A 1,153,433-nucleotide genomic window follows, 5' to 3' on the forward strand; every position below is an offset into this window, starting at 1 on the left:
GGTAGATGCAGAAAAAAATATATTCAGTTTGCAACCTGATGGAGGTCAGTATAGATGGACTAATACAACAAGTCCCACACACAGCTAGAAGCCCAATATTTTTTCAGAGGTAGATGCAGAAAAAAATATATTCAGTTTGCAACCTGATGGAGGTCTGTATAGATGGATTAATAGAACAAGTCCCACACACAGCTAGAAGCCCAATATTTTTTCAGAGGTAGATGCAGAAAAAAATATATTCAGTTTGCAACCTGATGGAGGTCTGTATAGATGGATTAATAGAACAAGTCCCACACACAGCTAGAAGCCCAATATTTTTTCAGAGGTAGATGAAGAAAAAAATATATGCAGTTTGCAACCTGATGGAGGTCAGTATAGATGGACTAATACAACAAGTCCCACACACAGCTAGAAGCCCAATATTTTTTCAGAGCTAGATGCATAAAAAAATTATATTCAATTTGCAACCTGATGGAGGTCAGTATAGATGGACTAATAGAATGATGCTATGCCCAAAAGATTTTACTTCACTAGGTGCAGTAAAAAAATTGGTATTCTATACACAGGTGGTATATCTTGCAACACAGATAGGCTACTCCACTGACTAACACACTCTGCAATAGGCCAAAAAGGATTAGCTTTGCTAGATTCAGCCAAATGCTGTGAAAAAAACTTGCACAGCACTGGCACAGACCTGCCTGGCAAAAACTGATAGGAACTGATGTAACCTAGTCCTGAAAAGGACTCCAATTACAATTAGTCTTTACTCCCACAATCTATCTATTTAAGAGCACAGACCTGCCTGATAAAAGTCGTAGGAAATGCTGTAACCTAGTCCTTAAAAGGACTGCAATCACAACTATTCCCTACTCCCAAGCTATCTGTAGATTTGTGCGAAAATTGGCTTGAAATTAACAAGGTATAGCGCACACAGCAACAGCGGTGCCGTCTAACACGCAGCTGCAGCAGTGAGAAAATGGTGGCGACGGGGAAAATGGCTTGGTCTTATAGGGCAAGGACATGTGACATACACTGCCAATGACACATGCCCTTGCTTGTGTGAAAAAAAGCACTTCGCTCCGTGTGTGTGCTGCTGATAGGCTGACAGATTGCACCTCCCCAATGCGGGAAAGAGAAAAAAAAAATGGAGATCTTCATTGTTCCTGCAGAGATCCATCCCCTGCCCCTCCCCCCACCCCGCTGTACACTCAAACTGCGTATTAACATTAATTTTCATCATTACTGAGAAAAAATCCAGTTATGATTTTGGTGCACGAACAGTTATCGAACATAACCTCGAACAGCCGAATTTTTCTCAAATTGTTCGTGTTCGCCGAACGGCTCGAACACCGCCCAAAACAGCTCGAATTTGAGATTGGCGAACAGTTCGAGTAGAACAACGCTCATCTCTAGTGTTGATTCTTCTTCTGTCTTGTTTTTTTATCGTCCAGGTTTCGCATCCATAAGTTACCACAGAAAAGACCAAACTATGTACGAGCCATGTCTTTGTCGCCAGTGAAATGTTCCTTGATTTGACCTTGTCCAGTGACTTCATTGTTGATTTGCTCATAGCTATTCTCCTATTGACTTCCGGCGTCGTCGCTGCATCTTGAGTTATCATCGACCCGAGTAGGTTAAAGTCCTTTACTACTTCCAGTTCGTCGCCATCCATCTTAAATGTGTCTCAGTCTTAACTGGCAGTAGTCAATATCTTTGTCTCCTTTATGTTGAGTATCTTGTGTTATCATCTTGTGTTTTTGTGTTGTCATCTTGATACTCCGTAATAAGTCTTTCATTCCAATAACACTTGTTTCTATCAATGTTGTATTGTCTGCTTATCTAAGATAATTGATAATTCGTCCAGCAATTTTTATTCCTTCTTCTTTTTTGGCAAGTCCAGCCTTCCTGAAAATAATTTCTGCATATAAATTGAAGAGAAATGGTGACAGGATCCAGCCTTGTCTGACGCCTCACTCTACTTTAAACCATGCCGCGTCACCGCGTTTCGTTCGGACTGTTGCTTCTGGGTCGATGTAAAGGTTCCTAATGAGGCTGATCAGATGGTTCAGCACACCCATATCCTTCATGGTATTCCAAAGTTTCTGGTGATCAACACAGTCGATGGATTTGCTGTAGTCAATGAAGCAAAAATAATGTTGGATTCTTTGGCCTTTTCCATTATCCATCTAATATTAGCAATCATATCTCTTGTTCCTCTGTCTTTTCTGAATCCTGCTAGTTCCCCTGGCAAATCTTTGTCTTAGTAAGGCTGTAACTTTCTTTGAAGGATCTTCAGTAGTATTTTGCTGGCATGAGGTATGAGCGCAATAGTCCGATTGTGGAAACTATCGGTAGCATCTCTCTTCTTCGGAATAGGAATAAACGTGGATCATGTCCAGGCCTGGGCCATTTACCAGTTCTCCATATCTATTGACACAGGCGTGTGATGACATTAACCACTGCTTCAGAAGACTTTATTATCTCTATTGGAATATTGTCACATCTAGGCGCTTTGTTGTTTGACAGAAGCGTTATTGCAGCAACGACTTTGTCTTTCAGGATGTTCAGTTCTATCATTTCCAGTCTCAGTTTCTTTCCGGGTCACTGAGTAACATAGTAACGTAGGGTGAATAAAGACCTACAGTGGTGGCCAAAAGTATTGGCACCCCTGCAATTCTGTCAGATAATACTCAGTTTCTTCCTGAAAATGATTGCAATCACAAATTCTTTGGTATTATTATCTTCATTTAATTTGCTTGCAAGGAAAAAACACCAAGAGTATGAAGCAAAAATCAAATCATTGATCATTTCACACAAAACTCCAAAAATGGGCCAGACAAAAGTATTGGCACCCTCAGCCTAATACTTGGTTGCACAACCTTTAGCCAAAATAACTGCGAACAACCGCTTCCGGTAACCATCAATGAGTTTCTTACAATGCTCTGCTGGAATTGTAGACCATTCTTCTTTGGCAAACTGCTCCAGGTCCCTGATATTTGAAGGGTGCCTTCTCCAAACTGCCATTTTGAGATCTCTCCACAGGTGTTCTATGGCAGGGTTCCCCAACTCCAGTCCTCAAGGCCCACCAACAGGTCATGTTTTCAGGATTTCCTTAGTATTACACAGGTGATAATTGCATCACCTGCACAGGCAATAATTCCATCACCTGTGCAATACTAAGGAAATCCTGAAAACATGACCTGTTGGTGGGCCTTGAGGACTGGAGTTGGGGAACCCTGTTCTATGGGATTCAGGTCTGGACTCATTGCTGGCCACCTTAGAAGTCTCCAGTGCTTTCTCTCAAACCATTTTATAGTGCTTTTGGAAGTGTGTTTTGGGTCATTGTCCTGCTGGAAGACCCATGACCTCTGAGGGAGACCCAGCTTTCTCACACAGGGCCCTACATTATGCTGCAAAATTTGTTGGTAGTCTTCAGACTTCATAATGCCATGCACACGGTCAAGCAGTCCAGTGCCAGAGGCAGCAAAGAAACCCCAAAACATCAGGGAACCTCCGCCATGTTTGACTGTAGGGACCGTGTTCTTTTCTTTGAATGCCTCTTTTTTTTTCCTGTACACTCTATGTTGATGCTTTTTCCCAAAAAGCTCTACTTTTGTCTCATCTGACCAGAGAACATTCTTCCAAAACGTTTTAGGCTTTCTCAGGTAAGTTTTGGCAAACTCCAGCCTGGCTTTTTTATGTCTCGGGATAAGAAGTGGGGTCTTCCTGGGTATTCTACCATACAGTCCCTTTTCATTCAGACGCCGACGGATAGTACGGGTTGACACTGTTGTACCCTCGGACTGCAGGGCAGCTTGAACTTGTTTGGATGTTAGTCGAGGTTCTTTATCCACCATCCGCACAATCTTGCGTTGAAATCTCTCGTCAATTTTTCTTTTCCGTCCACATCTAGGGAGGTTAGCCACAGTGCCATGGGCTTTAAACTTCTTGACGACACTGCGCATGGAAGACACAGGAACATTCAGGTCTTTGGAGATGGACTTGTAGCCTTGAGATTGCTCATGCTTCCTCACAATTTGGTTTCTCAAGTCCTCAGACAGTTCTTTGGTCTTCTTTCTTTTCTCCATGCTCAATGTGGTACACACAAGGACACAGGACAGAGGTTGAGTCAACTTTAATCCATGTTAACTGGCTGCAAGTGTGATTTAGTTATTGCCAACACCTGTTAGGTGCCGCAAGTAAGTTACAGGTGCTGTTAATTACACGAATTAGAGAAGCATCACATGATTTTTCAAACAGTGCCAATACTTTTGTCCACCCCCTTTTTTAGGTTTGGTGTGGAATTATATCCAATTTGGCTTTAGGACAATTCTTTTTGTGTTTTTTCATTGAAGACAAATTAAATGAAGATAATAATACCAAAGAATTTGTGATTGCAATCATTTTCAGGAAGTAACTGAGTATTATCTGACAGAATTGCAGGGGTGCCAATACTTTTGGCCACCACTGTAGGTCCATCCAGTTCAATCTTTGTCCCCTAATTGTACTCCCTACACTAACTTACTAACTCACTGGGACTAGGCCTCACAAATATATTATTACAATTTTTATTATTGCTGCACTATTACAATTAAAAATGAACCAGTTTATATTTTTTTATTAATTTTATATTTTGTATTACTCTTATGATTCTAATAATGGTATTACTAAAATCCCTATGCCTAAATCTGGTGATTCAGAAGAAGGCAAAAACCCCATGACACATTCAGCCAATTTGCATCACGGGGATATTGACCCTTGTAACGGGTCTGGGAGGCGGAACCTCTGAGCAACTTATACAAGGGGCAGTCCTTGTAAGGAAGCGGGTGGCGACCAGGGAAGACAGGCAGGCGGTCACAGCAGGTGACCGGGACAGTCTCTGGGCAAACGGGCAGGAGGTCACGGCAAGTGACCGGGACAGTCTCTGGGTAAACGGGCAGGAGGTCACAGCAAGTGACCGGGACAGTCTCTGGGTAAACGGGCAGGAGGTCACAGCAAGTGACCGGGACAGTCTCTGGGTAAACGGGCAGGAGGTCACGGCAAGTGACCGGGGCAGTCTCTGGGTAAACGGGCAGGAGGTCACGGCAAGTGACCGGGGCAGTCTCTGGGTAAACGGGCAGGTACGACCTGTGACGGCTGAGCCTCCAGGTAGGCTAACAGGCAGGTAGCAGATGAGCGCTCCCAGGTGAGCGGGCAAGAGTCTCTGGACTGGCAGGTGGTCACAGCACGTGACGGCGGAGCCTCTAGGTAGGCTAACAGGCAGGTAGCAGATGAGCGCTCCCAGGTGAGCGGGCAAGAGTCTCTGGACTAGCAGGTAGTCACAGCACGTGACGGCGGAGCCTCTAGGTAGGCTAACAGGCAGGTAGCAGATGAGCGCTCCCAGGTGAGCGGGCAAGAGTCTCTGGACTGGCAGGTGGTCACAGCACGTGACGGCGGAGCCTCCAGGTAGGCTATCAGGCAGGTAGCAGGTGAGCGCTCCCAGGTGAGCGGGCAAGCTGGTCCATAGACAGACTGACAGGTGTCGGAAGGCAGAACGTCAGACCTCAGGCTAGCAAGCAGGAAAGCGGATGACAGGCAGGAATCATAGAATCATAGAATGGTAGAGTTGGAAGGGACCTCCTGGGTCATCTGGTCCAACCCCCTGCTCAAAGCAGGATTCACTAGATCATCTCAGACAGATGTCTGTCCAGCCTCTGTTTGAAGACGTCCATTGAAGGGGAACTCACCACCTCTCGTGGCAGCCTGTTCCACTCATTAATCACCCTAACTGTCAAAAAGTTTTTTCTAATATCTAATCTGTGTCTCCTCCCATTTAGTTTCATCCCATTGCTTCTAGTCTTTCCTTGTGCAAATGAGAATAAAGATGATCCTTCTACAATGTGACAGCCCTTGACATATTTGTAGACAGCTATTAAGTCTCCTCTCAGTCTTCTTTTTTGCAAGCTAAACATTCCCAAATCCTGCAACCGTTCCTCATAGGACATGGTTTGCAGACCAGTCACCATTCTGGTCGCTCTTCTCTGAACTTGCTCCAGTTTGTCTATGTCTTTTTTAAAATGTGGTGCCCAAAACTGTACACAGTATTCCAGATGAGGTCTGACCAAAGAGGAGTAAAGACCGATAATGACTTCACGTGATCTAGACTGTATGCTTCTGTTAATACATCCCAGAATTGTATTTACCTTTTTTGCTGCTGCATCACACTGTTGACTCATGTTCAGTCTATGATCTATTAGTATACCTAAGTCTTTTTCACATGTACTGTTGCTTAGCTCTATTCCTCCCATTCTGTATATGCTATTTTCATTTTTATTGCCCAGATGTAGCACTTTGCATTTTTCCCTGTTAAAAACCATTCTGTTGGTTGCTGCCCACTGCTCCAGTTTATTTAGGTCTTTTTGAATCCTCTCTCTCTCTTCTCTAGTATTAGCTATCCCTCCTAGCTTTGTGTCATCAGCAAATTTAATCAGTTTACCCTCAATTCCTCCATCTAAATCATTGATAAAGATGTTGAACAATACAGGTCCCAGGACGGAGCCCTGTGGTACCCCACTTGAGACATTCATCCAGCTGGATGTGAAGCCATTTACAACCACCCTTTGAGTCCGATCACTAAGCCAGTTATGAATCCACCTAACAGTTGCCTGGTCCATTGCATACTTGGTCATTTTTTCAATAAGGATGGTGTGAGATACTTTGTCAAATGCTTTGCTGAAGTCAAGATATACTATATCTACAGCATTTCCCTGATCCACCCAGTCAGTGATTCTGTCATAGAAGGAAATTAAGTTAGTCTGACATGACTTGTTAGTTACAAACCCATGCTGACTCTGGTTAATCACTTCATTCTTATCCATGTACTTACATACATGCTGTTTAATAATTTGTTCAAAGATCTTTCCTGGTATAGAAGTCAGACTCACCGGCCTATAGTTCCCTGGGTCCACCTTCTTCCCCTTTTTGAAGATAGGAACAACATTTGCTCTTCTCCAGTCTTCTGGGACTTCTCCTGTTCTCCAAGAATTTTCAAAGATTATGGAGAGTGGTTCTAAAATTTCTTCTACGATCTCCTTCAGTACTCTGGGGTGTAATTCATCTGGACCTGGAGACTTGAACTCATTTATGTTAGCTAAATATTCCCTCACAATCTTTCTGTTTACAGATAACTTGGATTCCTCTATTCCTTTAAAAGGACAGTGAAGATCAGTTGATGTTACATTTTCTTTCTGAGAGAAAACAGATGCAAAATAGGAATTAAAAAGTTCGGCCTTCTCAACATCCTCTCTTACCATTTCTCCATTTTCATCCTGTAAAAATCCTATAGCATCTTTGACTTTTCTTTTACTTTTGACATACCCCCAAAATCCTTTTTTATTGCTTTTGACATCTTTTGCAAGCCTTAATTCATTGTCAGCTTTAGCTAACCTGATACGTGCCCTACAGGATCTGCAGACTGCATTATAATCTTCTTCAGATATGCCTCCCTCTTTCCATTTAATAAACATTTCTTTCTTTCTTTTTAGCATGTGTTTAAGTTCTGTGTTCATCCATCCTGGTTTCCTTAAATGCTTCCCATTCTTCCTACTTTTCGGGATTGTTAACGATTGTGCTTTGAGAATCTCATTTTTAAAAATTTCCCATCCTTCCTGGACATTTTTGTCCTTAAGGACATCCAGCCATTGGATCCCTCCTATTCTCTTTCTGAGTCTCTTAAAATCTGCCTTTCTAAAATCTAACCTTGAAGTTTGAGTCTTCACATGTCTTCCTCCTCTAGTTATCCAAAATTCTATAATAGCATGATCGCTGCCTCCTAGGGTCCCAGCCACCTTTACCTCCTCAACCATTTCCTCCCTGTTTATAAGGATTAGATCCAAAGTAGCAGATCCCCTTGTTTTCTCCCCTACCTTTTGGAAGATAAAGTTGTCAGCAAGAGAGGATAAGAATTTGCTTGACCTGTTAGTTTTACTTGAGAGAGATTCCCAACAAATGTCTGGATAGTTGAAATCTCCCATGACCACTACGTCATATTTTTTGGAGAACTTGGTCATTTGATACATAAAGAGTTCATCCATATCTTCAGCTTGCCCAGGTGGCCTGTAGTAAATGCCTACAATGGTGTCCTTTCCGTTGTTCTCTCCTTGTATTCTTACCCAAACAGTTTCCACAGAACTCCCAGTCTCTGAAGCTTCAATCTCTGTGCAGATATACGCTTTTCTAACATACAATGCAACACCTCCTCCTCGTTTATCAAGTCTGTTTCTTGCAAATAAGTTGTATCCTTTTAGCCTTTTATTCCAATCATGTGTATCGTCCCACCAAGTTTCAGTGATTCCAATGACATCATATTCCTTTTCCTGCATTAGTAGTTCCAATTCTCCTTGTTTGTTGCCCATGCTTTGTGCATTTGTATAAAAACATTTTAGTTTGTGATTGGTTTCTCTTCCTCCCATATTTTTATTATTTAGATTTTTTTGTCTTTGTTCTTCTTTTCCACTTCCAGTAGCAGAGATCTCAATAGTATTTGTCAGCTGTATGGCTTTTTCTGGCCTTTTGCTTCCCTTCCCACATTGTTCTAGTTTAAAGCTCTTCTGATGAGTGTAGCAAGGCGACTTCCAAATACATGTTTTCCAGTCTTCGTAAGGTGCACCCCATCTCTAGCAAGTAGTCCATCGTATAGGTAATTCATTCCGTGATCCAGAAATCCAAATCCTTGTTGACGGCACCATCGATGTAGCCAGTTGTTCACCTGTAGAATCTTATTCCACCTCATTGTTCCATGGCCATCCACTGGGAGGATGGATGAGAAGACCACCTGCGCTCCCAATTCTTTCACTTTCTTGCCTAAGTCTTCAAAGTCACTGCAGATGGTTTCCAGGTCCTTTCTTGCGGTGTCATTTGTCCCCACATGTATTAGCAGGAATGGGTAGTGATCTGTAGGTCTGAAGAGTCTTGATATCCTGTCAGACACATCTTTAATTTTTGCTCCTGGAAGACAGCACATTTCTCTTGAGGTTATGTCTGGTCTGCAGATAGCGGCCTCTGTTCCTCTTAACAGGGAATCCCCCATGACCACCACTCTCCGTTTTTTCTTCACAACATTCTTCTTTCTCCATACAGGAGGATTCTGAGGGCTTACAAGGTTATTCATTGCTGGCAAAGTCTTATTTTGCTGTATTTCTTCATGGTTCTCCTGCGTGAGAGCCCGGTACTGGTTCCTGAGCAGTATGGGTGCTGACTGCCTCTCGATCCTCCTGCTTCTGTGGGTCACATGCTTCCATTCCTCTGTTTCGTCAGGTGCAGTTCGAATTTCTTCTCTTTCTGAATCATGAAGAGATAATTCTGCTCTGTCTAAGAACTCTTCACCTTCCTTAATGATTTTCAAGGTAGTTAACCTCTCTTCTAGATTTCGCAACTTTTCCTCGCGGAGACTCTTCACTTACCCCAAAATGCAGTGGGAATATGCAAATTATCTCCTCAGGACTCCTCCCCTGGCAGCAAACTGGCAGGAGACTGGCAGGTAACTGGCAGGTAACTGGCAGGTAACTGGCAACGGGACCTGAGGGCTGAAGCAGAGTAGTGAACAGTGCAACAACATTGCTCGGGCACCTCCATTTTGGAGGAGGTGCCTTATATATGGAGGGATCCTCCGGCCATTGGCCGGGGACTCCTTAGGGCGACGCGCGCGGCCCCTTTAAGAGAGGGGGAGCGCGCGCGCGCCCTAAGCACAGTGACCGGGGGAGAGCGGGCGCTGCAGGCAGAGCGGGAGGAAGCCGCCGGGCACGGAGCAGAGAGGTGAGGGGAACAGCGTCCCTGCCTAGCAGGAGGCAGGGAGGCTGACGCTACAGTACCTCCCCCTTTAGGCCCCCCCTTTTTTAGGCCAGACAGAAATTTAGCAAGGATGAGAGGGGCATGGATGTTCTCCCGGGGCTCCCATGTTCTCTACTCAGGACCAAACCCCTTCCAATCCACTAGAAAAAAGGTCTTTCCTCTTACCCTTTTGGTGGCCAGAATGTTCTCTACCTCAAACTCGTCTTCAGCAGAAACCGGAGCAGGAGGCGTACCTGTAGACTTAGAAAAGGAGTTAAGTACCACGGGTTTGAGAAGAGATACATGGAAGGAGTTAGGGATCCGTAAGTTGGCCCGGGAGTTTCAATTTATAGGCCACCGGGTTGATCTGTTTGATAACCTCCAGTGGGCCGATGAACCGAGGCCCTAACTTATAGGAAGGAATCTTGAGCCGGACGTATTTGGATGAGAGCCAGACTTTATCTCCGGGACGAAATTGTGGGGAATCCAGGCGTTTTTTGTCGGCGTGTCTCTTCATCCGCTCGGATGACTGAAGGAGTGCGGATCGGGTGCTCTCCCAAATGGAGGAAAATTTGCTAACGAGAGATTCCGCGGCCGGGTTGTCCACAGAGGTGGAGACAGGAAAAGGGATCCGAGGATGCTGACCGAAGACTACAAAAAATGGGGATTTAGAAGAAGATTCGCTCTCGTGATTGTTGTAAGAGAACTCGGCCCATGGTAGGAGATCCACCCAGTCTGAATGGTGGGCATTAACGAAGTGCCGGAGGTAACTGGTCAAATTCTGATTGATCCGCTCCACTTGACCATTGGACTGTGGGTGGTAAGCGGAGGAGAAGTCCAGGGTGATGTCGAGCAGTTTACATGTGGCTCTCCAGAAGCGTTAGGTGAACTGAACCCCACGATCCGACACGATGTGGAGAGGCAGACCATGGAGACGGAAGATGTGGCGGATAAAGTCCTTAGCTAGCTCGGGAGCAGACGGGAGGCCTGGCAGGGGAATAAAATGAGCCATTTTGGAAAAGCGGTCAGCGACCACCCAAATGACCGTACAACCGGCAGAGACGGGGAGATCTGTTATGAAGTCCATAGCTATATGTCGCCACGGGGCAGCAGGCACAGGCAGAGGAAGAAGGCGGCCGGCAGGCAGGTGTCTCGGAACTTTGTTGCGGGCGCAGGATACACAGGCAGAAACAAAGTCAATTACATCCTTGTGCAGGGTAGGCCACCAGTAGTGCCGGGTAATAAGCTGGAGGGTCTTTTTCTGACCGGCGTGCCCAGCTAGCTTAGACGAGTGACCCCAGTGTAGAATCTTCTCCCGATCGGACTCCGTTACGAACGTCTTACCGGGAGGGAGACGATTTAGGCCCACGGGGGCTACCTGCATTACTCTGGCGGGATCGATGATGTGTTTAGGCTCCTCCTCAAGATCAGACACCAGAAAGGATCGGGACAGGGCGTCAGCTTTGATGTTTTTGTCAGCCGGACGAAAATGAAGAATGAAATCAAAGCGGGCAAAAAACAAAGACCACCGGGCTTGGCGCGGGTTAAGTCTCTGGGCGCTCTGGAGATATGCCAAGTTCTTGTGGTCAGTGTAAATTATTACCGGGTGGAGAGCCCCCTCGAGCAGGTAACGCCACTCCTCCAGTGCCATCTTAATGGCCAACAATTCTCGGTCTCCTATAGAATAATTGCGCTCAGAAGAGGAGAAAAGTTTGGAGAAAAAGCCGCAGGTTACCTTTCTTCCGGAAGAAGATTTTTGGGTAAGTACCGCCCCAGCTCCGGAGGAGGATGCGTCAACTTCTAGGAAGAATTGTTTGTTGCCGTCCGGACGATGCAGCACCGAGGCGGAGAGGAAGGCCTGTTTTAAGGAAAGAAATTCCTCCTCTGCTTCGGGCGGCCATTCTCTGGGGTTCGTACCTTTACGGGTGAGAGCAGAGATAGGGGCGGTCCCGGAAAAGAAGTGCGGTATGAACAGGCGGTAATAGTTGGCGAAGCCCAGGAACCGCTGAATAGCCTTCAACCCCTCTGGTCGGGGCCACTTCTGGATGGCAGACAGTTTCTCAGGATCCATTTGTAGACCAGTCTGAGAGATTATGTAGCCCAGAAATGGAAGAGAGGTCTGTTCAAAGATGCACTTCTCATATTTAGCGTAGAGGTGGTTCTGCCTGAGCCTGAGCAGGACCTGACGAACGTCCCTCCGGTGAGTAGGAAGATCCGGAGAGAAGACCAAGATATCGTCCAGGTACACCACCACGCAGGAGTAGAGAAGATCACGGAAGATGTCATTGACCAACTCTTGAAAGACGGCAGGAGCGTTACAGAGACCGAAGGGCATCACAAGGTACTCATAGTGGCCGTCCCGGGTATTGAATGCCGTCTTCCACTCATCCCCCTGACGGATACGGACCAGGTTATATGCCCCACGGAGATCCAGTTTGGTGAAGATTCTAGCGCCCCTCAGACGGTCAAATAATTCAGGAATAAGCGGAAGGGGGTATTTATTCTTCACAGTAATCTGGTTTAGGCCTCTATAGTCTATACATGGACGGAGTGAGCCGTCCTTCTTTTTGACAAAGAAGAAGCCTGCTCCCGCCGGGGAGGTAGGTTTCCGGATAAATCCCCGGGCCAGGTTCTCCTCAATATATTCAGACATGGACCGGGTTTCAGCAGCGGACAAAGGGTAGATTCGCCCACGGGGAGGAGTAGAGCCGGGCATCAGGTCGATTGGGCAGTCGTATGGTCTATGAGGAGGTAAAGTCTCTGCCTCTTTTTTATCGAAGACATCCGCATAAGACCAATAGGGAACCGGAAGACCGGGCAGATTGGCTGGGGTAGGAGAAGGACGGGCAGGATGAACGGGAACTAGACAAGTCTTATGGCAGTCCTGTCCCCAGCGAAGGACCTCTCCGGTCTGCCAGTCAAGCACGGGTGCATGTCTCTGGAGCCAAGGCAGGCCAAGCAATAGTGCGTGAGAGAGTCCAGGCAGAACATAAAAGGAGATGCTCTCGGAATGCAGCATTCCCACCTGTAGAGTCAGAGATTCGGTGATGAGTTGGATGTGATGTGGTAAGAGGCCCCCATCCACGGCGGCGACAGATATAGGTACGGCCAGAGGTTTGGTGGGAATGTGGTATTTTTCTACCAGGGATTGAGAGATGAGATTTCCAGCAGCTCCAGAGTCAAGTTGAGCCAGTTCAAAATAGCGGTTCTCTCCGCAGAGGATAGAAACAGACAGCATCAGGGATGGAGAGGGTTTACTTTTGTCTAGGGCGACCTCTCTGAGCGATCCTAGACACAGGCATTTCCCGACCTCTCAGGGCAGTAACGGATCCGGTGCTCCTTACTGCCACAGTAGAAACAGCTCCCCTCGGCACGACGTAAGTCTTGACGGGTCTTGAGCATCTTGGTCTGGTCGACCTGCATAGGCTCAGGTGAGTGTGCCTGGGGAGTATCAGGGGGAGTGACGGGTCTCTGGAAGGTAGGGACTAGACGTGGAATCCTCCTCTCACGGGTGACCTCCCTAGCGCGCTCCTGGAACCGGATGTCAATCCGGGTGGCAAGTGTAATCAAATCGTCGAGAGTGGTAGGAATGTCCCGACCGGCGAGTTCATCTTTAATACGGCCGGACAGAGCCTCCCAGAAGACGGACACCAGGGTGTCGTTATCCCAGGCCAGCTCCGAAGCTAGGGTACGGAACCGTATGGCATATTGGCCCACGGTGAGACTCCCTTGACGGAGGCGTAGCAGAGATGAGGCGGATGAGGTCTTCCGTCCGGGTTCGTCGAAGACCTTCCGGAAAGCCGTGAGAAAGGCTGGCAGGTCGGACACCAAAGGGTCTCCTCTCTCCCATAGAGGATTTAGCCAAGCCAGTGCCTCTCCCGTGAGATGGGACATGATGAAGGCTACTTTGGCCAGGTCGGAATTAAACTGGTGGGACTGGTGTTCAAAGTGCAGGGTGCACTGGTTAATGAAGCCCCGAGCTTGAGCGGAGTCGCCTCCGAAGCGAGGAGGTGCAGAAAGCCGGATTCCAGAGCAGGAAACTATGGTATTGGTGGGCAGCGGAGCAGCCGGGCTGCGAGTCATGACACTAGCGGTGGTTGCTGGTGGGGCAGTCAAAGTGTCCAGGCGAGTATTGACATTCCGCAGGTGACCCAGGATGGACTCCTGTTGGGACCTCTGTCGGGACAGTTCATGACAAAGGTCCGAGAGCGAGGGAGCTTGGGTGCCACCGGGTTCCATGGCCCGAGCAAACTGTAACGGGTCTGGGAGGCGGAACCTCTGAGCAACTTATACAAGGGGGCAGTCCTTGTAAGGAAGCGGGTGGCGACCAGGGAAGACAGGCAGGCGGTCACAGCAGGTGACCGGGACAGTCTCTGGGCAAACGGGCAGGAGGTCACGGCAAGTGACCGGGACAGTCTCTGGGTAAACGGGCAGGAGGTCACAGCAAGTGACCAGGACAGTCTCTGGGTAAACGGGCAGGAGGTCACAGCAAGTGACCGGGACAGTCTCTGGGTAAACGGGCAGGAGGTCACAGCAAGTGACCAGGACAGTCTCTGGGTAAACGGGCAGGAGGTCACAGCAAGTGACCGGGACAGTCTCTGGGTAAACGGGCAGGAGGTCACAGCAAGTGACCAGGACAGTCTCTGGGTAAACGGGCAGGAGGTCACAGCAAGTGACCGGGACAGTCTCTGGGTAAACGGGCAGGAGGTCACGGCAAGTGACCGGGGCAGTCTCTGGGTAAACGGGCAGGAGGTCACGGCAAGTGACCGGGGCAGTCTCTGGGTAAACGGGCAGGTACGACCTGTGACGGCTGAGCCTCCAGGTAGGCTAACAGGCAGGTAGCAGATGAGCGCTCCCAGGTGAGCGGGCAAGAGTCTCTGGACTGGCAGGTGGTCACAGCACGTGACGGCGGAGCCTCTAGGTAGGCTAACAGGCAGGTAGCAGATGAGCGCTCCCAGGTGAGCGGGCAAGAGTCTCTGGACTGGCAGGTGGTCACAGCACGTGACGGCGGAGCCTCTAGGTAGGCTAACAGGCAGGTAGCAGATGAGCGCTCCCAGGTGAGCGGGCAAGAGTCTCTGGACTGGCAGGTGGTCACAGCACGTGACGGCGGAGCCTCTAGGTAGGCTAACAGGCAGGTAGCAGATTAGCGCTCCCAGGTGAGCGGGCAAGAGTCTCTGGACTGGCAGGTGGTCACAGCACGTGACGGCGGAGCCTCCAGGTAGGCTATCAGGCAGGTAGCAGGTGAGCGCTCCCAGGTGAGAGGGCAAGCTGGTCCATAGACAGACTGGCAGGTGTCGGAAGGCAGACCGTCGGACCTCAGGCTAGCAAGCAGGAAAGCGGATGACAGGCAGGAATCAGGCAGCAAACTGGCAGGAGACTGGCAGGTAACTGGCAGGTAACTGGCAGGTAACTGGTAACGGGACCTGAGGGCTGAAGCAGAGTAGTGAACAGTGCAACAACATTGCTCGGGCACCTCCATTTTGGAGGAGGTGCCTTATATATGGAGGGATCCTCCGGCCATTGGCCGGGGACTCCTTAGGTCGACGCGCGCGGCCCTTTTAAGAGAGGGGGAGCGTGCGCGCGCGCGCCCTAAGCACAGTGACCGGGGGAGAGCGGGCGCTGCAGGCAGAGCGGGAGGAAGCCGCCGGGCACGGAGCAGAGAGGTGAGGGGAACAGCGTCCCTGCCTAGCAGGAGGCAGGGACGCCGACGCTACAACCCTGAGAAAAGGCGATCAGTCCAAGAACCCTGGATCAAACCTAATTATGATACTAGTTATGTAATTACTATTATCGTATTAAATGTACTACTATAGGTGTAATTTAACTGTAACCCACAATATTATGTGTATTGAGGAAATTGACCAGCACTTTTTTGAAAGCTGTTATAGTGTCTTCCATCACTACCTCTTGTGGTCGGCATTCCACAGTCCAACTGCTCTGACTGTAAAGAACCCTTTCCTGTTTAGGTGCCGGAATCACCTTTCTTCCACCCGTAATGAGTGCCCCCTGGTCCATAGTATAGTCTTTGGAAGGAATAAGTCATTCTTGTAGAAATGCTTAGTGTACTTTTCCGATCTTTCCTTGATCTGTTCTGGCTCAGTTAGTTTTTTCCCATTTGCGTCTTTCAACATTCCCACTCTTGGTTGAAACTTTTGTAGTATCTCTTTGATCTTTAGGTATGCCTTTCCAATCTTGCACCTCAGATGTTCTCTTTTTATCTCTGTACATATCTCTGATAATAAAGTTCTTTGTCTGCTCCAATGGCTCTCTTTAGTCTTTTATTGATGTTGTTTGCGTTTTGATTGTTACCTTTTGCCATTCATGATCTTTAGGGTCTCTATTGTTAACTATGGCTGCGAGGGTCTCTTCTGCCTCTTGTTTATTATTTTACTGGCTTCTTCAGTAATAATAGTCTTTATATGTGTCCATAATTCCTCTGGCTTTCTTTCATCCGTGTCCAGTGACGTAAAGCGGCTGTGCAGGCGTTCCAAAAAACTTCAGGTATGTTGGTCAAATCGAAGTTGGAAACGGCCTGTTGTCTAGTCCGTTTGGGCAGCTTGACTCTAATCTTTTCTGTCAGAAGTTCATGATCAGGTCACAGTCAGCTCCTGGCCTTGTTTTCACGGTAATGATTGACGACCTCCATCTTTGGTGAACCTATATGAGTCAATCTGATTCTTATAGGCTCCTTTTGGTGATGTCCATGTGTAGAGTCTCCGTTTGTGATTTTAGAAGAAGGTGTTCATGATGGACAGTTGATTTGTGGTACATAAAACCAATGAATCTTCCACCAGCCTCGTTTCATTCACGAAGTCCAAAGTTTCCAACAACGGTTCCATGTTTGCCATGGCCTACTTTGGCATTTGAGTCTTCCATGATAATGAGTAAGTCCTGTTTTGGCATCTGGTCGATTCCCTCTTGAACTTATTTGTAGAATAGTTCAACGTTCTCCTCCTCGGCATATGCTGTTAAATTACTTGGGGCAGGGAACTTTGATTAGTAGCACCACTTTTAGACTACATTCAAGAGAAATGGATCAATTTTCTCTCATGTGTCACCTTTATTGCCTCTGTGTTGCATTCATTTTTTCTCATCCGTTTTTTTTTTTTACTGCAGCAGGTAGACTGTCTGATCCTTTATTTATCCATTGATCTTAACAGTAGATCCATGAAAAACAGAAGTATAACTTGTTTTCCGTGTTTCCTCTATTTTATTCGGATCCCCATAGACTTAATGGCCGAGTCTGATCCGCAGAACTTATGAGACAGGACATGGACACACGGATCCGTTTTTAAGACTGATGTATGTATGTATGGATCAGTGATACTTTGCGGGTCCGTATGTTATCTGAGAAAAAAAACAACAGCTCATGGACGTGTCACCAGGATGTGTAAATCTAGCCTAAGAAATAGAGATGTTTGCTATAGAAAAAAATACTCTAAGAAGGACACTAGGTGGCAGGGTTCCAGCATAAAGCCTAAGTGTTAGTATAGCTGCAGCTAATCGATTCTTGTGTATATGACATTCATACAAGGTCAAGGACAAGGTATATGTGTGCATAGGGACATGCACTGGAGACATGAAATTCTGTTTTAACCAGGGCGAAACTACAGGGCTTGCTGGTCCAGAAAATAAGCCCTAAAGGAAGCTCAAGGCTATGTTCCCACATGCAAAAATGCTGCAGCTTTTCCACACCAAAATACAAAATAGAAAACTGCTCTGTTTATTGTGTTTTTGTTGTGGATTTTTTTATGCATTTTTCTCTTTTTCAATGTGGTTTTCATGCACATGCAGATTTGACTTAATAGTTTATTTTACTGCACAGTTTCAAAGCATCTTAAAATGCACAGCAGATATGAGTTTGCCTGAAATTATATCCACTTTGCTTGAACTGTTAAATGCAACAGATTTTCTGACCCCAAAAATAATGCAGCAGAAAAATTTCAATGCTTACATTGTGTTGGAAAACGGCTTTAAGCTGCAGCTCTGCTGTAGGTAAAAACTGCACCAGTATACAGTATTACAGAATATTAAAGGGGTCATTCATCCTTTGAGAACAACTTTTTTTATTTTACCTAAATTCAGGTATTTGGGCCAAAAAATCATTTTGGCTTTTACCAGCTATTTGTTTCCCTTCATATTCAACTTTGATGTGGTCTGTGAGTCAGCTAAGTGGAGCACAGAAAAATGCAGATAAAAGAGTCAAAAACTCTCCAGTCAGAACAAGCTCACTGAGAGATTATCAGTTCTTGAGCCAGAAATAGACAGCATTTAAAGGGAAATGTTACATGTACACCGCTAAGTTTAGATGGGGACGAGACAAATTTCATGAATTCTTGGAATCCTGGGGGAACTATTACTCAGTGCACAAACCAGCAGTCCCTGTCCACAGTGCCACATATACCTTCTTGCAGTGAGGTACCGGGGGGAATGTGGGGTAGAAGAGATGGATGAGTCCAGACTTTAGAAATAGTGTTCAATCCTTTTCTTCTGCTTAAAAACAGTGAACTCCCTCTTCAACTTCCTTACAGTGTAGTTACTCCTAGCAACTAGCAGGCAGTGGCAGTTAGAGAAGTTCAGGACCCTCAGCAGCCTGGTGAAGACATCTGCATCCTTTCAGGTTGCTCTCCAGCTCAGCACTGACTCTACCCAGTCCAACTGGGGCAGGCCTGAGCACTCCCCTAAACTGCACCCTATTAACCCCTTTAGTTGCTGGATGCTTAGAAACATCTATACAGTATCTACCCATCACACTCTTCCCTCCTAAAATAATGTCGTCCTCGACACTGGCATTCTACCTGGTTAACCTTAACCAGCCCCTTGGAGTTGTTCTTCCCTAAGTATCAATGACAGTGTTCCCCCAATGCTGCCCTTTAAATAAAGGTAAGGCGGTAGCGGGACACTGTGGATACTTTGTTACCCATAATAAATAATATCACAATTATTCTATCTCACTTCTGTTGGTCGGTCTCCTGTAAAAAATAAACAATAATTTAAACCTACAGCCAGTTTTCAGCCGGAGCTTTTCGTTCATCTTCAACCGGCTCTCCCTAACTATCTCTAAACATTTTATCAAATTCAAATGTAAAATATTTAAATACTGTAACAGTTTTTACAAAATATTTGGAAGTCAAACAATACATGCAATCCACACAGTCCATATTCTTGATAGAAAGTTTGTGCAAACTGAAGAACATAGTCCTCTGTTTCCTAAGGCACGGGGTCCTCGGTCCTTCTAGGTAAGGGCCCTGGAACAGGCAAAGGGACAGTCCTTAAATGGGCAGAAACAATGTCCGTTTCTTGTAAACAATAAAGGCACAGTCCATTAAAGTGCAAATTGGGAGACGGTTACTGGACAGGATACAGCACAGTCCATATATTGAGAGTGAAAACTCCTCAACTTTGCTTGAGGTGCCCCCATATTCAACAGAAAAGGGCACAACAGGTGCAAATAAAAATAAGGAATAAAAGAAAAAGTAGCTTGTCCAGACAATTAAGTCAGTTTTTTTTCAAACAAAGGCCTATCCAGTCTTAACACATAACAGGTTAGCAACAACAGTCCTTTCACTGTAGCACAGTCACTGGTGGCTTTACCAGCCTTTAAAGTGGACATCTAAAAGTCACTTGAGGAACTGTGAACTGTCCCTAAACTTTTCAATGCAACAAGCAGAACGTTGGTGACTTCTTTGGTAAAACATTACAGTCCTAATCAAGTTTCTACTTCTTTTGGCCCCCAGTAGGCCCGGACGGCACCCCACCAGATACATAGACTTGACTGTTAGTTGTGTTAATGGTGGGTATCTGTACTGTTGTTGAGGTAGACTGCGCTCTTCCCGATGCTGTTGAGGCAGCCGCCTCTTGAGATGTCGCCTGTGGGGCCCTTTCCCGGGCAGGCCGGGTCCCAAACTGGTGTCCGATAGGGGTGTGGAAGAGCTCCTTTACCTGATCTATTGCCCTCGGGTCCTTCACATCCGACTAGTCCTCGGGGTGGTACTCCTCCATGTCTACAATCCTGGAAACCGAGATGGCGTACCAACCCTGTGGTCCCCACATCTTAAGATACTGGACCTTTTCCCCTGGCCAGAGACTCCGTGTCAGTTGCATATCATAGTTTCTCTCTACAGATATTCTATTCACAAAGATATCTAGGCTATTTCCCGGTTCCAGGATGAACCCGTAGCCTTTATGCTGATCAAAGTTTATTACGACTCCCTTGATTAGTCGGTCCTCTAGCCTGTCTCGCCCTGGATTTGCCATCCAGTCCCTAGCACACTCCTCCACACACCATTTTTCTCTGATAATTTGGGTTTTCCAATGTGCGAATCGTTGCTCAAATTGATACTCCTCCTGCTGCTCTGGTAAGGTGCATGGGACATTAGCAGCCTGGCCAGACTGACTTAATTCGAACACAGTGGGACCCACCATTGCGAGTGGGTCCCACTCATCCACCAGGGGGAGTATGTTGCTTGTCGCTACATCAAGACGCTGGGGCCACTCCTGACTTTTCCCCACTAGAGGTAGCCTGAAAACTTCTGCCTCTCTCCAGAGGAACATACGCTCGCTGGACCAAGCTATCCAGTCTTAATCACAGATTTCCCGTATCCACCCCCTAGCACCTCCATACATAGGATTAGTAAAGTACTTACTAGGTGGTGGGAAGAGTCTTCCGAACGGTAGCACTATCGTCCCCCACATCTCAGGGAACGGTACTTCCGGTACTGGCAATGGGCGGCCTGGCCTTAGGACTCTTTGAACCCTTCGTGTCCCCTGGCCAGGCGGTGACAGCAGTTGGGTGTGAAGGGGCTGGTACCTGCAACTTCCGGTCTGTGCTGGGTGCCACCATCTTGACCGCGCAGTGCTCACTTGGTTTGGCTGGAAGCCGCGCCCCTCTCGCGATAGCGGATGCTGGACCATATGTTCAGCAGCGGCGGTTACTTTGGGCCTGGACAGGTCCCTGCTCCGGTGAGTGGTCCAGGCAGGAGCTGTTATGGCGGTGCAGTGGGCGGTGTTCCCCCGGTCAGGGTGCTCACGGACACCTGCAGCTCCTCCGGTATGTACGGCGGTGGGAGGAGCAAGGCTGTGGTGGGCGATGTTGGGACAGCTGGGACTCCAGTGCTTAGGGACGGCTCCTCCGAACCGTGGTGGAAGGTGGGTAGCTGCGGCTACGGCACCTGCGGGTTCAGCTTCCTGAGGCCTGAAGGCTCCCAGATGCTGGCAGCTGGCTCCGGCGCTGTAGTAGCCCCTTCCTCTCTGCTGGGGGAACACGCACCAGCGTCCTCCAGTGTAGCAGCCATCAGCTGATGCTCAGGCTCCACAGTGGAAGCCACTAAGTCCGCCATTGATAGAGTCACTGACAAGCGCGATCCTCCTCCTTCCACTCTCCTGACAGAAATGGAGTTCTTTCCACACAGAGACTTCAATGCTCCTCTACAGGGGCTTTGGCTCTGCTTCGCGCGCTTTTAGCACACATCCTACAAGATGGGATGTCATTCTCCTTCCCCACTGTGATGTAACAAATGCAATCGCCATTTTAACTTTACATGTGCCAAATCTTGCATCTTGCTGGCGCCTGGTTCTGTACTTGACTTCCTAGTTATTCCTTTGCCCTTTTCGCTAGTGTAGCAGGGTTGAATTGAGATGCTGTGCTCCTGGGTTTTACAGTCACTTTTCCTCCTCTCCCTCTACACGCTAATTCCCGCTCAGGATTCCCCGTACGGGCCACCAATGTTACGTGTACGCCGCTAAGTTGAGACAGGGATGAGACAGGTTTCATAAATTCTTAGAATCTGGGGGGAACTGTTATTCAGGGCGACCATAAATTGCAGATTTCTCAGTCATAAGGTGGTATTGACTCCCTGGCACAGACACACTTGGCAGAGTACTTAGAAACAGTTCACAGTAGTATTTATTGTAGATACACGGCCAGTACAAAACATCAGTTCTTCAAGCAACATGCTTTGCAAACAACAGCAACAGTCTCTAAAGTAGCATAGCTCAGTGCACCCACGACAACAGTCTTTTTTGCAACACAATCTAGTGCACCCACGAGCAGTCCATGTCCACAGTGCCACATTTACCTTCTTGCAGTGAGGTGCGGGGGGAGTAGAACAGAAGGAGGAGTCCAGTCCTTAGACGTGGTGTTCAATCATTTTCTTCTGCTTAAAAACAGTGAATTTCCTCTTCAATTTCCTAACGGTGTAGTTACTCCTAGCAACTAGCAGGCAGTCGCAGTTAGAGAAGTTCAGGACCCTCATCAGCCTGAACTCATCTGCATCCTTCCAGGTTGCTCTGCAGCTCAGCACTGACTCTACCCAGTACAACTTGGGCAGGCCTGACTGCTCCCCTAAGCTGCACTCTGTTAACCCCTTTAGATGCTGGATGCTTAGAAACATCTATACAGTATCTACCCATCCAGAGGCGTATGTAAGGGGGGCAGGCGGGGCATGTGCCCTGGGTTCAGCCAGCAGGGGGGCGCAGTCGGGTCACCTAATGCGGCGGTTCGATGTGTCTTCCCTGGTGGCTGCATTCTGCCGCCCCCTGGACTGAGAGTCAGCAGTTCTCTGAGCTGGCTGTCAAACTGACAGCCGGCTCTGAGAAACTGCAGTGCTCTGGCTCCCGGTGATTGTACTCGCATCTCTCAGACGTGAGTACAATTGAAGCTCTGATCTCCGGGTCAGAGCGACGCTAGCCACGTGATCAGGTCACATGATCATGCTGCTGACATCACTCATTGGAGCTCAGCGCGAAGAACAGGTGGAAAATGCTCCAGACTGGAGCTGAAGACACCGAAGAATAGATGTAACGGAAGGCTGGGGAATATTTAATGTTGGGGGGATTTACTGTGTTTGTGGGATATTTATGCTGGGTGGGGGTAAATACACTGTGCGGGGGGAATATTTACTTTGTGGGGGGTATTTACTGTGTATGTGGGGGGGTATTTATGGTGTGGGTAGAGAGGTATTTACTGTGTGTGTGGGAGGAGGGTATTTACTGTATGTATGGGGGTATTTACTGTCTGTGTGGGAGGAGGGTATTTACTGTGTGTGTGGGAGGGGGGTATTTACTGTGTGTGTGTGTGTGGGAGGGGGTATTTACTGTGGGAGGGGGTATTTACTGTGTGTGTGTGGGAAGGGAGATTTACTGTGTGTTGGGGGTATATTTACTGTGTGTGGGGGGTATATTTACTGTGTGTGTGTGGGAGAGGGGTTTTTACTGTGTGTGAAGGAGATTTAGTGTAATGAGGTGGGGGAGATTTACTGTGTGGGGGAGATTTAGTGTAACGGGGTGGGGGAGATTTAGTGTAACGGGGTGGGGGAGATTTGAGGACACAAGGGAGCAAGGGAGGGATCGGTGCAGACACAATATGAGAAGCACGGAGTGAGATTTGGGGCATGTATGGGGAGTCGGGGGGATGTGTGAGGAGGCAGTACTGAAAGTGGGAGGGGGAAAAGTGTGAGGAGACTATTGAGGGTAATAGTATGAGGAGACAGTATGGGGGGAGAAAAGTATGAGTGGGCACAAAATAAAGACTGAGTAGTATGTGTGTGCGGGAGTAGCATGGGGGGAGAGTGTAAGGGCACAGCCAGGAAGGGATAGTATGCCAAGGATGGGGGGTGTAATGAGGGGCCACAATATAGAGAATGGCCCTATAGGGGGGACAGTGTGAGATCACAGTGTGAGGAGGAGGCCCAGTATGGAAAGGAGAGGGCAGTGTTGAAGACATGTACCATAAGAGGGACAATGTGGGGGGTCATATTTTGTGCAGGGAATATAGTGAGGAGCAATCAGTTATTCAGGGGCTCAGTGTAGGGCAGATATTTTTATTCAGACCCCCTTGTAAAGACTATAGAAATTAACTAAACAAAAAGGCCCATATCTCTGAAACCTTATGGCGGATTTAAATTCGAAAAACAGTGGAATACTTAGGGGAATAAAATAAAAAAAACAAACACTGGCCCCTGTAGTGACAGTTCTGCTGCATTGCCCCACTCCTGCCGCCGCCACCAGCTTCCTGCCTCAGTGACCCTGCCTCCTGTGACCCTGCCTCCCGTGACCTCGCTCCACTGCCGCCGACCCCCCAGTAAACTACGGTAAAATTGGACTATAAGACGCACCACCATTTTATTAAAAAAGGATTTTTTTTCCATTTTCCTCTCCAAAAATTAACGGTGCGTCTTATGGTCCGATGCGTCTTATAGTCCGCAAAATACAGTAATACACAAAGTAGATACACTGCAGTAATACATGGTCGAAAAATTCAAAATACACTCTTTGACCTAACTCCAAATGAATCACAAAAGAAAAAAATCTAATAAGATTATATTAAAGAAAAAATAAAAAGGTAAGGTTTTTGAGGGCAATATAAGAGATGAGCTGCAAAAATATATTGCAGAAAAACAATATAATAACTGCAGAAATAATTTAGTGACACTTTTTTTGCATTAAAAAGGGTTAAGTAGAAAAAAGTATGGAAACATATATAAATGTGGTATTGCTGTAATCATACTGACCCACAGAGTAAAGTTTACAATTAAAAAAATACATTCTATCTACTATAAAATGGTGTTACTGAAATATCACAAAAGAAAAAAATCTAATAAGATTATATTAAAGAAAAAATAAAAAGGTAAGGTTTTTGAGGGCATTATAAGAGATGACCTGCAAAAATATATTGCAGAAAAACAATATAATAACTGCAGAAATAATAATATAATATCTCGAGAAAGCCAAGAGCGAAACATACGTCAGAGTCTTAGGGTCCTATATTTTATCCTGTCCTATTACTAATACATTTAATGCATACGTTTGTCGTGAACTTTCTTATATTCCTTCTGTGTATTCCTCCCCACAATTTTACATATTTTAAATTGTATGTACTAATAAAATGTATACCTTTTTAATATAGGGAAAATATATATTCTTGTACCGTGTTAGCCAGTAGATAGAAAAATATTTAGATTTGAGAGTCCTCAGTGGTTGATACCTTTTAATGGCTAACTGAAAAGATGGTAACAAATTGCAAGCTTTCGAGACTACTCAGGTCTCTTCATCAGGCATAGTATAACACAAAATCAGAAGAGTCATATATTTATACACAATAAGACACACAAAAAATGCAATAGGTAAGACAGGTGATGAAAAGCAGAGTTATTATGGAAGAGATAAACAGTTCTGGCTATAAATATTTTAGCAGTTAATAGATAAGAAGTGTGAAGGTTTTATTGTCCTGTGACCAGGTCCAGTGTTGTGATGGCCTCACAGTTCTGAGAGTCTGAGAAGCACATTCCTTAGTTGATGTAGAATGACATAAATCCATTCGACACATTCATTCCTGCTCTGAAAGTGTTAAAGGTCACCATCAGTTTATATTCTGAGATTCTTCTTTATCTTTGAGATTTGAAGTTACCTTTTAATACCGGTAATTTCATGTCTTTTATGCTGTGATCAGGGGAACAAAAATGCTTGGCTACAGGCAGATCTATTCTTTTTTCTTTTATTGTGTGGTGATGATGATTCATCCTTGTTCTAAGTTTTTGCCCTGTTTCCCCTACATAAAGACCCCCAGCTGGACATTTGGTACATATAATTAAGTACACTACATTAGATGTGATACAGCTGAACGTACCTGGGATCTTATAGTCCTGATGTGAATTGGGGATCTTTATCTTGTCTGTGGTCGTTATAAACGGACAGGTTTTACATTTTTTCTGGTTGCAGGTAAAAGTACCTGTAGCTGGTGAAGATGACAGGGAGCTTCTGACAATGATGCTTCTTAGATTTGGGGGCTGCCTGAAACACAGAACTGGGGGGTCTGGAAATATGGATTGTAATCAGGCATCTTTTTGTAGTAAGGGTTGTAGTTTCCGTGCAGCTCTTCTTAGCGCCTCCAGATTTGGATTGTAGGTGACTACTAGAGGCACCCGGTTGTTTTCTTGTTTGGTTTTGTAATGTAGGAGGTGATTCCTTGATATTCTGGTGGCTCTTGTAATCTGGTTCTCAATTGTTCTTGGATGGTAGCCATGTTTCAAAAAGGTCTTTCTGAGGCCATCAAGGTGTTTGTCTCTATCCATATGGTTGGAACATATCCAATTGTATCTGATGGCTTGGCTGTAAACAATAGAGTTTTTATGTGTTTTGGATGGAAACTGTCCCATTTAAGGTACTGTACAGACCAAAAGTTTGGACACACCTTCTCATTTAAAGATTTTTCTGTATTTTCATGACTATGAAAATTGTACATTCACACTGAAGGCATCAAAGCTATGAATTAACACATGTGGAATTATATACTTAACAAAAAAGTGTGAAACAACTGAAAATATATCTTATATTCTAGGTTCTTCAAAGTAGCCACCTTTTGCTTTGATGACTGCTTTGCACACTCTTGGCATTCTCTTGATGAGCTTCAAGAGGTAGTCACTGGAAATGGTTTTCACTTCACAGGTGTGCCCTGTCAGGTTTAATAAGTGGGATTTCTTCCCTTATAAATGGGGTTGGGACCATCAGTTGTGTTGTGCAGAAGTCAGGTGGATACACAGCTGATAGTCCTACTGAATAGACTGTTAGAATTTGTATTATGGCAAGAAAAAAGCAGCTAAGTAAAGAAAAACGAGTGGCCATCATTACTTTAAGAAATGAAGGTCAGTCAGTCTGAAAAATTGGACTAACTTTGAAAGTGTCCCCAAGTGCAGTTGCAAAAACCATCAAGCGCTACAAAGAAACTGGCTCACATGAGGACCGCCCTAGGAAAGGAAGACCAAGAGTCACCTCTGCTTCTGAGGATAAGTTTATCCGAGTCACCAGCCTCAGAAATCGCAGGTTAACAGCAGCTCAGATTAGAGACCAGGTCAATGCCACACAGAGTTCTAGCAGCAGACACATCTCTACAACAACTGCTAAGAGGAGACTTTGTGCAGCAGGCCTTCATGGTAAAATAGCTGCTAGGAAACCACTGCTAAGGACAGGCAACAAGCAGAAGAGACTTGTTTGGGCTAAAGAACACAAGGAATGGACATTAGACCAGTGGAAATCTGTGCTTTTGTGGCGCCCCGAAGGGTTCGACCGCCACAGGGATGCTGCACTTCTCCAATGGAGTGTAGTGTTCCTCCTCTGAGGTAAGAACAGTGTGATGATCAGTACCCTACCTCCACATTCAACACCACATTTCTCCCACCAGAGGGGGCTAGAATGCACTAGGTGCTGCTCTCCTGGTTACCGGGAGACTGGGAACACAAAAGTGATAGGAACCAGTTAGTGGGTGAGGGTGGAGGACTCACATGTTAGTGACACCTTAAATTTCATATTTAATACCCTGCCATCTTGGCTCTGAGTTCTCGGCTGTTCTCTGACAGTTCTCGGCTGTTCTCTGACAGTTCTCGGCTGTACTATGACTGTACTCTGACTGGTGTCAGATCGTGATCTCCCTCCCTGAGCGTGGATCCTGTGTGGACCTGCAGAGGATGGAGACACAGCCCTCGTTCCCTGGCCTTGGGACGATTGGCAGGCGGGAGATAAGGAATATCTCAGCCCGGTTGAGGACCATGAGCAAGAAGGCCCGGAGCTCTAGAGTGTGGCTCCATCGCAAATGGGTCCCGGGGAGGATGCAGACGGAGCGGTGTACGCCACCTGTCCTCGCCTACCTGATCTATTCAGAGGGATTCTGGCTGCAAGAGGGGACCGGCCCCCGACACCTGACCCTGCAACTCTACGTCCTGGTCAGGGAAGCCCGGTAGGCCCTGAGGATCCCACCGGAAACGGGAAGAATGGCGCTGCCACCCGTACCCTTGTTCTGAGAGAAGTTCAGAGGGAGACCCGGCCTATTCACACCTACACGGACAGGAAAGGACTAGGTCCATTGTCTAGGAACACTCTGGTGCAGGGTCCTGATGTAACACTGGACTTACTCAGAGGTTGTTGGACCCCCGCGTCTCTGGTGACCGCAGAACTCCGCAGGAGCAGGGAGTCGTCTTCCTACTGCCTTTTACATTGTAAGTAAAGCCTTGGAAGTTCACCCCTATGGCCTCCGGACTCGTTATTCTGCACCACACCGTTCTACGTAGCATCAGACCTCCTGGACATTTACCCCGTCCTTCCTGCCCCGCTGCCCTTGCTCCGCCTGTGGGGAGTAGTAAGAACTATGGCCGCCATAACACCATGCCTCGGTGGACTGCAGCGGCGCTGGTGGCTTGTCACCAGGTGCCACAAGTGGCGTAGTCGCAATCAGCCACTCAACTCGGATAAGCCCATAACATCATTTTCAATGTGATGGCCCTGGGCATGGAGCGGGGCCGGGCCACGGCTGCACCCCATCTCTACAACATCTGGACCCGTCTCCGAGTCCCCATCCTCCCAGGGCGAGGGCTTTGAGGCGTCACACTTTGGTCTGATGAGTCCAAAGTTGAGATCTTTGGTTCCAATCACCATGTTTTTGTGCGACGCAGAAAAGATGAACGGATGGACTCTACATGCCTGGTTCCCACCGTGAAGCATGGAGGAGGAGGTGTGATGGTGTGGGGGTGCTTTCATCCGGTTTGCGTTTAGTTGGACCAGCATTTATTTTTCAACAGGACAATGACCCCAAACACTCCTCCAGGCTGTGTAAGGGCTATTTGACCAAGAAGGAGAGTGATGGGGTGCTACGCCAGATGACCTGGCCTCCACAGTCACCAGACCTGAATCCAATCGAGATGGTTTGGGGTGAGCTGGACCGCAGAGTGAAGGCAAAAGGGCCAACAAGTGCTAAGCATCTCTGGGAACTCCTTCAAGATTGTTGGAAGACCATTTCCGGTGACTACCTCTTGAAGCTCATCAAGAGAATGCCAAGAGTTTGCAAAGCAGTCATCAAAGCAAAAGGTGGCTACTTTGAAGAACCTAGAATATAAGACATATTTTCAGTTGTTTCACACTTTTTTGTTAAGTATATAATTCCACATGTGTTAATTCATAGCTTTGATGCCTTCAGTGTGAATGTACAATTTTCATAGTCATGAAAATACAGAAAAATCTTTAAATGAGAAGGTGTGTCCAAACTTTTGGTCTGTACTGTATGTAGGACGGTCGATTGGTTTCCAGTACACGGATGTCTCTATTTCATTGTTCTGTAGCTTGATAATGGTGTCCAAAAAGTTAATTTCAGTACAGGAGTAGTTGAGTGTTAGGTTGATGGTGGGATGAAATCGATTAAAGTGTTCATGGAACGTCTTCAGCTGTTGCTCAGACCCCGTCCAGATGATTAAAATATCGTCAATGAAACGATAGTAGACCAGAGGCCTGATGGGATATAAGGACAAAAAGTCACTTTCAAGCTTGGGCATGAAAAGATTTGCGTACTTTGGAGCCATTTTACTTCCCATCGCTGTACCAGTTTCCTGTAGATATATGTTGTTATCAAATTCAAAGTAATTGTGGGTGAGGATGAATTCTGTAAGTCTGACCACAGAATCAGCAACAATTCCTGTATTTTCTATGAAGATTTTGCAGGAATTTAATCCATCCTTGTGTGGGATATTAGAATACAAAGATTCCACATCCATGGTGGCCAGGATGGTTCCTTCTGGTAGAGGACCTACTGCTGCTAGTTTATTCGGTAGGTCTGTCGTGTCCTGAATGTAGCTGGGTGTACTCTTTACCAGTGGTTTAAGAACACACTCTACCCATCCAGAAACTTGCTCAGTAAGGGTGCCCACACATGAAATAATTGGTCTTCCTGGATTTCCAGATTTGTGGATTTTGGGGAGCATATAGAATGTCCCCACTGGTGTGCTGGAACCTTTTCCCTATGTTTAATTACTGAAGCTAACAACCACAGTGCTACAAATCTCCCCTCCAGTACTTTGTCACAGCGGCCACTCGCAGCATGCTGCCATTTTTTCTCAGTCCAATCCGAGCTGAGAAAAAAATCACTGAATCATTTGTTTTAAACGCAGATAAGTATGAACCCTTATAGAAACAAACAACAGAACTGAGTTTAGAATTTATAGGTCTGATATTACAGATTGCAGTACACTTTTTATTATTTATGATTTGGTTTCATTCAAAATCTCATCCCCAAATATAAGAAGAAAGGTTGTGTCACGGGTGTGTCAGAAGTGACAGACAGTCGCCCTGAAGTTGGCTGCAGGAGATCTCTACGTTTGGGCTTACAGATACCTTCTTAGAGGCTGTCTCTAGGACCCAGCAGCTACCTTCCTCTGGCTAATTAACACCCTGGCCTGAGTGTAAATACCTGCTGTGTTCCAGAGGGAGGTGCCGGCGATATTCATTACTCCTTGTGAAGGCTTGAGCAAGAGCAGTACTTCTTCCTCTCTGGTATTGAGGACATGTGCGCAGTTGTCTGGAGTCGTCTAAAGCTAAGCAATTTCCCTTTGTTTGTCCCCCCTTGTTGGCTTTAGTGTCAGTGGGGATCGATTAGTGCTCATCTCCTCCCTTCCCTAGCCTTAGCCAAACGCCAGGGAAAGACAGGGCGAGGAACGCATGCGGCGATTGGTGAGGACCCAATATAGGGACGTTAGGGGACACAGAATGATAATCTATCAGCCAGGAGGTCTCCACTTCCCCCTTTCCATAGAGTGTGGGCTTCCTTTCCCTCTTCCCTTTGTGTTGCACTAAGTCTTTCCCACACCTGGCGTGACAGGTTGTAAAGATGTGATCTGTATTTTTAAGATATTAGGAAAGCATGGCAGATAGTTACATGGTGAGAAGATACGATCATCTCCATGAGCCCTAAAGGGGAGCTAGAGAAGGCTGGTGGGTCATGTACTATGGGGGTACCAACAACTCTCTAGGTCATACATGTCAAACTCTGGCCCGTGGGTGATTATATTTGGCCCACGACACTAGAACCACCACCCTTATATGAGGCCATTATTCTGTAAAGAGGACTTTGTGTTGCCCATTATACTGTACAGAAGACATTATGGGGCCCATAATACTATAAGGATGACTATGTGGGGTCCATTATGCCATTATGGATGACTATTTAGAGCCCATTATTCTGTATGGAGGACTATGTGGGGCCCATTATTCTGTATGAAGGACTATGTGGGACCCATTATTCTGTATGGAGGACTATGTGGGGCCATTATTCTGTATGGAGGATTATGTGGGGACCATTATAACGTATAGTGGTTGCTCCCCGACTTTGTCCAAGTTTAGACCCTCTGTGTGTTTGAGTTTGATATCCCTGCTCTAGGTACTGGATTAGGGCACCAAATGTAATCTTTACTCTGGGGGAACCTATCTATCTATCTACTGTATATATCCCTTTTTCATTGTATCCATCCATAGATGAGATCACCGTATTCGCTGTACTTTTTGCAAAAACATAATAAAATATAACTTTTAATAAATAGTTATTAAAATACAATGAACAAAAGAGCTAAACACCCAAATGATAACCAACACGTGACGGACTTAATACTGTCGCTAAAAAAAATTAACACTCGCTCCTGCCTGTATGCAGAGGTTGGCACCCTAGAAACCTGAGCCAGTGGCGCCCTGCGTCCCTTCTTGCCCTATTTGGCCCTACTGATATATAAGGACAGATATAAAGTGCTTAGTGCTGTAAACTCTAAGTGCAAGAAGTGCAGGCACACATCTGCTGTCTCAGCATTATTGGCAGGTCGGTAGACAATAGATAACAGACTATAACAATTTAGCTCAGATATGTATGTGTCACTACATAACCCATATGGGAGAGCGTTGAAGAATAAAAGTGTGGATAAAATAGTTAACCAAACATCCACAGGGACTATCAATGTATTACATGAGTTACTCCTAGGTGGTCATATCCCTGTTATCACACCTGATATGTCCCTACCTATCAGTGGAGGTTGGCACCCTAATTCCTGTGCAAATGGCACCCCACTCCTTGGCGGCTAACCCTTCTGACCCAGTCAATCCCTGACAGGAAAGGGAGCCTCCCCAAATACTAATATCAAAATGATGTGTCACAAAAAAAAACAAATCACACTTGTAACTTTAATTAAAGGGATCAATCAGCATAGTTGGTGTGACACCTAGTGAGAGAAACAAAATCACATAAAAATATGGTAATTCTCATGCTCCCTCTCAGCCAAAAGCTCAGAAAACCTGAAATCAACTCAATCCAATCCCCATAGGTTTGTGTGACACATGTGACTCATAGTAAATACAAAAAGACATGTGCTCACTGTGATGGACCATCTCAGTGAGCACTGTCTCCTTGCCATGCGTGGAGCCTTATTCAAGGACCTCTGATCTATGACCTGTTTTATTACTCCTGATGAACCTCATAGAGCGAAGAAACGCGTTGAGTTGCTTACAGGTGTTTAGCTCCTGCACTATAAAGGAGCGTGAATGTTATCTGTGTGTATCAATGACAAGCTCAAACATTGAAGCTCCAGAATGGCAGGTGACTCCATGTTACCATCGAGCATTAGCCTAAGGCCAAGTTCACATGTGGCAGTTTTATAGTAGCACAGCAAATTCAGCCACAGAATTGCAGCAAACTCTACAGCACAAAATAACATCTGAATAAAGCATAGAGCTCCGAGCCCGGTTTATATAAAATCATTGTGTTGTGTCTTCTGTGTTAGGCTACATTGACACAACCGTGTATCACTGTGCAAGTATGGACCTCCATGCACAGAACGTCTGAGGGTCTCCTGACCAGAGCACAACAGCCTCATTATATATTCACACAGGTGTGAGACTGTAGCCTCATCCAAATTGGATTAGAAATTCAGTTAAAAGGGAAAATTCATCTTACATTCTCCTAGTTTTCTGCCATAGAAAACGTGTGCATTTTAATGTAACATAAAGTTCCTAATACAGTTTTGCAACTTTTGGCTTTTTTTACGCCAGCCATGACACTTTTTAAAAACATGGGTAAGGTCTAGTTGAGATGCGGGGTCACGCGATATCCAACAGAATAGTTATAATTTGCAACAAAAAGCGACTTAAAAGTGGCAAACTCCACTCAAAAGTGAATGTTTGGGGGCCTGTTTGTAGGGCTTGCTATACCGGTTTGTGGAGACATTACTGGATTAAATGTCCCAATTTTAGCTACTGTAATACTGATACGCAGGGCCGCCATCAGGACATTACTGCCCTTACTACTGAATGGGGCCCGGTGAACAGAAGGAAAAAGGGAGGGCCCGGCCAGCCCAGCCGGCGGGCCTGCGGGCAGCCAGCCCGGGCCCTCCCTCTTTCTGCTTCTACTCACCGGGCCCCCAGCCTCAGGTAAGCACGGTTCTAATCATCAACATACATGCACCCCCCGCACCCAGCGGTTAGAAATATGTGCTATACCTTTAAACCGCCGCCGGGTGCATCATTGTCCTGATGCAGTGACGCCGCCGGTCACGTGTTATGTACGCACGCTGCGCACTCACTATCATTTCGAAGCAGGGCAGCGTGCATGCAACACGTGCACGGACGTCGGACCGCAATGCATCTGGTGGACTGGGGCCCGGGGACCAGGAGGCGGGACAGCTGGCGGCATCAGCAGTGGCAGCAGGCAGCATGTGTATTGAGGGGGCTGCCTGGCCCTGCGAGGGGGCTGCGAGGCCCTGCGAGGGGGCTGCCGCGGCCTGTGGACAAGCACAGTAGACGATTGCGTATCAAGAAGTTGCCAACCAGAAGGTAGGAACATGAATTGTTGACAAATAGGGTGTCCCCCCCCCTTTTTTTTTTGACTCTTGACTGCTATATTTTTTGTTACATTATCACAGTTTGAGTTATGTTTTGGGGTGTATTTATATTCTAGAATTTATTGATTTTTATCCCCTTCATGACCGGAGCATTTTGCGTTTTCGTTTTTTTGTTCTCCTTCTTCAGAGAGCTATAACTTTATTTTTCAGTCAATATGGCCATGTGAGGGCTTATGTTTTGCTGGAAAAGTAGTAGTTTTGAATGACACCATTGTTTTTACCATATCGTGTACTGGAAAACTGGAAAAAAAATCCAAGTGCAATAAAATTGCAAAAAAAGTGCAATTTCACAGTTGTGTCTTTGTTTGTTTGTGTTTTTTTACCACGTTCACTAAATGCTAAAGCTGAGCTGCCATTATTATTCTCCAGGTCATTATGAGTTCGGAAATGCCAATCATGTATCCATTTTTTTTTTTTATGTAAGTGGTGAAAAAAAATCCAAAGTTTGGTTAAAAAAAAACAAAAAAAAAACACCATTTTCCGAGACCTGTGGCGTCTCCATTTTTTGTGATCTGGGGCCGGGTGAGGGCTTATTTTGACTGTGGAAGGTTTGAGGGGTTGAGGCGGAGCTGGGGTGGAGGTGGAGCTTGGGTGGAGGCTGGGCGGAGTCTCAAGGGGGCCCCAAAATTTTAGCAGTATGGGGCCCCAAAATTCCTAGTGGCAGCCCTGTTGATACGTATGGTCTAAGTTGGGGTCTCCATTTTTATAACTACTGTCTATATCTGATTGACCATTGGTGATCTTCTGTTATCAGCTATGGAGCAGATGCAATCAATACTCATTGTCTGCCTTACTCTTTAATAGGGATGAAGGTAGCAAAGGAGGAGGAGGAGGAAAATCCGGATGAGAAGTATGTATCTGATATAACTGGGATTATTGATCCTCCCATATTCTGTAGAGATGTCTACACTGGTTATAGTATAATTTATCTTCTTACCATTTTGGTAAATGTGTAATATTATTCATTGCTTTTTTCTTGGCTTTTTCTTTAATAGATGTATAAAGAGAGTAAGGAAAGCGAAGCGGAGATTCCGGTATTTATCTTATACATCTTCCTACTGTGACGCCTCTACTCGAAAAGCCCTTTTCTTTACCCTGGGAGATGGGGGACTCGGAGTCAGGTCCTGTGATGGAGAAATGGGGTGCAGCCGTGGCCCGGACCCGACCCGTGCTCAGGACCGTCACATTAAAAGGATGGTGTGGGCTTATCCGGGTTGAGTGGCTGATTAATGACTACGCCACCTGTGGCACCTGGTGAAGGCAACCAGCCCCGCTGCAGTCTGCTGAGGCATGGTGTTATGGCGGCCAAAGTTATTACTACTCCCCACAGGCGGAGCAAGGCCTCAGGGCAGAGGGACAGGATGGAGGGGGTAGTAGTAGAGGAGAACGGATGCTGCGTCGCGCGGTGTGGCGCAGAATAAACAGTCCGGAGGCCATAGGGGTGAACTTCCAAGGCTTTATTCACTTTTGAGTTGGCAGAAGGAAGGCGACTCCCTGCTCCCCGCGGAGTCCTGCGGTCACCAGAGACGGGGGTCCAACAACCTCCAAGTAAGTCCAGCGTTCAGTCGGGACCCTACACCAGAGTGTTCCTGAACTACAGACCGAATCCTTTCCTGTCCGTGTGTGTGTGAATAGGCCGGGTCTCCCTCTGAGCTCCTCTCAGAACAAGGGCACGGGTGGCAGCTCTGCTCCATCCGATACCCGGTGGGATCCTCTGGGCCTACCGGGCTTTCCCGACCAGGACGTGGAGTAGCAAGGTCGGGTGTCGGTACCCCTCTTGCAGCCGGACTCCCTCTGAATATATCAGGTTGGCGAGGACAGGTGGCGTACACCGCTCCGTCTGCATCCTCCCCGGGATCCATTTGCTATGGAGCCACACTCTTAAGCTCCGGGCCTTCTTGGTCCTGGTCCTTGACCGGGTCGAGACATTCCTTGTCTACAACCTACCCCTCGTCCCAAGGCCGGGGCATGAGGGCTGTGTCTCCATCCGGTGCGGGCCCACACAGGATCCGCGTTAGGGTGGGAGATCACAGTACCCTCCGCAATTGACAGCATAAAGACAGTCAAAGAGCGATCCAAGAGCAGTCAAAGAACCAAAACCCAAGATGGCTTTTTATTAAATATGAAATTTACAGTGTCACTAAATTGTGAGTCCTCCACCCTCACCCACTAACTGGTTCCCCTAACTCTTGGCTCCCCAGTCTCCCTGTAACCAGGGGAGCAGCACCTAGTGCATGCTAGCCCCCTCTGGTGGAGAAATGTGGTGTTGGATGCAAAGGTTGGGTCACGACTATCACACTGTTCTTACCTCAGAGGAGGAACACCACACTCCATTAGAGAAGTGCAGCATCCCTGTGGCGGCAGAACCCTCAGGGGCGCCACATTCCCCCCTGGTAAAACACAGCACGTCCGCGGGCTGCAAAAGAAGTAACACCCAGGAAATTTTCTTTTAAATATAAACATGAACTATCTTCCCTTTATGGGAGGCACATCTTCTTAAACGTTGCAAAACAGGTTATACAGTGCAAAAATACAAAAGTATAAAATTATAAAAGTGCTAGCTTTTTCCAGAGACATTATGTGCAGACAGACGGGTTAAGGTGCAAAGACGCAGAGTCAGTTCAGAAGTGCGAGGGACCTGTCCCAAACCCTCAGCATGGGCCCTGGGGTGGCTGCAGGGCATGAAGATCCCGAGTTGGACCTCCCAGAGAGCCACCCTGACAGGTTTTCCTTCTGAGGTCTTGAGGTAGAAATATCCGCGGTTTTTGTATAAAACCAATATGGAGGACTTCTGGATCCGGCCCTGGCTAAGGAGGATTGAAGACTGAGAGCTCTGCAAAGCCCCGGTGATTACCACCCCCTCAGGCACATAAAAACATACAGAGACGCTGGGCAGAGGATCCTGAAGATAGTGTGAAAGTACCTGGCTGCACATGGACCGGTAGTCCTCAGAAGTGGCTGTAAAATCCCTTTAGCAGGCAAGAAGTGTGGAGAGCAAAGAGGAGATAAGATGGCTGATGCTGATAAAGGCAAGCATACTGAGCGCTCACAGCAAATGGAGAGGGGGAGCGAGGCAGTTTCAGGGGAGGAGATGCAAGCTGATGCTGGTGTCAGAGAGGTAGATCATTGCCAAATGTACAGAAAAGCAGATCAGTGTGAGAAGCTTTCACTGGTGGCTGGTGCAATAAACTCTGACAGCATGAACTATAAGGCTGTGTGCCCACGTAGCATTTTTCAAGCGTATATGCTGCGGAATTTCCGCAGCGTAAACGCTTGAAAAACGCATGTATATCCGCACCCCATGGTCCCCAATGGGATTCCGCAAGTTCTATGCACATGTTGCGGATTTTTCCGCAGCGTTTATGCCGCGTTCAAAAATCCGCAGCATGTCATTTAATTTTGCGTTTCCGCAAGCGGAATTGCCTTAGTCCAATGCATAAAAAACGCAAGGCAATTCCGCATGTGGAAAACGCGTGATAAACGCGCGAAAAATGTGCGATAAACGCGTGCGGAATTCCGCATGCGTTTTTCCGGGAGAGGACTTGCATTTATGCAGCAGAAATTTTCTGCTTCATAAATGCAACGTGGGCACATAGCCTAAGGATTTGGCACAAGAAGTAGCAAAACACATTGTCCCAGAGATCACTGCCTCTCTAGCCAGCACAGTACAGCAGTCACTGGCAGCCCTTAAAGAGGACATTACACAGCATGGGCAGAGACTGGATGAAGCTGAGGACAGAACAAGGAAAGTGGAGGATAAAACTGAGCACATAGAAAAGGATGTTAACCTACTGCAGAAACAAGTGTACATTATGGCTGACCGCATTGAGGACCTAGAGAACCGGTCACGCAGAAACAATGTACGCGTAGTGGGCCTGCCTGAAGCGATAAAGCCTGGACAACTTCAGAGGCTATTTGAGGAGGATCTGCCATCAGCTCTGGGTTTAGCGCCAAAAATGAGAGTGGAAAGAGCGCACAGAATAGGGCTGCTTAGGCCAAGTACTGTCGCAGAACCAGAAACGAATCAGAGACCCAGACAAGCCATCGCCAAATACCTAGACTTTAATGATAAAGAGGCTATTTTACGTGCCTTCAGAAGGCGTAAAGAACCGCTAAACTTCCAAGGCCACAAAATTATTATCTTCAATGATTACTCCGCAGAGGTCACTAAAAGGAGGAGGATGTTCAGCAACTGCTGCTCAAAGCTATTCCATGGCCGAATCCAATTTCAGCTTGGACGGATTGGTAAAGAGCTTTCAGAACCCGGCGGAGGCAGAGGAGTATGTTTCCAGGATGGTTGAAAAAGATGGACCAAAAGAAAAGGAGAAGAGGGCTTCGCCACCACAGGAGAGAAGAACGGAACAGGACGCAGAGGCAGATGAAGAATCTGTGGGACCGAAGTCAGCAGCGCAAACCCAAAGACAAAGATCGCCCCAAAATCATACGGGATCCCCGGCTGCGGACTCTGGTTAAGATAAGTGGACCATATGGGAGGGTATAACACTTTAAGAGAGAGAGATCTCAAAAAATCTGGCAACCCATGGACTCTCTTGATTTTACTCACTTGAGGGGGTGATCATTTAAAGAACAGAAACATGATTTAGTAATAACAAAATGCCGGGGAGGAGCATATGGGGAGAAGCTGCCAGAAAAAAGGAGGTCACAAAGATGAAGACGTCATTGTTTGTTTATATGTTGTTATATGTTAATGTTAAGGGAAGGTTTATGAAAGGGAAAGACATACAGAATGCTGCTCAAGTACCGGAAGGAACAAAAGTATTAAGGAGTGTCAGTTCAATCTATAATCCAGAAGTGATAAAACACATAGTATGCGGATAGTCTCGTGGAACGTAAAGGGGCTCAGAGCCCCAACCAAGAGAATGATGGTTCTAAGACACTTAAAAAAGTTAAAAACAGACATAGCACTGTTCCAGGAAACCCATCTGAGGAAGGAAGACTTGTTTAGAATGAAAAAACTGTGGGTGGGGGAGGCTTATGGATCGGAAGGAGAAGGGAGGAAGGCGGGGGTGTTAATATTGCTGCACAAAAACCTTACATACAAAGTGACACAGGTAGAACACGACGCAGAGAGAAGGTATATAATGCTACAGCTTGAAGGGAATGAGGGGGAGCTGAGTATAATTAATGTTTATGTACCAAACGCAAACCAGAAACCATTCTTCGAACATCTGCGCACTAGTTTACTGCAAAATACAACAAAGAAAATAGTAATGGGAGGTGACTTTAACAATACTCACCGTGAGGAGGAGGACAGACAAAGTTTAGGGGGTGCAAAACTTAGACCGAATGGGAAATCAACTCTGCTAGCTGACTTGATAGCCGACACAAATTTATCAGACGTGTGGCGCATGGAATTCCCCATTGAGCGAGAATTCACACACTTTTCCCACCCGCATCAGACTTGGTCCAGGATTGACTATCTTCTTGTCAGTAGAGAATTGCTAGATAGGTGCAAGGAGACTAAAATAGAGGAACTGGTTATTTCGGACCATGCGCCAACCTCGATAAACCTCCTAGAAAATTACCCAAAAGGGACAGACTATATATGGAAATTCCCTGCCTTTCTTCTTAGAGAGCAACATTTTATCATTACACTACAGCAATGGTGGGAGGAATACACTTTCCACAATTCATCAGACGAATTAAAGACACAAACATTCTGGGAAGCAGGGAAAGCTGTTTTGAGAGGGAGACTGATGGTATATGTCCATACACTGAAGAAAAAAACGAACACAAAATACGAAGAGGTTAGCGGTGATCTGAGGAGAAAGTACGTACTCTTCCAACAATTAAAAACGGAAAGGGCAAGGGAAGATTGGAAGGAGGCCAAAAAAAACTTTGATGAATGGGCGGAGAAGAAAGAAGGATTTAGGAAGTCACAAATGGAAATTGAACTAAGGAGGTTTGGGGATATAGCGGGACGGCTACTGGCAAACTTAGCAAAAGGAAGACAGGGGAGGAAAGGCATACTGAAACTTAAGAACGAGAAGGGGATAGCTGTAGATAATCCCAAAGAGATAAGCCGTGTCTTAAGGGAATTCTATGCGGCTTTATACTCAGAAGATGTCTGCGAGGAGGATATGGGAATGACCTTCCTCAGCAAAATTAAAATGCCTGCCATAACTGAGTCACAACTGAACGTGTTAAATGCGCCGGTAACAGAGGAAGAAGTGAAAATCACTATTGGAGGTCTACCGGGTAGTAAAGCCACTGGGCCTGATGGGTTCACAGGCGATTCTTTTAAGGTCATGTCCCATCAAGTAGCTCCTATTTTGACTAAATGGTATAACGAGTTGTTACAGGGTGGTGAATTGTTGGGGAGAACCAACATGGCCTATATAAGTTTGATACCAAAAGAAGGGAAGGATGGGGAGGATCCAGCGGCCTACAGACCTATATCCCTGATAAATCAGGATATTAAAATTATATCCAAACTGATGGCGAACAGGCTAGCAGAAATACTCCCGACACTAGTGTCACCAGCACAAGTGGGCTTTGTAAAGGGCAGGAGCGCAGTCACAAACATCAGGCGTACATTACTGGCATTAGACTCAGTAAGGAATGGAGATAATAAGAGTAAAGACCCGGCCTTAGTCACATTAGATGCAGAGAAGGCATTTGACAAGGTGAAATGGTCCTGGTTAAAACAAGTCCTGGACAAAATGGGGGTGATGGGCAAATTTAGAAACCTTATAAAAGCCCTATACAATAATCCCATGGCGAAAATTCAAACCCCTGGGCACCTTTCCGCTAGCTTCCTCTTGGAAAAAGGAACACGCCAGCGCTGCCCTTTGTCACCACTTATAATTAATTTAGCGCTTGAACCTTTGTCATGCTATCTGCAGCAGTATGAAGTATTTGAAGGGCTGAAAATAGGAGACGAGAAGATTAAGGCCTCGTACTTTGCGGACGACATAATACTTTATATGGCAGAGGTAGAAAGAGATTTACCAGGAGTGTTGAAACTTCTGGAGGCTTTTGGGAAATGCTCAGGGTTTACGCTAAACAAAAATAAGTGTGAACTACTGGAATTAAAAGAAAAAGGAAGAGGGCACACAGTGAGAAAAGAGCTGCATGATATACCGATAGCAGGAGCATACATAACCTATCTGGGCATCAAACTGGGTAGGAGACCAGAGTCAGTGTATAGCTTAAACTTTCCCCCAATTATATCTAAAATACAGCAAGAACTAGAAAGATGGCAAAACTTGCCCCTGAGCCTATTAGGTAGGATACACCTAATAAAAATGATAAGCACTGCAAAACTCATGTACCCGCTGCAAACTATACCAACTCTTTTAAAACATGTAGATGTTAAAAGGATAAATTCTTCTATTAGGAAATTCATATGAAAGGTTCGGAGACCTCGGATAAAACTGAAAACATTGATGGCAACAAGGAATGAGGGAGGTGCCAATCTACCAGACATAAGAGGGTACAATCTGGCATGCATATCTAGACACATAATAGACTTGTTGAAAGGTACTAGTAAATATTCTGGCACGAACCTGGAAAAACATTATGCAGGGCCCTGGAACTTAGTCGCCCTGCTACATTCACCTTTAAATCTACTACCTAGCAAAATTAAGAATTCAATAATATACCGGGACACGATAGCAACATGGAAGGAAATTAGAAAGCGCCGAAAATTATCATGGAGAATATCTAGGGACTTGCCTCTGTGGGATAATCCAGCACTAAGACAAATAGGGGAAAACAAGCTTTTCCAAGAGTGGAAAATAAAGGGGATACATAAGGTTGCTAACCTACTACATGAGAAGGAAAACAGGTGGCTATCTGAAGAGGAGACCATCTCAAAATTTAATCTTAAAAAGCAACAATACCTACAATTTGAACAGATAAGAAAGACAGTGATGGTTCACTTGATAAATGTCAGGGAAGAAACAAAAAGGAATGCAATGGATACCCTGCTGCTAAACCGGGCAAGTTCGCATCACAGTGTTTCTGCAATATATAAAGGTATTAAAGAAATCCTTGTGAGGGCGGATGTGAAACAAATATTTGGATCTTGGGAAAGTCAAATAGAAGGGGTAGAAATTGGGGAAAAAATTCTATTAGGTTGGCAGGCGGTGCGTAAAAACATATTGAGTGAGACCTGGAGAGACACGCAATTCAGAATTATGCATAGAGCAATTATAGCCTTTAATATACCAGTTTCCAAAAATATGATAGACCGCTTGACACACTGCCCAAAGTGCAAGCTCAAAAGTTCTAACCTACTGCACGGTCTGTGGAGCTGCCCCAAAGTGCAAAAATTTTGGATGGATATAAAAAATATACTAGAGAACTTAGGCGTCCACAATATAGATCTACATCCGCTACCGTTTCTTTTTCATTTTTGGGGTACTGAAGAAAATGCACAACAGAAGGGTGGGAATGTTTTGGCCCCAATGTTCCATACAGTGTGTTTAATAGCTAAAAGAAGTTTATTAAAACATTGGTTGTCTGACTCTATTCCAAGTCCGAACGAAATCATAGCCCAATTGAAAGCCCTGTTTCGCTCGGAAAAGCTGGAAGCCGAGCGTGATAGGGAAAAAAATGTAAAAGCACTCATGATAAAGTGGAGGGGTTTTCTATTGAAGTATTACACAAATGAGGAAATTCAAGGAGCTGTGAAGCCATTTCTGTGTACTAGCTGGTATATAGTAGAAGACATGAGTGGAGCATTGGGTAGGTTAAAAATTGCTGATCCAAATGTGGAAGGGAAAGAAGCTATAGAACGTGTCGCATAGGTGAGAGGAGCTATAAGACACTGAAATAAATAAAGACAGAACTAACAAGGTCGCTGTACATAGGTATTCCTGTATGTCTGGGATGAGGGAGGGCAGTTGGGGATTATTCTGTTAAAATGTTTTCTGTTTTTTTGTTTTTTTTGTTGTTTGTTTTTTTTTCTTTTCTCACTGAACATGATATTCAAAAATCCGGAATAATACTATTGATCAACGATGTTACCTTTGCGAGAGATGTACCTTAATGTATCCAGAGTCCAATACTTGGAATACAGTTGTATAAAGTGAAAATTTCAATAAAAAGTATTGTTAAAAAAAAAACAATATGGAGCACCTAAACAGATGCAAACTATATACAAGGGAAAAGAGTCTGTCTGCTGCCAGTCCGCAGGGACACATGTCTCTAGAAACCGGGATTATAAAATAAGCAAAATAGAAATGTCAACACACATTAATTTGTAAACAAACTGCAACAGCCGGGGCTGCTTTAAACCTCGGGCTCCCTCCTGGGAAAAGGCTCGTTCCTCCCGACAGAGGCTGACCGGTCCCCTGAGGCCGAGCGCGAGGGGGCATCGCTCCCGGACACTTTGTGTACATCCAGGGCGTACCACCCCCGCACCCCCTGGTGGCGAGAAAAAGTCACTGTATTGCCCGGGAAGAGGTTCCGGCAGGGTGTCCCTTCTTCAGACGCGGCTCGACGTCCCGCCGGCTGACAAACACGTCGTCCTGGTACTGGGGACTTCTAATGAACCCCCACCCCGCCTCATGGTGGAAGCGGACGACTTGCCCTTCCACTCGGGGACTGGGACGAGTGGCCTCTTCCTGACGAGCCCAGGATTTGGCAGCTTTGGCCCGTACCTCTAGGCGTTCACAGCGGAGCTCCCGTTGACGTTGCTCCTGAGCGAGCTGGAAGATTTGGTCGCTGCACCACTGGCTCCTCCTCCGCGCTTCAGCCCGGGTCTCCCGGGGGAAGCCCATTAAGTCCCCCCCCCTGGTTGTCCCAGGCCCACTCCTCAGCCTCGGGCCAGGTTACTGCTGGTGCGGGTAGCGGGGTCATCACGGGTTGCTGCGGGTCCTGTACAGGCGCGGACCAGTCCGGGTTGGAGCCGGTGGATTCCTCTGCAGCTTCAGGCACTTCGGGTTCCGGGTTAGGGCGGCATCGCAGGTCCCCACTCATAGCTGCTGCTTGCAGCTCCGGAGCCAAGGCTTGCTCCCAGGTGGCCGCGTGGGGTATTAGATATTCCGTCATGAGGTCCAGGATCGTTACGGTAGGCTCTGCAGCTGGGGCAGGGGTTGCACACTCACCCGCCGCTGGACCGCTCTCGACCTCTGTCACCGCGTCTCCTTGTCCTGGGACCTCAACTCCTTGGCGGCGGGCCCGGATACGTAGCATCATCTCTTCCCGCCACGCAGCCGTCGCCGCCTCCTGGGCCTCTCTCTGTCTCCGCAAGAGACCCGGGGCTTCCTGCCGGAGAAATTCAAAATCTCCCGATGTGAGAACACTGCTGCCTCGCTCTCTGCCGGGTGAAGGGCCTGAACCGGGTTTAGAAGGTGCGTTGGTTTGCTCTCCAGAAGCGTCCATATCTGCCTCTGACGAATGCCAAGCTCCGACTGCAATGGCCACACCTTGTTGCTTTTCTTCTTCCTCCTCTTTCGGGGGGGGGGTTCCTGGGCGGAATGCTGACAGGCCCGCCTTCGTTCAGCCCATCCGGTTTGACGGGCATTACCCCGCGGACAGTCTCTGATGGAAGGGGCAGTCCACATTTTTGGCGCCAAGCGGGAGCCCAGCCCACGATGGGAGGTGTTCAAAGACAGTCTTTTCACAGCATTATGGCGCCTGTTCTTCTTGGGCGGGCGCCATTTTAAGTGTAAAACGACAGTTCAAGGTGTAAGGCACACAGTACCCGGTAGCAATGGGTACTTCCTCCCTTTGCTGCGGGCACGCGATCCTGCCGACTACGCCAGATTGTGACGCCTCTACTCGAAAAGCCCTTTTCTTTACCCTGGGAGATGGGGGACTCGGAGTCGGGTCCTGTGATGGAGAGATGGGGTGCAGCCGTGACCCGGACCCGACCCGTGCTCAGGGCCGTCACATTAAAAGGATGGTGTGGGCTTATCCGGGTTGAGTGGCTGATTAACGACTACGCCACCTGTGGCATCTGGTGAAGGCCACCAGCGCCGCTGCAGTCCGCTGAGGCATGGTGTTATGGCAGCCAAAGCTATTACTACTCCCCACAGGCGGAGCAAGGCCTCAGGGCAGAGGGACAGGATGGAGGGGGTAGTAGTAGAGGAGAACGGATGCCGTGTCACGCGGTGTGGCGCAGAATAAACAGTCCAGAGGACATAGGGGTGAACTTCCAAGGCTTTACTCACTTTTGAGTTGGCAGAAGGAAGGCGACTCCCTGCTCCCCGCGGATTCCTGTGGTCACCAGAGACGGGGGTCCGACAACCTCCGAGTAAGTCCAGCGTTCAGTCGGGACCCTACACCAGAGTGTTCCTGAACTACAGACCGAATCCTTTCTTGTCCGTGTGTGTGTGAATAGGCCGGGTCTCCCTCTGAGCTCCTCTCAGAACAAGGGCACGGGTGGCAGCTCCGCTCCGTCCGATACCCGGTGGGATCCTCTGGGCCTACCGGGCTTTCCCGACCAGGATGTGGAGTAGCAAGGTCGGGTGATGGGGGCCGGTACCCCTCTTGCAGCCGGACTCCCTCTGAATATATCAGGTTGGCGAGGACAGGTGGCGTACACCGCTCCGTCTGCATCCTCCCCGGGATCCATTTGCTATGGAGCCACACTCTTAAGCTCCGGGCCTTCTTGGTCCTGGTCCTTGACCGGGTCGAGACATTCCTTGTCTACAACGTACCCCTCGTCCCAAGGCCAGGGCACGAGGGCTGTGTCTCCATCCGGTACGGGCCCACACAGGATCCGTGGGAGATCACAGCACCCTCCGCAATTGACAGCATAAAGACAGTCAAAGAGCGATCCAAGAGCAGTCAAAGAACGAAAACCCAAGATGGCTTTTTATTAAATATGAAATTTACAGTGTCACTAAATTGTGAGTCCTCCACCCTTACCCACTAACTGGTTCCCCTAACTCTTGGTTCCCCAGTCTCCCTGTAACCAGGGGAGCAGCACCTAGTGCATACTAGCCCCCTCTGGTGGAGAAATGTGGTGTTGGATGCAAAGGTTGGGTCACGACTATCACACTGTTCTTACCACAGAGAAGGAACATCACACTCCATTAGAGAAGTGCAGCATCCCTGTGGCGGTCGAACCCTCAGGGGCGCCACACTACCACATTCATATAGGAGTAGTATGTGTACCAATGATGGGAGGACTCCATAATGATGGTATCACGGCATTACCGCTTTCACAAATGGATTGTTTCCATATGAAGGATAAGATTCTTTTCAATAATATAGAATCTAGACCCCGCTGAATTCTTCATACTGTTGCTCATCCGTTTCCTTCATAGGATAACAATGAGGTCATGAGCGAATTATGGTAATGTCGCAAATTTACCCTGACTCCTGAGTGACCAAAAATTGGAGCCCTAAATTAATGGATAATCATACTGTGCAGTACAATCTGTGAACGTAGAGCTATATAGATTCTGGAGGTGATGTCCATGCTATTATCTGACAGACAGGTTATATAGATAATATTTCTATAAGCTTCATATTAGTCAAAGTGTTGATAATTCTAATAAGAGATGTACAGTATGTTCTATTACAGGCTTAATAAATTTGGAGAAGTGTCCCGCTTCCCTTTTCTGGAGAGAATTGAGTAAGTTGGTGTAATAAGCAGGGTAATATAATAGTAGGAAATTCATCAGGATTTCACATCCGCACAATGCCACGGCACCACCATCAAGAATTGCCAGGGGTGATGCAAATATCCTGCACTGCTGGATAAATGACAGGCTGCACTAGTCCAGTAGCAGCAGGGTGTATCTGCTTTGACACACCCTGCTGCAACTGGACTGGTGCAGCCTGTCATTTATTCAGCAACGCAGGATACTTTCATTGCCCGTGGCAATTCTCATATACAACTGTCTAGAAGCTACATCAGCTGGAATTTACACATTGCATTGTGGCAAGACGACTCACTCGGCTGCTTTCGGAAGTAGGCTCAGGAACGGTTTCGTCTGCAGGTTTATTATAATGGCATAAAGCACTGCAGGTTCAGCGAAATAAACTCAGCCTTGCTGGCATAACGGCAAAACAAAAGACAAATGATAGCACAGTCCATATGTGTGTGGGATTTGCCCGCACAAGTTGCAGCACACTTCAGCTCCACCTGAGCTGAAGTTCCACAATCTGGAGACTTGCCTCTCCAAACTCACAACAGAAAAAAAACCTGACTGCTGGAGATTTACCTTTTCCAGCCACACCCTTGAGGTGGAGATATGGTGAGTAGGCATCCCACCCATCTCACACCTACTCACAAAGGACCCATCCCAAAATGGTTCATTAACCTCTTCAGCACCTAACATGCTGAAGAAACTTTTAGATTCAGTTCACTGAGGCTAGTAGCCACAGTGAAACATATCTCCCCTCACATATATCACCAGTGACTCTGTCACATATTTCCCCCCTCTGCCCAAAGCCGGAGTTTGGGCACCTTCAGACACCAGACAGGGAATTCTGGAGAGGGCATCAGCATTACAGTATAACTTCCCAGGTCTATGCTCCACGTGAAAATTAAAATCCTGGAGACCTAAGAACCACCTAGTCACCTGGGCATTCTTACCCTTTCTTTCCCTCAACCATCACAAGTTTAATCTTCCGGCCTAGTAGGTAATATCTTAGCGTATCAATAGCCCATTTTAAGGCTACGCACTCTTTCTCTACTATAGTGTAATTTTTCTCGCAGGAAAAGTGCTTCCGGCTCAGATACAGGATGGGATGCTCATCACCATTTATCTCTTGGGAGAGCACGGCTACTAGGCCAACTTCTGAAGCGTCTGTCTGGACCACAAATTCTTTATTAAAGTTTGGTGCAACCAGGACCAGCTGCTTACAAGGTGTCAGCTTCAGCTGTTGGAACGCCATCTCCGTTTCAACCGTCCATTTCGCCATCATTGATTTGGTACCTTTGAGAAGATCCGTAAGTGGCGCAGCCATCATGGCAAAATTTGGGATAAACCGTCGGTAATATCCCATGATTCCAATAAACGCTCCCACCTGCTTCTTGGAGAGCGGTTGCGACCAGTTCTGGATTGCCTCGACTTTATTGACTTGGGACTTAATTTCGCCTCTCCCGACGACATAGCCTAAGTACTTGGCCTCCTCCTTTCCAATAGCACATTTTTTTCAGATTTATAGTAAATCCCACCTTCCTCAGAGGATCCAGAATTGCCTGTACCTTTTGTAGATGACTAGCCCAGTTTGGGCTAAAGACGACAATGTCATCAAGGTAGGCTGCGGCATACTTCTTATGTGGGCCGAGGATCTGATCCATGGCCCTCTGGAAGGTGGCTGGGGCCCCCTGCAGTCCGAAAGGCATTCGGTGTATTGGAAACACCTATCAGGTGTTGAGAAAGCCGTCTTCTCCTTGGCCCTCTGGGACATGGGAATCTGCCAGTAGCCCTTTGTCAGGTTGAGGCTGGTAATATATTTCGCAGGTCCAAGCCTCTCGATGAGTTCATCGACGCATGGATTCGGGTATGCGTTACACTTGGATACCTCATTCAGCCGGCTGTAGTCATTGCAAAACCTCAACTCCCCATCGAGCTTTGGCACGATGGGACTCAACCATCCACTCTTTGATTCCTCTATCACACCGAGATCCAGCATCCTCTTCACCTCGGCTGAGATTACCTCACGGCGGGCTTCGGGAATCCTATAGGGCTTAAGATTTACCCTAACATGCGCTTCCCTCAGCACGTCATGTTCGACCACCTGCGTACGCCCCGACAACTCCGAGAAGAGGTCACGGTTCCGTTGAAGCATCTCTCTACACTGTTGCTTTTGGGCCGGCGATAGAGTCTCTGCTATCATGACGTCATCCACTTTGGCTTTGGGACTGGCTCCAAAACAAGGAGCCCCCACCATTTCCCGAGTTCGCTATGGCTTGAGCAAGTTCACATGGTACACTTGATGCGGCTTTCTTCGGCCAGGCTGGTGGATTTTGTAATTCACTTCTCTGAGTTTCTCCACCACCTCATACGGGCTTTGCCCCAGGAATTTGCTCTCGACGGTGGGAATAAGTACCAGAATGCGATCCTCAGGCTGGAACTGTCTCAGCCTCGCTGACCAGTTATACACTCTCGCTTGGGTTTCCTGCACCTGGAGAAGATGTTCCTTCTCAATGGGAATCACTTTCGCCATTCTCTCCTGCAACTGGGTGACATGTTCAATGATGCTCCGGTGTGGCGTGACTTCAGCCTCCCAGGTTTCCTTGGCGATGTCTAGGAGTCCTCTTGGATGCCAACCATGAAGGAGCTCGAACGGAGAGAAGCCAGTGGAGGTCTGAGGAACTTCTCTGATGGACACAAGCAGAAATGGAAGCAGGCAGGCCCAGTCTCACCCATCCTTCTCAACGACCTTCCTGAGCATCGCCTTTAAGGTCTTGTTAAAGTGCTCCACTAGGTCGTCCGTCTGTGGATGGTAAACTGAGGTCCGTAGCTGGCCAATCTGAAGGACCTTACTTAGCTCCTTCATCACTTTGCTCATGAAGTGGGTTCTCTGTTCTGTCAAGATCTCCTTTGGCAGACCTGTTCTGGTAAAAATATGGACCAGTTCCCGTGCTATACTCTTACTAGACGAGTTCCTTAGGGGTACCATTTAGGGGGAACCGGGTCGCATAGTCCATGACCACCAGGATGTATTGGTGGCCCCATGAGTTTTCTCGTCCCCAGGTCTCCCCCCAGAACATGTGAATGGGCCATATCTAATACCCTCCATCGGTATTGCCCTGGAACTAACAGCTGTTCCACTATGTCTTCACCTCTTAGTTTGGTCACCCACTATAATAACTCCTCCTGAACTGCAAAGTGTGGGTACCTGATGTCTGCCCCCGGCTCTTGAGCAACCCCATTACAACCAGTAACATTGTCCCAGGCCCCCTTTAAGGTCAAGGCCCGAACTTGAGCAGACCCAAAGTTCTCTCCGGACAAATCTAACTCAAGTAGTTCGGCCTCCTTGGTCACACTCGTCCTCATTGCCGGCAAGGACACACAATGATAACTCATCCATTTGAAATTTCGACAGGTTTTTTTTCCTAGGTACCTGGCTTTTGTCCACACGACTCAGTCCGGTTCCCTACCCCCACAAGTCCCCAAAAAAAAAAAAAATTGCGCCCCAATATGATGGGATGTATCAGGTCCTTGACCACCCTGACCTTGTGGGACTGCGCACCACAGTCTGTTCCCACTGTCACTCTGGCCACAGGGTATTCCGCGGCATCCCCATGTATGCAGCGAATGCCCACAATTTTGGCAGGGATCAGCTGGTGGGGATAGGTGGCACTGATTAGTGTCACCAGACTCCCCAAGTCCAACAGTCCAAGCACCAGCACCCCATTAATGTACACGGCCCACGTCCGAGGCTCCTCACCAGGTTGACCGTCCACGCTATAGGCCGGAACAACACTAGCCTAGGCTGCAGTCTTTTGGTTCAGGGGACAAATGGCCCTGGGCAGCTATGTTTCCAGGATTATGACAATGCCAACAAACCACGCCTTTGACAACAGTCTTTTTCAGCCGGTTTCCCGAGGGATTTATCGACCACTTGGTACCTCTCTACTAGGCCCACGAGGTCGTCCGCATTCCGAGGGTCGCCCTAGGCAACCTAGGAATGCACTGGCTGGGAAGGGAATGGATTAACCTGTCCATCACCACACGCTCGACCATCTGGGCAGGAGTGGAAGACTTTGGCTGCAGTCAAACATCTCCGAGCAAGGAGGTTTGTCACCAGCATACGCCCAGTGGTGGACCCTTTGTGCTCTGACAGACATAGTCACTCCTGAGCGTCCAAATATCTCTATCTTTAATTTGGCATACTCCTGTGCATCCTGTAGGCCTTTTGAGGTTCACCCGTTAAATAGGGGGGCAGCACCTCTGCCCACTGCTCCGGCGGCTGCTTTTCCCGCTCTGCTACCCTTTCGAACACAGTCAGAAATGCCGCAACATCATCACCTAGGGTCATCTTTTGCATAGCTCGCTTTACTGCCTTCCGAACGTATGAGACATCACCTGGACTTGGGGAAGGGACAGTTTCTCTGATACGGATCTCCCCTGCTAGGAGTTCCATCTGCCGTTGCTGCTGTTGAATCTGCTGCATCAGGAGTTTATTTGTCTCCTGCTGAACCTGTTGGTTCTGCTGCTCCTGCTCTCGTTGCTGCTGTAGCAGCTCCCGATACTGCTGCTCCATGTGCTGCTGGCTCTGCAGGTGCTGCTGGTGCTGCTGTTGTTGGCCTTGGGGCAGGTGCTTTAGGAGCTCCTCCATACTGCCTGACTTCTCTGGCTCGCTGGCGGCCTTTATTCATGACATCCACTGATCTCTGTGTTAGGTACACGTGTTCCTGGAATCTTGACCGCACTCTCACACCAACTGTGGCAAGACGACACACTGAGCTGATTTCGGAAGTAGACTCAGGAACGGTGTTGTCTGCAGATTTATTATAACGGAATAAAGCACTGCAGGTTCAGCAAAATAACCTCAGCCTTGCTGGCATAACAGCAAAGCAAAAGACAAACGATAGCACAGTCCATATGTGTGTGGGATTCGCCTGCACAAGTTGCAGCGCACCTCAGCTCAGGGGCGTACATAAGAATCATGGGGCCCCATAGCAGAAGTTCTAATTGGACCCCCCCCCAAAAAAAATGTAAACAATTGTCGGGGGTCACAGAAGAGCAGATTTCACAACTTTCCAGCCTTTACATAGTAATTGTCCTCCGGCTGAAGTTTTAGATCCCTCTTTCATTGCCCTATAAAGTATGATGCCAACAAAAGTGCCCCCCAGACACAGTATGATACCCCCATGGTGAATTCCTCCACATGCGCAGTATAATGACCCTACTTTACCCCACCTCAACTACCAAAGCAAAGGATGGTGACCCCAACACAGTATGATCCCCAAACTGTGACCCCCACACAGCTCTCCATGCAGTATAAAGGTCGTATATAAAGTATAATGGCCCCACACCTCTCCACACTACACAGAGTATAATGCACTCGCCATGGTCCTCCACACAGTATAATGCACTTGCCATGGTCCGCCACACAATGTAAAACACTCTCCATGGTCCTTCACATGGCTCCTTCAAAGAGGTCAGCATAGAATGAATTATGACTATTTAAAGGGAGGTAGGCGTGGCACCAACCAACATCAGCTGACCATCCTCAAAATGCTGCCAGCAAGATACTAACATTAACCCTTGCTGGACCAAAAGGAAAAAACTACATTAAATTACAGCATACCCAGAGCTGTCACGAATCCCCAAATTATTTGTGACAATTATGCAATTATTGCCCCACGCCCTGTACTTGTCTGTCATGGAAGCGTACTCAAGGGGTCACTATACGTCAGTTGTCCTTCTCTTGATGGACATAAAAGAGATAATAAATGGAAAATCGCTACTGAATTCAATGTCTCCTAAGTGCCCGGTTGCCCTTCAGTATCATTATGTTCAGTGCCAATTTCCAATTTAATTGGTTCTATAGCACCCAAATGGCACATAAGAGCACTGAAAATGAACAAAGAGTGGCAAGAGGGCACTAAGGAGGCATTGAGCTTGTACCATTTTGCCATTTATTCCATCTTTATGTAGAGAGATGGAGAAGAGAGACTAAGTAACTGTAAGAAAACACCACCCTCTGCTGGAACAAACTGAAAATGAAAGTAAACAAAGAATTGTGCTAGCAGGAATTAAATGTTGCTGACAGATGGGCAGAGGGAGAGAATTTGTGGCTGGACCTGATCATGTGGCCCAGAGAGTTTCCTGGGCATAAAGGCCCCGTGTGCCAGATTGTAGGGGCTTTCTGGCGCCAAGAGAGCACAGGGTGCGGATGTGCACCGCAGGAGACGCTGCAGCCAGAAAGTTTTGGCGCCAAGCTGCAGAGTGGAGCAGACATGCTCCAGAGGGAGAGAAGAGCCCAGCGCGATAGGCCTCAGCAGGAGGGCTGCGCTGCACCAGAGTTGAACATCGCCTGAGAGGCTCCGCACTCCTCACACAAGCACCCTGAGCCCTGCAAATGTTGGTCAGAGTCAGGACCTGCGCCCAACACTGAGTAAATTCCCGGGATCCAACGCCGCCTGTCAAGAGCCGAGATCAGGACCCCTTCCCCCAAGCGTGAGAGACTACCGTCAACGATCAAGCCGAGAAGAGCTGAGAGAGGACCACCACAGGAAAAACGCGCCAGCAGCAGCGGAGGAACCGCGCAAGTGAACAGAGCCGTCACTTACAACTCTCATCTATGGTACAGGGGACAGTTGGGATTAGGATTTCAGGCTGGGAGGGGGCCGTTTGGTGCGTGGGAGTCTAAACGGGATCTGATAGACTTTATGCGGAAGAGACTTGCGGCCTAGCGGGAATAACCGGTGACCCCCGCTAGGGCCATATACGGAGTTAAAGAACTCACGTGGTGTCTCCCACAACTGGGTGCATCACACTGTTGCAAAGGACTGTACTGTTATTCACTGAAATATTTCTCATTGCTATTCCAAGTTGCTGTTTATTACCCTTGCTACTAACCGCCTTTGTAGAATAGTTGTTATTCATATAAAGTGGTTATATCAATTCCTGACTGTTCTTGTCTTGTGTCTCTGTGCGTTGCATTCCGGCACCTGTGTTACATTTAAATATGCCATTTATTTGTAATTAGTGCCAAAGTGTCCCCATTTAAAGGGTGTATCCGGGTTTTTTTTTTTAACTACGGGCCTAAAAACTAACAGGCAGGTAGATGCCACTTACCTGCCTGTTGTGCCCGACCCCAATCTCTTGCGACAAAGAGCAATCACAGAGCGTTGACAGAGCAGCGGCTTCTTTTCTGTTCTGCTCTGTTGACGGGGCTTGACTGCCGATGTCATGTTGATTGACAGCCGGTTCCCTAACTGCGGGAAGCTGGCTATCAATCAGCCTGACGTCAGCAGTCACACCCCATGAACAGTGCAGCCCAGAAGAGGAAGAGATGCTATGTTGACATGAAGCTGCTGAATCACTGGATGGAGCGGTCTGTGACTGCTCTGTGCCGGTTGTTAGCAACTACCTCCTGGTTAGTTTTTAAGCACATAATAAAGAGAAAAAAAGAACCAGAAAATCTTGGACTAACCCTTCAATCACCAGGCTCACAATGACTGACGTAGGCTTTGTATTTGTGCAGCCTCTGCCCCTGTGCCTAGGAAGGAGAAGGCTATTGCTGTTATGATCTGCAACATGTACTAAGTAAAGAAAGGGGAAAGCTGTCCCTACAGTAAGACTAAGTTGAATCCCTATGATGTAGCGGGCTGCCTGTTCCTAGCGAACAGACCCGCCTTAGTCCTCGGCTAGTCTGAACGAAGACCTATAGCATAAGGGGAGGGGTCCCTAAAAGAACTAAGGACTGGGACAAAAATGGGACACCTCCTAAACAGAGAAGTTGTTGCAGAACACAAAAAGACAAACAGACAAAAAGGTACTAGAGGTCCCAGAAGGACCAAGCAAACTGACAGAGATAGGCACCGAAGCACCTGGCTAGAAAAACAGTCAAACACTGAAGTCCAGCACAGCCAAAAGGGCGGAGCTGGAATATAAAGGCAGGTGGTCACGTGACCGCAAAACACAAGATGGAAAAAACAAACAGGAGGGTTCTAACAATTGCAGTGCTATTATGGCATGACTCCTGATTGCGGATACAGACCGGCAAGATGTCATCATTGACAATATTAATGCCTAGAAAATCCCTAGAAAATATTAATACCCTGTGCAGATGCCCTAGAAAAGTGTCCACATTTTGACCCTAGAAAATAATAATGCCCCCATGTGCACCTTTAACAGTCACAATACCGAGTGCCCCTACAATAATAATGCTTAACCCTCAACTAGTGAGGTGGGGTTTTTGTCACACAACTGGTGATGTGAGGTTTCCTATACCCCAGTGTTTAGAAATCTCTTATTTTTACAGAAAATGCAAAGATCATGTTTGTTTTAATAGTTTTCTTATTGGCGATTGATTACACATGAGTATAACAAATTTTTGACACCCACAAATGGATGGAAGCTAGTGAGACACGTATCCTCATACCAGCATTTTTCAATGAATGGCAGCCGAACAAAAATTCCCTGGGGTGTGGCAAACCCCACCTGACCAGTTGAGGGTTAAGTCCCCACTTAACAGTTAATAATGTCCCCTGAGTCCCCCCATGTACAGCTCCCATATACATAGTATGATAGGCACACAGCTACCCTATACACAATATAATGCCCCCACAGCTCTCCTATACACAGTAAATGGTCCCATAGCTTCGCTATACATAGTATGATGGGCCACATCTCCCCTATACACAGTATGATGGGCCCACAGCTCCCCTATAGACAGTATAATAGCACCACAGCTCCCCTATACATAGTATGATGGGACCACAGCTCCCCTATACACAGTATGATGGGCCCACAGCTCATCTATACATTTTATATTGAGTCCACAGCTCCCCTATACATAGTATGATGTCCTCACTACTCCCCCAAAACACAGCATAATGACCCCCACTGTAGCCTCCAAACTTTATAATGGCCCTCACATTAGCTCCAACACTGTTTAATGGCCCCCACACTGTATGATTGCCCTCTCAGTAGTCCCAACACTTTATGAGGGCCCCCACAGCAGTCCCCACACTGTATGATGTCCTCCACATTAGCCCCCATACTGTATGATGACCCCCACATTAGCTACCATACTGTATGACGGCCCCCATATTAGCCCCCTTACTGTATGATTGCCCCGACATTAGCCCCCGCACTGTATGATGGCCCGCACATTAGACTCCATACTGTATGATGGCTCCCAAATTAGCCCCAATATTGAATGATGGCCCCCCAAATTAGCACCCATGCTGTATAATAACCACCACACTCTGAGGGTCCCCCACGGTAACCCCTACAAGTATGAGGGCCCCCTCCCCACTGTATAATGCCCCCACAGTCACTCCAAAAGTTTTAAGCAAAATAAAAACCATCATATACTCACCAAATCCGAGATCCTGATGTGTCAACCAGGCAGACTAAAATGTTGTATCTCATCACGCCGGTGCATGCACAGGATGTTAGAGTCCCCTCAGTTGCTGCATCATCCCTGCTGTTCTGTAGACCGCAGGCTTAAAGATACATGAAAGATCATGTCTCCCTGCTCTACCACAGAGCTTAACTGTACAGGTGTGCTGCACGTGCCGATACAGTTAAGAGTAGCTCCAGGTAGGCCCCTCTGATTGGGGGACCTGGGGCAACCGCCCCCCTCTGTCCCACCGGTAGCTACGCTACTGAGTATTGAGGAAGAGAAAGGAGAAACGAACACCAATAATAAAGTGATAGAAATAAGAGAGGAAGATGTCAATGAGGAGAACATCGGACCGTAAGTAGAGAGATAGTGAGATACACAGATATTATTGGCTGTATATGAATGTAGATATTTATTAGCAACTGATGAATGACTTGTTATGGGTACATTCTGAAGAAGATTCAGACTGGGCTTTGTATCACACATGGAAGACAGCTTCCCAGTAGACTCCTAGTTGCAAGGGCATCCAATCAGCAATTCACAGTCGCTCTGCGTAGGGGGCCGTTAGCCATATAAAGTGACAGCTGCGTGTTAAAACCCCTTTTTATGCTGCTGTCATGCTTCACAGCAGCATTTGAAGGGTTAAACTAATGTGATCAGGGCTAGCCCCAACTGCACCAGTTACTGTTGGTGTCACGGGTGTGTCAGAAGTGACAGACAGTCGCCCTGCAGTTGGTTGCAGGAGATCTCTTTGTTTGGCATTACAGACACCTTCTTAGAAGCTGTCTCTCTAGGACTCAGCGGCTACCTTCCTCTTGCTAATTAACACCCTGGCCTGGGTGTATAAATACCTGCTGTTTGCTAGAGGGAGGTGTCAGCGATACTCACATGACCCATTGTGAAGGCTTGGAGCAAGTGCATTACTTCTTCCTCTCTTCTTCTGGTGTTAAGATGACGTGTGTTCATCTCTCTGAAGTCGACTAAAGCTAAGCTATCTTCCCTTGTTTGTTCCCCCTTGTTGTCTTTAGTTGTCAGTGGGGATCGACTAGCTCTCATCCCCTCCCTTCCCTAGCCAGGGCCAAACGGTAGGGAAAGACAGGGCGAGGTTCCTGTGCGGCGATTGGTGCGGAACCAATATAGGGATGTTAGGGGAGACAGGGTGATATAAGGTCAGCCTAGGAGGTCTCCACTACCCCCTTTCCCTAGGGTCTGGACCCCCTTTTCCCCCTTCCCTTAGTGTTACACTTAGTCTTTCCTACACCTTGCGTGACAGTTGGTTGCCGGCTATGTAATGTTACGGGTCCGGGTGGTGGAACCTCTGTGCCGAGGTGCAAGGAGGGACCCAGAGGGGCGTGACTAAGTATCCACCCGAACCGACCCTGGTCGTACGGCAGCTAACGACTCCGTGACCAGGGAGGATCCGGGCTGAGGGACCAGGTGCTACTCTGGGGACGACCTTGTAAGAGAGCAGGTGGCTCCCACGGGTCAGATGGCTGGGACTGACCGGTATGGTGGATGGACACGGCAAGCAGGCGGAAGTCTCTGGTAGCTGACAGGTGGTCACAGTTCGAGAAAGCAGGGCAAGTAGCAGTCTTTAGGTTTACCAGGAAGGTGGTCACGGCAAGTGATGGCAGGGTCTCCAGGCAGGCTGGCAGGAAACAGGCAGGTGCTCCCAGGTGAGCAGACAGACAGACGAGACAGGTAACAGGCAGGTAACTGGTGGACGCTCCCAGGTGAGCGGGCTGACGGACACAGCAGGTAACAGGCAGGTAACTGGTGGACGCTCCCAGGTAAGCAGGCAGACAGACGAGGCAGGTAACAGGCAGGTAACTGGTGGACGCTCCCAGGTGAGCGGTCTGACAGACGAGGCAGGTAACAGGCAGGTAACTGGTGGACGCTCCCAGGTGAGCGGTCTGACAGACAGGGCAGGCGGATGCTCCCAGGTGAGCGGACAGATAGCCAAGGCAGGTAACAGGTGAGCGCTCCAGGAGAGCAGGCTCGGCAGGTAACGGACAGATAACAGGCTGGCAGGCAGGACGAGAAGTCAGGCTAGCAGCGGGACCTGAGGGCTGAAGCACAGATCAGACACAGTGCAAACAACTTTGCTCGGGCACCTCCATTTTGGAGGAGGTGCCTTATATATGGGAGGTCCTCCGGCAATTGGCCGGGGACTCGTTAGGACGGCGCGCACAGTCCCTTTAAGAGAGGGGGAGCGCGTGCGCCCTAAGCACACTGCCGGGGAAGGAGCGCGTGCTGGAAGCAGCGGGGAGAGAAGTGCTGGAGGACGCCGCGCCAGGAGCGGGGAGGTGAGAGGGACGGCGTCTCTGCCTAGCAAGGGGCAGAGACGCCGATGCTGCATGTAACACAGCCATCAACAACGCTTTGCGGAGTAGACTCAACTCTTGTGCCCGCTCCATACAGAAATGGTGCATCCTCATTAAGGGGTTAACGGGGACCCTTCATTCAACACATACTTTCCCAGTCTTCATATAACCCTGTGTCCTCTGGATGTAAAAGTAGATTATATATGATTTATATGACTTATTTTATGTGCCAATAGTGTGGAAGACTGGAGTAAGGATCAACAAGAGGAAAAAGCTGCGGAGTGTGATAATTGTAGTGTGAGTAGGTAAGTGGAAAGTGCGAGACCACATATACAATGGGTGATTATATACATACAATATAGATAATACATTATATACAATACTTAAAATGATGGCACTTTGAATCACTTGGAATAAAACATGGCTGCATATATATAATGGTAACTGATTGAGGAGCCAAAAACAAAAGACCAGTGAGGTCAGATCCTTTATTCATGAGTAGTTCAATACCATCTATAAAGTTGTGACCCATTTCTATCCCTCTATTCTATCAAATTCCTTACAGGCAAGTGACATCTGGGAGGTTCCTAGAGCTAATTGGGACCTTTGCAGGTCTCCTCCAGCTTCCTGCATTGTTCAGTGTTGAGCAGCAGAGGGAGATTTGTGCAGCTCTCTCCTCAATACTTCTCTCTCTCCCTGCCCCATCTCAGGCTAACTTGCTTTCCCTGGTCCTGTTGCAGTCCCTATGGCTGACACAGCTGTAGTTCTGCCCTGGTAAAAGAGTCAATTGGTGAGAAAGGGGATAATGAACAAACGGTCACAAAGGAAGCAATAAATGATTTACTATTGAAGATGGATGTAAATACTTTAATACCCAAATGAATTAATTTGTAATCCTGCCTGAAGAAGGAGCCTCTGTGCTCTGAGAGCTTGCATATATATATATATATATATATATATATATATATATATATATATATATATATTTAGTTTTAGTTTTTTTTCTGGCTAGCCAATAAAGGTATCTCTCCGAGAATAATTTTGTCATTTTTAAGCATAAAAGTAGTTACATCGATTTTTCCGGCTAACACGGTACCACAATATAATTTTTTATTGTACAGTCATGGCCAAAAGTTTTGAGAATGACACCAAAATTATATTTTCACATGATCTGCTGGCCTCTGGTTTTTATTAGTGTTTGTCTGATGTTTATATCACATACAGAAATATAATTGCAATCATATTATGAGTACCAATAGGTTATATTGACAGTTAGAATGAGTTAATGCAGCAAGTCAATATTTGCAGTGTTGCCCCTTCTTCTTCAAGACCTCTGTAATTCTCCCTGGCATGCTCTCAATCAACTTTTGGACCAAATCCTGACTGATAGCAGTCCATTCTTGCATAATCAATGCTTGCATTTTGCCAGAATTTGTTGGTTTTTGTTTGTCCACCCGTCTCTTGATGATTGACCACAAGTTCTCAATGGGATTAAGATCTGGGGAGTTTCCAGGCCATGGACCCAAAATCTCTATGTTTTGTTCCATGAGCCATTTAGTTATCACCTTTTCTTTATGGCAAGGTGCTCCATCATGCTGGAAAAGGCATTGTTGGGCGCCAAACTGCTCTTGGACGGTTGGGAGAAGTTGCTCTTGGAGGACATTCTGGTACCATTCTTTATTCATGGCTGTGTTTTTAGGCAAGACTGTGAGTGAGCCGATTCCCTTGGCTGAGAAGCAACCCCACACATGAATGGTTTCAGGATGCTTTACAGTTGGCATGAGACAAGACTGGTGGTAGCGCTCACCTCTTCTTCTCCGAATAAGCTGTTTTCCAGATGTCCCAAACAATCGAAAGGGGATTCATCAGAGAAAATGATTTTGCCCCAGTCCTCAGCAGTCCACTCCCTGTACCTTTTGCAGAATATCAGTCGGTCCCTGATGTTTTTTCTGGAGAGAAGTGGCTTCTTTGCTGCCCTTCTTGAAACCAGCCCTTGCTCAAAGAGTCTCCGCCTCACAGTGCGTGCAGAAGCACTCACACCAGCCTGCTGCCATTCCTGAGCAAGCTCGGCACTGCTGGTAGTCAGATCCCGCAGCTGAAACAGTTTTAAGATACGGTCCTGGCGCTTGCTGGTCTTTCTTGGGCGCCCTGGAGCCTTTTTGACAACAATGGAAGCTCTCTCCTTGAAGTTCTTGATGATGCGATAGATTGTTGATTGAGGTGCAATCTTTGTAGCTGCGATACTCTTCCCTGTTAGGCCATTTTTGTGCAGTGCAATGATGGCTGCACGTGTTTCTTTAGAGATAACCATGGTTAACTGAAGAGAAACAATGATACCAAGAACCAGCCTCCTTTTAAAGTGTCCAGTGATGTCATTCTTACTTAATCATGACTGATTGATCGCTAGCCCTGTCCTCATCAACACCCACACCTGTGTTAATGGATCAATCACTAAAACGATGTTAGCTGCTCCTTTTAAGACAGGACTGCAATGATGTTGAAATGTGTTTTGGGGGTTAAAGTTCATTTTCTGGGCAAATATTGACTTTGCAAGTACAGTAATTGCTGTTAAGCTGATCACTCTTTGACATTCAGGAGTATATGCAAATTGCCATTACAAAAAATGAAGCAGTAAACTTTGGAAAAATTACTATTTGTCTCATTCTCAATACTTTTGGCCATGACTGTACATCACTATTGAAGATGCAATGTTTTGGGGATGGGTGGGTTTCCTCTGGGTATTCTGATTTCCTACCACACGCAAATACATACTCATAAGGAATTTAGATTGTGAGCCCCAATGGGGGACAGTGATGATGATGTCTGTAAAGCGCTGTAGAATTAATGGCGAAATATAAGCAAATAAAATTAATACATTTGTATCGTCAGACAAGCGTCTACACAGCTGTACCACTACTTCCATATGTAAAAACATGCTGCCAGGTTTCCTTTAAAAAGCATCGGTCACCATTCCTGACGTGTTTTAGTAAATACTTGTGTATCTCAATAAATATATATTCCGGAATATTTTTTCATTATTATTATTTTTATTTTTAGAGGACCATTGATTCCATGGTGCTGTACATGAGAGAGGGTTACATACAAAACACAAATAGAAATTACAATGAACAAACTAACAATGACAGACTGGTACAGAGGGGAGAGGACCCTGCCCTTCCGGGCTTACAGTGTGCAGAATGATGGGGAAGGAGACAGTAGGTTTGAGGGTTGCAGCCAGGGGTGGATTAAGAGTAGCAAGGGCCCCGGGCAGTTTAGAAGGCGCGGGCCCCACCCCACACACACACCTGATGTATCACGTGACATGTCACATGATCCCCTGTGATAGATCATGTGATAGGTCACGTGAAATTAATTTGGCACAATATTAATTATAATAATTTTTTTTAGGCTGTGTGCCCACTACGCGTTTTTTAAGCGTTTCCGAAGCGGCAATTCGGCTGCGGAAACGCTTAAAAAACGCTTGGTAGAAAGTCTGCCATGTTCCCCAATGATAATCCGCATGTGCTGTGCACATGCTGCGGAAATTTCCACTGTGCATTATCATTGCGGAAAAATCCGCAGCACTAACAATTATTTTGCGGAAGCGCGGCGCTTTCGCCGCCATTGACTTGCATTGGAACGCATGGAATCCACATCACTGCATCTGTACATGCAGAATCCATGCGTTTCAATGTGCGGATGGTACCCGGGTTTGGAGAAGAGGAGACTCTCCTCCGGACCCGGGTACCATAGAACCTGTAAAAAAAAGAATAAAATAAAAAATAAATATTATACTTACCTTCTGATGGCCCCCGGTGTCTTTATCCGATGCGTCCTGGCTTGCCGGCAGCTCGCGATGGTCTGAAAAGGACCTGCCGTGACGTCATTTAGTCATGTGACGGGTCACGCGACCACTGACGTCGGCAGGCCATCAGAAGGTAAGTATATATTTATTTTTTACCATTCTTTTACGGTCACACTATATAAATCCATGCCGGTTGCATGGATTTATATAGTGTGACCAAGTTGTCAAGCACTTTCCAAGTGATGCTAAAATCGCTTGGAAAGCGCTTGATAACCCGCATGCGGAAATGCATGCGAAGAACGCTTCACTTCCGCATGTCCCTGACAGGAAAAACGCATGTACAATCCGCATGTACAATCCGCATGCGTTTTTTCTGCCAGGGAGATGCAGAAACGCTCAAAAAAAATCCTGAGCATTTCTGCATCGCGGGCACATAGCCTTACATTAATTGTATGCCTAATATTGAGCACACGTAGCCATCTATACACAGCAGGAGGCCGCACGGAGCCATCTATACACGGCAGGAGGCCACACGGAGCCATCTATACACGGCAGGAGGCCGCATAGGAGCCATCTATACACAGGGGGAGGCCGCACGGAGTCATCTATACACAGCGGGAGGCCTTACGGAGCCATCTATACAAAGCGGGAGGCCGCACGGCGCCATCTATACACAGAGGGAGGCCGCACGTAGCCATCTATACACAGCGGGTGGCCGCACGACGCCATCTATACACAGCGGGAGGCCACACGTAGCCATCTGTACACAGCGGGAGGCCGCACGGAGCCATCTATACACAGCGGGAGGCCGCACGGAGCCATCTATACACAGCGGGAGGCCGCACGGAGCCATCTATACACAGCGGGAGGCCGCACGTAGCCATCTATACACAGCAGGAGGTCGCACGGAGCCATCTATACACGGCAGGAGGCCACACGGAGCCATCTATACACAGCAGGAGGCCGCACGGAGCCATCTATACACAGCAGGGAGCCACACGGTGCCATCTATACACAGCGGGAGGCCGCACGGCCCCCCCTCCAGAGACAGCAGGAGGCCGCATGGTGCCATCTATACTCAGCAGGAGGCCGCACGCAGTCACGCACGCAGTCACGCACACAAACATATACAGACATATACATACACGCATAAACACATTTGAAACACAAAAATACATATAAACAGACATCACACAATGATATCTGCCTGCACACACATACATACATACATACACACAAACACTCACTCTCACACATACACACTCTCTCACACACACACACTCACCATCCCCCGGCTCGACTCCAGTCCTCCTGGCTCCTGTTCCTCTCCGGTGGTAAGTAGCAGTGCAGGCCGGGCGCGCACTGCGTGACGTCACAGATAGGAGACACGGCCGCACACAGGGCCGTGTCTCCTAGCAGTGACCCGGCCGGGCCAGCACACAAGGAAATTAACTGCTGCAGTGCTGGTCCGGCCGAAGAAGAAGCAGCGGTCGTGCACCGCTGCTGGGGGAGTGGTCCGGGGGCCCCCCCCGCCACTGTTCGCAGGTATGTGCCGCGGGGCCGCACATATAATGAGGGCAATCCGGCCATAGCCCCCCCGGAGCCCCGGGCCCCCTGGAGACCCGAGGCCCCGGGCGGTAGCCCGGATTGCCCTCATTATAATCCGCCTATGGTTGCAGCAGCTCTGGTGTTGGTGGGGCGACAGCTCCGGTGATGGTGAGGCAGCATCTCTGGTGGTGGTGAACTGGCAGCAGGGTCATTGCAGGTTGTAAGCTTTCTTGAAGAGACTTGTTTTCAAGTTCTGCTTGAAAGTTCCGAGTGTAGTAGATAATCGGACGTGTTGGGGCACAGAATTCCCAGAGGATGGGGAATACTCGGGAGAAGTCTTGCAGGTGATTGGGCGAGGAACGTACGAGTGTGGAGTAGAGAAGGAGGTCTTGAGAGGACCGGAGATAATGTGGTGGAACTCATTGAACTCTACCTTGTAACACTAGAGATGAGCAGTTCGATCCGCAGAGGATCGAGTTTGAGTCGAATTTCCCAAAATTCACAGTTCCACTTTAGATCACAAAAATAAAGTGCCCGCAAATGGTAAAAAATCCCAAATTACACAACTCCCCTCACCACTCAGCTATCCGGCCGCCCTTCTGCCTGCCATCTGGTTCTAAGGGCTTCCTTTTTCAGCCATCGCATGCCTCATATGCTTGTTCTTCACTATAGGCCATGAGTTACCAATTAACCCTTTAAATACTGCACCCCTCCAAGTATGCTCTTCAGCAGGGGTCTCAAACTCGGCTGGGTATATGGGCCGCACATAGAAAAAATTTGCACCCAAATGGCACAGAAGGGCAATAAAAAAGCAAGAATTATTGGCAAGTTGGGCACTGAGGAGCCAACAATTTTTGTGCCAGTTTGGCATTTATAGTCCCTTTAGTTATGCCATTTATTTCTATACAGTGCCCGAACGTCCCCATTTAATCACCTGAAGCTCACGATGACTGACTTAGGCTTCGTACTTGTGCAGCCCTCTTTGGCCAGAGAAGTTGGAGTTGGGGCAACTCCTACTGCCTGCAGACACAGACCGGCGTGATATCATCATTGCGCTGACCTGTATCGCTATTTACTACACAACATGCAGTGCTCTTAAGCTTAAAAGCGCCACCTGCTGGAGCTGTGCAGTACTGTACGCTGTCCTGTAACATTTGGAATTTGTCAGAAAATTCTAACACCTATTCATGAACGCTGGATTTATCCTCACTACGGTGGGTTCATGCAATGAGATCACACAGCAATTTTTTGTCAAGTTGTTCCAAAATGAAGCACTTTTACATTAGTTTTGAAAAAGAAAACACTATAGAAAACCCAGCATAATTGTATTGTATGAACCCATTCTAAAACTTCCTATAAAAGATCGGTGACAAGAATGGTAATTTATGAGAGAGTTACTGCATATAGTCTATATTGTGTGTACAGTAGTGAAGAAGAAGAGCAAGAAGTGATCAGGGATGACAAAATACTAGACATAAGAGAGGAAGACCACAGCACAGAGAACATTAACCAGTAAGTAGAGAGATTTATTTATTAGTAACTGATGATGGACTTGTTATCACTGGGTAGAGACTGAGGAGGATATAAAACATGTATATACCTGGCTATCAGAGACCTATTGGGGGTTATTGACTTGGGGGTCCCCAACACCAGGGTTGTTGTAAAGACAAGTTTCTGAGCCCCTGGTCCTGTCTTACCGCTCCAATGTGGCCATGGGGCACTGAGAATAGGGTGGCATTGCCAGTGTGAGACATGTAATGACTGACAGTCTGCTCTCCTGCTCTACATGTCTCACACTGGTAACGCCCCCTTATATTTAAAACAATCACTGAAGGCAGATTCTCTGGGAGACCTATGTCCGGCCCATAGATTTTAACAATAACTAATTATAACTACATTAAGAAAAATGTGGATTCCTCGGGAATAAGACTGCATTGCAGATATCAAGGAATCATTTTATTCAGGTTCCTATGACCTACATGCCCGAATAGACGACTTAGGAGGGTTGATCCTACAGACAGATTCAGTTTAAGTCATTGCATTTATTTAAGAGACAAACTCTATAGATGATATTTTTTAAGTATCTCAGCATGGGCCAACACAGAGTCAATTCAGTAAGTAATATGAGCAATCAAGGCGGCATTTACGCTAATGGAACCTTGGACTTTTGAAAGTTGACATCATACAGTGACACAAGCGCCGGACATTACAAAGAACAATATCGATGTATACAGGTATATCCTCATACACTGATAATTATAATATTATGAAATGTCTGTAACTTAATTTGTTTGTTTGGAATTTTTTTAAGACATAAATGTTAATAGTGGATACCGAAGTGCTTCAAAAGAACAAGCAGGAGCAAAATCAGAAACATGTAGGTGCTTTAACCTCTTCCCACAAATAGACGTGCCCTTATGTGCTAACTGATGTCTTTTAGATGCAAAAATGTATACCATATTTTTCAGACTATAAGATACACCGGGCCATAAGACACACCGGACGCACTCCAAATTTTGGGAAGGAAAACAGGAAAAAAAAGATTTTTAATAAAATGGGTAGTCCGTCTTAGAGTTCAAATTTAAAGTATCTTACCTGCGGTGGTGGAGCGGGACCACAAGAGGCATGGTCCCTTCCTCAGGAAACCAGCGGCGGCAGAAGTGGGGCAATGGTACGGGCCCTGGATGGGAGAAGGGAGTGCCCCAGCAGTGTGAGGCTGGGAGCCCAGTGTCGGCGGTGAGGCAGAGTGCATTGCTTTCCCAGCAGCCATTTTCCTGAAGCCGTGGGCGACCAGAGGCGGCGCATGCGCAGACTAGGATCTCAGCCCAGCCGAGATCTAAATCCGCACCGGGAAAATGGCCACTGGGAAAGCAGTGCACTCCACTCTGCCCCACCGCCAACACCTGACCCGCAGCATCGCACCACTTCTGCCGCCACCGGCTTCTTGAGGAGGGGACTCTGCCTCCTGTGACCCCGCTCCACCACCGCCGCAAATTCTCGGTAAGCTACATTCGGACTATAAGATTCCCCCGCCATTTTCCTCCCAAATTTGGAGGGGAAAAGGTGCGTCTTATAGTCCAAAAAATATGGTAATGTTCCGTGCTGGTAGTTTCAAAGACAGAAGATCAGTCCCCATGCAAATGCATGTGAAAGTGATATTTATACAATGAGCTAATAATTATCAATGACATCAATCTATATATCATGTAGTGATGTATATGAGACAGGTCATACATTATATTTATTGTCTGTGTCCCTATGGGACTAGGATTTGTTACTGATTATTATTATATTACATGGTATTTATTTGTGATCATTTCTTCTATTTCTCAACAGTAGAAGTGACAGCGAAGAAAAAGTGCAACGTTCACCAAAGTAAGGAAAAGCTTCCTCCATTGTTGTATGTGACATGTTGTTACACTGAGGCTCATGATATCAGGGGTAGATAGATATACGTTGATGGAAGAAACCAATATGTAAATATCTATCTATAAGTCCCATAGTGAGAGAGAAGCATTTCCCTTATCAATTCCCGACTTTTAAACTCACTAACGCTCCCGTCCTTTCTTCTCCATTCTAAACACTATTATGATTTTTTGTCTTCCTCTTAGGCTCCTCACAGCACTTTTATGGTGCTTCACCACCACAACGACAGACTAAAGAAAAAAATGGAAGTATTTTTTTTTTTATTGAAAGATTTTAAATTTTACAAAATCTAATCAGTATCATCTAAAGTGTTGATTGATTATCATATAAACAGTCAGGTGGTAACAAATGAGTTAAAAAGCATGCAATTACAACCCCTGGCAAAAATTATGGAATCACCGGGCTCGGAGGATGTTCATTCAGTTGTTTAATGTTGTTGAAAAAAAGCAGATCACAGATATGGCACAAAACTAAAGTCATTTCAAATGGCAACTTTAGGGCTTTAAGAAACACTAAAAGAAATCAAGATTAAAAATGTGGTACTCAGTAAGAATAATTTTTTTCAGACCAAGCAGAGGGAAAAAATTATGGAATCACTCAATTCTGAGGAAAAAATTATGGAATCATGAAAAACAAACACACAAAAGAACACTCCAATGCATCACTAGTATTTTGTTGCACCACCTCTGGCTTTAATAACAGCTTGCAGTCTCTGAGGCATGGACTTAATGAGTGACAAACAGTACTCTTCATCAATCTGGCTCCAACTTTCTCTGATTGCTGTTGCCAGATCAGCTTTGCAGGTTGAAGCCTTGTCATGCACCACTTTCTTCAACTTCCACCAAAGACTTTCAATTGAATTTAGATTCAGACTATTTGCAGGCCATGACATTGACCTTATGTGTCTTCTTTCAAGGAATGTTTTCACCGTTTTTGCTCTATGGCAGGATGCATTATCATCTTGAAAAATGATGTCATCATCCCCAAACATCCTTTCAATTGATGGGATAAGAAAACTGTCCAAAATATCAATGTAAACTTGGGCATTTATTGAAGATGTAATGACAGCCATCTCCCCATATCCTCAATGACTGTGGAAATTTGCATGTTCTCTTCATGCAGTCATCTTTATAAATCTCATTGGAACGGTTCCAAGCAAAAGTTCCAGCATCATCACCTTGCCCAATGCAGATTCGCGATTCATCACTGATTATGACTTTCATCCAGTCATCCACAGTCCACGATTGCTTTTCCTTAGCCCACTGTAACCTTGTTTTTTTCTGTTTAGGTGTTAATGATGGCTTATGTTTAGCTTTTCTGTATGTAAATCCCATTTCCTTTAGGCGGTTTCTTACAGTTCGGTCACAGACATTGACTCCAGTTTCCTCCCATTCGTTCCTCATTTGTTTTGTTGTCCATTTCCTGTTTTGGAGACATATTGCTTTAAGTTTCCGGTCTTGACGCTTTGATGTTTTCCTTGGTCTACCAGTATGTTTGCATTTAACAACCTTCCCATGTTGTTTGTGTTTGGTCCAGATTTTAGACACAGCTGACTGTGAACAACCAACATCTTTTGCAACATTGCGTGATGATTTACCTTCTTTTAAGAGTTTGATAATCCTCTTCTTTGTTTCAATTGACATGTCTCATGTTGGAGCCATGATTCATGTCAGTCCACTTGGTGCAACAGGTCTCCAAGGTGTGATCACTCCTTTTTAGATGCAGACTAATGAGCAGATCTAATTTGATGCAAGTGTTAGTTTTGGAAATGAAAATTTACAGGGTGATTCCATAATTTTTTCCCTCTGCTTGGTCTGAAAAAAATTACCCTTACTGAGTAGTACATTTTTTATCTTGATTTCTTTTAGTGTTTCTTAAAGGCCTAAAGTTGCCATTTGAAATGACTTTAGTTTTGTGCCATGTCTGTGATCTGCTTTTTTTCAACAACATTAAACAACTGAATGAACATCCTCCGAGCCCGGTGATTCCATAATTATTGCCAGGGGTTGTATACGCTCCCGATCCGAAACGCTAACTATAGAATGAGCCAATCAAGTCTGGCTTTTTATTTATGCAGGTAGTTTTCCTGCTCATTCTCTTAGCCAGAGTGGTGTTTAATAGGGACTTCCTGTGCCACCCCCAGATGAAGTCTTTAGGCGGAACATATAATGTGTATTTAGAGTTGTTCAACTAACTATTACTCCATGGTATTTCCATCATACTTTATGTCCACTTTCTTGTCTATTATGACTCAAGTCTTTTAATATGCACTTGTAACATGTTTCAGGTGATATTTTCGTGTACTTTTGAGCTGTTGAAATACAGAGTTATCTTTATAGTCTGGACCATATACCACCTTTTATGTAATGTGTTGCTTCCTGCTGTGTATGTCGCCATCTACTGCATGAGTCACTTTTCAATTTGTCCTTTTTTTAACTTTAATGATCTACTAAATTACATTTTTTTTACTTTTTTACATTTTGGCTCTGTGTGCACTTTGCCTTTTTGTAAGGTTTGTAGTTGTTTTTTCACAATGAGCCACATTCACCTCTCATGTTTGGTAGATTACTGACACGAATACACATATTGCAGTGCTACATATCTTTCTTTATTGTTTAAAGCAGGGGTCTCAAACTCGGCTGGGAATATGGGCCACACATAAAAAATTTGAAATTGAGGGGACGCATTCTTTGCAGGACAAAGTGACATTTTTAGTGATACCATTTTTTTATGTTTATATATACATTTTGATCATTTTTTTGAACATTTTTGACATATTTATTTTATTTTTTTAAATGGCATTCATTGTATGGTACAGTTTTATAGCTTGGGTCGTAATGAATGTGGCAATAACAAACGTGTACTTTTTGTTTACTTTGGTTTATTTATTAAAACAGCATTTTTAGTGGCAAAATATTTTTTCATGCTTTATTTTGAATTTTCATTTTTACAATTTTGTTTCTCCCAATTGGCCACATACAGTACTATTGTCTTACAATTAGCACCATATACTAATTCTGGCAAACATCTTGCAGTAATGTGCCCCACCTCCGTTCCTTTCTTGTAGAAGTGCTCCATTCTGGTCCTAATCTTGTAGTAATGCTCCATCCTGGTCTTCATCTTGTAGTAATGCTCCATGCTGGTCCTCGTCTTGGAGTAATGTCCACATCCTGGTCCCCTTCTTCTAGTAATGTCCCCATCCTGGTGCTCATCTTGTAGTAATACCCCATCCTATTCCTTATCTTGGAGTAATGTCCATATCCTGGTCCTCATCTTGTAGTAATGCCCCATTCTGGTGCCCTTCTTATAGTAACGCCCCATCCTGGTCCCCTTCTTATAGTAATGCCCCATCCTGGTCCTCATCTTATAGTAATTCCCCATTCTGGTCCCCTTCTTATACTAATGCCCCTTACTGGTCCCCATCTTGTAGCAATGCCCCATCCTGGTCCCCTTCCTATAGTAATGCACCATCCTGGTCCCCATTTTATAGCAATGCCCCATCCTGGTCCTCATCTTATAATAATGCCCCATTCTGGTCCCCTTCTTGTAGTAATGCCCTATCCTGGTCCCCTTCTTATAGTAATGACCCATCCTGGTCCTCATCTTATAGTAATGCCCCATTCTGGTCCCCTTCTTATAGTAATGCCCCTTCCTGGTCCCCATCTTATAGTAATGCCCCATCCTGGTCCCCATCTTGTAGTAATGCCCCACCCTGGTCCCCTTCTTGTAGTAATGCCCCATCCTGGTCCCCATCTTGTAGTAATGCCCCATCCTGGTCCCCTTCTTGTAGTAACACCTCATCCTGGTCCACTTCTTGTAGTAATGTCCCCATATTATAGTAAGGTCCCCATCTTGTAGTAATGCCCACATCCCTGTCCCCTTCTTGTAGTAATGTCCTCATTCAGGTTCCAATATTGTAGTAAGGTCCCTGGCTCACCCCCTCTGACACAGCCTCTCCAGCTGCACGTTCGTAGGCTGGATTCCATCTTACTCACACCACCCACCCCAGCGGCAAGCATGACATAGGAGATGGTTTTCTCCTTTTGGATAACTGCTTCTTCACCCCAATTGCACTGCCGCCCTCCGTTACCCTCCCTTCTTTTGAGGTGCACTGTGTGTGCATCTACTCCCCCTCCAACCTCCAACTGGTTGTCATTTACCGCCCCCCGGGCCAGCCACCACCTTCTTTGACCATTTCACCACCTGGATACTTCACTTCCTTTCTGCTGACATCCCCACAATCATCACGGGCGACTTCAACATCTCCATTGACACTTCCCTCTCAGCTGCCTTTAAGCTTCTATCTCTCACTTCCTCCTTCGGCCTCGCTCAATGGTCTTCCGCCGCCACTCACAAAGATGGCGACACACTGGACCTCATCTTCACCCACCTCTGTTCTCTATCTAACCTCTCTAACTCACCTCTCCCTCTTTGTAACCAGAACCTATTTACCTATTCTCCTCCCTCTCCTCTTCAGGTCCACAACCCCCAGTCCACAAACCTGCACACTCTCGCAGAAATCTTAAACACCTTGATCTACACTCACTCTCTGAATCCCTTCTCCCTCTTACAGACATAAGTTCCTTTCATGATGTTGCTTCAGCTTTATATAACACCACAATAGCTGCAGCTCTTGAATCGGTCACCCCTCTCACACATACCAAAGCTCACAAAATCAACAGGCAACCCTAACAAACCAGCCTGACTAAACAACTGAGGCAGGCTTCCAGGGTTGCTGAGTGGAGATGGAAAAGATCCCACTCCAACGAGTACTTCATCGCATTCAAACAGTCCCTCACTACATTCAAGTCCACACTCACTACAGCAAAACAAACATACTTCTCATCTCTCATTTCCTCCCTGTCTCACAACCCTAAAAAACTATTCAACACTTTCAATTCTCCCGCCATCCCCCAGCACCTCTTCCCTCTCCACTCATCTCAGCTGAAGACTTTGCCTCATTCTTCAAGCAGAAGATTGATAACATCAGAGAAAGCTTTAGCCTACAACTCCCACAACTACTCAGCCCTCCTCCTCTAACAACAGCTTCTCCACCATTACGGAAGATCATCTTTCCGCTCTACTCTCCCGATCACATTTCACCACCTGTGCACTCGGCCCAAATCCCATCCCACCTCATCCCAAATCTCACCACAACCTTTACCCCCACACTAACCCATATCTTCAACCTATCTCTAACAACTGGTGTCTTCCCGTCATGCTTCAAAAATGCCTCAATCACACCCATCTTCAAAAAGCCCTCCCTTGACCCATCCTCTGTGTCTAGATATCGCCCCATATCACTTCTCCCCTATGCTTCAAAACTAATGGAACAACACGTCCATCTTGAACTGTCCTCCCGCCTCTCCTCCTGCTCCCTCTTCAACCGCTTACAATCTGGCTTCCACTTCACTGAAACTGGCATAACTAAAGTCACCAATGACCTACTAACCACCAAATCCATGTGACACTACTCTGTCCTCCTCCTCCTAGACCTGTCCTCTGCTTTTGACACAGTGGACCATTCCATACTACTACAGATTCTCTCTTCTCTTAGCATCACAGACTTGGCTCTATCTTGGATCTCTTCATACCTAACAGACCGGACATTCTGCGTCTCCCACTCACACTCCACCTCCTCACCTTGCCCCCTATCTGTCGGTCTCCCCCAAGGTTCAGTCCTAGGGGGAGACCTTCTCCATTTACACCTTCGGCCAGGACGGCCCATAGAGTCCATGGCTTCCACAGCTTCCAATATTATGCTGATGACACACAGATCTACCTCTCTGGACCCGATATCACCTCCCTACTAACCAGAATCCCACAATGTCTGTCCGCTATTTGATCCTTCATCTCTGCTAGATTTCTAAAACTTAACATGGACAAAACAGAATTCATCATCTCACTCAACTCCTCCAACAGACCTATCAATTAAAGTAAATGGCTGCTCACTCTCCCCAGTCCCGCAAGCTCGCTGCCTCGGGGTAATCCTGGACTCTGATCTCTCCTTCAAACCATGTATCCAAGCCCTTTCCACTTCCTGCTGACTCCAACTCAAAAATATTTCCCGGATCCATACATTCCTTGCTCAAGAATCTGCAAAAACCCTAGTCCATGCCCTCATCATCTCCCACCTCAACTACTGCAACCTCCTGCTCTGTGGACTCCCTTCTAACACTCTCGCACCCCTCCAATCTATCCTAAACTGTGCTGCCCGTCTAATCCACTTGTCCCCCCCGCTATTCGCCGGCCTCTACCCTCTGTCAGTCCCTTCACTGGCTCCCCATTATCCAGAGACTCCAGTTCAAAACCTTAACAATGGCATACAAAGCCATCCACAACCTGTCTCCTCCACACATCTGTGACCTAGTCTCCCTTTACTTACCTGCACACAATCTCCGGTCCTCACAAGATCTCCTTCTCTACTCCCCTCTTATCTCCTTTTCCCACAATCGCATACAAGATTTCTCCCGTGCATCTCCCCTACTCTGGAACTCTCTACCCCAACTTATCAGACTCTCTCCTACCGTGGAAACCTTCAAAAGGAACCTGAAGACCTACCTGTTCTGACAAGCCTACAACCTACAGTAACCACTGCTCCACTGCTGCACCACCACCACTACCCTCACCTACTGTATCCTCACTCATCGCTTGTAGATTGTGAACCCTCAGCAGGGTCCTCTATCCTCCTGTACCAGTCAATGACTTCTATTGTCTAAGATTATTATAATTGTTTTATCATGTACAGTATACCCCTTTTCAGATGTAAAGTGCCATGGAATAAATGGCACTATAATAATAAATACGAGTTCTAGTGCCCACTCAGGTCTGGAGATCCTGCATGGTGTATCCTGGGGGACTGCTAAGGTACAAGGGGTGTCCAGTCCCCACATCTTCAGGACAGTCAGCAGTTTCTTCTTCTTCTTCACCAGATCTGCTAGTCACTGACTCGCTGTGCGCTGAAGTTTCCGAAGGAAGAGAAGCGGAGGCGATGTCCCCACACAGTCTCGACGATTGTACCAATGATCTGGCTTCAGGTACCGTCCCGCCTTACAGACATGTCATCTCTGAAACCAGTCTGAAGATGGTCCTAAAGCAAGGACCCAACATCTCTAATAAATCTGGTCCTACGTCCATCAAGGCGGTGTTTACCCCGGAGTCTCTGCACCCCTCCAACCAGGCGGAGGACCTCCAGTTGTCTCCTGAATCCTCCGGGGTGCTAACTGATAACAAAGGGAGAAAGACTTTACTACACCCTGTACCTGGTACTTTGCCCACTTCATCCAGTAAGCTTGGCAAAGTGTCTCTGCACCTCTCCAACCAGGCGGAGGACCTCCAGTTGTCTCCTGAATCCTCCGGGGTGCTAACTGATAACAAAGGGAGAAAGACTTTACTACACCCTGTACCTGGTACTTTGCCCACTTCATCCAGTAAGCTTGGCAAAGTGTCTCTGCACCTCTCCAACCAGGCGGAGGACCTCCAGTTGTCTCCTGAATTCCCCGGGGTGCTACCTGTTAAACGGAGAGAGACTTTCCTACATCCGGTACCTGGTACGCCGCCCACTTCATCCAGTAAGCTTGGCAAAATGTACTTCGAAGCAGTGATTACCCCCGAGTCTCTGCACCCCTCCAACTAGGCGGAGGACCTCCAGTTGTCTCCTGAATTTCCCGGGGTGCTACCTGATAAACGGAGAGAGACTTTCCTACACCCGGTACCTGGTACGCCGCCCACTTCATCCAGTAAGCTTGGCAAAGTGTACGTCAAGGCGGTGGTTTCCCCCGAGTCTCTGCAAAGTGTCTCTGCACCCCTCCAACCAGGCGGAAGACCTCCAGTTGTCTCCTGAATCCACCAGGGTGCTTCCTGATAACAAATGGAGACTTTCCTGTGTGCTGTTCCTGGTACTTCACCCACTTCATCTGTTGCTGAGGATGGCTTGATAGGAGGAAGCATCCTAGTCACCAAGATGATGAGATCAGTTTTGTTTACTCTAATGGACAGAAGAGGTAATCCTCTTGAAGAGAAGGATTGGCCTCCAAATTCTCTGCAGAAGACCCTTGCAGGCTTGAAGAAGAGGGGGCGTAAAGGGGGGGGGGGTACTGTAACATCCCTGGTGGCGTGCTTGCATAGTGCACCACCTCCCACTATGCAAGACAGCAATCTTACCTGTCAGTCCAGCCTGCAAACCTTGCTCCAATTCATGCTATGTGCATGTTTCTTGACTGACTGCTTAGGGCGGCAGCCCGGTTACTTCCTGATTCTTATAGCTGCTGTGGGTGCACCCCTAATGCGTCTCCAGCCTATTGCTGTGAGTCACTGGATATTTAAACCCCCTCCACCCAGAATGAGGTGCCTGAGCAACACCTTCACTCAGTTAGTCTTTGCTACTGAATTGCCAGGTCCTGTCCTGTTTCTAGTCTGTTTCTGCCACTCTGGGGGGCTGTATACCCACGCCTGTTACCTGTGACTTCTAGTCTGTTTCCGCCACTCTGGGGGCTGTATACCCAGGCCTGTTACCTGTGACTTCTAGTCTGTTTCCGCCACTCTGAGGGCTGTATACCCAGGCTCGTTCTTGTATATCATTGCAGTAGCAGTTCCTGTCTGAACTGTATCCTAGCCTGTTACCTGTTTGTCTCTATGTCCGTACCTTCCCTTTTCCTGCAGTATCTGAACCTGCACCCAGGGGCGGAACTACCGCCCGTGCAGCCGGTTCATTGAACGGGGGCCCCGAGGGAGAGGGGGCCCCTTCAGCCTCCAGCAGGGCCGCCATCAGGGCATGACTGCCCTGACTCCAGTATGGGGCCCAGCCGGTAGGGGCCCCCTTGGGGGCCCCCCTCTTGTGCGTCTCTCTCCTCATGGGGCCCCCGGCCCCATGCTAAGCGCCGGGGCCGGAACATCTCAGCGCTGCGCTGCTGCGGCAGCGCTTTCATGATTCCCCTGACTTCCGGTCATGTGACGGCACCGTCACATGACCGGAAGTCAGGAGAACCTGGTGTCATCGATTTGGACGAGCGCCAGGATTCTGCAGGGATCGCATGGGGGTAAGTATAACAAGTTTTTTTTTTTTTTTAAATACAATTTACTAGGAGTGGGGGGAATGGGAGGTGCACATGTGGGGGAGGGGAATGAGAGAGGTGCACATGTGGGGGAGGGGGATGAGAGAGGTGCACATGTGGGGGAGGGGGATGAGAGAGGTGCACATGTGGGGGAGGGGGATGAGAGAGGTGCACATGTGGGGGAGGGGGATGAGAGATGTGCACATGTGGGGGAGGGGGATGAGAGATGTGCACATGGGGGGATGAGAGAGGGGCACATGTGGGGGAGGGGAATGAGAGAGGTGCACATGTGGGGGAGGGGAATGAGAGAGGTGCACATGTGGGGGAGGGGGATGAGAGAGGTGCACATGTGGGGGAGGGGGATGAGAGAGGTGCACATGTGGGGGAGGGGAATGAGAGAGGTGCACATGTGGGGGAGGGGAATGAGAGAGGTGCACATGTGGGGGAGGGGAATGAGAGAGGTGCACATGTGGGGGAGGGGAATGAGAGAGGTGCACATGTGGGGGAGGGGGATGAGAGAGGTGCACATGTGGGGGAGGGGGATGAGAGAGGTGCACATGTGGGGGAGGGGGATGAGAGAGGTGCACATGTGGGGGAGGGGGATGAGAGAGGTGCACATGTGGGGGAGGGGGATGAGAGAGGTGCACATGTGGGGGAGGGGGATGAGAGAGGTGCACATGTGGGGGAGGGGAATGAGAGAGGTGCACATGTGGGGGAGGGGAATGAGAGAGGTGCACATGTGGGGGAGGGGGATGAGAGAGGTGCACATGTGGGGGAGGGGGATGAGAGAGGTGCACATGTGGGGGAGGGGGATGAGAGAGGTGCACATGTGGGGGAGGGGGATGAGAGAGGGGCACATGTGGGGGAGGGGGATGAGAGAGGGGCACATGGGGGGGTGAGAGCTGCACATGGGGGAATTGGGAGAAAATGAGCTGCACATGGGGGAATTGGGAGTAGGGGGATAATGAGCTGCACATAATGAATGTGGGGTGGGGGACAGTAAATGATAAATGATGATGGGGTGGGGAGAGCAGGACATGATATAATGAATTGGGGCAGGGGGTGCATGTAAATAATGAATGCGGGGAGCAGGAAGTATAGAGTAGGGGGCGTTGCGGATGCAGGAGTGTAACTGGTAACAAATTGGCGGAAAGAGTAGAGGTTCTAATTAAATTATATATTAAGTGCCTATTTACAGTTAATGGGGGCACCGTGGTGGATTACAATTTATATTTGGAATGGTAGGTTGTATAATAACTAACCATATATTGATGGTGGATACACGTCTGTATTCAGCTGCGTAATGTAGAAGTTGGGGAATGTGCTCTAGATAACTGTGTTATTTTATGCAGAGACGAGTCCTGGCTGGAAGACGTAATGGCGGTCTGTGCTGGATGAAGGAGAAAAGCGTAGCTGAAGGACTTCACCTAGAGACGTCACCAGTGAGTCAGTGTATTACATGTACACTTACACTATATACTATGTACCGGGCTCCTGTGTATAATGTCACTGGTGATCACTGTATTACCTGTACACTGACACTATATACAGAGCTCCTGTGTATAATGTCACTGGTGATCACTAGATTACCTGGACACTTACATTATACATACCATGTATAGAGCTCCCGTGCATAATGACACTTATGGTAATATTAGTAATGTGGTGGTAATATTAGTAATGTGGTGGTAATATGTGGTCTGGTCATGGTGTGGCAGTTTTTCCCCCTTCTGTGTGGTATTATTCGGTCACTATGTTGTGGTAATATGTGGTCTGGTCATGGTGTGGCGGTATTCCCTGTATGTGGTATTATTGGTCATTTTAAAAAAAAATGTATATGACACATTCCCTTAAAGAAAACTAAATAAAAATATATCTAAAAAGAGTATTGGATATTTTAAGAAAATTTTAATAGGTTAGAGTAGGGCCCTGCCAGAAGAGTCTACCTTATCGTGGTGGCGGCTTTAAAAATCTTTTGGCCAAAACAAAAGCTGATGGCTATGCATGTGGCACCGTCTGGTGGCAGCGACGTGGACGAGCGCCAGGATTCTGCAGGGATCGCATGGGGGTAAGTATAACAAGTTTTATTTGTTTTAAATACAAGTAGTTAACTAGGAGTGGGGGGGATGAGAGATGCACATGGGGGGGGATGAGAGATGCACATGGGGGGGATGAGAGATGCACATGGGGGGGGTTGAGAGATGCACATGGGGGGGGATGAGAGCTGCACATGGGGGGGATGAGAGCTGCACATGGGGGGGATGAGAGCTGCACATGGGGGGGATGAGAGCTGCACATGGGGGGGATGAGAGCTGCACATGGGGGGGCGAGAGATGCACATGGGGGGGGTTATGTTTAGATAACTTTGTTGCCTTATGAAGCGCAGGGGGGGGGGGCCCAAAAAATTTCTTGCACAGGGGCCCACTACAGTCTGTGTCCGCCCCTGCCTGCACCTAACTCCAACTCGTTGTCTCTGTACTTCTGTTTGTGAGTTTTGTGTCCACTCGCTACTTCATAGTAAGTACCTTGTATGTATCTGGTTCTGCTTGTCCCTTTTCCCTTCCTCTGTATCTTCTTCCTGTGTTCTAGCCATCTTCCTGTATTTTCCAGTCTGTTCCATGTGAACAGAGCCCTGTCCTCTCTGCCTGCACCTTCAGACCTGTTTGGCTCTGCTTGCTCACCGCGCCAGCGGTTTCTCTCTGCTCTGCCTTGCCCACCGCACCTGCGGTTTTCGCTCCGCTCTGCTTGCTCACCGCACCAGCAGTTACTCTCTGCTCTGCCTTGTCCTCGCTTTACTCTGCTTGTCTACCGCATCTGCGGCTCTGTACCTGTCTCCCAGTCTGTACTGGACCCTATCCAGCCTGCGCACAAACCTACTAGTACCTCCCTGTCTCCACTCCAGCCGTGCTTGCCAGTATCTCCCTATCTGCATACCAGCCGTGCTTGCCAGTGCCCACCTGTCTGCATACCAGCCGTGCTTGCCAGTGCCCACCTGTCTCCATACCAGCCGTACTTGCCAGTACCCACCTATCTGTATACCAGCCGTACTTGCCAATACCCACCTGCCTGTATGCCAGTCTAACCAGCCTGTTCCTGCATTCCCCGGAGTGGGTCAACAACTGTGACTGGGGTCTGACCTGGAGTCGTACCTGGTCCCTCTGCTCGGTCCCTCCTTGGTCCACGGAGTGGACTAAGCCGCCGTGCGACCTTGTTCGGATCGGGTTGATACTTAGTTACGCCCCTCCTCGGTTCATGGTACAGTGGGATCACTAATCACGCTCACGCCAGTCAGTCCGGGCGCGAGCGTAACACTGCTCTTGCTAAAGCCTCACAAGTAGTAATGAATATCACTGGCTCCTCCCTCTCAGACACACCAGGTATTTATACACCCAGGCCAGGGAGCTAATTAGCCAGAGGGAGGTAGCCGCTGGGTCCTAGAGACAGCCAGCCTCTAAGAAGATGTCTGTAATGCCAAACGTAGAGCTCTCCTGCAACCAACTGCAGGGCGACTGTCTGTCACCTCTGACACACCCGTGACTGTACCCCTTTCCTCTACAAGTGGCCTCCGGACACTCAGGACCGGGTTTCTCAGGAAAAGAGATGTGAAATGAGTGAACCAGTCTGGAAGCATTCACCTCTGACGCTGAAACCCACAACCTCTCCTCTGAACCATCGCCATTCCAGTGCACCAAGTATTGTAGAAAATGACGTTGGAGACGAGAATCTACAATCCTCGAAATCTGGAACTCCAGATTACCATCAACCATTACTGGGGGCAGTGGTAGTGGCGAGGGCTCAAGAGGTTCCACATATTTTTTAAGTAAGGACCTATGGAACACGTTGTGGACTTTAAGGGCCTGAGGATATTCAAGATGAAATGCTGCTGGGTTAATGACAGCAGTTATTTTATAGGGACTAATGAACCTAGGTCCCAGCTTCCAAGAAGGAACTTTCAATCTTATATTCCTGGTAGACAACCACACAAAATCATTCACATACAGGTCCGGACCTGGCAAGTGTTTTCTGTCAGCCAAACGTTTATACCTGTCTCCCATGATCTTTAAATTACTCAGCACACCCTGCCATACCGAGGAGAGCGACGAAGCAAACCGTTCCTCCTCAGGAACTCCTGAAGGTCCTCCTCCACTAAAGGTGCCAAACTGTGGGGGCTGGCCGGATGCACCGAAGAACGTTGACCTGCCAGTGGATTCTTGACGATGATTATTAATGGCAAATTCTGCCAGCGGTAGGTAAGATTCCCAATCCTGATTTTCAGAAACGAAACACGTGAGGTAGGTCTCCAAACTCTGATTGACACGCTCTGTTCACTCGACTGAGGGTGGAAGGCCAAGGAAAAGGACAGCTGCACCGTCAGTCGAAAACAGTGTTATGATCTGCAACAAGTACTAAGGAAAGATTAGGGAAAACTGTCCCTACAGTAAGACTAAGCTGAATCCCTACGATGTAGCGGGCTGCCTGTTCCTAGCGAACATTTGTAATATAATCGCTGCACTCCCGTTCTGTGGTGCTCAAGAAGGGACCGTGCCCTAAATCTAGTAGGAATAACCTTGGCACTCAAGAGTATGTTCCAGTAATGAAAATTTATTGCAGTCCATTATAAACAATGACAAAACGTTTCGGTCACTTAGGACCTTCTTCAGTTGACTGCAGAGAACGCAAAATACTGTGAGTAAATAATATCAAAAAACTTTTTCACAATAATGTATAAATCTAACATAATGTCAATATACATACATGTATCAATAATTGATGGGGATTCAGGAACAAGGGAAGAGGAAAAGGACCTGAGGAATTCCTACATGTGAATAAAGCTATCTCTATCCATTCGTGGTTATATGGAGAAAAATATATGGAGAAAATTACCTACCAGTATATAGACTGTGGTAGGATTAATGGACAAAAGCAAGTATCTTAAGAGGGTCCATAAAGGACTGCCTGGGAGTGAAAAAATAGAAAAATGAATTTATAAGTGAAGGCAAAAAGGTACCTTGTAAAGGTAGAAGGCACAATTACCTGGTTCAGGTAGGATGGACAGTGTTCTAGTGGCACCGCGGTATCCACCGCTGGTTATGCTGACCATCTGACTATGGGGGGGAAACCTTAAATAGGGGAGGGGATAGCAGGATAAACCAATCACTGCTGCAGTATTGAGGATGCGGTTTGCGCGAAACCGGAAGTGATGTCCTCACTATACCGGAAGTGACGTTTCAAGATCACGTGTGCGGTCCAAGGGAGGTGCGCTTGCGTTCCAATGTGCAGGAAGTGTCTGCGCTGGATCTGTGACTGAGAGTAACGGTACAAGGAGGTGCTCAGTGGCTCTGGGACCCCATTGGAGGATAAGGAGAAAGACTCTAGGGATAGGCAACATCTGTGAATAAAAAAGAAACAGGAGGAGGCAAAACATTTTGAAGCATCACAATCAATATTATCGGTATTTTATTCGGTATGATGCTGTTTAAATTCCATATATAATATAAAGAGCCGGTGTAACATGAGCCTCCCTATACAGGATAGGAAAATATTAAACAAAAGACAGAAGGTCATAATCCCTATTCAATCCCTTGGGGGCAAGAGCATCCATCTCGTGGATCCAAAAGGCCTCCCTCTGTTTTAGGAGGCGAATGCGGTCACCTCCGCGTCGTGGTGGTGGGACTTGTTCCAAGACCTGGTACCTCAATTGAGAGATGTTATGTCCCATGGTGACAAAGTGGTGGGGGATGGGCAGAAGCAGATTCTTGCACCTTATCGTGGATTTATGCTTTGATATTCTATCCCGTATGGGCTGTGTAGTCTCTCCTATATATATCAGTCCACAGGGGCATTTAATAAGGTATATTACAAATGCGCTTTCACAGGTATAGTAACCTTTGATATTGTATTTCTTGCCTGTCTGTGGGTGGTACACTATATTGCCTTTAAGGACATTGTTACATTGTCTACATTGTAGACATGGAAAGGTACCCGTCTTGGGATTCTGGAGAAAACGTTGTGTGGGTCCCGGTTTACTGGTGCCGATGTCGGCTCGAATCAGGGAGTCCTTAAGGTTAGGGGCTCGCTTGAAACAGGGCATGAACGGTTTTTGAAAGCTGGTAATGGATGGGTAACCGGTGCATAAGATATTCCAATGTTTGCGAATAGTTTTATGGAGTATATAAGCGAAGGGGTGACAAGTATGGACGAATGGAATCCGATCCTAGCGAACAGACCCGCCTTAGTCCTCGGCTAGTCTGAACGAAGACCTATAGCATAAGGGGAGGGGTCCCTAAAAGAACTAATGACTGGAACAAAAATGGGACACCTCCTAAACAGAGAAGTTGTTGCAGAACACAAAAAGACAAACAGACAAAAAAGTACTAGAGGTCCCAGAAGGACCAAGCGAACTGACAGAGAAAGGCACAGAAGCACCTGGCTAGAGAAACAGTCAAACACTGAAGTCCAGCACAGCCAAAAGGGCGGAGCTGGAATATAAAGGCAGGTGGTCACATGACCGCAAAACACAAGAAGGAAAAACAAACAAACAGGAGGGTTCTAACAGTACCCCCTCTTTTATGAGGATCCTCCGGATTCTCCAGGCCCAGGCCTATTCGGAAACCTCCTGTGGAAAGCTCTAAGAAACCTAGGAGCAGAGACATCATCCGCCCTTACCCAGGAGTTATCTTCGGGACAGAAACCCTTCCAGGAGACAAGATACTGTAATCTCCCTCTATGCCATCTAGAATTCAAGATACGAGAAATTACATATTCGCCGTCTTCCACCACAGGAGGAACTGTGACAGTGGAATCCCTATCTGATACATCAGCCTTTTTCAACAAGGAAACATGAAACTCAGGATTAATCTTCCAGGAAGTAGGGACATCCAACCTAACCGCAGACGGGTTAACAACCTGAAGCACTTTAAATGGACCCACAAACTTAGGACCCAGTTTTTTAGAGGGAATCCTCAACCGCCGGTTCTTTGAGGACAACCAAACCATGTCACCCACCGTAAACAAAACCTCCTTACCTTTCCTGTCAAAATACTTCTTGGACTTCTTGTTAGCCTCTTGAAGGTTGCAACGTACATTAGTCCAAACTCTCTCCAAATCACCGGAAAAATTCTCCTCCTCCAGCACTGCCGACCCCAATTTGGAGAACGAACCAAAAGACGGATGTCTCCCAGTACAACAAAAAAAAGGAGAACACCCAGCAGAGGAGGATGTATGATTGTTAAGAGAAAATTCTGCGAGAGGCAGAAACTCAGACCACACCTCATGATTGTCCGCCACAAAACAACGCAAAAACTGTTCAACATCCTGGTTCTTTCTTTCAGTCTGTCCATTAGACTCAGGATGATAACCAGACGAAAATGACAAATGGACTCCCAACCTGTCACAAAAAGCACGCCAAAAGCAAGCCACAAACTGAGGTCCTCTATCAGAAACAATATCCGTGGGAACGCCATGAAGCTTGACAATCTCCTTAACAAACGCCTTAGCGAGTGTCTTGGCGCAGGGCAACTTAATGAATGGAACCAAATGACACATCTTACTAAAACGGTCCACGACCACCCAGATAACAGTAAAACCCTAGGGACACAGGAAGATCAGTAATAAAATCCATTGTGAGATGAGTTCAAGGCGCACTAGGAACCTCAAGAGGGCAAAGCAACCCCGCAGCAGGAGTATTTGAAGCCTTTGACCTAGCACACACAGTACATTGACGCACCCACTTGATGACTTCCTTCTGCCATCCAGGCCACCAAAAACTGCAACTGATAAGTCTCTTAGTCTCCGAAATTCCTGGATGACCTGCCAACCGAGACTCATGACACTCCACAAACAAATCTCTCCTAAAGGCTCTAGGCACGAACAACCTCCCATGGGGAGTGTTAGATGGAGCATCATCTTGAGCTTTCAGAATCCCATTCTCCAAAACGGAGTCCATTGCCGCCACCACAACTCCTTTCTGTAAAATGCTCTCCTCCTCCTCGGCACCGACCGTAGGAGCGAAGCTGCGAGATAAAGCATCGGCTTTAACATTCTTAGTACCAGGGATATAGGTAACAGAAAAATGAAACCGAGAAAAAAAAAGTGCCCACCTAGCTTGACGGGCATTCAAGCGCTTGGCAGCATCCAGATAGATCAAATTCTTATGATCTGTGAACACCTGAATAGGAAATCTAGCGCCTTCCCAAAAATGACGCCAATGTTCAAACGCGAGTTTAATAGCCAGCAACTCCCGATTACCAACATCATAATTCAGTTCGGTTTCTGAAATTTTTTTCGAAAAGAAGGCACAAGGATGTACTCCATCCTTGTTCTCCTGAGACAAAACTGCTCCGATCCCCACCGATGAAGCATCAACCTCGACCAAAAAAGGCTTGGTCTCATCACTTTGCATAAGGATATGGGCAGAATTGAACCTCTCTTTGAGATACTCAAACGCTTCAATGGCCTCAGTAGTCCACTTGACCGTATTCGCACCTTTCCTGGTGAGATCGGTCAGAGGCTTAACAATTACAGAAAAATTCTTAATGAATTTTCTGTAATAATTGGCAAAACCCAAAAATCTCTATATAGATTTCAAGCCAATAGGCCTAGGCCATTCCTGCACAGCCTGAACCTTCACCGGGTCCATCTCAAAGCCCTCGCTGGAGACAATGTAGCCCAAAAAACTAATTTTCTGCACAGCGAAATCACATTTCTCCAGCTTAGCAAAGAGTGAATTATCACTCAATAACTGCAAAACTTCACGTACACTCTGCCAATGGGTCTCTAGATCTGGTGAATAAATCAAAATGTCATCCAAATACACAACCACATTCTTACCAATCAAAGGTCTCAGGATGTCATTAATAAGGTTCTGAAAAAATGCAGGTGCATTGGTAAGAGCAAAAGGCATCACCAGATTCTCAAAATGATCTACCGGAGTTTTAAATGCAGTTTTCCATTCATCACCCTCCTTCACTCGTAACAAATTGTATGCCCCCCGGAGATCAATTTTAGAGAACCACTTGGCCCCCACCAACTGATTAAACAAGTCAGGAATTAACGGCAATGGGTAGGAATTGCGTACGGTAATCTTATTAATTTGACGAAAATCCAGACATGGACGTAAACCCCCGTCCTTTTTTTTAACAAAGAAAATTCCAACTGCCACAGGCGACTTAGAAGGTCTAATGTGACCATCAGCCAGGCTAGTCTGTATGTACTCCTCCAAGGCCTTTCTTTCAGGGATAGTCAGATTAAACAAGCGACTCTTGGGAAGAGTAGCTGCAGGAACAAACTCAATGGCGCAATCATAATCCCTATGAGGAGGTAAAACTTGCGACTCCTCCTCTGAAAAAAACTCCAAAAATCTTGAATAGGTACAGGTAAGTCCCCTTTTTCCACAGCCGCAATGCGACCATTACAACATTTATCATAGCACTTCGGACTCCAAGACTTAATCACATTAGTAGACCAGTCCAGCAAAGGATTGTGCAGTTTTAAACAAGGCAAACCTAAAACGACCTGAGAGGGTAAATTATCTAATACAACCAAGTCCAAAATTTCTTGGTGAACTCCATTGATAGTGAGGGGAAATGCAGCAACCTTGTGAGTAATACATTTCAAGGGAGTGTTATCAATTGCAATCACAGAAATAGGTGATGACAAAGGTTTGGATTTCAATTTAAGGTTTTCCAAAAACCCTTTATCAATCACATTAAGTGTTGAACCACAATCCACAAATACCTGAAATTCAATCAAATTTTCCTGCAAAGTAGTACTCCCAGAAAAAAATACTCCTGCAGAGCGTAAACAAGCTATACGGGCGTAACTGACCTTTTTTTTTTTCTTTACTTAAATGAATCTCACAATACTTAATCAAATGGTCAGCTTTACCACAATAAAGACACAATCCCTCGGCGAACCTCCGGTCTGTTTCCTGAGAGGGGAGCAACTTCGCCCCAACCTCCATCGGTTCTCCGCCGTCAGAGCATATTTTCTGGGGACTAGGACCTGGCACTACAGGAGTCTTTACCTCATTCTGTCTAAATCTCAGTCTCCTATCCACAGGAACAGCTAATTGCATGGCATCCTGCAGAGTCTCAGGTGCGGGGAATGCAATTAGCAAATCCTTAACTCTTTCACTCAGACCAGCAAGAAATAGACATTTCAGAGCAGGATCATTCCATTTAACTTCTGAGGCCCATCTTCTGAAGTGTGTGCAATAATTTTCAACATCAAACGCCTGAGTTCTGCCTCAGCTGATGATATTCGATCAGGATCGTCATATAATAGCCCCATAGCAGAAAAAAATTCTTCTACAGACCTTAAACATGGATCATTAGGTTGGAGAGGAAAGTCCCACCCCTGTGGTTCTTTGCGCAAAAGTGACATAATAAAACCAATGCGCTGTGATTCATTCCCAGTGGACCTTGGTCTCAAACGAAAATATAACAAACAAGCATTTTTAAAGGAAAAAAAAAATCTTGCTGTTTACCATAAAAAACATCAGGCAGTCCTACCTTGGGTTCCACAAAATGCGCTTTAGAACAGCTACTCACGTGTTGCTGGAACTTGGCTACCTCCAGAGACAATCCCTGCAGGCGTTGAGCCAAATCCTGGACAGAAACCATACTGATCCCCGAATTTCCTTCCTTTTAGTTTTTTTGGGCTAGACTTACTGTTATGATCTGCAACAAGTACTAAGGAAAGATAAGGGAAAACTGTCCCTACAGTAAGACTAAGCTGAATTCCTACGATGTAGCGGGCTGCCTGTTCCTAGCGAACAGACCCGCCTTAGTCCTCGGCTAGTCTGAACGAAGACCTATAGCATAAGGGGAGGGGTCCCTAAAAGAACTAAGGACTGGAACAAAAATGGGACACCTCCTAAACAGAGAAGTTGTTGCAGAACACAAAAAGACAGACAAAAAGGTACTAGAGGTCCCAGAAGGACCAAGCGAACTGACAGAGAAAGGCACAGAAGCACCTGGCTAGAGAAACAGTCAAACACTGAAGTCCAGCACAGCCAAAAGGGCGGAGCTGGAATATAAAGGCAGGTGGTCACATGACCGCAAAACACAAGAAGGGAAAAAAAACAAACAGGAGGGTTCTAACAAACAGAATGCCTTCCTGAACTTGGAAACAACCTGGGTCCCTCGATCTGACACCACATCGGAGTGAACCCCGTGAAGCTTCACAATCTCATTTATGAACACCTGAGCAAATGTCTGGGCATTTGGAAGTGCAGGTAATGTGACAAAGTGAACCATTTTACTGAACCTATCTACTACCACCAAAACCACCGTTTTGCCTGCAGAAACCGGTAGGTCAGTAATAAAATCCATGGACATGTGTGTCCATGGCCTACTAGGAATAGGTAGCGGAAGAAGAGTACCAGATGGACGGATATGCAAAATCTTAGGACGCAAATACTATAAGCAGCTACGTGCTCAATAACATCCCGATGAAACCCCGGCCACCAAAAATGACGAGAGAGGAGGTCTGCGGTTGCCTTACCACCTGGATGCCCAGCAAGCACAGAGTTATGATGTTCCTTAATTACTTTGCAGCACAGATTAGATGGTACAAATAACTTTCCTGAAGGGCAGGAGGCAGGGGCGTCCTCCTGTGCCTCCAACACCTCACCCTCCAGTTCAGGATACAGGATACATATTTCCAGTCAGCTAGATTTCTCAACCCTAGGCAAGCCAGATGGTCCCTGTGTTTTACTAGGTTCAATTTTGTTGTTACTTTTCGTCCAGGGGTCAAAAGTGTCAAGGCTGATGCTTTGTCCCGGAGCTTCCCTGGTGGTGGTGACCATGAGAACCCTGCCCCAATATTACAGAAAGGGGTAGTCATTTCGGCACTGTACCCAAGGACCCACATTCAACTGAAATAAAGCACTGACATCAGCTGCCCCTGGACTGGGCCAAAATCGTCGAGGTGTTTACAGTGCCTGCATGCTGCATGAAGCAGCCTCAGGGTCATGGACCATGTGTTTGAGACCCCTGATTTAAAGGGAATCTGTCACCACATTTGAGCGATCTAACCTATTAATATGGACATACAGGTTATAGAATACTGGAAAAAGTTCTACCTGTACGCCTCATGGATGATGCTTGTTGTGGATGTATCATCTTTTATCAGTTTATAAATATACTAGATAGCGGCCCGATTCTAACGTATCGGGTATTCTAGAATATGTATGCGGCCGACCGGGCGCAATCAGCAGAGCGGTGTTTAAATTTGGCGCCAATATCGCTGATTGTAGAAAGAAAGGAAGTGGAGAGAAAACAGGCACCAAGCGTAATGAATAATCAAGTATAGAGGCAGTGTATTGAAAACATAGTGTAAATTTTATTATAGTCAGGACACACAACACCACTTGTTAAAAAACATAGTTAAAAGCACATATAAAACCGAAAAACAAACATCTGGACAAAGATGACCCCTTAAAAAGGTTTTAGCATATATTCAAAAAGTACTGAATACACCTAAATTCATATATTAAAAAAATGCACCACCGATATGGTATAAGAATAAATAATTCTAATAATGTAGACATATGGCTAAAATATATTCCCCAAATAAATTCTACATTATAAAGATATAGAATAAATAAATAATTTGAACAGGAGGAAAGAAAATATGTCTATGTTCTCCCTAAAGCGGACAATACCCAATAGGTCATAGTGGGAAGGGGAGAATAGGTAAATAGATAAAGTATACCAACCATGTAAGGTCACAGTGGAGAAAAAGGGGGATGTCAACAGTGCATAACCCTACGCGTTACGCCATTAGGTTCTGGCTTCCTCAGGGGTATCATACCCCTGAGATCCAAGGTACTGGGACGGGACCAGCTATAAGGACGTCTTCACAACACTTCATATTGAGATTTTCTTTGGAGAAGATTTATGGAGTTTAATTTGACCTGTACCCCCGAGGAAGCCAGAACCTAATGGCGTAACGCGTAGGGTTATGCACTGTTGACTTCCCCCTTTTTCTCCACTGTGACCTTACCTTACTAACTATTTTCTATATTGTCCTGACCACACCTAGTCCTGTGGTCCAATTGTCCATAAATTTAACAAATATATATATCTAGGATTATTTAACGGTTACAACTATGTATAACATACACTTTAGTTCCTCCAGCGGGCAGGGAGCTGACCTTTTGTACTCCGGGTTGATCTACGTAGTACATTTGTTGACCTACCCTGGTCCCTAGTGTCTACCCCTGGTATGGTGGGTTCAGTGTGAACTACACTACTGATAGTCTGAGGTAACACCGGTATGCTGGGTAATCTCCTACGAATTCTTTGACTCACCCTGGGTACGACACCCTGCTGATGAAGCATCTGTCTCTGGGGCTGACTGGTCTTCCAGATGTTCTGGAACCTCTGCAGCTTCCGGTGAGGCCGCTTGGAGAAAGGTCAGGACAGGTACCACAATTGCGCTGTTGACCTGCGTCCAAGACCGGGGAAATGCTCCAAGGACTGTCTGGACCGTTTCCTCCACTTTTTTTTACTGTGGGCTGAGGGCTGTCTTAGTCTTCTTCTTTGTGCTTCAACTGTTCAGGGCATATCTTCAGATGGTCTCTTGAGACTGCCGCTGAAGTTTGCCCTCCATCTTTACTGATGAGGCTCACTTTGGTGTTATCGTAATTCGAGGGTAGGATGGTGTATGGCTCAACCTCCCACTGGTCATCTAATTTATGGACTCGTCTCTTCCTCTTAAGTACCTGTTCTCCAGGTGATAAGGGAACTGCAGGTGCGTGCTGATTGTAAGTTTTCTCCTGCTTCTGTCTCGCCTGGGACAAACTTCTCTCCACACATTCTTGCACCTTGCGGTATTGTTGCTGCCACTCTGTATCCCAATCTACATCTGGTGATGTCGTCTCTGGTGTTAAGACTCCCATGTCTAAGTCAATGGGTAACTTGCCAGGTCTTACTCTCATCAGGTAAGCGGGTGTACAGTTGGTGGAGTTCACCGGGATGTAGTTATATTGGTCCACCAGGTGATTTCTCTGGCCACAGGCTACGATCTTCAAGGGACAACGTCTTCAACAGGTCTATTACCACCTGGTTCATCTTCTCACACAACCCGTTGGTCTGGGGATGATACGGCATCTTCCTTATTTTCTTGCAGGCGTACAAGTTACAGAATTCCTGGAACACCTCTGCTTGAAAGGCTGGACCTTGGTCGGTAAGCACTCATTCAGGGTAACCATGCGGGCGACAAAAGTGTTGTTGAAACTCTTTGGCTGCCGTCTGAGCCGTCTGATCTTTCACTGGCACTACTACCAGAAATCGGGAGTAGTGGTCTACTATGGTGAGAGCGTAGACATAGCCTGACCGGCTTGGGGCTAGCTTCACGTGGTCCAAGGCTACCAGATCAAGTGGTTGTTTGGTGATTATGGGCTGCAGGGGAGCCCTCTGGCTATCACGGTCTTTCTGTCTCAGGGCGGTCAATAAAAGAGGTTTTAAAGAAAAGGGAATAGAGTTTCTATATATAATGTTCGTGACGCCACCTGTGGTATGCGGCTATATGGTTGCCTGTCACGCAGGCTGAAAGGTGCCAGCCTTCCCCTTTGCATCAGACTGGTGGGGGGAGATTGTCGCCTCCCCCTGCAGAGGGCTGTGTGATCCGATCCATCCAGCTGCTGCAGCTCTGTCTGTGAGATCTCATCCATCCCATCCGACGATCCCAGCTGCTGCAGCTCTGTGAGTACAATACAAGTGTGAGAAGCTCTGCAGCAGGAGTGCACCTGTACAGTGACCAGCAGCGCAGTCACGGTGACCGGCTGTGCAAGGAGCGACAACATAAGCATCCGGAGCGGTGAGTCCTACCCGGGCAAGGGTGAATAGGGAGGGGAGAAAGATGCCCAACTTAGGCGAAGCTCCCACAGAGGGTGTTGCCGCAGCCCCCATAATGCCACTGTCTATGCCGTACATCCCAGGAGCGGCCTGGTTACCACAATACTCAGGGGAGTCGCATACCCTTAGCGATTTCAAAGAGAGACTGCCTAGCCTGCTTGACGTTTACCCCTTGGCCGAAGGGCAGAAGGTCAGCATTCTAATCGGTCAGCTAACTGGCGCCGCGCAGAGGGAAGTCAAGTCCTGGCCGGACACTGATAAACGGACAGTCAAGCACATCTTATCAAAGCTACAAGACACTTTTGATACCCGCAGCAGAAATAAAAATGTGGTTCTATGGCTGCAAACAAAGGGTGCAGGACAGTGTGAGAGACTATGCCCTCAACCTACAGGAGGCGCTGCGAGCCATTAAGCAGATTGATCCTGACAGCATGCAGGAGGAGGACAGGCTACTAACAGAGCAATTTATAGAAGGACTGCTGTCTACCATGCATAAGACCCAATTGCGTATAATGTCCTTACAAAACCCTGACATGAAATTTGCTCAATTTAAGGACAGGGCAATCCGTGTGCTACGAGAGACGACCCCTGGCGAGACTGCGCCCACTAAACGCCCATCAATACTCAACCACCAGGAGGCAGTGTCTTTGCCCCAGAAACTTGTTGAGGCTGATGCCTTGACACTGAGTAACGAACCCTCTGCAGACTAACGCCTACAGGTACAAGAACTAACCAGAAGTATGGCTGTGTTGGCAAGAACAGTGCAGTCTCTGCAAGTGTCTTCCCCTACAGAGAAGTTCCAGCTGGCCTCGAGTCCGGATGACCTGCCGTGGCGACGACAGAAGAGGATCACATCCACCCGCACCAAAGGAAGAGACACCGACTGCTACGACCCGACCGGGCGGCCCATCTGCCGACGCTGTGACAAGGTGGGTCACATCGCAAGGTGGTGTCCGTTAAACGAACGACCCCTGGGGCAGAGGGCCAACCCCCAGGAGTAAAGCAACCTAGTCCACACAACTGGAGGGACAAGTACGTGGGGGGACGGCCGATCCTGCCCGTCGTGATTGATGGCATTCCATTGAACGCTCTCTTGGACACTGAGTCCCAAGTGACCACGATGCCTCATGTCCTTTACAAATGCTATTGGGCAGACACTGACCTTACCCATCACCCTGATGATGACTTGACTATAGTAGCAAGTAATGGTCAGCCCTTGCCTCAGGTGGGGTATAAAGAGGTGACCATTAAGCTGGGGAGGGTGGAACTTGAATCACAGGGTATGATAATTGTGGATATTGATAAACGTGAATTTCATCCCATGATCACCCTAGGTACAAACATTATTGAAAACTGTCTTGGTGAGATAATTGTGTTGTTACAGCAGGTAGCTGAAACCGCCAACTCGGGACAACAGCAAGCTCTGCACAAAGATTAGAGCACTCATGCAAAGACAACAGGTAGAGTTGTCCGGTGGAGAGATTGGCAGCGTAAGGGTGAGTGACCCATATCTCATTTGTGCTACCCCCCAAGAGTGAAATGATATGGTGTAGGGCAGCCATGGGTATCAGAGGCCAAGACTACTAGGCCTTAGTAGAGCCTGTTTACTCTGACAGCAGACCCACTATCCTGACAGCTCGAGAGGTGGTGGATGTCAGAAAGGGGAGGGTACCCATACGAGTATTAAATTGTGGAGAAAAAGAGGCCAACTTACCCTGGTACGCTACCGTAGCCAAGCTCTTTACTGTTAGTAATAATGCAATCCAGGCAGTAGAACCCGTGGCTCTGAAGCCAAGGAGGACAACGGCTCCTCGGGACAGTTGGAGGACTGGTGTCAGAAACTGCACATTGGTACTGATTCCACCCCTTCACATCAGAAAGATGGGGTCTACCGGGTAGTCCAGGAATACGAAAGGGTATTCAGTAAGAACCCCCTGGATTTTGGGTGAGTAAAAGGGATTCAACACCATATCCCTACGGGAGACCACCCCCCCTATTAAAGAGAGATACCATCCTGTTCCTCTGGCTCACTACCAGTGTGCCAAGAGCATGTTGCGAGAAATGAAAGAGGCAGGAGTAATAAGGGATAGTTGTAGCCCCTGGGCAGCCCCCTTGGTACTAGTCAAAAAGAAGGATGGTACCATGCGTATGTGCGTCGACTATAGGCAGATCAATCGCATCACCCATAAAGACGCCTATCCCTTGCCGCGTATTGAGGAGTCGCTAGCTGCCCTAAAATCAGCTAAATACTTCTCAACCCTAGATCTCACCAGTGGGTACTGGCAGGTTCCCGTTGCAGAGGCAGACAAGGAGAAGACTGCATTCACTACACCCATGGGCTTATGCGAGTTCAACTCTATGCCATTCGGGCTGTGCAACGCCCCTGGAACGTTCCAGAGGTTAATGGAGTGTTGCCTTGGGCATAAGAACTTTGAAACGGTACTGTTATACCTGGATGATGTCATTGTCTATTCCAGAACCTATGAAGACCATTTGAAACACCTGGCTGAGGTATTTGAAGCCCTATCCTACTTTGGTCTCAAGGTGAAGCCGCCCAAATGTCATCTCCTGAAACCCAAGGTACAATACCTAGGCCATGTGGTGAGCGCAGAAGGCGTGGCACCAGACCCGGATAAGGTCACCGTCATCAAGGACTGGCAGAAGCCAACTACCATTCGTGAGGTACAACAATTTCTAGGGTTGGTTGGCTATTACAGACGATTTATCAAGGGCTTTACCAAGATAGCCGCTCCCCTTCAGGACCTCTTGGTGGGCCACTCCAAAAAGGCGAAGACCAAGAGCCCTCCGATTGAGTGGGACGACAGAGTGGAAGAATCCTTCAATCGCTTGAAGCTAGCTCTCACGGGAGATGAAATCCTGGCTTACCCCGACTACAGTCAGCCGTTTATCCTGTACACAGATGCAAGCAACGTTGGGTTGGGAGCCGTGTTGTCTCAAATGCAGAAAGGCAAAGAGAGGGTCATCGCCTATGCCAGTGGGAAGCTTTACCCTACTGAAAGGAACCCCACCAACTACACTTCCTTCAAGTTGGAGTTCCTGGCCATAGTCTGGGCAGTGACTGAGAGGTTCAAACACTACCTCGCCTCCTGCAGATTTACAGTCTTCACGGATAACAACCCGCTGACGCACCTGGAGACTGCGAAGCTTGGTGCCCTAGAGCAACGATGGATGGCTTGGCAGTCTAACTATGAGTTTGTGATCAAATATCGGGCGGGAAGCAAGAACGCCAATGCCGATGCTTTGTCCCGCATGCCGAACTTACCAGACATGGGAGAAAATTTGGAAGACCTCGAAGAAATTGAGATGCCTGCCTTCCACCGCCAGGGTGCTTCCCAATGCTCCCATTGTGTGAAAAACAAGCAGTCGGCCGTTCAAGGAGTCTCTTTCAACTCATTGCCCCACCATGAATGGGCAGAAGCACAGGATAGTGATATCTAGGCCATGTGGTGAGCGCAGAAGGCGTGGCACCAGACCCGGATAAGGTCACCGTCATCAAGGACTGGCAGAAGCCAACTACCATTCGTGAGGTACAACAATTTCTAGGGTTGGTTGGCTATTACAGACGATTTATCAAGGGCTTTACCAAGATAGCCGCTCCCATTCAGGACCTCTTGGTGGGCCACTCCAAAAAGGCGAAGACCAAGAGCCCTCCGATTGAGTGGGACGACAGAGTGGAAGAATCCTTCAGTCGCTTGAAGCTAGCTCTCACGGGAGACGAAATCCTGGCTTACCCCGACTACAGTCAGCCGTTTATCCTTTACACAGATGCAAGCAACGTTGGGTTGGGAGCCGTGTTGTCTCAAATGCAGAAAGGCAAAGAGAGGGTCATCGCCTATGCCAGTAGGAAGCTTTACCCTACTGAAAGGAACCCCACCAACTACACTTCCTTCAAGTTGGAGTTCCTGGCCATAGTCTGGGCAGTGACTGAGAGGTTCAAACACTACCTCGCCTCCTGCAGATTTACAGTCTTCACGGATAACAACCCGCTGACGCACCTGGAGACTGCGAAGCTTGGTGCCCTAGAGCAACGATGGATGGCTTGGCAGTCTAACTATGAGTTTGTGATCAAATATCGGGCGGGAAGCAAGAACGCCAATGCCGATGCTTTGTCCCGCATGCCGAACTTACCAGACATGGGAGAAAATTTGGAAGACCTCGAAGAAATTGAGATGCCTGCCTTCCACCGCCAGGGTGCTTCCCAATGCTCCCATTGTGTGAAAAACAAGCAGTCGGCCATTCAAGGAGTCTCTTTCAACCCATTGCCCCACCATGAATGGGCAGAAGCACAGGATAGTGACACGGCCGTCCGCATGGTGAAAGAACTGCTGAGTCAAGCCAATTCGTCCCCAGGCCCAGATGCACCACCAGAAGCCTTGCAGCTGTGGAAGGAGAGAGCCAATTTGTTCTTTTATGAAGGTAAATTGTGCAGAAGAACCGTCAACTCCCGCACGCACGAGCTGGTATGGCAGATAGTGGTTCCAAAGAAGGATGCGCCAATGGTCCTGGAAGCTTACCACAACGGAGCAGGACACTTCAGGTGGACGAAGTTGGAGATCCTGATCCGTGAGCGTTTCTTCTGGATGGGCATGAGAAGTTCCATTGAGAGGTGGTGTCGAGAGTGTGGCCCATGTAATCTAAGACGAAGAGATCGTGGTAGCCAGAGAGCCCCTTTACAACCCATCATCACAAGACAACTCCTTGAAATCGTGGCCCTGGACCATGTCAAGCTGTCTCTGAGTTAGTCGCGATACACCTACGCCTTAACGATTGTGGACCACTACTCCCGTTTTCTAGTGGTTGTACCAGTCAAGGACCATACGGCGAGGACAGCTGCTAAAGCCTTTCAAGAGCACTTCTTTCGACCTCATGGCTATCCTGAGCAAGTCCTAACAGACCAAGGCCCAACTTTTGAAGCGGAGATATTTCAAGAATTCTGCAACCTTTATGGCTGTAAGAAAATTCGGACAACACCTTATCACCGGCAACCAACGGTCTGTGCGAAAAGATGAACCAGGTGGTGATTGACTTGTTGAAAACCGTACCTCTGGAAGAGCGCAACCAGTGGCCCGAGAAGTTACCAGACTTGGTGGACCTGTACAATCACATTCCGGTGAATTCGACCAACTGTACCCCAGCCTACCTGATACGGACAAGATCGGGTAAACATCCCATCGACCAGGACTTGGGTGTCCTAATACCAGCAGCTGTACAGCCTGACACAGACTGGGACACTGAAAGACAGCTACAGTACTGTAAAGTCCAACAATGTGTGGAAGAGAGTCTATTGCAAGCCAGACAGAAACAAGAGAAAGATTACAATCAGCAAGCCCCTGCCGCTCCCTTGTCACCAGGAGAACAGGTGCTGAAAAGAAAGCGAAGAACTCAGAAGCTGGATGACCAGTGGGAGGCTGAGCCGTATACCATCTTGCTCTCGCACTTTGATAATACTAAGGCTTGCCTCATTACTAAAGATGGAGGGAGAACTTCTGCGACTGTATCTAGAGACCACCTGAAGGTGTGCCCGGATCAACTGTGTGACAGAGGTAAAGGTCAAGACACTCCTCAACAGATAGAAGAGGTTGAAGGGAAGGTCCGCACCTTATTAGGAGAATTTCCTCAGTCTTGGACTCAGGTAAACCAGGCAGTGGTAGTACCAGTCTTGACATTTCCACCGATGACTACACGAGAAACAACAGACACCTTGGGTCCTCGTGAAGACCAGTCGGCTTCAGAAACAGATGCCTCATCAGCAGCGGATCAGGAGAATCTACCCCCTGCTAGTGGCGAATCTGACGTGCCCATGGTGAGTCAAAGAGGTCATAGAAGACTACCAAGCCTACCTGTGCTAAGTCATACTAACCGTAGTGTAGCCCAAAGTGAGCCTACCACACCAGCAGTAGACACTTCAGATCAAGAAAGCTCAAAAGAACCACCAGTGTTACGTAGATCGCAGAGTAGTACACTAGATCAGACCCCAGTTCACTACAAGCATGGTTTATAGAGCATTATAAGAGTTAGCAGATGTACATATTAAGTTAAAATGTTGAAAAACCTTGTGCCCACCCGGACTAAGTAGTGTGAGACTCAGTAATCACTAATCATAAACTACCTACAGAAACTACTGTATGAACTTCTAAGTTAAATTGAGTAAGTGAACATACTAACCTGTTAATGGACAATTGGGCCATAGGACTAGGTGTGGCCAGGAAAATGGAAAAAGAAAAAAAAAAAGAAAAAACAAAAGGGTGGTTCGCATCCAACCCTGACCTAAAAAAAACCCGTCAGCATGGCCGAAGAACCAGGTCAAACCATGGTCTGTGTGCCTTGTACCCACGCCCAGGGACGAAGTTTGGGGTGGTTCCCACCATGCTGCACTACAAACCTGTGAGGTGACGCTCCGGATAAGCGTTATCACGGGCACCTTGTTAAATGGTTTATATTTTGCATTTTTCTGATGTTTTTGTACTGTTTGTATTGTTTTGATAATAATGTATCGTTTAAGAAATGTGCCTCCCCAAAAGGGAAGAAACTGTTCATGTTAACTTGTACCTTATGTCTTTACAGTCCGGGACGTACTGTGCTTCACTGGGGGGAATGTGGCGCCCCATGGGCCGGTTGCCAGAGTAGTGTTGCCTCCTTCACTGGAGGTGATATTACGCTTGGAAGCAGGAGGAGCTCCCCACGTCAGGTAAACCCCACATGCACACACAAGTTCTGATCCCTTACCTGAAGAGGGAGCTCTACACCCTTTTTTGGGGAGCTGCCTTTTCTGGTTGGGGGGAGGAGTTAGTCAGTGAGTGTGAGAGGGAAGGGAGAGGGGGAAAAAGCAGCAGAGAGGGAGAGAAGGAGAAAGTTCTAGGGAGCTGAGCACGTGAAGAACTAACCCCAGGCAGTGGAGCAGAGGACGCCAGAGTCCTGGGTTGTACAGGGATTGCACATCCCAGCAACCGAATCTGGGGGACAGGAGACTGCAAGTTTTCTGGCCACAAGCAGAAGCCCGGCAGCACAGCGGCATAACTAGAGCCTGGAGTTGCACCCAAGACAGCAGTACCCATTATAGGTTCGCACCGCCTGCTAGTATGGAGCTTAGAGCAGGAGTGAAGAAGAGGGACCGCAGAATAGCTCACAGGCAGCAGGGCCCGCAACGGAGAAGTGTAGCAGGCTGGCCTCCAAACCCACCTGACGGGGTGGACTCCAACTGCTTCCAAGCTGACCGGACCCTCCTGGACCTAGTGACCAGTGCCCCGGACTGCACAGCTTTCTCTGCAGTAAAGGTAACCGGACTGCATTCCTCGTGTCTGTCTCCTTCTTCTGCACATCCCCGCAGCTGTGCTACCACCGTGACTATCATCACTGCTGCCATCCTGCTCTCTGCACCCTGTTTCCCCTGCCGCCATCCTTCATATCAGCTCCCTCAGTCCCTGGGGGCCCGCTTCGCCTGTGGGAAGTGTTTAATCTCAGCTGCTATACCATCTATCCCCCAGGGTCCACACAGCAGCGCTGGTCACCCCTGACCAGGCACTACAGGTGGCGTCACATAAAGACTACAAATCCCCTGTAAATACTTCCTTCATCTGCTCAGCCAGGGCCACGGAGCTGGGGCACTGCCACTGTGACCTCCCTGGAAGACTGCTGGCCCGGCTACCGAGTACCCCAGGCCCTAACGGCCGCTGCACTTACAAGTCCACAAAGACTAAGGAAAGTTTTTTCCAAAACGCGTCTGTTTCTGGGCTTTCTCCTAGTGTGGCAATTACATGTCTCTTGGAAATATCTTTTAAAATATTTTTCTAATAAAACATCACATTTTGGAAGTCTATTACGCTGTATTTTATTGTTTTTTTCTCTTTTATGAGATATAGGGCGGCGCAGAACTGTGGAGAGCTTTGTGGGTGAGAGAGATGAGTTTGTATTGTATTCTGTGGTGAATGGGTAACCAGTGCAATGACTGGCACAGGGTAGAGGCGTCAGTGAAGTGGCCTGATAGAAATATGACCCTGGCTGCTGCATTCAGAATGGATTAGAGAAGAGAGAATTTGTTTAGAGGGAGACCGATTAGAAGAGAATTGCAGTAGTCCAGACGAGAGTGAATGAGAGCAACAGTGAGAGTTTTTGCAGTATCAAAGGTGAGAAAAGGTCGGATTCTGGAGATGTTTTTAAGGTGCAGGTGGCAAGAGCGAGTGAGTGATTGAATATGGGGAATAAAGGAAAGTTGTGTGTCAAATATGACTCCAAGACAGCGAGCTTCCAGCTTGGGAGTTATGGTGGCGCTACCCAAGGAAATTGAAAAGTTAGGTATAGGTAGGTTAGTAGAGGGAGTAAAAATAAGGAGTTCAGTTTTGGAGAGATTCAATTTCAGATAGAGGGAGGACATGATGTTAGAGACAGATGACAGACAATCACTGGTATTTTGTATTAGAGTGGGGGTGATGTCAGGTAAAGAGGTGTATAGTTGGGTGTCATCAGCATAGAGATGATACTGGAAACCAAATCTGCTGATGATTTGTCCAATAGGGGCAGTATTCAAAGAGAAGAGGAGGGGATCTAGGACTGATCCTTGTGGAACCCCGATAGTAAGGGGAAGATTAGAGGAAGAAGAGCCGGCAAAAGATACCGTGAAGGAGCAGTTAGAGATAGGAGGAGAACCAGGAGAGAGTGGTGTCCTTGAGGCCTATAGAGTGGAGCATAGTGAGGTGGAGCTGGTGATCCACAGTATCAAAAGTGGCAGAGAGATCCAGGAGAAACAGCAGGGAGTAGTGACCATTAGATTTAGCTGTTAGTAGATCATTAGAGACTTTAGCGAGGGCCGTTTCAGTAGAGTTTGAGGAGCGGAAACCAGATTGTAAAGAGTCGAGAAGAGAGTTATCTGAGAGATAGCGGATTAGATGGAAGTGGACCAAGCGTTCCAGGAGTTTAGAGATGAAGGGAAGATTAGAGACTGGTCTGTAGTTAGCAGTGCAGTTCTGGTCCAGGGATGGCTTTTTAAGTAAAGGGGTTATGATGGCATGTTTGAATGAAGAGGGAAAGGTACCCGAAGAAAAAGAGAGGTTAAATATTTTAGCAAGGTGGGTAGTGACAGCTGGGGAAAGGGACTGAAAGAGATGTGAGGGAATAGGGTCACTGTTGCAGGTTGTAGGACGAGAAGAAGCAAGGAGTCTGGTCATTTCTTCTTCTGTGACTGGCTCGAAGATGGAAAGTGAACATGAGGTGCGGGAGGGAAGGGGATCCAGACTCTGAGGGGATTGTGCAAGAATGTCTTGACGGATATGATTGATTTTTTTGTAGGAAATAAGTGGCCAGATCGTCAGCACTTAGGTTGGTAACGGGGGTCTGTACTTTAGTGCTCAGGAGGGAGTTTTCTGCCCTTCTGTGGACATTGTCTTCACGTAGCTTCTGCGCTGGTACTGCCGCTCACAATGATCTACGACAAGCAGAAAAGGTGTTCTCTCAGAAGTACAGATGACTCGTTGGCACCTGCGCAGAAGCTACGTGAAGCCAATGCCCATAGAAGGGCGGAACACTGAAGAGGAATAACGGCAGTTGGAAAATACTATAAGTATCCCAGTGTCCAATAGGTATATCCCTGGACTTTCCATAAGGACAATGTCTATTTGGTAATAGAGCTATACTTACATCTACTGTAGTGATGAGCGAGCACTAAAACGCTCGGGTACTCGTTGCTCGGGTCGAGCACATTGGAATACTCGGGTGCTGGACCCGAGCAACGAGCCCAATGTAAGTCTATGGGAAACTCGAGCATTTTTCAGGCGGCTCCCCCCGGCGGTCTGCAGAGGGCCTAAAAATTGCCCAATCGATGGAACAGTGCTCAAATGACATGGGAACAGCATGGGGAAGACCCCTGGAAGTATTTCTGACTCCCAGGTCACTTCTGTCAACAACGTTGTCAGAGGTATTACGCCACTTTTACGGACTCACAATAAAACATACAAAAACGAAACCAAAATGGATTTTCCTGGGAAATATGTTAAGGAATATCCTTTACAGGATAGTGACTTGTATATAAAGCAAAATAAATAACCAAAAACAAAAATGCTCCTCCACACCTTGGGCTATGTTCACATGTAGCATTTTTCATGCGTTTTTTCACTTTTGCATTTCTTTCAACCGTGACAAATGCATTCACCAGGAAATGTCATTTTAACATTTTACAACCTTATTGTAACGGGTCTGGGAGGCGGAACCTCTGAGCAACTATACAAGGGGGCGGTCCTTGTAAGGAAGCGGGTGGCTCCCAGGGAAGACGGGCAGGTAGTCACGGCAAGTGACAGGGACAGTCTCTGGGTAGAAGGGCAGGTAGTTGCGGCAAGTGACAGGGACAGTCTCTGGGTAGAAGGGCAGGTAGTCACGGCAAGTGACAGGGACAGTATCTGGGTAGAAGGACGGGTACTCACGGCAAGTGACAGGGACAGTCTCTGGGTAGAAGGGCAGGTAGTCACGGCAAGTGACAGGGACAGTCTCTGGGTAGAAGGACAGCAGGCAGGTGGCTGGTGAGCGCTCCCAGGTGAGCGGGCGAGAGTCTTTGGACAGACAGGTGGTCACGGCAAGTGACAGCAGAGCCTCCAGGTAGGCTAGCAGGCAGGTAGCAGGTGAGTGCGCCCAGGTGAGCAGGCAAGAGTCTCTGGACAGGCAGGTGGTCACGGCAAGTGACGGCGGAGCCTCCAGGTAGGCTAGCAGGCAGGTAGCAGGTGAGTGCTCCCAGGTGAGCAGGCAAGAGTCTCTGGACAGGCAGGTGGTCACGGCAAGTGACGGCGGAGCCTCCAGGTAGGCTAGCAGGCAGGTAGCAGGTGAGCGCTCCCAGGTGAGCAGGCAAGAGTCTCTGGACAGGCAGGTGGTCACGGCAAGTGACGGCGGAGCCTCCAGGTAGGCTAGCAGGCAGGTAGCAGGTGAGTGCTCCCAGGTGAGCAGGCAAGAGTCTCTGGACAGGCAGGTGGTCACGGCAAGTGACGGCGGAGCCTCCAGGTAGGCTAGAAGGCAGGTAGCAGATGAGCGCTCCCAGGTGAGCGGGCAGGCTGGTCCATAGACAGACTGACAGGTGTCAGAAGGCAGACCGTCGGACCGCAGGCTTACAAGCAGGTAAACAGATATCAGGCAGGTATCAAGCAGGAATCTGACAGGTGACTGGCAGGTAACTGGTAACGGGACCTGAGGGCTGAAGCAGAGTGAAGGCTTTGCAACAACATTGCTCGGGCACCTCCATTTTGGAGGAGGTGCCTTATATATGGTGAGGTCCTCCGGCCATTGGCCGGGGACTCCTTAGGACGGCGCGCGCGGCCCCTTTAAGAGAGGGGGAGCGCGCGCGCGCCCTAAGCACAGTGGCCGGGAAGCAGCGCGCGCTGCCAGCAGAGCGGGAGGAGGACGCCGGGCACGGAGTGGAGAGGTGAGGGGAACAGCGTCCCTGCCTAGCAGGAGGCAGGGACGCCGACGCTACACTTATCTGGCCATGTAGTGTGTGAGATATCATCAGACACATCGTGTTTCATTTATGAAGGAGGGACTTTGAAAGTCACAAAGCCTATTTTTATAGGGCCATCACGCGGCCTTTACTATTCTTAAAGGGCCAGCAGTCGGCCCTTACTATTCTTAGAGAGCTATCAGCCGGCAATGTTTTATTGTTCCCATTACTAAAGAGTGGGTCTCCTATACTGTTATTGCGTATGCAGTGAGTGCCAGGGCTGCCCAAAATTTGGACGCACCCCAATACCACTTTTGAAAATTTGGATGCACCCCAATACCCCTTTGAAGAGACTTAGAGGAGGGCCTCCTGAAAACAATGTTCCCATTATTAGGAAGTGGGTCTCCCATTGTGTTTGCCTATGCAGTGAATGCAAGGGTTGACAAAATTTGGAGGCACTTCAATGCCCCTTGGAAGAGACATGGAGGTCAGAGGGCCTCCTCAAAACAATGTTCCCATTATTAGAAAGTGGGTCTCCCATAGTGCTGGCCTATGCAGTGAATGCAAGGGTTGCCAAAAATTTGGAGGCACACCAATGCCCCTTGGAAGAGACGTAGAGGGCCTCATGAAAAAATGTTCCCAGTATTAGGAGGTGTGTCTCCCATAGTGTTGACTTATGCAGTGAATGCAAGGGTTGCCAAAAATTTGGAGGCACTTCAATGTCCCTTGGAAGAGACATGGAGGTCAGAGGGCCTCCTCAAAACAATGTTCCCATTATTAGGAAAAGGGTCTCCCATTGTGTTTGCCTATGCAGTGAAAGCAATGGTTGCCAACAATTTGGAGGCACTCCAATGCCCCTTGGAAGAGACGTGGAGGAGGGCCTCATAAAAAAATGTTCCCATTAGAAAGGAGCGGGCCTCCTATACTTGTAATGCCCATGCACTAAGTGTAAGGGCTGGCAAACATTTACCCCTGGGGGGTATACATGAACATACTGTATAAAAAATTTTTTTTACTGGCATCATAAACACCCTTTAAAAAAATTATGTGGGTGTTGCATCACGGACCACGGTCACCCTGGTGATATAGTGGTGGAGGATGAGGAGAAGGAGGAGGGCAAGAGCAAATACCCAAAATCAGGAAGCATATACACATGTCTGGGTGTGAAAAGGTGCATGGGAATACACCTCCCAAGAAATGACACTGGATTTGAGTTTATGTTACGCTGCTATCATTCGGTGGTGTTGAGAAGTGTGGCCCAATCCAGCCCTTGTTCATTTTTATAAGAGTCAACCTGTCAGCATTTTCAGTTGACAGGCGGATGCGCTTATCAGTTAGAATTCCACCAGCGGCACTAAAAACCCGCTCTGATAAAACGCTGGTGGCTGGGCAGGCCAGGACCTCCAAGGCATAGAGAGACAGTTCATTCCACGTATCCAGCTTGGATACCCAATAATTATAAGGCACCGAGGAATCACGGAGGACATTGGTACGGTCGGCAAGGTACTCCCTCAGCATCTTCCCAAACTTTGCACTCCTTGTGAGAGTACCCCGCTCCTCAGGGCTTGTGCGATGGGAGGGGCTGAGAAAATTATCCTAGAACTTTGACAGTGTTCCCCTGCCTCTGCTGGATTGAAGTTGTGTCTCTCTCGCCTGTACTCCTTGGTTGTCCAACGAAGTGTGCCCTCTGCCGCCAGCGTTTTCAGATGGGAATTTTTTTAATAGTTCCGCAACAAGGGCCTTCTGGTACAGCCCCATTTTTGTAGACCTGTCCGCCTCAGGAGTAAGAGATATAAAGTTCTCCTTGTAGCGTGGGTCTAGAAGTGTCACCAACCAATAATGACTGTCACCCAAAATTTTGAGACTGCGAGGGTCATGGGAAAGGCAGCGTAACATAAACTCAGCCATGCGTGCCAGACTGCTAACAGGCAAGACTTCCGTGTCCTCACCAAGAGGATAACTGACCATGCTCTCCTCCTCCTCCTCTCTGTCTTCTGGCCATCCACACTGAACAGACGGTATGACAGCTGTGCAGTTAGTACCATCTATAGCACATGAAACTAGCCCTGTTCTTCCTCCTCCTCCTCTTCCTCATTGTCACCCAATCCACGTTGGGATGAGATGAGGCTGGGCTGTGTGTAATCACCCTGTATGGTTCCTTGCTCCATCTCATCGTGCTCCGCCTGCAATGCATCCTCTTTGATTGTGAGCAGAGAGCATTTCAGAAGACAGAGAAGCGGGATGGTGATGCTAATTATGGGGTCATCGCTGCTCACCATCTTGGTGGAGTACTCAAAGTTTTGGAGGATGGTACATATGTCTGACATCCATGTCCACTCCTGAGGTCTTATGTGTGGAGTCTGAACTGAATACCGACGGCCTTGTTGATGCTGGTACTCAACAACTAATAATAATTATAATAATAATAATAATAATTTCTATTTTTATAGCGCCAACATATTCCGCAGCACTTTACAAATTTTAGGGGGGACTTATACAGACAATACAGAATAAGCATATCTCATATCGAAAGGAGTGAGGGCCCTGCTCGCAAGCTTACAGTCTATGAGAGTGCCCTCTTCTGCTCACAAATCCTTCCCAACATCTGCAGTGTAGAGTTCCAATGCGTGGGGACATCACTCACCAGTCTGTGAGCCGGAAGCTGCAAACGCTGCTGAAACACGGCAAGGGCGGCGGAAGCTGTAGGTGACTTTTTAAAATGGGCACACAGGAGGCGTACTTTAACAAGCAGATCCGGCAGCTCCGGGTAGGATTTGAGAAACCGCTGAACCACGAGATTAAGCACATGGGCCAGGCGTGGTACGTGTGTGAGCTCGTCTCGCCTCAGAGCCGCCACCAGGTTCCGGCCATTATCACACACGACCATGCCTGGCTGTAGGTTCAGCGGTGTGAGCCACAGATCTGCCTGCTCTTTCAGACCTGTCCACAACTCTTCAGAATTGTGAGGTTTGTCACCTAAGCATATTAGCTTCAGCACAGCCTGTTGCCACTTGGCCGAGGCAGTGCTGCAGTGCTTCCAGCTTGTGACTGATGTGGTCATTTCGGAGATGGAGGCTGAAGAGGAGGAGGAGGCTGAGGAGGATGAGGTGCAGGAGCTGTAGACCGTGGGGGCAACCCTGAATAATCTAGGGCCCGCAATCTTTGGCGTCGGGAGGACGTGTTCCGTCCCAAGGTCCGACTGGGATCCGGCTTCCACTATCTTAACCCAATGTGCCGTCAACGAGATGTACCATCCCTGCCACAAGCACATGTCCGTGGTTAGGTGGACTTCCCGGTAACAGAGTTGTTGAGGGCACGGATAATGTTTTGGGACACGTGCTTGTGTAATGCGGGGACAGCACACCGGGAGAAATAGTGGCAGCTGGGGACTGAGTACCGAGGGACGGCCGCCGCCATCAGGTTTCGGAATGCTTCCGTCTCCATGAGCCTAAAAGGCAACATTTTGAGCGCAAGCAGTTGTGAAATGTGAGAATTTAGTAGTGTGGCGTGTGTAGCGTTGGCTGCGTATTTACGCTTGCGTTCCAAGGACTGGGGTATGGACAGCTGAACGTTGCGCTTTGACAAGGACGTGGACGTGCTTCCTGATGCTGCTACTTGAGGGTTTGTAACGACAGGTGCAGGGCAGGAGGCATCTTCGCATGCACCATGGACAGGGGATTGGCTTGCATGCACAACAGCGGAAGAAGCAATGGTGCAACCCACAGACACTATTCCTGGACACGGGGGTTCGGCCCACAAAGTCGGGTGCTTAGCTGCCATGTGCCTGATCATGCTGGTGGTGGTCAGGCTGGTCGTTTTGCCACACCTGCTGATGCTGGCCTGGCAGGTGGTGCAAATGGCCTTTTTGGGGTTATTGGCAGAGTCTTTAAAAAACAACCAGTTGTACTGGCAACTTCCTTTGTGTTGGTGTTATGGGGAACAGTTGCCTGCCTTCTGTCTGCGGCCACCACAATGCTTCTTTCTGCCTGTTGGGGTGCTCTGCCTCCCTCCCCCTGTGTGCTGCTGTCCTCGCTCTGCATGTCCTCCTGCCAGGTTGGGTCAGTTACTATATCATCCACCACCTCGTCTTCCACTTCCACACCCTGGTCCTCCTCCTGACTTTCTGGCAATTGTGTCTCATCATCATCCACTTCTTGTGACACTTTCCCACTGTCACCTTCGTGTGACCGTGGCTGCTGAAATATTTGGGCATCGCTACATGTGATCCCCTCTTGCCCCGCTTCAAGTGGACCGGGCGAAAGGCCCTAATGTATAAATGGAAAAGTGAACAGCTCTTCAGAGTGTCCAAGTGTGGAATCAGTTGTCTCCGGGCACTTGGCATGGTGGGAGGAAGGAGGATCAGGGTGAGGAATATGCGGTCCAAACTCACGGCTACTGAGACTTGACCGTGTGGAAGACAGGGTGGTGGTGGTGGCTAAATGACTGGAAGCATTATCCGCTATCCAACCAACAACTTTTTGACACTGCCCTGGGTTCAATAGTGGTGTGCTGCGGTCCCCTAGGAATTGGGACAGGAAGGTCGGGCGAGAAGATGTGGGTGTTTGTTGTGGCACAATTTCAGCTTTCCCACTGCCTTGTCCTCTGCCTCTGCATGCACATCACCATCACGTCCAGTTCCCCGTCCCTTGCCTCGTGCCTTGCCCATTTGAAATGGAGGACAATATCTTCCACGCTCACTACAAATGACTGAATTTGGAGCAAACTTATATGTGATCCATGTGACGGAGAAACCACAGTTTTAAATACCTGGCCTGTAGGTAACTATTTTGAACAGCAAACTGCTGTCAATTGCTTCACTGACTCACTGAAACAAATTTTTAATGGAGGCCAGAAATGGCAGTATTTTCTGAAAACGTATATGTGATCCGTGTGACGGAGAAAACACAGTTTTAAATACCTGACCTGTAGGTAACTATTTTGAACAGCAAACTGCTGTCAATTGCTTCACTGACACACTGAAACAAATTTTTAATGGAGGCCAGAAATGGCAGTATTTTCTGAAAACGTATATGTGATCTGTGTGACCGAGAAAACACGGTTTTAAATAGCTGGATTTTTAGCGCTGTAATATGGAAAGGACCTGGCTGTATTCTGCAGTGCCAACAAGCAAATGGCGCAGAAAAACGGTGTTCTCTGGATTGCATTTTAAGCAAATAATGAGGATTAAGATCCAAAAAAAAGTATTCCTGGCCCCTGAGACCTGGGCCTTTATCTAGAAATATCTAACAGCAGCAGAAGGCAGAATTGGAATGGAGCCTCTTGTGCTATGTGCACTGCAGTCTGCTATATACACTGCCTGCCTATACACCCTGCCTGCCTGATATCTCTGCAGATGGATTAGTCCTCAGAAGGACTGTTCATTAAGATGGATATGTGTAATGTACGGTTTTTCTCCCTACACTACCTAATATGCAAGCAGATCTCTCCCTAGCTCAGCAGCACCTCGCCCTACTCTGCCTGATTCTGGAGTGACTGTGATGAGCATGGCGGTGCCAGGTCTGATATAGATCTGATGATGCTGTGCGGCCAGCCAATCACTGTAATGCCACAACCACCATGGCTTCGGCATTACAATGAGTGGCAGGCAATCCCTGCATGTTAATTGGCGCTCTAAAGAGCGCCAAACATGCAGGGAGGGGACCCGAGCATCCGCCCGAGCATCTCGCAAGTACTTGGCGAGCTCCGAGCATCTTGAGTACTGAGATGCTCGGGCGAGTACCGAGTACTTGCGAGTATGTTCGCTCATCACTACCTACATCAAGTGATGCAACGAACGGGATATGTGTAATGTGAACAGAAGAGCCCCAACGCGTGTAGCTTCATGAGGGGTAGTAAAGGAAGGACTTTTTTCAGCAGTCTATAACCTGTATTATTAGTTTAGATAGCTCAAATGTGGTAACAGATTCCCTTTAATGTGTCATTACTGTATGCACTATCTGACTATTAATTGGTTTCGCTGTGTAATTTTCACAGATGTTCAGGCTACAGCTAGTGACGCGCCCCTGGGCCTGTGTCGCGCTGCGGTGCGCACGCGGGAGCTTACCCGGAGCCGGATCCGTGGAGGGTTGTAATCTCGTGGCGGTGACCCGGTCCGTGCCCAGGGAGTCAAACTAGACGGCAGTCTATTAGTAGTAAATAGTTGATGACTACGCCACCCGTTGAGTGCAGCCAGGAAGCTGCTGCTGCAGGGCAGACCGCTGAGGCCGGTGGTAGGATTGTGCAGCGTGATAGTATAACCCCCAACGGGAGGGGTATGGCCTCAGGGCAGCCGACGTAGATGATGGGGGTAGCAGGAACTACTCAGAGACGGTACGGTGTAGTTCAGGGTCTTTACTGGTAACAACGACAGACCCTCCCGGAGTACTGGCTAGCAAACGGGGCCTGGTCAGTCTTTGAGCAGATGGGATCTCCCCTGGCCAGGCGTAGTTGTAAGCCTCCCAAACTGACTGTACTCTTCTGGCTACCTTGCTAGAAGCTAATGTAAGTAGCCCACGTCCCTGAGTGTTCCGTGTGGTGCTCACCCGTATGGCCGGTGACTCGGGGCCTTCTAATGGCTTCCGCTCCACGATGGCGGTGCTGGTCCCACGCGTGTGACCGTGCCTTCGGGCTTCTGGGCCAGAGGACCTGAAATCCCCTGCCCGACGGATTCTGCTGCTGGGTAGGAGTTAGTCCCCACAGCCTCGGACTCCGGGTCCGGTAAAGAATCTTCTTAGTCAGGGCGAGCTCTGTAGCTGCCAGCCCCTGACTCCTTGTAACTCTGCTGTTTCCTATGCTGCTTCTCTTCTCCACTCTCCTTGTCTGACTCACCCTGCCTCAGCCCCGGGTTTATACAGGGGAAGTTCTTCCCCTCCCCAGACTGGGCAGGAGGTGTGGCATGCACAGGATCCCTGACCAAAGGACCTCCCACCTGCTCTCAGACATAATATCTCTATCACTGTGGCAACCAGACCCCTGGGGTGTCACATTAGCATGGACTATAATACTAGAAAACAATTGGGGCATTCCAAACCAGGAAACAGGCACCTAGTCCTTACTAGAGACCACTCAATATTGAAGGCTCATTTAATGGTGCCTTACCCATATCATTTCCACCGCCGTGAAAAATTATAAAATCTGGATCAGGGAAGACCACATATTTCAAGAAGGGAGGCAAGCGCATTCTCCCAACGAAGTTCTTTAAAGACATTCCAAAGACCAGGAAAGTCTATCACCGTGTGATATTTTGCACGCTTTTGTCAGTGCCCAGTACATAAACGAATGGCCAATAAGACACCTGTAAAAACTAGAAAAGAAAGCATTTAACAAACATAAAGCTCAGGTCTGATATAAAGCTTATTCCGCTTGGAAGACCATCCATCATCTACCCACTGTTTTTACAACAGAAGAATTCCAACCCGACCCAGCTGCAGCAATCGCAGCTCCTACGAATATGAACAAAATCTTTTATCATCCAACCCGAAGCTCTGCATATATTTTATAAGAACCATTCTAAATAGAAACTGTATCAGGGGGCACAAATCACCATGAATAAATAAGTGATACCTACCCGGCAGCCTGGTACCCAGGAACTTAGAAAGTTTATGTACCAAGCTAACTTCACTGTTAACATCTAGTTCTACAAGGAGCCAAGAGTCCCTACCTTCTTGAACACATTTAAAAATGGAAATTAAAAAAAACATCATTAGGGTGAACATGTACATTATGTACAGACATCCCAGCATGGGACAATTTACTCCGAGTCCGAGGCAAAAGCTCACCTATTATGTTGACATAAACGCAAAAACAAAGAAGACAAGATCGGACCTCTCTCATCAGGGATATTATTCCCCTTCTTATACTCTTTTATTTGTTTAGTGCTTGGGCCTGTGGCTGGGAATGTCCGCTTGCGTTCCAAGGACTGAGGTATTGACAGCTGAACGCTGCACTGGGACAAAGAATTGGACGTAGTTGCTGATGGTGCTTGCAAATGTGCGACAGGTGCAGGGCGGAAGGCATCCGCACCAGCGTCCTGGACAGGGGATTGGCAAGCACGTACCACAGGGGAAGAGGCAGTGGTGTCACCCTCAGACACTAATTGTGGACCCAGTGTCATCGGTGTGTCAGGGTTGACAGACAGCCATACAGTGTCTGCGTTTGGCGTTACAAACATCTCCCTGAGTTTTAAAATTGGCGCTAATATCAATATCAGATTTTAAAAACATTCTTCAAGCTGTTGTTATAAAGTATTCTAATTTACTGAGATAATGACTTTTGTGTTTTCATTGGCTGTAAGCCATAATCATCAACATTAACAGAAATAAACACTTGAAATAGATCACTCTGTTTGTAATGACTCTATATAATAGATGAGTTTCACTTTTTGTACTGAAGATCTGAAATAAATTAACTTTTTGATGATATTCTAATTTAGTGAGATGCACCTGTATGTATACTCCCCAGGGGTGAATGTCTAGGAGTCCTACTATATAACAATTTTAATAGAATGTGCATTATTTGATGGATAAGTGTATCAGCCAATCAGTATGACGGTTGCAGGGGGGCGGGACTATGTGTTCTCCGTTACTCCAGAGGGCGTGCCTTAGAAAAGGCGCGTGACGTCGTGACGGATCAGTGGGCGGGGCCGACGTGTTCCTGACTTTCTAGTGGAACGTGCGGCCGGAAATCCGCTCCGTCTAGCTGACGCCGCTTGTGCTTTGTGCAGACGTTAGATTAGCAGGCTCTGTGCAGCTCACGGTGACGAGGATCAGCCGGAGCAGCGCTGCAGGCAGGTGGTGTCGTGTAATGTGCTGCGGATCGCCAGATGGTGGGACGCAGTGGTTCGGAGTTCTGATTGGCTGAGAGATGTTGTGGGCGGGGTTAGTGGGCGGTGCTCGGGTTTTGCTGGGTCTTGGCAGTGGCGGCGCAAGACTGCGGGCAGTTCTGCGGCAGGACGTGAGGAGCGCGGTGTGCGGCAGGTGAGCAGAGGGCAGTGCATCATGGGACGGGGCGGCAGCGCGCACGGACGTGTACTGATCCGGCAGACGGTGCAGCACGGTCCGTACATGTCCGTATATGGGAAGTGTCAGCCATGTGGTGTCTAAGAATGGATCTGTCACACCTGGGAGGGGATCTAGTGATGGCAGCCAATCACAGCGCTGCTGACATCTCTCAGCTGCTGCAGAACAGCATTAGCAGGGTTTGCTCTGCAGCCGCCCCTTTAATATCTGCATCCTCACTTTCTATAAATGTCCATGTGAGCGCGGTCATCAGGCGGCACCAATCTGTGACACTGCAGACACCGGGCGCAGCACACGACGCCATTCACACCTGGGCTGCGTCCGTGGAGAGGATCCGCTCCAAAATCCTTCCCAGAAACACTTGGATTGTTTCTATGGGAAATTCTCTTTGCTGCTCATGACAAGTGTTTTGAGTGTTTCCTAAATAGATTAAAAAAAAAAACTAAAGAAAAAGTGCAAGTGATTTTTTTTTTGCAGCTTCTCCTGATGGAAAATGCTCTAAACCAGGCTCTGTCCAATCAGAAGGCGGCGAAAAAACCTCTTCATAACCACTGCAGGAAAAGAAAGTCTCTCCTGAAACACTTTCCCCTTGAATAACTTTGTGAAGTTGTTCAAAGACTGTGAACTGAGCCTTAGGCCGGGGTCACCTGAGCATATGTTCTCTCATGCCAGAAAATGGGGGGCGACTATGCAAATGACAGTCTCATCTGAGTGTTGGGGCATGGGGGAGTCGTATCATGTGTGGAGGAGACGGGGAAACTAATTCCTCCATTGTCCGCAGTAATCGCACTGCACTTGGATGTCATCAGAGTGCAGTCCGATGTTTCTCACGCACCCATAGACTTGTATGGGTGCACTCAATTCCAATATTGGAGCTACATGCAGCAGTTGTTTTTTTCGTGCCAAATCCGCATGAGAGAACCAATCACACATCTGCACTGCCCCATAGAATAACATTGGACCGAGTGCTATCCAATAGAACATTACATATCACTCAGTCGTGTTATACTCCAGTGTGAATGAGCCCTTAGTCTTCCAGGGTCGTGACATCAGTTCTCAGATGAGTTTATACATCCCAAGAGTTGTGCAATTTGTCATGAACTTGCTGATTTCTGCTTGGCTCATATGACGGTGTGAGGCTCGCAGTGTGCTGTCACCACTAATGGCCGCAGGTGTCACCTGTCAGAGGGGCTTGTTGTTTCCTTGGTTGTGTATACTGCAGTTACCCATCTAATTGTGCGTCCTCTGTCCTATCGCTGCTGTGTATAAATACCATACTGGTATATTGTTCCCATTACCGTGAATAGGGGCTGTGTACAGAGTGGATCCGCAGCGGTGGCCGATGGGGCCATAGACTTTAATGACGCTCACAGTGACTCCATCTGCTTAATCACAGTTAATGGTCCCGTCCGTCGGTTGATCCACCTGAATCCCGCTTTTCAGAACTTCAGATTGCGCCCCAATCAAGCCCGTGAAGTGAAGAAAACCTAATGTGTCTGGACTTCTGCTGCTGATAGGAGGCATCTGTGTCCCATTTAGAGGGATCAATGTGTGTGACCCCCAATCCTGAGTTTAGGGTCTCTTTAAGTTTCACCCATTAGAGTACCGACCGCTATGTTTGGACCAGCCGGAGCTGAACTCTACAGACTCATAAGTATATGTGAGGCTGAGGGGTTTGGGTCAGGACACCTGCGGCCGGACTGGACATAGCTGTCTGCACTTTGACCATGAAAGCCGGCCTTAAGGGTACTTTCAGTTATGCCGATTATTTTAGATTTAGCAGTGATTGTTCTGTCCTTTTGTGCTTCTTGCTAAACATGACTCTGCTGTTTCAGCAGCAGGACATACAGAGCAGCCATGCCTGAGGTGGACACTGACGCTCTGGATGAGAAGCAGGTGCAGTTGCTCTCGGAGATGTGCATTCTGATCGATGAGAACGACAAGAAGATTGGAGCGGACACCAAGAAGAACTGTCACCTTAACGAAAATATCAGCAAAGGTAAAGCGAGTGCTGGGAAGGTTACATATAAAGTAGGGTCAGCAGCACCTGAATGCTGTGTGTCCTCATTGTGCTCTGCCTAACACAAGAAAGACCTTTTATTACATCCACCTATGGGGTGGTCCACTCTAGTGGGCTTCTGTGGTCTTGCTCCGGAGCCTCCTCTTGCGATCTCCGTCCTCATCTCTTGCTTCATGTGGATGAGGCGTAAAAAAAAAAAAAAAGGACCATTGGATAGCACCATGGTAGCGGGTATTTATTTTATCATCAGTTCCTCTTAGCTTTTTTTTTTCAGTTGCAGAAAACACTCTTAAAGGGGTTGTCCAGCCTTAGGGTACAAGTCTGCTGTCAGGTGAGACTGCAGACTTGTGAATCCTCACACCGCACGCACTGTGAGGATTCTCTGGGAGCAGCAGGCACATGCCCGCACGGAAGTGATTTGCATACATACTGTCACGTGCCAACTAGACGTGCGCGGCCTCGCTCAATGCAAGAGTACTGAGTGAGGCTATGTATGTCTAGTTTGAATGTGGCCATGAGTATGCAAATCCAATTCTTGTGGTCATATGACCGACTGCTCCCAGAGATGGCGTGCAGTGTGCGCGATGTGATGATTCACAAGTCTACAGTCAAATAGTGACTGTAGACTTGTAGCTCAAGGCCGAACAACCCCTTTAGGGCAAATTTCCCATGAGTATTTGGTGCATTCTTAGCACTATGTATTTTTGAAAATGTACGGATTTACAGGTCCAGCAGAACGAATGGAATTTATATACATCACATGTCTTGTTAGGCTCCCATTATCAAAGGCATTACCTATGTGCCTCATATTCTGCAGACAGCGGCTTCGCTAGGTAAAGATCTTTATGATTAGGTAACTAAACATTTGCAATAGGAACGTGACTGGTTCCCATGTGTACTTTCCATTATTTGGGAGCAGACTGTTCCCCATGGTTCTTGTGCTTTAGGACTTTAGATGCATAGTCATGTGTTTTTGTATCTGATATATTATTATTTGCAATTTTTTCAGATATTCTTTATTTCCCCCAGGTTTGCTGCACAGGGCCTTCAGCGTCTTCTTGTTTAACACCGAAAATAAACTCTTGTTACAGCAAAGATCGGAGGCCAAGATCACCTTCCCGGGTTTGTATTTCTATATAAAGACCAGAAAGCCAGAGATAAAACCATTTATTTTTATTTCCTTTTAGAAAAGGGTAATAACTTACTGATCCTGAGACATCAGGTTGTTTTTATAGAGCATACATGGGAGAGACCTGTCAATCATTTGGGGCTGGGCTTTTCAAACTATGTATTCATTAAAAGGCTGCACCTTTTAAGAGTTCAAAACGTTTCAGAGTTCAAAACATATACAGTGGCAATAACACAGCCAGGCTCTGATTCAGGCAGTCTGTGGTATAGGATTAAGATTTTAGACTGCCACAAGCTTCTTGCCTATAAACTACATGACAAATACATGTTGAATTCTCCAATTGGTGGTTTTGGGTCCCATTTAGCGGATACCCTTATATCAAAGTACTTGGCTAATGGGGTTGGTCACGAAGAATGATCATAATTGATCTGAAACTCCTTGCATATCTTCACTCTGTCTTGTTAATATTTTTGTGGATTATTCAGTAAAGCCATCTATTTTATTTGGATCATGGGAGCTGGATGTTTCTCCGTTTTCCTTAGTTAATGGGATTGTCCAACACTTTTTTTGAATAATAATAAAAAAAAATACTTCCCCTATCGTTATGGCACCGCTGCTACTTAATCAGTACTGTATCCTCCAATTATCTACTGGCCTCAAGCTCTGACGGAACTTCAGCCATTCACCATATACTGATCGTCTGCAGCCTTCATATTACATCCGAGCAGACCAGCATCGGCTGATTAGCTGCAGCAGTCACAGGATTTACCCCAGTAGCTTTTATTCCCCGAGAAAATTTGCAGTGGATACAGCACCGAGTGCAAATGGGCAGCAGTGGAAGCCCATTTTTATTTTTTTCACACCCTAGACTCATTGTTTTTAAAGGGCTTGTCTACCACTATTTTCACAATGTATTGTAGTATTGGGTATTACAGGTAACACCTGTATTCAGTGAATACTTATTGTGGAGATCTTCTATATTAATTCCTTTATTGTGGCCCAGGCTGTTATACCAACACCTGCTGCAGTCACCCACTCAATACCCCCACGGAAATTGAGGAAGAACATTCAGTAGGGGTGCGACGAGCTGCCCAGAGACGGCTGAAGGCTGAATTAGGAATTCCAATGGAGCAGGTACGGAGAAGGTGCTGTGATGTACATTGTGTCATTGTGAACGTTGTTGGAGAATTGTCACCGATGGGCTCTATATCACAATAAATTGTTGTGCACGCTTATGTAATGCTAGAACACGACTGTTTGGAAGTCGAGACGGTCATATTTTTATAGTTTTTATTTTCCATCTTTTTGAGCTTCTTTTAACGTCTTTGAAAACCGTAAAGCGGCTAAAAGAATTGACTGCTCTACTCTTCTCGTATCTTCGTCTTAGAAGCCACTCATTAGTTTGTATATATATATTAAAAAAAAAATAAAAATTCTGCAAAAATGAACAAATTAGGCGCCAAAGAAGATTCTTCAGGAAAATAACCATTGGGTATACCAGCGTCGAACAGACATCATATGCACGAACCCTTAGGCACCGTTCCTCTGATTTGCCAGTAAAATATTTAAGGTTGACCACGTTCTGGCCATTTTTCTGTGTTGTGTACATACATGAGTGATCTCCTACACCGGCGCTTGCCCCTTCCTTCCCAAAGATCAGCCATGTAACGACTGCTGCCGATCAGTTTTTACATTTATGGCACTCAACGTGGTTTTCCCTGTGTAGATACTGGAGATTCTGTTGAGTTTATTTGCACTAGCACTGATTTCTTACAGCGCCATGGTAGAACGGGATGAAGACGTTATGAGTGATTAGGGTTGCACAAAAAGATTAGCAACCGTAGTACTCAAGATGGCAGCAGTAGAGTTGAGGAAGAAGGTTTGCAGGACCTTGGTCTTGGTAGTCCGTGACAGCTGGAGCAGAGTACTGAGAACTTTCTAGCTGAGGTATCCCCAGCAATTCTAATAAATATTAGACCCCTGCAAAGTCATGCGTGAGTCTGCAACATAAGAAGAGAAGTCGGAGATGGCACAGGCAGAAGGAAGTCAACCAGTGGCCATGCAGGTAGTCACCGGACGAGAGCACTGTGGACTTCCTTCTACCTGTGCCATCTCCGACGTCTTCTTATGCTGCAGACCTACGCATGACTTTGCAAGGGTCTAACATTTATAAGAATTGCTGGGGATACCTCCTCTAGCAAATTCTCAGTGTTCTGCTCCAGTGGCCACGAACTACCAAGACCAAGGTCCTGCAAACCTTCTTCCTCAACTCCACTGCTGCCATCTTGGGTACTATGTAAGCTGTGACGGCTGCGTAGGGATTACACCACTGATCGATTGACTGCAGGAAATGCAGCGATGGCGGCCAGTGGAGGGATTCTTGACCACTGATGTCTGTGGACAACCTTTTTAGCTCTGTAGACACTGTATTTTCCAGTGCACTTGATGGTTGGCTGCACATTGATAGCGATTTATCACATCTACTTCCAGGTAAAGCCTGATGAACTTCGGTATCTAACCAGGATTCACTACAAAGCTCAGTCAGATGGCATCTGGGGAGAACATGAGATCGATTACATCCTGTTTGTACAGAAGGAAGTCGAGGTCGATCCTGATCCCAATGAAATCCAGAGCCATTGCTACGTGTCAAAAGAAGAGCTGACACAGTTATTAGAGAGGGCCAAGCGAGGCGAGGTGAAGATCACCCCTTGGTTCCAGCTCATCGCAGACACTTTTCTATACAAATGGTGGGACAACCTGGAGAATTTAAAATCGTTTGAGGATCATGATAAAATCCATCGAATGTGAATGGCACAAGTAGACTAAGTCTGTGTGACGGTACATGTTATGGGTGCGGTGCTGACACTGCTGTGGCGTATTATACATATGAAGGAAACAGTTAGGTGAATACTGAAATTCAGTGCAAAATAGAAAAGAAAAAATTAACTTCAGAATTGCTGTCCATCTAGATAAGTGGAAAAAAAACACTAACTGCAGCAAAATAACTTTAATTTTCTGGAATTGAACCATTGTTTTAGAAAAGGATTTCATAATAAATTTAAAACAAAATATGAAGTCTTCAAGACATGGAAATGTCTACTTTTACTGACTTTGGAAATGTTCACGCATTCAGTATTTGGTCAGTATTTGTAAGCCAAAATCAGGAGTGGAACAATCAGAGGAAAAGTATAATAGAAACACATCACCACTTCTGGATTTATCACCCACTCCTGTCTTTTGCATAAAAATACTGAACGTGGCCAAAGGGCTCCTATACACTATATTGGACTAGGTTCACACTTGAGTTCAGAGTTCCATTTTTTTTTTTTTTTTTTTTTTTATTTCCTTAATTTTGTTACAAGAACATAAAAACAGAACACTCTCATCTCAACCTGGCCAAGAATGGCGCTGGCTAGACCCTATTGAGTATAGTAGAGGGCAGGTATTTTGGGAGGTAAATATGATGGTACTTATATCAAAGCCGCTTAAAGTCATGAATCTAGTCTTAGAATAAAGTCAACCGAGACGTGGGACTGGATAATGACCTGATGTGTATAGGGAGTCTCTCGACTGTCGGGGAAGAGAAGGCTTCAGGCCTTTTCTTTTGTTCTCAGGGATAAGTTTGTGCGTCCTGCTTCCCTCAGCCCAGAATGATTCGACTGCTTTCAAACCGCATATAAGCTCCTAGAGTAAGGGTTGTCAATCCCTACGTGGGTGGGAAAAGTGTGCCTCGCCCATTGGATGGTCTGAGGAAAGGCTGTTACAGGTAAGGACAAGAAGTAAATTTTTATTTGTGCCATTGTGGAACAGAGGACATTTCAAAGCTGTTCCTAGGGTTGGAGCAATAATGGAGAAAGCTGCTTATGTCCTAAGGAAGCACCAGCAGAGGAAGGCATAGAGATACCTTGTAAAACTTGTCAAATGTGTGAAGCAGCACCTCAATGTCCAGCTTTACAGTCTTGAATAAAGGAGGCCTCATATTGAAAAACCCATGATCACTGATCAGATCCGATGGGCAATAGTGGTTTTGGTACTTGTCCCAGCATAGAATCCTAACTTCTCCAACATAGCAGCAAAGCTCCTGGTGCTTTCCTGGAAATTCAAGAAGATGACCATTGTCACATGTTCATCTGTACTCTGATGCTGGGTACCTTGATTAGGGCTGTGTCCAGTGATTCAGGTAATCTGGATGGTAAGTAGTTCCAGCATGTTGATTGGGAGCGCAGATTCTTCAGGGGATTGAATTCCTTGGATTGTTTCATCTTTAACATTCTCTGCCCAACCATGGAGACTGTCACCTGTCACGATGACTTACTATTAAAGCAGGAAGGACAATCCAAGAGAGGGGAGTGATGAAGTCACCACTGAAGGAATGGACAATCTCTTAATGAAGTATTTTCTGATCCATAGATTCCTTAGATTTGTTCCACTTTGTTAGCATGGCTCACTGGAGAGGGTGAGTATGAAATTCATCCATGGAAGCGAGAATCTCTTCCATGGATGAAATCATGAGACCTAAGACTGATGTGCAATACCAGATTGATATCTGCCTGTATCCCTGAAGTGATGGCACTTAGTGTCTGAAATTGTTCTTGGAACAATTTGTATTTTTTTCTGAGGCAGGTGGGACCTCTTTCTGTTTGTTTCTTCTGAGATGACTTTAGTTGTTTACTACAGGTTTGGTAAAGGGCAGAGCCACATTTTTGTCACATGGTGTTGCCGATGACCACAGATACAGTAGAGAACTGGGAGAGAACCCTAGTTGCATCAAGGTTTGCGTTGGAGATACATATGCCTGCTTGGGAGATTTGATGAGCAATGTCTGCTAACGCTTCAGGAGAAACACCAAATAGAATGCAATGCCAAAATTGTTTAGCCCAAATGGTGGTGGCCTTGCTAACCCAGAAATGTGTCAAACATTGGCCTCCGGGCCAAAATTAAGATTCAAAAGAGAATTTTGCAAATGACTCAATATTCCCCTCCCACTATTCCTGATACAATGCTGCATCTGGCATGTGTAATGTTGTGTTTTGCCACACAGGAAACTGGAGGGGTCTGCTACTGGTGAAGATGACCATCTTTCAATTAAGTCTTGTGTAAACAGACACGCAACATCTAAATGCATGGGTTTGGATTAACTCCTACCGAGGTAGTTACATTTCTTGGAAACACCAGAAGGAAATGGAGGCATGACAGGGGTAAAGCAGCGACCTAATGTCATTGACCTTCAAGGTCTACTTTATAGCTGTTATAAGGCTGTCAAACATAGATTACATCTTGGAAACCTCTTCAGAGTCTGATAGAAATCTCCTTCAGTGAAATCTCTCTACCGATGAAGAATCCCAGCTTTGTGTGTCAAGGTGCGGGGGGGAGGCAATGTTTCCGGTTTCCACAGTCCCAAGCATGCCACTTCACCCATAGCCCTCAAACCAACAGCAATTCTCATTGATACATAAAAAAAAATCTTCTTCCAAAGATGTGGAAACTATCCATGAAGATCTACCCATCCTAGCCACACCTCAATGAAATTCAGAGCAGTTAAAGCTACATCTGCATGAAGAGGCACCCCTTACAAATTTCTGTATCTTCCAGGATATCTGACTGCACTGGGCAGAATTACTTGATCAGACGTATCATCTGCTCTGACAAGATTTCGCTTCAGCACAGCCCCTTCTATAGAGTCCATCCTCACCTTCACTTCATATTTTAAGCGACCCGTTCATTAAACTCATACAATAAAACTTGATTGAGCCATTTCCTTCTCAATAACAATCTCTTTTCTAACCAGTGTATTGTTCACAAAAAAAAAAGATTAGCTGCCCCATTCTGGACCTAAAAAGTGCAACAATTATATCCAACTTTGCCACTTTTGGATGGACTCTTCACGCAGTCATAGAAATTTCTTAATTTATGGGGTGCATGTTTTTTGCATCCATGGATGCAACTGTTGAATGAGACTTTTTTTCCTATCTTAAAAGCACAGCTTTAGGAGGGCCCATGGTTCCTGTGTCCCAACCCCACAATGAAGCTACTAAGAAAATGGATTTTACAGAAAGTATATATATTAAAAAAAAAAAAAATCTGCTTTTTGTTGAGGTACACACACATACAACGCTCAGTTTTTTTTTTGTTTGGATGGACTTGCAGTAGTATTAGTGCAGTTGCATTTTTAGGGGGATTTTTGTGTTGTGTTCTACTGTTGCTTGTCACAAAGTGTTTAGCCGAGTACCAGGGGTCAGGTATGGCACTCATGACTCAAGTAGTATTTTCTTAATATTTAGTGGGTAAAGTACAAAAAAAAAAGACGTTTTTGCACCCATAGGAACAAGCGGCGGATACAGTGTTCCAACCGCCAGGAATCCCATCCTTCTTCCTCCACATTAAGCTACCACACACCTATGGGACACCTGTCCTCCACATACCTACAGGTCACATTATACTCTACACCGATGAAGGTCAGCAGTGACTGAAACGTCTGTTTTGTTTTTTGTACTTTTCCCATTAAATATTAAGAAAATATTACTGGAGTCATATGAGGGCCAAGTTTTTCTCGTGTAAGTCTCTGGGTTTGGACCCTGCTTCAGCACCTTCTTATCCCAGGAGTGCTGTAGTATTTTTTACATAATTCATACGAGTGCTGATTTTTTTTTCTCTTTAAAGTCAGCCTCCTCATAGCCATTGGTCCTGTGTCCTTCAAAGACAACTACAAGAATGAGATTATACATGAAGTATAAATTAAAAAAAACACAATGCTGGCTCCATACCAAACCTCAAAATTATAGGAACAGAAGTGTAATCAGATGTCCTTGTATTCTGTAATGTAAACTTTATCCATCACCGGAAAGGTGGCTTTGATATGTAGTGTTCTTGTAACAGCCATCGCTTTGCCACGGCAGTGAAATCTTATGCATCACTCCAGGAAGACAGTCTCCTGGCAGGAAAAGCACAGCGCCATAAACATGCGTTTTTTACTAGCGGTTTTGGTGCAGATTTTTCCCCATGGATGAAATCTGCAGCAAAAACGCTGAAAGAATTGACATGCTGGAGCTTAAAATCTGCAAGTCACAAATAAGCAACGTGTGCATGAGACTTCAGGATTCTCATTCCCTTTGTTGGCATCAGGAATCCCTTTAGGTTTTTTTGTCAAATTTCACTTAACCACAGCAAAACTGCAACGTGTGCACACAGCCTTACTCTGCTGTACAGCTAGTCTTTTCTATGCCTTTGGTTGTATTACTAATGGAAATCCTAGTTTGACCATTGGTGTAATGATCCGAGCTAAGGGCATCAGAGACAATTAAAATTAGTGTTCGTTCATGTCATGCCATAATATGGGAGCAAAAGTAAAGCACCTACTATACTCCAGTAAGAGTTGCTTTATACCTCACCTGCTATGGCGGCACTTAAAGCATAAGGGTGACATATATTGGTTACAAAAGATTGTGATCAATCCGAACAGAGTAAAGCATTAATCTCCATTGACAAAGATTTAACAACTTTTCTCTGAACTCCTCTTTTCTTTGATTATACCTTTCAATGAGCCCTATAATAATGCTGACAAACGTATAAGAAGCCCACAAGCTGGCACAATAAAGTTCTTTTATTTCACTGTCTGAGCAAATGGAGACGACGCTGGAATATCTCTACTTATGGAAAATAAGGCTGCAAATGGCGATTTCCTGATACCGATTAGTTGGTTTCTTCCAGAGTTATTTTTAATGAATAAATATCAGATGTTGCAGGTTTAATTTTTTTACATCTGAAGACATCAAACTAAAGAAATACAAGACCAAATCTGAAGGGTGGTGAAGTCCAGAACAGACTGATCCATGAAGACAATCTGCTGATGGTCTCTGGGCAGACACACTGTGGTACGAGGTTTATAAGGATGGTGACTGCTCCCTGTACAACGGTCCTTTCCGCAGCAGACCATGAAGAAGGCTGTTGGATGTGAACACTTATCTCCGGTCCGTGGGACCAGATTTCCTCTTGCCAACCAGTAAGTGTTTGGGCTTCAGATCATACACGTGTCTGTCAGATTCTCCTTTCTTGCCCATTCTATTCATTTTCCTCTGTGATTTCTTCATGATCTTATTTGCTTTCTTGGCCATCTAAGGAACAAAAATGAAAAATACAAAATGTATCATGTCATCTCAAGATGTGAAAAGAACATGGCTCCAAGTACACGAGGCACCCGGCATAAAAAGTCACATAATGTCACCAGGAGGCCAACCATCATCTGTACTAGGCACTACAATTAAAAACGAGGTGCTCCTGGACCCAAATGGTTACTTTTCTATCAGCCACTGATGGCTGGAGCAGGAATCGCCATCTCTGCTCTGGCTATGGAGTTTCCAAAACTTCCATTAACTTAAGGGAGTTACAAGGACCAGCGAGGTCCAGCGCAGACAGCAGTTTCCAAAGTCCTGTCCTCGATGGCCAGCGGAGAGAGAGGTTGCAATGTTAGCTGTGAAGGACAGAGATAGAGGAATAACCCTTTAAACAGTAATGTTCTGCCCATGCTATAAGGCCGAGCACTTCTGTTGCGAAGGCCATATTGTCATATAAACCCCTTCAGGACATGCTTTTCCCTACACGACTGCAGCTCCACCCACAGCTGTTGACCTGTGAAATCCCACTCTGTCAGAAAGAAGGGGAAGGGGAGAGGGGGTAGGAAAAAGCAGAAAGTGGCCATGTAATGAAGGGGTTAAAACCACTCCTAAGGCCAAGGCAAAACTTAAAGGGGTATTACTTCCTGAATCATTTATGGCTTATCAAACCTAGAAGCCCTAAATGTTATGATAGGTGCACGTCAGTCTTCCACGTCTCGTGTCTGCAGTGCCAAATGGGTGAAACTATCTAATTTTACAGATATATGGTGGACCCAGAGACTGCTGAATAGTGCACCATCGAAACGCAATGCAGGCTACGTATGGTCCCTGGGCAATAGGTTTTGCACACCTTGTTATAGACAATCACGTCTAACCAGTGGGGTCAGACCTTTTTAACTCCGCAGTGTGCAGCGTCCCGTCCATCGTTTACATGGTAACAAAAACTTGTCTGTAAGGGCCACTGTGCCTGGCATATTAGCTGCTCACTGTGCTAATTGTCAGGGGTCTTGTTTAACCACATTTAAAGAGGACCCATCACTTTCTATAAATATAGAATCTGTTTTGCTAATGTAAATGCCGCCCTTCTCCTGGACCTGGAATGGTCTTTCTTCTGTTCCTTTAATATGCCCCCCTCTTCCTTCTATGTAAATCTACTCTTGGTATCCAAATGGGTGTGATCCTTAAGAAGATGCCAACAGAAGACATTAGGATCATGCTCCCTTGGCTAAGGGTGCTTTCAGGTTGCGATCTGTGTCCCCGTTGGGGAATACGTCCTAAAATATCCTGCAAAACGGGGTCTGGACGTATGCAGTGACGGGGGCCATTGACCACAATGGTGACGGCAGAGTGACTGTGCGCTCTGCCGTGCACATTTTTTGGGAGTGTACCGCCCACAAGAGGCGGACACTCGGACACACCTACGTCTGAGAGTCCGCCTCCTGTGGGTGTGCGCTCCCAAAAAAAGTGCACGGCAGAGAGCACATTCGCTCTGCCGTCACCCCATACGTCCAGACCCCGTTTTGCGGGAAAATTTTAGGATGTATGCCCCAACGGGGACACAGATCGCAATGTGAAAGCACGCTAATAAGACAAGGAGCAAAAAAAAAAAAAGAAAAAGACGAGACTGAGGAGAACAGCAGGAAGTACTTAATATTTTTTTGGCAAATGAGAGATCCTCTCTAAATCAATATACAGCAGTGACACTTGGATGGTGTGGTGGTAACTTGACCATTGGGCAATTTGTATCAGTAATCAGTGGTAATAAAAAGGGGAACACCCACCTTTGCATCACGAACCCCAGACTGATCTCGTGGGGGCTTGGAGTTGCTTCTGCTGCGGGTGACCGATGCGGGCGGTTCCGACTCGTCACGCTTTCGTTTCCTTTGCACACTCCTGGATCTTGCTTGTGTTGCATAATGGGTCTGAAAGTAACAAGTAATACCATAAATAATCCCATCAATGGTAAGAGGATATATAGAGATTTTTATCTCTACAGCTTTTCTATAACATTTATAATATTTGCAGCACAAGTTGCTTTGAATGAATGTATCACCACTGTATCAACCTAGCATGTTTCTACTATCCCAAAGCTACAAAGGGAGAGAAAACCATAGCAGTCCTATGTCTCCAATTTATGTTTCTCCATTTATATACCGTCCTATAATCCCCAGTGACACAGGACAAGCTATCAGGTATCTGATCCAAATCAGCACTAAAAGTATCCCCGGCCAGAAGCGTTCAAGCCGCAAGATGTCACGGTGATCTTGTGACCCCGTTATCAGCATTATTCCTAGTCAGAGCGGAGAGAGCTCATGGCGTTAGGTCCAAGAATGATAAAATTCCGCAACATTCAAGTCTTGATACTGGGATTCACTGGGTTTTCTTACCTCATCTTTCTCAGTCATATCGAGCCCAAGATCACTCATCTCCTTCTCTAATGTCTTGCGTTGCACCTGTTCAAAAAAAAAAAAAAAATTAATTAAAATAACCTTTTTTTTTAGCATAAATGCCATAATTCAGATTTCTGCAGCAGATTCTAGTTTTTCTGGCCTGTATTTATTGCGTGTAAATTAATCTTTATGGTCAGGAATGTTTTCGGTTTTGCTCACTTACAGAAAACCTGGCGCCAGTGCAGCTGTAGCTCTATATAATATATACATCATTTACGTTCTCTCTCACTTTCTCGCCAGTTTAAGAGCCGATAATCGGTGAATAAAACATCCGGAGGCCAAGAACCTGCAGATGATTTCATCCTTATAATGACTGGGCAAACCTCCATGCGGGAGAAACTTACCCTTTTCGCAGTTCTTGGGAGTCGCGGCCCGTGAATATCTTTTTCTTTTGACTCGAGAACTTTTAGTTTTTTCTTGGTACGAATTTGCTTGGCAAGCTGGCGAATTTCTGCCATTTCTTCATCCTCGCTTTCAATGTCACTGTCATATTCACCAGCTCTTTCCTTCAGCTCTTCCTCTTTTTCCAACTCTTCTAATTTCTGACAACAAAAAAAACATATGGATATGGGACAATTATTTGACGACCCAACCACCAATCATCATCATCACTTGCTTACCTCTTATGCCGGTTCTAAGAAGAGTCCCAAACCCAATCATGAACATTTAATATATCCGCTTTTAGTAAAGAGGTTAACAGATCCCTAACAATTCTCATCATATTCAGGAACCATATACTGCTTCATTCCATTGCAGCTTTTTCCTATTGCAGTTAATGGACGTGAACTGGAGAAAGCCCATGGGAAGTAGTAGGTCAATCCCCACGTTTTGTGGCTGTTGAACAGCTGCAAAACATGCAGCCGTGGGGACTCAAACATGTCACTCGAGCACCCGCTATACTCTGTGCATACCCGAGCACCATTGGCAAACTCGAGTAATGAGCACTTGTGCTCATCACTAGTGATCATTCGTGTTGGTGCAAATCAATTCCGAGGAACGGCCAAGCAGTCAGGTCAGTAATCTGAGCCTGTCGGGACAGGAGCCTTGAGAACGGCTTCTTACCTTCTGAAATACAAGGCTTTTCTTTTGATTAGCCAATCTGGCGCAAAGTCACTGTTTTAGCATGATGCACTGATGCATATGTGAAGTCACGCCAGGCCAGGTAATCAACTAAAGAGCCGCAGATGCTGTCAGGTAGGGGGTGTTTCTCACGGCTCGTGTCACACATTCCTGACCCGGCTACTGTACAGGGTCCTGCGAAACCATTTGCACCAAACTAGTGATCATTATGGGTGCCACCACTGAGATCCCAATCTCCAGCACACGAGACTTGTGTCCAATTGCTCCCCTGGCCAACACTGTTCAGCCAGAGACAGCGTAGGGGCAGTTTAACTCATTAACATATTGAGAATGCTGATATATCGCTTTAATCTCCACCAATGTGGTTCCTTCTGGCCTGAATGACAGCTTTATCCTCCAATCATTTAAATGGTAGGTAACATTATAATGATATGATCTTCATGATTGGAAATAAGGGAGTCTATTCTATTGGCACATGGCTACAACAATACACATTGGCTTACAGTCCAAACAGAGGTGATAAAAGCTACCTGGCGGACATTTTGGGTGTCATTTAGCCTCTATCCCCTGATGACGCCGGTTAGGCGAAACATGTCGGGGAGGCTATAATTTTAGTTTACAATAGGACAGGTAGGGAATAGTGCAATAAGTGGTCCGCGGCCACAAGCATATGATAATGGAAATAGATAGGATGGCTATTGGATACACAGTTATGCCAATTGAATAATCCTGATAGTCCTCACTACCTGCGCCTATATTGGAATTTTAATATAAATTACTACTATAATAAGGATTTAATTATTAAAAGTTAAGTTTTATAGAGCTTTAGTTGGGGGTTCTATTTGCCAACAGGCAATATGTCAATTGCTCCCCTGGACACAAGGCTGCAGCCTGGAGGCGTTGAACGGAGCAAAAGTTTCCGCATAAGCCCTGCAGCTCCATTCAAGTCTATGGCTCCAACATAGATAGCTCAGCAAAGCGGCAGACAATATGAATGGAGTGGTTGGGGCCACAGGGAGGACGTGTGAAATACTGATCAGTTCAGCTCTTCTTGGTTGCAGATCTTTTTTCTAGCAACCAGTAGGGGTCCCAGCAGTGGTCCTCAACAGTTATCACTTATCCAGTGAACATGTGATAACCTGCGTAGCCCACAATACTCCTTTAGGTAGAGTAAAAGGTTTCTACTACCAATTGGTAACTCAAAAAGTCAATAGCAGCCTAAACTATTTTGACGATTTACCTAAACTTACCTTCATAATTTCAGGATCTATGTAATCAGCAATGTTATGTCCTTGCCACACTTCTGGGATCCTGTCGTATTTCTCAGATGGGTTCATTAGATCCCAGTATTCTTGAAAGTGAAGCACAATTAAATGTTAAAACCATTTTTAATTTGCGAATATGCAGAACTAAAAACATCCAATAAATCCACAAACTTATGTATAGGAACTATATGACCTCTGCCCTGATACTTACTCTGGAGATCCAGGATATAGTCATCGCCCAACTCCATTTCAAGGTCTTTCTCCTAAAAGTCACAAAAAAAAAAACACGTCAGGAAACCTTTTCAGTATTCTGACAGGTTTTAGGGGCAGATCCAGCAAAGTCCTGACAGACTACAGACATTCTGCAGCTAATGAACGTAAATGGAATACTTTATACCAAATTACAAAAAATGGAAATGGCATGGATTGTAAAAGTCATACTGAGTACTGTGCAGATTCACGTCATAAAACCACGTATACTCTACTGAATTAAAGGGAACCTGTCACTTTAGAAAACCCTATTTACCTGCAGGTTAATCTGCATGTACGTAGTGTTACAATGCTGCCTGTCCATCTTACTGAAAGTGCAGGTACTGGGAGAAAATGAATCAAGTTTCCTCCCAGGAGCCACCAACTTATAATCATGGGGGAACATGGAAGTAGCAGGTAGTCACACCTCGCTATACAGTTAGTGGCGGCAATATACACGCCCCAGCACTGACCACAGACCTGGCTGTCCGTGCTGGGGTGTGTATACAGCTACTACGAACTATATAGCGAGGGGTAACACTGTATAGCGAGGGGTGACAATAGCTGCTCTGTGCACACCTGTACGATTCAAAGCCAGCGAGTCCCGTAAGGAAATAATTTCATTTTCCCATAGTAGCTGCACCTCCCGTAATGCGGCCGAGCAGCTTTGTAATGCCATTTACCTCCAGTAAACCCTATATATCTGCAGATAAACAGAGTTTTCAGAGGGGACAGGATTCCTTTATAGTGGGGTAAACTCTGCAGGCGCATATGTTGATTTTTATGTTCTCAAATCTGTCTAAAAACACATCAAATATTGGATGTGACTATGGCAAAATCCCTGAGGTGTGAAAACGGCCTTTGGATGCTCCACCAACAATGACTGCGGAGAACGGAAACACCACTAACCAATTTCTTCTTTGGAGCTTCAATATCCATATGTTTCTTTCTTAATGCAGCTCCCTCTGGTATAAAAGGCGGCCTTTCCTGAAACAAAATTAGTCATATATTAAATGAGGGTAGTGCTCCTTAGTAGAACATTCTTCCCAAGGTCCCAGCGGTGGGACATCCACCGATCAGCAGAATGGGAAACTTTGGACCCAATTAGAAAATGGTGCAAGAGGTCAGATGCCTGACCACCGCTCCAATCTTTCCCTATGGATTTGCCAGGAAAAAGCAGAGTGAAGAACTTGGCAGCTCTATAAGGAACGAATTGAGCCCAATTCCCACTGCCACTCCATTCTAATGAAGATAAAAGCTCGGTGTTCTGCGGAGCGGGTCCGAGTGGTCAGACCCCACCAATCGGTAAGTGTCCTGTGGGGATAGGAGATAACTTGTTTTCACCGGAGAACCCCTTTAATATAAATGACCCATCTGATTACATCCAGTTGGCACGGATGACTGCTTTTATAGGACATTTACTATCTCACCTTCTCATCCCGCTTATTTGGTACCGCCAGGTGCAGCCTGTTCAGGACATCATTTACTTTGTTCCCCTTCATCTTGGTTTCCACTCTATAAGCCAGCAGTCTGTCACACGCCTGAGATCAGAAGAGAATAGAGCGGCATTATATTCCTTGGCCCTGAGAAGACGACTCGTAGCCACAATTACAAGGTCAGCGAACCTCAGTCTTCACTTGGATGACTCCTTCCTCCGTGAGGGTGCTGGTCTCGATGATCGGCAGGCCTTCATTCTCAAAGTCCTTAAAGATTTTCTGCAAAAAAACACCAACTTGTTACTTTCCATAAAGTTCAGGCGATGGTCTATACATAAGCACAGACCTTGTTATTGCTTATTAAGATTCATTCACGTACAACCTGTCCAAAACTGCAGAAATTCTGCCGCTTCATTGCAGGAATTTCAAGAATTGAGACAAGCGTGGCGCTGTGCGATTCAGTCCTTACACTGAATGGCGCGCGATTGGAGACCCGAGTAAGCACACAAGACATCTAGAAATGCCACGTGTGGTGCCACTCCTGTGCCAGGCATGGGCACAGGACTAACAGGTCTGAAACGTACAGATAGGTAATATGTAAAAACACCCCAGCTCACTGATGGACTCACAGGTAACTCATTCTGCAGCAATAGACAGCGCAACAAGGATGTTTATAGAAGACAAATGGTGCAACATTTTAATCAAACCGAATTACATGCATTTGGGTTAAAAAAAAAAATTGACCCTAAAAATGGATTAGTTCTTTAAAGTCTGCCTAAACAATCAGATCAAACCGCAAATGAACCTTTGCTCAGGGAATACGTTTAGACAGACCAGATCTCCCGACAGCTTGTTGCAAAATGTTTTCAGATTTGATAAGGACGCGATTTGCTAGTGATATCATTTCTTTATGATCCACCTGATGCATTTTCATTCCGGACCACCATGGATAGCTATGACTTCGGTAGTCCGATTTGCTGCACCATTTATTGCAATACATTACATTTTGGAGACGTCACGCATTGTTACCTGTTGTTCCTCGTCGAGCTCAGAGACGCGCTTCACGTCACACTTATTCAGAACGATAATGAGAGGCTGCAAGGAAAAAGTAGAGATAAGTTTTTCTTTACCGTGTTACCGTCAGTCTCCAGCGTTTGACGACAAAACTCACTTTATTGGAGAACAGAGGACGGATGTTGCTGAAGAGCTCCAGCTGCTGCTCTATTGTGTGTCCACACTGCTCCGAGACGTCCATGACGTACAGGACGGCGGCCCGGAGGTGAGCCAGGGCCGTGATCGCCTGCATCTCTATGGTGTTCCTGTCCTCCAGGGGATGGTCCAGAATCCCAGGGGTGTCCACTACCTGCAACGTGCCCCATGAGAAGAAGTGTCAGTCATTTAACCGTAACATGACATTTTCCAAAAAGCAGCATGGTTCAGGGTTGCCGTACAGGGCAGGAGCCCGCTTTGCTGTACTAGCCCATTTATACGGTGCGCTCTTTAACACGGACATTTAAAGGGAACCTGTCATGTTGAAAACCTCATCTGTTCTGCAAGCATGTTAACTCCTTCAAGACATAAGACAAACTAATATATGTCGTGTCCCTGCCTTAGATGCACATGATGGCTGATTAAAATCGGCCATCATGTGCAGGGAACCAGCATCAACAGCAGCGGGTGGAGAGGAGCTGGATACAGCCAGTTCCAGGCCCCCCGTACTCCTCCAATGCTGCAAAGGTAAAGCCTCTGTCAGTGGCAACATCAGGGTGCACAGATCAAGCCAGCGGCTCAATCATACCGCTGGTCTGACCTGTCAATCATGATCGCACCGCTCCCAGCCAGCCATCAAGGGGTTAAAGCTGCTCTTTGTTACTCTCTGCTCCATGACTGTTGTTGTACCACAACTCCCAGCAGCAGGATGGAGACCTCCACTATATAGTCTCCACTATGGAAACATTGATCGGCCACTTTAATTAAAATGATCAATTTACTCCAAAGATAATGGAAAGTGGAGCTGGTAAGTGGAAACATTACATTGTGATCACACAGCCGTTCTTTACCTGCCAGCGGAGGTACTTGTAATCCATGTGCCCCACAAACAAGGACTTGGTTGTAAAGGCGTACGGCTGGACCTCTACATCTGCCCTCGTCACCTGAAAAACATATAAATCAATCACAGACGTTTTCTCTCAATAGTCACTTGTGTGTAGCCAGGATTGTACTCCCATATCTGAGGGTATCATAAAGTAGTGACATATGACAAATCCAGAGCTGGGATACGAGTGAACAACCGGGGCTCAGCTCCATGGAATATGATGACTGGCCTTTACGAGCCTGTTTACACAAGCCGACCGCACTAACAAGTGCGCAGAAAAATCGCCAGGACCATGATTCTGTGCACATGGAATATTGTTCTCGGCAGCAAGATGTCCTGTTTACTCAGGACAATGTGCTGCCGAGAATCAATAATTTTAAGCCGCTTTGTGTGTTAATGAAAAGCGAGTTACTCGATGCTAAACAATCGATCCGGACCTCCTCTCCTACTCTTCTGGTGTAGATGATGTTGAAACCACAGATTATCTACACTGACATTGCTGGAAGAGTAGGAGAGGAGACCTGTGGATTGGGGGGAACCCGGTCTGTAGGATTATGGAGACATGGGCAAGTATCTGCTACTTAATATTTTTACAGTACACTTGGCCCGCATGTGAAATACAAGAAATGCTGTAAAATCTCTAACTGTGGCATGCTATATGACAGTCGCATTGTCTTGTAGAATAATGGACCTCAATGAGGCTCTATATAGCTTTGCATTATGTAAGAGCAAAACAGGCAGGAAAATCACTACTTAGCACATAAGCATTTTTACCAGCTTCATAATCAAATAATCCCTAAATTTAAAAAAAAAAATTATGAGAGATTATTACAACCTTATTGATGAAGCTGGATTTCCCGACATTTGGGTAGCCGCAGAGAAGCAGGGTACGAGTGTTGGGGTCAATGCTTGGCAAACGGGAGAGATGTTGACGCACTGCGAAGAGAGTAAAAAAAAAAGTTGACGAGTCCAAATGTACGGAAGAGACTGAAACATTGGAATAATCATCTGGTGTCTCCAGAAAGATCTTCATGGTGGAGTTACCTTGCTCCAGGTATTCCAAGCTCTGCTTCTGCCTCTTGATGATTGTGCACATGCGCCCCAGGGCCGCCCGCTTCAGCTGTTTACAGCGGTACAAGGAGTCTCCATATTTCATCAGCCTCACGTAATCCTTGGCCACACTAAGACACAACAGAAGAAAGTCACAAGAGCTCAAGGAATACAACACAGGATGGAAGTGTCCACGTGAGTGAGAAGCCTTACTTGTCCACTAGGTTCTTGGCGATGTTTATCTGCCCCAGTGCCAGCTTGTAGTGGTCTTTGTCGTAAAGGACGTTCATTAAATCTGCATAGAACGGATGTACGTCCTAGGGAGAAAGAGACAGCAATGCATTCAGGACATCGGCAAGCACCACCCTCCTAATTCCCTTCAGGAACAACAGAGGGGTGTCCTCACATGCTGCAGCAATCTGGTTGCTGCCTATAGTCTCCTTCCTAACGAGAACACGTGTACGCTCAACAGAACCGAGCATGCCTGTGTATGGAAGATGGGGGCATAATAATAAGCAGCTTATTTAAAGATATCCATGCAGACCCCCAGATCTGGCTTCATCGACTTTCTCAGCTTAGGAGCATCCCTTTAGTTAAAGTCCCGGTGATTAGATGACCTCCCATTATGGGGACCCTCAGCAAATAACTACAAATTATGGGGGGGAATAAACTAATCAAGTGTTCACCTCTTCTGCAGCCCCAACACAGGGGACATTAGAAGAGTTATCTCCTGAGCCCCATTGATTTTAATAGGTTCAGCGTGCCAAGCATGGCCGTCCACCATTCCATTAACCCCTTCCCAAAAAGGTCAATTTTGATTTGGGCGCTTCAGATTTACTTCCAAGAGTCATAATGTTTATACTCTAACACCACTATGAGGGCTTGTTTCTTGTGGATCAAGTTGTTGCTTTGAATGGCAAAATTAATTTTTTTTAAGTACTGGAAAAAAAATGAAATTTGTGGTGCTAAAAAAACAAAATGCAATTCTATCAGTTCTTTTTTGGGTTTGGTTTTCACAATGTTCATTGAATGGTGAAAATAAGCTGGCAACAGGATTCTTCTGGTCAGAAAGATTATGGTTATATCGAACTTAAGTTTATTATTTTAGTGATTTGGAGGAACAAAAAAAAAAAAAAAGAAGATCTGTGGTAGGAGGAGGGAGGAAGCAAAATGATCGAAAAACGCCAATAAAGATATTTTGTTTTATTATCTCCTTACAGCATTTATCATATGGGTTAAAACATTTTATATTTTCAGAAATTGGACTTATATGAATGCATTAATGCCTAATATATTTAATTTATTTTAATTTCTAGAACATAAATGTACTTCCTATGTAGAAAAAGGGCTAAAACAGGGGGAATGGGACCACAGCTCTTTCAATCCCTGGGGGTCCCGCAGGAGGAAATGCCAGTTATCAGACACTTATTTCCCAACCACTTAGGACCTTTAGAATAAAAGACGTCTTTTTCAGCCGCTCTGGCTAATAGATGCGCCACGACAGCCATCATAAAAAGGGTCATGATTTGTGGAAATACCATAGAAAATGTATGTGGAAACTTCTAAGGCGCTAACAATCATATCATACCCTGCACACATCAGCCGGAGATGGTGCGCGAAAAACTTGATCACATGACCCCCCCATCCAATCATAGAGAAGGACCCTAGAGAAGGACCCTAGATGCTCGCTCACATACCAACAGATGGAAAACACCAAAAACATTGACTTACATCCAATTTTGGGAAGTCTGTGAGAATCTGGGAGAGGCGGTCGTGGTAATTTTGCTGGGTGAACTTCACTTTTCTCATATAAAAATGCCGGATCCGGTTGATCTGATAATGTTTGTGGACGACCGTCGGCGTCTTTCTTTGGGTCTTGGACAACGTGAGGTCTATGAAGTCCTGCAAGACACGGGCACAAAGGGTTAATCGTATGACATTAACTCCCGGCTCACATCATACACACACCTCAGACAGACGCAAACAAAAAAAATCATGTAAAAATGGCCGCTCATGGCAGATTTCCTGTCATATTACCATGGCGACCAGGATACAATCACCAGATAAAGCCCTCATTTATCAAATATGGCGGAATAAGCGCCGAATCCTTAGCGGTCCCTGCTCCAACGTGGCACAAATCACACCAACGTACCTGTGTAAGTAAGATAATAACACGGCCCTGACGTTACACAGTCACTGCATTGGGCACAAGTTGGGACTCTTCGTTGGACACTTCAGAAGTCCGAGGTGACAAATGTCACACGTTAATGGGGAATTTTGTACAAATTGTGACTTTCTATTCGTATTAAAAATGGTTGTGACAAGTTGTTTTGCTCCAAAACAAAGATGGCCGGTGCGGAACGTGTGAACTTTTTGCTATTTGTACAAATGCAGTCAGAAATGTGGCGCGTCTCGCCAAAACGGTTTCCAACGCCCCCTTTCTCAGCACTTCAGTCCTGATTCATTAAGACGGGCGGTCCTCGCGGTGAGGGGGCAGAGTGTGAGGGTCCTGAGGAGCACTAGTACTGAATAGGGGGTCGTCTGAGCCTCGTCACAAACCGTACAGGCCCCGCTGGGGTGAGCTGTGTGGCGGGGTGAATGCCGCCGCTCCTTAGGAATATGGAGCTGGGAGATAATGGTGCGAGAGCGGCAGAAGGGGTTATATACTATAGTGCAGGCGCACCAGAGTTTATAGACTTTTCAAAGCTTTTTGTAAGAGCTTTGATGAGCGGCCAGAGGAAGACAATGATATTCATCCCCGGAGTGCCAGGACCAGACACCATGTCGGTGGTGGCAGCAGGAGATGACTGAAGGTTTATATAGAGGGGCATCATGCAACTGGCTGCTACAGAGGAGATTTGGGGGGAGACAAGCCAGCAACAGGGGGTGCACTGATTGGCATCACCAAAGGGGAGAAAAGGGACATGTCTGCTGCCACCACCATGAGGGTGAAGCTGGCAGGGAGGGCAGCAGTGTGTGCACTGTGGGGTAAGGGCACAGGTGGGCTCCCCCGGGGGTGTACAGGAGCAGAGCTGCTGTGCCTATCCCCGTGCTGACAGCATTATCGGAGCGGTTCCCCCCATGTCACATGGTACATCCTGATTCCCAGCACACTATGAACCAGACCACACATCCTGCACGGCCAGGACAGAGCACCATGCGGCCTCCCCTCCACGTGTCTCTCCTGCGGGGCACCTTCCACCAGTCGGGCAGCAGTCCCCTCACATGGAGCCGGCTGTACACACCGCCGACCTCTCGGTCTCAGCTGACGTACCTTGGCGGTCGGCACCACAGTGATCTTCTTGAAGTTATACAGCGCCATGTCTGCGGCCCGTCCTGTCCCGGTCCGGACAGAGTGGAAGAGGCAGGAAGCGAACGCGTGTAAAGGGACGGAAGCGGAAACCCTGGGCCGCCATCATGGATGAGGGCAACTCTGCCCATAGTCGATGTGGAGTGACGTTCTGGGAAGCGGGGAGCACGTGCTTCTGGGTCAGCGGCAGCGAGCAGTGTGCGCCCTGGTGTCAGATCCAGACACGCGGATCCGTCCATTAGCCCCTCAGGGGGAGATCACATTTGGTGCTTTGTTGTTTTTTTGGAGCAGAAACTCTTACATCACATTCAAAATTCCTCTTTTTTGGAGCGTTTCTGTACCAAAAACTCAGTGTGAACACACCCTTAAAGGGCTGCAATTTTTGTAAAAAATAAACAAAACCACTTTACTCCCCAGGTTCAGTGCTGTTTCCTCTGCTGCTCTCAGTATTGTCTGCAGTGCTGACATCATGTGGACAGCGCTGCAGTCAATCTCAGCTCAGCTGCATTGCCATAGTAGACTTCACAAGTTGCTCAGAGCAGCTGAACTGACTGATTGACTGCAGCGCTGTCCACATGATGTCAGCACTGCAGACTGTTTTTTCTAAACTGCATGGGGGTGGGGGACAGGGATTTTATGTAACCAGAATACGCCTTTTGGAACAGACATTTTAAGAGTTTTTCACCTTCATTTTTTTCTCCCTTTATTCCAAGAGCCATAACTTTTGCATTTCTCCATCTACACAGCCGTGTGACGGCTTCTATTTTGTGGGATGAATTGCCGTTTTGAATGACACCATTCATTTTATCTTACAATGTACTAGAAAAAACAATCCCAAGTGCGGTGAAAATGTAAATAAAATAGAATTCCGCCATCGTATTTTGGGTTCTGTTTTTACAGTGTTCACTGTGTGGTAAAATTGAGCTGCCAGTACAGTCCTCCAGGCCAGGACGTTATGGCCATGACTTTTCTTCGGACCATTTTGAAGCACATACTGGGTTTTGATTGCTTTTTATTGCATTTTTGAAGGAAAGAATGAAAAATGACAAATCTTGGTTTCTTATTTATTTTATAAAACTAATTTTATATTTGATAGATCAGACTTCTAATGAAGCAACAACACCAAAATGTGCTACTTTTTTCTTAATTTTTCAATTGGGAAGGGGGGTTAATTGACTTGTTATATTTTTATTAATTTAATACAATTATTTGTACTTACATAGCGCAATTAATTTGCAAAAAGCTTTACAATAATCAGCATCATTGTCCCCATTGGGGCTCACAATCTTAGTTCCCTATCATTATGTCTCTGGAGTGTGGGAGGAAACCGGAGAATCCAGAGGAACCCTACGCAACCACAGAGAGAACATACAAAGATCTTGCAGATGTTGCCATTGGTGGGATTTTTCTTTTTTTACAGTTTTTAAAAATATTTATTTTCACGTTATTTTTTTTATGGACTTGAAACTGCGATCATTTGATCGCTCGTACTTTTTGATGCAATATTAAAGTATTGCACTATGAAAGAAAATCAACATTCTGCTATGAAGCCCAACCATAGGCTGAGCTTCATGTCAGTACAACGATGGCAGTGACGAACGTCTTCAGTAGACCGATTGCATGAATTTAAAGGGGTAATCTTGGACTTCTAGTAATTTTTTTTTATTATTAAAGAAGTTGGCCACAACTTTTTATTATACCCTCAATGTATCCCCCAGGGCCCATAAGTGTCTTTGTAATTACCTTCTGTTGCAGTTTCTGCCTGTGAGCGGCGCTATCGGTGGCCGCTCACGGGCATCACGTGACCCCCCGCTGACGTCACGTCAAGTGAGGCGTGACATCAGTGACGCGGTCCTCGCGGTGGATGCAGGGCTGTGGGCGGGGTGGAACGCAGAACACAGAGACTCCTGGCTGCATCCGGAATCATGACGTGACATCAGCGGATGTCAGAGCCGGCTGCAGCCGGGGGGCACGTGATGCCTGTGAGCGGCCACTGATAGCGCTGCTCACAGGCAGTAACTGCAACAGAAGGTAATTACAAAGACACTTATGGACCCCTGGGGGATACATTGTGGGGGGAATAATAAGTAGTGGACAACCCCTTTAACTACCTGACTGTTCTGCTGGCTCAGAGGCGACACCGACCGCTCTTGCTGGCGATTCTGCAGCTTCCGGTGATGTCACATCTTCCGTTCTGCTCTGTCGACTAGGCGTCACTGCCGATGTCATACTGACTAACAGCCAGTTTCCCAATATCTAACTGCAGGAACCGGCTGTCAATCAGCATGATGTCTGCAGTGCCTCACCATCAACAAAACAGAGTGGAAGACAAGGTGCTGCTCTGTTGACGAGAAGTGAAATAAAGCCGGAGAATCTCCTGCTCAGTTGCCAGAGATCGTCCCTGTGCAGAACAGAAAGATGGTTGGCAACGACTAGCCTGTTAGTTCTTAACTAGTGATGAGCGAGTATATTCTGTTAACCCTGTTAACCCTTTTGGCGAGCATGCTCGGGTGCTCGCCGAGTATTTACATCGTGCTCAGTGTTATGTTTGAATCGCTCCCGTGTGCATGATTTGCGACTGTTTGACAGCTTTATTACATGTGAGGAATGCATAAGAAACATAACACCGAACACGCTGTAAATACTCGGAAAATACCCGAGCATGCTTGTAAATCTCGAGTAACAAGCATGGACGCTCATCACTATTCTTAACCCCATACACAAAAATAACAGTTTAAACCTGTCAGAGATTGATAGCAGCATCTAAATAGTTAAACAGCAGTGATTGGAGCAATCTCCAATTGCTGCTTTCAAGACAAGTTTATACATTGAGTATTTAAAAAATATATATATATATATATATATATATATATATATATATATATATATATATATATATATATATATATATATATATATATATATATATATACAGGGTGGTCCAAAAGTAGATGGCCAGAAAATAATAACATTTATTTTGATTTATATATAAAATTATATTTACTAACACAAGCATAACATTGACAATTACATTTTATTCTGAACAATAGTACAAAAGCCCTTCAATTTTATCAACGCAGGTGCTCAAACTGTTTTCCATTACAATTTGCACAGCTTTGAAGTCGCCTCTTACGCTTCGACAAACTTTTTTGCACAAGTCTCTTTGGGTATTAATTTCTTGAAATGCATCTCTTATGTAATTTTTCAAATCACTGACACTTTTTGGTTTTCGACTGTAAACTTTGTCCTTGAGTACTCCCCAAAAGAAAAAATCCATTGGGGTCAAGTCTTGTGAACGTGCAGGCCAATCAAGTGGGCCTCTTCGGCCAATCCATTTATTAGGAAATGTTTCATCAAGATACTTGCGGACTACTCAAGAATAATGTAGAGGGGCCCCATCTTGTTGGAAACAAAGGTCATTTGAATTAGGCTGTTGCTGTAACTGGGGACAACTTGATTCATTAGAATTTCGAGATACTTATCTCCTGCCACTGTTCCATCAAAAAATATTGGTCCTAAAACACCAAAACTTGAAATACCACCCCAAACATTGACACCAGGCTCATTTAGTTGTTGCTCTAATGTTAAATGCATGTTCTCATTATACCAGTAAATACAATTATGTCTGTTAATATGGCCGGAGAATGGGAAAGAAGCTTCATCACTCCACATAATGTTATCTAAAATTACTGGATTTTCTTCAATTTCGTTAAGCATAATCTCACTAAATTGCAGCCGCCTGTCTGGATCATCCTCCAATAAACCATGAATTAGACGTGGACGATAAGCTTTCCACCCAATAGATTTCAGGATTCGCATGATAGAAGCTCGTGAAATTCCCAATTCCAGAGAGGCTCTTCTGGTGACTTTTTTGGACTCTGAACAAATGTTTCAGCAACAAGTTGTTTATTATCTTCTGTACAGACTGTTTTGGGTCGACCAGTTTTTGGAGCATTAAGGATTGAGCCAGTGGCATTGAATTTGTCACGAATGCGGTAAATGGTTTGTCTCTTTGGGGCTTGAGTACCAAATGTTTCAACCCAATTTGCTCTAACGGTTCCAGCATTTTGAGATTTCCAATACTCTGTTAAAATCCATTTTCTTTGATTTGTATTTAAATTATTTGCCATTATGTGTTATCTGAATTATCTGAAAAGAAAACAGATTTGGGGGAGATCTATCTGTGAAAACTAGATCTGTGAAACTGGCTCAGTTGCCCTTAGGAACCAATCAGATTCCACCTTTCATTTTCCAAAGAGTCTGTGAGGAATGAAAAGTGGAATCTGATTGGTTGCAAAGGGCAACTGAGCCAGTTTCACTTTACACCTTGTTTGATAAATCTCCCCCTTTATAACCTTATTACACTTTCTGTCCACCTACTTTTGGACAACCCTGTATATATATATATATATATATATATATATATATATATATATATATATATATACATATATACATATATATATTGTGACAGAGTCACTGGTATTATATGCAAGGGGAGGTATGTGTCATTCAGGATGCTCTCCTGTGTGAACTAAGACCTACTGAATTTTTGCCAGCATGTAATATGCTGGAGGTTAACTCTTTTAAAGGGTGTGGTTTTATGGGAATGATGTAGAGATGGGAGGGAAGTCATTCCCCATACCTCCACCTCAGGGTGTGACTGAACGGGGTTTAAATGTTCAGTCAGTTTGTTTTCCTCGGTGGAGTGTCTGGTCTGGAGATTGAAGTCTCCAGGCTGTGTGTGGCTGACTCCAGAGAGCAACACCGCAGGACTGATGTTGCTGAAACTTCACAGGACTATCTGCATCCGGCAAAGGCCTTGCTGGCTAGAGGACTGTGTTATATTTCATCTTTTGTTTTCCCGTTAACCCCGAGAGGGACTGTTTATTTTTATGGGACGCTGCTGAAGTTTATGCCGCACAAAAAGCCTGCAGGAAGTTTACCCAACCCGTGTGTCCTATGTCTGCCTCCGGAGAGCCGAGCAAGTCACTTTACCACAGTTGGCGGAGAATACGGGCAAGATTCCAAGAACCCGTGTCTACCTGCCACAGAGATGGGTGGATGTCCTGGGTGAAGGCCCCAGCCAGCCAGAGAAGTCCGGCAGCATGGAGGTGCTCATTAAGCACCTTGTGCAGAGCCAACAACAGATGCACCAGCAGCGCTTGCAAAGCCAGCAGCGGCACCAGGAGACGACCAAACTGTTGCTTCAACAGATCCAGTTGCAGCAAAAGGCGCAGGAGCAGCAACAGCAGATACAGCTTCTGGCGGACGCCATCCGGGAAGGGCAACCGCCCCACCCCCAGGAGCGACTGATGACTCCCACGTCAGGAAGGTGGTAAGACAGGCCATGCAGAAGATGACCCCCGGGTATGATGTAGAAGCATTTCTGACTGTCTTTGAGAGGGTGACTGATTGGAATAGACTTCCACCAGAACAGTGGGCAGAAGTTCTGGCACCATATTTGTCTGGTGAACACCAAAAGGCATATTATGACTTGGCACTGCAGGATGCCAAGGAATACACCAAGCTAAAGACAGAGATCTTAGCATGCCTGGGAGTGAATATGGCGGTGAGAGCCCAACAAGTCCACCACTGGGCGTATGCCAGCGACAAACCCCCTCGCTCGCAGATGTTTGACCTACTGCATCTCGTTCAGAAGTGGTTGCAGCCAGAGTCCTCCACTCCAGCCCAGATGGTCGAGCGGGTGGTGATTGATAGGTTCGTGCACTCTCTTCCCAAGCCAGTACAGACTTGGTTGCCCAGGGCGATCCCCAGAACGCAGATGACTTCATCGGCCTGGTAGAGAGGTATCAGGTGGTTGAGAAATCCCTCTGGAAACCGTATATAGTCACTTCTCCATAGTGGGATACCCAAAAGGGTGCGCTGTTCACCACAGAAGGGGTCTAGAGCCACCATTGGGGGGCGTCCCACTCCCACTGAAGGTGCCACAAAGACTGTTGCTAAAGATATAGCCTGTTGGCGGTGCCACAACCCTGGACACGTAGCCGCCAGGTGTCACATGTCCCCCGAGTCCATGGACTGCAGCCTAGGCAAATGGGTTATGCTTAGCCAGCCTGCAATGTGGACTGTCGACCCGGCGAGGGGCCGCAAGCGTGTGCCATGTCCGTTAATGGGGTAAAGGTGCTTGGACTTTTGGACTCTGGTGACTTTAATCAGAGCTACCCTTCCCCACCAGTTGATCCCTTCCAAATCTGTGGGCGTTCGGTGCATCCATGGGGACGCCAAGGACTATTCCGTGGCCACAGTGACAGTGGGAACAGACTGTGGTGCCCAATCCCACAAAGGTTAAGGACCTGATGCATCCCATCATACTGGGCCGTGATTTTTCTTCGTTTTGGGACTTGTGGGGGAAGGGAACCGGACTAAGTAGCGTGGGCAAAAGCCAGGTCCCTGGAGAAGAACTCCCGATGAAGTCTCAGGTGAAAGAGTTCCCACTGTTCGTCCTTGACGGTGACTGAGGATGCCGACTTCCCTGAGTTAGATATGTCCGGAGAAAACTTTGGGACTTCTCAAGTTTTAGAGCTGACCTTTAATGGGGGCGTTTGACCAGGTTGCTGTATGTAATGGGGTTGTCCAAGAGTCAGGGGCCGACACCAAGTTCCCCCACTTTGCAGTGCAGGGGGAGTTGCTATATCAGGTGGCCAAACTAAGGGGTGGTGAGATAGTGGAACAGCTGTTAGTGCCGGGGCCATACAGATGGAGAGTACTAGATATGGCCCATTCACATGTTCTTGGGGGACACCTAGGGGTCGAAAAGACTTAGGAGAGGATACTGAGAAGGTTTTATTGGCGAGGGTGTTACCGAGAAATTCAGAACTATTGTAGGTCCTGCCCCACCTGCCAAATAACCGCTCCCTCTTCCCACTTCCGTAGTCCATTAGTTCCACTACCGGTGATAGAGGTCCCCTTGAGAGGATTTCTATGGACCTAGTAGAGCCCTTAGTCAAATCAGTCCGAGGCCACCAATATATCCTGGTGATCATGGACTATGCGACCCGGTATCCAGAAGCAGTGCCGCTTAGGAACTCGTCGAGTAAATGCATAGCCAGGGAGCTCGTCCATATATTTGCCAGGACAGGTCTGCCGAAGGAAATCCTAATGGCCCAAGGGACCCCGTTCTTGAGTAAGGTAACGAAGGAGCTGTGCAAGGTCCTCCAGATTACCCAGCTGCAAACCTCTGTTTACTATCCGCAGACAGACGGCTTAGTAGAGCGCTTTAACAAGACCCTGAAAGCGATGCTCAAGAAAGTCATAGAGAAGGATGGACGGGACTGGGACTACCTGCTGCCCTTCCTGCTCGTCTCGGTAAGGGAGGTTCCACAAGCCTGTAACGTTTTTTCTCCTTTTGAGCTCATGTACGGACGACATCCGCAAGGGCTCCTGGACATCGCTAAAGAAACCTGGGAAACCGAGGTTACGCCACACCGGAGCATCATTGAACATGTCGCCCAGATGCAGGAAAGAATAGCGAAAGTGATGCCGATCATGAAAATGCATCTCCTCCAGGTGCAGGAAGCTCAGGCAAGGGTCTATAAGCGATCGGCAAAGCTGAGGCAGTTCCAGCCTGGGGACCTTGTTTTCGTGCTAATCCCTACCGTCGAGAGCAAGTTCCTGGCCAAATGGCAAGGTCCGTACGAGGTGGTGGAGAAAGTCAGTGAAGTTAATTATAAAGTCCACCAGCCTGGCCAAAGAAAGCCACACCAAATATACCATGTGAACTTGCTCAAGCCATGTGGAAACTCCTTGCCTTGGAGCCGCACCCGAAGGCAAGGTGGAGGAGGTCACTATAGCAGAGACTCTATCGCCGGCCCAAAAGCAACAATGTAGAGAGCTGTTGCAACGGAACCGTGACCTGTTCTCGGAGTTGCCGGGGCGTACGCAGGTGATTGAGCATGACGTGCTGACGGAAGCGCATGTTAGGGTAAACCTCAAACCCTATAGGATTCCTGAAGCCCGCTGTGAGGTAATCTCAGCCGAGGTGAAGAGGATGCTGGACCTCGGTGTGATAGAGGAATCGAAGAGCGGATGGTCGAGTCCCATCGTTCTCGTGCCAAAGCCCGACGGGGAGTGGAGATTTTGTAACTACTACCGCAGGCTGAATGAGGTTTCCAGGTGTGACGCACACCCGATGCCGTTCGTCGAGGAACTCATCGAGGAACTTGGACCTGCGAGATATATTACCACCCTTGACTTGACGAAGGGCTACTGGCAGATCCCCATGTCCCAGAGGGCCAAGGAGAAAATGACTTTCTCAACACCTGATGGGTGCTTCCAGTACACCCGAATGGCTTTCGGACTGCAGGGGGCACCAGCCACTTTCCAGAGGGCCATGGATCGGATACTCGGCACACATAAGAAGTATACCGCAGCCTACCTTGATGACATTGTCGTCTTTAGCCAAGACTGGGCTAGTCAGCTGCCCAAGGTACATACGATTCTGGATGCTCTAAGGGAGGCAGGATTTACGATAAATCAAAAAAAATGTGCCATTGGGAAGGATGAGGCCAAGTACTTAGGCTACGTCATCAGGAGAGGCGAAATTAAGCCACAGGTCAATAAGATCAAGGCAATTCAGAACTGGCCGCAACCGCTCTCCAAGAAGCAGATGAGAGCGTTTCTTGGAATCGTGGGATATTACCAGCGGTTTATCCCAAATTTTGCCATGACTGTTGCACCACTGATGAACCTCCTGAAAGGCACAAAAACAACAATGGCGAAATGGACGGTTGAAACTGAGATGGCGTTCCAACAGCTGAAGATGGCACTCTGTTAGCAGCCGGTCCTGGTCGCACCAGACTTTAATAAAGAGTTTGTGCTCCAGACAGATGCCTCAGAAGGTGGCCTAGGAGCTGTGCTGTCACAGGAGATAAATGGGGAAGAGCATCCCATCCTGTATATGAGCCGAAAGCTCTCGTCCTGTGAGAAAAATTATGCCATTGTGGAAAAAGAATGCTTAGCCATATATATATATATATATATATATATATATATATATATATATATATATATATACATATACATATATATATATAAATATGTTTATATATAATAGAAAAAAATGGAACAGCACTGTTAGAGAAATTGTGGGTGTAAGCCTCCCAAACAAATATCTGATTTGTAAAGTAATAATAATAATTTTTATTTATATAGCACCAACATATTCCTCAGCACTTTACAATTAAACAGTTACATTAGAAGTGAGGTCCCTACTTGCAAGCTTACAATCTACAAGTAGGTAAAAATAACAAAATCAGGCAGCACTCCAAATAGTGAAAAAAGTGGCCTTTATTAGCCCATATGGTGTGGCAACATTTCGGCTGTTACCAGCCTTTATCAAGCAGTGACTAGATACAAATGAGATGTGTATATAGCAACATTACATCATATTGCAATTATAATTAATTAGTGAAAAAATATATAAAACCTGTACTTCAAGTATAGTGGCATGTGTTTACAATACAATTCATAGTGCATAATTGTTATAAAATAGATATATATATTGCAAATATACAATACTAGTAAGTACAGACATAAAAAGTGAGTGAAAATAGATATATATATTGCAAATATACAATACTAGTAAGTACAGACATAAAAAGTGAGTGTGATAGTGCATTAGTTATATGTTAATAACCACACGTGGATCATTGAAAAGAAGCATGACTCGCCCACATTCATTATAATCATTGTATACATTAGACGCCAAAATCAGCGTCCGGAAAGATGCTACTGCGCATGTCCATTTGCGTCATAGTCGATCAGCCAATCAGTGCATCCCGGGCTCCAAGATGGTTTTGCGCATGCGCGATAGGCATATCCAAAGTGCGATCGCCAGTTTTGTTCAGGGAAAGCTTTCCCACATATATTACGGCAATATTTTTTGGATAAAAAAGAACAACATGGACAATACTTGAGGGAAAAGCACTCCCGTAAATCACAATGAACATGAGTGTTTCAAAGGGACTATTACAGGGGTCTCAAACTCGGCTAAGTATATGGGCCGCACATAGAAAAAATGTGAATTTGAAGGGCCGCATTCTTTGCAGGATGATATGACATTTTTAATGATACCATATTGTTTTTTCTATACACCTTTTGATTATTTTTTGACCATTGTTGGCTTTTTCTATTTTATTCTTTTAAATGGCATTCATTTTATCGGCTATGGTACAGTTTTATAGTTTTTACAAGTTTACAGTTTTTACAATTTTTATTTACTTTTTCTGCCCCCTATTTGGCCACATACAGTGATTTTTTTTTTCTTACAATTAGCACCATATAGTAATTCTGACCAATTTCTTATAGTAATGTACCCATCCTCGTCCCTAACTTGTAGTAATGTACCCATCCTCGTCCCTAACTTGTAGTAATGGCCCATCCTGGTCCTAATCTTGTAGTAATGTGCCCATTCTGGTCCCCATCTTGTAGTAATGTGCCCATTCTGGTCCCCATCTTGTAGTAATGTGCCCATTCTGGTCCCTATCTTGTAGTAATGTGCCCATTCTGGACCTCTTCTTGTAGTAATGTGCCCATCCTGGTCCTCATCTTGTAGTAATGTGCCCATCCTGGTCCTCATCTTGTAGTAATGTGTCCATTCTGGTCCCCATCTTATAGTAATGTGCCCATTCTGGTCCTCTTCTTGTAGTAATGGCCCATCCTGGTCCTCATCTTGTAGTAATGTACCCATCCTGTTCCTCATCTTGTAGTAATGTGCCCATTCTGGTCCCCATCTTGTAGTAATATGCCCATCTTGGTCCTCATCTTGTAGTAATGTGCCCGTTTCGGTCCCTATCTTGTAGTAATGTCCCCATCCTTGTCCGCATCTTGTAGTAATGTCCCCATCCTGATCCCCATCTTGTAGTAATGTGCCCATCCTGGTCCTCATCTTGTAGCAATGTGCCCATCCTGATCCTCATTTTGTAGTAATGTCCCCCATCTTGGTCCTCATCTTGTAGTAATGTGTCTATCCTGGTCCTCATTTTGTAGTAATGGCCCATCCTGGTCCTCATCTTGTACTAATGTGCCTATCCTGGTCCTCATCTTGTAGTAATGTGCCCACCCTGGTCCCCATCTTGTAGTAATATGCCCATGCTGGTCCTCATCTTGTAGTAATGGCCCATCCTGGTCCTCATCTTGTAGTAATGGCTCATCTCATCCTGGTCAACTTGTAGTAATTCTCCCAATCCTGGTCCTCATCTTGTAGTAATGTGCCCATCTTGGTCCCCATCTTGTAGTAATGGCCCATCTTGGTCCTTATCTTGTAGTAATATGCCCATGCTGGTCCTCATCTTGTAGTAATGGCCCATCCTGGTCCTCATCTTGTAGTAATGGCTCATCCTGGTCATCTTGTAGTAATTCTCCCCATCCTGGTCCTCATCTTGTAGTAATGTGCCCATCTTGGTCCTCATCTTGTAGTAATGTGCCCATCCTGGTCCTCATCTTGTAGTAATGTGCCCATTCTGGTCCTCTTCTTGTATTGACAGCAGTGATTGGAGCAATCTCCAATTGCTGCTTTCAAGACAAGTTTATACATTGAGTATTTAAAAAAAAAAATATATATATATATATATATATATATATATATATATACAGGGTGGTCCAAAAGTAGATGGCCAGAAAATAATAACATTTATTTTGATTTATATATAAAATTATATTTACTAACACAAGCATAACATTGACAATTACATTTTATTCTGAACAATAGTACAAAAGCCCTTCAATTTTATCAACGCAGGTGCTCAAACTGTTTTCCATTACAATTTGCACAGCTTTGAAGTCGCCTCTTACGCTTCGACAAACTTTTTTGCACAAGTCTCTTTGGGTATTAATTTCTTGAAATGCATCTCTTATGTAATTTTTCAAATCACTGACACTTTTTGGTTTTCGACTGTAAACTTTGTCCTTGAGTACTCCCCAAAAGAAAAAATCCATTGGGGTCAAGTCTTGTGAACGTGCAGGCCAATCAAGTGGGCCTCTTCGGCCAATCCATTTATTAGGAAATGTTTCATCAAGATACTCGTGGACTACTCAAGAATAATGTAGAGGGGCCCCATCTTGTTGGAAACAAAGGTCATTTGAATTAGGCTGTTGCTGTAACTGGGGACAACTTGATTCATTAGAATTTCGAGATACTTATCTCCTGCCACTGTTCCATCAAAAAATATTGGTCCTAAAACACCAAAACTTGAAATACCACCCCAAACATTGACACCAGGCTCATTTAGTTGTTGCTCTAATGTTAAATGCATGTTCTCATTATACCAGTAAATACAATTATGTCTGTTAATATGGCCGGAGAATGGGAAAGAAGCTTCATCACTCCACATAATGTTATCTAAAATTACTGGATTTTCTTCAATTTCGTTAAGCATAATCTCACTAAATTGCAGCCGCCTGTCTGGATCATCCTCCAATAAACCATGAATTAGACGTGGACGATAAGCTTTCCACCCAATAGATTTCAGGATTCGCATGATAGAAGCTCGTGAAATTCCCAATTCCAGAGAGGCTCTTCTGGTGACTTTTTTGGACTCTGAACAAATGTTTCAGCAACAAGTTGTTTATTATCTTCTGTACAGACTGTTTTGGGTCGACCAGTTTTTGGAGCATTAAGGATTGAGCCAGTGGCATTGAATTTGTCACGAATGCGGTAAATGGTTTGTCTCTTTGGGGCTTGAGTACCAAATGTTTCAACCCAATTTGCTCTAACGGTTCCAGCATTTTGAGATTTCCAATACTCTGTTAAAATCCATTTTCTTTGATTTGTATTTAAATTATTTGCCATTATGTGTTATCTGAATTATCTGAAAAGAAAACAGATTTGGGGGAGATCTATCTGTGAAAACTAGATCTGTGAAACTGGCTCAGTTGCCCTTAGGAACCAATCAGATTCCACCTTTCATTTTCCAAAGAGTCTGTGAGGAATGAAAAGTGGAATCTGATTGGTTGCAAAGGGCAACTGAGCCAGTTTCACTTTACACCTTGTTTGATAAATCTCCCCCTTTATAACCTTATTACACTTTCTGTCCACCTACTTTTGGACAACCCTGTATATATATATATATATATATATATATATATATATATATATATATATACATATATACATATATATATTGTGACAGAGTCACTGGTATTATATGCAAGGGGAGGTATGTGTCATTCAGGATGCTCTCCTGTGTGAACTAAGACCTACTGAATTTTTGCCAGCATGTAATATGCTGGAGGTTAACTCTTTTAAAGGGTGTGGTTTTATGGGAATGATGTAGAGATGGGAGGGAAGTCATTCCCCATACCTCCACCTCAGGGTGTGACTGAACGGGGTTTAAATGTTCAATCAGTTTGTTTTCCTCGGTGGAGTGTCTGGTCTGGAGATTGAAGTCTCCAGGCTGTGTGTGGCTGACTCCAGAGAGCAACACCGCAGGACTGATGTTGCTGAAACTTCACAGGACTATCTGCATCCGGCAAAGGCCTTGCTGGCTAGAGGACTGTGTTATATTTCATCTTTTGTTTTCCCGTTAACCCCGAGAGGGACTGTTTATTTTTATGGGACGCTGCTGAAGTTTATGCCGCACAAAAAGCCTGCAGGAAGTTTACCCAACCCGTGTGTCCTATGTCTGCCTCCGGAGAGCCGAGCAAGTCACTTTACCACAGTTGGCGGAGAATACGGGCAAGATTCCAAGAACCCGTGTCTACCTGCCACAGAGATGGGTGGATGTCCTGGGTGAAGGCCCCAGCCAGCCAGAGAAGTCCGGCAGCATGGAGGTGCTCATTAAGCACCTTGTGCAGAGCCAACAACAGATGCACCAGCAGCGCTTGCAAAGCCAGCAGCGGCACCAGGAGACGACCAAACTGTTGCTTCAACAGATCCAGTTGCAGCAAAAGGCGCAGGAGCAGCAACAGCAGATACAGCTTCTGGCGGACGCCATCCGGGAAGGGCAACCGCCCCACCCCCAGGAGCGACTGATGACTCCCACGTCAGGAAGGTGGTAAGACAGGCCATGCAGAAGATGACCCCCGGGTATGATGTAGAAGCATTTCTGACTGTCTTTGAGAGGGTGACTGATTGGAATAGACTTCCACCAGAACAGTGGGCAGAAGTTCTGGCACCATATTTGTCTGGTGAACACCAAAAGGCATATTATGACTTGGCACTGCAGGATGCCAAGGAATACACCAAGCTAAAGACAGAGATCTTAGCATGCCTGGGAGTGAATATGGCGGTGAGAGCCCAACAAGTCCACCACTGGGCGTATGCCAGCGACAAACCCCCTCGCTCGCAGATGTTTGACCTACTGCATCTCGTTCAGAAGTGGTTGCAGCCAGAGTCCTCCACTCCAGCCCAGATGGTCGAGCGGGTGGTGATTGATAGGTTCGTGCACTCTCTTCCCAAGCCAGTACAGACTTGGTTGCCCAGGGCGATCCCCAGAACGCAGATGACTTCATCGGCCTGGTAGAGAGGTATCAGGTGGTTGAGAAATCCCTCTGGAAACCGTATATAGTCACTTCTCCATAGTGGGATACCCAAAAGGGTGCGCTGTTCACCACAGAAGGGGTCTAGAGCCACCATTGGGGGGCGTCCCACTCCCACTGAAGGTGCCACAAAGACTGTTGCTAAAGATATAGCCTGTTGGCGGTGCCACAACCCTGGACACGTAGCCGCCAGGTGTCACATGTCCCCCGAGTCCATGGACTGCAGCCTAGGCAAATGGGTTATGCTTAGCCAGCCTGCAATGTGGACTGTCGACCCGGCGAGGGGCCGCAAGCGTGTGCCATGTCCGTTAATGGGGTAAAGGTGCTTGGACTTTTGGACTCTGGTGACTTTAATCAGAGCTACCCTTCCCCACCAGTTGATCCCTTCCAAATCTGTGGGCGTTCGGTGCATCCATGGGGACGCCAAGGACTATTCCGTGGCCACAGTGACAGTGGGAACAGACTGTGGTGCCCAATCCCACAAAGGTTAAGGATCTGATGCATCCCATCATACTGGGCCGTGATTTTTCTTCGTTTTGGGACTTGTGGGGGAAGGGAACCGGACTAAGTAGCGTGGGCAAAAGCCAGGTCCCTGGAGAAGAACTCCCGATGAAGTCTCAGGTGAAAGAGTTCCCACTGTTCGTCCTTGACGGTGACTGAGGATGCCGACTTCCCTGAGTTAGATATGTCCGGAGAAAGCTTTGGGACTTCTCAAGTTTTAGAGCTGACCTTTAATGGGGGCGTTTGACCAGGTTGCTGTATGTAATGGGGTTGTCCAAGAGTCAGGGGCCGACACCAAGTTCCCCCACTTTGCAGTGCAGGGGGAGTTGCTATATCAGGTGGCCAAACTAAGGGGTGGTGAGATAGTGGAACAGCTGTTAGTGCCGGGGCCATACAGATGGAGAGTACTAGATATGGCCCATTCACATGTTCTTGGGGGACACCTAGGGGTCGAAAAGACTTAGGAGAGGATACTGAGAAGGTTTTATTGGCGAGGGTGTTACCGAGAAATTCAGAACTATTGTAGGTCCTGCCCCACCTGCCAAATAACCGCTCCCTCTTCCCACTTCCGTAGTCCATTAGTTCCACTACCGGTGATAGAGGTCCCCTTGAGAGGATTTCTATGGACCTAGTAGAGCCCTTAGTCAAATCAGTCCGAGGCCACCAATATATCCTGGTGATCATGGACTATGCGACCCGGTATCCAGAAGCAGTGCCGCTTAGGAACTCGTCGAGTAAATGCATAGCCAGGGAGCTCGTCCATATATTTGCCAGGACAGGTCTGCCGAAGGAAATCCTAATGGCCCAAGGGACCCCGTTCTTGAGTAAGGTAACGAAGGAGCTGTGCAAGGTCCTCCAGATTACCCAGCTGCAAACCTCTGTTTACTATCCGCAGACAGACGGCTTAGTAGAGCGCTTTAACAAGACCCTGAAAGCGATGCTCAAGAAAGTCATAGAGAAGGATGGACGGGACTGGGACTACCTGCTGCCCTTCCTGCTCGTCTCGGTAAGGGAGGTTCCACAAGCCTGTAACGTTTTTTCTCCTTTTGAGCTCATGTACGGACGACATCCGCAAGGGCTCCTGGACATCGCTAAAGAAACCTGGGAAACCGAGGTTACGCCACACCGGAGCATCATTGAACATGTCGCCCAGATGCAGGAAAGAATAGCGAAAGTGATGCCGATCATGAAAATGCATCTCCTCCAGGTGCAGGAAGCTCAGGCAAGGGTCTATAAGCGATCGGCAAAGCTGAGGCAGTTCCAGCCTGGGGACCGTGTTTTCGTGCTAATCCCTACCGTCGAGAGCAAGTTCCTGGCCAAATGGCAAGGTCCGTACGAGGTGGTGGAGAAAGTCAGTGAAGTTAATTATAAAGTCCACCAGCCTGGCCAAAGAAAGCCACACCAAATATACCATGTGAACTTGCTCAAGCCATGTGGAAACTCCTTGCCTTGGAGCCGCACCCGAAGGCAAGGTGGAGGAGGTCACTATAGCAGAGACTCTATCGCCGGCCCAAAAGCAACAATGTAGAGAGCTGTTGCAACGGAACCGTGACCTGTTCTCGGAGTTGCCGGGGCGTACGCAGGTGATTGAGCATGACGTGCTGACGGAAGCGCATGTTAGGGTAAACCTCAAACCCTATAGGATTCCTGAAGCCCGCTGTGAGGTAATCTCAGCCGAGGTGAAGAGGATGCTGGACCTCGGTGTGATAGAGGAATCGAAGAGCGGATGGTCGAGTCCCATCGTTCTCGTGCCAAAGCCCGACGGGGAGTGGAGATTTTGTAACTACTACCGCAGGCTGAATGAGGTTTCCAGGTGTGACGCACACCCGATGCCGTTCGTCGAGGAACTCATCGAGGAACTTGGACCTGCGAGATATATTACCACCCTTGACTTGACGAAGGGCTACTGGCAGATCCCCATGTCCCAGAGGGCCAAGGAGAAAATGACTTTCTCAACACCTGATGGGTGCTTCCAGTACACCCGAATGGCTTTCGGACTGCAGGGGGCACCAGCCACTTTCCAGAGGGCCATGGATCGGATACTCGGCACACATAAGAAGTATACCGCAGCCTACCTTGATGACATTGTCGTCTTTAGCCAAGACTGGGCTAGTCAGCTGCCCAAGGTACATACGATTCTGGATGCTCTAAGGGAGGCAGGATTTACGATAAATCAAAAAAAATGTGCCATTGGGAAGGATGAGGCCAAGTACTTAGGCTACGTCATCAGGAGAGGCGAAATTAAGCCACAGGTCAATAAGATCAAGGCAATTCAGAACTGGCCGCAACCGCTCTCCAAGAAGCAGATGAGAGCGTTTCTTGGAATCGTGGGATATTACCAGCGGTTTATCCCAAATTTTGCCATGACTGTTGCACCACTGATGAACCTCCTGAAAGGCACAAAAACAACAATGGCGAAATGGACGGTTGAAACTGAAATGGCGTTCCAACAGCTGAAGATGGCACTCTGTTAGCAGCCGGTCCTGGTCGCACCAGACTTTAATAAAGAGTTTGTGCTCCAGACAGATGCCTCAGAAGGTGGCCTAGGAGCTGTGCTGTCACAGGAGATAAATGGGGAAGAGCATCCCATCCTGTATATGAGCCGAAAGCTCTCGTCCTGTGAGAAAAATTATGCCATTGTGGAAAAAGAATGCTTAGCCATATATATATATATATATATATATATATATATATATATATATATATATATATATACATATACATATATATATATAAATATGTTTATATATAATAGAAAAAAATGGAACAGCACTGTTAGAGAAATTGTGGGTGTAAGCCTCCCAAACAAATATCTGATTTGTAAAGTAATAATAATAATTTTTATTTATATAGCACCAACATATTCCTCAGCACTTTACAATTAAACAGTTACATTAGAAGTGAGGTCCCTACTTGCAAGCTTACAATCTACAAGTAGGTAAAAATAACAAAATCAGGCAGCACTCCAAATAGTGAAAAAAGTGGCCTTTATTAGCCCATATGGTGTGGCAACATTTCGGCTGTTACCAGCCTTTATCAAGCAGTGACTAGATACAAATGAGATGTGTATATAGCAACATTACATCATATTGCAATTATAATTAATTAGTGAAAAAATATATAAAACCTGTACTTCAAGTATAGTGGCATGTGTTTACAATACAATTCATAGTGCATAATTGTTATAAAATAGATATATATATTGCAAATATACAATACTAGTAAGTACAGACATAAAAAGTGAGTGAAAATAGATATATATATTGCAAATATACAATACTAGTAAGTACAGACATAAAAAGTGAGTGTGATAGTGCATTAGTTATATGTTAATAACCACACGTGGATCATTGAAAAGAAGCATGACTCGCCCACATTCATTATAATCATTGTATACATTAGACGCCAAAATCAGCGTCCGGAAAGATGCTACTGCGCATGTCCATTTGCGTCATAGTCGATCAGCCAATCAGTGCATCCCGGGCTCCAAGATGGTTTTGCGCATGCGCGATAGGCATATCCAAAGTGCGATCGCCAGTTTTGTTCAGGGAAAGCTTTCCCACATATATTACGGCAATATTTTTTGGATAAAAAAGAACAACATGGACAATACTTGAGGGAAAAGCACTCCCGTAAACCAGGTCCTCATCTTGTAGTAATGTGCCCATTCTGGTCCTCTTCTTGTAGTAATGGCCCATCTTGGTCCTCATCTTGTAGTAATGTGCCCATCCTGGTCCTCATCTTGAAGTAATGTGCCCATCTTGGTCCTCATCTTGTAGTAATGTGCCGTCCTGGTCCTCATCTTGTAGTAATGTGCCCATCCTGGTCCCCATCTTATAGTAATGTGCCCATTCTGGTCCCCATCTTGTAGTAATATGCCCATCTTGGTTCTCATCTTGTAGTAATGTGCCCGTCCCGGTCCCCATCTTGTAGTAATGTCCCCATCCTTGTCCGCATCTTGTAGTAATGGCCCATCCTGATCCTCATTTTGTAGTAATGTCCCCCATCTTGGTCCTCATCTTGTAGTAATGGCCCATCCTGGTCCTTATCTTGTAGTAATGGCTCATCCTGGTCATCTTGTAGTAATTCTCCCCATCCTGGTCCTCATCTTGTAGTAATGTGCCCATCTTGGTCCTCATCTTGTAGTAATGTGCCCATCCTGGTGCTCATCTTGTAGTAATGTGCCCATCTTGGTCCTCATCTTGTGGTAATGTGCCCATCCTGGTGCTCATCTTGTAGTAATGGCCCATCCTGGTCCCCATCTTGTAGTAATGTGCCCATCTTGGTCCCCATCTTGTAGTAATATGCCCATCTTGGTCCTCATCTTCTAGTAATGTGCCCATGCTGGTCCTCATCTTGTAGTAATGGCCCATCCTGGTCCTCATCTTGTAGTAATGGCTCATCCTGGTCATCTTGTAGTAATTCTCCCCATCCTGGTCCTCATTTTGTAGTTATATGCCCATCTTGGTCCTCATCTTGTAGTAATGGGCCCATCCTGGTCCCCATCTTGTAGTAATGGCCCATCCTGGTCCTCATCTTGTAGTAAGGTGCCCATCTTGGTCCTCATCTTGTAGTAATGTGCCCATCCTGGTCCTCATCTTGTAGTAATGTGCCCATCCTGGTCCCCATCTTATAGTAATGTGCCCATTCTGGTCCCCATCTTGTAGTAATATGCCCATCTTGGTCCTCATCTTGTAGTAATGTGCCCGTCCCGGTCTCCATCTTGTAGTAATGTCCCCATCCTTGTCCGCATCTTGTAGTAATGGCTCATCCTGATCCCCATCTTGTAGTAATGTGCCCATCCTGGTCCTCATCTTGTAGCAATGTGCCCATCCTGATCCTCATTTTGTAGTAATTGTAGCGTCGGCGTCCCTGCCTCCTGCTAGGCAGGGACGCTGTTCCCCTCACCTCTCCACTCCGTGCCCGGCGTCCTCCTCCCACTCTGCTGGCAGCGCGCGCTGCTTCCCGGCAACTGTGATTAGGGCGCGCGCGCGCGCTCCCCCTCTCTTAAAGGGGCCGCGCGCGCCGTCCTAAGGAGTCCCCGGCCAATGGCCGGAGGACCTCACCATATATAAGGCACCTCCTCCAAAATGGAGGTGCCCGAGCAATGTTGTTGCAAAGCCTTCACTCTGCTTCAGCCCTCAGGTCCCGTTGCCAGTTACCTGCCAGTCACCTGCCAGATTCCTGCCTGTTACCTGCCAGTCACCTGCCAGATTCCTGCCTGTTACCTGCCAGTCACCTGCCAGATTCCTGCTTGATACCTGCCTGATATCCGTTTACCTGCTTGCAATCCTGCGGTCCGACGGTCTGCCTTCCGACACCTTTTAGTCTGTCTATGGACCAGCCTGCCCGCTCACCTGGGAGCGCTCATCTGCTACCTGCCTGCTAGCCTACCTGGAGACTCCGCCGTCACTTGCCGTGACCACCTGCCTGTCCAGAGACTCTTGCCTGCTCACCTGGGAGCGCTCACCTGCTACCTGTCTGCTAGCCTACCTGGAGGCTCTGCCGTCACTTGCCGTGACCACCTGCCCGTCCAGAGACTCTTGCCCGCTCACCTGGGAGCGCTCACCTGCTACCTGCCTGCTAGCCTACCTGGAGGCTTTGCCGTCACTTGCCGTGACCACCTGCCTGTCCAAAGATTCTCGCCCGCTCACCTGGGAGCGCTCACCAGCCACCTGCCTGCTGCCCTTCTACCCAGAGACTGTCCCTGTCACTTGCCGTGAGTACCCGTCCTTCTACTCAGAGACTGTCCCTGTCACTTGCCGTGACTACCTGCCCCTCTACCCAGAGACTGTCCCTGTCACTTGCCGTGACTACCTGCCCGTCTTCCCTGGGAGCCACCCGCTTCCTTACAAGGACCGCCCCCTTGTATAGTTGCTCAGAGGTTCCGACTCCCAGACCCGTTACAGTAATGTCCCCCATCTTGGTCCTCATCTTGTAGTAATGGCCCATCCTGGTCCTCATCTTGTAGTAATGGCTCATCCTGGTCATCTTGTAGTAATTCTCCCCATCCTGGTCCTCATCTTGTAGTAATGTGCCCATCTTGGTCCTCATCTTGTAGTAATGTGCCCATCCTGGTGCTCATCTTGTAGTAATGTGCCCATCTTGGTCCTCATCTTGTGGTAATGTGCCCATCCTGGTGCTCATCTTGTAGTAATGGCCCATCCTGGTCCCCATCTTGTAGTAATGTGCCCATCTTGGTCCCCATCTTGTAGTAATATGCCCATCTTGGTCCTCATCTTCTAGTAATGTGCCCATGCTGGTCCTCATCTTGTAGTAATGGCCCATCCTGGTCCTCATCTTGTTGTAATGGCTCATCCTGGTCATCTTGTAGTAATTCTCCCCATCCTGGTCCTCATTTTTTAGTTATATGCCCATCTTGGTCCTCATCTTGTAGTAATGGGCCCATCCTGGTCCCCATCTTGTAGTAATGTGCCCATCCTGGTCCTCATCTTGTAGTAATGTACGCTAAATATGAGAAGTGCCTCTTTGAGCAGACCTCGCTTCCGTTTTTGGGCTACATAATTTCTCAGACCGGCCTACAAATGGATCCTGAGAAACTGTCTGCCATCGAGAAGTGGCCTCGACCAGAGGGGTTGAAGGCTATTCAGCGGTTCCTGGGCTTCGCCAACTACGACCGCCTCTTCATACCGCACTTCTCTTCCCGGACTGCCCCAATCTCTGCGCTCACCCGTAAGGGCACTAATCCCAGAGAATGGCCACCCGAAGCTGAGGAAGCCTTTCTTTCCTTAAAACAGGCTTTCTCTTCCTCCCCGGTGCTGCATCGCCCGGACGGCAACAAGCAATTCTTCCTGGAAGTTGACGCCTCCTCCTCTGGAGCCGGAGCGGTACTTACCCAAAAATCGTCTTCCGGGAGAATGGTAACTTGCGGCTTCTTCTCCAAACTCTTCTCCTCTTCCGAGCGCAACTATTCTATAGGAGACCGAGAATTATTGGCCATTAAGCTGGCATTGGAGGAGTGGCGTTACCTGCTCGAGGGGGCTCTTCACCCGGTAATAATTTACACGGACCAAAAGAACTTGGCTTACCTCCAGAGTGCCCAGAAACTTAACCCGCGCCAAGCCCGGTGGTCCTTGTTTTTTGCTCGCTTTGATTTTGTTCTTCATTTTCGCCCGGCTGACAAAAACATCAAAGCTGACGCCTTGTCCCGATCCTTCCTGGTGTCTGATCTTGAGGAGGAACCTAAACACATCATCGATCCCGCCAGAGTAATGCAGGTGGCCCCCGTGAGTCTAAATCGTCTCCCTCCCGGTAAGACGTTCGTAACGGTACCTGATCGGGAGAAGATCCTACACTGGGGTCACTCGTCTAAGCTTGCTGGCCATGCCGGTCAGAAAAAGACCCTCCAGCTTATCTCCCGGCACTACTGGTGGCCTACCCTGCACAAGGACGTAATAGACTTTGTCTCTGCCTGTGTGTCCTGCGCCCGCAACAAGGTTCCGAGACACCTGCCAGCCAGTCACCTCCTTCCTCTTCCAGTACCTGCTGCCCCCTGGCAGCATATAGCTATGGACTTCATAACAGATCTCCCTGTCTCTGCCGGTTGTACGGTCATTTGGGTGGTCGCTGACCGCTTTTCCAAAATGGCTCATTTCATTCCCCTGCCAGGCCTCCCGTCTGCACCCGAGCTGGCTAAAGACTTTATCCGCCACATCTTCCGTCTCCATGGCCTGCCCCTCCACATCGTGTCGGATCGTGGGGTTCAGTTCACCTCACGCTTCTGGAGAGCCACATGTAAGCTGATAGACGTCACCCTGGACTTCTCCTCCGCATACCACCCACAGTCCAATGGTCAAGTGGAGCGGATCAATCAGATCCTGACCAGTTACCTCCGGCACTTCGTTAATGCCCACCATTCAGACTGGGTGGATCTCCTGCCATGGGCCGAATTCTCTTACAATAATCACGAGAGCGAATCTTCCTCCAGATCCCCGTTTTTTGTAGTCTTCGGTCAGCATCCTCGGATCCCATTTCCCGTCTCCACCTCGGTGGACAATCCGGCTGCGGAATCTCTCGTTAGCAAATTTTCCTCCATTTGGGAGAGTACCCGATCCGCACTCCTTCAGTCGTCCGAGCGGATGAAAAAACACGCTGACAAAAAATGCCTGGATCCTCCACAATTCCGTCCTGGAGATAAAGTCTGGCTCTCGTCCAAGTATGTCCGGCTCAAGATTCCTTCCTACAAGTTAGAGCCTCGGTTCATCGGCCCACTAGAATTTATCAAACAAATCAACCCAGTGGCCTATAAATTGAAACTCCCGGCCAACTTGCGGATCCCTAACTCCTTCCATGTATCTCTCCTCAAACTCGTGGTACTTAACTCTTTTTCCAAGTCTACAGGTACGCCTCCTGCTCCGGTTTCCGCTGAAAACAAGTTTGAGGTAGAGAACATTCTGGCCACCAAAAGGGTAAGAGGAAAAACCTTTTTTCTGGTAGATTGGAAGGGGTTTGGTCCTGAGGAGAGAACGTGGGAGCCCCGGGAGAACATCCATGCCCCTCTCATCCTTGATAAATTTCTGTCTGGCCTAAAAAAGGGGGGGCCTAAAGGGGGGGGTACTGTAGCGTCGGCGTCCCTGCCTCCTGCTAGGCAGGGACGCTGTTCCCCTCACCTCTCCACTCCGTGCCCGGCGTCCTCCTCCCGCTCTGCTGGCAGCGCGCGCTGCTTCCCGGCCATTGTGCTTAGGGCGCGCGCGCTCCCCCTCTCTTAAAGGGGCCGCGCGCGCCATCCTAAGGAGTCCCCGGCCAATGGCCGGAGGACCTCACCATATATAAGGCACCTCCTCCAAAATGGAGGTGCCCGAGCAATGTTGTTGCAAAGCCTTCACTCTGCTTCGGCCCTCAGGTCCCGTTGCCAGTTACCTGCCAGTCACCTGCCAGATTCCTGCCTGTTACCTGCCAGTCACCTGCCAGATTCCTGCCTGTTACCTGCCAGTCACCTGCCAGATTCCTGCTTGATACCTGCCTGATATCCGTTTACCTGCTTGCAATCCTGCGGTCCGACGGTCTGCCTTCCGACACCTTTTAGTCTGTCTATGGACCAGCCTGCCCACTCACCTAGGAGCGCTCATCTGCTACCTGCCTGCTAGCCTACCTGGAGACTCCGCCGTCACTTGCCGTGACCACCTGCCTGTCCAGAGACTCTTGCCTGCTCACCTGGGAGCGCTCACCTGCTACCTGTTTGCTAGCCTACCTGGAGGCTCTGCCGTCACTTGCCGTGACCACCTGCCCGTCCAGAGACTCTTGCCCGCTCACCTGGGAGCGCTCACCTGCTACCTGCCTGCTAGCCTACCTGGAGGCTTTGCCGTCACTTGCCGTGACCACCTGCCTGTCCAAAGACTCTCGCCCGCTCACCTGGGAGCGCTCACCAGCCACCTGCCTGCTGCCCTTCTACCCAGAGACTGTCCCTGTCACTTGCCGTGAGTACCCGTCCTTCTACTCAGAGACTGTCCCTGTCACTTGCCGTGACTACCTGCCCCTCTACCCAGAGACTGTCCCTGTCACTTGCCGTGACTACCTGCCCGTCTTCCCTGGGAGCCACCCGCTTCCTTACAAGGACCGCCCCCTTGTATAGTTGCTCAGAGGTTCCGACTCCCAGACCCGTTACAGTAATGTCCCCCATCTTGGTCCTCATCTTGTAGTAATGGCCCATCCTGGTCCTCATCTTGTAGTAATTGCTCATCCTGGTCATCTTGTAGTAATTCTCCCCATCCTGGTCCTCATCTTGTAGTAATGTGCCCATCTTGGTCCTCATCTTGTAGTAATGTGCCCATCCTGGTGCTCATCTTGTAGTAATGTGCCCATCTTGGTCCTCATCTTGTGGTAATGTGCCCATCCTGGTGCTCATCTTGTAGTAATGGCCCATCCTGGTCCCCATCTTGTAGTAATGTGCCCATTTTGGTCCCCATCTTGTAGTAATATGCCCATCTTGGTCCTCATCTTCTAGTAATGTGCCCATGCTGGTCCTCATCTTGTAGTAATGGCCCATCCTGGTCCTCATCTTGTTGTAATGGCTCATCCTGGTCATCTTGTAGTAATTCTCCCCATCCTGGTCCTCATTTTTTAGTTATATGCCCATCTTGGTCCTCATCTTGTAGTAATGGGCCCATCCTGGTCCCCATCTTGTAGTAATGTGCCCATCCTGGTCCTCATCTTGTAGTAATGTGCCCATCCTGGTCCTCATCTTGTAGTAATGTGCCCATCTTGGTCCTCATCTTGTAGTAATGTGCCCATCTTGGTCCTCATCTTGTAGTAATGTGCCCATCCTGGTCCCCATCTTGTAGTAATGTGCCCATCCTGGTCCTCATCTTGTAGTAATGTGCCCATCCTGGTCCTCATCTTGTAGTAATGTGCCCATCTTGGTCCTCATCTTGTAGTAATGTGCCCATCCTGGTCCCCATCTTATAGTAATGTGCCCATTCTGGTCCCCATCTTGTAGTAATATGCCCATCTTGGTCCTCATCTTGTAGTAATGTGCCCGTCCCGGTCCCCATCTTGTAGTAATGTCCCCATCCTTGTCCGCATCTTGTAGTAATGGCTCATCCTGATCCCCATCTTGTAGTAATGTGCCCATCCTGGTCCTCATCTTGTAGCAATGTGCCCATCCTGATCCTCATTTTGTAGCAATGTCCCCCATCTTGGTCCTCATCTTGTAGTAATGGTCCATCCTGGTCCTCATCTTGTAGTAATGGCTCATCCTGGTCATCTTGTAGTAATTCTCCCCATCCTGGTCCTCATCTTGTAGTAATGTGCCCATCTTGGTCCTCATCTTGTAGTAATGTGCCCATCCTGGTGCTCATCTTGTAGTAATGTGCCCATCCTGGTCCCCATCTTGTATTAATATGCCCATCTTGGTCCTCATCTTGTGGTAATGTGCCCATCCTGGTGCTCATCTTGTAGTAATGGCCCATCCTGGTCACCATCTTGTAGTAATGTGCCCATCTTGGTCCCCATCTTGTAGTAATATGCCCATCTTGGTCCTCATCTTCTAGTAATGTGCCCATGCTGTTCCTCATCTTGTAGTAATGGCCCATCCTGGTCCTCATCTTTTAGTAATGTGCCCATCCTGGTCCTCATCTTGTAGTAAGTGCCCATGCTGGTCCCTAACTTGTAGAACATTCAACTGAAAAGAATCACTGACTTAAACGGCCCTCAGGACTAGGCCACAATCATTACGGGGGCTCCGGTGCCTGGGGGCCGCATTGTTTGAGACCCCTGGACTATTACACTCTCGTATGTCCCACCTAACAAACCAAGGGCTCATCCTGGTCATCTTGTAGTAATTCTCCCCATCCTGGTCCTCATTTTGTAGTTATATGCCCATCTTGGTCCTCATCTTGTAGTAATGCGCCCATCCTGGTCCTCATCTTGTAGTAATGGGCCCATCCTGGTCCTCATCTTGTAGTAATGGCCCATCCTGGTCCTCATCTTGTAGTAATGTGCCCATCCTGGTCCCCATCTTGTATTAATATGCCCATCTTGGTCCTCATCTTGTGGTAATGTGCCCATCCTGGTGCTCATCTTGTAGTAATGGCCCATCCTGGTCACCATCTTGTAGTAATGTGCCCATCTTGGTCCCCATCTTGTAGTAATATGCCCATCTTGGTCCTCATCTTCTAGTAATGTGCCCATGCTGTTCCTCATCTTGTAGTAATGGCCCATCCTGGTCCTCATCTTTTAGTAATGTGCCCATCCTGGTCCTCATCTTGTAGTAAGTGCCCATGCTGGTCCCTAACTTGTAGAACATTCAACTGAAAAGAATCACTGACTTAAGCGGCCCTCAGGACTAGGCCACAATCATTACGGGGGCTCCGGTGCCTGGGGGCCGCATTGTTTGAGACCCCTGGACTATTACACTCTCGTATGTCCCACCTAACAAACCAAGGGCTCATCCTGGTCATCTTGTAGTAATTCTCCCCATCCTGGTCCTCATTTTGTAGTTATATGCCCATCTTGGTCCTCATCTTGTAGTAATGCGCCCATCCTGGTCCTCATCTTGTAGTAATGGGCCCATCCTGGTCCTCATCTTGTAGTAATGGCCCATCCTGGTCCTCATCTTGTAGTAATGTGCCCATCCTGGTCCCCATCTTGTATTAATATGCCCATCTTGGTCCTCATCTTGTGGTAATGTGCCCATCCTGGTGCTCATCTTGTAGTAATGGCCCATCCTGGTCACCATCTTGTAGTAATGTGCCCATCTTGGTCCCCATCTTGTAGTAATATGCCCATCTTGGTCCTCATCTTCTAGTAATGTGCCCATGCTGTTCCTCATCTTGTAGTAATGGCCCATCCTGGTCCTCATCTTTTAGTAATGTGCCCATCCTGGTCCTCATCTTGTAGTAAGTGCCCATGCTGGTCCCTAACTTGTAGAACATTCAACTGAAAAGAATCACTGACTTAAGCGGCCCTCAGGACTAGGCCACAATCATTACGGGGGCTCCGGTGCCTGGGGGCCGCATTGTTTGAGACCCCTGGACTATTACACTCTCGTATGTCCCACCTAACAAACCAAGGGCTCATCCTGGTCATCTTGTAGTAATTCTCCCCATCCTGGTCCTCATTTTGTAGTTATATGCCCATCTTGGTCCTCATCTTGTAGTAATGCGCCCATCCTGGTCCTCATCTTGTAGTAATGGGCCCATCCTGGTCCTCATCTTGTAGTAATGGCCCATCCTGGTCCTCATCTTGTAGTAATGTGCCCATCCTGGTCCCCATCTTTTAGTAATGTGTCCATCCTGGTCCTCATCTTGTAGTAAGTGCCCATGCTGGTCCCTAACTTGTAGAACATTCAACTGAAAAGAATCACTGACTTAAGTGGCCCTCAGGACTAGGCCACAATCACTACGGGGGCTCCGGTGCCTGGGGGCCGCATTGTTTGAGACCCCTGGACTATTACACTCTCGTATGTCCCACCTAACAAACCAAGGGCTCTGTGACTGTCACTCCCGCAGGGGAACAGTCATGTCGCAAGAGGCATCAGGCAGAAGTTGAGCCCCATTAGAAGCAAGACCTCCACCCATTGAAAGGAATAAGTCATGTGCTAGTCCTTTGTACTGACAACATGTTACGGGTTCGGGTGGTGGAACCTCTGTGCTGCGGTGCAAGGAGGGACCAGAGGGGCGTAACTAGGTATCAACTCGGATCGACCAAGATCGTACCGCGGCTCAATCGACTCCTTGACCAGGGAAGGACCGAGCAGAGGGACAAGGTTCTACTCTGGGGACCGACATTGTATGAGAGCAAGTGACTCCCATGGGTCAGAAGGCAGGGACTGACCGGTACAGCAGATGAGCACGGCAGGCAGGCTGACGGGTGATCCAGGCAGACGGACAGGCAGGCACGGCAGGTAACAAGCAGGAGCCTCCATGTAGGCTGACAGGTAGGCACGGCAGGTAACAAGCAGGAGCCTCCAGGTAGGCTGGCTGGTAGGCACGGCAGGTAACAAGCAGGAGCCTCCAGGTAGGCTGGCTAGTAGGCATGGCAGGTAACAGGCAGGTGCTTCCAGGTAAGCAGGTGGGTTGGGCCCAAAGACAGACTGGCGAACTGGACCATAGGCAGACTGTCGGGCTGGAGAGTAGACAAGCTGGCGGACAGTACTGGTAGTCAGGCTGGTGGGCAGGACTGGTAGTCAGGCTGGCGGGCAGGACTGGTAGTCAGGCTGCCAGGCAGGCAGGACTTGTAGTCAGGTTTAGCAGCGGGACCTGAGGGCTGAAGCAGAGTTTAACACACAAAGCTACAACCTTGCACGGGCACCTCCATATTGGAGGAGGTGCCTTTAATAGGAGAAGTCCTCCGGCCATTGGCCGGGAACTTTTTAGGACGGCGCGCGCGGCCCCTTTAAGAGGGAGGGAGCACGCGCGCGCCTTAAGCACAGAGCCGGGGAAGCTGCGTGCACCAGCAGCAGCTGCAGGGAGGCCGTGAAACTCCTATATTATATAGAGTCATTACAAACAGAGTGATCTATTTCAAGTGTTTATTTCTGTTAAGCGTGACATGGAGGCGATCCGCCTGTGGCACTGCTGAGGTGTTATGGAAGCCCAGGTTGCTTTGATAGCAGCCTTCAGCATTGTTGGGTCTGGTGTTTCTCATCTTCCTCTTGACAATACCCCATAGATTCTCTATGGGGTTAAGGTCAGGCGAGTTTGCTGCCAATCAAGCACAGTGATACTGTTATGTGTAAACCAGGTATTGGTACTTTTGACAGTGTGGACAGGTGCCAAGTCCTGCTGGAGAATGAAATTTCCACCTCCAAAAAGCTTGTCAGCAGAGGGAAGCATGAAGTGCTCTAAAATTTCCTGGTAGACGACTGCGCTGACTTTGGTCTTGATAAAACACAGTGGACCTACACCAGCAGATGACATGGCTCCCCAAACCATCACTGATTGTGGAAACTTCACACTAGACCTCAAGCAGCTTGGATTGTGGCCTCTCCATCTTCCTCCAGACTCTGGGACCTTGATTTCCAAATGAAATGTAAAATTTACTTTCATCTGAAAACAACACTTGGATGACTGAGCAACAGTCCAGGTCTTTTTCTCCTTGGCCCAGGTAAGACGCTTCTGGCATTGTCTACTGGTCATGAGTGGCTTGAAACAAGGAATGTGACACTTGTAGCCCATGTCCTGGATACGTCTGTGTGTGGTGGCTCTTGAAACAATGACTCCAGCAGCAGCCCACTCCTTGTGAATGTCCCCCAAATTTTTGAGTGGTCTTTTCTTAACAATCCTTCAAGACTGCGGTTATCCCGGTTGCTTGTGTACCTTTTCCTACCACACTTTTTCCTTCCACTCAACTTACCATTAATATGCTTGGATAAAGCACTCTGTGAACAGCCAGCTTCATTAGCAATGACCTTTTGTGGCTTACCCTCCTTGTGGAGTGTGTCAATGACTGCCTTCTGGACATCTGTCAAGTCAGCAGTCTCCCCATTATTGTGGAGCCTACTGAAACAGAATAAGGGACCTTTTTAAACTCGTAGGAAGCCTTTGCAGGTGTTTTTTGTTAATTATTCTAATTTACTGAGATAATTACTTTTGTGTCTTCATTGGCTATAAGCCATAATCATCAACATTAACAGAAATAAACACTTGAAATATATCACTCTGTTTGTAATGACTATACATAATATATGAGTTTCACTTTTTGGATTGAAGAACTGAAATAAATTAACTTTTTGATGATATTCTAATTGTGTGAGAAGCACCTGTATATAAACTGCTCAAAAAATAAAGGGAACACTTAAACAACAGAATATAACTCCAAGTAAATCAAACTTCTGTGAAATCAAGCTGTCCACTTAGGAAGCAACACTGATTGACAATCAATATCACATGCTGTTGTGCAAATGGAATAGACAATAGATGGAAATTATTGGCAATTATCAAGACACCCTCAATAAAGGAGTGGTTCTGCAGGTGGGTACCACAGACCACATCTCAGTACCAATGCTTTCTGGCTGATGTTTTGGTCACTTTTGAATGTTGGTTGTGCTTTCACACTCGTGGCAGCATGAGACGGACTTTACAACCCACAGAAGTTGCTCAGGTAGTGCAGCTCATCCAGGATGGCACATCAATGCGAGCTGTGGCAAGAAGGTTTGCTGTGTCTGTCAGCCTAGTGTCCAGAGGCTGGAGGCACTACCAGGAGACAGGCCAGTACACCAGGAGACGTGGAGGGGGCCGTAGGAGGGCAACAACCCAGCAGCAGGACCACTATCTCCGCCTTTGTGCAAGGAGGAACAGGAGGAGCACTGCCAGATCCCTGCAAAATGACCTCCAGCATGCCACAAATGTGCATGTGTCTGCACAAGCGGTTAGAAACCCACTCCATGAGGGTGGTATGAGGGCTCGACGTCCATAGATGGGGGTTGGGCTCACAGCCCAACATCGTGCAGGACGCTTGGCATTTGCCACAGAACACCAGGATTGGCAAAGTTGCCACTGGCTCCCTGTGCTCTTCACAGATGAAAGCAGGTTCACACTGAGCACATGTGACAGACGTGACAGAGTCTGGAGACGCCGTGGAGAGCGATCTGCTGCCTGCAACATCCTTCAGCATGACCGGTTTGGCAGTGGGTCAGTAATGGTGTGGGGTGGCATTTATTTGGAGGGCCGCACAGCCCTCCATGTGCTCGCCAGAGGTAGCCAGACTGCCATTAGGTACCGAGATGAGATCCTCAAACCCCTTGTGAGACCATATGCTGGTGCGGTTGGTCCTGGGTTCCTCCTAATGCAGGACAATGCCAGACCTCATGTGGCTGGAGTGTGTCAGCAGTTCCTGCAAGATGAAGGAATTGAAGCTATGGACTGGCCCCCTGTTCCCCAGACCTGAATCCGATTGAGCACATCTGGGACATCATGTCTCGCTCCATCCACCAACGTCACGTTGCACCACAGACTGTCCAGGAGTTGGCGGATGCTTTAGTCCAGGTCTGTGAGGAGATCCCACAGGAGACCATCCGCAACCTCATCAGGAGCATGCCCAGGCGTTGTAGGGAGGTCATACAGGCACGTAGAGGCCACACACAATACTGAGCCTCATTTTGACTTGTTTTAAGGACATTACATCAAAGTTGGATCAGCCTGTAGTGTGTTTTCCACTTTAATTTTGGGGGTGACTCCAAATCCAGGCCTCCATTGGTTAATAAATTTGATTTCCATTGATGATTTTTTTGTGATTTTGTTGTCAGCACATTCAACTTTGTACAGAATAAAGTATTCAATAAGAATATTTCATTCATTCAGATCTAGGATGTGTTATTTGAGTGTTCCCTTTATTTTTTTGAGCAGTATGTATTGTAAGGCAGCACTAGTCATCATAATGGGGGATACTCGCTGCACCGGGTCAATTAATGCATACCAGCAATGTCTTTCCAGTATTTCACAATGCTGCAGTTTATTGCACTTCATAAACCACAGTTCACACATATAATGTCCACGAGCCCAAGTGGCAGACCGGCCCACTTGGCCCAGGTTACAGCCTTCAGCAAGGTAATACTTTAGCAATGTCCATACAAGTGTCCATATAACAAAGTGTATTACCTTTGCCGGGTTTAGTTGCTGCTGCAGTCCTTTTAATCCGCCACCACTGTGGCTTTGCGGCTTCCCAGGTGGGGGTCTCTAGCCGTCGTCCCTCGAAGGCTACTGGTATGTCTTCACTCACATCCAGCCTGTGCCTTTCAGGACTCTTCCGCAAGCCTCTGCCTTCCAAGGCCACTAGCATCCACTTACAGGATCCAGTCTCGGCCTTTCAGGCTGCCAGGCTTCACTCAGCCTCACTAGGCCTCACACGAACGGTGTCCCACACACATGTCTCCCACCAAGCAGGGTTTATATATCCATCCCGTGCACACACACACACACACACACACACACACAGACAGGACCTTGCTGATGTCACAGTCATGTGATCAGACAGACATTCTGTGCGCGCAGGACCTGTGCTATGTCACAGTCATGTGACCAGTCACCTGAGGGGGAAGGTACATGGTCAGGTAAAACACATCCTGGACCATTACCGTGATGACAGCAAGTCGCTGCATTACATATCCCCCCCCCTCTGTTCAAACTTGTGGGGTTGAACACATAATATACACAATCACTATAACCCCCAGCTCTGTTCAAACTTGTGGGGTTGAACACATAATATACACAATGACATTATAACCCCCAGTTCACATAGAGACCATGTACTTTACAATTGTGCTACTCAGCCCCTGGAACATTAGTCAACGACATTAGCCCATTCCTTCGGGACCTACCATTTGTCACTGTCACTGACTTCGTTAGGTCACCTTTCCGGGTCGTAACCTTGTCAGAGCTCCCCCGCTCCCAGCGGTCAGTTGTAACCTTGTCAGGTCTCCCCCGCTCACAGTGGTCAGTCATACAGCGGTGTGACTCACATGCCCTGGTATCTAAGGTCCAGTTCGACTCCGTAATGTCCCGTCCTCTATTGGGTCGTTTGTATGGGCTGCTCAAACCTGAGTTACTGGAGGTCTCACTACCTCTAAACCCACGCCCACTACTCTCAGGACATCTTGAAAGGTCCCTAACTCCAGCTATAGCTGTTCTGTTATTTAGGGGGCCCTTTCTCTGTCGGGTCTCATAATTTCTAGATGGCTGCCATCTTCTGCTACTCAGATGATGCTGTCTATCCACTCGCAGTCTAGCGAGATTCAACTGTTCTACCTCTTGCAGGTAGGTCACTCGGTACTTCAACAGCATGCGCATATATCCCAGGCTTTCTTCTGTTCCTACAGCGGAGAATGATACCATGCCGTCTTCGTCTGGTATCCAGTCCTGACGATCACGTGGACTGCTTACTTTCACCACCACAGACTTCTTGACCATCATCTGCATGGCTCGACCATTTCTCCCAACGAGCTTCCTCACCAGAACATGAGGCACCCGGATGACCTCTTCACGCATACTGTGAGCTTTCCTCATCAACTCCAGTTGTCTAACGGCTTGTTTCGTCTTCAACCGGAGAAACCGCTTCGTGTGAATACATCGCCAGTGCATGTCACTTAGGATAGCCACCCTCTTCACTGTGACTTCGGTCGTGGACAGGACCACCAGCTGTTTAGCTTCTGAGGTCAAGTACACCTTACAGGCTCCCACGGCCTTCTTAAACTCCTCATGCACGGACTCACTGGTGCATTCTTCCCTCAAATCCTCGGGCACATCTACGAGGCACTTGTACCGAGACGTTTCAGTCTCACCAGTGGTTTCCAGACGATCAACCAGCTCAGGTTTCAGGGACAACTGACTTTCAGCTTCTTCCCCCTTTACGCTTCCCCTGAGCTGACTCACAGCTACAAATTCACCAATTTTCGTCTTGACCACTTCTATCTCATATTTATCTGTGGTTAACACTCTCTTAGCTCTCCTCAGGTCCACCCTCTCTTGGTATAAGGGAGTGAGTGCAACGTGTTCGCCCTTTTCCTTCTCCAAGAAGGCCTCGTTCACTGAATGATACTTTGTCAGGCGACTTTTGAGCCCGGAAACTTCTTCCTCTAGCTCCGCAACTCGCCTCTCAGCGGCCCGTCTCTGAAGCTCCTCTTGCTTCCAATGGGTTTGTAGCGACTCCTTGAGCTCCTTGATCTCGGCTTCTACATCCACCGAATCATCCGAGCTCATATCACTCGAGGAGGTATCTGCTTTATACCTCCCATCTCCAGTGACCAACTGCTGGCCCTGGTCTGTGGCTTCTCCAATAGACTCCATCACCTTTTTCCGCTCAGCTTCCATCTTGCTGACTGTTTCCTTAAGGCACGTCACCGCCCTCTGGAGAGTATCACAGAACATCTGTAGCTCCTTCACCTGAGCTTCCAGACCTAGGGTCTTCCTGCGGAGATCACCATTTTCATCACGGGTGTCCTGCAGGGTGGTCTCAACCACTTGGCGCACATGTTCTGCACCCACCTTATCCTCCTCTAGTTTTACTTTAACCTTGAGGAGATCCTCATAATCTCTCCTACGTTGTTGCAGTTCCTTACCGAACTTTTCATCGCACTCCTTCTTGGAGTCACACAGTTTCTGGTGGAACTGTTCGCGCAGTCGTTCTAGGTTTTGTTCACGCCCAGCAACTTCATCCTGCAGCGCCTCTTTGAGGGCAGACAGCTCTAACTGTACCAGGGAGAAGAGATCTTTCACCTTGCATAACTCATCTTCACACACCGCTTTGTCAATCTCTAATTGAAAAACCTCCTCCTTGATTTTGCGGCGGTCCTCCTTAATTCCGTAGAACATTTCCTTCCACTGGTTAATTTCCGCATGGCTTAGCTCCACGTCTCGCTGCCAGTTCCTCATAAGCTGGTGTATTTTCTGCTGTTCAGACTCCAGGTTCAACTGGTCTGAGGACACGTTCCCCAGGTTTCCACATAATTGCTGCACGTCACTCTGACCCTGCTGGCTGATAGGCTCCAGCTCTTGGTCACGACTGGCCGCCTCCTCTTTCAGGGCTGTCAGATCCTTCTGACTCGGTACCGTACCGGAGGTTGCTACTGGCAACGTCACCTCCTCTTCTGCCTCAGAAGGAGGATCCACCCTTGAAATAAAGGCACACAGTACTACATTTTCCTTATTTTCGCTTTCAGCCAAGTCTACAGGAGCAAACTTTTAGTGGCCCTTGCGCCGTCTACGGGATGGGGACTTTCTCACCTCGTCTAGCCCCTCCTGACTGACCTCTCCTTCTACTTTCGTAGTGTCACCGTCAGCTGCGGGGTCTGTGTCACTCCCCATGGTGTTGTGGACTAACAGGTCACCTCCCACTTTGTTGTTTTATGTCTGTCTGGTCAGTGAGTCTTATATGTCCAGGTCTGTATTCTGTTATGTGATGCATCTTTGTATCTATCTTTGTATCTATGCATGTTTGGTGATTGTCCTCAGATCATATACTGACTTCTTAGTATTCCTGGTTTGGACTGCAGTTCTTTCTTTTTTTTTTGACTAATGCTAGCACTTTCTTGTGTGATCACTATTATTCTCTGCAGCGGACGCGCTGCTCCTGGGGTTTTTGCGTTCCATCGTGGAACGCAAGCCTCTTCTTTATTATGACCACGTGCATAGTTCATTGCTCTGCGTGTTTACCCTTCTGACTGGATATGACGTTTACTTTACTTCCACCCCCGTTCCACCGTATGGTACGGGTGGAACGCACCTTTGACAATAATAGCTTCAGGGCTATATTTGGCGCCCTCTGCTTTGGACCGGATATGACGTTTAACCCATTTCCGTTTGCGTTCCACGTGGACTGGGTGGAACACATTCTGATGAGAACAGGCCTGTCTACACACCATAGGGAGACAAACACTCACCTGAAACTAGTCACACCATTTGGGATCAACTATATAACACACACATGTGCTCTTAGACAACATACCCCTGACGAAGCTGCGTCTGAGCAGCGTAATGCGTAGGGTCTCTGGTGCCAGCAGGTAATTATTCTTCCATATATTTTTTATGTACTTATTTTCTTGACTTGACCACTCAGGAATGCCTGGCTTGTTATTTATATTTGGATCAACTGTGCCACGTCATATATGACTTTGGTGACACAATCTGGCCAATACCTCTAAAATATGGGCCCCCATTGCCAATAGACCATCTCTCCTACTCATTCCTTGATTCACTTATATTATTTAGGGGGGTTTGCTTTGTCATAAACACATATTTTGACTGGTTGTGCTGTGCTATTTATAGCCAGGGTTGCTTAGTAGGTCTACATTAATCGAATGTTATATAAGTGATGTAAAATATACCTGTGGCACATAACATAGTGGGGTTTATTGCTATTTTTATGCATATTATCATGAATTCCCCCATATGAAGATTGCACATGTTTTTGTCTGTTTTAAATGCTTTTAAAAAAAATTTCTTTTGTTGTCTAAATGTAATCATGTAATAAAGATTTTTTTCACTTTTCCAACATTGGGTGTGCATGGTTATATATCCAGAGTCTTTTTCTTCCGAATAATTTAATGTACAATTTTCATAGTCATGAAAATACAGAAAAATCTTTAAATGAGAAGGTGTGTCCAAACTTTTGGTCTGTACTGTATATATGATGTAGGTCCAGGGAGAAAGTGCACCAGTAACGATAAGTTGCGGAGATGGTTTTATTTTTAACTGGATTGTGGGTCCGGGATTTAGGAGCGACCAAAAGAGCCTGGGTGGGAAAGGTCGCTCCCATACTACAGTCTGGGTCCTACAGACCTAATAAAGGCACAGCCTATGAAAATTTGGAGCATAGAACCCCAATATTAAATCATGCTAACAACATACTCATAGTAATATAAAAAATATAAATGTTATTAATTCATTATTAAAAGATAAGTAATGGACAGATACAGATGGGTATATGATAAGGACGCAGAAAGTAGACGACCAAACCAGCAATCATGGAATATATAATTATCAAGTTACAAAGAAGAGAGGAGCAGTGAGCAGCCACAGAATGGTCTGCACCGAGCCAAAAAACTGCACTGCAGCATTCAAGGGGGGATATAGTATATAAGTAGTAACTCAATGTTACCATGGAATAGCAGTTCCACTCTGCAGTAAAAAGGTCATAGGGTGTCTGGAGGAATGTGCCTTTATCTCTATATTATGCTGCTCTCAGATTGGTTGGCAAAACCGTGGTGACAGCTTCTTTAAGTCCCAAAACACATGAGAATTTTGACAGATATAAAATAAAAGTGTGCTAAAATTAGTCTGTTTATGTCAAACCATTGTAATTTTGATAAAAGACTTTGCTTGGATTCTGAAAACTCATAGATAACCTTTGTACTAGCCACTCTACTTAGCAGGTCTAAGGAAAGCTTTGGGGTGCACACTTTATCCCCTGAGCAGGGATGTGGCATTCATTGCAAAAGCTTCTGGGTTGCATCCACAGATTAGCTGGGAGGTAAAGATGCCGCCATGCTAGATCAAAACCAGAGGTAAGGTACCTAAGACAAAATTGGCAGGGATGAGGTCAAAGGGATACCATAGGTCAAAGTCATAGTGACGAAATCAAAGACAAAATAAAAAGGAAAGGAAAGAGTTAAGGAAGTCAAATGTAAGTACGTATAGGGGTGAACAGTCTAAGCTGTATAGCCATTGCCCAGCAATGACTGACCCTTCTGCTGAGTCAGAGCAGAAGTGACAGATATCAAGGTGTCACGGGTGTGTTGCCACGAAGATCGTCACGAGCACACAGCCTGACTTCTCGCAGCTGACTTGTTGGTGCTTTGTGTTTTCTCGGCAGTGTAGGAGTTAATTCTCTCTCTCTCTGGGCTAGCTGAGGTCCAGCCTCGCCCAGCTGCAATCAATGCTTCTTTAGTGAGACTCCTTTATATTCCTGCAGGTCTGTTTGGGAGGTGTCGGTGAAAGCTTTTCATTCTGACTTACAGAGCGGATCGTGGTGTTTGGAGTTGCTGAGATAAGTGTATTTGGAAGTGTGTTTTCCCTTTCCTCGCTTTATCATTTATCTCCTTTCCCGTTGGTGTTCCCTCTGTTGTAGTTGTTTAGAAGTTGTATGCAAGGTGGTTTTGGTTTTTCCCTTGTACTGTCTCGTTCGTCTAAATACTGTGTGTGGGCATATTATTTCTGGTTCCCTATTGTTGTGATCGGGGTCCTTCTCAGGACTAGATTACTTAGGTGCAGGGATCCTCAGAAGGTAGGGGTTACGCTGGCGGCCTGGACCTCTGTACCTTTAACAGTACCTCCAGGTTGAGGGATTAGTCAGGGAACCAGCTTAGGGTCAGCTTAGGCCCCCTACCTCCAGTATTCTGTGACAGTGTGACATTTTCACCGACCATCTTAGTTTTTCTCCAGCTACCATGGATCCAGTAGCCGGTCTAGCTCGGCAGTTGCAGAGTTTGTCCATGGGGCTGGCGGACGTTAGGTCCAAGGTTTTGCATCCTCTGGAGCAAGCCGGACCAGAACCTAAAGTACCTCTCCCTGACAGGTTCACTGGGGGGCGGGACAAGTTTTTTGTTTTCCGGGAGGCATGCAAATTGTACTTTCGGCTGCGGCCTCGGTCATCGGGCAGTGAAGAACAAAGGGTGGGAATTGTCATCTCGCTCCTACAAGGGGACCCACAATCTTGGGCGTTCTCTCTTCCCCCAAGCTCCCCGGTTCTCCAGTCAGTGGATAGGTTTTTCGCTGCTCTGGGACTCGTATATGATGACCCAGATCGGATCTCCCTTGCTGAGTCTAAGTTACGTAGGATTCAGCAGGGAGATCGTCCGGCGGAGGAATTCTGTTCGGAGTTCCGTAGGTGGGCCACGGACACCCAGTGGAATGACCCGGCTCTTAGGAGCCAGTTTTGTCATGGTTTATCCGACAAATTACAGGATGTGTTGGCACAGTATGACTCTCCCGCGTCACTGGAAGCCGCTATGGCCCTTGCTATTCGCGTTGACAGACGGCTTCGGGAGAGGTGCGGGATAACTCTACCCCCTGTAATGTCTCCACCTCCTACAAGGTCCCCTCATATGGTGGTTCCCCTGGTCAGTCCGGAGGAGCCTATGCAATTAGGAGGGACATCATTTCGGGGAAGGGGACCGGTGGTGCGCCATAAGACAGGAAGGTGTTTTCTCTGTGGGAAAAAAGGACATTTTATTGGGGGGTGTCCATCCCGTCCCTTGCAGAGTAAAGAGTCGTCGAAAAAACTGTTGATCCCAGGTTGTGTTGTGGACGGCAATCTGGGAGTAGGTATTTCGTCCCTAGGTTCGTCTCAGTTTCTCGTACCGGCGGAGGTGGTGGTGGGTACGAGAACTGAGAGGATATCTGTTCTTCTGGATAGTGGGGCCGGGGCTAATCTGGTTGATGCTCGGTTTGCCCGGGTTCAAGGTATGCGATTGAGTGAGTTGGCTAAACCCATCCCCATATTCTCAATCGATGCCAGACCTCTCGGTCAGGGAAGTTTTTTGCAAGCTGTGCATGGCGTAAAACTTCAAGTGGGGGCAATACATAAAGAACTGTTGTCTTGCTACGTGTTGGAGGGTCTTCCCACTCCTATAGTGTTGGGCCTTCCTTGGTTAGCTAAGCATAACCCGGTTATTAATTGGCAAACCAGAGAGATAAGCCAATGGAGTAAATTCTGTAATAAAAACTGCATGAACACGGTCATCGGTGCGGTTACTCCTTGGGTCTTACCTCCATTTCTGGCGGACTTTGAGGATGTATTCTCGGAGAATGGGTGTCAGGAACTACCTCCTCATCGCGTGTATGACTGTTCTGTAAAACTGCTCCCTGAGGCCAAGTTACCTAAAGCTAGGTTGTATAACCTTTCTGGTCCTGAGAGGCAGGCCATGAAGGATTATATTTCTGAAAGTCTGGCTAAGGGGCATATTAGACCTTCATCTTCTCCGGTGGCCGCGGGGTTCTTCTTTGTTAAGAAGAAAGATGGAGGCCTACGCCCTTGCCTGGATTTCCGTGAACTTAATCGGATTACGGTCCGAGATCCGTATCCGCTCCCACTTATTCCCGATCTCTTTAATCAGATCGTGGGCGCCAAATGGTTCTCTAAGTTGGATCTCAGGGGGGCGTACAATCTGATTAGGATGAAGGAGGGGGATGAGTGGAAGACGGCTTTTAACACTCCGGAGGGGCATTATGAGAACCTTGTCATGCCATTCGGTCTGACTAATGCCCCGGCGGTGTTTCAACACTTTGTTAATGATATTTTTCGCCACCTGGTGGGACAGTTTGTTGTCATATATCTGGATGATATCTTAATTTACTCGCCGGATCTGGTGTCTCATCAGGAGCACGTTAGACAGGTGTTACAGATCTTGCGGGATAATAAACTGTATGCCAAATGGGAAAAGTGTGTGTTCGCCGTACAGGAACTCCAGTTTTTAGGCTTCCTGGTTTCAGCGTCCGGTTTTCGTATGGACCCTGGGAAAGTGCGGGCAGTTCTTGAGTGGGATCGGCCGGAGAATCTTAAGGCACTACAACGTTTCCTGGGGTTTGCTAACTATTACCGGAAGTTCATTCGTAATTTCTCGTCCATGGTTAAGCCTCTCACAGACATGACTAAAAAGGGGACGGATTTTTCTAGGTGGTCTGACAAGGCTTGTCAAGCATTCTCCTCCTTGAAAAAATGTTTTGCCTCGGCACCCATACTCATTCAACCTGATGCGTCTCAGCCATTCTTTGTAGAGGTAGACGCTTCCGAGGTAGGGGTGGGAGCAGTATTGTCACAGGGTTCGTCCCCTGGTAAGTGGCATCCGTGCGCCTTTTTCTCTAAAAAATTGTCGTCCGCTGAGAGGAATTACGATGTCGGCAATAGGGAACTCTTGGCCATTAAGTTAGCTTTTGAGGAGTGGCGCCATTTTTTGGAGGGGGCAGTTCATCCGGTCACCGTCATCACCGATCACAAGAACCTGCTATATCTGGAGTCCGCTAAACGTCTGAATCCCAGACAAGCTAGGTGGTCATTGTTTTTTACCAGGTTTAATTTCGTCGTTACATATCGTCCTGGGTCTAAAAATGTAAAGGCGGATGCCTTATCTCGTAGTTTCCCTGGGGCCGGGAATACGGACGACCCGATTCCTATTCTTCAGGAGGGGGTGGTGGTTTCGGCAGTATGCTCTGAGCTGGAGGAGGAGATATTGGAGGCTCAGGGAGACGCCCCTGTTGGACCTCCGGGGAGACTGTTCGTTCCAGATCAGTTGCGACAAAAGGTGATCGAGGCACACCATAACTCAGTTTTTGCAGGACACCCGGGGAGTAAAGCAACTGTGGATCTCCTCTCGCGTCGGTTTTGGTGGCCTAACTTACATAAAGAGGTGGTAACTTTTGTCGCGTCCTGTGGGGTTTGTGCGCGCTCTAAGACCTCACATACCCGTCCGTCTGGGGCCCTCTTACCTTTGAAGATCCCGGAGCGTCCTTGGACTCATCTGTCTATGGACTTTATTACTGACCTCCCTCCGTCTTCGGGTAAAACGGTCATACTCGTTGTAGTGGACAGATTCAGCAAGATGGCACATTTTATCGCTCTTCCGGCTCTCCCTAATGCTAAAACTCTTGCGCAGGTGTTCATTGGGGAGATTGTGAGGCTTCACGGGGTACCCTCCGAGGTGGTGTCTGATCGGGGGTCTCAGTTTGTGTCCAAGTTCTGGAAGGCGTTTTGTGCACGGCGGGGGATGCATTTGTCATTCTCGTCGGCTTTTCATCCTCAGACCAATGGTCAGACGGAACGTATGAACCAGAGCTTGGAGACATATCTTCGGTGTTTTGTGTCAGAGAACCAGGAGGACTGGGCTTCTTTCCTACCTCTGGCAGAGTTTGCTCTCAATAATAGGCGGAGCGAGTCCACTGGTAAGTCCCCGTTTTTTGGGGCATATGGTTTTCACCCCCAGTTTTGTACTTTCAGTAGGGGGGGCTCTTCGGGGGTTCCGGAGGAGGAACGATTTTCCTCATCTCTCGCTTCAGTATGGAGAGGGGTGCTGAAGAATCTGAATACTATGGGGAACCGATACAAACGTATGGCTGATAGGAGGAGAGTGTCTGGTCCGGACCTAAGTGTGAACGATCAGGTATGGTTGTCTACCAGGAATATTAAACTTAAGGTTCCCTCCTGGAAACTGGGTCCCAGGTTCATCGGGCCGTACAGAATCAGTTCTGTTATTAATCCGGTGGCATTCCGTCTTGACCTCCCCCCTACGTTTAAAATTCACAACGTGTTTCACAGATCATTGCTTAAGAGGTATGTGGCGCCGGTGGTACCGTCACCTTTACCTCCCCCTCCTGTGGTTGTCAATGGTAACTTGGAGTTCCAGGTATCGAGGGTCATTGATTCACGCTTTAATCGCCGGTCCCTTCAGTACTTGGTTCATTGGAAGGGGTATGGTCCTGAGGAGAGGATGTGGGTTCCTGCGTCGGATATTAACGCAGACCGATTAGTTCGGGCCTTCCACACGACTCACCCGGATAAACCTGGCCCTGAGGGTCCAGAGGCCCCTCGTAGAAGGGGGGGTACTGTCACGGGTGTGTTGCCACGAAGATCGTCACGAGCACACAGCCTGACTTCTCGCAGCTGACTTGTTGGTGCTTTGTGTTTTCTCGGCAGTGTAGGAGTTAATTCTCTCTCTCTCTGGGCTAGCTGAGGTCCAGCCTCGCCCAGCTGCAATCAATGCTTCTTTAGTGAGACTCCTTTATATTCCTGCAGGTCTGTTTGGGAGGTGTCGGTGAAAGCTTTTCATTCTGACTTACAGAGCGGATCGTGGTGTTTGGAGTTGCTGAGATAAGTGTATTTGGAAGTGTGTTTTCCCTTTCCTCGCTTTATCATTTATCTCCTTTCCCGTTGGTGTTCCCTCTGTTGTAGTTGTTTAGAAGTTGTATGCAAGGTGGTTTTGGTTTTTCCCTTGTACTGTCTCGTTCGTCTAAATACTGTGTGTGGGCATATTATTTCTGGTTCCCTATTGTTGTGATCGGGGTCCTTCTCAGGACTAGATTACTTAGGTGCAGGGATCCTCAGAAGGTAGGGGTTACGCTGGCGGCCTGGACCTCTGTACCTTTAACAGTACCTCCAGGATGAGGGATTAGTCAGGGCCCCAGCTTAGGGTCAGCTTAGGCCCCCTACCTCCAGTATTCTGTGACAGTGTGACACAAGGGCTGAATGATGTGGGAATTGTGTCAGATGAGTAACAACAGAATAATTTGTAAAGGAAGCACACACTTATATGATCCACCACATACAAGGAAAAGGGTTTATGTGACATGCAAAAGTAGTGCTGTTGCAGAGTGTGACATCCAGAAGTAGTGCTGTTGCTTTAAAAGCATTCAGCAACTATTAGAAGTAACACAAGCACATGAGACAGGAAGTGTTGTGCCCGGGAAGCATCCAGCAACTAGAGTGGTTAACACAGTCACAGGAGAAGGGGAGTGTTTTAGCAGAGCCCCAGGGGGATTGTGGGAAAGTTGTTTACTGTCTGGCTGGAGCCGAAGAGAAAGGTGGTGTGTGTGTTCTGCATCTGACAGAAGCACCCCTGCAAGTGAAAAGGATTCAAGTCAGGAATGAAGCTAAGCACAGGTCAGGTAGAGTTCCTGAACTAGCAGTGCAGAGTACTGTCAAGCAGAAAGATAAGGACTGTAAGAAGTGGTGTCACAGGGATCATCTCCCTCAGCAAACCCTGCCCCCCCTCCTTCTCACTGTGCTGTAAAGAATGCTGTGTTCATTAATGTGCCTTTGCATTAGAACTGTGCTGTCCGGTACTACTGGGAAGACTGTGAACTGCTGTGCTGCTAAGGAAACTGTACTGTTTGTCACTGGAGCCTGTTGCTCATAAGACTTAACTTGCACTGGCTGTGCGGCTTCTTATTAAATGCTAATGTTCTACCGTTTATGAGTACTCTTGTCAAGTGTGTCTGGTCAGCAAGTGAAACAATCTACGTGTCTCTGCCTGAGGGTCAATACCCCTGTGTGCCTGAGAGATGATGGAGCACATGGTCTATGGTTGCCCTGAGTAACAGTTCCCCCAAGATTCCGAAGAATTTATGTAACCTGTCTCACCCCTATCTGAGCCTAGCAGCGTGCGTGTAACATTGGTGGCCTGTACGGGGAGTCCTGAGCGGGAATTAGCATGTAGAGGGAGAAGAGGAAAAGTGTCTGGAAAAACACAGCAGCACAGCACCTCAACTCTGCTACACCAGTTAAAGGGGACCAGCCCTAAAGAAAACTCACTAGCAGCAATGGATGTGGAAATACAGATGGACAGAATTAGTGAGCTTCGTCTTTAGTTAACCTGTGAAGAATTGAGAACAGTAGCAGAACATATAAAGATGTCAGAAGAACAGATTTCTAAAGCACACAACTGCAGGCAACTGTTAGCTGCCATTAATGCAAAAATGGATGAGCTCGGGGAGAAAGAAGCTGAAGACGTCAGGAGGACATTCCTCTAGGAACTAACACAGTTTCTAACCAGGTTGAAGTTGGAGGATGGAGAGTCAGCTCCAATTACCAAAAGCGGGAATCTCCGTCCACAAACTGAACTACAGGAATTGAAAGAACAATTCAAAGCCCTAACAACAGCCCTGCAGGAATCGGCCAAAACCTCTGAACAAGTGACAGACTCAGACCGGACCCTTAACCTGCTTGGGTTAGATAAATCAGGGAGACAGTCATCTCTAACACCACAAATCACCATAAGGAAAGAATTCAAGATCCTGGGACAGATTGGACAGTGTGAACAGAAATAGAGACTGTCTTATATGAACTTATTGCACCAGATCGATGCAGGCTTACAGAAAGGCTACTAGCCAGATGAGATCGTTGAGGGGGTGGTGAAAGCAATCAGCCCAGGACTGAACCTCCGTAGTATGCTAGAAATGAAGAGTCAACTGACCTTGCAACAGCTGTAGATGATTTTAAAAGGGCACTATAAAGAAGAGAGTACTTCAGAATTGTTCCACCGACTCATTAACCTCTCACATAAAAATAATGAATCACCCCAAAGCTTCTTGTTCAAAGCAATTGAACTGAAGGATAGACTGTGGTTTGCATCCAGAGATGTAGAAGTGGAAGAGAAATTTGATGCTGAACTAGTCCAGAAGAAGTTCTTGAGATCATTGAGAACGGGGTTAATCAGCAAAGACATCAAGTTGCAGTTGAAACAGTACTTAGAAGATCCTGGCATTCTGGGGGAAGTCCTAATTGAAAAAATGAATGAGGCTGCTAGTTTGGAGTCAGAGAGTGAACAGAAGTTAAAGAAAGGCTCTGTTCCTAAAATCACCAAAATGAGTCAGCTGAAGTTGGAGACCCCCAGTGGCCTGTCCGAAGATCATCATGGAGACCCTCCAGTGCCGCCTCCGAGAGGGAAAATTAAATCACCAACAAAAGAGAGAACCGCCAGCGATAACTGGGAGGAAGTAATAGGAGAACTGCGAGCTAAGTTGATTGAGGTGAAAAAGTTGATTCGTTCCATGCCATGACTTGTATCCCTCAGACCCAGGAGAGGGTTCCAGAACAGAAGATGCCCGGCTTGTGAAGCATGCCGTTCATCAAATCAGAGTACGGTGTGTGTCCACTGTCTAAGATATGGTGAGGAAGGACATTATGCCAAGGAATGCCAATGGTCACGGTCGTTTGGGTTAAAAGACAGGAGGTTACCAGTGTGGGGTGACTGGTAACCATGACACGGAGGAGGCCCCAGAAGCAAATCCAAATCTCACCAAACCCCAGAACGGTGCATGAGGTAAAACGGCTGCGTCAGTACTATCCCCAAGTTTGTTCCCATCTACAACAGCTGCAAGAGAGACTGGGGCATCAGTTACTTAATGCCCAGTGCGGAGGTCAAATGATGTACTCCTGGGAGGAGGATTCCTCGGTCAGTAAAGATAGCCTCATCAGCCTAATCGGTGAAAGGTGCTTTATACAGTGCCAGCAAGATGGACTCCTGGTAAAAGCACTGTGGGACACAGGAGCCCAAGCGAGCCTTTTAAATGAAGAATGAAGAAGGCGCTACCTGACACATACCTGCCTTCGGTCGCTAAAAGAACTCTTAGGACCAGTAGAACTCCACGGCAAAGCTGTCAATCAGACCGAAATCCCTTTCATAGTCTGGGTGGAAGTAACTTTCCAACTGAGGGCCACGAAGAACAGCAACACCATTGAGCTTTTGGTTCCTTTTCTCATTACCAGTAATCAGAACGTGGCAGAGGATCCTATCCTGGGTTATAATGTAATCAGTAAGGTCATCACAAAACACAAGGCAGGGACGCTGGTAGTGGATGCAATTGCGACATCACTTGCCATACCCGATGCCGTGGCGGAAAATGTGATTCAAAGACTAAAGAAAGCACAGAATACAATGGACCTAAAATAAGTCAAGGTAGGCTGGCGCCCAGCCATCATCCCTCCAAACCAAATGGTGGGGGTGAGGTGTGGAGTCAGGGTAGAATCGGGAAGAAAGGTCCAGAAAAGACTGTTCGTGATAAAAAGACTCCTCAGAACTTCCGGAAGGCCTAGTTCAAGGTGAGACTGTGCTTACGATTCCTACTGGTGGGTTTGGCCGAGTGACAGTACCAGTAATGAATACTACGAAACACAAAATTAGACTGGATCCAAAGACTGTGTTAGGTCACATTGAAACCGGTAAAACATTATATATTGCCAGTGTGAGACCCGCCCAGGTGTCTACAGTGAATTCAGTCTCCCCACTATAAGGAACAGGAGCTGCCCAGGGGAAGAAATTGCACGACCCACCTCGGAGTCCTGGGATCCCCCAGTACCCCTGGAACACTTGTGTGCTGAAGATTGAGCAGTAGCAAAACAGATGCTGAGAGAAGAGTGTCATGCATTCTCCAAAGATGACTCTGACATAGGCTGTATCCCATTGTTGCAGTTGAAAATCAATTTGAAAGACACGACCCCAGTAACCAGAATTTACGTGTCTGTGCCAAAACCATTACACCGTGAAGTGAAAGAGAATTTACAAGACCTAATCAACAGAGGTTGGGTCCAAAAGTCGAAGTCATCTTATTCCTCTCCTATTGTTTGTGTTAGGAAGAAAGACGGTACGTTAAGACTCTGCTGTGATTACCGGGAACTAAACCGAAAGTCAGTACCTGATCGGCACCCAATACCAAAGATCCAAGATATGCTAGATAGCCTATCAGGAAGTACCTGGTTCTCTGTCCTTGATCAGGGAAAGGCATACCACCAAGGGTTTGTTGAAGAGTCCAGTAGACCCTTGACAGCATTCATCACACCATGGGGATTATATGAGTGGATCTGCATACCGTTTGGGCTCAGTTCAGCCCCAGCATAATTTCAGAGGAGCATGGAGACATGTTTATAAGAATTGAGGGACGATATCTGCCAGCCGTACTTGGATGACAATGTGGTACACAGCAAAACCTTCCGGGAGCATGTTGAACACGTGAGGACCGTATTACAACGGTATCAACAACACGGAGTTGAGTTGACTCTAAAGAAGTGTGAACTGTTCAAAAGGCAAGTCCGATTTCTAGGGAAAATTGTGTCCGGAGAAGGATATACCATGGACCCAGCAGAAATCGCTCCGGTACAGGCCTTAAAAGACAAGCGGCCCTCTACCGTCGGAGAGTTGAGGCAGATATTAGAATTCCTCTCCTACTATCGTACTTACATTCGGAAGTTCTCCAGGATTGCCGCCCCACTATACCTCCTCTTGGCGACGACGACAGAGACGACAACACCCACGGAGAAAAAGAAGAACGTGGGTAGGACCGGGCTTAAAAGAAACAAAGCCGTTTTGTCCCAACAGCCCATTCTCTGGACAGCAGACCACCAGGAGGTATTGGAAGAACTAGTAGACTACCTGGTAAAACCACCCATCTTGGGATATCATGATTTCAATTTACCATTTGTTCTTCATTGTGATGCTTCTCAAGTTGGACTGGGAGCTGCCCTGTATCAGCATCAAGACGGAAAATTAAGAGTCATCGATTACAGCTCTAGAACATTGACAGATGCCAAGAGGAATTACCATCAACATTCCAGAAAATTGGAGTTCCTGGCACTGAAGTGGGCTCTCTGTGAACGATTTAGAGATTATCTCTACTACAGCAAAGAGTTTGAGGTATACACTGATAACAACCCTTTGACCTATGTCCTTACTACAGCCAAATTGAATGCAATGGGTCAGAGATAGGTCGCTAAACTAGCTGACTTCAATTTCAGCATCAAGTACAGGCCAGGAAAATGCAATGCGGATGCTGACGGATTGTCAAGAATCCCACTAGAGCCTGAGGAGTTCATGCAAGAATGCTCGGAGGAAGTCAGTCTGGAAGCAATTGAGAGCACTACCCAAGCAGTACATGCTTATCAGGAGAAAGACACACTATTGTGGTGTCCGTTGATGGTGGAAACCACCATAAAAGCGAGAGAACAAGATCACCACTGGTCTATTCAACAACTACCAAAAGGGAAAATCAGTAGAGCACAATGGGAAGATCAGATAATTGGTAAGAATACTACTTTATGTGGACCAAAATCGGTTTCCAAGTAAACTGGAGAGAGAGAATGAGTAACCAGCAATATCTGTTTTAATTAAAGAATGGATGAAGCTCTACGTCAGTGAAGACGGTATCCAGTATCGTAAATGAGGACAAAACCGGCAGTTGGTACTACCAAGAGTATTCCGTAGGTTGGTCTTCAAAGAACTCCATGAAAACATGGGACACCTGGGAGTGGAAAGGACAACCAACTTGATCCGTGAACGTTTCTTCTGGCCGTACATGCAGAGAGATATTGAGAGGTACGTGACCAGGGAGTGTGGGTGTCTGAAAGATAAACGTCCCAACACTTCAAACCGGTCACCTATGGGCAACATCCAAACTACGTATCCGTTTGAGATGGTCTCAATAGACTTTCTACATCTCAAGACGTGCAAGGGTGGTTACAAATACATCTTGGTGATGATGGACCATTTCACTCGATCTGCTCAAGCATTTGCCACCACCTATAAATCAGGTCAGACAGTGGCAGAGAAGATCTTCAATGATTTTTCTTTGAGGTTACACCATGACCATGGAAGAGAATTTGAGAACCAGCTATTTGCCAAGCTAGGAAAGTACTGTAGAATTCAGAGATCCCACACAATGCCTTATCACCCAGAGGGTAATGGACAAGTGGAATGTTTTTACCGGACATTATTGTCGATGTTGCACACTTTAACAGCTGACGAGAAGAAATACTGGAAGAGTTCTCTGTCAAAAGTGGTACATGCCTATAACTGTACAAAGAGCGATTCAACGGGTTACTCACCCTTTTTCCTATTATATGGACGATCACCAAGGCTGCCAATCGACATCATGTTCGATACTCCAGTGTCAGAGACTTACAGAACGTATCCGGAGTACGTTCGGAAATAGAAGAAACCGATTGCAGAGGCATATAACATAGCGTCTAAAGTGGTTACGCAAGGACAGAGCAAGAGTAAGGAGTACTATGAGCGAAAATGTTATGGAGCAGAATTGGCACCGAGAAGCCGGGTGCTAGTCAAGAACGTACGTGAGAAAGGCGGTCCAGGAAAACTTTGTTCGCACTGGGAAGACAAGGTGTATGAGGTCGTAAGGAGGAAAGCTGATGACAGCCTAGTGTATGAAATCCGATTGGAAACAGAAGACAAGAAAACCAGAATAGTCCATCGGAATTTACTACTACCCTGTGATTCTCTCCCACCACAACAAGATTTCCCAGAAGTAGACCGACATCGTCCGAGATCGACTAAGGGACCACCACAGACTGAAGCTCCAGAGGTGGATAGTGACCTTGAAAGTTCCGATGGAGAAGAACACACTGTTGTATTTCTCGGACCAGCAAGAAGAGGGATGTGCCATCCTCAGGAGAGTGAACTAAGTCCTGAGGCTCCAGAGTTCATACCAAGGAGTACAGATGTCCAATTCAGATCTGATGATCGAACATCGGTCCTTGAAGAGACCGATCAAAACTCAGGAGGAGCAGAATTACCAGACCGTGCGGAAACAGGTGACTCAGGAGAAGTACATGAACTTACAGAGGCAGCACCAAGAGCATCTGAGGAAGCATGGGAAATGAGTGTGGCGTAAGAAACTTCTGTGACCAAAGAACCAGTGGTATCTGAGGAACAACCAACCAGGAGGATGTTGACTCGAGAAGAGAGGAGGCCCATGATGCTGACGTATGAGACACTTGGTGAACCGAGTCAAGTGCCAAGGACTGTCGACTGTAAACGGATATCTCTGCCTGCGGACCAGGTATGCCCACTCGAGTGGTATTCATCACCGAAAGGCAGTATGGAAGATGTTTCCTACTGGAAAGACTTGTTTTCATGCTTTGATAGAAAGACTTTGTAGAAACAAAGAACTGTTAAAGCATAGATAGAGAGACCTGGTTGAAGACGTATGAAAAGCTCCAGCTGAAGAGATGCTGATTGTTTTAATTGTGTTCATTATTTATTTCTTACAGGCATCCTATAAGAAAAAGGTCGTAAGATTAGGTTGTTATCATTGTTTATGAATGTTATACCAATTTCACAATGCCAACTTGTATATAAAGTTATCCAACTTTCACCACTGTCTCAGAATTGATCAGATTGACCAATTAAGATGAATGTCGAGGACGACATTCAAAAAGGAGGGAAGAGTGTGACATGCAGAAGTAGTGCTGATGCAGAGTGTGACATGCAGAAGTAGTGCTGTTGCTTTAAAAGCATTCAGCAACTATTAGAAGTAACACAAGCACATGAGACAGGAAGTGTTGTGCTCCTGAAGCATCCAGCAACTAGAGTGGTTAACACAGTCATAGGAGACAGGGAGTGTTTTAGCAGCGCCCCAGGGGGATTGTGGGGAAGTTGTTTACTGTCTGGCTGGAGCCGAAGAGAAAGGTGGTGTGTGTGTTCTGCATCGGACAGAAGCGCCCCTGCAATTGAAAAGGTTTCAAGTCAGGAATTAAGCTAAGCACAGGTCAGGTAGAGTTCCTGAACTAGCAGTGCAGAGTATTGTCAAGCAGAAAGATAAGGACTGTAAGAAGTAGTGTCACAGGGATCATCTCCCTCAGCAACCCCCCTCCTCCATCTCACTGTGCTGTAAAGAATGCTGTGTTCATTAATGTGCCTTTGCATTAGAACTGTGCTATCCTGTACTACTGAGAAGACAGTGAACTGCTGTGCTGCTAAGGAAACTGCACTGTTTGTCACTGGAGCCTGTTGCTCATAAGACTTAACTTGCACTGGCTGTGTGGCTTCTTATTAAATGCTACTGTTCTACCGTTTATGAGTACTCTTGTCAAGTGTGTCTGGTCAGCAAGTGAAACAATCTACGTGTCTCAGCCTGAGGGTCAATACCCCTGTGTGCCTGAGAGAAGTTGCAGCACATGGTCTATGGACGCCCTGAGTAACGGTTCCCCCAAGATTCCAAAGAATTCATGTAACCTGTCTAGCCCCTATCTGAAACTAGCGGCGTGCATGTAACATTTAGAAATCCAAAACTGAAAATACAAGAAAGAGTGGTAGGCGCATGCAGCATATTCATTTTTCCAAAATTTACAAAAATGTGTTTACAAGCCCTATGTATAGTTTAGGAAGCATCGCCAGCCCTTATTCCCGTCCTTGCAAGATCATGTGATCACTTGGTATCAGAAGGGAAAAAGGAGCTGCAGTTTGTACTAGATCCAGATCTTCTCTGCAGTGAATTCAGGGGACTTAATTTTCTCTGTAACTGGGGGTAATATGTGTGAAACAAATGAAGAAAAATAAAGTATTAAAAAAGCAGGAAAAAAATGGGAGAAAAAAAAACCACTTCCAGTACAAATCGGTATTCTAATCTCCCGATACAAAAAAATATATGGTGTGGAAAGGGAAACACAATTTAAAATTCATATTACTGGCCCTTTGTGATCATAAAAAATGTTTCAAAATAGACAAGTTTTTCCTTTTTTTTCTTTACATTTTTCTACCAAAAGTAGAAAAAAATACATACATAAAAATGACAAAAATTAGGCCACATATATCACAAAATAAAGAGGAAAAAATTAATATCCACTATTTGAATATCCAAACAGCAAAATATTTAAACTTTTTAATAAAGGTCTTAAAAACGTATACACAAAAAAAACTAAACTAAATATTGGGAAAATGGTCCTGTCTTGAACTGGTTAAAACAAGGGTTGAGGTATTAAAACTTCTATATATGGATGCACATTCTCAATGAACCATTTACTATTATAAATACAATATCACAGAGAAAAACAATACACCCACAGACACACAATGTCGCACAATGCTGAGGGTTAGTTAATCCTTATGTGATGATTTGCCATGGTCTTGCAAAATTCTCCATGTTTTTATGGCGCCCAGGATTTACTTGTTAGTCATTGATAACAATCCTTTTATTTAATCTTTATTTGAAAGGATTCGTTTATTTTTAGGAAACATTAAAAAGGTTCCCAGTGTACACATTTTATTGCTTATTAAATGGCATTAAAACTTATTGGCTGACTCACAAATCTGCATCATCATCCAGGAGCTATGGTGTTCCTGCAAGCTGCACAATACAAGTACTGCAGATACTGGGACTGCGGAAGTGAAGACAAGGATGTGATCCTATTCTATCCTCAATCAATATGTCACCAGACCTATAAAGTGCCCTACTACCACTAAGTTCAGCTGGAAACAGGGAGTATATGTAGATGATCTCAGTGGGGCTCATCTAAATACTAAGTACTCGCCTTTGATCAGAAATCATGAATCAATAAGTAGTATAGATCTCAGTACATACGGTACTGTACAAATGTTTAGGCGGGTGTGTAAAAAATGCTGCAAACTAAGAATGCTTTTAAAAATAGTGGTGTGGCTACAAATATTTGGTGTGACCACCCTTTGTCTTCAAAACAGCATCAATTCTTTTAGCTACACTTGCTTTTTATGGAACTTTGTAGGTAGCTTAATCCAAACATCTTGGAGAATTACCCTAAAATCTTCTGTGTATGTAGGCTTGAGCAAATTCTTCTGTCTCTTCATGTGATGTCAGAAGAACTAGATGATGTTAATATCAGGGCTCTGTGGGGGCATTATCATCACTTCCATGACTCCATCATTGACATTGGCTGTATATTTGGGGTCGTTGTCCTGCTACATAATAAATTTGGAGCCAAACCGACATCTCCTTGATGGTACTACATGATCGATAAGTATCTGCCTTTACTTCTCACCACTGAGGACACCATTATTCCTTAGCAAATTCCCTATTTGCTGGATTGTAGCCTCAAATTTGCAAGGAACCTCCACCATGCTTCACTATTAGTATTGCTCTCCAGCCCATCGGAGATCAAACTGCCTTCTGTGAAAGCCCTATATTTCACAGTTTTAATCATCAGTCCAGACCACCTACTGCCGTTTTTCTACATCTCAGTTCTGTAACGGGTCTGGGAGGCGGAACCTCTGAGCTACTATACAAGGGGGCGGTCCTTGTAAGGGAGCGGGTGGCAATCAGGGATGACGGGCAGGCAGTCACAGCAGGTGACCGGGACAGTCTCTGAGTGGACGGGCTGGAGGTCACGGCAAGTGACCGGGGCAGTCTCTGGAAGAACGGGCAGGAGGTCACGGCAAGTGACCGGGGCAGTCTCTGGAAGAACGGGCAGGGAGTTACGGCAAGTGACCGGGGCAGTCTCTGGATGAACGGGCAGGGAGTTACGGCAAGTGAGCGGGGCAGTCTCTGGGTAAAGGGTAGGTACGACCTGTGATGGCAGAGCCTCCGGGTAGGCTAGCAGGCAGATGGTAGATGTGTGCTCCCAGGTGAGCAAGCGAGAGTCTCTGGAATGGTAGGTGGTCACAGCACGTGACGGCGAAGCCTCCAGGTAGGCTAGCAGGCAGGTAACAGGTGGGCGCTCCCAGGTGAGCGGGCAGGAGTCTCTGGAAAGGCAGATGGTCACAGCACGTGACGGCGGAGCCTCCAGGTAGGCTAGCAGGCAGGTAACAGGTGTGCGCTCCCAGGTGAGCGGGCAAGCTGGTCCATAGACAGACTGACAGGAGTTGGAAGGCAGACCATCGGACCTCAGGCTAGCAGGCAGGTGACTGGATATCAGGCAGGACAAAGGCAGCAAGCTGGCAGGAATCTGGCAGGTAACTGGCAGGTAACTGGCAACGGGACCTGAGGGCTGAAGCACAGGTGAGACACAGGTGCAAACAACATTGCTCGGGCACCTCCATTTTGGAGGAGGTGCCCTTTATATGGGAGGTCCTCCGGCAATTGGCCGGGGACTCCTTAGGACGGCGCGCGCGGTCCCTTTAAGAGAGGGGGAGCGCGCGCGCGCCCTAAGCACACTGCCGGGGAAGGAGCGCGCGCCGGAAGCAGCGGGGAGAGCAGCGCTGGAGGACGCCGCGCCAGGAGCGGGGAGGTGAGAGGGACGGCGTCTCTGCCTAGAACGGGGCAGAGACGCCGATGCTACAGTACCCCCCCCCCCCTTTAGGCCCCCTCTTTTTTAGGCCAGAAAGAAATTTTTCAAGGAGAAACGGGGCGTTGATGTTCTCCCTGGGTTCCCAAGTTCTCTCCTCAGGACCAAACCCCTTCCAATCTACCAGAAAAAAGGTTTTTCCTCTTACCCTCTTGGAGGCCAGAATACTCTCTACCTCAAAGATGTCATCAGCGGAAACCGGAGCAGGAGGGGCACCTGGATTTTTGGAAAAAGAGTTAAAGACAACGGGTTTGAGGAGAGATACGTGGAAGGAGTTGGGGATCCGTAGGTTGGCCGGGAGTTTTAATTTGTAGGCCACAGGGTTAATTTGCCTGAGGACTTCGAAGGGGCCGATGAATCGAGGACCCAACTTGTAGGAGGGTATTTTGAGCCGCACATGTTTGGATGAGAGCCAAACCTTGTCTCCCGGACGGAATTGGGGCGGATCCAGACGTCTCTTATCAGCATATCTCTTCATCCGCTCAGAGGAGAGAAGAAGAGCGGACCTGGTGCTCTCCCAAATAGTAGAAAATTCGCTGACAAGAGACTCCGCAGCAGGGTTGTCCACAGAAACGGAGACAGGAAGTGGAATCCGGGGATGTTGGCCACCAACTATAAAGAACGGGGATTTGGAAGAGGACTCGCTCTCATGGTTGTTATAAGAGAACTCGGCCCACGGTAGAAGATCCACCCAGTCCGAGTGGTGAGCATCCACGAAGTGCCGGAGGTAGCTGGACAAGATCTGATTGATCCGCTCCACTTGACCATTGGACTGAGGGTGGTAAGCGGAGGAGAAATCCAGGGTAATGTCCAGCAGCTTACAAGTGGCTCTCCAGAAACGAGAGGTGAACTGAACCCCACGATCCGACACGATGTGGAGGGGCAGACCATGGAGACGGAAGATGTGGCGGATAAAGTCTTTAGCCAACTCGGGTGCAGACGGAAGACCAGGCAGGGGAATGAAGTGGGCCATCTTAGAAAAACTGTCAGCGACAACCCAAATGACGGTACAACCGGCAGAAACTGGAAGGTCGGTGATAAAGTCCATAGCGATGTGTTGCCAAGGAGCAGCAGGTACGGGAAGGGGCAGGAGATGGCCGGCAGGTAGATGTCGGGGAACTTTGTTACGAGCACAGGATGAACAGGCCGCGACGAAGTCTACCACGTCCTTACGTAGGGTAGGCCACCAGTAATGCCGGGCAATAAGTTGAAAGGTCTTTTTTTGGCCAGCATGGCCAGCTAGTTTAGAAGAATGTCCCCAGCGAAGAACCCTCTCCCGATCTGGCACAGCTATGAACGTCTTACCAGGTGGAAGACGAGTTAGATCCAAGGGAGCCACATTCATCACCTTGGAGGAGTCGATGATGTGCATAGGTTCCTCCTCTTGATCGGAGGACAGGAAAGACCGAGACAAGGCATCAGCTTTGACGTTCTTGTCCGCCGGACGGAAATGAAGAGTGAAGTCGAAGCGGGCAAAAAACAACGACCACCGGGCCTGGCGAGGATTGAGCCTCTGGGCATTTTGGAGATATGCCAGGTTTTTGTGATCCGTGTAGATAATTACCGGGTAGAGAGCCCCTTCAAGCAGATAGCGCCACTCTCCTAGTGCCAATTTGATGGCTAGCAATTCCCGGTCTCCAATGGAGTAGTTGCGCTCCGACGAGGAGAAGATTTTGGAGAAGAAGCCGCACGTTACCATTCTCCCGGTAGAAGACTTCTGGGTGAGCACCGCTCCGGCTCCGGAGGAGGAAGCATCAACCTCCAGGTAGAATTGTTTATTACAGTCCGGACGGTGCAGGACGGGAGCAGAGGCGAAGGCTTTCTTTAGGGAAAGGAAGGCCTCCTCGGCTTCAGGCGACCATATCCTGGGGTTAGCCCCCTTACGGGTAAGTGCAGATATGGGAGCAGTCCGAGACGAGAAGTGTGGGATGAAAAGACGATAATAATTAGCGAAGCCCAGGAATCGCTGTATCGCCTTCAAACCTTCAGGACGAGGCCATTTTAGAACGGAAGAGAGCTTCTCGGGATCCATTTGCAGACCCGTTTGGGAGATGACATAGCCCAAGAACGGAAGGGAGGTCTGATCGAAGAGGCACTTCTCGTATTTGGCGTAAAGGTGGTTCTGCCGAAGCCTAAGCAGGACCTGACGAACATCCCTCCGGTGTGTGGGGAGATCCGGAGAGAAGACCAAGATATCGTCCAGGTATACCACTACGCAGGAGTACAGGAGGTCACGGAAGATGTCATTGACTAGTTCCTGAAAGACCGCGGGAGCATTACAGAGACCGAAGGGCATCACAAGGTACTCGTAGTGACCGTCCCGGGTATTAAATGCCGTCTTCCACTCGTCTCCTTGACGGATACGGACCAGATTATACGCTCCTCGAAGATCCAGCTTGGAGAAGATCCTGGCGCCCTTGAGCCGGTCAAACAATTCGGAGATGAGTGGCAGGGGATATTTGTTTTTTACCGTAATGAGATTGAGTCCTCTGTAGTCAATACAGGGACGTAGCGAGCCGTCTTTCTTTTTGATAAAGAAGAATCCGGCTCCAGCCGGGGAGGTAGATTTTCGGATAAATCCCCTAGCCAGATTCTCTTCAATGTACTCAGACATGGCTCGGGTCTCGGCTGCAGATAACGGGTAGATACGCCCATGGGGAGGAGTGGTGCCAGGTACCAGGTCGATCGGGCAATCGTATGGCCTATGGGGCGGCAACGTCTCAGCTTCCTTCTTACCGAAGACGTCCGCATAGGGCCAGTAGGGAGCCGGGAGACCAGGTAAATTAGCTGGAGTAGGCTGAGGGCGAAGTGGACGGACCGGAACCAGGCAGGTCCTATGGCAGTCAGGACCCCATCGGAGTACTTCACCGGACCGCCAGTTCAATACGGGTTCATGTGTCTGGAGCCAAGGTAGACCTAGCAACAAGGAGTGAGAAAGTCCGGACAGCACATGGAATGAGATCTCCTCAGAGTGCAGCATTCCCACCTGTAGGGTTATAGGTTCGGTGATGAGCAGGATGGTCTCAAGAGAAGTCTTCCATCCACGGAAGCAACTGACAATGGCTCCGCCAGGGACTTGGTGGGAATATGGTATCTCTCTACCAGAGACTGGGCGATGAGGTTTCCAGCAGCTCCAGAATCCAGATGGGCGAGTTCGAAGAGACGGTTTTCTCCCCAAGCAATAGAGACCGGTAAGGTCAGAGACGGAGAGGACTTACTTTTGTGTAGGACGACCTCTCCGAGTGGTCCTAGACACTGGCGTTTCCCGGCTTTTCCGGGCAGGAACGGATGAAGTGCTTCTTACTGCCACAATAGAAACAGCTTCCCTCGGCTCGGCGAAATTCTTGGCGAGAACCGACCATCTTGGTCTGGTCGACCTGCATAGGCTCAGGAGAGACGGAGGGAGTGACGGGTTGCTGAAAAGTAGGAGCTAGGCGTGGAAACCTCCTCTCACGGGTGACCTCTTTGGCACGCTCCTGGAACCGCAGGTCAATCCGGGTGGCAAGAGCTATCAGGTCATCGAGGGTGGTAGGAATGTCCCGACCGGCAAGTTCATCTTTAATACGGCCGGACAGACCCTCCCAGAAGACTGAAACCAGAGCGTCATTATCCCAGGCCAGCTCCGAGGCAAGGGTACGGAACCGTATGGCATATTGGCCCACGGTGAGGCTTCGCTGACGGAGGCGTAGCAGTGACGATGCGGATGAGGTCTTCCGTCCGGGTTCGTCGAAGACTTTCCGGAAGGCCGTGAGAAAGGCAGGCAAGTTGGACACCAGGGGGTCTCCTCTCTCCCATAGAGGATTTAGCCAGGCCAGAGCCTCTCCGGTGAGATGGGACATGATGAAGGCAATTTTGGCCCGGTCGGAGTTAAACTGGTGGGACAGGAGTTCAAAGTGCAGGGTGCACTGATTTATGAAGCCCCGAGCCTGAGCGGAGTCGCCTCCGAAGCGAAGAGGTGCAGAAAGCCGGGGTCTGGGGTAGGATACCATAGTGTTGGTGGACAGCGGAGCTGTCGGATTGCGAATCATGGTGCTGGCGGAGGTTGCTGGCGGAGCAGTCAGAGTGTCCAGGCGAGAATTGACATTCCGCAGGTGACCCAGGATGGACTCCTGTTGGGACCTCTGGCGGGACAGTTCATGACACAGGTCCGAGAGCGAGGGAGCTTGGGTGCCACCGGGTTCCATGGCCCGAGCAAACTGTAACGGGTCTGGGAGGCGGAACCTCTGAGCTACTATACAAGGGGGCGGTCCTTGTAAGGGAGCGGGTCGCAATCAGGGATGACGGGCAGGCAGTCACAGCAGGTGACCGGGACAGTCTCTGAGTGGACGGGCTGGAGGTCACGGCAAGTGACCGGGGCAGTCTCTGGAAGAACGGGCAGGGAGTTACGGCAAGTGACCGGGGCAGTCTCTGGATGAACGGGCAGGGAGTTACGGCAAGTGAGCGGGGCAGTCTCTGGGTAAAGGGTAGGTACGACCTGTGATGGCAGAGCCTCCGGGTAGGCTAGCAGGCAGATGGTAGATGTGTGCTCCCAGGTGAGCAAGCGAGAGTCTCTGGAATGGTAGGTGGTCACAGCACGTGACGGCGAAGCCTCCAGGTAGGCTAGCAGGCAGGTAACAGGTGGGCGCTCCCAGGTGAGCGGGCAGGAGTCTCTGGAAAGGCAGATGGTCACAGCACGTGACGGCGGAGCCTCCAGGTAGGCTAGCAGGCAGGTAACAGGTGTGCGCTCCCAGGTGAGCGGGCAAGCTGGTCCATAGACAGACTGACAGGAGTTGGAAGGCAGACCGTCGGACCTCAGGCTAGCAGGCAGGTGACTGGATATCAGGCAGGACAAAGGCAGCAAGCTGGCAGGAATCTGGCAGGTAACTGGCAGGTAACTGGCAACGGGACCTGAGGGCTGAAGCACAGGTGAGACACAGGTGCAAACAACATTGCTCGGGCACCTCCATTTTGGAGGAGGTGCCCTTTATATGGGAGGTCCTCCGGCAATTGGCCGGGGACTCCTTAGAACGGCGCGCGCGGTCCCTTTAAGAGAGGGGGAGCGCGCGCGCGCGCGCCCTAAGCACACTGCCGGGGAAGGAGCACGCGCCGGAAGCAGCGGGGAGAGCAGCGCTGGAGGACGCCGCGCCAGGAGCGGGGAGGTGAGAGGGACGGCGTCTCTGCCTAGAACGGGGCAGAGACGCCGATGCTACAAGTTCTAATGTTTTCATGCATTGTTGAGTCACTTGGCCTTGTTTTCATGTGGAATTGCCCAAAATTCTTCCATGAAGACCACATCTGGCCAGACCTCTCTGAACAGTAGATGAGTGTAGCTGGGTCCCACTGTTTGCTGCCAGTTCTGAGCTGATGGCACTGCTGGACATCTTCCGATTTCAAAAGGAAGTAATCATGATGTGTCTTTCATCTGCTGCACTACGTTTACTTGGCCGATCACTGCGTCTACCTTCCTCAACCTAACCCAATTTTTTGGTGTCCTCCAATTTGAGAAATACAGTTCTCAGTGTAATTGAAATGACTGGCATAGCACAGGTACACAATGATCTAACCGGTGTTACATAAGTGGCCAACAATACCGAGATGTCTTAGAACTTAGCTAGTAAAACTGAGTAGGGAGGAGGAACGGCTGGGAGGAATATGTGCCGGGAAGGGCCTCTGCTTCAGATGGGAGTTGGTGATGAATAATAGGGAGAGAATGCATACAATCTTATATCGTGAAATAAAACCTATAGGATGGATTTACAGCTCCTCCTACAGTACCTAGTACTTCTTGTTTTCCATGTTGCAGAATGGCAGGAAGCTAAGCAATGACACAAAGATGCACTAGATCTTAGCAGCCATATCATTAAAGGAGTTATCTGGGACTTTTATTATTTTTCCCTATGGGGCTAAGAACTAATGTAATTGCAAAATATCTGCCTGTTGTGCCCAGCGCCCATCTCTGGCTGCTCAGAACGGTCATGGACGGCTCCTGCTGGAGATCATACGGCTTCCACTGACATCACGTCACCAGCGCTTCTCTTCTGCTCTATTGGTGGACATTACTGCCAATGTCATGCTGATTGACAGCCGGCTCCTCGCTACCTAACTGCAGAGACTGGCTGTCAATCAGCATGACGTCGGCAGTGACGCTCCATCACCAGAGCAGCCCGGAAGAGAAAGAGCTGCTCTGTTGTCGAGAGGTGAAATGAAGCAGGGGCATCACCGGCTGAGACAACAGAGATTGTCCCTGTGCCAAACAGGGAGGTGGTTAGCAACTACCTGCCTGTTAGTTCTTAGTCCCATACATAATAAATAAAAGTTCTGGATAACCCCCCTTTAACAAATCAGAGCATTATAATACAAAAAATAGATTCATTTGGTGTGGAAACAATGTGAAATACCGTATTTTTCGGATTATAAAAGACGCACTTTTTTCTTTCAAATTTGGGAGGAAAATGTGGGTGCATCTTATAATCCAAAGTGAACTTACGGAGGGTGGGGGGCGGCTGCTGTGGACTGGGGTCACTGGAGACAGGGTCGCTTCTTCATGAGGCCAGCGGCGGCAGGAGCGGGGCGCCAACATCTTCTGAGAGCTCAGGGACAGTAGCATCGCCCCGCTCCTGCCGCCGGCCTCCTGAAGAAGCGAACCTGCCTCCAGTGACCCCGCTCCACCGCAGCCACCCCCCAGGTAAACTACCGATAAAACAGACTATAAGATGCACCACCATTTTATTTTTTTTTTTAAAAATTCCTATGTTCCACCCTAAAATTTGGGGTGCGTCTTATTGTCCAGCGCGTCTTATAATCCGCAAAATTCTCTGGTGGGAAAAACAAGAAAAAGTTTCTCCACCTTCTCTTTTCTATCAGTTCATAAAAAAGGGACAGCACACGGATGTCATCTGAGTGCAGTCCGATTTTTTTCATGGATCCATAGAGTTGCATTGCCAATTTTGATCCAACACTCGGCTCAATATCAGACATGCTGCCACGATTTTGAATGGACCACTTGGGGAAAAAAATCACAGACATGTGAACAGCCTCATAGACTATGCTTGGTACGAGTGCTATCCGAGAAAAATACAGATATTACTTGTATGTGAATAACTAAGATCTTAAGTATTTTTAATGTTTCCATATACCGCCCTGCTCTATCTGCACCACACACTGCTAAAACTATACTGGTGTGCCTCTCAAATACTAGGATGTTTGTATCTTTGTCAGTGTATAGTGACATCTCTCATCTGGTAACACCCAGATGTTAATTTATTCATAAATGTCTATCAGGAGTAACAGAGGAATTGCACAAGGCAAAGTTATAAGAAAAAGATGCTCCATTATTGCTTTACTATGGGGAATACCACTGTTTTCTAAAACAGTCATGTAAGAAGAACTGTTCTGTTCTTGATAATGGAATATAAAACTTTTCAAAGAAAATCCACTCTAGATCAGAAGTGCTTTTAACTATTTAATTTTTCTTTGCTTACATAGTACAAAAATATATACTGCCTGTGCTGTAAAAAAAAACCCTGAGGAAGCTGGCTAATCAGCGAAACGTGTGGACATCTTTCGTCTCTTTATAGTCTTGTTTTATTTATCATCCAGGATATGGGTACTTACATATGTAACATTTGATGTTATTTTCTTATATATGCACCTTTTTATTCATGCACTCTATGTCATTTTGGCTTATCCTCTAATTCTGTGGTCTACTCTACAAGATCATTGCTGTAGTCTCCATCTTACTTCATACTAAATATTCTGGATGTTTATATATTGATTCTATGGGTTTTTATTATAGAATCATAGAATGGTAGAGTTGGAGGGGACCTCCTGGGTCATCTGGTCCAACCCCCTGCTCAATGCAGGAGTCACTAAACCATCTCAGACAGATATCTGTCCAGCCTCTGTTTGAAGACGTCCATTGAAGGGGAACTCACCACCTCTCGTGGCCGCCTGTTCCACTCATTGATCACCCTAACTGTCAAAAAGTTTTTTCTAATATCTAATCTGTGTCTCCTCCCATTCAGTTTCATCCCATTGCTTCTAGTCTTTCCTTGTGCAAATGAGAATAAAGATGATCCTTCTTCATTGTGACAGTCCTTGAGATATTTGTAGACAGCTATTAAGTCTCCTCTCAGTCTTCTTTTTTGCAAGCTAAACATTCCCAAATCCTGTAACCGCTCCTCATAGGACATGGTTTGCAGACCGGTCACCATTCTGGTCGCTCTTCTCTGAACTTGCTCCAGTTTGTCGATGTCTTTTTTAAAATGTGGTGCCCAAAACTGGACGCAGTATTCCAGATGAGGTCTGACCAAAGAGGAGTAAAGACCGATAATGACTTCACGTGATCTAGACTGTATGCTTCTGTTAATACATCCCAGAATTGTATTTGCCTTTTTTGCTGCTGCATCACACTGTTGACTCATGTTCAGTCTATGATCTATCAGTATGCCTAAGTCTTTTTCACATGTACTGTTGCTTAGCTCTATTCCTCCCATTCTGTATATGCTTTTTTCATTTTTATTGCCCAGATGTAGTACTTTGCATTTTTTCCTGTTAAAAACCATTCTGTTGGTTACAGCCCACTGCTCCAGTTTATTTAGGTCTTTTTGAATCCTCTCTCTCTCTCTTCTCTAGTATTAGCTATCCCTCCTAGCTTTGTGTCATCAGCAAATTTAATCAGTTTACCCTCAATTCCTTCATCTAAATCATTGATAAAGTATTGAACAATACAGGTCCCAGGACAGAGCCCTGTGGTGTACCCCAGTTGAGACATTCATCCAACTGGATGTGAAGCCATTTACGACTACTCTTTCAGTCCGATCACTAAGCCAGTTATGAATCCACCTAACAGTTACCTTGTCTATTCCATACTTGGTAATTTTTTCAATAAGGATGGTGTGAGATACTTTGTCAAATGCTTTGCTGAAGTCAAGATATACTATATCTACAGCATTTCCCTGATCCACCCAGTCAGTGATTCTGTCATAGAAGGAAATTAAGTTAGTCTGACATGACTTGTTAGTTACAAACCCATGCTGACTCTGGTTAATCACTTCATTCTTATCCAGGTACTTACATACATGTTGTTTAATAATTTGTTCAAAGATCTTTCCTGGTATAGAAGTCAGACTCACCGGCCTATAGTTCCCTGGGTCCACCTTCTTCCCCTTTTTGAAGATAGGAACAACATTTGCTCTTCTCCAGTCTTCTGGGACTTCTCCTGTTCTCCAAGAATTTTCAAAGATTATGGAGAGTGGTTCTAAAATTTCTTCTACGATCTCCTTTAGTACTCTGGGGAGTAATTCATCTGGACCTGGAGACTTGAACTCATTCATGTTAGCTAAATACTCCAATCTCTCTGTTTACAGATAACTTGGATTCTTCTATTCCTTTAATAGGACAGTGAAGATCAGTTGATGTTACATTTTCTTTCTGAGAGTAAACAGATGCAAAATAGGAATTAAAAAGTTCGGCCTTCTCAACATCTTTTCTTACCATTTCACCATTTTCATCCTGTAAAAATCCTATAGAATCTGTAATGCAGCAGCTTGCTAGCATTACTGTAAATGGTCTAGGATGTGTTTTACCTGACCATGTACCTTCCCCTTTAACTGACTGGTCACATGACTGTGACATCACGCAGGTCCTGTATGCCCAGTAAAGGTCTGTACACATGTCTGCGACAGCACACAGGACCTATACACACAGCTGACTGATCACATGACTGTGACATCAGCAAGGTCCTGTCAGTATGGGTGTATGTGTGCACAGGATATATAAACCCCGGTAATTGGAGACAGGTGTGTTCGGTGTGAGAGATATGAGGCCTGTTCCCCATGTGTGTGGGACACCGTTCTGCCTAGTGAGGCTGAGTGAAGCCTGGCAGCCTGAAAGGCTGAGACTGGATCCTGTGAGTGGATGCTAGTGGCCTTGGAAGGCAGAGGCTTGGTGAAGAGTCCGGAAAGGCGCAAACTGGATGTGTGTGAGTGAAACATTCCAGTAGCCTTAGACGGGACGACGGCTAGAGACCCCTACCTGGGAAGCCACAAAGCCACAGTGGTGGCGGATTAAAGGGACTGCAGCAACTAAACCCGGCAAAGGTAATACACTTTGTTACATGGACTGTGTTATGGACATTGCTATAGTATTACCTTGCTGAAGGCTGTGACCTGGGCCAATTGGGCCTGTCTGCTATTTGAGAGACTCCCGGATGTTAAGTGTGTAAACATGCCGGTGACAAACTAAGATGGACATCATGTGTGTGAACAGCGGTTTATGATAACATAATAAACTGCTGTATTGAGAAAATACCGGAAGGACATTGCACGTGTGCTTAATTTACCCGGTGCAGTGAGTATCCCCCAGTATGATGACTAGCGCTGCCTTACACATCTTTGACTTTTCTTTTACTTTTGACATACCCCCCAAATCCTTTTTTATTGCTTTTGACATCTCTTGCAAGCCTTAATTCATTGTCAGCTTTAGCTAACCTGATACGTGCCCTGCAGGATCTGCAGACTGCATTGTAATCTTCTTTAGATATGCCTCGCTCTTTCCATTTGATAAACATTTCTTTCTTTCTTTTTAGCATGTGTTTAAGTTCTGTGTTCTTCCATCCTGGTTTCCTTAAATGCTTCCCATTCTTCCTACTTTTCGGGATTGTTAACGATTGTGCTTTGAGAATCTAATTTTTAAAAATTTCCCATCCTTCCTGGACATTTTTGTCCTTAAGGACATCCAGCCATTGGATCCCTCTTATTCTCTTTCTGAGTCGCTTAAAATCTGCCTTTCTGAAATCTAACCTTGAAGTTTGATTCTTCACATGTCTTCCTCCTCTAGTTATCCAAAATTCTATAATAGCATGATCGCTGCCTCCTAGGGTTACAGCCACTTTTACCTCCTCAACCATTTCCTCCCTGTTTATAAGGATTAGATCCAAAGTAGCAGATCCCCTTGTTTTCTCCCCTACCTTTTGGAAGATAAAGTTGTCAGCAAGAGAGGATAAGAATTTGCTTGACCTGTTAGTTTTACTTGAGAGAGATTCCCAACAAATGTCTGGATAGTTGAAATCTCCCATGACCACTACGTCATATTTTTTGGAGAACTTGGTCATTTGATACATAGAGAGTTCATTCATATCTTCAGCTTGCCTAGGTGGCCTGTAGTAAATGCCTACAATGGTGTCCTTTCCGTTGTTCTCTCCTTGTATTCTTACCCAAACAGTTTCCACAGAACTCCCAGTCTCTGCTTCAATCTCTGTGCAGATATACGCTTTTCTAACATACGGTGCGACACCTCCTCCTCGTTTATCAAGTCTGTTTCTTGCAAATAAGTTGTATCCTTTTAGCCTTGTATTCCAATCATGTGTATCGTCCCACCAAGTTTCAGTGCGTTAGTAATTCCAATTCTCCTTGTTTGTTGCCCATGCTTTGTGCATTTGTATAAAAACATTTTAGTTTGTGATTGGTTTCTCTTCCTCCCATATTTTTATTATTTACATTTTTTTGCCTTTGTTCTTCCTTTCCACTTCCAGTAGCAGAGATCTCAATAGTATTTGTCAGCTGTATATCTTTTTCTGGCCTTTTGCTTCCCTTCCCACATTGTTCTAGTTTAAAGCTCTCCTGAAGAGTGTAGCAAGGCGACTTCCAAATACATGTTTTCCAGTCTTCGTAAGGTGCACCCCATCTCTAGCAAGTAGTCCATCATATAGGTAATTCATTCCGTGATCCAGAAATCCAAATCCTTGTTGAAAGCACCATCAGCGTAGCCAGTTGTTCACCTGTAGAATCTTATTCCACCTCATTGTTCCATGGCCATCCACTGGGAGGATGGATGAGAAGACCACCTGCGCTCCCAATTCTTTCACTTTCTTGCCTAAGTCTTCAAAGTCACTGCAGATGGTTTCCAGGTCCTTTCTTGCGGTGTCATTTGTCCCCTCATGTATTAGCAGGAATGGGTAGTGATCTGTAGGTCTGAAGAGTCTTGATATCCTGTCAGACACATCTTTAATTTTTGCTCCTGGAAGACAGCACATTTCTCTTGAGGTTATGTCTGGTCTGCAGATAGTGGCCTCTGTTCCTCTTAACAGGGAATCCCCCATGACCACCACTCTCCGTTTTTTCTTCACAACATTTTTCTTTCTCCATCCAGGAGGATTCTGAGGACTTACAAGGTTATTCATTGTGGGCAAAGTCTTATCTTGCTGTATTTCTTCATGGTTCTCCTGTGTGAGAGCCTGGTAGTGGTTCCTGAGCAGTATGGGTGCTGACTGCCTCTCGATCCTCCAGCTTCTCTGGGTCACATGCTTCCATTCCTCTGTTTCGTCAGGTGCATTTCGAATTTCTTCTCTTTCTGTATCATGAAGAGATAATTCTGCTATAAGAACTCTTCACCTTCCTTAATGATTTTCAAGGTAGTTAACCTGTCTTCTAGATTTCGCAACTTTTCCTCCAACCGGGACACAAGCTTGCATTTCTGGCATGTGCAGTTTGGCTTTTCCACTGGCAAGTCTGTGAACATGTAGCAGGATATGCAGCTCACCAAATGGCTCCTGGACTCTTCCATGTTCTTATTGTTGATATGTTATGAAAACAGTTAAAAACACTCCAAAATTCGCACGCATTTCAGCTCCAACTGCCAAAATCCAGTGTTCTTTGAGCTCGCGGAGACTCTTCACTTATCCCAAAATGCAGTGAGAATATGCAAATTGTCTCCTCAGGACTCCTCCCCTGGTTCCCCTTCTTATTAGACTGAGAAGTTTTTGTTTCAGCTTTTTTGCTGTTTAAAATGTTTATAATTGCATTGCTTCCCTTGCATGTTTGCTATGTTGGTGATTTCAATACAATGTAATTGTTCAGACGTGCCAGGAGTATTATGGGTGTATATTTTTATTCTTGCTTCTTAGGTAAAAAAGGATGTCATCACAATCTATTCTCCTACCTATGTTTTTGGAGTATGTAAGAAAACCTGGAGAAAATTCACTCGAAGAATTTTCTCGTCCTGCACCTGTTTTCTTGAATGCACTACCCTAGACAATCAAGTTACCTCCCTTTGTCCAGTTTAAGCATTCCCTAAAACACATCTTTTTAGGCAGGCCCATCACACCATTTTACTAATCTATCTTCTCTCAGTTTCTCCCTTCCTACAGTTCTCATCAAAATCAAGTCACTTCCTTCATCATTTTTCCTCCATGGACTCAGTAACACTTCATATCTAGACACAGATTCTGGGTGGCGACCAGTTTATGCAGCTTTCAATCAATACTCTTATTTATTACTAGCTATTGAGCCTGTTCTACAGCCGCGTGGCGAGCATTTTTATTGGTATATGGTCTCCCATGCTGATTTGTGCTGCCCCCATCCTGGTATTTGTGCTGCCCAATCCTGTTCCTCCATCCTGTTATGTGCTGCCCTCATCCCTATCCTGTTTTGCATGGCACCCCTCATCCTCAATAGTAGTATGCATGGCACCCCTCATCCCCAATCCTGGTTTGCATGGCACCCCTCATCTCCAATCCTGGTATGCATGACACCCCTCATCCCCAATCTTGATATACATGGCACCCCTCATCCCCAATCCTGGTATGCATGCACTCCTCATCCCCAATGCTGGTTTGCATGGCACCCCTCATCCCCAATCCTGATATGCATGGCACCCCATCTCTCATCCTGGTATGCATGGCCTCCTCATCCCAAATTTGATATACATTGCACCCCTCATCCCAATCTTGGTATGTATGGTGTACCCAATCCCTCATCCTGGCATGCATGGCTTCCTCATCCCCAATCCTGGTATGCATGGTACCCCTCATCCCCAATCCTGGTATGCATGGCACTCCTCATCCCTCTCCTGGTATGTATGGTACCCCTCATCCTGGTATGCATGGCACCCCATCCCTCATCCTGATATGCATAGTACCCCGCATCCCTATTCTGGTATGTATGGTATCCCTCATCCTGGTATACATGGCACCCCTCATCCCAATCCTGGTATGTATGGCCCCCTCATCCCTCAATCCTGGTATGCATGGCACTCCATCCCTCATCCTGGTATGTATGGTACCCCGCATTCCTATACTGGTATGCATGGTACCCTTCATCCCTATTCTGGTATGCATGGTACCCCTCATCCTAGTATGCATGGCACCCCATCCCTCATCCTGTTATGCATGGTACCCCACATCCCTATTCTGGTATGTATGGTACCCCTCATCCTGGTATACATGGCACCCCTCATCCCAATTCTGGTATGTATGGCACCCCTCATCCCCCAATCCTGGTATGTATGGCTTCCTCATCCCCCAATCCTGATATGCATGGCACCCAACCCCTCATCCTGTTATTCATGGCTCCCTCATCCCCAATCCTGGTATGTATGTCCCCCTCATCCCTATCCTGGTATGCATGGCGCTCCTCATCCCCCAATCCTGGTATGCATGGCACCACATATTCCTATTCTGGTATGCATGGTACCCCTCATCCCTATTCTGGTATGCATGGTACCCCTCATCCTGGTATGCATGGCACCCCATCCATCATCCTGGTATGTATGGTACTCCTCATCCCTAATGCTGGTATGCATGGCACCTCTCATCCCCAATGCTGGTATGCATGGCACCCCTCACCCCCCAATCCTGGTATGCATGGCACCCCTCATCCCCAATCCTGTTATGCATGGCCCTCCTCACCTCCCAATCCTGGTATGCATGATCCCCTCACCCCCCAATCCTGGTATGCATGGTACCCCCTCATCCCCCAATCCTAGTATGCATGGTACCCCTCATCCCCCAATCCTGGTATGCATGGTCCCCTCACCCCCAGTCCTGGTGTGCATGATCCCCTCACCCCTGGTATGCATGGTCCCCTCACCCCTCAATCCTGGTATGTATGGTACCCCTCATCCCCCAATCCTGGTATGTGTGGCCCTCTCATCCCCTATTCCTGGTATGTGTGGCCCCCTCATCCCCCAATCATGGTATGTGTAGCCCCCTCATCCCCCGATCCTTGTATGTGTGGCCCCCTCATCCCCCAATCCTGGTATGTGTGGCCCTCTCATCCCCCAATCCTGGTATGTGTGGCCCCCTCACCCCCCAATCCTGGTATGTGTAGCCCCCTCATCCCTCTCACGCTGCACACACATACAAATAAACACTTATACTTACCTTTCTTCCCTGTGCTCCAGTGCTGCGGTGTCCTGTTCTGCCGGAGGCCGTGGGAGGAGTGTGGCGCCGGAGTACGCACGTGCCCATACCACGCTGTCCGGCGCCATTTAGCTGAAGACGCACTGCAAATGTGTCTTCAGTAAAATGGCGCCGGATAGCGCTATGCGCATGCGCCGATTCCGACGCCTTCACTCCTGCCCCGATCTCCGGCGAGAAGAGAGGCGCCGCGGCAATGCTCCTCCTAGTCAGGTAAGTATCTAAGTATGGCGCCGGAGATCATGGCATGCGTTCAGTGTCTACGCATACCGCGATCTCCGGCGCCATACACTCCTCTTACCTGTAAAGGCTCCATACGTTCTTCTGTCTGGAGCCAGACTGCGCAGGCGTGTTGCTCTTGCGCAGTCTATAGAGGCTTCAGACAGAGGGACGCTTGTAGCGTTACATTATAGATAATGATGGCTGGAACATGCAGTTTTTACCTTTTATGTCTCCTCTGCTTCCTTATAGATTGTAAGCTCTTGTGCGTAGTGCCCTCACTCCTCTTGTTTCAATTGTCGAACTATGTTTTAGGTCGAGTTTGAGTAACGAGGCTCTGGGCAGCAGCCATGGGCGACGTATTTGTCTTTTGCGCCCCGGCACGTTGCATGAAGGTGGGGGTCCTGGCTGGGTGTGTGAATTGATGCTGCAGGCCGCATGTAACCAGTGTTGCTGGTTTGTCAGGACCAGATGTTTCACATTTCAATGAGGGAGACCATCATTTGAAAATAAACTTTTTACTGAACTGGAGCTCGGTAGGGAATATATACAAGGAATAGTGAGTACACAGACTTATGAACATTTCCTTTACAACTTGAAGCATTTTTGACACAGTTTCCTTCCTTCTTTTCTTTATTGTTCTCTATCTTCACCTTGCCTCTTTACTCTCTCTACTTTTTCTCTGTTTCCACTGTTTCTCACCACAACCCAGCTCAACTCTTTAGTCCTCTGGAGGAAGAGTCCTTTACTCAACCCGTGGTTCCAAGTCTTGTTTGCGCTTAGGTTGCCAGTATAGCCGGTCCTTATCTCCTCTAATGCTGTGGCTCTGTAACTCCCGCCTGGGACATTTTACTCTTCTCACGTACTCAGTGCCGCCTAGGTCCATTACCTCCTAGAGTTGTAAACTCTGTGCCATGCGGCTCGGCGCCTTTTCCCAGGACCCGTCTCCAGTAGATCACTCTATCTTTTAGTCGCTTCTCATCCGGATCTCGCTATCTCTTTCCTTTGGTCTCTTCTCACTTTAGGGACACCCCAGAATGCGGCACTGCTCACATTGGCCCCTAGGTCCTGTTTCTATGCACCCCAGGCCCTATCTGTCTCACTATCAAGGAATTGTCACTTTCTCTTCAACTTAACCCCTCCCACTCTGGGCTAGTCCCAAACATTAACTCTTACTATCCCTACTGTCAAACTAAACACACTGTCAATACTACTAACATCTTTAACGCACATCACAATTCTCATTACATCACAGTTCACATTACATAACATTATACTTGTTTCTTTAAAAGAGGGAACATGGGCAGTATGTCCATCTCCTTACATTTGCACACTTTTCTTTCTCTTATACGTGATAAATGGTCATTGTTTTCTCAGTGTGTTGGACCCAGTTTTGGTTTGTGTCTCAGTTTTTACAATCCTTGTTGTATCTGTTTATGACATATGGAAAAAAAAAATCTCTGCTTCTCCTAGCTGTTAAGTAGTAAAATACATGGATGACATCCATGTGCTATCCATTTCATATGACTCGTAGACCATTATGGTGCCATTTCAGTACACACAAGGACTATTGAATGTCCTCTCATTGGCAGTAATGGGGTGTCTACACATATGTGGTCATTCTCCATGATAATCTATAGAATTATGGATACAGCAAAGTAAGTTTATATATATATTCTGTGCACTGGAAGGCAATCATGTATGTGTGGCCTCTCTGCTATACAACACCTGGTGAGGTGGATCCTCCAAGCCTCAAGTCCGGGTGGGCAGATGGGCGTCGGTGCAGCAGGCAGGTAAGGCACGTGGGAAACAAGGACTAGAAACACTGCAGACCACAGACAGACAGGACACCGGAAAGCAGGTATAGAGCAAGTTCTAGAAGCACTGGTGGCCACAGGACATAGGAAAACTAATCTTAATATCAAGACGTCTTGGTGAGCCTTATATAGGCCTAGTCAGATGATCACATGGATCCTGACCGGGCCACTTGCAAAACCCGACATGGAGCACAACAGAGTTCAGCGAACCAGGGGTGAAGGGAGCAGAGCCAGGACCTGGTACAGGTGTATAACAGTACCTCCCCTCTTAGGGTCCCTCCCAAATGAGTCCATAGCAGCAAAAATAAGATGCCTAACATGACATTTTTTTAGAAAGATTGGAACATTTATGTCCTTTTTTGGGACCCAACATCTCTCCTCGGGACCATATCCCTTCCAGTCAAGTAGAAGAGATTACCACAAACCTTTTTACAGTCCAGAATCTGGTTGATCTCATACTCTGTGTCCAGATCAGAAGCAGGAACATCTTTAACTGTAGGAGAGAAGCTGTTGAGGACCAAAGGACGTAGTAAGGAAACATGAAAGGCATTAGGGATTCTCAGAGTGGGAGGTAGTTTAAGACGGAAGGTGACCGGGTTTATTTGCTCAATAATCTGGAATGGGTCAATGAACTTGGGTGTCAGTTTTTTTGCAACGAGTCTTCAAATGGATGTTTTTACTGGAGAGCCATAGCTTATCTCTGAGGGTGATGTTGAGAACAGGCCGGTGGTGTCTATCAGCAGTCTTCTTGGCTCTTGCTGCGGCTGCAGCTATGCTAGCTTGTTCCTCAGTCCAGATGTTATGGATGCTGTTCACACCAGGAAGGAGGTTTTATCTGTAATGGGCAGAGGAAGACGAGGTTCTCAGCCAAACATTGTTAAAAAATGGAGATTTCGCAGAAGACTCTGAAACAGAATTGTTATGGGCGAGTTTGGTCCAAGAAAGCAAGTCTGCCCAGAATATATGGAGAGTATGCATAAATACTGCTCAATGGACTGATTAATTCTTTCAGTCTGCCCATTACTTTGGGGGTGATAGGCTGAGGAGAAGTCAGGGAAATATTTAAGTCCTTGCGGAGAGCCCTCCAGAACCTGGAAACAAATTGCACCCCACGGTCAGAGTCTACACTCGCTGAAAGACCATGGAACCGGAAAATCTCTGGAGACAACTATGGAGCAGGTACAAGAAGCACCGGAAGTCACATGCAGACAGGACACAGGAAAACTAAGAGTCTTAATACCAAGACCAGAGATGTATCTAGGTTTTCCGGCACCTGGGGCAAGAATTCAGTTTGCCCCCCAAGCACATATGCGATTTGCACATTTAGTGACGTGCCAACGAGCTGCTCGCCATAATACTCTCAATATTACGTGAAAGACTGAGAGAAGCAGGAAGAGAATCTCATTGTGGCGAGATCGTAAGTATGAATATCGCACATGAGTGAAGGGGCCATGTGATGACCACTGGAACCAGCAAGCAGAGCTGAATCCTGACAGCGAGGATATTACCTGCTGTTAGGATTGGCTACAGGGCTTCATTTTATGATTGAAGGGCTTGTCCAGGTTTTAGATTAAAGTCTGCAGTCACTGTATGTGTCTTCAGGCTTCTGAATTCTCAAAGTGCATGCACTGCACACTTTTAGGATTCTCCCTTGCCGATGGCAAGAGTTGGACGGTCAGGTCAGTACAAGTACAGTACAGACCAAAAGTTTGGACACAACTCATTTAAAGATTTGTCTATATTTTCTTGACTATGAAAATTGTACATTCACACTGAAGGCATCAAAACTATGAATTAACACGTGGAATTATATACTTAACAAAAAAGTGTGAAACAACTGAAAATATGTATTATATTCTAGGTTCTTCAAAGTAGCCACCTTTTGCTTTGATGACTGCTTTGCACACTCTTGGCATTCTCTTGATGAGCTTGAAGAGGTAGTCACCGGAAATGGTTTTCACTTCACAGGTGTGCCCTGTCAGGTTTAATAAGTGGGATTTCTTGCCTTATAAATGGGGTTGGGACCATCAGTTGTGTTGTGCAGAAGTCTGGTGGATACACAGCTGATAGTCCTACTGAATAGACTGTTAGAATTGGTATTATGGCAAGAAAAAAGCAGCTAAGTAAAGAAAATTGAGTGGCCATCATTACTTTAAGAAATGAAGGTCAGTCAGTGCGAAAAATTGGGCAAACTTTGAAAGTGTCTCCAAGTGCAGTTGCAAAAACCATTAAGCGCTACAAAGAAACTGGCTCACATGAGGACCGCCCCAGGAAAGGAAGACCAAGAGTCACCTCTGCTTCTGAGGATCAGTTTATCCGCGTCACCAGCCTCAGAAATCGCAGGTTAACAGCAGAGACCAAGTCAATGCCACACAGAGTTCTAGCAGCAGACATACAGTTAGGTCCATATATATTTGGACAGAGACAACATTTTTCTAACTTTGGTTCTAGACAATACCACAATGAATTTTAAACAAAACAATTCAGATGCAGTTGAAGTTCAGACTTTCAGCTTTCATTTGAGGGTATCCACATTAAAATTGGATGAAGGGTTTAGGAGTTTCAGCTCCTTAACATGTGCCACCCTGTTTTTAAAGGGACCAAAAGTAATTGGACAGATTAAATAATTGTAAATAAAATGTTCATTTCTAGTACTTGGTTGAAAACCCTTTGTTGGCAATGACTGCCTAAAGTCTTGAACTCATGGACATCACCAGACGCTGTTTTTCTTCCTTTTTGATGCTCTGTCAGACCTTCACTGCGGTGGTTTTCAGTTGCTGTTTGTTTGTGGGCCTTTCTGTCTGAAGTTTAGTCTTTAACAGGTGAAATGCATGCTCAATTGGGTTGAGATCAGGTGACTGACTTGGCCATTCAAGAATATTCCACTTCTTTGCTTTAATAAACTCCTGGGTTGCTTTGGCTTTATGTTTTGGGTCATTGTCCATCTGTAATATGAAACGATGACCAATCAGTTTGGCCGCATTTGGCTGGATCTGAGCACACAGTATGGCTCTGAATACATCAGAATTCATTCGGCTGCTTCTGTCCTGTGTCACATCATCAATAAACACTAGTGACCCAGTGCCACTGGCAGCCATGCATGCCCAAGCCATCACACTGCCTCCGCCGTGTTTTACAGATGATGTGGTATGCTTTGGATCATGAGCTGTACCACGCCTTCGCCATTCTTTTCTCTTTCAATCATTCTGGTAGAGGTTGATCTTGGTTTCATCTGTCCAAAGAATGTTCTTCCAGAACTGTGCTGGCTTTTTTAGATGTTTTTTTTAGCAAAGTCCAGTCTAGCCTTTTTATTCTTGATGCTTATGAGTGGCTTGCACTGTGCAGTGAACCCTCTGTATTTACTTTCATGCAGTCTTCTCTGTAACGGGTCTGGGAGGCGGAACCTCTGAGCAACTATACAAGGGGGCGGTCCTTGTAAGGAAGCGGGTGGCTCCCAGGGAAGACGGGCAGGTAGTCACGGCAAGTGACAGGGACAGTCTCTGGGTAGAAGGGCAGGTAGTCACGGCAAGTGACAGGGACAGTCTCTGGGTAGAAGGGCAGGTAGTCACGGCAAGTGACAGGGACAGTCTCTGAGTAGAAGGACGGGTACTCACGGCAAGTGACAGGGACAGTCTCTGGGTAGAAGGACAGCAGGCAGGTGGCTGGTGAGCGCTCCCAGGTGAGCGGGTGAGAGTCTTTGGACAGGCAGGTGGTCACGGCAAGTGACGGCAAAGCCTCCAGGTAGGCTAGCAGGCAGGTAGCAGGTGAGCGCTCCCAGGTGAGCGGGCAAGAGTCTCTGTACGGGCAGGTGGTCACGGCAAGTGACGGCAGAGCCTCCAGGTAGGCTAGCAGACAGGTAGCAGGTGAGCGCTCCCAGGTGAGCAGGCAAGAGTCTCTGGACAGGCAGGTGGTCACGGCAAGTGACGGCAGAGCCTCCAGGTAGGCTAGCAGACAGGTAGCAGGTGAGCGCTCCCAGGTGAGCAGGCAAGAGTCTCTGGACAGGCAGGTGGTCACGGCAAGTGACGGCGGAGCCTCCAGGTAGGCTAGCAGGCAGGTAGCAGATGAGCGCTCCCAGGTGAGCGGGCAGGCTGGTCCATAGACAGACTGACAGGTGTCGGAAGGCAGACCGTCGGACCGCTGGCTTGCAAGCAGGTAAACGGATATCAGGCAGGTATCAAGCAGGAATCTGGCAGGTGACTGGCAGGTAATAGGCAGCAATCTGGCAGGTGACTGGCAGGTAACAAGCAGGAATCTGGCAGGTGACTGGCAGGTAACTGGCAACGGGACCTGAGGGCTGAAGCAGAGTGAAGGCTTTGCAACAACATTGCTCGGGCACCTCCATTTTGGAGGAGGTGCCTTATATATGGTGAGGCCCTCCGGCCATTGGCCGGGGACTCCTTAGGACGGCGCGCGCGGCCCCTTTAAGAGAGGGGGAGCGCGCGCGCCCTAAGCACAGTGGCCGGGAAGCAGCGTGCGCTGCCAGCAGAGTGGGAGGAGGACGCCGGGCACGGAGTGGAGAGGTGAGGGGAACAGCATCCCTGCCTAGCAGGAGGCAGGGACGCCGACGCTACAGTACCCCCCCTTTAGGCCCCCCCTTTTTTAGGCCAGACAGAAATTTATCAAGGATGAGAGGGGCATGGATGTTCTCCCGGGGCTCCCACGTTCTCTCCTCAGGACCAAACCCCTTCCAATCTACCAGAAAAAAGGTTTTTCCTCTTACCCTTTTGGTGGCCAGAATGTTCTCTACCTCAAACTCGTTTTCAGCGGAAACCGGAGCAGGAGGCGTACCTGTAGACTTGGAAAAAGAGTTAAGTGCCACGGGTTTGAGGAGAGATACATGGAAGGAGTTAGGGATCCGCAGGTTGGCCGGGAGTTTCAACTTATAGGCCACTGGGTTGATTTGTTTGATAACTTCTAGTGGGCCGATGAACCGAGGCCCTAACTTGTAGGAAGGAATCTTGAGCCGGACATACTTGGACGAGAGCCAGACTTTATCTCCAGGACGGAATTATGGAGGATCCAGGCGTTTTTTGTCAGCGTGTTTTTTCATCCGCTCGGACGACTGAAGGAGTGCGGATCGGGTACTCTCCCAAATGGAGGAAAATTTGCTAACGAGAGATTCCGCAGCCGGATTGTCCACCGAGGTGGAGACGGGAAATGGGATCCGAGGATGCTGACCGAAGACTACAAAAAGCGGGGATCTGGAGGAAGATTCGCTCTCGTGATTATTGTAAGAGAATTCGGCCCATGGCAGGAGATCCACCCAGTCTGAATGGTGGGCATTAACGAAGTGCCGGAGGTAACTGGTCAGGATCTGATTGATCCGCTCCACTTGACCATTGGACTGTGGGTGGTATGCGGAGGAGAAGTCCAGTGTGACGTCTAGCAGCTTACATGTGGCTCTCCAGAAGCGTGAGGTGAACTGAACCCCACGATCCGACACGATGTGGAGGGGCAGGCCATGGAGACGGAAGATGTGGCGGATAAAGTCTTTAGCCAGCTCGGGTGCAGACGGGAGGCCTGGCAGGGGAATGAAATGAGCCATTTTGGAAAAGCGGTCAGCGACCACCCAAATGACCGTACAACCGGCAGAGACAGGGAGATCTGTTATGAAGTCCATAGCTATATGCTGCCAGGGGGCAGCAGGTACTGGAAGAGGAAGGAGGCGACCGGCTGGCAGGTGTCTCGGAACCTTGTTGCGGGCGCAGGACACACAGGCAGAGACAAAGTCTATTACGTCCTTGTGCAGGGTAGGCCACCAGTAGTGCCGGGAGATAAGCTGGAGGGTCTTTTTCTGACCGGCATGGCCAGCTAGCTTAGACGAATGTCCCCAGTGTAGGACCTTCTCACGATCAGGTACCGTTACGAACGTCTTACCGGGAGGGAGACGATTTAGACTCACGGGGGCCACCTGCATTACTCTGGCGGGATCGATGATGTGTTTAGGTTCCTCCTCAAGATCAGACACCAGGAAGGATCGGGACAAGGCGTCAGCTTTGATGTTTTTGTCAGCCGGGCGAAAATGAAGAACAAAATCAAAGCGAGCAAAAAACAAGGACCACCGGGCTTGGCGCGGGTTAAGTCTCTGGGCACTCTGGAGGTAAGCCAAGTTCTTGTGGTCCGTGTAAATTATTACCGGGTGAAGAGCCCCCTTGAGCAGGTAACGCCACTCCTCCAATGCCAGCTTAATGGGCAATAATTCTCGGTCTCCTATAGAATAGTTGCGCTCGGAAGAGGAGAAGAGTTTGGAGAAGAAGCCGCAAGTTACCATTCTCCCGGAAGACGATTTTTGGGTAAGTACCGCTCCGGCTCCAGAGGAGGAGGCGTCAACTTCCAGGAAGAATTGCTTGTTGCCGTCCGGGCGATGCAGCACCGGGGCGGAAGAGAAAGCCTGTTTTAAGGAAAGAAAGGCTTCCTCAGCTTCGGGCGGCCATTCTCTGGGATTAGTGCCCTTACGGGTGAGCGCAGAGATTGGGGCAGTCCGGGAAGAGAAGTGCGGTATGAAGAGGCGGTAGTAGTTGGCGAAGCCCAGGAACCGCTGAATAGCCTTCAACCCCTCTGGTCGAGGCCACTTCTCGATGGCAGTTTCTCAGGATCCATTCGTAGGCCGGTCTGAGAAATTATGTAGCCCAAAAACGGAAGCGAGGTCTGCTCAAAGAGGCACTTCTCATATTTAGCGTAGAGGTGGTTCTGCCTAAGCCTGAGCAGAACCTGACGAACATCCCTCCGGTGTGTGGGGAGATCCGGAGAGAAGACCAAGATGTCGTCCAGGTACACCACTACGCAGGAGTAGAGAAGGTCCCGGAAGATGTCATTGACCAAATCTTGAAAGACGGCGGGAGCGTTACAGAGACCGAAGGGCATTACCAGGTATTCATAGTGGCCGTCCCGGGTGTTGAATGCTGTCTTCCATTCATCCCCCTGACGGATACGGACCAGGTTATACGCCCCACGGAGGTCCAGCTTGGTGAAGATTCTAGCCCCCCTCAGACGGTCAAATAATTCCGGAATGAGCGGAAGGGGGTATTTATTCTTCACCGTGATCTGGTTAAGGCCTCTATAGTCTATACAGGGACGGAGTGAGCCATCCTTCTTTTTGACGAAGAAGAAGCCTGCTCCCGCCGGGGAAGTAGATTTCCGGATGAATCCCCGGGCCAGATTCTCCTCAATATATTCTGACATGGATCGGGTCTCAGCAGCGGACAAAGGGTAAATGCGCCCACGGGGAGGAGTAGCGCCGGGCATCAGGTCGATTGGGCAGTCGTATGGTCTATGAGGGGGTAATGTTTCTGCCTCCTTTTTATTAAAGACGTCCGCATACGACCAATAAGGAGCCGGAAGACCAGGTAGATTGGCTGGAGTAGGAGAAGGACGGACAGGATGGACGGGAACTAAACAAGTCTTATGACAGTCCTGTCCCCAGCGAAGGACTTCTCCGGTCTGCCAATCAAGCACGGGTGCATGTTTCTGAAGCCAAGGTAGGCCTAGCAATAGGGCGTGAGAGAGTCCAGGCAGAACATGAAAGAAGATGCTCTTAGAGTGCAGCATTCCCACCTGCAGGGTTATGGATTCGGTGATGAGTTGGATGGGATGTGGTAAGAGGCCCCCATCCACGGCAGCGACAGATAAGGGTACAGCTAGAGGTTTGGTGGGAATGCGGTATCTCTCTACCAGAGACTGAGAAATGAGATTTCCGGCAGCTCCAGAGTCAAGTTGGGCTAGTTCAAAATAACGGTTCTCCCCGCAGATGATAGAGACCGACAGCAACAGAGATGGAGAGGGTTTACTCTTGTCTAGGACGACCTCTCTGAGCGATCCTAGACACAGGCGTTTCCCGACCTCTCCGGGCAGGAACGGATCCGGTGCTCCTTACTGTCACAGAAGAAGCAGCTCCCCTCGGCACGGCGTAACTCTTGACGGGTTTTGACCATCTTGGTCTGGTCGACCTGCATAGGCTCGGGTGAGTGCGCCTGGGGAGTAGCGGGAGACGTGACAGGTTTCTGAAAGGTAGGGGCTAGACGTGGAAACCTCCTCTCACAGGTGACCTCTTTGGCGCGTTCCTGGAACCGGATGTCAATCCGGGTGGCAAGAGTTATTAAGTCGTCGAGAGTGGTAGGTATGTCCCGACCGGCGAGTTCATCTTTAATACGGCCGGACAGACCCTCCCAAAAGACAGACACCAGGGCGTCGTTATCCCAGGCCAGCTCCGAAGCAAGGGTACGGAACCGAATGGCATATTGGCCCACGGTGAGATTTCCTTGATAGAGGCGTAGCAGAGATGATGCGGATGAGGTCTTCCGTCCGGGTTCGTCGAAGACTTTCCGGAAAGCCGTGAGAAAGGCTGGCAGGTTGGACACCAGGGGGTCTCCTCTCTCCCATAGAGGATTTAGCCAAGCCAGTGCCTCCCCCGTGAGATGGGACATGATGAAGGCTACTTTGGCCCGGTCGGAGATAAACTGGTGGGACAGGAGTTCAAAGTGCAGGGTGCACTGGTTTATGAAGCCCCGAGCTTGAGCGGGGTCGCCTCCGAAGCGAGGAGGTGCAGAAAGCTGGGGTCCGGGGCAGGATGCCATGGTGCTGGTGGGCAGCGGCGCTGCCGGGCTGCGAGTCAAGACACTAGCGGTGGTTGCTGGTGGAGCAGTCAGAGTGTCCAGGCGAGAGTTGACATTCCGCAGATGACTCAGGATGGACTCCTGTTGGGACCTCTGATGGGACAGTTCATGACATAGGTCCGAGAGTGAGGGAGCTTGGGTGCCACCGGGTTCCATGGCCCGAGCAAACTGTAACGGGTCTGGGAGGCGGAACCTCTGAGCAACTATACAAGGGGGCGGTCCTTGTAAGGAAGCGGGTGGCTCACAGGGAAGACGGGCAGGTAGTCACGGCAAGTGACAGGGACAGTCTCTGGGTAGAAGGGCAGGTAGTCACGGCAAGTGACAGGGACAGTCTCTGGGTAGAAGGGCAGGTAGTCACGGCAAGTGACAGGGACAGTCTCTGAGTAGAAGGACGGGTACTCACGGCAAGTGACAGGGACAGTCTCTGGGTAGAAGGACAGCAGGCAGGTGGCTGGTGAGCGCTCCCAGGTGGCCGGGCGAGAGTCTTTGGACAGGCAGGTGGTCGCGGCAAGTGACGGCAAAGCCTCCAGGTAGGCTAGCAGGCAGGTAGCAGGTGAGCGCTCCCAGGTGAGCGGGCAAGAGTCTCTGGATGGGCAGGTGGTCACGGCAAGTGACGGCAGAGCCTCCAGGTAGGCTAGCAGACAGGTAGCAGGTGAGCGCTCCCAGGTGAGCAGGCAAGAGTCTCTGGACAGGTAGGTGGTTACGGCAAGTGATGGCAGAGCCTCCAGGTAGGCTAGCAGACAGGTAGCAGGTGAGCGCTCCCAGGTGAGCAGGCAAGAGTCTCTGGACAGGCAGGTGGTCACGGAAAGTGACGGCGGAGCCTCCAGGTAGGCTAGCATGCAGGTAGCAGATGAGCGCTCCCAGGTGAGCGGGCAGGCTGGTCCATAGACAGACTGACAGGTGTCGGAAGGCAGACCGTCGGACCGCAGGCTTGCAAGCAGGTAAACGGATATTAGGCAGGTATCAAGCAGGAATCTGGCAGGTGACTGGCAGGTAACAGGCAGGAATCTGGCAGGTGACTGGCAGGTAACTGGCAACGCGACCTGAGGGCTGAAGCAGAGTGAAGGCTTTGCAACAACATTGCTCGGGCACCTCCATTTTGGAGGAGGTGCCTTATATATGGTGAGGCCCTCCGGCCATTGGCCGGGGACTCCTTAGGACGGCGTGCGCGGCCCCTTTAAGAGAGGGGGAGCGCGCGCACGCGCGCCCTACGCACAGTGGCCGGGAAGCAGCGCACGCTGCCAGCAGAGCGGGAGGAGGACGCCGGGCACGGAGTGGAGAGGTGAGGGGAACAGCGTCCCTGCCTAGCAGGAGGCAGGGACGCCGACGGTACATTCTCTTTATGGTAGATTTGGATATTGATACGCCTACCTCCTGGAGAGTGTTGTTCACTTGGTTGGCTGTTGTGAAGGGGTTTCTCTTCACCATGGAGATTATTCTGCGATCATCCACCACTGTTGTCTTCCGTGGGCGCCCAGGTCTTTTTGCATTGATGAGTTCACCAGTGCTTTCTTTCTTTCTCAGGATGTACCAAACTGTAGATTTTGCCACTCCTAATATTGTAGCAATTTCTCGGATGTTTTTTTTCTGTTTTTGCAGCTTAAGGATGGCTTGTTTCACCTGCATGGAGAGCTCCTTTGACCGCATGTTTACTTCACAGCAAAACCTTCCAAATGCAAGCACCACACCTCAAATCAACTCCAGGCCTTTTATCTGCTTAATTGAGAATGACATAACGAAGGGATTGCCCACACCTGTCCATGAAATAGCCTTGGAGTCAATTGTCCAATTACTTTTGGTCCCTTTAAAAACAGGGTGGCACATGTTAAGGAGCCAAAACTCCTAAACCCTTCATCCAATTTTAATGTGGATACCCTCAAATGAAAGCTGAAAGTCTGAACTTCAACTGCATCTGAATTGTTTTGTTTAAAATTAATTGTGGTAATGTCTAGAACCAAAATTAGAAAAATGTTGTCTCCGTCCAAATATATATGGACCGAACTGTATCTCTACAACAATTGTTAAGAGGAGACTTTGTGCAGCAGGCCTTCATGGTAAAATAGATGCTAGGAAACCACTGCTAAGGACAGGCAACAAGCAGAAGAGACTTGTTAGGGCTAAAGAACAGAAGGAATGGACATTAGACCAGTGGAAATCTGTGCTTTGGTCTGATGAGTCCAAATTTGAGATCTTTGGTTCCAACCACCGTGTCTTTGTGCGACGCAGAAAAGGTGAATGGATGGACTCTACATGCCTGGTTCCCACCGTGAAGCATGGAGGAGGAGGTGTGATGGTGTGGGAGTGCTTTGCTGGTGACACTGTTGGGGATTTAATCAAAATTGAAGGCATACTGAACCAGCATGGCTACCACAGCATCTTGCAGCAGCATGCTATTCCATCCGGTTTGCGTTTAGTTGGACCATCATTTATTTTTCAACAGGATAATGACCCCAAACACCTCCAGGCTGTGTAAAGGCTATTTGACCAAGAAGGAGAGTGATGGGGTGCTATGCCAGATGACCTGGCCTCCACAATCACCAGACCTGAACCCAATCGAGATGGTTTGGGGTGAGCTGGACCGCAGAGTGAAGGCAAAAGGGCCAACAAGTGCTAAGCATCTCTGGGACCTCCTTCAAGATTGTTGGAAGACCATTTCTGGTGACTACCTCTTGAAGCTCATCAAGAGAATGCCAAGAGTGTGCAAAGCAGTCATCAAAGCAAAAGGTGGCTACTTTGAAGAACCTAGAATATAAAACATATTTTCAGTTGTTTCACACTTTTTTGTTAAGTATATAATTCCACATGTGTTAATTCATAGTTTGGATGCCTTCAGTGTGAATGTACAATTTTCATAGTCATGAAAATACAGAAAAATCTTTAAATGAGAAGGTGTGTCCAAAGTTTTGGTCTGTACTGTATATGATTTGTATACTTCTGGCCACATTCCAACTAGACATGTTCGGCCTCGCTCAGTTAATTTTCACTGAGCAAGGCCACGCATGTCTAGTCGGCACGTGACCACATGTGCGCAAATCGCCAGCACCAGAGAATCCTGAAAGCGTGCAGTGCGCACTGTGAGAATTCAGAAGCCTGCAGTCACATAGAATGACTGCAGACTCATCACAAATTTGGACAACCCCTTTAATGCTCCTAACATAAATAAAAATATGGGAATTTGTCAGTATCACAAAAAACTTATTGGCGTCGTTCTCTTTCTTTCTTCATCTTGTCCAGTCTCCATGATGACTTTTCTCATCCACAGCTCATCTCTGCAGACTTCCATCTTCTCCGGTCTTCTGCAACACATACCCACGCGATGCCCTTAAAGATAGCAGTGTCATTATAATGCTCCTGAATAAAAATATCTACACTGAGCCCCTGAATAAATAGTTGCCCCTCACTATATTCCCTGCGCAAAATATGACACCCAGACTGTCCCTCTTATGGTACATGACCTACACACTGCCCTCTCCTTTCCATACTGGGTCTCCTCTTCACACTGTACTCTTACACTGTGTCACCCCTATGGGGCCCAGTCTCTATTCTGTGCCCCCTCATCACACTCCCCCTTCCTTGGCTTACTGTCCCCTCCTGGCTGTGCCCTTACACTGTCACCCCATGCTACCCCCCCTACACTACTCAGTCCATATTCTGTGTCCACTCACACTTCCCCCCATACTGTCTCCTCGCACTATTCCTCTCAATAGCCTCCTCACACATTACCCCCTCCCTCCTCATACTGTCTCCTCTCACATCCCTTCTACTAACCATACTGTCTCCTCATATATTTAGCCCCTCACTCTCCATACTGCCTCTTCACACATCCCCATGACTCCCCATACTGTGTCTGCATCCATCCCTTGACCCTCGCTCCCCATACCGTGTCCGCATACATTTTTCCCCTCGCTACTCATACTGTGTTCGCACCCATTCCACCACTCACCATATTGTGTCTGCTCCCATCTCCCCTCATACAGTCCCCGTCTCGCTCCTCATACTGTGTATGCATACATTCCCCCCTTCACTCCCCATTCTGCGTTCGCACCCATCCCATCACCCTTGCTCACCATATTGTGTTCACAACATTTTTCCCCTCGCTACTCATACTGTGTCCGTGCCAATCTCCCCACTCACCATACTGTGTCTGCACCCATCCCCCATCATACATTTCCCCTCTTGTTCCTCATACTATCTCTGCACCCTTCCCCCCTCATACTGTTTCCTCATACAAGCCTCCCATCTCCCACCTTGCTCCTTATACTGTGTATTCAAATTTCTGCTGCTCCCCATATTGTGTCTACACCTGTCCATTCCCTGCTCCCCAAACTTGTGTCCTCAAATCTTCCCCGTTACACTAAATCTCCCCCATCCCTTCCCTCCACACTAAATCTCCCCCACACTAGATCTCTCCCATCCCTCCCCCCACATTAAATCTCCCCCCTCCACACTAAATCTACCCACATTAAATCTCTGAAAGACTCAAGTACAATTGATCACTGAGAGCTAGCGCGCTTTACAGTCTCTGAGAAAGCTGTCAGATTGATAGCCGGCTCATAGAACATCTGATTCCAAGTCCAGGGGGCAGCAAAATGCAGCTGCCGGGGGAGACACCTTGGATCGTCACATCAGGTGGCCTGACGGCGCCCCATGACAGCTGCACCCGGGGCAGATGTCCCTCCTGCCCCCTCTTATATGGGGGGAGGGGTGACATCCTACATGGGGCATTATATGGGGGGGAACAAGTGACATCCTTCATGGGTCATTATATGGGGGGGGGATAAGTGACATCCTGCATGGGGCTTTATATGGGGGGACAAGTGACATCCTGCATGAGGCATTATATGGGGGGGACAAGTGACATCCTGCATCCAGCATTGTATGGGGGGGTGACATCCTGCATGGGGCATTATATGGGGGGGAGAGGTGACATCCTGCATGTGGCATTATATGAGGGGGGGTGACATCCTGCATGGGGCATTATGTGGGGGGGAGGTGACATCCTGCATAGGGCATTATATGGGGGGAGAGGTGACATCCTGCATGGGGCATTATATGGGGGGAGAGGTGACATCCTGCACGGGGCATTATATGGGGGGACAGGTGACATCCTGCATGGGGCATTATATGGGGGGGAGAGGTGACATCCTGCATGGGGCATTATAAGGGGGGAGAGGTGACATCCTGCAAGGGGCATTATGTGGGGGCCAGTATTCTGTATGGAGCATTATAAGGGGGCCAGTATCCTCTATGGAGCGTTATATGGGGACCAGTATTCTGCATGGAGCTATATATGGGGCCCATAATACTGTATGGAGGACAATACTGTCCGGTCTGCACTGTGCGCTGCGAGTATTCACCAGTTTCTGAGCTATTGTGGAATTTACAATAGATATCGCTCATGTAATGTATGAAGTGAAATCTTTGGCCTTGTACTATATATATATTTCTCTGCGGTATCTGTGCATCATGAATCGTGGTATGTGTTAAAGGGGCCCACTGAGACTCTTTTGCCCAGGGCCCACAAAAACCTAGAGCCGACCCTGACTGTGTGAATGGTAAGTGATAAGAATAAAGAATAAGGAAGAAGGGAAAAAATACAATACTTGAAAGAATAAAGTGGAGAAGAATATAGACATCACAGATTGGGGTCTGAACAATCGCAAGGTCAAGCCATCTGACTATTATATGGATTGCTATTTATCTGAATGGTTGCCATGTAATACTACAATACAGGCTGGCTGGTCACCTACTAACCTAGAGAAATCAGCTATTAGCCAGAGAATGGGGCCTGGGTGAATCAGCTGATCTCCAGAGCTGCACTCTGAAAGCAGCTGCCTCTGAAGATCATGTAGACATTATACTATAGTAACAGGTAGAGCCATCAACAGCAGCTGTCAAGTGCATGTAAGGCTATGTGCCCACGATGCAGAAATGCTCAGGATTTTTTTCTGAACGTTTCTGCATCTCCCTGGCAAAAAAAACGCATGCGGATTGTACATGCGGATTGTACATGCGGATTGTACATGCGTTTTTCCTGCCAGGGACATGCGGAAGTGAAGCGTTCTTCACATGCATTTCTGCATGCGGGGTGACAAGCGCTTTCCAAGCGATTTTAGCATCACTTGGAAAGTGCTTGTCAACTTGGTCACACTATATAAATCCATGCAACCAGCATGGATTTATATAGTGTGACCCGAGAGAATGTCAAAATATAAAAAAAAAAAGTATTCTTACCCTCCGATGGCCCGCGCTGTCTTGCTTCACCGTCCCGGCTGCCGGCAGCGGTGGATTGAAGGACCTGCCGACGTCAGCGTCACGTGACCCATCACATGACTCTGATGTCAGCGCAGGTCCTTCATTCCATCGCGAACTGCAGCCAAGCAAGGAGGAGCGCACCGCGGGCCGCCGGAAGGTAAGTATATATATTTTTTATTTTATTCTTTTTTTTACAGTTTTCAATGGTAACCGGGTCCGGAGGAGAGTCTCCTCTCCTCTACACCCGGGTACCATCCGCACATTAGAACGCGCCAATTACGCAAGTACAGATGCAGTCTTGCGGAATTGGCGCGTTCTAATGCAAGTCAATGGTGGCGAAAACGCAGCACTTCCGCAAAATAATTGGTAGTGCTGTGTTTTTTTCCGCAATGATAATCCACAGCGGAAATTTCCGCAGCATGTACACAGCACATGCGGATTATCATTGGGGAACATGGCAGGCCTTCTACCATGCGTTTTTTAAGCGTTTCTGCAGTGTTTATGCCGCTGCGGAAACGCTTAAAAAACGCATCGTGGGCACACAGCCTGACATTGGATTTATTTTTTTCTACGACGCCTGGGATCAGAGATACTGCCAATGCCGGCCATTTAACCCCTTAATAACATCTGACGTACTAATACGCGTCTGTGCCCTGGGACTTAAGAGCCAGACCCGTATTAGTACGTCATCGCGATCGCGCCCGCACACAGGCTGTGCGGGCGCGATCGCCGCCGGGTGTCAGCTGATTGTCACAGCTGACACCCGGTACTATGTGCAGGGAGCGGTCACGCACCGCTCCCAGCACATTAACCCCCGCGATGCTGCGATCGAAGTCGATCGAAGTCGATCGCGGCATTGCGGGGGCAAGGGGAGGTGATCGGCGATACTCACCTCCTCTTCTGGCTTCCAGCGCAGTCTGCAAAGGCTTCCCGGGTGTTGCCATGACGACCCGATGTCGTCATGACAACATCCGGGTCACCAGAGAGCAGGAAGATTGCTTGGACATGCGCAGTGCATCTCCAAGCAATCTTCACACTGTGCACTTCTGACAGCCTTCATGGCATAGGGATGGTGCTCCATTCCTGTGCCATGCAGGCGATCAGAAAAAAAAAAGTGAAAGTCCCAGAGTGGGAAAAAGTAATAAAGTGTATAAACTGTGTGAAAGTGGAAAAAAAAAAAAAAAAAAAATGTGCAAAAATATTATAAAAAAATAAAAAAAATAATACACCAAAAATAAAAATATAATGTACCCATCAATAAATATTATTATAAAAAAAATAAAAAAAAAACAATAAAAGTACACATATTTGGTATCGCCGCGTCCGGAACAACCTGACCTATAAAACTGTCCCACTAGTTAACCCCTTCAGTGAACACGGTAAAAAAAAAAAAAACAAGCAAAAAACAATGCTTTATCACCATACCGCCAAAAAAAAAGTGGAATAACACGCGATCAAAAAGACGCATATAAATAAAAATGATACCGCTGAAAACGTCATCTCGTCCCGCAAAAAACAAGCCGCCATATAGCTCCATCAGCCGAAAAATAAAAAAGTTATAGCTCTCAGAATAAAGCGATACTAAAAAATATTTTTTTCTATAAAATAGCTTTTATTGTGTATAAGCGCCAAAACATAGAAAAATGATACAAATGTGGTACCGCTGTAAACGTACTGACCCGAAGAGTAAAGCTGCCTCATCAATTTTACCACACGCGGAACAGAATAAAAAAAAAAAAAAAAAAACAATTCCTGAATTGTTGGTTTTTGTTTATTCTGCCTCCCAAAAATCGGAATAGAAAGCGATCAAAAAATGTCACGTGCCTGAAAATGGCACCAATAACAACGTCAAGTCATCCCGCAAAAAACGAGCCGTCACATGACTGTCTGCCAAAATCTGGAAAAATTATAGCTCTCAAAATATGGCGATGCAAAAACTAGATTTTACAAAAAATGCGTCTTTTAGTGTGTGACAGCTGTCAGTCATAAAAACCCCATATGATTCTGGCATTGCTGTAATCACACCGACCCGAAGAATAAAGTCGTCTAATCACTTATACCGCACAAGGAACGGCGTCAAAAATAAACTCTTGAGTTAGGATTGGGCTAGGGTTAGGGCTGGGTTTGGGGCTAGGGTTGTGCTGGGGCTAGGGTTGTGCTGGGGCTAGGGTTGTGCTGGGGCTAGGGTTGTGCTGGGGCTAGGGTTGTGCTGGGGCTAGGGTTGTGCTAGGGTTAGGGCTGGGGTTGGGATTTTTTTCAAAAGTAAGAAAAAAAGATGACGATATGGCGACTAGTGTTGAGAGCAAGTGCTCGCTACTTGAGTTTGCATCAGGTGCTCTGGTATGCATTTAGTATCGTGGGTATTTGAGTGACATGCTCGAGTCTCTGCCCCATATGCTTCGCGGCCAAAAAACTTTACGGGGATTGCCTGCCATGCACGAGCGATCCCCGCATGTTTTTTTTTGGGTGTCTAATAACCGTGAAACATGCGGAGCAGGGACTCGAGCATGTCACTCGAGCACACGCTGTACATGGTGCATACCTGAGTACCCGATGCAAACTCAAGTAGCGAGCACTTGCGCTCAAGAATAATGAAAACTTATTCAATATGATGACCTAATGTAAACAAATAATGTGCCGTACCTCTGGGTTCAAAATGTTCACTATACACCTTAATAAAATCTTTGAGGGGTATAGTTTCCAAAATGGGGACACTTGTGGGGGAGCTCCACTGTTTAGGCACATCACGGGCTCTCCAAACGCGACATGGTGTCCGCTAACAAATTGAATGGAAAATCGGCTCAAGTTGTTAGCGGACGCCATGTTGCGTTTGGAGAGCCCCTGTGTGTCCAAACATTGGAGCTCCCCCACAAGTGACCCCATTTTGGAAACTAGACCGCCCAAGGCACCTATCTAGATGCATAGTGAGCACTTAGAACCCCCAGGTGCTTCACAAATTGATTCGTAAAAATGAAAAAGTGAAAATAAAACACTTTTTCATTTTTATGAATCAATTTGTGAAGCACCTGGGGTTCCAAGTGCTCACTATGAATCTAGATAGGTGCCTTGGGGGGTCTAGTTTCCAAAATGGGGTCACTTGTGGGGGAGCTCCAATGTTTGGGCACACAGGGACTCTCTAAATGCAACATGGTATCCGCTAACAAATTGAATGGAAAATCGGCTCAAATTGTTAGCGGACACCACATTGCGTTTGGAGAGCCCCTCTGTGCCCAAACTTTGGAGCTCCCCCACAAGTGACCCCATTTTGGAAACTAGACCCCCCAAGGCACCTTTCTAGATGCATAGTGAGCACTTGGAACCCCCAGGTGCTTCACAAATTGATTCGTAAAAATGAAAAAGTGAAAAAAAAAAACACTTTTTCATTTTTATGAATCAATTTGTGAAGCACCTGGAGTTCCAAGTGCTCACTATGAATCTAGATAGGTGCCTTGGGGGGTCTAGTTTCCAAAATGGGGTCACTTGTGGGGGAGCTCCAATGTTTGGGCACACAGGGACTCTCCAAATGCAACATGATATCCGCTAACAAATTGTCGGCTCAAATTGTTAGCGGATATCATGTTGCATTTGGAGAGTCCCTGTGTGCCCAAACATTGGAGCTCCTCCACAAGTGACCCCATTTTGGAAACTAGACCCCCCAAGGCACCTATCTAGATGCATAGTGAGCACTTGGAACCCCTAGGTGCTTCACAAATTAATTCGTAAAAATGAAAAAGTGTTTTTTTTTTCACTTTTTCATTATTACGAATCAATTTGTGAAGCACCTGGGGGTTCCAAGTGCTCACTATGCATCTAGAAAGGTGCCTTGGGGGGTCTAGTTTCCAAAATGGGGTCACTTGTGGGGGAGCTCCAAAGTTTGGGCACAGAGGGGCTCTCCAAACGCAATGTGGCGTCCGCTAACAATTTGAGCCGATTTTCCATTCAATTTGTTAGCGGATACCATGTTGCATTTAGAGAGTCCCTGTGTGCCCAAACATTGGAGCTCCCCCACAAGTGACCCCATTTTGGAAACTAGACCCCCAAAGGCACCTATCTAGATGCATAGTGAGCACTTGGAACCCCTAGGTGCTTCACAAATTGATTCGTAAAAATGAAAAAGTGTTTTTTTTTTCACTTTTTCATTATTATGAATCAATTTGTGAAGCACCTGGGGGTTCCAAGTGCTCACTATGCATCTAGAAAGGTGCCTTGGGGGGTCTAGTTTCCAAAATGGGGTCACTTGTGGGGGAGCTCCAAAGTTTGGGCACAGAGAAGCTCTCCAAACGCAATGTGGTGTCCGCTAACAATTTGAGCCGATTTTCCATTCAATTTGTTAGCGGATACCATGTTGCATTTAGAGAGTCCCTGTGTGCCCAAACATTGGAGCTCTCCCACAAGTGACCCCATTTTGGAAACTAGACCCCCCAAGGCACCTATCTAGATGCATAGTGAGCAGTTGGAACCCCCAGGTGCTTCACAAATTGATTCATAAAAATGAAAAAGTGTTTTTTTTTCACTTTTTCATTGTTACGAATCAATTTGTGAAGCACCTGGGGGTTCCAAGTGCTCACTATGCATCTAGATAGGTGCCTTGGGGGGTCTAGTTTCCAAAATGGGGTCACTTGTGGGGGAGCTCCAATGTTTGGGCACACAGCAGCTCTCCAAACGCAACATGGTGTCGCTAACAATTTGAGCCAATTTTGCGTTAAATTTGTTAGCGGACACCATGTTGCATTTAGAGAGCCGCTGTGTGCCCAAATATTGGAGCTCCCCCACAAGTGACCCCATTTTGGAAACTAGACCACCCAAGGCACCTATCTAGATGCATAGTGAGCACTTGGAACCCTCAGGTGCTTCACAAATTGATTCATACAAATGAAAAAGTGTTTTTTTTTTCACTTTTTCATTGTTACGAATCAATTTGTGAAGCACCTGGGGGTTCCAAGTGCTCACTATGCATCTAGATAGGTGCCTTGGGGGGTCTAGTTTCCAAAATGGGGTCACTTGTGGGGGAGCTCCAATGTTTGGGCACACAGGGACTCTCTAAATGCAACATGGTGTCCTCTAACAAATTTAACGGAAAATCGGCTCAAATTGTTAGCGACACCATGTTGCGTTTGGAGAGCCGCTGTGTGCCCAAACATTGGAGCTCCCCCACAAGTGACCCCATTTTGGAAACTAGACCCCCCAAGGCACCTATCTAGATGCATTGTGAGCACTTGGAACACTCAGGTGCTTCACAAATTGATTCATAAAAATGAAAAAGTGTTTTTTTTTTTCACTTTTTCATTGTTACGAATCAATTTGTGAAGCACCTGGGGGTTCCAAGTGCTCACTATGCATCTAGAAAGGTGCCTTGGGGGGTCTAGTTTCCAAAATGGGGTCACTTTTGGGGGAGCTCCAAAGTTTGGGCACACATGGGCTCTCCAAACACAACATGGCGTCCGCTAATTATTCAAGCAAATTTTACAATCAAAAAGTCAAATAGCGCTCCTTCCCTTCCGAGCCCTGCCGTGCGCCCAAACAGTATTTTTTCCCCAAATATTGGGTATCTGCGTGCCCAGGGGAAATTGCACAACAAATTTTGGGGTCCATTTTTTCTTGTTACCCCTGTGAAAATAAAAAAAATTGGATCTAAATTAACATTTTTGTGAAAAAAGTTAAATGTTCATTTTTTTCTTCCACATTCAAAAAATTCCTGTGAAGCACCTGAAGGGTTAATAAAGTTCTTGAATGTGGTTTTGAGCACCTTGAGGGGTGCAGTTTTTAGAATGGTGTCACTTTTGGGTATTTTCTGTCATAAAGACCTCTCAAAGTGACTTCAAATGTGATGTGGTCCCTAAAAAAATGGTTTTGTAAATTTTGTTGGAAAAATGAGAAATCGCTGGTCAACTTTTAACCCTTATAGCTCCCTAACAAAAAAAAAATTTGGTTCCAAAATTGTGGTGATGTAAAGTAGACATGTGGGAAATGTTATTTATTAACTCTTTTGTGTGACATATCGCTCTGATTTCAGGGCTTAAAAATTCAAATTTTGAAAATTGCAAAATTTTCAAAATTTTCGCCAAATTTCCGTTTTTTTCACAAATAAACGCAAGTGATATCGAAGAAATTTTTCCACAATCATGAAGTACAATATGTCACGAAAAAACAATCTCAGAATCAGGGGGATCCGTTGAAGCGTTCGAGAGTAATTACCTCATAAAGTGACAGTGGTCAGAATTGTAAAAATTGGCCCGGTCATTAACGTGCAAACCACCCGCGGGGCTTAAGGGGTTAAAGTGTGACTATTGTATTTATTTTTATTCCATAAATCAATAGTGCACTTGACAATAAGCAACTTTGTAATATATCTGATCAGAGAAATCTGCTTCTTTCTCCTCCTGGACTGATCTGTCACTCTCGTTTAAAGAGTAAAATCTGTATTCAGTGAAGACAGTCTTTCCCCATTACTGAGATAATGAGATGGAAGTTGAAGCTTTTACCATTCTATGGAGAGGATGAGGGAGGAGCTGGATGCAGACACAAACATTCTGCTGCAAGTTCTCCTGACATGACCGTGACACTTGAAGCCTAAAGGGTGAGTGAGGCAGATGAGCCCAGTGATCGGCACCAGCTACAGGAAGCAGGGGACGCTTATTCCGCATCCACCTATGAATAAATCGCTTCTCTCCGCGTCACTTGTTGCTAGGAGGATGGGCAGGAGAGGGAGGAGATCCTTGCTGCAGCCAGACTCCGCCTCTTCAGCGCCGCCGGACTTCCCCGTGACGTCAGCGGCGGTTCCCTGCGTCAGGCGCAGTGCGCTCCGGACCGCGGCGTTCTCCCCGCCCCCTTCACAACGGCCAATAGGTGGAGACAACGGAGGCGGGACTTCCGGCGGGCGCAGGAAGTTACACTGTCTCGGGATTTTTTTTACGTCCTCCTCCTTTTTACGGGATAGAGAAATTGTTGTGATAACTGCGGGCGTCCCGCCGCTGCCGCCAGCACCCACCGCCTCCTCTGCCGCCCGCCGCTCCCGGAGCTGCTCCCTCAGTGTGTTCTCGGCTGTTCCCCTGCGGGCAGAGCACGGTGTGTTGTCTGGTTCCTATTCCCGTCGTCACGGACCGAAGTATTCCTTCTTCTTCCTCCTCTCCCGCCCTCCCCGCCTGACAGCCGCCCGCCCACCCGAGCAGCCGAGGGGAAGAGTCCGAGAGAGGAGGAGGCCGGAGACTGCGAGACCAGCAGGCCGAGACCTGACTGCGAGCAGGTGAGAGCGGCCCACCGCAGCCGCCCAGTCCCCTCATGTCCCCGCAGCCCCGGCACCGGCCTCCATCCGCCCGCGCTGCAGAGCCCAGCTGATGGCTGACAACAGAGGACAATAGAGCGCACACACATCACCATATGCTGCCTCACATGGAGACATAACACAGAGCAGGAAGATGTGACCCGCAGAGATCCCTGAGCATGGACGTCACCTGTGCCAGACTCCTCAGAGGGATCCATAGGGGCCAGCACTCAGATAGAAACCACTACAACTCTCATCCTCCTATGTGCAGCCGGGCTGCAGATATTGCATTGTACAGATGGGCTCCTGTCTGCTGCAGATATTGCATTGTACAGATGGGCTCCTGTCTGCTGCAGATATTGCATTGTACAGATGGGCTCCTGTCTGCTGCAGATATTGCATTGTACAGATGGGCTCCTGTCTGCTGCAGATATTGCATTGTACAGATGGGCTCCTGTCTGCTGCAGATATTGCATTGTACAGATGGGCTCCTGTCTGCTGCAGATATTGCATTGTACAGATGGGCTCCTGTCTGCTGCAGATATTGCATTGTACAGATGGGCTCCTGTCTGCTGCAGATATTGCATTGTACAGATGGGCTCCTGTCTGCTGCAGATATTGCATTGTACCGTTGGGCTCCTGTCTGCTGCAGATATTGCATTGTACCGTTGGGCTCCTGTCTGCTGCAGATATTGCATTGTACCGTTGGGCTCCTGTCTGCTGCAGGTATTGCATTGTACAGATGGGCTCCTGTCTGCTGCAGATATTGCATTGTACAGATGGGCTCCTGTCTGCTGCAGATATTGCATTGTACAGATGGGCTCCTGTCTGCTGCAGATATTGCATTGTACAGATGGGCTCCTGTCTGCTGCAGATGTTGCATTGTACAGATGGGCTCCTGTCTGCTGCAGATGTTGCATTGCACAGATGGGCTCCTGTCTGCTGCAGATGTTGCATTGCACAGATGGGCTCCTGTCTGCTGCAGATATTGCATTGTACAGATGGGCTCCTGTCTGCTGCAGATATTGCATTGTACAGATGGGCTCCTGTCTGCTGCAGATATTGCATTGTACAGATGGGCTCCTGTCTGCTGCAGATATTGCATTGTACTGATGTATTAGGAAAAAATACATAACAATCCAGCGGGAACTGCTAAAAAGTTAGTAAAACTTAGGATTTAAAGGCTAAATAAAACCTAATACTCCACCATACGTTGGCATTAGTGCTCAATAAGAGTTATTGCCTACCTGTTTCGACATTAGTCTGTCATGGTCTGACCAATTTTGCATTGTACAACCGGGCTCCTGTCTGCTGCAGGTATTACTTTTATACAGATGTACGGCCGAGCTCCTGTCTGCTGCAGGTATTACTTTTATACAGATGTATGGCCGGGCTCTTGTCTGCTGCAGATATTACTTTTATACAGATGTACGGCTGGGCTCCTCTCTGCTGCAGATATTACTTTTATACAGATGTATGGCCGAGCTCCTGTCTGCTGCAGGTATTACTTTTATACAGATGTATGGCCGGGCTCTTGTCTGCTGCAGATATTACTTTTATAAAGATGTACGGCCGGGCTCTTGTCTGCTGCAGATATTACTTTTATAAAGATGTACGGCCGGGCTCCTGTCTGCTGCAGGTATTACTTTTATCCAGATGTACGGCCGGGCTCCTGTCTGCTGCAGGTATTACTTTTATACAGATGTACGGCCGGGCTCTTGTCTGCTGCAGGTATTACTTTTATCCAGATGTACGGCCGGGCTCTTGTCTGCTGCAGGTATTACTTTTATCCAGATGTACGGCCGGGCTCTTGTCTGCTGCAGGTATTACTTTTATCCAGATGTACGGCCGGGCTCCTGTCTGCTGCAGGTATTACTTTTATCCAGATGTACGGCCGGGCTCCTGTCTGCTGCAGATATTACTTTTATCCAGATGTACGGCCGAGCTCCTGTCTGCTGCAGATATTACTTTTATCCAGATGTACGGCCGGGCTCCTGTCTGCTGCAGGTATTACTTTTATCCAGATGTACGGCCGGGCTCCTGTCTGCTGCAGATATTACTTTTATCCAGATGTACGGCCGGGCTCTTGTCTGCTGCAGATATTACTTTTATCCAGATGTACGGCCGGGCTCTTGTCTGCTGCAGATATTACTTTTATACAGATGTATGGCCGGGTGCCTGGCTGCTGCAGGTATTGAATTTGTTACATTATTATGGTTTTTGCTTTCTAGGAATTGAAAATAGTTTTTCTTTATTTGTTACATGTGATAGAATTACAAAACACAAGCTGTGATCTTATGTAAGAGTTGTATCCCTGCCGGTGATTGACTCTTTTGGATGAAAAATTCTTATTTTTTTCTTTTGATTAGATAAACAATTGTATCTGCTGATGTCCTAGATCACAGGTGATAATATGACAGCCTTTTTGGTAAAGGAAGGTTAACCCGCAGGGTTTTGTAATGCTGCACCCTTGACTACTAAAGGGGTTTGCATGTGTGACAAAAAAAAGGGTGAAGTAATAAAACCTATTCCCTGCCATTGCTCTCCCTCTGGCTCTTGTTTGTTGTTCTAGCTATGACATCCTTTTAACACACGGTTGCTGGAGCCAGTTACTGGGTTACTGGTCTTAATGGTACGTTGACATATCCCCCTCCCTACCTGGCCACTTGTGGATAGCCCCTTTATTTAAAGCCCTTGGGTGCAACATTAAATAAATAAAAAAGCTATAATTACCTCCCAGACCGCTGCCATTCCTCTGATCTCAGCAATGTCCCCCGCTGGTCACATGACCATTGCTGCCTTCACAGATGTATCCCAGCCGAGCAAACACTGCTCTGTGATCCTTGGGTCCACAACTCTGAAATCAGAGTTAGTTTGGGGGATAAGTGTAGAGCAGGGATGTCAAACTCAGACACACAGAGGGCCAAAATGAAAAACTTGGGCAAAGTCACAGGCCAACCAGTATACAGTATAGCGGGCCCCATATAGTCCCTAATACAGAATGACACCCACATATGAGTGGGTCTGGAGTCACGGGTCAAATAAAACCACCCTTCGGGCCAGAGTTTGACATGTATGGTGTAGAGTGTTTATTTTATTCTGCACCCAATAGTGGACAATTCCTTTTAACTTAAGCAGTTTGCCAAGCTGGAGATATGTAGTGTTAGGCTATGTGCCCACGATGCAGAAATGTTCCGGAATTTTCCTGAGCGTTTCTGCATCTCCCTGGCAGAAAAAACGCATGCGGATTTTACATACGTTTTTTCAGCCAGGGACAAGCGTTTGTCACGCTTTTTGCACATGCGATTTCGCATGCTGGTTGTCAAGCTCTTTCCAAGCGATTTTAGCATGGCTTGGAAAAGTGCTTGACAACTTGGTCACACTATATAAATCCATTCAATTGACATGGATTTATATAGTGTGACCAAGTTAGTTAACAAAAGAATAAAAATTGTAAAAAAATTAAAAAAACATTATACTCACCTTCCATGACGTCATTTAGTCATGTGACAGGTCACGTGCCCGCCGATGTCAGCGGTTGCGTGACCTGTCACATGACTGACTGACGTCATGAAAGGTCCTTTTACACCATCGTGAGCCACCGGGGAGCCAAGACATACCGGATAGAAGACCGCGGGCCCTCAGAAGGTGAGTATAATGGTTTTTTTTTAGTATTATTTTAAAAAAATATATATTTTTTAACAGGTACTATGGTACCCAGGTCAGGAGGAGAGTCAACTCTTCTGCAGACCCGGGGACTATCCACACATTGAATCGCTTAATATCCGCATGTGCACATTTAGTCATGCGGATATTAAGCGATTCAGTGCAAGTCAATGGCGGCAAAAACACCTCAATTACTTAAAATAATTGGTAGTGCTGCGTATTTTTCCCCAATGATAATCCGCAGCGGAAATTTCCACAGCATGTGCACAGCACATTTGGATTATCACTGGGGAACATAGTAGACCTACTAACAAGCGTTTTTTAAGCATTTCTGCGGCGGAATAGCCGCTGCGGAAACGCTTAAAAAACGCTTAGTGGGCACACAGCCTTACACAGCTGTCAATCGGATGAATCTGTAACTGTTTTATTTATGTGGACTTGCTGACTCTTACTGAGCAGGGGGTACTCTAATATGTGGATAATAACGGGGGTCCTCTGTGGGAGACACCCCTCCCCTCGTTTCTCGACACTCCAGCTTTTATGGGACACTTTTTAAAGTGTAAAGTTAATCAGCTAAATGTTCAGCCTGTACTGTGTACGGGCCCGCAGGGTAATTATATTTGGCCCGCGACACCAGAACCACCACCCCTATGGAGGGCCTTTGTTCTGTGCGGGGGACTTGCACCATCCTCAGGTGCAGCTGTGTGTAATAGCCAATTTTTTTTTTTTTTTTTACAGGGAGCTCTTGCCAGAATACAGTGACCTTCAGTACTGGTCGTAGTCTATCTCAAAACGTGTGTGTATATAAAAAAAGAGAAGGAATTCCTAAATAAATTTTTAATTTGTATCATGTACAGGAAGTGAACAGGCCATGTGACGCTTTTTAGCAAATCCTATAATGAGCCCTATGGGTCTGTAGGCTCAGTGGAGTCCCGTGACCAGTGCTGACCCTTCCTGTTAGCTGAAGACGCCTTCAACTATATGCATTGGCTCTAAATCTGATAATAAAGCTTAGTTCTCCTCTGTACTGCAGGTTATGGAATTAAAAAAGGGCTAGTCCTACCTATGGGGTGGAAGGTGGTGACAGGTTCACTTTAAAGATTGCAGTGGGGAGTTACATATACAGAATTTCCTTGATAAGAAGTTATAAAAGCTCTGGAAGAGATTTCATAATAACCTGAAGATCCGGTACAATCAGCAGCACACAGTCTCAGCCTGTACTCCTGGCCTGGAAATGCATTACCAGGTATCATGGCTGCCTGTGTGGATAGCACAGTTTGCAGTCTCTTTATTGATCTGTAGTCCCAGTGTAATGTATAGAGTTGTCGTGTTACAGGTGGTACAGGTCTTTGACTTTCTGCTCTTTGGCTGGTAGGAAACGATTATTGATATTAACCTTAGATTATTAAAGGAGGTGGGATATATTCAGAAATCGCGCAAAGCATTCCTGGCACAGACTAATAACTCATTTTACCAGTTGTCAATCAAAAATATGTTTGTTTACAGTGATATATAGGCATTTACTAATAGGCTTTTGTTTCCAAATGTGTCCTAGATGCAACGCTCACTCTTTCCATCCTGGAAACCCAACTTCCACATTGAAGTCTACTCAAGAGAGATTTGTGTACATGTTACCAGCGATGTGTATGAAGGGCAAGGGCTATGCTTGTCGGCTAAGTCCAACTCATTGATTCATTGACGGAGAGGTGACCTTACTTGGCTACTGAAATGAGCCATTCAGCCCCCCCATTTCTGTCTATGAATTGGCTACTGAAATGAGCCAGCCCCCTTGTGTCTTGTTATTGGATATTTCAAATAAATCTGTCACCTGTTTTTTGCTACCTAATCTTAGAGATGCATGCTGTAGAGACTAAGACTCTGATTCCAGCTATGTGTCACTTATTATCCTACTTGCTGTTACTTTTAAATAAAATAAATCATAGTTTTATCAGCTGGAGATTATTATTAGAGGACTGCTTGGCCAGTTGCTATGTAGTCCAACCCCACCCCCCACCATTGATTGGCAGATTTCTGTATACGCTATTAGTGGTGTGGGCGGGGTTATTCAGAGAACTGCTAGATCTGCAACAGAAAAAACTGTATCAAACTTTATCAAAACTGCAGCTAGCAGCTCAGTAAGTGATACATTGCTGGAATCCGGGTCTTCTCCTACATCATGCTTCTCTCAGATTACATAGAAAAACCTGCTGCAAGATTCCCTTTAACTGAGCCAGTCCACCCCTTTTCTGTTTATGCATTGGCTACTCAAGTGAGCCAGGCAGCCATACTAATTATTTAATAATACTTTTTTTATTTTTGTAAAACCAACAAATTCCGCAGCACTCCTCCTTTATACATGCCGCTGGTCTCATGCCAACACTGGGATCTCTAACTGTATTGAGCCCGATGCAGACGTGGAGTTGGCAGGATGGCGAGAGGGGCGCTGAAACTAGGACATCGTGATATTTTATGACGGTAATGTACTTTGATTTTTCATATATCACTTCGGACATAGTGGAACATATTTTTAGTCTACTTTAACGTGACCAAATCTGAGTCATTTTGCTTTTTAAAATGTCTCAGACCCCATGAGATGTACTTCAGACTCGTACTACATCCTGGATCTGACCCAACATGTTGCATATGTGCTCCACTAAGTTCACAGATTTTGAGTGCCGGTGATGGTTGTGTGGTTTACAACTTGCATCACAAGCTGGAAAACGCTGCAAAAAAAGTCTCACTTGTGGTGTTTGATGTAGTTGGTGTTTCTGAAGCAGCTTTACAATGTAAAAGGTTCACCCTTCACTGCATGCTGCTAAAAATAATAATGTGGAAAATGTTAAGATTTTCCCATTCATTTAAAAATAATATTTCGCTACTCCCCTCCCACAACCGAAGAAAGGCAAAAACCAAAACGGCCTCTTAAGACTTGGATGAATATTTCACATCTCTATAACTAATAAACAATGTGTCATTATAAACGCAATCTTTTCCTGCCCTGTCACAGATCAGGTTGGAATGTTAAGTTCCCAGCGTACGTCACATATCACAGGGGTATCCCATGATAGTTGGCATTTTGCTGCAATGATGTGCCATCTGGTAACATTACAGTGGGGGCTCCTACTTGGCACTGTACGTGCATGAGAAGTTTGCTGAAAATAATTGTTTTTAATTTTTTTTTATTTATTACCATTTTTAGTCTTTTGTACCTGTAAAGTGTAGAATCTGATCTGGAGTCTTGTGTGATGGTGGTTAATCGTATTTCTCCAAGGCTCATTAAGTGGTCATTTATTCATTGATCACACGCTATAAATCATTCCCGCTAAGTATAATTCTCGCTCAGTGAACACTCAATTGTCATCAGCGATTGGAAAGTTATGATGATGCTGATCCATCCATCTGAGTGCGGCTTTACATGATATAAGCAGCTCCGTGCTCCATGTCATCGACCACAGTGTTCAGGAGCCTCTTACAGAGAATATTATTGCTGTGACACATTGATACATCTGAACAATTGAATCCTATTCAGGTCTGAAGCATTTAGCAGAAAGATTTCGCTGGCGCGTCATAGGTTGCATACCTTTGTTTTTAAATTATTATTATTGTACGTAATCTGTAAGAATAAAGGCCACCATAGACAAGTCGGCCTTATGATGTGTATGGGGGACTTGTGACTCTCACCCAACAGTTGGGGGAGATGAGGATGGAACAGTTAAAATTTCTAGACACGAACCATTTGTTTTTAAGGAGGAAAAGCCAGAGCCGGAGGTATTTGGAAGGCACAGAGATTACTGGCAATGGCTTTCTTCCCTCTGCCAAATGAAATCAAACAAACCAAGCATGTATGTGTAGGGTTAAGTCTGGCGGGATGATTGTTGATGTATGGCAGGCTTAAAGGGAATCTGTCAGCAAATTTTTGTTATGCAATTCAAGAACTGCATGTTGTAGGGACAGAGACCCTGATTTCAGTGATGTATCACTTTCTGGGCTGCTTATTGTTTCAGTAAAATCAGTGTTTTCTCAGCAGGTGATTATCACTAGAGGACTAGTTGTCATATAGTCCTTCTGCTCTGTGTAACCACGTTCCCCTAACCAATTGTCAGCTTTCTGCCTATGCACCGTGTAGACAGCTGCCAATCAGTGGTGTGGACGGGGTTATACATTGCTCAGCATTCAGAGAACTACTAGATCTGCAGCAGAGAAAATGGATTTTTATTAAACTGCAGAAAATAGCCTAGTAAGTGATCGGTGTAATCAGGGTCTCTGTCCCTGCGTTATTCTGCTCTCAGATTACATAGCAAATACTTGGTGACAGATCCTCTTTTACAGCGATGTATGCCTCCATATGAGCAGTGCATAGGTAGAGTAGTATCCCATAGAAGTCAGTGGTGTATTATGTTTTGGATACATTATATGCCTGTGTGTGTACAGCCATAGGTCTTGCTAAAAAGAAATGGAAGACCCTGTCATAAATCCTGTCTGGCCCCTTTGTAAATCATGGTACCCAGCAGTCACTGCATCCTAGTGTCTGTCATGCACAGAAGACATAACGCAGATGTGAACAGTGTCTAATGTGAATCCTCTCCGGCATAATCAATTACTATAATTAAGCATAAATAATGGGCAGCGTATTCCCGAGATGTTCCCGCTTTACTCCAGATAGGTTTGGCTATGGGATTGTGGCGTTGTGTACCGGGTGGCTACAGTTTGTGGTTCAGCATGTGTGATTAGTGTAGAAATTTCACAATTACATTTTTTTTTTACACCGATGGCGTCTTTCCCATTTACATTTCTTAATGAAAAATTGCAAAACTGTACAACGGTTATTGTAGAAGAAGGTTCGTGATGGGAGCGGCCCTGACAGGTCCACCTTCATTGCTGCAGCCATGTGAAGTGCAGCGTCCATCCATCGGCTTTATTTCTATTCTTGGCTCTTATGTCACAATGTTTGTCACACACGTTATACATATTCATGTGCAGCCGCTCTGGTTACCCCAACCTGTCATTATTTGCTCTTCAATATCACCTTATTGCATTATTTACATAGCAGCGTGATGACGTCACCCGGGCTGACACCCAGTGATAATGCAGCTCTGGGACCGGCTCGTGTGTTTGCACAAGTCTCTCCGTCAGATGAGAAGAATTGTCAGCAAATGGCCTCTCCTAATTTATCACCGATTACTCCTTATTCAACATAAGCGTCAGCAATTTGTTATGTTGGACGTGAAAAGGACAACATGGCTTTGTGCTTCTAAAAACAGCACCACCTCTGTCCACAGGTTTTTTTGCATGCCAGCTTCATTTATTACAAAGCAGCTGAGTTGCAATACTAAATGCATCCTGTAGACAGGTGTGGTGCTGTTTCTGGAAATAAGCGACCATGTTTTTTTTTAGCCCTGCAAAGCTCTTTAAGGCTATGTGCACATGTCATTCCATAGACGCTGGCATAGCCGAATAGTTTTTGAAGCAGAAGTGTTTTTTCCTGAAACACGTTTAGTAGTTTTTTCACCAACTTTCCCACAAGAGTGTTTTTTGTTTTTTTTGTAAATTGATTTTGCATGTAAAACAGTCTGAAGAATGGTCAGGTCACCTTTTTTTAGCCGCTTCATGGCTTTCAAAGCCTGAAGTGGTTAAAAGATGTCCAAAAGAACAGAACATTATCTTTTAACATCTGGGTGCTGATCTAGGAGAAATCCGCCTGAAAAAGATCCCGTGGACGCTTGCCATACAGATTCCTAAGAGGACTCGTCTCACAGTAGACACGTGTGTGATACTTCCAATATCTGCTTTGCCTGCTGCTCCATTTTCAGGATAAATCATTGCCCCAGAGGCCGGACCCTCTGCATTCATATAGGGATGGCTTATCCAAGCAGTCTGCCCCCACTTTACCCAGTGTGGACACTTATTTAGGGTATGTACAGCTGGGTCGTATACACTGCGTATAATCATAGCTACATTGTGGTTAGGATTTTAATATATATTTTTTTTTTTTAACAAATCTCAATATTGCAGAGAAAATCCACATTCTAAATTGACAGGTGCTTCAAATTTGACTTTTTGCAACGCAAAGGGTGCAATATGAATGAAATCCATGGAATTTCAACAAAATCCACCATTCAGATTTAAAGGGCTTGTCCAGGATTCATTCATATTTCCACATAGGCGTGTAGACTTCAGAAAATAACGAACACAGCAGACTCCCTACCTCCTCGTTCCATTGCTGCCTCTCAGCCCCTGTCACGGTCTTTGACAGTATGCAGCGGTGACCCCATGATGAGAGGGAATGTGACTGCTACAGTCAATCACTGAGCTTAGCAGCTCATTTCTTCTACATCGCCATTAACTCTGAGCCTAGTGATTTAGCTGCAGCAGTCCCGTGCGGCGGTTGTGATATTGCCGACTAAGTGCAGGACCTGTGCAGTGTGTATAAGTGTTTTTATTCTCTACGTCTACAGTTGTATGATGAAATAAAAATTAATTCTACACAACCTCATTAAAGGGATTTGGTCACCAGGTTTTTGCTACTCCATTTGAGAGTAACACAATGTATTTTGATGAAATAACTTTATCAGCTGCAGATCTAGCAGTTCTCTGAATATAGCCCTGTATAACCCCGCCCCCACCACTGATTGGCAGCTTTCTGCCTATGCAGTGTATACAGAAAGCTGCCAATCAGTGCAAGGGGTGGGATTATACAGAGCTTATGAATAATGAAGACTACATTGCAGCAGGTTTACTAGTCCTCTAGTGATAAAATCACAGTTTTATAAGTAGATTATTAAAACTACAGCAAGCAGCCCAGTAAGTGACACATCGCTGGAATCAAGGTCTCTGTCTCTACATCATGTGGCTCTCAGATTAGGTCGCAAAATCCTGGTGATGGACTCCCTTTAAGGGTTAAAGGGGAGCAGTGTTGATGGCCTTATTTTTAAATGTTTTTTTTTCCAATGGCTGAGAAGGAATTATCTGTGTCTGTAGCAGATGCAAATGGTGGAGACTACTGAAATGGCCTAGAATGGCTGTGCTACACGGTTCCCGTCACTCAGAAGTGAATGTATGTTTTGGAAATGTCCGAGCTCAGTGACCTGTGCTGTTACTTAAACTCTTCCTGTTGTTATAAATGGGACTTGTCCATTTCTGCTCAGTTAAAGATTTTCCTCCACATGTTAAAGCACCACGCCAGTGTTTTTTGTTTATTTTTTGTCCCTAGTAATATACCTACCAGCCGTCGTCTTCATCTGTTCACCGCGCAGCTCCGGTCGTCTTCTGCAGGTTAAGACCTGCTGGATCTCTCCAGTGTTTGCTGGGCCATCCGGAAGTCACAACTCAATGTAAGTGTAGGAGAGCCAGAACAAGGATCCCATAGACTTACACTGAGAGCTTGTGACCATTACCTGTCACTTCCGCCAGTCAGAAGTTGCGGTGCTGGGAAGAGCTGCAGACTGCAACTGGTAAGTTATAATACTAGGGTCCGAGGAATTGCATTAGTGTCTCTACTCCAGCACTGGAGTAAAGCAAAACGGGAAGTGGTGCTTTAATGTCATGATTTCTGCTGCAAATGCGTGTCACCATTCAGACGGCTGCAGTCTGCCAACTTGTGCTCACTGCAAATTTACCCCTAACACTACAATGGGGGGAAATCTGCTGTAAATCCTGAATGCATCCTTTACGCAGCTGATGTGTCCCGTGTAGTTGTGCGCTTGTGTGGATCCCTGCTAACAATGCACACATCCCGTGCAGCTGCTGATGTGAAGGGAATATTAGGCCAACAAGGAAGCTGTTTGCCCCCAAAAAGTAACTGCACCTAGTCCACAGAATGCCGCCATCCCCACATTGTGTATAATTGTGCTGTCAGACGGATGGTGAGCTGTGTCAGCTCCTGCAGAACCTGCACTGCGTCTGCTGCATCCTCTGTGTGCCGCTGCCAGCTACTAACTTCACCAACTTCTTGTATCTGCTCACTGGCTGGAGTATATCCTAGCTTGGTGCTGCCTGCTAGATTTTATTGGGGGGTAACAGGGTATTTTGTAGAAGTGTTTACTGCAGGCTTGCAGGGTCCCCGTAGCTGTAATAGTCTGTCAGGCTAGAGACGCTCTGCAGGGTGATGTTCATAGACTGTTAGTAATAACACCTACACCAACTATTCTGACACATAATAAATACTGACGAGCGCACTTTGTGCCTTAGGCTGATGTTAGGACGTTTACATGATTTTTTTCCTGGCATGATGAGCATTTAGAATTACTGTATTCTGTGGGAATTACTATGTCCTGCTGTCTGGAGGCATTATATAATTTCTCTGCCAGCCAGGAATTGTTTTAAATGGCTTCTTCACGTTGCTTTTTTTTTTTTTTTCTGCAACCAAACCTGAATTCTTGGCAAGAGGTTTGTTCAAGATTTTTTTTGGTTGTTGTTTTTTTTTTTTTTTTTTTCACCGACATTTTGTCTCTTTATGCATGTACATAAAGTTCAGTGAAAAAAAAAATCTCATTTTTTTTTAGCACAAAAAAAAAACCGCTGAAAAACCTGACACCTTCATTTTTGGTGCGTGCCCCCCCCCCCCCCCTCCTGCCGCCTATTACTTCCAATGGGTGAAAAGATGCTGAAAGACGTGACATGCTCTATTCTGCAAAAAAACATGCAAAGCACAAAATACTGATCAAGAATAAAAAACAAGCTGTGTGCATTTGATTTCTGGAATCTCATAGACTTTGCTGGTACTGTAAAACGCAGCTTGAAAAACCAAGGTGTGTGAATATAGACGGATTATAATGAGGGCAATCTAAACTGCCCGGGGCCCTGGCTACTCTTAATCCACCCCTGTGTGTGAACATAGCCTTAGTAGTTTGCCTTCTTGAATACCATTAAGGCTACGTTCCCACGATTCGCTTTTGGTGAGTTTTTGGCTCTGCAGAATTTCTGTACCTATTTAAATTCAGTTACTTACGTTTATGTCTGGTGTTTTTTTTTTAAATTTCTTTATTTTTGTTTATTTAAGAAACCACCAAAATGTAACATGCGTTTTTATTGCGTTTTTGATACTGCGTTTTCCCTGTGGAATTTCCGCACCTAATACTAGTCTATGGGGAAATTCTGCACAGAAAACTCAGCGTATAGGTAAGAGAAATTGTCATGCTGCAGATTTGAAGAACGCTCCGCAGGTGAGTTTACACAGCGTTAAAAGGCACAGTGGGCAGAAGATTTCTATAAATCCCATCCACTTCACTACAACTGTAAGACTTGTTTTTGAAACAGCAAAAACATGCAGCGTCAAAAAGTGCACCAAAATCTCATTGTGGGAACGTAGTCTAATAGTACCTGTCATGTTGTTTTTTTTTTTTTTTTTTTGTTCTCCTCTCATTAAATGTCCTGCGGGTCGGTCGGTGAATGTCCAGATCCTGTACAGTTTCAATAGAAAGTGTGATCTTGTACCCCGTCCTGTGCACTTGCCTCATGCAGGATCTCGGCGTTCGATTGCTGTACAGCAGGCTTCAGGGCAGTGTGTTTGGATTGGCTGTGGGCCTGTTAAAAATGCAGAACTTATTAAGATTATAGTCTATAAAGGAGTTGTCTGACTAGAGCAGGGTTCCCCAACTCCAGTCCTCAAGGCCCACCAACAGGTCATGTTTTCAGGATTTCCTTAGTATTGCACAGGTGATGGAATTATTGCCTGTGCTGATGATGGAATTATCACCTGTGCAATACTAAGGAAATCCTGAAAACATGACCTGTTGGTGGGCCTTGAGGACTGGAGTTGGGGAACCCTGCACTAGAGCAATCCCTGTGGCCGCCGGTGCGATCACCTTATTGCCATTGGTAACACCTAAAATCGGCTGATTTTTTTTCAGGGAAGAAGGATACAGCTAGCTATGAATATAATCTGCCACAGCTCAGCAGGGGCTACTTAGTATTTGGGTGCAGGGCGGAAGTGCTGCAGATTTTTTGGATTGATAATTTGCTGCCTGTTACAGTACCAGCGATGTGCATCAGATTTTAAGGCACATTATGGACAGACTGCAGAGAATCAGTGTATATTGACTGGTGCTGCCAACTTTGAAACTTACCAGTTTTTACTTTTTTCAGAAATTCTCTGCGGGAACATAACCTTAAGCTGGCCATACACATTAGATAGCTGTTGGCCGGACTGTCCACCTTCGGCTTCCTCCCCCAATTCCACCATACACAGGCACCCTCAGCTCAGATCACAGCTGCTTTCGGACTCCTCCCCCCACTGATCTAAAGGATCCGCTGTTGAAATCCAATGGTGAGATCCTTCACTCCTCTGAAATAATCAGGGAAGTGTCGGAAGGCCCCCATAAACATTATATGGTTGGCTGGAAGCAGTGGGTTTGGAGGAATCCTGTCTAACGTGTATGGGGGCTTTTAGACTCCCTTTACATCAGATGTTTTCAGGACCCTCGAACACTAATTTTCTTCCACTTGATATAATGTGGAAGTCTCTTAATGCAGATGTGACCAATAATATGAACGGTGATTCATGAATACAAAGATGGGGCTGGAGTCTGCCAGAGAGGAGACAGATACAGGACTCCTGGCTCATAGATGGGGTCACCAAACGCCCCCTATTCACCCATGCTAATTCATGTTGTTGTGCAATGTTTTATGCTTCTATGAAAGCCCCGTTTCCGAGCTGTCACTTGTAACTTTGGACTTCCTAGACTTGGTGCCTGTACTATTACTGTGGATGTTTGGTCCTTCATTAGGAATCCATGCTTTCTTTTAGCTAGGTTTTTATTCTATCTGAGGTGTATGACGAGAGGTCACACCTGCTATTTGCTCTGTGTAAGTTCAGAGCCCTATGACTGCTCCTCCGTGAGCCAAGGAGACGGCGAATTCATGGAATAACAAGAGCATGAGGTCACTTCTCAGGAACTGATGACAAGGGGTTTCCAGCTTTTGGATTACTGACTTTCACTCATCCCATTAGCAATAATGTCTAAAGTGATCTACCGATCTGAAATATGCAGAGTATTTTGAGCTCTTGATCTTGGTTTAGTAAGTCTTAATTATTGGACTCTTCTCACTCTATAGGAACAGCAAATCTTTGCTAATATATTTATGTAATAATGGATCTATGGCATAAACTTATCATTCCATTGCCGACATGGGTAAACATGCAAGTGGGTGCTTCTGACTATGGTTAGAAGTTATCTAGCCATTTTAAACTGATGGCTTGTCCTCAGGACAGGCGACATATTGGCCTCATTTTTTTTTTCTAGGTCTGAATTACCCCTTTAAAGCCACTAGTAGGACCACACACAATGTTTCTTTCCTCTCTGATGCAGCATTGTGTGGCTGTGGTGTCCTGCAGCAGCGATCAGGCAATACCGGGAACCTCTGGCCAGACTGCCAGCAAGTTGGCAGATTAATTTCCATGAAAAGGGATTTGCCTAGCTGAGTGTATTCTCCATTCCTGCTGGGAGCTTACCTCACTGAACATTTCTTTGTTTTTGCAGCTTAGAGGGGAGGCATCAGCGAGCTTCACTAGGCCAACAGTGGTTACACTTGTATCCTTCCTCCTGCAAAAGTTGAATATAACTATGATAGTTTCTTTATGGTTCACTGGGGCAAAGTAAAAATGTTGAAATAGCTAATATACGGCTCTGTTCTCATTGATGTCGTGTCTTTTTGATTACGTTTTAAAACCGATCCCTTTGACGTAATGGAGTTGTTTGGCGTTCCCATGTTTTTGACAACAAAAATGACTTCAGACCCCTTCTATTCTTGACCTCCTATATGCCATTTGGTCACGAGTCCTGGCGTATGTCCTGGGAGCAGAGCCTTAGGGCTCGTACACACAGCCGTATTCTCAGTCCAAGTGCTATCTGTAAAAAAAAAAAAAAAAAAAAAAAAAAAATGACAGCACTCAGACCAAAGTTATTCAATGGGACAGTGCAGTGAACATTTTTTTTATTATTTCTATGCTGACCAAATCTGTGTCGGAAAAAAAAGGCAGCATACACTAGTTTCTTCCGTAAGTCAGATGAGACTTGGCCATTCAAATCTATGGGTGTGCAAAAAAAATAAAAAATCATATGCCATATGGATCTAGAGTATAGCATCCGATTTTTACAGAGACGTTGCAATTCTGTAACATAGGAAACTGTAAATGGCTTTGTAAGAGATTAATAGCTGCAGCTGTAAAAAAAAATAAAAATTGTATACGAACTGCACATGGGTGAGAAAAGAAATTGTCCCACTTTTCTGGATGAAACTCTTAACTTTTTTTTTTTCTTATACATTTGTGCGAACTTGCCTTTAGGGTGCTAAGATGTGTCCTTGCTCACGGACCGTGACGGGTTTGTCACTGATTGCTGGTGATGGAGCAGAGCCTAAAGAGTCACAGGTGTCCACTCAGTTGGAAGTTATCACTTGTTAAACTTTTCCAAAGAGAGTTAGGGCTAGAGTGGGTTAAAAATCAGTTTGGTCATCTCAGTATCCTATGTATTACACTATATTTGGTATATTATTATAATATGACGTTCTATTATGTTTTGCAGGTTGTTGATTGCCGGATGTCTGACGTGTGACGCATGTGCGTTTCTGGACTTTACATCAGTTTAGTGCATCTACTGGAACACTTGTAGCAGCTGTAAATCCGTATACAGCTGAAGAGCAAGGTAGGTCACCCTCACCATGGGCGTCTGTGACTGCAAGCTTCACTGATTCATTCTGTGGACTGACCATGAAGCTGCCATATATTACATTTACACAGGGGCGGACACATCCCTGGTGCAGCCTGTGCAGCTGCACAGGGGCCCAAGAGATAAGGGGGCCACTACCACCTCCAAATCAGCAAGCAGCAACTATTGGACTGTAAAGGGCCCATATACTGCATAGGGGCCTTTTCTGTCGGTGCTGGCCACTGCTCTGTACACTTATACTGCATGTCATTTGATCATTGTATGATGAGAGGATAAGCTATTTCTAAAAAAAAATGCCTGTGGTTTTCTACTTGCATTTTAATCAATACTAAGGGAATTTTATCATTGACTATATGCCAGTTTTCTTGTGTAAAGGACTTGGCAACTTTTCCTCAAGTTACATTTGCAAAGAAAATGTGACACTTTTTTTTGGACTGTCCTCAGTGCTTTCTAAGTGGAGGATGTAGCTTAGCAGAAGGCCAAAAGTGCCCCCTTCCACCTCCCCTAAAAAATAAAAAAATAAATCAATATTACTACAGTAATTGGCGCAAATTGAAGCTGAAGTGTCAGCCAATAGCTGGTGGAGGTTCTTTTACTTTGTGGTGCGTGGTGAGCCCAAAGAAGTGTCAAATCAGGGGGATTCGTAAGTCTATTGTTTGCTCCTGGTAGCCCAGGTTACCGGCCACCACTGTAGTCTATCAGAAGTGGCCGGTCTGCTAGGTAAAGAGCGCTGCTCTTGCAAGCACTTTGCTATAGAGCTTGTAATCGCCGCTGTGAAGCTAGCTAGATAATTGGATTCAACCAGCATCCGTGCCCATGCTCTCCTCCGATGCTGCCTCTGCTAGCCTTTTTGGAGGGCTCACAGTTCGGGCCAGCAACACAATCATACTCCTGGTCCAAACTATCAATCAGGAGAGCAATACACTTACTGAACAGACAGCCCTGGGGTCCTTTCTATGTGTCCATGGATGACAGCAGAGGGGTCTTAAATCTCTGAAGTCTTTCTTGATCATGCGATGGTCCTAAACTGATGCCGGCCAGGAGCCATAGGGTATCGATATCAGATTGGTAGGAATCTGGTGGGGAAGGTGCTGGGTGTCAATCAGCTGTTTTTAGCTCCAGCTCTTACTATACTGAATAGACCCTTAAGCCTTTCCAGCTGATCGATAGGGGTGCTGTGTTAAACACCCACCAGTCGGATATTGATGACCTATCCTCGAGATAAGTCCTCAATATCATATGCTTAGACAACCCCTTTAAGGATTTAAGTCAATAGTGATTTTGTTGTAAGTAATTATAAAAACGCCAACCATTATTGCCTTGTGATTAGTCATAGAAATATTGATTAGTGTCTAAGTCCTCAGGCGCAGGTTACGTGCAGTGTTGTAATTCCCAGCACGTAGTGACATTTTGCCGTATAGTAATAGGCCCAGTGTACAGCAGTGTATATAGTAGGTCTGAGTGGAGAAGGTTTCCCTCGTATGAGTGGAGCAGAAATTTATATAAAAGCCTAAAAGGGGACCCTGCTCCATGATAAGGAGAGAATGAATGGGAACCGTTACACTGCATTCACATGTTCAAGATTAAAGGGTCAGCCAAGGCCTCCCGACCTCAACTCCACAGCCCCATAGGCTGTGATGTTTGGGATGGGAGACCGACAGCCAGTCTGCATCACGCTCCATACTCTGTGTGTGAACATGGCCTTAGACAAATTCTCAGTTGCTTCTCGCCAAACAGTGGCTGTTTCATCTTGCATTGACTGATCAAAATTTTAAGGGCCTCGCTTTAAGTCCCCAGGACTTTTAGAGAATGATGCAGGATCTCTTCCCTGGAGTATTAGTTTCATGTTATGTGATTTCATTATATTTTTTTTCTCTCCTATTTACATGTAGCCATGTTACCACTGGGATGTAAATAGTCTGTAGGATGTGTTCAGATCATGCAAATGAGATAAAACATGCATTTCAAATGCTCACTTCTGCATATTTTTTGGTTCCGACTTTGATGATTTTTTTTTTCTTTCTCAAAACAAAATTTCGGTATAAACTACCAACTATATATTATAATAAGACCCTCGCCTAGTATATCCCCTGCTAATCAATTGCGGATTCTCCAGCAGTTCCTCTCTGGTCTTTGATTACTGTGATGCCAATGAGGCAGGGGTGGGCATTTTTCCTGATTGACAACACAAGATAATTTTAAAGTAGTACTCCCAATATTTTTGCTTTTTTTTTAATTTCACCATCTGTTCGCTATCAGTAATTTTGTGTTCATATTGATAAAATGCTAATAAATATTAAAAAAAAGTAAACTGCAGGGTTGTTGTTTTTTTGCATTTTCTATTAGCCATCAGTAATGTATGTGCAGGTATTAAATACCTACTGTACTTCCTGGTCGCTGTCTTCTGCAGTCTCCAGCGCTGCTCCGGTCCTCTCCTGCATCATGAAGCCGCAGTTGTGACTAGCCAGTTCACAACTGCATTTCTGTCGCTTTCTCAGTAGAAGACTCTGAATGATGCTGACATAGACTTACATTAAGAGAGGAGTTAATAGTCTGCAGTGTGAGCTGGCAAGAAAGAGCTTTGGTCATTTGATGCTGGAGAGGACCGGAGCCGCGCTGGAAACTGAAGACTGCAATATTTAAGACCTGCACTGTACGTATGTTATTTATGGCTAATGGAGCAGGCAATAAAAAAAAAAACCACTGTAGTAGTGTAGTATTTAAATATGTATATTTTTCATTAACATTTTATTTATCATTATTAACTGTTTCCTTACTGCCCATATACTTGAAACGTCCAGGGTGGTCGGCATATTACTCTGCAGTGACATTTTAGAACTACCCTGCATAAGTATAGCTGGTGCACAAGATCATGGGATATTAGGAGAGGGGAGCCGACTGTCAGACACAGCCACTCCTCATAGACAAGGCACAGATGGTTTTAAAACCATCTTTACCGTCACAATCACGGTTTACAAAGTTCTGAACGAGTGCTGTGTATATGGCGTTGGAAGGGCTGACGGCAGACCCAGCGATCATGTGATCGCCAGCTACCCGGACGCAGCAGGGGCTGCTGGGTCCTAACAGACCCTGATCATGTCTGAGGCCTCATTCACACGTCAGTATTTTGCACGAGTGATTGTATGCCAAAACCTGGGGTGAAACTTATACAGAAAAACAATCATTGAAAGATAGACACGTGTTCTGTGTTTGGAAGACACTTCTACTGGTTTTGGCATACAAATACTGATGTGTGAATGAGGCTTTATGCAGACAGGAGACTGAATTTGCTCTGTAACTGGAACTAATTTATTAGCCTCAGTTACAGGGGAAGTCGTATTTAAAATAAAGTTTTGACATGCATGCTCCTCTTCCCCAAGCTCTTTTTTTTTTTTGTGAAATTAATAAAAAATTAGGAAGTAAAAAAAGAAATAAGTAGCTGCTGACAATCTGATTACTAGCAAAAAAAAGCAAAATCATATATCCAGTTTACATAAAATTGTCACAGAAAGGGGAACAAAATTTAATATGTAATTTTAGTATTCCATTGTGGTCAGAAAAAGTAAATTGTAAAACAAATGTATTTCCTTTACTTTCCCCAACCTATATGACCAGATATTGGCAAAAAAAAATATGAAAATGACATGAAAATTTGACTTCACACACTGCGAAAAAAAATGCAAAAATTGTTAGTGTATCTGAACAAGAACGTATGGGAAAAAAACACTCCATACTATTCCCGTCAAAGAGGGAAAAATGGCCTGGTCTTGAACTGGATAGTGTTGTTTTGGTATTGATGGTATTATATTATTTTAGATTAATATTTTTATTACGTAACTCTAAGCAGCGATAAGTCTGGTGACTCGCGGTTACTGTTGATACACGTTAAGATACGACTTATTGTGGCCTGTGTATTTACCTGTTGCAATTAATCAGAGCTGTATTATAACTTTTATAAAGGCTCTGATATTTGCTTTATGGTTTGCACCTTCTTCAGGCCTGATCTACAGTTTTAGGTCTCTGTACCACTTGGAGCATTGTAGTTGTCATTTGTCGTCTTGGTGACATCATGGTCCACCCAAAGCTGATGGCAAAGTAAGCAAATTTCTCAAGCTGAAACTAACCTCTCCCTGCCGGCACAGATCACTGGAGTTGACACAAATGCATCTAGAAGCCAAGCCATGTGTCATAAGTTTATTCTATCTTGTATGACCTGTTCTGCATTATCCCAGCACAGAGCATATAAAAGGCCGAGGGACTCAATCACCGGGTAGAACAGAACTAAAGCCTACAAGTTTTACTACACTCCTCAGATAATGTCCCAGAATGTCATGTCCTAACTACACTCCTCAACATTGAAATTGCAACATCAGGAAGAAACCGTCTTAGAGTTATGAAAATCACAGGATTCATTAACCTAATGATATGCAAATGATGCAGGAGTGGAAACAAAACTTCTCAATTTATTCACTTATGAGTACGAGCTCAGAATTCCCTGCCTTGGCTCTGATCAGTGATTGAAAGTTCTGCCGTGCTGAATGCACCTGGGCAACTCGTCAAGGTCCTCTGCTGGCAGCTTCCTTTGCAGTTGCAGACCAGTGATGTCCTGGATGTGTTCAATGGCAGACAAGCCTGACTCTGCAGCCATGGTAGCACGTTTAGGCCATACAGGCCGCTCACAGTAGCACGAGCTACATGTAGCCTGGTGTTATCAAATTGAAAAATGACTTCCGGCACACTTTGGAGAAATGGCCGCACAACTGATTCCACGGCCAAATCAATGTAATGCCAATCTATTAGTGTGCCTGGGGTGAAGACTAGATTGGTCCGGCTACTGTACATTTTACAAGTCCGCACCATAATCCCTGGAGAAGGAACGATGTGACGTTCACTCTTGAAGCCCTTTTGATGGCCTTGCCCATGTGGTCTCCACACCAACCTCCTGCTAAGCCTCCATTCCAGCCTCTAGTGCCATCTTGATTTTCATCTTAACCTTTGAGAGGTGTTGCATGAGATCAGTGGAGCACCTGTAGATGGACGTCTGGCTTGTAGCCCAATGTCGGGCAGATTCCTTCTTTTGGTTTGTGCAGACACTTCTTGATACTTTGTGCTTGATATGTAATGCCAAATTTCCTGTGCTGTACAAAATGGATCAGTCGTGGGACCAGTAGTATGGCTTTCTCCAAAGTCTCCCGGGAGCCATTTATCAACATTACACTGCTAGGCCACATGTGGCTCATGCTACTGTGAGCAACCTGAGTGGCCTAAACAGGCTACCATGGCCTGCGGCATCTCCAGACTTGTCTTCCATTGAGCACATCTGGGTAGTCATTGATTGGCAAATTTAAAGGGAGCTGCCAGCAGAGTTTATAATTTTTCTTTTTCCATCATTAGCATATCATTCTCTTGTCTGATTCTTATAATTTCACGACTTTTTCTTTGCTGTTGTAATGTCAGTGTTGAGGAGTGTATTTAGGGCATGACTTCCTGGGACCTTTTTCACGACTATTTCCACATATAAAAAATTTTGATGGCGGTTATTATTTAATTGCAAACCTACCCCTCCCCTGGAGCTTGAATCTGTTATTTTGCTTGAAAATGTTCTGTAATATTCCTTTTTTGCAATGGAACGGCCAGTTTTTACTTATTGAAGGCCTATTTAACACAGGGTCTTTATTAGGTTCCTGTTTACAATTTACAGCTCCTCAGCACTCTGCGATCACATCACAGCGGCGTTAGTTGGGGAGCCGAGGAAGACCCCGTCCCTCTGTTAAACTCCTGAAAGGACAAGGCCAATTTTCTTTAGTTTTTTTCATCCATACCTTTTAAAAGGTATGTGCAGTACAGTATTTGCAGCAGAAAAAATCTGCAGCAAAAACTGATGTATTGTTAAGGAAAAAGCTGCGTAAAATACACTTATTTTTGCCACACTTTTTATGCATGGTTTTTTTTTTCCCTATTCATTGTAGTGGATGAAAAACGCTGAAAGACTCAACATGCTGCACGGATCAAATCTGCACGGAAAAAATAAGCAGATTTCAGAATTCTCATTCACTTTGCTGGGAGAGTAAAATGCTCCTTTTTTTGTAGCAGTTGTATTCTGTATTGGCCCCAGTTGTTGTGGGGGCACTAGAAAAAAAAATCAAAACCACAACTGCCAATTTTTGGGGTTGATCTTTTATGACGTTCACTGCACAGTGAAATGACGACTCGTTGACTTCATTCTGTGGGTCAGTACAGTTGCAACAACACAAGACTTGTGTTTTTTGTATTTTTTTTTTTTTTTTTTAAGAAGAAAAAAATAAAAATTGGCGCTTGTCTTCCTTTTTGAGATTTAAAGATTTGTTTTTTCTTTTCCCGTCAGTGGAGCGCTGTGAAAACTTATTTTTTGTAGGGTTAACTGTGATTATTATTATTATTAGTGCTATTTGGCCATTCATAAATCTTTTTAATACTCTTTTATTTATTTTCTGTTTGTTTCGCAGCGAGGTGATAGTATATAACTTGATGAGCTTTAGTGCTTCTGTGTAGGATTTACTAAGAAGCCCTGACAGTTGCTGGTGGTGTTTGGTTGGGGTTGGGGCAATAAGATGGGCCCTTGCCTTTTTGGATGATGGCTTTTTGGCCGCGGTCCCTTTTGACTGTGTCATCTAAAAAAATTTAAGGCTGTGTGCCCACGATGCGTTTTTGGTGTGTATTTGCGCGTAAACGCTCCAGAAACGCATTGCATACCTTATCCCATGACTTCCTATGACATTCAGCAAGTTCTGTGCACATGGTCAGGATTTTACTCGCAGAAAAAATATGGACATGACCAATTCTTGTGCGTATTTGCCTATACAATGCATTGGAAAAACGCATGGCAAATACGCGTCAAAAACGCATGTAAAAACCGCATGCGTTTTTCTGCCAAGGAGATGCAGAAATGCTCAGGAAAATTTCTGCTTCTTGGGCACTAAGCCTAACTGTCCCAATCAAAGATGTCTCCACGCAAACGTTACAGGTGTAAGGCTGTGTGCCCACGTAGCGTTTTTCAAGCGTATATGCTGCGGAATTTCCGCAGCGTAAACGCTTGAAAAACGCATGTAGATCCGCACCCCATGGTCCCCAATGGCATTCCGCAATGTCAATGCCCATGCTGCGGATTTTTCCGCAGCGTATATGCTGCGGTCAAAAATCCGCAGCATGTTCATTAATTTTGCGGAAGCGCAGCGGAATCAATGTGCGGATGGTACCCAAGTCTGGAGGAGAGGAGACTCTCATCCAGACCTGGGTACCAAAGAACCTGTAAAAAAAAGAATAAAATAAAGTTTATACTTATCTTCTGATGTTTTCCCTCCGTCGTGCTGTTGTCTGAAGGACCTGCCACGTCATTGAGTCATGTGACCCACCACATGACTCAATGACGTCACCGCAGGTCCTGCACACAACAGCGTGAGCCGCTCAAGCCTCCGGACGGGGCAGAGAATGCATCAGAAGGTGAGTATAAAGTTTATTTTTTTATTTTTTACCATTCTGAACAAGTTGTCAAGCACTTTTCCAAGTGATGCTTGGAGAAGTGCTTGATAACCCGCATGCGGAAATGCATGCAAAGACGCCTCACAAACGCTTCTACCTGGCGGGAAAACCGCATGTAATATCCGCATGCGATTTTCCCGCCAGGGAGAAGCGTAAAAAATATGCTTCAGGTCCGCAACGTGGGCACATAGCCTAACTGTGTAATTACGCCAGCTCTGCTCCTAAACCTGCTCCATACTGCCTTAATGCCTATTTGTTATGTCATTAGGAGTGACGCTTGATCCACAAAGAAAGGACAGATATGTAAATCATCCCATGTTGCGTACCTAGGTATAAATATTCCATAGTTTCAGACTATAATCTGTCTTCTATAATCCGCATGTTAATGGCTCGTGGCCGAGCTGGGAATAGATGTGGCCGGTAATCTCACCAGGAAGTCCTTGTTTACTCCTCCTCGACACAGTTCCTTTTCTTTGTGCCCATTTGGCATCTTTTGATCCGTTCAGCTTTGATCTGTTGAAATAAAGTGTTAGAGGAAAAGTGAACGAATGTCTGTCTGGTAATAGCCGGTGTGGGCAGGTATCTGTCCAGAAACACCATGGGAGACGGTGCCCCGTCTCACCGTAGACTAAGCGGCAATGGTAAAATAAAAAGCATGCCCAAAAAATTATTAAATAAGAAACGCTTTCAGCAAGTGATTCTTTTTATTGTGATAGTGCATTGTGTGACCTGTGTAAAAACCTCTTCCAGTAGACCCAGGTAAGTATCCTGTGTGCTGCTCACAACCTCCCCAGAAGTAATAACATGGCATATACCAGGGATAGTATGTACCAGGGATACATCATCAGCTCTGCACTGTTCTAGCAGCTTATGTTTTCATCCATCATGGAGATCTCGTTACATTGGGAGGAGGTGTCACGATTTGCTGACCCTCCGTGCAAGGCGTTTCCTGCTTGGCAATAACTTGTATCATGCCAGTGTTCAGCTGGGTCTCCATTGCTTGTTTTTGTACAACTTTGTTGTTTTAGTCCACATTATATGATATACAGTGCCTACAAGTAGTATTCAACCCCCTGCAGATTTAGCTGGTTGACACATGCGGAATTAACTTGGCATTGTGACATTTGTACTGTAGATCAGCCTGGAAGTGGGAAATGCACTGCAGCAAATTTTTTTTTTTTTTTTTTTTTTATAAAACGTTAAAAGTTAATTCAGAGTGTCATTTATTATTCAACCCCTCAAACCACAAGAATTCTGTTTTGCCAGCCTTTTCTGACTATTTAAGACCCTCCCCAAACTTGTGAACAGCACTCAGACATGGTCAACATGGGAAAGACAAAGGAGCATTCCAAGGCCATCAGAGACAAGATCGTGGAGGGTCACAAGGCTGGCAAGGGGTACAAAACCCTTTCCAAGGAGTTGGGCCTACCTGTCTCCACTGTTGGGAGCATCATCCGTAAGTGGAAGGCTTATGGAACTACTGTTAGCCTTCCACGGCCAAGACCGCCTTTGAAAGTGTCCTCCCGTGCCGAGGCCAGGCTTGTCCGAAGAGTCAAGGCTAACCCAAGGACAACAAGGAAGGAGCTCCGGGAAGATCTCATGGCAGTGGAGACATTGGTTTCAGTCAATACCATAAGTAACGTACTCCACCGCAATGGTCTCCGTTCCAGACGAGCCCGTAAGGTACCTTTACTTTCAAAGCGTCATGTCAAGGCTCGTCTACAGTTTGCTCATGATCACTTGGAGGACTCTGAGACAGACTAGTTCAAGGTTCTATGGTCTGATGAGACCAAGATCGAGATCTTTGGTGCCAACCACACACGTGACGTTTGGAGACTGGATGGCACTGCATACGACCCCAAGAATACCATCCCTGCAGTCAAGCATGGTGGTGGCAGCATCATGCTGTGGGGCTGTTTCTCTGCCAAGGGGCCTGGCCATCTGGTCCGCATCCATGGGAAGATGGATAGCACGGCCTACCTGGAGATTTTGGCCAAGAACCTCTGCTCCTCCATCAAGGATCTTAAGATGGGTCGTAATTTCATCTTCCAACAAGACAACGACACAAAGCACACAGCCAAGAAAACCAAGGCCTGGTTCAAGAAGGAAAAAGTCAAGGTGTTGGAGTGGCCTAGTCAGTCTCCTGACCTTAACCCAATTGAAAACTTGTGGAAGGAGCTCAAGAATAAAGTCCACATGAGACACCCAAAGAACCTAGATAACTTGGAGAAGATCTGCATGGAGGAGTGGGCCAAGATATCTCCACAGACCTGTGCCGGCCTGATCAGGTCTTATAAAAGACGATTATTAGCTGTAATTGCAAACAAGGGTTATTCCACAAAATATTAAACATAGGGGTTGAATAATAATTGACCCACACTTTTATGTTTAAAATTTAATAAAATTCAACTGAGCAACATAACTTTTTGGTTTGTAAGATTTATGCTTCTGTTCATAAAACCTACTCTCGTTTGCAGTTTGAAGGCTCTAACATATTTGCATCTTATCAAACCAGCTAAATCTGCAGGGGGTTGAATACTACTTGTAGGCACTGTATCTGCTGACTAGTCGAGGATTAGGCAGATTGCATTGTGGTGTTCCTTTTATTAAAACATAAGTTTGTGGGAGCAATGTCTAACATGTATGAGGGTATTAAAGTGAGTCTGTCACCCACCCCCAAATGCATGTTAAAAGTTTTCTTTTTGCTGTCTCATAATGTAGGAAAAGAGACCCTGATTCCAGCGATGTGTCGCTTAGTTTACTTGGTTCAGCAGTTGTGACAGAGTTTTTAGATGTAGCAGAGCTCAGAAAGCTTCCCCTATCCACACTACAGCTCTGTGTACATTGTATATTGACAATGAGCTGCCTATTAGGGGATGGCATGTGGTCAAACCAGGGCTCAAAGGAGCATCAGTGTAGGCAGTGATAATCTCCTGGTGATACAATGAATGTTTTATCAAAACCGCACATGGCTTAATAAGTGACACATCCATGAAATCAGTGTCTCAGCCCTTGCTTCATGCTGCCCTCAAATTACATAGCAAGAAACCTGCCGACAGATTCCATTTAAGCTTTCTGTACAGGGAAATGGGGGACTTAAACCCAATTAAAATCACACTAGCGCTGTACACTTTTAACTCGAATGCAGATGAGGGGCATTTGGGGGGACCCTTGACGTGGCCAAGAACTCTGTGCAGTCAATTTGATTTTTGGTGACTTACCCCACATCCGCCTGCTTGTCCAGAGCGCTTTCTGAACTCAGCCCGTATGTCTGCGTGTGCGCACAGACACTTGCCGGGTGTGGGTCGGTTCATTCTTCTCCCTGGCTCTTCTGTGAAGCTGATCGCTACACTTCCATGTGTATCGAGCTTTGGTCGCAGGGAGGAGAATGCGACCGCACTGACAATGTATGCACACAGCCGTGCTCAGGCAGTGTCTGTGCGCACGCCCAGAGTCACGATCTACAAAATTGCAAATTATGGATGGGTAGCGGTGCAGTGAGCCCTTGGCCACTCACTCCATGGGGGCACCGAAGCCCCCTCATTTCTATTATATAGATCCAATAACAAAACTCCTCCAGCCGAAAATACAGGTGAAAATATAAGACTTTATTTTAGTGTGATGTAAAAAATGATTGACATCTTCAGCTTCATCCAGCAATATAGCATACATCTTCTATTTTTTGACTGTAAACCAGTCCTTAATCATGGACAGTGCCGGTATGATGGCGGGTACACACGGTGCTAGTATGATTTCTATAGGGGCAAAGTTCCCTAAATCACTCAGCTCCTAGTTTAATATGCGTTTTTATGGAGACACTCCCTTTAAATCAACCGTCTATGTAGCTGTTCATTATAAGCAAGTGTTAATTAACTTTGATGTGGTTTACCTTAAAGCTTTTTTTATAGGCATTATAGACTAAAGCATTTTAGCCTAAGGTGTCCATTTCCTTTATTAATGCATTGATGCTCTAAATGAAAATGTGAGTGTTTTTTTGTTTTGTTTTTTTTCATTTTAAGCTGTATTTAATTTACTAGAATCTTTTTTTTCTTTATCCTATTTACAGAAATGGATGACAAAATCCTATGTGATATGTAGTGACCACCATCAATGTGTTTTAAAGGGGTTGTAAGAAAAGCATGGTACTTTATTCTGAAAAACCCAAAACTGCACCGTGCTTTTTTTTTTTTTTCTTTTTTTTAATAATGTACAACTCCTTTAAAGCTGTGTGTGTGCGTCATTGCTGCTTTTCTCAGCGGGTCACTTGATATTGAATCACATGACCTGTGCAGCCAACTAGCATCTTCTGATCAGCTGCAGCCCTTTAGTGTACCAGCAGAGCGGACATCCACTCCAACGTCAGGTCTTCACTAGTAAAAGCTACTGTCGGTCAACGGACGCTGATTGACTGCAGCGTTTACATGTTTGAAGACTCGCTAATATTATCGGTTAAGTTGGCAGGAATGGTGCCACTGCAGGATTATACATTGTTTTTATCCTGTATGGGGCACTGAAGTGATTAAGCAGGGGTTGTCCAGTAATATACAACCTTATTAAATTAACTCAGTGTTTATCTTATTGTTGAAACCTTTTAAGGGTCACAATTTCTAGACTGATGGTGGATCTGCTCACCCAAATTGGACAGCCACGTAGGCATATATTAGGCTCTTGTGTGTAGATCAGGAGACTCAAGTCTGTACACAGACTGTGCAACTACATGCAAAACGGGGCCTGAGATGTATGCTCAGATAGTGCTACTTCCTTGTCTCTCACTGTGTGCAAGTCCGGATGCCTCCTTCATTAAAGAGAACCTGTCGCATACATCCGATCTGTGGACAGCATAGTAACAGTATAGAGGAGAAGCTGAGCAGAATGATATATAGGATGGTCAGAAAAGACTCACTATCACTTTCATTGAAATCCCTGGTGTTTGTAGGCAGGTGTCCAGTGGGCGGTCCTCTTCCGTGAAGGGACCGCCCACTGGACTCCTATGCATATAAGCACTATGGATTTCATTGAATAAAATACTGCAACTTTTCCCACAAAAATATATATCAATCTGATCAGCTCCTCCTGCCTGCAGACCAGAGATCGTCCTCAACATGACCGGTGGCCTTAAAGTCTCATAATTATGTAATAAAAACAGGAGTTTCCTGATGGAGAAGCCAGGCAGGAAAAAAATATGCTCTTGGCTGAGAAATTGCATATTGAGCATTTCAGAAGGGTAATGGACTAAAAATAAGAACAGAAAATTGTTTTTTTATGTGGAGATGGTAATTGGAAGAATTCTGTGGAAAATGGGGGAGTAAGTTTATTTTTGGGAAATGTTTATAGTCTTCTGCACCAAAAAACATGTTGCAGAAGCTTACAATTGCTTTTTTGATATTGGGGTCAACACTTAACACTATTTCTACATGGAAAATGCTGCAGATTTGGCTATTAAACCAATTTAAAAAAATGTTTGTTTGTTTTCTTTTTGTTTTTTTAAACCAACAGTTTTAATTTCAGTTTTCATTTCATCAGTTTTTGCCCCTAAAATATAACCAAAACCTCACGTGATAATACTCTTAGTTTTGGGCACACTTGCAAAACTGTCTTTCCTCGTGACATACCAGGACCTGGATGTATGAACAAAGCCGCCACTGGCAACCTGAGACGAAACAAGATTTCTAACCGAACACTTAGGTTTGACGTGAGGCTCAGGGATGCCATACTGGACTGCGGTGTCTCACAGGCCATCGATTCTTGGGGTAGAGCCCTAACAGAAGCGCAGAAATTATTTAAAAAATAACCATCCTCATGCATTGAGTTATTCTTGCTTCATTTGGATCTGCAGTGTTTTTCTGTTCATTTTTACCTTTCTTCCTATTACCCCCACTATTTGGTATCACCACTGCTTACATTCGCTCATTATACAGAAATCCAGGGTTGGTCCGATTTGCTTTTCAGTAATATGTGAATGACGTCTAAAACGTTCTATGTTTCTTTCTCCCCTGCAGCTTTCTGGGGTGACTCGTTTTCTCTGAGGAGCCTAGAAGCAGACGGCTCATGACTTCAGATCAGGATACTAAAGTTGTGGCTGAACCGCAGGTACAGCAAGTCCAAGAAGCCAAAGATAGTTCACATCTTGTAAGTAGCGTTTTTGTATTAAATAAGTGTTCAGGATGTCGGTTTTTTCTGGCCTATGCTGAAAAATTCCATTAATGCCTCATTCAGGCACAAGTGATGTTTCTTGTACACATAGGACTGTATTTCTTAGGCCATGTGCCCACGTAGCATTTTTGTAGCGTTTTTGCGGCTGCGAAAACGCTTGTAAAACAGTCTGCCATGCAAAGCAATGTGAATTCGGATGTGCTGTGCACATGATGCACTAATTTGCGCGCCGAATTCGCATTGCGTTGCAAAACGCAGCATGACCATTTCTACCGCGATTACGCTGCAAATTTGCGGCCATTGAGGAACATTGAAACGCAGCAAACCCCCAGGTATATGTGGATTTGCTGCATTTCAATTAAATTCAATGGCCGCGAATTTGCAGTGTAATCTAGGTGCGTGTGGTACCCGGGATGAAGAGGAGACTACAACTCCTCTCATCCCGGCTACCACGCGGTGAAAAAAATAAATAAGAGTTAAAAAAAAAACAACCAAAAAAAAACCTGTATACTCACCTCTCCGGCGACCCCCGGTCTGCTCCCGGCCACATCCTCTCTCCTTGGCATCCCGCGGTGTACTGTCGGGACCTGCGGTGACATCATTTAGTCACCTGATGGTCACACGACCGCTGACGTCGGCGGTCAGGTGATTGTCGTGTGACCGTCAGCTGACTAAATGACGTCACCGCAGGTCCTGACAGTACACTGCGGGACGCCGAAGAGAGTGGATGCGGCCGGGAGCAGACTGGAGGAGACCGGAGAGGTGAGTATACAGGGTTTTTTTTTTTTTTTTTTTACTATAGATGCTGCATTTAAAGCATCAGTTGCTCACACATTATAAATCCATGCCGGTTGCATGGATTTATATTGTGTGACCAGCTTGTCAAGCACTTTTCCAAGTGATGCTCAAAATCGCTTGGAAAACTGCTTGAAAAAACGCATGTAAAAACGCTGAAAAAAAAAGCTTCTCTCTGGCAGAAAAAAACGCATGTAAATATGCATGCGTTTTTTTCTGCCAGAGAGAGGCAAAAACGCTCTGCATCAAATCTGCTACGTGTGCACATAGCCTTAGGCTGTGTGCCCACGTAGCATTTTTCAAGCGTATATGCTGCGGAATTTCCGCAGCGTAAACGCTTGCAAAACGCATGTATATCCGCACCCCATGGTCCCCAATGGGATTCCGCAAGTTCTATGCACATGCTGCGGATTTTTCCGCAGCGTTTATGCCGCGTTCAAAAATCCGCAGCATGTCATTTAATTTTGCGTTTCCGCAAGCGGAATTGCCTTTGTCCAATGCATAAAAAACGCAAGGCAATTCCGCATGTGGAAAACGCGTGATAAACGCGCGAAAAATGCGCGATAAACGCGTGCGGAATTCCGCATGCGTTTTTCCGGGAGAGGACTTGCATTTATGCAGCAGAAATTTTCTGCTTCATAAATGCAACGTGGGCACATAGCCTTAGAGTTGTGCTTTTTGGTCAGATTTGACCATCAGTTCTATATAAAATGTCTGAATGAGGCCTAAAGGGGTCATCCAATCATCAACACTGATTCAGAAGATAAATGTATGATCGCGGAGGATCAAGCTGCTGAGATGCCCACTGATACTGAAAACGGTCCCAGTGTTATTGGCGTGGCAGTGAGCATGTGTGACCACTATTCCTCTAGAGAGTAAATGGAGCAGTGCTCACACATGCTCAGTGCTGCTCCATTCACACAGGGGACCTGGAGACCCCCTTGCTTTATAGCGGTGGTGGTCCCATAGCGATCATGTATTACTTAATGGATAGGCGACAACTAATGATCCAGTATGTTTCATTAACCCTTCCCTCGCCCACTCTCTTGTGCTCGCTGAGTATTTCGGCGTCAGGATTTTTTTTTATTGTCTCCGCAGCTGCCTGTCCGTCAATCAATCTCTGCATGTGTCACAGCTGTCTAACAGCCGTGACACTTGCAGCTGCGGAGTCCATAAAAGAAATCCCGAGCACGCCGAAATACTCGACGAGCACCCGAGCATGCGCGCTAGAAAGGGTTAATGAAACATACTCGATCATCACTAGTGACAACACATTAAATATGGTATGCAAAATAAAAGTTTTGCTTATTCATATTTGTGGTGCACATTTCTAAGTGAAGCAGGCCCCGAGCCCTGTGACCCTGTGGTTAAGGGGCTGTCTATAAAGGGGTGTTATATGGAGCATGTAATCACGTCAGTCCATGTCAGGGCCTGCAGAACAAAAACTCAGCAAAACCGCAGTGTGAACATAGCCTTAGACTTTGTACCCAAAGAAGGGGCCACAAGTGAATGTTATATCTAGACTACTGTTTAGAATTATATGTAAAATATAAGATGCTTTCTGCCTATAGCTGCCACTAAGGGGCGCTACAACTTATACAATAGGGGTTGTTTAAACACACACACTAACAAAAATGTCCAAAAGAATCAGTGTGGATTGGGCAAAAAAAGAGCAGTCACCAGTACGACGTGTATGTAATAAAACCATCATTGTTTCATCTACAGTCCAAAAATGTGTCCTAGGAGGGTGGATGTGTGTTAAAGGGACACATGACTGTAATCAGGGTTTATGCCCCTACATCATGCTTCTTTCATAAGAGCTAGCAAAAACCTGCAGACAGATTCTCTCCCCCTTTTTTCATCTTTTTATCATCCTTGTATTAATGTGGTTCTGTTTTGTTTGTTTTCTCAGATTGGCAACTAGTTCTATTAATTATTTTCTCAAACTTCCTGGCAGTCATCTATTTTTTTTCCTCCTCTTTTTGAGCAGTTGGTAGTTACTTTCTGTAGGTTTGATAACTTGCTGGAAGATACTATATTATAGGACATCTGGAAAGGGGGTGATTCCTTTTTCTCAGCCTATTTATGGGGATAACTATCCTGCAGCGCAGCAGAGCCGTGCACTGATGGAAATAGTGCGTATGACAGGTGCAATTCGGGTGACGGTCAGTGTAATCTGACCATATTCTTCTTCAGTCCCTTGTGCTACCATGAGTCACACATAATATTGGTGCTGTACATTATGACGGCTCATCATATGAACGGATTTCTTCCATTTCTCAGTTTACGTAGATATTAATCACTTAAATAGCAATACATTTAATATATAAGAAAATGAAAATAGAGATTTCTGAGGGTTGGTCGAAATTCTTCTCTTTTCCTTAATTTTTGAAGTTTTAAAGGGATATAGGGAAAATTCAGATAATAATGGATGGTTCACATAACCATTTTACGGACTCCTTTTTGTGAATGGAGTTTTCCAAAAAGTGATTGGGATGAACCCCACCAGATACATACTCAGCAGTCTGCTGTAATTTGTGGGGAAAGCTGATAGTATGAAAATATTAATAAAAACATATTATAAACTTGTTTTTTTTTATAGCAATAAAATCAGGTTAAGCCGCATTCAGATGTACTTGGGCAAAATTTTCCATATTTCTTCCAGAAAGAGATTTTAATGCTTGTGGTAGTTCTGCATGTAGGTTTGTCTTTTTATTGATTGATTTTATTTATTTATGGCATCTGTTTTATACATCAACAGTTTAACAAAAATAATCAAAGGCTTAATACAATTTTCTATGTTAATTGCAAAGTTTTGTCTGAAAATCTGATTAGTCATGCATGCTGGGATTTAAAAAAATAATAATAATAAAATGCTGACCATCGATTTGTGTGTAATAATACTCATGTGAACTTATTCATTGGTCCATGTAATGTTTGTATGTTTTCCAATTTGCATTCAGATAGCCCACGGATGTAGAGTACTCTCATATGAGCAAGCCCTAATCCAGACAACCCCCTTGAAAGAAAACATGTCACCAGGTCAAAAAGTTGATGTTTTTATTTCCGCTTCTCCCCTGAGTATTCAGGTATTGTTTCTGATGAATTCACCATATTGTTCCAGAAATCCGGCTTTTTATTTAGTGCTAATTTTTATGGTCTTTACCAAGGGGGCGTGGCTCACAGGGTAATAATGCAGAGCAGTCTTAAGACTCCCCCCAAAGAACCCTGTGAGACACGCCCCCAAAGAACCCTGTGAGACACGCCCCCAAGTAAAGACTCATAAAGTATCCCTAAATATAAAGCCCCATATATCTGGAACCATATGGTGGATTTAATTTAAAAAAAAGAAAAGTGAAATACTCTAGGGAGCAGTAGGAATATTAGGGCAAAAGCTGGCCTGATGACAGGTGTGCTTTACGCTGTCAATGCAGAGCACACGCTGCCTCTATTCTGTGAATGGTCACAGCCTAGCCCGAGCCCTTGTGTTCACCCCTTTCACAATGTACAGTTTTGGACTGACGTCCCCTCCCCCTTTTAAAACGTTGATGACAACTGGGGCACTTAGCGCTCACCACTACTGTGCCGCTTGAGTACCTGATTTCTTCTCTAGAATTCAGCAGTTTGCCTAATGGACATAGATTGGCCGCTTGCTGATAATGTGATTTCTCAATATACAGCTTATAGCCGCTCCTGGGTAGTTTTTAACCTTGGTGAATGGAAAAGTAAATTTACAATGCCTCAGCGTTTGCTTTGTAACCGGTTTTGTTGTATATTTAGTTTAGGTTTTAAATGAATAATTTATCAGTTCGTTCTTCCTAAAAGAGCTCCTTTATAAAGACGGTCACACCGATGCAATGTTTTACCGCTCCATACATTTCATCGTCACATAACGCCGGCGCCGAATGCACTCGCATACTGCACTCATAGGGAAAAGGGGTTTGCGGTGCAACATATTACACTTGATAACTACTGAATTTTTGTTCCCGAAACAGTCTCCTAAATCAATATTAAATGGGTAAAATATCCAAGTGCTTATCAAAACTAGCATCTTTCCAATTTCCAATTCACCTCTATTAAAGATCTTCATTCTCAAAAAATTGAGAAATTTTTGATTGTATTTTGTACCGCTTGTTGTCTAGGTAACCGTTCACCTCTGCTGTCTTAATAGATGGCCGGTCTCCTAAGCAATGAACGCTCTTCCAAGATTTTTGCTATAAAGCTTTTAAGTACTGTGCTGAAGTTCACCAGACCCTCTTCAGTGCCCCTGATGCTGCAGAGGTTAAACAGCCTGTACTAGCAGCATGCGAACTGTCAATCATTCAAGCAGGAGATGGGGGCGCTCCTGAAACTTTTAAAGGAGTATTCCCATCTCGGACCATCCACTACTTAATGTTTGCTGAGAGTCCAACCTCTGTCATTCTAAGGGGCCACCGTGGTGCATTCTCTTTGCATTTTATTAAGTAAGACCCAGAATGCAAAAACGATGGACAGGCATTGTGCACGTGTCTTATTCTAATAGGAGAGGTGCATGATACCCCCCAATCGTGCCCGCATGCCATGTAGAAAAGTCGGGTAAATAGTGAAGGGCTGCATTTTTTGGAAGGTGGGGGGAGAGGGTTTCTCAATGCCCTATTAACCCTACTACTCTGTACCATAGTTTTTCTGGTAACTCCTCTTCGCTACTATTGGTCTCTCAGATGAAGCCGTGCAGGTTTCCTCTGGTATTACTTCAGTTATGCATTGAGCAACCTTCCATCTTGAGATATACAGTGTGTGTGTGTGTGTGTGTGTATATGTGTGTATGTATGTATGTGTATATATATATAATTTATTTATTGCTGAAATGGCTCCTGCAGCTTCCCATACAGCCATTCACACTATTGGCATACATGTAAACTTTCTAAAGGGTTCTTGTATGCCTAACCGTCTGAAATCTATTTATTACAAGCTTCTTTTTGTCACCCAACCCCCAGTTTTACTGTGACAAGTAAGAGTTAAACAAGTAGCCTTCAGCTTTTGGCAGCTGTTGCCCTGCGCCTTGGCAAATCTCCTCCATACAGAGGCCTTAGTGTCTTGGATTGTAATTTGAGTGACAATGGCATGTGTTTTGATTTGCCTGTCTGAAGTTACTATTTTTGACTTGTGGGCAGTGGCCTATACCCAGCTGTAGCCATTGCTATAGTAGATTCATTAAAGCTTCAGCCTCGGCACTAGCGGAGCATGGTTTTACAATGGGTTGCTGTTTTAGCAAAGAATTATGCCCACGCAGAAACCTTGAAAGGACCAGCTTGTTTGAGTCAACATCATGTGAAGATTTAGAGAAAAATCATACGACGCAAAGCGACATTCAAGATCCAGACCCGGGAGAAAACTTTTTGGCTCAAGTGCCCGTTCCAGTCTCTGGGTTGGAAAACTCCATTTTTAATACAGTAAAGTCTGGGATGACGAGTAATGGATTGTTTAAGGCTTCACGGTTCCCCTCTTACAAGAGCATGGATAACACGGAGCACATTGGACCAGTGCTGAGATCTTGCAAAACCAGGTCAGTGAACTTGCGGAGTCCCATAAATAGTGCACTAAATGCTCTGTCCAAATACGAACACTTACAAAAAGAGATGGAAATCGACAATGAAGAATGTCAAAGCCCAATTACAGCAAACCTAGGGAGTTGTACGGTCTCTAACGCCACAGTTGTAGACACATGGCCTCTGCATGACCATGCTTCACAGGCTCAAGTGTCACTGACTTCAGAGCAGAACTCACAGGAAGTTCTTTCCTTAAAAGCAAACTACTTGGACGGCAGCCAGACCGCATGGCAGAGCTCATTAACTCCGAGAGAAGAAGAGAAAAATGCTGAGAATACCAAGACTAGAAGCGTATTGGATTTCTGTTCGGCAACAAAGCTAATAAATGAGAACCTACCACCTCAAAGCGATGCAGAGGTGAGGCAAGATAGCAGGACAAACACCTTCTACAGCATTTGTTTAGTAGAGGACTATGATCTGAGTGAAGATCTTTCGGACAAATATCATTCAATACAGCAATATGATACTTTGCCCAGTAAGGATTCAGCTGCTGCAGAAAGTATCTATGACACATTAAGTTCTCAGAATATTGGGCTTGAAGATGTATTTCATGCGCCAAATCATATGCCCACTGCAGAAGAAGTATTGCCCCAGACTGCTTCATCAGATGTGTTCTCCTTTGGACTTTCAACCAAAGATTTGACTCAATATAGTGACTGTCTTCCCAAAATGGTTTGTCCGGAACCCCTAAATTCTGTAGGAAACACCACGGATTGTGTGCCAGCAAATTGCCAAATGCAAGAATTAAGCTTTGATTTTCTGGCTAATCATGGGCAATGTCTACCTGAAACCTTGGCTGATATTTCTAATTTGCTTCTACTGAATGGATTAAAGAAACAACCCAATTCTGACCAAGTTCAGCTGCCCTTTATGGAAGCACTGCTGCTTGAATCAGACCCAACCACTGATTTCTCAAACCAAAAAGATGACTGGACCACTGAATCTTGTAATGAAAGCACATGTTACACTCCAGATATAAATTTTAATAAATCCTTGGGTCCAAGTCCAGACGTTCCTCACTTGGAAGAACAGGTGGATGATCACATTACTGATGACTCTCAAGCCTCTAGTAAGGCCGAAGGAGAATACTTTCCTGTGTATCACAAAAATAGTATTGTAGAAGATTTAGTGGAATCACAAAATGGCACAGATGATCCACCTGCCCTAGAGGAACCCGATTGCTTAAATAATAATGTGATTGAACAATATAATGAAGACGTTCCTGACGAAAATCTTGAGACACAAAATGACACTTCTGATTACTCCATTAATGAACATGCTCCAACTGAGACCTCAGGGTTATTCCAAAAGGAGGATGTTACTAGAGGGAGAAATTTTTCTGGGCGTCTTATCGATCATGAGCAATCAGATGTGATTGGATCTGTCAAAAAGTTCTCAGCTTGGACTCAGTTTAGTGAATATGATGCAGATGCCACTTTCCATCTCAAAAATTGTACACCTCCTATAGAAGATGAAGGTACTAACTCCTTTAGCATATCAGAAGCTGTAAAATCTTTTGTAGTAGATGATCTTACTTCAGGTCCTTGTGCAAAACTGATTATTAATGGGGATGCGAAAAGTAGTTATTCAAATGCTAGTCCTAAGAGTGATGGGTCCCCTGTCGTTGAATATTTTGATATCTCTTCAAAGGATGATTTTCAGGAACCTAAGACTTTCTCTGACCCTGAGGACCTAATACACAAGATACAAACAAGCCCCATCTTTAACACCGCTAATGTTGAATTCATTTATGATGCTTGCTTGGAAAATGATATGGTGGGTGACATAGCAGCCGAAACACAAGAAAACAATGCCTTTCTTGACATTCAAAATAATGAAGACCCTTCCTTGCGAGATGCCACATATGATCGTTTTGAGGAAGGTAGTGGTGCAGATTCGTGCCCAGATGAAGACGGGGCTTTCTCAGAATTGGGTAAAATGAATGGTCTTCATGGCTACGGATCCAATTTTGAAGAGGACCAGGTTGATCAATATGCTGCTACTCCATCATATGAAATTCACCCCATACCTGCTGGCTTGACATATTGCAAAGACTCTTGTAATGAGGAGTGTGTACTAGATCTTATGCAAGATCTCTTTAGAAAGTCTCAGGATAAGACCAAGGATCCATGTGACAGTGATCTGCCCTTATCCTGTGTATTATCGGGTGATCATTTCTTGGCCAGGCCTGAGTACAAAGTGGATTACTTGTGGTATAATTCCACATCAGACCAGCCGTGTGACCACCAATACCAGTGCCTGGATGAAGACTTGGAGGTTTCGGACATCAACTCAGAGAAATATTCCTTTCAGCTACTTGTTCCGGAAAGCAGAAGCATTTGGGGTTGGCCCGAGATTGACTGTGAATCTGTAAGTTGTTGCTTTTTGTTACTTTACAATTTTCAGATGAGTGCATGGAGAACTGAATATTTTTCATTCAGCTTTTATTTTCAGCAGTTGTTTAGCATGTCCCCAAATCTTGCTCTTTAATGTGCCCCCTGCTCCACTTGTAGGTAGGGATTGCAAATGCTGGTGAGACAAGCTGTGGTAGTGACATGGAGACTAACGCTCATTGCGCTCATTGGGTAATGATACTGCAGGGTGTACCTTGTAATTTCCACTGTAATGATGGCGGATGATGCATTTACTGCTGTGGTGTTGTCAGGTGGATCTCTTGTTTCTGTAACCATCAGTAGCTTCATATTTGGAAGCCATATTATATAATATATACCACATGATTGATTTTTATGATATATATAGGTGATATCCTCCTTTATCTTTTGGGATTTATCGATTGTTCTCACCTTTATGGACTTGATCCTTTTTTTGATATTATTTATTTATTTTTTTTTTTAGGCCTAGAAAGACCTTTCCTAAACCACTGTCTCACGATTACGTTATTTATATTCACAATAAAGGTGCCAGATTTCTTTTAAGGCTACGGTTCATCCTAACACTTTTAATGCTATATCCTAAAAAGTTGTAAAATGCGCCAGATTGATCATAATGGATCCTGCGGTTTCATAAATCTGATGTATTTTAAAACGATCCTGTTAGCTGATTTCTGCTGCCAAAACCACAGGCAGCAGAAATGAAATCCTTGATGCAAGATTGCAGCCAGGTATTCTTTTCCCTGGACTTCATCGTTTTAGGGACAAAATACCTTTTAAAGACCTGACTGGGGACCATCCAGAGACCAGATTAGTCCAGAGCCGCCCCTAGCCTACTTTAAAGGTCTCTCCCTGTGCACATTCACGGGAGAGACCTGTCAATCTCTGTAGTGGCAATAGGAAGATCCGGAAGGGAGCGGACAGACTAGTCTTGTCTCCAGCTATGGTCTCTGTCTGGATCTCTAAAATATATTTTCTCTGAAACGACGGAGGTTTCAAAGAAAAGTATGCCTGGCTGCAATCGTCCAGCCTGGGTTTAGTTTATGCTGCCACGTGATTTGGGCAATATGAACCAGTTGACAGGTTCCCCTTAAGACTGTCTAGTCTAAGTTTATACAAGTAGTTGGCCTACTTTGTGCTGGAAGTGTGTGCCAAAATTTTTTTCTTCTGCACAGTGTTGCACATAAGGCCGTGCCCCCTCACCAGACAAGGAACATAAGGTGTCAAAAACTCCTTATAAATGTGGCTCATTTAGCTTGATTAATATTTAAACTGTGGAGAGAAGTGTTTTTGTAAATACTTAGCGCCGCTCACAGGCAATAAAGGACAAGCAATCACTGGCCGCTCACAGGCATAACGTAATCCCCGGCTGTAGCCGGCTCTGGCATCCGCTGATGTCACGTCAAGTTCCAGCTGCAGCTGGGCGTGACCTGCCGCCGCGCACTTTCCCATTGAATGCAATTGAAGGCACCCACAGCCCATCAATCGGGGAGCGCGTCACTGGGTCACGCCCGACTTGCCGTGACATCAGCGGATGCCAGAGGAGGCTGCAGCCAGGGGTCATGTGATGCCTGTGAGCGGTCATCAGTAGCTTTGCTCTCAGGCAATAAAGAACCAGCAAGGTATTTACAAAAAACACTTCTCTCCACAGTTTTTAAATACATTGGGGCATTTTAAACAGTAGTGGACAACCTCTTTAAATCTTTCTCAAACCTATTTTTCTGAATGAGGTTCCCCATAAGCACTGTTGATCATTTATCAAAGGTGGGAGCTGCAGTCTTTATGCACAAAACTTCTCTGTATTTTTGATTGTGGGTATCGTAAATTGCATTTGCATCAATCTTTGTTTTAACATTGGATTTTAGTGCTTTTGCAAACATTTAGTCATATTTTTTTTCTTGCAGGAATCAGCAAAGGTTTCTGAATTAAACCCCAATGCTAAAGTATGGGGGAATCACATGCTGCATGTGGAAGCGGGTGGAGCTGCTGACGGAACAGTTGGCCAATCCTGGGAAGAGCTGCCTGATGAACCTCCTGATTCCTCCAAAGAAGGTAGGACCTTCCCTGACCTAGGGATCTAATCTCTGCAAAGTAGTGACAGTGCTCTTCATTCTAGAATTGACGTTTGGTAGTGACAGGTCTCTTCATTCTAAAATTAGACGTATGGGATACCCAGCCTGATCAACGGGCTCATAGGCACATAAAAGACTATGGGCACTGGTCAGGTGACCCGGCGTTAAGGCGAGGTATTCTGATCTGATCACATCTGCGAAACCTGCCTAAGTGTTGCCTTTGAAGTGCACATGGTTTGTCTTAATCCTTCATGATCATTCCCATTTTCCTACCCATGTACATAGTGTTCACCAAGAGACAACATTAAAGCCATCAATGAGTATATAATCTGCCATAACCATCACTTCAGTCCTACGTCATCCGATCCTATATTCAGCTTGTACTACCCCCTCCTCTCATCTCCTTCCCCAATCCCATTACAATGTAAGATCATTTAGGCAGAGCCCTGTCTCCTATTGTTAGGGTAAACTGTCATGCCTGTCTGCATTCATGCTTTTTTTTCCCCTCTAAAAATATACATGCATATGTTATATTTAGATTTCCACATTGGCAGCATGCCGTGTATGTTGTGGTGATTTTTTATTTTTTTTTCTTTGCAGAATTTTGCTGCAAATTTAACCTCTAGCGTTCCTTTTATAATGAATTTTAAATGGATTTTTCCCTAAGGACACTGCAATCCTGTGATGGCATGTAGAAGTTGTTTCCTTGCTTGGCGTGTACCTTCTCTTATCAGAAAGTGCAGAGATGTGGTGAAAAAAAATGCTTCTCTTGCTCTGGCAGGCTTTATTATGTTGTCATTTATTAATGTGAATGGCTGGTGTGCAATGCCACATTTTCAGCTGCAGAAATGTGGGTCTGCCAACAGCTTTCCTTAGCAGTAATAGTGGATCATTGGGTGTCTCAAAATCCAAGCCCACTAGTGAGAATTCACTTTCCAGTATTTGTAAGGGGTGAGGAGGATGTCCTTGTAGCACAAGACATATCGAGGAATCATTTCGGAACCTTTTCCACCTTAAATATCGCCCATGATCTGTAGAAATATATTGAGGAACAAACTGACATAATTTTGAGGGGGAAAAAAAAAAAAAAGCTAAAATAATGGGTTTTATAAGGGTGTACACCCTCTTATAATTGGCTGATTCTGAACACAACCACATCCCCAACCAGATTTACTCAGGTTACCTGGTAGTCAGTATGCAACTGCCATCTCTTACACTAGCTGATTAACCACATATAAAGTTTAGCTGTTCTTGGAATATTTTCTTGACGTTTTGTAGCATCAACTTCAAAAACTATGGTCTGTAAACAGCTTACAACACAGCAAAAGGATCTCATTGTTGAAAGTTATCAGTCAGGAGAAGGTTACAAAAATTTTCCCAGGCGTTAGATTGATGGACCATTGAGCCCTGTGAAGATGGTCATCAACAAGGGGCTTAAATTTGGCACAACAGTGACATTACCTAGAACCATACGTGCCTCAAAATTTGCTGAAAAGACAAGAAGAAAATTGGTCCAGCAGCATGCCAAGAAGCCTCCTTCAACATTAATGGAGCTGCAGGAATTTCTGGTAACTATTAGCTGGGTACTACATGTGACAGCAACCTCTTGTTTTCTTCATATGTCTGGCCTGTGGGATAGGGTGACAAAACACAAGCCTTTTCTTACAAAGAATATCCTCTAAGCCCTGTACTGTTTTACCAAAACCTCCATCCTTTGCCAAAAACATGTGGGAAAGCGAATTAGGATCTGATGAGACCAAGATGAAACTTTTTTTGGCCATAATACCAAAAGGTATGTTTTCGGCAAAGCCAAGACTGCCCATCCTCAAAAGAACACCAAACCAACAGTGAAGCATGGTGGAGGCAGAATTATTATTTGGGGCTGTTTTTTGGCAGCTGTGTCTGGGGCTTTAGTCAATATGCAGGGAACCATTCCAAATATCAGTTAATTTTCCAGCAAAACCTTAAGGCCTCTGCTCAAAACCTGAACATTTAAAGAGGAATTTCACCTTTCAGCACGATAACAACCCCAAGTATACCTCCAAATCAACAAAAGAATGGCTTCCCCAGGAGATCAGTTTGGAATGGCCCAAACCTGAATCCAATTGAAAATCTGTGGGTGACCTGAAGAGGGCACCATATACAGTGGATTTCCTAGCAATTTGACAGATGGGGGAGTGCTACTGTAAGGAGGAGTGGGCAAAAATTCAAAAGATTACTTTATCAAAGTATTAATTTAGGCATGTGCATATTTATTCAACCACATTTTCAGTTTTTTCTTTTTCCACCAGAAAAGTTTCAATGATGTTTTGTATTTTTGCTTTTCTTAGTGCTGGAAAACAATGGTGATGAGCAGAAAGAACATAATGCTGTGCTAACGCAAGGCCAGTCTCCCTCTGTTTCAGTCTCCGACCAAACAGATATGACTACGATATCTCTGGGAAACTCAGAATTTGAATCTATGCATGAAACCACCCATTCAGGTACGTTATTCATGTACAATAATATCTTATGAATATTACTCTGGATTGCATTGGTTAAAGGGGTATTCCCAACTTAGATATTGCCATAAATGTCTGATAGATGCGTTTGTTGCCTCTAAAAACTTGTACCACTGCCTTTAGACTAAAATCATGCTGCTTAGGCACCTTTTGTTCCTAAGAACCAAAGTTAAATTTTTTGGTTGCCAAAATAAAACCTTTACGTGTAAAATAATTGCTCTGGGCTCACCGGCCTTGCCCTGTCCGCGAGGCTCTGGGCTCACTGGCCTTAAGATTTTCAAAGCTGCGGAAAACCACAAGCAAAACACCAAATTACACCGTCTTGTGCACATAATAAGGGGGCAGTCACCACCTCAAAATATATACTGCAAAGAATAAAAAAACTGAGCAGCACCTCCTGAGAGAAAGAAGTGTGAACAGGTGAAAGGTGCTGTGACTGTTATGTATATAAGCCAAAGAACACAGCAGCAGTAAGATCTATGCTAACATTCAATATGTGCTTCCGTGTTTTCATAGGGCTACAGGCTCACTAGCCTTGGCTCTTACATTGGGCTGCGGGCTAACTGACCTTGGCTTTTGCATTGACCTGCGGGCTTGCCGGCCTCGGCCCTTGCCTCGGGCTGAGGCTCGCCGGCTTCGGGCTGAGGCTCGCCGGCTTCGGGCTGAGGCTCGCCGGCTTCGGGCTGAGGCTCGCCGGCTTCGGGCTGAGGCTCGCCGGCTTCGGGCTGAGGCTCGCCGGCTTCGGGCTGAGGCTCGCCGGCTTCGGGCTGAGGCTCGCCGGCTTCGGGCTGAGGCTCGCCGGCTTCGGGCTGAGGCTCGCCGGCTTCGGGCTGAGGCTCGCCGGCCTCGGGCTGAGGCTCGCCGGCCTCGGGCTGAGGCTCGCCGGCCTCGGGCTGAGGCTCGCCGGCCTCGGGCTGAGGCTCGCCGGCCTCGGGCTGAGGCTCGCCGGCTTCGGGCTGAGGCTCGCCGGCTTCGGGCTGAGGCTCGCCGGCTTCGGGCTGAGGCTCGCCGGCTTCGGGCTGAGGCTCGCCGGCTGAGGCCCTTGCCTCGGGCCGAGGCTCGCCGGCCTCGGGTCGAGGCTCGGTGATAAGACAGTATGTGGTGGGACTCCTGCTCCCACTACTTGGCTCTTACAGCAAGTTGGAATACTAAGTTGTAAGGCTCAGTGAATTTTCTCTATTGCAGATTATTTCACATGTTGCACAAAAGATGGAGCTCTGTTTGCAGTGCTATTTTTCCCACCACAAAGACACCTTGACAAATTAAGACCGTGCACATTACAAGTGACTATGGCTCTTCATGCACCCTTTGTATCATCATATGATGGCTTTGGTAGAGTGATGTGACCAGATCCTAAGTTTGTGGTTACACAGCAGAACTTTACTAAATAAAAAATCACTTGGGTGTCTTATGTTCTTTAAAAAAAAACAAAAAAAAACCCCTCCAATCACCTATGAAGTGGCTGGTGATTCTCGGCGGACAGTGAGTGGGGTGTAGACTGTGCATGTACAATTTTAGCATATCCTATTAAAAGGAATGTGTCAGCAGGTTTTTATTTGTGATTGGTGTGTTTAATGTAGAAGCAGAGAGCCTGATTCCAGCTGTGTGTCACTTACTGAGCTGTGCTTTATCAGCAGGAGATTATCACTACAAGACAAGCTGCTTCCTCCTTCTAGTCCGTCCACGCCCCCAGCGCTGATTAGCAGCTTTCTGTCACTATACAATGTACACAGAAATCAGTGATGTGGGTGGGTTATACAGGGCTCAACAACTGAGCTCTGCTAGATCTGTAGCAAAGAAAACTGTGATTCTATCACTGGAATCACGCTCTCTGCCCCTACATCATTCTGCTCTCATTACATAGAATAATCTGCTGACATAATCAATGCATTAAATGGAATCTATCACTATTTAGCTGCCAATTACCTAATTAAACCATTTCAATGTAAGTTGTAACTTTCTTTACTTTATAAATCTTTAGGGGCAGTTGATTTACCACAGCCAGAAGGTCAAGAAGACCTCCGAGATGTGCTTAAGAAAACATTGGAATTTTGCTTATCTCGGTGCGTTCACTTTGTGGTAACAGCGTTCGGCGCAGGATTGTCTTCATCTGTCGTTCAATGTTGTTCCTGCCAATATTTGTACTATGTGAATTACAGTACAGACCAAAAGTTTGGACACACCTTCTCATTTAAAGATTTTTCTGTATTTTCATGACTATGAAAATTGTACATTCACACTGAAGGCATCAAAACTATGAATTAACACATGTGGAATTATATACTTACCAAAAAAGTGTGAAACAACTGAAAATATGTCTTATATTCTAGGTTCTTCAAAGTAGCCACCTTTTGCTTTGATGACTGCTTTGCACACTCTTGGCATTCTCTTGATGAGCTTCAAGAGGTAGTCACCGGAAATGGTCTTCACTTCACAGGTGTGCCCTGTCAGGTTTAATAAGTGGGATTTCTTGCCTTATAAATGGGGTTGGGACCATCAGTTGTGTTTGTGCAGAAGTCTGGTGGATACACAGCCGATAGTCCTACTGAATAGACTGTTAGCTGCTTTTTTCTTGCCATAATACAAATTCTAAGTAAAGAAAAACGAGTGGCCATCATTACTTTAAGAAATGAAGGTCAGTCAGTCCAAAAAATTGGGCAAACTTTGAAAGTGTCCCCAAGTGCAGTTGCAAAAACCTTCAAGCGCTACAAAGAAACTGGCTCACATGAGGACCGCCCCAGGAAAGGAAGACCAAGAGTCACCTCTGCTTCTGAGGCTAAGTTTATTCTAGTCACCAGCCTTAGAAATCGCAGGTTAACAGCAGCTCAGATTAGAGACCAGGTCAATGCCACACAGAGTTCTAGCAGCAGACACCTCTCTACAACAACTGTTAAGAGGAGACTTTGTGCAGCAGGCCTTCATGGTAAAATAACTGCTAGGAAACCACTGCTAAGGACAGGCAACAAGCAGAAGAGACTTGTTTGGGCTAAAGAACACAAGGAATGGACATTAGACCAGTGGAAATCTGTGCTTTGGTCTGATGAGTCCAAATTTGAGATCTTTGGTTCCAACCACTGTGTCTTTGTGTGACGCAGAAAAGGTGAACGGATGGACTCTACATGCCTGGTTCCCACCGTGAAGCATGGAGGAGGAGGTGTGATGGTGTGGGGGTGCTTTGCTGGTGACACTGTTGGGGATTTATTCAAAATTGAAGGCATACTGAACCAGCATGGCTACCACAGCATCTTGCAGCGGCATGCTATTCCATCCGGTTTGCGTTTAGTTGGACCATCATTTATTTTTCAACAGGACAATGACCCCAAACACACCTCCAGGCTGTGTAAGGGCTATTTGACCAAGGAGGAGAGTGATGGGGTGCTACGCCAGATGACCTGGCCTCCACAGTCACCAGATCTGAAGCCAATTGAGATGGTTTGGGGTGAGCTGGACCGCAGAGTGAAAGCAAAAGGGCCAACAAGTGCTAAGCATCTCTGGGAACTCCTTCAAGATTGTTGGAAGACCATTTCCGGTGACTACCTCTTGAAGCTCATCAAGAGAATGCCAAGAGTGTGCAAAGCAGTCATCAAAGCAAAAGGTGGCTACTTTGAAGAACCTAGAATATAAGACATATTTTCAGTTTCACACTTTTTTGGTAAGGATATAATTCCACATGTGTTAATTCATAGTTTTGATGCCTTCAGTGTGAATGTACAATTTTCATACTGAGGAAAATACAGAAAAATCTTTAAATGAGGTGTGTCCAAACTTTTGGTCTGTACTGTATATATGGTCACATCACAGGTGCTAGGGTTAAAAAACAAACAAACAAGACAATTGGCCAATAGTTGGTCTAAGAAAGTTTGGACAAGAGATTTGCGCTTAGCTTTCCTCTCTGACAGATATTGTCTCATTGCAATCGGACAGGTTCCTTGAATCAATTGTGTATGCATTTTTATCATTTTATGTAAGGATTAAGCCTATTATACCGGCCATTGCTTGGGGTTTTTCATAGTTTAACTACACTAACTGTAGAGAATCCTTTCCTATATATTCATGCCTGAATTGCCATTTCCTCCACAAATAAAGAATGTTATGTAGTTTATATTACATTAATAATTTCAATATAACAAAAATGATTTCTAAACGGTTAGGGGGGGGGGGGGGTGTCCAACACCCATCAATCAACTTTTACCAGATCGCTCTTCCCCCCCCCCCCCCATATTTCACCAGGCACACACTAGCTTTTAACACTGTGTAGCGACCAGTTCAGCAATTAAATTTTTTTATGTAATTTGCCTATTTTTGGGGGGTGTTTTTTGTGTGTGCATTTTAATTTTTTCTCTGTTTTGCAGAGAGAATCTCGCTAGCGACATGTACCTTATATCACAAATGGACAGTGATCAATATGTGCCAATTTTGACGGTAGCAAATCTTGACCATGTCAAGAAGCTCAGCACTGACATGGATTTAATAGTCGACGTATTGAGATGTAAGTATGGGATTTGGGGTTAGCTTGTTGTTTAGTTTGCCGGTCATGTAAGGTCCACATCCCAAAGGTTGAGAGAGAAACCAGCGGCGGCGCTCCAGACTCTGGTGATGCAACTGGAACACATGAAGAACAATTGTCCTGGTAATGAGGCTTCTTAGTGGCAGTGATTATTTAGTTATTCTAAAAAAAAAGTACATTTATCAAAATCACAAGTCTTTTGCTTTGACCCTGTGTGTATTTATCTTTGTTCATTTTCTTAGGAAATTAGCAAGTTTGTTTCTAATATCCATTTATTTAAGCTCCGGTACCTTTCCATTTCAGCTTTGCCTTTAGTCCAAGTGGATGAGAGAGGAGAAAAAGTCCGACCGAATCAGAATCGTTGCATCGTTATATTGCGGGAAGTTCCTGAATCGACTCCAATAGAGGTAAGAACGGAGTCTGGATATCTTCTTGTTTTTCCCACCCTGTGACGTAGTGTAATCTCTCATTCATTAAAAAAAATAAGTGCCATCCATCTTATCCCTGTGGTTTCCTAAGGAAGCAGACAGGCAGACGCAGGAGAATGACGGCAGCGCGTTGTATTCACTTCTATGCCATAAAAAAAAAATATATATATACATTTTAGACTATAATTTCCTCCATATTGCCTGCACAAGAAGGAAGTCGTTCTCTGAACTCATGGCGACTGTATGGTTATTGAATCCTGTCGTTATAAGAGTGACAGCTGAGCGGTTACTTATTTGTAGGCGTCTGGTAAACTATTATGTTTATCACCAGTCGTCGTATTCCAGATTTTGCCTATCCTTCGAGTAGGTGATGACTACTAGATTGGTTAAGGCCTGATCAGTTTGGAGTCTGAGAACGTTTCTGATTTGCAGGAAAAGGTTCTTGTGTTCTCTGTCCAGTCCCACATTCTCAGTCAACGCCACTCAGTGTCTAAGGGACTGACAGATTGTCTAGGGCAGTTCTTGGATATCTACAGCAGACCTATATGGACTGAACAGAGCCCAATTGCTGTAAAAACCGTATCACAACTGCTATGTGTGAACACAGCCTCAAGATTGTCAACAGGCTTATAAGCTGTCTATTGACATGTCCAAGGAGAGCAGCATTTGGCTAGCCGTATCAGCCCCTCTATTTTACGTCTCAGCACCCAGACCCCATGATGCCTCTGAAGATACATTTACAGTTTAATGGTTCTTGTGTAGGTGTATTGTTCCAGTGGTAGGAAGGTTATTATTTCTCCATATTTACTGATCTCTCTTTATCAGGAGGTAGAAACCCTCTTCAAGGGAGAGAACTTGCCGAAGTTTATCAATTGTGAATTTGCCTATAATGACAATTGGTTCATCACATTTGAGTCAGAAGCGGACGCACAACAGGTAATTGGTTCATCTTCCTGCCTCAGTGGTTGCTTTCAATGGCTTTATCCTATGGCCTATTGTTGGTTTATACAGAGATACATTGGGACCTTGTATATTTTCACTCATTTTTCTGTAAATTGTATCTATTACTTTGTGGTGTTTTTAAAGTATCGTTCTCTACATTGGTCTTCAGGAGCACACCGCTCCTCTGCCTCCCGGCTCTCCGCAGCTTTGTCGCTCTGCTGGTCCTATCTGTTCTCTCTCTGATGCTGAAAGTAAAGCCAGCTTTCATCGTAGGAGGGGAGTGCCACCGAAGCACTTATAGGCGCTATTGGAAAGAGCTTGTATGTGTTGCACTCTCGGACTTGGAGACTGGCCACTACTGAAAAACTGCAGGGGTGGCCGGTAACCTAACATTGACTAGGAAATAACATAAGAATCCTTGTGTTCTTCATAACGAACAGGATATTTAATGACAAGTAAATTTCAACTTTCCTTGTTTTTAGCAGATTGCAAGTTTAACCACTTATGATGACGATAACTTTTTTTTTTTTTTAGCCTAATTTGTAATTAATATTTTAAGCAACATTGTAATATATATTATTATAGAAATTTGCTTCTTTCTCCACTTGTGAGCCACATCTCCTCTCCCTACCTCCTACTGAATTTTTCATTCACTAAGAACATTTGTCTGTGCTGCTTCTGATCGTGTTGCATAGAGCCAGGAGAGCAGGAGTCCCTCATATTTCACTGTGCGCGGTGTATAGGAGACATCATGGCAACTAGTCTCTACCCACCAGCTCAGAGAGAACTGAAAATAGAGCCTGCAGAGCTGTGGTGAAAAATACAAGTTATCATTCGTATAATGGGCCACAAATGGTGTTCCTAATATACAAACTCATGACAGCTTATTCTGAAATCACCTGACATGTCAGGTACGATTTATACCACCATGTAAGTATGGCATACCGCATTAGATACTAGTTGATTATCAGTCTTGGATGAAAATGCCTCATCTATATACTGTACATATGCTAGGTTATTATTTTCTGGCGTAACATGGAGATCAACATATTTATTTATTTTTTTTAACACTTCATGATTCAGCAACAATTAATTTTTCACACAGTATGCAAAAAATGTGCTATGTGGTTAGAGTGATCGGTTAATAGGTCCTAATTTTGAGGGGCGACAAACTTCCAGTATTTTTGGAGGCTTCTTTTTTTTTTTGTTCAAAGTTGAGTATACTTTGCATTATTTATCTAGCTATTGGCATCCTTTGCTTATATCCTGATCAAATTATGTTATTAAAGAAGAAATGTTTATTATTTTATGATTTTCTCTCTGTTGTTCTTCAGGCTTACAGGTACCTAAGAGAAGAAGTGAAGATATTCCAAGGAAAGCCAATTAAGGTTAGATCATAAAGTACTTCAAAGTCGTTGTCCAAGATGAGAAAAATGTCTGCTTTCTTCTCAACACAGCGCCACCCCCGTTCATAGGTTTTGTGTGGAATTGCAGCCTAGCGGCATTCACTTCAGTGCTGCTCAGCTGCTAGAACTTACAAATGCTGTGGACAGGTGGGGCTCTGTTTTAGATTGAAAAGACTGTCCAAAGCAGCCATGTTTTTCTAAGTGTTGTCCTGTCACAAGACAGTGATGACCAACACTCCCATTGGTAAGTTGTTATAAGCTCTTGAGTAGGAGCTGTTCTGCAGTACCCAGCAGTGACCTCTACACCATGAATGGAACTGTGCAGTGCAACTCCTTTCTATGTGTTTACACCTGGCCACAGCTTATAACTGCTGATCAGTTGGGGTCCAGGTGTTGGACCCACAATGATTAGATATTGATAACATATTCTCCAGGATAAGTCGTCTATGTTTCGTTAATGGGCAACCCCTTTAATAACCTGTATATATCTCTCATACGTGTATAAACATTAACTGTTCTGACTTTTGTCTGTTATTCAGGCAAGAATAAAGGCAAAGGCAATCGCGATAAATACCTTTTTGCCAAAGAACGGTTACCGACCTCTGGACATGAATCTTTACACACAGCAGCGCTATACAACGTCTTTTTACTTACCTCCGGTGTATAGTCCGCAGCAGCAGTTCCCACTCTACAGCCTCATTACTCCGCCGAGCTGGTCTACTGCGCACAGCTACCTTGACCCTTCTTTGGTATGTTCCTTTTTTTTTTTTTTTGCTTATTTTCTTTCCTTTTTTTTATTTCCCAACTTTTGGTTATGCGTTTTGCAATTTATAGGCCTACAGTACACACTACAAATTATTAACGCTCTTCCTTTTATTTATTTTTTTTGTCTTTAGGTGACACCTTTTCCTAATACTGGATTCATTAATGGGTTTACATCTCCAACTTTCAAGCCAACGGCATCACCTTTAGCGTCTCTTCGACCTTACACGCCTAGAAACAGGCAAGTGAAATGTATATCTTGCTAAAATTTGATGCCTTGATGTATACGGACTTAACCCATTGCGCACTGTGACATCTGGTATACTATAGGATACATTTTTTTATTTATTTTACTCACTTATATAGCACCATTAATTCCCCAGCGCTTTACAGACATCATCGCTGTCCCCATTGGGGCTCACAATCTACATCCCCTATCAGTATGTCTTTGGAGTGTGGGAGGAAAGTGGAGGAAACCCACACAAACACGGGGAGAACATAAACTCCTTGGTGGGATTTGAATCCAGGACCCCTGCGCTGCAGTGCTAACCTCTGATCCACTGTACTGCCCCATGCCTATTTTTAAAAGTTTCAATAAAAATCACCCACAATAATAAAAAGGGTAATATTTGAGACCCATGATTGATTTTTTTTTTTTTTTTGAATTATTATTATTTGACTTTTTGTTTTAAAGCTCTGATTAGTCAGAGCGTCATTTTCAATCGAAATATCGATTGAGGACTGCAACAGCACACAGTCATTTCATGATAGTATTAAAGCAGACCTGTCACCTAGTCAGGTGGCCAGTTTTTGCTGAATTTTCATCCTATAGTATTTTTTATTTTTTTTAATCCGCTGTACAGTTACAGATATGTGCCTTTTTTTGTTTAGTGCAATTTTTTTTTTTGCCAAAGGGGTTGCACTCACAGCAGCCTAAAAACACACCTGGAGAACCCGGTGAGCCACGTCCCCTTTTAAAGACCCTAAAGCTTGGCATTTAACAAAAGGTCCCATATCTCTGGAACCGTATGGCAGACTACCTGATTACTCGGCAACAGCGGGAATAAATTAAGAGGAAAAAATGTCCCACTTTTGACATGGTGACAGGTCCTCTTTTAAACTTAGAGGAATTCTCTGCTGCTTATATATTGTTGTGGGTCCAACATCCGTTGCATACATAAATAGTCCATGAGTTGCAGTACCTGAGAACGGCCACTAGACCATTTACAGAGCTGTGCTGGTCTGGCCCTCCACACTGTTTACATCCAACCAATCTGTGTGAGTGCTGGGTGTCTTACCTCCCACTGATGTCATATTGATGACCTATTTTAAGGATAGGTCATTAAGGGGGTTGTCCAGTACTTTTAAAAATATGACAATGTGTTTTTTAATGATAAATAGAAGCTTCTTCTCCTGGTGCTGTTTCTGCCTGTGAGTGGCGCTATCACTGGCCGCTCACAGGCAGCACGTGACCCCTGGCTGCAGCCGGCTCTGACATCCGCTGACGTCACAAGTTGCGGCTGCAGCCGAGGGTCCCTCTTCCTGCTTCCACCAGTGGCTGCTGGGTTGTGGGTGGGGTTACCCCGCGCGTCACACCTGGCATCCACCGCGCGCTCTGCTTCTCGCCATTTATTGGGAAATCACGCGGTGGATGCTGGGCATGACGTGGGGAATAACCCCGCCCACAACCCAGCAGCCACCGCGGGGACCCCAGCGCTGAGTCGCGCCTCACTTGATGTGACGTCAGCGGGGGGGTCACGTGATGCCTGTGTGCGGCCACCGATAGCGCCGCTCTCAGGCAGAAACAGCACCAGGAGGTAATTACAAAGAAGCTTCTATTTATCATTAAAACACATTGGCATATTTTTAAAAGTACTGAACAACCCCTTTAATATTACTCCTTTTTAAATATGGATCATCTTGGTTAGCTGTGTAGATCAGTGCAGACGTATGGGAAGATTTATTAATGCTATCTTAAAGAGGTATGCCTATCTTCAAGATCCTATCCCAGTATATATTAGGTGTAATGATAATATTAGCAAATACCTTTAATTAGAAATGTAGTATAGTTCTTCTGATTCACTATATCACTTACCACATGTGCAGGGCATTGCAGTAGCTTAGGTATTCATGATTACAACAACTAGCAGCTAATAATAATTTTCATTTCTATAGCGCCAACATATTCCGCAGCACTTTACATTTTAACAAACTGTCACTATATGAGTGGTCGTAACCATGATACCTAAGCAACAGCAATGCCCTGCACATGGGGTAAGCGACTTAATGAATCAGAAGAACTATACTACATTTCTAATTGGAGGTATTTGCTAATATTATTACAACTACTACATATTGGGATAGGATATTGGGAGATGGGAATATCCCTTTAAGTTTAGACAGATGATAATTAAATGAGACGTTACCAACACTGCCAAATTTATCACAATGATTTGTGTTTTATAATAAATTTGGTGCAACTTGCTAAAAGTAGTAGAAGCGTTTCGCTTTGTTACCGCTCTTCTTGGCTGGAGCTTGTGTCACTAATATATTGCGTCCAAAAAAATGTAGCCATGTTTAAAAGAATCTATATAACGAGTCATCGTAAAATGAGCCGGAGGGATCGGTCCGAGAAGGTGCAAAAAGTGCCTAAATTTAGCGCAGAGTGTGGAGTGGCCAGCAAGCGCCTACATTTATCTTAGTAAATGTCTCCCTCCCCCACCCCCCATAGTTGTAATACTGCACCAATTCCCTATACTACTAGATTATATTTTCTATTTAGATTACAGTAGTTGGTAAAAGTTTTGTTTGAGTATTTTACAAGCTGGAAAGTAAAGCGAATAAGTTAAAATAAAATAGACATCTGCTTCTCATCTGTAAATTATGAAGAATCGCTTCAGTGGACTTGCTTCCCATCAAAGCTCTCAGATGTTTTGTGAGATGCCCATTATAATTACATATAATGGGGTATTCCCATCTCCAAGATCCTTTCCCAATGTGTAGTAGGCGTAATAATAATATTAGACAATACCTCCAATTTAAAAATGTAGTATAGTTCTTCTGATTCGCTATGTAGGGCATTGCAGTAGCTTAGGTATCCATGGTTACAACCACTCATATAGTGACAGTTAGTTGTTAGTGGGTGTAGCCATGGATATCTGAGCTACTGCAATGCCCTGCACAAAGGGTAAGCGACAAAGCGAATCAGAAGAACTATACTATATTTCTAATTGTAGGTATTTGCTAATAATAATAATATTATTACACCTACTACACGTTGGGATAGGATCTTGGTGATGGGAATACCCCTTTAACTATCGTTCTGTGACCAGCTATTTCTTTGTCCTGTTCTTCATGCTCACTCCTGTGTATGCATTTGTTTCGGTGTGATGAGACGAGGAACGCTGATCATTTCTTCCTGATTGATATTTTGTGCTTATGAGATGCTGTCGTACCCAGTAGGTGGTGGCAGGTACCTTGGTATTTCAATGCTGCAGATATTTTGGAGCTGGTTGAGTTTCATTACACGAACAGCAGGGCTATAATCATTGCTAATTTCTAAGCAAATGTTGATAAATGAAGCCCAGACGTAGATGACTGCTTGTTGTACAGTTGCTTATGTCTTCTGTTAGTAACAATACTTTTTTGTATGATTTCTGATGAGTAGAATATAAATATTTACTCCCCACAATCAAAGGGTCAGCGGGTATACTAGGAATAAGGACATTTTAGCATACATCAGTCTAATAGGGGAAATTTTCATAGTGTATATACACTGGACATGAAGGTCAAATGTGATCTGAACCCAACATAAACTTGGTTGTCCAGACAAAAAAAAAATGCTGTCCTAGATATGCGCACAGGACCGGAGGTGGAGACGCTGTATTGGGACCTGCAGTTGTCTCAGAATTAGGGCATAAGAAGCATAAATTGTATAATCTAATATATTAGGCTCCTTTTAATATCTATATTTTCAACTGGAAACCCCCTTTATCTTGCGGTTGAATATTGCAGGCAGACTGTGTTAATGAGGAAATGAAAAAACTTAAATATACTGTTTTGTGGCCATGTTCCTGTACCCGAAACTGCAGCCTCATCTGGCATTTGGGATGTGTCCAACCCTTCATAAATGATAATGAGTTGCTTCTGATTTAAGTATGGATGTAATTGTCAGGTAGTTGTAGTTATTTGACTGTGATCAATGCAGTTTTCTCCCCTTTTTGAAGCGTGGCATAAAGCAGCAACTGGAGAACAGACTAGCTGCTAGTCTATTGGTGTCACTGAGCTGCTAGTCTATTGGTGTCACTAAGACTAACAATGACAAATTTTCATCATGTTAGATACAATACCTGTGATACCTGATGAGGATGGGCATATTGTGTACGTAAATGCTGTGTGCTACCAGCCTCGCCTTTATCTTCTCTTTACTTGCAACTTCTGTATTTAATAATTCTCTAGGAATCCTGGCAAGTCTCACCTTCGACATACAATACCTAGTACTGATAGGGGTACTGCACTTCTTGACGGTCCAACTATCTTCAACTTTACTACTGATAGATTAATCAATGGTGTGCGAGGGCCACCAGCACGACAGCCAGGACAGACTAGAACAAGAATGCCAAATACGGCAACTTTTGTCAAGAGGGATGTCGGTACTGGGCGAGTGGAGCCGACCACTATTGAAACCTCCCCTGGTCTTGGGAGGGGGAGGTGAGTTTGCGTGCGCTGAGACCGCAGATGTTGTATGCGTGTAATGGATTTTTTTTTTTCCCCTTTTATCTAGGAACTGTCACGTTTGTAACGGATTTTATATTCTGTAGAAATTTCAATATAGCTCTTTCATTTCTTAGGAAAACTTCTTACGGCTATAGGAAGAAAAGGGATGACAAGTTTGTGGTGAGTTGCTGCTTTTGTACCTTTTGGAAGTTTTAAGAGTTTATCTGCAGCCTTTCGCGTCGTCATCGGGAGGTGAGAGGAACTGCTTACTTTGTGTTGACTGCCACTTCGAAACCTGCCGTTACCTGGCAGGCGGCCATTGACGTAACATTAGCAGCGCCTATCAACAATCAATGCAGAACTGAAGTGCCCTTTTGTATGTTTGTAGGACCTAATCCGCAAGATTTTGTGGCATAGATTTTTTTTTTTTTTTTTTTTTTTTTTATAGATTATATTCCAAAATAAATTGAGATGAGCCAAGGGACTTGCAGCACTCTGATCCATCGGCCATGTTGGTAGCCCTTGGCTGCCAGACCTGAGCCCTGCGAACCACCTCCCAGCACCTCTTCTGATGAGTAGACGTGGTGCCATGGATGTGTCACGCTGCAACAATGACGTGGAGCCAGGCCTACTAATCAAGAGAGGAGGTGCCATGGATCCCAGTGTGTTCTCAGGGCTCTGGTCACCTTTGTAGTTTTGGCAAGGCAAAGTGTGTCTGAAACCTATGTAACATGAAGATTAAATGTTGCCTTTGTTTCCCCCATTTTTCTCCAGAGGGGTCAGACACAGTCTCCTCCACCCATTAAGCCTCCTTCTCCTAGCTTTGAATTAGGGCTGTCGAGTTTCCCTCCTTTACCCGGTGCTGCTGGCAATTTAAAACCTGAAGACTTCTTTGAGAGCAGATTGTCTAATTTGGTAATAAGCACATCAAAAGATAAGGTAAGATCAGCTTCTGTGCTGGCAAAATGATGGTGTGGTGCTGGGTGATCTAAGGGTATGCTCACACAAGAGTTTTTTGAAGTGCATCTGCTCCACAATCTAAATAAAAAAATAAATACTTTTGAACCTTCTTCAATTTATTTTTTATATATAACTAGAAAGCCACATTGCTGTTCATACAGTTTCCTTGATTTTTTTCCAATGAGCTTTTGGAAACCTCGCCAAAACTTCACACTGTTTTTCGATGAGTTTTTGGAGTACAATCTGAGCAGAAACCCTCCAAATCTCAAAAACGTTGAGTTTCTGCTCTTAAAACTTAGTTAAAATACTCCGTATGTACATCGCCTGCAATCTGAAAACCTTGTTAAAGAGAAGACCAATTTCTTTTGAGAACAATGTTTGATTTTTCCACCTTTTAAAAGAACAAAAACTGAGAACGCACCCTAAGGTGGATCAACTCTGCTAATAGGGCAGAACAGCCAGGGGACTTTACTTGTTTTACTGTTCTTGTATTCTCTCCAATTTTGAGCTCACTCAAAAGACAAGAGGGCATTCCCCCACACACCTGGAGAAAAAAAAAGGCCAAATCTACAGAGGCTTTTTTTACCATGGAACCGCCGACCTTAGGAGCCGGTCACAGCGAAAACTTTTTGAGGGTTTGTAAAAAAAAAAAACTAAATTGCTTTTTTAGAGGAGGGGAACACAAATACTTTTATATACATTTTGTAACCTTTTTGTCCAAACTCTAAAGAATGCACAATCATTTATTACATCAATCTGACAGACGACATGGACATTAATCCCTAATATTTGGGTAAATACTCTTCAAAAACCCAGTAGGGATCAACAAGAGGTAAATTGCTAGTATTTAATTGTAACACAATTCTATCATATCAAATATAATCTAGCAAAATAATGCTCATTAAGGAACACCAATCTTCATAAGGAGCCTGGAGAAGAGCTCACTCAGTGTACACTGTTGCGCCCATCACACATGTCCGCGGATACATGTTGCATCAACCTTGATGTTACTGAATTGTGCAGCGAGTGTGAAGGGTGTTGTGTTCCCATTCACATTCAATGTATTGAGCGTTTTGTGGGATCTGCATGCAAGGAACCAACGACGTGAAAATTTGGGCCTAATTTTCCTTACAAAGTCAGTGTTTTTCTGCACTTTGGGGAAACTAGAGACCCTTCTGATGAGTGATATTGTTTCCTGATGATATTAAGAGAAAAATCACAAGTCAGTCTGGGGCTTCTCTTTATTTTTAAAAAAAGGCATCTGCAGACCGGTGATGGGCACATTTTAAAGACTGAAAGTTATTCTCTATCCACATGATGGTGTATGACTTCATGATAACCTGGGGTTCGACCTCTGGGTCCCCCTGCAATCCGAAAATGCAGCTCTAAATCGAGTGGAGAATAGAGTATATGCGCACCTCTACTGCAGCCTTTCTCAGTAGGAGTGCCAGAGACAACCGAGAGCAGGTCCTGGCGAATTCGCTTGCTCGATCGGCGGGTTCGCGGGCTCGAACCTCCGACTCCGTGTGCTTAGACTCCCTCATACATGGCTCATGTTTAAGTGATAAATGTACTGTAGCACAGATTCATCTCCGCTAAAAGTCTAGACCCTTAGGTCAGGAATAGGACAGACATTTATAGGACATTTCATAACTTTACCAAATTCTTGTGAACAAATATTCCCCACAAACTGCATTGAACTTCTGTACCCAATTTATTATATATTTTAGGAGTCGGTCCATTTTATACCGACTCCACCAAAATGGGCACCGACTCCACAACCCTGTCGAGGAGGACTTCCAATCTTTGCATAAGTCCTTTAGTGTATGACAATCTTTAGTCTGTCTTCTCTACATCTGCTCTAAAGTTGATAATGGCATTTCAGGCTGACAGAGTGGATTTAGGGCAATTACCAGGGCTGTGGAGTCGACGTCATGAAGTCTGTGTCTATTTTGGTGGAATCGGAGTCTGTATAAAATGGACTTGTGCAAAGATTGGAAGTCCTCCTCGACAGGGCTGTGGAGTCGATGCCCATTTTGGTGGAGTTGGTATAAAATGGACCGACTCCTAAAATATATAATAAATTGGGTACAGTAGCTCAATGCAGTTTGTGGGGAATATTTTTTTCATAAGAATTTGGGAAAGTTCTGAAATGTCCTATAAATGTCTGTCCTATTCCTGATCTAAGGGTCTAGACTTTTAGCTGAGATGAATCTGTGCTTCAGTAAATTTATCACTTTAACATGAGCCATGTATGAGGGAGTCGGAGTCGTGGCAATTGAGGAGGCGGAGGTTTGACTTACCGACTCCACAGCCCTGGTTATTACTGATGAAAGCTCTTCTTTATGACTGACATCATGCAGGACTGTGAACAGTTGTATGTGTGTATGAGATTTACTTCAATTTTGTAGATCATTTATTGCTCCTTTAAGTATTTTTTACCTTCAGTTTGTTTTAAAACTCAACGAATTATTGGACATATATTCTTTTGCCTTGTAATTTATTCTTTTTTTTATCTTCAGAATATTAATGTGGATGCAAGTACAAACACTGTCCCCTCTGGAATCCCACGGGAACCATTGCTGCCAATCCCTACTGTTCTGCCAGTGACCTACCAGAGTCCTCCCTCCCCATCACATTCTCCAGAGTAAGTTGTCGTAACTTGTATTCAATAACCTTCTGTATTAACTTAAATGGTATTCTAAATACAATAAATCTGTAAACAGGGTGTATTCCTTAAGGAATTACTCCCATCTTCAAAATGGATTGTGTTCCTTAAAAAAGAAACTTTCCAATTTACGGTTTGTGAAAATCCTACCTCCCCTGATAATTGAAAATGTTTATTTTTATTATCATTCACTGCTGGTTGCCTAGTTTACAGAACACTTACTGGCACATTTTTTGTCGTGGGACGTCTTACCCCGTCAAGGTTACAGTCTTTTACCACTGTATAGCAGCAGTGGCCAAACACGCGTCAGGTGCAGCACAGGTGACACAATGATGTCACGTGAGCACCAGCAGATGTGTCACCAACATCACTGGAGCGGTGCTGACCTAGGGGATTTAATATAACTTTTTTTTTTCTGTTTAAATCAGTGGGACCCTGCTTCATTTAGGGAGGGGGTTGTTAAAGTAATGGAAAACTCTTTTAACCCCTTAGATGCTGCAGTCAATTGAAACTGCAGCATCTAAGGTGTCGGAGAGGGCAGAAGGCTCGCTCGGTTAGCCCATAGCCTTGCACTTTGCATGTGAGTGTATCATTGACAGGACCTTACTGGGTTAGGCCTTATGTGGTTATATTGATGGAAGTATTAGAAAGCTATTGGTGACACAAAAATAACATTCAGAAAACCTATTTTATTGTAAAAAACAAAACGCCTCTATATCTGGTTTGACCGTATTTATTCCAATACTGGCCTTAGTGTGTGTTACAGGAGTGTTGAGGGGTTTTGCTTTTTTTATTTTATTTGTGTTTTGTTTTTTTCCCTTTCAGCGAATCTAAAATAGTTGATGTTCAGCAGAGGGAGTCTCCAACTATCGAAAGGATTTCCAACACTCTCAGCACCGCTAGTAAATCCATTCAGGTCAATGGAGCTGCTACAGTGAGTACTTATACAGCTGCTGTGATTGCATGCAGTTGCGGCACTCTCTTTATTTCTAGATCCCCCATCTGTTATCTTGATGATTGTATTCATTTTTTTTTTTTTTTTTTTTAAATCCTCATTAGGAACTAAGAAAGCCAAGTTACGCCGAGATTTGCCAGAGAACAAGCAAGGACGGGCCAACATTACAGCCCTCGAAAGAACAGAAGCAAAACTCTACTGTTTGTGTCAAAGAAGAAAGGAAGGCGAATGACACATCAGTAGAAAAAGCCAGAGACACCCCTCCTGCAAAATCAAACCCAGGGCGGCCCAAAGACCAGAGGAGACTATCAGGGCGTAGATCACCTCCACCTCCTCTGGCTATTGGGAAACGTGTAAATAAGGAACCTGGAAGCCCACTAAAATCTCCTCAGTAGAAGGGATAAAGGCCAAAGGGAGACCTACACATCACACACTAGCTGTCATGCCACACCCATGTATTACTGAATGAGTCGCTGGATAAGGCTGTGTAGTTACAGACATTTGTGAGACGACGTTCATATATGTTCTTTCCCTTTGATCAAGTAATGCCAGTATGTACCACTCGACATTTGGATATGGACGTTCAAGTGACTTTTTTTTTTCCTGTCTTCTTTTTGTCTTCTGTCCTGTCTTCTTTTTGTCTTTTGTCTGTGTAGCAGACATACCTTTATTTTTCCCCCTTTTTTTTTAGAATTAGCATCAAGTGCTACCAAAAAGAAATGGACTGAAATCCTTTTTTTTTTTTTTTTGTTTTTTACCTTTTTTTCTTTTTACACATTTTAGGTTTTTGTAGATGCAGATTTTTGATTGTTTAACCGCGCTACTAACGCTTATCCAGCTTCACATTTCCAGGACACAAAGTTACGTAGTCAGATGTTTCAAAGCACATTGTTCTGAAAGAAACGAGAGAACAGAGTTCAAGCACCTACTGCTTTATATCTCTGCTCCATGTAGGTTTTCATTTGCCCTTTAACCTTTGCAACTATATTGCTCCTTTTTTATATATATAATTTTTTTTTTCCTCTTCTTTCCTTTTGGCCCCACAGATCCTTTATTGCCATGCTGCACCAGGGGTAACTACTTAATGACATCTCCCAGTTTGCCATGAACTTTTTTCCGTTTTTGATGAAAATAACAAGGGTCGTGATGATGTAGTAGAAGTTTTCTATATATCTACTTACACACATATATATATAACAAAAATATATATATCTATATACAACCGTGGGAGATGTCATAACCACCTTGGGAATAAAGGTCTATTGCAGGTTGTACAAATACTTTTTGAAGGACAAGGATGCACTAAATTTAGCACGTTTCTAATAAAGAAGAATCTAAATTATTTTAGTTTTTGACATATGTAAAGTTTAAAAAGTATTCAGAGCAGCAAAGTTTACGCTGTAGGGTACAGTTTATTCCAGGCGTGTGGTTTTTGTTTCTTTTTTCTCCCCCCCCCCCCCCTTAACTGCTCCTTTTTCTTCAATGCTGCCAGAAGAACTTGCAAGATACAGTCCAGGTTCAGGCAGTGAGATGACATTAAACAGAAATTCACCCCCCCCCCCTTTTTTTTTTTTTTTTTTTTTTTAAATATTTCCATCCAATATTTAAAGACTTGAATTTTATTTAAACTTGAAAATGACTTTGCCTTAACTTTTGTATAAGACAGCTTAGATTTAATTAAGTCTGACCCCTCCTGGGTTAGCTTGAGTGATATACAAAAAAAAAAAAAATTTACTTGGTTTCAGTGTGTACCTCTGTAATGACTGACCTGAGTAATAACACTGTTGTACAGGAACTAGCAACAGTTTTGTAATATACCTTTCAAGATCTCGAACATTTGATCTTTTTCTTTTCTTTTCGTTTCTTTTCTGTTTTGTTTTTGTTTGTTTTTTCCTTTTCAAATTTTTTTTTTTTCCAATTTTGTTGAAATGTAAATGCAAATAGTCAATACTGTATTAAATATGTGCACTTGGAAGTGTGTGCTTTGCTTGTACAGTTGTAAATAATCAGAACATTTAAAAAAAAAAAAAAAAAAAGGTACCCTACGGAAAAAAAAAAATGCTAAAAAATTATTGTTGATATATTATAAATGTTGCTGTTAAGCTGGATGTAGATAAACTAAATGTTGTGGTTTGCATTTTTTTTTCATCTAATTTTTTTCTTTTTTTTTTTAACTGGGTGTGTTGAACTGACTTTGCCTATTCACTGCAAAAGGGAGATTGCTAGAGTCTTATATTGAAAGTAAAACCCTCATCTATTTCATTCCTCATTTTCACCACCATTAAGTGTGACCGTTTTGTATCTTGTGATTGTAGATCCAGAAATACTCTGAAACCTGTTTTGTTTTTTTGCTTTGTATTTTTTTTCCCTTACAAAGCATGCTACAAAAAACTGAACCTGACAAACACAGATACTCAGAACCAATAATAATGCTATATTACATGTTGGTTCATCATCCTTGCTAACGCGTGGATTCCCCCCCATTAATGTTAATAAATAGGCAGCAATCACCAGATAGTGAAGTGTTTAGGTTATGCCAGTCATGACACATTGTCCAGGAGCATGTCAGGTGTACATAACACTTTCACACACTACAAATGGTGACCTGTGCACAAAATTTTTCCAGATTTATTCCATATATATATATTTTATTTTTTTTTCGTCCCCCCTCTCACTCCTGCAGAGTTTAACGAGGAGATTTTATTTTGCTAAACTGGCTTGACTCTTGGTCGATTTCCCCAAAATGGTTCAATGTCTGTTTTTTATATGGGGGGGGGGGGGGGGGGGCAGTGCTTCACAAAGTTGTAGCTTCAAAAATATATAGTATTATGTATGTGCGCCCCCCCCCCCCTATAATCGCAACACTAAAATGTTCTATACCATAATTAATATTTAGCTGTTGCAAAAGTGCTCTTTTTATGGTAATAATGGCTTCTTCATAAGCAAGAGGGGAAATCTTGGGTATACATTCTCCTTCGGTTAAGGGGATGGTATACTTTTTTGCTTACACTCCCAAGAGTTTACTGCATGCAGTACTTTAGAAGGAAATCGCTTTTCTCATTGGCAAAACTTTTAATTTAAACATTATTTTCAGTTTATGATCATTATTCTTTTTTATATTTTAATGTGCATTTTTAAGCCCACATACAATGCAGAGCCAGAATTTTCTTTCAGTATTTTTTTTTATTTGGAAGCAGACAGCCACTGTATTGTATTACCATGATGATCGTTCTGGTTTTCAGGTGTATTTAGCGACAGCTGAGCAAAGTGGTACATATCTGTTTGCCTCCCGCTCTTCAACCATTTGCGTTGTGAACCTTTTTACACTGACAGCTGCCCCGGCCGTTCACTTGAATTTGCGCAACTGTATTTACATGAAATAGAAACATCTGAGGGTTTTTCACTTTTGTCCTATTTCTTCCATTAAGACTGGAATCAAGCATAACTGTAAAGTATTGGTAATTTAATTTTTTTTTTGTGACATACAATGTAAAAATAAAAATGTCTAATTTGAGAAAAAAAAAAAAAATGTAGGTTATGAAAAAAATAAAGATTTAGGCACTGTTATGTTTTCTTTTTTTTTTTCCCCCTTTAATAAAGCTCTTTTGTTTTCGTTAATGATTTTTCTTGGTGAATACGAATATTCTGCATATCTATGCTTCTCACCTCAATCTGTCATAAAATGTATTGTGTTAAAGGGGTAATGCAAAAAAAAAAAAAGTCTCCAAATACACTTAGTCATACTTTTCTATATACTTGGGTTGAAATCAGCCCGGTGGAGTCGGTATAATATGGACAGATTCCTAAAATATATAATAAATTGGGTACAGTAATTAAATGCAGGATGTGCTGAATATTTTTTCATAAGAATTAGGTAAAGTTATGAAATGTCCTATCCATGTCTGTTCTGTTCCTGATCTAAGGATCTCTGCTTTTAGTTGAGATGAATCTGTGCTGCTCTTTATGTACACGCTCAGTAGTGAGGCAGCGCTGTGGAGTCAGTCAGGGAAATTGAGGAGTCGGAGGTTGGGCTTACTGACTCCACAGCCCTGGTTAAATTAATAGAACTCTTTATTCCCTCCCCAAATTCCAGGTTGCTTAAGTTCACTTTTTACATGACACAAGCAATTTTTACAACAAATGTTAATAGGTAATTTCAGTTATGTTTCACTTTACACAATTTCTAAGTGCTAAGGATTTACCGATGAGAGCGAGAGGTCACGTTCCGACTAGACGTGCTCAGCCTCACTCAATTCGCTTGTAATGAGTAATCCCGAGCACGTCTATTCGGAATGTGGCCAGAAGTAGGCAAATAAGCTATTTGCTGTCGCATGACCACCTGCTCTCGCCACAAGAGAATCTCTACACGCTTTCAGGATTCAGACAGCTGCAGTCTCATAAAGCGGTTGTCTGTTCATCTGATGAAAGTCTGCAATCACTCGAAGTCAGTCGCTCAAACTAAGATGCTTTTTCTTTCGCTGTCTCTTGCAATAATTGTTCACTGTCAAAATTGCAAATCACTGAGGGATCATATTACAGCTACTCTATAAAAATTTAAGGCGAGGGAAGGGGGAAGAAAACACTCAACAGCTTATTCTAATACGTCGCCTAAAATTAAAATTTTTGATTACTCTCAAATATGAAATGTTTACAGAAGGAAGGCAAGATATTGATTTAAAATAATAAAGGGTGTCTGTACATATCAGATTAATCAAAACTGGCACATGAATAAAGTTTAGGATGTCCAGACCAACTCTGTACTTAAGGCTTAGGGTCCTACTACCATATTTTCGATCATCTGAGAAAATCAGGTTGATTATGGTCAATTTACTCGGATGTGGAAAAAAAATGTCTTAATCTTCTCCACTCTTAATCCGTGAAAATCGGACTGCACTCAAATGTCATCTCAGTGCATCCGTTTGTTTTTTTTTAACGGACCCATTGACTTGCATGGCTGAGTGCAATCCCATTTCCACATGCAAATCATGCATGCTGTGATCCCTCTGGACATATTTGGTCCGAGGGAAAAATTGGACATGTGCACGGCCACATAGAATAGTATTGGTCTGAGTGTAATCCAATGTTTTGTTATATCACACTCAGACCGAGAATATGGTCGTCTGAACGATGCCTTAATTTTTGATAGGTTCTTGACCGAGCCTGGAGTATCTTTGATTTCATTCCTACACGTGACACTGTAGTGCTTTTGACCCTTGTTTTCACAGCTTTTACACATGTTAATCTGGTTGACATATTCTACATTCACACATCCATTTCACTTTATGCATTCATGAGAATCAGGCCGCTTTTCTTCCAGTGTATTACCTCTTTAAAAACTGAATGCGGTAAACTGAACTTTTTTTTTTCTATCCATGGACTCTTTGTAAATTATTTTTTTTTATCTGTTAAAATTGATGGAAAACTAGAATAAAAAGTATGGGTCCTGTTCCTTAAGACTGGCATTTTCTCTTGGTGATTTAGGTGCATCTTACAACTGCCATGGTGTCTCTGCCAGAAATGTTACTCAAGCTGGCATACATTTCTGGTTTAATTTACGCTATTTTAGTGACAAATTATGAATTTGCCTTGTGGGTTTTTCCTCGTCCCATCTCTGCCCACTTTGGCGGAGCTGGATGAGAGTGGCATAAAAATGCCAAAACATGCAAAATTTTTCAGCCTTTCAAGGCGTTTTACACTGTACAATTCTGGCTAAAACATCAAGTTGAATTGAGGATTATGGTTTTGTTTGTAAGGCTACTTTCTCACAATGAGCTTTTGGTGCGTTTTTGATGTGTTTTTTTGCGGTGTTAAAAATGCAGCAGCTTACAGTTCTAGCCAAGTGGATGGGATTTATAAAAATTTCATGCCCACTGTGCTTCTTTTTAATGCTGTGTAATCTCGCCTGCGGTGCATTGTACAATTCCGCAGTATGTCAATTTCTCTTGCGGGTACGTGGAGTTTTCTGTGCAAATTTTCCCCAAAGACTTGCATTCAATGTGGGAAATCTGCAGCAAAGCAAAGCTCATGCGTTTATCACGGAAATGCACCAAAAACGCATCAAAAATGCATGTGATCCGCACCCAAGGATGTCAAAGTTTTGTCATGGCAAAAAACCATGAACGATCAAAAACAATGCTTTATTTAACGTGTGCAGCATCAAACTGAGACAAAAAAATGCAAACAAACGCAAGTAACCTAATTTTTAAATAACGGGTGCAGAAATTCTGCAGCATCAAGAACGCACCAAAAGCTCATCGTGGGAATGTAGACTAACTGATTGCCATAGACTTTAATGGTTATGTCTGATCTGCAAAAATAGATCAGAGTACGACACGCCGATCTGTTTTTAAAGCAGATTTGTGTATGTTTCAATGAAACTATGCCTGTCTGTGTTTAAAAAAAAAAAAACCACACGTGTACAATGGATGTGTGAATGCCGCCTAACAATTATGTTCAGACAGAATCCCCCCTTCTTTTCTGACTCGGGAGAACTGATGACTAAGCTGTCCCTGTCTACCTAATTGGTGCCAAAGCAGATATAGAGCTGACCAAAAAAAAATTGAGTACTGAATATATGTGAACAAGCAGTTATTTTATTCCGTAGTTTACCATAGATATTTGCACCACTGTTGTATCAGCCTCTTGGCCAGTGATTTGATTCCTTGCATGGTTAATGCAGGAGTAATTCATTCCCTGAGGTTGGGTTTGGAGAGCTGTATGGCAAATCGGGCCAGTCACGTCCGCAGATGTGAATGGTTCCGTGTGCTTGTTCGCTTTGTGGACAGGTGCTGGCAAAGACTTCCATTGCAGACACTATAGTTTTCACTGGCTATAAATGGTCCATGTGTCTGAAGGAACCCTTATAATGTCAGTGTATTAAGTGCACATACTTAGTTTGATATTTAAGAAGTCCGTATTGAATACCATGAGCAAGAATATTGTGGCATATTTATAAATATTGTCTTAATCCCCCCCCCACCCTCTCTCCCAAATTCCTGTGTTCTTTAAAAATATTACGATTTGAGAGTCCTCAGTGGTTGGTACCTTTTAATGGCTAACTGAATAGATGATATCAGCCACTGAGGACTCTCAAATCGTAATATTTTTCGATCTACTGGCTAACATGGTACAAAGATATCTCTTTTTTTCCTGTGTTCTTTAAGAGAGATTCACTGACAGACTTCTGGCTGCAACTTATCTCACCGAGAAAAAAAAGGATTGGCAGGCCAAAATTCTACACGCCGAATCCTTATCTACCCCAAAAATCTGAGGGAGAGATGATGGCGGTGGGTTTGGCCAGCATTAGTGTAATGTGTGTGTAGGGGCCTTTAGTTTACACAACCCATTCATTGTCCTACTTTGTGCTTGAAATTTGCCCCAAAATGTAGCTGTATAGTGTTGCACGATAAGCCATATCAGCTAAACCATGCACCCTTGTCCTGCGAAATGCAGAATGTGTTTAAAACACTATGTTGCAAGAATATTCTGGAGCATTTAGTAATCTCCCCCAATGCAGTAAGAAATAGGAACAATCTAATAAGATTAAAAGCCATAGGCCTCCTGAAATGTTTGCTTTCATAAATCACACAGCTCAGCAGTGAGATCAGAGCTAAGTGTCAGTCATTACATGTCTCACACTGGTAAAGTCCCCTTTCATGTAAAATAATCTCTGATGGCAGATTATCAGGGAGATTATGTCCGGCCCATCGATTTTAGCAGCTCATTTACACATTAAGAAAATGAGTATAATATGGTATAATATTATTGAGCTTCCTATGATCTACATGCTCATGGAGATCATAGGAGAGAGATGTCAATTGAAACAAAGGAGAGGATTAACAAACTCTTAAAAGAAGGTAAATCACGCAATGTTGCAAAAGATGTTGGTTGTTCACAGTCAGCTGTGTCTAAAATCTGGACCAAATACAAACAACATGGGAAGGTTTTTAAAGGCAAACATACTGCTAGACCAAGGAAGACATCAAAGCGTCAAGACCGTAAACTTAAAGCAGTATGTCTCCAAAACAGGAAATGCACAACAAAACAAATGAGGAACGAATGGGAGGAAACTGGAGTCAATGTCTGTGACCGAACTGTAAGAAACCGCCTAAAGGAAATGGGATTTACATACCGAAAAGCTAAACAAAAGCCATCATTAACACCTAAACAGAAAAAAACAAGGTTACAATGGGCTAAGGAAAAGAAATCGTGGACTGTGGATGACTGGATGAAAGTCATATTCAGTGATGAATCACAAATCTGCATTGGGCAAGGTGATGATGCTGGAACTTTTGTTTGGTGCCGTTCCAATGAGATTTATAAAGATGACTGCATGAAGAGCACATGCAAATTTCCACAGTCATTGATGATATGGGCCTGCATGTCAGGTAAAGTCACTGGGGAGATGGCTGTCATTACATCTTCAATAAATGCCCAAGTTTACATTGATATTTTGGACAGTTTTCTTATCCCATCAATTGAAAGGATGTTTGGGGATGATGACATCATTTTTCAAGATGATAATGCATCCTGCCATAGAGCAAAAACGGTGAAAACATTCTTTGAAAGAAGACACATAAGGTCAATGTCATGGCCTGCAAATAGTCCGGATCTCAATCCAATTGAAAATCTTTGGTGGAAGTTGAAGAAAATCGTCGATGACAAGGCTCCAACCTGCAAAGCTGATCTGGCAACAGCAATCAGAAAAAGTTGGAGCCAGATTGATGAAGAGTACTGTTTGTCACTCATTAAGTCCATGCCTCAGAGACTGCAAGCTGTTATTAAAGCTAGAGGTGGTGCAACAAAATACTAGTGATGTATTGGAGTGTTCTTTTGTGTTTGTTTTTCATGATTCCATAATTTTTTCCTCAGAATTGAGTGATTCTATAATTTTTTCCCTCTGCTTGGTCTGAAAAAAATTACCCTTACTGAGTACCACATTTTTTTTCTTGATTTCTTTTAGGGTTTCTTAAAGCCATAAAGTTGCCATTTGAAATGACTTTAGTTTTGTGCCATGTCTGTGATCTGCTTTTTTTTCAACAACATTAACCCCTTTAGAGCCCATGCCGTATTAGTACGCACATTTGCGTACTGCCCGTTCAGTGAGGGCTGCTGCGCTGAGCCCTCACTGAACGGAGCACATGTCAGCTGAGTCTTACAACTGACATGTGCCCGCAAGAGCAGCAGCATTTAACGCGCGCATCCTGGAAGCGTGTCCTAAGCCCCGCCCACCGGCGACCCCATCACGTGATCGCGGGTCGCCGATGGGCATGCATGACAACCCAGGGTCTGCAGCAGACGCCTGTGGTTGTCATGATCTGGTCGCTATGAGCGCCACCTAGTGGTCGGCGCTCATAGCATAGGACCAATTCTGCTATATGCCGGGGATCTGCTGGTCCCCTGTATGTAGCAGAGCCGATCAGACAACTGCTGCTTCTAGTCTCCTATGGAGACTATTGAAGCATGCAGTAAGTGAAGAAAAAAAGTTTAAAAAAAATATAAAAGTTTAAATCACCCCCCTTTTGCCCCATTCAAAATAAAATAATAAAAAATAAACCCCACATACACATATTTAGTATCGCCGCGTTCAGAATCACCCGATCTATCAATATGAAAAAAGAATTAATCCGATCGGTAAACGGTGTAACGAGAAAAAAATTCTAAACGCCAGAATTACCTTTTTTGGTTGCCGCAAAATTGCAATAAAATGCAATAACGGGCGATCAAAACATCAGATCTACCTCAAAATGTTATCAATAAAAACATCAGCCCGGCGTGCAAAAAATAAGCGCTCACCCAGCCCCAGATCACGAAAAATGGAGACGCTACAGGTCTCGGAAAATGGCGCTATTTTTATTTTATTTTTTTTTACCAAATTTTGGAATTTTTTTTCACCACTTAAATATAAAAGAACCTATACATGTTTGGTGTCTATGAACTTGTAATGACCTGTAGAATAAGAATAGCAGGTCAGTTTTAGCATTCAGTGAACGTGGTAAAAAAAATAAATAAAAAACAACTGTGGTATTGCACTTTTTTTGCAATTTTACCGCACTTGGAATTTTTTTCCCGTTTTCCCGTACATGATATGGTAAAACTAGTAATGGCGTTGAAAAGTACAACTCGTCCCGCAAAAAATAAGCCCTCACATGGCCATATTGACCAAACAATAAAAACGCTATGGCTCTGGGAACAAGGGGAGCAAAAAACGAAAAAGCAAAAACGACAAAACCCAAGGTTGCGAAAGGGTTAAACAACTGAATTAACATCCTCCGAGCCCAGTGATTCCATAATTTTTGCCAGGGGTTGTATAAGCTGAAACTCTGCCTCTGCTCTTGGATTGTCTCCTTACATCTTGGTTTCGGGCATGGTGGACACTTCTTGAGAGACAGCTCTGGTAATAGTAGAACTGTAGTATCAGAATAGCTATAACGCTCAGCACAAGTTCTGCTGTAACACATTCAACTATCAGTTTTGCTTTGGTGTGTGCACTACTGTCACTGGATTTCCAAATAGAGATAACCATGTATTTGAACAAGCACACGGCTCTAGACAGAGCTGTGATGCTGGCCACTGGGGCTTGTAATTGTACAGGATTGATAAGAGCAGCTCATCAGGAGCTGATGGGGAAGGGAGGTGAGTAGCTAACTGCTATATGGAAATCAATGGGCTGTCGAGAGCGGACTGGTAAGTTTGGAGTTAACTCCTCTCCTGTAATGTAAGTACTGGGCCAGGGACTGGTCAGGCACTGGAGGTCAATTTCCATGGAAACCCGCTGTTCACTATGAAATATAAACGATCTTATTGCAGGAGAATGAGTAATTAAAGCAATTTAATAACCTAAGAATATCTCTATGGCCAAGTTGAGATGGCTATATCTTCGATTAGTGTGCAGTCTATGTGCAATGTATAAGGGTCTTCCCTGGCCGAGATTTAATTCAGAAGCCATAAACACCAAGCAGATGGGTCCCCGGACGGGTGTGCGCACTAAAGTTCTTTAAAATAGACATCACTCTGGAGCTACGGACCCTTCACTTTCTTGAAAAGTAAGCCAGACCAGTTTAGAAAAATGAACTACTCTTTACTAAGTGTTGGAACTACATACAGATAGTAGCAGGTACAGTACTTGAATACATTTTCTTCTGTCTTGTCCTGTGGCTGTTATAGATTGCTGCACATAACTTGTGGTGAATGTTGCTGGTGTACAGCATGCTATGCTGAGGAACTCCGTTTTCTCAGTACAGGGCCACACAGGTCAATGTGTTTTGCTGTGACCACTGCCCCATAACTGCATTCTGTGAACTGTATAAGGGAGCTCTCACTCGCTACCACCTTACTAACGTGTTCCAGTCTGGCTGACGCTGCCTAACTTCACTGCAGATCTCCAGGTCTGGCCAACACATCACCTGCACTCTGACACTCTTCTATTAGGTTCCCCAACTTGCCTGGCTGAGAAGCGATTCTGCCATCCTTGTTGCTTTTCTGTTGTTAGACTTGCTACCTCTTTGCAATACTGTCCGTCTTCAGCACACACCCGGATACAGCTCTGAATCCTATATCTTCTGTAGTTTGCTACCAACCAACTAACTTTATATACAAAACCAGGAACTCCCCTATCAGCCCCCACTCCTCTCCAAGTGTGGGCTGGCCCTACAGTTAACCCTGTCCTCCCTACCTGACCGGACACTGAAGCCCACAAGGGGGTAAAGCACAGACTGTAAAATACATTTCACATAAATGAATAAGAGTGTCTTCAGAGAGGGTGCATGAGATCTTCTCCACCTTTACAAATGGACAGCACACTAATCCAATAATAACCTATGGGGCAGTACACACCAGTGATTTTCCAAACAGACCAAATCGCAGTAGTAGACAATGCAGATGAGCACCCTATACTGAGGACCTTCCAAATACAATTAATATAGACCTGAAATGCTCTTGTGTGGATGAGGCCTTTGGTGCATGTAAAACGTGTTGAAGTACAGGATCCACAGTTACCATAAAGGACATGTATACTTCTCCTTCTTGACCGGTCCTCTGCCTTCGACACAATTGAGCACTGCCTCCTACTACAGATCCTTCCTTCCTTTGGCATCAAAGACCTTGTCCTTTCCTGGATCTCCTCATACCTTTCTAACCGCACATTTAGCGTCTCCCACTCCCACACTACCTCCTCATCCCACCCTCTCTCTGTTGGAGTCCTTCAAGGCTCTGTCCTAGGACCCCAACTCTTCTCAATCTATACCCTTGGCCTGGGACAGCTCATAAAATCCCATGGCTTCCAGTACCATCTGTACGCTGATGACACTCAGATCTACCTCTCTGGCCCATACGTCTGTCAGCCATATCCTCCTTCTCTCGCTTCCTCAAGCTCAATGTGGACAAATCGGACAAATCTGAACTCATCATTTTTCCCCCATCTCGCATATTATTATTACATATTATTATTACATATTATTATAGCGCCATTTATTCCATGGCGCTTTACATGTGAAAAAAAGGGGTATACATACAAAAACAATTACAATGATCTTTAACAAAACGTGACTGGTACAGGAGGAGAGAGGACCCTGCCCGCGAGGGCTCACAGTCTAAAAGGGATGGGTGAGGATGCAGTAGGTGAGGATAGAGCTGGTCATGCAGCGGTATGGTGGAGCAATGGTTCCTGTCGGTGGTAGGCTTGTCGAAAGAGGTGAGTCTTCGGGTTCCTTTTGAAGGATTCCACGGTAGGCAAGAGTCTGATATGTTGGGGTAGAGAGTTCCAGAGTAGGGGGGACACACGGGAGAAATCTTGTATGCGATTGTGGGAAGAGGAGATAAGAGGGGAGTAGTGCAGGAGATCTTGTGAGGATCGGAGGTTGCGTGCAGGTATGTACCGGGAGACTAGGTCACAGATATAAGGAGGAGACAGGTTGTGGATGGCTTTGTATGCCGTGGTTAGGGTTTTGAGCTGGAGTCTCTGGGCAATGGGAAGCCAGTAAAGTGATTAACAGAGAAGAGAGGCCGGGAAATAGCAAGGGGACAAGTGGATTAGTCGGGCAGCAGAGTTTAGGATAGATTTAGGATGTCAATAAATGACATCACGCTTTTCCCTGTACCGGCAATCTGCTGCCTCAGAGTAACCCTTGACTCTGCCCTGTCCTTCAAACCACACATCCAAGCTCTCGCCACCTCCTGTCACCTCCAGCTCAAAAATATTTCCAGAATCTGTCCTTTCCTCAACCCTCAATATACTAAACTGCTTGTGCATGCCCTCATCATCTCCCGCCTCGACTACTGCAACATCCTCCGCTGTGGCCTACCTACTAACATTCTCGCACCTCTCCAGTCCATCCTTAACTATGCTGCGCAACTAGTTCATCTCTCGCCTCGCTACTCCTCTGCTATTCCCCTTTGCAAATCCCTTAACTGGCTCCCAATTGCCCAGCGTATCCAGTTCTAACTACTAACACTGACCTAAAAAGCCATACATAACCTTTCTCCTCCATACATCTCTGAACTAATCTCCCGTTATATTCCTTTACGTAATCTCCGGTCCTCCCAAGACCTCCTTCTCTCCTCCACACTTCTTCGTTCCTCACCCAACCGCCTCCAAGATTTCTCCCGAATATCCCCCATCCTATGGAATTCTGTGCCTCAACACGTCCAATTATCCACCACATTTGTATCCTTCAGCCGGAACCTGAAAACGCACCTCTTCAAGAAAGCTTAGAACCTACAATGACCACAGTGCCTCCTCACCAACACTGGAGCTGCTGCAACCCCACACCCACTGTCTCCTTCCCCATCATCCTGTAGAATGTAAGCCCGCAATGGCAGGGTTCTCTTCCCCTTGTACCAGTCTATCACTGTTAGTTCTTTTACTGTAAGTGATATTTGTATTTAGTATGTAACCCCTTCTTATGTACAGCGCCATGGAATCAATGGCGCTATATAAATAAATAATGATAATGTTTCAAGTGTCATACGTTGGGTATTTTTAGGAGACCGTAAAACTGGCCAAAATGATGATTGTTGCACAATGAGTTAGTGACGTCTGTATTTTCACACTGAAAATGGTCTGACCCACTGGCGAGCGCCGGATGGGTATGGCCAGCTGACACCAAGTCTTTAAATTGGATAACAGTATCAAAGAAAGTCCAGTGCTCTCTGTAGAGCAAACATGTTTTCACCTTGGGCACCAGGTAGGGATGTGGGTGGTGGACACGGGGCTGCGGTGTGCTGCTGATTAATAATCTTCTGCAGTAACCTGAGATTGGCACAGACCACACAGCGACGTCACCATGTTTATCTATATTTTCCACTGGCTTATAACATTGACGGCTGATGTGAAAAAACACCGGAAGCAAACATCCTCCTGTCGACCTGTGTAGAGCTCCGTTCTTCAGGACTTCCAAACAGAAAACGTTAACTTAGGTGTCCGGGCTAATCGTAAATGTCATGAAAAACATGATCAATAAGTCATCTTTTCCATACTAAAGGGGAACCTGATAACACCAGGAAGCAGCACTATTAACCGGTTATTCGCAGCACTGGCCTGTGTACGTCAGTATGGCAGGATAGTCACTGATTATGTGCACACTGAGGTGGTTAAAAACTATGAGATTTTCAACTGGGAACTGCTTCAAGAAACATTCCTTTTATAAGGGTACGTGCCCACCATTAGGAATAGCAGCATTTTGGACACAGTTCACTTGCGCTGCATCCCAAACGCTACATTGTACATTAGAAGCAAAACCTACAAAAGACAAAAAATATATCTCATACCCTACCATCATTATATATAAATGTAAAGCAAAGTTGCATATTAAATATAGGGTACTTAGTGAACTATTTTTGATCAAAAAAAGTATACAAGCCGTCCCACCAGCGACAAGGTGACCCTAAATTGGGACGGTACCTACACTGTCTATATTAAAAACCTTACTGTATATCAAAGTTGAAGTAATGCCTTTTATATGCATTACATGCATTATATGCATTACTTCAACTTTGATATACAGTAAGGTTTTTAATATAGACAGTGTAGGTACCGTCCCAATTTAGGGTCACCTTGTCGCTGGTGGGACGGCTTGTATACTTTTTTTGATCAAAAATAGTTCACTAAGTACCCTATATTTAATATGCAACTTTGCTTTACATTTATATATAATGATGGTAGGGTATGAGATATATTTTTTGTCTTTTGTAGGTTTTGCTTCTTTTTGCTAGTGTGAACATGCTCCTATTTCTTGCATGTGTACTATCTTAGACCTCAGTTCACATTGCTTGGTTGTACATTAGAAGCACAGTGGATGGATTTATAGAAATCCCATGCCTACTGTGCTTCTATTTAACGCTGTGTAAACTCACTGGCGATGCGACTTTACAAGCCGCTAGTCTCCACAGCAGAAATTTTCCCAATAGAATGTATTGGATCCGGTAAAGCCGCATTGTTCAATGAACACATGCGGATTTACCTGTGGTGATTGGACGCAGCAAAAATACGCTGCGTCCATAGCCTGATCATGGGCACATAGCCTTTTAGTATAGAAGTAAAGCTGCATGGGCACCAGTCCTATATCTCATCTGCATAAGCAGTTCGTTTGTATGAAGCAAGTAGCCAAATGCAGCAATATTTGGTTGTGCTTCACCATAGAAATCCATGTGAATAATACTTAGAGAACAATGAAAAGTGGCACTCACCACAAGCTGCAATTTTAACAGTCCTTTATTCCAGCATACATGTCCGGAGGAAAGGTTGGCAGGGAGTGTGCAGGAGTGAGGAGAAATAGACACCAGCCGTTTCGCGCTACAACCAGCGCTTCTACGGGTCCAACTGTCAGTTTTGTTTAGATTTTAGTGAGGTTTGCTTTTAAAAAGTGATGCTCTGGTTTGACATAAATATGTCAAAGGGCTGCGGAATATGTTGGTGCTATATAAAAATAAAGATTATTATTATTATGTAACATTTGGTAAACTTATATGGTGTCCTCCTTTTCATTCATTCATTGAAAAGCAGATTGTCATGCAGCTCGGCTGAAAACCCAGCTCTATACATCTGTTATTCATCACTGGTTTAACTCTGCTATATTTCTGTGCCAGCTCAGCCACTGCACATTGCTGCAAACTCAGCTCTGCTACATCACCGTCAACTCTTGTCATATTGCTGTGCCAGTTTTGCTATTGAACTCTGTTACAAACTCATCTTATCGCTGAGTTATTTTGCTATTTCAGCATTGTTTCTTCACTTTCCAAACAGCAAACCATTTACTGCTCCTATAAAAAGGGATAATTTTTGGATGGTTTGTGAAGAAGCAATTGCTTATTCATTTTCCAACCAAGCCTGCTGCTGATCCAATAATAGGGATAGTTTTGGGACACCCTTTTTTAAAAAATACATTACTTCTCTTTCCAAACAGCAAACCTATTGTTGCTCCCAAAAAAGGGATCATTTTTGAACCACTGCATGCTAAAAAGCCATGACTTGTTCTGTTTGTACCACCTGTGCCTAAGCACCAGCACAGCAATTATCTGCTCCCCCAAAGGGATATTTTTTTAACCATTTTTACAGAAAGCGGAAAACGTCTGTCAGTGCAGTGAGTTAGTTCCAATCAGTTATCATCAGTTTACCCATTGTCATATACTGTATGTTTACGTCATTTGGACATTACTAAGGCTGTGTTTGTGTTAATGACTAGCCCAGGGGATGGGGGATGACTCGGTTACCCGGGCCTTTAGCCTTAAGGAGGTCGCGGTGGTCGGCTCCCGGGCCCGTACTCTGGGGTCTCTCGTTGATAGATATCAAGTTTATAAAAGTTTGTGACGCCACCTATGGTTTCTGGTGAGGATCACCAGCGCTGCGCAGTCTACTGAGGCCGGTGATAAGGCAGCTGGATGGTATAGTTCCCCACAGGTGGAGCTGGGCTTCAGGGCAGTGTATGAACGGGGATGCAGGACAAGGAGACTCAGCCGAGTCGGGGCAAGAACAGGGATGGACACAAAAGTCACTTCAGTACCTTTTACTGATGGAATTTCAGGCACTCCCCGGAGCACTGTAGGGTGAAGGGTGCATGTCAGGATCCTCCCCAATGAGCAGGTTTTGGGCCTCCTGGTTCTTGCTGCTGCGTAATAAGTTTCTGACCTGCCTGGAGCTAGGCCTAACTTTGTCTCTGTCCTGCGCTGGCTGACCTTGTGGTAGGACCTTCTCTTGGAGTGCACGCTCCCGACCTACGGGGCCTATGTGTCTCCTGGCTCTGGTACGTATCAGCACTTTAGCGATCCTGGGACCTGTAGTTCTCCAGGGATTCCGGTTTATCTTACTGGGTCATGGAGATCCCGGCAAGCTTCGGACCCGGTGTCCGGTAACTGCTTCTTCGGGGTGAGCTAGTTAAGCTCCTCTGCCCCCTATGAACTAACTCTCTACTCTTTTGCCTTCGGCCTACTCGGACCCTCAATAGGCTACTCACACTAACGGCAGCGTGCCGCTTTTCACCGATCTTATGGCGCCGGCACACCTAAAGCTCACCTCTCTGAGCTACACCGAGTCTGGACTCCACTCTGTATTCAGGCTTGCACCAACTGAACTCTCAGAGGAATTGCTGAGTCACTGAGCTCCACTGCAGACTGACCTGTTTCTGTGTCTCGCTCTGCAGGAACTCATCAACAGACTAACTGCTGCCTGGCTCCACCTTCCTTTTTATATCTCCCTAACGGGCTCCCTCTGGTGGTCTGAGGTGGAAGGTGGAGATGTGTGAATGGTTATGGGGGCCTTTTGTGGAGGAATCCTTCAATACACCCTTCTAGGATTTGTGAGACCAAGCACAGCTGGGCTTCACATTAAGGAGCTTGAAAGGGTTGGATAGAGCCATAGGAGACTTGCAGGAGTCTGAAACTGGGTTGGATATATAAGCCATACATAGAAAAAAATTGGAATTTGGGGGGTCGAAATTCTTTGCAGGAAAAAAGTAAAATTTTAATGATACCATTTTTATTTATTTTTTTGCTACACACCTTTTGATATTTTTTTGAACATTTTGGCATGTTTATTTTATTTTTTAACTGACATTTATCATATGTCATGTACAGTTTTATAGCTTGGGTCATTATGGATATGGTGATAACAAACGTGCACTTTTTTTATTTACTGTTGTTTATATTGTAGGAATTGTACTCACTCAGGTGTGATGAGAGGCAAACAGGAGGCACGTTCCTTTAAATGTCCATAGTAGTTTATTGGCTTCATAAACTGTCAAAAGCAAAATGCAAAGAAACAGTGCAGGCCAAAAAAACAAAGAAAACGGTCCTTTTAGCAAAGCTTCTAGTTAGCCAGCGCTGTGGTCGCACAGGCTGGTAGGCATCCAGTACACGGCCCAGTCTGGAGACAACCACACACAGGAGGCCTTCTCCCTCCAGACTCACACACCATGTGCCCAACCAACAGCCTCCATTAAATAGGCTGTTAACCACACCCAGAGGTGAGGTATGTGGGAGGCAAGAACAGCCCATCTCTCAAACTACCCGTAACCAGGTCCCAGGTGCACCAATTAGTCCTCTTAGTGCGTGCGTGCACTAGAGAAAATACTCAAGGTTACATCACAGAGACCAGCCATCTCTGTGATACATACCTCCCATCGACTACACGACCATTAGCCACCTTACAATATATAAAACAGCATTTTTAGTTCCAAAATATTTTTTACGGTTTATTTCTACTTTTTTTTTTTTTTTTTTTTACAATTTTGTTTCCCCTAATTGGCCTCATACAGTAATATTGGCTTACAGTTAGCATCATATAGTAATAGTGGCAAACATCTTGTAGTAATGTGCCCCATCCTCATGCCTTTCTTGGAGTAATGCTCCATCCTGGTCTTCATCTTGTAGTAATGCTCCATCCTGGTCCTCATCTTGTAGTAATTGTAACGGGTCTGGGAGGCGGAACCTCTGAGCTACTATACAAGGGGGCAGTCCTTGTAAGGGAGCGGGTGGCAACCAGGGAAGACGGGCAGGAGGTCACAGCAGGTGACCGGGACAGTCTCTGAGTGAACGGGCTGGAGATCACGGCAAGTGACCGGGGCAGTCTCTGGATGAACGGGCTGATGGTCACGGCAAGTGACCGGGGCAGTCTCTGAATGAACGGGCAGATGGTCACGGCAAGTGACCGGGGCAGTCTCTGGATGAACGGGCAGATGGTCACGGCAAGTGACCGGGGCAGTCTCTGGATGAACGGGCAGGTGGTCACGGCAAGTGACCGGGGCAGTCTCTAGGTAAAGGATTGGTACGACCTGTGGCGGCTGATGATAGACGTGAGCTCCCAGGTGAGCAAGCGAGAGTCTCTGGATGAACGGGTGGTCACAGCATGTGACGGCGGAGCCTCCAGGAAGACCAACAGACAGGCGGCAGATGAGCGCTCCCAGGTGAGCGGGCAGAAGTCTCTGGACAGGCGGGTGGTCACAGCACGTGACGGCAGAGCCTCCAGGTAGGCTAGCAGACAGGCAGCAGATGAGCGCTCCCAGGTGAGCGAGCAGGAGTCACTGGACAGGCAGGTGGTCACAGCACGTGACGGCGGAGCCTCCAGGTAGACTAGCAGGCAGGTAGCAGATGTGTGCTCCCAGGTGAGCGGGCAAGCTGGTCCTTAGACAGACTGACAGGAGTTGGAAGGCAGACCGTCGGACCTCAGGCAAGCAGGCAGGTGGCTGATGTGCGCTCCCAGGTGAGCGGGCAGGCTGGTCCTTAGACAGACTGACAGGAGTAGTAAGGCAGACCGTCGGACCTCAGACTAGCAGGCAGGTAGCAGATAATCAGGCAGGAATCTGGCAGGTAACTGGCAGGTAACTGGCAACGGGACCTGAGGGCTGAAGCAGAGTAGTGAACAGTGCAACAACATTGCTCGGGCACCTCCATTTTGGAGGAGGTGCCTTATATATGGTGAAGTCCTCCGGCCATTGGCCGGGGACTCCTTAGGACGACGCGCGCGGCCCCTTTAAGAGGGAGGGAGAGCGCGTGCGCCCTAAGCACAGTGGCCGGGAAGGAGCGCGCGCTGCCAGCAGAGCGGGAGGAGGACGCCGGGCACGGAGCAGGGAGGTGAGGGGAACAGCGTCCCTGCCTAGCAGAGGGCAGGGACGCCGGCGCTACAGTAATGTCCACGTCCTGGTCCCCTTCTTCTAGTAATGTCCCCATCCTGTTCCCCACTTTGGAGTAATGTCCATATCCTGGTCCTGTTCTTGTACTAATGTCCCCATCCTGGTCCTCATCTTGTAGTAATGTGCTTATCCTGGTCTTCATCTTGTAGTAATGTCCCACCCTGGGCCCCTTCTTATAGTAATATCCCATCCTGGTCCTCATCTTGCAGTAATGCACCATTCTGTTCCCCTTCTTATAGTAATGCCCCATTCTGGTCCCCTCCTTATAATAATATCCCATCCTGGTCCCCTTCTTATAGTAATGCCCCATCCTGGTCCCCTTCTTATAGTAATGCACCATTCTGTTCCCCTTCTTATAGTAATGCCCCATTCTGGTCCCCTCCTTATAATAATATCCCATCCTGGTCCCCTTCTTATAGTAATGCCCCATCCTGGTCCGCTTCTTATAATAATATCCCATCCTGGTCCCCTTCTTATAGTAATGCCCCATCCTGGTCCGCTTCTTATAATAATATCCCATCCTGGTCCCCTTCTTATAGTAATGCCCCATCCTGGTCCCCTTCTTATAGTAATGCCCCATCCTGGTCCCCTCCTTATAATAATATCCCATCCTGGTCCCCTTCTTATAGTAATGCCCCATCCTGGTCCCCTTCTTATAGTAAGGCCCCATCCTGGTCCCCTTCTTATAGTAATGCCCCATCCTGGTCCCCTTCTTATAGTAATGCCCCATCCTGGTCCCCTTCTTATAGTAATGCCCCATCCTGGTCCCCTTCTTATAGTAATGTCCCATTCTGGTCCCCTTCTTATAGTAATGCCCCATCCTGGTCCCCTTCTTATAGTAATGCCCCATCCTGGTCCCCTTCTTATAGTAATGCCCCATCCTGGTCCCCTTCTTATAGTAATGCCCCATCTTGGTCCCCTTCTTATAGTAATGCCCCATCCTGGTCCCCTTCTTATAGTAATGTCCCATCCTGGTCCCCTTCTTATAGTAATGTCCCATTCTGGTCCCCTTCTTATTGTAATGCCCCATCCTGGTCCCCTTCTTATAATAATATCCCATCCTGGTCCCCTTCTTATAGTAATGCCCCATTCTGGTCCCCTTCTTATAGTAATGCCCCATCCTGGTCCCCTTCTTATAGTAATGCCCCATCCTGGTCCCCTTCTTATAGTAATGTCCCATCCTGGTCCCCTTCTTATAGTAATGCCCCATCCTGGTCCCCTTCTTATAGTAATGTCCCATTCTGGTCCCCTTCTTATAGTAATGCCCCATCCTGGTCCCCTTCTTATAGTAATGTCCCATCCTGGTCCCCTTCTTATAGTAATGCCCCATCCTGGTCCCCTTCTTATAGTAATGTCCCATTCTGGTCCACATATTGTAGATATGTCCCCTATTGTGCTGTACTTCACATACACATTAAAGAAAAAAAAAAAGATTCTTCCCACCTGCCCTCCGTCCCCTCAGCGTCCTTTCTGCACATGCGGCCCGCAGGCACTATAGAGCCCTTGAAGATCGAGGCCTGTGCCATGAGCCGCTGACATCAGCTCTTTATTTCAGTTTCATGTGCATCCTTCGACGCAGATTCATCTGAAATGTATTGCTGCGCAGAGACAAGCTCTCTGCACCGCAATGCCAATGCCAGCCACCGGCCAATCAAAGGGCAGCAGCTGACATTGACGTGCGGGCTCATGGCAGTGACCTCATAGGCCACCGCGCCGGCACACCGATGCCAGCTGCTGTCCTCTGATTGGCCGGTGGCTGGCATTGGCATTGCGGTGCAGAGAGCTTGTCTCTGCGCAGCAATACATTTCAGTTGAATCTGCGTCGAAGGATGCACATTCAGTTGAAATAAAGCAATGATGTTGGCGACTCCTGGACCAGGCCACAATCGTCGAGGGATCTACGGTGAATGCGGACTGCATGAAGCAGCCTCAGGGGCGGCACGCGTGTTTGAGACCCCTGCTTCAGAGTGCTACACATATCATTTCTGGGCAATTGGAAGCTTTGCAATATTGCGATTCGCTGCAAATTGAATTTTTAGGACAAATTTGATGAAACTAGTGGTACTAGCTGGTACATTTTAAAGTTAGTATTCCAAACAAACAAACAAGCATTTATCTGGCTGGACCACCCCTTTAAATGTTTGACAGATATAAGTCCCAGCATTGAGACTATAGGGAGAATGTGGGTTTACTTTATAGGCCTCATTCTTAATATTACATACAATGATATAGATAATGGCGATTGTTATCTGTCCTGAGCCATCATATTGTATTTCTTTATGTATCTGTAGTCAGTTTGTGAAGAGAAGTTCTTGACATAGTTAATGAGCTGCATCAAGATCGGTGTGAATCATCCTTTCTGCGTCAGACAACAGGGTTCATAGCGTGCATACTCGTTTTCTAAGAAAGCGACATATTACAGTTATTCTTAGAAAAGTATGACCTCCGATTTTTGAATGATGATGATGATGATGATGACACAAGCGTGCAGAGACGTGCAAGAGGATTATGTGTCCTATTCCATAATGCATGTAAAATGCTTACAGGAAAAGAGTCCAGAGTATTGCAGTTAAGCCTCATTTATTTCAACGGGGAAGAGCTAGAATACCAGAAACAGGACATGGGCAGATGTGGAATTTCCTAGATAACCCCTTTAAATCTTTAGCGAGTAATTACTTTAAGGAGATATGAAACAAATGTTCCTGTAAGAAGATTGACAATGAGTCCGACACAATCTTACCAAAAGAATGGACTGTTGTAACTAGAACCCCAACATTATGTTATGAACCATCCTGTTACCGGTGATCCGGTTATGGTGGAGATGCCACCTATCTACCTCAGCTCAAGTCAAGTTGTTGCCTCTTGTGAGACAGTTAAAACTGTAAATAAAGCAAATTATCCTTAAAGACGTTGTCCAATACTGAAAAAACTAGTGATGAGTGAGGAGCTCGTTTAACCATTTCGCCGAGCACACTCGAGTGCGTTCCGACTATCTTCGGCATGCTCGTATATTAAGTTTAAGTCCCTGCATCTGCATGATTTATGACTGTTAGTCAGCTTCAACACATGTCAGGATTCCCTAACAAGCAGGCAATCCCTGCATGTGTTGAGGCTGACTAACAGACAGAAATCATGCAGGCACAGGGACTCAAACTTAATATACCAGCATGCCGAAGATACTCGGAAAGCACCCAGAGCGTGCTCGGCGAAAGGGTTAAACGAGCACGCTCGCTCATCACTAGTAGAAACTCTTATTGTTTGCTACCGTCTGCTACATAAAATAATGAAAGGTGCATACTTACCTCGTGGACCAGCGTCACTCCTGCTATCTCCCAGCTGTGTCTCTCAGCAGTCATGTCACATTGTTATCTCTCGTGACCGCTGCAGCCAGTTAGTAGCCTTTTCTATGCCATTACTTTAAGAAATAATTAACTTTGTGTTATTTTTTCTACAGTGAGTTCAATTATTTATACTTTCCAAGGTTTTATACAGAGTATAAGGCTGGGTGCCCACGTAGCGTTTTTCAAGCGTTTATGCTGCGGAATTTCCTCAGCATAAACGCTTGTTAAACGCTAGGTAATCTGCACCCCATGGTCCCCAAGGGGATTCCGCATGTTCTATGCACATGCTGCGGATTTTTCCGCAGCGTTTATGCTGCGTACAAAAATCCGCAGCATGTCATTTAATTTTGCGGAAGCGCAGCGGAACTCCCGCCATTGACTTGCATTGAGACGCATAGAAACCGCGACTGTACATTTCTACAAGCGGCTTCTATGCGTCTCTATGTGCGGATGGTACCCAGTTCTGGAGGAGAGGAGACTCTCATCCAGACCTGGGTACCATTGTACCTGTAAAAAAAAGAATAAAATAACAAATAAAGTTTATATTCACCTGTCCGGCGGCTTCTCTCTGAATGCCGACATCGCTTGAGGACCTGCGGTGACGTCACAGTCATGTGACCGCAGGCCCTTCACCACTCTGTCTCGCGATATGCCGGCAGCCAGGAAGCAGAGAGGAACGAGCGCTGCAGCCACACCGGGGCCTCGGGGGTGAGTATAGCTTTATTTGTTTTCATTTTTACGGTTCACACTGTATAAATCCATGCTGTTTGCATGGATTTATACAGTGTGACCTAGTTGTCAAGCACTTTCCAAGTGATGCTATCGCCTGGAAAGCGCTTGTCAATCTGCATGCGGAAATGCATGTGAATCCGCATGTGGATCCGCATGTATTCTGCAGGAAAAACGCATGTACAATCCGCATGCACAATCTGCATGCGTTTTTTCTGCCAGGGAGATGCAGAAATGCTGCAGAAATTTTCTGCTTCATTTCTGCATCGTGGGCACATAGCCTAAGTCTATTTCTTATAAAAAAAAGAAAAAAAAAAAGGACATACTGTATGATTGAAAATAAAGTGTTTGTTTTTTTTATCATTATTTTGAGCAATAGACAAATATATGAAAACCTATAGGTGGAGTCGTCTGCGCTGCTGATAGAGATCTGAAAGCATGGTCCAGGATATAAAGTAGACTTGATGTGGTTTTATTATCAATGCGTTTCGAAGTCTTCAGACCTTTTCATCAGGACTCACCACATACCCATATATAGATCATAAAGAAGGCATCACTCTAGTCAAAAAAAAGTAAATGGGCTTAATAAAATCTACTTTTTTCAACTTTACTTTTTTGACTAGCGTGCTGCCTTCTTTATGATCTATATTATGGAACAAATTGGATGTTTGTCTGGAGGCCTGGCACCCATTGTGAGAAGTTCCACAACCCCCTTGTTTCAACACACACCTATATATTATATACATACATACCAGGTATGTGGTTATATCCTGATGAAGAGATCTGAAGACTTCGAAACCGCAATAATAAAACCACATGAAGTCTACTTTGTATCCTGGACTATTCTTTTGGATCTCGATCAGCAGCGCAGATGACCCTCCTATTGTTTCTCTCCTGGCATTTCAACAGCCTTTTAACCCGTGGGACTTCGGCAGCTGAGCAATGAGTGAGCAATTCTCTGCACCTTATTTTTGTAGAAAATTAAAGGCTGTTAAAAAAACTTGCCAATCAGGAAGAAATGGTACAAAATAATGAAATAACCTCACGTCTCTGGAGCTGCCGCAGGTCCCTGCCAGTCTTTATTTACTTTCTAGCGATGACATGCCAACCATCCATATGTGACCGCTGAAGTCAATGAATACAATCAATATCCTAAGCAGTGAATGTAGCACGGTCAGCGTGTAACCAAACAGGGCAGGGGTCACATACACATGATTGGACTTTATATTAATGTTCTGATCCAGCTTCTTCTCTGACCATTTTTCAGATTTAACCCCTGGTTTGAACATGGTCTACCTGACCATTCTTTGCCAGTTTACTGTGCCCAACCTCCTGGACTTTGAATCAGCCACCCTTCTGTAATTTTGGAAACTATTTTCTCTTGTTACTGATTCACCATGGATTGTTTCAGATTTTCCCTCAGCTTGCTCCAACAACTCCACTGCAGGAGCCCACGGGTTGCATTTGCAACCAACTGGTGCCTAAGGGCTAAGGGCAAAAACAAAGTATCTCCTTTGACTTTGTTGAACACAGCAACCAGCGCCAAGCCTAATCATGGAAACCATAGGTGGATTATTATGAGGGCAATCTGGGCTACCACCCGGGGCCCGAAGCTCGGGGGGCCCATTGCCAGATTGCCCTCATTATAATGTAAGGTGTGTGGCCCGCAGGACAATGCAGCAGACGCAAACACGCAGCACACTCTGTGTGCCCACGTCTGCTGTACTCACGCGCAGAGCATCTGATCTTCCCGGCTGTCTGTTCCTGCACTACAGCTCCTGTGGTGCTCGGAGCAGGCTCCGCCTCCCTTCTCATCTTGTGCTCAGTGCTGTCTTTCAATACTTCCTGTTCCCTCCTGCTGGCAGTTCCTGGTGATGGTAAGAAGCAATTAGCTGCTTCCTGTTCTGTGAGAGAGTGACTTGGGCATGTCACCCTGTGGACTGCAGGGTATGTGACCATGGGGGGGCCGCAAGGTATAATCCCATTGGGGGGCACAGTGTATGTGACCATGGGGGGCAGCAGGTCATATGACCATGGGGAGCAGCAGGGTATGTGACCATGGGGGGGCCACAGGGTATGTGACCATGGAGGGGGAGCCGCAGGGCATGTGACCATGGGGGCAGCAGGGTATGTGACCATGAGGGGCAGCAGGGTATGTGACCATGGGGGGCTGCAAGGTATATGACAATGGGGGGGCCACAGGGTATGTGACCATGGAGGGGGAGCCGCAGGGCATGTGACCATGGGGGGCTGCAGAGTATGTGACCATGGGGGGAAGCAGGGTATGTGACCATGGGGGGCCCAGGGTATGTGACCATGGAGGTGGAGCCACAGGGCATGTGACCATGGGGGCAGCAGATCATATGACCATGGGGAGCAGCAGGGTATGTGACCATGGGGGGGCCACCGGGTATGTGACCATGGAGGGGGAGCCGCAGGGCATGTGACCATGGGGGGGCAGCAGGGTATGTAACCATGGGGGGCAGCAGGGTATGTGACCATGGAGGGGGAGCCGCAGGGCATGTGACCATGGGGGGACAGCAGGGTATGTGACCATGGTAGGCAGCAGGGTATTTGACCATGGGGGGGCCGCAGGGTATGGGACCATGGGGGGCCACAGGGTATGGGACCATAGGGGGCTGCAGGTTATGGGACCATGGGGGGCTACAGGGTGTGTGACCATGGGGGGGCCGCAGGGTATGTGACCGTGGGGGCTGCTTGTCGCTGCATAGTATATTATCTTGGAGGCTACAGATTAATGTTATCCTGTTGGTTTGGGGACTGCAAGGAGCTATGTGGGGGCTCATACTATATATTGGGAGCTATGTGAAGACTCATACTCTATGTATATGGCTGTATGTGGGCTCATGTTGTATGTAGGGGCTCATACTGTATGTAGGGGGCTAAGTGGGGGCTCATACTGTATATTGGGGGACTGTGTGGTGTCATTGTATGTAGGGGACTTTGTGTGGATCCATACTGTATAAAGGGAGTTATGTGGTTGCTCATACTGTATCTATGTGGCTGTGTGAGGGTTCTTACTGTAGCTATGTAGAGGCTCATACTGTATATTGGGGGCTATATAAGGGCTCATACTGTATATTGGGTGCTGTGTGTGGACTCATACTGTACATGGAGGCTCATACTGTATATAGGGGGCTATGTGGAGGCTCATACTGTATATTGGGGGACTGTGTGGTGTCATATTGTATGTAGGAGGCTATGTGTGGATTTATACTGTATAAAGGGAGCTATGTGGGAGCTCATACTGTATCTTTGGGGCTGTGTGAGAGCTCTTACCGTATTTAGGTAGCTATGTAGGGGCTCATACTGTATGTAGGGGCCTGTGTGTGGACTCATACTGTATGTAGGGGGCTGTGTGTGGACTCATACTGTATGTACAGGGCTATGGGGGGCTCATACTGTATGTAGGGGGCTGTATGTGGGCTCCTACTGTATGTACAGGGCTATGGGGGGCTCATACTATATGTAGGGGGCTGTGTGAAGGTTCATACTGTAATATGGGGGGGCTGTGTGGGGGCTCATATTGTATGTAGGGGGCTTTGTGGGGGCTCATATATATGACTACGTGGTGGCATATTGCCTGGTCCTGTGAGCTGTTATTCTCATTGCAGTACGGCTTATAGTCTCCTTTTCTTGTCCTGATTGAAGGAATTCCCTGATGGATCCCTGCATGACCAAACGAGGACAAAAAGTGAAGAAGGAGCCATTAAGCTAAGTACACAACTGTTCAGGCCCTATAGGGTCTATATAGATAGTGTTGCATCTGCTGTTAGACAGATGCAACACACGCGGGGATTACCTGTTTGTTAAAGGGAACCTGTCACGTCCTAGTTGCTATGTCCACTGCCCCCATAGCGTTGTTAGTGATACAATGTTCATCACTAACAAGCTGTTTTCATTAAAATTGGTGCAGTGAGGCTGTGTGATTACCAGCTTCACTGCGCATGCGCTATGATGCGCTATGTTCCCCGCGCATGTGCTGTGAAGCTGGTAATCACACACAGCCTCACTGCGCAGGTGGCCGGACATATACAAGTGCGCCTGCGCCCCACAATATCAGCGCTTGCCAGGAGCAGGATTGGTCTCTGAGCAATAGAGAGTGTGCCTCATTATCTCCATATCGGCAGTTGGTCCGCAAATGTGGCACCCCAGGGGTCTGGTCTCCATAATAATAGCAATATTATGTCTGAGAGCAGGTGGGAGGTCTCTTGGTCAGGGATCTTATGCATGCCACACCTCCTGCCCAGTCATGGGAGGGGAAGAACTTCCCCTATATAAACCTGGGGCTGAGGCAGGGTTAGGAGAGAACAAGAGTAGAGAAGAGAAGCAGCATAGGAAGAAACAACAGGAGCTCTGTGGGAGCAGTGCTACAAGGAGTCAGGGGCTGGCAGCTGCAGAGCTCGCCCTGACTGAGAAGTTATCACCGGACCCGGAGTCCGAGGCTGTGGGGACTAATCCTTACCCAGCAGCAGAAACCGACCGGCAGGGGATTGCAGGTCCTCTGGCCCAGAAACCCGAAGGCACGGTCACACGCGTGGGACCAGCACCGCCATCGTGGAGCGGAAGCCATTAGAAGGCCCCGAGTCACCGGCCATACGGGTGAGCACCACACGGTACACTCAGGGACGTGGGCTACTTTTACCCGCCTCTAGCAAGGTAGCCAGAAGAGTACAGTTAGCTGGGAAGGCCTACAACTCCGCCTGGCCAGGGGAGATCCCATCTGCTCAAGGACTGACCAGGCCCCGATCGCTAGCAAGTACTCCGGGAGGGTCTATCTTTGTCACCAGTAAAGACCCTGAACTACACGCATCGTCTCTGAGTGGTTCCTGCTACCCCCATCATCCACGTCGGCTGCCCTGAGGCCATACCCCTCCCGTTGGGGGTTATACCATCCCCGCTGCACCATCCTTCCACCGGCCTCAGCGGTCTGCCCTGCAGCGGCAGCTCCAAAGCTGCATTCAACGGGTGGCGTAGTCATCCAACATCCACTGCTATTTTACCGCCACTTAGTCTGACTCCCTGGGCACGGACCGGGTCACCGCCACAAGACTACTACCCCCATCTGATCCGGCTCCGGGTAAGCCTCCGTGTACGCGATGCCGCACGACACAGAAGGCCCAGGGGCGCGTCAACTTTTGGCGTAGTCGGCAGGATCTCGTGCCCGCAACCACCGGGTACTGAGTGCCTGAAAAAGACTGTTCAAACTTACCTGTGGTGAAGATTCCCGCCATCCGGCGCCATCTTCCGCTTCCTTCCCGCCATCGGTGGAGTTTTCCCGCCATCCGGCGCCATCTTCTGCCTTCTTCCCGCCATCCGTGGAGTTTTCCCGCCGTTGGACGCCATCTTGAAGACGCCGCGCGGGAAGAAGAGGGGCGTGGACTCCGAAAGCGCGCGAGAACTGAAGCCCCGCCTCACGTCCGGACGTTGCGTAAGGTCCTGGAAGGAGCCCAGCAGACGCCGACGTCACAGGAGCGCGACGGAAGGTCCTCAACCCTGACGATCCACTGCGGAGCCGCGGCCTACGGAAGAGGATCATCGCAAGGTAGGCCACGGTCCACTAGGGGGGAGAAGGATGCCGGATACGGAGGAGAGCTTCACCGCTTCAACCCCTGCCAGCGCCACCGCTGTTGCGGTCATGCCTTTCACCATGCCCTATATCCCGGGGGCAGCCTGGCTGCCCCAGTACTCAGGGGAGTCACATACCCTGCATGACTTTAGAGAAAAGCTGGATAGCCTCTTCCAGGTGTACCCCCTCACAGAGGAGCAAAAAGTGAGCATCCTGGTGGCCCAATTAACCGGGGCAGCCCAAAGGGAGGTAAAGTCCTGGCCACCTGGGAGGAGGACTGTCGCAGAGATACTAACCCAGCTAACCGAGGAGGAGCTGCAGTACTACCAATACGAGGAAAGCCAAGAGGACCCGGACGGGTCTGAGGACTACCCTCAGGAGGGAGCACAAAGAGGACATAGCTACTGAAGGGAAGTAGCGTGAATAAAGAGCTGTAAATAGTTACCCGTAAGGGTACAAGGACTGCTGCTAATTAAAATATGGTCCCCGTTGGGATTAGTGAATTGTTCCCCGTGTGTCCCTATCCCTTACCAGGCTGAGGACTGTGAGCAGCCATCCCCTATCCCTTACCAGGCTGAGGACTGTGAGCAGCCAATCCTTATCCCCACTGGCCGAGGACTGAGAGCGGCCATATCCTGTAAATAATTATGTGTTTCTAGTAATTTATAGGAGTCCTTGGTGGATTTACCGGGAATCCTTTGTACAGTTAGTGGAGCGTAACCCAGGATGGACTAAAAGACTGTTAAGGACTCGGGGCAGGACAGACCCCTACCTGGTTACGTCTCCCTGTTTTGGTGAAATGGACACCTTGCTTTTCTTCAAAACTGCACCCGGTTGCGGACACGCCGTGACCATCTTTATATGTTTTTCTTATTGTACTATTATTGTTTATACCTTGTTATGTTTAAAAATATGTTTAGTCCCGGAGTACTAAATTTCACTAGGGGGGAATGTGGCACCCCAGGGGTCTGGTCTCCACAATAATAGCAATATTATGTCTGAGAGCAGGTGGGAGGTCTCTTGGTCAGGGATCTTATGCATGCCACACCTCCTGCCCAGTCATGGGAGGGGAAGAACTTCCCCTATATAAACCTGGGGCTGAGGCAGGGTTAGGAGAGAACAAGAGTAGAGAAGAGAAGCAGCATAGGAAGAAACAACAGGAGCTCTGTGGGAGCAGTGCTACAAGGAGTCAGGGGCTGGCAGCTGCAGAGCTCGCCCTGACTGAGAAGTTATCACCGGACCCGGAGTCCGAGGCTGTGGGGACTAATCCTTACCCAGCAGCAGAAACCGACCGGCAGGGGATTGCAGGTCCTCTGGCCCAGAAACCCGAAGGCACGGTCACACGCGTGGGACCAGCACCGCCATCGTGGAGCGGAAGCCATTAGAAGGCCCCGAGTCACCGGCCATACGGGTGAGCACCACACGGTACACTCAGGGACGTGGGCTACTTTTACCCGCCTCTAGCAAGGTAGCCAGAAGAGTACAGTTAGCTGGGAAGGCCTACAACTCCGCCTGGCCAGGGGAGATCCCATCTGCTCAAGGACTGACCAGGCCCCGATCGCTAGCAAGTACTCCGGGAGGGTCTATCTTTGTCACCAGTAAAGACCCTGAACTACACACATCGTCTCTGAGTGGTTCCTGCTACCCCCATCATCCACGTCGGCTGCCCTGAGGCCATACCCCTCCCGTTGGGGGTTATACCATCCCCGCTGCACCATCCTTCCACCGGCCTCAGCGGTCTGCCCTGCAGCGGCAGCTCCAAAGCTGCATTCAACGGGTGGCGTAGTCATCCAACATCCACTGCTATTTTACCGCCACTTAGTCTGACTCCCTGGGCACGGACCGGGTCACCGCCACAAGACTACTACCCCCATCTGATCCGGCTCCGGGTAAGCCTCCGTGTACGCGATGCCGCACGACACAGAAGGCCCAGGGGCGCGTCACAAGCTTGGACCTTCTCTTTGGCTTTGTATTATTCTGAGTAATCTTTGGTGGATTGGATCTTTTTTTTTACCACAGTAGGTTTGTTACATGACCAAATCGAAATGCAGTGGTGTAGAGTCATATCTTGTCCTTATGTTAAAGCAAAACTGCCCGCTGAAGAATATTGTGCTGAGTTTTTGCGATATGATACTGACTTAAAGTCTGTTAATTATTTTTCCAAGGTATTTTCTGTCCCTGAATATGATAAATTTCCTCTTCACACAGGCTATGATTTTCCAATTGATCTGCAATGTTTCAAAAATTTGTTAATGATATTTTAGAGAGTAGATTGGACATTTTACTGTTGTTCACTTGGCCAATATTTTGACTTTTTTTCTACTCTCTTGTGACCCATGTTCATTCAGTTCCTCAAAATTAGAAAGAATATCATATTTTTGCCAAAATTGAGCAATGTGGGTTTTCTTTTGGTACATAAGAGCAATTGTCTTGGGTTTATATTGTCAGGTAATGATATTTTGAATGGAATCCTCCAAAGTTCAGGTCATTAGGTCAGGTCAATCGAAAAATTTTATTGACCCTATAACACTTTCTTGGTTTCGCTAATTACTGTATTAAAGATTTTTCAGAAATAAACAAACCTATTACTGATTATACTAAGAAAGGGGCTTAACTGTAAACCAGAGGCAATCCAGGTCATTTCTGTTATAAAACAGTGTTTTGCCTATGCCCTGTTTTGATTCAACCAGATCTTAACCAATGTCTTATTAAATAAGTTGGTGCTTCTGGATTTGATGTTGGAGATGTTCTTCCTTCATCGCCAAGCTCATTGTAAGAGGAGCGCTGTTTTTGTACCACACAGCAGGTGCATTAATGGAGACATATAAGGCAGCAGCGATTCACTATTGGGGTATCAGCAGGATGCGGCGTTTGTGTAGGTTGGGAATAGATGGGGACGGTGCTGGAAATGTGAGAAGTCAAATGTTTCTTTGTTGTAATCTCTGCAGACGAGTCGTTGTTGGAAGAGTCGTCAGGTCGGTCTGGACCAGATGGAAAAGACGGGAAAAGTAAATGACTCCACCAGAAAGAATGTCAGCTGTAAGTCACCATCTATAACTGTACTGTAAACTCTTATATGTTCTGCAGCACAGGTATCTACTACTATATAGTCACTATATAATATCAGTGTTGGTCTTTGTGTAGAGATTTTTTTTCATATGCAGCAGGGTCATCTGTTGAGGTTCCCCTATACCCACAAGTATAAGGTGCCACCATAGTTGTAATCAGGATGGGGCCCACTCAGATGTTTCGCTCTTCCCCCAGCTGAACCTCCAGCAACGCCTCTGGTTAGGCTGTAATACCAGCTTCTTTGGAGAAGAATGACACTGCTGATTAAAGAAAGCCGCCATGTTTTTCTAATCTCATATAATTCTTTATTAAGTGTCGGACAATAGTATCACAGCTTTTAAGAATCTTGTTAATGCAGAGCTGCCGCCCCAGATGCGAACACCATTCAGACAACAAAGTGCCGGCTGGACTTATACATAACTGTTGAGAAGGGTCTACATGTAAGGTGCCCCAGCGAGGTAGTTGTGGGCGAACTGTATCCCCTGCTCGCTCTGGCACCCTACAGACAAAGTTTGTCCTCCGTCTGATGTGGTGCAGTGGATGTGGTGCTTTCCACTTACTTCTGACCAGCCGGTCGCATCTGTCTCCAGGCATTCTCTTCTGGAACCAGGACAACAATAAATTCAGAGGACACGAGATTCATAACAATAACTGGGACTTTACTTGAGGAATAGGAATATGTACAATATTTACAGGCAGATATAATGGATAAGGCCCAACGGGTTGTCATCTTTCCCACTGCTACTTGACACAACTTCAGCCATGGTTCCCAATTTATGTGAAGCATCTCTGTTGCTCTGTTCTCTAGCCATAGAGAATCTTCCTCACCAATAACAGCATATCCGGATCCTAGTTCTCCCCACATCCTAGGTTTGAGTCCTGACTTCTTCTGCAGCCTGCAGACAGAATGTGCCCCCGGGTCCTCAATGACTCTGTTGAGTTTCCCAGGCCAGCTAAGGGGACTCTTGTGGAGAGATTTTTCTCCTTGGTGATCCACTGTCGGGGATATGGGGCTCGCGTCTGCTTAGCGGCCAATATACCGAGGCTGCCTGTCCTGTCCCAGGTACTATATCTCACTAAACTAATCACTTTCTGTTACTGGAAACTAACCAGAGGTTTCCTAAGGTGCCCACCTTCTATGGGCTGTCCTCACACACAGTTAACTCCCTCACTGTCCTAAATACCTGCAATATTACTGGCAAATTTAACCTGCCATCTGCATTCTAGACAGTGGCATCTTGTGGCTGGTTACCAATACTACAGCCTACAATGAAACATATCAGGAACAAAACATTTATTCACGTCCTGTGTTCAACCAAAACACTGAGTTCCCTCTCCTTCTGCTGGGCTGGATTATCACAGCTAACCCCTTAACTGGACCTAACTGCGGCCCAGAGAGATCTAACTGTCGGGAACATACTCTTTAAACCTTTTAGTGCCAGAGGGAAGCTACTTCCTTCCCCACTACTACATACACATGACCAAAACATATGCTGTGACTAAGGTACTATAATGATTTTATTTAATGGATAAGTCCCAGATTGGAAAAACATGGCTGCTTTCTTCCAAGAACAGGATGACATTTGTCTACAGATTTTGTGTCATATATCACCTTTCACTTCAGTCGAGCTTATCTGCCATACTAGATACAACCTGGTTTGAGAAGAAAGCAGCCAAGTGTTTCTAATTTTGTGATCAGCAATTGGTAAATGCCATCATTCAATGGAAATGTTTTAAAAATACTTGAAAAGTCCATGATTCTTAATTGCTACTGTGTCACCCAGGGGGAATATAGGGGACTCGATACCCGGGCCTTTTACCTTGTTTAGGAGGTCACGGCAGTCGGCTCCCGGGCCCGTACTATGGGTCTCTCTTTAAAAAGGGTTTTAGTGTACAGTTTGTCTCGTGACGCCACCTGTGGTTTCCGGTAATGGTTACCGGCGCTGCTACAGACCTCCGGGGGGTGATGGGATGGCAGCTGGGATGTTTCTGCTCCCCACAGGTGGAGCGGGCCCCCGGGGCAGTGTAGGTGCAGATGGTGGTGATGCTGGGGCTTGTAGTGCAGGAGAGATGGCGCAGCAGGAGTAACTGACAGAGACAGGGGATTCACTTCAGTACCTTTACTGGTGCGGATGTCAGGTACGGTCCAGGGTATTCGGTAGGAAGGGTGCACTTCAGGACTTCTCCCCAGTGAGCGGGTATAAGGCCTCCTGGTCCGTGTCTCCCTCTCTCTAAGCTCCTGGCCAGCCTGCAACTGGGCCTAGCTTCTGTGTCGTGCTGTTCCTTCACCTGTCGCTTGGTAGTAGAACCTTTTTCGGGCAACCACTATCCCTGGACGCTGGGGCCTTCGTGGTTCCTAGTCCTGTCAAGGGTTTAGCTTCAGGTCGCCAAGGACTTGTAGTACCCCTGATATGCCGGTGATCCCTACTTGGTATAAAGGACCCTGTAGGCGCGGACCCGGTGTCCGGTTTGTGTCTTGGGGTGAGCCTATGATGCTCCTCTGCCCAGGGCCGTATTTGGAGTTTCTGCTGCCCTAGGCACTGTCAGTGGTCGCCCCCCCCCGTCACACCCACCCTCACCCCGCGTCACGTCCCCCCCACGTCGTGCCCCCCTCGCATCTAATATCTACCCCCCATCACGGCCGTTTCTAGAAGTTTCATGTAGCTCCCCCCCCCCATTCCATGTAGCACATATAAAAGGTTGGGGTGGGGGGGATGGGAGCGGCCCACACAGACCACAGGGCTGCAGCATTGCATATGGGGGTGGGGGGGATGGGAGCGGCCCACACAGACCACAGGGCTGCAGCATTGTATATGGGGGTGGGGGGGGTGGGAGCGGCCCACACAGACCACAGGGCTGCAGCATTGTATATGGGTGTGGGGGGGTGGGAGCGGCCCACACAGACCACAGGGCTGCAGCATTGTATATGGGTGTGGGGGCGGTGGGAGCGTTCCACACAGACCACAGGGCTGCAGCAGGCACTGCAGCATTGCATATGGGCCTCACCCCACACACACACACACACACACACACACACCTGATGTATCACATGTCACATGATCCCCTGTGATAGAGCATGTGATAGTTCACGTGAAATTAATTTGGCACAATATTAATTATAATAATTTTTTTAGGCTGTGTACCCACTATGCGTTTTTTAAGCAATTCCGCTGCAGAAACGCTTAAAAAACGCTTGGTAGAAGGTCTGCCATGTTCCCCAATGATAATCCGCATGTGCTGTGCACATGCTGCGGAAATTTCCGTTGCGGATTATCATTGTGGAAAAATACACAGCACTACCAATTATTTTGCGGAAGCTCGGCGTTTTCGCCGCCATTGACTTGCATTGGAACGCATGTAATCCGCATCACTGAATCTGTACATGCAGAATCCATGCGTTTCAATGTGCGGATGGTACCCGGGTTTGGAGAAGAGGAGACTCTCCTCCGGACCCGGGTACCATAGTACCTGTAAAAAAAAAGAATAACATAAAAAATAAATATCATACTTACCTTCTGATGGCCCCCGGTGTCTTTATCCGATGCGTCCTGGCTTGCCGCCAGCTCACGATGGTCTGAAAATGATCTGCCGTGACATCATTTAGTCATGTGACGGGTCACGCGACCGCTGACGTTGGCAGGCCATCAGAAGGTAATTATATATTTATTTTTTATTTTTTACCATTCTTTTACGGTCACACTATATAAATCCATGCCGGTTGCATGGATTTATATAGTGTGACCAAGTTGTCAAGCACTTTCCAAGTGATGCTCAAAATCGCTTGTCAACCCACATGCGGAATTGCAAGTGAAGAACGCTTCACATCCGCATGTCCCTGGCAGGAAAAACGCATGTAAAATCCGCATGCGTTTTTTCTGCCAGGGAGATGCAGAAACGCTCAAAAAAAATCCAAAGCATTTCTGCATCGTGGGCACATAGCCTTACATTAATTGTATGACTCAATATTGAGCACACGTAGCCATCTATACACGGCGGGAGGCCGCACGGCGCCATCTATACATGGCGGGAGGCCGCACGGCGCCATCTATACACAGCGGGAGGCCGCACGGCGCCATCTATACAAAGCAGGAGGCCGCATGTAGCCATCTATACACAGCGGGAGGCCGCACATAGCCATCTATACACAGCAGGAGGCCGCACGTAGCCATCTATACACAGCAGGAGGCCGCACAGCGCCATCTATACACAGCAGGAGGCCGCACGGAGCCATCTATACACAGCAGGAGGCCGCACGTAGCCATCTATACACAGCGGGAGGCCGCACATAGCCATCTATACACAGCGGGAGGCCGCACAGCGCCATCTATACACAGCAGGAGGCCGCATAGCGCCACCTATAATCAGCAGAAGGAGGCCGCACAGCGCCATCTATACACAGCAGGAGGCCGCAAAGCACCATCTATACACAGCAGGAGGCCACACAGCGCCATCTATACACAGCAGGAGGCCGCACAGCGCCATCTATACACAGCAGGAGGCCGCACAGCGCCATCTATACACAGCAGGAGGCCGCACAGCACCATCTATACACAGCGGGAGGCCGCACAGCGCCATCTATACACAGCGGGAGGCCGCACAGCACCATCTATACACAGCAGGAGGCCGCACAGCGCCATCTATACACAGCAGGAGGCCACACAGCGCCATCTATACACAGCAGGAGGCCGCACAGCGCCATCTATACACAGCAGGAGGCCGCACAGCACCATCTATACACAGCGGGAGGCCACACAGCGCCATCTATACACAGCGGGAGGCCGCACAGCGCCATCTATACACAGCAGGAGGCCGCACAGCGCCAACTATACACAGCAGGAGGCCGCACAGCGCCATCTATACACAGCAGGAGGTTGCACAGCGCCATCTATACACAGCAGGAGGCCGCACAGCACCATCTATACACAGCAGGAGGCCGCACAGCGCCATCTATACACAGCGGGAGGTCGCACGGTGCCCCCCCAGAGACAGCGGGAGGCCGCACGCACACATAAACATATACAGACATATACATACACGCATAAACACATTTGAAACACAAAAATACATATAAACAGACATCACACAATGATATCTGCACACACACACACACAGACACTCAATCACACATACACACACTCTCTCATACACACACTCTCTCATACACACACTCACAGACACACAGACTCACCATCCCCCGGCTCGGCTCCAGTCCTTTCTGGTGGTAAGTAGCAGTGCAGGGCGCTCACTGCGTGACGTCACAGCTAGGAGACATGGCCGCGTACAGGGCCGTGTCTCCTAGCAGTGACACGGCCGGGCCAGCACACAGGGAAGTTAACTGCTGCAGTGCTGGCCCGGCCTCAGAAGAAGCAGCGGCCGTGCGCCGCTGCTGGGGGAGTGGTCCGGGGCCCCCCCGCCACTGTCTGCCAGTATGTGCCGCAGCGGGGGGGGGGGGGGGGCGGAGCCACCCGGCCGGCTCGGGGCACAAACCCAAGAGAAAAAAACACCAAAAAAAAAAAACATGCTCAGGCGCCGCCCTCCCCGAATTCCGGCGCCCTAGGCACGTGCCTACAAGTGCCTAAGGGCAAATACAGCCCTGCCTCTGCCCCCTCAACTCCTCTCTCCTCTCCTCTTTGCCTCCGGCCACACTCGGGGCCCTCAATACAGCAGCACACGTGCTGTGTCTTCACTGCTCTCAGTGGCAGCACACTCTCCCTCAGACTGAGAGACTCACTGACTGCCTGGCTCCACCCTCCATATATATATCCCTAACAGGGCTCCCTCTGGTGGTATGAGGTGGAAGGGTGGAGGTGTCTGTTTGTAGTGAGGGCCTCTTGTGGAGAAGTCCGTCCATGTACCCTTTTGGGTCCTGTGGTACCTGTGAACAGCAGGGTGCCACACTACAGGTAGAAATATCCATACAATATTTTACCAAAGTAGCATTTCTGCTCCCATCTCTGGAACAGCAGCCATAAAATACAGAAAGAAGAGAAAGAAGGAAAGGAAGGAATTTAAATTGTTTTACACTTTCCTTGTACTGTGACATGTACACTAGTGGGCACTGCAAGCAAAGTCATGCATCTACTCTATGACTCTATATACTAGAATGGGAAGTGATTTTGCCATCAGCAGAGATTTGTACATATTTATGTGTAAATATGTCTCAGCTGATGTCTGGGATTGGAGATGCAGGGAAAAGAAGAAATATTAAAGTATGCTCCCTTTAACATCCATTGAGGTCTTTAACATGCACGGAGGTCTACAATACATTATATATAAGTCCGCTAATAGTTGTGCTGCCTCTATACTGAATTATTCATTGTGTTATTTCTGCTGTAGATGGTAAAGATGGACTAAACCACAGCTAGTTTATTTTCCATTAATACAAGAAGTTTTCAGAATGTAAAGACTTATTTGAGGGAAAGTTCTATTACATGTGTAGATAGATTTACTTCAATTCCTAGTGATTTTCAAGATCCTTGTGGAGATTTTGACAACAGCAAGAAATGAATACAAAAGACAGACTTAAAGGGAATCTTTCAGTAGGATCAACCCTCCTAAGCCGCCTATATGGACATGCAGTCATAGGAAGTTGAAAATGATACCTTGATATCTGCGATCTGATGTCTTATTCCACATTTCTCTTATACACCACGTGCAGAATTATTAGGCAAATGCGTATTTTGATCACTTCGATACTTTTTATACATGTTGTCCTACTCCAAGCTGGATAGGCTTGAGAGCCAACTACCAATTAAGTAAATCTGGTGATGTGCATCTCGGTAATGAGGAGGAGTGTTGTCTAATGACATTAACACCCTGTATAAGGTGTGCTTAATTATTAGGCAACTTCCTTTCCTTTGGCAAAATGAGTCAGAGGAGAGATTTGACGGGCTCTGAAAAGTCCAAAATTGTGAGATGTCTTGCAGAGGGATGCAGCAGTCTTGAAATTTCCAAACTTTTGAAGCGTGATCACCGAACAATCAAGCGTTTCATGGCAAATAGCCAACAGGGTCGCAAGAAGCGTGTTGGCCAAAAAAGGCGCAAAATAACTGCCCATGAATTGAGGAAAATCAAGCGTGAAGCTGCCAAGATGCCATGGAGTACTGGAGTATCAAAAAGCACAAGGTGTGCGATACTCAGGGACATGGCCAAGGTAAGGAAGGCTGAAAAACGACCACCTTTAAACAAGAAACATAAGATAAAACGTCAAGAATGGGACAAGAAATATCTTAAGACTGATTTTTCAAAGGTTTTATAGACTGATGAAATGAGGGTGACTCTTGATGGGCCAGATGGATGGGACAGAGGCTGGACCAATAAAGGGCAGAGAGCTCCACTCCGACTCAGACGCCAGCAAGGTGGAGGTGGGGTACTGGCATGGGCTGGTATCATCAAAGATGAACTTGTGGGACCTTTTCGGGTTGAAGATGGAGTGAAGCTCAACTCCCAGACCTACTGCCAGTTTCTGGAAGACAACTTCTTCTAGCAGTGGTACAGGAAGAAGTCGGTATCGTTCAAGAAAAACATAATTTTCATGCAGGACAATGCTCCATCACATGCATCCAACTACTGCACAGCGTGGCTGGCCAGTAAAGGTCTAAAAGAAAAAAAAATAATGACATGGCCCCCTTGTTCACCTGATCTGAACCCCATAGAGAACCTGTGGTCCATCATAAAATGTGAGATCTACAGGGAGGGAAAACAGTACACCTCTCGGAACAGTGTGTGGGAGGCTGTGGTGGCTGCTGCACGCAATGTTGATCGAAAACAGATCAAGCAACTGACAGAATCTATGGATGGAAGGCTGTTGAGTGTCATCATAAAGAAAGGTGGCTATATTGATCACTAATTTTTTGGGTTTTTGTTTTTGCATGTCAGAAATGTTTATTTCTAAATTTTGTGCACTGATGTTGGTTTATCTGGTGAAAATAAACAAGTGAGATGGGATTATAGTTGGTTTTTATTAAGTTGCCTAATAATTCTGAACAGTAATAGTTACCTGCACAAACAGATATTCTCCTAAAATAGCCAAATCTAAAAAAAAAACACTCCAACTTCCAAAAATATTAAGCTTGGATATTTATGAGTCTTTAGGGTTGATTGAGAACATAGTTGTTGATCAATAATAAAAATAATCCTCTAAAATACAACTTGCCTAATAATTCTGCACACAGTGTATGTAAGTGAGCTGGTAAGATCTATGGGCCGGACACAAATCTCCCTGAGTATCTGCCTTCAGAGCTTATTTTAAATTAAAGGGGGCATTACCGGTGTGAGACATGTAATGACTGACAGTCTGCTCTCCTGATCTCACTACAGAGCTGATTGTGATGATAACACAGTTCAGCAGAGCTGAAGTTTGTCTCATTACAAACACATATGCAGTTCCACCTCTCCTCTCCTGCAGTCAGCTCAAATGTACTCCCCTCCGACCACAATGGCTGCCTGTGAGATGGAAGAAGTATGAACTATAATCATGTCCAGCTCTGCAGCAGAGCTGACAGTACTATTGGAGGAGAGCTGCAGCTGCAGATGTGTTTGTAATGAGATAAAGATCAGCTCTGCTGTACTGTGTTAGTTGTAATCACACACAGCTCTGCAGTGAGATCAGGAGAGCAGATTGACAGTCATTACATGTCTCATACTGCTAATGCCCCTTTTCGTATAAAATAAGCTATGGAGGAATATTTTAGGGCAAATCTATGTTCGACCCATAGATCTTAATAGCTCATTTACATATTAAGATAAACGTGGATTTTTCTGGAATAAGACATCAGATAGCAAATATCAAGGTATCATTTTATTCAACTTTCTATGACCTGCATGCCCATATAGATGGCTTAGGAGAGTTGATCCTACTGACAGATTCCATCCTATAGATGTTTCATCCCAAAGGCACATAGAAGCGAGTGCATATCTGATTTGCTGTCTGCAACTGCCACAAGAAGAGGCTTACTGTATAGCATCTAATTATTGTATTCAATTATGCAATTAGCTTGTAAGCTCCCTCTAGTGGTGATAACAGGCAGACAGAATATTATCTTTTAAATCTATGTCTCCGACCATTATTAAAATGTCTAAAAAAAATTAAAATGGTGTTCAACAATGGAAATTTTCTTTAAGCATATTCAAATGAGAAACAAATATGATAGTTGGTAAAACAATCCTTTAGTTTCAAGATTGGCCAGCTAAATCAATCTTAGTAGCATTAAATAATTCATGGTAATGGTTTCTTTTAACTTGAATTATTCAATACAAAGAATGTTATTTTATTTCCAGAATTGAGTAATGAAGAAAGTTATTTATCAGTGTCACAGAGAAAAATTGAAAAATCTATAGAGACTTATCCAGAGAGGGAACATTTCACCCGCACATTGAACATATGAGATTAATTATAACTGGGAAAGGGAAAAAGAGCTAACACTTCAACCTCCATTGAAGTATGACCTCCTGCCATGAACAGGTAATTACAACAAGGGATCTCTCTGAGATCCAGCCAAAAAGTCTAAGATTCATATACGCAGGAGCGTAGAAGTACAGGGGCTTCCTCTGTTTAAAGGAATTATCTCAGACTCTCTGCAGTCAGTGGTCAGTGATGAATATTAGGGTTTGCATCAATCAGATATTTATGGGAGATATATTTTCCGCATCGCAGCAAAGCAACAAACATAATGCATTCACTCACATCACCATAAGGCTGTCCGAACACCTCCAACTTAATATCGTCAGATGGATGATGCTATCCATGCCATGTTTCATCCCTATAGAAAGGTAAAATCGTGATAGGAACACGACATCAATATCTCCCACCTGGGACTTCCAGGGGCGAAGATATCCTGAAAGTTGGTCATAAACTTCTAAAAGACATAGCACATCCCACACCCAGTCCCCCCATATGAGCTCACCAAGGGGAGGTATGTGGGAATAACATTGATCTATTAAAAATCTGAGTTTGTGTTTCTGTCATTTGTCAGAACTGGAAGACACAGAACTCTGTGGTTCTGTCCATTGCTCTAAGGAGTTGTTCTAAGAAGTGCTTCCCCTCCACTACGCTCTGAGCCATTTCCGTGACACAGGTTTAGTACTTTTTATTTTGTTATCCCTTGTATTTTATGTGATTATATATACCGTTTTTTTTGTTTCCCAATTTGTAACATTTTTGTATATTTTTTAGAAACACTCCTTACTTTTGTGGATTAAATATATAAAATGTTATAGCTCAGTTACTTTTGCTCTGTAAACTGCACCCCTGAAGCCATACGCTACCTGTAATGGGTGTCCAATCGGCTTGTATAAACAATTGGTGGTGACAGCTAGTAGTTCCTTTTATTATTATGGAGTTGGTAGTGAACGTACGGGGGGTATATACATATATTCCATGCATTGGAATTGGAGGTGTACAAACCATACACTCACTGTGAGTTCACCAATAACCGACCTAGTAGTGGATACAACCGCGGCCTTGTCCATCACTCGTCAGTCAAATGCATATGAATAATAATAATCTTTATTTTTATATAGCGCTTACATATTCCGCAGCTTTTTACATACATCATCATCATGTGTGTGTGGGAGTGTACTGAAGGTGTACAAACACCCTACAGGTTATTGTAACTCCTTTCAATAGGAGTTGTATCTCACATTGTTTTCCCATTTTTCTAAACTCTCATAAATCTCTGTGCTTTATGCCAGACCCTGGGAAGTCCCCGTTTCCTTCTATCTTTGCTGCTTTGTTTCTTTACACTTTTTCATGGGGTTATATTGTTCAATCCTCCGCCATCAGACTTTGTGCTTGTATCCGTTTCTGGTTAAGGTCTCTGCTCCTGACATTGTCCATTGACTTGATCTCCTGACAATGGCTGATGGCATAATTTTCCTGTCCTTCTTTTATGTCTTGGTGTCCTTTTGTGTTCTGTGGAAGACGGAACAGACATAGTCAAACAAGCAAAGGATCCCATAATGAAGGTTGTCAGAACAAGGATGAGACATTGTGAAACAGATCTAAGAGTCCTCTGACAAGTCGGGGGTCAGATAATAGAAGTCAAGAAGGATAGGGATGCAACACCTAATCTGAAGAATAATCAAAGTCTTTATGTAACAGCAGGTCATGTTTAGCATCAAGAGCAACAAATACAACCCAAATCATGGAAGCAATACCTATAGTTGGCCCAGAGGCCAGTATGGTGTTCCTTTAAATAGGACACTTTTCATTTTAATGGCCTGATCCACATTATTAAAACAATAATGGTGATTTTAGAGCCCAGAGAAGTAACTTCTTGTAATTAGTCTTGTTTTTGTCCTCTTGTCTGGTGTCGCTTACTTTTCTGTGTCCATTTGTTGCCAACAGTCAAGGATTTTACTAAGAGCCTATACCTGGCCACTTTTTTTTATTTTGATCATTTGATAAACGATTTATATGTGCATGTAGCTCTTTCAAAGACAAGTCCACCAAATCCCTTACCTAGGCAATCCATTCCTCCATTACTGAGAAATCAGCATTTGCATTAAGATGCAAATGAGGCTGACGAACGCTTTGTAGATCTGAAGCCTCTGTCACTCCAGCTCTATTTCCCACTCAGCGCTGCTTCCTCCTGCTTGACTGACTGCTAACTTTGCCTGAAGTCACACAGCATTGAGGCTGTCAGTAAAGCAGGAGGAGACAGCGCTGGGCAGGGAATAGAGCTGGAGTGACAGAGGCTTTAGCAATTTGCACATAAATTCCAACATTGATTTCTCAGCAATGGAGGAAAAGACTGGTTATGTAATAATGTTGCTGAACTTGTCTTTGAATGATCTACATGCACATATAGATAGTTTGGGGGGTGAAATCCTGCCGACAGATTCCCTTTAAATAAAATTTTCACTTCTAATGGAAACACACACCAGTTATTGATTGAATTGTCCACTTTAATCAATCCTCAGTGACATCCAACACTATTTGACTCGGAGTTGAGCAAAAGACCTTTACCTGAATGGGCAATATAATTATTGGATTTGCTTGGCTGTGATTACATTAACAACCTGTCACTTGTCAGGCTGCAGTTCAGCGCAGGTGATCCACAGTATTATTGCATTACTACGCAGCCAGCTGACTATTGATCGTCTCTTTGATCACGTCTGCAGGTTAAGTCTTCCTCTTGTTTCTGCTGTCTAACAATATCAACTTGTGAAAGACTTGTGAAATAATAGAATGACCAGTACTTGCCATCTTTACAATATATGTATATAAAATAAACATGAAGCAAATTTGCAAGTAGTCTTTTATCCTACCGTTGTGTGCCGGCAGCACCTGAGTTGATGAATGTGTCTCCATGGCAATAGAATACAAACAAGCTGTGTATCATCTGATTCTACAATCACACTCCCTTCCATCCCGATATTCTTACTAATTCACTTGGAACATGACTGTAGGATCCAACCACACCGGTATTGTGAGGCTAATGTCACAGCTCTCCTTTCGTTACTACATATTAGAATCCATCATGTCAGCTGTTGCTGAGGCTACACTGTGATTGTTACCTGGGGATTTCTTGCTGCAAAATGTAGATCCCTGTATAAGAGCTAGACCTTATTCATATGACCATATAGCAGCCATATTGTTGCAAGTCCTACTCCACCAGTGGCCCTTGTGACCTGTACTAACAGACATAAAGGCATATATGAGACTGTTAGTTCCAATTATGAGAGCACAAGTCGGACCGGAACTTGCAGCCATAATATAGCCCCCCAAAAATACAGATGCTTACACTGTCGTGTGAATTAGCCCCTACAGGGTGAAAACCAAAGAATCTCCTAGATTCCATTCCTCAGTTTAGCCCAAAGTCCAAATTGCTGCTAACTAAGGGGACGATGACAGGTAAGCCATGTGTCAATTTTTAGTTTGAAGCCATGGGGATACATAAGCAGGGGCGTATCGATTGCAGTCACAGAGAGTGCGACTGAGTCTCTGCAGGAGGGGGATCCTATTTCAGCTGGAAGTGAAATGCATTGTGGAGCAAAGAACCTCAGAGTCCCTGCACGGCAATACAAGCTGCCTGCAATAAGAGGCCGGCAGCTGACGTCAGGGTGCCAGTGACTGAGAGTGCATGGTAATCTGCTGCCCGTCGCTTGCATGCTGAAGTCAGCTACCGGCTACAGAAGAGGACATTGCACCGCATTGGAGCGGGGGCAAGCTGAGTAGAATTGTTTATATTTTATACATGGAAAAACAGTGGACATATATACCAGGATGGAGAACATGTATACCAGGATGGGGGACATATACAGTATACCAGAATGGGGAACATATATACCAGGATGGGGGACATATATACCAGGATGAGCCCAGGATGGGGAACATATATACCAGGATGGGGGACATATATACCAGGATGGGGGACATATATACCAGGATGGGGGACATATACAGTATACCAGAATGGGGAACATATATACCAGAATGGGGAACATATATACCAGGATGGGGGACATATATACCAGGATGGGGAACATATATATCAGGATGGGGGACATATACAGTATATCAGGATGGGGAACATATATACCAGGATGGGTGACATATATACTAGGATGGGGAACATATATACCAGGATGGGGGACATATACAGTATACCAGGATGGGGAACATATATACCAGGATGGGGAACATATATACCAGGATGGAGAACATGTATACCAGGATGGGGGACATATACAGAATACCAGGATGGGCAACATATATACCAGGATGGGTGACATATATACCAGGATGGGGAACATATATACCAGGATGGGGGACATATACAGTATACCAGAATGGGGGAAATATATACCAGGATGGGGGACATATATACCAGGATGGGGGACATATATATCAGGATGGGGGACATATACACTATACCAGAATGGGGAACATATATACCAGGATGGGGGAGATATATACGAGGATGGGGAACATATATACCAGGATGGAGGACATACAGTATACCAGAATGGGGAACATATATACCAGGATGGGGGACATATACAGTATACCAGAATGGGGAACATATATACCAGGATGGGTGACATATATACCAGGATGGGGGACATATATATCAGGATGGGGGACATATACAGTATTCCAGTATGGGGAACATATATACCAGGATGGGTGACATATATACCAGGATGGGGAACATATATACCAGGATGGGGGACATATACAGTATACCAGAATGGGGAAAATATATACCAGGTTGGGGGACATATATACGAGGATGGGGGACATATATATCAGGATGGGGGACATATACAGTATACCAGAATGGGGAACATATATACCAGGATGGGGGACATATATACCAGGATGGGGAACATATATACCAGGATGGGGAACATACACTATACAAGAATGGGGAACATATATACCAGGATGGGGGACATATATACCAGGATGTGGAACATATATACCAGGATGGGGGACACATACAGCATACCAGAATGGGGAAAATATATACCAGGTTGGGGGACATATATACGAGGATGGGGGACATATATATCAGGATGGGGGACATATACAGTATACCAGAATGGGGAACATATATACCAGGATGGGGAACATATATACCAGGATGGGGAACATACACTATACAAGAATGGGGAACATATATACCAGGATGGGGGACATATACAGTATACCAGAATGGGGAACATATATACCAGGATGGGGGACATATATACCAGGATGGGGGACATATATATCAGGATGGGGGACATATACAGTATACCAGAATGGGGAACATATATACCAGGATGGGGGACATATATACCAGGATGGGGAACATATATACCAGGATGGAGGACATACAGTATACCAGAATGGGGAACATATATACCAGGATGGGGGACATATATACTAGGATGGGGAACATATATACCAGGATGGAGAACATGTATACCAGGATGGGGGGCATATACAGTATACCAGGATGGGGAACATATATAGCAGGATGGGTGACATATATACCAGGATGGGGAACATATATACCAGGATGGGGGACATATACAGTATACCAGAATGGGGAAAATATATACCAGGATGGGGGACATATATACCAGGATGGGGGACATATATATCAGGATGGGGGGCATATACAGTATACGAGAATGGGGAACATATATACCAGGATGGGGGACATATATACCAGGATGGGGAACATATATACCAGGATGGAGGACATACAGTATACCAGAATGGGGAACATATATACCAGGATGGGGGACATATACAGTATACCAGAATGGGGAACATATATACCAGGATGGGGGACATATATACCAGGATGGGGGACATATATATCAGGATGGGGGACATATACAGTATACCAGAATGGGGAACATATATACCAGGATGGGGGACATATATACCAGGATGGGGAACATATATACCAGGATGGAGGACATACAGTATACCAAAATGGGGAACATATATACCAGGATGGGGGACATATATACTAGGATGGGGAACATATATACCAGGATGGAGAACATGTATACCAGGATGGGGGGCATATACAGTATACCAGGATGGGGAACATATATAGCAGGATGGGTGACATATATACCAGGATGGGGAACATATATACCAGGATGGGGGACATATACAGTATACCAGAATGGGGAAAATATATACCAGGATGGGGGACATATATACCAGGATGGGGGACATATATATCAGGATGGGGGGCATATACAGTATACCAGAATGGGGAACATATATACCAGGATGGGGGACATATATACCAGGATGGGGAACATATATACCAGGATGGAGGACATACAGTATACCAGAATGGGGAACATATATACCAGGATGGGGGACATATACAGTATACCAGAATGGGGAACATATATACCAGGATGGGGGACATATATACCAGGATGGGGGACATATATATCAGGATGGGGGACATATACAGTATACCAGAATGGGGAACATATATACCAGGATGGGGGACATATATACCAGGATGGGGAACATATGTACAAGGATGGAGGACATACAGTATACCAGAATGGGGAACATATATACCAGGATGGGGGACATATATACCAGGATGGGGGACATATATATCAGGATGGGGGACATATACAGTATACCAGAATGGGGAACATATATACCAGGATGGGGGACATATATACCATTATGGGGAACATGTGTACAAGGATGGAGGACATACAGTATACCAGAATGGGGAACATATATACCAGGATGGGGGACATATATACCAGGATGGGGAACATATATACCAGGATGGGGGACATATAAACCAGGATGGAAGACATATATCAGAATGGGGAACATATCTACCAGGATGGGGGACATATACAGTATACCAGGATGGGGGACATATATATCAGGATGGGGGACATATACAGTATACCAGAATGGGGAACATATATACCAGGATGGGGGATATATATACCAGGATGGGGAACATATATACCAGGATGGAGGACATACAGTATACCAGAATGGGGAACATATATACCAGGATGGGGGACATATATGCCAGGATGGGGGACATATATACCAGGATGGGTGACATATATACCAGGATGGGGAACATATATACCAGGATGGGGGACATATACAGCATACCAGAATGGGGAAAATATATACCAGGATGGGGGACATATATACCAGGATGGGGGACATATATATCAGGATGGGGGACATATACAGTATACCAGAATGGGGAACATATATACCAGGATGGGGGACATATATACCAGGATGGGGAACATACACTATACAAGAATGGGGAACATATATACCAGGATAGGGGACATATGCAGTATACCAGAATGGGGAACATATGTACCAGGATGGGGGACATATATACCAGGATGGGGGACATATGTATCAGGATGGGGGACATATACAGTATACCAGAATGGGGAACATATATACCAGGATGGGGGACATATATACCAGGATGGGGAACATATATACCAGGATGGAGGACATACAGTATACCAGAATGGGGAACATATATACCAGGATGGGGGACATATATCCCAGGATGGGGAACATATATACCAGGATGGAGAACATGTATACCAGGATGGGGGGCATATACAGTATACCAGGATGGGGAACATATATACCAGGATGGGTGACATATATACCAGGATGGGGAACATATATACCAGGATGGGGGACATATACAGTATACCAGAATGGGGAAAATATATACCAGGATGGGGGACATATATACCAGGATGGGGGACATATATATCAGGATGGGGGACATATACAGTATACCAGAATGGGGAACATATATACCAGTATGGGGGACATATATACCAGGATGGGGAACATATATACCAGGATGGAGGACATACAGTATACCAGAAAGGGGAACATATATACCAGGATGGGGGACATATATACCAGGATGGGGAACATATATACCAGGATGGGGGACATATAAACCAGGATGGGAGACATATATCAGAATGGGGAACATATCTACCAGGATGGGGGACATATATAGTATACCAGGATGGGGGACATATATACCAGGATGGGGGACATATATATCAGGATGGGGGACATATACAGTATACCAGAATGGGGAACATATATACGAGGATGGGGGACATATATAGCAGGATGGAGGACATACAGTATACCAGAAAGGGGAACATATATACCAGGATGAGGGACATATATACGAGGATGGGGAACATATATATCAGGATGGGGGACATATACAGTATACCAGAATGGGGAACATATATACCAGGATGGGGGACATATATATCAGGATGGGGGACATATACAGTATACCAGAATGGGGAACATATATACCAGGATGGGGGACATATATACCAGGATGGGGAACATATATACCAGGATGGAGGACATACAGTATACCAGAATGGGCAACATATATACCAGGATGGGGGACATATATACCAGGATGGGGAACATATATACCAGGATGGAGAACATGTATACCAGGATGGGGGGCATATACAGTATACCAGGATGGGGAACATATATACCAGGATGGGTGACATATATACCAGGATGGGGAACATATATACCGGGATGGGGGACATATACAGTATACCAGAATGGGGAAAATATATACCAGGATGGGGGACATATATACCAGGATAGGGGACATATATATCAGGTTTGGGGACATATACAGTATATCAGAATGGGGAACATATATACCAGGATCGGGGACATATATTCCAGGATGGGGAACATATATACCAGGATGGAGGACATACAGTATACCAGAATGGGGAACATATATACCAGGATGGGGGACATGTACAGTATACTAGAATGGGGAACATATATACCAGGATGGGGGACATATATACCAGGATGGGGGGCATATATACCAGGATGGGGAACATATATACCAGGATGGAGGACATACAGTATGCTAGAATGGGGAACATATATACCAGGATGGGGGACATATATTCCAGGATGGGTAACATATATACCAGGATGGGGGACATATAAACCAGGATGGGAGACATATATATCAGAATGGGGAACATATCTACCAGGATGGGGGACATATACAGTATACCAGGATGGGAGACATATATACCAGGATGGAGGACATATAAACCAGGATGGGAGACATATATACCAGAATGGGGAACATATATACCAGGATGGGGGACATATATACCAGAATGGGGAACATATATACCAGGATGGGGACATATATACCAGGATGGGAGACATATATACCAGAATGGGAGACATATATACCAGAATGGGGAACATATATACCAGGATGGGGAACATATATACCAGGATGGGAGACATACATATCAGAATGGGGAACATATCTACCAGGTTGGGGGACATATACAGTATACCAGGATGGTAGACATATATACCAGGATGGAGGACATATAAACCAGGATGGGAGACATATATACCAGAATGGGGAACATATATACCAGGATGGGCGACATATATACAAGGATGGGAGACATATATACCAGAATGGGAGACATATATACCAGAATGGGGAACATATATACCAGGATGGGAGACATATATAGCAGAATGGGGAACATATATACCAGGATGGGGAACATATATACCAGGATGGGAGACATATATATCAGAATGGGGAACATATATACCAGGATGGGGGACATATAAACCAGGGTGGGAGACATATATACCAGGATGAGGAACATACACTATACAAGAATGGGGAACATATATACCAGGATAGGGGACATATACAGTATACCAGAATGGGGAACATATATACCAGGATGGGGGACATATATACCATGATGGGGGACATATATATCAGGATGGGGGACATATACAGTATACCAGAATGGGGAACATATATACCAGGATGGGGGACATATATACCAGGATGGGGAACATATATACCAGGATGGAGGACATACAGTATACCAGAATGGGGAACATATATGCCAGGATGGGGAACATATATACCAGGATGGGTGACATATATACCAGGATGGGGAACATATATACCAGGATGGGGGACATATACAGTATACCAGAATGGGGAAAATATATACCAGGATGGGGGACATATATACCAGGATGGGGGACATATATATCAGGATGGGGGACATATACAGTATACCAGAATGGGGAACATATATACCAGGATGGGGGACATATATACCAGGATGGGGAACATATATACCAGGATGGAGGACATACAGTATACCAGAATGGGGAACATATATACCTGGATGGGGGACATATACAGTATACCAGAATGGGGAACATATATACCAGGATGGGGGACATATATACCAGGATGGGGGACATATATATCAGGATGGGGGACATATACAGTATACCAGAATGGGGAACATATATACCAGGATGGGGGACATATATACCAGGATGGGGGACATATATACCAGGATGGGGAACATATATACCAGGATGGGGGACATATAAACCAGGATGGGAGACATATATCAGAATGGGGAACATATCTACCAGGATGGGGGACATATACAGTATTCCAGGATGGGGGACATATATACCAGGATGGGGGACTTATATATCAGGATGAGGGACATATACAGTATACCAGAATGGGGAACATATATACCAGGATAGGGGACATATATACCAGGATGGGGAACATATATACCAGGATGGAGGACATACAGTATACCAGAATGGGGAACATATATACCAGGATGGGGGACATATATATCAGGATGGGGGACATATACAGTATACCAGAATGGGGAACATATATACCAGGATGGGGGACATATATATCAGGATGGGGGACATATACAGTATACCAGAATGGGGAACATATATACCAGGATGGGGGACATATATACCAGGATGGGGAACATATATACCAGGATGGAGGACATACAGTATACCAGAATGGGCAACATATATACCAGGAAGGGGGACATATATACCAGGATGGGAAACATATATACCAGGATGGAGAACATGTATACCAGGATGGGGGGCATATACAGTATACCAGGATCGGGAACATATATACCAGGATGGGTGACATATATACCAGGATGGGGAACATATATACCAGGATGGGGGACATATACAGTGTACCAGAATGGGGAAAATATATACCAGGATGGGGGACATATATACCAGGATGGGGGACATATATATCAGGATGGGGGGACATATACAGTATATCAGAATGGGGAACATATATACCAGGATGGGGAACATATATACCAGGATGGAGGACATACAGTATACCAGAATGGGGAACATATATACCAGGATGGGGGACATGTACAGTATACTAGAATGGGGAACATATATACCAGGATGGGGGACATATATACCAGGATGGGGGGCATATATATCAGGATGGGGGACATATACAGTATACCAGAATGGGGAACATATATACCAGGATGGGGGACATATATATCAGGATGGGGAACATATATACCAGGATGGAGGACATACAGTATACTAGAATGGGGAACATATATACCAGGATGGGGGACATATATACCAGGATGGCTAACATATATACCAGGATGGGGGACATATAAACCAGGATGGGAGACATATATATCAGAATGGGGAACATATCTACCAGGATGGGGGACATATACAGTATACCAGGATGGGAGACATATATACCAGGATGTAGGACATATAAACCAGGATGGGAGACATATATACCAGAATGGGGAACATATATACCAGGATGGGGGACATATATACCAGAATGGGGAACATATATACCAGGATGGGGGACATATATACCAGGATGGGAGACATATATACCAGAATGGGAGACATATATACCAGAATGGGGAACATATATACCAGGATGGGGGACATATATACCAGAATGGTAGACATATATATCAGAATGGGGAACATATATACCAGGATGGGGGACATATATACCAGGATGGGAGACATATATACCAGAATGGGAGACATATATACCAGGATGGGGAACATATATACCAGGATGGGGAACATATATACCAGGATGGGAGACATATACAGTATACCAGAATGGGGAACATATATACCAGAATGGGGAACATATATACCAGGATGGGGGACATATATACCAGGATGGGGAACATATATATCAGGATGGGGGACATATACAGTATATCAGGATGGGGAACATATATACCAGGATGGGGGACATATATACCAGAATGGGGAACATATATATCAGAATGGGGAACATATCTACCAGGATGGGGGACATATACAGTATACCAGGATGGTAGACATATATACCGGGATGGAGGACATATAAACCAGGATGGGAGACATATATACCAGAATGGGGAACATATATACCAGGATGGGCGACATATATACAAGGATGGGAGACATATATACCAGAATGGGAGATATATATACCAGAATGGGGAATATATACCAGGATGGGAGACATATATAGCAGAATGGGGAACATATATACCAGGATGGGGAACATATATACCAGGATGGGAGACATATATATCAGAATGGGGAACATATATACCAGGATGAGGGACATATAAACCAGGGTGGGAGACATATATACCAGAATGGGGAACATATATACCAGGATGGGGGACATATATACCAGGATGGGAGACATATATACCAGAATGGGGAACATATATACCAGGATGGGAGACATATATAGCAGAATGGGGAACATATATACCAGGATGGGGAACATATATACCAGGATGGGAGACATATATATCAGAATGGGGAACATATATACCAGGATGGGGGACATATAAACCAGGGTGGGAGACATATATACCAGAATGGGGAACATATATACCAGGATGGGGGACATATATACTAGGATGGGAGACATATATACCAGGATGGGACACATATATACCAGGATGGGACACATATATTTTGGGCTGGGAGATATATATACCAGGGTGGGAAACATATATACAGGATGGGGCCAAAATGAGGGACATAAATACCAGGATGGGGGTATAGTCCAATTGACTGTGCTCACAAATGGCTGTCGTCACCATATTTAAAGAGGTTAACTTTAAAATATTCTTGCAAAGTAACAGTAAACCTGTAACTCTGCTTAGTGTATATCCTATTTTCCTGTTCTGCTTTTCGCTGTGCTGTTCGTCTTGTGATAGCACTTTATAGATGTTTGCCAACAAGCCGCTTGTACTTCCTGCGTTTTCTTCGAGCCTTATCTAGCCATTATCTTCATTTGTTGATTGTGTTCCTGGTTGTCTCATCAGTATTTTGCACCTATGTTGCCTCCACCTTTACCAATGGGGGCTGATCAATGTCGGACGGGGGTGGCAAGAGCCCACCAGTAACATTTACTTGGGGGCCACTGTTCAGCTTCATGCAAATAATATATTACCCTCTTTCACAAATTTACCTCTGCTTCTATATAAGAATAAACTAGGTAGTTTGTTGAATGAATGATGAGATCCTTCTTTTGTCTGTACACAGTGAATTAGTGTATTGGGCCAAATACTGCTCATGCTGGGGGTAAGTGGCTCTCTCCTGCATAGGGGCCCAACGGAGGATTCTCCTGTTCTGCTGTTGACCAGTCCGGCCTGTTAGTGCATTAGTTTCTGTGATCTGGTCAGGTAAATACTGTTGCCTTTTCTGCTGTTAATCTCTTGCATATGGATGTATCAATAATGAAGCACTGAAAAGACTGGGAAGAAAATAGCGCAAATAGGGTTTTATCCGTGATAGAAGGATGTAAAACAAGGGGAGTTTACTCACCTTGTATTGTTGCAATTGCAACAATGAACACATGTAGGATTCGAAGGATCAATAAGGATAAAGACTATTTTTATTTCATGGTGCGAATCTACGCATTTCGAGGTTATCCAACCTCTTCTTCAGGATACAACCACATTACTATCTATGACATGGCAGCAGATTGTTATCAATACATACGACCACTTGCAATTCTGGCCTCTCATTATTCACCATTTCTCCATAGATTTTTAGACCACCTTTATACCTAGCAGGCCTGACAGTTACATGTTGTCAGCACCCAAAACTTCTGATTTAAACAAGACCAGCACCATTGCCACCATTGCAGGCACGATAGGAAGCATCTCTGGCTGACACTGCAGAAAGAGTCTTTGGCTGACACATTTATGGAGACATCTATGGCCGGCATCTTTATTATGGAGGATTCTATCTGTCATACAGTGTTATAAAGGTATCTAAATGGGTACATTTGTCCTTGTGATGAGTGCCAAGCTGGCATAGTGAGACTTATAGGCCATGCCATATTCCCCTGGGAATCTAAACATGCAATAGCCTCTTCATAGAGGAAGAGAACTGGAACTCTAGCGCCACCTATTGGATGTAGTAATCCTAAAATTTACCCAGAGGAGCATTGCATAGCCTATACATCTCCTTGTGCCGACTTGGCACTCTACACAAGGAAAAAATGTTCCCCTAGCCAGAGGTCTCTCACCTACCCAAATCAGATCTCCTGCTTTGCACTGATGAGGGGTAAACGTCCTGAAGCATGTGTCTGCAAATGGAGTGTCTGGTTTGGTTTCTTATCCTAAATCATGTAGCAAGGATTGTTAAAGGGTCAATATTGGCTTTTAGGATTGTCACATCCACAATAGGAGGCACTAGAGTTCAAGTCCTCTTCTTTCTGCATAAAGGTAGCTAAGAAACAACCAAGCCAGTGACCTCATATTTTTTCCAGTTTCTGTTGTGAAAACAAAAAAAAAAAAGTTGATTCAAGGCAAAATATTTATAACAGATTCTTCGCTCCGCGGTTTCGTTTTCATGCTCCAGATTTGTAGACAGAATCCAGTAAGACAGAACTTTCCTAAAATGTGACTGTAGCTATAAATGTCCAAGAGCCGCGATCAGAAGGCAATTCTTTAATTAATTGTCAGATTTGATTATTCATCTTTCATACCTCTCACATTCCTGCATCCAGGGCCCCGCTGCCCTTTTCACCCATACGTGGCTTCAGGTGGATGAGGAGAAGCTTCTGTTCTGTAAAATTCAAGTTCATTTTAGCTTTTCCAAACCAGCCATCTGGATACAATAATTCATGCCAAAGACTGTAAGATAGGAGGTGGCAAGTTCAAAGTGTTTGTGCAGACAGGATTATTTAGTGTCTGTGCCAGCGATAATGTATTAGAGGAGACGTGAATCCAACACCTGTAATTCCCGGGGTTTGCGATAATGCAGCAAGTGCAGATTATAGGATATGTAGCACATCCAGCTGGTGCTTGTGTCCACTTACCAGGGATCACGTCAAGGAGCTGAATTTTATTATACATCTTTGTTCTACATATAACACCTGGTAAGGGACATTTCACAAAGATAGAAGGTGAAAAGTATTAAATATAGATCATTCTTCTGGAAAATATTACTTAAAGTATATTCTCTCCAAAACTCCCCAAAAAAAAGTACTCAGCAATACAGAACTGTATCATTCTGTCATCCTCATTTTTTTGCACTTTTACCCACTAATGAGCAACATAGAGACTTCACCACTTAAAACATCCTCAACTACAATGTATTTAATGGGCTACAGGACGCTTTGTAGACATTGACTTTATCAATATGCAAAGCAATTAAGCCGTCCCATGTGAGACATTATTTCCATCTGTGCCCTGGGCACAGTTATATAGAGATCTGGAGTGGATGTAATATGTATGTAATGTGTTTGTGTATATGTATAATGTGTGCTTATGGTGTATACTTGTGTGTTAATGTCAGCAAAGGGATAAAAACCACAGGTATTTAATAGAACAATGAGCAATAAGTGGCAAAATGTGATATATAGATTAAAAATGAACTTTTATTCGATTGTTTTAAAAAATCATGATGAATAAAAATAGAATATAAAGTATAAAGAAGAAGCAATGGCGAGTCTTACAAAAGGTACTCAGCCGCCTAAAGAAAGCACATCTGTGGAACAGGTTACACTTCTAATATGGTTCCTTTTAACCTAGGAACATAGCAGGCCACAGTTACATAACACACTGGACCACCACTTTAATTTCAGCTAAGTGGTTTTAGTCCGAGTCAAAAAAGGGGCTGTCATACGATGAATGTTTCCATAGGTATATATCAAAGTATTTAAATAGACAGTCATGTATTTAAAGCTCTCCTACACCCATACTATTAACTCAAAGATGGGTGAGAGCAAAAAAGATAGACCAATTGTAAATGGTACTCAGCCGCCTAAACAAGGTACATCTGTGGAACAGGTTACGCTTCTAATATAGTTCCTTTTAGCCTAGGAACATAACGGGCCACAGTTACATAGCACTCTAGACTACCACTTCAATTAACACTAAGTGGTTTTAGTCCGAATCAAAAAGGGGCTGTCATACAATAAATGTCTTCATAGGTATACATCGAAGTATTTAAACAGACAGTCATGCATTAGAACTCTCCTACACCCATACTATTAACTCAGAGATGGGTGAGGGAAAAAAAAAAAAGGAAAGGACTGATTGTATTATAGAGTCTGGATGTGACATAAAGAAATTGGTGAATTATTAATACATGGAACAATCTCACCGTTAAGATGTCACTATCATCGCTGATGACTCATGTCTGTGCAGTTTTGGGGCAAACCCTTTGGATGTGACTTTAACCAGCCGAGTGCAGGACTCCTTTCATCTGGCAAAAAGGTTACAAACCAACAGGGTAAGGAGCGCCCTCCCGAAGCGTTTCCTCATCTCATTGATTCATCAGGGGAGAGAGCGGTGGTATCGATGGGTCTATCAGCCCGAAAATGAAAATTCCACGGTTGCTGAGTAGTGCCCGCGCTTCTTTTAAATGTACCGGTATTACCGCCCTGCAGCGGCAACGTCACTTCCGGTTTCGGCCCCTCGACTTCCGGTGTTTGGAGCGCATGAGCCGGCAAGTGACACGCAAGCGTCGCTTCCGATGACGTCGACAGCTGGTCGAGTGGACGCTTGCGGTGTTGTGATGGTAACATGATATAGAACGCTGCTCTGTGGAGTGGGGGCCCACGTATACATACCTAGTGGACTCCATCAGTATTGGACCTCTCCTCCAATTTCCCCCTATTATTCTTCCTCTACACGGCCGAAAGCCATAGTCCACATAATCTAATACCGGCATTATTCTAATAGGTGACCTGATAGACTCGCCGTAGATGATACTTACCCGTCACCCTGTAGCCGGGTTTGGGCGTTCTATATCATGTTACCATCACAACACCGCAAGCGTCCACTCGACCAGCTGTCGACGTCATCGGAAGCGACGCTTGCGTGTCACTTGCCGGCTCATGCGCTCCAAACACCGGAAGTCGAGGGGCCGAAACCGGAAGTGACGTTGCCGCTGCAGGGCGGTAATACCGGTACATTTAAAAGAAGCGCGGGCACTACTCAGCAACCGTGGAATTTTCATTTTCGGGCTGATAGACCCATCGATACCACCGCTCTCTCCCCTGATGAATCAATGAGATGAGGAAACGCTTCGGGAGGGCGCTCCTTACCCTGTTGGTTTGTAACCTTTTTGCCAGATGAAAGGAGTCCTGCACTCGGCTGGTTAAAGTCACATCCAAAGGGTTTGCCCCAAAACTGCACAGACATGAGTCATCAGCGATGATAGTGACATCTTAACGGTGAGATTGTTCCATGTATTAATAATTCACCAATTTCTTTATGTCACATCCAGACTCTATAATACAATCAGTCCTTTCCTTTTTTTTTTTTCCCTCACCCATCTCTGAGTTAATAGTATGGGTGTAGGAGAGTTCTAATGCATGACTGTCTGTTTAAATACTTCGATGTATACCTATGAAGACATTTATTGTATGACAGCCCCTTTTTGATTCGGACTAAAACCACTTAGTGTTAATTGAAGTGGTAGTCTAGAGTGCTATGTAACTGTGGCCCGTTATGTTCCTAGGCTAAAAGGAACTATATTAGAAGCGTAACCTGTTCCACAGATGTACCTTGTTTAGGCGGCTGAGTACCATTTACAATTGGTCTATCTTTTTTGCTCTCACCCATCTTTGAGTTAATAGTATGGGTGTAGGAGAGCTTTAAATACATGACTGTCTATTTAAATACTTTGATATATACCTATGGAAACATTCATCGTATGACAGCCCCTTTTTTGACTCGGACTAAAACCACTTAGCTGAAATTAAAGTGGTGGTCCAGTGTGTTATGTAACTGTGGCCTGCTATGTTCCTAGGTTAAAAGGAACCATATTAGAAGTGTAACCTGTTCCACAGATGTGCTTTCTTTAGGCGGCTGAGTACCTTTTGTAAGACTCGCCATTGCTTCTTCTTTATACTTTATATTCTATTTTTATTCATCATGATTTTTTAAAACAATCGAATAAAAGTTCATTTTTAATCTATATATCACATTTTGCCACTTTTTGCTCATTGTTGTATACTTGCGTGTAATGTGTGTATGTAGGTGTGTATTGTGTATCAATAAACCTGAGCCATGTGTATAATGTGTATGAATATGTGGGTTTTGCATAATGTGTATGTGTGCATTTTCTATATGTGTGTGTGTATGTGTTTTTAATGTACATAAATGTATGTGTAATATGTGTGTATATTTATGTGTGTAACCAATGTATATGTGCATGTATAATATTGTAGAACAATATTAGTGGATAGTATAGCAACAATATACAGTATACCAGTATGTAAGTTACATTACATTTTATAGGTGGTGGCTGTGTGTATAAGGGGGATAAATCTTTGTATGAATATGTGCTTTAGTTATGTACTGTGTATGTGTGTATTTTCTACACATATATATATGTGTGTCTAGTATGCATACATGTATTATGTGTGTATATGTATGTGTGTAAGCAATGTATATATGATATGTGCATGTAACATATAGCAGAACAGTGGGTAGTATAGCAGTACTATATTTACATAAGGTATACCAGAATGTAAGTTACATTACATTTTATACATTTTATAGGTAGTGGCTGTTTGTATTAGGGGAATAAATCTTTGTCCCATCTAAACAAATACCTAAATAAAGCTTTCTGTCATTGTTCTTCTTGGCTTATTACCTCTTTTCATTGTTGAACATGTAGTGGGATTTCACTTGTTTGTTGATAGCCACTCCTAATTGCCTAATTATGACTTTGTATCACCCATTTAATCCCTCATCCTTTCTAGGACCTTCCGATCCCTTCAACATTTACTGTTAGGCCACATTCACACGTTCAGTGTTTGATCAGTATTTTACATCAGTATTTGTAAGCCAAAACCAGGAGTGGGTGATAAATACAGAAGTGGTGACGTGTTTCTATTATACTTTTCCTCTGATTGTTCTACTCCTGGTTTTGACTTACAAATACTGGGGTAAAATACTGACTAAATACTGAACGTGTGAACGTGGCCTTAAACAGACTGTCAAGGTTTTGGATTCACCCTTCTCTACAATCCAAATCCACCTGATACTGATCTCCATCATGGAAACTACCAGCGGTCTTCATGTTCATTGTAAACCTTTCCTGTATCTGGAATGAAGAGCGATGGATACTTTATCTAGGGATAATCTACCTTACTGTTTAGGGAGCAGTTCTTATTTGAATCCAGATTAAGATGTAAAACATCTTTAGCGCCTCTTCTTAAATGATTAAAGAGTAACAGTCGTTTTAATTTTTATTTCATACTGTAAGTCAATAGTACACGTGAAAATAAACTCATTTACATATAAGAAAAACACGAATGTCTCCGGAATAAGACATCGGATCGCAGATATCAAGGTATCATTTTATTCAACTTCCTATGACCATGTCCATATAGACGGTTTAGGAGGGTAGATCCTGCTGACAGCTCCCCTTTAACTCCTTTTTTAGGCTACGGGTGGTTCTGATTGCCTCCAACACGTACAGGGGTCTTCCCTAGATCATTTCTTTAGTTCTACAAGATGGCATGCATTTTATATGGATTTACACAACCTGACTTGTGGCATTAAGCGACTGTCGATCGACTTCTTGATTGCTGATCAGCAGTTGTTTAATAGCTTTCTTAGACCAGCCAACTACATCTTACTAATAATGGATAAATAAACACAATAAAATGAAAAATTCCATTTATTTTTCACGAGTTTAACAATCATTTTACAACAAAGTGGTTTTCTGGGCTTCAGCTAAATTTTTACAGACCCTTTATGTGACTGAATTTGTTTGGCCAGATTTAGACTAAGTTCATGCACATATCGTGGTTTTTTTTTTAACAGATTAAGGGTTTTTCAGGGCTTCAGTTAAATTTCCGCAGTCACTGCATTGCTGAATCCTAACAAACAAAGAAAGAACCGAAAAAAGGACGATCTAGAGGCCAAAATATAAACTACAATAAACTTTATTAGTTTCAATAATCAATCACAGGGCATGGAAGTGAACAAAGCACAGTACAAATGGCTATGCATAGAGACGCACAGCAGTGAAGATGCATAGTAAAAGCAATAAGTTTAAGAGTATAAATTGTATATACGTATACACCCCTTACAAATCAAGGAAAATATAAGCATGAACAAGTATAAATCTGTCTTAGTATGATATGTCACTCTTAGGGGTAATGAGGAACCACTTCAGTATGTGCAAGGCTATTTGTACCCACACACTAGCCTATAATTATAGGGTGAATTGATACTGCAAACTCAGGTCCACATGTATACCCATATAAGTAAGAGCCTACCTATATCAACCAGACACCTGAAAGTAGTGACCAAGTGGAGGGGATGGGCGTAGAATTCTGTGCGGCAGTTTGAGACAGACTAATAAGTCTAAGACAGATTTATACATGTTCATTCTTATATTTTCCTTGATTTGTAAGGGGTGTATACGTATATACAATTTATACTCTTAAACGTATTGCTTTTACTATGTATCTTCACTGCTGTGCGTCTCTATGCATAGCCATTTGTACTGTGCTTTGTTCACTTCCATGCCCTGTGATTGATTATTGAAACTAATAAAGATTATTGTAGTTTTATATTTTGGCCTCTAGATCGTCCTTTTTCGGTTCTTTCTTTGTTATGGTTGTTTGGCGATTGCCCATGACATTAAGTCCTAATATATGGTAGGAGCTTATTATTGTATTATTGTGATTGATATATGATATATATTGCTCTTCCTACTATTGTTCCTATGAATTTCATCTATTGCTGAATCCTGACAGTGAACACTCTTTTGCCTGGTTGAGCAGTTGTAATGTGACTGCAAGTATACAATTTGCAAATCACATACTTGCGGTCTCGTGACGACTGCTCATGAAGGCAGTAGAGTGGAATCCTGACAGTGTGCACAATGCACACTGTCAGGGTTTAGCAATTTGCAGTCACAGAGTAGCTGCACACATTTAGCTGAAACCCAAAAATCCCTCAACTCTTCAAAAAGTGTTTGTGAGCCTTGTCTAAACCCGGCCAAACACATTCGAATAGTGTTGGTCGATCTCGTTGATGTGTTTGGGGGTTTCTCAACTCTTTCTTGATGGATGTCGGAGGAAAAAAATATAAGTCATGTTGAATGCCTTATCCTTTGGTCCCAGTGGCCAAGATGTGCAAGCCTGTGTATGGGTGTCGAGCTATTGACCCTCTGTCACATACAATAGGCCTGACGGGCACATCTCTTTTACTTTCATTTCTCCTTCCTCACCAGATTGTGAGGAAATGCCCTCCCTCCAGGTAGTCTCCTGTCTCTAGCAGCTCTGTGAAACCTCATACCACAGTTGGATTGCAGAGCTTCAGGAGGACAGATATAACTGCGCTAATCTCTCAGGCTCATTGTATGTGAACACGTCACACTCAATAAGGTTGGTATTTTATGTTTTTATTCATCACAATTGTTTATTTAGCTTGTTTTATGAATGTATAGCACAAAGTGTGAGGATATTTCATAGAAATAAGGCAGATTAAAAAAGAAAGTGTGCTGCTCAAGCATATACAGTAGTTCCCTAACACATATTCCTTCTCTTGCTTCAGATTATCTGCTGAAATGGAGAGGAAAATGTACAATTTATCAAAAAACCTTGATGTTGAGGAAGTAACAAACATGCTGTTAGATGATGCAGACCCCACACTGAATGAGGATTTAGGAGAGGAAAGTGAGATTGATTCTCATGATGAGGTGGAAGTATGTGAAGTGGATTCTGAAACAGAGCAAGATGGTGACAGTGATGAGGATGAAGATGTAGAATCTTATTATATGGGAAAAGATAAAAAAAAACAATGGAACAAGAAGCCACTCCAGAAAAAACGTAGGGAACCTCAAAACATTATTACTCACCTTCCTGCAGTTATAGGAACTGCAAGTAATGCAAAAACTGCAGTTGAATGCTGGAATAGTTTATTCACAGATGACATTCTGGACTCTATTGTCACATATACCAACCAATATATAGACATTATAAAGGACAAGTTCATCTGCAACAGAACCATCAAGGCCACAGATGAAATAGAACTGCGTGCTTTTTTTGGATTATTATACCTTGCAGGAGCTTATAGGGCAAATAGACAAAGTTTGGAGGAACTTTGGAGTAAAGATGGGGATGGAGTTGAAAAATTTGGCCTTGTTATGTCCATAAACAGATTCAAGCTTCTAATTCGTTGCCTTCGGTTTGATGACAGAACTACCCGAACCGAACGTAAAACACATGACCGACTTGCTCCAATTCGTGATATATTCCAAAAATTTGTTGAAAACTGTAAAAAAAAAAGCTATTGCCCTGGGGAGAATCTCACTATTGACGAAATGCTCCCTGGTTTTCGTGGTAAATGTGCCTTTCGTCAATATATTCCATCAAAGCCTAACAAATATGGAATAAAAATGTATGCCCTTGTTGATGCCAGTAAGACCTACACTTACAACCTGGAAGTTTATGCAGGAAAACAACCAGAAGGTCCTTACTGTGTCAGCAACAAACCCAGTGATGTTGTAAAAAGACTGGCTGAGCCCTTATTTGGATCGGGTCGCAATATAACAGCTGACAATTGGTTTTCAAATTGTGATCTGATTGATTATGTGAAAATGCAGAAGCTTTCATATGTCAGAACTGTAAGAAAAAATAAAAAAGAATTGCCTACACAGTTTGTAAGTGTGAAAGGGAGACAACAGTACAGCAGTATGTTGGCATTCCATAATGGAAAGGTTTTGGTTTCCTATGTACCACAAGCAAAAAAAATTGTACTTCTTCTATCAACACTTCATGATGATGATGCCATCGATCCTGGGACTGAGGCACAAAAAACCCGGAGATAATTACATTTTATAATGCAACCAAAGGGGGTGTTGATACAGCTGATCAGATGTGCTCAACTTTCAACGTCAGCAGAAACACCAAACGCTGGCCTATGGTCATATTTTTTGCTATGTTGAATTTGGGTGGTATAAATTCACAAGTCATTTACCTTGAAAACAAGCTTGAACCACTCCGTAGACGATTCTATCTGAAAAAATTGGCCCATGAACTAGTGCTTGGAGAGCTACGGAGGAGAAGTATGAAAACAATCGGTATCCCCTCTCGCCTTCAAGTTCAGCTCAAAAGATTCCGCCCAGAAGATGATAGTGAAAATGCACCACCTGCACCACCTCCCAAAAGAAGGAGATGCACCACCTGCACCACGGAAAGCGGAATCAGAAGGCTTTCTAATTATGAATGTCACAAATGTCATAATGCAATCTGCCTGACACATGCAAAAATGATGTGTAATTCTTGCTCTTTGCTCTGCAAGTGTAATTTTTCTGGGGAAACTTCAGGATCTAATTCTGATTGAATATGTGTTTAATAGTACTTAAGGTACCTTAAAATTAAGTTTGTTTCCATAAATTTTCTTTGTAGAGTTTTTGGACAGAGTCGAACTGGGGACTATTTGGCGGGAGTTTTGAAATGTTTGTATTTCAGAGTTATTAGTTTTATGTTAAGTAAATGGTTTTTTTTGCACCTGATTATGTGTAGTCTCTTTTATTACATCCCTATGAAGGTCACTGATCACTTTTAGAGCACTGAAATTGCAAACATTAGATATTATAGGTATTTTTCTAGCCTGCGCCTGACAGTCACATTGTATGTGAACTCGTTAGAACAGATATTGTATGTGACGGAGGGTTAAGTAAAAAAGATGAGAAGGAGAGAGTTAAAAGACTCTCAGCTGTTAGCATTATACTAGGAGCAGAACATCTAGAGAAGGATATACATGAATGGATGGATGGCGTCCTGACTACTCCTCACCAATGGTTCTTCCTGGAATTCAGTTGCAAGTGAAGTGGAGAGGTAAAAAGAGGAATGATGGTCGGCGCCTTATCCAGTAGAGAAGTCGATGTAGGGGTAATGCTTTATTGGAGGTGTAAATATTGGTGTTATGTACCTGAAGAAATGGCCTGTGCGCCTCCGAAACATCTTGCTTTTACACCTCTAATAAAGCTTTAGCCATACAACGACTTCTCTACTGGATAAGACGCCACCATCATTCCTCTTTTTCTCACACCATTTCACTTGTGTATGTGCATCGGATGAGCCGGCACACAGATCCAGCTCCTTTATGTGAATGATGATGAGAGCCAGCACCCTAATGACCGCTACAGTCTGACTACTGATGTCACCAAAACCCTAAGGGTATGTTCACACTAGGCTTTTTTTCAGCATTTTTTTCTGCAGCAAAACCTGATCTCTTGCCAGGAAGGTTTGTTCAGGATTTTGCTTGTATTTTTGCTGCGTTTTTTTTTTCACAGTCCTTTTTTCTCTTTATGCATGTACATGAAGTTCAGTGAAAAAAAAATAAATCTCATTCCATTTCATCAGTTTTTTGTCACAAAAAAACGCTGAAAAAACGGACTCCTGCGTTTTTGGTGCGTTTTTTCAACATTTTTTCACCAGACATTACTTCCAATGGGTGAAAAACGCTGAAAGAAATGACATGCTCTATTCTGCAAAAAGCAACAACATGCAAAGCACAAAATAATGATGAAACAAAAACCAAGCCGTGTGCATGAGATTTCTGGAATCTCATAGACTTTGCTGGTACAGTAAAACGCAGCTGAAAATTTGCATCAAAAAATGCTGAAAAAACGCAATGTGTGAACATAGCCTAAATATCCACCCCGAAAAATGCTACGCCATAGGTTTCCTGCATTTGGGCAAGGTTTCAACTGCATCAGGATTGCATTATTTTAACATATTGTATTCACCTGCTTTTGAACACATATTTTATAGGGATCCAATAGGGATAGAAAAGAGCTGGCTCATTTTCTGGTGAGCTGAGCAAAATGATTCAGTTGATCAAATAGAGCCAGGCTGCCCACCACAAATTTTTGACCTGGTATAACTTTTTGCATGATGCCTGTGATACTACTGTGTCCGCAGTAGGGGGAGCCATCTGGCCAGTGTGAACTACTTGTGCTATCATGAAACTTGTCAGCAGAAAATGTAAGGTTTATTTCCCCCATTCACTGAGTTCTCTTCTGTCACAAAAGTCCCAAGTAAATCCGTGTGAGAGCACCGAGATCTCAATCCTCCTAATTTTTTTTGTAGGAGTCACAGTAGGTGTGGGGTAAAGTGATATTGATTCAGGATTGTGAAAGGTGTTCTCCCATCTTCCTCCGTCACTATCAGATTTACAAGCACTCCAACCTCTCCTAGATCCATTCAGGATGCTATTAGTTTTCTATATTCGTCAGTAATAAATCATGCTATAGATAGGAACTACTAAATAATATAATACTCAGCAAGCTGTCTTTAAACGTCGGGCCTCCACTAACAAAGCAATGTCAGCTTTACAGGCAGAGATGAATTAAAAATAAACCTTTTCAAGAGAGACGTAAAAAGGAAGAAAATGGAACTAGTTATTGTAATTTTTATTACGCTCAGATAAAGAGAAAAATTCTAAAAAAAATAAATCTAAGGGGCCCCTATAAGGCAACAATAACCTCTGCCCCTCAAATATAAGGCTAATAAACAAACACAGTGATGTCACTGTACAGGGATAATACACACAGTGATGTCACAGTAGAGGGATAATACACAGTGATGTCACAGTGCAGGGATAATACACACAGTGATGTCACAGTGCAGAGATAATACACACAGTGATGTCACAGTGCAGAGATAATACACACAGTGATATCACAGGGCAGAGATAATACACACAGTGATGTCACAGTACAGGGATCATACACACAGTGATGTCACAGTACAAGAATAATACACACAGTGATGTCACAGTGCAGGGATAATACACACAGTGATGTCACAGTAGAGGGATAATACACAGTGATGTCACAGTGCAGGGATAATACACACAGTGATGTCACAGTGCAGAGATAATACACACAGTGATGTCACAGTACAGGGATAATACACACAGTGATGTCACAGTACTGGAATAATACACAGTGATGTCACAGTGCAGGGATAATACACACAGTGATGTCACAGTACAGGGATAATACACACAGTGATGTCACTGTACAGGGATAATACACACAGTGATGTCACAGTACAGGGATAATACACACAGTGATGTCACAGTACAGAAATAATAAACACAGTGATGTCACAGTACAGGGATAATACACACAGTGATGTCACAGTACAGAGATAAACAGTGATGTCACAGTACAGGGATAATAAACACAGTGATGTCACTGTACAGGGATAATAAACACAGTGATGTCACTGTACAGGGATAATAAACACAGTGATGTCACTGTACAGGGATAATAAACACATAATAAATATGTACTTTTGGTTGGGGTCTTTTTGGCATTATTACTGGTTGCGGTATAGCCGTTCTACACCTATGTGAACAACAGTATCAAAACGAGAATAAAAAAAGAACACAATGCAATACAAAAATGTGACCCATGAGCGTGCACTATGCAGGACTGTGAAATGCCATGAAAAATAAATTCAATTCTCCTTTTCCGAAGCTCAGGCATGAGTTGTGAAAAAAAATGAGCATTTTTAAATTCTACTCATGACTGAGGTTCACCTAAAGGCCGAGTCTTAGAAGTGTGTACTGGAAGTTGTAAGGAGACCAGGTGCTCATCTAAAACATAAGACGAAGCTGCTGTGGGAGAACAACAGAACATCATTCACAGCTATCACAGCATTTCTGCAAGGAATAAGCCGAATCCACAGACTTTGTTGATTTCTTGACTCGCTCCTGGCAGACAAAGAGCTGCAGCTTCTGATGATAAAGATCTGGACAATTTGTTTCCAATTCTTGGCTTCTGTGTCTATTAGATAAGCCATCCTCCACTTAATCAGTTATTTCATTATTACCTTCAAATAGCTCTGTAGAGATTGGGGTCAATAATCACTGTGTTCTCTGGACATTTAATGACCTTTTCTCACAATGCGAGGCCTGAACGTCTGCCTCTGAGGTCATGACATCGGAGCTTTAGGAGTCAGTCTGTGCTTACTATGCAACCATACTGATGGCCTGGACAACTGTATACTGTGGAATAACTAGAGTCCTATGGGCTCTGGTGCAAAATTTGGACCTGCCCCCCTTGCATGTTGGTCAGATGTTTGGGCCCTTGTAGTATTCTAAATCCTATAAGGACATACTGTATGTGTTGTTCTCTCTCACCCATTATGTACTAACATTTCCCATCCTTGGCTCCTTCCTGGTATATATGTTTCTCATCCTGGGCCCATCCTGGTATACATGTCCCCCATCCTTGGCCCATCCTGGTATATATGGTTCCCCATCTTGGTATATGTGTCCACCATCTTGGGCCTAACCTGGTATATATGTCCCACATCCTTGTATACATGTCCCCCATCCTTGGCCCATCCTGCTATATAAGTCCCCCATCCTGGTATATATGTCACCCATCCTGGTATATACAGTGGTGTGAAAAAGTGTTTGCACCCTTCCTGATTTCTTATTCTTTTGCATATTTGTCATCACACTTAAATGTTTCAGATAACAAAACAAATTTAAATATTAGACAAAGATAACACAAAATGCAGTTTTTAAATGAAGGTCTATATTATTAAGGGAAAAAGAAATCCAAACCTACAGGTCCCTGTGTGAAAAAGTGATTGCCTCCTAAACCTAATAACTGGTTGGGCCGCCCTTAGCAGCAACAACTGCAATCAAGCGTTTGCGATAACTGGCAATGAGTCTTTTACAACGCTCTGGAGGAATTTTGGCCCACTCATCTTTGCAAAATTGTTGTAATTGAGCCACAATAGAGGGTTTTCAGCATGGTCATGCCACAGCATCTTAATTTGAATAAGGTCAGAACTTTGACTAGGCCACTCCAAAATCTTAATTTTGTTTTTCTTACGTCATTCAAAGGTGGACTTGCTGGTGTGTTTTGGATCATTGTCCTGCTGCATAACCCAAGTGCGTTTCAGCTTGAGGTCATGAACAGATGGCTGGACATTCTCCTTCAGGATTTTTTGGTAGACAGCAGAATTCATGGTTCCATTTACCACAGCAAGTCTTCCAGGTCCTGAAGCAGCTAAACAGCCCCAGACCATCACACTGCCACCACCATATCTTACTGTTGGTATGATGTTCCTTTTCTGAAATGCTGTGTTACTTCTACGCCAGATGTAATGGGACAAACACCTTCCAAAAAGTTCAACTTTTGTCTCGTCAGTCCACAGAGTATTCTCCCAAAAGTCTTGGCGATCATCAATATGTTTTCTAGCAAAACTGAGACAAGCCTTTATGCTCTTTTTGCTCAGCAGTGGTTTTCGTCTTGGGACTCTGCCACTCATGCCATTTTTGCCCAGTCTCTTTCTTATGGTGGAGTCATGAACACTGACCTTAACTGAGGCAAGTGGGGACTGCAGTTCTTTCGATGTTGTTGTGGGGTCTTTTGTGACCACTTGGATGAGTCGTCGCTGCGCTCTTGGGGTAATTTTGATCGGCTGGCCACTACTGGGAAGGTTCACCACTGTTCCATGTTTTCGCCATTTGTGGATATTGGCTCTCACTGTGGTTTGCTGGAGTCCCAAAGCTTTAGAAATGGCTTTATAACCTTTTCCAGCCTGATAGCTCTCAATTACTTTGTTTCTCATTTGTCCCTGAATTTCTTTGGATCGCAGCATGATGTCTAGCTTTTGAAAATCTTTTGGTCTACTTCACTTTGTCAGGCAGGTCCTATTTAAGTGATTTCTTGATTTAGAACAGGTGTGGCAGTAATCAGGCCTGTGTGTGGCTTGGGAGATTGAACTCAGCTTGCCAAAGATGTGATAAACCACAGTTAATTTATGTTTTAAGAGGATGGAAATCACTTTTTTACACAGGTGTTATGTTCTGCTACCAGAGCTAAGGAAAGAGAGGAGATCTGTCCCTACGATAGAACTCAGCTGAATCCCTACGATGTAACAGGGGACCTGATCCTGCGATCAGACCTGCTAAAGTCCTAAGCTAGTCTGTACGGAGACCTATAGATGTGGGGATGGAATCCCTACAAGTACTAAGGACTGGGAGGAAAATGGACACCTCCTAACAGAAATAGTAGCAGACAGACGAACATACAAAATACATAGAACATAGAGGTCCGTAGACCAAGCAAACTAACAGAGCAAGACACAGAGCACAGGCTAGCTAGAAAGTAGATATACAATGAAGTCCAGCAAAGCCAGAAGGGCGGAGCAGGATTAAATAGGCCAACAAGGTCATGTGACCAGCAAAGGAAAAAAAACCTAAGAGCAAGGTTCTAACAGTACCCCCCCTTCTAAGAGGATCCTCCGGATCCCCTAGGACCAGGCTTATCAGGAAATCTCCTGTGAAACGCTCTGATAAGTCTGGACGCGGAAACATCATCCGACCTCACCCAAGAGTTATCCTCGGGACCGAAACCTTTCCAGGCCACAAGATACTGCAAACTACCTCTATACCGTCTAGAGTTAAGGATGCGAGAAATTTCATATTCCCCGTCCTCCACCACCGGAGGAACAGAGGCAGAGGCGTCACAATCCGATACAACAGCTTTTTTCAACAGAGAGACATGAAATACCGGATTAATTCTCCAGGAGGTAGGAACCTCCAACCTAACAGCAGATTGGTTGACAACCTGAAGCACCTTAAAGGGCCCTACAAACTTGGGACCCAATTTCTTTGAAGGAATCCTCAACCGCAGATTCCTAGAGGACAACCAAACCATGTCACCAACAGCGAACAAAACCTCCTGTCGTTTCCTATCAAAGTAGTCTTTAGATTTTCTGTTGGCCTCCTGAAGATTACCACGCACATCCGTCCAAACTCTCTCCAAATCACCGGAAAAATTCTCCTCCTCAGGCACGGCAGATCCCAACTTGGAGAACGACCCAAACGACGGATGTCTCCCAGAACAACAAAAAAAAGGCGAACAACCAGCAGAAGAAGATGTATGATTGTTCAGAGCAAATTCAGCAAGTGGCAGAAACTCAGACCACCCCTCTTGATTGTCTGCCACAAAACAACGCAAGAACTGCTCAACATCCTGGTTTTTCCTTTCTGTCTGGCCATTAGATTCAGGATGATATCCGGACGAGAACGACAAATGAACTCCCAACCTATCACAAAAGGCACGCCAAAAACGAGCCACGAACTGAGGACCCCTATCAGAAACAATGTCAGTAGGAACGCCATGAAGTCTGACAATTTCCTTGACAAAGGCCTTAGCGAGAGTTTTAGCGCAGGGCAGTTTGACGAAAGGAACCAAGTGACACATCTTGCTAAAACGGTCCACGACCACCCAGATGACAGTAAAACCCTCAGAGGGGGGAAGGTCAGTTATAAAGTCCATAGCCAAATGTGTCCAAGGAGCACTGGGAACCTCCAAAGGACAAAGCAACCCCGCAGCAGGAGTATGTGAGGACTTAGATCTAGCACATATAGTACATTGACGCACCCACTTAATGACTTCCTTCTGCCATCCAGGCCACCAAAAACTGCGACCCACCAGTCTCTTGGTCTCAGAGATTCCGGGATGACCTGCCAACCGAGATTCGTGACACTCAACAAACAAATCTCTCCTAAAGGTCCCAGGCACAAACAACCTCCCATAAGGAGTGTTAGAAGGGGCATTCACCTGTGCTTTAAGAATCTCATTTTCCAAAACGGAGTCCAAAGCAGCTATCACAACACCTTCTTGTAAAATGTTCTCCTCTTTCTCAGCACCGACTATGGGAGAAAAACTGCGAGACAAGGCATCCGCCTTAACATTCTTAGTACCAGGGATGTAAGTAACGGAGAAATTAAACCGCGAGAAAAACAGTGCCCACCTAGCCTGACGGGCATTCAGGCGCTTGGCAGCATCAAGATATATCAGATTTTTATGATCCGTAAGAACCTGAACGGGAAATTCCGCACCTTCCAAGAAGTGGCGCCAGTGTTCAAATGCGAGTTTAATAGCCAATAATTCCCGATTACCAATATCGTAATTCAGTTCAATCTCCGAAAATTTTTTTGAAAAAAAGGCACAGGGATGTAATCCATCCCCGTTATCCTGAGACAATACTGCGCCAACCCCCACAGAAGAAGCATCAACCTCAACCAAAAACGGCCTAGTAACATCAGGCTGCATAAGGATGGGAGCAGAGGTGAACCTCTCCTTGAGATACACAAAAGCTTCAATGGCCTCAGAAGACCACTGAACCGCATCAGCACCTTTCCTGGTGAAATCAGTCAGAGGTTTGACAATACTAGAAAATTTTTTTATGAATTTTCTATAGTAATTGGCGAAACCCAAAAACCTCTGTATCGATTTCAAACCAATAGGCCTAGGCCATTCCTGCACAGCCTGAACCTTAACCGGATCCATCTCAAAACCTTTGCTGGAGATAATGTAGCCCAAAAAACTAATTCTCTGTACAGCGAACTCACATTTCTCCAGCTTAGCAAAAAGCGAATTGTCCATTAATAACTGTAATACCTCACGCACGCTCCGCCAATGAGACTCCAGATCCGGCGAATAAATCAAAATGTCATCCAAATACACAACCACATTTTTACCGATCAAAGGTCTAAGGATGTCATTAATCAGATTCTGAAAAAAATGCCGGAGCATTAGTAAGACCAAAAGGCATAACCAGATTCTCAAAATGACCCACAGGAGTGTTAAAAGCAGTCTTCCATTCGTCACCCTCCTTCATGCGCAACAGATTGTATGCCCCCTTAAGGTCAATTTTAGAGAACCACTTGGCCCCCATTAACTGGTTAAACAGATCAGGAATCAATGGCAGTGGGTAAGGATTGCGTACAGTAATTTTGTTAATCTCACGAAAATCCAGACAAGGACGTAAACCGCCGTCCTTTTTTTTTACAAAAAAAAATCATACCGCCACAGGAGACTTAGAGGGCCTAATGTGACCAGCGGCCAAACTTGTCTGTATGTATTCCTCCAAAGCCTTCCTCTCAGGAATAGTAAGGTTAAATAAACGACTTTTAGGAAGAGTCGCTCCAGGGACAAATTCAATAGAACAATCATAGTCTCTATGGGGAGGCAAAACCTGCGATTCCTTCTCAAAAAAAACTCTCCAAAAATCCTGAATAGGAACAGGCAATTCTCCCCTATCCAAAGCTGCAATACGCCCGTTACAACACTTGTCATAACATTTATGGCTCCAGGATTTAATTTCACTGGTAGACCAATCCAGTACAGGATTGTGAAATTTTAACCAGGGCAATCCCAATATTACTGGAGAAGGCAAGTTATTCAACACTACCAAATCCAATTTCTCATGGTGAACACCATTAATAGTGAGAGGAAATTCACAGACCTTGAGAGTAATATTCTTCAAAGGGGAACCATCCACAGAAACCACAGCAATGGGGGATGATAAAGGTTCAGGTTTTAAATTGAGTCTTTCCACGAATTCCCCATCAATAACATTCAGAGTAGACCCACAATCGACAAACACCCGAAATTCCATTAATTTTTCCTGAGCAATCGTGGAAGCAGCTAAAAATACACCCTTGGAATTTAAACAGGCAATACGGGCATGACTGACCATTTTTTTTTCTTTCTTCATACGAAGCTCACAGCTTTTAATCAAATGACCAGATTTTCCGCAATAGAAACACAAGCCTTCAAAAAATCGACGGTCTTTTTCTTGAGAGCGAGGTGCCACCGATCCAATCTCCATCGGTTCACCACTGTTAGTACACACATTCTCATAACCAGAAACTGACATAGCAGAGGATTTGCTCTCATTAACCCTTGCACGCAGTCTTCTATCCACCCGTATAGCTAATTGCATAGCCTGTTGCAAATCTTCAGGTGTAGGATAAGCAATTAGCAGGTCTTTAACCCTTTCACTGAGCCCAGCAAGAAATAGACTTTTCAGAGCAGAATCGTTCCACCCTGTTTGAGTAGACCAACGACGGAAATGAGTACAATATTTTTCCACGTTACCTGATCCCTGTTTTAAACGTCTCAACTCAGTCTCAGCTGATGCGACACGGTCAGGATCATCATATAATAGTCCCAAAGCAGAAAAAAAACTATCCACTGATCTGAAGCATGTATCACTAGGTTGCAAAGAAAAGGCCCACTCCTGAGGCTCTTTGCGCAAAAGTGACATTATGAACCCTACGCGCTGGGATTCATCCCCAGAGGACTTAGGTCTCAAACGAAAATACAATAAGCAAGCATTTTTGAATGAAAAAAATTCTCGGTGTTCACCAAAAAATAAATCCGGCAAACATACCTTAGGCTCCAAGAAATGTGCTCCAGGACAGTTACTCACGTGCTGACGGAGCTCGGCCACCTCCAGAGAGAGTCCCTGCAGGCGATGAACCAAATCCTGAACCAACACCATGATGGAACAGAAAAATCTTTCCTTAGAGAATTTGCTGGCTGGACTTACTGTTATGTTCTGCTACCAGAGCTAAGGAAAGAGAGGAGATCTGTCCCTACGATAGAACTCAGCTGAATCCCTACGATGTAACAGGGGACCTGATCCTGCGATCAGACCTGCTAAAGTCCTAAGCTAGTCTGTACGGAGACCTATAGATGTGGGGATGGAATCCCTACAAGTACTAAGGACTGGGAGGAAAATGGACACTTCCTAACAGAAATAGTAGCAGACAGACGAACATACAAAATACATAGAACATAGAGGTCCGTAGACCAAGCAAACTAACAGAGCAAGACACAGAGCACAGGCTAGCTAGAAAGTAGATATACAATGAAGTCCAGCAAAGCCAGAAGGGCGGAGCAGGATTAAATAGGCCAACAAGGTCATGTGACCAGCAAAGGAAAAAAAACCTAAGAGCAAGGTTCTAACAACAGGGCCCTGTAGGTTTGGATTTCTTTTCCCCTTAATAATAAAGACCTGCATTTAAAAACTGCATTTTGTGTTTACTTGTGTTATCTTTGTCTAATATTTACATTTGTTTTGTGATCTGAAACATTTTAGTGTGACAAACATGCAAAAGAATAAGAAATCATTATTATTATTTATTATTATAGCGCCATTTATTCCATGGCGCTTTACATGTGATAGGTATACAGTACATAGCAAAAACATTTACATAATCTTAACAAAACGAGTCAGCGACTGGTTCAGGAGGAGAGAAGACCCTGCCCGCGCGGGCTCACAGTCTACAAGGGATGGGTGAGGATACAGTAGGTGGGGGTAGAGGTCATGCAGTAATGTGGTGGGGCGGTGGTTACTGCAGGTTGTAGGCTTGTCGGAAGAGGTAGGTCTTCAGGTTCCTTTTGAAGGTTTCCATGGTAGGCGAGAGTCTGATGTGTTGGGGTAGAGAGTTCCAGAGTAGGGGGGATGCACGGGAGAAATCTTGTATGTGATTGTGGGAAGAGGAGATAAGAGGGAAGTAGAGAAGGAGATCCTGTGAGGATCGGAGGTTGCGTGCAGGTATGTACCGGGAGACTAGGTCACAGATGTATGAAATCATGAAGGGGGCAAACATTTTTTCACACCACTGTATGTCCATGGTTCTCCGATCATTCTTTAACGCATAAAATAAACAATTCTACTCACCTTGCCCCCACTCCCACGCAGCGCGGAGTCCTTTTCTGTAGCAGGCAGCTGACTTCAGTGTGCAAGCGACGGGCAGCGCATTATGTCACTGCCATTCGCCCCCAGTCACAGACACGCTAATGTCATCTGCCGCCATCTGATTGGCCGGCCACATGTATTACAGTGCAGGGACCCGGCGGATCTCTGCGCTGCAATACACTTCAGCTGAATATGCGTCCTCAGACACACATCCAGCTGAAATAGGTTTTGTGTCGGTGCGCCCCCCTCCTGTACAAGCCCAGTCGCAGTCGCACCCTCTGCAGTCGTGATCTTTATGCCCCTGACTGTAAACATTTATTCATACATCTAACTATATACTATTAGGAATATGTTCACACATGATATAATTGCAGAGGATTTTCTTTTGCCAAAAACCTGAGTGTTGGTAGGAAAACCACTGCATACAATACTTACATTTTTGGAGTGTTTTTGATGTGTTTATACATGCGTTATCTTAGCTTTTTTTCTCATTCATGTCAAAAATACTGCAAAAATGCTGAAAGAATTGACATTCTGCCGTTTAAAAAAAAAAAAACACACTGCAGCTTATAAAATGTAAGGAAAAAAAAGCACCATGTGAATAAGATTCTAGAAATTTCATTAATTTTGCTGATACTGTAAAACATGCAAAAAGACGCACAGGAAAAAATGCTACTTGTGAACATACCCTTATATTATGTACTTTTATTACTTTCAGGTTCATGCAGAGCATTCATGATGTCATTATTGCTTTTATAGTAACTCCTTGAGTGGATTTCAAAAATTGATCTTTATATATGTGTATTCTTTTTAATCCACTCCTTTTTGTTTGTTTTTTACCAAAATGCAAATTGATTAACGTTGGTGCACCATTTTCAGCGTCGTTTCCTCTGGGTTCTCCAGTTTCCTCCCACACTCCAAAGACATAGTGATAGGGAATCAAGAGTGTGAGCCCCAATGGGGACAGCGATGATAATATCTGTAAAGCGCTGTGGAAGAAAAGCATAATAAATAATAGGAAGAAGCTTGAAGACTTTTTTTTGCGTAGAATAAAAAAAAATGCAATTATGATGGTGAATATGGACACACAGAAAAATGAAAAAGGATAAAAATCGGAAAAATAAAACTGGCCTAAATCGTTTTGTCACAAAAAAAACAACCTGACGTGTGAATGAGGCCTATAAGACAGGCATTATGCAACTAGTAGACACATGTAGGACAAAAGGATCCAGCAACCGCAATTTAGAAAATAAAAAATTGATTAAAACTTAGAAGAAGAATAAAAACACTTGTCCGACGCGTTTCGCACCATATATGGCTCTTAATCATTGTGCAACTAGTCAATGATAAAAATGAATTATATATAAAGTACAAAAGCAAGTCTTCATGTGATATAACGCTGCAGACATAATCCACACCTACTTGAATTTTTAATTGCTGTGTTCTAGCATAGACATTTCCAAATCTGCATGTTCACAGTCAGTATCTTGGTCATTTACATGGGGAAGCTGCAAGCTCAGCGTGACGTACAGCTTAAAAACTGATGCAAGTAGTTACAGACGTGTCACTAATGTACCAGCAGCTGCATTAGCTCCTGATTTGCATAACTGTTACTAACGGCACAAATTTTACATGTTTGCAAATGAACCCTAAGGCAGCGCTGGCATCAAGAGGGTTAGGAGGAAGTGGAGAAGAATGATATGCGGAGGCCAATACATAGAGACATCTGCATTCAGCTCATGACTCCATTCATCGGTAACAGTCTATGAGACTTGTAATTGCTATTATTTTTGCATTCGGCCATGCAGACGGCTCTGCGCAGTTTACAGATTAAGACGTTATTATGATGATCACATATGTCACCATTGTTCCTTGATCACAGAGATCCGCATCGTCTCACAATGGAGCATCTGGACACCATTTGTGAGTCGCACAATAGAAGCTTCTATTTTATTTGGGTTTTTTTCCTATCAAGAGATCTGAAAGCTCATTTTCCTCTTTTCGTTCTCATTTATCAATTGTCACTTGACTTATGTAGAAGTATGCAATTCTAAAGGGATTGTTTAACTGCAAACAGATGTATGAATGCAAGCAAATCTCTATATTCAGGGTGGGGTACGGTTGTCTTCAAATTTCTTATGAATTGGTAGCTACATGCGGCTGATGTGAGTATGATGGGAAATAACAAAACTATAAGCACCTTTAAAGGGAAGCTATCATAAGAAAATGACATTGTTTAATTCAAGTTTTTATGTCAATGGTATTATAACTTATTTTACTTTTTGCAATGTTTTTTTTTCATATCACAATCTTTATTAAAAATAAAATATAGAAATCTTGAAACTTTCATCGTGGTCACTATATTGGGGTATTTTTTAGACTCTAATTTCCTGCAGTTTCAGAAAACAACACATGTACATTAGCCACAATGAACAAACACTGACCCTATATTTTGTATTGAAGCATCTAATGCGTGTGTGCAATGGCCATTGTGAAGGGAGTAGAAGCAGGGTCAGCTGTGTATAGAGGTGTTACCCGTCATTGTAATCCTGTCTCTGATGATTAGGAGCCTTGCTGAAAACTATTCCTGAAAGGACAGGAAGTATGAGTTTTAACCCGTTTACGACCTTGGACGTATAGGTACGTCCAAGGTCATCTCCCTGCATTTGATGCAGGCTCTGGGGCTGAGCTCGCATCTCTCCCAGCACACGACAGCTAATCTGATCAGAATGGTGCCATTTTTTTTTCTTACAAATTTCATTGTTTTTTTTCTAACCATTTAAATATAAGAGAACCTATACATGTTTGGTATCTAATCCTGGGTAGAAAGAGGTGGGAGGAAGGAAAAAAGAGCGCTACCTGTCCGTAGTAAGTAAGATAAGAATTGATATTTAAATGTGATTTATATGTGCTCACCTGAGCTGGTTTTGCAGGATAAGCACAACTCTAGTTCAAAACCTTAGGAAGATGGGATCCTCAATCCGTGGTTTGCAGCTCGTCCGAGAGCTGTGGTGGCGTACTTGTCCTAGCCCGACAAATGCCTCCATGTGGACATGAAAAGGAATGTTTTACCCGGAGGCGCTCCCATTGGATAATAGAGTCCTCAATGTGACAAAAAGATTATTCGTTTTTCTTGTGGTCCATATAAGTTAGATGACCACAATAATTAAAAACCAAAATGATTTCATATAAATAGCTACAATCACAAAAGTGATTGTTGTGTTACATTAAAAAATATGTAAAAAAATCACACTATAATATTTTCACACAACGCGTTTCAGCTCCATGAGCCTTCATCAGGTGTAATGTAACACAGCAATCACTTTTGTGGTTGCAACTATTTATGTTACCGTATTTTTTGCTATATAAGATGCACTTTTTCCCCAGATTTGGGGGGAAAATAGGGGTGCGTATTACAAAGCGAAATCACCTTACCGGCTGGGGTGCAGCGGGGTCCCGGAGATGCTGCAAAGGCAGGAGATGCTGCGGGGTCCCGGAGATGCTGCAGATGCAGGACGGGGTGTTTGGAGGTGGGAGGCGGCTGCAGGCCCCGAGATCTCAATCTGAGCATCCGCCGCCTCCGGCGGCCATTTTCCCAGACTCCACCGTATGGACAGTATGGAAGGTGCAGTGCTCCGGCTGCCACTAAATGTTGGCGGAGCCCTCGCACCTCCAAACACCTCCATCAGACTTTGGCAGACAGCATGGGTCCCGCAGCCACCTCTGAACACCCCATCCTGCCCCTGCAGCATCTTCGGGACCCCGCAGCATCTCTGGGATCCCACAGTATCTCCTGCCTCCGCAGCATCTCCTGCCTCAGCCAGCGGCAACCCTGGGACCCTGCTCTACCAACGCCGCTCCCCCCAGGTAAGCTGATTATAATACGCATCAGTTTATTAAAAAACATTTTTTTCCTATTTTCCTCCCCAAAATTTGGCGTGCAAATTATAAACCGGTGAGTCTTATAATCCGTAAAATATGGTAAATCATTTGCTTTTTAATTATTAACAGAAAAATAAAAAAAGTTATGGCTCTGGGAAGAAGGGGCGCAAAAACAGAAAATCATAATTTGGTGTGACTCACCCCCTGCGCCGTGGGGCACTTGGATCCGTGCAATAGGGGAACGATGGGGGTAGTAGTGGCGACCCGGTCCGTGGCTCAGGGTGGTCAGACCAGTGGTAGTCCCTTTATAAGTTTTAAGTGATGTCCGACTACGCCACCCGTGGATTGCGGTTATTAGGAACCGCCGCTGCAAGGCAGACCGCTGGGGCTGATGATGTATGCAGCTGGGATAGTGTGACTCCCCACGGGAAGAATGCGGCCCCAGGGCAGTATAATGGAAGATGGGGGTGATGGTGTAGGGCGTCCCAGTAGCGTTAGTGCTGGAGGAGCAAGGAGCACGCAGACAACAGGTTGCAGTCCAGGGTCTTTACTAGAACAGGTGAACTGACCCACAGACAGTCCCGGCTAGGAGGGGACCTGGATGTCTGAGAGCAATTGGGAAATTGGTCAGGGTGAGGGTGTAGGCCTACCGTGCTCTCTGCGCTCCTTCTGGCTATCTCCTCCTGATAGGGTAACAGCCCACGGTCCGAGCTCACCGTGTATTCTCGCCTGTATGGCCTGCAACGTGGGTCCCTTTCTACTCCCGGCCTGGTACGGCTTTGCTGGTCCCTTCTGTTGTGGCAGAGCCTCCGGGCTTCTTAGGCCAAGGAACATACAGTCCCCTGCGGACTGGTTATCTGCTGCAGGACGAGGAATCCTCACAGCCTCAGACACCAAAGTCTGGTAAAATGGAGTTCTTTGTCTGCCAAGACAGGCTCACTTCGCCTCTTGTCTCTGGCTTGTGGCTCTTCTACTGCCACACTTCCTCTTAGGGTGCAATACAACTGTCCCTCACTGCTCTGGGACAACTCTCAATCCTGAGACAGGTCGTCCAGTTCTCCCTAACCCTGCCCCCAGTTCCAGCTTATATAGGGGCAGCCTGCTCCCCCTACTGGCCTGAGACAGGAGGTATTGCATGCTAATGTTCCCCTGACCAGAGAACCTCCCCCTTGCTCTCAGACACAGCTTTATTATATTTGTGGCATCCAGGCCAGGGTGACACATTCCCCCCTAGTAAAATTTAGTACTCCGGGACTAAACAGTAAACAAAGACAATATACATGACTATAAAACATTATCAGGAAAGTGATGCACAGATTGAGTTCTTAAGGTCACAGTGTGGTCTGTGACCGGGTGTCCATATCACCAACACAACGGGGAGCCTTAACCAGGTGGGGGTCTGTCCTACCCCAAGTCCTTTACAGTCTTAGTTCATTCCTTGGTCAGGCTCCGAACGCAGTCCATACAAAGTCCCGGTTATTAAAAGTCCATAACCTTTGAGTCCGTACGGTAACTGTAAGAAACTGAAACACAGAATTACCAATCATGCATGTAACTTTGCAAACATTTCAACACTTGGCAACAGGGTTATTTACAATTTTAGTGCACCCTATATTCGCCAGCGAGCGGGTATCTGCCCCTTTGTGCTCCTGGTTGACCTCCTTAACCCACTGTCTGGTGGTGGACCGACCTGGCTTTCCCCACTAGCATTAGGGGTACAGCTACCAGCTGGGTGTACAGGTAGGGCAGGCAGCTGTCTGAGGGTCCTTTGGCTTACAACAGGCATGGCAGGCTCACTGTCAGCAGAGGGTTGACTCTCCTGGGCTGCTGGTACAGGCTCTTCTGCCTCTGGAACTGCTTGCTCGTCTTTGTCTTCGGGCTCCGGTGTAGGTTGTTGCGGAACCGGTTGCAGGAAATGCAGGACGGGTACCACTATTGCATCGTTTATTCGAGTCCAGGACTGAGGGAACTCTCAGAGAGCGGTGCTGATCATTTCTTCCTTGTCCTCTGCGGGTTCAAGGTAACTTTGATCCTCTTCTGCACTACGGAGTTGCTCGGGGCACCTTTTTAGGTGGTCTCTGGAGACGGTACTAGTGGTTTCTCCTCCATCCTTGGTGATCACGCACACCTTCGGGTTGTCGTGATCAGACTGCAGTACGGTGTAGGGTTCCCTTTCCCACTGGTCGTCCAACTTATGTAGCCTTCTCTTCCGCTTCAGGACCTGCTCACCAGGTTCTAGGGGACCAGCAGGGGCGTGTTGGTTGAAGAGTTTTTCTTGCCTCTCTCTCACCTGGGACAGGCTCTTCTCCACACTCTCCTGTACCTTCTTGTAATGCAGTTGCCTTTCCGTATCCCAGTCCGCATCCGGGGAGGTGTCCTCAGGTGTTAGGACTCCCATCTCCAGGTCTACGGGCAGCTTACCTGGTCTAGCTCGCATCAGGTAAGCCGGGGTGCAGTTGGTAGCATTCACCGGGATATGATTGTACAAGTCTATTAGGTCCGGCAGTTTTTCTGGCCACAGGTTGCGTTCCTCCAGGGGCAACGTCTTCAGGAGATCAATGACTATATTGTTCATTTTCTCACACATCCCGTTGGTTTGTGGGTGGTAAGGCGTTGACCGAATCTTCTTACAGCCATAGAGGCTGCAGAATTCTTGGAAGATTTCAGCTTCGAACGCTGGACCCTGGTCCGTCAGGACTTGTTCCGGATACCCGTGTGGACGGCAGAAGTATTGCTGGAAGGCTCTGGCCGCCGTTTGGGCTTTCAAGTCTCTTACCGGGACCACCACTAGAAAACGGGAATAGTGGTCCACGATGGTCAATGGCCAATTTGACGTGGTCCAGAGCTACCAGCTCAAGAGGGTGCGTGGTGACGATGGGCCTCAAGGGTATCTTTTGGCTGGTGCGGTCCTTCCTCCTTAGGTGGCAAGGGCCACAGTGTCTGCACCACTTTTCTACAGCCCCTCTCATGCCGACCCAAAAGAACCGTCCTCTTAGCAGGAACTCCAGTTTCTTCCAACCGAAGTGCCCCGCTCTGTCATGGTAAGCCCCCAGGACCATAGCTGCATCCCGCCTTGGGACCACGATTTGCCAGGTCAGCTCATGTGTCCGGTGGTTGACAAGCCTTCTGCACAGCTTGCCTTCGTAGAGGAACAGCTTGCTCTTCTCTTTCCATAGCTGCTTGGCTTCCTCTGGAGCATCCGGATCTATGCGGGCATCTTCCTGGGTCAGCAGATCTTTCACCAGGCGGATTGCAGGGTCGCTATCTTGGGTCTCGGCCCAGCTGTGGTGAGGTAGGGGATTGATCATAACGGTGGTTAAATCTTCCTCCTTCAAGCGGTGGGAGTATTGAGCGGCTCTGTACCGGTGAAACGCGGGGAGTTCTACCTCCTCCAGCTCTTCTGGGTCTTCGTCACCTTCAGGTAAGTGAGGCATTCTCGATAGGGCATCAGCGTTGGCATTGGTTTTGCCTGCCCGGTACTTGATCACGAAGTCATAGTTGGAGAGACGGGCCATCCACCGCTGTTCCAGGGCACCAAGTCTTGCACTGTCTAGGTGTGTTAACGGGTTGTTGTCCGTGTACACAGTGAACTTTGTGGAGGCCAGGTAATGCTTGAAGCGTTCCGTTACGGCCCACACCACCGCCAATAATTCTAGATTGAAGGAGCTGTAATTCTCCGAGTTCCTCTCGGTGGGCCTCAGCTTCCGGCTGGCGTACGCGATCACCCTTTCTCTGCCCTGTTGGTTTTGTGACAGTACGGCTCCCAGTCCCACATTACTGGCGTCTGTTTGGAGAATAAAAGGCTGGCCATAATCAGGGTAGGCCAGGATCTCATCCCCTCTGAGGGCCATCTTCAACTGGCGGAAGGACTCCTCTTCCGGTTTATCCCACTTGAAGGGTGGCTTTTGGCTTCTGGACTTAGACTGTCCTATCAGGAGGTCCTGCATAGGAGCTGCCATCTTAGTGAACCCGGGGATGAACCTTCGGTAGTAGCCTACCAACCCGAGGAATTGCCTCCCTTCCTTGATGTTCGAGGGGCTTGGCCAGCTCTTGATTGCCGTGACCTTGTCAGGGTCGGGGGCTACTCCTTCTGCACTTACCACGTGCCCTAGGTACTGGACCTACGATTTCAACAGATGACACTTTGATGGTTTCACCTTCAGGCCATAGCCTGCCAGGGCTTCGAACACCTCGGCCAGGTGCTTTAGATGGTCCTCGTAAGTCTTCGAATAGACGATCACGTCGTCCAGGTAAAGAAGGACCGTCTCGAAGTTTCGGTGCCCTAGACAGCATTCCATCAGCCTCTGGAAGGTCCCTGGTGCGTTGCAGAGCCCGAAGGGCATACAGTTGAACTCGCTCAGTCCTATCAGGGTAGTGAAGGCGGTCTTCTCCTTGTCAGCCTCTGCCACAGGAACCTGCCAGTACCCGCTAGTAAGGTCCAAAGTAGAAAAGAAGTTAGCTGATTTTAGTGCGGCTAAAGACTCCTCTATTCTAGGCAGCGGATATGCATCTTTGTGGGTGATATGGTTGATTTGTCTATAGTCCACGCACATTCTCATGGTGCCGTCTTTCTTTTTTACCAGAACCAGGGGGGCTGCCCAGGGGCTACAGCTATCTCTAATGACCCCAGCTTCTTTCATTTCCTGCAGCATACCCTTGGCGTTCTGATAATGGGCAGGGGGTACAGGTCTGTGTCTCTCTTTTATTGGTGGGTGGCTCCCTGTGGGGATGTGGTGTTCTATCCCTTTTACTCTGCCGAAGTCTAGCGGGTGCTTACTAAAGACTCTCTCGTACTCCTGTACCACCCGGTAGACTCCTTGTTTTTGGTGCAGGGGAGTGGAGTCAGCACCCACATGGAGTTTCTGGCACCAGTCCTCCTTTTGTTTCTGGGAGCCATTACCCTCCGCCTGAGGAGATGGAGGCAAGGGTTCCACGGCCCTGATAGCTTTGTGTTCGACAACAAACAGTTTGGCAAGTGTAGCGTACCTGGGTAAGTGTACCTCTCTCTCCCCAATGTTGAGAATGCGAACGGGCACCCTCCCATGACGGGCATCAACCACCCCCCGGGCTGTCAAAATGGTGGGCCTGCTGTCCGAGTACACGGGTTCTACCATGGCTTGGTAGTCTCTACCTCTCAACCCGATTGCAGTCCGACACCAGATCATCATTTCACTTTTGGGAGGCATGGAAATGGGGAATGGGTCACTCAGTCTTACGCTACTGATCTCACCACCAGACAGTTCTACCTGCTGCCGTCTCATCAGGGCTTTTATCTCCTTGTTGAGGACTCTCTGTTGGCTGGAACTAGCATTCACCGCCACCTGTTGTAGAATTACAATTACCTCTGAAAGACAATTTTCAATCACCTTAGTACCCACAGTTATTTTAGGGTGACTCTCACGACGGTCAATGTCCACAATAATTACTCCCTGTGCCGGTAGTTCAACTTTACCAATTTTAATGGTCATCTCTTTGAACCCCATCTGCGGCACGGGTAAGCCATTACTGGCGATGATGCTCAAGTCACTGTCTGGATACCGTGTTATATCAGCATCAGTCCAATACTGCTTAAAGAGTACATAAGGGATAGTGGTTACTTGCGACCCGGTATCCAGCAAGGCGCTCATGGGGATACCGTCCAGCACCACGGGTAAAACCGGGCGCCCCCCAACGTACTTATTACGCCAATTGTAAGGGCCTGGTGATCTTATGCCTGGGGGTTGGCCCTCTGCCCCAGGTTGGACCCGTTTAAATTACAGTACCTGGAAATGTGTCCGGGCTGGTTGCATCGACGGCAAATGGGCTGTCCATCCTCTGCGTAGCGGTCTGTGGGCCTCCCTCGGAACGACGGGATCCTCCTCTGTCGACGCCACGGGACATCCTCCGGACTTGAAGCCAGCTCGATGGGTCTTGATGGGTCCACTTGTAACGCCTGGACGGTCCTGGTCAACGCCGCGACGCTCCTGGTCAGCTCCTGGACTTGGTGGTGCAGGTCTTTCGACGGGGCTTGGTTCAGGGCCTGTGCATCAGCCCCCACAGAGTCCATAGGGGAGGGCGCTGCCTCCTGGTGGTAGGTGAGAGCAGGACGTCGGGGGTTTATAGCGACACTGGTTGCGGGTTCACGGAGCACCCTCATGGCCCTGTCCTTAAATTGGGCAAAGGTCAGATCAGGGTTCTGAAAGAACATGAGGCGCAGCTGGGTCCTGTGGGCGCTAGACAGCAGACCTTCTATAAACTGTTCTATTAGTAGCTTATCTGTATCCTGCACGCTGCCAGGGTCAGCTTGTTGGATAGCCCTCCAGGCTTCCTGAAAATTTAGGGCATAGTCTCTGATGCTGTCCTGTGCCCGCTGCTTACATCCATAGAACCTCATTTTAATTTCAGCGGAGGTACGTGTGTCAAAGGTAGCTGGGCCAGAATACCCTTAACAGTTCTTTTCTCCTCAGCGGGCCATGACTTTACCTCCCTTTGGGCTGCGCCAGTTAACTGCCCTGTTAGTATGCTAACCTTCTGTTCCTCTGTCAGGGGGTAGACTTGGAACAAACTGTACAGCCTTTCTTTAAAATCAGTCAGGGCATGGGGCTCCCCTGAGTACTTAGGCAGCCAGGCCGCTCCAGGGATGTAGGGCAGGGAAAATGGCATCACCGCTGCTGCAGCTGCGCTGGTGGTAGTGGGCGCCTCTGTGTCCGACATCTTCCTCCCCCCTAGTTAAGCGTGGCCTACCTTCCGACGATCCCATTCTGTAGGCCGCGGCTCCGTTGATGCTGCTCCGGACGAGGACCTTGCGTCGCGTCCTGGTGACGTCAGCGTCGCTCTCTCTCCCTTCCAGGACCTTGCGCAGCGTCGGTGCGTGGGGCGGAGCTTCGGGTCTCGCGCGGTTTGGACGTCCACGCCCCTCTTCTTCCCGCGCGGCGTCCTGAAGATGGCGTCCGATGGCGGGAAAACGGCTGAAGATGGAGGGAACCGACAGAAGATGGCGGGAGATGGCCGAAAATGGCGGGAAACGGCTCCCGATGGCGGAAAACCTCCTCCTCAGGTACGTGCACAGTCTTTTTCAGGCATGCAATACCCGTTTGTGGCGGGTTGGTTACTATCCTGCCGACTACGACAAAGCTGACTCACCCCTTGCGCCGTGGGGCACTCGGATCCGGGCAATAGGGGAACGATGGGGGTAGTAGTGGCGACCCGGTCCATGGCTCAGGGTGGTCAGACCAGTGGTAGTCCCTTTATAAGTTTTAAGTGATGTCCGACTACGCCACCCGTGGATTGCGGTTATTAGGAACCGCCGCTGCAAGGCAGACCGCTGGGGCTGATGATGTATGCAGCTGGGATAGTGTGACTCCCCACGGGAAGAGTGCAGCCCCAGGGCAGTATAATGGAAGATGGGGGTGATGGTGTAGGGCGTCCCAGTACCGTTAGTGCTGGAGGAGCAAGGAGCACGCAGGCAACATGTTGCAGTCCAGGGTCTTTACTAGAACAGGTGAACTGACCCACAAACAGTCCCGGCTAGGAGGGGACCTGGATGTCTGAGATCAATTGGGAAATTGGCCCTGGTCAGGGTGAGGGTGTAGGCCTACCGTGCTCTCTGCGCTCCTTCTGGCTATCTCCTCCTGATAGGGTAACAGCCCACGGTCCGAGCTCACCGTGTATTCTTGCCTGTATGGCCTGCAACGTGGGTCCCTTTCTACTCCCGGCCTGGTACGGATTTGCTGGTCCCTTCTGTTGTGGCAGAGCCTCCGGGCTTCTTAGGCCAAGGAACATACAGTCCCCTGCGGACTGGTTATCTGCAGCAGGACGAGGAATCCTCACAGCCTCAGACACCAAAATCTGGTAAAATGGAGTTCTTTGTCTGCCAAGACAGGCTCACTTCGCCTCTTGTCTCTGGCTTGTGGCTCTCCTCCTGCCACACTTCCTCTTAGGTGCAATGCAACTGTCCCTCACTGCTCTGGGACACCTCTCAATCCTGAGACAGGTCGTCCAGTTCTCCCTAACCCTGCCCCCAGTTCCAGCTTTTATAGGGGCAGCCTGCTCCCCCTACTGGCCTGAGACAGGAGGTATTGCATGCTAATGTTCCCCTGACCAGAGAACCTCCCCCTTGCTCTCAGACACAGCTTTATTATATTTGTGGCATCCAGGCCAGGGTGACACAGGTGAATGGGTTAAAAAAATCCAATGTGAAAATTGCAAAATTACTCATTTTGTTTTGTTGATTTTTTTTTTAATAAAGATCATGATATGAAAAAAAACATTGCCAAAAGTTGTTTAACAATACATGGAGCACAAAAACCTGTTTTAAACCATAGATAATTTTTTGATAATAGCTTCCTTTTAAAGGTTGTGGTCAAATAGGTAGAATACAGTCAGCCATTCCTAGGGTTACTCATAACACTCTTCAGGCACTACTAGCGATAGGATTATCGATCTTCAGTCATTCCAGGAGAGAGCCGTATCAATCTTTATTTTCAGACATAAGTGTATTGATCTTCAGCCCGTACTGGGGCAGACTACTCTTCTGGCTTTAATAGCTATAAGTATATTAATCCGCCATTTTAGCGTTTCAAAGTTCATGAATAGAATTTAAAAAAAAATACAAAATCACTCTGCCATCTCTAAAATGTTTACAGATTTGCAGACAAACTGCACCCATTTGAGCTATTAACATGGGCATATAGGTTGAATACAGCTGAAACTAGTCCTACCTGTATGCCTCATGGATGATGCCTTGTTCTGTAAAAATCATCTTTTATAGCTTTATGTTAATTAGATCTTCCAGACTATGGGCGTACGCTGCCCAGAAGATAACCTGCCTCCTTTCTTCACTACACTACATTTCTCTTCCCCGCTCTTCACAGTGTGCCTGTTATGTAAGTTGCGTGGCCGGATATCCCACACCTGCCCGTTCTGCCTGCCGTCCCGCCTCTGCACTGTTCCGCCCTTCTATAGGCACTGACTTTAATTTTGTTCTGCGCAGGTGTGACACCCCAGGGGTCTGGTTGCCACAGTGATAGAGATATTACGTCTGAGAGCAGGTGGGAGGTCTCTTGGTCAGGGATCCTATGCATGCCACACCTCCTGCCCAGTCCTGGGAGGGGAAGAACTTCCCCTATATAAACCTAGGGCTGAGGCAGGGTTAGTGAGTAGAGAAGAAGTAGAGACAGAGAAGCAGATATAGGAAAAGAACATCAGGAGCTCTGTGGGAGCAGTGCTACAAGGAGTCAGGGGCTGGCAGCTGCAGAGCTCGCCCTGACTGAGAAGTTATCACCGGACCCGGAGTCCGAGGCTGTGGGGACTAACTCCTATCCAGCAGCAGAAACCGACCGGCAGGGGATTGCAGGTCCTCTGGCCCAGAAACCCGAAGGCACGGTCACACGCGTGGGACCAGCACCGCCGTCGTGGAGCGGAAGCTACTAGAAGGCCCCGAGTCACCGGCCATATGGGTGAGCACCACACGGTACACTCAGGGACGTGGGCTACTTATACCCGCCTCTAGCAAGGTAGCCGGAAGAGTATCGTTAGTTTGGGAGGCCTACAACTCCGTCTGGCCAGGGGAGATCCCATCTGCTCAAGGACTGACCAGGCCCCGATCGCTAGCCAGTACTCCGGGAGGGTCTATCTTTGTCACCAGTAAAGACCCTGAACTACACCGTACCGTCTCCGAGTGGTTCCTGCTACCCCCATCATCCACGTCGGTTGCCCTGAGGCCATACCCCTCCCGTTGGGGGTTATACTATCACGCTGCACAATCCTACCACCGGCCTCAGCGGTCTGCCCTGCAGCAGCAGCTCCTTAGCTGTACTCAACGGGTGGCGTAGTCGTCCAACATCAACCGCTAATACAGCGCCACTTAGTCTGACTCCCTGGGCACGGACCGGATCACCGCCACGAGACTACAACCCTCAAGAGATCCGGCTCCGGGTAAGCTCCCGCGTGCGCAACGCAGCGCGACACAGGCCCAGGGGCACGTCACAGGCGCCCGAGAATCAATGTAACTTCTGCCCCCAATGCGCAGAAAAGGTGCACACCCGACTTCCTTCCTCCCGCCCTGCATAGTAAGCATGTCATTTCCTATGTCCCACTATAATAAAGTCATGCCAGGTAGCTCTCTTAATTGTGAGAGTCCAGTTAGACACATTCATTACACAGTACACAGCAGGGGCACATTTATAAGATTATCTCAGCACAGGAACAATTTTTTAATTACATCCAATTGTGGAAGTTATTATTATTTCAAGATCTATTGATCAAAATAAACTTTGTTCATGGGAAAAACACTTTAGGGAGAGTCAGTTTTCCTCCAAAAGTAGATCAATTGTTTGCTAATTTCTAGAAACACCTAAGCTTTATAAACAATATATTTAAAGGGAACCTGTCATATAAATAAAAACGCTATTAACCTGCAGGTATGGGGTTAATCTGCATGTTAATAGTGTTCTGAAGCCAGGGGTGGATTAAGAGTAGCAAGGGCCCCGGGCAGTTTAGAAGGCGTGCCCCCCCCCCACACACACACACACCTGATTTATCACGTGACATGTCACATGATCCCCTGTGATAGATCATGTGATAGTTCACGGGAAATTAATTTGGCACAATATTAATTGTGCTGCCCCATCTGAGAGCAGCACAATATAGGGGCAGATACCCTGATTCCAGCGATGTGTCACTTTTTCAGCTGCTTGTTGTCATTTTGAGAAAATCACCGTTTTATCTGCTGCAGGTCTAGCAGCTCTCTGAATGCTGCGCTCTGTCTAGCCCCACCCACACCACTGATTGGCAGGTTTCTGCCCATGCTCAGTGTACACAGAAATCTACTGATCAGTGATGGGGGTGGGGTCCTACAGAACTTACTAGTCAATTACCTTCTGACAAATCAATGATTTTATCAAAACAACACTAAGCAGCCCAGTAAGTGACACATTACTGGAATAAGTGCCTCTAACCCTACATTATGCTGCTCTCAGATTAGGTGGCAAAAACCTGATGACAGATTCCCTTTAAAGGAGCTGTAAAGACAAAAAAGTTTGTATTAAAAAAATACAAGCCATTTGTGAAATTAACTTTTTTTCATTGTTAATTCACATTAGACTGTATCTTCAACACTTTTGTCAGCAGGTCTTATTACAGATTCTGAATAGGGCAGCTCTCTCCCTCTCCCTCAGCAGAAAGTCACAGCATGGTTAAAAAACGGGATCTTTTATGATTTTCTCATAATAAATAAAAAAGGACATGCAAGTCCTCCAAACTATTTTCTGTTTCTCTATAGGGGAGGTCTTAAATCTTTCTTGTTCTTTAGTTGATCACATGTCAAAAAGGCAAAGCATTTACTATGAACTCGCCTAAAAAAATATACACTTGGAGAGTAATATCATCATCTGCATGTAAATATTCCTTGACTCTAAGGGCTCGCTCACACTGTCGTATAACACGGCCGAATGCTATGTGATGTTTTATCGGATAGGACTCGGCCCTATGTTATACTATGGGACAGTGCAGATCTGCGATTATTGGCATGAGAAAATAATCTCATTCGATATTCGGACCATGTGCACCCATACAAGTCTACGGGTGCACGTAAAACATTGGACTGCACTCGGATGTCATCCAAGTGCAGTCCGATGAACACTCACAGAGACTATGGAGAAGATGGAGAAATTAAGTTCTCCATCTTCTCCATATCTGTGCTGCGAGAGAATCGGATCACACTCAGTTGAAGCTCTGACAGAGTTTGAGCCGAGTGTCATTAGCATAATTGGCCCTATTCTCTTGCATGAGAGAATATATGGCTTAGTGAGTGGACCCTGAAACTGAATAGTAGTGACGGACAGGCACCTCACAAGCGGGATCCATGTAGCTCTCAGATGTCATGTAGGTAGGGCTTCATTCCATGGGGTAGGGCTTAATTTCAAGGTATATAAAAAAATGGACTTCAAATAAAAATTAAATGAACACAAAAAGCACTAATTGAATTATTTTTTTCGTATTTATGTTTGCAGCCCCTTTAAAAACCCTTTCAGGACCAAGGCACATATATGTCCCATAGTTTTAAACTGGAAAAAAATTTGATTGAATAAAATTTAAGGTCCTCAAAGGTTTAAGTAGGTCATAAATTCATATGAATACTTGCTCATACAATTGCACATGCCAAAAGATGAAGAAGAACAGAATCAAAAATATGACATTAAGTGGAGCACTTACAGGTATTCAAGGTGAAAGAGACCAGCAAAGGCATCGTCTCGAATGACAGTAAATGAGTTAGAATTCAGCAAGCTGAAAATGAAGACAGCAGGTTAGAAGCGAACCAGACTTTATGGTGCTCAGAATTAGTCAAGCAGAATTTATTGACTGCTGTTGCAAAGCACTGAGACTCCCGCAGTGTATAGATGGCGCCGTGCGGCCTCCCGCTGTGTATAGATGGCGCCGTGCGGCCTCCCGCTGTGTATAGATGGCGCCGTGCGGCCTCCCGCTGTGTATAGATGGCACCGTATAGATGGCTACATGCGGCCTCCTGCTGAGTATACGTGTATAGATGGCTACGTGCGGCCTCCTGCTGAGTATAGATGCTGCACAGCGCTCCCCCCAGAGACAGCAGGAGGCCGCACAGCGCCATCTATACTCAGCGGGAGACCGCACGTAGCCATCTATACACAGCAGGAGGCCACACGGCGACATCTATACTCAGCGGGGGGCCGCACGTAGCCATCTATACACAGCGGGGGGCGCACATAGCCATCTATACACAGCCGGGGGCCGCACGGCGCCGTCTATACACAGCGGGGGGCCACACGTAGCCATCTATACACAGCGTGGGGCCGCACGTAGCCATCTATACACAGCGGGAGGCCGCATGGCGCCCCCCCAGAGACATCAGGAGGCCGCACGGCGCCAACTATACTCAGCAGGAGGCCGCATGCAGTCATACACACACACAAACATATACAGACACGCATAAACACATTTGAAACACAAAAATACATACAAACAGACATCATACAATGACATCTGCCCACACACACACAAACAGACAGACATCACACACACACACACCTGCCCACACACACACACCTGCCCACACACACACACACCTGCCCACAAACACCTGCCCACACACACATCTGTGTGTGTATGTATAGTGTGTGTGTGTGTATAATGTGTGTGTATGTATAGTGTGTGTGTATGTATAGTGTGTGTGTGTGTATAATGTGTGTGTATGTATAGTGTGTGTATATGTATAGTGTGTGTATGTATAGTGTGTATAATGTGTGTGTATGTATAGTGTGCGTGTATGTATAGTGTGTGTGTGTATAATTTGTGTGTGTGTATTTTTTTTTTAAGTTAAAAACAAGTAAAATGCATGTGGCATCAATATCAAGACTCCAGATATAAGGGCCTATTCACACTGAATTTTGCAATGCATTCATCTCCTCTTTCCAGGCTTCTATCTAAATCCCTGAAAAATGGCATTCAGATGGGCCTTGACATAGCCATTGATTTGAACAAAGGCAAACCGAGGCTAAAGTCAGAATCTTTAGGCTCCATTTGCTCTGCTTTCAGATGTCTCATTTCAGACAGCACAATCCTGAATTTCAGGGATTCAGTTGTAAGCCTTGTGTAAAGACCTGAATGCAGCGCTGAATGTAGTGTGAATAGGTCCTTACATCCTACACCACCTCAGGGGATTGTTGTTATGGAGTATTGCCCCTGGGTGGTCGCAGTTATGACCACCACCAGGGCTCGCGGTCACCCACCCTAGCTTTGGTATTCTGGGGAGCTGGTATAATGAATATCTGAGAAGAGCCCTAGAGAAGCAAGAACATTGGACAACCAAGAGGTGGTGGCCTCAAGTCAGGTGTAGTGTTCAACAGGGCAAGACTTTCTAACCTGCCCACACACACACATACACACACACATATACACACACCTGCCCACACAGACACACACACACCTGCCCACACACACACACACACCTGCTCACACACACACACCTGCCCACACACACACATATACACACACACCTGCCCACACACACACACACCTGCCCACACACACCTGCCCACACACACACATATACACACACACCTGCCCACACACACACACACACACCTGCCCACACACACCTGCCCACACACACACACACACACACCTGCCCACCCACACACACACACACACCTGCCCACACACACACCTGCCCACACACACACACACACACCTGCCCACACACACACACCTGCCCACACACACCTGCCCACACACTCACACACACACCTGCCCACAAACACACACACACCTGCCCACACACACACCTGCCCACACACACACACATACACACACCTGCCCACACAGACACACACACACACCTGCCCACACACACACACACCTGCCCACAGACACACACACACACCTGCCCACACACACCTGCCCACACACTCACACACACACACCTGCCCACAAACACACACACACCTGCCCACACACACACCTGCCCACACACACACACATACACACACCTGCCCACACAGACACACACACACACCTGCCCACAGACACACACACACACCTGCCCACACACACACATATACACACACTCACACCTGCCCACACACACCTGCCCACACACACACACACACACACCTGCCCACACACACACACCTGCCCACACACACACACCTGCCCACACACACACCTGCCCACACACACACACCTGCCCACACACACACACACACACACCTGCCCACACACACACCTGCCCACACACACACACACATACCTGCCCACACACACACACACCTGCCCACACACACACACCTGCCCACACACACACACACACCTGCCCACACACACACACACACCTGCCCACACACACACCTGCCCACACACACACACCTGCCCACACACACACACACACCTGCCCACACACACACACCTGCCCACACACACACACACACCTGCCCACACACACACACACACACACATATACACACACCTGCCCCCACACACACACACCTGCCCACACACACACACACCTGCCCACACACACCTGCCCACACACACACACACCTGCCCACAAACACACACACACCTGCCCACACACACACACACACCTGCCCACACACACACACCTGCCCATACACACCTGCCCACACACACACACACCTGCCCACAAACACACACACACCTGCCCACAAACACACACACACACCTGCCCACACATATACACACACACACATATACACACACACACACACCTGCCCACACACACCTGCCCACAAACACACACACACACCTGCCCACACACACACACACCTGCCCCCCCCACACACCTGCCCACACAAACACACACCTACCCACACACACATATACACACACTCACACCTGCCCACACACACACACACCTGCCCACACGCACACACACACCTGCCCACACACACACACACACCTGCCCACACACACACACACCTGCCCACACACACACACCTGCCCACACACACACACACCTGCCCACACACACACACCTGCCCACACAGACACACCCACACACCTGCCCACACACACACACACCTGCCCACACACACACACATACCTGCCCACACACACACACACCTGCCCACACACACACACACACCTGCCCACACACACACACACACACCTGCCCACACACACACACCTGCCCACACACACACACACACACCTGCCCACACACACACACACACCTGCCCACACACACACACACACCTGCCCACACACACACACACATATACACACACACCTGCCCACACACACACACACCTGCCCACACACACACACACCTGCCCACACACACACACACACATATACACACACACACATACACACACACATATACACACACACCTGTCCACACACACACCTGCCCACAAACACACACACACACCTGCCCACACATATACACACACACATATACACACACACACACCTGCCCACACACACACCTGCCCACAAACACACACACACACCTGCCCACACACACACCTGCCCCCACACACACACACCTGCCCACACAAACACACACCTGCCCACACACACACACACACATATACACACACACACATACACACACACACATATACACACACACCTGTCCACACAGACACCTGCCCCCAAACACACACACACACATATACACACACACATATACACACACACATATACACACACACACCTGCCCACACACACACACCTGCCCACACACACCTGCCCACACAGACACCTACCCACAAACACACACACACCTGCCCACACACACATCTGCCCCCCCCCCCCACACACACACACATACACACACTCACCATCCCCCGGCTCCATTCCTCCTGCCTGCTCTGTCTCTTTTCCAGTGCAGCACTGCAGGCCGGGGCGCACTGCGTGACGTCACAGCTAGGAGACACAGCCGCGCACAGGGCCGTGTCTCCTAGCAGTGACGCGGCCGGGCCAGCACAGGGAAGTTAACTGCTGCAGTGCTGGCCCGGCCGATGAAGAAGTAGCGGCGGCCACTGCTGGGAGAGCGGTCCGGGCCCCCCCCTCCCGCCACTGCTACCGCTATGTGCCGCGGCGGCCCGCACATATAGTGAGGGCAATCCGGCATTAGACACCCCGCCTGGAGCCGCGGGCCCCCTGCTGGCTCGGGGCCCCGAGCGGTCGCCTGGATTGCCCTCATTATAATCCGCCTATGTCTGAAGCTATGCGGCCACTGGACTGAAAGCCTGACTGCTGGAGGGAAATGAACTTCTTTCCTCTTGGCAGTCTTCGGCTTTTAGTCATAGAGGCGCGACCAGCACGGCTTCAGTCACCGCTCAGTGCATAGTGAGTGCCAACTGTAATTGCTCTGTACTGATGCACTGCTGAGCCGGCTATCAGTCAGTGCCGGGGCACGGCTACAGCCGCCACTCACTCGGTGACTGAAGCCACGCAGGCCGCGCCTCTATGACTGAAAGCCGAAAGCTGTCAGGAGGAATAAAGTTCATTTCCTCCCAATTAGCCGTGCTTTCAGTCCGTCGACTGCGCGGCTTTAGAATGCTGTTAACCTGCAGATTGACCCCATATCTGCAGATTAATATCGTTCTTTCACATGACAGATTCTAATTAATATCTCCAATTAGGGCTTATGCAAAAACCATATAACATGGTCGCACATCCTCCATGTTATATGGGGCAATTGTATGGCATCCAAAGAAATTAAAGGTGCCCCTACTGTACTTCCATATGCCACTGATTTTATACTAAGTCATAGAGAGGTATTTTTCTGCTGGCTTTATTACTATAAATGATTCATATTCACATACTGTACTTATCAACATTTGCAAAGCAAAATTTGGGGCATTTAAATCTTTTCCATACGAATATCTTGGAAGAGCCCCCAAACTGCCCACTTTTTATCATGGTTCTGCTAAGATCCATCCCTTTGGGTTCAGGTTATGGGACTGGCCTGGCAAAATTGAGACTGTTGGCCCTTGTCAAGTATGAAGTTTATCAGATACCATATTAATGAGCTGTTCCCAAACAATTGAACAAGTATTCTAGTCAATATCTCAGTAATAAAATACTGCATAGAGCAACATACGGTAGCAAATGGAGTGCCTGCAACCAAGGGCATGTAGACCATATTGTCAGCAGCTGTAGTGGGGCCCTGGGGGAGTGGAGTCCCAGCCTTGGTTAGTCCTATCCCCTTTACAAAACTTATGCAGACTTCCGAATTCTAAAGGAACTGCATTGCAAGAAGGTGGAAAACTGGCTCAAGTCTAAGGCTGTATGCCCACTATGCGTTTTTTAAGCGTTTCCGCAGCGGCAATTCCGCCTCAGAAACGCTTACAAAACGCTGGTTAGTAGGTCTGCTATGTTCCCCAATGATAATCCGCATGTGCTGTGCACATGCTGCGGAAATTTCCGCTGCGGATTATCATTGCGGAAAAATCCGCAGCACTACCAATTATTTTGCAGAATCGCGTCGATTTGGCCGCCATAGCCTTCATTGAATCGCTTAATATCCGCATGACTACATGTGCACATGCGGATATTAAGCAATTCAATGTGCAGATGGTACCTGGGTCTGGAGAAGAGGAGACTCTCCTCTGGAGCCAGGTACCATAGAACCTGTAAAGAAAAAAAAGAATTTAAAATTAAAATACATTATACTCACCTTCTGATGGCCCCCGGTCTCCTCTATGGTGCGTCCTGGCTTCCCGGCAGCTCACAATGGTCTAAAAGGTCCTTCCATGACGTCATTTAGTCATGTGACAGGTCACGCGACCGCTGACGTCAGCGGTCGCGTGACTTGTCACATGACTAAATGACGTCATGGAAGGTCCTTTGACACCACCGCAAGACACCGGGAAGACCGGAGAAGAGACCGGGGGCCATCGGAAGGTGAGTATAATGTTGTTTTTTGTTTTTTTTTACCATTTTTATTCTTTTTTTTAACTAACTTGGTCATACTATATAAAATCCATGCTGTTTGCATGGATTTGTATAGTGTGACAAAGTTGTCAAGCACTTTCCAAGTAATGCTAAAATCGCTTGGAAAGCGCTTGACAACCCGCATGCGAAATCGCATGTGCAAAACGCGTGACAAACGCTTGTCCCTGGCAGGAAAAAAACGCATGTACAATCCGCATGTACAATCCACATGCATTTTTCTGCCAGGGAGATGCAGAAACGCACAGGAAAAATCCGGAGCATTTCTGCATCGTGGGCACTTAGTCTTATGGTAAAGATGCTGACAAATGGAAAGCAAACAAAAGTCTCTCCTGATATAGGTGCAAAAAACAGATACCATAATGGGATCCTATTTTGGTCTTTGATATCTCTCCCTTATCTGTACACCATAGAGCCACAGAGAAACCACCGTACAGGCTCTGTGCACATGGCACTGCCATGTAGATGACACCGAAACTTGTTGTTTTTTTTTCTCCATCTGAACCAAACAAATCCTAATTAATGAAATTGCATTTCACGTACATTTATCTTAGATTTGGCACAGGATTTAGCAGACCCAAGGGATAGATGATGAAGATTACTATCGGTCCTGAACGATGGAGTTAAGATTACTAGATAAGTATTATATATTACATTTAATTTAATGATTTTATTGAAGATCCACAAAGGGAACTGGGAATGTATTTTTTCTCCTGCATTTTTAACATATACATTAAGGTCTGTAATTAAAGGACTTTTAAAACTTTAATTAAGTACTGCTTAATTAACAAAGTACAGATAGTGATCGGTTATATAATGCACATATGCAACATCTTTCTGCCTGTATAATAGACTTTTTACGGAAAAAAAACAAGTCCTCTGTACAAGGGAAACTTTTTGGAAGAAAATGCAAAAACCACTGTTGGGTAGAATTATTATGATGCCGGTCTTATAATGAAATTCAGTCTTTCAAAAAATTACCTATTGTGTAAATCAGGATTTTGTATTAAAAAAAAACAAAAAAACATTAAAAATTAAATTAGTAATATTGCAATTTTTACACTGTCCTTTTTTAGACTCTTACTTCTTGTCCTTTCAGTAGATTTTCCAAAGTTTCCTTATCATGTGACATCCGTGTGCGATCAGTTTTCATACAACTACATTAAAACATGTACATGATCACATACAGTTTCCTAGGTTTATAATAAAAATCTATCAGTAAAAATCGGATGCCACCCTGGGACCTGATTTTTTTTTACGGACCTACACACTTGAATGGGCGAGTCTCATCCAAGACTCGGATGAAAGTAGTGTACGCTGTGATTTTTTCTCACGGACACTCAGACCGAGAAAAAATATCATTCATCTGAACAGCCCTATTGAATACCATGGATCATTGTGCTGTCCGATCAAAAATCTAATGGCACACGTCCGATTTATGCATATGTCTCCATGAGCCCTTAGAAAGAGCAATCAACCTCAATGCATTATTTACTGTCTTAATATATTCAGCAGAAACCTTAAGACCACATACACTTTCTATACAAATGGCCAGTTTGGTATAAACTATAATTTTTTGCAAATTTTGCAGCACACATGCAACAACTTCATACAATTTACACTATTTAGAAAAAAAAATTAGTTGTGGCTCAATTTCTATCTTCCCCAACTTTTCATAAACATAGTTGCACAGAAAGGCTCAGCATGCATGTTTATCTTAATAGGGAGATAAGCCCTTTCCAAATCCTGCTGGAATAGAAATGACCCATTGACATTTATCTAATGAGCATGACAGCTTGGCAGATCTGACTGGTAGACCAGCAATGCATGCAGCATTATTTCTCCCATCCAAACAATGCAAACCCTGAAAGACCCCACTATAAGTAAGTCATGTACTATTTTGTGGGCTGAATATGACCTCCTTGACATGTTCCTCTCCAAGTTAAGTGGATGATTATTGCTAAATGGGGTTAGACTATGACTCCTGACAGCTCCTCCTGCCTTGTGCAGACATCTTTCACTCATTTACAAGAAGTTTTTTTTGGGATCTGCTCAAAACATCTATAACGTGCGTAAGCAGAAGTTATCTGCCCGTGGAGTATAAAATGTTCATATACTTTTTGCTAAGCTAAAACTGTAGCTTTCTGTTATTATATGCAATGTTAAATGTTAAAATCTCAAGGTAGTTCAACCTTTCTCCACCAATTATACGTTTGCAGCGGTGTCCGAAGGATTCAAGTACGGCACCGCAGACGAGGAGGCAAAAACAAAACACCGGCTTTATTAAGTAAAAAGAGGTTATATACCGGAAGATAGGAATAACAGTTTTTACAATGATAATGTTAATAACATGAATACAAGAAGAAATAGCTGAAGCGAATCACAAAACTATGCTCCAGCTATGGCAATGACAGTACAATACAAGCAGTACATGTCAAGTTTCACAAACTACTCCAGGCTAATTCTCTATCTGGCTTTCTGCTAATTGGGCCACGCAGCTACAGCGTTCTAACTAAAGAAAACTGAGCTAAACCCTAACACAGTATAACGCCGGTGTTTCACTCACAATTCTGCAGAAAAGCAGGTAGGCAGCTGCTGCTTGGTTCTGTTGTAGCTGAGTCGGATGAGTTGCATTGGAGTTCTTTCTTTTGTATATTTGGTCTCTTTCCATCTGCAGGTCAGGCAAGTCTTGTTTCACTTTCAATGATGAGATATGACTGACAAACTGTGTTATCTGTTACCTCAGGTCACCAATCTTCAGGGAAGCTGTTCCGGAGAAGCGATGCAGCTCTTTACTTTTGGACACAGTCCTGACAACCAATCTTGCAATAGTCCGAACTTTATCTTTTCCCCAGAGAACATCAGGTCCTCTTATTATCTCTCCTTATCAGGACACAGGCAAATGTCCTGTCTATTACCTCAGACACACACAAGGTCTCTGTCACTTCCTAGTTCTTCTCCCTTCAACAGCACACACCAAAACAACAGGGGGGAGGCGACTAGTCCAAGATCAATAATCAGAGAGCAGCATGGTCTCTTAAAGCCACAGTGTCACTCAATGTCAAGTAAGGGCTGACCCCCTACACATTTTTTTCACTAAATTAACTATAACCCACAATGTTATGTGTAGTTTGGAAATCATCCAGCCCTTTTTTAAAAGCTGTTATAGTGTCTGAGAAATTAAATTATATTATTCACTTCTTTTCCTGTGATCGGGTCCCCAGGAAGTGAACTCGCATCTCAATGTTCGCAGGCAGCAGCTTTGAACTTTATGGACCTACGTATTTTTTTCGACCTATGTAACTATATATAACTATTCCTTATTAATGTTCTGTTGGTCTTAATTTCCATATTACTTATGTGTAATTCCATAGTGTTTCTAAAACACAATTATTATTTTTTTTTTCATTTTCCATTATTTCGTGTATTTTTATCTGTTGTTTCTGCTCCTTACACATTAAACTGGAGCAGTGACAAGTTTTGGAGTTATCAAATGTAGACACAGAGAATCTAGTTTTTATGTGATTATTTTTTTTTCTCCTAAGGCGTCCATTTTTACCGGTTTTTCCTGCTGCTAATATATTGTAGTCATGTCATTAGGCAAACACAACATCAAAGAGAAAGTAAGAAGCTGAATAGAGATGTGGTGAGTGATTCCCTGAAGACATTGTACTCTCGGTAGCAGATAAGTAGTAATCTTCTCTGCTTGGTGGTGGGAAATTTTAAAATGCCTTTTACAGACAATGGGTTCAAAGTAATGTGTTTGCCCTAAGTATAGCATCAAGTTTTCAATAAATTGGCCAGTTAACTAGAATGTTTAGTAATGTAGGTTTGTTTTATAATCTGGTCCATTCGATGAACCAGGTCCCAGGTCAAGCCTTGGAAAGATGCTGCAATAAAGCTTAGTTACTTGACATAACTGCATTAAAGCAAATCCGTCACCAGATTTCACAATACAAACGATATACATTATTGGAATTTGTTTTTTAGATCTGATGATGCTGGTGTATTTACTATGAAAAAAAAATTAAATATACAGTACAGACCAAAAGTTTGGACACACCTTCTCATTTAAAGATTTTTCTGTATTTTCATGACTATGAAAATTGTACATTCACACTGAAGGCATCAAAACTATGAATTACCACATGTGGAATTATATACTTAACAAAAAAGTGTGAAAAAACAGAAAATATGTCTTATATTCTAGGTTCTTCAAAGTAGCCACCTTTTGCTTTGATGACTGCTTTGCACACTCTTGGCATTCTCTTGATGAGCTACAATAGGTAGTCACCGGAAATGGTCTTCCAACAATCTTGAAGGAGTTCCCAGAGATGCTTAGCACTTGTTGGCCCTTTTGCCTTCACGCTGCGGTCCAGCTCACCCCAAACCATCTCGATTGAGTTCAGGTCTGGTGACTGTGGAGGCCAGGTCATCTGGCGTAGCACCCCATCACTCTCCCTCTTGGTCAAATAGCCCTTACACAGCCTGGAGGTGTGTTTGGGGTCATTGCCCTGTTGAAAAATAAATGATCCAACTAAACGCAAACTGGATGGAATAGCAGGCCGCTGCAAGATGCTGTGGTAGCCATGCTGATTCAGTATGCCTTCAATTTTGAATAAATCCCCAACAGTGTCACCAGCAAAGCACCCACACACCATCACACCTCCTCCTCCATGCTTCACGGTGGGAACCAGGCATGTAGAGTCCATCCGTTCACCTTTTCTGCGTCGCACAAAGACACGGTGGTTGGAACCAAAGATCTCAAATTTGGACTTAACAGACCAAAGCACAGATTTCCACTGGTCTAATGTCCATTCCTTGTGTTCTTTAGCTCAAACAAGTCTCTTCTGCTTGTTGCCTGTCCTTAGCAATGGTTTCCTAGCAGCTATTTTACCATGAAGGCCAGCTGCACAAAGTCTCCTCTTAACAGTTGTTGAAGAGATGTGTCTACTGCTAGAACTCCGTGTGGCATCTCTAATCTGAGCTGCTGTTAACCCGCGATTTCTGAGGCTGGTGACTCAGATAAACGTATCCTCAGAAGCAGAGGTGACTCTTGGTCTTCCTTTCCTGGGGCGGTCCTCATGTGAGCCAGTTTCTTTGTAGCGCTTGATGGTTTTTGCAACTGCACTTGGGGACACTTTCAAAGTTTTCCCAATTTTTCCCACTGACTGACCTTCATTTCTTAAAGTAATGATGGCCACTCGTTTTTCTTTACTTAGTTGCTTTTTTCTTGCCATAATACAAATTCTAACAGTCTATTCAGTAGGACTATCAGCTGTGTATCCACCAGACTTCTGCACAGCACAACTGATGGTCCCAACCCCATTTATAAGGCAAGAAATCCCACTTATTAAACCTGACAGGGCACACCTGTGAAGTGAAAACCATTTCCGGTGACTTCCTCTTGAAGCTCATCAAGAGAATGCCAAGAGTGTGCAAAGCAGTCATCAAAGCAAAAGGTGGCTACTTTGAAGAACCTAGAATATAAGACATATTTTCAGTTATTTCACAATTTTTTGTTAAGTATATAATTCCACATGTGTTAATTCATAGTTTTGATTCCTTCAGTGTGAATGTACAATTTTCATAGTCATGAAAATGCATAAAAATCTTTAAATGAGACGGTGTGTCCAAACTTTTGGTCTGTACTGAATATATGTATATATATATATATATATATATATATATATATATATATATATATATATATATATATATATATATATATAATAAAACTACCAGTCTTGGAAAAAAATCAATTTTCTCCTGCAGTACAGACCATTGCCTCCTCCATAGCTAGTTTTCTGCAAAGCAACGTCATGTCATCTGAGACATCATGCCACATAATGCAGCCAATCATGGAGGTGATGTAACGCAGCTGAGCCTTGATCAGTAGCCAGGGGTTGTATGTGCAAATGTTACATCACCTAGAATAAAGTTTTGAGTTGAAAACTGTTTGATTTCAGTTTGTAATAACCTGCTAATGCTTATAATTTCAAAAATGACCATTTTTTTGTTCTTTATTAAAATGAAAAGGTTGAAAACTCTGCTGTGCATAATAATTTGGAACATGCATTTTGAGTGCAGTTTGAGTTTTTTATTTTTTTAAAAATATACTGTTATCATAGGCAGTTTGTACAAAAACCTTTCTATTGTACTCTAATAGTTATTTGACTGGAAAATTACAATAACTGCAATTCATATAGGTAATTTGGGAAAATCTGAGAAAATATTATTTGCATAATAATTTGGAACACAGTGTATATATATATATTTATGTTATGTTTGCTATGGGGATTTTTCCAGGTACACCGGCATGTTGGCGATAAATTACTTTTACATTTGAAATAAAGTTTTCATACTAAACATAGTTTTTAATTTTCTTTTCATGTCTCTATCTAAAGTACGTGTATACAGTGGTGGCCAAAAGTATTAGCACCCCTGCAATTCTGTCAGATAATACTCAGTTTCTTCCTGAAAATGATTGCAATCACAAATTCTTTGGTATTATTATCTTCATTTAATTTGTCTTCAATGAAAAAAACACAAAAAGGATTGTCCTAAAGCCAAATTGGATCTAATTCCACACCAAACCTAAAAAAGGGGGTGGACAAAAGTATTGGCACTGTTTGAAAAATCATTGGATACTTCTCTAATTCGTGTAATTAACAGCACCTGTAACTTACCTGTGGCACCTAACAGGTGTTGGCAATAACTAAATCACACTTGCAGCCAGTTAACATGGATTAAAGTTGACTCAACTTCTCTCCTGTGTCCTTGTGTGTACCACATTGAGCATGGAGAAAAGAAAGAAGACCAAAGAACTGTCTGAGGACTTGAGAAACCAAATTGTGAGGAAGCATGAGCAATCTCAAGGCTACAAGTCCATCTCCAAAGACCTGAATGTTCCTGTGTCTTCCGTGTGCAGTGTCATCAAGAAGTGTAAAGCCCATGGCACTGTGGCTAACCTCCCTAGATGTGGACGGAAAAGAAAAATTGACGAGAGATTTCAACGCAAGATTGTGCGGATGGTGGATAAAGAACCTCGACTAACATCCAAACAAGTTCAAGCTGCCCTGCAGTCCGAGGGTACAACAGTGTCAACCCGTACTATCTGTCGGCGTCTGAATGAAAAGGGACTGTATGGTAGGATACCCAGGAAGACCCCACTTCTTACCCCGAGACATAAAAAAGCCAGGCTGGAGTTTGCCAAAACTTACCTGAGAAAGCCTAAAACGTTTTGGAAGAATGTTCTCTGGTCAGATGAGACAAAAGTAGAGCTTTTTGGGAAAAAGCATCAACATAGAGTGTACAGGAAAAAAAAAGAGGCATTCAAAGAAAAGAACACGGTCCCTACAGTCAAACATGGCGGAGGTTCCCTGCTGTTTTGGGGTTGCTTTGCTGCCTCTGGCACTGGACTGCTTGACCGTGTGCATGGCATTATGAAGTCTGAAGACTACCAACAAATTTTGCAGCATAATGTAGGGCCCAGTGTGAGAAAGCTGGGTCTCCCTCAGAGGTCATGGGTCTTCCAGCAGGACAATGACCCAAAACACACTTCCAAAAGCACTATAAAATGGTTTGAGAGAAAGCACTGGAGACTTCTAAGTTGGCCAGCAATGAGTCCAGACCTGAATCCCATGGAACACCTGTGGAGAGATCTCAAAATGGCAGTTTGGAGAAGGCACCCTTCAAATATCAGGGACCTGGAGCAATTTGCCAAAGAAGAATGGTCTACAATTCCAGCAGTGCATTGTAAGAAACTCATTGATGGTTACAGGAAGCGGTTGTTCGCAGTTATTTTGGCTAAAGGTTGTGCAACCAAGTATTAGGCTGAGGGTGCCAATACTTTGGTCTGGCCCATTTTTGGAGTTTTGTGTGAAATGATCAATGATTTGATTTTTGCTTCATTCTCTTTTGTGTTTTTTCCTTGCAAGCAAATTAAATGAAGATAATAATACCAAAGAATTTGTGATTGCAATCATTTTCAGGAAGAAACTGAGTATTATCTGACAGAATTGCAGGGGTGCCAATATTTTTGGCCACCACTGTATACAACACTCTCTATTCTATGATGTAGCTTAGTTGGCGTTATCCTTCACCATCGTATTTCCATCTACTAGGGGTGTATACAAAAATCATGGGGCCCCTTAACAAAAGCCCAATTTGGGCCCTCCTTTCCAACAAAAAAAAATTCAGCAGGGTCATAACACCTAGAAGCAAGTGGCCGGAAACATCAATAGATTCAAATGCGTTTTGGCCCGGCCTGGGAATCGGGACCTTGTTTGCTGAAGAACTTGGATCTCAAACAGGGAGTGGGGCCGGTCAGCAGCTGCATGGTCCACCTCCATTGGAGGTATATGACTGCCAATACAGGGGCAGAGAAAATGATTTTAGTCCAGTATATGGCAAAAGGACATGTGTATGCTGGTCTACAGTGATCAGGAGAGATATGAACAAAGCCTAAAATATATGGACTCTCTTCCTTTCTGCATTAATACTTTACAAATAGAACTATGCTGCAAGCATAGTACCGACTCAATACAGCAATAGTGCACACACAGCTCTGCAACACCCATACCTCCCACACTTTGGCCACAGTACACAAATTCACACAGCTCTGCTACAGCCATAATACACACAGAGCTCTGTTACATCCATAGTACACACACAGCTCTGCTACATCCATAGTACACACACACAGCTCTGCTACATCCATAGTACACACACACTGCTCTGCTACATCCACAGTACACACACACACACAGCTCTGCTACATCCATAGTACACACACAGCTTTGATACATTTATAGTACACACACAAACACAACACTGCTACAACCACAGCACATACATATAGCTCTGCAACACCTATAACTCCCACACTTTAGCCATAGTACACAAATACACACACAACTCTGCTACATCCATAGTACACACACACACAGCTCTGCTACAGCCATAATACACACAGCTCTGTTACATTTATAGTACACACACAAACACAACACTGCTACAACACAGCACATACATACAACCCTGCTGCATTCTTAGCACACATACACACAGCTCTGATACAACAATAATACACACACATCTCTGCTACAACCTTAGTACAAAATGCTTCAAGTGTCTGAAGAGCAGACATGTCACATTAAAATAAATAATAATCAAAGAAGAAAAGCTCCAGCTCTCCGCTATCAATGTCCATGAGGTCCCGGAGTATGTACGGCATCTTTTCTAGGATGCAATGGAAACAGCAGAGGAAGAAGATCCAGCTCCATGGGGTAAAACCTTTTCTTTTTTTAGTGAAAGAATATAAATCCAGTAGTAAGGGTAAAAATATAGCATGTAACAGCTAGAAACAAGGTACAAAAACCATAGTTCAGTAGTCAAATGATTGCCCTGCCGGTCATTTGACTACTGAACTATGGACTTTGTACCTGTTTTTTAGCTATTACATGCTATGTGTGCCCACTATGCTTTTTTTAAGCGTTTCCGCAGCGGCAATTCCGCTGCAGAAACGCTTAAAAAACGCTTGGTAGAAGGTCTGCCATGTTCCTCAATGATAATCCACAAGTGCTGTGCACATGCTGCGGAAATTTCCACTGTGGATTATCATTGCGGAAAAATCCGCAACACTACCAATTATTTTGCGGAAGCGCTGCATTTTCGCCGCCATTGACTTGCATTGGAACGCATGACATCCGCATCACTGGATCTGTAAATGCGGATTCCATGCATTTCAATGTGCGGATGGTACCTGGGTTTGGAGAAGATGAGACTCTCCTCCGGATTCGGGTACCATAGAACCTGTAAAAAAATGAATAAAATAAAAAATAAATATTATATTTACCTTCTGATGGCCCCCGGTGTCCTTGTCTCGGCTTGCCGGCAGCTCGCGGTAGACTAAAGGACCTGCGGTGAAAGCATTTAGTCATGTGACGGGTCACACGACCGCTGACGTCGGCAGGTCCTTTAGTCTACCGCGAGCTGCCGGCAAGCTGAGACAAGGACACCGGGGGCCATCAGAAGATAAATATAATATTTATTTTTTATTTTTTACCATTCTTTCGGTCACACTACATAAATCCATGCTGGTTGCATGGATTTATATAGTGTGACCAAGTTGTCAAGCACTTTCCATGTGATGCTTAAAGCCCTTGACAACTCGCATGTGGAAATGCATGTGAAGAACGCTTCACATCCGCAAGTCCCTGGCAGGAAAAACGCATGTACAATCCGCATGTACAATCCGCATGCATTTTTTCTGCCAGGGGAGATGCAGAAAGGCTCAGGAAAAATCCGGAGCATTTCTGCATCGTGGGTACATAGCCTAACTACTGGATTTATATTCTTTCACTAATAAAGAAAAATTTTTACCCCATGGAGCTGGATCTTCTTCCTCTATTAAAATAAACACTTGAGAAGTAAAACCCAGAGCCGTATCCTCTGCACATGTGACTGATGACATGGTGATGACCAGGGTCGGACTAGGGTGTCTGGGACCCACAGGGGGAATTGACCCTAGGGGCGCACCCTACAGCTATATGCAAATACCCGTTAGCCGTTATCCCTGTTATAGTGGAGCATTGACTGTAAATCACAGGCGGCTCCGGCACATCTACTGTGCACCACCATAATTGGGATGTACAATTTCGGTAATTTGCATTAAAGGATTCTTTGGTTGAAACAAGTTATCACCGATCCATGAGCTCTACAGGTTCAGTGATAACTTATTGATTGTTTGGGTCCAACCATTGGAAAATGCACTGATCGGAAGAATATGGAAGTTTTATCCCTGACAGGACACTTTTATCTCCATTTAAAATGGAGCTGCAGATGAGACGTCTGACTGCAGCCTCATTCATTCTCTTGGGGACTTCCAAAAAAATAAGAGCAGCCATTGAGGGAATGAATGGATCAGTGGTCGAATTGCACATGAGCTCCAGTCTAATGGGGATAAATGCTCCACACATTCTGACGATTGGGTCCCAGCAGACCCCCACCAATCAATAACTTATCACGGATCCTGTGGAGAGGTGATTACTTGTTTGCACCGGAGAACCCCTGTAAGTGCATCTCTGCCGCTGTGTTCCAAGTATTTAATCTCTGAGGCCACGGCCCCACTATCAGTATTCGGTCAGTATACGGCCAGTATTTTTTCTCAGGAGTGGGAGCCAAAACCAGGTGAGAAACAATCAGGGAAAAGGTATAATAGAAACAAGTCACCAATTCTTCATTTATCACCCACTCCTGATTTTGGCTCCCACTCCTAAGAAAAAATACTGACAAAATAATGATAGTGGGACTGTGGCCTAATGGAAAAAATCTTCAAACAAATGACCGCCATACACAACACAATCCACTATACCAAAACCAATAATACCACATACAAAAGGGATAAATACCGCCACAGCGTGACTAGATCACATATTACCACCACATAGTGACCGAATAATACCACATACAAGGAACAAATACCGCCACACCATGACCAGGCCACATATTACCACCACATAGTGACCGAATAACACCACATACAAGGAACAAATACCACCACACCATGACCAGATTACATATTACCACCACATAGTGACCAAATACTACAATACTGATTATAAATACAAACCACAGTACTAACAACACTGTTATTACCACCAGTGATGTCATACACTGGAGTCTTGTATATAGTGTCAGTGCACAGGTAATACAGGGATCAACAGTGACATTATACACAGGAGCTCTGTATGTAGTGTACAGGCAATACAGTCATCACCAGTGACATTATACACAGGAGCTCTATATATAGTGTCAGTGTACAGGTAATACAGGGATCACCAGTGACATTATACACAGGAGCTTTGTATATAGTGTTAGTGTACAGGTAATACAGGGATCACCAGTGACATTATACACAGGAGCTCTGTACATAGTATACAGTGTATAGTGTCAGTGTACAGGTAATACAGTGATCACCAGTGACATACACAGGAGCTCTGTATATACTATATAGTGTAAGTGTACATGTAATACACTGACTCACCAGTGACGTTTCTAGGTGAAGTCCTTCATCTTCGCTTTTCTTCTTCATCTGGCACAGATCGCTATCATTTCTTCCAGCCAGTACTCATCTCTGCAGAAAATAAAACACAGTTATAAATAACTGATCTCTTCTAGAACATATTCCACACTTTTTCCCCGACTTCTGCACTACACCAGATGAAGAAAAAAAGTGGCATAATTCCACCCTGCACAGTAACAGGACCCCGCTTTTGCCCCCCTCCCCCATTGAAAACCATTTCCTAAAAAGTAAATTATATTACAAAAGTAATAATGTTCCGTACTTGCCACCATGAACTAATAATGTATGTTCCTCAATCTGGCCCCCAAAAAGTTCCTTGTCTCGCCTGGCCCCCATGTGTCCCTTGTCCTGCCTGGTCCCATGTGTCCCTTGTCCAGCCTGGCCCCCCCATATATCCACCCTGGCCCCCATGTGTCCAGCCTGCCCCCCCATATATCCATCCTGGTCCCCATGTGTCCAGCCTGAGCTCCCCTTATATATCCATCTTTTCCCCATATATCTATCCTGGCCCCCAAGTGTCCAGCCTGCCCCCCATATATCTATCCTGGCCCCAATGTGTATAGCCTACCCCCATATATAAATCCTGCTCCATGTGTCCAGCCTGCCCCCCCCATATATCCATCCTGCCTTCCATGTTTCCAGCCTGCCCCCCCACATATCCATCCTGGCCCCCTATATATCCATCCAGGCTCCTATGTGTCCAGTCTGCCCCCCCATATATCAATCCAGGCCCCTTCATGTGTCCAGCTTCCCCCCCCATATATCAATCCAGGCAGGCACCCATGTGTCCAGCCTGCCCCCTCCTCCATATATAAATCCAGACCCCCATGCGTCCAGCCTTCCCCCCACCATATATCAATCCAGGCCCCCCATATATCAATACAGGCCCCATGTGTCCAGCCTGCTCCCCCATATATCAATCCAGGCCCCCATTTTTCCAGCCCGCTCCCCCTTCATGTGTCCAGCCTGGCCCCCAATATACCCATCCAGACCCCCATGTGTCCAGCCTGCTCCCCTCTAGCCTGGCCCCCTATATATCCATCCAGGCTCCCATGTGTCCAGCCTGCCCCGCCATATATCAATCCAGGCCCCTTCATGTGTCCATCCTGCCCCCGCATATATCAATCCAGGCACCCATGTGTCCAACCTGCCCCCTCCACCATATATCAATCTATCAATCCAGACCCCCATGTGTCCAGCCTGCCCCCCACCATATATCAATACAGGCCCCCCAATATATCAATACAGGCCCCATGTGTCCAGCCTGCTCCCCCCATATATCAATCCAGGCCCCCCAATATATCAATACAGGCCCCATGTGTCCAGCCTGCTCCCCCCATATATCAATCCAGGCCCCTTCATGTGTCAAGCTTGCCCCCCCCATATATCCATCCAGGCTCCCATGTGTCCAGCCTGCCCCCCCATATATCAATCCAGACCCCTTCATGTGTCCAGCTTGCCCCCCCAAATATCAATCCAGGCACCCATGTGTCCAGCCTGCCCCCTCCCCCATATATCAATCCAGACCCCATGTGTCCAGCCTGCCCCCCACCATATATCAATCCAGGTCCCCCATATATCAATACAGGCCCCATGTGTCCAGCCTGCTCCCCCCATATATCAATCCAGGCCCCCATTTGTCCAGCCCGCTCCCCCTTCATGTGTCCAGCCTGGCCCCCAATATACCCATCCAGACCCCCATGTGTCCAGCCTGCTCCCCCTTCATGTGTCCAGCCTGTCCTCCCCTTCATGTGTCGAGCCTGCTCCCCCTTCATGTGTCCAGCCTGCCCCCCATATATCCATTCTGCCCCCCCATGTGTTCAGCCTGCCCCCCCCCCACATATCCATACTGGCCCCCTATATATCCATCCAGGCCCCCATGTGTCCAGCCTGCCCCCCCATATATCAATCCAGGCCCCCATGTGTCCAGCCTCTCGCCCCATATATCAATCCAAGCCCCCATGTGTCCAGCCTAACCCCCCCATATATCAATCCAGGCCCCCATGTGTCCAGCCTGCCCCCCATATATCCACCCAGGCCCCATGTGTCCAGTCTGCCCCCCATATATCCATCCAGGCCCCCATGTGTCCAGCCTGCCCCCCCTTCATGTGTCCAGCCTTGCCCCCCATTCAAGCCCCCATACATCCATACAGGCCCCCATACAGGCACCCCATGTGTCCAGCCTGCCCCTTCCCCCCCCCAATATCCATTCAGGCCCCCATCCCATTCTGCATCCACACACAGAAAAAAAAAGATTCCCCTTACCTTCCCTTCTGTGCGGTGTCCTCCTCTGCTTAGATTCAGCGCGCTCATAGCAGAGGCCAGCAGCTGACTTGCGTACTCCCGTCGCAGCAGGTACATGACAATGACATCATATGCCGGCCTGCGAAGTAAAACGCACAGCTTCAGGTGCTTCACTGGGATGTGCGATGCGGCAGTTCAGGTAATGAACACTGCGTGCGCACGTCCCTGTATATACTCTGCATGTGCTTTTAAAAGGCCCGTGCCCATAAAAAACGCAGGCTTTTTTTTTAAATTCTCTTGTTCCTCCTCTCGTCTGCAGGAAAGGCCCATCGTGGATTTCCCCGGTACCCCGCCAGGCCAGTCTGACCCTGGTGATGACATCCTCCAGTACTGTAGCCGGACAGCCCACACGAAGTAGAATCATCATTACCGACAGACTATTTCCAGGCTGCAGTAAGATCAGTGACGGACATACAGACATGGCCAAAAGTGTTGGTACCCTTGAAATTGTTCCAGAAATTAAGTATTTCTCCCAGAAAATTATTGCAATTACACATGTTTTGTTATACACATGTTTATTTCCTTTGTGTGCATTGGAACAACACAAAATAAAAACAGAGAAAAAAAGGCAAATTGGACATAATTTCACACAAAACCCCCAAAATGGACTTGATAAAATTGTTGGCACGCTCAGCTTAATATTTGGTTGCACACCCTTTGGAATAAATAACTACAATCAATCGCTTCCTCTAACCATCAACAAGCTTCTTACACCTCTCAACTGGAGTTTTAGACCTCTCTTCTTTTGCAAACTGCTCCAGGTCTCTCATATATGAAGAGCGCCTTCTCCCAACAGCAATTTTAAGATCTCTCCACAAGTGTTCAATGGGATTTAGATCAGGACTCATTGTTGGCCACTTCAGAACTCTCCAGTGCATTGTTTCCATCCATTTCTAGGTGCTGGAAGACCCATGAGCTAGGTTGCAAACCCAGCTTTCTGACACTGGGCACTAAATTGCGACCAAAAATTCTCTGGTAATCTTCTGATTTCATGATGCCTTGCACACAGTCAAGGCGCCCAGTGACAGAGGCAGCACAAAACCCTAAAACATCTTTGAACCTTCATCATATTTGACTGTAGGTATTGTGTTCTTTTCTTTGTAGGCCTCATTCCGTTTTCAGTAAACAGTAGAATGATGTGCTTTACCAAAAAGCTCTATCTTGGTCTCATCTGTCCATAAGACGCTTTCCCAGAAGGATTTTACCTTACTCGCGTGCATTTTGGCAAACTGTAGTCTAGCTTTTTCATGTCTCTGTGTCAGCAGTGGGGTCCTCCGTTGTCTCCTGCCATATCATTTAATTTCAAATGTCTGCGGATAGTTTTCACTGACACTGATGCACCCTGAGCCTGAAAGACAGCTTGAATTTCTTTGGAACTTGACTGGGGCTGCTTATCTAACATCTGGACTATCCTGCGTTGTAACCTTTCATCAATTTCTCTTTGCTGTCCATGTCCAGGGATATTATCCACAGTTCCATTAATGGTAAACTTTTTGATTATGTTGCACTCCATGGACCAAGGAACATCAAGATCTCAGGAGATGGACTTGTAACCTTAAGATTGTTGATATTTTTCAACAATTTTGGTTCTCAAGTCCTCAGACAGTTCTCTTCTCCTCTCTCTGTTTTCCATCCTTAGTGTGGCACACACAGACACAAAATGCAAAGTCAACTTCTCCCCTTTTTATCTGGTTTTAAGTGTGATTTTCAAATTGCCCAACCTGTTACTTACCACAGGTGTGTTTGAATGCTTTCAAATGCTTGAAACAAAGTTGTTTACCCACAATTTTGGAAAGGTGACAACAATTTTGTCCTTCCCACTTTTGGGGTTTTGTGTGAAATTACGTCCAATTTGCCTTTTTTTCCTCAGTTTTTTTGTATTGTTCCAATACATACAAATGCAATAAACATGTGTATAACAAAACATGTGTAATTGCAATAATTTTTTGGGACATATACTTCATTTTCTGGAACAATTTCAAGGGTGCCAACACTTTCGACCATGACTGTATTTGTGGACAGTTCCGAGGCGGACAGAAAATAAATATTTCTCTTCAGTGTACACACTTCTTGATCAATGCGATCCCTGCTGATGTTACATATTACAAATACCTGTGACAGTCGGGCAGGGGGCTTGGCTGTACTGCACAGGTACCCCCCGACTACATGGCCAGCTGCTGTTGGCGGTACGTCAGTGGTACCTACTAAGCTTTGTAATCAGAAGAAGAGCAGTAGGAGAACACAGGAGTGATTTGTTACATTTTTATAAAATTATCCTACAAGACATACAGGTAGCAGAGGTCCTGGAGATTGCAGACAGGTAGCAGAGGTCCTTGAGACCGCAGACAGGTAGCAGAGGTCCTGGAGACTGCAAGACAGGGAGCTGAGGTCCTGGAGACCACAGACAGGGAGCTGAGGTCCTGGAGACCGCAGACAGGGAGCTGAGGCCCTGGAGACCGCAGACAGGGAGCTGAGGCCCTGGAGACCACAGACAGGGAGCTGAGGCCCTGGAGACCACACACAGGGGAGCTGAGGTCCTGGAGACTGCAGACAGGTAGCAGAGGTCCTGGAGACCACAGACAGGGAGCTGAGGTCCTGGAGACCGCAGACAGGGAGCTGAGGCCCTGGAGACCGCAGACAGGGAGCTGAGGCCCTGGAGACCACAGACAGGGAGCTGAGGCCCTGGAGACCACACACAGGGAGCTGAGGTCCTGGAGACTGCAGACAGGGAACTGAGGTCCTGGAGACCACAGACAGGGAGCTGAGGTCCTGGAGACTGCCGACAGGGAGCTGAGGCCCTGGAGACCACAGACAAGGAGCTGAGGTCCTGGAGACCACAGACAGGGAGCTGAGATCCTGGAGACCGCAGACAGGGAACTGAGGTCCTGGAGACCAATAACAGGTACTGAGCAGGTCGTGGTGCTCAGACAAACTAAAAGTCCTAATACCACAACAGAGGTGTGTGTATTGGTGGGCCTTATATAGGCCTAGGTAGATGATCACATGGGAGCATACCGACTACTTGCAAAGCCCAACTTGGAGCACAAGAAAGCTGAGCGGAGCTGGGACAGGTGTATAACTCAGGGGTTACACTGACGTAGCTTACGCATCTAACTCCTCCTCATGAAGTCACTGCACATGCTCTATTTGTCTCTAGTACTGGCCAAGGTGGTGGATTATCAACCTAATGGTATCTTTACTTGTTCTAGAGAGATCACTTCTCAGCAGTCATTTATAGGACATACTGAAATACAATAAAAGCTTACATCTCTGAAGGCAGATAACATAGGATCACACCATTCTTAATAGGTGATAATCACAGCTAACTTCCTCCCCTTCCTGCGCAGTGATCTCTGCACAGATTACAGAGCATGCCTAAACACTGTCCCAATGAAGGCAGTTTGCTATGCTCCATTGGGTACCAGAAAACTTATATCATAACTGTGGTTGACAGAATAGAATAGACTGGTTGCTCAGGCAAAATGGTTGCCCCATAATCATATACAGAAAATAAAAAAAAATCTACAATCAGGAAATAAAATCAGATAGTGAAAACAATGTTTCATTATCTTTCTTTAGTTAATAAAAAATGACGGTCACCTTGAATTTACTAAAATGCATTAGACCTATGAGAACAATTTACACTGATGTTTTTTATTATTATTATTATTATTATTGTTATTATTATTATTATTATTATTATTATTATTATTAACCAGTTAACTAAAATTATGAAAGGACCTATAAAATTATAATTGGGACTGAGTGTGATGCCAACGAAGCTACCAAATTAGAATAGATTTATGTCATAAATAAATATCAAATTTGAGTTAGTGGTTGCCAGAAAATCTAATATTTCAGTTAAAACAGATCATTTTTGATTCACTTACATTGTAGTAAAAATAATTAAATTGACCCCGAAGACCTGCAAAATCTAAAACAATAAAAAAATCGTTCTCTTTTTAAGATCAAAATAGCAATCTACAAAGAAAAAGAAAAAGCCTTTTTATGACGACAACATAGTATCAAATATGACTTGCAACTTTTGTTTGTGAAATAATCGTCATCTAGAGACAATATCTGCTTGACTACTACTTTCTTTCCTTTGTCTCATAGAGCAGGTCAATAATTGAATGTAACAAACATCACAAGGCAATGACGTCGCATCAGCGTTTGACCGGCTCATCCTACACACTTGTAATCTTAGCTGAGAACTTGGTTTTGTGCTTCTGAAATAAAAAGGATACAAATCTGTATGAGGAAACATTGTATTGGAGAAATATGTTATAAGAAGTTATAAAATCGACCAGGGGAGTTTTAAAGAGAATTTCATAGTAGAACAAAGGATGATGCATCAACAAGACTGATGCGCACACACGCTGTCTGCCTACACGTCCTGCAGCCTTTAGTCATGATGAAGCAGTACATGTTGTGCTACAGACCAAGCCATGGGCCATTCTGCTGAAAAACATTGTATAATGCCTTTAATTGTTCCATTCACTGTTAGGGTGAATCACAGGACTATGCACTGAAGATCACCGGGGGTCTCTACCTGGTATCTCTGTACTAATTCCTTTCAATAAAATGTAGCAAGAAGTAAGAGTAGAACACCACAACTGTGTAGCAAATGCTAACGGGCAAAAACGCCCAATGGGGCCAAACCTGCCTGACATTTAACTCAAAGTCTTGAAGGAAGTAGTTTTGATATACTTTCTTACATGTCTGTAAGGGAATGTGCTGGCAGGAGGGAAGTTAAGAAAAATGTGCAAATTTTTGGCATCATTTGCTGACTATTTGATGCGAAGTTCACAATTTATTTTTGCCCTTTGCTTATTGTTGTCCACAAGGGCATATATACTATCCGTGTCCATAAGGCTACATTTGCCCAAGAGTAGCCAAAAGAATGTCCTTTTGGCCACAGTATATTACCCTCCAAAAAGTACTGAATATCGTTGTATACTACACTAATTCAAACAAATCAATAAAGTATACGTTACACAGATCTGTCAGGTGACAGATGCTACTTAAAAGATATGTCATGAGAGCATTTCAATAGCTTTTTATTATATACTAGCAGCCCGAGTTCCGAAACAAATCCAGTAAGTTTCGAAAGCTAGAAAAGTGTGCTCTACATAATAAAAACTAACTTAAATTACCCATGTCTATTTACTTTCAGTCTTTTTACACAATAGACAACAATGTTGTCATAATTAATAAATTAGTAAGTGGCATTACGGAAAACAAAACAAAAATTTAGAAGATTACAGAGACGTTCGCCGATTCAAAAAGTGAATTGCCCAGAGCAGATTGTGTGAAAATCTCTCTGTATGCCTTATCACCTTCAGCTGATCCTGTTAAAATCTCTGCCTCAAGAACATTTCTATTCAATGATGTTACAACTAATCGGGTACCATTGCAGAGTCCTCGTTTTGTATTCAAATTTCTCAACAACATAATAATGCTGCCCACCTTAAGTCTAAGCCAATGACTTGGCATGCCTGATGGAGTTAAGCTATGTAAAAATTCAATAGGAAAATGATCCCTTTCATTGTCGTCATGTACAACAACAGAGTCTTCGCTCCAGCTGATGTTTTTCTCGGACTCACCTCAACATTAAGCTCTTTATGTAGTAAGATGATGATGGCAACTAAAAGAAGGATCGGGCATATTGAATCTTCACATGGATGATCTGGCCAAGCTACTAGAGGCATTGATACCTAGCGATGGCAGTCACGCGATAATGCCTATTGTAGATGTCAGTACGAGCGGAATTCATATTTACAGATTGTTCTACGAATATCAATAATTGTTACAGCAACAAAATAGATTAAAACCAACAGTAAACAGTAGGTTTATTGCTCATCGTTGACCTTTTTCTGTAATTACACTGCCCAATCTCTGCAGGCAAAACCTTCTCTCTTGGCAGTAAAGAAACTGCTTACAAAAAGCAAGTTTTGGTGCATTTTTGCAGCTTTTTTGGTGCATTTTTGCAGTATTGTTAGCTGTGGTTTTTTTATTGCGGATTATATGTATGATTTGTCCACAGTACAAGTTTAATAATGTTAGCTTTATTCACCAAAAATGCAGCAAAAAATGCAGCATAAAAGGTTGTTTTTTTGCAGCTTTTTTGCACTTTATCATTGCTTTCTATGGTGAAAAATCGCTGGAAGAATTGACATGCAGCAGTTTTCAAAAACGCAGCAGTTTTCCAATTCAGTCAGGATGAAAAAAAAAAAAAAGTGTATGTGCATGATATTTCTAAAATCTCAAATCTTTTGCTTGGTACTGTAAAAAATGAGCTTTTAATTTGCATAAAAAAAAGAAGCAAAAAAACTGTGCACAACGCAAAGAGTGAACATAGCAGTCTTGGTGTGAAAACTTCTTTCATCAGACACTTTGCATCCAATCTCACTGACTACAAAGAAGTATGGGCAAAAATTTCAGCCTCTAGATGAGCAAAGCTGGTAGAGACAGACCCCAAAAGACTGCAGTGAAAGATGGTACTACAAAGTAAAGTATTAACTCAGAGGGGTTCAATACAAATGCACATCGCAATTTTAAGATTTATATTTTTTAAATAATCAAATAATTCCTTTACACTTCACAAATACTCACTATTTTGTGTTGGCATATCACATAAAATCCCAATAAAATACATTTAAGTTTGAGGGTGGAACGTAAAAAAATGTGTAAAAGTGAATATTTTTCCAAGGCACTGTATATACAAACACACATTAATAGGGCACATTAAGACTATGCTAACAAAAAAAGTATAAAAGACTGTTCCACTTTAAATATAACTACTTTAGTCCAATAAATAATTACTATATTAGGTCATGATAAATTACCCCTAAAAATCCTGAAATATTTCCAATCCTGGGAAACACCATCTGTAACAAGAAATCACATGATATAATCAATATGTGAGTGACAATGTCTGTGTTGATCCACCACATATTTGATGGGGCAGTCTGGCAAGACACAACCTTCAGTGACATTGAGAAGGAAAAGTGCATTTCTCCCAGCAGTTGTCAACAAGATGGGATAACATAGCACAGAGCAATATGGGCATGCATGAAATGTTTGGCATATGATAATGAAATCTCACGGTAAGTATGTGACCATATTGAATATCTGAAACATAATAAAGCGAACGGCTCGCTGCGTCCCGGCACCACGTAACATTCTCATTAAGATGTTGCTATGTAAAGCTCTTGAAATGCGTCAAATCTTAACATTAATTTAAGATAATGTAATGGAGGATATTCTCTTGTCTACCTAGACTTGTGATAATTAGATTACAAAGGCAGTTTGGCAGCATCATGGCGATAGCAATTCTTTAAAGAAATGCATCAAATTTTATTTACTGAGCCCCATACCCCAATTATTATTATTTTTGTGGCAGCGACTAAAACCACTGTTTCTCTGCTCATTTGCCTGCAGCATAGCTACAAGGAAGGAAAAAGTTGAAGGATGACGGGTCATTGAAATCAATGAATGTTCATGCGATGCTTTGTTTTACATCCTCGAGTCTGAGATCTACGCTAAACACAGCTAATGACTTGAGCTAATAAGAGTGGGGATGTCTGAGAAGGGTCTCTATTCGTTTTAATAGGATATACAGTACAGACCAAAAGTTTGGACACACCTTCTCATTTAAAGATTTTTCTGTATTTTCATGACTTTGAAAATTGTCCATTCACACTGAAGGCATCAAAACTGTGAATTAACACATGTGGAATTATATACTTAACAAAAAAGTGTGAAACAACTGAAAATATGTCTTATATTCTAGGTTCTTCAAAGTAGCCACCTTTTGCTTTGATGACTGCTTTGCACACTCTTGCAATTCTCTTGATGAGCTTTAAGAGGTAGTCACCGGAAATGGTTTTCACTTCACAGGTGTGCCCTGTCAGGTTTAATAAGTGGGATTTCTTGCCTTATAAATGGGGTTGGGACCCTCAGTTGTGTTGTGCAGAAGTCAGGTGGATACACAGCTGATAGTCCTACTGAATAGACTGTTAGAATTTGTATTATGGCAAGAAAAAAGCAGCTAAGTAAAGAAAAATGAGTGGCCATCATTACTTTAAGAAATGAAGGTCAGTCAGTCCGAAAAATTGGGCAAACTTTGAAAGTGTCCCCAAGTGCAGTTGCAAAAACCATCAAGCGCTACAAAGAAACTGGCTCACATGAGGACCGCCCCAGGAAAGGAAGACCAAGAGTCACCTCTGCTTCTGAGGATAATCGCAGAAATCGCAGGTTAACAGCAGCTCAGATTAGAGACCAGGTCAATGCCACACAGAGTTCTAGCAGCAGACACATCTCTTCAACAACTGTTAAGAGGAGACTTTGTGCAGCAGGCCTTCATGGTAAAATAGCTGCTAGGAAACCACTGCTAAGGACAGGCAACAAGCAGAAGAGACTTGTTTGGGCTAAAGAACACAAGGAATGGACATTAGACCAGTGGAAATCTGTGCTTTGGTCTGATGAGTCCAAATTTGAGATCTTTGGTTCCAACCACCGTGTCTTTATGCGACGCAGAAAAGGTGAACGGATGGACTCTACATGCCTGGTTCCCACCATGAAGCATGGAGGAGGAGGTGTGATGGTGTGGGGGTGCTTTGCTGGTGACACTGTTGGGTATTTATTCAAAATTGAAGGCATACTGAACCAGCATGGATACCACAGCATCTTGCAGCGGCATGCTATTCCATCCGGTTTGCGTTTAGTTGGACCATCATTTATTTTTCAACAGGACAATGACCCCAAGCACACCTCCAGGCTGTGTAAGGGCTATTTGACCAAGAAGGAGAGTGATAGGGTGCTACGCCAGATGACCTGGCCTCCACAGTCACCAGACCTGAACCCAATCGAGATGGTTTGGGGTGAGCTGGACCGCAGAGTGAAGGCAAAAGGGCCAACAAGTGCTAAGCATCTCTGGGAACTCCATCAAGATTGTTGGAAGACCATTTCCGGTGACTACCTCTTGAAGCTCATCAAGAGAATGCCAAGAGTGTGCAAAGCAGTCATCAAAGCAAAAGGTGGCTACTATGAAGAACCTAGAATATAAGACATATTTTCAGTTGTTTCACACTTTTTTGTTAAGTTTATAATTCCACATGTGTTAGTCCATAGTTTTGATGCCTTCAGTGTGAATGTACAATTTTCATAGTCATGAAAATACAGAAAAAACTTTAAATGAGAAGGTGTGTCCAAACTTTTGGTCTGTACTGTATATATAAAAAAGAGTCATGTATAGAAGCAGAAAAACTCCATTGTCAATTGCTTTCAGAACATATTTATGACTATGTCAACCTGACTTGGGCATCAGCATCACTGGGCACTCCCTTGGTCAGGAGGGTGTTAATTTAACTTTGAAAGACAGGAAACAGGGAAATGTGTTACAAACTTTTTTTTTTATGCTGTACCACACCCCTAATCTCGTCCCATCCATTTTGTATCCCCGGTATAGAAATATTGCCCCAAGTGAAGTTCCTTTGTGTTCCCACAGGGTACGATATGGGCCCCATGCAATACGATGCAGTTTGGTGCCCCCTAGACAAAGTATGATGTCTGAAAGATATCCCACCACACAGTATTGGGTCCTCAAAAGGGGCAACGACTACACAGTATAATGTCCCCACAGTGCCCCAACACATAGTATGATGTTCCCACAGTGCCACCCATTACAGTATGATGTCCTCACACTGCCACACATAGTATGATGTCCCCAAAGTGCCACACATAGTATGATATCCCCAAAGTGCCACACATAGTATAATGTCCCCATTTTTCCCCACAGTGCCACACATAATATGATGTCCCCACTGTGCCACACATTATAGTATGATGCCCCCACACTGCCACACATAGTATGATGTCCCCACAGTGCCACACACAGTATGATGTCCCCACAGTGCCACACATAGTATGATGTCCCCACAGTGCCATACACAGTATGATGTCCCCACAGTGCCACACATAGTATGATGTCCCCACAGTGCCACACTTAGTATGATGTCCCCACAGTGCCATACACAGTATGATGTCCCCACAGTGCCACACATAGTATGATGTCGCCACAGTGCCACACATTATAGTATGGGGTCCCCACAGTGCCATACACAGTATGATGTCCCCGCAGTGCCACACATTATAGTATGATGTTCCCACAGTGCCACACATAGTATGATGTCCCCACAGTGCCAAACATAGTATGATGTCCCCACAGTGCCATACACAGTATGATGTCCCAACAATGCCACACATAGTATGATGTCCCCACAATGCCATACATAATATGATATCCCCTCAGTGCCACACATAGTATGATGTCCCTACAGTGCCAAACATAGTATGATGTCCCCACAATGCCACACATAATATTATGTTCCCACAATGCCACACATAGTATGATGTCACCACAGTGCTACACATAGTATAATGTCCCCACAGTGCCACACATAGTATGATGTCCCCACAATTCCACACATAATATGATGTCCGCACAATGCCACACATAGTATGATGTCCCCACAGTGCTATGCATAATATGATATCCCCACAGTGCTACACACGGTATAATGTCCCCACAGTGCCCCAACACATAGTATGATGTTCCCACAGTGCCCCAACACATAGTATGATGCTCCCACTGTGCCACGCATTATAGTATAATGTCCCCAAAGTGCCACACATAGCATCATGTCCCCACAGTGCCATACACAGTATGATGTCCCCACAGTGCCACACATAGTATGATGTCCCCACAGTGCCACACATAGTATGATGTCCCCACAGTGCCACACAGAGTATGATGTCCCCACAGTGCCACACATTATAGTATGATGTCCCCACAGTGCCACACATAGTATGATGTCCCCACAAGGCCACACATAGTATGATGTCCCCACAATGCCACACATAGTATGATGTCCCCACAATGCCACACATACTATGATGTCCCCACAATGCCACACATAGTATGATGTCCCCACAATGCCACACATACTATGATGTCTCCACAGTGCCACACATATTATGATGTCCATACAGTGCCACACACAGTATGTTGTCCCCACAGTGCCACATATAGTATGATATCCCCTCAGTACCACGCATAGTATGATGTCCCCACAGTGCCACACATAGTATGAAGTCTCCACAGTGCCACACATAGTATGATTCTCCCCACAATGCCACACATAGTATGATGTCCCCTCAGTGCCACACATATTATGCTGTCCCCACAGTGCCACACATAGTATGATGTCCCATCACTGCCACACATAGTATGATGTCCCCAAAGTGCCAAACATAGCATGATGTCCCCACAATGCCACACATAGTATGATGTCCCCAAAGTGCCAAACATAGTATGATGTCCCCACAATGCCACACAAAGTATGATTTCCCCACAGTGCCACACATAGTATGATGTCTCCTCAGTGCCACACATAGTATGATGTTCCCACAGTGCCACACATAGTATGATATTCCCACAGTGCCACACATAGTATGATGTCCCCACATTGCCACACATAGTATGATGTCCCCCAGTGCCATACATAGTATGATGTCCACACAGTGCCAGACATAGTATGATGTCCCTACAGTGCCACACATAGTATGATGTCCCCAGAGTGCCAGACATAGTATGATGTCCCTACAGTGCCACACATAGTATGATGTCCCGAGAGTGCCAGACATAGTATGATGTCCCTACAGTGCCACACATAGTATGATGTCCCCACAATGCCACACAAAGTATGATCTCCCCACAGTGCCGCACATAGTATGATGTCCCTTCAGTGCCACACATAGTATGATATTCCCACAGTGCCACATATAGTATGATGTCCCCACATTGCCACACTTAGTATGATGTCCCCCAGTGCCATACATAGTATGATGTCCACACAGTGCCAGACATAGTATGATGTCCCTACAGTGCCACACATAGTATGATGTCCCCAGAGTGCCAGACATAGTATGATGTCCCTACAGTGCCACACATAGTATGATGTCCCCACAATGCCACACAAAGTATGATCTCCCCACAGTGCCGCACATAGTATGATGTTCCCACAGTGCCACACATAGTATGATATTCCCACAGTGCCACATATAGTATGATGTCCCCACATTGCCACACATAGTATGATGTCCCCCAGTGCCACACATAGTATGATGTCCACACAGTGCCAGACATAGTATGATGTCCCTACAGTGCCACACATAGTATGATGTCCCCAGAGTGCCAGACATAGTACGATGTCCCTACAGTGCCACACATAGTATAATGCCCCACAGTGCTCCCACATACTTTGTATGATTCTTAAAGGTACATTATACATACAATATGATGCACCAAGGTACCCCTTCCCACATATTATTGCCACTCCACCCCCACCCCACTCAGAATAGTGCACTGACTAAAAAAATAAATAATCATATAGCCCAGTACCCACGATTAGTGCAGCAGATATATACAGTAGGTCTGTTCCAGTCTGTGATGAGACTATTTCAAGGCACCAATCTGGTGACATAATCACACCTGCAGGGAGCACAGGTGGAATGGCTGAGCAGCGAGCTGATGGCTCATTGTTCCACCACTGGTTCAACTGTATCTCTGTCCAGAGGATACAGACACTGCTGAAATCAGGACATGTCATCCCAAATCTGGGATGGTCTTGTGCTATAGGGGATGGTCCTCTTTTCCCCCTCACACCTTGGCAGAAAAGATTTGTGTGTCCTCCAGTTTACCTTAATATTTGGTTCATGTTAATGTCACTGTTAGTCTATCTTTATTTCAAGGTAGGTTAAAAATAATGGGGATGGGGATAATTTTACCTGTATAGAGTTTATGGTTGTTGAAGTCACAGCTAGTAGGTTAATCTCATGATGGTTCTTCGACTATCAAATGTCACAAGCTGTTGATTTACTGGCTTTACGTGTATAACTCTGCTAAAAAGTTATCAGGTTTATTTTAAGACGTTTACTAAGAAATGACGTGACATACCGTAATCCATTAAAGCGTAAATTGGTGTATGTGTCTTTGTTTGTGTTATTCACTTATCCCAGTACCGACCGCTCTGCATCTCCTCTGTGCCTTGGATTACCATGGGAATCCGGTGCGCACACCTGAAATCAGACCAGCTCAGACAGCAGCACGCTGAGAATTCAAGTAGTTAGCATTCTCGCCATTACTAATCAGGACTATTTTACTGCGTATCATCATTATATCATGCCACCTGACATACCCAGCCTTTTTAATTCATTGGACTCATCTCTCAACTTCACTGGTCATCACTACATTGAGCCAATTGCTCATACCCAGCTCGGCCACATCGCTGAGTACGGCTAGGTCACTCAACTCAGCTGATTATCATTACGTAAGCCAACTGTAATACCCAGCTCTACTATGTCACAGGACTGTGCTATTTTCTGCAACTCTGCTGATCATCATTACATTGAGCCTCCTGACATACCCAGTTCTGCTTCATCACTGGGCTCTGCTATACTGCTTGTCTATTCTGCCTAGGGCTCTATGACATACTCTGCCTCACCAGTAAATCTTTAGTAAAAAAAAAAATATCAAAAAGGTAATTTACACATTTATAAATGTAATATGTAAGGGACTCCAGAGATTAAAAAACAGCACAATTATGGATGATAATGTGGTTTTATTAAAAAAAACAGCATCACTCCTGTCCATGAGGCAGTCTTAGGTAATGAAGCTCAGGTGAAGTCAGTTTTGGACAATATGGTAAAGGCAGGGGCAGACACAGACAGAAGAGGTCTAAAAACTGTATATGGGTCCTTTCCAGTCCAATATTGTTTCTGTGTCAGAAGCAGTTTGCTGGCTTGGAGTTGGTAGTGTCCCCCTTACCTCTTGAGCTATGTGCGGTTGCACAGGTTGCACCAATGGTATGTGCGCCCCTGGGTATCGGCATTAGCTTATGATTAAAGTGAGATAAAAACACTCACACTGCTCTGCACCGACATCCAGCCCAGTCCTTCGAGTCATGACTGTTAGAACCCTACTGTTTGTTTTTTCCATCTTGTGTTTTGCGGTCACGTGACCATCTGCCTTTATATTCCAGCTCCGCCTTTTTGGCTGTGCTGGACTTCAGTGTTGTTTGACTGGTTTGCTAGCCAGGTGCTTCGGTGCCTATATCTCTCAGTTCGCTTGGTCCTTTGGGACCTCTTGTACCTTTTGTCAGTTTATCTTTTGTTTTCTCTGTTCAGGAGGTGTCCCATTTTTGTTCCAGTCCTTAGTTCTTTTAGGGACCCCTTCCCTTTATTCTATAGGTCTTCGTTCAGACTAGCCTAGGACTAAGGCGGGTCTGTTCACTAGGAACAGGCAGCCCGCTACATCGTAGGGATTCAGCTTAGTCTTACTGTAGGGAAAGCTTTCCCCTTCTTTCCTTAGTTCTTGTTTGCAGATCACAACAATGACATTATGACGTCGCTGGGCCAAGGAAGCACAAGATGCACCTAGTATACCTGGGCAAGGACGCAGAAGCGAAGACTGCCCTGGCTCGGCTGTCACGGAGGACCAGACTGGAGACCAACAGAATGAATCTTTTTTCCTCAGCTTAAGCTATAATTCAACATCTTTTTGAAGATATATTTAAGGCAGCCATTTAGGTATGTATAGCGCTATTCCCAGCACCCCTACATGGTATGCCCTTCTCCCTCCATGCAGGGACGCAGGCTTACTCATCGCCCCGGCCCTTGGTGCGGCCCCCGGCACATTCCCTTCTCCCTGCTCTCCAGCGTGCCTCCTGGTCCTCTCCCTAGTGCACGCGTGCACGTGCTCGCCTGTTCTTAAAAGGGCAGCGTGCACACATGCAAAATGCTCCCAGCTGACAGCTGGGTGACATTTTGATTGTGTGTTCACCTGCAAAGTGTCTCCCAGCCAATAGCTGAGAGACATCTTGTATATATAGCACCTTCCCCAATTGGGAGGTGCCTGAGCAACCCCTATAGTTCAGTTAGGTGGTTTGGTGTGCAACTGTATGTTGCCAGGTACTCTGTCCCTAGTCTCTCATAGTATCCTGTATCCCGTATCCTGAGTTCCTTAGTCCAGTCTAGTTTGCCCATGTTCTTTTGACCTCTTTGGTGGTGTCCATTTCCTGAAACATCACTGGCAGTACCTGTCTGCCACCCTGGGGGTTGAATACCCAGGCCAGAACTCTGAACCTGTCCCTGTGGCCGTCCTGTCGGCGCAGCCTGAACCTGTCCTAATGGCCGTCCTGTCTGCACAGCCTGAGCCTGTCCCAATGGCCGTCCTGTCTGCGCAGCATGAGCCTGTTCCAGTGGCCGTCCTGTCTGAACAGTCTAAACTGTCCCAGTGGCCGTCCTGTCTGCACAGTGTGAACCTGTCCCAAGTGTCGGCAAAGTTTGAACTTGTCCCAAGTGGCTGTCCTGTCCGATTGAGAATCTGAAGTAACGTCTCTGCCCTTTGGGGTCAGCAGCTACTGACGGACATCGTTCTGGAATGGTACCTGGCAGCTACCTGCCGCACAAGCCTGACCTCACCCCTAGAGGCTCCAGTGGACACCAAGGTAGCTGCTTAGTCACACCCCTCCAGGGTAAGTCCGGTCTGTGGCACAGTGGGTCCACGAACCACGTACACCACTTAGGAGCATAACAATATGTAACATCTTAAGCTTAAAGTTCTGGAAACTTGAACAAAGGAAACATCTAATAAAAGATAAAAATAATTCCATTTAATTAGTTTTGTTATAAGAGATATTACAGAAATGCGTTCCATCACAACCATGCATCACACAACTATAAAGGCCAGTAAATACCATATAGTACCAATTAAAACTTAAATAAACCGAGCTGTCTGAAATATTATGTATTACATGAATTCTGTTTTGCAAAGAATTAACTTTTTAAGCTACCAAAACATAATCAGCTTTAGCTGAATTATCCATAAAATGTGAAAGCAATTACATGTGAGTTCTTATATTAATATCAAGCAAAGCAATTTAAACTTGGAAATCGTGCGTGCCCACTATGTGTTTTTCAAGCGTTTTTGCGGCGGAATTTCCGCAGCGAAAATGCTTAAAAAACGCTTGGTAATACGTGCCCCATGGTCCCCAATGACAATCCGCATGTGCTGTGCACATGCTGCGGAAATTTCGGCTGCGGATTATCATTGCGGAAAAATCCACAGAATGTCCATTATTTTTGTGGAAACACGGTGTAATTGCCGCCATTGACTTGCACTGAATCGCTTAATATCCGCATGACTACAAGTGCACATGCGGATATTAAGCGATTCAATGTGCGGATGGTACCCAGGTTCTGGAGAAGAGGAGACTCTCCTCCAGACCCGGGTACCATAGTACCTGTAAAAAAAAGAATTTAAAATAAAAAATATACATTATACTCACCTACTGATGGCCCCCGGTCTCCTGTACAGTGCGTCCTGGCTCCTCGGTGGCTCGCGATGGTGTAAAAGGACCTTCCATGACGTTATTTAGTCATGTGACGGGTCACGCGACCGCTGACGTCGGCGGTCATGTGACCTGTCACATGCCTAAATGACGTCATGGAAGGTCCTTTTACACCATCCCGAGCGGCCGGGGAGCCAGGACGCACTGTACAGGAGACCGGGGGCCATCAGAAGGTGAGTATAATGTTTTTTCGTTTTTTTTTTACAATTTTTATTCTTTTTTAACTATTAACTTGGTCACACTATATAAATCCACGCCGGTTGCATGGATTTATACAGTGTGACCAAGTTGTCAAGCACTTTTCCAAGTGATGCTAAAATCGCTTGGAAAAGTGCTCGACAACCCGTATGCGAAAATGCATGCAAAAACGCTTGACAAATGCTTCTACCTGGCAGGAAAAACGCATGTAAAATCCGCATGCAGTTTTCCTGCCAGGGAGATGCAGAAAAAATAAGAAGCATTTCTGCATCGTGGGCACATAGCCTTAAAGTCCATGTATTATATTGCTCCACTGTATCGCCAGAGATCTTTGCAATAAAATGCTAATTACATAATGGCTTCCTTTTCTACCTATGTCACCAACTAAACTTAGAAATGTGCGGAGAGCGCCTTGGTACGATATTGGGGAGGATGTTTTTAAATATTGTATAGCAAGGGACTATATTAAGGTAAACTCTGGACAAACTTATTCAAAATTCAGGGCTATGAAATATAAATCAGTATATAGATACAACCAGGTGTATAAAAAAAATTGCTTCATGAGTTAAGGGCGTTGTCCTAAAATTGATACTTACTACCTAGTCAAAAATAGGTCAAGGTCAGACAGACCACATTTGCAGCCACTTCGTCTGAGCGAGGAAGAAGTGTTGCACTGCTATGTTCCTTCCCCAGGAGGCTGCTGTGTTCCGTCTGCTTTCTCCCTATTTAGATTCTCCTCTTTTAACTCAGGTTTCCCAGAATCTGTCTGTGCTCAGTAGATGCCATTTATGTAATTAATTAATAATGTAGTTTTCCCTGGGATACAAACTCACAACTTCTAGCATGGCAGTCAGAAAGTTTTGCAGTGAACAACATGCTGCTAAGTAAAGGTGCATTTTTTCAGCCTAAAGATCTAAAAAGTCTTCTTCTTTACAGTCATATTGCACTGGTACTTGGAGATACAGTTCTATTTACAAGTAAATTGCTATATACTTGTACATTACGGCAACACGGTGGCTTAGTGGTGGGTGGGTTTCCTCCGGGTACTCCAGTTTCCTCCCACATTTCAAAGACATACAGGTAAGGAATCTAGATTGTGAGCTCCAATGGGGGCAGTGCCGATAGTGTCTGTAAAGCGCTGTAGAATTAATGGCACTATATCAATGAGTAAAATAAAAAAAATAAATAAAATAGGGCTTAAATAAAAGCCTGTTTCTTTTTTTCCCTATAAAATTACTAAAAAAATGAAAAACATTCACCATAATATCATTTTATACACTTTAAAAAAATAAAAATAAACACTACAAACCAGTAATATTTAGTTTCCCACTTAATAAACAACCTGTACAATACAATGAACAGTTTATTTACAGTGATCGTTAAATGACATAAAAATATGGTGTTTTTTATTTACTCCATTAAAACCCTTAAAAAAATGTAATACAAATATAACGCTTACATGTTGGCAAAATGGCCCCTAAAAACCCCCACAAGACTTCATATAGTAAAGCTTAAATATAAATAAAAAAGTTATGACTGTTTAAACTAGTGCTCCATACTGTGTAATGGCCCCAAGTGGTGCTCCATACTGTATAATGTCCCCACATGGTGCTCCATACTGTATAATGGCCCCACATGGTGCTCCAAACTGTATAATGGCCCCACATGATGCTCCATACTGTATAATTGCCACACATAGTGCTCCATACAGTATAATGTGTAACATCCCTGGCGGCGTGCTTGCATAGTGCACCACCTCCCACTATGCAAGACCACAATCTTACCTGTCAGTCCAGCCTGCAAATCTTGCTCCAGTTCATGCTGTGTGCATGTCTCTTGACTGACTGCTTAGGGCGGCGGCCCGGTTACTTCCTGATTCTTATAGCAGCTGTGGGCACACCCCTAATGCATCTCCAGCCTATTGCTGTGAGTCACTGGATATTTAAACCCCCTCCACCCAGAAGGAGGGACCTGAGCAACACCTTCACTCAGTTAGTCTTTGCTGCTGAATTGCCAGGTCCTGTCCTGTTTCTAGTCTGTTTCCGCCACTCTGGGGGCTGTATACCCAGGCCTGTTATCTCTGACTTCTAGTCTGTTTCCGCCACTCTGGGGGCTGTATACCCAGGCTCGTTCTTGTATCTCATTGCAGTAGCAGTTCCTGTCTGAACTGTATCCTAGCCTGTTACCTGTTTGTCTCTATGTCCGTACCTTCCCTTTTCCTGCAGTATCTGAACCTGCACCTAACTCCAACTCGTTGTCTCTGTACTTCTGTTTGTGAGTTTTGTGTCCACTCGCTACTTCATAGGAAGTACCTTGTGTGTATCTGGTTCTGCTTGTCCCTTTTCCCTTCCTCCGTATCTTCCTCCTGTGTTCTAGCCATCCTCCTGTATTTTCCAGTCTGTTCCATGTGAACAGCGCCCTGTCCTCTCAGCCTGCACCATCAGCCCTGTTCGGCTCTGCTTGCCCACCGCTCCGGCGGTTTCTCTCTGCTCTGACTTGCCCACCGCTCCGGCGGCTTCCCTCTGCTCTGCCTTACCCTCCGCTCCGGCGGCTTTTCTCTGCTCTGCCTTGCTCACCGCACCAGAGGTTTCTCTCTGCTCTGCCTTGTCCACCGCTCCGGTGGCTTCTCTCTGTTCTGCCTTGTCCACCGCACCTGCGGTTTCTCTCTGCTCTGCCTTGTTCACCGCACCAGCAGTTCCTCTCTGCTAGGCCTTGTCCTCCGCTCCAGCGGTTTCGCTTTACTCTGCTTGTCTATTGCATCTGCAGCTCTGTACCTGTCTCCCAGTCTGTACTGGACCCTATCCAGCCTGTGCTCCAACCTTCTTGTCTGCCCTCCAGCCGTGCTTGCCAGTCTCTCCCTGTCTGCATACCAGCCGTGCTTGCCAGTGCCCACCTGTCTGCATACCAGCCGTGCTTGCCAGTTCCCACCTGTCTGCATACCAGCCGTACTTGCCAGTACCCACCTGTCTGCATGCCAGCCGTACTTGCCAATACCCACCTGCCTGTATGCCAGTCTAACCTACCTGTTCCTGCATTCCCCGCTGTGGGTCAACAACTGTGACCGGGGTCTGACCTGGAGTCGCACCTGGTCCCTCTGCTCGGTTCCTCCTTGGTCCACGGAGTCGACTAAGCCGCCGTGCGACCTTGGTCAGATCGGGTTGATACTTAGTTACGCCCCTCCAGGCACTCCTCGGTTCATGGTACAGTGGGATCACTAATCACACTCACGCCAGTCAGTCCGGGAGTGAGCGTAACATAATGGCCCCACATAGTCTTCCATACAGTATAATGGCCCCACATGATGCTCCATACAGTAAAATGGCCATACATGATGCTCCATGCAGTAAAATGGCCCTACATGATGCTCCATACTGTATAATGGCCCCACATGATGCTCCATACTGTATAATGGCCCTACATGGTGCTCCATACTGTATAATGGCCCCACATGGTGCTCCAAACTGTATAATGGCCCCACATAGTCCTCCATACTGTATAATGGCCCCACATGATGCTCCATACTATATAATTGCCTCATATAGTGCTCCATACAGTATAATGGCCCCACATAGTTTTCCATACAGTATAATGGCCCCACATGATGCTCCATACAGAATAATGGCCCCACATAGTCCTCCATACAGTAAAATGGCCCCACATGATGCTCCATACTGTATAATGGCCTCACATATGCTCCATACTGTATAATGGCCCTACATGGTGCTCCATACTGTATAATGGCCCCACATAGTCCTCCATACTGTATAATGGCCCCACATGATGCTCCATACTATATAATTGCCTCACATAGTGCTCCATACAGTATAATGGCCCCACATAGTTTTCCATACAGTATAATGGCCCCACATGATGCTCCATACAGTATAATGGCCGCACATTAAAAAAAAAAAAAAAAACTACTCACCTCTGCCAATTCCAATGCTGATCTGGTCTCTTCATATATCACAATTCTCCCTGTGGGCACGCTCGCCATCTCTTCAGTACTGCTGCTGCTGCCACTCTCCTCAGCCTGCGTGCCACCCTCACTCTCCTCAGCACGTGTGCAGACTGGTGAGAGGGCGCATGGCCTGATGGGAGGGCGCACGGCCTGGTGGGACAGTGTGCGTGGAGAGGAGAGTGGCCACGGCGCTAGTGATGAGGGGGATGGCTAGCGGGCTGAGTAAAGTGGTGGCGGCAGTAGCAGTACTGAGAAGATGGCACGAGTACTCTGCATGCCCCCTCTAGCACGCGTACCATAGATTAGCCACCACTGTTATATATGCTTGTGAGCAGGTTTGTATTATGAATATGCGTGTGTAATTTGTAAATACAGCTGGTGAAATAAGTATTGACCACGTCAACAATTTTCTAAATAAATATATTTCTAAAGATGCCATTGACATGAAATTCTCAACAGATGTCAGTAACAACTTATCCAATCCACACAGGCAAAAGCCTCTTTTACATGTCAGTATCTCCGATACGAGTGTTGACAGTTTCCACACGTATTGGAGACATTGACACATGTAGACGCATTCAAATGAATGGGTCTGTGCACATGTCAGTGTGTTTCCACAGACCGTGTGTCCGTGGGCAAAATAAGCTGACATGTCCGTTTTTTACCCGCTGCATGGGCCACAAAATGTCCCACACATGTGCACACTGATGACACATGGATAACATCCGTGTGTCATCAGTGTGACAGGTACCGGCGCCTGTGAATCAGTGGTACAGTTAGTGCTGTTCCCAGGCGCCAGGTGCTGAAGGCATCTGTCATCATTGTCTCCTGCTTGAGCGGCGATCAGCGCCAGCAGGGGACAATGTTGACTGTTGTATTCATGCCCCGATGTGTCCAGCAAGTGTAAAAATAAGAATATAATAACAAACACATAATACTCACCTGTCCAATGTACTGCCCCATGCTGTAAGCCATCTGACCGACAATTCTGCATCAGTGTCTGTGGTGGCTTGAAGCGACCACAAACTCTGAGGAACAGGAGAGAATGACTGCGGGGAGTGGGCCCCTGACCTGAGCTGAGTTCAGTGAGCGGTGTCCTGTCACTCAGTGAGCTCAGCGCAGGTCAGGGTCCTGCTTACTGTAGAGAGTCATTCTCCTCTGCTCCTCAGGGTATGCAGTCGCCTCAAGCCACCGCAGATGCTGAATTGTCAGTCAGAAGGATTACAGTGTGGGACAGTATATAAAGGTGAGTATAAGTGTTTTTTATTTTATTCTTATTTTTACACTTTTTGGACACATCGGGGACTGAATACAACTGCACAATAACTCAGCAATGGAGTCTTGTGTGATGAGCGTGCATACAGGCCATGAAGGTTGTGTGCATTACATTCCAGGTCTTTCTGTAGCTCTCCACAGGTGGTCCTTGGCTCTTGAACCACTCTGCTGATAATTCTTTTCACTCCTCTCTCTGAAATCTTGAGGGGAGCAGTGGTCGTGGCCAGTTTATGGTGAAATCATGTTCTTTCCACTTCCGGATTATGGCCCCAACTGTGTTCAGTAGTTTCGAAATTCTTCTGTAACTAATGTCATCAGTATGTTTTGTAACAATAAGGTTGCAAAGGTCTTGAGTCAGCTCACTGATTTACCCATCATGAGATGTTTCTTGTTTGGCACCTTGGTAATGAAACACATTTTTATAGGCCATCAGTTGAACCAGATTATATTATTTTTCACTAAATGGCAGGATTACTATCTAATTATTGATCGGTTTCAGCTGGTGTCATGACGTTCCATGGCTTTTTTCACCTCTCTTTCTTCATGTATTCAATACTTTTTCTTTATGTCATTTCTCATTATTACACATAACTTAATTTATGGACATCTATGGATGATTTCTTTCCTGTGTGGATTGGATGGGTTGTTACTGACATCTGGTGAGAATTTCATGTCAAGAGCACCTTTAGAAATATATTTACCTAGAAAATTGGTGATGTGTTCAATAGTTATTTCACCCGCTGTACATGTGTAATGTATTAGCATGTCTATTTTTTTTATATATGTGTGCCTAATGTAAATATGCATGTAAATGTACATGTATATATGCAGTTGGGGCCTGACAGACGAGCAGGGGAGCTAGAAGTCCTGCACAGGGGCAATCACTATCAGTGTCCACCTCTGAAATGGGATCTTGTATCTTCAGTTTGAAGGAAGAGCAATTTCACAAGCATGCTGACACTCTCTTTAAAATCTATGGGGCCAATAGAGGTAACCCAGTTCAGTGGTCAGCTCTCCTTATTGGTCCTAAAGATTTTGCATGAAGCAGAAGGCCTTTTGATCAAACCCTGTTCTTGTGTGAGGTCCGGTCTAAGCGGAAGGACCTGTCAATCATTCACTTACCACCTATTCTATAAATTGGTGATCTGTCAATCATGGGGTTTGTTGCTGAACATGGATGAAGAGTGCCTGTTTAATATCTCAGCCTTTTCTTTGTGCTCTATAATTATCTTGCTTTTATAGTTGTACATGTAGATTCATAAAATAGGCACAGAAGAGGTTGCAGGCTGCACCATGTGCAGCAGCGTGCATGCCTCAGCCAGAAAGCAAACTTCAGCCCACTGCAGTTAAGTGCAGAGATGATTGGTTGGCCTGTAACCATCATTATCTACAGCAAATAAGAAGCAGCCTGGATATGATTCAGGGATAGTACAAGAATACACAGGGCTAAGAATAATTTGTTACCCGAGTTACATGATTACAGATAATAAGAAAAATAACAAATGGTGTAATTTTTTTAATCAGAATTTTCCCTTTAACAAATCCCCAAAATCATTCTATAAATGACTGTACTTGACTCACTGTTTTGTCTGTGTTTTCCCAAACCAAAATCTTTTTTGGCAAATTAATTACTTTTTCAATGATCTCACGTTGTCGTGTATCTATAGTGTGACTTACTTGTTCAGAACAGTATGAATAAATGAAAGCTAAAAATGTACTTTTTTGAAACCTTGGATGTTTAATTATCTCAGTAGGCATTACCATCCAATCCTTTCATGACAGAATTAGGTCTTTCAGGCAACACTCTATGAAGGCAAGAATAGCAAATAGATCTTATTTAAAGGTATCAATAGTCAGCAGCAGATGGTGGTGTGAGGCAAAGGAACAGCATAGGGACCATGGATCAGGGGACTCAGAAGGCAGGAACTATTGATTGAAGCCAATAAAATCTTGGATACTTAAAGAGTAACCACCGTTTAAATCTTTTTTTCCATAAATCAATAAAACGCGTGAAAATAACAAACTTTGTAATATATTTTATCAGAGAAATTTGCTTCTTTCTCCGTCAAAATTCTCAATTCAGTGGTAAAATCTGTATTCGGTGAAGACAGATTGTTACATTACGGAAATAGGAGATGGCAGCTGCTTCTGATAAGATTCCATGCAGATGGGAGAGGGGAAGAGAAGGGAGAAACTCTGCCTAAAGTTCTTCCTTTTACTTCTCACTCCCCTCTAAATATAATCTTATCAGTAGAAATGGTCATCCCCTATCTCAGTAATGTAACAATCTGTCTTCACTCAATACAGATTTTACCTGTGAGTTGAAAATTTTGAGAATTAATGATCAGTCCTGGCGGTGAAAGAACCAAATGTCTCCGATAAGATAATTACAGATGCCATGCTTTGGAGCACAGACCCTGAGATGTGAAGCCAATTATTGCCAACACTGTTTTCAGCATTTTTGATGCCAAAATAGAATGGGGTTCTTTTTCCACAGAATTTTATGTACATGCTTAAAAAGAGACAGTAGGACAGTGAAAAGGACAGTGAAAAAAACGCTGAAAAAACACACCAAAACTGCAAGAAAAATCCTAAACAAAATGCCCTTGAAGATCAGGTTTTGCTGCAGAAAATTTACGCCTAAAGTATACTGCGTTCAAAGCGCTGACAGTACGGATCGTGTGCACATACCCTTAGGACTTTCTCTAACACTATAAAAGAACACTATAAATTTATTTGGTATGTAGTGCATTTAATATTTCCCTATAGACTTTAACCAACCTGTGAGATATTGTCAGGTAGGATTCATAGAAGAGTGTGTTTTTTTTCTACATAGTGCAATACTCAAGTATTGCAGTGTATAAAACAAGCGATCAAAGGATCACAATCACAAATTCAAGTCCCTAGGTGGATTAACAAATACAGTGAAAAGTTAAATAAAAATATAAGGTTAAATCACCTACTTTTTCCCTATTAAAAAAAATAAAAAAACATACTTGTTATCATCGTGTCCATAAAAGCCCAATCTATCCAAATGTTAAACTATTTAACCCATAAGGTAAAGAAAAAAAATGAAACTTAAGAATTAACATTTTTTATTTACTGTAACCTTCCAAAAAACGCAATACAAAGCGATCAAAATGCGGTATATACCCCAAAATAGTATCTATAAAAAATGTCAGATCGGCAAACAAGCCCTCACGAAGACTCAACGAAAAAATAAAAACATTACGTGTCTCAGAAAACGGCGACACAAATCAATATTTTAAGCTACTGAAATATTAAAAAAAACAGCAACACAAGTTTGGTATGGCATTAATTGTTCTGACTTGGACAATCACGTTGCAAGGACATTTTTACTGCACAATACATGCCTTAAAAACGACACACAAACAGCAATGGCGGAATTTCATTGTTTTATTTTTCACCATTTCATGGCATTTGAGATGAGCGAACCTGAACTGTAAAGTTCGGGGGGCTGAACTCTGAAGACGGAATTCTCTTTGAAGTCTGTTTTACAGTTTGGGAGTCCGGAGAGGAGAGAGAAATTTTCAAGCTCCAAAGTTCGGGTCCCCATTGATTTCAAAGGGGTTTAGGTTCAGGTTGAAGTTCAGGTACAGTTTGCACTAAAGTTCGGTCAGGTATCAGAACTCGAACTTCCACGGGTGGTCTGTTCACCCCTACTTATACGGTAAAATGAATATTGTCATTCAAAACTACAACTTATTCCTTGAAAACAAGCCCTACTGAGGGTATGTAGCCAGAAAAGTAAAAAGCATTTTTGGAAGATGAGGAGGAAAAAAAAAAGGAAAAAATAAAAATAATAATAATAAATAAATAATATATACATGTATATTGCGTGATTTAAGTAGAAAAAAAAGTAGAATGTTGTGCCTGTATCTCATTTCGGAGATTTAATCGATTAGCAAAAAAAAAAATAAAAAATTTAACATTTTAAAAAAGGAAGATTAAATCTGACATTTCCACTTGTTTCACACTTGTGATGTCAAATTCTGGGTCACATGACTGCTTATCCACGTGGGAGCAGCACCAATGGAGAGCTGCACATATGGTGAAGATGATGCAGCAGCAGCAGCAGGGCATGCAGTGAGCCAGCCTGCAGCAGGGGGGCACAGAGTGCAGCTCTGAAGGCACACAGAGTGCATGGCACTGCGTCTTTAAGGTGCACTGTCTATATGTGTGCATGACTGGGAGCCCCTCCCTCCTCTTCCTCACTGGAAAGAGCAGCTCTCAGAGAATGATCTGCAAAGCTGCCAGGGTGGGCTGCCCGTCTGCTGCTTTGTGTGCTCCATGCAAATAGGAGCTGGCCTGATGCACTGCAGCCCTGATCTCCTGCCTGGGAAGAAGTGACAGCAGAGAAGCCTCAGCACCTTCATCACTGGCAAAAGACACCAGCAAGGAGGGAGCAAATCAGTGCATTTCCTCTGCAGCAGCCTCCCCCCCTCCTTCCCATGCCTGGCTGAGGAGAGCCTGACAAAGACAGAGCTGGGGGGAGACTGACTGCTTTGCTTGCTTGAACCCCACTATAAAGCTGGAGAATGGCTGATCGCAGCCTGGACAGTGTGTCCCTTCCCCTGGAGGTGAGAGCCAGGCTGGCAGAACTGGAGCTGGAGCTGTCTGAAGGTAAGAAGCCTCTGCATCTGTCTCTGTAGCCCCTGATCTGGGGATGACTGCAGCCTTCCCTCCCATGTTACTGCAGATCCCTCCATAGCATCCATCCTCTGTTGCTGGGAAGGCACTGCTTAACCCCTTATGTGTCCTCCATGCCCATTAACCCCTTGCAGTGTGGAGGATTGGTCAACCAGGGCCAGATCCCTCTACTTGTTGGGCTGGTGATGATGAAGGGTTAATGCTGCTGTCATGCAGGAGCAGTATGCCAGGGGGTGATAGATGGCCTCTGGAATAGTAATGCCCAGTTGTTGTTTTTTTTTTTCCCCTGCTCTTTGTACATTTGTTGAAATGTTGCGGAGATAATGGACGTGGAGAATATTCGTGCTGCGCATCCTACATGTCCTAAAAATATAATTTCCAGCATGCACAATGTCAGCAGGCTGCATTCTGCCCAGCGCTGACATGCTGCCCTCTGTATGTGCTAGGGCCAGGCAGACATCATGTATCATTGCGTTTTTATTGTGTGTTTTATTCCAGGTGGGGATGGGTTGTTGGTTTGTTACCTTCTTTTGTCCAAAAAAAGGAAAATATTTCAATCCTTTTTTGTTTCCTTTGTTTTTTCCTCCCCCCCCCCCCCCTTGCCCCCCTTTGTGCCCTTATTTGTCTCGGTAAGGTTGATATTAACGGGGATTAATATCCAATCACCAAAATAAAAAATCTCCATAAATAGCTGAAAAAATTTTAAATAAAATCCCCTTACCCCAGCCCCCCCCCCCAAATAAAAAAAATAAAAAAATAATCTCCTAGTCACATTTGTTTATTGTCAGGAATCAAATACTCAATTTACAACATTCCCCGTCTAAAGCAAAGGAGCGAAAGTATTGCTGGCATCACCATGGCAACCCCATTTAGAGAGAAGCCATCTTTAAATAGTCCCAACGCCAACCTGTTTAGGGTTTATACTTGGCTTGTGCCCTTTTTTTTATTTTTACAGACTGGTAGATTTTGGAGGTGAACATTTTTCAAAGAATTTTTAGAATTGTCCGTCAATTTTTTTCTTTTCTTTTTTGTACCGATTGAATGAACCCTTTCATGATTTGTCAATGGACGATATTAAAAATGATTACATTTTTGCATTTTTTTTTTTTAATAAAAATAAAATGTGGTACAGTTTTTTTTCCTAATAGGATTGTAATCTAGATATCCAGCGGGTTAGGTCATGAGAAATCTCCATCTTGTTTTTCCTTGATTTTTTTTTTTTTTTTCATACAGATTATTTTTCATTGTCACAGTGCTAATGGCATTTGAGTAAACGTTGAGGGCTCCGGGCCTATCGGGATGTTCACCACATACATAATGCCGCCATGCTTTTATAACGGAAAAGTGGATTAGACCTCTGTGGCAGCGTGTGCCCGACTTAACCAATTAGGCTACAAAATCATACGACTTTATGAAAGTGTTATTTTGTTCTTGTTTTTCTGTCATGGTGTTTATGGCGTAAAGGATATGCCAGATGAATTGCAAATCTTTGAGTGTGTCAGTAAAATTTCTGCAATTATCAGGTCCAGCATTCATGTAAAATGATATTATAGCGAAAATTTTCTCCAAAAAGCATTTGTAAATGGAAGTCCTTGAGTTGTCCTCTTCTGTCGTGGTGGTAACAATTCTACTTAGTTGTCCCTTACTGATTTCTGCTTCTGGGCATGGGTACCGGTATGGGTGCCAGTTCTCGTCGAAGCCCTGAGTGGCACATCTGCCTACTATGCAGCGAAAAATGCCTCATGTTGGTACATAACACAAACTTACTATTCAGGAGTCTGAGAAATCTGGTGAAAACCATTGGGCTGTTTGGTTATGTTTGGATTTAGGTGGGGGTGGTGGGAGTTTTTTGGAGATGCTTCAAAAACACTTGAAAGACTTTTCCTATACTTTATTGTTAATCTTTCTTTTTTTTTTCTTTGTTTATATTATTTAATCAGTTTTTTTTCTGTTTTCTTTTTGAGGATATTTTTGCTTCTTCAGGTTTCGAAAAAAGGCCTTATTGGCGGAAAAAAAAGTGCATGTCACTTCAATGAGGAGGACTTCTCCAAGAATCCGCTCCAAATTTGATGCATCAATTGATGTCCAAATTAGTTGTCAGTCTGATGGAAATCGAAAATCAAGTCATGTTGACAATTCCTGTTCTATCCCTGTGTGGTGTGTTTTTCTTTAGTCGGTCCATTAGTCCTAACTAGGGATGAGCGGACCCGTGGAAGTTCGGGTTCTGGTACCTGACCTGAACTTTAGTCCAAAGTTCCGTTCGGATAGTAGAACGCGAACCCAATTGAAAACAATGGAGACCTGAACTTTGGACCTGGAAAATATTCTCTAGAACGCACTACTCCGAACAGTAAAATGGACTTCCGGTAGACTGGACTTAGTGTCCAGTACGAACCCCACACGTGTAAGTTCAGGTTCGCTCATCTCTAGACCTAACAAAGGAACCGATATATGGTGGGGTTGCAGTTGTACAAAGGCCCTGGAGCCTAGAGGGGCCCAAAAGATCTTTTGACCCTTATGAAAACACCAGTACTGTTAGTCCCGTGATAGTTGGGGCACTGAGATTTTACTATTGGGGGTCCACAATCTTCAAGTTGCGCCGCTGTCCTAACCTATTATAGCTGGGTCCAGGTAGCTAAATTACAGCAGCTTTAGAGCTATCAGACGTATTACAAAATACCTAATCCCTGCTTGGCCTATACCCCTTGTTTGCTCGTTCTGTTAGGTCTAAATTAATATTCAGTGATCCTTTTTTTGCACCAAAACCAGTGATCCATTATTCTGAGGGATATATCTACTGTACATTTTATAGCAGTAAGTAGGCCTGTGTTAGAAGGAGACTTGACGACTTGTTCTTGTTGAAATATATTGATTTGTGGGGAGAAATTTTGAGCACTATAACATTCTATACCTTACGACACAGACTGGTTATTTTATTGTCCCCATAGAAAGAAGGTAATAGTGTAGACTGGCTTCCATGGGATTTCATTACATATATATAGTTCATAAGTATGTCTGACCACTGTTTTTTTCCCAGCTGATGATCATATTTTATAGAAAATGTTCTTTAATGTAAAAATTTGCCTTGTAAAAAGAGTATTAAAAAGTAGCATTATCCCATATAGTGGAGAGATCATTGCCTTCCTGTTAGTGAAAGGCTTCATGTTTCTAAGTGCTTTTCAGGCCTCAAAATGGCCGCTCCTGTTGTATACAGGTGTCGAGAGCTGAGCACAGATTATAGGTTAGAGGATAAGACATTCACGCTGTGCGGTATTATCTCTGCTGTCTGTGCAAACACATGTCGCCTTCCCTTTACTATCTGGTGTATGTGATGAACTGTCATGGGCAAAGTTCTGGAGCCCATTCTTTCTACATTGTTTTTTTTTTTTTCTGTCAGAGGACATTGATGACCCTTCTGTTTACACCTTGGACAAGGCTGCGGCCGGTAATGTGGTGTGGGTTTATGATAAGATACAATAAATTATCTTTGTGTGCTATTTAGAAATGTAAGATTTAGATACACCTTCAGCCATGACTCTTGAGAGGTGTAGGAAGATGACAAATGGGGTGCTGCTTGAGACAGGGCTGTGGAGTTGGTAAGCCAAACCTCCGACTCCAATTCCGACTCCTCAGTTTCCATGACACCAACTCCACGACTCCGACTCCCTCATACATGGCTCATGTGTAAGTGATAAATTTACTGTAGCACAGATTCATCTCAGCTAAAAGTCTAGACCCTTAGATCAGGAATAGGACAGACATTTATAGGATATTTCATAAATTTCCCAAATTCTTATGAAAAAAATATTCCCCACAAACTGCATTGAACTACTGTACCCAATTTTTTTTATATATTTTAGGAGTTGGAGTCGGTCCATTTTATACCGACTCCGATTCCGACTCCACCAAAATGGACATTGACTCCGACTCCAACTCCAACTCCACAGCCCTGGTTTGAGAGCCACTTTATCAGTCCTGGTGCCTGTGACTCCCCCATTTTTTTTTTTTTACCTACTACAACAGTTTCAAATTTACAGGATTAAGGCTTGGGCGATTTAGGCCACGTAACTTATGTCGCAGCCAAAGTTCAAGTGTTTCAGGTGCTTTGCAGTGCAGTAGAAATGCATAGACCCCTTAGGGCACCACGGACAGAAAAATTGGACCCAGTTGAATTTTCTGCGATTTACTAGTCTCAAAACCCTGGAGGTCGAAATTCAACCCCATTTATTTGTATTTTGTTTCAATGTAGCAGAAACACATAGCGATCTTTGGCCACGCAACTTGTGTTCCCGCCAAAGTCGCAGTGCATACCAAGCAAATTTTATTTTTACCCCCCATAGCTATTTTTTTTTTTTTTTTTTTATGCCAGGAAAAGTGAGCCGACACTGATGTGTTTTCTCCAAGGCCCAGGGCAGACTAAAAATGTTGCTTTCGAACCAGTTGCATGTACTATGCATTATGTGACTGGCGATCAATATGAAATCATTGCACCAATGCTCCAGTGGTCCCTGCTTCTCTTCTCTTTTTTTTTTTTTTCTGCAGTGATGACATCACGTACATCCATGTGACTGCTGCAGCCAATCAATGGTTCATAAGTGATACTAGTGTGTACAACACAAGAAGACTGACTGCAGTGGTCACGTCGATATACGACACGTAGGAAAATAGAGTATCAAAGACCACTAAAAGCGTAGGCACCGAAGCGACAAAGGATTTTCCATGTGAGCCATGGTTGTACATTTTTCTTAATACCATTTCCAGCTTTTAGGTTATTCCTTACCCCTGGAAATCACTTCAAAAAGAGGTGGTCTGTGATGCAAACCTTTTGCATAAATGTATTTATAAATCCATATAATATTGAAAATTCCTGTGGTCGGTCATTTTTATCTTCTCCTAACATGATACTGACACTGTTAAGCCTGACATATTGTGCCATATATTTTTTTGTGCACATTCTTCTATGCCTTTATGAATACCATGTTTTCCTGGAAAACTTCAAATAGATCCCTGTCCACTGTGTATTCCCTATTACACAACATATGAGACGCTGGAAGAGCGCGCCCTAATTCTGGCCAGACTCGTGTTGATTCTAATAGATTGCGAATAATATTGTGAAAAGCAGTTATATCACAGTCGTACAGCTAGAAATCCATTGCTCTTAACTAGTGAAATCCAATGTGCTATAATGGCAGCCATGTTTATTACCTAGCTGAAACCTAAAATGGGATGAGTGCAGATATGCAGTATGCTCAAAACGTAAAAGGGGGGTACCTAGCGGGATGTGGGAAGCGCTTATGGTCTTGCTTCAAAAACTGTTAACTCCTACTTCCTGCAGTTCTTGCCTCCTACTGTGTAGGCAAGAGGCACCAGATAACCCTTTTAGGAGTTTGTTGTCAGGTTTTCAAAACAAAGAAAAGTGCAAATACCCTACAAGGGAAGATGTAGATGCCTCATTTTGGATCCCTGTCTATTTAGAGGACTATGCATATACATGCATTACCCATTTAGCCCATTGATTTAAATAAACATATATGCAATGCTTTATTTCACCTGTGGTGGTGCTGCAGGAATATTAAACACATGTTGCTACCTTCTTTTTATGGATTGTAGCTGATAATTAAAAAATCCCATCATCAGGACTGTTATGCTTAGTTTATAGCTGAACTGTCTAGCGTAAGCTACATTTTCTTTTGCTAAAGGGATTGTCCAGTTCTGAAAAATTACTTTTAGCATTAACAGGGTGATAAACAACTTACTAATATACTTTTATTTCCATGGGTGCCTTGATCTTCAGTTGTCACTCCTGGCCCTGCAGCTCCACTCCTGGCCCTGCAGCTCCACTCCTGGCCCCTTTGCCCCTCACTCTTTGTGTTGGCACTTCAGCGGAGCTGTTAGCCAGCCCCCTTGATTAACTGTTTTATTTTAATATTTAAGCCAGCCCTCTTCTTTGTTCCAGCTGATACATAGGCGGAAAAGATAGCCAGCTTAGCTATGGAAATTAAGTCAGCCAGCCCCCTTCATACACAACTCTTTCCTGTGTCAGGAAACGCCATCAAAGGTCCGATGTGGAGCTGCTAAACCCAGGACGAAGACTAAAAAGCTAAAGATGAGGTCACCTTTGAAAATAATTAGTAAGTTCCTTTAATATCATGCTAATATTAACACATCTAAAACAATTTTTTTGCAAGCGTATAACCTCTTTAAGGGCAGAGTTAGACACGGACGACAGTCGCAACGCAGTGTGTGGACTGGCCGGCGTCTCTCCTGGCTGAAGCATGACATCTTCATGTATTTCTATGCTACTGTCACGCTCGGGTCAGGAGAGCCGCCGGCCAGTCCGTGCGATCGTTGTCCGTGTTATACGGCCGTCTGTCTGCTCCCTAATAGATACAGTTGTATCCGATACACAAATGGTTATAATTTGTTCCTATTTCCAACTTTTCCACACTTTTACACGATCGCCAAAATGTCTATCGTATATATTAATATACAATATTTAATAACCTATTATATAACGGTATCCGTTTTAATAATTCAATAAAATGGAAAAAAGTGTTAACTAAGACATGATCTGAATGAGTTAAGTGGAAAAAAGAAAAGAAGAAAGCTTGGAGATGGAGCAGTTATTTGTAGTAGACTATGTGATACTATGACGAGTTGGGGGCCTCTCTGGGTGACGGGTCTTCACCAGCTGAACACTGTGAGAGGCTTACGTTTATAGGATCATCAGCTGTCAGTGTCCAGGAAGCCGGTTTCCATGTAGCCGAGGTTCAGTTTCTTGCATCTGAGAATAATACGCAGCTTAACTTTTAAATCATGTCCAATCCTTACAAGAGGCTGGAAGCGACCTCTATTCTTTGGATAGTTGTCTATTTAGTCTAGTCGACATTTGACTTTGAGCTAAACCCCCCTCCCCAAGCATAAGTAGACCCCCTGACCACTGGGTCATAGGGATTCTGTTTGCTCTGAGAGAGGAGGAATCTTGATTACATTTGAGTTTTTTTTCCCCCGCTATTATAACTGTCTTGGAGGGTTCTATGCCAAGAAGACGAATTCAGCTAATGCTAGCCCCGTCAGCAGCAGCAAGGAGGAGCGTAAGACATTGACATTGTATTCCTTATTTAACACATAAGGGTGGGGATTGCAGATCTTTGCCTCCGGTCAGGATAGCTCTCCACTTCTTTCTCCTTTTTTTATATTCTTTTGCCTTAAATCTGTGCAGAATCTATTGCTTCAGGCTAGGTTCACACTTTGCCATGGACGTCAATGCAAGTCGCATGTAACCTGGGACTTATCTGCAACTTGTCTGATTGATTTACAGCAAAATCATAGCTCTAAAATAGTCGCGCGACAGCAAGTCACACAAATATTTTCGTCAGCGACTTTTTAGAGAATTGCTGCGGCGCAACACTTACCCTACCCCCCTCGCCTGGCTTTCTGCTTCAAAAAATATACAGAAAAATGCATGAATAAGTGCGAAAAGCAAGGAGCTTAGATACAGAAATGCTGCAGATTTTGGTTCAGAAATCCAGACGAATTGCCCAACATGTGAACCTACCCCAAAGGGGTTTTTAATACACTCAACCTTTGTCATATGTGAGCCTCCATGCCAATGATTAGTGCTACAAAAGCCCAGCCTTTTTGTTTTGGACAAGAAATGGTGCAGTGCCATGATAAATCTGTTGTGTTGTATTTTCTGATGTATCAAACCTGTCATGGTATAAATGGTGCAAATACATGACCCCCAGCAGTGTGTGAATATTGCGTTTCTCCCATGGTTTCTTTTTCTGTGTTCACGCTGTCGAGAAACTATTGCTGGATATTATGTGTGTCCCTTACAGTTTTCGTCGTTTGTTCTTGTGTTGTTTTTTTTTTGTATCTTTGCCCATTCATGCCATCTCCTTGAAGGACCTTGCTCCACAGCCACCAATGAAGTCGTCTCTCCCTGCTAACGTGGACAGAATATAAAGAAGGAGTATGGCCGTCATTCAGCAGCTGAGGATCTGTGTGAATTTCTGTGGCTAAAGCTTTCACAGGAATTTCACAATGACATTGGCTTCATTGACTGATACAATTCTTTATCATGAAACCTTCGTAGAACGAGTGTCAGTGCCAAATTAATTACAGATATTTGCTCCTTTTTTGCTGCAGTTAGTGGTAATTGTTTTCTGTGATTTATTGTCTGTTTTAGTACATACTTATGTTTCCCATAAATTGTAAAAGATTTAGCACCTTTTCTTAGAACAGTGGCACATGTCGCCAATTAACACGGAATATATTTTTGGCAATGTGCCACTGTTTAGGAAAGTGCAGTTTATTCCACTCTCCTATTAAACAGATAAAATAAAGACTTACTGGCCTGATTGGAGCCCAATTGATGGGCTATGGATGTTTGGACCCCTATTGATGGGATGTGGCCTGATTGGAGCCCTGTCGATTTGCTGTGGCCTGATTGGAGTCCTGTCGATGGGCTGTGGCCTGATTGGAGCCCCGTCGATGGGCTGTGGCCTGATTGGAGCTCCGTCGATGGGCTGTGGCCTGATTGGAGCCCCGTCGATGGGCTGTGGCCTGATTGGAGCCCCGTCGATGGGCTGTGGCCTGATTGGAGCCCCGTCGATGGGCTGTGGCCTGATTGGAGCCCCGTCGATGGGCTGTGGCCTGATTGGAGCCCCGTCGATGGGCTGTGGCCTCATTTCCAGCCCTGCTGAAAGTGTGTCTAAACTTTGAAGCATTTTCTTATGTTATGTATGCTGTTAAAGGGGTATTCCCATCTCCAAGATCCTATCCCAATGAGTAGATGTAGTAATATTAGCAAATACTCCCAATTAGAAATTTAGTATAGTTCTTTTGATTCGCTATGTCTCTTACCCCATGTGCAGGGCATTGCAGTAGCTTAGGTATCCATGGTCACGACCACTCATATTGTGACAGTTAGCTGTTAGTAGTAATAATCATGGATACGTAAGCTGTTGCAATGCTCTGCACATGGGGTAAGCGACATAACGAATCAGAAGAACTACCGTATATTACATTTTTAATAGGAGGTATTTCCTAATATTATTACACCTACTACATATTGTGATAGGATCTTGGAGATATGCAGAGTATTCCTGTCAGTGGGGGGTCCAGGTCCTGAGACTCCAAATAATTGGTCAAAAGACTGCTCAGAAGTGCGAAACTCAAGTGTACGACAACTGCCTGAGCACACGCACCGAGTGGAGTACAGACTCACAATTTTCTATTTTGTGCGTACTCAACTCTCGTCATAGTTTAGCTGACGGTTTTTCTAAACGGACAATAGTAAAAAGAAAAAAATACCGTACAGTAATCTCTTTGTTTTTTAGAACTCAATGAGTGCATAATCAAAAATCTAATTACATAGGAAAACTTTATTTGGGCCTTTTTATTTATTTTAATTGTGACTGTAAAAAACGGATGTCATATGGTTGTCAATAATGGGCATTATAAAGCACCATACCGATGGCAAATCATGTTATTTTATAGGTGAAAACTGTTTTTTTTTACAAATCTCTCAACCCAGCAAGACCATGCAGTAAAATGCCTCATTGACAAGAGGAACGGTTCAACTCTCACTTTTCAGTTTGTTTTCAGGAGGAATAACTGAGGGATGGTGCATAGTTTTAGGAAAAGATGACCCAGACTTGCTATTGTATATAATACAATAAAAAATAGTTGCCAAAATGGCATTAAGTAGTGATTTTCTCTTTGAAATTTATTACAAAATGTACAACAAAAAAACACATCCACAGAGATTCCTACAAGCCCGTACATTGGTCAAACACACTATTTAGCCTCTCGTGATTTTTTATTTCCTCTGTCAGTTTAAGTAAATCTGTATTTCATGCTGAAAAAAGCAATGAATAAAATAATATTGTAATATTAAAATGAAAGCGTCGGACCTAGACATTGCATTGGACTCTGGATGGGAGAAGCGGCTGCACAAATACCATTTTGGTTTTGCATTTGGTAAATTATGAAAAAGGTGTTAATGGAAAATACTTTCGATGGGTGGTTTTCAAGAGGGAAGGTTCTCTCTGTGGTTTCAGCTCGATGGAGCTTGCCAGGGTGTTTCCTGAAATTGTCTGAGAGTTTTTTTCCACTAACTGGGCAGCTGATCAGCTCAGGCTTCCATGGGCTGATGCAGTGTGCATGCCACTCTCTGCAGACGTCTGCTCCACTTTGAAGAATAATAGAGAAGAGACTAAGGACTCATGAGTCTCCTTAGTTAAAGAAATTCGCTGTGCAAAACTCCTAATTCGAGCTCTGTCTGGACACATGGTAATCTGCCCATCCCTGAGCAATATATTCACCACTCGAGCAGCCTGACTGATTTAATGTAATTTTAGCAATAGTCATGATAGTCCTTAAAGGGAATCTGTCAGCATGTTTTTGCTACCTCATCTGAGAGCAGCCTGATGTAGACAAAGAGAAGCTGCATCCAACAATGTATCATTTAGTTTACTGGGTGCAGCCGTTCTTACACAATCAGAGGTTTTGGATTTAGCAATACAGCAGAGCTGAGGAAGCTAACCCCGCCCACACAAGTCTCTGAATATACAATGTCTATAGACAGTGAGCTGCCTATCACAGCAGGGGGCGTGTCAGACTAGCATATATGTGCTGCTGTGTCCCAGCAATAATAAGCTCTTGGTGCTAAAGCAATCATTACAAATAAACAAAACCTCAGAATTTGATAAGAGAGGCATTCTGAAATCTGTGTTTTAACCCTATCTCATGCTGTCTCCAGATTGCATAGCAAAAACCTACTGACAGGTCATTAATATGCTCATTAAAGAGAACCTATCAGAGGTCATACAGGGGGATGCTCTTTCAAACACTACTCTTTCACCTTCTCCTGTTGCCCCTGGAAGGGGTATAAATGGCTAATTTAAAAAAAAACATTTACACCAAGTGTGCACTAACCTCTAATTCAGGAACAGTTGTTACAGTCTTTGTGTTGTTGTTTCAATAAAATCATTGGGAGATTGTTATTACAGGACTAGTTACCTGGTGCCTTCTAGTCAACTGCTCTGTGTAACCCCTTGTAATAGGATGTCTTTTTTTTATGTAGAAATCTGATGTGCCAATCATGAGAAATCTAAGAAATCTTGTGTAAAAGCCATATGCAAATCAAGCTGGAAGTGCACTTGGGAGCAGTCAAAGTGCACTGACACGCCCCTAGTGCACTCTGATTAGCATATGACTTTGACACTAGATTTCTCACGACTGGCACATTTTATCTCTGCAAAAAAAATATATATATAATTTTTATTGGGGGACAAGTACCTAAACAGACAGACTAATATATATCCCTTATGCAAAAATGTGCAGAGCTGTTCCTTTTAAGGCAGTGGCATAGCGCAGTTGCATTTCATGCAAAGTTCGGTGGGGGCATAAAATCCCTCCCTCTGCCCCCACTGTGACTTCTTCTTGAAGGGGCACACGGATGCAATAAATGTCAACCCGGCGGTTGGCAAGCTGAATGAGTAAGGTTGTCAGTGGCTGCTTTGTCATCCTGGTCACTACTTCCTATACAGAGCGCAGCAGTCGAGATGAGTTTGTCATCGGTTGCTGTGCTCTGCTTAGGCAGCATCCGTAGGGTTAGGTATATTGGTAATAGAGTTAGGGTATAGAATTATATAGGTAATAAAATAGTTGCATTAAAAAAAAAAAAGCTCAATGCATTAAAAAATTAAAGGTAGAAAAAATATTCTAACAATGTATAACTGTTTATATTTAAAGTTTTAATCCAGATTTCAGCGAACAGCAGAAAAACTAGGGGCCAAAGGGGGAAAACTATGGTTATTTCAATATTTTCTAACAATACAATACATGTCCTTGGGGGGGTAAGGGGTTACGTACTGGACTAGTGAAGAGGCGTTGAATACTTACCTTGCCCGGGCGCTGGCAACCCACGCTACACCATCACTTTAAGGTAAAATGTGTGTATTGTGAGGATAGTGAGGTCTTTTTTTTTTTGACTCCTAAAAGGATTGGGAATTTGCATGTAAGTAACCTTATTACAGATTTGACCATCTTGTCGTTTGTTGGCAGTGTCAGTGCCACATTAATGTAATACAAGTCAGACTGGCAGCATAGTGTCATTCCTCATCTTGGCAGAGGTTCTGCTCCAGTGAGGGACACAGTTCATTCCTTCTTTTTTTGGCTTCTCACTGTCACTGCATTATCCTCATTGTATATGGGAAATGACCTTGGATGGGACAATAGCGGGGGTCCATGCGGCTGGCAGGCTTAGGCAGCGTTGCTCAACAATGGTCACCACTGTGTTTGTGAAGGAGATGCTGCCTTCACCCACGTGGACTGATGTTTGGCAATGAGAGATCAGAACTCACTGACGGAGTTTCTAAAGAAGCTGATATAGAGGGCAAATTAATAGATCTGGACTGGAAGCTGTTCTTCACTGACAGCTGGGTCCCAATTCCTGCATTCCTGCTAGCTGTTAAAGGGACCGCACACTTTCTTCTAAAGTAAGTCTTGTTTGGAACTTCTAAATATTATCCAACTTATCCTAAGTCATGAGCCTTTCCACAGTCTAAATACAGAGGTGATTTTAAGGGGGTAGCAAACTAGGCAAGACACATTCCCTGGACTTCTGGCCAAGTGCCCCAGATCTCCAGTCAAGCTCCATTGTTAACTGTATAGAATTCAACATGGCACCAATACAGTTGTATCCTGGGGTAGAAGAAGGCGCCATTGGCCTCCTGCCCTAGCACTTTCCGTCAGTAGGTGCAGTGACTTCCCTGCATTGCGCCGCCTGTGCCGGTCTGCTCTGTGTGCAGGCAAAAAGAGAACTTTATTTTTTATGGGGAAGGGGCAGAAAAGTGTTATTACTTTTGGAGGGGGCATTCAGGAGGCAGTACTTGCTTTAAGAGGACACTCTGGGAATTATTTGTTTCTAAGGGCGTTAATGCTGGGTTAGGGAGAGCAATACTATTCTTCCCCTCTGGCAAGCCATGCTATGCCCTACTATAGGGGAATTGCTTTTTGAGACATTGTCATATTCTTTTCTTTTTTTTTTTTTTTTTTCAGTGTGTTACATGCTTGTTTTGTTTTGTTAGTTAGAAGTTTAGCCTACATTGAGGGCTCATAATAGACTGCAGATTAGTCATAGCATGGTATGATCAGGTTGTATGTCATTGAGGGGCTACATAAAAACAAACCAAACAAGTAAAGTATCTGAGTAATGACCTTGACCGAACTGGAATTGAGTTTGGGACATTTCTGTACATTTTTCCCTCGAATGTTTTGCAATCTTTATCTTATGCGTGTAGTTTAGTGGATGAAGGGCCTCTCCTTCCGAATGTTGGTAGACGGCAGAGGCGCCTCTTGGAGAAGTGAAGGTGCGTCTTCCGCACCATGAATTCTCTATATCCTGTGATGGTTCACAGGCAGAAGCAGAAAGCGGCTAAGGGGAGATTGTGAGATTAAGCAGCAGGAACAATGAGCAAACACAGCCTAATGAAAGGGCCTGGGTGTATTTGAATAGGTCCATTGCATCTATTGACTCTGCTTTTCAGCCTCCTCCCGAGGATCCTCCTTCTGAGGCGCTGTCTGCATTTGTTGACTTTGTCATTCAGATAGGTAATGAGGTTGCTATTTGGGGGAAATAGACTTTGCATGAAAGACAAGGATTGTTTCTATACTTTCCCATTTGTTCCCTTGGTTATAAAGCATATCCAGTAACACATTGACCACTGGATGGGTTCTAGAGGAGCTGTGTACATTTCTCTCCAAAGAGCAATTTGTTTTTTGTTTTTTTAACCTTTCTTCCCATTTTGACTATTTGGGCAGTTCGGCACTAGTGTGAACTTCCTCAAAATCTTAAAACGTTTAAAAGACGTAAACTATTTTTTTCCAAAAGCTGCAGCACCCCAAAACCATTTTACACCTAAGAAAAATCATAATCTTCTATTGATAAAAAATAAAAGTATTTAGGTTGCTTAAAACAGTTGTGGTATACTGCAACCAGGGCAAGACATCCTGGACTTAGGTCCTCTTTAAAGTTGGTTTCCTAACACTTGCCATAAATATGTAACTTTTTTTTTTTTTAAACTGATGTAAATGTTGCTGTACTCTTGAATCTGGATTTTTTTTATTCTTTTGATTCTGTGGCTCTCCGTTCCAAAGATATGATCCTCTCTTCCTTATATGTACCTCTATTTTGTATTTATTTATTTTTTTTATCTAAATGGGTGTGGTCCTCATATTTTCTCTATAAGAGTCTTCTTGAGGATCACGCCTCCCTTAAAGGGGTATTTCCATCTCCAAGATCCTATCCCAATATGTAGTAGGTGTAGTAGTAATAATAATAATATTAGCAAATACCTCCAATTAGAAACATAGTATAGTTCTTCTGATTCACTATGTCACTTACCCCATGTGGAGGGCATTGCAGTAGCTTAGGTATCTATGGTTATGACCGCTCATATAGTGACAGTTAATTGTTAGTGGTTGTAACTATGGATAGCTAAGCTACTGCAATGCCCTGCACATGGGGTAAGTGACATAGTGAATCAGAAGAAATATACTACATTTCTAAATGTAGTATATTTGCTAATATTATTATTATTATTATTATTACACCTACTACATATTGGGATAGGATCTTGGAGATGGGATTACCTCTTTCACTAACAATACTAAATTTATATACAGGGAAGAGAGGGCCATATCTCAAGAACAGGGAGGCGCAGGAACGAAAAGTAAACCACCCCAGATTCAGGAGAACATCAGCTGTTACACCAGGTAAAAATAAAAAATGTATTCCAAATGACAGGTTCTCTGTAGATTAGCTCCTGGAGTGATGTAACTGGCATTTATAATGTTGAAAATTTTGTGAACTACTAATGAAACTACTGCACTCACTGTCTTCTGTCTGTAAATGTAGTATACTGTAGTGTTTATTTTTATTTCTTTTACTAATTTTATTTTACTTGTATAACGTCATTAATTCAACAGTGCTTTAGTATAGTCGGTATATTTAGTTGAGCAAGGAAATGAAAGAATATTATCTTACTCGCTGATAAAACATCTTTATTTTCCCCTGATATCATCCCCATTGGGGCTCACAATCTATATGTTATCAGTATACACCTACAATTCTTTGCAGCCACGGATTTGATCACTACATAGGAGGATGCAGGTTTTTCTATTACCTCCAGTTGTCATCTCTGACCAGCAATGGAGCAATGATCACAAATCTCCTACACCCGCATGTATTGTTCTTCAGATGTGTATGTTAAATAGTGACCTGGTGAGATTTTACAGGATTTTTATGAGCTTCAAGCTCAGAGTTTGACAGCCAAGATCAAAATATTGGTATGAAGGCTTTTTCTGAGAAAGGCCTAAGTGCTGTATTAAAAAATACTATTTAGGCAAATGAATTCAAATCAGTGTGGCACCGGGGTCCCATCCATCAGCATAAATAATATTACAGCCTTCTAATTGACTAACATAATCCATTCTGCTAACATTCTTCTTGGCTTCTCTTACTGATTTATTTTTGCTGATGTTTGCTGCATTGCGAGGAATTGCCAAGTGTTTTGAGTCACGTCTAGGGGTCTCTGTCAGTTATATTGGATCCATAGACAATTAAACCCATATGCAATCGAATATTTGGGTCTCTGTGCAGTAGAGAAGACACAGATGTAAGGTGACCCCACAAGTTCTCCTCATTCTTCTGGACATCCATAGGTATCATCCATGAGGTCAAAGATGCCAAAAGAAGCTAGTGGGTCCTCAATGCTACATGAGGGATTCTTTGTTTTGTTTTTTTTGTGAATTATTTGTTTTATACACTTATTAACTCCTGGTAATATCCTTCATATGCTTTTTTTTTTTTTTTACTTTCTATCACATTTTGTTAAAAAGACTGAATGAGCTTCAAGTATGTTTTACACTTTTTTTCCCCCAAGTTTTATAGTGTTTTTTTTTTTTTCGGGTTTGAGATACCTTAAAAAAATGGCAGCAAAAAAAAAATATTCATAAAGCATGATCTATAATATGAAAAAAAAAGCCACAAGCCATAAATCACTAAAAGAAACCCTTTATTTTTAGACTTTTTTTAAATGCAGCATTGTTAGCTTTTTAAAAAATGCAGATAAAAATGCCCTGAAAAAACGTGACCTTTCTGAAAAATGCCGCATCTGCCTAAAGGTTGGTTATCACTGCTCAGTCTATTTCTCCTCTTATTGAACCTAATGAATAGTCTCTGTACAGAATTTTTTGTCTTTTTTGGTCTTTTGACTTCTCATTGATGAGCTCATGATGTTTGCGATTCTCTCCATGTTTCTTGTCTAAAACTCGTTTGTTTTCCTACTAATTAAGTCCTTCTCATCTGTCCAAAAGGATAAAACCTCGGTCTGGTCTTGGGGATGTTCTTACATTTGATCAAGAATCTGCCGATTTTATCTTTTTGTCATCCAACGTCTTCGCCAAGATCACAAAGGCATTTTTCTCATTTGCCACTATTGACATTCTATAAAATAATTACCAGCTATATACTTGGTGGGGGGGAGAATCTCACATATTTTTGTTTTATGATTGAATTATGCTCTTCAGTTCCCTTTGGTACAGTATATAAACAAGTAAATTGCTGTTACTTCTAGGCCATATTGCAGTTTCAGCCGGTAAATGGTTTGTGCAAATTAGTCTGGCACCTACACAATTGCTTCTTCCCGATGTGATTCGTAGATCTCTGTAGGACGCCACACGGCAGTGACATCTCAGAAAGCGACTTTACCCAGACAAACTCTATTTGAGGCAGCGTTCTCTGGAAGGTGACATGAAGGCTGCTCATTCGGGAAAGACATGTCCTTTGACACATACAGGGATTTTGTAGAAGCTGTTGATGTTGACTAAAGTGTCTAAGTGTTACAGTGCCTTACGTGTCAAGTGCGGAAGGCAACTAAAGCCAACAAGAACAATATTCAACAGTGAATTAAAAAAAAAAATAAAACCCCGAGTCTTTAAAAAAGAGACAATGTCAATCTAAAAGTCTGAGAATTTTTTTTGGGGCTGAAAAAATTTTGCCTAAAAAATTTGCCGTAAGATTTTAGATGACAGTAATGGCTTTCTGGATCCTTTCCATCTTTGTCAACAATACAGAATTCTCTGAAGAATGTATGTAGGTTCTCACTAATAAAACATGTTTTCTGCTTCATGCTGACATTCGCTATTCACCCGAACCTCTAAGAGGCCCAACTTATAACTCATTGCTGCTCAGGGAGCTCGGCCTTGTCCCCTGCATTGCTTGACCTCCAACATGGGATAAAATAATAGTTCCATTGTTCTGAACATTTCTTTGAAATACAGTCACTAGTAGAGAGATGGGAGATTCCAGAAGACTGTGGGTTGTAAGGGAAAGGCTATCTACTCTCGGGAGAATTCTTCTGCATCACTCAGTATGAACTTTTAGAAGAACATAAAACATATTCGAGAAAAGCGATGATTTTACCAAGTGTACATTGTATGGGATTGTAGAAAAACCAATTCTTTTATTGAAATGTCCAACCTTGGCACAGTGGCATTTTCCTATCCTTTTGACCCAATCTTGGTTACGTCATGAATTTAGACGTATTATTCACGGATAGAACTCGTACCTACTCTATTCCTATGGGGCTGTGCACATGTTTATGCTTTTTGCAGAATAAGTTGTCTCACAAAAACACAGAGATGTGTCTAGTTTTGATCTCAGTGAACGATCAAACTCGCCAATTCAAGTCTATGGGTGTGTGGGGAAAAAAAAATCTAGCAGAACCCATGGGGTGCCCTGGCCTTCACCCTTTCAAAAAATGCTGAAAAAACGCAGGTACCGTTTTTTTCAGCGTTATTGATGTCAAAATAGAATGGGGTTCTTTTTTTTCACAGAACTTTATGTACATCCATAAAAAGAGACAAGGACAGTGAAAAAACGCAACAAAATGCATCAAAAAAGCACCAAAACTTCAAGGAAAAATGTGCAGCAAACCTTCCATGAGATATCAGGTTTTGCTGCAGATTTGTGACCCAAAAAAAAACCATGATGTGTCAACATAGCCTTAGTGTAAAACGGTGCACGTTTTGAAAAATTGCTTAAACATTGCACCAAAATGGCTTGCATACATAAAATTTCTCCAGGGGTACTGGAGTACATTAATGCCAAATTTTTGTGACTTTGATGAGTCAGTCGAAAACAATCAGGAAAAATCACATTGAAGTTAGAAGTCAAAAAATTAAATAAACAACAAAAGACAACTTTAAAAAAGGAGCAAATCAATTAATTTAACCCCACAACTTTTTTTTTTTTTTTAATCAAAATTCGATATTTGCCCAGTGAGTCATGGAAGATCTGCAAAAAAATTGCCCAAGAAAGTTTTGCCACCTATCTTCTGGAATTTGTCAAGTCTTTGTTTTTTTACAATAAGAAAGAATTCTAAAAATGACATGACATGGATTGCAGCAGTAAGGATTTAGTTAATATACTCTGCATCCCTGGTAATATTCAACCTTAAGACCATATTTTTGAGACTATGGAATTTGCATGGATCCAGAATGCAGTTTGCTTCTCATTGTAATTCCCTAAATCATTCACGCAGGCCTCTCTCTTATTTTTTTTTTTCCCATACCGGCCTTATAATTAAAAAGAGATGGCAAATCCAACACTGGATTCAATCTGGAATTGTTCCATAAAGGGGGAGAAATATGGAAGTTATTTGGAAATGTTCTTTTTAACCTTTTGACTCCCTGAATGACCTGATAAAAAAATACTGCAAAGACTTAATTATTAAATATTCCTTAAATCTGTTTCTCATTTGATGACATCGCTGAAATCATTCCTTCTTTTGCCCGAGTTGATGAGACTTTTTTTTTTCCATGACATAGGCTGTATTGTTTAGTTTGGAAAGAAAAATAAAAATAAAGAAATAAAAATAAGAATTGAAGCTTTCCTGTATCCATCAATGAAACCTATAGTAAGTAGACTATGGGACAACCTATGGGATCCCATGAAACACCTTTCCTGGGACCACTGCGTCTGATGTGACAGTAGGATTCCCACCAATTTGTGAACTCTTGTTAATACTTATAAATGAGTGGTTAGAGGTCACTTAGTATGGGAGAAACCTTCAAATAAAATGGACCAGAAATGCATAAAGAGGCACTTAAAGGGGTTGTCCACTACTTATTATCCCCTCCCCAATGTATCCCCCCGGGGCCCATAAGTGTCTTTGTAATTACCTTGTGTTGCATATACTGCCTGTGAGTGGCGCTATCACTGGCCGCTCACAGGCATCATGTGACCCCAGGCTGCAGCCGGCTCTGACATCTGCTGACATCACGACAAGTCCACGCTGCAGCCGGGGGTCTCTGTCTTCTGCGTTCCACCGATGGCTGCTGGGTTGTGGGCGGGGTTACCCCGTGCGTCACACCCAGCATCCACCGCGCGCTCTCCCTCTCCTCATTCACTGGGAAAGCGCGCGGTGGACTCTGGGTGTGACGCGGGGAATAACCCCGCCCACAACCCAGCAGTCACCGCGGGGACCCCAGCTCTGAGTCAAGCCTCACTTGTCGTGACGTCAGCGCGGGGTCACGTGATGCCTGTGAGCGGCCTGCAACAGAAGGTAACTTATGGGCCCCGGGGAGATACATTGGGGGCATAATAAAAAGTTGTGGCCAACTTCTTTAATCTAAAATCTTCAAATTAAGAATCCTTTTATACTACGGTTATGGCTTTTTGTTCTTAAGACCGTTCTGATTTGTAATTAGATCTTCTAGGTTTCTATCGAGGTTCCACAGTTTTTGACGCTACAAGCTAATTTGTCCAAGTGGTCAAAACATCTGAACCATAGCAAAAAGGAGGAAAATAGGTGTTGCCAGAGCCTAAAGCCGGAAGGAGGGCTGCCTATACTCTATACTCATGTATGGCGGTTCTCAGCTTTGGAGATCATTATGATGGAGATGATGAGGCATTTTTCTGGATTTCTTGTGTTATGGAAGAAGACAAGCTTCACCCTTCCAAGCTTAAAGGGATTGACCGGGATTTTAACATTGATGGCCTATCCTTAGGATAGGTCATCAGTGTCTGATCGGTAGTAGTGCAACGCCCGCCACCCTCGCCGGTCAGCTGTTCCCGACGTCGGTGCTCAGTTGCGGAGCTGCACAGCTCAGATCCGTCAACGGAATGGTGGCTGCGGACGGATGCTGCACATCCACCCCCTATTGATTTGATTAAGAGGCAGATGTGCAGTACCCAGGCGCAGCCACTATACAGTCGACTGAGCTGTGCTGCACAACTCCGTAACTGAGTGGTTTTGGCTGACACCGGGAGCAGATGATTGGCAGGAATGCCGGGTGTTGCACCCCCACCGAGTTTGGATAGTGTAGCGTCGGCGTCCCTGCCTCTTGCCAGACAGGGACGCCGTTCCCCTCACCTCTCCGCTCCATGTCCGGCGGCTTCCTCCCGCTCTGCTGGCCGTCCTAAGGAGTCCCCGGCCAATGGCCGGAGGACCTCACCATATATAAGGCACCTCCTCCAAAATGGAGGTGCCCGAGCAATGTTGTTGCAAAGCCTTTCAACTCTGCTTCAGCCCTCAGGTCCCGTTACCAGTTACCTGCCAGATTCCTGCTTGATACCTGCCTGATACCTGCCTGATATCTGCTTACCTGCTTGCTATCCTGTGGTCCGACAGTCTGCCTACCAGCACCTGCCAGTCTGTCTATGGATCAGTCCGCCTACGGACCAGGAAGTACCTGCCAGATACCTGCCTGATACCTGCCTGCCTGTCCAGAGACTCTTACTCGCTCACCTGGGAGCGCTCACCTGCTACCTGCCTGCTAGCCTACCTGGAGGCTCTGTCGTCACTAGCCGTGACCACCTGCCTGTCCAGAGACTCTTGCCCGCTCACCTGGGAGTGCTCACCTGCTACCTGCCTGCTAGCCTACCTGGAGGCCCTGCTGTCACTTGCCGTGACCACCTGCCTGTCCAGAGACTCTTACCTGCTCACCTGGGAGCGCTCACCTGCTACCTGCCTGCTAGCCTACCTGGAGGCCCTGTCGTCACTTGCCGTGACCACCTGCCTGTCCAGAGACTCTTACCTACTCACCTGGGAGCACTCACCTGCTACCTGCCTGCTAGCCTATCTAGAGACTCTTCCCTGCTGTCACTTGCCGTGACCACCTGCCCGTCTAGAGACTCTTTCCCTGCTGTCACTTGCCGTGACCACCTGCCCGTCTAGAGACTCTTCCCTGCTGTCACTTGCAGTGACCATCCGCCTGTCAAGAGACTGTCCCCGTCACTTGCCGTGATTTCCTGCCCCTTCTACCCAGAGACTGTCCCTGTCACTTTGCGTGACTTCCTGCCCCTTCTACCCAGAGACTGTCCCTGTCACTTGCCGTGACTACCTGCCCGCCTTCCCTGGGAGCCACCCGCTTCCTTACAAGGACTGCCCCTTTGTATAGTTGCTCAGAGGTTCCGCCTCCCAGACCCGTTACAGTTTGCTCGGGCCATGGAACCCGGTGGCACCCAAGCTCCCTCGCTCTCGGACCTATGCCATGAACTGTCCCGTCAGAGGTCCCAACAGGAGTCCATCCTGAGCCACCTGCGTAGTGTTAACTCCCGCCTGGACACACTGACTACATCTTCGGGACCGGCTTCCAGTCACACGACTCCTACCCCGGCAGCGCCACTGCCCATCAATTCCATGGCATCTCTTCCCGGTCCCCGCCTCACCGCCCCGCCTCGTTTTGGCGGAGATCCCGGTCAGGCACGGGGCTTCATTAACCTGTGCACTCTGCACTTCGAACTGTTGGCACACCAGTTTTCCACCGACCGAGCCAAAGTAGCCTTCATCATGTCCCATCTCACGGGGGAGGCGCTGGCTTGGCTAAATCCTCTATGGGAGAGAGGAGACCCCCTGGTGTCCAATCTGCCAGCCTTTCTCTCAGCCTTCCGGAAGGTCTTTGACGAACCAGGACGGAGGACCTCATCCGCCTCATCTCTGCTACGCCTCCGCCAAGGAAGTCTCACCGTGAGCCAATATGCCATACGGTTCCGTACCCTTGCTTCGGAGCTTGCCTGGGATAACGACGCCCTGGTGTCCGTCTTCTGGGAGGGTCTGTCCGGCCGTATTAAAGATGAACTCGCCGGTCGGGACATTCCTACTACTCTCGACGACTTGATTACACTTGCCACCCGGATTGACATCCGGTTTCAGGAGCGCACCAAAGAGGTCACCCGTGAGAGGAGGTTTCCACGCCTTGCCCCTACCTTCCAGAGATCCGTCACTTCCTCCGTTACTCCTCCGGCGCACTCACCCGAGCCTTTGCAGGTCGACCAGACCAAGATGGTCAAGACCCGTCAGGAATTACGCCGTGCCGAGGGGAGCTGCTTCTACTGTGGCAGTAAGGAGCACTAGGATCACTCAGAGAGGTCACCCTAGACAGAAATAAACCCTCTCCATCTCTAATGCTGTCTTTTTCTATCATCTGCGGGGAGAACCGTTATTTTGAACTGGCTCAACTTGACTCTGGAGCTGCCGGAAATCTCATTTCTCAGTCCCTGGTAGAGAAATACTGCATTCCCACCAAACCTCTGGCTGTACCCTTATCTGTCGCCGCCGTGGATGGAGGCCTCTTACCACATCCCATCCAACTCCTCACCGAATCCATAACTCTGCAGGTGGGAATGCTGCACTCTGAGAGCATCTGCTTCCATGCTCGGCCTGGACTCTCTCACGCCCTCTTGCTAGGCCTACCTTGGCTCCAGAAACACGCACCCGTGCTTGATTGGCAGACTGGAGAAGTTCTTCGCTGGGGACAGGACTGCCATAAGACTTGTTTAGTTCCCGTTCATCCTGCTCGTCCTTCTCCTACCCCAGCCAATCTACCCGGCCTACCGGCTCCCTATTGGTCTTTTGCGGACGTCTTTAATAAAAGAGAAGCAGAGACATTACCCCCTCATAGACCATACGACTGCCCAATTGACCTGATGCCCGGCGCTACTCCTCCCCGTGGGCGTATTTACCCTTTGTCCACTGCTGAGACCCGGTCCATGTCTGAATATATTGAGGAGAATCTGGCCCGGGGATTTATCCGGAAATCTACCTCCCCGGCGGGAGCAGGCTTCTTCTTCGTCAAAAAGAAGGACGGCTCACTCCGTCCCTGTATAGACTATAGAGGCCTTAACCTGATCACAGTGAAGAATAAATACCCCCTTCCGCTCATTCCGGAATTATTTGACCGTCTGAGGGGGGCTAGAATCTTCACCAAGCTGGACCTCCGTGGGGCGTATAATCTGGTCCGTATCCGTCAGGGGGATGAATGGAAGACGGCATTCAACACCCGGGATGGCCGCTATGAATATCTTGTAATGCCCTTCGGTCTTTGTAACGCTTCCGCCGTCTTTCAAGAGTTGGTCAATGACATCTTTCGTGACCTTCTCTACTCCTGCGTGGTGGTGTACCTGGACAACATCTTGGTCTTCTCTCCGGATCTTCTCACTCACCGGAGGGACGTTCGTCAGGTCCTGCTCAGGCTCAGGCAGAACCACCTCTACGCTAAATATGAGAAGTGCCTCTTTGAGCTGACCTCGCTTCCGTTTCTGGGCTACATAATCTCTCAGACCGGCCTACAAATGGACCCTGAGAAACTGTCTGCCATCGAGAAGTGGCCCCGACCAGAGGGGTTGAAGGCTATTCAGCGGTTCCTGGGCTTCGCCAACTACTACCGCCTCTTCATTCCGCACTTCTCTTCCCGGACTGCCCCTATCTCGGCGCTCACCCGTAAGGGCGCTAATCCCAGAGAATGTTCGATCGAAGCAGAGGAGGCCTTCCTTTCCTTAAAACGAGCTTTTTCCTCCGCCCCTGTGCTGCATCGTCCGGACGGCAGCAAACAATTCTTTCTAGAAGTCGACGCTTCCTCCTCCGGAGCCGGAGCAGTACTTACCCAAAAGTCGTCTTCCGGAAGAATGGTAATGTAGCACCCTGAGGATTCAGCTGCTACAGGGGTATTGCACCTCAACCCAGAGGTGTGATATTCCACTCCCGGGTAAGGAAGGAGTGTGGAACTGAGCTCAGATAGACTGCATGCACTACATACATCCCATTCCAGAGGAGCAGGCCGACGGTACTCCCACTTAGAAATGTGCAGGTACAACCGAGCCTGTTCCTGGCTGGAGTGGGAGGGGGGTGGTACATCCCATGTAGTGTAGGGGCAGATAGGGGGAGCAGTCTGGGTAGTGATAGGAGCTCATTGGGTGCTGGTCACCTGAGCTCACACATAGAGGGATATATAAGGAGGGCACCAACTTAGATCAGGGTCAGACGCTGAGAACAAGTCAGTTGGAGAGAGAGAAGGAAACAGCAGCCCTGGAGAGAGAGAGAGGAGAAAGAAAGAGAAAGACCCAGAGGGGGAAGACAGAAGGGACCCAAGAACCCAAATTAGAGCACCGGGTGAGGAGTCAGCAAGAGGGTACCGGAACCCAAGCTGGTGGGGGCAAAGACATTCCCCAGCCAGAGACCGGAGACCGTGGGCAGTGTCTGTCACGGTCACCCACCACATTCACCCCGAAGGCACACCACATGAAGGGTCAGGGAACCCAGGGCCAAGGGTGTCCCAAAAGAAGGCCCGAGGGAGCTGGACCTAGGTGAATCACTGGTGGGGACGGCTGAAGAAAGGACAGAGGGAGAGCTCAGGGCCACGCTCTGGACTTGTTTGGGGGTTGACCGGATCCAGGACCTGGTGGACGCAGCACGGCTCGGGTGGTCACTAGCAGCTGGAGTGACCAGTACAACATCAGCAGTAAGTAAACACCCTTAACTGCACAACCCGAGTCTGTCTTCATTGCCGGCTGCACTGCACCACCACAACCCCCATCCTCTGCGCCTGTCCCCTCTGAGGCTATACCCCTCCCGTTGGGGGTTATCCCACCAAGCTGCACATCCACCATCAGCCTCAGCGGACCCTGCTGCAGCGGCGGCCACAGTGACCGCATCACAACGGGTGGCGTAGTCGACATAAAAGAACTTTAATAACATCTGTAGGACTGCCACATAACACTTAGCTTGACGCCCTGGGCACGGGACCGGGTCACAGCCGCTCGGAGACTACAACCCCCCCCCATCTGATCCGGTGCCGGGTATTCCCCTCAAAAAGGAATATGTCCCAGGGGGCGCGTCAGTAACTTGCGGCTTCTTCTCCAAACTCTTCTCCTCTTCTGAGCGCAACTATTCTATAGGAGACCGAGAATTGTTGGCCGTTAAGCTGGCACTGGAGGAGTGGCGTTACCTGCTCGAGGGGGCTCTTCACCCGGTAATAATTTACACGGACCACAAGAACTTTGCTTACCTCCAGAGTGCGCAGAGACTTAACCCGCGCCAAGCCCGGTGGTCCTTGTTCTAAGCCCACTTTAATTTCATTCTTCATTTTCGCCCGGCTGACAAAAACATCAAAGCTGATGCCTTATCCCGATCCTTTTTGGTCTCTGATCTTGAGGAGGAGCCTAAACACATCATCGACCCCGCCAAAGTAATACAGGTGGCCCCCGTGAATCTAAATCGTCTTCCACCCGGTAAGACGTTCGTAACTGTTCCTGATCGTGAGAAGGTTCTACACTGGGGACACTCGTCCAAGCTAGCTGGCCACGCTGGTCAGAAAAAGACCCTCCAGCTTATTTCCCGGCATTACTGGTGGCCTACCCTGCACAAGGACGTAATAGACTTTGTTTCAGCCTGTGTGTCCTGCGCCCGCAACAAGGTTCCGAGACATCTGCCAGCCGGCCGTCTCCTTCCTCTTCCTGTACCTGCTGCCCCGTGGCACCATATAGCTATGGACTTTATAACGGACCTTCCTGTCTCTGCCGGTTGTACGGTCATATGGGTGGTCGCTGACTGCTTTTCCAAAATGGCTCACTTTATTCCCCTGCCGGGTCTCCCGTCTGCATCAGAGTTAGCTAAAGACTTTATGCATCATGTCTTCCGTCTACACGATCTTCCTCTCCACATCGTATCCGACCGAGGGGTTCAGTTCACCTCTCTTTTTTGGCGAGCCATGTGTAAACTGCTGGGGGTCACCTTGGACTTTTCTTCTGCATATCACCCACAGTCCAATGGCCAAGTAGAACGGATCAACCAAATTTTAACCAGTTACCTCCGGCACTTTGTTAATGCTCACCATTCCGACTGGGTGGATCTTTTACCGTGGGCCGAATTTTCTTACAATAATCACGAGAGCGAATCTTCCTCCAAATCCCCGTTTTTTGTAGTCTTCGGTCAGCATCCTCGGATCCCGTTTCCCGTCTCCACCTCGGTGGACAATCCGGCTGCGGAATCTCTCGTTAGCGAATTTTCCTCCATTTGGGAAAGTACCAGATCCGCACTTCTTCAGTCATCCGAGCGGATGAAAAAACAGGCTGACAAAAGACGTCTGGATCCACCACAATTCCGTCCTGGAGATAAGGTCTGGCTCTCGTCCAAGTATGTCCGGCTCAAGATTCCTTCCTACAAGTTAAGGCCTCGGTTCATCGGCCCACTGGAAGTTATCAAACAAATCAACCCGGTGGCCTATAAATTGAAACTCCCAGCCAACTTGCGGATTCCTAACTCCTTCCATGTATCTCTACTCAAACCCGTGGTACTTAACTCTTTTTCCAAGTCTACAGGTACGCCTCCTGCTCCGGTTTCAGCTGAAAACGAGTTTGAGGTAGAGAACATTCTGGCCACCAAAAGGGTAAGAGGAAAGTCCTTTTTTTCTAGTGGATTGGAAGGGGTTTGGTCCTGAGGAGAGAACATGGGAGCCCCGGGAGAACATCCATGCCCCGCTCATCCTTGATAAATTTCTCTCTGGCCTAAAAAAGGGGGGGCCTAAAGGGGGGGTACTGTAGCGTCGGCGTCCCTGCCTCCTGCCAGACAGGGACGCCGTTCCCCTCACCTCTCCGCTCCGTGCCCGGCGGCTTCCTCCCGCTCTGCTGGCAGCTCGCGCTGCTTCCCGGCCTCTGTGCTTAGGGCACGCGCGCGCTCCCCCTCTCTTAAAGGGGCCGCGCGCGCCGTCCTAAGGAGTCCCCGGCCAATGGCCGGAGGACCTTACCATATATAAGGCACCTCCTCCAAAATGGAGGTGCCCGAGCAATGTTGTTGCAAAGCCTTTCAACTCTGCTTCAGCCCTCAGGTCCCGTTACCAGTCACCTGCCAGTCACCTGCCAGATTCCTGCTTGATACCTGCCTGATACCTGCCTGATATCTGCTTACCTGCTTGCTATCCTGTGGTCCGACAGTCTGCCTACCAGCACCTGCCAGTCTGTCTATAGATCAGTCCGCCTGCGGACCAGGAAGTACCTGCCAGATACCTGCCTGATACCTGCCTGCCTGTCCAGAGACTCTTACTTGCTCACCTGGGAGCGCTCACCTGCTACCTGCCTGCTAGCCTACCTGGAGTCTCTGTCGTCACTTGCCGTGACCACCTGCCTGTCCAGAGACTCTTACCTGCTCACCTGGGAGCGCTCACCTGCTACCTGCCTGCTAGCCTATGTAGAGACTCTTCCCTGCTGTCACTTGCCGTGACCACCTGCCCATCTAGAGACTCTTTCCCTGCTGTCACTTGCCGTGACCATCCGTGTCAAGAGACTGTCCCCGTCACTTGCCGTGATTTCCTGCCCCTTCTACCCAGAGACTGTCCCTGTCACTTGCCGTGACTACCTGCCCGCCTTCCCTGGGAGCCACCCGCTTCCTTACAAGGACTGCCCCTTTGTATAGTTGCTCAGAGGTTCCACCTCCCAGACCCGTTACAGATAGTTTGGATTTTACTCCATCCAATCCTATTTTTTTTTTTTATATAGAGTTGAGCAAAAAGATTTGCATTACCTTAGTCCAGAAGGCACGTCAGCAGCCTGTGGCCACCGGACCAGAGCACTGCAAATCTCTTAGATGCTGCTGGTAGTAGGGGGTTCAGTGGGCTTTGGTCGAGTGACCATCGACTACTCACCTGGCCACTGGAAAAAACACCTTTCATGGGACATAGTGAAAAATGGCGTTGGTATTGCAGAATGCTCTTAGATTAAGTTGGCCACACATATTAAAATAAAGTCAGATGAAACTGCTGGTTTTGGCTATGAGCCTCCTTAGTTTCTGCGTGCCCAGCTGTTTTGTTCTTCTGAGAGGTAAGATGTCTGAGGTATCTGGTAGCGGCACAATCCCCACGTCCCATACAGCATATTAGAGACTGCTAGAACTCCAAATAAGTTCTCCCTGAGAACGATTGTTGTCAACTGGGGCTCGCCAAATTCGTGAACTTCACGCGCCATTTTGATAAATTTCAGCGAATATTGCAAGACAAAAAAAAGATGAATTACTTAAAAAAATATCTCACTTATGGTACCATTATTATTGGAGTTCAACTGGTATGGGTCCATCAGTAATATATTGGATATTTTAGACACCCATGTGAGACGTACATTATTGTCCTTATTGAAGACAAAAGCAGGAAAGTTTCCCCATAGTGTAAAACTGTCCAATAATGATGCAATGGAATGGGAGGGGTCCGCCATACGCTCACCCATTAGAGTTGTACAATGTTAGGCACAACACTAGAGAAAAAGCTCAAGTGACATCAAGCCACGGCTGCTGCTCCATCTGCGGACCCGGAAACAATCAGCACTCCAATGGAATTCAAGTATGCGGTGTGCACAAGGAGGCAGGATCGGTAAGGGCGCCACCACGGAGACTAAAAAATAAACATATTCTGGAAAAATATATAACATTTAATATGTAAAAAAACAAACGCGTTTCGGAACCAATCTAGTTCCTTCCTCAGGTACAAGATATAGCAGAGTAATTGGGTTTATATAATACATGGAGTTCAGTTTGGACGCAATGAACTATTTACTATGGAAACCTGATAATTCCGCTGTAATTTGTTTGGTTCTGAAACGCATTGTACTTTTTACACATTAAATTTTATATATAAAATATTTTTTTTTTCTCTTCGTGGTGGTGCCCTTTCAGATCCTGCCTTCTTGTGCAGTTAGTCCTTGAATTGTAATTGTATTTGTTGACTCCAGGACGCCATAATGTAAATCATCTGCAGCAAATGAATAGTTCACATCCAGGCCTGATGTCTTGATGTGTTAATCAACATTGACTAATGTAGATTTGCTATATACATGCAGATATTCTTGTATCTGTGACTAGAAGATCGGGCCAAACGTTGACTTCTTGGAGGATGGCCTTTACCTACAGTAGCACTGAATGAGTTATTCTGTAGTTAGGTTTCTCAGTGCTCTTATAAAGGTAGATTAATCATATTGTGCTGTGCTATACATAGCTAGAGGAATGGTGTTTGTTGAGTCGTGAAGTACCAGACGTGTCACTATGGAAAGTCACACTGAGAAGAACACCCAAGGGAATGAAGACTCACTGCAGAGTGGCCGGCTAAGGAACAGCAGGGGGGCCGCCAGGATTTGCCAACTCATAAGGGAGTTGTGTTTCATCCGCAAGCAGGTAAATGCTGAGATAACAACTGAATGACCTCAATCTGTTCTCTCAATTAAAACGCTGGGTTTTCCTTTATCGTGAAGAGCATTCGATGCACCCAATTCTGTTTCTCCACCATGACAATGCTGTACGATGCCGAGTCTATTAGTTATGTGACATGTTATGTGAAATTGTAAGTTGTAGGGGAGGGATGTTTTCCGGATACATCCTTTCTGCACTGTGACTGTACGGGGTATATATAGTGTTCTTGCCTATAATAAGTCCATGCAAAAGTTGACTCGTTGGAGAAGGCGTTAAATTTCAGTTCCTCGCATACTTCATTTTAATAAAAGTTCTAAATTCTCTAATGAAAAGTCACGTAAAAATAGTCTGTAACTCAAACATATCACTTCCCATCAGTGTGTACCGCCGGCTCAAGCTAGCCATAGACACAAGCATTTGGCAGTTCTAGAAAAAAACATTTTATTTTTTTTCCCCGTTTTATTTGTCAAATGTAATATTACTGATTATGTGCTACATAAATGAACCAGTAAAAGCAGAATCGGAGTCATTCATACATATACACCCATATATTATAATAATAGTCTTTGTGATACCCTCTCTATAATCAATATTATCTACTATTCAATTATCTATATACGGACCACTATTTCGGTACTGATTACTAGACTCCTAACCAGCATATGTTGCATATTTGAGGCTTTTAGTTTGGGTCGTGAGACCCACAGTCAATATGGATATTGGATTTATATACAGACCGTGAAACACCTTTGTCTGAATTCAGGTTTTTAGCTATTTTCACACTTTTGTTTGTTTTTGTTTTTTTTACTTTTTTTTTTTAGCCCACCAGCTTCAAAATATTTCTTATTTCTCAGAAGGCAGTTCAACAACGCTTGGAAAATTCTTCCTATTCATTTCTTTTGAAAATCCTGTAATGTGGCACGAGGTGGTAACTGTGGGCGAGGTCTGTGGTCCTTTTGCCCCGGCACGCTTCATGAAAGAATGGGTCCGGGCTGGGTATGTGGATAAGCCTTGGCAGGCCGCATAATGCCGTTGACTTCGTCTGGCCAGGACCTGATGTTAACCAGTTCATGAAAGGACACCACCAGTTCTTACCAAACAATGGTTTACTAAACAGCCATTTTGTGGCAACTACCGTATTTTTCAGACTATAAGACGCACCTAGGTTTTAGAGGAGGAAAATAGGAAAAAAATGTAAGCAAAAAATGTGGTCATGATGCCCTGTTGTAGGGGAGGGGGTCTGCTGCTAACACTGGTATTGGGGTAATGTCCCTCAATTCTGTTAATATCCTCCATCCTGGAATGTATGGCCTCTCCTTACTGGTATACGTGGCCCCCATCCCATCCTGGTATACGTGGCCCTCATCCCTATCCTGGAATGCATGGCACCCCTTGATCCCCCATCCTGGTATTCATGGCACCCCTTTGATTTACCGCCCTGGTATGCATGGCACCCCCTATTCCCCATCCTAGTATTCATGGCACCCCTTTATCCCCATCCTGGTATGCATGGCACCCCTTGATCCCCCATCCTGGTATGTATGGCACCCCTCACCCCCATCCTGGTGTGCATGGCACCCCTTGCTACCCCATCATGGTATGCATGCACCCCCTATGATCCACATCCTGGTATGTATGGCACCCCTTGAGCCCCCATCCTGGTATGCCTGGCACCCCTTGAGCCCCCATCCTGGTATCCATGGCACCCCCCATGATCCCCATCCTGGTATGTATGGCACCCCTTGATCACCCACACTCATCCTGGTATGTATGGCATCCCTTGAGCCCCCATCCTGGTATGTATGGCACCCCTTGAGCCCCCATGCTGGTATGTATGGCACCCCTTTGAGCCCCCATCCTGGTATGTATGGCACCCTTTGAGCCCCCATCCTGGTATGCATGGCACCCCTTGATCACCCATTCTGGCATGTATGGCACCCCTTGAGCCCCCATCACGCTGCCCACAAAAGAAAATAAAACAATTCTACTCACCTCCTCTCTCCTCCAGCGCTGTCCCGCTCACTGTGTGAGCCGCGCATGGCAGGACAGTGTGAGACGCTGTGCCGGAATAGTCACTGCTCCCCACGCCGGAACTCTGTGCGTGGGGAGCAGTGACCATTCAGTCTGTTCAATAGCTGGCACACTCCTGCTGCCGCTCTGCGGTCAGTGTGCCTGCTTTTAAAGACCATGAATATTCACTACAACCCATGGGAGTGGGTTGTAGGGAATATTCATGAGCTTTAATAGCGGGCACGCAGACCACAGAGTGGCAGCAGGAGCTGCACTGCTTCTACAGTGTGCCGGCTATTAAGGAAAATTAATATTCCCTTCTCCCCACGCCCATGGGCGTGGGGAGCAGGGAATATTCATTTTCTTTAGTAGCGGGCACAGCATAGGCTGCAGCAGGTGGCTGCTGCCTCCTGTGCCCCGTTGATCCCCCGCTCCCCCACACCTCCTACCACGCAGAGCCACAGTATATACAGATAGATAGTATTCATTCGGACTATAAGACGCACCCCCCACTTTCCTCGAAATTTTGGAGGAAAAAAGTGCGTCTTATAGTCCGAAAAATATGGTATGTACACAGGATTATTAATACATAGGATCTCAATACAGTCTTGTTACTTCCTCAGCCTCACACATTCCTGACTCCACTGGTCTCATTTTCTTCACCACCACCCAGCTTAGCACCGCAGTACAGTCCGTGAAAGTCATTTCCTCTTCCCACAGTTCAATGTCTAATTCTCCTTGTAGAGTAGAGGGTTTGCCAATATGGCCGGACTCAGCCTCAAGCTCTGTGATGCTTAGGGAACTCCCGCCCAGGATACTAACTTAGTCTCACATTCTATTCCTTTTAAGAGCTGTAAGATACTCGGGGCCGTGCTGCTAGGTGAACCTTCTCCTTCACCTTCTCACTTGGTCACTCTGCTCTCTGATTAGTCCACTGAGCTGGCACTGCACTTCTGTTTGTGTCTCTAATTCCCTCCCTCTCTGTCTGTCTGTTCCTCAGGATCACGCTATGTCTGTCCCGGTATCCTTTCTCTCTACATGCGGCCTTGCTGAGCACTCAGACAAAACGTCTGCACTAGCTGCAAGCTAGACCTTGTCTGGGCTACTATAAAGAAACTGTCTCTGTACCTAGACCTTAGGCCCTCCGACTATGGGCTAGTCCCAACACTAAACTCTATCTTACCCTACACACTGTCTGTTGCTGGGCAGAACTCTGCTTCCTCGCAGTACAGTGCAAAATATTACAATACACCACATCACAATAATGCATGACATTATACACACTACACTTTACATTATACATAGCACTGATGTATTCAATGGGGAACAGGGCACTTACAATCCACTTTGAATTTTTTTTTCCCATCTGGTGAACTTTGGAAAAACACCTGTTGGAAAGTACATGTCCCTTCTTTGAAGTAGATCCTCCTGAAGGAAACCTCTCCAAACTAGGCACTGCCAAATCAAAAGGCTGCGGAGAATGCTTTAGGAAAAAAAAACTCTTGAAAACCTCTTCAGGAAAAAGAAAAACTCTTCCAAAACACCCCCTAAAAGCACTTCTTCTTGAATAAGTTTAAAAGCTTAAAAAAAACCTCTGTGTGAACATAGCCTAAGCCCTAAGGTACATGTTGTATGCACCATAGGCAGTAAATTCTGTGTTCCTTACTATTACCAAGTTCTATATGTACAGAGCTATACGGCACCCGATGGAGCTGGAAACTTTTTTTTTCAGAACCATGCAAATCTCAACATGCCTTCTCATTGAAATTAAAAATGGTTATATTGGGGACCATACACTAATGTAGATGGTGCATGTCCGCTCCGTACAATTTCCAGGTGGTATGGAGCCAGATTATGGCTGTGTACATGAGACCTCATCCATAGATGTTCTCTACTATAGTTTAATTGATTTTTGGTTTTGTCTGTACTGTTTATTCCTGCAGAGCCTTCTGTATGTCTGTCTCAGCCTGACTCCAGCTCAGAGATGACTGAAGGCCTGGTGAGGATTTGAGGTGGGGCAGGGGGGTCACAAGTGTATGTCCATGTTTTGAATCACATTCCTTTCCTAAATTAGAAATTCTAGGAGATCAGTTCTTGTTTTTCTTTTTTTTTTTTCTCATTCTTTTTTTCTTCTGTCGTCCACATGTAACTTACTATGCTTGTGAATGCAGTTTAATTTTAGACCAGTAATAGATTTGACTCTTTTTTTGCCTTACTCATCTAAAATATTAGACAGTTCAATAATTTCTTATTAAAAACAAAAAAGGGAAAGCCTCTTTGTAAATTGAAGCCAATTGCCATAGTTGAAAACATTCCGGTGACATTTAAGGCCTCATTCAGACGTACGATTTTCACGGATTGCATGTTAATATATAGAGGGTTAGGGTCATTTACTAGTAGAGGGAACCAAAGACACTCTGTAAGCTACAATATGGTGTCTCCATATGGCAATATTTTATTTTTTCAAGAATCAATTCCTCTAGGGGAGGATTCCTCTGCAGTAAAGCATTTGATGAAAAATGCTTCAAATTTAGTTTTTATTTTATAGACGTTGTGATTTTGATGCTGTTGTTTGTACCCTCGGAGCTGATAGAATAAAAAAAGGAAAATCCTAATGTCATGTTTACATATTTTTTCACAGGGGTTTTTGAGTGGATTCTGCTCCAAAATCTACACATTGATATCAATGAAAAAAAAACAAAAACTATCGTGCACCAGGGCTGTGGAGTCGGTATAAAATGGACTGACTCCAACTCCTGAAATATATAATAAATTGGGTACAGAAGTTCAATGCAGGATGTGCTGTAAATGTTTTCATAAGAATTTGGTAAAGTTATGAAATGTCCTATAAATGTCTGTTCTGTTCCTGATCTAAGGATCTCGGCTTTTAGTTGAGATGAATCTGTGCTGCTCTTTATGTACACGCTCAGTAGTGAGGCAGCGCTGTGGAGTCAGTCGTGGACTTGGAGTCAGGGAAATTGAGGAGTCTGGGTCAGTGGTTTGGCTTACTGACTCCACAGCCCTGTTGTGCACAAGGGGCTGTTGTTTTAAGTGTAAAAAAAGATGCAACATCTGAAATCTTGAGGCATTTCTGACTGACAAACAACTCCAAAGAAAGCAGAAAAAATTCCCTATAATATTAATAATAATAATAATAATAAAAAGTGTCCACAAGGGAGTTGTTCACTACTAGGATAACCCCTTCTCATCCTGAATGTTAAAGTAAAAACACTTATACTCATTTCGTGTGTCGGCGCCGTTTCCCGTATTAGCGGTGTGTGCACTCACATTCCCGGGGCTCGCATGCGGTTGTTACGTTACTTTCAGCCATGCGTCCAATCAGCGCTGGCGTCACTGTCCCCACCTTCAGACGTATAAGTAATCAGTAGGAAGTGAGAGCTGCTGCTGGCCATCACAGGAGGGGAGTATAAGTATTTTTATCTTTTAATAGGGGCAAACATTCAGAATGAGAAGGGGTTGTCCTAGTAGTGGACAACTACTTTAAACTACTTATACAGTCCTAAGGGACTTAGCATCTATAAAACTATAATATCGACTGTTCAGATTTCATTTCTTTAGTTGGACTGAAAAACTATTTAATTTCATATGTAAATGAGGGTACCTTGGTGCACCCTTGGTGTGGCCAAGGGCTCAATGACCATGCAATCCCCTCGAGAGCCTTGATCAACATGCCATGCACCTCCCCTTAGCTTGTTTGACAGCGCTCACTTGCCCAGAGTAAGTGCTGTCTGAATTGCCCAGCCCTGCATGTCCTCAGCCACACTGCAGGAGCTGAGCGCGCACACACAGTGTCAGTATGGGTGTGCTCTCATCTTTTCCCCATGTCTGCAGCAGTCACTTGCTCCTGAGTGATCCTTTGTTCAGTGAGCAGGCGCTGAAGAGAGAAAAGAGATGATCGCGCATCCACACTGACACTGTGTGTGCGCGCCTGTGAGGCTCCTGCGGTGTCGGTGCTGACATACATGGCCAATAATCAAATTCAGTCAACGTTCATTCTGTGCAAGTGAGCGCTGTCAATCAAGCTAAGGGGGAGGTGCAACGGTTGTTGAACAGGAAGGGGGCGATCACAGTGTAAATTGGGCCTAACCTTGTATAGACTGGTTGTTTTTTTTATTGATGGGGAAATATCCCAGGCAGAGGCCTCATTTTTATCCTTGTGACACCACAGTATAATTAATATAATAATTCTGCTACCTATCTTTGCATGCATCATGAAGATCGACACCAAAGAAATAGAAAGTGACGTATGTCGCCAGATCTGGACGCTAATTGATCACACTCCGTAGCTTTTGTCAAAACAATAAGCTTAATTTTTCAAATTAAAGTCCTGAAAATCTGATGGCTTGTACCTTGTATTAATCCTTCAGATTTATGGCCAGACTGCTAATTAAGGGCAAGGACTGATTTGGGATACAAGTACAGATCCATAGCGTTGTTTAACATGGGCTAAGCAAAGATTTATTTGAGATCCTTTAAAGAAGTTGTATTTGGGAAGACACACGTCTTAATTATTGAATTCAGGTTTCTCACTCGCATTCATTGCCAGAGGTGTATAAAATCTAGCCCCTCGCCTTGCATTTTTTAAACAAAATGGCTTATTGTATAGATCTCAGTGAATTTGAGTGTGGTCCTGTAATAAGATGTCACCAATTTAACAAGTCAGTTCATTACATTTTTACCTCCTACATATTCCACCATCACCTGTTAGTTGTAATATTGAAAAGTGGAAGATTTTAGGAACCACAGAAACTCAGCCACAAAGAGCGGGGTCAACAAGTACTGAGGCTCATAGTGCATAAAAGTCGCCAACACTCTGCTGACCCCATAACTGCAGAGACCAAACCTCCTCTGGTATTAACATCCGCATAAGCACTGTGCGCTGGAAGCTTCATGACAAGGGTTTTCATGGCCCAGCAGCTTCACACAAGCCTTACATCACCAGGCACAAAGCCAGGTGTTGGATAGAGTGGTGTAAAGCCGCCACCACAAGCAGTGAAAATGTGTACTGATCCTCTATCTGTCTGATGGACGAGTTTGGGTTCTCTGAATGCCAGGACCTCATTGTGCCATCTGTAAAGTTTGGTGGATAATGCTGTGGGGTTGTCTTTCATGGGTTGGCCTATGTCCCAAGTTCTAGTGAAGAGAAATCTTAGTGCTTCAGAATGCCAAAACATTTTGGATAATTTTATGCTTACAGCATTGTAGGAACAGTTTGGCGAAGGCCCTTTTTTTTTCCTCTATGATTGTGCCCCAGTGGTTTGGGGAGTTTAGTGAGGAAGAACATGACCGGCTGGAGCCTGGACCTCAACCCCATCTAACACCTTTGGGATGAACTAGAATGGAGATTGCGAACTATCTGCATCCAACCTCATAAATGCTCTTCATGATGAATGGGCAAATATTCCCACAGACACCTCCAAAATCTTGTAGTAGGTCTTCCCAGAAGAGTGGAGGCTGGAGAAGCTGCAAAGGGACCAGCTCAACTAGTGGCGGAAACTGATGGAAGAGAACCCCTGTGCAAGAACAGTACATGGGCCTCTTGTTTTGTCTGTGACAGAAGCCGCTTGCTGATCTGAAGGTAGAAGTGGCCCCCTTACCTCTTCTGCCATCGCACCGCACAGAAGCCCATGTTGCACCAACGATATGTTTGCCCCTGAACTTGACATTAAAGAGGTGGACCACTACAGTACATAATGCCCCCATCTATTTAAACAGTGGAAAGAAGATTTTTTATAATTACCTTCTATTGTTTTTGTTGCCTGTGAGTGGCGCTATTGCTGCCTGCTCAATAGGCATCATGTGACCCGGCTGCAGCCTCGGCTGACATCTGCTGCAGCCCGGTGTGACCCAGTGACGCACTCCCCCTGATTGATGGGCCGTGGGCAGAGTTTCACCGCACCTCACAGCCCACCATCCACCGTGCGTTTTCCCAATGAAATCATAGAAGAGGAAAAGCAAGTGATGGATGGTGGGCTGTGACGTGAGATGAAATGCCGCCCACAGCCCATCATTCAGGGGGAGCGCGTCATTGGGTCACGTGATGCCTGTGAGCGGTCAGCAGTTATGGAAGATAACTACAAAAAATCTTCTTTCCATTGTTTAAATCGATGGGGGCATTATGTAGTGTAGTGGACAACCTCTTCAATACCCGTGGCTATAGAATGGAATGTCATAAAAGCTCCTGTAGTTGTAATGTGTGGGTGTCCCAATATTTTTGTCCCAATATTTTTGTCCTTAAAGTGTATGTCACATTAAAATGGAAGCTTACTAGGTTAACAAGGGCTTGTCGCCTTGTTTTCCAATATAGGCCAGGTTACCCTGGTTATAATGCGTTGTCAAGGGGACGACAACCTTAACCAACCGATAACGCTCCCTCTGGGGTTGTCACTTGTGGAAAGCAGCTCCCTTCCTGTACAATGGTGCATTAGAGGGTTTTTTTTAATTTCTCCTTGCTCTTCCTCCTCCTGATGTCTCAGAGGTAGGAGTCCGACCTCCTGGGTCATCTAAGGCCGTTACCCTTTCTATAGGAATGGACAAAGGAAAAAAGAAATCTGCTGTTTGTATACAATCCGCTCCAAAAAAGAACGACCTAAAGGGAATTGGTTCTAGTGCAATAACATAATACCCATCTTATCCTGTTTCATAAATACAAGGCTAAACTGCACGTATCTAACATTAAGTCAATGGTATGCATCCAAAGAGAAAAGCAGCGTTGGCCCATGTCGGTCCCCGTGTAGAACATGATCTATGGAGACCTAATCGCTTGCTGTGACTGCTGCGCTGTCGTGGAGTGCCCTAAATGACAGAAAAACTAAAAAACATGATGTTAAATGAGAAATGATTGGCTGCGCTGTTTGCGTTGGTATAAAGCCGTCTATGTGGATCCGCTATTGAGGAGCCTAGGACGGCGGTTTACATTAGAGCTTGATGCTTCAGTTCTGGGGCATGTTATCTGCGCTGGAGCGGATATAATGTTTTCCTACTCTGAACATTAATGCTTCAAGTGGCAATTACTGCCCATAATTATATTTCTCCAAGTTTATCTGAACCAGGGGATACATTGGAGCCTCTGTGATATGCAAAATTAAACCACAGCTCTAGTTCTGCTACCTGCTAGACATTGCAGGCAATTGCTATGTTTTGCCATGCAAAATAGTTTTTTTTTCTTTGCAGCTGCACAAAAAAAACAAATTAGGAAGTTTCTAACTTTAATTTGTGTAACTTATGTTATTGGTCTTTGCTGCTGGTGGCGTTTTGGAAAAAACTACATGACGTGAATCCCCATAGCATCAATCATCAGAAGCGAAAAGCTATAGTCCAATACTTAACATGAATAGGAATAATGTATAAAACATACAAGGTCAGCCTGGTGGCTCAGTGGTTAGCACTGCAGCCTTACAGCGCTGGGGTCCTGGGCTCAAATCCCACCAAGGACAACATCTGCAAGGAGTCTGTATGTTCTCCCCGTGTTTGCGTGGGTGGGAGTCCCAATGGGGACAATGATAATGTCTGTAAAGTGCTGTGGAATATGATGGGGATATATAAGCAAATAAAATAAATACAGTAAAGTATTTATAATGTAACACACCCATAATGAAGAAATTGCTGTGCTAGTACCTACCTCTATCCGTGTTTAGACCTAAAGGAATGTGTCTTCAGGAAAAGGGTTATTGTTTAAACCTGTAAAAATGTTTGATACTGTTTTTCTAATTCTCATGTTACTATATACAGTCATGGCCGAAAATGTCGGCAACCTTGAAATTGTTCCAGAACATGAAGTATTTCTCCCAGAAAATTATTTCAATTACACATGTTTTGTTATATGCATGTTTATTTCCTTTGTATGTATTGGAGCAACACAAAAAAACTAATGGAAAAAATTGGACATAATTTCACACAAAACCCCAAAAATGGGCCTGACAAAATTGTTGGCACCGTTAACTTAACTTATTATTTGGTTGCACGCCCTTTGGAATAAATAACTGCAATCAATCGCTTCCTATAACCATCAACAAGCTTCTTACACCTCTCAACTGGAGTTTTTGACCACTCTCCTTTTGCAAACTGCTCCAGGTCTCTTATTTATGAAGGGTGCCTTCTCCCAACAGTAATTTTAAAATCTCTCCACAGGTGTTCAATGGGATTTAGATCCGGACTCATTGCTGGCCACTTCAGAACTCTCCAGCGCTTTGTTTCCATACATTTCTGGGTGCTTGTTCAAGTATGTTTTGAGGTCATTGTCCTGCTGGAAGATCCATGACCTAGTACACAACTACATTGCGACCCAAAATACTTTGGTAATCTTCACATTTTGCAATGCCTTGCCACACAGTCAAGGTACCCAGTGCCAGAGGCAGTAAAACAACCCCAAAACATCTTTGAACCTCCACCATATTTGACTGTAGGTACTGTGTTCTTTTCTTTGTAGGCCTCATTCCATTTTCAGTGAACAGTAGATTGATGTGCTTTACCAAAAAGCTCTATCTTTGTTTCATCTGTCCAGAAGTCACTTTCCAAGAAGAATTTTGGCTTACTCACAAACATTTTGGCAAACTGCAGTCTAGCTTTTTTATGTTTGTGTCAGCAGTGGGGTCCTCCTGGAACTCCTGCCATATCATTTTGTTTCATTTCATTCAAATGTCGACGGAGAGTTTGCGCTGACACTAATGCACCCTGAGCCTGTAGGACAGCTTAAATTTTTTTGGAACTTGATTGGGGCTGCTTTTCCACCATCAAGACTATCCTGCTTTGCAACCTTTCATCAATTTTTTTTCTCTGCCGTCCACGTCCAGGGAGATTAGCTACAGTGCCATGGGTTGTAAACTTCTTGATTATGCTGCGCACCGTGAACAAAGGAACATCAAGATCTCTGGAAATGGACTTGTAACCTTGAGATTGTTGATATTTTTCAACAATTTTGATTCTCAAGTCCTAAGACAGTTTTCTTCTCCTCTTTCTGTTCTCCATGCTTAAAGTGGCACACAATGCAAAGATTGAGTCAACTTCTCCCCATTTTATCTGGTTTCAGGTGTGATTTTTATATTGCCGACACCTGTTACTTGCCACAGGTGAGTTTGAACGAGCATCAAATGCTCGTTGGAAAGGTGGCAACAATTTTTTTTCTGGCCCATTTTGGGAGTTTTGTGTGAAATTATGTCCAATTTGCCTCTTTTATTCCTCTTTTTTTTTTGGGGTGTTGATCCAATGCACACAAAGGAAATAAACGTGTATAACAAAACATGTGTAATTGCAATAATTTTCTGAGAGACATACTTCATTTTGTGGAACAATTTCAAGTGTGCTAACACTTTCAGGCATGACTGTATTTTTTTTTGTTTGTAGCGAAAGCTACAAATCTGCGATTTTTCCTATGCCTTTTTCTTTCTTTTTTTTTCAGGCTCCCATATAAACCTATGGAGAAAAAAACGCAACACAAAACAAGTTCAACTGTGTCTTCAAACGCACTGTGGGCATGATTTTTCATGAAATCACATCCACTTTGCTTTAACTGTTAAATGCGGTGGATTTTTCGCACAAAAACCCACAGTGCAAAAAATATATGTAGTAGCATAACCTTAGGTTAGGCTATTTTTTTGCCATGATTTTTTTAAAAAATGCTGAAAAATAGCTTCATTTTCTTACTGCGTACTTTGGAAAATCTTGACACAAAAAAACCCAAAACAATTCGAAAACACAGCATGTGATCATGGCCTTGGCCTCTTGGGCATTTTGGTAGGAGCTGCGTCACTAAACATTTATGATGAGATTTCTGTGTTTTTTGCACATCCGTGTGATTAACCTGAAGAAGAAAAAAAATTATAATTAGTCCTATATCTGGCTGCCAAGGTTTTTGTTGTAGGCTGGGTGAGAATAATCCAAAGGGCGGTGCAGGTAAAATTCACCAGGGACATTCCAAGAAAATTGGTCGAGGCTCTGAAGTGGAAAGATTCGTATGAGACAACAGCTGTGTCTGAACATTTTGTGGTATGTGCTCTTAGCAATGCAGGCCCGGGTGAGCAAAATATAGAAAAAGTAGATGTTTCCACATCATCGCCACTTAGGGAATAATTTAATTTTATAGAATGAGATATATTCAGAATAGTTGAGGGAACTAAACGTCGAGGTGGGGAGCGAAGTCATTACTAGGCCTTAATGGGTCCGGGTAAGGACATAATCCAATATATTGGTTTACATTTACATTCTAGAATATCTACAATATCGTTTTTCCTCTGTGCCATCTTCTGAACTAGCTGTTTATCAATCTCCTCATTCGGGAAGATTTTGGGTTAGGTAGTAAATAAGCAAGACGATTAACCAAGTTTGATGCTTATAGTATAAGCAGTGGTGGTCCATAAATCTTAAGACATGTTCTAGGGCATAACTACAGTGGGTACAAGGGTTACAATTGAGGTCTTTGAATCTTGGGGGCCCAAAAGATCATTATCTGAAAAGATCAGTTCTGTTAAAGAACTTTGATAGTTGGGAGCCATGTTGGATGTACTTTACATTGTGACCCACACGATTCAAGGTTCCCCAAGAGGTCAATGATCTTCTAAATTGATGTTTGTGTAGAGCGCTTTTACACGGGCTGCTGTCGATCATTAATATGATTGTTCAGCAGTATAGTTGGTGCGAATTTATCCTCAGGACTCAGGCAATCTTTCACATTCGTTGAACGAGAGCCCTGAGAACCGCATCTTGCCTGGCTTCTTTTAATTAGCCGGCCTTGCGCAATGTCATGCCAGGCCGGCCAATCTATAAAACAGCCAAGGATTCCAGGAGGTAGGAAGCGCTTCTCTGGGCTCTTGTCCATCAGCCAGAGATTACTGACTAGATTAGGTCTTGCAAATCATGTTGCACCAACTCTAGTCCCAGCACATCCTCTGGTTGCACGAGGAGATGTATTACCAACAACTCTGGTTTTTAGGGTTTTCGTTGGCTCATTCTCATTTTTACATGGGCCAATGATTGGGAATGAGTGTTGTTACAAATGCTCGCTCAGCGATTACTGGCCCATATAAAAAGGGCCACAAAAAGTGACGGTCAAACGTCAAGAGAGCTTGACTTTTTGTGCATACTTATGACATTCTCCCTTAGACTTCCATGCTGTAGACTCCGTATCTGTGAGTTTTCATCCATGTTTAACAATGTATAAGAAGCCCTCGTCTTAACTGCGGCTTCGTGATTTGTTTCTGGATGTCAATCAGATTTCATTCATGTTCCACTGAGCTTGGATTGAATAAACCCTGAAGTGAAAAATGTTCTTCTGAGAAACAAATGTGCCTAATAAATCTGTTTTTACAAGTGACTCTATGAGCGGAGTTTTCCAGATAAACAGCGCATTACTTGATTTGCACGACAACTTGTGAGCGCTTTATTTTCAGGGGGTTGAGGGAATGGCCAGACACCATCCTGTCATGTTAGTTTATTAGTGGAACTGCTTTCTATGCAGGAAAATTACCTCGAAGAAACTGTAGTTTGCTTAGCTAATGTTTTGCCTAAGGATGACCTTAAATTTTTTTTTTAACTCTATTACGATTGCTTATTTAATTCCATTGCACAGTATTCAGCCACATATGGTGATTATCAGTTTTTTTTAATTTCTTTATATTATATTTTTTAATACTTTACTATTAATTTCTTTTTATGGAAAAATCCAACCTTTTTACTGTCCCTTACATTTCTTTCATATTATGCAAATTTGGATGTCCACATCTCAAGGTCATGGTTCTTGGTCTGATACCCCAAGGTCATGACAGCCAGGGCCTACTCAAAGCATTGTGTGGCACTATCCTTGGTATAAAAAACCCCCTCTTATTTTAAGATTCAACAAAGGGTGTTATGAAGGTCCTCATTTTATATGCATATTACTCCTTCACTGATCTGTGGCAAGGATCCAAGGACTCGTTGGTAAGAAACACTAAAAAGAAGTTTGTCGAAACACAGTAAGCTGAAAACTACCAAACATCTTAATTTCATTTTTTTCCTGGGCAATATCTTTAAAGTAATGTTTCTCACATCTACAGGATAGGGGATACAACTCTTATGGAGGTCTACCAGTTGGAACCTAACCAATCACTACAATATTATTGTGTTTGGCTGAAAAACTCAGACTCCTCTAAAAAAGAAGTCAAATGGAATCCAAAGTTTTATATTTCCTATTTCTTAACAATGGCACCGTCAGGGGCATGTCTGAATTCTAATGTAAAATGTATATATTTCGTTTTTTTTAGATCGAGATAATCAAATAAATTTACAGGACTCTAGTCCAGAGGACAGGTCAGTTTTCCAAAACCGCACGATGGGAGCCCTGCTAACCACCTCAGACCTTCAGGCATCCGTGGCTCCTCTTATGATTAGCTGTCCACTGCCAGGTGATTGTCCGGCAAGCCACTGCCGGATGATTGTTCGGCCAGCAACTGTCGGATGATTGCCCGGCCAGGCACTGTCGGATGATTGTTTGGCCAGCCACTGCCAGGTGATTGTCCGGCGAGCCACTGCCGGATGATTGTTCGGCCAGCCACTGTCGGATGATTGCCCGGCCAGGCACTGTCGGATGATTGCCCGGCCAGGCACTGTCGGATGATTGCCCGGCCAGCCACTGCCGGATGATTGCCCGGCCAGCCACTGTCGGATGATTGTTTGGGGAACCACTGCCGGATGATTGTCCAGCCAGCCACTGTCGGATGATTGTTTGGGGAACCACTGCCGGATGATTCCATTGTAGGAACAGAAAACTGAGCACAGCAGTCCTCCTAACCCAATCTGATAAGGTGTGTCACCTTTGTCGATAAAAGTTGAATAAACGGTAATTAGAATTGTACAAGTGTGATTATTTAGTGAGTCTCGCTGTAATTTTTCAGTTTCTTCTATTCTTCTAAGCATTTCATGCATCAATCATCTTATGGAGTTATTTTTTTATGTTTTGTTCTGACCCAAGAGTTGCATTTACATTTCTAGCTGCTAGTGTAATCTGTCAACATGATTGTTCATACTCAGGTTTTTAGAGCGTTTTTTTGCTCCAAAAACTCAGCAAAACATTTTCACATTAGATGCAGAAATGCTGCAGAAAATCTGCAACATCAAAAACTTGCAAAATACGGCACTCATCATGTGCAGCCGCTGAATTTTCCCAGACAAATTCGCTTTAGTATAACTCCAGCAGTTGTTTTCCTGAAGCGGCTTCAAATGCGGTTTTGTTGCTGCTCCAACGCCGTCATTTCTCAATCTATACCGTGAAGTGGCATCCCATGGGTAGCCACCCAAAGAGGTTTAAAATCTGAAGCTGTTAAAAGAAGTGATAAGATGGAGCATGTGCACAGCAATGTCTTTTTGACATGGCTGTGCATTATGTTCATTTTATAGGTGGATTCACAGTATAGAGTAAAAATACTTCACAGTTTAGAGTAAAAGATACTGGTGGTGGAGCCGCCTCAATAACGACAGCAAAACCGCTGACGAAGCCGCTTAAGGAAAACCACCGCAAGTGTTTTCTTGAAGATGCATCACCTTGAAAAACTCAGCGGCTGTGCCGGCCTATAAAGGACGCTGTCCGCACATAGCCTAACAGTTCCTATTCTGCAACAAGGCAATTTTTTCAAATGCGGGCAAGAAAATCTTACAAGGAATCTCTGAGTGGCGGGCAGAGAAAAAAAAATCTGACCATTCAGACAGTGCATATTAATAGTTATGATTCACCATGGAAATCTAATAACTTACATTTTAATACCATTTTACTTCTCGTTCAGGAATGAGTTGAGCAACTTTGCCTAAAACTCTATTCCTTGGGTGAGTGTCAAGTGTGCCAGGAAAAGGCCTGCTGTTAACACCCCTCAGAAAACCATTAAATATATTTATAATCTAAAGCGGTAACCCGTCACGTTCATTTATTTCAGAGCTTCTGTTCACACCATCAGACTTAGTCCCCCAACACTTTTCTTACTCAACATACGCCCCCATATATTTTACATAATTTTTTTAAGAATCACATACAATAGATCATGTTCAGCCAGCCATATTAGATACAACAGTACTAAGTGGCAGTGATACCGTGTCAATACACTTGTCAAAGTAAGACAGATCTGATTGACCGAGTGACCCAAGTGCATAGTAGACAACTTTTCTAGTGGTGTTTAAGTCTCTCCTCAGCTCCTCTGACCCTAACCCTTCCTAGAATGCCATGGCTCTGCCAAGAACGGCCCCTGCCCTCCTAGGACAACCTACCTTTAGGTGAGGTTTCTATCATTTCCACCCCTTTCGGATAAGGTCTCTTGGGAGATTCAGTACAATTGGCAAATCAACCCATGACTGCAATGTATGGTAATTTTTAGCCTGGTTTTAACTCGCATGGTTCTGACTCCACCAACAGATGGGAGGTCAACTTACCGTATTGTGCCATGTTAAAAATGCTGAATTTATCCACTTTGTATTATTGTCGACACATTTGTAGGTATAGGCATATATACTCCCCATATTTTTACTTAGCAGCTCAATTCTTATATTTCTTAACAGAGAAGGAACCGTAGACCACTGATGTTTTTCGGAATATTGGTGTAGACATCAAATGTAGAGTATGAGGGCAACAAACTTTCTATCTACTTTAAAATGGGAAAAACGTTGCTGTACTTCACTGAACATTACAATTTGAAAATACCTAAACAATATATGAAGGATAACTATTGCTCTTCAGTTAGTGGCCAGTGGTATGGTTTTTACCCTAGTTCCAAGTTCTTGAAGTGCAAATTAGCTCTCTTTTAGTAGAAGCCTCCTTCTCTAGTGCCCTCTATTGTGGTAGTGTCTTTAGGACAGACAACAAGTATCCTGCATAGACGAGGAGCATGAACCCACAAAATAGCTGTCTGCCTTCTTTTTGAGGAGACGTTTATTTGGCTTGTATCCTTAGTCGAAGCGTGTTAAAGGGTTAGACATGGACTTTGTTGTATCTACCTTCAATAGGTGACTCTAGAGAGGCCGGTTTTGGTCTTCTGTAGAGCTAACTTGGATACCTTTTTTATTTAACAGTGGGTTTTCTGGCTTCCCAGCATTTGGCACAAGTAGAAACGGTGTACCCCTAGTCCTAACTTCTTGTAATGGTATGACCTTCCCTAAACACAGTAGTATCCACAGTGGCCAATATATGGGGATCCACATAGAGGTCTCCTAGGAGCCATATGTGACTCCTGATCCGCTGGTTAGGGAACTTTGCTGTGTACATTGCATCTTCTGGATAGAAAAACTGTCACACATAACTAGAGGATTATTTCAATGTGTTTAATGCTGTTTTTTATGGGGTAGGAATGGGGGGATTAGTACAACTTGTGCAGTTTCTTGGGTGTGATGGTACCAAGGCTGTAATTATGGCTACACCAATATGGGAGACATAAATTTGTGTATTAAAAGCATTGCAGTGGAGCATGCTACTACATGGTGACCAAGTAAAAATGGTCCCGTTTTGACTCATGTCTAAGAATAAGTATTCTACAGATGACGTGGCAAAATAGAGCCCAAAATAAGCAGCTTCAGTGTTCTCAATTTCCACTTTTCCGGTAAGGAGACTACAGTACATGGCTTTTCTTGTATGGGGAAGTGTGGAGTAGAAAGTGGTCATTTATTTGGAGAAAAGTTATTACAGTAGTACAGTAAAACTATCTATGTGTGTCGGTTTGTGGAATGAGACTTTGTAACAATCCGGAACCTCAGAAGACCACGATTGTAAATTTCAGAAACACAGCAAAATAATCTGCAGTATTTACCTGCTCAGATCTTCAGACCAAAATGCACTACCAGGGTGCAGCAGACCCAAATATAGATGGCGGCTACACAGGTTCAAAATACTGATGAGACAATCGCTCACAACCTACCATTTCATGGAGGGGGTGACTGCTTAGTAGTTGCATTGCACTCAAAAAGACTTGTATAGGGCACTATTCACACCTGGGTAGTGCACAGTATCCGGCTTACAACCTATTAGTTACACCCATACTATTAGATTAGGCGGGCTGCCCGGTACTATCCAAGTGCACCCCATAGGAACAGACTCCCTAGTTTACAATGCCAGTGCTGATGGGCCCAGCTGCACCCCGGAATAAAAAAGTGCAAAAACGCATATATATCATATATGAGGTATTAGTCGATATTTTGTCCTAAATATGCAAGCTCGCAACCCACGACAAGAGTCCTCATGCTTACGAGTCCCTACACTAAATACAAAAAGCAATGCCGCAATAAGAAGAATTAAAATTTCCCCAAAATTCAAGAAAAAAAACACAGCAAAATAATCAGCAGTATTTACCTGCTCAGATCTACCAGGGTGCAGCAGACCCAAATATATCATTGTGGCTTTGCTTTTTGTATTCAGTGAGCACGAGGACCCTTGACGCGGCTTACGAGCTTACATATTTTGGCCAAAATATCGACTAATACTTCATATATTATATATATATATATATATATATATATATATATATATATATATATATATATATATATATATATATATATATATATATATATATATATATATATATATATATATATATATATATATATATCGTTTTTGCACTTTTTTTATTCCGGGGTGCAGCCGGGCCGCTGGCATTGTAAACTGGAGTGTCTGTTCCCATGGGGGCACACTTGGATAGTACCGGGCAGCCCGCCTAATCTAATAGTATGGGTGTAACTAATAGGCTGTAAGCCGAATACTGTGCACTACCCAGGTGCGAATAGTGCCCTATACAAGCCTTTTTGTGTGCAATTCAAACTCTAAGCAGTCACCCCCTCCATGAAATGGTAGGTTGTGAGTGATTGTCTCATCAGTATTTTGCACCTTTGTAGCCGCCATCTATATTTGGGTCTGCTGCACCCTGGTAGTGCATTTTGGTCTGAAGATCTGAGCAGGTAAATACTGCTGATTATTTTGCTGTGTTTTTTTTTTCTTGAATTTTGAGAGAATTTTAATTCTTCTTATTGTGGCTTTGCTTTTTGTTTAAACTTCAGAAACATATGATTTTTTTTAATCTGCCACAATTTAGTATCAATGAGAGGCCAAAGACCCTTCTTGTTAGTCAGGTTGGATTTTTGGTGCCCACTTTTATTGTTTTTGTCGGGCAGTGGGGCATCTCCTGGACTCCATTGAATTGACACTCCATCATTTGATTCATTTTGATTGGTGGGGTATGGGTACTGAGGCTCCCTTCTGTCCACTAGAACAAAAAGTTTCAAATTATCCACTAACCTCACCTTCTCTTTTGGTTGCATCCCTCTGGGTATATATGTGTTTTATTTGCAAAAAATCGAATATATCATACATTTTGCATCAACATCCGTAGAAGAAATCACTCTGATTTTCTCTGTGTTTGTGCAGTGTGAAGTGCCGCAGATGCGCACAAGAAGTGACCCAACATATGGGGCCAACTTTTCCATGGGAATTGGTAGCATGTTACTTATTCTAGCAGATTTCTTTCTGTGCAGAAATGCTCCATTGCAGTGAGCGACGTTACAGAACACCATTCACATGTATGAGATGTGGATTGTCGCTGGATTTCATGCAGGTTTAGGCACTGATTCAACACCGAAATCTCTTTAGGGTGATGGGATAAGATGCTGCCAGAAGTGAGGCCCCCTGATGTCCACGGGTTTGGCTGACAGTCTCATGTGTAATGGGGTGCCAGTCCGCTGATCGATGGGCAGATGTTCATCGGGCATGTCTGATCTCAGACTGTCGAATGATTTAGTCTCCTGGAGATGGCAACAGCTTTCTTGTAGAGAATACAGGAGCCCTCGGCTGAGTGAGCGCTCCTGCTTACTGGAGACAACTGAGATGGCTGTTGGCCAAACGATCAGCTGAAACTTCATTCATCCAGCAGCCATCTAATTTATGTGGTGGCTTTAAAGTATGTGAACTAGTTGTGGATTTGATGCATATTTTTCACTGTGTACCTGCAGCATTTCTTTAGAATTTTCACTGCGTTTTCACATGAAAATCCAACTGCATACCTCCCAAATACCTCTTATATCAGCATGTGCTAATTATTTATATTTGGGCGCTTATGCCTTTTTGTTAGACCTCCTTTGGTCTGTCTTATTTTACCATTGTGTATAAGTGTCTGATTCAAATTAAAAAAAACTTTTTGCATTTTTTGAAATCACCATTTTCTCCGGTGTTCTCCTTTCATTCTACTGTATTCTATGAAGTTGGTGCTGCTTGGGGTGAGTCACGTTAACCATCTGGTGTAGCGGTTCATCCTTTTAGTTTTAGCATGTACCTGGCAATGTTTGTATGTGTTCCAACAAGAAATGCTTCCTGTCTCTTTGAAGCATGAAATATGAATTTTAATATGAATTTTATAACACAAAAGTGAACTTTTTTAGTAAGGGTAGGCTTACCCGGTAGGGTCATACAACCGTTTTCTCCACAGAAAAATGGTCCTTTTCAGTTTGACCAGCGTTTTTGACCAGCGTTTTTGACCAGCGTTTCCCTGACATGGAGAGAAAAAAAAAGTTTCTCCTCCTTCTCCATTTTGTCAGTTCATGAAAATGGGACCTATACACTTGCATTGCCAATTTTGTTTTGACACTTGGATTGAAATCTGACATGTTTTCAATATTTTTCCGAGGATCACTCAGCCCGAGGAAGAATTCGGACATGTGCGCAGACCCATGGAATATCAGAGGTCCGAGTGCTATCCGTGAAAGTCATGCATAGCACTCGTACGAGAAAATCAGTTGTGTGCACGAGCCCTTTAAGTGAGAATTTTTGGGGCTCATGTCTGTAAGGTATCAGCTGTTACTTCTATACCTCTGGTTGATGATGTAGGTTGTATTATAGTCCCTGTGTAAAGAGGACTAGCCCCGCAGAGAACAATGTCAGTCTATGCTCACCGAACGATCTATCACTGACCGTTCTGTGCGCATGTAGCCAGTCGGCGGTCTCTTTTGACTGCAGATTGTGCAGTGTATGCCCAGCCTAACAATCGGGTCCCATAGTTGGCAAATGAAACATGTTTTTCTGTACTCTCCTTGTAGCTGCGGGGTTGACTTCTTCCCCATATTTCCTTCTCGTACAGGCGATGAACAGTTAAAGCTATTTAGCCAATTGAAAGCCAATGGTTTGGTAATGTTACATGACAGCTCTCTCCAGCAGGCCCTGCATTTCATTCCATTTTAACATGCCTGAGAGTGGATCTATTTTCCGGTGTAGATTAGTCACAGTACAGGGTTGCTGTGTTAATTTGACTGAAAAAGACAGATGCGGGCCGGGCAGTTTTAGCAAGCGACCAAGATCTCTGAATATGTTGGGTTTCAGTGTTGACTCTGGCGTGTTCACTTTTAGCAGTTTAGCTGGAATTAGCAGGTAGCGCTGTGCTTGCACTGCGTCATAAAGCTCCGAGGGGTAAGGTAGGGGAAACTGTGCTCCTAAATCATGGATTTAGGTTCCTGAGCTATAAATATCTCCACGTTGGACACATGCTGACAGTTTAGAGCTGAAAATACATACTGGTTATGAAAAGATTACGTCTGACTGAACTTTAATGTACAGACCTTGTAATCCCCACAGGAAGATAATGATGGCCTAAAAGCTACGGAAATTAAGATTAACATGTGATTCGTGCTCCGGATCTGCGAGATGTGTGCAGTGCCGAATCTGCATGGATCAGTGCCACTAATAACTGATAAAATTAAAAAAAAATGTATTTTTTTGAAAATGAATGTATTTTTTTTAAAGGGAATCTGTCACAAGCCATCTGAGAGCAACATGATGTAGCGACAGAGACCCTGATTCCAGCGATATGTCACTTTACTGGTTTTGATAAAACAGTTTTTAATCTGCTGCAGATCTACTAGTTCTTAGACCCCTCCTCTGATTTGGCGGCCTTTTATGTATGCTGTGTATAGGCAGAAAGCTGCCAATCGTTGGTGGGGGCGGGGTTGGACTAAATGGCAGCAGGTTTACTAGTCCTCTAGTGATAATTTCTTGCTGATTAAAACAGTAATTTTAGCAAAAATACAACATGCAGCCCAGTAAGTGACACATCACTGGAATCAGGGTCTCTGTCTCTACATTATGCTGCTCTCAGATTAGGTAGCAAAAAACCTGCTGACAGATTAGGTTTAAAGGAATTCTTCATGGTGACAAATTATTTTAAGGAGGTAAGGAGGAACACTTATGACATGACTGTTTTAGTAAATGTTTGCATTCCCCATGTAAGTCTGGGGCATTTTTTTAAAAACTCTGTTCTGCCGCTTCCTCTTCTGAATATTTATGAAAAATTCTGAGTATTGCCATTTTCTTTGTCAGTGGGTGAACCCTCAACTGTCATTTTATTCACAAATTTCTAGGCGGAATAACAGAGGAACATTGCATTACAAATTTCTAAGAATAGAATTATTGTTCATGAAATATCAATTCAGGAACAAGTATTTAAAGGGAATCTGTCAGCAGGGTTTCACACCCAAACTACTTATATGCACATGTAGCTCTTTCAAAGACAAGTCCAGCAATACCTGTACATGGCCAGTCCATTCCTCCTTTAGTGAGAAATCAGCGTTTGAATTGATATGCAAATGAGGGTGAAGTATGGTAGATCTGAAGCCTCTGTCACTCCAGCTCTATTCTCCACCCAGAGCTCTATTCCCCGCGGTGGGCGGGGAATAGAGCTGGAGTGACAGAGGCTGGAGTGACAGATCAACCATAGTCCTTCAGCCTCATTTCCTCATTGACTAAAACGCTGATTTCTCAGTAATGGAGGAACGGACTGGCCATGTACAGGTATTCCTGGGCTTGTCTTTGAAAGAGCTACATGTTCATATAGTTTGTGGGGGAAGAAGTCCCGCTGACTATTTTCCCTTTAATAAAATAGATATGTTAGGAGATCTGACAGGCAATCTTTCGGTTTAGGGCACATTGTTAATGAAGTCAGGCAAGTGGGTATTTTCACAATTGGGGCATCGCAACGGAGTGTATGTTTTTATATACATTTGGTCCAGACATTGGATAACATTAGGTATGAAAGTAGGAGGATAGATGCAATTGTTCTCAGTGCAGCCCAAATATTTCTTCTGCTGTTTGCTACAGTGTATCAGCGGATGTAAAGTTGTACCAAACTGGAGTCAAAGCTACTAATTCTGCAGTCACATTTGCTTTTTGATGTTCCGTTTTGAATAATGGAGTAAAGTAAAAAACAGGTCATTTGCATAACGGATTCATGCAGAATCAGACAGAACCCATTAATTATTTGGTGTTCCGTTTAATGTCTGTTAAATGCTATCAGTGGTTTTTTATGGATTGCACGTGTCCGCATGTTATTCTACGTCCATATTTTTCCGAGGAAAACATTCGCAGCATGCACGATTTGCCTCCATGAATCGGATGGTACTCGCCCATTCATGTCTATGGGTCTGTGAAAAAAAATTGGACTGCACTCGGGTGACATCTGAGTGCAGTCTGATTTTCATGGACTGACAGAAAGAAGAAGATGGAGAAACTTTTTTTTTTTTTACTCGACCTCCGAGAAAATCTGATCCTACTCTGATTAGAGTCTGAGTTAGCATAATCGGATTGATTTTTCTCGGATGGAGAGGAAACAAAAAACAAACAAACAAAAAAAAAAAAAAGCAACATGACAAATTTTTTCTTTGGTCCCAAAAACTGAAGCAAAATGAACCTCTCTCCGCTAACCTTTGCATCAATTATGCAACGGACACTTTTTTTTACATTAATTTTGTCCTTTCCTAAAAACTGGACAAATGAAGTATCAAAATTCAAGTCTGAACGTAGACTTAAAAAATACCGTAAATTTTTGTTACCAGGGTGTAAAAGTCATCTCTTTTGGGTTTACTTTCCCCAGATCTGTGTGCACTTTGCATTCTGCTGGTATTTGTTTTGCCCTGTGACAGCCGAATGTCCGACCAGGTGACAGATAATGTTGTCGCCCTCCCTGCAAGAGACACATTGGTTTTGTGAGCGCCCAGGGCCGGTGTGGCATGGCGGCAGTTGGGTGTGAAACGGCTGGACGTGTTTGGGAAGGGCGTATGCTGGAAGGTTTGGTTTGTGCTTTGACAAGTGGCAGCTGTTCTCTTTTTTTTCGAGCGTGTGTAAAATCAATGCTTGCACAGGAATTCTGGATAGATGGAAGTTAACGCTTGCAATGCCAGCTCGGTTTTGTTCCCCTTGTGTTGGCTTAGACTGACTTTAGATTACTCTGGAAATGGGTTTCTCTATAAACATATCAACCTTGCCCTGAGTCTTGGTAAAAAAATGAGCTGCCAAGCGCTCACCGCGCTGAGGGATGACTGGACGTCCATTGTGAAGGACGGACATTTATATGGCGCTTTGCCGGAGCAGGTGTCCGAGGGAATGGCCTCTAAATAAATTCTAGTGTACATGGGGCAGACCCCTTATTACATATAGATTGGGTCTTATATGTTTAGATACAGAATTATATTGTTTGGTCCCATATGAAGATACCAAGAAGCCATATAATCTATGCAAATGTAATATGTAACTCCTTAGAGAAGTGGCACACGTCTTAAAAAAAAAACAAAAAAACTTTCTACTTTCTGTGAGAAACAGTCCCACATCTTCCCATAGATTGTGTCTGGTATTGCAGGTTAGCATCTATTGAAATTAATGTGAATTGAGTGCAATATCACACACAAACCTGTGGACGCAGTAAGTCCCAACCGTCTACGACTGCGCCGTAATACATATCCCCTAACATATGAGAATAGGTGCCATAGACTGCCCTTAAAAAATGTTAAAAAGTGTAGTCTTTTACACGTTTAAATATGCTTGGGGCTGCAGAATTTTACGTACCGATATATGTATGGCAGAATGATTATTTTAGCATTTAGTAATTAAAATCTATTGGCGCATCAATGTATTCATTCAGGGTTGGACTGGCCACAGGGTAATAGGAGAAACCTCCGGTAGGCCGCCCCTGTGAAGGAGTGTTAATCAGTATTGCTATTACACTTCATTCACAATTTGCAGAAAAGGGTATTATCTAATCATTCATTAAACAAGCTAGCCAAATTAATATTACACAATATTGTGTATTAGGGTCAGGTTATTTTAGCATGTAACTGAACAGTGGACCCCAAGAATCAATGTTACTGGTGGGCCGTTGCCAACCCAGTCCGACACTGTGCACATTGTCCTGTTTTTCCCATTTGGATCAGCCAGACATAACAAGTATACAGCTCTTACATTAGGCTTTGTTTAGTTCTGCGGTAGATTCTTCATTTGGAAATTCGGTCCAAAATGTTGGATAAAATAGAGCAGCACGTAGCGCTACAGACCCCAGTGGACTCTATTATTGTCAATGGGTTTGATTGGCGCCTTTTGAGACCATTTTGTTATTTCCATTATCTGAAAATGAATCTGAACAGTGGAGATAAATAAGACACATGTAAGCAGACCCTTATCAAGTCTGCGGCCATTTTTAGATGCAAACTATTCTATTTGCCATGGATTCAAAACATTTTTCCATATCTCGCCATGCTATATAGCGAAAACCTTAACTTTTATGTATTGAAGCAAAGAAGAAATGTGGCTGATTTATAGTATATTCATGTCATTGACAGTTTTCATTGACTGCCCCTAAATATTAAGTCTGGGGTGATTTATGTAATATAATGTAAGGCCTCGTGCACACAGCCAAATTTCCTCCATCCATGATATGTATTACGATTGGGAGAAGTGATACAGACAGCTGCGGTCAACATGGCATTGCTTTGTAGGAAAGTAAGGCCATATAGTGGCCACCGTGTTAAAAGCTCTGGTTTAGATTGTGTGGCAAAGCATGGTGGAACATACAGATGTGTCTTTTTTTTGCATTTCCTCTTGGTTTGAGAATTCCCAGATGAGTGAAAAAAAACAACTAATATATATATTATATACTAGTTGTACCTGGCAATATATATATTATATATTGTAGATTGTAGGGATTCACTCTCTCTGGTAGGCATTAGGCCTTCGGTAGCGTTCACACAGGCAATGCAGTTTTAGTCCAAACACGTGCAGTTCTTACTTCTTTCCACAGGTTGTACAGCACCAAAAAAAACGTAAATCCCTAGCCTTCTCCAGTTGCTAACTAAACAGAACAGACCCTGGCTACTCATACACGGCTGAGCTAGCCCGAGCTCGGTCAAACTAAACAGCTATTGTCCATAGCCACTAGTGATACCTGCAGTTTGGTGCACACGGCCTGTGCAGGCTCTTCTCAGAGGCATTCTGGCCTGTCTCTCTCTGTAGTTCCAAGACACATCCAGTCTGTTCAGCTTCCTTGAGCCTACAGACTAAGTCCCCCTTCACATGTCCGTGTTTCAGGTACCTGTGGCATGTTTTTTCGCGAATTCCACGCGTACCCATTATAATCCCATTATATGTCCTTTTTTTTTTCCCAGTAGCACAGATGACAATGGCCAACACAAGTCTATGGGTCGGTGTAAAGCACGTATAGAACATGGATGGCATCAGTGTGTCATCCGTGTGCTGTACGTGTTTAACATTGCATATTATAGGAGAAGCTATAGATTGATTTTTCTTAAGCCATACCGGAAAAAAAAAAATAGATGTCTCACGGATGGCACACTAATACAAAACACTGATGACACCGGTACCGTTTTTTCCTGTATCGGTATTATATGGACGTGTGAAGAGGGTCTAAGAAGAACAGCTAGCCTAGTTATGTGGCTAGCCAGGTGATCTAATGAGAAGCTGTGGAGCTAGGGTTTAACCCTAAACTAGCTGGCTTTGCTACATTGTATAAAAAAAAAGTCGGGCATTGTATTGCAAAAGTTTTTATTTTTAAGGCTAGTCATGTCATGCTGCTCATGTCCTTGTAATCGAGCTACGACGAAGGTTAGGGAAGTAGAAATCATCAGGGACAGAGTTGCCTATCCTTTTTTTTTTTTTTCATTTTTTTTGTCTATTTCCATGGGCTGATAATGGAAAGCTCCTAAGAATGTCCCTGATCATTGACTTGTCTACACACGGCACCAATCTGCTGAGGAACAGACACAACAATCGTTCGTCAGCAGATAGAATCGTTTATAGTGGCATAGAAATAATCATCATTGTCAACAGCCCATTGCCTCATGTTAACAGGGTATGTGCTGCCGACAACACGAGGATAGAACGATTGTATGAAAGGGTTACTTCCAAAATATGAAGTGTCTATGGGACTGCCCGAGAAAGCTTAGTACAGCACTCGGCTTTTTGTGGCAGTACCATAGACCATAAATGGAGCGGAGGTTGAGCATTCGCCCCTCAAGACAGACTCTGCAGAGCTCGGTTATCTGGTCCCAGAGCCCCGTTTTCAAGATCAGTAACAGTAAGTTATCTCCTGTTCGATGAATAGTGTTTGTATTAGCCCTTGTGATTAGGACCATAAACAAGCAAAGATTGGCTTCTATATAGTCGAGTTCTTCCCGTCTAAATATACCTTAATTGTCTTGTTTGATTTTAGTAATTTTTTTTAATCTTTAATAGTGAATGAGTCATGTATTTTCTGCAAGCGCCATATGGCACAGCACATTTTTCATCCCATGGAGCTCTGGTGTTGGTGAAGTGTACGCCTCTTGACTTCTTTTATGCTTTGCTCAGCTCTACCAGTAGGATAGTTATAATTGTGGGGCATCATCAGGTTTAGTGAAATACCTCGAGGCCATAATACGCGACTTTGATTAAATCTCATTAGCAGGACAGTCCAGACCTTCTAAACTTGAGTGGCAAGTGTACCATCTGTTGACGAGGAGCTGGATCGTCTGGCGGAGCGCACTTCAGAAGCTTTGTTCTGATTGATCTGGGCGTCGGACAGATGAAGACTTCTCTGCTGCATTTGTAATTACCTTTAATGGAAATCTGAAGGGAAGAAATCAAGCTATAAAATTTCATCCATAATCTACTGTGTGATTAACAATATTCTACCTCTTGACCTGTTGCTTTGGAATATATTCAAGATAATGGCGTAAATTTCCATACTGTATATTGAGGGGAAAATATTTCTTTATACCACTAGTGGACTACTCTTAGTCCGATGATATCATATCTATCTACAGTGTTTAGGATATTTTTTTCATGTTTCATATTAGATAAATCTTTCTTGTGATACATTAATTTATGGAGCATCATGCTAAATTCATTACTATTCTTAAAGGGGTTTTCCACCGCTTTTTCGAAAGTGGCCAGAAGGAAGGCAAAGTATTAAAATAAATAGTTATTCTTTTCACTTTCAGAACAATCCTGCACTAACTTGGCTGACCCGGTGGTCTCAGTGTGGCAATTGGAAGTGATTAAGTCCCATTCACACAGGTGAACTACAAGAGTTAGGTACTCTCCCGATTGGGTTCACCTTGTCATGGTGAGATGGCTTTTACACTTGTTTGATCAAAATATTGTTAGCTAAGTACCCTATTTTGGACACAGATATTGGGTACCGTCCCAATTGGGTACACCTTGTCGCAGTGGGATGGCTTTTACTCTTGTTTAATCAAAATAGTGTTAGCTAAGTACCCTATTTTGGTCACGGATATTGTGTACTGTCCCAATTGGGTACACCTTGTCGCGGTGGGATGGATTTTTACACTTGTTCAGCCAAAATAGTGTCAGCTAAGTACCCCATTTTATTATATGTACTATTACTATTTATTTATTACAGGGTATTTGCTCATTTTGTTTTATCTTAGGTTCTGTCTGTTAAAAGGCCACAGTGTGAATGCACTCCTATACGTTGTACTTATACCAAAATATGCTCTGGTCATTTTTTGGTTTTGATTCACCTGACCCTGCAGCCAATCAGTGGCCTCCGTGGTCCCATGACTAATATATATATATATGCACTGCTCAAAAACATAAAGGGAACACTTAAACAACACAATGTAACTCCAAGTCAATAACACTTCTGTGAAATCTACCTGTCCAGTTATGAAGCAACACTGATTGTGAATCAATTTCTCCTGCTGTTGTGCAAATGGAACAGACAACTGGTAGAAATGATCGGCAATTAGCAAGATACCCCCTATAAAGGAGCGGTTCTGCAGGTGGTGACCACAGACCATTTCTCTGTTCTCATCCTGTTTGGCTGTTGTTTTGGTCACTTTTTCATTTTGCCATTGCTCTCACCCCTAGAGGTACAGTAGCATGAGGCGGTGTCTACAGTACAACCCACAGAAGTTGCTCAGGTAGTGCAGTTCATCCAGGATGGCACATCAGTGCGAGCTGTGGAAAGAAGGGTAGCTGTGTCTGTCAGCACAGTGTACAGAGCATGGAGCAGATACCAGGAGATGTGGAGGGAGCCATAGAAGGGCAACAACCCAGCAGCAGGACCGTTACCTCCGCCTTTGTGCAAGGAGGAACAGGAGGAGCACTGCCAGAGCACTGCCAGAGCCCTGCAAAATGACCTCCAGCGGGCCACAAATGTGCATGTGTTTGCACAAACGGTTAGAAACCGACTCCATGAGGGTGGTACGAGGGCCCGACATCCACAGATGGGGGTTGTTCTCACAGCCCAACACCGTGCAGGACACTTGGCATTGTCCTGCATTAAGAGGAACCCAGGGCCAACCGCACCAGCATATGGTCTCACAAGGGGTCTGAGGATCTCATCTCGGTACCTAACTGCCAAACCGGTCATGCTGAAGGATGTTGCAGGCAGCAGATCACTCTCCACGGCGTCTCCAGACTCTGTCTCGTCTGTCACATGTGCTCAGTGTGAACCTGCTTTCATCTGTGAAGAGCACAGGGTGCCAGTGGCGACTTTGCCAATCCTGGTGTTCTGTGGCAAATGCCAAGCGTCCTGCACGGTGTTGGGCTGTGAGCACAACCCCCATCTGTGGACGTCGGGCCCTCATACCACAGTCATGGAGTCGGTTTCTAACCGTTTGTGCAGACACATGCACATTTGTGGCCTGCTGGAGGTCATTTTGCAGGGCTCTGGCAGTGCTCCTCCTGTTCCTCCTTGCACAAAGGCGGAGGTAGCGGTCCTGCTGCTTGGTTGTTGCCCTCCTACGGCCCCCTCCACATCTCCTGGTGTACTGGCCTGTCTCCTGGTAGCGCCACCAGCCACTGGACACTACGCTGACGGACACAGCAAACCTTCTTGCCACAGCTCGCATTGATGTGCCATCCTGGATGAGCTGCACTACTTGGGCAACTTCTGTGGGTTGTAGAGTCTGTCTCATGCTAACACGAGTGTGAAAGCACAACCAACATTCAGAAGTGACCAAAACATCAGCCAGAAAGCATTGGTACTGAGATGTGGTCTGGTCCCCACCTGCAGAACCACTCCTTTATTGAGGGTGTCTTGATAATTGCCAATAATTTCCATCTATTGTCTATTCCATTTGCACAACAGCATATGAAATTGATTGTCAATCAGTGTTGCTTCCTAAGTGGACAGTTTGATTTCACAGAAGTTTGATTTACTTGGAGTTATATTCTGTTGTTTAAGTGTTCCCTTTATTTTTTTGAGTAGTGTATATATATTAGTCATGGGACCACAGGAAATAATATAGGATAAAATAAAACATAGGGAGAACAGCACTCTAGGGATAAAATTCGTATCAAGGTGGTCACCAACTCAGTGGGTCTAGTCTTAGTAACCCAACATTTCCGAAGTCAGTGGTGCAAAAAAGAAAAGAGGCAGCCCTCAAAGCCAGAATGCAAGTTCAGCCGATATGGCCCATCACTGGATGGAAAGTAAACTTTTTCTGATCTAACTATGGAGGGAACATCATCATTTCTGGTTCCAATGCAGACCATCAGATCAGCCTGGGATAAGTAACACTCCATTCTTTCTTCCCTTCTTTCTTCCCTTCTTTCTTCCCTTCTTTCTTCCCTTCTTTCTTCCCTTCTTTCTTCCCTTCTTTCTTCCCTTCTTTCTTCCCTTCTTTCTTCCCTTCTTTTTTCCCTTCTTTTTTCCCTTCTTTTTTCCCTTCTTTTTTCCCTTCTTTTTTCCCCTTCTTTCTTCCCTTCTTTCTTCCTTTCACAATCATCCCTTCCGTCTGGCCACTTTTGAATGAGGAGGGAACATTTATGCATTAAGTTCTGAGCCTATATAGCAGAATTGAGGTAGCATCATGGTCATGGATATTGGTGACTCACTGGAGGTTGTATGCATCTTTCTCATATTGCTTTCTGTCACCAACCATTAAAAGGAATCTGGCAGAAGGTTTTTCTTATATAATCTGAGAGCTGCGTGATGTAGGGGCAGTGAGCCTGATTCCAGTGATGTATCACTTACAGGGCTGCTTGGTGCAGTTTCGATAGAATCCCAGTTTTCTCTGCTATAGATGTAGCAGTGCTCAGAATGTTGAGCTGTGTATAACCCCTCTCACACCCCTGATTGGCTGCTTTCTGTGTACACTGTACAATCAATGGTGGGGGTGGGGTTACACAGATTAACTGGACTGCCTGGCATGTGAGACCTAGTCCTGCAGTGATAATCTCCTGCTAAAACACTGATTGTATTGAAACTACAGCAAGCTGCTGAGCAAGTAACACATCCCTGATACTTTCTGCCCCTACATTATAGTGCTCTCAGATTAAATAGGAAAAACCTGCTGATAAATTCCCCTTAAAGGCCAATTGTGTAAAAACACCTCCACACCAAGCACATAGTTTAATGGTGTGCTTTGTTGGTAGCCCAATCAATGTTGGCCCCCCAAGTCATTTTTTTCAGAGATTCCCATGTTTGTCATTGGTCACTATCCACATCAGTGCAGTTTTACAAGATGCCGTAATACTTGAGTGTATTTAGACACTGGCAATAGTAATATTGTATATTGGAAAATGGAATAAGCATCCACAGCTCCTTTTCTTATTAATGATTTGGTTGCTGGAAAGCTGAAGAATATTACTGTAGTCCACCCAGGTCCTCGGTGTAGCAGAACTGACTCCGCAACACTTAAGACTTTATCGACGACTATTCTCACATCATATATCAAGTAATTGCCCCAAAGAGCCGTTCTCTAATGCTGCAGATTCCTCTGACTGCATGGGCTGGTGGGCTCTGGTGCACACACATATTCGGTGCGTGGACAGATACGGCCTTATATCCAAAGTATAGTCCTATAAAGCTAGATATAGGGCTATGTTGTTATTTCTATAAATTATACATTTATTGACAATATATCTGATGCAACTTTTTAAAGGGACACTAAATCTAAGGTTACGTAGCAAAGAAAACAGCTGCTAATATAATAGTACTCATAGGGCATCTATTTTTGTCTAAAAACGATGCAGCGTTTCTATGATTTTTCTTATAATAGTATTTTGTGTGGGAGTGTAGTGTGTGCGTTTCAAGCATGCTGGGTTCTTCTACTGCTCAAGCATTGCAGTGACTTTTCACAGCATAAGGTTTAGTGCAGAGATGTCAAGCTCAAACACACAGAGGGCCAAAATGAAAAACGTGGACAACGTCGCAGGCCAACCAGTATACACTATAATAGGCCCCAGCTTTCTGCCTATGCACAGTGTGCACAGATTTTCCAGTCAATGGTAGAGGCGGGTTACATAGAGCTCATGACCATGAAGACCTACTTACAGCAGGTTTACTAGTCCTCTAATGATAATTTCCTGCTGATTAAAACAATGATTTTTATCAAAACTACAGGAAGCAGCTCAGTAAGTGACACATTGCTGGCTTCAGGGTCTCTGTCTCTACATTATGCTCTTGGATTAGGTGGCAAAAACTTGCTGTCAGATTCCCTTTTAAACATTTCTGTTGTTTTTTGTTTTCTTTCTGTACCTCTTCGCTCCTGAGATATTACTGCTTCTTCCCTAAGTATAAATCTAGTCTTTTTTAGCCAAATGGGTGTGGTTCTAGTAGACTATTGTGAATGGTTGACAACTTTTTTAAATATCACGCTTCTATCACATCCGCTTGGCTAAAAAAAAAAAAAATTATGTAGGGAGGAGGGGGCCATATCTCTGGAGGAGGGGGCCATGTTCCGGGAGGAGGGGGCCATGTTCCGGGAGGAGGGGGCCATGTCTCGGGAGGAGGGGGCCATGTCTCGGGAGGAGGGGGCCATGTCTCGGGAGGAGGGGGCCATGTCTCGGGAGGAGGGGGCCATGTCTCGGGAGGAGGGGGCCATGTTTCGGGAGGAGGGGGCCATGTCTCGGGAGGAGGGGGCCATGTCTCGGGAGGAGGGGGCCATGTATCGGGAGGAGGGGGCCATGTCTCGGGAGGAGGGGGCCATGTCTCGGGAAAAGGGGGCCATGTCTCGGGAAGTGGAGGCCATGTCTCGGGAGGAGGGGGCCATGTCTCGGGAGGAGGGGGCCATGTCTCGGGAGGAGGGGGCCATGTCTCGGGAGGAGGGGGCCATGTCTCGGGAGGAGGGGGCCATGTCTCGGGAGGAGGGGGCCATGTCTCGGGAGGAGGGGGCCATGTTTCGGGAGGAGGGGGCCATGTTTCGGGAGGAGGGGGCCATGTTTCGGGAGGAGGGGGCCATGTCTCGGGAGGAGGGGGCCATGTCTCGGGAAGTGGAGGCCATGTCTCGGGAGGAGGGGGCCATGTCTCGGGAGGAGGGGGCCATGTCTCGGGAGGAGGGGGCCATGTCTCGGGAGGAGGGGGCCATGTCTCGGGAGGAGGGGGCCATGTCTCGGGAGGAGGGGGCCATGTCTCGGGAGGAGGGGGCCATGTCTCGGGAAAAGGGGGCTTTGTCTCGGGAAGTGGAGGCCATGTCTCGGGAGGAGGGGGCCATGTCTCGGGAGGAGGGGGCCATATCTTGGGAAGAGGAGGCCATATCTCGGGAACATAGAGGGGCAGGAATAATGGAAAAACAGTGACAGAATCAGTAGAACAGCAGCATTTATACCAGGACTTTTTTTTTACATATTTATGGTGACAGGTTCTCTTCAAAACGCCTGGCCACTCTAAGATTATATACATGTGTAGCTTATTGTGGATTTGTGAGTGAAAAATCCAGAGCAAGTGGTGATATAAAAGGCAAAAGTAACACTTGCCGTGGATTCAGCTTGGTTTTCTGCAGATATCCTAAAACCTTTTTTTCTGACACCTGAATGAATTTCCGGATATAAAATTGAACATTTTTATTGAATTTTGAATTTATTATATTTGTTGACGTCCGGCAACGATTTCATAATCTTGCCAGGAATCTGTGTCACAGGTTCGCTTAGGAAAATACATGGCGAGCGGAATAGCACCTGTGTAAATACATTGGATTTTATCATATCCATTATGTTTATGTGGGGCTAGAAAATCCAGGTGTGCGGCAACATAGTGTCATGGAAAATCGGCTGCGCTGCTGACTGTACGCCGTCCATCCAGCTGACCCCATGTCACAGCTTGCTTTCCTGCATGATATCATGAATATTTTTATCTTATAGTGCCTTATATTAGGATTGTGGGAAGTGAAGCATCACTGCTGAGCAGCGTTATCTGACGGGGGAGGAATTCCCATTTGGGAATGCTCCAAGTATCCCTTTAGTATAGGGCCGACCCATATAAACTACTGATCCCTATTTGTCACATGTGACTAGAGTTTATACGCAGCCTATGTCACATATATGTTGTATGCCGCCATACCGCTGGTTGTGCAGCACATCTATGACTTGTGGGATGGCACATTACTGTGATGCGTGCAGGGGCTTTTTAAAGATGGTTCACAATTCCTGGAAGACACAATTAATATGGAGGAAAGCGTTTTTGTACAAGTTTGAACAATGTCAATAAATAAAATGTTGTGATTGAGGATTGATTTTCTTTATTTATTGTACCGTTTATAATGTATCAGGGCTGTGGAGTCTCTTCAACCAAGACTCCTCAATTTCCTTGACTTCCGACTCCGACTCCACAGCCCTGCCTCACTACTGAGCGGGTACATAAAGTGCAGCCCTGCCTCACTACTGAGCGGGTACATAAAGTGCAGCCCTGCCTCACTACTGAGCGGGTACATAAAGTGCAGCCCTGCCTCACTACTGAGCGGGTACATAAAGTGCAGCACGGCCTCACTACTGAGCGGGTACATAAAGTACAGCCCTGCCTCACTACTCAGCGGGTACATAAAGTGCAGCCCTGCCTCACTACTGAGCGGGTACATAAAGTGCAGCCCTGCCTCACTACTGAGCGGGTACATAAAGTGCAGCCCTGCCTCACTACTGAGCGGGTACATAAAGTGCAGCACAGCCTCACTACTGAGCGGGTACATAAAGTGCAGCCCTGCCTCACTACTGAGCGGGTACATAAAGTGCAGCCCTGCCTCACTACTGAGCGGGTACATAAAGTGCAGCCCTGCCTCACTACTGAGCGGGTACATAAAGTGCAGCCCTGCCTCACTACTGAGCGGGTACATAAAGTGCAGCCCTGCCTCACTACTGAGCGGGTACATAAAGTGCAGCCCTGCCTCACTACTGAGCGGGTACATAAAGTGCAGCCCTGCCTCACTACTGAGCGGGTACATAAAGTGCAGCACGGCCTCACTACTGAGCGGGTACATAAAGTGCAGCACGGCCTCACTACTGAGCGGGTACATACAGTGCAGCCCTGCCTCACTACTGAGCGTGTACATAAAGTGCAGCCCTGCCTCACTACTGAGCGGGTACATAAAGAGCAGCACAGATTCATCTCAACTAAAAACCTAAATCCTTAGATCAGGAACAGAAGAGACATTTATAAGACATTTCACAACTTTCCCAAATTCTTATGAAAACACTTACAGTACATCCTGCATTGTACTACTGAACCCAATTTATTATATATTTTAGGAGTCTGAGTCTGTTCACTTTATATCAACTCCGACTTCACCAAAATGGACACCGACTCCATGACTCTGACTCCACAGCCCTGGTTTGTATCACTGGGATTTTATACCTGAGCCTGAGTTCTCACACTTTGCTACAAGTATCTGCCCCGGGGGGTAAACGCCATGTCTCTAGGGAGTACGCGCACTGTTCGCATATTGTGGTTTTTAATTTAAAATGTTTAGGGGTACTTGGTGTAATTTATTTCAGAAGGGAATGATACTTGGCTTAGGAACGCTGACAACCATTGGTCTAGCGTGTAGGCAGGGTTGTGGAATCGGAGTATGTACAGAATTACTGACTCCTACTCCGGCATCGAAACAAAATCATTAAATTATATATTATATGCAGTCTGTCTGCACAAAATGTCTGTTCAAACTAAACACTGGTGGTGGGTGCACCCTTCACATGGCGAAATCGTTCAGTGAACCCTCCCACCTACAGCTAGAATTCTAGCTATCGTCAAATCCCCTGATGACGCCGCATCTGCGGTGAAACATATTGGGGAACATGTGATCCAGTAAAAACTGTCCTATGTGCCAAAATTATGACACCCCGAGGTGTCACTAAGTGATATATTGGTAATTGCCTCTACAGTATATTAGAATCTTTTGGGCAATACAGGGGCAGGATGTTTCATATTTCGTATTACCCCACTATTTGAATTTATAATAAAAGTTACGTTTTAGGACTTGTTAGTGCGGGTTCTTGTTTGATTATTCCAAATTGTAAATAATTGTTATATATAACCCTCCCAAGCCCTTACAAGATCTCCACAATTACATCTTTCTATATCTATTTATCTGTCTATCTATATCCCTCTATATCTGTCTTTCTATATCTATCTGTCTGTCTATCTGTCTATCTATCTATCTATGTATCTACTATTGTATCCATCCATCCATCCACAAATCTATCTATCCACATATCTATCTATCCTCATATCTATCTATCTTAACCTTTATCTATAGCTGACATTATCGATCGATCTTTGTCCATTTGCCCTTCCTCAGGTCCCCTTTTCGGTATTCTTCCTCCTCTTTTATCTTTTTTTCCGTATGAAGCAGATTGCTTACTGCTTCTCATTCCAATGTTATGAGTCTTTCCAGTACTAAATGGGAAATAATTGGAAAGCCGATCCTAGCTGAATGATTTTCTCAGTAATGACCTATTTGTAGTTCTCCATTTGGGCACCCATATTGGCTCAGTGAGTAAGGAAAGGGTTACAGATTATCACTGGTGCCCTTAATCATTTCCAGCCAGTTGCTTTCAGAGCTGGAATGAGATGATGTCACCTCCTGTGATAAAACAAACCGGGTTCCGATCCCTCTGCGCCACATTCCTGACCCGCCGCGCTCTGCAGTCACAACCTGAGCATCACACACTGGGTGTTTCAGCAGCAATGTCCAGTAAATTGCTTGGATTCCTACTCGCATTACTGAAAACTGATTAATACTTACTTCATCCTAGTTTTTTTGTTTTTCTTACCCTAATATAAAATCAAATGTATTTGTAATAAATGCCGGGCTGTCTATCACCAAAGGTCACGGCATTGGGGCTTGGAGGATCAGCAGCCTGAAACGCTGTGTAATTCAAACGTATAAATGTTTTGCTGCAGTCGCCTTATTGAATATAACGAGATTACTTTCCTGGTTGGGAGAAGTTTTTCTTCAAGAAATTGCTTGGAAATTCAAGTCATTTTATCTATGTTATTGAGTATGGCAGGATAATGAGTACAGAAATGGCCTCCGAGTCTGCGGCTCATATTTCATTATGGCAGCAGAGACGATCCCACATCCAGGAATAAATACAAATATGCAATCAAATGAGATCCTTCTGCGCAGAACAGTGATCTTAGTGATGACGTCTGCCTGGAGAAAAGTTCTGTGACTTTTCTGAACATTGTTTGCTGGAGATTTCAGTACTGAGTCATGGCTGTGATGTGTCCGATGATGTCAGCCTATCTAATGGTCACAAGAAAGGGAAACAAGGGAACAAACAGTGGAAAATCCAGTCAATCTGTTTTCCCTAATGGGAGAAGTCCTGGAATAATCAGAGGTCCACATAAATGTGAGATTGTTGTGGATGGGGTGGAAATACATGGTCCTCTTTGTCCATAGACTTGTGGCTTATTTTTAACAGTAACCTGTCAGCTACCCTACCCCCTCCTAAACCACGACTAAGGGCATGTTCACACGTGCGTAGAATATGTGCATATTTTGTCTCGTTTTTTCCCTGTGTTTTTTGCAGCATATTTACTTGCTTTTTTCCCCACACATTCACTTGAATGGGTGAAAAGTGCAGCAAAAACGCTGAAAGAATTGACATGCTTGTAATGAGCATGGAAAAAAAAAACAGCGGGTGCATGAGATTTCAGAAATCTCATTTGATTATGTTGGTACTGTAAAACAAAACCAAATAAATGAGCCGGAACATAAGTTGGTAAGCGTGCAATGTGTAGGGTCAGGTTCACACTGTGGCCAATAATCATACAAAATCCAAGAAAAAAGCAAAATGAGCATATACCCTGTAGTAAATAAATAGTAATAGTACATGTAAATAACATAGGTGACTTAGTTAATGCTATTTTGATCATAAAAGCCATCCCACCACGACAAGGTGTACCCAATCGGGACAATTCTATCTTTTATTATTAAAACCTCAGCTTGTGTCAGCCGACCTCCGTATAGATGGGACAGAGCAGGACCCAAGCCTGACGGTTCAGAAACCTGACTATGGGAAGCTAATGCCTAAGAGGGGATCCACACCCCAGTTTACAAAAAGTACAAGAAACTACAACAAAACCAAAAAATGAGCTGGAGCATAATTTGGTATACCTGCTATGTGTAGGTGCACGTTCACACTGTGGCCATTTAACAGACAAAACCAAAGAAAAAAAAACAAAATGAGCATATACCCTGTAGTAAGTATCGATAAGTAAATAGTATTAGTACATGTGAATAACATAGGGTACTTAGTTAACACTTCGTTAACCTGAGCTTTTAGTACTAGAGATGGGACCGCACCGATTGGGTCACCTTGTCCTGGTGGGATGGCTTTTACGCTTTTTTTTTTTTTATCAAACTAGTGTTAACTAAGTACCCTATGTTATTTACCTGTAATATTTACTTACTAAAGTGTATATACTCAGTTTGTTTTTTTATTTGGTTATCTCTGGTAGCGTAAAACGCTTTTTCTTACTCAAAACATATGCTTCACAAAATACACTGCAAAAATGCCATGTGTGAACATATCCTAAAACTTTATGTAAGCCTATGGCTGCAATAAACTCCTTCATGTGCTATAAACTTATTTCAATGTGTCAAAAATAAGTTTATAAGCCTTGTTTGCACTTGGCATATTAGCTAGGTCAAGCCCAGCGGAGGGCTATTACCTCCAAACTAGTCCAGTTCCGGATCTGTTAGGGACTGGCAGCACTGATTGGACAATGTCATCACATGTAGGGGCAACTCTCCCCCCCCGACTGATGACATCCAATTATTAATTTATTCATACACTTCTAGGAGGAATAACAGAGGAGCTCTAGGGGATGATACTTCAAAAAATTGTTCAATTATAGGGAATACGAGTTTTTACTAAACAATCACATCTGAAATGATGACGGCACTGTTCCCCTTGTCACTGGCACCACGCTGTCACAGCGCCTTGTTCTAATTAGCGTTACGACAATGTGCTGTGCATGGACACGTGACGGGAGCTGAACACGGAGTACCGGCGTGAGTTCAGCATGGGCGACATTTCATGGCTAACAAGATGCGGTGCGGGATCACAGTACTGACTGCACTGACGTCAACCCCCCTCTATGGCTAAACTGATTTTTCCATTGTCAGAGCTGAGCACACAAATCCACTTTCATGCATCTGTGTTGTGCAGATGTTTTCCTTGTGTTCTGGCAGAGATGATACTTTCCAGCCAGCAAAGATATAACTACTATATTGGTGGGGGGCTGACTGCTCATACCACCCCCCGATCGCCAGTACAGTGGACCTGAGCCCCGTCCCTTTGGATGGAGCACTAGTCACACATGAGCTGTCGCTCCTTTTATTCTCTACGGGACTGGCAGCCCTTTTAGACCTCAAAGAGGAAAACGCCCAACAGGCACATCCATTGGTTTGATCAAGCGTAAAACATTATTCTGGCTATTGGTGGGGGTCTCACTGATCGGAGCCACACATTAAAAGTGGTTTTAGCTTAAAAGTTAACTTTTGTTTGGGGGCATAAAGGGCTTCATGAAATTTCAGCAATATGGCTGGGTCACTTAATGGGGCCTTAAAGGGGTTGTCCCCTTTCTGAAACTCTTCTGCTTTAAATTGCAGTTGTTATAAAACCAAAAAAACAAACTGAATATTACTTAGCCTCCCTGAATCCAGAGCCGATTGTCCTCCGCAGCCCTAGTCTCTGTTTGTCTGCAGCAATGCTGCAGCTTATCAGTGAGTTTCAGCAGCTGTCTACATTGGCAGAACTGCTGAGCTTAGTGATTGGCTGCAGCGATGACAATATGTGATCAGCTCTGCAAACTGGGGCAGCAGCAGAGCGCATCCGCTGGACTCGGGGAGGGTAACTAATACTCTGATTAGTGATTAGTTGTTTTTTTCTAACTGCCGTAGAAAGTTTTCTGAAAATGGGCAACCCCTTTAAGATACCTGACAGGTTCCCTTTAACTCTTGCCTTTCTAAATGCGCATTAAATGGATATTACGGCAGTGTGGCCTGTGCCGTGTGTTAGAATTATTTTTCTATATGTGCAATATACTTATTTTCGTCCGACAGAATATTGTCTCGTAAAATGTGAGTCCTCAGTGCTCAGGCTTAACTCTTTCTTGCCACCAGTGAAGCTTCCCCTTAAATTCCCACTTTCATACCCATGAGTGTAATATAGAGGAGTTACCGAGCGATCGCTCCTCTCCTGGCCCGTCCATTGTCGTGGTTGGGTGCAGCGTGTCCCCCTCACAGTTGGGCTGGATTATAATGGCAGGCAATGGATCGGAGTCTTATTTACCAGCAGATACTCCTCGTTTTGCTGCTCTTTTTTTTTTTCCTGTTCTGCAATTTGTCATTTTTGTTATCCCAAGTACAGAACCTCTATCTGACAATTCTGTAGAGAACAAGTAACTGGTGAAAGATCCTGACAGCCCAATGAATGTCCCAGCCGCTGATTGATGGCGCTGCGTTGTGAAGGCAATGTAGTTTTTCTTGCCTTGTGATGGTGATTTCAACAAGCACAAAATGGTAAAGAGCGGGATTCCCACTTCTACCTTCAGATTTGTAGACTTATTGCTGAATAATTACGATATGCTTCAGTGGTCCCAATACCCTGGCTCGGATCTACACTGCCGCTTTGGCTGCAACACCAGTCTAGTGACCAAAGACCACTCCGTGCCGCTGCTACATCTGTCACGCAAGGTGTGGAAAAGACTCAGTGCAACACAAAGGGAAGAGGAGGAGGAAGCCCAAACACTAGGAAAAGGGGGAGTGGAGACCAATAGGTAGATCTAATATCACCCTACCTACCCTAGGCTAGGCCCTAGACAGGGAGGGGGAGGGGTGAGGGGCCAGGCCCCACTGCAAACTAAAGACAACCGGGTAGACAAACAAAGGGGGAAAACATAGCTTAAGCAGACACCAGAGGGGAAATGCCAACTGTCCTCCAAGGGCACCAGAGAAGAAGTCAGCCAACAGCTAGTGCTCCAAGCCTGCACAATGGTACATAGAAGTATCATCGGCAATTGCCTGGAGCAAGCTGAGAGTTTTTAACTCCCATGCAAGGATGTGTCAATCAGCAGCAGGAGGGAGGTCGCCGCTTGGTCTTAAAGGAAGAAGGATTAAGAAGGTGTCTGCAATGCCAAGCGCAGGGACCTTCTACAACCAGATCCAGAGCGACTGTCTATTACGCCGGACACACCCGTGACAACATCAGACCTCAGTGTAAGTGAATGGGGTCACATTGAGACCAGCAAGGAACCACAATCACAACAAGCAGGTGGCAAAAAATCCTACTGGTTCCGATTCTTTGTGACTTGTTTGTCGCAGCCGCAGTGCGACCATATTCACCTGCATTACGCTTCATTGTAGCAGCGGCACAAAGCGATCTTTAGTCATGCGACCTGTGACCAATGTAGCCACAGCCACAAGCTGACATTGTGCTTTCCTTAACCGCTGCCTCATGTGAGTTAAAACCACAATTAAAAGAGGTTGTAAGTGGCGAAATAGTTCTGCAACGAGAGCGCCATAACGTTAGGAGCCGCGCACAATTTCTGCGTCTGAAATTCCATTCATCTGAATGTGATTGTTTTACGTGAATTAGTAGTAGAAGCCTCAGCAACAAACTCCTCAGCGTGTAAATTTACTGTGTGAGATGGAGATCCAAAATAAATCTTCCAAGAAAGGTCAAAACTTGGATATATTTTTGTGTTTAGTGGACCCATTAATTTACAAAATAATGGACATTTCAAATAGTTCATAGAGTATCATGAATGTCGTATTCTTTCTCCCCCACACATCCACAAAATAAATACATTAACGGATGTATTAACATGTATGTGAAAATCGGACATGTGAACGGGGCCTAAGGCTGCATTTTCCAAGCGTTTATGCTGCGGAATTTACGCAGCGTAAACGCTTGGGAAACGCTTGATAATCCGTCCCCCATGGTCCCCAATGACAAGCCGCAATGTCAGTGCCCATGCTGCATATTTTTCCGCAGCATTTATGCTGCGCTAAAAAATCTGCGGCATGTCGATTAATTTTGCGGACACGCAGCGTAATCGCTGCCATTGACTTGCATTGGACTGCGTGACATCCGCATCACTACATGTGCACAAGCGCATATCACATGGTTCAATGTGCGGATGATACCCAGGTCTGGGGGAGAGGAGACTCTCATCCAGACCCAGGTACCATAGAAACTGTTAAAAAAAAGAATTTAAAATAAAAAATAAAGCTTATACTCCCTTTCCGATGTCCTCCCGGTGTTTTTTCCCCTTCGTCTGATCTGCTGCATGGGTCGCGGTGTTGTGAAGGACCTGCCATGACGTCATTGAGTCATGTGACCTGTCACATGACTCAATGACGTCACCGCAGGTCCATCACACCACGGTGAGCAGTACAAGAGACCAGACGCGGCGGAGAAAACACTGGGAGGACATCGGAAGGTGAGTATAAGCTTTATTTTTTTATTTTTTACCATTCTTATTCTTTTTTTTTTTTTAAACTAACTTGGTCACACTACTATAAATCCATGCCGGCTGCAAACACAGGGAGAACATACAAACTCCTTGCAGATGTTGTCCTTGGTGGGATTTGAACCCAGGACCCCAGCGCTGCAAAGCAATAGTGCTAACCACTGAGCCACCGTGCTGCCCATATCTAGTAATATATGCAGTTTATATGGTGAAATCCGATGATGGATTACCCTTGAAGTGGTTTTGGGGAATCAACCATAAGCAGCATTACTTACCTGTTATATCCCCCACTATGTCAGTGTTCCCCGCTGCTCTGATATCTTATCGACAAACTTGACCACTGCAAACAATCACTGGTCTTGGTCCTTAAGTGAATGGTGGCGCTGGAGTAGCGGGGGATGTAACAGGTAAGTTAGGCTACGTTCACACATCCTACTTTCATCCATTGTTAAGAGGTTATAGATAAAAAAAAAGTTTGGACAGTTTCCCTGCTTCTGTGGGAAGTAAAAACAGGGATGAGACACAAAAAAAAAAAAAAAACGGAAGCAACTGGGATGACACCTGAGAAAAGTATTGGTCCTTTTCCCTCGGATGGTACCTGGTCCTCGCTTGGTCACTTTAACATGTTTAGAAATCTGATTAATTGACACTTGAACTTTCTGCAGCGACGCTTGAACCCGTGTGGTATGTGCTTAGCGGTGTCATCCCGTGTAATCCGTGTTTGCATTGCACCTGTTCAAATTTGCTTAAATTGCAAAAGTGATCAGTCCGCGGTATTAAGTAACAGATAACACGAGAGATACAATGAGACATAATTAATAAAATGTTAATAAGTTACCGCATAACCAAAAAACATCGGCCGGTACAATTGCATGCTGTTTACCCAAGGATTGTACTGACTATAAGCCGGGCATTCCTGCCTTACCTTATCCTGTCTTCCTTGATGGATACAGGTCATAGTCTGCGGAACAGCACAAGACACAAGTCTCCTTTATACCCTGCACTGAAGGATCTGCCGCTACTTCTCACATGTCACTTTTATTAAACACTTGTTTTCCCCATGTAGTTCCCGAGTTTCTTTTTATTTTTTAAAACTCTGCATCGTGCTGTTCCCCTATTATTGCGCCTAGAAATGTATGAATAAATGGACAACATCGAGCTACAGTACCATTCCCCTTGTGTCCCTACTAGGGTTGAGCGAGTATGTTCTGTCTGAGTATGCTCTGGCCGAGCTCCGAGTATTTACAGCTGCTCGGTGATATGGTTGAATCGCTCCCGTGTGCATGATTTGCAACTGTTTGACAGCTTTATTACATGTGAGGAATGTCTATTTCTTACACATTCCTCACATGTAATAAAACTGTCAAACAGTTGCAAATCATGCACACGGGAGCGATTCAACCATATCACCGAGCAGCTGTAAATACTCGGAGCTCGGCCCGAGCATACTTGGCGAAAGGGTTAATAGAACATACTCGCTCAAGACTAGTCCCTACACATCTCTGATTGGGACAGTATCGGGGCTCATTCAGATGTCTGTGGATTTCAGTCCAATCTCAATCCACAATGCATGGACTGGCCGCGGCTTTCCCGACCATAGTGTGACTATATATTCATATATTTCTATGAGGCTGAGGCTCAGGTCGGCCAAGTCCGTACATTGGTGGTCTATGCTTGGACCAATTTGCACAGGCATCTGCATGAGCCGTAAAGGACCTGTCCACTACTAGGACAACCCTTCTCATTCCTCATGTTTGCCCCCTTTAAAATAGAAACACCTATACTCATCTAATTCTATAAAATTAACAAATTGTCATACTTGCCTGTCGTTTACTCCCTGGATCAAGCACCGGCCGCTCTGTGGTCTGCACCGACTGCGAGATGACGACAACTGTCACTGGGCTGCTGGTACCTGTGTTTGGCTGCATGGCCGGGTGACTACAACAGCGCCTCCTAGGATATTTCTATGATGATGCATTTTTCAAGTTGACTGTAACCTGCAATGCAGGGGGCATTGGTGGGCCCAGCAATCGCCATGTGCCATATATCTGTCTTGACTCTCTCATGGTGGGTCACAATGGATTTACCTTGTTCCAACCATGTATTTGACATAGAGCTCAGGGAAAATATATATTCTTGTACCGTGTTAGCCAGTAGATAGAAAAATATTTAGGTTTGAGAGTCCTCAGTGGTTGATACCTTTTAATGGCTAACTGAAAAGATGGTAACAAATTGCAAGCTTTCGAGACTACTCAGGTCTCTTCATCAGGCATAGTATACATAGAGCTCAGAGATCAATTGATTCCTTGTTTTTTTCCCATTTATTTATAGCTTTTGGGAATCTGAAAACCATTACATTTTAAAGGGAATCTGTGTCCTAGTATTTGTAATGTAATTTGAGAGCTGTATGGTGTAGGGGCTGAGACCCTGATTTCAGAGATTTGTCACTTACTGGGCTTCTTGTTGTTGTTTCATTAAAATCAGTGTTTTATCAGCAGGAGATTATCAATAGAGGACTAGTTGTCTTGTGCCATGTGGTCCTCCATATTCATGAGCTCTTTATAGCCCCGCCCCACCACTGATTGGCAGACTTCTGCCTATGCACATAGAAATCGGCTAATCAGTGGTGTGGGCGGGGTTGTACAGAGCTCCGCATTCAGAGAACTGGTAGATCAGCATCAGAGAAAACAGTGATTTTATCAAAACTGCAGCAAGCAGCCCAGTAAGTGACAGATTCCCTTTAAGTAATACTCGTATAATTAAAATTAATGAATTAGATTACAGGGCAATCCATGACATAATACCGGGCCAGATGAATGCTGCAGACGTAGCAGAAGTGTTCTTCTCATCAGTCCGTGGTGTTGTGTAATTAGAACTCAGTGATTGTATTATGTGAAGATTGGGCCATTATGAGTAGAATTAGGCAATTGTTTAATGATAGAATATTTAATGCAGGTACCATGTCTTGTAATTTTCTTATGTCTTGAGTTGGTTGCTTGATGTTTCGCCAGGACTTTTATTTTCTTAGAAAATCTGTGTAAATACTTGTATGCCCAAAAATTACAAACGTATTCTCGGAGTGATACCTTTTTTGGCTAACCAGAAAAAAAAAAAAAAAAAAAAATATATATATATATATATATATATATATATATATATATATATATATATATATATATATATATATATATATATATATATATATATACACACACACACACACACACACACACACACACACACACACACACACACACACACACACACACACACACACACACACACACACACACACACACACACACACACACACACACACATATATATATATATATATATATATATATATATATATATATATATATATTATAAATATGCAAGCTTTCAGAGCACAGAGGCTCCTTCCTCAGGTAAATTTACAAACATTACAAATACATTTGCAATATTGCCTGAGGAAGGAGCCTCTGTGCTATGAAAGCTATTTTTTTTTCTGGTTAGCCAATAAAGGGATCACTCCGAGAATACTTTTGTAATTTTTGGGCATAAAAGTATTTTACATTGATTTTTCTAACACGGTACTACAGTATAACTTTGTATTGTACATCATTTTCTTAGAAAGAGACTGTAACTTCTAAACTTTATTTGTTGACGCACATCAAAGGCGCAATGAGGAGGTCAGTCAGAGTGTACACATCCTTATGTCTCATTAGGGGGATCAGTCACAGGAAGAAAGTTTTTTCTCTTCATTACAAATTGGCTCAGATACCCGACCACACATTCCCTTTTTTTTTTATCTTCAGAATCCTGTTTTTCTTCATCTTTTCCTGCACTGTTCTACTTCTTACAAGGATGCACTTGATTAGCCAGAAAGACTGCAATAAACTGACAGCACTTTGATATTTCATAGGCAAAATGTTACATCATGATAGGAAAGTGGCGTGTTTTGTCTCTTTGAATATTTTTCACATTTTTTTTTTATCACTTAACAAACTTCATAACTGAATTTCAATTCTAGAGGTAAATGTATCATACGTCATACAATTTATATGTAATGTTAATGTAAAAAATAGTTGTGTAACTATCTAAAGGAACCTTCCACCTTGGAAAACATTACTTTCCGATATAGAGTCAATCTGCCGTACTGAAAGTTCGGCTATTGGGAGAAAATTAACTTCTTTTCTCCCTTGAGCCTCCGGCTTTCAGTCATTGTCAGCTGGTTCTTCAGAGTGAGCCGTTAATCAATATGTCAGGGCGTGATTATAGTCACCGCTCACACTATAGTGAGCCGTGCAGCGAGTGGTGACTGTAGCCGCTCCATGCACACCCCAATGACTGAAAGCTGATGGCTCCCGGGAGGAATTACAATAAATTCTAGCCGCACTTTCATTAAAGTGGCCTGGCAGCTTTGGAACACTACCTACAGATTAACCCTATATCTGCTGATAAATAGCATTTTTACAAGCTGACTAATTCCCTGTAATACATTGAATTGCTATTGATTGTGCTGAGCTATGGCCGGTATTATAGAACAGAGCTGCATTTATAGCTCTGTAGGCTTCAGAGCTAAAATCTCAGTACAGTACACAGCGGTAGAATAAGTTGTGGGAAGTGTATTTCGTACACTAGAGGAATGGGCCAAAATCACACCTGAGCAATGCGTGCGACTAATTTCTCCATATAGGAGGTGTTTTGAAGCTGTCGACACCAACAAAGGCTTTTATACGAAGTATTAATATTAAATAACTTTCAGTAAGTGTGTACAATACTTTTTCCCGCTTTCATTTCTCATTATTACACATGACTACCTGCTGGCTGCAGAGTGAGTTAACTGAGAATCTGTTGGTGAGCTCATTGTGCCAGGAGAGTTTATAAATTTTACCTTCCTTCTTCTGCACTCCTCCGAGCTGATTTATAACCACATAAAAGTTAAAGAGAGAGCTGAGAGGAGATCAAAAGGAAGATAGATGTTGTGAACACTTTCTTCATAGCCTTTCAGAAGATTCATGCTGCAGCCATATATGTTTTACTCTGAAACACTGTGGCGTTGACAGAAAAGATTCTTTGATAAGCCGACTGGGAACAGTGCCTCTCTGATGACTAGTCCGAGGCGGCTTCTCCTTGTCCCTCTCCCTTAGATTGACAGGTCTCTCTCTATACAGACAAATATGGAAAATCCTGTCTGCTTAGGCGAGTGGGGCAAGCAGTATCCACAAGGATCAGCCTTTTGGACCGGTCATTGAGAAACAGTCCCTGTCTGGCTTTATAAATTATGTTTTCTCTGAAATATAGCAGTTTTTCAAAGTAAAACTTACACAACTGCAATAGCTCCTCCATTGTCTAATTCATGCTTTCCGTGGTTTGGGGAGCATGAACCTCCTTTTTAAGCTGAACTTTGTGGTCATAAATCAGCTGAGATAAGCTCAGAAGAAGAAAGATAATAAATTCTCCTGTCAAAATGAGCTCACTATTGTTGTCTTGAGAATAAGTCAACTGGGAATCCATCAGTGAGTTTCTTCTGACAGGAGAGTTTATAGCTCTAATCTTCCTCCTCTTGAGCTCATCTCAGCTGATTTATGACCACGTGAAAGTCGACCTGTGGTCATTAACTGAGAATTCCAAAGAAATAAAAAGATAAGGGCTATAAACTCTCCCATCAGAATAAGTTCACTGACAGATTCTCAGTTAACTCATATCTTTTATCATCTCATCTCGTCTCAGCTGAATAATGACAGCAAATATCAGCTCAACCTACATGTGGTCATAAATCAGTTGAAAGGAGCTAAAATGAAGGAAGATAAGAGTTAGAAATAGGGATGAGCGGACCCGTGGATGTTCGGGTTCTACCAAGCTTTTGTCCAAAGTTCAGTTCGGGTGACGGAACTGTACCCGAACTTCATCCCGAACCCCATAGAAGTCCATGGAGACCTGAACTTTGTTGCTGTAAAATGGTTGTGGGGGTCTCTCAGTCTCTTCTGGAACTACGAACACTAAAACGGACTTCTGGGAGAAGTCCATGTTCGGAGTTAAGCACTGGACACTGGGTGGCCGGTACGACCCCCGTTCGAGTCTGCTCATCTCTAGCTATAAACTCTCCCCTCAGAACAGCTTGCTGATAGATTCTCAGTTAACTCATTTGGTAGACTGTAATAGACTATGACACAAAGGCTATAGAAAGAAAATGGTGCAAGATTTTTTATGATATACAAGCAACTAAGTTAAAAAAATGCCCCCAGAATCTTTTAAAGAAAAAAAGAGTGCGAACTTTCAAATTCTCATTAAAGTGAGAAATACTGTCATTTACATACATTGTCCGTACTCCGTTGGGTAGCTGTGAATTTTATGTGAAATCTTGCAGTTTAACCGCTGGAGCGGGTCACAGGTGATCACGTATGGAGCGGTATAATGAAGTCGTAACTTCCTGCTAGTGTGGAGGACTAAATCCTGACCAAAAGCCTCATATGGGGAGGACTGTGCCCCTGACTTGTTTCCTAAAGAGAGATGAGTGAGTCATTGGAGCTGTCAGCGCCATATCCTCCTCCTACTGGATTTCTGATCTGTCTCTTGGCAGTGCCACCTCCATACTGTCCAGTACTAGGAAGGCTGAACGTCACGCTAATGAATACTATGTATCCGAAGCACTAACTCTCCTACAGTTCTGCTATGTAGGATTTTATAAACTTTTATTTGGTTAGTTGTAAAAAGATAATATAATTAAAGTACAACTTTATGTTTTAAGATTCTTTTTGTTTTATTTATGTATTTTTTCTGCAAGCAAAGAACTCTTTTTTTTCCTTTTAATGGCTTTCGATTCGATCTCGAACCATGGAGACTTGATAGATGAACGATCTGTAGGAAGATCAATCTTGTGCAAGTCTAGATAGGACAACCAGGGTCTTCTCTGCCCTTATCTTGATAGTATCAAGCCATCGGGTTGACATTAACCTTATTAGAATACATCTGGAAGGAAGATCAGATTTAATAAATATAAAGAGAATAAATAATTTTTAAAAATAATTATGATGCTTTTATATTTTAATAATAAAATAAATAATAAGAAAAAAAGATCATGGTGGACAAAATGTGTGTTAGGCACTGTGCACATGTCCACTCTGACACTCTTTTGCTGCATTCAGTCATGCAAACAGGAGCAGAGGGCCCCCATTGTGGAGTATGATTTTTAGAAGGTATTGAAATAAAAAAAAAAATCCTGCATGCAAAACTTTTTCTGCTGGTCTGTAAAACCGGCCCCTTTTCCTTTTTAGGAACAGACATACTGTATAAATTGGAATGTTTGATCGGACATGTGACCAGAGCCTTGAAGGGGCGTTCCATTCCAACCTCTGACATTTAGGGTCCGTGCCCACGATGCGTTTTTCAAGCGTTTTTGCTGCGGAATTTTTGCAGCGTAAACGCTTGGGAAACGCTGGGTAATCCTCCCATGGTCCCCAATGTAAATCCGCAATTTCAATGCGGAAAATGTGGAAAATTCCGCAGCATGCCCATTATTTGTGCGTTTACGCATGTGGAATTGCCATCTACAATGCATTAGAAAACGCAAGGCAATTCCGCATGTGAAAAACGCGTGAAAAACACGTGTCAAATTCCGCATGCGTTTTTCTGGGCTAGGAGATGCAGAAATAAAGCTGAAATTTTCTGCTTAATTTCTGCATCGTGGGCTCATAGCCTTATACTATATAAGAAATGGCCATGTTCTCAACAAGGTGTAGGTCAGAAGAGAAAGGGACTGTGTCATTATTCTTTAATAATTATCTTATACCTGCAGATATAGGGCTAATTTTACTCTGCAGGTTAATAGGATTATGAAGGTATCCGGCCACTTTACTAAAGGTGCGGCACCCGTGTCTCTGAGCACTGAACGCTTTGTACTTCTGGGTCCTCCAGGGAGGTTGCAGTTCTGTAATGTGACAGCACTGGGGGATAATGGCTTCCAGGTCGCTTCATGTTTGATTCTTCTCAAAAATTTGACCAATAATATGTTTTTGTTTTTTTCTGACCCTGTTGACTGTTTTCAAAAACTTTTGATGGTTCTGTGATCACGCCTCAATATTGTAGCAATTTCGAGACTGGGGCATCCCTCTTAAGTCTAGTTACAATTTATGACTTTTCATGAGCCGTTTAAATATGTTTTGGCTCATTTTGAAGAAAACAAGCTGCCTAATAATTCTGCACACCTTGAAAAAAGGGCTTTTTATCCTTAGGCCGCACCTCCCTCATTACACAAATATACGTCACCTGATCTGCTTTATCCAATCAGCATTCAAGTTTATACGGCGCGGAGGTGGAAAATCCCCATAAAAATGATGATGTGGTCAAAATACTCACTTGCCTGATAATTGTGCACACGGTGTATAGTCCTAATCATGGTCTGCTATAAAGCTCAGCCACAAGTTGGGCTTCACAGGGGAACCAACATGGCAGCAACAAGGGCTTTCAGCATGCTCCTGGCTGCCGTGGCATCCTGCATCATGGTGGGCCGATGGAAGTCCAGAAAAAAAACGCCTAGGCAGGATTGCACTGCTTAAATACCACTGTCATTCATTAGCAGCGATCAGATGTCTCTCAGGTCGCTTCTGCTAGAGGCAGATGTTCTCTGTGTAAGACCACTGGAATCTACCATGTGTGGAGCAGGCTCAGCTCCTGAGCCCACTCCATATACCCGAGCTGGATCTGTTATGTGATAATACGTCATGGGATGGGAAGAGGGAAGTGACAAAGATGGCTAAATGCAGATAGAGATCCATTTTGCGTTTAAATGCCGATAGAGATACAGATTCAGAAAAGTGTAACTCAACAGCAACCTATATAAATGCAATGACTGTTGTGTTATGAATTAAATTGTCGCATGGTTGCAATTTGTTTTTAAAAAGATATTAAAATCCAGTTCTCATATATTTAATGCAAAGAACGATTGCACTTATTTTTTTTATTTCATAGCCGTGGGAGAAAAACCTTCTCAGCTATAAGGGCTGATCCCTCTCCACATCACAGATGCGGTGGTGATTGAACTTACTCAGTACGTCGCACTGTATTTTTCATCTCGATCAGCGGAAAGTAACTTAACAACCAGTCATCATTTCTATAGCCTGCAAGTGTCAGCTGGTGACGGCGTATGTATGTGGGCAGTCAATTAAGGCTTTGTACAATATCTGCTTACTTCTCAACAGGAGTTATGGACACAGATGCAGGGCCGGCAGTTGGATCCCCAGGTTATTTTTATGCCATTTTTATCTCTTTCATACTTTACGTTTCACTTTTATGTTATTCTTAGTTTAGATCCGCAGTGTCGCTAATAGGTGTTTTTTTATGTCTATTTGTAGCGGCAGGAGGTTATGGAGTAACGGAATATTATTACCTAAAGCTTTAATTTACCAAAAAAAAAAAAAGAAAACAATAAGAATAAAAATATTCTGCATTTTGATCTTTTGCATGCATTTTTTTTTATTGAAAAATAGAAATTATGTTCAAAATCAGCTACCTTTCTGCAGCACAACTGAGCATATATCTTATACATAGTATACATACAGCTATTGTACAGACAAAGTAGTCAAGTAAAGGGGTTGTCCAAAATAAAAATTCTTTTTTTCCTAAATGCCTATCTATTTAATGCCATAATGTAAACTGTTTTCTTATATACCTGATTAAAAAATTTCCTATCCTTCCTTAACTACACTTGTGGAGGTAGCACTGGTCTCTACAAGCCAGGTATTTGTCTTACAACACATACTGACAGTGTGCTCTGTTGCCCGTTTGTTATTGCTGATCTGAGCTGGCGAGTGAGTGCACTGTCAATATACACAGTGCACATCGTACAGGGACTAGCCCAGGACCTGAAACGAAGCTCACTGATGACGCTTTGTTTCAGGGAGGGGGTAGAGGCTGCAGGAATGACCGCAGCCTCTGCCCTGATGATGCTTTGTTTGACTATCTATCTTCAAAACATAGGTCATCAAAAAGAAAGTGGGTGGGGGTAAAGAAAATCAGCTAGATAATGCGGTTAGGGAAAGATAGAGAATTTTTAATTAAAGTATATTAGAAAATAGTTTCGATTATTGCATCATTTGTATTTCAGGCCACCTCTTTAAAGCAGTATTCAATCCAGAAGTTTATCACCAGTCCACTGGGTTGATGTTAGATCTGTTGGTTTTTGACCCATGGGATCCCCACTAATCACAAGAACGATGGAACTCCCTACCCCGTTGGCCCAAAGAGTAGATCAAATGGTGATCGAGCATTGACCGTCAGGTTGCATACTTGATCGCCTCTCCATTCTAACCCCCTCTGACTCCAGTCTTGTGGCTTGGGTGGAATGGAGGATCTAGAGTCCCATGGTTTGGTGGAGATCCTAACTGTGAAACCCACAGCAGTCTTACTTTTATCATTATTTAGTTAATAGTCAATAGAGATGAATGCGTCTTAAAGAAAACCCCTTTGATAGCCCTAAGAAACTACAGTTTGACCAGAATAGGGCCAGTATACATGTCCGTGGCTCACTTAAAGGACCAGTCACAAGGTCAAAAGTGGCCAGATTTTGTTCTTCTTTTATTCCCGCCGCTCCCCTGAATATTCCATATTGGCTTTTTTATTTATTGCCAATTTTCATGTTCTTTCCTAATATTACCCTGTGAATAACGCCCCCTTTGTAAAGACCATAAAACATAAAAAGTTCCATAATTCTGGATCCATTTTGCAGATTAAAAACAACAACAACAAATGGAATACTTAGGTGCAGCTGTGATAAAATGGGGACGAAAACTGGACACTTTTGACCTGGTGACCTCTTCTAAGCTGCCCATATACATAAAGGAAGAATTAACCAAACCTGCTTTAGAAGGATCAGGCAAACAATTTTATATGGATAAAAGCCTCTTGACTCTCCCCTGATGGTAGATGTCAGCATAAAAAAATGTCCATTGTGATATACCGTATCCATCGCAGCTGTCTAGCAGTCAGTCAGTAGTAACAGATCTTTGTGAATGACTACGCTAATAAGATCTTATTTAAAGCCACAGTCCCCAAAACACAACAATAGGAAAAATAAAGCACAATCATAATAATCAATAAATCCTGAAGGTGAAAGTGTGAGAGCCCTAGAAGTGGTGGATGGATTATTTGGGACCTTAAAATTATACACTGCATACCGGAATAAAGTACAGATCTGCAACCAATTTTAGGTCTTTCAAATGAAGCAATAAAGGATCAATTTGGGATGGTGAGTGCTTCTTTTTTCTTTTTGTAATGTTGGACACTCTAGATGGAGCCGGTGCCAACCAGATCTTCGAGTCTTGATGTCTCCACCATCACCCGCGTTGCCTGCAGAATGAATACAGCAGCGCCTTGTCGCGGAAGCAAACATCGCAAGAATAGGTTCTGGAGGACATGGGACTACCACGCCGCAATGTCTGCCACCATGATGCACGGTTTGCTGTGTGCTACATACAGAAGCCATTCCTCATACATCCTGTACTTGTAAATTGCAATTATTTTGGAGCCAACGCTCGGTATAAAAGAAATCCTGTAGCTATTATTTCTGAGAGAACCGGTCGGTTTCTACTAAAATTAAAGATCTAAATTCCATAGATTGGGAACTTGAAGCTTTTCATTTTACTGAAGTGATCACCCAAGTAGAGAAAATCTCATTGCAGTGATATGAAGCTGTAAGTTCTCCGGAGAATTTGTACAGGTACTCGGCGATTTGGTTTTTAAGTGAATTTCTGGCCTGGATTTATGTGGAGAGAGCGTTATCCTTGTGGGCGGCTGGCAAGTCATTTTATTACAATTGAAAAAGCTTATTCTACCCAAGTCCCTGATACATTATACTTAGCCGCTGCTCTCCACTGCTGAATATTAATCCACTTTATTTGCATATTTTGGATTTTTGTAGCATTAATTCCACTATACCTCAGGACAGGTGTTAATCACTGTTTAACTGCTGGATTTTTCATAAGTGCAGATTTTTGGAGTAAAATTCTGCCCTATTTTCCAAGTGGACTGATGTCAGCTGGAGAAGTACAAGACCTATAAAGTTGTACTGTATATTAATCAGCGCAGAATTAGAAACCTACAGTGGAGAAAATAAGTATTTGATACACTGACGATTTTGAAAGTTTTTCCACCTACAAAGAATGGAGAGTTCTGTAATTTTTATCGTAGGTACACTTCAACCGTGAGAGACAGAATCTGGAAAAAAATCACATTGTATGATTTTTACATAATTAATTAGCATTTTATTGCGTGAAATAAGTATTTGATACAATTCAAAAACCGAACTTAATATTTGGTGCAGAAACCTTTGTTTGCAATTACAGAGGACAGACGTTTCCTGTAGTTCTTGACCAAGTTTGCACACACTGCATTTGATATTTTGACCCACTCCTCCATACAGATCTTCTCCAGATCTTTCAGGTTTCGGGACTGTCACTGGGCAACATTGAGTTTCAGCTCCCTCCAAAAATTTTCTATTGGGTTCAGGTCTGGAGACTGGCTATGAAACTCTAGGACCTTCAAAAACTTCTTATGGAGCAACTCCTTAGCCACCCTGGCTGTGTGTTTTGGGTCATTGTCATGGTGGAAGACCCAGCCACAACCCATCTTCAATGCTCTTACTGAAGGAAGGAAGTTGTTGGCCAAAATCTCGCTATCTATGACCCCATTCATCCTTCCTTCAATACCGTGCCATCATCCTGTCCCCTTTGCAGAAAAGCACCCCCAAAGTATGATTTTTCCCCCACCATGCTTCACGGTGTTGGGATGGTGTTCTTGGGGTTGTACTCATCCTTCTTCTTCCCCCTAATCCGGCGACTGGAGTTGATACCAAAAAGTTCTGTTTTGGTCTCATCTGACCACATGACCTACTGCCATGCCTCCTCTCGATCATCCAGATGATCAAACGGGCCTGGACTTGTACAGGCGTGAGCAGGAGGACATTGCGTTCCCTGCAGGATTTTAATCCATGACGCCGTAGTGTGTTCCTAACGGTAATGTTTGAGACTGTGGTCCCAGCTCTCTTAAGGTCAATGACCAAGTCCTCCCGTGTAGTCCTGGGCTGATTCCTGACCTTTCTCAGAATCATCCTTATCCCATGAGGCAAGATCTTGCATGGAGCCCCAGACCGAGGAAGATTGACAGTTATCTTGTGTTTCTTCCATTTTCTAATAATTGTGCCAAGAGTTGTTGCCTTCTCACTAAGCTGCTTGCCTATTGTCCTTTGGCCCATCCCAGCCTTATGCAGGCCTACAATTTTGTCCCTGGTGTCCTTAGACAGCTCTTTGGTCTTGGCCATGGGGAAGAGGTTGGAGTGTGAATGATTGAGTGTGTGGACAGGTGTCTTTTATACAGGTAACGAGTTCAAACAGGTGCAATTAATACAGGTAATGAATGCAGAGTAGGATGGCTTCTTAAAGAAAAACTAACAGGTCTGTGAGAGCCAGAATTTTATGATTTTCTGGTTTTTATTCTTAGATTCTGTCTCTCACAGGTGAAGTGTACCTACGATAAAAATTACTGACCTCTCCATTCTTTTGTAGGTGGGAAAACTTGCAAAATCGGCAGTGTATCAAATACTTAATTTCCCCACTGTATTTGGATACAATAAATGACATTTATGGGTAGACATTCTCTGTCACTAGCTTTTGAAATACAAAGTGCATACTTTATTAAATAGATATTTTAGACCTGGTGAGACTGGTAATATTTAAGGTAACCACACATGTCAAAATGGATTTAAAATCTATTTTGAAAGTGTAAACTCAGTCTCTGCCCACCTAGCCTGATTGACTGCTCCTAAACGTCCTTCCTGCCGATGAGATCTCAAACTGCTCGGTACAAGCTGCAGTTGTCTGTCAGCCTGCGTAGGTGGAGACTAAATACACTTGGACTCATGAGTTCTCTCACTCTCTAGCTGGACTCATGAAGTGCTCATCTTAATATTTCGATTAAACAGTCATTCAATGTGTATTCTAAAATCTGATGATAGATCTACCTTAAAGAGAGCACATTGATTCCTGATAATTGTATTATGGTAATTATATTTACCATTACCATGATTTTACATACCAGAAAGCCCATTTATATAACCTGCTAAAGTAAAACTATTATGCAAAAAAAGGGGAATAAAGATTGAAGCATCGATTTGTAGAAGACTTAACTTTTAAGTGGCAGAAGTCCTTCAAATGCAGAAGATAACAATTGCTTTATTACAGCAAAATCCATTTTTTAATATGTTCATTTTTTTCTCAATTGGAAAGCCGCTATTAATCAGAAACTGGTATAAAGCCCTGAAGTCCCAATATAATTGGTTTGAAATTTCTCAATACTCAGATTCTTGTCGTCACTTTTTATGAAGTCCTGCAGTAGAGGTTCTAATATTGGAAAGCTGTAATTTTAAGATAAGATAGGTTAAATATAACAATCCACCTTCTATCTGCCCAGAAATAAAACTCCAAAATCACTCAGAGCTTTCCACCACTCTCATTACCAAAAATTGTTTTGAAAACGATGTGAATATTTGGGAATCTTGCCAAGTTTGAGGCGTTGATTTCCTGTAGAAAAAAATTTGGGAGCCTAGTTGACTTTTTTACTGGAATGGAAATTCCAAAAAGTTAGTTGTCAACATCAACATTTATAGGTGTAATGACCACCTAGTTCCATGATCGCACCAATGCTAATGAGAAATCTCATTTCTATCATGTTTTTTGTTCTTTTGTTTTTTATTATCTCATTGAAGTTTATATGTGATGCTCATCTTGACTAAGTATACAGGTGCCTTATGGTGCCCATGTGCTTTCCATAGTCGTTGGCCAATGGCTGTCTCTCCCGACTTTTCCATAGACTTTCACGCTTGGCCAAGACTTCTTATATTTTCAATGGGGAGAGCAGATGGAAACAGAAGGTTCGGTGGTTGAAATTGCATGTCTGATCCTAAAGAGTTGGTCGGACCCCATACTCGTTAGATGGTCAGTGGGTTTTGCTGATTTTGTTCAAAAGCTGTAGAAGGACCTTTAGTGTCTGAATTCACTCTGCAAAAGCTGTATCTAGTTCTCCTAGAGTTTTCCTTTTTTTCTACTTCTCCTCCCACCCCTATACATAGATTTTTACATTATTGAGATTAGTGATGACAGTTTATACTCATAAGATTCCATGTGGAGGGAAGGAAGGAGGAAGAGGAGGGAAGAACAAGAGACCGAGCATCTCCCTCCTCCTCTCCTCTCCCTTCTTCATAAAATCATATAAAAAAACAACAACCGTCATCTCCTAAGATTCTATGTAGAAGGGAGGGGAAAGGAGGCTGGAGGAACTGTCTTTTGCTCTTCCTACTTCCTCCCCTCTACATAGAATCTTATCAGCACCAACCACCATCACTTATCTCAATAATGTAACAATCTGTTTTGACTGAATACAGATTTTACCCGTGAATTGAGAATTTTTTTTTTAGAATGAACGATCAGTCCAGGAGAAAGAAGTTGCTTATTATCATGTGTGCTATTGATTTATGAAATAAAAATTAAAACGACGGTAACCTCTTTACTTCCGATGACATATATTTATGTCATCGGCCATGTCTCTGCTTTTCATGCGGGATCCGTCGCTGAGCCCGCATCTGTGTCTGTCATCCTGATCCACCTGTTAACTCCTTATAGGAGATAGTGATTTTTGCTACACATAGAAGTGCTGAAGCATTGCCATGTATATATAGCACAGGCGATCAGACAATCGCAGCTTCAAGTCTCCTAAAGGGTACTATTGAACATAGTAAAAAAAAAAAAAAAGTTTTAAAAAAATACAAAAGTTCAAATCAACCTTCTTTTGCCCCATTAAAAATAAAACAAGAAAAAAGAAAAAAAAAATACACATTTGCTACTTTTGCATTCAGAAATGTCTGCTCTATCAAAATATAAAATAAACTTATCTGATCGGTAAATGGTGTAATGAGAAGAAAAATCAAAACTCCAGAATTACTGTATTTTTCGGACTATAAGATGCACCGGACCATAAGACGCACCTAGGTTTTAGAGGAGGAAAATAAAAAAATGTAAGCAAAAAATGTGGTCATGATGCACTTTTAAGGGGGAGGGGGTCTTCTGCTGACACTGGTATAGGGGTAATGTCCCCCAATTCTGACAATATCCCCCATCCTGGTATATATGCCACCCCCCTTCCTTTTATATGTGGTCCCCATCCCCATCCTGGTATGCCTGGCATCCCTCCATCCTCGTATGCATGGCACCCCTCATCCTTATCCTGGTATGCATGGCACCCCTCATACCCCTCATACCTATCCTGATATGCATGGCACCCATCATCCCTGTCCTGGTATGCATGGCACCCCTCATCCTTATCCTGGTATGCATGGCACCCCTCATACCTATCCTGATATGCATGGCACCCCTCATCCCTGTCCTGGTATGCATGGCACCCCTCATCCCTGTCCTGGTATGCATGGCACCCCTCATCCCTGTCCTGGTATGCATGGCACCCCTCATCCCTGTCCTGGTATGCATGGCACCCCTAATCCCTGTCCTGGTATGCTTGGCACCCCTAATCCCTGTCCTGGTATGCATGGCACCCCTAATCCCTGTTCTAGTATGCATGGCACCCCTAATCCCTGTCCTGGTATGCATGGCACCCCTAATCCCTGTCCTGGTATGCATGGCACCCCTAATCTCTGTCACTGCCATGCGCAGCTCACAAGGAGAGATCAGCTGCTGGAAGTCACTGCTCCCCACGCCGGGTCTGTGTGCGCGGGGAGCAGTGACTTCACTGTCCTTCATAGCCGGCACACAGTGGAGCCGCGCTGCGGCTGCTGCCGGCTGTCTCGTGTGCCTGCTTATTAAAGGGCATAAATATTCACCCCCTCCCCACGCCCACTGTATACCGCTATTAAGGAGCATGAATATTCCATGGGGCGTGGGGAGCAATGAATATTCATTTTCTTTAGCAGCGGGGACAGTGTAGGCTGCAGCGGGCAGCTGCTGCCTCCTGTGCCCCGCTCCTCCACCGATACCGCTCCCCCCACACCACACATAAATATACACCCCCCCCAACATTCGGACTATAAGACGCACCCCCCATTTTCCCCCAAAATTTTGGAGGAAAAAAGTGCATCCTATGGTCTGAAAAATCCGGTAAGTTTTTTTGGTTCCTGCAACATTGCAATAAAATACAATTAGAGGTGATCAAAACATCATAGCTACCCTAAAATGGTATAAATAAAAGCATCACATCAAGCCACAAAAAACAAGCCCTCACCCAACCCCAGATCCTGAAAAATAGAAACACTACGAGTCTTGAAAAATGGCGACAAACACCAAAACTTTTTTCATTAAAATTTTTAATTTTTTTTCACCACTTAAATAAAAAAACAAACCTATGCATGTTTGGTATCTGCATACTCGTAATGACCTGGAGAAACATATTACCAGGTCAGTTTTACCGTATAGTGAACATGGTAAATAAAAAAAACCCAAAAAACAATTTTTGCAATTTCACCGCACTTTTTCCTGTTTTCCAGTACACTATGTAGTAAAATCAATGGTATCATTCAAAAATGCAACTCGCCCACCCAAAAACAAGCCCTCATATGGCTATAGTGACGTAAAAATAAAAAAAGTTATGGCTCTTGGAAGAAGGGGAGGAGAAAACCAAAAATCACACGTGGATGAATGGGTTAAGCAACATATCCTAAAAGCCTCAGTATTAACAGTTATTTACTCAGTTTGTGCTGAGAAATGCTGTGAATTTCCTTTTAGTCTCCTAACGAGGTAATGGTGTCTGCCTCTTTGTGCCCTGGTTGCCATGGTAAACTGTTTTCCAGCCATGCTTGTAAAATCGGTGTATGCAGTGGTCCTGCAGGGACCCCCTTCAGCTATAAAATGGATAGTTACTCAGTGTTTTCTACTGCCAGGGAGAGGCTCGAAGGTTTTTGAAGCGACTTATTTCTGTGTACGTCTGCTGATGTCACCTGCGAGTCCCTGGGACGCGCGTCTCGTCACCCTCCCTCATTAGCAGGTCGTTATGACTTTGATTCTGTAATATGTTTTCATTTGGGTGCCAGGGTTTTATCTCTCTCGTTTTGCATCTGTTACAGGAGCTGTGAAAAAAAAAAAAAATACGAGAGGGGAAAGATCATTTTGAAAATCTGTATGTTAATAGTAGCACTTGGATTGCAATGACTGTCTAGCTAATCCAGTTTTTGCTTAAAACCCAAGCGTATGCCAGCACATCTCTCTCGTAAGGTACAATCAATGTTTTATGCAACAATTTCTCGCTGCATAATTCATGGAAGAATTTTTATAAGCTCCAGAGAGTCTACATCGAATGATAAGAGCCTAAAATAGATTTTTTTTCTTTTTTTTATATAGTAAGTATGGGGTTTTTTTTCACTATTTTTCCTTGGTCTTTTATTTTTAAAGCAGATTTGTCACCAAATTTCACAATGCAAACTGCATACTTAACTAAATAGATCTCTTAGATTTGAAGAGGCTGTTGTACGTACTTTGAAAATTGATGTCAAAATGGCTGTATAATCTTTTATGTCATCTCCACCCAGCTGTCCTTATTAACAGTTTGTCTGTGTCCCTGCTGCAGCTGAGATCTTGCCCTGCTCAGAACCGGCTGCAGCTGTCAGTCAGTAAGTCTAGGTGGTTGGGCAGAGCTCTCTCCAATTAATGTGACTGACCGCTCCTCAGTGTCCCTCTTCCCTGCTGCTGAGATCTTGCCCTGCTCAGAACTGGCTGCAGCTGTCAGTCAGTAAGTCTAGGTGGTGGGGCAGAGCTCTCTCCAATTAATGTGACTGACAGCTCCTCAGTGTCCCTCTTCCCTGCTGCTGAGATCTTGCCCTGCTCAGAACAATCTGCAGCTGTCAGTCAGTAAGGATGGGTGGTTCTGCAGAGCTCTCTCCACTTAATGTGACTGACAGCTCCTCAGTGTCCCTCCTCCCTGCTGCTGCTGAGATCTCGCCCTTCTCAGAACAAGCTGCAGCTGTCAATGAGGAAGAGATGGGTGGACAGAGCTCTCTCGATTTAACCTGACTCACAATGTCCCTCCGCCTATCCTCATTGACAGGTCCTCCGCAACTAATCTAATAAAACTGAGCTGCAGTATAAAGCATGGGAGGACACAATAAATATACATCACTTCTAAAATGTAAAGTGCTGCGGAATATGTTGGCGCTATAGAAATAAAATTATTATGATGACCAAGAAGTCACATAATTCTCAATATATCGGAACACCAATACAACAAGGAGAGAATTAAGTTATGAATGAATCAGACATGTGCTATCCGATTTTTGATTGGACAGCACAGTGACCCATATTATTCAATAGGGCTGTTAAAATTAATGATTTTTCTCTCGGCCCGACTGTCCGTGAGAAATAAATCGCAGCTTGCACTACTTTCTACCGAGTCTCGGGTGAGATTCACCCATTCAAGTTTATGGGTATGTAAAAAAATAAATAAATTTGGATCACACATGAAACATCTGAGTGGCATCTGATTTTTAAAGATACATTTATATTATAAATCTAGGAAACTGTATTTCATAATGTATTTTTAGTGTAAATATATGAAAACAGATCGCACATGGACGTAGAAAATGGACATACTGATGGCACATGGATGAAAACTAGAAAAAAATGCCTGAGTTTTCTGGAAGAAACTCGGACGATTTCTCATATGTTTGTCTGCAGGGGCCCTTTAAGGGAATCTGTCAGCAGGTATTTGCTATGTAATCTGAAGACAGCATGCTATAGGGGTTAATACAGAGATTTCAGGGATGCCTCTCTTATCAAGTGCCAAGGTTTTGTTTGCTTACAATGATTTTTTTAGCACCAGGAGATTATCATTGCTGGGACTAGCTGGTTGTGTGAGCCCAGGTCTGACACGCCCCTTCCTGTGATAGGCAGCTCAGTGTCTATGGACATTGTACATACAGAGCCTTGTGTGGGTGGGGTTAGCTTCCTCAGCTCTGCAAATTCTAAATCTAAAAACTGTTATTGTGTCAGAACTGCTGCACCCAGTAAATTAAGTGATACATCGTTGGATTCAGGTTCTCTTTGCCTACATTATGCTGCTCTCAGACGAGATAACAAAAACCTGCTGACAGATTCCCTTTAAATCCATAGAACTAAAAGAAGGCATGCCTCAAAACTAAGAACATAATCTAGCCCCACACAGATAAAAGCTTTTGGACCTTATCCGGTGAGCGAAAACTGGGGGGCCTCCCAGTCAGAATGAAGACATTAATACCTCGTAAATCCTTTGCAATGTTAGCATTAAACTCAAAGGCATAAAGAGGTGCCCAAAGCAAACAGTACTCATCCCAAAATGAGCTAAATAAATAAAGATATGATTTTTTTTGGTATATTATTCCGAAGAGTCATTTTCTATTTTTCAGATGATCTACTCATTCCAGAATGGTTAGATCTTGCCCCGTCCTGTGGTCATCACTCGCAAAAAATCTAAATGCAGGGTAATTTTCCGAGGTGAGGGTCAAAAGGTTAAGTATCTAAACCATAACATCGTAGCACTAACCCTATATTACCCCTACATTGACTCTTTCCTTAACGAGGGAAGTACTTATTGTATCACTCCCACTAAAAACCTGTCTTCCAATGCATTCTCCCTTGATTCAGACTCATGAAGAGAGTATGTGACATATCAGAAAGGGGCCCAATGGTAGGGACCAGCAGTGATGGGATTAGACGCATGCATCCTATCATGCTCATCCATGTTTTCAAAGGGGTTGTCCAACCCCTTGACATTTTTTACGGACCGTTTACAATGGGAGTAGAACTAAGTGGTCGCAGGAGTGGCCTTACTTGCGTGGACACATCACCGCTATAGCTCGTGGTTGGCTGTGGCAGTCATATATTGAACGCCGCATCAATGCTGCTTTGTCTCAGTAAACAGAGACTGGCGGGGAAACTGGGGAAGCATCGGGACATTCGCGCAGGGAATTAATGGTGAATATTCCTTTCTAATTTGATAGACAAATACTTTAAATTTCAGAATATTTTGATATTTGGAGTTCACTTTACTGGTTCAACATCATGTAAAGAGGACCTATCGGCACTCTTTTACTTATGGAAGTAGTGGTATGGCTGGGTAGGCGATTGCCCCCAATAGATATGATACCTGAGCATGAGAAATCTAATGTAGAAGTCATATGACAATCAGGCTGAAAGTGCACTAGGGTGTGTCAGTACGTTTGATCTGCTTCTTCCAGGTGCACAGACGCGCCCCCAATGCACTTCCTGCCTGATTTGCATACAACTTCTACACTTCATTTCTCATCACTAACACATTGGATCTCTACAAAAAAAGTATAATTTGGGGGGCAGGTGCCTACGCACCTATACCACTACTTCCATATGTAAAAATCTGGTAAAAAGCTTGCTTGAAAAAGTGTCTGCACGGCCATACCACTGCATTCATATATGCGGACAGGTTCCCTTTTAGGTGCAGAATATTCATCTGCAAACTGCAGGCTGTTTTATGGCACTGCAGTGTATGTGGTTGGCAGGCTATCAGGTGCAATAAACAGCATGCTGTTGATGGATCTGCATGCTTATTCTTTATATGCAACCCTGTGTATTCGTTTTCCGCAGTTGGGGCATGTTGTTTTTTTTCTGTCAGGTTTTTTTTTTTTTTCCTTTAAGGGAAACCGTTGTAAGGAATATTTTTTTTATTTTATTTTTTCATTTAGATTTTTCCAAATGCTTCTTTTTTGTTGTTGTGGCAATAGGGAATCGACATTCCGTATTTTAAAAAAAAAGAAAAAGAGAAAAAAAAAACCCAGTTTCAAAACGTATAAATGTGAAAATATTTTTTTCTAATTTTGTTTTATTTTTCTATATTTTTTTTAAACTGCTTTATTCCATTATTATTCTCCTTACCGTGCTGTATTTTATTATTTCCCTGCTGGTGACACGTAGATACACCCACTTACCTGTAGAATTGATTTTCTTAATTTTCCTTCTCTGAAAATATCTCGGCAATGAATGAAACCTGGGAGATATGTTGGTTTCCATAGAAACAGAACTCTGCGCACTTAATCATTTCATTTGTTGATCGTTACCATGGCAACAAAAATTTTCTTAGGTCTGTGTGTGCATATGTATGTGTGTATTTATATATATATATATTTTTTTTTTTTTTCTTTTTGCATACCTTCAACTATTTTATTTAATAATCTGTTTTCTTAAAATATTTCTGCAGTTTCATTAATCCCCGCCCTCGCCCCTTTTTAACATGTAAATCTGTGAAGTATTCCACCGCTTAATGACTCACACGGTGCTAGAAATAAGTTCCTTCTAGTCGTCTGGTGTCTTATGAAATATCGGTGCAGCTGTTTCGCACTTGTTCATCTCACCTCTATAAATAGTTTTCATTGTTTGTAATGATATCGTTTGTGTGCGTTGTGTATAATTACGGTCGCACATTGTGTTGGTGATATGTCATCGTGTGCAGGAGCACTCCCTCCACTTACATCTCTGTCCTCCTATATAACTCTGTACAGAGGGTCACGGATTGGTATCTATTACTATTCGTTAGATTTCCGTGTTTGTTCAATCATTGATATCCCCTTTGGTATGTGGAGAGTACGGGTATGTTCACACTGCATCTTTTTCTGGAGGTTTTTGATCCATTTTTTGTATATTCTTTTAATAGAGAGGAAAAAAGGAAAACTGATGAAAGAATTGACATGTTACATTTACTATTTAACTTCCCACAGGTGAAAAGGACACAAGGAAGAAAAATGCAACATGTGAATGAGATTTTAGAGATCTCATTAATTTTGCTGCTACTGATGCTTTTTTTTCTTTTCTGCCCTAAAAAAATTGACAGGAAAAGCGTAGCAAAAATGCAACTTGTGAACAAGCCCTAAGAGTGGCTGCCATAAACTGAGAAACATTAGTTTCTCAGTGCTATGTTGGTTACACAGCATTGGCAGTTTTACAGGGAATAGTTGTTAGATTCTTTTGAGGCTTTCCATTGAGGTGTCCTTCCATTGAGGTGTCCTTCCATTGAGGTGTCCTTCCATTGAGGCTTTCCATTGAGGTGTCCTTCCATTGAGGCTTTCCATTGAGGCCTCCTTCCATTCAGGCCTCCTTCCATTGAGGCTTTTCATTGAGGTGGCCTTCCATTGAGGTGTCCTTCTCTTGAGGCTTTCCATTGAGATGTCCTTCCATTGCGGTCTCCTTCCATTGCGGTCTCCTTCCATTGCGGTCTCCTTCCATTGCGGTCTCCTTCCATTGCGGTCTCCTTCCATTGCGGTCTCCTTCCATTGCGGTCTCCTTCCATTGCGGTCTCCTTCCATTGCGGTCTCCTTCCATTGCGGTCTCCTTCCATTGCGGTGTCCTTCCATTGCGGTGTCCTTCCATTGCGGTGTCCTTCCATTGCGGTGTCTTTCCATTGACGCTTTTCATTGAGGTGTCCTTCCATTGAGGCTTTCCATTGAGGTGTCCTTCCATTGAGGTATCCTTCCATTCAGGCTTTCCATTGAGGCCTCCTTCCATTGAGGTGTCTTTCCATTGAGATGTCCTTCCATTGCGGTGTCCTTCTCTTGAGGCTTTCCATTGCGGTGTCCTTCCATTGCGGTGTCCTTCCATTGCGGTGTCCTTCCATTGCGGTGTCCTTCCATTGCGGTGTCTTTCCATTGCCGCTTTTCATTGAGGTGTCCTTCCATTGAGGCTTTCCATTGAGGTGTCCTTCCATTGAGGTATCCTTCCATTCAGGCCTTCCATTGAGGCCTCCTTCCATTGAGGTGTCTTTCCATTGAGGCTTTCCATTGAGATGTCCTTCCATTGCGGTGTCCTTCCATTGACGCTTTTCATTGAGGTGTCCTTCCATTGAGGTGTCCTTCAGGAACATTATATGTGATGGGTTACAGCGGAATAAGACTTTTAGACTTTACCCTAATTTATTGGCAGGCCATGTTGGGCCTCATTCACACGTCTAGTTTTCACATCATATTCTAGAGTGATCGAACACTTGCCCATTAAAGTGTACGAGTTTGTTCCCATATCTGTGTTTCCTTGTTGACTGGTCCCCAAAAAATCCCTGGGACATGTCCGTTTTCATCCAAGTCATGGATTAAAATTACCAATGCAAGTCAGTGGGTCCATAAAAAATCACTGCCGGAACACAGATGTCATCCTCATGCTGTCCGTGATTAACATTGCAATGAATGTGAGAAGCTTTGTCATTTTATTTTTTCACCAGTGAAAATGATTGCTGCTAGGCCTTATTCACACACCCATATTTCACATACCAGTGCTGTTTCTGTCATACAGATCAATTTTCCTCTGGAGATCGGCCATTCGTCCTGCTTATTGGAGGGAGTGAGACGCCGATTCTAATACAACCACTTTGCCTTTTGATTGTGCTATATATCAGTATACGAATACTGTGGTAATACATCTGATATGTAACCTGTTCTGAATTTGACATTATTTGTGTTATTCCGTGCTCTTTTGCCTGCGGTTAGTTTGCCGTTTTGACACTAATTCCGGCTATTTTCAGCTTTCAGGAATCATTTACTCATTCCGGGCTTATTTTTAAATTCTTCATGCAGTAAAGAGTTCAGTAAAATGTCTCCACTAAGCCAAAATCATAAGAACTGGGACAACATAAGTCTTTTTTTATGGTGTTCACTGTTGATTTATGCCCTATTGTTGGGATGGACGAACGTTTTGGCAAGTCTTCCGTTGATGAATAAAATATACAGCATATCCAATCAAGAAGGCAGAATGTTGACGGAGTTGTTATTTTGGGTGTTTTAAAGAAATGGTTGAAGATCATGCAATGTTTTAATTGAATGATGAAATGTTATTGGGATTTGCAATATGCTTTATTCAACTGGAACATGGTTGTGGTCCGTATTCTGAGGGTCATATATCACATATATGGCCCACCAATGAGTCATACATGTGGTTGTCTGTGTTCTGGCTAGATTGGCTAAACATGACCAGTCACAGTGTCTACCTTAAAGGGAACCTGTCATGTTGAATTTGTTGTCCTATGTGAATAATTGAATCATACATAGGTGTGAAGGACAAGGCTTAGTATAAGGGCAGGTGCGATCCAAAACATCGGATCGGATCTGACCAATGTTTGTCTATGGGGCTGTGCACGTGTCCGATTTTTTTTTTCCTCAGACAGAGTCTGTCCATGGAGATAATAGCTGCATGCCCGAGATTGATCTGATATTCGCATCACTCTCGGCAATGCAAGTCAATGAGTGTGTAGAAACCATTGGACTGCACTTGGGTTACACGTCACGGCTGTAGAAGGTCACTGCGCTTGGCACTGCAGATGCCTTCTTGATCCTCTCATCTCTGTAGTATAGCTATATCCTTCTTCCTTTAGGACCCAGCAGTGACTTCCACCTGCTGCTGATTGACACACCCTTGCTTGGTAGTTAAAGACTCTCCGTTTCTCCAGAGAGTCATCGGTGATAGTTCTATGTACCTCTGTGAAGACTTGAATTACTGGCAGTTGGCTAGTCTCATCTTTGGTGCCCTTGGAGGACAGTTGGTGTTATCTGTCTGGTGTCTGCTCAAGCTAAGTGTATCCCATTTGTTTATTTGCCTTGTTGTCTTTAGTTTGTAGTGGGGCCTGACTAGCGCTCACCCGGTCCCTTCCCTATCCAGGGCCTAGTTATAGAGACATTCGAGTCTTAGGTTCCTGCTCGGCGATTGATGCAGAACCAATATAGGGATGATAGGGTAGGCAGGATGATATTAGCTTTGCCTAGGGGTCTCCACTCCTCCATTCCCTAGTTGTTGGGCTCCCTTACCCCTCTTCCCGTCATTGTACACTTATTCCTTCCCTCACCTTGCGTGACATTACATATGAGTGCAGTACGATTTTCCACGGACCGACAGAATGGAGAAGATGCAGAAATTTGTTTTTTGTGTCTAACCATGCTGCAAATAAATGTCATTCATAAAATGCAAAAATCATAGCATGCTCTTATATCTTTGCTTGTCACTCCGAAAATCTAACTCCCCCCATACATTTTAGATTGTTGTCGGCCAAACAATAATTTGGCCAATCATTTGCTATCTCTGCCACCTCTCCCATACGCAGGAGCTCTTGCTTGGCCCCCCATACACATTAGACTATCAGGCACACCTGTCGATATTGGCAGGTTCTGCCAACGTTATTCTGATGTGTGTTGTTGCCTTAAAGGGGATTCCACTTCTCGGACAACTGTTTTAAATTACTATATTCCCCCACGTAAAATAAAAACAGCCTGTACTTACCAACTGTGCTGACGCCAGTCCAGCTATGTCTGCGCTGGGCGTCCCGGGGCTCACGTGACATTATGTCACATGAGCTCTGCAGCGATTCAGCAGCTGCTTCACTCTAACTTCCTTTCGGGTGAAACTGACAATGGGGAAGTCAGAACTGCGGTTGCTCTCTCATTTCCTCCCGATGTCCGTTTCGTCTGAAGGAAAGTGAAAGTGAAGCAGCTGATTGTTTTCTCATGTGAGCCCTGCAGCCAATGTCACGCGAGTCCCATGAGACACAGCGGCGACATTTCTGGAACGGCATCGGAGGTGAGTACAAGCTTCTTTTATTTTATGTGCGGGAATATAGTAATTGAGAAAGGGTTGTCAGAGTAAGTGGACGACTCCTTATTAAGGCCTCCAGGCACATCAGAATAAGTTGGCAGAACTTGCCAGTATCGACAGGTTTGGCTGGCAGTCTAGTATGTATGGGGGCCAAGCAAGCACTTCTGTGAGAGAGTAGTGGACAACTCCTTTAAGGCTATGTTCACACAGTCTATTTTTTATGCAAATTTTCAGCTGCATTTTACAGTACCAGCAAAGTCTGAGATTCATGAAATCTCATGCACACACCTTGGTTTTTGTTTGATCAGTATTTTGTCCTTTGCATGTTTCTTTGCGGAATAGAGCATGTTACTTCTTTCAACGTTTTTTCAGCGTTTTTCACCCATTCAAAGTAATCGGTAGTGAAAAAACGCTGAAAAATGCCTAGTGTGAACATAGCTATCAGGTTTTGCGGCGTTTTTGTGGGGAAAAAAAGCAAGTACAAAAGTATGTGAAACTCATTTATTTGTGATTTTACCATTTTGTCTTGGTCACCTGAGATGACAGCTTGCATCAGAACAGTTTAATTAGTGATGTGTACACAATAAACATTGGCTGAGCTAGGTGTGAGATTGAGCAATACTTGTGTCCCAGGGAGGTATGAAAATTAACAATGCCCTTAGCAACTGAATAGAGAGACTCTGGAAAAGGAAGTTGTTTCTGTGCTCTCTGGAGTTTCTTTCTTTCCCAGCATCTATCTCTGGCATATTCCTAGCAAGCTGCAGCATCTGGAATCCAGGTTTTATAGGTGTTCTGTCCCACACAACCCTACTAGGTGAGCGGTTTTTAATACTTCTGTACCAATTATTAATTAGATAAGACCCTATTGCGCTCTTGCATTTTTTCTGAGCAACTGAATGGCAGACCATAGTGTGAAAATAAATAGTGTCCTACAAACTCAATGCACTGCCAGTGTCTTTGGTAAACTATTCCTTAACAATTCACCTCCCACCACTGTTACATTTGAAATTCTGGTTAATATGGTTTCACATATGTCTTGTATTGGTGACCTGTGTTCATGCTTCTGTGGTGGAAGCAAAGCTGAACTTTGGGATCCTGAAAAAAGCACCAAAAGACACACCAAAAAATGCACCAAAACCTGCGTTTTTGACGCAGCTTCTTTCCTGCTAAGAGATTAGGTTTTGCTGCAGAAAAAAAAAGGCTGAAAAAACGCAATGTGTGAACTTAGCCTAAGGCTCCACACACATCAGAATAACGTTGGCAGAACCTGCCAATATCTACAGGTTTGGCTGACAGTCTAGTATGTATGGGGCCAAACGATCGCTTCAGCTTATGGGAGAGAGTAGTGGGCAACCCCTTTATGGCCTCCAGGTTTATAATATCTGCTCATCGCTACCTGCCTCCTCTCATTGTTTCTATAGTTGGTTGTGGCCTTATAACTAATAGTTTGAGTTCATGGTGACTATTGGAGTTCTCTATGGCTGACACAGGGAAGGACTCGAACATGAGTCTGTACAGCGCAGTGAGAAGATTAGCAGGCAGGGCATTACTTACAATTGTCTAATGAGCTGGACCACGGCACTAAATGTTGTATCAACCATCTGTCGCACGACTGTTTGTTTTGCCGCTGATCTGAAGTGCCATCATCTTTCGTTACAACTGGAGTTTTTTTTTAATACTTTGAAATATGCTACAAAGCTGATGAATGCCGTCTTATAAATACACCCATTGTCTTACTCCATGATTTCATTATTTGATGTTTAATTGCTTGTAGGAGAAGGACTTGTGCTTTTTACCATTCTCTTGGTGTCATGTTGAGGTCTATATTCACCATAGTAATGACGAGCTGATTGTATAATTAGTATTGCCTACCTTTTGCGGGGGAGTTAAGGTTACCTAGCAACAACTTCCTGTCCAGGTGACCACTAGTTCTAACTGTTATACAGCTATGTACAATATACAGTTGCAATCAAAATTATTCTACCCCATTACAAAATTTCTACAGTGTTCAATAAACCAATGAAACAAGAATAATTTAAATATCTTAAATCAACTAATATAACGAGTGGTTTATTCAAATTCAGGACAAAATTTCACTTTTAATAACTATTGCATTCTCCTAATTATTCACCCCCTTTTTCGCTAGCATCTTTAGCACTTAGTGGCACACCTGTGGCTGTTATCACCTGCTGCAGACATGATGCATAGCCAGACACCATATTCTGGCAGCGTTCCTGTGGAATCTTGGCTCATTCCTCAGGGGCACTGGCCTCTAGGTCACTAATATTCTTGGTTTCTGTGCTGCAACACCTTCTTCAACTCCCATCATAGATTTTCTTGTTGGATGCTCCAATAACTCCCAAACTTCAGCTTCCTCACAAAATGCCTGATGTTTTTTCTTTGGTTTAAAGTGCCAGAAGAAGCAAAGCGGCCTCATATCATCATGAGCCACTGCCATGCCTCACTGTAGGTGGGGTCTTCTTAGATGTCTCAATTCTTAAATGCCTCATTCTTCCTTCTCCTGACATACCGCTGAAGCATAGGCATGAATAATTCCAGTTTTGTTTCATCGCTCCACAGAACCTCAAAAAATCAGAATCGTTATACTTCTGTAGATTAATTACATGGTTTTCAGCATATATTTTTGGGTCAGTCGCGCTGCACATCTTGGGGTTCAGGCATGGAGACCTTTTGTATTTAGTATGGACCTTAATGTGCAAAACTGAAACCTAAGCACCTACTGCCACCAAGCCACCAAATTTTACCGCAGATCTTTTTCAGTCACTCCAGGGTTTTTGACCTCTTGCATCCTCAGGAATCTGATGGCACCCAGCAATGGCAATGGTGGTATGAAATGTTGTTACTACAAGGCGCCATCTATACACAGCGGGAGGCCACACGGCGCCTCCCCAGAGACAGCAGGAGGCCGCATGGCGCCATCTATACACAGCAGGAGGCCGCACGGCGCCATCTATACTCAGCAGGAGGCCGCACGGCGCCATCTATACTCAGCAGGAGGCCGCACGGCGCCATCTATACTCAGCAGGAGGCCGCACGGCGCCATCTATACTCAGCAGGAGGCCGCACGTAGCCATCTATACACAGCGGGAGGCCGCACGGCGCCATCTATACACAGCGGGAGGCCGCACGGCGCCCCCCCCCCAGAGACAGCAGGAGGCCGCACGGCGCCATCTATACTCAGCAGGAGGCCGCACGTAGCCATCTATACACAGCAGGGGGCCGCATGGCGCCATCTATTTACAGCAGTGGGCCGCACGGCGCCATCTATACACAGCAGGGGGACGCACTGCACCATCTATACACAGCAGGGGGCTGCACGGCACCATCTATGCACAGCAGGAGGCCGCACGGCACCATCTATACACAGCAGGGGGCCGCACTGTGCCATCTATACACAGCAGGAGGCTGTACAGCGCCATCTATACACAGCAGGGGGCCACACGGCGCCATCTATACACAGCAGGGGGGAGCACGGCACAATCTATACACAGCAGGAGGCCGCACAGCGCCATCTATACACAGCAGGGGGCCGCACGGCGCCATCTATACACAGCAGGGGGCCGCACGGCGCCATCTATACACAGCAGAGGGCCGCACGGCGCCATCTATACATAGTGGGAGGCCGCACGGCGCCCCCCCAGAGACAGCAGGAGGCCGCACGGCGCCAACTATACTCAGCAGGAGGCTGCACGCAGTCACGCATGCAGTCACGCACGCACACAAACATATACAGACATATACATACACGCATAAACACATTTGAAACACAAAAATACATATAAACAGACATCACACAATGATATCTGCCTGCACACACACACACACACACACACACACACACACACACACATACACATACACATACACACACAGACTCACCATCTCCCGGCTCCATTCCTCCTGCCTGCTCTGACTTCTCCGTTGCAGCAGTGCAGGCCGAGTGTGCACTGCGTGACGTCACAGCTAGGAGACACGGCCGCGCACAGGGCCATGTCTCCTAGCAGTGACGCGGCCGGGCCAGCACAGGGAAGTTAACTGCTGCAGTGCTGGCCCGGCCGATGAAGTAGCGGCCGTGCGCCGCTGCTGGGGGAGCGGTCCGGGGCCCCCCCTCCCGCCACTGCTACCGGTATGTGCCGCGGCGGCCCGCACATATAACGAGGGCAATCCGGCATTAGACACCCTGCCCGGAGCCGCTGGCCCCCTGCAGGCTCGGGGCCCCGGGCGGTAGCCCGGATTGCCCTCATTATAATCCGCCTATGCCTGTAGGCAATTTCCCATGAAGAATGGGCTAAGGTTTCTCATGAACGCTGCCAGAATACGGTGTCTGGCTATGTCATAACAGCCAGAGTAAGTACTAAAGACGGTAGACATGACAAATTTGAAGAAACCACTTGTTATATTAGTTGTCTTGCTTCATTTGTTTATTGCAAACACCAGAAAGTTTGTACGTTTTGCAGTGGAAGCTGTATAATTTTTGTGGCAACTGTACTGGTTGTCATTGTTCTACTGGCGTTTTTTAGATTTCCACTTGGGCAGTAGGAATACTAGGCTGACCTTACATTTTTGTACTGTTCTGAAGGTGTTTTTCACAGTATTTGTTTATATGCATAAGTACAGCATTATCAAAGGGACAATCATTACAGAGCTTTTAATTGTAAAAGTCCATCTTCGTGCAACCCTAAGCGACTTTGAAAAGTTACACCCCTTCACAATTGCCTACCACTAAGCTTCTGGTTCCCAACACGTAACCCAATCACTACACTTCATTCCCTGACTCTGTGCAAGTGAGAATGTGCTGTCATTATTGGCATCACGTTCTTTGTCAAGCCCTACTTCACAACTGTGCATGCGCAAAGTACCGTAATAACACATTTGCTCTGTAGTGGTATATCCACTGGATTGTAAGAGCAGGAGGGAGTGTTGAATGGAGTGTCAGTCGAACATGCATCCTTCCACTTTATTCAAAATCTATGAAGCTGCCCAAGGACGGAACTTGGCAATCTCCGTCAATCCTGTAGACTATGAACTGTATGGTGGCACATCTACTCAACCACGGGATGTTGGACCCCATTATTTATGAACCACTGTGGTCAGTGGGACCACAGCAATTATACACTTATCACCTATACGGTGGATAGGTGATGAGCGTTGATTCAGGGTAAACCCATGTAAAGAAGATCTCTATTAAAAGGCTTGCGCTGTCCTGATTGATCCTTCTTCTACACATAGTAACTTGTACAACACTCGGGAATATTGTGGTTGCAGATATCCTTTTAATTACACACCTCATTCTAGAAGTCAGGACTTGGGGACTCGTCCCGCTCACTTTTAGGAGAGCCAGTATGAAGTGGCCCCTTCAGTCTCAGGATCCCAGAGATTGGACCCCAGTGTATCAAACATTGATGTCTTGATGATGATCGGCCAATAACATGGTTGTTTGGGGGAATCCCAATAAATCAGGAATGATCAAGATATTAGCCCAAGTGACTTTTTCTTGGCCATGGAAGAAATATGCTATATTTATGCGAGAAATGTTATTAGTAATATTTTATTAGATACCGATGTAAAGAAAGAAGCAGAAATGTTCTTAGGGTGCAGCGCATTTTATGGTGCACACACAGTAGAATCTAGGACCACTTGTGTTCCTTCTAGTGTAACTTGTGTGCACCTGTTACGGTGGCTCGTTGCCCAGAATCCACTGTGGTAATTACAGTAAGCCCTTGTGTGACTAATCCATCCTACACTCGCAGGAATATGTTCGCTGCAGGAAGAATGAGAATGTATGGAGATCATAGTCAACTCTCAAGAAGCTCACTGAATTGTGTGCATATATCTATGTCAGGGCCACTTTATTAAAGACAGTTACCCAGTTCACAAAGTTTTCTATAAATTATTTATCATATGTGATCCACTCCTAACAAAACCGCCATACAGTGCCTCAAGTAATGGGAAGGTACGTAGTATAAGAATATTACAAATTATTGCGTAGACTTGTAAAGTGGTCTAGTGTACATAATGTACAAACCAATATAGAGCGATAAAGAGAGATATAAGGGGAGATAACAGAATCCCCAAACTGGCTATAGACATCTTTTAGACTGATTAAACATTTGTCGGACAGCTATCTTTTTCTACTCCCCATACACATGCACCCTTAGCTCAGCCGAGCATGCATGTTTTGTGTATGTGTGGGAATAGGCAGTAAGCTGCAGCCTAATCTCTTGTTGCAGCTTCTCTTTATTAAGAAAAAAAGGATAGGGTCTCTAAAAGGAATCTGAAACCAGGTTTTTGCCACTCAATCTGAAAGCATCATAAATAGACAGAAACCTTGATTACATTGATGTGTCACTTACTGGGCTGTTTGCTGTAGTTTTGATAAAATTAACATTTTATCAGCAGGAGATTATCACTAGAGGACTAGTAAACCTGCTGCCATGTAGTTCTCCATATTCATGAGCTTGGTATAACAATGCCCCCACCACTGATTAGCAGCTTTCTGCCTATGCACAGTGTACATGCGAGAGAATCGCAGCACAGTAAGATGACACTTGAGCTAAGTGTCATTAGCATAATCATTCACATGAGAGAATCGATGGTCGTGTGACCCCGGCCTGACAGTCATGCTTGCCCACCTCTTCCATAACACCTCAGCAGTGCCACAGGCTGATCGCCTCCATGCCACGCCGCATTGATGCAGTAATTGATGCAAAAGGAGCCCCGACCAAGTATTGAGGGCATTTACTGAACATACATTTTGGATTTTAAAATTTTTTTTCAAGCTGTTGTTATAAAGTATTCTAATTTACTGAGATAATGACTTTTGTGTTTTCATTGGCTGTAAGCCATAATCATCAACATTAACAGAAATAAACACTTGAAATAGATCACTGTTTGTAATGACTCTATATAATATAGGCGTTTCACTTTTTGTATTGAAGAGCTGGAATAAATTAACTTGTTGATGATATTCTAATTTTGTGAGATGTACCTGTATTATAACCTGCTGGTAACTCGATTATCTACTGCTTTTTACTTTTTTGCTACCTACAAATTCCACAACCATTGAAATCGAGTTTTATTCCCTGTCCCTCCATCCAAGGTACTGGGAACATATGAAATAAATAATGGTGTTACTACAGCAGCTCCTACATCACGCCATGTACAGTCTGCGTGAGAAGGAAACTCATAGATCCTTTTCCCCCCAGAGCATAAAAAGTCATATTGGATCTAATAAACAAATCAGCGTTCACTGGGAATAATGGAAAGTGTAATATTGTTGCTGGGAAACTGCTCGTTGTGTCGTCTGTGATCAATGTAACTAGTTATCTCTTCTTCTCCCCCTTATTTTTTTCTTTGTTTTTTTTTGTTAGTGGTGAAATTAATATAATCCTTCTCGGTTACATAGATGTTGACAAATGCAATTGCAGATCTGCCATTTTGTTGAAGTAAAACCGTGCTATTAGCAGACATCTTACTGAACCCTATGAGGCGAGGAGATGACTAAAAGGTATAATTAATGCACACTGTGAGGATGTGCAGAGCGCGCTCTTCAGGTTTACTCACTGCCTGTCTGCCAGCCAGAAGAACTGATAGATTTCCCAAGGATGGTTCATGCCAGCCCACACTCGGATTGTAATTCACAAAGGATCATTTATTTTACCTTTTTGTTAAAGCACAAAAAAATAAATAATATATACACCATAACGGGTTTGAAATATATTCAGGCTATGTGCCCACGATGCAGAAATGAAGCAGAAAATTTCTGCAGCATTTCTGCATCTCCCTGGCAGAAAAAACGCATGCAGATTGTGCATGCGTTTTTCCTGCAGAATACATGCAGATCCACATGCGGATTCACATGCGTTTCTGCATGCGGGTTGACAAGCACTTTCCAGGCGATTTTAGCATCACTTGGAAAGTGCTTGACAACTAGGTCACACTGTATAAATCCATGCAAACAGCATGGATTTATACAGTGTGAACCGTAAAAATGAAAACAAATAAAGCTATACTCACCCCCGAGGCCCCGGCGTGGCTGCAGCGCTGCTTCCTGGCTGGTTCCTGGCTGCCGGCATATCGCGAGACAGAGCGGTGAAGGGCCTGCGGTCACATGACTGTGACGTCACCGCAGGTCCTCAAGCGATGCCGGCATTCAGAGAGAAGCCGCCGGACAGGTGAATATAAACTTTATTTGTTATTTTATTCTTTTTTTACAGGTACAATGGTACCCAGGTCTGGATGAGAGTCTCCTCTCCTCCAGAACTGGGTACCATCCGCACATAGAGACGCATAGAAGCCGCTTGTAAAAATGTACAGTCGCGGTTTCTATGCGTCTCAATGCAAGTCAATGGCGGGAGTTCCGCTGCGCTTCCGCAAAATTAAATGACATGCTGCGGATTTTTGTACGCAGCATAAACGCTGTGGAAAAATCCGCAGCATGTGCATAGAACATGCGGAATCCCCTTGGGGACCATGGGGTGCGGATTACCTAGCGTTTAACAAGCGTTTATGCTGCGGAAATTCCGCAGCATAAACGCTTGAAAAACGCTACATGGGCACACAGCCTCATACCCTGAGAACTCTTCCCCATTTTTTCACATTAAGCCCTCAAACTTGTGTTTTATTGGGATTTTATGTGATATACCAACACAAAGTAGCAAGTATTTGTGAATTATAAAGGTAATCATAAATGGTTTTCTAGTTTTTAAAAAATCTAAATCTGAAAATTGTAACGTGCATTTGTATTCAGCCCCCTGTACTCTGGTACCCCTAAATAAAATCCCGAGTGACCAGTTGCGTCCAGAAGTCACATAATTAGTAAATTGAGTCCACTTGTATTTAATTTAGTCTCAGTTTAACTTCAGCCATTCTGTGAAGGTTTGTTTCGAGAATATTAGGGATCAAACAACATCATGAAAACCAAGGAACACACCTTACAGGTCAGGGATAAAGTTGTGGAGAGGAGTAAAGCAGGAGTAGGACGGGAGTCATGAGAACCGCCTCCTAACTAACGACATATGCGGCTCTTCCTTTGGTTAGTTGTCCTTGCGTTACATCATCGTTGCGGTGTGATAGACATGTGATGTCGCTCCAAGCCAGCTAATCAAAAGCGCCTCAGATGTCGTCAATTAAGAGGCTCCCGTTCTGTGGCCATAGAGTACTGTTGGGTCATGCACGATAGATTCGCACCAACTCTAGAAGACATGGTTAAAAATAATTTAAAAATGTATACTTCACCACTTTAACCCCCATGGCTTCAGCGCAGGACATTTGAGTGGTCTTTGGAGGGACCAACGAGATGACATCCAGTTCTTCAGTCACTACTACTGCTAGACCTGTGGTTGACTGGTGACTGGCACAGGATGTCATCAGATGTGTGGCACCATTCATGATGTCTCATTTCAGTCACTTGACCTCTGTAGCCATCAAAACGAATGGGACCGCGCTTCAATACCTTGCCCAACACCTACTTACTAATTACTATAGTTGCGTCTCCTTCAAACTGCTGAACCGTGGAGGGTGCTGAGACTCAGAACCCAACCATTCTTATAATGTGGCCTCTACTAACAATAGGCCATCAATGTTTTAACCAGAGAAAAAAAAACTTAAAATCTGTCTTTAGGTCTTAGGCCTCTCGTGATTTTTCTGGGAAGTGATGCCTTGTAACAGGACAGTAATATGATAAAGGAAAGACTGTCTATTATAGAAGCTAAGCGGATGGGAATGTGACATGCTGGAGTATACAACAGGTGCAGGCTTATGCTGTAGGGACTGTGTTGAGCTGATAGCACATGGTGCAGTAATAACATACAGTTGGTTGATGTGTTGTAGTTCCTTTCTAGACTGTGTGACCTCTCTTGAATCAGTTTCTCCTGTAATCCTCCATGTTGTGATGATGAATATAATAGTTGCTGCACGTCCCAAGTAAAACCTTCATTCTCTGACAAAATGCTGAGAGCCGACACCTACAACTTGACCAAAATAAACTGTAAATGAGTACAAAACATGGAATAATGCAATGTATTCACAAACTTAATCAACATCAAGGTTTGTCCCTTTTTTCTTTTTTACATGGAATCGTCCTTTAATTCCGGTAATTATTCTTACAGATATGAGTTTTATCAAAGTTTTAATAGACATTCATGAATTTCTAGTTTTTTTTCTTTTTTATGTAACAAGTAATGTTACCGTACTCGTATTTCTCAATTTCATACCTAGAATATTTTACCACTAATAACCCTTATAGGTTCCACTCCTTTCCCTGTTTATTACACGGATGAGCGGTTGGACCGCAGTCAAAGCCTTGTTTCCTCCCTACATTGTGCTTCATTGTAGTGCGCTGTTCACATTTTTAGGCAACCTAGGAGCCTAACTCCTATCATCTAACTCCCATTTGTGGGACATTTTTAAGACCACAAAACTTTTGCGAAAAATCCATTTTATGTATTTAAAAAAAAAATATTAAAATAAAAATGCTGCTCTTTTAGGTCCATTTTTAAGATAATAAAAAATGTGACAGTAGAAAAACGAAGTCCGTAAAACGTGAAAAATGTAAGCGATCTAATATCAAACTATATATAATATTACAGTATAAATACATAAAATATATAACTCAGATGTTAACGGAATTTGTTCTTCCTAGTCTTTACCAAATTAGGAGAATTCTTTTAAAGGGGATCTGTAAATAAGATTTTCATTAAGAACCTGAGGAGGCACAGGATAAGGTAGGGGGAAACATCTCCAACTATACCCATTTCATCATTGTCCATTGCTACGTTGCACTGAAATTTTGTATTTTATTAATATGCAAATTAGCTTTGCAAGTGCACAGGCGGGCGTATAGGTGTACTTGCAGTCCTCTGCACCTCTTCGCTTCTCCCCATCGCTTCTTCTTGATTGACAGTGAAGAGCAGAGGTGATGTTGTGTAGCAGAACATGTGTCTTCACTGTCAATCAAGAAGCAGGGGCGGTGTCGGTGGGGAGAAAAGAAAGGAGCGGAGGACTGCAAGTACACCTATACGCCCGCTTGTGCACTTGCAAAGCTAATTTGCATATGAATAAAATACAAATTTCGGTGCGTCGCTGCACTGGAGGACGATAAAATAAGTATCTTTGGAAATGTTTCACCCTGCACTGTACTGCGCTACCTCCTATCCTGGTTCTAATTAACGGAATCACCAGATTTTTGCCATTTTAATCTGAGAGCAGTGTGATGTTGGGACAGACACCCTGATTTCAGCAATGTTTCACTTACTGGGCTGCTTGCTGGAGTTTTGATAAAATCATAGTTTTATCGGCAGGAGATTATCACTAGAGGACTAGTAAATCTACTGCTAGGTATCCCTCAATATTCATTAATTTTTGTATAACCTGGTCCCCACCACTGATTGGCAGATATTTGTGTACACTGTGCATAAAGCTGCCAATCAGTGTTGTGGGCGGAGTTGTACAGAGCTCAGCATTTAGAGAACTGCTAGATCTGCAGATTTTATCAAAACTGCAGCAAGCGGCCTATTAAGTGACATATCATTGAACTCAGGGTCTCTGTCCCTACCTTTGCTGCTCTCAGGTGGAGCAAAAACCTGGTGACAGATTCCTTTACAAAAAGTAAAACCACCATTTCCCTAATGAAGGATGAATTGCTAAAGTAATAGGGTATAACACGTAAAATTATCCCATCTGTTTTGGGATGTGTTCTTGTATTTTGGGTGGTTGGATATAACAATTACCCATAGATGGTAATTTCTGTAGTTCATATACAGGGGCATTATCTGGCATAAAGCAGATTCCAGACCTGCGAATACCCCGATTAGAAGAAAGGAGCAACATGGCATCGCCACTCACTGGCTTAATATGGTACTGCATATATGACCCACCAATAAATATGAACAGACCTCTTTTGTGTTGGAGGATAATAGACATCATTTAATCCATCCTTGATTGTTATTCTGTCATTGTACATAGTGCTAATCCGTGCCCATGCTAATTGAACATCTTATACTAATAGCACTTTACCACTAATTAGATTTCCACCCTGATGGTTACATTAAATTGATTGAAGTATTGTACTGGATATTTTACTTCTCTTTCTTTCGATAGATTGATTGGGGTTTCTTGCTTACATACACATCTCTGGAAGTTGCACTTTTCGATTTGTCACCTTGTTAAAACATTACATTTACATGATCGACATCATTTTCTATATGTTATAGCTAATGTACAAATCCTGGAGAATCTGTCACCTGCAGTCCGATCTGTGGACAGCACGGTATAGAGGAGAAGCTGAGCACAATCATATATAGGGTTGTTGGAAAAGATTCAGGAGAAATTTGACTTTATTCACTGAAATCCCTGGTGTTTTTATGGACAAGTCCAGTGGGTGGTCCTAATAGTGACTGACAGCTATCTCCGCATGCACCGTCTTACAGGGAAGACTGTCGATCACTGATCAGGACCGCCCACTGGACTCATCCATACAAACACCAGGGATTTCAATAAATGAAATGGAAGTTTTACTGTAATTTTTCCAACAAAAATGTACAACAATCTGACCGGCTCTTCCTGCTTTGTAAGATCAGACACCATTTTCAACATTACAAGTTCCCATTAGGTTTTGTAATTCTGATTTGTAACACATGGTCTGTGGTCCAATCTTTTATATATATATATATAATATTTTTTTTTTTACAAATATTGTTTTTGTACATTAATTCACTAATGTGGATGAAAAGTACTTTTTACAGAACTTGTACTTGGGTAATGCTGGATTTATTAAAACCCTGTGCCTCCGATACAGAGCACCAAATCCCCTGCACAGACATAGAGTTAAAGAGGTTTCCAGCAAGATAATAATAATAAGTTCTTTAGTTGTTGTCAAAATGTAAAGTAATAACTTTATTGCTGAATGCTGCCTTGTTGGTCAGATTTTAAACCCCCTTTTTTAGGCCAAGGAAAGCTTTATTTTAGAGTTTGCACCACCACAGGCAGAAAATTCCCCCTTATGAATGATGAAGGGGGCTGGCTGTAAGTCTCGGTTCATTAGCTTTGCCCTCCCTTTTATCTGTCTGAGCGTCAGTCATTGACTTGGTTTTTATACCTAGGGAAAGGCTCCGACCCAGCGCAGAAACGCGTTGGTATTAATAAAAAGTGTTGTGGAATCCCAAGGCTCTTCAGTCGCGCAGCACAGCCTCCATTTCTGCCATTGTGCATCAGTCATGGCAGAGAAGGGGGCTGGCTTAGCTAGTGAAGTGAGCGAGGATAGGTGATAACTTGCTGATTGGTGGGTGTCCCACTGCTGGATACTGCTTCGATCAGCAGATCGGGGAGCATATGTCCCTGTTAGAATAGAGCAGCATTGACCCATACTCCATTCATTCTCTATGGAGCTGCCGGAAATAGCCAAGCATTGTTCAACAGCTCCAAAGAGCATTAATGGAGCAGACGTCGAGCATGCGCTATTATAACAGGGATAAAAGTGTCCTCTTCTGCCAATGAGTTTGGGTCACAACGGTGGGACCCCTTCGATCAATTGGTTATCGATAGGTGATAACTTGTTTTCACCAGACAACCCCCTTAAAGTCGTCACGTATGGGTTGACTTTGTCCGCACAGCGCCTTCTAGTTAGGTATTTGTTCAGCGTCTTTGTTCCTTGTACACAGGTGTACACAAGCTTTGTGGATACGGCCGTGACCATAATGGATATTCCAATCACGTGAAGTTAGAACAACGACAAGCCACAACAGTTCTATTACTACGACACATTATATTAATCTCATCATGGCTAATTCTGGGAAGCCCGGTTTTGTGATGCACTTAACAGTAACCATTTCCTTGAATCGTTATCGGGAGAAAGTAAAGCTATTAAATCTGCCATCTCTATCATTCAGCCACATCCGCTGCTACGTCAGGAGAAGCTTTATGTACCCACAAGATCCAGGCAGATCTTCCTCCACAGTAAATGGTGAAGAGCTCTGACATCTCTAGTTATCAATCTGGCAGGAGAGGTTCGGGATGGCTGTAAAGCTAGAGGTAGATGCTACCGTGGTCCGGAACATTTCTGTGCAGTCCTTTATCTCCACAGACATCTGATGTATGTGGCCCACCACTGCCACAGGCAATCATGGCTGACCAGTTTTCTGTTTTATCTACTCAGTATTATAGTAATGTGACCACACAGCTGTATAACTCCACCGACAGGGCTGGTAATGTCTTATGGTTTGACATAATCTGGGAATAGTGTCTGACTGCACTTTTCTTCCTTGTGTTACAGCAGATATGTCAAACTCAAGTACAGAGAGGGCCAGAATAAAAAGCGTGGACATAGTCACGGGATTTGATATCTATTAACAGCCCTCCACACAGTATAACAGGCCCCACATAGTCCTCCATACAGTATAATGGACCCCACATAGTCCTCCATAGAGAATAATGGCCCCACATAGTTCTCCATACAGAATAGTGGCCCCACATAGTCCTCCATACACTATAATGGCCCCACATAGTCCTCCATACAGAATAATGGAACCCACATAGTTCTCCATACAGTATAATGGGCCCCACATAGTCCTCCATACAGTATAATGGGCCCCACATAGTCCTCCATACAGAATAATGGCCCCACATAGTCCTCCATACAGAATAATGGAACCCACATAGTTCTCCATACAGTATAATGGGCCCCACATAGTCCTCCATACAGTATAATGGGCCCCACATAGTCCTCCATACAGTATAATGGGCCCCACATAGTCCTCCATACAGTATAATGGGCCCCACATAGTCCTCCATACAGTATAATGGGCCCCACATAGTCCTCCATACAGTATAATGGGCCCCACATAGTCCTCCATACAGTATAATGGGCCCCACATAGTCCTCCATACAGTATAATGGGCCCCACATAGTTCTCCATACAGTATAATGTGTTATGCACACGCCCGGGCTGAGCGGCGTGTGCGTGTGATTGTAGTGATTCCACTGGACCGTGCCGGAGAGTGAATGCCTGGATGGGCTTAACTAGGTGGTCGCACGACGGCATACGACGCCAGTGCACCAAGGAGGAACCGAGCAGAGGGACCAGGTGCTACTCCAGGACAGACCCCGGACAAGGCTGTTGACCCACACAGGGGAATACAGGAACAGACTGGTAGGCTGGCACACAGACTGGTGGGTATAGGCAGGCACGACTGGTATGCAGGCAGGGGGGTACAGGCAAGCACAGCTAGAGTGCAGACAGGGAGGCACTAGCAGGTAGGAACACAGGCGGGATAGGACCCAGTACACACTGGGACTCAGGAACAATACAGGCAGAGGGGTACAGGCAAGCACAGCTAGAGTGCAGACAGGGAGGCACTAGCAGGTAGGGACACTGGCGGGATAGGACCCAGTACACACTGGGACTCAGGAACAGAACCACAGATGTGGCGGACAAACACAGCAGAGTGAGGCCGCCCAGAGAGGTGAGCGAGAACAAGGCAGGACAAGGCCGCCTGGAGCGGTGAGCAAGAGTAGAGCAGGACAAGGCCGCCAGGAGCGATGAACAAAGGATCAGAGCTGAGCGAGACTGCTGGAGCAGTGAGCAAGAGTAAAGCAGGACGAGGCCGCCTGGAGCGGTGAGCAAGAGTGGAGCGAGACTGCCGGAGCAGCGAGCAAAAGGGTCAGAGCGGAGCAAGGCTGCCGGAGCAGCGAGCAAAGGAGTCAGAGCAGGCTAGAACCGCCGGAGCGGTAAGCAAAGGAGTCAGAGCAGGCTAGAACCGCTGGAGCAGTGAGCAAAGGAGTCAGAGCAGGCTAGAACCGCCGGAGCGGTGAGCAAAGGAGTCAGAGCAGGCTAGAACCGCCGGAGCGGTGAGGAAAGGAGTCAGAGCAGGCAAGGCTGAGTAGGGGGGACAGGGCTCTGTTCACACGGAACAGACAGGAAGGGAAAGGCAGAGCCAGATACCCACAGGGTACTTGCAGTGAAGTAGCGAGTGGACCACAAACTCACAAACGGGAGTACAGAGACAACAGGCAGGAGTTAGGTACGAGTTCAGACTCTGCAGAAAAAGGAAAGGAACAGACATAGAGAAAAGACAGATGAAAGATAGGAGAGAGTACAGACTGGAACTGAGTGTACGGACGAGACCGACACAGGAGCGGGACACAGGAGCGGGTCTGGGAATACGGCCCCCAGAGAGGCAGGACGAACAGGCAAGGAGCGAGTTCAGACAGGACAGACAAGATACAGGAGCAGGTCTGGGTAATCGGCCCCCAGAGAGGCGGGACGAACAGGCAAGGAGCGTGTTCAGACAGGACAGACAAGATACAGGAACGGATCTAGGTAATCGGCCCCTAGAAGGCGGGAGGAACAGGCTAGGAGCGTGTTCAGACAGGACTGGAAATACAGCCTCCAGGAAAGGCAGCAGGCAAGAGTACACAGACAGGACTCAGTTCAGACACGGGAACTGATACCGCAAGGCAGGAGACATAGACAGGACTCAGTTCAGACACAGGAACTGATACTGCAAGGCAGGAGACATAGACAGGACTCAGTTCAGACACGGGAACTGATACCGCAAGACAGGAGACAAAGAACGAGACCTGGCACCTTCAGAGTGAAAGCACACACTGAATGAAACACTATGCTCAGGCAGGGATAGATGGGAGCAGCTGAGCTATATACCAGGTGACAGACAGCAATAGGCTGAGGACGCACAAGGGGTGTGACCCACAGCAGGTACAAAAAGCAGGAAGTGATCGGGCGCCGCCCTTAAGCAGCAGAAACAGACACAAACAGACAGCATGGAGGGAAGCCAGAGAGACATTCTGGACTGGAGATCAAGTGCGCGCTCTTGCACAGTGGGAGATGGACCACCATGCAAGGACGCCGCCAGGTATGTTACATAATGGGCCCCACATAGTCCTCCATACAGTATAATGGGCCCCACATAGTCCTCCATACAGTATAATGGGCCCCACATAGTCCCCCATACAGTATAATGGGCCCCACATAGTCCCCCATACAGTATAATGGGCCCCACATAGTCCCCCATACAGTATAATGGGCCCCACATAGTCCCCCATACAGTATAATGGGCCCCACATAGTCCTCCATACAGTATAATGGGCCCCACATAGTCCTCCATACAGTATAATGGGCCCCACATAGTCCCCCATACAGTATAATGGGCCCCACATAGTCCCCCATACAGTATAATGGGCCCCACATAGTCCTCCATACAGTATAATGGGCCCCACATAGTCCTCCATACAGTATAATGGGCCCCACATAGTCCTCCATACAGTATAATGTGTTATGCACACGCCCGGGCTGAGCGGCGTGTGCGTGTGATTGTAGTGATTCCACTGGACCGTGCCGGAGAGTGAATGCCTGGATGGGCTTAACTAGGTGGTCGCACGACGGCATACGACGCCAGTGCACCAAGGAGGAACCGAGCAGAGGGACCAGGTGCTACTCCAGGACAGACCCCGGACAAGGCTGTTGACCCACACAGGGGAATACAGGAACAGACTGGTAGGCTGGCACACAGACTGGTGGGTATAGGCAGGCACGACTGGTATGCAGGCAGGCGGGTATGCAGGCAGGGGGGTACAGGCAAGCACAGCTAGAGTGGAGACAGGGAGGCACTAGCAGGTAGTAACACAGGCGGGATAGGACCCAATACACACTGGGACTCAGGAACAATACAGGCAGAGGGGTACAGGCAAGCACAGCTAGAGTGCAGACAGGGAGGCACTAGCAGGTAGGGACACTGGCGGGATAGGACCCAGTACACACTGGGACTCAGGAACAGAACCACAGATGTGGCAGACAAACACAGCAGAGTGAGGCCGCCCAGAGAGGTGAGCGAGAACAGGGCAGGACAAGGCCGCCTGGAGCGGTGAGCAAGAGTAGAGCAGGACAAGGCCGCCAGGAGCGATGAACAAAGGATCAGAGCTGAGCGAGACTGCTGGAGCAGTGAGCAAGAGTAAAGCAGGACGAGGCCGCCTGGAGCGGTGAGCAAGAGTGGAGCGAGACTGCCGGAGCAGCGAGCAAAAGGGTCAGAGCGGAGCAAGGCTGCCGGAGCAGCGAGCAAAGGAGTCAGAGCAGGCTAGAACCGCCGGAGCGGTAAGCAAAGGAGTCAGAGCAGGCTAGAACCGCTGGAGCGGTGAGCAAAGGAGTCAGAGCAGGCTAGAACCGCCGGAGCGGTGAGCAAAGGAGTCAGAGCAGGCTAGAACCGCCGGAGCGGTGAGCAAAGGAGTCAGAGCAGGCTAGAACCGCCGGAGCGGTGAGCAAAGGAGTCAGAGCAGGCTAGAACCGCCGGAGCGGTGAGCAAAGGAGTCAGAGCAGGCTAGAACCGCCGGAGCGGTGAGCAAAGGAGTCAGAGCAGGCTAGAACCGCCGGAGCGGTGAGCAAAGGAGTCAGAGCAGGCTAGAACCGCCGGAGCGGTGAGCAAAGGAGTCAGAGCAGGCAAGGCTGAGTAGGGGGGACAGGGCTCTGTTCACACGGAACAGACAGGAAGGGAAAGGCAGAGCCAGATACCCACAGGGTACTTGCAGTGAAGTAGCGAGTGGACCACAAACTCACAAACGGGAGTACAGAGACAACAGGCAGGAGTTAGGTACGAGTTCAGACTCTGCAGAAAAAGGAAAGGAACAGACAGAGAAAAGACAGATGAAAGATAGGAGAGAGTACAGACTGGAACTGAGTGTACGGACGAGACCGACACAGGAGCGGGACACAGGAGCGGGTCTGGGAATACGGCCCCCAGAGAGGCAGGACGAACAGGCAAGGAGCGAGTTCAGACAGGACAGACAAGATACAGGAGCAGGTCTGGGTAATCGGCCCCCAGAGAGGCAGGACGAACAGGCAAGGAGCGTGTTCAGACAGGACAGACAAGATACACTAACGGATCTAGGTAATCGGCCCCTAGAAGGCGGGAGGAACAGGCTAGGAGCGTGTTCAGACAGGACTGGAAATACAGCCTCCAGGAAAGGCAGCAGGCAAGAGTACACAGACAGGACTCAGTTCAGACACGGGAACTGATACCGCAAGGCAGGAGACATAGACAGGACTCAGTTCAGACACAGGAACTGATACTGCAAGGCAGGAGACATAGACAGGACTCAGTTCAGACACGGGAACTGATACCGCAAGACAGGAGACAAAGAACGAGACCTGGCACCTTCAGAGTGAAAGCACACACTGAATGAAACACTATGCTCAGGCAGGGATAGATGGGAGCAGCTGAGCTATATACCAGGTGACAGACAGCAATAGGCTGAGGACGCACAAGGGGTGTGACCCACAGCAGGTACAAAAAGCAGGAAGTGATCGGGCACCGCCCTTAAGCAGCAGAAACAGACACAAACAGACAGCATGGAGGGAAGCCAGAGAGACATTCTGGACTGGAGATCAAGTGCGCGCTCTTGCACAGTGGGAGATGGACCACCATGCAAGGACGCCGCCAGGTATGTTACATAATGGACCCCACATAGTCCTCCATACAGTATAATGGGCCCCACATAGTCCTCCATACAGTATAATGGGCCCCACATAGTCCCCCATACAGTATAATGGGCCCCACACAGTCCTCCATATTGTATAATGGGCCTCAAATCGTCCTCCATACAGAATAATGGGCCTTACATAGTCCTCCATACAGTATAATGGGGGAGGTCCTGGCGGTGCTGGCCAAATATGACCCTGCGGGCCAGAGTTTGACGTGTGTTAGAGCATTGTCAATGGTCATAAATACCGCTGAGTACAGCCCTGGTTCTAATTGAGAGCCCTTATTCCAGATCATGGCTAGAATTCCATGAAGGCTGTCGTATCCCGCTATATTGTAATTAATATACATTTCTACACGCTGCACACTGGCATGCATATAAGAACACTGACAGTTTTTTCCCTATGGATCTAATCAGTATGCAAGTGCAGTGTCCTTCCTCAGCTCCGAAAATGTTTTTGCTGTTCTGCAGTTTTATGAAAGCAGTGATTAGAAATGTGATCTGAGCGGCCACCAATGATTTTATAGTAAATGTAGGAATTGCATAATATGTCCAAAAGGCAATTAACTCTCAGCCGACTAGATAACACAGAACCCAACATTCACAAAAGGTGATGGCCACAGCTCACCTCCTCATCTTCCTTGCACTATTACTTCTGTCACAAAACCTGCCTACAAAACCCTTCTGTAGCAGTCAATCAGCATCTTCAGTGCTTTGTTAAAGGTAATCTGTCAGCAGGTTTTTGCTATAGAATTTGGGAGAAGAATGATGTAGAAGCATAGAGCCTGATTCTGCAATGTGTCACTTACTGGGCTGTGTTTTGCTATTTCAATATAATCAGTGTTTTATCAACCAGAATTATCATTACAGAACAAGCTGCTATCAGTGCCTCCTAGTCCACCTCCCCCCACCTTTGATTAGCAGCTTTCTGTCAATTTAAATTGTACACAGAAAGCTGCTAATCAGTGAGCTAAGTAATACATCGTTGAAATCAGGGTCTCAGTCCCTACCTCATGGTACTCTCTGATCGTAGTTAAAGGGAATCTGTTACCAGGTTTTTGCTTCCACTTCTGAGATCAGCATGATGTAGGGGCAGAGACCCTGATTTCAGCGATGTGTCACTTGGTGGGCTGCTTACTGCAGTTTTGATAAAATCACTGTTTTCTCTGTAGCATCACTACAAGTTCCCTGAATGCTGAGCTCTGTATAACTCCGCCCACACCACTGATTGGCAGATTTCTGTGTACACTGTGCATAGGCAGAAAGCTGCCGATCAGTTGCGGGAGCAGGGTTATGCTGAGCTCTTAAATATGGGAGACTACATGTTACTAGGCCTCTAGTGATAATCTCCTGCTGATAAAACAATATTACGAAAACTTAAGCAAGCAGCCAGTAAGTTACACATCGCTGGAATCAGGGTCTCGATCTCCACATTATGCTGCTCTCAGATTAGCTGGTGAAATCTTGGTGACAGATTCCATTTAACTGCATCACAGAAAATATATTTAAAAAATATCTACCTTTAGAAAATATAATACTCAGAGGAAAAGAGAATGTTGCATTATCTGGATTTTATTTAATAAAAATATAGGTGATACAATTGTGGGAATATGTACATGAGAATTGGGTGAGTAGTTATACAAATTGAAAAAAATATATATTTTGTATGACCTGGACTGGCATATGGACTTCATGAAGAAGCCCCCTCTCTAGCAGGCTCGGCCCATATAAATGTCACATTAATGGCATGTAGAGCTACATGTCCCCTATTACGTCTGCTGTGGGAAAATGTACGGTAGCTTCAGCTGTTATTGCTGGGGGTTTCCAAAGCTGCTTCTGCAGTGATCATCTGTGGTTTAAACAGGTCGTCTTCATGAGACAAATCTATTTAAGGCCACGTTCACACTATCAGTATTTGGTCAGTATTTTACATCAGTATTTGTAAGCCAAAACCAGCAGTGGGTGATAAATCCAGAAGTGGTGACGTGTTTCTATTATACTTTTCCTCTGATTGTTCCACTCCTGGTTTTGTCTTACAAACACTGATGTAAAAAACTAATGAAATGCTGAACGTGTGAACGTGGCTTAAAATCAATCCCAAAGGTCAGGTAACTAACCTGCCTAAAATTTGGGGATCTGAAATATTTTTTGTTTTATATTACTATCTATGACAATATTTTCATATATTTAATGGAGTTGACTGGCTTCATTATTATTTTTACACAGCGGAAACATATGGATTTTTTAAAAAACAAAATAGACTGTATTTCCCCCTGGTGCTCCAGCCCCAGTTCTCCGCTGCTGCTCTTGGTCTTTTTTGATATCACCGCATCACGTGATTTGGCTGTAGCGTCATGTGATGTTATATCGCCTCTGCCTCCATACCCTCAAAGATCAGGGGCAAGAGCCGAGAGGTGGAACAACAGGGGGTAAGTACAGCTAGATTTTTAATTTTTACATACCATACTGGAAGCCTATAGAACACATATGTCAAACTCCGGCCCGTGGGCCAGATCTGGCCTGCAGGGTGATTATATTTGGCCCGCAGCACCAGAACCACCACCCCTATGTGGGGTCATTATTCTGCATGGAGGACTATGTGGGGCCCATTATTCTGTATGGACGACTATGTGGAGCCATTATACTGTATGGAGGATTATGTGGGACCCATTATACTGTATGGAGGACTATGTGGGGCCATTATTCTATATGGAGGACTGTGTGGGGCCATTATTCTATATAGAGGACTATGTGGGGCCATTATTCTATATGGAGGACTATGTGGGGCCATTATTCTATATGGAGCACTATGTGGGGTCCATTATACTGTATGGAGCACTATGTGGGGCCCATTCTGTATGGAGGACTATGTGGGGCCCATTCTGTATGGAGGACTATGTGGGGCCCATTATTCTGTATGGAGCACTATGTGGGGCCCATTCTGTATAGAGGACTATTTGGGTCTATTATACTGTATGGAGGAATATGTGGGGCCCATTCTGTATGGAGGAATATGTGGGGCCCATTATACTGTATGGCGGACTATGTGGGGCCCATTATTCTGTGTGGAGGACTATGTGGGGCCATTATACTGTATGGAGGACTATGTGGGGCCCATTATACTGTATGCAGGACTATGTGGGGCCCATTATTCTGTATGGAGGACTATGTGGGGCCCATTATACTGTATTTTGGTTGGCCGGCAACTTTGTCCAACTTTTTAATTTTGGCCCTCTGGGTATTTGAGTTTGACATCCCTGCTGTAGAATATAAAAAATGACTAATAGACAGCCTCTTTAATTAGGCTGCACTCATTACCAGTGTTTAAACTACTATTTCTTTTTCGGACAGAATATTGCCGGTACCTTCTACTTTTTCATTGCTTTATCAGTGTTTTTCTCGGGCTTTGTCTGGTTAGTTATAGTCTGCTGCTGTATGGTAAACTACTTTATTACAACCTGATTTTTAGACTCGCACATTCTTTTATAATATTCAAACATTCTAAATCATCCTTTCTTCTTAAAGGTCAGCGTATTAGCAATTTGTAGTAGGATGCATGTTCCATTACTGATGACTAGACTTCAGCAAATCCAACAATGAAAGCTTTCTTTTTCGGATGGTATCATATGATGAGAACATTCTGGAGCCTCGGGGTTAATAGTATGCGTATAACCTCCTTACAGGCCATATGAAGGTCATTGCAGAACCATGAAATATGGGGATAATTTTCTTTTTGTCAGTTGAAATCCCGGATTGGACTAAGGATATTAAAGGTTGTTGTTTTTTTCGGGGGGAGGGGAATCGGGGGGTTCAAAATTGGCCTTTAAGATGGAGAATTTTATAAAATATGAAAATAATTATTTACCCTTTGCTACTTTAGCACCTTTTCTCCAGTGCTTTCTTCGGGTACCAGGAGTAATCATATCCTGTTCATCAGTAACCTGACTGCTCTAATCACTGGCTTCATTGGTGAGATTTGCATGTACAGCAAGTGCCCACTGAGGCCAGTGATTGGTCACAACAGTCAGGTGACTGATGGTCAGGACATCATTAGTTCCAGCACCAATAGTGCTGGAGAATTAAGAGTCTCAAGCGCTAACACGCAATAGTTTGACAGGTTGTTTTGTTGACCTAATTATCTCATATAGCAATATGCTATATGTATTTATGTATATAGACATATATTTTTATATCTCTTTCTTGTGGTTCTATGATGACTTTCATTACAAATCACTCCACCAGAGGTTTAGCCAATAAAAGAACATTTTGCTTTGCTCCTATAATTATGGGATAACCCACCTTTTGAACTTTTTGGCTAAACTAATTGGTATATGAACTATGGGTAGATCAATATTGTATGTTCAGGACAGTATTAGTTATATATGTTTCTTTGAATTATTGGTAAAAATCTATATACCCTCAACAGGGCGGTCATTCAGCTGTCCATTTTCCACTTATACCACTTCCTAACTAGGCAGATTTACAATATAGATGCCTTAGAAATATAGGTGTCAAGATCACCTTGTGGAGAATTAAAGGTGTTCTCCAGGCTGAAAAGTCTTCAGTGTGCAATATGCACACTGTTATCAGAATTCCCCTGAATTCCCTGTGCGGGTGGGCAGTAATGTGACCATATATGTGATTTCCATACTTGCAGTCACATGCCAGTCACTTATCTCAACTCTTTTTTGAGAGAAGCTGGATGAGACCAGTCAACACGTGATCCTAAGTATACAAATCGTAGACATGCTGTCATGTGACTGCCCACCCACATGTGGAATACAGATAAATGGTGACACTGTCATGATTCAGCAGCCTGCAGTCAAATAGAGTGACTGCAGACTTTTCATTTCAGCCTTGACAATCTCTTTAATGGTGTCCATATTAGGGACAAAATGTAAAAGAAAAAAAAACAGCTCATTATGATTCTTAATTTTTCTGTGGAAGCGCCTACAAATATTGGATTTTATATTTTTTTGAAGTACGATCAGTTTATTAAAGGTTTTTTTTTCAGACTCCAAACTAAAAGAATTTCACAGTATTAAAGGGTTTGTTCTTAGACTACAAGTCTGCTGTCACTCTGTTTGACTGCAGACTTGTTAATCCTCACATTGTGCGCACTGCTCTCTGTGAAGATGCTCCAGTGCCAGCGCCGGGAGTGGATGCGATTTGCATTCTCCCTGTCACAATCCGACTACATGTGTCTGGGCTTGCTCAATTTCCTTATATTGAGTGAGGCTGTGCATGTCTAGTCAGCACGTGACCACACGTATGCAAATCACATACTTGTGGTCACATGACTGCCGACACTTGAGAATCCTCATGGCGCGCAGTGTGCGCGATGTGAGAATTCACAAGTCTGCAGTCACATAGAGTAACTGCAGACTTGTAGACTAAGGCGAACAACCCCTTTAATACTGTGGAATTCTTCTAGTTTGGAATCTGATAAACCCATAATTCTGACATTGTTTTCCTTGCTTCTATCAGCTGACTACACTTTAATAGAGTAGTCCCATTTCGGACAGTTTTTTTCATATTCATAGGAATAGGAATGTCTGATAGGTGAGGGTCCCATTCACCCGCTCTCCACCTAATGTATCTGCCTTTTGATTAATATATTCTTCTTGTCACTCATTTAATATCATGTCTGATGGATGTAGCGGTGTATATACCGAATGCAGCTTGTTCTTTTTTTTTTTTTCTTTCTGGAATTTCGAGAAGATTTCATTGTGGACCGAAGCTTGTAAAATTATGTAAAAGATGTATTACACGTTATCTTTTAAGTTACGACTGATGCTCCTTTTTATTCTAGGAGAATCTCTGAATTACAGTTCATTTTTCCAGCGGAGCCTTCTCCCGTTTGATGTTATTTTTCCCCCTTGTGTCGGTATAATCTATTCTGATAAATCTCCTGTTGGTGCCACTTTCTCTGACATTTTGATATATTTCATATCCAGTTTGCAATGATCAAGGTGAATTGCTGGGTTGTGGAAAGAATCTCTAAGCCCGTGCTTGAGAAATGTGGGGAGATGTCTTTCGCTCGGAAGGTTAAAACTACATAGAAGCAGTGAAGCTAAAATGTCAGCTGAGATGATGCAGAAACACATGGAGCAGGACTGTCATCTGATCCTCACCTGCCGATCGAAGAGAGTAAGTAGGATTATAGGAACGCGTCGGCTCCTGCAGATAACCAAAGACCTTGATTTTCTAGGATTTCAAATGTCAGTGAGCCAATCTTGCAGCAAATCAGTCAGTCTTAAAGCAAATACAGATTTACAGGATACCAAGAAAGTTGATGAAACTTTTTAAAAATGTGCATTTTAAGCCGTACGCTCAAGATCAATGTGCAGGGAGAAAGCCTACACATTTTAGTAAGGGCTTTAGCTTAGACAGAGAAGTCATGTCACCTGGGTACAGCAATACACAATTTTGATTTGAGGATTTTGCCTCATTAGTTTTCTATAAAATGTAGCAACAATAGAGAATAAAAGGATCCAAGCACAGATAACCAATGGAATAGTATAGGCAAGACTCTTGGCTTTATCTAATAGGGTATTGAGTTTAGGAGAGTGATGTACTAAGTTTTGACTAGATAGTTTTCAAAAATGTTGGTATAGGGAGGGTCACTTCAAGCATTGTAGGTGCACATATTATTGGAAGTTTTAGTGCAGGGATACACAACTGTTTTTGGTCTGATGGCCATCTTGCCATATTGAACCCCTCCCAAGGGCCACAAAAAAATGTAAGTATCATAACCAGGACTCCCATCTTTCGGAAAAAATGGGGGATCCCTTTCTCACACAGTCAGCACTCTAGAGAGTAGAAGACCATGTAGTTAGCTCGTAGTTTATGGGTGTTTTGGTAACAGCCTAGCATTTCACAACTTCAATGAGCTACAATGGAAAGAGCCGACAATGGAAAGATACATAGACGACTACCTCTCTAACCATTTTCAAAATGGGTTAAGAGACCTCGTTCTCCTAATACATGGGGACCCAGAGATGGACACACAGTTCACCATTAATGCTTGAGGCCCACATGCACATTAGATAGCCGTTAGCCAAACTATCGTTCACCGACAGCAATTTCTTTGGATTCCCCCATACATAGAAATGCTCAGATGAGCGCTCTTGTGTTCTCTATGAGGAGCCTCTACCAGACCAAAAGAGTTGGCCGTTGGTATTGAACAGGCTGGAGCCATCGTTCCCTGACATTATGTCTCTGGGAGAGGAGAGTTGGCACAATACATTGTTGGCTGATATTGGCGGGTTCAGCCAAATTTAATCTAGTTTGTATGAGAGCATTAAAGGGGTTGTTCAGGCTTGGGGTTCAAGTCTGCAGTTACTATATGTGACTGCAGACTTGTGAATCCTTATAGCACGCACAGTGTGCGCTGTCGGGATTCTCTGGGAACGGGTGATCATGTGCATACTTCTGGCCACATTCCAACTAGATGTGTCCGGCCACACTAAATTGTCTTGTTTTGAGCGAGGCTAGGCACGTCTAGTCTGCTCGTGACCACATATATTTAAATCACATATAATAATAATAATAATTTTTATTTTTATAGCACCAACATATTCCACAGCACTTTACAATTTTAGGGGGGACTTATACAGATAATACAGAATAAGCATATCTCATATCGAAATGAGTGAGGGCCCTGCTCTCAAGCTTACAGTCTATGAGGAAATGGGAGAGACACAAAAGGTAAAATGTACATACTTGCACACTGCACGCTGTGAGGATTCACAAGCCTACAGTCTCATAGAGTGACTGCAAACTTAAACCCCAAGCCTGGTCAACCCCTTTAACCTTTCCATGCTCCTGAGCTCTGTGCCAATCGTAGTCTATCTGACATGGAAGCTCTATGTGACCAGCCACATACTAAAAAGCATTTCTTGGTTAAAAAGGACATAATGTAATAGTTGGCTGCAGATGGTGTACCTACTGTTTAGGTGATGTTTTTCTGGTCCTCAGATAAAATATACCACCGGTAAGATGGATGGTATATAATTTAATCTTGGTATTTTTTTCCATAAAAAGTTGACATGATATAGAAGAACCCACCAATATGTCCATTATTAGAAAATGTAGCCATACCAATCGAATGTCATAAAATGGACACTAAAGTGCATAGGAGTAGAGTATTTGAGTACAACATATGGCATAGTACCTGACCTCTCAAAATGTTGTGCCTAAAATATATTAATCTATAAGGTCACGAGGTTCTATGCATCTACCTGACCATGCATTTCTTGAACAAGCCCTTTTTTATCATATAGTATTTTCTTGTATAAATCTTCTACATTACTTTAGGAGGTAGTTAGACATTGACCTTGGAGAACATGATGAAATCTTTCGTAGCTCATATGTGATCTTTGCAAATCAACATGAATATTAGTTGGGAGGGGGCTTGGCAGATGCCTCCTCAAGTTTTGGAGCCAATAATGCCTACTTTGGACACATCATACAAAGAGAGCAATCACTGGAGAAGGACATCATGGTCAGGAGAATAGAATGAACAAGACGAAGATAAAGAACAGCAACCCGATGGCTTGATACAATCAAGATAACGGTAGAGAAGACCCTGGTGGACCTATCTAGGCTTGCCCAAGATCGAGCTTCCTACAGATCATTCATTCATCAAGTTGCCATGGCTCAAGATCAATCTGAAGGTCGTTATTAATATTAATAATAATATGTAAAAATCTAACATGGATGATTATGACGCGCCCCTGGCCTGAGTCGCGCAGCGTTGCGCACACGGGAGCCTACCCGGAGCCGGATCGGATAGGGGTAGTAGTCTCTTGGCGATGACCCGGTCCGTGCCCAGGGAGTCAGACTAAGTGGCGGTATATTAGCAGTAGATGTAGGACGACTACGCCACCCGTTGAATGCAGCTATGGAGCTGCCACTGCAGGGCAGACCGCTGAGGCCGATGGAAGGATGGTGCAGCGTGGATGGTGTAACCCCCAACGGGAGGGGTATGGCCTCAGGGCAGCCGACGTGGATGATGGGGGTAGCAGGAACCACTCAGAGACGATGCGGTGTAGTTCAGGGTCTTTACTGGTGACAAAGATAGACCCTCCCGGAGTACTGGCTAGCGGTCGGGGCCTGGTCAGTCCTTGAGCAGATGGGATCCCCCTTGGCCAGGCGGAGTTGTAGGCCTCCCCAACTAATTGTACTCTTCTGGCTTCCTTGCTAGAGGCGGGTAAAGGTAGCCCACGTCCCTGAGTGTACCGTGTGGTGCTCACCCGTATGGCCGGTGACTCGGGGCCTTCTAGTGGCTTCCGCTCCACGACGGCGGTGCTGGTCCCACGCGTGTGACCGTGCCTTCGGGTTTCTTGGCCAGAGGACCTGAAATCCCCTGCCGGTCGGTTTCTGCTGCTGGGTCAGGGTTAATCCCCACAGCCTCGGACTCCGAGTCCGGTGGTAACTCTTCAATCAGGGCGAGCTCTTCAGCTGCCAGCCCCTGATTCCTTTTAGCACTGCTCCCACTGAGCTCCTGATCTTTCTTTCCTAAGCTGCTCCTCTTCTTCTCTCTAACCCTGCCTCAGCCCCAGTTTTATATAGGGGAAGTCCTTCCCCTCCCAGGACCGGGCAGGAGGTGTGGCATGAATAGGATTCCTGACCAAGAGACCTCCCACCTGCTCTCAGACATAACATTGCTATTACTGTGGAGACCAGACCCCTGGGGTGCCACAATTATAATATGGATTTTTATTTTTCGAAAGAAATTGAATCCTATTATATCATGATTGTACCCAAACTAAAATGGCAGCTGTCAAACGTGCATGTGTTGTTATACACGCCGGGTGAGGGGAATTTTGATCTTGGGCAAGAAATTCTAGATAAGAGCAAAAATAGACATTATTTTGACTCCTTTTGAGATTTGTTTTTTTTTTCATGTTTTTTGCCTTCCCAATATAAAAATAGATATGACTTCATATTAATAAATCCTCTTTGGTGACTTAATCTTGCTAGATAGCATTTTGAATTGTAATATTTGGGACATTTTTATTCCAAAAAGAAATAATAGTTTTTAATAAAAGTAATTCTCTTCGAGGCCAGCTGTGTGTTTAACATACCCGTCGTACTGTGCGGTTTGATTAAGTTTGCCACTTAGCCCTTTACAATACTCTCACTTTGAAATCCAGCATGTAAAACATAATCTTCCTGCTCCAAAGTCTTTGTGATATTGTGAGCTCCGAATATAATTATGTAAAAAAGTAATAAGCACGACTTTTCTAATCAGTATCTTCACAGGGACCATCATTCCAAAACGTCAAATCCTGCCTTATTAAGATGTTAAACTGTTCAGGGTTTTCGTTCTGCGTCTGTGGTCATTAAATTAGATTTTGGTTGATAACTTTTTTTTTTCTTTTGGACTTTTGATATTTTTGTCCATTTTTGCATTGATCCCGGGACATCTGTTTGTAAAGATAAGTAGCTCATGTTCTGAATTAAAACACTATATAGTATGTTATTTCTTTTTCACAGCTTAGTGATTATATAGGTTTCATAAACTCTAATAGAAGTTTGTAAAAAAAATAATATATATATATATATATTTTTTAATATACACTCTTACAAATAGTAATAATAATAGCAAATGATTGATGGATAATAATATCTTATATAATATGGTCGTTGGATATTGTGGTTGTTAACCCCTTCCCGACCCGTGTCACACCGTTTGTGACATGGAAAACAGTTCGTTCCCGACCCATGTCACAGCGTCTGTGACATGGAGGGAAAGACCCCCTGCAGCGCCTGCGAGCGGGGTCGCTCAGGTGTCACAGTTGCTACTGCAACTGGACATCCTGAAGTCGACCCCCCGGGGGGTGGATTAACCCCCCCGTGCCTGGGACCCCTCCGATTGGCTGTTTCATTTTCACTTTTAATGAAACTGCCAATCGGTATGAATTAAATATTTCACCAATGAAAATTGGTGTAATATTTAAATCTGGGCATGGCCTGATGCTTACAGCATCAGCCATTGGCTGGGGGGAGTGTCACCTCTGTCCCCCCCTCCCCCCAGATCTGATTGGGGGGCTAGCGTCACATGGATACTAGCCCCAATCAGATGTGGAGGGAGTTTTTAATGATGGCCGCAACTGCCCGTCCATGGATCGGGTGCCGGCCGTTGTGGACCCTCTGCTGCTGCCTCCTGTGGACCCTCTGCTGCTGCCCCCCCGTGGACCCTCTGCAGCTGCCCCCCCGTGGATCGCCTGCTGCCGCCGCTGATCGCCTGCTGCCGCCGCTGATCTGCATCAGGTAGTATTGCCCCCGCTCCCCCCCGACCCCCCCTCCACTCCACCCTGCCCCCCCCTCCACCCCCGACCCCCCCTCCACTTTCATACCTGCACCCCGACCTCCGCTCCCTCTGCTCCCTCTCCCACGTCTTCATCCACCGGCTGCTGCTCTCCTTCTGACAGCCGGTGGACTGTGATCACAGCAGCAGCAGGCTCAGTGTAAATGCCCTGCTCCTGTGATCAAACCCACCATCCCCCAGTCCCAGTGATATCACCCCCCACCTCCCAATAATCACCCCTCCCCCAGTGTTCACCCCCCCTGTCCCCAGTGTTCACCCCCCCTGTCCCCAGTGTTCACCCCCCCTGTCCCCAGTGTTCACCCCCCTGTCCCCAGTGTTCACCCCCCCTGACCCCAGTGTTCACCCCCCCAGTGTTCACCCCCCCTGTCCCCAGTGTTCACCCCCCCTGTCTCCAGTGTTCACTCCCCATCCCCAGTGTGCACCCCCCCATCCCAGTGATCATCCCCCCCCCCCCGCAAACCCAGTGATCACCCCCCTTGCTGCTGCCGGCTCCTGCCCCAGTGATCACCCCCCTTGCTGCTGCCGGCTCCTGCCCCAGTGATCACCCCCCTTGCTACTGCCGGCTCCTGCCCCAGTGATCACCCCCCTTGCTGCAGCTGCTGGCTCCTCCATCTCTTCAGCCCCCCCCCTACGCCTGACAGCCCCGTACGCCTGACAGCCCCCGTACACCTGACAGCCCCCCTACGCCTGACAGCCCCCCTACGCCTGACAGCCCCCTACGCCTGACAGCCCCCTACGCCTGACAGCCCCCACACGTGACTGCAGAAGGTTACACCAAGCACACACACACACACACGTACACTCACACTATAATAAAGTTTCGTTTTTTGTTTTTTTTTTTTTTTTTTTACACACGCACACAGCACACAAAATGTCCCGCCCGTCCCACTCATCCCAGTCTAGGGCGTACTCAGCTTAGTAGGCTATGTCAGGTTGGTGTGTGTGTTGTAGTGTGTGTGTGTGTGTGTGGTGTATACACTACAATATACCACACCGCACACCAACCTGACATACACTACACAATGGTGTCCACTAACAAATTGGAACCATGTTGCGTTTGGAGAGTCCCTGTGTGCCCAAACATTGGAGCTCCCCAACAAGTGACCCCATTTTGGAAACTAGACCCCCCAAGGCACCTATCTAGATGCATAGTGAGCACTTGAAACCCCCAGGTGCTTCACAAATTGATTCATAAAAATGAAAAAGTGGAAAAAAAAACACTTTTTTATTTTTACGGATTAATTTGTGAAGGACCTGGGGGTTCCAAGTGCTCACTATGCATCTAGATAGGTGCCTTGGGGGGTCTAGTTTCCAAAATGGGGTCACTTGTGGGGGAGCTCCAATGTTTGGCCACACAGCGGCTCTCCAAACGCAACATGGTGTCTTCTAACAATTTGAGCCGACAATTTGTTAGCGGACACCATGTTGCTTTTGGAGAGCCGCTGTGTGCCCAAACATTGGAGCTCCCCCACAAGTGACCCCATTTTGGAAACTAGACCCCCCAAGGCACCTATCTAGATGCATAGTGAGCACTTGGAACCCCCAGGTGCTTCACAAATTGATTCATAAAAATGAAAAAGTGGAAAAAAAAACACTTTTTTATTTTTACGGATTAATTTGTGAATGACCTGGGGGTTCCAAGTGCTCACTGTGCATCTAGATAGGTGCCTTGGGGGGTCTAGTTTCCAAAATGGGGTCACTTGTGGGGGAGCTCCAATGTTTGGCCACACAGCGGCTCTCCAAACGCGACATGGTGTCCGCTAACAAATTGAATGGAAAATCGGCTCAAATTGTTAGCGGACACCATGTTGCGTTTGGAGAGCCCCTAATGTGCCTAAACAGTGGAGCTCCCCCACAAGTGACCCCACTTTGGAAACTAGACCCCCCAAGGCACCTATCTAGATGCATAGTGAGCACTTGGAACCCCCAGGTGCTTCACAAAATGATCTGTGAAAACAAAAAAGTACTTTTTTTTTCACAAAAATTTTCTTTTAGCCTAAATTTTTTAATTTTCACATGGGTAACAGGATAAAATGCATCCTAAAATGTATTGGTCAATTTCTCCTGAGTACACTGATACCTCATATGTGGTCGTAAACCACTGTTTGGGCACATGACAGGGCTCAGAAGAGAAGGAGCGCAATTTGACTTTTGGAGCTAATTTTCCATTCAAAAAGTAAAATGGCGCTCCTTCCCTTCTGAGCCCTGCCGTGTGCCCAAACAGTGGTTTATGACCACATATGAGGTATCAGTGTACTAAGGAGAAATTGACCAACAAATTTTAGGATGCATTTTATCCTGTTACCCATGTGAAAATTAAAAAATTTAGGCTAAAAGAAAATTTTTGTTAGAAAAATAAAAATGTTCATTTTTTTCTTCCATGTGGCTTTAGTTCCTGTGATGCACCTGAAGGGTTAATAATCTTCTTGAATGTAGTTTTGAGTAGCTTGAGGGGTGCAGTTTTTGGAATGGTGTCACTTTTGGGTGTTTTCTGTCATGTACACCCCTCAAAGGGACTTCAAATGTGATGTGGTCACTAAAAAAAATGGCTTTGCAAATTTTGCTGGAAAAAAGAAAATTTGCTGATGAACTTTGAACCCTTCTAACTTCCTACCAAAATTTTTTTTTTTTTCAAAAATTGTGCTGATGTAAAGTAGACATGTGGGAAATGTTATTTATTAACTATTTTGTGTCACATCACTCTCTAGTTTAGCAGAATAAAAATTCAAAATTTGAAAATTGCAAAATTTTCAAAATTTTTCCCATATTTTTGATTTTTTCACAAATAAACGCAAATATTATCGACCTAAATTTAATACTAACATGAAGCCCAATATGTCACGAAAAAACAATCTCAGAATCGCTAGGATCCGTTGAAGTGTTCCAGAGTTTTTACTTCGTAAAGGGACACTGGTCAGAATTGACAAAAATGCCAAGGTCTTTAGGGTCAAAATAGGCTGGGTCCTGAAGGGGTTAAATGATACCAACCTATGTTTCTGTATGTACCTATGTGTACGTGGTTTATAGACACATATTAAGGGGTTTTTCTAACAATTTAAGGCTTCATTCATCAAGACTATCATTTTTCACGCCGGTCTTGATGAGGTGACATGCTGGAGTCAGTGATATGAATGCTGAGCTGTGTATAACCCCGTCCTTACTCCTGATTGGCAGTTTGTACACAAGAAACAGCCAATGAGTCGTGAGGGCGGGGTTACACAGATTAGCTGGACTGCCTGGCACATGACACCTAGTCCTGCAGTGATAATCTCCTGCTGATAAAACACTGATTATATTGAAATTACAGCAAGCTATTGAGCAAGTGACACATCCCTGAAATCAGGATCTCTTTTCCTACATCATGCTGCTCTCAGCCTGAAAATAGAATAAATAGAAAAAAAAATTGCTGATGGATTTCCTTTAAAGATGAACTGTGGAGCAGCTTCACTTGCAATCTCTTTATCTACAAGCATACAGGGTGAACAGCATATCCGAGGACTAATGTAAGAAGTTAATTTTATATAGAATGTGTCTGGAGTTCCCCTATTGTAGACATCAGCCATTAGTGTCATGGGATAGGGGCATTTTTAATTCATTAATACCAGTTTGTCTTTAATCTAATTGTAAAATGTTTCGTAATCCGACTCGTGTCCAGTTATATTGTTGCCGAATTGCAGGAAGTTCTCTCTCCATGTACAGATTTGACGTTCAGATCAGTTTGGATGTATAGCCTTCTGAGCAATAGAAGGGTGCTGGGTTTTAACATTCGGATGTCACATTACCCTGAAATTGAATGAGCTTCAGTATAAAAGCTTTATTGAGCATGACTGTATTCCAAAAACTGACGAATCCTTGGGGATATTTAAAAGGCAAATGGTTTGTTGTACGCGGGATTTTATTAGCTCCAATGGATCATAATAGTTTTTATTTATTGGAATGTACAATAGAAAAGACATATCATGTAAGTACTCTACTCCTCTTTAAAAGCAATTATCATAACATAACCCTTAAAATGTTACCCGACACATACCCAAATCCTATTCTAAAAAATAATTAAAATATAATACATAACCCCATATAGTATGTCCTGATTAAAATAAAATAATATATATATATATATATATATATCTCCCTCTGTCTCGCACTAGAACTTTATTCTTATATTGCTTTACTTATTTTGATCCTGTAGTATATCCCAGAGCTGTAATCACAGTTCTGCTGGGGGTCCTTGTAAACATTTTATCAAGCTTCTTGTGAGCTATTTCCTTTCAAGTTTGGTCAATTTCTATAGTGGCAACATATTCTGCACAGATTATTGTCACTTTATTGTTACATGAGACCATATGATGGAAAACAATAATGAGCGTATAATACAACTGGTCAATGGTATTCTTTTAAATGGAAACATCTTAGTCTGCATTGTCTTTAAAGGAAATCCTTCAGCATGTTTTATGTAATCTGAGAGCAGCATTATGTAAGGTCTGGGAGCCTGATTCCAGGGATGTGTCACTTACTGGACTGTGTGTTTCAATTTCAATAAAATCTCTTATCAGCAGGAGATTATCACTAGGACTAGGTGTCTCGTGCCTCCTAGTCAACTGTTCTGTGTAACCCCGCACCAACACTGATTAGCAGCTTTTTATCAATGTACATTGTACACAGGAAGCTGCGAATCAGGGGTGTGGGCGGGTTATACAGGGCTCAGCATTCAAAGCACTGCTGGATCATCAGCAGAGAAAAAAACTGTGATTTTATCAAAATAACAGCAAGTAGACCAGCAAGTGACTTAACTATGGAATCAGGGTGTCAGCCCCTACATTATGCTGCTCTCAGATTATATAGCAAACACCTGGTCAAAGGTTCCTTTTAAGTGGTAGCAAACATTGAAATTGCCTGGTCTCCCATTTCTTAGGGGGTCTTGAGGGCTGGATCCCCAGTAGCAGCCTGAGAAGGGAATATGTAAACCTTCACTGTCCTAGTCACCAGGGATTGGGCACCATTGGGCACTTTTTAATAGGAGTTATGGAAACTGTATTGCTGGATTTTTGTGACAGTCATTTGGTATTATATGGCAGTATCTAAGTAAAAAGTGTATACGTATTTGTAGTGTAGTCTTTACGCAATATATATATTTTTAATGTTTGTGGAATTGGCGGAGATAGTTGAACACTATCTCTTTAAGATTCCTAGGGGTGAATGGAGCAGTGGTCTCACCTGCACACTGCCACTTCATTCACACAGAGGAGCACTCGGGGAGGACCCCTATTCTCGTGACCAGTGGGGGAATCCTATGATCAGGACCCCAGTAATCATACACCTGCTACCTATCCAATACCTTTGAGTTATTGTATTCTTTTTTATGATGGTTTTATATCTTGGATTTTGGACTTTTAGATTTTAATACAGTTGTTGTTGCCCATGTTGTTGCCCATGTTGTTGCCCTTGTTGTTGTTGCCCATGTTGTTGTTGCCATGATATATTTATAAAAAAAAAAATCAACTATGTTTCCATGTACTATGAGGGGGTTTAGGGAAATTAAAGCTGAGTTCTGATTGGCTGCAGATGAGGGCAGTACTGCCAGCTTTTGTATAACTGATTTGATAAATCAGACAGACATAATATTATTCTAAACTGTCACTGAAAGAAAACGAATACTTTTTTTTAGGTTTTTATTTTCCTTTTATGCATTTGGTATAGACCTCTACCCCTGTCAGGGTCACGATTTATTCCATATTACTTTTTTTTTTAAATGTTGCTTCTTTTAAAAGGAATGTGAAATATTGATATGCCACGGCAGTAAAATCCACGTCTCATAAAGCCGTCAAACGGTTCTAAATTCTTAGCAGCTGAGTCGTATTAGAAAAATGTTTTACCAATTAAATAAAGTGCTACACTTGGCTTTCTCCACAATAACCTGAGCGGCACATTGGTGGCTGAACTGAAAACGAGGATTTTATTTCCTCCGCAATGATTATACTTGATGTATCAAGAAGAAATGGACAAATTAAATGTTTGCGCAGAGCCAACTGAAATATATTCCTGTTCTGACCATTTAATGTGTACTGGCTGGCTTTTAATTTTTATGCTCACCATTTACAGTAAGAAATAATTGTAATTATATATAAATGTATATATATTTGTACCAGAATGTCTAAAAATTGTACCAATCTTTCTTTTTTTTAATTTTTATTGGAAACACGAGTAGCCACAGACACATCCTTTTAAAAAAAAAAAAAAAAAAAAAATTCCTGAAAAGGAATGTGAAAATGATTGTACTACATTTATTTATTTAATCATAAAATGCCAACAATACAAGTACATGGTGTTGCAAAATGAAAACTGCTTATAAGAAATAAAATTAAACAGTCTTCAATTGGATGGCATTTCTTACCAGCGGTTTAGCAACCAAGCGCCATCAATTTATCGACTTTAATCCCGCATTGTAAATTTATAATGGGTCGGGATTAAAGTTTCTTCAATCTAGCAGAAGGGGGCTGAGTCTGCGACTGTTAGACATTGAAACAGAAAAAAACTGATGGCACTTCCAATACAAGAAATAGGTGTGAACAGGTGCTTACTAGGAGTAGCTACCTCCATATACAATTAACAAACAAAGTAGCACTCTGTAACGCTAAGTATGTAAATATGAAGTATGAAATATGAATAGCATTACTTCTGTAGAAAATAGAAATAAATTAGAAATTTTATCGCATAAATTGGCCAATTCATGTGTACCTGACAGCCGCGGTAAGGTGTTTCTCGATGTCAGGACCCTACCAATGTGAATACCTCTCTAAGGGACATCCGTCTGCTTATGTGTGGGAAAGTAAGATCCTACTGCAATTAAAACCACCTGTTAGACATAGCCTGGGCAGAAGACCGAAGTGGTATATTACCACTTCTGTCTTCTGTTTTGCCAGCTACACATTTCTCAGTGATTTCTATACGATGAGTTGAAGCATAAGTAGTGTCTACCCTACAGTAGAGTTGGAAGGGGCCTCTAGGGTCATCGTGCCCAAACCCCTGCTCAATGCAGGAGTCACTAAACCATCTCAGACAGATGTCTGTCCAGCCTCTGAAGACTTCCATTGAAGGAGAACTCACCACCTCTCGTGGCCGCCTGTTCCACTCATTGATCACCTTCACTGTCAAAAAGTTTTTTCTAATATCTAATCTGTATCTTCTCTCTTTCAATCTCATTCCATTGCTTCTCGTGTTTCCATGTGCAAATGAGAATAAGAATAATCCCTCTACAGTGTAGCATCTCTTCAGATATTTGTAGACAGCTATTAAGTCTCCTCTCAGCCTTCTTTATTGCAAGCTAAACATTCCCAGATCCTTTAACCGTTTCTCATAGGACATGGTTTGCAGTCCGGTCATCATCCTGGTAGCTCTTCTCTGAACTTGCTCCAGTTTTTCAATGTCTTTTTTTTTTTTTTTTTAAATGTGGTGCCCAGAACTAGATACAGTATTCCAGATGAGGTCTGACCAAGGAGAAGTAGATGGGGATAATTATTTCACGCGATATAGACTCTATGCTTCTTTTAATACATCCCAGATCTACTAGTGTACCCAAGTCTTTTTCACACGTGCTGTTGCTTAGTTCTATTCCTCCTATTCTGTAGATGTAATTTTTTTTTTTCCACATGTATAATCTTGCATTTCCCCCTGATAAATACCATTCTATTAGTCGCTGTCCATTGTTCAAGCTTGTCTAGATGCTTCTGAATCCTTTCTCTGTCTTCTCTAGTGTTAGCTATCCCTCCTAGTTTTGCATCGTCTGCAAATTTGATTTGTTTACCTTTAGTTCCCTTATCTAGATCATTTCTAAAAATGTTGAACTATACCGGGGCCAAGACAAAGCCTTGTGGTACCCCACTTGAAACACTCTGCCAATTAGATGTGCATTCATTTATTACCACACTTTGAGTGCGACCACTGAGCCAGTTATGAATCCACCTAACCGTAGCCTTGTCAATCCCATACTTGGTCATTTAATTTGAAGCTCATTAAGACGAAGCTCAAATTGGGGCCATAAACATGTACCTACTAGGTAGCTTTAGACTTGTGCTGGGCTGGAACGTTACATTAAGGCCTCATACAAGGCAGAGAGCCTCTACAGCTACACCCTGCAAAGCCGTAAGCTCTGCTTGTACCACCCTATGATGCTTCTGAAGACTTAATTAACCCTAAGCAATGCTTCTTGGGGACAATACCCCTTTAATATGACATTCCTTAAAGCATACCACTATTTTTTTCTGTTGTATTTGCCACAAAAGTACAATCATATACTATTATATGGTATATTCAGAGATATTTGAGGTACAGTATGGTGTTGTAGACCTATATAGGTGTTGTATATACGCTTGCATGGATCTGTAATACAGGTGTGTGCACGTCAAAAGGTTTAAATCTTAAAGGGGATGTCTAGGGTGGGACATAAATCTAGAGTCACTCTGTAGATTTTTTAAGCCACCACCTCGACGAAGTACACTCTTTTGTCCGGGCCCTACTTTATACTCTAACCTACTAAACATTTGTTATAATACCCAATACTCCTTTTAGGTATATTTTTTATTTATTTTACTTTAAGGGAATGTGTCACATATATATTTTTAAAATGACCAATAATATCACACTAATATCAAACACTTGGCAGATGAGGTTTAATGTAGATAAATGTAGAGTAATGCACCTACGACGGAGTAATCCTATTGCTGAATATACATTAAATGGGAGTATACTCATGACTACAGAACAGGAGAAGGATTTGGGTATTCTGGTTACAAGTAAGCTGAGCAGCAGTACTCAATGTCAAGCAGCAGCCGCAAAAGCAAACAAGATTTTAGGGTGTATAAAAAGAGAAATAAAATCCTGCGATCCCAACGTATTGTTACCCCTCTATAAATCACTGGTGAGGCCACATCTGGAATATGGGATCCAGTTTTGGGCTCCACATTTTAAAGAGGATATTCAGAAGTTAGAGTCAGTTCAAAGGCAGCAACTAGATTATTACAAGGGATGGACGGCCTCTCATATGATGACAGGTTGGAAAAGTTGAGTCTGTTTAGCTTAGAAAAACGACGCCTCAGAGGAGATCTCATTTACATGTAGAAATATATGTGTGGATATGTGTGGTCAGTACAAAGGACTGGCACATGACTTATTCTTTCCAAAGACCATATTAAGGACCAGAGGGCACTCGTTGCGGGTGGAAGAAAGGCAATTCCGGCACCTAAACAGGTTACAGTCAGAGCAGTTGGACTGTGGAATTCCCTACCACAAGAGGTAGTAATGGCCGACACTATAACTGCTTTCAAAAAAGGGCTGGATGATTTCCTCGATACACATAATATTGTGGGTTACAGTTAAATTAGACATAATATTACAAATATAGTAGTACATTTAATACGATAATAATAATTACATAACTAGTATCATAATTAGGTTTGATCCAGGGTTCCAGGACTGATCGCCTTTTCTCGGGGTCAAGAAGGAATTTTTCCCCGTGATGCAAATTGGCTGAATGTGTCCTGGGGTTTTTGCCTTCTTCTGGATCAACAGATTTAGGCATAGGGATTTTAGTAATACCAATATTAGAATCACAAGAGTAATACAAAATATAAAACGAATCAAAAAATCATAAACGGGTTCATTTTTAATTGTAATAGTGCAGCAATAATAAAAATGGTAATAATACATTTGCGAGGCCTAGTCCCAGTGAGTTAGTATGTTAGTGTAGGGAGTACAATTGGGGAGAAAGGTTAAACTGGATGGAACTAGGTCTTTATTCAACCTACGTTACTATGTTACATACAGGGGACAAATACCGTCACACCATGGCCGGACCACATATTACCACCACATAGTGACTGAATAATACCACATACAATGGACAAATATCGCCACACCATGAGCAGACCACATATTACCACCACATAGTGACCAAATACTACAATACTGATCAGTAATAAAAAAGCACAATGCTAATATTACCATAAGTTCCATTATACACAGGATCTCTGTACATAGTATACAGTGTATAGTATCAGTGTACAGGTAATACAGGGATCACCGGTGACATTATACACAGAAGCTGTGTACATAGTATAAAGTGTATAGTGTCAGTGTACAAGCAGGGCCGGTTTTAGACAAAGAGGTACCCTAGGCAGAAGTTTAAAGTGGGGCCCCAAATGCTCACATATTGCACCATCACACAGAAACATTTCGCTTGTATTTACATGTTGAATTAAGGCCTTTAGGGTTGTGGAGTCAGTAAGCCAAACCTCCGACTCCGACTCGAACTCCGACTCCTCAATTTCCATGACACCGGCTCCACGACTCTAACTCTGACTCCCCCATACATGGCTCATGTTTAAGTGATAAATTTACTGTCTAAAAGTCTAGACCCTTAAGGCCCCGTCACACTTAGCGACGCTGCAACGATCCCGACAACGATACGACCTGTCAGGGATCGTTGCTGCGTCGCTATGTGGTCGCTGGTGAGCTGTCAAACAGGCAGGCTCACCAACGATCAGGGGAGCAGCGACATCGTGGAAAGAATCTTTCCACGATGTCCTGCTCCTGGTTACCAGCCTGCTGAAGCAGGAGCAGGCTGGTAACCATGATAAACAGCGGGTTACTAGGGGCACACGCGCACCTAGTAACCCGTTGTTTATCATGGTTACCACTCTGCTACGGTGAGCGGGAGGTTACCGCTCACTTTAGCAGGCTCGTAACCATGATAAACATCGGCTTACTAGGGGCGTACGCGCACCTAGTAACCCGTTGTTTATCATGGTTACCACTCTGCTACGGTGAGCGGGAGGTTACCGCTCACTTTAGCAGGCTCGTAACCATGATAAACATCGGCTTACTAGGGGCATACGCGCACCTAGTAACCCGTTGTTTATCATGGTTACCACTCTGCTACGGTGAGCGGGAGGTTACCGCTCACTTTAGCAGGCTCTTAACCATAATAAACAGCGGGTTACTAAGTGCGCGTGTGCCCCTAGTAACCCGATGTTTATCATGGTTACCAGCCTGATCGCTGCTCCCACTGGTCACATACAGCGATGTGTGCTGACCAGCGGGAGGGCAACGACCAAAAAATAGTCCAGGACACTTTGCAGCGATCAGCGACCTCACAGCAGGGGCCTGATCACTGCAAAGTGTCACACATAGCGACATCGCTGGTGAGGTCGCTGTTGCGTCACCAAAACCGTGACACAGCAGTGATCTCGCTAGCGATCTCGGTATGTGAGACGGGGGGCTTTAGATCAGGAATAGGACAGACATTTATAGGACATTTCATAACTTTCCCAAATTCTTATGAAAAAAACATTCCCCACAAACTGCATTGAACTACTGTACCCAATTTATTCTATATTTTAGGAGTTGGAGTCGGTCCATTTTATACCGACTCCGACTCCACCAAAATGGACACCGAGTCAGACTCCACAGCCCTGCGTTAAACGAGCGTGATCAACAGTATTGAAGTCGTGAGGAAGAATGATAGGGACAGAACAATCACTAATAGATCAATATGTACCCATACAGTATCATGTTATCAGCAGCATATCTGCACTTTACACCGGGCAATGTGCTGCTGAGAACAATGATTTTTGTTCCAGCATAAACAATCCAATCATTCGATGAATAGGCAGCATTTTGCTAGTTTAGTATAATGCACTCCCATTTAGGGTATTGTGCAGCCATTTAGGGTATAACGCAGCCATTTAGGGTATAATGCAGCCATTTAGGGTATGATGCAGGTATAATGCAGCCCCCATATAGAGTATAATGCAGCGGTCATATAAAATAAAATGTAGCCCCCAGTCCTCCAGTATTATGGCCTCAGTGAGTTAAAAAATAAATATAATACTTACCTCTCCTCCTTGTTCCCCCGCACTCCGGTATCTGCAGCGCTTTGCAGTAGCTCCACTGCCCTGCACAACGTGGCGCGTGATGACGTCATGACGCTTTGTCAAAGGCAGAGGGGGAATGATGGGAGAGAGAGCGTCACATAACGCTCTCTCCTTCATCATTACTATCAACTGTATCGGCATCTGTGATACCGATACCGTTGAATACGTGATGCGGGAAGGGGGCAGCGCTGACATCGGGGGCTCCTTAACTCACTGGCCCCATAGCGGCTGGGCGGCAGCGGGCCGGTGGCCCCTGGGAGAGTGGGGGCCCTAGGCAGATGCCTAGTCTGCCTGTCCCTAACGGCGGCCCTGTGTACAGGTAACACACTGACTCACCGGTGACTTCTCTAGTTGAAGTCTTTCATCTTCGCTTTTCTTCTTTATCCAGCACCGACTGCCATCACGTCTTCCAGCCAGGACTTGTCTCTGCAGAAAATAACAGTTATCCAGAGCAGCTTCCAGAGCACATTCCCCAATTTTTCCCCAACTTCTACACTACACCAGATGAAGAAAAAAAAGTGACCGTGTCACCCTGCACAGTAACAGGACCACCTCCCCTCACTGAAAACCGTATCCTCAAAAAATAAAATACATCACAGCAGTAATAATATCCATAATTAGCCCCTACAGTAATAATGTCCCACATCCTGCCCCCAATGTCTTCATCCTGCCGCCATTTGTCTCCATCCTGCCCCCATTTGTCTCCATCCTGCCCTCGTTTGTCTCCATCCTGCCCCCATTTGTCTCCATCCTGCCCCCATTTGTCTCCATCCTGCCCTCATTTGTCTCTATCCTGCCCCCATTTGTCTCTATCCTGCCCCCAATGTCAGTCCATCTTGCCCCCAATGTCAGTCCATCCTGCCCCCAATGTCATTCCATTCTGCCCACATAGTGCGGCTTTACAAAAAAGGTGAAAAAAAAAGTTTCTCCTTACCTTGCCGCAGTCCAGCGGTGCTCGGCTTTGCCATCATCCGAGGCACAGTGGCGTCATACGCCGGTGATGTGCGCGCTGACGTCCGCTTCCGGCCTGTGATCGGCTGGTGGCTGTTAACTATTGCCGTGCGGGAAGCTTTGCGCACCCCAATAGATTTCAACGGAATGTGCGTCCGAGGACACACGTTCAGTAACTGAACCGGCAGAATCCTGCCGCTGGGGTCCGTTGAGCAGAAGAGGGGGCCAAACTGTCACCATGTTTTTGCTATGTCATCTAAGAGCAGCATAATGTTGATAAAGAGACTCTGGTTCCAACAATGTATCATTTATATTACTGGGTGCACCAGTTGTGACACAACTAGAGCTCTTAGATGTAGCATGAAGCAGAGCTCAGAAAGCTAACCCCACCCACACAACTGCTCTCTTTGTACATTGTCTGTTGACAGTGAGCTGCTTATCAGAGGAGGGTGCGTGGTGAGACTAGAGCTCACTTGCTTCTGTAGTCCAAGCAGTGATAATGTCCTGGTGACCTTATAATGACCTTCATTATAAGTAAACAGCACACAGCTTGATAAGTGACACATCAATTTATTCAGTGTTTTAACCCCTACATCATACTATCTTCTTAAAACTCAATGCTATGCCGTCTCACTGTTATTCCTCCTAGAAATGTATAAATAAACTGAGTAGGGCGTTATCGATTTGGGGTGTGTCCCTACACATTTTGATATTGTCCAATCAGTGCTGCTAGTGTCTGATTGGGTAGAGACACACCCTTTTGACAAGAGGGAATGGTAACACCCAGTTGTCAATGTGTTCATTAATTTTTAGGAGAAATAACAGATGAACGGCCCCATGCAGAACTATAAGATGTTTCAGAATAGTAATTTTAGTAATTTTTATGGTAAAAGCAAGCATTTATTAAAACAAGTCAATAGAACTGATAGACCATTTTTAAGTGACATTTCAAGCATGAGGCCATTTATTATTTTATTAAACCGTCTTCAGCTCGATTTCGAGCCATGTCGACTCGATGGATGAACGCTCTATAGAAAGATCAATCTTGTACAAGCCTAGATAGGACAACCAGGGTCTTCTCCACCATTATCTTGATAGTATTGGGTTCCTAGTCTTCCTCTTCGCCTCGTTCCTTCTATTCTTCCGACCATGATGTCCATGAGGCCATAGGGCTTCGTAAAAGTAGGTATTGTTATACTAAGAAAAAGGACAAAATTGGAGTGTTTCATCTTCATCAAGGTCAGGGTGCCTTATGAGTGTCTGACTTGGACTGTAACCTAAACAATGGCCTTCTGGTTCAGGCCTTCATGGGAAATGTTAGAATTATGGACTGCTGTTTATTAAAAAAAAATAAAATAAACCTGTAACCTTCAAAAGAAATAAATGAATATATCACATCTGTAAATGCAGTTGTAGAAGTAAGGCCGGCGACATCACCGGGAATGGGAAACATGCCTTCTGCTTATCTTCTGGAATTGTCAGGCAGTTATCTAATGCTCATAGCTTTTCCTGTTTCTCATTGTGTTATCAATATCAGATAGTTCATATTTCCGGGAAAGAAAACAAAGTTATTATTTCGAAAGTCTGTGGCAAATTTCTGTATTGTTGAATTTGTTGTGCTGGATATGTATGGAAAAGAATTTGGATAATCTTAAAGGGAACCTGTCACCATGAAAATGCAGTCCAGTCTGCAGGCTCCGTGTTAGAGCAGGGGGGAGCTAAGTAGATTGATATATAGTTTGGGGAGAAAAGATACAGTATAGCCTGTGATTTCATCACTTAAACCTCTGCTCTTTCTGGGATTTTTCAGTCTAGTTAGTGGGCAGTCCTATCAGCGATGGACACTTATACATACATACATACATAGCTGTCAGTCACCGATGGGACCGCCCACTGGACTGAAAATCCTAGTACAAGCAGAGGTTTAAGTGATTAATACCTAGATTATCCTGAGTCTTTTCTCAAACAACTATACATCAATCTACTTCTTTTCTCCTGCTCTTTAACATGGAGCCTGGAGATTGGATTGCATCTTCCTGGTGACAGGTTCCCTTTAAGTGCAATTTACTATTAGATCTAGAATCTGTGGTCTAAACGTTCTCATGATCACCAGAACGTGCAAGATAACTTCCAGATTTGTTCTTCCCTGGTCCTTCAAGGCAGCTGGACAAGGGTAGTCCTCGCTTCTGCACCCAACTTTTTGGCCGTCTTTTGTGCTTACTAGGACCTGCAAAGTCTGATATCCTGGCATCACGCAAATCATGACATCACATGAGACCTAGTGATTGTGGTTCTCAGGAGGCTGAGCCAAGGATGTCAGATGCAGAAGTGAAGACTGCCATGCTGTCTCGGAGAACTGTACTGGACTTCAGACCAGGGCAGTGTGAATCTTTCTGTGCAGGGGGCCATCAGTTCAGGATACCAGAATGGAGAACAGTTATACAGTTATCCTGTCCTGCGTTATTATCCATTGATTTTCATGGACACTGTGTAATGCTTGATTTTGTCCTGTGGTGGCGCTGCAGGAAAAGTTGAACTCTTACTGCAATGTTTCCCCACAGATTTCAGCTGATCACTGGGAATTCCAGCAAGGAAATTCATTGTTAACATCTTATTGCCAAGATACTCTTCTAAGGAGGAAAGGAAAACCCCTTTAAATAGAGTTGTCCCATGAAGACGACAAGCTGTCCATGTAGTACAAGGATGGGAATTCACTTGAGTGGTTGATGAAGAGTAAATGGGAACGGGCAAAATTAACCCTGAATTCCTGCAGCTGGAACCAGCTGATAACTCCATTGTCTGCTTGTCAAAAGGGGGTTGTCTATTCAGAGGACATTGGTCACTAATGGACTCGGAAAAATAGGTAATGGCAGATCCTAAAGGGTGTGTGAATTGTTAAATTAAAGTTCCCTATGTACTGTACACTGTGCATAGGCAGAAAGCTGGTAATCATTGTTGGGGGTGGGGTTGTATAGAGCTCATGAATATAGAGGACTACCTGGTAGCAGGTTTACTAGTCCTCTAATGATGATCTCCTGCTGATAAAACAGTGATTTTATCAAAACTGCAGCAAATAGCCCAGTAAGTGATACATCTCTGGAATCGGTCTTTGCCCCTAAATTTTCTGCTTTCAGATTAGGTGGCAAAAACCTGGTGTCAGATTCCCTTTAACTTTTTGCTGACTTGCCTATGCCGACTCCTTTCGGGCGACATTATCACAGTTTAGGGCATTTGATTGTGAACAGAAACGTTATTTTGCACAAATAAATGTCACTGTAGATTAGTGACAGATACAGTATATCTAAATATTTGAAGGCCGACTTCATTTATCAGGGCCTTCTGTATGTTCGGCTGCATCCAGTAACTCTGCTAATGGACTTCTGGGCTCTGAAACACACACTTGTTCCTGGGAAACATATTTATTTCATGTTTTGCTTCCACTCTATAATTAATGAGACTAAATTTGTCTAGAAGGGTCTGGCTGGCTCTGATACGCTCATACTAAATGTATATTTTCTCTTTCTTACACTTTGGACATGTCTAGAAATAGAAGGGGAAAGACGTGCGGTATATTACATGAATTGTTGTAAGCAGTCCTGCTTTTTACTTTTTAGATAGGGTTGGGTACATTAAAGGGGTTGTCCAGGTGCTGATTAATTGCACTTTCCACATTAGGGTATTGTGGAATATTTGCTGCATAGCAGTAGGCAAAATGGGATCAATGCAGTCAGAGACAGTGACACAGAAGTTGTGCTCGGATCGGGCTTCTCCTGTTCTTATTGCTGCTGTGTAAAATATATAGAAAATCCTTTACATCCAGGAACAAAACACAAATTAACCCACACTCAGCTGAGTCCTAAACTAGTAGAGATGAGCGAATGAGGCAAAATTTGAATTTGCCAGTTCGTGTGTTTTTTTTCCTGGTAGATTTGATTCACGGAGAAGTTGCTCTCCACAAATTTAATGTCCCTTATTATGCTCTGGAGTCTTTCCAGTACCCAGAGTATAATAAATGTAATAGATAAAAATTTAAAAAATCATTATACTCCACTCACCTCTCTGGCTCCTCCGCTACTCACTGCCATCCAGTCCTTGCCGCATTGTCTGGTCCCCCACTGCTCGCGTTGGAATCTTGGGTCCTCTCGCACTGTGCAAGACTTACGGGTGTCATGGTGCCTTGGAGGGTTCTCTGCAGTTGCGCAAGAGGTCACCGGCACACGTCAGGACATCATGACGGCATTGACCTCAGCACGCCTGGAGTAAGGTTGGACATATCCGGAATCTTATTTACAGGGACTAAGACAAACATTTCTTAAGTGGTTTATTTTCTATAGACAACTTCTTTCCATCAGCTCTGGTAAAACATATGGATGTCATAGACTGGAGTTTTCCCACTAGGGGTTCCCCACCCATATATGCCGGAACAGAGAACCTCCCTGATTTACTGGCAATCACATCCAGTACATGAATAGACAACATGTAAATCTTTTTTTACTCAGAAGTGGCTTCCCCAGGTGATATCAGCTGATGGCCCCACTGGCTACCTCTTAGAAATGGGTTTATGGGTTGTCGTCAAGAGACAACATTGTATTTCTCTCTTGCAAGACCTCTTAGCATTCTGTGATATTGATTATATGACACACAATTCTTCTACTATATTCTGGGCTATCACCGTGTAGATATAAAAAAAAAAGAGAAGGAAGAATTACCCTTATTTGCAGAACTGTAGTATTCATGGTAGCTGTTTTCTAGAACCTGCTATTTCTGTTGAAGACGGTGCCAATATTTAGTAGTAAATTTTTAAAGGGAATCTGTCAGCAGATTTTTGCTGTACAGTCTGAGAGGACATAATATAGAGCAAGAGAGCCTGATTTCAGGGATATATCACTCACTGGACTGCTTGATGCAGTTTTGATAGAATCCCTGTTTTATCTACTTTAAATGTAGCAGTGGTCAGAATGCTGAGCTGTGTATAACTCCGTCCACATCCCTGATTGGCAGCTTCCTGTGTACATTGTCAGTAAGCTGCTAATCAGTGGTGGGGGCGGAGTTACACAGATTAGCCTGACTGCCGTGCACGTGAGACCTAGTCTAGCAGTGATAATCCCCTGCTGATAAAACACTGATTTTATTGAAACTATAACACCCAGCCTAGTAAAGTGACACATCCCTGGAATCAGGCTGTCTTGCTCTACAATATGCTGCTCTCAGATTAAATTACAATAAAACTGCTGACAAATTCCCTTTTTTTTTTTATAAATGTTGATGTTGATATTGCAGACAGTAAAAGCTAAATAATGTGGGATAAAGTTTTCGGTCTGTAGTAATACTGAATGCAAGAATGTGTATAAACTTGGGAAGAGGAAGAAAAGATCAAATAGAAATCCATCCAAAACTGAAAATTGGTGTAATTTTTAATATAGGATCTGAGAAAACCCATGAGCCAGGTTTGTGCCTAGAAATTGATTTACAATTGATATATTCAAATGTAGTTTTTTTTTTTATTGTTCGGTCACCAGAAATGCCCTATTGGATTTGTCAAACTGGGTCTAGAGGTCTCTAGTTATATCCAATCCAGTGTCTAAGTGAATATCTGTAATAACTCCTCATTACCGGTATACCCCTAAAAATCTGAGATTGTAAATTACTATATGATTATTAATATATTCATGCACATAGTAAGAATAGGGAAACTTGCTATACTCGATATTGCTCTGTGCTGTATGCGGCTTTCTCTTGCACATGTGGGATTATTACAGGCAGCATCACAGTTTTAAGATCACAAAATGCAGTATTAGAGATAGCTCTAGTTTATTCCTTCATTTCATGGAGCATTTTCCAGATTAGCTCCGTTTCTGTTTTATTTATTTTGACAGAATCAGATAAATGTTGCAGTAAAGCAATATGAGGGAACTCTGCAGCGAGCACTCCATGGGGCACCTGGGACCCCTGGAACGGAGTTGGTTACTGAGTGTAAAATATATTAGCATTTCCATAGTCTTCCATCATGCCGCACATTGTCAGGGCCTCCACCATGTTTATCCTAGCAGTCAGTATGGCTATGGTGGCTTTTTTGTCTTTAAACGAGTATTTAGCGTATATAAATGACGGCTGTCGTCACATGCAGCAATTAGCTGCTGTTTTGTGTCCACAGCCATTATTTACAGTACGTTCATGTTATACATCGTGGTTTGGACTGAAGTCAAATTGCTAAGAAAATTCACCTAGTATTTCTTCCTATATTAGGAGGTGAGTGGCCGGGGCATTGGGGAATACTGGGGATTCTAATTGTGGTTTAGTTCATGTTAGTCTGAAAAATAAAGGAAAAGGAAACCTTGGGTTTAAAGAAAAAAAAAAGTCGGCAAGCATTTTTCATTTATGCCCTAGTATGCGATCACAATGTTACTACTGTGTTTTTTTACACAAGTTGAGGTCATATATGAAGCGATCAGAAGATTTACTTAGACTGGTGTTTCATACACCAATCTAAAATTGTGGAGTAAGATAAGCAAGAAGAATAAACAGTTTGAAAAATTTTGGAGCACAACTTTTTTTGCTCCAAAAAATTTCATGTCTAATATTGTCCACTACTTGGACAATCCCTGTGTTTTCTTCTTATAAAATAATAACACTTCTAATCCCCTCTGGTGCCAGTGTCAGGCCGTTCCAGTGGTGTCGGCACTGGCTCAGGGCTCGCGTGACATTGTCACGCAATCCCTGTGTCAATCTGTGCTGGATTGACTCTACTTCGGACAAATCAAGACATCCGGAGGAAGTTGGAGCTGCGTCTGCTCTCTCTTCCTCTGTATGTCAATAATGTCCATAGGATGGGAGAGGGAAGCCAGTGTTGATTGGCCTCAGGGATCGCATGACATAAGAAGAGCCAGTGCTGGCACTGTTGGAATGTCATCGAATGGGAGTATAATTGTTATTTTTTCTTACTGGAGGGAAAGATAGGAATTCAGAAGGTGTTGTCTGAATAGTGGACAGCTCCTTTAATTTCATTAAAAAATGTGTAATATTCTTGTTTGGTAATTTTTGCTATTACTGGCCTTTTAAGAATAATAATTGCAATATAGGTCCATATACAGTGATATATAATTTTTTTGTGAATAGTCTTTATGATATGTCTGGCGTGGAATTAAAAAAACAACTGGTTGAATCACAACTCTGTACCAGAGTCATTAAAAAGACATGTTTTGTACATTTTGGGGAATTCCATTGAAAAGAGTGGCACTCATTTAGGCAAACTTTGGACTTGTAGAAGTCTTTGTGTACATTCAGCATATATGACGGGCGCATTTCTTGCCTCACCGGTTGTAGGAACATGACTGTCCACCAGTTTAGAAATATGTAAATGCTGAATATATTTAGAATAGAAGGTGAAATATTTACTGATTCTCTTTTCCAATATATAATTGTATGGTTTTTTTTTAAATATATGCATTTTTTTATTATATATATTTATTTTATGTATATGTATTTACTACTGACTGTTGGTCTAGAATGTTTTACCATGTTTCACAGTATTGATCGATATTAGAATATTTATTAATGAAGCGCCCATTGTGATGACCTCATCTGGACAATAAAATCATGTTCGTTTTTTTCATAGCCTTTGATTTTTTTATGTGCCATTGTATTGTCCAGGTGGGTTAATGGGAACATACAGCATCTAGTACAGTGTCCATCTCTCCTGGTGATCTGTTCATCACACAGAGCACACACAATCGCCGAAGCTCCATCCCGAACAAACCGCCTGTGTACATAAAACATAAAGATAATATATGTCTGTTTATTCTGGACGCATTGAACTTTGTGCAGCTGTTTCTCAGCGGATTAATTGACGTCCAGCTTAGAATTTATAGCCGCCAGAATAAATCTTGTTTAAATAGGAAACTTTTATGGTAAACCACTAAGAGATATGGATATTCTATGCAATTCATTGCAATCTAATTATGTTGAAACATTACTGGGATTAAATGAACAAAATTAAGAAAATAGGAAGAAACTTTATGGTTTATTCTAAGCTTAGTATTAAAATAGTGACCTTTGTTCTTCCTGCAATGACATTGCCTATGGAAATTGAGGCTTTGACCAGGATCATATCTGCGTGATTTTTGCAAGATTTAATGCATTTTTCTAGCCTTTGGCTGTGTGCACATAGTCAGTTTCTGCTACAAAAAGTCCTAAAAAACGGCTTATGTCTTTTTCATGCGCTTTTTCGGCCACAGAAACCACCTGAAAACCTTAAAGTCAAAAGAATACATGTCTGTGGAAAAATAACATTGCTGTGTATATGTTCAGATAAATGCATTTGGAACAGTTAAACAGTATCCTGTTCATTGTTCGGGTGGCTCCCCAATCCCGTAATAGAACATATAGTAAATAGACGCTGGCGGATCCGCTTCAGGAAAAGCTTGGCGGCTTTGTGAACGAAAACTCCAGTGATTTGTGCTGACGTCTAAGGGACATTGTGTGCACGTAGCCACTGAGCGTAAACTTTCCGAATTATCCTCCAAAACTCACAATTCTTCTAAAACTTTGAGTCTCTGCACCAATGTCTCAGCAAATATACTCAGTGTGCACATATCCTTAGGCCAAGGCGCCATGTTAATTTGGCTACACAACCTCAATGATTCCCAAAAAGTTGGGCAACCATTATAAAATTTGCCAGGTGTCGACACCTCTTTAGATTTTACCTTGGTGGGTATGAGCCTTAAAGTTCATTTTAATCAATAGATCTTGGAATAATAATAAGTTCCACAATTGGATGTGTTTAAATAAAATGTTCCTGTGCTGAGATATTGCTTAACAAAATTCTCATTCTCCGCATCGAATCGTCCCGTGTAAACAAAAACTGTGCTGACGACAACAATGGCCCCCTATGTGCACGGGACGATTTATTACCGATTGTTCTGTGCACATCATGAACGCAGATTCTAAACAGACCTGTCTAAGACGGATGTTTTAAACGGCCACCGCGGAATACAGATTCAATATAGAACATGGACATCATAGCCTATGTTATCTATTAATCGCTTGGGGGTCTATTGACTGATCGATCGGATTTTCAAGGCCAAGACTCCCACCAATCTACCCAAATATGAAAAAATGTCCAGAAAATTTAGTTACTCTTTACGTTTAATACTCGTCTCATACCTCCTGTTCTGCACAGATAACTTTTCAGCATTCTCATTATCATTACAGTAACAGATAACACACAAAGGCAGGATCAGCTGAGTGTTAGGTATTAGGCTTAGTGAATAGTGTGAAGATTGGAAGATGCCATATGTAAACATATTTATGTAGCTCATGATATGAAAAACTAAAAAGAAAAAGTTCTTAAAAAAACATACATTTTAGCGTACAATTTGAACAATGAGTCATATTCTCCCTTAAACTCTGCAACTACCGGCCAACAATATAGAAATCCTCAAGTTGTTGTGAAATGTCTGTCGTTTCCCTCTTGATAATATACTGTACCCTTATGGGTTTGGCTAGGAGAACTCGGAGAGCATTTGGGAGAGATAGAAGGACTCAGAGTATTTGGGAGAGATAGGACTCGTAGGGCATTTGGGAGAGATAGAGGACTTGCAGGTCATTTGGGAGAGCTAGAAGGACTCAGAGGGCATTTGGGAGAGAGATAGAAGGAGTCAGGGCATTTGGTAGAGCTAGAAGGACTCTGAGAGTATTTGGGAGAGATAGGACTCTGAGGGCATTTGGGAGAGACCTGGAAGGATTCGGGGGGCATTTGGGAATGATCAAAGGAGTCTGAAGGCTTTTGGGAGATATAGAAGGACTTGGAGGACATTTTGGGGAGAGAGACGGACTCGGAGAGCATTTGGGAATGATAGAAGGACTTGGAGGGCATTTGGGAGAGAGAAGGAGTCAGAGGGCATTTGGGAAAGACCTAGAAGGATTCGGAGGGCATTTGGGAATGATCGAAGGACTCTGGAGGCTTTTGGGAGAGGTAGAAGGACTTGGAGAACATTTGGGGGAGAGAGAAGGACTCTGAAAGCATTTGGGAGAGATAGAAGGACTCGGAGACCATTTAGGGGAGGGAGAGAAGGACTCGGAGAGCCTTTGACCTGGTGCATCTTGTATTGAACTGCAGGTATTGTGTTTGTGCCCTGAAATAGCTGAACTGAGTGGGCGGCAGAGGAAAGTGTCCGAGATTTATTAATGCTTCCTTCCTAATGGGAGCATGAGAGGAGATAACATGAATGAATGGATCGCTTGGCTGCGCACTCCGCATTCGCTTTCGGCCCTGCAGGTTCTTGTATGGCAATGCTATTTTTAAATTTAATTAAGAAAAACGTATTAATGCATTTCACAGTTGTTACCTAATTAGTTTGCAGTATGGGCTGCTTATCGGCCCCACATTCCTCTAAACAGATGCGGTGCTAACAATATAGCCAGTAGAACTTGCCCCCAATCCATATCTACAAGGATTACACTGTATTAGTAGGCTTTTTTGGAGATGATGTCCTAAACAACAAAAAACACACAGGAACAAAGTATCAGAAGCTACGAAATCAAAGTGTGGAAAATGTCACTTTTTCCTATTTTGAGAAAATTTTTTTGGAAGGATGACAACCAGTGTGGAACCTGTCATGGTGTCTGATGTGAAGGGTGGGATGGTATAGAGCAGGTGGAGGTGATCAGATTGATATATATTTTTGTGGGAACTATTTCAGTTAAACTTGCATTTTAGTCATTGAAATCCCTGGTGTGCATTGTGTGACTTTGCATGCAGAAATAGCTGTCAATCACTAGTAGCACCGCCCACTGGACTCCTCCATACAAACAGCAGGGATTTCAATGAGTAAAATACAAGTGATGCTGAATCTTTTCCAATAAAGATTGTGCTCAGCTTCTTGTCTGTATCATGTTATCCTCAGATTAGACTGCATGTAAAAAGTGCCAGGATCCCTTCAATTTCCCCATGCAGGACTGTGTAATAACCTAGTATTGCATGGTGTACAATGCCTCCCATATTCAGCTGCTCCAATGGGAAACTTTATGGGCAGAAAAAGCCATTTTATGTTTAGTTTTACTAGGCTGTGCTTTTTTTTATAATATATGTTAATACAGTATGTTTCATATGTCAGAATTTTGGAAACATGAGATTTGAATGGTCTTTTGAATAAGTACCATAAAAATATTTCTCAGGCTATGGCAAAAATATCTGAGCCGTAGAGTTCTCTCTTTTGTAGCACTTGCCTTTTTGGTGTATGGGGGTCTTCTGATGAAAAATATTAATGTAGAAGTGTAATGACTCTAGATAACACAAAGGGCCAATATATCAGTTTATTCTAGAAAATGAAGCCTGGAATGTCCTTGCTGTGTTAAGGGCAATAAGGCCAATGTTATTCTGAGGCCGTCTTAGTACGAGACATTGCTTTGATATAATGAGCTATACATTACTACGGGGAGCAATCACTAGCAATCATCACCCCAGGACTTGTTCTCATCACAGTAAATTCTTACTTTTGCCTTCTTGTTGAATTTCAGAAACCTACAGTGTATGTATTATGATGCAGAACTAGACCTAAAGGGGTTTTCAGGGGGCACAATATTTATGGGCAATTATTAGGATAAGCAGTGGAGCGGGGCAAAGCTCTGTGGCCTCCTTATATGTTATGTTTAGTGTTGAGCGATACCTTCCGATATCAGGAAATATCGTATCGGATTGGATCGGGCCGATACCCAAAAAGTATCGGATATCGCCGATTCCGATACCGGAAACCAATGCAAGTCAATGGGACACAAATATCGGAATGAAAATAAACCCTTTCTTTCCTTGTAGGTTAATTCTACATGAAGGAAAACAACTAAGCATAATGTAGAATGACATGAAAAGCCGGCAATTCATCAGCGGCATACACCGGTACCCGACAATTTACAACAGAAAGAATAGAGCTTCACACATAGATTAGATAGATAGAAACATGTCAGTCACATATATATGAAGTACAGTGACAGTGTTGCTTACTGTACTTGTCATTTAGTGTAAAGGATTTATTAAAAAAAATATTAGTGTTTTCGTGCACCGTCTCTTTAAAAAAGCCGGCCGGCAATTCAGCAGCGGTACCCGACAATTTATAACAGACAGAATAGAGCTTCACACATAGATTAGATAGATAGAAACATGTCCGTCACATATATATGAAGTACAGTGACAGTGTTGCTTACTGTACTTGTCATTTAGTGTAAAGGATTTATTTAAAAAAATAATAGTGTTTTCATGCACCGTCTCTTTAAGAAAGCCGGCCGGCAATTCAGCATCTGTACCCGACAATTTAGAATAGAAAGAATAGAGAATCACACATAGATTAGATAGATAGAAACATGTCAGTCACATATATATGAAGTACAGTGACAGTGTTGATTACTGTACTTGTCATTTAGTGTTAAAATAAAGGATTTATTTAAAAAAAAATTGGCGTGGGGTTCCCCTTAATTTTAGGCTCTAGCGGAGGTTAAGCAGACAGCTGGGGCAAATGTTTGAAGCCTGGGAAGGGGGTAATACCCACGGAGCTTCCCAGGCTACTAATATCAGCCCCCAGCTGAATACCTAGCCTTTACTAGCTATTAAAATGGGGGAACCCCCCCCAAAAAAATAACGTGGGGTCCCCCCTAATTTAATAGCTAGCACAGGCTAGGCAGACAGCTGGGGGCTGATATTAATAGCCCAGGAAGGGTGCCATGAATATTGGCCCCCTCCCAGGCTAGAAACACCAGCCGTCAGCCGCCCTAGAAATGGCGCATCCATAGGATGCGCCAATTCTGGCACTTAGCCTCGCTCTTCCACGCTGCCCTGGTGCGGTGGCAGGGGGTAATAGGGTTGGGGTTGATGTCAGCTTATAATGCCAGCTGACATCAAGCCCAGGTTAGTAATGGAGAGGCGTCTATAAGACACCCCCATTACTAACCCCATAGTCAAAGTTAAAAGAAAACACAAACACCCAGAATAAAGTCCTTTAATTGAAATAAAGACACAATTCTTTATTGTTCTAAATTAAACCATACTTACCATCACGCCCATTCCAGCTGAAGCCAACGATCTCCTGCAATAAAAGTAAAATAATAAAGCAACCTCATCCTTACCTTTCCATGGTTCCCACGACAGCTTCAGCTCTGCTACATCGAGATGACAGGCTGGACCGCAGCAGAACGCTGCCATCCAGCCTGTCATCCCGCAGACACTGAGAAGCGCAGGCATGCTTGCGCTCCTCAGTGTCTCTCTGTGACGTCATCCAGATGAGCCGAGTTCATGTCCAATGAACTCAGCTCACCTCATGCACGTCACTGACAGCGTGGGAAAATTCTCACGCTGAAGTGCTGAGTGCAGGAGAATTTTCCCACGCTGTCAGTGACGTACATGAGGTGAGCTGAGTTCATTGGACATGACCTCGGCTCATCTGGATGCCGTCACAGCCAGACACTGAGGAGTGGAAGCATGCCTGCGCTTCTCAGTGTCTGCGGGATGACAGGCTGGATGGCAGCGTTCTGCTGCGGTCCAGCCTGTCATCTCGATGTAGCAGAGCTGAAGCTGTCGTGGGAGCCATGGAAAGGTAAGGATGATGTTGCTTTATTATTTTACTTTTATTGCAGGAGATCGTTGGCTTCAGCTGGAATGGGCGTGATGGTAAGTATGGTTTAATTTAGAACAATAAAGAATTGTGTGTTTATTTCAATTAAAGGACTTTTTTCTGGGTGTTGTGTTTTTTTAAATACTTTACTAGAAATTCATGGTGGTCATGTCTAATATTGGCGTGACCCCATGAATTTCGGGCTTAGGGCCAGCTGATAATGCCAAGCTGGCCTTAACCCCTTTATTACCCAGTGAGCCACCGCACCAGGGCCCTGGATGAGTTGGGTACAGCGCCAGAAGATGGCGCTTCTATGAACGCGCCATTTTCTGGGGCGGCTGCGGACTGCAATTTGCAGCGGGGGTGGCCCAGAAAGCTTGGGCCTCCCTGCGCTGCAGATTCCAGCCCCCAGCTGCCTAGTTGTATCTGGCTGGGCACAAAAATAGGGCGAAGCCCCACGCATTTTTTTTTTTAATTATTTCATGAAATTCATGGAATAATTAAGAAAAAAAGGGCTTCCCTATATTGTTGTGTCCAACCAGGTACAAATAGGCAGCTGGTGGTTGGGGGCAGCCCATTCCTGCCTGCTGTACCTGGCTGGACACAAATATAGTGCGAAGCCCCACGTCAATTTTTTTTTAATTATTTCATGAAATAATTTTTTTAAAAAAGGGCTTCCCTATATTGTTGTGTCCGGCCAGGTACAAATAGGCAGCTGGTGGTTGGGGGCAGCCTGTTCCTGCCTGCTGTACCTGGCTGGACACAAATATAGGGCGAAGCCCCACGTCAATTTTTTTTTAAATAAATCCTTTATTTTAACACTAAATGACATTTGAGGAGTTAATAAAGATGCAGTCCCTAAATTATTATTTATTTTTTAATTAATTTTTCCCAAAACTTTTGACGTGGGCTTCGCCATATTTTTGTATGCCAGCCAGGTACAGCATCCAGCTTCTATGAACGCGCCATTTTCCGGGGTGGCTGCGGACTGCAATTTTCAGCGGGGGGGGAGCAGAAAGCTTGGGTCTCCCTGCGCTGCAGATTCCAGCCCCCAGCTGCCTAGTTGTACCTGGCTGGACACAAAAATAGGGAGAAGCTTCACGTATTTTTTTTTTTAAATCATTTCAGGAAATTCATGAAATAATTAAAAAAAATTGATGTGGGGCTTCGCCCTATATTTGTGTCCAGTCAGGTACAGCAGGCAGGAACGGGCTGCCCCCAACCACCAGCTGCCTATTTGTACCTAGCCGGACACAACAATATAGGGAAGCCCTTTTTTTCTTAATTATTCCATGAATTTCATGAATTTAAAAAAAAAAAACGTGGAGCTTCGCCCTATTTTTTGTGTCCAGCCAGGTACAACTAGGCAGCTGGGGGCTGGAATCTGCAGCGCAGGGAGGCCCAAGCTTTCTGGGCCCCACCCGCTGCAAATTGCAGTCCGCAGCCGCCCCGGAAAATGGCGCGTTCATAGAAGCGCCATCTTCTGGCGCTGTACCCAACTCATCCAGGGCCCTGGTGCGGTGGCTCACTGGGTAATAAAGGGGTTAAGGCCAGCTTGGCATTATCAGCTGGCCCTAAGCCCGAAATTCATGGGGTCACGCCAATATTAGACATGACCACCATGAATTTCTAGTAAAGTATTTAAAAAAAACACAAACACCCAGAAAAAAGTCCTTTAATTGAAATAAACACACAATTCTTTATTGTTCTAAATTAAACCATACTTACCATCACGCCCATTCCAGCTGAAGCCAACGATCTCCTGCAATAAAAGAAAAATAATAAAGCAACCTCATCCTTACCTTTCCATGGCTCCCACGACGGCTCCAGCTCTGCTACATCGAGATGACAGGCTGGACCGCAGCAGAACGCTGCCATCCAGCCTGTCATCCCGCAGACACTGAGAAGCGCAGGCATACTTCCACTCCTCAGTGTCTGGCTGTGACGGCATCCAGATGAGCCGACAATGAACTCGGCTCACCTCATGTACGTCACTGACAGCGTGGGAGAATTCTCCTGCACTCAGCGCTTCAGCGTGAGAATTTTCCCACGCTGTCAGTGACGTGCATGAGGTGAGGTCATGTCCAATGAACTCGGCGCACCTCATGCACGTCACTGACAGCGTGGGAAAATTCTCACGCTGAAGCGCTGAGTGCAGGAGAATTTTCCCACGCTGTCAGTGACGTGCATGAGGTGAGCTGAGTTCATTGGACATGACCTCGGCTCATCTGGATGCCGTCACAGCGAGACACTGAGGAGCGCAAGCATGCCTGCGCTTCTCAGTGTCTGCGGGATGACAGGCTGGATGGCAGCGTTCTGCTGCGGTCCAGCCTGTCATCTCGATGTAGCAGAGCTGAAGCTGTCCTGGGAACCATGGAAAGGTAAGGATGAGGTTGCTTTATTATTTTTCTTTTATTGCAGGAGATCGTTGGCTTCAGCTGGAATGGGCGTGATGGTAAGTATGGTTTAATTTAGAACAATAAAGAATTGTGTCTTTATTTCAATTAAAGGACTTTTTTCTGGGTGTTTGTGTTTTTTTTAAATACTTTACTAGAAATTCATGGTGGTCATGTCTAATATTGGCGTGACCCCATGAATTTCGGGCTTAGGGCCAGCTGATAATGCCAAGCTGGCCTTAACCCCTTTATTACCCAGTGAGCCACCGCACCAGGGCCCTGGATGAGTTGGGTACAGCGCCAGAAGATGGCGCTTCTATGAACGCGCCATTTTCCGGGGCGGCTGCGGACTGCAATTTGCAGCGGGTGGGGCCCAGAAAGCTTGGGCCTCCCTGCGCTGCGGATTCCAGCCCCCAGCTGCCTTGTTGTACCTGGCTGGACACAAAAATAGGGCGAAGCCCCACGTATTTTTTTTTTTAATTATTTCATGAAATTCATGGAATAATTAAGAAAAAAAGGGCTTCCCTATATTGTTGTGTCCGGCTAGGTACAAATAGGCAGCTGGTGGTTGGGGGCAGCCCGTTCCTGCCTGCTGTACCTGACTGGACACAAATATAGGGCGAAGCCCCACATAATTTTTTTTTAATTATTTCATGAATTTCCTGAAATAATTAAAAAAAAATTGACGTGGGGCTTTGCACTATATTTGGGTCCAGCCAGGTACAGCAGGCAGGAACGGGCTGCCCCCAACCACCAGCTGCCTATTTGTACCTGGTTGGACACAACAATATAGGGAAGCCCTTTTTTTCTTAATTATTCCATGAATTTCATGAAATAATTTAAAAAAAAAAAAACGTGGAGCTTCTCCCTATTTTTGTGTCCAGCCAGGTACAACTAGGCAGCTGGGGGATGGAATCTGCAGCGCAGGGAGGCCCAAGCTTTCTGCCCCCCGCTGAAAATTGCAGTCCGCAGCCGCCCCGGAAAATGGCGCGTTCATAGAAGCTGGATGCTGTACCTGGCTGGCATACAAAAATATGGCGAAGCCCACGTCAAAAGTTTTGGGAAAAATTAATTAAAAAATAAATAATAATTTAGGGACTGCATCTTTATTAACTCCTCAAATGTCATTTAGTGTTAAAATAATGGATTTATTTAAAAAAAAAATGGCGTGGGATCCCCCATAATTTTAGTCTCTAGCGGAGGTTAAGCAGACGGCTGGGGCAGATGTTTGAAGCCTGGGAAGGGGGTAAAACCCACGGAGCTTCCCAGGCTACTAATATCAGCCCCCAGCTGAATACCTAGCCTTTACTAGCTATTAAAATGGGGGACCCCCCCAAAAAAAATGACGTGGGGTCCCCCCTATTTTAATAGCTAGCAAAGGCTAGGCAGACAGCTGGGGGCTGATATTAATAGCCCAGGAAGGGTGCCATGAATATTGGCCCCCTCCCAGGCTAGAAACACCAGTCGTCAGCCGCCCCAGAAATGGCGCATCCATAGGATGCGCCAATTCTGGCACTTAGCCTCGCTCTTCCACGCTGCCCTGGTGCGGTGGCAGGGGGTAATAGTGGTGGGGTTCATGTCAGCGCCAGCTGCCATGAAGCCCAGGTTAGTAATGATGGGCGTCTATAAGACACCCCCATTACTAACCTACAAAGTGTTAAAAAGAAAAAACACACTACACCCAGAAAAAATAATTTATTTGAAATAAAACACACAATTTTATTTAATTCTTAGTTTACTAAAAATAATAGTTACCTGTCCACGTTCCTGCGCTGATCTCCCATGCACAGCTGTCACATCTGGAGATGGTGACAGCTGTGCATGGCTGCTGTAAGCTCACGCTGCCGGGAACACGTCCGCTCCCGGCAGCGGGAGCCACTGACTGAGGTCACCGGAGTGCATTCAGGCAGCGCAGCTCCGGAGACCTCCTTTACGGCACTGCTGTACCGTGGGAATTTCTCACGATACAGCAGGGCCGTAAAGGAGCTAACCGGAGCAGCGCTGCCTGAACTCCGGTGAACCCTTACGGCCCCGTCATTCTAGCTGCGGCAGCGGTTCAGAGCGGTCACATTCTATGTGGCTGCTCTGAACTGGAGATCTTCGTGGGACACTCGTGGACTGCTACGGAGGGGTAAGGATAAGGTTGTGGTTTATTATTTTATATTTTATTACAGGAGATCGATGGCTTCGGGGAATTAGGTGTCTTGGTGAGTATAGGTGTAGTTTTTTATTTTTTACTTTATTTTAGGTGGCGATCGGCGGGGACAGGTAATGTATGAACTAATTTCTTTTAGGTAACCACTGGCCACCAATGACATGTATTTAACATTTATTGGGGACACAGTAGGGCAATTTAAATAGCAGGATCAGTCTGATGGGAACTACTGCTCCCATCGAGCTGATCCTGCTGGTAGGAGTGGACGGGGGACAGACATAGGCCGATGGGAGTAGTAGTGTCACATCGGTCTATGTCTGCCTGCACGCACACACCCGCACACACATCGCACAGACACCGCGCACACCCACACAAACATCGCGCACACACCCCGCACACACACTAATCATGACGGTCTGATCGTCTGGGAGGTGAGGCTGACCTGTGCGGCCGTGGGAAAGTTCATGTGAGTTCATGCAGTCAAGCATGAACTCACATGAACCCTCTGAGGGCACCGCGGCTAATTCAAATGAACAGCTGATCGGCATCAGCTGATACCTCAGCTGTTCATTTGAAATAACCGGCGGGAAAGCGCAGCACAGAACGGGAAAGCCGGCGGTGAAGTCTTTTCACTGCCGGCTTCCCCGCCCGGGTCCTTCGCTCCCCGCTCCTTGGAGCTGCGCTCCCCGCCCGGTCCTAATTTACGATTGGGATGGGAGGTGGCGAGGGGAGCGGAGGATCGGGGTGGGAGGCTGCGGGGAAGCAGTATGGGGCTGTGTGATTGTTTAACAGCCGGCGGCTTTATACCGCCCGCCGGCTTTTAAACAATCAGGAGAATTCTCCCCCGCTGGGATGGCATTCTGATGACAGGCTGGATCGCGCTGCCATCCAACTTGTCATCCTTCACAGACACTGCAGAGCGCAGGCATTATGGGAACTTCCGATTCCGGTATCCGATATTGTAAAAGTATCGGAATTAAGTATCGGAATTCCGATACCGCGAATATCGGCCGATACCCGATATTACAGTATCGGAATGCTCAACACTAGTTATGTTGCATCTTCTACCTGCGAGTGCTTGGCCAAGTGCCGCTGTCCTTTCAAACAGCTTAATGAGTATTAGTTGTGAGAATCAGACCTCTTTCAATCTTATTTTTATGGCCATCATTCTGGCGATCCCAGAAAATCCCTTTAAAGGGAATACATCAGCAGGTTTTTGCTATGAAATCTGAGAGCAGCATGATATAGGGACTGAGACCCTGATTTCAGTGATGTGTAATTTATTAGGCTGTTTCAATAAAATCAGTGTTCTATCACTGCCCCCACCACTGATTGGCTGCTTTCTGTCAGTGTACACAGAAAACAGCCAATCAGTGGTGTGTGGGCGTGGTTCACACTACTAGCTCTGCAACAGAGAAAACAATGATTGTATTAAAATGACAGTAAACAGACCACAAGTGACACATCACTGGAATCAGAGTCTCAGCACCTACATCATGCTGCTCTCGGATTACCTAGTGACAAATTCCCTTTAAATATTTTTAAATGAGACCCCCTTATGGGACAAGCATGGAAGGTTTTTTTATGTGTGTTTTTTAAATATAAATTAATTTATGCAGAGGCTCCTAAAATGAGACCTTTACATATTTAGAATTCTTATTTGTATCTTTGTAAGTTTTTGGCCTGAATACCTCTCAATTAGTGACTTTGTGTTTTGTGACACATAGAATCACACTATTACAGTTGTATTTTGTTGTTTTAGTTAATTTTTATGATTTTTTACGTCCATGTGGCTTTTCCAGACGTTTTAGACTGATTCATTTAAATGTGACTTTTTCAGATGTTGTAAATATTGGGGGAAATGTTCTCCCGTCTTTTCTAGGTTGATTTTATGAATGTCAGTTAATTTGATCCAACTTTTTCACCATTTTGACAAGTAGGTCAAATCCAAAAAAAGTAAAGTGCATTTTTTTTTTTTTTTGTGAAAAATTCCCGAAGCTCGTGCACCATTTTGAAGACTTTTGTGCAAAAAAGGCAAGAAAAAAAACAAGGGAGAAGGAACTTTGTACTGCATGCATTTTAATGGGATGTCTTCTAGTTGACCCAGAGATGAATGATGAGAAGGTGTTTGTTTATATAAATGTTTAGACGTCTTTAGGTTTTTGGGGACAGCGTTGTCGTTAGTCATTGAACGTCGTTGCTGATTTTTCTGCCTCCTAAGCAGCACAACACTTGATGAGAACGTAATTAAGTGCAGCGGTGTTGGAGCACTCTCGCGAGCAGATGATGCAATGCAGCACCAGCAAACCTTCCCTTTTACTTAACGAGAAAGAAACTTCTTCATCTTATCTTCTAAATTCTATTCCGTATTTTTCCCCCTGAATGAATGTGCAGAAAAAGAGGGGTTAATTCTACATAATAGAACTCGTTTTCCCTTGCCATAATTGGAGTATTGTCGGCTAATTAGTAATCTTTTACGGCTGGTATGAATTGATGAGGTTTTTTTTTTTGTTATTTATGGATTTTTTTGTTTTCTCATCATATTGGTTTAATTTTTGAAATGAAAACTTGGTTACTGTTTCTTCTCAGCGCTTCCTGAGATCTTTGTCTGTTTAACAATAGAATAATTGGACGCTCTGAAGATCTCCGTCATGTGTTCCCTGCCGGCGTCGTGCAGAGAGTGGAGGGGGTCCTACTGCGATCAGTCTCCTCGGTGCATTTGTGAATGCAGTGTAATGTTGGTAATTGATGTCAAGTGTGTGCTTCATAAGACTGAAGTGTACACAGCGAGTCTTTGTGTGTAATAGATCTGTCTGGAATTTATGAAATCCATATCTTTTATATCACAATGCAGATGTGTTTGTATTAACTCCGTGGCGGACACACCATTGGTGCAACCTGTGCAGCTGCACAGGGGCCCAAGAGGTAAGGGGGCCCCTACTACTTCCAAGGCAGGTGGGCATTATGAGGAGCTATTGGACTGCAAAGTGCCCTTATACTGTTGTTGCACAGGGGACCTTTTTGTCTGTGTCCACCACTTGTTGGTAGTGATCCAAAAATAACACTGGACCTATGTGCAAATAAATTAAGAGCCAAGGGCAAGAAAATTAAAGATAACCTAATCTAAAGGCCCCCATACACACTAGAGGGCCCGATGGTTCCGCCGATCATTCGGCTGGCGGTTATCTCATCCAACTCTCCCATGCACAGCAGCTCTTGCTCTACCGAGTGCTCTTGTGTCCTCCGAGCCGCTGTCAGACATCGCTGGTGGCAGCTTATCGCGGAGAACGAAAGGAACGTCCGATTTGAGACATGCCGAATCGTTATCGCCTGGGTCAATCATCTGTCCATGGCTCTCGCACAACTGTCAGCCGAACTTTTTGATATCGGCAGATTCGTCTGACATTAGTCTAGTGTGTGTAGGTGGTGGTTGATGGGGGTTAAAGGACTATTCTCAAGTTCTTAAATTGCTTTAATTAGTTAGCATGAAAATAAGCAAGTTTGCTATTGAATTGCTTTTTCTATCTGCAGTCATTCTCCGGCAAAGAGAGCTTTTATCTTTTATAGTGGACAGCTCATTTCCATGGAGATCGGTCTTCAAACCCTGACCGAATGTGAGCAGAAATGATATTCTAGGAGATGGGTTTAACTCTTAAAGGAAATCTGTGAGCAAGTTTTTGCTATGTAATCTGAGGACAGCATGAGGTAGGGGTTAAAACACTGAATTCAACGATGTGTCACTTATCAAGCTGTGTGCTGTTGTTTACTTATAATGAAGGTTTTATCATTAGGACATTATCTTTGCTGTGACTAGCCTTCTGGTCCGACTCCGTCCCCTCCTGTGATAAGCAGCTCACTGTCACTAGATTATGTATGTAAAGAGCATGGTGTGGGCGGGATCAGCTTTCTGAGCTCTGCTTCATGCTGCAGCTAGGAACTCTGATTGTGTCACAGCTGCTGAACCAAGTAAACTAAGTTATATATCATTGGAATCTGGGTCTCTTTTCCTACATTATGCTGCTCTCAGATGAGGTAGTGAAAACCTGGTGACAGATTCCCTTTAACATCCAAATCAGCCCTGACTGACAGCCAGCTCTCTACCGATGCACTGCAGAGCCTGCTGTCAGTCCGTGCCAGGGCGTGGTTATAACTCACTATTCCTACCTGGAGCCTCAGAACATAAAGTTCATTTCCTCCAGGCAGCGGGGCTCTCGGTGCAGGAGCTGCACGGCTTCAAAACGCTATTAACCTGCAGATTAACCCCATATCTGCAGGAGAATAATATTTTTTTTGACAGGTCAAGTTCCCTTTAAATGCGGCAAGGACAGAATCCGTATACTGTAATTGTGAATTCTTTTTCTATTAATCTGTAAGATAAACTGCATTGGTTGTGCCCTCTCCGGTATTCGTTAATAGGCGAACGTCATGTAGCAGATCATGTGCGCTAGATTTGTCCTTGAATAAACTGCTCCCAACTGTATCTTTCAAACAAGTTGTTTCTTAGGAGATTTCCTCCTCCGAGACGGTATATTTTAAGATCTTATTGACCCAAGTCCGCTGTCCAGACAGATGTTAATATGCAGCAAAGTGCGGCGTATATTTGTGTATCGTGGTGATTCATTCACTCATTGTAGATCAAAATGTTTTCTTATGATAGATTATTGGACAAGTACATTTTAAAAAAAGGCCAATATTTCTATAATTAATGCATGCTGGTACAGTGCTTGGTAACAAAAAAAATGATAATCAAATTGTCATGTATATCCAGATCTGCAGACATTTTAGATTTTCACCACTAAGTACAAGAAAGCGTTCTTTAGGTTATCCTAGTAAAGTGTACAATTATTCTTTTGTGGCCGTACATGTCAATATATGAATCTTTCTAATATGTATTATTAGGTAAAAGAGGCTTAGCTTAGAATTATTAGTTCTTCTTCTTTTATATCAATGTCCAAAAACCTCCTCAACTATATGTCAAGTGTAAAACACATAATGTAAGAAGGGGATGAAGGGGAATGAAGCTGCAGTTTCACCTAATGAGGGGGATGTAGTTGCAGTTTCAAAAAGTGAACGGGAGGAGGGGGATGTAGCTGCAGTTTCAAAAAGTGAACGGGAGGAGGGGGATGTAGCTGCAGTTTCAAAAAGTGAACGGGAGGAGGGGGATGTAGCTGCAGTTTCAAAAAGTGAACGGGAGGAGGGGGATGTAGCTGCAGTTTCAAAAAGTGAACGGGAGGAGGGGGATGTAGCAGCAGTTTCTCTTAGTAAAGGAGAGGAGGAAGATGCAGCTGCAGTTTCATACAGTGAAGGGGAGGAGGGGGATGCAGCTGCAGTTTCATACAGTGAGGGGGAGGAGGGGGATGCGGCTGCTGTTTCATACAGTGAAGGGGAGCAGGGGGATGCATCTGCAGTTTCATACAGTGAAGGGGAGCAGGGGGATTCAGCTGCAGTTTCATACAGTGAAGGGGAGCAGGGGGATTCAGCTGTAGTTTCATACAGTGAAGGGGAGCTGGGGGATTCAGCTGCAGTTTCATACAGTGAAGGGGAACAGGGGGATGCAGCTGCAGTTTCATACAGTGAAGGGGAGCAGGGGGATTCAGCTGCAGTTTCATACAGTGAAGGGGAGCAGGGGGATTCAGCTGCAGTTTCATACAGTGAAGGGGAGCTGGGGGATTCAGCTGCAGTTTCATACAGTGAAGGGGAGCTGGGGGATTCAGCTGCAGTTTCATACAGTGAAGGGGAGCAGGGGGATTCAGCTGCAGTTTCATACAGTGAAGGGGAACAGGGGGATGCAGCTGCAGTTTCATACAGTGAAGGGGAGCAGGGGGATTCAGCTGCAGTTTCATACAGTGAAGGGGAGCAGGGGGATTCAGCTGCAGTTTCATACAGTGAAGGGGAGCTGGGGGATTCAGCTGCAGTTTCATACAGTGAAGGGGAGCAGGGGGATTCAGCTGCAGTTTCATACAGTGAAGGGGAGCAGGGGGATTCAGCTGCAGTTTCATACAGTGAAGGGGAGCAGGGGGATGCAGCTGCAGTTTCATACAGTGAAGGGGAGCTGGGGGATTCAGCTGCAGTTTCATACAGTGAAGGGGAGCTGGGGGATTCAGCTGCAGTTTCATACAGTGAAGGGGAGCAGGGGGATTCAGCTGCAGTTTCATACAGTGAATGGGAGCTGGGGGATTCAGCTGCAGTTTCATACAGTGAAGGGGAGCAGGGGGATTCAGCTGCAGTTTCATACAGTGAAGGGGAGCAGGGGTATTCAGCTGCAGTTTCACATAGTAAATGGGATATGAGGGATGCAGCTGCAGTTTCATGTAATGAAGGGGAAGATGGGGAAACAGCTGCTGTTCAGGTAGTGAAGGGGAGGAGGGGGATGCAGCTGAAGTTTCACCAAGTGAAGGGGAAGAAGGGGATGCAGCTTCAGTTTCACCAATTGAAGGAGAGGAGGAGGATGCAGTTGCAGTTTCACATAGTGAACTGGATGAGGGGATGCAGCTGCAGTTTCATGTAATGAAGGGGAAGAGGGGAATGCAGCTGCTGTTCACGTAGTGAAGGAGAGGAGGGGGATGCAGCTGCAGTTTCACCTAGTGAAAGGAAGAAGGGAGATGCAGCTGCAGGTTCACCTAGTAAAGGGAGGAGGGGGATGCAGCTGCAGTGTCACCTATTGAAGGGTAAGAGGGGGATGTGGCTGCAGTTTCATCTAGTTTATCAAGGAAGGAGAAGGAGGATTGGCTCAGAGCACACTGCACGGTTCTTAAATCACACAAGGAGGCTTTGAGACCACTAACATACTACATAGTTGCTGACCTGTCTCCAAAAGTTGGAGCTTTACTTTAAATCGTACACACTATTCTGCACATACTGCCACTTGATATCTGGCCTTCAGGATTGTTGTACATGAATGGACCTTCTTGTTAGCTGACGAGGGTCTTTATGCCCTATGCTAGCTTGTCCTTTCTAATTCCAGAGAATTGCCATAAATGAGTGTCTTGCCTTGTGCCATTCAGCAAGACTTGACTAATGAAGGGACCGAATTGATTAGCCTGAGAGTCAGTTTGTGTGAGAGGCTGAGCCTATTTTTAGTTGCCATACAATGAAGCAGGAGTGTCTTTCAGGGTTCAGCGAGCCAGGGATTTCAGTAGTAATTACAGGTATCATACCTGCAGGCATCACCGCTGCCACAAAATAAAGGCACAAATTTATTTTTAAGAGGCAGCAGAGGCTGAGTCATTCTCACTCACATATAACTATACGAGGAATAATAACCCTGTTAAGGAAATGCATCCCCCTGATTGCTACAAAAATAAAAAATAATGATGTGGCTTATCCAGAGGACGTGTCATGTTTTTCCTTCTACTAGGTGGATGGTGTTTTTTTTTTTTTAACATGTACGGTATATATTATATTTATGTCCTTCCGGACTCCGCACTAGAAATACTCAAAAATATTGTATTTCAGCCCATTTTACATTTTTCTGGTAAATAAATAAAATATAAATTGCAAAAATATGTAAATAAACTTAACACAAGGACAGGCCTTTGTATTGAAGCAGTGTTTCTGGGCATGATTTATTCATATGGAATTTTCCCCCCAAAACCTTAGAGGTTGTATAGAGCCAGAGTTTGCTTGTTTTTATTCATAGATTTTTTACATGATTTATTTATTTTTTTATTTTGGGCTGAGAAGAAAAAAAAAAAAAAAAACTGCCCCAGATCTGCACTGATACTTGTGTTTCAGCCTTGTTCACACCATTGTCTTCTGTAGCATTAGTAAACTATTTTCTCTCCTTAATAGTTAAAGGGGTTGTCTAAATTCTTACCTTTAGGAGCACACCGCCTCCTGACTTCCTGCTTGCCAGGGGGCGGTGCGCTCCTGAAGATTGACAGTTAGGGCTGGTACCATGGTCGCACTTTCCAATATTGCTAACAGGGGCAGCTTTGCTTTTGCAGCATCAAAGGAGCGCAGGGGCACGGATGCCGGCGGGAGCCAACAATCCAGCTGCCATCATGGCGGCACTTTCATGCTGTACAGCAAATGGCTTGCAAACACGCTCTCCTTGCCTAGGAAACCGGCCACCTCTGTACAAGCAGTACACACTAAAATTAAAAAATCCCCCCGCTCTTGAGAATGGAGAGGATTTATAATATTATGTCAATTGCAAAGTTCCTTGTTTTTACAAGCACTTTGCAATTTTATTTACTAAGAGGAGAATAACCATTTTAATTTTTGTTAGTTTGCATGGTTAAAAAAAGTTAGATGACACCAAAGTGACTAGCTTTACAGTTTGGGTTGTCGCTTAAATTGCCACAGAATTCTTTTCTCTGGACATTTTTACTTAGTTTAATATTTGACGGCAATTCTTTGCTTTAGCGCTGGCTCTGTTCACACTGATGTCATCATTTTGTTTCCTCTGATAAGCAGATAATCATGGTCTGGGGTGTTTCTCTGCCCAATAATAAAAAGAACATGGCCGACTCATCTATAGGATTTTTGGTCCAGTGGGTGGGCTGATGAGTGATTGACAGCTATCTATGTATGCACACTAACACAAAGAAAGCGGTCACTGATAGGACTGCCCACTGGAGGTTGAAATGATTAAGGCCACATTCACACGTTCCGTATTTGGTCAGTATTTTAGATCAGTATTTATAAGACAAAATCAGGAGCGGAACAATCAGAGGAAAAGTATAATAGAAACACGTCACCACTTCTGTATTTGTCACCAACTTCTGATTTCGGCATACAAATACTGATGTAAAATACTGACCAAAAACTGAACATGGCCTAGGTCATACTCAATCTTTTCTCAAAAAACTGTATATTAATCTACTCAGCTCCCCCTGCTCTTTAACACGTTGCCTGCAAATTGGACGGCATTTTCATGGTCACAGGTTCCCTTTGAGCTTCTAATCTGAGCATTGTGAAGGAAGGGGGAGGAGGTGAGCTGTAACATTACGTATTATGAGTGGTGCTTCTTGTGTAATCCACTGCATATAGAGGTATAACCCTTCAGTGTAATCCTTCCCGTCATGATAATAAGTCTGTTAAAAAGTCTTCTCTACCTAGTCTTCTGTTAGAAGTATGAGTCAAGTATAAGACTTAGTAACCAGTGCGGAAATTGCATTTCTATTGTTGAGTTTTTTCGTATATAATATTATTATTATTTTCATTTAACTATCCAACATTTAAAAAAAATACATAAAAACCTAATTTAAAGAAAAGGACATTTTCTGCCTAAACATCCCTCTTTAACAGGTTGCCTTAAATACGAAAATGCCTTAAAGGGTTTGTACCAAGTTAAGAAGTTATGGATAAAGGATCACTTCCCGACCAGGGTTACCAGCTGCCCAAATATTCCTGGACAGTCCTGTAAAATTAGTGCACTTTTTTTCCCCTGTCCATAAAAAATATTTAATACGTTTGTGATTTTTTTGAAGCTGGAGAGACTTGTATAGATTTTTACTAGTATATTTTTCACCCTTTTACAGTTGACAGTGAAGGCAGCTAATGTGTTCATATAGGATTTATGGTCTGCAGATATGTATCACTTATAATCATAATGATTTATTGAGGTAATCTAATGCGTCCTTGAAAAAAGTTGGCTGTCCTTGAATTTTTGAGACGCTGTCCAGAAAAAATAAAAAGTCAAGTTGGCAACCTTGTTCCTGACTGCTGGGTCTCTGACCATTGGGACCCCCACCGATCCTGAGAACCAGTACTCCTGTGTGAATGGAGTCGTGGTCGATCACACTCACCTCTGCTCAATTCATTCTTAATGGCAAAGCCGAAGACTAGCTGAACGGCTATCTCCGGTGGAAGAATATGGTGGAGATGCGCATGATCAACCACCGCTCCACTCACATGGGGCTAAGAGCCCCTTTTCACTAGATCAGTGGGGATCCCAGCGGGCAGACCTCAGCAATCGGGAACATATCGCCTATCCTATAGGATAAAAGGGTTGTAACAAGTTTAGAACTTATCCTCTAATTACAAGATGTTCAAAAATGTTGAGACATTTCAAATAACTTGATGCCAGAATTCTCTTTAAAAACAAATGAATCGGGGCCCATGTGTCCTATGGTGTTGCTCTTATGAGACAGCCATTTACGGTAGAGCGATTACTTTCAACATTTTTATAAAACATTATATTTCTATTTTTTGTCAAGTCTTTCATCCTCTTAGATATCAGTGTTATTTTGTGTAGTTTTGTGTGTATACCGTATGTATGTATGTGTGTGTATACCATATATGTGTGTGTGTATACCGTATGTATGTGTGTGTGTATACCGTATGTATGTATGTATGTATGTGTGTGTATACCGTATGTATGTGTGTGTATACCGTATGTGTGTGTGTGTATACCGTATGTATGTGTGTGTGTGTATACCGTATGTATGTGTGTGTGTGTATACCGTATGTATGTGTGTGTGTGTATACCGTATGTGTGTGTGTGTATACCGTATGTATGTGTGTGTGTATACCGTATGTATGTGTGTATACCATATATGTGTGTGTGTATACTGTATGTATGTATGTGTGTGTGTGTATACCGTATGTTTGTGTGTGTGTATACCGTATGTGTGTGTATACCGTATGTATGTGTGTATGTATACCATGTGTATGTGTATACCGTATGTGTGTGTATACCGTATGTATGTGTGTGTATACCGTATGTATGTGTGTGTGTATACCGTGTGTATGTGTATACCGTATGTGTGTGTGTATACCGTATGTGTGTGTGTATACCGTATGTATGTGTGTGTGTGTATACCGTATGTATGTGTGCATGTATACCATGTGTATGTGTATACCGTATGTGTGTGTGTATACCGTATGTATGTGTGTGTATACCGTATGTATGTTGTTTTTTTTCCTTCTTTGCTTCACATTGTTTCACAAAAAAAAAAAGGAGAATACGTCTCAAGTGATAAACGTAGTAATAAGTGTTAGGGAGTTCCCTCATTGATGTGAGAGCTGTGTGTGATTTCCATGTCTTTCCTGCTGGCAGTGCAGTGATTATGTTGTATCCAATGAAAATATTGTCACAATTAACATCTCGTTTACTGAGCGTCACATACTGTTGTCAGAGACCAAACATCACGATTGGTTGTGTTACGTCGCGGTGACGACGATGATTTACATTGTGCGCTGCAGTTTTCAGATTATTATTGGGTTTATCTGTTTTCTGCAGCTGGATATTACAATTTGGCAAAACCTTCAGCTTTATGTTTGATTACTCCTGTCTCTGATTGTGTATATTTTTTTATTACGTTTTAAATAGACAATACATTTTACCTATGGCTGTCCTACTTAAGTGACATCTTCTTTTCAAACTCGTCCGGTAGGTTGTAACTGTAAGGCTATGTTCACACATGTTGCGTTTTTCAGTGTCACAAAACTGCAGCAAAATCTAATCTCTGGCAGGAAATCAGCTGCGTCAAAAACGCAGGTTTTGCTGCGTTTTTTACTGTGTTTTTTGCGCGTTTTTTCAGCTTTTTTTTTCACTGTCCTTCTGACTATTTATGCATGTATATAAAGTTCTATGAAAAAAAGAACCCCATTCTATTATGCCATCAAAAACGCTGAAAGAAGTGACGTGCTCTATTTTCCAAAAACCCAACCAAGGCACAAAATACGCAACAACAAAAAAAACCATCATGTGTGAACAGAGAATTCTGGTTTCTCATAGACTTTGCTGGTGCTTCTAGACGCAGGTGAAAATTTACATAAAAATCTGCAGCAAAAAGAAGTTGAAAAACCCAACATGTGTGAACATAGCCTAAATGAAATACATGTGTAAAGAGAATGGCTTTTTTAAGTGTATTCACAAGTAATGGCACAACATAGGGCCACTCAATCACCGCACTGCGGCAAATGGAATGCATTATATTACTATGGTTATATCATAAGTCAGTGATGGCCATATTTTTTTTTTACATATTTGTTAAATATTTATTGCTTATTTGATACCATAGAAATTGCTGGCCTGATGCCTTTAAATCATTGCCTTTAAAGAGCACCTATCACCAAGGCAAAAGTAATTAGTTTGTGTCTTTATTTTATTTTCGACGCTTGCCTGAGTATTCTCTTTTTTGTGGAGTGGTGATCATAGGGTAATTATGCAGGGCAGCCTAAAGACCCGCCCCCGAGGAGCTGAGAGCCACACCCCCTTAGTAAAGACCATAAATTCATCCCTAAATTAAACAGGCCACATTTCTGGAACTCTATGGCAGGTTTAAATAAAACTAAAAATGCCCTGAGTAGTAGGAATAAGAGACGAGCGAAACATACCACTTTTGACCCGGTGACAGGTTTAAAGTACTGTACCTATAATTTCATTTTTTGATAAATAATTACACTTCCTTCTCAACTGAGTTCTTCTATTGTAGAGGCGACCAGGCCATTTTTACTAAGGTGAACCCTAAAGCACTAGTTCTAGTATCATCAGTGAACGTCTTCCAAGACTTGTTCCTGTTGTCAGAACTTTGCCACCATGCTATGTCTGACACTTGCAGACTTCATTCTGTCGTAGAGATCAACTCACTATAATGAAGACTAGAGTATTCCCCGAAAGTCATAAGAAACTGATTCCACACAAAAAATGTGAACATGGTCAATATATGAATCTCATATAGCTTTACCAGCTGACGGCTGTGTAGGGAAATGTAATTACTGATAAGAGCAATTGTGGTTGTGTAGACATGACGAGCCACATCGACCCCTGCCAGAGCATGTGAATCCACTGCGGACCCTCCGGAATAGGTAACCATCTTGCCGGGGTAAGAACGCTCTAGAATAAGCATGAGTAATATTGTAAATGGAATTTTCCTTTAATAGAGGAACAAACAGCTGGAAGTAAAGATGGAGCAATTTCTGTAAAAGCTCTGAGTGAGTTATATCTCTGTATCAATCATATTCATTTGTCATGCAGAGACTATTCCGGGAAGATATTTTGAATTGGAGAAGAAGATATATTTTTCTTTTTATGTGCCTCAAAGAATATTAGTTTTGAAAATTGCTGAATTCCGGATGGCCGGCGCAAATTTAGCTTCCAATTGACTTTCAAAGGAATTGTAAAAAAGACAGTTCCATCACAAAACAGATTCTGACGGTTGTTAAGACAGATAGAATGGGCAGCATTTATATGCCCAGCAGTTCTGTATCTGTGGCTGCATTTAAGTACTTGTCATGTGAAAAATACACAAATCTGTGCACCACCGTAGGATGAATTCAGGAGTATTCAGGAATCAGCCCATCAAAACTAAAAGACTTCCATTTTTTCTAAATAATCTAAAGGTGGTTTGACTCTTAGGCTGTGTGCACACGTTGTGTTTTTGCCGCATGGATTTGTCACAAAACCTAAAGTGATTCCTGATACCAGCAAAGGGAATGCTATAGACAGCAGTGAATGCTATAGAGATAGATGAAATATATATATATATATATATATATATATATATATATATATATATATATATACAGTTATATGAAAAAGTTTGGACACCCATATTAATCTTAAGCTTAATGTTTTATAAAAATTGGTGTTTTTGCAACAGCTATTTCAGTTTGATATATGTAATAACTGTTGGACACAGTAATGTTTCTGCCTTGAAATGAGGTTTATTGTACTAACAGAAAATGTGCAATCTGCATTCAAACAAAATTTGACAGGTGCATAAGTATGGGCACCCTTATCATTTTCTTGTTTTAAATACTCCTACCTACTTTTTACTGACTTACTAAAGCACTTTTTTTGGTTTTGTAACCTCATTGAGCGTTGAACTTCATAGCCAGGTGTATGCAATCATGAGAAAAGCTACTTAAAGTGGCCACTTGCAAGTTGTTCTCCTGTTTGAATCTCCTCTGAAGAGTGGCATCATGGGCTCCTCAAAACAACTGTCAAATGATCTGAAAACAAAGATTATTCAACATAGTTGAACTGAACTGGAATTGTTTTGTAAAGAGGAATGATCAAAAATACCTTCATCCAGGATCCAGGAAATCATTAAAAGCTACAGGAAGCGACTAGAGGCTGTTATTTTTGCAAAAGGAGGATCTACTAAATATTAATGTCACTTTTCTGGTGAGGTGCCCATACTTATGCACCTGTCAAATTTTGTTTGAATGCAGATTGCACATTTTCTGTTAGTACAATAAACCTCATTTCAAGGCAGAAACATTACTGTGTCCAACAGTTATTACATATATCAAACTGAAATAGCTGTTGCAAAAACACCAATTTTTATAAAACATTAAGCTTAAGATTAATAGGAGTGCCCAAACTTTTTCATATAACTGTATATGCAGAGTGATAAACATATAATTGCACAACACCCCCCCCCCCAACATATTATGAAATTGCACCCTGTAGAGCTTATTGGACAGATTTTTATGATTAAATAAATTAATTAATAAATGGAAAAACTACATGGGGTCCCCCCCATCATTTTTTGTAACCAGCAAAGGTAAAGCAGACAGCTGTGAGCTGTTATCAGGCTGGGAAGGTCTCTGGTTATTGGGCACTTCCCAGCCTAAAAATACCAGCTCTCAGCCGCCCCAGAAGGGGCTCATCACATTAGATGCACCAATTCTGGCGCTTTGCTCTTCCCAATTGCCCTGGTGCTTTGGCAATATGGGTAATGGTGCTTTGAGTTGATTTCTGCTGTGAAATGTCCAAAAAGCAGAGCTGACATCAAGCCCTGCTTTTAGTAATGGGGAAGTGACGCGCCCCCTGGGCCATATTCTTTAGGGGGAATATCCGGAGCCGGATCAGATGGGAGTTGTAGTCTTCCGAGTGGCTGTGACCCGGTCCGTGCCCAGGGTGTCAAACTCAGTTGTATGTGGCAGTCCTACAGATGTTATTAAGTTCTTTATTGTCGACTACGCCACCCGTTGTATTGCGGTCACTATGGCCGCCGCTGCAGCAGGGTCCGCTGAGGCTGATGGTGTAGGTGCAGCTTTTGGTGGTATAACTCCCAACGGGTGGGGTATAGCCTCAGGGGGTCAGGTGCAGAGGATGGGGGTTGTGGTGGTGCAGCATAGGTGTTAAATGAAGACAGAGTCGGGTTGTGCAGTTTAGGGTGTTTACTCACTGCTGATGTTCCGGTCACTCCAGCTTCAAGTGACCTCCCGAGCCGTGCTGCATCCACCAGGTCCTGGATCCAGCCAACCCCCAAGCGTGTCCGGAGCGTGACCCTGAGCTCTCCTTCTGTCCTTTCTCTGGCCGTCCCCACTAGTGATCCACCCAGGTCCAGCTCCCTCGGGCCTTCTGTTGGGAGACCCTTGGCCTTGGGTTCCCTGACCCTCCACGTGGTATGCCTTCGGGGTGGATGTGGTGGGTGGCCGTGGCAGACGCTGCCCACGGCCTCCGGTCTCTGGCTAGGGTGTGTTTTTGCCCCCACCAGCTTGGGTTCCGGTACCCTGATGCCAACTCTTCACCCGCTGATGGACTTTGGGTTCTCAGAGTTCCTTTTCTGTTTCCCCCTCTGGGTCTTTCTTGCTTTCTCCTCTCTCTCTCTCTGGGGCTTCTCTGCTCCTCTTCCTGACTCTGACAGACTGACCCTGTTCTTTGATGGTGCCCACCTTATATACACCCTCTATGTGTGAGCTCAGGTGACCAGCACCCAATGAGCTCCTATCTTTACCCAGGCTGCTCCCCCTATCTGCCCCTACACTACTTGGGATGTACCACCCCCCTCCCACTCCAGCCAGGAACAGACTCGGTCGTACCTGCACATTTCTAAGTGGGAGTACCGTCGGCCTGCTCCTCGGAAATGGGATGTATGTAGTGCATGCAGCCTACCGAGCTCAGATCCACACTCCATCCTTACCCGGGAGTGGAATATCACACCTCTGGGTTGAGGTGCAATACCCCTGTAGCAGCCGAATCCTCAGGGTGCTACAGAAGTATCTATCAGACACCCCCATTACCAACCCGGTAAGAAAAAAGAAAAACATACACACACACACACACACAAAAATACTTTATTGAAATAAACACTGCCCGACACTCTCTCCCTCGTTCACCAATTTATTTTTTAAAAAAAGTTCTGACACAGGTCCGCCGTAGTCCACAGAATCAGTTCGGAAGAGCTGACGGCCAGTCCAAGTATTGCGTTGCGATGCTCGTCTGAGTTGTATGACCCTATGACTGGACCCTAAAGCCGTATCTCACAGCAATGGGAGTATCTTGCATGCACCTTGCGCTCATGTGCAATATCCCAGTGCTGGTTAGAACAGTGGAGCCATCAATCAAAGCCTAGAGGAAGGCAATATGGAGGGTTTTGTGAGAAGAGCTGAAGCACTTGCCTAATTTTCGTTGTGTTGCTCATCTTACTTTTTAGTTATGTAAACCGCTATTTCATTTATTTTCTGTTTCACACATTCTTCTTTTTTTTTTCTACACGGTCTTTGAGAAGTTCTAGCTCTATCGTACTTGACTTATAACAGTGAGCCAAGACATGTTGCGCTCAACCTCTGACTTGTGTGTTTGTATTCGCCACTGATTCTCCTTTGAATTGTCATATATGACAAATAGAGTTGACCCTCATGTTACTGAAACCTTCACCACCTCAAGAATGGAGCAGGAGCAACCGTTCCAGTCAGTGATTGCAATTGCTATGCACGGCATAGTCTTAGTATAGATGTTCACGCCAGAAAATAGTCTCTGTAAAAAGCAAAAAATGAATTTTCTGAATATTGTCATTATTGGCAGCAGCCAGGGGTGTCGGATTAGCTGGAATGGAGACTCGGCCTATCTAACATTGCTCCATCAGCACCTCATATTTCAAAGATGATCTTTTTTTTTTTATACTGTTTTCAGCATATAAATTGTATTCTAAGGGAAAGTTACACAATTCTTAATATACTTTGTTGATCAATTCTTATGTTTTACAAGTTATTTTCTGTAATTGAGTGAAAACTCGTTGTTTAAAGGGATATTCCGGTTGAAGCAAGTTATTGCCTATCCACTGGATAGATGATATTCTGCTGGGGCCATCACCGATTGGTAGACCAGGGGGGACTTGTGACCCTCGTTCTTCCCTGACGCTTCATTCAAGTCTATGGCACTGATGAAGAAAGAATAGAACAGCACTCGGCTAAGTTCTATGAATGGAGTATCGGGGTACATGCGATCTTTGCATCTGAGTAATCATTACATTTTTCACTTTTAGCCCCACATATAGTTAGATCTGTTATCAGTAGTGTCATATCTTCTATAGAGCCCCCAACAATTGTGAATCTTTAGTAGTATTGGTCTTTTCGTATTGGCCAAGGGGACCTTTTGGGTCCCACTAGACTCCAGCCAGCCCAACCCCTAATATAGGTATGCCCTTATCTGTGTTACATAAAGTATACAAATTCTAATGTTGTATAAAGAGTGAGTTTTTCCATGTTGGCCCTTATCACAGATGCAATGAGTGTTTAAAGGGGTTGCTCGTGCCAGAAGATATCAATGAGCTATTCCAAGGGATCAGTCATCAATATATTCTGACTGGACGATTTCTTCACTGTTGGCTTCATGTATAAATACTACTGGAGGTTTTGGCTTTAACGGGAATCTGTCAGTAGGATCAACCCTCCTCAACCGTCTATATGGGCTCGCAGGTCATAGAACGTTGAATAAAATGATACCTTGATATCTGTGATCCGATGTTTTATCCCAGAATAATCCACATTTTTCTTAATATGTAAATGAGATCTATTGGCCGGAGATAGATCTCCCTCAGAATTTGCCTCCTGAGTTTGTTATATCAAAGGTGGAGTTACCAATGTGAGACATGTAGAGCAGACTGTCAGTCATTATACAACCCCTGGCGAAAATTATGGAATCACCGGGCTCGGAGGATATTCATTCAGGTGTTTAATGTTGTTGAAAAAAAGCAGATCACAGACATGGCACAAAACTAAAGTCATTTCAAATGGCAACTTTAGGGCTTTTAGAAACACTAAAAGAAATCAAGATTAAAAATGTGGTACTCAGTAAGGGTAATTTTTTTCAGACCAAGCAGAGGGAAGAAATTATGGAATCACTCAATTCTGAGGAAAAAAATTATGGAATCACCCTGTAAATTGTCATTTCCAAAACAAACACCTGCATCAAATTAAATCTGCTCGTTAGTCTGCATCTAAAAAGGAGTGATCATACCTTGGAGAGCTGTTGCACCAAGTGGACTGACATGAATCGTGGCTCCAACACGAGAGATGTCAATTGAAACAAAGGAGAGGATTATCAAAGTCTTAAAAGAAGGTAAATAATCATGCAATGTTGCAAAAGATATTGGTTGTTCACAGTCAGCTGTGTCTAAAATCTGGACCAAATACAAACAACATGGGAAGGTTGTTAAAGGCAAACATACTGGTAGACCAAGGAAGACATCAAAGCGTCAAGACCGGAAACTTAAAGGGGTAGTCCCATCTCCAAGATCCTATCCCAATCTGTAGTAGGTATAATAATAATGTTAGCAAATACCTCCAATTAGAAATGTAGTATAGTATTTTTCATTCGCTATGTCTCTTTCCTCATGTGCAGGCACTGCAGGACCTTAGGTATCCATGGTTACGTCCACTGATAAAGTCACAGTTAGGTATCCATGGTTAATAATAATAATAATAATCTTTATTTTTATATAGCGCTAACATATTCCGCAGCGCTTTACATACATTATCGTCGCTGTCCCCATCGGGGCTCACAATCTAGATTCCCTATCAGTATGTCTTTGGAGTGTGGGAGGAAACCGGAGAACCCGGAGGAAACCCACCAAACACAGGGAGAACATATAAACTCCTTGCAGATGTTGTCCTTGGTGGGATTTGAACCCAGGACCCCAGCGCTGCAAGGCTGCAGTGCTAACCACTGAGCCACCGTGCCGCCCGTTATGGTTATGACCATCAGCAACTAGCTAACTAACTGTGACTTTATCAGTGGATGTAACCATGGATAGCTAAGGTCCTGCTGTGCCTGCACATGAGGAAAGAGACATAGCAAATTAAAAATACTATATTACATTTCTAATTGTAGGTATTTGCTAATATTACTATTATACCTACTACATATTGGGATAGGATCTTGGAGATGGGAATACCCCTTTAAAGCAATATGTCTCCAAAACAGGAAATGCACAATAAAACAAATGAGGAACGAATGGGAGGAAACTGGAGTCAGTGTCTGTGACCGAACTGTAAGAAACCGCCTAAAGGAAATGGGATTTACATACAGAAAAGCTAAACATAAGCCATCATTAACACCTAAACAGAAAAAAAACGAGGTTACAATGGGCTAAGGAAAAGCAATCGTGGACTGTGGATGACTGGATGAAAGTCATATTCAGTGATGAATCACGAATCTGCATTGGGCAAGGTGATGATGCTGGAACTTTTGTTTGGTGCCGTTCCAATGAGATTTATAAAGATGACTGCATGAAGAGAACATGCAAATTTCCACAGTCATTGATGATATGGGGCTGCATGTCAGGTAAAGGCACTGGGGAGATGGCTGTCATTACATCTTCAATAAATGCCCAAGTTTACATTGATATTTTGGACAGTTTTCTTATCCCATCAATTGAAAGGATGTTTGGGGATGATGACATCATTTTTCAAGATGATAATGCATCCTGCCATAGAGCAAAAACTGTGAAAATATTCCTTGAAAGAAGACACATAAGGTCAATGTCATGGCCTGCAAATAGTCCAGATCTCAATCCAATTGAAAATCTTTGGTGGAAGTTGAAGAAAATGGTCCATGACAAGGCTCCAACCTGCAAAGCTGATCTGGCAACAGCAATCAGAGAAAGTTGGAGCCAGATTGATGAAGAGTACTGTTTGTCACTCATTAAGTCCATGCCTCAGAGACTGCAAGCTATTATTAAAGCCATAGCTGGTGCAACAAAATACTAGTGATGTATTGGAGTGTTCTTTTGTGTGTTTGTTTTTCATGATTCCATATTTTTTTCCTCAGAATTGAGTGATTCCATAATTTTTTCCCTCTGCTTGGTCTGAAAAAAATTACCCTTACTGAGTACCACATTTTTAATCTTGATTTCTTTTAGTGTTTCTTAAAGCCCTAAAGTTGCCATTTGAAATGACTTTAGTTTTGTGCCATGTCTGTGATCTGCTTTTTTTCAACAACATTAAACACCTGAATGAACATCCTCCGAGCCCGGTGATTCCATAATTTTAGCCAGGGGTTGTATGTCTCAAACTAGTAACCCCCCTTTCATTTATAATAAGCTCTAGAGGAAGATTGTCGGGGAGATCTGTATCCAGCCAATAGATCTTGGCAGCTTACATATTGAGAAAAACGAACATTTCTGTGGAATAAGACACTGGGTAACAGATATCAAGTTACCATTTTATTCAGCTTTCTATGACCTACATGCCCATATAGAGGGTTTAGGAGAGTGATCCTACTGACAGATCCCCTTTGATGAGCTGCTTTTCCCCTTTCTCTCTTCACTAGTTTCTTATATGTTTTATGATGTGGTAATAGTCTTATTAGTAAATGACGAGCAGACCATTGCATTCTTTATAAGAGACAAGTATGTAGCATTTTGTATCCAACCAGAATAATCAGCGCCAAACAGATCTATTCCAATGTCAGAAAATATGTGCATTTTTTAAAATGACTCCCATTAACTTCAGTACCAACAGCAGTGACTTCTAAAGATTAGGAGGAAATAGACATTGCCACTGCCAACGGTCCAGCCCCAAAATACTTCAACTAGGAACTGTAATGGGAGAACATTGCTGATGTGTAATAATATTGCTGTAGGTGTAAATTCTGGTTCTGATCATAAAAAATGGTTAATGTAGGATATTCCAGAATAATTGGGATAAGTGTTAACTTGCTGATCGCTGAGTGACCGACTGCTGAGATCCCAAGGTTGGGGCTTTAGAACCTCGAGAATTAGGTTCTGCAGCTCCATCCGCAATTGGGCAGAGGTGCACATGCGCAGTCTCCACTCCATTCGTTGTCTGAAAGCCAAGTGCTGCACAATTTGGAGAAGAACTTGGGATGCACAGCTCCGCTCCATTCAGCACGGAGCTACAAAGCCCCATTCATGGGGATCCAAAGTCCCGATCTTTGGATTCCTGGCATCAGATCCCCAGCAATCAGCAAGTTATGGATGGAGGATAACTTGTTTTTTTTTGGGAATAACCCTTTAAGGCCAGGTTTGGACAGCTGCATTTCATGGTCCATACATGAAGCATAATGCCAGGACTGACTACGGATGTCCTGACCCATACATGTAGTGTCATATGAGCCTTGCCAGCATTGTGGTTCATGTGCAGACCATGAAAGATGACGGCCTGAACCCGACCTAAGACCTCATTTAGATGTCCATGTTGCACCTATGTGTTCCATTCGTTCACTGATAGAACATGTACCTATTATAACCTATGCTGCTATTCACATGTCTGTGCTTTTCACAGTGTGTCCATGCAATACTTACAGAGACATGTCTGTTTTTTTCTGGAGCTATGGATGAAAAGTGCCAATTCAAGTCTATGTGTCAGTAAAAACACGTGCAGCACACAGATGGCCTTCGTGTGCCATCCATGTGCTGTCCGTATTTAAAGGGAATCTGTCAGCAGGTTTTTGCTATGTAATCTGAAGACAGCAGGAGATAGAGGCTGAGACATAGAATTCAGGGATGTGTCACTTGTGAAAGTCCGTGCTGTTGTTTACTAACTGTGAAGGATTTATTACTAAGAGATTAACATTGCCGGACTAGTCCTGCAACTAAGCACCTCACTGTCTATGGACATAGTACATAGAGAGCCTGGTGTGGGCGGGGTTAGCTGTGGTGTGGGCAGGGTTAGCTTTCTCAGCTCTGCTTCATTCTAAATCTAAAAGCTCTGATTGTGTCAGAACGACGGCACCCAGTAATCTAAGTGATACATCGTTGGATTCAGCTTCTCTTTGCCTACATCATGCTGCTCTCAGATGAGGTAGTTTAAACCTGCTGACAGATTCCCTTTAACACTTCAAAGGATAGGAGCCGCTTTGTAATTTATTTATTTATCCATCCATGAAAAACACTGCTGATATGAGTGTGTCTGATGACAAGCTTGTTGATAGTTTCTATAATAGGCCCTGGTCACACGTTCCCAAATTCACATGAATTTTGCAACAGATTTGGTGCACAAATCCACACAAAATCCCATAAATGAAGTTTCTGCAACCCTTTGGACATCATACAAAAAAAATGTTTGTTTGGATTTTTTTCCCTGATGAGGGAAAAGGTTACTTCTTTCTGCTGCGTGGAAAAGCCAAGATAAAGCCTTATAGTTATGACATTGGGGCTAATCCTCATGTGGATCTGCTGCATACCCTCAGCAAATCCATTGCAAAGATCTGAGTGTCATCCTCTGGTTTCTTCCACCGATTATGTGTCAGAGTTGCAATTTTAGCATAATTTATCAAGTACTGGCAGAAAGACACAATGGAATTTTTTCCCCATTTAGAGAACAAGCTTTTGCGATGTCGCCATGTCTTGGACTCTCTAATCTTTGCTAGTATTGATTTTCTTTATGACCTTTGCATTCTGTGTTTCTTGTGTTCCATGCACAACTGTACTGCCTGTTAGCGGCGTCAGTCTGATGGGTTCTGCAGTATTAGATGATCTGTCATTTATCAGCATTATAACATACCACACAGTCCTGGGCTTGAAATTCAAATGTTTTCTTCTTGAATCAAAATCATTGTATTACAGTGATGTTTTTAATGAGATATATAAACATCAGTCATTAGGATCATATCTGTCCCCAATATATATTATAATGGTTAAATATTATTTTCTGGCATAATTACATACAAACAAATGTGTGCACAACGTCATTTTGTTCTACACCAGTTTCTGAGTGTTGATCTCCTTACTTGTTCATTTGACCACTGCAGTCAATTAGCTGTCACTGATCGACTGCAGCCTTGACATTCAGTCCCAACCGGTAGAGAGAGAAAACAAAAACAGCTGATTCTAAACCATGGGTAAAGGCCAGTTCTCATTTCACCCCTCCTCACATTTAGGGCTCCCTACATCTGACATAAGCAAACAGTGTGTCCTCTTGACCCCCCACTCCACCCCCAGTGTGCTTTGTACCTGTACGTCTGATTTTACCAGGGGGCAAAAGCACAGCTGTCTATGCTTTCCCAGTATACATTTTTTTTTGTAGGGGTCCTACAAACATAGGCATACTGTGCAGTATAGTAATTTTTTTTTATAATGGGTCATTAAAGGGGTTGTCTACTATTCGGACAACCCCTTGCCAATTGTTGTATTCACCAGTATAAAAAAAAGTCTATACTCTCCTCCAGTGTCGGCTTTGTTTCAGAGACATCAGTGCCTAGTCTACAGGGTGTGAGAAGGTCACTGGTAAAATACTAGAGGGGAAATATGTGTCACTGAGGATGTTGGCCTCAGTGATTTGAACCTGGAAAAATGTTCCAGCGCACTATGTTAATTGACTGATTAATCGACCATATTAAGGGCTGGGTTTTTGTGAACAGCTGTAGAGTGGGTAGGAGGCTGTTCACCATATCTCCACTCCAGGGTGTGGTCCAGAAGGTAAATGTGGAGCCTTTGGACTCATTCAGTGTTCGGTGTGTCTGGAGACCAGATCTCCAGAGCTATGCTTGTGTTAAAGAGAACTGAATCTTGTTTTTTTTTCTGTGAGCGGGTGGATCCCCGCCTCCACACAGACTATATTGTATACTATTTTGTTTTTCCCATTAGGCCAGAAGGGCCATTTATGTTTACCTAATTTTGCACTGGCTTATGTGTTCTGATCTGCTACAGGGACTAAGGAAAGACAGGAGAACTGTCCCTACAATAGAACTAAACTAGATCCCTACGATCTAACGGGGAACCTGATCCAGCGATCAGACCCGCTAAAGTCCTCGGCTAGTCTGAACGAAGACCTATAGATGTGAGGGAGGGATCCCTACAAGAACTAGGGACTGGGATAAGTTGGACACCTCCTAGCAGAAATAGTAGCAGTCAAAGACAAACACACAACAAAAAGCATAGAGGTCAGAAGACCTAGCAAAACTAACAGAGAACGGCAACAGAGCACCAAGCTAGCTCAAGAGTAGTAAATACAATGAAGTCCAGCAAGACCAGGAGGGCGGAGCCGGATTAAATAGGCAAAAATGGTCATGTGACCTGCAAACTAAAAAAAACCTAACAGGAGAGTTCTAACATTATGCAGTAATGTTTTTAATAAACCAGTTGAAAACTTAAATGGAAAGTGTTCCTGTGACTACCTCTTTGAGCAGCTGAGTGAGCCGATCAATCACAATGGGGTCACATGACGGGGATATGCCACGTGAACCCTGCAGCCAATCAGCGGCCTCTTCACTCTCACTTCCTTGGGACATAAACTTCCATTTTAAGGATGTGACTTCTGGGTACCTATTTTGTCCGAAGGAAGTGAGAGTGAAGTAGCCCATTAGTGACCGCTGATTGGCTGCAGGAAATGCTACTGTGTGTTTTTGGTATGGCAGGAGGTATAAGTTAGGAATTATTTCCAACTTGTACTATCATTGAAAGGCTCAGACACACTGCACAAAGCCTACATACAGTTAGTTTTTGTATTAGTGAAAAAGGAAGTTTTGCGTAAATCTGCAACTAAAACCCATTGCAAAATCCACAAGGCTTTTACCAAGTTCACATGTATTCTCTTCAATGGTAGCTGACCTGCAGCGGCCACTAAACTGTACACAGCTGTGCGATCTGACTTATGTAGGGGCCTATAAAGTAGGGGACAACCATTTATAATCGTCACTGTCCTTCCAACAAAAGATGCCTAAATCAATGGTTGAAGCAAACATAAGAAACTTTGAAATACAACAAGACACTAATGGGACATTTCTAAAGACCGTAAGGACTGGCAACTCAATGAGGGATCAGATTACAGCTGCCTGTTTAAATCTATGAAGTGGAGAGAGGGGGGAGGATGGATTAAGAATGTGAAAGCCAAAGGCACAAACACACAAACCTGCTGATTAGAAAGTGTTTGCCTTACCCCACCCCTAGAGCTGGATTCACAGCTACACTTATCAGTACAGCTATATAAAGTCCTCCATGCCTCTGCTGTTTCTAAACATGTGCTACTTAGAGACAAGAAAGCACTGGTTGCTCAAGTTTCTGCAGTTATTTTTCCCCACTGAAAGCTGCACTGTGGTTGGTTGCTATGTGTTTTTTGGTGTTTTTTTGTTTAGCCTGTTTTGATAAATTTTGCCCCATGATGTCCAGAAATAGTAGTATTCCTCCTGTACGCCCACATCTTAGCATCCAAAAAAGTATGCTTTAAAATCTGTATTTGGCAGCATTTGTTCTCCCATGCAGACACTATTGCGGCTGATGGACTGACTTGTGAATCTACGACCTTACCATTTAGGTTAAAATCAAAACAAGATGGTGATGGGTGAAAATTCACTTTAGGACTCATAGAAGGCCACATAAATGCAAAAGATGCCCCTGACCTTTAAAATCTGTGCTTAAATGTGTGCGATTAAGATTATGTGGGTAATATTTGATGGACTCTTGAATGATATAATGGTAATTCATGGTGACGGGTTCCCTTTAAAATCCGATTAACTGTCAGCAAGTGGCAAATTTGTTATCTGACTTATTAAATTGCCACATGCTTTTATTTAAGGGAAAAGGCAGCAAGGAAGCCGGAGCAAGATGACAACTAAATCACAGCATCAAACCGACTTTATATCCTGATAAGCTTCAGACTCAGGCGGGGAAAGAAAGATGGCCGCAGTAAATCAGCCGTCTCCATAGTAACCCTGGTCTCCCATTCTGACTTTACCACAGATCTGCGGAGCAGCATGAACACTCCGGGCCGGGGCAACTAATCCCTTCTCCTGAATGAAAGACACATTTAAGGGAAACTGTGTTTATTCCTGAGCAACATGTATTCGTAGTCACAAATGGAAAACACCATTTCCTGCAGATTAAAAAACCTATTGATTCCCTGCTGTCTGAGGTGCAGGGGTCGTTCGCTTTTACTCCTACATCCCTGTAATACGCATGTGGTTGTGCATGCTGGAGAAAGCTGAATAAATAAATGCAGTTAGATACGGTATATAGACTGGTTTTTACTTTAGTTGTTTCCCATGTTGTCTATGGCGGAGTTCACACAGTCGCATTTCACAGTCCTTATCTGGACTGCAGTTCCTTGATTGCCATGCGTCTCTTGCCTGGATCTTCCCGGCCTTATATAAACATACATGAGGATATTATTATTATTATTATTATTATAGTGCCATTTATTCCATGGCCCTTTAAATGAGGATATAATTCCGTTCGGGCATTGAGGGCCGTAAAATATGGCCGTCAGAAGCCTACGTCTGTGGGGTTTTTTTACTTTTCTTTTTTGACCACTAAAATAATAGTCAACAAGAATAATAGTTCACACTAGAAATTTAGACTTTCATTATAAACGGAATCCAAACAATGGCGACATATGACAGATTATTATTGGTGACCAACGGACACCATTTCCTTACAATAGGGTCTTGTTGTATTGCATTGTTTGGGAATCTATGCCTACCAATGTGAACAGAGCCTTACTCAGTAATCTGGATGACAATGCTGATACAACGTCACATTCCCTTCACAGTTTTTCCGATGCGGAGTGATCGGCAACTGCCTGACTGTAGCATAGCCCTATCAATAGAATGACTATAGCAGCTTATTGGCACCATCACTCCAGACTCCCAATAGGCTCCTATCTACAGTATGTCCCATATATTAAAGGGGTTGTCTACTACTAGCCCAGATTTCCTCTTCATGTTGAATTCGTACGAAGGCAGAGACAGTGACGCCAGCGCTGATTGGGCACATGGCTCACGTGTCACAACAATCGCAGAAGAACCCTGGGAACGCGAGTGCCAACACTGCTGGAACGGCGCCAGCACGGGAGGAGAGTATAGGCTTTTTTTTATTTTATCGGGGCCAAACATTTAGATCAAGAAGGGGTTTTCCTAATAGTGAACATCCCCTTTAAAAAAAACAAACAAACTTCAACAGCATCCACAACATCCAATAGCATTATGTCTGCTGCTATATTTTTTTTAGTTTAAAAGGGTTTTCCATCTTTAACTTTTTTAGTCCTAAGGCTTTTTTTCAAGAGCGAGAAAAATTGACCAAGTTTCATCAGTGATTTTGGTCAGAGTTTCATCCAAGCTTTCTTAGAGTTTGGACCTCGTTTCATCAGTTTTTCTCGTACGTGAAAAAAAAAGTAGTTTCTACACCTTCTCCTATGTAACTGTCTTTCAAAATCAGACAGCACTTGGATGGTGTCTGAGTGCTACCCTATTTTTTTTTTCACAGAAAAAATATATACTTGGATTGCCAATTTTGATCCGATACTTGCATCAAAATCGGACATGTCTCCACAATTTTGTGCAAACCATTTGGTCCGTGAAAAATCACGGACATGTGAATGACTCTATTAATTTTTATAGCACTCCTACGTAAAAACAGATGTCTGAATGAGCCGAAAGGGTATGTGCACATGGTCGGTATTGACAGCGCTTTGAACGCAGTATACTTTATGCTGCGTCCAAAGTGCTGCACGCAGGTGAATCCACATGTCTATATTGAACCATGCGGATTCACTGCATTCTATACATTGCACTGATATACGGTGGGGAAAAAAAGTATTTAGTCATTCACCAATTGTGCAAGTTCTCCCACTTAAAAAGATGAGAGAGGCCTGTAATTGACATCATAGGTAGACCTCAACTATGAGAGACAAAATTAGAAAACAAATCCTGAAAATCACATTGTCTGATTTGGAAAGAAACAAATCAATTACAAACAAGTAAGATTTCTGGCTCTCTCAGACCTGTAACTTCTTCTTTAAGAGGCTCCTCTGTCCTCCACTCATTACCTGTAGTACTGGCACCTGTTTGAATTTGTTATCAGTATAAAAGACACCTGTCTGCAATCTCAAACAGTCACACTCCAAACTCCACTATGGTGAAGACCAAAAAGCTGTCGAAGGACGCCAGAAACAAAATTGTAGCCCTGGACCAGGCTGAAAAGACTGAATCTGCAATAGGCAAGCAGCTTGGTGTGAAGAAATCAACTATGGGAGCAATAATTAGAAAATGGAAGACATACAAGACCACTGATAATCTCCCTCGATCTGGGGCTCCACACAAGATCTCACCCCGTTGGGTCAAAATGATCTCAAGAACAGTGAGCAAAAATCCCAGAACCCCACAGGGGGGACATAGTGAATGACCTGCATTGAGCTGGAACCAACGTTACACAGGCTACCATCAGTAACACACTACGCCGCCAGGGACTCAGATCTTTCAGTGCCAGATGTGTCCCCCTGCTTAAGACATTACATGTCCAGGCCTGTCTGAAGTTTGCTAGAGAGCATTTGGATGATCCAGAAGAGTATTGGGAGAATGTCATATGGTCAGATGAAACCAAAGTAGAACTGTTTGGTAGAAACACAACTCGTCGTGTTTGGAGGAGAAAGAATTCTGAGTTGCAGCCAAAGAACACCATACCTACTGTGAAGCATGGGGGTGGCAACATCATGCTTTGGGACTGTTTCTCTGCCAAGGGACCAGGACGACTGATCTGTGTACATGAAAGAATGAATGGGGCCATGTATTGTGAGATTTTGAGTGCAAACCTCCTTCCATCAGCAAGGGCATTGAAGATGAAACGTGGCTGGGTCTTTCAGCATGACAATGATCCCAAGCACACCGCCAGGGCAACGAAGGAGTGGCTTTATAAGAAGCATTTCAAGGTCCTGGAGAGGCCTAGCCAGTCTCCAGATCTAAACCCTATAGAAAACCTTTGAAGGGAGTTGAAAGTCTGTGTTGCCCAGCGACAGCCCCAAAACATCACTGCTCTAGAGGAGATCTGCATGGAGGAATGGTCCAACATACCAGCAACAGTTTGTGCCAATCCTGTGATGACTTAAAGAAAACGTTTGACCTCTGTCATTGCCAACAAAGGATATATAACAAATTATTGAGATGAACTTTTGTAATTGACCAAATACTTATTTTCCACCAAAATTTGAAAAAAAATTCTTTCCAAATCAGACAATGTGATTTTCAGGATTTGTTTTCTCATTTTGTATCTCGTAGTTGAGGTCTACCTATGGTGTCAATTACAGGCCTTGCTCATCTTTTTAAGTGGGAGAACTTGCACAATTGGTGGCTGACTACATACTTTTCTTCCCCACTGCAATTTCTCTTGCGGAGACGCTAGTCTCCGCAAGAGAAATTGACATGCTTCGGTCTGTAAAGATGCGCCGCATGTCCTTGTCCCTGGGTGATCCGCAGGAGCACGGAGATGCATAGTGGGCATGGGATTTCTTGAAATCCCATCCACTATGCTGTAACATCTGACCGCTGCGGAGCAATCTGCAGCAATTACTGATCGCGTGCATGTACACTTAGTCTTTATAAAAATGACAAAGCCCACTTAACATACTCCCTGCCATTCTAGCACTGCCTCTCTGACCCATACCACTGTTCTTTGCGGATATGGCTGAATGCTGCAGCCAATCACTGGACTCAGCAGCTATACTTATGTAAATGACAAAACACTTCTGAGCCTAGTGATTAGCTGCAGTGGTTATGATGTCACTCCTGCATCCCTGTCAACAAAGACTAGGAGACAATTGGTTCATCTGTATGAGGAGCAGGATCTGTACTCTAAAATGTGCAACGGGGAACGTGTAATATGAAATAAGATGTCTTTCTAGGAGAAGGACAGAAGGCACTCTTCAGAGCCATAAGCCACGTTTTCCCTAGACAAGAAATGCTTTTTACAGACAAATAATTGTGTGGCAATCTGTGTGAAATCAATTTGCTTGTCATTTTAAGACAGCTAAAAACAAAGTAATGGCAGCAGTTTTTAGGAGAACCTAGAAAAAAATTATTTGCAATTTTTTTTTTGTTTTCTTGCACAATAGCACAGAAAGTTTTAACCTTCCTGCTTTCTATTTTGAAGAATTTTTAAATTAAAATAGTTTTTGTAGAATATGATGTTCATGTGATTTGCAGGGGTGAAGTAGCTGATGTTATGTCTGTAATTGTCCTTTAAGACAAAAATGGAAAGCTAAATGTTGATCACTTTGTTCAGTCATTCAGAAGTAACAGTGTACACTAGGCCGAAAAAGGTGTTAAAATGGCTAAGTGGTTTTTGTGTGATTGAAAAAAACCATCACCTGTCTTATCACCTATATACACCAAATAAGCCAACATTCATATACAGCTTCATGATAGATATATATATATATATAGATAGATATAGATATAGATATATATATATACACAGTACTGCCCAAAAGTATTGGCACCCCTGCAATTCTGTCAGATAATACTCAGTTTCTTCCTGAAAATGATTGCAATCACAAATTCTTTGGTATTATCATCTTCATTTAATTTGTCTTCAATGAAAAAAACACAAAAAGAATTGTCCTAAAGCCAAATTAGATATAATTCCACACCAAACCTAAAAAAGGGAGTGGACAAAAGTATTGGCACTGTTTGAAAAATCATATAATGCTTCTCTAATTCGTGTAATTAACAGCACCTGTAACTTACCTGTGGCACCTAACAGGTGTTGGCAATAACTAAATCACACTTGCAGCCAGTTAACATGGATTAAAGTTGACTCAACCTCTGTCCTGTGTCCTTGTGTGTACCACATTGAGCATGGAGAAAAGAAAGAAGACCAAAGAACTGTCTGATGACTTGAGAAACCAAATTGTGAGGAAGCATGAGCAATCTCAAGGCTACAAGTCCATCTCCAAAGACCTGAATGTTCCTGTGTCTTCCGTGCGCAGCGTCATCAAGAAGTTTAAAGCCCATGGCACTGTGGCTAACCTCCCTAGATGTGGACGGAAAAGAAAAATTGACGAGAGATTTCAACGCAAGATTGTGCGGATGGTGGATAAAGAACCTCGACTAACATCCAAACAAGTTCAAGCTGCCCTGCAGTCCGAGGGTGCAACAGTGTCAGCCCGTACTATCCGTCGGCGTCTGAATAAAAAGGGACTGTATGGTAGGATACCCAGGAAGACCACACTTCTTACCCCGAGAGATAAAAAAGCCAGGCTGGAGTTTGCCAAAACTTACCTGAGAAAGCCTAAAACGTTTTGGAAGAATGTTCTCTGGTCAGATGAGACAAAAGTAGAGCTTTTTGGGAAAAAGCATCAACATAGTGTGTACAGGAAAAAAAAAGAGGCATTCAAAGAAAAGAACACGGTCCCTACAGTCAAACATGGCGGAGGTTCCCTGATGTTTTGGGGTTGCTTTGCTGCCTCTGGCACTGGACTGCTTGACTGTGTGCATGGCATTATGAAGTCTGAAGACTACAAACAAATTTTGCAGCATAATGTAGGGCCCAGTGTGAGAAAGCTGGGTCTCCCTCAGAGATCATGGGTCTTCCAGCAGGACAATGACCCAAAACACACTTCCAAAAGCACTATAAAATGGTTTGAGAGAAAGCACTGGAGACTTCTAAGGTGGCCAGCAATGAGTCCAGACCTGAATCCCATAGAACACATGTGGAGAGATCTCAAAATGGCAGTTTGGAGAAGGCACCCTTCAAATATCAGGGACCTGGAGCAGTTTGCCAAAGAAGAATGGTCTACAATTCCAGCAGAGCATTGTAAGAAACTCATTGATGGTTACCGGAAGTGGTTGTTCGCAGTTATTTTGGCTAAAGGTTGTGCAACCAAGTATTAGGCTGAGGGTGCCAATACTTTTGTCCGGCCCATTTTTGGAGTTTTGTGTGAAATGATCAACGATTTGATTTTTGCTTCATTCTCTTTTGTGTTTTTTCCTTGCAAGCAAATTAAATGAAGAGAATAATACCAAAGAATTTGTGATTGCAATCATTTTCAGGAAGAAACTGAGTATTATCTGACTGAATTGCAGGGGTGCCAATACTTTTGGCCAGCACTGTGTGTTATATATATATATATATATATATATATATATATATATATATATATATATATATATATATATATATATATATATACAGTACAGACCAAAAGTTTGGACACACCTTCTCATTTAAAGATTTTTCTGTAATTTCATGACTATGAAAATTGTACATTCACACTGAAGGCATCAAAACTATGCCTTCAATTGTGAATAAATCCCCAACAGTGTCACCAGCAAAGCACCCCCACACCATCACACCTCCTCCATGCTTCACGGTGGGAACCAGGCATGTAGAGTCCATCCGTTCACCTTTTCTGCGTCGCACAAAGGCACGGTGGTTGGAACCAAAGATCTCAAATTTGGACTCATCAGACCAAAGCACAGATTTCCACTGGTCTAATGTCCATTCCTTGTGTTCTTTAGCCCGAACAAGTCTCTTCTGCTTGTTGCCTGTCCTTAGCACTGGTTTCCTAGCAGCTATTTTACCATGAAGGCCTGCTGCACAAAGTCTCCTCTTAACAGTTGTTGAAGAGATGTGTCTGCTGCTAGAACGCTGTGTGGCATTGACCTGGTCTCTAATCTGAGCTGCTGTTAACCTGCGATTTCTGAGGCTGGTGACTCGGATAAACTTATCCTCAGAAGCAGTGGTGACTCTTGGACTTCCTTTCCTGGAGCGGTCCTCATGTGAGCCAGTTTCTTTGTAGCGCTTGATGGTTTTTGCAACTGTACTTGGGGACACTTTCAAAGTTTTCCCAATTTTTCGCACTGACTGACCTTCATTTCTTAAAGTAATGATGGCCACTCGTTTTTCTTTACTTGGCTGTTTTTTTCTTGCCATAATACAAATTCTAACAGTCAGTCCTACTGAATAATCAGCTGTGTATCCACCAGACTTCTGCACAACACAACTGATGGTCCCAACCTCATTTATAAGGGAAGAAATCCCACTTATTAAACCTGACAGGCCACACCTGTGAAGTGAAAACTATTTCCGGTGACTACCTCTTGAAGTTCATCAAGAGAATGCCAAGAGTGTGCAAAGCAGTCATCAAAGCAAAAGGTGGCTACTTTGAAGAACCTAGAATATAAGACATATTTTCAGTTGTTTCACACTTTTTTGTTAAGTATATAATTCCACATGTGTTAATTCATAGTTTTGATGCCTTCAGTGTGAATGTATAATTTTCATAGTTATGAAAATACAGAAAAATCTTTAAATGAGAAGGTGTGTCCAAACTTTTGTTCTGTACTGTATATATATAATTTTCTTTTTTTTTTTAATTAAAGCTACCTTCCACATCAGAATAAAAAAATCTCAACAATTGCACAATGCACAATTAAAATATCTGGTTACCTCCTTTCTATTCTTTCTGGCGCTTGCTCTGTGATTCCCAGTCCTGTATTCATATACGTAAAATTGTTTTCAGCATTCTCAATCCACACTGTGCTTTGGAAGTCTGAGACACCCCCCCTCTGGAAGTCTGAGACACTCCCCCTTGAAGTCTGAGACCCCCCCCCCTGAAAGTCTGAGACACCCCCCCCTGGAAGTCTGAGACACCAACCCCCCCCCCCCCAGAAGTCTGTGACACCCCCCCCCCCTCCCCCCACCGGAAGTCTGTGACACCCCCCCTGGAAGTCTGAGATACTCCTGCTGGAAGCCTGGGACACTCCCGCTGCTCTGGGAACGTCCATCGAAGTGTGGGTGGGATGGGGGGTGAATGTCTCAGGCTACAATAAGCAAACTATTCTTTGGTAGTCTAAGAAACTCCCCTCTGCACTTAGATGGACTATCCCAGAGCAACGGGAGTGTCTCAGACTTCTAAATCACAGTGTGTACAGAGGGATCTGGCAGCTATTTTAGAAACATGAATATATGACTGAGAATCGGGGAATCAGTTCCAGGAAGATTAATAAAGAAGGATATTTGGTATTTTATCTATGTATTATGGAGTTATTGTTACTTTTTGTTGAATGGTTACTTTAAGGCTATGTGCCCACGATGCTGAAATGCTGCTGATTTTTTCTGCAACTCCCTGGCAGGAAAGACGCATGTGGATTTTACATGCGTTTTTCCTGCCAGGTAGAAGCGTTTGTCAAGCGTTTTTGCATGCATTTCTGCATGCGGGTTATCAAGCGCTTTTCCAAGCGATTTTAGCATCACTTGGAAAAGTGCTTGACAACTTGGTCACACTATATAAATCCATGCAACCGGCATGGATTTTATATAGTGTGACCAAGTTAGTTAAAAAAAAAAAAGAATAAAAATGGTAAAAAAAACAAAAAAAAAACCATTATGCTTACCTTCTGATTGCCCCTGGTCTCCTTCTTCGGTCTCCCCGGCGGCTCGCGGTGGTGTAAAAGGACCTTCCATGACGTCATTTAGTCATGTGACAGGTCACGCGACCGCCGACGTCAGCGGTTGCGTGACCCGTCACATTACTAAATTACTATGGAGACCGGGGGCCAACAGAAGGTGAGTATAATGTTTTTTTTTTTATTATTTTAAATTCTTTTTTTTTAATGTACTATGCTACCTGGGTCTGGAGGAGAGTCTCCTCTTCTCCAGACCCGGGTACCATTCGCACATTGCATTGCTTAATATCCCATGTGCACATGTAGTCATGCGGATATTAAGTGAATCAATGCAAGTCAATGTCGGCAATTACGCTGCGGGTCCGCAAAATTAATGGACATGGTGCGTATTTTTCTGCAATGATAATCCGCAGCGGATGCGGATTATCATTGGGGACCATGTGGCACCTAATACCAAGCGTTTTTAAGCGTTTTCACTGTGGATATTCCGTGGCAAAAACGCTTGAAAAACGCACAGTGAGCACACAGCCTTAGTCATACATGATTAGTTATACAAAGTTGAAATACTCTTCTCTTATGGTTTGATCACCAAAGTGTTAGCAACCCAACTCCAGCACTCTGAACATAAAAACACTGTTTTTTTGGGAATTGTTTTCAATGCCCTCTTTTTATTAACTATCAAGTCCTCGTAATTAAGAGGTGTTTATTAAAATTATTTTGGCATCATTATACAAAGAGTTGGACATTCACAGTAAAGGTAATCTGGCACCAGGTTTTTGTCACTCATTTGACAGCATCAGAGATAGATGATGGATACATAGACTCTGATTTTCAGCAATGTGTCACTTATTAGGCTGTTTGCTGTAGTTTTGATAAAATCACTTTTTTATTTTCTTATGAGCAGGAGATTATCACCTGAGGCTGGGTAAATTTGCTGCCCGGGTAATCATCCATAATCATGAGCTCTGTATAACCTGCCTCCACACAGTGATTGGCAGCTTTCTGCCTATGCACAGTGTACACAGAAAGCGGACAATAAGTCATATGGACGGGGTTATACACGGCTCAGCATTCAGAGAACTGAAATAAATAGTATAATATCCATTAGGTAAATCACTATACTATTTAATGTATACCTGAAGACTTTTAATAAATAGGCCTTTACCTTGGGGTCTCCAGTAGGTGGCTGTGGTGAGATAGTTTCTGTCTTTTGGAGAGATCTAATTTACATACTTTGTTTTCCCATTGAGCATTGCTAATAAGTCTCTAACCTCAGCTCGTCTCCTTAAGCAGTTTATTGACCCCCAAATTTAATAGGTTATGAAATTATTCCTACAGATGTAGAGCAGAGATTGTTGATGACATATTTCTGTCCGGCTGGTTGGCAATGTGAAGGTGTTGTTTGTGAATGTCTGCTTACATCCGACATCATCGGTGACCTCTCTGTCTACAAACAAGTTCTTGACTTCTTTGCCTTTCTATTCCTTTTATATGCTTCATGGTTATTGTCATTATTTTTTTCCCACTCTGTCACACTTGGAACAAAACAAGTCCATGGCCTCATTTTATTCCATGTTGCTTCAGGGGCCAGAGCAAGAACTCCTCATTGTGTATTATAGATTAAATAATTGGAAGTCTAGAAGATTGAATAAGTAATTGTCAAATATTTTAAATTAAATTAAATTGCTTTAAATTTTTATTGAAGTTTCCTTTTATAATATGGGGTAAGACACAATAAACTATTAATCCGAAAAAAAAAGGCAAATAATAATACCAAGCCATTATATTGCCTATGAACTACCTGAAAGTCCCTCAGAGTCCACACAGGTATATACCTCTTCCTTATCCTCTTTTCCTTATCCTGGTAAAAGCCTACGGCGAAACGCGCGTCGGACCTGTGTGGACTCTGAGGGACTTTCAGGTAGTTCATAATATACCCTTATGTTCCCTTTCCAGTACCTCTGACCTTTGCATTAGCCTTCTTATTTATTCACTCATTGACCTTTTTAGTAGTTATGCGTCTACCCACTTGGGATATCTTTGTTGCACATTGCACTTTATTTAAATTATGGTTCCCATATGTGTCTTTATTTTAGGCTGGATATGGTCATTGTGCTCCTTTATATGGTTCTAAACATTGATTTATGCTTCTACCTACCATCAGATGCCCATTTTCTGTTTACTTTTTTCCTCTTTTGTATTATTGTTTCTTACGTGTTTTTATGGAATATTTCAATAAATTACTTTTTTATATTGACCATGAGTCACATCCATAGGTTTTATATTTAATTAGGGACATCTGGTCACCAATTATTTTGTTATTTTGGATTTAATTTGCAAACTGTGTAGAGAGCACCAAATTTTATGCATGAGTTGTGGAATTAAAGCAGTGGGTCCCGTCAGTGGGATATGAAGAAGAGAGAAATCCTATTACAAGGATCAAGTAGATCCCATCACTATTTTTCTGAGTTTTAGAGACACATAACAGAAGGTCGTTGTGTTTGGCACTCCCTTTTTAGATAAGAGTCCTGTACATGTTCTCGCCACCCAACTAAAAGTGGATAGGACCAGCCATGGTTGGGCTCTATCTGCAATGGTTCCACATCTCACATATTTGCTTTCTAAATGAAGTTGATGAGTAAATTGGAAGAAATTCATTTTGAGATTTGGAGAAACAATTTCACCTAAAATAGAAGCATCCAGAAATCCATAAACTTGATTCATATCTGCACTAGATTTTTCTTCTGTTTCACTGAGAAAAAAAAGATGTTACAGAAATGGAGTTATTAGCTTGTTGTCAGAGATCGGAGGCAGCAGTGAATATGCGTTGTCAGTGATGGCTGTGAAGCCGGTGTAACGGGTCTGGGAGGTGGAACCTCTGAGCTACGATACAAAGGGGCAGTCCTTGTAAGGAAGCGGGTGGCTCCCAGGGTAGGCAGGCAGGTAGTCACGGCAAGTGACGGGGACAGTCTCTGGGTAGAAGGGCAGGAGATCACGGCAACTGACGGGGACAGTCTCTGGGTAGAAGGGCAGGAGGTCACGGCAAGTGACGGGGACAGTCTCTGGGTAGGGGGGCATGAGGTCATGGCAAGTGACGGCGAAGCCTCCAGATAGACTAGCAGGCGGGTAGCAGGTGGACGCTCCCAGGTGAGCAGGCAAGAGTCTCTGGACAGGCAGGTGGTCACAGCAAGTGACGGCAGAGCCTCCAGGTAGGCTAGCAGGCAGGTAGCAGGCGGACGCTCCCAGGTGAGCGGGCCAGAGTCTCTGGACAGGCAGGTGGTCACAGCAGGTGACGGCAGAGCCTCCAGGTAGGCTAGCAGGCAGGTAGCAGGCGGACGCTCCCAGGTGAGCGGGCAAGAGTCTCTGGACAGGCAGGTGGTCACAGCAGGTGACGGCAGAGCCTCCAGGTAGACTAGCAGGCAGGTAGCAGGCGGACGCTCCCAGGTGAGCGGGTAAGAGTCTCTGGACAGGCAGGTGGTCACAGCACGTGACGGCAGAGCCTCCAGGTAGGCTAGCAGGCAGGTAGCAGATGAGCGCTCCCAGGTGAGCGGGCAATCAGATCCATAGACAGACTGGCAGGGCTGGTAGGCAGACTGTCGGACCGCAGGAATGCAAGTAGATAGACAAGAATCAGGCAGGTATCAAGCAGGTAACTGGTAACGGGACCTGAGGGCTGAAGCAGAGTGATAGACTATGCAACAACATTGCTCGGGCACCTCCATTTTGGAGGAGGTGCCTTATTTATGGTGAAGTCCTCCGGCCATTGGCCAGGGACTCCTTAGGACGGCGCGCGCTGCCCCTTTAAGAGAGGGGCAACGCGCGCGCCCTAAGCACAGTGGCCGGGAAGCAGCGCGCGCTGCCAGCAGAGCGGGAGGAGGACGCCGGGCACGGAGCGGAGAGGTGAGGGGAACAGCGTCCCTGCCTAGCAGGAGGCAGGGACGCCGACGCTACAGTACCCCCCCCTTTAGGCCCCCCCTTTTTTAGGCCAGACAGAAATTTATCAAGGATGAGAGGGGCATGGATGTTCTCCCGGGGCTCCCAAGTTCTCTCCTCAGGACCAAACCCCTTCCAATCCACTAGAAAAAAGGTCTTTCCTGTTACCCTTTTGGTGGCCAGAATGTTCTCTACCTCAAACTCGTTTTCAGCGGAAACCGGAGCAGGAGGCGTACCTGTAGACTTGGAAAAAGAGTTAAGTACCACGGGTTTGAGGAGAGATACATGGAAGGAGTTAGGGATCCGCAAGTTGGCCGGGAGTTTCAATTTATAGGCCACTGGGTTGATTTGTTTGATAACTTCCAGTGGGCCGATGAACCGAGGCCCTAACTTGTAGGAAGGAATCTTGAGCCGGACATACTTGGACGAGAGCCAGACTTTATCTCCAGGACGGAATTGTGGAGGATCCAGGCGTTTTTTGTCAGCGTGTTTTTTCATCCGCTCGGACGACTGAAGGAGTGCGGATCGGGTACTCTCCCAAATGGAGGAGAATTCGCTAACGAGAGATTCCGCAGCCGGATTGTCCACCGAGGTGGAGACGGGAAATGGGATCCGAGGATGCTGACCGAAGACTACAAAAAACGGGGATTTGGAGGAAGATTCGCTCTCGTGATTATTGTAAGAGAACTCGGCCCATGGTAGGAGATCCACCCAGTCCGAATGGTGGGCATTAACGAAGTGCCGGAGGTAACTGGTCAGGATCTGATTGATCCGCTCCACTTGACCATTGGACTGTGGGTGGTAAGCGGAGGAGAAGTCCAGGGTGACGTCCAACAGCTTACATGTGGCTCTCCAGAAGCTAGAGGTGAACTGAACCCCACGATCCAACACGATGTGGAGGGGCAGGCCATGGAGACGGAAGATGTGGCGGATAAAGTCTTTAGCCAGCTCGGGTGCAGACGGGAGGCCCGGCAGGGGAATGAAGTGAGCCATCTTGGAAAAGCGGTCAGCGACCACCCAAATGACCGTACAACCGGCAGAGACAGGGAGATCCGTTATAAAGTCCATAGCTATATGCTGCCACGGGGCAGCAGGTACTGGAAGAGGAAGGAGGCGACCGGCTGGCAGATGTCTCGGAACCTTGTTGCGGGCGCAGGACACACAGGCTGAAACAAAGTCTATTACATCCTTGTGCAAGGTAGGCCACCAGTAATGCCGGGTAATAAGCTGGAGGGTCTTTTTCTGACCGGCGTGGCCAGCTAGCTTAGACGAGTGACCCCAGTGTAGGATCTTCTTCCGATCAGGTACTGTTACGAACGTCTTACCGGGAGGGAGACTATTTAGATTCACGGGGGCCACCTGCATTACTCTGGCGGGATCAATGATGTGCTTAGGCTCCTCCTCTAGATCAGACACCAGGAAGGATCGGGACAAGGCGTCAGCTTTGATGTTTTTGTCTGCCGGGCGAAAATGAAAAACGAAATCAAAGCGGGCAAAAAACAAGGACCACCAGGCTTGGCGCAGGTTAAGTCTCTGGGCGCTCTGGAGGTAAGCCAAGTTCTTGTGGTCCATGTAAATAATTACCGGGTGAAGAGCCCCCTCGAGCAGGTAACGGCACTCCTCCAGTGCCAGCTTAATGGCCAATAACTCTCGGTCTCCTATAGAATAATTGCGCTCAGAAGGGGAGAAGAGTTTGGAGAAGAAGCCGCAAGTTTCTTCCGGAAGACGACTTTTGGGTAAGTACCGCTCCGGCTCCAGAGGAGGAGGCGTCCACTTCCAGGAAGAATTGTTTGTTGCCGTCCGGACGATGCAGCACAGGGGCGGAAGAGAAAGCCTGTTTTAAGGAAAGAAAGGCTTCCTCTGCTTCGGGCGGCCATTCTCTGGGATTAGTGCCCTTACGGGTGAGCGCAGAGATTGGGGCAGTTCGGGAAGAGAAGTGCGGTATGAAGAGGCGTTAGTAGTTGGTGAAGCCCAGGAACCGCTGAATAGCCTTCAACCCCTCTGGTCGAGGCCACTTCTGGATGGCAGACAGTTTCTCAAGATCCATTCGTAGGCTGGTCTGAGAGATTATGTAGCCCAAAAACGGAAGCGAGGTCTGCTCAAAGAGGCACTTCTCATATTTAGCGTAGAGGTGGTTCTGCCTGAGCCTGAGCAGGACCTGACGAACATCCCTCCGGTGAGTGAGAAGATCCGGAGAGAAGACCAAGATGTCGTCCAGGTACACCACTACGCAGGAGTAGAGAAGGTCCCGGAAGATGTCATTGACCAACTCTTGAAAGACGGCGGGAGCGTTACAGAGACCGAAGGGCATTACCAGATATTCATAGTGGCCGTCCCGGGTTTTGAATGCCGTCTTCCATTCATCCCCCTGACGTATACGGACCAGGTTATACGCCCCACGGAGGTCCAGCTTGGTGAAGATTCTAGCCCCCCTCAGACGGTCAAATAATTCCGGAATGAGCGGAAGGGGGTATTTATTCTTCACCGTGATCTGGTTAAGGCCTCTATAGTCTATACAGGGACGGAGTGAGCCGTCCTTCTTTTTGACGAAGAAGAAGCCTGCTCCCGCCGGGGAGGTCGATTTCCGGATAAATCCCCGAGCCAGATTCTCCTCAATATATTCAGACATGGACCGGGTCTCCGCAGCGGACAAAGGGTAAATACGCCCACGGGGAGGAGTAGCGCCGGGCATCAGGTCGATTGGGCAGTCATATGGTCTATGAGGGGGTAATGTCTCTGCCTCCTTTTTATTAAAGACGTCCGCATAAGACCAATAGAGAACCGGAAGACCAGGTAGATTGGCTGGGGTAGGAGAAGGACGGACAGGATGGACGGGAACTAAACAAGTCTTATGGCAGTCCTGTCCCCAGCGAAGGACTTCTCCGGTCTGCCAATCAAGCACGGGTGCGTGTTTCTGGAGCCAAGGTAGGCCTAGCAAGAGGGCGTGAGAGAGTCCAGGCAGAACATGAAAGAAGATGCTCTCAGAGTGCAGCATTCCCACCTGCAGGGTTAGGGATTCGGTGATGAGTTGGATGGGATGCGGTAAGAGGCCCCCATCTACGGCAGCGACAGACAAGGGTACAGCTAGAGGTTTGGTGGGAATGCGGTATTTCTCTACCATGGACTGAGAAATGAGATTTCCGGCAGCTCCAGAGTCAAGTTGGGCTAGTTCAAAATAACGGTTCTCCCCGCAGATGATAGAGACCAACAGCAACAGAGATGGAGAGGGTTTACTCTTGTCTAGGACGACCTCTCTGAGCGATCCTAGACACAGGCGTTTCCCGACCTCTCCGGGCAGGAACGGATCCGGTGCTCCTTACTGCCACAGTAGAAGCAGCTCCCCTCGGCTCGGCGTAACTCTTGACGGGTCTTGACCATCTTGGTCTGGTCGACCTGCATAGGCTCGGGTGAGTGCGCCTGGGGAGTAACGGGAGAAGTGCCAGGTTTCTGAAAGGTAGGGGCTAGACGTGGAAACCTCCTCTCACGGGTGACCTCTTTGGCGCGTTCCTGGAACCGGATGTCAATCCGGGTGGCAAAAGTTATTAAGTCGTCGAGAGTGGTAGGTATGTCCCGACCGGCGAGTTCATCTTTAATACGGCCGGACAGACCCTCCCAGAAGACGGACACCAGGGCGTCGTTATCCCAGGCCAGCTCCGAAGCAAGGGTACGGAACCGTATGGCATATTGGCCCTCGGTGAGATTTCCTTGATGGAGACGTAGCAGAGATGATGCGGATGAGGTCTTCCGTCCGGGTTCGTCGAAGACTTTGCGGAAAGCCGTGAGAAAGGCTGGCAGGTTGGACACCAGGGGGTCTCCTCTCTCCCATAGAGGATTTAGCCAAGCCAGTGCCTCCCCCGTGAGATGGGACATGATGAAGGCTACTTTGGCCCGGTCGGAGATAAACTGGTGGGACAGGAGTTCAAAGTGCAGGGTGCACTGGTTTATGAAGCCCCGAGCTTGAGCGGGGTCACCTCCGAAGCGAGGAGGTGCAGAAAGCCGGGGTCCGGGGCAGGATGCCATGGTATTGGTGGGCAGCGGCGCTGCCGGGCTGCGAGTCATGACACTAGCGGTGGTTGCTGGTGGAGAAGTCAGAGTGTCCCGGCGAGAGTTGACATTCCGCAGATGACTCAGGATGGACTCCTGTTGGGACCTCTGACGGGACAGTTCATGACATAGGTCCGAGAGCGAGGGAGCTTGGGTGCCACCGGGTTCCAGGGCCCGAGCAAGCTGTAAAACCTGAGGGCTGAAGCAGAGTGATAGACTATGCAACAACATTGCTCGGGCACCTCCATTTTGGAGGAGGTGCCTTATATATGGTGAGGTCCTCCGGCCATTGGCCGGGGACTCCTTAGGACGGCGCGCGCGGCCCCTTTAAGAGAGGGGGAGCGCGCGCGCCCTAAGCACAGTGGCCGGGAAGCAGCGCGCGCTGCCAGCAGAGCGGGAGGAGGACGCAGGGCACGGAGCGGAGAGGTGAGGGGAACAGCGTCCCTGCCTAGCAGGAGGCAGGGACGCCGACGCTACAGCCGGCATCGATAGGACTCAATGTAAGGCACATCATGAATGTTGATAGTGATGAACGATAAAGTGCTGACTGTCGATAATGTTGTTGTGAGGCAGCAATTAAAGTAGCTGTCTGAGTGATTGTTAGTTTTTTTGGAAAAATGCAATCCGTCTCTTTTGGACAGAATTCGTATTGTTTTGTTTACATTTGTCTACTTTTTAGCTGAGAAGAATGGAGCTAGGAAGCTGGAGAGAAAAGATAAGGTGCAGATGCACAGAACTGGCCTGACTAGTCTTCAAGGGGTGTTCCTCTCAATTCTGTATCGGGAGGTGATTAGATCGGTGACATTTACTGATTCCTGCTGGGGTAGCATCCTGATCAGCAGGTATCACGCACCGCTAATAACTATTTGCATAGGGCTGTTGCACAAGTTGGACAACCCACTACTCATTTTAGATTTCCATCAGTAGGTGATCATTACTGTCTGCTTTATGTTAGAGATTCGTGTGGGGGATTCTGGCTGGTAAATCCATGTCAGAAAATTGCATGAAAAAAAAATCCAAAATAACTGTTTTAGTATTTTTGTGTGGACTTGATATGTTTTTTTTTGTGCAGAGGGCATTTTTTGTTGCTTATTGTTTCATTTAATAGTCAACTGTTAATCTTTTTTTCAGGCCTCAAGAATTGACTTCCTGCTTCTTTTTCCACGCTGAAAAATGTGCACCGTGGGCTTTATTTCTCTTTTAAATCAATAATGTTATTTAAAAAGTATCTGAAGATTTTTTTTATGTGGATTTTATAGAATCCGCTACAACATCTTCCTAAAAATATTTGTGTGACCATACCCTAATATGTGTGTTTCATACCATCCATTCGGTCAGTGTCTCTATAATCCCAATTTTTTTATGGAGCATTTTTTTTTCTTAATTGTTTGCTTTGTATAATCTGATAAAAATATAACTTTGGCCCTGACAAATTATCAAACGTTTGTGAGTTCTCTTGCTGTTTTGGGTCCCTCTATTTCCAAGTGATCTAGTGATATCATAGATGTCAACTACTACCTGTAGAGTAGCGAAGCTTAAAAGCCAGTCATTTAGTAAAAAAAATTCATATATAGAAACAATGTGAATGCTGCCTGGATTGAAGGGGTTGTTCAGGACTACAACATTGAGCACCTATCCTTGTAACAGATCATCAGTGTCTGACTCCCAGCAGCACCCACCGATCAGCAGTGAGCAGACTTTGGGGTCGCGGGAGGTACACAGTGGATGGATCTGAAATCCCACAACTTCAGACAGTGTGTAGTTCCTTTTCTCGAGTACTGCTCCTCAGCTCCTATTCACTTTAATAGGAATAGAACACCCACCCTTTTGATATTTATTGACCTATCCTAAGGATAGCTCATCAGTATCATAGTTTAGCAAAACACATTTAACTGGTGTTATATTGACAGGCTGCTTAATAGATAGTGCACAATATTTTAGGCTTTGATCTATGGCATATCCAGAGACCATTGTTAGGCCTACAGGTGCCAAAGCAACCATCAGCTCCTTGCCATCATTTTGCGAGGAGCTCATTCAGTGACAGAGGGAGAAATCTCCTTCTGTCACACTCTTAACCTGCACAGGTAACTTTTACACTGGAATCCGTTTAAGACCATTGTTGGCAATTTTATTTTTTATTTTTCCTAGACAGCTTATCAAAAAAATCAGACCGCCAACATTTTTTGTGGACACACTGGAAAACCATAATAAATCAATAAGATTCTAAGTGATACCTGTTTACAGCCCATAATTCTGAAGACATTACCTGCATTCACTGTGAACTGTCAAATGATGATAATTACAGTCATGAAAAATCCTGAACAAGCTTCTCTAGTTTACAAGAACTTATGGACGCATCAAATTTTTTTACCGACAGGAAAAAAGTGACCTATCTTTTCGGGCGGTCCAGGAATTTCTGGACTGTTGGCGAACCTGGTTTAAGTTTGAAAATACAATGACTGAATGCTTTAACCCCTTAATAACATCTGACGTACTAATACGCGTCTGTGCCCTGGGACTTAAGAGCCAGACCCGTATTAGTACGTCATGGCGATCGCGCGCGCACACAGGCTGTGCGGGCGCGATCGCCGCCGGGTGTCAGCTGATTGTCACAGCTGACACCCGGTACTATGTGCAGGGAGCGGTCACGCACCGCTCCCAGCACATTAACCCCCGCGATGCTGCGATCGAAGTCGATCGAAGTCGATCGCAGCATTGCGGGGGCAAGGGGAGGTGATCGCCGATACTCACCTCCTCTTCCGGCTTCCAGCGCAGTCTGCAAAGGCTTCCCGGGTGTTGCCATGACGACCCGATGTCGTCATGACAACATCCGGGTCACCAGAGAGCAGGAAGATTGCTTGGACATGCGCAGTGCATCTCCAAGCAATCTTCACACTGTGCACTTCTGACAGCCTTCATGGCATAGGGATGGTGCTCCATTCCTGTGCCATGCAGGCGATCAGAAAAAAAAAAGTGAAAGTCCCAGAGTGGGACAAAGTAATAAAGTGTATAAACTGTGTGAAAGTGGAAAAAAAAAAAAAAAAAAAATGTGCAAAAATATTATAAAAAAATAAAAAAAATAATACACCAAAAATAAAAATATAATGTACCCATCAATAAATATTATTATAAAAAAAATAAAAAAAAAACAATAAAAGTACACATATTTGGTATCGCCGCGTCCGGAACAACCTGACCTATAAAACTGTCCCACTAGTTAACCCCTTCAGTGAACACGGTAAAAAAAAAAAAAAAAAAACCAAGCAAAAAACAATGCTTTATCACCATACCGCCAAACAAAAAGTGGAATAACACGCGATCAAAAAGACGCATATAAATAAAAATGATACCGCTGAAAACGTCATCTCGTCCCGCAAAAAACAAGCCGCCATATAGCTCAATCAGCCGAAAAATAAAAAAGTTATAGCTCTCAGAATAAAGCGATACTAAAAAATATTTTTTTCTATAAAATAGCTTTTATTGTGTATAAGCGCCAAAACATAGAAAAATTATACAAATGTGGTACCGCTGTAAACGTACTGACCCGAAGAGTAAAGCTGCCTCATCAATTTTACCACACGCGGAACAGAATAAAAAAAAAAAAAAAAAAAAACAATTCCTGAATTGTTGGTTTTTGTTTATTCTGCCTCCCAAAAATCGGAATAGAAAGCGATCAAAAAATGTCACGTGCCTGAAAATGGCACCAATAACAACGTCAAGTCATCCCGCAAAAAACGAGCCGTCACATGACTGTCTGCCAAAATTTGGAAAAATTATAGCTCTCAAAATATGGCGATGCAAAAACTAGATTTTACAAAAAATGCGTCTTTTAGTGTGTGACAGCTGTCAGTCATAAAAACCCCATATGATTCTGGCATTGCTGTAATCACACCGACCCGAAGAATAAAGTCGTCTAATCACTTATACCGCACAAGGAACGGCGTCAAAAATAAACTCTTGAGTTAGGATTGGGCTAGGGTTAGGGCTGGGTTTGGGGCTAGGGTTGTGCTGGGGCTAGGGTTGTGCTGGGGCTAGGGTTGTGCTGGGGCTAGGGTTGTGCTGGGGCTAGGGTTGTGCTAGGGTTAGGGCTGGGGTTGGGATTTTTTTCAAAAGTAAGAAAAAAAGATGACGATATGGCGACTAGTGTTGAGAGCAAGTGCTCGCTACTTGAGTTTGCATCGGGTGCTCTGGTATGCATTTAGTATCGTGGGTATTTGAGTGACATGCTCGAGTCTCTGCCCCATATGCTTCGCGGCCAAAAAACTTTACGGGGATTGCCTGCCATGCACGAGCGATCCCCGCATGTTTTTTTTTGGGTGTCTAATAACCGTGAAACATGCGGAGCAGGGACTCGAGCATGTCACTCGAGCACACGCTGTACATGGTGCATACCTGAGTACCCGATGCAAACTCAAGTAGCGAGCACTTGCGCTCAAGAATAATGAAAACTTATTCAATATGATGACCTAATGTAAACAAATAATGTGCCGTACCTCTGGGTTCAAAATGTTCACTATACACCTTAATAAAATCTTTGAGGGGTATAGTTTCCAAAATGGGGACACTTGTGGGGGAGCTCCACTGTTTAGGCACATCACGGGCTCTCCAAACGCGACATGGTGTCCGCTAACAAATTGAATGGAAAATCGGCTCAAAATGTTAGCGGACGCCATGTTGCGTTTGGAGAGCCCCTGTGTGTCCAAACATTGGAGCTCCCCCACAAGTGACCCCATTTTGGAAACTAGACCCCCCAAGGCACCTATCTAGATGCATAGTGAGCACTTAGAACCCCCAGGTGCTTCACAAATTGATTCGTAAAAATGAAAAAGTGAAAATAAAACACTTTTTCATTTTTATGAATCAATTTGTGAAGCACCTGGGGGTTCCAACTGCTCACTATGCATCTAGATAGGTGCCTTGGGGGGTCTAGTTTCCAAAATGGGGTCACTTGTGGGGGAGCTCCAATGTTTGGGCACACAGGGACTCTCTAAATGCAACATGGTATCCGCTAACAAATTGAATGGAAAATCGGCTCAAATTGTTAGCGGACACCACATTGCGTTTGGAGAGCCCCTCTGTGCCCAAACTTTGGAGCTCCCCCACAAGTGACCCCATTTTGGAAACTAGATCCCCCAAGGCACCTTTCTAGATGCATAGTGAGCACTTGGAACCCCCAGGTGCTTCACAAATTGATTCGTAAAAATGAAAAAGTGAAAAAAAAAACACTTTTTCATTTTTATGAATCAATTTGTGAAGCACCTGGGGTTCCAAGTGCTCACTATGAATCTAGATAGGTGCCTTGGGGGGTCTAGTTTCCAAAATGGGGTCACTTGTGGGGGAGCTCCAATGTTTGAGCACACAGGGACTCTCCAAATGCAACATGATATCCGCTAACAAATTGTCGGCTCAAATTGTTAGCGGATATCATGTTGCATTTGGAGAGTCCCTGTGTGCCCAAACATTGGAGCTCCCCCACAAGTGACCCCATTTTGGAAACTAGACCCCCCAAGGCACCTATCTAGATGCATAGTGAGCACTTGGAACCCCTAGGTGCTTCACAAATTGATTCGTAAAAATGAAAAAGTGTTTTTTTTTTCACTTTTTCATTATTACGAATCAATTTGTGAAGCACCTGGGGGTTCCAAGTGCTCACTATGCATCTAGAAAGGTGCCTTGGGGGGTCTAGTTTCCAAAATGGGGTCACTTGTGGGGGAGCTCCAAAGTTTGGGCACAGAGAAGCTCTCCAAACGCAATGTGGTGTCCGCTAACAATTTGAGCCGATTTTCCATTCAATTTGTTAGCGGATACCATGTTGCATTTAGAGAGTCCCTGTGTGCCCAAACATTGGAGCTCTCCCACAAGTGACCCCATTTTGGAAACTAGACCCCCCAAGGCACCTATCTAGATGCATAGTGAGCAGTTGGAACCCCCAGGTGCTTCACAAATTGATTCATAAAAATGAAAAAGTGTTTTTTTTTTCACTTTTTCATTGTTACGAATCAATTTGTGAAGCACCTGGGGGTTCCAAGTGCTCACTATGCATCTAGATAGGTGCCTTGGGGGGTCTAGTTTCCAAAATGGGGTCACTTGTGGGGGAGCTCCAAAGTTTGGGCACACAGCAGCTCTCCAAACGCAACATGGTGTCGCTAACAATTTGAGCCAATTTTGCGTTAAATTTGTTAGCGGACACCATGTTGCATTTGGAGAGCCCCTGTGTGTCCAAACATTGGAGCTCCCCCACAAGTGACCCCATTTTGGAAACTAGACCACCCAAGGCACCTATCTAGATGCATAGTGAGCACTTGGAACCCTCAGGTGCTTCACAAATTGATTCATACAAATGAAAAAGTGTTTTTTTTTTCACTTTTTCATTGTTACGAATCAATTTGTGAAGCACCTGGGGGTTCCAAGTGCTCACTATGCATCTAGATAGGTGCCTTGGGGGGTCTAGTTTCCAAAATGGGGTCACTTGTGGGGGAGCTCCAATGTTTGGGCACACAGGGACTCTCTAAATGCAACATGGTGTCCTCTAACAAATTTAACGGAAAATCGGCTCAAATTGTTAGCGACACCATGTTGCGTTTGGAGAGCCGCTGTGTGCCCAAACATTGGAGCTCCCCCACAAGTGACCCCATTTTGGAAACTAGACCCCCCAAGGCACCTATCTAGATGCATTGTGAGCACTTGGAACACTCAGGTGCTTCACAAATTGATTCATAAAAATGAAAAAGTGTTTTTTTTTTTCACTTTTTCATTGTTACGAATCAATTTGTGAAGCACCTGGGGGTTCCAAGTGCTCACTATGCATCTAGAAAGGTGCCTTGGGGGGTCTAGTTTCCAAAATGGGGTCACTTGTGGGGGAGCTCCAAAGTTTGGGCACACATGGGCTCTCCAAACACAACATGGCGTCCGCTAATTATTCAAGCAAATTTTACAATCAAAAAGTCAAATAGCGCTCCTTCCCTTCCGAGCCCTGCCGTGCGCCCAAACAGTATTTTTTCCCCAAATATTGGGTATCTGCGTGCCCAGGGGAAATTGCACAACAAATTTTGGGGTCCATTTTTTCTTGTTACCCCTGTGAAAATAAAAAAAATTGGGTCTAAATTAACATTTTTGTGAAAAAAGTTAAATGTTCATTTTTTTCTTCCACATTCAAAAAATTCCTGTGAAGCACCTGAAGGGTTAATAAAGTTCTTGAATGTGGTTTTGAGCACCTTGAAGGGTGCAGTTTTTAGAATGGTGTCACTTTTGGGTATTTTCTGTCATAAAGACCTCTCAAAGTGACTTCAAATGTGATGTGGTCCCTAAAAAAATGGTTTTGTAAATTTTGTTGGAAAAATGAGAAATCGCTGGTCAACTTTTAACCCTTATAGCTCCCTAACAAAAAAAAATTTTGGTTCCAAAATTGTGCTGATGTAAAGTAGACATGTGGGAAATGTTATTTATTAACTCTTTTGTGTGACATATCGCTCTGATTTCAGGGCTTAAAAATTCAAATTTTGAAAATTGCAAAATTTTCAAAATTTTCGCCAAATTTCCGTTTTTTTCACAAATAAACGCAAGTGATATCGAAGAAATTTTTCCACAATCATGAAGTACAATATGTCACGAAAAAACAATCTCAGAATCAGGGGGATCCGTTGAAGCGTTCGAGAGTAATTACCTCATAAAGTGACAGTGGTCAGAATTGTAAAAATTGGCCTGGTCATTAACGTGCAAACCACCCGCGGGGCTTAAGGGGTTAACTCATCATAACTATTTTAAAATCAAAGTTATGTACAAACTGCCTTCTGGTGCCCACATCCCTTCACATTATGGGATATTGGGCAAAAATTTAGAAAAATGTCCTTTCGATTCTACCGTTCATCGGTTTTAAAAAGCCCATTCACCTGTATTGGACTGTTAACTTCGATGGATTTTTGAACAGAAATCCACAACAATTCTACCAATGTGAACCTTTCTTTATACTTCTGTCAGCCATTTATGCATCAAGAATGGCTGCCGAATTGCACGTATACAACCTGGTCACTTTTTCAAACTTCCATATGCATTGATTCCATCAGCTATATACTTGCTAGATGTAACCATCTTAAGGCTGTAGATCAGTTTGAGTTTACAAGACTGTCTCCTTACTGTAAGATTCATAAATTCTCTCCTTTTTTCAAATTATGATGGTTACATCTACCAAGTGAATTTCATCCATTATCAGATCCATCAATCACCGCAGCGCTAGTTTAATTCACTGGCATACCTAGAAGATAACACGTCTGCATTTCACAGATCTGCCAGCTTCAGATTAATTTTAAGGTTTTTCTCAAGTTGTGTATTAAAAGTTTTTACTGCTTATGCTGAATACAAAAGCAGATGTGGATACAGGCTAATTGGTCCCCCTCCCCTGTTTTTCCTCTAAAGGCATTATTCCGATATGCTTAAGAATTAAATGTTTTCTGCAAGATAAATTGCTAATTGCACCTAGCAATTCCCATCTGTAGCAAAAAAAAAAGTTATACATAATGGAACTATAAAAGAAAAGAGCGGATTTAGTCAAATATAGTCTGCATAAATGAAGATCACGAAATGAAGTTTTAAATGCTTTGTTTATGTTACACTTTTAATTTATATAGATAATTTATGACCTGGAATCAGCTTACTGTATGTTTAAGGGTTTTGTGTACCCCGATTTGCTTTATTGTGGAATGGTTATTGCAGAAATTGATGTGACTGCCCAATACATGTGAATTGGGAATGCAGAAACAAACCTATTCAGGTGGATGGTATTAGTTTTTTAGTTTTAGAAATTTCTACAGAAAATCTTTTGCATGTGAATGTTCCCTTAGGCTATGTTCACACGTTGCTCTTTGGCAGTAAAGAAGCTGCTTACAAAAAGCAGGAGTTGCTGTGTTTTTTTGCTGTGTTTTTCAAGATCCCAAAGTTCAACTTTGGTTCCACCACAGAAGCATAAACACAGGTCACCAATGCAAGATATATGTAAAACCATAAAACCATTTTTGGAAAAAGGGCAACTTGATCAAATTATTTAGTGGAAAAAGATTTTTATTTCTGAAAAAATACTGACTATTCTGAACAAAAAAGTTCATATGAGTTCATGAAAAAATACATAATTACAAATGTAAAAGCGGGGGGAGTTGAATTAGTCAGGAATAGTTTACCTAAGACATTGGCAAAGCATTGAGTTTGAAGGGACACTGTTTACTTTCACACTTTGGTTAGCCCTTGAGTTGCTCAGGTATTGTTCAATTTCACACCTTGGTCAGCCAATATTTACTTTGTACGCATCACTAATTTAATTAAACTGTACTAATCCTAACTGCCATTCTCAAGTGAGAACACCAAGACATTATGGTTTAAACTTGGGAAAATCACAAAAATAAATGTGTTTGACATACTGCTGTACATGCTTTATTTTTTTCTCTTACAACGCAGCAAAACCTGATACCTGCGTTTTTTTGCTGCATTTTTGCACTTACTCATTGCTTTCTATGGGTGAAATGCTGCAAAAACGCTGAAAGAAGTGACATGCCACAGTTTGCAAAAATGCAGCAGTTTTCCAATTCAGTCAGGAAAAAAACACAATGTGTGTGCATGAGATTTCTGAAGTCTCATAGCTTTTTCTGGTACTGTAAAACGCAGCATAAATTTGCCTTAAAAAAAAAAATCGCAGCAAAAACATGTGATAACATAGCCTAAGGGTTTTTTTTTTACACTTCCATTTTTGGTTGCAAAAAAATGAATGCAAAGACTGCACCAAATTCAAAAGCCACATTAGTTAATAATCCATACTGTACAACAGGAGAATAAATAGATCCCAGTCCTGCACCCCACCAAAGTATCAGCGAAACCTCTGATGGGCACAAGTTCAGCCATGGGCCTCAAAGGTCTGCATGAAACACTTGGAGCAGATTTTGGAGCCAATTAATTTTCACCCAGGTCTGTTTGTATACACGGAACATATCATCAATGATGACAATAATAATCATATGATTAATAGTGGATGTGCATCTGTTTTATATCAGTTATATCTGTCCGAATGTAAAACCTTTGAATGCAACTATGCTACAAAATTATTTTCAATAATGTTCATAGAAAGCGATCAGATTCCAATTTTAATTATGCAATGATTAAGAAACTCTAGAAAATGAAAAACTAAGCATCTTTGATCATTTCTCTTCTACTGCATGCATGCATTACATTACACTGCAAGCTGCTCAATTCCGTTCATTCCCAGTTCTGAGTGCTTGCTTTCCATCGCTTCTGTCCCCATTGCCTCTCTCCTGTCGGAAACATTAATTTGGGCTCAAATCTGATTTAATTTGAGCTTAGATGTACATTCAGGAGAGGAGTGTGAAGGGGAGGAAACTGACCTGACAAGAAACTGGAGTAATTGTAAAAACATCAATGAGAATAAACATTTACAGAGCCATCCAATATGCATCAAAGATGGTAGGGTTAAATGTTGGCCAAAATTTCTATAAAATGTATCTTTTGCTTTGTTAGGGGGTGGTTTTAGGAATTCTTCACCTCTCCGCCTTTCTTATTAAAGTTTTTTAAACAAATTGGTCTTTATATTTGAGAATAGCTATTGATACAATAAACCAACTTCTGAGAAAACACCTTGTGTTTCCTCACCTCCTGGTTACTAGCTACTACTTGGTGGAATACGATTTTATACTTGTGACTATTTATTGGTGGTCTATATATTGCACATTGCAGGATTTTGTACTGCAATGTTGCATTTGATACTGTGCTTCTATTACTGAGCTTCCCATGTATTTCTGTATCGATTTGGGATTCCTGTACTCCTGTATATCTTCTTGTCTGTTTTGTTGCTGATCAGGTTACCCATGTTTTTTTTATTTTTTTTTCTATAAGTTTTTCAATTCTTTTTCTTTAGCTTTTATGAGAGCGTATTTAAATACAATGAATAATAATATTCTTTTGTGACATTTTGGCCTTCCATTCAATTATTTTTTTTTGTGGTTAGTGTATGTTAATACATGAAATCTCCAGAAGTAAAACAGTTAAATGGTTTAATAAAAATCAATTGTAGCAATTGTTTATATCTCGTAATACATATATTAAACATGCAAGGATGCCCATGGCCTTCATGTGAATGCAACGGTTTTACCTTCTCGAAGGAAATGATCTTATTTTTTTGACCTATTGGTCTTAGTTCCATTTTTTTTATACTCCGTAAACTATATTTTGGGTATTTCAACAGCTCCCTGAAAAGTTTTCCCTTTGGAAATCTCTATAGAGTATACATTAGTGGTAAAGCTCTTCTGTTCTCTTCCTTGTGGATACAAACTTTCACCAAGCAAAACGCACTAAAACTTTTGCAAATAATATGAATAAAAATATCCAAATATCTCCATAATAATAAAGGATGAATATTCATGAAAAATAAGTTGTACTGCCAGCACTGTGTGCATAGATGGATGTGTAGGCTGCAGACTTCACGCCAAAAGTCTCTAGAAATGAAAACTGTTCTTCAGGTAATTATGTATATGATAAGTCTAAATCCGTTTTTCAGGACCGTTGTTTCTGCAGTCTATAACATCTTACAATCCAGCCTGTCATTTTATTAAGAAATGGTGAAATGACCTTAAAGGTTAATATTCTGTTTAGGTTCTGACATAGCCGCCACTTTAGGACAAGCAGCTTGTCTAGGAATTGGTTTTCTATCATTTTACAGAGGACCTGTCACTTTCCATAAATATGTATTTTTTCTGGTGTAAATTTTGCTGTTCTCCTCAATCTGGCATTGTTTTTATATTGTTCCCATGCCTCTCCATTCCTGAGATATTTTGCCATCTTCCCTACTTAGAAATGTAGTCTTTTTTTTTTTTTTTTTTCTTTAAGCAAACTGGGCGTGGTCCACAAGAAGAGAAGAGTTGAAGACCATGCCCACTTAGATAAAAAAGGTTACATTTACATGGAAGAAGGGGCCAACTCTCCGGAATGCAGAGGTGCTAAAGCAAAACCACGGCAGATTCGGGAGAACAGCAGCATTCACACCAGATAAAAGAATACTGCACGGCCAACTACAGACCTGTTTCCAATCTTCCCTTTATCTCTAAACTCCTGGAACGCCTGGTCCACTCCCGTCTAATCCGCTATCTCTCAGACAACTCTCTTCTTGACACTTTACAATCTGGTTTCCGCTCTTTACATTCTACTGAAACTGCCCTCACTAAAGTCTCTAATGATCTACTAACAGCTAAATCTAATGGTCACTGCTCCCTGCTGATTCTCCTGGATCTCTCTGCAGCATTCGACACTGTGGATCACCAGCTCCTCCTCACTATGCTCCGCACTATTGGCCTCAAGGACACGGTTCTCTCCTGGTTCTCCTCTTATCTCTCTGACCGCTCCTTCTCTGTGTCTTTTGCCGGCTCCTCCTCCTCCCTACTTCCTCTTACTGTCGGGGTTCCTCAAGGATCAGTCCTAGGCCCCCTTCTTTTCTCCTTATACACCGCTCCTATTGGACAAACAATCAGTAGATTCGGTTTTCAGTACCATCTCTATGCTGATGACACCCAATTATACACCTCTGCTCCGGACATCACCCCTGCATTACTACAAAAGACCAGTGATTGTCTTTCTGCTGTGTCTAACATTATGTCCTCCCTCTACCTAAAACTGAATCTGTCAAAAACTGAACTACTCGTCTTTCCTCCCTCCATTAATCTACCTGTGCCCGATATTGCCATCTCCGTTTGTGGCTCAACCATTACTCCCCAGCTACAAGCCCGCTGTCTTGGGGTCATTTTTGATTCAGATCTTTCTTTCACTCCTCACATCAAATCACTCGCTCGTTCATGTCATCTACATCTCAAAAACATCTCAAGAATCAGGACTTTTCTCACCTTTGACTCGGCAAAAACTCTTACTGTCGCTCTTATTCATTCTCGTCTTGACTATTGCAACGCTCTACTAATCGGTCTCCCTCTTACTAAACTCTCCCCTCTCCAATCCGTCCTGAACGCAGCAGCCAGGATCATATTCCTTGCCAACCGCTACTCAGATGCCTCTTCCCTGTGCCAGTCATTGCATTGGTTGCCCATCCAATATAGAGTTCGTTTTAAACTTATCACGCTTACCCACAAAGCGCTCCATGCTTCAGTACCCCCCTACATCTCCTCTCTTGTCTCAGTCTACCACCCTACACGTGCCCTCCGTTCTGCAAATGACTTGAAACTAAAATCCTCCATAATCCGAACTTCCCACTCCCGTCTCCAAGATTTCTCGCGTGCTGCGCCAATTCTCTGGAATGCACTACCCAGGACAGTTCGATTAATTCCCAATACCCACAGTTTCAAGCGAACCCTAAAAACACATTTCTTTAGACTGGCGTATCACCTAAACACACTCTGTCCATCCCAGCTTTCCCCCATATTAAAATCTTCTTCAACTTCGGGTTCAAACCAACCATGCACATAAAAGCCTCTGTCAGGACTGCACACATACTGGCTGGCGACCAGTCCATGTATTATTATTTATCCTATTCAGTATATCAAGGCTGCATTATACAATATATGTACTTTTTACCTTTTGTGTCTCCCCCACTTCCTCATAGACTGTAAGCTCGCGAGCAGGGCCCTCACTCCTTTCGATATGAGATATGCTTATTCTGTATTGTCTGTATAAGTCCCCCCTAAAATTTGTAAAGTGCTGCGGAATATGTTGGCGCTATAAAAATAAACTATTATTATTATTATTATTATTAGAATACGTGTTTATGGCAAATGTCATGTATTCTGTTCATGGCCAGTATTTTACATCCAATTTTGTAAGCGAAAACCAGGAGTGGTGACGTGTTTCTATTATACTTTTCCTCTGATTGTTCCACTCCTGGTTTTGGCTTACAAATACTGATGTAAAATGCTGACCAAATACTGTACGTGTGAACGTGGCCTTAAGCTTCTGACATTTTGCATGGGCATGGTGTTCAACATCATAAGTTTATGGCTTTTGCATTCATAGTTTGTGCAGTATATATGCATGCATGTATCAACAAATACAGCCAATTAAAGGGGTTCTGTCATCATAAAGTATAAAATCCGCACCTCCAGCAAGTAACTGATTTTGCAGGGGAAAGTTGCCACCTGCTGCTCATATTCTCTGCAACATTCAAATGCAAGGCTATGCATGTACGGTAATATATGGATGGACTGGGTTTTGCAGGATCAAATAGACAGCTTCTTAGACGCTCTCCCTCTAGCTCATGGAAGGGTCATCGTCTGGAGTGATACTGTGAGAGCATATAGAAATGGGCTGTCAAGATAAGACAACCTCTTTTGTACAGGGCATTTTATGAGTGATTTACAGTGGGTACGGAAAGTATTCAGACCCCTTTAAATTTTTCACTCTTTGTTTCATTGCAGCCATTTGGTAAATTCTAAAAACTTCATTTTTTTTCTCATTAAAGTCCACTCTGCACCCCATCTTGACTGAAAAAAACAGATGTAGAAATTTTTGCAAATTTATTAAAAAAAGAAAAACTGAAATATCACATGGTCATAAGTATTCAGACCCTTTGGTCAGACACTCATATTTAAGTCACATACTGTCCATTTCCTTGTGATCCTCCTTGAGATGGTTCTACTCCTTCATTGGAGTCCAGCTGTGTTTAATTAAACTAATAGGACTTGATTTGGAAAGGCACACACCTGTCTATATGAGACCTCACAGCTCACAGTGCAAGTCAGACCAAATGAGAATCATGAGCTCAAAGGAACTGCCCAAGGAGCTCATAGACAGAATTGTGGCAAGGCACAGATCTGGCCAAGGTTATGAAAGAATTTCTGCATTATTCAAGGTTCCTAAGAACACAGTGGCCTCCATAATCCTTTAAATGGAAGAAGTTTGGGACCACCAGAAGTCTTCCTAGACCTGTCCGTCCAGCCAAACTGAGCAATCGTGGAAGAAGAGCCTTGGTGAGAGAGGTAAAGAAGAACCCCAAGATCACTGTGGCTGAGCTCCAGAGATGCAGTAGGGAGATGGGAGAAAGTTCCACAAAGTCAACTATCACTGCAGCCCTCCACCAGTCGGGCCTTTATGGCAGAGTGACCCGACGAAAGCCTCTCCTCAGTGCAAGACATATGAAAGCCCGCATAGAGTTTGCTCAAAAACACATGAAGGACTCCCCGACTATGAAAAATAAGATTCTCTGGTCTGATGAGATGAAGATAGAACTTTTTGGTGATAATTCTAAGCGGTATGTGTGGAGAAAACCAGGCACTGCTCATCACCTGCCCAATACAATCCCAACAGTGAAACATGGTGATGGTAGCATCATGCTATGGGGGTGTTTTTCAGCTGCAGGGACAGGATGACTGGTTGCAATTGAAGGAAACATGAATGCGGCCAAGTTCAGAGATATCCTGGATGAAAACCTCTTCCAGAGTGCTCTGGACCTCAGACTTGGCCGAAGGTTCACCTTCCAACAAGACAATGACCCTAAGCACACAGCTAAAATAACAAATGAGTGGCTTCAGAACAACTCTGTGACCATTCTTGACTGGCCCAGCCAGAGCCCTGACCTAAACCCAATTGAGCATCTCTGGAGAGACCTGAAAATGGCTGTCCACCAACATTCACCATCCAACCTGATGGAAATGGAGAGGATCTGCAAGGAAGAATGGCAGAGGATCCCCAAATCCCCAAATCCAGGTGTGAAAAACTTGCTGCATTATTCCCAAGAAGACTCATGGCTGTACTAGCTCAAAAGGGTGCTTCTACTCAATACTGAGCAAAGGGTCTGAATACTTATGACCATGTGATATTTCTGTTTTTCTTTTTTAATAAATTTGCAAAAATTTCTACATTTCTGGGTTCTTTTCAGTCAAGATGGGGTGCATTGTGTACTTTAATGAGAAAAAAATGAACTTTTTAGAATTTACCAAATGGCTGCAATGAAACAAAGAGTGAAAAATGTAAAGGGGTCTGAATACTTTCCGCGCCCATTGTATTTTGTTTAATTCTCATCTTTGATACATATTGCATATCCTATGCATATGCCATAAATGTATAACACAATACCTTCAAACAACTAGTTCCACATTTAAAGTAAAGGGGACCACTCAAAACATACAATATAAACGAAAAACCTGAACCCAAACATGAAAAAGATCCCCATGTTTTAATAAAATATAAATTTTGTTGAGGGTTAAGACAACATCAAAATATAAGTATGATATAGAATGACAAAGTTGCTCTAAACATGGGACGTATAGCAGCAGCAGTATAGTGGTAAAAATGAATAAATATTATGTTGTAATATATTTTGGCAATGTAACTTTTTAGTCAAAAAGTGTATACAGATAAATCATAAGTATATTAAACCACCATGATGGTAGGGGCAACCATAGATAATAATTGATGGCCTGATATACAAAGAAAGTAACATACTTAACTCCCATTTGCATCTCATGTCCCTCCACCCCAACACGTGTTTCGCCCTGCTTAATCAGCTAACTTGTGTAACTCCTATACCCTTGTTTTGGGCTTAGGTTTTTGGTTTATATAAGATATGCAATATATGTCTGGTGATCATAGAGGAGTAACCCTCACTGCTGTCTCATCTTGGTTTTAAAGAACTGACCTAATAGGCCCAAGTAAATATGATGCTATTGGCATGAAATTGTCACCAGATGTTGGTAATAACCTATCCAATACACACAGGCAAAGAAATGAAACCATAGATGTCCTAAGTTATGTGTAATAATGAGAAATGATAAAGGGAAAAAGTATTGAACACGCTTAATGAAATGTAATTAATACTTCGTACAAAAGCCCTTGTTAGTGATGACAGCTTCAAGACTCCTCCTCTATGGAGAAACTAGTCTCATGCATTGCTCAGGTGTGATTTTGTCCCATTCTCCCACACAAACACTCTACACATTCTGAATGTCCCGTGGGCTCCTTCTATGAACTCTGAGCTTTAGTTCCTTCCAGTTATTTTCTTTCTCTGAAACCAATTCAGAGTTTTCTTGGCTGTGTGTTTAGGATCATTGTCTTGCTGAAATGTCCACCCTTGTTTCATCTTCATCATTCTGGTAGATGGCACCAGATTTTTATCAGGAATGTGTCAGTACATTTGTGCATTCATCCTTCAATTCTATGAAGTTTGCCACTGCCGTATGCTGAAAAACAGCCCCAAATCATGATGTTCCCACCTCCAAACTTCATGGTATGGCATGGTGTTTTTGGGGTGATATGCAGTGCCTTTTGGCCTTCAAGTTCACTCACTTTTTGTACCAATCAGGAATCGCAGCCTCCAAAAAACTTCTGATAATTTTTTTCACTCCTCTGTCTGAAATCTTGTGGGGAGAACCTGGTAGTGGCCGGTTTATGGTGAAATGATGTTCTTTCCACTTCCGGATTACGGACCCAAAAGTGCTCACTGGAGCCTTCAGTAGTTTAGTAATTCTTCTGTAACTAATGCCATTAATATGTTTTGCAACAATAAGGTTGAGAAAGTCTTGAGACAACTCACTGGTTTTAGCCATCATGAGATGCTTCTTGTGTTGGCACCTTGGTAATGAGACACCTTTTTATAGGCCATCAGCTGAACCAGCTGTTATTATTGTTCACGAAGTGACCAGATTGCTTTCTAATTACTGATAGATTTCAGCTGGTGTCATGACTTTCCATGGCTTCATGCACCTCTCTTTCTTCATATGTTCAATACTTTTTCCCTGTGTCATTTCTTATTATTACACATAAATTAATTTATGGACATCTATGGTTTTGATATTTTTTTTTGCCTGTGTGGATTGGATGGGTTGTTACTGACATCTGGTGAGTGAGCTTTAAAAAAAAATCTTTTTTTATGAATAGTGGAAAAAGTCTTCTATTATTATGGACTGTCCAAAAGGAGGGTTGACAAAACCTGATTTAGCATTACCTATTGATGATGAGTCACATTTTTTAATATTGATGAATCTTCAAATATTACTATTATTCCATAATTCCATTTGACAAGAACGCCAGATTTATTTGTCTTCAGAGGCGTGTCATATAACCACGATCATCCTGATCTTCCCAATTCATAGGAAACCATAGTGAAATCTGAAACTTAAGCCAAAAAATACACCAATAGAGATAGCCTTGCCATTCAGTGATATTAGCTTTGTGAGCTCTATAAAGGCCTTTAGTGTTTTTTACTTGGTATCTGTCAAATATGTAACCTAGTTCAAAAACAAACTTTTACGTTTCTGATCACCTGGGCAATACTAAGGAAATCCTGAAAACATGGCCTGTTGGGGGGGTCCTGAGGACTGGAGTTGAGAAACACAGGCCTAAGGGGACAATTCAAGGGTCTTGGGCTATGTTGATACTGATTATTTTTTAGCATTTATTGGAGTAAATCTGCTCCAAAATCCTCCTCCAAAATACTTGGAAAGCAGTTTTTGAGTGTTTTTTTTTTTTCTTGAAGAAGTTTTGAAAAACGACTAATGTAGGGAAAAAAGTGCATGTAACTTCTTTACAGTGGATCCTGATTCAAACTGCTCCAAACTATGAAACCAAAGACTGCATAAAACACTTCAGAAAAAAAAATCTTCAAAACACGAAAGACACTGATGTGCACTCAGAGCAGAGTCTTTTTGCTGACTTTTCAGAGCAGAAACTCCACATTTTGGAAGATGATTTATAAAGTTTATGCTTCAAAAACGTTTCTACGAACTCTGTGTGCCCATAGCTCAAAACTCCCCCAAAAAGAAGCACTTTCAGTTTGAAAAACTTTTTGTATGCCTTAACAAAACTTTGTGTGAACATAGCTTTATATTCCTAGGTAATTTCTTGATTTGATGGGGAAATGTATGTAGAATAAAACTTTTGCCGAAGGTCGGGAACATTTGTGTATGAAAGGGCCGTTATAATGAATTAAATATGTCTTGCCTGCAATGATTAATTTCACTAGCTGTCTCTTCCAAAATAACTGTTTTCCAGGTCATCCATGTATCTCGGGTCCCTCAGCAATGAGATGGCATGGGAGGTCTTGGAAAACAGCAGCATTATGTAAGAAGGATTCATACATATTTTCAACATTTGATTGTGTTTGTGCCGTGTTTCGACGTCTTCTCGCCACTGTGATTCCTGTGATTTATTTCTGCAATCATGCAGTGTTGTGCTTCTGGGAGTGTACCAATCAGGGGCTCCTTCATGGCGACAATGAGAAATTAGGCTCAAAAAGAGTCAAGAGCCTGTTCTCTTCCTCTGATTACCATGACATGAAATGGCAGTCTGTATGGCGTGTCACTTCACTTGTTGATTATCCATTGATCTGACTGTTATGCGTAATGCTATGTGATATTTATATAGCATTCCGTGTCAAATTCTAAATTTTCACACACAATTTAAAGCGCTGTGTCCATTGAATGACAAGCCGATCCTCAAATGAAATGGAGAAATAAACACACAATTTATTAGGTTTATTAGGTGTTTTGGTTCTGTATCTGACAATTTATGCAGGCCTCAGTTGGGGGTAAATTTAACTATAAAAGTTTGGGAACATTTTCAAATTGTTTATTTTATTTAACCTGATCACATTGTAAATTTGTAAATCATTTCTTATCGAAAGCTAAAGCAGTCAATGTTGTCTCATACTTGAGTACTACTCCTCTGAAATCTGAAGTCTGCAATAAATAAAAAAAAAGTTCTCGTACATTTTCTGAAGATGAGAATGGTGTCAGGATGATCAGTGTTATTGTGCATTATTATTATTAGGAAATAATTGTGAACAGTAAATATAAGATTGGGTTAATACTCTGTTATTATAATTCTAAATCTTGGAATACCTGACATCATTTGATTCTGGAAACAATCTAATTACTATGGCAGAATGATGCAAAGAAATGTTTGATTTGAGTAGTGCCTAGACTTCTCCCTTAAACCCTGCCCTTAAATTATCACAGTTGTTTCAACAAACTTTGCATAAATCAGTAATGCAAGAATAAGAATCTTTGTATTGTATCTTATCAGAGAAATTAGCTTTTTTTTTTACCTTCACATCTGTTGACCTCCTGAACTCATAATTTACTTTGAAAAAAAATCATCATTCACTTTAAACTCAGTGAGGTGTCAGGTTACAGAACAAATAGAAATGTATGGTAAGGATAGATGGGAGGAGAATCAGGAGCACTCAGGACAGTGAGAGACCAGGCACTCGCAGGCTGATCACGTTGCAGCTTTTATCAAATTTATTTTACACCGGTGCTGGACTCACAGGCACACTGCTCAGTACTACTGTATAATGGTTTCCATGTTGCTGCTCCTTCTCAGTGTGCTACAGAGAATGAAGATTAGAGATCTATCCCTTGACCTCCTGCCTCCTGAACTCCTCATTTACTGTGGAAAAAAAATAAGCTCAGTGAGGTGTCAGGTTACAGAACAAATAGAAATGTATGGAGAGGAACCCTTGATTGATTTATATTGTTCTTTGCAATGAGAAATCAATGTACGGTATAAATTGAGACATCCATGGCTGCAATTTTTAACTGCGTTAAGTATCTGTAATATTTATGTGATAATGTGGACTAACATTTTGGAATGAGATACAGTCTCACATCACATTAAGGTTGTGTGCCCACGATGCAGAAATGCTCAGGATTTTTTCCTGAGCGTTTCTGCATCTCCCTGGCAGAAAAAAACGCATGCGGATTGTACATGCGGATTGTACATGTGTTTTCCTGCCAGGGACATGCGGATGTGAAGCGTTCTTCACTTGCATTTCCGCATGCGGGTTGACAAGCGCTTTCCAAGCGATTTTAGCATCTCTTGGAAAGTGCTTGACAACTTGGTCACACTATATAAATCCATGCAACCGGCATGGATTTATATACTGTGACCGAAAGAATGGTAAAAAAATAAACATATACTTACCCTCTGATGGCCCCCGTAGTCTTGCTTCCCTCCGTCCTGGCTGCCGGCAGCGGTACACTGAAGGACCTGCCGACGTCAGCGTCGCGTGACCCGTCACATGACTATGACGTCAGCGCAGGTCCTTCAGTCCTTCGCGATCTGCCGGCATGGGAGGACGAGCGCAGCGGGGGCCATCAGAAGGTAAATATAATCTTTATTTTTTATTTTATTTTTTTTTTTTTTTTTACAGGTTCTATGGTACCCGGGTCCGGAGGAGAGTCTCCTCTCCTCTAGACCTGGGTACCATCTGCACATTAGAACGCATGCATTCCGCATGTCCTTATCTAGTGAAGCAGAATACATGCTTTCTAATGCAAGTCAATGGTGGCGAAAACGCTGCAGAAACGCTTAAAAAACGCATGGTAGAAGGCCTGCCATGTTCCCCAATGATAATCCGCATGTGCTGTGCACATGCTGCGGAAATTTCCGCTGCGGATTATCATTGCGGAAAAAAACGCAGCACTACCAATTATTTTGCGGAAGGGCTGCGTTTTCGCCGCCATTGACTTGCATTACCCCGCATGGATTATGCATCACTGCATCTGTACATGCGGATTCCATGTGTTCCAATGTGCGGCTGGTACCCGGGTTTGAAGAAGAGGAGACTCTCCTCCGGACCCGGGTACCATAGAAACTGTAAAAAAAATAATAAAATAAAAAATAAATATGATACTTACCTTCTGAAGGCCCGCGGTGCGCTCCTCCTCCCATGTTGGCAGATTGCGATGGACTGAAGGACCTGCGCTGACATCATAGTCATGTGACGGGTCACGTGACGCTGACGTCGGCAGGTCCTTCAGTGTACCGCGATCTGCCAGCTGCCAGCACCGAGTGAAGCAAGACTGCGGGGGCCATCAGAAGGTAAGTATAGATTTTTTTTTTTATTTTTTGCATTCTCTCGGGTCACACTATATATGCCGGTTGCATGGATTTATATAGTGTGAACAAGTTGTCAAGCACTTTCCAAGTGATGCTAAAATCGTTTGGAAAGCGCTTGACAACCCGCATGCGGAAATGCATGTGAAGAACGCTTCACTTCCGCATGTCGCTGGCAGGAAAAACGCATGTACAATCCGCATGTACAATCCGCATGTACAATCCGCATGTACAATCCGCACGTACCATCCGCATGCTTTTTTTCTGCCAGCGAGATGCAGAAACGCTCAGGAAAAATCCGGAGCATTTCTGCATCGTGGGCACATAGCCTAAGTTAAGAATAATGTGCTTTAATACATTTTTGTACAGCATAATTTTTACCCCCCCCATTCTCACCCATCCCAAAAAAAAAAAAAATGTTTCTCTCTCCCCTGCCTGGTAATTTCTGCCAAGGTCAAGGCTCCGGACATCTGCCCACAAGGGCTTTCTGTTTGTCTGTTCTGTTGCTGGAAACGACAAACGGAATACGTGAGCCGGTGCATCAGGGTTCCCGATTGATTATTATAGGGTCTGTTTTACGTCCATTGTGTAGATCAGAACTTTTTCCTCCATTCTAAACGGAACCCCAACGGACCCCATAATAATTGATCGGGCCCCTCTGCCTCTGTTTGCATAGCTGATGCAATGAATCACTTCTTCCATTTGTCTGTTCCTAAAACTGAACATGTGAACGGAGCCGAAGTCTCATTTCCTCCATTAATTTTGTACTAAACCATCTTTCTATATGGAAGAGAGAGAAATGTGCTCCAGAATGTCTTCACCCTTAAGGTGACAGGTAGGAGATGCCATCTAGCCTACAGTGCAGAATCTAGTTTTTGGTTACATTCGTCATCCTTGCGGCATTTTCTCTAAATAGAAGCTGCTGGATGTGAACTGTATTTTACCTGCGTGTGGAATGATGTCCTTGACATAATGTGGAGCTGATGGCTGCTCTAATGAGGAGGAGACTGGAGACTTGGACTATTAATAGACTTGCTTAGTAATCACAACGACGTCTTACCAGGAGTAACAACAGGGATTCGCTGCTGACGTGTGTGAGAGATGCTGCTACTTAACCCCGTCCACTCCAGCGACTCGAGCATCTCATTCTGCATCCGATAATAGCACGCCAGGGATCTGGCCTCTTCACAGTTGTCTTCTCCACCTGAGGTGTCTATGAATATAGAAGATGATTGTGACCGGTTTCCTGCACAATCTTTTATGTGTATTCAGTATTGTACATACAGAAATCTGTGAACAACGGATACAAACTCCTGGCAACATTGTTCCTCTCTGCTTTCCTTAATTCATAAGGTTCAAGACTCCCATCACCAATGTCCTCAAATAATAATAATAATCTTTTTTATTTATATAGCGCCAACATATTCCGCAGCTCTTTACAATTCAGACAATTTACAGACACTGTCCCCATTGGGGCTCATATTCTACATTCCCTATCAGTATGTCTTTGGAGTGTGGGAGGAATCCAGAGAACCCGGAGGAAACCCACACAAACACGGGGAGAACATACAAACTCCTTGCAGATGTTGTCCTTGGTGGGATTTGAACCCAGGACCCCAGCGCTGCAAATCAAAGCCTGTAATACTGTCTGTAGGTAGATAACATCTGTCTCACACCTTGGTTGAGTAATTAGGGGGGTTTACAGTATCATAGCAAAACAATCTGTATAATGATTGCAGTATAATGACGCATTTATCAATTGGTTTCATGTCTGCTCCTGTGACAACCAGCTTTTGCTCAGAGACTCCAGAGACTTGCCCAAGCAAGCTGGGTGGACTTCCATAAGCTTTTCCTTAGGTTGAGTCAACCTTCTTAAGCATCTCCTAAGGTTGAATTTACCTTCTTAAGCTTTTCCTTATGTTGGTGGACCTCCATAAGCTTTTCCTTAGGTTGGGGGTACCTCCATAATCTTCTACTTGATTGGATGTCTGACTACAGTCAACCGCTTCAGTGAACAAGCTGCTTCTGACTTCCGGTCCAGCAATATCTTTCTTGAAGCCAACACTAGCTTCCTACTCACTACAATCTGATCATACCACAGCTCCTGGGCAGGGGTTGAAGCAAAAGAGTATACAGACATTACAGCACGGGATCACAGCTGATTCTTTCTGTGAGGTAAAACATTTCCCTGCCTATTTTTAAACAATGTTTTACCTCACAGAAAGAATTATTTGCTATCCTGTGCTATAATGTCTGTATACTCGCTTGCTTCAACCCCTGCCCAGGAGCTGTGGTATGATCAGACCATGTTCCTGCACGGTCAGGCACAGCCATTATACAGTACACAGCAGGGGCATATTTATAAGATTATCTCAGCACAGGAACATTTTATTTAAACACATCCAATTGTGGAAATTATTATTATGCCAAGATCTATGGATTAAAATGAACTTTTGTTCTTGGGAAAACCCCTTTAACCCCTTAATAACATCTGACGTACTAATACGCGTCTGTGCCCTGGGACTTAAGAGCCAGACCCGTATTAGTACGTCATCGCGATCGCGCGCGCACACAGGCTGTCAGCTGATTATCACAGCTGACACCCGGTACTATGTGCAGGGAGCGGTCACGCACCGCTCCCAGCACATTAACCCCCGCGATGCTGCGATCGAAGTCGATCGAAGTCGATCGCGGCATTGCGGGGGCAAGGGGAGGTGATCGGCGATACTCACCTCCTCTTCCGGCTTCCAGCGCAGTCTGCAAAGGCTTCCCAGGTGTTGCCATGACGACCCGATGTCGTCATGACAACATCCGGGTCACCAGAGAGCAGGAAGATTGCTTGGACATGCGCAGTGCATCTCCAAGCAATCTTCACACTGTGCACTTCTGACAGCCTTCATGGCATAGGGATGGTGCTCCATTCCTGTGCCATGCAGGCGATCAGAAAAAAAAAGTGAAAGTCCCAGAGTGGGACAAAGTAATAAAGTGGATAAACTGTGTGAAAGTGGAAAAAAAAAAAAAATGTGCAAAAATATTATAAAAAAATAAAAAAAATAATACACCAAAAATAAAAATATAATGTACCCATCAATAAATATTATTATAAAAAAAATAAAAAAAAAACAATAAAAGTACACATATTTGGTATCGCCGCGTCCGGAACAACCTGACCTATAAAACTGTCCCACTAGTTAACCCCTTCAGTGAACACGGTAAAAAAAAAAAAAACCAAGCAAAAAACAATGCTTTATCACCATACCGCCAAACAAAAAGTGGAATAACACGCGATCAAAAAGACGCATATAAATAAAAATGATACCGCTGAAAACGTCATCTCGTCCCGCAAAAAACAAGCCGCCATATAGCTCCATCAGCCGAAAAATAAAAAAGTTATAGCTCTCAGAATAAAGCGATACTAAAAAATATTTTTTTCTATAAAATAGCTTTTATTGTGTATAAGCGCCAAAACATAGAAAAATGATACAAATGTGGTACCGCTGTAAACATACTGACCCGAAGAGTAAAGCTGCCTCATCAATTTTACCACACGCGGAACAGAATAAAAAAAAAAAAAAAACAATTCCTGAATTGTTGGTTTTTGTTTATTCTGCCTCCCAAAAATCGGAATAGAAAGCGATCAAAAAATGTCACGTGCCTGAAAATGGCACCAATAACAACGTCAAGTCATCCCGCAAAAAACGAGCCGTCACATGACTGTCTGCCAAAATCTGGAAAAATTATAGCTCTCAAAATATGGCGATGCAAAAACTAGATTTTACAAAAAATGCGTCTTTTAGTGTGTGACAGCTGTCAGTCATAAAAACCCCATATGATTCTGGCATTGCTGTAATCACACCGACCCGAAGAATAAAGTCGTCTAATCACTTATACCGCACAAGGAACGGCGTCAAAAATAAACTCTTGGGTTAGGATTGGGCTAGGGATAGGGCTGGGTTTGGGGCTAGGGTTGTGCTGGGGCTAGGGTTGTGCTAGGGTTAGGGCTGGGGTTGGGATTTTTTTCAAAAGTAAGAAAAAAAGATGACGATATGGCGACTAGTGTTGAGAGCAAGTGCTCGCTACTTGAGTTTGCATCGGGTGCTCTGGTATGCATTGAGTATCGTGGGTATTTGAGTGACATGCTTGAGTCTCTGCCCCATATGCTTCGCGGCCAAAAAACTTTACGGGGATTGCCTGCCATGCACGAGCGATCCCCGCATGTTTTTTTTTGGGTGTCTAATAACCGTGAAACATGCGGAGCAGGGACTCGAGCATGTCACTCGAGCACACGCTGTACATGGTGCATACCTGAGTACCCGATGCAAACTCAAGTAGCGAGCACTTGCGCTCAAGAATAATGACAACTTATTCAATATGATGACCTAATGTAAACAAATAATGTGCCGTACCTCTGGGTTCAAAATGTTCACTATACACCTTAATAAAATCCTTGAGGGGTATAGTTTCCAAAATGGGGACACTTGTGGGGGAGCTCCACTGTTTAGGCACATCACGGGCTCTCCAAACGCGACATGGTGTCCGCTAACAAATTGAATGGAAAATCGGCTCAAATTGTTAGCGGACGCCACGTTGCGTTTGGAGAGCCCCTGTGTGCCCAAACATTGGAGCTCCCCCACAAGTGACCCCATTTTGGAAACTAGACCCCCCAAGGCACCTTTCTAGATGCATAGTGAGCACTTGGAACCCCCAGGTGCTTCACAAATTGATTCGTAAAAATGAAAAAGTGAAAAAAAAAACACTTTTTCATTTTTATGAATCAATTTGTGAAGCACCTGGGGTTCCAAGTGCTCACTATGAATCTAGATAGGTGCCTTGGGGGGTCTAGTTTCCAAAATGGGGTCACTTGTGGGGGAGCTCCAATGTTAGGGCACACAGGGACTCTCCAAATGCAACATGATATCCGCTAACAAATTGTCGGCTCAAATTGTTAGCGGATATCATGTTGCATTTGGAGAGTCCCTGTGTGCCCAAACTTTGGAGCTCCCCCACAAGTGACCCCATTTTGGAAACTAGACCCCCCAAGGCACCTATCTAGATGCATAGTGAGCACTTGGAACCCCAGGTGCTTCACAAATTGATTCATAAAAATGAAAAAGTGTTTTTTTTTTTCACTTTTTCATTATTACGAATCAATTTGTGAAGCACCTGGGGGTTCCAAGTGCTCACTATGCATCTAGAAAGGTGCCTTGGGGGGTCTAGTTTCCAAAATGGGGTCACTTGTGGGGGAGCTCCAAAGTTTGGGCACAGAGGGGCTCTCCAAACGCAATGTGGCGTCCGCTAACAATTTGAGCCGATTTTCCATTCAATTTGTTAGCGGATACCATGTTGCATTTAGAGAGTCCCTGTGTGCCCAAACATTGGAGCTCCCCCACAAGTGACCCCATTTTGGAAACTAGACCCCCCAAGGCACCTATCTAGATGCATAGTGAGCACTTGGAACCCCTAGGTGCTTCACAAATTGATTCGTAAAAATGAAAAAGTGTTTTTTTTTTCACTTTTTCATTATTACGAATCAATTTGTGAAGCATCTGGGGGTTCCAAGTGCTCACTATGCATCTAGAAAGGTGCCTTGCGGGGTCTAGTTTCCAAAATGGGGTCACTTGTGGGGGAGCTCCAAAGTTTGGGCACAGAGGGGCTCTCCAAACGCAATGTGGTGTCCGCTAACAATTTGAGCCGATTTTCCATTCAATTTGTTAGCGGATACCATGTTGCATTTAGAGAGTCCCTGTGTGCCCAAACATTGGAGCTCCCCCACAAGTGACCCCATTTTGGAAACTAGACCCCCCAAGGCACCTATCTAGATGCATAGTGAGCAGTTGGAACCCCCAGGTGCTTCACAAATTGATTCATAAAAATTAAAAAGTGTTTTTTTTTTCACTTTTTCATTGTTACGAATCAATTTGTGAAGCACCTGGGGGTTCCAAGTGCTCACTATGCATCTAGATAGGTGCCTTGGGGGGTCTAGTTTCCAAAATGGGGTCACTTGTGGGGGAGCTCCAATGTTTGGGCACACAGCAGCTCTCCAAACGCAACATGGTGTCGCTAACAATTTGAGACAATTTTGCGTTAAATTTGTTAGCGGACACCATGTTGCATTTAGAGAGCCGCTGTGTGCCCAAATATTGGAGCTCCCCCACAAGTGACCCCATTTTGGAAACTAGACCACCCAAGGCACCTATCTAGATGCATAGTGAGCACTTGGAACCCTCAGGTGCTTCACAAATTGATTCATACAAATGAAAAAGTGTTTTTTTTTTCACTTTTTCATTGTTACGAATCAATTTGTGAAGCACCTGAGGGTTCCAAGTGCTCACTATGCATCTAGATAGGTGCCTTGGGTGGTCTAGTTTCCAAAATGGGGTCACTTGTGGGGGAGCTCCAATGTTTGGGCACACAGGGACTCTCTAAATGCAACATGGTGTCCTCTAACAAATTTAACGGAAAATCGGCTCAAATTGTTAGCGACACCATGTTGCGTTTGGAGAGCCGCTGTGTGCCCAAACATTGGAGCTCCCCCACAAGTGACCCCATTTTGGAAACTAGACCCCCCAAGGCACCTATCTAGATGCATTGTGAGCACTTGGAACCCTCAGGTGCTTCACAAATTGATTCATAAAAATGAAAAAGTGTTTTTTTTTTTTCACTTTTTCATTGTTACGAATCAATTTGTGAAGCACCTGGGGGTTCCAAGTGCTCACTATGCATCTAGAAAGGTGCCTTGGGGGGTCTAGTTTCCAAAATGGGGTCACTTGTGGGGGAGCTCCAAAGTTTGGGCACACATGGGCTCTCCAAACACAACATGGCGTCCGCTAATTATTCAAGCAAATTTTACAATCAAAAAGTCAAATGGCGCTCCTTCCCTTCCGAGCCCTGCCGTGCGCCCAAACAGTATTTTTTCCCCAAATATTGGGTATCTGCGTGCCCAGGGGAAATTGCACAACAAATTTTGGGGTCCATTTTTTCTTGTTACCCCTGTGAAAATAAAAAAAATTGGGTCTAAAGTAACATTTTTGTGAAAAAAGTTAAATGTTCATTTTTTTCTTCCACATTCAAAAAATTCCTGTGAAGCACCTGAAGGGTTAATAAAGTTCTTGAATGTGGTTTTGAGCACCATGAGGGGTGCAGTTTTTAGAATGATGTCACTTTTGGGTATTTTCTGTCATAAAGACCTCTCAAAGTGACTTCAAATGTGATGTGGTCCCTAAAAAAATGGTTTTGTAAATTTTGTTGGAAAAATGAGAAATCGCTCGTCAACTTTTAACCCTTATAGCTCCCTAACAAAAAAAAATTTTGGTTCCAAAATTGTGCTGATGTAAAGTAGACATGTGGGAAATGTTATTTATTAACTCTTTGGTGTGACATATCGCTCTGATTTCAGGGCTTAAAAATTCAAATTTTGAAAATTGCAAAATTTTCAAAATTTTCGCCAAATTTCCATTTTTTTCACAAATAAACGCAAGTGATATCGAAGAAATTTTTCCACAATCATGAAGTACAATATGTCACGAAAAAACAATCTCAGAATCAGGGGGATCCCTTGAAGCGTTCCAGAGTAATTACCTCATAAAGTGACAGTGGTCAGAATTGTAAAAATTGGCCCGGTCATTAACGTGCAAACCACCCGCGGGGCTTAAGGGGTTAATGGGTTTGTTCATTTAGGACCACACTTGCTCATAATGACCTATCCTCATAAGATTTCATTGTGGGAGGATGCACATTGAAGGTCTCTTTTTCTCTTTTTTTATGCTGGTATTGAAGTCTACCATTGCTAAAAGCTGTAAAGAGATGAGATCCTTGGCTTAAGCAAATGTAAAAGGAGTGGTAAATAGACGGGCCCGCCCAGTCCCTTTTAATTACAAATGTCTTAAACGGTATATAAGGAGGGATTGTAAAAATAAATAAGGAATTAAAAAAATAGAAATCACTTTCAAAAAATACATAGAGTTGCAAAAAGTTCTTACTTTTGCACTTTATACAAATGTCTAACTAGATTCTCGCATGTATACAGCAGATAAATACTTTTCTGCATAGGATCTAACTTTTTTTTTATGGTCTTTTAAAATATGCATTCATTTTAACAAACAAAACCAATTGTAATAAGAAGACGAGACATTGCTCTGAATGTTCATAATTGGAAGGAGACAGCATGCAGACATCAAGAAATTACATGGCCTTCTCCAGCAAACCAGCAGTAGCCGAACTTCACAAGCTTTATTCGTTTCTCCCTCCCATTAAACTGATCTCGGTATTCGTTTCACAGTGAGTCATTTGCTGGAGAGCAGGATGTGCTGACCTTATCTTGGTCTACCGTTCTTTTCCCCGGTGTTACTTCCAGAAAAGCTTGTGAAGTTTCTGAGGATACTGGAGGCTCTAAAATGGTTTCAGAGGAACTCCGAACTGAACAAATTACAAACCTCGCACATTTTTTTTTAGCAGAGGAGAGATGACTTTTATGTGATTTATACGTAGAAGTACTAACTTCTCATCCAGTTTATTAAACAAAAAAAGTTACCTGCAAACTAATGGCAAATATTCATATTTATTTATTTATTATGCTTTGCTTATATATAGTGCCCTCATATTCTGCAGCGCTTTACATACATTATCATCACTGTCCCCATTGGGGCTCTAATCTAGATTCCCTATCAGTATGTCTTTGGAGTGTGGGAGGAACCCGGATGAAACCCACGCAAACACGGGGAGATCATACAAAGTCCTTGCAGATGTTGTCCTTGGTGAGATTTGAACCCAGGACCCCAGCGCTGCAAAGCAATAGTGCTAACCACTGAACCACCGTGCTGCCCATACATGATATGGCAAGGGGCAATTCGAGTCTTTGCAACCAAACTACTGTTAAAAGTTCTGTCCAGACTGAGTCGTGCAGCCAGGTTGCTGTAACGGAAAACATATAGTTGTCAACTGTTCTGGATTTCCAGAGACTACTGGGCCCAAAAGGGGTCGGGATTCATGTAAACCCCATCAAAATGTCGAATTTCTGGGGCAGCCAAGAGCGTGTAACCAGGAGGTCAAGGTTGAGGTGGGACTTAAATGTCCCCAGAAATGTTGACTACTATGAGTCATATGTAACTTTTTAAGGGCGATATTCAGTCATGATTAAAAAAAAAAAACAACACATAGAATGCTGTAAATTAATAAAATAGTGATTTACTTAGCAATACTCCTCTCCTTTCTACATGGTCTGGCAATGGGATTTATTCCTTCTAAGGACCTTATCAAGGACCTCATTCACTCTGAGTTGCAATGATGCTTTATTAATATAGGAAAAGGTTCTTTACAGTTAGAGCAGTCTGACTATGGATGCCCAACTGAAAGAGGTAGTGATAGCAGACACTATAAAAGCATTTAAAAAAGGATCCTAAATAAATTTGCGACGGGTAATTGACTGATCGAGAAAGGGCCAAAAGTTCAACCCATGTCTCTTTCAACCTATATAACTATGATGTCTGCCTGCAACTTATGACTGTCATTACAGGGCTGCAAGGTTAGTTTCTAAGCCTTCTCAGTTACCACTTAGTTGTATTGCAACGACGTTAGCATGTTGACTTTCTATGATGAAAAACTATCATCGAAACATCCAAAAATGGCCATGTTTGCGGTGGTCTCAAGTTCATTTATCTTTATTTTACCCCAATTGGGTACACTGCATTACCTTCTTGAAGCGGATTTTTAGTCTGGTCACAATTTTCTGCTTTGAAGTTTCTTTAGGTGGATGTATCAATATTTTAGGTGGATGGACCCCTCCAACCAATCGGTATTGAACTAATTCTTGTTTCTGCCGTAGAGTTCCTTCAGGTAATTTTGTTGAAAAATATTTGACTTGCCTGTTCTGAGTTGGCTTTTAATAGTATAAGATTGTATATTTGCTCGCTTTTATTCTGTCGTGAATACAGCAAACAAATGGAACACTTCATATCCCGAGACCAAGTGTTTGGCTTGGCACATGCCGTTCTGTTGGCTTATCACCACTGGTATAAATGTTTGACATTGTTCACTTCAGATTACTGAGATGCTTAAGCGGAGGGGAAGAATTTCGGAACACGCTGTATTGATCGTTTAAAAGCAATTATTTGCAGTAGGACTGGGACCATGGGGGTCTGAGCGAGGGAATTTTTGGAAAAACGCAGCTGTCAGTTGAGCCTCGCAAAAAGAATTCCTGTACTGGATCGTAGATCGCTGCTTGAAGTAATTATATTCATGTGGTCTCTCTCCAGGGCTGCCAGCATTCCATCTCCAGAAAAAAAAAGGGTGACCCTGTTGAATATCTACGAGTTACATTTTTATTACTCCCTTATGTTCTTCTAAGCAGGGTGACATACATTTTATGCAATGTCAGGGAAACACATATTGTTAATATTATCCAGCTTATCCATCGTGGAATGTGATGAAGCATTATCCAAAACATATATTGCTGAAGTTACTATGTTTTGCAACATGTGGATCGTTTTGGAAAGTTTGTTGGGTCCAACTTTAAAGGGAACCACCCATCAAATATACCGTCCCTAAGCCATGACCATAGTGTTGTTCATTATGGTAATAGCTTTCTAATGATGCCCCTTTCTGAGATGGGTGAAAAGGTAGAGGAAAATACAGTTACAAAATATAGCACTTGGTAGAGAGTCAAGAAGGCAGTCCTTGTTTCTTTTGGAGTAGTGCAATCCAGGCACTACCAGGCAGATGAAGCCGAGACCAGCGTGCTTCACCTCACTAATACCACAGGACGACATGACTCTTAAACATATGGGGACTGCCACCTTGACTAAAGTAGCCTGCCTTATTCATAACTTCATTTTTCAATGTCATAGTACATTATTGTCAAACTCTGGCCCGCAGGGTGGTTTTAGTTGGCCCTGCGACACCAGAATTACTATCCCTATGCGGGGCCATTATTGTGTATGAAGGACTATGTGGGGCCATTATTGTGTATTGAGGACTATGTGGGGCCCATTATTCTGTATGGAGAACTATGTGGGGCCATTATTGTGTATGGAGGACTATGTGGGGCCCATTATTCTGTATGGAGGACTATGTGGGGCTCATTATACTGTATGGAGGACTATGTGGGGCCATTATTGTGTATGGAGGACTATGTGGGGCCCATTATTCTGTATGGAGGACTATGTGTGGCTCATTATACTGTATGGAGGACTATGTGGGGCCATTATTCTGAATAGAGGACTATGTGGGGCCCATTATTCTGTATGGAGGACTATGTGGGGCCATTATTGTGTATTGAGGACTATGTGGGGCCCATTATTCTGTATGGAGGACTATGTGGGGCCGTTATTGTGTATAGAGGACTATGTGGGGCCCATTATTCTGTATGGAGGACTATGTGGGGCTCATTATACTGTATGGAGGACTATGTGGGGCCATTATTGTGTATGGAGGACTATGTGGGGCCCATTATTCTGTATGGAGGACTATGTGTGGCTCATTATACTGTATGGAGGACTATGTGGGGCCATTATTCTGAATAGAGGACTATGTGGGGCTCATTATTCCGTATGGAGGACTATGTGGGGCCCATTATTCTGTATGGAGGACTACGTGGGGCCCATTATTCCGTATGGAGGACTATGTGGGCCCCATTATTCTGTATGAAGGACTATGTGAGGCCCATTATTCTGTATGGAGGACTATGTGGGACCCATTATTCTGTATGAAGGACTATGTGAGGCCCATTATTCTGTATGTAGGACTATGTGGGGCCATTATTCTGTATGGAGGACTATGTGGGGCCTATTATTCCGTATGGAAGGCTATGTGGGCCCAGTTATTCTGTACGGAGTACTATGTGGGGCCCATTATTCTGTATGAAGGACTATGTGGGACCCATTGACCCATTATTCTGTATGGAGGACTAGGTGAGGCTCATTCTGTATGAAGGACTATGTTGGGCCCATTATTCTGTATGGAGGACTATGTGAGGCCCATTATTCTGTATGGAGGACTATGTGGGGCCCATTATTCTGTATGAAGGACTATGTGGGACTCATTGACCCATTATTCTGTATGGAGGACTAGGTGGGGCTCATTATTCTGTATGGAGGACTATGTGGGGCCATTATTCTGTATGGAGAATTATGTGGGGCCCATTATTCTGTATGGAGGACTATGTGGGGCCCATTATTCTGTATGGAGTACTATGTGGGGCCCATTGTACTGTATACTGTCCAAGTTTTTCATTTTGGCCCTCTGTGTTTGAGTTTGACATCCTTGTCATAGTATGACTGCATGACTTTGGAGGAGAATCCTTTGAAACATAATAAATCCACCCTTGCGAAACCATTTCTTTTTTTTTATTATCACCAATGTGAACACGGATTTAGATTTTGTGATTTGTTGGTTAGTAGAATATTGATTGCTTTCACATTCCCATTTGTAAAAGATTTTCAGATTTGCAATGTTCTGCATTAGCAGTTGCTCATAGCAAAGTAAATCTTAGGTGCAGCGAATCCTGGCGAACAGCTGATGGTATCTGCCAAATTTGCACTTGGTTGATCATTTCCTCAGCAGAAATGTTATATTACAAGGCGGGGATATAGATATATAATATACAGTGGACCTGAGTTCGCCTTTTTAGCTGCTGCTTATTAACTCACAAAAGGTGATAATATGCATTAGAAGGGGTTGTCTTTATTGATAAACACTTTTTAATCCTAAAGTTGTTCAGAAAAACAGTTTTTTCCAAAGCAGACAAAATTGTGCATTATGATGAGTTATTGGACTGCAAATGGCCCATATATTGTTCTTGCACAGAGGTCCTCTTCTGTTTTCATCCACTTCTGATGTTGAGAGCATAGAAATCCATAATTTCACACATGCTGGAATATTTGATTTTCTTTATGATTGAATTCCAGAAATACATACATACATACATACATACATATATATAATACATGCACGGTTAATATACAAAAAATATATATTTTATTTATTTTTCGTACTTGCTTATGTTACATAATTTAATTTCCACAGAGCTTTACAGACATTATCATCACTGTCCCCATTGGGGCTCACAATCTACATTCCCTATCAGTATGTCTTTGGGAATGTGGGAGAAAACGACAGGGAGAACATAAAAGATCCTAGCTGATGTTGTCCTTGGTGGGATTTTTGAACCCAGGACCCCAGCGCTGCAAAGCATTGTTTAAAATGCATAGATATATGGCAGAAATGGACTGCTTCCCATCATATAAAACACAGAGTTTTGCGGACATTATGCCATATAAAGCAGAAGCAGAGGAAAGCAAATATTTTACTAGGTTCTAATGCCCATAAAATTCCTAAAATGGAAATGACTGTGTCCTCGATACAAAGTGTCCGCTGTAACTTTTAAAATCCTGAAATATTCTGACACTAGATATGGAAAACTCATTGTAGAGACAGCCAGTGTTTACTTTTACAGTAAGCCAGTCCATAAAAGCAGCCCAGCTCGCGTCTTCTTCTCCCAGGGAGTTCTGGGAAATCCAGGACGACCACACAATTCTCTGGCTTTAAACTATTTACGTCTCTAGCTGGGTATTCACACCATTGGCTGCAGGCCAGTGCCTGGAGAATTCGCTGCTGCTCTTGGGACACAGCATGTCATAACACCGCTGCCTAGAGCTGAACAGGAGACCAAGCTTATTCTTTATCCCAAAGAGCCTAAATACTATCTTGTCAGCAGATGTGTCCATCCCTGGGACTGCGATCATACTGTATGGCTGAGCTCTGACACTGCTGCTGCATTTCATTACCAATCTGCTTGTGTATAGAACATGTATGAATGCAGTAGCTTGCAAAAGTACCCCCCCCCTTGGCTTTTTACCTATTTTGTTACATTACATCTTGTGTTTAATTATTTTTGTAATCCGATTTGTGTGTGAGGCATCAGCAGCACTCAATAGTCTAAGTTGGTGAAGTGAGAAAAATATAGGCATAAATTCAATTTATGGGATCAAATAACTAAAAATTGTCATGTGCATATGTATTCACCCCTTTTGCGACGAAACCCCTAAAAATTTCTGGTGCAAGTAATTACCTTCATAAGTCACATGCTTACTTAGTGACAGGAAGTCCCCCTGTGTGCAATTTAAGTGTCACATGGTCTGTCAGTATATACACCTTTTCTGAAAGGCCACAGAGGCTGCAACACCATTAAGCAAGAGGCATCACTAACCAAACAACACCGTGAAGACCAAGGAGATCTCCAAACAAGTCAGGGACAAAGTTGTTGAGAAGTACAAGTCAGGGTTGGGTTATAAAAAAAATATTCCACTCTCTGATGATCCCCCGGAGCACCATCAAATCCATGATCATCAAATGGAAAGAACATGGTACCACAACAGACCTGCCAAGAGAAGGCCGCCCACCAAAACTCTTACCCCGGGCAAGGAGGGCATTAATCAGAGAGGCAGCACAGAGGCCAAATGTAACCCTGAAGGAGCTGCAGAGTTCCCAAGCAGAGACTGGAGTACTGGCCATACGGCCACAATAAGCCATACACTCCATAGAGGCGGCCTTTAGGGAAGAGTGGGCAGAAAAAAGCATTTACTTACAAAAAATTTTTTGTAAGGCTTATTTTGAGTTTACCAAAAGACATGGGAGACTCCCCAAATGTATGGAGGAAGGTGCGGTTGTCAGATGACTTTTTGGACATCAAGGTAAACGTCATGCCAAACCAACACAGCTCATCACCCCAAGAACACCATTCCTACAGTGAAACATGGTGGTGGCAGCATCATGCTGCGGGGAAGTTTTTCAGCAGCAGGGACAGGGAAAATTGTCCAAGTCGAGGGGAAGATGTATGGTGCGAAATACAGGGATATTCTTGAGCAAAACCTGTTTCAGTCTGTCAGTGATTTAAGACTGGGACAGAGGTTCACCTTCCAACACTACAAAGACCCAAAGCATCCTGCTAAAGCAACACTCGAGTGGTTTAAGGAGAAACGTGTAAATGTTTTGGAGTGGCCGAGTCAAAGCCCAGACCCTAATCCAATTGAGAACTGTGGTCAGACTTGAAGATTACTGTGCACCATAGGAAACCATCTAACTTGAAGGAGGTGAGCAGTTTTGCCTTGAGGAATGGCCAAAAGTCCCAGTGACAAGATGTGGAAAGCTCATAGAGACTTATCCAAAGCGACTTGTAGCTGTAATCGCCGCAAAAGGAGACTCTACAAAGTACTGACTTTAGGGGGTTGAATAGTTATGCACATTGAAGTTTTCAGTTATTTTGTAAACTTTGTTGTTTAGTTCACAATAAAGAGAGAGCCAAACGATCACAGTTGTAGGCATGTTCTGTATATGAACTGTTGCAAACCCTCAAAAAAAAAAAAAAAAAAAAAGAAACTCCAGGTTGTGAGGTAGCAAAATACCAAGGGGGGTGAATACTTTCAGAAACCACTGTATATGTGTGGCGTTTGGGATATATGTGTGGCAGCACCTGTGAGGTGTATGGATTATCTCAGCAAAGGAGAAGTGATCACTAACGCCGGTTTAGATAAATTTGTGAGCAATATTTGAAAGAAAAAGGCCTTTTGTGTCTATAGAAAAAGTCTTAGATCTTTGTGTTCAGCTCATGAAAAATTGGAGCAAAAACAAAAGTGTTGCGTTTATATTTGTGTTCAGAATATGTGTGTGTGTGTGTAATATATATATATATATATATATATATATATATATATATATATATACACAGTACAGACCAAAAGTTTGGACACACCTTCTCATTTAAAGATTTTTCTGTATTTTCATGACTATGAAAATTGTACATTCACACTGAAGACATCAAAACTATGAATTAACACATGTGGAATTATATACTTAACAAAAAAGTGTGAAACAACTGAAAATATGTCTTATATTCTAGGTTATTCAGAGTAGCCACCTTTTGCTTTGATGACTGCTTTGCACACTCTTGGCATTCTCTTGATGAGCTTCAAGAGGTAGTCACCGGAAATGGTTTTCACTTCACAGGTGTGCCCTGTCAGGTTTAATAAGTGGGATTTCTTGCCTTATAAATGGGGTTGGGACCATTAGTTGTGTTGTGCAGAAGTCTGGTGGATACACAGCTGATAGTCCTACTGAATAGACTGTTAGAATTTGTATTATGGCAAGAAAAAAGCAGCTAAGTAAAGAAAAACGAATGGCCATCATTACTTTAAGAAATGAAGGTCAGTCAGTCCGAAAAATTTGTCAAACTTTGAAAGTGTCCCCAAGTGCAGTTGCAAAAACCATCAAGGGTTACAAAGAAACTGGCTCACATGAGGACCGCCCCAGGAAAGGAAGACCAAGAGTCACCTCTGCTTCTGAGGATAAGTTTATCCGAGTCACCAGCCTCAGAAATCGCAAGTTAACAGCAGCTCAGATTAGAGACCAGGTCAATGCCACACAGAGTTCTAGCAGCAGACACATCTCTACAACAACTGTTAAGAGGAGACTTTGTGCAGCAGGCCTTCATGGTAAAATAGCTGCTAGGAAACCACTGCTAAGGACAGGCAACAAGCAGAAGAGACTTGTTTGGGCTAAAGAACACAAGGAATGGACATTAGACCAGTGGAAATCTGTGCTTTAGTCTGATGAGTCCAAATTTGAGATCTTTGGTTCCAACCACCGTGTCTTTGTGCGACGCAGAAAAGGTGAACGGATGGACTCTACATGCCTGGTTCTCACCGTGAAGCATGGAGGAGGAGGTGTGATGGTGTGGGGGTGCTTTGCTGGTGACACCGTAGGGGATTTATTCAAAATTGAAGGCATACTGAACCAGCATGGTTACCACAGCATCTTGCAGCGGCATGCTATTCCATCTGGTTTGTGTTTAGTTGGACCATCATTTATTTTTCAACAGGACAATGACCCCAAACACACCTCCAGGCTGTGTAAGGGCTATTTGACCAAGAAGGAGAGTGATGGGGTGCTAAGCCAGATGACCAGGCCTCCACAGTCACCAGACCTGAACCCAATCGAGATGGTTTGGGGTGAGCTGGACCGCAGAGTTAAGGCAAAAGGGCCAACAAGTGCTAAGCATCTCTGGGAACTCCTTCAAGATTGTTGGAAGACCATTTCCAGTGACTACCTCTTGAAGCTCATCAAGAGAATGCCAAGAGTGTGCAAAGCAGTCATCAAAGCAAAAGGAGGCTACTTTGAAGAACCTAGAATATAAGACATATTTTCAGTTGTTTCACACTTTTTTGTTAAGTATATAATTCCACATATGTTAATTCATTGTGTTGATGCCTTCAGTGTGAATGTACAATTTTCATAGTCATGAAAATACAGAAAAATCTTTAAATGAGAAGGTGTGTCCAAACTTTTGGTCTGTACTGTATATATATATATAATATATATATATATACTGATCAAAAAAATAAAGGGAACACTCAAGTAACACATCCTAGATCTGATTTAATGAAATATTCTCATTGAATACTTTGTTCTGTACAAAGTTGAATGTGCTGACAACAAAATCACACAAAAATCATCAATGGAAATCAAATTTATTAACCAATGGAGGCCTGGATTTGGAGTCACCCCCAAAATTAAAGTGGAAAAACACACTACAGGCTGATCCAACGTTGATGTAATGTCCTTAAAACAAGTCCAAAATGAGGCTCAGTATTGTGTGTGGCCTCCACGTGCCTGTATGACCTCCCTACAACGCCTGGGCATGCTCCTGATGAGGTTGCGGATGGTCTCCTGTGGGATCTCCTCCCAGACCTGGACTAAAGCATCCGCCAACTCCTGGACAGTCTGTGGTGCAAAGTGACGTTGGTGGATGGAGCGTGACATGATGTTCCAGATGTGCTCAATCGGATTCAGGTCTGGGGAACGGGCGGGCCAGTCCATAGCTTCAATTCCTTCATCTTGCAGGAACTGCTGACACACTCCAGCCACATGAGGTCTGGTATTGTCCTGCATTAGGAGGAAACCAGGGCCAACCGCACCAGAATATGGTCTCACAAGGGGTCTGAGGATCTCATCTCAGTACCTAATGGCTGTCAGGCTACCTCTGGCGAGCACATACAGGGCTGTGCGACCCTCCAAAGAAAAGCCACCCCACACCATTACTGACCCACTACCAAACCGGTCATGCTGAAGGATGTTGCAGGCAGCAGATCGCTCTCCACGGCGTCTCCAGACTCTGTCACGTCTGTCACATGTGCTCAGTGTGAACCTGCTTTCATCTGTGAAGAGCACAGGGCGCCAGTGGCGACTTTGCCAATCCTGTTGTTCTGTGGCAAATGCCAAGCGTCCTGCACGGTGTTGGTCTGTGAGCACAACCCCCATCTCTGGACGTCGGGCACTCATACAACCCTCATGGAGTCGGTTTCTAACCGTTTGTGCAGACACATGCACATTTGTGGCCTGCTGATGGTCATTTTGCAGGGCTCTGGCAGTGCTCCTCCTGTTCCTCCTTGCACAAAGGCGGAGGTAGCATGGTTGTTGCCCTCCTACAGCCCCCTCCACGTCTCCTGGTGTACTGGCCTGTCTCCTGGTAGCGCTTCCAGCCTCTGGACACTACGCTGACAGACACAGCAATCCTTCTTGCCACAGCTCGTATTGATGTGCCATCCTGGATGAGCTGCACTACCTGAGCAACTTCTGTGGGTTGTAGAGTCCGTCTCATGCTGCCACGAGTGTGAAAGCACAACCAACATTCAAAAATGACCAAAACATCAGCCAGAAAGCATTGGTGCTGAGATGTGGTCTGTGGTCCCCACCTGCAGAACCACTCCTTTATTGAGGGTGTCTTGATAATTGCCAATAATTTCCATCTATTGTCTATTCCATTTGCACAACAGCATGTGAAACTGATTGTCAATCAGTGTTGCTTCCTAAGTGGACAGTTTGATTTCACAGAACTTTGATTTACTTGGAGTTATATTCTGTTGTTTAAGTGTTCCCTTTATTTTTTTGAGCAGTGTATATATATACACCACCACATTATCGGTCTAAATACGATCCGACAAAACATTGGATCACATTTAGACCAATGTTAGTCTATGGGACCGAGCACATCCGATTTTTTTCCTCAGACCGGGTCAGTCCAAGGTAAAAAATCGCAGCATGTCAGTTTTATCCGATATTTGGATCACAGTCTGCCATGCGAGTCAGTGAGTATGTGTGAATCATCAGACTGCACTTGCATGACATCTGAGTGCAGTCCTATTTCTGCTCACTGACAGAATCTTGTTCTCCATCTTCTCCTCAGTGTGCTCTGATTTTGACATCCGAGAGAATCTGATCATACTATGCTGACACCGATCAAACTCTGATCAGAGTGTGATTTGCATAATCGGCCCAATTCTCTTGGATGAGAGAATCTATGGTCATGTGATCCTTGCCTAAAAATGATGATGTCCTACCTGCCCTGCACAATCACCCCAAAAAGAAAGGCACTAGTTTGCTTCATCCTGTCTAATGTGCTATCCACTGCCTGTTGTCCAGTGTAATCCATCAGCAGAGAACAGTTACAGGAAATGGGGCAGAGTCTTTGTCTCTTTGCTTCTGCTTTCATGCGTGTTAGGCCATGGCCCCACTATCAGTGTTCGGTCAGTATTTTTTCTCAGCAGTGGGAGCCAAAATCAGGAGTGGATGATAAATGCAGAATTGGTGACTTGTTTCTATTATACGTTTTCTGTGATTGTTCCTCTCCTGGTTTTGGCTCCCACTCCTGAAAAAAAATACTGACCGAATACTGATAGTGGGGCCGTGGCCTTAAACTGCATATAGGCATAGCAGACAGGCGAGCTTTCAGTTTAGGGCAGGTAATATCAGGGACAACTCATGCTGGGAAATGCGGGAATGAAAGTTCCAGCTCACATAAAGCTGGCAGAATGCTTATGTAGAGGAATTACCCACTCAAAAAGAGATTATAGCAAGTTACAGAACATGAGAATCAAGTTTCTGGACATATTAGACTTGTATTGGCACCAAAAGCAGTTTTGACTTTACATTCAGGGACAGGTACACTTCTAAAGATTCAGCTACTAAGGAGATATACCGATAAGTATCATTCTTTATTGTCGTTCCCTAATTTGCCTTTCATCTTTATTATCGCTTTAAACATGTAACCCTGAATTGACTTTGACTTCAGGCCTTATTCTGGTGTTTGTTTGCATACACAGCTATTAGGGTCATGTAGGGCATCTCAGGGATGGCCGTCGAGGAGCGGGGCGCCATGGTCAACATTACATTAGGGAGCCAACCTCTGCGGCTAGGCAATGTCAGACTATAGGGTAAACTTTAGGGTGATTTTAGTGCCCTCTCTGTTTGCCTGGCTTTGTCACAAGGCTTAATCAATTTAAATACCTGCATTATACAGTAAGTATCCTAATTGTTGGATTTGGTGTCTTACCTATGTTTTCAGTCCAATATTTTTAATGCATACATATTAAATATATGATTTTATAGGGATTCTTTTAAATGGTCTCCACATCCTGTGACTTGATGAAAAAAAAAAAATAAATTGAGTTCCTTGTAAAAATCATCCCTGAGCTCCCCTGCTCTTCTACGTTTTGCACTGCGTTGCTTCATCGCAGAGATATTCAGATTGGTTTCTTCTGGAGCGCACTATGGGAAATCTCTGCTTTATGTCCAACTGTGCATTTCTTCAGTCTTCTCCTAGAATGTGTGCTTCCTCCCTCCCAGACAATGGCAATCACAGCAGGTGTCTGGGACAAGTGACAGTGCACGCCCCCAGAGAAGGCTGTGACGAAACACCCACTTGGGCTACAAGCAGAGATTTCACATACTGCGCTCCAGAAGAAACAAATGTGAATATCTCTGCAATAGAGCGACGCAGTGCAAAATGGAAAGGTGCGATAGAATTCAAGGGGCTCAGGGATTTTTACAAGATATTTAACTCACATTTTTTGAGCAAATGACAAGTACTCTTTAAAAAAATATTACTACTCAATATTTATGCCTAACTTATGCTATGTACATATTCTTTATGCATTTCTATGAGAGTCCCATTGCTGTTATGCTTTGACTATGTCTTCAGTGAACTTTTTGCAGAATGAAATCTTCCGATATATTTGTACTTTTTTGTTTAGAGCTTTGCTCATTTTTCAGCATTTCAAATATTAAGGGAGGACTGAGAACCCCGAGGTCATTACATTTCCATCTAAAAGTTATTTTTTTGATTTCATAAATCTTGCATTTGGGTTCTGTGGTAGTTGATCTTGAATGATTGAGCGGACTATAATAATGTTTCCTGTGCCATTCCCTACTCTGTCAGCGTCAGACAATACCTTTCCTTAGTACTTTCACATATTGATTTATTCTCAGTGTATTTATTCATAGCAGGATTGCAATAGCAGCGGAAAAATGTGCAGTTCTTCAGATTAAATTCCTATTCAGTAACAGGTTCGCCGTCAGGGCATTACTGCAATTACTGATGTATGGGGCCCGGTCAGGGGTGGATTAAGAGTAGCAAGGGCCCTGGGCAGTTTAGAAGGCGCGGGCCCCCCCCCCACACACCTGATTTATCACGTGACATGTCACATGATCCCCTGTGATAGATCATGTGATAGTTCACGTGAAATTAATTTGGCACAATATTAATTATAATATTTTTTTTTTAGGCTGTGTGCCCACTATGCGTTTTTTAAGCGTTTCTGCAGCGGCAATTCCGCTGCAGAAATGCTTAAAAAACGCTTGGTAGAAGGTCTGCCATGTTCTCCAATGATAATCCGCATGTGCTGTGTACATGCTGCAGAAATTTCCGCTGCAGATTATCATTGCGGAAAAATCCGCAGCATTACCAATTATTTTGCGGAAGCGCGGTGTTTTCGCCGCCATTGACTTACATTAGAACGCATGGAATCCGCATCACTGCATCTGTACATGTGGATTCCTTGCGTTTCAATGTGTGGATGGTACCCAGGTTTGGAGAAGAGGAGACTCTCCTCCGGACCCGGGTACCATAGAACCTGTAAAAAAAGAATAAAATAAAAAATAAATATTATACTTACCTTCTGATGGCCCCCGGTGTCTTTATCCGATGCGTCCTGGCTTGCCGGCAGCTCGCGATGGTCTGAAAAGGACCTGCCGTGATGTCATTTAGTCATGTGACGGGTCACGCGACCGCTGACGTCGGCAGGCCATCAGAAGGTAAGTATATATTTTTTATTTTTTACCATTCTTTTACGGTCACACTATATAAATCCATGCTGGTTGCATGAATTTATATAGTGTAACCAAGTTGTCAAGCACTTTCCAAGTGATGCTAAAATCGCTTGGAAAGCGCTTGTCAACCCGCATGCGGAAATGCAAGTGAAGAACGCTTCACATCCACATGTCCCTGGCAGGAAAACACATGTACAATCCGCATGTACAATCCGCATGTAAAATCTGCATGCATTTTTTCTGCCAGGGAGATGCAGAAACGCTCAAAAAACATTTCTGTATGGGCACATAGCCTTACATTAATTGTATGACTCAATATTGAGCACACGTAGCCATCTATACACAGCGGGAGGCCGCACGGTGCCATCTACAGTCATGGCCAAAAGTATTGAGAATGAGACAAATAGTAATTTTTCCAAAGTTTACTGCTTCATTTTTTGTAATGGCAATTTGCATATACTCCTGAATGTCAAAGAGTGATCAGCTTAACAGCAATTATTGTACTTGCAAAGTCAAAATTTGCCCAGAAAATAAACTTTAACCCCCAAAACACATTTCAACATCATTGCAGTCCTGCCTTAAAATGAGCAGCTAACATCGTTTTAGTGATTGATCCATTAACACAGGTGTGGGTGTTGATGAGGACAGGGCTAGCGATCAATCAGTCATGATTAAGTAAGAATGACATCACTGGACACTTTAAAAGGAGGCTGGCTCTTGGTATCATTGTTTCTCTTCAGTTAACCATGGTTATCTCTAAAGAAACACGTGCAGCCATCATTGCACTGCACAAAAATGGCCTAACAGGGAAGAGTATCGCAGCTACAAAGATGGCACCTCAGTCAACAATCTATCGCATCATCAAGAACTTCAAGGAGAGAGCTTCCATTGTTGTCAAAAAGGCTCCAGGGCGCCCAAGAAAGACCAGCAAGCGCCGGGACCGTATCTTAAAACTGTTTCAGCTGCGGGATTGGACTACCAGCAGTGCCGAGCTTGCTCAGGAATGGCAGCAGGCTGGTGTGAGTGCTTCTGCACGCACTGTGAGGCGGAGACTCTTTGAGCAAGGGCTGGTTTCAAGGAGGGCAGCAAAGAAGCCACTTCTCTCCAGAAAAAACATCAGGGACCGACTGATATTCTGCAAAAGGTACAGGGAGTGGACTGCTGAGGACTGGGGCAAAGTCATTTTCTCTGATGAATCCCCTTTTCGATTGTTTGGGACATCTGGAAAACAGCTTATTCGGAGAAGAAGAGGTGAGCGCTACCACCAGTCTTGTCTCATGCCAACTGTAAAGCATCCTGAAACCATTCATGTGTGGGGTTGCTTCTCAGCCAAGGGAATCGGCTCACTCAAAGTCTTGCCTAAAAACACAGCCATGAATAAAGAATGGTACCAGAATGTCCTCCAAGAGCAACTTCTCCCAACCGTCCAAGAGCAGTTTGGCGCCCAACAATGCCTTATCCAGCATGATGGAGCACCTTGCCATAAAGCAAAGGTGATAACTAAATGGCTCATGGAACAAAACATAGAGATTTTGGGTCCATGGCCTGGAAACTCCCCAGATCTTAATCCCATTGAGAACTTGTGGTCAATCATCAAGAGACGGGTGGACAAACAAAAACCAACAAATTCTGGCAAAATGCAAGCATTGATTATGCAAGAATGGACTGATATCAGTCAGGAATTGGTCCAAAAGTTGATTGAGAGCATGCCAGGGAGAATTACAGAGGTCTTGAAGAAGAAGGGGCAACACTGCAAATATTGACTTGCTGCATTAACTCATTCTAACTGTCAATATAACCTATTGGTACTCCTAATATGATTGCAATTATATTTCTGTATGTGATATAAACATCAGACAAACACTAATAAAAACCAGAGGCCAGCAAATCATGTGAAAATATAATTGTGGTGTCATTCTCAAAACTTTTGGCCATGACTGTATACACAGCGGGAGGCCGCACGTAGCCATCTATACACAGAGGGAGGCCGCACGTAGCCATCTATACACAACGGGAGGCCGCAGGCGCCATCTATACACAGCAGGAGGTCGCACGGCGCCATCTATACACAGCGGGAGGCCGCACGGCGCCCCCCCAGAGACAGCAGGAGGCCGCACGGCGCCATCTATACTCAGCAGGAGGCCGCATGTAGCCATCTATACACAGCAGGAGGCCGCATGTAGCCATCTATACACAGCAGGAGGCCACACGGCACCATCTATACACAGCAGGGGGCCGCACGGCGCCATCTATACACAGCAGGGGGCCGCACGGCGCCATCTATACACAGCAGGAGGCCGCACGGCGCCACCTATACACAGCAGGAGGCTGCACGGCGCCATCTATACTCAGCAGGAGGCCGCACGGCGCCATCTATACACAGCAGGAGGCCGCACGGCGCCATCTATACACAGCAGGAGGCCGCACGGCGCCATCTATGCACAGCAGGAGGCCGCACGGCGCCAACTATACTCAGCAGGAGGCCGCACGTAGTCACGCATGCAGTCACGCAGACACACAAACATATACAGACATATACATACACGCATGAACACATTTGAAACACAAAAATACATATAAACAGACATCACACAATGATATCTGCCTACACACACACACACACACACAGACTCACCATCCCCCGGCTCCATTCCTCCTGCCTGCTCTGACTTCTCCGTTGCAGCAGTGCAGGCCGGGCGCGCACTGCGTGATGTCACACCTAGCAGACACGGCCGCGCACAGGGTCGTGTCTCCTAGCAGTGACGCGGCCGGGCCAGCACAGGGAAGTTAACTGCTGCAGTGCTGGCCCGGCCGATGAAGAAGTAGCGGCCGTGCGCCGCTGCTGGGGGAGCGGTCCGGGGCCCCCCCCTCCCGCCACTGCTACCGGTATGTGCCGCGGCAGCCCGCACATATATTGAGGGCAATCCGGCATTAGACACCCCGCCCAGAGCCGCGGGCCCCCCGCAGGCCCGGGGCCCCTGGCGGTAGCCCGGATTGCCCTCATAATCCGCCTATGGGCCCGGTGAACAGAAGCAAAGAGGGGGGACCTGGACTGGATGATGCAGCACAGCCGAGCCACAGTGTAAATGCCCTGGCAGACTGCGTGGCTCGCTGGGGCCTGGGCTAATTCGTTTACTTTATTAGGCTAAGTGCCTACGATGCAAAAATGCTGCTGATTTTTTCTGTATCTCCCTGGCAGGAAAGATTCATGCGGATTGTACATGCGTTTTTCCTGCCAGATAGAAGCGTTTGTGAAGCGTTTTTGCATGCATTTCTGCATGCGGGTTATCAAGCACTTTTCCAAGAGATTTTAGCATCACTTGGAAAAGTGCTTGACAATTTGGTCACACTATATACAGTGCAGACCAAAAGTTTGGACACACCTTCTCATTTAAAGATTTTTCTGTATTTTCATGACTATGAAAATTGTACATTCACACTGAAGGCATCAAAACTATGAATTAACACATGTGGAATTATATACTTAACAAAAAAGTGTGAAACTACTGAAAATATGTCTTATATTCTAGGTTCTTCAAAGTAGCCACCTTTTGCTTTGATGACTGCTTTGCACACTCTTGGCATTATCTTGATGAGCTTCAAGAGGTAGTCACCGGAAATGGTCTTCCAACAATCTTGAAGGAGTTCCCAGAGACGCTTAGCACTTGTTGGCCCTTTTGCCTTCACGCTGCGGTCCAGCTCACCCCAAACCATCTCGATTGGGTTCAGGTCTGGTGACTGTGGAGGCCAAGTCATCTGGCGTAGCACCCCATCACTCTCCTTCTTGGTCAAATAGCCCTTACACAGCCTGGAGGTGTGTTTGGGGTCATTGTCCTGTTGAAAAATAAATGATGGTCCAACTAAACGCAAACCGGATGGAATAGCATGCCGCTGCAAGATGCTGTGGTAGCCATGCTGGTTCAGTATGCCTTCAATTTTGAATAAATCCCCAACAGTGTCACCAGCAAAGCACCCCCACACCATCACTGTTATGATCTGCTACAAGCACTAAGGAAAGACAGGAGATCTGTCCCTACAATAGAACTAAACTGGATCCCTACGATGTAACGGGGAACCTGATCCTGCGATCAGACCCGCTAAAGTCCTCGGCTAGTCTGTACGAAGACCTATAGATGCAAGGGAGGGATCCCTACAAGAACTAGGGACTGGGATAAAGTTGGACACCTCCTAGCAGAAATTGTAGCAGTCAAAGACAAACACACAACAAAGAACATAGAGGTCCGAAGACCTAGCAAAACTAACAGAGAACGGTAACAGAGCACCAAGCTAGCTCAAGAGTAGTAAATACAATGAAGTCCAGCAAGGCCAGGAGGGCGGAGCCGGATAAAATAGGCAAAAATGGTCATGTGACCAGCAAACTAGAAAAAACCTAACAGGAGAGTTCTAACAGTACCCCCTCTTCTAAGAGGATCCTCCGGATCCCCTAGGACTGGGCTTATCAGGAAACCTCCTGTGAAATGCTCTGACAAGTCTGGAAGCAGAAACATCATCCGCCCTCACCCATGAGTTATCCTCGGGACCGAAACCCTTCCAAGCGACGAGATACTGCAAACTCCCTCTATACTGTCTAGAATTTAGGATGCGGGAAATTTCATATTCCCCGTCCTCCACCACCGGAGGAACAGTGGCAGAGGCATCACCAACCGACACATCAGCTTTTTTCAACAGAGAAACATGAAACACCGGATTAATCTTCCAGGAGGTAGGAACCTCCAACCTAACAGCAGATTGGTTAACTATCTGAAGCACCCTAAAGGGCCCTACAAACTTGGGACCCAATTTTTTCGAAGGAATCCTCAATCGCAGATTCTTAGAGGACAACCAAACCATGTCACCAATAGCAAACGAAACCTCTTGCCGTTTCCTATCAAAGTACCTCTTAGATTTTTTGTTAGCCTCCTGAAGATTATCACGCACAACCGTCCAAACTCTCTCCAAATCATCGGAAAAACTCTCCTCCTCCGGCACAGCCGATACCAATTTGGAGAATGACCCAAAAGACGGATGTCTCCCAGTACAACAAAAAAAAGGCGAACACCCAGCAGAAGAGGATGTATGGTTGTTAAGAGCAAATTCAGCAAGTGGCAGAAACTCAGACCACCCCTCTTGATTGTCTGCCACAAAGCAACGCAAGAACTGCTCAACATCCTGGTTCTTTCTTTCTGTCTGGCCATTAGACTCAGGATGATATCCGGATGAAAACGACAAATGAACTCCCAACCTGTCACAAAAGGCACGCCAAAAACGAGCCACGAACTGAGGTCCCCTATCAGAAACAATGTCAGTAGGAACGCCATGTAGTCTGACAATTTCCTTGACAAAGGCCTTAGCGAGTGTCCTTGCGCAGGGCAGTTTGATGAAGGGAACCAAGTGACACATCTTGCTAAAACGGTCCACGACCACCCAGATGACCGTGAAACCTTCAGAGGGGGGAAGGTCAGTAATAAAGTCCATAGCCAGATGTGTCCAAGGTGCACTAGGAACCTCCAGAGGGCAAAGCAACCCCGCAGCAGGAGCATGCGAAGACTTAGATCTAGCACACACAGTACATTGATGCACCCACTTAATGACTTCCTTCTGCCATCCAGGCCACCAAAAACTGCGACCCACAAGTCTCTTGGTCTCAGAAATTCCTGGATGACCTGCCAACCGAGACTCATGACACTCGACAAACAAATCTCTCCTAAAGGTCCTAGGCACAAACAACCTCCCATGGGGAGTGTTAGATGGGGCATTCTCCTGAGCTTTAAGAATCTCATCCTCCAAAACGGAGTCCAAAGCAGCAATCACAACACCTTCTTGTAAAATGCTCTCCTCCTCCTCCTCAGCACTGACCATGGGAGAGAAGCTGCGAGACAAAGCATCCGCTTTAACATTCTTGGTACCCGGGATGTAAGTAACGGAAAAATTAAACCGCGAGAAAAAAAGTGCCCACCTAGCCTGACGGGCATTCAAGCGCTTGGCAGCATCAAGATAGATCAGATTTTTATGATCAGTGAAAACCTGAATGGGAAATTCAGCACCTTCCAAGAGATGACGCCAGTGTTCAAATGCGAGTTTAATAGCCAGCAATTCCCGATTACCAATATCGTAATTAAGTTCAGTCTCAGAAAATTTTTTTGAAAAAAAGGCACAGGGATGTACTCCATCCTTGCTTTCCTGAGACAACACCGCACCAACCCCCACAGAAGAAGCATCAACCTCAACCAAAAACGGCTTAGTCACATCAGGCTGCATAAGGATGGGAGCAGAGGTGAACCTCTCCTTTAGAAACACAAAAGCTTCAATGGCCTCAGAAGTCCACTGAACCGCATTAGCACCTTTCCTGGTGAGATCGGTCAGTGGTTTGACAATAATAGAACATTTTTTTATGAATTTTCTGTAATAATTGGCGAAACCCAAAAACCTCTGTATCGATTTCAAACCAATAGGCCTAGGCCATTCCTGCACAGCTTGAACTTTAACCGGGTCCATCTCAAAACCTTCACTGGTGATAATGTAACCCAAAAAACTAATTCTCTGTACAGCGAACTCACATTTCTCTAGCTTAGCAAAAAGCGAATTGTCCATTAATAACTGTAAAACCTCACGTACGCTCCGCCAATGAGACTCCAGATCAGGCGAATAAATCAGAATGTCATCCAAATACACAACCACATTTTTGCCGATCAAAGGTCTAAGGATATCATTAATAAGATTCTGAAAAAATGCTGGAGCATTGGTAAGACCAAAAGGCATAACCAGATTCTCAAAATGACCCACAGGAGTGTTAAAAGCAGTCTTCCATTCATCACCCTCCTTCATGCGCAACAAATTGTATGCCCCCCGGAGATCAATTTTAGAGAACCACTTGGCCCCCACTAACTGGTTAAACAAATCAGGAATCAATGGCAGTGGGTAAGGATTGCGTACAGTAATTTTATTAATCTCAAGAAAGTCCAGACAAGGACGTAAACCGCCTTCTTTTTTTTTAACAAAAAAAAATCCAACAGCCACAGGAGACTTGGAAGGCCTAATGTGACCGGCGGCCAATCTTGTCTGTATATATTCCTCCAAAGCCTTTCTCTCAGGAATAGTAAGATTAAATAAACGAGTTTTAGGAAGAGTCGCTCCAGGGACAAATTCAATGGTACAATCATAGTCTCTATGGGGAGGCAAAATTTGTGACTCCTCCTCAGAAAAAACTCTCCAAAAATCCTGAATAGGTACAGGTAATTCCCCTTTTTCCATCGCAGCAATACGTCCGTTACAACACTTGTCATAACATTTAGGGCTCCAGGACTTAATTTCATTGGTAGACCAATCCAGTACAGGATTATGCAATTTTAACCAGGGCAACCCCAATATTACTGGAGAAGGCAAATTATTCAATACTACCAAATCCAAATTCTCTTGATGAACACCATTAATAGTGAGGGGAAACTCACAGACCTTGTGAGTAACACCCTTCAAGGGAGAGCCATCAACAGAAACCACAGCAATAGGGGATGACAAAGGTTTAGGTTTTAATGTAAGTTTTTCCAAGAATCCCCCATCAATCACATTCAGAGTAGAACCACAATCCACAAATACCCAAAATTCAATTAATTCATCCTGAGCAGCAGTAGTAGCAGCAGATAGGAATACTCCCTTTGTATTGAAACAGGCAATACGGGTGTAACTGACCATTTTTTTTTCTTTGTTCATACGAAGCACACAGTTCTTAATAAAATGACCAGAATTTCCGCAATAGAAGCACAAACCTTCAGAAAGCCTGCGGTCTTTTTCCTGAGAGCGGGGTGTCATCGCCCCAATCTCCATCGGCTCTCCTTTGTCAGCACAGGCCCTCTCAAGACTCGGAGCTGACATAGCAGAGGATTTGCTCTCATTAACCCTTGCACGCAGTCTCCTGTCCACCCGTATAGCTAATTGCATAGCCTCCTGCAAGTTTCCAGGTGTGGGATAAGCAATCAGCAAATCTTTAACCCTTTCACCTAGCCCCGCAAGAAACAAACTTTTCAAAGCTGAATTGTTCCACCCCACCTGGGCAGACCACCGATGGAAGTGAGAACAATACTTTTCCACATTACCTGATCCCTGCCTCAAACGTCTCAATTCAGACTCAGCAGATGAGACACGATCAGGATCATCGTACAACAAACCCAAAGCAGAAAAAAAACTATCCACTGATCTAAAGCACGGATCACTAGGTTGGAGAGAAAAAGCCCATCCCTGAGGATCCTTGCGCAAAAGTGACATTATGAACCCTATGCGCTGTGATTCATCACCAGAGGATCCGGGTCTTAAACGAAAATACACTAAACAAGCATTTTTAAAAGAAAAAAAAACTTGTTGTGCACCAAAAAATAGATCAGGCAGACGTACCTTTGCTCTACCAAATGTGCTCCAGAACAGCTACTCACGTGTTGTTGGAGCTCGGCCACCTCCAGAGAGAGTCCCTGCAAGCGTTGAGCCAAATCTTGAACCGACACCATGATGGAAACTGGAGGTCTTTCCTTAGAGATATTTTTGGGCTGGACTTACTGTTATGATCTGCTACAAGCACTAAGGAAAGACAGGAGATCTGTCCCTACAATAGAACTAAACTGGATCCCTACGATGTAACGGGGAACCTGATCCTGCGATCAGACCCGCTAAAGTCCTCGGCTAGTCTGTACGAAGACCTATAGATGCAAGGGAGGGATCCCTACAAGAACTAGGGACTGGGATAAAGTTGGACACCTCCTAGCAGAAATTGTAGCAGTCAAAGACAAACACACAACAAAGAACATAGAGGTCCGAAGACCTAGCAAAACTAACAGAGAACGGTAACAGAGCACCAAGCTAGCTCAAGAGTAGTAAATACAATGAAGTCCAGCAAGGCCAGGAGGGCGGAGCCGGATAAAATAGGCAAAAATGGTCATGTGACCAGCAAACTAGAAAAAACCTAACAGGAGAGTTCTAACAGTACCCCCTCTTCTAAGAGGATCCTCCGGATCCCCTAGGACTGGGCTTATCAGGAAACCTCCTGTGAAATGCTCTGACAAGTCTGGAAGCAGAAACATCATCCGCCCTCACCCATGAGTTATCCTCGGGACCGAAACCCTTCCAAGCGACGAGATACTGCAAACTCCCTCTATACTGTCTAGAATTTAGGATACGGGAGGAACAGTGGCAGAGGCATCACCAACCGACACATCAGCTTTTTTCAACAGAGAAACATGAAACACCGGATTAATCTTCCAGGAGGTAGGAACCTCCAACCTAACAGCAGATTGGTTAACTATCTGAAGCACCCTAAAGGGCCCTACAAACTTGGGACCCAATTTTTTCGAAGGAATCCTCAATCGCAGATTCTTAGAGGACAACCAAACCATGTCACCAATAGCAAACGAAACCTCTTGCCGTTTCCTATCAAAGTACCTCTTAGATTTTTTGTTAGCCTCCTGAAGATTATCACGCACAACCGTCCAAACTCTCTCCAAATCATCGGAAAAACTCTCCTCCTCCGGCACAGCCGATACCAATTTGGAGAATGACCCAAAAGACGGATGTCTCCCAGTACAACAAAAAAAAGGCGAACACCCAGCAGAAGAGGATGTATGGTTGTTAAGAGCAAATTCAGCAAGTGGCAGAAACTCAGACCACCCCTCTTGATTGTCTGCCACAAAGCAACGCAAGAACTGCTCAACATCCTGGTTCTTTCTTTCTGTCTGGCCATTAGACTCAGGATGATATCCGGATGAAAACGACAAATGAACTCCCAACCTGTCACAAAAGGCACGCCAAAAACGAGCCACGAACTGAGGTCCCCTATCAGAAACAATGTCCGTAGGAACGCCATGTAGTCTGACAATTTCCTTGACAAAGGCCTTAGCGAGTGTCTTAGCGCAGGGCAGTTTGATGAAGGGAACCAAGTGACACATCTTGCTAAAACGGTCCACGACCACCCAGATGACCGTGAAACCTTCAGAGGGGGGAAGGTCAGTAATAAAGTCCATAGCCAGATGTGTCCAAGGTGCACTAGGAACCTCCAGAGGGCAAAGCAACCCCGCAGCAGGAGCATGCGAAGACTTAGATCTAGCACACACAGTACATTGACGCACCCACTTAATGACTTCCTTCTGCCATCCAGGCCACCAAAAACTGCGACCCACAAGTCTCTTGGTCTCAGAAATTCCTGGATGACCTGCCAACCGAGACTCATGACACTCGACAAACAAATCTCTCCTAAAGGTCCTAGGCACAAACAACCTCCCATGGGGAGTGTTAGATGGGGCATTCTCCTGAGCTTTAAGAATCTCATCCTCCAAAACGGAGTCCAAAGCAGCAATCACAACACCTTCTTGTAAAATGCTCTCCTCCTCCTCCTCAGCACTGACCATGGGAGAAAAGCTGCGAGACAAAGCATCCGCTTTAACATTCTTGGTACCCGGGATGTAAGTAACGGAAAAATTAAACCGCGAGAAAAAAAGTGCCCACCTAGCCTGACGGGCATTCAAGCGCTTGGCAGCATCAAGATAGATCAGATTTTTATGATCAGTGAAAACCTGAATGGGAAATTCAGCACCTTCCAAGAGATGACGCCAGTGTTCAAATGCGAGTTTAATAGCCAGCAATTCCCGATTACCAATATTGTAATTAAGTTCAGTCTCAGAAAAATTTTTTGAAAAAAAGGCACAGGGATGTACTCCATCCTTGCTTTCCTGAGACAACACCGCACCAACCCCCACAGAAGAAGCATCAACCTCAACCAAAAACGGCTTAGTCACATCAGGCTGCATAAGGATGGGAGCAGAGGTGAACCTCTCCTTTAGAAACACAAAAGCTTCAATGGCCTCAGAAGTCCACTGAACCGCATCAGCACCTTTCCTGGTGAGATCGGTCAGAGGTTTGACAATAATAGAACATTTTTTTATGAATTTTCTGTAATAATTGGCGAAACCCAAAAACCTCTGTATCGATTTCAAACCAATAGGCCTAGGCCATTCCTGCACAGCTTGCACTTTAACCGGGTCCATCTCAAAACCTTCACTGGTGATAATGTAACCCAAAAAACTAATTCTCTGTACAGCGAACTCACATTTCTCTAGCTTAGCAAAAAGCGAATTGTCCATTAATAACTGTAAAACCTCACGTACGCTCCGCCAATGAGACTCCAGATCAGGCGAATAAATCAGAATGTCATCCAAATACACAACCACATTTTTGCCGATCAAAGGTCTAAGAATGTCATTAATAAGATTCTGAAAAAATGCTGGAGCATTGGTAAGACCAAAAGGCATAACCAGATTCTCAAAATGACCCACAGGAGTGTTAAAAGCAGTCTTCCATTCATCACCCTCCTTCATGCGCAACAAATTGTATGCCCCCCGGAGATCAATTTTAGAGAACCACTTGGCCCCCACTAACTGGTTAAACAAATCAGGAATCAATGGCAGTGGGTAAGGATTGCGTACAGTAATTTTATTAATCTCAAGAAAGTCCAGACAAGGACGTAAACCGCCTTCTTTTTTTTTAACAAAAAAAAATCCAACAGCCACAGGAGACTTGGAAGGCCTAATGTGACCGGCGGCCAAGCTTGTCTGTATATATTCCTCCAAAGCCTTTTTCTCAGGAATAGTAAGATTAAATAAACGAGTTTTAGGAAGAGTCGCTCCAGGGACAAATTCAATGGTACAATCATAGTCTCTATGGGGAGGCAAAATTTGTGACTCCTCCTCAGAAAAAACTCTCCAAAAATCCTGAATAGGTACAGGTAATTCCCCTTTTTCCACCGCAGCAATACGTCCGTTACAACACTTGTCATAACATTTAGGGCTCCAGGACTTAATTTCATTGGTAGACCAATCCAGTACAGGATTATGCAATTTTAACCAGGGCAACCCCAGTATTACTGGAGAAGGCAAATTATTCAATACTACCAAATCCAAATTCTCTTGATGAACACCATTAATAGTGAGGGGAAACTCACAGACCTTGTGAGTAACACCCTTCAAGGGAGAGCCATCAACAGAAACCACAGCAATAGGGGATGACAAAGGTTTAGGTTTTAATGTAAGTTTTTCCAAGAATCCCCCATCAATCACATTCAGAGTAGAACCACAATCCACAAATACCCGAAATTCAATTAATTCATCCTGAGCAGCAGTAGTAGTAGCAGATAGGAATACTCCCTTTGTATTGAAACAGGCAATACGGGTGTAACTGACCATTTTTTTTTCTTTGTTCATACGAAGCACACAGTTCTTAATAAAATGACCAGAATTTCCGCAATAGAAGCACAAACCTTCAGAAAGCCTGCGGTCTTTTTCCTGAGAGCGGGGTGTCATCGCCCCAATCTCCATCGGCTCTCCTTTGTCAGCACAGGCCCTCTCAAGACTCGGAGCTGACATAGCAGAGGATTTGCTCTCATTAACCCTTGCACGCAGTCTCCTGTCCACCCGTATAGCTAATTGCATAGCCTCCTGCAAGTTTCCAGGTGTGGGATAAGCAATCAGCAAATCTTTAACCCTTTCACCTAGCCCCGCAAGAAACAAACTTTTCAAAGCTGAATTGTTCCACCCCACCTGGGCAGACCACCGACGGAAGTGAGAACAATACTTTTCCACATTACCTGATCCCTGCCTCAAACGTCTCAATTCAGACTCAGCAGATGAGACACGATCAGGATCATCGTACAACAAACCCAAAGCAGAAAAAAAACTATCCACTGATCTAAAGCACGGATCACTAGGTTGGAGAAAAAAAGCCCATCCCTGAGGATCCTTGCGCAAAAGTGACATTATGAACCCTATGCGCTGTGATTCATCACCAGAGGATCCGGGTCTTAAACGAAAATACACTAAACAAGCATTTTTAAAAGAAAAAAAATCTTGTTGTTCACCAAAAAATAGATCAGGCAGACGTACCTTTGGCTCTACGAAATGTGCTCCAGAACAGCTACTCACGTGTTGTTGGAGCTCGGCCACCTCCAGAGAGAGTCCCTGCAAGCGTTGAGCCAAATCTTGAACCGACACCATGATGGAAACTGGAGGTCTTTCCTTAGAGATATTTTTGGGCTGGACTTACTGTTATGATCTGCTACAAGCACTAAGGAAAGACAGGAGATCTGTCCCTACAATAGAACTAAACTGGATCCCTACGATGTAACGGGGAACCTGATCCTGCGATCAGACCCGCTAAAGTTCTCGGCTAGTCTGTACGAAGACCTATAGATGCAAGGGAGGGATCCCTACAAGAACTAGGGACTGGGATAAAGTTGGACACCTCCTAGCAGAAATTGTAGCAGTCAAAGACAAACACACAACAAAGAACATAGAGGTCCGAAGACCTAGCAAAACTAACAGAGAACGGTAACAGAGCACCAAGCTAGCTCAAGAGTAGTAAATACAATGAAGTCCAGCAAGGCCAGGAGGGCGGAGCCGGATAAAATAGGCAAAAATGGTCATGTGACCAGCAAACTAGAAAAAACCTAACAGGAGAGTTCTAACAATCACACCTCCTCCTCCATGCTTCACGGTGGGAACCAGGCATGTAGAGTCCATGCGTCGCACAAAGACACGGTGGTTGGAACCAAAGATCTAAAATTTGCACTCCTCAGACCAAAGCACAGATTTCCACTGGTCTAATGTCCATTCCTTGTGTTCTTTAGCCCAAACAAGTCTCTTCTGCTTGTTGCCTGTCCTTAGCAGTGGTTTCCTAGCAGCTATTTTACCATGAAGGCCTGCTGCACAAAGTCTCCTCTTAACAGTTGTTGAAGAGATGTGTCTGCTGCTAGAACTCTGTGTGGCATTGACCTGGTCTCTAATCTGAGCTGCTGTTAACCTGCGATTTCTGAGGCTGGTGACTCGGATAAACTTATCCTCAGAAGCAGAGGTGACTCTTGGTCTTCCTTTCCTTGGGCGGTCCTCATGTGAGCAAGTTTCTTTGTAGCGCTTGATGGTTTTTGCAACTGCACTTGGGGACACTTTCAAAGTTTTCCCAATTTTTCGGACTGACTGACCTTCATTTCTTAAAGTAATGATGGGCACTCATTTTTCTTTACTTAGAATTTGTGTTATGGAAAGAAAAAAGCAGCTAACAGCCTTTTCAGTAGGACTATCAGCTGTGTATCCACCTGACTTCTGCACAACACAACTGATGGTCCCAACCCCATTTATAAGGCAAGAAATCCCACTTATTAAACCTGACATGGCACACCTGTGAAGTGAAAACCATTTCCGGTGACTACCTCTTGAAGCTCATCAAGAGAATGCCAAGAGTGTGCAAAGCAGTCACCAAAGCAAAAGGTGGCTACTTTGAAGAACCTAGAATATAAGACATATTTTCAGTTGTTTCACATTTTTTTGTTAAGTATATAATTCCACATGTGTTAATTCATAGTTTTGATGCCTTCAGTGTGAATGTACAATTTTCATAGTCATGAAAATACAGAAAAATCTTTAAATGAGAAGGTGTGTCCAAACTTTTGGTCTGTACTGTAAATCCATGCAATCGGCATGGATTTATATAGTGTGACCAAGTTAATAGTTAAAAAAAGAATAAAAATGGTAATAAAAAGCAAAACATTATACTCGCCCTCTGATGGCACCCGGTCTTTTCACTGGTGCGTCCGGTCTGTTGCACGGCTCGCGGTGGTGTAAAAGGACCTTCCATGACGTCATTTAGTCATGTGACAGGTCACGCGACCGCCGACGTCAGCGGTCGTGTGACCCGTCACATGGCTAAATCACATCATGGAAGGTCCTTTTACACCATCACGAGCCATCGGGGAGCCAGGACGCACTTTTTTTTAACCCCTTAACAACATCTGACGTACTAATACGCGTCTGTGCCCTGGGACTTAAGAGCCAGACCTGTATTAGTACGTCATGGCGATCGCGCGCGCACACAGGCTGTGCGGGCGCGATCGCCGCTGGGTGTCAGCTGATTGTCACAGCTGACACCCGATACTATGTGCAGGGAGCGGTCCTGCAGCGCTCCCAGCACATTAACCCCCGCGATGCTGCAATCGAAGTCGATCGAAGTCGATCGCAGCATTGCGGGGGCAAGCGGAGGTGATCGCAGATACTCACCTCCTCTTCCTGCTTCCAGCGCTGTCTGCAAAGGCTTCCTGGGTGTTGACATGACGACCCGATGTCGTCATGACAACATCCAGGTCACCAGACAGCAGGAAGATTGTTTGGACATGCGCAGTGCATCTCCAAACAATCTTCTCCCTGTCCGGTGCTGACAGCCTGCATGTCACAGGGATGGTGCTGCATTCCTGTGCCATGCAGGTGATCAGAGAAAAAAAAGTGAAAGTCCCAGAGTGGGACAAAGTAATAAACTATATAAGCTTCCAGAAAGTGAAAAAAAAATAAAAAAAAACTTGCAAAAATATAAAAAAAAAAAAAATAATAATAATCCACCAAAAATAAAAATATAATGTACCCATCAATAAATATTATTATAAAGAAAAAACAAAAAAAACAATAAAAGTACACATATTTGGTATCGCCGCGTCCGGAACAACCTGACCTATAAAACTGTCCCACTAGTTAACCCCTTCAGTGAACACGGTAAAAAAAAACAAAGCAAAAAACAATGCTTTATCACCATACCGCCAAACAAAAAATGGAATAACACGCGATTAAAAAGACAAATATAAATAAAAATGGTACCGCTGAAAACGTCATCTCGTCCCGCAAAAAACAAGCCGTGATACAGCTCCATCATCCGAAAAATAAAAAAGTTATTGCTCTCAGAATAAAGCGATGCTAAAAAATATTTTTTTCTATAAAATTGCTTTTATTATGTAAAAGTGCAAAACATAGAAAAACGATATAAATGTGGTACCGCTGTAAACGTACTGACCCAAAGAATAAAGCTACCTTATCAATTTTACCACACGCGGAAGAGAATAAAAAACAAAAAAAACAAAACAATTCCTGAATTGTTGGTTTTTGTTTATTCTGCCTCCCAAAAATCGGAATAGAAAGCGATCAAAAAATGTCACGTGCCTGAAAATGGCACCAATAACAACGTCAAGTCATCCCGCAAAAAACGAGCCGTCACATGACTGTCTGCCAAAATCTGGAAAAATTATAGCTCTCAAAATATGGCGATGCAAAAACTAGATTTTACAAAAAATGCGTCTTTTAGTGTGTGACAGCTGTCAGTCATAAAAACCCCATATGATTCTGGTATTGCTGTAATCACACTGACCCGTAGAATAAAGTCGTCTAATCACTTATACCGCACAAGGAACGGCGTCAAAAATAAACTCTTGGGTTAGGATTGGGCTAGGGTTAGGGCTGGGTTTGGGGCTAGGGTTGTGCTAGGGTTAGGGTTGTGCTAGGGCTAGGGTTATGCTAGGGTTAGGTCTGGGGTTGGGGTTAGGGTTGTGATGAGGTTGGGATTTTTTTCAAAAGTAAGAAAAAAAGATGACGATATGGCGACTAGTGTTGAGCGCAAGTGCTCGCTACTTGAGTTTGCATCGGGTGCTCTGGTATGCATTGAGTATCGTGGGTATTTGAGTGACATGCTCGAGTCTCTGCCCCATATGCTTCGTGGCCAAAAAATCTTTACGGGGATTGCCTGCCATGCACGAGCGATCCCCGCATGTTTTTTTTTGGGTGTCTAATAACCGTGAAACATGCGGAGCAGGGACTCGAGCATGTCACTCGAGCACACGCTGTACATGGTGCATACCTGAGTACCCGATGCAAACTCAAGTAGCGAGCACTTGCGCTCAAGACTAATGACAACTTATTCAATATGATGACCTAATGTAAACAAATTCTGTGTCGTACCTCTGGGTTATACACCTTAATAAAATCCTTGGGGGGTATAGTTTCCAAAATGGGGTCACTTATGGGGGAGCTCCACTGTTTAGGCACATCACGGGCTCTCCAAACGCGACATGGTGTCCGCTAACAAATTGAATGGAAAATCGTCTCAAATTGTTAGCGGACGCCATGTTGCGTTTGGAGAGCCCCTGCGTGCCCAAACATTGGAGCTCCCCCACAAGTGACCCCATTTTGGAAACTAGAGCCCCCAAGGCACCTATCTAGATGCATAGTGAGCACTTGGAACCCTCTAGGTGCTTCACAAATTGATTCGTAAAAATGAAAGTGTTTTTTTTTACATTTTTTCATTTTTACTAATCAATTTGTGAAGCACCTGGGGTTCCAAGTGCTCACTATGCATCTAGATAGGTGCCTTGGTGGGGTCTAGTTTCCAAAATGGGGTCACTTGTGGGGGAGCTCCAATGTTTGGGCACACAGGGGCTTTCCAAACTCAACATGGTGTCCGCTAACAATGTGAGCCGATAATTTGTTAGCGGATATCATGTTGCATTTGGAGAGTCCCTGTGTGCCCAAACACTGGAGCTCCCCCACAAGTGACCCCATTTTGGAAACTAGACCCCCCAAGGCACCTCTCTAGATGCATAGTGAGCACTTGGAACCCCTAGGTGCTTCACAAATTGATTCGTAAAAATGAAAAAGTGAAAAAAAAAACACTTTTTCATTTTTACGAATCAATTTGTGAAGCACCTGGGGGTTCCAAGTGCTCACTATGCACCTAGATAGGTGCCTTGGGGGGTCTAGTTTCCAAAATGGGGTCACTTGTGGGGGAGCTCCAATGTTTGGGCACACAGGGGCTCTCCAAACACAACATGGCGTCCGCTAATTATTCAAGCAAATTTTACAATCAAAAAGTCAAATGGCGCTCCTTCCCTTCCGAGCCCTGCCGTGCGCCCAAACAGTGTTTTTTTCCCCAAATATTGGGTATCTGCGTGCCCAGGGGAAATTGCACAACAAATTTTGGGGTCCATTTTTTCTTGTTACCCCTGTGAAAATAAAAAAAATTGGGTCTAAAGTAACATTTTTGTGAAAAAAGTTAAATGTTCATTTTTTTCTTCCACATTCAAAAAATTCCTGTGAAGCACCTGAAGGGTTAATAAAGTTCTTGAATGTGGTTTTGAGCACCTTGAGGGGTGCAGTTTTTAGAATGGTGTCACTTTTGGGTATTTTCTGTCATAAAGACCTCTCAAAGTGACTTCAAATGTGATGTGGTCCCTAAAAAAATGTTTTTGTCAATTTTGTTGGAAAAATGAGAAATCGCTGGTCAACTTTTAACCCTTATAGCTCCCTACCAAAAAAAATTTGGTTCCAAAATTGTGCTGATGTAAAGTAGACATGTGGGAAATGTTATTTATTAACTCTTTTGTGTGACATATCTCTCTGATTTAAGGGCATAAAAATTAAAATTTTGAAAATTGCAAAATTTTCTAAATTTTCGCAAAATTTCCGTTTTTTTCACAAATAAACGCAAGTGATAGCGAAGAAATTTTACCACAATCATGAAGTACAATATGTCACGAAAAAACAATCTCAGAATCAGGGGGATCCGTTGAAGCGTTCCAGAGTAATTACCTCATAAAGTGACCGTGGTCAGAATTGTAAAAATTGGCCTGGTCATTAAGGTGCAAACCACCCTCGGGGCTTAAGGGGTTAACAGGTACTATGGTACCCGGGTCTGAAGGAGAGTCTCCTCTTCTCCAGACCCGGGTACCATCCGCACATTGAATCGCTTAATATCCGCATGTGCACATGTAGTCATGCAGATATTAAGCGATTCAATGCAAGTCAATGGCGGCAATTACGCCACGTATCCGCAAAAATAATGGACATGCTGCGGATTTTTCCGCAATGATAATCCGCAGCGGAAATTTCCGCAGCATGTGGACAGCACATGTGGATTAGCATTGGGGACCATGGGGCACGTATTACCAAGCGTTTTTTAAGCGTTTTCGCTGCGGAAATTCCACAGCAAAAATGCTTGAAAAACGCATAGTGGGCACGCAGCCTTACGTCCCGGAGCCTAGTCACTCGCAGCTTCAGCTACTTACATTGTCTGGTCGCTACAGAGGGGTCTGGCTGTGTCTGACATGAGTGACGTCAGACTTTTCTGGCCCGCCCTCTGTTCCTAAGCTGCTGGCGCGCCTCTTGCCCTTGCGGCACATTATATGCAGGAGTTGAGAGCCCTAAAGTGATAAGGTGCACGCACCCACTCCTCCCATTCACCCACCCGCTGGCCCACCCACTACTGTACTTGTGCCACCTTCCCTTCTCATGCAGTGTGAAGTTGGCGGCCGTCTCTGTCTGCCTGCAAACTACTTAGCACCACTAAGTTCAACCCTACTGACTGCTGCTGTGTTCGATGGGGACTGTTAATGTGTGATTGGTGAGGATGTGGTGCAGAAGTGGAGTTTTTCCAGGAGTGGGCGGTGGGACTGTGGAAGGTTTGAGGGATGGAGACGGAGCTGAGGTGGAGCCTGGGCGGAGCCTCAAAGGGGCTCGAAAATGTTGCCAGTATGGGGCCCTGAAATTTCTGGTGGCAGCCATGTTCAGGAAGGTTTATGCTTTTATGATTCGTAAAGGCGAACTCAGACATTCATATATCAAAGTCCAAGTATGGACCCCAAGTCTCGGGTGAGCTGTGGGTCTCCTGAACCTGATATCGACAAGCTTCCTATATGGTTATGAAGCTTTAGAGTTTGAGTCAGGAAACCCGCAGACAGTCTTTGTCCCACCTCCTGTACTTGTAATACACAGATCTGAAAAACGCAGATACTGTGGAAGATTTATTGAGCAAAATGTGCCAAAATGCTGACTTAGTTTGCGCCAAAGCCAGGGCCACCTAACAGACATGTTTAGCACCATATTTATGATGTGTTTTAGGCACTTTCAGATCCTCAGTTGACGAAGAGCATGGCATAACTGGAAGTGGGTGTTGCATAGTAGGATGATGTGTGGCATAAATTTGACAGATTGCTCCCAAATTTTCAAAATTTTGTCAAAATAACTGGTCTAAAGTAAGCCAACTAAGAGGTGGTGTAAAGGTTGTCAAAGATGTCCAAAGATGTGCTAAATACATGGATTCTCTACATTCCCTTAATACAGTATATAGGTGATGGCACTTTGGGGGGAATTGATCATGATGGGAGCTGTTGAGGTCAGATATGTTTTTGTTTCTGGCAGCTTTGCCATTGTATGCACCAAATTTCTTAGTGTTGCACAATGATAATAAATGTGGCACATCTTTAAATATAAAATTTATGTCTAGAATGTTTCTCCAATTTTTAGGCCAACTTTAAGGGCAGAGACAGACTGCTGTATTTCTTGTGCGAGGATTGCATCATAAACCTCGTACTGGCCAGCACCTCTCCTGACCTGAGTTTGACAGCTGCATAGAAATACGTCATGCTGTCACCCTCAGGTCAGGAGAGGTGCCGGCCAGTCCGTTCAGTGCGATGCACTCATCGCACGAGTTATACAGCAGTCTGTCTCTGCCCTAAGAAGATGAGTTGCCTCTTCTATTTTGCAACTTTTTTAAAAGGCATAAATCTGGATTTAACCTATTTGCCTAGCTAACCAAGCCCATTTTCCCACAGTGTCAAGAGTGGAGTAAAATCCTAGAAGGCCTTGAAAGATTCCCCATTTATGTACTTGACAAATGGTGCATCCATACAGTACTGTATAGAATGCTTTACTGGGGGAATCATCTCCATGATATGGCACCTGATAAAACGTGGAATGGAAATTACCGTATGGGTTCTGTACTCTAAAGAGTGCATATTACTGCACAATGCCAGGTTGTGCCCAGTTTTTCACTGCGAAAGTTTCAAAAAGTTACGACTAAGTCTCATCATGGCAGTCATGGCTTCTCTTCTTACCAGAGACCTAATTAGTACAATGGATCAATTTCCAAAGTATCACGATGAACGCATTGACTTACAACAGTGTCTTTTGGATTTCAAATAAGATTCTGGTATTTTTAATTTTGAGAACAGCACTGTCAATGAAAGGCTTTTCCATTTTCACAGAACCCCTGTCCCTAGTGCAATCCTTAATTTTACTCACCCTCCACAGGTCCAGCGCTGAGCCCTTGCTGTTGTTCCTGGTGTCTCCTTGATGTCATGTTGATGGCGTTCCAGCAAATCATTGTGTCTAGCGGCTCTATCCAAGTAGATTGCAAGTGTTGATAAGTTCACTGATTGGCTGCAGCTCTGTCGATGTGACATCAGCACAGCAGATAATAACAGACACTGAGAGCCATGGTGGAGATTTGTAACTGGACCTGGGGAGGGTGAGTAAAGATCAGGGTTTTTTTTTATGCAAATTGTCTCTCTATAGAGGAAGAGGACTAGAACTCTAGTGCCACCTATTGGAAGTAGCAATCCTAAAGTCTTTTTTTTTTTAAAACACACTGCCTGGGTGTAGGGTATTCCTAAAAACGGAAAACCTCTTTAAACTTTAATTAGACGCACTCTTTTTTGCCAGAGAGGCCATTCTCCTCGTCTTAATGCATATAGTGTAATATATTTTCCATTCTAAGTACATCACTATTTCCACCTTATCGGCCACAATATTTAACAACAGGCTATGTGATAATAAGATAAATATCCCCATCTCCTCCACCACTGATGCCCACGCCTCTTGTGATTTATTGGCCTGCTGCGAGGACGTCCCTGCTTTAACCAATCACTGACCTCATCATCTTCATACTGTACATGTGAGCATCAAAACTGAAGCCAGTGATTGGCTGCAGCGGTCACATGGATGTACAACACCTCATCACTGCAGCAAAATAAAGAAAGCAGGCGTTGATCCACAGAGGAATATAACAGGTACGTCAATGTTCTTTTTTAATTTGATCTCATTTCCTGCTGGCATAATAGTTTTTTATTTATTAAGTCCTGAAGAAGCCCTTTAATGAGAACATTCTGATTAGTAGCGACTCTAGGCGCGGACATCCGTGTAACTAATCAGATGAGACTGAGGATGGTTCTCAGCAGCTTCATTAAGAATGAAAAATGTAGCGTTTTTATGCCGTTTCAGGGATATTTTCAGGATATATAGAAATACTATTGTTGCCGAATGTCCAGATGGGTCATGAGATTGTATATTTCTTGTGGGCGGCTCAGTGAGGATTATTTCATGATTGCATTTTAATTGGTAACTTTTTCCCATTTCTGAGACGGAATAAAAAGTCCTTAGAGCATAAATCCATACTCAATCTAAAATGCCTGGATTGGTAAAGATGGTATAAAATATGACTCATGAAACGCTACACAAACAGCTTTCTTTCCCCGTAATCCCCGCTGCCAAGCGGCTGACACCAAACTTGAGTCATCAGCAAACAACTCTGAGAAAATGATTTCTTGGGGGGAAATATGGATCTAAAAATAAGAGAGAAATAATTCAGAAGGAATTTTTCTCTTATTTTGTATTTAATCTTTGTAATTATTTTTTTTTCTTCTTTTCTTCGTTTTCTGATTAATATCTAAACATGTCACGCGCTCTGTGTAGTTTGTTGGGCCCGGAGGTTGTTTCCTTGTGCAATGTGGTCTTGAAGAGCCTTGAGTCAAAACATTTTTAAATGCTTAAAGTCGACCTTACACCAAATTTTTCATTCTGAGCTGGGCACAATAATGGCTGCAGAGCAGAATAAATCTTTTTTTTTTTTTTTAAATTGCCTCTCTGTTGCAGAGATATTAGCAATCAAAGTATTTGGCACCTAATGAGTTAACTTTTGTTACAGGGGTATTCTCATCGTCAAAATCCTATCCCAATATGTTGTAGTTGTAATAATGATAATATTAGCAAATACCTCCAATTAGAAATGTAGTATATTTCTTTTGATTAGCGATGTCGCTTATCCCATGTGCAGGGCATTGCAGTAGCTTAGGTATCCATGGTTACGACCACTCATATATTGACAGTAAGTTGTTAGTGGTGATAACCATGGATACCTAAGCTACTGCAATGCACTGTACATGGGGTAAGTCACATAGCTAATCAGAAGAACTACATTTCTAATTGAAGGTATTTGCTAGTATTTATATTACACCTACTACATATTGGGTGGGATAGGATCTTGGAGATGGGAATACCCCTTTAAGTACAAATGGGTGTTTATCAGGTAGTACTTCTTTTCCCTGTAGGAGTTGCTGTCTGATAACACCTTCTTGGACTTAACTAAAGTTAACTCATTAGGTGCCAAATACTTTAATTGCTAATATCTCAACCGAGAGGCGGAAAAAAAAAGTTTTCATTCTGCTCTGCAGCCGCTATTACATCATGTGTCCAGCTCAACTTGTAAAAATTTGGTGAGAGGTCTTCTATAAAGGGAATCTGAGAGCAGCATGATGTAGAGACAAGAGACCCTGATTCCAGCGATGTGTCACTTACTGGGCTGCTTTCTGTAGTTTGGATAAGATCACAGTTTTATCAGCAGGAGATAATCACTAGAGGACTAGTAACATTTAGTGTTCCATATTAATGACTTGTGTATAACCACACCCTCACCACTGATTGTCTGCTTTCTGCCTATGCACAGTGCACACAGAAAGCTGCCAATCAGTGGTGTGGGCGGGGTTATACAGAGCTCAGCATTCACAGAACTGGTAAATCTGCAGCAGATAGAACATAGAACAGTGATTTTATGAAAACTACAGCAAGCAGCCCAGTAAGTGACACATCGCTGGAATCGAGGTTTCTGTTATTACATCATACTGCTCTCAGATGGGGTAGCAAAAACTTGCTGACAGATTCGTTATGGCAACACATTGATTTTGGTCTTGTGACCAATCTCAGACAAGTCACAGGGCAAAAAAATGAGTGTTGTTTGTCTGTGATATGCTGTGTCTATTTTGGATTTCCGATATGTTTTTTTGCTATAAAACCAAATCACAGGTTGCAGTCGTACAAACTTACTTTGTAGCCAGTGATGGGAAAGTTGATTGCAACTTGTGACCAAAAATGCAACAGGTTTGGATTTTTGACAATAGTTTTGCCATCATGTTTTTACATCATGTCATTATATGCAACAAGACCAGATCCTTATATACCAAGTAGCGATGTGAGATTGTCATCTTCATGACCGGGTGGTCCTATAATTGTATTGCAGAATATAAGATGTTTAACAAACAGAAGAGGAGTCTCCCCCAGTATTAGGAGAGACTGTACAGACATTTCTTTGTCATTACTACGGCTATTGTAGACATCCGAATGTTATGCACCTGCCCCGGTCCGTTAGATTTTCTTGTGTTCCACATCAGGCTTTGCGAGTAGCCCTGTGTGCTCCCATGTGTTGTGTTTCCTAAGCCTATATCAGGCCTCCCGAGACTCATGCCTGTATCTTGATATTGCATTAAGACTTTCTAGTAACTCTTTTAGTTTGTGCATGGTTCCCGTCCACATGCTCCAGACCGTCTCCTTGCTGCCTGTGTTTTCCAGTCCCTTGAATTATTTGTCTGTGGTCTCCAAAAACCTTGCTACTTGTCTGTGTTCTTCAGGACTTCACTTGTTTGTATGTGACTTCCAGTAACCCTGCTACTTGTCATAGGTTTCCAGGACCCCTTTTAGACTTTTGGTTTACCTCTCTGTGTCTACCTGCAGCTTCCAGGACGTTTCCTGTCCGCTTGCGGCTTCCAAGACCCCTTTCAGACTTTCAGTTTGCCTCTGTGTGTCCACCTGCAGCTTCCAGGACGTTTCCTGTCCGCTTGCGGCTTCCAAGACCCCTTTCAGACTTTCAGTTTGCCTCTGTGTGTCCACCTGCAGCTTCCAGGACATCTCCTGTCCCCTTGCAGCTTCCTGGACGCCTTTAAGACTTTTAGTTTGCCTCCAGTAACTCTGTTTCCTACTTAAACTTAGAGGATCCACCTCACCAAGTGTGCCCAAGTTATGTCATGTCCTCTTGAAATTCTGCTTTCTGATCTTTGAAAGTAATTTTTAAGCATGTCACGTACTCATTTTGTCTATGCATTTTGAAGCTTGATAATTTAACATTGTTCATTTGTTTGACAACAATAAATTAATTGCACCATTTTATGGCAAAAAAAAGGAGGAAACTGATTTGTATGGTGAGATTTAATCTAAGCTGCTTCCCATGCAAATATACCGTACATTTAAATGTGACAAGATGAGACGACATTAGGAAAATGCTAAGGAAGTTTTCTGCATGAAAATTTATCTGCAGTCGGGACTTTTACATTTCGAATGAGGGGAAAAAAAAATTTACACTGAAGTTGCAGATTTTCTTGCTCATGAAATGCAAATAAGTTGCAAAATCTACAAGTTTGGATACTGGTTTAAAATAATTAAAAAAAACGCACTGTACCTCCCTTCCCAATCTTCTGCCGCTCCTGTGGTCATGCTTGCCGGTCTCTATATTCCGGTCTCCGGCAATGACATGTAGGCCATAATCATTGGAGCCTGTGATTTGCTGCAGTGGTCTTGTAATTACCTGGAAATAGAGAAGTTGAGTATACTGCTTTTTTTTTTTTACTCCATAGCGGCACAGCGGCAAGAAAATCTGTACACAATACTTTTTGCTTATTTGATGCTGTGGATTTCTTTGTGGCTTCTCCTCTGCTCTGTTGATAGGGTGTGACTGCTGACATCTTGCTGATTGACAGCCGGCTCCCTGCTGCCAAGTTGCTTGGAGCTAGCTGTCAGTCAGCATGACGCCGGCAGTAATGCCTCGTCAACAGAGCAGCCCAGAAGAAATAGAGCTGCTCTGTTGACATGGGGCAACTGAAGCCACTGAATCGTTGGCAGGAGCGATCTGTGTCCACTCTATGCGAGCAGAGATCGACACTGGTCACAACAGGCCGGTAGTTAGCAACCACTCTTTGCTGGCGCCAGGTAGAGCAAGCGGGTACTTGCCTCTGTTAGCAACTACTCGCCTGTTAGTTATTAGTCCTGTAGTAAAAAAATATAATAGTCCTGGGTAAAAGAATCTCAAAAAGACTGAACATATGCACAGCAAGGCTTTTTGACATTGCTGTGCATATGCTCATTCTTTTTGACGTTTTTATAGTGCTTATTCTGACGACTTCCAGGCAGAATCCATCGGAGAAAGATGTCGTCTGCACATACTACCCTAATAGTGGACAAGATGCAGCCACTCTGCGGATTTCTTGGACAGCTCCAACATGTTTAATCTTTGGATGCATTTCTCTTTTCTCTCGGCTGGGAGGGTGCCAAGAAAACTTGGGTTTGTTTGCATTCTCATTACTTTTGGAGCTGCGCTTGTGTCCCACACGTGCCCTGAGTCTTTCCCTTGTCTAGTCTGAGTAATGTCACCACCGGATGAACTTCTGAGTCGAACTGGGTGTTTAACCACAAGGAGCAAGGAAAGATTCTGAACTAACGGATTGAACAGATTTTTGGATGTTTTATTGCTGTGAATGGAATGAATATTCCGAGTACAAGATCAGAATGTTTATCCAAGCTAAAATGTGTCTATTTGGATAAATTACATGAATTTGTCAGCATTTTTCAGACTTGGTAAGGCCTAATTAAAGACGCAATATGGAAAGCTCCCTTCTTGTATGCTGGCGGTGTCTGGTATTGTATCTGAGCTCTTTACAAATTAAATTATCTCTGGTCGGAAGAGGATTTTGGTTCTCATTAGGAGATCCAACAGGTTTATAGAGTCTCTCAGGCAATACTTCATGGGTAAAAGTGTGCAAAGCCGCACTCTTCTGGTAGGGAGAGAACTTGGCAGGTTTATGCCTATGCACAGTGTACACAGAAAGCTGCCAATCAGTGTTGGGGGTGGGGTTATACAGAGCTCATGAATATAGAGGACTACCTGGTAGCAGGTTTACTAGTCCTCTAATGATAATCTCCTGCTGATAAAACAGTGATTTTATCAAAACTACATTAAGCAGACCTGTAAGTGACACATCACTGGAATCCGGGTCTCTGCCTCTACATTATGCTGCTCTCAGATTAGGTGTAAAAAATAAGTGACAGATGTTGGCCAAACCTGCCGATGTTGACTAGTTTGGCTGACTCTCTAATGCATATGGGGCCGTCGGCCAACTGATTGTTGGGGGAGATGTCGAATGGGCATGTCTAATTTCAGACTGTCGATTGCTTTGTTCTGCCGGAGGGGAGAAATGTCTGTCCTCAACTGTCTCATAGAGAACACAGGAGCGCTCGGAGGAACAAGCGAGCACTCCTGTGTATGGAAGAGATGCCTCAGGTGGCTGTCAGCTGAATGATCGATCAAAGCATCGTTCAGGTGTCAGCCATCTAATGTGTATACGTGCACAAGGCCACGGCCCCACTATCAGTATTCGGTCAATATTTTTTCTCAGGAGTGGGAGCCAAAACCAGGAGTGGGTGATAAATGCAGAAGTGGTGACTTGTTTCTATTATACCTTTTCTCTGATTGTTCCTCTCCTGGTTTTGTCTCCCACTCCTGAGAAAAAATACTGACCAAATACTGATAGTGGGGCTGTGGCCTTAGAGGGAGATTTTTCTTTCTGGTAGAGAGCTTATTTACACACTGATCAAACAATTTGTTTGCTGCCCAGGAGCCTCCTGTTGACTGTACCTTAAATAATTAAACCCTAAAATAATTTATAGACACCAGTATAATTAATAAACATATATTCAAGTTATTTGGGTGATTTTTGTAACTTTAGCTATGGTGGAAAAGAGATAATCGTGGGGGGCATACATTATACTTTTTTTTTTTTGGGAAACTTTTGTCAGTAATCCCATTGTTGGTCACTGCAATCAGACTCTCACAGCCGTTCTAAAAAACTCAAAAACAATATATTACTCAACATATAGAACATTCATGTCAAACTCTGGCCCTCAGGGTGAATTTATTTAGCCCGCGATCCTGGGGAGTAAGTGGGGCCCATTATTCTGTATGGAGGACTATGTGGGGCCCATTATTCTGTATGGAGGACTATGTGGGGCCCATTATTCTGTATGGAGGACTATGTGGGGCCCATTATTCTGTATGGAGGACTATGTGGGGCCCATTATACTGTATGGAGGACTATGTGGGGCCCATTATTCTGCATGTAGGACTATGTGGGGCCCATTATTCTGCATGGAGGACTATGTGGGGCCCATTATTCTGCATGGAGGACTATGTGGGGTCCATTATTCTGCATGGAGGACTATGTGGGGCCCATTATTCTGTATGTGGGACTATGTGGGGCCCATTATTCTGTATAGAGGACTATGTGGGGCCCATTATTCTGTATGGAGGACTATGTGGGGCCCATTATTCTGTATGGAGGACTATGTGGGGCCCATTATTCTGCATGTAGGACTATGTGGGGCCCATTATTCTGTATGGAGGACTATGTGGGGCCCATTATTCTGTATAGAGGACTATGTGGGGCCCATTATTCTGTATGGAGGACTATGTGGGGCCCATTATTCTGTATGTGGGACTATGTGGGGTCCATTATTCTGTATGGAGGACTATGTGGGGCCCATTATTCTGTATGTGGGACTATGTGGGGCCCATTATTCTGTATAGAGGACTATGTGGGGCCCATTATTCTGTATAGAGGACTATGTGGGGCCCATTATTCTGCATGGAGGACTATGTGGGGCCCATTATTCTGCATGTAGGACTATGTGGGGCCCATTATTCTGTATGGAGGACTATGTGGGGCCCATTATTCTGTATAGAGGACTATGTGGGGCCCATTATTCTGTATGGAGGACTATGTGGGGCCCATTATTCTGTATGTGGGACTATGTGGGGCCCATTATTCTGTATGTGGGGCCCATTATTCTGTATGGAGGACTATGTGGGGCCCATTATTCTGTATGGAGAACTATGTGGGGCCCATTATTCTGTATGGAGACTATGTGGGGCCCATTATTCTGTATGGAGGACTATGTGAGGCCCATTATTCTGTATGGAGGACTATGTGGGGCCCATTATACTGTATGGAGGACTATGTGGGGCCATTATATTGTATGGAGGACTATGTGGGGCCCATTATATTGTATGGAGGACTATGTGGGGCCCATTATTCTGTATGGAGGACTATGTGGGGCCCATTATTCTGTATGGAGGACTATGTGGGACCATTATACTGTATGGAGGACTATGTGGGGCCATTATACTGTATGGAGGACTATGTGGGGCCATTATACTGTATGGATGACTATGGTGGGTCCCATTATTCTGTATGGAGCATTATGTGGGAGCATTATTCTGTATGTGGGACTATGTGAGGCACATTATACTGTATGGAGGACTATGTGGGGCCCATTATTCTGTATGGAGGACTATGTGGGGCCATTATTCTGTATGGAGGACTATGTGGGGCCCATTATACTGTATGGAGGACTATGTGGGGCCCATTATTCTGTATGGAGGACTATGTGGGGCCCATTATACTGTATGGAGGACTATGTGGGGCCCATTATTCTGTATGGAGGACTATGTGGGGCCCATTATTCTGTATGGAGGACTATGTGGGGCCCATTATTCTGTATGGAGGACTATGTGGGGCCCATTATTCTGTATGGAGGACTATGTGGGGCCCATTATACTGTATGGAGGACTATGTGGGGCCCATTATTCTGCATGTAGGACTATGTGGGGCCCATTATTCTGCATGGAGGACTATGTGGGGCCCATTATTCTGCATGGAGGACTATGTGGGGTCCATTATTCTGCATGGAGGACTATGTGGGGCCCATTATTCTGTATGTGGGACTATGTGGGGCCCATTATTCTGTATAGAGGACTATGTGGGGCCCATTATTCTGTATGGAGGACTATGTGGGGCCCATTATTCTGTATGGAGGACTATGTGGGGCCCATTATTCTGCATGTAGGACTATGTGGGGCCCATTATTCTGTATGGAGGACTATGTGGGGCCCATTATTCTGTATAGAGGACTATGTGGGGCCCATTATTCTGTATGGAGGACTATGTGGGGCCCATTATTCTGTATGTGGGACTATGTGGGGTCCATTATTCTGTATGGAGGACTATGTGGGGCCCATTATTCTGTATGTGGGACTATGTGGGGCCCATTATTCTGTATAGAGGACTATGTGGGGCCCATTATTCTGTATAGAGGACTATGTGGGGCCCATTATTCTGCATGGAGGACTATGTGGGGCCCATTATTCTGCATGTAGGACTATGTGGGGCCCATTATTCTGTATGGAGGACTATGTGGGGCCCATTATTCTGTATAGAGGACTATGTGGGGCCCATTATTCTGTATGGAGGACTATGTGGGGCCCATTATTCTGTATGTGGGACTATGTGGGGCCCATTATTCTGTATGTGGGGCCCATTATTCTGTATGGAGGACTATGTGGGGCCCATTATTCTGTATGGAGAACTATGTGGGGCCCATTATTCTGTATGGAGACTATGTGGGGCCCATTATTCTGTATGGAGGACTATGTGAGGCCCATTATTCTGTATGGAGGACTATGTGGGGCCCATTATACTGTATGGAGGACTATGTGGGGCCATTATATTGTATGGAGGACTATGTGGGGCCCATTATATTGTATGGAGGACTATGTGGGGCCCATTATTCTGTATGGAGGACTATGTGGGGCCCATTATTCTGTATGGAGGACTATGTGGGACCATTATACTGTATGGAGGACTATGTGGGGCCATTATACTGTATGGAGGACTATGTGGGGCCATTATACTGTATGGATGACTATGGTGGGTCCCATTATTCTGTATGGAGCATTATGTGGGAGCATTATTCTGTATGTGGGACTATGTGAGGCACATTATACTGTATGGAGGACTATGTGGGGCCCATTATTCTGTATGGAGGACTATGTGGGGCCATTATTCTGTATGGAGGACTATGTGGGGCCCATTATACTGTATGGAGGATTATGTGGGTCCCATTATACTGTATGGAGGATTATGTGGGGCCATTATACTGTATGGAGGACTATGTGGGTCTCATTATTCTGTATGGAGGACTATGGGGGCCCATTATACTGTATGCAGGACTATGTGGGTCCCATTATTCTGTATGGAGGATTATGTGGGGCCATTATTCTGTATGGAGGACTATGTGAGGCCCATTATTCTGTATGAAGGATTATGTGGGGCCCATTATTCTGTATGGAGGATTATGTGGGGCCATTATTCTGTATGGAGGACTATGTGAGGCCCATTATTCTGTATGAAGGACTATGTGGGGCCCATTATACTGTATGGAGCACTATGTGGGTTCCATTATTCTGTATGGATGACTATGTGGGTCCCATTATTCTGTATGGAGGACTATGTGGGGGCCCATTATTCTGTAATGAGGACTATGTGGGGCCATAATTCTGTAAGGAATGATAAGGAAAACCTTCCAAAATTGTAGACATTTTTTTTAATAAATATCAAGGTTGGCCAGGGACTTTGTCCAAGATTTTTAATTTTTTAATTTGACATCCCTGACATAGTGGGAAGATCGCTTTACAGTGTCTCTTTAAATACCCATGAAAGTAGCTGCATTTTACAGTGCATAAAAGTCTTTACTCCATTAAATTGATTCTGCATCCCTGCAGGTGTAATGGTTTGTGAGCTGTGATCTTTGTTATTCCTTCTCTGTAACCTTCTTGACTCATCCAAAAGTTTATTTCTATTTATTTTCTTAAAATCAAATACCCATATCCTCATCTTCTTCGACAGCCTGAAATCAATAATAAAGTTAGAATGAGGCCACTCGCCCAGTGATGAGCTATCCGTCAGGCTGTAATCCACCTTATTTGTCGCAGCAGGTCGATGTGACGGTCTCGCAGTGACGGTCTCGCAGTGACCTGTCACAACAAATACAATGGTTTACACTCTGATGGATACATGGATCATACAGTACAGACCAAAAGTTTGGACACACCTTCTCATTTAAAGATTTTTCTGTATTTTCATGACTTTGAAAATTATACATTCACACTGAAGGCATCAAAACTATGAATTAACACATGTGGAATTATATACTTAACAAAAAAGTGTGAAACAACTGAAAATATGTCTTATATTCTAGGTTCTTCAAAGTAGCCACCTTTTGCTTTAATGACTGCTTTGCACACTCTTGGCATTCTCTTGATGAGCTTTAAGAGGTAGTCACCGGAAATGGTTTTCACTTCACAGGTGTGCCCTGTCAGGTTTAATAAGGGGGATTTCTTGCCTTATAAATGGGGTTGGGACCATCAGTTGTGTTGTGTAGATGTCAGGTGGATACACAGCTGATAGTCCTACTGAATAGACTGTTAGAATTTGTATTATGGCAAGAAAAAAGCAGCCAAGTAAAGAAAAACGAGTGGCCATCATTACTTTAAGAAATGAAGGTCAGTCAGTCCGAAAAATTGGGCAAACTTTGAATGTGTCCCCAAGTGCAGTTGCAAAAACCATCAAGCGCTACAAAGAAACTGGCTCACATGAGGACCGCCCCATGAAAGGAAAACCAAGAGTCACCTCTGCTTCTGAGGATAAGTTTATCCGAGTCACCAGCCTCAGAAATCGCAGGTTAACAGCAGCTCAGATTAGAGACCAGGTCAATGCCACACAGAGTTCTAGCAGCAGACACCTCTCTACAACAACTGTTAAGAGGAGACTTTGTGCAGCAGGCCTTCATTGTAAAATAGCTGCTAGGAAACCACTGCTAAGGACAGGCAACAAGCAGAAGAGACTTGTTTGGGCTAAAGAACACAAGGAATGGACATTAGACCAGTGGAAATCTGTGCTTTGGTCTGAGGAGTCCAAATTTGAGATCTTTGGTTCCAACCACCATGTCTTTGTGCGACGCAGAGAAGGTGAACGGATGGACTCTACATGCCTGGTTCCCACCGTGAAGCATGGAGGAGGAGGTGTGATGGTGTGGGGGGTGCTTTGCTGGTGACACTGTTGGGGATTTATTAAAAATTGAAGGCATACTGAACCAGCATGGCTACCACAGCATCTTGCAGCGGCATACTATTCCATCCGGTTTGCGTTTAGTTGGACCATCATTTATTTTTCAACAGGATAATGACCCCAAACACACCTCCAGGCTGTGTAAGGGCTATTTGACCAAGAAGGAGAGTGATGGGGTGCTACGCCAGATGACCTGGCCTCCACAGTCACCAGACCTGAACCCAATCGAGATGGTTTGGGGTGAGCTGGACCGCAGAGTGAATGCAAAAGGGCCAACAAGTGCTAAGCATCTCTGGGAACTCCTTCAAGATTGTTGGAAGACCATTTCCGGTGACTACCTCTTGAAGCTCATCAAGAGGATGCCAAGAATGTGCAAAGCAGTCATCAAAGCAAAAGGTGGCTACTTTGAAGAACCTAGAATATAAGACATATTTTCAGTTGTTTCACACTTGTTTGTTAAGTATATAATTCCACATGTGTTAATTCATAGTTTTGATGCCTTCAGTGTGAATGTACAATTTTCAGTCATGAAAATACAGAAAAATCTTTAAATGAGAAGGTGTGTCCAAACTTTTGGTCTGTACTGTATATACAGCTGAATTCTCAATATTTTACATTCAGTGCATGTGCTCGGGGTGTGACAGGCATCTTTAGTGCAAATGTGTCACCTGCTTCTTAAACTGATTTACTTAAAGGAAATCGGGATGAAAGTGATTCCATCTCACTATTCTGTGAAATGCGTTTCATACCTGCAGATTTTCAATTACTCATCTATCAGGGGTGTCCTCAGGCTCCAGTACCGTACAATAATGGGCTCGTCTCTTCTAGATAAATAATCAGGGAGTCAGCACAATAAGGTGATAATTTATTTTGTTTCCGAAAATACCATGTGTACACTATCAGTCACAGTTAGATCACCCATAATATTATATTTTTTGCTTTCTGATACTTTACATTTCTGATATTTTACGCGTAACATTTTAGATTTTCAGTAAAAATAGGTTAAATTTAACACCTTAAACCTATCACCAGGCAGACCCCTTTGATTGACAGCCTGATGTGAACACACAAAGTTCCGGGTAGAGATTACGCTCCCTGCACTGCCCCTATGACTGGGAATCAGCAGCTAGAGGGAGACTATAACTTAATTTTCTCCCTGTAGCCGCTACTTCAATAAGCCGTCTACATAGGTTTTAAATAGTATTTTACTTGCAGATTAACCCTATGTCAACAGGTGAAATTTCTGGACATGACGGGTTCCCCTTTAAGTGCACAAACTAAAACAAGCCCCCAGAATTCTAAGAAGCAGAAGCTTATTATATAATGACTAATTCCTTTGGTCACTTGACGTTACCAGCTATAGACTTTCTTACGACTGACTATGTTTGAGCTTCTGATCATTGCATACTGCAGTGCGGCAAAGGTCATAGTGAAGGAAAGGGGAGGAGGTGAGCTGTGACATTGCCGATTGTGAGTAGTGAATCCTGTTTTATCCACTTTAGTGAGAGGTGTTGCCTTTCACTGTTAATTTTGTTATTGATGATAATGAGACTACTGAAAAGTCTAATATATAGAATTTGAAGTGTGAGTCTAGTATTGGGCCTAGTGGTCAGTGTGAAAATTGCAAGATTTCTGTTTTTTTTTTTTTAATTAATACAGGGTTAATCTTCAGGTTAATAGTGTTAGGAAGGTGCACTCAAGCCATACTGAAAGTGGTGTACCCGGGAGTAAATGAACTGGCTTCAACAATATAGAGCCGGCTGTCAATCAAAGTGCCAAGGCATGCTTACAGCTGTTGTTCTTAGTGCTGTAAGCATTTAAAGTAGCTGTGCCGGCATACCTGTATGGCTGAAAGGCGGCAGCTCCCGGGACGAATGAAGTTAATTTTTTTCCCGGGTGCCGCACTTTCAGTACATTGGCCAGGCACCTTCTTAGAGCGATTAACCTGCAAAATAATCCTATGTCTGCAGGATAATAGTGTTTTCCAACCAGGCAGGTTCCCTGTAATATACATTTTACATGAAAACTTGTTCTAAATAATAAAGGAAATATGTAATAAGAAAATTACCTTAAGGGTTATTCCCAACACATCAATACCCCAATCCTTGAAATGGGATTCTGAAATGTCTACGTGGAGTGCAGCAGTGACCCTAAATGCAGGCCATCGCTTCATTTTGTGATGCTGAGTGACTTCTCACGGACAAGCCGTGAGTCGGGATACTCAGGGAGTTCGAGGTCAATAGCCAAATACTTCTTTATCAGAGAAGAGACAAAGGCGTAGTTAGATAACGGTCCGAGGTCAAAATACCAGGAGGATAGCGGATCAGAGCAAAGGGGTTAAACAGATGGATGGTCAGAATGAGGTCCAAGGTCAGGCAGCGATAGATCAACAAGCAAAATATAAGGCACAGAGTAAAGCAACCACATTTGGGACTACCAGCTCAGTTAAATAGCTGAACAATCAAGGGAACTGGGAGCACCTGATGAGAGCTCAGCACTTCCCAGTCTCAGATTGGACGGCCGAGCTGTCAATTACTGCACAGACAGCTGAGCACGCTCCTGCACCAGACTGGACACCTGAGCTGTCAATCACTGCACAGACAGCTCAGCACTGAGGTTGGAATCGTTACACATTCATTACCTATGGGATTTCTGGATATAGCCCAGCTATGTACTCCTTAAGCTCAGGTAGTCCAATAAGCAATAAATGGAGCGGTGGTCTGCCTGTGTGATCTCCACTCCACTACAAAAAGGCATTTCAGAGCTCCGTTCTTGAGATCAGTGGGTGTCCAACAGTCAGCAAGTTATCATCAATGCTGTGGATTGGTGCTAATGTAAAATGACTGGTCATCTATCTAATGTGTCAGGGCAGATGTCGGGGAAGAAGAGTATCCTGTTGCTTTTCTGCCGTCCATTCCTTTTGCTTATCTTCCTCCCCTCTTCGTCCTGAGAACCAATCTGATTATGTATGTTTATGATTGGTCTTATTCTCTGTCCACACAGGCCAGATACTTGACTTGTTGGTTGGGGTGGAAAACATGACGAATAACTGATTAAACAACTCTTATAATCCATATGTCAAGTTTGTGATGTGATGGACAGTCACTAAGCCTAGCTTTTCCATTATGTATCTTTGGGGGTCATTGGGAGTGAAGAACAAAACTGTTTAGTCCAACAGATCATGACTGTCTAATCCCTCTTGCATCCCCTCTATAAATATAAGCTATGAATCCAGTTGGAATTGAGTCCTGCTGCTATGTCAGGGACTGGGTCACATTTCTGAGGCCATTTTTATACCTGCTTCTTGGCCCCAGTGCAAAATCTTTAACAGTGTCCAACTAATTTGTAATAGTGTTAACTTTTTTTTTTTTTTTAGCACAGAGGAACTCTTTTGTACCCTCAGGTACCAGGGCCATTATGTGACCAAGTCAGTTGGCACTATTGTCCCTATCAGCTCATTTTTATCAGGGTATAATAAAGACCTTCTTATTTGTGAGAAGCCATCTTTAGTAACAAGTCCCTTTTATAGAGCTTCTGATAGCACAGTGTACAGGTACTGATTGTATCCTGTGCCTAGTACTATGTAATGATGCTACTTGTGACACTAGTAATCGGTGCTCATCTACAATGGATCAATTAGACCTGTCCATAGGCTTTGTCTCTTCAAATACACATCATGTCAGACTCCATAGTCCCATGAGGTTGTGGCTGCAGATGTGCCAACCTTCTCCCAGTCTCCGCTCTCATCAATTCCACTAAAAGTGTCAAAGCCTCTAAATTTGCACACCTGAGTCTGTGGCCTGATTGTCGTAGCATCGTGATGATACTTGGGGGGTGGGAAGTGCATTAGGCACAAATTTTGACTTCCATATGTAATTAAATGTTACGGACCCTGTTTATTTTCCATTTTCGTCCTGTCTTCATCCTCTTTCATGCACTTATTATTTTCCTTCTTTCCTCTTGTGGTGAGAGTTAATGTATTGATCACTGTTCACATTATGCCGGTCTATCTTTAAGGCTTCTTCATTTTTTTTTTTTTTTTTTTGTAGTAAAGGCAATAATTACTTTAGATCTGAATGTGTTCTTTATGGGGTATGCCTCATGTGGCTTTCATCATCTCTCGTGACGTAGGGTGGCCTTCTATAGAGAGCGTTAATGTGCGGTACGGTGAAAGCCACCCTGCATTATTAATAATCAGGAATCCAATTATGGCAGAGAAGATCGCTGTGTGAGCGTTGTAGGGCATTGTTAGACTGAAAGATGGGTGAGTGACATTACATCCAGTGCTGAAGACGGGGAGAAACCCTGTGTGTATGTACATACCGTTGCAGAAATCTGGTAAAAATAAACTTGACTTTGACTTACCACTATTAGATGATCCTGATAACTTAAGGATTTGATCGATGTGCAGAGAATATCATTTATCTTAGTTCAGGGGTGGACAAATTACTTATAGATCAGGGGTAAGCAACCTGCCACACCCCAGCTGTTGTCACACGGTAGTATCCTAACCATTTAGAACTCTGTATCTTTCTCTTTTTACTTCTCCCTCTCTTTCCTTCTCTCTATCCATTGCTATCTACACTCTCTCCCTCCTTCTGCCTCTTCCCTTGACTCTTTATCCATCTCTTTTCCTTCTCTTTCTTATCCATTCTTTTATTTTCCTTCTTTCTCTTATGTATCTTCTCTTTATCTCAGTCTCTCCATCATTCTTTTTCTATCTCACGTATTCTTTCTCTTGTTCCTTCTCTCTCTTTACCTCTCTAGTTACGTCTCTCTTTTCTTCTAGCTCCTGTTCTTCTCTCTACCTCTCACTCTCGTTCCTCCTCTCTCCTTCCTTCCTTCTTTCCTTCCCTTTTTTCCTTCTTGCCTCTCTTTTATCTCTCTCTGATTAAAATGATACATTGGTTGATGAAATCCATCCTGTGGTTCTTGTGTAATCTTTACTTTCACTTTGGAGATAATGATATGCTCGTGCTCCGGGCGGCCTGTGGGGGGCACTCTATCTGGTGCTCTGCTTACATATTCATCTGTATGCTGTTATGACAGCTCACTATGCCTTCACTGACCTGCCTCCTATTTTACCTAGCCCCGCACTAGTAGAGGTATTGTGTAAAATAGGAGGCAGGTCAGTAAAGGCACAGTGAGCTGTCATAAGAGCATACAGATGAATATGTAAGCAGAGCACCAGATAGAGCGCCCCCCACAGGCCACCCTGGAGCACGAGCGTATCATTGTCTCCAAACTGAAAGTAAAGATTTGTTCAGTGGTGGTCGGGTTTCAGCCTACCTTACCTCGGCCATGTCTCTGAGGACTGATCACCTTGAACTTTTGGGTCTTGTTCAGTGGGTGGTCGGGTTTCAGCCTACCTTACGTCGGCCGTGTCTCTGAGGACTGATCACCTTGAACTTTTGGGTCTTGTTCAGTGGGTGGTCGGGTTTCAGCCTACCTTAAGTCGGCCGTGTCTCTGAGGACTGATCACCTTGTACTTCTGTGTCTTGCTCTGCGATGGTTGGGTTTCAGCCTTCCTTACCTCGGCTGTGTCTCTGAGCACTGAACTCCTTGTACTTCTGAGTCTTGATCAGTAGTGGTCGGGTTTCAGCCTTCCTTACCTCGGCCTTGTCTCTGAGCACTGAACACCTTGTCCTTCTGTGTCTTGCTCAGTGGTGGTTGGGTTTCAGCCTTCCTCACCTCGGCCGTGTCTCTGAGGCCTGGACACCTCGTACTTCTGGGCCTCCAGGGAGGTTACAGTTCTGGAATATGACAGCACTGGAGGATAATGGCTTCCTGGTTGCTTCACGTTTGATTCTTCTCAAGTCTTTGAGAGTTAATGTGTGTCTTTTTTTCTCAACACGATTTTTGCGACCCTGTTAACTATTTGCAACAAAACTTTGATGGTTCTGTGGTCACACCTCAATATCTTAGCAATTTACTGTATTCCTCTGTAAGACGATTTTTTACTCTTCAGTCAGTTCAAGCTCTTTTTGGCCTAATAATTCTACACATCTTGATAAAGGGGGTTCTATCCTCAGGCTGCACCTCCCAAATTACACAAATACACATCATGTGATCTGCTCTATACAGTAAGCATTCAGGTTTATACAGCGTGGAGTTGGAAAATCTGCATAAAAGCGATGATATGGTAAAAATACTCACTTGTCTAATAATTGTGCACCCAACGTATATGACAATAAGCAGTAGAAAAGGTAAAATTATACCCAGCAAAGTCTTTCTCAGACTACCGTTTAATAGTTCACACTCTCCAGGCTGCCATAAAATATCATGATGGACTTGTGAAATATGGTGCAGTCTTGTATACGCTTTATATGGCATTTAAATGTACTGATGTAATGATAAAGATGTAATTTGGAATTGTTATTTCAGGAGAGTTTTCGTACATGACCCCTGCTGTGTATTCTGTCATATAAACCTGCATACGCACGTGTGATTCATGACTATTTTCAGTGACAATATCATTTCTGAGAGTCTTTTCTATAAATAAGTAACTGAAAGGCGAGGTCTTCAATAAAACCCTGGATTTTACTGGGAAACACATGTGGTGGGAATATCTGTTAGTAACTGTGTTTCCGTGTCTTCGTTGCTTTGGCAATGGATATGGCTGTTGTGGCTTATGTTCTGCTGACCCGTCTTTTGGCTTGTGTTTCCCCGATGTCTGATGTAACGTTGGTGCAATTTCACAAAAATAGAAGCAATGAAAAATAAGTTCCCTTTCTCATCCATTTCACTTATTTTTGGCAGGTGACATCACACAGAAAGGTTATGAAAAGAAAAGATCGAAATTAATAGGAGCCTATCTGCCTCAGCTACAAGGTATGGACAAGGCTTATAACCACACTTTTACTGCAGCAGATGAAGAGGACAATTTAGCCCTCCTAAAATATGCATTATAGCAAAGCTTTCTTATAACTTTGCCATCCCATTTTTTTTTAGAAACTATATAATGCTAAATAATGTAATAAATTAAGTTATAACCATGGGGGCGGTGCATGCACATTACCTTCTGTTAGTCATCTGGCCGGTCCCGTTGCTGAAACTAGTCCTGCAGTCCGGGCTGTAATCATGCCCACAGTGGCGTAATTCATTTCACTTGGAGGGTTGAATGTCACAGAATCACTCCTGAAACACAGATCCGCATTAAAGCGAAATATCAAAGTGGCGGGGTGTGTTTACAGCCGCCGCTTATAATGCTGCAAGCAGTGAGTGCAGCCCCTCTGTGCATTACTCTATGACTGAAAGCCGGCGGCTCACAGGGAGAATAAAGTTAATTTCCTCTCAGTAGCCGCACTTTCAGTAAGTCAGCTGGCCAGCATTGTAAATCTATTAACCTGCCGATTAACCATGTATCTACAGGTTAATAGCATTTGGGGACATGACCGGTTCCCCTTGAGTACAAGCTAGATTGAATAAAGCATGTAACCGCTATTTCAGGAGCGATTCTAACATAGTAACATAGTTTTTTAAGGTTGAAGGAAGACTAAGTCCATCTAGTTCAACCCATAGCCTAACATGTTGATCCAGATGAAGGCAAAAAAAACCCATGTGGCAAACACTAAGCTCCACATTGGGGAAAAAAATTCCTTCCCGACTCCATAGGACAATCAGACTAGTTCCCTGGATCAACGCCCTATCAAGGAATCTAGTATATATAACCTGTAATATTATACTTTTCAAGAAAGGCGTCCATGCCCTTCTTAGATGTTAGTAGTGAATCCCTCATTACAACATCATGCGGCAGAGACTTCCATAGTCTCACTGCTCTTACAGTAAAGAATCCCCGTCTGTGATTATGATTAAACCTTCTTTCCTCCAGACGTAGAAGATGCCCCCTTGTCCCCGTCTCAGGCCTCAGAGTAGAAAGATCAGTAGAAAGGTCTTTGTACTGTCCCCTCATATACTTGTACATAGTAATAAGATCACCCCTAAGACTTCATTATTCCACAGTAAATAACCCCAAGTGTAATAACCTGTCTTGGTATTGCACACCCCCCAGTCCTCTAATAACCTTGGTCGCTCTTCTCTGCACCCGCTCTAGCTCAGCTATGTCTTTCTTATACACCGGAGATCAGAACTGTACACAGTATTCTAAGTGTGGTCGCACTAATGACTTGTATAGAGGTAAAATTATGTTCTCCTCATGAGCATCTATGCCTCTTTTAATGCATCCCATTATTTTATTTGCCTTTGCAGCAGCTGCCTGACACTGGCCACTAAACGTGAGCTTGTCATCCACCAATACACGCATGTCTTTTTCAGTGACAGTTTCAGTTTCAGTGATTCTGTCATGTTGGATACTGTTAGGACATCAGTCAAGGGACTGCACTGCCCAAATGACTAGTTTGAGGTATCCTGCAGATATTGCACTCTTGATAATAACTTAACTTTAATTACTTCATTCAGGATTAGACAGTTTATCTAAAAACATGGTGGTAAAGTTACTAAAGACATGGGATAACATGGTGCATAAGTGGGATAACATGGTGAATAAGTTGGTAACATGGTAAATAATTGGAGAAAGATGGTGGGTAAGTTGGTGAACATAGTGAATAAGTTGGATAACATGGTTAATAAATGCAGTAACATTGTGAATAAGTGCAATAACATGGTGAATAAGTGGAGTAACATGGTGAATAATTGGAGAACGATGGTGAGTAAATGGGGTAAGTTGGAGAACCTGGTGAATAAGTGGAGTGACACGGTGAATAAGAGGAGTAAAACTAATACAGGGAAAGGCATACAAGCAGTATAATTGATTACACCTTTTGATCAGGAGTCAATTATGAGTTTTCGAGGCCCCAAGTAATAAGGGCCATAGGTGCTTTACTTGTGATATGTTCATGAGCTATAGTATGTGTGCATGTTTTGGCACAAATATTTTTCCTAATGAAATATCACAATTGTGCAGTATCTATACATAAAAAATGGCATCTGTTGGGGGATTATGAGACCATGGGTTAGATTTATTAATAATTTACACTAGTTTTTGCACCATATAAACAGATTTATGTACCTGAACTTATGCTCTGTTAATTAATCTGGAGCACGCTGCACTTGAAAAGCTACTGGTACATCATACATTTTGTATATGGTGCACAAGTCTTGACAGGGTTTTCTCAAGTTGTCTCTTGAGCAGCAGACAGCTTTCAACTCTCTTTCACCTCCTGGTTCCTGGGGGCCGTACCCTCTATCTTGAGTGACAGTTTTGGTGAGTAGCAGAGCTGTTGTATTAGTTGAACTAAAAGGCTGCGTGCACACGTTGCGTTTTTGCTGCACTTTAGCTGTGTTTTTTGAGGGCAGATTTGCCACAAAACTTGAAAGTTCCCAGGAAGCAAGCTGTACACTATGGGAGATAAAAGCTTTCCGTGCAGAAGAATAAAGCAGATCAAAAAAGCAAGTCAATTGCAAACTTGCTTATGTTTATGCTGTCTAACAAACTAAAGCAATTTAATAAAATGAGAACACACCCTTTAATAAATCTCCTTTAATATAAATTGTCTCTTTTGGCTTTTACAGACTTTTTGTTACCCTGCATATTGCTGCCTGGATAGACATACTTATAGTCTATTTAGATTGTGAGCCCTAATGGGGACAGTGATGACGATATCTGTAAAGTGCTGTGGAATTAATGACACTACAAAAGCAAGCAAAATAATGTTCTAACTGAGAATTTGTCAGGTAGTGCAATGTGACTGGAAGTTTATAACTTTTTTATCTGTCTTTTTCTTTCATCTGTGCTGATTTATGACATAAAACTGCCAAAAAGAGCTTTGAAAAAGACAGAAAAAAAACTCACCACCAGGAAGAGCTCACTGACTTATTCCCAGTTACTCCTCTTCAATTTTTCCATATCCTTTAAAGAGTAACCGTCGTTTAAATTTTTATTTCAGAAATCAATAGTACACATGAAAATAAGCAACTTTTTAATATATCTTATCAGAGAAATCCGCTTCTTTCTCCTCCAGGACTAATACTTCATTTTCCAAATTCTACATTTATGGGTAAAATCTGTATTCAGTGAAGACAAACTGTTACATTACTGAGATAGGAGATGACAGTTGGTGCTGATAAGGTTCTATGTATAGGGGAGGGGTGGGAGAAGAGAAGGGTGGAGCTAGAGGTATAGCCCCTCCCTCATCATCTCCCTCCCTTCCACATTGGAGATGACAGCTGGTTCTAATATGATTCTATCTCAGTAATGTAACATTGTGTCTTCACTGAACATAGATTTTACCCATAAATTTTGAATTTTGAAAATTAATGTTCAGTCCTGGCAGAGAGAGAAGCAGATTTCTCTGATAAGATTTATTACAAAGTTGCTTATTTTCAGGTGTGCTATTGATTTATGGAATAAAAATTAAAACCATGGTTACCCTTTAAGCTATCGTTCTGTATATACTTTTTAAGCATGCTCGTTTTTTTTACTTTTTTTGTGCACTGTGATTTTCATGTAAATATATAACTGTAGATACATATTGTTCCTCTTTGGAAAGATGAGACGTACAAATCCTATAAAAGTCCTCATATAATCTCATAGTACATTATGCAGATGCCAGTCTCACACCAGGATATAAATTGAGTTAATATTTCTGTTAGATACCACACAGCTGCCTTATATGTATCACATTTAGCAATCCCCATCCTGACCACAAGGGGGAGATAAAAAAAAATTAAAAAACAAACAAAAAACAACCACCCATAGATTTTGTTCCTTACACTCATGCATTATCTCTTTGTTCAAATCACATTTACCAATATTTCCTTCTTTTTCTATCATTGCTAGTTTGTATCCAAGCTATATTCTCCTTGTTTGGTATGCACTATTATGTTTACTCACTCTTCTAAAATTGGGATTTGTTCTGAATCCCATTGCCTTCCTATTAGTAGTTTGGCTACAAATAACATTTTAAATAGCACCTCCTTCATTTGTCTTTCTCCTTTTATTTTGCTTAAATCTCCCAAAATAATTCTGGCAAATCTTTAAATTTTGCCTTCATTGTCGATTTAATTTTTATTTCATAAATGATTAGTATATATGAAAATAAGCAACTTTGTAATATAGTTTATTAGAGAAATTTGCTTCTTTCTCCTCCTGGACTGATCTTTTATTCTCAATTCAGGGATAAAATCTGTCTTCAGTGAAGACAGATTTCCCCATTAGTGACACAGGAGATGGCAGCTGCTGCTTAAAAAAAGTTTATAGTGTTTAACTGTAATTTTAGGAGAACTTGCAGCAGAATGTCGGTCTGCCTCTAGCTCCTCCCTTCCATCTCCATAGACTCTTATGAGCAGCAACTGCCATCTCCTATCTCAGTAACGGGAACATCTGTCTTCTCTGAAGACAGATTTCATCAATGAATATGGAGTTTACAGAGTGAAAGATCAGTCCTGGAGTAGAAAGAAGCCCATCTATCTGATTACATATCTTACAAAATATGTGTACAATTGATTTCTGTAAAAAGATTAAAACAATAATTACTCCTTAACTATTGCTTTTATTTATAATCATACTCCAATATGGGCAGATCCTATTGCATTCCCAAATGCATGCACGGTATTTATAATGTGCAGAGTGCTGTTACATAGTGTTTGTATATATGTCTTTGCATTGGCCTTATGTGCACCTGCACACTATAATTTAATACTATAGGATTGCTGGCCTTTTTCTATATTTTCTGCATTGTGCAATGAAGGGTTTGGCCCCTTGATCATGAACCCTTATCCATCCAATTTTCCCAAGTCAGTTTTTTTTATTTAGTGGCAAGTTGGATCCTATGTCTTCCCCAGTTCATTTGAGGTCTGGTTAGGCACACAGAGAGTTAAGGCTATATTGTTAGGGTCCAGGCAATAAGGTCACCTTGTCACTTACATGTTTTCTGATATAAAATTTTTTTTTAATGAAGTACCCCATGTTTTTCTTTTTTTTATGGATACTCTCCTTTTTTTTTTTTTTTTTAAACCAATTATTTTTATTTAGGTTTCAAAAATTTACAGCAAACAGTTATCAATATACATATAACAATTCACATAACGTGTAGTAATACAGTCAAAACCCTCTCCCCCCTCCCGCCAATACTCCTTATGCCGGGCATACCTGGGAACATTGACAATCCTATTACCGCCATCCATGCGGACCATATTTTCCCAAAAGTTCTCTCTCCATGCCTCCGCCTGTAAATGCTTTCCTCTAAATGCATCACCGTACGTGTCTGAGCAATAAATTCCCTCCTAGTGGGGGGTTCCGAATCTGTCCATTTTCGTGCTATTAGTTTGCGTGCCACATATAGCAATCGCGCTATCGCCACTTTGTAATGTTCTGAGACAGGTATTCCATCCACCTCCCCCAAAACACACAGCACCAGGTTTCTGTCAATTGTACATGTATAAGCCCTCTCAATTTTGTTAACAACGACCAACCAATAAGCCACTAGCCGTGGGCATGACCATAGCATGTGTAGCAGTCCGGCCTGGTCCGTGCCACATCTAGGGCAACTGGAATCTCCCCTCAAGCCCGCCTTGTACAGGCGCAGCGGTGTTTTGTATGTCCTATGTATTATGTATAATTGGGAGATCCGTGCCTGCTCGCTTAGAGAGATCTTCGGGACATATTCTAGAATTGCCTCCCATTGTTCTGTTGTGAGGGTACCCACCTCCCTTTCCCATTTACTCTTTGCAATGAAGTGATTTCCCCCCAGATAGGAGTGCAGTAGGTCATGATATAGGCTCGATATGACTCCCCTCGTCCCTCCCTTCATACATACAGAGTCTAGTACAATGTCACCCTGAACCGTCATGGCTCCCAATCCACACTGTGCCCTCCAAGCATGTCGAAGCCTATAGTATTGAAATCCCCATACCAAAGGCAAATCAAATTCTTCTCTCAATTTCTCAAAGGTCTTTAGGTCCGTTCCACTCTGCAGCTGGCACACATATCTCACTCCTTGTGCCTTCCAATTGCCCATTTGACACAGCTTATTAAGTTCCGGCAGATGTTCATTGCCCAACACCGGTGAGTACTTAGTCAGCCCGTCCACCCCCCTGATCTTTTTAATAGTGTCCCATACCTTCTGAGTCAAGCCTAAGGTAGGATATATTGCTCCCAATTTCTTAAAGGTACCATCCTCTAATGCCTGGACCAGTGGGCGTCTCCCCGACACATGTACCAGCACCCGGCAAGCTGCCCCTCCACAATCGGGTTCTCTCCATCCCCTGACATGCTGGCCCTGTAGGATACTCTCCTTTTTTGGTGGATTTCATGGCAGCATAGCAGAGCTGCAGATACAGATCATCTTTGCGAGTCATTTATGTCACTGTAGTGGGTGGTTTTCCCCTGTAACTGGGGCTGCTATGGATGCTCCAGTTACAGTGGAAGAAAATGATTAATAAAGGGAAAAATGTTCCCCAGATCATCTTTGATGATCTCTTGGAAGACAAATTATGTAAAAAAGAACAAATATACATATATAAAATATATGCAAAAAAAAAAAAAAGTAATAAAATGAAGGGGTCATCCACTATTAAAATAAAAACAGTGGATACTCACCTCCTGCCATGATGTCATTCCAGCAATGTTGCTGTCTCTGTTGACCTGTTACATCACGTGCCAGTTTCCAGACAATTAGCAGCCGCTCGTCAGTTGCATCCCTTACTATTTTGTCAGAGTGGACTTCCGCCTTGATGGAATATTGATGAGGTGTAGCCAAAGAGCAGCCACTTATTGTGTGTAGCCGAGACCTGACCAACAATATCATGTCACTCTCTGAGAACAGCAATGCCGACTTCACTGGAATGGTGCTGCTGCAAGAGGGGGGTATCCATTGGTTTTATTTTAGTTTGGGTCCTGGATTGATTAAGCTGAGAATGTCCAGTAGTGGACAACTCCTTTAAGTCCCCACTCATTGATAAAAAATTCCAGAAAATACATTTAATTACATTCATGTAACAAAAAAAGCAAAAACTCATACGTTCTATGTGACTGTCATAACTTGGAGAAGTTATTCAACAGGTTATTTGGTGTGAAATGTGAACAGTAAAATATATAAACGAGAGACCAAAATTCCCTTTTTAGTTATGTTTGTATTTCACTTTTTTTTTTTATAAATTGCACAGTAATTTTATATGTATTCCAAAACTGTGCTAAAAAATAATACCATTTACCTACATTAAGTAAAAATTCATACAGCCCTGAAAAAAATAAAAAATATGGTTGCTGAAAAGAGTCAAGGCAAAAATGAAAAAAAAAAAAATGTTGCTAAAAAGTTTTGCAAGCTGATGAGCTCACAGATTAGCTGCAGTGCTGCCGACCACTGCAGACAATAACAGAAACCAGGATCAGCGGCGGAGACTCAGTGCTGGACCCATGGAGGGAGAGTAAAATACAGACTTGTTTTTTTACACAAAATGCATCAGGGTGCATAGGCTTTCCAAAACCAAAAAAACATCTTAAAGGGGTATTCCCATCTTCAAGATCCTATCCCAATATGTTAAAATTAGAAATGTAGTATAGTATTTTTGATTTACTATGCCACTTACCTCATGTGCAGGTAATGCAGGACCTTAGGTATCCACGGTTACGACCACTAGCAGCTAGCTAGCTAACTGTCACTTTATCAGTGGACGTAACCATGGATACCGAAGGTCCTGCAACTAAAGATGAACTAATCGATTTGCAGGGCTCTGGTTCAGTGGCTGCTAGTTTGGAACCATGCGAACAGCCTCCTACCTCCTGATCTTTAGGCCCGGCGTGAAATCATTGTTGTGGTATGATGCACCCATGATGTCATGCCGGACCTACTAATCAGAAGAGATATTGGGAATACCAGCAGGTTAGAGGAAGTTCACAAGGCCACGACTGCTTTCGCCGATAGGCCAGTTATTGATGAACCCACAGTGAACGTATTGTATATACACAGCTGAAGAAAACTAGCTGCCACTACCAGTCATTTATTAAAGCCGATTAGACACCCGTTACAGGTAGGGTATGGATTCATGGGTGTGGTTCATAGAGCAAGAGGAACAAAACTATTAAATTTAATATATTTAAGCTGATAAGTAGGCTGTGTTTATAAAAATATGCAAAAGATATTTCAAAAGGGGACAAAACAATACAGTATATACAATTACATAAATTAAAAAGGAATCACAAATAAAAGTACTAAACCTGTGTCACGGAAATGGTACAGATGTTAGTGGAGGGAAGTGCTCCTTTTAGGACAATGGTACGGAACCACAGTGAGCTGTGTCTTCCAGGATTGACAATGATTATAATTCAAAATATTTATTTAGCAGATATATATACCTCATACTTCCCCTGGATGACCTCAGGTTGGGACTGGTGAATGTAATGTAGCGAGGTCCCAAAAAATTATGGGATCCGCTATTTTTAGGATATCTCCCCACCTGGAGGTGGAGGTCCCAGGTGGGAGACATTGATGTCATATTTCCAATTATGATTGTAGCTTTACATAGATAAGAAACATGGTATATATACAGTACAGACCAAAAGTTTGGACACACCTTCTCATTTAAAGATTTTTCTGTATTTTCATGACTATGAAAATTGTACATTCACACTGAAGGCATCAAAACTATGAATTAACACATGTGGAATTATATACTTAACAAAAAAATGTGAAACAACTGAAAATATGTCTTATATTCTAGGTTCTTCAAAGTAGCCACCTTTTGCTTTGATGACTGCTTTGCACACTCTTGGCATTCTCTTGATGAGCTTCAAGAGGTAGTCACCGGAAATGGTCTTCCAACAATCTTGAAGGAGTTCCCAGAGATGCTTGGCACTTGTTGGCCCTTTTGCCTTCACTCTGCGGTCTAGCTCACCCCAAACCATCTCGATTGTGTTCAGGTCTGGTGACTGTGGAGGCCAGGTCATCTGGCGTAGCACCCCATCACTTTCCTTCTTGGTCAAATAGCCCTTACACAGCCTGGAGGTGTGTTTGGGGTCATTGTCCTGTTGAAAAATAAATGATGGTCCAACTAAACGCAAACCGGATGGAATAGCATGCCGCTGAAAGATGCTGTGGTAGCCATGCTGGTTCAGTATGCCTTCAATTTTTAATAAATCTCCAACAGTGTCACCAGCAAAGCACCCCCACACCATCACACCTCCTCCTCCATGCTTCACGGTGGGAACCAGGCATGTAGAGTCTATCCGTTCACCTTTTCTGCGTCGCATAAAGACACGGTGGTTGGAACCAAAGATCTCAAATTTGGACTCATCAGACCAATGCACAGATTTCCACTGGTCTAATGTCCATTCCTTGTGTTCTTTAGCCCAAACAAGACTCTTCTGCTTGTTGCCTGTCCTTAGCAGTGGTTTCCTAGCAGCTATTTTACCATGAAGGCCTGCTGCACAAAGTCTCCTCTTAACAGTTGTTGAAGAGATGTGTCTTCTGCTAGAACTCTGTGTGGCATTGACCTGGTCTCTAATCTGAGCTGCTGTTAACCTGCGATTTCTGAGGCTGGTGACTCGTATAAACTTATCCTCAGAAGCAGAGGTGACTCTTGGTCTTCCTTTTCTGGGGCAGTCCTCATGTGAGCCAGTTTCTTTGTAGCGCTTGATGGTTTTTGCAACTGCACTTGGGGACACTTTCAAATTTTTCCCAATTTTTCGGACTGACTGACCTTCATTTCTTAAAGTAATGATGACCACTATTTTTTCTTTACTTAGCTGCTTTTTTCTTGCCATAATACAAATTCTAACAGTCTATTCAGTAGGACTATCAGCTGTGTATCCACCAGACTTCTGCACAACACAACTCATGGTCCCAACTCCATTTATAAGGCAAGAAATCCCACTTATTAAACCTGACAGGGCACACCTGTGAAGTGAAAACCATTTCCGGTGACTACCTCTTGAAGCTCATCAAGAGAATGCCAAGAGGGTGCAAAGAAGTCATCAAAGCAAAAGGTGGCTACTTTGAAGAACCTAGAATATAAGACATATTATCAGTTGTTTCACACTTTTTTGTTAAGTATATAATTCCACATGTGTTAATTCATAGTTTTGATGCCTTCAGTGTGAATGGACAATTTTCATAGTCATGAAAATACAGAAAAATCTTTAAATGAGAAGGTGTGTCCAAACGTTTCGTCTGTACTGTATATGATTATCAATCTGTCTGATATTAATTATTTTATGACGCGGCGACCGCCAGTGATGTAAGTAAATGTGTTTTGTTCGCCACTTCGTTACGACTCCTAAAATATGTCTCCCATTACTGTAGAAGCTATGTCGTTCACAAAACAAAGCAATATTCATAACTGGAATCCGGCTCCACAAACTCTTCTATAATTCCTTTGAAGACAAAACGAGTTTCCTCTGGAGGTGATAGATTTGTCGCTTCTCAGCCTCTTGTATACATTGAGCCCAGACTCCATGGCTGTTCTTCAGCAGAAAACCTCTTTCAATTACCTGTTCCCAGCAGGAGGTCAGAACTAAATAGGGATTGGAATGAAGTGCTAGCTTGTTTCCTTCAATCCATAATCAATCCATGCTTCAACCCTTAATATGAGGGTGACACGTATTTTCTTAAGAGATGGCTTTGTGGATTTGAATCCCATTTTACCATTACATCTATGACAAAATATATTTGCGACATCAAATCCTATGCTCTTTTCTAGTAGAGTCGTCACCCTCTTTCTTGATTCGCTCTTTCCCTATTCCACAGGAGCTTGTACTTGTCTTTTTAAATATACTTTTCCCCACTCATAAACAAGCATAATTCAAGACATACAGCACTTGCGGTAATATGTTAATCCCATTTCAGCCATGGCCAAGCAATCTGCCGTTGAAAGGGGCAATTTCCTCCATATTCTCATTCTTTGTTGTATTCTTTTTTTTAGTAGAAGATCTATATTTGTCTCCACGTATCTCCTTGGGTTCACGGTCATTTTTATACCGAGATATTTTTCATTCCCCCATTTTTCTGTACCGGAGCATGTGCTATTCTTCATTCTGGATTAAGGGCATCAATACTGATTTCCCACAGTTCATTTTTAGACTCGATATTTCTCCGATTTCCCCAACTACCTCCATTACATTTCCCAGTGTGGCGTCTGTTTTGTTTCCCTCTTAAAAATCCATAAATCGTCAGTGTAAAGGGACCCCTTGTCCGCCGTCCCACTCATCATGGAGTGATCCCTTCTTTTAATTACAATCGGCTCAATCTCCACAGCAAAAAGTAAGAGGGAAAAGTTATAAAATTACTTTTATTCCGCCTCTTCTATTACTTTGACATGATATTTAATAGTTTTTGTGCTCTTTTATTCAAAATTAGCTGAAAATGGTATATCACTTACTCATATAGTTTTATTACATCCGGTGCCCCGCTGCTATTGTGCTTTGCTTTTGGTAACATGCTGAGATTGGAAAGCTGATTTAACCATTTTACTCCTGGAAAAAAAACCTTTAATTCTTACATTTGTTCCTTTTTTATGATGTACTTTAAATGTATATAAAATGTAAAAAAATATTAAATCTTTTTGCAGGGGTGGATCAAGTCCTACCTCCGGAACGTCGAACTCCTGTCACCCCTTCCTCCTCCTCTAGATATCATCGCCGGCGCTCCTCAGGCTCAAGAGATGAACGCTATCGATCTGGTAAGATCTGATGAAAATCCTTGAAGAAATAAATGTCAGAGAAAAATGGCCGATTATTGTAAAATATACAGTTTTAAAATTATACTTGGCCATGTTGTAAATTACTACAGCAAGCTTTGTGTAGACACTGACCAAGCAACAGAGTTTGGGGTGAATGTGAATGCAACTGTGGCCTATGAAACAGGCTGGCTGATATGAATTGGCAAAGCTGTAGTGTAAAGTATGGAGGAAAGATAGAGTAGCAACCTGTGCAAAGGCTGAAGTGAATAAACATACAGTGAGTATGGAAAGTATTCAGACCCCTTTAAATTTTTCACTCTTTGTTTCATTGCAGCCATTTGGTAAATTCTAAAAAGTTCATTTTTTTCTCATTAAAGTCCACTCTGCACCCCATCTTGACTGAAAAAAAAACAGAAATGTAGAAATTTTTGCAAATTTATTAAAAAAAAAAAACTGAAATATCACATGGTCATAAGTATTCAGACCCTTTGCTCAGTATTGAGTAGAAGCCCCATTTTGAGCTAGTACAGCCATGAGTCTTCTTGGGAATGATGCAACAAGTTTTTCACACCTGGATTTGGGGATCCTCTGCCGTTCTTCCTTGCAGATCCTCTGCGGTTCCGTCAGGTTGGATGATGAACGTTGGTGGACAGCCATTTTCAGGTCTCTCAAGAGATGCTCAATTGGGTTTAGGTCAGGGCTCTGGCTGTGCCAGTCGAGAATGGTCACAGAGTTGTTCTGAAGCCACTACTTTTGTTATTTTAGCTGTGTGCTTAGGGTCATTGTCTTGTTGGAAGGTGAACCTTCGGCCAAGTCTGAGGTCCACAGCACTCTGGAAGAGGTTTTCATCCAGGATATCTCTGCACTTGGCCGCATTCATGTTTCCTTCAATTGCAACCAGTCGTCCTGTCCCTGCAGCTGGAAAACACCCCCATAGCATGATGCTGCCACCACCATGTTTCACTGTTGGGATTGTATTGGGCAGGTGATAAGCAGTGCCTGGTTTTGTCCACACATACCGCTTAGAATTATCACCGAAAAGTTCTATCTTTGTCTCATCAGACCTGAGAATCTCATTTCTCATAGTCTGTGAGTCCTTCATGTGTTTTTGAGCAAACTCTATGCGGGCTTTCATATGTCTTGCACTGAGGAGAGGCTTCCGTCGGGCCACTCTGCCATAGGTGTCCGACAGGTGGAGGGCTGCAGTGATAGTTGACTTTGTGGAACTTTCTCCCATCTCCCTACTGCATCTCTGGAGCTCAGCCACAGTGATCTTGGGGTTCTTCTTTACCTCTCTCACCAAGGCTCTTCTCCCACGATTGCTCAGTTTGGCTGGACGGCCAGGTCTAGGAAGACTTCTAGTGGCCCCAAACATCTTCCATTTAAGGATTATGGAGGCCACTGTGCTCTTAGGAACCTTGAGTACTGCAGAAATTCTTTTGTAACCTTGGCCAGATCTGTGCCTTGCCACAATTCTGTCTCTGAGCTCCTTGGGCAGTTCCTTTGAGCCCATGATTCTTATTTGGTCTGATATGCACTGTGAGCTGTGAGGTCTTATATAGACAGGTGTGTGCCTTCCAAATCAAGTCCTATCAGTTTAATTAAACACAGCTGGACTCCAATGAAGGAGTAGAACCATCTCAAGGAGGATCACAAGGAAATGGACAGCATGTGACTTAAATATGAGTGTCTGAGCAAAGGGTCTGAATACTTAGGACCATGTGATATTTCAGTTTTTCTTTAATGAATTTGCAAACATTTCTACATTTCTGTTTTTTTTCAGTCAAGATGGGGTGCAGAGTGTACTTTAATGAGAAATTCTAAAAAGTTAATTTTTTTTACCAAATGGCTGCAATGAACCAAAGAGTGAAAAATTTAAAGGGGTCTGAATAATTCCGTACCCACTGTAGCTAGTATGCAGAGGTTGTAAGCTATATTTTATTTATTTTTTTCCATGTAACTGTGTCATTTAATTTTGTTTATTGGACTAAAAATAAAATGGGGGAGAGAGCACTTTTTTTTTTTTTTTTTAATTAAAACGTCCCTCTCTTTTCCAGGTGACCTTTCAGAATAAGTTGTCTGTGTATGTACATAAGGCTGCAGTCAGACAGCCGTATAAATCAGACCAAAATTGGACGCAGTGCACAGACTGCCCAGCTGCTCACCCGACCCGAACGTGACAGCTTCATATATGCGTATTTACATATTCATATATGTGCAGCTGTAACGCTCGGTTGTGGAGAGACGCGGCCATTCCGAGCATTGCGGTCCAATCTCTGTCTGATTTTTGTGGCTGTCTAACTGTGCTGTAAGTGATAGCACAAAATATGACTTGTATCCACTGTTTTTTCCAGCAGTTTGACCTCTACATGCTTTATTACTATTTTAGTTGTCTCTGAGCTAGTGGGTGAAAACTAGTTGCTATGATGTCTCCCACACACAGCACACACAGAGAGAAATGGATTCCTCCTCTCCTACTTCTATGTAACACATGTTCAGCAGTAACAACAGCATAAAGGACATTATAAAGAAGTACTAAGCAGTGTAGCTGTGAGTCCACCTTCTAGAATGATACAGCTCAATCTCAGTCTCTCTCTCAGCTCCACCTCTTCCTTTCCTTTTTCATACACTTAAATAGTCGGCTTAATCTGATCCGTATGTGACCTAGCAGTCCGTTGTGTCTTGAGCCAGACAGATTTTAGCTGTTTATCAGAGAGTATGATGAATTTAGGAGGAGGTCCAGGCAAGGGGGGGGGTGTCAGAGAAGTAGTGACAATTGGAGAAAGAGTCATATTTATCTGATAAGATATATTACAAAGTTTCCTATATTTGCTTATACTATTGATTTATGCTGTAACGGCAGTGACCTTTTAAAACTATAGGTTTGTAAATCACTTTAGTATGTCAATGAGAAATATTGATTTGTTGTTTTACAGATGTACATACAGAAGCAGTCCAGGCGGCCCTTGCTAAACATAAAGAAAGGAAAATGGCTGTACCCATGCCATCGAAACGACGCTCCCTTGTAGTGCAAACATCAATGGATGCATACACACCCCCAGGTAATATAGTGCTGAATTACTTTTATATATTTTTTTAAAGAACATAATTATTCACGAGTTTTTGATTTTTCACATTAATTATGTTTTCTAATGTTTTTCATGGAACCCACCAGGAAAGTACTATAGCTGCATTCAAGGTTTGTAATTGCAAGAATCCTCGAAGAACCTGAAATACCCTATAAGACTTATATTATGTATCATTGAGTATTTTTTTTAAAGGGACTGTTTACTTTGATAACCCTGTACTCCTATACCATGATAGACATATCCCATCTCATGGCTGGAATGGAGAGCAGTTACAAGTACTTCTCCTTCTGGAGATCATGTCCTATGTTCGACAACTCGTTAATTTGAAAGAACGCTGTAATGCTTCTTATCCACTGTGGGGGTACTGCAGGCAAATTAAACACTTACTGCTGGGTTTCCCCACAAGATACAGCTGATTGTCAAAGGACTCTTCTAGTAGTCTATGCCAGGGAAATTTTCAGGACTATTTACTCTAGAGAATTATCGATAGTTGATTAGTATGTTATGGTAGTTTTTTTAACAGATTTCCGCCCATAATGAGCTAAGGCTGATGATGCAGAAAACCGATTGACTTTCATTTAAAGCCCTTTTATGTGGACCGCTGCAAGTAGTTTGCATATGGTCGGCAGCACATCCACTGTTTACACCGGCAAATGTGCTGTCTACAATGAGGATTTTAGGGCCAAGGTAAATGAACTTCTCCAAAGTCTTGCCTGGCTTGTCTACACGGGCCAAATGTTCTGGAGCTAGCATATTTATGAACCCTTTTTTGACCGATTATCGACCCATGTAAAGAGCCATTTAGTTTAATATCTTTACAATTTGGCCAATTATCACTAAGATCTCTAAAACGTAAAAACGTAAGCAATAAAATGATTGATTTTTGGTGTTCTTGGTCGATACTGACACAATTGGTGATTGAACTCATTAATAACTAGCTTATTCTTGCCCAACATGGTGGAGTTTTATCATCACTTGCTAAGAGCATTGTCTTGATTGCGGGAAATGTTGGGGTTGTTGTGTTCCAAGAACTTCCGTCCGGCGCTGGTAACAATTAATTGTCAGGGGTGCCGGGTGTAGCACCCTCACCAATCAGATATTGATGGCCTATCTTACGGAAAAAAAGGCATTGGCCAAACCCTTTAATTGTTGGTGGTTTAAAGAGACATTTTTGGGCCTAGGTACATTACAAATATTTGTATTTTTGGCAGATACCTCGTCAGGGTCAGAGGATGAAGGTTCAGTACAAGGGGACTCACAGGGAACTCCAACCTCAAGCCAAGGAAGTATAAACATGGAGCACTGGATTAGCCAAGCCATCCATGGATCAACCACATCAACCACTTCTTCCTCGTCAACACAGAGTGGGGGCAGCAGTGCCGCACACAGATTAGCAGATGTCATGGCCCAGACGCACATAGGTATGTAATATCCAAACTGCTGACTTTACGTAATAACTTATTTTCTTGTCAGAACACGTGCAAAGATGAAAAGTGTTGTAGGTATCTATCAATAGTCTTGACAGAAACAGAAGAATATCACTCCTGCCAAATAATTATCTTTTTGGTAAGACAATGCAAATAGTCTCTTCAAAGAGGAAGAGAACCGGGTCTCTAGTGCCACCTATGGGGGGAACCAATCCTAGATGCCAGTATTGACTTTTTAGTGGGCCTTCATCATGTGACTTGAGTTAGGAAGCCAAATCTGAAATTTCTTCAAAAGGAAAAGATTTTGAAAGTCCAAGATCATGCTCTCCAGCCAAGTACTCTGAAAATGTGAAGAATGCAGTCTATCGCAGCTGACTCTGAAAAACGAAAGGCCCCAATAAATGATTCCCATCCCTCCAGAACAGCAGGCAATAGCAAATGACAGGCATTGGTGGCTTCCCTTCGCTGAAGCTTTGGGAGAGCCGCTTTTGCTCCCAGTATCCACCTGGGCTGCCACCTTCATGAAACTAGGAGCTCTGTCTAGGTCAGCTCTCAGAAGAGAGTCACATGCTTGAAGGGGGCAGTGGAACCTAATGGCCACACACTCTCCCCCTAGACCAGTCAGAAGGGATCCCATAAAAGAACCGCATTCTGAAGAAGTCCTTATGATGGACACATGTGAAAAGTGGAAGTAACTATTGAATGAGTTTACAGTGTAAATACCGTCTGGACTTTCCACTGGGAAATGTATAAAGTCCCTCTCCTAGCCAAAAGGCCCAGAATAAGGGTGTTTACTTAAAAAGTGAGAAAGAGAAGTACCGTAATTTACAAATATGCCAAACTGTTGAGGTTCTCACACCCAGTGAGTTCAGGCACCGCTCACCACTACTGGGCTCTTCTGCACCTTGGGCTTTCAAGCTCAACTCAACATCATGGCTTCCATCCTGGGGGTTCCGGTCACCTGATTAGATGGCTATATGTGCCAGCTGGCATACACCCCAAAACTTCCATCTAGTGTGCTTTAGTTTATCAATCTACTGTATATCAGTGGCTCAGCATAGTCACTTACTCAAAAGATACGGCACTTGATTTTAGCCAAAAGGTCAAGATGGAAAATAACCCCATTTGTAGACCACTATTTGGAGGTTGTTTTTGATAGTGGTCTAGGTGGTGAAGTTTTTTCTTGAGCTGACCACCATACAAGTCATTTGCAGACTTATAGGCCAGACAGTACTCCCTGGGAAAAGGTATGCTAATAGCCTCTTCAAATAGGAAGAAAACAGGGTTTTTAATGCCATCCAAAACAGCTGACTTCAGTTTCCTTTTGGAGAACATTTTGCTTGGTCTTTTCATTCTAAATCTTGTGGCAAGGTTCTTTAAACCATCAATATCGACTTCTACGATTGCTACCTGTAGTGCCGGCGTCCCTGCCCTCTGCTAGGCAGGGACGCTGCTCCCCTCACCGCTCTGCTCCGTGCCCGGCATCCTCCCCCCGCTCTGCTGTCAGCGCGCGCTCCGTCCCGGCGTCCTCCTCCTGCTCTGCTCTCAGCGCGCGCTCCTTCCCGGCCCCTGTGCTTAGGGCGCACGCGCGCGCGCTCCCCTCCTCTTAAAGGGGCCGCGCGCGCCGCCCTAAAGAGTCCCCGGCCAATGGCCAGAGGACTTCATCATATATAAGGCACCTCCTCCAAAATGGAGGTGCCCGAGCAATGTTGTTTGCACCTGTGTCTCACCTGTGCTTCAGCCCTCAGGTCCCGTTGCCAGTTGCCTGCCAGTTGCCTGCCAGTTGCCTGCCAGTTGCCTGCCAGTTGCCTGCCAGTTTCCTGCCAGTTTCCTGCCAGTTTCCTGCCAGTTACCTGCCAGTTACCTGCCTGATTCCTGCCTGAATACTTGTTACCTGTCTGCCAGTCTGAGGTCCGACGGTCTGCCTTACTACTCCTGTCAGTCTGTCTAAAGGACCAGCCTGCCCGCTCACCTGGGAGCGCATATCAGCTACCTGCCTGCTTGCCTGTGGTCCGACGGTCTGCCTTACTACTCCGGTCAGTCTGTCTATGGACCAGCTTGCCCGCTCACCTGGGAGCGCTTCTCCGTTATCTGCCTGCTTGCCAGCCCGGAGGCTCCGTTGTCACGTGCTGTGACCACCAGCTATCTCAGAGACTCTTGCCCGCTCACCTGGGAGCGCATCTCCGTTACCTGCCTGCTTGCCAGCCCGGAGGTCCCGTTGTCACGTGCGGTGACCACCAGCTATTCCAGAGACTCTTGCCCGCTCACCTGGGAGCGCTTCTCCGTTACCTACCTGCCTGCCAGCCCGGAGGCTCCGCCGTCACGTGCCGTGACCACCTGCTATTCCAGAGACTCTCGCTTGCTCACCTGGGAGCACACATCTACCATCTGCCTGCTAGCCTACCCGGAGGCTCTGCCATCACAGGTCGTACCTACCCCTTACCCAGAGACTGCCCTGATCACTTGCCGTAACTCCCTGTCTGTTCACCCAGAGACTGCCACCCGCTCCCTTACAAGGGCCGCCCCCTTGTATAGTAGCTCAGAGGTTCCGCCTCCCGGACCCGTTACAGTTTGCTCGGGCCATGGAACCCGGTGGCACCCAAGCTCCCTCGCTCACGGACCTGTGTCATGAACTGTCCCGTCAAAGGTCCCAACAGGAGTCCATCCTGGGTCACCTGCGGAATGTCAATACTCGCCTGGACACTCTGACTGCACCACCTGCAGCCACTGCCAGTACCATGACTCGCAACCCGGCAGCTCCGCTACCCACTAATACCATGGTAACCTATCCTGGTCCCCGGCTGTCTGCACCTCCTCGCTTCGGAGGCGACTCCGCCCAGGCTCGGGGCTCCATAAATCAGTGCACCCTGCACTTTGAACTTTTGTCCCATCAGTTTAATTCCGACCGGGCCAAAATTGCCTTTATCATGTCCCATCTCACCGGGGAGGCCCTGGCCTGGCTAAATCCTCTATGGGAGAGAGGAGACCCCCTGGTGTCCAACTTGCCTGCTTTTCTCTCGGCTTTCCGGAAAGTCTTCGACGAACCCGGACGGAAGACCTCATCCGCATCCTCTCTGCTACGCCTCCGTCAGGAGGGTCTCACCGTGGGCCAATATGCCATACGGTTCCGCACCCTTGCCTCGGAGCTGACCTGGGATAACGACGCTCTGGTATCCGTCTTCTGGGAGGGTCTGTCCGGTCGTATTAAAGATGAACTTGCTGGTCGGGACATTCCTACTTCTCTCGATGATCTAATAACCCTTGCCACCCGGATTGACCTACGGTTCCAGGAGCGTGCCAAAGAGGTCACCCGTGAGAGAAGGATTCCACGTTTAGCTCCTACTTTCCAGAAACCCGTCATTCCCTCCATCTCTCCCCAGGTACACTCTCCTGAGCCTATGCAGGTCGACCAGACCAAGATGGTCAAAACCCGTCAGGACTCACGCCGTGCCGAGGGGAGCTGCTTCTACTGTGGCAGTAAGGAGCACCGGATCCGTGCCTGCCCGGAGAGGTCGGGAAATGCCTGTGTCTAGGTTCGCTCAGAGAGGTCCACCTAGACAAGAATAAATCCTCTCCATCCCTGCTGTTGTCAGTTTCGATCATCTTCGGGGAGAACCGTTATTTCGAACTAGCCCAACTTGACTCTGGAGCAGCCGGGAACCTTATTTCACAGTCCCTGGTTGAGAAATACCGCATCCCCACCAAACCTCTGGCTGTACCCTTGTCTGTCGCTGCCGTGGATGGGGGCCTCTTACCTCGCCCCATTCAACTCATCACCGAATCCATTACCCTGCAGGTGGGAATGCTGCATTCTGAAAGTATCTCCTTTCATGTTCTGCCTGGACTCTCTCACGCCCTCTTGCTAGGTCTGCCCTGGCTCCAGAGACATGCACCCGTGCTAGACTGGCAAACCGGAGAGGTCCTTCGCTGAGGACAAGACTGTCATAAAACTTGCCTGGTTCCCGTCCATCCCGTCCGTCCCTCTCCTACCCCAGCTAATCTACCTGGACTTCCGATTCCTTATTGGTCTTATGCAGATGTCTTTAATAAAAAGGAGGCAGAGACATTACCACCACATAGACCATACGACTGTCCCATCGATCTGCTACCTGGTACTACTCCTCCCCGTGGGCGTATCTATCCTTTATCCGCTGCTGAGACCCGGTCAATGTCCGAATATATTGAGGAGAATCTGGCCAGAGGATTCATCCGGAAATCTACCTCCCCGGCGGGAGCAGGCTTCTTTTTCGTCAAAAAGAAGGACGGCTCTCTCCGTCCCTGTATAGACTATAGAGGCCTAAATCTGATCACGGTGAAGAATAAGTACCCCCTTCCGCTCATTCCAGAATTATTTGATCGTCTGAGGGGGGCTAGGATCTTCACCAAACTGGACCTTCGTGGGGCGTACAACCTGGTTCGTATTCGTCAGGGGGATGAATGGAAGACGGCATTCAACACCCGGGACGGCCACTATGAATACCTGGTAATGCCCTTTGGTCTCTGTAACGCTCCTGCCGTCTTTCAAGAGTTGGTCAATGACATCTTCCGGGACCTTCTCTACTCCTGCGTAGTGGTGTACCTGGACGACATCTTGGTCTTCTCTCCGGATCTCCAGACTCACCGGAGGGACGTTCGTCAGGTCCTGCTCAGGCTAAGGCAGAACCATCTCTACGCTAAATTTGAGAAGTGCCTCTTTGAGCAGACCTCGCTTCCGTTTCTGGGCTACATTATCTCTCAGACCGGCCTACAAATGGATCCTGAGAAACTGTCTGCCATCGAGAAATGGCCCCGACCGGAGGGGTTGAAGGCCATTCAGCGATTCCTGGGCTTCGCCAACTACTACCGCCTCTTCATACCACACTTCTCTTCCCGGACGGCCCCAATTTCTGCGCTCACCCGTAAAGGTACTAATCCCAAAGAGTGGCCACCCGAAGCAGAGGAGGCCTTTCTTTCCCTTAAACAGGCCTTCTCTTCCGCCCCGGTGCTGCATCGCCCAGATGGCAACAAGCAGTTCTTCCTGGAAGTTGACGCCTCCTCCTCTGGAGCCGGAGCGGTACTTACTCAAAAATCATCTTCCGGGAGGATGGTAACTTGTGGCTTCTTCTCTAAACTCTTCTCCTCCTCTGAGCGCAACTATTCCATAGGAGACCGAGAGTTATTGGCCATCAAACTGGCATTGGAGGAGTGGCGTTACCTGCTCGAGGGGGCTCTTCACCCGGTAATAATTTACACTGACCACAAGAACTTGGCTTACCTCCAGCATGCCCAGAGACTTAACCCGCGCCAAGCCCGGTGGTCCTTGTTTTTTGCTCGTTTTGATTTTGTCCTTCATTTTCGCCCGGCTGACAAAAACGTCAAGGCGGACGCCTTGTCTCGATCCTTTCTGGTGTCTGATCTCGAGGAGGATCCGAAACATATCATCGATCCCGCCAGAGTAATGCAGGTGGCTCCCGTGAGTCTAAATCGTCTTCCTCCTGGTAAGACGTTCGTACCAGTACCTGATCGGGAGAAGATCCTACACTGGGGTCATTCGTCTAAACTAGCTGGCCACGCCGGTCAGAAAAAGACCCTCCAGCTTATTACCCGGCACTACTGATGGCCTAACCTGCACAAGGATGTAATAGACTTTGTTTCTGCCTGTGTGTCCTGCGCCCGCAACAAAGTTCCGAGACACCTGCCGGCCGGCCGCCTCCTACCTCTGCCAGTACCTGCTGCCCCCTGGCAGCATATAGCGATGGACTTCATTACTGATCTGCCCGTCTCTGCCGGTTGTACGGTCATTTGGGTGGTCGCTGACCGCTTCTCCAAGATGGCTCACTTCATTCCACTGCCAGGTCTTCCGTCTGCACCCGAGCTGGCTAAAGACTTTATCCGCCACATCTTCCGTCTTCATGGCCTGCCCCGTCACATCGTGTCGGATCGTGGGGTACAGTTCACTTCCCGTTTCTGGAGAGCCACTTGTAAATTGCTGGACGTCACCCTGGACTTCTCCTCCGCTTACCACCCACAGTCTAATGGTCAAGTGGAGCGGATCAATCAGAACCTGACCAGTTACCTTCGGCACTTCGTTAATGCCCACCATTCTGACTGGGTGGATCTCCTGCCATGGGCCGAATTCTCGTACAACAATCACGAGAGCGAGTCTTCCTCCAAATCCCCGTTTTTTGTAGTCTACGGTCAGCATCCTCGGATCCCGTTTCCCGTCTCCACCTCGGCGGACAATCCGGCTGCGGAATCTCTTGTTAACAAATTTTCCTCCATATGGGAGAGTACCCGGTCCGCACTCCTTCTGTCATCCGAGCGTATGAAAAGACACGCTGACAAAAAACGTCTGGACCCTCCTCAATTCCGCCCTGGGGATAAAGTCTGGCTCTCGTCCAAATATGTCCGGCTCAAGATCCCTTCCTATAAGTTAGGGCCTCGGTTCATCGGCCCACTGGAGGTCATCAGTCAGATCAACCCGGTGGCCTATAAATTGAAACTCCCGGCCAACTTACGGATCCCTAACTCCTTCCATGTATCTCTCCTCAAACCTGTGGTGCTTAACTCTTTTTCCAAGTCTACAGGTACGCCTCCTGCTCCGGTTTCTGCTGAGGACGAGTTTGAGGTAGAGAACATTCTTGCCACCAAAAGGGTAAGAGGAAAGACCTTTTTCCTGGTAGATTGGAAGGGGTTTGGTCCTGAGGAGAGAACGTGGGAGACCCGGGAGAACATCCATGCCCCTCTCATCCTAGCTAAATTTCTGTCTGGCCTAAAAAAGGGGGGGCCTAAAGGGGGGGGTACTGTAGTGCCGGCGTCCCTGCCCTCTGCTAGGCAGGGACGCTGCTCCCCTCACCGCTCTGCTCCGTGCCCGGCATCCTCCCCCCGCTCTGCTGTCAGCGCGCGCTCCGTCCCGGCGTCCTCCTCCTGCTCTGCTCTCAGCGCGCGCTCCTTCCCGGCCCCTGTGCTTAGGGCGCGCGCGCGCGCGCTCCCCTCCTCTTAAAGGGGCCGCGCGCGCCGCCCTAAAGAGTCCCCGGCCAATGGCCGGAGGACTTCATCATATATAAGGCACCTCCTCCAAAATGGAGGTGCCCGAGCAATGTTGTTTGCACCTGTGTCTCACCTGTGCTTCAGCCCTCAGGTCCCGTTGCCAGTTGCCTGCCAGTTTCCTGCCAGTTTCCTGCCAGTTTCCTGCCAGTTTCCTGCCAGTTACCTGCCTGATTCCTGCCTGAATACTTGTTACCTGTCTGCCAGTCTGAGGTCCGACGGTCTGCCTTACTACTCCTGTCAGTCTGTCTAAAGGACCAGCCTGCCCGCTCACCTGGGAGCGCATATCAGCTACCTGCCTGCTTGCCTGTGGTCCGACGGTCTGCCTTACTACTCCGGTCAGTCTGTCTATGGACCAGCTTGCCCGCTCACCTGGGAGCGCTTCTCCGTTATCTGCCTGCTTGCCAGCCCGGAGGCTCCGTTGTCACGTGCTGTGACCACCAGCTATCTCAGAGACTCTTGCCCGCTCACCTGGGAGCGCATCTCCGTTACCTGCCTGCTTGCCAGCCCGGAGGTCCCGTTGTCACGTGCGGTGACCACCAGCTATTCCAGAGACTCTTGCCCGCTCACCTGGGAGCGCTTCTCCGTTACCTACCTGCCTGCCAGCCCGGAGGCTCCGCCGTCACGTGCCGTGACCACCTGCTATTCCAGAGACTCTCGCTTGCTCACCTGGGAGCACACATCTACCATCTGCCTGCTAGCCTACCCGGAGGCTCTGCCATCACAGGTCGTACCTACCCCTTACCCAGAGACTGCCCTGATCACTTGCCGTAACTCCCTGTCCGTTCACCCAGAGACTGCCACCCGCTCCCTTACAAGGGCCGCCCCCTTGTATAGTAGCTCAGAGGTTCCGCCTCCCGGACCCGTTACACTACCTCTAATAGATGGCACTAGAGATCCTGTTCTCCTCCTCGTTGAAGAGGCTATTTGCATACCTCTTTCCCATGAAGCATTGCCTGGCCTATAGGTTTCCCTATGCCAGTCTGGCCCCCTCCTGAAGAAGAAACTTTGCCCCCTAGTAAAGACATTGTCTCATACAATGTTTGTACTATTCTAAGAGCAATGGAAATGTTTCATATAGAACTAATATACATTCTTATGATTTCTTATTTGTATTTTCTGTATCTGAATGAGCAAAATAAACACAAATGGTCACCTGAAGGGGGTTTTCTGGCAATATATGTTGATCACTTATCCCTAGGATGTGTTATTGTTAGGTATTTGAAGCTTTAATTTTTAACCACAGCCAGTGGCTTGTCCATACATAAATCCGTGCTTGGTATGGAAACTCTGCCCAATTCATATGACCCCTACTAGGACACCACGGATCCTTTGTTTTCTTGTGGACCGAATCAGCCATTAATTTTTTTCCCCAGAACATCCCGTTAATTCAGAATAATAAAAGAAAGTTCAACTACACTCTTTTAGACTAGAAACCTGGTTCTTATAATTTTTTTAAACAATTTTTTTATTTTATACTATTTTTATTAATTATACTATGTTTTAATATAAAAACTGTGAAAATAATTTTATGACTAAACCGTAAACACTCCTGACTTTAAAGGGTATTCTCACCCAGCTTACCCTACGTGGATCAGTGTCAATGATCAGTGTAAGGCCATTTTACATTGCACAGGAGCTGGAATCATCAACAGGCTGAATATTATGCAACATCAGATGTTAGAGTTTCTATCTTGGTCAAAAGATTGAGTTCATAATTTCCATCTCTTCCTTTTGAGCATGAAACAAGCAATGACAAGATCTCTTCTTTAAAATGTCTATATGACTTCAACAACTTCTGATCAGTCATCAATAAAGAGCGACCATTTTCTGGGCCGAAACAGTATTTCTGAGAGTTAGCTAGCAAGGGTTTGGACACTAATAAAATGTAAAAATCTGCAGTTAGTGAGTTGATGGGCTACGTTCTCATGACTGTTGTCCAGTCTATACAATGGCTCCTGCGATGTGTGGGGATAAGGCTACTCTTCGGCATTTCATGTATTTTATCTTACAAGAAAGTTCATTAAGCCTTTGCTATCTTGGTTTACCATTGCTTTTCTTTCCTGAAGGGAATAGGAGGACAGATGGACAGTATCACAGTATGTATAGCTGACTTTTTGCATCTTGATTTTGCTCTCCAGTGCTAGCTGCCCAAGCTTCTTCCTTGTTATGTTGACTTGTCCCTTTCCCCTAGTTTGGCAATTTGCTTATTTCCCGGTCATGTCACATAAAATCCACAAGCATTGAATGTCATTAAAAGGGTTTTATTTTTGGGGTGTTTGACAGATGGGTTCATACTTTCTTAGAAACGAGTGGGTGGTGGTGGGCAATAATGCTGCTGATACAAACTAGAACTTTCTTCCATGATGATAAAGAAAACCTGTTACCTTGGAAGACACCAGTATTCCAATGCTGACTGACCGCCTTACTGAAAGTTCGGCTACCAGGCAAAAATGAACTTATTTAAACTCTGGAGCCGTCGGCTTTCAGTCATGGGGGCGGTGCATAGAGTGATTACAGTCACCTGCGAGCAGTGACTGTAATCGCACTCCAACACATTGATTGACAGATCGTTCTGCACAGAGGTGCTGCAGAGCTGGCTGTCAAAGTGCCGAGGCGTGTTACAGTGAGCAGTGACTGTAATTGCTGCATGCACCGCCTCCATGACTAAAAGCCAGCGGCTACCAGGAGGAAATAAGTTTATTTTCTCCCTGTAGCTGCACTTTCAGGAAACTGACCAGGTAGCATTGTAACGCTACTTACCTACGGATTAACCCTATACCTGCTGGTAAATAGCATTTTCCAAGGTGATAGGTCCTTTTTGAGTGTGTCAGATGGATTCATAGGGTGGATGAGTAGATTTGCGTAGATTGATTTACATTTTTTTTCACATCTGTTTGTAATCTGTGAGTTCTGTTACAAGACCTCTTTGATTATGAACGTTTGTTGCACATTAACTCCTTCACTGCTGCGCTGAAAGGCGATCCTCACATCTTGGTGTGTTTTACCTTCACTGACAGTTGTGCATTCCATCAAGGAACACTTTCAAAATGAGTCATGTGACACAAGCGGTCGCGGCTTTTTCTTAACGTCAAACGGACAGAATCAGGCGAGCGCTAAAGGTGCTTCTTGCCATTGGCAAAGCACACCAAAAAATGGTGAATACAGTTTCACAAACTCCTTGCTCCTCCCTCGCATCACTTTATCCCGTTTTGTAGCCATGTCTTTGGTGTAATGTTGTGTCCCTCGGAATAGGTAACCCGGAACTGGTCAGAAACCAGATAGATTTTGCTACTCTGCTAGGCCTATTTCTGAGGAACTGGTTATAGTGAATTTAGGGGTCGTCGGGGTTGTCCCATCTTGGACATTTATGACATCCACAAGATATGCCTGATAGATGTGGGTCCTATCTTGAGGAAAAGTCCAAATTTTGTGCCTTTGGGAATGGAGACTTGACCGCCGCTTTCTCCTTTTTCTTATATGGATGCTCAGTAAATTGCCGAACCTGCATTTTGTGGACATGCCAGAAGTGTCCGAGATGGGTATACCCCTTCAGTAATGACCTCTTTCATAACCATGAAAAGGACACTGCATGAAGCCAGAAATATACCCGCAAGTAGCTTATCCGCTACTGCAATAACGCGCCTTTTATATATACAGATGTAAAGATTATACTCTCCATAGAAAAAAATTAAAAGGAGTCTGTCAATAGATTTCTTACCACAGAACTGCCATCAGTAACGCTTTGGCTTTCTAAACGTGCCTTTCAATGTAATTTTGGGGGCAACATTTTGTAAAATAACCTGAACGTGTTGTATCTAAAATGTCTTGTTAGTGGCAAGCAGGTGGAGCCACATGGTAAAGGAGCCAAGCTGGCCATGCCCCAAACCTGCCCAGTATGACTTTATTGATAGGCAAGCTGGTGGAGCTACATCGTAAAGGAGTCAACTGGCCATGCGCCAAACCTGCCCAGTATAACTTTATTGATAGGCTAGCTGGTGGAGCTGCATGGCAAAGGAGCCAAGCTGGCCATGCCCCAAACCTGCCCAGTGTGACTTTGACAGGCAACAGGTGGAGCTACATGGTAAAGAAGCCTAGCTGGCCATGCCCCAAACCTGCCCAGCATGACTTTATTGCTAGGCAAGCTGGTGGATCTACATGGTAAAGGAGTCAAGCTGGCCATGACCCAAACCTGCCCAGTATGACTATATTGATAGGCAAGCTGGTGGATCTACATGGTAAAGGAGTCAAGCTGGCCATGACCCAAACCTGCCCAGTATGACTTTATTGATAGGCAAGCTGGTGGATCTACATGGTAAAGGAGTCAAGCTGGCCATGACCCAAACCTGTCCAGTATGACTATATTGATAGGCAAGCTGGTGGATCTACATGGTAAAGGAGTCAAGCTGGCCATGACCCAAACCTGCCCAGTATGACTATATTGATAGGCAAGCTGGTGGATCTACATGGTAAAGGAGTCAAGCTGGCCATGACCGAAACCTGCCCAGTATGACTTTATTGATAGGCAAGCTGGTGGATCTACATGGTAAAGGAGTCAAGCTGGCCATACCCCAAACCTGCCCAGTATGACTATATTGATAGGCAAGCAGGTGGAGCCACATGGTAATGGAGTTAAGCTGGCCATGCCCCAAACCCGTCCAGAATTACTTTATTGATGTCCTTGAGGCCCTTGTTTTTTGGTTCCGGCTGACACGCATGCACTCGATGTACTTTCTCCAGTTTCGCCGGCTCACTACGTATACTTTAGAAGCTGTCAGCCTATTAGATGATGATTTTGGATGGGCTAGAGATGACATACCTTGTCCTTTAAGACATATAAATTGTCCTTTTGCAGGTTTAGGGCTTGGCTACCTTCAACTCTTTTGCCAAGTGACTTTTTCTCTTTGACTTGGAATTTGCATACAATGCACGTAGCGATTAAACGGCTTACTTTACAAAATCCTGCTTCTAATATTACACGCCACCGCACCTTCAGAAAGCAAATGAGCTATTGTGACAGCTGCTGATGGCGGTTCAGTGATAACAACCTACTGACAGGTTCCCTTGAAGTCAATTTGTAAATACATGACGCTACTTATCGTGCACCTTTCCTAAGTTATAGCCTGTATTGTAGTCCAGAGCTTCATTCACAATGCTGGATTTTATTAGAAACAGTTGACAAGTATCTTAGTTAATCCCCTAAAGTGCTGGAGGAGGGGGCAATTAGTTTTTGCTGGCTAGTGGCCATTATAAAAGCAGAACTTGACCAGAAAATACATAAAACAAACTGTATGCTGATGTTGAATTTAAAAGGGTTGATGGGTGATTTCAGCTCCGAATATTGCAGAATAGTTAATTCAGCTCTGAAGTAGAATACAGGCTGCAATTCAGGACCTATGTAAAGATACAAGTAGAAAATTGGAAAGAAAAAGTAAAATCATTTTTTAGTTCACTTGTATTATGTTGTTTTGTCTTGAGAATGTGCACCTTGCAGTTTAAGGAATTAACTGTAGGCAATGTGATCAGTTGAATATTTAGTACTCAGGGAGAGATCAGTGTTTTCTTGATACATTATATGGGGCAGTGACTGCTTAGGATATAGTAAGTATTCTGATATCAGTTGGCAAATGGAAGGAGGAAATCAAAAAGTTTGCCTGGAAAAAGGTAAGTAGTAGTCTGAAGTCATGATTGGACTATTTTGGAAGTAGAAGTGGTTTGTGTTTCTTGGACAGTATTTTTACCAATCCTCCACTTTGCGCTGTGATTAAAGGGAATCTGACAGGTGCTTGCTATGTAATGTGACAGCAGCATGATGCAGGGACAGAGACCCTGATTCCAGCTTTATATCACTTAGTTTACTGTGTGCAGCAGTTGTAACACAATCACAGTTTTCTCTCCTGCAGATCTAGCAGAGCTCGGAATGCTGAGCTGTGTATAACCCCGCCCACACCACTGATTGGCAGATTTCTGTGTATAACCCCCACCACACCACTGATTGGCAGCTTTCTGTGTATAACCCTGCCCACACCACTGATTGGCAGATTTCTGTGTACATTGTATAGTTGTGAGAGTGTGGTTGGACTAGGAGGGACGAGACGCCTAGTCCTTTAGTGATAATCTCCTGCTGATAAAACACTGATTTTATTGAAACATCAAAACACAGCTTAGTAAGTGACACATAACTGAAATCAGGCTCTCTGCCTCTACATCATGGTGCTCTGAAATTACATAGTAAAAAACCTGTTAACAGATTCCCTTTACGTTCCATCTGGCTCTGCAATCACCAATGAAGACTCTTATGTGTAAAACATGTCTTTAGAGTTAGTCATGTGTATATGCCACACATGCATCTAAATAACATCCATTACCTGGCAGAGCTCCTGATTTCAGCACATCTATAAGAAGCTCTAGTGGAGTGGAGATAGGTGATGCATCTGCCCCCCAGAACCTCCCAATCCTCCATCTCTGCTCTCCTTACTTATCCAGTTGGCTCAGACGAGTGCTAGATCTCTGCATTATGATTCACTCATGTTGTAAAAGGTCCGGCATAAGTAGCAAGTGCAGCCGTCTTGACCAGAAATGGTCATGCACAGTGGTTAAGAGCCCCAGGCTTCGTTCTCGGGATACATTGGACCCTATCCAGCAGCAAATGCTGGAGCCTTTTCGTTAGTGATCTACAACTGCAAATCTTATCAGTGTACACCACCTTCTTCTGGCAAGTGCTCTGACCCCAAATAGGTTGAGTAAGTGACCACTAAGTGGAGGCAGATGCAACCTCCATCTCTCCAGCACTTTCCTCTGTGGTCCTCCGTGTTTGGTGCTATAGCCATAAGAAGAAAACCTGGAACTCCCGATTAAAACAGAATTTCCTTTATTCAAAAATCCATTAAATCATCAACATAGCAGGATATTTACATTTTGCTGACGCGTTTCGACCTCTTGGTCTTATTCATAATTACGTCATGTTACAACTAAGACCTAAAAGTCAAAACGCGTCAATGAAATGTGTTGTTATCCTGCCATGCTGATGATTTAATGGATTTTAAAATGAAAGGAATTTATATTTTAATTGGAAGTTCCTGCTTTTTTTTCTTATGGATATGGTTTGCCTGGATCAGCCAACGAGCTATCTGGAAATCCAGTAGAATATTCAGTGGTGGAAGAGCTAAACTGGCGAGCCGACTTTCCTTGCTTTTTATGTTTGCCACTGTATTTGTTGTTTTTTTTTTAAATGGTAGGAAAAGCTGGAACAAGCGTGACATGTGAACACAGCCCTATAAATGACTAAATCACCAGTATTACAAATTTATCAGAAATGTCTTTTACATATTCTTGGGTTATACATGTCTCCGTTCTTGGTTTCTTGTGCCTGTGTGTAGTGTTTATGGTCACTCTGCCACAACCCTCATTGTCCCTGAGAAAGTCTAACCATATAAGCAAGTTTGTGTCATTGTTCGGATATATTCCCTGTTCCGTTTCTTGTATTTCTCGTGGCGTTCGTTAAGCAATAAGACAAAACCCCGGCATGGGCTTGCAGTGTTTCTTGTCGTTGTGAGACATTAATGGAGTATTTAGCTTTTGATGTATGATGGAAGGTTAACTTGACTCAGGTCAGTACTTCCAAATTGTTCCTGGCTGATGCTACTTGATACATGCTCGCTATGTGTTTGGGAGGGGTAATTTAAACACCATAAAAAACTGATGCTGCTGATGGTTTTCGTTGGAGAAGCCTTTGATCACGAGCTGCAAGATCCCAACATATTAGAAGGCTCGTTTTTTAGATACTTTTGCAAACTCTTTCCTAAAATATTAATCTGTTCTAGAAGCACGTACTGCCACTGGGTCAGCATAATTCTGAGGAATTGTTTATAGTGACTTCAAAAGACACTTAAAGGGGTTGTCTCAATAGAGTGCATCCTGCCTCCTGCCTTCCTGCTTCGCCGGGCGGAGGTGCGCTCTGGTTGATTGACATTTCCGTGCAGGAGTTTGGTTGAGCCGATAACCAGAATCGTGTGCTATCCCATACTGCAAGCTAAGGCAGAAAGCCTCTACTGCCTCGGCTGAGCATGAAGGTACTGAAACTGGCAAGATCAAGTGATTCTTCCAACTTCGGAGCAGCGCTTTCAAGCTCTGCACTCCTTGGATGGTGACCATCCACCTCTGATATACTGCAGAGGTGGCTGGTAACCCAGGCAACAAGCAGTGAAATTAAAAATCCCTCAGTTCTTAAGAACTGAGAGTATTTTTAATAAGAAGTAAATTGCCATTGCAGCTTTTAACCACTCATGATGTTGAGACAACCCCTTTAAGTAGTGGTTTATACAGTATGATTGCAAAAAAAATCCCATGGATAAGCAGTTAATCTACAAAAACTGGTAACTGCTTTAACTGAAGTGGGGTTGGTGATCGGGCCTCATGCACACGGCCTGGGGAGATCTTTAGGCTTTGTTATATGGACCCATAGGTGCTGCCTTATGATGGCTCTACTCACTGACCATACAGACTACTGCAAAGATGTAATACAGCTACAAGAGCACCTGTCTGTTTGGACACTGCGTCTGTCTTGTTTTAGGAACAGGTAAATAAAATAACTCAGTGTTCCCCAACTCCAGTCCTCAAGGTCCACCAACAGGCCATGTTTTCAGGATTTCCTTAGTATTGCTCAGGTGATAATTACAGTACCTGCACAGGCAATAGTTACATCACCTGTGCAATACTAAGGAAATCCTGAAAACATGACCTGTTGGTGGGCCTTGAGGACTCGAGTTCGGGAACCCTGGAATAAGTGACCCGCTGCATCATTTATACTAATGAAGAGAGGGGCCCCATTAATTATTATTATAGGGTTTCTCTGGGTTCTGTTTTTTAGAACTTTTTATTTTCCGTTCTATAAAAAGTACACTGAACATATCTCCTAATAATCAATGGGTCCCCTCTTCTTTCATTGCGTAACTGAAGCAGTTGATCACTCATTCCATTGTCTGTTCTTAAAGGAGTTGTCCGAGACTTTAACACTGATGGCCTATCTTTAGGGTATCATAAGACTGACCGTCACTTCCAAACAGAAAACTGGTGTATACAGGTGCTTACTAATAGTAGTCATCTCCATACGTAGCTAACAAATAAAGTAGCACTCTGTAGCGGTATAGCATGCGCACATGCAATATATGAAATTGGAATTGCATTACTGCTCTAGAAATAAGGAAAAAATAAAGATACTTAGCACATAATTTGGCCAATTCATGTATGCCCAGGATCCGGGTCAAGGCGACCTTCATTGCTGAGAACCTATCCTAATGTGATTCCTCTCCTGGGCTGATAGACTACATTTATATGGGTAGGTAGGATCCTGCTCTGATTAAAGCAGCCACGAGCTGATGGGTGGAGTGCTCAGTCAGAGAGTCTATGTATAAATATCAAAGACTGACTGTCATTTCCAAACAGAAGGTGTGTACAGGTCCATACTAAGAGTAGCCATGTAGGCTTCAGCTCAAAAGAGGAATCACATTAGCATAGGTTACCATCAAAGAAGATCGCCTTGCTGTGGCTGTTGGGCATGCATGAATTGACCAAATCATGTTAAGTATCTTAGTTTTTTCCCATTTGTCAGCAATGTCTGATCAGTGTCGGTGTCGGTGGAACTGCCCAGTTACGAAGCTGCACAGCACAGCTCCGTTGACTGTATAGTGACCGCAGCCGGGTACTGTACATCTTATTCAAATCAATAGGGGGCAGATGTGCAGCACCCGACCACGGCCACTATTTCATCGACAGAGCTGTGCAGCTCCGTAACTGAGCAGTTCAGCTGTTCCCTGTGTCAGTGGCGGCCAGAACGGCGGGGGTGCTGGGTGTTGCACCCCCACCAATCAGACATTAATGACATACCCTAAAGATAGGCCATCAATGTTAAAGTCCCAGACAACCCCTTTAAATCAGTATAGACAAATTGAATGCTTGAACAGATGTGTGCTCAGAGCCTTAGACAAGTTACTTCTGAGATTAGATTTGCCAAATTGAAATACAGTGTATCAGATAGTAGTTTTGTTTGTATTTTTTATTTACTTGGACATATAATTGCTGGGACTTTATATCAAATATTGTCACTTGCACATGTACTTTTTTTGTGGGGTTTTTTTGTATGCAAAATTCACCAAGGCCAATAGTGAAACCAGAGCAATGTATGTATGGAAATGTTTTTGTTTTTTTTTAGTTCATGCTTTCTCCGTTAAGGCAACAATAGTTTCTGAAATTAATTATCTCCATATATAAAGGTATTGAAAAATACAAAGTAACAGTCATTAACAAATGGGCAACGTGTCATCCAAGACAATACAAGTTCCATTACTTCTCTGGTCAGAGGCTTCCTAAACATTGTATATCAGGCGTATATGATGTTTATAAACATCGGTATTATATTGTACTTTGTAAGAAATGCTTGATCGCAGCCCCTGTGCTTACCTGAGATGTCTGTGAAAATTGCCTGTGTCCCTCCCGGAAATCTGGACTCGTCAATGGTCCCATTTCCGTCTACCCTCTCCCAGTTTTCCTTTTGTTTGCAGAAGCTTCAGCGATTTATTTTTTTCTTTCGTTTGTTTTTTTTAATTGATTTTAGAACTAATGTCTCCAGTATATTTGCAAAGCATCTGTTATGGCCGCTTGATGTAAAAGTTTTAGTTATATGTGCTGGTAATGCTATCTGTTTGCTCTGTATAGTCTACTCTTCAGGATGTAGATTCTGGTGCCATTCAATGTTTGTAGACTTTGGTCTCTGTCTTCTCTATAGCTAACCCATATGGTGTTTTTACAGAAAACCATTCAGCCCCTCCAGATGTTACCACGTACACCTCAGAGCACTCCATACAAGTAGAAAGACCACAGGGATCCACATCACGGGCCACCTCGAAATATGGCAATGCTGAACTTATGGAAACAGGAGATGGTAAGTAACAGTTTGGATCACCAAATAGAGAGTTTAATACGCAAAATCTAATTTTATTACCCTATTTTATAAATGGACAAAACCAAAGATAAAAACATAATCAGTAAATACCCTGCAGTTAGTAAATAAACATCAATAGTGCATGAAATAATATAGGTTGCTTAGTTAACACAATTTTGATTAAAAAAATGTAAAAGCAGTCCCACCACGTCAAGGTGACCCTATTCGGGACGGTCCCAGCCTCCAATGCCAAAACCTTACCATTTGTCAAGTGACGTGCATGTGGATAAGGGCTGAGAAAGATTGAACCTGGTTAATGGATACCCAGCCATGGGGAACTACTTGAATATAATGTCCAGTTCAAATAAAAGGCAGGCCACACAAAGGAATATAATGACCAGCTCAAAGAAACGGTAGGCTTTGAGCTGGTCATTATATTCGTGTGGTTCCCCATGGCTGTGTGTCTACCAGCTGGGTTCAGTCCTTCTCAGTCCTTATCACTTGACAAATTATTATGATTATTTATTATTATAGCACCATTTATTCCATGGCACTTTACATGTGAGAAAGGGGTATACATAGCGAAAACAATTACAATAATCTTGAACAAAACGTGGCGGCGACTGATACAGGAGGAGCGAGGACCCTGCCTGCGAGGTCTCACAGTCTACAAGGGATGGGTGAGGATACAGTAGGTGAGGGTAGGGCTGGTTGTGCAGTGGTATGGCGGAGCGGTGGTTACTGCAGGTTGTACGCTTGTCGGAAGAGGTGGGTCTTCAGGTTCTTTTTGAAGGTTTCCTCGGTAGGAGAGAGTCTGTAATTTGTAAAGTTTTGGAGGTTGGGACCGTACCGAATGGGGTCACCGTGGCGTGGTGGGGTGGCTTTTACTTATTTTTCATCAAAATTATGTTAACTAAGCACCCTATATAATTTTCATGTACTATTCCTGTTTGTTTACTTATTTACTGCAGGGTATTATTATGTTTTGATATTTGGTTTTATCTGTTTAGAGGCCAGTGTGAACATGCGCTTACATGCTGCATGCACACCAACTTAGACTCTAGTTTATCTCTTTAGGTTTCTGATTTTATAATTGTAATGTTTGTCAAATTCTACAATTTAGCCTAGAATTGTAGTTGAAATCCCTGTGATGAATTCCCTTACTGTACGGTATCCCTAGCCAAGAAGTAGAATGGACCTGATCAGTAATAAATAATAATAATGCCAAAAGAGTATAATATATATTACCAATTTTACACAATAGTGGAAATCACAATTGACTAGGTTTTTTAATGGAAGGCTTCCTGCATACCCCTAAACGTCCTGTTTTTTTACAGGATTGTTTGGCAAAACTGGTTGCAAGATGAGATGTGTTTATGTAAATTTGCATTAAAGTGGATGTTCCTGTGAAGTTTTTTTTTTTTTTTAATTTCGCCTCTCCATTGCAGAGATATTAGCAATGTATTTATTTGGCACCTAATGAGTTAACTTTAGTTAACTCCAAGTGGGTGTTATCAGATAGTTTTCACTGGGGGCGTGTACTTCTTCTCCAAGTATGAGTGGCTATCTGATAACACCCATTTGGACTTAACTAAAGTTAACTTATTAGTTGCCAAATACTTTGATTACAAATATCTCTGCAATTGAGAGATTAAATTAAGAAAAAAATGTTTTCCTCCGCTCTGCAGCCGCTTCCACATGAAAAATTTGGTGAAAGGTCCTCTTTAAAGTGTACCTATTTTTTTTTTTCTTTTTACATGTTGCTCTTTGGTTACACATCATTCAGATTAAATGGTGTCCAGGTCCTGAGATTCTCATGGATTACTCAAAAACAGATTTAAAGGGAATTTGTCAGTAGCATAAACCTTTCTAAGCCATCTATACCGACATGTAGGTCATAAGAAGCTGAATAAAATAACACCTTGATATCTGGGATCCGATGTATTATTCCAGAGAAATCCACATATTTCTTATATGTAAATGAGCTGCTGAGATCTATGGGCCGGACATAGATCTCCCTGAGAATCTGCTTCCAGAGATTATTATAAACATAAGGGGGAGTTACCAGTGTGATGTGTGATGGCCGCTCTCTGCTCTCCTGATCTCACTGCAGAGCTGTGTGTGATTATACCTGACCCGTCTGCAGGTTCCTCTCAGCTTCCAGCTCACAGGCAGACAGGGCTGCAATACAGCAGAGCTGTGAAAGCTGCAGCTGCTAACGTGTCTATAAGAAGACAAAGTTCAGTTCTACTTTTCTGTGTTAGTTACTTGTCTCACACTGGTAACTCCTCCTTTCATTTATAATAATCTCTGGAGGCAGATTCTCAGGGAGATCTATGTCCGGCCCATAGCCCTGAACAGCCCATTATATAAGAAAAACGTGGATTGCCCTGTAATAAGATACTGGATTGCAGATATCAAGGTATCATTTCATTCAGCTTCCTATGATCTACATGTCCATGTAGACGGCTTAGGAGGGTGGATCCTACTGACAGATTCCCTTTAAAGCGTGGTAGTCATCAGGGCAGCCGGTAAAAGATCTCCGCTCCTATTTGACCATTCCACTTAAGAGCATTTTATGAGCAATCACTTGGGAGTCTCTTTTTTTTAAGACCTATTGTTCTTTAGGAGATGATAAGAAAAGATAAAAAAGAACCTTGTACAAAAGATGATCTTGCTAGGAGCGATATATTGACTAAATGAGTCTAGTCTGCAGTGTGTCTTGTAACTTTCAATTATACGTTTTTCTTATTTAAGTAATCCTTTTTTGTCATAAGGTTGACTCCAAAATAAGAGGATCTCAGGGGGTTCTTATGACCAGACCTCCAGCAATTACCTGTAATCTGTGATTAATCCTTATAGCAAGTGTAAAATTTCCCTGCAGCACCACCACAGGTGAAATGAAGTATTGCACGTCTCTTTTTTTTTTAAATCAATCTAACACACAGACATATTGTGTCCTCCAGCGCAGAAGACGCTCTTTTTAAACCAAACAAAGCTTTTAAGCAGAAAATAAAGTTATTTTTTGCTATGTTTTATGAATACATATTTGATAATATCACATATCCAGAAATAAGACTGAGAAAAGAAGTGGACATTTTTTTCACTTGACCCATGAAAGACATTAAGGGGCTTACTTGATGCCCCCAGAGTTTCATAAAGTGCAGACCTGTAATTTTACAATGTAACTGTATTGCTGTAATTCCACCCAAAGGATTATTTCCTTTTTGTGCAAAGTTATTTCTTTGCTTGGCTTTATATTACATTGCTCCAAGCTCAGCTCTGACTGATTGAATTAATATTGGCTACTTGTAGTTAATATAATGCATAGATTGTTCCCGTGTTACAATATCCAGACATCAGTTTAATCATGAAACTTCTAAATATAATTATGCTTTTAATGAGATTATTGTTTAAGGTAATTAAGTATAAAATAATATGAGATATATATGAATATTAGGACCAGTTATTCTGTTACAGCTCTTAATTGGTTTTCTTTATCAATTCGGCCCAAAATTAACACCAAACTCTTAGAATTGCGGGATTGGGGAAGAAATCTGCTTTGGTGGGAACATTCGGTACAGTTTATTGGGGCTGATGTTAATTATTTAGTGAACAGTCATTTAAAATTGTGAGAAAATAATTACAAGCTACTGCATTCCTCAACACTGCAGAACAGCCGCTTCCGCTATAATGGATATTGCCTTTGGCGGGGTTGGCTGCTGATTTTTTACTTTTTAACTACTGGAAGAGTTAATGTGCTACTAGAGAACTGCAATGTGGCAATGATTAGGCATCACGTGTCCCATCAACGATGGTAGGATCTCACACATCTGTGAAGAGGAAGGGGTGACTCATAGCATTAAGTATTTTTTTTTGTAATAAGAACCATCAGATATAATAATTCTTGAATGCACCACTTAGATGTTAAAGAGGGACGAACATGGATTTCCCATGGCGAGGGGTTGACCATGTTAGGTTTATGTGGTTCTTCCACATCAGATGATGTCAGGAAAGAGAAAGATTCGGTATGTTGAATTTTAATGCCTGGTCCTTTTTGTGTTTACTGGAAGATAAGTCTTTACCAGATAGGTCTAGATTTAGCTTATCCACCCTCTCCCCAGTCATGACACATGCACACTCTTCCGAATGTGTATGGGAAGCATGGATGACTAACTATCGATAGCCGTCAACGCTCTATGGGTTCCTTAAAAAGATTTTCCAACAAAATACATTTATCATCCCCCTACAGTATAGGCAACATGATGTTTTCTTGTTGGGAGGTCCACCACTGGAACCCCGATAGATTAAGTGAACAATGGGCTTGATTAGAGATGGTGCAAATTGATTCTCATGACATGGTCCAGTGGCCATGTCTGTAATCTGTGGTTGCTAGACGGGATCCTTGTGAACTGCCCCTTACATGGCGACATCCCCTTCTTTTGATTAGTCAGCCTGGCACAATGCCATTGTCGTGGCGTGACACGCGTGACATCTTGCCAGTCCAGCTAATCAAAAGAAGAGCCATGGATGCTAGCAGGTATTTTTTCAGGACTGCCATCAAGCAACCACAGATTACTGAAGTGGCCAATGAACCGGGTCCTGTGAATCAGTTCTCACTCTCCAGTCCTGGTCCTCACTTCATCCTCAAACCCTTGACTGCTGCTACTACATGCAAGTGTATGGGATGAACCAAGAGCTGAGTGCTCCTACCCCATAGATGTTGAATAGAGCGTTAGTACGCATGATGGCTCCATTCAATCTCAACCGCAGTGAGAAGAAACACGGAAATCAGGACCTCATCCTCATGGTCAGTGATGGTCTCAGCTGCCTCTCTGAGAATCATTGGGAAAGTCTGGATGGATTGCTTCATCTTGGTAGATGTAATGATCTGGCTAACATATTTTTCTTTGTCTCCAAAGATGACAGTCAAATGAAAACTGAAATAACTATTATTAAATATATAACTGGCTATTCCAACCACCATAATGTCTGTTTTTCTTCTGAATTCCTGGTGTATCATTGATCTTTCTGCTTATTTATAGGAGTCCCTGTAAGCAGTAGAGTATCTGCAAAGATCCAGCAACTTGTAAACACCTTAAAAAGACCCAAGCGGCCACCGTTACGAGAGTTCTTTGTGGACGATTTTGAGGAGTTATTGGAAGGTTAGATGCTTAATTGTTATTTATTATTACAGTGCAAACTGCTGGAAATGTGGGAAACGGGGAAATTTGATTGGAAAATGACATCTATACTGCTGACTCAATGATACTAGGATTCTGATTCACTGTTAATTGGAAAATCTTAGTAATGCCTAGAATATTGGAATAAAAGCTTTGAAAGCCTTCTGAGAACTGATGGATGAAAAATAACAAGTCTGGAAACTTAATTTAAATTCATTTTTTCAAAATTTAGCAAGGAGTAGAGTTTGTTATAAAATTAAAAATTAGCGTTGCTTACCACTTGAGTTCCCTGCTGCACAAAAATTTTGCGACTTTTCAAAGTGATGAATTGGCACCATTGTCTTTGGAAATGATCTAATGCAGTATTCTAGTGTCGAAAAAGTTATCACCTATGCACAGGATAGCTGATAACTTTCAGATTGGTGGTGGTCCAACCACTTGGATCCCCAGCGATCATTAGAATGCGGTAATTTATATCCACATTAGAATGGAGCGATAATGCACATGTTTGAATGACCCACCATTCATTCTCTATGGACCTGCCTTAGAAAGCCGAATATTGCGTTGACAGTTCCAAAGAGAATGAATATGACGGGGCGGCCGAGTATGTGCAATGCTGTTCCATTCTAATGGGGATAAAATTCTTTAATGACCCACCATTCATTCTCTATGGACCTGCCTTAGAAAGCTGAATATTGCGTCGGCAGTTCCAAAGAGAATGAATACGGCGTGGCGGCTGAGCATGCGCAATGCTGTTTCATCCTTGGGGATAAAAGGGACTCATTCTGGAAATGGGTGTATGTTCCAGAAGTCCACCCTCACAGATTTAAAAGGTATCACTAAAGATGGTGCAAATCAGGTGGTGCGTAACCGATCCATCGGCCATGTGAGTATTCTGGAACCGACGGAGCCCTCCGAGCTGACTCCCACCTGCTAGCATTCGTGGCTTTTCCTTTGATTTTTCGGTCTGTTAAAAGACGAGCCTGGGATTCCGTCAGGTAAGAGGCAGATCTCAGGGCTCCAATGGAAGATTTCCAGTTATTGTAATAAAGAGCTGCCCTATTACAACTCCATACAAAAGAGGTTGATAATATGGCCATGTGCACCAGCCCTAATATTATTTGTCCTAGAACACACAGCTTTAATAGCTATCCTCCCGGATATCCTTGGACAAGACATTGAACCTAGCAGTAGGTGATCTCTCCGTGAAACTCCCCGCTCGCTCTTCAGTCTTTAGAGAGTATTAATAAGCGCTACACACCTGACTCCACCAGAATTGGCACGCTGTCACGTATCCGCTAATTGCATCTGATCAATTTGTCAACTTTCATTTGTGCTGAAGCGTGAGAGGTGCCCAAAGCCAATAAATACAATTTAGAATCTGGCAGAAGACTAATATCATAATAATCTCCTTTTTCCCCATAGTTTGGCTTAATTATAGAGCAGAGAAAAACACCACAGTAACATCCTGAGTGTTGGGCGTCCATAGCCATTGTGTATATCAGTGCGTTTCTATATTTAAAAGAACGAAGAAAACATTTACATGTTTTATAGCAGGAACGTGTAGGGTTTTTCTTTTTTTTATGCAAATGTCGAACAGCATTCTACAGTTTATACATAAATTGAATTAATCTTCAGAATGTATCAACCTTGTAAATAGATTGGCACAGATTTATTAGAACTTCCCAGGATTGCGTAATGAGCCACCAAAAGGACGTCCGCCCGCCTGCCCGCCCTGCATAAGGTCTGACCTGGAATTGTCTCCTGCCATGTTGTATTCTACATTCAAGTAGAAAAGTGCGAAGAACTTGACTTTTTATCACCAATTTGTATGTGTCAGAAAAGCTGACAGAGAGGCTTCTGGGTTAAAGGGGTTATCCATTACAACCCTTTCTGAAATCTTAAGGTGTCCATAATAAAATAACATATACCGCTCCTGCAATGTTGGCGTTGTTATGTTATCTGAGCACACAAATCTCCAAGGGTACCCAAACTTTTGCATCTGCCCATTTTCCTTTTTGTAATTTTTAAAATGTAATATATGAAAAAAATATATTTTTGCCTAAAATACAAAGGAAATATTTCATCTTGTGTTCACAATAACAGTAATTTTGACCAGGGGTGCCAAAACTTTTACATGCCACTGTGCCCTATAGTCTAGACCAGAGGTCCCCAACCGCCGGTCCGCGGACCAGGACCGGGCCGTTGGGGTTTTTCAGCCGGTCCGCGGCACCGCCACAGACAATCACAAAGCAAAGCGCCGGGTCCAGGACATCTCATAATTCCTCTGACTTCCGGTCATGTGACGGCGCCGTCACATGACCGGAAGGCAGGAGAACCTGGTGTCAGCGATTTGGACGAGCGCCAGGATTCTGCAGGGATCGCATGGGGGTAAGTATAACAAGTTTTATTTTTTTTTAAATACAATTAACTAGGAGTGGGGGGAATGGGAGATGCACATGGGGGGAATGGGGGGAGGGGAGAGATGAGAGATCCACATGGGGGGGAGGGGAGAGATGCACATGGGGGGGGGGGGAGATGAGAGATCCACATTGGGGGGAGGGGAGAGATGAGAGATGCACATGGGGGGGGAGGGGAGAGATGAGAGATGCACATGGGGGGGAGGGGAGAGATGAGAGATGCACATGGGGGGGAGGGGAGAGATGAGAGATGCACATGGGGGGAGGGGAGAGATGAGAGATGCACATGGGGGGCAGGGGAGAGATGCACATGGGGGGGAGGGGAGAGATGAGAGATGCACGGGGGGGATGAGAGATGAGAGATGCACGGGGGGGATGAGAGATGCACGGGGGGGATGAGAGATGCACGGGGGGATGAGAGATGCACGGGGGGGTGAGAGATGCACGGGGGGGTGAGAGATGCACGGGGGGGTGAGAGATGCACGGGGGGATGAGAGATGCACGGAGGGGATGAGAGATGCACGGGGGGGATGAGAGATGCACGGGGGGGATGAGAGATGCACGGGGGGATGAGAGATGCACGGGGGGGATGAGAGATGCACGGGGGGGATGAGAGATGCACGGAGGGGGATGAGAGATGCACGGGGGGGTGAGAGATGCACGGAGGGGGATGAGAGATGCACGGGGGGGTGAGAGATGCACGGGGGGGTGAGAGATGCACGGGGGGGATGAGAGATGCACGGGGGGTGGATGAGAGATGCACGGGGGGGATGAGAGATGCACGGGGGGGATGAGAGATGCACGGGGGGGGTGAGAGATGCACGGGGGGGATGAGAGATGCACGGGGGGATGAGAGATGCACGGGGGGGATGAGAGATGCACGAGGGGGATGAGAGATGCACGGGGGGGTGAGAGATGCACGGAGGGGGATGAGAGATGCACGGGGGGGTGAGAGATGCACGGGGGGGTGAGAGATGCACGGGGGGGATGAGAGATGCACGGAGGGGATGAGAGATGCACGGAGGGGGATGAGAGATGCACGGGGGGTGGATGAGAGATGCACGGAGGGGGATGAGAGATGCACGGAGGGGGATGAGAGATGCACGGGGGTTGAGCTGCACATGGGGGGGTGAGAGATGCACATGGGCGGGGGTTATGTTTACATAACTTTGTTGCCTTATGAAGGGCGGGGGGGGGCCCCCAAAAATTTCTTGCACAGGGGCCCACTACAGTCTGTGTCCGCCCCTGGGATGAAGTAAATGCAGCTGAACAGCAGCTGTCAGGACAGCTGCCCTGTCCTGCTGCAGGGCGTGATGGGGCCTCAGTGATGCGGCTCCTGGCATAGCTCCTGGCGGGGACCTGGTCTACACTATATGATAAGTATGCACTAAACTTCAAATCCCTCCATTACCCCGCCCCCATATGACCAAAGCCCCGCCCACCCCACCCCCTCCTTGCTGGGCCATGGAAAAATGATCTTGCTTCAAGCCGGTCCCTGGTGCAAAAAAGGTTGGGGACCACTGGTCTAGACCCTTATTTATAGTTCTTCTTGTCGTCTGTACAAGTAGTCAAAGATAGGTTTATTGTAGTCCCCGCTCTCCCGTTTGTTTCTATATCAGTGGCCTAAACAGCATACTTAGATAAAATCACTAAAATATTCTCAGTGAGCTAGCAAGCAATGTGGGCACATATTTTTTCTGAAGCCTACTGAATTATAATTATACTCCATTGTTTTTTTAGCTTGTCTTGTCAGTAGTCCCCCAATACATATAAATGTAGTTGTTCTTTTCTATCATTTAGGCTTGGTCATGTTATCACATGGTGAACCCCTGGGAGTTAAATGGCTTTATGTTGTCTTCCGGGGGTCACCAAAACTGCTTTGAGTGATGCAGTTTGATGGATTGTACCACAATAAGTTTTCCACAGATGAGCAACAGAAGTTTATATCAAAGATAATGATGATTACTGTACAGTGCCAATTACAATCTAGAAGATGTTCAGACTCCCTGACTGTGTATATTATATTAGCTTTTAAGGAAAATACAGAGAAAGGCATAATCAGAGTGTCATTCCAGCAGGTAGAAAATGGCTCTATATGCTGTACTGATGGGATTCATAGCAGAGCATTGAGAAATAACATGCAGAATGAAAGCTTGGAATCAAGATGGAGGCTAAAGTGAAGAAAATAAGTGGAACTATATTGAAATAAATACACAGTGTCTAAGAGAAGTGCAGAGTGTGATGGACACTCAGGTGGTGATGAAGTTTTAGAAGAAAAAAGAAAAATGGCAATGCTGCTTTAAGAATGCAGCTCTGGAGTATATTTTAGATTATAACTCAGGATTAGTACAAGATAAGTTTTATAACGTGGTTAAAAAGTTACTCAACATTTAGGCCCCAATTCATTAAGATCTGCGATTTTCTTGCTGATCTTGATGAGGGGGCATAGTGGAGTCAGATGCTCCTGATTCATGAAGAGGTTCATACCAGTAACTGGAGTGAGATTTCTTGTGTTGGGAGCATGAATTATCTGAGCTGCGGCGTCACGCCCCACTGTGCCCCTGTTCCACCCCGCTGTGCTCCTGTTCCGCCCCACTGTGCCCCTGTTCCGCCCCACTGTGCCCCTGTTCCGCCCCACTGTGCCCCTGTTCCACCTCACTGTGCTCCTGTTCCGCCCCGCTGTGCCCCTGTTCTGCCCCACTGTGCCCCTGTTCCACCCCACTGTGCTCCTGTTCCGCCCCGCTGTGCCCCTGTTCCGCCCCGCTGTGCCCCTGTTTCGCCCCGCTGTGCCCCTGTTCCGCCCCGCTGTGCCCCTGTTCTGCCCCACTGTGCCCCTGTTCCACCCCACTGTGCTCCTGTTCTGCCCCACTGTGCCCCTGTTCCACCCCACTGTGCTCCTGTTCCGCCCCGCTGTGCCCCTGTTCCGCCCCGCTGTGCCCCTGTTTCGCCCCACTGTGCTCCTGTTCCGCCCCGCTGTGCCCCTGTTCCGCCCCGCTGTGCCCCTGTTTCGCCCCGCTGTGCCCCTGTTTCACCCCGCTGTGCCCCTGTTCCACCCCGCTGTGCCCCTGTTCCGCCCCACTGTACCTCTGTTCCGTCTGAACTCCACCCATTTTTGCATAGCTGGTAGAAACTCTGACTTTTCGAAGGGTTTAATGTACATTTAGATTGATATGTAGCCAAAAATATTCAACGGGAGAGATATACTTACGGATACATTTAAAAGAAATCAGATCTTTAAACAATTACAATAGTATTGTAAATGTTGTTTCAGACAGACTAAATTCTGCTGTTCCAGGACTATCTTGACCTTCCATGGTAAAATCAGCTGTTTGTCAGGGTCTCGGAGCGGAACCCGGAGCAATCAACCGATCTCTCCAGGAACGTTTCACATCTCCAATGGCTAAACTTCTTGTTCCACAGGACAATTCATGTATGTTGTATTGACATCAAATCTGACATTATTTTTTGTCTAAAGTCCAACAGCCGGACCCAAACCAGCCAAAACCCGAGGGAGCCCAGATGTTAGCCATGCGAGGGGAGCAGTTGGGAGTAGTCACAAATTGGCCGCCTTCATTAGAAGCTGCACTCCAGCGATGGGGAACCATATCACCTAAAGCCCCCTGCCTTACCACTATGGATACCAATGGAAAACCACTCTACATATTGACATATGGTAAGAATCTGGATTTGTGTTGACTCACGTAGGGCAAAAGAAATCATCAAAGTGTCTTTGTGGTCTTTGACCGCGCTTACACTGACTGTTATGAAACCAGAAACCAGTGCTCTGTATCTTCTGAGCGTAATAAAACGAAGAACAGATGCGCAGATAAGGTGAGCACCTAAGGCCAGGCTTAAGTAAAGGCTATTGAAGTTGTGGATTTGACTTTTACACCCAAATTAATCAGTTAAAGTGAATATAATGAAAGTAATGTCACTTTGATTAATGGCTTCACTGCAGTTGTTGCCATACATGTTCTGACATTCATTACTTTACAGTTCAAGGAATGGAATTAATATGTAAATGTATTTCTGTTACTAATATGTGTCCTTATATTACGGCGGCAATATGCAAGGCTTCAGCACGGGTCATTCAATTAAACACAAACGATCATTTGTGACGGCCAACGGTAACTTTTTGTTTGGCTAAATGTAATCTGCCAAGTAGGATGATTTTGGCAATTGCTGGCTGCTGCGGATGTATTACTTTCTGCTTTTTTTTTCTCTTTTATACTGGATACACGATGTGTATTGGATGCTTTGATTATTTGGATGTCTGATTAATCATCTGATCGATTGATTATCTTGTGTATGTCCAGCGGTAGAGCATATCCTCTCCAACAATCTCCATACCCAAGGCAGACACATGTCATTATTGTACTCTCGGCAGTCAGTGGGTGTAAAGAAGGTCTGCTGGCTGAAAACATTTATCTCATGACTATGTTTTAAAAAAAAAAAAAAAAGTTTGGAAAATCAAGGAAGAACAACAATAAAAGACACTAAATTTATTTTTGGCGTATACAGCATTACAACATTGTGCTCTGAATTAGGAACTTACTATCCAAGACCTCAAATATCAGAGCGCTGTGTTCAGTCTACATTTGGCCAGATTTAGGCAACCACCAACCTAAAGTAAGTGATTCCTAGCAACAGGCAAACGTCACCAAACGTGTAAAAGCATTAGTAAAAAAAAATCTATGAAATACCTGGGGACAAAATATCAAAGAGCAAAAAGTAATTAAAGGGGTTGTCCACCTTTGGGGACAATGTGTTTTTACCTATATGCGTGTATTTGTGGCTAAAAAACATGTTTGCAATTGGGATGCACTGTTTGCCTTCTGTAGAAAGTGTTGTCCTGTCTTTAGATGTATGCAGAATGAGTCAACTGAGAATCCGTCAGCGAGTTCATGCTGAGAGTTTGCTGGGGGAGTTTCTAACTCTTTTATTCTCTAAGCACCTCTCAGCTGATTTATGGTCACAGGCTACATCTAAGTTGAATGCGCAGGGAGACAAATAGCTTGTAGAAGTCAAATGGTGCACCATTAGTAATCACACCCAAATTCTAGTCCCAAACACATGCATTTAAGGAAAAAAATAATTGTCACCAAAGGTGGAAAACCCCGTTAATTACCATGACATGGAAACGTGTAACCGTATTAACGATCATGTTGATGGATATGTTTCTAGTTACCCCTGATTTCTCCCGTATACCCAGGTCTGTTTCACATTTCATCATATGGTGGCTTGGGCGAGGTGGCTACCATATATGCATAGCACCTTGAGATGGCCGTAGTTGAATGGAAGCAAAGTATCTATTACGCTGTCCTAGATGGAAGGTCTGCAGTATTTTTGGTGTCTTTGCTAACACCCGCTTATATGCCTTGGGCTTTTTCCCATGCCCCCACGTCTTTACCCGTGGCAGAGATGAATATTGTTATGATAGTGCAGCAATTCACTCGGGGGGGGGGGGGGGGGGACACAAACTAAAAACTGCAACTGACCCTGCTGGTTCCTGTACAGACAAGAGATCCTGACCCACAGTCCCTAATGGGAGCAGAGATAGCCCAAACCACAGACTAGGTGATGGCAACTCGACCTATGCTGCCTACGCTTCACGATCCTCCTAAAGAACCGGAAGGTAGAGCAGAGTGTAAATTACCTACAGAAGGGAAGCTGTGCTGAAATAGAAAGAGATCCCAGAGTGAGTAAAACAAACCACAAAATAAAGTATTAAATTCGTACTGTTAGAGAATATGCCGTCTACTTCCTAAAAAGAAACAGAAAATAGTTGGAGGGTAAAGAACATAAACAGCAGAGAGATAAACCCTGTCCTGATAAGTAAGGTACTATCCCGCTAGGTAGGTTCCTAATTTCCCCCTTCCGACGTGTTTCGTCCACTCATCAGGGGAAGCAAAAATGTATGGAAGGAATAAAGTATGGGTTCAAAATGAGTATGAGAGCCCTAAATGTATTAAATAATGGGGACAAGTATACGGGTGCCTGAAATTGCAGGACACCCTATGGACCGGCAGAGTGCTGCGCAGTAAGGAACCAAGGTAAGCGTTGGGTTTTGACTATTCCTACACACATCTACTCCTTGCTGATACATAATTGATGATTGGACCCCCTCCTGGGAATTTACTATTGTATAGACCCATCTAGGGAGGCAGCTGTGGCAAAACTAATGCTTGCACAAATTTTTGATTTAGCAACATACCTGACTACGAGCATTATTGCACCCAGGTGTTACCAATTTCTGAGTTTTGAGGCCCCAATCGGAGCTTAAACGAGTTGTCCTCTTCCAGAACACTTTATGCCATACACTCATTAGTTATAAAAACAAACTGAGGATTAATTACCCTCATTATGTTCAGCTCCAGCTCTCCAACAATGCCCTGGTCTTTTGTTGTTTAGCTGCAGCGGTGACATCACGTTGACAGCACTGCAGCCAATCACTAAGCTTAGTGATTCTGCCCATGTAGATGACACAAGCCATTGAGCTCACTGATTGGCTGCAGCGCTATCGACATAACAGTACCAGCGCTGTATCTTAGTAGGGTAACTAATTGCAAATTTTGTTTTAGAAATAACTGAGCGTATTGCATAAAGATTTCTGACAATGATTTTAACCCCTTAATGACTTAAGACGTACTATGTCCGTCATAAGTCGTCTCCCTGCCTTTTGATGCGGGCTCACAAGCCGAGCCCGCATCTTTCCTGGCAGATAATGTCTGAAGTATTCAGTAATCATCTGCCTCTAACAGCCTCGTGAAAAAAGGAAAATTTCCCGGTCCTTAAGGGGTTAATCCCGCTACAAATCATGCTTAATATTTAAAGGGGTTATCCATCTAACATGCTCTTTCAACACTTTCTTAAGGACACTGGTTCATCAACATTTTTCGTTTACGGATACTGGACAAATGTTCTATTTTTACAAACTGTCCATTTGCAACCCTGCACCCAAGCGGTATATTTCCTCATTATTTTTCCTTTTTAGTTACAGCTAGGGGGCGCTCACTCATCTCCTATTTGGTCATTGGAGTTTAGTAATAGCTGTATAAATCATTATATTGGGAGCTTCAATCAATAGAGGCTGCAGGCAGAATATGACTATATGTTGGTCTGATGATTATAAACATTTATAAATCACTATAGGAATTAATTGTAAAAAAAAATTAAAATAAAGCAATAATCACACATTCGGCAGAACTGTCAGAGGGGAGTTGGGGCGATTTTGAGGTTTGCTTTGGGCCTGATGATTTCTGTATATGCCCCGGCATATATACCAGCAGAATTGCCACTAGTTGCTTTAGAAGAACACTCACTAGAAATCCTTCATTGTGTTTGTTACTGGGCCTGAAAAAGCACTTAGTAAATTGGTTCTAAATTGGAGCACTTAATGGCCGACACTATGATCCAGTCAGGCTGTCTGCAGATGATAATTTCTAAAAATTGCTCCAGTGATTTGTTGTGCGATCAGACAGTGCAAACACCCAGAACGTGACATGAAATGCAATTTTCCTGGCAATGATAAATGCACTGACTGCGATGGCAGCTACTGAGCAATCACATATTCATTTTCTCTCTTCTTGTTGTGCTGATGGTTATGTTATATTGGAATTAGTGTTTGTGGCCTTCTGTACGTCTGAGTCATGTTCTGCTTTCCTAGATCAATACATTTATCCTCCCTGCAGGTTTTATTTTATATGATAATGAATGAATGATTCCAAACAAATCCAAAGTCACGGCTTACATGGCAAATGTTAGCGGTTGTTTCTACAGGGTGGGCAATGAAAATCTGAGCCTGGCTTCAAGGCTTCCCTTGTGTGGTTTGTACGGAATAACAGCTGTAAATGGCCGTCTGTCACCTTATGCAGTAGCGTTTTTATTTTATCTGCCTCCTTAGTAGCTTTTTTCTTCTGTTTATTTGCCCCCTTAGTAGCCTTTTTCTTCTGTTTATCTGCCTCCTTAGTAGCCTTTTTCTTCTGTTTTTCTGCCTCCTTAGTAGCCTTTTTCTTGTTTTTTTGCCTCCTTAGTAGCCTTTTTCTTCTGTTTATCTGCCTCCTTAGTAGCCTTTTTCTTCTGTTTATCTGCCCCCTTAGTAGCCTTTTTTTTCTGTTTATCTGCCCCCTTAGTAGCCTTCTTCTTCTGTTTTTCTGCCTCCTTAGTAGCCTTTTTCTTCTGTTTTTCTGCCTCCTTAGCAGCCTTTTTCTTCTGTTTATCTGCCTCCTTATCTGCCTCCATAGTCGCCTTTTTTTTCTCTTCATCTGCCTCCATAGTAGCCTTTTTCTTCTGTTTATCTGCCTCTTTAATACCCTTTTTCTTCTGTTTGTTTGCCTCATTCACTCCTGACATGAAAACCGGCGAAGTGATTTCAGGACACGACGTGTTGGTCTGCTGTTGTTGCCTCCTGGGGTAATGTTCATGCTAGTTTCCTCGGGCTTCTCCTAATGCTCCCATGGAAATCTCCAACAACAGCAGTCTGGACCTCATCGATTGGACCTCATCTATTGCCTTTTTTTGTCTAATTTTCAATGTTTTAACCAGGTTTTGATTTGTGCCATTTTTACTATCCACGCGATTGATGATGAAAGTATGATTAGTGGGGGTCTAGCCCCTGGAACCTTCCACCAACTCTAAGAACAGGCAACCACAGTCCATTATGACTTGAGTAATATTTTATATCTGGGACCACCACTTTCAGAGACAGTGAATGATCATGGACTTGGACACTACTTCTTTATTTTCAAGAGGGACTTGGAACCCCCTTTCTTGTGATTGCTGGGGGTTCCAGTGGTCAGACCCCCAGCATCATATATTCATCACCTGCGCTATTGGTAATTGTTCACAGGACAACCCCGCTAACCATATATTTAGACATGCCGACCACAGCCATTTAAACGACCGCTGATCGGCTGCATGCAAGCCAATTGGCCTTCCTTTATTGCTTTGTTTACATTGGTGACCTCAATTCTATATATGACCATTCAGTATGCCTAAGGGCAGCTACACGCCAGAAACGCGACAGATGTTTTCTGTGGAATATACGTAAAAATACGAGATGCTGTTTTTTTTTAATCAAGATGGATTACAATTTGGGTGTTTTTATACAAGGAATTGGGATGAGCAGTTTTCTCTACTTTTTCCACTCAGTTATATGTACACAGAACGATTGTTAATACGATCATTCTGTGCTCATAGAGTATAATTTAATTGTCACATCTCTTGTTTACACAGAGCAAAATGTCGTCAATAGTGGTAATTTTTAAGCTTGTCTAAAAATCATCGCACTTAAGTTTTGCTGCTTTGTGGGGTGGTTACCAACCTGTTTATATGTCCTGTCTAAATGGGCATTAATTGCAATATATGCTTTTCAGAGTCTTATTTTATTTATACATTCAAAATCTCTTTCACATAGATCATAAGGGAGATATTTTAGATTGTGTTTCTTCCTTAATAATAAGAATAATTTTTATTTATATAGCGCCAACATATTCCGCAGCACTTTACAATTAAGTAGGGACATATACAGACAATATAAACAATACAATGTGTCACATTTCAACAGTTACAGGAGGATTGAGGGCCCTGCTCGCAAGCTTACAATCTACAGGTACATCTCACTAAATTAGAATATCATTGAAAAGTTAATTTATTTCAGTTGTGCCATACAAAAAATGAAACGCATATATATTATATAGAGTCATTACAAACAGAGTGATCTATTTAAAGTGTTTATTTCTGTGATGTTGATGATTATGGCTTACAGCCAATAAAAACACAAAAGTCATTATCTCGGTAAATTAGAATAATTAACAAAAAACACCTGCAAAGGCTTTCTAAGCATTTAAAAAGGTCCCTTAGTCTGTTTCAGTAGGCTTCACAATCATGGGGAAGACTGCTGACTTGACAGATGTCCATAAGACAGTCATTGACACACTCCACAAGGTTCCAGAGTTCCAATTTTCATTTGGAAATCAAGGTCCCAGAGTCTGGAGGAAGAGTGGAGAGGCCACAATCCAAGCTGCTGGAGGTCTAGTGTGAAGTGTCCACAATCAGTGATGGTTTGGGGAGCCATGTCATCTGCTGGTGTAGGTCCACTGTGTTTTATCAAGACCAAGGTCATTGCAGCCGTCTACCAGGAAATTTTAGATCACTTCATGCTTCCCTCTGCCGACAAGCTTTTTGGAGATGGAAATTTCATTCTCCAGGAGGACTTGGCACCTGTCCACACTGCCAAAAGTACCAATACCTGGTATAAAAACAACAGTATCACTGTGCTTGATTGGCAGCAAACTCGCCTGACCTTAACCCCATAGAGAATCTATTATAGAGAATCTATGGGGTATTGTCAAGAGGAAGATGAGACACCAGACCCAACAATGCAGACGAGCTGAAGGCTGCTATCAAAGCAACCTGGGCTTCCATAACACCTCAGCAGTGCCACAGGCTGATCGCCTCCATGCCACGCCGCATTGATGCAGTAATTGATGCAAAAGGAGCCCCGACCAAGTATTGAGGGCATTTACTGAACATACATTTCAGTAGGCCAACATGTCGGATTTTAAAATCATTTTTCAAGCTGTTGTTATAAAGTATTCTAATTTACTGAGATAATGACTTTTGTGTCTTCATTGGCTGTAAGCCATAATCATCAACATTAACAGAAATAAACACCTGAAATGGATCACTCTGTTTGTAATGACTCTATATAATATATGAGTTTCACTTTTTGTATTGAAGAACTGAAATAAATTAACTTTTTGATGATATTCTAATTTAGTGAGAAGCACCTGTATATCCTATGCTGCTCAGGATGTTTTTTGTTGAGCTTGAAATCCATATCATATCGTCATAGTTGTGTATGAACGTTATAGCTAAAGGGAATCCATCAGCAGGTGTTTGCCACCTAATCTGAGAGACAGCATCATTTCACTTACTGGGCTGCTTGCTGTAGGTTTTATCGGCTAGAAATTATCACTATAGGAGTAGTAAACCGCTACCATGTAGTCTAATTACGCCCCCCACTACTGATTGGCATCTTTCTGCCTATGCACAGTGCACACAAAAACATGACAATCAGTGGTGTGGGCGGAGTTATACGGGGCTCAGACTTTAGAGAACTGGTAGATCTGCAGCAGATAAAACACTTATTTTATCAAAACTGCAGCTAGCAGCCCAGTGAGAGATACATTGCTGGAATCAGGGTCTCTGCCCCTACATCATGCTGCTCTCAGATGAGATAGCAAAAGCCTGTTGACAGATTCCTTTTAAAGTAACATTGAATTCTCCTATAAAAGTCAAAATGCTGTAAACTGAATTTAAAGTGTTATTACTGTTCATTGATATTTTTTGGTAAAACCTTTAGCGGAGTGATGCTGGGTGTGATGATGGGAGACTTTGAACTTGCCCCAGTTTTTGAAAATTGCACCGTGTCTTAGGTGTGACCTTTCATGTGGCATTTTTCCCATACGAACACTAATGAATAAAACATGGTAAAGTACTTGTAAAAATATATGCAAGTTTATTTTTCCCTTTAGGATCATGAGAGCGTAAACTCACAGTGAATTTTTCAAATTTAGTTTTACATTTTCTTGAGTCTTGACTATTTGGTCGGAATATTTTCTCTTTTTTCTATTTCTGCCATAATAAATCTTTGGCAAAGGAACTTTGAAGACGTTGATCCTTTTGACCTCAATATTTACGTTACAAGGTAAAAGGCAAATCGCATTAGTAAGTCTCACACTCCAACTTCCTTTCTGGTATAAAAAAAAAATAACGAAAAAGTAGATTAATTTTGTCCTGAAGTCCTGGCTGTAGTCACTCATTAACCATTAACAAACTTTCTCCAGAAATCACCCAGATTGAATATTCAATGTCAATAATGACTGTGTAACTATAACAAGGTTCTTTACGGAACAGCCAGGGTTAGTGAATAATTCACTATTTGACTTTTTCTACATTTCATCCATATTTTAATGGTATCCTTACAATCAAACCCTCTCATGTAATGGGTACCCGAGTTTTAGGGTTAGAGCTAGAAAGAAGATGTGGAGAAAATATTTTTCTTTCTCTTTCGTCTCCCATTTTTTTCAGTTAGTTTAGTTTTCCCTTTAAGAATCGTAAAAGATGTTTTCAGAAAATTACAAAAGAATATGTACCATAATATAATAACCAAAGCTATAGACAACTGGGACGCTGATTATTTGCATATCTTTTACCCATAGGCCGCAGGGAGAAACAGTAACCCCTAGAATCAGAACAGCTGTGTGCAGATGGGGGGGTCTCTTCCTTTTGGAGAAGACTTTGGTATAGATCTTTATGCTAAGGCCACGTTCACATGTTCAGTATTTGGTCAGTATTTTACCTCCGCATTTGTAAGCCAAAACCAGGAGTGGATGAAAAATACAGAATTGCTGATGTGTTTCTGTTATACTTTTCCTCTGATTTTTCCTGATTTTGGCTTACTGGTGAAAAATACTGACTAAATCCTGAGCTTGTGAACATGGCTTTAGTCATATTGCAATACATTTTAAAGGATTGAACATTGACTTTCAGGGCAGCTACTTCCAATAGGTATCACTACAGAGAGAGCCTTCAGAGCGCTAATCTGCGTACCCTTTTTCCCGGGAATATTGCGTGGCTTATAAGATTTTGTATATCAAGGAGAAATGGCAAGCATAGCTCTATAACGTAGCATGGATATCCTTCACAGTCAGGTGTCATTTACCAGGGACGTGTTTGTGCTAATTGCCTGAATAAATAATAGTTCCTGAAAAAGATCTCCCAGTAAACAATTTTGCCAACAAAGTTGCCATGGTTTTATCTATCAGAAATACTGTATATCGAAAACTCTCCAAATCCCCTCACGCCCTTAACACCTCCATACAGTTACATGATATAACTCGGGCTACCTATAGTCATGAATAGGGGGAGCTTACTGACTACAGATCTATAAAACCCCCATTGAAGGTGAAGGGGATAACCCCTTATGAATGGACCCAGAGTGGGGAATAAAAATGAAAAATATAAATGTTCCCCTGCAAGACCGGCGTCTCAAGAAACACTGTGTCATCAAGCCCGTTCAGACGGGGCTCTCGGGACTGGTCCCAGCCGTTGGACTGACACTGATCAAAAAGTTTCCCCACATCCTTTTGATAGGGGATAGCTTAGTTTTTATTACAACCTCTTTAAACAAACAACTAAAAATATCTTTGATATAAACAGTGTAGGAAATATTGTTTGCTTTGTAAATGGGTGATTGGAACAGAGTTCCTGAGGCTATGCTTCTGGTTCCTGCGGCTATGCTTCTGGTTCCTGCGGCTATGCTTCTGGTTCCTACAGCTATGCTTCTGGTTCCTACAGCTATGCTTCTGGTTCTTCGGCTATGCTTCTGGTTGCTGCGGCTATCTTTCTGGTTCCTGCGGCCATGCTTCTGGTTCCTGCGGCTATGCTTCTGGTTCCTGCGGCTATCTTTCTGGTTCCTGCGGCTATGCTTCTGGTTCCTGCTTCTATGCTTCTGGTTCCTGCTTCTATGTTTCTAGTTCCTGCAGCTATGCTTCTGGTTCCTGCGGCCATGCTTCTGGTTCCTGCAGCTATCTTTCTGGTTCCTGCGGCTATGCTTCTGGTTCCTGCAGCTATGCTTCTGGTTCCTGCGGCCATGCTTCTGGTTCCTGCGGCCATGCTTCTGGTTCCTGCAGCTATCTTTCTGGTTCCTGCGGCTATGCTTCTGGTTCCTGCAGCTATGCTTCTGGTTCCTGCGGCTATCTTTCTTGTTCCTGCGGCCATACTTCTGGTTCCTGCAGCTATCTTTCTTGTTCCTGTGGCTATCTTTCTTGTTCCTGCGGCCATGCTTCTGGTTCCTGCAGCTATGCTTCTGGTTCCTGCTTCTATGCTTCTGGTTCCTGCTTCTATGTTTCTTGTTCCTGCGGCTACGCTTATGGTTCCTGCAGCTATGCTTCTGGTTCCTGCAGCTATCTTTCTGGTTCCTGCGGCTATGCTTCTGGTTCCTGCAGCTATGCTTTTGGTTCCTGCGGCTATCTTTCTTGTTCCTGCGGCCATGCTTCTGGTTCCTGCGGCCATGCTTCTGGTTCCTGCGGCCATGCTTCTGGTTCCTGCGGCTATGCTTCTGGTTCCTGCAGCTATGCTTCTGGTTCCTGCGGCCATGCTTCTGGTTCCTGCGGCCATGCTTCTGGTTCCTGCAGCTATCTTTCTGGTTCCTGCGGCTATGCTTCTGGTTCCTGCAGCTATGCTTCTGGTTCCTGCGGCTATCTTTCTTGTTCCTGCGGCCATGCTTCTGGTTCCTGCAGCTATGCTTCTGGTTCCTGCGGCTATCTTTCTTGTTCCTGCGGCCATGCTTCTGGTTCCTGCAGCTATGCTTCTGGTTCCTGCGGCTATGCTTCTGGTTCCTGCTTCTATGCTTCTAGTTCCTGCAGCTATGCTTCTGGTTCCTGCGGCCATGCTTCTGGTTCCTGCAGCTATCTTTCTGGTTCCTGCGGCTATGCTTCTGGTTCCTGCGGCTATGCTTCTGGTTCCTGCAGCTATGCTTCTGGTTCCTGCGGCTATCTTTCTTGTTCCTGCGGCCATGCTTCTGGTTCCTGCGGCTATGCTTCTGGTTCCTGCGGCTATGCTTCTGGTTCCTGCGGCTATGCTTCTGGTTCCTGCGGCTATGTTTCTGGTTCCTGCGGCATTGCTTCTGGTTCCTGCGGCTATCTTTCTGGTTCCTGCAGCTATGCATCTGGTTCTGTGGTTGACACAGGACAGTGCTAAACGGAACCTGTCATGAGATTCATGGTGCCCGAACGGGATGTGTTATTGGAGTTGTACATGGTCGACTGAGAAGCTGTGCAGTGTTTCAGAGAAAACATACTTAGAATAGCCGGCCGGGGGCTATACATCTCGCATAACTAGTCAGGGGCAGATCCCTGGCGTCTTCTGCTCCCCTTAACCAACAGATTTCTCCCAATGTGTATCTATAGAGAGACCTGTCAGTCAAGGAGATCGGTTAGGAAAGCCTGCTGGGAACCACCCTTGGACTTGTCATCCAAGATGCATAATTCCTGGCCGGCATTATAAGTATGTTTTCTCTTAAACGACAGTGTTTCAAAGTAAGATGTACACTTCAATAATACTGCCAGTGCTTGATTAATGCTGCCCGTGGTTCTGGCAATATAACTCAGATAACAGGTTCCCTTTAAAGGGAAGTGGTTGGTTGGTCATTTAAATAGGTAATCCAGCCCCCTTATCTGTCTGTACAGTGGGGAAGGGTGCTGTCTTAGCTGTTGGACCAATGGGAATGTATTAGTAAGTTATCTTTCTACTTATTTTTTTTATTGGGTGGAGAGCCCATTTAATAGTTTAGGAATAAATCTAAAAACCTAATTATTTATTCACTTCCCGTCAAGAATCTATTTATTCTATTCTGGATTTTTCCCCAGATATATACCCATTTTTTATTTCCTGGCTGTCAGCTGAAGACATCTTATATCAGAAACGTTACGTTCTTTTTAAGAGTTATTTATTGCTTTGACCTGTCGGTGGATAACATCCAGACCTAGGCTTAATGTTCTTCCAGCCTGACATGTAACAGTAATATCTGGAAATAAAGTAAAGAATCTGTTAAATCGGTTACATTTATTTATTTATTTTTACTGTTTTTTGAAGTTGAAGAACTATTCTCATATATTTTTTTTTTGTTTTATTTTCTACTTTCTCTGAGGTGGACCTGTGTTCCATGTAATAAACATTTACTGTATAAGTGCTAATGAGAGTTTCCCTTTACAGATTTATTTATTTATTTTTATCTGAAACCAGTATTTCTTATGTAGAGACAGAAGTTTGTACTTCAGAGCTGCTCTTCATAATTTAAAGGGAACATGCAAGAAATTAAACTTTGCTGAACTTACTCATTTTATGATTTAATAGAGCTGCTTTAATAGCCGGCACACCGAATATGCGTGCCACTGTTTATAGACAGGCTTTTTTTTTTGCTGTATCGTTCCCCTTTTACCACCCATGTGGTGACGCACCCCTGGGCCTTCGTCGCGCGGCATCGCGCGCACGTGAGCTTACTCGGAGCCGGATCTGTTGAGGGTTGTAGTCTCGTGGCGGTGACCCGGTCCGTGCCCAGGGAGTCAAACTGAGCGGCGATGTATTAGCGGTAGATGTTGGACGACTACGCCACCCGTTGAATGCAGCGAAGGAGCTGCCGCTGCAGGGCAGACCGCTGAGGCCGGTGGTAGGATTGTGCAGCGTGATAGTATCACCCCCAACGGGAGGGGTATGGCCTCAGGGCAGCCGACGTGGATGATGGGGGTAGCAGGAATCACTCAGAGACGATGCGGTGTAATTCAGGGTCTTTACTGGTGATAAAGATAGACCCTCCCGGAGTACTGGCTAGCGATCGGGGCCTGGTCAGTCCTTGAGCAGATGGGATCTCCCCTGGCCAGGCGGAGTTGTAGGCCTCCCAAACTGACTGTACTCTTCTGGCTACCTTGCTAGAGGCGGGTATAAGTAGCCCACGTCCCTGAGTGTACCGTGTGGTGCTCACCCGTATGGCCGGTGACTCGGGGCCTTCTAGTGGCGTCCGCTCCACGACGGCGGTGCTGGTCCCACGCGTGTGACCGTGCCTTCGGGTTTCTTGGCCAGAGGACCTGAAATCCCCTGCCGGGCTGTTTCTGCTGCTGGGTAAAGATTAGTCCCCACAGCCTCGGACTCCGGGTCCGGTGATAGCTTCTCAGTCAGGGCGAGCTCTGCAGCTGCCAGCCCTGACTCCTTATAGCACTGCTCCCACAGAGCTCCTGATGTTCTTTTCCTAGATCTGCTTCTCTTCTCTGTCTCTACTTCTTCTCTACTCACTAACCCTGCCTCAGCCCTAGGTTTATATAGGGGAAATTCTTCCCCTCCCAGGACTGGGCAGGAGGTGTGGCATGCACAGGATCCCTGACCAAGAGACCTCCCACCTGCTCTCAGACATAACATTGCTGTTACTGTGGAAACCAGACCCCTGGGGTGCCACATTCCCCCCTAGTGAAATTTAGTACTCCGGGACTAAACATATTTTTAGAAAAACATAACAAGGTATAAACAATAATAATACAATAAGAAAAACACATAAAGATGGTTACGGCGTGTCCGCAACCGGGTGCAGTCTTTGAAGAAAACAAAGGTGTCCATTTCACCAAAACAGGGAGACGTAACCAGGTAGGGGTCTGTCCTGCCCCGAGTCCTTAACAGTCTTTCAGTCCGTCCTGGGTTACGCTCCAACTATATACACAAGGATTCCCGGTAAATCCACCAAGGACTCCTAAAAATAACTAGAAACACATAATTATTTACAAGTAACAGACAGGTGACCACAAATAAAACAATTTAAACACTTCAAATCCTCCAATGTGCGGGTAACTGGCCTCTAGTGGCCCTAGTGGACCTACGGAGTTGACTGTCTGGCCCTGAACTACAGGGTGTAGGAGCTGTCAAGGGTAAACTGGGCAGCTGTCTACGGGCTCTTTGGCTCACTATGAGCAGAGGGTTGATCCTCCTGTTCTGCTTGTGTGGAGTCTGCTGCCTCCTGGACCGGCTGCTCTTCCAGCTCTACCTGTTGCTCCGTAGGCACTTGGGATGCTGGTTGGAGGAACGTGAGGACGGGTACCACAACTGCACCATTGACTTGAGTCCAGGATCGAGGGAAGTCTCCGAGCACAGTACTAACCATATCTTCCCTTTCCTCTACGGGTCGAGGGTCTTCTTGCTCTCCTTCTGGGTTCCGTAGCTGTTCGGGACACTTCTTCAGGTGATCCCGGGATACAATGGCTGTGGTTTCCCCTCCGTCTTTACTGATGGTACAAACCTTTGGGTTGTCGTGGCTTGAGGGCAGTACGGTGTACGGGTCCTTCTCCCACTGGTCGTCCAACTTGTGGAGCCGTCTCTTCCTCTTCAAGACCTGCTCTCCGGGTACCAGGGGAACAGCGGGAGCATACTGGTTGTAATTTTTCTCTTGTCTTTCCCTAGCGAGACAGAGACTTCGCTCCACGCTCTCCTGTACTTTCCGGTACTGCTGCTGCCTCTCTGTGTCCCAGTCTGCTTCCGGTGAAGTGTCCTCGGGTGTCAGGACTCCCATCTCCAGGTCAACAGGTAGCTTACCAGGCCTTGCCCTCATTAGGTAAGCCGGGGTACAGTTGGTGGAACCTACAGGGATGTAGTTATATAGGTCCACCAGGTCGGGCAGCTTCTCAGGCCACAGACTGCGTTCTTCCAGGGGCAACGTTTTCAGAAGATCCATTACCACCTGGTTCATTTTCTCACAAAGTCCATTAGTTTGCGGATGATAGGGTGTCGTCCTTATCTTCCGGCAGCCATACAGATTGCAGAATTCCTGGAAGACCTCCGCTTCAAAGGCAGGTCCCTGGTCCGTCAGCACTTGGTCCGGGTACCCGTGTGGACGGCAGAAGTGCTGCTGGAAGGCTCTAGCTGCTGTTTGAGCTGTTAAGTCCTTAACGGGGACGACAACCAAGAACCGGGAGTAATGATCCACAATGGTTAACGCGTAGACGTAGCCACTTCTGCTTGGGGTCAGTTTTACATGATCCAAGGCTACCAGTTCCAACGGCTGCTTGGTGACAATGGACTGAAGGGGGGTCTTCTGGCTGGCACGGTCCTTCCTTCTTAGGTTGCATGGGCCACAGTCTCTGCACCACCTCTCGATGGTTCCCCTCATGCCTACCCAGTGGAACCGCCCGCGCAGCAGGAACTCCAGCTTCTTCCATCCGAAGTGTCCAGCCCCGTCGTGGTATGCCTCCATCACCATGGCTGCGTCTCTTCGTGGCACCACTACTTGCCAGATTAGTTCATGCGTCCGGGAGTTAACCATTCTGCGGCACAACTTCCCCTTGTAAAGGAACAGTCGACTCTTCTCAGCCCACAGTTGTTTGGCTTCCTCCGGAGCGTCTGGGTCAAGGCGGGCATCTGGCTGAGTGAGCATCTCCTTCACCAGTCGGACGGCAGGGTCACTGTCTTGCGTTTCCTCCCAGTTGTAGTGAGGCAAGGGGTTAAACGTAGCGGCTTGCTTACTCCTTACCCGATGGGAATACTGGATAGTCCCATGACGGTGGAACGCGGGGAGTTCGACTTCTTCCAATCCCTCTGAATCTTCTCCTACGTCCGGTAGGTTTGGCATCCTGGACAGGGCGTCCGCGTTGGTATTGGAGCGTCCTGCCCGGTATTTGATTGTGAACTCGTAGTTGGACAGACGGGCCATCCATCTCTGCTCTAGGGCACCGAGTCTTGCCGTGTCCAGGTGTGTCAACGGGTTGTTATCCGTGTACACGGTGAACCGGGAAGAAGCGAGGTAGTGCTTAAAGCGTTCGGTGACTGCCCACACCACTGCCAGGAACTCTAGCTTAAATGAGCTGTAATTCTCAGGGTTTCTTTCGGTGGATCGCAGTTTTCGGCTAGCGTAAGCGATTACTCGTTCTTTCCCCTGCTGGATCTGGGACAGTACGGCTCCTAGCCCGATGTTACTTGCGTCGGTGTAGAGGATAAAGGGCTGGCTGTAATCAGGGTACGCCAGGATTTCATCCCCCGTGAGGGCCATCTTCAGCTGGCGGAAGGACTCTTCTTCTAACTTCTCCCATTTGAAGGGCGGCTTCTGGTTCTTGGCCTTCCGGGACTGGCCTATCAGGAGGTCCTGCATAGGAGCTGCCTTTTTGGTGAAACCGGGGATGAATCTGCGGTAATAGCCTACCAACCCGAGGAACTGCCGCACTTCCTTTACACTGGAGGGACTTGGCCATTCCTTAATTGCGGTGATCTTATCAGGGTCGGGAGCCACTCCGTCAGTGCTCACCACGTGTCCCAGGTACTGCACCTTTGGTTTTAGGAGGTGACACTTGGAGGGTTTTACCTTTAGGCTGTAGTTTGCCAGAGCTTCGAACACTTCCGCCAGGTGTTTCAGGTGGTCCTCATAAGTCTTGGAATATACGATGACATCGTCCAGGTACAACAGGACCGTCTCGAAGTTTCTGTGGCCCAGACAGCACTCCATTAATCGTTAAAAGGTTCCTGGTGCGTTACAGAGTCCGAACGGCATGCAGGTAAACTCGCTAAGTCCCATCGGGGTGGTGAATGCGGTCTTCTCCCGGTCCGCCTCTGCTACAGGAACCTGCCAGTACCCGCTAGTGAGATCCAAGGTAGAGAAGAAGTTAGCAGATCTTAAAGCAGCCAAAGACTCCTCTATCCTTGGTAAGGGGTACGCATCCTTGTGTGTGATACGGTTGATTTTCCGGTAATCTACACACATCCTCATGGTGTTGTCTTTCTTTTTGACTAAGACTAGTGGAGCTGCCCAGGGGCTACAGCTATCCCTGATCACCCCAGCCTCCTTCATGTCCCTAAGCATCCCCTTGGCGTGTTGGTAGTGTGCAGGGGGTACGGGTCGATACCTCTCTTTTATGGGAAGATGGTCCCCCGTGGGGATGTGGTGTTCTACCCCCTTGACTCGCCCGAAGTCTAACGGGTGTTTACTAAACACTCTCTCGTACTCTTGAACCACCCGATAGACTCCCTGTCTCTGGTGTGAGGGAGTGGAGTCAGTACCCAAATGTAGTTGCTGACACCAGTCCTCCATTGTTTCCTTAGAGCCGTTACTTTCCTCCGGGGAAGATGGAGGCAAGGGTTCTACGGACTGTATGGAATTTTGATTGATGGTATACAATTTGGCTAGCGTGGCATACCGGGGCAGGTACACTTCCCTCTTCCCGATATTTATTATGCGAACGGGCACCCTCCCATGGCGTACATTGACCACCCCCCGTGCTGTCAAAATGGTGGGCCTACTGTCTGAGTAAACTGGTTCTACCATTGCCTGGTAATCTCTACCTCTCAGACCAATAGCTGCCCGGCACCAAATCATCATTTCACTTTTTGGGGGCATGGCAATAGGAAAAGGGTCACACATTCTTACGCTACCAATCTCACCACCGGAGAGTTCTATCTGTTGCCGTCGCATCAGTGCCCGGATCTCTTTCTGGAGCACTCGCTGCTGGCCGGAGCTGGCGTTCTTGGCAACCTGCTGTAAAAGGAAAATCACCTCTGCAAGACAATTTTCAATTACATTAGTTCCTAGAGTTATCTTTGGGTGACTCTCGCGCTTGTCAATGTCTACAATGATCAGTCCCTGTGCCGCCAATTCGACTCTACCGATTTTAATGGTCACCTCTTTAAATCCAATCTGTGGCACGGGCTGACCATTGCTGGCGATGATACTCAAGTCGTCGTCAGGGTAGCGGGTGATATCCGAGTCATTCCAGTACTGCTTGAAGAGCACGTACGGGATAGTGGTAACCTGTGACCCGGTGTCCAGTAGGGCACTCATGGGGATGCCATCCAGTACCACGGGCAAGACTGGACGTCCTCCCACATATTGTCGCGCCAGTTCGATGGGCCTGATGATCTTTTTCCTGGGGTTTGGCCCTCTACCCCAGGTTGTGCCAGTTTAAAGGACAGTACCTTGCCATATGTCCGGGTTGATTGCAGCGGCGGCAGATGGGTTGTCCGTCCTCGTTGTATCGGTCGCTGGGTCTTCCTCTGGCCGGTGGGGTCCTCCTTGGTCGACGCCACGGGATGTCCTCCGGTCCGGATGCCAGCTGGATCTTCCCTGGAGTGGAAACCTGTAAAGACTGCACAGTTCGGGTTTGCGCGGCAACGCTTTTAGCTAGCTCTTGGACCTGATGGTGCAGGTCTGGAGCCGGGTCATTGTTCAAAGCCTGCGCATCAGCTCCCACAGGCCCTGCCGACAAGGGTGCCGCCTCCTGGTGGTAAGTGGTAGTGGGGCGTCTGTGGGTCACAACGCCACCTGGTGCCGGTTCTCGGAGCACCCGGATGGCTCTGTCCTTGAACTGTGCAAATCCCAGATGAGGGTCCTGTAAGGCCATTGCCCGCAACTGGGTTCGGTGGGCATTGCAATATAAACCCTCTATAAATTGTTCAGTCAACAGCCTGTCCTCGTCTCCCACGCCGTCAGGGTCGGTCTGCTTAATGGCTCTCAGGGCCTCTTGTAGGTTCAGGGCATAGTCCCTTATACTCTCGTGTGCTCGCTGCTTGCACCCGTAGAATCTAAGCTTGATCTCGGCTGAGGTGCGGGTATCAAAGGTGTCCCTCAGCCGGGTTAGTATCCCTGCAACAGTCCTTCCCCCAGATGGCCAGGACTTTACCTCCCTTTGGGCTGCCCCGGTTAATTGGGCCACCAGGATGCTCACTTTTTGCTCTTCTGTGAGGGGATACACCTGGAAGAGGCTATCCAGCTTTTCTCTAAAGTCATGCAGGGTATGTGACTCCCCTGAGTACTGGGGTAGCCAGGCCGCTCCCGGGATATAGGGCATGGTGAAAGGCATGACTGCAGCAGCGGTGGCGCTGGCGGGGGTTGACGCAGTGAAGCTCTCCTCCGTATCCGACATCTTCCTCCCCCCTAGTGGACCGTGGCCTACCTTGCGATGATCCTCTTCCGTATGCCGCGGCTCCGCAGTGGATCGTCAGGGTTGAGGACCTTCCGTCGCGCTCCTGTGACGTCGGCGTCTGCTGGGCTCCTTCCAGGACCTTACGCAACGTCCGGACGTGAGGCGGGGCTTCAGTTCTCGCGCGCTTTCGGAGTCCACGCCCCTCTTCTTCCCGCGCGGCGTCTTCAAGATGGCGTCCAACGGCGGGAAAACTCCACGGATGGCGGGAAGAAGGCAGAAGATGGCGCCGGATGGCGGGAAAACTTCGCGGATGGCGGGAAGAAGACAGAAGATGGCGCCGGATGGCGGGAATCTTCACCACTGGTAAGTTTGAACAGTCTTTTTCAGGCACGCAGTACCCGGTGGTTGCGGGCACGAAATCCTGCCGACTACGCCAAAAGTTGACGCACCCCTGGGCCTTCGTCGCGCGGCATCGCGCGCACGGGAGCTTACTCGGAGCCGGATCTGTTGAGGGTTGTAGTCTCGTGGCGGTGACCCGGTCCGTGCCCAGGGAGTCAAACTGAGCGGCGATGTATTAGCGGTAGATGTTGGACGACTACGCCACCCGTTGAATGCAGCGAAGGAGCTGCCGCTGCAGGGCAGACCGCTGAGGCCGGTGGTAGGATTGTGCAGCGTGATAGTATCACCCCCAACGGGAGGGGTATGGCCTCAGGGCAGCCGACGTGGATGATGGGGGTAGCAGGAATCACTCAGAGACGATGCGGTGTAATTCAGGGTCTTTACTGGTGATAAAGATAGACCCTCCCGGAGTACTGGCTAGCGATCGGGGCCTGGTCAGTCCTTGAGCAGATGGGATCTCCCCTGGCCAGGCGGAGTTGTAGGCCTCCCAAACTGACTGTACTCTTCTGGCTACCTTGCTAGAGGCGGGTATAAGTAGCCCACGTCCCTGAGTGTACCGTGTGGTGCTCACCCGTATGGCCGGTGACTCGGGGCCTTCTAGTGGCGTCCGCTCCACGACGGCGGTGCTGGTCCCACGCGTGTGACCGTGCCTTCGGGTTTCTTGGCCAGAGGACCTGAAATCCCCTGCCGGGCGGTTTCTGCTGCTGGGTAAAGATTAGTCCCCACAGCCTCGGACTCCAGGTCCGGTGATAGCTTCTCAGTCAGGGCGAGCTCTGCAGCTGCCAGCCCTGACTCCTTATAGCACTGCTCCCACAGAGCTCCTGATGTTCTTTTCCTAGATCTGCTTCTCTTCTCTGTCTCTACTTCTTCTCTACTCACTAACCCTGCCTCAGCCCTAGGTTTATATAGGGGAAATTCTTCCCCTCCCAGGACTGGGCAGGAGGTGTGGCATGCACAGGATCCCTGACCAAGAGACCTCCCACCTGCTCTCAGACATAACATTGCTGTTACTGTGGAAACCAGACCCCTGGGGTGCCACAGTGGTGTCTTGGGTCAGGAACCCTGGTTGGGAAACACTGCACTAAATGTTAGACATAGGAAAGTGAAGCCCTCCTCCTTGACGCTCTCTTTTTTGGCACTACTAGCACTGCAGTCTTGCATTACTGGGGTCTGAGGTTTGGATCTAACCAAAGACCTTGTCTGCATGAAGTTTGCATTTTCTACTCTTTTTTTTTTGCATGATTTTTTTCCCTAATCTTAAAAATAAAAAAAAACATACATACGGCCCCATGTGTGTTGGAGATGGCCGAATAATTAGGAGCCCTATGGGGGCACATACTATTGAATACTGACTGCAACTTTTCATTCTGTATCAATCTCTCTCATCTCTTACAAGTCAGAAATGCAAATCACTTTTTTGAGTGATACTTATACAACATTGTATATCCTGAATCAACACAGGAGGTGATGCTGTCAAAAAGTCGGGGAAGCCAACGTCATGCCAAAGATGGAGTTGTCGGACATTAGACATTTGCCCAGAATGAATAATTGGTGTATTGTCATTAGAATTGTCTATGTGGGAATTATTTGTTTTTATCCTTGAATTTTAATTCTTATATATATATAATGTTGTTTTTTTTACAGGAAAGCTATGGACTAGAAGTATGAAGGTTGCCTACAATATACTACATAAACTGGGAACTAAGCAGGAGCCGATGGTCAGGCCTGGAGATAGGGTAATGCTGTTTACTATGCATTGAGTCTTTATGTGTTGCGTTGAGGAACACCCAATTTTGTGTTTTTGCTTTTTTTGTATGTGTGTGAATTTTTTTTTACTTCTATTAACTATACGGTCACTACAAAATAAGAAGATTGTAAGTCAAAGATCATCCTCTACTTTCTCCAAAAACTATGTGAGCTGGATGATTATTTCTCAGAAGGGTTTTTGGTAACTTTAAGGCTATGTGCACAGGTTTAGTACTTGCAGCAGATTTTTTTCCACACATTTTTTATGGTTCTGCAGCTCAGAAATCTAAGGATAGGTCATCAATATCAAAGTCCCAGAAAACTCTTTAAGGGGTAATGGATGTAAAATTATGCATATTATGAACTTTATTTAAAAATCATATGCTGCTCTACAGATACTTTCCCTGTGAATGTTTAATAAAACCTGAAAATCCATCCTACTAAGGCTAGGGTCTTGGATGAGGAGAAAATGGAAAAATTCCTTCATCCTCTCAAATCTGGCATTCCGTGGAAATTGGACTGCACTCAGATGTTATCTGAGTGCAGTCCGATGGTTTCCACACCGTGTGATGGGCCCTGGTGCAAGATTTGGATTGGGGCCCCCCCATCCTAAATATAATATATATATGTCCCTCATTCTGGTCCCATTCTGGTATATATATCCCCCATTCAGGTATCCTGAGCCCCATCTTGGTATATATTTCCCTCATCCTGCCACTGTTCTGTACACTGGGGCGTACATAGACGTCATGGGGTCCCACAGAAGAAGTATAATGCACTCCCCATAGTCCTCCCTATAGTATAATGCACGCCCCATAGTCCTCCATAAAGTATAATGCATCCCATAGTCCTCCATATAGTATATTACACAGCCCATAGTCATCCATGTAGTATAATGCACAGCCCATAGTCACCCATGTAGTGTAATGCACAGCCCACAGTCATCCATGTAGTATAATGCACAGTCCATAGTCACCCATGTAGTATAATGCACAGCCCATAGTCATCCATGTAGTATAATGCACAGCCCATAGTCATCCATGTAGTATAATGCACAGCCCACAGTCATCCATGTAGTATAATGCATAGCCTATAGTCATCCATGTAGTATAATGCACAGTCCATAGTCATCCATGTAGTATAATGCACAGCCCACAGTCATCCATGTAGTATAATGCACAGCCCATAGTCATCCGTGTAGTATAATGCACATTCCATAGTCACCCATGAAGTATAATGCACAGCCTATAGTCATCCATGTAGTATAATGCACAGCCCAGTCTTCCATGTAGTATAATGCACAGCCCACAGTCATCCATGTAGTATAATGCACAGCCCATAGTCATTCATGTAGTATAATGCACAGCCCATAGTCATTCATGTAGTATATTGCACAGCCCATAGTCATCCATGTAGTATAATGCACAGCCCACAGTCATCCGTGTAGTATAATGCACAGCCCATAGTCATCCGTGTAGTATAATGTACAGCCCATAGTCATTCATGTAGTATAATGCACGGCCCTAATGCACAACCCACAGTCATCCATGTAGTATAATGCATAGCCTATAGTCATCCATGTAGTATAATGCACAGTCCATAGTCATCCATGTAGTATAATGCACAGCCCACAGTCATCCATGTAGTATAATGCACAGCCCATAGTCATCAGTGTAGTATAATGCACAGCCCATAGTCATTCATGTAGTATATTGCACAGCCCATAGTCATCCATGTAGTATAATGCACAGCCCACAGTCATCCGTGTAGTATAATGCACAGCCCATAGTCATTCATGTAGTATAATGCACAGCCCATAGTCATTCATGTAGTATGTTGCACAGCCCATAGTCATCCATGTAGTATAATGCACAGCCCACAGTCATCCGTGTAGTATAATGCACAGCCCATAGTCATCCGTGTAGTATAATGCACAGCCCATAGTCATTCATGTAGTATAATGCACGGCCCTAATGCACAACCCACAGTCATCCATGTAGTATAATGCATAGCCTATAGTCATCCATGTAGTATAATGCACATTCCATAGTCACCCATGAAGTATAATGCACAGCCCACAGTCATCCATGTAGTATAATGCACAGCCCATAGTCATCCATGTAGTATAATGCACAGCCCACAGTCATCCATGTAGTATAATGCACAGCCTATAGTCATCCATGTAGTATAATGCACAGCCCAGTCATCCATGTAGTATAATGCACAGCCCACAGTCATCCATGTAGTATAATGCACAGCCCACAGTCATCCATGTAGTATAATGCACAGCTCATAGTCATTCATGTAGTATAATGCACAGCCCATAGTCACCCATGTAGTATAATGCACAGCCCACAGTCATTCATGTAGTATATTGCACAGCCCATAGTCATCCATGTAGTATAATGCACAGCCCACAGTCATCCATGTAGTATAATGCACAGCCCATAGTCATCCATGTAGTATAATGCACAGCCCATAGTCATCCATGTAGTATATTGCACAGCCCACAGTCATCCGTGTAGTATAATGCACAGCCCACAGTCATCCATGTAGTATAATGCACAGCCCATAGTCATCCATGTAGTATAATGCACAGTCCATAGTCATCCATGTAGTATAATGCACAGCCCATAGTCATCCATGTAGTATAATGCACAGCCCATAGTCATCCATGTAGTATATTGCACAGCCCACAGTCATCCATGTAGTATAATGCACAGCCCATAGTCATCCATGTAGTATAATGCACAGCCCATAGTCATCCATGTAGTATAATGCACAGCCCACAGTCATCCATGTAGTATAATGCACAGCCCATAGTCATCCATGTAGTATAATGCACAGTCCATAGTCATCCATGTAGTATAATGCACAGCCCATAGTCATCCATGTAGTATATTGCACAGCCCACAGTCATCCGTGTAGTATAATGCACAGCCCATAGTCATCCATGTAGTATATTGCACAGCCCACAGTCATCCATGTAGTATATTGCACAGCCCACAGTCATCCATGTAGTATATTGCACAGCCCACAGTCATCCATGTAGTATAATGCACAGCCCATAGTCATCCATGTAGTATAATGCACAGTCCATAGTCACCCATGTAGTATAATGCACAGCCCATAGTCATCCATGTAGTATAATGCACAGTCCATAGTCACCCATGTAGTATAATGCACAGCCCATAGTCATCCATGTAGTATAATGCACAGTCCATAGTCACCCATGTAGTATAATGCACAGCCCATAGTCATCCATGTAGTATAATGCACAGCCCATAGTCATCCATGTAGTATAATGCACAGTCCATAGTCACCCATGTAGTATAATGCACAGCCCATAGTCATCCATGTAGTATAATGCACAGTCCATAGTCACCCATGTAGTATAATGCACAGCCCATAGTCATCCATGTAGTATAATGCACAGTCCATAGTCACCCATGTAGTATAATGCACAGCCCATAGTCATCCATGTAGTAGTATGGCCGCTGATTTAAAAAAAATAAAAAAGCTCACCTTCCCTTTGCGCCACGCGGTGTCCTCTTCTAAAGCCGGCAGCTGACTTCAGTGTGCAAGCCCGCTGACATCACTGCCGTGTGCCCCCAGTCACGTGCACGTCAGCGTGTTTTGTCGGGCGCGGCGATACACTTCATCCGAGGACGCACATCCAGTTAAAGTTTCTGCTGGCATTGGTGGGCTCCTCACCCGCCGGGCCTGGTCGCAGCTGTGACCGCGGTCGTTAAGCCCTTGTTTCCACAAACTCATCGACTTGCATGGCCGAGTGCGATCCAAATATCGGGCTCAAATCGTGCATACTGCAATTTTTTATTTGGACTGGCTCGATGCAAGGAAAAAAATGGGACATAGAATAATGTTGGTCTGCTTGTGATCCAATGTTTTGTTGGATAGCACTCGGACCGAAAATACAGTCGTTTGCACGAGCCCTGATAGAATGTATCCCACCATGCACTTGTGGCAAACTTACAGTTATGGGAACTGTCAGGCCTATTTCACACCACAATATTTATGGGGTACCTGACGGATCCATTTCTAGTGTAAACAAATTGAAATGAATACATTTGTATTTAGCTAGAATGCAATATGGAAATCCGTTTGATGCACATACAGTATTCACTTCGATCTGTTTTTTCTTCAGGATGCAAAAAACGTAGTCTGCTGCACTTTTTCACCCCTTAAAAAAAAAAAAAAAAAAAAAAATCTGTTTTTTTTTTTTTTTTTTAATATAACATTGCTGTCTATGTAAGACGGACAATGGATCAGGTTTTTTTTTTGTTACGATCTAAAAATTTGAGGCTGTTAAAAATGACAAAATCATGGTGTGAAACAGGCCTTAGAGATGAAGTCTTCCAGGCATTCATGTTGTGCCAAAATTTTGCGACTTTTCAAAGCTTTTTACGCCAGAATTCTGATGAATTGGGCCCAATTCTTATTAGAGTTGCATAATAATTTTCCCCTATGTCTTTACGGCAGCGTAACATATGGCACTTATCCACCTGTCTTACTATTGGCAGGACGGAAAAAAATCCATTTGGGGCTTTGGAATTTGTATTCGGGCACCAAATAATCTTTGTATCTGTGCCGTCGGGTCTCGGAGGAGAGAATTTCTCTTTTTATCGTTCTGCCGATGGGACTAAAGGAAAACAAAATTTCATCCTGAATAGAAACTTTTTCATGCGTTGAGTAAGTAATACTCCGCACGTAAGACTGGACGCCCCCTTTAAACATATAGCATAGCCATAGAATTTCTCACTTCATAATTAAACATTTTCAAGATTTTCATTGATAATGATAAAAAAAAAATCCCAAAACCTTCGAAATCTATAAATTAGAAGATGACACAGAGGTCTCTGCGCCGCGTCTCTTCCACACTTGCTACAAAATGTCACTGCACTGTAAAGGCATAATTATGTTCTAACACATAGTAATTTCACAGCTCTGTTCCCAGAAAGGGCAGATTTAGCGAGGACTTACAGTGCAGATGGAATTCATGCAAACACCGTGCTTGGTCTCTCTAGAATAAATATACTCTAGCTGTTAAACGACTTTTTCTGTTGTTTCCCACCCATTGTGGGAGTGAGACCGGCCTAAACCTTTAATTTCCTTCTGAAAATACTATTCCAAAGACGGCGTTTTAATTACTGCTGTGTAACTACAAATCTCTCATATTTCTGGGGCCACAATTACAAAGTACAGGCTTGTATATATTTAATGCTTTCATGCAACAGCAAAAGACTGGAAAGGTTTTTGTTTTAACGTGAAAATACACGGTTGAAGTGGAATAATTTGATATTTTCCATTTTCTATACAGATTTTTTTTTTTTAATATGAAACTAGGAATTTCCTTCTTAAAAGCTAGAGGTGTAACATAACAGAATATGTCACCACTTCTGACTTGTCTGTTAGTAAAGAAGTGTATTCCTTATAAAATAGCAATCCTCAAGCACTTTCCTTAGTATTCTGCTTTGTGCTGTTCCTCCTGATAATTTATGAATAAATTCACAGCTCAAGTGTTAACATTCGCCTCCTCTATGGGTCCTTACACGGTCTGGCATTGTCAGCAATTGGACAGTTGCTATTTGGACGGTGTAAGGGCTTGTGAACATGACTGTAAAAATCGGATGAGTGCTGTGTTATTCTATGAGCTGTGCACATGGGCGATTTGCCTTCGAGGATCAGATGGTACTCGTCCATTCAACTCTACTGGTCCGTGGAAAAAATCAGACCATACTCGGATGACATCTGAGTGCGGTCTGATTTATCATGGACTGACAATATAGAGAAGGTGGAGAAACTTTTTTTTTTTCTCCACCTCCGAGAAAATCAGATCACACTCTGATCACAATCGGATCTCGCTCTGATCACAATCGGATCTCGCTCTGATCACAATCGGATCTCGCTCTGATCACACTCTGATTTCACTATAACCACTCTCTGATCCCTCTTTGATCCCACTCTGATCCTCCCTCTGATCTCACTATGATCTCACTATAACCACTCACTGATCTCACTGTGATCCCTCTCGGATCCCACTCTGGTCCTCCCTTTGATCTCTCTCTGATCTCACTATAACCACTCACTGATCTCACTCTGATCCCACTCTGATCTCACTATAACCTCTCTTTGATCCTACTCTGAACCCACTCTGATCTCACTGATCCTACTCTGATCTCTGTCTGATATTTCTCTGATCTCACTATAATCACTCTCTGATCTCTCACTGATGTCTCTCTAATCTCTCATCAAACTATAATCGCACTCGGATCTCTCTCAGATCTCTGTCAGATCTCTCTCGGATCACACTCACATCAGAGTTTGATTAGCAAAATTGGACCGGTTTTCTCAGAGTGTACAGGAACACCTCCCCCACCTGGTAACACCCAGTTGTCAATTATATATTTCCAGAAAGAATAGCAGAGAAGTGGCATAATGTTATATGCTAAAATAGAAATTTTAGGAGAACCGACAGATCCTCTCCGCCAGGGTATGACAACAACCTCTGCACCCCGTCTAGTTACGCCCCTGGCACTTCACCTTTGTGCACACTGTCATTTCGTTGCTTGATATGCGAGTTGTATATTACGAGTTTGAGAGTCGTATCAGATCTTGTCCTTTCACAACAGAAAACCTTTTACCAAAGTTTTTTTTCTGAGGAAAGTTTTCTTGATGCCATTTGATGAAATCTGAGCTATAATACAGCCGTATGGATGAGCCCTTGATGGCAGCTTGGAGTTCGGAGCTCTTTGGCTTTGTCTTGGCCTCCTCCCTCGTGTAATAATGCAGTGTTTTACTGTCAGTCGACTGCTGTTCATGACAGCAACTAAATGTAATATTTGTCAAAACCTGTCACTATTCTGGTGAAGTCATAGATCTTCCAGACTTTTGACCCCTCTTAAATGCAATCTGTCAGCAAGTTTTTTTCTATGTTATCTGAGAGAAGCATGATATAAGGGCTGAGACCCTGATTCCAGCGATGTGTCACTTGCTGGTCTGCATGCTGTCATTTTTTTATGCATTCACAGTTTTCTCTGCTGCAGATCTAGCAGAGCTCTGAATGCTGAGCCCTGTATAACCCGCCCACAGCACTGTATAACCCGCCCACAGCACTGATTGGCAGCTTTCTGTGTACACTGAACATTTACAGAAAACTACTAATTAGTGGTGGAGGCAGGGATGGACCAGGAGGCACGAGACTAATCCTGTAGTGATAATCTCCTGCTGATAAAACACTGATTTTAGTGAAACAGTAAATCACAGCCTAGTAAGTGACACATTGCTGGAGTCAAGTTCTCTGCCACTACATCATGCTACTCTCAGGTTGCATTTCAAAAATCTTCCAGTAGATACAGTGTATGGAACACCTCATTAAACAACGTACCATAGATCGCCTCTCTGCATGCCGATATATCTAATTCTACAATATCCAACAATAAACACCACTACAAAAAGTTGCAGTACCAGTATATTATGCAAAAAAAGATCCATCACTGATCTCACTGATGTGAAGTCATCCATAAGAGGTGTTCACGGCTCCTCTTCAGCCACGTTCCGCAGAGGCACTTCGTTAGGGAAACACGATCTGCGCCTGTTACGAAAGGGAAGGTCCCGACACATCTCAACAGCTGCGGATGGCGTATTCCTTATGGAGAGTCTCTGCAACACTTGGCTGAAATGGAGCCGTGAATACCTCATCTTATGCACGGCTGTGGAGTCGGTAAGCCAAACCTCCGACTCCGACTCCTCAATTGCCATGACTCCGACTCCACGACTCTGACTCCCTCATACATGGCTCATGTGTAAGTGATAAATTTACTGTAGCGCAGATTCATCTCAGCTAAAAGTCTAGACCCTTAGATCAGGAATAGGACGGAAATTTATAGGACATTTCAGAACTTTCCCAAATTCTTATGAAAAAATATTCCCCACAAACTAACTGCATTGAACTATTGTACTCAATTTATTAAATATTTTAGGGGTTGGAGTCGGTCCATTTTATACCGACTCCAACTCCGACTCCACCAAAATGGGCTCTGCTCCACGACTCCGACTCACACTCCACAGCCCTGGTCTTATGGACTGACTTCATTTCGGTGAGATTGGTGATGGATCTTTTTAGTGTCATATATGTGTACTGCAACTTTTTCAAGTTTTTTATATAAAGAAATTTTGGAGAAAAATATTTTGTATCAGTGTTTATTGTTGTAGCCATAAATCTGTCATAAGAAATATCCGATCGGTGGTTGAATGGATACACCACTGTGAGTAGCATCGTCAAGTTAAGTCTACACGTTCCGGAAAAGAAATGCTCTCGTGGTCGCCCCAAATTCCCAGTGTCCTGTCTCCATTGATATAAAGTGGAGTTCCACAAACTTTTTCTGATAACTTCAAGTAGACCTCTTGCAGAAAATTTGATTTCCCCATAGCAGCTCCCATCCATTGTCTAACTTGGTCATTAACAAACGATTTCCGATAGAAACTAGTTTGAGTCAAAGACCGCAAGGAAGTCTTCTCATGTCCTATACTCCTACACAACTTTAATACTTTTTATGCTGTTTTTGATGTATTGACCACTTCCTTACTCTACCACATACACCTTCACCTACTCAGACTTGTTTAATTGCTTCCACTCCTCGTTTAACCTCCTATTTGTTCTTGTAGGTGGCCCTCGTTTTTCCAAATAATGATCCTGCTGCGTTTATGGTAGCGTTTTATGGCTGTCTATTAGCTGAAGTTGTTCCCGTTCCCATTGAAGTGCCACTTACAAGGAAGGTGAGGTGCTGTGACCCCATTACTGAATGCAGCCATGTAGTTAATACTGTTAATAATAGTGCCGTGTTATATACTCTAAGGGATTTCCAGCCTCAATTCTGGTGGTCAGAAGATCTGTATGAAAGAACTTTTCATAGGAGTTGGTATAATATTGGGAACAATCATATCATTAGCTCTTCAGATATGCAATATTTAAGTAAAAATTACACTTTTTAGAACGGCTTACAGCTTTAGCATCTGTTATTTTGGTGGCCATCTTGCACAAATCCAACATTTGTGAGCACAAATGGAATTTATGAGATAGAGCACAATTGGGGTTTATCAACATTTTGAAAACCACATTGGAAAAAAATCCAAGATCCTACGAAGCTGCGCTGATCTCCCATCCAAACTAATGGAAGGTGGTTTGTGGGCCCTATTCACATGGTTTTAACACCGAAGAAGCATTAAAATCCATGTGAAATAAACTCTACAATGACCAATACTTTGATAACTGATACACCATCCTCTGCCTACTGTAGGACCTCATGGGCGGTACATGACACAAGGATTCTGTCTTTGGTCTTGTTTGAATCCCCAAGTTATAAAAGTTCCCATCAGCCTTGGAGTGTTCTTTTTCAATGTTAACATTTTTTTACTCTACTCAATAGGTAGTAAATCATAGGTGATCACTAGGTTTAAGCCACCACCAAACACCATATATTTTGGCTTCTTACAGTCAAAATTAGTGGCCATTATCAAAACTAGAAGAAAAAGATCTAAGAGAGTTTTAGGGACTGTGAGGTGACCTATCCTTTGGTGGTCCAACTTTTGATGATCAAGTAGCTGTTTGTGGTATTACAGCCTTTTCCCATTCAATTGGACACCCAAAGATCTAAAATTGATGGCCCCCATAAACATAAGAGAAAAGTATTCCGAACCGGCCGATTGTGGGGGAACTGGTGTCACGCAAGGTGAGGGAAGGAACAAGTGTACAACGACGGGAAGATGAGGAAGGGAGCCCAACAACTAGGGAAAGGGGGAGTGGAGACCCCTCGGCAGATCTAATAACACCCTGACTACCCTATCGATCCTAAATAGGTTCTGCACCTATCGCCGAGCTGGAAACCTAATCCCTGAATGTCCCTAGAGCTAGGCTCTGGGTAGGGAGGGGACAGGGTGAACACTAGTCAGGCCCCACTTTAACTAAAGACAACAATTTAAACAAACAAAGGGGATACACTTACCTTGAGAAGAAACCAGAGAGAGAACGCCAACTGTCCTTCAAGGGAAGTTCAAGAAGAAACTAGCTGACTACTAGTACTCCAGGCATGGACAGAGGAACATAGAACTATCACTGGAGACTCTCTGGAGACACTGAGAGTTTTTAACTACCAAACGAGGGTGTGTCAATTAGCAGCAGGAGGTGGAGGTCGCTACTGGGTCCTAAAGGGATAAGGATATCACTACACTACAAAGATGAGGATCAAGAAGGCGTCTTCTATGCCAAGCGCAGTGACCTTCTACAGTCGGATCCAGAGCGACTGTCTGTCACACCTGACACACCCGTGACAACTGGTCCACCATATAATTTGTATGGAGGCCTCCTGAGTCTTCCCGACGAGAAGTATTGGGCACTTTAAATTTAAACACTCAACCGTACTGTGTATGGGGGAGATGAACGAGTGTTTGGCAGACAGAGATCTAAATCGTAAAGCCATCTTATAGATTGGTCATCAATCCCAGATAACCCATTTAAACCTGATTATTTTAATTCCCATCTGAATCTTCATGTTCACTTCTATTTATTTCACACTTATGGGATTTTCTGAAGTATTTTAGAAATTTGACTTCAAGAAGTGTTTGCGCCTCAAACACAGTTTTAAATGAATGCGGAAAAACTGATCTGAGATGAATGTGCATCTATTTTAATGTCACATATTCACAAAGTCACTGTGCATTACATAGATGGAGAATTAGCTTCAGTCTCAGTTTGGTGCTGCGGGGCTGACAGAAGTCTATGAGTGTTCACATAGACATGTAGCCCGCAGCAGAGAAGATGGCGAACAGCGAGATTATCTTAAAATATGCATCTTGCAGCAGAGAAGCACATCACATTTGTCATGTTTTTTCTTCTTCTTCTCCAATGTAAATTATGTAGCTAATTTTTCTTGAGATAATAATGTTTTGCTTTGGATATTGTCTCCTGGCCCAGATATCCACTATAGGATGACCTGATATATTAAGCAACGCCTGCCTATTATATTTTACTATGCGCTGGAGTCTAAGGCTATGTTCTCAAATTGCGTTTTTTCAGTGTTTTTTTTCTGCAGCAAAACCTCATCTCTTGGCAGGAAAGAAGCTGCATCAGTAACGTGGGTTTTGGTGCGTTTTTGGGTGCGTTTTTTCAGGATCCCAAAGTTCAGCTTTGCTTCCACCACAGAAGCATGAACACATGTCATCAATGCAAGACATATGTGAAACCAGAATATTAACCCAAATTTCAAATGTAACAGTGGGGGAGGTGAATTGCTCAGGAATTGTTTACCTTAGACACTGGCAGTGCATTGAGTTTGTAGGACAATATTTATTTTCATGCTATAGTCTGCCATTTAGTTGCACAGGCATTGTGGGCCACAGGTATTGTTCAATCTCACACCTGGCTCAGTCAATGTTTACAGCATACACATCACTAAATAGATTAAACTGTCATAATACAAACTACCATCTCAGTGACCAAAACAAGATGGTAAAATCATAAAAAATAAATGTTTCACATACTGTTCTACTTGCTTATTTTCTCTAAAAACACAGCAAAACCTGATAGCTATGTTCATACTAGGTGTTTTTTATGCGTGTTTTTATGCAAATGTGCAGCTGCGTTTTACAGTACCAGCAAAGTCTATGAGATTCCCGAAATCTCATGTACACACATTGTTCGTGCTGAAAAAAACATGTGTGAACATAGCCTAAGTGAAGAAGAATGGGTGATACACATTCTGTATATCAACATAATAAGTATTAAAAATAAAGGAAAACTTTTCAAAGTGTTGTTACGGGCTTATAATATTGATCACCTATTCTTGGAATAGTTCATCAATATAAGAGCTGACACACGCCCTCCCACTGATCAGCTGTTCTCAGCTCCAGTAATGTTCAGATGTAAACTTTGAACAAGTCCAGATCAGCACAACTCCATTCAATGTGTAGTTGTCGTTCATGGGTACAGCAGATCAGCCGCCATTAAGTTCAATAGGGGCTGCAGTTCTCGGCACTGGCTGCTGCTGCACAGTGAAAAGAGCTGTGCTGATCCGACTGCTGCCGGAGCTGAAAACTGCTGATCGGTGCTGGTGCCAGATCCCATTGATCTGATATTGATGAGCAATTCTGAGCATAGCTCATCAATATCTTAAGCCTGGGAAACATCCATAAGGGCATGTGCACACAACGTCTTTTTCCAGGTTTTCCAAGAGGAAGAAACTTCCGGAAACGCTGGCTTCTTTTTTTCATGAAAAACAAATTGAGCATATACCCTATAGTAAGTAAATAAATAGTAATAGTACATGTAAATAACACAGGGCACCTAGTGAATGTCACTTTGACCAAAAAAAGCATAAAAGCCATCCCACCGCGACAAGGTGTACCCAGTCAGGACAGTCCTATCCTGTCTCTAGTATTAAAACCTTACTTGGTGTCAGCGGACCTCAATGTGAATAAGGGCAGAGCAAGACAGTGGCCGCGATGTGAACAGGATCTTACACTTTGCACATATACCAACTTATGCTTCGGCTCATTTATTTGGTTTTGCAATAGTTTTTTGTTCTTTGTGCTAACAGGAGCATTGACCCCCTTTATGAGCTAGGCATTTATCTATATGACTTCCCATGGACAGGTGTCTGATCAATTGAGACCCCTATCCTGCTCTGCCCTTATTCACATTGAGGACGGCTGACACAAGGTAAGCTTTTAATACTAAAGACGGGATAGGACTGTCCAGACTTGGGTGCACCTTGTCGCGGTAGGATGGCTTTTATGCTTTTTTGGTCAAAGTGGCGTTAAGTAGGTGCCCTGTGTTATTTACATGTACTATTACTATTTATTTACTTACTATAGGGTATGTGTTCAATTTGTTTTTTTCTTGGGTTTTGTCTGTGAAATGGTCTCAGTGTGAATGTGCTCTTACACTTTGCATGTATTCGACCTTATGTTTTGCCATCTTTTTTTCATGAAGCATCTTTTGTATTTTTTTTGTCGTTTTCATTGTTTTTGGCCGCCAGCTTTTTCCCATCGTTTTTGGGGTGTCTTATTTTACTGCCATTTTCCATAGTTTTTTTTTTTTTTTTTTTATCTCCATTGAATAATGAAGAAACCGCTGTCGGTATTTGTAGCTAAAACAATGACAAAATACTAAAACAGATGCCAAGCGTCTTTCGAGCCTTCACATTGACTTCTATTATAAAGCAAAGAGCGTCTACTGAGCGGAAAACTTCTGAAGAATGGTCCAATCACATCTTCTAAAGGAAATCTGTCAGTATGTTTGTGCTATTTAATTTGAGAGCAGCATAATTCTAGAGGCAGAGGTCCTGATTCCAGGGATGTGTCACTTAATCAGCAGCTTGCTGTAGTTTCTATAGAAGCAGTGTTTTATCAGCAGGAGATTATCTCTTAAGGACTAGTTGTCTCGTGCCAGGCAGTCCAACTAACCTGTGTAACCCTGCCCCACCACTGATTGGCTGCTTTCTGTGTACACTGTGCGTAGTCAGAAAGCTGCCAATCAGTGGTGTGGGTGGGGTTATGCACAGCTCAGAATTCTGATACTTCTACATCTAAAGCAGAGAAAACACAGATTTTATCAAAACTGAATCAAGGAGCCCGGTAAGTGACATATCGCTGGAGTCAAGCTCTCTGCCCTTACATTATGCTGCTTTCAGATTCCATAGCAAAAACCTGCTGACAGATTCCCTTTAACCACTTATCATCTTTGGAAACCTGAAGTGGTTAAAAGGCACTCAAAAGACTGAACATATGAACAGCAGGTAATTTTTACATAGAAATACATATGTTCAATCTTTTGAGCGTTTTTTAGAGCTTTTTCGGGCATTTTTCGGAGCGGAATCTGCCTGAAAAGTCTTTGTGTGCATATACCCTAATAAGTGGGCAAAGCCATCAATAATGAAGTTAAAAGGCTTAGTTACATCAATTATAGGCCATCAATAGAAGAAATTAAGACTAAGTACAAACTCAGTGTCCATGATGGGAACAGATACTACCACTACAGTAAACACCCCTGATAAAACACCCAAAAAAGTATGGTCACGAAAAATAAATCCAAAGACAAAATAAATTGTCAACATTTTTCACAATATAAACTGCATACATTATTTAATAGAACTCCTAGACTTGGTGAGGCTGGTGTACTTACTGTGAAAATCATGTCACCATGTCAGTGTAATCCTGATATTAAAAGGAGCATTTTATAAGTCTAACTGAAGAGTAAAAGTTCAGTCATATTCAGTCTCCATCCACACAGTTAGGCTGACAGCTGCAGCTTATACCGAGCAGTGTGAGGGCTCAGCAGTAGAGAGGTCCACTGAGGAGCTGCCAATTAGGGCGGAAATTGAGCTTTAAACGTTTAAAAATGATTAGGCAGCTATTCTGACATGGATTTTAACAGTAAATACACCCGCCACATGCAGTCTAAGAGATTGATGTAAAATATATAAGCTGTATTGGGAAATCTGATGACAGAACTGCTTTAAGAATAATATAAAAAAATAGGGTTTAGAGGACCTAATACATAAATGACAACCCCGTGTGCATATAAAATCCTATTCACATGCCAAATAATATCTACAGCCACATAAAAACATGGAACTTCCCAAATTTTTTGAGTGTGGTGAACAAAAGTTTTACATGACCCTTGGTATTGCAGCTGAAGTTAACTAACCATGCAGCTCTTTGGTTCTTGACACCTTTGGACACTTGGTATGAACTCTTGTTTCTTGATGTTTTATGTTTTCTCTTCTCCAGGATGCAGGGAGCCAGCAGATTGGTTTTTTGTTAGGAAGCTGTGGGGTTACTGTGGCCTTGACTAGCGATGCCTGTCATAAAGGACTACCAAAGAGTCCTACTGGGGAGATACCACAATTTAAAGGTGAGGATCTAGAAACACTTGATTGGAAGACCATTTTATGTTTTTTGTAAAAAAAGGAAAGTAAGTAATACAAATGTTTTGTTAAAAGGCTTTTTATGTGCAACAACGCAGTAGTTTTATATAGAACTGCAGGTTGAGTACATTGATGTGAAGGAATAACCGCAGCTTACACTATGAGCCAGATAGCAACCATGATCCATCACAGTAGAAGTCTCCGTTTGCTTTGGCATTATGACTTTCTTTATTATAGGCGAATGTGACAAATCCTAATGGATCTTATTGATCTGATTGTAAGGACATAGGAGCATTTCTTGGTATAGACAATGTTCTCATAGTCTTAATATAGAAGCTATAAAATTGAACCATGAGCTTTTTATTAGGATAACAATTTTGTTTTTTTATTGAGATAACACTTGCTGTTTTTTTTCCATTTTTTTTTTTTTTTAAACTAAGGATGGCCAAAGTTGCTATGGTTTGTCACAGAATCAAAACACCTATCCAAACCTCCTCGTGATTGGTTTCCACATATCAAGGATGCAAATAATGACACTGCATATATAGAGGTACGTATATAATGCCAGCGGCCTGCCTCTTCTATTCCACTGAGCAGCATTTATCCTGTGTATATCGAAGGTTTACTGCCCATGAACTTGCACACGAAAACCTACACACTTCTAAAGACGTTCTAAACAATAGTAAAGAGAATCTGTCAGTAGGATATTGCTATGTAATCTGACAGCTGCATGATGTGGGGACAGAGACCCTGATTCCAGCGATGTATCATTTAGTTTACTGAGTGCAACAGTTATGGTAGAATCACAGTTTTCTCTGCTGCACGTCTAGCAGAGCTCGGAATGCTGAGCTGTGTATAACCCCGCCCACATCACAGCTTTCTGTGTACATTGTATAGTGACAGAGGGCTGCTAATCAGTGCTGGTGACGTGGTTGGATGATGATGCACTAGGCCAGTTGGCCTGTAGGGATAATTTAATGCTGATAAAACACTGATTGTATTGAAACAGGAAAACGCAGCCCAGTAAGTGACACATCGCTGTAATCAGGGTCTCGCTGAATGAGGGGTATTTAATAGTTTTGGTGTTCTCATAGAGGTCAAAGAGACCCCCAGTGGGTGCAATCATCCACTGTCTATAAGCTGGTTCTGGTATTATCAATTTATTCATTTTACTCACATGCATAGCGCCATCATATTCCGCAGCGCTTTACAGACAGTATCACTGTCCCCATTGGAGCTCACAATCTAAATCAGTACGTCTTTGGAGTGTGGGAGGAAACTGGAGAACCCGGAGGAAAAGAAAAGGAAGGTACATCCAGCACTGGATCCTCGTAAAAAAATTCTTCTTTATTGCAAATCTATAAAAACTCCAGACATAGAGTAATCGCATACGCGTTTCAGACAATTACGTCCTTAGTCATTGCATATAATACAATACATATTGTATGCAATGACTAAAGACGTAACCGTCTGAAACGCGTATGCGATTACTCTATATCTGGAGTTTTTATGGATTTGCAATAAAGAAGAATTTTTTTACGAGGACCCAGTTCTGGATGTAGCTTCCTTTCCTCTTCATTGTTCCTTGCTATACTACAAGACCGTCCGTGCAGAGGAGATCCTCGGTCCGTGGGTGAGCTGAATATCAGATTACCGCAAGGTTTCCTATGACTTTCAACCCGGAAGAAGCCCACAGGGAGAACGTACAAACTCCTTGCAGATGTTGTCCTTGGTGGGATTTAAACCCAGGGCTGCAAAGCAACGGTGCTAACCATTGAGCCACCTGTGTATTACCCATCTATGTGACTACTACTGAGCTGTGGTACCAGACACCGCCTACGGGCAATGGTGGCGTAGTAAAAACGAAGAAGACCATTTTAGTTTTTCTAACCTCTTTAAGTTCTGATTCATTGATTGTCTCTTAGAGTTGAATGTGGAGGTGAGGAAAACTCCGTCTGCCAGTGGCTCTTTCCATCCTACTCTCATCAGCTTCTGGTGACAAGAGATTAATGTTGTTTGTTACGTCCTGGCTTCTAGCTCTTATCACTGATACATTGTAGCAAACCACAGCTAGACCCGAAAGCTGTCATTCATTCATTCATTCATTCATTCACAGCAAATGTCAAGGAAATGGAATGTATATTAGAAACTTTTCATCGTTAAATTATTCATTATTATTTTGTATTGTACGTGCTGTGCATTTATTCTGATTGTATGTATCTTGCCCTTCAGTATAAAACATGTAAAGATGGCAGCGTGCTAGGAGTGACCGTGACGAGGATAGCGCTCCTCACACATTGCCAAGCGCTCACACAAGCCTGTGGATACACGGAAGGTAAGAAACGCTCCTCCTACTGATATCTACAAATAATAATGGAACCTTTGATTAATAGAATTTGTAGATTTTTTTCTTCCTTTTGCATCAAGATTCCTTCTCTCTCTAAAACTTGCTGTAAAGTCATTTTCAAGGTCTCAAGTGGATTAAAATGAGTTGGAGTTTCCATGATTGGGAACCCAGTGTCATAGATCTGCTCCTTACTGACTTCTGCCATCTTCAGCATCAAAAAAGCTCATAGAGCAGAATTGTCCTCCTGTGCCATAAAATACCTGCAGACTATGAAATGCCAGTACTGATATGGAGGGGTGCGAGTGGAGCTGAGCGTACAAGAGAAGCATTATAGAACATCTTCCCGCCTAATATACAGTAGTGACCAAAAGTTTTGCATTTTTTTTTTTAAAGTGTGATTCCTTCTGTCTGGCTGCTGTGATGCCATTTTCCTATCGATGAATTGAAAGTGCATGAAGTTGTCATCATGCAAGTCCTTAATTCTAACCCAAATACTGTTGAATATAGTTATGGTCATTTAATTAAAGAAAACTGACTGCCAAAATTTCTGCATGTACTATTTATTGTACACAGCATAGAGAGTAATTCATTGCTTACAATGCCATAACTTGATATTTTGTAGCATAACCTCTTGCTTTAATTACTGCAGCACACCGACGGGTCATTGAAGCCACTAGGGTATTCAAGACATCTTGAGGGATTTGCTTCATTCCATTTGAAAATCTGCAAACAATTCATCTTTATTGCTATGGGTCCGGCTCCCAACTCGTTGCCCTAACTCATCCCAAAGGTGCTCTGTAGGGTGTAAATCAGGTGATGGGCTTGGCCATTGCAACAGGCAAACATTTTTCTTTGCTAACCAACTTTTGACTAAATTGTATATGTGCTTAGGATCATTGTCTTGCTGGAATTTCCATCCCCTGCCTACTTTGGTTTTACCATTTGGCAGCATTACCTTCTCCAGTATATCCTTGTACATTTTAGCATTCATATTTCCATCAATTCTATGCGGAGGGTCAATGGCAGGTGCAGAAAAGCAGCCCCAACCATGACATTGCCACCACCATGTTTCACTGTAGGTGTTTGCTACCTTACATCATTACGTTTTCCAATTGGGCGGTGTATATAGTGCTTGCCATCACTACCAAACAGATTGAACTTGGATTCTTCTGACCACAACACCTTAGACCAATCTGTCTCTTTCCATTGGCTGTGTTGTTTGTTCTTTGGCAATCTCAAGTCGGACCTTCCGATTCTTTGCAGAGATGAAAGGCTTCTTGACTGGAACTCGTGCATTCAACCCTACTGCTCGTAGCCGTCGCACCACAGTTTGGCGACTCACTTTGACCCCATATTCTTCCTTCGTTTCGTGCAAAATCTGTACAGCACTTTTATGGACATCAGATACTGACTTTTTCTTAATAATGTGATCAACTCTGTAGGAAGTTTTCTGTGGTCGTCCACTTCTAGGTTTGGCAGCTGTAACATAACCTTCTTTTTCTTTCTTTAATATACGTCACACTTGACTCTGAGAACAGGTAAATTCCATAGCTGCCTCTTTTTGGCTTTTGCCTGACTTCACTCTCAGAATAATAAGCTTCCTGATATCTGGTGATAAATTATAAATATGCAAAACATTTGGCCCGGCAAATGTTGAAAACGAACACATAAAGGGATAAAACAATGTCAAACACAATTTTCTTCCTTACAGCTGACAACCATTTGCTTCCGGTTTACTAAAATCACCAGGAAAATGGCATCACAACAACCGGGCAGAAGTAATCACACTTTCAAAAATTGCAAAACTTTTGCTTGCTACTGTACATTGGTGTTTTTTTTTTTACGTGCACAGATATATTACTACTTTTTTTTGTTCCAATGAGGTGGCCACATTCGTAATGCTAAAACCCCTGCTGATAGCTAGGAAAAAAAAGTGAAGCAACTGTAAGCACTTTGATATCTGTAGGTTTGATTAACTTGAAGGAGACAATTTCATATTTGGACATTTGTGGAAAATCCTACTGATGTTACACCGGTATCTCTCCTTACATCCGCCTTTAAGTCATTCAATATTGTGTTGAAAACTCAATTTTTTGCCAAGCCCCTTTAAGTTGGAAATCAGCTCATGGATCTCCACTCCAGTGATGTGTCCAAAGTCATGTCAGAAATGTTTTCTCTTTAGTGGAATTCCCCTTTAAGAGTCCATTGGGTAGCTTTCTATTGTGATGCTTTCCAGATGCCAGCATGGTTGTATGTGGATATGACAGATATTGGGGGCAGACTACAAAATTTTTCAGTAAGTGGTTTCCAAACTGTGAATTCTCAGTAAAAGGAATTTTTCCGAAATTACAAATTATCCCTCTGTCCATGTGATATCTAACATCTTGGTAATCCGCTGTCCAACGACTGCGAATCTTTCAGCGATCTTGTGAATGTGAAGCTCAAGTACTGGGCTGTGCAGAACAGTCTTGTCTGGAGTGGAGATGAATGGAGTAGAGGCCGACTCCCATCCTCAGGATCACTAGGGTGTTCCAGCATTTGGACCTCCAGCAACTAGCAAGATATTTCCTACCCCCTATGGATAGGGGATCACTTTTTTTTTTTTGAGAAAATTCCTTTAAGTAATCCATGTAACAGTTACGTTTTTGTTAAAGTGGATTTGCAAACAAAAAAAAAAACTGAATTTTTGTTGTTTACTTTAGTGTTTTATGTACAATGTTTTCTTACACTCAGATTTAATTTTCCTTTCACAGCTGAAACCATTGTGAATGTTTTGGATTTCAAGAAAGATGTCGGGCTGTGGCATGGGATTCTGACGGTACGATATCAAATTATACCACTTGTTTTTCTCAGTATTATTTAATATCCTGTCAAGTATTTTCATTAAAAGGTTTTGCTCACAAGTGCATATTGAGTTGTTCACTTTACGGTCTGGGTGCGGGATGCAGGGATTTTATGTGATATACCAACACAAAGTTACAAGTATTTGTAAAGTGTAAGGAAATGATACCTGGATTTCTAATTATTTAAAAAACATAAAACTGAAAATTGTGACGTTCATTTGTATTCAGCCCCCTGTAGTCTAATACCCCCAAAGAAAATCCAGAGTGACCAATTGCCTGTAGAAGTCACATAATTAGTAAATTGAGTCCTCCATTTATTCTCAGAATAACTACAGCTGTTCTGTGAAGGCCTCCGAGATTTGTTTGAGAACATTAGGGATCAAACAGCATAATGAAAACCAAGGGACACATCAGACAGGTCAGGGATAAAGTTGTGGAGAAGAGTAAAGCGGGGTTAGGTTATAAAAGAAAAAAATAGCCTAGCTCTGAAGATCTCACAACTGCAAACAAAACAAGACATGGCCGTCCACCTAAACTGACATCCCAAGCAAAGAGAGCACTAATTAGAGAAGCAGCCAAGAGGCCCATGGTCACACTGGAGGAGCTGCAGAGATCCACAGCTTCAGGTGGAAGAATCTGTCCACAGGACAAGCTGTTAGTCATATACTCCACAAATCTGGTCTTTATGGAAGAGTGGCAAGAGGAAAGTCATTTTTGAAAACAAGACCTAAGAATTCCTGTATGCAGTTTGGAGGGAGAATCTGTCCACAGTACAACTATTAGGGTTCGCTCACATTGCCGTATCTTCTCTCATGCGAGAGAATCGGGCCGATTATGCTAATGACACTCGGCTCAAACTTTGTGAGAGTTTAATTTGAGTGTGATCCGAAGGAATTTCCAAGATGAGTCACAGTAGACCAACAGGATGTCCTCATTAAGGATGATAAATATGATGCTTTCTTCCAGTGTTGTGATCTGCAATGTGACCAGAAAGATTCCTCCTCATCCAGTGCATCAGAGACCAAAATCCCCATCAAGTCTGGAAAAGGCAGAGACGGGAGCATTAGCCCTGTTATGCCCTATGGCTCACTAAGATTGGCCCTACCAGCCCCATAACTCCTGCCCTTACAAGGACTGTACACAGCTTTCCCTCAGCTGAATTTGCTGTAGATAGCCTTGCATGTCTCCCGACATGTCTCTCCAAATAGGTCATCAGGGGAGGACATATTCACGCATTGTATAGGATCAAGGCTAAATGTCCACTGCCCACCCTGCTGTTTGTCAGAATAGTGTGGCTATGAGAGACTCACATCAAAGGTGTGGAGAGGATGGAGAATGTAATTTTTCCATCTTCTCCATTGTCTCTGTGTGTGTACATCGGACTGCACTCTGGTGACATCCGAGTGCAGTCTGCTGTTTCACACACACCTACAGACTTTTATGGGTGTGCGCGATCTGAATATAAGAGCCACTCGCAGCATGCTGCCATTGTTTTCTTATACTGAATCATATATGAGAAAATAATCACAGATCTGCACAGTCCCATAGTATAGCATTGGGCCGAGTGCTATCCAAGAAAACATTGCATAGCACTCGGCCATGTTATACGCTAGTGTGAGCGAGCCCTTAGTCGTATACTCCATAAATCTAGCCTTTATGGAAGCGTGGCAAAAAGAAAGCAATTTTTGAATGCAAGCAATAAGAAGTCCTAGTTTGCAAAAAGAAAGCCATGTAGGGGACACAGCTAGCATGTGGAAGAAGGTGCTCTGGTCAGATGAGTCCAAAGTAGAGATTTTTGAGCTAAATGCAAAAATGCTATGTGTGGAGGAAAACCAACACTGTACATCGTTTGAAAACACCAACCCCACCGTCAAACCTGGTGGTGGCAGCATCATGTTGTGGGGTGGCTTTTGTTCAAGCAGTGAAGGGAAGCTGGACAGAGCTAATGGGAAGATGGATGGAGCTAAATGCAGGGCAATCCTGGAGGAAAACCTGTTAGAGACTGCAAAAGAATTGAGACTGGGGTGTAGGTTCACCTTCCAACAGGACAACGATTTTAAACGTACTGTCAGAGCGACAATGAATGGTTTAGATCAAAGCATATTCGTGTGTGTGAACAGCCCAGTCACAGTCCAGGCCTAAGGCCCGGCCCCACTATCAGTATTCGGTCAGTATTTTTTCTCAGGATTGGGAGCCAAAACCAGGTGAGGAACAATCACAGAAAAGGTATAAGAGAAACAAGTCACCAATTCTGCATTTATCACCCACTCCTGGTTTTGACTCCCACTCCTGAGAAAAAATACTGACCAAATAGTGATAGTGGGGCCGTGGCCTAAATCCCATTGAGAATCTGTGGTAAGACTTGAAAATTTCCGTTCACAGACGTCTCCTTCCAATCTCACTGAGCTAGAGCGAGTGTGCAAAGGAGAACGGCAAAAACTCCAATCTCTAGATGTACAAAGCTGACAGACACCAGAAGACTGCAGTGAAAGGTGGTCCTACATAGTATTGACTCAGGGGGCCGAATACAAATGCATGTCATCATTTACAGATTTATATTTTTAAAATTTTTAGAAAACCATGTATCATCTCTTTTACACTTCACAAATACTTGCCACTTAGTGTTGGTATATCACATAAAATCCCTATGAAAAACGTTTACGTCTGTGGGTGTATTGTGAAACCATGTATAAACGCTCACAGGGTATGAACACTTTTTCAAGGCACTGTATGATGATATGGATGGCACACCGTCATGTGTATATTAAAAGGCTCATGAATACATTAGTCACAAAATACAACTTTTGGAAAAGGACAATTCCCAAAATGCCTCCATAAATGGATGAAAAATAGTGTTTAGTGCTTTATAACCAGGCAGAACACTCGGCGTGCGAGGGGGACCCATATATGATTATTGTGGGGAAGGCAGCTGCTCTGTATGAATTTGCCTTGTCCAGGCCGCCAGATGGGCGTCACTGGGTTATATCAGCAGCTGTTCATACTATGCAAAAACTTACTGTATGGGGGCCCAGAGAACGCTAAAATGAGACATCTGTTGGTCGGATTCCTCTTTGCCGTGACAGCCATTTGCTGCCTGAAGAAAGGCATGAAGGATCACAAATGACTCTTCTCTGCCCTTCTATGTATTGACATTGAGTTCTTCATGACGGTTTTATCTCTACGACCATTTACTTTTTGGACGTGGTTTCCGTGTTCTTCGCAGTAACGTACTTGCCGATTGCAGGTTGTTATACCGTCCCCACCTCGCGATATCAGACACCATAGTACAGATGTTTTTGGCTTTATTATGTTTTCATGAAGCCGTGCGTTATGTCATGCTGCAGGATGAGCGGTCCGCGGAGGGTCTTTCATTTCTAGAATCATTCGGAGCCTCGCAGCGGAGGCTCGTTTTGCACACAGTACTCACTATAGCACCTGTTCTGTGACTGTGTACTTCCATCTTTGCATGTCACAAAGGGCCATTTAAGCCCATAAAGATGACAATAATCCTTCATTTCAGATTACATCAGTGCGTTTGCTTGCTCTATGGTCTGACAATAACTGTGCGCAAACGGTCCCTGTGATTCATTTACTGATTACTTTGTCTCTGTATTATCACCTGCCTTTACCAGCACACAAAGCCTCGGCTTTCCAACATCTCGTGTTTCCGTCTGGGATCGTTTTCACCTCCACTTCACTTAAATAGACCACTCTCCATGAAAAGAACTTTTATTAAGACTCCATAATGGCCGTCATTACAGAATTTCAGTATGATTGCGATTCTTGAATATGGCTAATATTAAGATCTACAGGACAAGAGGGATGGGAAGGGCTCCAAGGATTAAAGTAGAAACGCAAGCAGAGCTGTAAGGTCCTCCTTAAAGGGGTTTGTCCGAATCACCCCCCAAAATGCGCCATCTTGCACATGCGATACATGCCGTTCTGGTAGCACCCTTTTTAAATCAAATATGCCCTAATAAAGCATATACAGGGTTTGTCAGGTTAAAAAAAAAAAAAAAAAGACCACCACCAGCTACTATTAGACCACGTTCAGTATTTGGTCACTATTTTATATCAATATTTTTAAGCCAAAACCAGGAGAGGAAAAGTATAATAGAAGCACGTCACCACTTCTGCATTTATCACCCACTCCTGGTTTTGGCTTACAAATACTGATGTAAAATACTGACCAAATACTGAACGTGTGAACGTGGCCTCATACATGGGGATCTGTATACTGTCATACTTTTTAATTGCAGCTGCATTTCCCCCTCTATCTCCTGCATCCTCTTCCTGCGGGGGATGTCAGGTGACTGCTGCAGCCAATCATTGTCCACTGATTGGCTGCAGGAGACTATTTCTTTCCGCTCAGATAGAATGCGTTTAGAGCACCAGTACCGAGGGGCAGCGAGGGTCTGGTAGGCGAGTATGTGTTTCTTTTTTTAAGAACCATGATGTGTTCATTTTAAAAGGAAATAAATGTAGTGGACAACCCCTTTAAGTACTAACTTTTACCCTTTGGTGACATTCGCCTTACATTTATGCCATAGATTTTCTCACCTACTGTATGTGGCAAACTTAGCATCTGCTTCCCCTTCCTCCATACAGCAAGGGTGTCTGCTGTGTTTTACAGCTGGCAAACAGAGTTACCACTTAAATGCCGCTGTCAATTGTGGCATTTAAGAGGTCGAGTGTTAGTCAATTCTGACACCCATGGACCCCCCCACCCATCTGGCCGCGACAGTGCCCTTTGTCTACCATGTTAGCATCTCTATGAAGCCCGGCCTGTGTCTGTGCTTCATATTAGAGCGGTAATTATACAATAGATTGCAGTACCATCCTACTTGGAATCATTTTGCCATTTTTCCAGGGCTGTGGAGTCAGTAAGCCAAGCGACCGACTCCGACTCCTCAATTTTCCTGACTCCGACTTCTCAATTTCCTTGACTCCGACTCCTCAATTTCCCTGACTCCGACTCCTCAATTTCCCTGACTCCTCAATTTCCCTGACTCCTCAATTTCCCTGACTCCGACTCCTCAATTTCCCTGACTCCGACTCCTCAATTTCCCTGACTCCGACTCCTCAATTTCCCTGACTCCGACTCCTCAATTTCCCTGACTCCGACTCCTCAATTTCCCTGACTCCGACTCCTCAATTTTCCTGACTCCGACTTCTCAATTTCCTTGACTCCGACTCCTCAATTTCCCTGACTCCGACTCCTCAATTTCCCTGACTCCGACTCCTCAATTTCCCTGACTCCGACTCCTCAATTTCCCTGACTCCGACTCCTCAATTTCCCTGACTCTGACTCCTCAATTTCCCTATCTCCGATTCCTCAATTTCCCTGACTCCGACTCCTCAGTTTCCCTGCCTCCGACTCCTCAATTTCCCTGCCTCCGACTCCTCAATTTCCCTATCTCCGATTCCTCAATTTCCCTGACTCCGACTCCTCAGTTTCCCTCACTCCGACTCCTCAATTTCCCTCACTCCGACTCCTTAATTTCCCTCACTCCGACTCCTCAATTTCCCTCACTCCGACTCCTCAATTTCCCTCACTCCGACTCCTCAATTTCCCTCACTCCGACTCCTCAATTTCCCTCACTCCGACTCCTCAATTTCCCTCACTCCGACTCCTCAGTTTCCCTCACTCCGACTCCTCAGTTTCCCTCACTCCGACTCCTCAATTTCCCTCACTCCGACTCCTCAATTTCCCTCACTCCGACTCCTCAATTTCCCTCACTCCGACTCCTCAATTTCCCTCACTCCGACTCCTCAATTTCCCTCACTCCGACTCCTCAATTTCCCTCACTCCGACTCCTCAATTTCCCTCACTCCGACTCCTCAATTTCCCTCACTCCGACTCCTCAATTTCCCTCACTCCGACTCCTCAATTTCCCTGACTCCGACTCCTCAATTTCCCTCACTCCGACTCCTCAATTTCCCTCACTCCGACTCCTCAATTTCCCTCACTCCGACTCCTCAATTTCCCTCACTCCGACTCCTCAATTTCCCTGACTCCACGACTCCGACTCCTCAATTTCCCTCACTCCACGACTCCGACTCTTCAATTTCCCTGACTCCGACTCCACGACTCTTCAATTTCCCTGACTCTGACTCCTCAATATCCCTGACTCCGACTCTTCAATCTCCCTGACTCCGACTCCGACTCCTCAATTTCCCTGACTCCAACTCCGACTCCTCACTACTGAGCGTGAAGCCCAAATTCATCTGAACTAAAAGCCGGGATCCTTAGATCAGGAACAGAACAGACATTTATAGGACATTTCATAACTTTCCCAAATTCTTATGAAAACATTTACAGCACATCCTGCATTGAACTACTGTACCAATTTATTATATATTTTAGGAGTCCGACTTGGTTAATTTTATACCAACTCAGACTCCACCAAAATGTACTTTGACTCCACTATCCTGCATTTTTCAATGCATCAAATGGTAAAATTAATTGTGTCATGCAGTGCCACAATCTGCTACGTCAATGGAAAAATAAGTTATGGCCCTCGGAATGTGAGGAAGAAAAAAACAAAAGTAAAAAATACAAAATATCTGTGTCTCCAAGAAGTTAAAAAATTATATTTTTTCAGTTTCTTATTTACCAATAAGGGGTCTGGAAAATAGTGACATTGTAATTTAGTTTTAAAATATTTTTTCCATAGTTAAAACTGAAAATGAGACCCTTTTCTGGCTTTGTTTCATATTTACCAATCATACAGGATTTTACTTTGCACTTCCTTTAAGATTTTCACTCATTATTTTTCAAGAGAATTTCTATTCTTTAGTTGCTAGACCTTTAAAGGGGGGTCTATAATTTTGAGGTTTCAAATATGTGGAATTGGTGTTGCCAGAAGTGTGGTGAAGGTGTGAGAGGGGCCACTTACTTACAGATGAAGCCCTTTAATCTTTTTTTCTGATCTGTTCTTGTGTGTCCTATATGATAACCGCTCTGTAGGTAATGATTAAGTCAGATCAGATAGACCGAGGAGCTCTGCTCTTAAATCCACCACCTGCTCTTCCTTTTTCCATTACTTTGCCCTTTTTGAGCATCATCTTGATTTGCACATCTCACATTTCCATCTAATTTGAGTTTGGAAATGTATTCCTAGTAGATGCGTGAAGGTGACTCGGATGTTGGATCCCCAGGAGGGCGCTGCGCTTGTGATCTGCAAGAACAAAGGTTGAGCTGTTGTTTTTGATACGTGTTCGGTATTGCTTTGGGTAATATTTCACTTGCTATTAATGCCTTTGTTAGTGTTATTGAAGAAAATTGATTTTTGGATTGAAACAGAGCGAGTGAATGTCGCTAAATGAGAATTAAAATATAAAAATATAAGTTATCCTCATATAACCCTGCATCATGTAACAATGGAAACTAATCCTGGAAATGACAATAAATGGATGAGACTAAAGCCCCCCACTCATCTTGGATATCTGTCAGCCGAATGATGGTACATCTGATCGTACCTACATCAACTCTCTCTCCTGACCCATAAACATGAGCGCTGCTGAAAGGTCCTGTGTTCTCTATGAGAGCACCACTGCCAGACATCTCTTAGGGAAAATAAATGGCTCAGCAGTCTGAAATCAGACATGGCAGATGTCACAGGTATGTCAGGGTTGACAGACAGTCATACGGGGTCCAGCTGTAGAAGGTCAGTGCGTTTGGCCTTACAAACATCTCCCTGATCCTTTTATGATTCTTCTCTCTTTAGGACCCAGCAGTGATCCTCACCTTACTTGGGGATTATACCTTTCCCTTTAGGACCCTGAGGTATCCTCACCTTTCTTCTGTTAATCAGCACTTCCTTGCTGTGTCCTTAAAGAAATTGTCCGGTACTTTTTTTAAATTGTCCAATGTATTCAGCATGAGGGCATAAGTATATTTGTAAATACCTTGTGTTGCCGATAATGCCTGTGAGTGGCGCTATCGGTGGCCGTTCACAGGCATCACGTGACCCTGCGCTGACGTCACGCCAAGCGAGGCGTGACTCAGTGCTGGGGTCCCCGCGGTGACTGTTGGGTTGTGGGCGGGGTTATTCCCCGCGTCACACCCAGCATCCACCGCGCGCTTTCCCAATGAATGAGGAGAGGGAGAGCGTGCGGTGGATGCCGGGTGTGACGTACGGGGTAACCCCCTGCCCACAACCCAGCAGCCACCGGTGTAACGAGGAAGAGGGACCCTCGGCTGCAGCCGCAACTTGTGACGTCAGCGGATGTCAGAGCCGGCTGCAGCCGAGGGTCACATGATGCCTGTGAGCGGCCACCAATAGCGCCACTCACAGGCAGTATCTACAACACAAGGTATTTACAGAGATACTTATGCCCACATGCTGAATACATTGGGCAACTTAAATAAAGTAACGGACAACCCCTTTAAATACACTCAGATCCTCAGAGAGTTGCTGGTGATAGTGTGTTATACCTATTCAGGCCTGGGATTCTAGTAGTTGACTAGAATTATCTTGGGGTTCCTTCGTGGATTGTTGCTGTGTTTTTTCCAGTGTCATCTTGGACCTAAGTGTATTCCATTGTTTCCCCTGTGTGTACTTTAGTTGCAGTGGGGCTGACTGAGTGCTCACCCCTCCACCTCCCTACCTAGGGCCTAGCCCTTTGGGTCAGCTAGGGCCAAGTTTCCTGCTCTGTGATAGGTGCAGAACCTATTTAGGGTCTATAGGGGAGTCAGGGTTTGTCGTTAGATATGTTTAGGAGTCTCCACTCTCTCTTTCCCTAGTTGTACGGCTCCCTCCCCTTTTCCTGTTATACGCTGGGTTCTACACCAGATCCTTAAAGGGTTTGTCCGGCCTTATGCTACAAGTCTATGTGACTGCAGGCTTGTGAATCCTCACAGTGTGCACTGTGCGCTGTGTAGATTCTCCAACGCCACGGGCGGTCATGTGACCACAAATATGTGATTTGCATTCTTCCGGACACATTCAGATTAGACTGTGTGCAACCACTCTCAATAAACTCATATTGAGCAAGGCTGCGTTCATCTAGTCAGTACATGACGGTATGTATGCAAATCACATACTTGCTGTCAAGCACCCACCTCTCTCAGCGCTGACACCAGAGAGTCCACACCGTGTGCAGTGTGTGCGATGTGAGGATTCACAAGTCTGCAGGCACATAGTGACTGAAGACTTGTAGTTTAAGATTGGACAATCACTTTAACTCCCCCTACAATCCAGGGCCCAATACACATTAGACGTTAATCTAGTGGGTATGGGGGGGCTTAAATCTGTGTGCCCCTTAGAACAATACTTGATCCAAGCGTGGTAAATATGTTTAGGTTGGCCGCTTGACGTTTTCTGGTTTATTGTTGACTGTTGGCTGTTCTGGAGAGTCCTGTCCCCAGGGGATGATTAGTAAGAATGAGCATGCATGTTTTAGTCTTGGTTGATTGCATTTATGATATCTGTAGAGCAAATGGCTCCAAGAGCGACCATTAGTCCATTAGCTGGCTCTATGCCCTGCAATGTCTAAGGCCGCTTTACGATAGACAATAGCTTAGTTATTATTCAGTGAGTTTCATGTCAGGACCTAAGGGAGCTATGGCTGCATCTAATAGGAGACTCAGATTTGGTTTCATTTTTTTACTTATTTTTGGGAAAACACTCCTCCTACCTGGATACTTAATTTTACAAGCGGAGAGTCAGATTTTTTATGTATTTGAAACAAAACCCTTGTTTCTTATAGTTTCTGCTCTTCGATAGTTGACCTACTGGTGGAATTTTTTTGCCTCTTTTCACACTTGCTTTAGTTTGTTTTTTATGTAATAAGATCTGTATCGACACTTGAAATACTGAACTGCTGGGATTAATAATGTTTTTAAACTATAGTTTAATAGCGGGATATCATTAAGATGCACATGTAGTTACATAGGTTGAAAAAAGACATACTGTAGTTTCACCAAGTTATACATTCTCTATCGCTCGATTGTTTATAACCCATGATGCTATTTGTTGTTGAAAAGCTGATGTATTGTCTTCCATCACTACCTCTTGTGTTCGGCATTCCGCAGTCCGACTGCTCTGACTGTAAAGAACCCTTTCCTGTTTATCTGCTGAAATCGCCTTTCTTCCACGTTAATGAATGTCTCCAGGTCCTTTTTATGGTCCTTGGAAGGAATAAATCATGTGCCAGTCCTTTTTGCTTAAACATATAAATGAGATCCCCTCTGAGGCGTCTTTTTTTCTAAGCTAAACAAGCCCAACTTTTTCAACCTCTCATCATAGGAGAGACCTCCATCACTTGAAATATTCTAGTTGCTGCCTTTGAACTGACTCTAACTTCTGAATATCCTTTTGAAATTGTGAAGTCTAAAACTGGATCAATCTAAGGTCTATAGTCCCCTTTAGGCCAGGTTCAGATGGTCGTATTAAATATCAAGCCAGTTGCACTGGCAATTTGCAGATGTGACCGGCTCTATGTGCTTGTGTGTATTGCAGGTTGGTGGCAGAGTTGCCTTAACATTGCATTCCTTATTCTGGTCTGGAAAATAGAACATGTTGCATTTTTTACCTTGCAGACCATCTATCCTTGTAGAAAATCGGCCATGTGCACTGGCAATAATGGGTCCAAGTGCTCTCCATGTACAGTCCTTGGTGCCCAGGGATCGAATATACTCTCATCTGACCAAGCACGCCTCCTCCCATCAAAGTTTGTATCCCCTTAATCTATTGTAGTCATCATATTATACAGCACTGTGCACTTACAATTGCTCATTTTACCTTTCTACCTGATAAATTCTTCTCTTTTCTCTGCTTTGTAGAAACAGGAAGTCTCTTGTCCCTGCAAAAGTCATTCCCCTCTTCAACTTCTGACCCAGCTGCTTCCTCCTTCCCCCGCCAGGGACTTTTGCTGTGACTGATGACTCATACAGGGAAAATTGACCTCCTTTTTCTACATAGAACTTAGAAGGAGTCAGCTAGTCAGTTTTTAATCACGTGATGTCATAGACCTAATGGAAAAGTGAAGAATTAACTGGATAGAAAGGCAAAATTAGCCATTGTGAGTACACAGTGCTATAAAATATGATAACTGCAATATATTAAGAGGATAAAAATTTTGATGGGAGTGCTTCTTCCCATACACATTAGACTAATATTGGCTGAACCCACCAGTATCGATGGGTTCGGCTGACAGTCTAATGCGTATGGAGGTCGTAGACAACTGATCGTTGAGGAAGAGGTTGATCAGGTATGTCTGAATTTGGACTGTCGATCACTTTGTTTTCCTGGGGATGAGCTGCTTCTAGACACATTTCTATTAGAGAACACAGATACTTTTTTCCAGTGGATTGTGAGTTCAGGAAGCAAGAAGTGTCTGATAAGTGGGGAAGGAAGCTGATTTCTCTGATTTAGATATATTGCAAAGTTTCTTATTATCGCCTGCCTGTACTATTGTTTTATGCAAAGTTTATTCAAAGTACAGTACCGTTTTAAAGGGAATCTGTCAGCAGGTTTTTGCTATTTAATTTGAGAGCAGCATGATGTAGGGACAGAGACCCTGATTCCAGCGATGTGTCACTAACTGCGCTGTTTAATGTAGTTTTGATAAAATCAGTGTTTTATCAGCAGGATATTATCACTAGAGGGCTAGGTCTCATGTGCAGGCAAGTCAGGCTAATCTGTGTAACTCCGCCCCCACCACTGATTGGCAGATTTCACAGAAAGCTGCCAATCAGGTGTGTGGGTGGGGTTATACTCGGCACTCTGACCACTGATACATTTAGGCTGCGTGCCCACTATGTGTTTTTCAAGCGTTTTTGCCGCGGAATTTCCGCAGGGAAAACGCTTAAAAAACCCTTGGTAATTCGTGCCCCATTGTCCCCAATGATAATCCGTATGTGCTGCGCACATGCTGAGGAAATTTCCGCTGCAGATTATCATTGCGAAAAAATACGCAGCATCTCCATTCATTTTGCGGACACGCAGCGTAATTGCCGCCATTGACTTGCATTGAATCGCATAATATGACTACATGTGCACATGCGGATATCATACGGTTCAATGTACGGATGGTACCCGGGTTTGGAGAAGACCCAGGTACCATAGAACCTGTTAAAAAAAGAATAAAAAATAAAGAATAAAGATTATACTTAACTTCTGATGGCCCCCGGTCTCCTCAGTGATGCGTCCGGTCTGTTGTATGGGTCGCGGTGATGTGAAAGGACCTGCCATGATGTCATTTAGTCATGTGACAGGTCACGCAACCGCCGACGTCATCGGTCGCGTGACCTGTCACATGACTAAATGACGTCATGGCAGGTCCTTTCACATCACCGCGACCCATACAACAGACCGGACGTAGCGGAGAAAATACCAGGGGCCATCAGAAGGTAAGTATAATCTTTATTTTTTAGCTTTTACCATTCCTATTCTTTTTTTTAACTATTAACTTGGTCACACTATATAAATCCATGCGGGTTGCATGGATTTATATAGTGTGACCAAGTTGTCAAGCACTTTTCCAAGTGATGCTAAAATCGCTTGGAAAGCGCTTGATAACCCGCATGCGGAAATGCATGCAAAAACGCTTGACAAACGCTTCTACCTGGCGGGAAAAATCTGCATGTATGGGATTTTGCAGGGATTTTATCAAAACGGCAGCAAGCAGCCCAGTAAGTGATTCAACACTGGAATCAAGGTCTCTGTCCCTACACCATTCTGCTCTTGGATTACATAGCAAAAACATGCTGACATATTCCCTTTAATGATACCTTCCAATATGCCTTTGCAAAAACAATTTTATGAGGATAGAAACAGAAAATGGGGTGAAAAGTGTTTTTTTGGTAGAATAAACTTTCTCCCAGCACTGGACTATGCAGCACGACCTCACTCCAGAGCTGTAATTCACACTGTCCTTAAATTATACACAATGCAGCAGAAATTTTTATCCTTCCTTCAGGGACCTCCATTCATTTCATTGCATTGATATTTTTGGACAATGACTGTATAAGTGTTATACGTGCTAATGTCTCCACCATTAGGAATGTAAGATTGTAGGACTTTCTCTGGGTTCCTCCATAAACAGCTGGCGGGGTCTGCTTCTGCATTACAAGGACGTTGCTGATGACTGCGCTGTATCATATATTTTCACAGATAATGTGCAGCGCTCTTTACAACGGTGTAAAATGTTCATGTTTCTAAATTATTATGAACATTAACTTTTAAGTGTACTCGTGAAAATGCCTAGAGAAGGCAAAAATTAAATTAGAAAATTAGCGCTGCTGCTGTTCTGAGCGGATTAATTATCCTGGAAGATCTCGTTTCCCTCCTTCTATAATCAAGGATCACTGTGTTTTGATTTCAGAGTGTCATGAATATGATGCATGTGATCAGCATCCCCTACTCTCTCATGAAAGTCAATCCCTTGTCGTGGATACAGAAAGTTTGCCAGTACAAAGGTAAAGTGCAACTTTGGTTTTCAACTTTTCTAAAGTTATGAGATAGTCAGGCCCTGATACACTTTGATTTTTGTCTTGTTTTGTGCCTTTGTTTTGGTTGCGCCCAATTCATTATTCTGTTTGCGTAATTTCTGAAGTCTATTTTATGTGTTCGTCTGGTTCTGTTTGTCTTCTGTTTCCACTTTTGTGCGGAATTAATCGATTTAATATGTTTTTAGCTGATTCTTTATGTATGATTTTGTAAAAAAGTCATAAAATTTGGCACAACTTCATTCCTGTCCCCCACGGTGTGTCTTTGATTACGCCAGTATTTTGTCAGAATTTTGTGACATTTTACGAAACTTGTGATTTTTGACAATTTTTGTGTGCGCCAACAAAAAGGAAAGTAACTTAAAAAACTGCAAATTATGAATTTGGACCTTAGAGTAAGCAAAAAAAAAACAAATAGTCTTTGTTCACAGTTGTTGTATCTGTCAGACACTTGATGGACCCGTTGTGGATCCACCAAGATTCAGCCATGAATCTTTTAAAAATGTAAACTAAGATGTATGGGTGGGTTTCATCAAAATGCCACTGATCATGAGAACAAGTGTCCAGTGAGTCTGGAGTGATAGTCGCATCGGCGCACTACCACTTTATTCACTGCCTATGGAACTGATTGAGATCACAAAGTAGATTGCTCAGCTATCCTCATGAATCTCATAGACAGTGAATGGTGCAATATTGCGCAAGTGCTCTCCAATCAATCAGAGGATGCTTGACTCCTTTTCTCATGATCAGTGAGGTTACCAGCACCAGCATTTGGATTAACAGCAATTATTTTTATCACATATCTTGTGGATAAATGATAAATATTGTTTGTGGCAACCTCCTTTCATTAAGTGTCTAGAAAAGAGGCTTGCTTAAAGTGAACCTGACATCTGATACATGCTGCCTGTGGATCCGGCAGCATGTATCAGACAGTGGCTGCACGATTCCAGCCATATATGTTTAATGCTGAAACAGTTTATTAGCCTGGAAACTAGTCAGACAGGCGGGTCCGTGATCGCTTCTCCCCGCCCACAGCCCTTAAGTTAAAGGTCTCTCCCTATACACCCCTTGAGAAATAGGTCTCTCCCGATACAGCCTGCAGTATAGCGACAAGCTCGGCTGTATGCAGAGGTAAAATACGAGATACTTTCTCTTTAAATTTTCGGGTTAGTTTATTTAGTAGTCATAAATTACCCAGGAGTCCAAAAAGAAAACACAGCCCATTCCGCTAAAGAGACAAAACAAAATACAAAACTTGCAGCACAGTCCGTATCTCGGCCAAGGTCTGGCCACTCACAATTAGTCTAGCCTGTGCTAGCTCCCTTCTGGAGCAAAATTTCCCCAGGTACTGAACATACCTGAGTGTCAGTGCTGACTATTTAAAACCCAGACACTCTCCTGATTGGAGGGATGGTGGATAACATCCCTCCCTGCACTTTTGTTATCCACTGAAAACATACCCTTGTAAATGTGGTTGTATTAATTCTCTCTGCACCTACTTGTGCAGGAGAACTTGCATGTTTTCACATCACTGAGTCTAAGAGTCTCAGCAACACATACCTCCCTTCTGACACACTACCAGTGACTTTGTCACGTATTACCCCCCTCTGTTCAAAGCCGGGGGTTTGGCACCTTTACTCATTAGACAGGTAAGTCTGGACAGGGATTCAGCATTACAGTAGCATGCAGTTTCCCAAGCCTGTGCTCTACCAAAAAACTAAAGTCTTGGAGGGCCAGGAACCACCTGGTCACCCAGGCATTTTTTCCCATCTGTTCCCTCATCCATCTCAGGGGTGCATGGTCTGAGACCAGTCTGAATTTGAGGCCTAATAGGTAGTATCTAAGGATATCAACCGCCCACTTGACGGGAAGCCACTCCTTTTCCACAATTGCATAATTCTTTTCTCAGGCCGAGAATTTCCTGCTCAGGTACAGAATGGGGTGTTCCTCCCCATTTACCTCCTGTGATAAGATGGCTCCTATGCCGACGTCTGAGGCGTCCGGCTGGAGCACAAACTCTTTCCGGAAGTCAGGTGCTATCAAGACCGGCTGATTACAAAGGGCATGTTTCAGCTCCTGGAACGCTATCTCTGCCTCAGAAGACCACTTAACCATCGCCGTGTTCGTACCTCTAAGTAAGTCTGTCAGAGGTGCCGCTATTGTGGCGAAATTCGGAATAAATCGCCAATAATAATCCACGATACCCAGAAAGGCCCGTACCTGTTTCTTGGAGGCTGGCTGCAGGCAATTCTGGATTGCCTCCACTTTGTTCATTTGCGGTTTTATTTTGCCCCTTCCAACCACGTAGCCCAGGTATTTCGCCTCTTTTTTTCCTATTGCGCATTTTTTGGGTTTATGGTAAACCCGGCAGTTCTCAATGCATCCAGTACTGCCTGGACTTTCTGCAAGTGGATTCCCCAATCTGAGCTGAAAATCACTATGTCGTCCAAGTAAGCGGCAGTGTGTTTTTTATGTGATCCCAGAATCCGGTCCATGGCCCCCTTTGGCTTCCTGTAGCCCGAACGGCACCCTAGTATATTAAAAACACCCATCAGTTGTAGAGAAGGCCGTTTTCTCCTTGGCCCCTGGGGCCAGGCAAATCTTGCAGTACCCTTTTGTTAAGTCCAGGATAGTGATGTACCTGGCAGGCCCCAGCCTCTCAATAAGTTCATCGACCCGGGGCATCGGGTAGGCATCAAACTTGGACACGTCATTTAGCTTCCTGTAATCGTTACAGAACCGCCATTCTCTGTCCGGCTTAGGCACAAGAACAGTCGGGCTGGACCAGCTGCTCTTAGATTCCTCGATAACGCCCAGGCTCAACATTCTCCTCACCCCCTTGGAGATCACCTCACAGGGGGCTTCGGGAATTCGATACGGCCTTTGGTTTACCTGTTTGTGCGGTTCCGTCAGGATTTCATGCTCCATAACTTGCGTACATCCGGGCAATTTTGAGAACAAGTCTTGGTTTCTCTCCAAGTTCTCGGCACTGTTGTTTCTGAACCGGTGACAGTGTCTTCCACTGTAATGTCCTCGACCCTGGCTTCAGGACTTGCCCCTAGGGATGGAGTTCCACCGATTACCTGTGTTGCCACGGCTTCAGTAAGTTGATGTGGTAGATCTGGTATGGATTCCTTCTACTCGGCTGATGGACCTTGTAGTTGACTTCATTCAGCTTCTCAACTACTTCGTACGGTCCTTGCCACTTAGACAGGAACTTACTCTCGACCGTGGGTACCAACCCCCGATCTCCCAGGTTGAATTGTCTCAGCCTTGCTGCCCGATTGTAGACCCTCTCCTGGGCTTCTTATGCCTGTGGAAGGCTTTCCTTCACGATTGGTATTACCCTTTCGATCCGGTCCTGCATTTTGGCCACATGCTCGATGACACTCCGGTGGGGTGTAACCTCTGCTTCCCAGGTCTCCTTTGCTATGTCCAGAAGTCCCCGAGGGTGCCGTCCGTACAGCAGCTCAAATGGCGAAAACCCTGTAGAGCTCTGGGGAACTTCCCTAATGGAGAACAGTAGTTATGGCAGCAGGCAATCCCAGTCTCACCCTTCCTGCTCCACAATTTTCCTTAACATCGATTTTAAGGTCTTGTTGAACTGATCTACCAGTCCGTCCGTCTACGGGTGGTATACAGACGTCCATAGTTGTGTAAATTGGAGGTTCTTACACAATTCTCTCATCACCTTCGACATAAACGGGTTGCTGTGACGTGGCGGGATGGCTTTTACATTATTTTGATCAAAATTTATGTTAACTAAATACCTTTTATTATTTATCATTATTTTATGCACTGTGCGATTCATCCATTTACTTTTAGGTATTTGTGTATTTTGCTTTTGTCTTTGTTTTTTCTAATGGCCTTATGTGAACATTCATTTAAATTTTGCATGCACATCAATTATGTTTCAGTTCAGACTCCCAGGTTTTTTCCCAGTAGAACCTTTGTAGGACCCGCTCCCGAATCTTATCTACCCCTAGATGCCCACACAAGATGTGAGAATGGGCCAGGCCTAACACTCTACGCCTATAGGGTCCCGGCACTACCAACTGCTCTATTACCTCCCCTTTTGGGTTAGTGACCCGATAAAGAAGCTCCCCATTAAGTGCAAAATATGGGAACCTGGTGTCAGCCCCCGGCTCCTGAGCAACCCCATTGATCCAAAACACATTGTCAAATGCAAATTTCAAGGTGAGATCCTGCATCTGCGCAGTCCCAAAGTTCCCCCTAGACATCCCCAAGTCTGGGACCTTGTCTTCCGAGGTCACCACCTCGTCTTCGTCCCCCACAAGGACACACAGGGGGAAGTCATCTGCCTCTGACTGTGACGGTGATGCATCATGGGGTGACTGGCTCACGGTTGAGACACTTGGCATCCCCACTTTCCACCACAAGTCCCAGAACAGACTGAAGTTCCACCCTATTATCACCGGGTGAAGCAGGTCCTTAACAGCCCCATCTCATGGGACTCCGCTCCACAATCAGTGTGTATTGTCACTCTGGCAATAGGGTAATGGTCCCCGTGTATGCACCACACACCCACTTTTTTCCTGGGTATCAACTGGTGTGGGAGCGTGGCCCTTATGAGAGTCACCAAACTCCCTGAGTCCAGGAGTCCTTCCACCAGAACCCCATTAGTCACCGGACATGACTGTGGCCCTTCACCGGGCTGATAGTCCACACTGCAGGCGGGGTAGGCATAGTAGGAGCAGCAATGCCCAAGGCTACAGTCCATCTGGTCAGAGGTCAGAGGGCATCAGGCAGCTACATGGCCTGGGCCTTGACACCACCAACAAATAATCTCTCCCTCAGGGACCTTGGGCACCACCTCCCCCATCCCTTTGGACCTTTGACACGCCGCCCCCTTTTGGGCCTTCGCCTCCGACTGGGACCCCCAGTATGGAGTGGGCTGTTTTCCCACGGAACGCTCGACTCCCTGGTACCTCTCAACCAGTCCGACCAGTTCATCAGCGTTCCGGGGATCGCCCTTGGCAACCCAAGTCAGTACCGACCTCGGTAAGGAATGCATGAACCGATCCATCACTACTCGCTCTATGATCTGCGTCAGGGTAGAAGATTCTGGTTGCAGCCATTTTTGCACCAGGTGCAACAGGTCAAACATTTGGGAGCGTGGTGGTTTCTGGCGGTGATATGCCCAGAGGTGGATGCGCTGTGCCCTGACAGTCTTTGTTACCCCAAAGTGCGCCAATATTTCAGTTTTTAATTTTGCATATTCTCTGGCGTCCTGCAAGGCCAAGTCATAATATGCCTTCTGAGGTTCCCTCGTTAGGTATGGCGCCAACACCTCTGCCTATTGCTCTGGCGACAGCCTCTCCCTCTCGGCGACCCTCTCGAATACTGTCCAAAAAGCTTCTACGTCATCACCCGAAGTCATTTTCTGCAGCGCTCCCCTTACTGCCTTTCGGCCAGAAAATTCGTCCACTGACCTTATTGTTGGAGCTGTTGCCAAGCCACGGATCGCCTCTGCGAGCAAATCAATCTGTTGCTGCTGTTGTCGACACTGGTCCTGGTAAGCCTGCTGCTGGATTTAGAGCTGCTGTATGAGCAGTTTGGTGGTCTCCTGTTGCGCCATCTGCTGGTGCTGCGTTTGTTGCTGTTGGTGCTGCGCTTACTGCGCGCGATGCGCCTGCAATAAATTCTTAAGGAGGTCCTCCATCTTGTCCAGCGTCACCTGCTGGCTCACAGCCGACTTCACCCAGGACATGAAGTCCTGGGACAGTCACACATGTTCGCTGGGAGTGTTGCCTGCAATTCTAACACCACTTGTGGTATAGCGACAAGATCGGCTGTATGCGGAGGTAAAATACGGGATACAGTCTCTTTAAATTTTCAGGTTAGTTTATTTAGTAGTCATAAATTACCCAGGAGTCCATAAAGAAAACACAGCCTATTCCGCTAAAGAGACAAAACAAAATACAAAACTTGCAGCACAGTCCGTATCTCGGCCAAGGTCTGGCCACACACACAGTTAGCCACGCACAGGTTCATCACAGCCCGTGCTAGCTCCCTTCTGGAGCAAGATTTCCCCAGGTACTGAACACATCTGAGTATCACGGCTGGCTATTTAAATCCCAGACACTCCCCTGATTGGGAAGGATGGTGGATAACGTCCCTCCTTGCACTTTTGTTATCCTCTGAAAACATTCCCTTGTAAATCTGGTTGTATTAACTCTCTCTGCACCTACTTGTGCAGGAGAACTTGCATGTTTTCACATCACTGAGTCTAAGAGTCTCAACGACACATACCTCCCTTCTGACACACTACCAGTGAATTAGTCACAAGCCCTAGAGCGATAGGTCTCTCCCTATGTATGACCATATATTCTGACCGAACACCCAGAAAAATCTTTCATAAAAATTCATCACTCCTCATTTGCTTAGTCTCCTTGTGCCCCAATGCGTCAAGAGAGTAGGTTTGAGCAGCCACCTGAAACGATAGTTCATTAGATAAGGTAAAAGAGTGTTGTGTGTATTTCAGCAGATCACAAAAAAGAAAAAGCTGTGCAGAATTTACTGTTTTGTTTCCCATCTTTCTATTGAAAGGATTTCTCTGTGTACTGATATACTACCTCTTCTATTTCTAATGTAAGGTGGGATAAGGAACAGTAAGCTGTCTAACTTGTCCAACTAATTTTATTTTAATTTGTTGCTCATTTTTGGGAACTTTTTTTACTTAATTGCATATATTTAAGCTAAAAATATTTTTTGCAATTGGGTGTCATTAAAAATTGTGCACAATTTGCTTTCTCTAACCTCTGTGTTGTACTGTCTATAACTGGCTGCAAAGCGAGATAACTGAGACTCCATCAGTGACCCCGCTATGACGGTCTGACTGAGAGCTCCTCTCAAGTTGAATGTGCAAGGAAAAAAGAGCCGGTGCAAGCCAAACCATGCCAAATTTTAACCAAACCAAATTGTAATAATATTATTTTTACCCCAGCTACATGCATTTAAGTGAAAAGAAAAATCTCCTCAAAGGTGGCCAACCTGTTTAATTTAATTTATTATTCCATTTTGATAACTTTGTGCAATTTTAGCCAATTCCAAAAATTATACAATTTACAATAAGATTGATAAATCACACCATTATTTTTTTTAAGACATGATGCAGCATTTTTCTCTAATATATTTAATAGGAAATAAAGTAATATAATAGCAACATTGTAATAACATTTTATTAAAAATATTATCAGGGAAACTTGATATTGCAAGGGCCATCAGTGGAGGTGGCCTGGATCTATTGCAATAGTACATAGTAATATGCCGAGGGAGCCGGCTTCTATAGAAAGTCACAGGAGATTTCGACATATGATTTTATGATGCAACACACACATGATGATCAAGCCTTAAAAGAGGACCTGTCACCAGGTCAAAAGTGGTCATTTTTTCCTCTTATTTTATTCCCATTGCTTTCCTGAATATTCCTCTTTTTTCTTTTTTAAAATCTGCCATACGGTTCCAAAGATATGAGCCTTTTTATTTAGAGCTAATTTTTATGGTCTTCACAGAGAGGGCGGTGCTCACAGGATTCTCTGGGGGCGTGTCTTTGGGCTGCTCTCCATAATTACTCTGTGAGCACCACCCCTTTTGTAAAGAGCCTAAAAATTAGCCCTAATTATAAAGGCTCATATCTCTGGAACTGTATGGCAGAATTAAAAAATACAAAAAACAAAATAATCAGGGGAGTATCAGAAATAATATAAGAGGAAAAACTGGTCACTTTTGACGTGGTGACATGTCCCCTTTAAGCGTCTCGTACGCAGTGCAAATGAGTTTCTATATAGGAAATATCTATTTGTGTATGCCCGCTCCTTTACATTACACACTATTAGTTTACATAGTTATAGAAATTTTCTATGCAGCACTTTCCATTCTCATTGATCCATATCAGTGTCTCCATTGACTCATCCAAATAAATGGTCATGTATTTAAGGTAGCTCTTTAACAATTCTGCATTTCTCTTTTATCTGCATACATATTTCATACTTAGCTTTGTTAATCATTTTTCTTCCCTTAAAGCAAAAGTTGCATGTGTGAAGTCCAGAGACATGCACTGGGCCCTGGTTGCACATCGGGATCAGAGAGACATTAACCTCTCCTCGTTACGCATGTTGATTGTGGCTGATGGAGCAAATCCTTGTAAGTACAGTTCAGGGTTGGGTTGTCAAAGAAATAATGTATGGTAATTTACAGTAAATTTATCTTCAGTAGTCAGTGACGAGAAGGAGGTCAGAATCTACAAGTATGTCGCTGTATATTTCATATGGGAATTTCTTTTAATTTCCCATACAATATATTCCTGGTGTCTTTATAGTGTTAAAGAATAGAGAACTGGTGGGATAATATATTATCATATTATATTAATATGTTTTATTTTTATTATTATCCCCAAACTTATCCAAAATAACGTATCAGATTCAGAACCTATGTTATTCATGGACATTGCGAGCTATACACCAAATGTATCCACAGGGTCCCATTCACTCAACGCATTTCTTTTCACTTACATGGAATAAGAGACTGAGCTGTTCATATAAAGGCATATGGTAAAGCATAGTTATTACGATGGGAGCGTATTAGCGGTATGTCCCACTGAATGGCTATGTGACGTACCCTTTTAGAGAATTATTCAATTTATGGCCGTTGCTAGGCTTCAGTCTCTTTCCATTGTGCAGACATTTGGAAAATATAGAAAGAATATGTATTTTACTGATACTTTTCCTTGAAACAAGCCTGAGTTTTCATATGGAACTATATTTTAGTCACTCATTAAAAAGCGCCATGTTTTTTTTTTTTTCAAGCTTTGCATTTTGTCCTTCTAACTGCAAACTGAAGCAAGAAGTGTTGGCGGCTTTTATGGCATAGACGGAGACTAATGAGTTTTACAGTATATTTCTCGTAGTGTTTTAATGCCACGGGACAAGTTTGAAGATGAGCTTTTGTGAATGTCCTCAATGCTCTTTAAAGAGTCCTAAATCATCTTGTCCAAACGCTGTATTTCCTGCATGTTTGTTATCACATCCTCTTCTTGTGCTTTCTCCCCAGGGTCCATTTCTTCTTGTGACGCTTTCCTCAATGTCTTCCAAAGTAAAGGCCTGCGGCAAGAAGTCATTTGTCCTTGTGCCAGTTCACCAGAGGCTCTTACTGTAGCCATAAGGAGGTACTGTTTATAAAAAGTATTAATGGAATATCAAGAGGACCTGTCACTTGCTTAAAAAAATTGAGTTAAATACCTTGTAAAAATCCATAAGCTCCCCTGATTCCAACGCTCGCTTCCATTTTGCTCTGTGTCGCTCCTTTGTAGAGATATTCATATTTGTTTCTTTTGGAGTGCACTATGTGCAATCTCTGCTTTGCAGTCCAGCGTCCGTTCAGAGTCTTCTCTGGGGGCGTGGTCCTTTATTCCTCCCTCCCAGATGCTGCCAATCACAGCTCAGCAGCTATTCTTGCAGTCTCAGATGCTGCTGAGCTGTGATTTGCAGTGTCTGGGTGGGAGGAGTGGAAGTGCACACCCCCAGAGAAGATTTTGAAGAAACTAAAAGAGATTTCACATATTGCTTTCCAGAAGAAACAAATGTAAATATTTCTACAATGGAGTAATGCAGAGCAAAACGGATAAGAGTGGCAGAATCAGGGGAGCTCTGAGATGTGTACAAGATATTCAACTAAATTATAAAACAGCTTATAAAATAATAGAACAAAAATATTCACTTTGCCGATCCCCAGCATTCTGGTTGTGATGCCGTCTCATGTGGCATCTAGCTATGTGATCACTGCAGCCTATCACTGATTGTGTGCAGTGGTTATATGGCCAGACAGTCTTGTATATGCTTTTTAACCATGACCACTGTATTTAACCAATAATTGGCTGCAGCGGTCTCATGATCAGCTGAGGCAGTCCATAGACCCCAGTGGGGAAGGAAGCGGGAAGTATCAGAGCCAAAGGGGCAGGAGATCAGCAAGGTGGATATGCCTATTTTATTATTCTGTAATAATCTTATCTCTCTTCAGGATTTTCTGTGGCTGAACCTCCACTTCAATGTTAGACATATGATTGAAACCCTAAAGCATAACTTAAAGAGTAATCTTTTTTTTTGATCAAATAAGTTTTTATTGAAAAACTCCAAATACAATTTTTCCATCTTTCAAATAACATTAATGACATAGTAATTCCATAGTATAAAACATGAACAAAGTATCTCAACTTCAATTCCCTAACCCACCCTAAACCCAAATAACATTCCAGAGAGAACCATATTCAGAGCAGTTCTAGACTAACGGAGTATAACATTTGTAGAAGGGGGAAGAGGATAGAAAAGTGACTAACAAAGGGGTAGCATCGTTAATATTCTACTCTAATTAGAAGATTTGTGGGCAACCCTGGAGTATCCAACCAAGGACTCCATATCTTTTCGAATTTGCGAATAGAGTTGCTTTTATGATAGACTCCTCTTTCCAACCAGATTATATTATTTATCCTTCGTTGTAGCTCTCCCATAGATGGAGGTATGTGTGTCTAACCAAGAAGTTTACGTGCTTGAAATAAGATACGAGAGACACCTATGAATAGGACCAAGTCGGGATCCACTCCATCCTCATATATTCCCAGTATACATACAGTGGGTACGGAAAGTATTCAGACCCCTTTAAATTTTTCACTCTTTGTTTCATTGCAGCCATTTGGTAAATTCTAAAAAGTTAATTTTTTTTTCTCATTAAAGTACACTCTGCACCCCATTTTGACTGAAAAAAAACAGAAATACATAAATTTTTGCAAATTTATTAAAAAAGAAAAACTGAAATATCACATGGTCATAAGTATTCAGACCCTTTGCTCAGTATTGAGTAGACGCACCCTTTTGAGCTAGTACAGCCATGAGTCTTCTTGGGAATGATGCACAAGTTTTTCACACCTGGATTTGGGGATCCTCTGCCATTCTTCCTTGCAGATCCTCTCCAGTTCCATCAGGTTGGATGGTGAATGTTGGTGGACAGCCATTTTCAGGTCTCTCCACAGATGCTCAATTGGGTTTAGGTCAGGGCTCTGGCTGGGCCAGTCAAGAATGGTCACAGAGTTGTTCTGTAGCCACTCCTTTGTTATTTTAGCTTTGTGCCTAGGGTCTTGTTGAACGGTGAACTTTCGGCCAAGTCTGAGGTTCAGAGCACTCTGGAAGAGGTTTTCATCCAGGATATCTCTGTAGTTGGCCGCATTCATGTTTCCTTCAATTGCAACCAGTCATCCTGTCCCTGCAGCTGAACAACACCCCCATAGCATGATGCTGCCACCACCATGTTTCACTGATGGGATTGTATTGGGCAGGTGATGAGCAATGCCTGGTTTTCTCCACACATACCGCTTAGAATTATCACCAAAAGTTCTATCTTCATCTCATCAGACCAGAGAATCTTATTTTTCATAGTCTGGGAGTCCTTCATGTGTTTTGAGCAAACTCTATGCAGGCTTTCATATGTCTTGCACTGAGGAGAGGCTTCCGTTGGGCCACTCTGCCATAAAGGCCCGACTGGTGGAGAACTGCAGTGATAGTTGACTTTGTGGAACTTTCTCCCATCTCCCTACTGCATCTCTGGAGCTCAGCCACAGTGATCTTGGGGTTCTTCTTTACCTCTCTCACCAAGGCTCTGCTCCCACGATTGCTCAGTTTGGCTGGACGGACAGGTCTAGGAAGACTTCTGGTGGTCCCAAATTTCTTCCATTTAAGGATTATGGAGGCCACTGTGCTCGTAGGAACCTGGAGTAATGCAGAAATTCTTTTGTAACCTTGGCCAGATCTCTGCCTTGCCACACTTCTGTCTCTGAGCTCCTTGGGCAGTTCGTTTGAGCTCATGATTCTTATTTGGTCTGACATGCACTGTGAGCTGTGAGGTCTTATATAGACAGGTGTGTGCCTTTCCAAATCAAGTCCTATCAGATTAATTAAACACAGCTGGACTCCAATGAAGGAGTAGAACCATCTCAAGGAGGATCATACGGCAATGGACAGTATGTGACTTAAATATGAGTGTCTGAGCAAAGGGTCTGAATACTTATGACCATGTGATATTTCAGTTTTTCCTTTCTACTAAATTTGCAAAAATTTCTACATTTCAGTTTTTTCAGTTAAGATGTACTGTAATGAGAAAAAAAATGAACTTTTTAGAATTTACCAAATGTCTGCAATGAAGCAAAGAGTGAAAAATTTAAAGGGGTCTGAATACTTTCCGTACCCACTGTATATAGGGGTCTGTTAACAATTTCACTCCATACACCCTTTCTATCAAGGATATGACCTCATTCCCACATCAAATGCATCAAGTGTGCCTCATCAATCGCACACCTAGGGCATTTTACATCATGGCTATATCCTATCTTGTGTAAGAAACTTGGCGTTTTGTATACTCTGTGAATTAAATATAATTGAAAGCCTTTGGGCCTCACAGCTTTAACTGTCAGAGGGTGATTATTCAGTTGGGATGACAATGGGCATTTATATATGGTAGAAATTAAACCCTTTGTATGACCCGTAGAAGCAATGGTATCTATTAGGGGATGATGTTGTATGCTAAGATCCATCAGACCCTATTGAGCTGAAAGAGCATGTCGGATTTATAGGTATTGGTAAAAAGTGTTACGCGATAAATTGAATTAATCTTGAAGCTGATGGAAAGTTTTAAGGACAGAGTTAGTAATCATTGTTTTAATTTTTATTTAATATATCAATACTACACATAAAAATATGCAACTTTATAATTATCAGAGAAATTTGCTTCTTTTCCCTCTTGGATTTATCTTTCACTTTCAAATCATGGATAAAATCTGTAAAATCTGTATTCAGTGAGGACAGACTTTCCCATTACTGAGATGGGAATTGAGTTGGTGCTTTTGAAATTCTATGTAGGAGGAGAGCTAGAGGCCAATACAGACATTCTGCCCGAAGTACTTCTGAAACGACAGTTACAGCTCTCCATAGAAATTTATGAGCACCAACTGTCATCTCCTTTCTCAGTAATGAGGAAATTTGTAGTCACTGAAGACAGATTTTATACATGAATTGAGAATTTTGAGAACGAATGATCAGTCCAGGAGGAGAGAAAAGGTGGATTTTTCTAATAAGATATATTGTAAAATGTCTTATTTTCACATGTACTATTGAATTATGAAAAAAAAAAAGTAAAACTGTGTATTTTTAAAGCTCCTTAAAAACCCTAACAGGGCCACAAGTATTATTATTAATTGTTATTATTTATTTTTAGAGCACCATTGATGCTTTGGTGCTGTACATATGAAAGGGGTTTACATGCAAAATACAGATATAAATTACAATGAACAGACCAACAGTGACAGACTGGTACAGAGGAGAGGACCCTGCCCTTGCGGGCTTATATTCTACAGGATAATGGGGAAGGAGACAGTAGGTTGGGGGGTTGCTGCAGCTCCGGTAGTGGTGAGGTGACAGCAGGCTTACGGCAGGTTGTAAGGTTTCTTGAAGAGATGGCTTTTCAAGTTCCGTCTGAAAGTTCCGAATGTTGTGGATAATCGGACACAGAATTCCAGAGGTTGGGGAATACTCGGGAGAAGTCTCGGAGGCGATTGGGTTAGGAATATACAAGTGTTGAGGAGAGGATGAGGTCTTGGGAAGACCGGAGACTACGTGTGGGATGATATTGTGAGATTATAATACTGATCTCCAACTACAGGACACACAGACTTCTTTGGCCCTGTGAGACTTTAGGGCCTAAAAATTATCTCAATTACTGTACTTCCTGTGTTTTTGCCTTAAAATAAGGTTGAAACATTGGTTTGATGATTATTTTGAGGATGATAACTACTACTCTTCCAGTATCCTATATCGCCTATCTGTTCACATTTGTAGTTGTGTTACTAGCATTTTTGGAAGCACAAATAAAATCTTAAAGTTAGAGTAAAAATGCAAAGTGCAAGTTTTATTGAACTCCATAAAAAACCCTTCCATTTCTATAACGTATTCTACATAAAGAAGTAGACGCGCCACCCTGAACAACTATAATGGCTGCTGAAATGTTTCTTAGCGTTTTACAGAATAATGGAAGTGTTTTATCCAGAGACGACAATGGCAACCACTTAAAAAAAGCAGCGAGGCAATAATCATAAAGTGATTATTGTAAAGCAATTTTCCACTTCAGAGTTGGAGGCGTACAATGAATTGAATGGTTTATGTGTTGAGGGTTTTTTTTTACTTAAAAAAGGTCAAGTCTCTAGCAGATGTGAGCGAGGAGGGTCAGCAGAGTATTCCGCCTATTACATGTATTCATGGAGCCGTGGAGGATGGGCTGTAATATGGATGACCACATACCGACCGTGATGACAGATGTCGGTGGTCTCTAATAATTTCTCCATTTCCTCTGATATTGGAAATATGACCTCCCTGTCACTGTTGTCATGTCACTGTGGTTTAATGACATCACTTGTACTTTTGGGAAACGATGAAGTGGGCATTACTAATTATTTAGAGCAGAAAGCTTGAGAAGACTGAGAATGCGTTGATCCTGTTGAAATTAAGAGAATCTTCTGATTTGTCGTCACTGTGATTTTTAGTCCCCTGCATTGGGTTAAAAGTAACCATGAGCGGTCCCCTGACCTTCCCGGATTGAAGAACATGTCTGCTTTGGATAATCCAAAAATATTAGACTTTGTTCACACCGCCAGGAGTGGGTCCAAAATATGGAGGAGTTGCCTTTTCAATAGAATTTTCTCTATTTGTATTTTTACAAATATTGATGGACAAGTCTGGCGCGTGATTGAGGTTGCAGCATACATCACACGAACGCGTTGTCTGTCAGTACTGTCCGTCTGAAAACTGAACCGCGCACAGACCAATAAGGATGAAAGATTGTCGGGAAAATGTAGTATTGCACTGTCCTATTAAAATCAACAAGCTGTCTGTGTGATTCATGGGTAGAACCGGACCTCCATTCTGAGATACACACTTTGTAACTGTCCTCCCCTTTTGTCAGGGGATGAGTATCCTGAATATAGGATGAAATGGGGGTTGTCCAAGTAAAAAAAAAGTTTTTACCTATCCACAGGATAAGTGATAACTTATAGTTCAGTGGGTGTCCTATCGCCGGAACCTGCACTGATCGGTAAAACAGGGCACGTTTATCACTGTTATTCATATTTAGAATGGAGCGGCAGTGCGCATGTCCATTCATTCCCTTTGGGGCTGCTGAGATCTGCATTTGTCTTTTTCCGGCAGCTATATTGAGAATGGATGGAGTGGAAGTCAGACATACACACTGCCGCTCCATCAGGTAGCGCAGTGGTTAGCACTGCAGCCTTGCAGCGCTGGGGTCTTGGGTTCAAATCCCACCAAGGACAACATCTGCAAGGAGTTTGTATGTTCTCCCCGTGTTTGCGTGGGTTTCCTTCGGGTTCTCCGGTTTCCTCCCACACTCCAAAGACATACTGATAGGGAATCTAGATTGTGAGCCCCGATGGGGACAGCGACGCTAATGTATGTAAAGCGCTGCGGAATATGTGAGCGCTATATAAAAATAAAGATTATTATTATTATTATCCTAGATGGGGGTAACGAAGACATAAATTCTTCATTCTCCCGATCTATGCAGGTCCCAGCTTTCGGACCCCCACCAATCTATCAGTTATCACATATCCTTGGGATGGGGGTAAATTATCTTCACTTGACAACTTTATAGACACAGAATTCCCGATCAGGGTATGTTCACACAACAACTTTCTTGAGTTTTTGAAGCAAAAGACACTTCAGGAAAATGTTGGCACTGTTTTTCCTGAATCATCTTCTTTGGTGTCTCTTTAGTCCGTTTTGTGGCTTTTTTATAACTGTATCTATAAACTGAAGCCTGAAGCAGTTGAAGTGAAAAAAGACAGAAGATATGCACAGCAAGGTGTTTTTACATTGCAGTGCAAATGTTACTTTTTTTAGCATCTTTAAGGGAGTCTGTCAGCACAGAATGACTGTTGAAACGAAGCACAGGCGCACGGTGCACTCTTGGTGTGGCCAAAAGTTTAGATGCACCCTCCCACTTACTTGTTTTTCATCTATCTCCGCCCTTCTTTAGCTCTATCAAACCAAAGCTGTCAATTAAAGAAGAGGAGGTTGAAGAGAGATGGAAAACAAGTGGATAAGAAGGTGCACTTCAATGTTTGGCCACACCAAGGGTGCACCGGGCAACTTTACTTGGTTTCAACAATGATTCTGTGCTGATAGACTTCCTTTAAGTGCTATTTCAGACAGAATCCGCCTGAAAGAGACATCATGTGTACGGACCCACAGGAGTCCATGAAAGTGGGTTCTCTTAATTAGACTTCCTCTTTAATATACCCCTGTTTTTGTTCTCTGTTAATCTTTTCCCGTTAATGCTGGGGTTGGTTATGGAGTTGGCGTCCCCAGATATTACGGTTATTACGAGGAGTCTGTTGCATTGAAAATAGTGTGCTTCCCAGGGGTAGAAACTTTATAGAGGAACCAATGTGAAGACACAGGCAATCTAGTAACTATTTTCTGGTTGAAGGATCCCATTAATCCCATCATTGGGAATGCAGCACTCCGTTTTACGTTCAGCTATGTAGAGGATGAACATGGCCGTGTCTGTCCAAATGAGATGAGGTGTTTCCTTGATGTACAACATAATCTTTCTCTTGAGCAGAACTCCTCTTGCACATTTCCATGGAGCTCCTCCATTCCAGTGTCGCCGTCTCTGCCTGTCAGCACAGATGTCATCGCTACCCGATTCGTCTCTCACATTTCTTCATATTGTCTTTTTCTTTTGATGCCCGAAGGCTTTCAGTTTTCGAGATCTCTGCCGTTTCAGAGCCGGCTCTTGCATTAACCTTTAATTGAGATTTATCACTGCAGATTTTCAAGAAAAGCTTTTGCAAGAGACCGTATTGCTTTACCAAATTAACTTGTGTCATATGACCTGTTAGAAGAGCGCAAATAATTAGTCCTGAATGGAAGCGCCTGGCTCGCTGGATAAAAATTACACAGTAGATCCTCGGGAGACCTACAAAGATGCTGAATTCTTTTTCCTGCTACATTTGCCTGGGCTATTTAAGTAACTTGATATGTTTTGCATGTAATTGTCATTCATAACCCAGACTGAATTGCATTATCTTCCTATTTGCGTCTCAGAGTGAAGCCGGATGGAGTGGTGTCTCATCTCATCCTTGAAAATCTCTGACATTTCTGTCTGGCTGAGCTGACTGCTTCAGTGAGTCAGTAGGGTATATGACATAGGCTGCGGTTCTATGGATATAAACTATATTCCCACTGAATGACAATTTGTACTGTAGACTCTAAAAAAAAGTGTCAGGCTCGATGCAGATGCTTATTAGTAAGCTTCTTACAGGAAAGCAATAGAGGTAATGTAGATGGTTATAAATTCATTGGGATCAGTACTTTCAATTCTCTCCTCTGTCCCCCAGCTTTCCCTCCTTCCCCACTCATTTCAGCTGAAGACTTTGGTTCATTCTTCAAGCAGAAGATTGTCAACATAAGGCAAAGCTCTATAACTTATTAGCTTTTGTTAATGCCCCCTTTCATTTAAAATAATCTCTGGAATCAGATTTTCCTATAGTTCTTAACAGTTAATTTACACAATAAGAAAATGTGGATTTCTCTGGAATAAGACATCGGATCGCAGATACCAAGGTATCATTTTATTCAACTTTCTATGACCTACATGCCCATATAGACAGCTTAGAAGGGTTGATCCTACTGACACACTCCCTTTAAAAATGCAGCCCCTAACAATAAATATAATTAGAAGATTGTGACTTGCAGGTATTATTTTGCATATATTTGTTTTTTAAAGGTGTATTCCAGTAACAAAAATATATCGCTTATCCACAGAATAGGTGATGACTTCTAGATTGGTGGGGGAGACCAACCACTAGGACCGCCAACAAACGCCGGAATGGGGCATATTTGTCCTCCCTTTGAATTGAGTGACAGTGCACACACTCGCCTGCTGTTCCATTCATTCTCTTTGGGAGTGCTACGCTCGAATATTTTGTACCAATAGAGAATGAATGGAACAGTGGCATGCATGCCAAAATGGTACCGATCTGATGAACAGTGGGGGGCCTCTGAGGTCAGACCCCTACTGATGGAAGTTATCATCTATTTTGTAGATTAGCAATAAATTCTTATTGCAGGAATTCACATTTTCAGCACGGTATAATGAAATTTTGAATATGGATTATGTGAGAGTGGTCACCAAAATGAAGGAGGATGACGTTATGGCACATGGTGATGCAGCCATACTGTGCTGTTACTCACTTGATCTCCCCCGTCTGTGGTTATGCCACTCAAACAATATGTCCAAAACTCACCTACGACGATTAACGTACAGTACAGACCAAAAGTTTGGACACACCTCATTTAAAGATTTTTCTGTATTTTCATGACTATGAAAATTGTACACTCTCACTGAAGGCATCAAAACTATGAATTAACACATGTGGAATTATATACTTAACAAAAAAGTGTGAAACAACTGAAAATATGTCTTATATTCTAGGTTCTTCAAAGTAGCCACCTTTTGCTTTGATGACTGCTTTGCACACTCTTGGCATTCTCTTGATGAGCTTCAAGAGGTAGTCACCGGAAATGGTCTTCCAACAATCTTGAAGGAGTTCCCAGAGATGCTTAGCACTTGTTGGCCCTTTTGCCTTCACTCTGCGGTCCAGCTCACCCCAAACCATCTCAATTGGGTTCAGGTCTGGTGACTGTGGAGGCCAGGTCACCTGGCGTAGCACCCCATCACTCTCCGTCTTGGTCAAATAGCCCTTACACAACCTGGAGGTGTGTTTGGGGTCATTGTCCTGTTGAAAAATAAATGATGGTCCAACTAAACGCAAACCGGATTGAATAAAATGCCGCTGCAAGATGCTGTGGTAGCCATGCTGGTTCAGTATGCCTTCAATTTTGAATAAATCCCCAACAGTGTCACCAGCAAAGCACCCCCACACCATCACACCTCCTCCATGCTTCACGGTGGGAACCAGGCATGTAGAGTCCATCCGTTCACCTTTTCTGCGTCGCACAAAGACACGGTGGTTGGAACCAAAGATCTCAAATTTGGACTCATCAGACCAAAGCACAGATTTCCACTGGTCTAATGTCCATTCTTTGTGTTCTTTAGCCCAAACAAGTCTCTTCTGCTTGTTGCCTGTCGTTAGCAGTGGTTTCCTAGCAGCTATTTTACCATGAAGGCCTGCTGCACAAAGTCTCCTCTTAACAGTTGTTGTAAAGATGTGTCTGCTGCTAGAACTCTGTGTGGCATTGACCTGGTCTCTAATCTGAGCTCCTGTTAACCTGCGATTTCTGAGGCTGGTGACTCGGATAAACTTATCCTCAGAAGCAGAGGTGACTCTTGGTCTTCCTTTCCTGGGGCGGTCCTCATGTGAACCAGTTTCTTTGTAGCACTTGATGGTTTTTGCAACTGCACTTGGGGACACTTTCAAAGTTTGCCCAATTTTTCGGACTGACTGACCTTCATTTCTTAAAGTAATGATGGCCACTCGTTTTTCTTTACTTAGCTGCTTTTTATTTGGTCTCCCATGACAGCAGCACGTGAGAGAGAGGATCCGCCCATCAAGGACAGGAAACCTACAGGTTAAAAAGGGCGGCCCTCTCTTCCCGCCTCAGTTTAGGTTTCCTGTCCATGATGGGAGACCTCGCAGGCTTACCTGCAGAAGTTGGACTCCTGTCCCAGAGAGGGCCACAGCAGGTGGTTGGAGCCGGTCCGTCCCGGTCCTCTGGAGACGCCACGGTAGGGCTCAGTGGGGCGCCTCCGTGAGCGTTGCGGCGGGCGCGACATCGCCTAACGGGGAGGTAGATGTCCGCCAGGTGTGGGGCCGCTAGCGGGCTTCCTCCCCCCGCTACAAATCGCAGGAGATCCAGGTCGCGCCGGCGGGGCACGTGACAGATGCGACCTAGTGACGTGACTTCCGGTGCGCCAGGCAGGAAGTCCCCGTGACGTCACCGGAAGGGGCCGGAGCCCTGGGATTTGAATTTTGCGCGCGAGCAGCTGAACGCTGGGTGATTAAAGGACCTGGCGGCGAGGAGCCCACCTGGGACGATGAACCCACCTGGCCACCTGGGGAGGAAGACCAAGGAGCAGGTAACTCCCTCCTGGGAAAAAAAAAAAAAAAAAAGAGACACACACCCACACATGGTACCGGTATGGCCAGTATATAAAGGGTCTGGTAACATACAGAGGTGCTTCCCAGCCCATTCTTACACTGTAAGTTATGGAAGATTCACAAGAGCTGTCACCTAGGCTACAACATCTGCTTCAGGAGCAGCCCTCTGGGGAGCCCTCACAACTAGTGGCGCAGCGTCATTCCCGGCTCGGGTCTGGTCGTTCAGCTAGAAGAGCTGCCACTAACAGCAGGAAGGACGGTCCGGTGCGGCGTGATTCGTCGCCATGCATGTTGGATTCTTCTGCTTCTACGGTACCGAAGGCTCTGTGGGGTGAGTGGAATCTTCGTGAAAGTTCTACTAATGTTTCCTCCTTCTTTCTATCTATAACTTTCTTTTAGAGCAAGAAATGTACCTCAAAATCCAAACACAGAGAATGTGCCTTATGCCGCTGTCCACTCCCTGATTCATATACCAAGAAGTTATGCCAGCTTTGTATTAGCAAGATGTCAGAGGAAACCCCAGATTTTTCCCTAGGCCTAAGAACTTTAATAAGGGAAGAAATAGGCAAAGCCTTGCAGGGTTCAGAGTCTGGGCATATTCCTCAAGAAACCCAGCCGGGTTCAGACTCTGAACTATCGGTCGCTTCCTCCTCCGCCTTCTCTTCCTCTGACAGTGAGCCAGATAGACAGTGCTTTCCCCTGAAGGAGGTCGATGCCCTAGTAAAAGCTGTCCGATCTACAATGGGGATAGTGGACACGAGGGCAGAGAAGTCAGCTGAGGATGTTATGTTTGGTGGTCTGGGACTAAAGAAAAGAAGGTGCTTTCCGGTAAATTCAAAGGTGAAAGACCTCATTGATAAGGAGTGGAGAAAGCCTGACAAGAAGGGTAGTGTTCCTCCATCCTTTAAAAGGAGATATCCATTTGAGGATGCTATGTGTTCCTCCTGGTTAAAAGCACCCAAACTGGATGTTGCTGTTGCCAAAGCAGCGAGAAGAACTTCCCTCCCTTTCGATGATATGGGTGCATTGAGAGACCCCCTAAACAGACGGGCTGATACTTTCTTGAAAGGGGCATGGGAGACAGCTGCGGGCGCACTGAGGCCAACAGTAGCAGCCACCTGTACGTCCAGAGCCCTGATGGTTTGGCTTGAACAGCTAGACAGTCAGTTGAAGAATGGGACTTCTAGGACAGACATTATTTCTTCCCTTCCACTGGTTCAGGAGGCGGCAGCTTTTCTTGCTGATGCATCGGTGGACTCAGAAAGGTTGGCAGCAAAGTCAGCAGCACTGTCAAATGCAGCTCGGCGAGCCTTGTGGATTAAATGCTGGCCAGGGGATTTACAGACTAAATCCAGACTGTGCACAATCCCGTGCGAAGGAGAATACCTCTTTGGTCAGACCATGGATGACTTATTGGAGAATGCTGGGGACCCTAAGAAGGGGTTTCCATCAGTACCTCTACCCTCCTTTAAGAGATCGTTCCGGAAGAGGAAATTTTTCCGGAAAAGATATTTCAGGGAGCAAGACAAGTCTGACGAAAGGGGTCGAAAAGGTAGAGGTCTACTCTTTGGTCCGTCTCCAAAAATTAAGCAGAAGCCAGGGGATACACAATTAGCCCAGGTGGGAGGGAGATTGTCATTTTTTGTCCCAGCTTGGGAACAGATTTCTCATAGTAATTGGATTTTAAGCCTGATTAAGTATGGTCTTAAATTTCAATTTAAAGCATTGCCTCACAAAAGATTCATGGTTGTTCCCTCCAGTTCTTCCCCAGAACGCCAGGCTGCCCTCGTTTCGGAAATACAAGCCCTAATAAGAAAGCACGTCCTGATTGAGGTTCCGGAGGCGGAAAAGGGTCTCGGTTTCTACTCCCCGCTCTTCTTGGTTCCGAAACCGGATGGAAGTTTCAGGACAATCATAAATCTGAAATCCCTGAATAATTTCCTTAAAATACATACCTTTAAAATGGAGTCTTTAAAATCCGTAATAAAGTTACTTTTTCCCCACTGCTATATGGTAGTACTCGATCTCAAAGATGCGTATTACCATATCCCAATTCATAGTGACTATCAGAAATACTTGTGGCTGGCCATTGAAATTGACGGGGTGGTTAAACACTTTCAATACACTGCACTCCCCTTTGGTTTAGCTATAGCCCCGCGAGTTTTTACTAAAGTAATGGCGGAAGTTATGGCCCATGTAAGAGAAAGGGACATTCTAATTATCCCTTACCTGGATGATCTCCTGATAGTGGGGAATTCATTTGTTCAGTGCGAGACCCACCTGCGGGAGGCCATGTCGGTCTTAAAGAGCTTGGGGTGGTTTCTAAATTTAGAAAAGTCTAGACTATCTCCCCTCAAGGTACAACAATATCTGGGGGTCATATTAGATTCTAGGAAACAGCTATGTTATCTTCCAGAAGAGAAAATTGATAGAATCCGGGGGTTGGTAGCACAGTGTATACGTAAACCTTCTATGTCACTCTGTAAGGCCATGTCACTATTGGGAACCTTCACCTCCACTTTTCCCGCGGTTTGTTGGTCACAATTACATTCAAGAGCTTTTCAGTGGGATGTGTTGTACAATAACGCAGCTTTAGAGGGGCATCTAGACCGTGAGTTTACGCTAGGTCCTCGTGCCATACGGTCCCTTCGTTGGTGGTTACGACAAGACAATCTTGCTAAAGGGGTTCCCTGGGAATGTAGTCCAACTGCAGTCTTGTCCACTGATGCAAGTGCTACAGGTTGGGGAGCTCACTTTGAAGGGAAATTAGTGCAGGGAACCTGGTCAAGCAGTGAGCAACAGTTGTCATCAAATGTTAAGGAGCTTCTGGCGGTTCCCTTGTCTCCGGAAGATGTCCATATCAGATCCCTGGGTTCTTCCGGAGATTCCGGACCTCCTCACTCAGGGGCCACTTTCCCATCCTCCAACCCCGAGTCTACATTTGACGGCGTGGAATTTGAGAGGGTGTTATTGACCAACAAAGGATTCCCCGCAAATGTAGTGAATACTCTCCTGGCTAGCAGAAAACCTGTTACCACCCGTATTTATGCCAGGACCTGGAGGAAGTTTCTGTCCTTTGCAGAAGTTAAGGTGGGGGAGGGGCCCCCTATTAGGAAAATTCTGGAATTTCTGCAGCGGGGCTTAGAATTGGGTCTCACTACCAGTACCTTGAAAGTACAGGTGTCGGCGTTGGGAGCTTTATTTTCTTCCAATATTGCAGATAACTATTGGATAGCCCGTTTTATAAAAGCTTCCTTTAGGTGTAGACCCATTACCAAAGTAAAGATGTCTCCCTGGGATTTGAATTTTGTCTTAGATGCCTTGACCAGTTCTCCTTTTGAGCCACTAGATTTAGTCTCCCCCAAAATTATTTTCCTAAAGACGGTCCTGTTAGTAGCCCTAACTTCAGCCAGGAGAGTCAGTGACCTACAGGCCCTTTCAATATGCCCTCCATTTACGCAAATTCTGGACGATAGGATTATATTAAAACCTGATCCAGCCTTTCTTCCTAAAGTGGCCACTCGATTCCATAGAACCCAGGAGATAGTTCTCCCGACTTTTTGCTTCCCGCCCAAAAATCAAAAGGACGAGAGGCTTCACACTTTAGACGTTAGGAGGTGCGTACTAAAGTACTTAGAGGTATCACGTGGCTTTAGAAAGGATAAGTCCCTATTTATATGCTATCAGGGGGCTAGAAAGGGTTGTAAGGCCTCAAAGGCTACAATCGCTAGATGGATCAGGGAGGCCATTTCCCTCGCATACTCCTCAGGGGATAAAGAGATACCGGAGGGATTGAGGGCGCATTCTACCAGAGCGGTATCAACCTCCTGGGCGGAGAAGACAGAGCTTTCCATTGAGGAAATTTGTAAGGCTGCCACTTGGTCTTCTCCCTCTACTTTCTATAGACACTATAGATTGGATCTGGGTGGCTCTGCAGATCTCACTTTCGGGAGAAGGGTGCTTCAAGCTGTGGTCCCTCCCTAATTTCCTTCGTCTCTGTAATTCTCTCACGTGGTGCTGTCATGGGAGACCGAATAAAGCCTTAGTTACTTACCGGTAACGGGATTTTTCGGAGCCCATGACAGCACCTTTATATTCCCTCCCTTCACTGGTGTTGTGCACTCCCGTAGAGTTGATTTCTTTTTGTGCACCCTTGCAGGAAATTGATGAAAAGTAATGTACTTAATGTGATTATGTTTTGTTATAACTAACCTTGGCGGTACTCTCATGCTCTGTTAACTAAACTGAGGCGGGAAGAGAGGGCCGCCCTTTTTAACCTGTAGGTTTCCTGTCCTTGATGGTCTTATCCTCTCTCTCACGTGGTGCTGTCATGGGCTCCGAAAAATCCCGTTACCGGTAAGTAACTAAGGCTTTTCTTGCCATAATACAAATTCTAACAGTCTATTCAGTAGGACTATCAGCTGTGTATCCACCTGACTTCTGCACAACACAACTGATGGTCCCAACCCCATTTATAAGGCAAGAAATCCCACTTATTAAACCTGACAGGGACACCTGTGAAGTGAAACCATTTCTGGTGACTACCTCTTGAAGCTCTTCAAGAGAATGCCAAGAGTGTGCAAAGCAGTCATCAAAGCAAAAGGTGGCTACTTTGAAGAACCTAGAATATAAGACATATTTTCAGTTTTTCACACTTTTTTGTTAAGTATATAATTCCACATGTGTTAATTCATAGTTTTGATGCCTTCAGTGTGAATGTACAATTTTCATAGTCATGAAAATACAGAAAAATCTTTAAATGAGAAGGTGTGTCCAAACTTTTGGTTTGTACTGTACATCTTTTTAACATGTCACTCTCCGCAAGGAGAAACATTACCCCCTGGATAAAATTTACCCTGAAATTGGTGGATGTCTCTTTATAAAATGTTAGAGACTGACTTTAATCAGCCGTTATATTTTATTTTGGGGTAAATCACCAAATCTTAAGACAACTGCACCACTCATGTGACAGCGGGACATTGTAGTCTGACATGGACCTTGCTGATGCCTAATATTAGACGTCAGCTCAGTATCCTCTATACCATAGGTGGACCGGCATCAGCTCGCCACCTCCACCCTGCCACCCTGCAGGGGTTAGTCGCAGAGACCCAGCGAAGTTCTACATAGAGCGTCTGGTCTCCGATTCTTTATTTTGAGTTTTACACACGCAGATGGAAATTGTACTGTTCCTGAGTCAAACTAAATACTGTAATGAGACCATGATAAAGGTGCTATCTGATTATAGGGAGTTTCATACAGTAATCTCCATAGTGAAAATATGAGTCATAGTCTCCATAAATTACATTTGGCAATTCTATTCCTGGAAAAAGAAAGAAGGAAGCCCAAACAATAGGTAAACAAGCACGAGGGCCGCCTGTTCATCAGCACATGGGATTCAGTACAATAAAACCTTTTCATTCTTTTTTTTTTATTTATTGTGCACCCCACACATTTGGAAATTTTTCACCAACTCTGGGGGCAACAGGGCGGAATCATCGGGAGAGGGAATGTCTTTGTGATATAAATAGTGATACTGGGTGTCAGTTACTATAATATTAGGACTTTATTTTTACTACACAGGAAAACTTGAAGGGGTGTTGCCATCTCCAAGATCCTATCCCAATATGTAGTAGATGTAATAAAAATAATATTAGCAAGTACCTTCAATTAGAATGTAGTGTAGTTCTTCTGATTCGCTATGTCGCTTACCCCATGTGCAGGGCATTGCAGTAGCTTAGGTATCTCTGGTTACGACCACTCATATAGTGACAGTCTGTTAAAATGTAAAGTGCTGCAGAATATGTTGGCGCTATAGAAATAAAAATTATTATTAGCTGTTAGTTGTTGTAACCATGGATATCTAAGCTACTGCAATGCCCTGCACATGGGGTAAGTCTCAGAGCGAATCAGAAGAACTATACTACATTTCTAATCGGAGGTATTTGCTAATATTAATATTATTACACCTACTACATATTGAGATAGGATCTTGGAGATGGGATTACCACTTTAAGTTCATTTTACTGTAAATTATTTAAAGCCATATGAATACCAGCATGGTTCCAGTATCAAATAAAAAAAAATAAAGAATCCACGGATCAAAGATTTTAAGATCTTAGAGCGGTATGATGCATTAAATCATTGTATAATGACGTTATGCAAACCTCTACATACTTTGTGATTCATCTGTCCTGAAAATGTTCTGCTTACACTGGTGCATGACTTGTCATGGTGTATCAGGACTCTTTTTGTAAGAGTGTGACACAGGTACTTTAGATTCAGTGACACAGAAACGCAGAGCAGCCAGTACAGGGTTGATAAATGGGGGGGGGGGGGATTTATTGTAACAGGGTCAATCTGCACACAGGAAGTAACAGTGGAAATATGGGGACAACAAGGGAAGTAGCAGGTAACAGGCTATAACCGACAATCCACAGTTTGGCTAGATGTAGCAAAGTCTAAACAGTTGTAATCGGCAGTTTTACACTTAGCTGACTCTTGTTCCCCACAAGGCCATTGCCGGCTGATGCCGGTGTTGTTTTCTTCTGGCTTCCCCAACTAAACAATGCTCCGTGTTCTGGTGGCAGCGGGCGGTCTCCTGTTTGACCCGCTGAACTCCTAGTTCATAACACTGCACCTCACTTGCTCGGCTCCACGAACCCTGCGTCTCTTCTCCCTCTAGTCGGGCTTGACTCCAACTGTCAACTCCCTGCTTTCCCGCGCAAAACTCCTTTTTCTCCCTCTTCCTAGACATGCCTCCAGCTCCCCGGTCACCTGACCCCTGAGCTCTGTCTCTGGACACGCCCCCAGCTTCCCAGTCACCTGACTCCTGTGCTCATAGTCTGTCTCCCCCCTGCAACCAGAGGCACGGCCACGGCAGTTCCGGATACCTTGTTCTGAAAGTACTTACACCCCGGTCTTCCCCCTTACATGAGCAAGGCATGGGTCACACTTTGGATCCACGGTGCTTTATTTTTTTTTGCCTTCATTTTCTAAATTTGCAGCAAAGTCGCCGAGTTTGGTATTGCAATGACTTTGGAAAAATTGGGGTTAAAAAAAGCATCACAGAAATTGAAGAATTAAGCAAATTTTGCAATAAGTCTTGATATAAAGATTTTTTGCATGCAGCTTTTTTGCAGTTCTATGTGTCTCTATGGTAACATATAAGAAGTACCATACCTAAAAAATTTTTTTAATGAAATGTTAAAAAATAAAGTAGAATTAGTCTCTTTATCCATTCTTCTTGGCTTTGTGCATTTCTCACAGGCCGACTGATGACAGCAACCAGCCTCCAGGAAGGGGGGTATTGTCCATGCAGGGACTCACCCATGGGGTCATTAGAGTGGACTCAGAAGAAAAACTATCTGTACTCACCGTGCAAGATGTTGGGACAGTGATGCCTGGTGGTGAGTATAATTTTAGTAGACATTTCCTCTTAATGTTACCTAGTGCTGATAGTAGTTGTCTGGGTATCTAAGAGCTTATATTGATGATGCACCTTTAGGGTAGGAGTCGGACACGTGGCACCCCCATTAATTCAGGCTGTTCTCCCATGGACCACGCCACTGACTTGGAGCAACTTACCACCTGTTGTCAAAATATCCAAAAGAAATGTATCCATGGCTCAAGAGCAAAGGGTTAATCGTTTATTGTAACATTAAAGTATGCTAAAAATATGCAACATTTTGGCCACAATGTCAAGCCAAGTATAGAAAAATAACATCAAGAACCTCGCACCCCCACGATCAGCTGATATTGGCTTCAGCGGGACTTTGCCGGAGCTGATGTGCGGTTCTATATGCCGGGTGTACGGGTGTCACATTCCCCCCAATGATCTGATACTGATGACCTATCCATAAGAAGCCGGCACAGAAGTGAAGACTGCCTGCCATGGAGGACCGGACTGGATGCCACAGCAGGGTAGCACGAATCGCAATGCTCATCTTGCCTAAATGTTTTATTTCTGACATTTCATGAAAAAAGTAGTAAACTGTCTTATTATGCGTTCATAACCCAAGGAACACTGGATGGTCATCTTACGAACATGCTGTTCTTCTTATGGAGAAGGTACATTTCCAGAGTTTTCAATGATGATTCCTTCTGGTCATCTAAGGCCAGAGACTGGGTGCGCCAAAGGGATAAAATCTACAGCTGAGCTAACCACATTGTTTGAGGCAGTTTCTCGAAAAAAAAGGAAAAGTGGAAGATGTGAAGGATGCCTTTACACAAGATTGCTTGCAGCTGCTCTCCGCTCCGCACTCATTTGCTGCCAGCGGGAGGACAACATCTCCTTTAGTTTTTCCTTTTGTAAATCTGAAATAACAAAACCAGAATTGTTTACCTCATTTGCTTGTAATGATTCTTGACATATGAGACGTACAATTAAATAAACATGGCGCGCTTGTATATCGTACTATGTATATGTACTTATCTGTGTAAACACATACTAAATGGTGTGCCTAAGAACAAACACAATAGATACATGAGGGCAACGTGCCTGAACTAATAGCAGGACCACTTAAACTCAGAAATATTTCTGGATTTAGTAGAAGTTGGTCTTTCACTTACATCTAGTTTTATAGCCGAAAATCTCCTACACACAGAGTCAGCCTTTCTGCTGGACCATCTACCGTGCATGGTGTCCCCCTGACTGTCTCCTACCGATTAAAAAAGGTTCAAGAATGCTGAATTACAGCATTTGATTGAAAAATATTACAATTTGAGAGACCTCAGTGGTTGATTCCTCAGTCCTCAGTGATAAATACCATTCTAGCGACTAATAGAATGGTATTTAACAGGGAGAAATGCAAGATTCTACATCTGGGCAAGAAAAACAAAAATGACATCTACAGAATGGGAGGAATAGAACTAAGCAACAGCACAAATAACACTTGGGTATACTAGTAGATCACAGACTGCACATGAGTCAACAGTGTGATGCAGCAGCAAAAAAGGCAAACACCGTTCTGGGATGTATTAAGAGAAGCATAGAGTCTAAATCACATGAAGTAATTATCTCCCTATACTCCTCCTTAGTCAGACCTCATCTGGAATACTGTGTCCACTTCTGGGCACTACACTTTAAAAAAGACATATGAAAAGCTGCAGCAAGTTCAGAGAAGAGCTTTCAGGATGATGAGCGGATTGCAAACTATGTCCTACGAGGAACGGTTAAAGGATCTGGGAATGTTTAGCTTGTAAAAGAGAAGGCTGAGAGGAGACTTAATAGCTGTCTATAAATATCTGAAGGACTGTCACAGTGTAGAGAGATCATCCTTATTCTCATTTACACATGGAAACACGAGAAGCAATGGAAAGAAACTGAAAGGGAGAAGATTCAGATTAGATTTTAGAAAACTTTTTGACAGGGTGATCAATGAGTGGAACAGGCGGCCACGAGAGGTCGTGAGTTCTCTTTCAATGGACGTCTTAAAACAGAGGCTGGACAGATATCTGTCTGAGATGGTTTAATGAATGCTGCATTGAGCAGGGGGTTGGACCAGGTGACCCTGGAGGTCCCCTCCAACTCTAACATTCTATAATTCTATGATACCTTTTAATGGCTAACTGAAAAGATGGTAAAAAATAGCAAGCTTTCAAAACTACTCAGGTCTCTTCATCAGGTATAATGCCGTATGAAGAGACCCAAGTAGCCTCGAAAGCTTTCTATTTGTTACCATTTTTTCAGTTAGCCATTAAAAGGTATCAACCACTGAGGACTCTCAGATTTTAATATTTTTCTATCTGCTGGCTAACACGGTACAAATATTTTTATTGCATCAACATTTGATTGGAAGCTGATCTGCAGTACCCGACAACGGCCACTACACATTGTGCAGAGTTATGCTGTCCAGCTCCATAACTGTGTAAGTCCGGCAACTGCAGGAGCAGAGAACAGCTGCTTAGTGGGAGTACCAGGTGTTCGACCCTCATAGATTTGACATTCTGTCCTAAGGATAGGTAATCAATATCATAGTGGTGAAACAAGTCTTTAGACTTTTACATATTGCCCATTAAAAGCCATGTAGATGGGGTGTACAGACTTTCTGTTGCGCTTGTACAAGGCTTTTTGGGTTTTCTGTGTACGGCTAAGCTCACATGTCTAATTGGGAGTTATGTTTGTCCGTTCATGCCCAAAATGAACTTCTGCTTGCTGAGCATATTTCCCAGAGGAGCATTGTGGCTTAAAAGTCTCCTTACCTTGACATGCTTAACATGTCACTCTCCGCAAGGAGAAATGTTACCCCTTTGATCCCGGTCAGATGCCTCTCACCCAGCCAAACCAGATCTCACACTTTGCATTGACAAGGGGCAGTACCCCGAAAGACAATGTCTGCAAATTGAGATTCTTTTTTTGGCTTTTATCCTAAGTCATGTGACAAGGCTTGTTAGAGAGTCGATATTGACTTTTAGGATTGCTACTTCTAATAGGTGGCACTGGAGTTCTAGTTCTTTTCTTCTCTGAAGAGACAATTTGCATACTTCCATTTTAAGAAATGACAAAAAATGGGCACCAGAAGGACCCCCTAATAATCAGAGGAACCACTCTGCTCCCATTTACATCAGTCAGCATTTTATGCTTCCAATCAGACATGTGAACAAAGCCATAGACAGGGAGGCTCTTTGTAGTCTTGTAGTCTCTTACCTCTTTTGTCAAGAGACTTAATTAGGGGCCCCTCTATATTAACTCAGAATTTTGGATATAATATGACTATTATGAACAGGAAAACACATTTAAAGAAAAGCAATTGTGCATTTGCTATAAGAGTAGTTTTATGGTAACAGTCCATTCCCTCTATTTCAGCTATTATGTGTTCGGTGAAACCTGATGGGATTCCACAGCTATGTCGGACGGATGAGATAGGAGAGCTGTGTGTGTGCGCTCTCGCTACAGGCACGTCCTATTATGGTCTGTCGGGTATGACCAAGAACACCTTTGAGGTTCGTGGTATCTTATAATATAACGGATTGACGTCACTTTTGCAGTCACGTATTTCCATATTCTGAATTACAGTTGACCTTTATTAGACATCTTGTTTCTGTGGATAGAACTTTCTTGAGATCATCATCGTTGGATGACGTCTTCTCATCATTTTGTGTAGAAGAAAATGGAAACTCTGAATTCTTTTCACCACTTCATTTTACAATAAAATGACCACAGATGATTTGAGGCCGGGATTAAATGTGTCGACATTTAGATAATTTGTGAATCAATTGTGCAACCAGTAATGCTTTAATCTAATGTTCAAGGGAATCTGTGCCACCAAACTGACAGTAAAAATTAAGCACACAGCTTGTAGGGGATATAGTCCTTTTAAAAATTGCACTTTTTGTGGTGTAATCGCTGTCTCCATTCTACAGAAACTGAAGTTTAATCAATTATGCTAATCAGGATGCTCAGAGCACCCTGGGTGTGACCAAGAGGTTCAGTGCACCATTCCACTGATTGGTTTTCCATGCCCCCCGCCTTCGTCACTGATGATTAAAGCACTGTGTACTTGGAGCCAGCATTGTCTGCAGAGACCTCAAACAAGCCAGTGCTGTCAATCGCCAGTGATGGAGGTGGTAACATGCAAAACTAGTGGGCGGAGTAGTGCTGTGGACATCTTGGCCACACCTAGGGTGCACTGAGCACCCTAACTAGCAGATTTGATTAAACTTAATTTTTTTGCAGAATGGAGGCAGTGATTAGGACACTAAAGGTGCGATTTTTATAGGGACTATATCCTCTACAAGGCCATGAGCTAAACTTACATGCTCAGTTTGGGATGACAGACTTCTTTTAAAGATATTGATCATAATAGCCCACTTTTATCTTTTGGCATTCCTTGTCAGATAAAAAGAGACAACTAAATCTCAGATGTCTTTGTATAAAGTGCTGCATATACTTTACTGAAAAAAAAGGATATTCCAACCAGAATAATAAGATAGAATCATAACTAGAAGTGCCAAAGACTAAAGGTTTTACAGGCCTACAGGACTGGGGTTCGCTCACACTGGTATATTATACGGAGGAGTGCAATTTGAGAAAATCTCGCACTGTTCTCTGACCAGTGTTATTCAATGAGGCAGAGCAGGACTGTGAATCTTTGAAGTAAACGTTTTTTTTAAATAGATTGGTCTAAATACCTGTTTTTATTTCATACTGCGCTTGATTTCTTCTATCTATTACATAATTCGAAATCCCTGGCTTTCATTCAAACAGCTATACATTTCCTCTTGGGGAAGCTTAAGAAAGACGGACAATTGTCTTCTGCACAGGCAGATCTATCCTTGTTTTTCAGTGAGTGCAGAGATTGTGAGCAGACAGTGCAATAGCCAGGTATACAGAAAAGAAGGATGGTGAAGTGGGGAAAAATGCATTTTTTCCTTTCATGAGATACAGTACATGACAGAGTTAATTATCTTTGAGTCATGAAAAAAATGTTATTTAGATATATATAAATCTATATATATATGTACAGTGAAGGGAATAAGTATTTGATCCCTTGCTGTTTTTGTAAGTTTTCCCACTGACAAAGACATGAACAGTCTATAATTTAAGGGTAGGTTAATTTTAACATTGAGAGATAGAATATCCCCCCAAAAAATCAAGAAAATCACATTGTATAAATTAGATAAATTTATTTGCATTTTGCAGTGAGAAATAAGTATTTGATTCCTCTGGCAAACAACACTTAATAATTGGTGGCAAAACCCTTGTTGGCAAGCACAGCAGTCAGACTTTTTTTGTAGTTGATGATGAGGGTTGCGCACATGTCAGGAGGAATTTTGGTCCACTCCTCTTTGCAGATCATCTCTAAATCATTCAGATTTTGAGTGTGTTGCTTGGCAGCTCAGAGCTTCAACTCCCTCCATAAGTTTTCTATGGGATTAAGGTCTGGAGACTGCCTAGGCCACTCCATGACCTTACTGTTCTTCTTTGTGAGCCACTCCTTTGTTGCCTTGGTTGTATGTTTTGGGTCATTGTCTTGCTGGAAGACCCAGGCACGACCCATCTTCAATGCTCTTACTGAGGGAAGGAAGTTGTTGGCCAAAATCTCACAATACATGACCCCATCCATCTTCCCTTCAGTACGGTGCAGTTGTCATGTCCCCTTTGCAGAAAAGCACCTCCAAAGTATAATGTTTCCCCCACCATGCTTCACTGTTGGTACGATGTTCTTAGGGTTATACTCATCCTTCTTCTTCCTCCAAACACAGCGAGTGGAGTTAATGCCAAAGAGCTCATTTTTTGTCTCATCTGACCACAGCACCTTCTCCCAGTAACTCACAGAATCATCCAAGTGTTCATTGGCAAACTTCAGACTGGCCTGCACATGTGCCTTCTTGAGCAGGGGGACATTGCGGGCACTGCAGGATTTTAAACCTTTAAGGCGTAATGTGTTACCAATGGGTTTCTTGGTGACTGTGGTCCCAGCTGCCTTCAGATCATTAACAAGTTCCCCCCGTTTAGTTTTAGGTTGATCTCTCACCTTCATCATGAGCAAGGATACCCCACGAGGTGAGATTTTGCATGGTCCTCAGATCGATGTCGATTGACAGTCATTTTGTATTTCTTCCATTTTCTTACTATTGCACCAGCAGTTGTCTCCTTCTCACCCAGCGTCTTACTTATGGTTTTGTAGCCCATTCCAGCTTTGTGCGGGTCTATGATCTTGTCCCTGACATCCTTAGAAAGCTCTTTGGTCTTGCCCATGTTGTAGAGGTTAGAGTCTGACTGATTAATTGAGTCTGTGGACAGGAGTCTTTTATACAGGTGACTATGTAAGATAGCTGTCTTTAATGCAGGTAACAAGTTGATTAGGAGCGTCTAACTGGTCTGTAGGAGCCAGAACTCATAATGGTTTGTAGGGGATCAAATACTTATTTCTCACTGCAAAATGCAAAAAAATTATCTAATTTATACAATGTAATTTTCTTGATTTTTTGGGGGATATCCTATCTCTCAATGTTAAAATTAACCTACCCTTAAAATTATAGACTGTTCATGTCTTTGTCAGTGGGCAAACTTACAAAAACAGCAAGGGATCAAATAATTATTTCCTTCACTGTATACGATACCGTGTGTATATGTGTGTGTATGTATATATATATATATATATATATATATATGTACAGTACAGACCAAAAGTTTGGACACACCTTCTCATTTAAAGATTTTTCTGTATTTTCATGACTATGAAAATTGTACATTCACACTGAAGGCATCAAAACTGTGAATTAACACGTGGAATTATATACTTAACAAAAAAGTGTGAAACAGAAAATATGTCTTATATTCTAGGTTCTTCAAAGTGGCCACCTTTTGCTTTGATGACTGCTTTGCACACTCTTGGCATTCTCTTGATGAGCTTCAAGAGGTAGTCACCGGAAATGGTTTTCACTTCACAGGTGTGCCCTGTCAGGTTTAATAAGTGGGATTACTTGCCTTATAAATGGGGTTGGGACCATCAGTTGTGTTGTGCAGAAGTCAGGTTTATACACAGCTGATATCCTACTGAATAGACTGTTAGAAGTTGTATTATGGCAAGAAAAAAGCAGCTAAGTAAAGAAAAACGAGTGGCCATCATTAGTTTAAGAAATGAAGGTCAAGTCAGTCCGAAAAAATGGGAAAACTTTGAAAGTGTCCCCAAGTGCAGTTGCAAAAACCATCAAGCGCTACAAAGAAACTGGCTCACATGAGGACCGCCCCAGGAAAGGAAGACCAAGAGTCAACTCTGCTTCTGAGGATAAGTTTATCCGAGTCACCAGCCTCAGAAATCTCAGTTTAACAGCAGCTCAGATTAGAGACCAGGTCAATGCCACACACAGTTCTAGCAGCAGACACATCTCTTCAACAACTGTTAAGAGGAGACTTTGTGCAGCAGGCCTTCATGGTAAAATAGCTGCTGGGAAACCACTGCTAAGGACAGGCAACAAGCAGAAGCGACTTGTTTGGGCTAAAGAACACAAGGAATGGACATTAGACCTGTGGAAATCTGTGCTTTGGTCTGATGAGTCCAAATTTGAGATCTTTGGTTCCAACCACCGTTTCTTTGTGCGACGCAGAAAAGGTGAACAGATGGACTCTACATGCCTGGTTCCCACCGTGAAGCATGGAGGAGGAGGTGTGATGGTGTGGGGGTGCTTTGCTGGTGACACTGTTGGGGATTTATTCAAAATTGAAGGCATACTGAACCAGCATGGCTACCACAGCATCTTGCAGCGGCATGCTATTCCATCCGGTTTGCGTTTAGTTGGACCATCATTTATTTTTTAACAGGACAATGACCCCAAACACACCTCCAGGCTGTGTAAAGGCTATTTGACCAAGAAGGAGAGTGATGGGGTGCTACGCCAGATGACCTGGCCTCCACAGTCACCAGACCTAAACCCAATCGAGATGGTTTGGGGTGAGCTGGACCGCAGAGTGAAGGCAAAAGGGCCAACAAGTGCTAAGCATCTCTGGGAACTCCTTCAAGATTGTTGGAAGACCATTTCCGGTGACTACCTCTTTGAACACACCTCATGTAAAGATATTTCTGTATTTTCATGACTATGAAAATTGTACATTCACACTGAAGGCATCAAAACTATGAATTCACACATGTGGAATTATATACTTAACAAAAAAGTGTGAAGCAACTTAAAATATTTCTTATATTCTAGGTTCTTCAAAGTAGCCATCTTTTGCTTTAATGACTGCTTTGCACACTCTTGGCATTCTCTTGATGAGCTTCAAGAGATAGTGACCAGAAATGGTCTTCCAACAATCTTGAAGGAGTTCCCAGAGATGCTTAGCACTTGTTGGCCCTTTTGCCTTCACTCTGCGGTCCATATTTTCATTGGTTTCACACTTTTTTGTTAAGTAAATAATTCCACATGTGTTAATTCATAGTTTAAAGGCTATGTGCCCACGATGCAGAAATGAAGCAGAAAATTTCAGCAGCATTTCTGCATCTCCCTGGCAGAAAAAACGCATGCAGATTGTGCATGCGTTTTTCCTGCAGAATACATGCGGATCCACATGCGGATTCACATGCGTTTCCGCATGCAGATTGACAAGCGCTTTCCAGGCGATAGCATCACTTGGAAAGTGCTTGACAACTAGGTCACACTGTATAAATCTATGCAAACAGCATGGATTTATACAGTGTGAACCATAAAAATAAAATAAAATAAAGCTATACTCACCCCCGATGCACATGACTGTGACGTCACCGAAGGTCCTTCAGCGATGCCGGCATGCAGAGAAGCCTTCGGAAAGGTGAGTATAAACTTTATTTATTATTTTATTCTTTTTTTTTACAGGTACAATGGTACCCAGGTCTGGATGAGAGTCTCCTCTCCTCTAGACCTGGGTACCATCCGCACATAGAGACGCATAGAATTCGCTTGTAGAAATGTACAGACACGGATTCTATGCGTCTCAATGCAAGTCAATGGCGGCCATTCCGCTGCGCTTCCGCAAAATTAAATGACATGCTGCGGATTTATGAGCGCTGCAGAAACGCTGCGGAAAAATCCGCAGCATGTGCATAGAACATGCGGAATCCCCTTGGGGACCATGGGTGCGGATTACCTAGCGTTTCACAAGCGTTTACGCTGCGGAAATTCCGCAGCATAAATGCTTGAAAAACTCTACGTGGGCACCCAGCCTGATGCCTTCAGTGTGAATGTACAATTTTCAAAGCCATGAAAATACAGAAAAATCTTTAAATGAGAAGGTGTGTCCAAACTTTTGGTCTGTACTGTATATATACTCCAAGAGGTCATATAGATGAGGAAGGGCTCTGCATCACCATCTGCTGGAGGGGATGGTACTGAATGTGTGCCCTCTGACCTCCTACAGAATCTGCATGCTGTTACTGTACTTGGGTCCAGGTTTTTCGTGTACATCTCTTCCTTGTCAGATCTCTAACATTTGGACAAGACATAAGATCTGCACGTTCCAGTGTTCTCCCCTCTGTTTATCTGTAATCTCTTCTATTGGAAATAATGTTGTGCTGCTCGCAGTAAGTTGCACAGTGAAGGTCGTATCATGTCTGTTGAGCAGGAGACTGCTGTCAGCATGCTGAGCGCTCTCCGTTAAAGGCGTTTGTCTGTAGTGAATGTTAATAATTGAATAGAGTGTTCTTGCTTTGCACTTGGAAGACAAAACCTGTGATAATTTGCAAACTCTGTGCGGTATTTCAATTTTAATGCTTTGCTGCAAAGTATTGCAGCCTAATGTGAATTCTAATGCCGTGGACACAAGTAAAAACAATAAAGAATAGAATAAACTAATGTGTCCTCGGGGCATAGTAATCCAGATAGCCCGCATTTTTAATATACACTGCAGCCATTATAAATGGCTGCATGCAGGTAGAACATACAGAAGTGTCTACTTTTCTTGAATTGCGTTAAGTTATACAGTTCCATACAATTCTGTGCTCTCCAGGGATAAAAAGCATAAAAACTGTAAAATATATATTTTTTGAACATGGGAGCCAGTGTATGACACACAGCCCTGCTCTCCTCACTGATCTATACATTCTGTGTACACAACAGCAGAGCTATGTTTCATACAAACACCTCACCTCAGTCAGTGGGGGGGGGGGGAGTAGAGCAGAGCTATGTGTCATTGCAAATACCTCACCTCAGTCAGGTGTGTGGAGGGGAGTAGAGCAGAGCTATGTGTCATTGCAAACACCTCATCTCAGTCAGTGGGGGGGAGGTGAGTAGAGCAGAGCTATGTGTCATTGCAAACACCTCACCTCTATCAGTGGGGGGAGGGGAGAGAAGCAAAGCTGTGTGTCATTACAAACACCTCTTGCAGCTTTCATCTTAGGACACTCAGGGGATTTGTACACATGTGATATATTTCTCATTTATTCTTAGGCTATGTTCACATGTCCGGTAATTATAGATTAGAACGGATCCAGCAGCAATCCGTTTGCAAAAAAGTTGTGCAAATCCAACTTTTTTGTCCGTTTTTAAAAAACTGATTTTAGCTTGTTACTTTTTTTTTTTTTAACATTGAAGTCTGTGGAAAACTGATTTGTTAAATAGCCACCCGTTTTTCTTTCATATGAAAAGGATGCGTTTTTTACTCACTGGATTCGTTACAAATGGAAGAAAACTGATGACTATTTAACAGACATGTTTTCCATAGGCTTCAATGTTAAAAAAAAAAAAATGGATCCAGCTGAAATCCGTTTTTTAAAAACGGACAAAAAAGTTGTGTCTGCACAACTTTTTTGCCAATGGATTGCTGCTGGATCCGTTCTAGTGGATGATTACTGGGCATGTGAACATAGCCTAAGAATAAATGAGACATATATCACATGTGTACAAACAGTGTCAGACTGGGGTGCCAAGGGCCCCACTTTTCAACTACATGCAAATGTGACAATATCCTCAATCACAAATTTATAGAACAATGAACTGGGTAGATTGTTAAATGAATAAGATGCTGCCTTTGTCTGTACATCGTGATTCAAGTATACAGTGCCAAGTACTGCTCATATAAGAGGGTGGTGGCCCACCGGAGGATTCTCCTGTTCTCCTGTGGGCCAGTGTATAAATCATATAGAGGGATTTCCCACTGGGTAAGTTATAAGATTGTGGTTGGTTTCTTATCTTATCATACTGTTTATTTTTAGGTTTTCCCAATGACAAGCTCAGGAGCACCAATAAGTGAATATCCATTCATAAGGACTGGCCTTCTCGGATTTATTGGACCAGCTGGGCTGGTCTTTGTTGTGGGAAAGATGGATGGCCTGATGGTTGTGAGTGGACGGAGACACAATGCTGATGACATAGTAGCAACGGCACTAGCAGTGGAACCAATGAAATTTGTCTACAGAGGAAGGTTTGTAAAAATGATCTGACAGTACTATCTCTAGATATTTAAGGAGGTTTACCAGCCCTATTATTTTATTTTTTGGCTACGGCCCAAGGATGCTATAAACATATGTAACAGCAGCTACTCATCTACCGATTCCCCCGACGCTCCTCTGCCCTGCTGGCCAGGTCCTCTTCCAGTCTCCTCTCCTACTCATCTGGGATTGTCAGTGCATTAATGCTGCAGGCAGTGGTCACCCTTGGGCCAGGGATTGGCTGCAGCAGTCACCTGCCAACAATACCAGAGGCGAAGGAGAGGATCCCTATGGTAAGTCCTGCCACCGGGATGTTGGAGCGGCAGGGGATCCTATCCATTTCAAGCAGCATGAGATTGGGTCCTCTTCTCCAGATAATTGTGAGGGCCAAAAATGGATTTCAAGGGGTTAAAATGATACTCCTGGTAAAAAGTAAAAAATACAGCTATTGCCCCGAGTGCGAAGTCTCACCTATGTGGTCTCCACCAATCATAGGAACCATAGTAATCTTCTGGACATCACTACTGCAGCCTAGCTTTACCCTCAGGTCCCAGACAGTAGTTACGTCTTGTCGGAAGCCTGTTGAGAGAATGTCTCCGAGTCTCATGCAAGGATAGGTCATAACAATTTCTGCTGGGCCCTGACCATAAAAGAAGTGTACAGGAGAAGCCTACCATAAGATACTTGTGAGTCCCTCAATGTTCAGCCCATTGATCAGAGTATCGCGTAAACATGTAAGTTGCTCTATGAACTTCTGCATAACCTAGTTGCTAGTCTTTAATATGAAATTTCCTATAAAACCAAGTTTCTGACCTATTGGGAAAGAAATAAATGATTTATTTTTAATAAACACTTCATATATATGTTAAATCTTAAAATGGGGCCACCTACGCAATTGTCTACCAACCCTTGTTCCCAGTTCTCTGTCACAGCCTTTGGCTACTGAGGCCAGTCACCTCTTGACTCGGTTTCATCAATATGTCTTAAGTCTCCCAGCTCTATTTAGTTTCATATTTTATTTATAATAGGGTAGTAGGGTACAATTCATGTAAAATTAGCTTTTGTAAATGTTTTATTGTGGTCTGATTTCATACCGTAAATCATTAGTATTCCGGGCAGTCGGTGCGGTTGGTATAATTCCCTTTGATAGTTAAGCCATTTACAAGCCTTTCACAATACCTTAGAGAAAAACACAATTTTATGCAAACCATGTCACCATCTTTCTTGTCTTAAAGGCTTTTTAGAATTCACATCAAACTATTATAGTTATAGCCTCAGAGGACATCAATGGCCTAACAGGGTGTATACCGAAAGCCAATTCTCTGTGATTTTACAATAATGCGATAATGAATTTCTAAACATGTCCCAATAAAAGCTCAAATAGTCTAGAAAATGTCTAGGGCTGTAACGATAATAGTTGTCTTTGCCACAATGTAGATTAATTCCTCATCTGGTTCTTCTTCAAGAAAAAAAGTTTTTTGGCTTTGAGGAGACTTGGTGTAAGAAAGTAAAGTTTGGAGCTTTTCTGAGAGAATTTGGTGTGTGTAGGTAAATGGGGAAGATGTTAAAAAGTAATATACATTATTATTATTTTTTCATAATATAATAATTCCTCATGCACACAAGTGTAGTATGATACCACCCAGACGTGATGACGTCACGACATTGCGTCTGCCACCACCTTGATTCACTGTAGGCATCATACATTTAGAAAAATGTATGGTTCCTTCAGTGAAACATGGTGGTGCAGTGTCCTTATGTAGGGCTGCATGAGTGCTGCTGGTGTCAGGGAGCTACATTTCATTGACGGTATCATGAATTCACAGATGTACTGCTCTACATTGAAAGAGAAGATGCTACCATCACTCCATGCCCTTGGTGGATGTGTAATTTTCCAACATGACAATGATCCAAAACAAATATATATCTATCCAAGGCCACTTTTGCATTTCCGAAAAACAGGGTGAAAGTGATTCAGTGGCCAATTATGTCTCCTGATCTGAACACCGATCGAACACATATGGCGAATTCTGAATAGACAAGTTGAGCATCACTCTCCATCCAGCATCCAGGCTCTAAAAGAAGTCGATCTTGAAGAATTGTAGTATGGAAAAAGACAGATGTTGTAATATGTCTCCAACTTGTTTATTCCATTCCTAGAAGACTTCCCCTGCCGGATCTTTAAAGCTTATTTTCTCTGAAACTCCAGAGCATTTCAGAGTAAACTATACATGGCTGAAATTGTGCAGCCAGGCTCTGATTCATGCTCCATGCGATCTGGGCAGCATGAATCAGGTGACACCTTTCCACTATTACAAAGTTAGCTATATCTTTTCTTACTCTTTGCTTTACTCCTATATAATTTATGTTTCTCATGGTTTTTAAAATCTTTGCTATGGGATCATGTAGGAACCCATGTAAAATCAGAAATCGTGTTATAAAATGTTATAAAAGTAGATGGAAAACAGACCTGCAACAGTTATGTGTCCATCATCTATCTGTCCATTCATCCATCCATGCCGTGATCTTACGGCTCTGCAGATTGCTGCAGGATGTGCACTTTGGCTTCTCTCCAAGGTTACATAATAATTCCAATTACTTGCTTTGGATTTGTAGCTCACCATGATCATGACTAAACAATCAGCGCTGAGTATATCGGGGTCTTGCGGTGTTGTTAATGACACGATGTACAGTTTATTTTATTGACACAAACATGACATAAAGTGAATTGCTGCTTTTCTGGGTGGAGAGGTGATCAGATTTCCTGAGTGCTGTTGACAGCTTACACGGCTGCAGGCTTTACCCGGCTGATAATTACCAGAGAAAACTCATCCCAGCCAATGTCTGTCATGTTCGGGCTACGTGCCGTGACCATGTCTGAAATCTTCACATACAGATGGGTCCACGGTTTATTCATCATTCAATGCTACAAAATATTATATTAATATTTAGTCCATGAAATATAGATTTATTCTTTGGTGTCCTCATGTGGATCCAGCGTTTCTTCTTGGCAATCCCCTTACTGATGCCATCCATTTTCATGATTCTCCCGCATAATCTACTACAATAATGTGGAAAAAAATAGGAAGATTTTGGATCTTCTTGCAGGAAAAGTAAAGATTTTGTGACAACAGTGTAAGGGCTAATCGGAGTAGAAACCTTAGCACCTTAAAAAAGAAAATGGGACTGTAGGTATTACTGCAGTATTATTTGTTTTGATCCGGCAAGGAGTCAAAACAGATATAGTCCAATGTTTCGCCCCAGAACGGTCTTTGTCAAGTACATCTGTGTATAGCAAGAGCCGGGAACCAGGATATGCAGTAGGGTGTTAGCTGTCTTACACTCTGCCGCATTTCTTGGTTCCCGACTCTTGCTACACACAAATGTCCTTGACAAAGACCATTCTCGGTCGAAACGTTGGACCATATCTTTTTCTTTTTTGTGGTGCTGAGCTTTCTGCTTCGGTTAGTCTGGACCACCAGTCTTTTCCTCAGGCACACTATATTTAAAAGGACAGTGCTGTTTGTCTTTCTCTTTCTCCTTCATCTGTGGTATAGAGGCTGCCCCATTAAGACAATGTGTATCCATTTGTACTATTAGGGCATATAAACGTGAAAGCATGGTAGCTGAGAGCCGCTAAGCTATGGATGAATCTGGTAAAACATTTTTATAAAGTAGCTCATACCAGCCAGTAGACAACACTGTTTTGGGGTTTTTGCCTTCATCAGTACATGAGATACATTAGATTCAGGACGGGGAGAGATACTGGCTCTCATTAAAGAAACTTAATTCAGTTTGGAGACTTCTTTTCAAGACATGGCATCGGAGTAACTCATACCAGCCAAACCAGAGACGGCAATACATTCCTATGGAGCATTGCCTTGAAAACATGAATTCATACCAAGTTCGGTCTCTAATAAGAGCTCGTAGCTCCCCTGAGCTGTGAACATTTTTTTCACATGAATTTAGTATTTATCAAAACTTACCAAAATCATTGTCTCTGTTTTATTTCTTATTAAACCATTTTGGATTTTAATTTTATAGAGAAAAGTTTACTGCTCAGCACCCTCATCAATTAGACAGAGCCGAGTATGGCTATAAAGAGCCTGGAAGACCAGGCACATCAGTGCATTACACAAATATCACATTAATTTCAATGGATGCTGTAATACTTAGCCTCTGCTGTAATGGTACTGCAGAGAATTGAATTCTTGTTAATAGATGTCCCCAAAATTTACTGCTGATCACTGGGGATCCCTGGAGCAGCGCACCCTGTGATTGGATCATCATTAAGGTCCCTACTAACAAAAAGTGAAGCTGTAAGTTAAAAGGCAAATCACTAATTGATCTTTGCCATGATCTCTGACCTCGATGAGCTTCTATTCATGGAATTTGGTCATTTGGCATGAACATCTTTTCAACTTCTGCTCTGATGAATTTTTTGGTTGTTGGCATGTACTCATTAATTTTTGGATAAATATTTGTATTAGTTGATATCTGTCTACACACTGTGGCGCTAATGGGCAGCAGCAAATAATCTCGATTTTTAATTTTTTTTTTCTGTCCTAAGTCTCCAGTGCAAGCTTTTTTACCTTGAGAGCCACATTGAATTCTAAGAGATGGTCGCGAGCCACATCCAGTTCCCGCAACTCACAACAGTAGTGACACTCAGAAGCCACCATGAACAGTGTGATGATAACCAATGCTTCCCCACAGAAAGCAAACTGAGATCTTGTGCACCCCTCCCATACAGGCAGTATGCTTGGGCAGGATGGGTTCCTATTTTACCTGCATTCAGTATTCCCTTATCTTCCACACTCACTAGTCTATTGCCTATCTGTATCATCCTATCTTCAGCTCACAAAATTTCTCTTCTCCGTATATACACATCCAGATATGCTCTTTTTTGCAGGGCTGCTGTCTTGCTAGGTATGGGAAAGACTAAGTGCAATACAAAGGGAAGAGGGGGAGGAAGCCCAAACACTAGGGAAAGGGGGAGTGGAGACCCCTAGGCAGATCTAATATCAACCTGCCTACCCTACTGTCCCTATATTGGTTTCACACCTATCGCTGAGCAGGATCCTAAGCCCTGAATGTCCCTAGAGCTTGGCCCTAGATAGGGAGGGGGAGGGGTGAGCTCTGGTCAGGCCCCACTATAAAATAAAGACAACAAGGTAGACAAACAAAAGGGATACACTTAGCTTGAGCAGAAACCAGAGGAGAAATGCCAACTGTCCTCCAAGGGCACCAGAGAAGAATCTAGCTGACTGCTAGTGCTCCAAGCCTGCACAAAGGTAGAAAGAAGTATCACTGACAATTCCCTGGAGCAAACTGTGTGCTTTTAACTCCCAGGCAAGGGTGTGTCAATCAGCAGCAGGAGGGAGGTCGCCGCTGGGTCCAAAAGGAAGAAGGATCCAGAGCGATTGTCTATTACACCTGACACTCCCGTGAAGCAAGAATGAAGCAAGATAGTTTGAAATGAATCCCAAAATAATGATATGATGATCATACTTAACTAATGGGGTGTTCTTAACGCAAGGCATCTTATGGAGATTATTGATACTTACTTTTTGCATTGTTAGTTCACAATCCTGCATGAAGTTGAGTTCATGTGAATATTAATACTAGAAAATGATATGTCATTGCTACCTCTCCCTCTTTACTTTTCCCCATTGTTTCCTCCAATTTTCCTGTAAGCGACTTGTACATCATATAACTTTGGTGCTTGTTATCTTTTTGCAGGATAGCAGTGTTTTCCGTGAACGTCCTGCATGATGAGAGGATAGTTATCGTTGCAGAGCAGCGGCCGGACTCTACAGAAGAAGATAGCTTCCAATGGATGAGCCGAGTCCTACAGGTAAAGACATTATTCTTCAAGTGGTGATTTGTGTATTTCAGAAATTTATGTGAAAATAGAGTTTATTATATAGTAGATGGTGGAAAACTATGGAAGAAACTGTTCTTAACTTCATCTAAAATATTATTTAAAATATGAAGGACTATTGTATCATCTTTTGTTGAAGGGGCTTCAAAATCAGTCAAGTATCTGAGATCCTCTCCTGTTACCCTCAAGCAAGACTTATACCAAACCCATGTACCAGTATTGATGTTATATAACCTTAGTTTTTGTAGAGCTTGAGGTATATTTCTGTCTTGTCTGACATATTCAGTACATACTGATGTACAGTCATGGCCAAAAGTTTTGAGAATGACACCAAAATTATATTTTCACATGATCTGCTGGCCTCTGGTTTTTATTAGTGTTTGTCTGATGTTTATATCACATACAGAAATATAATTGCAATCATATTATGAGTACCAATAGGTTATTTTGACAGTTAGAATGAGTTAATGCAGCAAGTCAATATTTGCAGTGTTGCCCCTTCTTCTTCAAGACCTCTGTAATTCTCCCTGGCATGCTCTCAATCAACTTTTGGACCAAATCCTGACTGATAGCAGTCCATTCTTGCATAATCAATGCTTGCATTTTGCCAGAATTTGTTGGTTTTTGTTTGTCCACCCGTCTCTTGATGATTGACCACAAGTTCTCAATGGGATTAAGATCTGGGGAGTTTCCAGGCCATGGACCCAAAATCTCTATGCTTTGTTCCATGAGCCATTTAGTTATCACCTTTGCTTTATGGCAAGGTGCTCCATCATGCTGGAAAAGGCATTGTTGGGCGCCAAACTGCTCTTGGACGGTTGGAAGAAGTTGCTCTTGGAGGACATTCTGGTACCATTCTTTATTCATGGCTGTGTTTTTAGGCAAGACTGTGAGTGAGCTGATTCCCTTGGCTGAGAAGCAACCCCACACATGAATGGTTTCAGGATGCTTTACAGTTGGCATGAGACAAGACTGGTGGTAGCGCTCACCTCTTCTTCTCCGAATAAGCTGTTTTCCAGATGTCCCAAACAATCGAAAAGGGGATTCATCAGAGAAAATGATTTTGCCCCAGTCCTCAGCAGTCCACTCCCTGTACCTTTTGCAGAATATCAGTCGGTCCCTGATGTTTTTTCTGGAGAGAAGTGGCTTCTTTGCTGCCCTCCTTGAAACCAGCCCTTGCTCAAAGAGTCTCCGCCTCACAGTGCGTGCAGAAGCACTCACACCAGCCTGCTGCCATTCCTGAGCAAGCTCGGCACTGCTGGTAGTCCGATCCCGCAGCTGAAACAGTTTTAAGATACGGTCCTGGCGCTTGCTGGTCTTTCTTGGGTGCCCTGGAGCCTTTTTGACAACAATGGAAACTCTCTCCTTGAAGTTCTTGATGATGTTGACTGAGGTGCAATCTTTGTAGCTGCGATACTCTTCCCTGTTAGGCCATTTTTGTGCAGTGCAATGATGGCTGCATGTGTTTCTTTAGAGATAACCATGGTTAACTGAAGAGAAACAATGATACCAAGAACCAGCCTCCTTTTAAAGTGTCCAGTGATGTCATTCTTACTTAATCATGACTGATTGATCGCCAGCCCTGTCCTCATCAACACCCACACCTGTGTTAATGGATCAATCACTAAAAGGATGTTAGCTGCTCCTTTTAAGGCAGGACTGCAATGATGTTGAAATGTGTTTTGGGGGTTAAAGTTCATTTTCTGGGCAAATATTGACTTTGCAAGTACAGTAATTGCTGTTAAGCTGATCACTCTTTGACATTCAGGAGTATATGCAAATTGCCATTACAAAAAATGAAGCAGTAAACTTTGGAAAAATTACTATTTGTCTCATTATCAATACTTTTGGCCATGACTGTAGTGCGACGTGTTGTCTTTAGGGTTTATTTCCCCTAAGGCTCTGTTCACACTTTCGAGCAGAGTGAGCGAAAATAACGGATTATCTGTTCCTTCATATGACACATCACTACTGATAATGGGGTCCAATCAGGTTCCATCTTGACATCTGACATTTTGTCGTAAAGAATAGCTCTGCCGCTGCACTTTTCTTAGTATTAAGTGTGACAAAATGTATTGATTGGGAAGTTACTGGTTGTGTGGATAGGGCCTAAATCAAAAAGTCTACTGGATCCACACTGTATTTGTAGTTTTTATGTATAGTTGCTTTTATATCCAGAGGGAACTCAAAACTCACACAGCATACTTTTTTTTGGGAAAGTCTGAGGGCGATTGATGCTAATGGTGGAATCCGTTAGAAATAAATATATGGAAGAAAATCCTTACAATGTATTCTTCCAACCTATGCTGAAAATGCAGTGCGACTCCACCCTAACATGACAGCATATATAGTCATTAAAGCTCCCTCAAGAGTTGTCACTCAAATTGGGGATGTGGCCAATATATACATTCATGCTATAGACTACAGCCCAACTCATTGTATCTCTGTCTCCCTACTATATATGTAGGCTAGGTGACAACCCATCATTCGAGATGTAATGGTGTTTATGTTGGTGATAACCCAACTTTCTCCAAAATGTATAGAATTTTTAACAAATGAATAAGAGCGGAACCTTTCTACAAGAACTTGTATACACATTATGGTTTTAATTCTTGCATAATTCTTGAACTTTGGTAGCAGTTTATCTGGGTGACCTGCCTTAATATGAAGACCTGCATATAATGTGGTCCTTAGTATGAAGACCTGCATATAATGTGGTCCTTAGTATGAAGACCTGCATATAATGTGGTAATGGCTCGTATTGTTCTTGTATTTCCTGTAGGCAATTGACAGTATACATCAAGTTGGAGTCTACTGTCTAGCTCTAGTACCAGCAAACACACTCCCCAAAACCCCTTTAGGTGGTATTCACCTGTCAGAGACCAAGCAACTGTTCCTCGAGGGGTCACTCCATCCATGTAATGTGCTCATGTGTCCTCACACGTGTGTGACGAACCTCCCTAAACCAAGACAAAAACAGCCAGGTGAGACACGGATGTGACTTTCTCTGCAGATTTTCTGTTTTATTATGATTCTTTTCTTCTGTTTAGGGAATTTATAAATATATCATAGGGTTGTATGTAAAATATTGGTTTTTATGTTACAAGTTGGTGCTCATATAGTGTTGTTAGAGAGAACTAATCCAAATATACATGGTAAGGGCTCACTCTCACTTGCGATTAAATCCGATAAAAAAATCAGATTGCATTCGGACCAATTTAATCCTATGACGGTGTGCTCAGTGGCGCTTTTTTTCCCAGCTCCGATCGGGCTGAAAAAAAGATTGCAGCATGTTGCGATTGCATGCTGGAGTCGGATCGCACGCACTCATATAAGTCTATGGGTGCATGTGAAACATTGCACTGCACTCTGATAACACCCGAGTGCAGTGCGATTCCTGCCGACGCCGGCATCAGAGGAGATGGAGAAATTGATTTTTCCGTCCCCTCCGCAGCTGTGCTGCGATCCTCTGTGCGAGAGGATTGGAGCATGGAGCAATGACATTCGGCTCCTGAAGGCAGCAGAACAGGAGCCGAATGTCATTAGCATATCGCATTGGATGCCATATGCTAGTGGGACCCCGGACTCGAGAAGGTTTTTGCTTTGGAATCTAAGAGCAGCATGATGTAGGGGCAGAGAGCCGGATTCCAGCGATGTCACTTACGGGGCTGCTTTCTGCAGTTTTGATAAAATCCCTGTTTTCTCAGTGCTATAAATGCTGAGCTCTGTATAACCTCGCCCTCATCACTGATTGCCAGCTTTCTGTGTACACTGCATTATCAGCAAGCTGCCAATCTGGTGAGGGCAGAGTTACAAATTATGTGGACTGCCTGGCACAAGGTACCTAGTCCTGCAGTGATAATCTCCTGCTGATAAAACACTGATTATATTGAAACTGCAGCAAGAAAAAACCTGCTGAGAGATTTCCTTTAATGTGGCATCATTTTTACTATTTAACCATGTCTAAGTAGGGGAGATGAAGATGTGCGTCAGGTCTGAAGTTATGACCTGTACAAATATAGATTTAGAAAGAAATCAACAACAAATGTATATAGGCTTTATAGTGATTAAACAAAAACTAGTTGAGCTAAATTGGAAATTTTGAAGTTTCTATAAAGTTTTATTAATGTGCTCCATATTTTGTCTGTGTAGAAATTGGCCCTGCCTCTGTGATGGTGGGGAACCTGGTCTCTGGTAAGAGGATCGCACAGGCAAGTGGAAGGGATCTGGGACAGCTAGAAGACAACGATCAGGCCAGAAAGGTAAGATTTACCCACAAATACTGTATATCTTGAAGTTGGATTCACACATTTGTGTTTCTTGGTCTGAGTACAAACTGCGATTCTCGAACTGGTCATGGGTCTCCTGAACTGAACTCAACAAGCTCATATATGCCCTCAAGTTCAGGATAGGAGAACCCCGGCCAGTCCGTGCATTGAAGACCGAGAAACATGGAGGAATAAATATGGTCTGATTTCCTATTTATTGTGTATGAGGGAATTAAAGGGAACCTGTCATGTTAAAAATATTATCAGGTTAATAGAGCTTTATAGGTATAGGGCCGCTGCACTGAGAGCCCAGCTGCTGGGAGGAAATTAACTTTATTCCTCCAAGCTGCATTGAGGTGCAGCCGGTGCCGCTTCAGTGGCTCACTACTTGGTGAACGGTGGCTGTAACAATTCCCTGACCCTGACTGACAGCCAGTTCAGCAGTGCATCGGTACAGAGCTGGCTGTCAGTCAGTGCCGGGGAGTAGTTACAGATGCCGCTCACCATGTATGGAGTGGTGACTGGAAAACTGTCGGCAGCGCTTCTATGACTAAATGCCCATGACTGCCGGGAGGAATAAAGTTAATTTCCTCCCAATAGCCAGTCTTTCAGTGTGACGGCCGGGCAGTTTTAGAGGGCTATCACCCTGCAGATTAACCCCATTTAATAGCATTTTTTGACATGACAGGTTCCCTTGTTCCCAATTTTATTTGTTTAATTGAGTCCGCAGTGCTGCTGTGGTTTTATTTCTGACCAGATCAGATGATTCTGCAGCTCTGCTTATTCAGGTTGGCTGCTATATAATAGCATAAGTCCGCCGTCTGCCCAGCAGGAAGTTGATGCTGTTTTCTTTTACAACTAGGAAATACGGTCATTATTATGAACTACAAGTAATTAAAGCTGCTGCACATATAAAGCCTCAATTTGAGGGTCCCTGCTTAATGGGATTGTCATTTTTCTCTATTAAAATAAGGATCTGATCTGCCGTTCCATGCATGTTCACACCATCAGGGTAGCGCTGTGTCTGTGCATTCTGGGGATTCTTTGGGATTTTTCTTCCACTGATGGGAGTTTGATTTACTTTCTTAAAGAGAATCTGACTCCAGGATTTTGCTACCCCAACTGAGAGCAGCATGATATAAGGGCAGGAACTCTGATTCCAGCGATATGTCACTTACTGAGCTACTTGCTGCAGTTTTAGTAAAATCACTGTTTTCTCTGCTGCAGATCTACCTATTCTCCGCATGCTGAGCTCTGTATAACCCTAACCACACCTCTGATTGGCAGATTTCTGCCTATGCAGAGTGTACACAGGAAGCTGCCAATCAGTAGTGGGGGCGGGGTTATACAGAGTTTATGAATATGGAGGACTACATGGCAGCAGGTTTACTAGTCCTCTAGTGATAAACTAGTCCTGCTGCTGATAAAACAGTGAGCAGTGCAGTAAGTGACACATCACAGGAATCAAGGTCTCTGTCTCTACATTATGCTTCTCTTAGATTAAGTGGCAAAAACCTGGTGACAGATTCACTTTAAGGCTAAACCCTCGGTTTTTAGGTCTTGAATAACAACTATAGGTGTAAAACGGAGTGATTAAGTCTGCTTCTAATCTGAAGTTCGCTTGTTATTACATTGTTTAAAAAAGTCATGTTTTCCCCTTGTAGAGTAATGAAAAGTGTCAGCATAATTTAGTTTTGGAAAGACTGTGCTGTTTTTTTTATTATGACCTATGGTTTATATTCGGCCTATCATCTTATAAACGTGTTAATATTGATCCAAGTGAAATAAATAATAATAACTAGATACAGGCTCCAGCGAAGCCTAATTTCTCACATTGCTCTGAATGTCAGGACGCTCTGACTCCTTGTTGGCTTATATTAACCCTGTAGTTTCACCACACTGCGAAATCATTAGAGGCCGCATGTATATAGAATTTAGGGGAATTGTCTTAATCTAATGCTGGCAAAGGGCATTTCTACTGTCATGCACAACAATTTCTGACCAGTGAGCCATCAATCAGAAAAATGGTTGTATTGTTTTATTTATTTATTACACTGAAAATAGCAAAAAAAGTATTTTTTTGTGTTCTATAATATTTTTAAAACACCCCAAGGTTTTTATAATTGCAAACAAAAACAGCTAAAATGACCGCAAAACCTAATTTGTTCAGATTTCCTGTAAAACGATCTTTATTAGGCTAGATTAATATGGCTGTAGTACAAAAGAGAAGACCCAAATATGGTTTTACTGACTGAATTATAGATCATCGTCATCATTAGAACTGCAGGGGTCTGAGTTTCGCTGTAATGTAATGTCTTTATATCAGATCAGCTTTAAAGATAACCTGTCGGCTTTCCTCATCTGTTTGTTCTAGCAAATAATTGTATTAAATTACCTATAAGCTGCGTGCTCACTATGCGTTTTTCAAGCGTTTTTGCCGCGGAATTTCCGCTTAAAAAAACGCTTGGTAATACGTGCTCCATGGTCCCCAATGATAATCCGCATGTGCTGTGCACATGCTGCGGAAATTTCCGCTGCGGATTATCATTGTGGAAAAATACGTAGCATGTCCATTAATCTTGCGGACACGCAGCGTAATTGCCGCCATTGACTTGCATTGAAACTCTCAATATCCGTGTCAGCACATTTGAACACACGGATATGAAGCAATTCTATGTGCGGATGGTACCCGGGTCTGGAGAAGAGGAAACTCTCCTCCAGACCCAGGTACCATATTACCTGTTAAAAAAAAGAATAAAAAATAAAGATTATACTTATCTTCCGATGGCCCCCGGTATTTTCTCCGCTCCGTCCGGTCTGTTGTATGGGTCGCAGTGGTGTGAGGACCTGCCATGACGTCATTTTAGTCATGTGACAGGTCACGCGACCGCCGACATCTGCGGTCGCGTGACCTGTCACATGACTCAATGACGTCGTCACAGGTCCTTCACACCACCGCGACCCATACAACAGACCGGACGGAGCGGAGAAAATACCGGGGGCCATCGGAAGATAAGTATAATCTTTATTTTTTACCATTCTTCTTCTTTTTTTTTAACTATTACTCGGTCACACTATATATGCCGGTTGCATGGATTTATATAGTGTGACCAAGTTGTCAAGCACTTTTCCAAGTGGTGCTAAAATCGCTTGGAAAAGCGCTTGATAACCCGCATGCAGAAATGCATGCAAAAACGCTTCATAAACACTTCTACCCGGCAGGAAAAAACGCATGTAAAATCCGCATGCGTTTTTCCTGCCAGGGAAAAAATCTGCAGCATTTCTGCATCGTGGGCTCATAGCCTAAAAATAGTTACGTAGGTTGAAAAAAGGAAAACAAGGTCCATCAAGTTCAACCTTCCTCCACCAATTGTACATTTTGTCTCTAATTTAATCATAACCCACAATATTATTTGTAAGGAAATTGTCCAGCCCTTTTTTTAAAGCTGTTATAGTGTCGACCATCACTACCTTTTGTGGTCGGCATTCCACAGTCTGACTGCTCTGACTGTAAAGAACCCTTTCCTGTTTAGGTGCCGGAATCGCCTTTCTTCCGCCCATAATGAGTGCCCCCTGGTCCTTACTATGGTCTTTGGAAGGAATAAGTCATGTGCTAGTCCTTTCTACTGACCACACATATACAGTTAGGTCCATATATATTTGGACAGAGGTAACATTTTTCTAATTTTGGTTCTAGACATTACCACAATGAATTTTAAACAAAACAATTCAGATGCAGTTGAAGTTCAGACTTTCAGCTTTTATTTGAGGGTATCCACATTAAAATTGGATTAAGGATTTGGGAGTTTCAGCTCCTTAACATGTGCCACCCTGTTTTTAAACAACGGACCAAAAGTAATTGGACAATTGACTCCAAGGCTATTTCATGGACAGGTTTTGGTGTGAAGTAAACATGTAGTCAAAGGAGCTCTCCATGCAGGTGAAACAAGCCATCCTTAAGCTGCAAAAACAGAAAAAACCCATCCGAGAAATTGGGGCTGCCTAGCGCTGCGCTTCTCTTTTGAAGTCAACCCCATAGAGAATGAAGGGAATGGAGGACTGGTGTCCAACCTGCTGCTCTCTTTTGTAAAAGACGTAAAAGTTAGTTGAAAAAAGAATATGAAATACAGGAAAATCTGTCCTTAAAAATGTAGATTTTATTGAGAAGCCATAAAAATCCAATCAACCACCATATAAAACAGCAGACGTGTTTCAGACACCATATGTTTTTGTGCAATGAGCGAAGACAGTGTCTGAAACGCGTTTGCAGTTTTATATGACTAGGATTGGGTTTTTATGGCTTTTTAATAAAATCTACATTTTTTAAAGATCCATTTTGGTGGATTTCACATTATTTTTGCACTATTGGACTAGAGATAAAAAAGTTCCCCGTCAGGGATAAAAATTTATTTTTACTGTTTCACTGGACAATCCCTTTAAACCTTTTTGTGAATACTGCCTAAAGCGTCCCCCAAAAAGGCCAGGAAAGCTCCAAAAATGCTCACTCTGGAATATACATTTGGTTACATCCCTGTTCTTTTGTGACCCAGTTTTCGGTACTGTCCCTGTAAAGGAGTAACTGTTGGCAATAATGAAACATTGCACATTTGCAATTAATAACAAACAAACTGCATTTCCCGCTACAATAAGCAGATAATGAAGGAGAAAAGTGAAAACTGCCTAAAAGAAAATCTGTTGCCCATAGCAACCAATCACAGCTGGGCTTTCATTTGGTATTCTGCTTTTTAAATATCAAAGCTGTGTTGTGATTGGTTGCTATAGTATAGACAATAAAAAAAGCTTTTATTTCAGTCAGTTTTTCTAAATCTGTCCCATAGTGTCAGACGTAGCTCCGCAGAAATAACTACGGCCTTATATGGTTGCCCTGGCAACCGTACCAACGCACCTGGTGCTTCTCCCACTCCCACGGCATATTTTCGGCAGCTACAAATATCATGAATGTGACACTGTGAGGAGACAACAAGTGGCTTTTCTGCTGTGTCTTCTCTCATTCATAACAGCTTATATTGTGTAATTATAAATTAGGCTGACAATAATATAACGTGGGCTCAATCTCCAGTAGGGTAAATGTGCTGCTGTGACCTAATTTAATGCGTTCTGCATAGGCATTAATCACGCAGTCACACCCGAGGAGCCGAGATGAAGTTCTTAGACTGTTTAGCATTTGCAGATTGCGATGTTTTGGCAGTATTCAGGGGTGACTCATATAAAAAGGAAGAAACAGAGGCCATTTCCAGGCCTCGCGCCTCGGTGAACTCAAACAAGTTACTCAATCGCTGCCTGTCATAAGACACAGCGACTCTGAGCAGAAGACCATGTCTAAAGTAGATGCAATAATCCCAATTGCATTTATTGTGGATTTGTTGTGTGCAATTTTATACTTTATACACAAAAACTTGATCATCAATATGTGATTAACCGCAATTCAAAGTATCTCCCCTCCCCCATAAATAGGCCTACAATTGGTAGATATTCCCTTTTCTAAAAAAGATAATTGGGCTATAGCTATCATGTGTTGATAGTATGTGATAGGGTTTGTTACGGACTCACCTGGTGAGTTTCCTAAGCTGTAGATCAGGGTGAGCAACAAGGACTGAGGGTCCGTGCCCACGATGCGTTTTTCAAGCATTTTTGCAGCGTAAGCACTTGGTAATCCTTCCCCCATGGTCCCCAATGTAAATCCGCAATTTCAATGCCCATGCTGCGGAATTTTCCGCAGGGTTTTTGATGTGCGGAAAATTCCGCAGCATGTCCATTATTTGTGCGTTTACGCATGCGGAATTGCCTTCTACAGTGCATTAGAAAACACAAGGCAATTCCGCATGTGCAAAACGCGTGAAAAACGCCCGTCAAATTCCGCACGCGGTTTTCCGGGCAAGGAGATGCAGAAATGAAGCGGAAATTTTCTGCTTCATTTCTGCATCGTGGTCACATAGCCTGAAGGTGATTGCCGGATGGCACATGGATCAGCGAGCACCAGCACAGCAGAGTATGCAGGACAGTGGACACTGAGCCAGGAGTGCAGATAACATAGGAACTGAAGATGTACAGTATAGGTAGTATGTAGCTTGCAGCAAATATATGGTTGATGGCACAGTTGTTGCGCTATATGCAAACAGATGCTCTTTGGCAGGAAATTAGGCAATCAGCAAACAAATGGTTAACTGCAGGCTGCAGTGATGAATAGGAAAACTGAAACTTGCTTGCAAAGAGGATACACACTGTTGCAGCAGTGCTGTAGTGTGAACCGCGCCAGAGAAGAGTTATTGCAGACGAAGGTTTAATCAGCAGGTCTAAGCCAGAAAGTAAATGCAGATAGATGACAAACAAGCAGGAATTTGCTGAAAAGGTGATTAGCCAGCCGATAGAAATGGATGGTGAGGAATTTTCCAGAAATGCATATGGTAACTCAATGCAAAGATCAATGAATACTCATTCTGCCTTAAAAGGCTTTTGGGTGGTGATGTCAAAGGAGTTTGTTGGGTTACTTGGACTATAGGAAAAGAAGATGACCATAGAAGAAGGGAGCAGGGGCGATGCTGGTGCTGAAACAGATCAGTAACATTTCTATTCTCATACGTAGTTGCCACCAGTCTCGAAATTTCTGGGATTCTTTAAATTTTTTTTAAACAAACCTGGCAAATTCTAATATTTTCTGGTTAAAAAAAGGAGTAGGGTTTATAGTGGGTGTCATTCGAGGGGGTGGTTTTGTGGGTTGGTGTCAAACTTTGCCTGTTTTACTAATCAAGATGTTGGTGGTAAGTATGTACATTTGCGGACATATTGTATTACAATTATGTAACTGCTTAGATTGGGATTAGATTAAAGGGATTGTCACACCGGATATTCCATAAATGTCTGATCGATGCTGGCTTTATCTAGAGACAAGGCCCCATCTCACACAAATTTAAATGGTCAGGTCACCACACATTGCAGCTTTGTCAATTTACTACTATAATAGTCAAGCTTGCTTGCTCTGCTTTTTTCGTCAGTCTTAATTAAAAAAGAGTTTGGCCTACTATCCATTCACAGCGAATAGGGTGATAGGGCCCCATTGTTGAGATAAAGATGGGGGTTCCAGAGTTGGGACACCCATGCATCTAGTATCTATGGATATGCCATAATGTCTGCAATGGGAATAGACATTTACATTTAATTCAACATACGATCATCCAAAGACTATAAGACGCAAGCAGATAATTGAGCAGATATAACAAAGTTATCTACCCTTACCAATTACTGTAGTAATATACACATAATAGTGACAGATGAAAGAAATATTCCGTTATCTGATGTGATTGTTGCTAGATCATTGGATTTCTCCTGCATTTTTTGGCCATGATATATGATTGCTATTGTCTAAACAAGTCTTCTTTTTTTTTTCATAGGATTTCTTTATCATTATATTTCGCTATACATTATATGAATTTGTTTTTTTTTCTTTCTAGTTCTTATTCTTGTCTGAAGTTTTACAATGGAGAGCCCAGACAACTCCTGATCACGTGCTTTATACATTACTAAACTCAAGGGTAAGACCTTCAAGACCACCGCTTTATGTGTCAGAATTGTCTTGTGTGAAAGTTAAACAATGGAGGGTCCAGCATGTAATGGATAGAACAAAAATGGCTTAGTAATATAAAGTTATACTATCTATCGCATTTTCTCTTTCTTTTTTAGGGTGGATCATACAATGTTTGTATCAGTTACATGAAATTTGAGATTTTGCTGTATTATTTAGCAAGACTACTAAATGAATCTCTGCTGAGGTTCAACACAGTGTTCCCCAACTCCAGTCCTCAAGGCGTACCAACAGGTCATGTTTTCAGGATTTCCCTAGTATTGTACAAGGGTTGGAATTATCACATGTGCAATACTAAGGATATCCTGAAAACTTGACCTGTTGGTGGGTCTTCAGCACTGGAGTTGGGGAACACTGGTCCAAACCACAGATGATAGTTAGGTCCAGCTTCACATTCCTGACCTTGATTGTGGCACATGGTCAAAAATTTGTGGACACCATTCCGCCATACATTCATAAGCTTGTTGAACATCAGTACCACAGGTGTTAATACTCTTTTGCCTCTCCTTCCTTGCCAGGAGCTGTGGTATGGTGAGACACAGCCATTACACAGTACACAGCAGGAGCACATTTATAAGATTATCTCAGCACAGGAACATTTTTGTGGAACTTATTTTTATTCCAAGATCTAGTGATTAAAATATACTTTGTTCGTGGGACAACCCCATCAAGGGCAGCATGTGACCATTGTAGCCAAACAGCGGCCATGTGCCGTACTACTGATGAAACCGCTCAGCAATGGAGCCTTGATGCCAATAATACGACATATAACAACCTCACTGATGTGACTAATCTCTCTGTATTTTTTACCTACAGGGAACTATTGCCAATTCTCTGACGTGCAGCCAATTACATAAGCGGGCTGAGAAAATAGCAGTGATGTTGATGGAAAGAGGACACTTACAAGATGGAGATCATGTGGCTCTTGTGTATCCTCCAGGTATACATATATATATATATATATTACAACCTAAGAAGAAATAAGGATTTTCTGGCACTTCCATCCATAAAATTCATCTTTTTATTAGAAATTAATTTATAAACAAGAGGATCCCTTACCTTACTCATCTCTGGCGTACTCTACTCTTTGAGTTTGTGTGCATCATTAGTGAAAGTTGGGGGATCCTCTCTAAAATTTTTCTCCATTTCTCTTCTTCTTTGGGTCTTATACACTATTCCCATTTTTCTTTACTGGGAATTTTGACAGTGCTTACTCTATCAGAGACTGGTATTTCATTGAGATAGTTCCCATTGAATTATCCATGTTGGCAATGAGATATATTATTCTGTTGAAGCGTAATCCACCTGTCACCACCAACGACTCTGCAAGATAAACATGTTGCAACTTCAAGAACTTATAAAAATCAGTGTGAGGCCGTTCATATTCCACTGGCAGCTGAAAGAAGGATTTAACTACATTGCCGGATAGACTATTCGCCACTCTCCTTATACAGTTATATGAAAAAGTTTGGGCACCCATATTAATCTTAAGCTTAATGTTTTATAAAAATTGGTGTTTTTGAAACAGCTATTTCAGCTTGATATATGTAATAACTGTTGGACACAGTAATGTTTCTGCCTTGAAATGAGGTTTATTGTACTAACAGAAAATGTGCAATCTGCATTCAAGCAAAATTTGACAGGTGCATAAGTATGGGCACCTCACCAGAAAAGTGACATTAATATTTAGTAGATCCTCCTTTTGCAAAAATAACAGCCTCTAGTCGCTTCCTGTAGCTTTTAATGAGTTCCTGGATCCTGGATGAAGGTATTTTTGACCATTCCTCTTAACTGAACTGGAATTGTTTTGTAAAGTTTGATGGTCGCCGAGCATGGACAGCCCTCTTCAAATGATCCCACAGATGTTCAATGATATTCAGGTCTGGGGACTGGGATGGCCATTCCAGAACATTGTAATTGTTCCTCTGCATGAATGCCTGAGTAGATTTGGAACGGTGTTTTGGATCATTGTCTTGCTAAAAGATCCATCCCCTGCGTAACTTCAACTTTATTACTGATTCTTGAACATTATTGTCAAGAATCTGCTGATACTGAGTGGAATCCATGCGTCCCTCAACTTTAACAAGATTCCCGGTGCCGGCATTGGCCACATAGCCCCAAAGCATGATGGAACCTCCACCAAATTTTACTGTGGGTAGCAAGTGTTTTTCTTGGAATGCTGTGTTTTTTTGCCGCCATGCCACTCAATCTTGGTTTCATCAGTCCACAGGACCTTCTTCCAAAAAGAAATTGGCTTCTCCAAATGTGCTTTTGCATACCTCAGCCGACTCTGTTTGTGGCGTGCTTGCAGAAACGGCTTCTTTCGCATCACTCTCCCATACAGCTTCTCCTTGTGCAAAGTGCGTTGTATAGTTGACCGATGCACAGTGACACCATCTGCAGCAAGTTGATGCTGCAGCTCTCTGGAGGTGGTCTGAGGATTGTCCTTGACTGATCTCACCATTCTTCTTCTCTGCCTTTCTGATGCTTTTCTTGGCCTGCCACTTCTGGCCTTAACAAGAACTGTCCCTGTGTTCTTCCATTTCCTTACTATGTTCCTCACACTGGAAACTGACAGGTTAAATCTCTGAGACAGCTTTTTGTATCCTTCCCCTGTACAACTATGTTGAATAATCTTTGTTTTCTGATCATTTGACTGTTGTTTTGAGGAGCCCATGATGCCACTCTTCAGAGGAGATTCAAACAGGAGAACAACTTGCAAGTGGCCACTTTAAGTAGCTTTTCTCATGATTGCATACACCTAGCTATGAAGTTCAAAGCTCAATGAGGTTACAAAACCAAAAAAAGTGCTTTAGTAAGTCAGTAAAAAGTAGGTAGGAGTATTTCAAACAAGAAAATGATAAGGGTGCCCATACTTATGCACCTGTCAAATTTTGTTTGAATGCAGATTACACATTTTCAGTTAGTACAATAAATCTCATTTCAATATATATTACATATATCAAACTGAAATAGCTGTTGCAAAAACACCAATTTTTATAAAACATTAAGCTTAAGATTAATAGGTGTGCCCAAACTTTTTCATATAACTGTACCTTCGATCAAAGCCCTCCAAGTGAAATACCATTATGGTTGATAGTTTACTGGGGGACTTCTTAGATTTTATTCAAATTTCCTAATAGGATAATTGATAATGGGTTAAAGGGGTTCTCCGCCACTTTCTCTAAATTTACATATGACCCCCACTGTCAAAATAACATATACTCACCTGTCAAACCTCCGTCGATCTCACCTCATTCTGTTCTGTGCAGCGACAGTCAATCACTGCAGCCACTGATGGGCTGCAGCAGTCACTTACTGACCATGCCGGAAAAGGAGGAGAGGAGACTGGAGAAGCGGCAGGGGAGTTATATGTTAGTATATGGCACTTCTTATTTCATATGTAAACATAAAGAAAGTGGCAGAAAACTTCATTAAATACACACCTTCTTGTATATGTGCACCTTCATGCAGGTAATTGGTTTAATGTGTCATCTTTATTTTGTGACCATTACTACACTACATAGGAATTTGGTAAAAACTTGTTAATGAAAAGGACCCTATTAAAGGGAACCTGTCATGTAAAAAAACACTATTAACCTGCACATAAGGGGTTAATCTGCAGGTTAGTAGCGTTTTGAAGCTGCACGGCACCGACACTGAGAGCCCCGCTGCCGGGAGTAAATGAACTTTATTCCTCTTAGGAGGGGTGGGCCGTTGCAAATTTAGTCACCTCTCGGTGCGGTAGTGCTGAGCCAGCTGTCAGTCAGTGCCGGAGCGCCGTTACAGCCGCTCTCTATGCGGTGACTGAAGCCTCACCAGCACCATCCCTATGACTGAAAACCCAAGGCTGCTGGGAGGAATAAAGTTAATTTTCTCCCGGCAGTGGGGCTCTCAGTGCGGGTGCCGGGTGCCGGCAGCTTTAGAATGCTATTAACCTGCAGATTAATCCCATGTCTGCAGGTTAATAGCGTTCTCTTAATGAAACGTTCCCTTTGAATTAGTATTTTTACTGATTCAGCTTTCTGATTCGGCTCTGCAGGAATAGATCTGATTGCAGCATTTTATGGCTGTCTGTACGCTGGTTGTGTGCCAATAACAGTGCGACCTCCACACCCACAGAACATCGCAACGACGCTGCCTACGGTGAAGATGATTGTGGAGGTAAGGTATAAATCATCCATCGGATAGTGAGCAGGTATTTTATGAGCTTTGATGATGATTTCATATGAGGCTGGTCAACATATGGGTGATATATAACAACATTCTTCTGTCATTTCTCCGTTATCTTGATGCCAGCTCCTATACTAAGCTCCAACCTTAAAGAGGATCTTTCACTGGATTTTTTAAATTTAAACCAAGTACCTTCTTCAATTGCTGCTTCACCACGGACTCTGGAACAGTTTTTTCTTTTTATTCTGTTGCCCTACTTTGCAAAGTTATTCCCCCCTGGTAATAAAGGTGCAAATTTTCTCTTTAACCAACTGGGCGAATACCACAGAACTTATCTGTGGACGTGGCTGTGTTTTAATTGGCCAGCATCAGTGGAGAAAAAGCACACACGCCCACAGAGAAGTTGTGTGGTACACGCCCAGTTGGTTTTAGGGAAAATTTGCATCTTTATTTCCAGGGGGTATAACTTTGGACCGGAAGACAAAGTAAAACTGTTCCGAAATCAGTGGAGCTGCACCAATTAGGCGGAATTTATATATTCTTTGCCACAATTGTTTTTGCCCGATCCTCTGCAAAATGGGGATTTGGACGTATGCGCTGACGGGGTCATTGACTACAGTGATGCAGACGGGGTCACAGTGTCTTCTGTTGTGCGTTATTTTCAGCAGTATACCCCTAGTTGAAGCTGGCAGGAAAACATAGTCAACTACGTTTTGCTGTATGCATCCAGTATGCGTGTACTTCTGAAGATGATGTATGATGGAGCACGCAGTTACTTCGTCTGCATCGATGTAGTCAATGACCCCGTCATCGCATACGCCCGAATCCCATTTTGCGGGGGTTTAGATCTAAGCCCTGACGGAGACACTGACCGTAGTAGCAAACGCTAGGTGAACTCAGCCTTAGAGCAGGTAGTTGCTTTAAATAAAAAAAAAAATCCAGTGCAAGGTAGGGCCCCTTTAACAATGATCTATGAAAAAGTCCTTGTTCTGAAAAGAAAGACATTTGAAATTTTCCTCCAGTGTAAGAATCGCATTTCTTTGCATAAGATATACAGCTCCATATTTTGAAAACGAAATTTTGTTTAGCCGGAATATATTGTAGTATAATGAGAAAGCAAGATATACATTTGCTACTAAAATTAATGTATTCAGCTCTTTATTTATTTTTTCTCCCATAATTAGAAGCTTGTAGAAGCTCCTAGTGCAGAAAAAAAGGAAGATTTCCTCTGCCATCATTAGGACGGGACATTAAATATCACTTTATGGTGACAGTAATGTATAGTATGCAGGAGGATTCTTTTAACTGTTCAGTGAAAACAAGAACCCAGATCCATTCGCTCTTGATAAGAAATGACTTTGTGAATATGAGAATGCCATTAGAAAACAAAATTAAACTCGTGCCTGGTGCTACTTCAGCCACAACATACTTCTCTGCATTGCACATACAGTACAGACCAAAAGTTTGGACACACCTTCTCATTTAAAGATTTTTCTGTATTTTCATGACTATGAAAATTGTACATTCACACTGAAGGCATCAAAACTATGAATTAACAATGTGGAATTATATACTTAACAAAAAAGTGTGAAACAACTGAAAATAGGTCTTATATTCTAGGTTCTTCAAAGTAGCCACCTTTTGCTTTGATGACTGCTTTGCACACTCCTGGCATTCTCTTGATGAGCTTCAAGAGGTAGTCACCGGAAATGGTCTTCCAACAATCTTGAAGGAGTTCCCAGAGATGCTTAGCACTTGTTGGCCCTTTTGCCTTCACTCTGCGGTCCAGCTCACCCCAAACCATCTCGATTGGGTTCAGGTCTGGTGACTGTGGAGGCCAGGTCATCTGGCGTAGCACCCCATCACTCTCTTTCTTGGTCAAATAGCCCTTACACAGCCTGGAGGTGTGTTTGGGGTCATTGTCCTGTTGAAAAATAAATGATGGTCCAACTAAACGCAAACCGGATGGAATAGCATGCCACTGCAAGATGCTGTGGTAGCCATGCTGGTTCAGTATGCCTTCAATTTTGAATAAATCCCCAACAGTGTCACCAGCAAAGCACCCCCACACCATCACACCTCCTCCTCCATGCTTCACGGTGGGAACCAGGCATGTAGAGTCCATCCGTTCACCTTTTCTGCGTCGCACAAAGACACGGTGGTTGGAACCAAAGATCTCAAATTTGGACTCATCATCAGACCAAAGCACAGATTTCCACTGGTCTAATGTCCATTCCTTGTGTTCTTTTGCCCAAACAAGTCTCTTCTGCTTGTTGCCTGTCCTTAGCAGTGGTTTCCTAGCAGCTATTTTACAATGAAGGCCTGCTGCACAAAGTCTCCTCTTAACAGTTGTTGTAGAGATGTGTCTGCTGCTAGAACTCTGTGTGGCATTGACCTGGTCTCTAATCTGAGCTGCTGTTAACCTGCGATTTCTGAGGCTGGTGACTCGGATAAACTTATCCTCAGAAGCAGAGGTGACTCTTGGTCTTCCTTTCCTGGGGCGGTCCTCATGTGAGCCAGTTTCTTTGTAGCGCTTGATGGTTTTTGCAACTACACTTGGGGACACTTTGAAAGGTTGCCCAATTTTTCGGACTGACTGACCTTCATTTCTTAAAGTAATGATGGCCACTCGTTTTTCTTTACTTAGCTGCTTTTTTCTTGCCATAATCCAAATTTTAACAGTCTATTCAGTAGGACTATCAGCTGTGTATCCACCTGACCTCTTCACAACACAACTGATGGTCCTAACCCCATTTATAAGGCAAGAAATCCCACTTATTAAACTTGACAGGGCACAACTGTGAAGTGAAAACCATTTCCGGTGACTACCTCTTGAAGCTCATCAAGAAAATGCCAAGAGTGTGCAAAGCAGTCATCAAAGCAAAAGGTGGCTACTTTGAAGAATCTAGAATATAAGACATATTTTCAGTTGTTTCACACTTTTTTGTTAAGTATATAATTCCACATTGTTAATTCATAGTTTTGATGCCTTCAGTGTGATTGCACAATTTTCATAGTCATGAAAATCCAGAAAAATCCTTAAATGAGAAGGTGTGTCCAAACTTTTGGTCTGTACTGTAAGTTTCCCTACCCCAGCTTGACACTCTCCACAGAGAGAAATTTTACCCCTTTTGACCAACGGACAAAGTATTCACATGCTGCCAACCAGTGTTCCTGCTTTGCACTGATGAGGGACAAAAACCCTGAAACAGCAGTATGCAGATTTTGGTTTGGCATTATATGCTATGTCATAGAGCAAGGTTTTTTTAAAGGGTTGACATTAACTTACAGGATTGTAACTTCCAATTGGAGGCAAAGAGACCCTATTCTTTTAATATTTGCATACTTAATTTTTCAGTCAAGCATTGTGTGGCCAATAAGTCTCCCTGTGCCAACTTTGATGCTCTCACCAAGAGAAAGTTTCCCGCTTAGATCGCCATATCCTGGCACAGTAGATCCTGGAATATGTTAATTCTCCTTCTGCGCTTCATCAAGTAGACGAACACCATACAGATGACTTTCTTTATCTAGTAAGACCACTGAAGGAAGATGGGATACTCCACTTTTTTCTGATATTGGGGTGTCTATTAGGAAGTGGGTACTTTTCATCAATTCACTTTATCAATAGGGAATGCAGACGAGGCCCACTTGAGCAGCGCCCTTTCCTCCGGGAGAGTAGCCGCACAGGCATTTGCATTTCGCAGTAGATCAAGTATTTGCTTGATCTACAGTGCAACACATAAACCGTAAGGCTTTGTTCACACGGAGATTTTTTACGTGCATTTTTCTGGCTGAAATATTCACATCTAAAAACCACTACAAAAAGAGACAGTTTTTGGAGCAGTTTTGTAAAAAAAAAAAAACATTTTTCAGGAGAAGAAGCGCAAAGGAATTCCAACACAGTAATTCGTGCAGAGGAGCTTGCGACTATGTCAGTTTCTTTGCGCTTCTTTTCTTGAACCTACCCCATCCGCTGCAATCCGTTGCTTTCTGATGAAGGTCGTAAATCTATGACCGAAACATCAAATATATATTCCAATGGATTGCTTAAATTAAATTGGCACTGTTCTACTGCTCAGCTCCATGAGTGCTGAGTTTTTCTCTATTTTTGTTTTTCTTTATTTTCATTTGTTCATTATTCAATAATTGTGTCCTGATCAGATGAGATAATTAGAGCTAAGACTTGGTGTATTCTCACATGCTGAATGGCATCGGTCGATTGCCATGAGGCTAGTTGAAATACCTTATTTAAAGAGAACATGTCACTAGGTTTTTGCTTCCCATCTGAGATCAACATGATGTAGGGGCAGAGATATATCGCTTACTGCGCTGCTTGTTGCAGTTTTGATAAAATCTCTGTTTTATCTACCAGTTCTCTGAATGCTGACCTCTGTATAACCCTGCCCACATCACTGATTCACAGCTGTATTTGTGCACTGTGCATAGGCAGAAAGCTCCCAATCAGTATTGAGGGGCGGCGTTATACAGAGCTCATGAATACAGAGAACTGCATACTGGTTTACAAGTCCTCTAGTGATAATCTCCTGCTGATAATACTGCAAGCAGCCAAATAAGTGGCACATTGCTGGAATCAGGATCTCTGTCTCTACATTATGCTGCTCTCAGATTAGGTGGCAAAAACTTTGGTGACCGACTGTACAAGTTGAGTGACTGACAAGTGCTGTAATTTGCGGTAAATGCATAAATCTATCCACGTTGGTAATAGGCCATGCAGCACACTGCCGATGCCGATTAGTGTGTGCAAATTTACCCTCAAAAGTGTCCTATTATAGACTCCTCTGAGCAGGAGGCGCTCCTTCTGTAAGCAGGTGTGGGATGTCGAAGTAGTGCATTGTGTTCATAATCTACACACATTAGATTAAATTGATGTTAATTACTTTTTTAAGTAATGGGAACAATTATTCCATAAATTTTGGGTGAAATTGATTTCCATATGGTTCTCAGATGTCATGCTTGTTAATTGTACAGGCTTCAATTACCCACATCAAAAATGTGGTGGTGGGAAACTGCATATTAATTATAGTCATTTAATTTGTTTCCGTTCTTGTAAGTATTTGCTGTATGTAAATTCTGCGATATCCCACCTAGTTGGTAAATGTAGTCTGCATTTTGTTATCAGCAGGTGACAATGCGGTAAGTGTTCTTTAACTGAAGAGCATGCCTCTGATACCTATAAACGCTGCTGTAAACCGTAGTGTACGTCTCCAGATTGCTGAATGTGAGGATCTTTAATTTCAAGGTGACTTCTAACATACTAAATAATTTACACTTAGGGGGATTTAATTCTACACCCAGAATAAACTCCATTAATTTCTCTTCCGTTACATACACACACACAGATAGTCCAACCAAACGCCAGCACGTTGCTCCATAAAATGACTTTGATATTTATTGTTAGAATATGCATACAATGCATTAAAAACATGCAGATAGAAGGAGAAACGCCTATCTGTTTTTGAAACATGTTTGTAATGCATTGTATGTATATTCTATAAATGTAGATCAAAGTCGTTTTTATGGAACATTGGACTGGTGTTTGGTTGGACTATCACTGATAAGAGGATAGTGGCCGCGCTCAGTCTGTTGTCGTTTGGTTGGACTATCACTGATAAGAGGATAGTGGCCGCGCTCAGTCTGTTGTCGTTTGGTTGGACTATCACTGATAAGAGGATAGTGGCCGCGCTCAGTCTGTTGTCGTTTGGTTGGACTATCACTGATAAGAGGATAGTGGCCGCGCTCAGTCTGTTGTCGTTTGGTTGGACTATCACTGATAAGAGGATAGTGGCCGCGCTCAGTCTGTTGTCGTTTGGTTGGACTATCTCTGATAAGAGGATAGTGGCCGCGCTCAGTCTGTTGTCGTTTGGTTGGACTATCACTGATAAGAGGATAGTGGCCGCGCTCAGTCAGTTGTCGTTTGGTTGGACTATCACTGATAAGAGGATAGTGGCCGCGCTCAGTCTGTTGTCGTTTGGTTGGACTATCACTGATAAGAGGATAGTGGCCGCGCTCAGTCTGTTGTCGTTTGGTTGGACTATCACTGATAAGAGGATAGTGGCCGCGCTCAGTCAGTTGTCGTTTGGTTGGACTATCACTGATAAGAGGATAGTGGCCGCGCTCAGTCTGTTGTCGTTTGGTTGGACTATCACTGATAAGAGGATAGTGGCCGCGCTCAGTCTGTTGTCGTTTGGTTGGACTATCACTGATAAGAGGATAGTGGCCGCGCTCAGTCTGTTGTCGTTTGGTTGGACTATCACTGATAAGAGGATAGTGGCCGCGCTCAGTCTGTTGTCGTTTGGTTGGACTATCACTGATAAGAGGATAGTGGCCGCGCTCAGTCAGTTGTCGTTTGGTTGGACTATCACTGATAAGAGGATAGTGGCCGCGCTCAGTCTGTTGTCGTTTGGTTGGACTATCACTGATAAGAGGATAGTGGCCGCGCTCAGTCTGTTGTCGTTTGGTTGGACTATCACTGATAAGAGGATAGTGGCCGCGCTCAGTCTGTTGTCGTTTGGTTGGACTATCACTGATAAGAGGATAGTGGCCGCGCTCAGTCTGTTGTCGTTTGGTTGGACTATCACTGATAAGAGGATAGTGGCCGCGCTCAGTCAGTTGTCGTTTGGTTGGACTATCACTGATAAGAGGATAGTGGCCGCGCTCAGTCTGTTGTCGTTTGGTTGGACTATCACTGATAAGAGGATAGTGGCCGCGCTCAGTCTGTTGTCGTTTGGTTGGACTATCTCTGATAAGAGGATAGTGGCCGCGCTCAGTCTGTTGTCGTTTGGTTGGACTATCTCTGATAAGAGGATAGTGGCCGCGCTCAGTCTGTGGTTGTTTGTTGCAGAGCTAAACTTGTCCATTAAAGTTTTTTTGTTTTTTAAATTTGATGTCATAACTGTCTGAAGTTTGGGGATTTGTACTTGACTAAGGCAGCTGCAGTGGCCACGTCCAGAATGAGACGTAAATGGTTAGTCGTCTACTGGACAACCCCAGCTTAATCATGCCAGTACAATTTTGTCCGTCTTATCGCATTCCAAGTCACATTCTTTTTCTTGAAGACCCCCATTTTTATCTAAGCCATACCCCCTATTACTGCAAAAAGAGTCTAAGACACATAAATTGCTCAATTTATCACATTTACCACCAGAGTTACCACCAAAGTTATGTAAACACAAATGTGTCCCAATCTCTGTTCCACCTGACCTTGTATGCATGTCAACAATTATCCATTTCTACAGCTAAAACGCCATGCTCATACCTTGCCACCTTAGCAGGGCTTTCCGGGGACCATATTGAAAGTTCTCTTCCAAAAACCTCAATGAATGGTGCAGTTGTTTGCTATAGGTGGCTGCTGCCACATCATCCGACTACAGGACTCTTTTAGGACACTTTAAAACTTGTAACAAAAATAAATGTGTCCCATTCCTTTAATCCAACATACTTGGTAAAGCTTATGGCATTAATATTTTACATTAGTGCCATATAGAGTGCGATGGTGTCCATCATGGCAGTGCTCACTCTACGGAGGAATACTTTATAGCTCAGTAATAAGGATACGACAGCAGAACCTCAAATCGATGAATGCTTGCAGGGAAGTTTGATTTCATGCCAAAGTAGTCCTCTAAGCAAATCATAAATGATCATCTGTCATAGCAGTTTGGTCCTCGGCAACCATTCAGACACACACTAATAGCCTACTCCTGAGAATACGTATAGGTTATATGTCATATTGTCGGTGCCTCTCACAATCTCACCTCTGCTCACCCGATATTCTTTCACGCTCTACATTTTTTGTCATTGAGAGATTACATATACTTTAAAGAGTAATAATCTCCGTAATGGGGAAGTCTGTACTCACTGAAGAGTTATTTTACCCAAGAATTGAGAATTTTGAGAATGAATGATGAGTTCAGAAGGAGAAAGAAGCAGATTTCTCCAATAAAATCTATTACAAAGTTTCTTATTTTCTTGTGTTCTATTGTAAAACGATAGTTACACTTTATATCAGAAATGTACACCAGCCCCTGACTAGAGTAACATTTCTGGCAAAGCTGCACAGAAGTTGTGCGATGCGTCAAGTTCACTAAGAGGCGCATCTTTCTTAATGAATTTGGTTCATTTACAGTAGAACTCCCTTCATTACAACTGGCATTAAAAACATCAGTCTTCATGAATCGGGGCCATGGTTGCTGTCACGCTCGCAGAGGACGTACGTGTTTTTTTGACCCACGAGCTTGCCTAGGAAAGGGCATAGCTAAGTGGCTACCTGGTGTTCACTAGAGCTCCTGATGGTGGAGTCAGGCTTGAGCTGCACGTAACCACCAGATACCACTCCTAGGCAGTCCCCGGTACTTCAACTGCTGACCCCAAGGGTCAGGTACGTTGACACGGACTGGGGTCAGAGTAACCTGGCAAGACAGGATAAGGATTCTGTTCAGACTATGCAGGTTTTGGATCCTCAGGCTGAACGGATACTGACACAGAGTCACAGACAGGGTTGGATTCGGATCTTGGAACAAGCTCCAACAGTACAGACTATGGAACACTAACCAGGACTGACACAAGTGCAGGTTCTAGTACTGACGGAATGGTTACATGTTCGAATACCGCCGGTGCGGCTTCAGGGTTCAGATACTGTCAGTGCGGCTTCAGGGTTCAGGTACCGCCAGACGCTTTTTCAGGTTCAGGCCCTGGCCACACAGGTACCAGAGGTTTGGGTTCAGGCTCTGGCCACACAAGGACCAAGGGTTCAGGCTCTGGTCACACAGGACTGGGACCTGGCAACTGTCTAGTGGCATAAACACTCACTAATGGGAGAACGTTGCTCAAGCAGCTTCCTATTTGGGATTGATTTTGTAGAGAACGCCTCCCAGCGTGCACAGACAATAGAAAGCAGGGAGATGTGCCTAGAGACGGGGAGGTGACCGCTTGGACGCACCGGTGAGTAGGTCAGTGTCCCTGCATGGAGGGGAAGGGAAACCATGCAGGGGTGCCGGCATTAGCATTACAGTTGCTTACTCAATTATTCCTGATCAGTACCCTCACCTTTATATATCTATCTATCTATCTATATATATATATATATGCCCTTAGTTTGGAGTATAAAATCCTAATGACCGGTTCTTTTTAAGTAATATATATATCATACATGTTCAGTGATGTGCCATTCTCTTACTTTAAGTTGTCCTAAGTGGGCAGCTCTGATCATACCCATTACTGGTCGGTTGAGGTGACTATAAACCAAACTTTGATGGGTATGTGTCTTCTCAATAGAGAAAGCGGAATAAGGCCGCTAACGGACACCTCTGGCGGAAGACTGTTTTCCATTAGAACAGATGGATATTGAAATGTAGAATATAATTCCTGTAGCTGACAGTTTTTCTATCTTCTCATTGCACGATAGATATTTGGCCAATAATGTCCCCATATAACACTACATTTTGCTAAGTTATATGATGCTTTCAGGATTCCTTTCCAGAAATCATGCCCTTAGCCAGTTGCCCAGTTTCTTGGTCTCTAAAACTGGATATGTGCAAATTCAGTCATCGTATAAGATCTGAAATCATTTAGGCAAGGTTTGTTTTTTTTTTGTAATATTGATGTTCCCTGCATTGAAGTTGTCATATGACAAAAGTTATTTTACTACCCTACACATTTTCTGGCTGTTGCAAATGAGTATTAGTTTGCTTTGGCTTGATGTTATTTCCATGTCTTGGCAATTTCTGGCTCACTTAGCTTTGATAGCGATTCCAGACTTCCACAACGTAGTGTTTATTACTCAAAAGACAAAATATTAATACATGGCATTCGTTGAACTTGTGTTTTAGAATAATATTCTGGTTTCAGAAACCCCCGAGGAGAGTAGAATTTTTCTATGTTTGTTAGGTTGGAAGCAGACATAATTATTTCCTCATTTTCTTCCTCCTTGTCTCCCAGGTGAGTCGTTCGGCCTGCTTAATGACTACGCAACTCATTTGTAAACTGTTACGGTCAAGGGAAGCAGCAGCAGCCGTCGATATTAGAACGTGGCCTCCGATCCTGGATACTGGTGAGAATGTTCTCTACAAAATCATTTTCTTAGGAGTGTGTAAACCATACTTCAATCCACAAGATTGTCGGCCAGTATTAATAATTTGATGTAATGCGCTAGCTCAAAAATTCCAAATGAATTAAGCGAATCCTCCATTATTGTTTCTATATTGTATATTAGTTATAAAACATTTTAGATGCTTCTTCTGTCACTGATGTCAACATTAAATCTTGGAGCCAGTTGTTGGAGGAGCAGATGAGAGGAGAGCAGAGAAGGAGATGTTGTGAGGTCTAGAGATTGTGAATGGGGGGGTGGCGGGAGGTGAGGCCAGAGATGTATGATAGGTACAGGATGTGAACAGCCTAGTAAGGCCGAGTTCTCATCACCTTTTTTGACACTTGTCAGTGGCTCGTCATGGCTTCTGTCTGAAGTCCCGAAAAACGAGATTCAAGCATGTTCGCCCTCAGGTCCATTGACTTTAATGAAGCAAATGGAGTCACTTGATGTTGTGTCTAATCTAATTTTTGGCTACCTACCCATATAAATGTAGGCTTCAGCTTAGGAGAGGATTCACAATAGGATAGGTTCCCAGCAAAGAAGATCGCCTTGTTGTTGGCTAATCGGCAGGCATGAATTGACCAAATTATGTGCTACGTATATCTCCATTTTTTCATATTATCTAGAGCAGTAATGCAATTCAAATTTCATATATTTCATATTTACATGCTATACCGCTACAGAATGCAATTTTATTTGTTGGTAATTTTTAATAGTGTCCACCTTTGTGCTCAATCTGATCTAGTTTACAAAGTGACTTCATTAAGTCAATGGCCTCATTGGCAAATACACCTGAATCTCTTCTTCCATTGATTTTTTTTTTCATGTGGCTAAAACATGATGTGAACATAGCCAAAGTTATATGTTAGCAGCCAGTAAAGAGGTTGACTTGGAAAGGTAATTAATGAGTGGAGAGGTGGAATAACCAGGATATTGTAGTAATCTAAGCAGGAGGTGATGAACATTCACAAACATTTTTGTTGACCTAAAGTTGAGGAAAGAACAAAATTGGGAAATGTGTGGAGCTGGAGGAGGCAGTAGGTGGTGAGGGCTTGGATCTGTAGATTGATATAGATGGGGCAGAGTAAAATGTTTATCCAAGTTAGCAAACTTTTAATACTGGGGAAATTGTGGAACCATTAATAATAATAATTGCTTTGATATTGATTAAACTCTGGTGCATTTTAAAGTACTATAACCCCCATCATCACAAACCATTAGGGCCTGGAGTCGGTTCACCGATGGACAACATGATTCTTGGGATTATTTTTTTTCTCCTTGGTTTGGCAATTTGCTATGCTTGAGAAAAAGGAAAAACAAAACACTACACTTGTTTTTATTACTTATACTGTATGAATAATATCTGGTGCCATTCTGACCTGGGGGGCTTTAGACGCAGTGTAGTTGCTCTCGCGGCCTCACTGATAACTTTGATAATAGTGGTTTTATAATGTAAAGTTGTTGAGACTTTTTGTGTTCTAATTAATATTTAATAGCTGTAATCACATGGATTTACAGCAATTATAAGGACGCTAAGTCCTTATAAATAACACATACGTTCTAAGTGGTGAACCAATGATATTTGTGTTTGTCTGGTACAATCGGACAGCAGTGATTGGCATAACTATTTCCCGATTAAACATAGGCAGATATTTTAATTATTCTGAGGTTTTATATTTTGCAGTTTTGTATGGCGCAAATATTCTGGGGCCAAGTCATTAACCCCTTAACCCCCGAGGGTGGTTTGCACGTTAATGACCAGGCCAATTTTTACAATTCTGACCACTGTCACTTTATGAGGTAATTACTCTGGAACGCTTCAACGGATCCCCCTGATTCTGAGATTGTTTTTTCGTGACATATTGTACTTCATGATTGTGGTAAAATTTCTTCGATATCACTTGCGTTTATTTGTGAAAAAAACGGAAATTTGGCGAAAATGTTGAAAATGTTGCAATTTTCAAAATTTTTATTTTTATACCCTTAAATCAGAGAGATATGTCACACAAAAGAGTTAATAAATAACATTTCCCACATGTCTACTTTACATCAGCACAATTTTGGAACCAAAAATTTTTTTTGTTAGGGAGCTATAAGGGTTAAAAGTTGCCCAGCGATTTCTCATTTTTCCAACAAAATTTACAAAACCACTTTTTTAGGGACCACATCATATTTGAAGTCACTTTGAGAGGTCTTTATGACAGAAAATACCCAAAAGAGACACCATTCTAAAAACTGCACCCCTCAAGGTGCTCAAAACCACATTCAATAAGTTTATTAACCCTTCAGGTGCTTCACAGGAACTTTTGGAATGTGGAAGAAAAAAATTAACATTTAACTTTTTACACAAAAATGTTACTTTAGACCCAATTTTTTTTATTTTCACAGGGGTAACAAGAAAAAATGGACCCCAAATTTGTTGTGCAATTTCCCCTGGGCACGCAGATACCCCATATGTGGGGAAAAAACACTGTTTGGGCGCACGGCAGGGCTCTGAAGGGAAGGAGCGCCATTTGACTTTTTGATTGTAAAATTTGCTTGAATAATTAGCGGACGCCATGTTGCGTTTGGAGAGCCCCTGTGTGCCCAAACATTGGAGCTCCCCCACAAGTGACCCCATTTTGGAAACTAGACCCCCCAAGGCACCTATCTAGATGCATAGTGAGCACTTGGTACCCCCAGGTGCTTCACAAATTGATTCGTAAAAATGAAAAAGTGTTGTTTTTTTCACTTTTTCATTTTTATGAATCAATGTGTGAAGCACCTAGGGGTTCCAAGTGCTCACTATGCATTTAGATAGGTGCCTTGGGGGGTCTAGTTTCCAAAATGGGGTCACTTGTGGGGGAGCTCCAATGTCTGGGCACACAGGTACTCTCCAAATGCAACATGGTGTCCGCTAACAAATTGAATGGAAAATCGGCTCAATTTGTAAGCGGACACCATGTTGCGTTTGGAGAGCCCCTGTATGCCCAAACATTGGAGCTCCCCCACAAGTGACCCCATTTTGGAAACTAGACCCCCCAAGGCACCTGTCTAGATGCATAGTGAGCAGTTGGAACCCCCAGGCGCTTCACAAATTGATTCGTAAAAATGAAAAAGTGAAAAAAAAAACACTTTTTCATTTTTATGAATCAATTTGTGAAGCACCTGGGGGTACCAAGTGCTCACTATGCATCTAGATAGGTGCCTTGGGGGGTCTAGTTTCCAAAATGGGGTCACTTGTGGGGAAGCTCCAATGTTTGGGCACACAGGGGCTCTCCAAACGCAACATGGCGTCTGCTAACAATTTGAGCCGATTTTCCATTCAATTTGTTAGCGGACACCATGTCGCGTTTGGAGAGCCCCTGATGTGCCTAAACAGTGCAGCTCCCCCACAAGTGACCCCATTTTGGAAACTATACCCCTCAAGGATTTTATTAAGGTGTATAGTGAACATTTTGAACCCAGAGGTACGACACAGAATTTGATAAAATTAGGTCATCATATTGAATAAGTTGTCATTAGTCTTGAGCGCAAGTGCTCGCTACTTGAGTTTGCATCGGGTACTCAGGTATGCACCATGTACTGCGTGTGCTCGAGTGACATGCTCGAGTCCCCGCCCGGATGTTTCACGGTTATTAGACACCCAAAAAAAAACATGCGGGGATCGCTCGTGCATGGCAGGCAATCCACGCAAAGTTTTTTGGGCTGTGAAGCATATGGGGCGGAGACTCAAGCATGTCACTCAAATACCCACGATACTTAATGCATACCAGAACACCCGATGCAAACTCAAGTAGCGAGCACTTGCGCTCAACACTAGTCGCCATATCGTCATCTTTTTTTCTTACTTTTGAAAAAAATCCCAACCCCATCACAACCCTAACCCCAACCCTAACCCCAACCCCAGCCCTAACTGTAGCACAACCCTAACCCTAGCATAACCCTAACCCTAGCACAACCCTAACCTGAGAGTTTATTTTTTATGCCGTTCCTCGTGTGGTATAAGTGATTAGACGACTTTATTCTTCGGGTCGGTGAGACTACAGCGATACCAGAATCATATGGGGTTTTTATCACTGACAGCTGTCACACACTAAAAGTCACATTTTTTGTAAAATCTAGTTTTTGCATCGCCGTATTTTGAGAGCTATAATTTTTCCAGATTTTGGCAGACAGTCATTTGACGGCTTTTTTTTGTGGGATGAGTTGACGTTGTTATTGGTGCCATTTTCAGGCACGTGACATTTTTTGATCGCTTTTGTATTCCGATTTTTGGGAGGCAGAATAAACAAAAACCAACAATTCAGGAATTGTTTTTTTTTATTCTGTTCCGCGTTTGGTAAAATTGATAAGGCAGCTTTATTCTTCGGGTCAGTACGTTTACAGCGGTACCACATTTATATCGTATTTCTATGTTTTGCACTTTTACATAATAAAAGAAATTTTATAGAAAAAATATTTTTTTAGCATAGCTTTATTCTGAGAGCTATAACTTTTTTATTTTTTGGATGATGGAGCTGTATGGTGGCTTGTTTTTTGCAGGACGAGATGACGTTTTCAGCGGTACCATTTTTATTTATATTTGTCTTTTTGATCGCGTGTTATTCCATTTTTTGTTTGGCGGTATGGTGATAAAGCATTGTTTTTTGCTTCATTTTTTTTTTTTTACCGTGCTCACTGAAGGGGTTAACTAGTGGGACAGTTTTATAGGTCAGGTTGTTCCGGACGCGGCGATACCAAATATGTGTACTTTTATTGTTTTTTTTTAATAATAATATTTATTGATGGGTACATTATATTTTTATTTTTGGTGGATTATTTTTTTTATTTTATATTTTTACAATTTTTTTTTTTTTTTTTTTTTTTTTTTCACTTTCTGATAGTTTTTATACTTTATTACTTTGTCCCACTGTGGGACTTTGACTTTTTTTTCTCTGATCGTCTGCATGGCACAGGAATGCAGCACCATCCCTGTGTCATGCAGGCTGTCAGCGCTGGACAGGGAGAAGATTGTTTGGAGATGCACTGCGCATGTCCAAAAAATCTTCCTGCTGTCTGGTGACCCGGATGTTGTCATGACGACATTGGGTCGTCATGGCAACATCCTGGAAGCCACGGCAGTCAGCGCTGGAAGCCGGAAGAGGAGGTGAGTATCTGCGATCACCTCCCCTTGCCACTGCAATGCTGCGATCGACTTAGATCGCAGCATCGCGGGGGTTAATGTGCTGGGAGCGGTGCAGGACCGCTCCCTGCACATAGTACCGGGTGTCAGCTGTGACAATCAGCTGACACCCGGCGGCGATCGCGCCCGCACAGCCTGTGTGCGCGTGCGATCGCCATGACGTACTAATACGGGTCTGGCTCTTAAGTCCCAGGGCACAGACGCGTATTAGTACGTCAAATGTTGTTAGGGGTTAAAAAGAGTAGGTGTAGTTTTAATTTTTATTTCATAAATCAATAGTACACATGAAAATAAGCAACTTTGTGATATATCTTATCAGAGAAATCCGCTTCTTACTCTGACAAAATTGATCGGTCAGTTCAGTGAAGACAGACTTTCCCATTATTGAGATAGGAGATGGCAGCTGCTACTGGTACAAGTCTATGTGGATGGGAGGAGCCAGAGACAGAGCTCCACCTTCCTCCTGCCCCTCTTATCTAGGTAGAATCTTCTCAGTCGCTGCTGCTGGGTGCTGGGTGTCAGATCAGATGTCGATCAATGAAAAAGTAGTGGACAACCTCTTTAAGGTCATATCATGTTTCCTCTGAACAACTCCCACATTAGATCTCAGTCAGCCCGTGACACAAATACAATATTTATTTGCCCTCTTTTGGGGAAAATTGCGTTCAGTATTCAATGTGACTTTATTTTTATGTGATCTCCAAAGTTAACTGTATAAGAATATTAAAGGGAATTTGTCAGTAGGTTTCTGCTGTGTAATCTCCTGGTCCAACCACAACCCAGCACTGATTAGCAGCTTTCTGGCAATATGAAGTGTACACAGAAAGCTGCCAATCATGGGTGTGGGCGGGGTTATGCAGGGCTTAGCATTCTGAGCTCTGCTAGATCTGCAGCAGAGAAAACTGTGATTCTATCACAACTGGTGCACCCAGTCAGCTAAGTGATAAATTGCTGGAATCAGTGTCTCTGTCCCTACATCATGTTGTCAGATCACATAGAAAAAAACCTGCTGACCGGTTCACTTTAAAGTTACCAGAGTCTACTGTCTAGGGGTTCATTAGTAGTGTAGATATAGCAAAGGTAGTAGCAGTCGCCACTAGGCCTTTTCTCCTGGGAGTCTGTAAGGCCTTATACGCTATATAAGATAGTATCGACACAACGACTCTTATTCAGAGACAATAAATTGCAGATTTTTTCACCATTTCACTCCACTTAGATTTTTTACTGCTTTTCATTACATTATACGGTAAAATTAATGATATAGTTCAAAATTACAACTCGCCCTGCGACTATGTTGACTACTACTCCTATCATTTATCCTTATATACGTCATGCCCATTATTTAGCCTAGTGCTGATGGCATTTTTGGCCCATTTTCAGCCTTCTTTAAATTTTCCTTTCCTGTAATTATGTGAAAATATTCGCTATTGTCGGGGGAGCTTCTGCACTGCTTTATAGAATTTGCGTTACTAACTCTTTCCTCTATAGATTTCCAATAATAATTTCATTATTTTTGCAAATATAATTACACTGCAGCAATTGGTAAAAATCGCCTAAAACAGATATTATGCCCTGGGCTGTAGGTCATGTTTTACAGAAGCAGCTGGAGACAAATTAACAAAAAGGCCGATGCTCCAAAATCAACTTAAATATTTGTGTAATTTTATTTTACAATTGTGGTTTCCATCCACTTGATTACTAAGCTAATAGTGGAAGCAACACCTGCTTGTGTTGTAATTACTGCTGATAAGTCTCCTTGTATGGCCACGGCCCCACTATCAGTATTCGGTCAGTATACGGTCAGTATTTTTTCTCAGGAGTGGGAGCCAAAACCAGGTGAGGAACAATCAGAGAAAAGGTATAATAGAAACCAGTCACCAATTCTGCATTTATCACCCACTCCTGGTTTTGGCTCCCACTCCTGAGAAAAAATACTGACTGAATACTGACCAAATACTGATAGTGGGGCTGTGGCCTATGTTGTACACAGGCTTGGACTGGTCCACAGGAGAACAAGAGAATTGTCACGGGTTTACCGCGACAGAGAGGGGCCAAAAGACTGCGCTGCCTGATTTCTCCTCCTGCACTGATTAAAAGCACTTCACCATCATATTAAATGGTCCAGGTTTCTGCTAGCAGTGGAGGGGTTAAATCTGTTCAGTTGAGAGTCTCTGAAGCTTTCCTGCTTTGATGATGTCAGCTGTTCAGTGTTGGCCACTCCCCACTGCTATTTTTACTCCTCTGGCAATCAGGATTGCCAGTGTTAGTTTTATTCTGCCTGGTGTGGAGTTGGAGGTGTTTGTTGAGGAGGCGTTTGGAGTGTTGATCTAAAGATTGTTGCTTGGTGATTTGTCTGTGTGCATATCCTCACCATCTCCTATTTGGTTTTCCTTCCTTTTCTCCCTGGTGTTCCACTCTGTTGTTTGTGTGTGCATATTTGTATGATTGGTATTTTCATTTATCCCTGTGCGTCTTCCCTTGTTAGTCTGGTTTGTGTATTCTTATATACAACTACTCCCCAATTCCCTGGGTGAGTGAGGGGACGGATTAGGGCTGATTCAGGAGCACAGCTAGGTACGTGGCCTTGGTGTCTTCGCCATTAGAAGTAATCTGGGGAGCAGGAATTGCTAGGGCGCCCCTAGCTTTAGGGATAGGGAAGGAGTCCCTAGCTCTGGGATATCAAACTTCAGTCACGTGACAAGAATCCTCTGGCGGGCCCCTGTGCAAGAATGGGCCACCACCCTCTTATATGAGCAGTACTTGGCACTCTATACTTGAATCATTACGTACAGACAAAGGCAGCATCTTGTTCATTTAACAATCTACCCAGTTCATTGTTGTATAAATTTATGATTGAGGATAATGTCACATTTGCATGTAGTTGAAAAGTGGGGCCCTTGAGTTGGTTACTGGTGAGCCCTTGGCACCCCAGCCTGACACTGATTGTACATACGTTGGAATATATGAATGCTGCCTGTGTGGTTTATGGTCCTATATTTTGGTGTTTTTTATGTAATGTTTGTCAATATGTTATTCTATAGAGCAAATGTCCTTCCTTTTATATAAGGACTAAATGTATGTGAGTATAGAAACTAACAAAAAGTCTTTACATGCAGCCGCACCAAAGATCTGCCCATTGGGACCACAGTTTGATACTGGCTGTATAGCAAGAATAAAACAGGATTATTTTTTGTATTTGTTTTATTGATTAATTTCTAGAAATAAAAAAAAGCTGCAGGTTTTGGAAATGGGAGTAAAAGTTATGTTTTCTGCTGATCTTCTCTTGGAAGTTTGTAACGTTTTTTTTATTTGTCTTTATTTTTTTAAGATGATTTGCCAAAGAAAAGACCATCCCAAATCTACAAACCCTCAGACCCAGAGACATTGGCTTACCTTGATTTTAGTGTATCTACAACTGGAATGCTTGCTGGGGTGAAGGTACGTCCTGCTAATATATGTTTGTGAGAGAACATTCATTTCCACAGACTTTTTATACTAAAGGGGTCCCCACCGGTCTTATGATCCAGCAGCTGAACCACCCGCGAGATGCCAATATGGTTGCTGTAGTACCTCTGTTGTATTTCACGTGTCGAATTACATGCCGGACATTCATGTTAATGGTCAACCATGTAACCCATGACTGAACCAGGTCTGCCAGAGCATATGAAAAAATCGGAAACCGATCATATTCCCCAATTATTGGGTTAGAAAAAAGAGAGCAACTGTTCACCAGTATAAAAAAATACTTTTTTTTATAAATAAATTAAACTTTTTTTTATGTTTCTTATATATGAGAAATGCCATTGTGCAAGCAATATATCATAGGAGGCAACCACTATGGCAATAAGTGACAAAAAGAAAGCATTTAGAGAACTAAAGCAAGTAGGCATTAAATAAATATAGAAAATTAAATAAATTCTGTAAAAACCAAATCAAGGCAGCAAAGATTGTGGCAGAGAGTTTCATTGCCAGAGAAAGTAAAAATAATTACAAAATATTCTTTAACTACATAAATAGTAAAAAACTAAAAAATGATAGTGTTGGCCCCCTTAAAAATAGTCTGGGTGAAATGGTGAATGAGGATGAGGAAAAAGCCAATATGCTAAATGATTTTTTTTTCAGTAGTATTTACACAAGAAAATCGCATGACAGAAAACATGATCAGTGATGACAAAAGTTCTCCATTAAATGTCACTTGCTTAACCCAGCAGGAAGTACGGCGGCGTCTAAAAATCACTAAAGTTGACAAATCCCCGGGCCCGGATGGGATACACCCGCGAGTACTGCAGGAATTAAGTAACGTCATAGATAGACCATTACTTTTAATCTTTAAAGATTCCATAATAACAGGGTCTGTATCACAGGACTGGTGTATAGCAAATGTGGTGCCAATATTCAAAAAGGGGACAAAAACTGAACTTGGAAATTATAGACCAGTAAGCTTAACCTCTACTGTGGGTAAAATCCTGGAGGGTTTCCTAAGAGATGCTATACTAGAATATCTGAAGAAGAATAACCTCATGACCCAATATCAACATGGGTTTGCGAGGGACCGTTCCTGTCAAACTAATCTGATCAGTTTTTATGAGGAGGCAAGTTCTGGACTGGACCAAGGAAATGCAGTGGATGTTGTGTATATGGACTTTTCAAAAGCTTTTGATACAGTTCCACACAAAAGGTTGATACATAAATTGAGAACTATGGGGATAGGAGAAAATATATGTATGTCGGTTAAGAATTGGCTCAGTGATAGGAAACAAAGGGTGGTTATTAATGGAAAACACTCAGAGTGGGTCTCAGTTAACAGTGGGGTACCACAGGGGTCAGTATTGGGCCCCCTTCTTTTTAACATATTTATTAATGACCTTGTAGGGGGCATACAGAGTAATATTTCAATATTTACAGATGACACTAAACTCTGCAGGATAATCAATACAGAGGAGGACAATTTTATATTACAGGAGCATCTATGTAAACTAGAAGCTTGGGCTGATAAATGGCAAATGAGCTTTAATGGGGATAAATGTAAGGTAATGCACTTGGGCAGAGGAAATAAAATGTATAATTATATGCTTAATTGTAAAACACTGGGCAAAACTGTCACTGAAAAAGACCTGGGTGTATTGGTGGACAACAAGCTCTCGTTTAGTGGCCAGTGTCAGGCAGCTGCTGCTGGCAAATAAAATAATGGGATGCATTAAAAGAGGCATAGATGCTCATGAGGAGAACATAATTTTACTTCTATACAAGTCACTAGTGCGACCACACTTAGAATACTGTGTACAGTTCTGGTCTCCGGTGTATAAGAAAGACATAGCTGAACTAGGGCGGGTGCAGAGAAGATAAACCAAGGTTATTAGAGGACTGGGGGGGTCTACAATACCAAGACAGGTTATTACACTTGGGGTTATTTACTTTGGAAAAACGAAGGCTTAGGGGTGATCTTATTACTATGTACAAGTATATGAGGGGACAGTACAAAGACCTTTCTACTGATCTTTTTACTCTGAGGCCTGAGACGGGGACAAGGGGGCATCTTCTACGTCTGGAGGAAAGAAGGTTTAATCATAATCACAGACGCGGATTCTTTACTCTAAGAGCAGTGAGACTATGGAACTCTCTGCCGCATGATGTTGTAATGAATGATTCACTACTAAAATTTAAGAAGGGCATGGATGCCTTTATTGAAAAGTATAATATTACAGGTTATATATACTAGATTCCTTGATAGGGCGTTGATCCAGGGAACTAGTCTGATTGTCGTATGGAGTTGGGATGGAATTTTTTTCCCCAATGTGGAGCTTAGTGTTTGCCACATGGTTTTTTTTTGCCTTCCTCTGGATCAACATGTTAGGCTATGGGTTGAACTAGATGGACTTAGTCTTCCTTCAACCTTAAAAACTATGTTACTATGTGTCTTTTTGTCATGGACCAAAAATATTTTCTTTTTTCTTCATTGGATACTGGTGAACCTTTGCTCTCTTTTTTTTATTCAATATCCTGTTTTCAGGGCTAGGATTGTATGGACTTGAATTCTGGCACTTAGTGGCCTTTGAAGTTGTTGGTGTGGTGAAATTTGTTTATGGCCCCAATTATTGGGTGATAGGTTACCAATGACTAAAAATAGGAAATGGGTAAATAGGTGCTCCACCTCTGCTGCTGAGGTGAGTACTGACCTATGGATGGTGGCCTTCTTTTTATATAAACTTTGGGTACTCCAGATTATTCACCCTGGACTGTCTACCTAAAAGCAAGGATGGAGCCCAACGGCCTCCTCCTTAATATTTCTGCTTGACACTTGGAAGCCCAGATAACATTTATACTCCATAATTGCTACCTTTAGGCAAGCCCTTCTTTGAAAACACAGCATGCAGCAAAAGTTGTCCCCATAGCCGTTCCACCACCCTCCGAGACTCTTTAATTCCTTTAATTCCCCCCTCCATAGGAAAAACCTTCTGCAAGGGCTGCTTTCTGGGAGGTTTTCAGAAGGATTTGTTAACACTCAGGAGATTTGCCCCTGTTTTCTAGGAGCCTCCAAGAACTTCCAGAAGAGGGGTCAAGTATGTTAAACCCTTGCAACATGTCAGAGCTGCACTTGCAAACCCTCTTTCCTTTAGTACTTCCAGTATGAGCAAGTGTTCATAGATGCCAATGACTTTTGCCATGACTGACTCGATACATGCCAAAGCCAACAACTCCCCCATCATGATTTTTATGGTCTATAAGAATCTTTTTTTAATGCCCTTCTACTCTATCTTTGCCATGGCAACTTGATGGATGAACGATCTGTAAGAAGATCGATCTTGGGCAAGCCTAGATAGGTCCACCAGGGTCTTCTCTGTTGTTATCCTGATAGTATCAAGCCATCCAGTTGCTGGTCTTCATCTTTGCCTTGTTCCTTCTATTCTTCCGGCCATGATGTCCTTCTCCAGTGATTGCTCTTTTCGTATGATGTGTCCAAAGTAGACAAGTCGTAGCTTGATGATCCTTTTTTTTGAGTGACATGTCTGGCTTGATTTTTTTCCAAAATTGATTTGTTTGCTCATCTTGCCATCTGTGGTATTGATAACATCCCTCTCTAGCACCACATTTCTTCTGTCTTATTCCTTAATTGGTCAGATTGCTACTTCCTCTCTGAAGAGACAATTTGCAATCATAAAAGTCAATATCCACTCTCTGACGAGCCTGGTCACATGACTTAGGATAAAAGCCAGAACCAGAATCTGAATTTGCAGACAGTGTTTCGGGGTACTGCCCCTCATCGGTGCAAAGTGTGAGATCTGGTCTGGCTGGATGAGAGGCGTCTGACCGGAATTCAATTGGTCGGATTGAAATTCTTCCATAAAGTGATTGTGTGTGTTAAAAATATGAGAAGATCTTGCAATTATTATTTGCTGTGTAATGCTAAAGTAGTCATACACAACATGTTATCACAGCATTGTCCAGTATTGCTCATTGTCCCTTTGTTAAATATTTTCAGTGGACTCCTAAATGAAAGATTGGCTCTAACCAGGAAATGTCTGCCGCCGCTTTTTATACATGACAGGCCCTATAACACTAAAATGCTTGTTAAATACTGTGAGTTTTGGGAAAAATCATTTCTGTAAATTGATTTACAATGAAGTCTCTGTGATTTTGTCAAATGGCCGGTATTTACTCACTAGAAAAAAATCCTATTGCGAACGGATCCAAACGCATTACAGATTGCCCTAACAAGCTGTAATTTCCAAGTCAAGCGACCAGTGTAGTAAAAATGTCCCTGTGTATCATAAAGATTTAATGGCTCGTACGCTGCAGTCAAGTCATCATTTTCAGTTCATTAGGAGCATATTTAACATTTAAATTAGGCCTCGGTGGAGATTTATCACTGTGTCCATTTCGGAATTTGCAGCAGTAGTAACTCTTGTGGTGCCAATGTGTCCTATCTGTCTCTGAAGGCATCTAAACTAATAAAATAGGCTTAAGGGTATGTATACTATTGCATCTAATGCATCTACGTTGTAAAATAAAAAAGTAACAAACTTTCTACTAAAAAAACAACAACACATAAATCCTACTGTTTTGAGTATACAGCTCCTATGCAAACCTATTGTGTTCCTATAGTAACAGACTACAAACAAAGCACTGTATAGACTGATTCTCCAGCCATGTATTACTTCTTCATATTCCTACATGGCTCCGGTGCTGCTATTCAGATAGTTGCCTTCCTTACTGAGAATCTTAAGTTCCTTCTAAGGATTGGGTTTAGGGATTGGTTTGGTTTTGCAAGAAAATTGAAGCCGAAGCTTAGAGATGCCACTTTGATTTCTGGAGATTTACCGGAAGATTTTACTGCACTTTTTGTTGTTTTGGCCTTTACTTGGAATCCGCTTTTCTTTTTCAGATGTCCCATGCAGCCACTAGTGCCTTCTGTCGATCCATTAAACTTCAATGTGAGCTCTACCCCTCCAGAGAAGTGGCTATTTGTCTAGATCCCTATTGTGGACTGGGTTTTGTCCTATGGTGCCTCTGTAGGTACGTATCAGGTTTACAGACTGTTCTTTACTGTCATTCTCCCTTTGTAAGTGTCCTTTTATATGCTTTAAATTATATTTCGATTTTATTTCCTGAAATCTATAAATCTATTGCGGAAGACTTTAAATCAGAACTGTTACCTGATTTACTGCTAAATAAATCTCTTAGACCTGTTGAGACTGGCGTAATCATACTGTCAGAATAGCTGTAAAACCCTGATACTAAGCTCAGCATTTTTATGAGTCCTGGACTCTTAAAATGCTCATTTTAATATCAGAGGTAAGAGTTTAAAAAAAGGAATATACATCCCCTCTAACATGGACTTTTAAATAAGTACACCAGCCTATTCTGGTCTAAGAGAGCTATTTAGTAATGTGTGCAGTTAATATTGGGAAATCTTCTGAAAGATCCCCTTTAGCCAAATAGAAAAAATAGTATCTGCATTGATTACCTATCACATAGGTTATAAATGTTAGATCAGTGGGTGTCTAACTTTTGGTACACCTACTGAACCCTAGAATTTGGTATCCCAGTCAGGTATCATTCCTTAACTGTTTGAGCAATTGGTCAGAGTTCCAGTGGCCATATTACTACTGATCGAACATTTATCATTTATCCAGTGGGCAATAAATCTTTACAACTAGGATACCCCTCTAAGACTAGAGTCGTAAGACCGTATTTTCTCTCATCCAAGAAAATCAGTCCGATTAGGCCACGTTCACACGTTCAGTATTTTGTCTCAGGGCGAAAAATGCAGAACTGGTGCAAAGGATTCTCTTATACTTTTCCTCTGATTGTTCCACTCCTGGTTTTGGCTTACAGATGTGAAATACTGACCAAATACTGAACGTGTGAACGTGGCCTTATGCTGTTCAGGAGTGTGTTCAGGAGTGTGTTCAGGAGTGTGGTGAGGAGTGTGGTGAGGAGTGTGGTGAGGAGTGTGGTGAGGAGTGTGGTGAGGAGTGTGGTTTTGGACATGTGCACGGCAACCATAATGATCAAGCTCGGACCGAAAATATGGTTGTCTGCACGAGCCTTAATAAGAGACCTTTAGTAAGTCCATTTACCTTTAGTCCCTACTTATTATTAATTTTACCATGTACAGATGTGCCCCCTCAACTTATCTATTGGCTGAAGATATCTCCAGATAAATGGCGTGTAGAGTTGAGCAAAAAGATTCTCAGGTCTGTAAGCACTACGTGGCCACCGGACCAGAGCCCTGCGAACCTCCTCCTACCTAGTAAGCCACATGAGGTCACAGGGACTGGCTAATAAAAGAAGATAGATATGTCGCAGGTAGGAGGAGGTTCGCTGGGCTACGTACTACCAATGTGGCCACTATACCAGGGTCTTACGAAAATTTTTGCTCAAATCTAGTGACATGAGTCAACAAGCTTTGAGAAAGAAAAAAAGTTTGCAATACTCTGTTGGACGTTACACGCAAACGTTTTTCTTCGCAAAGCTCATCATTTTGGGACACTTGTCTCATACATGGAGATCTTGAGTCAGACAGAAGGGGTAAAGATGGACACAACCGTATTTGAAAATTGCTGATATCTAAAGACTGGGGCATCTACCAAAAGCAGAGTATATTAGTAAGTTTCTATAATCGTATTGTAGAAGTATTTTTGGAAGAGGCCTTCCCCTTTAAAGTCTATGCAGCATCATGTACTGTATTTTCAGAAAAAAAGTCTAAAGCAAGAAAACAACAAGAGAACCTGAAAAAGCAAGATTTTGTGCAAATTCATATATTCAGCATTGCTTATTACAGTCTCCTGTCTAGGAAATAAAAAACGATCTTAGATTAGTGCCATAAAATAGTGAGTAAGGTTTAATAGCCATGTACCGGTCAGAGGAGTTTGCATAGTCAGCAGTGTTCATGTCATAAAATACTGCAGCCTGACTCCCAGTGCATGCTAATATGTCTCATGTCTTTACAGCGTATATTCAGGACACCAGTCTATTCTGATTCCTCCCTCAGAGCTGGAGATCAATCCTGCCTTGTGGCTTCTTGCTGTGAGTCAGTACAAAGTGAGAGACACATTTTGTTCCTACTCTGTAATGGAACTTTGTACCAAGGGACTTGGCTTGCAGACTGAATCCCTAAAGGTAACGAATGCATTTTGCCCCGAGGTATACTGTTTATTTCTTGGCTTCAGAAAGAAACATTAAAACAGGTCTTATATTTATGCATTAATTTTACATCTGCTGTTCTTCGTCATTCCTGCAATAGAAGTATGTGGTTAATTCCAGGGGCAGATCAAGGAGCATAGAGGGAATAGGTTTAATAATGGTGTCAGTGGAAGTGCACATCTAATAACATGACCCATGGTGCACATCTAATAACATGTCACAGGGTGCACATCTAATAACATTTCACAGGGTGCACATCTAATAACATGACACATGGTGCACATCTAATAACATGACACATGGTGCACATCTAATAACATGACACATGGTGCACATCTAATAACATGTCACAGGGTGCACATCTAATAATATGACACATGGTGCACATCTAATAACATGACACATGGTGCACATCTAATAACATGACACATGGTGCACATCTAATAACATGACACATGGTGCGCATCTAATAACATGATACATGGTGCACATCTAATAACATGACACATGGTGCACATCTAATAACATGATACATGGTGCACATCTAATAACTTGTCACATGGTGCACATCTAATAACATGACATATGGTGCACATCTAATAACATGACATATGGTGCACATCTAATAGCATGACATATGGTGCACATCTAATAGCATAACCCATGGTGCACATCTAATAACATGACACATGGTGCACATCTAATAACATGACATATGGTGCACATCTAATAACATGACCCATGGTGCACATCTAATAGCATGACCCATGGTGCACATCTAATAACATGTCACAGGGTGCACATCTAATAACATGTCACAGGGTGCACATCTAATAACATGTCACATGGTGCACATCTAATAACATGACATATGGTGCACATCTAATAACATGACACATGGTGCACATCTAATAACATGACCCATGGTGCACTTCTAATAGCATGACACATGGTGCACATCTAATAACATGTCACATGGTGCACATCTAATAACATGTCACATGGTGCACATCTAATAACATGACATATGGTGCAATAACATGACATATGGTGCACATCTAATAACATGACATATGGTACACATCTAATAACATGACACATGGTGCACATCTAATAACATGACACATGGTGCACATCTAACAACATGACACATGGTGCACATCTAATAACATGTCACATGGTGCACATCTAATAACATGACAGCAATCCTAAAAGTCAGTATGGACCCTTCAACAAGCCTTGCCAAATAACTAATAAAAGTGAACCAGACACTCCATTTACAGACTCATGTTTTGGGGTGTTTGCCCCTCATCAGTGCAAAGCAGCAGATGTGATTTGGCTGGGTGAAACCCCATGTTGGAGGCCTCTCATCCAGCCAAATCAGATCTCCTGCTTTGCACCCCTCCAATAGGGTCCTCCTCCTCTCTGAAGAGGATATTTGCATAAATAATAACATGACACACATTGCATACCTAATGTGCTAATGCGAGTACATTACAATACGAGACTTTGTGCATATATATTTACATGACACATAGTTAAATATGGCTCATATAATAGCGATGGTATGTGCAATCGCATAAAAGTCAATTTACCCAAGCTGGCAATCAGCCAATGTGTTTTCACATGAACGCACGTTCCAGATCACTAGCCAGGGTGAACATACCACTGATTGTGGATGATCAAATCATTTAGACCAGCATAAAAGTCATCATTGTCGGCAGCACATCATCACTTGTGGGTTTTTTTGTGGAAATCCTTTATTTTCTATTTTAACACAATATAATAAACAATTATAAATGTGCCCCTGCTGTGTACTGTGTAATGTCTGTGTCTGATCGTGCAGGGACATGGTCTGATCATACCACATCTCCTGGGCAGGGGAGGAAGCAAAAGAATATACAGACAGGACAGCAGTGGATCACAGCTGATTCTTTCTTTAAAGTAAAATATTGTTTAAAAACAGGCAGGGAAATGTTTTACCTCAGAAAAAGAATCAGCTGTGATCCCGTGCTGTATTATCTGTATACTCTTTTGCGTCCTCCCCTGCCCAGGAGATGTGGTATGATAAGACAATGTCCCTGCACAGTCAGACACAGCCATTACACAGTACACAGCAGGGGCACATTTATAAGATTATCTCAGCACAGGAACATTTTATTTAAACACATCCAATTGTGGAACTTATTATTATTCCAAGATCTATTGATTAAAACTAACTTTTGTTTGTGGGGAAAACCCCTTTAAGTGTTAGAACATATATGATGATGTCAGTGATACAGTGCATCATATGAGTAGTAGTATATATTATGCCAGCCATGTTGTATATATAGTCTTCCGCAGTAGTGCATATCTAATAGCATGAATGTTTGCAAATATATTATAGTAATAACCAGTTCATCGATAATATCAGCAATAGTCAGGGACTGAAAGAGTTGTAGTACTAGTCATTGCCACATCTGTATATATGGCGCTGTGCAGGGGTGATACTATAATGGGTGCAGGGGTTGCGGTAACACTTGGGCCCTGGAGCTTCAGAAAGCCCAAAAAGACCCTTTAGACCATATGAAAAGACTAATACTATTAATATCAATGGTGGTTGGGAGCCCTCCTTGGAGATTTTGCATTGGGACCAAAAAGCTTCAAGTTATGGCACTGGCACTTTGTCCAGAAAAAACATTAAGGGGCCATAGCTATTCTGGGATTTTGTTGGAGTCACACCCCAATAGTTCCTCTTTTGACAGTTTGTCCTATGCATAGTCTTTGAAAACCCCTCTACGCTCTGTTTCCGTCATAAAAATTAGGGAGAAAAAAAATTGCAGCAATTTGCTACGTAGGGATCAATTTGGGATATTGAACTGTTCTTGGCGATTGGGAGGGCGGTGTTGCAGCTCCCATAGTCTGTGAGGGTGGTGCTGCAGGTCCCATAGTCTGTGAGGGCGGTGTTGCAGGTCCCATAGTCTGTGAGGGTGGTGCTGCAGGTCCCATAGTCTGTGAGGGCGGTGTTGCAGGTCCCATAGTCTGTGAGGGTGGTGCTGCAGGTCCCATAATCGGTGAGGGCGGTGTTGCAGGTCCCATAGTCTGTGAGGGCGGTGTTGCAGGTCCCATAGTCTGTTAATCACTAATGTGTTGCCGAAACAACTCAACCTCCTCTCTCTTCGATCTCCAGCACTGCCTGTGTGGCACCCAGCTGCTCTTGGTACCACAGATCCTAGAAGGGTGTATTACTGGAATCCTCCACAAGAGGCCCCCATAAACATTCACACATCTCCACCTTCCATCTCAGACCAGCAGAGGGAGCCCGATAGGGATATAAATAGGGAAGGTGGAGCTAGGCAGAGCAGTCTAGCCAGAACAGAGTTCCTGCTCACAGCCAGAGACGGACAGAGTTTTCAGTTCGGTTCCTGCAGAAGTCTGTCTGCAGAGGTAGGCCAAGCTAGATTCAGGGAGCTCAGTTAGAGCTTAAGGTGTGCCGGCGCCATAAGATCGGTGAAGAGCGGCAAGCTGCCGTTAGTGTGAGTAACCTAGTGAGGGCCCGAGCGTGGCCGAAGGTGAGTGGAAAGTGAGTAGCAGTGGGGGCAGAGGAGTTTACCCAGCTCACCCCGAAACATATACCGGACACCGGGTCCGAGCTTACCGGGATCTCTACGACCCAGTAAGGCATAACCAGAATCCCTGGAGAACTACAGGTCCCAGGTTCACCAGAGAGCTGATACGTAACAGAGCCAGGAGACACATAGGCCCTGTAAACTGGGAGCGTGCACTCCAAGAGAAGGCCCTACCACAAAGTCAGCCGATGCAGGACAGAGATAAAGTTAGGCCTAGCTTCAGGCAGGTCAGAAACTTACTACGCAGAGGCAAGAAACAGGAGGCCCTACACCCGCTCATTGGGGAGGATCCTGATATGCACCCTTCACCCTACAGTGCTCCGGGACGTGCCTGAATTTCCATCAGTAAAAGGTACTGAAGTGACTATCGTGTCTGTCCCTGTTCTTGCTCTGACCCGGCTGGGTCTCGCCTGTCCTGCATCCCCCTCTCCGTACGCTGCCCTGAGGCCTAGCTCCACCTGTGGGGAGCTATACCATCGAGCTGCCTTATCACTGGCCTCAGTGGAGTGCCGCAGCACTGGTGATTCTCACCAGAAACCAAAGGTGGCGTCACGAACTTTCATAAAATTAACAAATAATCCCCTTTTAAAAGCTGACCCCAGGGTACGGGCCCGGGAGCCGACCACCGCGACATCCCCAAAGGCCAGGCAAATGCCCGGGTACCGAGTCGTCCCCATCCCCCTGGGCGAGTCATCTTCCCTGGCGTCACGAACAGGATTCCTTGCCCGCTGCAACGACGAAGTGTTATGCCCATTGTCACCGGGTACTGTGCGCCTTTAATTAAAAAACTGTGTATGTTAAACAGTGGTGAAGATTGCCGCCATTGTTGGGCCGCCGAGCGAGAAGAAGGGCGTAACCGCGGGAAACTGAAGGGCGTACCTGCAAAAGCGTGCGAAGCCTCGGACACGCCCCACGCCTCAATGTCAAACCAGGAAGCGCCAGGTCCTGGAAGGAGCGTCGCTGAACGCTCTGACGCAGGACGCAAGTGACGCAAGGTCCTGAAGACGACCGTCTGCTGCGGAGCTGCGGCCTACCGGAAGAAAAGAAAGGAAGTTAGGCCACGGTTCGCTAGGGGGGCGCCAGAATGTCCGAGGAACAGCACGACGCCGGAATACCGGTTAACGGCCCTGATGTTCAACCCACGCCCGACGCCAGGCAGGCCGAAGCGGCCGCTCCACCAGCAGCGCCTGTAACCCCTGTCATTCCCATAACTCTACCGTACATTCCTTCAGCAAAGTGGCTCCCCCTGTACAACGGCAAACCAAATACCTTGTCTGGATTCAAATGGAAGATATGCGGTATCTTGGACATGTACTCTATGACAGGCAAGCAGAGGGCCGCTGTTGTATTAGGACAACTGACTGGTGCTGCGGAACGGGAAGTGGAAACATGGTCAGCCGCAGACCAGGAGTCAGTGTCCGCAATCTTTAAAAAGCTACAGACTGTTTTTGAGGATCATACTGAGGCGGACCTCCGGATGAGGTTCTACAACTGTTCCCAACAGCCGGAGGACAATGTTCGGGACTATGCCTGGCATCTACAAGGGGCCCTGCGGGCTCTGAAACAGGTTAGTGCGACCAGCATCAAAAATGAAAGCAAAATGCTGAAGGAACAGTTTGTCCGGGGACTGAGGTCTCCAGAAGAGAGCAGGACTGTGCGTTGGTGGTCCTGAGATCATCCAGATGCCACCTTTGACAATCTTGAGAACATGGCTATAAAAGGACTGTAGCCCCTGGAAACAAATTCCATCCAATGTTACCAGGGTGGGGCTATCCCAGTGCCTGCTACACCCACCTTTTCCCCATTGGCTGCTGAAGCCAAGGTTCCAGCAATGTCCCCTAGAGAGTTGGACAGTCTGCGCTCTGAAGTGCACCAGTTGAGCAAAATCCTGACCACTGTGCTGAGTGCTCTGCAGCTGCGGACAGAGCCCGAGGAAGGAGGGAAAATCCTGTTAGCCGATAGCCCTGAGGATGTACCCTGGATGCGAAGGAGGAGGAGGACAACACCACCCTCTACGAGGATCAGTGACCAGCGCCGTCCACAGAAGGACCCTACCTGCTACCGCTGCCGCAAGACCGGACACACCGCCCAGAATTGTCCTTTAAACGAGAAAACCCTGGGGCCGAGGGCCGACACCCAGGAGTAAATTCCCCAGGCCCATCAGACTGGTACAACAGGTTCGTCGGAGTAAGACCTTTCCTGTCCATTGTGCTGGACGGCATCCCGACGCACGCTCTGCTGGACACAGGATCTCCGATAACCATAATGCCTGACGTCCTCTACAAGAGGTTCTGGTCCATGGACGACCTACGTCCGCCAGCTCCAAACCTTTCTGTTTATGCCTCAAATGGACTCCCCCTTAACCTCATCGGGGTTAAGAATGTGACAGTAAAAGTGGGGAGAGTGGAGCTGAAGGACCAGGGACTAATTGTAGTAGAGACTAATCCTGATGATACCAATCCGTATATGGTACTAGGCACTAACATTGTTGGTAACTGTTTGGGAGAAGTTGTGTTCTTGCTCCAACAGATAGCTGACACTGCCAGGCCAGGACAGAGGAGGGCGCTGCAGAAGGAGATCCGAGTCCTGATGTACCAACAGCAAGTAAGGTTAACAAATGGTGAAATCGGTAATGTGCGGGTGACAGACCCCATACCCATTGTGATCCCCCCAATGAGTGAAATGGTTATCTGATGTAGAGCCGCTATAGGTCTTAGAGGACAGAGCTACCAGGCAGTAGTAGAACCCCTTTGCTCCGAGCACAGACCCATGCTCTTAACCGCCAGAGGAGTGGTAGATGTACGCAATGGGAGGGTGCCCGTCCGTCTTCTCAACTGTGGGGAAGATGAGGTCAGATTGCCACGTTATGCCACTGTTGCCAAATTACATGCTGTAAATAACAACTGCATTCACAAGGCGGAGTCATTAACCTCACCAAACGAAGTGGAGGATGAGGACCCTGCAACCCAGGTGGAGGATTGGGGTCAACAGCTCCATGTTGGGACAGACACCACTCCTGCCCACCAGAAACAGGGTGTACACCGGGTGGTTCAAGAATACGCGCAGGTGTTCAGTAAACATCCACTTGACTTCGGGAGGATTAAGGGGGTTCAACAGTATATCCCCACAGGTGACCATCCACCCATCAAAGAACGTTACAGGCCTATACCACCAGCACACTACCAGAAGGCTAAGGAAATATTGCACGACATGAGAAAGGCGGGGGTAGTAAGGGATAGTTGTAGTCCCTGGGCAGCTCCCTTAGTGCTAGTTAGGAAAAAGGATGGGAGCATGAGAATGTGTGTAGATTACCGACAAGTAAATCGCTTTACACATAAAGATGCATACCCTTTACCACGCATAGAGGAGTCCCTAGCTGCCTTAAAGTCTGCAAATTACTTTTCCACCCTTGACCTCACTAGTGGGTACTGGCAAGTTGCTGTGGCTGAGGAGGATCGGGAGAAGACGGCCTTCACTACCCCGATGGGACTCTGCGAGTTCAACAGTATGCCGTTTGGACTCTGCAATGCCCCTGGAACGTTCCAGAGATTGATGGAGTGCTGCCTGGGACACCGCAACTTCGAGACTGTGTTACTATACCTGGATGACGTGATAGTGTACTCCAAAACGTATGAGGACCACTTGAAGCACCTGGCAGAGGTATTTGAGTCACTGTCCCGGTACGGGATGAAGTTGAAGCCCTCAAAGTGCCACCTGCTCAAGAGAAAGGTACAGTACCTGGGGCACATTGTCAGCCCAGAAGGGGTAGCACCAGACCCGGAGAAGGTCACCGCCATCCAGAAGTGGCCGGAGCCGAAGAACCTCAAAGAGGTGCATCAGTTCTTGGGACTAGTAGGATACTACCGGAGGTTTGTGAAAGACTACACCAAGAAAGCAGCCCCTCTGCAAGACCTCCTGGTTGGACAGTCCCCCAAAGACAGAAATCCCTCATTCCACTGGGGTAAGGAGCAAGCCGAGTCATTTCAGGAGATGAAAGAGATCCTGACAGCCGATGAGATCCTAGCCTACCCTGACTACAGCCAACCGTTCCTGCTGTATACTGATGCCAGCAACGAAGGACTGGGAGCTGTCTTAAGTCAGAAGCAGAAGGGCCAAAAGAAAGTGATCGCATACGCAAGCAGAAAGCTCCGCCCGACCGAGAGGAACCCAGAGAACTATAGCAGCTTTAAGTTGGAGTTCCTGGCCTTGGTCTGGGCCATCACTGAAAGGTTCAAGCACTATCTAGCCTCCAGTAAGTTCACTGCCTTCACTGATAACAACCCCTTGACCCATCTTGAAACAGCTAAGCTAGGAGCACTGGAACAACGATGGATGGCTCGGCTGTCAAATTACCAATTCACAATTAAATACCGGGCGGGCCGCAAGAACGCCAACGCCGTTGCCCTGTCCAGGATGCCTCACCAGTCAGACACAGAAGAAGAAGTGGATGGCCCTGGAAGAGATTGAGTTACCTGCCTTTCACCGGAATGGGATGATCCACGAGCAACGAGCCTCCAGGAGGCAGCGTGGAAAGACGTTAAACCCCCTGCCTCACCACAGCTGGAAAGAGACCCAGGACAGTGACCCGGTTGTCAGCCGCATTAAGGAGCTGATAACCCAAGAAGGTTCCTCCCTGGAAAAAGAAGCGTCTCTGCAAGCAAAGCAGCTGTGGAACGAGAGAAGCCGGCTGTTTATCTACCGTGAGAAGCTGTGCCGGAGGTACATCAATCCAAAAACCCATGAGATGGTATGGCAGATAGCGGTCCCCAAGACAGACATCCAAATGGTGTTGGAGGCCTACCACGATCAGGCGGGGCTCTTTGGCTGGAAAAAGCTAGAGACCCTGCTGAAGTATCGATTCTACTGGGTAGGAATGCGCAGCTCCATTGAGCAGTGGTGCCGGGACTGTGGACCCTGTGGCCTCAGAAGAAAAGACTACAACAGTCAAAAGGCACCCCTGCAACCCATCAAGACGACTCGACCCCTGGAAATCGTGGCCCTGGACCATGTCAAGCTGTCCCCCAGCAGGTCAGGGTATTCTTATGCTCTGACCATGGTGGACCACTACTCACGTTTCCTGGTGGTCGCCCCCGTCAAAGACCTGACGGCAGACACAGCAGCAAAGACGGTCCAAGCGTATTTCTGTAGACCCCATGGTTATCCTGAGCAGGTGCTGACGGACCAAGGCCCGGCCTTTGAGGCTGAGTTGTTCAAGGAGTTCTGCCATCTATACGGGTGTAAGAAGATAAGAACTACACCATACCACCCACAAACCATGGTCTCTGTGAGAAGATGAATAACATCATCATCGACCTGCTAAAGACCATACCACTTGAGGAGAGAAATCAGTGTCCAGACCTACTACCTGACCTAGTAGATCTGTACAATCACATACCAGTTCAACCAACTGTACTCCGGCATATCTCATGTGAGCAAGGCCAGGAAAGCTGCCCATGGACCTGGAACTTGGTGTGTAGAACCAGAAGCGGATGTGAGCACTGAGGACTGGGACACGGCCAGACAGGAGCAGTACAGAAGAGTACAAGCCTCTGTTGAAGATGGTCTCACTCGGGTGAGGGACAAGCAGGAAGCTCAATACAACAGAGGTGCCCAAGCAGAACCCTTCACACCTGGTGATGTAGTACTAAAAAGGAAAAGAAGAAACCACAAACTTGATGACCAATGGGGGAGGGAACCCTACACTGTGTTGAATTCAAGATTTGATAATAAGAAGACCTGCATAATTAGTAGAGACGGAGGAAGGACGACTGCAACAGTATCCAGGGATCACCTAAAGTTGTGTCCAGACCTGCTAAAGTCCCAAGGAGAAGTGCCTTTCATTATCCCGGAGGAGCCTAAAGAAGCAGTAATACACACTGACTTAGGAGATTTCCCGGCAGATTGGCCCCAACTAGGAGGAGCAGTAATCATCCCTGTAATCACCTTCTACCCAAAGCAAGAAGAGCCTGTAAGTGCTGAAGAGGAGCCAGCTCAAGAAGAATCCCCGGACGAAGGATCCCCGGTAGGAGAAGAGCAAGAAGGCCTAGCCAATGGTGAACTTGTCAGTCCTGTAGAGAGTTCAATGCAGCCTTGTAGCCACTCCACACCTAGTACTGACACATTGGGAGGTAGAGCACCTATTAGTGCCTCACACATTCCAGTACCACGCAGGTCCACGCGTAGTACTAAAGGTCAACCCCCTGTCAGGTATAATCAGTAAGATAGCTAAACTCTGACAAATGTAGATAGTTACCCCTGGGGTATTAAACTGTATTTTTGTGTGTTTTCATGCATATGTATATTATTTTGTGCTTTGCTTTATTACTGAACAGTTTAAGTGATATGGACACTTTGCCTAATGACTTCCTTATTTATCTAAGAACTCCGTGGCTGAGGACTGTGTGCAGCCCAAAAACTATTTATTGTATATAATTGCGCTCCCTGGAGTGCCCCTTTTAGGTGACCTCAGAAGTAAAACCTGTCTGGAGTGGCTTTACTGGAGGTCCAACTCGGGATCTTCATGCCCTACAGCCACCCCAGGGCCTTCGTTGAGGGTTTGGGACAGGTCCCTCAAACCACCATGTACTCTACCCTGTGAGATGGACATCCTGTCTGGGAACCTCACCATAAGAGACTTGAATTCTGAGGACGCTTTGTACCTGTTTATGTTGTTATGCAACGTTTAAGAAATGTGCCTCCCATAAAGGGAAGAGTTATTGCATTGTTAATGTTTACTATTGTTGTTTTAAAATGTACTTCAGCCCGGGAGTGCTGAGCTTTTCTAGGGGGGACTGTGGCGCCCAGCTGCGCTTGGTACCACAGATCCTAGAAGGGTGTATTACTGGAATCCTCCACAAGAGGCCCCCATAAACATTCACACATCTCCACTTTCCACCTCAGACCAGCAGAGGGAGCCCGATAGGGATATAAATAGGGAAGGTGGAGCTAGGCAGAACAGTCTAGCCAGAACAGAGTTCCTGCTCACAGCCAGAGAGGGACAGAGTTCTCTGTTCGGTTCCTGCAGAAGTCTTTCTGCAGAGGTAGGCCAAGCTAGATTCAGGGAGCTCAGTTAGAGCTTAAGGTGTGCCGGCGCCATAAGATCGGTGAAGAGCGGCAAGCTACCGTTAGTGTGAGTAGCCTAGTGAGGGCCCGAGCGTGGCCGAAGGCGAGTGGAAAGTGAGTAGCAGTGGGGGCTGAGGAGCTTACCCAGCTCACCCCGAAACATATACCGGACACCGGGTCCGAGCTTACCGGGATCTCTACGACCCAGTAAGGCATAACCGCAATCCCTGGAGAACTACAGGTCCCAGGTTCTCCAGAGAGCTGATACGTAACAGAGCCAGGAGACACATAGGCCCCGTAAACTGGGAGCGTGCACTCCAAGAGAAGGCCCTACCACAACGTCAGCCTGTGCAGGACAGAGATAAAGTTAGGCCTAGCTTCAGGCAGGTCAGAAACTTACTACGCAGAGGCAAGAAACAGGAGGCCCTACACCCGCTCATTGGGGAGGATCCTGATATGCACCCTACACCCTACAGTGTTCCGGGACGTGCCTGAACTTCCATCAGTAAAAGGTACTGAAGTGATTATCGTGTCTGTCCCTGTTCTTATTCTGACCCGGCTGGGTCTCGCCTGTCCTGCATCCCCCTCTCCGTACGCTGCCCTGAGGCCTAGCTCCACCTGTGGGGAGCTATACCATCGAGCTGCCTTATCACCGGCCTCAGTGGACTGCCGCAGCGCTGGTGATTCTCACCAGAAACCACAGGTGGCGTCACGAACTTTCATAAAATTAACAAATAATCCCCTTTTAAAAGCTGACCCCAGGGTTTGGGCCCAGGAGCCGACCACCGCGACATCCCCAAAGGCCAGGCAAATGCCTGGGTACCGAGTCGTCCCCATCCCCCTGGGCGAGTCACCTGCTTCAGGTTGCTAAATACAAGTCAAGAGATGTCACCTTATAGGAGGTCCTCCTCTTATAATATTTAGCAAGCGTATTCTATAAGTTGGAAACACCCCTTTAAGTCTATAGTAAAGTGCTGTAGGTCATAAGAAAATTCTTATCTTCTTTCATCTTTAATGGAATATAGAATTATAGTTAAAGGGGTTGTCCATTTTTAGATTGGTGGTTGTCTGACACCTGGCACCTCCACGGATCGGCTGTTACTAGCGCTGGCAGCGGTCGAATGTAAAGATTCAATCGAACTGGACAGCACCGCTCTGTTCCATATGCAGTGACCACAGCCGGGTACTGTACATCAGCTCCTATTCTCTTAAATTGGAGCTGAACTGCAGTACATGTCAGTGGCCACTACATTTTTGAACAGATCTGTTCTGTTCGGTTCTATTCAATGCTTACGTTTGGCAGCCGCGTAACCTAATAACGGTTTATCGGAAAGGGGTTCCCGGTGTTGGATCCCCACCGATCAGACATTGATGACCTGTGCTAAAGATATAATATCAATATCATATGACCGGATAACGCCTTCAACCTCTTCCTGGCATTGGACATTTTGGTACATCCAATATCAGGTCACCATGTGAGATGCGGCCTCATGCGTTAAACCCACACCTGTGGTACACAGCCATCATTTGTCTCTAACAGCAGCAAGCAGAGCTGCTATTAACCCCTTAAGTGCTGCTGGCAATATCTGACAGCGGCATTTATTGCGAGCGGTAAGAAGCCTGTGCGAGGTGCCGATTGTTTGCCTGCTGAACAACAAGCGACCAGACGATTTCAGGTTCAATTCCACCCAAGGGGACTAACAATATAAAGTAAAAAAAGTACATTTTTAATTTATTTTTAAACCGATTCCTTTCTTTTTCTATAAGATGTCTTGTGTGACATCTGATGAGACTTTTAGAAAAACTAAATCAGTTGTGGTTAGTTTTGGAGCAGTCAGGCTCTACAGCTTAGTTTCCATGATTTCGGGACGCCTGCCATGTATCCACCAGTGAATAGACTTTGGGAGGTAGCTGCACACCTCCATGGCTCCTCTGTGGGGAGGTCTGTATAACTCATTACAGTCAATCTTACGTGAATAATGGGGATTTCATTTAGAGGTGGGGCAGAGCTCCCTCACTCTTGATCAACCACAGCTATGTTATTCTGTATCACTCCCAGTCCTAATCTCCTCGTTGGCAATCCTAGTGGGGGATTAAGCACCACGTTGTTTTCATCTTCCTACAACATGTCATTTTTATGAAGTGTTTTTCCCCTTTTGTCTTATTTCTGGTTGCTCACTAAGCCAGATCATTCACACGTTTTATTACACAGAGCAATCCTGGATACAATTGGCACAGTTTTTCTGTTTCCTTTTTAATAGTCTTGTATAAATGTGAACACGTTACGTGACCCCCAGTTTACCTCTTTCCCTGTTTCCGAGCTTTGAAATGTGTAAGTAGAATTCTGTAGAGAAGCTGTTACGGATCCAGGTGGTGCAAGGAGGGACCAGAGGGGCGTAACTAGGTATCAACTCGGACTGACCAAGGTCGCACAGCGGCTCAATCGACTCAGTGAACCAGGGAAGGACCGAGCAGAGGGACCAGGTGCTACTCTGAGCCTGTCCTTGTATGAGAGCAGGTGACTCCCACGGGTAACTGTCAGGAGCCTCCGGGTAGGCACGGCATGTAACAGGTAGGAGCCTCCAGGTAGGCTGACTGATAGGCACGGCAGGTAACTGGTAGGAGCCTCCAGGTAGGCTGGCAGATAGGCACGGCAGGTAACTGGTACGTTCTCCGGGTAGGCAGGCAAGCCTGGCCCATAGACAGACTGGCAGGTTTAGGATAGTAGGCAGACTGTCGGGCTGGAGTGTACACTTGGCTGGCGGAGACAGGAAGTCAGGCTGGCGGACTGGACTGGTAGTCAGGCTGGCGGACTGGACTGGTAGTCAGACTAGCAGCGGGACCTGAGTGCTGAAGCTGAGTTTAGGACACAAAGCTACAACCTTGCACGGGCACCTCCATTTTGGAGGAGGTGCCTTTTATATGAGAGGTCCTCCGGCCATTGGCCGGGGACTACTTAGGACAGCGCGCACGGCCCCTTTAAGAGGGAGGGAGCGCGCCCTAAGCACAGTGCCCGGGAAGCTGCGTGCACCGGCAGAAGCTGGGGAGCCGGAAGACGCCGGGCCGGGAGCGCGGCGGTAAGGGGGGCGGCGTCTCTGCCTGTCAGGGGACAGAGACGCCGATGCTACAGAAGCCCTGTGTTCTCGTGGCCATTGCCGTACATTATTTTATTAATTATATTAAAAAGTACCTATTTTTTACATGGGAACTGTTCTTTCACCAACTTTGCATTAATCAATAGTAAAGGCAATTATGAGAAACTTTGTAATGTTTCTCATCAGACATCGGCTTCCTTCCCCACTTATAAGACAACTAGATTGTGGCCCGATTCCGACGGCAAGTGTGAAGGAGGACCGGGAAGCGAGGCCGCCGGTCGGGGTACTTCTGCTGCAAGCAGCCGGGAGATGACCGGCTAGCACCGCTCATCTCCCGGCTGCGTCGCCGCTGATCTCCCGACGGTGGTCTGCATGTTTCAAATCCGGCGCCAATTCGCGGCCGGGCTTCGCCAGTCGCTGATTGGTCGCAGCCAGCCGCCTGCGACCAATCAGAGAAGCGGGGTTTTAAATTTCGCGCCTATATCACTGATTGGTCGCTGCCAATCAGCAGAGCGGTGTTGAAATTTGGTGCCGGTCATCTCCGGTGCATCGCTGCTGACCTCCGTGCGGCAGATGAGCCGCTAACGGCCGCCATCTTGTCCTGAAATCCCGCGTCGCTGATTGGCCGCGGCCGGACCAATCAGCGACGCGTGATTTCCTGGACAGACGGGATAAGCCGATTATATATGAGATTCTTCCCTCCCATCGCCGTCTCCTGAAGTCACCATGCACTGCAGAAGAAAAACCCAACTCCCATCTATCTTGATGGACCGTGTGGTTCCATGTGTTCCAGCCCATCATACTCTATGGAGCGGGAAGGAGTGAGGAGCAGAGTGCTGCTGCCTGTCTCTGTGTGCTAAAAAAGGGAAGTAGAGCAGGAATCCCTGACTATGTATGACAGGGACCAGCAGCAAATCTCCTTCCACCAGCTGAGAGTGGATTGCAAATTAGAAAGAGAGCCTGCAGAGAGAAAAAAATGTTTGTTTTTTTTGGCAGTTTCACCCGGCTTGAAATCCCCCCCCCCCCCATTTTCCAGTACCTTCAATGGCAAAATAATAATGTCAATCAAAACAACAACACGTCCTGCAAAAAAACAAGACCTCATATGGTTATTGCAACTGAAAAATAAAAAATTATTACTCTCGATAGAAGGGGAGGAAAAAACGAAAAGTGCAATATAAAAATAAAAACTGTCCTGTCTTTAAGAGGTTAAATCTGATTTTATGTTTCATTTATTTTTTATTAAAATTTTGATTTTTTTTCTTATATGTGTGTGTATATAATTAAATATATTAAAAAAAAAAAAAAAGAAGCACATGCAAATAAAAATTTTGAAATCTTTACACTGGCCACTAAGCCTGATACTAGACTTCTTCTGTACAGAAGACTTTTTAGCAGTGTCATTATCATTACAGGCAAGATTGCGATAAAAGATTACTCCTTGGATACCATGGATCTACCATTTTCATTCTCCTCCCTTCACAAAGGCCTTTGTGCAGATCGGAGCATGCCCAGAAAATCCCTCCTGTATAACAGAACAAGTCAGTCAGTCTACTGCTGCCTATGTTTGTAGATCTGCGAAGTACAGGAAGTTTGAGTCTAGTATTTGGCTTAGTAGCCGGTATAAACATCGCAAGATTTTTCACATGTTTTTTTTAAATCGTGGTGATTTGGAAAATTATTTTTTTCTTAATACATTTAACAAGTCTATCAAGTAAAACTGTTGATCCAGATGAATTCAAAGAACCTACAGATAAAAAAAAGCCATTTCAGTGGCACTCTATTGGGGCGCTGTCAGACAGCCGTATAAATCGGATTAGACTGGCCGACACCTCTCCCGACCCAAGTGCGATGGCTGCATAGAAATACTTGAAGCTGTCGAGCTTGGGTTGGTAGAGCCACCGGCCAGTCCGTGCACTGCTTTCCAATTGCGGTCCGATTTATACGGCCGTTAGGGTAAAAATTCCTTCCCAACTCTAAATATAGCAATCAAAAAAACACCATGGAGCAGTGACCCATCTACATGAATCTAGTATCCCTAACTTGTAATATATCCTTAAGAAAAGCACCCATAAACTCCTCCATTACATCACTCTATGGCAGAGACAGCCAAAGTTTTGCTTCTCGTCGCCACAAGCCTTTACTATGAAAGATCATAAGACAGATCTCTGTGCTCCATTGATATAATTGTACATAGTAACTAGATCCCTTTAACTTGTTTTTACTCCAAGCTAAATATACCCTTGCAGGATAATATTTCTTGGTAATGCAGTATACCCATTTCCTTACTTTGGTTGCCCTTCTCTGCGTTGTCTGTGCTTAGCTTGGTCTTTCTTATACACAGTTGTCTCAAGCAGCACACAGTATTCCACATGTGGGGTGACTAGTCATTTATATTTGTATCACATGCATTTATGACTCTTTGATGCATCAGATTAATTGACTTGGAGTTAGTTTTACCGGTGGTGACCCATATTCGCACACTGAATTAGCTTATTTTACAAACCTGGAAAACTCCATTGCCAACCTGTTCACGAAGATACCATTCTCTGACTTCTAGAAGATTTAGGGCCACAAATAAAAATAGCTTTGTTTGTTGTACTTAACGGACGTCAGGAGCCGCTCTCCTTAACAGTCAAGCTGGCCAATCCCCTCCAGGCTTGATGCCTCACAGGCTGGGTATGTCATTACAAGCCACTGTTAGTGGTATCTAGCTCATATGTACTGCGCAGATAGTGGTGTCACCAATACATCTCCCTTCTATGTAAAGATTAATTGTACTGAAGAGGAACTCCACTCCCTTGTGCTCTTAGGGTCCGTTTACGTGGACCGACCGGCCGCTCGGTATGACCACCAACCGGAAAACTTTTAGTAAACGGCGGTAGTTGGAATGCCTGTCTACACAGGCACACCAAAGCAAATGATGCCCACTGAGCGCTCTATACTAGAGTGCTCAGTGCGCACAGGCTGCCATGGTTTACACAGGACGTTCTACCACCGAGAACGATGATTTATTTATGCTGCATAAAAGATAATTTCACCCAATGAATGAGGGTTTTGCTCATTCATCGGGTGATCATCAGCTTGTTCACATAGCAAGATAATCGTAAAGCGAGTGTTTTTAACAACACTCGTTTACTATTATCTTGCAATGTAAATTCACCTTAGCTCTTGTTGACGGGTTGCCATCGGGCGTCTCCTTGGAGGTGTAGACATTCAGAAGAATGTTTCAATATTTATGGAATCATGGATGTCTTTACAATGGGAATTTTGACAATATCATATTATCATTTTTTCCTCTAGGCAAGGGGCTTGGACCTTTCTAGAGTACGGACATGTGTGGTAGTGGCTGAGGAGCGCCCTCGAATCTCTTTAACTCAATCATTCTCCAAATTGTTCAAAGACCTGGGTCTGCATCCGAGGGCCGTAAGCACATCATTTGGCTGCCGAGTTAACCTAGCCATATGTTTACAGGTAAAGTCTTTTTTTATTGTTGTTGCACAGTATGATCACCATCACACACAATATCGAGGGTTGTTTTAATTTGTTGTTTGCTTTTATTAAGCATAAGTTGCTACCTGCAAGACTTTTCTGAACATCTTCCACCTTTCCCCATCTATCACTGTCCATATTACTGGACATATTGGATTAGATTTTCCAGAATCTGCTATTTCAAGAGCACCTGAGTTATTGTATATGCCTACTTTTTCTGCCTCCGGAAAAGATGGAAGGATAGTTTTTATAGATGATATGACTGTAATAATATTGTCTTGGCTCTAGAAATGAAGTGACGTGAACAGATTAGTGCGCCATATTAAAAAATGACGGGCCAGTTATGACCTAAGATAAGTGGAGCTAAACCAAGATCAATATCAATCAGGCCTTAAGTCATATTGTTTTGGGTTTTTTCTACGCTTGACATCCATAAAAAGTAGAGAATGGTTAAAAATTATCCTCACACTCACTTCTGCTAAGAAACCTTTTTATGTTTTGAAGAAAGCTAAATTATTTTCTGGGAAGATGGGTGGAAAAATTGCAAAAATTTGACCTGTTAGAACTTTCCTCCAAGAAATTGGTAAATAATAGGAAAAATGTCGCAGAAAATGTGTCTGACAGTGTTCTACTCTATCGTAAAGCAGTAGCAAATGTTATCAAGTAGGTTTTGGGAAAGATCCTAGTTTTCTTCATCATCTAGATGTACAGTAGATTAGTTCACATCTTTGAATTATCTGATCGAGAGAATTTCAGAACATCTATTACAATAATGGCTGAAACCTGTCATCCTCTGCAGTGGAGTGTCGAGGCGGCTTTGATGCACCTCTATAGCAGAATGTACCCTGGAAATGACTTTACCTGATATTTATATTTCTAGATCTAGCCCAGCTGTTATAAGTTTTACGTATACATTATCCCTTCTGGTGCGGACTTAGTCGTGACAAACGCAGGGTTTTTGTAGACGGTGTTGTCATTACATTGTCAGTACTTTCCCCAGGGCTTAGGATATTGGGAGCATTTATATGTCACAAGCTGTTTATTACAGTGGGTACGGCTCACCATCTGTCTTGTTCTGGCTTCAGACATCTTGCTAATATAATATTACAGTATTTTGTCTTTACCTGTCTGGAGTAAAAGTCAGACACTAGTTTTTCTGCCACTTCATGCTGCATTTTATTTTATGCCCACCTTCATAGTATGCTATAATTATAGGGTATTTTAATCTGCTCTTGGTCCTTATACTATTTACAAGCTTGTTTAAAAGGGTATTCTCATCTCCAAGATCCTATCCCAATATGGAGTAGGTGTAATAATAATAATATTAGCAAATACCTCCAATTTGAAATGTACACTGCTCAAAATAATAAAGGGAACACTCAAATAACACATCCTAGATCTGAATGAATGAAATATTCTCATTGAAAACTTTGTTCTGTGCAAAGTTGAATGTGCTGACAACAAAATCACACAAAAATCATCAATGGAAATGAAATTTATTAACCAATGGAGGCCTGGATTTGGAGTCACCTCCAAAATTAAAGTGGAAAAACACACTACAGGCTGATCCAACATTGATGTAATGTCCTTAAAACAAGTCAAAATGAGGCTCAGTATTGTGTGTGGCCTCCACGTGCCTGTATGACCTCCGTACAACGCCTGGGTATGCTCCTGATGAGGTTGCGGATGGTCTCCTGTGGGATCTCCTCCCAGACCTGGACTAAAGCATCCGCCAACTCCTGGACAGTCTGTGGTGCAACGTGACGTTGGTGGATGGAGCGAGACATGATGTCCCAGATGTGCTCAATCGGATTCAGGTCTGGGGAATGAGCGGGCCAGTCTATAGCTTCAATGCCTTCATCTTGCAGGAACTGCTGACACACTCCAGCCACATGAGGTCTGGCATTGTCCTGCATTAGGAGGAACCCAGGGCCAACCGCACCAGCATATGGTCTCACAAGGGGTCTGAGGATCTTATCTCGGTACCTAATGGCAGTCAGGCTACCTCTGGCGAGCACATGGAGTTTTCCATGGCTTCAGACGTAAGCCCAGACTGAGCCACTGACCTAAAACACATTATGAACTCAGTCTAAACTATAAAAACATACTAGTACGCAGATGACACATGGATAGCTTCTGAGTGCTATCAGGTTTTTTCACAGACCATTCACTTTAGAAGACAAGTTTAATGTTAGCATCCAATTTTTCAATTGATTTAATCTTTTCCCTTTTTAATAAGTTTTGTTCTTATACTTAAGGCCACCATACACATTAGGTGAAAGTTGGCTGAACCCACTGATTTCAATAGGACCCAACCAACTAATGTGCATGGGCATCCCGACTTAGCCCCGATATAATGTTAGGGAACAGAAGGACTGGACAGTTGGAATTTCAGCGCCTGATCCTATTGTATTCAGGGGTGATAAGCTGGTGATACACTTGTCTGGCAGCAGCTTTCTCTCTTTCTGTTGAACCATATGAATGCTTATGTGTATGGGAAAGTCAGGAGAGATAGCTTTTTGCCTTTCAGCCGATAACTATCTCCTTACACTGATTATACTGATTACATAGCCTGTTAGCCCCTATTGTGGGCCCTCAGAGCCCAGGGAAGGATATCCTCCTTTTTATCAAAATGTCCCCATATACCTTGGATTAAAGTAGGACATAGTTGCCAATTTCAGCGAGGCTGGCTGTCGCCAGAGAGAAGAATTGGGCAGTTTGAATACCAAATGTCCAAACTTTACGTTCTCCTGGACTTTTCCACTCTTCCAATAGAAAGCTGAATGTTCAAGTGTTCAGGGAATTCGGAAAAGATAGCTACCATCTGAATTAGCTTTTGGATGAAAGCTACAAAAGTAGCATTTCTTAAAATTACCACCCAACAACCAGTGCTGGGCTGGGGTGCCCGGGGCACACCAGTAAGATTGACTCTGGGGCAGGCCCGGGCAAGTGCTGGGGCCCTGAGCAGGCAGGGGGGGGGCCCAATCTTCGTTGGGCATCCCGGCATGCTATGGGATCCGTGAGCGGTGCCAGTGCCAGCGCCCGCCCCCCCACTTCCGCGGCTGCTGCACTGTGACATCTCAGGTCAGAGGGATCGGTAACGTCTTTCCACCGCGCCCTCTGCTGAGACGTCACAGCGCACAGCGGGAAGACACCGGCAATGCTGAGGAGTCCAGAGCAGCGGCAGCAGGTGAGGAGAAGTGAGGTGAGTATTTTATTATTATTATTTTTTAATGTATGGAGGCATGGGGCATTATAGGGGGGGAGAGGTGACATCCTGCATAGGGCATTATATGGGTGGGAGAGGTGACATCCTGCATGGGGCATTATATGGGGGGGAGGTGACATCCTGCATGGGGCATTATATGGGGGGGAGGTGACATCCTGCATGGGGCATTATATGGGGTGGGAGAGGTGACATCCTGCATGGGGCATTATATGGGGGGGAGGTGACATCCTGCATGGGGCATTATATGGGGGGGGGAGAGGTGAAATCCTGCATGGGGCATTATATGGGGGGGAGGTGACATCCTGCATGGGGCATTATGTGGGGGGGAGTGACATCCTGCATGGAGCATTATATGGGGGGGGAGGTGACATCCTGCATGGGGCATTATATGGGGTGGGAGAGGTGACATCCTGCATGGGGCATTATATGGGGGGGAGAGGTGGCATCCTGCATGGGGCATTATAGGGGGGAGAGGTGGCATCCTGCATGGGGCATTATAGGGGGGAGAGGTGGCATCCTGAATGGGCCATTATATGAGGGGGAGAGGTGACATCCTGCATAGGGCATTATATGGGGGGGGCTGACATCCTGCATAAGGCATTATATGGGGGGGCTGACATCCTGCATAGGGCATTATATGGGGGGTGACATCCTGCATGGGGCATTATATGGGGGGGTGACATCCTGCATGGGGCATTATATTGGGGGGAGAGGTGACATCCTGCATGGGGCATTATATGGGGGGGGGGGGTGACATCCTGAATGGGGCATTATATGGGGCGGTGACATCCTGAATGGGCCATTATATGAGGGGGAGAGGTGACATCCTGCATAGGGCATTATATGGGGGGGCTGACATCCTGCATAGGGCATTATATGGGGGGTGACATCCTGCATGGGGCATTATATGGGGGGGTGACATCCTGCATGGGGCATTATATGGGGGAGATGTGACATCCTTCATGGGGCATTATATGGGGGGGAGATGTGACATCCTGCATGGAGCATTATATGGGGGGGAGGTGACATCCTGCATGGGGCATTATATGGGGGGGGGAGGTGACATCCTGAATGGGGCATTATATGGGGGGAGGTGACATCCTGCATGGACCATTATATGGGGGGGAAGAGGTGACATCCTGCATAATGCATTATATGGGGGGGGAGAGGTGACATCCTGCATGGGTCATTATATGGGGGGGTGACATCCTGCATGGGGCATTATATGGGGGGAGAGGTGACATCCTGCATGGGGCATTATATGGGGGGGAAGTGACATCCTGCATAGGGCATTATATTGGGGGAAATGACATCCTGCATGGGGCATTATGTGGGGGCCAGTATTCTCTATGGAGCTTTATAAGGGAGCCAGTATTCTGTGTGGAGCAATATATGGGGCCCATAATACTGTATGGTGGGCTATGTGGGGCCATTATACTGTATGGAGGACTATGTGGTGCCCATAATGCTGTATGGAGGACTATACTGTCCGGTCTGCACTGTGCGCTGCGAGGATTCGGTGGTTTCTGAGCTATTGTGGAATTTACAATAGATATCGCTCATGTAATGTAAGAAGTGAAATCTTTGGCTTTGTACTATATATAGATTTCTCTGCGGTATCTGTGCATCATGAATCGTGGTATTTGTTAATGGGGCCCACTAAGACTCTTTTGCCCAGGGCCCACAAAAACCTGGAGCCGACCCTGCTCTGGGGACCCGCTGTTCAGCTACTTGCAATTTTACCTCTGCTTCTATATAATAATAAACTAGGTGGTTGATAAATGAATGATGAGATGCTGCTTCAGTATTGGGCCAATTACTTCTTATATAGTGAAATGGTTGGGGCGCTCATGCACAGGGGCCTACCTGGGGATTCACCTGTTCTCCTGTGGGCCAGTCCAAGCATAAATACAACGGTGCAGCAAGAAATCGCTTTGAAGAAAAATGTAACTCAACACCTAACTATACAAGTTCTATGGCTTTTGTTCTGTGAAGTGTTAACTGTCAGCATCATTCTATCTCTCTTGTGTGCACAAAATGCCACATCTGTACCTGTGTATGTACCTTAACTCTCCGAAAGGGGTATACTGACTAGCAGTGTAAATATGCAAATTGTCTCTTCAGAGAGGAAAGGGACTTGCACTCTAGTGCCACCTATTGGAAGTAGGAATCCTACAAGTCATTATCTACCCTCTTCCTCTTTGAAGAGATAATTTGCATATTTTCTTTCCCAGAGGAGCATGCAAGTTGTCTCCTCATATTGGAGTGCCAGACCTGGCATGTCACGCTGCACAAGGAGAAACTTTACCTCTTAGACAGCAGTGTAAATAGCATTGTACAGACATTTTTTTACATTTTTTTTTTTGCAGTAGAGCTAAAAGAGTTTCTCCGAGGCAGAATTTCCTAAAATCTACAAATAACTCCTTGCTGCTTCTTCCATTCTAGTAAATGTGAAAAATTCCAGGTTTTAACTTAATCTTTGGCCCGGTTACATTTGTGTATTATGAGCACAGTTTGCGGTGTATAATGGAAGAATTAGCGAGGTGCACATATATGAAGCACTGGGGGTTTAGTAATTGTTCGCCTTTGTTTGAGTATGAACGCACATAATAAATATTACACTGCTGCTCTGTCTCCTTTCTCAGGTATGTGTCCGTCATAAAATGCTGCTTTGGCATCAACTGTTCATAACTGTCTCTACTAAACTTGTAGACATCTCATCTTTTAGTTGTGTAAACTTTCAACAGATTATTTTCTTTTGTTATTTTAACTGTTTTTATTTCATTTGATAAAGTTTCTATATTTGACATTTGTTTTTTTTGTTTTGTTTTTTTGTTTTTTTTTACTCCCCGCTTCTGGCATTTTCCTTACATCCCTGTGTTCTTATATCTGTTTTGACTTTTGTACGTTACCTCCTTCCTTTAATTTTCTTCACCCTTTCCTTACTGTACCTTCACTCACCCCTTTGCAATCCTTGCTGATATAGCCACACAGGCTGGGGAAACTGGCTGAACAGGTATGGGATTTTTACATTCCCTAAAAACCCATATATAACCTTCCTATAGTGGAGCATAATTGACAGTGAGACAAAAGGTTCTGAGCTTTTTAAATGTTTGAGTAAAAGCGGAATCTGAACAGGTCAGATAGGAATGGATTTAAAGTACCCGCAGATTAAAATTGTTGGCCCTGACTGTAAAAACATATCATCTATCAGCAGAATTGGTGAGAAGTTGCTCCTCGCTGGTCCTGCCAGCTGGAGAGTGCAGACTGAATATATGTTACACAGCATAGAAGTGTGGAGCCATTAACTTCAGTTCCAGTTAAGATTTCCAGAAACTTTGTGCTGTTAAAGAAGTTGTCCACTACTTTATATTACCATGTATCCCCCCGGGGCTCCTAAGACTTTTTGTAAATACCTTATGTTGCTGTTTCTTCCTGTGAGCGGCGCATTCGGTGAGCGCTCACAGGTATCACGTAACCCCATGCTGATGTCATGACAAGCGAGGCGTGACTCAGCGCTGGGGTCCCCCTGGTGGCTGCGTGGTTACCCCCCGCGTCACACCCAGCATCCACCGCGCGCTTTCCCAATGAATGGGGAGAGGCAGAGCGCGCGGTGGATGCCGGGTGTGACGCAGTGGGGTAACCCCACCCACAGCCTGGCATCCACCTGGAACGCAGAAGACAAAGACCCCCAGCTGCTGCCCGCACTTGTCATGACATCAGCGGATGTCAGAGCCGGCTGCAGGTATCACGTGACCCCCGGCTGCAGCTGGCTCTGACATCCGCTGATGTCATGACAAGTGCGGGCAGCAGCTGGGGGTCTTTGTCTTCTGCTTTCCAGGTGGATGCCAGGCTGTGGGTGGGGTTACCCCACTGCGTCACACCCGGCATCCACCTGGAACGCAGAAGACAAAGACCCCCAGCTGCTGCCCGCATTTGTCATGACATCAGCAGATGTCAGAGCCGGCTGCAGCCGGGGGTCACGTGATACCTGTGAGCGGCCAGTGATAGCGCCACTCACAGGCATTATCTGCAACATAAGGTATTTACAAAAAGTCTTAGGGGCCCCGGGGGGATACATTCGAGGGGGGGTAATATAAAGTAGTGTACAACCCCTTTAAATATATCCTCAGTGCCTATTTATGCTGCACACTCTGGCTGGTAGAGCCTGTGGACTCGGGTCATGTGACCCTGATGACATCATTACAGGACTTTCTACACTTCTATGTTGCTGCCTGCTTATGATTAGTCAGTGTCATACAGGAGGCTGAAGTACACGCCCCCACTCACCCATGAAAACTATCTAATACCTCCCATTTGGAGTTAACTCAGCCAAGATGCCAAATATTTGCTGCAATGATGAAGCAAAATTAAAAAAAATTATAATTTTATTCTGGTCTGCAGACACTATTACATCTTTTGTGCAGTTCAGCAAGAAAAATTTAGTAAAAGGTCATCTTACAGTTGTTGCTTAGGAGATCTATATACTGATCCTCTTTGCTTCCTCCCGTGTACTCAGAGAAGGGAAGTCCTCAAGCAATGATTATTTGCATGCAGAGTATAGATCTTCCTAAGCAGCAACTGAAAGGAGCTTCTAAAGGAGCATTAACTGGGCAACTGAAAATGCTTGTCAATCATACAGTTTGGGATAAAAGCAGGCAAAATAAGGTAACGAATATTACATTATTTCAAAACTTTGCAATACCTGAACGGTAAATATATATAACATATGATGTGTATGTACAGTACAGACCAAAAGTTTGGACACACCTTCTCATTTAAAGATTTTTCTGTATTTTCATGACTATGAAAATTGTACATTCACACTGTAAGCATCAAAACTATGAATTAACACATGTTGAATTATATAGTTAACAAAAAAGTGTGAAACAACTGAAAATTTGTCTTATATTCTAGGTTCTTCAAAGTAGCCACCTTTTGCTTTGATGACTGCTTTGCACACTCTTGGCATTCTCTTGATGAGCTTCAAGAGGTAGTCACCGGAAATGGTTTTCACTTCACAGGTGTGCCCTGTCAGGTTTAATAAGTGGGATTTCTTGCCTTATAAATGTGTTTGGGACCATCAGTTGTGTTGTACAGAAGTCTGGTGGATACACAGCTGATAGTCCTACTGAATAGACTGTTAGAATTTGTATTATGGCAAGAAAAAAGCAGCTAAGTAGAGAAAAACGAGTGGCCATCATTACTTTAAGAAATGAAGGTCAGTCAGTGTGAAAAATTGGGAAAACTTTGAAAGTGTCCCCAAGTGCAGTTGAAAAAACCATCAAGAGCTACAAAGAAACTGACTCACATGAGGACCGCCCCAGGAAAGGAAGACCAAGAGTCACCTCTGCTTCTGAGGATTAGTTTATCCGAGTCACCAGCCTCAGAAATCGCAGGTTAACAGCAGCTTAGATTAGAGACCAGGTCAATGCCACACAGAGTTCTAGCAGCAGACACATCTCTTCAACAACTGTTAAGAGGAGACTTTGTGCAGCAGGTCTTCATGGTAAAATAGCTGCTAGGAAACCACTGCTAAGGACAGGCAACAAGCAGAAGAGACTTGTTTGGGCTAAAGAACACAAGGAATGGATATTAGACCAGTGGAAATCTGTGCTTTGGTCTGGTGAGTCCAAATTTGAGATCTTTGATTCCAACCACCGTGTCTTTGTGCGACGCAGAAAAGGTGAACGGATGGACTCTACATGCCTGGTTCCCACCGTGAAGCATGGAAAAGGAGGTGTGATGGTGTGGGGGTGCTTTGCTGGTGACACTGTTGGAGATTTATTTGAAAATTGAAGGCATACTGAACCAGCATGGCTACCACAGCATCTTGCAGCGGCATGCTATTCCATCCGGTTTGCGTTTAGTTGGACCATCATTTATTTTTCAACAGGACAATGACTCCAAACACACCTCCAGGCTGTGTAAGGGCTATTTGACCAAGAACTAGAGTGATGGGTGCTACGCCAGATGACCTGGCCTCCACAGTCACCAGACCTGAACCCAATTGAGATGGTTTGGGGTGAGCTGGACCGCAGAGTGAAGGCAAAAGGGCCAACAAATGCTAAGCATCTCTGGGAACTCCTTCAAGATTGTTGGAAGACCATTTCCGGTGACTACCTCTTGAAGCTCATCAAGAGAATGAAAAGAGTGTGCAAAGCAGTCATCAAAGCAAAAGGTGGCTACTTTGAAGACCCTAGAATATAACACATATTTTCAGTTGTTTCACACTTTTTTATTAAGTATATAATTCCACATGTGTTAATTCATAGTTTTGATACCTTCAGTGTGAATGTACAATTTTCATAGTCATGAAAATACAGAAAAATCTTTAAATGAGAAGGTGTGTCCAAACTTTTGGTCTGTACTGTATATGTATGTATGTATGCATGCATGTACATTGGTGGCCAAAAGTATTGGCACCCCTGCAATTCTGTGAGATAATACTCAGTTTCTTCCTGAAAATGATTGCAATCACAAATTCTTTGGTATTATTATCTTCATTTAATTTGCTTGCAAGGAAAAAACACAAAAGAGAATGAAGCAAAAATCAAATCATTGATCATTTCACACAAAACTCCAAAAATGGGCCAGACAAAAGTATTGGCACCCTCAGCCTAATACTTGGTTGCACAACCTTTAGCCAAAATAACTGCGAACAACCGCTTCCGGTAACCATCAATGAGTTTCTTACAATGCTCTGCTGGAATTGTAGACCATTCCTCTTTGGCAAACTGCTCCAGGTCCCTGATATTTGAAGGGTGCCTTCTCCAAACTGCCATTTTGAGATCTCTCCACAGGTGTTCTATGGGATTCAGGTCTGGACTCATTGCTGGCCACCTCAGAAGTCTCCAGTGCTTTCTCTCAAACCATTTTATAGTGCTTTTGGAAGTGTGTTTTGGGTCATTGTCCTGCTGGAAGACCCATGACCTCTGAGGGAGACCCAGCTTTCTCACACTGGGCCCTACATTATGCTGCAAAATTTGTTTGTAGTCTTCAGACTTCATAATGCCATGCACACGGTCAAGCAGTCCAGTGCCAGAGGCAGCAAAGCAACCCCAAAACATCAGGGAACCTCCGCCATGTTTGACTGTAGGGACCGTGTTCTTTTCTTTGAATGCCTCTTTTTTTTCCTGTACACTCTATGTTGATGCTTTTTCCCAAAAAGCTCTACTTTTGTCTCATCTGACCAGAGAACATTCTTCCAAAACTTTTTAGGCTTTCTCAGGTAAGTTTTGGCAAACTCCAGTCTGGCTTTTTTTATCTCTCGGGGTAAGAAGTGGGGTCTTCCTGGGTATCCTACCATACAGTCCCTTTTCATTCAGACGCCGACGGATAGTACGGGTTGACATTGTTGTACCCTCGGACTGCAGGGCAGATTGAACTTGTTTGGATGTTAGTCGAGGATCTTTATCCACCATCCGCACAATCTTGCGTTGAAATCTCTCGTCAATTTTTCTTTTCCGTCCACATCTAGGGAGGTTAGCCACAGTGCCATGGGCTTTAAACTTCTTGATGACACTGCGCACGGAAGACACAGGAATATTCAGGTCTTTGGAGATGGACTTGTAGCCTTGAGATTGCTCATGCTTCCTCACAATTTCGTTTCTCAAGTCCTCAGACAGTTCTTTGGTCTTCTTTCTTTTCTCCATGCTCAATGTGGTACACACAAGGACACAGGACAGAGGTTGAGTCAACTTTGATCCATGTTAACTGGCTGCAAGTGTGATTTAGTTATTGCCAACACCTGTTAGGTGCCACAGGTAAGCTACAGGTGCTGTTAATTACACGAATTAAAGAAGCATCACATGATTTTTCAAACAGTGCCAATACTTTTGTCCACCCCCTTTTTTAGGTTTGGTGTGGAATTGTATCCAATTTGGCTTTAGGACAATTCTTTTTGTGTTTTTTCATTGAAGACAAATTAGATGAAGATAATAATACCAAAGAATTTGTGATTGCAATCATTTTCAGGAAGAAACTGAGTATTATCTGACAGAATTGCAGGGGTGCCAATACTTTTGGCCACCACTGTATATGTTTAGTTTTCTGTTAAATTGCAACAATCAGAATCATGGAACTGAAAAAGGAAAAGCAGAGATGTATCCCTTAAATATCTAATTTCTGAAATTGAAGCAGACATTGAAGATATAAATTAGTAATTTCATGTTAATCGATTAGATTCACTAAATTAAATTCCGTAACCTTCTTTTATTTTCAGGTCTGCACTGAATACTTTATTCTTAATATCTCATATCTTACTGTTCTGAGTAAAATCATTCACAGTGAAGTCATTATCGGAATTGCATTCGTTACCTCACTTTATTAGATAATAGTGCTCCGTTGCAGTTTGTATGGCTCTTTAGCTACGTTCACATAAGGAGAAGTGCTGCACATTTTTTTGTCCAGATTTGTAAGCAGAAACTACAGCATAGAGTAGCAGGAATGTGGATGAGGTTTTACCTTTTCCCGTTTTTCAATCATCTGCATGTCAATTCTATTCGTGGAGTTGTTACTTATTTTCCCAATCAAGTTCAAAGAGAAAGGCAAAAATTGGTGAAAAGACCCCAATTGTTTTGGTGTGGATTGCTTGCTGATCTGAAGCACAATCGTCAGGAAAAGAAAAGTTTACATAACATTTTAAATAAAAATAAAAAATAATAAAAAAAAGAAAATAAATCTATACTATATAAGTATCTATAAAATCGATACTATATAACTATACTGCAGTAATCACATACTCCATAGCAATCAGCTGATTGGGGAAAGTTCATTTCCCCTGCTGCAGACACATATAGTGTCACATGGCGGCCGCTCGGCTCAATGGCTGTCCGTGTTTATACCTTGGGGACTTGTGAGCAAATTTCAGCTCTGGCTAAAATACAGATATAATTCCCATCACAGCGGTTAGTTTGTGAATCTTGAGAAGCTTCATTGGCTATAGGTCACCTATAATGTTGACTTTATACTGATCGTTTTAGGAATTGTAAAATGGGTTGATGTCTTTAGCAGAACCCCCATGGCCTCCTCTGATTTCTTCGTCCATCATCACAGAACTCCATCCTTCCTCCATGCAGAATTTCCATCAAGTTGTATAATAATATCTGTCTTCTACAACACAACCATTGACACGACTCCAGAATTGTACAGTAATGTAGAACATAATAGCCCATATCCTGATTGCCTGGAAAACAGGTTATGAAGTCAACCTTAATTATCGATACTGTAAGGAATTACTACCATATATGATGACTCTTGTTATGTGATCTGACCTCACAGCTTGACATTTTAGCATTTATTATTAAACCTTCCTCTTGTGAAAATTAATTTGTGTCCATGATTAATACTTTTTTAAAAGGACCTGACACCATTCTTGACAAGTGTAGGTTAATAGTTACTTGAATTCTAAAGCCTCTTTTCTTAGAATCGTTCCTCGGTTATTCCTCTTAGAAATATATAAATGTATTGACAGCTCGCGGGTGTGTCCATAGACACTGTAATACTGTCCAGTCAGTGTTGACCACACCTCTTTGACAAAGGGAATGGTGACACCCATTTGTTTAGTTTTTTTATAAATATTCAAGAGGAATAATTAAGGAATAGTACAATAGAGTTATAAAAAAAGATACCCCAGAATTGTTTTGAATGGGAAATACAATTATTTACTAATATATCAGTAAAGGTGACAAGTTTACATCAAGAACAACTTTAAATTATCTTTTGAGAATTGTACGGGCTCTAAACAAACAAAAAATATGTTCAAATAATCTGTCTGCAGGTTTTTGCTATGTAATGTGGAGTCCTGCATTATGTAGGGGCAGAGATCCTGATTCCAGTGATGTGTCACTTACTGAGCTGCTTGCTGCAGTTTAGTTACAATCTCTGTTTTCTCTGTTGTAGATGTAGCAGCGCTCTGAATACTGAGCCCTGTATAACCCCGCCCACACACTGATTGGCAGCTTTCTGTGTACACTGTGCATTGTCAGCAAGCTGCCAATCAGTTGTGGGGGCGGGGTTACACAGATTAGCCTGACTGCCATGCATGTGAGACCTAGTCCTGCAGTGATCATCTTCTGTTGATAAAATACGGATTGTATTGAAACTGCAGCAAGCTGCTGAGCAAGTAGCGCATCCCTGGAATGAAGCTATCCGCCAATACATTAGGCTGCTTTCAGATTAAATAGCAAAAAAATAGCAAAAAAAACTGCTGACAGATTCCCTTTAAAGTAAAAATGTATCTTTTTTTTTTTTTTTTACAGAAAGTAGTGTCAACTTTTTTTTTCGCTCACCATTCAATCTGGAAGCTATCATGTTTGCCTCGCATTGTAGTCCGTTCACTTTGTACGGGTATGGTAGACTGTATAGGGTAACCTCTAAAAAAAAAAATAATGCTCCTACTATTTCTGCAGGTGTCCTTGTTTTTTTTATGGCTGTATTTTAGTAATTGATTGGATTGATTTTTTTGTGGATGAAATGTATGAATAACAGGAAAATATTCAGAGTGTGAGCTTAGGACTTTAAGATTTATGATTGGATGAACCATTACAATTAAAGTCAGGGTTTGGGCACACAATGTCTTTTACAGGCGGATTCCCCCTGAAAAAGCGCTGCAAAAATGCCGCAAAGAAATGAACATAATTCACAGCAATGTAAAAACGACTTTGCTGTGCAAAGTCATTCAGTCATTTGTTATTTCTTTTAAACGCTTGACGGTTCAAAAACTGTGAAGCAGTTAAAGAAGTAACAGGTGCATTCTTCATGCGGCTTTGTCCGGAAGCAGCGCACTCTTTATAGTTGAAAGTGTAGGTTGGACCTTTTTCATGGGTTTTAGGTTGGGCCTTGGATTTAAAAGAACCCAAAAACACTTTTAAATGATTTTGATGCTATTATGGTAGATCGGCTCATTTGGTTGCATGTAGAGGTAGACACAGGAACACTGTCTCTTTAAATCTTCTGTGGTTTATTATGAGCACTGCATAAACCATGGCAATGTTGGCAAAATCAAACACGACCTTCCTAGCCTAACAGGAACAACAAAATATAACGTATGGCACAGTTCTTGTTGCTACGGGTAACCGCCCGCTTCAGGAACAAACAACCTATATTTAGCTTGTCTTCACATGACAAAACCACTCTAGAGCTTGTGCCTCCAGACCCACCCCACACCAAATGCTCTAAAGGGCTGGGAATTTATCTTCTGACCTCCTCCCTCTCTACAGGTGTTTAATCACCCTAGCACTAAAAATGGCTGATTAACCCCTCAATCCTTCATGTGCCGGAACCTTTTTCCTATGTTTAATTACCGGAGCGAACAATCTCGGTGCTACAGATCTCCCCTCCAGTACTTTGCCAGTGACTTTGTCACACTATATACAGCCTGTAGTATGACATCTAGTCTGTCATAGTCAACTCCACAGAAAAATGATGTCATGCTCCCAACCTGTCATCCATTACAATAACTGTGTGCTATGGAATCTATAAATGCTTTCACATTTCAATGGGATTTGTGGTGAAGACAAGTAATCACTTATCCTCAGGATAGGTGTTAATTTATTGATCGGCTTGGATCCAACTGCTTGATCCTTCATCGGGCTGCAGAATTGGGCACTTCTACCCCTGTTAGGAATTGGAATAGAGTCGTAGTGCAACTGCTCAACCACCCCTCCATTAATTTCCTTTGGCCCCCATTCACAGTACTTTTTTTTCCAGCAGCGCCATGTAGCGGTGTTTGGGGGTCTGACCTGCTGCTCCATTCTAACAGGGATAAAAGGACACTACTAAAAATTCTAAGTTCTGGCAATCCGTGTGGGACAGAGCAGTCAGACCACCACCCAAAAATAAGTTATCATCTATTCTATCGATAGATGATGAGTTATTTTACTTCTGATACATGTTGCCTGATCCATGGGCAACATGTATTAGACAGTGGCTGTATGATCTAAACGCTGCAGCGTTTCATAGAGAAACCTACTTTAATAGCCTCCCGGGACCGAGTCGCGCTGGAGATTACTTGGACAGGCAGATCTATGGCGGCTTCTCCCTGCGCACTGGCCTGGAGTCTCTCACTGTACGTGCCCTATACTGGCTGAGCTCATACATTGTCTGACACATGCTGCCTGTGGATCGAGTAGCATGTGTCTGCTGTCAGGTTCAATTTAAGTTTTGTTTAATTCATATAAAACAACTACCTCTCCAATATTACAGAGGACTGGGTCAGGACCAGAACCTTCTCATTCTCAAGAATGGTAATCCTACCCCAAAAGTCTTGGAGTAGTTATAAACAGATATATCTCCCAACAAGAGCAAGTCACCATTCCTCACGGTTTCCTAACAGTCTATGCACCTCTTTGCACAGATTTTTTTTTTGTTCATTTGCTTCCTAAATGTAAAGTTAAGCTACTTTCTAAAGTCTTCGTCAAGAATTTTCTACCATTTTGCTGGTGCTGAGTGTCTGTAAGGCTTGGTTCTGATGAGTGTGTTTTATGTGCATGTGCTGCCCGTGATAAAATCGGATAGCACAAGTTTTCAGGTGAGACTCGTCCATTCACGTCACTTCCTGGGCTTCTTGGTGTAGTTTTGATAAAATCACAGTTTTTTCAGCTCCAGATCAAGCAGTTCTCTTAATACTGAGCTCTGTATAACCCTGCCCACACCACTGATTGGCAGATTTCTGTGTACACTGTGAATAGGCAGAAATCTGCCAATCAGTGGTGGGGGGTACAGTTGCACAGAGCAGCCCAGTAAGTGATACATCACTGGAGTCAGGGTCTCTGCCTCTACATCATGCTGCTCTCAGATTAAATAGGAAAAACCTGCTATTTCCTTTAAGAGCTCGAGTTGTTTTGTCCTCTGTCCCTTGCTGATTGACTTGGAGCCTATATTTCCTTCTTGGCCTAAAGTATTTTATATTCTATTGCAGCTAATCCTCAGAATGCACTTCCCCAGCTATAGCATGACTATACGTATTTTTATTTTATCTTCATACTTCTAATCCAAAAATACAAGTTTCACCCTTTTTCCCAATTTTATCATTTAGTTTCTGCCTTAAATTGCCACCCCGCTGGTTATTTTTGTATTCCGTTTTATTGTTTTATTGTACTCCTATCTATATCCCTTACTAAAACTACCATTGCTTTAATTAGAAATAAGGCTTTCTTCACACATTTGGATCCGGTTTGTGTTTGGAAAAAGATGAACATTTTTTTTTCCTGCAGCTGAAAATTTGTTTTTCTTGTTCCCAAAAATAAATCTGATGTACGTATCCCAAATTTCCGAGTAACTTGTCAATGCTGTCCTTTTTTTTTACGGGCTCATTCGCTTGAATGGACAAGTTTGGTCTTCAAACCGGACCAGACCAAGAACATATTTCTGTCTTTTTACACGGACCATAAATTCACAAAAAAAAAGAAACCTCATAGTGTCACAGATAAAAAAAAACAAACAAAACACTGAAGTATGAATGAGGCCTTAGGCTCTAATCTTTTAATGTAATTACGTGATCTAAGGGGGACTTTCATACTGGGATCTCAGGGGAAACATTTCTCCTTGTGGAGAGTGACAAGCCAAGCTTGGCATGTCAGAGTGAGGAGACTTATATACGCCATGCATGCATGGCCTATAAGTCTCCTCACTCAGACATGCCAGGACTGGCTTGTCACTCTCCACAAGGAGAAATGTTTCCCTTTAGATCCCAGTCTGAAGCCGCTCACCTAGCCAAATCAGATCTCACACTTTGCACTGATGAGGAGCTATACCCCGAAACACTGTGTCTGCAAATTGAGATTCTGATTTGGCTTTTATCCTAACTCATGTGACAAGACTTGTTAAAGGGTCGATATTGACTTTTAGCATTGCTACTTCTAATAGGTGGCACTAAAGTTCTAGTCCTCTTCCTCTCTGAAGAGGCAATTTGCACATGTAATTCCGTGAAACTCTTACAAATGTATTTTTTCCTTGTTGTTTTGGCTTTTTCATAGTTACATAAATTACTAGCAATGCCAGCTGAGAACTAATATGGCTTCAGCCTTCAAGAAGTTGCCACACAACTATCATAGAGTCCTTAAGGAATAATTTGCTGGAATATAGGCGACACAGATTTTATACCTTGAGATTGGATTATGAAGATTTTTGTATTTGTAAATAAAAAAAGTATAATTTTGAATTGTTCTCTTGTTCCATAGGGATTATTAAACATTCGGCTCTTGTTTGAGATGAATGTCTTCCTTTACAGGCGAACATGTTATTAAAGTATACTCTGTGCAATTTGTATATTTATTATCACTTACTGTATTGCAGGGAACATCCGGACCAGATCCAACAACTGTGTATGTGGATATGAGAGCATTACGACATGATAGGTATGTAGCAGCTTTCCTAAAAATATCCTCCTTAGGACAGAGCTATATACAGATTTTGTAATGTTTCATCTTGAATTTCAACACATCAGCCGCTCTTCAACTCCATTGACAGAATACCATCAACTGTAAGCAGGAGCTAAACTCTACGATGAAAATACATACACCGCTGCAATTACAATAAAAAAAAGTTTTTACTTTTGGCCACAATTTTATAGAAATTGGGGTTTTAAGCAACAAGGAAAGTTGGCATTTTAGACATTTCTTCTTCCTAGCACCATACCGCCATAAAGTGCCAAGATAGTACTGACCATATAATATGTCAGTTTAGGGCCTAAATAATATGCAATAACCAACTAATACTTTCTGAAATAATGTCATATATTTTTCACAAACGACAATAATCCAGTCCCCAAATAATTCCACCATTCACCACTAAGTATAACTCGGGGGTTTATAGGTGTTGTCCAGGGTTTCAAAAATTCTGGTTAATAGTTGCAACATGTTAATGGGAATCTATCCGTAGGATCAACCCTCCTAAGCCGTCTACATGACATACAGGATAGAGGAAGCTGAATCAAATGATACCTTGATATCTGCGATCTGATGTCTTATTCCAAAGAAATCCACAATTTTCCTAATATGTAAATGAGCTGTTAAGATCTCTGGGCTGGACATAGATCTCCCTGAGTATCTGCTTCCATAGATTATTTTAATCGATTGGGGGCATTACCAGTGTGAGACATGTTATGACTCATAGTCTGCTATCCTGATATACATGTCTCACTCTGGTAACTCCCCCTTTCATATAAAATAGTCTCTGGAGGCAGATTCTCATGGAGATCTATGTCCTGCCCATAGATCTTAACAGCTCATTTACATATCAAGAAAAACATGGATTTCCCTGGAATAAAATATTGGATTCCAGATATCGAGGGATCATTTTATTCATCTTCCTATGACCTGCATGCCCATATAGACTGCTTTGGAGGGTTGATTCTACTGACAGATTCCCTTTAAGTTTATAAAAAAGCCATCACTTACTTATTTATTCCCCAATCCAGTGCCCATAGTTTAGGTGCCTGCCGGTCACATCCATCAATCACCTGATTACTGCAGCCAATCACATGCAAATTTCAACACGAAGGCCAGTGATTGGCTGTAGCAGTCTCACGAATGATGGACATGATTTTACTGTAGGATTTGGTGGAGACCACCGGAGTAGGGGCGTTACACTAGCAGGGGATTGAATAGGTAAGTAATGGTTAATGTATATTGTTAACACATTTTAAAAAAAATAAGGTAATGGACAACCCCTTTAATTTGATTCTGGTGCTCAGAGGCTCCCAATTGTACATTGACTGTAAGATATCTGTGTATACCATAAATAACTGATTGTTAGGGTCACATGTAATGGTTTGCAGAGATCAGGACCAAGAAAAAAAGACTCTAAATTGAATAATATAGACTAGTTTACTAACTAATGTGTTTCCATACTTTGCATAGACGATTATTGTGCGTTTAACGCTTTCATTCCATTCTCGACAAAACTGCGTACGACACCCCTATTACCATGATCAGTGGCCATTTTATTGATGGGAAAACCCAAAGAACCATATGTACTATGTAATACATCACCCAATTTCTAGATTGGAGCTGGCATGATATTCCATGGCTGCTATATACTCTGTACTGTGCAGAATACATTTTCTATACAGGATCTTACTGATTTACTTTCCTGCTCAGGGCTCAGTTATACCCGTTCCTTTGCTGCAGCAATTTTATCCTATGCATAATTAAAGGAAGTACTTTATGGGCTCGCTGTAATTCTGGGAACCAAATTGTTAAATATGTCACTATTTAGAGCAGATCTACCCAACGTGTATTACCATCCGTAATTGCTTCAGAGACCCGTTTCCCACTGACTGCTCTGAATACTGTGCAGTGTGTCTGCCCTTGTGTCTCATTATTTCCTTGTTCGGTTGCAAATGTTTCTTTGCTCCTTGCTTTACTTGTGCTCTAATCATTACCTGCTTTCTGCAGAAATACTTTATATTGCAGGAACATTTGTGACCTGGGACCCTGCTCTAGATGGCAGCTAGTGAAGTATATCTTGTAAAAATTCCTCCTTATCTCCAGAAGGCAATAGGATACATTTAGCCAAAACCTGTCCCCCATCGATCATCTCAGCAGAGGTTCCATGCTCCTTTTTGAATGGATCTGTCTTCATTGGCCCGATAAACAAAAAGCATGGGACCCCCATTCATCTGATCATTTAGGGCCCCAAACCCTGAGTAATTAGATACCTTTTGCCACTGGCGGACACAGACAGAAAAGGGCCCCTGTGCAAGAACAGTATAAGGGCCCTTTGCAGACCAAGAGCTCATCATAATGCACAATTCCACCTGCTTTGGAGGTAGTAGTGGCCCCCTTACTTCTTGGGCCCCTGTATGGCTGCACTGGTTGCACCAATGGTATGGTCTCCTCTGTCTTTTACCTATCCTGTAGATTGGCAATAAATGTTGATCCTTGAAGAGCCAAATTAAAGGGTTATTCCCATCTTGTATGGCATCACTTTATGATTGGTTGAAATCCAAAACCTTTGAAGCCCTCCGTATGCGTTCGATCACACTAGCGTATAAATCAGACGACTGCAATCCGATAATTCGGGTTGCACTTTGACCAATGTCATTCAATGAGGCCGTGCAGATCTACTTATTCTTTCTCAGCTGTATTCGGCGCGAGAAAAAAATGACACCATGCTGCAATCCGACTCCAAAATCAGTACAGTGCGAGAAAAAAATCGGATGTCACGTGGACCATCAGTATGGCATCTGATTACATTACAGTTCTGTAAGATGGGAAACTGTAACTAGTCCTGTAAAAGAGTAAGTAAAAAAAACGATTGCACAAGGATAACAAGTGAGAAAAAATTGTCCCAATTTTACGCTAGTGTGAACGAAGCCTAATCCTTAGAATAAAGGAGCCACAGTGCCCTTGCTACCTGCTGTGCAGGAAACAGCAGCCATGCCACATTTTTATGGGTTTTCGAGACTTCAATATTGGTGATTTATCCCTAGAATAGTTTAACAACATCAGACTGGTGGCAAACTGACTCCCAACACCCCAACTTCTCAAAAGGGCCAGATCACAGCAGACGAGGCACAGCTCTGTCTGAGTAGTGGCCATGAACAGTACTGCGGTCTATTTCCCATTCACTTGTATGGGTAGGAACTTCCGATATTATTCACAGCCACAACATACATTGTGCCACAAAGCATAGCCCATTTGTAATAAAGTCATGGAAAACTCTGTTAATTATGTGAGACCGACCACAGTTTTCCTGTACAGCTGGGTGCTTGGGAGTGCTGCAGTGCAGGGTAAACTTAGAAAAGGCACAGCGATCTGCCATCATTGGCTGTATTGTAGTGTGCATCCTATGGAGCCGTGGGATCTGTGTTTTGTCATAATGCTGTATTTTAGGTAGGGGCATATTTTCTGATGTCCCTTTTTTTGCTCTCTGATTCTTGACTTACGGAGTCTGATACTGCCACCTGATGGCTGCACTAGTTATGTCTAAGAGAAGAAATTGCTTAGGATTACAGTCATGTCCTGAGTAGTGTTGAGCGATACCTTCCGATATCGGGAAATATCGGATCGGATTGGATCGGACCGATACCGAAAAAGTATCGGATATCGCCGATTCCGATACCGGAAACCAATGCAAGTCAATGGGACATAAATATCGGAATTAAAATAAACCCTTTCTTTCCTTGTAGGTTATTTCTACATGAAGGAAAACAACTAAGAATAATGTAGAATGTATTGGGGGAGGTGGGGGAGACAATAAAGGCATAGAGGTTTAGCCCAGTCAAATGGAATAGCAGGAATTAATATTTTTTTATTATGTTCTGAGTTACGGAAATATTAACTATGTTAAGTATTTTTATATTTTGTCAGATATTTATGTTTCACTACTTCCATGCTCTTCACCTTCTTTTTTACTTCTCCCACACTTTCTCCTTCATCATCCTCAGCATCTTTTTCATCCACTTCTTCTTCACCTTCTTCTTCTTCACCTTCTTCGTATTATTCTTTTTTTTACATTCTTCATATTCTACTTCTTCATCTTCTTCATATTCTTCTTCTTCATCATATTCTTATTTGTGACAGGCATTCCTGTAGTTGTTATCTATAAAAGGTTGGACATTACACCTTTCGTTCTGCCCGTCACAAAAGATTTACAACAGGATTTGTCCGCGTTCAGTTTGGCCTGCAGCAGCAGGTCTTTTCCAGGGGCACCACGAGGAGGAACGGACTCACCCCCATACACTGCTTAGTCATCTTCTGCTTATAATTTAGATATTATCTTTTGCTCTGATTTTTAGTCTTATGCTTAATGTTCTTCCGCTTTTTGTTCTGCAGCTTCTTGTATTTCTGCTTCTTGGTTTTCTGTCTCTTGTTTTTCTGTATCTTGGTGCTTGTCTTCTCTTCTTTGTCTTCTTGGTCAACTTCTTCAGGGTCATCTTCTTGGTCTTCTTCGGGGTGGTCTTCAGGGTCGTCGTCTTCGGGGGTCCTCGTCTTCGGGGTCCTCGTCTTCTTCGGGTTGGTCTTCTGGGTCCTCGTCTTCGGGGTCCTCGTCTTCTTCGGGGTGGTCTTCAGGGTCCTCGTCTTCTTCGGGGTGGTCTTCAGGGTCCTCGTCTTCTTCGGGGTGGTCTTCAGGGTCCTCGTCTTCAGGGTCATTGTCTTCGGGGTCCTCGTCTTCTTAGGGTTGGTCTTCAGGGTCCTCGTCTTCAGGGTCCTCGTCAGGGAGATCCAGAGTGATTACCAAGAACCATTTCAAAAAGCTTGAACTTGGAAATGTAGCAGAAGGTACAAGAAAGCTGAGGAACTACCGAGGACCAGCTGACGGTACTGGAACCCGGATGGATAGCAGAAGGTACAAGAGCCAATGGAACTACCGAGGACCAGCTGATGTTACTGGAACTCGGTTACTAAGCAGGAGGTACCTGTGCCAGAAAGCACTACCAAGGACCAGCAGACGTTGGTGGAACTTGGATACCGAGAAGGAGGCACCTAATCCAAAGGCACTGCCGAGAACCAGCTGACGGTACTGGAACCCGGATGGGTAGCAGAAGGTACAAGAGCCAATGGAACTACCGAGGACCAGCTGATGTTACTGGAACCCGGATGGGTAGCAGAAGGTACAAGAGCCAATGGAACTACCGAGGACCAGCTGATGTTACTGGAACTCGGTTACTAAGCAGGAGGTACCTGTGCCAGAAAGCACTACCAAGGACCAGCAGACGTTGGTGGAACTTGGATACCGAGAAGGAGGCACCTAATCCAAAGGCACTGCCGAGAACCAGCTGACGGTACTGGAACCCGGATGGGTAGCAGAAGGTACCCATGTAAAAAAAAAGTTCAAGGCCGCGAGCCGGCCGCAGTTACCAAAACCCACAGTCCTACAGAGGGTGCTTGTCCTATTGGCACTATGGAACCAGCCTTCATTGCCAGATCCCGCAGCCCACATAGGAGTCACCTAAACTGCAGGCACCATAGAGTCGGCTAACCCGACCGCAACACGACAGGACAACGCATTGGAGGCAAAGTGACGTTGACACTACCCGGAAACAGCTGGCGTGCTGGAACCAGGCTGGGCAGGAGGGAGTACCCGTGCCAAAGACACTGCCGAGAACCAGCTGACGGTACTGGAACCCGGATGGGTAGCAGAAGATACAAGAGCAAATGGAACTACCGAGGACCAGCTGACGGTACTGGAACCCGGATGGGTAGCAGAAGGTACAAGAGCCAATGGAACTACCGAGGACCAGCTGATGTTACTGGAACTCGGTTACTAAGCAGGAGGTACCTGTGCCAGAAAGCACTACCAAGGACCAGCAGACGTTGGTGGAACTTGGATACCGAGAAGGAGGCACCTAATCCAAAGGCACTGCCGAGAACCAGCTGACGGTACTGGAACCCGGATGGGTAGCAGAAGATACAAGAGCAAATGGAACTACCGAGGACCAGCTGACGGTACTGGAACCCGGATGGGTAGCAGAAGGTACAAGAGCCAATGGAACTACCGAGGACCAGCTGATGTTACTGGAACTCGGTTACTAAGCAGGAGGTACCTGTGCCAGAAAGCACTACCAAGGACCAGCAGACGTTGGTGGAACTTGGATACCGAGAAGGAGGCACCTAATCCAAAGGCACTGCCGAGAACCAGCTGACGGTACTGGAACCCGGATGGGTAGCAGAAGATACAAGAGCAAATGGAACTACCGAGGACCAGCTGACGGTACTGGAACCCGGATGGGTAGCAGAAGATACAAGAGCAAATGGAACTACCGAGGACCAGCTGACGGTACTGGAACCCGGATGGGTAGCAGAAGGTACAAGAGCCAATGGAACTACCGAGGACCAGCTGATGTTACTGGAACTCGGTTACTAAGCAGGAGGTACCTGTGCCAGAAAGCACTACCAAGGACCAGCAGACGTTGGTGGAACTTGGATACCGAGAAGGAGGCACCTAATCCAAAGGCACTGCCGAGAACCAGCTGACGGTACTGGAACCCGGATGGGTAGCAGAAGGTACCCATGTAAAAAAAAAGTTCAAGGCCGCGAGCCGGCCGCAGTTACCAAAACCCACAGTCCTACAGAGGGTGCTTGTCCTATTGGCACTATGGAACCAGCCTTCATTGCCAGATCCCGCAGCCCACATAGGAGTCACCTAAACTGCAGGCACCATAGAGTCGGCTAACCCGACCGCAACACGACAGGACAACGCATTGGAGGCAAAGTGACGTTGACACTACCCGGAAACAGCTGGCGTGCTGGAACCAGGCTGGGCAGGAGGGAGTACCCGTGCCAAAGACACTGCCGAGAACCAGCTGACGGTACTGGAACCCGGATGGGTAGCAGAAGGTACAAGAGCCAATGGAACTGCCGAGAACCAGCTGGCGGTGCTGGAGCCCAGGGTAAATACTAAAAACAGAAGAGCCAGAGGTGTATTTGGAGGAGGTTTTAAATCCGTACTACAGTGGATGTGGACAAAGCAGGAGAATTTGCCGGACACACAGCTGGGGATCAGCTGACGTTACTGAATCCCAATAACACTGGAGCAAGCGTTGACTGTGCAGACGGCACTTCTGAGCAGCAACTAGCGGTATTGGAGCCCAGGGTAAATACTAAAAACGGAGGAGCCAGAGGTGTAATTGGAGCAAGTTTTAAATAAGTAGCACAGTGAATATGGACAGAGCAGGAGAAATTGCCGTGAACACAGCAGGGGAACAGCTGACGTTACCGAACCCCAATAACACCGCAGCAAGTGTTGACTGTGCAGACGGCACTTCCGAGCGCCAACTGGCGGTGCTGGAGCCCAGGGATAAGAATGAAAACAGAGGAGCCAGAGGTGTAATTCGAGCAACTTTAAAATGTGTAGTACAGTGGATGTGGACAAAGCAGGAGAAATTGCCGTCCGCACAGCAGGAGAACAGCTGACGTTACTGAACCCCAATAACACGGCAGCAAGTGTTGACTGTGCAGACGGCACTTCCGAGCGCCAACTGGCGGTGCTGGAGCCCAGGGATAAGAATGAAAACAGAGGAGCCAGAGGTGTAATTCGAGCAACTTTAAAATGTGTAGTACAGTGGATTTGGACAAAGCAGGAGAAATTGCCGTCCGCACAGCAGGAGAACAGCTGACGTTACTGAACCCCAATAACACGGCAGCAAGTGTTGACTGTGCAGACGGCACTTCCGTGCGCCAACTGGCGGTGTTGGAGCTCAGGGATAATACTGAAAACAGAGGAGCCAGAGGTGTAATTGGAGCAACTTTAAAATCTGTAGTAGTGAGAATGTGGACAGAGCAGGAGAAATTGCCGTCCGCACAGCAGGGGAACAGCTGACGTTACTGAACCCCAATAACATGGTAGCAAGTGTTGACTGTGCAGACAGCACTTCCGAGCGCCAACTGGCGGTGCTGGAGCCCAGGGATAAGAATGAAAACAGAGGAGCCAGAGGAGTAATTGGAGCAACTTTAAAATGTGTAGTACAGTGGATGTGGACAAATCAGGAGAAATTGCCGTCCGCACAGCAGGAGAACAGCTGACGTTACTGAACCCCAATAACACGGCAGCAAGTGTTGACTGTGCAGACGGCACTTCCGAGCGCCAACTGGCGGTGTTGGAGCTCAGGGATTACAGTTCAGGTGGTAGAAACATGAACAGAACAGGAGACCTGGATACTGTTGCCAACCAATTATTTATTCTGGAAGAGGACTGGCAAATTCATGAGAGATCCAGGCCTTGTTCATTTTGAGAAAAGTAAGCCGGTCAACGTTATCGGAGGATAGTCGCATGCGACGGTCTGTTAGTACACCACCTGCGGCACTAAAGACGCGTTCCGATAATACACTAGCAGCAGGGCAAGCTAGCACCTCCAGTGCATACTGACTAAGCTCTGGCCATGTATCCAGCTTACAGACCCAAAACTTGAAGGGAGAAGAGCCGTCTGGGAGTACACTAAGAGGGCAAGACATGTAGTCTGTCACCATCTGACGGAAACGTTGCCTCCTGCTGACTGGAGCTGTCTGTGATGGTGTAGACATTTGTGGCGGCGGGGACACAAAACTTTGCCACATTTCGGCCATACTGGTCTTGCCTTGTGCTGAGGCGCTGCTTCTGCTCCCTCTTTGTGCAGAGCTTCCTCCACTGCCTCGACGCACTGAGCTGCTTTGTAAAGCACTAGCAGCACTGCTCTCGGTTGGAATGGAGAACATGATGGAATGCACCAGTGCGTCTTGGTACTCCCGCATTTTACGCTCCCGGTTCAATGGTGTTATGAGGCTTTGTAAGTTGTCCCGGTAGCGAGGATCTAGGAGGGTGGACACCCAATAATCAGCCGTGTTGAGAATGTGGGCGATGCGGCGGTCGTTTCTGAGGCACTGCAGCATGAAATCAACCATGTGCTGCAGACTGCCAACTGGCCAAGAAACGCTGTCCCCTGCTTGAGGCGTGATCTCTGCCTGCTCTGCATCACCCCACCCTCGCTCTAGATACTGACTACTAGAGCATTGTGTACCTCCCTCCTCTGGACAGATGTCTTCCTCATCCATTGACTCCTCCTCATCCTCCTCACAAAGTGTCCCCTGCCTAGGCCTTTGTGAGGAACCACGTTGCGCAGACTGTAGAGAAGCAGATGGCATTTGTGACTCCTCATCCTCCACCTCTTCCAAAACCTCGTCCCTTAGTGCTTGCAGTGTTTTTTCAAGCAGGCAGATAAGGGGGATAGTCATGCTGACTAGTGCATCATCTGCACTCGCCATCCGCGTGGAATAATCGAAGGCACGCAAAACGTGGCAAATGTCCTTCATAGAGGCCCACTCAGTGGTGGTGAAGTGTGAACGGCGCGCACTGCGACTTGTTTGCGCCTGCTGCAGCTGGTACTCCATTACTGCTGCCTGCTGCTCACACAACCTCTCCAACATATGTAACGTTGAATTCCACCTGGTGGGTAGGTCACATATGATGCGATGTTCCGGAAGACATAATCGGCGCTGCAGAGCTGCAATGCGTGATCTTGCATTGCTGGAACGCCGCAAGTGAGCGCACTCTATGCGGACCTTGTGAAGCAGTGCATCAAGATCCGGATAGTCCCTCAAAAAACTCTGCACGACCAAGTTGAGCACATGTGCCAGACATGGGATGTGAGTGAGGTTGCCTAGGCCCAGAGCTGCCACCAGATTTCGGCCATTGTCACACACTACCATGCCTGGCTGGAGATTCGCTGGCACAAACCACACGTCACTCTGCTGCTTGATGGCATTCCAGAGCTCCTGCGCTGTGTGGCTTCGATTCCCCAAAGAAATTAATTTTAATACGGCCTGTTGACGTTTGGCCACGGCTGTGCTCATATCGGTCATCATAACAGGTAACCGTTCACGGGTCGATGTGGAGGTAGACCGTGACGGCTCCTGCAGCGCTGATTCAGAGGAACTGGAGTATGAGGAGGAGTCAATGTGTACAGACTGGATTCCTGCAATCCTTGGAGTTGGCAGAACACGTACAGCGCCACTCTCAAGATCTGTACCCGGCTCCACAACATTTACCCAATGGGCAGTGAGGGAAAGGTATCGTCCCTGTCCATGCTTACTGGTCCACGCATCAGTGGTCAGGTGGACCTTGCTACTGACGGCGTTTTGTAGCGCATGTTTAATTTTTCCCTCCACATGATGTTGCAGGGCAGGGACGGCTTGCCTGCTGAAATAAAAGCGGCTGGGCACGTTGTATTGTGGGACTGCCAATGCCATAAAGTTACGGAATGTGTCAGTCTCCACCAGCCTGAATGATAGCATTTCAAGGGCCAGTAGTTTAGCAATGCCAGCATTCAGAGCCTGTGCTCGGGGGTGGTTTGCCGAGTATGGGCGCCTTTTCTCCCATGCCTGTGCTAACGATGGCTGTAGACTGGCCTGGGAGTGTGAGGATGACTGGGAAAGTGGTGCTGTGGGTGGAATTACACTGTGTCTCTGTACAACAGTGCCAGAGATTCTTCCATGGCGGTCCTGTGAGGAAGCCGAACCAGCTGTGTGTGAGCTGGAGGAAGAGGCTACAACACGAGCTGAAGAGGTGGTAGGTGGCGCTGTAGGTTGGCCTAGGTCTTCAGTGTGTTTGTGTAACTCCACCACGTGCTTGGTCCGCACATGTTTCCACATATTTGTGGTATTGAGGTTGCTGACACTTTTCCCTCTTTTCACCTTCTGATTACACAGCTTGCATTTGACAAAGCAAATGTCATCTGCAACTGTGTCAAAAAAGGACCAGGCACTGCAAGTCTTGGGAGCGCCCGCTTTGGATTTTGGAAGAGCCATGCTCCTAATGGGTGCCGAAGTGGAGGCTACAGGCAACCAAGTCTGCCCCCTCCCTCTCCCTCCTTTTTGGGCCGTTCGGGGAATCTCTTCCTCAGAGCTGCTCCCACCACCTTCCTGTCCCTCACGCCATGATGGGTCAAGGACCTCATCATCTACACCACCCTCTTCAAACAACTGCTTCTCCTGGGTAGTCTCGACAGCACAGTACGCACCAGAAAGTGGCACCTGAGTCTCATCATCAGATGCGTACTGAGGTGTGCTGCTGACCATAGGCACTGGCCCACCCGCCTCTTCAGATTCAGAGAGACAAAACGGTTGCGCATCACTGCATACTACCTCTTCTTCAAATTCTCGAATTCTGCTTGGCTGGCCCCCTCTTTCCAAGCCAAGAGATTCAGAGAACAGAAGTAGAGATGGCTCCTGTCCAGGGCTCTCTGACTGCCTGGGCAATTTGGCAGGTGGTGAAGAGACAGATGGGTGCTCTTCAGTGCTCAGGACCTGAGAGGATCTGGAACTAATTGAAGTCGATGCGTTAGCTGCCATCCATCCGACAACGGCTTCAATTTGGTCCTCGCGCAGCAGTGGGGTACGGCTAGCTCCTACAAAGCTGCGCATAAAGGACTGTTCCCTGGTAAAACTGGGGGATGCTGAGTCACTGGTGCCCGCAGCAGGCACAGAATCCCCACGTCCTCTCCCTGCAGGCACAGAATCCTCACGTCCTCTCCCTGCAGAAACTCCACGCCCACGACCACGACCACATGCCTTACTCCCTGCCTTCTTCATCTTGGTAGACTGATAAAGATAGGCAGAAAAGTACTAAGGGCTTAGTGTGCTTATTCCTGAACAGCTGCTAACAGGTATAAGAAACACTAATTTTATAAAGTGTGGACTAGACTTTAATATGAGCTAATGTGGCCTACACAACTGTAAAGTGGAGTGTTTGGTGAACTTTATTTAGGTTTTTTTTGTCACAAAAAGACACTGGATGTGCCTAAAGATGTAATAACGATAGTATCACAAACTTTTTGTAGCTATTACAATGTAGGAAGGTAACCTACAATGCAATAGATGAGGCTGCAAAAAATAGGCTAATACTAATCTGGCTGGGGCTGCAGGGCCCAATGCTGCAGAAAGGCTCCTCTATCTACTCCTATATAGTGTGTTTGGAATCAATTTAGCTGAATATGGATGGAACCACCACACTAATAGGAGATATCAGGAAAAATTATGAATTGGCAATAAAGGACAATGTATGAGGCAGTGACACACACTGAGTGCACTACAACCAGACGGGGTTGAAGCACACACTACAGGGTGAGCTGCACTCACACACCAGACCTTGCAGACAGCGGTGAACAGTACAGATGCAGAGCACTGTGCACTAGTGCTGCAAGACGGAAAAAAAATTCTCTATCTACTCCTATATAGTGTGTTTGGAACCAATTTAGCTGAATACAGATGGAACCACCACACTAATAGGAGATATCAGGAAAAATTATGAATTGGCAATAAAGGACAATGTATGAGGCAGTGACACACACTGAGTGCACTACAACCAGACGGGGTTGAAGCACACACTACAGGGTGAGCTGCACTCACACACCAGACCTTGCAGACAGCGGTGAACAGTACAGATGCAGAGCACTGTGCACTAGTGCTGCAAGACGGAAAAAAATTTCTCTATCTACTCCTATATAGTGTGTTTGGAACCAATTTAGCTGAATACAGATGGAACCACCACACTAATAGGAGATATCAGGAAAAATTATGAATTGGCAATAAAGGACAATGTATGAGGCAGTGACACACACTGAGTGCACTACAACCAGACGGGGTTGAAGCACACACTACAGGGTGAGCTGCACTCACACACCAGACCTTGCAGACAGCGGTGAACAGTACAGATGCAGAGCACTGTGCACTAGTGCTGCAAGACGGAAAAAAATTTCTCTATCTACTCCTATATAGTGTGTTTGGAACCAATTTAGCTGAATACAGATGGAACCACCACACTAATAGGAGATATCAGGAAAAATTATGAATTGGCAAAAAAGGACAATGTATGAGGCAGTGACACACACTGAGTGCACTACAACCAGACTTGGCTGAAGCACACACTACAGGGTGAGCTGCACTCACACACACAGACCTTGCAGATAGCGGTGAACAGCACAGGGAACTGTGCACTAGCACTGCAAGGCACAGTGATTTAGAAAGTAGCTTGGGTAAAGCAGTATAGAGCAAATAGGTAGCTAAAACTGTCCCTCAGAACAACAGCGTCCTATCCCTAACTGAATTCACAGCAGAGTGAGCTCAAAATGGCGGCGGTGGCTTTTATAGTGCATCATGACATCATTTCAGCAGCCAATCACAGCCATGCCATTAGTTAAGATGCCTACATGCCTAACAGGATGTGCCCACACTTCTTAGGATCCTCATTGGCTGAATAAAATGAAAATGTCTCATTGCATTATGGGAACTTCCGATTCCGGTATACGATATTGCAATAGTATCGGAATTAAGTATCGGAATTCCGATACCGCGAATATCGGCCGATACCCGATATTTCAGTATCGGAATGCTCAACACTAGTCCTGAGCCTTACAGGTTCTTCTGTCCTTTAGGACTTCGAGAGGCATACAACCCCTCGCAAAAATTATGGAATCACCGGGCTCGGAGGATGTTCATTCAGTTGTTTAATGTTGTTGAAAAAAAGCAGATCACAGACATGGCACAAAACTAAAGTCATTTCAAATGGCAACTTTAGGGCTTTAAGAAACACTAAAAGAAATCAACATTAAAAATGTGGTACTCAGTAAGGGTAATTTTTTTCAGACCAAGCAGAGGAAAAAAATTATGGAATCACTCAATTCTGAGGAAAAAATTATGGAATCATGAAAAACAAACACACAAAAGAACACTCCAATACATCACTAGTATTTTGTTGCACCAGCTATGGCTTTAATAACAGCTTGCAGTCTCTGAGGCATGGACTTAATGAGTGACAAACAGTACTCTTCTCTGATTGCTGTTGCCAGATCAGCTTTGCAGGTTGGAGCCTTGTCATGGACAATTTTCTTCAACTTCCACCAAAGATTTTCAATTGGATTGAGATCCGGACTTTTTGTAGGCCATGACATTGACCTTATGTGTCTTCTTTCAATTAATGTTTTCACAGTTTTTGCTCTATGGCAGGATCCATTATCATCTTGAAAAATGATGTCATCATCCCCAAACATCCTTTCAATTGATGGGATAAGAAAATTGTCCAAAATATCAATGTAAACTTGGGCATTTATTGAAGATGTAATGACAGCCTTCTCCCCAGTGCCTTTACCTGACATGCAGCCCCATATCATCAATGACTGTGGAAATTTGCATGTTCTCTTCTTGCAGTCATCTTTATAAATCTCATTGGAACTGCACCAAACAAAAGTTCCAGCATCATCACCTTGCCCAATGCAGATTCGTGATTCATCACTGAATATGACTTTCATCCAGTCATCCACAGTCCACGATTGCTTTTCCTTAGCCCATTGTAACCTTGTTTCTTTCTGTTTAGGTGTTAATGATGGCTTATGTTTAGCTTTTCTGTATGTAAATCCCATTTCCTTTAGGCGGTTTCTTACAGTTCGGTCACAGACATTGACTCCAGTTTCCTCCCATTCGTTCCTCATTTGTTTTGTTGTGCATTTCCTGTTTGGAGACAAATTGCTTTTAAGTTTCCGGTCTTGACTCTTTGATGTCTTCCTTGGTCAAGCAGTATGTTTGCCTTTAACAACCTTCCCATGTTGTTTGTATTTGGTTCAGATTTTAGACACAGCTGACTGTGAACAACCAACATCTTTTGCAACATTGCGTGATGATTTACCTTCTTTTAAGAGTTTGATAATCCTCTCCTTTGTTTCAATTGACATCTCTCGTGTTGGAGCCATGATTCAAGTCAGTCCACTTGGTGCAACAGCTCTCCAAGGTGTGAGCACTCCTTTTTAGATACAGACTAACAAGCAGATCTAATTTGATGCAGGTGTTAGTTTTGGAAATTAAAATTTACAGGGTGATTCCATAATTTTTTACTCAGAATTGAGTGATTCCATAATTTTTTCCCTCTGCTTGATCTGAAAAAAATTACCCTTACCGAGCACCACATTTTTAATCTTGATTTCTTTTAGTGTTCCTTAAAGCCCTAAAGTTGCCATTTGAAGTGACTTTAGTTTTGTGCCATGTCTATGATCTGATTTTTTTCAACAACATCAAACAACTGAATGAACATCCTTCGAGCCCGGTGATTCCATAATTTTTGCCAGGGGTTGTAGTAGGAAGTGACGCAGCAGGCGAAAGCAGGAGAGGGTTCAAAAAAATTCAATGGTGACATCAACCTAGACAAACCATTACAGCTGCACTTAGGTTGGATAGCAGTTTGACCATGCCTCATGCAACGTCACTCGGGCTCACGTGTCATTATGACATGGAACGGATCATGACATTGTGGGCACTATGACAATAAGCGACAGAGGTGTTCAGGTTGGGGCCAAAAATTGCCGATGCAGAAGTGAACACTGCCCAGGTCTAGCAGCCATGGAGGAACAAACTGGACTCCGGACTAGAGTAGTCTGAATCTTTCCGCTCATTTACTGTAATCAGGCTTGGGGGACAGAAGATCATGAGATAGATTGGTGTGGATGCCAACCACTAGCCCCCCACCCCATACACATTAGGCTAACGTCAGCTGAACCTGACGATATCAACAGGTTTGTCTAACAGTCTAATGTTTATGGGGGCCCCCAACAGATGATTGGACTGCCAATATTTTTGTTCTCTGGAGATAAGCCGCTGCTAGAGATGTCATAGAGGACACAGCAGTGCTCGGCAGAGCCATTGCTCCTCTGTACGGAAGAGTCGGGCGAGATAGCATCGGCCAAACAGTCTGCTGAACCAATGTTCATCTTGCAGCGATCTAATGTGTATGATGGGCTGAACAGTTATTACTTATCCAGTGGATAGGTGAAAATTCATAAAAAAATGTATAGTGGAAGCTGTGAGTTATAAGTACCTAGAAGGAACACATTGAACTCTTTTTGACTCTTACGATGGAATAGGAATACAGAATATGTGACTAATGAATACACTTGGTTGGTCATCAGTTTCTTCATCAGTACCTGCTGCTTTGGTTCTCTGTGATGAGTTCTGGTATGTAGAGGTTTAGCGTGCATCTGGTTAACACCATAGAGGCCTGCACTGAGTATGCGGCTTTTAGTGTCATGTATAGCATAGTCGTACTGACCACGCTACAGCGCAGGACTCTGACATGTGTAATTATAGATACAGAATGTACCTAGCATGGGCAGTGTTGTGAAACGCAAGCAATTTAGCCACAATGACTCTACAGTCGCCAAGAACATTCTTTGCACATTTCACATCCAGTTTTGCTGGGGTTTTTTTGCTTCTGGAAGCAGATTCAAAATACCGAAGAAAATCCTCACCTCCCAGTAGTGGATAAGTTTTCTTGGCCGCTCTGTGGTAGCAGTGGATCACAATTAGATCGTGGTATGTAGGCTGTCCGAAGTAAAATATTAGCAACATGTGTTTGCTATTTATTGCTAACGATGTGGCGTTCTCATACAGATGTCCTCTTTCCATACGTTGTTATTACATCGCTCGGCCATGGAATCTGACATTTCATTTAAATAGAAAAACTGTGCTTTAAAAAAAAAAAAAAGGTTTATGAACTGTTCAGAATGTATATATTTTCTGATCTGTCCGTTTCAGTACCTTCAGCCCCCAAGGAATGTAACATTTTTGGAAATCCACACAAATTTCAGATTTATTACACTTAAAGAGTAACTAAACATTCATGGAAGTTTAATTCATATTTTTTGACGACTGCAACCCTCAAACCATCCATAGAATCCTAGAATGTTAGAGTTGGAAGGGACTCCAGGGTCATCTGGTCCAACCCCCTGCTCAATGCAGGAGTCACTAAACCATCTCAGACAGATGTCTGTCCAGCCTGTGCTTGGAGACTTCCATTGAAGGACAACTCACCACCTCCTGTTCCTCTCATTGAACACCCTCACTGTCAAAAAGTTTTTTCCTAATATCTAATCAGTATCGTCTTCCTTTCAGTTTCATCCCATTGCTTCTCGTGTTTCCACGTGCAAATGGGAATAAGGATGATCCCTCTAAACAGTGACAACCCTTCATCTATTAAGTCTCCTCTCAGCCTTCTTTTTGCAAGCTAAACATTTCCAGATCCTTTAACCGTTCCTCGTAGGACATAGTTTGCAGTCCGCTCACCATCCTGGTAGCTCTTCTCTGCACTTGCTCCAGTTTTTCAATGTCTTTTTTTAAAATGCGGTTCCCAGAAATGAACACAGTATTCCAAATGAGGTCTTACCAAGGAGTAGAGGAGAATAATTACTTCACGTGATCTACTGTAGATTCTCAACCCACTAAGCCACAGGAAAATCACCACAAAAAATACATCTGTATGTCCTAATTGGGTATAAGAATGAGGGGTTATATAAGGCAGGCAGTCTCTTAAAGAGAACCTGTCACCAAGTCAAAAGCGGCCGGTTTTTGCTCTTATTTTAATCTCGCTGCTCCCCCTTTTTTTCTAGTTAAATATGGGTCTTTTTACTTAGTGTTATCTTTTATGGTCTGTCCTCTGGGGGCGTGTATTTAGGCTGCTCTGCTCTGCATTATTACCCTATGAGCCACACCACCTTGGTAAAGACTGGAAAAAATTGTACTAGATAAAAAGTCCCATATCTGTGGACCTGTACAGAGGATTTAAGAAAAACAAAACTCTGAATACTCAGGGGAGCAGCAGGAATAAAATAAGACCAAAAACTGATCACTTTTGATACTTTTGATATGGCGACAGGTACAATGATATTATCAGATTTTTTGCTACATGAGCAATATGATAATTTGATAATGGGCTTGCTTTGGATTACAGTCATATTAATTTGCTGCCATTAATCCCCACAATTGACATTAAAATAAACTACTAGATGGAGTTTAGAAACTCATTGAATACAGTTTATACATCAAACTGAATCCAGAGACCCTATACAGTAAAGTCTTGAGCTCCCCCTAGTGGTGGCAGCCAGACTTTAATCATTACGTCTCTGCTTTGGACCTGGAGCAATATATGGAGAAAGAAAGCTACAGCTACTCTAAAAGATATACAATGAAATTAATCAGTGCAGAGTGTTGGACCTAAAAATGGAGCAGCACTAATGTTACAGTGAAGTTCACTTACTGGTCACAACTAAAGTGGACAAGTAGTGATTGAAATATCAGAAACTAGTAAAACCTAAAAAAAAAAAACTGCAGAAGATGAAGAAAAAACACCTTCCAATAACAGTGACATTACAGAATAATAGCTTTTTTTTAATCCTGTGTATAATTGTTTGCATGTCTATATCTATGTTGATATTAATGTCACAGTCTCGACTTTAGCTTTGTCAGTATACAGTGTTGCTCACCATTTTTGGCAGCCCTTCATTTTTATCATAGACTTTACAATATCTGGAAATGGAAATGCACCAAAGTTATATCCTCAGGATTTTTTACTTAGTGGTCCAAAGTAATACAACAATAAAACATTGTCTATTTTTGTTTCATCTGTCCACAGAACATTTTCCCAGAAGCATTGTGGTTTGTCAAGGCACTCTTTGGCAAAGATCAGTCTTTCCTTTTTATGACAATGGTTTCTTCCTTGGCCTTAGCCCATAAAGCTCTGCTTGGTTTAGTGTGCGGCGTATGCTACTTGTTGAAACCATGACCCCACACTGTGTCAGGTTAGCCTTCAGGTCTTTGGATGTTTGACGTGGTGTTTTTTCCACCATTCGCACCAACCTTCGAAGACATCTCTTGTCAATTTTCCTCTTTCCCCCACATTCAGGGAGGTTCTTGACGGTTCCATGCTTGGCCAACTTCTTAATAACATTGTGCACTGTTGAAACTGGGATACCAAGGTCTTTGGAGATGGCCTTATACCCTTTGTAAGTCTTGTGTTTGCTAATAATAGCAGTTCTGATGTTCTCAGACAGCTCCTTTCTCTTCACCATTGTGACAAAGGAACAGGGCCTACCATGTGGCTTTTAAAAACACTGAAGTCATCATTCATTGGCTAATTCATGTCACATGGGCACTGACAATCACAGGTGAATCTCTATGGTAATTTACCACAAGCGATCAAAATGTGTTTCCATAATAAATTAATGTAAAGGGTGCCAATACCAGTGTCACAGCAAGTTTTAGGTTTTTCTATTTTCCCCTCCATTGTTTTTTGTTTTAAATTATTGTTCATCATTTGCTCTTTTGTATTTAACATGAGTCTCTATACAAAACAACTGTTTCACTTGATTCATTTTTTTTCAGGCGATATTCCACATTATGTGCTTAAACTTCATGGGTGCCAATAACGATGAGCAGGACTGTAACAGTAGCAATTCATGTTATTCTCTGACACGTGGAAATTAAACCTTAACCCTGAGGCCATCATACATTTTTGTGTTTCAGAGTCCGTTTGGTAGAAAGAGGATCTCCACACAGTTTGCCCCTCATGGAATCAGGAAAAGTAAGTGGGACGACAACCTGATGTCATCACTTTATTAGCAGACATTAATATTATTACAGTTGTCAGTTGCAGCTTTTACTAATGTTCCTCCCATTGAATTATGTAACTGCATCATTATAATTACACGTGTTATTGTCCTATAATCCCAATATCATTTCTTCTTCTCTTAATAGATCCTCCCAGGTGTTCGAATAATAATCGCAAATCCAGAAACAAAGGGACCGCTAGGTGACTCTCATCTTGGTGAGGTGAGTCAGTCTTTCCTCTTATAAGTGTTTCTCATTCTTAGGTCGTAATGTGAAATAAAAGATATATTACTGATATGTTCAGAATCGAAAAATGTGGCCTGCATTTAGATTGGTGTTTTAAATGATTTTAGGAATTGGATACAACTCAAAAAAGGTTCCTTGTTCTACAAACTGCACCATCTTCTTCCATGGGTTGAATCTGTTACTGCAGCTCAGCCCTATTTAAAGGGAATTTGTCAGCAGGATTTAATCCCTGAAAAATTGTTAGTAGTAGTCCATCTATTCCAGTGTTTCCCAAAATCCAGTCCTTGGTCCCCAACCGATCATGTGTCAGGATTCCCCTATTATTGCACAGACAAGAGAGAAAATGTGTCATTTTCAGATGCCTTGATAATAATTCCACCACCTGTGTAATACTATGGAAATCCTGAAAACATGATCTGTTGGGGGCCATGAGGAACGGGGTTTGGGAAACACTGAATCTATACCTTTAGTTAGCCAGTTCATTCCTCTGTTACCGAGAAATTGTCATTTGAATCAATGCAAATTAGGCTGAAGTGCTTTGGGCGTGGCAAAGCACTTTCCAAGCCTCTGTGTCTCCAGCTCTATTCCCCACCTGGCGCTGCTTTCATCTGCTTGACTGACAACGCCTTTGCTTGAAGTCACACAGTAAAGGAAAAGGTGGTGCCAGGCGAGAATGAATCTGGAGGACCAGAGGCTTGGAAAGGGCTTTGTCTCACCCAAAGCACTTTAGCTTCATTTGCCTATTGATTAAAATGGTGATTTCTTAGTAATAGAGGAACTGACGGGTTAGCTAAAAGTATTAATGCTCTTATCTTTGCCCAAGCTATATTTGCATATGACTAGTTTTGGGGGTGAAATCAAGCAGATTACTTTTAAGTTCCAAAATATTGCTTCTATGAAAGAATATGATCTTAAAGATGTTTCCACCCCTATTTTATTGTAACATCCCTGAATGCATTGAAAAAAAAAATTAACTTACCTTACTAATTTCCTAAAGCATCTCTAACAGAGTTCCCCACATTCCCCACCAGCCTCCGTGCTTCCTCTGACAGGCCGACATGACACTGCTTTGCCAATCGCTGACCACAGCAATGTCTGACATGCCAGTCTCTGTACATCCTGTTCTAGCCAGAAACCGGAAGCATGGAGACCTGCAAGCAGCTCGGGCAGCACCGGAAGAGATGTGGATGGGGATCGGTATTTATTTTTGGGTATTCTGGGCCATATAAATAAAAAAAAATCCAGGTCGGCAGTACGTTTAGGTATTTTCCTATAATTGTTTCAGTAAAGTGTTTTTTGGAAATCCTGGGAAATGACTTTCGTGAACTTTCAAACCTGAGAAGCTGTGGTGTTCCAGACTTGAGGTCAAGCCTGAAACACTGCCTATAATAATCGTGCTTAAGGAAAGGAGAATAGTACTATAGACATATAGCGACAACTTCATTACTGACAAAGAGAGATGAAGATAGATTTCCTGGAAATAGGATTTATATTGATCCGGCACAAAGGGAAAATCAAATATTGTCCAATGTTTTGACCAGTTTGTGGTCTTTATCAGGGACATCTGTGTGGGTAGTGGCTGGGTGCATGGGATGTATATGGAGCCCATATAACTGGTGAAAACGTTGGGCAATATCTGTTTTTTTCATTGGTTCTGAATTAAAATAAATCACATTTGCAGCAAATCTATCTTCAAACTCAATGTTGGCTGAACCCGCCAATAACGACTGGGTCAGCAAACGGTCTAATGTGTATGGGGCCGCCGGCCGACTAATGGTTGGGAGAGATGTCAATTGCACATGTCCGATTTTGGACTGCTGATCGCATTGTTCTCCCGGAGATTAGCCACCTTCCAACGTGTCTGTCGGCGGCTTCCTCACAGGGAACAGAGGAGCACTTTTTATTTTTGGGTCAGGTTTGTTGGTGGTGTTTTTGTCTCTTCACGCTCTACACTCTTGCTTTTCGTGGTGTTTGTCATGGTTGCTCGTTTTTTTATTCTTAATCTTTTAAATCCTCCTGTTCCTCTGCCATCTAATTTTTACTGTATCTGTGAAATCAAAGGGCCCCGTACCAGAGACTTACAACTTATTGCTGTTTATAAAAGAGATTACATTCTGCTTCTGAATCGTGACAGAACATTAATCAGTGAGATTTAGCTGTTCCTGGGTTTACGATGTCGCCTTTCTTGCTTAGGACATGAATGTATCATTCATCTTTAGAAAAAACACCAATGAGAAATTACACACGATTAACTCGTGTCTGAAGCTTTTTCTGTATTAAGATAATGACTTTCTTAGCAATATATTTCTTTTATATATTTAAGCTTTATGGGGTGATTGATTGCAATTGATTTAGACAATATAACGGGTTTTGGAATAATTAACTCTCTCACTTTCCCATAGTTATGATGAGAATGAACTGTAGTTGGTATATTCATGGTGCATGCTACAGATTATATCTACTGTATAAAGCCAAAAACTTCTTACCACTATGTAATGGTGAACTATGGTCAGTATGATATATTGGTAAGAAATACCATCTACCATGGCCACTGCAGCCAAAAACCTCAGTGGTCACATCCCATACTACTGGTATCATGGCCGGTTTCTTGTAAGTCGAGTCGAGTTTTTTGTTGTTGTTGTTTAATATAATTTATTAACACTTTTTGTATAAAATATATATATATTTTTTATAAACCCTTTAAGCAAAAGAAATCCAAACAACTATGTTATCCAACACCCATTAATGGAGTTGTCCCAAAGACAAAACTTCTTCTACAATTCAACCAAAAATCCTTGATGTTATCTCCCGGGATGTAGAAGGCAGCCCCAGCTCGATTGAAAGTGCTTACTTGTCCGATAGGACATATGACAAGGGTCATGGCGTGACAGATACTTTTCACAACACCATATGGGTCCAGAATAATATTATTCATGGAATCTGGTTTGTTCCCCAATGAACCAGCCGTATTTGCCTACTCATGGTAAGGCAGATGGAGATGAGAGATAATGTTTGCATTTGGTGAACAGCTCTGGTGAGCTTTATAAGACAGTTCTGATTTAGCTCACAAGTGAAGATTTGGACCATGTGGACATGTTTTCCTTTACATTAGTAAGAGATGCCCAATCATTGATGAAATGGTCCCCCAAAGTGTTGATCAATGTGTAAGAACATATCCCACCAAGGACAACATCTGTAAGGAGTTTATATGTTCTCTCCGTGTTTGTGTTGGTTTCCTTCAGGTTCTTCAGTTTCCTCCGACACGCCAAAGACCTACTGATAGGGAACTTAGATTGTGAGCCCCAATGGGGACACTGATGATAATATCTGTAAAGCGCTGTGGAAATTAAATTATGTAACATAAGCGAGTACGAAAAATAAATGAATACTGAGCCCCAATGGGGACAGTGATGATAATATCTGTAAAGCGCTGTGGCATTCATGGCGCTACATAAGCGAGTAAAATTATAAGAATCAAAGATGTTATGTTTTCCTGATGCAAGGTTTTCGCAGAAGGAAGAGGCTACTTAAGAGCAATTCTGAAGGTTGGAATAAGCAGCCATCCTGGTCGACTAGGGGCTGGTAATGCCAATTTCGCATATCCCAGTCTCACACTCCATGGACTGATTCTGGCTTCCAAAAAAGCCACAGGTCTCTTGACTCGAACTCGTTGGCACATATAAGCTGGTTGATTTCAGGACATGAGACCTGCTGCCAGTTCGGACTCTTCCTTGAAACTTGGATGTATGAAATTAGTCTAAATGGTCAAAAGGATAAAAGAGCCGCCACCATTTGTTACGATTAGCAAATATGTTGACCTATTATAACACTGGTGTACTGGTAGTAAACCATCACCCTCGTCTTATCCTGGTCATGGGTTCTCTTTACTTTAAGAAGCCACGTGAGCCGTCACATTTTTTTATAGGTAAAGGAAAAGTCGTTAGGTCAATGCAAAAAGGTTTACATTTAGATAAATAACAAATTCTTACATTTTTGTTTTTAGATTTGGGTTCATAGCGCTCACAATGCCAGTGGCTACTTCACAATTTACGGAGATGAGTCCCTGCAGTCTGATCACTTCAGCTCCAGACTTAGCTTTGGAGACACGCAAACTGTCTGGGCGAGAACAGGATACCTGGGATTCTTAAGAAGAACGGAACTAACAGATGCAAATGGCGGTAAGAAACTAAATGGAATTTTATATTATTGGTTTGAGATTTTTATCTTTTTCCAGTATTAGAAGAAGAGCCGTGTAAGTGTACGACTAGCCCTTTGGTCGGACCATCAACATGTTATATACCGAGCCCAGTGCTAGGTTAATGGAGACTTTCTGTAATTTATTTTCCCTCAGTCTCGTTCCTGATTATTGTTACAATCCTAATGTTTTTTACAATTCTCTTCAACATCAAGAAATCATATTCGACTGGTATCAGTTTTTACATGAACAGAATGATAGTTTGAAGGGCTGAAAATGTAGAATTGACTATGAGTGTAGATTTAGTTATTTGTTTTTTTCTCTTTGCTTTTCTGAGAGAACTGGCTTGTTTTTCATCCTTGCAGAGCGACACGATGCTCTTTATGTGGTTGGGGCACTGGATGAAGCAATGGAGCTACGAGGGATGAGATATCACCCAATTGATATAGAAACATCTGTGATCAGAGCCCACAAGAGTGTTACAGAATGGTAATTGCTTTTGTTTTTCTCTTTATTTAAATTCTGTGAATTGCCTAAAACACCATAATAGAAATTATAATCAGTGATGATAAACAGTAATAAGAATTTATCTCAGTATGAATTCAAATCTTATAGATAAGTCAGGAAAAAGATGTCACAAAAGGAGAAGTCTGTTCAGACCAACAAGCAACAGCTTTCCTGTTGTGAGTAGTATTGGACTTGAGAACGAAGGGTCTTTTTTTTTTTTTTAGGTTTACTTTAAAGGGGCTGTGTAGGCTTGTGATGAAAGTATGTAGTCACTCATCATGATCGCAGACTTCTGAATCCTCACACGCTCACGCTGTCAGGATTCTCCGGTGTCGGTGTCTAGAGTGGGCGATAACGTGACTGCAAGTATGCAATTTGCATACTTCCCGGCCACATTCCTACTAGACGTGCCGAACATGTCTAGTCGGCAAGTGACCCCATGTATGCAAATCGCATACTTATGGTCATGTGACCACCCGCTCTCGCCACTAGCACTGGAGAATCCTGACAGTGTGCAGAGCACACCCAGTGAAGATTCAAAAGTCTGCAGTCACATGGTGACTGCAGAACTTCCATCCCAAACCGGGACAACCTCTTTAATTATTTTATGTTGATTAAGTAACTAAACTGCTTTACAATATTCAAGGTTAAAGATAGTTTTTAGCTTAAAAAATATGGCTTCAAATGCTTGTATGCATTTAGAATAACAAACATAACAGGAACTTGCCATTCCCGGATATAATGATGGTGCTCCACCACCGCTCTGTTTAGTGGCTGCAATGGTGACTACAGTGCACATCACCACTGCAGTTAATCACTGCGCTCAACAACTCGCGCCAGCTGCATCGGCATTGCCGCTAAGCCCAGTCATTGGCTGCAGCGGTGATTTTCATTGTTACTGCTGCAGCCAGTAAACATAGACCGTTGCGGTGGCACAGAGCCTGATCTGGACCAAGCCAAAGTGATTATTTGCTGTGTTCATTATTCTTTATCTGTACGCATTTTTGGGCCATATTTTTTTGAGAGAGGAAAACCCTTTTAAAATTCTCACAAACATAAAGAATCTGCCGAACCTGCCAATTTCAGAGGGCCTGGCTGACCATGGGGTTCTGCCAACTCTACCCTGAAAGATAATGTTAGTCAAAAGAAAGATCAGGCATGCCGAATTTAAATGCCCGTTCCTTTATTCTCAAGGGAGACAAACCAACAGAAGTCTCTACCGTTTACTCAGTTTTTCACATTGAAAACATTCACTCTTGGACGTACCGAGTTTCCATGTTTATGGGGGATCAGGAGGGACGGTTATTCAGCGAACTGCTTTAGTGATCCTTTGGATATTTTAGGTATCATATGTTGTAGATTAATTTTATCAACACGTTTGGTCACTTCAATGACCCAGTATTGGTCTGGTTGCAGCAACACTATCATCAGAATTTTGATGGAAAATTGTCTGATATATCTCAGAATTCCATTGGTTCTAAATCAAACTTTTTCTTGCCATTCTTTCTCCCATTAGTGCTGTGTTTACTTGGACAAACCTGTTAGTCGTTGTGGTAGAGCTTGATGGCTCTGAACAAGAAGCCCTGGATCTGGTACCACTAGTCACCAACGTGATCTTGGAGGAACATTATCTTATTGTAGGCGTGGTTGTAGTAGTGGACATTGGTGTCATTCCTATCAACTCCCGTGGAGAGAAACAGCGTATGCACCTACGAGATGGGTTTTTGGCAGATCAGCTGGACCCCATATATGTGGCCTACAACATGTAGTCTTGTAATTTTAAAGGCTTCCATGGACTTCACAATAGATGTATAAATTTTTTTGTGTCCACAAAAGAAAAAAAAAAAAAAAAACACAAAAAAAAAATTACAAATTTGCAAATAGGGGATTTCAATTCTGTTCAGAATGGATCAGTTTTTGTCATTTTAACTTTCCAATTTCTCAAAATTGGGCAGACAGAATGTGAAACGTGCTTTTGTTTTTACCACTACATTTTAGCACCAAGAGACTTTTATTTTTTTTTAAAGGTACTTTGCTGCCTCAGTTTTACAAGCTGAGAACTATACAGGTCTCCATTGTACGAAGACCTGTGAGATCCCTCGGCTTTTTTATTATTTAAATGCCAGTTTCTACAGAGAAAAAACGTTTTTTTTGTCTTTTTTTATTTTCTTGCTAAACTGACCCCATTGTTTTTCATTATGTAGCTATGTACCTTTATGAAGGATTATTTTTTAATGGAACGAAATAGGTTGAAAAAAAAAAAAATTCTATAGTGACAGGATTGTTACAGGGTTCACATCTGTGTGTTGGAGGGGGGGGGGCATTTTGATTTAGTCCTGTTATTTCTGAAATGAAAAAATGGTACGAACACGCACACACAAAAATGTAAAAAAAAATCATGAGGACACACCATGTAAAAAGAAGGATCAACATCACAATTTTAGCTTTTTGGGTACTGGATTGAAGCCAAAGTTTGTAAGCTGCTAATCTGTCCAGTGTTTTACCCCTTCTTATCAGAGTGGAAATTTTTATTTTATTAGTTTTTTATTTCTCCATCTGATACAGTAAAGAAAGATATTATTCGTTGGCGAATTGTAAAGTGGGCTTATGCCTGCGGGCCACCAACACAGACTACTGTAGAAAGTCTTTATTTAATGTTTTTTTTTTTCCTTCTTGGGGTTGAAGAATGAACGATTTCAGGTTATCTATTTTAACCTAACAATTTCTTTTCTGCATCCCCAAGATGGTCTACATAGCAATTCCTAAGTAAGCACACAAATTGCTGTTCATCTCAGATTGAGAGGAATATAACTAGCGATTGTTTAAAAAAAAAAAATAGTATGCATTAGATGGACTTTGGCAAGTATCTTTGTACTGAACTAAAAAGATAAAATAAGTTAACGCTCCATATGTAATTATGTATAAAATGTTTAATTTATTTTGATCTCTTTTAGAAGTATAAAACAAAAACGGCATTCGAGAAAACGAAAAATTCTTGTAATGTTTGGTAATATAAAAAAAAAAAAAGCATTGTATTATCTTGAGTGGATAGTATCACATCAAATATATATATATGAAATAATAAATTCACTAATGGGTTATGCGGGAAGGGATATATTTTAATGTTTACGATGCAGTACGTGTCACTTGCATGGTGTCTCCCACTGTATATAACTGGGTGTTCTTCACAATCTTCGTTCAGAAACTGCAATCGTGGATTGCCTGTGTTCCCGTATACAAGATTACTCTAGATACCAGCAAGTGGATTTTAAAATAACCATCCTTTAGATGGTGTACAAAACGTATGTCTGATATGCACTATCATTTTGTTTTCTTTCTTCTTTTTTTTTTTCTTCTTCTAGAGAAACAACAGTAGATACACTTGTATAATGTGTGTGCTGATCGGATGATGCATTTGATAATATGTGAAAAAAAAATCATGTTGAGGAATAACGCCGTTTTCAGAAATTCCGAGTTGTATCGCCATCATCCTTGTTTAGAAATGTGCAGCCTCACATCCTCCGTGGCCACTCAATATTGTCTCCTACATCTGATTTAACGACGCGTTAAAAATTCTAACTTTTTATTTCGCACAACCCCGGGAATTTCAATTTAAAAGCAACATGAGAAAAGGCATAAATCATGTTTTTTTTATATATGTGTTAAATGGAGGTGCCATCCATTAGTTTACTACATGTACATTTGTCTCTGAATACAAATCGCATTATTGCTGCCTCATCCTTAATTCTGCGTGTTATTATTTACTTCTCTTCTCAAAAGTGACAAAAAGTTATTTATTTTTGTTTTTGTAACTTTGTCCAATGCAGAGAATGCAGCAAATCTTTTATCTTCTCACAGGGTAACACAAATGAAAAAAAGAACTTTTGGATCCAGTCATTTATCATACAGAGAACTTGTGATAGCGGACAGACCTAGCTCGCCATGGAAGTCCGCCAGCTGATAATGTGGAAGCTGTAGCTTCTGACCCAGAAGTGGGATTACAAATATTAGATCATGTAGTATCCTGTAATTAAATGGACCAATGCGATACTAAATTCAGAAAATACTCGAGGGTATTGTCTCCAGTTGTTTCTTAATCTACGTTGTGAGACTATGTCTGCAGGCAAGCACTGGGACTTTAGTGGTGACCTGGAGCTTCTCTGTTAGGAACAGGCAGACTTCCGGGCCGACTGAGGTCCAACTCAAGGGTTCATGTCATAGGGAAACGCTCTAAAGGAATGTACAGAGGTGTCCTTTCTAAGCCTAACGTATCCCCCAACAAACATGGAAAAAAAGCTAAAAGTCCAAGAGATACCATCTTAATAACAGGCTTCCGTGTTGAGAAAAGATGTATGTTTGATGGGGTATTTGGGTTCCTCTCACTTCCATACCTGGAGGTAACAAGGTCGGTGATGTACATCTATACACACTTTCTGGGAATCGTGCATAATCGTCAGGTATGGTGCACCTCTCTGAGGCCTCATTCAGATGTCCAATGTACTCTTACAAGTGTTATCCATGGTTTTAATGCATAGTACTCATACCTGTGATAGTCTATGGGGTCATTCATATATCTGTAATTTTTCACGGACCAAGTGGAAAATAGCGAAGACCTGTCCGATTTTAATCCAAGCATTGGATCAAAATCAGCAGTGCAAGTTTATGGGTCCGTAAATGACATCCAAGTGCGGTTCAATTTTCTCGGACTGTCATATAGTAGAAGGTGGAGAAACTTTTTTTTTTTTTCCTCAACGTACATGAATGACACTCGGAACACACTTTTCCCGTTTTTCTCCTTTGTCTGAATGAGCCCCAGTCTAATAAATAGAACGGGTATAAGATAACTGCTAAACACGCACGCTTCCCAAAAGGTATCAATAGATGAGCAATGTGGAAGTGAGTGGAGTTGGAATACTCCTTTCAGGTATCCTTTTTTATACTCTGATACATGCTATTCATCACCTGTAAGCCAAGTAAACTTTATTTCTTTTTTGCCGGATATAACAAAATTGTTTTAATTTGATACTATGACAAATTGTAGAACTTGACGCAATTCAGGAGAAGTTAGGGAGGAAAACCTATGTCCATCCTTACAACCATTCCTCAAATGCATCTAAAAAAATGAAGTAACTGTAAGGTCCTATCATTTTGTGTCTACAGCTTCTATGCACACATCTTTTTACTGATGGGGGACTACAACTAATCTTGCACTCATACTTCCTTCCTTTCACCGCTTCTTCTCACTAAGCTGCGGAATAGATGCTACTTACAGCCAGGGAATAGGTATAATGATATATGACGGCAGGATCGGACCACGCAGGCTTTGTAGAGACAAAACTGTAGACTTGTATTGAAGACTGTTAACAAGGTTGCTTTTTTAGATGCATTGGAGCAATAATAAAAATTGGCTTCAGAGGTGTTCATCCCTGTTAACAAGAAATTCAAGTTTATCTTTGCACATTTTGACCAAATATGTGTGCTAAAACTTGTATTCGCAGACATCCTTTGCTTCCAGCCTATTACCTCGTAGTGAGCTGGTAATTGCAGTAATTCCGAATTCCTGCGGCTGTTCAGCCCCGCTGACTACAGGTTTTATGGAAGTAGTCAGAGCTCTTTTAGCTATCTGCAGGATGACTTAATACAGAGCTGACAATTGTTGTTCAAAATTAAAGGGAATCTGTCATCAGGTTTTTGCTACCTCATCTGAGAGCAACATGATGTAGTGACGGAGATCTTTATTCCAGCGATGTGTCACTTAGTGTACTGGGTGCAGCAGTTGTGACACAACCAGAGTTTTTCCATGTAGCATAAAGCAGAGCTCAGTATGCTAACCCCGCCCACAGCACAGCTCTCCGCGTACATTGTCTATTGACAGTGAGCTGCTAATCAGTGATGGGGCGGAGTTGGACCAGGGCTCATAGGGGCACCAGTCCTGCAGTGATAATCTACTGCTGATAAAACAATAATTGTATTGAAACAACAGCACAGAGCCTAATAAGTGACACTTTGCTGAAATCCGTGTCTTAGCCCCTCAGATTAAATAGCAAAAACCTGCTGACAGATTCCTTTTAAAGTGACCCTCTTTTTTTTCTTTTTTTACAAGCTTTAGACGTCTTTCTGACATGTTAGTGATTTGTTAAAGGGAATCTTGTCTTCTAGTTTTTCCTGCCCCACCTGAGAGCAGCATAATGTAGGAACAGAGACCCCGATTCCAGCAATGTGTTACCTACTGGGCTGCTTAATGTGGTTTTAATAAAATCCCTGCTTTATCTGCTGAATATCTGCTAGTCCTCTCTATGATTCTGTGTAATCTAACCCACACCACTGATTGGCAGATTTCTGTCTACACTGTGCATGAGTAGAAAGCTGCCAACCTATGGCAAGGGGAGGGGGGTGGATAGACAGAGCTAATAAATATCAGGGACTACTTAGCTGCAGGTTTTCTAGTCTTCTCAGAAATAACCTCTTGCTGCTAAACAATGTTTTATAAAAACTACAGCAGGCAGCTCAGTAAATGACACATCGCTGGAATCATGATCTCTGCCCCTACATTATACTGCTATCAGATGAGGTAGCAAAAACGTTCTTGACAGACTATCTTTCAAACTTGAGGTTTACCTTTTAACATCACAGTTCATTTCTTATGGTGTAAAAGCTCCAGATTAGTGATACAGAAATCCAAATTCTCCACATAGATGTAGAGTTGTGTGAAAAAAAATGTTTCGCCTGCAGCCACCACTTGATAATTCTTAGGATTTTACATCATACTGGTTTAGAAGAGAGTTGTTCAGTGAGTTAAAAAGCTTTAGCTGTTTTTATAATTAATACAGCTTATTAATATAGTTTCATTATCAAAGTTCCACAATGTCCCGCTGTCAGCTCCATCTCCTCATTTTCTTGTGTCCTACAAATGTGGAGATGGATGTGAAGCAGGAGGCTGGCCGGCTGACTCATTTCAATAGCTAAGCTAACCTGGTTTACCTATTGAAATCAGGCAGTTAATCAGCGCCCTGCATCACGTATTGACACAGAGAAGCGAGGAGCTCTCTCCTGTGAAAGCAATTGTGGAAATGGAGCTGACAGCGAAACTATAATGAAAACATATTATTAAATAATTTTTCATAAAAAAAAGGGTTTTTTTCATCTAGCTGTACAACTCATTTATCCCTTCACACCCCATGATGGATATATACGTCATGGAGCGTGTCAAGGTATGTAGACCGTGTTCGTGTGTATGTGCCTTAGGCCACGGCCCCACTATCAGTATTGGTCACTATTCGATCAGGCGTGGGAGCCAAAAATAGATGAGGAACAATCAGAGAAAAGGTATAATAGAAACAAGTCACCAATTCTGCATTTATCACCCACTCCTGGTTTTGGCTCCCACTCCTGAGAAAAAATACTGACCAAATACTGATTGTGTATCCGTGGCCTTACTGTGGAGCCACCAAGAAACCAGAAAGTCAGGCTATCTAGTGCACAGTGCTTACTGTGCTCCATGCACCTGCCGTAGTCTCTGATCAATGGCCTCCTTTAGGATGTAGTCTACCAGGTGACTTGAAAATTAGGAGTGTAGAAGTGAAAATCACTGTTGCAAACTATCGCAAGACTTAGAATTAGGCCTCGTTCAGACGTCCATCTTTCTCATACGTGTTCTATCCATGGTTTTCATAGAGGGAACACATAGACATTGTAGTCTATAGGATTGTTCACATGTCCATTTTTTTGCCAACCGATTGTCCACAAAAAAAAAAAATTGGACACGTCTGTTTTTGCTGAGAGCTGAGGATCAAGTTGGCCATATAAGTGAATAGGTCAGTCCAAAAAATGGAAAGCCCTCGCCGTCCATGAGTCATCCGAGTGCTCATCCGAGTGCTATCCGTTTTTTACTTTTTTCTTTTTTTTGCATGTGAGAAAAACTAGTGACTTGCTGACCAAAAATGAATGACTGTAGGCCCCAGCATACTGGTGAACACTATTCAGTTTTTTTCTTGCACACAAAGAAAAAACGACGTCTGAATGAGGCTTTACGGGAGCTTCCTGACACTTGACTCGCCCTCATTGTTATCTGTGTGAGAAGGAAGGATTATATTTCCATTTGTGAAGGACTCAATGTATTGGACACGGAATAAGACAGGTAATAGAAAAGTATAAAGACTTGTAGGCAGTATTCCCCAGAGGAACATTATTATAAATTGTAATTCTGATTTATATTTTATATGGTAAATTATTGTAAAGGGAAGATGCTACTTATGTCTATTAAATATGTATTATATACGTTGTCTTATTTTGCACTTTTTCCGTTTAGCTACCTAAACATTGGATTTTCTAGGGTGACCATGAAAAAAAAATAAAAAGGGATTCCTTATCTTCTCACTATTATATACTCATCCGTCAAGTCTCTCAGACATGAGCACTACCTCTACCACTAATAAAGCCCCATGTGGTATCAAGTCCAGGGATCCGGATGGGTCTTTGGTCCTGTAGATTTTTACTTTCTCTCATCTATGCTTTTCAGTCACGTCTCTATAAAATAAGGGGAAAACAGACATTTATTCTGTCCAGTGCACTGAAAAAAATTTGAATAATATGAATTTCCTTAGATGATTGGCAGAAAATAAGCTATAATTACAGTATATTACCAAAAATATCTCCTAAAGAAAAATTAATCAGATCCTTTCTCTAATCACAGACAGCTCCCATAGTCTAAACATGTCATATCAAATGGCAAAAGTGCCATTATTTAAAAAAAAAAAAAAAAAAAACTTGGAAAAAGTACTGCAGCTCTATGTAGAATGTAAGGGAGTCACTAGATTTAATAATCCCAAATAATTTTATCCAAGAATTTTTTTTTTTGATTATTAATCTGTAGATTTTTATTAAAAATGCGTGTCCAAGGCTTAGATTCAAGGTGCATTTTTCCTTATGTAAATCTGGCTAATATTTATCACATTTCATCACTGACTCCAGCATACATCCAAAGGGATTTAGAGGATGATACTACCCTGCTTGCTGGAGATAAGGGACATCCTTTTACCTTTTAAAGGTTTTTATATGAAACGTCAATTCCCTTTAAAAAGGGCTACTTTATTCGGAAACTTAATTCTGTAGCAAATCTTTAGGGTAATTTCATATGTGGCAGATTTCTTGCAGAATTTTCTGCAATTATTCTAAATACCCGAATGAAGTTTGCAGAAATCCTTGAACCTTCTACAGAAATAAGCACATTCACATGTGTTTTTTTTCCTCGCTTTTGCATTTTCCGTGCTTAAAGGGAATGTGTCATCAGAAAACGACCTGTTATTTTATATCAGGTTTTTTGTATTCATTGTATTTTTTTTAAATGTTGGCAAAGATTTTTTTTTATTTCATATCAATCTTAATTAAATTTAGAAATCTTGCAACTTTTACACTGGCCACTGGGGCTTTTTTTTTTTCAAGTAACTTTCTATTATTTCAGGAAATAACACGTACATTAGCCACAATGGCTAGACTCTGCCCATATCTTTTGCATTAAAGCATCTAATGAGCATGTGCAAAGGTAATTGTGAAGGGAGGGGGTGCTGTGACATCGCCTATTGTGATTGGTGGATCCTGTGTTGTCAGCTGTGTGTAGAGGTATTACCTGTTATTGGAAAGTAGAGAACAAACATCTTACCACACCTGCAATGAATTCATCTTGGGTGCTTGGCCGCTAGACCAAAGTGATGAGGGTTTAGATTGGAAACAATCTGGCACTCTGTCTATCTTGGAAATAAAAAACACTCAATTTATTCCATGCGCTTAGACATCATTACAACATAGATATTCAAACACTGACGCATTTCCGAAATAAAATTCCTTATTCATAGCGATGAAAAAGGAATTTTATTTCCGAAAAGCATCAGTTGTTTGAATATCTGTGTTTTAATGATGTCTAAACATATGGATTAAATTGAATGTTTTTTCAAGGAAGACTTGAGTTACCTATAATTGTAATCCTGCCTCTGCTGATAACGAACCTGCTAAAAAAGCCCCTGTGGTGAAAATTTCAAGAATCCTAATTTTTGTTTTTTAATACAAATCTTGATATAAAAAAAATAAAACATTGCCGGAAAAAAAATGGAACACAGAAACCGAATTTAAACAATGTCATTTTCTGATAGCACATTCTCAAAATATGGATACGATATAACTTGATTGCTGGGGGTCCAATCACTTGGACCTTCAGTGATCCCTCTACAGAACCCCCGCTTGAATTGAGCAAAATTGCACATTTGACCTCCAATCCATTAATTGTCTATGGGATGGCCGGAACTATTGGAGCACTTTACTTCCTCTGGTAGTCACATAGACAATGAATGGAGCAAAGGCCGAGCATGTGCATCTCCACACCATTCAAGACCAAGCTCTGCAGATCAGGGATAATTTGCTATTTTGGGAATAACTCTTTTATTCCTCCTGTTGTGGCTGTAGGAGGAAATTGAACACTTACTGACAAACTTCCCCACAGAATACCGCCGATCTCTGGAGGGTCCCTGCAAGGGGACACTTTGTAATCAGGGTATTGTCAAAGGAAGAAGCAAAGATGGTCCAAAGCAGTCAACCCTTTATATCTCTCCAGCTATAATCTGCAAAACTGGACAGAATTTTAGGGCTACTGTAGGACAGTAAAATTTCACGGCCAGACTTGCAGGTTATTAAATATATATATTGAGGAAATTGCGTCCAGATATGAGGCAGCCATTATACCTTTACACTAACTGGAAAGTGCGTGATTAACCCCTCATCGTCATTCCATGATCAGGAGAACTGCGTGCGAATTTAATGCTTCTCTTGGGTAACTTTGTTACTCTGGAATCATCATTACATTCATGGGTTTTATTTCATTTGTCAACTATGAATAGACGATTGTGTTGTTTGTGACGGTAAAACGATTCTAGTAGTTGGGACTTTTGAACACACTTCACAAGGAAGCAGTACCGACCCGTTGAGCTCTTTTTGGTCGCGTGGACTCAATATGCCAGCATCTGACCTCAGGTATTAGACAGCAAGGAGCAGCGATCATCCACTTAGGAAGGACGGCAACCAACGATGTTGTAAAGACAGAAACATGTAGCACTATCTGCCTGCAAATAGGAAATTGTAAAATACTAGTTCTTCGGATCTTTGTGTATTGTGCCCATCGTACATGACGCGCGACTGCCCTCTCTGGTGCTGGCAAGGTTAAGAAACAGCAATAAAGGAAGATTCTGTATTAGACTGCGTACTGTAGATAAACCATTCATGGGATCTTGTAATGTCTGTCTTGTGACTTTTGTGCTTTTTTTTTATCTTATGTGGGTAGACCGAGAGGAGAGTGCAGATAAACCCATACACACCACACACAGTCCAACAGATTCCTCATGGTGCTTGTTTAATGATCTATTTAATTCTGCTTGACACTTTACCCCAGGGAAAGAGCGTCCCTGTCTATCAGTTGAATGTTAGCAGAAGCGTTACTTCATGGAGTGTAGACTGGTTTGAGAAAACGTCATTTACTCGGCCAATCACAGCTGAAACGATACGAATTAATAAAATTTTTATGTGCAAAAGACAGCAACCTTCTTATATGTTAAACCACCAGTACGCTTTGTACATCTGTGATAACGCCTGTTTTATATTCAAATGAACAAATAAAAAGCTTTTATTTTTGTTGCTCTGAATGTCTGCTCTGCTTGTCCTTTATTTCTTACATCGCGGGGTCTCCGCCTGCTGCTTTTATAATTGCACCTGCCTCTGCTTTAGAAATCGTAGCATTATTAGGATGTAGCATTGCAGATGTCATGGTGGCATGTCGAAAGTTTTATTGCTGCTGGTTAGGGAGTCTGTTTCTTTCTTTTAGCGGCTTTGTTCATCTGATGCTGGAAGATGCTGGGTTATTTCTTTGAGCCCATAACTGATTTGCTCACCTCTCCTGGCTTTTCCAGGATATCAGAACAATTCTAAAAGGGGCTCAGCTGTTAGCTAATAACTTCTAATGGGAGTCTGTTGGCTCAGAATGACTGTTCAAACCAAGTATAGACGCTTGGTGCACCATGGCCAAACATTTAAGCGCACCTTCTCACCTGCTTGTTTTCCATCTAAATCCACCACCCAGGCATTATAGAGCCAGGGAAGGGCCAAGATGAATGGGTGTGCTTAAAGGACTCTGTCAGCACAAGGGTGACTGTTCAAACTAAGTACAGGTGATCAATGCATCATGGCGGGGCCAATCATTTTAATACTCTTTCCCATCTGCTTGGTTTCCATCTACACCCTTCTCTGGCTCTATGAAGCCAGAACTGTCAATCAAAGAAGAGGGGGGTGGAAATAGAGGAAAAACAAGCAGGTGCGAAGATGTATTTAAATGTTTGGCCACACCATAGAGCACCAAGTGCCTGTGCTGACAGTCCCTTTAAATGTTTGGCCACCCCATGATGCACCCGAGCGCATGTGCTGACGGTCCCTTTAAATGTTTGGCAGCACAGTGATGCACCGAACGCCTGAGCTGACAATCCCTTTAAATGTTTGTTCACCCCATGATGCACTGAGTGCCTGTGCTGAGTCTGACAGTCCCTTTAAATGTTTAGCCACCCCAAAATGCACCGAGCGCCTGTGCTGACAGTCCCTTTAAATGTTTGGCAACTCCATGATGCACTGAGCTCCTGTGCTGACGGTCCCTTTAAATGTTTAGCCACCCCATAATGCACCGAGCGCCTGTGCTGACAGTTCCTTTAAATGTTTGGCAACATCATAATGCACCAAGCACCTGTGTTGACAGTCCCTTTAAAAGTTTGACTACCCGATGATGCACCGAGTGCCTGTGCTAATGGTCCCTTTAAATGTTTGGCCACCCCATGATGCACCAAGCGCCTGTGCTGACAGTCAATTTAAATGTTTGGCAACACCATGCTGCACCAAGCGCCTGTGCTGACAATCCCTTTATATGTTTGGCAACACCATGATTCACCGAGCGCCTGTGCTGACGGTCCCTTTAAGTGTTTGGCCACCCAATGATGCACCAAGTGCCTTTGCTGACAGTCCCTTTAAATGTTTGGCAACACCAGGTTGCACCGAGCGCCTGTGCTGACGGTCCCTTTAAGTGTTTGGCCACCCAATGATGCACCAAGTGCCTTTGCTGACAGTCCCTTTAAATGTTTGACAACACCAGGTTGCACCGAGCGCCTGTGTTGGTTTGGACAGTCATTCTGTGCTGACAAGAGTCCCTTTAAAGGGAGTCTGTCAGCAGAGAATGACTGTTCAAATCAAGTACAGGTGCTCGATGGTCTACCAGTTCAGTGCACCTTCCCACCTTCTTGTTTTCCCCCTATCTCTGCTCTCCTCTATTTTGATTGACACCTCTGGCTTTATACAACTATAGAAGGGTGGAGATAGGTGGAAAAAAGTAGGTGGAAAGGTGCACTCAAATGTCTGCCCAATGTGCATCAGACAGCTGTACCTGATGTGAACAGTCATTCCGTTCTAACAGAGTCCCTTTCACAAGTGCACAGATTACTATATACAAATCATTCAGAGCTAGTTTAGCAACCTGTTCACACTGGCCACTAAACATTGGTCGGGACAGAGAATTTTTCTCTTTGGGCTAAAATAGGTAATAGACTCCTCTTACTATTCAATGTGCTCTTGCTTCAGGGCTCTTTGTTTATAAATTCTTGAAGAAGCTTGGGGATAATAGGATCTGAAGTTCGACATATGAAAACCCTTTCTTTATGGAAATGTTCTTCCTCCTAGAGAATTCCCATTTTGGATAACCGAATTAACTCAGGAATCAGAAGCTCATAATCTCCCTCCCACCAGTGTGATCTGAATCATGATGTCAAAGAACTTGATTTTTTTGGTTCCTAGATTCTCTTAAGAGCAGAAGGTATCTTGCTTGAAGTTGTATCTTCTCTGTCTATTTGAAAATTTTATTTTAAATACTGGAGATCAATCATTTATTCTGGTCAGAGAGGGAAAGAAGGTGAAGTTCTCACTGGACTGAGAACCTTTCTCGTTGCTTAAAAGCAATGCGTAATCAGAAAATAATCTCTTGTTGTGTTAAATGCTTTTTTTTTTTTTTTTTACTTATCCCATGTTTTTTTATTTATTTTTTTGTTTTCCATATTACAATCTTAATTAAAACAAAAAACAGAAATCTTTCATTTTTCACCCTGTCCACGCTGGCTTTTTTAGGCTCTAACTTCCTGTTTTAGGAAACAACACATGTACATAGCCACAATGGTCAGATCCCAACCTATCTTTTGTATTGAAGTATCTAATGAGCCTGTGCAAAAGTGAAGGGGAGAGGGGGGAGCAGGAGGAGTTGTAGCATCACCTATTGTGATTGGATCCTGTGTTATCAGCTGCATATAGAGGTGTTATCTGTCATTGTAATCCTGACTCTGATAAGGAAACTGCAGTAAACTCTTCCTGAAATGAAATATGAATCTAACATATCCTCAGTGGTCAGTATGAAAAGTGTAAGATTACTAATTGTTTTTTTTTCATATCACAATCTTTATAGATGTAAAAAAATACATGTAACACAAAAACCTGATTTAAACAATAGCTCATTTTCTGATAGCACATTCCCTTTAAGGATTTTAAGATCTTATCCACATTAAGCCCAAGCAAGGTTCTGGATTGTAATGGTAAGGAATATCTATAATATAACGCTACAAGCGTCCCTCTGTCTGAAGCCTCTGTAGACTGCACAAGCGCGACACGCCTGCGCAGTGTGACTCCAGACAGAAGAATGCATGGATCCGTTACAGGTAAGAGGAGTGTATGGCGCCGGAGATCGCGGTATGCGTAGACACTGAAAGCATACCGCGATCTCCGGCGCCATACTTACATACTTCCCTGACCGGGAGGAGCGTTATCGCGGCGCCTCTCTTCTCGCTGGAGACGGGGCAGGAGTGAAGGCGTCGGCGTATGCGCGTGGCGCTATCCGGCGCCATTTTACTGAAGACACATTAGCAGTGTGTCTTCAGCAAAATGGTGCCGGACAGTGCGGTATGGGCACGTGCGTACTCCAGCGCCACACTCCTCCCCTGGCATCTGGCAGAACAGGACACAGCAGCGCTGGAGCACAGGGAAGAAATGTGAGTATGTGTTTTTTTTTGTATGTGTGCAGCATGAAAGGCATGAGGTGGTCACACATACCAGGATTGGGGGATGAGGGGGCCACACATACCAGGATTGGAAGATGAGGGGGCCACACATACTAGGATTGGGAGATGAGGGGGCCACGCATACCAGGATTGGGGGATGAGGGGTACCCCGCATACCAGGATTGGGGGATGAGGGGGACAACGCATACCAGGATTGGGGTGTGAGGGGGGACCACGCATACCAGGATTGGGGGGTGAGGGGACCATGCATACCAGGATTGGGAGGTGAGGGGGGCCACGCATACCAGGATTGGGGGGTGAGGGGTGCCATGCATACCAGCATTGGGAATGTGGGGTGCCATGCATACCAGCATTGGGAATGTGGGGTGCCATGCATACCAGGATGAGGGGTACCATACATACCAGGATAGGGATGAGGAGTCCCATGCATACCAGGATTGGGCATGAGGGGTACCATGCATGCCAGAATTGAGGATGAGGAAGCCATGCATACCAGGATGAGGGATTGGGTACCATACATACCAGGATTGGGGGATGAGGGGTGCCATACATACCAGGATTGGGGGATGAGGGGTGCCATACATACCAGGATTGGGATGAGGGGTGCCATGTATATCAAAATGGGATGAAGGGGCCATGCATACCAGGATGAGATGGGGTGCCATGCATACCAGGATTGGGGATGAGGTGTGCCATGCATACCAGGATAGGGAAGAGGGCAGCTCATAACATGATGGAGGAACAGGATTGGGGAGCACAAATACCAGGATGGGGGCAGCACATACCAGCATGGGAGACCATATGCCAATAAAAATGCTCACCACCCGGGCGTAGAACGGGCTCAATAGCTAGTAAATATATATTTTTAGATGGCATGGCCCAAGACTAGAGTTGAATTGATTCACAGGACCCAGTCCATGGGCCAGGTCAGTGATCTGTGGTTATCGGACTCTCTCCCTGAGAACCGCATCTTACTTGATGGCATTGAAGGATCTTCTTTTAATTATCCAGCCTGGCCTGAAGTCACATGTGTATCACACAGCAATGATAATGTCACGCCAGGCCAGATAATCAAAAAAGGAGTCATGGATGCCCCGAGGTGTTTCTCAATGCTCCCGTCATGGTGCCACAGATCACTGATGTAGCCGATAGACGGAGTCCTGCAAATCAATTTGCAGCAACTTTGACCAAAGCCATTGCTTAATTCACTTCTAGTAACACTGGATAATGCCACAGACATGGAAAAGTCTAGAGCTTGGTCACATAAAAAGTCTGCAGCAGATTTATGAAGAGAAAATGTTTTAAGAATCTTATCTCTCATAACATTGTCCTCGACTCGAGACAACTGGCTAAGCCAAATTTGAAGAATTCTTTCAAATGGAACTGATGTAAAGGCCACTGTGTCAGCAGATGAAATGAAGCTGTATACTTTTATCAACAAGGAATCTGCGATTCCATCCATGGGATGAGATTAGGGCAGAATAGCCAGAAGGGAAGACAGACTTCTTGGACAACTTGGCCACAAGTACGACAACTTTAGGCCACGTTCCCACCTTCAGTATTTGGTCAGTATTTTACATCAGTATTTGTAACCAGGAGTGGAACAATTAAAGGAAAAGTATAATAGAAACACGTCACCACTTCTGTATTTTTCATCCATTCCTGGATTTAGCTTACAAATACTGATGTAAAATACTGACCAAATACTGAAGGTGGGAACGTGGCCTTAAGTACAGAATCCCTGGAAGCACAATTTCTGTCCACCAATTTACAAGTGGCCTTGGATCTGCTGCCACTGTTGATTTTTTTTTTGTAGTCCTTTTAAAATAATTCTGAAATGATAAAATGCTTGGAAAACAAAAACGTTTTCTTTTAGGAGATATCAGAAGTATCTCTTATGTTATTCAACTGTATCTTTAAAGGGGATCTGTCAGTAGGATCACCCCTCCTAAGCAGTTTATATGACCATGTAGGTCATAGGAAGCTGAATTAAATGATGCTTTGATATCTGCGATCCGATGTCTTATTCCAGAGAAATCTACATTTTTCTTATATGTAAATGAGCTGTTAAGATCTATGGGCCGGACATAGATCTCCCTGAGAATCTGCCTCCAGAGCTTATTATAAATAAAAGGGAGTATTACCAGTGTGAGACATGTAGATCAGGAGAGCAGACTGTCAGTCATTACATGTCTCACACTGGTAATGCCCGCTTTAATTTTTCAATAAACTCTGGAGGCAGATTCATATCCCGCCCATAAATCTTAACAGCTGTAACCATTTGGCCATCTTTCACTCCTCTCCTGAATGATCTTCTAAATTTAAGTTCAAATCAAAGTACACTGTTACATAGAAACGGCAGAAACTAAATGAATGCATGTAGTGATGGGCGAGCACTAAAATGCTCGGGTCGAGCAAATTGGAATACTCGGGTGCTCGACCTGAGCAACGAGCCCAATGTAAGTCTATGGGAAACTCGAGCATTTTTCTTGCGGCTCCCCCCAGGCGGTCTGCAGAGGGCCTAAAAATTGCCCAAATCGATGGGAACAATGCTCAAATGACATGAGAACTGTGATGCTCGCAGCCCTGCCCTGGGAAGATGGGGGATACTCGGAGCCGGGTCAGATGTTGAGGGGGATGCAGCCGTGGCCTGGACCCGTTCCGTGCCCAGGGCCGTCACATTAAAAATGATGTTAGGGCTTTCCGGGTTGAGTGGTAATTGTCGACTACGCCACCTGTGGTGTCTGGTGATGCGCCACCAGCGCCGCTACAGTCCGCTGAGGCCTGGTGTCATGGCGGCTAAAGTTCTCACTGCTCCCCACAGGCGGAGCAAGGCCTCAGGGCAGGCAAGACAGGATGAAGGGGGGTAGTAGTGCGGGGAGTACGGGTACCGCGTCGCGTGGTATGGCGCGTAATGAACAGTCCGGAGGCCATAGGGATGAATTTCCAAGGCTTTACTCACAGTTCTCTTAAGCAGCGCAAGGCTTCTCCCTGCTCCTCGCGGAGTCCTGCGGCCACCAGGGACGGGGGTCCGACTACCTCCGAGGAAGTCCAGTGTTCGGTAGCAACCCTACACCAGAGTGTTCCTGCACTACAGACTTCACCCTTTCCCGTCTGTGTGTGTGTAGTAGATAGGCCAGATCTCCCTCTGAGCTCCTCTCAGGTGTAGGGCTCGGGTGGCAATTCCTCTTCATCCGAGGCCCGGCGGGATCCTCAGGGCCTAACCGGGCTTTCCCGTCCTGGACGTAGAGTACGAGGTCGGGTGTCGGGGGCCGGTACCCCTCTTGCAGCCGGAATCCCTCTGAATAGATCAGGTAGGCGAGGACAGGTGGCGTGCTCTGCTCCGTCTGCATCCTCCCCGGGACCCATTTGCTAGGGAGCCACACTCTAAAGCTCCTGGGCCTTCTTGATCCTGGTCCTCGGCCGGGTTGAGACATTCCTTGTCTGCAACCTACCTCTCGTCCCAAAGATCGGGGTACGAGGGCTGTGTCCCATGCCGGTGCAGGCCCACACAGGATCTGCGCTCCCGGAGGGAAGTCACATCACACACAGTAATTTAGACCGCTTGACAGACCAAGAACCAAGATCAAAGATGGCATACTATTAAATATGAAATTAGAAGTGTAACTAACTAACTGCTCCTCCACCCACACCCACTAACTGGTTCCTACCACTTTGTGTTCCCCAGTCTCCCTGTAACCAGGGGAGACACACCTAGTGCATACTAGCTCCCTCCGGTGGAAATGTGGTGTTGGATGCAAAAGGCTAGGTAACTACCATCACACTGGCCTTACCTCAGAGGAGGAACTCCACACTCCATTAACCCCTTAAGCCCCGCGGGTGGTTTGCACGTTAATGACCAGGTCAATTTTTACAATTCTGACCACTGTCACTTTATGAGGTAATTACTCTGGAACGCTTCAATGGATCCCCCTGATTCTGAGACTGTTTTTTCGTGACATATTGTACTTCATGATTGTGGAAAAATTTCTTCGATATCACTTGCGTTTATTTGTGAAAAAAACGGAAATTTGGCAAAAATTTTGATAATTTTGCAATTTTCAAAATTTGAATTTTTAAGCCCTGAAATCAGAGTGATATGTCACACGAAAGAGTTAATAAATAACATTTCCCACATGTCTACTTTACATCAGCACAATTTTGGAATCAAATTTTTTTTTTTGTTAGGGAGCTATAAGGGTTAAAAATTGACCAGCGATTTCTCATTTTTCCAACAAAATTTACAAAACCATTTTTTTAGGGACCACATCACATTTGAAGTCACTTGGAGAGGTCTTTTTGACAGAAAATACCCAAAAGTGACACCATTCTAAAAACTGCACCCATCAAGGTGCTCAAAACCACATTCAAGAACTTTATTAACCCTTCAGGTGCTTCACAGGAATTTTTTGAATGTGGAAGAAAAAAATGAACATTTAACTTTTTTCACAAAAATGTTACTTTAGACCCAATTTTTTTGATTTTCACAGGGGTAACAAGAAAAAATGGACCCCAAAATTTGTTGTGCAATTTCCCCTGGGCACGCAGATACCCAATACTTGGGGAAAAAACACTGTTTGGGCGCACGGCAGGGCTCGGAAGGGAAGGAGCGCCATTTGACTTTTTGATTGTAAAATTTGCTTGAATAATTAGCGGACGCCATGTTGTGTTTGGAGAGCCCCTGTGTGCCCAAACTTTGGAGCTCCCCCACAAGTGACCCCATTTTGGAAATTAGACCCCCCAAGGCACCTTTATAGATGCATAGTGAGCACTTGGAACCCCCAGGTGCTTCACAAATTGATTCGTAAAAATGAAAAAGTGAAAAAAAAAACACTTTTTCATTTTTACGAATCAATTTGTGAAGCACCTAGGGGTTCCAAGTGCTCACTATGCATCTAGATAGGTGCCTTGGGGGGTCTAGTTTCCAAAATGGGGTCACTTGTGGGGGAGCTCCAATGTTTGGACACACAGGGACTCTCTAAATACAACATGGTATCCGCTAACAAATTGAATGGAAAATCGGCTCAAATTGTTAGCGGACACCACATTGCGTTTGGAGAGCCCCTCTGTGCCCAAACTTTGGAGCTCCCCCACAAGTGACCCCATTTTGGAAACTAGACCCCCCAAGGCACCTTTCTAGATGCATAGTGAGCACTTGGAACCCCCAGGTGCTTCACAAATTGATTCGTAAAAATGAAAAAGTGAAAAAAAAAAACACTTTTTCATTTTTATGAATCAATTTGTGAAACACCTGGGGTTCCAAGTGCTCACTATGCATCTAGATAAGTGCCTTGGGGGGTCTAGTTTCCAAAATGGGGTCACTTGTGGGGGAGCTCCAATGTTTGGGCACACAGGGACTCTCCAAATGCAACATGATATCCGCTAACAAATTGAGCCGACAATTTGTTAGCGGATATCATGTTGCATTTGGAGAGTCCCTGTGTGCCCAAACATTGGAGCTCCCCCACACGTGACCCCATTTTGGAAACTAGAGCCCCCAAGGCACCTATCTAGATTCATAGTGAGCACTTGGAACCCCAGGTGCTTCACAAATTGATTCATAAAAATGAAAAAGTGGTTTTTTTTTCACTTTTTCATTTTTACTAATCAATTTGTGAAGCACCTGGGGGTTCCAAGTGCTCACTATGCATCTAGATAGGTGCCTTGGGGGGGTCTAGTTTCCAAAATGGGGTCACTTGTGGGGGAGCTCCAATGTTTGGGCACACAGGGGCTCTCCAAACCCAACATGGCGTCCGCTAACAATTTGAGCCGATTTTCCATTCAATTTGTTAGCGGACACCATGTCGCGTTTGGAGAGCCCGTGATGTGCCTAAACAGTGGAGCTCCCCCACAAGTGTCCCCATTTTGGAAACTATACCCCTCAAGGATTTTATTAAGGTGTATAGTGAACATTTTGAACCCAGAGGTACGGCACAGAATTTGTTTACATTAGGTCATCATATTGAATAAGTTGTCATTATTCTTGAGCGCAAGTGCTCGCTACTTGAGTTTGCATCGGGTACTCAGGTATGCACCATGTACAGCGTGTGCTCGAGTGACATGCTCGAGTCCCTGCTCCGCATGTTTCACGGTTATTAGACACCCAAAAAAAAACATGCGGGGATCGCTCGTGCATGGCAGGCAATCCCCGTAAAGTTTTTTGGCCGCGAAGCATATGGGGCAGAGACTCGAGCATGTCACTCAAATACCCACGATACTCAATGCATACCAGAGCACCCGATGCAAACTCAAGTAGCGAGCACTTGCTCTCAACACTAGTCGCCATATCGTCATCTTTTTTTCTTACTTTTGAAAAAAATCCCAACCCCAGCCCTAACCCTAGCACAACCCTAGCCCTTTCACAACCCTAGCCCCAGCACAACCCTCGCCCTAGCACAACCCTAGCCCCAGCACAACCCTAGCCCCAAACCCAGCCCTAACCCTAGCCCAATCCTAACCCAAGAGTTTATTTTTGACGTCGCTCCTTGTGCGGTATAAGTGATTAGACGAGTTTATTCTTCGGGTCGGTGTGATTACAGCAATGCCAGAATCATATGGGGTTTTTATGACTGACAGCTGTCACACACTAAAAGACGCATTTTTTGTAAAATCTAGTTTTTGCATCGCCATATTTTGAGAGCTATAATTTTTCCAGATTTTGGCAGACAGTCATGTGACGGCTCGTTTTTTGCGGGATGACTTGACGTTGTTATTGGTGCCATTTTCAGGCACGTGACATTTTTTGATCGCTTTCTATTCCGATTTTTGGGAGGCAGAATAAACAAAAACCAACAATTCAGGAATTGTTTTTTTTTTTTTTTTTATTCTGTTCCGCGTGTGGTAAAATTGATAAGGCAGCTTTATTCTTCGGGTCAGTACGTTTACAGCGGTACCACATTTGTATCATTTTTCTATGTTTTGGCGCTTATACACAATAAAAGCTATTTTATAGAAAAAAATATTTTTTAGCATCGCTTTATTCTGAGAGCTATATCTTTTTTATTTTTCGGCTGATGGAGCTGTATGGCAGCTTGTTTTTTGCGGGACGAGATGACGTTTTCAGCAGTATCATTTTTATTTATATGCGTCTTTTTGATCGCGTGTTATTCCACTTTTTGTATGGCAGTATGGTGATAAAGCATTGTTTTTTGCTTCGTTTTTTTTTTTTTTTTACCGTGTTCACTGAAGGGGTTAACTAGTGGGACAGTTTTATAGGTCAGGTTGTTCCGGATGCGGCGATACCAAATATGTGTACTTTTATTGTTTTTTTAAATTTTTTTTATAATAATATTTATTGATGGGTACATTATATTTTTATTTTTGGTGTATTATTTTTTTTATTTTTTTATAATATTTTTGCACATTTTTTTTTTTTTTCCACTTTCACACAGTTTATACACTTTATTACTTTGTCCCACTCTGGGACTTTCACTTTTTTTTTTCTGATCGCCTGCATGGCACAGGAATGAAGCACCATCCCTATGCCATGAAGGCTGTCAGAAGTGCACAGTGTGAAGATTGCTTGGAGATGCACTGCGCATGCCCAAGCAATCTTCCTGCTCTCTGGTGACCCGGATGTTGTCATGACGACATCGGGTCGTCATGGCAACTCCCGGGAAGCCTTTGCAGACTGCGCTGGAAGCCGGAAGAGGAGGTGAGTATCGCCGATCACCTCCCCTTGCCCCCGCAATGCCGCGATCGACTTCGATCGCAGCATCACGGGGGTTAATGTGCTGGGAGCGGTGCAGGACCGCTCCCTGCACATAGTACCGGGTGTCAGCTGTGACAATCAGCTGACACCCGGCGGCGATCGCGCCCGCACAGCCTGTGTGCGCGCGCGATCGCCATGATGTACTAATACGGGTCTGGCTCTTAAGTCCCAGGGCACAGACGCGTATTAGTACGTCAGATGTTATTAAGGGGTTAAAGAAGTGCAGCATTCCTGTGGCGGTCGAACCCTCAGGGGCGCAACAGAACAGCATGGGGAAGACCCCTGGAAGCATTTCTGACTCCTAAGCCACTGCGGTCAACAATGTTGTCAGAGATATTACACCACTTTTTCGGACTCACAGACTCCCAATAAAACATACAAAACTAAACCAAAATGGATTTTCCTAGGAAAAATGTTAAGGAACATCCTTTCCAGGGTAATGACTTGTATATAAGGCAAAATAAATAACCAAAAACAAAAATGCTCCTCCACACCTTGGGCTATGTTCGCACGTAGCGTTTTTGATGCGTTTTTGCACTTTTGCATTGCTTTCAACGGTGAAAAAATGCATTCACCAGGAAATGTCATTTTAACATTTTACTACATTATCTGACCATGTGGTGTGTGACACTTCATCAGACACATCCTGTTTCATTTATGAAGGAGGGACTCTGAAAGTCACAAACACTATTTTTACAGCCTAACTATTCTTAAAGGGCCAGCAGTCGGCTATGCTTTGTTGTTCCCGTTATTAAAGAGTGTGTCTCCTATTCTGTTATTGGGTATGCAGTGACTGCAAGGGCTACCAAAAATTTGGACACAACCCAATACCCCTTTGAAGAGACATAGAAGAGGGTCTCAGTAAAAAATGTTCTCATTATAAAGGAGCGGGTCTCCTATAGTGGTAATGCCCATGCTGTGACTGCAAGGGCTGCTAAAATTTGGGAAAAACCCCACTAACAATTTAATGACACATAAACCTGTGCCACAGTAACAAAATTTTCCCATTAGAAAGGGGAGGGTCTGCTATACAGTTATAAGGTATGCAGTGAGTCTAATGGCTGTCAACATTTAGGAAAAACCCTACTAACAATTTAAAGACACATGGAGCTGGGCTATAGTAATGAGTATGACATGTTCCCATTAAAAAGGAGTGGGTCTCCCATACTGTTTGCCTATGGAGTGAATGCAACGGCTGCCAAAAATATGGAGGAACTCCAGTGTCCCTTACAAGAGACGTAGAGGTCGGAGGGCCTCCTGAAAACAGTGTTCCCATTGTTAGGAAGTGGGTCTCCCATACTGTTTGCCTATGCAGTGAATGCAACGGCTGCCAAAAATTTGGAGACACTCCAATGCCCCTTGCAAGAAACGTAGAGGTTGGCGGGCCTCCTGAAAACAATGTTCCCATTATCATTATTAGGAAGTGGGTCCCCATACTGTTTGCCTATGCAGTGAATGCAACGGCTGCCAAAAATTATGGAGGCACTCCAATGCCCCTTGCAAGAGACGTAGAGGTCGGAGGGCCTCCTGAAAACAAGAGACGTAGATATGGTGATATGGTAGATATGGTGGTGATATGGAGGAGGATGTGGAGGATGGAGGATGAGGAGGACAAGAGCAAATAGACAAAATCATGAAGTATATTCCCATGTCTGGGTGTGAAGACAGAGGTGCATGGGAATAGAGTTAGACCTCCCCAAAAAAAACCCACCGTATTTGAGTTTGTTATGCTGCTATCATTCAGTGGTGTTGAGAAGTCTGGCCCAATCCAGCCCTTGTTCATTTTTATAAGAGTCAGCGTTTTCAGTTGACAGGCGCATGCGCCTATTGGTTATAATTCCACCAGTGGCACTAAAAACCCGCTCTGACAAAACGCTAGTGGCAGGGCAGGCCAGGACCGCCAAGGCATAGAGAGCCAGTTCATGCCACTTGTCCAGCTTGGATACCCAATAATTATAAGGCACAGAGGAATCACAGAGGACGATGGTACGGTCGGCAAGGTACTCCCTCACCATCTTCCGAAACTTTTCCCTCCTTGGGATGGGAGGGTCTGAGAAAACTGTCCCAGAACTTTGACGGTGTTCCCCTGCCTCTGCTGGATTGGAGTTGCGTCTCTCTTGCCTGTACTCCTTGGTTGTCCAACGAACTGTGACCTCTGCCGCCAGCGTTTTCAGATGGGCATTTTTTAAATAATTCCGTAACAAGGGCCTTCTCGTACTGCACCATTTTATTAGGCCTGTCCTGCAAGGGAAAAGACAGAAAGTTCTCCTTGTAGCGTGGGTGGGTCTAGAAGTGTCACTAACCAGTAATGACTGTCACCCAAAATTTTGACAACGCGAGGGACACTGGAAAGGCAGCATAACATAAACTCAGCCATGTGTATCAGACTGCTAAAAGGCAAAACTTCTGTGTGCTCACCAAGAGGAAGACTGACCATGCTCTCCTCCTCCTCCTCCCTGTCCTCAGGCCATCCACGCTGAACAGACGGTATCACAGTTGTGCAGGTAGTACCATCTATAGCGCAGGAAACTAGCTCCTCTTCTTCCTCCTCCTTCTCTTTCTCATTGTCACCCAGTCTACTTTGGGATGAGATGAGGCTGGGCTGTGTGCATTCACCCTGTATAGTTTCTTGCTCCATCTCATCATGCTCCTCCTGCAATGCATCCTCTTTAATTGTGAACAGAGAGCATTTCAGAAGACAGAGAAGCGGGATGGTGACGCTAATTATGGCGTCATCGCCGCTCACCATTTTGGAGGATGGTACATATGCCCGACATCCATGTCCACTCCTGAGGTCTTATGTGTGGAGTCTGACCTGAATACCGATGGCCTTGTTGATGCTGGTAGTCAACAACTGCCCTCTTCTGCTCTCAAATCCTTTCCAACATCTGCAGTGTAGAGTTCCAATGCGTTGGGACATCGCAAATCAGCCGGTGAGCTGGAAAATGCAAATGCTACTGAAGCACGGCAAGGGTGGCGGCAAGCTGTAGCTGACTTTCTACAATTGGCACACAGGCAGCGTACTTTGACAAGCAGATCCGGGTAGGTTTTGAGAAACCGCTGAACCACGAGGTTAAGCACATGGGCCAGACATGGTACGTGTGTGAGACTGCCTCGCCTCAGAGCTGCCACCAGGTTCCAGCTATTGTTACACATGACCATGCCTGGCTTTAGGGTCAGTGGTGTCAGCCACAGATCTGCCTGCTCTTTCAGAGCTCTCCACAACTCTTCAGCGTTCTAAGGTTTGTCACCTAAGCATATTAGCTTCAGCACAGCCTGTTGCCGCTTGGCCAAGGCAGTGCTGCAGTGATTAGGTGGACTTTCCCAGTAACTGTGTTCCTGAGGGTACGGCTAATGTTGTGGGACACGTGCTCGTGTAATGCGGGGACGGCACACCGGCTGGGGACCGAGTACCGAGGGACGGCCACCGCCATCAGGTTGCGGAAAGCTTCCGTCTCCATGAGCCTAAAAGGCAACATTTCGATCGCAGTCACAAAATGTGTGAATTTAGTAGTGTGGCCTGTGGGGCGTTGGCTGCGTATTTGCGCTTGCGTTCCAAGGACTGAAGGGACAACTGAACACTTTGCTGGGACAAGGACTTGGACGTGCTTGCTGATGGTGCTAGTTGAGTGTGCAATGACAGTTGCAGGGTGGGAGGCATCTTTGCAAGTGCCATGGACATGGGATTGCGTGCACGCCCAACAGCGGAACAAGCAGTGGTGTCACTGTTGCTGGACCCTGGGGTTCGGCCCACTTAGTCGGGTGCTTTGCTGCAATGTGCCTGATCATGCTGGTGGTGGTCAGGCTGCCAGTTTTGCTACCCCTGCTGATGCAGGCCTGGCAGGTGGTTCAAATGGCCTTTTTTGGGGTTATCTGCAGTCTTTAAAAGACAACCAGACTCGGGAAGACCTAACAGTTTTACTGGCAACTTCCGTCGTGTTGGCGTTACGAGGAACGCTTTCCCGCCTTGTGTCTGCAGCCACCACACTGCTTCTTCCTGCCTGTTCAGGAGCTATGCCTCCCTCCCCCTGTGCTGCTGTCCTCGCTCTGTATGTCCCCCTGCCAGGTTGGTTCAGTTACTATATCATTCACCACCTCGTCTTCCACTTCCGCACCCTGGTCCTCCTGACTTTCTGGCAATTGTGTCTCATCCTCATCATCCTCCTCTTGCAACACTTTCCCACTGTTGCCTTCGTGTGACCGTGGCTGCTCCAATGTTCGGGCATTGCTACACACGTTCTCCTCTTGACTCGCTTGAAGCTGGTCGGGCGAGAGGCCCGAATCTACAAATGGAAAAGTGAACAGCTCTTCTGAGTGTCCAAGTGTGGGATTAGTTGTCTCCGGGCACTTGGCATGGTGGGAGGAAGGAGGATCAAGGTGAGGAATATGCAGTCCAGACTCACAGCTACTGAGACTTGACCGTGTGGAAGACAGGGTGGTAGTGGTGGTGGCAGTGTGACTGGAAGCATTATCTGCTATCCAACCAACAACCTTTTGACAGCAGACAGGACGTTCAATGGACTCTCTTGCACTATATGCACTGCAGTCTGCCACATACCCTGCCTAACTCCTGCTATCACCACTGAATATATGCAGCTGGATTAGTCCTCAGAAGGACTGTTAATTCAGTTGGATATACAGTACAGACCAAAAGTTTGGACACACCTTCTCATTTAAAGATTTTTCTGTATTTTCATGACTTTGAAAATTGTACATTCACACTGAAGGCATCAAAACTATGAATTAACACATGTGGAATTATATACTTAACAAAAAAGTGTGAAACAACTGAAAATACGTCTTATATTCTAGGTTCTTCAAAGTAGCCACCTTTTGCTTTGATGACTGCTTTGCACATTCTTGAAGCTCATCAAGAGAATGCCAATAGTGTGCAAAGCAGTCATCAAAGCAAAAGGTGGCTACTTTGAAGAACCTAGAATATAAGACATATTTTCAGTTGTTTCACACTTTTTTGTTAAGTATATAATTCCACATGTGTTAATTTATGGTTTTGATGCCTTCAGTGTGAATGTACAATTTTCATAGTCATGAAAAGACAGAAAAATCTTTAAATGAGAAGGTGTGTCCAAACTTTTGGTCTGTATTGTATATACATGTTGTGGAATACCTATACTAACTATAAACAAGCAAATCTCTCCGTACTCTGCCTGATTCTGGGGTAGACTGTGACTAGCATGGCGGCGCCAGGTCTTATGGAGACCTGATGATGTTGCGGCGCCAGGTCTTATGGAGACCTGATGATGTTGTGCGGCCAGCCTATCACTGTAATGACCACATGGCTACGGCATTACAATGAGTGGCAGGCAATCCCTGCATGTTCATTGGCTCTCTAAAGAGCACCAAACATGCAGGGAGGGGACCTGAGTTCCTGCCTGAACAACCCGGAAATACTCGCCGAGCACCATGCTGCTCTGGCGAGTACCGAGCACGTTCACTCATCACTAGTTGCACATTAAAAAAAGAAAAACAATTTAAAAAATTGTCCCCAGAGTTCTCTATAGCCTCTAAGTTTGAGATTTCTTTTTCCTGGATTTTTATACAACTTTTAGTACAAGTGGCGTACTAAAAAGTCTGTAGTAAGCCCAATCCTTTAGAATATATTTATACTCCATCTATTAGGTTATCAATAAAGAAAATGTACAAAAACATTGTAGAATACTCAAAACTTTGGCTTATGTGAAACTATCATAGAAAGCCCTTACTAAGCTGGCAGATGTTGAGAAATGTATTGGAATAGACTTAAAGAAGCACTTCCATCAAAGTTTTTATCTTAATTTACTGCGATCATCATATTATATAGCATGGTGTACTTACGATTGCTCATTTTGCAACAATCATGATACATTATCAGAAAATATCATGCACTTTATTTATCCTACACATACACTACTAGCCCCTGATGACTCAAAGCAGTGACAAATGACTGGTGAAACGCGTAGGGCTTAGTCTCCAGGGTGTTAGCTCATTCTGTAGTCAGTTATTCCTGTTTAATGGAATGACCACAAATAATAGTGGTTATTCATATGGTTGATTAGTTTATTACTCCAACTATTTGATATCAACATTGGGGTCGACTGTCAGTCAGTGCCGGCGGTGCGGTTAAAGCCGCCGCTCTCAATACACAGAGCAGTGACTAAACCTGCACCAGTGCCACCCCGTGTCTTAAACAGAACGTCACCAGGAGGAATAAAGTTCATTTCCACCAGGCAGCGGGGCTCTCAGGGCCGAGCAGGTTAAGAACTCTATTAACCTGCAGATTAATCCCACATCAGCAGGTTAATTGTGTTTTTTCACATGACCGGTTCCCTTTAACCTCTTAAATGTAGATGTTAATCACTTTAAGTGGCGCAATCCCCCCAGGGACACTGATTCTGTGACCCAATCATGATTCACGATGGAAGAGCACACATGGCAGTAAAGTAATTTCAGGGACATGATGTAATTTTAAATACATTTATTAACAAATGTTAACACATATTGCTAAGTAAGAGCAGCTTACAAAATGGCAGAATGTGTCAAAGAACTAGACCAGCCACGATGGATAATTACAATGTGCATAGTGGCCAAGCTTAACATCTTAGTACAGCTTAAGAAACAGAAGTGAATTCAGTTTTGTAGTAACTGTCTCAAAACATTTTTTTTTTTGTAACTTTTATTTTAACTTACAACATATACAAAACCAGGCCACAATCTTAATTGATTTTTTTTTTCTTGTTTTCACACAGTTTTGACTCTGCAATGTGCAACCATAGGAAAAGAAGCCCAAATAACACAAGTGTTAATCTCATGCAGATAACCGTTATATTTGTATGTTTCTTGGAATGATATTACATCAATGGATTTTTTTTTTCTTTTCATCATACACTTTTCATTCATAGGTCTGGATCGATACTGCAGATATTGTAAAAGTATCAGGATTGTACCGTAGCCCCGTACAGCGGTGGAGTGGTATATTTTCTATGGATGGATTGAGGAAGAGGTGACGAGTGCAGTAACGTCATGCGGATTTTATGTATGAAGCTGGATATATAAAAAAAAAACAGCGCAGGAGCACGTGTAAAATCTGACGGATCGATGCACTGAATCCCGCAGCAACCAAAAACTTGGCAGTTTATTGATTCTTTCTGCCCATTCATCAATATTCACAAGTGCTCCTCCGAGTGACATTTTCCGCTGCCATTTTCTAATCACTTGCAATAAATATCAAAGATCTAAATAAATATTTACAATTCTTCCTCGATCGTCCTACCTCCGAATAGCTAGTGCCTTAGGTTTTTTCTTTTCTACATTCCTGCTCAGAAACCTCACATACAAAAAATAAAAACGAGAAAACAAAACGGAACATGAATTTCCTTTCACACATAAAAATCGAATAAAATGACCGAAAATTCAACCATAGTAAAAAGTGGCCAACGATGTGGTTTTTAAAAACAACCCCAGCTCCCAGCAACGTGAAAATCAGTATTCAACTATCGATCCATGCCTATGGTTAATGTTCTTAAGAGGTTGGTAAAAAAAACTAAAAAACTGACATTTTACAAGAAAACGGGCATGCAATAATCTTCAGTGTTTGTGGAAGAAGCATCGCTTTGCAAAAATTGGCTTTGTACTTGACTTTATACATTAGGGACTCAGACAAGGCAATTCCTACTAGCTCAGGTAGGTTGGAAATTATCTAAAACTAAAAGAAAACTATAGCTGCCTCATTGGTCCAGCATCTCTTGGCCAAACCAGTAATAGACAACACTATTTGTCTATCTTGCAGATGAATAATTTTTTCTATGCATCTAAAATGACAAGTGAACATGATGCAGACAGACTTGGTCAGGAAACAAGCCACCGACTCCATGGAAAGGGATTCTGGCCCTTTAATTGTGGTTGTCCAATCTGGTATATTTAAGGCATTCCCACATTCTAGGACAGAGATAAATGATAAATGTGGAACCCAAATCTCATCAATCTCAAGGATGGGGGCTTCATCACCCACCGCCAACAGTGGACTAGTGGCCATTTATGGCCAGCTTATACAATTGTAAATCGGTGAGCACGCTTGCTTGGCAATTTTTGGAAAATCTATGCAACAGGATGTGAGGGGGTCATGTTCTCGAGATGGATGGAGATCCCAGCAGTGAGACCTTCACATATCACCATACATGTATGTGCATATGCCATAAATGTGCAAAGCTAGTAGGACGGAGACACCAGTAGTGGGAAAAATGCAAAAGCTGTGAACCTGGGCAGCGCTTGCATGGAGGAAGGAAGGGGGTCGATTAGTAAATAGATTAGTAAGAAGACGTAGGCGTAGACTACATAGAATTTTTAATCTAAGGGTTCAGTAAGACGGCCATATAAATTGGATCGAGATGGGAACGCAGTGCGTGGACTGGCCGGCGTCTCTCCCTACCCAAGAAATACATGCAGCTGTCGCGTTTGGGTGGGGAGAACCGCCAGCCAGTCCGTGCACTGCGTTCAGATTTCTACGGCCATCTGAAAGCGCCCAAACCATGGAAACAAAATTGGTCTGCAGACACGAAATAATGGAAGATTTTTAATAAAACTATATTTAAAAGTTGGTTCATTTTAGATGCATTTAAACAATAGGCAAAAGTCCTTAAAATGAAAATAAGTGCAAAAATTAAAAACGGATAATTGGTTTTGCCCATCAAAATGAATGTGTAGGCTTCGATGTACAATTTACATTGTAATCTGGTGTATTAACATTACACATTTCCCCACGCTCGTACTGATTGTATTAGATCACATGGCAGTGGTGCAATTACATTCTGCATGCTTAGTTTAATATGTTACATTAAAAACCTGCAACACAACAAACCTGATACCTAAAACTAAGTCAATTTTGTTTAGCGTAAACCTTGTGAAGCCCCAAGTATATTCAGAATATCGATGCAATGATTTCCCGGAGCAGAATGACCCTCGTATACGCCCCTGGTGACAATTATAGGCTTAGCAGTAGTGTGAACAGGTGAAAATTATTTCTATAAAGGTAAGATAACGGCACAGATGAATTCCTAATAAACCCTGTAAGAAGTTGCCCAAGGTTGATTCTTGGTCTGAATTGTCTCTTGAGTGTGCCTCCATAGGACTAAGAACTGTGCAAATCGTAAAAGTAACACCTATGATCTAAGATAAGATTACCTGTATTTAAATCTATGCAATCAAAGTTAATATATTTCATTTCTTTTATAAAAGTTATATATTGAAAATAAGTAATGAACAAACATGGGATATATTTTACAAATAAAATATGCAAGAAAAAAAACAAACAAAAAAATTCTTGCTTTGTGAACCCTGTTCCCAAAAAAATATCTTAAAACCCCCTGGTACAGAATAAGTAAATATGATAATGCCTTTTCAGAGTAGAAGGAAGGTAATGACACAAGCGCGGCAGGTTTGCTCATCAGGTAGGACATCTCCCCCTTTCTATACATTCACAGACCCATCTGAAATGAGTGGCACCGCACATTTGGCTCCCTGTGTATTGATCTACACCTACATTTCTGGACCGGGGTTACTCCACCAAAATATGGCGCCTTTTTACCTTCATCTTTTAAAGGGGTGGATTAAAACCTGCCGCTTATCTGATGTATGTTTGATAAAAAAAAAAATATTTTAAAACCTTTAAAACATTATAAAACACAAAATGCCTTGAACCTGAAATGCAAAACCGACTATCGAAAAACTACTGTGTATCAGCAATAATTTCATTGTGAAACGCGCTTCCAAATTCTCGTGTGTTAGTACAGGAAGGAACGGCGTCTAACCTGGGTTGTTTTCAGAACAGATGTCATGCGCTTATCGGAAGAAAAAAAAAAACACTGCGGGATCCTCTGGCAGCGAACAGGTTAGAGACAGAATATAAGCACAGGAATAAGTGGGCAGAGATTTCTTTGTGGAGACCCGGTTTTCAGTACTGGAGTTGTGCAATCAGCAGATCCTCCAGTACTGAGTGTGAACTAGGAGCTGCGTCGGAAATGGTATGCAGATAGTAAGCAAGTACGGCATCTTGGAATTTAAAAACGAAACACAGAGTTTGAGGATAGATCTCAAGGAAATGATACAAGAGGGAGGGAGCCATTCATCTTTTCCTGCGGCAGGTTCTCTTGTGTTCGGCGTGCCAGTGCTCTTGCTGGCATTTAATGGAGCAGTAAGACGTGTTCCAGCAGCAGTGGTACATTGCCTCCTCTTCACAGTTGTAGCACTATGGGGGTAAAAAATTAAAAATAAAAAAAAAATCACAACATTATTACTGTTCATACAATGAGCTAAAAATAATACAGGGACCGACTGGACTAAAAGTTTAGGCACAAGTTGGATATAAAAGACTCACTTTATACATATTTAATAGCTACATTTGAACTTTTTAGAAACTTTGCCACATTGTGATGGGTACTTAATCTACTGGGTCGTATTCTGACTGATCTAAGCAATGCACAGCTCATATCCTAGTAAGCAGTAGATGCAGAAAGATAGTGGCATCTATGACAGTCTCTTGACAAATTTGTAATCAACACAGTGAACCTTAAAGGGAATCTGTCAGCAGGTTTTTGCTATGTAATCCAACAGTAGCATCAGGTAGGGGTTAAATCGCTGAATTCAATGATGTGTCACTTATCAGGCTATGTGTTGTTGTTTACTTACAATGAAGGTTTTATCACTAGGATATCATCATTACTGGGACTAGCTGCCTTGTGTCAAATAGTCTGACCACACCCACTCGTGATAAACAGCTCACTGTAAATAGACAATTTACAAACAGAGCCTGGTGTAGGCGGGGTTAGCTTTCTCAGCTCTGCTTCATCTAAGAGCTCTGATTGTGTCGCAACTACTGCACCCAGTAAACTAAGTGATACATTGCTGGAATCCAGGTCTCTTTTCCTACATTATGCAGATCTCAGATGAGGTAGCAAAACCTGCTTACAGATTCCCTTTAAAGCATACCTAAACTTTGGAATATTGTTTGAAAAGTTATAGCCCCCCTTTTAACACCTGTTCTCCCTTGCGCACTAAAACCTTGAGTGTTGAGCAGAGAGTTGTATAAGCTCAACAGAAAGCCTATGGCTCCGTACACCACACTGTCTGTGTGTCTTGTTTTCATTAGTGATTAGTAGGTGGTCCCACAATCAACGGTACTAAGAAAGGGCTAAAACATACTAACAAATTATTTAAAAGTTTAGTTGACATTTAAAAAAATACTCTATAAACCTGTCGTCGTGTTACCTAGTGCAGAGCTGAGAGCGACGGTGCATGATACAGGAAGAGATGGGAGAATTGATTTGCAGGGAAAAAAAATTGGGGAAAGAGTCATTCATTCGGCAGCTTACAGGAAATTTGACATGAGTACTGACCTTTAAGTACAAGTCAGTCCTGCACCAATGAGCTAGATTTGTGTAAACTGAGCACCTGCTTACTTGGATTTTTGCAGGAGCACCTGTTCAATGTGTTAAGTATAAGGAGTCTATCTGTGACCGTCTCTCTTGCTGACGCGGTCTGTCTGCAGCCCTGGACTACTCTGAATGCAGCCAGGCCTCTTACCCACTGCTTCTTCTTGGTCTGGGATATCAGCTGCTTGTGTTGTGCCGCCAGCTTCTTAATTTCTTCAACAAACTCTTCCTTGCACTTTTCTTTCACTTGTTTGCACTTTCTGTCCATCTCTCCTTGTATATTGGCCACAGCTTTGCTAACTGCTTGCCTCTTCTCCTCCTCCATCTCTCCTCGCAGCTGTGATGAGAAAAAAAGATTTTCAGCCATCTCAAGATGCTTTTTTTTTCACACAATGTATCAACGAAGAAATGTACCGGGCCACCATGTACCGTGGCTTTGAATGGAGCGGAGGTCGATCATGCACACTACCGCTCCATTCATTCTTAATGGGAGCACCGAAGATTGCCAAGCTAAGTGCTCAGCAGATCTTTGGCGCTCCTATTAGAATGAATGGAGAGGCAGTGTGCATGATCGACCTCCGCTCCATTCAGCCGGGACTCTTCTGGGATTGGTGGGGGCCACGGCAGTCGGACCCCTCGCGACGGGAAAGTTATTGCCTATCCTTTGGGCTATAGCGATCGCACCTAGTTCCGGATGTGGTAATTACGGGCAGATGCCAGCTGTGTACCACAGTGGTATCTGCCTGGTATGAAGCAGGATCAGCTCCTGAGCCAGCTTCATACATATGATGAAAATGTAAGTCATAGGTCGTACAAAACAAGAACAGAGGAAGCCCAGTTCTATCTGATAGGTAAGGAGACTGTATCCTCAGTGCAGAAGGACCTGAGTGATTATCTTATTCTAACCTTGTCCACGGCTTCTCGCACGGCTCGCTCACTTTCCCTCTTGTTGTCCGTGCTCATTCTTTCTTTGAAGTCATTGAAGAGCTTACTGTACTTGTCGTGACACATGTTCTGGCACACGCCGTCACTGTTGGTTTGTGTACTGCGGTGCGACATTCTTGGAGACGAGGCACTTTGCTTCTTTGTCTGTGTGCAGACGGACACTTTCTCTACTGGCGGTGGCAGAGGAGGGATTTCTTGGCTTGAGCTCACAGCTTCCGTCTCAGGTTCTGGCTCCGGGTCCTACAAGTGGGGACAGGTTGAGTAAAATTTTAGTCGCTGTAGACAACAAAACAACTAATTTACTGGATTGTCAGGTTTGGAAAGGGGTGGAGGTCGGGCGTTTCTGCTGCCCAGTCCATCACCGACACTTCTCAGACTGCACAATTTTGGTATAGTAGCACTTTGGATGCGATCTTTTTTTCACCTTTACCACTAACATAATAACTGTATTAATACCGGCCACGATTTATGTATTTACGTTAATGTCCAGATACACAATGCTATTGAGTGTATGGAGTGAGTGGGAACAGTTGATAGAAGGGACCAGGTTCTGAGTGAATCGGAGAGTTCTGTAGGAAGGGAGAATTGAGAACAGTAAGATTAGTGAGGTGATGTGAGAGACCTGCCTAAAGAGATGTGTATTAGGGGCACGCTTAAAACTGTGGACACTGGAAACTACCAGAATGTTTGGGGTAGTGCATTTCAGAGAACAGATGCAGCATGAAAAAAGTGTTGGAGACCGGAGGTTGGAATTATAAAAGAGATTATACTTAGATCATTAGCAGAGTGGAGAGCATAGGTCAGAGATGAGGGACAAGATTTAGGGTGGTGTAGCACTGTGGAGAACTTTATGGATGAGGGTTTATACTGTATTCTATAGTAGCTAGACAACCAGTGCAAGGACTGGCACAGGGTGAAGGCATCAATGTAGCTGCTGGACAGAAATACGAGCCTAGCTGTTGCTATCAGGAAAGATTGGAGAGGAGACTTTAGTGAGAGGAAGACCTATTCGTAGTGAGTTTCCGTAGTCAAGACAAGAATGAACCAGAGGGACAGTAAAGCCGGCCATACATATTAGATGGCTGTTGGCTGAAAGATCATTTGGCTGACAGCCATCTCCGCTGACACTCGCATACACAAGAGCATTCGCTCAGCCAAGGCTCCTGTGTTCTCTCAGGGAGAACAATGAGATAAGTAGTCTAAAATTGAGCATGCCCGATCGACATCACTTCTGAGCATCATTTGGCCTGTGTCCCCATACATGTTAGAATGTCGTCCGAACCTGTCGATATCGGCGGGTTCAGCTACATAAGTCTAATGTGTACGGCCAGCTTAAGAGTTTTTGTGGTTTTGATGGAAAAGGGCGGATTCTTAAGATCTTTTTGACGTGCAGGTGACATGAACAAGTGATTGCACATACGGAGTCAAAGATTTGAGCTAAATATAACCACAAGACATAGTGCATAATTTTTAGTGTGTATGTTAATAAACCTAGGATCTGTAGAAGGAGAAACATGACGGATATTGTGTTACATGTGATTTTTTTTCTCCGTATGCACGGAGAACAAAATTACTATCTAACATGTTCTATGTGAAAATCCCATCCACATGCATTCTACTGTGATCTGGTATGGATTTGCAGCATGGAGTCCATAGTTACACTGCAGCACTTCTTGTGCACCCGGCTTATTTGGAAACAAGGTTGTCATGGAGTGCCAAGGGACTGTGGGCACCTACCCGATCCCTGTCCCCCGGATTACTCCTGAAGGTGGAGACGCCGGGTTCTCCTACCTATCTATGCTCCTAACTTAACCTTTATCTAATCCCTCCCCCACCCAGGGAGGTGAGGGGCTGCAGTGTATAGCAAAACACTAACTAGATAGACGGCGTTAACAGACAGGGATAAAATAAAAACTACAATCATACAAATACACTCACAAAGCAACAGAGTGGGAAACAGGAGAGGTATAGGAAGGGGAAACCAAATAGGATAAGGAAGAACATGCAAATCAACTCCACGCAGAAATCTACAGAAAAACTTTCCAACCGCCAACGCCAAACACTGAATGTTCTTCACCACCAAACCAGGAAGTAGAAATATCACTCCCAAGTGCCAGAGGCGAGCATATATAACAGAGGGGAGTGGCCAACACAGAACAGCTGAGACTATTCAGGATGGAGAGCTCCATGAGATCAACTGAACTTAATAACACTTGCCATGACAGCAAATAAACCTGCACTGTTTAAAAGGATGGTGAAGCAGTTCTAATAAGTGCAGGAGTCCATGCAACCAAACGTCGCGATCTTCTGGCCCCTCTCTGTCGCGGTATCCCTGTGACAAAGGTATTATAGTTTCCACCAATTACAGCACGATGAAAAATTATATACATTTTCCATATCAATTCCTACAACTGCTCAGTGGTAGCAATTATAGTCAGTACCCCCTCGAGCCGCATCTGTGTAGTCTAACGGTAAGTCTATGGTGTGGCTTGTGTGCACTACTTTGCATATTGAGTTGGATCTCTTCAATAAGAGCCAGTATGCCCCCAATCTGTTATAGTTACACATTAGTAACGTGTCATAGCAAAGTCTTTAGTGTGTCAGTCCTTCCATCTTATCACATGTCAGGCGTCTCTCTAGCATCCATCACTTTGCCTGTAGCTTACAAAGAAGCCCCAATGTCTCTCCTGACTACCAATGGGCATCAAGTGGGATGGTCATTCTGTCCTTACCTAAAAAAATCTAGCAAAAAGTTGACCCCATCCATTATATTTTCTCATCTCTTCGTCCACTTTAGTTTTGCCAATATTTGAAGACCAAACTAGCTGGATCTCTGAGGATACTTCCTTTAAGTTTTTATTTGAAAGAAGCCCTCCTCCTTCCATCAAACTTTTTATCCTCTTTCTATATTGCAATCATCATATTATTTGCCACTGTGTACTTACAATTGCTCATTTTGCCTTTCTACCCAGATAATTCTTCTCTTTTCCATTAGGTCTATGACATCACATGATTAAAACAGACTAGCTGAATCCTTCTAAGCTCTATGTAGAAACAGGAGGTCAATTTTCCCTGCATGAGTCATAAGTCACTGCAAAAGTCCCTGGCAGGGGGAAGGGGGTGCAGCTGGGTTGGGAGTTAAAGAGGGGAATGACTCATGGAGAGAAAAGAGATTTCCTGTTTCTACAAATAGCAGAGAAAAGAGAAGAATTAGCTGGGTAGAAAAACAAAATGAGCAATTGTAAGTGCACAGTGCTGTATAATATGATGATTGCAGTATGTTAAGAGGATTAAAACTTTGATGGGAGGAGGAGGAGTGCTTCTTTAATGGTGAATTGCACGTTGGCTTTTATGCCGATAAAAAAAAGGCCCAATATACTAACAAGAAACGTTGTAAAATACTGCAAGAGTATTAATACGAAGGAGCACTTACTTCCTTCTTGGGTTCTACATTCTGGTTACGACGCCCCTTCTTGGCTCTTGGTTCCTGAGTTGCCTTCTGCTTGAAAGATTAAGGATGCAAAGTCAATGTAAGCCTGCTAACATTGAGCAGATCGGAAACATGCTTTTCATCCTGCAGAAATCTACGGCCAGGAGATAATCTTTATATTGTGCAGAGCTTGTTCACGTTCTGTTCATAGCTAGTCCGGGTCTCAATTAGACGAGCTGTAGGAAACAATTCACAGACTTGTCTTGTTGCCCAGACAATATATCTCTTCATGTCTGCAGGAAACTAGGACGAATTGTGAGGAGGTCGTGTGAGGACTGCAGGTGTAAGCCAGGTGATTGTCACTGCCTAGAAATATCCTCATCCATTACATTAATAAGAAACATAATCAAAGCTACTGGAACGAAGGTGGCTAAATCAGAGGCGCTAATAATGTAAACTGGGCTGTCTGTGGGCTTTATGCATAGCGGGGTGTGCAGATTAACTGGAATAAGGATTGTTTTTTTTTTTTTTTTGCTATGTTCTAAATTCTGGTTTGTTTAAAAAGAGAATTATAAGAAAATATGGAATGTATCATGTTTGACTTACTGTCAAAATTGCTGGAATTCTCAAAGGAAAGTGTAAAAGTAGAGGTCAACACATTCATAGAAAACCCGACTAGGGAGATCTGATGTAACAGAGAAGGTTTCTAGTATATACAGTAGTAGAGCAGTAGATCGGAGGGGGTCCAGTGAACCCACTGAATGCTTCTGCTTCCTAAGCAATTGTAGGGGGTCTCAGGATCCCCAGCAATCTGTAGGGTGTTTTATTAGAAATAATAGTGTATGCGCCCTTTAATACTGGCATTGCAGGAAACTAAGACATGTACATCACTTGTAACAGAGAAGGGGGCTGGCTTAGCTGCTGATATGAGCCAGTCAGCCCCATCACACTCACAACTGTTGCGTAGACACATAAAATGCACAAAAAGAAGATGGAACGGATACACAACTAATGTAATAGTTGTGTATCTCTATATTCGGCACATAGGTAACGAAAATGTTTTTGAAGTGAAAAACCCCTAACATACAAAGTAAACCAACACCAACCTTAATGGAGGAGGACCGATCATTTGTAATATGGGATCATCTGCTGCAAGACACATTCAATAACATACTACATCCCCCACAAAAACCATATTTTTTTTCCATGTGTCCACAAATACAAAATCTTATTTTATCCCCATTCATTTTCACTGCTCAACTCACAGAGTTAATGAAGGGTTGCTCCAGACGGGACGTTTAGACCAATGTGAACGACTGCAAATTATAAAACGCAACTCGGGTATCAAATCGCCTTTGTGGCTTGTATTGAACTTAAAGGGAACCTGTCATGTAAAAAATTGCTATTAACCTGTAGATAGGGATTTAGTCTGCAGGTTAATAGCGTTCTGACGCCACCCGGTGAACACACTGAGAGCCCCGCGGCCAGGAGGAAATTAACTTTATTGCTCTCAGCAGCTTCAGGCTTTCAGTCATAGGGACGGGTCATAAGGACGCGGCTTCAGTCACCGCTCAGTACACAATGAGCCATGACTGTAACCACACCCTGGCACTGACTGACAGGCGACTCTAATATTAAGGTGGCTGTCAGTCAGTGTTGGGGTGCTGGTACAGCCGCCGCTCACTATGCACTTAGTGGTGACTGAAAGCATGCCGGCCCGTCCATATGACTTTAAGTCCAAGGCTGCTAGGAGGAAATTAATTTATTCCTCCTGGTAGCCTATTGATGCAGGTGGCAGGCAGCATCAGAACGCTATTACCCTGCAGATTAACCCTTTATCTTCAGGTTAATAGTTTCTTTTATAAGTCTGGTTACCTTTAAAAGGATATTTGGGAAGAATCCGGTGAGGAGAGCACTGAATGGTGATTGGCTGAGAACACTTGACAGGACGATCCTCACAATTTCCCGCCCAAATGTCCTTTTAAGTTGGCTGCAAACATGGTGTACAGCTTCTAAAGACCATTAGGTCCAGAAATTAAAAGAACGAATAGACTGAAGCGCTGTAGCGAGTGTGATGGATGCACTCGCCTGCTCATTGCTGGTCGATGAGATACTGGATTCTGCTTCTTCCTCCCCTTTATCTTCTCCTTTGGATTTCCAGAAGCGGCCCTCCCGTAGGAAGCGTTGGTGCAGCTGCAGCTCATCGCAGGCCTTTTTCCAGCCCATGCTTCGCTTTACATGGAGCTGATGTACATTGACAGTGATTTCCTGAATATTCTCGGATGGAATCCAGGCCCTGATACATAATGGCAGATTTGCAATATTTCACTTTTTATTTTGTAGCAAAGCACTTTACTGAGAACATTAAAAAACAACTGAAAAATGGAGAAAGTAGTATTTCTTGCACTCTCTTTATATTTACACATAAAAGAGGCAAGTAATTCTCCTCCATTGATGCGACTTGCCGCCCGGAGATGGGGCAGACACGCCAAGACTCACTGATTTTAGTCTATAAAGTCGTGGCCCCTTCATTGTTTGGACAGACACAAGTGCTGGTCCGTATGGGCTGCTTTATCTGGTACTGCTGCTCACTCCATAAATGGATTGTCCACTTTTGGGGACATATTTATTTTTCTTAATTACATAAATTTAGAGATAAAATTTATTTTTGCATTTGGGTTTCATTAAAAACATTGCTCTTTTACACTTTATTTTGGCAATTATAGGCTCTTGCCTTCCCCGCAATTTTTTTTCTTTTCCTGGCATTTACAGGTTAATCAATTTTTTATTTTCTTAGATCGGACTTTTACGGATGAGGCGATAACAAATAAACTTCATTTCTTATTAAAGCATCAATCCTGCATCTTGTTTTTACTCTAGCACTCGTGTGGTGCTCTAATCCAAGTTCCTTGACCCTAGTCTTATACTCACCAGCTGCCGTCTTCAGCTGTTCCCGGCACCTCTCCGGTCTCGCAACTTCTGGCAGACCGTAAGTCAGAGGTAACGTTCAGAAGCTCTCAATGTAAATCTATGAGATCCTCATTCCCGTTCTCATACACTTACATTGAGTTGTGACTTCCAGCACACCACAGCAAACATTGGAGAGACTCCACGTTTCACAAACTGCTGTAGACGACCAGAGCGGCGCCGGGAAGAGCTGAAGACGACGGCTGGGGAGTATATTACTAGAGGCAGTAAGCTTAGATTAGTGGCACCACTCCAGCGATGAAATAAAAAAAAAAAACCCGCTGGACTGGTGCTTTAATTATTTTGTATTTAAACTGGAAAAAGGGGATTTTAATTTTTTTTTTAATCTTTTTACTTTTTTAGTCCCTTAAGGAATTTGAACCTGTGAACACATCATCACTTCTTCTATATGCTGCAGTGCTACTGAGCTTCACAGAAGGACTGAGACAGCAGCCATTGAGGGCTTCATCCATCGGCATCCTATGACTGCGTTGTGAGGGAGGAATGCCATAGGAGCGAGTGCATGCCGCACAGGCAATCAGTCCATTTATATGCTGCTGTTAGTGATTGACAATGACATTTAAGTGACTGTAAAGCAGCAAGGCTGAGTGTGTAATGGCATCTGCCAGGTATGGTGCAGGCTCAGCACCTGAGCCCGCTCATACATGGAGATTCAACGTAGTACATACTATTGCTTCCTATGTCAGGATTTAATTGGACAAAGCTACAGCTAACCTGGTATGTATGGCACTAGACCTATCACCAATCGGACCCCACCTATCATGATGGCCCATCCTTTTTCAATATTTTTTATTAGTATTAAAATATTTTATATATGGGGAAGGGAATTTAAGGAGGGAAGGGAAGGGATGATGGCCCATCCTAAGCCTAAGTTATTAATGTTTAAGTTCTGGGAAAACTTCTTTAATACTATGAAACGTCAAAGCCTTAGATGCTGAACAATGCGAGATATAAAAGTCAGTACCCGTTACTGAATGTCTGAGATTAAGCAATGGCAGCAACAGCCAACATGTGGGACGAGTAGACAGGATAGTCCATTGGCTAATGCACCGGTCATTGTGGCTAACAGTGAATTAAGGTCCATGAGGACCTTCACATCCCCATGGTCAGCTATCATCAAACACTCTCATTGCTCGTTATATGTCCTACACTGCATTTTTATGTATTTTTCTATTTTATATCAATGGAAATCCACCTCTCCTTAAATAATATCGATACCGTTGGTGATGATGGCCAAAGAAACGAACGTCCACTTGATTGTCTTCTCTCTGCATGATCTTAGCTGGCCAGAAGCCGAAGCCCTTCATCTTAGCCCAAACCAGCTCATGGTTGGGGATCTGTAATAAAATGCAACTGATCACTAGATCTGCTGTCATAACGCCAAGAAAAGAAAAACAAAGTGTCAATGGTGTCACATAAAGAGTCAACTTTTCAGCTCATATTGAACAGAAAAACATTCCTAAAATAACTTTTTTTGTGGACTGAAAGATCCTTTATAATGGGGAAGAAACCCCTCTTTTACATAGAACCAGGTCATGTGATCAGCTAATCACAGAGGGTTAGGGTGTTTTAATTTTAATTCATTAGGCTAGAATATGGAGGTAATAGTTCTATTGTTAGTGTTTCTCTGCAGCTTCACAGCATATACATTATATACTCTCTGCAGCATGGACAGTACATGCACACACAGTTCTGCTACATGCACATTTCTATACACACAGCTCTGTTACATGCACATTTCTATACACATACAGGTCTGCTATATGCACATTTCTATACACACACAGCTCTGCTACATGCACATTTATATATACACACAGCTCTGCTACATGTATTTATACACACACACAGCTCTGCTACATGCACATTTATACACTGCTCAAAAAAATAAAGGGAACACTCAAATAACACATCCTAGATCTGAATGAATGAAATATTCTCATTGAATACTTTGCTCTGTACAAAGATGAATATGCGGACAACAAAATCACACAAAAATCATCAATGGAAATCAAACTTATTAACCAATGGAGGCCTGGACTTGGTGTCACCCCCAAAATTAAAGTGGAAAAACACACTGCAAGCTGATCCAACTTTGATGTAATGTCCTTAAAACAAGTCAAAATGAGGCTCAGTATTGTGTGTGGCCTCCACGTGCCTGTATGACCTCCCTACAACGCCTGGGCATGCTCCTGATGAGGTTGCGGATGGTCTCCTGTGGGATCTCCTCCCAGACCTGGACTAAAGCATCCGCCAACTCCTGGACAGTCTGTGGTGCAACGTGACGTTGGTGGATGGAGCGAGACATGATGTCCCAGATGTGCTCAATCGGATTCAGGTCTGGGGAACGGGCGGGCCAGTCCATAGCTTCAATGTCTTCATCTTGCAGGAACTGCTGACACACTCCAGCCACATGAGGTCTGGCATTGTCCTGCATTAGGAGGAACCCAGGGCCAGCCGCACCAGCATATGGTCTCACAAGGGGTCTGAGGATCTCATCTCGGTACCTAATGGCAGTCAGGCTACCTCTGGCGAGCACATAGAGGGCTGTGCGGCCCTCCAAAGAAATGCCACAGAACACCAGGATTGGCAAAGTCGCCACTGGCGCCCTGTGCTCTTCACAGATGAAAGCAGGTTCACACTGAGCACATGTGACAGCCGTGACAGAGTCTGGAGACGCTGTGGAGGGCGATCTGCTGCCTGCAGCATCCTTCAGCATGACCGGTTTGGCAGTGGGTCAGTAATGGTGTGGGGTGGCATTTCTTTGGAAGGCCGCACAGCCCTCCATGTGCTCGCCAGAGGTAGCCTGACTGCCATTAGGTACCGAGATGAGATCCATAGACCCCTTGTGAGACCATATGCAGGTGTGGTTGGCCCAGGGTTCCTCCTAATGCAGGACAATGGCAGACCTCATGTGGCTGGAGTGTGTCAGCAGTTCCTGCAAGATGAAGGCATTGAAGCTATGGACTGGCCCGCCCGTTCCCCAGACCTGAATCCGATTGAGCACATCTGGGACATCATGTCTCGCTTTATACACCAACGTCACGTTGCACCATAGACTGTCCAGGAGTTGGCGGATGCTTTAGTCCAGGTCTGTGAGGAGATCCCACAGGAGACCATCCGCAACCTCATCAGGAGCATGCCCAGGCGTTGTAGGGAGGTCATACAGGCACGTGGAGGCCACACACAATACTGAGCCTCATTTTGACTTGTTTTAAGGACATTACATCAAAGTTGGATCAGCTTGCAGTGTGTTTTTCCACTTTAGTTCTGGGGTGACTCCAAATCCAGGCCTCCATTGGTTAATAAATTTGATTTCCATTGATGATTTTTGTGTGATTTTGTTGTCAGCACATTCAACTTTGTACAGAACAAAGTATTTAATGAGAATATTTCATTCTTTCAGATCTAGGATGTATTATTTGAGTGTTCCCTTTATTTTTTTGAGCAGACAGCTCTGCTACACAGTTCTGCTACATGCACATTTATATACACACAGCTCTGTTACATGCACATTTATATACACACAGCTCTGTTACATGCACATTTCTATACACACACAGCTCTGCTACATGCACATTTATATATACACACAGCTCTGCTACACGCACATTTATATAAACACAGGTCTGCTACATGCACATTTAAATACACATACAGATCTGCTACACGTACATTTATACACACACACACCTCTGCTTCATGTACATATATACGCACACACAGCTCTGCTACATGCACATTTATATATACACAGTGCTCTGCTACACGCACATTTATATAAACACAGGTCTGCTACATGCACATTTAAATACACATACAGATCTGCTACACGTACATTTATACACACACACCTCTGCTTCATGTACATATATAAGCACACACAGCACTGCTACATGCACATTTATATATACACATTGCTCAGCTACATGCACATTTATATATACACACAGCTCTGCTACATGCACATTTATATACACACAGCCGTGCAACATATACATTTATATGCGCACACAGCCCTGCTACATGCACATTTATATACACACAGCTCTGCTACATGCACATTTATATACACACAGCTCTGCTACATGCACATTTATATACACACAGCTCTGCTACATGCACATTTATATACACACAGCTCTGCTACATGCACATTTATATACACACAGCTCTGCTACTTGCATATTTATGGACAAACACAGCTCTGCTACATACACACACAGAAACTATATATTACCACATAAGACCGTTCCCTCTAGACTGATTAAATGACCTGAAACGTCCTCGAGCTGGTTGGTTAGAAGGTCCTGCAGCTGCTCAGCTTGTGCAGCCTCCGTTCAGGTCCTAGTAGGTTCCTCTCCTGCTCTACACCGATCACATAGACCAGGGTGGGGCAGGAGGACAGAAAGCAGTTTTTTCAGTGAATGGGAAGAACACAGTGTCAGCGTTTTCCTCCATCACAGGAAGCTGCATCCGGATTATAAGATGTGCACACTTTTTAGCAACAGTTATTCTAGCTAAAAAGTGCATCTTTTATTCTGAAAAATAAGGTAATTTGCTTCAAAATTTTGCACCATATCTGAAAGTACTCCTAGGAGTGTGTGCCTGTACACACAGTAATACCTTGGTTTTGAGAAATTAAGGTAAAAGCTGACATAAATACGTACACAAGGATAGCAGAACCAATTGTCAGGCCGAGCGTTCGACAAGTAGAAGCAATTTTTGCACAACTGCAGCTCATCCAACTGAAAGAAGAGAATAAAGTCGTCTTACACTGCTTAGAAAAAAATCATGAAGGGTTTTCTTTCCAAAAGAAGGATGAAGAGCAATGCAAGAGAAAAGTGAAGGAGTCGCCTATAGCAGATTATTGGGGTACTCGCTGCTCAGTGACTTTTCCACTTTTTGCTACTTTTAACACATAATACTGAACTTTTTTCGTTATTACACTTTCTTGGGTTACTATACATGATCTCTTTACATGCTCACCAGTATTTTATATTCCCAGTGTACCAACCAATGATATCATTTTTATACTATTTCTGATATAGTTGCAACATATTCTGCAGTGTAGTGCAGAGACCGTCATTATTTATTTTGCCTGCCCATAAAATGGGCTTAAAAGCTAATTTCCCTCTCAGAAACATGCATACAAGGGCCAATTTCATGAGGAGAAAGTAAGAGTGTGTGGGGAAAACAGAGGAGGAGAGAAAACCCATGTGAAGCAGGAAATTAGTTGGCACTACTTAATTGTTCCTCCTGGCACAGTTGTACAAACATTAAATTGGGTGATGGTGAACACACAGCAGTGGTGCTCAGTGTGCCGAAGGAGATGCAATAATCAATTCCAGTAGTAGAAGTATATGGGCAAGTGCTGAGGATTATTTTCTACTACTGGAATCCATTTATATGTTTAAGGGAGTCTGTCGGCACAGAGTGACTGTTCAAACCAAGCACAGGCGCTCGGTGCACCCTTGGTGTGGCCAAACAGTTCAGTGCACCTCGCACATACTTGTTTTTCATCTATCTTCCCCTCTTCTCTGATTGACAGCTCTCACTTTATAGAGCCAGGAAAGGGCAGAGACAGATGAAAACAAATAAGAAGGAGGGTGCAGTGTACCATATGGCCACGCCATGGTGCACCGAGTGCCAGTGCTTGGTTTGAATAGTCATTGTGTGCTGACCAACCTTTATAGGGAAACTGTCAGCAGGCTGGAACGCTCCCTCAGTACAGAGAGCCATACGGCCCGGACCAGCACTAAAGATCTCTGCTGCTGAGCACTAACTGCTTCCAAGCAACTTATTGCATTGTAAGGTCACAAAAGCAGTAAGGAAAGTCACAGGGGTGATGGGATGTGACCCCCTGTATACTCCTGTAATCAGGAGGAAGTCAGATGCACGTGGCAGTGAGCTTTGTACACTGTACATTAGGCTTCGTTCACACCTACTTTCAGTCATTCCATTTGTCTGTTCCAGTTTTAGGAAAAGACAAACAGAATTCATGTCAAAAAGGATGTGCTGCACAATTGATGCAAATGGAGCCGAGGGACCCCATTGGTCATTTTGGGGTCCGATTGGCTATCCAGTTTGTGTCAGTTCTTAGAACAGACGCATTACTGATCCCAGGCGGACCCCATAATAATCAACCGGCCCCTTGGAATTATTGTCAAAAACAGATAACTGATTCAATTTGTCTGTTCCCAAAAAATGTGCAAAACTAGGTGTGAACGCAGCCTAACACGCACTGTAAAAAAAAACTCACCAGCTGCCGTTTTCATTTACTCCATGTATCCGACCGTCCACACATAAGAGTATATTGGGGGAGCACATCCTCATCACCTCTGAGGCTTAAAGGGGTTTTTCCATGAGCAAAAGTTTGTTTTATTCACTAGATCTTGGAATAATAATAGTTTCTGCAATTGGATGTGTTTAAATAAATTGTTCCTGTGCTGAGATAATCTTATAAATGTGCCCTTGCTGTGTACTGTGTAATGGCTGTGTCTGACCGTACAGGAACATGGTCTGATCATACCACAGCTCCTGGGCAGGATGGGAAGCAAAAGAGTATACGGACATTACAGCAGGGGATCACAGCCGATTCTTTCTTTGAGGTAAAACATTGTTTGAAAACAGACAGTGAAATGTTTTACCTCACAGAAAGAATCAGTTCTGAAAGCCCCTTTAACGCCAGTGGAATTGTAGCCTTCATGTTTAACACTTCTGCTTCTACCGCTGCATCTTCTCCTCCCGGATACCCCGGCGCGGCTGGACTTACCTCATGACAAGTATCCTTGTACAGAACCTTTGCCACATCAGCCTGCTCACTGTCATCTGTAATTATAAGAGAGCGTGTTATCCCATGCAGCACACAATGATCATGCCTGCAGCGTCACGCTACAAAACCCCAGAACTGCCTCCTGCAAGCCTTGGACTGTTCCCCATATAGAAGGAAAAATCATATAGTGAATATACATGGAAGCATAAAATGTCATGTCTGCGCAAGTCATCAAAGGGCCCCGGCTCAGGGGTAACTGCAAGGTTTAGCTCCCGGCCCAGGATGTCCTGGAACCATGGCGGCTCTACGTGATGGCACTGGCACAATATGGTGCTACATGGCAGATTGGCTTTAGCTTGTCATTAGCAGGACCCCCAGCACAATGCCATAGTGTCCCTGCTGGGCTGAGGTCTATCGTGTTAATTAGGAGTTTAGAAACACGGCTGTTTTATTTCAAAAACTGTCACCGCACCGGTCGAAAGGTTGTGTATGTTACTGTAGCTCAGCTCAATGACGCACAGCTGCAATACCATGCACAACCTGCACACAGGTGTGGCGCTGTTTTGAAAGAAAGCATGCAGTATATTTCTAACTGTGGATGAGCCATTAAATCTACACTACATCAATCTGCACAGGCAATTGGGGGAGCTAATCGTGGTTCCAGTAATAAGGGGTGTAAACAATTCTAATAAAATGAGATGTTATCACCTGCCACAGAGGGGCAGAGGAGGCACAATATGTTCTCACTACCATCCCAAACACATGAGCTTTTATAATCCAAGTTAACAAATAAAGGGCATCACCTCCATAGAAAATAATGGTGTTGTGCAGAAGGAGCTGAGCGTCGGCTTTGAACTCATCGTAACTCTTGTACTTTCCTTCAGTTACTTTCTGGAAAACAAAAAAATGAAAGAGGTTACAGATTTGCTGGGGGAAAACGGAAGTAATTTCCTTGTAGAGTAAAAAGTGAAGAGTAAGTTTGGAATCCCTCAGAGCGGTAGTTAAGTGGACCTCAACGATCAATCCCAGGAACCTGATGCGACCCTCGAAGTGTAGGAAGGGGTCCCGTAAAGCATGGACTTCATTAAAGGGCTGCAAGGTAAGGTGCGATAAGACAAGTGTACACTGGTCCAGTATACAGTATAAGAGTGTGCGGAGAGTACTCTGTGGATGGGAGTACTTACACTAATCAGTTCACAAACTTAGGCCGTATTATGACTCCATATTACACAGAGCCATAATGGGACCCTACTGTACCCGTGTTCGCCTCTGATTAATAAGGTGGCTTATTTCATCAGATTCTGTCTGAATTGAACAGAAATAAAATGGCGGCATGTCGAGACCTGAAGAAGTCACAGCTCGCAGAACTGATCCTGAGTAAGAAACTTGCAAAAGTACATCCGACTTTAAAGAAGACGTAAAATGAAAACTAAATGGTACAGTTGAAACCAGACGTTTCCATACACTATATAAAAAGACACATATGCATGTTTTTCTCAATATCTGACATGAAACTAGAATAAACCTTTCCCGTTTTTTTGTCCACAATTTTCCACAAAAATTGTCCACAATTCTCTTCCTGATATCTTGGCTGATTTCTTTATACTTTCCCATGATGCTACACAAAGAAGCAATATGTTTCAGGTGTGCATTAAAATACATCCACAGGTGTGTCTCTAATTAGCTCAGATGTTGCCAAAACAAACCTATCAGAAGCTTCCAAACACATGACATCATCATATGGGCAGTCCAGAATTGTATAGGCATAGTAATCTTAGAGTATGTAAACTTTTGACTTTTCAGTAAGTAATAAAAATGCCTTAAAACTTTCTCTCTCTCTCATTATTCTGGCATTTGGCAAATATTAAAAATGATGGTAATCCTAATTGACCTAAAAAGGGAAAGGTTTATTATTAGTGATGATCTAGTATGTTTCATTAACCCTTTCCGGTGAGTACGCTTGGGTGCTCGCCGAGTATTTTGGCATGCTTGGGATGTCTTTTATTGTCGCCGCAGCTGCAAGTGTCACGGCTGTTAGACAGCTGTGACACATGCAGAGATTGATTGACGGACAGGCAAGCCCTGCATGTGTCACAGCTGTCTAACAGCCGTGACACTTGCAGCGACAATAAAAGAAATCCCGAACACCAAAATACTCGGTGAGCACCCGAGCGTACTCGCCGGAAAGGGTTAATGAAACATACTCGATCATCACTATTTATTAGGATTTCATGTCAGATATTGATAAAAACATGCATATGTGTCTTTTTATATAGTGTATGTAAACTTCTGGTTTCAACTGTATATTACAGGGTTTCTCACAGCCAGCCATAGCAAAATCCCAAATACACATAATGAATAGTGGATTTTCTTAAAAAAAAATATCCTCTACTGTAGCATATGTCATCACTTTATGATCAGAGGGGTCCAACCATTGGGTCTCTCACTGATCGTGAGAATAAAGTTACACGAAGGGCCCAATTCATCATTTGCAGGATTTTTTCGGTCACTTTTCTTTTTTATTGCCTTGCAGTATTCTTTAATTTTTCTTCAAAATAGCGCCCATGGATCATGAATTTTGCGCAAAATCAAAAATGCTCCATAAGATTCAGTCTTTGAAGTTAGCACAAAAAAAAAAAAAAAAGTTGAAACAATGCTGCAATATTTGCGCAAAATTTTAGACGTATATAAAATCATTGTTGGGGAGGACTGGAGAACATTTGTGCAAACATTTTACAAGTTTTTAAAAAGTTGCAATTGATGAATCAGTCGAAAACAGGGTCCTCGCTCCTCCTGTACCAGTCGCTGTCACATTGTGTTCAAGATTATTGTACTTGTTTTTGCTATGTATATCCCCTATCACATGTAAAGCGCCATGGAATAAATGGCTCTATAATAATAAATAATAATAATAAAACACCTGGAAATCCCAAACACCAGCAACTACAGAAAAGATAAAAACGGGCGGACAGATATTAAACAGAATTTAAAAAAGGCGGAAATTAAAAGAAAAATAAGGCACAAATGAAAAATGGGCAAAAATATTCTGCAACCCAAAGTGACAGGCGCTGAAAATGTCAATGTATGTGGCGGAAATCCAAAGCATTTCAGCAACTAAATCAGGTACAAAATCCACACATTTTTCCGTAGATTTGGCTTCGTCATTTTCGTTGTGGCAATTGTGGAGTGGATCAGTTTCACACGCATGTACGCCAGTGGTAAGAAGACTGTATAGAAACTGTGCTGCAGAAGCAGAAAATGATGTTGCACCAGAAATTAACCCCATATTGAAGACTATGTACTGAAATGACCAGTCTTTATGGTTCCTATAAAATGAAGAAACCCCTACAGATATTTGGATACCTCATTAATAGTGGTGACGTCGATGGCGGTGTGCACCAACCGTCGGTACATGGGGTGTTTGCTGTCCTTCCCTTTCTTGTTCAGCTCAATTGCCTGGAAAAGAATATATAGATTTTAGTTTAAAAGCCGATTTTCATGTATTCAGAAAGTATTCGTCAGTCAATAAGAGGCGCAGGCTCCGTGGTGATGATAGATCTGGAGAGCCTGAGTGCACATACAGTTCAGCATATACTACTTTCCATATAATGGGTATTAGTAAGAGCAGAACATACAGGGAATATCACACACAGCAGATAACAAGTATTCTGCCAGTACGAGACCACCGTTCTGTTACAGAAAATACATGTAATTTCTAAACAATATTGGGCCGTTCTATGAGCATTACAGGAGCTGTTTCTCCTCTTCCCGGATGCAAAAATGAAAAAAACAAGCAGGATTTCCTTGGATATAGTCTATGTAGGTTTTTATGCATAGGAAACATCATGGCTTTTCTGTATTGTTCTATTTATTTGCAAAGGAAGGAGATCCAAATGTTTTAGTCAAGTGCATCAAGAAATTGCAATAGTGAAAAACCCCTTGAAGTGTTAAAGGGGTTCTCCAGGCTTGGGGCTCAAGTGTACAGTCACTTTATGTGACTGCAGATTTGTAAATCCTCACAGCACACACACACTGCCTGCTGTCAGGATTTTCCAGTGCTGGGGTTGGGAGCGTGAGGTCATGTGACTGCAAGTATGCGGTTTACATACTTCCGGACACATTCCAACTAGATGTGTCCAGCCTTACTCAACTCACTGGTATTGAGCGAGGCTGCGCACGTCTAGTCGGCATGTGCCTGCATGTAAGCAAATCGCATACTCGCGGTCGCGCACCCACAGCTCCTAGAACACCCTCACAAGGCACTGTGAGGATTCATATAGAGTGACTGCAGACTTGAACCCCAAGCCTGGATAACCCGCTTAAGGCAAATCTGTCAGTACAAAATGACTGTTCAAACCAAACACAGGAGCTCGATGCACCTTGGCGTGGCCATATACGTTACTGCACCGCCTTACTTTCCATCCAGCTCTGCACTCCTCTGACTCCTGTAAAGCCAGAGCTGGCACTTAAGAAAGAGGGGGGCTGAGATAGATGGAAAACAAGTAGGTGGGGAGGTGTGTTGAGCTGTTTGGTCACACCAAGGGTGCACCGAGTGCCAGTGCTTGATTTGACCAGTCATTTTGCTGATAGAAAGAAGGGTTAGGTTCCGTCCACATCAAACTCATAAGCTGCAGATTTTCAGGAAAAAAAAATCTGCAACGTATTAAGACAGCAGCAATGTGCCATGTAATGGGTGAAAATTCTGGCAAATATGCAACATTTCTGCAAAGAAATCTACGACCCAGAACACACGATTTGGTGCAGATTTTTGACACTGCAAATTTCGCATGGAAAATCCGCAGCATATCTGTCCTGTGTGGACGTACCCTAAGGCTGAGCTCTGTGAATTCTCAAGCCAGTCACATCCACAAATTGTGGACACCGCTATGTCATTGTACACATCCTTGTGCTCATCTGCACCATGGATGGGAGCAGATCCATGTGCTGACACCAGAACTGTAAAACCAATGAGATTAGTGCATGTGATTGTTTTGGAAAGCCCTTCATGTAACCTGGCCCAATCACTTACACTGGTCTGTGTGCTGTATAATACACCGGGCTCCTAATCTAGAACATGTCTAGTAACAAGTACGGCACATGCACTCGGTCTGTGATGGCATAAGATCATAGTCAGACGTTAATGAGGATCTGTCACCAGGTCTGATCTATTGAACATATGTATTCCCCTCAATATAGCAATTTTGGAACAAATTTTCTTGTTGCTCCGTGTTCTGCGCTTCCTCAGTTACACCTCCTATAACTGGCTATAACCAATCAGCATTTCAGAGGGGCGAGTAAGTGTGTCAGCAGTGATTGGACAGTGTAAGCAGTGATTGGTCAGTGTCAGCGTGTCAGCAGTGATTGGACAGTGACAGCAGTGATTGGACAGTGTCAGCAGTGATTGGACAGTGTCAGCAGTGATTGGACAGTGTCAGCAGTGATTGGACAGTGTCAGCAGTGATTGGACAGTGTCAGCAGTGATAGCAGTGATTGGACAGTGTCAGCGTGTCAGCAGTGATTGGACAGTGTCAGCAGTGATTGGACAGTGTCAGCAGTGATAGCAGTGATTGGACAGTGTCAGCAGTGATTGGACAGTGTCAGCAGTGATTGGACAGTGTCAGCAGCATTGATTCGACAGTGCCAGCAGCAGTGATTGGACAGTGTCAGTGTGACAGCAGTGATTGGACAGTGTCAGTGTGACAGCAGTGATTGGACAGTGTCAGTGTGACAGCAGTGATTGGACAGTGTCAGTGTGACAGCAGTGATTGGACAGTGTCAGTGTGACAGCAGTGATTGGACAGTGTCAGTGTGACAGCAGTGATTGGACAGTGTCAGTGTGACAGCAGTGATTGGACAGTGTCAGTGTGACAGCAGTGATTGGACAGTGTCAGTGTGACAGCAGTGATTGGACAGTGTCAGTGTGACAGCAGTGATTGGACAGTGTCAGTGTGACAGCAGTGATTGGACAGTGTCAGTGTGACAGCAGTGATTGGACAGTGTCAGTGTGACAGCAGTGATTGGTCAGTGTCAGCAATGATTTGACAGTAAGATTTGGTGAAGTATTTCAAGTTATATAAATATGTCTCTCCATTATGTGGGGTAATTTACCGGACCTCGGTATATATTCCTGTGTGTTGCTGTTTTCAATTACATAGTTTATTATCATCAGACCATACTGTGTTTCCTATCCCCACTTTTTTTGTTTGGAGGTTTATTTTCTTGTCTATTTTATTATATTTTTTATTTATTATTTGAAATAAAATTGTGAGCATTTTATCCTTACATTGTCAGAATCTCTTCTTATCTGGCGGTTATATGCCGTTATAGATCTTTTTGTGGTAGAATAATTTTGAAGGTGTCTGACCCTATGTTATTGGGCTGTTTTTGGATTTAATTGATTTGACAGTGTCAGCAGTGATTGGACAGCGCCAGCGTGTCAGCAGTGATTGGACAGCGTCAGCGTGTCAACAGTGATTGGACAGCATCAGCGTGTCAACAGTGATTGGACAGTGTCAGTGTGACAGCAGTGATTGGACAGTGTCAACAGTGATTGGACAGTGTCAGTGTGACAGCAATGATTGGACAGTGTCAGCAGTGACTGGACAGCGTCAGGGTGACAGCAGTGATTGAAAGGTGACAGCAGTGGCTGGACAGCGCCAGGGTGACAGCAGTGGCTGGACAGCGCCAGGGTGACAGCAGTGGCTGGACAGCGAAAGGGTGACAGCAGTGGCTGGACAGCGCCAGGGTGACAGCAGTGGCTGGACAGCGCCAGGGTGACAGCAGTGGCTGGACAGCGCCAGGGTGACAGCAGTGGCTGGACAGCGCCAGGGTGACAGCAGTGGCTGGACAGTGTCAGCAGTGATTGGACAGTGTCAGCAGTGACTGGACAGTGTCAGCAGCGACTGGACAGTGTCAGCAATTATTGGACAGTGTCAGTGTGTCAACAGTGATTGGACAGTGTCAGCAGTGATTGGACAGTGTCAGCAGTGATTGGACAGTGTCAGCAGTGACTGGACAGTGTCAGCAGTGACTGGACAGTGTCAGCAGTGACTGGACAGTGTCAACAGTGACTGGACAGTGTCAGCAATTATTGGACAGTGTCAGTGTGACAGCAGTGATTGGACAGTGTCAACAGTGATTGGACAGTGTCAGCAGTGATTGGACAGTGTCAGCAGTGATTGGACAGTGTCAGCAGTGACTGGACAGTGTCAGCAGTGATTGGACAGTGTCAGCAGTGATTGGACAGTGTCAGCAGTGACTGGACAGTGTCAGCAGTGACTGGACAGTGTCAGTGTGTCAATAGTGATTGGACAGTGTCAGTGTGACAGCAGTGATTGGACAGTGTCAGCAGTGATTGGACAGTGTCAACAGTGACTGGACAGTGTCAGCAATTATTGGACAGTGTCAGTGTGACAGCAGTGATTGGACAGTGTCAGCAGTGAATGGACAGTGTCAGCAGTGACTGGACAGTGTCAGCAGTGACTGGACAGTGTCAGCAGTGACTGGACAGTGTCAGCAGTGACTGGACAGTGTCAGCAGTGACTGGACAGTGTCAGCAGTGATTGGACAGTGTCAGCAATTATTGGACAGTGTCAGCAATTATTGGACAGTGTCAATGTGTCAGCAGTAATTGGACAGTGTCAGCAGTGATTGGACAGTGTCAGCAGTGATTGCACAGTGTCAGCAGTGATTGCACAGTGTCAGCAGTGATTGGAGAGTGTCAATGTGTCAGCAGTGATTGGAGAGTGTCAGTGTGCCAGCAGTGATTGGAGAGTGTCAGTGTGCCAGCAGTGATTGGAGAGTGTCAGTGTGCCAGCAGTGATTGGAGAGTGTCAGTGTGCCAGCAGTGATTGGAGAGTGTCAGTGTGCCAACAGTGATTGGACAGTGTCAGTGTGCCAACAGTGATTGGACAGTGTCAGTGTGCCAACAGTGATTGGACAGTGTCAGTGTGCCAACAGTGATTGGACAGTGTCAGTGTGTCAACAGTGATTGGACAGTGTCAGTGTGTCAACAGTGATTGGACAGTGTCAGTGTGTCAACAGTGATTGGACAGTGTCAGTGTGTCAACAGTGATTGGACAGTGTCAGTGTGTCAACAGTGATTGGACAGTGTCAGCAGTGATTGGACAGTGTCAGCAGTGATTGGACAGTGTCAGCAGTGATTGGACAGTGTCAAGAGTGACTAAACAGTGTCAGCAGTGACTGGACAGTGTCAGCAGTGACTGGACAGTGTCAGCAGTGACTGGACAGTGTCAGCAGTGATTGGACAGTGTCAGCAATTATTGGACAGTGTCAGTGTGTCAATAGTGATTGGACAGTGTCAGTGTGACAGCAGTGATTGGACAGTGTCAGCAGTGATTGGACAGTGTCAGCAGTGATTGGACAGTGTCAGCAATTATTGGACAGTGTCAGTGTGTCAAGAGTGATTGGACAGTGTCAGCAGTGATTGGACAGTGTCAGCAATTATTGGACAGTGTCAACAGTGATTGGACAGTGTCAACAGTGATTGGACAGTGTCAACAGTGATTGGACAGTGTCAACAGTGATTGGACAGTGTCAACAGTGATTGGACAGTGTCAATGTGTCAGCAGTGATTGGACAGTGTCAGCAGTGATTGGACAGTGTCAGCAGTGATTGGATAGTGTCATCAGTGATTGGACAGTGTCAGTAGTGATTGGACAGTGTCAATGTGTAAGCAGTGATTGGACAGTGTCAGCAGTGATTGGACAGTGTCAGCAGTGATTGGATAGTGTCAGCAGTGATTGGACAGTGTCAACAGTGATTGGACAGTGTCAACAGTGATTGGACAGTGTCAGCAGTGATTGGATAGTGTCAGCAGTGATTGGACAGTGTCAACAGTGATTGGACAGTGTCAACAGTGATTGGACAGTGTCAACAGTGATTGGACAGTGTCAACAGTGATTGGACAGTGTCAACAGTGATTGGACAGTGTCAATGTGTCAGCAGTGATTGGACAGTGTCAGCAGTGATTGGACAGTGTCAGCAGTGATTGGACAGTGTCAACAGTGATTGGACAGTGTCAACAGTGATTGGACAGTGTCAACAGTGATTGGACAGTGTCAATGTGTCAGCAGTGATTGGACAGTGTCAGCAGTGATTGGACAGTGTCAGCAGTGATTGGACAGTGTCAGCAGTGATTGGATAGTGTCAGCAGTGATTGGACAGTGTCAGTAGTGATTGGACAGTGTCAATGTGTAAGCAGTGATTGGACAGTGTCAAGAGTGATTGGACAGTGTCAATGTGTCAGCAGTGATTGGACAGTGTCAGTGTGTCAGCAGTGATTGGACAGTGTCAGTGTGTGTCAGCAGTGATTGGACAGTGTCGGTGTGTCAGCAGTGATTGGACAGTGTCGGTGTGTCAGCAGTGATTGGACAGTGTCGGTGTGTCAGCAGTGATTGGACAGTGTCGGTGTGTAAGCAGTGATTGGACAGTGTCGGTGTGTAAGCAGTGATTGGACAGTGTCAGTGTGTGTCAGCAGTGATTGGACAGTGTCAGTGTGTGTCAGCAGTGATTGAGCAGTGTCAGTGTGTGTCAGCAGTGATTGGACAGTGTCAGTGTGTGTCAGCAGTGATTGCAGAGTGTCAGTGTGTGTCAGCAGTGATTGAGCAGTGTCAGTGTGTGTCAGCAGTGATTGAGCAGTGTCAGTGTGTGTCAGCAGTGATTGGACAGTGTCAGTGTGTGTCAGCAGTGATTGGACAGTGTCAGTGTGTGTCAGCAGTGATTGGACAGTGTCAGTGTGTGTCAGCAGTGATTGGACAGTGTCAGTGTGTGTCAGCAGTGATTGAGCAGTGTCAGTGTGTGTCAGCAGTGATTGGACAGTGTCAGTGTGTGTCAGCAGTGATTGGAGAGTGTCAGTGTGTGTCAGCAGTGATTGCAGAGTGTCAGCAGTGATTGGACAGTGTCAGTGTGTGTCAGCAGTGATTGGACAGTGTCAGTGTGTGTCAGCAGTGATTGGACAGTGTCAGTGTGTGTCAGCAGTGATTGCAGAGTGTCAGTGTGTGTCAGCAGTGATTGGACAGTGTCAGTGTGTGTCAGCAGTGATTGGACAGTGTCAGTAGTGATTGGAGAGTGTCAGTGTGTGTCAGCAGTGATTGCAGAGTGTCAGCAGTGATTGGACAGTGTCAGTGTGTGTCAGCAGTGATTGGACAGTGTCAGTGTGTGTCAGCAGTGATTGGAGAGTGTCAGTGTGTGTCAGCAGTGATTGGACAGTGTCAGTGTGTGTCAGCAGTGATTGAGCAGTGTCAGTGTGTGTCAGCAGTGATTGGACAGTGTCAGTGTGTGTCAGCAGTGATTGCAGAGTGTCAGCAGTGATTGGAAAGTGTCAGTGTGTGTCAGCAGTGATTGGACAGTGTCAGTGTTTGTCAGCAGTGATTGGACAGTGTCAGTGTGTGTCAGCAGTGATTGGGCAGTGTCAGTGTGTGTCAGCAGTGATTGCAGAGTGTCAGCAGTGATTGGACAGTGTCAGTGTGTGTCAGCAGTGATTGGACAGTGTCAGTGTGTGTCAGCAGTGATTGCAGAGTGTCAGTGTGTGTCAGCAGTGATTGGACAGTGTCAGTGTGTGTCAGCAGTGATTGAGCAGTGTCAGTGTGTGTCAGCAGTGATTGCAGAGTGTCAGCAGTGATTGGACAGTGTCAGTGTGTGTCAGCAGTGATTGGACAGTGTCAGTGTGTGTCAGCAGTGATTGGAGAGTGTCAGTGTGTGTCAGCAGTGATTGCAGAGTGTCAGTGTGTGTCAGCAGTGATTGGACAGTGTCAGTGTGTGTCAGCAGTGATTGGACAGTGTCAGTGTGTGTCAGCAGTGATTGGACAGTGTCAGTGTGTGTCAGCAGTGATTGGACAGTGTCAGTGTGTGTCAGCAGTGATTGGACAGTGTCAGTGTGTGTCAGCAGTGATTGGAGAGTGTCAGTGTGTGTCAGCAGTGATTGCAGAGTGTCAGTGTGTGTCAGCAGTGATTGGACAGTGTCAGTGTGTGTCAGCAGTGATTGGACAGTGTCAGTGTGTGTCAGCAGTGATTGGACAGTGTCAGTGTGTGTCAGCAGTGATTGGACAGTGTCAGTGTGTGTCAGCAGTGATTGGACAGTGTCAGTGTGTGTCAGCAGTGATTGGACAGTGTCAGTGTGTGTCAGCAGTGATTGGACAGTGTCAGTGTGTGTCAGCAGTGATTGGACAGTGTCAGTGTGTGTCAGCAGTGATTGGACAGTGTCAGTGTGTGTCAGCAGTGATTGGACAGTGTCAGTGTGTGTAGGGACACACCTTCATTTCTAGGAGGAAGAACTGATGTACAGCAGAACGCTGAGCTATAGGGAAAGATGCTAATTCCGGCACATTACCATACAGCCATGTCAGGAGGGAGGACAGATCCTCTATAATGTCTTTCCAATCAGCAATTCAATAAATTATTCCTTCAATATGACGGGTACTGGCTGCTGCCGTAATGAAGGAATGATTAGCTGATACAGAGGTACTGTGATCTCCTCAAATGAAAGTCTTTTCTGTATCATGCGCGGCAGGCCTAGAAGTCACGGCTCAGATATCAAGCTTTAGGGCTCACACAGCGGATACATCGGATGAGTGCTGACGAGTTTTATCTGATTGCACACGGACCAATGTTATTCAATGGAGCAGTGCAGATGCAAGATTTTTTTCACTGACAGAATTGGACAGAGAGAAAAAAAACCCCAGCATGCTGCGATTTCATTTTAAAGCCAGATACCACTCACCCATTTAAGTTTGTGGGTGCGTGGAAAACATCGGACTGCACTCGGATGACATCTGAGTGGAGTCTGATTTTCAGGAACTCATAGAATGGAGAAATTTTGTTCTCCATCTTCTCCTCACAGTGTGCTATGGAATTGGATCACACTCTGCTGACACTCAGATCAAGCATCAATCGTCCTGATTCTCTCGGATGAGAGAACCTACGGCAGTCTGACCGCAGCCTTACTGACCACCGGGCAGTTAGTATCATTAGTGATGGAGTAAGGCCTCATTCACATGTCCACTGTTCTTCTACGAGAGATATCTGTGATTTTTTGAGGACAAGTCTTAGGCTATGTTCACACATCATGGTTTTTTCAGCGGTTTTTTATGCAAATTTTCAGCTGCCTTTTACAGCACCAGCAAAGTCTATGAGAAACCAGAATTCTCTGTTCATACATCATGGGTTTTTTTTGTTCAGGATTTTGTGCTTTGCATGTTTTTTCAGCGTTTTTTCACCCACAGGAAGTAATGGGTGTTGAAAAAAAAGATTAAAATTTGTATCAGCGTTTTTGATGCCAAAATTGAATGGCGTTCTTTTTTTTCACAGAACTTTATGTAAATGCATAAAAAGAGACAGAAGGACAGTGAAAAAAACACTGAAAAAACGCACCAAAAACTAATCAAAAAAGCACCAAAACTGCAAGAAAAATCCTGAACAAAATGCCCTTGAAGATCAGGTTTTGCTGCAGAAAATTGACGCCAAACATAGGCTAATATTGAGAGGAGTGTCAAATCAGCAATGCAAGTCTATGGGTCCGTGAAAAAAATGGGACTGCACTTGGATGACATCCGAGTGCGATCTGATTTTCACGGACTGTCAGTCACATAGGAGAAGGTGGAGAAACTTTTGTTTTTCTCCATGTATGAGAAAAACTGATAGCAGTCGGCTCAAACTCTGATCAAAATACATAAGTGAGAAAAACTGAAGTCTGAACGAGGCCTAACGCAGCCCATGGTCGTACTCTGCCCTATCGCTTTACATTAGTCAGTCACACTCCATACACATTATCTAGATGGCCACAGACATGGCAGAAGCTTGGCTAAAACAATCTACTACGACGTCTGCAAAGAAATAAGGCAGCGAGGAAATAAAAATAAGACATGCATGTGAGAACCGAGGCGGCTCCTGCAAGATGTGATTACCATGTGCTTGAGACGACGCTGAGGGAATCAGCTTACTAGAAGTATCACCTACCCTCTCCTTCATACGGGACACAATGAATCGCAGGTATTTACCCATCTCCTGCTTGTTGGCGTTTTTCTTCTTCATAGTCTAAAGAACAAAGGAAAAATAAAAGGTACTAGAGCCGCCGCCACTGCCATGTGAGCGCCCCCAGGAGACGTGCAGGGTATAGACGACAAAGAAATAGGTGTCGGCTGCCTGGTAGAATGCAGAATGTGAACGGAGACAGAAACACAGCGTGTCCGCGGAGTGTAAACCTGCCGTTAGTTTGGTAGGAATGTAAGAAGCAGAGCTCAGACAGAAGGGAGTAAGTCTGCAACATCAGACTACGCAGAGTTTCTTTGTGGTCTGTTACCAAGGAGATACATGGAGTGCACAGGAGCTGCAGAATCAAATTGTTAGGACATTTTTAATCAATGCCTGTTGCATATTTGGTCGTCTTTTCATTTCTACATTTAAAAAAAAAAAAATACATATATTTTCTTTTTTTTGTGTAGCCACATAAGGGCTTGTTTTTACAGTATGTGTTATATTTTTTTAATGGCACCATTGTGGAGCCCATATAAAACAGGAAACATTAAATAGGGAACAGCAACAGTTCTGCTGTTATTATTATTGGGGGGGGGTTTAAAGATGCATTATCAATGTCAGCACTTGATGGACCTGTATGAGGACTTTAATTGCTGCTATTTGGTTACTGCTTTATTCCACCTTTCAGGAGAGATGTAATTTACAAGCATTGCTCTGTTTTTTGTTTTTTTTAACAGCGCTCATTGCGCTGGATAGATGATGTGTTCATTATACTGATTGTTACGCATGTTTAGCTTTGTTTTACATTCTGTTTTCTAAAGTTTTTTTATTTTTTTTTCTTACCCCTTAGTAACACTGGGGAACTTGAACATCTCAATCTCCTGATTGCTTAAGTATTGTGGGATGTATTACGCCGGTTAATATTGGGCTATGTACACACCGAATTTTTTTTGAAGTGGCCAAAAACGACAGGTTTTTCAAGTGGAAACTGCTTGAAAAATTAAAACCGCATGAAGTTTTTGGAAGATTTTTTTGTTTCTTTAAGCTAATTTCAAAAGTTTTGGAAGTTTTATTTTCCTGAAGCTTATTTTGCAGCCTTCTGATTGGACCGTGTCTAGCTCTGAGCGTTTTACATCAAAAAAGTGACATGCAGTTTATTTTTTTACCTGGAACATAAAAAGACCTGCACCTGACGAACTGCACCTGACGAAACAGAGGAATGGAAGCATGTGACCCACAGAAGCAGGAGGATCGAGAGGCAGTCAGCACCCATACTGCTCAGGAACCAGTACCAGGCTCTCACGCAGGAGAACCATGAAGAAATACAGCAAAATAAGACTTTGCCAGCAATGAATAACCTTGTAAGTCCTCAGAATCCTCCTGGATGGAGAAAGAAGAATGTTGTGAAGAAAAAACGGAGAGTGGTGGTCATGGGGGATTCCCTGTTAAGAGGAACAGAGGCCACTATCTGCAGACCAGACATAACCTCAAGAGAAATGTGCGGTCTTCCAGGAGCAAAAATTAAAGATGTGTCTGACAGGATATCAAGACTCTTCAGACCTACAGATCACTACCCATTCCTGCTAATACATGTGGGGACAAATGACACCGCAAGAAAGGACCTGGAAACCATCTGCAGTGACTTTGAAGACTTGGGCAAGAAAGTGAAAGAATTGGGAGCGCAGGTGGTCTTCTCATCCATCCTCCCAGTGGATGGCCATGGAACAATGAGGTGGAATAAGATTCTACAGGTGAACAACTGGCTACGTCGATGGTGCCGTCAACAAGGATTTGGATTTCTGGATCACGGAATGAATTATCTATACGATGGACTACTTGCTAGAGATGGGGTGCACCTTACGAAGACTGGAAAACATGTATTTGGAAGTCGCCTTGCTACACTCATCAGGAGAGCTTTAAACTAGAACAATGTGGGAAGGGAAGCAAAAGGCCAGAAAAAGCCATACAGCTGACAAATACTATTGAGATCTCTGCTACTGGAAGTGGAAAGGAAGAACAAAGACAAAACAATTTAAATAATAAAAATATGGGAGGAAGAGAAACCAATCACAAACTAAAATGTTTTTATACAAATGCACAAAGCATGGGCAACAAACAAGGAGAATTAGAACTACTAATGCAGGAAAAGGAATATGATGTCATTGGAATCACTGAAACTTGGTGGGACGATACACATGATTGGAATAAAAGGCTAAAAGGATACAACTTATTTGCAAGAAACAGACTTGATAAACGAGGAGGAGGTGTTGCATTGTATGTTAGAAAAGCGTATATCTGCACAGAGATTGAAGCAGAGACTGGGAGTTCTGTGGAAACTGTTTGGGTAAGAATACAAGGAGAGAACAACGGAAAGGACACCATTGTAGGCATTTACTACAGGCCACCTGGGCAAGCTGAAGATATGGATGAACTCTTTATGTATCAAATGACCAAGTTCTCCAAAAAATATGACGTAGTGGTCATGGGAGATTTCAACTATCCAGACATTTGTTGGGAATCTCTCTCAAGTAAAACTAACAGGTCAAGCAAATTCTTATCCTCTCTTGCTGACAACTTTATCTTCCAAAAGGTAGGGGAGAAAACAAGGGGATCTGCTACTTTGGATCTAATCCTTATAAACAGGGAGGAAATGGTTGAGGAGGTAAAGGTGGCTGGGACCCTAGGAGGCAGCGATCATGCTATTATAGAATTTTGGATAACTAGAGGAGGAAGACATGTGAAGACTCAAACTTCAAGGTTAGATTTTAGAAAGGCAGATTTTAAGAGACTCAGAAAGAGAATAGGAGGGATCCAATGGCTGGATGTCCTTAAGGACAAAAATGTCCAGGAAGGATGGGAAATTTTTAAAAATGAGATTCTCAAAGCACAATCGTTAACAATCCCGAAAAGTAGGAAGAATGGGAAGCATTTAAGGAAACCAGGATGGATGAACACAGAACTTAAACACATGCTAAAAAGAAAGAAAGAAATGTTTATTAAATGGAAAGAGGGAGGCATATCTAAAGAAGATTATAATGCAGTCTGCAGATCCTGCAGGACACGTATCAGGTTAGCTAAAGCTGACAATGAATTAAGGCTTGCAAGAGATGTCAAAAGCAATAAAAAAGGATTTTGGGGGTATGTCAAAAGTAAAAGAAAAGTCAAAGATGCTATAGGATTTTTACAGGATGAAAATGGAGAAATGGTAAGAGAGGATGTTGAGAAGGCCGAACTTTTTAATTCCTATTTTGCATCTGTTTTCTCTCAGAAAGAAAATGTAACATCAACTGATCTTCACTGTCCTTTCAAAGGAATAGAGGAATCAAAGTTATCTGTAAACAGAAAGATTGTGAGGGAATATTTAGCTAACATAAATGAGTTCAAGTCTCCAGGTCCAGATGAATTACACCCCAGAGTACTGAAGGAGATCGTAGAAGAAATTTTAGAACCACTCTCCATAATCTTTGAAAATTCTTGGAGAACAGGAGAAGTCCCAGAAGACCGGAGAAGAGCAAATGTTGTTCCTATCTTCAAAAAGAGGAAGAAGGTGGACCCAGGGAACTATAGGCCGGTGAGTCTGACTTCTATACCAGGAAAGATCTTTGAACAAATTATTAAACAACATGTATGTAAGTACCTGGATAAGAATGAAGTGATTAACCAGAGTCAGCATGGGTTTGTAACTAACAAGTCATGTCAGACTAACTTAATTTCCTTCTATGACAGAATCACTGACTGGGTGGATCAGGGAAATGCTGTAGATATAGTATATCTTGACTTCAGCAAAGCATTTGACAAAGTATCTCACACCATCCTTATTGAAAAAATGACCAAGTATGCAATGGACCAGGCAACTGTTAGGTGGATTCATAACTGGCTTAGTGATCGGACTCAAAGGGTGGTTGTAAATGGCTTCACATCCAACTGGATGAATGTCTCAAGTGGGGTACCACAGGGCTCCGTCCTGGGACCTGTATTGTTCAACATCTTTATCAATGATTTAGATGAAGGAATTGAGGGTAAACTGATTAAATTTGCTGATGACACAAAGCTAGGAGGGATAGCTAATACTAGAGAAGAGAGAGAGAGGATTCAAAAAGACCTAAATAAACTGGAGCAGTGGGCAGCAACCAACAGAATGGTTTTTAACAGGGAAAAATGCAAAGTACTACATCTGGGCAATAAAAATGAAAAAAGCATATACAGAATGGGAGGAATAGAGCTAAGCAACAGTACATGTGAAAAAGACTTAGGTATACTAATAGATCATAGACTAAACATGAGTCAACAGTGTGATGCAGCAGCAAAAAAGGCAAATACAATTCTGGGATGTATTAACAGAAGCATACAGTCTAGATCACGTGAAGTCATTATCGGACTTTACTCCTCTTTGGTCAGACCTCATCTGGAATACTGTGTACAGTTTTGGGCACCACATTTTAAAAAAGACATAGACAAACTGGAGCAAGTTCAGAGAAGAGCGACCAGAATGGTGACTGGTCTGCAAACCATGTCCTATGAGGAACGGTTGCAGGATTTGGGAATGTTTAGCTTGCAAAAAAGAAGACTGAGAGGAGACTTAATAGCTGTCTACAAATATGTCAAGGGCTGTCACATTGTAGAAGGATCATCTTTATTCTCATTTGCACAAGGAAAGACTAGAAGCAATGGGATGAAACTAAATGGGAGGAGACACAGATTAGATATTAGAAAAAACTTTTTGACAGTTAGGGCGATTAATGAGTGGAACAGGCTGCCAGAGAGGTGGTGAGTTCCCCTTCAATGGACGTCTTCAAACAGAGGCTGGACAGACATCTGTCTGAGATGATCTAGTGAATCCTGCTTTGAGCAGGGGGTTGGACCAGATGACCCAGGAGGTCCCTTCCAACTCAACCATTCTATGATTCTATGATTCTAAGACTAAACAAATGAACAGTACAATGGTTTTACAATAGAAATGAATAGGAAGATTCCTTCAAGCGGTTTTTTGGAGCTATATTTCAAATGTATTTTGGAGAGGACCTATTCCAAAAGTCTCCTCAACAAACTTCGTGTGCAGATACTCCTAGTATTTTTGAGAAAGTCAAAACCGGTGATTTTTCTGTTTTTTTGAAGTGGACCAGCTCAAAAAAAATCCTCAAAAAGCTCTGTGTGCACAACACCTAAAAGGGTATTCCCATCCCCAAGGTCCTATCCCAATATACAGTAGGTGTAATAATAATATTAGCAAATACCTTCAATTAGAAATGTAGGATAGGGCATAGTTCCCCTGATAGCATATGTAGCTTACCTCATGTGCAGGGCATTGCAGTAGCTCTGGTATCCATGGTTACCACCACTAGCAACTAACTCACTATTTGAGTGGTTGTAACCATGGATACCTAAGCTACTGCAATGCCCTGCAGATGGGGTAAGCAACATAGCTAATCAGAAGAACTATCCTACATTTCTAATTGGAAGTATTTGCTAATATTATTATTACACCTACTACATATTGGGATAGGATCTTAGAGATGGGAATACCACTAAAGGTCAGGCAGGGTCCAGTAGTCTTCCATACATGGCGGACCTGCAGGCTATTGTGAAACGTGTGTCCACTTTAGATATTTGTACAATCTCACATTCAGGATTTGCTATTTTTACAATTCCCAGTATTAGAATGCCTCCAATAGATGGGATTTATGTATTCACACATTCAAAAAAATGTTTTTTTGTTTTGTTATATTCATTTTGTATATACCATTTACATATGGAATCAGACGCTAAATACATGACCTTACCTTGCAAACTGGGCACTGCCAGTGATTACTGCTATCCCTGAGTCTTAAATCATCAGGCAAACATTTAGGGTGGTACACACGGAAACACTGGTCACATATCATCACCTCTCCGGGGGAATGACATTCAAAACAGTACCAGTCATGAGTCTCTGGCTCCCAATCCTAGGAGAAACACATGGTTATTTGGCAAGGCAATAGGTCGTGTAGCTGAACCTAAAGTTTCAATTAGCCATTAGAGGATAACCCGTCAGGGCTGCAAGAGCGTGCAATGTGTTGCTCTTCAATTCTAGCGGTAGCCTTTAAGCCTCTGCATAATGAAATATGAATAGTAGTAGTAGGAAATCGTGTCATCAGCATTAAGATTAATTAAAAGGGCCGTATGGGAGTAGAAAAAGGGGCCGCAGCATGTAAATGAACTCTCCTCCAGAAGGGAAACACCTATCGGAGTTCGCTACGGTGTAAATCCATATCGGACACTTCAACAACCCTGGTGACATGACTATTAGCCAAACCAGAAAGCCATCTCATGCTGTTAAAGGGTCAGATATTGACTTATAAAAAGGTAGCCACCTCTGCCAGGCAGCACTTCACAAACCGGGCTTGTAATTCCAGCTCAGGTGTAATACCAGACAGATCCTATGGCCAAAAGTGGCGCTGTTTGTGATGCGTAAAGATAAAAATAAAGTTTTTTTTTATCTAATCTCAGCCATCCCCCACTAAGTGAATGTTACCATGGTCCTGATTTGGAAGTTTTCCTCTATCCTTGTAATATTGTAACACAGACTTTCTCTTGATCCTGCTATGCACCACTGATAAAATAATGAAAAATGTGTCCTGTCTCCTATACCGCACTCCTCAACCTCAACTATGTCTTATAATAAGTAAAATATTTATAACAAGGGCTCTTATACTGCACGCTAGAGCTGAGGAGTCCCTTATTGCTGACAGTCCACACTGCAGAAACTAAGAATATGGTGTAAACTGGTTAAATAAATAGAGGCCCTGCACCATATTAAAGAGAGTCTGTCAGCACAAAATAACTGTTCAACCCAAACACAGGCGCTCAGTGGACCCTTGGTGCGGCCTGACAGCTCAGTGCACCCTTGGTGCGGCCTGACAGCTCAGTGCACCCTTGGTGCGGCCTGACAGCTCAGTGCACCCTTGGTGCGGCCTGACAGCTCAGTGCACCCTTGGCGCGGCCTGACAGCTCAGTGCACCCTTGGCGCGGCCTGACAGCTCAGTGCACCCTTGGCGCGGCCTGACAGCTCAGTGCACCCTTGGCGCGGCCTGACAGCTCAGTGCACCCTTGGCGCGGCCTGACAGCTCAGTGCACCCTTGGCGCGGCCTGACAGCTCAGTGCACCCTTGGCGCGGCCTGACAGCTCAGTGCACCCTTGGCGTGGCCTGACAGCTCAGTGCACCCTTGGCGTGGCCAGACAGCTCAGTGCACCCTTGGCGTGGCCAGACAGCTCAGTGCACCCTTGGCGTGGCCAGACAGCTCAGTGCACCCTTGGCGTGGCCAGACAGCTCAGTGCACCCTTGGTGTGGCCTGACAGCTCGCTCAGTGCACCCTTGGCATGGCCAGACAGCTCGCTCAGTGCACCCTTGGTGTGGCCGGACAGCTCAGTGCATAATCCCCACTGGAGTCAGATAGAAAACAAGTTGGTGGGAAGGTGCACTAAGCTGTCAGGCCCCATCAAGGGAGCACCAAGCACTCCTGCTTGCTTTGAACAGTCATTTTGTGCTGACAGTGTCTTTAATTTATGCTTAAGTTTAAAGGGGTTAGTTGTAAAGTACTTACAACTATACTTTTATTTCCAAGGGTGCCTCTATTTGAAGGTATTTGTAATGTTCTCAGGTTCGTCACCTTCACTACTGGCCCTGTGCTCAATGCAGAAATGTATTTTAAAGGTCAGCATGTTATCAGTGTCACTGACTGTTCATTTCAATACCCAAGTCCAATTCTCTGTCATGAAGGATGAATACACAGAGAAAGGAGCCAGCGTAGCCATTGAAATAAGCTGGTCAGACAGCCATCTTCACACCAAGGACTGATGACCTGCCTACACAGGAAACACATTGGCCCTGAAGTGTAAGTGACAAACCTGACACCACCGCTGAAATCGTGGCACCATTGGAAATCAAAGGAAATGTGGGGTAAGTAATTTGCTTTATGTTTATATCGAAGTTTCACAAAATTCTCTTTAGTGAATACTGCAGATTTAGTTATAATGAATTCTGCACAAAAATACACAATTATTTCAATCAACCCCAAAAATGAAGTTGCAAACATACCCTGAATTTTGTTGAGCAAATTGGGGGCAACGAATATCTCAATTAGTAAGCGGGGAAGTAATTTTTGGGAAGTGAAGGACTCCTTAAACTAAAGGTATATCAATAATAAATAGTAATCTGTGCTAGAGGTGAGCAAAAGTTTGGTTCAGAGACCAAGTCAGTAGACCGTGGCCATCAGACCAGAGCTGTAGGAATCTCCTCTTACCTGCGGACATCCCTGGAGCCTCCTCTGATTAACATGCATGCGCCATGCTGTAACGATGATTTTGCGCCCAGCATACTAATTAGAAGAGACATTGGAGAAGCCGGCACTTAGAAGGAGGTTCACAGGGCTGTGGTCCAAAGGCCATGGACTTCTGACACGTCCACGGACTACCAACATGGCCACTGAGCCAGGTTCCCATGAAACCTTTTGCTGACCATAAGTGGTCTAGAAGACTTCATCTACTCTATATAACCCCGACAACCTCTTGACATTTTCAGTAATCCATATATCCAATATATGAACATTTTTTAGTACATTTTTGGGGGCTCTAAAGACAAAGCAGACACGGCAACACATTACAGGCTCTTCCATTTCTGCAGGGCTACACAATGCTGCGATCTACATGTTCACAACCTATTCGAATATTAGTGAAGGGACATTAATAAAGAACTGCAATTTACTGTCATTAACCCCAATGCACACTTGCCTCCCACGTTATTTAGGGTTCCCACTGCTTCAACTATGGAAAATGACAAAGAAATTGGTGGCTTACATACTTGCAAAGCTTGATATCAAAAGCACTTTAACAAACCTCAGGTGAATTCACTGATTTTCCCTCTCTTCCGTGAATTTGGTGATGTTTCATCTGCAATAATTTACAAAAGTGTTTGTGCTAAACAGAATTGGCATATTCTAGAGGGATTGCAAAATCATCAGGTATAAATGAAAACATTAGGTAAGAAAAATGCTAGAAAACAAGAGGTCCGCTGAGGCCCGGCAAATAATTTTGTGTAGCTCTCATTACAAATATGCTTTTTTAATCTCCTACTTAAAAGGGACACTTTTTTTTGGAGGATGAACAGCGGTTAATATCTATACAATCTATGGAGAGTCCATTGATTTCAATGGTAATGTAATGCTTTATTTCTCCTGCGGGAGCGCTGCAGGGAAACTGAACATTTTGTACTGGTATAACCTGCAGATTAGCAGCAAGACATCCTGTGACCAGCTTATGGATGGGGGATCTTATGAAAGAAATTTCGCAAGTGGTCACCTCCTTTAAGCAGGGAGTCAGAGAAAGTCCTGGGGCAGCTGTATTGGAGGCCGCCAGCTAAGAACTACAATGGATTATCTTATCTACTGGTGATGACTGATGAGGATCCATCACCGCTCCTGACAGGTCTGTTTTGCCAAATACGTCTATTGACCATTTTATAACAAATTCTTAGAATTCTATATTGTGTTGTTCCTCCTGAATATTCATACATAAACATACAACTGGGTGTTACTCTTTTCATTGTCAAATGGGTGTGTCCCAACACAGACCAATACTGTCAGCACTGATAGGACAAAGTCAGACTGTGTAGTGACCCCCCCTCAACTGGTAACACCCAGATGTCAGTTCATTCATAAATGTCTAGGAGGAATAACAGAGGAACAAAACAATACAGAGTTATATGAAAATATTCTCCAGTGCGGCTATTTCATGAAGACTATTAGTATGTATTAAAATAGACAAGTCAGAGATGATGACAGTTCCTCTTTGATATTTAAAGGGAATCTGTCACCAGGTTTTTGATACCCAATCTGAGAGCAGCATGATGTAGGGGCAGAGACGCTGATTCCAGCGATATTTCACTTACTGGGCTGCATGCTACAGTTTTGATTGTTTTCTCTGCTGCAGATCTAGCAGTTCTCTAAGTGCTGAGCTTGGTATAACCCCGCCCCCACACCAATGATTGGCCGATCTCTGTGTACACTGCAAACAGAGCTCAACATTCAGAGAACTGGTAGATCTGCAGCAGATAAAACAGTAATTTTATCAAAACTACAGAAAGCAGCCCAGTAAGTGACATATCGCTGAAATCAGGGTCTCTGCCTCTATATCATGCTGCTCTCTGTATAGGGGGCAAAAAACCTGGTGACAGATTCCCTTCAAAACTTTTTTATCTTATAGTTGTACTTTTCTTAAGCGATTACCCCATTTTGACGATGACATATTACAGAAATAACAATGATGATATATTTCAATAACACTGATATAAACCCATCTGATTAATAAATATTGCCAGTAATAATCTGTTCCATGACTTGGGCCATTCATCAGACAAACTGTGTCTTACAATCTATAGTAGGGGCTCTTATTAGTTAGCTCAATTAATGATTTCTTTGCAATTATGGGAATGATTTTCCATGGGAATGTTTCTCTGCTGCCAGTATATCCTTCAAGAACAGCACACTACAAAAAAAAGTCAGCCTGCTTACCTGAAAAGAACGGCATAAACACTTAGGCTTTGTGCACATGGAGTTTTTTGTCTCCTGAATCGGTTTAGTCAAGTGTTTTTGAAGAGCTTTTTTTAAAGCGTTTTTTTTTTTTGCAGTCTTCTGATTGGCCACTGCATAGTTTGGAGAGGATTTTATTAGGAGTCGCTTCCAAGAAATTACATGAACTCTTTTTTCCCACCAGGCGACTCAAGTGGAAGAAAAACACTCAAGAGACTTAACGAACAAATGAGCAGCAAAAGGTTTTACAACAGAATTGAATAGCAAGAGCCTTTCATGCAGTGGTTAAGTGATTTTTCATACGACTTTTGGACAAAACCTGCTCCAAAAGACTACTCAAAAGAATCTGTGTGCACATAGCCTTAGGGTGTGTTCACACGGAGTCTTTTAGCTGAGTTTTTGGTTCAGAAACTCCAAGTTTTTGAGGAGTTTTGAGTAGAGTTTGGAGAGTTTAAGCTCAGTTTACACTCCAAAAACACCTTAAAAAACTCAGTGTGAACACACCTTAACAGCCAATTCATAGGTCAAACATTCACAAAAGGTCACAGTACTTTGAATTGTTTTTATTCACAAAAAAAGACAACTACATACATCCGAAAAAAGAAACAGATGTATCGCAAAGGGATGTTGAGTTGTAACACGTCTGCACAGTTGTATAAAAGGATTATGTCACAATTACTGAACTGAAGAACCCCGATCTTGTACTGGGTAGCAATATGGCACCGAATATTAGTCTCACAATCCTATTATAAAGCGGATGAAACTCTACTGCAAGTCTGTGGTGGCTTTGTAAATGCTTAAGGCATCTATACATGTAGCTAGTGGCCAAAAGCTCTCTCTCCGGACCCCCGATACACGGGCATGATCAGCTCTGCGGAGTGTGCATGTGTTCTGTGTGGGGAGAAAAAAGAAAGACACTGATGGCGGCAGCTTTTCAGCCCTATAAACAAACGGATCAGAGGTTAAAAATTCAGCATGTGCGATGCTTCTTTTCCCCGACATTATCTGTTGGGGAGAGTCGAGGGCCTCCCAACACGCGAGACCAGGGATCCCCAACTTTTCTTACCTTTAGAGCCACATTGAGCTCTGAAACAGGGTCACAAGTCACATCCAGAGCCCCCGAGTAGTGACATCCAGCTCCACCTTGCTACACCCCCCACATAGTATTGAGCCCCCATTTGGGGTATAATGACCGCCAACGCTTCCCACAGACAACACCAAGGTAGGATACCTATATAGAGGGGTTCCCACGTTACTCACATTCGGTATTATGGCTTGAAGCACTCCCACTACACCATCATAACCAGCTTAAAGCGCCCCTTTGACTGGGGGTATCATCCAGCTTGCCATGCTTAATTCATCCCTCCACCCCCAGGGTATGTGCATCCAGATCTGCTCTTCTGTGCAGACTACTCACAAAAGTCACCACCGGGTGACCCGCTCTATATAGCTGATTGTTAGTCCTGGTGCTGGCCGACAGCGGCGAGCCACAGGTTGGTGACCCCTGCGTTAGGCTGCTTTCATACTGCGTTTTGGCACCTAATCGTTGGTCCCATCGAGGCTTACGTCCGAACCCCCCGCAAAACAGGATTCAGGAGGCGTGTACGCCGACGGGGCCATAGACTATAATGGTGCCGGCAGAGTGAAGGGTGCTCTGACGTACATCATTTTTGGGTATATACTGGAGGCGGACACCAGGCGCAGTCGCTGATTTTAATTTCTGAGTTTTAATTTTTTCCTTCCCTTCTTCCAGGAGCCACAGCGTTTTTATTTTCCCGTCAACATAGCAGAGAGGACAAGGTGAGTAGTCCAAGAGGCAGGACCCTGCCGGCGTCTCCCTGCCCACTGAGCTGGACTGACAGGTCCCCCTATATGAGACCTATCAGTCTATCTGAGCGGGCAGAGAGAATCGGGTGCGGACCTGCCTCTTGGACTAGTCACCTTGTCTCCCGGCCGCTTTTCTTAAATAAGTTTTTCTCCGAAACGCAGCAGTATGTCAGAGTAAAACACATAAGTGTAGTGTGCAGGAGGTGGTGTCGGACTGATGCTGACCATGGTCCGGGCAGCAGGAATCAGTCGACAGGTTCCGTCTAAGGATTTCACACACACCAGGAATCAGAGCTCCGTTATATACACACTGGATATAGGAATTGATAGTAGGGGACAAATATAAAAGCAGCCTTATTATAATCTCTCCCATCAGAGAAAGTACTCTACTAGTACAGAAGGAAAACCAGGGAAAGGAGAAGGTAACGTAACACCGTGATCTGATTACACCCATGTAGATATGTCCCATCCGGGCATATGGACATTACACAGGGACGTCCCTACATGAGCCGGGGCAGGTCGGCACTAGGGTTGACAATGGCGGATCTGGACTGTCCTGGCATTACGTGATCCACTCGATCATCTGGTATGTAATACTTCAAAGCTCTATCCAGCAGCTCTGGATCCCGGGATCGCAGCTGATCACCAAGGGAAGTAGGAACTGCATTTATGAGACAAGCCCTTTAAGAAAAAGCTGTTTTGGGGTAACCGATATGAGCTCGGCCATTTCCTAATCTATAAATAGGAATCAACACAGATATCATACATGTAAGATGAGGTGAATGGAGGGAAAAACAAAAAATATACTATTAGATCTGTTTATACCCTGTACACATCTGCTGTATGTATGGGGGTAATACTTACAATCTCATCCCCCGGTAACCAGTAGCCCTCCTGCTCGATCCCGGCTTTGGAGCCCTTACACCCCACGGTCAGTGTCTCCACGATCAGGCCGTCTTTCACGGCGAGGCTGAGCTGGCGTGTGATTTCCTTGGGGTGCATGCCATGGACACGGGTCATGTACCTGGTGGTTGACAAAAGGGAAATAATGATCAAACAGATTATTTTACCAAATCATGGAAGAAGGTCAGCAACAATGTGTGTGGCAGCTGTAAGTGGTCCTGACACCATGCAGTCTACTTTTTGGGGTCAATAATAGTAGAGAGCATGCAAATTGGCCGAGCGAACATGTTATTTAACAGGGAGAGAAGAATAAGCTGCTATCTGGAGACCTTTGACATGGTCATCCAGTGACTGGACAACACGTTCCACATTCTGAAATTACAAAGGTTTCTGCACCATTTCCATGGATAACCATGAGCCCGATGACTTGGGACAGTGGTGGGAAGTTGCCGCGATGCCTCGGTCACATATCAGTAACATGCTGGGGACATAGTGGGGATCACGGGAACATCAATGACTTTTTGTACAATTCAGGGATGATTAGTGGCTGAGCTGACACTGCTCAGTGGAGTGTGAAAACAATAAATCTCAGGGCGGATTCTGACTAAAGCCCCCGTCACACTAAGCGAGATCGCTGCTGAGTCACAAGTTCTGTGACGCAACAGTGACCTCAGCAGCGATCTCGCTACGTTTGACACGTAGCAGCGACCAGGCCCCTGCTGTGAGATTGCTGATCGTGTCGAAATGGCCTGGACCATATTTTGATCGTTGAGGCCCCGCTGGGTAGCATGCATCGGTGTGTTTGACACCTTACCAACGACCTCGTTGGCGACTCAGAACTGAGACACATAGGCGTGCATTTGCGTTGCATCGTTATACAGGTCGCTACGGGTCGCCGCATCGTTGCTGTGTCGTTGGGAAGATCTGACTGTTTGACATCTCACCAGTGACCACATAGCGACGCAGCAACGATCCCTGCCAGGTCGTATCGTTGTCGGGATCGATGTAGGCTCGCTAAGTGTGACGGTACCTTAACAAACCTTATCTGCTTTCTTACAAAACAAAGCCAAACAGAGACAGCAGAATAATACAGCGGTCAGAATTTTTAGAAATGTGGACTTGAGAATTTATAGATAGTTTAGTGGGGTCTGACGACTTAGACCATCACCGATTTCTAAAACTCTGTCCTATGGGGATGGAGCGGCAGTGCGTAGGCTCAACCCGTTCTCTATGCCTGGGACCGGAGATAAGAGAGCGACTGGCGCAGCCAGTGCTATAGATGTTCTAGGCAATGGTGGCTGAGCATGTGGATTGCCATTACATCCAAACAGAGGAGAAAAGTCCCCCATTCTAGGGATCGGTGGGGATCTCACCAGTGGATAGATTTCCTTATTCACTGATGCATACAATATGAGGAATTTATTAAAGAGGTTGTCCAGCCTTGGGGTTCAGGTCTGCCGTCACTGTATGTGACTGCATACTTGTGAATCCTCACAGTGCGCAGTGTTCCCACTGTCAGGATTTTCCAGGTCACGTGGCAGGAAGCAGGCAGGTGCATGCGCGCAAGTATGCGATTTGCGTACATTTGGCAATGTATCGACTTTGTGTGCATGGCCTCGCTCAGTACAAGTAAATTAAGTGAGGCTGGACACATTTACTCGGAATGTGCTAGAAAGTATGCAGATCGCGAGGCCGCCCACTCCTGAAGAATCCTGAATGCGCGCACAGTACACACTGTGAGGATTCACAAGTCTGCAGTCACTTAGAGTAACTTCAGACTCGAGTCCCAAGCATGGACAACCCCTTTAAAGTCTTTGGGTCTGATTCATCATTTGCAGTTTTATCCGAGTCCCTTTTTTTTTGTCTTTTGATATTCGTTGACATTTTTGCGCCAAATTCTTCAAAATGTGCACGTGGCTCGAGAATTTTGTGCAAAACAAAAAAAAAATGCTCTTCATTTTTCTCTTACCATTTTGAAACTTTTTAAAGCAAAAAAAGTCACAGGTTCTGATAAAATGTCGCAAAATTTGCTAAAAAAAAATTCAAACATACAAAACATCACTTCAAAGGGGGGGGGTTGTGGAGACACTGCTGTACAGTTTTTTTTTTAAAAAGTCACAATTGATGAATCGGCCAAAATCTTTGAAAACCCCACAATGGCGACCGTGAAAAAAAAAGTGGGCAAACACATATAAAATTGACAAATAAGGCGCAAATTAATAACAGGTGGAAAACACCAAAAACGAAACAAAAAGAACGCACAAATTCGATAATCAATTGGGTCCTATGTGCTAGAAAACTCATGTATAAAAGCTGCAAATTTTTGCGCAACGCGCCTCCTGCCAGAGAATGGGTGGGGTTTAGCAGGAGGAGCGCGGACTCATACAGCTCAACAAATTCACTATAATTTATTCCAGAAAGTTGAGTACATTCACAGACTTTGAAGCTCGGGCATCTCAAGACATGCGCCAAATTCTTAAAGAGGCTTGCACTTCTTAAAGGGAATCTGTCAGCAGGTTTTTGCTATTTAATACGAAGACAGCATGAGGCAGGGGTTAAAACATAGATTTCAGCATGCCTCTCTTATCTAGCTCTGTGGTTTTGTTTGCTTGAGATGATTGCTTTAACACCAGGAGCACAGTAGCACATGCAAGCTAGTCCAACACGCCCCCTCCTGTGATAGGCAGCTCACTGTTTATGGACATTGTATATACAGAGCCTGGTGTGGGCAGGGTCAGCTGTGGTGTGGGCGGAGTTAGCTTCCTCAGCTCTGCTGTATTGCTAAATCTAAAAGCTCTGATTGTGTGAGAACGGCTGCACCCAGTAATCTAAGTGATACATCATTGGATTCAGCTTTTCTTTGCTTACAACAGCCTGCTCTCAGATGAGGCACCAAAACCCTGCTGATCCTTTAATAAAGTTGGCCCTCTTTCTTCAGTGGACTTTCCACTATAACAGGCCTATAACATACTTGATTGATTCCCTCCATAGTTTTCCACCTACAGCCTAGAATAAAAGGGACAATATAGATTTATACCTGAATTCATGTTTGCAGCAGAATAGAATTTAGTTGTGTAATTTTGGGCTCTCTGAAAATATCCAAAATATCCCAGAAGGACGGAAATGAAATTTTGCCGCCTATATATAATTTACTACTTGTTTCGGAGAGGCCGTTTAGAGGACCGGTGAGAGCTATACACTGCTGAAAGGGAAATATTTTCCCAGTAGCTTTTAGCACAAAGAATTTCTCTTTAATGAACCTGCTTCCATTTCCCAACAAATATTTCAATTATGAGGTTGAAACGGCGCCCTTATGTACACCGTAATCAATACGCAATAAATTAGCAGAAGAGAGGATGGCGGGGTGCCAAGACTTCAGTCACTTTGCAGCCTACAGGAATGAAAGTCGGGTACGCAGGCCCAAGGATCCCAGCGGGCAGCTCCGTATTAATCTAAAAGTGGAATTGGTTTCCCAAAATGGGGAGTGATGACTTATGAGAAAGACATAAGGAAAGGAGACTTACTTAGTAATTCGATCAATATTTGCAATCTGCTTCTGATTTCTGATCACTTCGATAGCCGTCCATAAGTACTGGATGACTTTTGTATCCGCCTGTCGCCTCTTTGTTAGACGAGCCATGCTCTTGTCCGTTTTCACTGACCTGCTAAACAATATGGTGATACAGAAGTCATTCGTTAGTGCAGGATCCTTTAATCGCACTTTACCCAATAGTCAGTGTTGTATATGTATGTGGGTCCAAGGGGGAACGTTTCTCCTTGTGTAGAGTGTCAAGCCAGTGTAAGGAGACTAATAGGCCATGTAATGCTCCTCTGGGAAATTGCACATACTTATACAAATAGCCTCTTCGGAGAGGAAGAGGACTTGAACGTTAGTACCACCTATTGGATGTAGCAATCCTACAATCCTAAAAGTCAATATATACCCTTTAACGAGCCTTGCTACATGACTCAGGATAAGAAGCCAAACCACTGCACTCCATTTGCAAACACATGTTTCGGGATGTTTTCCCCCCTCAGTGCAAAGCAGGAGATCTGATTTGGCTAGGTGAGAGGCGTCTGACTGGGGCTTGGCATTCTCCACAAGAAGAAATGCTCCCCTTTAGACCTGCAGTCAGAGGCCGCTCACCTAGCCAAATCATATCTCTTACTTTGCACTGAGATGGGGCAAATACCCTGAAACACATGTCTGCAGGATACTTTTCTTGTATCTGGAGCTTCTATCTACCCAGTTATAGAAAAACTGAGCAAAAAAAAGTCCCCCAAAGACATTTTTTACCTTTTTATGGGTAATAAAAATGTTTTAAAAGCCCCCCAACCCCCCATGCACAAACATATCTAAAAATATCTTATTGCACATATACTGCGCTTGCAGGCTGCTTGCTGTAGAGCTTGTAAGCAGTGCTCTGAAGCTGGACTGGTAGTTGGCCAGCTTTAGTGGCCATGAGCTTATCTGATGCTGCAGAGGCAAAACTTCCTCCGCTTGCACCATTGGAGAGGACACAAGTGGTTGAGTAAAGACACCAATCCGAACTGTCAATTTTCAGGAGACACTGCCCCCGGGAAGAAGGAAGCTGGGAGGGCAGGGGAGCTGCGAGCTCTTTAAGAAAGATTACACAACCCTTTTAACGTGGCCATTAAAATGGTTTTTCATTACTATGGGATTGATAAATTATCCTTAGAAGAGGTCCTCAATATCAAATTGTGGGGGTCTTGACACCTAGGACCCCCACCAATCAGCGGCTCTGGCAGCACCCAGCTGTACACAGTGTATGGAGCAGAACTCCTCCACTCGGTCACACTTTTTAGTGCACTTTCCTAACCATGTGAGGTCAACGCTAGGATTTATGGAGACTGCAGTCTTCTGGAGCAAACTGAAAGGATTGCATGTAACAAGACCGGGTGTGCGGAGGTAGATATGGGGGACCAAGACGGAGCTAGAAATCAAGATCAAAGGTTTAAGTGAGGCTTCATAGGTTGAATAATTAAAGGTCCATATGTTTCATATATAGGGAAAATTATATCAGAAAACCCCTTTAAAATCTTGAAAACCATGTGGAATTGATAGTTTATTAGAAAATGGTATAACTTTTTATTAGACAATGAATCACTTTGTAAAGCTGTAATATCCCTTTAATAACTATTCAATTATGAAATAAATTAGACTAAGCCTCATGATAATTGCAAACAACGCGGAATATATTGTACAATACCATCTCCATAAATCACCGCCACATTATCCTCGTATGTAACAAGATATGGGGCAACGTCTGCTCTGTGCGGAGTATCTGGAGAAACACTAACAATCGTCATCCAGGCATCATACAAAACCTCAGAGACTGCGAACGTAACAAGTGCATACTCTACAAGCCAAACATAACATTTCCCAACACAATGCACCGGCTCTGTGGGCTACCTGCCAGGACACAATGCACCGGCTCTGTGGGCTACCTGCCAGGACACAATGCACCGGCTCTGTGGGCTACCTGCCAGGACACAATGCACCGGCTCTGTGGGCTACCTGCCAGGACACAATGCACCGGCTCTGTGGGCTACCTGCCAGGACACAATGCACCGGCTCTGTGGGCTACCTGCCAGGACACAATGCACCGGCTCTGTGGGCTACCTGCCAGGACACAATGCACCGGCTCTGTGGGCTACCTGCCAGGACACAATGCTCCGGCTCTGTGGACTACCTGCCAGGACACAATGCTCCGGCTCTGTGGGCTACCTACCAGGATACAATGCACCGGCTCTGTGGGCTACCTGCCAGGACACAATGCTCTGGCTCAGTGGGCTACCACCTAGCAGGACACAATGCACTGGCTTTGTGGGCTACCTAGCAGGACACAATGCACTGGCTTTGTGGGCTACCTAGCAGGACACAATGCACTGGCTTTGTGGGCTACCTAGCAGGACACAATGCACTGGCTTTGTGGGCTACCTAGCAGGACACAATGCACTGGCTTTGTGGGCTACCTAGCAGGACACAATGCACTGGCTTTGTGGGCTACCTACCAGGACACAAGATCTCGTCAGTAGCCGGTCATCTGCAGGTCAGTACCGTCAGGTACTAGATCATGGAAAACAATGTGCAACATAAAACAAAGAAGGAAGGAAAGAAGCTTCAGATGTTGTGAATGCACAAAAAAAAAATAATTTGAAAATCTAATGGTCACAGCTGTTAAAGAACGACTGGGATTTACTCCCCTGACAACAATGTAAGAAAAACACAAGACAATATCACCTGGGAGACATTTAACCCATCACAATGAGGCCGGTTTCACATGAGGGTAACACAGAAGCTTTCCTGCAAGTCCTCAACGTCTGAAAGATGGGGGTCGCTGCATCCTGGTGAAGGGTCAAAGGAGAGGTGGCCATACAGGTGTGGGGTTAGGCGATGGCTATGCACTTGTTGAACAACACTGCAATTTCAGAGCCACAATGCGACGTTGCATTTAGTGATCTCCTATGGTGCTGCACTGTGACCTGCAACTGCATCAGAGTCGCAAATGTTTTCAAGTGAGTTGGATTTTCTGTCCCAGACACTTTACGTGCCAAAGGCTTCAATGCCAGAAGAGAGTGACGTGGGACAAGCTGCAACTTGGCTACTTCATTTTATAGCACATCAGAGCTCTAAAATAGTCGCGCGGCAGCAGGCGAGAAGCACAAATGTGATGTCACCCTTCACCTGAGAACAGCTGTTAGGCAACACATGAAGCTGTGTAGCCCTAGCCTAATGGAAACAACAGCTGGTGGGTCAGGAGACCTCTGCTCTTACCATGGGGGTGGGCATAGAACAGACATTATGGTAGGTGCCCACAATCAGAGCAGAGAGATTTTCCTGCTCCCTGTGAAATTGAGGGGAGATAAAGCCCACCAGTATACACAGAAACTCGCACCTTCTGGGGAATGGAGGTCGTTCCCCTGACCCTTGTTCAACAAGTCAGGTGGTGGATGGAGGCGATACCCTGTGAATAAGCCATTAATATTGAAATGGATGTCCTGCTATAAAAGATCTAATTAGAACAAATCCTTAGGCTATGTGCCCACGATGCAGAAATGCTGCATATTTTTTACGCTTCTCCCTGGCAGGAAAAACGCATGCGGATTGTACATGCGGATTTCCTGCCAGGTAGAAGCCTTTGTCAAGTGTTTTTGCATGCATTTCTGCATGCGGGTTATCAAGCACTTTTCCAAGCGATTTTAGCATCACTTGGAAAGTGCTTGACAACTTGGTCACACTATATAAATCCATGCAACCGGCATATATAGTGTGACCGAGTAATAGTTAAAAAAAAAGAAAGAAGAAGAATGGTAAAAAATAAAGATTATACTCACCTTCCGATGGCCCCCGTTCTCTTTCTCCGCTCCATCCGGTGTGTTGTATGGGTCGCGGTTGTGTAAAAGGACCTGCGGTGACGTCATTGAGTCATGTGATAGGTCACATTACTAAACGACATCATGTCAGGTCCTCACACCACCACGAGCCGCCCAACACACCGGACGCATCGCTTAGGAGGCCGGGGGCCATCGGAAGGTGAGTATAATCTTTATTTTTTATTTTAAATTCTATTTTTTACAGGTACCATGATACCCAGGTCTGGATGAGAGTCTCCTCTTCTCCAGACCCGGGTACCATTCGCACATTGAATCGCTTCATATCCGCATGTGCACATGTAGTCATGCGGATATCAAGCGTTTCAGTGCAAGTCAATGGCAGCAATTACGCTGTGTGCCAGCAGAATTAATGGACATGCTGCGGATTTTTCCGCAATGATAATCCGCAGCGGAAATTTCCGCAGCATGTCCACAGCACATGCGGATTATGATTGGGGACCATGGAGCACGTATTACCAAGCGTTTTCGCTGCAGAAATTCCGTGGCAAAAACGCTTGAAAAACGCATAGTGGGCACGCAGCCTTAGGGCTTGTTCACACAGTGCACCTTTGTTGTATTTCTCTTTGCTGGAAACCTATCCTAGTGTGAAACCTCTCCTGGGCTGAAAGCCTACATTTATATGGGTAGGTAGGATCCTACTGGAATTGCATTACTGCTCTAGACAATAGGAAAAAACAAAGATAAGATACTTAGCACATAAACTGGCCAATTCATGCATGCCAAGCAGCCAATGACAAGGCGATCCTCTTTACTGGGAACCTATCCTAATGTGATTCCTCTCCTGGGCTGATAGCCTACATTTATACAAGAATGTTTTTCCTATTTTCTAGAACAGTAATGACAATTACAATTTAAATATAACGATTTTTTTAAAAACAAAATGCTTGTTAGGGAGGTACTACACAAAATATCCCTTACAGTACAGATAATCACGCAGCAAATAATCAGTAGAGAAGAATTGTATATTTGCATTGCGACCCATGTACTGTACGTCTCCTCGATGACGGCTCGGCGAGGATCGTAGTGGTAATCACCAGGAAATATTTTAACTAAAACTTGTGCAAAACGATTTGCAGGATCCTGGTCCAGCAGCCTCGCTGGTACTCTGACACCGGGGCCAAAGCTCTGCGAACTGCCTGCTACCTGCCTCCCAGGCGTCACCCATCTGGTCAGTTGGCCACTGTAACGGCTTGTCTATGCTATGATGTACAATGCCGGGGCCTTCTAATCAGAAGGAGGTGGTAGGAAGTCCATGGGGCAACCATCCGGCTGCTAGAGCCTCTTTAATGTTCCTCCACACAAAGCAGAAATGTAATAATCAAAATTAACAGTTATTAATACCATGAAGAAAAAATGAGGGGACAGAGCCCCGCTAGATGTAGCCCCTCTCTAACAGGTCAATAAAACATAAATGGGTATTCCCATCTCCAAGATCCTATCCCAATATGTAGTAGGTGTAATAATAATAACAAATACATCCAATTAGAAATGTAGTATAGTTCTTCTGATTTGCTATATCACTTACCCCATGTGCGGGGCATTGCAGGGGCTTAGGTATCCATGGTTACAACCACTCATATAGTTGTTAGTGGTCGAAACCATGGACACCTAAGCTACTGCAATGCCCTGCACATGCGGTAAGCAACATAGCGAATCAGAAGAACTATACTACATTTCTAATTGGAGGCATTTGCTAATATTATTACAACTGCTACAAACTGGTATATGATCTTGGAGATAGGAATACCGCTTTAACTTTTAATTAGAACTACATAAAATTAATTATTTTGTGGGGTATTAATTTAAAAAGATCATCCTTGATTTGCCCTATACAATTAGAGCAAATCAAGGATGATCTTATTAAATAATACCTCAAAAAATAATTAATTTTAGGAAGTTCTAATTAAAAGTTAAGTTTTATTGACCAGTTTAAAGAGGGGACACTTATAGTGGGGCCGTGCCCCTTAGTTTTTTTTTGTCATTAGGCTATATACTGTGATTCACAACTAGGATATGTTATATGTATCGCAGACAGAAGTTGCATTAATCACCCAATAAACTTCCATATAGAAATGATGGGAAATGTGTATGGGGGGGCTTAAGACCACTAATAAACCAAATAATGTATGAAATTCAAATGGATTTTTGGTTGTTTTTATGCGTAAAAATGCCCACAAAGCCTCAGTGTTACAATCTAATCTACAATCCCGGGGCTGGGAAGTTTCCCCATAGTAAAAAGCGCAGGATTTGGATTCAGAGACGGATCTGTCTGGCCTCTCCACGTGACACAGTGACTGGCAGCAGGGACCGGATCCGACATAACAAGGGGCCTCTGTTGACAGCTGATGTAACCGGAGATGCAGGGAAGCCCTGACTGTGTACGGGGAGATCTGGGAGCCGGTGAATGATGTGTCCTGGCACTGCCTGCAGAACCACGCAGTTGGGACACACAAATCTGTATACATATAGCGTAATCTATATATATGCTATGCATTATTTTGCTTTTGCTGTGCAGGTAAATGCAATCTATTTTTTTTCTGTAAGGCTGTGTTCACACTTGGTATTTTATGCAGCACTTCTTTTCGGAGCGGATTACATGTATGCTTTTCTACAGTTACAGGTTATCAAACATAACGGGGCCAAAATACTACAGCTGTGATGAATGGAGACGAGGCAGTGAGTGCACCAGAACTCTCATGGTGGGCGAGCTGCTTGATATAGGACATCTTCTGTATACATTAGGTGGTTTCCTTTTTTACTACCTAAGCACTGGTGCGTGCCCGTGATTACTGCCAGTGACAAACGTGGGGCAGTTTACAGCTCACCAATGTCGTTCCTTCTTTTATACATTTCAAAACTGTCCATCTTTGTGCAAACATCTGTTATTTCTGATACAGTCATTACTACATTTGTCTAAAATTATGTGTACTAACATTTCAGAGCCAAAGCCATAGTAAGTCTGATCTCCTACGAGATAAAATACGTAGTTAGTGTGAAATGATGTACAGAACGCAGCCAAGGGGCCAAATCAGTAACATGTGGCCACTGGATGAGCGATCGGCCTTTTACAGGTCCTGCGGTGGCCGGATGTACACAGTGCACAGAGTGGGGGAACCTGACAGCCATGTACACTGATTAGTGGCCGTTCTCCAGCTGAGCTTCCATTCACTCCTATAGGAGCTGGGATGTAGCTAAGAACAGCTGATCGCTGGGGGTATAGGACCCCCACTGTACATATTGGGGGTATAGGACCCCATTGATCTGATATTGATGACCCACCCCATGATGTGACAAGCCTCTGAGATAACTTGGCCTGCGAGGTCGGTGCTCCATGACTAAAGGGATTATCCCACTTTCAGCAAATGACAAAACATCACTTCCTCCTTCATTGCCCGATAACCCAGTTCTGACCCTCTTGGAGCACTCCTACTGTTTGTTTACAAGCAGCTAGGGCATGACCGCTGCAGCCAATCACTGGCCATATGCAGTACTAATTAAATCATGGCTCCTTCTGCTGAGCAGTGATGCTGGTATTACTGCACTTGATTGCTCAGGCTGATGATTGGCTGCTGCGGTCACATGCTAACTAGTAAAAAAAAAACACTGTGAAGATGGGGGCTGGGGGCATCAGAGATGGATCACTGGGGGTGATGGGGGAGAAGAGGTGATTAATGCTTAGGCCACGGCCCCACTATCAGTATTTGGTCAGTATTTTTTCTTAGGAGTGGGAGAAAAAAACAGGAGTGGGTGATAAATGCAGAATTGGTGACTGGTTTCTATTATACCTTTTCTCTGATTGTTCCTCACCTGGTTTTGGCTCCCACTCCTGAAAAAAAATACTGACCGAAAACTGACCAAATACTGATAGTGGGGCCGTGGCCTTATTGTGCTATTTAATACCATTTGCAGCTGTGCTTACTTTTTATTATTTTATTTTTTTTAAAAGTCGGGCACCCCTATGAAGGGTCAGCACAGAACGACTGTTCAAACCAGGGCTGTGGAGTCGGTAAGCCAAACCTCCGACTCCCTCATACATGGCTCAGTGTAAGTGATAAATTTACTGTAGCACAGATTCATCTCAGCTAAAAGTCTAGACCCTTAGATCAGGAAAAGGACAGACATTTATAGGACACTTCATAACTTTACCAAATTCTTATGAAAAAATATTCCCCACAAACTGTACTGAACTACTGTACCCAATTTATTATATATTTTAGGAGTTGGAGTCGCTCCATTTTATACCGACTCCACAGCCCTGGTTCAAACCAAGCACTGGCACACGGTGCTCCAAGGCGCGGCCAATCATTTATATACACCTTCCCACCTGATGGTTTCCAGCACAGCGCAGCCTGCACACGCAACCCATCCAGCACAGCGCAGCCTGCACACGCAACCCATCCAGCACAGCGCAGCCTGCACACGCAACCCATCCAGCACAGCGCAACCTGCACACGCAACCCATCCAGCACAGCGCAACCTGCACACGCAACCCATCCAGCACAGCGCAACCTGCACACGCAACCCATCCAGCACAGCGCAACCTGCACACGCAACCCATCCAGCACAGCGCAACCTGCACACGCAACCCATCCAGCACAGCGCAGCCTGCACACGCAACCCATCCAGCACAGCGCAGCCTGCACACGCAACCCATCCAGCACAGCGCAGCCTGCACACGCAACCCATCCAGCACAGCGCAGCCTGCACACGCAACCCATCCAGCACAGCGCAGCCTGCACACGCAACCCATCCAGCACAGCGCAGCCTGCACACGCAACCCATCCAGCACAGCGCAACCTGCACACGCAACCCATCCAGCACAGCGCAACCTGCACACGCAACCCATCCAGCACAGCGCATACTGCACACGCAACCCATCCAGCACAGCGCAGTCTGCACACGCAACCCATCCAGCACAGCGCAGTCTGCACACGCAACCCATCCAGCACAGCGCATACTGCACACGCAACCAATCCAGCACAGCGCAGCCTGCACACGCAACCCATCCAGCACAGCCTGCACACGCAACCCATCCAGCACAGCGCAGCCTGCACACGCAACCCATCCAGCACAGCGCAGCCTGCACACGCAACCCATCCAGCACAGCGCAGCCTGCACACGCAACCCATCCAGCACAGCGCAGCCTGCACACGCAACCCATCCAGCACAGCGCAGCCTGCACACGCAACCCATCCAGCACAGCGCAGCCTGCACACGCAACCCATCCAGCACAGCGCAGCCTGCACACGCAACCCATCCAGCACAGCGCAGCCTGCACACGCAACCCATCCAGCACAGCGCAGCCTGCACACGCAACCCATCCAGCACAGCGCAGCCTGCACACGCAACCCATCCAGCACAGCGCAGCCTGCACACGCAACCCATCCAGCACAGCGCAGCCTGCACACGCAACCCATCCAGCACAGCGCAGCCTGCACACGCAACCCATCCAGCACAGCGCAGCCTGCACACGCAACCCATCCAGCACAGCGCAGCCTGCACACGCAACCCATCCAGCACAGCGCAGCCTGCACACGCAACCCATCCAGCACAGCGCAGCCTGCACACGCAACCCATCCAGCACAGCGCAGCCTGCACACGCAACCCATCCAGCACAGCGCAGCCTGCACACGCAACCCATCCAGCACAGCGCAGCCTGCACACGCAACCCATCCAGCACAGCGCAGCCTGCACACGCAACCCATCCAGCACAGCGCAGCCTGCACACGCAACCCATCCAGCACAGCGCAGCCTGCACACGCAACCCATCCAGCACAGCGCAGCCTGCACACGCAACCCATCCAGCACAGCGCAGCCTGCACACGCAACCCATCCAGCACAGCGCAGCCTGCACACGCAACCCATCCAGCACAGCGCAGCCTGCACACGCAACCCATCCAGCACAGCGCAGCCTGCACACGCAACCCATCCAGCACAGCGCAGCCTGCACACGCAACCCATCCAGCACAGCGCAGCCTGCACACGCAACCCATCCAGCACAGCGCAACCTGCACACGCAACCCATCCAGCACAGCGCAACCTGCACACGCAACCCATCCAGCACAGCGCAACCTGCACACGCAACCCATCCAGCACAGCGCAGTCTGCACACGCAACACATCCAGCACAGCGCAGTCTGCACACGCAACCCATCCAGCACAGCGCAGCCTGCACACGCAACCCATCCAGCACAGCGCAGCCTGCACACGCAACCCATCCAGCACAGCCTGCACACGCAACCCATCCAGCATAGCGCAGCCTGCACACGCAACCCATCCAGCACAGCGCAGCCTGCACACGCAACCCATCCAGCACAGCGCAGCCTGCACACGCAACCCATCCAGCACAGCGCAGCCTGCACACGCAACCCATCCAGCACAAGGCAGCCTGCACACGCAACCCATCCAGCACAGCGCAGCCTGCACACGCAACCCATCCAGCACAGCGCAGCCTGCACACGCAACCCATCCAGCACAGCGCAGCCTGCACACGCAACCCATCCAGCACAGCGCAGCCTGCACACGCAACCCATCCAGCACAGCGCAGCCTGCACACGCAACCCATCCAGCACAGCGCAGCCTGCACACGCAACCCATCCAGCACAGCGCAGCCTGCACACGCAACCCATCCAGCACAGCGCAGCCTGCACACGCAACCCATCCAGCACAGCGCAGCCTGCACACGCAACCCATCCAGCACAGCGCAGCCTGCACACGCAACCCATCCAGCACAGCGCAGCCTGCACACGCAACCCATCCAGCACAGCGCAGCCTGCACACGCAACCCATCCAGCACAGCGCAGCCTGCACACGCAACCCATCCAGCACAGCGCAACCTGCACACGCAACCCATCCAGCACAGCGCAACCTGCACACGCAACCCATCCAGCACAGCGCAACCTGCACACGCAACCCATCCAGCACAGCGCAACCTGCACACGCAACCCATCCAGCACAGCGCAACCTGCACACGCAACCCATCCAGCACAGCGCATACTGCACACGCAACACATCCAGCACAGCGCAGTCTGCACACGCAACCCATCCAGCACAGCGCAGCCTGCCCACGCAACCCATCCAGCACAGCGCAGCCTGCACACGCAACCCATCCAGCACAGCGCAGCCTGCACACGCAACCCATCCAGCACAGCGCAGCCTGCACACGCAACCCATCCAGCACAGCGCAGCCTGCACACGCAACCCATCCAGCACAGCGCAGCCTGCACACGCAACCCATCCAGCACAGCGCAGCCTTGCACACGCAACCCATCCAGCACAGCGCAGCCTGCACACGCAACCCATCCAGCACAGCGCAGCCTGCACACGCAACCCATCCAGCACAGCGCAGCCTGCACACGCAACCCATCCAGCACAGCGCAGCCTGCACATGCAACCCATCCAGCACAGCGCAGCCTGCACACGCAACCCATCCAGCACAGCGCAGCCTGCACACGCAACCCATCCAGCACAGCGCAGCCTGCACACGCAACCCATCCAGCACAGCGCAGCCTGCACACGCAACCCATCCAGCACAGCGCAGCCTGCACACGCAACCCATCCAGCACAGCCTGCACACGCAACCCATCCAGCACAGCGCAGCCTGCACACGCAACCCATCCAGCACAGCGCAGCCTGCACACGCAACCCATCCAGCACAGCGCAGCCTGCACACGCAACCCATCCAGCACAGCGCAGCCTGCACACGCAACCCATCCAGCACAGCGCAGCCTGCACACGCAACCCATCCAGCACAGCGCAGCCTGCACACGCAACCCATCCAGCACAGCGCAGCCTGCACACGCAACCCATCCAGCACAGCGCAGCCTGCACACGCAACCCATCCAGCACAGCGCAGCCTGCACACGCAACCCATCCAGCACAGCGCAGCCTGCACACGCAACCCATCCAGCACAGCGCAGCCTGCACACGCAACCCATCCAGCACAGCGCAGCCTGCACACGCAACCCATCCAGCACAGCGCAGCCTGCACACGCAACCCATCCAGCACAGCGCAGCCTGCACACGCAACCCATCCAGCACAGCGCAGCCTGCACACGCAACCCATCCAGCACAGAGCAGCCTGCACACGCAACCCATCCAGCACAGAGCAGCCTGCACACGCAACCCATCCAGCACAGCGCAGCCTGCACACGCAACACATCCAGCACAGCGCAGCCTGCACATGCAACACATCCAGCCTGCAAACGCAACACATCCAGCACAGCGCAGCCTGCACACGCAACACATCCAGCACAGCGCAGCCTGCACATGCAACACATCCAGCACAGCGCAGCCTGCAAACGCAACACATCCAGCACAGCCTGCAAAAGCAACACATCCAGCACAGCGCAGCCTGCACATGCAACACATCCAGCACAGCGCAGCCTGCACATGCAACCCATCCAGCACAGCGCAGCCTGCACACGCAACCCATCCAGCACAGCGCAGCCTGCACACGCAACCCATCCAGCACAGCGCAGCCTGCACACGCAACCCATCCAGCACAGCGCAGCCTGCACACGCAACCCATCCAGCACAGCGCAGCCTGCACACGCAACCCATCCAGCACAGCGCAGCCTGCACACGCAACCCATCCAGCACAGCGCAGCCTGCACACGCAACCCATCCAGCACAGCGCAGCCTGCACACGCAACCCATCCAGCACAGCGCAGCCTGCACACGCAACCCATCCAGCACAGCGCAGCCTGCACACGCAACCCATCCAGCACAGCGCAGCCTGCACACGCAACCCATCCAGCACAGCGCAGCCTGCACACGCAACCCATCCAGCACAGCGCAGCCTGCACACGCAACCCATCCAGCACAGCGCAGCCTGCACACGCAACCCATCCAGCACAGTGCAGCCTGCACACGCAACCCATCCAGCACAGCGCAGCCTGCACACGCAACCCATCCAGCACAGCGCAGCCTGCACACGCAACCCATCCAGCACAGAGCAGCCTGCACACGCAACCCATCCAGCACAGAGCAGCCTGCACACGCAACCCATCCAGCACAGCGCAGCCTGCACACGCAACACATCCAGCACAGCGCAGCCTGCACATGCAACACATCCAGCCTGCAAACGCAACACATCCAGCACAGCGCAGCCTGCACACGCAACACATCCAGCACAGCGCAGCCTGCACATGCAACACATCCAGCACAGCGCAGCCTGCAAACGCAACACATCCAGCACAGCCTGCAAAAGCAACACATCCAGCACAGCCTGCAAAAGCAACACATCCAGCACAGCGCAGCCTGCACATGCAACACATCCAGCACAGCGCAGCCTGCACATGCAACACATGCAGCACAGCGCAGCCTGCACACGCAACACATCCAGCACAGCGCAGCCTGCACACGCAACACATCCAGCACAGCGCAGCCTGCACATGCAACACATACTATACAGACACAGTACACGCAACACATACTATACAGACACAGTACACCCTCCTGCACAGCCTATACATACTGTGAGGCAGTGACCGGGATCGTATATGAGGGACGTTATATATCCTAAGAATGTGTACAGAGACCTATTAAATCCATTGGTGTGCATTGCAGTCACAGACACAGCTGCGGCTGCAATGCAGGAATGAAGGTGAGCATTGACCTGGCCAGGCTATCTGGCTAAGGTAGATTAAGTAAAACCAGGCAGGACCTTCATTTCTTGGAGGAGGCTACAGGAAGGCAGTGGGGCGGCCTCCTCCCTCCAACCAGGGTTTTCTTGCCACAGGTCCTTTAAAAACCCTGCACTAAGGATTAGTGTTGTTCAGTGTTGGGACCTGTAGGAGCAAAGCAGGAAAGCTTGGCGGGCTGTGTGTAGCTGAACCCACGCCTGGGAAGGCTCTGCAACAATCAGGCTCTGAGCGGCCCACTGCGGCCATTGCCGACGGCAACCTTTGTTATGGACTTGTGTTAACCCGGCTGCGAACCGGAGGACTTTCTGTTTACCTGAAAGTTTTGCTGAATAAAAGCAGTTTATGTTGGACTTGCTTGGGTCACAGCCTCAGTTACTGCATGGTGTGAACGCCGCCTTATAATAAAAACAAGACATTCTCCTGTGTACGCACGCGGCACACTCTCCTGCGTACGCACGCGGCACAGCCTGCGGCACTTTCTCCTGCGTACGCACGCGGCACAGCCTGCGGCACTTTCTCCTGCGTACGCACGCGGCACATTCTCCTGTGTACGCACGCGGCACAGCCTGCGGCATATTCTCCTGTGTACGCACGCGGCACATTCTCACATTCTCCTGTATACACATGGCACAGCCTGCGGCACATTCTCCTGTATACACACGGCACAGCCTGCAGCACATTTGTATACACACGGCACAGCCTGCAGCACATTTGTATACACACGGCACAGCCTGCAGCACATTTGTATACACACGGCACAGCCTGCAGCACATTCTCCTGTATATACACGGCACATTCTCCTGTATATACACGGCACAGCCTGCAGCACATTTGTATACACACGGCACAGCCTGCAGCACATTTGTATACACACGGCACAGCCTGCAGCACATTTGTATACACACGGCACAGCCTCCAGCACATTTGTATACACACGGCACAGCCTCCAGCACATTTGTATACACACGGCACATTCTGCAGCACATTTGTATACACACGGCACAGCCTGCGGCACATTCTCCTGTATGCACACGCGGCACAGCCTGCGGCACATTCTCCTGTATGCACACGCGGCACAGCCTGCGGCACATTCTCCTGTATGCACACGCGGCACAGCCTGCGGCACATTCTCCTGTATGCACACGCGGCACAGCCTGCGGCACATTCTCCTGTATGCACACGCGGCACAGCCTGCGGCACATTCTCCTGTATGCACACGCGGCACAGCCTGCGGCACATTCTCCTGTATGCACACGCGGCACAGCCTGCGGCACATTCTCCTGTATGCACACGCGGCACAGCCTGCGGCACATTCTCCTGTATGCACACGCGGCACATTCTCCTGTATGCACCTGCGGCACATTCTCCTGTATGCACCTGCGGCACATTCTCCTGTATGCACCTGCGGCACATTCTCCTGTATGCACACGCGGCACATTCTCCTGTATGCACACGCGGCACAGCCTGCGGCACATTCTCCTGTATGCACACGCGGCACAGCCTGCGGCACATTCTCCTGTATGCACACGCGGCACAGCCTGCGGCACATTCTCCTGTGTAGGCATGCGGCACATTCTCCTGTGTAGGCATGCGGCACATTCTCCTGTGTAGGCATGCGGCACATTCTCCTGTGTAGGCATGCGGCACATTCTCCTGTGTAGGCATGCGGCACATTCTCCTGTGTAGGCATGCGGCACATTCTCCTGTGTAGGCATGCGGCACATTCTCCTGTGTAGGCATGCGGCACATTCTCCTGTGTAGGCATGCGGCACATTCTCCTGTGTAGGCATGCGGCACATTCTCCTGTGTAGGCATGCGGCACAGCCTACGGCACATTCTCCTGTGTACGCATGCGGCACAGCCTGCGGCACATTCTCCTGTGTACGCATGCGGCACATTCTCGCATTCTCCTGTATACACACGGCACTGCCTGCGGCACATTCTCCTGTGTACGCACGCGGTACAGCCTGCGGCACATTCTCCTGTGTACGCACGTGGCACAGCCTGCGGCACATTCTCCTGTGTACGCACGTGGCACAGCCTGCGGCACATTCTCCTGTAAGCAGACATGGCACAGCCTGCGGCACATTCTCCTGTATGCAGACACGGCACAGCCTGCGGCACATTCTCCTGCGTACGCACGCGGCACATTGTCCTGTGTACGCACACGGCACAGCCTGCTGCACATTCTCCTGTGTACGCACGCGGCACATTCTCCTGTGTACGCATGCGGCACAGCCTGCGGCACATTCTCCTGTATACACACGGCACAGCCTGCGGCACAGTCTCCTGTATACACACGGCACAGCCTGCGGCACAGTCTCCTGTATACACACGGCACAGCCTGCGGCACATTCTCCTGTACACACACGGCACAGCCTGCGGCACAGTCTCCTGTACACACACGGCACAGCCTGCGGCACAGTCTCCTGTACACACACGGCACAGCCTGCGGCACATTCTCCTGTACACACACGGCACAGCCTGCGGCACATTCTCCTGTACACACACGACACAGCCTGCGGCACATTCTCCTGTATACACACGGCACAGCCTGCGGCACATTCTCCTGTATACACACGGCACAGCCTGCGGCACAGTCTCCTGTATACACACGGCACAGCCTGCGGCACAGTCTCCTGTATACACACGGCACAGCCTGCGGCACAGTCTCCTGTATACACACGGCACAGCCTGCGGCACAGTCTCCTGTATACACACGGCACAGCCTGCGGCACAGTCTCCTGTATACACACGGCACAGCCTGCGGCACATTCTCCTGTATACACACGGCACAGCCTGCGGCACATTCTCCTGTATGCACACGCGGCACAGCCTGCGGCACATTCTCCTGTATGCACACGCGGCACATTCTCCTGTATGCACACGCGGCACAGCCTGCGGCAAATTCTCCTGTATGCACACGCGGCACATTCTCCTGTATGCACACGCGGCACAGCCTGCGGCACATTCTCCTGTATGCACACGCGGCACAGCCTGCGGCACATTCTCCTGTATGCACACGCGGCACAGCCTGCGGCACATTCTCCTGTATGCACACGCGGGACAGCCTGCGGCACATTCTTCTGTGTAGGCCTGCGGCACATTCTCCTGTGTAGGCCTGCGGCACATTCTCCTGTGTAGGCCTGCGGCACATTCTCCTGTGTAGGCCTGCGGCACATTCTCCTGTGTACGCATGCGGCACAGCCTGCGGCACATTCTCCTGTGTACGCATGCGGCACATTCTCCTGTGTACGCATGCGGCACATTCTCGCATTCTCCTGTATACACACGGCACTGCCTGCGGCACATTCTCCTGTGTACGCACGCGGTACAGCCTGCGGCACATTCTCCTGTGTACGCACGCGGTACAGCCTGCGGCACATTCTCCTGTGTACGCACGTGGCACAGCCTGCGGCACATTCTCCTGTAAGCAGACATGGCACAGCCTGCGGCACATTCTCCTGTATGCAGACACGGCACAGCCTGCGGCACATTCTCCTGCGTACGCACGCGGCACATTGTCCTGTGTACGCACACGGCACAGCCTGCGGCACATTCTCCTGTGTACGCACGCGGCACATTCTCCTGTGTACGCACGCGGCACAGCCTGCGGCATATTCTCACATTCTCCTGTATACACACGGCACAGCCTGCGGCACATTCTCCTGTATACACACGGCACAGCCTGCGGCACATTCTCCTGTATGCACACGCGGCACAGCCTGCGGCACATTCTCCTGTATGCACACGCGGCACATTCTCCTGTATGCACACGCGGCACAGCCTGCGGCAAATTCTCCTGTATGCACACGCGGCACATTCTCCTGTATGCACACGCGGCACAGCCTGCGGCACATTCTCCTGTATGCACACGCGGCACAGCCTGCGGCACATTCTCCTGTATGCACACGCGGCACAGCCTGCGGCACATTCTCCTGTATGCACACGCGGGACAGCCTGCGGCACATTCTTCTGTGTAGGCCTGCGGCACATTCTCCTGTGTAGGCCTGCGGCACATTCTCCTGTGTAGGCCTGCGGCACATTCTCCTGTGTAGGCCTGCGGCACATTCTCCTGTGTACGCATGCGGCACAGCCTGCGGCACATTCTCCTGTGTACGCATGCGGCACAGCCTGCGGCACATTCTCCTGTGTACGCATGCGGCACATTCTCGCATTCTCCTGTATACACACGGCACTGCCTGCGGCACATTCTCCTGTGTACGCACGCGGTACAGCCTGCGGCACATTCTCCTGTGTACGCACGCGGTACAGCCTGCGGCACATTCTCCTGTGTACGCACGTGGCACAGCCTGCGGCACATTCTCCTGTAAGCAGACATGGCACAGCCTGCGGCACATTCTCCTGTATGCAGACATGGCACAGCCTGCGGCACATTCTCCTGCGTACGCACGCGGCACATTGTCCTGTGTACGCACACGGCACAGCCTGCGGCACATTCTCCTGTGTACGCACGCGGCACATTCTCCTGTGTACGCACGCGGCACAGCCTGCGGCATATTCTCACATTCTCCTGTATACACACGGCACAGCCTGCGGCACAGTCTCCTGTGTACACACGGCACAGCCTGCGGCACAGTCTCCTGTGTACACACGGCACAGCCTGCGGCACAGTCTCCTGTGTACACACGGCACAGCCTGCGGCACAGTCTCCTGTGTACACACGGCACAGCCTGCGGCACAGTCTCCTGTGTACACACGGCACAGCCTGCGGCACAGTCTCCTGTGTACACACGGCACAGCCTGCGGCACAGTCTCCTGTGTACACACGGCACAGCCTGCGGCACAGTCTCCTGTGTACACACGGCACAGCCTGCGGCACAGTCTCCTGTGTACACACGGCACAGCCTGCGGCACAGTCTCCTGTGTACACACGGCACAGCCTGCGGCACATTCTCCTGTGTACACACGGCACAGCCTGCGGCACATTCTCCTGTGTACACACGGCACAGCCTGCGGCACATTCTCCTGTACACACACGGCACAGCCTGCGGCACATTCTCCTGTACACACACGGCACAGCCTGCGGCACAGTCTCCTGTACACACACGGCACAGCCTGCGGCACAGTCTCCTGTACACACACGGCACAGCCTGCGGCACAGTCTCCTGTACACACACGGCACAGCCTGCGGCACAGTCTCCTGTACACACACGGCACAGCCTGCGGCACAGTCTCCTGTACACACACGGCACAGCCTGCGGCACAGTCTCCTGTACACACACGGCACAGCCTGCGGCACAGTCTCCTGTACACACACGGCACAGCCTGCGGCACAGTCTCCTGTACACACACGGCACAGCCTGCGGCACATTCTCCTGTACACACACGGCACAGCCTGCGGCACATTCTCCTGTACACACACGGCACAGCCTGCGGCACATTCTCCTGTACACACACGGCACAGCCTGCGGCACATTCTCCTGTACACACACGGCACAGCCTGCGGCACATTCTCCTGTACACACACGGCACAGCCTGCGGCACATTCTCCTGTACACACACGGCACAGCCTGCGGCACATTCTCCTGTACACACACGGCACAGCCTGCGGCACATTCTCCTGTACACACACGGCACAGCCTGCGGCACATTCTCCTGTACACACACGGCACAGCCTGCGGCACATTCTCCTGTACACACACGGCACAGCCTGCGGCACATTCTCCTGTACACACACGGCACAGCCTGCGGCACATTCTCCTGTACACACACGGCACAGCCTGCGGCACATTCTCCTGTACACACACGGCACAGCCTGCGGCACATTCTCCTGTACACACACGGCACAGCCTGCGGCACATTCTCCTGTACACACACGGCACAGCCTGCGGCACATTCTCCTGTACACACACGGCACAGCCTGCGGCACATTCTCCTGTACACACACGGCACAGCCTGCGGCACATTCTCCTGTACACACACGGCACAGCCTGCGGCACATTCTCCTGTACACACACGGCACAGCCTCCTGTATACACACGGCACAGCCTGCGGCACATTCTCCTGTATACACACGGCACAGCCTGCGGCACATTCTCCTGTATACACACGGCACAGCCTGCGGCACATTCTCCTGTACACACACGGCACAGCCTGCGGCACATTCTCCTGTACACACACGGCACAGCCTGCGGCACATTCTCCTGTACACACACGGCACAGCCTGCGGCACATTCTCCTGTACACACACGGCACAGCCTGCGGCACATTCTCCTGTACACACACGGCACAGCCTGCGGCACATTCTCCTGTACACACACGGCACAGCCTGCGGCACATTCTCCTGTACACACACGGCACAGCCTGCGGCACATTCTCCTGTACACACACGGCACAGCCTGCGGCACATTCTCCTGTACACACACGGCACAGCCTGCGGCACATTCTCCTGTACACACACGGCACAGCCTGCGGCACATTCTCCTGTACACACACGGCACAGCCTGCGGCACATTCTCCTGTACACACACGGCACAGCCTGCGGCACATTCTCCTGTACACACACGGCACAGCCTGCGGCACATTCTCCTGTACACACACGGCACAGCCTGCGGCACATTCTCCTGTACACACACGGCACAGCCTGCGGCACATTCTCCTGTACACACACGGCACAGCCTGCGGCACAGTCTCCTGTACACACACGGCACAGCCTGCGGCACAGTCTCCTGTACACACACGGCACAGCCTGCGGCACAGTCTCCTGTACACACACGGCACAGCCTGCGGCACAGTCTCCTGTACACACACGGCACAGCCTGCGGCACAGTCTCCTGTACACACACGGCACAGCCTGCGGCACAGTCTCCTGTACACACACGGCACAGCCTGCGGCACATTCTCCTGTACACACACGGCACAGCCTGCGGCACATTCTCCTGTACACACACGGCACAGCCTGCGGCACATTCTCCTGTACACACACGGCACAGCCTGCGGCACATTCTCCTGTACACACACGGCACAGCCTGCGGCACATTCTCCTGTACACACACGGCACAGCCTGCGGCACATTCTCCTGTACACACACGGCACAGCCTGCGGCACATTCTCCTGTACACACACGGCACAGCCTGCGGCACATTCTCCTGTACACACACGGCACAGCCTGCGGCACATTCTCCTGTACACACACGGCACAGCCTGCGGCACATTCTCCTGTATACACACGGCACAGCCTGCGGCACATTCTCCTGTATACACACGGCACAGCCTGCGGCACATTCTCCTGTATACACACGGCACAGCCTGCGGCACATTCTCCTGTATACACACGGCACAGCCTGCGGCACATTCTCCTGTATACACACGGCACAGCCTGCGGCACATTCTCCTGTATACACACGGCACAGCCTGCGGCACATTCTCCTGTATACACACGGCACAGCCTGCGGCACATTCTCCTGTATACACACGGCACAGCCTGCGGCACATTCTCCTGTATACACACGGCACAGCCTGCGGCACATTCTCCTGTATACACACGGTACAGCCTGCAGCACATTCTCCTGTATACACACGGCACAGCCTGCAGCACATTCTCCTGTATACACACGGCACAGCCTGCAGCACATTCTCCTGTATACACACGGCGCAGCCTGCAGCACAAGTGTCCACAACAATACAGCACTCCAGGAACCAGCCTGACATAACCAGGTCACATACACGGGCAGCAGTGTCTGGGGCGTAGTCACGGGTGGGTCCACATAGGGGCCCACCCAACCATAATGGGGGGTTGGAACCACCGGAGGGGGGAGGAGGGAGGGAAACGGGGCCGAAACGACGCAGCGCCGGTCCGCTCTCTTACCTGGGCTGGATCGGATGATGACTGGCCCTCGTCTCCCACCAATGGGAGCGCCCAATCCTGCTCCATAGGCGCACGCTGATTGGCCGATCAGTGGTTGGTGGATCGCAGACGTCTGGAGTGACGTGTCGCGCCTGCGCATTACAGCACCAGGACACAAAATCTGCGCCGTCCTCCAGCCGGTCGCCATTACGGCGAGGGGCGGAGAGTGAGCTTGCGTCTCCCGGCGTGTCGTTCGCGGGGTGACGCCCATTAGTCTAATTTTTTTGAGCAGTGACGGTTGTGGAGAACGACCTGAGTGACGACACGCAGCGGAGAGGTTACTGCGGCTCGGGAGGTTGTGGGACTACTTATCCCAGCATGCTTTGCCAGGAGGGATTGCGGGATTTGTAGTTTTCTCCGCTCTCGCAGCTACTGCACGCATCTCGGCTCTGTGCTTCCTTATTTTTCTCTTCTCCAGAATGTCGCACTCATGTAAATAGGGCGATTTGTGTGGGCTGTATGGCTGCGAATGGTCCAGAACTGCGTTACTCCGGCTGCTGAACACCACCTCCGAGACTGCTACTTTCTGTAAGTGCTGAAGTCCTGTGGGGTCTGTGTCCTCCTCTCGCCGGGCCATGGGGTCTGTACCTGTGGGGTCTGTGTCTGTCCCCCACCTCTCGCCGGGCCATGGGGTCTGTGTCTGTCCCCCACCTCTCGCCGGGCCATGGGGTCTGTATCTGTGGGGTCTGTGTCTGTCCCCCACCTCTCGCCGGGCCATGGGGTCTGTACCTGTGGGGTCTGTCTGTCCCCCACCTCTTGCCGGGCCATGGGGTCTGTACCTGTGGGGTCTGTGTCTGTCCCCCACCTCTCGCCGGGCCATGGGGTCTGTGTCTGTCCCCCACCTCTCGCCGGGCCATGGGGTCTGTGTCTGTCCCCCACCTCTCGCCGGGCCATGGGGTCTGTATCTGTGGGGTCTGTGTCTGTCCCCCACCTCTCGCCGGGCCATGGGGTCTGTATCTGTGGGGTCTGTATCTGTGGGGTCTGTGTCTGTCCCCCACCTCTCGCCGGGCCATGGGGTCTGTACCTGTGGGGTCTGTCTGTCCCCCACCTCTCGCCGGGCCATGGGGTCTGTGTCTGTCCCCCACCTCTCGCCGGGCCATGGGGTCTGTGTCTGTCCCCCACCTCTCGCCGGGCCATGGGGTCTGTGTCTGTCCCCCACCTCTCGCCGGGCCATGGGGTCTGTGTCTGTCCCCCACCTCTCGCCGGGCCATGGGGTCTGTGTCTGTCCCCCACCTCTCGCCGGGCCATGGGGTCTGTGTCTGTCCCCCACCTCTCGCCGGGCCATGGGGTCTGTGTCTGTCCCCCACCTCTCGCCGGGCCATGGGGTCTGTGTCTGTCCCCCACCTCTCGCCGGGCCATGGGGTCTGTCCCCCACCTCTCGCCGGGCCATGGGGTGTGTCCCCCACCTCTCGCCGGGCCATGGGGTCTGTGTCCTCCTCTCGCCGGGCCATGGGGTCTGTGTCCTCCTCTCGCCGGGCCATGGGGTCTGTGTCTGTCCCCCACCTCTCGCCGGGCTTTGGGGTCTGTGTCCTCCTCTCGCCGGGCCATGGGCTCTGTACCTGTGGGGTCAGTGTCTGTCCCCCACCTCTTGCCGGGCCGTGGGGTCTCTACCGTCTTGCTGGGCCGTGGGTCTGTGTCCGTCCCCCAATACCCCCCCCCCTCCCTCACCGGGCCGTGGGGTCTGTACCTGTGGGGTCTGTGTCTCCCCCCCCCCCCCCCTCACTGGGCCGTGGGGTCTGTTTACGGCAGCGCAGATTCATCTTCACTAAAAGTCTAGACCTTTAGATCAGGAATAGGACAGACATTTATAGGATATTTCATAACTTTCCCAAATTCTTATGCAAAAATATTCCCCACAAACTGCATTGAACTACTGTACCCAATTTATTATATATTTTAGGAGTTGGAGTTGGTCCATTTTATTCCGACTTATTGGGCCGCTTTTCGCTTACCGTATTTCCTTCTTGCCTTCTAAGCGCTGTAAGGTACGTGCACATGATCAGCAACCGCTGCAGATTGGACGCTGCGCACTTGAGCTGCGTGCAATCCGTAGCGGCCAGATGTTACAGCATAGTGGATGGGATTCAAGAAATCCCATGCCCACTATGCATCTCCGTGCACCTGCGGCACACCCGCGGACACAGACATGCGGCGCGTCTTTCCAGACTACGGCATGTCAATTTCAATTCAATTATATGCGTGCAATGTATAAGATGCAGTGAATCCGCATGGTTCAATGACCGTGAACACATGCGGATTCACCTGCGTGCAGCGCTTTGGACGCAGCATAAAGTATACTGCGTTCATCAGTGATCTGTCAGTGTAAAGATGATGTCCCATAGTGGGACAATGTGTAAAAAAACAAAACAAAACAAAAAAAAAACACACAAAAAAACTATGCTTTATCATACCGCCGAACAAACAGTGAATAAATAAATACTCTGTGTGCAGAATTATTAGGCAAGTTGTATTTTAGAGGATTATTTTTATTATTGATCAACAACTATGCTCTCAATCAACCCAAGACTCATAAATATCCAAGCTTAATATTTTTGAAGTTGGAGTGTTTTTTTTTTTTTAGATTTGTCTATCTTAGGAGGATATCTGTTTGTGCAGGTAACTATTACTGTGCAGAATTATTAGGCAACTTAATAAAACCAAATATAATCCCATCTCACTTGTTTATTTTCACCCGGTAAACCAATATCAGATTTACCTGATCTAGAAATTAACATTTCTGACATGCAAAAACAAAAACCCAAAAAATTAGTGATCAATATAGCCACCTTTCGTTATGATGACACTCAACAACCTTCCATCCATAGATTCTGTCAGTTGCTTTATCTGTTTTCTATCAACATTGCGTGCAGCAGCCACCACAGCCTCCCAGACACTGTTCCGAGAGGTGTACTGTTTTCCCTCCCTGTAGATCTCATATTTTATGATGGACCACAGGTTCTCTATGGGGTTCAGATCAGGTGAACAAGGGAGCCATGTCATTATTTTTTCTTCTTTTAGACCTTTACTGGCCAGCCACGCTGTGGAGTAGTTGGATGCATGTGATGGAGCATTGTCCTGCATGAAAATCATGTTTTTCTTGAACGATACCGACTTCTTCCTGTACCACTGCTTGAAGAAGCTGTCTTCCAGCAACTGGCAGTAGGTCTGGGAGTTGAGCTTCACTCATCCTCAACCCGAAAAGGTCCCACAAGTTCATCTTTGATGATACCAGCTGTAACATCCCTGGTGACGTGCTTGCATGGCTTACCATCACCCACCATGCAAGACCGCAATCTTACCTATCAGGCCAGGCTGCACACTTTGCTCCAGTACCTGCTGTTTGTATGTCTCTTGTCTGCTGGCTTAGGGCGTCGGTGCTGTTGCTTCCTGTTTCTTAAAGCTACAGTGTGCGCAGTCCTAATGCGTCCCCAGCCTATTGCTGTGAGTCACTGGATACTTAAAGCCCCTCCACCCAGTAGGAGGTGCCTGAGCAACACTTTCTTACAGTGTGTTCTGTGCAACTGTGAGTTGCCAGGTCCTGTCCTGACTCTAGTCTGTTTCCGCCACCCTCGGGGCTGAGTACCCAGGCTCGTTCCTGTATCTTGTTCACGGTTCAGTTCCTGTCTGAACCGTGTCCTAGCCCGTTATCTGTTTGTCTCTGTGTCCGTACCTTCCCTTTTCCTGCAGTGTCCGAACCTGCACCTAACTCCAACTCGTTGTCTCTGTACTTCTGTTTGTGAGTTTTGTGTCCACTCGCTACTTCATTGTAAGTACCTTGTGTGTATCTGGTTCTGCTTGTCCCCTTTCCCTGCCTCCATGTCTACCTCCTTTGTTTTAACCATCTTCCTGTATTTTCCACTCTGTTCCATGGGAACAGAGCCCTGTCCTGTCTGCCTGCACCTTCTGGTCCGCTCTGCTTGTTCACCGCACCTGCAGTCTTGCTCCGCTCTGTTTGTTCACCGCGCCTGCCGTTTTGCTCCGCTCTGTTTGTTCACTGCGCCTGCCGTTTTGCTCAGCTCTGTTTGTTCACTGCGCCTGCCGTTTTGCTCAGCTCTGTTTGTTCACTGCGCCTGCCGTTTTGCTCAGCTCTGTTTGTTCACCGCGCCTGCCGTTTTGCTCAGCTCTGTTTGTTCACCGCGCCTGCCGTTTTTCTCCGCTCTGCTTGTTCACCGCATTGGCGGTTTCGCTCTGCTCTACTGTCCACCGCACCTGCGGTTCCGTTCCTGTGTCCCAGTCTGTACTGGTCCCTATCCTGCCTGTGTTCCTACCTGCTAGTACCCGCCTGTCTGCATACCAGCCGTGCCTGCCAATACCCACCTGTCTTCATACCAGCCGTGCCTGCCAGTACCCACCTGTCTGTATGCCAGCCTAACCTGCCTGTTCCTGCATTCCCCGGTGTGGGTCAACAACTGTGACCGAGGTCTGACCTGGAGTAGCGCCTGGTCCCTCTGCTCGGTTCCTCCCTGGTTCTCGGAGTCGACTGAGCCTCCGTGTGACCTTGGTCGGACCGAGTTGATACTTAGTTATGCCCCTCCAGGCGCTCCTCGGTTCATGGTACAGTGGGATCACTAATCACGCTCACGCCAGTCTGCCCGGGCGAGTGCTTAACACCAGCCCATACCAGTACCCCACCTCCACCTTGCTGGCGTCAGAGTCGGAGTGGAGCTCTCTGCCCTTTACTGATCCAGCCTCTGGCCCATCCATCTGGCCCATCAAGAGTCACTCTCATTTCATCAGTCCATAAAACCTTTGAAAAATCAGTCTTAAGATATTTCTTGGCCCATTCTTGACATTTTATCTTATGTTTCTTGTTCAAAGTGGTCGTTTTTCAGCCTTCCTTACCTTGGCCATGTCCCTGAGTATCGCACACCTTGTGCTTTTTGATGCTCCAGTAACGTTGCAGCTCTGAAATATGGCAAAACTGGTGGCGAATGGCATCTTGGCAGCTTCACGCTTGATTTTCCTCAATTCATGGGCAGTTATTTTGCGCCTTTTTTGGCCAACACGCTTCTTGCGACCCTATTGGCTATTTGTCATGAAACGCTTGATTGTTCGGTGATCACGCTTCAAAAGTTTGGAAATTTCAAGACTGCTGCATCCCTCTGCAAGACATCTCACAATTTTGGACTTTTCAGAGCCCGTCAAATCTCTCTTCTGACCCATTTTGCCAAAGGAAAGGAAGTTGCCTAATAATTAAGCACACCTTATATAGGGTGTTGATGTCATTAGACAACACCCCTCCTCATTACAGAGATGCACATCACCAGATTTACTTAATTGGTAAGTTGGCTCTCAAGCCTAAGCAGCTTAGAGTAGAACAACATGTATGTGATCAAAATACTAATTTGCCTAATAATTCTGCACACAGTGTAAATAAATGAAAACCGAGGCATAAAAAACAAAGTTTTGTCATCTTACCACCTAACAAAAAGTGGAATAAAATGTGATCAAAAAGACGAATGTAAATAAAAATGGTACCGCTGAAAACATTAATCTTGTCCCGCAAAAAAACAAGGCGCCATACAGTTCCATCAGCGGGAAAAAAAAGAAGTTATAGCTCTCAGGATAAAGCGATACAAAAATAATTATTTTTTTCTATAAAATAGTTTTTATTGCATAAAAGTGGCAAAACATAAAAGCAAATATAGAAATGTAGTATCACTGTAAATGTACTGACCCGAAGAATAAAGCTGCCTTATCAATTTTACCACACACGGAACGGCATAAAAAAAAACCCCACAATTCCTTAATTACTGTTTTTTGTTCATTCTGCCTCCCAAAAATTGGAATAGAAAGCCATCATGTGCCCGAAAATGGCACCAATAAAAACGTCAACTTGTCCCGAAAAAACAAGCCCTTTCATGATTGTCTGCAGAAATCTGGAAAAATTATAGCTGTCTAAATATGGGGATGCAAAAGCAATAAGAGTCTTTTAGTGTGTGACAGCAGCCAAACATAAAAACCCGATATAAATCTGGCATCACTGTAATCACATCGAACCCCCCCCCCCCCTCCAAAAAAAAAGTTGTGTAATCACTTATACCGCACCAGGAACGGCGTAAAAAATAAATTAAACCAGTTTTTCACCTGCTGTTGATTTGTTCATTCTACGTCCCAAAGATCGCAGTAAGGCTCTGCGAACAGTTATCCTGCGCTCTATGCTGAGCGCTTACACTGGTATTTCAGATTTACACAGAAACACGTGATTCAGACAGAACCCCCGGCGGAAGATTCCCTATAATGAGGCAGATGGAGGCACCGTGGACGCCATCTGGCCTGTGATCCGGCGGTGTCCATATTTTTAGGCGTGCATAAAAGTGTGGTCCGCCACAGTTTTGTGCACTTCTGAAACGTACACTGCTAAACAGAGGCCAGACGAAGTCCAGAATAACTCTGCTGCCTCATTATAGTGAATGAATCACTCGGGGGTTTCATCTGAATCACGTCACTTAATTGGAGATTTAAATGGAAACCCCGATGTAAGTGCACAGGATAAATGTGATCCAAAATGCTGTATAAAATGTTCCCAACAAAAGTTTTTACTCAGTCCACAAAAAAATCAAGTCGCCACTCAGGTCCGTCATCAGTTAACAGAAATATAGGGGGCTTCCACGTTACTAGTAGCACAAAGGCACTGGAAAAGAGAAATGGCTCCTTACCCCCCAAAAGAAATTCAGCAAATTCTGAGCCCCAGTGTGCCTAAACCGCAGTTAGAGTTGCACTCTGTAGCGCTATAGCATGCCAATGTGAAATATGAAATTTGAATTGCATTACTGCTCTGGAAAATAGAGGAAAAAATTGAGAATACTTAGTGCATAAATTGGCCAAATCACGTGTACCCGGCAGCCACGATAAGGCAATTCTCGTTGTTGGGAACCTATCTAATGTGAATCTCCGTCCTAGGCTAAAGCCTACATCTCTAAGGGAAGGTAGGATCCTGCTATAAGTAAAACCGCCTGAGGCTGAGGGGTGGAGTGCACCTATTTTCTAGAGCAGTAATGTAATTCAAATTTCATATTTCATGTGTGCATGCTATAGCGCTACAGAGTGCTGCTTTATTTGTTAGTTATATATGGAGATGGCTACTCTTGGTAAGCACCTGTACACACCTGTTTTCTGTTTGGAAGTGACTTTCAGTCGTTTGATATTTTTAAACCACAGTTAGCGTCCACATGTTTGGCATGTCTGTAGCAATGAGACTCCGTCTAATTTACGGGGTCCATGTCTCCAGAAGCATGAGCTGGTTACAACATACTGGTCACTACAATGGCAGTTTGCAATTTTTTACTTGGCAACATCCACTGCTGCTTGTTTCTGGAAAACACCCATGGAGTCAAAATAGTCATTACACCTGTAGATAAATTCCCAAAGGGGTAGAATTTCCAAAATGGGGTCACTTGAGGGGGGATTCTGCTCTTCTAGGACTCATGGGCTCTGTACATGGAGTCCATAAACTATTCTGCGCTCCAGTCAAATGGCACTCTGTCCCTACCGAGTCTCGCCATATGGCTAAGCCATACTGTACAGCCACAGCTGGGGTATTTCTACATTCAGAAGAAATTGTGGGACAAATTTTTGTGCCGTTTTTACCCATTTCCCAGTGTGAAAATGTAAAACCTGGGGCGAAAACAAATATTTGGTGGTAAAAAATGTAATTAATTTTTCTTCACTGCCCAATGGTATAAAATGCTGTGACTTATGGGACGTTTTGCTGTTCTGGCACCTCAGGGGCTCTGCCAATGTGACATGGCACCCTCAAACCAATCCAGCAAAATCTGAACTCCAATATGGCTCTCCTTCTCTTCGGAGCTTTGCACTGTGCTTCAAAAGCAGTTTTCAACCACATATGGGGATGGGGGGGTATCTACGTACTCAGGAGAAATAGCACAAGAAATTTTGGGGTCCATTTTCTCCTGCTGTCCTTGTAAAAATGAGAAAATTTGGGGTGTAAACAAAATTTTTGTGGGCAAAATGTATTGTATTTTTCGGACCATAAGACACACCTAGGTTTTAGAGGAGGAAAAAAAAAAATGTAAGCAAAAAATGTGGTCATGATGCCCTGTTAAGGGTGAGGGGGTCTGCTGCTGACACTGTTATAGGGGTAATGTCCCCCAATTCTGTTAATATCCCCCATCCTGGTATATATGGCCCCCTCCTTCCTGTTATGCATGGCACCCCAATCCACCATCCTGGTATGTATGGCCCCCCTCATCCCTCTTCCTGGTATGTATGGACCCCATCACACCCATCCTGGTATGTATGGCATCTTCACCCCGCTATGTGTGGGCTCACCCAGCTATGTGTGGGCCCCCCACTATGTATGGCATCATCCCGCTATGTGTGGGCCCACCCCTTACCCCCGCTATGTGTGCCCCCCCTCTCACCCCACTATGTGTGGGCCCTCACCCTGCTAAGTATGGTGCCCCACCCTCACCCTGATATGCTTGGCACCCCTGATCCCCTTCACGCTTCACAGAAAAAAAAAATAAACAATTACACTCACCTTCTCTCTACTCCAGCGCTGTGTCCTGCTCTGTGCTGACAGGAATCTTACTGTGCGAGCCACACATGGTGTAGCTGCCATGTGCCCTCACGCAGTGTGAGATGCTGTGCCGGAATAGTCAGTGCTCCCCACGCTGGGACTGTGTCACTATTGGGTATTTTCTGTCATAAAGGCCCCTCAAAGTCACTTCAAATGTGATGTGGTTCCATAAAAATGGTTTTGTAAATTTTGTTGGAAAAATGAGAAATCGCTGGTCAACTCTTAACCCTTATAACTTCCTAACAAAAAAAAAATTTTGGTTCCAAAATTGTGCTGCTGTAAAGTAGACATGTGGGAAATTTTATAACTTGGAACAGATATTACATGACAATACTTGTTTTACAATATTACAGTAAGTTCCCCCTGCCCCCATGGAGACCTTTCTTTCTTTTTTTTTTTATTTTATTCCCCCCCTTCTTTCCTTTTCTTCCTTACTTTACTCCTTTTCCTTCTCTTCCCCTTTTCTTCTTTCCTTCTCTTCCCCTTTTCTTCTTTCCTTCTTCCCTCTCCACTCCGCCATACAGTTTACCAGGAGTTTTACTCTACAGTAGTATATATAGGTGCACTCTAATTAATCCTATCCAACCATGGCTGCCATAATTTCTGGAAGTATTCCTGCTTATTCCTCTTGGTGTAAATACTTTTTTCAAGTTGAACTATATAGTTCGTTTGGGCAATGAATTCGCGTCTGGATGGGGGCTCCTCTCTAATCCAATATTTTGTAATCAATTTTCTGGCAATAAACAATAATCTCGCAATTGCTATTTTGGTCATGTTGTCTGTTTTTATTTCCTCCATGTACCCTAATATGCATGTCAGTGGGTCCCTAAGGACAATACACCTATACACCATTCCAATACGGTTCAACACTGCGATCCAAAAGGAGGACAATCTAGGACAATGCCAAAGCATATGCAGTATGTCTGCCTGAGATTGCGAGCACCTTGGGCAGTCGGAGTTAGACTTCAACCCTGCTTTACATAACATATCGGGGGTTCTATATGTCCTGTGGATCACATACAGCTGTGACATTCTCCCAGGTTCATTCATGGATAACTTGGGTATATATTCTAGAATAGACTCCCACCTATTGTCGTTTATCTCTCCCAAATCTGTCTCCCACTTCCTTCTAGCTTTGATAGGGTGTCCTCCAAGAAAGGCGTGCAGCCGGTCTCTATACACTTCAGATATTGCCCCTTTCGTTCCTCTGTTTTTAAGTATAAAATCTAACATGAGATCTATTTGTATTCCAATAGGTCCTCTTCTGCTTTGGGTCTGAAATGCGTGCTGAACCTGTCTATATTGAAAGAGGTTTAGCCTTGGGAATTGAAATTTTTCCTGCAACATTTCGTATGATTTAAGCTTCCCTCTGTAAATCAACTGATAGATCAGGCCAACACCCATTTCTTTCCACTCACCAAACCCCTTCATATTACCGAACTCCTGAAAATAGATGTTATCCTAGATAGGTGAAAACTTAGTGAAGTGAGTTACCCCCCCTAATCTGCTTGATTTTCTGCCACATCTTATGTATTAGATTTATGGTATGGTAATGCGATCCCCATCTCTTGAAGACTCCCGCCTCCAGTCCCATACATAATGACGAAATCTTAATTAAGTGCTCCAAACTGACAGGTACCTGTCCCTTTCCCATAGTCTCCCCTCAGCCCTTGAGGTGTTGGCTTTGTGTGAAAGTATAACCAGGGATTAGGGAGCGCTAGGCCTCTCTCCTCTTTCGGTCTCTGCAGTGTAAGTCTAGGACTCTTCTTACCCCACACTAATTCTCCAAATAGAGATTTTATCCTGTAGCACCTGCTCATTGGGATCCAGATGGGGGAATTATGTAGCACATATAACAGTTGCGGCATCGCAATCATTTTGAGGAGGTTCACTCTGCCCACCACCGATAAATGTAACTTATTCCACGCTGTGATTTTAGTGCGCAGTTTTTGTAATAAAGGGCATATATTAAGCTCCTCAAATGTCGTCAATGGAAGAGCTACATGAATCCCTAAGTACTTAAATTGTTGGACCACCTTTAATTTGGTGAATAGTTTCACCTCCCCGGTACAGTCACCCTTTCCATCTATCGGCAGAACACACGACTTATCTCAGTTAATGAGTAGTCCCGATATCTGTCCAAATTCCTCAGTGTGACTACATTTCTCAAGGCTTCCCCAGGATTTTCCAAAAATAGCTTTATTTGCCGACAATATTTTACTATCTTCTCCTCTGTTTTCCCATATACAAACCCCTTCACCTCCTGCGATCTTATTTTGTCAGCTAATGGCTCCACAGCTAGGGCAAATAGCAGCAGGGAAAACGGACACCCCTGTCTCGTACCTCTAAACGGAGGGAAGCTTTCCGACAAGTTTGTTAGGAAACGTTATTAACTATTTTGTGTGACATATCTCTCTTGATTTAAGGAGCTGAAAATTCAAATTTTGAAAATTGCAAATTTTTACCAAATTTCTTTTTTTTTTTTTTTTTTTTTAAATTTCTTTTATTTTTTTCACAAATAAACGCAAGTCATATCGAAGAAATTTTACCACTGTCATAAAGTACAATATGTGACGAAAAAACAGTCTCCGAATCAGTGGGATCCAGTGAAGCGTTCCAGAGTTATTACCTCATAAAGTAACAGTGGTCAGAATTGTAAAAATTGGACCGGTAATTAACGTGCAAACAGCCTTCGCGAGTAAAGGGGTTAAAGCAAAGCTGTCAGCAGGATTGTGCTAAATATACTACATACGGTGTCAGGTGGCCGACATTACACTGATTAAATGATACCTTGGTTGATGAAATCTGTCCTGGGGTTCTTTTTTTAATCTTTAATTGCAGTTTTCAGTTAATGATATTCTGGTGCTCCGGGGCGGCCTGTGGGGGCGCTCTATCTGGTGCTCTGCTTACATATTCATCTGTATGCACTTATGAGATCCTTCAGTGACCTGCCTCCTATTTTCCATAATGCATATACTATGTGGGGTTAGGGGGAAAAAAAAATGTCATCCAGCAAAATGGCACCTGCGCAGTAGCAGCTGTCGCTTGCCAATAGATGCTACTGCGCACACGCCGCTGCCATTTTTGCTGGAGCTGAAAAATTATTTTGCTCCAACAAAATGGCCGTGGCGTTTGCGCAGTAGCATCTATCTGAGCAAAAAAAGAAAAAAAAAATTGGCTCCAGCAAAAAAGTGTATTAAAAAGTCACTGTGTAGATTAACTAACTTTTTTATTTATTTATTTTTACAGATTCTTTGAGATTCTTCATTTTCAAATTAAAGATGCCAGTCTGTTACGTTGAACATTGTAAAACTTGTTGGAAACCTAACGATCCATACAGCATGATGCATTCCTTTCCACGGAACAGGCGTTTACTAAGGGAATGGCTTAGTCGCCTTCCAAACAAAAACCTAAATATTGACCAGACTCTGGAGCGCATATTGTCCAGTAGGCAGGGGGTCTATCGGATATGTACCAAGCACTTTACTGTGGACTGCTATTATGCTACAAATGGCTCTCGAAGATTAAAAAAAGGAGCCCTTCCAACAATTTTTCCGGTGCCGCCATGTAAGGACAGTAAAGATCAACCTGAATTAGATGATTCCGACCAAAGTAATGGACTTAAAAAACGGAAAGCATCATCTTTCATTGAACACAGCTATGCGGTAACATCCGAGCCTATTACTATAGATATAGAACCAGATGTCGCTTCTGAAGAACACATACAGACAGTAGTGGAGGAATACTTTACTGTGACAATAGAATAATTTGATATTACATTGGGATTAACGCAGACTTCACCGAAATCAAAAAGATCCTATAAATCAACAAAAGAAATTTCAGAACCAAATTCCATCCTCTGTATGGTACATGTAATGAGCATATAATGGTCGACATTACCTGTTTTACTTGCAATGTAGCGACCTAGCACAATTGTCGTCACATGAATTGCCGGATCAATTCTCAGAAATATTGAGTTGCAGCCATTCTAATAGTTCTAATCCATCAGATATGACAAAGCTTTGTTAGTCAGAGCATCTTGTGATACACAAATATAATGGAGAAAAGCTGCTGCCTTAAAGAAAGGAAATTATTCAAAAGCGCTAAGTATTTTAATAGACATTAAAAACGTTAAGTTTGGTGTTTTATTTATGTATTTGCGGTTTGTACGTGGTGCTTCTGTGACAATTGGGGACTAATAATTTGTACATTACCTTCCAAAGAGAAAATTAACTCTTTGGAATTACCTAAATTTCCGTATTGATTACTAATAAAATGTGATCAGTGGTGTTTCAGTAAGTAACTAGATTTATTAACTTTTATTGCACACATTTGGTAAATATCCACAGCACAGAGCGAAAATGTAAGTGAACCATTCTTCCCTACAATTGTTATTCAGACCATCAATAGTCCTTCGATGACTTGTGTGCACAACTCTTTTCAGATCATGCAACAGCATCTTCATAGGGCTACGGTCAGAAAGTCTGCCTTGACCCTTCTTAAAGACAAATCATCTTTTTTTTTTTTTTCTTTAGCATGAGCTCCTGACTAGGGATGAGCAAACTCAAACTTAAAAGTTTGGGGTTCGTACCGGACACTTCGTATCTGGAGCTAAACTCCGAACAAGAACTTCTGGAGATCTGTTTTGAGAGGGAAATAGACACACTTTGGACTAAAGTTTGGTCGGGTACTAGAACCTGAACTTCCACGGATTCGCTCATCCCTACTCCTTGAACTTATATACTTCTGTAAAATGTTTTAATACCTTTTTGAATTTTGTTGTTCCCTCAATTTAACCTAATACATCCAAGTTCTGAGTCGGAAAACTAGCCTTAAACCAATTTGCTCCCTTCACCATGCTTCATAGTTAGGATGTGGTTTTGGTATGGAGTTTTTTTTTTTCTTTTAAGCATAGTTATGCTTTGTGTCCTTTGTCCATAAAACATTGTGGCACATCAAGTTATTTCTGCCAAATTTGAGACTGGGTACATTGTGTTTGTCTAGCTGTGGTTTAAAGGTGTTTTTCAATACTTCATATTAATGGCCTATCTTTAGGCTAGGTCATCAATATCAGATCATGAGGGTGCGACTCCCGCCACACTCACCGATCAGCTTTTTCTTGATGCTGGCCGGAAGCGCTCGATTGTGTAGCGGAACTACACCACTCTATCAACTATGTAGTGGCTCCAGCCGGGTACTGCAGATCCGCCCCTATACAGTTGACGCTCTGCAAGTCTACACATCTGGCCGGCATGAAGAAACAAACAAATGACTGACTGGAATGTAGAGTATACAAACACCAACCTTTCTTGTAAAAAAACAAAACCGATTTCAGTACCCAGGCTTTGTGTGCCTATATTTAATAGGTTAAATATCGGTGGGTGAAACTCACACTCCTCCTCTAATTGAAGGAATTTTTGCCAATTTTCTGTTTTAGAGAAATCATTCATGCAGACGTTCACTTACTTTTTCTCTGCACTGTGGATGTTTACCCAGAGTGCTCATAAAACAGATTAGTATATCTGTGTTTTATTATATTGTGTTTGTTAATAATCAGAATATTTTACTGGTAATCAATACAGAAATATGGGGGATTCTTAATGTTTCACTTTTTATTGCAACTGGATGATAAAGTGTAATTAAAATGGCAAAGCACAGCCTAGGATCCCCTGCCACGTTTCGTCACAGCTGCTGCATCATCAAGGTAGTGGGAATTGAACCTTAATGGGTCTATGCATTTTGGCTAACAGCAGTTAGAAGTATTTTATTTATAATGGACATTATTGATGAAACGCTCCATTAGTATATGAACAAAGTTTGGAAACTGGCATTGTTTATTTTCCAGAATGTGATTTAAGACGTGCTCATAGACGTTGTATTCATTTATTATATGTGAAGATTTATAACGAAAGTTGTGAGTGAATTTACAATAGAAGAGTATAATTTCTGATAGACCAAAACACATTTTTGAGAATAAGTTTGTCTTGAAGCTTTTGTATGCAGGGTAACTTGTACAATAACACTTCAAAGTCCTTGTTTTATGTACAATTATTCAATTAAAATTTTCCTTTTTGCTATTTAAAAATAAAAAATATATCCTTAAAATTCTAGAACACATGAGGCATTAGTCACAACGCTGTGAATCCATCCCAGGTTTCAGTATCCATGAATATTGCTTCCATATCTGTGGTATATCCAGAGCTTTGTATCTAACAAACCCTTCTCCTATAATCCTCTTCACTGCTTGCATGCTGCAGCTCTCTTCTCCCGGCATGCTGCAGCTCTCTTCTCCCGGCACTGGGAGGGAGGACTTGTCAACATGATCAAGTCTGACCCATCAGTCTCTGAAAAAGCTTGCTCTGACCCTTTCTGGAAGTGTTTGCTTTTTTCTTTTCCTCTCTGCCTTTCTATGATTGGGCAATGTCGTACTTCTCTGGAGGTACTTACTTTTATTCCTGTATCTTTGGTAACTGCTACTCTTGATTGAAAGGTAAATTTGCATATAAACTTAAAATCCCTGTCTCCACAATGCTGTCAAGAAAAAAAATACGAAAACCCAAACAATTTAATCAGATGCTGTCCCTTTTTTACGGATGTACAATTTAAATTAATAAAAAATATTGTGAACTTAACTCTTTTTGAAAGCCCCCATACACAATGGACTAAAATCAGGCAAACCTGCCGACTGTCTAATGTATATGGGCGCATCACGCCTCTTAACCAACACATGTCAGGGGAGAGAAAAATCCGGCCTGCTGGATTTCCAATGACTGATCTATTTGTTCTCCCCTTGCTATAAGCCACTGACCGAGGAGTCTGGTAGCCACTTTTTCATAGAGGACACAGGAGTGCTCGGCATAGTGGTGGGTTCCTGTGTAATGGGGAGTTGTGAAACCTAGCTTTCAGTCGAAAGATCATTTGATCGACAGCTATATAATCTATACAGTCAAGGCTAAAAGTGTTGGCACCCTTGAAATTGTTCCAGAAAATTATTGCAATTACACATGTTTTGTTATACACACAATAAACATGTGTTTTAGAACAACAGAAAAAAAAACAGAGGGGAAAAAAAGGCAAATTGGACATAATTTCATACACAACCCCCATAATGGGCTGGACAAAATTGTTGGCACCCTCACCTTAATATTTGGTTGCACGCCCTTTGGAATAAATAACTGCAATCAATCGCTTCCTACAACCATCAACAAGCTTCTTACACCTCTCAACCGGAAATTTGGACCACTCTTTTGCAAACTGCTCCAGGTCTGTCATATTTGAAGGGTAACTTTCTCCCAGCATCAATTTTAAGATCTTTCCACGGGTGATCAATGGGATTTAGATCTGGACTCATTGCTGCCCACTACAAAACTCTACAGATTTCATGATGCCTTGCACCGAGTCAAGGCACCCAGTGCTAGAGACAGCAAAACAACCCCAAAACATCTTTGAACCTCCACCATATTTGACTATAGTTACTGTGTTCTTTTTTTTTTTGTAGGCCTCATTCCATTTTTGATAAACCGTAGTATAATGTGCTTTATCATAAAGCCCTCTTGGTCTCATCTGTCCATAAGATGCTTTCCCAGAAAGATTTAGACTTTCTTGCATACATTTTGAAAAAACTGCAGTCTAGCTTTTTATGTCTGTCAGCAGTGGGGTCCTCCTGAGCCTCCTGCCATAGCGTTTCATTCAAATGTTCGTGCTGACACTGATGCACCCTGAGCCTGCAGGACAGCTGGAATTTATTTGGAACTTGATTGGGGCTGCTTATCCACATCTGGACTATCCTACATTGCAACCTTTTCATCAATTTTTCTCTGCCGTCCAGGCTACAGTGACATGGGTTGTAAACTTCTTGATTATGTTGCGCACCATGAGCAAAGGACCATCAAGATACCTGGAGATGGACTTGTAACCTTGAGATTGTTGATATTTTTCAACAATTTTGGTTCTCAAGTCCTCAGACAGTTCTCTTTCTGTTCTCCATGCTTAGCGTTGTACACACAGACACACAGTACAAAAATTGAGTCAACTTCTCCCCTTTTTTATCGGGTTCCAGGTGTGACTTTCATATTGCTCACACCTGTTACTTGCCAAAGGTAAGGTAAGTTTGAACCAGCATCACATGTTTCAAACAGAGTTGTTTACTCACAATTTTGGTAAGATGTCAACAATTTTGCCTGGCCCATTTTGGGGATTTTGTGTGAAATTGTCCAATTTGCCCTTTTTTTTATGTTGTTCCAATACACACAAAGCAAATAAACGTGTATAACAAAACATGTGTAATTGCAATAATTTTCTGGGAGAAATACTTCATTTTCTGAGTGTTAACACTTTCGGCCATGACTGTATGAAGTCCTTAATGTTCTGTCCAATTTTATTTTAATCAATTGGTTTACAAGTATACACAGTGAAAGGAAATAAAGTAGCAGAATAAGGCCCCATTCACATGTTCAGTATTTGGTCAGTATTTTACACCAGTATTTGTAAACCAAAACCAGGAGTGGGTGAAAAATACAGAAGTGGTGACGTGTTTCTATTATACTTTTCCTCTGATTGTTCCACTCCTGGTTTTGGCTTACAAATACTGATGTAAAATACTGACCAAATACTGAGCGTATTTTTGACTGCAAAATAACTAAAACTTATGGCATCCTTGCTGTTTTTGTTCTAATGCTGTTGCAATAATGGTTTTGACATACTGATTACCAAATGCCATCATCAACAATAAATAATGATTAGTATAAAAACACAAAAGGGAAAATTATTTGAAAGCATTAACATTCATAATTCTTTAATGAATATATTCGAAAACATGTTGGCAGTTCAAATGTCCATGATGGGTCAAAGAAACCCGTCTATTTTTGTGTTGTATTTTTCATTTTTGGAAATGTGGATTCGAAGATTTCAACTGCGTATACAGGAACAAGTACGCTCAACTTTATATGCAACCTCTAACAAGAACGAAAGAGGAAAAACAACTTATTTTTTGTTTACAGGAAAACTTAATAAGAGAAAACTGGAAAATACATGAACTGTATTATATATTTTTTGCATGCAATCATTATTATATTGTTGGGTATACATAATAGTTTCCAAATTGATTTTGAAAAAAATGTATCCACTATCAAAATAAAATAAATAAAAAAAAAAAAGTTAAGGTTCATGTTGTAGTTTATACAAAGTTGACCTTGTTGAATAAAGAATGATCAGATGATATTTCTGGGTCATTTTGAGAAAACTGCAATTCCATTCCATTTGCAATTCTCTGTATTTCTACTAGAAATCAAACTCCTGTAGAGCGGAAGGATACAACCGGCGGACAATTGCCTTTATTGATACCACAGCGTGAGAAGCATGTTCGGACTTTCAGGCTGCAGGGTTTTGTTTGAGTTTACGTCCTAAGGGCGGGGTCACACAACCGTAGATTCTCGTATCTGAGAGGATAGGGACAGTTATGTTATTAACTCTGATCAAAGTCTGCTCCGAGTATGGTCATTGTCAACATAGTGTGATCTGATTCTCTATGATGAGATCATTGGAGCACACTATGAGGAGAAGATGGAGAAGAAAATTTCTCCATTGTGTGAGTCCGTGGAAATTGGACTGCACTCATCTGAGTGTAGTCCCGTGTTTTCCACACACCTGAAAGAGGCAAGAACAATTGAGGGGTGGAAGCCGGCATGTGATCCCTTCTCTGAACCCTTCTCTCTTAACAGCCAGCTCAGAGAATAATAATCCCACGTCGTGGGGCTGCAAAATGCAGCCGCCTGAGAGACATCTCGGACCCCCACGTCAAGCGGCCCAACTGCACCCCCCTACTGGTTATGCCTGGGAAAAATGTCCCACCTGCCCTCCTCAATCCCAAGTAGGGGCATCGTGGTCGCAGACGGTGCAACCAGGGCCATGCAGAAGGGGGTCCGGCACCCCTAGTACCTATTTCAACGATGTGTGTTTGAACATGCACATCCAGCTGAAGTGTATTGCAACGCAGAGACCTCGCAGCTCCCTGTACTGCAATACACACTGCTGACCAATCAGAGGCCGGCAGCTGACGGCGTGCCAGGCATTGGCGTCACATGGCAGTGACATCATTCAACGCCATTGAAGGCACGCTGATGTTTACTGCTGACCTTTCTGGCTGGCTACAGAAGGTCACCGCACGTTTTGGGATTGGAGGAAGGTGAGAAGAATTTTTTTTTATGCGGAGGTAGAACAGGGACATATATAACAAGAATGGGGGGGCATAGCTTGAAAGGGTCCAGGATGGGGGACATATATACCAGTAAGGGGCCCAGGATGGGGGGCATATATACCAGTAAGGGGCCCAGGATGGGGGACATATATACCAGTAAGGGGCCCAGGATGGGGGACATTTATATACAAGGAAGGGGATAAGAATGATGGACATATAAACCAGGAAGGTACCCAGGTTGGGGGACATTATCACATATTGAAGGGGAGGTGAACCTATATGTTTTAATAGGATTTAGAACGCTACAAGGGCCCATACATCTGACCAACATGCTATGGGGTGGGTCCAGATTTTGCACCGTTGCCTATCGGACTCTAGATACTCCACTGCCCCCAAGATACGCTCCTGTACATATTACTCTTAGTTATAACAATCTAATTAATACATATTACAAATATCCAACTCAATTTTAAGGTTCAGAAGATAATGAAAATGGGTTATGTGAAGATCAACATCAAATAGTGTGAGGAACAAAACAGTGAAAACTGATTGGAGGAAAATCAGGAAAGATTTAAAGAGGTTGTCCACTACACTACATAATGCACCCATCGATTTAAACAGTGGAAAGAAGTCTTTTTGTAAATACCTTCCATTGTCATTTTTGCCTGTGAGCGGCGCGATCGCTTACAGCTCACTGGGCATCACGTGACCCCGGCTGCAGACTCTGCTGACATCCATTGATGTCACATCAAGTTCCGGGAACCCGCAGGTGTGACCCAGTGACGCGCACCACCCTGATTGACTGGGTTGTGGGCGGGGTTTCATCTCACATCACGGCCCAGGATCCAGCACGCACTTTCCCTCTCCTCTGCATTAATTGGCCACAAGCGCGAGCTGAATGCTGGGCTGTAACATGGGGTGAAGGCCCGCCCACAGCCCAGTCAATCAGGGGGGCGCGCGTCACTGGGTCACGCCTCGGGGTTCCTGGAACTTGATGTGACATCAGAGGATGCCAGAGCCGGCTGTATTCTGTGTTCTGATAATTGAAAAAGTGCAGTATCTATTCTGCTCCTACATAAGTTAAGACGGCAAGAAAAGTCCAAGTGCATTCAGGATAGATTGGAGAGTTTAAGGATCAGAATTTTTTTTGTTATTCGTATTTTCTTTGCCTTATTTCCACAGCCATGACTTTTTTTTTCCCGTTGACATAGCTGTATGAGGACTTTTTTTTCTGAAACGAGTTGTAGTTTTGAATGGCACCATTTTGTTTTCCATGTGCTGTACTGAAAAAAGGCAAACAAATTTCAAGTGTTGCTGAAATGGTGAAAAAAAATGCAATTCTGCCATTTTTGGGAGGGTTTTGCTTTTATGGTGTTCATTGTGTAGTAAAAAGGAAAAGATAATGTCCATGTCAGTTTGATTACGGTGATACCAAACGTATCGTGTTTTTTTTTCAATTTTGGTGTTGTAAAAAAAATAAAAGAAGTGTTTTGCTTTGTATCCCCATTTTCTTAGACCTGTAACATTTATTTTTCTGTTAATGGGGTTGAGTGAGCACTTGTTTTATTTTTGTGCAGTGAGCTGGTGTTTTTATTGATACCAATTTTGTGTACATAGGATGCTTTGATTGCTTATTAAAATTTTTTTAGGGAGGTGATCTGACCAAAAAACTCAATTCTGCCATTCTGATTTTTTTCTCTTTACGGCATTCATTGATCTGGTTAACTAATTTCTTATTTTAATAGTTTGGACTGTTACGCTCAACGACATACCAAATATGTGTATTTAATAAAAAAAATTACTTTATTTTTAACAGGGAAAAAGTGGAGTGATTTGAAGTGTTATATTTTTATTGTTTTAGATTTTTAAAATGTTTTTCTTAGTATAAAAATAAAAAAATCTTTTAGTCACCTGAGAGGACTTGAACCTGCAATCGTTTGATCACTTGATCTTTATACTGCAATACCACAAGTTCTTCTAGGTACACTTGCCCAGAGTTTTTGAAGGAACTCAGCGGTGAAATTGTTCCAAACATCTTGGAGATCTAACCACAGATCTTCTGTGTATTAACAGATTTACTGGAGCCATAAGGGTAAAGACTAATTAGTCGGGGAAGCTCCCATCACCATAAACCACAACCCAAAAAGAAAAGTGGAGCCAAAAATCCCCAATGAATCGAAAGAATTTTGTATATAAAAATATAAACTTTATTAGAACATGATTAAAAATAATTCTAGTAGTATTCTGTATTTAACATGGATATTTGTTAGGTGAAGACACAAGAAAAGAAAATGACAATGCAGGCAAAAAGGTTAATATAATTTAAATATAAATACATGGGTAGTATTACTATAAACATTATAATCCAAAATTACATATCCAAGAGTCTTTAAGGTTATATTAATTGTTTATAGCAGACGTATTTACGTTGTTTTACCACATTAATAGGGGTGTTTCTTTCAAAAAGTCTATAATTTTGCATATTATCAACATTATATCTATCAGAATCAAGTAAAGTGGCAAGTGCATACAGTATATCATAGATCTAGTAAGCTATTGAAACAGCCAAATAGGATAAATAGCAAATATACCCTATAGTGGGAACATGCTTACCCGTGTATTAGTGAGCACGTCCTGCGTGTCAAACTGCCCCGATGCAAATTTCGCATAAGCTGCTTCCTCAAGGGACCTCTATGTGTCATCTCTATCAGTCCATATAAATACACCCCGGTGTTCATTTGCATCACAGGTGTGATAATGGTGTGTTGTGCCACATCAAACGGGCGCATGTGGGCGGGACGGTCAGTGGTAGCAACGTCACTTCCGGAGGATCCTGGATGCCATGCGTTCCAGGAAGAATACTTCCTATGATGTCATGTGGAACGCATGGCTCCGTACAGATACCTTGTGCGACAGAACTCAAAGGAAGTCCTACTACACATGCACACCCTGCGGGTATGTAAGTAAGTGAAGGAATACTCATGTGTATAACAGGACCCTCTGGTCACAGATCCAACCTAATACACAAAACGATCAACCCCACATACACAAATACAATATATCAGCAATGCTGCAACTATAATAAATATAACTATGAATACAGAAAGATGATATTGCATAGAGAGAAGCTTCTTTATATATATCATTGCTGAAATAGTAATTTATCGATGCGGGATGCTCTTGAGAGAACGAAGGCAAACACCTGAACTGCAGATATAAGGTAGTCATCCTTATACAAACTACTGAATAAAACAAAGAGACACACAATTAATAAAAGAATATAAGAACCAGAGACCGCAATATAAATATTAGTGATGAGCGAGCATGCTCGCTACTGCTTGGTGCTCGCTCGAGCATCTCACTGCTCGAGATGCTCAGAGCTCGGCGAGTATTTCCGGGGTTGCTCGGCAGGAGCTCAGGTCTCCTCCCTGCATGTTTGGTGCTCTTTACAGAGCCAATGAACGTGCAGGGATTGTCTGCCACTCACTGAAATGCAGCAGCCATGGTGGTTGTGGCATTACAGTGATTGGCTGGCCGCGCAGCGTCATCAGGTCTATATCAGACCTGGCGCCGCCATGCTTGTCACAGTCACTCCTGAATCAGACAGTGTAGTGAGAGCTGCTGCTGCTGAGCTAGGGAGAGATTTGCTTGTTTATTAGGTAGTGTAGGTTGAACAGAAGTATATTACACACATCCATCTCAACAAACAGTCCTTCTGAGAACTAATCCAACTGCAGAGATATCAGGAAGGCACTGTATGTAGCAGACTGCAGTGCACATAGCACAAGAGGCTCCATTCCAGTTCTGTCTGCTGCAGCCGCTGTTAAACATTTCTAGGCCCAGGTCTCAGGGGCCAGGAATAACTTTTTTTTGTATCTTAATCCTCATTATTTGCTCAAAAAGTAATCCAGAGAACACAGTTTTTCTGCGCCATTTGCTTGTTGGCACTGCAGAATACAGCCAGGTCCTTTCCACATTACAGTGCTAAAAATACAGCTATTTAAAACTGTGGTTTGTCTGTCACACGGATCACATATAATTGCGCTGAAAATACTGCCATTTTTGGCCTCCATTCAAATTTTTTTTCAGTGTGTCAGCAAAGTTTTTGACACCGGTTTGCTGTTCAAAATAGTTACCTACAGGTCAGGTATTTAAAACTGTGGTTTCTCTGTTTCACAGATCACATATAATTGCGCTGAAAATACTGACAAGTTTTTGCCCTCCATTCAAATTTTTTTTCAGTGTGTCAGCAAAGTTTTTGACACCCGTTTGCTGTTCAAAATAGGTACCTACAGGCCAGGTATTTAAAACTGTGTTTTCTCCGTCACATGGATCACATATAGGTTTTCAGAAAATGCTGCCATTTCTGGCCTCCATTAAAAATTTGTTTCAGTGTGTCAGCGAAGTTTTTGACACCATTTTGCTGTTCAAAATAGTTACCTACAGGCCAGGTATTTAAAACTGTGCTTTGTCCGTCACACGGATCACATATAAGTTCGCTCCAAATTCAGCCACTTGTAGTGAGCGTGGAAGATATTGTCCTCCATTTACAATGGGCAAGGCACGTGGCAAGGGATGGGGAAATGGACGTGATGGTGATGGTGCATGCAGAGGCTGAGGCCGTGGGCAAGCTGAAATTGTGCCAAAGCAAATGTAGCGCCCCGAGGGTTCGGTTGCTATAGGGGTATTGCACCTCAACCAGAGGTGTGATATTTCACTCCCAGGTAAGGATGGAGTATGGACCAGGGCTCAGTTAGCTGCATACACCACACACACCCCATTTCCGGGGGACAGCTCGACGGTGCTCCCATTTATATATATATGTAGGCACAACTGACCATGTCCCTGGCTGGAGTGGGGAGGGGGGAGAGAACCCAGTGATGTAGGAGCAGAAGGGGACGGTTTCTAGAGCCTAGGAAGGAGCTCATTGGTTGCAGGTCACCTGAGCTCAGACACAGTGAAGCAGATAAAAGGTGGGGGCCATCTTAGGAGGGAGTTCAGTGTTCTGTGGGAAGAGAAGACAGGGAGCAGAGCTGCTGCATGGGCTCTGCTCCCTGGGCAGGCCTAGCACAGAGGCCGGAGCCTGAGGGAAGAGAGAAGAAGGAGAAGGAAGGAAAGAGGACAGAAAGAGGAGTAGAAAGGCTCCAGAAACAAGAAGGCAGAAGGGACCCTAAGAACCCACGAGATAACGGGTGAGGGGTCGGGCAGAATAAGGGTACCGGATTCCCAAGTTGGTGGAGGTAAATTATCCCTCAGCCAAAGACCGGAGGTCGTGATCATCTATTGGTGCGACCCCCTGCTACACCCACTAGGAAGGCACCACATAGGGTTAGGGAAACCGGCAATAGGTTTCACCAAGAGAAGGCCCGAGGCAGCTGGACATAAGTGTGGTCACTGGTGGGGCACGAGAGGCCGGAGAAAGGACAGAAGGGGGTCCTGTGCCAGACTCCTGAATTGCCTGGGGGTTGACCGAGCTCCTCACCTGGTGGATGCAGCACAGCTTGGGCAGTCATTCCCTGCAGAAGTGACTCGGATAACAACTGTGAGTAAAAGGCCTGAACTGCACCATTGGACTTTGTGTGATTTATGCTGCGCCTGCACTATCACCCCCAGCATCCACCTACATTGCCCTGAGGCTACACTCTTCCCGTGGGGAGTTATCCTATCCCTGTGCTGCACACCAACATCAGCCTCAGCGGTCTGCCTTGCAGCGGCAGTCATCCCTGACCGCAATCCACGGGTGGCGTAGTCAGACATTCATAGCTCTACAAATAGACTGCCACAGCATTTGGTCTGACCACCCTGAGCCACGGGATCGGGTTGCCACTACTACCCCCAGCATCGTACAGAAGCCCGGTTCCGAGTGCCCCACGGCCCAGGGGGCAAGTCACAAACACCCACATTTTCTCGCTCGACTTTCCTGTCCCAATTAATAGGGGACCGCAGAACACCACTATTGAACACAAAGCAGTGTGAAAAGGTTATTGGTTGGATAGCAGATAATGCTTCCAGTCACTTAGCCATCACCACCACCACCACCCTGTCTTCCACACGGTCAAGTCTCAGTAGCCGTGAGTCTGGACCGCATATTCCTCACCCTGCACCTCCTTCCTCCCACCATGCCGAGTGCCCAGAGACAACTGATCCCACACTTGGACATTCCGAAGAGCTGTTCACTTTTCCATTTATAGATTCGGGCCTCTCACCCGGGCTACTTGAAGCTGGGCAAGGGGAGATTGCATGTATTGAAGCCCAAATATTTGAGCAGCCACGGTCACACGAAGGCGACGGTGGGAAAGTGTCACAAGAGGTGGACGATGATGAGACACAATTGCCAGAAAGTCAGGAGAAGGACCAGGGTGCAGAAGTGGAAGACAAGGTGGTGGATGATATAGTAACTGACCCAACCTGGCAGGAGGACATGCAGAGCGAGGACAGCAACCCACAGGAGGAGGGAGACAGAGCACCCCAACAGGCAGGAAGAAGCAGTGTGGTAGCCACAGACAGAAGGCGGGCAACCGTTCCCCGTAACACCAACATGACGGAAGTTGCCAGTACAACTGTTAGGTCCTCCCGAGTCTGGTTGTTTTTTAAAGACTCTGCCGATAATCCCAAAAATGCCATTTGCACCACCTGCCTGGCCAGCATCAGCAGGGGTAGCTAAACTACCAGCCTGACCACCACCAGCATGATCAGGCACATGGCAGCAAAGCACCTGACTTTGTGGGCCGAATCCCAGGGTCCAGGAACAGTGTCCTCGGGTGGCACCACGGCTTCTTCTTCTGTTGTGCATGCAAGCCAATCCTCTGTCCATGGTGTATGCGAAAATGCCTCCTGCCCTGCACCTGTCGTTGCACGCTTTCAAGAAGCAGCATCAGGAAGCACATCCACATCCTTGTCCCAGCGCAGCATTCAGTTGTTCATACCCCAGTCCTTGGAACGCAAGCGTAAATACGCAGCCATTGCCCCACAGGCCACACTCCTAAATTCCCACATTTCGCGACTGCTTGCACTCGAAATGTTGCCTTTTAGGCTTATGGAGACAGAAGCATTCAGCAAACTGATGGCGACAGCTGTCCATCGGTCCCCAGCCGCCACTATTTCTCCCGGTGTGCTGTCCCCGCATTACACAAGCACGTGTCCGAAAATATTAGCCATGCCCTCAACAACGCAGTTACCGGGAAAGTCCACTTAACCACGGACACGTGGACAAGTGCTTGTGGGCAGGGACGGTACATCTCGCTGACGGCACACTGGGTTAACATAGTGGAACCCAGTCGGACCTTGGGACGGAACACGTTCTCCCAACGCCAAGGATTGCGAGCCCTAGGTCAATCAGGGTTGCCCACACAGCTCCTGCACCTCCTCCTCCTCTTCCTCTTCAGCCGCCATCTCCGAAATGACCACATCAGTCACAAGCTGGAAGCACTGCAGCACTGCCTCGGCAAAGCCGCAACAGGCTGTGCTGAAGCTAATATGCTTAGGTGACAAACCGCACAATGCTGAAGAGTTGTGGACAGCTCTGAAAGAGCAGGCAGATCTGTGGCTCACACGGCTGAACCTACAGCCAGGCATGGTCATGTGTGACAATGTCCGGAACCTGGTGGCGGCTCTGAGGCGAGGCGAGCTCACACACGTACCATGCCTGGCCCATGTGCTTAACCTCGGGGATCAGTGGTTTCTCAAATCCTACACGGAGCTGCCGGATCTGCTTGTTAAAGTACGCCGCCTGTGTGCCCATTTTAGAAAGTCAGCTACAGCTTCCGCCGCCCTTGTGGTGTTTCAGCAGCATATGCAGCTTCCGGCTTACAGACTAGTGTGTGATGTCTCCCCGCATTGGAACTCTACACTGCAGATGTTGGGAAGGATTTGTGAGCAGAAGAGGGCAATTGTTGAGCACCAGCATCGACAAGGCCGTCGGTATTCAGTACAGACTCCACACATAAGCTCTCAGGAGTGGACATGGATGTCAGACATATGTACCATCCTCCAAAACTTTGAGGACTCCACCAAGATGGCGAGCGGCGATGACACCATAATTAGCATCACCATCCCACTTCTCTGTCTTCTGAAACGCTCTCTGCTCACAACCAAAGAGGATGCATTGCAGGCGGAGCACGATGAGATGGAGCAAGGAACCATACAGGGTGATTACACACAGCCCAACCTCATCTCATACCAACGTGGATTGGGTGACAATGAGGAAGAGGAGGAGGAAGAACAGGAGCTAGTTTCATGCGCTATAGACGGTACTACCTGCACAACTGTCATACCGTCTGTTCAGCGTGGATGGCCTGAGGACAGAGAGGAGGAGGAGGAGGAGAGCATGGTCAGTCGTCCTCTTGGTGAGGACACGGAAGTCTTGCCTGTTAGCAGTCTGGCACATATGACTGAGTTTATTTTACGCTGCCTTTCCCATGACTCTCATGTTCTCAAAATTTTGGGTGACAGTCATTACTGGTTGGTGACACTTCTAGACCCATGCTACAAGGAGAACTTTATATCTCTTATTCCAGAGGCGGACAGGTCTACAAAAATGGGGCAGTACCAGAAGGCCCTTGTTATGGAACTATTAAAAAAATTCCCATCTGAAAACGCTGGCAGCAGAGGTCACAGTTCGTTGGACAACCAAGGACTACAGGCGAAAGAGACACAACTCCAATCCAGCAGAGGCAGGGGAACACTGTTAAAGTGTTACATTTTCTCAGCCCCTCCCATCGCACAGGCTCTGTGGTGTGGGGTACTCTCACAAGGAATGCAAGATGCTGAGGGAGTACCTTGCCGACCATACCAACGTCCTCCGTGATTCCTCTGTGCCTTATAATTATTGGGTATCCAAGCTGGATACGTGGAATGAACTGGCTGTCTACGCCTTGGAGGTCCTGGCCTGCCCTGCCGCTAGCGTTTTATCAGAGCGGATTTTTAGTGCCGCTGGTGGAATTATAACTGATAAGCGCATCCGCCTGTCAATTGAAAATGCTGACAGGATGACTCTTATAAAAATGAACAAGGGCTGGATTGGACCAGACTTCTCAACACCACCGAATGATAGTAGCGTAACATAAACTCAAATCCAGTGTCTTTTTTTGGGAGGTGTATTCCCATGCACTTTTTCACACCCACACATGGGTATACGCTTCCTGATTTTGGCTATTTGCTCTTGTCCTCCTCCTTCTCCTCATCCTCCACCACCGTATCACCAGGGTGACCGTGGTCCATGATGCAAAACCAACCTAATTTTTTTAAAGGGTGTTTATGATGCCCGTAAAAATTTTTTTTTATACAGTATGTCATTGTATACCCCCCAGGGGTAAATGTTTGTCAGCCTATACACTTAGTGTATGGGCATTACAAGTATAGGAGGCCCGCTCCTTTCTAATGGGAACATTTTTTATGAGGCCCTCCTCCACATCTCTTCCAAGGGGCATTGGAATGCCTCCCAATTTTTGGCAGCCCTTGCATTCACTGCATAGGCCAACGCTATGGGAGACCCACTTCCAATAATGGGAACATTTTTTCATGAGGCCCTCAACGTCTCTTCCAATGGGCATTGGCGTGCCTCCAAGTTTTTGGCAACCCTTGCATTCACTGCATAGGCCAGCACTATGGGAGACCAACTTCCTAATAATGGGAACATTGTTTTCAGGAGGCCCTCTGACCTCCACGTCTCTTCCAAGGGGCATTGGAGTGCCTCCAAATTTTTGGCAAACCTTGCATTCACTGCATAGGCAAACACAATGGGAGACCCACTTCCTAATAATGGGAACATTGTTTTCAGGGGGCCCTCATCTAAGTCTCTTCAAAGGGGTATTGGGGTGCGTCCAAATTTTCAAACGGGTATTGGGGTGCGTCCAAATTTTGGGCAGCCCTGGCACTCACTGCATACGCAATAACAGTATAGGAAACCCACTCTTTAGTAATGGGAACAACAAAGCATAGCCGGCTGATGGCTCTCTAAGAATAATGAGGGCCGACTGCTGGCCTTTAAGGATAGTAAAGGCCACCTGATGGCCCTGTAAAAATAGGCTTTGTGACTTTCAGAGTCCCTCCTTCATAAATGAAACAGGATGTGTCTGATCATGTCTCACACACCACATGGACAGATAAGGTTGTAAAATGTTAAAATGACATTTCCCAGTGAATGCATTTGTCTTGGTTGAAAGCAATGCAAAAGTGCAAAAACGCATCAAAAACGCTACGTGTGATCATAGCCCAAGGTGTGGAGGAGTATTTTTGTTTTTGGTTATTTATTTTGCCTTATATACAAGTCATTACCTTGGAAAGGATGTTCCTTAATATATTTCCCAGGAAAATCCATTTTGGTTTCGTTTTGGTATGATTTATTGTGAGTCCGTAAAAGCGGCGTAATAGCTCTGACAACATTGTTCACATTAGTGACCTGGGAGTCAGAAATGCTTCCAGGGGTCTTCCTCATGCTGTTCCGATGCCATTTGAGCACTGTTCCCATCGATTTGGGCAATTTTTAGGCCCTCTGCAGACCGCCGGGGGGAGCCGCCTGAAAAATGCTCAAGTTTCCCATAGACTTACATTGGGCTCGTTGCTCGGGTCGAGCACCCGAGTATTCCAATGTGGTCGTCCCGAGCAACGAGCACCCGAGCATTTTAGTGCTCGCCCATCACTAATAAATATAGATAACTCAAAAATATATGAGAAGATAGTTCTTAAGGACATTGACTGTATGTTTGGAGCCATTATCTTGCTGCAGAATACGTTTGAAGCTATTCAGACGCCTCCCTGATGGTATTACATGTTGGATAAGTATCTGCATGTATTTCTCAGCTTTGAGGACACCCTTAATCCTGACTAATTCCCCTACTCCATTTGCTGAAATGCAACATCACACTTGCAAGGACCCTCCACCATGCTTCACTATTGCCTGCAGACACTCTACTGTACCGCTCTCCAGTCCTTTGGCAACCTAGCTGCCTTTTGTTACAGCCAAATATATCACTCATAAGTACAGAGCACCTAATGCTATTTTTTCGCCCCAGTTCCTAAGTGTTTGTGCATATTTGAGTCTCTTAGTATTATATCTATGTTGAAAGAGTATGTTTTTTGGTTACAATTCTTCAATAAAAAGCCGAGATCTCATTCTGCACATGTGGTCTTCAGGAAAAGTAGCGCTGGAGGTCGATGTGTGCATACAGCGGCGTCTTTTTCATGAAGACCGCCACCAGCAAGACCGCCACAGCTGTACTATTTTTTTTAATTCTTAATAAGTTGCTGTACATACTGTGAAAGTTGCTTTAGACTCACTGGAGTAAAGCAGTTTTTTTTCTAAATTTTTACACTTCATAACTTCATAAGATTTTCTTTTTTTTTTATCTTGGGAGCAATTTGAAAATTGTCTAAAAATTGCAATAAATAAATAGAGATTTTTTTTTCTATAAATACTATTTAGAGAAGTGTCTAATTACAAACAGTGTTTCGGGTGGACACCAGACATAAGATACTTGTAAGAGCTTAATGTTTTGAGTTCACAGACAATGTGCTGTCTATTGTTATTTAAAAAGTGTCCTGACACTGTCTGACAATTATATTTATCAAACATTCTATTTGTGCACAAAAATGTGCTCGCCTCTCCATTGATGTTCCACTAGATGGCGATATAAGTCTATTTTTTTTTAGTGCTTCTGGGCTAGACATAAATTTAAAAAAGTCAAGAGAAGCTTACAATCTTTATAGGCAGCACACTGACAGCTACTTACTTATCATTTGAAAATACCAAGATTTAATAATTTACCAGTGACATAACACTTCACAACTAATGTCAAATTACATCACAGAATAGATATCCTCAAAAAGACAAAGTTGATGTAAATCTAAAGATTTATTTTGTTATTAAAAAAAATCTATGTAAATAGTTAGATTGAAAAAACACATGTCTGTCTAGTTCAACCAAAATATGTGAGTGGATAATCAGAATGTGGTATAAGTACATCCATCATGCATGACTCAGTCTGCCCTAAAGAGCACGTGTGACCTGCGTGAGCCACCCGCTTTTTTCCGGCAACACAGATGTTAGTACGTCCCGCATACGTGCACACGGATGACATAGAGTGTGACATCCATGTGTGCCGACCGTGTGACACGTACCGCAATAGAATACAGAATAGAAATGATAGATGTTTAGAAGTTAAAGATGTGCAAAGATAGAGTTAGATATGGGGTAAATAGATATCTGAGATATATATATATAATTAATGCTTTGCGTGTGTAGTGTACTGTACTTATATTAAATAAATGAAAAAAATGACGTGGAGTCCCGCATATTTTTGATAACCAAAGTTAAAGCAAACAGCTACAGTGGTGGCCAAAAGTATTGGCACCCCTGCAATTCTGTCAGATAATACTCAGTTTCTCCCTGAAAATGATTGCAATCACAAATTCTTTGGTATTATTATCTTCATTTAATTTGTCTTCAATGAAAAAACACAAAAAGAATTGTCCTAAAGCCAAATTGGATATAATTCCACACCAAACCTAAAAAAGGGAGTGGACAAAAGTATTGGCACCGTTTGAAAAATCACGTGATGCTTCTCTAATTCGTGTAATTAACAGCACCTGTAACTTACCTGTGGCACCTAACAAGTGTTGGCAATAACTAAATCACACTTGCAGCCAGTTAACATGGATTAAAGTTGACTCAACCTCTGTCCTGTGTCCTTGTGTGTACCACATTGAGCATGGAGAAAAGAAAGAAGACGAAAGAACTGTCTGAGGACTTGAGAAACCAAATTGTGAGGAAGCATGAGCAATCTCAAGGCTACAAGTCCATCTCCAAAGACCTGAATGTTCCTGTGTCTTCCGTGCGCAGTGTCATCAAGAAGTGTAAAGCCCATGGCACTGTGGCTAACCTCCCTAGATGTGGACGGAAAAGAAAAATTGATGAGAGATTTCAACGCAAGATTGTGCGGATGGTGGATAAAGAACCTCGACTAACATCCAAACAAGTTCAAGCTGCCCTGCAGTCCGAGGGTACAACAGTGTCAACCCGTACTATCCGTCGGCGTCTGAATGAAAAGGGACAGTATGGTAGGATACTCAGGAAGACCCCACTTCTTACCCCGAGACATAAAAAAGCCAGACTGGAGTTTGCGAAAACATACCTGAGAAGGCCTAAAACGTTTTGAAAGAATGTTCTCTGGTCAGATGAGACAAAAGTAGAGCTTTTTGGGAAAAAGCATCAACATAGAGTGTAGAGGAAAAAAAAAGAGGCATTCAAAGAAAAGAACACGGTCCCTACAGTCAAACATGGCGGAGGTTCCCTGATGTTTTGGGGTAGCTTTGCTGCCTCTGGCACTGGACTGCTTGACCGTGTGCATGGCATTATGAAGTCTGAAGACTACCAACAAATTTTGCAGCATAATGTAGGGCCCAGTGTGAGAAAGCTGGGTCTCCCTCAGAGATCATGGGTCTTCCAGCAGGACAATGACCCAAAACACACTTCCAAAAGCACTATAAATGGTTTGAGAGAAAGCACTGGAGACTTCTAAGGTGGCCAGCAATGAGTCCAGACCTGAATCCCATAGAACACCTGTGGAGAGATCTCAAAATGGCAGTTTGGAGAAGGCACCCTTCAAATATCAGGGACCTGGAGCAGTTTGCCAAAGAAGAATGGTCTACAATTCCAGCAGAACATTGTAAGAAACTCATTGATGGTTACCGGAAGCGGTTGTTCGCAGTTATTTTGGCTAAAGGTTGTGCAACCAAGTATTAGGCTGAGGGTGCCAATACTTTTGTCTGGCCCATTTTTGGAGTTTTGTGTGAAATGATCAATGATTTGATTTTTGCTTCATTCTCTTTTGTGTTTTTCCTTGCAAGCAAATTAAATGAAGATAATAATACCAAAGAATTTGTGATTGCAATCATTTTCAGGAAGAAACTGAGTATTATCTGACAGAATTGCAGGGGTGCCAATACTTTTGGCCACCACTGTACGGGCTGATATTATTAGGCTGGGAAGATCCCCGGTTATTGGGCCCTTCCCAGCCTAAAATTACCAGCCCGCAGCCACCCCAGCAGTGTCGCATCACATTAGATGCGCTAATTATGGCACTTTGCCCAGCTCTTCTGGACTGCCCTGGTGTGGTGGCAATCGTTGAAATGGTAGTTGGGGTTGATTTGAGCTGTGATTTGTAAAAAAATCACAGCTGGCATCAAGCCCTGGGTTTAGCAATAAAAAAAGCACAAAAAAATACTTTATTTGCATAAAGACTCCCCGACACTTTCCCTGGTTCTCTCACGCTCACCGCATGCGCAGGAGAATTCTCCCACGCTGTCAGTGACGTGCATGAGGTGAGCTGAGTTAATTGGACATGAACTCGGCTCATCTGGATGCCGTCACAGCGAGACACTGAGGAGCGCAAGCACGCCTGTGCTTCTCAGTGTCTGCGGCATGGCAAGCTGGATGCCAGCTTTCTGCTGCGATCCAGCCTGTCATGTCAATGTAGCAGAGCTGAAGCCATCCTGGGAACCATGGAAAGGTAAGGATGAGGTTGGTTTATTATTTTACATTTATTGCAGGAGATGGTTGGCTTCAGCTGGAATGGGCGATACGGTACTGCTTGCACTCAAAATGTTGCCCTTTAGGCTTGTGGAGACAGAAGCATTCAGCAACCTGATGGCGGCAACTGTCCCTCGGTCCCCAGCCGCCACTATTTCTCCCGGTGTGCTGTCCCCGCATTACACAAGCACGTGTCCCAAAACATTAGCCATGCCCTCAACAACGAAGTTACCGGGAAAGTCCACTTAACCACGGACACATGGACAAGTGCTTGTGGGCATGGACGGTACATCTCGCTGACGGCACACTGGGTTAACATAGTGGAAGCCGAGACCCAGTCGGACCTTGGGACGGAACACGTCCTCCCAACGCCAAGAATTGCGAGCCCTAGGTCAATCAGGGTTGCGCCCACAGCTCCTGCACCCCATCCTCCTCCTCCTCTTCAGCCTCCATCTCCGAAATGACCACATCAGTCACAAGCTGGAAGCACTGCAGCACTGCCTCGGCCAAGCGGCAAGAGGCTGTGCTGAAGCTAATATGCTTAGGTGACAAACCGCACAATGCTGAAGAGTTGTGGACAGCTCTGAAAGAGCCAGGCATGGTCATGTGTGAAAATGCCCGGAACCTGGTGGCGGCTCTGAGGCGAGGCGAGCTCACACACGTACCGTGCCTGGCCCATGTGCTTAACCTCGTGGTTCAGTGGTTTCTCAAATCCTACCCGGAGCTGCCGGATCTGCTTTTTAAAGTACGCCGCCTGTGTGCCCATTTTAGAAAGTCAGCTACAGCTTCCACCGCCCTTGTGGTGTTTCAGCAGCATATGCAGCTTCCGGCTGACAGACTGGTGTGTGATGTCCCCCCGCATTGGAATGCTACACTGCAGATTTTGGGAAGGATTTGTGAGCAGAAGAGGGCAATTGTTGAGCTCCAGCATCGACAAGGCCGTCGGTATTCAGTTCAGACTCCACAGATAAGACCTCAGGAGTGGACATGGATGTCAGACATATGTACCATCCTCCAAAACTTTGAGGACTCCACCAAGATGGTGAGAGGCGATGACACCATGATTAGCGTCACCATCCCACTTCTCTTTCTTCTGAAACGCTCTCTGCTCACAATCAAAGAGGATGCATTGCAGGCAGGGCACGATGAGATGGAGCAAGGAACCATACAGGGTGATTACACAAAGCCAAGCCTCATCTCATCCCAACGTGGATTGGGTGACAATGAGGAAGAGGAGGAAGAAGAACAGGAACTAGTTTCATGCGCTATAGACAGTACTACCTGCACAACTGTCATACTGTCTGTTCAGTGTGGATGGCCTGAGGACAGAGAGGAGGAGGAGGAGGAGGAGAGAATGGTCAGTCGTCCTCTTGGTGAGGACACGGAAGTCTTGCCTGTTAGCAGTCTGGCACACATGGCTGAGTTTATTTTACACTGCCTTTCCCATGACCCTCACGTTCTCAAAATTTTGGGTGACAGTCATTACTGGTTGGTGACACTTCTAGACCCATGCTACAAGGAGAACTTTATATCTCTTATTCCTGAGGCGGACAGGTCTACAAAAATGGGGCAGTACCAGAAGGCCCTTGTTACGGAACTATTAAAAAAATTCCAATCTGAAAACGCTGGCGGCAGAGGTCACAGTTCGCTGGACAACCAAGGACTACAGGCGAGAGAGACACAACTCCAATCCAGCAGAGGCAGGGGAACACTGTCAAAGTTCTGGGAGAATTTTCTCAACCCCTACCATCGCACAGGCTCTGAGGCGTGGGGTACTCTCACAAGGAGTGCAAGATGCTGAGGGAGTACCTTGCTGACCATACCAACGTCCTCCGTGATTCCTCTGTGCCTTATAATTATTGGGTATCCAAGCTGGATACGTGGAATGAACTGGCTCTCTACGCCTTGGAGGTACTGGCCTGCCCTGCCGACAGCGTTTTATCAGAGTGGGTTTTTAGTGCCGCTGGTGAAATTATAACTGATATGCGCATCCGCCTGTCAACTGAAAATGCTGACAGGCTGACTCTTATAAAAATGAACAAGGGCTGGATTGGGCCAGACTTCGCAACACCACCGAATGATAGCAGCGTAACATAAACTCAAATCCAGTGTCTTTTTTTGGGAGATGTATTCCCATGCACTTTTTCACACCCACATATGGGTATATGCTTCCTGATTTTGGCTATTTGCTCTTGTCCTCCTCCTTCTCCTCATCCTCCACCACCATTTCACCAGGGTGACCGTGGTCCGTGAAGCAACACCCACATCATTTTTTAAAGGGTGTTTATGATGGCTGTAACAAATTTTTTTTATACAGTATGTTCATGTATACCCCCCAGGGGTAAATGCTTGTCAGCCTATACACTTAGTGTATGGGCATTACAAGTATAGGAGACCCGCTCATTTCTAATGGGAACATTTTTTATGAGGCCCTCCTCCACATCTCCTCCAAGGGGCATTGGAGTGCCTCCCAATTTTTGGCAGCACTTGCATTCACTGCATAAGCCAACGCTATGGGAGACCCACTTCCTAATAATGGGAACATTTTTTCATAAGACACTCTACGTCTCTTCCAAGGGGCATTGGAGTGCCTCCAAGTTTTTGGCAACCCTTGCATTCACTGCATAGGCAAACACAATGGGAAACCCACTTCCTAATAATGGGAACATTGTTTTCAGGAGGCCCTCTGACCTCCACGTCTCTTCCAACGGACATTGGAGTGCCTCCAAATTTTTGGCAAACCTTGCATTCACTGCATAGGCAAACACAATGGGAGACCCACTTCCTAATAATGGGAACATTGTTTTCGGAGGCCCTCCTCTAAGTCTCTTCAAAGGGGTATTGGGGTGCGTCCAAATTTTTGGCAACCCTTGCATTCACTGCATAGGCAAACACAATGGGAGACCCACTTCCTAATAATGGGAACATTGTTTTCAGGAGGCCCTCCTCTAAGTCTCTTCAAAGGGGTATTGGGGTGCGTCCAAATTTTCAAAGGGGTATTGGGGTGCGTCCAAATTTTGGGCAGCCCTGACAGTCACTGCATACGCAATAACAGTATAGGAGACCCACTCTTTAGTAATGGGAACAACAAAGCATAGCCGGCTGATGGCTCTCTAAAAATAATGAGGGCCGACTGCTGGCCTTTAAGGATAGTAAAGGCCACCTGATGGCCCTGTAAAAATAGGCTTTATGACTTTCAGAGTCCCTCCTTCATAAATGAAACAGGATGTGTCTGATCATGTCTCACACACTACATGGACAGATAAGGTTGTAAAATGTTAAAATTACATTTCCTAGTGAATGTGTTTGTCATGTTTGAAAGCAATGCAAAAGTGCAAAAACGCATAAAAAAACGCTACGTGTGAACATAGCCCATGGTGTGGAGGAGTATTTTTGTTTTTGGTTATTTATTTTGCCTTATATACAAGTCATTACCCTGGAAAGGATGTTCCTTAACATATTTCCCAGGAAAATCCATTTTGGTTTCGTTTTGGTATGATTTATTGTGAGTCCGTAAAAGTGGCGTGATACCTCTGACAACATTGTTCACAGTAGTGACCTGGGAGTCAGAAATGCTTCCAGGGGTCTTCCCCATGCTGTTCCCATGTCATTTGAGCACTGTTCCCATCGATTTGGGCAATTTTTAGGCCCTCTGCAGATCGCCGGGGGGAGACGCCTGAAAAATGCTCGAGTTTCCCATAGACTTACATTGGGCTCGTTGCTCGGGTCGAGCACCCGAGTATTCCAATGTGCTCGACACGAGCAACGAGCACCCGAGCATTTTAGTGCTCGCCCATCACTAATAAATATAGATAACTCAAAAATATATGAGAAGATAGTTCTTAAGGACATTGACTGTATGTTTGGAGCCATTATCTTGCTGCAGAATACGTTTGAAGCTATTCAGACGCCTCCCTGATGGTATTACATGATGGATAAGTATCTGCATGTATTTCTCAGCTTTGAAGACACCCTTAATCCTGACTAATTCCCCTACTCCATTTGCTGAAATGCAACATCACACTTGCAAGGACCCTCCACCATGCTTCACTATTGCCTGCAGACACTCTACTGTACCGCTCTCCAGTCCTTCGGCAACCTAGCTGCCTTTTGTTACAGCCAAATATATCACTCATAAGTACAGAGCACCTAATGCTATTTTTTTTCGCCCCAGTTCCTAAGTGTTTGTGCATATTTGAGTCTCTTAGTATTATATCTATGTTGAAAGAGTATGTGTTTTGGTTACAATTCTTCAATAAAAAGCCGAGATCTCATTCTACACATGTGGTCTTCAGGAAAAGTAGCGCTAGAGGTCGATGTGTGCATACAGCGGCGCCTTTTTCATGAAGACCGCCACCAGCAAGACCGCTACAGCTGTACTATTTTTTTTAATTCTTAATCAGTTGCTGTACATACTGTGAAAGTTGCTTTAGACTCACTGGAGTAAAGCAGTTTTTTTTTTCTAAATTTTTACACTTCATAACTTTGAAGAATTTCCATTTTAAAAAGATTTTCTTTTTTTATCTTGGGAGCAACTTGAAAATTGTCTAAAAATTGCAATAAATAAATGGAGATTTTTTTTTCTATAAATACTATTTAGAGAAGTGTCTAATTACAAACAGTGTTTCGGGTGGACACCAGACATAAGATACTTGTAAGAGCTTAATGTTTTGAGTTCACAGACAATGTGCTGTCTATTGTTATTTAAAAAGTGTCCTGATACTGTCTGACAATTATATTTATCAAACATTCTATTTGTGCACAAAAATGTGCTCGCCTCTCCATTGATGTTCCACTAGATGGCGATATAAGTCTATTTTTTTTAGTGCTTCTGGGCTAGACATAAATTAAAAAAAGTCAAGAGAAGCTTACAATCTTTATAGGCAGCACACTGACAGCTACTTACTTATCATTTGAAAATACCAAGATTTAATAATTTACCAGTGACATAACACTTCACAACTAATGTCAAATTGCATCACAGAATAGATATCCTCAAAAATACAAAGTTGATGTAACGCTAAAGATTTATTTTGTTATTAAAAAAATCTATATAAATAGATTGAAAAAAACACATGTCTGTCTAGTTCAAACAAAATATGTGAGTGGATAATCAAAATGTGGTATACAGTGGTGGCCAAAAGTATTGGCACCCCTGCAATTCTGTCAGATAATACTCAGTTTCTTCCTGAAAATGATTGCAATCACAAATTCTTTGGTATTATTCTCTTCATTTAATTTGTCTTCAATGAAAAAACACAAAAAGAATTGTCCTAAAGCCAAATTGGATACAATTCCACACCAAACCTAAAATAAGGGGGTGGACAAAAGTATTGGCACTGTTTGAAAAATCATGTGATGCTTCTCTAATTTGTGTAATTAACAGCACCCGTAATTTACCTGTGGCACCTAACAAGTGTTGGCAATAACTAAATCACACTTGCAGCCAGTTAACATGGATTAAAGTTGACTCAACCTCAGTCCTGTGTCCTTGTGTGTACCACATTGAGCATGGAGAAAAGAAAGAAGACCAAAGAACTGTCTGAGGACTTGAGAAACCAAATTGTGAGGAAGCATGAGCAATCTCAAGGCTACAAGTCCATCTCTAAAGACCTGAATGTTCCTGTGTCTTCCGTGTGCAGTGTCATCAAGAAGTTTAAAGCCCATGGCACTGTGGCTAACCTCCCTAGATGTGGACGGAAAAGAAAAATTGACGAGAGATTTCAACGCAAGATGGTGCGGATGGTGGATAAAGAACCTCGACTAACATCCAAAAAAGTTCAAGCTGCCCTGCAGTCCGAGGGTACAGCAGTGTCAACCCGTACTATCCGTCGGCGTCTGAATGAAAAGGGACTGTATGGTAGGATACCCAGGAAGACCCCACTTCTTACCCAGAGACATAAAAAAGCCAGGCTGGAGTTTGCCAAAACTTACCTGAGAAAGCCTAAAACGTTTTGGAAGAATGTTCTCTGGTCAGATGAGACAAAAGTAGAGCTTTTTGGGAAAAAGCATCAACATAGAGTGTACAGGAAAAAAAAGAGGCATTCAAAGAAAAGAACACGGTCCCTACAGTCAAACATGGCGAAGGTTCCCTGATGTTTTGGGGTTGCTTTGCTGCCTCTGGCACTGGACTGCTTGACCGTGTGCATGGCATTATGAAGTCTGAAGACTACCAACAAATTTTGCAGCATAATGTAGGGCCCAGTGTGAGAAAGCTGGGTCTCCCTCAGAGGTCATGGGTCTTCCAGCAGGACAATGACCCAAAACACACTTCCAAAAGCACTATAAAATGGTTTGAGAGAAAGCACTGGAGACTTCTAAGGTGGCCAGCAATGAGTCCAGACCTGAATCCCATAGAACACCTGTGGAGAGATCTCAAAATGGCAGTTTGGAGGAGGCACCCTTCAAATATCAGGGACCTGGAGCAGTTTGCCAAAGAAGAATGGTCTACAATTCCAGCAGAGCATTGTAAGAAACTCATTGATGGTTACCAGAAGTGGTTGTTCGCAGTTATTTTGGCTAAAGGTTGTGCAACCAAGTATTAGGCTGAGGGTGCCAATACTTTGGTCTGGCCCATTTTTGGAGTTTTGTGTGAAATGATCAATGATTTGATTTTTACTTCATTCTCTTTTGTGTTTTTTCCTTGCAAGCAAATTAAATGAAGATAATAATACCAAAGAATTTGTGATTGCAATCATTTTCATAAAGAAACTGAGTATTATCTGACAGAATTGCAGGGGTGCCAATACTTTTGGCCACCACTGTAAGTACATCCATCATGCATGACTCAGTCTGCCCTAAAGAGCACGTGTGACCTGCGTGAGCCACCCGTTTTTTTCCGGCAACACAGATGTTAGTACGTCCCGCATACGTGCACACAGATGACATAGAGTGTGACATCCATGTGTGCCGACCGTGTGACACGTACCGCAATAGAATGCAGAATAGAAATGATAGATGTTTAGAAGTTAAAGATGTGCAAAGATAGAGTTAGATATGGGGTAAATAGATATCTGAGATATATATAATTAATGCTTTGTGTGTGTAGTGTACTGTACTTATATTAAATAACTGAAAAAAAATGACGTGGGGTCCCGCATATTTTTGGTAACCAAAGTTAAAGCAAACAACTGCGGGCTGATATTATTAGGCTGGGAAGATCCCTGGTTATTGGGCCCTTCCCAGCCTAAAAATACCAGCCCGCAGCCACCCCAGCAGTGTCGCATCACATTAGATGCGCCAATTCTGGCACTTTGCCCAGCTCTTCCGGACTGCCCTGGTGTGGTGGCAATCGGGGCAATGGTAGTTGGGGTTGATTTGAGCTGTGATTTGTAAAAAAATCACAGCTGGCATCAAGCCCTGGGTTTAGCAATAAAAAAAGCACAAAAAAATACTTTATTTGCATAAAGACTCCCCGACACTTTCCCTGGTTCAGCAAAAAAATCCATGCAGGTCCGACGAGGTCCACCAAATCCGATGTAGCCCAGAAATGGAAACCTGAAAAACATAAAAAGAGAGAAATGAAAACAAGACACTGTCCCTCGTCCACCAATTTATTTGAAAAAATGTTCCAACTCTGAACGTGGTCCAGTGTTCCTCGAATCCGACCCCGTGACTTTAAATAGCGGTAAAGTAAGTATCAGGATGTGTGAAGGAAGTCTTAAAGTGTTTTCCTGTAACTACCACTAGAGGCAGCGCACTGCATTAAAATGTTGGTCCAGCACTTAAAGTGTCTTTTCTAAATATCTATTTTTACACCCTAATCACTTTTGTAATTTACTTCTCCCAATCTAGCTAATCCCTAAATGTGTTTTCTTTTTTACTTTACTTCTTGTGACGTTTCGTTAGACTCCTTGCAGTGTCCATCACCGCTCCTATAATAGGACCTCATCAGGGGCAACACTGCAGTTACTATTACAGTTTCATCGCCGCCCTCTCAAGATGTCCATGGCGCTGATAGAGGGAGAGGTGAGTGCAGTGCCGGCTCTCTGCTTCTATCTCTGCCACCGCAGCGTCTAATTGTGAAACGAAATGTAATCAGGGGTGGAGATAGAAACAATGAGTGACATCAGTGCCGCCTACAGCTTCTATCACTGCTCTCAATTGAATTGTCATCAGTGGGTGGTCCTAGAAGCAGTGAGTGCCACCAGTGCCACCAACTGATGATGATTCGCTTGAATTCATTGCTAGAAGCTGTAGGGCGGTGCTAGTGTCACTCACTACTTCTATCTCTGGCCCCTGACAACGTCTCGTTTCACCATTAGAAGCAGCGGCGGCAGAGATATAAGCAGAGGCCAGCGCTGCACTCACCTCTTCCACAGCTCCTGTCACCATGAATCCAGGACATCTTCAGAGGGTGACTATGCAAGAAAATGTAATAAGTAGCTGCAGCGATGCCCCCGATGAAATCCTGCTCTAGGAGGAGCAATAGACGCTGCGGGGAAGTGAGTGCAAACTTATCTCAAACGAAGTGAAGTAAAAAAAACACATTTAGGGATTAGCAGGATAGGGGGAAGTGTAGGGCATTGTATAATAAAGCTGATTACAAATCTGATTAGGGTGTAAAAATTGATATTTACAAATAACATTTAAGGTACCGGACGAACCCTTTAAACATTGAGCTGTATGTGCCGTTTGCTTTGACAGTATCTTCAGTGTGGCGTGGGACACATTTTGAGTAGTCAACCGGAATTTTTGTTAACCAAAAATCATGGACAGCCAATTTTTTTTTGGCCATATTGGAACATCATATTAATAAGAAATATAAGTAATACACAGGTGCAATCAGAATTCTTCTACCCCCATTGCAAATTACGTTTATTAGCAAAACTTTCTGCAGTTTACAGTAATGAGTGAATGAAGTAAGAACAATTTAAATAGCTCAACACAACTAACATAATGCGGTTTATATAAATTCAGTACAAAATTCTACTTTAACTGACTACAATGACTTGCAGCTGCAGATTTTACCCCTTCAATGCAAAGGAGTGAATACTGCAGCAAAATCATAATATTAGATATGCATATTTGCAGCAACATCTATCTGTCTTGTGTGCAGCTACCATTAAAGGGAATTTGGGAGCAAGATTCACCCTCCTAAGCCGTCTATATGGGCATGCAGGAAATAGGAAGCCGAATTAATTGATATCTTGATATCTGCAATCTGATGTCTTGTTCTAGAGAAATCCAATCAAATATGTAAATGAGCTGTTAAAATCTATGGGCCGGACATAGATCTCCCTGAGAATCTGCCTCCAGAGATTATTTTAAATTAAAGTTCAAGTTACCAGTGTGAGACATGTCGATCAGGAGAGCAGGTTATCAGTCATTACCTGTCTCACACTGGTAACTCCTCCTTTAATTTATAATGAGCTCTGGAGGCAGATTCTCAGGGAGATCTATGTACAGCCCATAGATCTTAACAGCTCAGTTGCATGTAAGAAAAACGTGTATTTCTCTGGAATAAGACATCAGATTGCAGACTTCAAGGTATCATTTTATTCAACTTTCTATGACCTATTTGCCCATATAGACAGCTGAGGATGATTGATCCTACTGACAGATTCCATTTAATGTTATAATTATACATTAGAAAATTAGGAAAGCGCAATTCTGTTTGCTTTTTCCTACATCAGAATAGACTCATCCGTGCAATATTTACAAGTCTGCCGTACCATATGTATTCAATCTTAGCTCAGTAGATTACATCTGTTTATGCATAATAAACTTTGATCATCTCACACGGGTTCCCACACGTGTCTGCGCCTTCTATATCTAAACATTCCTCTAAGGAGACGGCTCACTGCTGCCCATAAACAAATCAGGAGTTCAGCTCAATGAAGATCCCTCAGCGAAGGAATGGTTGCATGTTATGCGCAGATAAAGCACTGAAAGGTAGAGCACGGCTATTACTTAGATATATACACTATTATTTACATGGCTTTTTGCGGCATTTTTTTCTGCAGCCATTACTTGTTTACCGCACACATTTTACAGCATTTTTGTGGTGTTTTTCATGGCGTTGTTGCTGCATTTTTTTTGCAGCGTTTTTTGAAACGTGTGTTCAGTAAATGCACTAAATACTTGGTCGGGGCTCCTTTTGCATCATTACTGCATCAATGCGGCGTGGCATGGAGGCGATCAGCCTGTGGCACTGCTGAGGTGTTATGGAAGCCCAGGTTGCTTTGATAGTTGGGTCTGGTGTCGCTCATCTTCCTCTTGACAATACCCCATAGATTCTCTATGGGGTTAAGGTCAGGCGAGTTTGCTGCCAATCAAGCACAGTGATACTGTTGTTTGTAAACCAGGTATTGGTACTTTTGTCAGTGTGGACAGGTGCCAAGTCCTGCTGGAGAATGAAATTTCTATCTCCAAAAAGCTTGTCGGCAGAGGGAAGCATGAAGTGCTCTAATATTTCCTGGTAGACGGCTGCACTGACTTTGGTCTTGATAAAACACAGTGGAGTCATTTTTCACGGCCAGGCCGGGAGACGGGATAGTCAAAGAGTCTGAAGTCAAAGCAAGGAGGGTACGTCATAAACAGAGGGAAGAGGCAAAGGCGTAGTCAGGTAAAGTTCTGTAGATCAGAATACCAGGAGGAAAGCAGATCACAGCAGAAGGGGTTAAACAGACGGATGGTCAGAACAAGGTCCAAGCTCAGGCAACAGAAGATCAATAAACAGAACTCAAGGCACAGAGAACAAACCTAACACTAGCTGATCTGGCAGAGATCTGGGGGAAACAGCTCAGTTAAGTAGCCAGGCATTCAATTGGAATAATGAACACCTGAAGATAGCCAGTGCCTCCCAGTCTCAGGTTGGACATCTGAGCTGTCAATCACCACACTGACAGCTAATGCACGCCCCTGTACCAGACTGGATGGTCGAGCTGTCAATCACAGTACTGACAGCTCCAGCACACCCCTGTACAAGATTGGACGGCTGAGCTGTCAGTAACTGCATCCCAGATACAGTGAGGGGTGGAACTGTGACAGTACTCCCTCTTCTAAGGGGGGCCACCGGACCCCCAGGCGTCCCAGGAAACTTTAGATGGAAAGCCCTAACTAACCGATTGGCCTTCACATCTCGATCAGGGACTCATGATCTCTCCTCTGGTCCGTATCCCCTTCAGTGGATGAGGTATTGGAGAGAATTACGGACCCTACGAGAATCCACCACTCTCTGAACCTCATACTCTAAGCCACTGTTGACTGAAACTGGAGGAGGAGGGGATGAGGGAGACAATACCAAGGGAACAAACTCCTTTAATAAGGATTTATGGAAGACGTTAGGGATGCGAAGGGATGGAGGAAGCTTTAATCTGAATGCCACTGGATTGACCACCTCAAGGATCTCATAAGGACCAATAAACTTTGGACCCAACTTTGCCGACGGCACTTTAAGTTTAATGTTCCTGGATGACAACCAAACCTTATGCCCAATCATAAAAACAGGACCCACTGAACATCTTCTAGCGGCCTTCAGGTTTTGGCGAGTCTGAGCAGTCCCAATATTCTTTTGAACCTCCTTCCAAACATCCCCAAGTCTTTGTACGGTGACCTCCACCCCAGGACATTCAGAACTAATCCTAGAAAATTCACCAAAATGGGGATGAAACCCATAATTACAGAAAAACTGAGAGGTTCCAGTAGACTGATTCACTCGACAGTTAAAGGCAAATGCAGCGAGACGTAAAAACGAAGACCAGTCCTCCTGCTGAGCTGCCACAAAGCACCTTAAAATTTGTTCCAAAGATTGATTAGTCCTCTCAGTTTGACCGTTGGTTTCAGAGTGGTAGGCAGATGAAAATCACAAGTCAATCCCGAGTTTACTGCAAAAAGCTCTCCAGAATTTAGAGACAAATTGTACTCCCCTATCGGACACAATGTTAAGAGGGGTACCATGTAACCTTACAATATGGGAAATAAACAACCTGGAGAGTGTCTCTGCATTAGGTAATCCAGACAAGGGAACAAAATGAGCTTGTTTGCTGTGTCACTGACTGGGTTGCTTGGTGTAGTTTTTATAAAATCACTGTTTTATCAGCAGGAGATTATCACTATAAGGCTAATAAACCTGCTGCTATGTACAGTAGTCCTTCATATTAATGAGCTCTGTATAACCCTGCCCACACCACTGATTGTGCATAGGCAGAAAGGTGCCAGTGTACACAGAAAGCTGTCAATCAGTGGTGTGGGCGGGGTTTTACAAGGCTCAGCATTCTGGGAGACCTACAGCAGAGAAAACAGTGATTTTATAAAAAACATAGCATACATTTAACCCATTTCTGACGTGAGGCGTAATATAATATGTCCATGTGCCCTGGGCCTTAAAGACCCAGTACGTATTATTACGCCTCGGCTATCACGCCCACACAGCCTGTGATCACCGCTGCATGTCAGCTGATTCTTAACGCTCAAAATGCTGGGATCAAGTCGATCGCAGCATTTTGGTAGCAGGCAGAGGTAAGACAGCCCCCCTTACCTTGGATTGAAGACCCCGCGACAGCCTGCTTAGCATAGAGTTTGCTCCTGCATCCCTATGCTATACAAACGATCAGCCTGCAAAACCCCTTTAGTGAACACGGTAAAAAATAAAAATCGAAGCAAAAAATGGTGCATCATAACGCCGAACAAAAAGTGAAATAAAACACGATAAAAAAGATGAATGTAAATAAAAATGTTACCGCTGAAAACGTCATCTTGTCTCGCAAAAAACAAGCCGCCATACAGCTCCATCAGCAGAAAAAAAGTTATAGCTCTCAGAATAAAGCGATGCAAAAAATTATTTTTTCTATAAAATAGTTTTTATTGTGTAAAAGCGCCAAAACATAAAAAACCTATATAAATGTAGTATCGCTGTAATCAAATTGCCCCGAAGAATAAAGATGCCTTATTAATTTTACCATTATTGGTTTTTGTTTATTCTGCCTCCCAAAAATCGGAAGAGAAAGCAATCAAAATAGGTCACATGCCCAAAAATGGTACCAATAAAAACATCAACTTGTCCCACAAAAACCAAGGCCTTACATGACTCTGTCGGCAAAATATGGAAAAATTATAGCTCTCAAAATATGGCGATGCAAAAACTAGTCTTTGCAAAAGAAAAGCGTCTTTTAGTGTGTGACAGCAGCCAAACATAAAAACCCGATATAAATCTGGTATTGCTGTAATCGCACCGACCCGAAGAATAAAGTCGTCTAATCTCTCATACCTCACGAAAAATGGCGTAAAAAATAAATAAAACCAATTCTTCACCTGCTGCTGATTTGTTCATTCTGCCTCCCAAAGATCGCAGTATGACTCGGCTCACATTTATCCCGCGCTCTGCGCAGAGCACTTACACCGGGGTTTCCATGTAAATCTCTGAAATACGTTATTCAGGCGGAACCCTCGGCGGAAGATTCCCTGTAATGAGGAAGATGGAGACACCATGGACGCCGTCAGGCCTGTGATCCAACGGTGTCCATCTTCTCATTAGGCGTGCATAAAAGTGCCTTCGGCCACAGTTTTGTGAACCTCTGAAAAAAAGGACACCACTAAACAGAAGCCAGATGGAGTCCAGAGTAACTCTGCTGCCTCATTATAGTGAATGGATCCCTCGGGATAGGGTTAGGGTTGTGTTAGGGTTAGGGTTGTGTTAGGGTAGGATTAGGGTTAGGGTTGTGTTAGGGTTAGTATTAGGGTTAGGGTTGTGTTAGGGTTAGGATTAGGATTGTGTTGAGGCTAGAGTTGTGTTGGGGTTAGGATTGTGTTAGGGTTAGGATTGTGTTAGGATTAGGGTTACAGTTAGAATTAGGGTTGTGTTAGAGTTATGGTTTTGTTAGGGTTGTGTTAGGGTTAGAGTTGTGTTAGGGTTAGGATTAGGGTTACGGCTAGGATTATGGTTAGGGTTGTGTTAGGGTTAGGGTTATATTAGGGTTGGGGTTAGGGTTATGTTGGTGTTAGGGTTGTGTTGGGGTTGGGATTTTTCCAAAAGCAAAGAAAAAAAAATGATGACGATATGGCCACTAGTGTTGAGTGTAAGTGCTCGCTACTTGAGTTTGCATCGGGTGCTCAGGTATGCACCATGTATCGCGGGTGCTCGAGTGGCATGCTCAAGTCTCTGCCCCATATGTTTCATAAACAGCCATAACAGCAAAAAAATACACACGTGGGGATTGCCTGCCATACACGAGCAATCCAACAACCGTAAAAAATGCGGGGCAGGGACTCGAGCATGTCACTCCAGCACCCACCATACTTGGTGCATACTCGAGTACCCGATGCAAACTCAAGTAACGAGCACTTGTGGTCAAGACTAATGACAACTTATTCAATATGATGACCCAATGTTAATCAAATTTTGTGTCGTACCTCTGGGTTCAAAATGTTCACTATACCCCTTGACATAATCCTTGAGGGGTGTAGTTTCCAAAATGGGGTCACTTGTGGGGCGTTTCCACTGCTTAGGCACATCACGGGCTCCCCAAATGCAGCATGGCGTCCGCTAATTTTTCAAGCAATTTTTACCCGCATCGACTTACTCAGGAGAAATAGCACAACAAATGGTTTGGTGCAATTTCTCCTGTTACCCTTATGAAAATGCTAAGTTTGGGACTGATAAACATTTTTGTGGGAAAAATGTGAAAAATGTATTTTTACCGCTCAATGTTATAAACTTCTGTGAAGCACCTGGGGTTTCAGGGTGCTCTCTACACATCTAGATAAGTTCCTTGAGGGGTGTAGTTTCCAAAATGGGGTCACTTGTGGGGTTTTTTCACTGTTTAGGCGCATCAGCGGCTCCCCAAACACAACATGGCGTCCGCTAATTATTCAAGCAAATATTATTCAAAATGTCAAATGGTGCTTCTTCCCTTCTGAACCATGCTGTGCGCCCAAACAGTGGCTTTTCCCCACATATGGAGTATCGACTTACTCAGGAGAAATTGCACAACAAATTTTGGTGCCCCTTTTTTTCCTGTTACCCTTATGAAAATAAAAAAAAATTGGGTCTAAAAGTAAAATTTTAGTGAAAAAAGGTTAAATGTTAATTTTTTCCTTTCACATTCAATTAATTGCTGTGAAGCACGTGAAGGGTTAATAAACTTCATGAATGTGGTTTTGAGCACCTTGAGGGGTGCAGTTTTTAGAATGGTGTCACTTTTGATTATTTTCTGTCATATAGACCCCTCAAAGTGACTTCAAATGTGATGTAGTTCCTAAAAAAATGGTTTTGTAAATTTTGTTGGAAATAGGTAGTTTGAGAGAAGCAGGCTGAGAGAGGCTGTCAATGTGACTTAGCAGTTTTTGCCATAAGTCTGCTGTAACACAGGAAAGTTCATGTTTAATGGTTTCAAGGTTCTCTCTAACCTTCCATGTAGGTTTTCTAGGACGTTTAGTCTTCTCACGAGACGGTGGACCAAGTTCTATACATTCTTCATCTAACAATGGGTCTGTCAGAGACCATGTAGTCATCCCCTCAGCCATCTTAATTCACAGGGAGAAGGAACACTGGATGATCTCTTATATACTAAGAGCAGATGCTCTGCTGAATGTTCTGTAGCTTTATAGAAGCTGTGGCTGGCTTTACATATGAATCTGGTAAGTTCTTTTTACTATTCTGTCCCCATGGCTGTGCTGTAAATATATGATGCTGTAAGACGCTGTTTCCAGACTATCTCTTCACCTTACTTACAAGGGCGATGGTCGCAGATAGCTTTAACTCAGCTACAGGCACTCATGTTTGTGAAGATTTAGGCTGCGTGCACACGATGCGTTTTTCATGCGTTTATGCTGCGGAATTTCCGCAGCGGAAACGCATCAAAAACGTATGGTAATCCGCACCCCATGGTCCCCAATGGCATTCCGCAATGTCAATGCACATGCTGCGGATTTTTCCGCAGCATTTCTGCAGCGCAAATAAATCCGCAGCATGTTCATTAATTTTGCGGAAGCGCAGCCATTGACTTGCATTGAGACGCATAGAATCCGTGTCTGTACATTTGTACAAGCGGATTTTATGGGTCTCTATGTGCGGATGGTACCCAGTTCTGAAGAAGAGGAGACTCTCATCCAGACCTGGGTACCATTGTACCTGTATCAAAAAGAATAAAATAAAAAATAAAGTTTATATTCACCTGTCCGGCGGCTTCTCTCTGCTTGCCGGCAGCGCTTCTCCTTCCAGGACCTGAGATGACGTCGCGGTCATGTGACCGCAGGCTGTCTCGCGATGTGCCGGCAAACCGGAAGAAGCCAGGACGAGCGCTGCAGCACACGCCGGGGTATCGGGGGTGAGTATAGCTTTATTTTTTTTATTTTAACGGTCACACTGTATAAATCCATGCCTTTTGCATGGATTTATACAGTGTGACCTAGTTGTCAAGCACTTTCCAAGTGATGCTATCGCCTGGAAAGTGCTTGTCAGTCCGCATGCGGAAACACATGCGTTAACGCATGTGAATCCGCATGTGAATCCGCATGTATTCTGCAGGAAAAACGCATGCACAATCTGCATGCGTTTTTTCTGCCAGGGAAATGCAGAAATGCTGCAGAAATTTTCTGCTTCATTTCTGCATCGTGGGCACATAGCCTTAGAAGAGGCTTTGTTTTCCTTGTAGAAATCTTGTAAGAATGCATACATCAGCAGCAGGTAAAAATAACTTTTCCTGAGACAGGCTGTGAGCACATGAGCTTCTAATAGTGGTAAGATGGAGAATGAGGAGAAGCAGGAAGAAGAAGGGAGGGGTTAATTGCATCACAGCCACATGAGAGGGAGACAGGGAGAGAGAAGGGACGAACTTAAGGAAAGTAAACATTACAGCAATGCAATAAGACAGCAATAGACAGCAACTGCAAAAAGTCCATTAAAGTTCATGAAATTCCCAATCATGGGACATAACACGCATTATGACTAGTTTCTTCCATAAATTGGATGAGATTCAGCCATTCAATTCTATAGGTGCGGCAAAAAAAAATATCAGATGCCATGTGGAGTCACAGTTTAGTATTTTTCACGGATACATTGCAATTCTGTAACCCTGGAAATTGTAAATTATTAATAGCTGTTGCTGTAAAAAAAACCTGATTGTATATGGACTGCACACTGATGATGACAAGTGAGAAAACAAATCATCTCACTTTTCTGGATGAAAATCAGACAATGTTTTTATATGGTCGTGTGTCCCTACCTTTCCATAAATATATTTTATTCATCCTAATGGAACATATATTACAGTAAAGGACCCCGAGAACAAGCGTTACCTCTCCTAGAAAATTGGAAATCAGTATGATAAACCAGACCCTATGGCAAAATGGAGAGCCTTCAATCATTTGTCCCAAATTTTGTGGAATTTTTCAGTGTGATGCTGGTAATAGTATAATCTTTTCTTATGGGGTATAAAAAACTTACATCAATGATTCCACTACTTTTCCAGATAGACTCGAGCTCAACTTAAAAAAGTATCAGCTGTACGTACACAGATGGCACTATACATTTCACACCTCATAGACACTTCCGAAAAAGTTCATGTTTTATCTCTATTTTTCAAATATACCAAACAATATGGGATAAACAGCTGTACAATATCACTGAGATCAAGACCGCTGCATATACATGGTAGCTTGAAAATCCATGGAAAGAAGCAGGCAACAGTATCAGTTCAGCGCAATGATTACTTCCGATAGTGTGGCGCTGGGCAAAAACACTGCTCCAGGTGTCAGCACTGCAGACGTGCCGGGAAGAGTTCTGGTCAGAGGCGTAGCTAGGGGTTTTGGTTCAGGGGGGCAAAATTTCTGAGTGGGCTCCTAACCATGTAACCCTGATTACAACTATGGTGGTGCACCCTAATAGTGGATGTAGGAGAACCTCAGCAGATGACCACGCTGTTACTGAAAATAATCTCTATACAAAGACCAACACTAATATTACTGCCATATAGTGACCATATAGTGGTATAGTGTACCAGCCCTGCAGAACATATAATAGATTTCAGCACAATTACAGATAGTGACTTACAGATAACGTTCTTTCTGATGAAATCATTCACTTTTCCCGTCTTTTCCATCTGGCCCAGAACGGCACAACAACTTCTCCATCCAGGACTCGTCTGCAGAGATTACAACAAAGACACATTTGACTCCTTACATTTCCAGCACCGTCCCCATCTATTCCCAACCTGCACAAACTCCTCATCCTGCTGATACCCCAATACTGAGCCACTGCTGCCATATGTGTCCCTATTACTGCACCTACTGTGTGGTACTGTGCACCCTCTAGATGGTAAAACAAACCACTAGAATATAGTAATGCAGTGTGAGTGTGTCCTAGAAAATAGTGCCCACATTTTGCCCCCTAGAAAGTAATAATGCCATCTGTGTGACCCTATGACAGTCACAATAACCTGAGTTACCCTATAACGATAAGTGCCCACTTAAAATGTAATAATGTCCTGAGTCTCCCCCCATGTACAGCTCCCCTCTACACAGTATGATGCTCCCCTATACACAGTATAATGACCCCTGCACTGTATAATATATAATACCCCCCACATACTGACCCCTTAGTAGCCTCCAAACTGATGGCTCCAACACTGTGTGATGGCCCCACACTGTACAAAGACCCCACATTATCTCCCACACTCTATGATGGCCCTCACTGTAATCCCCACACTGTATGATGGCCCCCTAAATAGCCTACATATAGTATAATGCACCAGATAGTCCTCAATATAATATAATGCCCCCCCCATAGACCTCTATATAGTATAATGCATCCCAGGGTCGGACTGGGGTGTCTGGGGCCCACAGGGAGAACTGACTCTAGGGGCCCACCTACAGCCATATGCAAATATCTGTTATCCGCTATCCCTGTTATAGTGGAGCATTGACTGGCGGCTCCTGCACATCTACTGTGCGACACTAACTGGGACGTACAATTACTGTAGTTTGTATTAAAGAGGTTCTTTGGTTAAAACAAGTTATCACCGATCCATGGGCTCTACAGGATAGGTGATAACTTATTGATCATTTGGGTCCGAACATTGGAAAACGCACCTATCAGAAGAATGGGGAAGTTTTATCCCTGACAGGACACTTATCCCCGTTTTAAAATGCAGCGGCAGGTGGGACGTCTGACCGCAGCTCCATTCATTCTCTTGGGGGCTTCCAAAAAAGAGCAGCGCTCACAGCCACTTTAGGAATGAATGGATCAGTGGTCGCATCTCACATGAGCTCCAGTCTAATGGGGAGAAAAACTCCACATTCTGCCAATTGTGTCCCAGCAGTCAGACCCCCACCAATCAATATTATCACTGATCCTGTGGAGAGGTGATTACTTGTTTTCACCGGAGAACCCCTGTAAGTGCATCTCTGCCGCTCTGGTCCAAGTATTTAATCTCTAAGGCCACGGCCCCACTATCAGTATTTGGTCAGTATCCGGTCAGTATTTTTTTTTCAAGAGTGGGAGCCAAAACTAGATGAGGAACAATCCGACTAAAGGTATAATAGAAACAAGTCACCAATTCTGTATTTATCACCCACTACTTGTTTTGGCAGCGACTCCTGAGAAAAAATACTGACCAAATACTAATGGTGGGGCTGTGGCCTAATGGAAAAAAATCTTTTCCTAGTTAATATCAGCAAGAACAAAATGACCGCCATACACAACACAGTTCACTATATCAACACCAATAATACCACATACAAAAGGGACAAATATCGCCACACCATGACTAGATCACATATTACCACCACATAGTGACTGAATAATACCACATACAAGGAACAAATACGGCCACACCATGACCAGACCACATATTACCACCCCAAAGTGACCAAATACTACAATACTGATCATGAATACAAACCACAATACTAACAACACTGTTATTGCCACCAGCGACATTATATACAGGAGCTCTGTATATAGTGTTAGTGTACAGGTAACACAGTGATCACCAGTGACATTATACACAGGAGCTCTGTATATAGTGTCATTGTACAGGTAATACACTGATCACCAGTGATATTATACACAGGAGCTCTGTATATAGTGTTCGTGTACAGGTAATAAATACAGTGATCACCAGTGATATTATACACAGGAGCTCTGTATATAGTGTCAGTGTACAGGTAACACAGTGATCACCAGTGACATTATAAACAGCAGCTCTGTATATAGTGTACAGGTAATACAGTGGTCACCAGTGACATTATACACAGAAGCTCTGTATATAGTGTATACGTAATACAGTGATCACCAGTGACATACACAGGAGCTCTGTATATACTATACACACAAGTGATCAGAATTGTTAGTACCCCTCGTTTAATGAAAGAAAAACCCACAATGGTCACAGAAATAACTTGAATCTGACAAAAGTAATAATAAATTTAAAAATCTATGAAAATGAAGAAATGAAAGTCAGACATTGCTTTTCTGCTTCCACAGAATTTAAAAAAAAAATTAAACTCATGAAATAGGCCTGGAAAGAAATTATGGTACCCCTGAAAATAATGTGACAAAAGGGACATGTTAAATCAAGTTGTGCCCACTAATTAGCATCACAGGTGTCTACAATCTTGTAATCAGTCAGTGGGCCAGTATATAGGGCTACAGGTACTCACTGTGCTGTTTGGTGACATGGTGTGTACCACACTCAACATGCACCAGAGGAAGCAAAGGAAAGAGTTGTCTCGGGAGATTAGAAAGAAAGTTATAGAAAAGCATGTTAAAGGTAAAGGTTATAAGACCATCTCCAAGCAGCTTTATGTTCCTTTGACTACAGTGTCACATATTATTCAGAAATTTAAGATCTATGGGACTGTAGCCAACCTCCCTGGACGTGGCCACAGGAGGAAAATTGATGACAAATCAAAGAGACGGATAATACGAATGGTAACAAAAGAGCCCAGGATAACTTCTAATGAGATTAAAGGTGAACTTCAAGCTCAAGGAACATCAGTGTCAGATCGCACCATCTGTCATTGTTTGATCCAAAGTGGACTTCATGGGAGACGACCAAGGAGAACACCATTGTTGAAAAAAAAAACAATAAAAAAGCCAGACTGGAATTTGCCAAACTACATGTTGACAAGCCACAAAGCTTCTGGGAGAATGTCCTATGGACAGATGAGACAAAAATGGAAGTTTTTGGCAAGGCACATCAGCTCTATGTTCACAGACAGAAAAATGAAGCATATCAAGAAAAGAACACTGTCCCTACTGTGAAACATGGGGGAGGCTGTTATGTTCTGGGACTGCTTTACTGCATCTGGCACAAGGTGTCTTTAATCTCTGCAGGGTACAATGAAATCTCAAGACTATCAAGGGATTCTACTGAGAAATGTGCTGCCCAGTGTCAGAAAGCTTGGTATCAGTCACAGGTCATGGGTCTTGCAACAGGATAATGACCCAAGAATGGCTAAGAGGAAAACATTGGACTATTCTGAAGTGGCCTTCTATGAGCCCTGACCTAAATCCTATTGAGCATCTTTGGAAAGAGCTGAAACATGGAAAAGGCAACCTTCAAACATGAGACAACTGTAGCAGTTTGCTCATGAGGAGTGGGCCAAAATACCTGTGGAGAGGTGCAGAAGTCTCATTGACAGTTACAGGAATCGTTTGATTGCAGTGATTGCCTCAAAAAGTTGTTCAACAAAATATTAAGCTAAGAAGAACCATCATTTCTGTCCAGGCCTATTTCATGAGGTTAATTTTTTTTTAAATTCTGTGGAAGCAGAAAAGCAATGTCTGACTTTCATTTGTTCATTTTCAAAAGTTTGTAATTTATCAGATTCAAGTTATTTCTGTGACCATTGTGGGTTTTTCTTTCATGAAATGAGGGGTACCAACAATTTTTACCACGTGTGTAGTGTAAGTGTACATGTAATACACTGACTCACCAGTGATGTCTCTAGGTGAAGTCCTTCATCTTCGCTTTTCTTCTTCATCAGGCACAGACGGCCATCACTTCTTCCAGCCAGGAATCGACTATGCAGAAAATAACACACAGTTATCAATAGCTGATCTCTTCTAGAGAATATTCTCACTCCCCCCCGACTTCTACACTACACCAGTTGAAGAAAAAAAGCAACATAGTGCCATCCAGCACAGTAACAGGACTCATCTTTTGTCCCATCCCATGGAAAACAGTTTCCTAAAAAGTAAATTATATTACTGAAGTAATAATGTAATAATAATAATTGGAATCTAAAGTAATAATGTTCCCCACTGGCCACCATAAACTAATAAAGTATGTTCCTCAATCTGGCCCCCAAACAGTAATTAAGTCCCTTGTCCAGCCAGGCACCCCCATATGTCCCTTCTGGCCCCCATATGTCCAGGGTGGCCTCTCCATATATTTATCCTAGCCCACATGTATCGAGCCTGCCCTCCCCCCTCCATATATCCATCCTAGTCCCCATGTGGCCAGACTGCCCCCCCCACATATCCATCCTTGCCTCCATGTTTCCAGCCTACCCCTCCATATATCCATCCTGGACTCCATGTATCCATCCTGACACCCCCCTGCATATATCCCTTCTGGCCCCCATTTGTCCAGTTTGACCCCTCCATATATTTATCCTAGCACACGTGTATCGAGCCTGCCCCCTCCCATATACCCATCCTAGCCCCCCATGTGGCCAGCCTGCCCCCCCCACATATCCATCCTTGCCTCCATGTTTCCAGCCTGCCTCCCCATATATCCATCCTGGACTCCATGTGTCCAGCCTACCCTCTATATATCCATCCTGCCCCCCCCTGCATATATCCATCCTGACACCTCCCCATATATCCATCCTGCCCCCCCATATATCCATCCTGGACTCCATGTGTCCAGCCTGCCCCACCCATATATCCATGTGTCCAGCCTGCTCCCCCTACATATCCATCCTGGCCTTCATGTGTCCAGCCTGCCTCCTCATATATCCATCCTGACACCCCCCATATATCCAGCGTGCCCCTCCATATATTTATGTTAGCCCACGTGTATCAAGCCTGCCCATCCACATATCTATCCTAGCCCCCCATGTGTTCAGCCTGTCCCCCCCCATATATCCATCCTGGCCTCCATGTGTTCAGCCTGCCCCCCCCCCATAGATCCATCCTGGCCTCCATGTGTTCAGCCTGCCCCCCCCATAGATCCATCCTGGCCTCCATGTGTCCAGATTGCCCCCCCATATATCCGTCCTGGCCTCCCATGTGTCCAGCATGCCCCCCATATATCCATCCTGACCTCCATATGTCCAGCCTGCCCCCCATATATCATCCTGGCCTCCATGAGTCCAGCCTGCCCCCCCATATATCCATCCTGCCCAACCCCCTTTGCCTGGGTCCAGCCAGGGTCCCCCCTTGTGTGTCCAACCAGGGTCCCCCCTTGTGCGTCCAGCCAGGGTCCCCCCTTGTGTGTCCAGCCAGGGTTCCCCCCTTGTGTGTCCAGCCAGGGTTCCCCCCTTGTGTGTCCAGCCAGGGTTCCCCCCTTGTGTGTCCAGGCAGGGTTCCCTCTTGTGTGTCCAGACGGGGTTCCCCCCTTGTGTGTCCATATGGGGTTCCCCTTTGTGTGTCCAGCCGGGGTTCCCCCCTTGTGTGTCCAACTGGGTTTCCCCCCTTGTGTGTCCATCCAGCTGGGCTTCCCCCTTGTGTGTCCGTCCAGCTGGGCTTCCCCCCTTGTGTGTCCATCCAGCTGGGCTTCCCCCCTTGTGTGTCCGTCCAGCTGGGCTTCCCCCCTTGTGTGTCCGTCCAGCTGGGCTTCCCCCCTTGTGTGTCCGTCCAGCTGGGCTTCCCCCCTTGTGTGTCCATCCAGCTGGGCTTCTCCCCTTGTGTGTCCATCCAACTGGGCTTCCCCCTTGTGTGTCTGTACAGCTGGGCTTCCCCCCTTGTGTGTCTGTCCAGCTGGGCTTCCCCCCCTTGTGTGTCTGTCCAGCTGGGCATCCCCCCTTGTGTGTCTGTCCAGCTGGGCTTCCCCCCTTGTGTGTCTGTCCAGCTGGGCTTCCCCCCTTGTGTGTCTGTCCAGCTGGGCTTCCCTCCTTGTGTGTCTGTCCAGCTGGGCTTCCCCCCTTGTGTGTCTGTCCAGCTGGGCTTCCCCCCTTGTGTGTCTGTCCAGCTGGGCTTCCCCCCCTTGTGTTTCTGTCCAGCTGGGCTTCCCCCCTTGTGTGTCTGTCCAGCTGGGCTTCCCCCCTTGTGTGTCTGTCCAGCTGGGCTTCCCCCCTTGTGTGTCTGTCCAGCTGGGCTTCCCCCCTTGTGTGTCTGTCCAGCTGGGCTTCCCACCTTGTGTGTCTGTCCAGCTGGGCTTCCCCACCTTGTGTGTCTGTCCAGCTGGGCTTCCCACCTTGTGTGTCTGTCCACTGTCCAGCTGGGATTCCCCCCTTGTGTGTCCAGCCAGGGGCCCAGACCATTACATACACACACACACACACATACACCTCTTACCTTCCTGCGATCCCGTGCGCCGTCCTCCTTCTCCTGAGTTGCGCGCCTCCTTCACAGCAGGCGCATGACGATGACGTCATAAGCCGGCCGGCGAAGGGAGACGCGCAGCTTCAGCTGCTTCACAGGGACGTGTGCCGCGGTGGTTCAGGTAATGAACGCCGCGTGCGCGCGTCCCCGCATACACTGTGCCTGCGCTTTTAAAGGGCCCGTGCCCCTTAAAACCGCAGGATTTTTTTTTTGCTCTCTTCTCCCCCTCTCCTCTGCAGCAGGGGGCGGGGCCCACCGGGAAAATTCCCGGTATCCCGCCAGCCCAGTCCGATCCTGATGCATCCCCATAGGCAGAGTCTATATAGTATGATGCACCCCCATAGGTAGACACTATATAGTATAATATACACCCCATAGGCAGAGTATATAGTATAATGCAGCCCCATAGGCAGAGTCTATATAGCACCAGAACACTAAATTGTGATTTTTTTTTTTAAAGTGTATGGAAATTTGGGGATATTAGTTTTATAAGGTACATCCAGTGGTGTAATTGGCTTATAGAGGTAAATCCTGCTAATTTTCTTTTCCTGTTTCTTTTAGACCACGTTCACACGTTCAGTATTTGGTCAGTATTTAATATCAGTATTTGTAAGCCAAAATCAGGAGTGGGTGATAAATACAGCAGTGGTGACGTGTTTCTATTATACTTTTCCTCTGATTGTTCCACCCCAGATTTTGGCTTACAAACACTGATGTAAAATACTGACCAAATACTGAATGTGTGATCATGGCCTTAAAGCAATCTGTCAACGGGTTTTTGCTACCTCATCAGAGAGCAGCCTGATGTAGACAAAGAGAAGTTGAATCCAACGATGTATTACTTAGTTCACTGGGTGCAGCCGTTCTGACACAATCAGAGTTCTTAGACGTAGCATGAAGCAAAGGTGAGAAAGCTAACCCCGCCTACACTGTCTATTGACAGTGAGCTGCTTATCAGAGGAGGGGGTGTGGTTGGACCAGTGCTAGTGCAATGGCAGTCACAGTAATGATAATATCCTAGTGATACACCCTTCATTGTAAATAAACAACAGCACACAGCTGGACAAGTGACACATCGTTGAATTCAGTGTTTTAACCCCTACCTCATGCTGTCTTCAGATTACATAGCAAAAAATGCTTACAGATTCCCTTTAAATCAGGGTTCCCATTTTGGGGCTTGCATAACTTCCCTTGCCCTATTATTACCACCTAATCCATTACATCACTCAGCATATAATCCATGCAGAGTTAGATAAATAAGAGATTTGTAACCTTTATCCCTCATGCATGCTGTTACATTCAATTATAAGATTCTAAGCCAAATTGTTGCTTGTAACTTTTCCAAATGGATAGAGATGAAACTTCTATTAACCCTTCCATTCTGGCTGGTTATTATAACCCATGGCTAGGAGTGACTCTGCTCATGTATATTCAAAGAATTTCTCTCCTACTGCATAATAACAGCCAAGTTCCCCCAAATTGGCAGTAGAGGAGCAGCGTAAAGTGTCTGTTTAAATGGATGAAAACTTCTTTTAAACAAAAGCTAAAAATACATTGGCTTCAAAGTGCACACGAGGTGTTTATTCTGAAATATGTTCTCCTGCAAGCTGCAGGGAACAATAATTGTATGACAGGGACAGATACTGGGTGCACCGCTCTTAGAATGAAGGAGGTTCAGGATATCTTCATTATTTCCCTGGTTTAGTATACGGATGCTAGGAGAATGATTATATGTATATAAACATACAGTGCTGGGCAAAAGTTTTACGCAAGTGGAGAAAAAATTCTGAAAAGTAAGGTGTCACTATACCTGGCATGCAAGAGACTAGTCCCCGCAGGTGACGTCACCGGTCACTGCAAGGTATAGTGACACCGCCTCTGCTGCCGGCTTATTACTGTTCATCTAAGCCGACAACAGAGCGGACAGGGAAGACACTGAACAAGGGAGACAGGGACAGAGCAGGGACTAGCCCAGCCTCTAAGACGAGTGTCACTGATGATGCTTTGATTCAGGGAGGAGGCAGGGGCTGTGACAGTGACCACCTCCTCCGCCCCCTGCTCTGATGATGCTTCGTTTAAGTATCCCAGCATGCATTGGGATACTCAAACAAATTGTCATCAGACAGGAAATAGGTAAAAGAAAATAAAAAAGCTGCTACATAGTGTAGTTAGGGAACGCTAGGGAATTTTTAAAGCAAGTATATTAGAAAATAACTTAGAATTATGGGACTAAATGGACAGGGAGTTATGAGAAAAATGCTTTGCCTTTTGACCAACCCTTTAATAATTTCATTGATAATAGCCAGGGTTTGTAAGTGTGTGATTGTCTGCTTGGCTCATACTCAATACTGAATAAATCAAGATGTTATAAATTTGTTTAAAATGTTCCATCATTTGCATATCAATAAAATGTCTATCCATTCTTTCTACAATTCCACAACCTTTCCTTCTTGATCTTGCAATTTCAATTTTGAGGAGTATATATATCTATACTGTATATATATATATATATATGTATATATACAGTTATATGAAAAAGTTTGGGCACCCCTATTAATCTTAAGCTTAATGTTTTATAAAAATTGTTGTTTTTGCAACAGCTATTTCAGTTTGATATATGTAATAACTGTTGGACACAGTAATGTTTCTGCCTTGAAATTAGGTTTATTGTACTAACAGAAAATGTGCAATCTGCATTCAAACAAAATTTGACAGGTGCATAAGTATGGGCACCCTTATCATTTTCTTGTTTTAAATACTCCTACCTACTTTTTACTGACTTGCTAAAGCACTTTTTTTGGTTTTGTAACCTGATTTAGCTTTGAACTTCATATCCAGGTGTATGCAATCATGAGAAAAGCTACTTAAAGTGGCCACTTGCAAGTTGTTCTCCTGTTTGAATCTCCTTTGAAGAGTGGCATCATGGGCTCCTCAAAACAACTGTCAAATGATCTGAAAACAAAGATTATTCAACATAGTTGTTCAGGGGAAGGATACAAAAAGCTGTCTCAGAGATTTAACCTGTCAGTTTCCACTGTGAGGAACATAGTAAGGAAATGGAAGAACACAGGGACAGTTCTTGTTAAGGCCAGAAGTGGCAGGCCAAGAAAAACATCAGAAAGGCAGAGAAGAAGAATGGTGAGATCAGTCAAGGACAATCCTCAGACCACCTCCAGAGAGCTGCAGCATCAACTTGCTGCAGATGGTGTCACTGTGCATCGGTCAACTATACAATGCACTTTGCACAAGGAGAAGCTGTATGGGAGAGTGATGTGAAAGAAGCCGTTTCTGCAAGCACGCCACAAACAGAGTCGGCTGAGGTATGCAAAAGCACATTTGGAGAAGCCAATTTCTTTTTGGAAGAAGGTCCTGTGGACTGATGAAACCAAGATTGAGTTGTTTGGTCATACAAAAAGGCGTTATGCATGGCGGCAAAAAAACACAGCATTCCAAGAAAAACACTTGCTACCCACAGTAAAATTTGGTGGAGGTTCCATCATGCTTTGGGGCTGTGTGGCCAATGCCGGCACCGGGAATCTTGTTAAAGTTGAGGGACGCATGGATTCCACTCAGTATCAGCAGATTCTTGACAATAATGTTCAAGAATCAGTGACAAAGTTGAAGTTGCGCAGGGGATGGATCATTCAGCAAGACAATGATCCAAAACACCGCTCCAAATCTACTCAGGCATTCATGCAGAGGAACAATTACAATGTTCTGGAATGGCCATCCCAGTCCCCAGACCTGAATATCATTGAACATCTGTGGGATCATTTGAAGAGGGCTGTCCATGCTCGGCGACCATCAAACTTAACTGAACTGGAATTGTTTAGTAAAGAGGAATGGTCAAAAATACCTTCATCCAGGATCCAGGAAATCAATAAAAACTACAGGAAGCGACTAGAGGCTGTTATTTTTGCAAAAGGAGGATCTACTAAATATTAATGTCACTTTTCTGGTGAGGTGCCCATACTTATGCACCTGTCAAATTTTGTTTGAATGCAGATTGCACATTTTCTGTTAGTACAATAAACCTCATTTCAAGGCAAAAACATTACTGTGTCCAACAGTTATTACATATATCAAACTGAAATAGCTGTTGCAAAAACACCAATTTTTATAAAACATTAAGCTTAAGATTAATAGGGGTGCCCAAACTTTTTCATATAACTGTATATATATATATATATATACATATATATATACATTACAGACCAAAAGTTTGGACACGCCTTCTCATTTAAAGATTTTTCTGTATTTTCATGGCTATGAAAATTGTACATTCACACTGAAGGCATCAAAACTATGAATTAACACATGTGGAATTATATACTTAACAAAAAAGTGTGAAACAACTGAAAATATGTCTTATATTCTAGGTTCTTCAAAGTAGCCACCTTTTGCTTTGATGACTGCTTTGCACACTCTTGGCATTCTCTTGATGAGCTTCAAGAGGTAGTCACCGGAAATGGTTTTCAGTTCACAGGTGTGCCCTGTCAGGTTTAATAAGTGGGATTTCTTGCCTTATAAATGGGGTTGGGACCATCAGTTGTGTTGTGCAGAAGTCTGGTGGATACACAGCTGATAGTCCTACTGAATAGACTGTTAGAATTTGTATTATGGCAAGAAAAAAGCAGCTAAGTAAAGAAAAACGAGTGGCCATCATTACTTTAAGAAATGAAGATCAGTCCGAAAAATTGGGCAAACTTTGAAAGTGTCCCCAAGTGCAGTTGCAAAAACCATCAAGTGCTACAAAGAAACTGGCTCACATGAGGACCGCCCCAGGAAAGGAAGACCAAGAGTCACCTCTGCTTCTGAGGATAAGTTTATCCGAGTCACTAGCCTCAGAAATCGCAGGTTATCAGCAGCTCAGATTAGAGACCAGGTCAATGCCACACAGAGTTCTAGCAGCAGACACATCTCTTCAACAACTGTTAAGAGGAGACTTTGTGCAGAAGGCCTTCATGGTAAAATAGCTGCTAGGAAACCACTGCTAAGGACAGGCAACAAGCAGAAGAGACTTGTTTGGGCTAAAGAACACAAGGAATGGACATTAGACCAGTGGAAATATGTGCTTTGGTCTGATGAGTCCAAATTTGAGATCTTTGGTTCCAACCACCGTGTCTTTGTGCGACGCAGAAAAGGTGAACGGATGGACTCTACATGCCTGGTTCCCGCCGTGAAGCATGGAGGAGGAGGTGTGATAGTGTTGGGGTGCTTTGCGGGTGACACTGTTGGGGATTTATTCAAAATTGAAGGCATACTGAACCATCATGGCTACCACAGCATCTTGCAGCGGCATGCTATTCCATCCGGTTTGCGTTTAGTTGGACCATCATTTATTTTTCAACAAGACAATGACCCCAAACACACCTCCAGGCTGTGTAAGGGCTATTTGACCAAGAAGGAGAGTGATGGGGTGCTACGCCAGATGACCTGGCCTCCACAGTCACCAGACCTGAACCCAATCAAGATGGTTTGGGGTGAGCTGGAACGCAGAGTGAAGGCAAAAGGGCCAACAAGTGCTAAGCATCTCTGGGAACTCCTTCAAGATTGTTGGAAGACCATTTCCGGTGACTACCTCTTGAAGCTCACTAAGAGAATGCCAAGAGTGTGGAAAGCAGTCATCAAAGCAAAAGGTGGCTACTTTGAAGAACCTAGAATATAAGACATATTTTCAGTTGTTTCACACTTTTTTGTTAAGTATATAATTCCACATATGTTAATTCATAGTTTTGATGCCTTCAGTGTGAATGTACAATTTTCAAAGTCATGAAAATACAGAAAAATCTTTAAATGAGAAGGTGTATCCAAACTTTTGGTCTGTACTGTATATATACATTGCAAAACCTCAGGGGACGCAGCGCTAAAGTGCACATTGTAGCTATGTCTAGCACTCATTTAAAAGTAGGAGTCACAGACATTTAAGCCTGAGAGGCATGGGAACGCCCCCCATTAGCTGGGGATGGCAACCCAGTGGCCTTACTGGGATGGGAGACAAGTACCCATAAGGGCACCAATCTCAACCCCCCCGTAACACAGGCTACCTAATAGTCCATATACTCCCATAAACAATTGTATAGCAACCCCTCAGTTTATTATATAAATTCATATATTAAGAAGATTTATCACATGGAGCCCAATTCATATATTTTATCATCATATTCCTATACAAACATTGCGCTATTTTGGATAAAGTATAAAAAACTATCAATTTTGATAGGGATGAATCATGTCCTCAAACATCAGACAGTGGTGGTAGATCTATAAGAAAAAATAATAATAAAATATTGATCAGAATTCTATAAAATAACCACATCATGTACAACTAAGAAATAATCGCAAGGAGGAAATAGGCAAGCAAACATCCCTAAATAGTTACACTCAATTTATAATCAACACTTTTTAATCCATTGGATTTCAATGTTTCAAGTCTCTTTATCCATTCCAATGCTCTGATTTTCAACAAACGGACCCTATCTCCACCCCGTCTCAAGGGTGGTATGTGATCAATAATTCTGCATTTGAAATGTTTCTCTGAGTGTTTCATCTCAGTAAAGTGTTTTGGAACAGGTAAATCAAGTCTTTTTTTTCCCGAATTGTATATCTATGCTGATTGAGTCTAGTCCTAAAATCTAATGTAGTATCCCCAACGTAAAAAAGATTACAGGGACACTGTAATAGATAAATAACATAATTCGACGAGCATGTTAGAAAATGATTTATAGAGTAAATCTCCCCATCATTAGAAAGCTGAAACTGATTACTTTTCTGCAAAAATGAACAATTGATACAATTGAGGCAAGGGAAACAGCCTGTTCTCCGATGTCCTGTTAATGTACTCTGAACTGTCTTCCCTTCGGGAGCCAATGTCTGCCCGGATCAACCTATCCATGATGTTTTTAGCGCGTTTGTAAGATATCAGGGGAGGTAATTGAAATTCTTTAATCTAAAGTAGACATCTATTTAGCATTGGCCAATGGCGTTTAACAATACTCGCCACCATCTTGCTCTCCTCACAAAAAGAGGTTAGTCACCATCCTAATCATCCCTTTGTGTGCTGCCTACAATCTCTTTGTGGATATACATAGGACTGGTGTGTACCTGGGGGGCTTTGCACCTTTTTTCATTTTTGTGCTGCTTTTGATCTATTTCTTTTTATCTATCTATCTATCTATCTATCTATCTATCTATCTATCTATCTATCTATTATCTATCTATCTATCTATCTATCTATCCATATATCTATTATCTATATATCCATATATCTATTATCTTTCTATCTATCTATCTATCTATCCATCTATCTATCCATATATCTATTATCTATCTATCCATATACTATATCTATTAATCTATTTATCTATCTATCCATTTATCTATTATCTATCAATATATCTATATATCCATATATCTATTATCTATCTATCTATAAATCTATTTATCTATCCATATATCTGTCCATATATCTATCTATATATCTGTCTATCTATCTATTATCTATTTATCTATCTATCTATCATCTATGAATATATACATCTATCTATCTACCAATATATCTATATATCCATATATCTATCTATAAGCTATCTTAGATAGATAATTAGATAGGTCAACAGATAATAAATAGATATATTGATATATAGATCGATAAATAGATAATAGATTGATAGATAGATATATGGATATATGGATAGCTAGATATATAGATAATAGATAGATAGGTAATAGATAGACATACAGATGGATATAAATATATGATATATATAATCCGTGCTTTGTGTTTGCACCTTACTGTTCATGTAATTTATTAATAAATGACTAAATTTCTGGAAAAAAATGGTGTGGGGTCCCCTGTGATTTTATTAACTAGCAGAGGGAAAGCGGACAACTGGGGCGGATGTTTTTAGCCTGGGAAGGGGGTAATACCCATGGAGCTTCCCAGGCTACTAATATCAACCCCCAGCTGTATACATAGCCTTTCCTGGCTATTAAAATGGGGGACCCCCCCAAAAAAAGACGTGGGGTCCCTCTATTTTAACAGCTAGCAAAGGCTATGCAGACAGCTGGGGGCTGATATTAATAGCCTAGGAAGACTATTTCCATAGGATGCACCAATTCTGGCACTTGGCCTCGCTCTACCCACTGCCCTGTAGCGGTGGAAATGGGGTTATAGGGTTGGGGTTGATGTCAGCTTATAATGCCAGCTGACCTCAAACCCAGGTTAGTAATGGAGAGGTGTCTATAAGACGCCCCATTACTAACCCCATAGTGTAAGTAAAATAAAAACACCCACACCCAGAATAAAATATTTTATTTGAAATAAAGACAGAATTCATTTAATATTCTAAATTAAACCATACTTACCATCACGCCATTCCAGCTTAAGCCAAAGTCCCCTGTAATAAAAATAAAATAATAAACCAATCCATCCTTACCTTTCCGCCGCAGTCCAAATAACAAAGGTCCCACGAAGATCCCATGAACAGAGCAGCCACATTGTATGTGACTGCTCTGTTCATTTGATGGGAATAAACAGACTCAGTGTATAGCCGGCAAATCAGGTCAACGCATGCGTGGGAAAATACTCATTTGCGGGGAATACACTCACTGCGCATGCGCAGACCTCATTTGCCGGAAATATACCGAGTCAGTGTATTGCCGGCAAATGAACAGAGCGGTCACATACAGTGTGGCCACTCTGTTCATGGGATCTTTGTGGGACCTTCGTTATTTGGACTGCATAGGAAAGGTAAGGATGAGGTTGGTTTATTATTTTAATTTTATTACAGGTGATCATGGGCTTCGGGTTTAGGTGTAAGGTGAGTATATGGTGTTTTTTTATTTTTTATTTTTTGCAGGGGCGGCGAACATCGGGGACAAGGTGTAGGTGAGTATAATGTATTTTATTTTTATTTGAAGATTTTTTTATTAATTTTAACATTTTTTTTTTACATTCAGCACAGCACAGGCGCCGGCGGATGTGAGACTAATGCTCCCATCCAGCGGTGCTCGCTGTTTCCTATGTCAGGAGGCACCGGCTGATGGTAGTAGTAGTGCCATCAGCCGGCGCCTATGACCCGCGGTAAGCTTTTTACCTCCGGGTCACTGCCACAGCTGTGGCATCATGCTGACACCTGTCAGCATAATGTCACAGCACTCTGATCGCGGTAATGCAATTACTGACGATCAGAGCCTGTTGTCCCTGCGCTGTCACGCAAGTGACAGCGAGGGAAACTAGGTCACTGTCACAGCTGTGGCATCATGCTGACACCTGTCAGCATGTTGTCAGTGCTCTGACCGTGGTAATGCAATTACCTTCGATCAGAGACACCCGAACCCGAGCCCAAACAGTAATATGGACTTTCAGAGGAAGTCCGTGTTCGGGGTCCGTGACCAAACAGTAGGTGTTCGGTACAGACACCGAACTTTACGGTTCGGGTTCGCCCAACACTAGTGGGGAGTTGTTGTACCGGGTCATGAAAGTGAGGGAGGAGCGTGTGGCACAGTCAATAGTGCCGGGCCCCTATAGACTTAAGGTGTTGGACATGGCCCATTCACATGTCTTGGGGGGACATCTGGGAGTGGATAAAACGCAGGAACGGATCATGCAGAGGTTCTATTGACCCGTATATCACAGCGAAATATTGAAGTATTGCAGGTCTTGCCTTACGTGCCAGTTAACCGCCCCACCTCTCACTTTCAAAGTCCCCTCGTGCCATTGCCCATTATTGAAGTGCCGTTCGAGAGAATTTCTATGGACTTGGTCGGTCCCCTGGTTAAATCTGCTCGTGGGCATCAATATATATTGGTTATCCTGGACTATGCCACACACTGTACTAAAGCGATTCCACTCCTCCGCAAAGAGTATAGTCTGCGAGTTGGTCCACGTTTTTTTTATGAGTAAGGTGATGAGGGAGTTATGCAAAGTTTTGCAAATCTCCCATCTGAGGACTTCAGTATACTATCCTCAGACAGATGGCCTTGTCGAAAGGTTTAATAAAACTCTGAAGAGTATGCTGAGGAAGGCCATAGAAAAGGACGGTAGAGACTGGGACTGTCTCCTACCATATCTGTCGTTTTCCATCCGATAGGTTCCACAAGCCTCTACGGGGTTCTCGCCATTCGAACTCCTGTATGGCCGACATCTGCTGGGTTTCCTGGAAAGGAAACCTGGGAAGCCTCCACAGGAGATCACGCTCCACAGGAGCATCATCAAGGACGTAGCTCTGATGCAGGAGAGGATTGCGAAGGCGGTGCCCATCGTAAAAGAACATCTCCTCCAGGCACAAGAAGGTCAGGCCAGGGTCTACAACCGCTCAGCCAGAGTGAGGTAGTTTAATCTGGGAGACCGAGTTTTCATGCTAATTCCTACGGTGGAGAGTAAGTTCTTGGCCAAATGGCAAGGGCCGTATGAGGTGGTGGAAAAAGTGGGTGAAGTGAACTACAAGGTTCATCAACCGTGACGACGTAAGCCGCACCAGATATACCATGTCAATCTCATCAAGCCGTGGTAAGACAGAGAGGCTGTGGAAGCTCCATGCTTGCTAGGCAAGCCAGAAGATGATGTTGGAGGAGTCGCAATAGCGGAAACGCTAACGAAGGCCCAGAGACAGCAGTGTCGGAAGTTGCTGCAGAAGAACCGGGATCTGTTCTCTGAATTGCCGGGCTGCACAAGGGTCATAGAACATGAGGTTCTGACGGAGCCACATGCGCGGGTGAACTTGAAGCCCTATTGGATACCTGAGGCCCGACGAGAGTTGATCTCCAAAGAAGTGGCTCGTATGTTGAAACTCGTTGTCATTGAAGAATCCAAGAGCTGTTGGTTGAGCCCAATCGTCTTGGTCCCAAAGCCCGATGGTGAGTGGAGATTCTGCAAGGACTATAGGAAGTTGAATGAGGTCTCCAAATTTGACACATATCCCATGCCTGGCATCGATGAGCTGATCGAGAGGCTTGGGCCACCTTGGATTTGAAGAAGGGATATTGGCAGATCCCCATGGCACAGGGAGCCAAAGAGAAGATTGCATTTTCTATGCCGGGCATCGATGAGCTGATCGAGAGGCTTGGGCCACCTTGGATTTGAAGAAGGGATATTGGCAGATCCCCATGGCACAGGGAGCCAAAGAGAAGATTGCATTTTCTATGCCGGACGGATACCTCCAGTATGTCCGGATGCCGTTTGGACTGCAGGGGGCCCCGCAACCTTCCAGAGAGCCATGGATCGCATCCTTACATCCCATAAGAAATACTTCGCAGCATACCTGGACGATATTGTTGTCTTCAGCCCAGACCGGGAGAGTCATCTGGAAAAAGCTGTGTTTGATGCTCTGAGGAAGGTGGGGTTTTCAATAAACCCGAAGAAATGTACCATGGGGAAAGAAGAAGCCAAGTACATCGGATATGTAGTGGGTAGAGGCGAGATCAAACCCCAAATTACTAAAGTGGAAGCAATCCAAACTTGGCCGAGACCGCTGTCGAAAAAGCAAGTTAGAGCCTTCCTGGGAATCGTGGAATACTACAGGAGGTTTATCCCAAACTTTGCCAAGATAGCCGCACCCCTGACTGACAAAATCAGTCATGGCCAAGTGGACTGCAGAGGCGGAGATGGCCTTTCAAGAGATGAAAGTGGCTCTTTGTAGGCAATCGATTCTGGTTGACCCCGCCTTCAAGAAAGAGTTTATACTCCAGACAGATGCCTCAGATGTTGGTTTAGAAGCAGTCCTTTTCCAGGAGATTCACGGGGAGGAGCAGCCTGTCCTCTACTGAGTAGAAAGCTGTCCTCCTGCGAGAAAAATTATTCGGTCATAGAGAAGAAGTGCTTGGCCATAAAGTGGGTGGTGGACATGTTACGGTACTATCTGTTAGGTCGAAAATTTAGATTAGTATCTGAACATGCCCCACTCAGATGGATGAGGGAAACAAAGGAAAAAATGCCAGGGTCACCCCCTGGTTTTTAGCCCTACAGGACTTCAACTTCCATGTAAAACATAGAGCAGAGAAGCTACATGGTAATGCCGATGCTCTCTCGAGAATCCCCTGTCTGGTAGTAGAAGGTGCCTCGCCCCATGGCTTTAGGCAGAGGAGGGAGGTATGTAAAGTGGCAAATGGTCGCATAGTCGATGGGAGGTATGTGTCACAGGGATGGCTGGTCTCTGTGATGTAACCCGGAGTGTTTTCTCTAGTGCACATAAGCACTAAGTGGATCGTTTGGTGCCCCTGGGAGCCGGGTTACGGGTAGTTTAGAGAGTTGGGCGGTTCTTATTACCCACATACCTCACCTCTGGGTGTGGTTAACAGTCTATATAATAGTGGCTGTTGTTTGACACATGGTCTGTGTGTCTGGAGGGAGAAAGGCCTCCTCCGTGTGGTAGTCTCTAGACTCGGCCGTGTACTGGATTTCTACCAGCCTGTGTGACCACAGCGCTGGCTAACCAGAGACGTTTATAAAAGAGCTGTTTTCTTTGTTCTTGCCTGCACCTAAGGCTGTTTGTTTGCATTTTGCTTTTTACCGGTTTATGAAGAAAATAAACCGTTCTGGACATTTAGAGGAACATGCCTCCTGTTTGCCTCCCACCAGACCCAAGTGAGTACAATACCTACACATGATAGTCAAACCGAGTCACTACGTTAGGGAAGGCCCCTGCCCCGGATGGCTTCTCATTACCTTATTACAAACTGTTCTTGGAATATCTTTCCCCATATCTTATCTCAAGCTTAAATACATTATCTTGGGGTTTTTCCCTCCCAGGATATTCATTACTATTATGTTAAGGAGAATATCCGCTTTATACACGAAACCGACTGCCAGAGTAAAGGTAAATAGGGTCCTGTCAAAGGAATTTGATATACGGAATGGCACTCATCAAGGGTGCTCATTATCCCCTAAAATTTTTATATTCACCCTGGAACCCTTCCTCAGGAAAGTCCATTCCAATACCAGCATTATAGGTCCCTGCATTCGTGGCTCATCCTACAAGATTGCAGCTTAAGCAGATCTACTTTTTTTCATTAACAAGCAAACTATTTATCTTCCAAACATGATGGCGGAATTCAACACATACAATGGCCTCTCAAACTTTAAAATTCATTTTTCCACAGCAGAGGCACTAAATATCAACACATTTTAACCCTCTGAAAACAGTCTTTAGTTTCAAATGGGCTTATTCAGCTATAAAATACTTAGGCATATTATTACTGAAGGATATAAGCTCGACATACTCTCTCAAATTCCCTAAACTTCTCAGATCGGTACAGGAGGACTGCTCAAGATTGGCAAGAAATGCCTTGACGTGGTTTGATAGAAGCGCAATCTTTAAAATGAACATTCTTCCCCGGATTTTATGCTATTCAAGGCCTTCCGATTGGGGTACCCTCATTTATATGGCCTGGTAACCCTCCCGCATCACTAGATCATTATTATACCGCTTTAAGTCCTCTGGGGGTATAGCCTCTGGGGGCCCACTGATGCCAGCAAAATCTTTAGCTGGATATGTGTCCGAGGACGCACATACAGCTGAAGTGTATTGTGACTCGCGAGGCCGCACACCACAATGCACGCTGCCGGCCAATCAGAGGCCAGCAGCTGATGTCGGCGTGCACGTGACGGGGAGCATGGTGGTGACGTCACACGCTCCAGTCGCAAGCGAAATCCTGCTGGCTTCACAAGAGAACTCACGCTGCACGGGAGCGAAGGAACGGTGAGTATATATTTATTTATTTTTAAAAATCAATGGCCATATTACCATGGATATCCATGGGGTGGGGGGGGGGATTATACTACTATGGATGTCTATGGGGTGCATTATATTATTATGGATGTCTACAGGGGTACATTAAACTACTATGGATGTCTATGGGGTGAATTATACTACTTTGGATGTCTATGGAGGTGCATTATACTACCATGGAAGTCTATGTGGTGCATTATACTACTATGGATGTTAATGGGGTGCATTATATTACTATGGATGTCTATGGGGTGCATTATACTACTATGGATGACTATGGGGGTGCATTATACTACTATGGATGACTATGGGGGTGCATTATACTATTACGGATGTCTACGAGGTGCATTATACTACTATGGATGTCTATGGGGTGCATTATATTGCTATGGATGTCTATGGGGTGCATTATACTACTATTGATGTCTATGGGGTGCATTATACTTTATGGAAGACTATGGGGTGCATAATACTTTATGGATAACTATGGGCTGTGCATTATACTTTCTGGATGAGTATGGGCTGTGCATTATTTTTTATGTATGACTATGGGCTGTGCATTATTTTTTATGAATGATTATGGCCTGTGCATGATACTATATGGATGACTATGGGCTGTGCAGTATATTATATGGAGGACTATGGGGGGTGCATTATACTTCTTCTATGTACTCCCATGGTGAGCATAATTGTTTATTTTCTGCTATACGTTAAAGAACACCGGCAAACGGGGGACAAATATACCACAATGGGGCCCAGGATAAAGGACATATACCAGGATGGGCGATATACATACCAGAATGGGGCCAGGATGAGGGACATATATACCAGGATGGAGGACGCATATATATATATATATATATATATATATATATATACTTGCTATTGAGCCCGTTCTACGCACGGGTGGCAAGCATTTTTATTGGTATATGGTCTCCCATGCTGGTATGTGCTGCCCCCATCCTAGTATTTGTGCTGCCCCTATTCTGGTATTTTTGCTGCCCCTATTCTGGTATTTGTGCCGCCCCCATCCTGGTATTTGTGCTCCCCAATCCTGTTCCCCCATCCTGTTATGTGCTGCCCTCATCCCTATCCTGGTATGCATGGCACGCCTCATCCCTATCCTGGTATGCATGGTACCCCTCACCCCCAATCCTGGTATGCATGGCACCCCTCACCCTCAATCCTGGTACACATGGCACCCCTCACCCTCAATCCTGGTGCGCATGGCACCCCTCACCCTCAATCCTGGTATGCATGGCACCCCTCACCCCCAATCGTGGTACGAATGGCACCCCTCACCCTCAATCCTGGTATGCATGGTACCCCTCATCCCTATCCTGGTATACATGGTACCCCTCATCCCTATCCTGGTATGCATGGCCCCTCATCTCAATCCTGGTATGCATGGCCCCCCAGATCCCTATCTTGGTATGCATGGTACCCCTCATCCCCCAATCCTGGTATCCATGGTACCCCTCATCCCCCAAGCCCTGGTATGTATGGTACCCCTCACCCCTCAATCCTGGCATGCATGGTACCCCTCACCCCTCAATCCTGGTATGCATGGTACCCCTCACCCCTCAATCCTGGTATGCATGGCACCCCTCTTCCCCCAATCCTGGTATGCATGGCACCCCTCATCCCCAATCCTGGTATGCATGGCACCCCACCATCCCCAATCCTGGTATGCATGGCACCCCAATCCCCAATCCTGGTATGCATGGCACCCCTCATTTCAAATCTGGTATACATGGCACCCCTCATCCCAGTCCTGGTATGCATGTCATCCCATCTCTCATCCTGGTATGCATGGCATCCCTCATCCCAAATTTGATATACATGGCACCCCTCATCCCAATCCTGGTATGTATGGTACCCAATCCCTCATCGTGGTATGCATGGCACTCCTCATCCCCCAATCCTGGTATGCATGGTACCCCTCATCCCCCAATCCTGGTATGCATGGTACCCCCAATCCCCCAAACCTGGCAATGCTTATAATTTCAAAAATGACCATTTTTTTGTTCTTTATTAAAATGAAAAAGTTGAAAACTCTGCTGTGCATAATAATTTGGAACATGCATTTTGAGTGCAGTTTGAGTGTTTTATTTTTTTAAATTCCCCAATCCTGGTATGCGTGGTACCCCTCATCCCCCAATCCTGGTATACATGGTGCTTCTCATCCCCCAATCCTGGTAAGCATGGTACCCCTCATCCCCCAATCCTGGTATGCGTGGTACCCTCACCCCCAATCCAGGTATGCATGGTCCCATCACCCCCAATCCTGGTATGTATTGTCCCCTCATTCCCAATCCTGGTATGCATGGCACCCCTCATCCCCCAATCCTGGTATGTGTGGTCCCCTCACCCCCAATCCTGGTATGCATAGTCCCATCACCCCCAATCCTGGTATGCATGGTCCCCTCATCCCCAATCCTGGAATGCATGGCACCCCTCATCCCCCAATCCTGGTATGTGTGGTCCCCTCACGCCCAGTCCTGGTATGCATGGCCCCCCTCATCCCCCAATCCTGGTATGTATGGTACCCCTCATCCCCCAAACCTGGTATGCATGGTACCCCTCATCCCCCAATCCTGGTATGCGTGGTACCCCTCATCCCCCAATCCTGGTATACGTGGTACCCTCACCCCCAATCCAGGTATGCATGGTCCCATCACCCCCAATCCTGGTATGTATGGTCCCCTCATCCCCAATCCTGGTATGCATGGCACCCCTCATCCCCCAATCCTGGTATGTGTGGTCCCCTCACCCCCAATCCTGGTATGCATGGTCCCATCACCCCCAATCCTGGTATGCATGGTCCCCTCATCCCCAATCCTGGAATGCATGGCACCCCTCATCCCCCAATCCTGGTATGTGTGGTCCCCTCACCCCCAGTCCTGGTATGCATGGCCCCCCTCATCCCCCAATCCTGGTATGTATGGTACCCCTCATCCCCCAAACCTGGTATGCATGGTACCCCTCATCCCCCAATCCAGGTATACGTGGCTCCTTCATCCCTCAACCCTGGTATGCATGGTCCCCTCACCCCCAATCCTTGTATGCATGGTCCCCTCATCCCCCAATCCTGGTATGTATGGTATCCCTCATCCACCTATCCTAGTATGTATGGTACCCCTCATCCCCCAATCCTGGTATGTATGGTACCCCTTATCCCCCAATCCTGGTATGCATGATCCCCTCATCCCCCAATCCTGGTATGCATGGTCCCTTCATTCCCCAATCCTGGTATGTATGGTACCCCTCATCCCCTAATCCTGGTATGTATGGTACCCCTCATCCCCCAATCCTGGTATACGTGGCCCCCTCATCCCTCAATCCTGGTATGCATGGTCCACTCATCCCCCCAATCCTGATATGTGTGGCCCCCTCATCCCTCAATCCTGGTATGTATGGTACCCCTCATCACCCAATCCTGGTATGTGTGGCCCCCTCATCCCCCAATCCTGGTATGTGTGGCCCCCTCAACCCCCAATCCTGGTATGTGTGGCCCCCTCACCCCCCAATCCTGGTATCTGTGTCCCCCTCATCCCCCAATCCTGGTATGTATGGCACCCCTCATTCCTTTCACGCTGCACACATGCAAAAAAATAAACACTTATACTCACCTTTCTTCCCTGTGCTCCAGTGCTGCTGTGTCCTGCTCTGCCGGAGGCAGGGGGATGAGCGCGACCCCGGAGCTCCGCACTGTCCGGAGCCATTTTGCTGAAGACACAGCGGATAGCGCTATGCGCATGCGCCGATTCCGACGCCTTCACTCCGCCCCCAGTCTCCGGCCAGAAGAAGTCTCCAGCAACGCTCCTCCCGGTCAGGTAAGTATGTAAGTATGGCACCGGAGATCACGGTATGCGTTCAGTGTCTACGCATACCGCGATCTCCGGCGCCATACACTCCTCTTACCTGCAATGGCTCCATGCTTTCTTCTGTCTGGAGCCAGACTGCGCGTCACGCATGCGCAGTCTATAGAGGCTTCAGACAGAGGGACGCTTGGCTGGTTATATTATAGATATATATACAGTATATATATATATATATATATATATATACAGTACAGACCAAAAATTTGGACACACCTTCCCATTTAAAGATTTTTCTGTATTTTCATGACTTTGAAAATTGTACATTCACACTGAAGGCATCAAAACTATGAATTAACACATGTGGAATTATATACTTAACAAAAAAGTGTGAAACAACTGAAAATATGTCTTATATTCTAGATTCTTCAAAGTAGCCACCTTTTGCTTTGATGACTGCTTTGCACACTTTTGGCATTCTCTTGATGAGCTTCAAGAGGTAGTCACCGGAAATGGTTTTCACTTCACAGGTGTGCCCTGTCAGGTTTAATAAGTGGGATTTCTTGCCTTATAAATGGGGTTGGGACCATCAGTTGTGTTGTGCAGAAGTCTGGTGGATACGCAGCTGATAGTCCTACTGAATAGACTGTTAGAATTTGTATTATGGCAAGAAAAAAGCAGCTAAGTAAAGAAAAACGAGTGGCCATCATTACTTTAAGAAATGAAGGTCAGTCAGTGCGAAAAATTGGGCAAACTTTGAAAGTGTCCCCAAGTGCAGTTGCAAAAACCATCAAGCGCTACAAAGAAACTGGCTCACATGAGGACCACCCCAGGAAAGGAAGACCAACAGTCACCTCTGCTTCTGAGGATAAGTTTATCTGAGTCACCAGCCTCAGAAATCGCAGGTTAACAGCAGCTCACATTAGATACCAGGTCAATGCCACACAGAGTTCTAGCAGCAGACACATCTCTACAACAACTGTTAAGAGGAGACTTTGTGCAGCAGGCCTTCATGGTAAAAGAGATGCTAGGAAACCACTGCTAAGGACAGGCAACAAGCAGAAGAAACTTGTTTGGGCTAAAAACACAAGGAATGGACATTAGACCAGTGGAAATCTGTGATTTGGTCTGATGAGCCCAAATTTGAGATCTTTGGTTCCAACCACCGTGTCTTTGTGCGATGCAGAAAAGGTGAACGGATGGACTCTACATGCCTGGTTCCCACCGTGAAGCAAGGAGGAGGAGGTGTGATGGTGTGGGGGTGCTTTACTGGTGACACTGTTGGGGATTTATTCAAAATTGAAGGCATACTGAACCAGCATGGCTACCACAGCATCTTGCAGTGGCATGCTATTCCATCCGGTTTGCATTTAGTTGGACCATCATTCATTTTTCAACAGTACAATGACCCCAAACACACCTCCAGGCTGTGTAAGGGCTATTTGACCAAGGAGAGTGATGGGGTGCTACACCAGATGACCTGGCCTCCACAGTCACCAGACCTTAACCCAATTGAGATGGTTTGGGGTGAGCTGGACCGCAGAGTGAAGGCAAAAGGGCCAACAAGTGCTAAGCATCTCTGGGAACTCCTTCAAGATTGTTAAAAGACCATTTCCGGTGACTACCTCTTGAAGCTCATCAAGAGAATGCCAAGAGTGTGGAAAGCTGTCATCAAAGCAAAAGGTGGCTACTTTGAAGAACCTAGAATATAAGACATATTTTCAGTTGTTTCACACTTTTTTGTTAAGTATATAATTCCACATGTGTTAATTCATAGTTTTGATGCCTTCAGTGTGAATGTACGATTTTCATGGTCATAAAATTCAGAAAAATCTTTAAATGAGAAGGTGTGTCCAAACTTTTGGTCTGTACTGTATATATATATATAAATATATATATATATATATATATATATATATATATATATATATATATATATATACAGTTGAAACCAAAAATGTACATACACTATATAAAAAGACACATATGCATGCTTTTCTCAATATATGACATGAAATCAGAACAAACCATTCCCGTTTAGGTCACTTAGTATTACCATAATTTTTAATATTTGCCAAATGGCAGAATAATGAGAGAGACAGAATGTTTTAAGGCATTTTTATTACTTACTGCAAAGTCAAAAGTTTACATACACTAAGATTACTATGCCTTTAAATAATTCTGGGCTGTCCATATGATGATGTCATGTATTTGGAAGCTTTTTTTTGGCAACATCTGAGTTAATTAGAGAGATACTTGTTGATGTATTTTAATGCACACCTGAATCACACTGCTTATTTGTATAGCATCATGGGAAAGTCTAAAGAAATCAGCCAAGACATCAAGAAGAGAATTGTGTACTTGCACAAGTCTGGCTCATACTCGAGTACAATGTCAAGATACCTGAAGTTGCCTCGTTCATCTGTACAAACAATTATATTCAAGTACAAACAAGATGGGAATGTCCAGCCATCATACCGCTCAGGAAGGAGACGGGTTCTGTGTCCCAGAGATGAACGTGCTTTGGTCCGACATGTGCATATCAACCCAAGGACAAAAGCAAAAGACCTTGTGAAAATGATGGCGGAAGCTGGTAAGATTATGTCAATACCCACAGTGAAATGAGTGCTCTATCAACATGGGCTGAAAGGCCACTCTGCCAGGAAGAAGCCATTACTCCAAAAGAAACATAAAAAAGCCAGATTAATGTTTGCAAATGCACAGAGGAACAAAGACCTTCATTTTTGGAGACATGTCCTGTGGTCTGATGAAACTAAAATTTTACTTTTTGGGCATAATGACCATCGTTCCGTTTGGAGGAAAAAGGGAGAAGCTTGGAAACCTAAGAACACCATCCCAACTGTGAAACACGGGGTGGCAGCATCATGTTGTGGGGTTGTTTTGCTGCAGGATGGACTGATGCACTTGACAAAATAGATGGCATCATGAGAAAAGAAGATTATGTGGCAATACTGAAGCAACATCTCAAGACATTAGCTAGGAAGTTAAAGCTTGGGCAGAAATGGGTCTTCCAAATGGACAATGACCCAAAGCATACTGCCAAAATGGTGACATAGTGGCTTAAGGATAACAAAGTCAATGTTTTGGAGTGGCTATCACAAAGCCCTGATCTCAATCCTATTGAAAATTTATCGGCAAAGCTGAAAAGGCAGGTGTGAGCAATGCGACCTACATACCTGGATCAGTTACACCAGTTTTGTCAGGAGGAATGGGCCCAAATTCTGACCAACTATTGTGAGAAGCTTGTGGAAGGATATCCCAAACGTTTGACCCAAGTCATACAGTTTAAGGGCAATGGTACCAAATACTAATGAAATGTATGTAAACTTTTGACTTTGCAGTAAGTAATAAAAATGCCTTAAAACATTCTCTCTCATTATTCTGGCATTTGGCAAATATTAAAAATTATGATAATCCTAATTGACCTAAAACGGGAAAGGTTTATTGTGATTTCATGTCAGATATTGAGAAAAACATGCATATGTGTCTTTATATATAGTGTATGTAAACTTCTGGTCTCAACTGCATATATGTATGTACAGTGGCATGTAAAAGTTTGGGCACCCCTGGTCAAAATGACTGTTATTGTGAACAGTTAAGCAAGTTGAAGATTAAACGATCTCTAAAAGGCCTAAAGTTAAAGTCACATTTCCTTTGTATTTTTAGGCAATATACAGTTAGGTCCATATATATTTGGACAGAGACAACATTTTTCTAATTTTGGTTCTAGACATTACCACAATGAATTTTAAACAAAACAATTCAGATGCAGTTGAAGTTCAGACTTTCAGCTTTCATTTGAGGGTATCCACATTAAAATTGGATGAAGGGTTTAGGAGTTTCAGCTCCTTAACATGTGCCACCCTGTTTTTAAAGGGACCAAAAGTAATTGGACAATTAACTCCAAGGCTATTTCATGGACAGGTGTGGGCAATCCCTTCGTTATGTCATTCTCAATTAAGCAGATAAAAGGCCTGGAGTTGATTTGAGGTGTAGTGCTTGCATTTGGAAGGTTTTGCTGTGAAGTAAACATGCGGTCAAAGGAGCTCTCCATGCAGGTGAAACAAGCCATCCTTAAGCTGCAAAAACAGAAAAAACCCATCCGAGAAATTGCTACAATATTAAGAGTGGCAAAATCTACAGTTTGGTACATTCTGAGAAAGAAAGAAAGCACTGGTGAACTCATCAATGCAAAAAGACCTGGGCGCCCATGGAAGACAACAGTGGTGGATGATCGCAGAATAATCTCCATGGTGAAGAGAAACCCCTTCACAACAGCCAACCAAGTGAACAACACTCTCCAGGAGGTAGGTGTATCAATATCTAAATCTACCATAAAGAGAAGACTGCATGAAAGTAAATACAGAGGGTTCACTGCACGGTGCAAGCCACTCATAAGCATCAAGAATAAAAAGGCTAGACTGGACTTTGCTAAAAAACATCTAAAAAAGGCAGCACAGTTCTGGAAGAACATTTTTTGGACAGATGAAACCAAGATCAACCTCTACCACAATGATGGAAAGAGAAAAGTATGGCGAAGGCGTGGTACAGCTCATGATCCAAAGCATACCACATCATCTGTAAAACACAGCTCGGCAGTGTGATGGCTTGGGCATGCATGGCTGCAAGTGGCACTGGGTCACTAGTGTTTATTGATGATGTGACACAGGACAGAAGAAGCCGAATGAATTCTGATGTATTCAGAGCCATACTGTGTGCTCAGATCCAGCCAAATGCAGCCAAACTGATTGGTTGTCGTTTCATACTACAGATGGACAATGACCCAAAACATAAAGCCAAAGCAACCCAGGAGTTTATTAAAGCAAAGAAGTGGAATATTCTTGAATGGCCAAGTCAGTCACCTGATCTCAACCCAATTGGGCATGCATTTCACTTGTTAAAGACTAAACTTCAGACAGAAAGGCCCACAAACAAACAGCAACTGAAAACCACCGCAGTGAAGGCCTGGCAGAGCATCAAAAAGGAGGAAACACAGCGTCTAGTGATGTCCATGTGTTCAAGACTTCAGGCAGTCATTGCCAACAAAGGGTTTTCAACCAAGTACTAAAAATGAACATTTTATTTACAATTATTTAATCAGTCCAATTACTTTTGGTCCCTTTAAAAACAGGGTGGCACATGTTAAGGAGCTGAAACTCCTAAACCCTTCATCCAATTTTAATGTGGATACCTTCAAATGAAAGCTGAAAGTCTGAACTTCAACTGCATCTGAATTGCTTTGTTTAAAATTCATTGTGGTAATGTCTAGAACCAAAATTAGAAAAATGTTGTCTCTGTCCAAATATATATGGACCTAACAGTATATGTAGCATCAGTGTCTCTTCCTCCTGCCAGGCAGAGACGCCGCTCACCTCACCGCCGCGGCCCAGGTCCGTCGTCTTCCGGCTCCCGCCCTGCAGCTCCTGTGGCGCGCTCTGCGCGCAGCTTCCCGGGCACTGTGCTTAGGGTGCGTGCGCAGTCCCTCCCTCTTAAAGGGGCCACGCGTGTCGTCCTAAAAAGTACCGGGCCAATTGAAGGAGGACTTCCCCTATTTAAAGCACCTCCTTCAATATGGAGGTGCCTGTTTAATGGTTGTTGTTCCGTGTGCTAACACTTGTTTCAGCCTCAGGTCCCGCTGCCTGTCAGTCCTGCCCGCCAGTCTGCCTGTCAGTCCTGCCGCCAGCCTGCTTGCCAGTTAGCTGCCGTGCCCGCCAGCCTGCTTACCTGGAAGCACCTGCCAGTTACCTGCCGTGCCCGCCAGCCTGCTTACCTGGAAGCACCTGCCAGTTACCTGTAGTGCCCGCCAGCCTGCCTACCTGGAGCACCTGCCTGTTACCTGTCGTGTCCGCTAGCTTGCCTACCCGGAACACCCATCTGGCTCTCTGCCGAACCAGCCTGCTTATCTACCCAGACCACCCGTCAGCCTTCCAGCAGTGCTCATCCGCTGTACCGGTCAGTTCCTGCCATCTGACCCGTGGGAGTCACCTGCTCTCACACAAGGTCTGTCCCAGAGTGGCAGCTGGTCCCCCTGCTCGGTCCCTCCCTGGTTCACGGAGTCGATTGAGCCGCCGTGCGACCTTGGTGAGGCCGAGTAGGTACTTAGTCACGCCCCTCTGGTCCCTCCTTGCACCTAAGCACAGAGGTTCCACCACCCAGACCTGTAACAGTTTACACAGGCCATGGAACCCGGTGGCCCCCAGGCTCCTTCGCTCTCTGACCTTTACCAGGAGGTCTCACGTCAGAGATCCCAACAGGAGACTATCCTGTCCTATCTGCGGACTGTCAACTCCTGCCTGGACACGCTGTCCACCCCATCTGTGTCCGTCTCCAGCCGAGCGGCACCCGCACCGGCGTCACCTCAACCCACTGGCGTTATGGCACCTGGCTCTGGACCCCGGCTCTCTGCGCCCCCACGTTTTGGTGGTGACCCCGTCTTATGTCGAGGCTTCTTGAACCAGTGCACGCTGCACTTTGAACTCCTGGCACATCAGCTCCCCTTCGACCGGGCCAAGGTGGCGTTCATCATGTCTCACCTCACCAGGGAGGCCTTGGCATGGCTTAACCCTCTGTGGGAAAGAGGGGACCCCATGATGTCCGATCTTCTGGCCTTCCTCGCTGCGTTTCGGAAGGTCTTCGATGAGCCCGGACGAAAATCTTCTACTGCCTCCTCACTTCTCCGCCTCCGCCAAGGGAGTCTCACCGTGGGCCAGTATGCCATACGTTTCCGTACCCTCGCATCTGAGCTTGCCTGGAACAATGAGGCCCTGGTGTCCACCTTCTGGGAGGGTCTTTCCGGACGGATCAAGGACGAGCTAGCCGTTCGTGACATTCCTTCCACCCTGGACGACCTGGTGTCATTAGCTACCCGGATTTACATCCGGGAGAGAAGTGTGGCGCCCCTGTGGGTTCAGTCGCGACAGGGGTACTGCATCTCACCCAGAAGTGTGGTATCCCACTCTCAGGTAAGGATGGAGTACTGCCCGGGACCCACCCACTTGCATCCATTACACTCCACTTCAGAGGGCAGGGCGAGATTGCTCCTAAGGGAGAGCACAGTCCCTGGTCCCTAGCTGGAGGGTGGAACCTTGTAGTGGGTATGGGTGGAGGAAGTAGTTTAGGGGAGAACTTCAGTAGGTGTATAAAAAGGGGAGCCATCTTGAGAGAGTGTGTTCAGTCAGAGGAGGGCAGTGAGAGGAGCAGGAGCTCTGTAGGAGCTCTGCTCAGGAGGAGCGGGTCTGAGTTGAGAGGCCCAGGAGGAAAGGCTGAAGAGGAAGGGAGCAGAGGAAGGCTCCAGGAGTGAGGGGATCCTAGGGGCACGGGAAGTGCGGATGCCACCCGTGCGCCCGAATCTACACGGACGTGGAGGGATCAGGCCGCAGAGGGGACCGGCCCCTAAACTAGTGGAGAACTACAAGGCTCAGCTAGAAACCGGAGGCTGCTGTACTTGCAAGGTGCAGCTGCCAACCACCACAATTACATCACCGAAAAGGTGGCCACAGAGGGTCCAGGGGACTGCAGGTCGCCCGACAAGATCCGAGGCTACCGGCTTGGGACACTGATTGTGAGGCGCAGGGCAGGAGAGTGAGAGCCAGCGCAGGAAGACAACCGAGGAAGGCACATAGAACTGGGTCCCGTTTAAGTACTCCTGAGTTACTTGAGAGATTGCTAAACCCCTTCCTTGGTGAACGCAGGACGACGTGGGAGGTTACCCTGGTACTGGTAACCTGGAGTTCAACAACTGTGAGTAAACCTTGAAGACTGCACCCCACTGTGTCCTGGAATTATTATCTGCGCCATCCCCTGCACTACACTGCACAGCAACATCTACCTCATCTATAACATCACTATATCCTGCCCTGGAGCTTAGCTCTACCTGTGGAGAGCTGAACCAACTCTGCAGCGTCACCATCAGCTCCAGGGGATCTGCAGCGCAGCGGCGGCCCCATATAGCCGCATACCACAGGTGGCGTCACGAATATTAAACTATAAAAACTTTATTCCCTTTTCTTTATTCCCCTTTTATTGACCGCCCTGGGTCACGGAGTGGGTCACTGCCACTGTGACATCCCCCAGCACCGACCGGCCCGGCTACCGAGTACCGCCCCGGGGGCGCGTCATAGAAGATTTCCGCTTCTCGCTCCTGTATTCCAAAGCCTAGCCTCGCAACCAGCAATTCCTCGGGCACGTTCCCCAGAGCCTATGAAAATTGACCAAACCAAAATGGTCAAGTCTCGCCTGGAGACACGCCGAGCTGAGGGGAGTTGCGGCAGTAAAGAGCATCTTATCCGTTCCTGCCCGGGAAACTCCAGTGTCTAGGACCGCTCGGAGAGGTCGTCCTAGGCAAGACTAAATCCTCTCCGTCCTTGACTCTGTTTCTATTTCCAGTGGTGAGACCCGCTTCTTTGAGACTGCCCACCTGGATTCCGGAGCCACTGGGAATCTCATTTCCCCGACTGTAGTGGAGCGGTATCAGATTCCTACCATACGTCTGGCTGAACTGTTGGCGGTCGCCTCCGTGGATGGGAGGCTTCTTCCGGAAAACATCCTGCTCGTCACCGAGCCTGTAATCCTTCAGGTGGGAATGCTGCACTCGGAGATCTTCTTTCATGTGCTGTCCGTTCTCTCTCACTCCCTTTTGCTTGGTCTACCCTGGTTACGGAGACATGAACCCGTCCTGAATTGGAGATCTGGTGAAGTGCTCCGTTGGGGTCAGGAATGCCATGAGTCCTGTCTGGTTCCGGTCCATCCAGCTCGACCTCCGGCTAATCTACCTGGTCTGTCGGCACCCTACTGGTCCTATGCGGACGTCTTTGACAAAAAGGAGGCAGAGACACTACCACCTCATAGGCCCATCGACCTGGTACTTGGTGCTTCTCCTCCCCGTGGGTGTATCTACCCCTTGACGCTGGCTGAGACCCGGGCCATGTCTGAGTACATAGAAGAGAATCTTGCTAGGGGATTCATCCAGAAATCTACCTCCCCGGCTGGAGCAGGATTTTTCTTCGTTAAGAAGAAAGACGGCTCACTACGTCCCTGTATCGATTACAGGGGCCTTAACCAGATTACCATCAAAAATAAGTACCCCCTGCCTCTCATCTCTGAGCTGTTCGACTGCCTTAAAGGCGCGAAGATCTTCACCAAGCTTTATCTTCGTGGGGTGTACAATTTGGTCCGGATCCGCCAGGGAGACGAGTGGAAGACGGCATTCAACACCCAGGATGGTCACTACGAATACTGCGTGATGCCGTTTGGTCTCTGTAATGCTCCAGTCGTCTTCCAAGAGCTGGTTAACAACATTTTCCGTGATCTCCTGTATTCTTGCGTGGTGGTGTACCTGGACGATATCTTGGTCTTCTCTCCGGATCTGCCCACACACCGGAGGGATGTTTGTCAGGTTCTGCTAAGGCTCAGGCAGAATCGCTTATACGCAAAATTTGAGAAATGCCTCTTCGAGCAGTCCTCCCTTCCTTTCCTGGGCTATATTATCTCTGACACTGGTCTGCAGATGGACCCCGAGATGGTCTCTGCTGTCTTAAAGTGGCCCCGACCAGAGGGGTTGAAGGTGATTCAGTGATTCCTGGGCTTTGCAAATTATTACCGCCTCTTCATCCCTCATTTCTCCTCCCGGACTGCTCCCATCTCCGTGCTCACCCGTAAGGGAGCAAATCCCAGGGAATGGACTTCCAAAGCGGAGGAGGCCTTCATCTCCCTAAAACAAGCTTTCTCCTCCGCTCCTGTGATGCACCGTCCGGATTGCAACAAGCAATTCTTCCTGGAGGTGCATCCTCCGGAGCCGGAGCTGTGCTCACCCAGAAATCTCTGTCCGAGAGAATGGTAACCTGCGGCTTCTTCTCCAAGCTCTTCTCCTCGTCCGGGCGCAACTACTCCATTGGAGATCGGGAGCTGCTAACCGTCAAATTGGCGCTGGAGGAGTGGCATTACTTGCGGGAGGGGGCTCTGTACCCGGTGGTCATCTACACTGACCACAAAAACCTTGCCTATCTGCAGAACTACCAAAGAGTTAATCCGCGTCAGGCCAGCTGGTCGTTATTCTTTGCCTGATTCTGCTTCACCCTACATTACCGTCCGGCGGACAAGAACATTAAAGCTGACGCTTTATCCCGCTCGTTCCTGTCCACCGACCAAGAGGAGGAGCCTCTACATATCATCGATCCCTCCAAAGTAATGACTGTGGCTCCGTTTGACCTGTCTCATCTTCCATCCAGTAAGACCTTTGTGGCAATTCCGGATCATAAGAAGGTTCTACTCTGGGGCCATTCATCCAAACTAGCTGGTCATGCTGGTCAGAGGTCAGACCTTTCTGCTCATCACCCGACATTATTGGTGGCCTTCCCTGCGCAAGGATGTTGCGGACTTCGTCGCGGCTTGTTCCTCCTTTGCCCGTAACAAGGTCCCCCGGCAACTTCCATCCGGTCGTCTCCTTCCTCTTCCCATGCCTGCCACTCCGTGGCAACACATTGCTATGGACTTCATTACGGATCTCCCTGTTTCTGAAGGTTGTACAGTCATTTGGGTGGTCGCTGACCACTTTTCTAAAATGGCCCACTTCATCCCTTTACCTGGTCTTCGGTCTGCATCTGTGCTGGCTAAGGACTTCATCCATCACATCTTTTGTCTTCACAGCCTACCCCTCCACATTGTGTCTGATCGTGGGGTTCAGTTCACTTTGCGCTTCTGGAGAGCTACGTGCAAGCTGCTGGATGTCTACTTGGATTTTTCCCCTGCTTATCACCCTCAATCCAATGGTCAAGCGGAACGTATCAACCAGGTACTTACCAGCTTTCTCTGGCACTTCGTCAATGCTCACCATAACGATTGGGTTGAGCTCCTGCCCTGGGCCGAGTTCTCCTATAACAACCATGAGAGCGAATCTTCTTCTAAATCCCCGTTCTTTGTGGTCTACGGTCAACACCCCCGGATTCCGTTTCCCGTCTCCTCTTCAGTGGACAATCCTGCCGCGGAGTCTCTTCTCAGCGAATTTTCGGCCATTTGGGAACACACCAGATCCGCACTTCTTCAGTCTTCCGAGCGGATGAAGAGACATGCTGATAAGAGACGTCTGGATCCACCTCAATTCCATCCGGGAGACAAGGTCTGGCTTTCCTCCAAATATGTTCATCTCAAGAAACCTTCCAATAAGTTGGGCCCATGGTTCATCGGTCCATTCGAGGTTCTGAACCAAATCAATCCCGTGGCCTACAAGCTGAAACTCCCGGCCACCTTACGAATTCCCAACTTCTTTCATGTATCCCTCCTCAAACCTGTTGTCCTTAATTCCTTCTCTGACGATCCAGGTATCTCTCCAGCTCCAGTCTCCGCTTTAAGGTAGAAAACATTTTGGCCACCAAGAGGGTAAGAGGAAAGACTTTCTTTCTTGTGGATTGGAAGGGGTTTGGCCTGGAGGAGAGGTCTTGGGAACCCAAAGAGAACATTCATGCCCCTCATCTTTTTGAAAAATTTCTTTCGGGCTTAAAGAAGAGGGAGCGTAAAAGGGGGGTACTGTAGCATCGGCATCTTTGCCTCCTGCCGGGCAGAGACGCCGCTCACCTCACCGCCGCGGCCCTGGTCCGGCGTCTTCAGGCTTCTGTCCTGCTGCTTCTGTGGCGTGCTCTGCGCGCAGCTTCATAACTATGAAAATTGTACATTCACACTGAAGGCATCAAAACTATGAATTAACACATGTGGAATTATATACTTAACAAAAAAGTGTGAAACAACTGAAAATATGTCTTATATTCTAGGTTCTTCAAAGTAGCCACTTTTTGCTTTGATGACTGCTTTGCACACTCTTGGCATTCTCTTGATGAGCTTCAAGAGGTAGTCACCGGAAATGGTCTTCCAACAATCTTGAAGGAGTTCCCAGAGATGCTTAGCACTTGTTGGCCCTTTTGCCTTCACTCTGCGGTCCAGCTCACCCCAAACCATCTCGATTTTGTTCAGGTCTGGTGACTGTGGAGGTCAGGTCATCTGGCGTAGCACCCCATCACTCTCCTACTTGGTCATATAGCCCTTACACAGCCTTGAGGTGTGTTTGAGGTCATTGTCCTGTTGAAAAATAAATGATGGTCTAACTAAACGCAAACCGGATGGAATAGCATGCCGCTGCAAGATGCTGTGGTAGCCATGCTGGTTCAGTATGCCTTCAATTTTGAATAAAGCACCCCCACACCATCACACCTCCTCCTCCATGCTTCACGGTGGGAACCAGGCATGTAGAGTCCATCCGTTCACCTTTTCTGCGTCGCACAAAGAAACGTTGGTTGGAATCAAAGATCTTAAATTTGGACTCATCAGACTAAAGCACAGATTTCCACTGGTCTAATGTCAATTCCTTGTGTTCTTTAGTCCAAACAAGTCTCTTCTGCTTGTTGCCTGTCCTTAGCAGTGGTTTCCTAGCAGCTATTTTACCATGAAGGCCTGCTGCACAAAGTCTCCTCTTAACAGCTGTTGTAGAGATGTGTCTGCTGCTAGAACTCTGTGTGGCATTGACCTGGTCTCTAATCTGAGCTGCTGTTAACCTGCGATTTCTGAGGCTGGTGACTCGGATAAACTTATCCTCAGAAGCAGAGGTGACTCTTGGTCTTCCTTTCCTGGGGCGGTCCTCATGTGAGCCAGTTTCTTTGTAGCGCTTGATGGTTTTTGCAACTGCACTTGGGGACACATTCAAAGTTTGCCCAATTTTTTGGACTGACTGACCTTCATTTCTTAAAGTAATGATGGCCACTCATTTTTCTTTACTTAGCTGCTTTTTTCTTGCCATAATACAAATTCTAACAGTCTATTCAGTAGGACTATCAGCTGTGTATCCACCTGACTTCAGCGCAACACAACTGATGGTCCCAACCCCATTTATAAGGCAAGAAATCCCACTTATTAAACCTGACAGGGCACACCTGTGAAGTGAAAACCATTTCCGGTGACTACCTCTTGAAGCTCATCAAGAGAATGCCAAGAGTGTGCAAAGCAGTCATCAAAGCAAAAGGTGGCTACTTTGAAGAACCTAGAATATAAGACATATTTTCAGTTGTTTCACACTTTTTTGTTAAGTATATAATTCCACATGTGTTAATTCATAGTCTTGATGCCTTCAGTGTGAATGTACAATTTTCAAAGTCATGAAAATACAGAAAAAGCTTTAAATGAGAAGGTGTGTCCAAACTTTTGGTCTGTACTGTATATATATATATATATATATATATATATATATATATATACACATATATATATATATATATATTTATTCATTCAGGTATTCAGGATGGGGAGGGGGGCCAGATCCAAATCTTGCATCGGGACCCATCAGACTTTACACTGTGTTCCAAATTATTATGCAAATAATATTTTCTCAGATTTTCCCAAATTACCTATATGAATTGCAGTCATTGTAATTTTCCAGTCAGATAACTATTAGAGTACAATTGAAAGGTTTTTGTACAAACTGCCTATGATAACAGTATATTTTTAAAAAAATAAAACACTCAAACTGCACTCAAAATGCATGTTCCAAATTATTATGCACAGCAGAGTTTTCAACCTTTTCATTTTAATAAAGAACAAAAAAATGGTCATTTTTGAAATTATAAGCATTAGCAGGTTATTGCAAACTGAAATCAAACAGTTTTCAACTCAAAACTTTATTCTAGGTGATGTTACATTTGCACATAGGACCCCTTGTCCGAAAGGAGCTTCTGAACTCTCTCGTCCATTGAATTTGTCAGGTTTTGGATGGTTTCTGCTACAATTGTTTTGCACGAGGACAGAATACCCTCCCAGAGCTGTTGCTTAGATGTGAACTGCCTCCCGCCATCATAGACACTCCTTTTGATGATGCTCCAGAGGTTCTCAATGGGGTTGAGGTCAGGGGAGCATGGGTGCCACACCATAAGTTTGTCCCCTTTTATGCCCATAGCAGCCAGAGATGCATATGTGTTATGTGCAGCATGAGACGGTGCATTATCATGCATGAAAATGATCTTGCTGCGGAATGCACGGTTCTTCTTCTTGAACCATGGCAGGAAGTGCTGTTTGAGAAACTCAACATACATTATGGAGTTCATCTTTACCCCTTCAGGAATCCTAAAGGGGCCGACAATCTCTCTCCCCATAATTCCAGCCCAAAACATTACTCCACCTCCTCCTTTTTGGTGCCGTAGCCGTGTTTGCATGGGGTGTCCATCAACCAGCCATCCTCCACTCCATCCATCTGGACCATCGAGCGTTGCCCGGCACTCATCGGTGAACAAAACAGTTCAATGGTCCAGATGGATGGAGTGGGCATAAAAGGGGACAAACTTATGGTGTGGCACCCATGCTCCCCTGACCTCAACCCCATTGAGAACCTCTGGAGCATCATCAAAAGGAGTGTCTATGATGGCGGGAGGCAGTTCACATCTAAGCAACAGCTCTGGGAGGGTATTCTGTCCTCATGCAAAACAATTGTAGCAGAAACTATCCAAAACCTGACAAATTCAATGAACGAGAGAGTTCAGAAGCTCCTTTCGGACAAGGGGTCCTATGTGCAAATGTAACATCACCTAGAATAAAGTTTTGAGTTGAAAACTGTTTGATTTCAGTTTGTAATAACCTGCTAATGCTTATAATTTCAAAAATGACCATTTTTTTGTTCTTTATTAAAATGAAAAGGTTGAAAACTCTGCTGTGCATAATAATTTGGAACATGCATTTTGAGTGCAGTTTGAGTGTTTTATTTTTTTAAAAATATACTGTTATCATAGGCAGTTTGTACAAAAACCTTTCAATTGTACTCTAATAGTTATTTGACTGGAAAATTACAATGACTGCAATTCATATAGGTAATTTGGGAAAATCTGAGAAAATATTATTTGCATAATAATTTGGAACACAGTGTAGTTACACCACTGGCATCTCACCTCTCTAGGATACTGGATTGGTACAGGAACGGTGCTGGGAAAGCTTGAGTTGAGATCGAGCAAGGCTTTACAAATATCCCTTTAATTTCTACCCTCTGGATGGACCTGGCTGTGGTTAAGGAACTTAAAACACATCCCATGATTGGGACTACCCTTGCAAGTTGCACTCACCCCACGGTCCCATCTCAAATATTACCGCAATCCTCCTCAATGTATCCTATTTTGGACAATCCTCATTTTCCACCGGGTGTGGAGGACGAGGTCTTTCGCTGCTGAATAAAGAATGGCTGTTTTAGAGTCTCCCACTTTGAAGCCGGATATATTTGGCCTTCGAGAGAACACTTCCTTGGCCTTTCTGCTCTCTCCTCACTAGGAATCTGGAGAGTCGGACAGCTTTCCCACTTTCTACACTTTCTCCCTGCTAGGCAGTTTTACAATAACAACAA

At 44.4% G+C, this 1,153,433-nt stretch overlaps 5 protein-coding genes across 20 annotated transcripts; 3 read left to right on the plus strand and 2 right to left on the minus strand.

Moving 5' to 3' along the window:
- The first annotated feature begins 110,523 nt into the window (after window positions 1–110,523).
- Window positions 110,524–117,101, plus strand: LOC141264228 (isopentenyl-diphosphate Delta-isomerase 1-like). 4 transcript variants are annotated; one of them, XM_073676523.1, is made up of 5 exons: window positions 110,524–110,699; window positions 112,767–112,930; window positions 113,981–114,073; window positions 115,084–115,214; window positions 116,571–117,101. In XM_073676523.1, the coding sequence occupies exons 2-5, from the start codon at window positions 112,789–112,791 to the stop codon at window positions 116,886–116,888; spliced, it is 684 nt and encodes a 227-aa protein (XP_073532624.1). In that variant the 5' UTR covers window positions 110,524–110,699; window positions 112,767–112,788; the 3' UTR covers window positions 116,889–117,101. The 4 variants fall into 4 exon arrangements, with proteins under 4 accessions (XP_073532624.1, XP_073532623.1, XP_073532621.1 ...); XM_073676522.1 differs by having other exon boundaries at window positions 112,770–112,930; window positions 116,571–117,100; XM_073676520.1 differs by lacking the exon at window positions 110,524–110,699 and adding an exon at window positions 110,706–110,889 and having other exon boundaries at window positions 116,571–117,100.
- Window positions 117,102–121,662: 4,561 nt separating this feature from the next.
- On the minus strand, window positions 121,663–135,242 carry GTPBP4 (GTP binding protein 4). The gene is made up of 17 exons (XM_073677651.1): window positions 135,091–135,242; window positions 133,548–133,718; window positions 132,030–132,133; window positions 131,811–131,947; window positions 131,602–131,702; window positions 130,732–130,824; window positions 129,843–130,034; window positions 129,701–129,766; window positions 128,861–128,950; window positions 128,666–128,776; window positions 128,145–128,222; window positions 127,198–127,249; window positions 126,972–127,072; window positions 124,986–125,183; window positions 124,579–124,644; window positions 123,973–124,113; window positions 121,663–122,191 (listed from the first exon to the last, which is right to left on the minus strand). Exons 1-17 carry the CDS (start codon window positions 135,136–135,138, stop codon window positions 122,039–122,041), a joined length of 1,902 nt encoding a protein of 633 aa, XP_073533752.1. The 5' UTR covers window positions 135,139–135,242; the 3' UTR covers window positions 121,663–122,038.
- Window positions 135,243–228,469: 93,227 nt separating this feature from the next.
- On the plus strand, window positions 228,470–293,309 carry LARP4B (La ribonucleoprotein 4B). Its single transcript, XM_073677656.1, has 18 exons — window positions 228,470–228,870; window positions 245,076–245,195; window positions 258,737–258,866; window positions 269,568–269,715; window positions 272,066–272,218; window positions 274,218–274,299; window positions 276,589–276,725; window positions 277,047–277,150; window positions 277,997–278,107; window positions 279,448–279,501; window positions 280,059–280,268; window positions 280,416–280,522; window positions 284,740–284,991; window positions 285,132–285,177; window positions 285,772–285,936; window positions 288,480–288,604; window positions 289,451–289,559; window positions 289,685–293,309. The coding sequence occupies exons 3-18, from the start codon at window positions 258,786–258,788 to the stop codon at window positions 289,973–289,975; spliced, it is 2,175 nt and encodes a 724-aa protein (XP_073533757.1). The 5' UTR covers window positions 228,470–228,870; window positions 245,076–245,195; window positions 258,737–258,785; the 3' UTR covers window positions 289,976–293,309.
- A 136,241-nt stretch (window positions 293,310–429,550) lies between these two features.
- Window positions 429,551–971,954, plus strand: DIP2C (disco interacting protein 2 homolog C). 10 transcript variants are annotated; one of them, XM_073677658.1, is made up of 40 exons: window positions 429,551–430,168; window positions 444,893–444,982; window positions 716,886–716,957; window positions 728,649–728,759; window positions 731,696–731,821; window positions 733,060–733,269; window positions 742,371–742,400; window positions 743,322–743,459; window positions 751,109–751,240; window positions 756,286–756,405; window positions 762,319–762,516; window positions 783,335–783,426; window positions 792,122–792,232; window positions 798,242–798,365; window positions 798,819–798,928; window positions 800,611–800,713; window positions 803,479–803,543; window positions 816,901–816,994; window positions 825,071–825,190; window positions 826,097–826,211; window positions 844,485–844,624; window positions 848,023–848,159; window positions 855,845–856,053; window positions 861,803–861,917; window positions 864,727–864,928; window positions 866,097–866,206; window positions 873,682–873,762; window positions 874,629–874,752; window positions 877,855–877,976; window positions 887,940–888,051; window positions 896,583–896,692; window positions 901,638–901,768; window positions 903,709–903,877; window positions 920,970–921,140; window positions 938,686–938,747; window positions 958,149–958,206; window positions 958,380–958,454; window positions 962,482–962,656; window positions 963,039–963,162; window positions 964,697–971,954. In XM_073677658.1, exons 1-40 carry the CDS (start codon window positions 430,084–430,086, stop codon window positions 964,947–964,949), a joined length of 4,926 nt encoding a protein of 1,641 aa, XP_073533759.1. In that variant the 5' UTR covers window positions 429,551–430,083; the 3' UTR covers window positions 964,950–971,954. The 10 variants fall into 10 exon arrangements, with proteins under 10 accessions (XP_073533759.1, XP_073533760.1, XP_073533764.1 ...); XM_073677659.1 differs by lacking the exon at window positions 444,893–444,982 and adding an exon at window positions 652,400–652,468; XM_073677663.1 differs by lacking the exon at window positions 743,322–743,459.
- A 20,531-nt stretch (window positions 971,955–992,485) lies between these two features.
- ZMYND11 (zinc finger MYND-type containing 11) lies at window positions 992,486–1,062,923 on the minus strand. Of its 4 annotated transcripts, XM_073677672.1 has the most exons (16): window positions 1,062,768–1,062,923; window positions 1,041,396–1,041,536; window positions 1,037,833–1,037,992; window positions 1,033,451–1,033,504; window positions 1,030,360–1,030,521; window positions 1,024,562–1,024,639; window positions 1,014,950–1,015,042; window positions 1,012,390–1,012,477; window positions 1,011,587–1,011,642; window positions 1,009,482–1,009,559; window positions 1,006,030–1,006,148; window positions 1,003,912–1,004,119; window positions 1,001,827–1,001,892; window positions 998,355–998,633; window positions 997,600–997,785; window positions 992,486–996,265 (listed from the first exon to the last, which is right to left on the minus strand). In XM_073677672.1, exons 2-16 carry the CDS (start codon window positions 1,041,509–1,041,511, stop codon window positions 996,143–996,145), a joined length of 1,866 nt encoding a protein of 621 aa, XP_073533773.1. In that variant the 5' UTR covers window positions 1,041,512–1,041,536; window positions 1,062,768–1,062,923; the 3' UTR covers window positions 992,486–996,142. The 4 variants fall into 4 exon arrangements, with proteins under 4 accessions (XP_073533773.1, XP_073533770.1, XP_073533771.1 ...); XM_073677669.1 differs by lacking the exon at window positions 1,033,451–1,033,504 and having other exon boundaries at window positions 1,062,768–1,062,898; XM_073677670.1 differs by lacking the exon at window positions 1,001,827–1,001,892 and having other exon boundaries at window positions 1,062,768–1,062,898.
- Between the last annotated feature and the right edge of the window lie 90,510 nt (window positions 1,062,924–1,153,433).

The sequence above is a fragment of the Phyllobates terribilis genome, unplaced genomic scaffold (genome assembly GCF_046119375.1).
Source record: "Phyllobates terribilis strain yellow unplaced genomic scaffold, ASM4611937v1 Scaffold_4__5_contigs__length_816908805, whole genome shotgun sequence".
NCBI lineage: Eukaryota > Metazoa > Chordata > Amphibia > Anura > Dendrobatidae > Phyllobates > Phyllobates terribilis.

Coding starts and splice junctions, on each gene's coding strand:
- LOC141264228 (XM_073676520.1), top strand. CDS start 110,777: ATGTTGTGGGCGGGGTTAGTGGGCGGTGCTCGGGTTTTGCTGGGTCTT. Junction 110,890..112,766: donor AGGAGCGCGGTGTGCGGCAG/GTGAGCAGAGGG, acceptor CTGCTGTTTCAG/CAGCAGGACATACAGAGCAG. Junction 112,931..113,980: donor TAACGAAAATATCAGCAAAG/GTAAAGCGAGTG, acceptor TATTTCCCCCAG/GTTTGCTGCACAGGGCCTTC.
- GTPBP4 (XM_073677651.1), bottom strand. CDS start 135,138: ATGGCGCTGTATAACTTCAAGAAGATCACTGTGGTGCCGACCGCCAAG. Junction 131,948..132,029: donor GCCAAGAACCTAGTGGACAA/GTAAGGCTTCTC, acceptor GTTGTGTCTTAG/TGTGGCCAAGGATTACGTGA. Junction 128,951..129,700: donor AGCTCGACGAGGAACAACAG/GTAACAATGCGT, acceptor GTTTTTTTGCAG/AAAATCTTTAAGGACTTTGA.
- LARP4B (XM_073677656.1), top strand. CDS start 258,786: ATGACTTCAGATCAGGATACTAAAGTTGTGGCTGAACCGCAGGTACAG. Junction 269,716..272,065: donor TCCTGATTCCTCCAAAGAAG/GTAGGACCTTCC, acceptor TGCTTTTCTTAG/TGCTGGAAAACAATGGTGAT. Junction 278,108..279,447: donor CAGAAGCGGACGCACAACAG/GTAATTGGTTCA, acceptor GTTGTTCTTCAG/GCTTACAGGTACCTAAGAGA.
- DIP2C (XM_073677658.1), top strand. CDS start 430,084: ATGGCTGATCGCAGCCTGGACAGTGTGTCCCTTCCCCTGGAGGTGAGA. Junction 803,544..816,900: donor TGTGGCATGGGATTCTGACG/GTACGATATCAA, acceptor TTTTGATTTCAG/AGTGTCATGAATATGATGCA. Junction 873,763..874,628: donor ATACATTACTAAACTCAAGG/GTAAGACCTTCA, acceptor TTTTACCTACAG/GGAACTATTGCCAATTCTCT.
- ZMYND11 (XM_073677672.1), bottom strand. CDS start 1,041,511: ATGGCTCGTCTAACAAAGAGGCGACAGGCGGATACAAAAGTCATCCAG. Junction 1,015,043..1,024,561: donor TGTCCCGTATGAAGGAGAGG/GTAGGTGATACT, acceptor ATTCTTTTCCAG/GCAATTGAGCTGAACAAGAA. Junction 997,786..998,354: donor TGCGAGAAGCCGTGGACAAG/GTTAGAATAAGA, acceptor TTCTCATCACAG/CTGCGAGGAGAGATGGAGGA.